The sequence below is a fragment of the Schistocerca gregaria genome, chromosome 8 (assembly GCF_023897955.1).
Source record: "Schistocerca gregaria isolate iqSchGreg1 chromosome 8, iqSchGreg1.2, whole genome shotgun sequence".
Lineage (NCBI taxonomy): Eukaryota > Metazoa > Arthropoda > Insecta > Orthoptera > Acrididae > Schistocerca > Schistocerca gregaria.
The window spans coordinates 490,434,610-491,588,042 of NC_064927.1; the positions used below are offsets into that span (position 1 = coordinate 490,434,610).

General features: G+C 42.6%; 5 protein-coding genes, 2 long non-coding RNA genes and 2 other non-coding genes across 35 annotated transcripts; 5 read left to right on the forward strand and 4 right to left on the reverse strand.

Annotated features, from left to right (window-relative positions):
* Positions 1-15,902: 15,902 nt before the first annotated feature.
* Positions 15,903-734,709, reverse strand: LOC126284064 (GTPase-activating protein CdGAPr). 26 transcript variants are annotated; one of them, XM_049982663.1, is made up of 21 exons: positions 734,502-734,668; positions 641,119-641,273; positions 405,075-405,160; positions 360,323-360,379; positions 115,346-115,516; positions 106,898-107,122; positions 103,535-103,759; positions 100,154-100,538; positions 90,696-90,798; positions 88,692-88,925; positions 86,342-86,607; positions 73,173-73,301; positions 72,194-72,372; positions 71,705-71,973; positions 71,178-71,379; positions 58,499-58,699; positions 57,276-58,377; positions 37,727-38,845; positions 30,627-31,090; positions 18,865-19,314; positions 15,903-17,536 (listed from the first exon to the last, which is right to left on the reverse strand). In XM_049982663.1, exons 3-20 carry the CDS (start codon positions 405,141-405,143, stop codon positions 18,880-18,882), a joined length of 5,835 nt encoding a protein of 1,944 aa, XP_049838620.1. In that variant the 5' UTR covers positions 405,144-405,160; positions 641,119-641,273; positions 734,502-734,668; the 3' UTR covers positions 15,903-17,536; positions 18,865-18,879. The 26 variants fall into 26 exon arrangements, with proteins under 26 accessions (XP_049838620.1, XP_049838622.1, XP_049838634.1 ...); XM_049982665.1 differs by having other exon boundaries at positions 73,173-73,295; positions 734,502-734,642; XM_049982677.1 differs by having other exon boundaries at positions 71,247-71,379; positions 71,705-71,958; positions 734,502-734,642.
* Positions 341,781-355,271, forward strand: LOC126284066 (uncharacterized). Its single transcript, XR_007551433.1, has 4 exons — positions 341,781-341,982; positions 342,209-342,315; positions 342,599-342,822; positions 355,250-355,271. It is a non-coding gene; the product is annotated as an uncharacterized LOC126284066 (long non-coding RNA).
* Positions 379,888-379,960, reverse strand: Trnaa-cgc (transfer RNA alanine (anticodon CGC)). Its single transcript has one exon. It is a non-coding gene; the product is annotated as a tRNA-Ala (tRNA).
* On the forward strand, positions 502,748-540,291 carry LOC126285259 (uncharacterized). The gene is made up of 3 exons (XM_049984552.1): positions 502,748-502,825; positions 531,099-531,403; positions 540,057-540,291. Exons 1-3 carry the CDS (start codon positions 502,748-502,750, stop codon positions 540,289-540,291), a joined length of 618 nt encoding a protein of 205 aa, XP_049840509.1.
* Positions 734,710-742,726: 8,017 nt separating the features above from the next.
* On the reverse strand, positions 742,727-861,878 carry LOC126285018 (SID1 transmembrane family member 1-like). Of its 2 annotated transcripts, none has more exons than XM_049984329.1 (16): positions 861,523-861,878; positions 861,306-861,445; positions 861,043-861,213; positions 847,141-847,288; positions 834,666-834,749; positions 830,885-831,114; positions 828,647-828,826; positions 818,732-818,879; positions 817,182-817,370; positions 809,283-809,400; positions 800,558-800,797; positions 794,195-794,305; positions 793,919-794,046; positions 789,170-789,280; positions 776,234-776,347; positions 742,727-743,176 (listed from the first exon to the last, which is right to left on the reverse strand). In XM_049984329.1, the coding sequence occupies exons 1-16, from the start codon at positions 861,712-861,714 to the stop codon at positions 743,114-743,116; spliced, it is 2,367 nt and encodes a 788-aa protein (XP_049840286.1). In that variant the 5' UTR covers positions 861,715-861,878; the 3' UTR covers positions 742,727-743,113. The 2 variants fall into 2 exon arrangements, with proteins under 2 accessions (XP_049840286.1, XP_049840287.1); XM_049984330.1 differs by lacking the exon at positions 742,727-743,176 and adding an exon at positions 765,212-765,301 and having other exon boundaries at positions 861,523-861,828.
* Positions 861,879-861,902: 24 nt separating this feature from the next.
* Positions 861,903-941,512, forward strand: LOC126285020 (acidic fibroblast growth factor intracellular-binding protein). The gene is made up of 8 exons (XM_049984331.1): positions 861,903-862,050; positions 862,201-862,292; positions 862,381-862,579; positions 862,749-862,868; positions 887,057-887,164; positions 911,368-911,595; positions 919,627-919,881; positions 941,249-941,512. The coding sequence occupies exons 1-8, from the start codon at positions 862,034-862,036 to the stop codon at positions 941,325-941,327; spliced, it is 1,098 nt and encodes a 365-aa protein (XP_049840288.1). The 5' UTR covers positions 861,903-862,033; the 3' UTR covers positions 941,328-941,512.
* Positions 941,513-943,875: 2,363 nt separating this feature from the next.
* LOC126285021 (pyridoxal kinase) lies at positions 943,876-1,047,060 on the reverse strand. Its single transcript, XM_049984332.1, has 7 exons — positions 1,046,633-1,047,060; positions 1,046,377-1,046,476; positions 1,046,150-1,046,293; positions 1,015,505-1,015,625; positions 1,002,586-1,002,734; positions 970,071-970,259; positions 943,876-949,552 (listed from the first exon to the last, which is right to left on the reverse strand). The coding sequence occupies exons 1-7, from the start codon at positions 1,046,717-1,046,719 to the stop codon at positions 949,440-949,442; spliced, it is 903 nt and encodes a 300-aa protein (XP_049840289.1). The 5' UTR covers positions 1,046,720-1,047,060; the 3' UTR covers positions 943,876-949,439.
* A 23-nt stretch (positions 1,047,061-1,047,083) lies between these two features.
* LOC126285022 (uncharacterized) lies at positions 1,047,084-1,074,376 on the forward strand. The gene is made up of 2 exons (XR_007551600.1): positions 1,047,084-1,047,195; positions 1,072,575-1,074,376. It is a non-coding gene; the product is annotated as an uncharacterized LOC126285022 (long non-coding RNA).
* Positions 1,074,377-1,091,689: 17,313 nt separating this feature from the next.
* On the forward strand, positions 1,091,690-1,091,765 carry Trnas-cga (transfer RNA serine (anticodon CGA)). The gene has a single exon. It is a non-coding gene; the product is annotated as a tRNA-Ser (tRNA).
* Positions 1,091,766-1,153,433: the final 61,668 nt, after the last annotated feature.

Below are 1,153,433 nucleotides of genomic sequence, written 5' to 3' on the forward strand. Positions count from 1 at the left end.
ATTAAATTATTTGTAACAGATTGTGTGAGCTGTTCCTCAGGTCAAAGAAGTCTTGTGTATCTCCAAGAGGACCATGCATTCTAAAGCACTGTAGAGCTTAATCTGTCAGACAGTTAAAAAGCAAGATACTACTATATGGTTAGGCACTGGACTTACATATGGTACAACCCTCGTCTGAATGTCCACCTGACTATCCAGATTTAGGTTATCCATGGTATTCCTAAATACACTCAGACTCACACTCACTCATAAATGTGCTCTCTCTCTCTCTCTCTCTCTCTCTCTCCCTCCCCCTCTCCCTCAAATGCGATGCCATTCATCAGCTGCCCATTCTTCCTCATCATGGCACCATTCCAAACACAGCTGTTTGTGTTGATGACAGACACAGCTGTTTGTGTTGATGACAGCCTATACATGGGATATGATGTTATTACAGCGATCACAAAATCGATTCAAATTTATAAAGACCTTGGCAGTATGAGCTCACTTATCAATATGGTGTTGCACCCCGTCTGGTCAGGATGGACGCACTGATTTGATTTGGAACTGTGTCATAAATCCAGTGTATCCCCTCCTAAGGCAAGCTGGCCCACAATTATTGTAACTGGATACAGGAACTCCATCGGAATTGACTTTCGAACTGGTATCACACATATTCTATTGGGGACAGATATGGTGATCTTGCTAGCCAGAGGAGTGTCTCACTGTCACACAGACAGTTCATAGACATAAGTGCCATATGTGGACAGGCATTGTCCTGTGAGTTATCTCCCCAGGCCGCCACCACACTCTCCAGTGACAGTAATCCACAATAGTGCAGAACCGCAATTCATCACCGAACACAATGCGATGTTATTCATCAGCTGTCCATTCTTCCTGAAAGTGGCACCAATCCAAACACAGCTTTTTGTGTTGATGACATGTTAATTCCTTAGTCAGGCTGCTGCTAGACTCCAACCATTTGCACGGGATGACACAGAGTGTTGCAAGGAGTCCACCATTTCTTTGTAGCTGTCATACGCAGATGGGAAGGGGTTACAATGTACTCGGTGCGCAGTGCCACAATCGTCCCTTGTAGTGGTTGGATGTGGTGGACAGGAACCTTGACAACAAGTCAGCCTGCCCTTATGCAATCCCACATTGGATCACTGTCACATAGAAATCCCCCTCAAATATGGATATTCCACAATTCAACCAGCCAACCAAATGGAGATCTGCAATAAAGCACCTTTCAGGCTCTGCCATGTACTGCTAATGCTGTTGCAGATGAGTACGCAGTATCTCAGTGTCTTTCACAGTGATAACATCTGATGCTGCTCGTATCCCTATATACACTACTAGACTTGGTATCATCACTAAACTTGAATGACCCTACTGCATTCTGGTGGCCATTTTACAGGGGCTGGACAAAAATAAGGAAATACTAAAAACACAGTGCATTACCGTGCGTATTATGGTGTAGAAAACCCTTTGTCATTCAAAATAGCCTCCATTTAACTTGGAATGGATAAATACAGGTTCTGTACAGTTTTCAAGAGGCTCTTATACATTCTTCCTGCAAAATAGCTCAGGTATGAATGATGGGAGGTGGATAGCAATCATGCAACCTCCTCTCCAAACAGGCCACAAGAACTCAATAATCTAGAGATGTGGTGGCCAGGGGAGGTGCAACAATTCATCCTCACCCTCAAAAAACCAGTCCTGGATGATGTGGTCTGCTTGAGCAGGAGCCCTTTCACCTCGGAACACAACATCACGATTGGCGAAGATACGGTGTGCCCTGGGATGGACCCGATTGGCCAGAATCGTCACGTAATCCTCAGCATTAATCTGACCCTGCAGAGTAAACGTGGGGCCCGTGGAATACCGTGATATAGCTACCCAAATTGTGACCGAACCCCTGCCATACTTCTCTCCAGGTACTTAAACCTGGATAGAAGTTGGAAACAGTGTGAAACGAGACTCACCTGACCAAATGACTTTCTTCCAGGTTTTGTGGCGTTGGCACAATGATTTCCTGCTTCTATTAATTGGATCACTGATCATTGCTTTTGAAGTTCCAGCTCAGCCTGCAAATATCCGTGTGTTTGAAGCTCCCTTTGTGTTGTCTTGGTGCTGACAGGTTTTGTGAGTGCAAAATTCAGCTCGGCAATGACAGTCCTCTCCACTGTCCATCTGTCACGATCACTCAACTAATACTTCTGTCCACATTGTCACTTTGCAGAGGATGTTTCTGCACTTTTCTTGTATGCCATCAAAATCTTTAATACTATGTCTATTGAAGCACCAAAGAATTCCACTACCTCAGTTACAGAAGCACCCATGTGGGAGGACCAACAGTTTGCCCATATTCGAATTCACTTATCTCCACCATAATGCACTCACAACTACATGCTTTACAGGCTATTTTTCATCCCTCCCTCTCCCCTTACCTCTCCTACTCACTCCATCTGCCCCTCTTCCTCTCTCTTTCAGCTTTTCCAATTAATTAATTTTACAGAAAGGCAGAGGCAACTAAAATGCAATTCTTGTACCTTAATTTTGTTAGAGATCAGGGTAATATATAACTGGGCATGGAGACAAGCATATAACTGGCCATGGAGACAAGGTTTTACAAGGAACAAAATCAAAGAACAGTGCTCAGCAGCTATACGGAAGAACTATCTCAGGCGTAGCATCTCACATTCCATCAGTCCATAATATCACAGGGCTTCATGTGTGGCCACATCTATGCACTGCTCAGCTTTCTTTCCTGCTAGTGAATAAATTCAGACTACCTGTGGAAGAATATGCACTCAGCTACTTGCAAGATAAGGAGGATACCTTGCCATTCCCGGCAGTCAGTACTTTTATCTCCTGAACACAATGGCAGAGAGAGCTCGGGAATTATAACTCAACTGAAGTGACTTGGAAACAGACTGTATTTTATTTAATTGTGCCATTTTAGTAGATTCCAAAAACAATGCCAAAATCATTAATAAGCCACAAAAATAATACCACGTCCTCCACATAACATCTATAATATTCTTTTCAGATCCTAAAATGTAAATCATATTTGAGTCCACTTGCTTCCAGTATGAGGCAGGATGTATTTATTGCAGAGGCCCACCAGTGACCAAACTAGAAACGTGTTATCAAGTGGAAGACTACCTATGGGAGCGTACATGTAATCTGTCAGCTGACACGCCAGCTTACCACGTTGTCAGATTAAATGGACCGAATAATGTGTGTGTGCTGGTGGCGCTCAGAATTCTACTGGAACACAACAGCAGGCACATGGGCACCTTTAGGAAAATGGCGCCGAATGAAACTTTGTTCTGTAACGATGTCTCAGTTTCCTTAAAAAATGATAGTGATGTGTGTAAAATGGGTAAAGAGAGGTATCCTATGCATCCAATGCAGACCGTAGTATCACGACAAATGTGTTAAAGTGAATCTAAAATATATAAAAGACGAACATGACTGGACATGCCGCCAGTGCGTTGTGAGTGTCACGAAAACAGAGGTAATGGACACGATAAAATCAAAAGAAAAATTGTGCTTACACATGATTTAATGACTATAAATACGAAATATGAAGAACTTAGGCAGAAATATCAAGAACTGGAAACGAAATACAAAGAGATAGAACGAGATCATCGTCTAGCACAAGACAGTGTTGTTAACCGTCGTTCTGCGCAAAAAACGTGGCGTGCTCCGGAAAAAAAAAAAACCAGACAGTGAGTACAGTTGTGGCGATACAGCTATCAAATAAATTCACAGCACTAGACGAAGACTGTGATAAGACAACGAACAAAAATCAGTGACGAAACTTCCAATTGAGTGCACGTTAAGGAAACATATAATACGAAAAAAAAACAGTGAACATCAAACGACGAGTTATTGTACTTGGTGATAGCCACGGCAGAAAATTGCCGAAAAAATAAATGAATACAGAACGTTATTCACGGCAACAGGCATGACGAAACTCAGTGCACCATTGACTGAGATAATTAAGAGCAGCAACTCACTTAATGAGCTATTTCAGAATGATGCCGTCATAATCATGGGTGGAAGTAATGATGTATACAGAAATGAGAGTAAACATGCGATCCAGTGTTTAAAAACTACATTACTTGATCTGAAAGTTCCGAACATCATAGTTACTAGCTTGCCTCACAGATACGACCTGCAAGACAATTCCGTCGTAAATCTGGAGTTTGCAAAAGTAAACAGACAGTTCTACAAAATATGCAAGTCCCAACAAAATGTAACATTTTTGGATCTTCCAGATGCAAGAGATTTGTTTACGAAACATGGACTACAATATAATAACACTGGCAAGTCATACGTTGGGAAAATGCTAGCGAAATTAATACAAAAAGACGACGACGTTGGAAGAAAACCAAATGCTATGCAACCAGTTTCGACCAAGGAAACAGATAAACGGGAAAACAATTTCAAAATCGCAGCCACAGCGCCAGCTCAAACAGGAACATCACGTCCAGAAGATGAGACGGTGCCAGAACCAGCCTCAGAACATACAGCAAAGACTGAAATTATCGTCAAGACAACTGTACCTACTCATCATCCAGATGCTCACACACAGGGAAACTGATGAATGCGCCAGTTCTTTCCTAATTTGCCCCTATACAACGAATCCACAACAAGCAGTCAACACTCAGGTGGACGTTCATTATTTTTCAAATTAGTTTTAAAGACCCTCTACCTAATAATATATGCAAGAGTAATTTCGTTATGCACTTAAACATCAGAGGTCAGTCTGAAGCAATGATCAGGAAGCTTTATGATATAGAAATTTTGCTACAAAGTGTGAAACAAACAATCTGTGAAATTAATATGCCTTAATGAACATTGGATAAAATCTGAAAATATCAGTCTCCTAAATAAACTTACAGGTTATAAACTGGCTGCCAGCTTTTGTACGACCAGTGGGTATGGAGGCTCTTGCATACTAGTTCATTCCGCGGTAGACTATATATCAGACAGAATTTTAGCCATCTGAATGAAGAAGGTACATTTGAAAGTTGTTGTACAGTACTTAAAGAGTATAACGTACCAATTATCAGCATATATCGCACCCCTTGGTACCATATAAGCACTGTATTTTTAGATAAATTTGATACATTGCTACATAAATTAAAATGTGAGAAACTGTACAAGAAAGTGGTTATATGTGCTGACTTCAACATTGATGTTTGGACTGATGACAAATTTTCTTCACACTTAAGGAACCTGGTAGCCACAAACGGGCTAAATGTCAATTTTGATCAGTATACAAGAATTACATCAACCTCTACAACATGTATTGACAATATTGTAAGTAGTTATGTTATTATGCAAAAGAAAAGTTTCTTCTAGATTTAGGAGTATCAGACCATAAAGCACTATTTGTATTACTACCGAAGCAAAATTCAGTCTGCACAACAAAAAGAAATAGGAATATCAGTCAAGAAAATGTGGAAGTATTTTGCAAAAAACTAAGCCAAACCAAGTGGACAGTCACCAAACACACTTCCACAAGTGACAATTACAATAACTTTTTAACTAAATTCTTGGGTATATTCAATAAATGTGTCCCTTTTGTAACAGTGAGGACCAGGTCCCAAAAAAGTAGTTCCTGAGTAACAAAAGGAATTAGTGTGTCTAGTGCTACTAAGAGGAAACTGCATATGGAGGCAAAAGTAAATCGAAGCCCTCAATTTCTTCTGTATGTAAGCACATACAAAATAACATTTGACAAAATAGTTAAACTACCAAAACGCACTGCGAATAATAACTTCATTTCAGATACAGAAAACAAATCAAAAGCTGTTTGGTCTGTTATAAGAAGTGAAGTTGGCAATGAGGCAGAGAGAAAATGCCCTTCTAAAATAGTGATAAATGGTAGAGCTTTTACAGAACCCAGTGCCATTTGTGAATCATTCAATGACTTTTTATAAACTGTAACAAATTTGGTGACTGTTCACCACCAAAAACAAAGCCCAATATGACAGATAGCAATTGCCCATGTTTTAAGTTTTCTCATGTTTCCATCTCAGATGTCATCAAACTCATAATGTCCCTAAAAAATTCAAAATCTGTGGGGTGGGATGAGGTCCCCACTGAAATAATAAAAATAGTCTGCCACAGTATTGCATAGCCACTCTCTTTCATAATCAACCAATCTATTGATGAGGGATGTTCCCCAGATCAATTAAAATATGCATAAGTTCAGCCCATGCATAAAAAAGGCAAACAAGATGAATTGGGCAACGATAGGCCAATCTCACTGTTACCAACTTTCTCAAAAATATTTGAAAGAGCTGCATGTGGTTAGATCAAAAACCACAATTCATATAACAGCGTTATCTTAGGCAATCAATATGGTTTCAGAAAAGGCCACAGCACAATCCATGCAATAAATGAATTAGTCAGAAAAGTCAGCAGATGCCTTGATAATAGAATGTGTGTGTCATGCATCTTTTGTGACCTGTCCAAAGCCTTTGACACAGTAAATCATGACCTGCTTCTCCAAAATTTGGCACGCTATGGTTTTCATGGCAAATCTCTTAGCTGGATGTCATCATACTTGGCAAACAGAAAACAGAGTACTTATTAACATCAACGGCAAGAAATTTCTCCCTAGCTGGAAAACACTCAATTAGATGTTCCACAAGGTTCTATATTAGGGCCACTGCTTTTTCTGTATTATATCAATGATATGCCATGTCAGGTCCAGTCTGATACTATTCTCTATGCAGATGACTCAACAGCTGTAGCCTGTTGTAAAAATGAGGTAGACCTAATTCGTCATATTGAACAAACACTTGGGTAAGTGGAGGCATGGGTCAAAAACAATAACTTTACATTAAATTTTACAAAAACAGAAATTTTTCATTTTACCACAAAACAATCTGCACAGTCTATAAGTGAAATAAGGTATGAGGACAAAAAATTAGAGACTGCAGACTGTGTCAAATTCCTTGGCATGTTAGTCAATAAAAACCTGTTAGGGAGTCACCATGTGCACAACATACTGGGTCGACTGAATAGCCTCGTATATATTATGAATATCTTGTATAGTATTACTGATTTAGCTGTAAGAAAAACTGTATATAATGCATATTTTGTTTCAGTCATTAGGTATAGTATAATTTTCTGGGGGTCTGAAAAAACAAATTTACTTAGAGCTTTTAGACTACAAAAAAGAATCATCCGAGCAATGGTGGGAGCAAAACCAAAGCAACATTGCAAACCTTTATTTGTAAAATTAGATCTAATGAGCATTCCAAGCATATACATCTATGAAACTCTCACTTTCACAAAAAGAAACCCACAACTTTTTGAGGGCAACTTCTTATTGCATCAATATGATACTACACTCCTGGAAATGGAAAAAAGAACACATTGACACCGGTGTGTCAGACCCACCATACTTGCTCCGGACACTGCGAGAGGGCTGTACAAGCAATGATCACACGCACGGCACAGCGGACACACCAGTAACCGCGGTGTTGGCCGTCGAATGGCGCTAACTGCGCAGCATTTGTGCACCGCCGCCGTCAGTGTCAGCCAGTTTGCCGTGGCGTACGGAGCTCCATCGCAGTCTTTAACACTTGTAGCATGCCGCGACAGCGTGGACGTGAACCGTATGTGCAGTTGACGGACTTTGAGCGAGGGCGTATAGTGGGCATGCGGGAGGCCGGGTGGACGTACCGCCGAATTGCTCAACACGTGGGGCGTGAGGTCTCCACAGTACATCGATGTTGTCGCCAGTGGTCGGCGGAAGGTGCACGTGCCCGTCGACCTGGGACCGGACCGCAGCGACGCACGGATGCACGCCAAGACCGTAGGATCCTACGCAGTGCCGTAGGGGACCGCACCGCCACTTCCCAGCAAATTAGGGACACTGTTGCTCCTGGGGTATCGGCGAGGACCATTCGCAACCGTCTCCATGAAGCTGGGCTACGGTCCCGCACACCGTTAGGCCGTCTTCCGCTCATGCCCCAACATCGTGCAGCCCGCCTCCAGTGGTGTCGCGACAGGCGTGAATGGAGGGACGAATGGAGACGTGTCGTCTTCAGCGATGAGAGTCGCTTCTGCCTTGGTGCCAATGATGGTCGTATGCGTGTTTGGCGCCGTGCAGGTGAGCGCCACAATCAGGACTGCATACGACCGAGGCACACAGGGCCAACACCCGGCATCATGGTGTGGGGAGCGATCTCCTACACTGGCCGTACACCTCTGGTGATCGTCGAGGTGACACTGAATAGTGCACGGTACATCCAAACTGTCATCGAACCCATCATTCTACCATTCCTAGACCGGCAAGGGAACTTGCTGTTCCAACAGGACAATGCACGTCCGCATGTATCCCGTGCCACCCAACGTGCTCTAGAAGGTGTAAGTCAACTACCCTGGCCAGCAAGATCTCCGGATCTGTCCCCCATTGAGCATGTTTGGGACTGGATGAAGCGTCGTCTCATGCGGTCTGCACGTCCAGCACGAACGCTGGTCCAACTGAGGCGCCAGGTGGAAATGGCATGGCAAGCCGTTCCACAGGACTACATCCAGCATCTCTACAATCGTCTCCATGGGAGAATAGCAGCCTGCATTGCTGCGAAAGGTGGATATACACTGTACTAGTGCCGACATTGTGCATGCTCTGTTGCCTGTGTCTATGTGCCTGTGGTTCTGTCAGTGTGATCATGTGATGTATCTGACCCCAGGAATGTGTCAATAAAGTTTCCCCTTCCTGGGACAATGAATTCACGGTGTTCTTATTTCAATTTACAGGAGTGTAGATATAGAACGAGCTACATGTAACCTACCAACCGTTTAAAATTGTATGAAAAAACCCTACTATATGGGCATGAAATTTGTAAATAAAATATGGAAAGATATGGATGACCCAAATGTAAAAGGTACCAAAAGAGACCTGGAAAAATAACTGAAAGATAAATGTTACTATAGTGTAGAATATTTTATGAATGGCAAAAATGCATCATCAATTTTTATTAAAATACCTCTCTGAAGATTTTACACCATATTTATTATTAGTTTATTGTCTATTTTTAGTATTATTATATATAGTGTAAAACTGGCAAGTCACCTATGTCACAATCTTTGATTGTATAAGGCATGTTATGTGATAATTAATAAAAATTGAATTGAATTGAACCTTTTTGTTTTTTGACAGTGTGCTATTATTTTTATTGATTCCACAATAATTAATCCATGGGAAAACAGGATTATATAGCCAACCGGTTGCAAAATACTGTTTGGTACATGGGAGTTGGAAAACATCTTGTCTTGCTCACTGGTTACTATCAGGGAGGTGACAAGTTATACATTGTTATATTATGTCTTCTACCCACAAATAATAAGCTTACTATATATAAGCAGATATTAAAAAATAACAGGTATGAACAAAAAACCTACTCAGGCACCACATCTTACAAAGCTTTAATGATAATATAATTGTTCTCTGGTGCACTAAACATTACACATTTATCATCTTGTATTTGTCACAAGAAAACTGAAGTTGTTACCAAGATGAAAGACATGCTGCACCTAATCATAGTCATGTTTTGTCCTGTAGTAAACCAGTGCCACAGAAGAGAGAATTGGGAGAACTCTAAGGATATTTGTATGCATTTGAAATGAAGTTTCTAGATCCAAATTTTTAATTTCCTATTCCCATAAGGTGGTTAAAATCGAAGTAGTTAAACAGACTTTCCTTTAATAATATTCTAAATGAGAAAACAAATGGAAAACAACCTTGTTTGGAACTTGAAAATATTGATTATTGGCATCGACAATCGAAGCAAAGTACTTGATGACTATCTTTCGATCTTCGTTTGTCTTCATGACATCGATATACCATGATCTGTGCCTTATTTTGAAAGGAAAGTGTGTGAAAATGTATGTGGCACTTATCGCGTGGTCTGAAGTTAATTACTTATAACATGACAATGATTGAGATGTGTCTTGTGTAGTAGCTCACTTACCATAATCATTTGTTGAAAGAACTTTAAAAAAAATGGAGGGAAAACATTAATGAAAAACTCTAATAATGTGTCTCATTCAATTTCTTCTGCTGGTTTGGTAGCATTTTTAAAATTAAAATATTGATGTGTAGGAATTAATGTAGTTGTGTAGCAAATAATATTCTCTGTATTGCTAAAAATATTCACTATACTGGGAAGGTAAAATTAATAATCTGTTGATAAACCATATCAACAGCTCTCTCTCTCTCTCTCTCTCTCTCTCTCTCTCTCTCTCTCTCTCTCTCTCTCTCTCTCTCTCCCCCCCCCCCCCCCCCCCCCCCCCCTTTCCTTCTCCCTCTGTGTGTGTGTATTTTACTATATTTTTTGTGTGAATAAGTAAACTGTCTAAATGTATGTTGTAAATTTGTACAACATGATACACACACACAAAAATCCTAAAGTCAAATGTCTTTCACTTTAGCTGGAATCTACAAGAAAATAAATCCGAGTTATTGTGAGTTTTCATGTGTTTGCTTTACAGTAACACCAATAAAACAGTCTTGTGCTCAAGACAAATAAAATACGAATCCATCACTTGTTATGTTACATATACTGTTCAATGAACATTGCAAGTCTTGACTTCAGGGGGGGGGGGGGGTATAAAATGGGGATGCTGGGCTATCCAGCAACACAGAATTTCAAATAATATGAGGTCAATAGTAGTATTTATTATTATTGTTATGTATTTACACATGTTGCTTTTTAACGCTTTTAATCACAATATTCAGTGAAGACTACACAGTCATTTAAATGAAATTAATCTCATTCTTCATAAACAAAATAAATGTAGTAAATATTTAACAATATCAGACAATGAAATGAAATTTTCCAATGAATATCTCTTGCCTTGAGTATGTGCTGCACATTTTGTAACATATTAGCTCCTACTATGAATGTGACATTAAAAAAAGTACACCCAACAATAAAATTATGAAAGTGGTTTGTAACAGTTCTTCACATCCCAACTGACATTATGTAAACTACTTATTCCTATATAAGAGCACATAATGTCAAGTGACAACACAAATTCTGATGAAAAAATATGATTTACACCTATAATACAAATCTTATCAAGATCTTTTAACTGCTACATTTCTTTGCACACTTTGGTATAACATTAAAAATGGGCATAACATTATCACTTGCCAACTGGCTGGAGAAAAGCCATCCAAACTGAGTCCAGTTAGAGGAAGATAGAAAGTAGTATTCTTAACTGTTGAGCAAAAATAAAGGACAACACAAACCTACTGAAGGAATATGCTACACAAATTTTCTAAATTTTTTTCTGTCCTGTAATTTACTGTGCATTATGTACGTCAAATATTTATGATATCAGTTTATAATGTCGGTACTTGAATACAGAATTTATACTAATAAAATGTGCAAACATAAGGTGTTTGTTGAAATATGTAGGCAAATGCAGGCACATTTCTTTAAGCACACAAGACATATTTTTTTAAGGCAGTTGTGTCCTGTAGCATTTCATCATTTTTGTTACATGATTGCTTATACTTATTTATATACAAGGGGATGAGACATAGTGAGCCTGTGAGGTTACAAAAATGATGTTATTGTCAGTATATTACTTCAAACTTCATTCTTCTCAAAAAAATTGTATTCTGGATATTTTGCCAGAGGAGCAACAAATAAATAAATATCTTGACAACAGTCTGTAGAAGTAAGTCAGGCTATTTCATGACAACTTAAATTTTGCTACATTCCACTTATGTTTTAGCTGCAGATTGATAAAAAGGTTCTATTAATCACTTTAATGACACTTATGTGACATATATGCTTCGAACTAATTGATAAATAATTGCTCTGTGCACATCTTACTGTTATGGAAGGATGTAGAACACAGCTATGTAATGCATCTCTCATAGTCTATATAGAATGATTCCATTTCATGTAAACTCAACAGAAGAGTGGTACATGCAATGAAATAGCAGTTACTTCCAAAATGGCGTGGCTGTGTGTTCCAAACAAGATCAAATGTTTATTTATTAGTCAACCACAATATTATCGCACCTGGGAGTGACAGCACATTGGTCGGCTTATCGTGAGTTTTCATTGTGATATTTCGCGAAGGCACACTGAACCACTTGATAGTATATGCACAACTGTCTTGAAATCATTTAAAATATGATGCACTTTGTTTAGACACAACTGTACTTGTTTACCATAATGTCACCGTGTTTTTCTGATAACAGCTGCGGGAGGCCAATTGCAATAATATCGCGATCGAATAGGAGGGATAAAATATTTTGTGCATATGCTTTCATGACCAGTGTCAATTAGAATAAAATCCTTTTTGGAAGTTAGCTCACATACTTTTTTTACTAGCAAAACTCTACAAAAACTGTCATCAGGTTAGTTTTGCTTGATAGCTGACAAAAGGACTTTATTCAAAATATTTTGGAATTATATTTAAAGAATTAAAGTTATTAGATTTGGATAGGTTGAACCACAATTCTTGGACTGGCGTTGTAATGTAAACCTTGTGTCACATCGCAATGAAATGAAATGTAAAATACAGATGTGAATTGGAAGAAAGACACATTCTGAACAGAGAATGCATACTGAGCTTCACAAATTTTTTTATTATTAGTTTCCTTCTTCTTGTGTTACAGTGGAATGGGGTAGCATGCTTCGTTTGGCATGAAGTTAAGGTAGGCTTGCAGTGCACAATGAAAATCAGAAAAAGTTTATTTGGATGGCCATGTCCATCTGCACTAGCTCTTACATATCAGTAATTATTATCATCATCATCATCCCCCCTTTCCACCCCCACCCCCCTTGTCTTACAACATTCTGCTGTTTAAGGGCAGACACATTAGCTTTTATATACAAAACACCATCAGTGGTGATTTGTGTTTATTACTCCTTTCTATTTGTTCTGTAGTCTACAGGTTTCTCCCCATGTCGAGAGCAGAGGCTGAAGTCAAAAAAACTTTGTTGTTACTCTCTGAGCTTTGTAAAATTTCTATAAAGATAAATTGTGCAGAGTTTTGCAAAAAGTGAAGCAAAGTGCATAGAACAGCAGTGCAGTAAGAGAAAAAGCAGGTTCCTAAAAGACCAAAAATCACTAACAGTGATAGAGCAACCAAGTTCTTTTTTATTTCAACACTGCTAATGATAGAGGATAGCTGGCCGACTTCAATGAAACTATCATAATAACCACCAGAATATTTATCTTGAAAGCTTAAGTCTTCTTTCAAATTTACTGTCTCCTGTAATCTTCAAAAAGATTTCCCCTTTCAACAAGTACACTAATACAGTTGTGGCGACAATTTGCGTGGTTAAGATATTATATGTTTCATCTTCTGTGCCATCTAAAAAACCAAAAGGCACCACCATCTTAATAAAAAATTTATAGAAAGGATGAAAAGCCAGTTCAGAAGAGGCAAGAGATTTCAACATGAATTCCACAATGTTGATCATTATCATACCTTGATTGGCTCTTTCTTTACACACCCTACATCATTTCCTTTACAACCCTAAAATCATTCTTGGTACATGGTACTTTATCATTACCTATGTAGATCTTATGTGAAAAGAAGCTTGTCAAATGTGGTGCTACAGAAGACTGCTGAATATTGGATATATCAAATAACTAATGATAAAGTACTGAATTGAATTAGGAAAAAAATAATTATTGGTACTTTTTGACTAAAGGAGAGGATCAGTAGGACACATTTAGGGTATCAAAGAATAACTAATTTGGTAGTGTAAGTGTGGGGAGTAAAAATTGCGAAGGGAGACCTAGATTTTAATACAGCAAGGAAGTTCAAATGGATGAAGGTTGCAGGGTTTGATGTAGCTCTCCTTGCTAGTCTTTGGGTTTAAGACCACAACAGCAACTATGGAAATATTCCTTTTTGAGACTATTTCATTCTTACCCATTCTTCTGCCCTATTCAGTTCTTAAAACACTTTAAATTGATGCCAAACAAAAATAAGGATTTGTAGTCACTCACCTGTAGCTCTTTGATGTATGATACATAGACAAATGTAACACCCCAGAGACTTTACTATGTCGAAGTGTATTTATTTATTTATTTTTAAATTTAAGAGCACACACAACTATCCACCCACCAGATGCTACAGACTAAGCATCACCTTAACTGTGTGTGTGTGTGTGTGTGTGTGTGTGTGTGTGTGTTTTTAAACTAGAAAAAAGTGGTAGCTCGAGAGCTAGTGGTCTCTATGCTGTTTCTCTACACTGTAGTATGCTTGTGACACATGTCTTGTTGTTATACAAGGTGCCCATGGCAAATACTAATGAAAAGTAGTCCCTTAGTTTCCCAGTGTCAGAAGGTTGATAAGTCACTGTTCGCTGCATGACTCTGTGCTGAATATTTTATGAATTTCCTGATATCAATGATATTGCTTCATTATTAATACTCTGGAGAAATTTTTAGATTTGCAGCTTTTTATGTATTTGATAGAAATGACTATTTATAGGTGGCTCTTTGTCTAAAACACAGATTTTAAAAACAAGCAACTCTCATATGTTTGATATTTAAGCAATCACGTTCAAAGGATCACTTTTATGGCTAAAAGTAACACAGGTATTGCATATTTGTCATAAAACAGCACATCCATAAAACCATTACATATGGAAAGTGCCAGAATATATTAATGCGTTCTTAAATTTGTGCACTAGTGATCCCACTCATTGCTTAGAAGACATAAATTAATTTGAGTAATAGTTCTTCACAAAAAGAGTGCCATTCAGGGTGCGACACAGAATTTTCCAAATGTAAAAGCTTTTTTTTTTCTTTCTCAGTTTTCTACTGTGTTACAACTTAGCCAAGTCCTAGATTTTTAGTTAAAGAGATAAAATATGTATAAGTTACAATACAATCATTAGTTTTTATGGAAATTATTGAAATGCTTAACTAGTTGCAAAAGAACATTTCAAGTAAGTCACACTCATAATGCCCTTGCAATTTACTCAGTAATATAAAAGAGTCTCATAGTAAAAATCATTGTCAGTACTGAACTTGCTGTGTGGGTTTCTGTTATATTACATACTGACTCCATCCTTTGGTGCATCACAGCAATATGAAGCAGAAAATAATAGTTCATTCCAAATACAGCTTCATTAACATCAATACAGTTATGGAACTCTCACATCCTCACAATCAATATTTTAAATAATTTCCTTCATCTGTATTTTTCACTCCTCTGGCAAAGCAATGCTTCAATCAACCAACTTCAGTTTCTCATGAGAAATCAAGTCAAATTTGTATAAAAATAACCTCACCTATTTTAGAAGTAAGACGTTACATGCACACCATTTATATAAATCATACATGCAGCTTCATATTTCTCATTTTTGAGCTAATATTGTCCTCTGAACCTCACAGTGTCAGTGCTGAAAAGTACATTTTTTTGTTCAGATCTTATGTACAGCAACCTGAAATAAAGTACTGATGCAATAATAATTTACTATAATTATATCCCACTGCAATTATTAACAAAGCGACCATTCGGTTGCTGAAAATATATTTTTGCAGTATGAGGTTTTGAATCTTTCATTAGCATGATGAATGTCATTGGAGTAACATGTGAATTTTGTGTGTGTGTGTGTGTGTGTGTGTGTGTGTGTGTGTGTGTGCGTGTGTGTTTTATTATTTCCAAAGTCGAGACTGATCTAACATGTTTGCCTTTTATGTTTCACACAGCAGATATGCCAAGAACAATATAAATGTTCTTAAAGCTTCTAACTTATTGCAACAAGACTGTTCAAAACTTTTACAATGAAAATTTCACAAGCAGGTAGCATGTAGCATAGTGTTACGACATTATGTTTATCTTGCTTAGGAACAGGAAAAATGTATCTTTTACCATTAACATTCTACATGTATAAGCAACCAACTTGCATTCATATATTATATACATATACCGAAAAAGATGTTTACATTGCACGTGTTTGTACGAAGTACAGATATAAATATACATTAATGACAACAACAATACATCTAACAGTGTGGAATCTCATGATGGTTAACAAATAATAATCAGCTGATAAAACACATTTTTTATGGAAGATCCTGATAAGGAAAAACTACTTACATGGGCAATCAAATGTTATGGTCCCTTTGCATATAATTTCTTGAATGAAGAATGTACTGAGTAAATACATTGAAGTCTATCTATGATCATTTCATGTTGCTTTATTACTACCAGACTCCTCTTAAAAATACAAATGCCTTGTAGTGTACGATACACTTGTAGCATGTACTGCTCAATGAAAACACAAGTTTCTTTACAGAAATTCGTTTTGAGAAGATGTAGAGGAACAAGTGTCAAGATTTATTTCATTAACAGAAACTGAATTTTTCACAGTATTCTCATCCATGAAAGAGACTTAAATTTATCGATAGCTATTTCAGAAATTGCATATGCTTATGTGAATATTATTACAAAAATAGCCTTGAAAATAGTGGTTTTCAGATGATCAGCAACATCCCCAATATTATAATATTATAATGGTAAAATCCTGTCCCATTGTTGCCACTGTGTCTCTAATTGATGTGTTGTCATGTGTGTCCATACATTAGCCCAACAGCCAAACTGGAGTACAACAGTTTTTTTCAGAGATGATAAGAAAGTTCAAAGCATGTCTTTACTCAGCATTTGTCAATAGTTAGATGAATTTTATTTCATCCATTCCACTGGAATGACACCATTACAAAACATTATATCTTTCTCTCCTAAGTGAAACACTCTACATAATACTGAGATTGGTAAAAATGATAATTACCAACTGGAGTGAACATAACACTATTAAAGTGTTTAATATGTTAACTATCAAGTAGAAAACAGTAACAAATATATTTGAAATGTAACAAGACATATATGAAATACAAATACAATTTTCAATAATTATTTTAAAAAAATAAAAATGATAAAAGAAAGGGTGAAGTTGAGCTAACTAATCAAAGGCAAACAAAAGTTCTACATAGCTCTGTAAAAAGCTCATACAGAGAACAACAGTACAAAAATAATTTTTCAGGAGAAGTGTACTACAAATCATATGTCAGTGTCTTAAACAGAAATGAATATTTCCTGGCAATACGGATATTAAGTCCAGAATTATATCCTCAAATCTCAGCCAGTTCTGAGTTTTTGCTATAACTTATTTCTCTTCATAACATCAGTGAGGTCCAGTAAATGCAGTAAAAATTGTTACAGCAAATGAAAAATACCCTGTGTTACACAGAACACAACACAGCATCCATTACAAAACAATTAACAATGTAAAAATATATTTATAAATAAATAAATATTGTCCAGAAAGCAGTCTGTTAAACAGCAGATCTTTAATGATCCTTATGCCTCTCCATAAGCAAAAGCTAAAACTGCAGCTACTTGTTTTTCTGTTGCCAGTTTTGCAACTGTCTTGAAACATTATAAATGCAATATATCACAGATGTACAGTTCCAGAAACTGTCTGGTTTGAGGAAACTTCACTCCACCAATCAGGTCCCTCGATAGCTGCAAAAATACAAATATCTGCTATAAGTAAGTATAGCAAATATTCTATCATGTACAGGGTACTCACCAATAATACACATGTCATCAAACAGATATGGCAATTATAAAATTATGAGACAAAATTGCTGGTTAGTATTCTCTGAGCAAGGAACTCAAGTTCCTAAAGCCAGGATAGTTTCTTGTACCTACATGTGTGTGTATATCAGCAATGCTAAGAATTTCACCTGTTGCAGGTAAGTACTGGCTGACAATTCTGTCTCATATTTTCATAGTCTTTTAAAATGAATTTTCCTTTTGATATAAATGGTATAAATGCATCATTTAAGTTGTTAAGATATGAATAAATCTAAATATTTAAGGTGTTTACAAAACTATGTCAAGAAATGATGAATCACTGCTACTGCCATAATAAAGTGGAACATCAGATAAAAATTCGAATTGCAGTGGATTAGCAACAATCTTTTTATCATCTTAGTGACATGAGAATTAATGAGAAAATGCACAACATTTTGCATTCTTTAAGTTTTTGAAGTGAGAATTCTTTCCTAGCTATTATCAATAGTCAGTTTACTGACTCAGGGAAAAATTAAAATGTAAAGAAACACCAATAATAGTAAAAGATTTACAATACATTAAAAAAGTCTAACATGTGTAAAGGGCATTCTTCAAACACTGACAAAAATCTTGCAACAACAATATAAATCAAAAGCTAAAGAGACACTTAAGAAAAGAAATAGGTTCCTCAGAGACAGGGTGTTGAATATTATTTAAAAAAAAAAAAAAAAAAGAGGAACTTTTAGAATGCTAAAATTTTTGTACCACCTGTCAGCTCTGGCTCAGACATGAGAAGAAGACATCAAGAAGGACAAAAAGATGCAAAATAACTCAAAATTGTGAGATGCAGTATCCAATCATGATAAAGCAGAAAATAATTCCAGCTTTGAATCATCACATAATAGGGTCGTGCAAATTACTTCCCCTGAAAGTAGACATCAACAAACTGACAAGACAGGAGAAAGTAATCTGTGCACTGTGTACACATCACCATCTAAAACTGCCAAGTAACAAAGAAATCTGATGTGAAGCATCAAGTTTGATGATGACCACAGGATTAATATTTACAAAGACAAAATCATCTTATCCTCACAGTATATCAAGTGATAAGAATAGCAACAGAGTGAACTGATGATTAACTGTATGGATGTTGCTGGACAATAGTAAAAAAAGATTATTATTATTACATTTTTATTACTATTACTAGTACTACTATCGTTAATTTTGTTATGAGTAAGATGTTAACAACTACTTTGATGAAATAAATAACATACCTCACTTGAACAGTGCTACACAGAAGACACATAAGTTTTTGCAGCCACTGTGGTCGGCTGTGATGGTGGTGTAGATGTTGAGCCAGACATATCTCGAGCCTCAAATAGTGCAGCCATATCACGAATACATCCAGGACCTTGCTGAGGTGCTGATGACCTTCGTAGTGAACCTGTCCGCAATTCTTCCTCTGTTCTGTCTGTGTATCTAGCTCTTCCTGGACGTGTTCTTGTCACAACACTATCTTCTTCACATATCCGCCTTTCACGTGCTACATCAGTTAATACTTTCTCTGTTATTTTCGTGCTATCACTACTTTTCTGATCATCAGACACTCTTCTGATTTCTCTATCCCTTGACAAATTAGGGCTTCTTTCAGGTTCTCCAGCAGATGATTCATGTAGTCTGGCACTCAGAACACTGGCTTGATCACTGTTGCCTTCAGGAGGCTGCTGCAAAATGCAATGTAAAGGAATGTTAAGCCATAAAAGGTAGAAAATTTCACAAATATTTATGTACTATATTAATAATTTACAATCAGAAAACTAGTTGCAGAAGGCGTAGAAAACTAAAAGCCTTCCTCTTTTATTATACAGCTGTAATGCCTGGGGCCATAACTTAAAAAGCACAATTTAGTTAGTTCCCATAGTAGTAGCTTCCATAACAGTGGTGGTGGTGGCTGTGGTACTGGTAAAAGTAGCTACAGCAGCAGAAACTTTGGATAAAAATATTGCTTCCATAAAAGAAAATTCAGATAAATGTATTTTTTATAATTATATAATTTTTGTAAAAAAATTGTACATATAGTCTACTTTCTTATGATTATTAAAATCTTCCTTGTAGTCCTGAGCATGATCAGCTGTTTTCTTATGATTATTCAAATCTTCCTTGTAGACCTGAGCATGACTAGCTGTTACGACAGAAAATCATTAACAGGTTAGCAATTTAAAGATTTTTTCATCAATCATGTAAAAATTCAAGCTTCTATTGCATAGGAGACATCAGAGAGGGAGAGAGAGAGGAAAAAATCATAATTTTTAAAATGAGGTGTTTTATCATCTGGAAATGAGAGGAAATATGAGACTGTTCATGGATAAAGTATTAAAAAAGTCCAAGACTTCATGGAAGGGAAACCAACATAAGAGGCTCATTTATCTATAACTGATAGTTAATTAGTTATTTAATCACATGTCCTGTGGATGATTTTTCACGTTGCATTGTAATGATGTGGAGCGAGTCATTTTACATTCACATTGCAATTTGTACATACATTTTTGTTCTGAACAAGTAAATATATACTGCTTAAGGTGGCGGTGCCTTCTGATGTTTTAGATGGTGTGGAAGATGAAACATATTATATCTTGACCATGAAATTGTTGCCTCAACTGTATTGGTGTACTTGTGGAGTCACTGGTGGATTTCAGTGCTACAGCACAATGGTGATCTGTCAAAAGCACATAATTTTGATATAATTTGTCATAGTTAAATATCAAATAATAACATTTCCAGATATGGTATTTACACAGTATATACTGATTTGGAGAGATGGCTCCCCTGGTTGACGCTGTAACCTACTTGTCAGTGACATAAGCTGTGAAGAGAAAGGTACCAATTTGCCCACCTCCTTCCAATTTTTTTCATCTTTTGTTTTCTAAAAGATTCTGGGTCTTTTTTCTTAATTTAACAGATGTATTACATGCATTAGTCAACATTATTTATTATAAATGATGCATTTGCTGCAATTCTTGTTGCAAATACCGAAGTCTGGAATGTTATCCCAGTGGTCATAACTCTCTAACATAACTGTTAGTCTATGTCAGAAGGAAAACACAAGTTACATGCTGGAAGTTTTGGTTATTATGAAACTTCTTGTAGAAGGTACACTGCACAAAAAAAGTTTGGAATTTTATTGTAAAATGTAGTCTACGATACTAGAGGTCTCACTGATCCTTGTCCAGTTGGAGCCCATATACGAGACGGTGTTTACAACTGGTATGCTTTGTGGCCATTTCCCAGTCCAGTAAACAAACTGCTGCCACAGCAGCACATCGTGATTAATCCAGTATCAATGACAGGTTCATTTAGTTTGTGTTCAGGACTGCAGCAACATGCCATGTATAGGCGTACAGCACTTTGACAGAGTCAGGGTTGTGGCTTTACTTTCAGCAGGTATTACACAGTAAGATTTTGCCGATAAGTTACATGTCACTCAGAGTGGTATGTCTAAGGTGTGGAGAAAGTACAGATAGACTGGTAATGTGAATGAAATGAAATGTCCTGTGGCTAGGGCCTCCCGTTGGGTGGACGAGTCACCTGGTGCAATCTTTTGAGTTGACGCCATTTCGGTGACTTGCGTGTCGATGAGGATGATATGATGATGATGATGAGGACAACACAACATCCAGTCCCTGAGTGGAGAAAATCTCCGACCCAGCTGGGACCCGAACCCAGGCTCCTTTGCACGGCATTCTGTCACGCTGACCACCCAGCTATATGGGCGGACAATGTGAATGATAAACCTCATATGACAACACAAATGTACGATCATTTGCTCCAACTGTCGGTTTAGAGACACCCAATATCAGCTGCCAGAAATTTTGGAAATGGCTTCTCACAGGCAACAGGGATTCATATGTCAGACCAAACAGTGCTAGAACATTGCGTCATGGTGGTCTTCATTCCATAAACTGATGAGAAATTTTGCACCTAGTCACAGAACTGGTGCAATAGAATGACCTAGGCTCTTGTACATCAACATTGGACCGTTGCAGAATGGAGTAATGTCACATTTACTGATGAGAGCAGGATTGGTTTGCTACTAGACGCTAGACGTGTTAGGGTTTGGAGAAGCACTAGATGACACCAGGAACACCAATACATTCAGGAAGTCCAACCATTTGCAGGTGGAAGTGTAATATTCTGGGCAGTAATAATGATGGGACTGCAGATCCCTCTAATTACCATCTATGACAATTAGATTGGCCACCAATACCTCTAAGAGGTCCTACAAATGACTCAAAATCCCTGCAGACATGGAGTCGGAGACAACTTAATAGTATTCAATGACAAAATCTCGGTGCCTTCAAAGACGTAATGTCAACCAACTACACTGCACAGCACAGCCCCAGACATTAATGCAATTGAGCATGCAAGGAGCCTGTTTAAGAAGGCTCTTGCACAGCATCCAAATCCACCTGAAATTTTCAAGACCTCACTGATGCTGCCATTGGGAGCAGGACCTCATACCTAAAGATAAACTTGATGGTCTCATCCAGAACATGCCTTGCACAGTGTAACAGCACATTGGTGCGCAGGGACGATGTACTCACTAATAAAGACTGATAATCATCATCATGAGATAAAGATTTTAATTTTTTTTAATATACTTTTAGGAGAAGAGAGCCTGCTGTTTTTTGTAATGATTTTTTTGTAAGTAACTGAAATCATTGTTGTTTTCAGACGGAATTATATTTATTTTGTTGATAAGGTATTGTACAAACCTCAGTGGCTTTACTAGAAAAAGTCGTTGTAGTAAACTCTATGATATTCCAAACATTTGGTGATGTGTACATACCTATATCTTAATTTTGTGGACTGCCTCATGTTTGCATCTTATCCGTAAATATCTTTTTCAGTGATGATGAACAACTTCAAAAAAAATCTCCACTTCCATTGAAATTAAATTACACAACAAATCTCAATTTTGAAATCTATGTGAAGAAGTACATTATTCAAAGTGATTTTAGTTAATGTGACAATGGGAATGTGCATGTGATGCTTCTGCAAACAGACATTTGGCACTGCAGTTTAACTATATTCAATTTTGAAACTGAAAATGGGATGAATATTTAATTGAGTTAATGAATAACTTCTACTAGTATGTATTTCAGATTGTTGTACAGCATTATTTGCTGTTAAAGCCCTACGAGTCAATCTTCTTAACAATACACTAGTTTATTTTTTTGCATTTTAAAATTTTTGCATTACAACTAACTAGCTCTACAAGGATATCAGTTTCAAATTTTAAAAAATTTGGCCTCCTTCCTCATTCGCTTAGTGCAGTAACATTACCCACTTTACGATAACAAACTGAGAAGCCACGCATAAGTACTACAGACAGTGATTACCATTATCTTTGCACATACAATGTGTGCTTTTCTCTGTAACAAGGAGTTAACTGCAATCAAATTTTCGGTTAGCTGAACACATTTTAGTAGCCAGCATTTAACGTTGGTGCAGCGCAGAGACAACTTAATCGCAATTAAGCTTTAACCACGAATGCAGGACCCCCAGTTACGTTGCTTTTCAATTATGTAGGTGCAGTCAGCCATTGGCGACAATGGAGGTGATTCTAGTAGGACTTAAGTGCTGACTAAATACATTTCGGCATACAATTCAGTGTAAGTTATGATTGGATACACTTTGCAATTTGCATTACTCAGCCATTACATTAAGAGGCATCTCAATTTACTGAAACTGCAAGTTGTTTATTTCCACTGTGTGTCCAAGAGGGTTAATCCTTCAATATCAGGTGTATTTATCTCTTTTAATAATGTGTGTGTCAGATATGCTGAGTAGCAGAAAGGCACTACAGAAAGACTGTTGGAAAATTAGCTTTCGGCCAAGAAGGCCTTTGACAAAAGTAGACAACATGCATACATGCACACACTCATGCAAATGCAACTCACATACACATGGCCACAGTCTCTGGCAGCTAGAGTCAGACTGCGAGGGCATGACAACCGACGAACTGTGTGGCCTCATAAATGGCCACCAACAAACTGTGGCTAAGGAACAACTGACCACCCTGTTGCTGAGCACGCTGCCCAACACAACATCTTTCATTTCAATGACTGCTTCACAGCCTTTGCCATCTGGATCCTTCCCACCAACACCAGCTTTTCTGAACTGTGCAGGTGGGAACTCTCCCTGAAATATATCCTACGTCCCTGTAGTCCTCCTGGCCTCAACCTTTGTTAGTCATTGTCCTTACCCATCTAGCCCCTTCCACATTGCCATTTCAGCACTACAAAGCCCTCTATTCCACCAATGCACTCAGTCTTTTTACTTCTCTACATTTTCCGCCCTGCCCCCTTCTTTCCCCCACCCTCCGTCTAACCTCCTGGCTGCACCTAGCTGCCCCATTCTCCACCTCGTCCCTGCACTCTCCCAGCAGCACTTCATCATCCCCCACCCCTACCCTGACATCCCTTCCCCTCCCTGCCCCAGCCTCCTCCTTACCCCCAACTGGTTGCCTCTCCCTTAACGCCCTGGTGCCTGCAGTCTGGCTCTAGTTAACAGAGACTGTGGTCATGTGTGCACGAGTTGCATTTGTGTGAGTGTGAGAATTTGTGTATGTTTTCTACTTTTGACAAAGGCCTTGATGGCTGAAAGCTAACTTTGCAACAGTCTTTTTGTTGTGTCTTTGTGACTCAGCATCTCCGCTATATGTTGAGTAGCAACTATCCTTTTCATTATATTGTTACATTCCATCCTGGATTTTCCATTGTTTAATAATGCATGTGTGTATTACATGTATGTCCTTTGCATAACCTGAGGCAATGCCTGGTAGCAGAAGACAAAAGTGTTACTTTATTAGAAGGTTCAAAGTTACGGGAAGGTTTCTGATTGCATACGTTAATATACCATAAATGAAACTCCTTTCAGTGGTCACAGGCTTCATTTTCTGTTTTGTTCACATAACATATATTACTGTTCACATACGCAATAAAAATTTTTCAAGTAACTTTGAATCCTGTACTAAAATAGCTCACCCCCCCTACCCTCCCCAGTCCTTCCACTAGGCAGTGCCACAGGTTATCCAAAAGTTGTACATGTAATATATACTTTAATTACTAGCATAAATCTGACCAATAATGGAGGTTTAACTCTTCAAAACACAATGGAAATAAAAATAAAATGTCATTGATTACAGTAAACTGTAGTTTCAGTTTTTATTTTATAACATTCACTGCAAAGCATTACCTAAAATGTTCACATTTGAAATTACAGGGTATCATTTCTGTTTTACAGAGACACTGTTATTAATAACAGTTTGGTTTTGGTGTAAAAATTTGGTCTCTTCCCATAGTAAATAACCAGTTCTGAACACAAACATTCTCATCAGATCAACTGTCTCACATTTTCAACTAACATGAGACATGACAGATTTTCAACTGTTGAGGATATCTTTTTTCACAGGTTATATGAATGAATTGACTGTTGTCTGCAAGTAATGGAAAGAGCAAAGATCACCATTCACTGTATTGTTGCTAAGCTATCAGCCAATGTGCTTCCTTAGAGGTGCCTCACCAACAAAAAAACAACAATGCAGGAAAAGACAGATTGCAACTTACAACAAAAAAGACACGTTAAGTTGCAGACAAGCACAATTAAAATAAAAGACACTTATGCAAAACTTTCGGCTATAGCCTTCATCAGCAAAAGGGAAAAACACACACACACGGCTATAGATTCCTGGTACTGCAGACTCCTGTCAGTACTTTCATTCCCCCCAGGGCTTCCCAGTATCAGTTTAACTGTTGTCTGCCTAATAAGCACATGGCAACTGTTTAAACTACAGCTTGCTTGAGATTCATAGATTGAAATCCTGAATTTCCCTAAACCAATTTTGTTATATGTGAGAGCAAGTTTTACTTTACTAGTTTTCATGGCACAAAATGGTCTTTTTATTTTTATTTTTTTAATACTTGTAGCACCATTCATTTAGTGATTATTCCTAGTTCAGCTATAATTAACAGTTTAATCAACAATTCTGCAAGTTGTAAGGTCAGCAATGTTCAACATCATGCTAGCAAACATGGCAAGATTATGGGCAGCTCATCATTGTTTATACTTCATGTGAATGAAACGGTAATAGGTTCAGAAGAAAAAGAAGAGCTAAACACACCCATGTAATGGGCCTTGGAAAATGATCTACAAATTCAAAATAAACCACTAGAAGCAGTCTTACTGATCATGAAGACATCAGAATTCAGGTGCTCTCTCCAAACGCCATGGCCTACAAAAGCACACAGCAAATACTCATAGAAAACACAGTCTATCTGGAATGACTTCCACTCAACCAATGCCAGAATGACGGAAGTTTATGCACTTCTGCAGGCTTCGGACGGTCCACCTTCATCCGGAACTTTACCTCGACAGTCACCTACTTGAAGTGGTGGACATTAGCCGCTTCTTAGGACTCGTCTTTGATGCCCGGCTCACATGGGTTATTACTCAGCTGAAGCAAAAGTGCTGGCGGCACCTCAACGCGCTGCCTGAGCCACACGTCTTGGGGTGCAGATCGCAGCACGCTGTTGCGATTGTACAGAGCCCTTGTGCAGTCCAGGCTTGATTATGGGAGCCTGGCCTATGGGTCTGCATCGCCCTCAGTGTTGACGTTGTTGGACCCCATACACCACTGTGGGGTTCGGCTTGCAACTGGCGCTTTCCGTACGAGCCCCGTGGATAGTCTACTGGTGGAGGCCGGGGTTCCCCCGCTGCGGATTCGCCGCCACCGACTGCTCGCCGACTGTGCTGTCCACGTGCATTGCTCACCGGGCCATCCCAATCATCGCCTGCTTTTCCCTGCCAGGGTCCTCCCTCTGCCCGACCGGCGACCTAGTTCTGGGCTTTCCATTGCTGTCCGCGTCCAGTCCCTGCTGTCGGAACTGGGGTCGTTCCCTCTTCTGCCACCCTTCCGGGCCTGTGCACCCACGCCTCCCTGCTGTATGCCCCGGCCGTCCGTCCGCCTGGACTTGGCACGGGAACCCAAGGACTCGGTTCCGCATGTGGCCCTCCGTCGCCGTTTTCTTGCGCTCCTCGCCTCATTTTCAGGCTGTGAGCCTGTCTACACTGACGGTTCCCTGGTGGATGGTTGTACTGCCTACGCTTTTGCTCACGCTGCCCATGTTGAACAGCGCTCCTTGCCGGCTGGCTGCAGTACTTTTACTGCAGAGCTGGTGGCCATATTGCGCGCTCTTGAGCATATGCGTTCCTGCTCAGGTACGTCCATCGTCATCTGCAGTGACTCCCTGAGCAGCCTCCAGGCTATCGACCGCTGCTATAACTCTTCTCCTCTGGTATCCTTTATTCAGGAGTCTGTTTTTGCCATTACCCGCTCTGGTCGTTCGGTGGTCTTTGTTTGGATGCCAGGTCACGTTGGCATATCGGGGAACGAACGTGTTGACAGGCTGGCCAAAGGGGCGATCGACACCCCCACTTTGGAGATTGGCCTCCCGGCTTGTGATCTGCAGCTGGCATTGCGCCGTAAGGTGCTTGGGATGTGGCATGACGAGTGGCGTAGCCTGACTTCGCCGAATAAACTGCGGGCTGTTAAGGAGACGACCAATGTGTGGCGGTCCTCCCTGCGGGCTTCTCGCAGGGACTCTGTCATCATGTGTCGGCTCTGCATCGGCCATACCTACCTGATTCACGGACATCTTTTGCGTCAGGAGGATCCCCCCTGTGTCAGTGCGGGTCCCGGTTGACGGTCGCCCACATTTTGTTGGAGTGTCCCCAACTGCGCACCCTCCGGTAGTCTTTTAATCTCCCGGGCACGTTGTCTTTGGTTTTAAGCGACGATGCCTCCATGGCTGACGATGTTTTAAATTTTATCTGTGGTAGTCCTTTTTATGGTTCCATTTAGGGGAGTCCTGCCCCTTTCCCTTTCTGTGTCTCTTGTCCTCGAGTCTCTCATTGGTTGCAGATTTTAGTGTGTATTCGGATGATTGACTCTTTCCCTTTTTTTGTTCTCATGGTCAGTCAACCAGTTTCCGGCCCTTTTCTTTTCTTCCGTTTCTTTCCGTCCGGTGTTCGTCTGTACTCTTCTTGTCTCTAGCGTTCGCTGCCACATTGGCGTTCTTTCAGTGACTGGGGGGAGGAGCGTCTTCTCCCCCCTTGGGGTTTTACCTGCTCTGTAAATTTTCGTCTCGCCTGTTTTTGGAATGGGGGACTAATGACCTTAGCTGTTTAGTCCCCCTTAAACATCCCAACGACCACCACCACCGACAAATTACAAAGCTGACATGTAGTATCATGATGTGAAACACATGGTTCTCATCAAAAGTTCTGGCAAAATGAGATGCCATCAGCCAAATGAAGACTGGACCAATGAACCCTATAAAAGATATTATGCAAAAACTGCATAAAAACATGAATGTCAATAATAAAACTAGGACCAAATAATGTAATGCCGTTTTTATTTGCACATTGGCTGCAACCTGTCTCCACTGTTGTTCTTATTATTTATGGATCATATGTTCAAAACAGTAGACTGGCTAGGTGAGATTAAGATATGTGAACACAAAATAAGCAGTCTTGCATATGCGGATGACTTAGTTGCGATTCGATTGAAAGTCTGCAAAGTAATATTTCAGAGCTAGATCAGAAATGTAAAGACTATGGTATGAAGATTAGCATCTCCAAAACGAAAGTAATGTCAGTGGGAAAGAAATATAAACGGATTGAGTGCCAAATAGGAGGAACAAAGAACAGGTGGACGGTTTCAAGTACTTAGGATGCATATTCTCACAGGATGGCAACATAGTGAAAGAACTGGAAGCGAGGTGTAGCAAAGCTAATACAGTGAGTGCTCAGCTACGATCTACTCTCTTCCCGAAGAAGGAAGTCAGTACCAAGACTAAGTTATCTGTGCACCGTTCAATCTTTCGACCAACTTTGTTGTATGGGATCGAAAACTGGGTGGATTCAGGTTACCTTATCAACAAGGTTGAGGTTACGGATATGAAAGTAGCTAGGATGATTGCAGGTACTAGTAGATGGGAACAATGGCAGGAGGGTGTCCACAATGAGGAAATCAAAGAAACACTGGGAATGAACTCTATAGATGTAGTAGTCAGGGCGAACAGGCTTAGATGGTGGGGTCATGTTACACGCATGGGAGAAGCAAGGTTACCCAAGAGACTCATGGGTTCAGCAGTAGAGGGTAGGAGGAGTCGGGGCACACCAAGGAGAAGGTACCTGGATTCGGTCAAGAATGATTTTGAAGTAATAGGTTTAACATCAGAAGAGGCACCAATGTTAGCACTGAATAGGGGATCATGGAGGAATTTTATAAGGGAGGCTATGCTCAAGACTGAACGCTGAAAGGCATAATCAGTCTTAAATAATGATGATGATGATGATGATGATGATGATGATTGGGGTCATTTTCATTAATACAATTAGCCACTCCATGACACGATACATTATTGTGCAACAACCTCCAGTAAATGAAAAATCCTTCAAGAACACACTCTGAACTGTCAGTGGAACTTATTATCAGTATCAATGGGATGTAGATGTGGACTTTGATAACAACTATTTATCACGTTTCAAATAGGATGTTATTTACAGTTTTAAAGCATGGTGCTGAGGTGAAATTGGCAAAGTATTAATTTTTGGCTTTTGGTTCTTTTTGACCAATTTAAATGCATATTCACTGCTGATCAACAAATGTCAATGACACACAATATTCCATAAATCCCTGTGAATATTCCTGCACAAAGAAGGCAGTCTACTGCATTTTTTGATGGGTGCTTATGTTTTTTTTATATTTATATTTTATTTTTGAAACCTCATCTGTTCACTAGATTTTTCTGTGGCAATTTTTTACCTCTGAAAGGCCCACTTTATGTGTGTGTCTCTTTGTTGGAGAATACAAGGTAAGACATCTGGCTTTTTTTATTCTAGATCACATTCTAGATATTCTGCTTAAAAAAGTGTTTTTATAAATATTTTTTTATCAAAACACATTCGAGATGGCAACCTAGTCTCTTTCACGCAAGTGAGACTAGGGTGCTATCTCGAAAGGGTTGTTAACATTATGACAAAATGAATCATTCACAAGAACAGAAACCTGTCATCATTATTGTCAGAAGCATTTAAAAATACTGCCACCTTATGCTCCTCCAATACTCTAAAGATATCACTGTTCATGTAATTGTCCTCAGAATGATTAAAACATTCATTCACACAGTCACCCAGATCTTCGTTCGCACTAGGAACATCTGAACAATCATTGTCAGAAAGCTCCAATAGTATTTCAGATTCATTCATTTCTTTCCATTTTCTGAAGATGTCCACCTCTAAAAGCACAAAGAACTTAAAGACAAAAATAGTAAATGCTAAGTAAGCTAAAAGTAGATAAAGGCAATCAAGTTTGATACATTGACTACTGGTGTAAACATCCAAATAGACAAAGTAGTTAAAACACACCACAGCATCTGCATCTACAGACAGTGTGTAGAAAACACGAGTTATCCCAAGATCCATCCATAATAGACGGAGTGTGAAACACAAGTAAACCCTGAATCATCGGCAATGTGTTAACATGTCTTCAGTTCCAAAGCACAGCTCAGGGCCAGTGCTTTCTCTCTCTCCTTTTAAGTATTCCAGAGTTGAATCATTCAGAAGTCTTTTCTCTCAGGAATTATTCACGTACATACCTACATAGGAAAGAATGTATTCACATGCTTCCTGCCATCCAACATCTAGCACTTGTTGCATTGGCTCCACACAGGCAACTATGAACCTCTCCAGCTGTACAATATATCATGCTTCACAAGGCTGCACATGTAGCTTAAGAGAGAGTTGTAATAGATTGATAGCTTTCTCTATGTGACACTCTGAAATGTGGATCTCCAAATTATTTTAATGAAGAGTACAGTGTACAATGATGAGCTGGAGAAAAAAAACTATCTGTATTATTTCTTTAATACAAGCATGTGCAATAGTATAAAAAGTGATATAAGTTGGTTACCTCATTTGTTCCACCAGCAGTACGACCCGCTCGTCTCTTCAACCGCTGCAGCATCTCATCACGCTCCCCACGAAAGCTTTCTGAGCGATATTTTTCACGTAAGAACGTCCGTCGCTCTTGTTTGTAGCGTTCAATACGTTCTCGCCTTTGTGGATCATCGTCCTCAGGCAAAGGCAGAGGAAGAGGATGAGCAGGAGCCTGTGACGTTGCAGATGCCATGCCAGATGGTCTTAATGTGGAATCCACATTAACATCAGGTGATGTTGTTGCACGCACTAGAACTGAAGATGGGAATCTTCCCCCATCTAATGACGAACTAAGGGAACCTGAAGAAAGCTGGCGGCGAGCACGAGCCTCTCTTGCCCGCACGCAGGGTGGAAGTGGCTGAGAAGGCACTGATGTGTCACTCGGTCTTGCAGGCAGGGAGCGAACAGGGCGGCGAGATCGAGCCTGTCCTCCTGTAGCTGTAGATGGCCAAATATTTTTAATGTATTTTCTTGGAGTATTTATGACAACAAGTAAAAATATTATATGGATAATTTAAAGAAAGTGATACTGCAATGAAAGTAGTGTGTGAAGTGTAAAATGAAGCTCTTGTATACTTTTTCAACTAGATACGAGCTTAACCATATCGAAAGTCTGTATCAAAAGTTGTTTTCACTCTACACATTGGATTCTGTAAAATCATGTTGACTATCCTCCTATATTCCAGCCTCAATACCTCCCCTTGATATTTCTAGGGAGTTCGATGCCTTGACCTTCCTAGCCATTTTTTCTTTACCATTGTAAACCCAGAATGGAAACTAATACCACTACCCCGCCCTTCCATTGTTTGAATCCTCACAGGCTTTTGTCATTCCATTCCCTAACTCCTCTTGTGTTAGTATCTTCATCACAATAGACCACCTTATTGATTTATATGATATTGAAAATGTGTTTGTGTATGTTTACACTTAACTTTTCCTTTCTGTAAATAAGGGTATGTATTCAAAGCTAGGATTGTTCCTTATGTGACTGTTATTAGTCATAACTGAGGGAATGAAAGAGCTTAGTAGCAGGGATGGGAGAGGTAGGGGCAAATGCTAAGAACCAGTGAAGCACTTTACCATTCCAACCTGTTTAGGAGATACTTACAGAAATCCTTCCCATTCACCTTATAACCCTTGCCAAAGACAGTGTTATTGATGTTATCTTTATTCCATGTGGTTATCTACACCCATCATTCATCTGCAGGTGAATAATCGCATATTTTCAATTTTTTTTAACACCAGGAAGTTTAGCCATGCAGAAAGCAACCTTCAGCAGATTTTAATATCCTTTGAGACCACAGATTGTCTATAAAGAAACCTGCTTGCAAAATAGTTTTGCAACCTAACTTGTGATGTTTCTTGATCATGTGGCATGCCTACCAAACTGAATTATCAAAAGATGTGTTCAGAGAAGGAAAGCGCAGATGGGCCTGTTCACATAACAGTCATACAGAAAGTTAAAATATACAAATTGACAGTTGACTGAAGAAGAAAACTGCATTAAGCATTCACACTTCATTATCACACATTCTACTCTTACAAAGAAACTTCTATTAAATTGTAAGTTGTGTTGCATGTTTTAAGAGCAGTCAGAAAATAGTGCCTCCCACTTTTTGTTATCAAACTAGTAAAATGATACCCGACTACCATTTTCCCTTGTACACCTTCTTTTATATCTTTCAGCAGTGACAGAAGACACTACTGCTTCATTTAAGAATATGGCTGACACTGAAGCACATAGTTTAAGCAGTGTTTAGCAATACAATTCTTTCCCACAAAAACGTAACGCACAAACTGCAGACATTGACATCAGCAGAATTGTTATAAGGCCATCATAACGGCTGTATTCTTAGCCACATACACAGCATTATTAACCAAACAAAAGAGAAAGAATCACAAGACAACCACCTGATACACTGGTGATTCCTGACAAAATCCAGTCAGTCACTGACTTTATTTATGCTATTTTCTGTACAACAACATATGATTTAAGCTCTTTGTTGCTCAGTGTAATAGGAAATGTAATGTTGATCCAACCCAATACAGATTCTTTAAAAAAAAGTCTGTATATTATAAAGAAATGGTAACTGACAAATTAATATTGGACAATGTAATCTACGTCCTTGAGAGAATCAATGGAATTCTGTTATTCAACTTTTCCAAGAAGGAAATGCTGTCAGTATCAAAGAGAATCTAATCTTTGTTCGAAATGCTGTGAATGTCTGTAGTGATGTTACTGTGCATTTGTCCCTGAGCACAAATGAAATTTAAGTGTTTATATCAAATTTTGACTGAAGTGACCATTTTACATACTCACTTTCCATAATTTTAGTGCTTCTCACTTAATTACACTCTAAGCCACATGATTTAAAAGACATTCTGATAACAAGGTGGTAAGTCTTGGAGATGCAAAGAAAGGAAAATTATGATTTAATGTCATGCCAATTACGAGATTATTAGAGACAAACCAAAAGTTTAAACTGGAGGGAAAGAGGGCCCAAAACCACGAGCACTCACGGAAAGCTTAAATCTGGAAGCCTGTATAGTGATTTGCGACCCATTTCTCCCAAATGCGAGTCCAAAGCCTTAAACAGTGCACCACCTCACTTTGTACTTTTACATATCAGTAGCTCTGCAAGTCACAAAGGTTTAATTAAATCCCTACTAAAGTATCAGTTCACTGCCTTAATGGGTACTAAACATCTAAATGTATTCTGCCTTACGGCAGGTCTTGTCATGGGTTAAAGCATTTTATGAAATTATTCCATTAATTTGTGACTTTTCGTGGTGTACAACGTGTTGTTTTCATATTTTCAAGAACGGTAATAGTTTCTAGCTGTTGCTATGCAGAAACCTGAGAAGGTGATACGTGAGAATGCTGGTTCAACAACGGACAACATTTTGCAGAGTGATGGTGTTTGCTTTTAGATACAATGCATTCATAAACAATTACTACCACCCCAAGCTGTGGCAAAAATAAAGAATATAAAAAAGTGAGCCTTGCTGACCCTAATATTTCCATTGTCTTATAATGTATTGTCTTGTGTGTCTGACATATTTCTTTTGTGTCAGGCCTTAACATCAGGAGACAGTGTCCACATGCTTGTAAGATGTTGTTGTTGTTGAGTGAGTATTCTACTTCTGTAGAAAAACTTGTCCAAAAGCTAAAACATTTCTAATTTTCTTTTTCATTGTGCCTTTCTGTGATCCATGTGGTAAGTAGCAATCTATCCTTTTTATATGGTAGATATTTCTATAACCTACTCAAGAAATGATCAACTGGGCTGAAGGTTACTGAAATTGAAACACTCTCCTGAAAAAATGAAAGCAGGTGGTTCAAAACTGTTACCACTGTTTTGGTAGCAGAAAATTCCTCAGTATTGCTTGATAACATTTTGCATTCTTGGTTTAGAGAACTAAAACTAGTGGACTAATACCTAATTATCTAAGAAAGATAAAAGTTGCTGTAAGTTTTCACTATAATGCTGTTGGTTCTTCCTTCTATTCCCGTAAATTGTTGAGGAAGACCACACATATTTTCTTTGGTGTTTTGGTGGGTATTTTGAATGTGTAGTTAAAGATAGCTCAAACAAATACTGCTTGTCACTCATTTCATGCAGTGCTCAGTGTTCACAAAAAAATTGATTTCTTCCTCATTACAACCCAAAAAATTTTTGATGTGGAATTTTATGTGCCCATTCAATAGAATGGTAGCCTAATTCTATATTCAAATTAACAGAGACAGCTAACCCCAAAGAAAATCATGCTTTGGCAGTGACAGAAGTTGTGTCATTGGTGATAGCAGTCACCCCAATGTGAGCTTGTACATGAGGTGGGGCAGGTCGGGCAATGAAGACTTGTCTACTGTTGTGATGAGTATCAGAGGCCACTGACACTTTCATTTCTATATCCCAAAGTGTACTACAATACAGTATATATTACAATGTTAGAGCTATTGAAAATGAAACATAATACCATTCTGTGAAAATGTTTTGAAAGTGATACTGCCCCAGGTTGTATTGTATTTCCACATTTAGGTTACCAAACATTGACTGACTTGTTCCCTAGGCAGCTCCTGGTGTTCCAAAAATCCATCTATGATGATACATTACACAATCATAAACTTTTTGTTCATACACGTTGAACTTCCAAATCTTCTTCAGTGTACTTTGAAAGCATAAACAATGAGCAGTACTCTCATTTTCACAAATCTGTCCTGTGTCTCAAAGCTATTTACAGCTAAATAATGAATTATAATTTTCAGCCATCTCTTGAAGAACTGGGTAGAATTCACTGTGCTTGTGACACAGTTGACAGTAAACAAATGGCTGTCAACGAGATGTAATACCCAACTACAATACAAGGTTCCTTTCCAAATCCATCATTTGAAAAATATGAGATCATCTTATATTTGTAAATTAAACTATTTCTATTGAGGTAAACATTTTTACAGTGTTTAATAGATTAACGTAGAGTTTGTCTTACACTTACAGATGAATCTTTGGCTACTGATGTTATGTACAAATTTATGATGATGTAAATAAAATAGAAAGAAACTTCCACATGGGAAAAATATATTAAAAACAAAGATTCCAAGACTTACCAAGCGGGAAGGCGCCGGTAGATAGGCACAATAAATAAAACACACAAACACTCACACAGAATTTCGAGCTTTCGCAACCGGCGGTTGCTTCTTCAGGAAAGAGGGAAGGAGAGGGAAAGACGAAAGGATAAGGGTTTTAAGGGCGAGGGTAAGGAGTCATTCCAATCCCGGGAGCAGAAAGACTTCCCTTAGGGGGAAAAAAGGACAGGTGTACACTCGCACACACACATATCCATCCGCACATACACAGACACAAGCAGACATTTCATGTGTGTGCGAGTGTACACCTGTCCTTTTTTCCCCCTAAGGGAAGTCTTTCTGCTCCTGGGATTGGAATGACTCCTTACCCTCTCCCTTAAAACCCACATCCTTTCATCTTTCCCTCTCCTTCCCTCTTTCCTGAAGAAGCAACCACAGGTTGCGAAAGCTAGAAATTCTGTGTGTGTGTTTGTGTGTTTTACTTATTGTGCCTATCTACCGGCGCTTTCCCGCTTGGAGGGTCTTGGAATCTTTGTTTTTAATATATGTACAAATTTAGTTTGAATAGTTCTGCAGAGTGGAGTTTACCAAATAATACTTTCGTTCAAATAGGCTCGAGATTTCCTGATGCACGGAAGAACACAATACATATCAATCTTGTTCAAACAATGACATGACATTTGACTTGCAGCACTAATGCAATGGAGGGGTACATGAAATTCTATGAACTTGACACTATAACAGCACAATGGTCTGATTAAAAATTTAACAGTTTGGCAAAACACTGGAGGAAATAGCATTAAATTCTATCAACTCACATGCTTTTGTTGTATCTGAACATGTTTGCAATAGATATTCTCATACGTGAATGGATACTGTAAACATTATGCTGCTTTTTTTAGTAAAGGTAACATTCAAATGTGAAAATCTTGTCCTTCAAAAACCATTACATTATTCTGAACCACCCAGGTTATTATTTTATTTGGTTGTTAGAAACTAATGATTTATGAAGTGCACTGCAACACAAAATTTGGTAGCTGTTCATGAATTACAACACTGGGGCAAAACATTACCAGCTTTAGAACAAGATGGTAACATTCAGATGAAACAAGAAATAAAATTAATCCAGAATTAAAGTCTAACAAGCAGAACAAATCACATTAAACTGACTACAATTGTTGTTACAAGAATAAATTATAGTGGAAAGACCCATAAGGAGTCAGCACCAAGAGAGAGCATTAGATCGCGAGGATGAGCAAAAGTTCTACAATTGGACTTAATCTTTATTGTGATCTTTTATTTATGTATTAGTTGCTATTGTTATACATGACCTGCACCCTAGAAGATACAGCTGTCCGTGTTTCACTGTTGCTCCAGCCTAGCACTATGGAAGGCTTAGAGGGGGAAGAGTGACATAAGCTTAGCTGAGAACTATCATGAGTGGGGCGAGGGGCGTGGTGAGTGGGCAGCAAATTTCATCTTGCTGCGAACCATGGAAATCTGCACTGCTAACTTATTAACTGCTTTTTATGAACATCTACCATTTAAACTGCAGTTTTCCTGAACCCATTTGTACTTAGAATTGAATTAATTTTAAAGTTTGCCAAATGTTCAACAATAGCATACATTTCTGCAGGAGATGCTAAAAGTCTAGACTGTTGTGGACACTTGGCGTGAGGTACGATGCAAAATGATTGGGGGTGGGGTGGGGTGGGGGGTTGTCAACTGCTGGTTATACACATCCATTGAGAGAGTGGCGCGTAGACAATACATTTTTGTAGTAAAAGATATTGTAACATTCTCACATCAGTATAGAAGTGGAATCTGCTTTGTCAAAAAAACACCAGCCTGTAACATACTCGGGAGAGACAGCCAAATATTTGTGACAACTCTACTGTTAGGACGATGATGATGATGATGATGATGACGACGACAATGATGATGATAAAAAATAGTGGTACCACATGTGATGGTCTAAACAAAGGATGCAGTGATCAATTTCTTCTGTTTATTTTATTTCTCCTTGTATTATGAAATGGCAACTTACGTGAACAGATACCTCAAGTCCCCAATAAAAGTTTGTAATTTTGATTAGTTGCAATATGTTAAAAAGCAAGTTTTTCTCAAGGAACTTTTTAAAAAAGTGGGGGTCATCTTATAGTTGGGTAAATATGGTACTAATGAGAATAAAACCTCTATAATACTACACATTATAACAACAAAACATGAACAAATAAATAAAATACAAAAATAAAAATAGTTTGTTTCATTATGTGAGTGTATAAGTTATTAGAAAACTATCAGAATAATGTCATTTTATAGGGGACTGAAGAATTAAATAAATTCGACAAAATGAGACCAAGTATAAAACCACAGCTCTTCACATTTCTACTCTCCAACACTAACATTACAGACAGCTCTCTTGTGCTGTAATACAAAATGATAAAAAATTAACAGCACACATTTTCTTTTTTCATTTTTTTACTGACCTTGACTACGTATTTCCTCCAATTCTTGCTTCATCCGCCTCTCACGCAAAATCTCGCGTCCAATCTCAGATTCAAATCGACGCCTATTGCTGTCCAGGGGTAATTTGGAAGTGGGGCTGGTTTCACGAACAGGACTGCTTCCTGAGGAATCACCAAAATCTTCTGTATCATCCAAATTTGTTTCCAAGAAAGGTGTCGACCTGCTACCACTTCCAGAAGATGTGTTCCTTTTTCTCCTGTGAGGGCTGGTTTCTGCAGATGGTGCACTGTCTTCTGAGTTTTCTTTGTTACTCTGCCTGGAGAGTGAGTTTCTTTCACCACTAAGAAAATTTTCCCAGAAGTAAATATCAGCATTATTTTTTCCCACATAATTATTGTTATTACTACTGCAATCATCCATTGCTGAACCTGAAGGAATTGTAGCACTTTCTATTACTTCTGGTGGGTTTTGACAGTCATTATGGTCAGCTGGAGATGCCTGCAGTGTCCTTGAATATTCACCACTATGATTAGAGTATTCTTCTGGCCCAGTCACGTCCGACGGTTCACTCTCATTGACGCTTTCCTCTGCCACTCCAGGACTACTAACAATATTATTCCCACTGTCATAACCTACATTCCTAGTATCACATAGTCTGTTATCACTTTTCTGAACACCTCCTCTTGGAACATAAGGATCTGTAACTACTGTAATAATATCACTTTGAGTATATGATGTAACACCAGAAGCAAACTCCTCTTGTACACTCTGTGGTGATTTCTGGGATCTTTCTTCTGTTCTCACATTAGCAGAGGCTGCAACACTTCTACCACCTGCAACACTTTCTGTAACCACATTGCAGCTTTCATCATCTAGTAATTCCGAAATTGAACCATCATTAGATGGAGTATCTCTTGTCGAAACAAAAGCATTCTTCACATCATTAGTACTAACAATTTCTGTTTTTTTATGTTTTAGATCACCATTATTTTCTAACTCGTTGTCACAGACTGCGGTATCTAACAGTGTTGTACTTCCTGCTATATCTGACCCCAGATCCAAATTGGAACTTGTGTCCAATGTTTCATGGTGGCTACTGTCGGAGGGACTCTCACTGATTCTGCTATCTGCTTCTGAAACTGTAACAATACTCAGTATCACACATTTGTAACAAACTAAAATTCACAGCTAAATACACCAAAAACATTTAAAATCACAACAGCAGCAAAGCTATAAGAAGCAAAACTGAGCCACACTCTGCAAGAAATTAAGGTAAATCCATAAAACTTATTTTTTATCATTCGCTGAGTATGGATGCAAAGAGCATCTGGAGGAATTTAAAATGAACCTATAAATTCATGGCTCTAAGGACACAGTAACACTATGGGAAAAGATGTCAGGCAAGGTGCTAATGCAGTGACCAGTAGTGTGTGTATGTGTGTGTGTGGGGGGGGGGGGGGGGGCTGTCAAACTAAGAACCCATAAAAACTCCTATTTTACATGTTTCTATTATCTGCTTTCAGTCTATCTGGTCAACATTCCAAATGATTTAAAGTATGTACCAGTTTCCAATGCAGAGTGCAGTGGTACTGTGAAAATCTAAACTTTACTCACTTGGCAAATCATAAAGTGGACTGCTTTTCATCCTCTTTTTTTTCATACCAAGTATAGAATAAGTAACAGTAAACTTGGATGACTGCAATTGGTGCAGTGTAGCACTGAATTATATTTCCACCATTGGATGTGCTGCTATTGCAAAAAACATGCTATAGCTCACATAACATATTTTTATGATTGAAAGACTTCATCAGCATGGGGCAGTTTTATTGACTGTTCTTCCCCCCTCCGTGCAGTGTAATCTGCCATGCCTGGTAAGGCTCTGCAGGTACCTACAAAACACCAACAAGGACACAGAGCTCTACAAAGAGCAGCGTTGGCTGATTCATGGTCTCTTCTACTCAACTTGCTGAAACATCAGTCACAAAGCTATGCTGAAACATCAGTCACAAAGCTATGCTGAAACATCAATCACAAAGCTATTTTAACCGTAGCACAATTTAGTGGTAATGGATCTAGGGTTAGATAGTAGTTCAGATTCTGGCTGTAGCAGATACTTTCATCAATATGGCCTGTAAATCAAGGAGAGGCCCTCACAATCAGTTTTCGATTACCGCACTGTGTCCCACTACTATGGGTTAAAATGTAATCCTCATATCTGTTTCTCAAAATGTGATCCTACTGATGATCCACGAGTTGAATGAGAACATCTGCTTCACAAGCTGTGACGTGGTTTCAAATGGAACAGTGATCCAAAAATGTATAATACATTTCTTTACTTCACTTCTATGATAATAAATATTGTAGGTCCTCAGACTACAGGTTTGGGTCAACAATGACTGTCTTCAGATCTGCAGCAAAACACAAATACAACTAGGGGAAGTCTACAGCTTAAAACAATAAAATAGGCCATACATGTGACAATTAAGTGCTTAAAATGCGACGAGGTGTACCTGTCCAATATACTGGAGCCATAGTGGCACTGTCAAATGCTAAACACAAAACTAGCAGCCCCAGCATCATCACACACATATAAAATGTGGTATATACTACAGTCATCTTGTCAGCAGTGCTACTGTTCAAAACAAACTGCTGTGTAGTAGCCACAAAATGTTTGTGTCACAAGCTCAGCAGATGTCACTTCTGTAGGTGCACACATGTTCAAAAATACAGCCAGTGAAGTCTGTAACAGACTTACCAGTTGTTAAAGTCATCACAGTAATAAAACACAATAAATTAAGGCATGACAAAAATCAGATTATTAAAAAGGAAAAAGTTAATGGACAATATTTCTGATACACTCTAGTGGTGAATTTCAGATGAAAATACAAACGCATAACTAATAACCAGCTTATGGAGTACACTGAATAATATACAAATGACAAAAACAAACAGCAAAAGAAGCCCAGTGAGCGGAAACATACTGTAGCAAACATTCAGCACCCTCTGTTAGTGCTACCACCAGAATGCCGCATAGGTGAGAAGTGGTTGGAGGAATCCAACAGCCAGAGGTCCCCTAATACCCTGCAACATGCCGTTCTGAGAAAATACTGATAAAATACTATACCAGTCCATTAACAAGATTATCTAGTTAGTGAAACATTTTATATAAACAGAGAAGGGACAAGAAAACACTAGTTATACTCTCAACATAAGAAAACATTGGGCATTTTCCACTATTTGTTTTTTCATTTTTATACTATTCTGTGTATTCCATAAGCTAGTTATTACTTACATCTTAATATTTTCATCTAAAATTTGCCACTAGAGCATATAAGAATTATTGTCCCTTAACTTTTTTCCTTTTGAACAATCTAACTTCCGTTGTGTCTGTAGCATTTTATTACTGTAATGACTTTTACACCTGGGAAGCCTACTACAGACTTGACTGACTGTATTCTTCTTTTTCTTTTCATACAATTATATCATTGAAGAATGTGTATACACCTACAGCAACATTTCTGGTGAGCTAGCAACACAATCAATTTGCGGCTAGTGTACAGCAGTCTGTTTTCAACAATAGCACTGCTAACAAGATGACTCTAGTATATAACATAATTTATAAATGTGAGACAATACTGGCACTGATTTTGTGTTTGGCATTTGACGAGGCAACTATTGCACCAGTGTTTTAGGATATGTTATTTATAAAACAGATACGCCTTATCATATTCAAAGCACATAATTTTCACATGTATGTCAGTAACCCTTTTCTTCATGGCCCATTCTATTGTTTTAAACTGTAGACATCCACATGTCATATTGGTGTTTTGCTGCAGATCTGATGACGGTCACTGCTGACCGAAGCTATTTGTCTGAGGACCTACAATATTTGTGATCACAAACATGAAATAAAGATTTTTAAGAACATTAGTGCTCCTCTAGGTGCTATCAGAAATGTTTTCTACAGACACTGTGTTTCACCCTCCGCCCCTATCATCAACTACACTATGAAACTCAATGCTATAGTTCACAACTATCTACACAAAACAAACATACTAAGTAATACAAATCACGCATCATAAAACAACAGTTCCAGTATTCAAGAAAGAAAATATCCAGTCCTATTAGGTGGCTGAGCAAACGCTTCACATCTCCCAGCCAACGAGACACATACATACCCCCCTCTCCTCTCTGTCAATAACTGTCAGCAGGACACAATGGAAAAGGCAAGTCATGGTAAAACACATGTATGACATACAATTCTACATTCTTTAAATCTACTGAGAAGAGCTAAGTTTAAAGACTTGCTGAATGTACCATCTTATTACCAGAAAACATTTCTTCCACAACAGTGACTGTGTGCCAAGCTCAATGTTCACCATGTACTGGTAATTTCTGCCTTAAGATCCACCCCTCCCCAATAACAACACTGTGCACTCTGTGCCTGATGTCATTGTGGATGTATAAGTCTAATACCAATCTGTTGCAATCTTAGGGTGCAGGCTTTATGACCACCTTGCAAATTCAGTAATCAAAAATGCAAAATGTGAAGATAAAAATTTCCCTGCAAAATGCATAATGAACATTACAGACATGCTTAACCTTCAATTGTTATGGTGATGAGAAGGAAAGTTGCCACTCACCATATCGTGGAGATGCCGACATGGAGATAGGCACAATGAAAAGACGCTCACAATTACAGCCTTCGTCAACAATACACACACGCACACACACACGGGCGCGCGCGCGCGCACACACACACACACACACACACACACACACACACACACACACACACACACACGGGCGTGCGCACGCACACACGCACAAACGCAACTCACATACACAACTGCTATCTCAGGCAACTGAAACCACACTGCAAGCAGCAGCACCGGTGCATGATGGGAGCGGCGACTGGGTGGGGGTAAGGAGGAGGCTGGGGCAGGAAGGGGGAGAGATAGTGATAGTGATAGTATGGTGGGGGTGACAGACAGTGAAGTGCTGCAAGTTAGATGGAAGGCAGGGGGAGGGGGAAGTAGCAGAAAAGGAGAGAAATAAAAAGACTGGGTGAGGTGGTGGAATGATGGCTGTGTAGTGCCGGAATGGGAACAGGGAAGGGACTGGATGGGTGATGACAGTGACTAACGAAGGTTGAGGCCAGGAGGATTACGGGAACATATAATGTATTGCAGGGGAAGTTCCCACCAGTGCAATTCAGAAATGCTGGTGTTGCTGGGACAGGTCCATATGGCACAGGCTGTGAAGCAGTCATTGAAATGAAGGATATTATGTTTGGCAGCATGTTTAGCAACAGGGTGGTCCACTTGTTTCTTTGCCACAGTTTGTCAGTGGCCATTCGTGCAGACAGACAGCTTGCTGGTTGTCATGCCTACATAGAATGCAGCACATTGGTTGCAGCCTAGCTTGTAGACCACATGACTGGTTTCACAGGTAGCCCTGCCTTTGATGGAACAAGTGATGTTAGTGACCAGTCTGGAGTACGTGGTAGTGCAAGGATGTATGGGAGAGGTCTTGTATCTAGGTCTACTGCAGGGTTATGAACCACGAGTTAAGGGACTGGGAGCAGGGATTTTGTAAGGACGGACGAGTATATTGTGTAAGTTCATTGGACAGCAGAATACCGCTGTGGGAGGGGTGGGAAGACATTTCTCATTTCATGGCACAATGAGAGGTAATCAAAACCCTGGCGGAGAATGTAATTCAGCTACTCCAGTCCTGTGTGTTACTGAGTTATGAGGGGAATACTCCTCTGTGGCCGGATGGTAGGACTTTGGGAGGTGGTGGGAGACTGGAAAAATAAGGCACAGGAGATTTGTTTCTGTACGAGGTTGGGAAGATAATTACAGTCAGTGAAGGCTTCAGTGACACCCTCAGTATATTTCGGGAGGGACTGCTCGTCACTGCTGATGCAATGACCACGGATGGCTTCTGTACAGAACAGACTTCTTGGTATCCTTAACTTTCCAGTCTCCCACCACCTCCAAAGTCCTACCATCCAGCCACGGAGGAACATTCCCCTCTTAACTCAGTACCTCCCAGGACTGGAGCAATTGGACTACTTTCCCAACCAGGGTTTCAATTACCTCTCGACATGCCCTGAAATGAGAAATGTCCTGCCCACTATTCTCTCCACCCCTCCCACAGTGGTATTTTGCCGTCCACCGAACCTACACAATATACTCATCCATCCTTACACAACCCCTGCTCCCAATCCCTTACCTCATGGCTCATACCCCTGTAATAGACCTAGATACAAGACATGTCCCATACATCCTCCCACCACCATATACTCCAGACCGGTCACTAACATCACCTATCCCATCAAAGGCAGGGCTACCTGTTAAACCAGCCATGTGATTTACAAGCTAAGCTGCAACCACTGTGCTGCATTCTGTGTAGGCATGACAACCAACAAGCTATCTGTCCACATGAATGGCCAGTGACAAACTGTGTCAAAGAAACAAGTGGACCACCCTGTTGCTGAACATGCTGTCAAACATAATATCCTTCATTTCAATGACTGTTTCACAACCTGTGCCATATGAATCCTACCCATCAACACTAGCTTTTCTGAATAGCACAGGTGGGAACTTCCACTGCAATACTTTTTTTTTTGTCATCAGTCTACTGACTGGTTTGATGCAGCCCGCCACGAATTCCTTTCCTGTGCTAACCTCTTCATCTCAGAGTAGCACTTGCAACCTACGTCCTCAATTATTTGCTTGACGTATTTCAATCTCTGTCTTCCTCTACAGTTTTTGCCCTCTACAGCTCCCTCTAGTACCATGTCTTAGCAGATGTCCTATCATCCTGTCCCTTCTCCTTATCAGTGTTTTCCACATATTCCTTTCCTCTCCGATTCTGCGTAGAACCTCCTCATTTCTTACCTTATCAGTCCACCCAATTTTCAACATTCGTCTATAGCACCACATCTCAAATGCTTCGATTCTCTTCTGTTCAGTCCATGTTTCACTACCATACAATGCTGTACTCCAGACGTACATCCTCAGAAATTTCTTCCTCAAATTAAGGCCGGTATTTGATATTAGTAGACTTCTCTTGGTCAGAAATGCCTTTTTTGCCATAGCGAGTCTGCTTTTGATGTCCTCCTTGCTTCATCCATCATTGGTTATTTTACTGCCTAGGTAGCAGAATTCCTTAACTTCATTGACTTCGTGTCCATCAATCCTGATGTCAAGTTTCTCGCTGTTCTCATTTCTACTACTTCTCATTACCTTCATCTCTCTCCGATTTACTCTCAAACCATACCGTGTACTCATTAGACTGTTCATTCCGTTCAGCAGATCCTTTAATTCTTCTTCACTTTCACTCAGGATAGCAATGTCATCAGCGAATCATATCATTGATATCCTTTCACCTTGTATTTTAATTCCACTCCTGAACCTTTCTTTTATTTCCATCATTGCTTCCTCGATGTACAGATTGAAGAGTAGGGGCGAAAGGCTACAGCCTTGTCTTACTCCCTTCTTAATACAAGCACTTCGTTCTTGATCGTCCACTCTTATTATTCCCTCTTGGTTGTTGTACATATTGTATATGACCCGCCTCTCCCTGTAGCTTACCCCTACTTTTTTTGGAATCTTGAACAGCTTGCACCATTTTATATTGTCGAACGCTTTTTCCAGGTCGACAAATCCTATGAACGTGTCTTGATTTTTCTTTAGCCTTGCTTCCATTATTAGCCGTAACGTCAGAATTGCCTCTCTCGTGCCTTTACTTTTCCTAAAGCCAAACTGATCGTCACCTAGCGCATTCTCAATTTTCTTTTCCATTCTTCTGTATATTATTCTTGTAAGCAGCTTCGATGCATGAGCTGTTAAGCTGATTGTGCGATAATTCTCGCACTTGTCAGCTCTTGCCGTCTTCGGAATTGTGTGGATGATGCTTTTCCGAAAGTCAAATGGTATGTTGCCAGACTCATATATTCTACACACCAACATGAATAGTCGTTTTGTTGCCACTTCCCCTAATGATTTTAGAAATTCTGATGGAATGTTATCTATCCCTTCTGCCTTATTTGACCGTAAGTCCTCCAAAGCTCTTTTAAATTCCGATTCTAATACTGGATCCCCTATCTCTTCTAAATTGACTCCTGTTTCTTTTTCTATCACATCAGAGAAATCTTCACCCTCATAGAGGCTTTCAATGTATTCTTTCCACCTATCTGCTCTCTCCTCTGCATTTAACAGTGAAATTCCCGTTGCACTCTTAATGTTACCACTGTTGCTTTTAATGTCACCAAAGGTTGTTTTGACTTTCCTGTATGCTGAGTCTGTCCTTCCGACAATCATATCTTTTTCGATGTCTTCACATTTTTCTGCAGCCATTTCGTCTTAGCTTCCCTGCACTTTCTATTTATTTCATTCCTCAGCGACTTGTATTTCTGTATTCCTGATTTTCCCGGAACATGTTTGCACGTCCTCCTTTCATCAATCAACTGAAGTATTTCTTTTGTTACCCATGGTTTCTTCGCAGCTACCTTCTTTGTACCTATGTTTTCCTTCCTACCTTCTGTGATGGCCCTTTTTAGAGACGTCCATTCCTCTTAAACTGTGTTGCCTAGTGCGCTATTCCTTATTGCTGTATCTATAGCGCTAGAGAACTTCAAACTTATCTCGTCATTCCTTAGAACTTCCGTATCCCACTTCTTAGCGTATTGATTCTTCCTGACTAATGTCTTGAACTTCAGCCTACTCTTCATCACTACTGTATTGTGATCTGAGTCTATATCTGCTCCTGGGTACACCTTACAATCCAGTATCTGATTTTGGAATCTCTGTCTGACCATGATGTAATCTAATTGGAATCTTCCCGTATCTCCCAGCCTTTACAAGTATACCTCCTCCTCTTGTGATTCTTGAACAGGGTATTCGCTATTACTAGCTGAAACTTGTTACAGAACTCAATTAGTCTTTCTCCTCTTTCATTCCTTGTCCCAAGGCCATATTCTCCTCTAACCTTTTCTTCCACTCCTTCCCCTACAACTGCATTCCAGTCGCCCATGACTATTAGATTTTCGTCCCCCCTTACATATTGCATTACCCTTTTAATATCCTCATACACTTTCTCTATCTGTTCATCTTCAGCTTTTGATGTCGACCTGTATACCTGAACTATCGTTGTCGGTGTTGGTCTGCTGTCGATTCTGATTAGAACAACCCGGTCACTTAACTGTTCACAGTAACACACCCTCTGCCCTACCTTCCTATTCATAACGAATCCTACACCTGTTATACCATTTTCTGCTGCTGTTGATATTACCCGATACTCATCTGACCAGAAATCCTTGTCTTCCTTCCACTTCACTTCACTGACCCCTACTATATCTAGATTGAGCCTTTGCATTTCCCTTTTCAGATTTTCTAGTTTCCCTACCATGTTCAAGCTTCTGACATTTCATGCCCCGACTCGTAGAACATTATCCTTTCGTTGATTATTCAATCTTTTTCTCATGGTAACCTCCCCCTTGGCAGTGTCCTCCCGGAGATCTGAATGGGGGACTATTCCGGAATCTTTTGCCAATGGAGAGATCATCATGACACTTCTTCAACTACAGGCCACATGTCCTGTCCAATACATCTTACGTTCCCATAAACCTCCTGCCTCAACCTCTGTTAGTCACTGTCCTTACCCATCCAGCCCATTCCCTGTTCCCATTCTAGCACTACACAGCCGTCATTCCACCCCCACACCCAGTCTCTTTATTTCTCTCCCTTTCTGCTACTTCCACCTCCCCCTGCCCTCCATCTAACCTGCAGCACTTCACTTACTGCCACCCCCACCATACTATCCCTCCCCCTCGCCCTCCCAAACCTGCAGGTGCGTCAATTGTTGACAAAGGCTAATGGCCAAAAGCTGTAATTGTGAGAGTCTTTTTGTTGTGCCTATCTGCGACTCAGTATCTCCACTATAGGCGAGTGACAGCTTTCCTTCTCATAATATTCTTACATTCCATTTGGAATTTTCCATTGTTTAATTGTTATGGTGACTTATTTGTAAATGAAATTTTATAAGCTAAAGTGATAAATGGAGACACACCTATCATGATTATTTTTAATATTACTTTTTTATGTTGTTTTTCTGTGCTCTGTAGTTCCTGTCTACATTTTGCTATACTGTGCACTTCTCCAGTAATTAGTTGTACTTTATAAGATGACCTTCTGACACTAGAACACAGTTATTACTACTGAAATATATTTTTTTCGTATTTCATATATTATTGTGATTATTATTTGATCTCACTGTTGTATAAATATGGTGAACTATATACAGGCTGGCAAAGGGAAACAAGAAACTTTCTATGTTCGTGTTTCAACACTATATTGCCAGTAGTTGTTTGGAACCAATATTTATTTGTTGTGAACACGCTGCCACTTAGCAATCTTGCTGCACTCGTACGGTACAGAACACGATATCGCCGTGAGTACGTTTTACAAGCAGGATGATAGTGTGATTGCTGCTTATAAGGTATTTCGACAGCACTACCAGCTAGGACACCATGGATATGTCTTATCTACTCGTGCACTTACAACATGGGTGTGCAAGTTTGAAGAAACTGGTTCAGCAGTGAAATAGAAGTGTCCAGGTGATGTTCCCTTGGTACGCATCCCAGAGAACATTGTAGCTATTCGAGTTCCCATCAAGAGGAGCCCCTCACTCCTCCATTCAACTACTCATCTGTGCTGGAGACTGGGCAATGAAGCATACAAACGTTACTGCATGAATTTATGTTCCACCCCTGTAAGTTACAGACTGTGCAGCAGTTAAATCCACAAGACACTGTGTTATGTAGGGAGTTTAGCAAACGGGTGTTGGCTAAAATAGACAATGATGCCAATTTCCTTAACAGCATATGGATGTCAGACAAAGTCCCCTTCACCTTAATAGTTAAGTTAAGTAACAGAATTTCCGTTACTAGGCATGGGAAAATCCTTGAGAATTTCACAAATGTCCATTACAAAGTGCCAAGCTTATAGCATGGTGAGCTGTATGATGTCATTATATCACTGGCCTTTTTACTTTTTTTATGTAATGATGGCATTGCAACAACAATAACATTTGCACGGTGTGTTGATATTCTTGAAACATTCTTTACACTGAGACTGTACGATCTTAACATCGAAAACATATGGTTTCAGCAGGATGGAGCAATGTCGCATACTGCTTGACAGTCACTGGAAGCCACTTGCTGACTGTTTGGAAAGTGTGTCATTTTATGTAATGGTGTCATTTCATGGCCTGCAAGTTCCCCTGATCATAACGTATACGAGTTCTTCCTGTAGGGAACATCTTAAAAGTAATGTGTACAGCTCATGCCCATCAACTGAAACAGAAGATTTAAAATGAAATAACTGCCATTACCTAAGACATGCTACACCGAGCATTCCAGAGTTTCCATAATAAGCTATTAGAATGTGAATGCCAAAAGGGAGTACACTTTCTTGAAGACATTTTGAAGAACTAAAGAGACAGTTTGTGACACTTTGTAATGAAGACATAAATGGCACGCTGTTTACATGCACACTTGACAATAAAAAGATTTTTCCTGTGTTTACTTGTGCAAATTGCATTACTTCAAAATTTAGAATTCCCTCTGCTACCATGTATAAACTACATAAACATTTGCAATTACAATAGTATGTGAAATGTTAGACACACACTTGCAGCATAAGGGAGTCAGTATTGTGTTAACTCTGAAACTGTCAGAGTGATTGACCAAAACAGAATCTTTCATATTGTAATTATTCTTTTGATGAGTCGAATGGTAGCTGTCAAGAGCAATGGTGGTGGCAGAACATCAAGAAAGGGAGGATGCAAAAGATGGTGGCGTTTGTGTGACAGAGAGGAGAATAAAAGGTATCTGTGATTGTGAGCTGCAACACAAAAACTGTATGATTAAATTACTATTAGTCTACATCTGTGTGAAAGGCTTGTTAGTGGTATATAGATAAACAACATAATTTTTCATGAAATGTGACTGCAAGCTCTGGTGATCATTTACCTAACTCATTACATGGTACATGATTCTAATCCAACTGTCATGTATTCTGAGTGCCATGCTACAATTGACGATTTAAATGATACATGACACTCAATTCTATTACCAGAAAGTAAATGTTAATAATTCTCAATATGAGATTTAGATTTTTTTGTAATAATTAACTCCTTGATCAAACTTGTTTAATAATAACAGAAGTTTTGGAATTAAAGTTTGTGAATACAGCTGAAAAGAATATGACTGAATAATTTCCTTTTATATTTTATCTTACTGATTAATTGAGTATTTATTGTAACAACATGTATTGATGTCTTGGCTGTCACATTCCAACAATGTCATTGGGTTGTGCTCTGCCGAAAGTAGTAATACCTCTTTCACTATAGCTTTGATATGTTGGTGGCAGAAGCAGATAAATTCTACAGCTCTGACCTCCCACATATCTACTGTCCCTACATGCAACAATATTTAAGTTCCCTAGTTTTCACCCACTGTCTTGTTGAGTAAAGAGGTCTTCTAATGCCTGGGTAAAAAATACTTTGTGTATGTGATAATGTAGCCACAAAACTTGCAGAATAGATAGCAGATTCGAACATGATATAGGCACTGCATCCTATGTAGAACATTATGCAAATGAATATGAGATAAATAATGAGTCTGAGAGTGAAAAGACCACATTTTAAAGAGTGATAATAATACAGATACTGAGCAAGATGTAGAAGTGATGATTCAGAGGATGTGGCTGCAATTATCTCAATCAAGCTGTAAAGGAAAAAATCTACGCCACGAAGAAGCACTTGCATTCATATATCATGCCTGCTATGAGGTCCACTGTGCTTGAGTGGAAGAGCCAATGTGAGGTCGTCCCACGAAAAAAGGCTTTGAGAGATTTATTTTTTGCCATTAGAAGTGAGTGTTTACTTCTTAAAAATCCTTAAATATATGTTTAAAATATTGTGATGTATACATGTACATTCCGATTTTCTGTATATATAAATAAAATAGAAAGAAACTTCCACATGGAAAAAATATATTAAAACAAAGATTCCAAGACTTACCAAGCGGGAAAGCGCCGGCAGACAGGCACAATGAACAAAACACACAAACACACACACAGAATTACTAGCTTTCGCAACCGGCGGTTGCTTCTTCAGGAAAGAGGGAAGGAGAGGGAAAGACGAAAGGATAAGGGTTTTAAGGGAGAGGGTAAGGAGTCATTCCAATCCCGGGAGCGGTAAGCCTTACCTTAGGGGGGAAAAAAGGATAGGTATATACTCGCGCGCGCACACACACACACACACACACACACACACACACACACACACACAGACATATTTAAAGGCAAAGAGTATGGGAAGAGATGTAAGTCAAGGCAGAAGTGTGGAGGCAAAGATGATGTTGAATGACAGGTGAGGTAAGAGTGGCGGCAACTTGAAATTAGCAGAGATTGACGCCTGGTGGATAACGAGAAGAGAGGATATATTGAAGGGCAAGTTCCCATCTCCGGAGTTCCGACAGGTTGGTGTTAGTGGGAAGTATCCAGATAACCCGGACAGTGTAACACTGTGCCAAGATGTGCTGGCCGTGCACCAAGGCATGTTTAGCCACAGGGTGATCCTCATTACCAACAAACACTGTCTGCCTGTGCCCATTCGTGTGAATGGACAGTTTGTTGCTGGTCATTCCCACATAGAAAGCTTCACAGTGTAAGCAGGTCAGTTGGTAAATCACGTGGGTGCTTTCACACGTGGCTCTGCCTTTGATCGTGTACACCTTCCGGGTTCAGGACTGGAGTAGATGGTGGTGGGAGGGTGCATGGGACAGGTATTACACCAGGGTTGGTTACAAGAGTAGGAGCCAGAGGGTAGGGAAGGTGGTTTGGGGATTTCATAGGGATGAATTAGGAGGTTACGAAGGTTAGGTGGACAGCGGAAAGACACTCTTGGTGGAGTGGGGAGGATTTCATGAAGGATGGATCTCATTTCAGGGCAGGATTTGAGGAAGTCGTATCCCTGCTGGAGAGCCACATTCAGAGTCTGATCCAGTCCCGGAAAGTATCCTGTCACAAGTGGGGCACTTTTGTTGTTCTTCTGTGGAAGGTTCTGGATTTGAGGGGATGAGGATGTGGCTCTGGTTATTTGGTTCTGTACCAGGTCGGGAGGGTAGTTGCGAGATGCGAAAGCGGTTTTCAGGTTGTTGGTGTAATGGTTCAGTGATTCCGGACTGGAGCAGATTCGTTTGCCATGAAGGCCTAGGCTGTAGGGAAGGGACCATTTGATGTGGACTGGGTGGCAACTGTTATAATGGAGGTACTGTTGCTTCTTGGTGGGTTTGATGTGGATGGACGTGTGAAGCTGGCCATTGGACAGATGAAAGTCAACTTCAAGGAAAGTGGCATGGGATTTGGAGTAGGACCAGGTGAATCTGATGGAACCAAAGGAGTTGAGGTTGGAGAGAAAATTCTGGAGTTCTTCTTCACTGTGGGTCCAGATCATGAAGTTGTCATCAATAAATCTGTACCAAACTTTGGGTTGGCAGGCCTGGGTAACCAAGAAGGCTTCCTCTAAGCGACCCATGAATAAGGTGGCATACGAGGGGGCCATCCTGGCTGTTCCCTTTAATTGTTGGTATGTCTGGCCTTCAAAAGTGAAGAAGTTGTGGGTCAGGATGAAGCTGGCTAAGGTGACGAGGAAAGAGGTTTTAGGTAGGGTGGCAGGTGATCAGCGTGAAAGGAAGTGCTCCATTGCAGCGAGGCCCTGGACGTGTGGGATATTTGTGTATAGGGAAGTGGCATCAATGGTTACAAGAACGGTTTCCGGGGGTAACAGACTGGGTACGGATTCCAAGCGTTCGAGAAAGTGATTGGTGTCTTTGATAAAGGATGGGAGACTGCATGTAATGGGTTGAAGGTGTTGATCTACGTAGGCAGAGATAAGTTCTGTGGGGGCTTGATAACCAGCTACAATGGGGCGGCCGGGATGATTGGGTTTGTGAATTTTAAGAAGAAGGTAGAAGGTAGGGGTGTGGGGTGTCGGTGGGGTCAGGAGGTTGATGGAGTCAGGTGAAAGGCTTTGTAGGGGGCCTAAGGTTCTGAGGATTCCTTGAAGCTCAGGAATGGGATTACCTTGGCAAACTTTGTATGTGGTGTTGTCTGAAAGCTGACGCAGTCCCTCAGCCACATACTCCCGGCAATCAGGTACCACGGTCGTGGAACCCTTGTCTGCCGGAAGAATGACGATGGATCGGTCAGCCTTCAGATCACGGATAGCTTGGGCGTCAGCAGTGGTGATGTTGGGAGTAGGATTAAGGTTTCTTAAGAAGGATTGAGAGGCAAGGCTGCAAGTCAGAAATTCCTGGAAGGTTTGGAGAGGGTGATTTTGAGGAGTAGGATTAGCATCATTTTTCTTTGTGGCAAAGTGATATTTCCAGCAGAGAGTACGAGTGTAGGACAGTAAATCTTTGACGAGGGCTGTTTGGTTGAATCTGGGAGTGGGGCTGAAGGTGAGGCCTTTGGATAGGACAGAGGTTTCGGATTGGGAGAGAGGTTTGGAGCGAAGGTTAACTACTGAATTAGGGTGTTGTGATTCCAGATTGTGTTGATTGGAATTTTGAGGTTTTGGAGGGAGTGGAGCTGGAAGTGGGAGATTGAGTAGATGGGAGAGACTGGGTTTGTGTGCAATGAGAGGAGGTTGAGGTTTGCTGGAAAGGTTGTGAAGGGTGAGTGAGCTGCCTTTCCGGATGTGGGAAACCAGGAGATTGGATAGTTTTTGAGGTGTAGGGTGGCATGCTGTTCTAATTTGCGGTTGGCCTCTAGGAAAATGTTCTGAACAGCCAGTGTGGATGTGGGAGAGGAAAGATTGAGGACTTTTATTAAGGACAGAAGTTGACAGGTGTGTTCATTGGCTGAGTTGATGTGTAGGTGAAGGATTAGGTGGGTGAGGGCAATGGATTGTTCAGTTTGGAACTGGTATAGGGAGTGAAAGAAAGAAAGGTTGCAGCCAGAGATGGGAACTTTAAGTGTGAGGCCTCACACTTGCTGGTGTGCTTCCACAAGCAGTGACACATATGGTATGGACATCACCTTCCTGAGCACTGAATACCATCCTATGCAATGGAGGAGGGATGCTCAGATGGCACCAGCAAAAAGGTGCTCCGATAAGAGGTGAGGGGGGCCGCAGTAACCCCAACCCACCGACGTTCAGCAGGAGATGTGGCGCTGACCCATTACATGTTATTTAATCAGCCCACATTGGTGTACAATGTCTAAGCTCACTCGCTAGGAGTGGGCACTTTCAGACAATGCCAACAGCCAAGTATCAAGAGGAATGTGTGCATCCACCATCCAGTGCCACGACATGGAAACATCTAATGCTTTTGTAGTTAACCCCGGAGTAGAGTGTTTCTGGCTCATCCTGTAATGTTCCATGCAATATCTAACTTCACTCTGCTGGTTATACTGGTACCAACTGGCAGTGTACAAGGACACTGTATTGAATTTGTTTTTGGTTTCTGTTTTAAAATGATTTATTTTTTTATGAGTTTTCTCAATTGTGCATGTGAGTGTAAGGGTTACATATATGCCATTGAGCATCATTACTGTGTTGTATTCAGTAGTTACCCATTTATTTAATATTCTGTTTTTCGTCATATTATGATTATGAAGGCCATCTTAACAAAATTACTCTAATTGCACTATACTTATAATATAGTGTTTACTGTGCTAGAGGAATAAATTACAATCTTGATTATTAGATTATAATTTCTCATATTATTTCAGTTGAAATACCTCAGAATTGATAGCTTATTCCAATTTATTAGGTACCCCATACCCAATAATGACAGTCTAACTAAATTGTGTGTGTGTGTGTGTGTGTGTGTGTGTGAGAGAGAGAGAGAGAGAGAGAGAGAGAGAGAGAGAGAGAGAGAGAGAGAGAGAGAGATAGAGAGAGATCAACAGCACTTCTATTGCAGCACACAATACATCTCTTATCTTATCCTAATTTAGAAGCATCGGTTTGGTTGCCTGTCATCTCATAATTATGTTGGGTTCAATTTATGTTCAGATACTGAAGTAGTTTCAGATAAAACTTGTTTCAAAAATACATATAAGACATTGCATAAAAGGCACTGAAATCTATGCACCAATCAAGAAGAAGAAGACGACCTTTATGAAGAGTTACAATGTTGATTAGTGACAGCAAATTCCATTACAAGATGTTAATGGACAATTTTAATATGAAAGTAGGAGAAAACTTATAGAGTAATTCTATACTGGGAAAATTCTCTTATGATACTAGAAATGACAAACTTCAAATGTTACCAGAATTTGTTGACAAAATAATATTTGTCCTTAATGTACTCTTCCAGAATATATAGGAAACATATAGAAAAACAACATGGCAAGGACCATATACAACTAAAAATAAAACTGACTGAATTGTGTCAAATAATAAATAAATTGTATCGAGAATGATGCAGCATTAAACCACTTGCAAGCTGCAAGTGTTCATAACATTTTAAGATGAAATGTACAATCTAGAGGACTCCTCAAAAAGGAATCAGAGAACAGGGAGGTGTGCCACATTAAAACACCAATCAAGAATTTCAGTGTCTTAGAAATTAAATATTATAAAAACTTATATGCAAACTACAGTTTGCTAGTACAAAGAAACCAAATGGAAAGAACATCTCAAGTGGTATTATTCAGCTGTTGAAGACAAGGCAAGGGATTCAAACACTAAAAGGACATGATAGAATAGGCTAAATTAAACAAAGCTGTCCAGAAATATAGCGACAGAGATCTGCATTCTACATCCATTCTCTGCAAACCATTGTGTAGTTCCTGGCAGAGGGACTTGTAAATATTTTTATCTTTACTACACAGTACCTATAGGAGTTCCGTGATGCCTCCTCACAAGTCAAACAACCCTGATACCATTAATTCATGCTGCCCTTCTCTGCATACATTCAGTATTTGTGTTAGTCCTACAAGTGCGAGTGCCACACACATGAGCAATATTCTAGGATGGTCCCCACAAATTGTTACATCTACACATATTTGTGTGAGTTGGCTAATTCCAGTCATGACTCACCAATATTGTAATTGCAGGATATTATGTATCTGAAGTGCAAAATTTTACCTTCTGAAAATTTAAAGCAAGTTACCAATCTTTTGACCACTTTGAAATCTTACCAGGATTGGGCTGAATGTACATGCAGTATTTTTCAGACAGTATTTCGTTATAGGCAAAAAGTCAGAGGTTCTTATTAGTATTGTCTGCCAGGTCATTAATATACAGCAAGAACAACAAAGGTTCCAATATACTTCCCTGGCAAAGTACTATAGTTACTTCACCATCCATGATAATATGCTGATCCTCCCTACCAATAAATCCTCAATCCAGTCGTAAATTTTATTTCATACCACATATGATCATAGTTTCATTAAGAAGCTTTGGTGTAGGACGGAGTCAAACGTTTTTCAGAATTCAAGAAATACTGTAACCACCTGATTGGCTTTATCCATAGATCTCAGGAAGTCATACGAGAAAGATTTGTGTGAAGTTTAGCATGACTGGTATTTTTAAAATCCACATTTGTTGGCATGCAGGTGGTCATTCTGTTCGAGAGCTCAGGATATGAGAATAAACAACGAGAACTTTTTGAGAGAGAAAGAGAAAATTGCATACGGTAACCAAAATGCATAAGCATCTGAACGGGGGTGAGGTGGACAAGTGGGGTACACTTGCCCCTCCTGGCCTCTGGAACATGTAGCTTTTATTGCTGCACCAGTCTCATGCTTTTCTAGAAATTCTACTGAAACTCAAGTTCAGTCTAATCCATCATTGAATTGCTGAGCACAGTTGGAAACATTGTGGTCTTGGCAATTACTACACAAGTTAAATTTGTTTGTTTGCTAAACTGTTCATGATAAATTGTGGAGTCACTGTGGTTTGACAATGGTGTTGGCACCATTTTACAATGAAGACAGATGTGAACATTTGCACAATAGTGCCAAAATAGCATCCCTTAACTTTTTGCTGTTGTTTTCCCACATATGCCCTTACTGCACACCAGCAAGACCAAAATATCTTTCGATCAGATTGGTAGAAAGAAGTTAGGCCACGAGAATGCACAGTAGCTACATCAATAAAGCTTTGAAGTGGATTCCAAAAATTTGTGAAAAAGAATGAGATAAAGACATAATGGAAGGTGGATAGATAACACCAAAAAATAGGCAGGGCTGTTATGGATGCATACAGCTGAAGAACAAAAAATAATGGAAAAGTCTAGAGGTGGCTTGTATTCAATATTAGATGTCAAATGGATGATGTTAATACTTTACCTGCAGTGTAAGAGATGAAAACTCTAAACAAAAAATAAGCAGTCTGATGGACTTATCAAAATATCAGAATAATCATCAATATCTACCAGATACCTGTTGCAAACATTCCACATCACCAAAATCAATTTAACAAATTTTATTTTAAAAAATGGCTCCTAGACTTATTTTCAAGTGCCATATCACTAACCTGTTGTTTCCCCAAGTAACTGATTTACTTCGTGAACTGATCTTCTTAATGTTTTTACTTGCTGGTACAAATCAATACCGTCTGTGACCAAAGGACGTACATCTTCATAAACATGTTCTTCTGGGGCATCTTCATATAGATCTGTGGGTTTTAGATTTTGCACTTCTTTTACTGGAAGAACGGGTTCATAGTTGTGGATAATGTTCTGGTAGACATTTTCCGAGGTCCTGTTTGGTAAGTTCTGATAAACATTGGAAAATGCAGAATGTAATGGCGAGCCACTTGGGGACACATTTTGATAGACAGCTGTTACTGAAGGCGTCTTTGCCTGTAGGTGATCATTTTCTGCTAAACTACTGCTGCACGATTTCGTTGAACTACTATCACTTCCACACTTATGATTCACACACTGAGGAATATTTTCATATAACCTATCATCTTTGTCACTACTGCAGCTTTCTGAAACTGGGAAAGCCCCAGAACACACTTCACTATTCATATTCCAGTTTGCATCTTTAACTCCTTCTTCACTTGTGACACTGTGTTGTAAAGTAGAAGATTTCTCACTCACATCATCGTAACACGCACTGTTCAACACATTATTTGGCACATCACAAGACAAAGATTTTGCTCTCGATACTTCCTGGTAAATGGTATCACTGTCACTTGCAGCACTGCTGTGCCTACGGGGTGACGCCGTGCTACTAACATTTTCATACGCATGCTGAGATTTTTCACTTTCAGACTCTTCACAATAGGCACTAAGCGACACATTCTGATAGACGCCAACATCTGCATCACTTTGCGTACTACAGTAGGATTCCGTTAGCCTCCTCCCTGCCAAGTCATCAAAAGTGGTCCCAGGAGATCTCTCGTCACAAGAGCCTTCCTGATGAGTACTACTTGACTTTGTATCAGACATCTCGTGGTACGTTGGAGACCTTTCATCACCTGAAGCGTCCCTATATGTGCTGCTAGATCTGGCACTTGACATATCCTGGTACATGCTGGTGTGTGGCCTGTCTGGATCAGGTGTCTCAGGGCTACTGTCCAGCAGAGGGCGGTAACCAGGTGTCGATGGAGGTGAACTGAGAGGGTGCACCTGCAACAATGTGAACATTCTTTCAGTATACAAACTGAAAAAAATATACTGAGGGAAGCAAAAAAAAAAAAACAAATTTTTTGTTCCACATGAGCAAATGACACCTAGCCTTTGAACTTACCTCAGCATGCACTGTTACTTGCAAACCACTATTAATACCAACTGCCGAAACAGATTCAGGACTCTGACTATCAATGTAACGCAGCTCATCGTGTGGAGAACACCCGAGTCGCTGCTCTAAACGAGAGCGCTTCGAACGTGGGGATGGAGGACCTGCTGGTCGCTGCTGTCGCTTTGGGGATGCTTCGCCTGCAGCACTCTGCTGTGCAAGAGAAAGTTTTTACATGGTAATTTCATGTACAAATGAACACCAAAATTTAAAAAAATATAGAGAATATAAATTTTATCTTTAAGCTGCCTACCCATTACCCAGACCGTAGCCAATATGCTATAGTCTCCAACGTGATACTTCTCAATGTACGACAAATATGAAGAGTCAGGAACTTTAGTTAACTTGTCCTTATTATTGTATACTATATATTAATAATTCATTTTCGTAGACTGTTACATTGCTACATTTGATTTCTCTGTTGTGAGTGTGGATGCTGCTTTAGTTACAACAAAACATGCAATTTACAAAAATTATTTGTTACTTAGGAGAGGATCATTCAGAAAGCAAAGAAAGTTTGTCTCCCAGATATGTTCAACTATTCTTCATATAATCATTCAAAAACTAAGGCAGTTGTCACAGTTTAACATTGGTCTATATGATCAGCATATTATATGAGAACTGTTAAAAATTATCCAACTTCTATCCATACAAGCAATCTTTACTCAGATATAATTGTTTGACACTGGTCACCTTCAAAAAAAGTAGTCCCTCCAGTTCTACTGAGTTAGGTAGTGCAATGGTTGTTAGCACACTGGACTCACATTCAGGACGATTTCCCTAAATCGTTTCAGGCAAATGTCGGGATGGTTCCAGGCCATGGCTGATTTCCTTCCCCATCCTTCCTTAATCCGAGCTGGTGCTCCATCTCTAATGACCTCGTGGTCGACAAGACATTAAACACTAATCTCCTTCTCCTCAGCTTTTACACACCTCTCCACACACTGCTGCCACTGTTGGAAGCACCACTGGAAAGCCTCTTTGGGTATGGTGCATAGTTGCTCCATTGAATTATGCATAATATAGTCCTTGTTCTGAAACCTGGTCCTTTTCTGAGTCTTTTTCAGTATACAGAAGATGCAGAAGTACTTGGTGCTAAGTCAGGGAAATAGGGAGGCTGCAGTCGTGTGCAAGTTGCAATTGTGCGTGTGTGTATGAGTGTGTTTGCCATCTAATTCTGACGAAGGCCTTACTGGCCGAAAGCTAAATTTGTGACTGTCTCCTTGTTGTGTGTATCTGCGGCTCAGCATCTACGTTATATGGTGAGTGACAACTTTCTTTTCACAATATTGTTACATTCCATCCTGGATTTTCCATAGTTTGAAAATCTTGCTTACTTTAGATTTGAGGTAAAATCTAATATTTATTCAAAAATTCTGTAATTTGCCTGAAGACTTGAATACTTGCACTACATCTCTTAATTATCTCAAAATAATGGAAAATTTCAAAATCTTGAGGTTCTCTTTATTCATCATTGACTTCTGCACTCCATGCCTTTCTGATAACTATTGTTTTTCCAGCTATACTTCCTCAGATGAAACACTCTCCAGCCTCATAACTGCAATTACAAAGTGAGAAGTCAGATCATCCTTGAGTTGAGAGAACATTATGCAATAGCTAGAATACGAAGTCAGTAGATTCCTTTAATCTTGCTCTTCCATATGTCCCCTTACATATCCGTAATTATATCAAATCTTTATTGAAAGTTCATTATCTTTTACAAACAATTTAACTTACTTGTGTGGTTCAAATCAAATGTTTAGTATATTGCAACTCGTTACATTGGAAATAGGTCTCTGCATTTCTACACCCCTGTTTTGATCAATAAACCTCTGTGCACGTTTAATTTTGCTTTTCAGACACAGGGTGATGTGCAAAATGTCATACATGGAAAATTGTTTATGAAAGTTTTAATGAACAAAATGTCATTTTTTTCTTTTTTACTTTGATTATCGGAATGTGTATGTTCAGCAAGTCTGAAGTACATGTTCAATATGTCCACTTTGTTGACATATCACCTCTCCGAGACAAACTTACGTTTCCAACAACCCTACAACACAAGCCTTTTGTGATTCCTTGCAAAACTGTTGTGATAGCTGCTCACAGTTGCATTAGATTACGTGGTTTGTTGCAGTAGACTGTCTTATGCCCCATAAGAATTAATTACAAGGATTAATATCTGGACTTTGTGGTGGCCATATTGTACCATCCTTAAAATCTTCTGCATATCAATGGAACATCACATGGTGCCTGAAAGTTTGAGCAGGAAATCTAGAATAATGTTGCTGTACGAGAACAAGCTCCATCTTGCATGAGCTACTGTGTTTCAATTGGTAATCATGTTGCATAAGTTGCAGAAGGAAATTGTTCAGAAACCTCTCCACATATTCCACACTGTTAACAGTGTAACTGAAGAATATTGGCCCAGTGATTCCGTGACTGGAAATGGCAGCCCACAAATTCACTTTTTTGCCATAATTTTCAGTCTCATGTACAAAAACAGAAGTTTCTCATGCCCAAAATCTGATGTTCCGCGTATTGATACTACTGTTCAGATGAATCACCATCAGAGAACCATGAGCCACGAATCACGGCATCATCATTTGTAATGGCCAAAGTTTGTGCAACACAGTCATTTTGTATGGGAATAACTCCATGACAGCAAGAGGTACTCTCTGAAGAAAACAGCGTGAGATGCCTAACTCAGCTGAAGCTCGCCTTGTGGATTTCCTAGGACTTCATATCAAAGCCACTCTTACACTGTACACAGTTCAGCTGCAGGCCTCTGGTCCTGCATTGGTACATTTAAGTTTTGAGATTAGAGTGTGAGTGAATTCGCCTTATTTCCACTCTGCAATGATTACACAGAATGTGACTTGTTAAATAAAAATACTTTATTCCATACAAATTTTACAAGGTGCCCACAAGCTGCAGCCCTATGCTGGTCAAGACATATGTATGCTCACTACAGAGTCCCCACGCCACCTGTTAATCTAACACAAGGTGAGATATACTGCACTCCGCTCACTGCAGCACTAGCCAGGCTGCAACATACAACTGCGCCCACTGTACAGTCTTCATGCACTTATTCTAACACATTAGGCAACACAATCCACTCAGACGCTTACCTAGTTCGGACTCATATGCTCACTGCAGATTCTCCCAGGTAACTGTCACATTCGCTCACTGTGGGCCCTCAGCAATGCCTGCCTGCCCTGAACAGAGGGACAGGTACGTGCTCAGAAGTGCAGTTGTGAAGCTCCTAATAGGGAGCAGCTTACACTGGGTAAGTTGACCACTCCAGTTTCCTAGATTCGGCACTAGATGCCACTAGGAGTGGCAAAAGTGAGGGACAAACCTCAACACGCGGCTTCAGTATTCCCTGAAGTACAGACTGTGTTGTCACAAGATCACGTTTGCTCTAAAATACTGCTGTCAGATTCAAATTTTGTGGTTAGTCTATACATTGGCTGTCTGCAAGTAGCCACCTTGTATAAAAATGTTGCTGAATCTCTACTACACTCTTTGATTCCATGTAAAATAATACAGCCTCCACTTTCTGTTTTAGAGTCAATTGGGCTTTGTCTGCCTTTTTACTAAACTGAATTGGTGGCGACACGCATGCAAGCATACTGACCAGTACTGTCTTCTTGTGAACCATGCACAAATTATGGCTCCTTGTCAAAATATTACAAGGTTGACAACCAGCAAATAAAATATTTCATCAACAGTATCAATGTACGACATTTTGTGCATGCTTTTGTATGAACAACTGGCTGTGCATACTAATGTCCGATTTTTATAGGCATTTCGATAGCTTTGTGAAACATTTGCAATCAATAGAGTCATTCAGCTGCAGAACCTTTCCATTTTTATTTTTTTTAAACTCTTAATTATTAATAAAAACAGTTGTGACTGGCAGTGGCTGAAGAGTAACAACTGTGACAAAAAAGTTGCAGTGTTCCAAAATATGTGCACCACCCTGTGGTTTAGGCTGTTTTACTCTCTGCCACTTAATCTACCATCATCATCATCCACACAATTCTCTCTCCCTTCTGACCCAGTCTTCTCCTCCCTTCCTCTCAAATTCCAACACTCCCTCAATCCATATGTCTCAGTCTTTCTGTACATCTCTCGCCTCCAAATTTCATTTAATGGAACCATCTTGGTACCCTGCAAATTCCCATTCTTTTAACATGTCCATACCACCTAAATCTTGTCTGTATCTATAATGCATTTTATTGGGGGTTATTCTTGACATATAGACTAGCATGACATTTTTCATTAGAGAAACAAGCACTGGAGAAATGAAAGGACCCAGTACTACTGTACACTAAAATACAGGAAACTGTTATAAAAACCTCTAACTAAACAGAAATAGCCAATCAAAAATAATAATCACAAGGGATAATTACATACATAAAATCATGCAGTTAATCCATGAGCTTCGGTAGTAGGTTCTGTTTTATCTAATACAGACTAGGCAAGATACTGTAACTATGAGAGGTAAGTGTTTAACTGTTTTGTAACAGTAAATTCAAGTCACACTGACCTTATAGTCTCACCTTACATTTGGAACATTGTTTAGGTAATGGAATAGAATTTCAACACAGTTCAAAATATATGGGGCATTTTGGTCATTTCAGATGTGTCTGTGCTAATGAATAATCATCCCAACATACAAAACTGCAGCTCAGTGAATGAGAAAACTAAGCAAACATGTATAAGAGTTGTACAGTTATCTGTAATATGCAAACAAAATATTAAAGAATGTACCTTTCCTTCTTACAGCCCTTCTGAACAAATTCCACTGTAAAGTTAGACAGTAAATTTGTTCCTGATTCTGTCAAAATCTGTTATTAGCCACAAGTCATGGAAATTCCAGTCTGTCGGAATCACCTTATGTATACAGCAATGATGCGAATTCCTTGTGGACAAAGAGTTTCAATGAAGATGTATACAAAGACTTTTAAATGTCTAGAATCTGCACCATGTTCCTTGCCCTATAGCCTTTGTCAATCTTGAATACGATCAATTCCTCTTGTAGACCATGCCTGACATTGCTCAGTTATTTACCTCACGGGTCACTTTTTCCAAGCCAATGAAAGGACCGACAAATAAACATCTCAAACAACGGAAAATCCAGGATTGAATGTAACAATGGAAAGTTGCTACTCACCACACAGTGGAGATGCTGAATTGCAGATAGGCATAACAACAAAAAGTCTGCCACAATATCCACTTTCGGCCATCAAGGCCTTTGTCAAAAATAAACAAACACACACACACACCAAAGGCACTGATGGCTGGAAGCTTATATTCTGACAGTCTTTTTGTTATGCCTATCTGTGACTCGGCATCTCTGCTATGTGGTAAATAAACACTTCAGTTACATTATATGAACAGTTTTCTGTTCAGTGAATGTAGCTAACATAATCTACATCATTGTGGAAAACAATGACTATTTATTAACATTGTAATAAAAGAATCAATATTCACTTACATCATGGGGCAGCAAATGAGCCATCACCTACCTCTGTGGCCGAATATGGGAATTAATAAATTTTCATCAAAAGGAACATAATCCCACATACTTGTGGTGTAAAGAATTTTCTTAACCCTAATTTAGCCAAAAGATTGAGGTGACAGCTGATTCTTACCAGTATCGCACTCAGCTAGTCCGAAGTAGAAAAGTGATCTCAATCTACCTGTTGGTTGCAATCAGATCCTTTGTGAGAGGACAGTGTATTTGTTACTATCATCTTAACGGTTAATTATCTGACACAGTACTTGTCTTCAGAAATATTCACGCCATGCTGTGAATCACATGTTCTTCCCTTATTTGCATTTTGTTACTTTTAACTGTAACAAGCATCATTCAGTACACACAGATCAATCAAAATGCGAGGTCAGAGAAATAGTAATGCACTATTCACTGTAATTCAATAATGATAATGAACATAAAAGAGAAATTTTTTATGGCAGCAGCATTGGTCCTTTACCAGCTGGTGTAAAACTATTTCTTGTTTTTGGTTGTTTCAGGTAAGTCACTAAACAGGTAATCAACATGACATAATAGTTCACCTGCAGTGATAAATCCCTCTACAAATCCAAGAATAAATCAGCTACATCAATTTACAGTAAGTGCTTGCCAGTCTACAGAAGCAAAACAATGAATTGACATGAAGTATTTCTGGGGCTTAAGAGGTTTTAGGGTGTTAACCACCACATTACAAATCAGCCACATGTCGATAAACTGTCACCCATCATTGCTGTTGTTGTTGTCTTCAGTCCTGAGACTGGTTTGATGCAGCTCTCCATGCTACTCTATCCTGTGCAAGCTGCTTCATCTCCCAGTACCTACTGCAACCTACATCCTTCTGAATCTGCTTAGTGTACTCATCTCTCGGTCTCCCTCTACGATTTGTACCCTCCACGCTGCCCTCCAATGCTAAATTTGTGATCCCTTGATGCCTCAAAACATGTCCTACCAACCGATCCCTTCTTCTAGTCAAGTTGTGCCACAAACTTCTCTTCTCCCCAATCCTATTCAATACCTCCTCATTAGTTACGTGCTCTATCCACCTTATCTTCAGTATTCTTCTGTAGCACCACATTTCGAAAGCTTCTATTCTCTTCTTGTCCAAACTAGTTATCGTCCATGTTTCACTTCCATACATGGCTACACTCCAAACAAATACTTTCAGAAACGACTTCCTGATACATAAATCTATATTCGATGTTAACAAATTTCTCTTCTTCAGAAACGCTTTCCTTGCCATTGCCAGTCTACATTTTATATCCTCTCTACTTCGACCATCATCAGTTATTTTACTTCCTAAATAGCAAAACTCCTTTACTACTTTAAGTGTCTCATTTCCTAATCTAATTCCCTCAGCATCACCCGATTTAATTTGACTACATTCCATTATCCTCGTTTTGCTTTTGTTAATGTTCATCTTATATCCGCCTTTCAAGACACTGTCCATTCCGTTCAACTGCTCTTCCAAGTCCTTTGCCGTCTCTGACAGAATTACAATGTCATCGGCGAACCTCAAAGTTTTTATTTCGTCTCCATGAATTTTAATACCTACTCCAAATTTTTCTTTTGTTTCCTTTACTGCTTGCTCAATATACAGATTGAATAACATCGGGGATAGGCTACAACCCTGTCTCACTCCTTTCCCAACCGCTGCTTCCCTTTCATGCCCATCGACTCTTATGACTGCCATCTGGTTTCTGTACAAATTATAAATAGCCTTTCGCTCCCTGTATTTTACCCCTGCCACCTTTAGAATTTGAAAGAGAGTATTCCAGTCAACATTGTCAAAAGATTTCTCTAAGTCTACAAATGTTAGAAATCTTTCTTCTAAGATAAGTTGTAATGTCAGTATTGCCTCACGTGTTCCAACATTTCGACGGAATCCAAACTGATCCTCCCCGAGGTCTGCATCTACCAGTTTTTCCATTCGTCTGTAAAGAATTCGCGTTAGTATTTTGCAGCCGTGGCTTATTAAACTGATAGTTTGGTAATTTTCACATCTGTCAGCACCTGCTTTCTTTGGGATTGGAATTATTATATTCTTCTTGAAGTCTGAGGGTATTTCGCCTGTCTCATACATCTTGCTCACCAGCTGGTAGAGTTTTGTCAGGACTGGTTGTCCCAAGGCCGTCAGTAGTTCTAATGGAATGTTGTCTACTCCGGGGGCCTTGTTTCGACTCAGGTCTTTCAGTGCTCTGTCAAACTCTTCACGCAGTATCGTATCTCCCATTTCGTCTTCATCTACATCCTCTTCCATTTCCATAATATTGTCCTCAAGTACATCACCCTTGTATAAACCTTCTATATACTCCTTCCACCTTTCTGCCTTCCCTTCTTTGCTTAGAACTGGGCTGCCATCTGAGCTCTTGATATTCATACACGTGATTCTCTTCTCTCCAAAGGTCTCTTTAATTTTCCTGTAGGCAGTATCTATCTTACCCCTAGTGAGATAAGCTTCTACATCCTTACATTTGTCCTCTATCCATCCCTGTTTAGCCATTTTGCACTTCCTGTCGATCTCATTTTTGAGACGTTTGTATTCCTTTTTGCCTGCTTCATTTACTGCATTTTTATATTTTCTCCTTTCATCAATTAATTTCAATATTTCTTCTGTTACCCAAGGATTTCTAGCAGCCCTCGTCTTTGTACCTACTTTATCCTCTCTGCCTTCACTACTACATCCCTCAGAGCTACCCATTCTTCTTCTACTGTATTTCTTTCCCCTATTCCTGTCAATTGTTCCCTTATGCTCTCCCTGAAACTCTGTACAACCTCTGGTTCTTTCAGTTTATCCAGGTCCCATCTCCTTAATTTCCCACATTTTTGCAGTTTCTTCAGTTTTAATCTACAGGTCATAACCAATAGATTGTGGTCAGAGTCCACATCTGCCCCTGGAAATGTCTTACAACTTAAAACCTGGTTCCTAAATCTCTGTCTTACCATTATATAATCTATCTGATACCTTTTAGTATCTCCAGGGTTCTTCCACGTATACAACCTTCTTTCATGATTCTTAAACCCATCATGACAAATCATAAAGCAGCAGTCACTGATGAACTCATGCAAAATGATAGAAGCATCATCATAAGACAGATTATTGACTAAACAAGTATGTCAGAAGTGTGCTGGTAAATGCTAATCACATAATTCACAGCCGGCCGGGGTGGCTGTGAGGTTCTAGGCGCTTCAGTCTGGAACCGCGCAACCACTACAGTCGCAGGTTTGAATCCTGCCTCGGGCATGGATGTGTGTGATGTCCTTAGGTTAGGGTTAAGTAGTTCTAAGTTCTAGGAGACTGATGACCTCAGCTCTTAAGTCCCATAGTGCTCAGAGCCATTTGGAACATGATTCACAAACCAAAAAAAATGTGCTCAATGCGTGCTACAGTGTTTTTTACAAGGGAGATGACACAATTCAGAAATAAATGCAAGTGATGACCCTCTGCAAAGACTGTGCATTATGCTTTTATGTGTTCATCATGTGTGAGACTGGAAGCATTCCGGTTCTAACTGTCGAGATGACAGTAACAAACACACTGTACTGTTGTCGATGAGGAAAATAAGAGTGGACAAGGCAAAATCTAGAGTAAGCATACAGCTTAATCTTCTCACAAAGGATCTGATTGCAACCAACAGGTAGATTGAGATCATTTTTCTACTTTAGATTAGCTTAGCAAGATTTTGCTGAGAGATCTGCTGTATGCTCATAATATACTGTCAAGTTCTCTGTCAGATCACACAATAAATTGGTGACAAAATCATTTTAGGATCATAGTGGGGTTACTACCATACATGTTCTGCTACATTGAACAATCTGTATCAAATGAAAACATTGTTCACCAGTAGACAAACTACAGCTTATCTTGCAAACAAGGGTGCCTGTTAGAAACTTCAAGCTACATGACAAAAATATAAAATCTCATGGAAATTTGGAATACAGGTGGCAACCAATGGACTGCAGGCTGGATCTACTCCATGTTTGGTTTCAATCATGACCGCAGAAGAAATTTGAGGAAGGAAGAGCAAGGCACCTACATTGTACTTATTTAATGCTGCAGAAACAATCCATGCTTATGCAGTCAGTCATCATTTCTGACAAATATTTAAAAAATACTTGCTATTAGTGTCTGTGGATATCGACACACCAAATTTCAAACACTTGAATGAGCTGCTTGTAGCCAAAAATCACAATGTTGCTCCTAATTGCTTGTTAACTGGAATTGCCTACCTCATTGCTGTATTTCGTTGTTCTATCCTTTCTCGTTTTAACATTAATAAATAATTCTTGACTGTTGTGGATTTATTAATACACTGCAACTGTTAAAATTGACATTAATGAATAAGTGCAACATATACTTTTATATGCATTTATTTTTCTATGATGACATTTCAAAACACCTGGCACCCTAACTCCATATGTTTAAATTTATGTATGTGTCATCAACAGTTTCTTTACCAAGGGCATTGCAGAATTTTCCAATGGAAGCTTTTAAGACAGTTATTGTAAAATGTTGCACGTACAGAAAAATGTTCGCAATGTATAAACAAATGTAAACATCTAAAGAAGTGAAGAGAAATTGAATGTACTTGGAAAAAAGCATGTTTCGAGGCATAATTCACTGGTGTGGCTTGTCAGGAGATGGGTGTCATTCATATTGGTATGTTAACCCACAAATGTTAACATCAGGGTAATGATCAAGTTTAAGAGTTTTATGATGATGGATTCCTGTTGTGGAAGCAAAGATGGATGCAGTGCAAAGAATCCAAAGCATCATATACTGAGCACCATTCCCAAAGTCCAGAGCTTCTGCTTATGATATTATATTTCTCTGGTGGTTACTATTGCTGAGCAACAGCTGATAATGTGTTGCTCACTGTCAATCTTGATACTAAATACATTAGTGTAACAACTGTCAGAAAGAGCCTTCTTATTCTGCAGAATATTCCATAACACAAATGCTGATATATTGTCCTTTTTTTCCCCCTAAGGGAAGTCTTTCCGCTCCCGGGATTGGAATGACTCCTTACCCTCTCCCTTACAACCCACATCCTTTCGTCTTTCCCTCTCCTTCCTGAAGAAGCAACCATCGGTTGCGAAAGCTAGTAATTCTGTGTGTGTGTTTGTGTGTTTTGTTCACTGTGCCTGTCTGCCGGCGCTTTCCCGCTTGGTAAGTCTTAGAATCTTTGTTTTTGATATATTTTTCCCATGTGGAAGTTTCTTTATATTGCAGGGATACAACTTCCTAAAATCCTGCCCTGAAATGAGATCCATCCTTCATATATATATATTGCTTCTTCAGGAAAGAGGGAAGGAGAGGGAAAGACGAAAGGATGTGGGTTTTAAGGGCGAGGGTAAGGAGTCATTCCAATCCCGGGAGCGGAAAGACTTCCCTTAGGGGAAAAAAGGACAGGTGTACACTCGCACACACACACATATCCATCTGAACATACACAGACACAAGCAGACAGCTTTCGCATTCCGCAACTACCCTCCCGACCTGGTACAGAAGCAAATAACCAGAGCCACTTCCTCATCCCTTCAAACCCAAAACTTCTCACAGAAGAACCCCAAAAGTGCCCCACTTGTGACAGGATACTTCCTGGGACTGGATCAGACTCTGATTGTGGCTCTCCAGCAGGGATACAACTTCCTAAAATCCTGCCCTGAAATGAGATCCATCCTTCATGAAATCCTCCCCACTCCACCAAGCGTGTCTTTCCGCTGTCCACCTAACCTTCGTAACCTCCTAGTTCATCCCTATGAAATCCCCGAACCACCTTCCCTACCCTCTGGCTCCTACCCTTCTAACCGCCACTGGTATAAAACCTGTCCTATGCACCCTCCCACCACCATGTACTCCAGTTCTGTAACCCGGAAGATGTACACGATCTAAGGCAGAGCCACGTGTGAAAGCACCCTCGTGATTTACTAACTGACCTGCCTACACTGTGACACTTTCTATGTGGGAATGACCAGCAACAAACTGTCCATTCGCATGAATGGACACAGGCAGACAGTGTTTGTTGGTAATGAGGATCACCCTGTGGCTAAACATGCCTTGGTGCACGGCCAGCACATCTTGGCACAGTGTTACACCGTCCGGGTTATCTGGATACTTCTCACCAACACCAACCTATCCGAACTCCGGAGATGGGAACTTGCCTTTCAATATATCCTCTCTTCTCGCTATCCACCAGGCCTCAATCTCCGCTAATTTCAAGTTGCCGCCACTCATTCCTCACCTGTCATTCAACATCATCTTTGCCTCTGCACTTCCGCCTCGACTGACATCTCTGCCCATACTCTTTGCCTTTAAATATGTCTGCTTGTGTCTGTATATGTATGGATGGATATGTGTGTGTGTGTGTGGGGGGGGGGGGGGGGGGGGGAGGCGCGTGCGCACACTCGAGTATATACCATCCTTTTTCCCCCTACGGTAAGACTTTCCACTCCTGGGATTGGAATGACTCCTTACCCTCTCCCTTAAAACCCACATCCTTTCGTCTTTCCCTCTCCTTCTCTCTTTCCTGAAGAAGCAACCGTTGGCTGCGAAAGCTAGAAATTTTGTGTGTGTGTTTGTGTGTTATTTTATTGTGCCTGTCTACCGGCACTTTCCCGCTTGGTAAGTCTTGGAATCTTTGATTTTTAATATATTTTTCCCATGTGGAAGTTTCTTTCTATTTTACTGCTAAATTTCACACACTAGCAACAATAACATATTATAGAAACCTAATCACAACTTTCTACAACAATAACAACAACAACAAAAACAACAACAGAAATTCCAGGAAACTTTCACAAGTCAAAAATGACCATCAATAAATAAGTTCACATTGACATGTTAAACTGGAATTTCCTCGATAACAAATTTATGTGAACTGGAAGGAGAGGTTGCTACATAAATTACACCACATATCTGGCTACTATGGGCTGTCAAGATGCTCAAAGAGGTTAACAACTCATGGGGCAGGCAGTTTACAAATTAACTGATATTAATGCAGGGTTAACTCACAGAGGACCTAATGAACTGTTGACACTGCTAGCCTACACTACACAGGGAGGGGCAGGTAGGTTGCCTGTCCTACTCACCCCCCTCCTGAGGGCAGCCCCTGGCCAGATACGAGGCGAGCCCTGGGAGATCAGGCTCCCACTACCCACCGACAGCAACGTCTCGTCTTCTGAGAATATGCGCATTTCCGTTTCCTCCAGTTCAAAGTTCAGCTGAATTTCACTCAGGTCCAAAGAAGAAGAGAAGTGTTCCTCTCGCTCCTCTTCTGCTAGCCTCGATGGCCTGTAACATTCAAAATGTTAAGCTTAAAAAGTTTTAATTGTGAGGCTGAACAAATATAGCATTCTGTTTTGCCCACAGGTTTTGTTGAGGGTATGAGTAGTTATTTTGCTCCACATAATAGGACAGTAATAACTAAAATCCCAAAATAAAGAAAGTGCCACTCAACTAACAACACAAAATACCTCCAGCTGCATAAATGAAATAACAAATTACTATTATTATCTCTGCTTATAGAGTCAACATTTTAGTGCCAAACAACACGAGTTTTTAAGGATACACAGTGGATTTTAACAAAAACAAATAATTAACATTGTTTTGTACATACCTAGCATGTGCACGAGTACGTGCTGGAGTCTCTGCCAATTGATCAAAGTACGAGTCATGTGAAACAGAGCGGCTATGACCACCAGCCCTAACAAGATCCTCAGGTACTCCTGCTGTCGGGGCTTGCAGTGGGAGATCTGTATCTGTCACTGCAGCAGAATTTCGACTCGACGAGTTGGCCAATGACTCCGCACTCTTTACAGGTCGCAAGCGTCGCCTTCCCACTGACAAATCTGCTTCCGTTACTGCAGTTGTCTGGAACATAAACATCTTCTAACTGTGAGGACGACAACCAATTTACACAGCAAACAAACAATAGTTTTCATATAATACAGCAATATTCTGGATTATAAACAATAACATATTTTCATGACATCACTGTCACTGCACCAAGTTTGAAAAACAAGTCCAGCTTGATTTTTTAAGTCAATGGTTGCATTCTGTGTGTAAACTTTATGCCTTTAGTTAATTTTTTTTTCAAAATAATTACCTGATTGAGACCTAAATCAGATGGCGTAGTTGCTTTTCCAGTCTTGCGGCCTGATTTACTGAAAAAAGACTTCCATCCAAGAGGTGACCTTTTGGAACCAGATCGTTTACGAGCTGAGCCACCGCCAGGGAGCTCAATCACAGTGTGGTATTTGGCAGGAAGGCTGGCTGGTCCTCCACCTGTTTCATCAAATTCACATAAAGTACTGGGTTGTTGCACATACATAATGATACTTTCTTTTATGCAAATTTTTACTTATAAGGCCAGTAGCTTTTAACCATTGTAACATACATTGTAAATAATTTAAGAGTAAAGGTAACAACACACTGAATATTAGAGGTGATGAGTCATGCACAGGCACATAAACAAGACTGAAAACTTTGCTAGGTTTTGGAAAAATCCTTTTTCAAGCTAGAGTACACACACACACACACACACACACCACCACCAGATACAACCACTCAAGTTGCAGGACTACAGTCCCAGCAGAGTGTATTCAGCTACCAACATTTTGCTGTATATGTGTGTGTTGTTTCAGTAATTCCAACAGATAACATGAGCCTACACCAATATTTTTATTAGAAGAACTCTTAGGTTCTATTGAATAATAACATATTTTACAGGTCCTACTGCTAGACCACATTTAAAGAAGATTAACACAAAACAGTATGCATGCTGTATGTGACAACACTTAATGAATGGGAATCTATATTTTCTATTATTACAATACAATGTAGTGTGAATTCTCAACTAACAGTATTTTTAACAGAACATGAGAAGGTGCACAAAATATTTTCCAAGCAATTTCTAAGGACGAAATAATATTTTACTATTACACTGCAAGTGGTAGATACTAATTCTTGCACACTTCTCTTATGAGTTCAATTTTAATAAGCAGACTTGCAATGTGTTACAACAACAACCCCGCGCAGAAACTTCGCATTTCTCGGACAAGTTTGAGAAATGAACTGCAACTTACCTACTTCAATGTACTCTGGTTCTCCCTTTCCAGATGACATCAAAGCTCGTGATCGAGCTTCCTCCAAGGATAGTAATTTTGTAGGAGTAGATATAGCAAGACTCTTAGGCCGACTTCGCCTTCCTGGAACTAGCAAAAATATGCATTATTGTTAATAGTTCTGAAAATCATTCAGTTAGATGGTTTTGTTATGTGGCATGAAACTTTTCTCTCTGTGTGGACTGTAAACTGAACTGAGAGAACCACAGCATCTGAGATTGTGTCAATGCTCATTTCAATATTCCAGCATTTTGCATGTCCCTAACTATTATTATCTGGGAACGTAAGTCTTGGACACATATTTCCAAATATCCAGGATCATTGTAGTATACTTCTGTAAATGAGGAGCATTTTTTCAAAACTTGATAAATGCAATAGATACAGTTTTTCATAAAATGAGCTTTTAGATAGATATGTTTGAGCATTTGAATTTTTAAATGATTACTATATCTCACTGACAGTAACAAAGCTCTGTAATGAAGTATATTAAAATTTAATTTTTATAACGTTATATTAAGGTGTAATAATATTATGAAAAGGATAGGTGCAACTCACCATATAACAGACATGCTGAGTCATAGAAAGCCACAACAAAAAGACTATCACAAAACAAGCTTTTGGCCAACAAAGCCTCTGTCAAAAACATACGACACACACACACACACACACACACACACACACACACACACACACACACACACGATCTGTCAGCTGAAGCCAGAGTACAACCAGTAGCAGCAGCAAATGAGATGGGAGAATCAACTGGGTGCAGGTAAGGAAGAGGCTGGAATGGGGAGGGGGAAGTATAACAAGGTAGGGTGGGGGATGGTGAGTTGCTGCTGGGGAGCATGCCAGGGACAAGGTGAGGAAAGGATACGGCAGCCTGGCAGTTAGGTGCAATTGGGAGTTGGAAGGTTAGATGGAGAGCAGGGAAGAGAGGGCAGAGAGGGGGGGGGGTGGAGCTAATGGAAAAGGAGAGAAGTAAAAAGACTGGCTGCATTGCTGGGATAGAGGGCTGTGTAGTGCTGGAATGGGAACAGAAAAGGGGCTAGATGGGTGAGGACAATGACTAACAAAGGTTGAGGCCACGAGGGTTACGAAACATAGGATATATTGCACGGAGAGTTCCCACCTGCACAATTCAGAAAAGCTGGTGTTGGTGCAAAGGATCCAAATGGCACAGGCTGTGAGGCAGTTACTGAAATGAAAAATGTCATGTTGGGTGACGTGCTCAGCAACAGAGTGGTCCATTGTTTCTTGGCCACAGTTTGTCAGTGGCTATTTATGCGGACAGACAGCATATTAGTTGTCATGCCCATGCAGAATGCAGCACAGACACAGTACTTCCAGCTTAGCTGGTAGATCACACAACTGATTTCACAGGTAGCCCTGCCTTTGATGGGATATGTGATGTTTATATTTAGTTATATTAAGGTGTGATTTTTCCAGTTTTTTTTTTTTAAATCAATAAATGCTTATAATTATTCCTGGTATCAGTTACCTTGCCTTCTTTAATTCCGTGTGTGTGTTTTTTTTTTTTTCCACAGCTGATATTTTTACGTGCTGTAGTGTTTATTATATGTCTGCATTGTTGTAAAATGTCAAACAATGGAAAATCTATGATGGAATGTATAATATTATGAAAAGGTACATTGCTATCACCATATAGTGAAGACACTGAGTTGTAGATAGGCACAACAAAAAGACTGTCACAAATAAAACTTTCAGATATTAAGGCCTTTGTCAACAATAGATGTACACACACACACACACACACACACACACACACACACACACACACACACACACACAAATGCAGTTGTGTGCGTGAGTTGCATTTGAGTGCTTTTGTGTGTGTGTGTGTGTGTGTGTGTGTGTGTGTGTGTGTGTGTGTGTGTAAGACTATTATTGACGAAGGCCTCAATGGCCGAAAGCTTTATTTATGACAGTCTTTTTGTTGTGCCTATCTGGGACTCAGCATCTCTGCTATGTGGTGAGCAGCAACTTTCCTTTTCACAATACTGTTGTAAAATGTGTATTTTCGTACGTATTGTTATAGACAGCATTTTTTATTTATAGCTTTTGACTTTATTGAGAACACAAACAATAATAATAGATATGATTCTTCAGTTTCTCCCGACGTACTTCTTGCTTGAACAGTCCACAGGTGTACTGCCGGTCCATAGTGTCCAACAGGCACAATATTTCAGCGATCAGACATGTCGCCATCGTCAGGTGCGCTGACGAACTGAGCTCCTAAGGGCGGGTAGCCATCTTAAATCCTCTCTCCTCGCGAGGCGTTCTCTCCACAGTCCGCACCCGCACATCAGCAGTCGGTGAGATCCTGGCATTGGTGTCTGTGGTGGCATCGGTGTAATTGCTTCGTCTGCCCTAGTCACCCGTTTCTTTCCTTTGCTAAATGTCTTTTTAATTAGACTCAATACTGGTTCCCATGCCCTACTGTCGTTGTAGCTGCAATCTTGGTTAATGAGTCCATCCTGGTACGATTTTCGATGGCCCCTCTAACGACGCTTTCCCAGTATTTAGATGTCTGTCCCATGACCCTGGTATGTTGGTAGTCCATTTCATGATTTTTCGACAAATGGTGCTCTGCGACTGCCGACTTGTTCGGGTACCCAAGTCGAGTGTGCCTCTGATGTCCTCGGCAATGACCAATAGTGCACACTGTCTGTCCAATATAAGTCTCACCACATTGACATGGAATCTGGTATATGCTGGCCTTCCGCAAACTGAGATCATCTTTGACACTTCCCAATAATGCTTGCATTTTATTTTGTGGGCAAAAGACAGTTCCTACTTGGTGTTTCCTCAATATTTGTCCTATTTTCCGTGATAGTGCACCAGTATATGGTACATAGGCAGTGGCTCACTCTTTCTCCATGACTTCTACAGTCTTCAATTTGCAAGCAGACAGCTGCCACCACCCTGCACACAGGAATGGGGTGCTAAAAACACTGATGCATTGGGTGCGCACCATCTCTGACACAGAGAGTCTACCACAAGAGCTGTAACACCTCAGAACTGTATTCCGGAAAAATGGGTACTCAGAATGGCAGATCACATGCACTCTCCTCCCCACCTGTACAGTACAGCATGTGAAGACGGAAGAATTCACGGAGAAAGAGAGAGCCACTGACTATGTACCATATACTGGCGCACTATCGGAGAAAATAGGATGAATATAGAGGAAACACCAAGTAGGAACTGTCTTTTGCCCACCAAATAAAATGCAAGCATTATTGGGAAGTCTCAAACATGATCTTGGTTTGCAGAAGGCCGGCATATACCAGATTCTGTGTCAATGTGGGAAGACTTATATTGGACACACAGTGTGCACCATCAAAGCTCGTTGCCGAGAACATCAGAGGCACACTCGACTTGGGTACCCTAACAAGCCGGCAGTCGCAGAGCACTGTTAGTCCAAAAACCACGAAATGGGGTACCAACATACCAGGGTCTTGGCTCAGACCTCTAAAAACTGGGGCAGCATCATTAGAAAGGCCATCGAAATTCGTACCACGGATGGACTCATCAACCGAGAGTGTGGCTACAACCTCAGCAGGGCATGGGAACAAGCACTGAGTCTAATTAAAAAGACACTCAGCAAAGGAAACGAATGGGCAACTGGGGCGGACGAGGCAATTACACCGACGCCACCACAGACACCGACGCCAGCCTCTCACTGACCGCTGATGCGCGGGTGCGGACCGTGGAGAGAACATCTTGCAAGGGGAGGGGATTTAAGACTGCTGCCCACCCTCGGGAGCTCAGTTCATCAGCGCACCTGACAACGACATGTCTGATTGCCAAAATATTGTGCCCGTTGGACTCTATGGTCCGGCAGTACACTAGTGGACTGTTCGAGCAATAATAATAGAAATACAGTGCCATAATACAATAAGAGCAATGATAACTAATTTAACATAATTGTTTAGCTAATCAGTATTACATGAAGGTTTTGCATGCTACAATCACATCGTTATTGTCAAGTTTTCCCTCTTATATCTATGCATCATTTGTCTAGGACTTCTTTGCAAAACACCTCTGTACCCTCTGGAATTTCAAAATACTTTAGCAAGGCACAAACATCTTTCTTCTTTTGATTGCTTACCATATTTTGGTTTGGTAAGAGTGTAGTTGTCAGTATTGTTGGATAGCATGGTTTCTTTTGTCTCAGGATGTCAAGTTGTACTGGATCCCAAGAGTATGTATCTCTTACTGACACATTAACAATTTTCTTTGCTTTCTTGTATGAGATGACATGCTGGCTGCTCATTTTGAATAACAACTTTGATTTTAGTACTTTCCGTGCACTATCTTTTAGATTTTAACAATCCAGTCTGTGTTTAGAACATTGACAGTACCATGCTCCTCTAAAATATTGTAATATTCTTTAGGACACAAAATGCTTTCTTTTTTCTGTAAGTTTTCTCAATTCTGAAGGCATGTAGCTATTGCCACCAACAGGGAAGAAGTGACAAATATTACAGAATTTTCTGCTATTTTGCAAGGAAGTTGTCAGCATTGCCATTGTAAAACTGCTTTTGTTATGGCTGTTGCAAGAATCTGAGGATTGATATACACAAGGACTCTTCAATAAAGAATTATCATAATTTTTTTTGACAACATATCTTTACTCAGCCTCATAATTTTGATAGTCCTTCTCAGTCTCCCATGAATGCGATACACTTGTCCCAGAGTTTCTGCCAGTCTTCAAATACATGCTGGAAACCATTTTTTTAGAGGTCCTTCAAAATCGCCTCCACACTGCTTCTTATGATTGATAATGCCTCCCACAAAGGCGTTTCTTCAAGTTAGGGAATAGAAAAAAGCCACATGGGGCTAAATCTGGACCATAGGGAGGGTGAGGGATGCACTTCATGTTCATTTTTGCAAGATATTCAGCAACAACATTGGCAATAAGTGGCTGCACATTATCGTGGTGCAGCATCCAGACTGCTTCACAGAAATGTGGTTTTTTGTGCATGATATGGACTTGCATTGTTTTCAGGGCATCCCTGTAGTATTGTCCAGTTACTGATGTGTGTGCAGGTACAACATACTGATAAACCATTGCATGAATATCAAAGAATGAGATGACCATAACTTTCCAAACAGAAGCAACCATTTTTGCTTTTTTGGGGGTTGGTGATGGAGGAGATTTCCACACTGAGCTTTGCTGTTTGCTCTCAGGATCAAAATGATGTATCCAAGTTTCATAAGCATTGATTACATTTGAAATAAACTCTGGATCCTCCTCTAACACCAACTTTAACTGGATGAAGCCCTGCACCTGAATGTCCTTTGGTTCGAGAATCAACAATCTTGGAACCCATTACACACAAACAAGTGTCGTGTGATTTTTCTGTCACCAACATATGGATGGCACCAAATGAAATGTTCAGTATTTCAGAAAGAGGTCTTAAGGTAATTCATCAATCCTCTCTAAGAATGACAGCAGCAGTGTTGATGTTTTCTTATGTAAGAGCAGTAACTGGAGCACCAGATCCACATTCCTTTGAAATTGGTTGTCTCCCCTCTTTAAACATTTTAAACCAACTTCAACCTGTGCTGTGGGGAAGAACAGACTCTCCATAGGCCTCCTGTAACATTGTATAGACCTCAGCTGAAGATTTGTTGAGAAGAAAGCAGAATTTCAAAGCCACGTATTGTTCCTCGCATGTTACTTCCATTGCAGCGGTAGGCAATACTGAACATGTCTGACCTTGCCTGTCTCTCACAGGCAGGAACCAGGAGTCCCCCAACAATGAAACTACTATGGCATGTTTGTTGCACATCAAGCTAACAGAACATCATAAGATTAAATTTTAGCGTGAGAAATTACGACCAAAAAAATTATGAACATTCTTTATTGAACAGCCCTCATAGTATTGGTGCCATCATCTGTTTTTATTATTTTTTTATTTTTATTTTTATTTTATGTAAGTGAGAAGAAAGTCCAGCAAAGCTGAAGCAAATTCAGTGCATCCTCTTGCAGATATTTTCTCCAACCAGGTGTAGAAAATGATGCTTCCCCTTTTCCTCTTTTTTGCTCCTTTGTATGGATCATGATGCACAGATTGTATAACCATACTTGTCTAATGCAGAAAACTTCACTGAATGGTAGTTTTGGAAAAGGCCGGTTTTGTTGCTCGTTAAAGCAAATCATAATGACAGTAGGATTATCTTCCTTTATTATATCATAAAACTGTTTAGCACTAATTTCATCTAATCTGTCTATTCGTGATTCATTTTCCTTCTGCAGACAAGTTTCAACTTTCATTTCCATTACACCAACATTACAAGTGGACCAGGTATCGGTATGAGTTCGTAAAATATATGTATTTTGATAAGAAACAGTGTTTCAGTCCAAAATTCTTTCATTCTTCACAGAATCTCTTGAAAATTTCATAGCCTGTGATATCTGAAGGCAAATAACCTCTCATAGACTTTCCCCTTTCATTGTGGCTCTCTATGCATTTACATTTTCAATAGCATTCTTAATGGCAAAGTTACTTCCTTATGATCCTTTCCTTTTCTGCCACCTCCTCTCCTTTCTTATGACAACCTTCCTCCTTCATGGAACCTGCTTGCTACATAGGATAACCTGTCCTCTGACATGCAAGATACTCCTTGGAAACTGACGGCACAAACTGGCACTACTTCGCTATTGCTTTTTCTAATGGTACACTTCACTGGCGACATTTTCTTCCTTTCTGCATTCTGGGTATCCACTTCTCTGTTCCGAGGTGAAGAAATATTAAGAAATTTTAGCAGAAACTTATCTCGATCCATTTCATTTAATGACGTCATGTGGTGATGAAATTGAGAAACAACTTCATAGCAGAGTTCAGCAGCTTCGCATTCTTTCATTCGTGTAGATTTTGAAGGTGAAACCTCAAGTCCATGATTGCCTTTAATGATAGGTTTCTTTTTACACTTTTTGTTTTGTGTTTCAGGTCGATGTAAGCTCTTCTTGAATCAGGATTTTCTCTCATCAGAACAATCATTGACCTGTACGCCATTTTCAGAATCACAAGGCTCGTCATCCATTCTGCTTCCACTTGCAACACTTCTTTGTAGATGTACAAGTGAGCACCAAGCAGACACTTGTCTAAAAGTAAGCTGCGGGCGTTCCGATGACAATGAAGACTGCTTGCAACACTACTCCCACCAGTTCAAATTGTTACAACAATAACACCGCTTAAATCAACCAGTGTACTCCATTATTGTTAACAGCTTGCTGCAGAAAGATGGAAAGAGAGCCGAGACATGAAAGAGTAATTATATTGCATTTGTCGACTTTTGCTATAACTGTAAGAATGTATATATCATGTTTTGCTGAAACCTTGTGATTCGAAGTGTTCATATACACGGCAATGATCGATTTTTGCTAAGGCTTGGTTTAGGGGTTGATGTAAAGGTCAGAATTATGCCAATACTACACCTAACTCAATTTTGAAATTTTTTTGCACATATCAAGTTTTGAAAAAACGCTCCTCCATTGGCAATTGAAGTTATACAGCCTTAACTGATAAGAATAAATATGCCACTTATACGCAAATTGCTGAATATTAATTACGTTATTTTTTGTGTTTTATTTCTCTCTTTACCTTATGATCAAGATATTTAAAAGTGTTCAAAATAACCATTAGATTTTAATTTTAAAAATGAACAGCCTCAGTTGCAAAGTTTACAGAGGTTTCAGTCGGGATAACCCAACCTTCTTCACAATAAAAGTAACTACCATATGTCCATAGTAGACATCATCAAGCTAAAACTAGAAATCCATTCATTATCGTCAGACTGTAAAAACTTATCTGAAACTGCCTCGGCCCCACTTCGCGACGACCTCGATGCGGCAGTCACGAGTAATGTACTGGCACTGTCCATAGCATCATGAAAACTGCCTAGGCCGACACAATACCTTGCGCCTGCATGTAAACTGTGTGATGGGTATTTGTTGGGACAAGACGTGAACCTAACCCCTGACCTTGAATTTACTAGTAAAGTGAAATAAAAGGTATAGCTGAGGAAAAGGGCGTATATGTTATCCTGTGCAGAACGTACTTAAATTGACTGTCTTAATCATTTATGAAGTATTCGTTGGTCATGATATGAGGAAGACATCACATGCTTACAATATATGGCCTGTCTAGGAAAATTTTGTGCTTAAGCATGAAGTTTAATCAGCTAAAAAGAACTTAGGAGTGGGAAGGATAATATAAAGCCAACATCGTTATTATTATGACTAGGTCTAAAAAACCTTTTGAGACGTAAATGTTAAGCAGTTGCTTAGCTATGGTTACAAAGCATGAACATCCTATTGACTTAGCACACAAATGGTCACGTATGAACTTATGCACAATCTAATCTGTAACATCTGGCAATACGGGCCATATAAAATAGATAGTCATTATTCAAGATTACTATATTTGACCTGAAATGGTCTAGAATCAAGTAAAAATAAACTATTGCACATGCCTGATTCCGCTTCATGACGAAGTTACGGTTATGAGTTACAGAAAACACTAAAGTAGGGGATAATGTGGCGGCAATGGGGTACTCATTTTGTTTTCATCAAGGTGATCCACACACATACAGTAAAAACTGTGTGTGGAACACTGCCACTGAACTTAGGGAATGACAGCGGAATTATGTTTAAAGCTAAAATATGACTTGGCGAACATCGCTCCAACAGCGTTGTTCGCCAAATCATATCACAATTTAATCATTTTCCCGTCATCCTCCCATAGTTTAGACTAGTTCTTTAAGTACATTTTTAAGTTTGTTGACCAGAGCGATGTTCGCCAAGTCACACTTTAGCTTTGAGCATAACCGACCTATGTTGGCCAATAGTTTTAAGTGTGTTAACTGGAGTGATGTTCACCAAGTTTCAGATAAGTTTTTACAGTCTAACGATAACTTATGGTTTTGTAGTTTTAGCTTGATGATGTCCACTATGGACAAATGGTAGTTACTTTTATTCTGAAGAAGGTTGAGTTATCCCGACTGAAACGGAGGTAAATCTAGGTAAACTTTGCAACTGAGGCTGTTGGTTTTTAAAATTATAATTAACCATTATATAGTTGCTGACAGAGCTGCAAAATGTTGAAAATATGTAATAACCATTAGACTCATTTCTTTTAATGCTACTGTCCCACAACTTGATATATGGCACAGATTTCCTCGCGAGAAATGAGGTTTTTTCATTAAATTAGCTATATGATGTTGAGGAATCAGTAACTGTTTTGTGGAAATCTTTATCAGCTAAACTGTGTAATTTTGAACTTGACCAATTTGCTTTCCACAACACAAAGTTTAGTTTCTGATCAACATTATCTTGCAGGGTGGACACTAACTAGACTGGTATATTGACTTTATTCTCAGATGAAATATATTGTTCACAATCTACATAACTTTAACAATAATATCCAGATTTCTGAGAACAATACCAAAAGGAAAAAGTCTATACCACCCTGCAACAATTACTACTATGGCTCAAAAACAGTTAATATTAAGTATACCAACAATTAGGTTCATGCCTAGTTCATAATATTTTTGCTTTGCCTGATGGTTTTCTCATTGCTACGGGTTTGTTTGTCGATTGTCATTTTTTATTTTTAGTTCACTCACAGTCTAACATAACAATCATGACACACTATCCCTCTTTCGTTCCCCACTGCGACTGCAGTTGCCAAGCGGCCAGAAAGCTATACTGCTGAGTTTGACGACATCTTGTGAAGGCAAATGGTAATTGCTATATTAATGTGTAGAATGATTTTTACAAATGGGAGTGTCTGTAGTGCAATACACTGTGCAATAACAAGAAGAACAAGATGCCAGATTTGTCTTCTTTTAGGTTTTCTCAAGACTCTTAAGAGGTGTCAAGCACTACATTACAGAACAGGTTATTTTCAATTTTCTTGTAACTTAAAGATATTCACTGGAGAATGTCATTTTCTTTAAGAACAAAAAAATAAACAGTGGAACACCTGACCTTTTGCAGAAAGGAGTCATATATATACTCAAAAATGTGAAGATTTCTTCACTACACTTCCAGTCAAATTTGCGAATGTGGAACATATATAACGTGTATGGAATGAAATACCTACATTATTTGATGTAGTGGCTAAGCTACCACAACTGTAGCTGAAGGAAAAACCACACAGACATGATAAAAAAACAAAAGCAATAAAATTGTTTCCCAATGCAGAAGAAACCAATTCCACAATTGTTGCTGCATCTGTGCAACAAATGGCACAAATCTTAATACATTCACTTTTGAAACAAAAGTAATTACATTACACTGATATTTTTGTATTAGAAAGTTGAGTGAAGTGTAAGACTGTACATAACATTAGGCTCCCTACAACATTTTTACATGTCAAGGAAAGTGCCTGTCATAACAACAACAGTCAACAAAAGAATAATATCATTCTCATGCATGAAATATGTGTGTTTATATTTTCTTGTTTTCACTGGATTAAGCTGTAATTATACATATATTTGAAAATATTTCTTCATCATTAAGCTGTAGCTTATGTCACTGAAACAAGATTGGGCTGTTTTTACATTTATTTCGTGATCATTCATGTCTCTTGAAAACTTAATAATGCTTGGAATACAAAAATGTAATAACAGATTAAAAACAAACTTTAATTTCACAGATCCTGTCTCGCTACTGTTGCACCAACTGTCAGGTGGCAACGATTCTCACAGAAGTGAGTGTTGCGACTGTATGTGTTAGACTGTGGTTCACAATTGCTACTTAAGTAACACATTGTCATTTGGAGATAGTGAGTGGAGCTGTGGGCACTAAAAATGGAATGCCAAGTAGAGAAATTGAAACATATTTGACATGTTCTTCTGTTTGAGCTCAGTAAAGAGGTGGCAGCAGCAGAGGCAGCCAAAAACATTTGCGCTGTGTATGAGGATAACGCCACTGGATACAGCATGGCAATAAAATGGTTTTCTCCTTTTAAAGAGGTTCGTTTTGACATAAGTAACCATCCCCATTCAGGAAGACCTATAGGGTTTCATGAAGATTATCATGTGATGTACTGTGACTATCACTATGATGTGATCAAAAGTATCGGGACATCTGGCTGAAAATGAGCTACAAGTTTGTGACGCTCTCCAACGGTTATGCTGGAATTCAATATGGTGTTGTCCCACCCTTAGCCTTGATGACAGCTTCTACTCTTATAGGCATATGTTTGATCAGGTGCTGGAAGGTTTCTTGGGGAATGGGAGCCCATTCTCCATGGAATGGGAAAGGTACCAATGTCAATCAGTGAGGCCTGGCACAAAGATGGCTTTCCAAAACATCCCTAAGGTTTTCTGAAGGATTCAGGTAAGGACTCTGTGCAGGTCAGTCCATTACAGGGATGTTATTGTCGTGTAACCGCTCCGCCACAGACCGTGCATTATGAACAGGTGCTTGATCATGTTGAAAGATGCAATCACCATTCCTGAATTGCCCTTCAACAGTGTGAAGCAAGAAGATGCTTAAAACATCAATGTAGCCCTGTGCTGTGATAGTGCCACACAAAACAAAAAGGGGTGCAAGGCCCCTCCATGAAAAACATGGCCACACCATAACACCACCTCCTCCGAATTTTACTGTTGGCACTACACACGCTGACAGATGACATTCACCGGGAATTCACCATACCCACACCCTGTCTTTGAACGGCCACATTGTGTACCGTGATTCTTTACTCCACACAACATTTTTTCCACTCTCCAACCATCCAATGTTTCTGCTCTTACAATGAATGAGGTGTCATTTGCCATTTACCAGTGTGATGTGTGGCTTCTGAGCAGCCACTTCACCATGAAATCCAAGTTTTCTCACCTCCCGCCTAACTGTCATAGAACTTGCAGTGGATCCTGATGGAGTCTGGAATTCCTGTGTGATGGTCTGGATAGACATCTGCCTGTTACACATTATGCCCTCTTCAACTGTCAGCAGTCTCTGTCAGTCAACAGAAGAGGTCGGTCTGTACGCTTTTGTGCTGAACGTGTCCCTTCAAATTTCCAATTCACTATCACATTGGAAACAGTGGGCCTAGGGATGTTTAGGAGTGTGGATATCTCACGTACAGCTGTACAACACAAGTGACCCAATTACCTGACCACGTTCGAAGTCCATGAGTTCCACCCCATTCTGCTCTCTCACGACGTCTAATGACTACTGAGGTCACTGATTTGGAGTACTTGGTAGTAAGTGGCAGCACAATGCACCTAATATAAAAAACATATGTTTTGTGGGTGTCCGGATACTTCCGATCACATAGTGTACAATGAGGAAGGTCCAAAAATCGCGTGTACGGGAACTGCATCCTCTAAGCCAAAAGCACAAAAATCAGAAGGTGGCCATATGTGTACCTCTGCTTGCTCATCATCAATTGACTCGTGAAAATACCAACTGTTCCTACCCTGTATCATAACTAGTGATGGGAAATGGTGTCTTTATGCTAACATAAGGAAAAGAAAGGACGGGTTGAGCCCAAACGAAGCAGAAACTCCCCATAAAAAGACCCACACATCCACAAAAGATAATGTTATGCATCCGGTGGAACAACGATGATGTGTTGTACTAAAAATTGCTTCACTGAGGTGTAACTATCACTGCTGACACTTTTTGCCAACAACTGAAACATCTTGCAGGTGAAAGACAACAACCAGGTAGACTGTGTGAAGTGACGCTACTCCACGATAACGTCAGCCCGCATTTTGCAAGACTGACAAAAAACACTATACGGGAGTTTGGTTGGGCAGTCATTCCACACCCGCCTTATTCACCTGATCTCGCACCCTCAGATTTTCTCCTTTTCTGCTCTCTATCGAACAAGATACTTCAAGGAATTTTCTTTTCAGATGAAATCTTTGTCTCAAAACCATGTGTGTTCAACAGCAACCAAATTGGAAAGTTTCTGTATTTGTTGTTTTTATCAAACTTATGGAAAAACACTACGAACGTATGCACCAACCCAATAAATTATCTATCTCTGGTGTGCAACAGAAGCAACTCAGAGCTCACTTTATCATTTACAACATGAAGGGATAGAATGTGTACGCAGTTTGCACTGAAATAAACTCACCGTCTAGAGCCTCCGACTGCTGCCTGGTCACGGGAAGCTGTGCCGGTGGTCCCTCACAGAAAATAAGGTCGGCGTAGCACACCAGGAACTCCGTGACAACTGCCTGCACTCCAACCCCCTGCAGGGCAGCCACACCGCCAACTTCCAGTTCCTTGCAGCGGAGCAGATTAGGGGCCCAAACAATGGCCACATTGCGAGGCGTCATGCCTGTGAGGTGACCTCTAGAAGCTACGCGTGCCAAGTGCCGCACTAGGTATTGCAGTGTCCTGCAAAACAAATATTGTGCCCTTTTTCATTACTCTTTATTAGTCCTGGAAGCACTTTTCCTTTCTTTCTTTCTTTTCTTTTCTTTTTTTTTAATAAATCAGAAAGTGGCTGTATGAAATACATTTTGATTTCTAACTGAAATACACTCCTGGAAATGGAAAAAAGAACACATTGACACAGGTGTGTCAGACCCACCATACTTGCTCCAGACACTGCGAGAGGGCTGTACAAGCAATGATCACACGCACGGCACAGTGGACACACCAGGAACCGCAGTGTTGGCCGTCGAATGGCGCCAGCTGCGCAGCATTTGTGCACCGCCGCCGTCAGTGTCAGCCAGTTTGCCGTGGCATACGGAGCTCCATCGCAGTCTTTAACACTGGTAGCATGCCGCGACAGCGTGGACGTGAACCGTATGTGCAGTTGACGGACTTTGAGCGAGGGTGTATAGTGGGCATCCGGGAGGCCGGGTGGACGTACCGCCGAATTGCTCAACACGTGGGGCGTGAGGTCTCCACAGTACATCGATGTTGTCGCCAGTGGTCGGCGGAAGGTGCACGTGCCCGTCGACCTGGGACCGGACCACAGCGACGCACGGATGCACGCCAAGACCGTAGGATCCTACGCAGTGCCGTAGGGGACCGCACCGCCACTTCCCAGCAAATTAGGGACACTGTTGCTCCTGGGGTATTGGCGAGGACCATTCACAACCGTCTCCATGAAGCTAGGCTACGGTCCCGCACACCGTTAGGCCGTCTTCCGCTCACGCCCCAACATCGTGCAGCCCGCCTCCAATGGTGTCGCGACAGGCGTGAATGGAGGGACGAATGGAGACGTGTCGTCTTCAGCGATGAGAGTCGCTTCTGCCTTGGTGCCAATGATGGTCGTATGCGTGTTTGGCGCCGTGCAGGTGAGCGCCACAATCAGGACTGCATACGACCGAGGCACACAGGGCCAACACCCGGCATCATGGTGTGGGGAGCGATCTCCTACACTGGCCGTACACCTCTGGTGATCGTCGAGGGGACACTGAATAGTGCACGGTACATCCAAACCGTCATCGAACCCATCGTTCTACCATTCCTAGACCGACAACGGAACTTGCTGTTCCAACAGGACAATGCACGTCCGCATGTATCCCGTGCCACCCAACGTGCTCTAGAAGGTGTAAGTCAACTACCCTGGCCAGCAAGATCTCCGGATCTGTCCCCCATTGAGCATGTTTGGGACTGGATTAAGCGTCGCCTCACACGGTCTGCACGTCCAGCACGAACGCTGGTCCAACTGAGGCGCCAGGTGGAAATGGCATGGCAAGCCGTTCCACAGGACTACAGCCAGCATCTCTACGATCGTCTCCATGGGAGAATAGCAGCCTGCATTGCTGCGAAAGGTGGATATGCACTGTACTAGTGCCGACATTGTGCATGCTCTGTTGCCTGTGTCTATGTGCCTGTGGTTCTGTCAGTGTGATCATGTGATGTATCTGACCCCAGGAATGTGTCAATAAAGTTTCCCCTTTCTGGAACAATGAATTCATGGTGTTCTTATTTCAATTTCCAGGAGTGTATTAGCTCAAAATGATGACTTTGATAAACAAACTCAAATGTTCACAAAGCAGTCAACACCAAATTAATCTTTCTGCCAATGACTAATAGTCAAATCAATTATATTAATAATATGGATTAAAAGATAGTGAATCTATGCTGTATGGAAATAAGATAGTCTCTATGATTGACAGTGAATCTGATTTTATATAAAACATGATTTTCATGACGAAAATTATGCTTAAAATAATAATTTGGTAACTAGAACATATATCATAATAATTAATTACTGCAGTTGTTCATTATAAAAATATGCATGTTCAAAAGGCAAGAAATTTAACCACGTTGTTTCACTCTGCATGTTTGCAAGCACAGGAACACACTGACATGTGAAGACACTTAGTAAGAATGTGTTAAATAAAATTAGTTACATCCTTCTAAAATGTTTTGAAACATCAAATTCATTTATTTATTTCAGAATAATCTCATTCACCTCAGTTAAGTTTCTGGAGACCCTATGTATAAAATACTGTACATACCTGTAGTGAGGAGGTGGAAGTTTATGCACAGCATCTCTCATCCGTGCCAGACGGCCTGCTTCATCAGTACCAGCCTGCACTGCTCCAACAAATGTATGATACAACTGGTAAGTGCAAAGTGGATTTGGAAGTTCACGGAAATACATTTTAAGCAGTGAAGCAACTGAATGTATGTCCTGAAGAATAGCTTCATCCTCATACAGGGCTGGAACCCGGTCCTCATCAAACGCATTTCTGACAAAAAAAGAATACAACATTGACAAAATTATCATTTCTAGAGTATCTACTTTAACAAGCACAAGCACCATTTTAGAGCCCATATTTACAAGACTTTTTCTTTTCTTGTTTTAATCCCTACTACCACCTCTAAAAAAACGTACTTTTTTTAAAAAAAAAAAACATTCTATATATTTTGAAAATATATCCATTAAATTTAACTACCATCAAAATGAAATAAGTTACTATGATTTCTAATTTCAAACATAAACATTACTCAATAAGTTACTGGAGAAATTACAAGGCTGTGGGATGGCATACATCCCTACTACCACCTCTAAAAATAAAGCATACCTTTTTTTTAAACATTCTATATAATTCGAAAATATATCCATTAAATTTAACTACCATCAAAATGAAATAAGTTACAATGATTTCTAACCTCAAACATAAACATGACTCAATAAATTACTGGAGAAATTACAAGGCTGTGGGATGGCATACAGCAGAACATGGTTCACAAAACAGTGCTACAAACAATGCCACAACACAATGAGTTGTAGAATAAACTTTTGTGAACACTGCATTTGGTACAAGTTTAAACAGCAGATGATATAAAATGGGAATTTGATTCAGAACCAACAGTTCTTTTTTACTTTTCTATTGCAAAATCAGTAAGAATAGTTGCTCTGGTTGGACCAAGACTTGCAAAGGAATCATCTACATGGAAATGTTGTTCTGATGAAATTGTCACACTCAAACTGAAGCCGCAGTGGCACTAAAACCAAATAACAACAGGAAAATTTCTGCTTTCCATGAAGCACAGACGTAAGTTACAATATTTTAATAGTCAGGGCTTAGTTCACCTAACAAGAGAAATAACAGCTGGAAAAACTTAACTTTTTAAGATGCAACCAGGAAAGCCACTCAAGACCCAAAGTCAAAGGAAAAAGTTTAATTGAATTGTGTTGTTACAGATGACAGAAAATTAGTTTAAGAAATTGGGAAAAGCAAATGGGACATACATACCATAAATCAGTAAGCAGAAACAAATGGAAGACCTAATGGGTGGAGAGTCAGGTGTATTAGAAAAACATACACATGCAACATGAAAGCAAACAGTAACAGTAATGCATACAAAAGTCTACAGGTGGTCTTCATACAAAAGTGGATGGTGATGGTGTGGAAGCAAGGTGTAGCAGGAAAATGAACAAATCCAGGAACAGACTAGAGACTTAAAAATTTGCTGCAACTAATAACAGAACCTCTGTCATTTCCTTAAATCTCTACAAGTGAAAGCCCAGATGGTGCCAGCAATGAAGCTACAATCGATTTTCTTCCCCATTGTTACAATGACTAAACTTCTACAAAACACATAAAATTTGTAATGGAAGCCAGTTAAGTGAATTGAGGTATGTTTCTTTATTTTTATCAAATGTATAATACATGAAATCTGAAGATGAAAAAAAAAAGAAAGAAAGAAATACATGGAACAGAGAGTACACAGCACAACCTTTTGTGATTCTCATAGTTACACAAGAAAAAGTATTCTACAATACATTGACATTTGCCACAAACTCAGTTCACAGATATAGCCAGAACTGTTACACCATTTACATTTCCAACAGTTGCATGACCACAGACTGCATATTATGCTTCAGAACCACACAAAGTCCAATGACTCCTCCTTTGAGGCTATATTTACCTGATACAAAAGGACAGCATAATCATTAAACTAAAAATAATAATCTTAACATTATTGGTTAGTTATAAATTTCCGTGACATACCTCAATTTTTGTATGTTGGATGTGACACCAGAAAGCCTATAAATGCCATCCACTATACCGTTACTTTCTATAAATTCTGCACAACATTTCAGGACCATAGGAACTGTAAACAGGAGAGAAGGTGAGATTATATATATTCTTTAAAAAAAATTATTATAGAAAATTAGAAGACGTGCATCATGTTCTGATGTGATAGGTAACATGACAGTTTAATATAAGAACACTACAATCTAATAGACCTCTTTAACGTGTTTCAATGATGATCTGGCCCTATTAAGATTTAGGTTCACTCTCTTAAGATAATCTATACATGTTACATTGGGTTTACTGATTAACTTTTTGATATCATCAGCACAGCTTACAAAATATTTATTGAATGTATCTGCTGGTATTGGGACTGTCTTGTCAAAGTTTCTGACTTCACCTTTAACATTATTAATTACTGACCAGGTTGTTTTGCATGCATTTTTACTATTTTTTATGAGATTTGTGTTGTATCTTTGTTTTGCCAACTGCAACTCTTTCTTATACAGTTTCTTAGTGATTTTTTCGAGATTCTTAATTTCATTAGAATTGTTTACTTTGGCAAGGCGCTTCAACAGCAGGAGCTTATTTTTTAGATTCTCCAGTTCTTTGATGTACCAAAATTTACCCTTTCTTGTTTTATGGTATTTCTTTTGAACAACATGGGCTTGTAAAGTACCTGTTAAGTAATAGTGGAATGTTTCGTAAACTGTTTGGGCACTGGAATCACAGTCTTGAAATAATTTGTCCCAGTTTGTTATGCTCAGCTGGTGTGTTAGCTTTATGAGATTGTGTTTTGTTAATATTAAGGTATTAGATTTTGTTAACTTTTGTGTAGCCTTGCTCTCATCCCCTTTTTTTGTTAACTTTTGTGCAGCCTTGCTCTCATCCCCTTTTATAAAATGTCTTAACTCTGCTGTTAACATGGAGTGGTCTGAGAAAAGAAATTCCTTTACCTTGGTGGAGTACATATCACGAGCACAGTTGAACCTCTGCAGGTTCCAACATCATCACACCACAGCGTACCACCCAGCAAGCAATGGGATGGTAGAATGCTGGCATAGAACATTAAAAGCTGTATTAATGTGCCATGCACAATCTTGGTCATCAGCGTTACCACTAGTTTTGTTGGGCCTACGCACAACATTGAAAACGGATTTAGGGGCATCCACCGCAGAATTGGTTTATGGTGAACCCTTACGACTGCCTGCAGAATTCTTCACCAATAAAGAAGGGGCACGACAGACCGAATTGCCGTTTACATTGCAAATGGTATGTGAGCATATGGCCAGACTTTGCACATCTCCTGTCTCGAGACATGGAGCGGTAAATAAATAAATTCATGCACAAAGATCTACGCTCATGTACACATGTGATGCTACGGGCAGACACTGTCAAGTCACCACTGCAGCCTCCATATTCTGGACCTTACAGCGTGCTCTCACAGGATGAACATACCATCCAGACAGCTCTAAATGGAAAGAGTCAAGTGGTATCATTGGAACGGCTCAAACCTACATATATGTTACCGACTGAAGAGGACACAGAGGTCAGGCACCACGCGCCACCTTCCACACAACTGGACCTGGATGACACCACCTCACCACCACAAGAAGAAGCGGTACCGTCACTACCAGCAACAGAAGCTGAAGTTCAACCAATACCTTCAGTACACACAAGAGCTGGGCATCAGGTGAAATATAAATACCCCTACATTCCCGGAGCTCCGCTCTATCAGAGAGGGGGCTGTGTGGGAGTCACCAGCAGAACATCCGTAGACACACAGTGAAGGATAGCATTACTCTGTGGCGGGGCGCGCAAGGGACAGATTGTTTATTCTTTGATTATATGTAATAGTTCTGTTTTTATTGATTCAATGTTAATATGAGCTTTTCGTTGCAATAATAAAAAAAAAATATTATAGCCTAAGTACTTCGTGAGTCTTTCTGAAGATTGTAATAAGTAGTACGTGGCTGAAAGTCCTATACATATTATAAATGCAAAAGTTTGTGTTTGAGTATGTTGTTACATTCTCATGTTGAATGGCTGGATGGATTTGGAACAACTTTGGAATGGAATTAGCTTATACCCAGAATTAACACAGAGGGTACTTCTAGAAGTGTGTAGTACAAGATATGTATAAATTTGGAGTATATAGTATGAAATGTAGAACAATAATTACTCTTAGAAAAAACAATATACTCTTTATCTTTGGAACTGCATTGTATTTGTGTAAATGCTTTTATTGTTTAATATTTACTACAAATATGATTCAAAGTAATGGATACAATACTTGTACAATCCTCAAAGTGTTTAATCCATACTTACAAGCCCAGCACATTTTAGCCACTGAGCATCAGGTGTATCTTATAGCTTCTGAGACACTTTAAAACCTACAACAACAGTGTCATTAAAACGTGTGCAACAGAGAGAAATGATGCCTTTATGTGCAGAATGTGGTAGGCTTTTCATGAGGCTGGATGAGGCTGGAAATAATTATGATTATATGTGTCACATAACTGCTGATAACACTTACATATGTGAGGGCAAATGACATTGTTGCATGTGCACAAATATTATGAAGTTTGTACTGCACCGAACTAGAAATAGTTAACTTTCTTTCTTCATCAAGTTGTATGTTTCTTACTCCTTCATGCTGAAATGGTTGGATACATTTGGATGAACTATGGAGATACACTGAATTAACACGCAAGGTACCTTTCATTCCCAAAAAGTCACTGTTCCCTTGAGATGGTCAACATAACTACTATTCCTATGGGATGGATAATGTGGCTAAAAAGTCATCTACAAAAGTTACCAATCAAATAAATGCTATGAGTTTAGCATAGGGATTATTTTTTAACTGTTTCAACAAATGAAATAAGCACATACATAAATCCAGAACAGCAGAAATATTCCTGTAGGATAAAATCGTCACTAAACTCTGTAGCATATGAGCATGAAAATATTTTGCAACTCACAGAATGTTTGGGAAATGTTTTGGATTGTGATATATTGTGATCCTTAAGCAATGACTTCAATTTTCTGTTTGGGTTTGGATTATTTTTTTGTTTTTTTGTTTTTTTTTGCAGGTTTTGTTTGCTTCTAGGGTCTCTATAGCTCAGAAGAACTGATGTTGAGAACTTGGATTGTGATATTATAATGATTCTTGTACACTGGCTTAGTTTCTCTCATTGGCTTCAATGATTCATAGCTTCTTCAGTGATTTTGGTTGTTTCTAGCATACTGAAAGTTTGCTTTCTAGGATACTGACATGGCTTTTCTGGTTAGATGTGAGTGATTGATGATTCTGTTGGTTTGCAATATCTCAATAGTTTCTTTCTGGGTTATGTTTCTTGTTTCTTTCTTCTTCTTTGATTGTTACATCTACTTGTTACGTCTACATGAGCTCCAAAAGAAATCCGTTGGAATTCGATTACTCGAGAAATAGTACAATTCTCAAGGCTGTCAATTCAACTAAGTACCGGGGTGTAAAAATTACAAACAACTTCAGTTGGAAATATCACATAGATAATATTGTGGAGAAGGCGAGCCAAAGGTTGCGTTTTATTGGCGGGACACTTAGAAGATGCAACAAGTCCACTAAAGAGACACCTTACACTACACTTGTTCGTCCTCTGTTAGAATATTGCTGCACGTTGTGGGATCCTTACCAGGTGGGATTGACGGAGGACATCGAAAGGGTGCAAAAACGGGCAGCTCGTTTTATATTATCACGTAATAGGGGAGAGAGTGTGGCAGATATGATACGCGAGTTGGGATGGAAGTCATTAAAGCAAAGACGTTTTTGTCGCGGCGAGATCTATTTATGAAATCCAACTTTCTCTTCCGAATGCGAAAATATTTTGTTGAGCCCAACCTACATAGGTAGGAATGATCATCAAAATAAAATAAGAGAAATCAGAGCTCGTACAGTAAGGTTTAGGTGTTCGTTTTTCCCGCGTGCTGTTCGGGAGTGGAATGGTAGGGAGATAGTATGATTGCGGTTCAATGAACCCTCTGCCAAGCACTTAAATATGAATTGCAGAGTAATCATGTAGATGTAGATGTAGATGTATTGCTGTTAGCAAAGTTATTTGTTAGGTTGCGTTGCTTACACCGGATATCGTACCTAAACTGAGGAACTGATTTTATTACTGTATAAATTTCTAATGACTGGGAAACACAAATAAAATTTTTCACAGAGCTAACAATGAGCTATGTAGATAGCTTGACAGCAAAAATCATTAGCTCATGCTGAACAGTGTAGAAATGAGCAGACAGAGCGTCAATGCAGGCTCATACTCAACTTCAGCAAAACACTGAATGCACTGCACCTCAGCATGCAGCAGAGACACCAGAGCTGTCATATGATCAATGACAAAAAGTATACAGCAGAACACATGGCCTCTCAGCTTGCTTCTGAGACAGCCAAAAACACAACTTCTCTGCATCAGATGAATGCAGCACGAATGGCTTCTGTGCATGCCTCTTGAACAGTCTAAGAGGCAAAGTTAAATGTCACCGAATATTTGCAAGGAATACCAGGAGATTTTTTAAAAAAAGTGTGCTTTCAACTATGACCCAACTACATATTTCACTAACCACAGTGTCATCAAAACTGACTGCACGAACGAGGCACGCAGATTTTGTGGGTCACTGAAATAGTACAGGAAGAAATGGCACGAATTATTTTCTGGTGAGACTGATGATTCACAGTGATTTCCAAACCCCATAAAAAATTTAATTCATGTTTACTCATGACCACCTTGGAGCTTACAGAATTCTCACCACACCTGGGATTTTACAGTGCAGCAGAAAGTGCACCATTAAATAAGGGCTCTTTTACATCCATCCAATGCGCAGGCACAACTTTTACAATTTCACTTTATGGTAGACAACGAGGAGACTGATAGACACTTCAGGAGGTTGAACAGGTGACTCTACTGAAAATAGAAAAAGTTCATCATGATCACAATGTGTTGGAGAACACGTTTAAAACAGCTCTCGAGATAATTTCCAATGAGAGTTCCATGGTAATTCATGCAGATCACTTGCTGAGCTGGTAGCATGCTGGCCATTGCAACATACTTGCCTTGGCTGGGGATGGTTCATGAACATAATTTCAACTTGCTGCTGTGGAGTCAGGTGATTCTGCCCCTATATATGGTAGACATGTACGTGAAGAAGGAAAGTGGGCATCTAAGGTATGTAGCGCTAAATCAAAGCAAACTATGTGCACAAAATTACTTCTACTTGCAATATACCATTGCAAATTATGTCAATGTAAATCCGAACAACTTAGATCAGATAGTCATCCTCCTGTCATCACTCGTGAACAGTTTGAGGTACCTCCACAAATATACCCAGGACAAGTTCTCCTATGTCCAGAACTATGGTCAGCTGGATTTATTCATCACCTTCACATTCAATCCAGCCCGGACCAAGATAAGGGAAGAACTGATGGACAGGCAGCAATCAACAGACTGGCACAATATCATAGCACTACTTTTTCAGGCCAAATTGCAAAAAGGTGGTGGCCCTCCTCATGAAAAGGCACATTTTTGGTGAGGTGCAGTGCTTCATGTATTCCACTAAATGGCAAAAACACAGCTTGCCACATGTGTACTTGCCGCTGTGGTTAAAACAAAAACTGCAGCCAAACCAAACTGATCAAGTGATATCAGCACAGCTGCCCGATCACAGTGTGGACAAACAGCTACAAGACACAGCCACCAAGAGCCCATTACACACTCTATGCGGAATGCTGAAGCTTAAGTCCCTGTGCGTGCAGGATGGGAAATACACCAAATTGGGCAGTATTATAGAGACACAAACAAACGAGACTGCATATCCATTGTGCACGAGTGTCCACGGACAAGTTACATACAATCACAATTAAAGGGAGAGGTACCATGTAAGGCACTGTAATGGACAATACCTGGGAGTTTCTGTACTCACTGCTCCGAGCACCAACAGAGCACCATCTCGGATATTGGACTTGCCTCTTCAGGAGAGGCACCCAAAAGTCACACACCTTGTGGAGCACCTTCCTAAGGGCAAGCACACGTACTTCACAAAGGCCAAATTGTTGTCTATTGAGTAGTGACACCGTCCACTACCACCATCACTGCATTTTTTCGGTAGTGCCAGATGGACGACTTTGCTTGAACTTTGCTGTATTCATAAATGCCAAAAATTACTCATGGAATGTGTTATGGAAAGAATGGAAGCATCATGTGTAGGGCACCGCAACTGAAGGCTGGCAATGTATTAAGGCATCAGCAACCCACAGAATATACATCGTGCATGTAACACACACTGGGTGTTATTGTATGCATTTACTGCTGACGCATGTCTGGTGCCTTATCAGTTTCCAGGTCCTCAAAAAAGTTGATGAGCAGGGAAAACCCACATTCCAGAAAGAATGTGAGGCAATGGGACTTTTCAATGACGACGGCCACTGGGACACTACAATGGTGGATGCCATACTGTGCCGGTCATTCGTCAAATTGAGAGAGCTCTTCACTATCATGCCAAGCACCTGCGGACACTCAAACCTAAAGACATTTTGGAATAAATATAAAACTGCATTATCAGAAGAGATCACACATCAGTACCAAGGGACAGCACAGGCCACTGATGACTTATATGCCATCAAAGTGCTGAAACTTATTGAGGACAAAGTTTTCTCAATGGTGGGAAAACAGCTGTCTTATTTTGGCACGCCCACCCCACAACAGGTAGTATAGTTGTTCACCGATTTCCTCAGGGAGCTCAGTTATGATACCGTAGCCTTGAGAGCTCAAGATCAAAAGCATATTTTTAATAAAACATTACTCATGTGGTGAGTGGAGAAGGGGGTCTCTATTTCCTGGACACACCTGCAGGGTGGGAGTGTATGGGCAAGATATTCTTGTTGAATTTGCTACTGGTGCAGTTGCACAAGGATAGATGCAACCTCGTTCAGCGGAAGAAGAACTACCCACTCAGTGTTCAAGCTTCTGCTGAATCTTGCGAGTGAGAAAATGTCCAATTGCACTATAAGCAAGAGCAGTGGTCACACCACTGTTACATCGGTGCAAACTGATCATGTGGGAAAAATGCTCAATGTCACACAAGTGTGCAATCAAGGCACTCAATCAAAGCTTACAGTCAGCAGTAACATAATGTTGAAGGGTTGAGTACTTCCCTCGCTCACAGGCGACTTTCGACAGATGCTGCTGGTCATCAAATGAGGCACTTGGCAGCTGCCTCACCATGAGCCTCAAGTCTTCCTCACTGTGGTCAAATACAGAAAGACTACACCTCTGCTGCAATGTTGTAAGCTCAGGAGATAACCTGATTAATGACGTTTTTCTGGGCTTAGAGCAAAATTTGAGCAATATGGATTGGTTATGTGAAAGAGCAATCCTGGCACTCCAGAATGAATCACATCAACAACAAAAATTGTTGATCAAGTACCTGGTGAGGTGACCATCTACATGTCACTTGATAAAGTGATGGCAAGAGACAACTGTGCTACATACTCTGTAGAGTTCCTAAACTCATCAGAGCTATTGAGGAAGCTGTTCCACAAGCTGGAGCTGAAGGTGGGTGTGCCTGTCATACTGATGCATAACTTGAATGCACCAAGATTGTGCAATGGCACTAGGTTACATGTCAGAATGCTGCGAAGGCATTTCACGCTGGCGACCATAATCACAAACGGAGCCAAAGGAGAGACAGTATCGATATCATGAATTCTCATCATCCCAACAAACTTGCCTTTCCAGTTCATATGCTTGCAGTTCATTATGAAAGTGGCCTTCTTGATCACTATAGATAAGAGTCAAGGACAAATGTTAAAAATGGCAGGTATCCATCTGGGCACACCATGTTTTTCACATGGACTGCTCTACATTGGCTGCTCGGGTGTATCGAGATCTGGAAGTCTCTACATATATGCAGAGAACAAGAAGTCTTGGAAAGTTGTTTATAGAGACATATTACAGGAGATTTGTGGCTCTTAATACACACCTAAACAATTAAGATCTTTTCTGTGCTTAGCATACTGCAAACTGCTGTGAAATTATTTTTTAGTTTGCTACTTGGTTGCACCAAATGTTTTTCCTTAAGTAAACAGGTCAGCTGTGAGTGACATGTATTCTTTCAGCTGCTTCCATCATCTCAAAACTTGGCATTGTTGTTGCTTCCCTCCAAACTGCACAGTTTGCTGGGCCACAAGTGGCTCACACCTGAATACCTCCAATAGAAAACTTTAGTGGTGGCACACATGCATGAATAATGAGTTTTGGTAATAACATTTCTTTATAAATACCTGTTTAACCACAGGTAAAATCTTGTCGTGCAGACACATAAACTAAGGAGTAAAATTACACTTAGCTTTCAAACAAGTAATTTTCAAAGCAAATGCAATACACAGCTACATTATCCCGTCATACCAGCAATGCAGCTCAAATGTGAGACAAGGAAAGTAGGACTTTGATGAGGTCAGCATGATTGAACTTAGGTGTTTGACTGAAGGTAAGGACATTAGATAGAATTGAAATACCTTCAGAATTAAGGTTTTTGGTAGCTAGACAACAGTTTTTTAGTTTTATTTTATTTTTTATTTTTATTTTGAATGGTTTTCAATATTGGGAGTTTTGAGGGATGTAGTAGGGAAAGGTCAGCAAGGCACAGAGTGTGTGTTACGAGAGGATGACAGTGGGGGGTGGAGGTTGGGTTATTCACTAGGAGTAGGATAGGTATCACTGGTTAGCAGTATTCCAGGGTGGGAGTAGGATGCCAGTTTCCGGAGCATTCTTCCAGTTGCTGGTGGGCAAGGGTTTCAATTTGGGAGATGGTGTGTAGATAACTGAGACTGGATAATAAAAGTATCTTTTAGAGGGAGCACAGTTTGTTCAGGGATGCCTGTGTCATGGAAATTTGTTTCTTTAGTACTATTTCTATGAGGGAAAGGGATTTCCTGAGCTAGGCTAGCTGCAGTGCCACTATAACGCAATCAACTGGAATAATTCAGGTCTGCAGAGGTATGTGTATTCTGCGAGCTGTGAAGAACTTGTCTGGAAGCTTAGCAACATTTATTCATCTTGTTTATGTGCCCACTGAACACTCAGTATGAAGTATCATCTGTGTGCAAACGAGAGAGAGAGAGAGAGAGAGAGAGAGAGAGAGAGAGAGAGAGAGAGAGAGAAGGGTGGAGGGGAGGGGTTATTGGCAGAGGTAGTTAAGGTCCACCCTCTACCAGTATTTTGCTAATGTCTGTCATAAGTGTGAAACAAGGGATAACTAATTAAATTACAATATAGGATTCTGAGTGTATCAATCATGTTAGCAGAGCTTAGATACTAAGGACTAGGTAGATATCAAGATTACATCTACTACTTTGAAAACAGCACTGTTTCAAGAAAACAAACAATTAGACTCACTATCATGTCCTGAGTTAAGGAGATGTTCTCCAAGGTCACAGCCAAACACTCGTTCCTTGAGGATACCAGACTGACGAAGCCGGCGACGTGATGGACGTGCCAGAATAAAAGAGCGAAAGAAGGCAATGAGCTTTCCATGCTTCCGCAATACAGGTTTACTAGGTTGCTGTCGCTGCTGCTCTATTTGTTGCTGCTGTTGCTGTTGTGGAGGCTGCTGCTGCTGCTGCTGTTGCTGCTGTGGAATAGGTAACCCGTGGGGGACCTTATCACCGATTACTGCAACACACTCACTAGGGAAGAAGCCAACTTGGAAACCACGCTTGCCTCTCCACCATACTGACTCCTCTGGAGGTGGCATGTCAATCACAGAAATCATGTCCCCAATCTGTAATACATAGCAATGGCATAAAATGGTAAGGTATTTCATGGCTTCCATCTGCATACGACAAATAGCAGATTAAATGATAATATTATGTGGTGCTGTGGTCAGAGATGTCACTTTTTCCAAGTTTTCAGTTTGTTTATCAGGACATACTGTATGAGGTTAGTAAAGCACATCAAGGATTAATGATATACTTTAGGCAGATACACAACAATGAGATAGTTAGGACCCTGTTGGAGCACCAGTTTGTTGATGATAAATTTACACAATTATGATAAAACTAAAGAATTTATATACCTGCTCACTAAATAATATAATGTCAAATGTAGTTCATAAGCAAGTATTGTAATAGAATAAGTTAACTAAGTGTGAAATGAAGTGCAAAAAGTACTTTTCTTGATAGCTTTATAATTTCAGTATGTAAAGGTTCATTTTTATTGTTTAAATTAACATTTGATGGGAGCTGATTAGCTTTGTCCAAGTCAAGCTAAGGTAACTCCATAAACATATTCATAAAAATTAAAGTGTTTGTGGAAGAAGTTTGTGAACCTCAAGGTTCATGGTTCATCCACTGGGTTCACTGTCTGGTATTAACTTCGGTTCCATTGTTGTCCACAATAATGGTAAATTGGTGGTATAGTAGTGTGCACGGTATGCACATCAGAATGAGTGTTTGGTTCAGAGAGAGAGAGAGAGAGAGAGAGAGAGAGAGAGAGAGAGAGCGACACAGATAGGTTACTTTGTGTTAGTGTCCCATGTCTCAGGCTATAGCTGTTGTCTATCCTGATAACTGGCAACGCCTGGGGAGCACTACACAGGATCGCTGTTTTCGCTTCCAACTCGCCCTTGTGGAATTCCTACACTTGCAAAATTATCGCTGTTGCTTCTTAATGCAATACTTATCATGTTCGCATTATGTCACCAATAACATATGCTATAGTGGTTAAGTAATCTCATCACATCTAAACTAAAAATTAAAATAAATGCCAAATATTCCACACACACCCCGATGTGCAAGCTACAGACAGATGTAGTGGAATAACACTATTGGCACACTGCTCCTTGACACTGATCATCTCACCACCAACCTTCTTCTTATGTGTGCACCACTATAGCTGCTGCGGTTGAGGAGATATGGATGTTTGTGGTCATTACTTTCACATAGCAGTGGTCATCAGAACATCGCATGTCTATTTTGCATCAATGTGTTTATTTAAAGAGAAAAAATTTGAGAATATCTACAATGTTCTCAAGTTTTTACAAGTATTCTCAGATGTTAGTAGATTCTTTGAATGTTCTAGAATACTCCAGAATGTTCTAGATATACTACAGCATTCTTTAACATTCTGAAATCATTCTTCAATGTTTTATAGCGTTCTGGAATGTTCTAGAAAGTCCCACAGCTTTTTTTAAACATTCTTTAATATTTATGAATGCATTGGAATATTTTTAGAATATTTTGGAATGTTCTTGTTGTTGTATAAAGACATGAATATGTGAGTGTCTGAATACTTTATTTCAGATTGCAGTATTATTGAAGCCTTAATTGGATTTAAGAGTACTTAAGAGTATCTTTTTAACATTGAAGAGTATTTTTGAGCATGAAATAGGAACATTTTGCACTTCTTTTGCATGTTCATTTTTATGACATTCTCAAGTGGTAGATCAGCTTAAACCTGAACCCCTTTGAACGCATGCATGTTTGCATTCAATAATTATGCTGCTCGAATCATTTCTGGATTTTATTTCTGTGTCGGTATTCAGGAGCTTCATCATCCTCCCCTCCCCAACTGCCTATTTTCTGTCACAGAGGCAATTAATTTCGACGAAACTTGTATAACGCCACATTTCAACATTAAAATCAGCCATACACTAATATCTCAAAACCAATAGTATTAAAAATTGGAGTAAAGAAATGAATAATAAGAATATTTGTAACAGAAGGTGTATGTATTGACCAGTCACAAAAATAATACTGACAGATACACAAACTTAAAAATGTAGTTAAATGTCAAACTTCCAACTTCATATTAATCCCTTCTTCAAAATAAAGAGGAAAAAACCACACTCTGCATGTAGATGCTGAAGCCAAAAAACTTCACTTGAAATTTCGACGCCGGGGACATACAGGGCACAGAGAATGAACAGGAAATAACAATATAAAAACAGCTCACTTACAGAAAATTAACAGGAACACAATGGACATTGAATTATGCCCTCATGCTTCATTTTCAATATGTTTTTAAAACTTTTAATTCACAAGAAAAGTGATCAAATATTTTCACAGCTGCATACTGCGCTCTTTTCTTTGCAATAGTAAGGATAACTTGTTGATGTGGGGGCTATTTTTACTCCTAGTATTACTTTTATTAAGGTCGCTATTCTTTTCAATAACATATTGTTTACAGGATTATTTTTTCTACATAGCTATCTCCATTTACAACCATGATTCTAGAAGGGGAGTGCAGCAAAATATTTAATCTCCATCTGCCTCACAGCTAACAAACGAAATACCACAAGTTTATTATGTAATCTGAACACAGTGCAACTTGGCACTTTCCACACAGATAAGACATTCCATAGGCAAGTGACAAGCTTCATGCCAGAAAAAAAGTCTTAGGATACGTAAATAATAGGGTTATAAAACAAGTCTTTGCAAAGTGAATAAACCTGCACAAGAAGTCTACCCACTTTTTATATTACATTAGCAGATTTTGATTTTTTCACAATCTTTTACAGAGCTGAACTGCCTGTCTTATTACTTTATAAAAACTGAAATTATATAATTATTAACTCTGATGCAATTTCTATTTTCTGCTGTGAAATTTATACTAGTGATAGTGGAACAACAGAAAGTACAAAGTTGGAGGAAGAAGCCTTCTGACTGACAGGGTCAGAAACAGTTTCAAAATTCCTTTTTGTCAGAATTGGCTCCTGTTTGTAATGTGTAGAGTACATAATAACAAACAGAGAGCAGGATATCTTAACAGATTACTTACCTCAAAGGAAATCTCATCACCAGCCTGAGCCTGATATCGGCGAATTGCATAGGCTGCTGCCACAGCTGGTGTGTTAATGGGACAGCTGTCCCCATCAGGTACCAATAGCCGATGGCCTCTATTGTCTAGCTCAAGCCAGTTGAGCACTGGCCCACAATTGACTGTACTTGTTGCCAACTGTGAGAAGCGCAGCAGATAGTCAGACAGCAACTGGCGTGTGCTTTCCTGTGGACAAGGTATGAAACATTCAATATAATTCTTACTGCCAACAATAAAAAGAGTAAACAAGAGCTGTAAACCAACCAAATGTGAAGCAAAAAGATCTTATTTCTTCATCTGACATGTAAAACTACCCATCTAAATTATAAATGTATAAAATTGGACATGGTCCTCTCTCTCTCTCTCTCTCTCTCTCTCTCTCTCTCTCTCTCTCTCCCTCCCACAAACACACACACACACACACACACACACACACACACACACAAATCTAATCTGGTTCATGAACTGTACCCATAATTCATTTCATCTATATTACTATATGAAGACAAGATGTTATTTAATGTAGTTACCAAAAATCTTTAAAAGTTCTTGACTGATGTATTTAAAATTTTTACACGATAATCTAATAAACATTCAGATGCACATGGGCTACATAAAAAAAAAAGACAGACAACAATGTACAGATTCTCCATCAAAACCAACTGTGAGATAGAAAATGCTGTGCTGTGAAACTGTGCTGTTTAGTTTTCTTTCTCGCTGTAAGTTTTAAATACATTGTATGGTATGTAAACCAATAGGCAAATTGTTTCTCCTGTGTACATCCTTTCTCCTTTTGTGTAACTTTTAACAAAAATTGTATTCACAACAATGTGCTTGTTTTATTTTTTTTTCCTCGCATTCGCCTTCAATAGAAAAGAAGAGTGTTACATTTCAGCTTTATTGATTTATGTTTAGAATACAATTATGGAATCCAATTGGCACAAAACTTTTTAATCCTACTTATTGGCAGATTAAAATTATGCACTGAAGCTACTATCCTCAATGTTCCACCAGCTGAAGAGGTCTCCCTCATACCCTGTATACTTATCCTAACAGGTTTACCAACTCATTTGAAGTGGACTTCAATTTCCAATTAAGATTTTGTTTCCAATAAGAAGAAACAAAGCTCAAGATCAGAGAGAAGGGAGAAGAGGAGAAGGACAGAGAGGTGTGGGAGGAGTGAGGAAACAGACATAGAGAGTGGGAAGGAAGTGATGAGAACAGCAGGAGGGAGGAGGGAAGATTAGAATGTATATTCATTTCCCATACATACTGAGCAACTGCAAAGCACTGCTGGGTTTGCTAGCAATTTAATAAATTGCAGAAGCAAATTGTGACATGTTTTGCTTCCACCAAGTGGCAATGCACCAACAAGTGTACATGTGGTTTTCAGACAGTTTCCCCACAACCTCTTACAAATCAGCTAGTCACAAATTTGTATAAAATCTGTTTTACTCACAAGTACATGATATTATTCTTGAAGAATCAAGTTTGCCAATGCTAGTAATTCTTTTTATTACTATTACCAGTTTCGATAGATTTACACTATCATCATCAGTTCCTGTAACATTATTAGATGTACATGATTTTTGGAACATTGAAAGTCACATAGTAGGCAGCACAGATTTGTTGAAACCAGTAATAGTAATAAAAAGAATTACTACTAATCTTGGGAAACTTGATTCTTCAAGAATAATGTAACTTTCAGATCATCCCCAATGACTATTTTACGCTGCATGAAAATATACTAATGTGAAGTTAAACATATAATTAACTGAGACCACTGAATACATCCCAGACATAACATAATAAAAGGAAAAAATCTTTTCTTTATTCTCTGAATTAGTACACAGTGAAAGAGTAAAGAAGAATACAATAAAAACAAGGGAAGAATAAAACAGGAGAAATACATTCACTTATTCTAGATATTTTAGCCATAGATAATTATATATTACGTATATCTGTATATCATGGTGCTTGTGTGTGTGTGTGTGTGTGTGTGTGTGTGTGTGTGTAGATTAGATTGATTAGATCAGATTAGTTTAATACTAGTTCAATGGATCATAAATACGATATTTTGTAATGATGTGGAACGAGTCAAATTTTCCAATACATGACATAATTAAGTTAATTTAACAACATAATTAAGTTATTATAACAAATTTTTTATTTTTTATTTTTAAAAAATTTTAATAATTTTTTTGTTTGGTTTTTTTTCTTTTTCCTTACTTTATATCTAAAAATTCCTCTATGGAGTAGAAGGAGTTGTCATTCAGAAATTCTTTTAATTTCTTCTTAAATACTTGTTGGTTATCTGTCAGACTTTTGATACTATTTGGTAAGTGACCAAAGACTTTAGAGGCAGTATAATTCACCGCTTTCTGTGCCAAAGTTAGATTTAATCTTGAATAGTGAAGATCATCCTTTCTCCTAGTATTGTAGTTATGCACACTGTTATTACTTTTGAATTGGGTTTGGTTGTTAATAACAAATTTCATAAGAGAGTATATATACTGAGAAGCTACTGTGAATATCCCTAGATCCTTAAATAAATGTCTGCAGGATGATCTTGCGTGGACTCCAGCTATTATTCTGATTACACGCTTTTATGCAATAAATACTTTATTCCTCAGTGATTAATTATCCCAAAATATGATGCCATATGCAAGCAATGAGTGAAAATAGCCGTAGTAAGGTAATTTACTAAGATGTTTATCACCAAAATTTGCAATGACCCTTATTGCATAAGTAGCTGAACTCAAATGTTTCAGCAGATCATCAATGTGTTTCTTCCAATTCAATCTCTCATCAATGGACACACCTAAAAATTTTGAATATTCTACCTTAGCTATATGCTTCTAATTAAGGTCTGTATTTATTAATGGTGTCATACCATTTACTGTACGGAACTGTATGCACTGTGTCTTATCAAAATTCAGTGAGAGTCCGTTTACAAGGAACCACTTAGTAATTTTCTGAAAGACATTATTGACAATTTCATCAGTTAATTCTTGTTTGTCAGGCGTGATTACTATACTTGTATCATCAGCAAAAATAACTAACTTTGCCTCTTCATGAATATAGAATGGCAAGTCATTAATATATATTAAGAACAACAGTGTGTGTGTGTGTGTGTGTGTGTGTGTGTGTGTGTGTGTGTGTGTGTGTGTGTGGGAGGGGGGGAAGGGATATAAACAGCTACAAATGGCTGAACACCCAGAAAGAATTTGACTTACAACAAATTACCACAAAAGGACAGAGAGGCCAGCTTGAAAAGAAAATGTAAGAAATGAAAAGCTTTACAGCAGTTTCCTTCTAACTTACCTCATGATTTGTGCCAGGAACATTGTCCTCAGGAGGAAGCTCAGGAAGGCCTGAGAATTTTCTGTCATATATACATCGATGCAGTTGCTGATCCAACAAACGAAAGTTGTCATAGGAGCGGCGTATTACCCAGCTCTTTCCCTGCGATGTAACTGACACATGCCACCATTTATTCTCAGAGTCTTCACTCCATAATGGTTTTAGTTCTTCCTCATAGAGACAGATCTGCAAAGAAAATTACATTCCTTATGGTGTGTTACACACCAGATCTCTAACAGTTTCACACAAAAGTCTGCATAAATGTTAAATACATCAGCAGGTGAACGGTAATAGATGACTATCCCACACATTGTGCATTAGCAGATACAAAAGAATAAAAGTAGGACTCAAGTAGCACAATGCGACATTATTTATTGATCGTCTTCTCAATAGTTTGCCTATTACTCAAAGTATCATTCAAAAATTGAATACTCCAAGAGACCATCATCTAACAAATCCCTGTGTTATACTACAGTAACCTCCAGAAACCAACACATCTAGAAAATTCTTCATTCAGTTCCACCCAGTACTACAACTGCCAATCACGTGTTTACAAATAATCCTGTCAATAATTATTTCAACAATATCTTCAGCCTGAATAGCCACATGCAAGAAGTTTAGTGCATGTTAATATCCAAAGACAACCTTACAAGTAAACAAAATCAATATAAAATCTCCTTGGATAGCTGAACTGAAACTAAAATACATCAAAGGAGTTACCCAAAGAAGCATCTAACTGTGTGAGTGAAGCAATGCCAAAGAAACAACTAGTAGCTTTATTCCTACGCTAAAAATGATCTTGAAATTATCAGATTCATCAAGAAAGCACAAGATGCACATACAGCTGCTCCCCTGTGCACTTAACATACCTTACAACTGTACGCTACTGTCTGTTGTCTGGGAAACTCAGACACATCTGTGCTCGCTTTTTTTATCTACTAAGTGGTCCTCACAAGCAATGGCAGCTTTTTGCTGGCAGATACTTGAGCTGTGGTTACATCTGATACCAAGCAGCAAGGCAGAAAATGTATCTTCCATTCAGTCAGGCACAAAAGAGGCTTCTATGTATTAATTAAACGGTACTGAATTTTGTATACTACAAGAATGAAATGTATACTGCCCCAACAAATTTCCAGATGAACAGAGATTAATCCCCCTTTTAAGAAAATACTACTTTTACAAGAGTATTGTAAGATAACAATAGGAGACTGTACAATAACTTCAAATGGTTCAAATGGCTCTGAGCACTATGGGACTCAACCTCTTAGGTCATAAGTCCCCTAGAACTTAGAACTACTTAAACCTAACTAACCTAAGGACATCACACACACCCATGCCCGTGGCAGGATTCGAACCTGTGACCGCAGCAGCCCCGCGGTTCCGGACTGCAGCGCCAGAACCGCATGGCCACCGCGGCCGGCTGGCTGTATAATAACTGTTCAATATATAGAACTGCTAACATCAGTCTTTGCTATCATTATTGAATGTTTATTTCACACAGTCACTGTTGCATAGTGAAGCTGGGTTATTCCACAAGTGACAGTGAAATATGACTCACTTGTATCACATCGGATGTAGATTTAATAGCAGCCAAAATCAGTTGAATTCTTCCATCTCCATATACCATTATTGAGAACACAGTTAAATACAAATCACAGTATGCACAGAATAATAACTTAAGGAATCGTATAAATGGTCAGCCTGTTGCCATCTATATTTTCCACTGGGAGAATGACTTGTTGAATATAATCACAAGTAGTCAGAATTATGGTCAATGGTACGTGTATGTAACTAGCTAACCAAGTACACAACTGAGCTATAGTCTTTTCTGTTGTTCATATTTTCACGTGTAATGTAACATGGTCTCGTTGGTGTTACACACAGTAAAAGTAATAGATAAGGGTGCACATATATACCAGGGAGCACTGAAAGATATTGTCTCTCCTTCCACATTTTAAAACATGCATGCTAGTTCAGTGAATAATGAAAAAGGATCGCAGGAAAGAATTAAGGTAACTCTCCATTAATTATGATATGTTCAGTCTCTATAGTGTTCACATGACTTGTAGAACTAACTTGCAAGGATAATTTTTTATGGTAAAATGACTATCCGTATGCTGCAGGAATGTAAAGGACAGGTTCTTCATGCCATGAGATGATTCAGAAACAACTGAAAACATTTTTAAAAAATGATAAAAAGAAGTAGACCACTAGCCACCCGGCAACAGAACTCTTAAAAAATATAACTGCGGAAAGACGAGCTTTATACTATAAGCAACAGAACTGAAAGTGTGAAACTGTAAGTTGAGGTTACTCTCTTTTTTAAATGTTGCTTGTATTTAAAGAGATTCTTGATACTTTTTCATCACTATAACTGCTTCCAATCAGCATTTAAATGTCAATGTTCTCTGTTGCTTTCTGCCTATATAATAAGATCACCATATCATCTTGCAGTTTAGCATTTCTTGTTTTTATCCATTTCACTTATGTGGCATGTGTTACATGTAAGTCATTGTGAATATTTTGTCCAAGTGCAAAGGAATTAATATTAACATGTCACCTTCATTCAAACAACTAGTTGAATGATTTTTCATCCTCAGCGTAGTTGACCTGCTTAGCAAGAAGTAAGTCTTCCTAAGTGATTATTTGTTATTTGTATCAAAAAATTTCCCATAAAAAAAGGCCACATAGCAAGTACATACACACTAAACAGCATTTGTATGGAAGAAGATCATCATATTACAGCAAGATCTATATGTACTTTCATAATCTCTCAATTTTTGTGCAACCACATAGTTAAAAAATATTGTCAGTGGTATTTTGGCTTGTTTATTGTAAAAAGTGGGTATGATTCATATTTTCATGGCCCAAATGTAAGATGCATTTTCCCCAAAATTCAGCCATGAAAATCTGGGAGAGGCTTATGTGCACAACCATACAAATACTGATACATTTCTGCATCATAAAAACTTCAACTGTAGTGCTCATTCCCTGGTTCAAATTGGAGTAATAATATCTCTAGCATCTGGAAATTAATTTTATATATGAGGTTACACATTCAACTGTTAATGCTTCATGTTGGAAGTGACTATTATACACAACAGGACAATCACAGTTTTTTTCTAACTACAGAGTAAAACGAGGGCATGCTAAAGAGTAGTGCCTCCACATGTTTTGTGAAAACTCTTAAAGTTGTTTTTTTTTTTTAAATAAAAGTAAGTCTATTAAAATTATACTTCTTTGTTCGTTACATCTCCATATATATTTCTCAACATAGTCACCCTGGTGATGAACACATTCCTCCCAACCACAGACCAGTTTGTTGATATCATCATTGTAGGATGTTTGACTTTGTTAATAGACAGAGCCACAACCTCCTCACCTCTGCTTGCAGCACTTCATCACTATAAAAGTGAAGTCCTCAAAGGCATTCTTTATGCTTTGAACACAGAAGAAAATCAGTTGGGGTCAAGTCAAGACTGTATTGAGGATGATCGATGACAGTGAAGGCAAGGTGTCAGATTTTTGCTGAAGTCATTTCACTCATGCACGATCTGGTATTGTCATGTTGAAGCAGGTGGTGCTCCATGCATGGACAAACTCCTCAAATATGAAACTCGTTTATATCACACTGTTTCTCACACACTGACATAGTTACTTCACATTCCACTATGTTCCCTGCTGTCATTCAGAGCCCTTCAGCAGCAGTGGGCTGCAAATACACAGACTTGAAGAATAAATATGTAGTAAGTTAATAACATGAGTTTTATTTAAAAAGCTTTAAGAGTTTTCACATTAAAAATTCTTATACATTACTTTTCAGCTTGCCCTCAGTCTTGACCAATGAGTGGCATCACCAAAAGAATATTATAAACAAACTTTGGAATTTGACACAGTCATGATGCAAAATTTAAACTTGTAGTAATTCATTACGTGAAGAGTGGAACTATTAGAGAAGCTGGAAAAATTATGGTTTGGACAAGTCTCGTAAACTACATTGAACAGCATTGGAGAATAAACTTCAAACTGCATCTTCATCAAGGAAATACCACTGACTGTCAAAAGCAGGAAATAACTTGAATTTGAGGCATTCCTCCATACAAGATAAAAGGAAACACATGATAGCTATCTCTGGAAAAATAATCTTCTTAAAGGTATCAGAAATTATAAAGACCTTGAATATATCATAAGCAGATTCTGTGGGAGTACTGACTGATGCTGCAGGGTTCATTTATAAAGTGGTCTGTTTATCTGTCAAGTTCTTCCTTATCACAAAGACAGCCCGGAGATTTTACCAATAAACCTGTCAACTTCCAGAAGCATGTAATCCAAAGTCTGATGAGCAGCAGTCTAACTGCTTAGTGTTCAGTCATCTGCACTGTCTGCCTCATTGCTCTCTGTGTCATCTTATGTGTCGCTGTCCACCCTACAGAGTCTGTTATCATGCTGCATATTGTTTTGTCTTCTATACGGTCATGTATGCGGGTATTCTTTGTGTGTTGCCTTTGAAATCTTGTCTGTTAGTGTATTTAACAGTGTCCCTTCTGTTTTATTTCGTAGGCACTCCGCGTAAATCTTGTGTGCTTGTATTGTGTCCCTGAGGTGTCTCCAATTCTTGCAGAATAGGACTGTATGATCGGGAGATCCCATCTCCTCACGTGTACAAATAGGTCTCTGCATCAGACTCACGCAGTTCAATTGCATGGGATAAGGTCCGTGTTGTGTTACAGAGTTAACCATGCCGCAGCTAAGTAGGCATGTTTCGTTACTAACCATTCCAATAAATCCAGAAAGAATGTATGGACTCTCTGTACCTTATCACTTGTGCCTCACTCATTCTGCGAGGCTTCCATTCACCAGAGTTTAAGCTGGCACGTGGTATTTAACGGTACACCGGTTATTTGGCTAACTTGGTCTAGTTTATCCATCTTTAACCAGTACTGTGCAGCCCGATATCTGATGGTGAAACCAATCAGGTAGACTCTGACCACCATGCATAGTACTTTGACTGATGTGGTGCTGAAAGCTCTCAATAGTCCACGATGGACACCTCTCTGCCCCATCTTGCCACCATTCTGTTGGTGGCAAGGGTTAAACAATGTACCATGTGAGTAATGATTTAAAGAATGCACAGTGGTACATCCTGATTACTGTACTGCCCTGAATTTAGCCTTGTCAATTTGTGTAGTATTTTTTCTGCCTTGTCTTTAGTTATTCTGATGTCTTCATGGAAGGTTAACTTTTTCTCTATGAATTCTCCTAGATAGCATGTTACAGTCATCCTGTGTTGAAGGATCCAGTTTCAAAAGACCCTTCAATAGAGTATATGTTGTTTTGTGGCCTGCTATCTGGAGCCTGTTTGTTGTGCACCACTTTGTGATTGTGTGAATGCTTCCTCTTCTAGGTGGGCTCTACTGTTTGCAGAAACTAATACCAATAGGTTGCCTGTGTAGGTAATAACTCCATCAGTCCTATTGTCCCCATCCACGAGTTCTAGGATGGGTTCACTAGTGATGTCCCAGAAGATGGGTCCACAGATCGATCCCTGTGGGCATCCTTTGGTCACGCTCCTGATTATTATATAGGGAGTGGAGTACTTCCAATTGTCGGACGTCGCAAAGAGTGCTGCACACCACAGGTTGTCACAGGCACTGTGATGTCTATCATTATTGCTACTGCATATTTATTTGGTGCATTTTTAGCAATTCCAAGCGCTTGGTTAATTGTGTCATCAATGGATTTTCCCAGTCTAAAGCTGAATTGGTGGGGACTAAGGCTGTGGAGAGCTCTATGGGCCTGCCGTCAGCTGCAAAGCAGCTTCTCTTGAACCTTAGCCATTGTGTTTATAAGACATATTGGTCTGTCCACAGATCTTTGTATGATCACTGCACCTGAGGTTTTACAGACTGTAGGCACCCTGCCTAGTCTTTAGGCATCATTAAGTACTTTGGCTAAATATGGGGCAATCTATGGTGACAGTGTTTTGAGTACCTCTGAATGGATGCCACTTGGCCCCAGCACTTGTTTAGCTTTTAACTCTCTTATCGCTATTGCAACATCTCCCTGAGCAAATGGACAGGTGACGTAATGACAGCAACTGTGTTGTATGGTGCATGCAGTTCATCTTTCAGTGTTGTTTGTTGTGGTGTGTCTGCGTTCATGACATATTCAGGTAGTAGTTTATTCAGCAGGAACTGTGCTGAACTCCTCCACCCTCTTCTCTTTGTGCTGTCGTCCTGCCTTAGTGTACCTAATACTAGTGGGGTTTTATTTTTGTCTGCGAGTATCTTGTGTCGTCTCCCAGTAGTGTTTGTTTGAAAATGTTCTTCACTTGTCTATACACAGTGCAGCAATTTGAGTCTTTTTTTTCTCTGTGAATCCACAGTTGCTGAGAGAGATTTCATTTCCCACACACATCTCATTTTAGTCTCGTTTCTTTGTCTGTCCAGGGTGTAGTTTTCTGTTTCGCGTATGATGCCTTGGTGCTGATTGTTCCTCTGCATATTGTATAATCTGTGTGCTCTGTAACCTCTACTTCCTCTAATATTTTGTGGGTTGTGATTTTGTGCTATTTGTTTTAGTTTATCCTACTCAGTGCTACATAATATGTAATCTTTTGTTGTCTGTTCCTGTGTGGTGTTGATGTTTTGTGTTAATTTGAATGTTATTATGTTGTGGTATAGGGAGTGCAAAACAGCCATTCTTCCTGTGCTCCACCTGAGAATGAAATGGGAAGAAATCTTCGCGTGTGGCACAATAGGAAGTACCCTCTGCCATATACTTCACAGTGGTTTGCAGGGAAGTATGTACAAGCAGAAGTAAAAATATCTAATTTTTATTTATTTTATTTATTTATTTATTTATTTAACCTGGCAAGATTAGGGCCATCAGGCCCTCTCTTACATCTAACCAGGCATTCTACTTATTTTACAGTCATATGTTTTAGTAGGCATGTTAAACTACATCTAATACAAAAAGTGAGATAAACAATTAGAAAGGTACACCTCAAAAAATACATTATTGAAGAGAAAGATTTTAGATAGGAGTGCTGGCAGCAGGGAGGATGAGGGAGACTCATGGTGAAGGGAGGAGAAGAATAGAGAGACATGATGAAACATAATTAAGGAAAATATAAAGGAAAAGAAGACTGCGTGGCTAATAGAGATAGATGAAGTGGAAGGCATCTCAGGAGCAAGATAGGAGACGCTAGCTTTGCTATTTGACAGATGAGAGGATTGGCCTTGCACATTAATTTTGTGGAGAATTTTATGCGGATGATAGTAGGAAATGCTTCAACTTCTTCTTAAAAGCAACAGGAGATTGAATTTTCCTCAAGGTAAGGGGCAGTTTGTTCCAGAGACGGACAGCGGCAACTGAGAAGGAGTTTGCAAAAGTTTTTGTTTTGTGAGTGGGCACAGTTAGGATACCAGTTAAGAGTGACCTCGTGTTTCGATTAAGATGGCATGACAGGTTTTTAATCTCTGAAGCTAGGTACTGGGGTGCTTGCACGACGAGGAGTCGGTGAAGTAGACATAGAGTGTGGTAGTCACGCAGTTTGTCCAGCCGCAGCCACCCTAGCTCGGAGTATGAAGCACTAACATGATCATATCGGCGAATGTTGCAGGTGTAACGCACACAGGCATTCATGGTTAGCTCTAGCCGTCAATTAATAATTTTCGAGAATATGTAGGACTTACACTTTCATTAGGCACAGTTAATTTCTCGAAAGGAAATGCAGGGAGTAAAATTTGAACAGCTGAGGTGCAAACACTAACGATTTAACAAGTGCTATAAGTATGGGATTTTGAATCCATGTACTAAAAAAGATATACCACTTCGAATGGAGAAGTGAAAAGTGCCTTTTTGCAAATATAACAGCAAATTACACACACTGCAGCGAACGGATGATCCATCAGTACTCCAACTTAATTTTTTTAATCAAGGAAATAGTGTTTCTAAACATTTTCACACAAAATGTTATAACTGGTAACTTGGTCTACAATGACCAATGTCATAAATCATTACCCCCCCCCCTTTTTTTCTTTTTTATTACTGAAAAGTTATCTGTAATAAACTCAAATAGTGTTCAGAAGATATAACTTTCTCTAACAAAATAAAAAAGAAACTATTTTCTTCAAATTTAATTGCAGATAAGTTAAAAGCATCTGTATACATATTACTAGTCCATTTTAAAGTCCTGATGGTAGCACTGCCTATTTACACATATGAAGAGCAAACACACAAAAAACAAACCACACTCACTATTGTACAAATAACGGGTTCTGAAATTTGTCCAGGTGAGATGCTACGATTTAAATTTTCATTCACAGGTACCGAACTAATGTAGTAACATTCTGTTTTGCTGGAATCGTGTTCTGCTATATAACCACATAAAATTTGCCAACTCACTTGCAGAGGGCCTAGTTCAACAGCCTCATAGTGGAAGTGTGCACATTCATCCAGTTTGGGAAAGCGGGACCTGCCCTCCCCAGCCACACCTGCAGTCGCGCCAGTCAAATGCTGGATGCGAATGCTGCCACCTCGTGCAGATTCCATCTCTGTTGCAGCACACAGTCCACTCTGAAAGCAGAAACAAAAATTCAGTTTTATAATTCAGCAAAAAAGAGAGTCAACACAAATGTACAAAATTGTCAGGTACAATGACAGAACTTTGAACAGAGATATGTCTAAAAAGTGAGAGTTACGTTTGCGTGACTGTGTGTGTGTGTGTGTGTGTGTGTGTGTGTGTGTGTGTGTGTGTGTGTGTGTGAGCGCGCGCGCGTGCACACACGTCTATCTGTGACTCATCATCTCCGCTATATGGTGAGTGGCTACTTTCCTTCTCATTCCATTCCTGGATATTGCATTGTTTGATAAAATAATTGAACATGAAGAAGCATTTGTTGCACATATACATATCAATGGGCTGCAATCTGTTGGAAACAGCCATTTTTGTTAACAAATTACAGTTTCGATGCTAGTGATAGCTGCCACACACTCCATATCTTAGTCTGGAAAAGGCCTATTTTGGCCAAACCCAGTGATCTACTATGTGTTTTGTTTTTATTATGACAGAATCATTTTCTCCTTGCAGCACAAAGCCAGTAGTCTGATACTGGAGCCAGTTTGGGTTTACATTTACCAAGAAAAAACAAACAAAAAATCCAAAACAGCATTTTCTATCAGGGAATAAAACTGTATAATAAACTGGCAAAGGAAATCAAAAATATTGCTAAAATACAACTATTTAATAAATCAGCTAAAACATTCTTCACAAGTAATGCATACTACACAATTGAAAGTAAACTTAAAGGACTCTAGAGTAATTGGTAGCAATGAAAGGGGATAACTATAACATCCTGTCACATTTCAATATGTTATCACAGTTTACTGCTTTCACAAGGAAATCATGTGTCCATTTTTTGTAACTCTGGTTCAAAAATTTTCAAGATAACACATGAGCTAATCAGTGTATTTATAACAGCAGTTGTAACTGTAATTTCAGCAAAAAGGTTTTTTCCCCAAAGTAGTAGTTTCTCGTCTAATTTTACTACGTTAAATTCAGCCTGAGGAGGAATGAATAGCTTATATTAGATTAAAGGTAGGATACTCTCCCAACTGCTTCTCTTTACTAGAGAATAACTTTGCTTGTTTAATGTCTCTGAATTTTCTCCGTCACAATGAAATCTACAGAACATTATACACAACAGATTTTTATTGTGCTTGTGTAATATTACAGTGGTCCATCTTTAATTTCTTTACACTGTATGAACTCACAAAATGCCACAAATGGATAAACTGCAATCTTCAAAGCACCTACAAGTGTCTCATACACAACACCTTCATACAGATAGAAAGAAACATAAATGATAATTTGAGGTGGGCCTTCAGACATACTCAGATAGCCTACTGGCCAAGGCAGCAGCTCACTATAAACAAGAGAGTCAGGTTAAAATCCTGGTCTGGTGTACGTTATCATTTATCATGTTATGTGATACATGCAAAATAAGACTGATGTACTAGAATATCAGAAGATCACATGTATGCATATTCCTCCAACATATATTTCAAAGAGCAGCTGTTTTCTTTATGAGGAAAAGGTAGGGTCAGTATTGAGTTCTGTACGTCATTTTTACTTCTAATGCTGTGTTACAGAACATATCTGTTAAACCCAAATGTATATGGACTGTTTAAAAACAAATTCATAGAAGAATAAATCTACTGTGATGGTGCCCATGTGATAGCCAAAGGTATTCTGCCCTAGAGAGCACACGTTAAGAGACTTATTAAAATACACTAACTTAGCGATTTCTAGGTACTCAGAGCTAGTACTTCTTATGATAATAGCCAATTTAAATATTTTGGAATACTTGCATTTTTCTTTCAAATGATCTTTAACAAATTCTTGGATAGTTTGTATTTTTTTCCTATTTAGTGATCTATTTGCTGTACATACTTTATCAATAATGGTACTTTTTACAGTACTAAACTGGGTGAAATGCCTCTTTTAATCTCTAAAGCAAACCTATCTGGGCATAATAATTAATAGCTTTGAGAGACTAATTGTCTCAACAACTAATTGAATTAATTCTGCCTTCTAATCAAATACTAAGTGATTTACGCACACCACACAGAAACATGGAGGACAGTGATAGGAAAAAAGGGAGAAAGGATATTATGGTTTAATATCGATCACTGACGAGATCATCACAGATTGAGCTAAATCTCAGATTTGGAAGTTCGGTGTACCCTTTCAAAGGAACCATTCCAACACTTGTCTTAAGGACTGAGGAAAATCATGGAAAACCTGAATCTCAATGACTGGGTGGAGATTTGAACCACCATCCTCCCAAACAGAGGTCCAGTGTTTAACCACTGTAATACCTTGTGCTTAGTGACTGTGATCAGAACACACTTTAAAGTTTTTCTCATTAATCACTTAGCACCATGTTATGCATAATTTCTCAAAAATGAAACAAGATCCATCATATGCAGGACTATTCATCACATAAGAAATGTAACTTCTATATCACGACATTAAAACAATCAAATGTCTTGAGTAAGGGTGCATGAGTCAGAACTATTGAGACACAACTTTTTTGTTTTAAATATGTTATTTTACAGTTAATAGAACAGGAACGGCTGGTCTAATTCCAATAGCCTAGAAAGACCAGGAATGAAACTGCGAACTGCAAGACTTTTATTCTTACATTTGTAGCAACATACAACTTAATATCCTGGACAGAAGACTAGAATGTGAGTGCATTTGCTTGTGGAACTATTAGCATATCAAGATAAATTGCTGCCAAGAGAAGCAGAAATCTGTATCATACAGAAAGCGGTATGTTCTTTAGTTTTTTCTGACCTGTGAACAAGTTCACCGAATCATTACAGGGTAATCTGTAGTTAAACATGAAGCCTTAAACAGAGTGTAGCTTGATTTTTGTCAGACATACACAAAGCATTGTAAGGACTGAATATCTAGATTATGTGCCACAACAAAACCCTAGGACTTGCCGGGGATCAAACACTGTATCTTTGGATTTGTTACTTAATACTTGTAACTACAAATTAGCAACCTGACGAAAACCTGAGAATGTGTGCAGGTTTCCTAGCATAAATAGTTTCAGGTCATGTTTGATGGAGCCAAGGGATTACTTAACTGAGTACGTTCCAGAGTCCTTCAGTCATCTCTTCAGTACTGACCAAGATTCCAATCTTATGATACATATAACTAAACAAAAGTTAAATCTGTTCTCTGCTCCAAGGGCAGTTTGAAAACTGCACTGGTTTACTATGAACAGTCTGGCTGGAGGTAGTATGCTACTGACTTCCTTTCACCTTAGAAATGGCTCTCAAGTCAGTTACAGAGGGACCTACTATTTAACATGGACTTCAAATCATAGTGTCAACAGCATTTTTTACATAAAAAGTCATTGACAGAGGTGAAATATGTGGTAAGTGGCAGAAAAAATTCTAAATAAATAAATGATATGTGGCTGCCAGCTTGGTGGTAACTGATTATGGGTCAATTTGAAATCTTGGTATCAGTATTGCTGCTTAACCCTCACAATACCAATGGGGAGGACAGGGAGTGGAGGTGGAGGGTTTACCTTATGCTAAGCTTTAAAAAATATTGTAATCTTGACATGTACTTTATACTTCAAAATTCTGAAAAAAAATTATTGTTTTTTAATGATTTCTCACACCAGATTCCATAATATTTGAAGTTTTCAGTAAAATGTAACCCAAAAACTTAAAACCTTGGTAGGGAATGTGACTTTTCGCAACAAATGTCATGTTCATATTTTCAAGTTCAGAACCCTTCTTATACCTCTATGTGTATGTGTAAATAGCACGTTGTGAATAAAACTAATTGACAATCAACCAAATCTGCACTTTTTAAAATTTTTTGTGGTGGTCATAAAATACTGCTCCGCTCTGTGTACGCATTGTGGAAAATACATTGATACTGCTAAATTGTTATAACAGATAATTTCAGTTTATGAACCCTACTTATACATTACTACCTATTTAAAACAGATATTGTTAATAAAAGTCAACGGCAATTAATGATTTTTTTTTATTTAGAATTTTGTGCCCACCAGCACAAAATGGCCCCAGAACTCTCAGTAGTAAGAGTTATGGAAAATGTATACCACGAAGGGAGTTTTGCATCCACACACAAATTCTTCCTGTCTTGCCATGGTGTCCACAGTTGCTGCATACTTTCTCTATGTATTTTGAATCCGTCTATGGAGTTATCAAGGAGGCACATTTATTTCAGCAAGACTGTTTAGTCTTATTATTTTAAAATGTCATCCGTTGTCTGTAATCAAACATATTTAAAATTATAACCAAACTTAATTGTGTTTGAATGACAATGACCTACCAAACTGGCTGTCGTAACTTAGATTACGAAATCCTTTTATTTTGGCTATTTTTGTGCGTCACCCAAACAAATTGAAATATTTAGATTAGAGAAATCTTGCACTGATCATACACTGCTAAAATACAGTTGGGTGGGTGCACTTAAAAATTAAGAAAATGACACCAAATGATAAGAAGCATTGTGTGTCATTTACTTCAGGGTGAGCACCACAGTCTCAATAAATTTGCCCAATGAAATCCTTACCACCAGGCTGTTATTTTAAAACAGTACTCTATGGAGTACTATTATCTACTTTCGAGCTAAGTCGATTCTCAAATGTACAACAGATGCGGATAAACCGTCCTCATAGTTTTTATAAAACAAAAGGCTTGTGCCGAGCACAGATGTGCATAGCACGTTCGTCAGTGTGATCACTATCTCGGAACAGCTATCTGCAAATTAGACACAGACAACGCCTGTAATAAGCATTTGAGAAGGTCTCAAAACTAGCTGTTAGTGCATAATAAAGCACAAATGTAAAAAACAGACTGGTGGAAACAATTTCAGCCTTCAGACTGAGTTTTAACAATGCCCGATCAGTGAAGTTTTTACTATAACACCAGTCTATGCATTTGTCAGAATGAAATACTCAGTCATAAAACCTACCTAGCATTATACCGAATTTAATGGATAATAAAATTAATTTCAAACATGAACTGAAATTGTATATGCCTGAAAACCACTTCTAGTGCATAGAATTTATGAACTCATACTAAAATGATTCTGCAGACGTTTAAGATGGGAGGGGGGGGGGGGGAGGCATGGGGGAGAGTTAGAGAGGAGAAGAAGAAAGAAAGAGAGAGAGAGAGACTGAATATATGTTAATACGAAACAAAGTCCCAGGCTGCGTTTTACTGTCTGTATGTGACACCTAATCTGTGGAACTAGTGTAGGGGGTTTTTGATTCGGTTTATACTAACAGGCAGAACGTTTGTGTATGAAGTTTATGTCCACTATGCCGGACAAGAGGCCCGGCCACTGACACTACTCGTGCAATGCTGGGTCGGATGACAATTTAATTATAAATCGTTGCACGTGTAAAGGACCAGTATTTTGCCGTATTGCCACATCGCAGCTAGAGTACGTTCGTGGTGGTGTTCCGCCCCAAGCAGCGGAGGGTGCGTGGCGTACCGCGTAGCAGTCCCAGGCGGCATCCCGACAGGTGGCGAGGACTCGGCGCATGGGCCCGTCGCATGCCCGCCGCCGCCGCCCCCGCGCCGCCCACGCGCGCCCCTGCCGCGCGCAGCAGCCGCCCTCGTAGCCCCAGATGCGCGCGCTGCCCAGGGGCAGGCAGCTCACCACATCCTCCACCGTCGCGGGCGTCGTCTCGCCGACACGGACACACCGGCCTCGCCGCAGCAGACTCTAAGGTCCCGAGCGGCGGCGACGCATCGGCGCGGGCCGCCTTGGGGTAGAGCAGGTGTGCCCCCTGCCGCACGCGAGCACGATTCGCAGTGCGCACCTACATCGCCTCGCCGACTAGCCGACTATGCACCGAGACACGGAAGAGCGCGCGCGGGACTATATAGGTGCTCCCGACGCGGCTGCGGCTGCGGGCGCGAATATTCCAGCATCTGACAAACGAGCAGCGTGGCGGCGCAGCGGGACGAGGGTCCAGGCCGGGAGGAGGCGGCGGGAGGCGGGAGGCGGGCGGCGGGCGCTCGGCATCGATCGGCTCCGGCTCCGGGAGGCGGGAGGCGGCGGCGGCGGCGGGAACGGCGCCTGGGCGCCGGCTGCCGGGCACCCCACCCTACACATCACGCCGCGCCCTTCCTCAAAAACTACTCTTCCCTCTAGGCTGTTCGATGCCCTGGAGACTCACCCTTAATCTCTTTGCTGTGATACGCCAAACAACTATTTACAGTATAACACTATACATGAGGTGAGAAAAGTCGTGGGATGGCGGTAGAATCGCGTACATAATGTATAAAGGGGCAGTGCATTGATGGAGCTGTCATTTGTACTCACGTGATTTGTTATTATGGCCGCACGACGGCAAATAACAGACTCTGAACGCGGAGTGGTACTTGGAGCTAAAGGCATGGGACATTGCATTTCAGGAATAGCTAGTGAATTCAGTGTTCCGAGACCCACAGTGTCAACAGTGTGCCGAGAATACCGAATTTCAGGCATTACCTTCACCAAGAACAACGCAGGGACCAGCGGTTTTCACTTAACGTTGTTTCCGTATAGTTGAAACGGACAAGCAACACTGCCTGAAATAGCCGTGAAACCAGTGTGGAACGTACGACGAAAGTAACCGTTGAACAGTGCGGCGGAATTTGGCGTTAATGAGCTACGGCAGTAGGCGGCCCGAAGCGAGCGCCTTGCGACCTTATCGGCTGCACCCTAGACTACTGCAAAACCGGGCCCGGTCAGATGAGTCCCGATTTCAGTTGGTAACAGCTGATGGTACCGTTCGAGTTTGACGCAGAGCCCACGGAGCCGTGGACTCAAACTGTTGCCAACAAGGCACTGTTCAAGTTGGTGGTAGCTCCATAATAGTATGGGTCGTGTTTGCATGCAATGCACCAGGTATTCTGGTCCAACTGAACCGATCACTGATTAGAAATGGCGATGTTCAGCTACTCGGAGAACATTTGCAGCCATTCGTGGACGTCTACGTCTACATCTACATATATACTCCGCTAGCTACCAAGCGGTATGTGGCGGACACAATTCGCGCCAAAGTCATATTTCCCCCATCTGTTCCACTCGCGGATCGCGCGAGGGAAAAACGACTCTCTGAACGCCTCAGTACGACCTCTTATTTCCCTTATCTTTGAATGATGATCATTACGCGATTTGAAAGTTGGTGGTAATAATAAATGCTCTACATCCTCGGCGAAGATCGGATTTCGGAATTTAGTGGGCAGCCCCTTCCGTTTAGCGCGTCGTCTGTCTGCAAGTGTGTCCCGCTTCAAACTTTCTATGAGATTTGTAACGCTCTCGCGATGGCTAATGTACCAGTCACGAATCTTGCCGCTTTTCTTTGGGCCTTCTCAATCTCTTGAATCAGACCCAACTGGTGAGGGTCCCATACCGACGAACAATAAGACTGGTCGAACTAACGTATTGTAAGCTATTTCCTTTGTTGAAGGACTGCATCGCTTCAGGATTCTACCAATAAATCGCAATCTAGAGTTCACCTTACCCGTTACTTCTGTAATCTGAGCATTCCATTTCAGATCATTTCGAATAGTTACACCCAGATACTTGACTGATGTTACCGCTTCCCAAGACTGATCATTCCTCATTGATTTGTTCACAACTTTCGTGTGATATACTTTCCTGTAGACTACAGCATCATCGACAAACAGTCTAAGGCCCACTGTCAATACCATCAACCAGATCGTTTATGTAAATCTTAGAAAGCAGAGGACGTATTACGCTGTTCTGTGGCACACCTAAAGTTACTCTTGTTTCTGTTGAAGTTACCCCGTTCAGGACGACATACTGCTCCCTGTCTGTTAGAAAACCTTCTATCCAACTGCATATGTCACTGGATAGACCGTAAGCGCGCACTTTTTGTAGCAAGCGACAGCAAAATATGTTCCATGATTCTACAACAAATCGATGTCAGTGAAATTGGTCGGTAATTATGTGCATCCGATTTTCTACTCTTTTTATAGATTGCTATGACCTGGGCCTTCTTCCAGTCCCGTGGAACTTTCCGCCGTTCCAATTATCTCTGATAGATGACGGATAAGAATGGTGCTATATTTGTAGCACAGTCAACATAAAATCTTACGGGGATACCGTCTGGGCCAGATGCCTTTCTGGCGTCTAAGGATCTTAACTGTTTTACAATCCCAGATATACTAAACACTATGTCAACCATCCTTTCGTTTGTTCAGTAACTGAAAGGAGGGATGGTGCTGGAGTCCTCAATCGTAAACGAGTTTTTGAAAGCTAGGTTTAGAATTTTGGCCTTCTGTTTATCATCATCAGTTACATTACCCGTACTGTCAGCAAGAGAAGGTATTGAATTATTTGTAGATTTTACGTACGACCAAAATTTTTTGTAGTTATTTTTAGAGTCTGCAGATAAAATATTGCTTTCAAATTCGTTAAGAGAGTCTCTCATTGTCCTTCTGACAGCTGCTTTCACTTCGCAATATTTCTGTTTGTCAGCGGGGAGTGACTACGTTTAAAACGACTGTGCAAAATTCTCTGCTTTCTCAGCAACTTCCTAATAAGTTTGTTGTACCAAGGTGGATCCTTTCCCGCCCCTATAGTTTTGCTAGGCACATACTTCTCTAGCACTTGGTGGACAATATCTTTAAGTTCCGACCAAAGATGCCCAATACCTTTGTGTCCCGCGATGAATGCTTGGAGCTGACTATGAAGATATTCACTAATGACGCTTTTATTTGTTTTCCCAAACAAGAAAACTCTACGCTGTTTTTTTTTTTTTTTTTCAACTTTCACTGACATAGAAGCCACCACATTATGGACGTTAATACCTTCTTCTAGATTAACTTCCTCAAAAAGAACAGATCTGTTTGTCGTCAAGATTAATATGTTCCCATCTGGAGTTGGTTTCCTAACCAACTGCTCAAGGTTGTATGTTGAGAGCGCTCCTAGAATAACTTCACACGAATCTTTGCTTCGGCCCCCTGTGATGAACGTGTAATTTTCCCTGTCAATGAATGCTAGACTCAAGTCTCTACCTACAAGTAACGGATAATTTGGATATCTACTTCCTATGTACTCACGAATTTCCCTGAAACGTTCTGCGACGTTTGTTGCGCATGCTGGTGGTCTATAAAAACATCCTAATACAATGGTCAATCCTTGTCTAACTGACAGCTATATACAGATTATTTGACAGTCCGATGCAGTATCGATCTCAACTGCGTTTAAACAGCTTTTAACTGCAATGAACACACCACCTCCCATAGAGCACCAGTCCTATCCTTTCCAAACATTGTCCAATCACAGTTCAAAATGTCACTGCTTTTTATGTCTGGTTTCAACAAGCTTTCGGTACCTAATACAATATTGGCATTGCTACTGTTTATTTCGGAGATTAACTCGGGGATCTTGCTGCAGACACTTCGACAATTTACTAACATGAGATGAAGCATATTTAAATCCTTTGGAATGAGCGCACGTTCCCAGAAAAATTTGGGGTTTTTATAGATGACAATGCGCGGAGGCACTACGCCGCAGCTGTTCCCCACTGGTCTGAAGAACATTCCGCGCTATTACAGAGAATGGTTTGGCCAGCCATATCGCCCGACATGCATCTCATCGAACTCTTATCGACAGGTCAGTTCGTGCACAAAATCCTGCACCGCCAACACTTACGGACGGCTGCAGAGGCAGCATCACTCAATATTTTTACGCGGGACTTCAAACGACTTTTTGAGTCCATGTCAAACCGAGTTACTGCACTACGCCGGGCTAAAGGGCGTCCGACACGACATTAGGAGGTATCCCGTGACTTTCGTCAACTCACTGTTTTCATCCACAATGGATTAACGCATATCGTCACTGTGTCACGAAAAATTTGAATTGACAGGTTCTCGATAGCGCCGAGTGTCCTAGACGCAAAATTTCAAGAACCAGTATTAAGAACCCCTACGTATCGCTACAGTAGGGCACCGCGAAGACGATATTAGACCAATTACAGCACGGTCGGAAGCATTCAAGTAGTCATTCTTCCTGCGCTCCGTACGTTAGAGGAACGGGAATATACCCCAATAAGTGGTACAGTACATGGGTAGTACCCTCTGCCATGCACTTTACAGTGGTTCGCACAGTATGGATGTAGATGTTTATTACCCATAAATAGAGTTACAATCCACCAAAACTACGGTTCGGGTGTTTCGGTACTGTACATAAATGACGTAGTACGTAGTAGGATTATCGGCAGTATTGGTAGCACTGGTAGAAAGAGACATAAATGAATGTGTGAGAGAGAAACTGGGAACTGACGACTTCTCCTTGTTTGTCTGTCTTGCACATTATTAGAACCACACATCATTCAGTGTTAGTCCATTGCGTACTTTAAGTCAATATAAGTAATAAAAATTAGTCGATCGCCTAACTTCTGCGCTTTTATGTAACCAAAGCAATTACTTCTGATGCAAGAACAGTTTACATTCACAAACATAAAAAAGTCTTTATAATTATTATTACTACTTTATATTCAACAGAACAGTCTTCATTACGCTCAAACGCAAGGGTTTCCTCTTATTATTAATACAGACGAAAGTTGTTTATGAATAACGGAAACAAGTTGACGAAGTATTGAAGCGATGTTTGATATCTCTTTGGTATGCGTTTTTTTTTTTTTAAATGTGACCCTCTTTTGCGTTTTCTTGTGCTATATGACAAATCTGTATTTTTTTTTAATTTTAACTACAACAAACCTCTTGTTTCACGTTACAAATCAACAATTTTCGATTGAAACCTGAATTAAACATTGACCATTTCAATTTTGCAGATTGGAGGTTAATGGCCGATTATACATCCTCAATCACTTTGTAGACGGTTCACTGCTTACGGTTTCTAGGGGAATCTATTATGCCACTGACAGAAGACATTAAAAAAAGCGAAAGATATGATACTCTACCCTTACTTAGAACAGACTACAGTAGTTTACAGCTCTACTGCTACAGAATTTGCATCAACCATTCACTATTCGCGTACGCACATTTATTTCACTACCCACTATTAGTATCCGTCATTTTACCCCAAATCTACGGAATGTACATTTTGTTTATTTAAAGAAAAAAAGGCAGGTCTAATATTTTCTGCTTCAGAACCGTGGCTACACAAACCACTCTAACAACAGTTTGCAAATCTTTGACGTGCGAGCACAATACGAAGTACCTGACAGGAAACAAAATTAATAATCGAGTTACGCAATTATTATTGATATAGTGCGTTCGTTTTTGAGCATTATGCCTACGACATTTAGTAAGGCGCAAATGCTGCAAACGTCGTCGAACTGTTCGTGCAGATGGTTGTTGTCTTGCAAACGTCCCCGTCTGTTGACTCAGGGATCGAGACGTGGCTGCACGACCCGTTACAGCCATGTCGATGAGATGCCTGTCGTCTAGACTCCTAGTGATACGAGACCGTTGGGATCCAGCACTGCGTTTCGTATTACCATCCTGAACCCACCGATTCCATATTCTGCTAACAGTCATTGGATCTCGACCAACGCCAGCAGCAAAGTCGCGATACTATAAACCGCAATCGCGATAGGCTACAATCCGACCTTTATCAAAGTTGAAAACGTGATGGTACGCATTTCTCCTCCTTACACGAGGCATCACAACAACGTTTCACCAGGCAACGCCGGTCAACTGATGTTTGTGTATGAGAAATCGGTTGGAAACTTTCCTCATGTCAGCACGTAGTAGCGTCTGTAGCACGTCATTTTCGTGGTGTAGCAATTTTAATGGCCAGTAGTGTAGATGCTATTTTGAAAGCTACGTGTAGCGCCACCACGTATCAGAACTATATGAATTCAAAGGGACTGAAGTAGGAATATTTCACGATGTCCCGCAACAAATTCAGCATTTTTTTAAAGAAACTGGCCGAGACAACAAAGTGTTGTATTACTTACTGAACGTCCCTCGTACTTACACGCTCTGACGTGCTGACGCTGTTCTCGATTAATCTTGTAATCGAATACCATTGGGTTCATTCTGTCTCTGTTATTGATATTATCTTGCATTTATCTGCATTTATTAATCGCTGCCATTCATTACACTTTGTGGAAATATTGACCAAGTCTTTCTGTATTTTCTTTCAATCGTCCAACAAGGATACTTTCCTCCACACAACACCTTTGCCAGCGAATAATCTTTTAGTGTTGCAGATCCTATGTGATAAGGTCTACGGTCCCTTGGCGCTGTAAGAAATTGAAAATTCTAAGTCGATGCAACCAAAAGATACCGCCCTGCATGTCAAATATTTTACACTAGCGAAATCACTCAGCAAAACCTATGAAGTATTCCCGAGCGTCTAGAATCATGATATTTGCCAAGATGTAAGAGCTCATAGTACAATGAAAGGGAAAAAAATCCGAGAACTGTAAATTTGTAGTTATATCACACGAAAAGAATTTGTCATTTGTTTTCACATTATCTGTCCTTTCCTCAGGAACGGGTACACGTAACAATTTGAAATTTATGTCACATACTAGGGTTTATCATCCCTCTCTGGTGTTATACAAGTTAGCTTCTAGCTCTATGCAGCCCAAAAACATGGCCATTTGAGTCACATATTTTGACACTCGCAAACTCACTCATTAAAACCAATAGAGTGCATCCCGTTGACCTAGAATCAAGAGAATTTGGCAATAGGCAAGGTTTCACACCGCAAGTACAGAAAAAAAATCAGAAAATTGTCAATTTGTAATTATATCACACAAAGTAAATATTTCCTTTGGCATTTATTATCCGGTTTCAAACTTGAAACATGAACATTCTCCAAAGTCTTGGAATACACGAGATCGAAGTCTTGTCAGTATCGATGTCGATAACAGCCAAGAAACGTAGATATTCTCGTTTCCCGGAGTGGATGAACAGTCTTTACTCGTAGTTTACTTTCTACGTAACCCCGAGTCCCACTCGCGACTCGCCATTTATAGTCAAAATAAGTGACCTCTAAGGTTTTCCAGTCTAGCGGGACTATTGCAACATGTAACATGGGAACCCCGTCAGCAACTGGTTCTTTGTTCGTTTTAAGTGCTTTTTATTTCTATTCAATACAGTGGGTGCCAATAACAATATCTCTCATTAGTGAATCTGTGCGGTGGTCAAACATTGGCACGATAGTATCCTGACGCGTAAACCAGTTTTTTTGTTTTTTGGTTTTGTTTTAACATTTCTATTTTCTGTCTGCTGTCATAAGCTTCAAAACACGACACATACACGAGGAACTGAATGGAAGGTTTGGACCCATTCATTGACTTTACATATGAGCGGAATTTCCCACGATTTTCTGATAGATATTTCGCCCGGAGCTGACGGCGAAAATTATTGTAAGCTATAGAGTTAGTTAGTTACATGTCCGATAGATCATATTCGCGATAACTATTATGGTGTGAAACGTGTCAAGGAGTTGTTAGGGAGAGAGATCTTACTCTACATCTGAAAACGCTTCTGCTGTCTGTTATATATTGTAGTTCCACAGACTGTCGAAGAGTTTTATATCTGCATATTTTACCCCTTCCTGTGCCGAAGTTAGACTCGTTAAAGGGTAATGCAGATCAAGAATTCCTTGTACCCAATCGAGGAGTTACCCAATAACCTTACTCCGCAACATCTCAGTGAGTGAAATTATGTTCACTTTCTGACTTCTATATCCCCAAAGTTGTCAATTATTCTTATGGAAAGGTAACCGAACCTAAACATTTTAGTAGTTATCATCAATAAATACACCGAATAATTTACATTTATATACCCTGTTTATTATTTCCTAATTGTAAATTACGTTAATAAGAGGTGGGATATTTTCGTCAGTATAAGGTCGCTAACGCACGCTTGTGCGGTGGCACTAGACCCGGAGGTAAGCCGGTTCGAACCCTGTGTGACAATAAAGGCTTTCCCTGTCAATATTTGGCCTGCAAGGGGAGGAGACGTGCTGGCATAAACTTGGTGATCACCAGCAAGTCGAGTAAATACCAAACCACTCCGAATTACACAGCAGATGATGCTGTTTGCGTGGAGTGGACTACGTGCCGCACCGGGTTTCACCCTCTCCCTTCTCTCATCATCATCATCATCATCATCATCATCATCATCATCATCCAACACACACACACTAAATACATGTAGTATTACAAATATAGTAATGGAGCATGCTCCAAATAAATAAACTAACTATGTTTGTTACCATTCGCAAACAGGACTAATTCTGTCTCCTGATTCAAATATTATAGTAGAGCATTAGCAGAAAGCAAACACAGTAGAGGTCCAATGACAGATGCCTGTGGGACTGCTATTGCCATTTATCTCCATGCAGATGTGATGCACTTCTGTGTATCACTCTAACAGCCTTGCTTAATTTTCTAGACTCTGTTTCTCAAATAAGAACTAAACTGGACACGTGCTGAATTATGCATTCCATAAAAACTTTTACTTGCTTAACAATGTATTAAGGTTGACATAATCGAATGCCTTCGATTAGACGAAGAAGATCCCACATGATAATATTTTATCACATAAGATTCTTTGTGCTCAGTAGATGTGCAAAGAACTGACCCAGTACAGTCGCCCTTCTGAAATCCAAACTTTTACTAAGTGTCCCAACATTCTTCAAGTGGGTGACAACCCTACAGTTCATCACCTTCTAGAAAATTTTAGAAAAACGAAGGAATGAATATTACGATTTAACGTCCCGTCAACATCGAGATCATTACAAATGCATTTAATTATTTAATCTTCAAAATTACGGCCTATATATGAAAATCTAAAATAGGTCATACAAATGACATTTCCTTGAGTAGTATAAGTTAGGTATTAACTATTTATTTCTGATAATTTTTAAAAAATCTACATAAAACCCTTAACCAGTCACTCAACTTCTAATACTTCTATAAGCACTACGCCGGCCGAGGTGGCCGTGCGGTTCTAGGGGCTACAGTCTGGAACCGCGCGACCGCTACGGTCGCAGGTTCGAATCCTGCCTCGGGCATGGATGTGTGTGGATGTGTCCTTAGGTTAGTTAGGTTTACGTAGCTCTAAGTTTTGGGGAACTGATGACCTCACAAGTTAAGTCCGATAGTGCTCAGAGCCATTATTTTTAAAAGCACCACACAATCTGTTCTCTATTTGTTCATTTATTTTGGTGCACTTAATTTGTAAACGGCTGTTTCCGCTACTGGCCCTGCTGGGCGTCGGGCAGCACGTCGGCAACGTTCCCACTGTAGCAAGTAGCGCCATCCACCACTACTGTTACGTCTTAAAGTCCACACTTCCACGATCACTTACACCAGCGCAATGCACATTATAGGGACACTATTTCATTCGGTGGTCGCCGACCTCGGTTATCTTCTCTCCATCTGGAGAATATGTTGTCTGTCGTGGATGGCAGCATGCTGACTTATGGTTGAATGCTTCGTGAAGTTTTCCCTGGCCTTCCTGGACACTGCGGCTTCAGTATCATCCGAGATGCGCCAGGTCAACTCGCTCCGTCCATTATCAGCCGCATCTTCATAGCGCACGCAATCCCACACTGTGTTCTAATGTGCCCACACTGCCGCAGGCGCACCTATCATTCATTTGTGTTCTGATTTTGTACAGATATGTAGCACACGGGCCGTGGAAAATGCATCAGTTCAATCGACTGATTAAGAAATCTCATTTTTAATCTCCATGACGTTAGGGAGAAATTCGTGTGTTCTTCTGCCTGTGCGTGATGTGACCCATTCATTTTGCCACAATTGTAATTGCGATCTTTTATTGCCTCTTTCGAATTGGCCTCAGTTCCAGGGACACTTGGTACTTCCATTTGGTTGCCTTTCTTTAGCCAGTAAAGACGGAGCACACACTCGGCATCTTTCAGGGTGTATAGGTAGGTAGGTAGGTAGGTAGGAAATCGGCCATGCCCTTTGAAAGGAATCATCCCAGAATTTGCCACGAGTTATTCAGGGAAATCATGGGGAACCTAAATCTGGATGGCGGAGCACGGATTTCAGCCGTCGTCCTCCCGAATGCGAGTCCGTTGTGATAACCACTGCGCCACCGCGCTCGTTCAATTTTGGAAAATTATATCTGAAATACTTAAAATTAACCTTAGGGTTATGAATACTGGGAGACTGGGGCGACGAATGAAAATCTGTACCAGCACTGGGATCAGAACCCGAGTCTGCTGCTGACTAGGCGGAAGGGCCACCCACTACGCCACCCTGGCACGGCGGCTTTGCACTGCGCACCCTAGCGCGCCTCCCTCCGCAGTTAAAATTCCCGTTGACACCTCGCCCCACTTGATAATCTCCCTAAACTCGAATAGCACTGCAGCGGGTCTCCAACCACACTGGAACAGCACCTCAGCATCGAACGAAAAACGGCGGAGTCAGGCATTTTCACCTGCGTCGAGATGGCGGGATGTTTGTGTTGTCCTCGTCATTTCATCATCATTCATGAAAAGTGGCGAGTTTGGACCGAGCAAAGGTTGCGGATTTGTCCGGGCGCTGATAACCGAGCAGTTGAGCGCCCCACAAACCAATCATCATCATCGAACGAAAAAGGAGATCTTTCCTGAAACCCAGGCACGCGCTTCAGTCAAATGAAACTATGTAGTTCGCGGGACCCGTTTGAGGCTTGAAAATGTCTCTGGAACCTTACACTTCCATTTGATTAACCTTAGGGTATTAGACGCAGAAAACGGCTGGAACCGTACACTTTCATTTGGTTAACCAGTCACTGGTAGCGGAAGATTTATTTATTTGTAAACAAACCTAGAGTGCAGAAAGTTACCCTAGGCTGTTAGAGTGATACACAGAAGTGCATCACATCTGCATGGAGATAAATAGCAATACCAGTCCGACAGGCATCTGTTCAAATGGCTCTGAGCACTACGGGACTTAACTTCTGACGTCATCAGTCCCCTAGAACTTAGAACTACTTAAGTCTAACTAACCTAAGGATACCACACACATCCGTGCCCAAGGCAGGATTGGAACCTGCGACCGTAGCGGTAGCGCGGTTCCAGGCTGTAGCGCCTAGAGCCGCTCGGCCATCCTGGCCGGCTCTCCCGGCCTCGTATCATTGGATCTCTACTGTGCTTGCTTTATGCTATTTATGCTAATGATCCACTATAATATTTTAATCAGGAGACAGAATTAGTCCTGTTTGCGAATGGTAACAAGCGTAGTTTGTTTATTTGGATCATGCTCCATTACTATATTTGTAATACTACATGTATTGTGTGTGTGTGTGTGTGTGTGTGTGTGTGTGTGTGTGTGTGTTGTATGATGACGATGATGGTAATGATGAGAGAAACCCGGCGCGGCATGTAGCCTACTCCTCGCAAATAGTGTCATCTACTGTCTAGAATGCCCTCACTTGAGACAATGCTGAGAGGTTTGGTATTTACTCGACGTGCTGGGGATCACCAAGTTTATGCCACCACGTCTCCTCCCCTTGCAGGCCAAATATTGACAGGGAAAGCCTTTATTGTCACACAGGGTTCGAACCGGCTTACCTCTGGGTCTAGTGCCACCGCACAAGCGTGCGTTAGCGACCTCGGCCACGGAGGCGAGTTAACAAGCGTAGTTGGGAAGCCGATCAAAGAAGCATCAACAGAGGTAGTAGTAAAACGTGCTTTATGGGAGTTACTAATTGGTTTTACACAAATGAGCTTGCTTGAAACTTTGAAAAATGCACTTCATCGAGTTTATACTGACGAATATATCCCACCTCTTATTAACGTAATTTACAATTAGGAAATAATAAACAGGGTATATAAATGTAAATTATTCAGTGTATTTATTGATGATAACCACTAAAATGTTTAGGTTCGGTTACCTTTGCATAAGAATAATTGAGAACTTTGGGGATATAGAAGTCAGAAAGTGAACATAATTTCACTCACTGAGATGTTGCGGAGTAAGGTTGTTGGGTAACAAGGAATTCGTGATCTGCATTACCCTTTAACGAGTCTAACTTGGGCACAGGAAGGGGTAAAATATGCTGGTATAAAACTCTTCGACAGTCTGTGGGACTACAATACATAACAGACAGCAGAACCGTTTTCGGATGTAGAGTAAGATCTTTCTCCCTAACAACTCCTTGACACGTTTCACACCACAATAGTTATCGGGAATATGATCTATCGGACATGTAAGTAACCGACTCTATAGCCTACAATAATTTTCGGAGTCAGCCCCTGGCGAAAGATCTATCAGAAAATCTAAGAAAACGGCCACGGTGTCAGGCTGTCGGAAAGAGATTCTCTAAGTGGGCGGCTCGGCCACGTGCGCGATTGGAGACGGAAGTGGGCCGGGCAGGCAGGAAGCGGCGGGCGCTCTGCCAGGGGCCGGGCCGCGCCGAGCACGTGCCCGCCGCCACGATGCCGCGTCGCCAAAACCGATATCTGCTGCCAATAGGAGCGGGCCGCGACACAAGAAGGGTTCGTGACGGCGCTTCTGGTACAGCTCAGCAACCCAAGGCGACCGCGGGGGCCTGTAGGCGCCTATACCCCCGCCGGCGAAACATTGCACTTGACAGTTCGCTTTTTGTCCAGTTAGGTTGGCTATACTGTAATAGCGATGTTGCAACAGCAGCCCCTATACACACAGCAGACGATACAGTTTTCCGTCCCGTCTCGTAAATGCAAGCGATTGAGCAATTACAATGTATATGAAAACTCGTTTTTAATTGTACTACAATGACAGGAAGTAAACAACCGTATAATAATGCATGTAAAAGCATAACAATGCGCACCCTTTCGTTAACGGAGCAAAGAAATACAAAAAACAAGCATCTGACGACTGGTACTTTAAAACCAATAATGTACGTAGTTTACAAAATAAATAATAACCGAGATTGCAATAAATAACCAATATTAGAATTTTTTCACTCACCAATTTACAGCAATAATGGCGCAATTCCATCCAGCTCGCCATCGTCACTGTTGTCCGATTCATCGCTAAAACCGTCTTCATCGTCGTCATCGGCAAGACAAATCATTAATTGTTCATGGCCACTGATAATGCCTTCTATTGTCTGTGCTGCTCGTATAAGCTTCTCGACGTGCTCTACTTTTTTTCTCCATGAGGCTGCATCCACAGTCACAAGAGCTTCACACAACAGCTTTTCCACCTCTGTTATTGTAAAGGACTTGTTGTTGTTCCTTACATACATTTTTACGTCACTCCATACTAACTCAATAGGGTTGAAATGGCAGTGATATGGTGGCAGCCTTATTACAGTATGACCCCGCTCCTTGGCAATTTCGTCTACTACGTATGTAGGTTTCGTAGGCTTATTTTCTTTAACAAGAGAATATAACAGAACCTTTGTCATACCCATATCCGCTGCAATATTTCGAGCCTGTAACCACTGCACCATAATTTCTTTCCGATCATTTGTAGTTGGGGCTTCGTCCTGTATCACCGAATGATATGGAGCATTGTCCATTACAATTGTTGTAGGGACAGGAAATTGTTTTAAAAGGTTCCTGAAACACTCAACAAATCGTGCGTGATCCATATCTTCATGGTAATCATCAGTCTTTTTGATCTAAAAACTGAAAGTGCGTCAGGGACAAAACCACTGCAGGAGCCTGCATGGACCACAATTAATCTAGCTCCTCTTCCCGTCGGCTGATGGCCGTTACTGCTGGGTGTGTTATCTGTCCAACATTTACTGACAGCTTCCCCGGCAAATTATGGAATGAATGTCTCTGCCCACAATTTTGTGCAAGAAAATGCTACGAGTGGTAACAATATGTGCCCTCTCTAACAGTACTTTGCGTCCGTCTAGCGTTTTGTAACGGAAACCCATATTTTTTTAGCACAATTTTTAGTGATGTTTTACCACCCCTGAAGAGTTCACTTTCTTTTAAAGAGATTAATAACTTAGCTACAGTCGGATACTCTTTTCTGCTGTAGTAAGCATAAACATGCCTACGAACTGCATCAGTCTGGAAAGAATCTAAATCTGTGATAGGACTACGCCGCTTTTTCTTCTTTCCCGGGGTTGATAAAAATGTATTATTTGATCCAGACAGCTCGGAATCATTATGGCTCACTTCAGTATCTTCCAAGATTTGTAGTAATACTCCCTTACTTACTACCGTTCTTGCACTAATACCAAGAGTTTTCGACGTACGTTCCACCACTTTGTCGGCAGGAATTGATGGCTGTCCATGAATGCTTACGTAGTTTTTCTCCTGCTCGTAAAACTCACGAGTTCTGCGTAGCAATTCCAGTGCCTGGCTGTTTAGCGGCACCCTCGATGCAAAGGATTGTCACTAGGTGAACGAAGTCTTTTCGGTGGCATTTTCCAAGTACCTAAACTCACAACGTAACAAAAGTCACAACGATATAGCACACAGTACAACGAAAACACGCGGTAAACAACACACAACTCACGTTGTATACACATTCACTAAACAAAGCCGGCAACGCGGGAACTTTGACGTCACAGCACGTGAGTAACAGCAGTCCTCACTGCGCTGTGATTGGCTGACGCCCCACGCTGAACGCCTAGCGCCTATCGTTCTTCACTTGTTACTCTGTTACGCTGCCAACTTCATACGCAAACGTCAAGTGCAATGTTTCAGCGGCCCGGGTATAGTGATGATGAGGGCCTCCACGTTCAGCAAAAACGGGCACTATACCCGGGCCGCTGAAACATTGCACTTGACGTTTGCGTATGAAGTTGGCAGCGTAACAGAGTAACAAGTGAAGAACGATAGGCGCTAGGCGTTCAGCGTGGGGCGTCAGCCAATCACAGCGCAGTGAGGACTGCTGTTACTCACGTGCTGTGACGTCAAAGTTCCCGCGTTGCCGGCTTTGTTTAGTGAATGTGTATACAACGTGAGTTGTGTGTTGGTTACCCCGTGTTTTCGTTGTACTGTTTGTTACGTTGTGAGTTTACGTACTTGGAAAATGCCACTGAAAAGACTTCGTTCACCTAGTGACAATCCTTTGCATCGAGGGGTGCCGCTAAACAGCCAGGCACTGGAATTGCTACGCAGAACTCGTGAGTTTTACGAGCAGGAGAAAAACTACGTAAGCATTCATGGACAGCCATCAATTCCTGCCGACAAAGTGGTGGAACGTACGTCGAAAACTCTTGGTATTAGTGCAAGAACGGTAGTAAGTAAGGGAGTATTACTACAAATCTTGGAAGATACTGAAGTGAGCCATAATGATTCCGAGCTGTCTGGATCAAATAATACATTTTTATCAACCCCGGGAAAGAAGAAAAAGCGGCGTAGTCCTATCACAGATTTAGATTCTTTCCAGACTGATGCAGTTCGTAGGCATGTTTATGCTTACTACAGCAGAAAAGAGTATCCGACTGTAGCTAAGTTATTAATCTCTTTAAAAGAAAGTGAACTCTTCAGGGGTGGTAAAACATCACTAAAAATTGTGCTAAAAAAATATGGGTTTCCGTTACAAAACGCTAGACGGACGCAAAGTACTGTTAGAGAGGGCACATATTGTTACCACTCGTAGCATTTTCTTGCACAAAATTGTGGGCAGAGACATTCATTCCATAATTTGCCGGGGAAGCTGTCAGTAAATGTTGGACAGATAACACACCCAGCAGTAACGGCCATCAGCCGACGGGAAGAGGAGCTAGATTAATTGTGGTCCATGCAGGCTCCTGCAGTGGTTTTGTCCCTGACGCACTTTCAGTTTTTAGATCAAAAAGACTGATGATTACCATGAAGATATGGATCACGCACGATTTGTTGAGTGTTTCAGGAACCTTTTAAAACAATTTCCTGTCCCTACAACAATTGTAATGGACAATGCTCCATATCATTCGGTGATACAGGACGAAGCCCCAACTACAAATGATCGGAAAGAAATTATGGTGCAGTGGTTACAGGCTCGAAATATTGCAGCGGATATGGGTATGACAAAGGTTCTGTTATATTCTCTTGTTAAAGAAAATAAGCCTACGAAACCTACATACGTAGTAGACGAAATTGCCAAGGAGCGGGGTCATACTGTAATAAGGCTGCCACCATATCACTGCCATTTCAACCCTATTGAGTTAGTATGGAGTGACGTAAAAATGTATGTAAGGAACAACAACAAGTCCTTTACAATAACAGAGGTGGAAAAGCTGTTGTGTGAAGCTCTTGTGACTGTGGATGCAGCCTCATGGAGAAAAAAAGTAGAGCACGTCGAGAAGCTTATACGAGCAGCACAGACAATAGAAGGCATTATCAGTGGCCATGAACAATTAATGATTTGTCTTGCCGATGACGACGATGAAGACGGTTTTAGCGATGAATCGGACAACAGTGACGATGGCGAGCTGGATGGAATTGCGCCATTATTGCTGTAAATTGGTGAGTGAAAAAATTCTAATATTGGTTATTTATTGCAATCTCGGTTATTATTTATTTTGTAAACTACGTACATTATTGGTTTTAAAGTACCAGTCGTCAGATGCTTGTTTTTTGTATTTCTTTGCTCCGTTAACGAAAGGGTGCGCATTGTTATGCTTTTACATGCATTATTATACGGTTGTTTACTTCCTGTCATTGTAGTACAATTAAAAACGAGTTTTTATATACATTGTAATTGCTCAATCGCTTGCATTTACGAGACGGGACGGAAAACTGTATCGTCTGCTGTGTGTATAGGGGCTGCTGTTGCAACATCGCTATTACAGTATAGCCAACCTAACTAGACAAAAAGCGAACTGTCAAGTGCAATGTTTCGCCGGTGGGGGTATACGTTACACCTTCAAATGTAGGGAAGTGGCATAAACGGCCGCGTTGGAATCGTTACGTTCCCGAATTCTGGGAATGCGTAAGTTTTTGTTGGACTCCTGTTTCCACGTCGATGACAAGAGGGGGACAGGGTCCCCATTACTGCCGGTACTGTTTAATCCGGCTTTTGGCGACATGTCTACTCATGCACTTGCAATTTTACGCTGAATACAACGCAACACAATCAAATTCTGAGGGTGGCTGGGGTAAAATACAGGGAGCGAAAGGCTTTTTACAATTTGTATAGAAACCAGATGGCAGTTATAAGAGTCGAGGGGCATGAAAGGGAAGCAGCGGTTGGGAAAGGTGTGAGACAGGGTTGTAGTCTCTCCCCGATGTTATTCAATCCGTATATTGAGCAAGCAGTAAAGGAAAGAAAAGAAAAGTTCGGAGTAGGTATTTTAAAATCCATGGAGAAGAAATAAAAACTTTGAGGTTCTGACATTGTAATTCTGTCAGAGACAGCAAAGGACTTGGAAGAGCAGTTGAACGGAATGGACAGTGTCTTGAAAGGACGATATAAGATGAACATCAACAAAAGCAAAACGAGGATAATGGAATGTAGTCGAATTAAGTTGGGTGATGCTGAGGGAATTAAATTAGGAAATGAGACACTTAAAGTAGTAAAGGAGTTTTGCTATTTGGGGAGCAAATTAACTGACGATGGTCGAAGTAGAGAGGATATAAAATGTAGACTGGTAATGACAAGAAAAGCGTTTCTGAAGAAGAGAAATTTGTTAACATCGAGTATAAATGGTTCAAATGGCTTTGAGCAATATGGGGCTCAACTTCTGAGGTCATCAGTCCCCAAGAACTTAGAACTACTTAAACCTAACCAACCTAAGGACATCACACACGTCCATGCCCGAGGCACGATTCGAACCTGCGGCCGTAGCGGTCGCTCGGCTCCAGACTGTAGCGTCTAGAACCGCACGGCCACACCGGCCGGTGAAAATGTGACCTTTTACTGATTGATTTTTGGCTGTAGGTAGCAAAGACCATGCACAACCTGCAGTTACAAAAGTTTAATGTTAACGTAGCTCCAATCTTCACAATAGCACAATAAAAAGAGTTGGACGAACAAACGTAAGTTCTTAATATAATACAAAAACACTAAAAGCCAAACACCACACAGTTAGCAGTTGTCACAACAGTGCCAAGTTTACATTAGTGCAATTTTCGTAACAATCTAATGATAAGAGAGTGAAGTACAAAGATAAGATCGTAATATAAATTAAAAACACAAAATTACGACCCATGTTTCCAACCGGGGCGGTTTCATGGGAGAATCACATCCATAGCAGCTTACAAATACAGTTGGGACAACGGCATCGTTCACAAACATAAGTTCTTAAGGACACAAGGTACTTATAAATGGTGGAACAATCTAATAATTTATGACTTTGTTAAATTCTACAGTCTTTCCTGATTACATTGATTTATAAATTATAGGGTTTCAAATGAAAAATGACCTATATATACAAAATTTTAAAGTTTCTGTCGTGGATGCCACCACGCCCCCTTTATTTCTGTTACACAAACCAGTATTATTTCGTAAAGAACTGTGAACTTTCTGTTTCCAGCGATTATACGTATGATACATTGTATTTGTTGGTAACAGTGCAGGTTTCTAGTGTCTGTAAATGACTACCTTTGCTAGTATTTACTTTTGTTTCGCCGACGCAGTTTGTTCACGTGTTACTGAATGTTTGTTGCCCAAGTGCTACATATGTTTGTGGAAGTACATATCCTTTAGTGTGCAATAAATACGAACTATGCCATGCATCAAGAAATTCAATAAAAGGAAATTCCGTGGTAACCCGTTCACAAACAAAGCAAGTCACACTGTTGAAAGCAACCTATGTATCAGTTCTTCAAGGAAGAAACTCCCACATGGCACACCTCCTGGTGATTCAAATTTTTGTGATAAGAATGACACTGTTTGTAGTGGAATTGTTGTTGCTGATGTTGGCATCTTATCTTCTTTGATAAAAGAAGTTGCGAAATGTAAACAATGTGATGGTGTAGGCTGTCTGGAAATAACTGGACAACAAAGTAGCAGCAAGGGTTTGGCGTCAAAATTAGTTGTTATGTGTAGATCCTGCAATAAATCTACCTCGAAAGTGACTTCAAACATTGTGCATAACTCATATGATGTGGATTTGAAGTTAGTGTATGCAACGCGTACAATAGGAAACGGAAAAAAGGCTGCTCAAACGTTTTGTGATTTGATGGACCTCCCTCCTCCTCCCAGTAGGTTCAGCAAGTACATAAAAATACTTTTAGGTGCCTTGACGGTTGTGTCTAAAGCATCTATGAAACGTGCAGTAGAAGAAACTGTAAATATTAGTGGAACCAGGGACATTGCTGTTGCATTTGACGGGACATGGCAACGTCGAAGACATCGTTCCTTGAAAGGTGTTGTAAGTGCTACTTCTTTGGAGAATGGAAAAGTTGTTGATGTTAACTGCTTATCTAAGTACTGCCACACCTGCCATGGTAACACTGGAGGACATATTGAACATCAGTGTTCTAGGAATTATGATGGTTGCAGTGGAGGTATGGAGTGTTACGGAACTTTAAAAATACTTCAGAGGTCGGTGCCCGTTTATAACGTTAGATATACGAAGTACCTAGGCGATAGGTACTCTAAAGCTTTCAATAGAACTAATGAGTTCAATGTTTATGGGGATACCTTGGTAACAAAACTGGAATGTTATGGACATGTGCAAAAGAGGTGGGTGCTAGATTGAGGAAGCTACGAAGAGAAATGAAAGGAAAGTTGCTATCTGATGGAAAATCTCTGTCTGGCCGAGGCAGATTGACAGATACTGAAATAACCTTTTTCAGAGTTATTATGGACTGGCCATTAGACGAACTGCGCCTCTGAGTGATGTTACAGCAGTGAGAGAAGCTGTATGGGCCAAGCCGGCCGCGGTGGTCTCGTGGTTCTAGGCGCGCAGTCCGGAACCGTGAGCCTGCTACGGTCGCAGGTTCGAATCTTGCCTCGGGCATGGATGTGTGTGACGTCCTTAGGTTAGTTGGGTTTAAGTAGTTCTAAGTTCTAGGGGACTGATGACCACAGCAGTTGAGTCCCATAGAGCTCAGAGCCATTTTTTGTATGGGCCAGCTACTTCCGTAAGTTGTCCACACGTGACCACCCTGTTCACGGACTTGGCCCTAAAGGAGCATATTCTTGGTGTGGTTACCAAAAAGCAAAAGAAAGTGGTCAAATATAAGCATTATCTTCCTGAGCCTGTTATGAATGAAATAAAACCAATTTTGAGAGACCTGAGTGACCCTGTTTCGCTTAGTAAGTTTCTTCTTGGGGGCACTCAGAATACAAATGAAAATTTCAACCATTGCATATGGGAAAGATTACTCAAGGATGTTTTTGTAGGACTAAATACATTAAAAGTTGTACTAGATATGTTTCAATGATACAGTGATAGGAAAGTTGGAAGTCCTGAGAAATTTAGGCATAAAATGTGTCTCTAATATGGAAGGTCAATTGTGACAGACAACGGGTGCATGAAGCTGAAGATTCGCTCTTCAAGTTACTACAGAAGCAAGAAGTGCTAAAAGGAATGCCAAGAGGAAGCTTGAAGATGAAGAAATGCTGCAGGATGAAGAGGATGCTTCAGGAATGTTCTGAGGCACAGTTTACTGGATTCATATCTTCATTCGCAATTTCCCGCAAATGTTATTTTTCAGAATTCAGGTACAAATATTTCCTAAAGTTTATTAAGCACTGCTCTAATTTTTTTTCTGTAACTTGCAATAGTCCATACTTTTGTAGTAGACCGAAGCTTTACTGCAGAAGCAACTAAATTATAGAAAAAATAACATTTTTATTAGGAGAACAATTATAAAAATTAAAATGTAAGATGTGATATTTTTTATTCTTATAATATACATAATAGGTGGAATTAAGTAGGTCTAGTACCTCAGTCATCATGCCACGCATTTGTGGTAAAAATTTGGTCTCCTTCAAATCTATAACATTGGATTAAATGGTCCCTCAATTTGAGGAAGCATCAATTTCTTTATAATTTTTTAATAATCCTAAGCAGGTTCAAAAATATTCAAAATACTTCCTATTCGTTTAGAATGTGTGATGCATTACCTGATATAAAAAAATCTGTAAAACATATACGTTATAAACAGTGTTTGAAAGAAATAGCGGTTGATTTTTACATAATATTGAGCCGGAAAAGTACCCTGTATCCTTAATGCAAAGTAAAAATATAAACCGGTATCCCAGTTTTCTAAGCGGGCTAGTTCCACGGGAGGACATGATTCATAGTAGCTTGTAGATCAAAGCTGGGTACTGGCGTCTTTTCAACAGTTCGCCAGCAAATAATACTTAAATAAACAAAAGAGCCAAAGAAACTTGCCTAATATCGTGTAGGATCCCCGCGAGCAGTCATAAGTGCCGCAGCACGACGTGGCGTGGACTCGACTAATGTCTGAAGTAGTGCTGGAGGGAACTGGCACCATGAATGCTCCAGGGCTGTCCAGAAATCCTTAAGAGTACGAGGGGGTAGCGATCTCTTCTGAACAGCACGTTGCAACGCATCCCAGATATGCTCAACAATGTTCATGTCTGTGGACCTGGGTGGCCAGCGGAAGTGTTTAAAACTCAGAAGAGTGTTCCTGGTGCCATTCTGTACCAATTTAAACGTGTGGGGTGTCACATTGTCCTGCTGGAATTGCCCATACCGTCGGAATGCACAATGGACATCAATGGATACAGGTGATCAGGCAGGATGTGTCACCTGTCAGAGTCGTATCCAGACGTATCAGGGTCCTATATCATCCCAACTGCACACGCCCCACACCATTACAGAGCCTCGCCAGCTTGAACAATCCCCTGCTGACATGCAGGGTCCTTGGATTAATAAGGTTGTCTCCATACCCGTACATATCCATCCGTTCGATACAATTTGAAACGAGACTCGTACGACCTGGTAACACGTCTGCAGTCATTAACGGTCCAATGTCGGTACTGACGGGCCCAGGCGAGGCGTAAAGCTTTGTGTCGTGGAATCATCAAGGGTACACGAGTGGGACTTTGGCTCCGAAAGCCCATATCGATGATGTTTCGTTGAATGGTTCGCACGCTGAGACTTGCTGATGGCCCAGCATTGGAAAATCTGCAACAATTTGCGGAAGGCTGGAACTTGTGTCGCGTTGAAGGATTCTCTTCAGTCGTCGTTAGTCCCGTTCTTGCGGGCTCCTTTTACGGCCGCAGCGATGTCGGAGATTTGATGTTTTACCGGATTCCTGATATTCACGGTACACTCGTGAAATGGTCGCACGGGAAAACCCTGACTTCATCGCTACCTCGGAGATGCTGTGTCCCATCGCTCGTGCGCCGACTACAACACGACGTTCAAACTCACTTAAATCTTGAAAACCTACCCATGCAGCAACCGTAACTAATTTAACAACTGCGCCAGACACTTGTCTCATAAACGCGTTGCCGACCGCACCACTGTATTCTGCCTGTTTACATATATCTGTATTTGAATATGCATGCCTATACCAGTTTCCTTGGCGCTTCAGTGTATTTCGAACAGGTGAAGTAAAGCAGTTACAGTCGTAGGGAGGGGGTAGTCGCTCGCTACCAATTTCTTGTACAGGACCGCTTGTGCTAACGAGTACTTGGTACATGTCAATATGACGTGGTTCAAATCCGGCGCCGTTAGGTACTGATCACTGGGGCAGAAGCGAAGATTTTCAACCGGTAGAGGTGACGAGCGATAGGGTAATACCGATGTCCCAGCCTCGTGGGAATCAGAGAGGTCGCATGATGTCTACTACCCTGCATCGAGGTGAATCATGACCGAGAAGTGAAGTTCGGTTGTATGGTCGGTAAGTGGCCGCCCTTATAGTGTTGGGTAACTTGCCATCCACAATTCCGGTCGTTCTAAACAGTCTTCTTGATCGTCCCGTTGAAATCTGTATAAGGGATCGGAGTTGGGCGGAACTGTCCTTCCGTAATGCTCTTCTTAGCGAGGCGGTCAACAGTTTCATTATGGATAATGCCACCATGACCTTTTATCCAGAGCACACGTCTGTGCCGAATGCCAGCGCGTCTATTGTGGCTTCCAAGACATCCAACACATATATGTTAATCTGTTTATCAAACGCCCGACGTTGCTGTTTCTGCAACACACTTCGCGAGTTCGTGAGGATCAATACGAACCGCATGATGGGAGGAGAGAGAGGGTGAAGCCCGGTGCCGGCACACAGCCTACTCCGGTCGAGTAACAGCAAGGGGACCGTCGAGATTTAAATCGTCATTCGACGGACGGATCAATATTACCAGCGTGACATGCTGACACTTCATGAGACTCTGCGGAGAGGATTGAAATCAATCCAGGACACAAGCGCGAAGACTGGCGATCAGGAGCTTTACGCAACCACCTGTCCTCTCGTTGCCGACTGATCATTTATTTCATCCACCACCACGGTTCGAACGGGCCTACCTCAAGAGTCGAGCGCAGAGACGTGCATTAGCGACTTCGGCTATAGGTTGTGTGTGTGTGTGTGTGTGTGTGTGTGTGTGTGTGTGTGTGTGTGAAATACAGGGTGAGTCGCGTAAGACGTAACACCCCTATTATTTCATTGGCGATTGCACGTATCGACAAGCGGTGTTCGGCGAATCATAGCCGACTATGGGGCACATACTTTGGTACATGCACAATAATCACAACGTTCTAACGCTCTGGAAAAGACGCGTATAGTGATGTAAAGCATGTTACTATTGTGTGCCGATACGTGCAATCGCCTCCGGCATAAAGGGGGTGTTACGTCTTACGCGACTCACCCTCTATACGTGACGTATGCACACGCGGGCTAAGCTGCGGGCAAAATATATTGTATACAGGGTGTTACAAAAAGGTACGGCCAAACTTTCAGGAAGCATTCCTCATACACAAATTAAGAAAAGATGAAATTTTATGTGGAGATGTGTCCGGAAATGCTTAATTTCCATGTTAGAGCTCATTTTAGTTTCGTCAGTATGTACTCGATTCATCGCCAGTTGGCCCAATTGAAGGAAGGTAATGTTGACTTCTGTGGTTGTGTTGACATGCGACTCATTGCTCTACATTACTAGCATCAAGCACATCAGTACGTAGCATCAACAGGTTAGTGTTCATCACGAACGTGGTTTTGCAGTCAGTGCAATGTTTACAAATGCGGAGTTGACAGATGCCCATTTGATGTATGGATTAGTACGGGGCAATAGCCGTGGCGCGGTACGTTTGCATCGAGACAGATTTCCAGAATGAAGGTGTCCCGACAGGAAGACGTTCGAAGCAATTGAGAGCACGGAACATTCCAGCCTATGACTCGCGACTGGGGAAGACCTAGGACACCTGCAATGGACGTGGCAATTCTTCGTGCAGTTGACGATAACCCTGATGTCAGCGTCAGAGAAGATGCTGCTGCACAAGGTAACGTTGACCACGTCACTGTATGGAGAGTGCTACGGGAGAACCAGTTGTTTCCGTACCATGTACAGCGTGTGCAGGCACTATCAGAAGCTGATTGGCCTCCACGGGTACACTTCTGCGAATGGTTCATCCAACAATGTGTCAATCCTCATTTCAGTGCAAATGTTCTCTTTCCGGATGAGGCTTCATTCCAACGTGATCAGATAGTAGATTTTTACAATCAACATGTGTGGGCTGACGAGAATCCGCACGCAATTGTGCAATCACGTCATCAACACAGATTTTCTGTGAACGTTTGGGCAGGCATTGTTGGTGAAGTCTCGATTGGGCCCCAAGTTCTTCCACCTACGCTCAATGGAGCACGTTATCATGATTTCATACGGGATACTCTACCTGTGCTGCTAGAACATGTGCCTTTACAAGTACGACACAACATGTGGTTCGTGCACGATGGAGCTCCTGCACATTTCAGTCGAAGTGTTCGCACGCTTCTCAACAACAGATTCGGTGACCGATGGATTGGTAGAGGCGGACCAATTCCATGGCCTCCACGCTCTCCTGACCTCAACCCTCTTGACTTTCATTTATGGGGGCATTTGAAAGCTCTTGTCTACGCAACACCGGTACCAAATGTAGAGACTCTTCGTGCTCATATTGTGGACGGCTGTGATACAATACGCCATTCTCCAGGGCTGCATCAGCGCATCAGGGATTCCATGCGACGGAGGGTGGATGCGTGTATCCTCGCTAACGGAGGACATTTTGAACATTTCCTGTAACAAAGTGTTTGAGGTCACGTTGGTACGTTCTGTTGCTGTGTGTTTCCATTCCATGATTAATGTGATTTGAAGAGAAGTAATAAAATGAGCTCTAACATGGAAAGTAAGCGTTTCCTATTTTCTTTCTTTGTGTGTGAGGAATGTTTCCTGAAAGTTTGGCCGTACCTTTTTGTAACACCCTGTATACCTGACTCTAACCACCGCTTTTGAGCAGTGATCTACCAAAAAAAGTGCTAAAGTTTTAAGAGAAATCTATTTCGTAGATAATATACCGTTTTTCTAGTTTACTTCCAATAAGCCGAACTCCACCTTTTCGTTTACGATCGAATTCTGATAGCTTTTCTTTGGTTTTTTAACGGTGAGTCCCAAGAAGCTTGATAAAATATGATCAAGACATCGCGGGATCCGGAGCAAAACGCTCGGAACTGAAAGGGAAAGCAGGAAGGAAGCGCCTGGGAGATCTCGCAGACCGCTGTCCGCCCAGGACTGGAAAGCGTCGGTAATTGATGTAAACGCCAGTTACCGCGCGTCACGCCACAAAGGCGGGCCGGGGATCTTTTGCCCCGCTAACGACGTTTCGCTGGGTTGACCGAGGCGGTGAAAAGGCCGTCGCAGTAACGACACGACTTAATAATGCCATCTACCGGCGGAGGAGACGCTGTTTGTCGCGTGTACGGAATGAATTAAGCGGCACAACTCTGCCAGTAAAATGGCACTTGATGACGTGGTGGGGGGAGGGGAACGAGTCGGCCTCTGCGCAACGGCGCTGCGGATCGCGGCTACTAGCGGACACTTTATTATAATTACAGGCGAGCCTGATTAATATTGAGCTGGTATAATTACAGCGTTCGCTGCAACTGGCTGTAAAGATCGCCGTAATGGCTCGTTTTGGTACTTAATGTCCGTTTCAAAATGCGGTAGCACAAAAGTCTTTCACCAGAGATAGAAACATGTCGAAAGCAAAATTATACGGAAGGTGTGTAATACAGGTGCAACGTTTCATTTGTAAGTTGATCAAAGGACTATCTCTCAAGTAAATTACAATTTACCATTCATCTATTTCTGGTTCATTAGTAATGGTCTTCGGCGCACCACACTCTAAATCTGTCTATATATTTTCTGGGATTTGCAGAGCACGACAGCGCGATCGTTTACCCCAGAACTTAGTTAACGTCAAAACATAGTAAATTAAAAATATCTAAAACTAATAAAAGTAATTCGGCAAAATTCCAAGAACGTAGATATACAACAGAAATGTTATCTTACCAATTGCGACATAGTCGAGTATATGAACAGTGATCCAGTACTGTCAAATGTTTTTTATTCCAGTCTTTGATCACAATATCAATTCTTTCGACGATGACCGGTTTCACTCAGTAATGGCCATCCTCAGATCTTTTCTACACCATGTCCTAAAGTGATAAGGCTGTAATGGTATGGTCAAAACATATAAATATAATCAGCACAGCATCGTCACATAGGTTTAAAATAAAGTGTAGAATAGGCCGCATCGTCCACACAGTCATTTTTGCAACTCAAAATGCAAAATATGACTGTGTCGACGATGCCTTTTGGATGTGAAGGAGCACGAGATTAACCTGGGCGCCAGTATCTGTGGGGTTGACTGCTGCAGAAATGTCATAATACGGTAGCATAAAACAAATCCCAAAATGCTTCGTCAGAGATATATTTGACTATACTTTAGTGCGTTCGTTCGACGACCTTACTAAAAACTAGCTTCTTAGAGAAAGCAAAACTAAATATGTAAGAAATATAAAGCAATGGTTTTTTTAATGTTGGAATGAATTTGTTGCGATGACACTTTCTACACTTTTACACTAGTTATCAAGCTATTGTAATTATGTACTGACCTGGCTGAAAATCCTAACAAATTTTGGTCTTATGTCAAAGCGATAGGTGGACCAAAACAAAATGTCCAGACACTCTGTGACCAAAATGGTATTGAAACAGAAGATAACAGACTAAAGGCCGAAATACTAAATGCCTTTTTCCAAAGCTGTTTCACAGAGGAAGACTGAACTGTAGTTCCTTCTCTAGATTGTCGCACAGATGACAAAAGCCGGCCAGGGTGGCCGAGCGGTTCTAGGCGCTACAGTCTGGACCACGCGACCGGTACGGTCGCAGGTTCGAATCCTGCCTCGGGCATGGATGTGTGTGATGTCCTTAGGTTAGTTAGGTTTAAGTAGTTCTAGGTTCTAGGGGACTGATGACCTCAGAAGTTAAGTCTCGTAGTGCTCAGAGCCAGATGACAAAATGGTAGATATCGAAATAGATGACAGAGGGATTGAAACAATTAAAAACGCTCAAAACAGGAAAGGCCGCTGGACCTGGTGGGATACCAGTTCGATTTTACACAGAGTACGCGAAGGAACTTGCCGCCCTCCCCCTTGTTGCAACGGTGTACCGTAGGTCTCTAGAATAGCGTAGCGTTCCAAAGGATCGGAAAGGGACACAGGTCATCCCCGTTTTCAAGAAGGGACGTCGAACAGACGTGCAGAACTATAGACCTATATCTCTAACGTCGATCAGTTGTAGAATTTTGGAACACGTATTATGTTCGAGTATAATGACTTTTCTGGAGACTAGAAATATAGTCTGTAGGAATCAGCATGGGTTTCGAAAAAGACGGTCGTGTGAAACTCAGCTCGCGCTATTCGTCCACGAGACTCAGAGGGCCATAGACACGGGTTCACAGGTAGATGCCGTGTTTCTGGACTTCCGCAAGGCGTTCGGTACAGTTCCCGACAGTTGTTTAATGAACAAAGTAAGATCGTATGGACTATCAGACCAATTGTGTGATTGGATTGAAGAGTTCCTAGATAACAGAACGCAGCATGTCATTCTCAATAGAGAGAAGTCTTCCGAAGCATGAGTGATTTCAGGTGTGCAGCAGGGGAGTGTCGTAGGACCGTTGCTATTCACAATATACATAAATGACCTGGTGGATGACATCGGAAGTTCACTGAGGCTTTTTGCGGAGGATGCTGTGGTATATCGAGAGGTTGTAGCAATGGAAAATTGTACTGAAATGCAGGAGGATCTGCAGCGAATCGGCGCATGGTGCAGGGAATGACAATTGAATCTCAATGTAGATAAGTGTAATGTGCTGCGAAAACATAGAAAGAAAGAAAGATCCCTTATCATTTAGCTACAATATAGCAGGTCAGCAACTGGAAGCAGTTAATACCATAAACTATCTGGGAGTAGGCATTAGGAGTGATTTAAAATGGAATGACCATATAAAATTAATCGTCGGTAAAGCAGATGCCAGACTGAGATTCATTGGAAGAATCCTAAGGAAATGCAATCCGAAAACAAAGGAAGTAGGTTACAGTACGCTTGTTCGCCCACTGCTTGAATACTGCTCAGCAGTGTGGGATCAGTACCAGTTAGGGTTGATAGAAGAGATAGAGAAGATCCAACGGACAGCAGCGCGCTTCGTTACAGGATCATTTAGTAGATAAACTCCAGTGGAAGACTCTGCAGCAGAGACGCTCAGTAGCTCGGTATGGGCTTTTTTTGAAGTTTAGAGAACATACCTTCACCGAGGAATCAAGCAGTATATTGATCCCTCCTACGTATATCTCGCAAAGAGACCATGAGGATAAAATCAGAGAGATTAGAGCCCACACAGAGGCATACCGACAATCTTCCTTTCCACTAACAATACGGGACTGGAAAAGCAGGGAGAACCGATAGAGGTACTCAAGGTACCCTCCGCCACACACCGTCAGGTGGCTTGCGGAGTATAGATGTAGATGTAGATCTATTTTGTACAGTCTTAATACATTTCCTTCCGATCTAGTAAGTATGAAGGTGGCTGAATCGCATCACACGAGAGAGTTTAAAATTAGAAGAATCGCATGTCTTCGAGTGGACGTTGGTTAGTCCCGTATCTTGCATCCTTCGGTAACTTGAAAACAGTAAGGAGCATGCACAGGCGAGTATCGCCTGGAATCATCTAAACTAGGCTGATCCCAGGAAGATTGTCGGAGCCGTACAAGGTGATCGAGGTGGCAATGGAACAGAACCGTCGTCATCGATTCAGCGATGCCCAAACTGCCCATAATGGTCGTCGATACCAATAAGAGCGTATACTCGCAGTTTCGGCGCGGAGCTCTCCCAGCAAATTATCAGCGGAACATCTTCCTTAATCCGCAGCCACACAGGCAGCGCCTCGCAAAACCGAGGAAATAAGTTGGGCGCCGCGCGGCGCGTCCGGTGTGCACGGCAAACCCAGCCGCTCTGCGCGACAAGGAGCAAGTTCCGAACGGCGTCGATGCATCAAAGGAAACCGTTCGCTCGTGCGCGCTCTTTGAGTATTTGGACGACGTTTCTCGTCTTCCATTTTAATTGATGCGCGCGCACGTTTCGGAACACTGGTGCACTGCTACGCACCTGCGAACACACTGCCCTGGTGTACGCCGTTCAGCTCGGCTCTGCGTCATGCGTAGCGCGTCTCGTCGATATGGACACGGCTGGAATGTACGTTCAAAAAAAGTTTTTTCCACGTCTACCATTAGTTTTCAACGACATATAGGCAAATTTGTTGCCTGCGAGATCCACGACGGCGCCAGCGAGTATTCGAGGCTTTTCGTTGCAGCACCTCGTGCTCGCACCGACAAAGTTGCGGTCACCGCCAGGAGAAGCGCGGTCCCTGCCCCAGCGGAGCACTGCTACGTCACGGCCAGTCAACACGACACTTCTACATCTACATATATACTCCGCTAGGCACCAAGCGGTGTGTGGCGGAGGACACAATTCGCGCCAAAGTCATATTTCCCCCATCTGTCCCACTCGCGGATCGCGCGAGCGAAAAACGACTGTCTGAACGCCTCAGTACGACCTCTTATTTCCCTTATCTTTTAATGATGATCATTACGCGATTTGAAAGTTGGTGGTAATAATATATGCTCTACATCCTCGGTGAAGATTGGCGACCTTCTCAATCTCTTGAATCAGACCCAACTGGTAAGGGTCCCATACCGACGAACAATAAGACTGGTCGAACTAACGTATTGTAAGCTATTTCCTTTGTTGAAGGACTGCATCGCTCCAGGATTCTACCAATAAACCGCAATCTAGAGTTCGCCTTACCCGTTACTTCTGTAACCTGATCATTCCTTTTGAGATCATTTCGAATGGTCACACCCAGATACTTGACTGATGTTACCGCTTCCAAAGACTGATCATTTATTTGTCCTCTCTTTCCGTAACCAACCTGCTTGCCTTCTTTCTAGTCCACGCCTGCACAGAGTGAATGTGTCAAGTTTTAGTGATACGAATATTTTGCTTCGTTACCAGACAGCCGGACACGTACTACTGAGGGAATATTACGTGTTGAAGGATGAAGTACAATTCTAAGCTCGAAGATCGGTAATGGACAACGTCTTCACAATGAAACTAATATATGAAACACGCACAAAGGTTAGATTCGAGATGCATGTTGCATTTACTGACCAAGAGAAACCATACGACAATTTACTCACCAACAAAGTGTGGGAAAGGCTGTAACAGATAGAGTTGGATCGAAGATCGCTAAAGATTGTTACGAAATTACATGAATATAACACAGTGAGAGTAAGGATTGGGAATAACTGGACAGAAGAATTCAAGGTGAATAATGGTCTGCGAAAGGGATGTGGGTTGTCACCGACCCTCTGTAAGCTGCAGCTGGAGCAAGTCTCCAGACGTCGCATAGAAAATGCCAGATTATGGGAATGACAGTAGAAGACAGAGAGATATTTAGCTCTAATTTTGTAGATGACCAGACTGTACTAGCAGAAGATGAAAACAATCTGAGCTATGCGATAAGAAAGCTAGAGGAATACAATATAGCTGGTCTGAAGATGACCATGAAGAAGTGTGGCTGCTTGGCTGTTGGAACTGAAAAAGTAAATAATTGGGACTTAGCTCGAGAAATAATTGCAGGTGTGGAAAAGACAAATTACCTTGGGGTATTATTTACTGAACAGGGTACAAACAATAACGACATCACTAGTAGGATTAATAAAGGACTAGCTGTAAAAAGGGCAATGGTCTCTGTTCTGTCGAACCAAAGGATAAGAGGAACAACGAACAAGACCTTGTACAAGACTATAGTGAAATTTTGTAGGGAGCAGAAGCCTGGGGAGTTAACAGGGAAAAAAGCTTGCCACTCAGATGGATTACTTAAGACGAGGCTCAAGCTATACTAAGATGGATTGGATAAAAAATGACATAATACAACTAAGGAGAAAATGGATAGGGATATCAGTGACGATTTCCAACAAAAACAGCTGATGTGGTTTGGCCATGCGAATAGGATGAATAAAGAGGATGCCAAATATGATACTACGATGCATACCAACCGAGCGGAAGAAAAGGGGTCGCCCACGCCGCAAATGGCAAAATGATGTGGAGAAGGCAATGTCAGCAAGGAGCAAGGAATATGAACAAGGAAATATGAGTATTGAAGGGAGTCTGGACAGAATAGAAAGACAAGGGGGGGGGGGGGGAGGAGAGAAGCGGAGCCAGCAGTAATCCGCAAGAAGTAGAGGAAGGATAAAAAGGACTAAGTTGAAACCAGTCAATGATCTCAGCGGGGGAGAGCATGGCGCACATTCAGCGGTACATGGCTCTTGGTTGTCTGTCGGGGAGGGGGGATTTGCGTGAGATAAAAAATGAGCATGCGGTTATTACGTTTAGACTCGGCGGAGAAGACGAAGGTAAGGTCGCTTATAGGTCTCGCGCAAAATCGATCTTGCCAGGAAACTTAGTCTGGAACCGCGCGACCGCTATGGTCGCAGGTTCGAATCCTGCATTGGGAATGGATGTGTGTGATGTCCTAAGGTCAGTTAGGTTTAAGTAGTTCTAAGTTCTAGGGGACTGATGACCTCAGATGTTAAGTCCCACAGTGCTCAGAGCCATTTTGAACCCGGAAACTTAACAGATAAGAGTATTCTACTGCCGTTCCCGTGCGAGGAGCATGCCTCTAGAGCAATTGAGTTGGCAGCATGCGAGGATCTAGTACAGAATATTCTCTGAAGCGACACGCAGAAAAAAACACTAACGGTTTTCATGGTGGAACCATAGATCACTTACAGACGGACATAGTTAGGGAGAAGGCGTGTCTTGAGGCCCTCTGCGTCAAGGACGAGCCTTTGAGCTCACTGTCGCCTCCGTGCCTAGCAAAACCCAGACGCTATTGTTCCTCTAATTTCCTTTACGCGCAACGGAACTCTGTACGTTGTTGTCATCACGGTAACCGCTATGAAAGTCACTAATAATATGTGGTTGTCATCAGAATTACTGTGTTTATATACTCTTTTGCATGACCAGGCCGAACAGTAGAGTGCTTATTGCTACATCCATGCATCTGGTAATTCTGGAATCGATCCGCAGTCACAATGGCGCTATTCAACGCTGCCAGTAGGATCTAACAGGTGTCCTTTAATCCAGAGGATTTCTAGGAACACTACTTCAATTTATGTGAACTGTTGCTGTTTCAGTGGAGTAGCTCAGTAACATGAATACGGCTACTATGCCATTTAAACTAGCCGTACGAGCACGGTCGTTCGAAGTATGAGCTGCAGGCAACAAATTACTTAATATCAGGTAGAAGCCGACAGAGAAGTGCTACCACAAAGTAATCATGTGCGTTACTTAAAGGGAATATCTGCTAAAAATAGACCAGCATTAAAACACATACAAAAAAGAAAAGAACTAAAATTTTTAAAATCAAACATAAATTGTAGTTTTTGGCGTCTTAAGGTGACTAACTTGGAGGCTGAAGTATTTAATACCACGAAACTATCGGCTGTCACTATCTATTTTACTGTGTCCTCCAGAGATACGAGGCACAGGCACATACAGAGAGGGCGCCATATTGCAAGGCCAGCCTCCAGAAGGGGGCAACATAGTTATTGTCAGACGCCGTGGACACACACGACACGAGCTATGTTGCGCCTTCGCCTAATCGTTCCCAACAGGACGTATTTGGCTCTGTGGCGACACTGCAGCAACTGTTTTCATGTGATAGGAAGTTCCCTTCCTGCCAGAGTGATTTCCAGAATGCGGGGGATAGGAGCTTGAATAGCCTAGACATGACGGGCTGGTATATTTCTGCGGGCCGGCCGGTGTGGCGGAGCGGTTCTAGGTGCTTCAGCCTGGAACCGCGCGACAGCTACGGTCGCAGGTACGAATGCTGCCTCGGGCATGGATGAGTGTGATGTCCTTAGGTTAGTTAGGTTTAAGTAGTTCTAAGTTCTAGGGGACTGAGGACCTCAGAAGTTAAGTCCCATAATGCTCAGAGCCATTTGAACCATTTGACGCCACGGAAGCTCCGAGACGAGGCAAAAGGAACGCTTCAATTGGACACGCACCCTGTAAAACAACACTTCAAATGCCTAAATTACTTAAGGCAAATGCTGGGATCGCTCCTATGGAAAGGATACGGTAGAATTACTTTCCAATCATTCCCCAGTCCAAGCTTGGGCTCCGTCTCGAATAAGACGCTAAACCCGGTCTCCTTCCTTATACTCTTTGCGTGTGGAATTTTGGTTACGCGATATACCTGCTTCAGTATTTCACCTGGCTTAGGGTCCCCGAACACCCGCCTAATTTAGACTCTCAAGGTTTGGGGCACATACTGTGTACGTAAGCCGATCGCCAACTCGTACATCCGGTGACAGGAATCTCTACAGCTGTTGCATGCTGTGATTCCCTCAAGCTTTCAAGAGCCCCCCCGCGATGTATCGTAGCAGCCTTTAATACAACAGATACAGGAATGCCTTCACTCGCTCGCTTGTACTGACGCCAAAGTGTCAGGACGTCTGTGAATGAGCCTGCTGACGCAAGCAACTGCCGACGCTGGAACTCTACCACCCAGGCCTCCTAGGACTCTGTCCCCTCGGAAGATCGCTGCATTGCTTCCCAAGCAGCAGTCTATCACTCTGGCACCAACTCAGGTCCTCTCTTCGTAGGAACAAACACCCCAGCGTTGGGTGGGCGACTTCCAACCGTCCATCTAGTCGCGAATTTTAACTTTTAACTAGAATACTACGCACTGTCTCTTTCAGCCACTGTCATCTGTTAAGAGGCGACGCCTTTCCACTTTGGCTTCAGGTTCCTTTGAAAGCGCACGGCCGATATCCTTCCCCATCCTTCCCTCACCCGAGCTTGCGCTCCGTCTCTAATGACCTCGTTGTCGACGGGACGTTGAACACTAATCTCCTCCTCCTCTCCACTTTGCTCTCACAGCAACGAACTACTAACTGTGCGCCACTTTCTAACTCAATGTCAGCTGTCCCAGAAACTTTTACCAAACAGACTCCTAAAAAACGAGGGTTGTTCATTTTATCTTTCCACTATGTTTGTTGCTTTTTCGCTCGCATTCCACGTTCACTATTATTCTTCATTATAATTTTATCCATCTATTAATGCCGTTTAGGGTCCTACGTGTCAAATAAGTTCAAGAACCACGTAGTGCGTTCCCATGAAAACCGTTCCAGTTCTTAAGAAAAATTAATGGCTCTTGGGCATCACCTATACCGCTGACGTCGGAATGATTTTTTAACATTTAAATGTGAAACATCCTGAAATCGTTAAAAGAGTGGGTTCCATTCCATTTGAAATTAAGTCCATGATCTAAGAAAACTGAAGTACATTCTTTAATAAAGAATGGTTGACTATTCTTTTATAAAATCATATAGAAGTTAATAAATTTTTATGTCTTACTGCTAGAAGAGTTTGAAGCGGCTGAAGTGCTGCTGGAATCTTCCGAAGTCGCCCCATTGTCACTATAAAGTATCAGTTATTTCTGAAATTTTGGTACCAAGGAGGTGATGGGACGTTAAGTACCTTGGCGGCATACTGTCTCTCACTAATTTCGTAAGAGTGATCGAGGTTTTCTTTCCATCGGGCGCTAATTCTGGTCCTTATGTATGTAAGGGATCATCAGGTGGCTTTTCATCGTATTTCACTGAATCGGTGCAAACAGCTTCCTCGAACAGAGTACCTACGTCTTCATTTCCCTTTATTCCGCAGTGCACCTTCACCCAAAACGAGATGGCAGTCTTATTTACGTGTCAAAGCTCCTGAAATGCTTCTAAAATGCGGTATATTAAACTATTTTTGGTACTGTTGACATCGTAGCATTCTAACAGCATCAATGCTAAACGTGAATCTGATGAAACGCTTAACTTCTTTTGCGTAATTACGTCCCTCTAAAATCGTTGCAAGTTCAACATGGGAATAGCCAAGCTGCTAAAATTTTCTAACTCAGTGTACCTCAGATTAATGGAATGTGCGTCTTAATATTCAGTTTCACTGAGGTGCTAGCGTAGGGCACATCATAGCAGCTCAAATTTGGGAAAACGGCCACATATGCAACCAAAGCACCGAAGTAAAAATCTGCTAAGGGCGGTAGTTCCAAGACGGCACATTTGAGATCCTGATTTGGACGCTAATGGCAGTTAGTTCGCACCTAAAAGTCCCAACTACAACAACGTCTGTTGCACATACCATTTTTTTATAATTTCCATGTCTTGCAATGGGATACTATACATGATTAACTCGTTCTCTTAATTCTGTATTTTCCAAGGTATTACATGTACAAATATGAGTGACTCACGAATAGAACCGTAAAGTGTCAAGAGTTATCATTGCGCCCACCAGTTGGCTTTACGATTGCAGAGCCTTGACAAAATGCTGACAAAGCAGGAGGAGAGTTTTGTGTGCTGGACTATGAGAGATGTTATCTGTTACAAAAGTGTGGCGTGGATTCATAAGAAATAATGGAAAAGAACCGCCATGCAAACGGAACAATGAGCGTTGGAATCGACAATATAAGAACACTAGTCGTCTCTGTAAACAGAAAAATACCAGTCGAGCAATGATGCGAGATTCGACCGTGCAGAGGGCGAAGGAAAATTTCGTAGACAGTCCATAAAAATAAAAGATCCCGGAAGTTTCGAACTTGGAATACCGCAGCACACTCTGTGGAAGATTTTGCGACGGTGGTTACATTCCAATCCGTATCGTCTGCAGCTTATACAACAATTAAAACGGGAAGATTATGGCCATGACCTTGAATTTTGCGTCACAATGCAGCAATCACTTGTGGATGAACATTTCGCCTACATACTGATATTCAACGACGAAGCAACCTTCTACACTACTGGCCATTAAAATTGCTACACCACGAAAATGACGTGCTACAGACGCGAAATTTAACCGACAGGAAGCACATGCTATGATATTCAAATGATTAGCTTTTCAGAGCATTCATACAACGTTGGCGCTGGTAGCGACACCTACAACTTGCTGACATGAGTAAAGTTTACAACCGATATCTCATACACAAACAGCTGTTGACCGGCGTTGCCTGGTAAATGTTGTTACGATGCTTCGTGTAAGGAGGAGAAATGCGTACCATCACGTTTCCGATTTTGAAAAAGGTCGGATTGTAGCCTATCGCGATTGCGGTTTATCGTATCGCGACATTGCTGCCCGCGTTGGTCGAAATCCAATGACTGTTAGCAGAATATGGAATCGGTGGGTTCAGGAGGGTAATACGGAACGCCGTGTTGGACCCCAACGGCCTCGTATCACTATGTACTATGGTGCACTCAACGACGAACCTGGGTGCACGAATGGCAAAACGTCATTTTTTCGGATGAATCCAGATTGTGTTTACAGCATCATGATGGTCACATCCGTGTTTGGCGACATCGCGGTGAACGCACATTGGAAGCGTGTTTTCGTCATCGCCATACTGGCGTATCACTCGGCGTGATGGTATGGGGTGCCATTGTTTACACGTCTCGTCACCTCTTGTTCACATTGACGGTACTGTGAACAGTGGACGTTACATTTCAGATACGTTACGACCCGTGGCTGTACCTTTCATTCGATCCCGGCGAAACCCTACATTTCAGCAGGATAATGCACGACCCAATGTTGCAGGTCCTGTATGGGTCCTTCTGGATAAAGAAAATGTTCGACTGCTGCCCTGGCCAGCACACTCTCCAGATCTCTCACCATTTGAAAACGTCTGGTCAATGGTGGCCGAGCAACTGGATCGTCACAATACGCCAGTCATCTACCCCTGATGAACTGTGTTATCGTGTTGAAGGTGCATGGGTAGCGTACCTGTACAAGCCATCCAAGCTCTGTTTGACTCAAAGTCAAGGTCGTTATTACGGCCAGAGGTGGTTGTTCTGGGTACTGATTTCTTAGAATCTATGCACCCAACATGAACGAGATCAGCAAAAAGTTAATGTTTTCTGCGCAGTGTCACAGAGGAAGCTGTATGGGCCGTTTTTCTTCTGTGTGAACCCTGTGACGGTTGCACCTTACGTTGATACGTTGCAGATGTGAATATTTCCACAATTGACAGCTGATTCCGGGAATGTTATCTTCCAACAGGACGGAGCACCCGCTCATTGGAACATCGATGTTCGCCGCTACCTAAACTTCCGCATGGCTGGATTGGACGCACTGACGAAGGGGACGTGGCTGTGTCCCCTTGGCCCCTACGATCGCCTGATCTAGCGCCTTGTGTCTTTTCCCTTTGTGTGTGCATTATGGACCGTGTTTACGTACCCCCTATGCCAAGAACTATCGAACAGCTCAGAGAACGAATCAATGCTACTGTGGTGACCAGTGACAGTATGTTGCTACATTTGGTACACAGGGTGACACACGGGAGACGGACGGTTTTGAACTGCTTAGTACTGAGACCGCGGTGGTGGGAGGTGGTCGTGGTGGAGATAGTTCTGATCCACACAAGACGCCATTTCATTTACTCAGTCACTATGGAGCAGTGGGACTTGCAACGTCGGGTGTTTGTCTATGACAGTTTCGTGAAAAGTGGTGAGTCTGTTATTGCTGCGCAGCGATTGTTTCGTGCGCCGTTTAATGTCGGTCGCCATGAAGCTGTTCCGAGTAGTAACACAATCCTCAGATGGGTGGAAAACTTCAGATCAACTGGAAACGTACTGGATAAGAAGCATCCTGGCCCGAGACGCAGAGTAACGACACCAGAAAATGTTGAAAGGGTAAGGCAAGCGGCAGTCAGAAGCCAGAAGCCCAGGACGGTCAGCTAGACGTCATGCTAGTGAGTTACGAATCAATCGTGAATCGGTTAGACGAATTTTGCACAAAGAATTAAAATTCCATCCCTACAAAATGTTCATTGTCCAAAAACTCAATGAAACTGATTTTGCTGTACGGGAAGATTTCGCTTGCAGTGTGCAAGTGATTTTGGGATCGAATGAAAATGAAATTTTATTAGTGAGCGATGAAGCTCATTTTCATTTAAACGGGACCGTGAATAAGCAAAACCTACGTTATTGGTCTCCAGAGCATCCACACCCTATCCACCAGCGGCCTCTACACTCACAAAAAGTAAGAGTCTGGTGTGCTCTTGGCTCTGTTGGCATTGTTGGACTTTTTTTTTTTTAAGAGAACAGGGCCACAATTACTGTTAATTCGATTCGCTACATTCGTATTCTTGAAACACTCTTGAAACCAGAACTAAGAAGACGACGAATCATTTAAAAAGGCGTTTGGTTCCAGCAGGATGGGACAACATCGCACACCGCAAACACTTCAATGACAGTTCTTAGACGCATGTTTCCTCGCCGAAGTCTCTCACATTTTGGCAATGTTCCTTGGCCTCCCAGGTCTCCCGATTTGTCAGTATGTGACTTTTTTATGTGGGGGTACCTTAAGAACTGTGTCTATAACCACAAACCACGAAATTTGGACGAGTTGAAGAATGCAATGATTCAAGAAATTGCTGCCATCCCTGCACAGATTTTAGTCCGTGTGATGGAGGATTTTGAGAAGAGACTTGAGTCCTGCATTCGAAATGATTGACATCACCTTGACAACATTATTTTTCACAAATAACTTTGATAACTAAAATGGCAAACAATGAGCTTTGATTTCGTGTAAATAAACACGTTTTAATTTTAAAGTTGGCTGAGTATTATTTCATTAAAAGCCGTCCGTCTCCCGTGTGTCACCCTGTAGTAGGACCTTGACTACCGCTTCGACGGATGTGACCAAAGGGGCACTCGTAGAACAGTTGTAGAGTCCAAAATGCAAATCTGTGGCGAGTGTACGGTATAGTCATGCATCAGTAACACTTTGGACAACACAGAGCTCTGATAGCGAATGAATCATATAATATAGCAACCCAGTAGGACGGAACAGTGATGCCTGACGTCGAGGCGGCTGGGTTTGGAAGCAGCTGAGACAATGAAGACAGAGAGTTGGTGCGTGGCAGCAGCTTTTAACACGGCAGACCGCGTGTGGAGCCAGTGGCTGGCTACTGCCGGCTCGTCAGTATGCCGGGCCAGGCGCGCACGCCGCCCATTGTGCTGCTCGCGGCTCTGCCGGGACGCCACGGCCACAGCCCGCTCAATGGAGCAATCCGCATCCTCCTCCGGCACTCACAGGAGAGCCCACAAACTAGAGGCTAATATACAGTTTTGTGGCACAGTCAGACCCTGTTTTCCGTGAGGTACAATATACTCACAAGACTGAAAGTCATTCCAGGAATAGTGCCCGCAGACAGGGGAAAAGGAACTGAAATGAAAGTACACTCCTGGAAATTGAAATAAGAACACCGTGAATTCATTGTCCCAGGAAGGGGAAACTTTATTGACACATTCCTGGGGTCAGATACATCACATGATCACACTGACAGAACCACAGGCACATAGACACAGGCAACAGAGCATGCACAATGTCGGCACTAGTACAGTGTATATCCACCTTTCGCAGCAATGCAGGCTGCTATTCTCTCATGGAGACGATCGTAGAGATGCTGGATGTAGTCCTGTGGAACGGCTTGCCATGCCATTTCCACCTGGCGCCTCAGTTGGACCAGCGTTCGTGCTGGACGTGCAGACCGCGTGAAACGATGCTTCATCCAGTCCCAAACATGCTCAATGGGGGACAGATCCGGAGATCTTGCTGGCCAGGGTAGTTGACTTACACCTTCTAGAGCACGTTGGGTGACACGGGATACATGCGGACGTGCATTGTCCTGTTGGAACAGCAAGTTCCCATGTCGGTCTAGGAATGGTAGAACGATGGGTTCGATGACGGTTTGGATGTACCGTGCACTATTCAGTGTCCCCTCGACGATCACCAGAGGTGTACGGCCAGTCTAGGAGATCGCTCCCCACACCATGATGCCGGGTGTTGGCCCTGTGTGCCTCGGTCGTATGCAGTCCTGATTGTGGCGCTCACCTGCACGGCGCCAAACACGCATACGACCATCATTGGCACCAAGGCAGAAGCGACTCTCATCGCTGAAGACGACACGTCTCCATTCGTCCCTCCATTCACGCCTGTCGCGACACCACTGGAGGCGGGCTGCACGATGTTGGGGCCTGAGCGGAAGACGGCCTAACGGTGTGCGGGACTGTAGCCCAGCTTCATGGAGACGGTTGCGAATGGTCCTCGCCGATACCCCAGGAGCAACAGTGTCCCTAATTTGCTGGGAAGTGGCGGTGCGGTCCCCTACGGCACTGCGTAGGATCCTACGGTCTTGGCGTGCATCCGTGCATCGCTGCGGTCCGGTCCCAGGTCGACGGGCACGTGCACCTTCTGCCGACCACTGGCGACAACATCGATGTACTGTGGAGACCTCACGCCCCACGTGTTGAGCAGTTCGGCGGTACGTCCACCCGGCCTCCCGCATGCCCACTATACGCCCTCGCTCAAAGTCCGTCAACTGCACATACGGTTCACGTCCACGCTGTCGCGGCATGCTACCAGTGTTAAAGACTGCGATGGAGCTCCGTATGCCACGGCAAACTGGCTGACACTGACGGCGGCGGTGCACAAATGGTGCGCAGCTAGCGCCATTCGACGGCCAACACCGCGGTTCCTGGTGTGTCCGCTGTGCCGTGCGTGTGATCATTGCTTGTACAGCCCTCTCGCAGTGTCCGGAGCAAGTATGGTGGGTCTGACACACCGGTGTCAATGTGTTCTTTTTTCCATTTCCAGTAGTGTAGAAACATTACAGCGGACAATTGGTTCTCCTCACTGGAGGTGACTGACGCCCTCCTCCGAAAGAAACTCACATTTGTGGGTACACTGAGGAGGAACAAACCGCAAATACCACCATCAATGCTGCTTTCTGCTCCAGTAGTCTCTTCAACATGTATGTATCAGGACGACAAAACTTTCGTGTCATTTACCCAAAGAAAAATAAAGTTTTACTGATATCGTCTATGCTCTTCTCTGGAGAGATAAATGAAAAATCAAATAACCCTGAAATTGTGGAATTCTACAATCTAACTAAAGGAAGGGTCGATATAATAGATATTCTTTGCCACAGCAGGATCACAAAAAGAAAGTCTAGAAGATGGCCCATGCTGTAATTTTATGCTCTTTTAGACATCGTTGCTATAAATAGTTTTATCATTTACAAAAGCAATATCAAAATGGACAGTTTTTCAAATGACGCGAAACTATAATTTCTCAAAAATCTTGCGCACTCTTTCACAAAACTTCTTATGGAAAAGAGTTTGATTAACACACATCTTCCCTGTGAGCTCCGTTCGTTAATTGGAAAACTTTCAGAAAAACAACCAATCGAATTAGACAAGCCTACCCAAGCACAGCCACTAAAGAAAAGAAGATGTGATTTTTGTGAGAGATCAAAAGATTGGACCGCTTTTTGTAGTAAGTGTAATCGTTCTATATGTGGGGAGCATAAAGTTATTATATGCCCTGGCTGTAAAGAAACTGAGATGTGATAAATTGTGCCAAATATGTATTTTCAGGGCTGTATGTGATCGTTTCCAGGATAACATTATACATTTATTATTTGTTCCTATTACATTATGTGTACACAAAGATATTTATTATTGAGAACTTTATATTTCGAAACTGCTGACATCATAATCATTTTCTACAATTAGTAAGAGATTTTTCTCATTTAGTACGTATCTTTAGAATTTCTAAAACACTCATGTTCCTCGTTGATGACTGAATCTATTGATTTTTACTATGTTTTCAATAATTTTATAGAGAATATTTCTATTAAGGTATTTTTTTTGTAATCAAGTTCCTATTTTTTTCCAAAGTACTTTATATTCTTACTTATTGACTATAAAAATAAAAAAACTTGTTGTTATAACAAATATTATATGTATTTAATTGATAAAACTTTCATTTTTAAATAAATTATGAATAATCCGCCTCGATTGCGAAAATTCCCGGTGTTTACCCAGGTTTCAACGTGGATAACCATGCCTTCTTCTTCAGAACAAAATAAAAAACAGCTTGCCTAAATGGGCATAGTCAATTTCTAAAATGAACACCCACAACGGCAGGTCCCCATAAAATTTATTAACATTACACGGTATATCCGTACCAAGTCAATAACACTACTTAACTGTGTGTGCTGCCTCGCCCCAGCCAACGTGCGATGGGTCACAGGCTCTCCACTGCCGTTGTGGGTGTTCATTTTAGAAATTGACTATGCCCATTTAGGCAAGCTGTTTTTTTATTTTGTTCTGAGGAAGGCGTGGTTATCCACGTTGAAACCTGGGTAAACACCGGGAATTTTCGCAATCGAAGCGGATTATTCATAATTTATTTAGATAATTACGATTGCTGACGCGCTGCAACGCTGAAAGTTCTTTCATTTTTTATTTTACCCCGAAAAATCGATATTTTGAGTGTGGGGTCTGATCCAGCCCCACCTTACCGTTTATGTAAGGGAACTTGACCTTACCGCTAGAAGGTTAAATTCAGATTACAGGTGCTCACGTGGCCACCGCTCGTGACACGACAAACGTCAATACGGGGGGATAACCACACGCGTGAAATTCATTGCTGCTCGGAAAAGCGGAACGACAGCAGCCCGCTTCGGAAATCTGTTTATTGGGTTGTCTATCCGCAGACGCGACACTTCGGAGCGAACCATCTGTTCACACGTTCTGACAAGCGTGCACCCTTGCAGTACGCTCTGCAACTACACCACGGCACATATTACGAATCGAAACTTGGATGGATGCTCTGTCGAGCGACGTGTGTCAGTTTTCTGTAACTACGTCTTGTAGTTTCCACACCGTCGTCTTCTGAAACCTCAAACGTGCTCACGAACAATCCAGCATATGTTAAATTATTACGACAGACAGCGCGTTTTGTGTGTTAACAGCGACAGCAAAATACAAAGAATAACCTGTATTCCTGCAGTCGTGATCTTTGATCTCGATTGGTTCTAAAACGGAATTGTGGAGACCTGAACCCTTCCACAGGATTACTATCGAGTGGCTCCCGACTAAAAAGCCCAAGTTGGTCGAGGTATTTCTTCTTCCTGTACATGTTCGTATGATACAAGATTAACACAAAACCGTTAGATTTACATTTTTTCCTCGATACTTCGTTCGTCGAACGCAGGTAATCGAAAGTGCCCGGGTTATGACTTGTATCTTAAAAGAGTAAAAATGTTTAGAAATATTTTGCTGTGTTTGCTGTCCTTCCATTTTTACGTAATTTTTGGCAGTCTTCTCAAGTTCTTTGAAAGCATGTTAAGACCTTTTTTAGCCCATTTTGTGTCACTGCAGTACCACTTTTGGCGTCTTTGAACAGACATGAAGTGCCCATTATACCGAAAAAGCGCATCGTAAGGCTTTATTGGTGAAAAAATGCTGACTACAAACATATCTGGTGACTTCAGAACCCTGACGTGTTCACTATATCAGTTAACACTACATTTCCGCCTCACACCGGATATTACGTGCATAAGTACAGTAACCCTGAACCTCTGGATCTCAGCAATGGATAACGATGTCGAAAAAGCTTTCTACGTTGCCCGAGGTAATCATCTTAAAAACATATCGCAAAAGTTTCGACGATTCAGCAAAAACGGAAATTACAGAAGTGACCATCCCGAGTGTGATATTTTGTGTACCATAAAATCATGGTTTTTCGCGGTTTTCTCAGGAGCTGCCTGTGAGGAAACGGCGATTTTAGGAGCCGCCAAACGTCCATCTTAGACCATACATAACGCATAAGAACCAACCGATTTGCTCCATTTTTCTGGGCTGGAGGCGATGTGTAATGTTGAAATTTTGACCCTGTACCGCAAGATAGTCACAGTAAGCTCGTTCTTCCGAGAGGTATACAAATGGTCCCTAGGGCACGGTGTATTAAGACACTTAATCCCTTATCTCTGTGATCAGCAGAACAAGAGATATGACCCTCTGAAAAATCGCATTATTGCTTGCGCCTGTTTGCTACCGTGTTCTGACGCGCACGGACCGATCAACAGGGTCAAACGCCCCCACTCTATCACTCTCTGAGAAGAGCTACATCCCAGCCGGGATAGTGGTGCAAATTCTGGTCACACTTCCTTCCTGGTGCCGACAAAATACAGACGCTTAAGATCTTTCCACTGTCAGGATTCGAAACAATAATTTCAGAGACAAGCGCCACCGTACTAGTACATAAGTGACCTCACAACGGGGGCCAGTTTTTACTACCATTCGTATAATTCCAAGTTACGTAATCTTCTCAGCCTTTCTTTCTATTTGATATTTTTCTATAGACAGTGCTGCATAGCGTTAATGTATTTAAAGAACGTCACCATGCACCCACCAAAAAACTGAGCTCAAACATAATGAAGCATCTCGAAAGTAATGACCACCTCGACGCCAACCAGCACGGATTTCGAAAACATCGACCACGTGAAATCCAACTCACACTTTTCTAACGTGAGACTCTGAAAGCCACGGATCAAGGCATGCAGTATTTCTCTGTTCCTAAAAAGCATGTAGCAGCTTGTAGGGACACGAAATAGAACGATCACTTAGACTCACTCATGGGTAAAGCAGACATCAGACTTCGATTTATTGGTAGAATACTACAGAAATGCAATCAGTCTACAAAGGAGAATGCCACAAGTTGCCAAGGTTGCTTCCACTAACTAGGCTGCAGACGTTTTGCTGTAAAGCCCTTACGCATCCTTGCTACAGTACCGACCTCTCCTCACGCGATCTCTCCTGTATCAACTTTCTCTGAAGAAGACATTCGCGGCCGTCGATTTGCTCCGGACAAAGAAGGGCACGCCTGTGTGCTGTCTTTGTTCCGTACCATTAGGATTAACACTGCATCAAGTTTAGCTTAAGTTTCTTGGCGTCAAATGCACAGCATCAAATGCAGCATCTGTCATATACACGTGCATCTGTTTTCTGTCACGGACAGAGGGGGTCGACGTTCCATTACAGTGTTAACCGTAATGTTTGGCCACAGCTGTATCATAAGATGTGTAGTTCTCAAGGTTAGTTTTACTCGTACATTCGCGGCGATATTCACGCTAGTTAGTTGTTGCTTAACGATAGTCAAATATCCCAAAAACCGCTACGTATTATAGTAGAACAACCGTAATTTATATATTTTTCACTGTCTGATACGAAGCTGATATACCACGAAGAGACCGAAGACCCATAATACGGTTAAAAACGGTTTAGTGGGAAACCGATTCGTTTCAGACACATCGGCCACGCCTACAACGCCTGTATCAACTTTCTCGGGCGCTGACTGGCGTCAAACCGCAGCGTCCTACGGACACTGTCTCAAAGACGGAGACTTCAGCCAAGGCAGTGGCTGCAGCTACTCCGACCGGTTCTGCGGCTTTGCGGCGTAACTCACCGCCTCGCGTGCCAGCAACAAGAGGAAAGCAGAACCACAATTTGGTCAGATGCCAACGGACTCTCTGCCTTTTACAACCCAGGAGCGAAAGGATAGGGCGTGCTTGGGCAGTAAGCAGCGTCTTATGTTTCCCTTAATGAGAGGAATACCAGTTATAAAGTTAACACGTAGTACAAAAGCCATTTTTCCTGCTTTTTTGCATGGTGAACCCGCTAAAGACATATTTAGCTGGTGTTAAAGACGATGGAGATTATAGAACGAGGGGACAGAAAACGGCGTAGAACGTTACTTTGCGAGGCACGGCATTCAGCCAGACCCTATGGAATTTGCGTTCGATACTGACTACCAATGGTTCAGTATAGTGGCAGCAAAGAGAGTTTTACGCAGGATTCCAGACCAGATTAAGCAAATACGGACTTTGTTATCTACTTCCAAATCAGACACTCAACACGTAATCAGTCAAGACGTGCAGATTCACAGAACATTCATCACACAAAACACAGAAGGGTGGGCTACACGAGATTCCTAGCGTTACAATAAGCTGACGATGTGTAACGTAACACGCCACTTCAATAACGTGTATACAACGACGTGTCCACTCAACATATTTCCGTCGTTATTCTCAACTGTCATTGGAGGACATATTCACTTTACTAAAAGATACACTATGTAAGGAAAAATAACCTGACACATGGCTGAAAATGACTTACAAGTTCGTGGCGCCCTCCATCGGTAATGCTGGAATTCAATATGGTGTTGGCCCACCCTTAGTCTTGATGACACCTTCTACTCTCGCAGACATACGTTCAATCAGGTGCTGGTAGGTTTCTTGGGGAATGGCAGCCCATTCTTCACGGAGTGCTGCACTGAGGAGAGGTATCGATGTCGGTGAGTGAGGCCTGCCACGAAGTTGGGGTTCCAAAACATCACAAAGATGTTCCATACGAATCAGGTCAGGACTCCGTGCAGGTCAGTCCATTACAGGGATGTTATTGTCGTAGGTACGACTGCTCAGTGTCAGTCAGTCGCATCTAGCCATCAGGAAGGTTGAACCACCTGAAGCTGTCGGACACTTGCTTCGAGAAAATACTGTGGAATTTGCACAACGTGATCCGGCGGCAAACTCGTGAAGACTATTTACAACATAACCGCCGGGAAAGCTTGAAGAGCCACGTACGATTAGTTGTTTGTGACCGTGAGGATCGGGTATGGTTCAGAAAAGATAGATGGCCTAGCATGTAGGACAATTTCTACCACACCCATCAGGTAACATACAAATATCCGCCTTTGCGGAGACCTTGTACTATGTAACCGATGGTTCGAAGCCTGCTGGCGGAAAAAATTTTACCGCCTCTATTTGTCAGCCAATGACATGATAGGACGAGGTGGTGGTGGTATATCAGGATTTACGCCACTGTCCCAGATTAAATTCCAAGCCTCTTGCAGTGCCGCATGAAATGATGGCATGATACTGTTGATGGCAATCCATGCCTCGGATGCGGACTTAAACGTGGCAGTTACCTTGGCGCTATTCAAGAGAAGCAGCTAAGTGTCGGCACTCGATTTTACCCTCTCCCTTCTCCTACCGTCGAAAGCATCGCGAGCACATCACTACACTGAGCAAGCAGTCATCACTGCTATCCACACTACACAGACACACAGCTGAAACTTCGTAACAGGTTGGGGATCTCCACCAGGAACTTCGCACGACGGCAAATATAACATTTTTATCAGAACATGGTTTGACTTCCCGTAAATATGTAACATCGTCGATACTAGTCGGATGAAGCCACTCACTTAAAAACGTAAAAAAAGGTACTTATTAATAGCAGCCGGCCGCAGTGGTCTAGCGATTCTAGGCGCATCAGTCTGGAACCGCGCGACTGCTACGGTCGCAGGTTCGAATCCTGCCTCGGGCATGGATGTGTGTAATGTCCTTAGGTTAGTTAGGTTTCAGTAGTTCTAAGTTCTAGCGGACTGATGATCACAGATGTTAAGTCCCATAGTGCTCCGAGCCATTTTTTTTATTAATAGCATTTTTTTAGTTAAACAGTTTTTGTTTATTATTTCATCTGCATCATATGCTTCGTAAACTACAAATACGCCTGCTTCGCTAACGATGGAGAAAGAAGTCCAACATTCAGATTTTTATCAATTGTTACGACAGAGAGAGCCAACGACAACAATTTGTCTGGACAAAATTAGGCAAATGACTAACGGATCGAACTTAACTCTCAACGATAACTAAATAAATTCTACTAAACGATTATAGTAACAAAACTGATAACCAATCTGTTCCTGCTGCCGAGCGCTGTAAGAGATCTTATTGCGTGAGTGAAAAACATACAGGATACAACGACAAATTACACCACGCTGTCTCTCCGTATAGGTAACGTACTAAGTTACTTACTTACTTACCTGCGAACCGAGGCACAGCACGGCACGACTCGTCGCTGAAATGTGAGCCTATCTGCTGTGCAGTATAAATACGGAAGGACATTTCTGCGTCTGCTTATAACCAGAATGCCAGGGGTCAGCGTTATGCGTAGTACGTCACAACACAGGCGAAACACGGGGTGACGCATCGTCCTGCGGAACAGTACTCCCAAACCACTCGTACTCACCACAAGACCTGCAGCGGTCAGCACAAAGGTGACGCGTCACTGGCCTGCATTGCCTCGGAGTGTCGCCGCTAGGTCGTGAGCTAAGGTCGCCCGTTTAATCCCACCTCGGCCACGGGTATGGGTTTGAAGTGTACGCTTACTGCAGAATGTACCGTGAGTAAATGTCGGAAAATCCTCTACCTGCTGAGATGTTAATCACAGTTTACTGTCGGCGCATATCAAGTAAAACTAATTGACGTTGGTAACTTAGAATAAAAATTAATTGTGTTTGATAATCAAGTATTATCGACATATGCTAGTCTGCTGATGCATTCAGTGTACCCTTGATGGCGAAGAGACATGTTTCCATACGGCACTTTAACTGCCAATCCCACCAGCTGTTCGAACCTGAAAATCTCGATAGACTGCTGATCCCACCATTAGAGGGATTCGATTTTTCCCTGCTTAAATATGAAATCACTTATACAGACGGGCTCGATCTGTCTTCATTGTGTTCCTAGGGAAAGATATAAAATAGGTCGCGTTTGATCTACCTGATCAGAGATTGTCGTACGGGGCTCTCGAGCACAGAACAGTATTCATTGTTCACTGTTTCCTTGGGTTTCGACCAAATGCATGCATTGTCCACAATAAAGTAAAAAACAGGACGGTGCCTCTGTTTAAATTCAAAAATGTACTGTGTGTAGAATTAGAACTGTGCGAAAAGACTGGATTCCATTCGCGGTCAACTGGGCAAGCAATACACATGAAACCTTTCACTGTTAAGAAAATCCATCTCCACCACGCAAAACAAGAATCCAGAGGATGTACAAAATAAGCTCAGCTACAGAAAAAAGGCAAACAGGAAACGGCTGCAAGAAAAGACATATCAGTGAAGCAAGTGGAAAATCGCCATGTGCAAAGATTCAGATTTGCGATTGCACTACATAAAAAATTATATCATGAGAAAATAATGTGTAATAATTTATAATTATGATTTTACGGTGTTGGTTTTCAGTTACTAAAAGTACAGTCATACAATATCCGAAAATAATCGTTAGGAAAAAATTTCCTGTCGTTAGCTATTACATTTTTGTACAACTTAACAGTTCTGAAACATACAATATATGGAAAAAACTGATCATCAAAGAGGTTGAAAAATATGTAATATAGGAGAAGACGTTTCAGGCTTTCATTAAAGGTTAGTATCGCAGTTAAATAATTGCTAGTTTTCTTGGTCAAAAACATTGACAACCCATCAAAAATGGCTAGCATTCTAAGAAACTAAAAGGTTTACATGGCCGGAATCAATGTTAACATACGCGAATGTTTTTATGTTAGTCTGTCGAACGTTTCGTGTATTCAGTACTGTTATCGAGTGTCCCGTTTAACTATGGCATGATAGTCCTTTCTCGGCTACGCAGGTACGATCTTAACAGTATCCAAGAAAACAGCCCAAATGGGACTGGCAGGAGATATTTAACGCATACACAGAAGGGCAGCACGAGTTGTCATCCACGGGAGACTGTCACTGAGGTGCTGAAGGAATGAACTAGCAGAACTCTTGAAGATAGGAGGAAACTATCCCGAGGAAGTCGACAAAAAAAGTTTCGAGAACCAGAACCGGCTTTAAATTATGATTCTAGGAATATACTAAAACCCCCTTCATATCGGTCCCATAGAGATCTTGAGAATAAGATAGGATTAATTACAGCAAGCACACAACCATTTAAAGAACCTTTCTAACGCGCTCCATTCGTGAATGAAACGGGGGAACGTCCTAACAACCGGTATACAGTGGAGCGTTCCATCTGCCACGCACGAAACGGCGCATCGATGCAGACCAAGTTTCACACGCACGCCTCACCTAGAATAATGCAGTCTGCAGGTTTTCCAAGAAGATAACACAACATGAAACGTCGGTAGCGTGTGGTATTTCTCAGTGCACGTGGAGGGTACTTCAAAGTCAGAACATGAATCTGCAATCATCTCCAATATGTGTCAATCGCCGAACACGGCAAAACCACCGATGGTTTGCTGCACACGCGTTGGCACTTTTTTTTCCCTTCAAAACCACAGCAACATAAGGAAGGAATGGAACTGCAATTGTTAACAATCAATATTTGTCAGCGGGTGTCAAATGCTCACGAAACTATGAGGACTACGTACCATCACCAGATTAAGATTTATGTTTAAACTGGAAGAATCAAAAAAAAATTAAACTTCACATGGACGACGAGGGCATCAGAGACAGAGCACACGCTCGAATTGGAAGGGCAATCAGCAGAGTCCTTTCCAGAGGAAACGCTCCGACATTTACCATAAGCGTCTTTTGGAAATCATGAATAACGTAAATCTGGATAGTCCAACAGTGATTTAATCCGGCGCCCTGTGGAATGCAAGTCCAGTGTCTACCAGGACTCGTAATAATAACAAAAACGAACAACGCTAATTGACTGTGCTGGCCTTTCTACCTGTCACAGACAACTGCAACTATAATCATTTACATGTTACTCGCGTACGAAGTTGCACTGACATCCGGCGAAGTGTTCTTGGTTCTCCGCTTTTTTTTTCAGGTTGTGTAATGAATGTCTTGCATATTGTTTCCCGATATATTGCTATACCACAGTTTTTTTCGTTTCCTCTCATTGTTAGACAAGAATAACATTTAATTCATTCTACTTTGGAATTTTTTGGGATCTTGTGGTTACATATGTGATGTACGTCGTTGTCCTATGCGTACCAGGATATTTGATTTTCGACGTCTGCGAGCACATTTTGCTTTCACTGTTGTTTCTTTTTTTTTAAACGTATGTCGGCTGTGTGTGTTTACTAAGTGAAATGCGCTCGCAAATGCCGAAAATTGGACACTCAGGTGAACGCACGTAACGAGGTACAATTACAGGGTGCCCCATGTGATGACGAGATCCCAAAAAATCCTAAGTAGAACCAGTTTAACATTATGATACTTGCGCCACAAAAAGTTGTCTCTTACCTAAAAATAACACAATAACGAGCATACTGCAGTACATGTGGAAACAAAGTTATTATATGCACTGGGCAAACATGTATTGCAGTAACTGAGGATACTTCGTAAATAAAAGGAGGCGCATATAGCATAAAAAGAAACACCCTTTTACTTGGTTGCCTAGATGAACATAGCCTTTTACTTGGTTGCATAGATGAACTCCATCCCCAAGCAACTCTGTCTCTCTCTCTCTCTCTCTCTCTCTCTGCATGTGTGTGTGTGTGTGTGTGTGTGTGTGTGTGTGTGTGTGTGTGTGTGTCAGCATGGCCACAGCCGACGCAAGTCTTTCAACTGAGCGCCCAGTCGGCGAATTGAGTGTCCCTAACCTACCCCAGCATGCAACCGGAGAAAAGGGACCTACAGTTTACCTTGCAGTCCGAACCACGTGTCACTCCTATCGACTCTCACATCGTTGTGAGCTGAAGGCAAGGTTAGGCGCAAACTGAAAATTTCCCATGATTCCACTAGGATTCGATCTCTCGTCCTCTCGTTTCGAGATATGCGCTTTCGTGTTAGCCCACCAGGCTCGACATAATAATAGTAATAACACAGAAGCAGCTAAGTAACGACAGGAACGAAAAAAACTGACGACAATCTGTTCACACATGGTTGTCAGACAGAGAGTACCGTCTAAATAACACCAGATTGTTATAATTAAAATGCGAGTAACGGCCTTGCCGCAGAGGGTACACCGGTTCCCGTGAGATCACCGAAGTTAAGCGCTGTCAGGGGTGGTCGGCACTTGGATGGGTGACCGTCCAGGCCGCCATGCGCTGTTGCCATTTTTAGGGTGCACTCAGCCTCGCGATGCCAGTTGAGGAGGTACTCGACCGAATAGTAGCGGCTTCGGTCAAGAATACCGTCATAACGACCAGGAGAGCAGTGTGCTGACCCCACGCCCCTCCTATCCGCATCCTCCACGGAGGACGACACGGCGGTCGGATGGTACCGGTAGGCCACTCGTGGCCTGAAGACAGAGTGCTTTTTTATAATTAAAATGCATCGATTGGCGGAGATCGAGTTTCGGCAACGCAACTTAGTAGATACTGTACGCTAATGGGTTAATGTGAAACCGGTTTACGCCGGTAAGAAATTAGTTCCAGTTTTCGCCACCAGGTGTAGTACACGGTTTATGTGACGGTGCGACATCCTTGCTGTCATTTGACAAGCCATAACGTGAGTGAACAGTGTAGCTATGGAGAAGAGAGACTGTGCGCTGTTGCTGAAGCTTTTATTTGAACGGCAGCAATTACAGTGCTGCACTGAGAGAGTATCGCCGACTGAAGGGTCTGAGGAGAAGCCGAATGTCATTAAATGATTAAAGAAGATAACACTGGCGAGCCTGGTGTGAGTCTAGAAGAGGAAGGTGTGGTGTCCCGGGGGGAGCACTGACGGGCATGGTGTTCACGTACGTGAGCATGCACCACGTGGCCCGTGTAGTGCCACTGCTCGTGCCGTGTCACGAGAGTTGTCCGTCCCATGGTCAACAAAACGGAATGGACAGTGTCTTGAAAGGAGGGTATAAGACGAACATCAACAACAGCAAAACGAAGATAATGGAATGTAGTCGAATTAAGTCGGGTGATGCTGGGGGAATTGGATTAGGAAATGGGACACTTAAAATAGTAAAGCAGTTTTGCTATTTGGGGAGCAAAATAACTGATGATGGTCGAAGTAGAGAGGATATAAAATGTAGACTGGCAATGGGAAGGAAAGCGTTTCTCAAGAAGAGTAATTTGTTAACATCGAGTATCGATTTAAGTGTCAGGAAGTCGCTTCTGAAAGTATTTGCATGGAGTGTAGTCATGTATGGAAGTGAAGCGGGGACGATAAATAGTTTGGACAAGAAGAGAATAGAAGCTTTCGAAAAGTGGTGCTACAGAAGAATGCGGAAGAATAGATGGGTAGATCACATAACTAATGAGGAAGTATTGAATAGAATTGTGGAGAAGAGGATTTTGTGGCACAACTTGACAAAAAGAAGGGACCGGTTGGTAGGACATTGTAGTGGGACGTGAAATTGAAGCGTCAGCCATCCACCAGTGTCAGCCCAGTTTGCAGGAGAATATAAGTTTAATTTAGTGTTTTGTTTATGTAGTTTGTAATATTTGTAATTGTGAATTATGTTAAGTTTTGTATTTATTTTTATGTTTCATGTAAGGAGAGGGCGGCGCAACGAACGGAGACAGCATCTTCACTGCCGGGACCAGAGAGAAAATTGCTGGCCACTATACGTCGCGGGTCGACAGCCAAAGAGCAACAGAAGGTCCTGAAACCGAGTTGTTGCGTCGTGCTTCCAAAAACTGAAAAAATAAGAATTTGTGATGTTTCTACAACAATGACGTCATAGAAAGTTTGATGGTGTTGTAAATGTTCAGTCCTATCTTGTCAAGGCTCAGGTTCACGTCTATATGTGGTATATAGGAAGATAATAAACTAGTGTATACTAAAAAAAGTTTAAATACGTGTTCCGAGAATTTATTTATGAAGAATTATGTTAAGGAAGAGGTATTACTAATTTATTTGACATGATTATTAATTTTTGACAACGTTCATCGCGAGTTTGAGTCTTGAAAGTTTATTCAATGTGGTTTTAATATTTATTAAAGCAGATAACTTGCATTAATATAATTTCTGAGAAGAAACAATCGACATCTAAATTGAAAAAAGTTTGCTTAAACCAATTGGACTGAGTGACGTAATTCTGCGCATACGACTCAAAGGATGATGTTTTAATTGCAGTTTCGTTCAAGAACCATTCAGAGACAACTTTAAGAAGAGTTTAAATAATTTTGAAGTGTTTTGTAACTGAGGTTGGCGACGAAGTATGCACATGGTCATATGTCAAAAGAAAATCATTTATACAAAACTTACGTCGTTACACTACAACATGTTCTGAGGCATCAAGGGATCACCAATGTAGTATTGGAGGGCAGCGTGGAGGGTAAAAATCGTATAGGGAGAACAAGAGATGAATACACTAAGCAGATCTAGAAGGCTGTAGGTTGCAGTAGGTACTGGGAAATGAAGCAGGTTGCACAGGATAGAGTGGCATGGACAGCTCCATCAAACCAGTCTCAGGACTGAAGACAACAACAACAACATAGTTAACAAGTAGGAAAGTTTTGCAGTCTACAATTAGGCTGGTCCGCCCCTGGTAGCTGAGTACGAGACCGAGACGGTGCAGCAACTGAAACCTCAGGATCGGCAGCAAAGTTCGGAATTTGCTCTTCCATTTCTGGCACGGATCGACGTCGATGACATGTGACCGGCTATATTCTATGAAATGAAGAGGTGCGCTTTGCACTACAAGTTAACGTGAATACACAGAACTGACGAATTTGGGTCTTGTTAAACAGTGCGATGTGCACGAAGAGTCACTGGACTCACCGTATGTGATTGTGTGGTGTGTATTAACGGTCACCTTTATTCCGGGTCTGTTGTTCTTTGAAGAGAATACACACTGAAGGCCCGTCAGGTGCGCCATGACGCCTGCACATTATCGAGACCACCTCGTGCAGCATGTGATTCTCGCTTTAGAAGAGCGCAACTGTGTGGAAACCACTATCTTCATGCAAGTCAGCTAATAGGAAATTCAACATTATGTCCTTCTCGTTTGTTTGACCTTTCTCGCCCACGTACCGTTTGTAATCAAGTACACATGGAAACATTTCTGTACGTCTATCTTGCATTCACGGCGTCAGATTTGCACCTGGCGCCCAAAATGGGAACTAATGTTTGCCAGCATAAATCGGTTCCGCATTAACGCATTAGCGAATCTGCTAAGTTCCTCTGACATACGCCGGCCGCGGTGGCCGAGCGGTTCTAGGCGCTTCATTCCCGAACCGCGTGACCGCTACGGTCGCAGGTTCGAATCCTGCCTCGGGCATGGATGTGTGTGACGTCCTTAGGTTGGTTAGTTTTAAGTAGTTCTAAGTTCTAGGGGGCTGATGACCACAGATGTTAAGTCCCATAGTGCTCAGAGCCATTTGAACCATTTTTGAACCTCCCTGTACCCCCGCGAGGAACTGCACTAAAACTGTCACCATCCGGTATAGGAGAGAAACTGCACGTACGTACGGCCACGGTCACAGAGCGTTCGTTTCTTTTCTAGTAGTGTAGTTTCTTGCAGGGCCCTTCGCATTCAGCACAAACAAGGGAACATGTCTACTCCGGTACATGCTTCGCCAAGAGGCAAAAAAAGTCGACAACTACTGGTAGAGTAGGAACACTGCAAGTGGAAAAAAATGCTCTCGTGCAGTAGTGCAAAAAATGCAATAGTACAATAGGAGCCAACGAAAGTGGGAGGGGGGGGCGGGGGAGGGATGGGGGGGGGGGGAGTACGCGTAAACTATAGCGAGCCGGGAGCGGCCGGCAACTTACCCGGGCGACATGCTGCCGTCCTCCAACACTCTGCGACACGGCCGGGTGAGAACGGCCCGCTACGGCGCCAGCGTCGCTGCCGCAAACAACGCGTGTCAGTTGACGTCCCGCGCGCGCGCGCCAGCAAAAAAACTGTGGTGGAGGCAGGCACAATGCCGCCGGGCTGCGTATCGCCACGCACCGGAAGTGTCGCCATTTCTCGGCCGGCCAGCCGGAAGTCTGCGCGCGCCTCGCACTCGCCACAGCTCGCGAGGCAGCCGAGCGCAGCGCCCGGGACACCTTGGCGTCGAACCACGAGAACCGGCAAAATCACAACGCTTTCCACTCTTCAAAAAATATCTTCCTTCACGAACACGTGCGAGTTGCTTTCCCGAAATACCTCTGATCGTACGTTTCAAAACAGTACGCCTAGAGCTGCAAGGTGTCTTTATTTGCTTTTCTAATGAAGTGTCGGTTTTGTGGGTAAACAGCCTCCAAGACATTTGTGGAACCTTCAACATCGCAGCGCGTCAGCAATCGTTGGTTAATATATTACAAACTAGAAACCCGCCTCGATTGAGAAAAAAGCACCTAGTGTTTTACCTAAGTTTCGGCGTAGATAACTACACCTTCTTCATAACAATAAAACCCACAAGTGCCTAAGAAGACCTTTGTCAATGATTAAAAGAACACCATAGCTATACATTTACAAAAAAAAAAAAAAAGAGAACACAAACAGTACATATGTACAAAGTCTAAACCGTTACTTAACTTAATGGTGTAACCACCTCACACCGGCCTATGTTCGATGGGCCATGACCCGCCATGGTGGTTACGCCATTAAGTTAAGTAACGGTTTAGACTTTGTACATATGTACTGTTTGTGTTTTCCTTTTCTTTTTCTTTTATAAATGCATAGCTATGGTGTTTTTTTAATCATTGACAAAGGTCTTCTTCGGCACTTGTGGGTTTTATTGTTGTTCCGAAGAAGGTGTAGTTATCTACGCCGAAACCTAAGTTAACACTAGGTGCTTTTTTCGCAATCGAGGCGGGTTTCTATTTTTTAATAAATTTGTGGAAATAAGCGTTGCCGTACTACAATTTAAGTGACCGTTTATTTGTTGTATGATTGGCCAATTTCGACGATAACTTATTCTATAACTCCTTTTCCAATACTTGTTCATAAGCAGAATGCTATATACCCTACGTATTGTGGCATACAAAGCAATGTGAATGTGTTGTAGTTTACAAATGAGATGAAGAGGCCATTTGCTTCTAATACGATGTTTTCGATCTCAGATTTCAATGCAGATGTATTATTCCACGTATAGAGTAGTTTTTATCGATTGTATGCCACAACACATAAAACATACAGCGTACAGCTTATTCATAAGTACTGGACAATCACTTACGCGTCGAATTTGGTCATCCATACAACAAGTAAAGGATAACTTGCAGCCTACAACGGACAATGCTTTCTTCTACAAAACTGCAAATTATCAGTTACAGTTACCGATTACGCTGGTCAGACGCTAGTATCCTCAGGCATTCATTGCTCCTGTGGCTACACGGCTCAAGTTAAAACAATCACCCTCCACCATCGTCTTCACAAAGTGGTGTGAGGTGGATCAAATAATACGCGATCTGTGGCTGTTTTCTGTAGACTATAACAGTCGCTGTGTACCCTGCAGGCGACTCTTGAATTTACTAAATTAAGAGTTATGATATTAACAAAGGTGATGTGAACATTACGCCGTGCGCCAACTAAACGCACTGTCACTCCTTTACCCTCGTCCTCTCTGTAGCTCCCTTTCACCCCCTCCCCCAAATGTCACTCTCTCTCTCTCTCTCTCTCTCTCTCTCTCTCTCTCTCTCTCTCTCTCTCTCTCACACACACACACACACACACTCACTCACTCACTCACAAACACACACAGCGTATCAACATAAAATACTGTATGTACTTCGTCACTACTGGCAGAATCATTATAAATCATTATAAATTCTACACATTTTACCTTGTCTGCTATGGAGTGTTCTTCTATATGGCGCTGAAACATGGACTATGAGGAAAAAAGATAGAGAAAGGCTGGAAGCTTCTGAGATCTGGACATGACGGAGGATGGAAAGAATAAGTTGGATGGACAGAGTAAAAAATGAAGTACTGAGAAGAGTGGGAGAGAAAAGACAGTTACTAGATGTAATAAAGAGAAGAAAAAGAAATTGGATTGGGCATATATTAAGAAAGAATGACGGACTGATAAAAAGAGTTTTAGAAGGGTTTGTAGAAGGGAAAAGGAAGCGAGGAAGGAAGAGATTCCAGATACTGGATGACATGATGGACGGTACAACATACAACAACCTTAAGAAGGAAGCAATGGATCGCAGAAAATGGAGAGGCAAAGGACCTGCTAATATAGCAGATAACTGATGACGATGTTGATGATGATACTCTCTTTGCTTCCTGTCAGTTCATAATACGTCAGCAGACCACTGAACGATGCCTTACTTCTCTATTTACGTACGCAACCACGTGACGACTGTTTTGGAGCGTCTGCGTGGACTAAAACATTCTGTTCTTCGCCTTCATCCGTGCTGGCAGCAGCACGGATTGCCCATAACTATCATCCGTACAAACTGGCTATGTTTTGTCCAGTCTACCTGGTCCACCATTGCCATACAGTCCTCCGAAACGCACAGCGGCAGGATCGGCATCAAATCCAGGATTTTGGTCGGAGCGGGGCTGAGCTCATTGAAATTTTGTACCAATTTGCCGTTTCCGAATTCTCTATAGCAAAAGAAGTGTTTTTTTTAAATCTTTTGTAATACCAACAACGACGGCGAGAAAATTTTCGGAACTGTTAAGTCTGAAAGATATGATGCAAAGAACTTATGTTTTTCTTTTAGACTATGAAGAAACAGGTGTAGTTCTGGGCGGGAGGGAGGGAGTAGATGCCGGGTGAAGATGGACGAAAGTAGCTGTGTTAGTTACACGTATGTTTCTATTAATAAAGCAGGTGGTTAGTCCACTTAACCAGAAAAAAACCATGATAGGAACAGGACAAGCGTAGGCTCCTGCAATTCAGACAGAAATGCAAGAGGGCATGTTAAGTAGGAGACACAGACTTCCAAGACTTGAAGAGGATACTACTGAGAAGCAAAAATAAACAATAGGTGGAAACTGAAGCAGATCAACCGATGCGCTTGCAGCAAGAAGGACAGGCCTTTAAAACACGCTGACAGTGAGTGGTCTATAAGAATCGTTTGAAGAATACCATACGGATTAAAAAACAGAACAAAACTCCCATTCAAGATCATTGAGCATACAGCAGTGTTACCTGACCAATTCCCACTAACCGTCTACCGTTGCTTTACTCCGTCTACTAGTGACTGGCATGTTCTAAGCTAATAGCTGTAATGCGCAGTTTCAAATGGAACCTCGGCATTCTCCACACGTGTTAATCTCACCTGGGACGGTGGCTGCAATCTGACACTCCCCAACACGCGCAGTGGTTCCTCCCACTGGGAGTCGTTAAACTCCCGGCAGCGTGTCCTCCGTGCATCGAACCGACTGCCAGGGTCACCAGCTGTTACTCGGTTTATGGCTGCGGCTCGGTACGCTCACCAACGGATGGTGTAATGACTTTCTTGAACCGTACTAACTGAACCAACTGAGGTTGTAAGAAGGTGCCGCTTTTCTAATACCAAATCAAGTCTGTCTGCTAACGAAATCAACAAAAACAAAATTCTGCTTTCTACACTATTGGCCATTAAAGTTGCTACACCACGTGCTACAGACGCGAAATTTAACCGACAAAAAGAAGATGCTGTGATATGCAAGTGATTAGCTTTTCAGAGCATTCGCAAAAGGTTTGCGCAGGTGGCGACACCTACAACGTGCTACCATGAGGAAAGTTTCCAACTGATTTCTCATACGCAAACAGCAGTTGACCGGCGTTGCCTGATAAAACGTTGTTATGATGCCTCGTGAAAGGATGAGAAATGCATACCACCATGTTTCCGACTTTGATAAAGGTCGGATTGTAGACCATCGCGATTGCCGTTCATAGTATTGTGACATTGCTCCTCGCACCCATCGAGGTCCAATGACTGTTAGCAGAATATGGGTCTGTGGGTTCAGGAGGGTAATACGGAAAGCCGTGCTGGATCCCAACGGCGTCGTATCACTAGCAGTCGAGATGAGAGGCATCTTATCCGCATGGCTTTAACGGATCGTGCAGCCACGCCTCGATCCCTGAGACAACAGATGGGGACGTTTGCAAGACAACAACCATCTGCACGAACAGTTCGACGACGTTTGCAGTAGCGTGGACTATCAGCGCGGAGACCATGGCTGCGGTTACCCTTGACGCTGCATCACAGACAGGAGCGCCTGCGATGGAGTACTCAACGACGAACCTGGGTGCACGAATGGCAAAACGTCATTTTTTCGGATGAATCCAGGATCTGTTTACAGCACCATGATGGTCGCATCCGTGTTACGTGACATCGCGGTGAACGCACATTGGAAGCGTGTATTCGTCATCGCCATACTGGCGTATCACCCGGCGTGACGGTATGGGGTGCCATTGGTTACGCGTCTCGGCCACCTCTTGTTCCCATTGACGGCACTTTGAACAGTGGACCTTACATTTCAGATGTGTCACGACCCGTGGCTTTAACCTTCATTCGATCCCTGCGAAACCCTACATTTCAGCAGGATAATGGACGACCGCCTGTTGCTGGTCCTGTACGGGCCTTTCTGGATACCGAAAATGTTCGACTGCTGCCCTGGCCAGCACATTCTCCAGATCTCTCACCAACTGAAAACGTCTGGTCAATGGTGGCCGAGCAACTGGCTCGTCACGATATGCCAGTCACTACTCTTGATGACCTGTGGTATAGTGTTCAAGCTTCATGGGCAGCTGTAGCTGTACACGCCATCCAAGCTCTGTTTGACTCAATGCCCAGGCGTATGAAGACCGTTACTAAGGCCAGAGGTGGTTGTTCCGGGTATTGATTTCTCAGGATCTATGCACCCAAATTGCGTAAAATGTAATCACGTGTCAGTTCTAGTATAATTTATTTGTCCAATGAATACCCGTTTATCATCTACATTTCTTATTGGTGTAGCAATTTTAATGGCCGGTAGTGTATTAGTTGAGACACAGAAAAATTCGAACTTGTCATCATTCGTTTCGTATCACTTAAGCAAAGTTCAAGAATTGCTTCAGTAACATGGAAGCTATAATACAAATTTCCTTGGATACCTCAAAGTCGATGGTCTATCAATCTGCTCCTTATTTTATTCCGAGGAAGAAATGCACAGCAGAAGATGGCCAAGATGTAATGCATTTCACTGTCACGTGGAAATAGACTTCCCTCTAATGCGAACTCCTCTACAGAGACGTCAAATCCTGCAGTCTGCATAATAATGCTGAACGATTGTTACTTTGTACGAAAGTAAATGAGACTACTCGCATTACTTATTATACTATAGCACCATGGCAACGATTCTACAAATAAAAAATGGAGAGCTCTAATGTGAACTCGGAGAATATTGAGTGCTGTTCAGAAAGTATCTTCCACAGGAACGCCTACGAACTAGAATATCCGTTAATTAATTACATCGTAATTATCGCACACTGACAACAGAAATACTCCTTATCAAGTCACATTCACTATCCTGCAACCGGTGATCAGTATGACTGTTTCACTAGGTAAATATGTAAAAATATCAATACCTAACCATATATATATGTTTGTTTGCGACTCAGTGTTGATTCTCGATATGGCCAAAAGAAACACGTTCGGAGGAATTATATATCAAATACAAGTATAACAGAGTCCCAGTAGCATATGTGACCTGTTAATTGAATAACCCGCATGAGAGAGAAAAGACAATGGGCCTTGGCAGTACCTGGTTCAGTAGAGTTTGCAGCCTCCCTGCAGTTCTCGCGTTAAGGCAAGTTTACACGGGGCGCTGGATCTGCATCACGCCGACAAAATAAACTTGGCCAGTAACATTGCTCGTGACACGAACTGCAGCCACATTTTCGTCAATACTCAACGACTACTGTTTCCCTGTAATGTTTGCGGCAGTACATTTTCGGGCCAGAAATGTTTACGCGATCCACACAGTACTGCCGCCGAAAGCGAGTGTGGTTGTTCCGCTTTTGCGCTCCACAAGGAAAAAACTTAGCAAAGAAAAGAGAAATTGGGTTGGGATGCGTTCTTTTTTGAGTAAGTGAACTGCCTTCGAAACTGTAACTCAGCAACTGATGCTAAATGCATACCTCTTCCACCATGATAAAGAACAACTTTGAATATATCGTAGAAGCAATTCGTTCGAAAATTGATAAGACCTAACCAACACGAAAAACTGTAAATCGGTCAACAACTAGATGGTCGATAGCTCTTCGGTGTTTGGCTACTTGGATACTGGTGGTTCATACAGAACTTCAACGGACCTGTTCGTAAGTGCATTCCTCATGCATATGCACCTTACCAGACATTTATATCGGTGCAATGGGACGATTCAAGGAACTGGTTAATATGCTTAGAAATAAAAATTAAATGTTGTAACTGGACCGGCTACTCATTAATCAAAACGTTTATGCTAATATTTCGCTGTGGTCCGCCAGTGCAGTGGGAGATCTAAGAATTTCATAAATCTGACACATGTACGACCAGAGTTACGGCATGTGAAACGTAATGTTTATAAAGATCGTAATCAAAAAATGGACAGTTAATACGTTGCTGACCATGAACTTGGAATCGCAAGTGATAAAGACTTTAAAAAAGCGCATGAAGTACAGGAAGAACTAACTGAATGAGTCCAAATGCTCTACCACAATCCCTAAAACAAGAGTACTACCTGCTACACGGGTATCAGGAGGCATTCCTCTTCCTGTGGATGTTCATCAGAGATCTGCTCTTTCGCCCTTCTCACATTGACTTAGTCGGCACAGATTTTCGGAAATTGGCACCTTTTACTTTGTTGTAAGCTGATAACGACCTTGAGAAAATTCCTGGAAGATTAAAACTGTGTGCCGGACCGAGACTCGAACTTGGGACCTTTGCCTTTCACGGGCAAGTGGTAGAGCACTCCGCTGTAGAGTGAAAATTTCATTGCAGAAACATCCCTCAGGCTGTGGCTAAGCCATGTCTCCGCAAAATCCTTTCTTCCAGCAGTGCTAGTTCTGCAAGGTTCGCAGGAGAGCTTCTGTGAAGTTTGGAAGGTAGGAGACGAGGTACTGGCGGAATTAAAGCTGTGAGGACGGGGCGACAGTCGTGCTTGAGTAGCTCAGTTGGTAGAGCACTTGCCCGTGAAAGGCAAAGGTCCCCAGTTCGAGTCTCGGTCGGGCACACAGTTCTAATCTAACAGGAAGTTTCATATCAGCGCACTCTACACTGTAGAGTGAAAATTTCATTCTAAGAACGACCTTCACCGACAGGTTTAATTGGCGGAGGACGAGTGGCGGGTTTTGATACGATGATCCCAGACCGTCTCAGGTCGAAAATATACTAGTTTTCAACCCGTCCAATCGCCTTCTGCGCTGCAGAATGTTGGTCCCCATCAACTGAAGCAGAGCAACGACTTGCTGTAATGCTTCGGCGGACATGCGTCGTGATATTTCACGACCGTGCGACGCAATTCGCAAGGGGTACTGGGAGGCACCTACCGGTGAGCAACTGAGGGAAAGCCGCCTACAGTGTATGGAACAAGAAACAATAGCAAAAGGCAGGATTTCGTTGCAAGTCGGTAAAAGACGTATTGGAAGACCGAGGCAACGTTGGTTCCACAGAGAACTCAAGATAGTGGCCCCATTACAAGATCGCGTCAAGTGGAAACAGACAACCATATAGCCGGGTCTCACTAACTGCGGTGCGAACGCTGAGCTTCCTCAGATCGGATAGCCAACGAAAGAGATACAGAACTGAATTGGGGAGACAATAAATTCTTGGCAGAATGTGACTAAAAGAAAGGATCGATTGATAATACATCCTGAAGCATCAAGGTATATTTAATTTGGTAACGGAAGGAAATGCGTATGGGGTGGGATAAAAACTAAGACGAGGCCTAGGCTTTAGTGCAGTAAGCAGATTCATGACGATGTGCGTTGCAGTAGCTACGCATAGGATGGACTGCCGTAGAGAGCTGCATCAAACCAGAGACCACGAGAACGATGCAGCCGGAGCCACCTGCACACAAACAACAAACAAGCTCGCGCCGACCCGGCCTGTGACGTCAGCAGCGCAGCCCGGAAGCTGGCCCCTGCGTGAGAACAGCCGCCTCTTCCCGTCTCGGCAGACGCAACGCTACGCAACACGCGCCGCTTCTTACGTCACTGCTCGCGGCTTTTTGCGCCGACTGCAGCCGCGCTGCGGCCATCTACAATTACATACGCATCTGCGTCTCCAACATACGCCGCTCTCTGTCTTTCCCGTTCTACTAATATTTACCAGTGCAGCCGTCCACAGCGCGACAGGATGTCACCGACACACACATGTAAAACCAACTACATCCGCGGTGGAGCCTTTGCTGGCAACCGAGTACTACTGCATCCGTCTCGAATCACAGAAGTGTCTACGCTAATATTGTAGGTTTTAACTTCATTTAGGATGCAAATATCCGTGAACGCGGTAATTTAACTGAAAATATGCATAGATACCGCCTTCAGTCACATTAAACTTGATTAAAAAAATTGTTCTGTATCATTACCGCTCTTGTCGATTTTCTTTTCTTACTAAGTCAACATGCGTCTTATTAAATGGTTTTCTGAATTAGGGTAGCAGTGTTAAATAACTCCAAAAACAAAAATGGTGTAATTATGTTGACAGTACAAGAAAATAGCTGGCCGCTGTGGACGAGCGATTTTAGGCGCTTCAGTCTGGAACCGCGCGACCGCAACGGTCGCAGATTCGAATCCTGCCTCGTGCATGTATGTGTGTGATGTCCTTAGGTTAGTTAGGTTTAAGTAGTTCTACGTTCTACGGAACTGATGACCTCAGATGTTAAGTCCCATAGTGCTCAGAGCCATTTGAACCATTTTTGCAAGAAAATAAAACATCTGAAGGTGGATCACAGGTTCCGCTATAGTACGGTGAATGACAGTCATTTTGTGCGTGAAACAAGTATATTTTTCCACTCCAGGTTTAACTTTGAGTTCCGATCTCACTAAGAACTATTACTGAGTTAATATAGAATTCTGCATGCGCAATAATTGCTATTGTCAGTTTAAGAACAATTAGAAAATAACTCTATTCATGTCTGAACAGCTTATGGGAATGGACGTCTTCGACAACCGCCGATATTTCGAAAGGTAAACACCACGTCAGTTTCAAGGCAAAAATACAGCGTTACAAACTTCGAGCACTTGTAAAGGGGAGCGAGTACATAATATTTTTAATAGGAACCCATGACCACAAATGTACCGTTTCTGTGTTACAGACGTTTGAAAACATATTTGCTAAGTAGGTTTGCAACAGGATAAGTCGTGGAGGGGGGGGGGGGGAGGGTTGGGTTTGAGCCGTAGTTGTGTCTGGCTCTTCGAAAAGCTCGCCATGCGGAGTGCTTTCGCTTCGCGTCTAGTGTTTGCGGTGGCGCTTCAGGTTTGGCGCGCTGCTTGGATAGCTACCGCCCTCTGGCGAGAAGGTGGCTCAAGTGCACGGTCGCGTGAAGATCGAGGAGTGCGTACTGGGCGGTGACAGAGAGGTGGTGGCGCGAGCGGGGCCCGCTGTCGGGGGTCGTCAACTGCTCGCCACGTGCCTTGGCCGGCCTCTCGGCTGTCAGGGGCTGAATCTGCCTCACCCGCATGTACGTCGCTTATGAAGCTTAGCAGCCGTGGTGCAGGGGATCAGCGCGTGGGACCGCATGTCTTGTTATCGGCCGCTGAAACCACTGGCAGCGGTTGGCTCTGACGAGCATTTGGAAGTGCGGCGTGTTCCCGGCACTGTGGTGGAGTGTGAGAAGTTGAGTACTGTTTTTATGTAACAGAATTATATAAATGGTTTTTTTTTTCAAATTCGAGTGAAGTGTACGAGTTTTTTCACCAGTGGTTTTGTTGGGGTCTTCCCACCACAGTTTTCGTTTGCCTGTCCGCGGGAATGTGGTAATTGCTTCTTGGTCGGGCCGTTTCATTGGGTGATTTAGCGTCGGTGTTGTGTGTCTCTGTGGTTCAGAGTCTGTACAGGCACAACCCTTGCTACATCTTCGGGTTTTGGGTAACTAGGGGAAATGGTGTCTTGTAATGTAACTTTTGGGGCTGATCTGCTGAGGCCCTATAAACCACCAATAACTGTTCAGACTATTGTGATCTGGGCCCCATTAGACTTGTCACTCCCTCACCGAGCTAAAGTTTTTTAACTGCCTTTAATGTGAAGGTTTGTGTGCTGGCTTATTCACATTTAGCTTGTAACAAGTGACAGGTGTAATATAAGTTATTTAATTGGCAAGAGACAATATACTGCAGCACGTCAGCGAGTACACGAGCAATTTCTTTGGCTGTTAATGAGAGGAACTGTAAAACGACTGACGTATCGTAATCAACTGCTTGTAAAAGTGATCGCGTTAACTACATGTTTTGAAATGGATGTTGCACATGGGTTCCAATTCAGAATTGTATCACTCCCCTCTAAAAGTGCTGAAAGTGTGTAACAGGAACTTCCGAACACTTGTACACGTACAGAGCGTTGTGCAAGGACGTTTAAACCCTCGGTAATAGCCGGCCTGGGTCGCCGAGCGGTTCTAGGCGCTACAGTCCGGAACCGCGAGACCGCTACGGTCGCAGGTTGGAATCTTGCCTCGGGCGTGGATGTTTGTGATGTCCCTGGGTTAGTTAGGTTTAAGAAGTTCTCAAGTTCTAGGGGACTGATGACCTCATATGTTAAGTCCCATAGTGCTCAGAGCCATTTCAGCCATTTTTTTGTTAATCCTTGCACTCGTTGCGGTGAGAATGATAGTAGTGGTTCTCCAGCAGTATACACACAAAGGTACTTTGACTTGCACCATGGTGGCGGGCCACTTGTCTGGACATTCGTCTCAACATCCTGAAAAATCTGGTCCTGTAAATGTGGTGTACGCACAGTCCACCGCCTCCTTGTGCGTTCATCTGTCTGAAAGGACCCACAAATGACTTGGAATGTTGTGTGAGGCGACTGGTGTCTGTGAGGGTGCTTGTATTGCTGTAGTCGTGCTGCCTCCCGACCGTTTCCGTCTGCTTGGCCGTGCAGAAACACCATAAAAAAAGTTGCCACTCTTTCACCGTAAGACTTTTCTTAGAAGTTAAAATCAAGTTGCACCTTGTTAGTGTTTTGTACCATTTCCATCCCTCCTATGGCGGGTGCATAGTTTGTGTGCTTGTGTAAATTGTTAAAACTCTTAGTTTAAAGTGATCTGGTGTGTTGCAGATTTGCACCAGTGTAGTCTTCCAGAGGCTGTTGTGAGCGGTCGTAACTACGGCAGTGTAAAAGGGAGCGGCAAGGTTCTCTGCCCGAAACCTCATATAGTCAAAATTTATTTCTTTCTGTCTCTGAAAAAATTGTAACTCTGACATTTAGAGGGTGCTTTCTGATTATAATTTTAAATCCGTTTCTTTTAAAAAATGCTTTTAGGCTCTATTAAAGTGAATAAAATCCCCATTTGTTAAAAGGAATTTAGTTATGATTTCACCAGTTACTCCCTGGCAACTACTTCCATGCTTACATAGCGTGATTAAATGTGTTAATGTTCTTGATGAATCGCTAGATAAATAAAATAAATTCTTCAGAATATTCTTTGAAAATAAATCACGGTTCATACAGGTAATATTTAAAAAGAAGGTTTTTCCTCTAATCGGCGAAACTGATCTCAAATAACAAGAAAACTGCAACTGTTTCTAGTGACTGATCCAAGGACATCCATGATGTGATCCACTGAGTGGTCTGATCACTTCACTGTGAATACTTCGCGAATATCAGAATGTGTTTCTTGCAGCATAAAATTGCATTACATTCTCAAAAATTTTTAGAGTGAACCCAAGTGTGGTAGTGAGAAACCGAACTGTCCCTGAAGTTCTTGTAACCGCGAGCAGTCTTTGTATGGTTCGTTGTGGCGACTTTCCGGATAACTGGAGTTTATCAGCTGTCATAATTAACAAAATGACAAAACTGGGCGATTGCTACATTGGGAGGAACTCCAAATCAGTGTGTCTTGAGCTATAGTTTACGTAACTGACGTGCAGCTAACGCCTGGCGGTCATTTGGTTTAATTTGAGATGAATGCTGTCGTTTGTGATAGTTTCAACAAGTCACATGGGAAATAGCGATCAGGTAAATCCATGCGCTGAAGTACTGATCCGCGCATTCCGAATTGCCGCGCGGGGTAGCCTTGCGTTCTTAGGCGCCTCGCCACGGTTCGCGCGGCTGCCCCCGTCGCAGGTTCGAGTCCTCCCTTGGGCATCGGTGTGTCTGTGTCGTCCTTAGTGTAACTTAGTTTAAAGTTATTTTAAGTTAGATTAAGTAGTATGTAAGCCTAGGGACCGATGAGCTCAGCAGTTTTGTCCCATAGCACTTACCACAAATTTCCATTCCGAATTGCTTTCCTTGTTTCCCTTGAAACACTCGGTTTTTCCGCAATGCCGATTCCTCCGTGCACTGCTGTTGTCTTCTGGGTACGCTGCTCAGGTAACGGTTCAAGGAGGAACGGTGGAATACGGCATTCGCGGCACAGATGGTGCTTTTCTAGAACCGGCAATACTGGTTCTGAGAGTAATCACTACTGGTACAGCAAACTTTGGAGACGGGGCCATATGTTACGGCGGCACTTCTTCTTTCAGACACCCCAAATCACGCTTTCCGCCGCTTCACTAACAGCTCTTTTCCATTGTCTTTTGAAGTCTTCCGCATATTTGTGTGCGTCTGTTTTGTGGCAGACTTCCTTCAAAAATGGTTCAAATGGCTCTGAGCACTATGGGACTTAACATCTGACGCCATCAGTCCCCTAGAACGTACAACTACTTAAACCTAACTAACCTAAGGATATCACACACATCCATGCCCGAGGCAGGATTCGAATCTGAGACCGTAGTGGTCGCGCGGTTCCATAGTGAAGCGCCAATAGTCTTGGTTCCTTCGTCCTTACTTAGGCGACTTCACACAGTGTTTAGCATGCCGAAATGGCTGTCTGGAGAAGCTGGCTTTGAATTCCTGTTCGACCCTCCTGATTTATGTGATACATTTTCTTCACAAAACCGATTACGTGGAATGGCGGGATTTTCCTTCAGATCCATTCAGAAGACACTGTAACCTTCATTTAGTGAACACGGCAAACGGATATACTTGGACAACACTTCCTCGAGCATTACACAGAATGGTTTGCACTGTTCAACAGTTTTCATTTTCATTAAGTTTCCAGCGAAACGAAGTATGAGTGATAAACCCCAAGTATTCAGATCAAAGTTAAAAGGTTTCCTTGTGGCACTCTCTTTCTATTCTGTACAGGAATTCTTCATTCTTCACAGTAGTCGTGAACATTGCCGACCGGGGTGGCCGAGCGGCTCTAGGCGCTACAGTCTGGAACCGCGCGACCGCTCCGGTCGCAAGTTCGAATCCTGCCACGGGCATGGATGTCCTTAGGTTAGTTATGTAGTTCTAAGTTCTAGGGGACTGATGACCTCAGAAGTTAAGTCCTATAGTGCTCGGAGCTATTTGAACCATTTTTTCGTGAACATTTTTTTGTAATATGTTATTTATTCGTGTACTCTCACAAATTTTTACAATGTTTTATTAATGCTCTAGTATTTTTTTATTGTATTTTTTTATTGTCATTGCAAACTATTTACTGGGTCGTTAATACACAAGGTAGCTCTGGCTCATTTGGTCCCATGGAATCTGGTTGATAAATAAAATCAAAAGGGACTAGGTCGATTTCTTTGACCACACTGTCAAATCTAAACAAGTGTACCGTCTCGAATGAGCCCGCCGTCTACGGAACGTTACACATTTAATCTCCTTCCTTTCATTACATAAGCGTTTACAGAAAAAGTTCCGTCTCAATAAATTTCATGCAGACGTTCACTACTTGTACTGATGCACGTTACATCGAGACAAGTTACACAGATTCTGTATCTCATATTATCATAAACGACGTGTTCATTCTCTTTGAGGTATGCTCCCTGAATACCGGCCTCTGATATGGCAGCGTTTTACCTAAAGCAATTATTTCGCGAGTAGAGAAACAAATCTTCCCACGTCATTTGTGCAGTCACATGGAAGTGCAAAGGCTGTGGGTGGTCATGATGTTATCAGCCTCCCAGGCGTGGTTTCTGCCCCTCTGATGAAGAGGCGTGGGAATAAACAGCCTTAGTGGCTCTGCTTTTTCTACCGTTATCTAATCGCATCTTCATAAGCTCGTTATGTGAGGACTGCAAAAGTACACAGCACATCATACGTTATGGAAAAAAAAACCAGTTTTGTACACCAGTGGAGGTACGGAAGACGTAAACTAATTCCGAGGTGAAATAATGAACCTTAAAGGCACCCGAACACCATTCTCCGCGCCGCGGTCGCTAAAGTGCATTCACCGAGTGCGTTCGCTGAGTTAATTTTGAAGGTATTTCAAAGATACGTTTGCTAGACAGTAATGATTGCCACCGGGGACGTCGAAGCTTATGCAGGTGTCTGTAAATGTAAATAGACTGGAGCCACTCATCAAAACTTCCTGACAGGTTAAAACAGTGCGCCACATCGCAATTCGCATCTGGGACCTTTGCCTTTCGCGGGCAGGTGCTCTACCGTTGAGCTATCCAAGCATGACTCCCGACTCGCCCTCACCTCCGCCAGTGCCTCATCTCGTACCTTCCAAACTTCAGAGATGTCCTTTTGTATACTAGCACACCTGAGATAAAGATTACTGCGGAATCTGACAGCTCCCAATTTCTTCCAATGGGGATATCTTGAGTCCAGAATGTTCGAAAATAGAAAAATCCAAGCACTGGAGGCCAACATTCGAAGAGAAGTGGCCGGTATTCCTGTTGCTGTACTGGAGAACATTCTATCGTAGCACTAAGTAGACTAGCTATGAAGCTGCGACGCAAAGGCGGTGCTCATCTAAGTGACGTCATCTATAAGAAGCGAGTGCTGTTACCGCACGAAACTCCGAAGATCCACTATATCGTCTGAATTTGTAAAGCATGAAGGCCTGTGTTAAAGTTTTTGTAAACAGTTGAAACGGGCGTTCTTTATGGATCACCATTCACAACAAAGGCCGGTTGCACTGTTGTTAAAACTGATCGTGGAGTCTGTTTCATACAGCCTGGGTCGATCTCATACAACGTTTCACTATGGCGGTCGAATGTCTAAGGCCGAAATGTCCCGTCGAGGTATGTTGACAAACTGATCAACCTGAACAGTGTACGTAAACCGCATTTACTGTTCACGAAAGGAGAAACAGAGCGCTGAATTGAATTGCGCAGGTAGTTAGGTGTACGTAGCGATTCCCTGTGGTCACATGGCCAGGAAAAAAGAGGTTCGCAATTTACAACAAAAGAAAAAAAAGCGACGTATGCGAGTCATCTGGGTGATGTAAAACCTTTTAGACCAGTTTATTACCCGAATGTAGAGAGTAAAGGTACCACATTACGAACCAGAGGTTTGGTCGGCACGGAGTTCGAGTCAGTGTTTTGGCGGTGATGTAATTTGTTTGAAATCTTATGGGACTTAACTGCTAAGGTCATCAGTCCCTAAGCTTACACATTAGTTAACCTAAATTATTCTAAGGACAGACACACACACCCATGCCCGACGGAGGACTCGAACCTCCGCCGGGACCAGCCGCACAGTCCATGACTGCAACGCCTTAAACCGCTCGGCCAATCCCGCGCGACAGATGTAATTTGTACTCAGGTGACTCATGTGAAAAGGTTTCCGATGCGATTATGCCTCACAACGGGAATTAACAGAGTTCTAATGCTGAACAGTAGTTCAGCTAGACGCACATGAAATTTCATTTCAAATAATTTTCCGGTATCCACAGTGTCAAGGGTGTGACGAGGACACCAATTCAGGCATTATCTCTCACCACGGACAACGCAGTGGCCGACGGCCTCCACTTAACGAACGAGAGCAGCGGTGTTTGCGTAGAGTTGTCAGCTATAACGGACAAGCAACACTGCGTGAAATAACCGCAAAAATCAATGTGGGACGTACGACGAACGAATCCGTTAACACAACGCAGCAAAATTTGGCCATAATGGCTTATGGCAGCAGGCGACCGACGCGAATACCTTTGCTAACAGCCTTTGCTAACATCATCTGCGGCGCCTCTCCTAGGCTCGTTTGTTTGTTTTGTTTTAGGGCGCAAAAAACAGCTGCGGTCATACGCGCCCAACTCAAAACTATAGAACACGAACACAGAGAGGAGTTAAAAAACAATACGTCAGTCCCAACAGACAGAATAGGAGACAGCTAAAATCAGGTACAGAGAGGGCTAAAAAAATCATCATACAGAAATGGAGGTCCAAAACTAAAAATTAAATGGACTTCGCCATATTGCTTCGACGGATAAATAGTAAAACGCGGTCGACAGCCCGAGCGTCATTCACTAAAACAGCTGATAATTCAGACGGCAAACCCAAGCTCGAACGGAAATGATTAAAACAAGGGCATTCCAGCAAGAAGTGGCGTATAGTTAAAATTTGGACGCAATGTGTACAAACTGGTGGGGTAGCGCCACATAGAAAACGACGATGGCTAAAAAGCCAGAGCCCAATACACAGCCGAGCTAAAATAATCTCCTCCCGTCGAGAGGTCGTCCAAGGCGCTGGGAGAGGCTTAAAAAGCTGAAGCTTATTCCCGTGAAGGTAGGGGACCAATGGCGATGCGAAAAGGACACCACCTCCTGACAGACGGCAACACAGAGGTCATCGGAGGGAATATAGGTACTCGAGGGCTGAGCCACGAGGACTGCAGCCTTGGCAGCAGCGTCAGCAGCCTCGTTTCTTGACAGACCGACATGACCAGCACACTGGCTCCACCGAGAGTGAGCAAGTGGCAGTTTTCCTGGACCCGCTGCACTAAGGGATGAGCAGTGTGCAGCACACATAGACTTTGAAGGGCACCGAGTGAGTCTAAGCAGAGGACACAATTGGAAAGGCGGTATCGCCGGATGTATTCCGAGGCCTGATACAAGGCTAAGAGCTCGGCTGTAAATACTGTGGACTGTGCCGAAAGCTGATATCGAAAGACACAGCCGATCCCATGGTCAGTCCGAAAGCCATCAGTGTAGACAAAGGCACTATCGCAAGTCCCATGCAAACGTCGTGAAACTGGAGGCGATTGACCGAGGCTGGAGTAGTGTGCTTAGAAAGCGAATGAAGGCCATGGTTAGCATGCACTACTTCACGAATCCAAGGTGGTGAAGGGTGCACACCAACTGGGAAAGTTGCAGGTAGAGTGAAGTTAAGCCGCCGTACCAAGTGGCGAAAGCAGCCTCCAGGAGGTAACAGAGAAGAGGGACGAGCCCCATACTGACGATCAAAGGAATCATTAAAGAAGGTGGCATAGGAGGGGTGGCCTCGCATGGCAGACAAACGGCATGCATACCAGCTGAGGAGAAAGTCACGGCGGTAGGACAGTGGTGCTTCAGCATACAGACTCTCAACCGGACTTGTGTAAAACGCGCACGTGGTCGAACAGATGCCATTATGGTGAATATTATTGAGATGGCATAAGAGAGATGGGCGTGAAGACTCATAAACAAAGCACCCATAGTCGAGTTTCGAACGGACAAGGGACCGGTACAAACAGAGGAGGGTGATTCGATTGGCACCCCAAGAAGTACCATTGAGGACACGTAGGAGATTGGCGGTCCGCGTACAGGGGCTACCAGGTAAGACACATGGGACGACCAAGAGTGTTTCCTATTGAGCATGAGCCCCAGAAATTTCGTAGTATCAACGAATTGAAGGGCAGAAGGCCCAAGATATAGAGATGATGGGAGAAACCATTTGCGCCGCTAGAAATTCATACAGACAGTTTGTCAGTCGAAAAGCGAAAGCCGTTGTCAATACTCCAGGAGTAGAGACGATCAAGACAGCGCTGAAGTCGCCGCTCAGTGAGACAGGTCTGTGGTGAACTACAATGGATGACAAAATCGTCAACAAAAAGGGAGCCAGAGATGCCTGGCGGTTGACAGGCCATTATAGGGTTAACGGTCATACCAAAGAGGACAACGCTCAGGACGGAACCCTGACGCATACCATTTTCCTGGATAAAGATGTCCGACAAGGCAGAACCAACACGCACGTTGAAAACTCGGTCTTGTAAAAGTGCCCGAAGAAAACAGGGCAGGCGCCAACGGAAGCCCCACGTGTAAAGACTACGGAGGATACCAGTTCTCTAGCAAGTGTTATAGGCTTTCTCCAAATCGAAAAACAGACAGTCTGGGATTTCCACAGAAAACCATTCATGGCGTGGTCAACTTCAGAACTCCGCGCTCGAAATCCACACTGTGCATTCGTTAGTAACTGGCGAGACTCGAGCCACCACACCAGCTGGGAATGAATCATATGTTCCATCACCTTGCAAAGGCAACTGGTTAAGAGAGATGGGGCGGTAGCTAGAAGAAAGGTTTTTGTGCTGACCGGGCTTAGGTATGGGTATGACGGTAGCTTCACGCCAGTCCAGGAAATGTGCCCTCTGTCCAGGTGGGGTAGAACGTGTTAAGCAGAAAGTGCCTGCTCAAAACAGAAAGGTGCTGCAACATCTGAATGAGGATGGCGTCTGGCCCTGGGGCGGAGGATCGCAATGAACTGAGAGCATGATCTAGTAAATGTGGAATTGGAAGCACTCACGATTCAGAGAAGAGCCTCCGCTCGTTTCCGACGGAGGAAGGCGGGTGATAGTGGGAAGAGCTCGAAACTTCCGCAAAATGGCGGTCCAAGATGTTGGAGATAGCAACAGTGTCCATAATGACTTCGTGATTGACTGTAAGACTGGAAATAAGGGAATAGATCTTGCTTCCAGAGAGCCGTCGGAGGTTGGCCCACACGACAGAGGAAGGTGTGGAACTGTTTAAAGAACTAGTGAATGAAATCCAGCTAGCTCTTTTGCTATCCCGAGGAACGCGACGACACTTTACACGCATCTGTTTCTAATGAATGCAGTTTGCCAGCGTAGGGTGGCGGTTAAAAACGCGGGGAACAAGTTTACGTGCGCGAATTGCGTCACGTCATCCCTCAGTCCACCAAGGGTCTGGGACACGACTTGGCACAGGGGAAGTGCGAGGACTGGAACGTTCTACAGCAGTAAGGATAACGTTGGTGAGATAGCTCAGACGATGGGCAAGTTGGGCAGTGCAGAAGGAAAGGCCCAAATGGAAATAGGTGTGCAAGGAGTTGGAAAGGAAAGTGGGTGACCCAGTGGTAAGTTGGTTAAGAAAGTCAACCAAGAGGGCACCTCTCTGACAGGTCCTGGGAGAACCCTAAAGGGTATGGTGTGCATTAAAGTCACCGAGTAGCAAAAATGGGGGAAGTATGGCCTGGTGACAGTGAATGATGGAGGGACATATATATTACAGAGAGAAAAAGTCAGGTGGAGAGGGAAGAGGTGAACTGCAACAGCTTGAAGATTGGTAGTCAGGGAGATGGACTGATTATGAATGTCATCCCGGATGAGCAGCATGACGCCCCCATGAGAGGAAATTCCGACCTCAGGGGGAAGCTCAAAACGAGTCGGTAAGAAATGTGATCCTGTTCCATGGGGTCCACAGAAGCATCAGCTTGCTTTGTGGAGTCCAACGCTGAAAAACGGTTGTTGGTGTGCACTAGCGACATGGAGGCTGGCCTTGCTAAGGTATCACATGCCGACACCATCGACGAGGATCTTTGAGGTGGCGAAGGGGAATACCGTTTGCCTTTGGTGGACTTCTTCGAGACTTTCCGGTTAGAAGAAGACTCGGGTGTTGTTTGACTGGAGGGACGGAGGAAGTCTTCATGGGAGTACTCCTTCTTTCCTTTCGCTACCTTGACACCGGGAGATTTCACAACCCCAGAGCTGAATTGGAGGTCACATGTCTGTGTGGCCATGTCCTTCATGGAGCAACGGGTGACCAGAACAGAACTATAGGTACCAGATGGGAGAATGCAGGGTTTGCAACTAGCCAGTAACTTGTGAGCCACTGGATAAACCACCTTTTCCTTTACCCTGGTCTCTTGAACAGCTCGCTCATCAAGATACACTGGACACTCCCGAGAGGAGGCGGCATGGCCGCCACTGCAGTTGACAACAGCTGGGAGAAGTAGGTGGACAATCTCCCTTGTGCGAATCCCTACCACAGGTGACACACTTGGCTGGGGGTTGACAAGACCATTTTCAGGGTGTGAGATCACGGGGAACGGTGGTGCAGTGGGAAGGGTATTTGAATCATTAGCCTTATTGCATTTACGTTTTGTAGACATTGAGTGGGAAGATGATTGTCTCATCTTGAGGAAATCCCCCACGACTGCCAGCATCTCTGATGGCGCGCTCGTTCCAACTGGGGGCTCCATTCACGAGGGGGTGCACCCGCCTTGGGTGATTGTTCACACCTCAGGTCACACCTCCCGAACACCTGACGAAGGGACCAATCGGCAACTTAGGAAGGTTACAGCTCAGGCAATCACCCCTCCCTGGGCCTGGCCTGCACTAGGGGGTACATGCGAACCCTACCTGTCGACCCGGGGTTGGGAATTACGCGTTACCCAATCACCTGCTACGTGTCAGACGCGTGGGCCGGCCTTCAGGAGCACACAGGGAGGAAGAAGAAAAAAAGAGGATTCTCAAACGCCGAAGCAGAGGAATGAGAGGAGAAGGGAAAGAAAGAAAGAAAGAAAGAAAGGAAGGAAAAGATGAGACTGTTCGCACGTCAGCGACACAATGCAGAACATTCCCAATAATGCCACAGACATGGTCCCCTATGTAGGGGAAAAAGATTAGCAGGAGGAGAGACACGCAGCACAGAAGGGAAAAAATGCTGCAAAGGATTGGGCCCCGTGGTAGCCAAGCACAAACCCTGGGGGATTCTTGGCTCGTGATCATATCGATGGACACAAGATGACTGGAAAACCGTGGCCTCGTCAGAAGATACCCGATTCCAGATGCTAAGAGCTGATGGCGGGGTTGGAGTGTGGCAGAGATCACACGAAGCCACTTGCACAAGTTGTCAAGAAGGTTTTGTGCAAGCTGCTCGTGGGCCTGTAACGGCGTGGCCCGTGTTTACATGGACTGGAGTAGGGCCTCTAATCCAGCTGAACCGGTCATTGACTGGAAACGGTTATGTTCGCCTACTCAGAGAGCATTTGCAGTCATCATGGCCTTCATGCCCCCAAGCAACGATGGAATTGTCAAAGGGCCACAACTGTTCGCCATTAGTTTGAAGAATATTTTGGACAGTTCGAGTGAATGACTTGGCCACCCATATCGACGGACATTAATCTCATAGAACATTTATGAGACATACTCGAGAGGTGTGTGCATGCCGAAAATCCTGGACCGGCAACACTTTCGCAATTATGTTCGCCAGCAGAGGTAGCGTGGCTCACCATTTCTGCGACGGACTTGCGACGATTTGCGCATTCCGTGCCACGTCGAGTCTTTACTGTCGCGTAAAAGGAGTTCCGACACGATATTAGGATGTATCCCATAACTTTTGTCGCTTCAGTGTATGTAGGCAATAGCCAGAATAACATGAGTAGCATATGGACAAGGCAGGAAATGTGCGTTTTAATAGAACCGATATTGGAATTTTCGTGGACGAACTGCATTGGTTGCGAGCCATGTAAAGCCGGCAACAGCTGTGGGTGACCGCTGAGAACGGAGGATCACGTTAACCAGATCGTCCCTCGTAGCTACGGCGCTGTGTATCTTTACGTTGGACATCCCGCCTGCGTGCGCGCCAGCATTAGCGGACTTGGGTCCCGTGTGCAGACGGCTCCAGCAGTCTAGCGCGACCTCTGCTGTGTGCACGTGGCGCGCCCCGGCTCGGCTCGGCCCAGCCCAGCAGCTCGGGAACACAACGTAACCGAATTACACGGCCGGAGGCGTCGCGCGAGCCAATGGGGTCAAAGGCGGCGGCGGCGGCGGCAGAGGCAGAGGCAAACAATGGCGAACCACTTCCGCGAGGCCGCTGAGGACGCCCGCCGTGGAGTGGGCGGCACAGCTGCGCCGCGATCTGTGGTCGCGGGTCCCACTAGATTCTTTTTTTCTTGTCTTCGGGAGTTCAAAAACAGTGGCCTTTTTATAGTGGCTTCGGGTAAACGCGGAAAACGTCAAACTCGGTGGCCGGAAATGTACCGGGTGGTCAAAAAGTCAGTATAAATTTGAAAACTTGATAAACCACGGAATAATGTAGATAGAGAGGTAAAAATTGACACACATGCTTGGAATGACATGAGGTTTTATTAGAACAAAAAAAGTTCACAAAATGTCCGACAGATGGCGCTGGACAACAAAACGTCAGTGACTGCGCATGGCAATCGTGTATAAAAGGAGCTGTAATGAGAGAGAGAGAATATGCGCCAGTAATCGCAGCATGTTGACGTTACCAGAAAAGGCGCTTCTAGTGAAGACGTATTATCAGAATGGGGAACGTGTTAGTTCAGAGTTACGATCCTATCGCCATAGCAAGGGGATTAGAACGGGTAAAGGACCGTTGACAAATGCAGCTGTGGCGAGAATGATTGCGAAGATCGAAGCCACGGGCTGTTTAGACGATAGAACCCCTAGTGGCCGACCGAGCACAAAGCGTAGTGCTGCTGAGACAGTTGAGGAAGAAATGGAGACTGTAGCGGGTTCGTCTATGCACGGGGAAGTCAGCGCTCGTGCAGTCGCACGTCGCACCGGCATTCCATACACTACTCTTTGGTTGGCACTTAGGCTTAGCCTCCGATGCTATCCCGTACAAAATCCATCGGCATCATGAACTGTTACCTGGCGATTTAGTGAAGCGGAGGGCATTTGCGGTGTGGGCGTTTCAAGACATGGCGTTAGATGACGATTGGTTGAGTAACGTGTTGTGGACCGACGAAGCTCATTTCACGCTCCGATGGTCTGTCAACGCCCACAACTGCAGAATGTGGGCTACCGAAAATCCTACAACTGTCGTGGAAACTCCATTGCACGCCGAGAAAGACACGGTATGGGTTGGCCTTACCCCATCTATCGTTATCGGGCCTTTTTTCTTCGAGGAAATGCGCGATTCTGGTTTTGTAACTGCTACCGTGACGGGTGAGAGGTACGCCGATATGTTACAGAATCGCATCATCCCCAGCCTGGCTGACAAACACCTGCTCGAACGTACGATGTTCATGCAGGATGGCGCTCCACCATATATTGCTAGACGCGTGAAAGATCTCTTGCGTGGGTCCTTTGGTGATGATCGTGCGCTCAGCCGCCACTTTCGTCATGCTTGGCCTCCCAGGTCCCCGGACCTCAGTCCGTGCGATTATTGGCTTTGGGGTTACCTCCCGGGTTCCCGGATTCGATCCCCGGCGCGGTCAAGGATTTTCTCTGCCTCGTGATGACTGGGTGTTGTGTGATGTTCTTAGGTTAGTTAGGTTTAAGTAGTTCTAAGTTCTAGTGCTCAGAGCCATTTGGGGTTACCTGAAGTCGAAAGTGTTTCGTGACCGACACATCTCTAGGGATGCTGAAAGACAACATCCGACGCCAATGCCTCACCATAACTCCGGACATGCTTTACAGTGCTGTTCACAACATTATTTTTTGAACTTTTGTATTTTTTCGGTTCTTATTCTCTAGAACAGTGGTCGCAAAACTTTTTGCGCAAGGGGCAATAGTGAGACTGTGAGGCGGCACCTCGGTGGACGAGACTTGTGTTTAACGTCCCGTCGATAACGAGGTCATTACATGCGGAGCACAAGCTCGGATTAGGGAAGGAAGTGGAAGGAATTCAGCCGTGCCCTGTCAAAGGAACCATTCCGGCATTTGCCTGTGGTCGGCGGCACCTAGGCCACATATGTACTGATGCTGTCATTAACTGTTAAGGTACGTAAATTAGTATGGTTTGAGCCTCTGGCGACCGGTCGCCAATTACTGAACGTTTAAAGACGACATATTCGGAACACTTTATGTCGGCTATTCTGTTTCAAAATAGTTGCATCATCAACGACCCCAACTGTGACACTGTAACTATTTGGCCAAGTATAATATAAGTGTATAATAACAGTAACTGTACTTATACCGGGTGTTTGCCGGCCGGGGTGGCCGAGCGGTTCTAGGCGCTACAGTCCGGAACCGCGCGACCACTACGGTCGTAGGTTCGAATCCTGCCTCGGGCATGGATTCGTATGGACGCAGGTAAACAGTCGTTTTTCCCTCGCTCCATTTGCGCGTGGAACAGGAAAGGAAATGACCACCAGCAATACATGGAACCCACTGCCACAAACCATACGTTGTGCTGTGGAGTTTGTATGTACGAGGTGCATTCAAGTTCTAAGGCCTCCGATTTTTTTCTCCGGACTGGAAAGAGATAGAAACATGGGCATTGTTTTAAAATAAGGCCGCGTTCATTGTCAATACGTCCTTACCGCCAGCGGCGAGAATGAAAACTGTTTTAAATACTTAAAATGGCGACGTTTTCCTTACTTGAACAGCGTGCAATCATTCGTTTTCTGAATTTGCGTGGTGTGAAAACCAATTGAAATTCATCGACAGTTGAAGGAGACATGTGGTGATGGAGTTATGGATGTATCGAAAGTGCGTTCGTGGGTGCGACAGTTTAATGAAGGCAGAACATCGTGTGACAACAAAACAAAACAACCTCTGGCTCGCACAAGCCGGTCTGACGACATCGAGAAAGTGGAGAGAATTGTTTTGGGGGATCGCCATATGACTGTTGAACAGATCGCCTCCAGAGTTGGCATTTCTGTGGGTTCTGTGCACACAATCCTGCATGACGACCTGAAAATGCGAAAAGTGTCATCCAGGTGGGTGCCACGAATGCTGACGGACGACCACATGGCTGCCCGTGTGGCAAGTTGCTAAGCAATGTTGACGCGCGACGACAGCATGAATGGGATTTTCTTTTCGTCGGTTGTGACAATGGATGAGACGTGGATGCCATTTTTCAATCCAGAAACAAAGCGCCAGTCTGCTCAATGGAAGCACACAGATTCACCGCCACCAAAAAAAAATTCGGGTAACCGCCAGTGGTGAAAAAGTGATGGTGTCCATGTTCTGGGACAGCGAGGGCGTAATCCTTACCCATTGCGTTCCAAACGGCGCTACGGTAACAGGTGCATCCTACGAAAATGTTTTGAAGAACAAATTCCTTCCTGCACTGCAACAAAAACGTCCGGGAAGGGCTGCGCGTGTGCTGTTTCACCAAGACAACGCACCCGCACATCGAGCTAACGCTACGCAACAGTTTCTTCGTGATAACTTTGAAGTGATTCCTCATGCTCCCTACTCACCTGACCTGGCTCCTAGTAACTTTTGGCTTTTTCCAACAATGAAAGACACTCTCCGTGGCCGCACATTCACCAGCCGTGCTGCTATTGCCTCAGCGATTTTCCAGTGGTCAAAACAGACTCCTAAAGAAGCCTTCGCCGCTGCCATGGAATCATGGCGTCAGTGTTGTGAAAAATGTGTACTTCTGCAGGGCGATTACGTCGAGAAGTAACGCCAGTTTTATCGATTTCGGGTGAGTAGTTAATTAGAAAAAAATAATCGGAGGCCTTAGAACTTGAATACACCTCGTAGATCTAGGGCTTGCTGGCCACGAAAGTACCTCACCATGACGCAGAGTGTGCATACACACACGTGCAATGTGTGGACGAGCTGTGTCCTTTGAATAAGGGCACAACGATACGTCGCAGGAGAGGTAAGACACGCAAGACGCAGGATGTCCCGCAATCACTACCAGCCGTGACCTGAAGTCATACCGGATGGCTTTCCACACCACGGAGCCAGGAATAATACCGCCGTGCTTCTCCAAAACATTGAAACAACGGGACATCTCCCCAGGTCGCCAACACACGCTCCGACGATGGTCATCCAGAGTAGTGCATAAACACAGTTCAGCGTTGAATGCCATCAGTAGTCCATGTTTCCCTGTCACGGCAACACATCAAAAGCAGTCGTTTATGTTGCTTCGTTAGCGGCAGCCTATGCATGGGACTGTCGTTCACTTGTCCATTTCCAGCTAGTCTCCTACCAGTGGTACGGGATGACAATGTTGCACGGAATCCACTATCTGAGCTCGGATGCCGGACGCAGCTGTGGAGGGATCAGGATTTGCTTGGAGCACAAGACGGCGATCCTCCCTCCTGGAGGTCAGACGTAATGGACCGAAACCCTGATGACGAGTGTGCCTGCCTTACCTTTTCCATGCAGTCCAGCATCGGGCCACTGCTGCATCCGAATGCCCCTCAAATCTGGATACTGCACGAACCTACCAGCCAGCCAAATGGAGACCCAAAATGAGACCCCTTCCAAATTCTTCAAAGTGCTGCTACACCGTCTCCCACGAGTACCCAATATCTTAGCATTCTTCACAGAGATAAACCTTATTCTGTCATTTCCTCCTCCTCTGGAATATAAGCCCATACACGTTTGCAGGTATATAACGCGTCCAAAACCTTTTTTTGAACGTTTTATACAGGTCACTCAATCTGTAGACTTTCTTCATTTTGTGAAGACACCCAGGAAACTTGAACAATCGGGAATTTAAAACATGAGTGATCGTTGGGCACAGTCATAAGTAAAATGATGCTTTATGAAAAAAGAAAACCTTTTATCCCACGGATTAACTAGAACAGAGGGTTTCCAAACTTTTCCTTTGATTGAAAACTTAGAGAATCCTGGTACTATGATAGAACATCTCCTTTAATTTTAAATTTCAAACACTTCGAAAAAATGAGAAAAACTTGTTCATTCGTTGATTAATTCAATTTTAAACACAGCAATTATAATAAAATTATTAGCATCGTCAAAATGTAGAAGAAACGCCATGCTATTGACGGTCTTTCATGCAGCACTTATTCACTTCCAATGGAACACCATCATTCCGCGGAACACAGCGTGGGAAACCTGACCTAACTGAAGTGTCATGAAAGAGGTCGCAGATATCAAAATGAACACCAGTAACTTCATTCGGGTCAGCGGATTCAATATTAACGCTGTATGGAAGCGAGCTGTTAATCCTGATAGAAATGCTGATAGATTACTACGAAATTCGCCATTTATGTCGTTATGGGCGCCGCTAACAGCGCAGACATGGCCATCGTCTCTGCTAACATGGCGGCAGCCAGATGTTACTGACGCAGACGATGTTGCTTATAGTGAAAAGCTCCAACTTTTTTCTAATTTGTCGCGGCAAGAATGCCGAGTACATAAAATACATAAAAAGTTACGCGTTCACATCCCTGGGAGCATGTATACATGCAAGGGCACCGCGAACACAATGTGGGTAGCTGTTAACAGCGCAGACAAACTTACCGCCCTCTATAGACGCAGTGTGTCGACGAGCCAAGCGTAGCTTACCTGCAACAGAAGAAAACATTACGATTAAATAATAGAGGCCAAGGTACAAATTCATCTAATATTTACGTTCATTATTAAATTGATTAAAAATTACTCGAAGCTTCCACTTTGCTACACTTGCGTCAACACTGAAATAAGTGCTTGATGTTCCAACAGTCTTAATAGAAGTTCAGATTCGATTAGATGTACTTTTCCTTCCAATTCACTCAGTCTTATGAGGTCCTCTGAGATGTGGAAAATGTCAAAAAACAAGAATACACAATAAATATTTACGAAATAAGAACACATATGCTAATGTATCTTCCACATATTCCAAATGAAATTGCCCTTGTGGGTGTGCAAACGGTCAACAAAAAAAGTCTTAAGCATATTTACATTTAAAAAGATATAAAACTTGTCACCACGTATTAAATGTTCAATCCACTTAGGTGCATATGATAAGTCTTAGGCTATTATAGCCACGAATAACCAAATAAAAAAAAACACACATTTTACAGCACTTGTTTACAATGATCGCATTACTGCACAGAGTTTGTACAGAAGTCAGATTGTATGCAACATTCACATTATGTGATATTATTAATAACATACACGCATCAACTGGTTCTGCTAAGAAAATCATCAATTATGGCCATCAATAAATCCCTTCCACTCTTCTCAAACGGAACATTATTATTAATTATCTTTTCCTGCTAGCATGTTATTGAAAAAGTGTATAGCACAAAAGTGGAGACTTTTATGAACCAAAGTAAATGACTTTAAATCTTTGTGAAAGTTACTCTTATTCCTAGTACTGATTCCATGAAATGAGCAGTTGGTTTGGAAAAAAAAAATAATAATAATTTAATGATACAACAGAGGTCACACGACCACGGAAGTGAAGCAAGTAGAACAACACGGACAGCATTCCGCTGTTGTTTTTATGTATTCAAAACAAATAGATGAGGTATAGAACAGTAGCTGATAATATGCAAGTAACGACGAAATAACATCCAACTGTCAACTATTAGCAATAGCAGCAAAAACGAAGGTGTCCCTGACAATAGCGAAAGAACACTTCATATACATTGGCTCTCAGGAGTTTCATTAACCCGTATTTTATCTAAATTTTTAAGTAGCATACAGTTAACATCTGTTTAAATTTGAAATAGGTGGAAAGAAACGTTCATGTCACAAGATTCTGTCGGGAACATCCGCCGATCCGAGGGGTAGGTAGATAACCATCAAATGCCACAAAACCAGGGGAATATGCACTGAAGCTTCTGGTTGATTTTAAATTTATGAAACTAGCTGGTCGACAACGAGATCATTAGAGTTTTGGAATGATACAGGAGAAATTAACGTGTGCACGTAGCTAAAACGTCCTTCTCCCGAAGCAGTTTGTAATCCGTACATTACATAAATGGAAATTTTACAAATCGACGTCCCGAATACTACAGAATTCCAGCTATCTGCACATAGCCTGTATGTACACTGGATTCGCCTTGGGATTTCTAATTAGAATGTCGATCTTCTTTGGGGAAAAGTGTAAAAGTTACAATTCCACAATTTAACAAAGACACTTATTTCCTTTTACCCGAAGGTAAAGCTGAAGTGGAAAAAAAATTCTGTTTAAATTATTCACAATACGCTTAAATCATTAACTCAAAGTTATCACCATATCGTGTAAGAGGCCAAAACTAACTTATTTTCCCCTCTTTCTGGACCACTTACACTGTTCTGCACGAAAAGAGATTTAAATATTCTTATTTATCTCTCAACAACGTTATTCGAGGAATTATCTTTCTGTCTGTAATGCGCATTTATAATAACAATGGATATTTCCTCACATGATTCAGCAGAAGGATGGAAAATGTGACAAACAACAATTGGGGTGAATCAACGTTGCATGATTGTCAGAAAACCCAGGATGTAAACCTTAGGCTGATCATGCACCCAGTTACATGGCGAACAAAGGGCAAGCATTTGGAAAACAAATTACGTAGTGTTCAGCAATTACGTTCTTTAAACACGAATAATTTTGCTTCCAAAATAGCTACAGGACAAATGTGGTTGGCAACAGTATGGAGAGAGACCGCTGGTGGCTCTAATACGCCGCAGCCCCCCGCCCCCCCCCCCCCCCTCTCTCTCTCTCTCTCTCTCTCTCTCTCTCTGGTCGCAGGTTCGAATCCTGCCTCGGGCATGGATGTGTGTGATGTCCTTAGGTTAGTTAGGTTTAAGTAGTTCTAAGTACTAGGGGACTGATGACCAGAGTAGTTAAGTCCCATAGTGCTCAGAGCCATTTGAACCATTTTTGTAACGGTCTTGGGTGTCAGTTGAGACTGGACGTAGTGAGCTAACGTTCGTCAAGAATGCTTATAAGGCGAGTTTAAGCGAGGCAGGGAGATAGGAGTACGAGAACCTGGGTGTTCCTCCTGCGACACTGCAGAAAGATTTGGAAGGAATGTATCTTCTGCACACGACTGCTGGCGACGCCGGTCACGGGAAGGTGTGTCGCAAGAAGATCCGCTACGGGCGGCCATGTAGCTACCGAGAGGGAAAGACGTCGGGTTCGGCATCTGGCACTGGCGCATCGTATTGCACTCCGCCATCAGGCCAGAAGTGTCCCATCGGGACCATCCGACCGCCGTGTCATCCTCAGCTGAGGATGCGGATAGGAGGGGCGTGTGGTCAGCACACCGCTCTCCCGGTCGTTACGATGGTTTTCTGTGACCGGAGCCGCTACTATTCGGTGGAGTAGCTCCTCAATTGGCATCACGAGGCTGAGTGCACCCCGAAAAATGGCAACAGCACATGGCGGCCCGGATGGTCACCCATCCAAGTGCCGGCCACGCCCGACAACGCTTAACTTCGGTGATGTGACGGGAACCGGTGTATCGTATTGCAGCTGTTACAAATCGGTTACTTAGAGGACGGCTCTGAGCCGGATGCCCTGTGGCTTGCATCCCACTCACCCCAAACCACCGCCGTTTGCGACTTTAGTGATGTCAAAAGAGAGCTCATTGGAGGGCAAAGTGGACGTCTGTTGCGTTTTTTGTTGACAGCCTGTTCTGCGTCTGTGCCAACGATGGCAGTAGAGGAAGGCAGGTGAGCTCCTGATTCTAATCTGTCTGCGGCTATACAGACTGGACCTACACTTGGAGTCTAGGATGCGATTTCGTATGACAGCAGGAGCTCTCTCGTGCTCATCCCACGCACCCCGACTGCAAATCCGTACGTGGTTCTGGTAGTTCTACCAGCATTCCAGGGGGTGTTTTCCAATGGGATAACGCTCGCCCACACGCCACTGTTTTAACCCAACACGCTCTACAGGGAGTCGAGATGTTGCCTAACCCTGTCGATCACCAGATCTGTCTTCAATCGAGCACATACACTCAGTCGCAAAAGTATTCGGACAGCACGTAACGGCGCATAATTTTGCAGTTTGCCGCACGAACAAATACAGAAATTGCACTCTGTAATGTATTTGGGACTCTGGGTACGATGTCGCAACGTGAAACACGCGTCAAATACGAAGAATTGTTGTTGGACATGTGTGTGTTACGTAATATTTCCTGAAAACGGCATGGGAAGGTGCAACAAAAGTATTCGGACAAAGGCGGACAACGTGAGAGAGTAGTTCATTCCCAGACGCGTATAGGGTGAAGCGACTGCAGTGTGTCCGACATTTCCGCGAGACGACAGCGATGATCAGTAGACACGTATCGCGAGCCTGTGCAGGTCGACGACGGGACGCAGAGGGAAGTGTTCTACGTTCGAGCAAAGGAAACTTGTCGTTTATCATCACGCGAAGGGGAAAACCTGCACAGAAATTACCGCAATAGTGAACATGAAGAAAAGTACAGTTCACGACTTTATTAAACGGTTCGAGAAAGAAGACCGATTGGAATTCCGTTGCAGTACAGGCTGGCCACGGACATTTTCACAGACAGATGAACGTGTGATTGTGCGAAAGGTGCAACAGAATCCGAAAATATCTGCCACACGAATTGCAAGTGAGGCGGAGGGAGACCTTGGAATAAAAGTTTATCCCGAAACCGTGCGGAGAGTACTACGACGATCGCAGAACCATGGTCGAGTGGCACGGCGAAAGCCATTCATAAATGCAGTGAGCCAGAAGAAACGTATGCAGTTTGCGAGGGAATACGCCGAATACGATCAGGCTTGGTGCAATCGGGTGATATTTTGTGACGAATGTAAATTTACATTATGGCAAAGCGACGGAAAGGCAAACGTGTGGCGAAAGACCAATGAAGAGCTGAATCCCAGGAACCTGAAACCAACAGTAAAGTTTGGAGGTGGGAGCATCATGGTGTGGGGATGCATATCCGGCAATGGTGTGGGTGATTTAGTGTTCATTGATAATACGATGAACAAGGAAGCGTATTTGAATATACTGCGAGGACATTTGAAGGAGAGTGCACGACATCTAGGTATTGCGAACAACTTTCATTTTTATCAGGATAATGATGCCAAGCATACCGCGCATATTGTACAAATGTGGTTGCTCTTCAATTGCCCGAAAGTATTGCACACCCCTCTTCAATCACCAGACCTAACGGACCCTCCGCGCGGACATCTATACGAAGGAGACCTTGAAAGAGAAACTGCGCCAAGAATCGGCAAATATAGGCCCACATTTCACGAAAAAACTCGTGGAAAGTATGCCTAGTAGATTGGAGGAGGTATTGAAAATGAAAGGTGGACCCACAACTTATGAATATTTATTGGACAGTGTCCGAATACTTTTGTAACAGCAGGGTGTGCAGGATGTTTCATTTTTGTTGTTAATTTTTCTGTTATTTATGTTTTGGAAACGAAATAATACAATAATTCTTTTGTAATTAATGTTGTTACGCATATATATTTCTAATAAATATGTTTGGGTTTCATAGTGGTTCTCGAGTACTCATTGTGAAACTTCCCACTGTCCGAATACTTTTGCTACTAAGTGTATGGGACATCGTGGGACGGCATGTCCAGCGGCATCCACCAACTGCATTAGCAGTCCCTGTATTTGAGCAGCCAAATATACCATACATGGAAATCCGTCCCACAAACTGACATCCGGCACAACTACGACACAATGCATCCATACGAAATTGTGGTGCCTGTGTCATTCCGAATTTCGATGCCGAGTTCCTTCGGACAGGCATGCACGTCGGCACGGCGGCGACTACAGCCGTCATGAAATACACGAAATGTATTCGCAGTTGCTGATGGTAGCCCATATTCGTAACTGCGAATACATTTACTGTACAATACAAGCACGTTTGTTTGCATAGTCTGGCGTTTACACCGGATATTAACGTAACATCATTTTATATTTGCAACGGCCTATCTCGCGCTGACGTTAACCTGTGATCTTGCAACGTTAATCACTTAAATATGTTACCCAGAAAAATGTATTCCCGAAATTTCTTATGTACGAGGGCTATCCACAAAGTACATTACGTTTTGGAATTAAAATAAATAAAGTAATGGAATTTTTTATTATTATATACAGATGAAAGCGACACTTAAATACTACTTTTCTACATAGTTGCCACTTAAATTAAGGTACTTATCGTAACGACGGACGAGCTTGGAAATTCCTTCGTCGTAAAATTCGGCCGCCTGCGCCTTCAACCACGTGGTTACCTCTTCTTGAAGCTGTGCGTCGTCATCAAAACGCTGCATAGCCAACCACTTCTTCATTGCTGGGAATAAGTGGAAGTCGCTCGGTGCCAGGTCGGGACTGTACGGCGGATGAGGAAACAACTCCCACTTAAAAGATTCGAGAACTTGACGAGTGGCATTTGCCGTGTGGGCCCGGGCGTTGTCGTGAATCAGCAAGATCTTTGAGCCCAACTTTCCCCTGCGCTTGTTTTGTATTCCTCTTCTGAGGTTGTGCAGTTTTTGGCAATACCTTTGATAGTTTATTGTAGTGCGTCTTTCCAGGAAATCCACAAAAATCACACCTTCTCTGTCCCAAAAGAGAGTCATTACGTGGTTGAAGGCGCAGGCGGCCGAATTTTACGACGAAGGAATTTCCAAGCTCGTCCATCGCTACGATAAGTGCCTTAATTTAAATGGCAACTATGTAGAAAAGTAGTATTTAAGTGTGGCTTTCATCTGTATATAATAAAAAAATTCCAATACTTTTTTATTTTTAATCCCAAAACGTAATTTACTTTGTGGATAGCCCTCATATACTAATTATTTCTTGGTTGTGGGATTTTTTTTCCTTTAGTGTACTATTGAAAAAATTTCCTTCCGTGTTTCCAAATAACAAAAACAGATCAAGGTAAGAGAAACGGGACACAGTCGTGAGTACGAAATCAACAAGGAACGCCAAACCGAATATGGCGCGCCTTTAACGGTGCAAACGGAAAGTGAGAAGTTGGGGAGACGTGAGACGTCCCCTTTAAAGCCGCGTCAGACCCCGGCGGCGCCGCCGACGTGAAATGCCCATCACGTCTGAGGCGGCGGCTCCGATGGCCAACGCCCCGTCTTTCGCCGGGTGATCCATTACCGGCCTCTTAGATATTGCCCCTTCCTTCATCGCGCGGCCTCGTTCTTCAGTAATTACATTCCCCAGTCGGATCGGGCTTTCGCACCATCGATCGGGCTGCAACTTCACCTCGGCCCTCCCACTGTTCCCTGTTATTTCCTAATCCAAGCCTCACTAGTGGAAACGCAGCACAGCTTACAGATCTACTTGATTAGACCGGACGCTTGAGAAATGATACGAGGGCTATCCACAAAGTACATTACGTTTTGGAATTAAAAATAAATAAAGTATTTGAATTTTTTTTATTATATGCAGATGAAAGCCACACTTAAATATTACTTTTCTACATAGTTTCCATTTTAATTAAGGCACTTATCGTAGCGATGGACGAGCTTGGAAATTCCTTCGTCGTAAAACTCGGCCGCCTGCGCCTTCAACCACTTAATGACTGTCTTTTGGGACAGAAAATGTGTGATTTTTGTGGATTTCCTGGAAAGAGGCACTACAATAAACTCTCAAAGGTATTGCCAAACTCTGCACAACCCACGGCAAATGCCACTCGTGAAGTTCTCGAATCTTTTAAGTGGGAGTTGTTTCCTCATCCGCCGTACAGTCCCGACCTGGCACCGAGCGACTTCCACTTATTCCCAGCAATGAAGAAGTGATTGGCCATGCAGCGTTTGATGACGACGCACAGAAGAGGTAACCACGTGGTTGAAGGCGCAGGCGGTCGAGTTTTACGATGAAGGAATTTCCAAGCTCGTCCATCGCTACGACAAGTGCCTTAATTTAAATGGCAGCTATGTAGAAAAGTAGTATTTGAGTGTGGCTTTCATCCGTATATAATCAAAAAATTCCAATACTTTATTTATTTTTAATTCCAAAACGTAATGTACTTTGTGGATAGCCCTCGTATATTGATAGTCACTCGATTTAGATCTGCCTCAACAGCCAAGGCAGCTAACTCAGCTTAGAGTCGTAGCAGCATTTGATACTACAATAGCTAGTTCGAATTACGCACGGCGAAGACATTCACGAGTGACAAATGGTTCAAATGGCTCTGAGCACTATGGGACTTAAATTCTGAGGTCGTCAGTCCCCTAGAACTTAGAACTACTTAAACCTAACTAACATAAGGACATCACACACAGCCATGCCCGAGGCACGATTCGAGCCTGCGACCGTAGCGGTTGCGCGGTTCCAGACTGTAGCGCCTAGAACCGCTCGGCCACCCCAGCCGGCCGTCTGGAAGAAATACTATTTTGTTTGTAGTTCTATTTGTGAGCGCTAATAACCATCGGAACATTAAGCTTAGCAACGTATCAACTAGTCATGTCGGTGCACAGAGACAATGATGAACGATAGGATGTGGAAACCGTCGCCAGAGTGTAGACGGGGGCGGCTGCGCCCTAGAAAGGGAAAACTGACCGCCGCCAGCAAAGCGGCAATGCTGGGACGGCACGGCTCCCTTTGAGAACTGCTGGAATCTGCGAGACTTCCTGCGGAAGTCGAAACAAAAGGGTTCGCGGAGATGATTCAACAGCAAAATTCAGTACAGTTTCTATTCTGAATTTTGTGTGTGTGTGTGTGTGTGTGTGTGTGTGTGTGTGTGTGTGTTTTCCTTTGGACGTGACAGTTTTGAGTCTACATTGACCATGGTCATAAAGTTCTGAATCGAACAGTTTAAATAACTGAGACGCCAGAATACGTATTATCAGATTCGAGACACAAGTAATATGAGAACTGGCACGGCACTTAATTTATTTATTTATTAGAGTTATCGCGTTTTTCATTCTAACGGGCGCTTTGGATACACGCTCAGTTCATTGAGGATACTAGTACGTGAATAAGTGTAAAAAAAACGTTTTTTCTTGACATTTATGTCTTAAAAAAAAATTCTCTGTAGTTTTCTGAAACAAGAAAAAGTTTACTTCGAGGAAACTGTGCTGACGAAAGTACCAAAATTAGAAGAATTTAAATGTGTCTGCACACGTGACGACGCCTCCGTTTCATACTCACAGCTCTTAAAAACATAATTTTGTTCTCACATTTGTTGTTTTGTAACTTTTTTAACCTCAAATGTCTTAGTGACACAACATTATTAGAGAAGTAATTACATAATAGGGCTCAAAACTAAAACGACGGTTTCAACAACCGTATAAGCGAACAGATACCAAAGACTGTTCTGGTAGGACTAAATAGTTGTGCTGATCGCCCTGCTATGTTTCAGTGATGGTGCAGTGTCAAGGATTAAGCTAATAGAATAAGATGGGTGTTCCTGGTGCACTAAATATGAAAAATATTTAATTGCCATTGACCGAGGAGGCTCTCCGAAGAGGAGACATCGGTTTGGAAGCCACCAAAGAAGCAAGACTAAGAAGAAGTCTGAAAAAGAAAAGGGAGGGAGACAAACACCAGAAACAAGATGGAACATGGACTGGTTTTATGTAGGGTAAATAGAGAAACAAGCTTCAAGTTGAGTTTTCCGACAAGTTCACTTCTCTGATGTTCTGGTACACACTGATGAAAATCTATTATATTCTATTGTAGATAGAGAGCTGAAACTTACTTAACTAAAAAGCAGACAATTATAACGACTTAAATTAGAAAATCACATACCTTTTTTTAAAAAAAACTATGAGTTACTGAATTTTTTTATAGTCATTATTAAAAAAATTTTGAACCATAACATGATCGCAACATCTTTTAAAAGTCTACTTTAAACACAAAAGTATAAAGAAGTTAAAGAAAAAATCAAGCTTCTACTTTGTTTTTATTTCGAGATATGTGTACTACGTTGCACATAAGTTATTAATATGCTTTATTTCACTTACACTACAAAACACAATTCAGAAAAAAGGGAGAGACCAAAAGATGGGGTTGATACATCAAATTGTTCCCAGAGGACCTGTTAAAATATGGTAATAATTACATAGGGTTACAACTCTTATTGTTTGAGCTCCACTATTTACAAAACTAACAAGAGTTTTATGGTTTCTCCTTGTGTTCAGGAACTAGTCATCTTAAAGGACAAACAATAACTGACAACAAAATAAAAGAGAACTACGAAATGTTAAATTAATATAAAACGACCGAAGGAACAACAGAGCTGTTTAGGACGGTTACCGAGATAGTTCAAATCATGAACAGAAATAAGTACGTTGCCCATAGAAATCACACGCCGATAGCTACTTGAATATCCGACACATCTGGAAGAACGACACAGTGGGTGAAAAGAGTGCGTGTGTTGGAAAACTGTGATGGGCAAGTGTGTGTAGTGGAGCGCGGCTCTGGAAAAGCAGACTACCACCATTTATAGAACTATAGTAGAAATTCTTTTTCTGTCACCACGAAAGTTGAATTGGCAGTAACGTCCAGTACCAAGACGAAGTTAAGTAATTTCAGTACCTTCAAGAACATGGCAAGTGTCTTGGCAGCTTTTTCCCACGAAGACAGCCAGTTAAAACTTTCGGTTCTCAACTGTCACTCTGTATTTCATAATTTCCGACTTAGTAAATAACAGGCAGCATAGTGGGGTTGAGAAACAGCTGAAATCGTTAAAATTTGACAGATCTCCATGGCCCGGTGGAATCAATATCAGATACTACACAATATTTGCGGCCGAGTTAGCCTCTCTTTTAACTGTACACTATTGTAGAACACGTCGATCAGAAAACCGGCCCAGTTATTACAAAAAAGCGCAGGTCATACCCTTCTACAAGAAAGGTAGTAGAAGTGACCGACAAAACTGCCGTCCAATATCCTTGACATCGATTTGTTGTAGAATCTTAGAACATACTCTGAGCTCAAACATAATGAGGTATCTCGAATAGAATGACATCCTCCATGCCAACCAGCATGGATTCCGAAAACATCGATCACGTGAAACCCAACTCGCACTTTTCTGACGAGATGTACTAAAAGCTTTGGATGAAGGCAGTCATATAGTTACAGCATTTCTTGATTTCCGAAAAGCATTTAACTCGTACCACACCTACGCTTATTATCGCATGGGGTATCAAGCGAAATTTGTGACTGGATTGAGGACTTTTTGGTAGGGAGGACGCAGCATGTTATCTTGGATGGAGAGACATCGTCAGATCTAGAAGTAACATCGGGTGTGCCCCAAGGAAGTGTGTTGGGACCCTTGCTGTTCATGATGTACGAGGATTGGAACTATAATACTGGCAACTATTTATTTACAGCTCGTTCAAAATAGATACGTGTTTAAAGGTTTTACAGACCTTCAAAGTAGTAATCAGCATTGTGTATAACCCGTTGCCAGTGATGTGGAAGTCGTAGGATACTCTTAGCAGTGCCAGTTGTGTTGACAGTTCGAACGGCGCGGTCTATTGCCCGACGAATCTGTAGCAATTCAGTTTAGAAATCGAACACACGAGGGCTTAAGTCAGGGGAGTGCAGTAGGTGGTATAGCACTTAGCAGCCCCATCAGTTAAACAAATCAGTACAGCTTGCACTGTACGTGCTTGCGCATTGTCCTGCGATATGATGGTCAGGTCCTGCAGAAAGTGTCATCACTTCTATCTCTATGCTGTTCATTTTTGGAACACAACCTACGACCAGCTTAGAGACGACGTGATGACACTTTGTGCAGGACTTGACCATCATTTTGCAGGACAATGCTCAAGCACGTACAGTGCAAGCTGTTACTGATTCGTCTGACTGATGGGACTGCTGAGTGCTATACCAGCTACTGCACTCCCCTGACTTAAGCCCTCTTGAGTTCAACTCGATTTCTAAACTAAAGGAAACACTTCACGGCCGGCCGCGGTGGTCTCGCGGTTCTAGGCGCGCAGTCCGGAACCGTGTGACTGCTACGGTCGCAGGTTAGAATCCTGCCTCGGGCATGGATGTGTGTGATGTCCTTAGGTTAGTTAGGTTTAAGTAGTTCTAAGTTCTAGGGGACTGATGACCACAGCAGTTGAGTCCCATAGTGCTCAGAGCCATTTGAACCCAAACACTTCACGGCATTTGCTTCAGAACTGCTACAGATTCGTCGGGCAATAGACCGCGCCGCTCGAACTGTCGACACAACTGGCACTGCTAAGAGTATTCTACGACTTGTACATCGCTGGCAACGGGTTATACACAATTCTGTTGACTGATTTGAAGGTCAGTGAAACTTTGAAACACTTATCTATTTTGTACGAGCTGTAAATAACTAGTTGCCACTATTAAAGTTCCAACCCTCGTATATTAATGACCAACGAGACAAAGTTAATAGTAAATTCAGACTTTTTGCAGATGATGCAGCTATCTACAGAGTGTAAATGTTACGTTGACAAACCATAACAACTCGAAAAATAAGCTTCTCACGAAAAATGTGTAGAATCCAAACCTGATTATTTTCGAGGGGGACATCTGCTGGTGCTAAAATTAGCCCGCCACCCCAGACTCCTGGGGGTGGGGCGGGAGGCACCTTTAAAATTTCAAATGGGAAACCCATTTTTTGTTGCAGAATGATATTCTACGTAAAAAACTACGTACATTTTGTCTTAAACATTTGTTTTGATTCTTGGAAGTTGGTGCTGTAATTCAAGAAAATCCATGTTCTCATTTTTCTTGGAAGATGGTTACAGATAAATAAAAAATACTTATTTATTTGCAAGTATTTGCAAATAATCAACAATAAAACGAAACTAATCGTTCCTTTTCAGGGCCACCAAGTCTTAAACGGGAAGCAAGTGGGTTAGTCTTTTACTTTCTTTACTCTGTTAGTTCATGAGTTCACTCGTTAGTAAGTATGATGTTTGGTTAGTTAGTAAGCTAGTCAGATGATTTGTTTGATAATTAAAAGTTGAGTGGACTCATGACCACGAAACAAACAAAACTTACCCGAATCTGCGCAAAAAGTTAATATGTTGGTCAACATTTGTAAAACTGTAATTCCTCTCTCTCAAACCTCACTCTATGGGGAGATAGGGAGAGTTTTAGTTTTAGCAAATCAAAATTTACGAAGTAAATATTTTTTATTTATCCGTAACCATTTTGCATTCAAAAAAGAGAACATGGATTTTGTTGAATTACAGCGCAAACTACGAAGAATCAAAAGAAATGGTAAAGACAAAATGTACGTAGTTTTTTATGTAGAATCTGATTATGTAATAAAAAATGGGGTTCCCATTTGAAATTTTCAAGTTGGCCCCCGTGCCACCCCCCACCCCACCCCCCTCAGGGGGCTGGGATGGTGAGCTAATTTAAACACTAGCAGATGTCCCCCTCGAAAATAATCAAATTTGGATTCTACCTAACTAACCTAGAGACATCACACACGTCCTTGCCTGAGGCAGGATTCGAACCTGCGACCGTAGCGGTCGCGCGGTTCCAGACTGTGTAACATCCACGGGATAAATTTTAGCTACAGTGCGAAGCGCGGAAAATTTTGCCTCTAGCAATTATAAACATTAACTATTCAACATATGAAAAAACAGTGAAAACGATGATAAATATTAATTATTTATGTAATATTTTATGATGTAATTGGACATATCGATATGTATCATACAAAGACAATGATAATTGTAAATTCCTTTTAAGATCTGCGTTTGTCTTCCTTTGTTTTTACCTTTTGTTGGTTGGCTTTTGTAAGTTCAGGACGCAAGACGCATATCAAACTGAGGTCTGTTAAGAAATTGTAATTATTTGTTAATTATTACTTGCGAATAGAGTTCATTATTATTATAAATATGAGTGAATAATTATGAGTAACTTTAATTCCTCTCTCAATAAGTATTATCTGTGTTAATTATTTCTTTCCGCTGCAAGGAGCGCAGCCATTGATGATAGCGATTTGTATTGCGTTTTTTTTTTTTGGTCTATGTTTTCCTTAGAAAAAATCTAATGTTTGCTTGATGAAGTCTAAATAGTGGACATACGAAAGTAAAGTTTAATAAGCAACTCAAATACTTATCCTATTTGCTCTAACAATAGAAAGTCTCTATCAATTGTCTGCCGCCATCTTAACAATTATCTCAGTGGCAAATTCAAATTACGCAACTCTGCAGACATAAATGCCGAAGGTAATAAAATGTGTAAAAATAAATGTGCACCGGTGGTTCCGAACTCATTTTAATGAAAAAAATCCGAATCAGATTGGTTCTTTAAAAACAGTGCTCATAGCACGATCCTTATAACAAACTTTTCTAGCTGATGTATGGAGCCGAAATTAATTAAGCGCGAGTTGCGAAGAATATTGTTTCAGGTAACATACGTCAGTGTTGTGTGCGGCTGATATTCGGTGGTTTTAATGATCATTTTGCTGAAGATAACTGTTTCCATCATAATCAATAGTTGTATAGAATCTGTTGTATGAACTGTGATTCAATGACACTTACACAACTTACAGACAACACTTTAACACGACGTTACCTTGGAGTTCTTTAGCAACTTGACCAAATCTTTAGCCGGGAGAAAAATGATTTAGTAATTACTCAATGTAATAAAATAAGATTATTTTCATTTACAAATTAGTTAAATACCAAACCACTGAATAACACAGCGAACTCCAGAACTGTAGCGCCTAGAACCGCTCGGCCACACCGGCCGGCGAGAATCGTGAGGATAAGATTAGATCAATTACAGCACGCACAGACGCATTCAAACAATCATTCTTTCCGCGCCCCACAAGTGAATGGAACTGGAAGAAACGCTACAGCTGGTACAATGGGACATAGACCGTGCCATGCACTTCACGGTGGTTTACAGATGTAGACGTTAGAAGCCGAAGGGGATTTTACTTCCAGACAGCCGTGGTAGATAGGAACACCGGTGAGTACGCTCTGCGTCGGCACGGAAGGAAGGAGGTAGCAATAGGGGGAGGGGGGAGGGGGGAGGGTGAGTGGTGCGTGGCGGTGGGTGCGGCGCGGCAGAGCAGCGCACGGGCGGCCCCGCTGCGGTCGCGTCACACGCACGGGAGGAGCAGTGCGTGAGCCGGCGGCAGCAGCAGCAGCCGTGTGCTGTGCCGTGGTGTGCTGCGGCGCTGTGCTGAGCGCCCGTATCGACCGCCGCATCCCGCATCTCCCGGCCGACACTTCGCCGCCGCAACCTCCACGCCCGCTCTCCCTAAAAATCCCACTCCCGTCAAGTGCGCTGCGCACTCCCCACGGCAAGGGCTTCAAATCTTGCGCAAGAGGAACACGGACGGGAACCAAATACTTCGAATAAAGTGTACAGCTGAACCAGAACAAAATGACAACCTGCTTAATAAATTGTTTGTCCGTCTTTGGAACGAAATATATCACTGATTCTGCGTATCAGGAATCAGACGGTTTGTGGAGGTATAAGGCATTAGACGTCTACGCTCAGGTCACGTAATTCGCAATGATAACGGGCCGCTGATTTGCGTGTGCTGTAACGGCGCCGGATAGCGACCCAGATGGGTTCCGTAGGATTTACGTCAGGCGAATTTGCTCGCCGAGACATCAACGTTAGTTCACCTCCTCAAACTGCTGCAGCACCGTTATGGCTCAGAGACACGGTATAATTATACTGCAGAAAGATGACCTCGCTGTCGGACAAGGCATGAAGCACGAAGGGGTGAAGGTGGTTCGCAGTTGCCAGCCCGTATTCGATTACTACTACAGGTCCCATGCAAGCATAATACAGCTCCCACCAGCCTGTGTCCGTAGGGCGCTCCACTTTTCAAGCCGCCGTTTACCTCGATTATGCCGTTTGTGAAGACAACCATCGACCTAGTAGATTCACTCGAACAGCCGACACGTTTCTACTGATCGACGGTCGGATCCCGATGGTCCAGTGCCCTCTGCTATCGTAATCGATGACGTCACTGGGTAAACATGTGAACACTTAGGTTGGCCTGCTGCGGAGCTCATGTACGATGAACTGTGTACTCCGAAACACTTGTGCGTGCACCAGCATTGTGTTCTTTCGGCAAAGATGCCACAGATCACCATCTGTCCTACTTCATACAGCAGACAAGCCACCGAACTGCACGTTCGTTCGTGAACGTCCAGCCACTTAGCGCCTTAGTGGTACTTTCACCGTCCTTCTACCTCTTTTCGTAGATGCTTACGACTCTAGCCCGTGAACATTCGATCAGCTTCTCCGTTTTCGAGATACTCATAGACAGGCTCTTCGTAATAATATTCTACCCTGCGTCAAAGTCGCTGATCCCAATGTATCTCCCCATTTGTAGCCCGTATCTTCACTAAGCTGATCCCCCGTCAGTGTCTGGTCCTCTTACATACTTCTGCTGCCGCCTGAGGTGCCCGCACAGCCACCAGGCGGCATTCAGAGTAGAGGTGGGCAGTGCTCATAGTGTTTTGGCTCATCAGTGTGTATCTCTAGAACAGGCTTCTCCCTCCTCAGCGAAGAATATGTCGCTAATTTATCACCAGCTGCACCCGCCTATAGCTAACAATTACACGGCTAGCTTTGCTTATTAAGTTCTTTTCTCTTTCGGAACAGATAGAAACATGTCATTTCTATTACACTACTGGCCATTAAAATTGCGACACCACGAAGATGACGTGCTAGAGGCCAAATTTAACCGACAGGAAGAACATGCTGTGATATGGAAATGATTAGCGTTTCACAGCTGTCACACAACGTTGGCGCCGGTGGCGACACCTACAACGTGCTGACATGAGGAAAGTTTACAACCAATTTCTCATGCACAAACAGCAGCTGACCGGCGTTTCCTGGTGAAACGTTGTTGTGATGCCTCGTGTAAGGAGGAGAAATGCGTACCATCACGTTTCAGACTTTGATAAAGGTCGGATTGTAGCCTATCGCGATTGCGGTTTATAGTATCGCGACTTTACTGGTCGCGTTGGTCGAGATCCAATGACTGTTAGCAGAATATGGAATCGGTGGGTTCAGGAGGGTAATACGGAACGCCGTGCTGGATCCCAACGACCTCGTATCACTAGCATCGAGATGACAGGCATCTTATCCGCGTGGCTGTAACGGATCGTGCAGCCACGTCTCGATTCCTGGGTCAACACATGGAGACGTTTGCAAGACGACAACCATCTGCACGAACAGTTCGACGACGTTTGTAGCAGCATGGACAATCAGCTCGGAGACCGTGGCTGCATTTATCCTTGACGCTGTTTCACAGACAGGAGCGCCAGCGATGGTGTACTCAACGACGAATCTGGGTGCACGAATGACAAAACGTCATTTTTTCCGATGAAGCCGGGTTCTGTTTACAGCATCATGATGGTCGCATCCGTGTTTGGCGACATCGCGGTGAACGCACATTGGAAGCGTGTATTCGCCATCGCCATACTGGCCGTATCACCCGGCGTGATGGTATGGGGTGTCATTGGTTACACGTCTCTGTCACCTCTTGTTCGCATTGATGGCACTTTGGACAGTGGACGTTACATTTCAGATGTGTTACGACCCGTGAATCTACCCTTCATTCGATCCCTGCGAAACCCTACATTTCCGCAGGATAATGCACGACCGCATGTTGCAGGTCCTGTACGAGCCTTTCTGGATACAGAAAATGTTCGACTGCTGCCCTGGCCAGCACATTCTCCAGATCTCTCACCAACTGAAAACGTCTGGCAAATGGTGGCCGAGCAACTGGTTCGCCACAATACGCCAGTCACTAATCTCGATGAATTGTGGTATCGTGTTGAAGCTGCATGGGCAGCTGTACCTTTACACGCCATCCAATCTCTGTTTGACTCAATGCCCAGGCGGATGAAGGCCGTTATTAGGGCCAGAGGTGGTTGTTCTGGGTACTGATTTCTGAGGATCTACGCACTGAAATTGCGTGAAAATGTAATGAAATGTCAGTTCTAGTATAATATATTTGTCCAATGAAGACTCGTTTATCTGCATTTCTTCTTGGTGTAGCAATTTTAAAGGCAAGTAGTGTAATATACGCGTGGACTGTTGGTGAGTGCGTGGCACAGACAGTAGTGCAGTACGGCACACATAACTCTGGCGGTAGCTGCAAAGCTGTGGACTGTTTTTGATACTTAAAGTGGCGAACAGTGTTCTCTAGCTGGATGCCACGAGTGCTGACGGAAGACCACGAGGCTGCGCGCGAGACGCGTTGCCTTGCAATGTTGACGGGCGATGATGGCATCAATGGAGCTTTCTTTTCATCGACTGTGACAATGGATAAGACTTGCATCTGATTTTCCAGTGGTCTAACCAGAGTCCTAAAGAAGCGTTTGCAGCGGCCATGGACCCATGGCGGGGGCTGCATGGAGATTACGTCAATAAGTGCCACAAGTTTCACCGTTTTCGTGTAATTAGGTTGTGATAAAAAAAAGTCGGAGGGGTTACATCTTGAATGCACCTCGTATTTCAAGGTCACTATCCGGACATTAATTTCCTAAAGCAGTACGATGCAATTTTCAAAAAAAAAAATTCAAACAGGTTATCTTTGAAAATTAGAATAATTTCGACGGCTTTTACTACAATACAATTCTAGCTAGAATTGGAAGGGAAATCAGCATTGGCCGTATTTTGTTGTTTTATTGTCAGCAAAATCGATTTTCGGTCACTTAGTCACCATCCTCAATGCCAGAAGTTAAAAACTTTCACATAACTATCAGAGAGTATAAGACCGGAAGTCACAACTACACCTGCGTATGAACATAACAGTTGGTAGGAACATACCTGTAATATACAATTAAAATTGGTAGGCACTGGTATCAAGCTAGACATTTACGCGGCTCACTCTGTTCTGTTCTACTTGCTTCTCTCTCTCTCTCTCTCTCTCTCTCTCTCTCTCTCTCTCTCTCTCTCTCTACAATAACACAATAATAGCGTAGTACTGCTTTAGAGAATTGATCTCCTGAGTTTGATATTCAAATCCTGGACGGCCAATAATTTGTGACAACGCTCTTACTCTTTTTCTTTCATTCCCGTGGGACAGACTGAATATCTTATTTTGTCTGAATTTCTCCCTTTCCTCCATATTCTTTGGCTGTTATCACATTTCCCCAGATCCAGATGGGCTTAGTTTACCCATCGGACTTGGGTCTCCCTGCTTTTCTCTAACTCAACATCTTATTAGAAACAGCTATCAAGTATATGAAATTCACTAAAACGAGATAAATGAGTTCCGACATGTTAATTACATTGCAGAGTCGGTGTTTCTGATGGATTTCACTAACATCGCCTCGTGTTATTACACCTGACTGCGTACGCCCTCACGTCATTTCAGCGATTTTATTTCTGCCCCAAAATAGTGCGTGTTCACATGCCTAGCTTGGCTAAACCAGGTCTCTTCTGAAAAGATGGAAAAGTGAGGATCCAAATACCACGCCAGCAGTTCAGCGCTTCATTCAGAAACCACCGGTACGAATGAATACTCGCAAATTGGTCTGCAAACTTTAGCTCATAGAAAACTGGTGATGGAGGTCTTTTTTGACGATGTTTAATGTTTTCAGTCGACACAGGTAACGAGTGTTGCGATATTGTTGGTCTCTTCTGCAAAATATATTTCATTCCAGAAATGTTCGGAGTAGTTTCGGTTAATTTTCTAATTATCTCTTCCTGTATTGTACTAGTCCAGCTCCGTAGCTCAAAGGTAAGAACTAGCTGCTATGCGAAGGACCCCGGTTCGATTCCCAGTACTGGCAGGGATTTTTCCTCCGTGTGAGGACTGGAACGGGGTGCACTCAGGCTCGTGAGGCTGGCTGAGGGGAGCCACGTGAGTCAGAACTAGCGGCTCAGAGGTCAAGAAAGCCGACAACTGCCGTGAGAATGGTGCGCTGACTACAGGCCTGTCCATATGCATTTTAACGACGACATTAGCGGAGGATGTCACGGTGGTCGGCTGGTCCCGACTGCCCCATTAGCGCCGGAACAGGGGGATTTGCTTCTTATTTTGTATTACGAAAATATTTCATGGGCCAATTTTACTTTGGCCAACCAATAAAATTCTCTCTTTCTATAAACTCAGAAACCCTGTTCATTTCTCTGGACCTGTCCAACACCACATGCAAGAGTACTACACAAACCAAAACAATAAAGCTGATTCTTATTGCGATGAGTTTGTCCTGGGAAGCAGGCAGCGGAAGGGGAACTAAGTAAAGTCACAACAGACCGTACAGTCCCCTATTTGCACTATAAAAGTTGAAGTTTTGTTACATTGTAAGGTCTGCGGTCTGTTTAGCGGCATACGAAATCGAAGCTCCTAAGTCAATGCTATCAAAAGATACGGCCATTCATGTCACATTCGTTGATACTCGAAAACTCACTCATCAAAACCTACAGGGTACCTCCCTTTAACCCAGAATCATGCATTTGGCAAGAAGCAAGGTTACACAGTACTAATAAAGGAGAAATTCTAAAAATTGTTAATTTGTAATTACATCACACGAAATTTTTTTTTGGTCATTTGTTATATGTCGGTCCGTCTATCTGTTAAGGCCCTTTTTTCTCAAGAACGGGAGGACGTATCAAGCTGAAACTTATGTCAGATACTTGAGCCGTAGTTGTGTCCGACTCTTGGAAAAGCGCGGCCAGGCGGAGTGCTTTCACTTCGCGTCTAGTGTTTGCGGTGGCGTTTTCGGTTTGCCGCGCTGTTTGGATCGCTACCGCCCTCTGGCGGGAGGTGGCGCAAGTGCAAGGTCGCGTGAAGATCGAGGAGTACGCACTGGGTGGTGACAGAGAGGTGTAACAACTGACAGGTGTAATATAAGTTATTTAATTGGCAAGAGACAACTATTTTAGCTTTAGTACAAACTAGCTACTTAAAGTTTTTAAAAGGAATTGTTCTATATTTAAATAATTGGGAAGTTGTTACGTCATACCTTACAATTCCTTTACATAAAGAAACTGTCAGCTATTGGAAATTGGTTTTGAAATTATTTTGTAAAAATGCCAGACTCAAAATTTATTATTGAGAAAGTCTTTAAAGTAAAAAGGTATCTTCAGCAGTGTGTGTTATTTCACCAGCACCTCCTGGACCCTACTTCCACGATAACGTTTTGGAATGTCATGTGTACTTGAGTCGTTGTTAGTGAACCGCCCTAATTGATGGATCAACACTAAGGTCTACCGTCCCTTGATCCCTTCACAGTATAAAATATGTATGTTTCTAGGTCAGTGCAGTCGAAAGATACAGCCACTTATTTCACATATTCTGATACTCGAAAACTGACTCTAGGGCACTTCCCAGTGATCTAGAATCACGAAAGTTGGCAAGAAACGAGGTATAACAGCAAAAGAAAAAAATTCTAAAATTGTGAATTTGTAATTACATCGCACAGATAAACTCTTGTCATTTGTTGTCCGACTGTCTATCTGTCCGTTTAAGACCTATTTTTCTCAGGAAAGAGCATAGGTCTCCGGTCTACGGACCCTTGACTGTGTAAAACAGTTAAGATCCTCAGATAGTGCAATTAAAATATGCGGTCATTTATATCGCATATTCTGATACTGGATAACTTATTCTTCAAAGCCCGGAGGAAGCTTCCCGTTCATGTAGTCATGAAATTTGGCAAGAAGCAAGGTTTTAAGAGTACATGCAAAGGAAGAAAATTTTAATCTGTAATTATATAACACGATAAAGATATTTTTTGTCACTCGTTATCCGATTTCAAACTTAAAATTAAAACATTTCCGAAAGTCTTGGAATTACCAGGACCGATATCTTAACAGAATGTGTCGATAACAGGCAAAAGTTCGAAATTCTCGATTCCCGGACTGGATGAACTTCATAATTAAGTTTGTACGGAACCCTTCGTTTATCTAATTCTTTTTTTAAGAATACCGTGGAAACTAACTGCTTCCGAACGGTCCCTTTTCGCACAATCCGGTTCTCGGCTGACTTCCTCCACAAATGGCGCGAAGTGTCCCGTGGGTGCGAAAGCAAGAGGACTGCGGGCCATTAGGCGTATTAACCGTTAATTCGGTAATCCCCGAGCTCTCCGGGACGCTGGCCACTAATCGGCTAGCTGCGACACGGCACACCGCTGCGGTCGCGCGGAACAGCTTTTAGCGAAACGGCACCCGCTTTCATCGTCTTCAGGTTTATTTCTTTTGGAGCGGGCCGTAAAAAATTCACAGCCTGTAACACATTTCGCAATTCTACTCTCATTTCTCTTTCAGTGCTTTCTCATTCTCCACATTTTCGACTTAACATCGGAGTAGCACAAAGAGAAAATTTATTTTTAACATTTCGATAAGCGGTCTAGTTCTCAAATCTTTGAGTAACACGTCAGCTGAGACGCCAACGAACAGCCGGTGTGAGAGAATTTTTCTGCGTGTTGCGTGGATTAAAACTCTTTGAAAATGTTGTAACTACTCACGCTACGTTGCTACCTATGCGAATGGTGGACCATCGGCAACTGTCTGTCCGAAAGCGTTGCGAAAATGCGGTGGCGGTCAAGGAACGAAAGACTGTATCCGCTGATGGCTGAAAACATTTCATGTTATTGTTAAGAACCAGCCTTGTAACAAGCCTTGTAGTGCCGTCACGTATGATGTCTTCTATAGCATTGCCTAGCCCAGGCTAGGATGATTTGATATTAATGCAAAATGGATTTTTTGGTAACAGCCAGGGAATCAATGGCATAGACCTAATCTATACTACTACATAAAGGCAAGTCTTTGTTTATCATTGTTACCAAAACTCTCAAAAAGTACCTGATCGATTTACTACCAATTTTTACACAGCACTATAATGAATATTGGGATGGCCGTAGATTACACATTTTTCTAAACGACAATGTACAGGTTTTCTGTTAAAACCGATTACGAGAAAGAAAATGCTGTGCTGTGAAACTGCTGTTTCGATTTCTTTCTCGCGGCCGCGTAAAGTTTACACTGTAAACCATTAGGCCACGGGTAGTCAGCCCTTCTCGCCTAGTGCCCACTTTAGCGTCTCTGTCAACAGTAAAATTTTCTTACCGATGTAATGGTGATATATAAAGTAGTGAAGTAACTTCCCACTATAAAATTTAAAACGCAGCGTTACAGCTAGTTAAAGCAAATAACAACAATAATAATTAGTTAAAAAATTACTTCGTCAAAATTATGACGAAGTAATGGAAGTGTTTTTAACTCTCCTACCGTCTACTACCCAACAGGAAGGCTGGAACGCCCACTAACAGGTGATAGGGACCACTGCATTAGACAAACTGCTCCTACGTGTTATGCTTTCTCCTCGTATACTGAGTGTAACAGATATAAGCGCAGAATTTTTATGTATGATTCTTAGTATATACAGACATCAGTATGTTGGTTGTTTCTTTCCCACAAAAAGATCAATTATTTACTACCTGATGTTTTTTGCGTGGTCAAGTGCACCACTAACTGTAAGTAGACTACGCCTGTCTGTAGAGACTAACTGTTTCACATCCGTACGTTCACACTTCAACACCGGGTCCGGGGAAGAATTAGCATTAATGGTTTGCTTCTGCAACGCGTACTTGGAGGTACTAACCAATCTAATAACATACTACTCCTAATAACCGTCATTATTAGCCTGCAGATGAATTCACTACTTATGTTCAGTACATTGTCGTCAGTCACCATTAAAAATATCTGCACTTACAAACCTTTACATCCCATATATTTTCAAACTAAAATTCTACACACAACACTGTGCTGTTTTATTTTCTTTCTCGCCATCATTATCACAGAAAACAGGATAGTTGTATTTATGGCTTATCGCTTTATGATTAGAATACTGATACAGAAGCAGAAATGTCCAACATTTTGTAATCCCATTCATACGCCCACTGGAACTAAGCGAAATACTCTCATCTGAGCTACTATCCTCACAGATCCAGCAGCTCGAGAGGTGTGTCTCATACCCCACATACCAATGTTCCCCACTGATTTACCCTTTCATTTTAAGTGACTTCAATTCACAATCAAGGTCTCACATGCGTTAACAATACACAAGGTTCTAGCTTAGGAAGAATGATACGAGTATAACAGAAGAAAATGAACAAAGACAGGGATAGAAGGATGAGATGAGCATACAGAAGGGGAAGGAATTTAGGATGTATATCCAATTCCTGTACATATGCGTTCATCGCCTTGCGATAAGTAGTTGGATCCTGCTCAAGTCTGTCTCTCGCTGTAGTGATACATTTGGCGTTTACTACTGATCAGTTACATTCCTGAAGCGCAAGAGAATTATTTATGTGAAACTGACATTTAATTTGTTCTGAAACAGAAATAAAGATTCAGTGAAGTTGCAGTTTTTAGCAATCACGGTAGTTGCGTTTTCTCTCTACTCTGAGATTTGGAGTCAGGTAAGTCAACATTTCAGGGTAGTTAAGAACTACCACAGATAGCGCAAACAGGGGGCTTTGGCTCCGGCCCCTCTTGTGTGCTGTCTTCTTGGATAAATAACAATATCCTGGTGCGTCCGAGCCACTCGATACAAGATTCACCACAACTTTCTGCCACAATCGCCCGCTTTGTGCTGGGTGGTAAAAATTATACATCAAAGCCACGGACCATACCTGTGTATTTCTGCAATAGTTAGACAAACAGCACTTTTAGTTCAACTACGTGAAGCACGTTTCTTCCCGATCGATTTACACATTCAATGTAGGAAAGGATCATTGGTTATACGACAGTAGAGTGTGCACATCTTCAGGGTCAGAATAATACAAATGTTAGAAGATCACAGACAGAGAATTTTGAGACGCAGCGCTAGTGATAGAATAGGAATATTCAGCTTATTACTGACATACGCAATTTCCACCTTATGGAAAGAGCTCAGAGCACCTCTTGAAAGCGACGGCCGACTGTCTGAATACATGGATTACAGCGACGCAACAAAGTTTGTCACCCTCCTTCAAATATCCATATTGTCTCTGGAACAATATCAAAATACAGCTAGGACCCTACCAAGTATTCCTGTTGAGTTTCTAAAAAATGGTTCAATTGGCTCTGAGCACTATGGAACATCTATGGTCATCAGGCACCCAGAACTTAGAACTACTTAAACCTAATTAACCTAAGGACATCACACAACACCCAGTCGTCACGAGGCAGATAAAATCCCTGACCCCGCTACCGCATGTTGAGTTTCTATTGCCGTCTGGTACCTCATAAACTTCGGGTAACGATAGAGGAATAAAACCATATTAATGAGATTCCGTTACGGCTCTGGTAATGGGACAGCAACGCCCCTTCCCTCCTCCTCGCCAGTTTAGCGCTGAGGAAATCTTCTGTTCAGGTACTTCCGGATAGCCGGCCGAGGTGGAAGAGCGGTTCTAGGCGCTAGAGCCTGGAACCGCGCGACCGCTACGGTCGCAGGTTCGAATTCTTCCTCGGGCATGGATGTGTGTGATGTCCTTAGGTTAGTTAGGTTTAAGTAGTTCTAAGTTCTAGGGGACTGATGACCACATATGTTATGTCCCATAGTGCTCAGAGCCATTTGAACCATTAAGCGGTGGCTGACAGAGCACTGTACAACTGGAACTCAGTAGTTTGACTTTCTTGGATACAGCGAGAAATAATACGTAATCCTTCTTACCTGTTACTCCTGTTAGTCGTTTATTTCTTCTCTGGTAGCCTGAATCTATGGATTTCGCTGATAATTATAGCAACGCTTGTCATTAGCACACCCAGTCACCCACATAAACAAACAGCGCTTGGTGTTTGCCCGTTCGGGTTACTTCAGCTCAACTATTTGCTAATCTATTCGACTAAATTTTTGTTTTTCAGACACGTTTAGTTACTAAACTACAAGCCTAGTGCGAACGAGGGACCGGGATACTTAGTTGGACGTCGGACTGTAATTAAGAATATTGGCGGTCCGAGGTTCGACCTTCCGCCTGTTGCCAATCTCTGGCCTAGGCATTGCCTCCTGTACTTGCCGTCGATCGCCTCCCTCCCTGATCAGCTTCGCCCACATCTCTGCGGCCTTCCTAAAGCTAGCGGCACTACGGCTGGACGCGACATTGTCATGTGCCATCAGAATTTCTCGGTCAATCTGTGTGTCATTTAGACGCATCGTACTTCAACTCTGGAGTACGTTTCCAGCTGCCCCGCCATTTCACTCCCACCATGTGAGGCTCCTGTTACCCGTACCGTAACAGAAATTCGTCTTCAGGAAACTCAGAACAAGAACATTCTTCTGACAATGCGCCACTCTGGTTGCGCCATGGTTATAGCGTGGGACGACATGTGTAACTTAGTTTTGTCGAAATATTGTTGAGAGTCCGTACGCAAGCCTTAGGGTCACATCTTCCACATGCTGCTCCAGATATTGCAGATTTAACTGAAAATTGAAGTGGAAACTAAGGTGTCAGGAAAGTTTTTTTCCAATAGGAAGGAAACAACAGAAGCATTATTCATAAACCGAGAGAAAACTGCCTCAAGGAAACAAAATTACGACTTTAAAGGTTGTCTACAGCCAAGTCAAACGTGAAGCTAGACAAAGACGAAATGAAACAGTTTGGACAGATCTAAAAGAGAAAAGCTAGTTCGCGCATAAAATGCGAAAATACCGCAGTGTGACTGCCTTTGAAAATGCTATAATAATAAAGTGGTAAAAACGTCATTTTACGAGAGGCATTCAGTGAGTAATCCAAACACTTTTTTCTGAGAACAGGTTGGCTTTATTCTCAAGAATGTGGCTGCACCAGTGTCGAGTACATATGGGGGCGCACGCCCCCCCCCCCCCACTCCCCCCCATGCAGTCCACATTTCCACCCCCCCTCCCCCCCCCCCCTCCACAAGTCAGCCCGCACGCTATTCGTTCGTTTCCTTCGTCAGTCGACTCGGCTGAATCGAGTTATCGAGAAAAATCACTCTTAATGACTAAAATGAGACTAATGAGAGAGATTTTCAATACGAGCAAACGAGTATAAACGCTCTTAATGATCGTGATTTTGTTATGCAAGCGTTGTTTGTCTGTCCTAGATTGACTATCCTTACTTTTGCACACGCTGTACAGAATATTTGCTTGTCTACCTGCACTATTGCTACAGTAGAAAAAAAGTTTTTCAACATTGCGACGTACAAAAAGACATGGCTGAGGTCGACAATGGAGGAGGATCGACTTAATGGCTTAGCTCTGTTGAACATTCACCCTGACTTTGTTTGTCCTATTGACGATGTAATTAACCAATTTGCCAGGAAGAAAAGGCACACAGAATTAATCTTTACGCCAGGGAATCACAACTGTAACTTTTTTATACCATAATATGGCATTGTATTTTTTTGTGTATAATCAGTTTTAAATAAACTTAAATGAATTTTATCCATAGTGGATGCTGTCGAACTCCGTGTAGCGGATATTTTTGTACAACCAATAAAGGAACAGTCACATTATTGTGCCTCCTAGATCCAAGTTCTCTGACAACAGTGTGGCTCAAAACAGTTCTAGCTGTCATTTTTTAATTTGTAATAGCTTTGAGTAATTTCACACAACATTGTACTTCCAAGTTCTAAGTTCTCCGACAAAAATGTGAATCAAAAAATTTCATAATGTTTATCAAGAAACGACGCATTCTATAACAGCTTTTTAAATTTCTATATATGCAACACCCTTGCACTTCCTGTGGCTAAGTTCTTTGACCATAACCTACAAGTTTCTGTATGAGCAACATCTTTGCATCTGCTACATCTACATCTGCATGACTACTCTTCAATTCACATTTAAGTGCTTGGCAGAGGGTTCATCGAACCACAATCATACTATCTCTCTACTATTCCACTCCCGAACAGCGCGCGGGAAAAACGAACACCTAAACCTTTCTGTTCGAGCTCTGATTTCTCTTATTTTATTTTGATGTTCATTCCTACCTATGTAGGTTGGGCTCAACAAAATATTTTCCCATTCGGAAGAGAAAGTTGGTGACTGAAATTTCGTAAAAAGATCTCGGCGCGACGAAAAACGTCTTTGCTGTAATGACTTCCAACTCAATTCGTGTATCATATCTGCCACACTCTCTCCCCTATTACGTGATAATACAAAACGAGCTGCCCTTTTTTGCACCCTTTCGATGTCCTCCGTCAATCCCACCTGGTAAGGATCCCACACAGCGCAGCAATATTCTAACAGAGGACGAACGAGTGTAGTGTAATCTGTCTCTTTAGTGGACTTGTTGCATCTTCTAAGTGTCCTGCCAATGAAACGCAACCTTTGGCTCGCCTTCCCCACAATATTATCTATGTGGTCTTTCCAACTGAAGTTGTTCGTCTTTTTAACACCCAGGTACTTAGTTGAATTGACAGCCTTGAGAATTGTACTATTTATCGAGTAATCGAATTCCAACGGATTTCTTTTGGAACTCATGTGGATCATCTCACACTTTTCGTTATTTAGCGTCAACTGCCACCTGACACACCATACAGCAATCTTTTCTAAATCGCTTTGCAACTGATACTGGTCTTCGGATGACCTTACTAGACGGTAAATTACAGCATCATCTGCGAACAATCTAAGAGAACAGCTCAGATTGTCACCCAGGTCATTTATATAGATCAGGAACAGCAGAGGTCCCAGGACGCTTCCCTGGGGAACACCTGATATCACTCCAGTTTTACTCGATGATTTGCCGTCTATTACTACGAACTGCGACCTTCCTGACAGGAAATCACGAATCCAGTCGCACAACTGAGACGATACCCCATAGCTCCGCAGCTTGATTAGAAGTCGCTTGTGAGGAACGGTGTCAAAAGCTTTCCGGAAATCCAGAAATACGGAATCAACCTGAGATCCCCTGTCGATAGCGGCCATTACTTCGTGCGAATAAAGAGCCAGCTGTGTTGCACAAGAGCGATGTTTTCTGAAACCATGCTGATTACGTATCAATAGATTGTTCCCTTCGAGGTGATTCATAATGTTTGAATACAGTATATGCTCCAAAACCCTACTGCAAACCGACGTCAATGATATAGGTCTGTAGTTAGATGGATTACTCCTACTAGCCTTCTTAAACACTGGTGCGACCTGCGCAATTTTCCAATCTGTCGGTCCAGTTCTATCGGTGAGCGAGCGGTTGTATATGAGTGCTAAGTAGGGAGCTATTGTATCAGCGTAATCTGAAAGGAACCTAATCGGTATACAATCTGGACCTGAAGATTTGCCTGTATCAAGCGATTTGAGTTGCTTCACAACCCCTAAGGTATCTACTTCTAAGAAACTCATGCTAGCAAATGTTCGTGTTTCATATTCTGGAATATTCCATTCGTCTTCCCTGGTGAAGGAATTTCGGAAAACTGCGTTCAATAACTCCGCTTTAGCGGCACAGTCGTCGGTAACAGTACCATCGGCACTGCGCAGCGAAGGTATTGACTGCGTCTTGCCGCTTGTGTACTTCACATACGACCAGAATTTCTTCGGACTTTTTACCAGATTTCGAGACAATGTTTCGTTGTGGAACCTATTAAAGGCATCTCGCATCCAAGTCCGTGCCAAATTTCGCGCGTCTAAGTTCTTTGACCACAGTCAACATGTTTGTATGTAAACATAGTGTATTTCACGAGTGCAGATCATAATAGTGTAACATGAAGCTATACTTGGTAAAACTGAAATATGGACGTGAAAATAACCATAAGTGTGTAACTAAGTGGCAAAACTATTACCACAGCATAACTGTAATAATGGTGCTTCATCTTTATGTAAGTACAGATATATTTTCGTCAAATGCTGCCTTACCACTTGTAGCTGTGTAGTCACCAGCAGATAATTTTTTGTAGTTATGCAGTGATCTCCAACAGTACAAACATGTACATGAATGTATAAAACACCTGAAGATGGGCGCAAGCCCGAAACCTGTCGTGTGACAAATAAATAAACTTTTATTGTGACTGGTAGCGGATATTTTTCTACACCCATTAAATAAACTTTCTTAAATTTTGTATGTGACTTGATTCTTTTTTTTATTACGGTAAAAGTAGAGGTAGCTCAAGGTATCTTCAGCGCCGCCTCCTTGTGGTTTATCTGTATCTGCCACTGGTCTCCACTATAAACTAAACTGATCATCTCAAAAACTAAGAGTTTGTTAACTGCATATCTATTAATAAAAAACAATAATATCTCACTTTTAACCCAAGTCACATAATGATACACCATCATAACTTGAAATTAGATTTTATGGGAATATTATAAAGTGAAAGTACCGAAACTTCAGAGGGAAAATCTTTTGTGCACGAGAAAAATTTTATCCAAGAACTAAAGAAATTAGCAAGAAGCTTCCCATCAGAGCCAGAGTCAGGTTTGGAATGTGATCATATGCGTTTCTTATGACCATTGCATCTTCATTATATGGAGTGATATTGTAAGCTCTGACGTTAGGTGGAACAGATGGAGAGTTTTCCATCAAATCTTCCACGAATATTACACATTAAAATTCAGTCGATCGGTTGCCACACTGTTTTGAAAGAGCTCATGACCTTTACTCACGTGGACATGACGTAAATTTAGCACAAGTAACAAGTGAGGTGTGTGGGAAGTTTCGGCCGGCAGGTGTGGCCGAGCGATTCTAGGCGCTTCAGTCCGGAACCGCGCTGCTGCTACGGTCGCAGTTTCGAATCCTGCCTCGGGCATGGATGTGTGTGATGTCCTTAGGTTAGTTAGGTTTAAGTAGTTCTAAGTCCAGGGGACTAACGACCTCAGATGTTAAGTCCCATTGTGCTCAGAGCCATTAGAACCGCTTCAAAATTTCTGTAATAATTCGATTAAATATAACATAGAGTTTTTCAATTTTTTTCCACTTTTAAATTATTACGCATGTATTCTTCAGTAGTTGTAATAACATACATTTCAACACTTGCAAAAACGTGAAACAATGAAGATATTTTCACAAATTATGTTGTAATAAAGCAGCAAATACATTTAATAACTGTTTCAGAAAAAAACAAATATTTCATACTAGCAGTCTACTAAGTTCTAGGGGACTGATGACCTCAGAAGTTGAGTCCCATAGTGCTGAGAGCCATTTGAACCATATTTTGAAGCGCCTAGAAAGGCTCTGCCACAGCGGCCGGCAGCTGTGTAATTGCATTACGTTTATTAGACTTTACTAAAAATTCTGTTGTTCTTCGCTACCTGGACGCAGATTATCAATTAGAACGTGTTTCTCCCTACGTTCACAACCCGATGTGAGCACAATTGTGTGTCGGCTAGCCACGAGACGGGATGGATCGCTATTTGGTTCAGTAAACGACGCCGTTGGAATCTCATAAGCGTCCTCTATTTTGTTTGGATCTCTGTACCAAAACAGATGATTCGCTCGATGCAGAAGGGAAACGGGTCGTAAGCACCAATGCGAAAACTCGCGCGAGGCACCGCCTCGAATGCCGAGCTCCCCGGGAACGTAATAGCCGGAATATTTGCGCGCTCCGAAAGGAAACCCCGTCGCGAACGCAAGTCAAACGCCGAGGCTGTGTGTAAAGGAAGGCAAAAGCTGCCGGGGGCACCGTACCCAGGCGAGATCGAAGACGTTCCCTCGCCCGTTCGCAATTACGCGTCCCGACGCCTTCTGCACGCCCGCCTAGGACAGCTGCGAGCCCGCCGCCGCCGCCGCCACCGAAGCCGCCACGACGTCGCTTTTTTTCCGTTTTTTCTGCAGCACCCAATTACGCGGCACTTGGCCCCAATTAGGCGCCCTAATTGCCAATCCACCTTGCGCCATTACAAGCGTGGCGCGCTGCCTGCCAACGAGTACCGCCGCACACAACACGCACTCCCGAATGTACGTTCGAGCCAAAATAATGGCACGCTCTCTGATCCGTAAGCTAGGTGTAAATGAAATTAAGTCGACCTCATAATAGCAAACGAGTACGATGTAAATACACCTTCGAAGACACATTGGAGGATGGTATATGACTCAAAATAAACGGTACATTTTTGAGTGCTCCACTTCTGTCTTCAGGTGTACACTTTGCTCAAACATAGAGAAATTTCCTTTGCGTACAAAGGAAGTCCCTTCAGAATGATCGGCACCAAATGAGAACTTGGTGGAACAATCTCTATGCTCCATTTGTTTGAAAACACTGGTTGCAAGTTCTGTACACGTTAGGAGTTCGGTGCGAGGCATAAGAATCTGGCTAGCTGCATTTACGCAAAGAATTCTGTGAATAAAGCCCAACCCGTGGTACTGCTAAGGACAATTCAGGCTCAGAAAAACACATCCAATACACTCTTGGTTCGCAACACGGGTCGTCAAGAGGGAAGCCGCCGTGTATGTTATAAACGTGTAGACTGAATATCACTCTGGCTTTTTGTCGCTGCGCGCTAGGACTGTTGATATGGGTAACCGATACATCGATTTTTTAGAGCTGCATCATGATCGGATGGCGATATATCGACAAAATTATCTATATTTCGAAGGGAAATATATCAAACTATCGGCAACACATTGTACATTTAAATAGCGATTTGTTATCAGATATTCTGTACATGAACAAGTTGGCAAAATGCTTCAAATGGCTCTGAGCACTATCGGACTGAACATCTGAGGTCATCAGTCCCCTAGAACTTAAAACTACTTAAACCTAACTAACTGAAGGACATCACACACATCCATGCCTGAGGCAGGATTCGAACCTGCGACTGTAGCGGTCGCGGGGTTCCAGACTGAAGCGCCTAGAACCGCTCGGCCACACCGGCCGGCCGTGTGGAAGAAATATTATTTTGTTCGTAGTTCTATTTGTGAGCGCTAATAACCATCGGAACATTAAGCTTAGCAACGTATCAACTAGTGATGTCGGTGCACAGAGACAATGATGAACGGCAGGATGTGGAAAGCGCCGCCAGAGTGTAGACGGGGGCGGCGGCGCCCTAGAAAGGGAAAACTGACCGCCGCCAGCAAAGCGGCAATGCTGGGACGACACGTCTCCCTTTGAGAACTGCTGGAATCTGCGAGACTTCCTGCGGAAGTCGAAACAAAAGGGTTCGCGGAGATGATTCAACAGCAAAATTCAGTACAGTTTCTATTCTGAATTTTTGTGTGTGTGTGTGTGTGTGTGTGTGTGTGTGTGTGTGTGTGTGTGTGTGTGTGTGTGTGTGGTGTGTGTGTGTGTGTGTGTTTTCCTTTGGACGTGACAGTTTTGAGTCTACATTGACCATGGTCATAAAGTTCTGAATCGAACAGTTTAAATAACTGAGACGCCAGAATACGTATGTTATCAGATTTGAGACACAAGTAATATGAGAACTGGCACAGCACTTAATTTGTTAACTTAACTGTTTTGTTGTTAATTAACGGCTGTGTACATGGTGCATTTCGTGCAATATTTCATTCCAGTTAACCTATCGTGCCTTATTTTCTTAATCTGTTGCTGGCTACATGTCGAAATAAACCTTTTTCTAACGTTGACGTAGAAAAATTCCTTGTGAAGCTAAACGTTGCAGTTTCTGTTGGTAGCGCCGACCACCGATTACGACAGCATTTCCCCCTCACGCGCCGCCATTCGCCATAAAGATCAATTTCGTCATTTCGATTTTTATTCACGATTTTCACCAGCTGTTTTTGAAGAATGCCGATGTGAAGAAGCAGCATACTAGTTACGTTAAAAATAATTTTAACGCAATTGGTGTGCTAGGATTTACCAACAGTGTCTCCTCCACGACTGTTCGGCGACCGTTGCAGGGATCTAGTTCATGCACCCATGTTGACTGTTCATCGATGGCAAAGGCTGGAATCTACACGCCAATAATGCAACTACACGTCCACTGAGTGTTGAAAGGCAACGCTTTCAGATGAATCACATTTCATCCTTAAAGGCATGAAACGTCTGAAAATGAACACCCTGCAGTAATCAGTCAGAAGCATCCAGGAGGGAGCGTTATGGTCTGGGGGAATGTTTTCGTGTCATTCCCTAGGTAATCTCGCCATTCTGAAATGCACAATGGATCAACGTAAGTGTGCATCTATCCTTCGGGACCATGCTCACCCCCACTCGCAGTTTATTTTTGCTAGGAACGGTGGCGTCTATCCGCAGAACAATGGAACGTGCCACACAGCTCGCAGTATACGTGCGTGTTTCGAAGGGCCAAGGCTTAGTTTACTGGCCACGAGACTCGCCGCGCTTAAAGCCAATTGTGAAGCTGTAGGAACACCTCGATCGATCTACTCGCTCCATGCATCCTCAGCCGAGAAACCTATGAGGGTTCAAAAAATGTTCAACTGTGTGTGAATTCCTATGGGAGAAAACTGCTGAAGTCATCGGTCCCTAGACGTACACACTGCTTAAACTAACTTATGCTAAGAACAACACACACACCCATGCCCGAGGGAGGATCCGAACCTCCGGCGGGCGGGGCCGCGCAATCCGTGACATGGCGCCTCTAACCGCGTGGCCACTCCGCGGAGCAAACCTATGAGGGTCGTTCCGGAACTAATGCCTCCCATTTTTATTCATGGGAACTCCAGAGATAGATTAATCACAACAGCAAAGCTAAATAGAGCAATATTTAAGCTGGCTGGCTCTGAGCACTATGGGACTCAACTGCTGTGGTCATTAGTCCCCTAGAACTTAGAACTACTTAAACCTAACTAACCTAAGGACATCACACATATCCATGCCCGAGGCAGGATTCGAACCTGCGACCGTAGCAGTCGCACGGTTCCGGACTGCGCGCCTAGAACCGCGAGACCACCGCGGCCGGCAATATTTAAGCTACAGACGGTCACTTTTCCACATAAGTCACCACTACTGGCTGGCTCTGAGCACTATGGGACTTAACATCTGAGGTTATCAGTCCCCTAGAACTTAGAACTACTTGAACCTAACTAACCTAAGGACAGCACACAGCCGGCCGGTATGGCCGAGCGGTTCTAGGCGCTTCAGTCTGGAACCGCTCGACTACTATGGCCGCAAATTCGAATCCTGCCTTGGGCATGGATGTGTGTGATGTCCTTAGGTTAGCTAGGTTTAAGTAGTTCTAGGTCTAGGGGACTGATGACCCCAGATGTTAAGTCCCATAGTGCTCAGAGACCATTTGAACCATTTTTGACATCACACACATCCATGCCCCAGGCAGGATTCGAACCTGCGACCTCAGCGGTCACGCGGTTCCAGACTGAAGTGCCTAGAACCGCACGGCCACACCGGCCGCCAGTCACCACTATTCCTTATGCCAATGATGAGCCATAACCTGCATGCACCGCTTGTAAAAATCGGAAGCAACTGAGTCTAACCACTTCCTTACAACTTTGACAATAGCCATCGGAGTGTTGAAAATGACCGTTACGTAGCCCATCTTTCAGAGGTCCAAAGAGATGGAAATTGGAAGGCCCTAAATCGAGACTGTACGGTGGATGTGGTACGACAGTCCAGCCGAATTTTGCAATGAGGTGCGTGATCACGAAAGTGGCGTGGGGCATGGCGTTGCCACGCTGCAGGTGGAAGTTTTCTTCTTCTCTGGCTTTACCCTGGAAATTCGGGCTTTCAGCTTAGACCGTGTCGTCTTGTAGCATGCTGAACTGACAGTTTCTCCAGGCGCCAGGACATCCAAAAGAATCACACCTTGGCTATCCCAGAAGACTGTGCACATCACTTTGCCTGCAAAGCGGCTGTGCCTTGGAGTATTTCTTTGACAGAGAAGTGCTCCCATTCCGTGGACTGCCTTCTGGATTCCGATGACGACGACAGTCACAAAATTCTCACTTCAGCTTCATATTGGTCCAGCAGGTCCCGACAAATTTCCATTTTTTGTTCTTCTGTAAGCATCCGCGGGATCCAATTCGAGCAGACTTTGCGATGATCAAGATGTTCCCATTCAGTTTCCAAGGCATTACAGCCGACATTCAGCTTTGCACACAATTCTCTGGTCGTTTTCCGCAGATCAGCACGGACGAGGTGATCAGGACCCTCAAGGGATGGCAGCTTGCAGGGTAGACCGGTACGTGGCTGGTCGTGTACAACATCTTCACGACCCGCAAAAAATGACATACCCATCGCCCCACAATCCTCATGTCTAGTGTATCGTTTCCATACACCTTTCAGAAGTTTCGATGGATTTAAGTTGGTGCAATTGCTTCAGCAGTGAGGAATTCAACAACACATCGCTGTTTTATACGTACGTCCACAACAGACTCCATTTTGGAACACTCCTCTTGTGGCGCCAACTACCGCAGAACGACGGAACCACCTGCAAATGAAAGAGGAAGACATCTGGCGCGGATATCTAGTCACCGCAAAAAAACAGGACACATTACTTTCGGATCGACCCTCGTAGCATAGCTGGCCACTGCACGGGGATCTGTACATTCCTGAACCCCACTATCTCTCTCTCTCTCTCTCTCTCTCTCTCTCTCTCTCTCTCTCGTAGCGGTACACGCCGCAAAAGGTGATTCTTCAGTGTTTTGACAGATGATCACATTAATGTGACTGAACAGTGTACATTATTAAATTCCCAATGAAGGACCATAAGAGGCTTACACTCTTCCGTATAGTATTGTAGATAGTTTGAGACAGTCAGTTGCGTAAATCTAACATACCTCAAAGAGAAATAAGGAAAACGAATCACACACAATAACTATATCAGCGGCCGCAGGCATCTTCTGGAACTACTCTGTGGTAACTGGCACCTGGAGCAGCAGAGCAATACTCGTAAAGTAACACTGAACAAACAGATGGTGTAACGAAGCTCGCTCTGTTCATTAGTTGTTATGACAGCTGCCCCTGTAAACAACTAGATGTCTGTCACTTTCTCATTCTGATCCATGTTCGTTCCAGAGACTCTTGTCCAGTATTTTTATCGTCAGCCGTCTATGGTTTCTATCAGTCGCTGCCTTGTTTTTGGAGTGTTGGTCCTTCCTGAGGGCCCACACACTCCACGTACTTGGCACTGCAGCCGTGAAACAAAGTAAGAGGGTTCTCGGTCTATAGCACAATAGCACAGTAGCTCATATTCATCACTTCGTTTACTATCGAAACAAATTATGCAAAGGAGTGTAGCAGACTCAGTGGCAATGTCAGGGACGATGAATTACGTAGATGCAAAGAGATTCTTAATAGCGTCAGAATAGTCCTTTCAAAGGAGCTGCAAGCTTACAGTGGTCAAAGACGGACGTAAAGCGGCCGTGCTAGCGTAGACAATTAACTTCGTTGTTGCTGTGGTATTCAAAGTTCCGCAAGGCATCGCAAATAAATGTACGGAAGGGCATTTATTTCGGTCACAGTACAAGATTTAATCAGGAAGAACTGGTAAAATGGATTAGTGGAAGAATAGTACTCTGTGGCCAAAGTTAAATTGCCCTTTACTGTCGCAAATTTATAGTTGTCACGAAATTCATTACTTCGCGCCATCTGCAACGCATCAGAAAGGGAGATTGTGCCATTTGACAGTGTAGTATAGTAAAAGGCTTGCAAACTGGCGCAAATTATCTGCGAACTTAATATCCTGGCAAACTGTGAATACCATTCAGTGTTAATGATTCTAACAATACAACCACTTGCAAAGTAGGTTAGAAATCAGATTAATAATGTTGCTCACGCAGCATATGTTAGCTTTATCGGGCAACAACAAAGTTATTGACTGTGGATGGTATGGTCATAATGGAAATAATGAAGTCACTGTAAAAAAGTCATTAATTTTGGCACTTATCTTGAATGGATTCCCACGTACATTTCGTCGAAGTTGTTATGGCTCACCTTGTTGATTCTAGGGTGATTCCACTTTGATTGCTAGAAGGTGCAGATCTGTATTTTAGCAATATTTGAAGACCTAACAAATGCCTTTTTCAGGAAATTCTTAATGATCAAACAATCCCAGATCACAACAATTGTATGGTAGAAATAATTTTTGACTTGGTGTTCACGATCCACATTTTTATTAAACTTATTGTAAATTCACATATACTTCTTCTTAATTGTCACATCATCAACAAAACAGTTTCGTATTAATCTTCATATATTTAATTTCCACTTTCACCAAACACAAGACTTGAGTGTTCTTTTACAAAGCGAAATAACAACTTAACTTCTGCAAAGTGAAACAAAGACTGCTCTGTGCGCATTTGCGCCAAAACGGTTGCATTTGCGCCAAAACGGTTCCAAGTAAGTCAAAGATTATGACAGTCTCACAGAAATGAATACACACAAGAACCGTATCACTGTAATATATCGATACATCAGAGTACCTATACATTAATAAAACCAAGTGTGAATATTGTCACAAAAATATGCCTGTTACTTCGCAGAAAAGTGGTACGATATTGCTGGTGTGGAGAATTGGGGTTGGAGTGCTGTAACGGTTACGTAAATAAAGAACCATTACATGATCTTCCCAAGTCATCAGCCACCAGTAGGAGCCTTCCTTATGATTATTATCGCCTGAAACGCACTAAAAAGACATTATTTGACCTAAAAGAACTTGAATGCACCTGCCGTAAACACTTAAATTTTCTTGCCTCGAGAAGAAACAGTAGTAAGTAACCGAAGTCTTTATTTCACTGTAGAACTTTAACTGCAAACCATAATTATTTGAGAAAGAAATTTAGTCTGTCTCATTAGCTATGCACGGACGAAGAGGCTTGCACAGCAAAAACTTGCGTGGAGAGCCGGAAGACAACAACAATATTAGCACTTACACACAGAACTGTCTAGATCACGCAAGGACACAATCGACTCCTCGTTACGTTTCCTTTTTGTTCTAGATGTGACGACGGGATGGCCGAAACGCGTCATACGGAATAAGAAACAGACTGCGACCGAGACAGATTGTGTGTGTATAAATTCAGGTGAGTGGTGGGGCGACAAAAACCCGCGTGGCGTAATCAGACAGCGTATATGAAATCCCTCATTCGATCGGTTTAACGTCCGTCAATCGTGTCGCGCGCGCCTCACCGCAATTGGGCCCTTGGGGACGGCGAGAGTGATGGACAGATACCGCGCGTAAAACATGACGGCTGGCGCGCGTGTCGTGTCTGCTCGCTTGTATCCCCAGGCGTGCTGGCAACTGGCTCCCCTCTGCCAATCACACTCCCAAACACGGCGTCAGCTTTTACCCCACAGTAGCGTCATCATCGGAGCAGAATGCTCCGAGCTCTAAATGTAACGAGTTTCCTTTAGATCAACGTGGCTCTCTAAGGAAGCATCGCTCCTCAAAAACGAGGATTGCACTCTTCACACGTGAATTACTGATTGAGCCACATTATACAGCAGTGGTTGCCAACCTTTCTGAGGCCATTACCACTGGGCGCAATCTGTAACCAGTACCCCCCAACCGTGCCTGTTATCAACATTAGCGCTTAACTACGCTTTAGAAAGGAAAAAAAAATCTTTCAACAGTTTTGTTTTCAAAATGACGAAAGATAAATATTATTTACCTTTTTTTAGATGTTTTTAATAAGACACGAAATAACGCGTCAAGGACACAATTGGTACTGTTTGTTTCTTACAACTTTTTTTTTTTTTTTTATAGAATGTTGAAGCGATTCTCAGTGCATCGTGTATGGGAACTACAAAGCCCTCTCAGAAAAGAAAGCTAACTATCCTCATTGAGAACAGACAATATTACAAAACAAATTTGCTTCCACCAACCCTACACTCCCGTTTAAAATCAACCAAGATAAAATTTGTGCACTGTACTGTCTGTAAATCACTTGATTGCTGGACTCCTTACTTCTCAACTGGCAGATATTGATAGACATCACGCTGCTCTTTCTTTTTGTCTGATCACTGCCACTAATAATAATAATAATAATAATAATAATAATAGTAGTAGTACTGTGTACACCCCACAGCAGTGTGGTAAAAATTCGGAAATTTGTGGTGAGAACTTGTGGGAGCAAACTGCTCAGCTACTTAATGTAACTTTAACTTACGCTAAGTGCAACACACAGACACACCCACGCCCGGGGGAGGACTCGAACCTCCGACGGACGAACCGTGACCACGCGCCAACACAGTAGTACCCATCACTGTTACTATCGAGTTGAATGTCAGTTATTCCGTTCATTGTTCTCAAGTGAGTGATGCAGCAATTTCTGGTCTTTTGCGGGGAAGTTCCATCAGGTATGTAAGCATATGTGATGAATATGTCTCAATTTTACCATCACAAATACGTGGTCCGAAGTATGTGTGCAGCAGGTAGAGTATGTGACGAACATGATGTTCATACATTCGTTTCAGAAGCTGTAAGCTCAACTACGTCGCGTCAACCTTGTTAATGGAAGTATCTAAAAAAAAAGTAATAACTGATAACTCCTGTGATCAGCATTACATATACCCATACGAAAAAGTGAAAATAGTAATGATATTTTAAAAATAATTTACTTTCGTGACCGGATTACAGTTCAACCCTTTAGCTTTTACCCTTCTTAAGATTTAAATTATACCCGTAAGGGGTGTTTACCACTGTTCTACGGGCTGTAAGTATTCCGTATTTTGTCAGCCGGTGTGGCCGAGCTGTTCTAAGCGCTTCAGTCTGGAACCGAGCGACTGCTACGGTCGCAGGTTCGAATCCTGCCTCGTGCATGGATGTGTGTGATGTCCTTAGGTTAGATAGGTTTAACTAGTTGTAAGTTCCTGGGGACTGATGACCTCAGATGTTGAGCCCATAGTGCTCAGAGCCATTTTGAACCATTATTCCGTATTTTGAAAGGTAGTAGTATGGACCCAAACAAGAGAAACATGTCAAGTGAAGCATGGGATCTAAAAAGCATTCTTTGAGGACTATGTGGACTTGTTCGTCTTTGTTACTGCAAATACATATTTTCTACAGCAAGCTCTTTATTATTATTATTATTATTATTATTATTATTATTGCTGTTGTTGTTGTTAGTGCATAGCCGCCAAATTTCGAAGAGGCTATCAGTACAACTCACCCGCGGCAAATAATCTAACGATTTTCTACATACTCCGGCTTGACGAAAATAATAATTCTAGGCTGCAAAATACAAAAATTCATGTTGTAGAGAGGATAATTCAATGAAACCACATCTGCTTACATCATAAGCCAATGGTTTGTAGATGAACGTAACAATCAAGAAGCAAGCACCAGGCATAAATTAAGCAGATATGCGATAACTGAAAAAGGCTTTACACCTTAAAACTCGTTTAACGTAACACAGAGAAGAAATAATACACACTGCAAATCTCATGCTAGTGCGACTTTAAAGTCATAGGTGCGGCCTTTTTATCTTCCTGCATAAAGTTTTGAGAAAATGTTTTGTCACGACAAGGAGGAGAAGTCCTGGTCTTCAAAACACAAATAGACACCAGTAATTCATTGGACACTGATCTGAACGCTATTCTATTTTTCTTCACAGGCCTGAAAATACGTTCACACACTGCATTGTTATGGGGTATGGTGAGAATAGAAGTCCATCGGCTCCACGAGTTCTTGATACTCGGGCTCAACTGAAATCTCTTGCAGCATCTTGATTTACAGCCAAAGTGTCATCTACCTGAAGAGCTGTAATCTGCTCTGAAGCTCATCTGTAGTTCCACTCTCTTCCTTGTATAACATGATAGGAAACTTTTCCAAGAAAAAACGAATGGATGAAAACTGTACACCTTCGATTTTGTCTAACCTAGCAACTTGACCATGGTTTCACACATCATCCTTGAGTGGACACTTTTTGATGATGTAGCCACAGACTGTACAAAAGGAAAGGTATTTATCTGTATCCTGTTGACCATTCACTAGGTTCGAAGTCTGAATGCCAATAACTAACTCATCACCACTTTTTTCATTTTGAATCACGTTGTATTCAACTTCAAACAATGAGGAGCTTTTGATAATAATAAAAAGTTAACTTGTGGAAAGAAGTCTAAGGGCAGCTTTCAATTTGTCAAATACAGGAACAGTCACATGAAGGGAAGTGTAAAGGACCTTGTTCAAGTTAGAGGACTGGAACGTAAACAATTTTTCCTCGCGTGTTTTAGGAGAAGTCTTACTTTTTGGGTGGGTTTGTCACATCTGGAGGAACAACCTATTCTTTTAGAGACATGTGTATTAGCAGAATCAAGAATTCTCTTCGTGTTTTGAGTACGTAATAATACTTCCGTCTTGAAGAAAGAAAGAAAGAGAGAAAAAAAAGAAGCGGATGGCACTGATCCAGCAGTAAATCCAAACATTTGCCTGAAGATAACCAACTAGTACACACGTTCTTCAGAATTTTCTTTGCCTCTTTATTGTGCAAGCTATGAAATTTCTGAAGTGGTTCTTATCTTTTGACAGTCTCCCCTAAGAAATAAAATATATCGAGAATGATCTCATCCACTTTAAGTGGTAACCTTCCAGCACCTTTTTCAGCTGCTAGATTAATCAGGTGGCAAATGCAACCTATGATGGGAATACCTAGTTGAACTTTCTTCAGAACTGCTGAAACCCCATTTACGTGTCTTATTGTAACAGGAGCATTGTCGGGGCAGAAAACCATACAGTTTTCGATTGGTATGTTATGAGAATTCAGCAGTGATAACATCAAGCAACCTATGTCCCCGTCTGAAGTAGATATGGATAGCACACTGCTCACTACTTTTTCCCGCAGAATATCATAGAATGTAACAACAACACGATACAATTTGGCATTCGTACCATTGCTTCCACCCTTTTCCAAACAAAATAGTAAATTATGAAGGCACTTAACGTCAGATGTTGCATTTTTTGCCATTTTATTTCCGATGAACGTCGTTTTCGTGCGACCACAGCTATAAGGTGGCAATTATTAAACTACATGAAAAAAACGTAAATTAGTTACAAACTACGGCGCGCACACACTTTATTCAACATGTAACCGTCACTACAAATATTCGGATTTCGGTTATGACATGTTCGGTATGCCTGCCATCATTGGCGATGACGTGGCGGAGACGAATAGCGAAATTCTTCATGAGCCGCTGAGATGTCGGAACATCGATGCTGTGGATGACCTCCTGAATGGCTGTTTCCAGCTCATCAATTGTTTTAGGGTTATTGCTGTACCCCTTATCTTCAATAAGCCCCACAAAAAAGGGGCGCATGTGTTTAGATCCGGAGAATATGGCGGCCATTTGAGGCCAATGCCAGTGGCCCCTGGGTACCCCAGAACCAGAATGCAGCCCCCAAAATCCTCCTCCAGGACATCAAAGCTCTGCTGCTTCGTTGGGGTCGAACCCCGTCTTGCACGAACCACATGTTGTCGAAATCAGGGTCACTTTGAATAATGGGGACGAAATCAACTCCGAAAGCCTTCACGTACCGTTCGGTAGTCACTGTGCCGTCGAGGAATGTCGCGCCGATTATTCCGTGACTGGACACTGCACACTACAGAGTCACCCGACGAGGGTGAAGAGACTCCTCGATCGCGAAATGCGGGTTCTCAGCCCCTAAATGCGCCAATTTTGCTTATTGACGAGCCCATCGAAATGAAAGCGGGCTTCGTTGCTAAGCCAAACCATGCATGCGCATACCAATTCCCGTCATGCCCCGCGGCCAACCGTGCAGTCTGAACGTCCTGACGCAATCCGTTCAGAAGTTATGACGATTTTATTCCATATAGTTCAGTAATTGGCGCACTGTATATTTCTTTGCAACTTCCGATGTGGGAACATCATCTTAAATAAAGCACCACAGGGATCAGCCCTACTTAAGGGTACATTGTGTTCCACAAAAAACGAAGTAAACAGATATTCGAGAATAATTACATCACTGTCAACGTATCCAGACGTGTCAAAAAAGGTGTTGATTTTCTAGTTATCTTCCTTCAATTTAACAAAACTGTTCTTTAAATGCCTGGAAATACTGTTTCTTGTTGGATTTATTCATGAATCCTATAGGAATACAGCGTATGAAAATGTCCGAGAACAGATGTCTCTATATGTAATGAAACATCGAAAGAAACCTGTATGACTGAACCTCGCTTAAAATGATAACATAAACACTCAAGCCAGTCAAACACTTCACTGTAACATGTCAAAACAGACAGTCTTATCCCATTAAATGAACACCCCGCCATCCTCGTGAACACAGAATATGCACATAGTAAAAAGACACACACATACATAGACAGAATAATTAGTCCACACGTGGTGAAAGAATATGGGTTAAATCGAGATCAGATTTTTTTTAGAGATTAGATTAGTTTTCGTTCCATAGATCCGTGTTGAGGAGATGCTCGTTGATGTGGAACATGTCACCTTTTTTATTTTTTTTAAAGCTGAAATAACAATACTAATAGTATAAATATATACAACACATCATTTGTTTCTATTAAAAAATTCTTCAATGGAGTAGAAGGAGTTGCCCACTAGTAAGTCTTTCAGGCTCCTTTTAAACTGATCTCTATTTGTAACTAATTTTTTTATGTTTGCTGGCAAATTATTGAAGATGAGTGTTCCTGAGTAGTGGACCCCTTTTTGAACTAAAGCAAGTGCTTTTAAGTCCTTGTGCAAGAAGCGAACGGAGAGGAACAAAGAATTTGCAGAGCAGAGATCGTCGACAAGTACGATTCACATGGAAGAACTGTTCCCCGCCTTTAAATGCAATTCCAATGACAATACAAACATCACATCGTTAAAAGCACAAATCATATCAAAGAATGAATTATCGACTATCATTTACTTGCCTTCGGCCCACAATAACAACTGCACGGACGTGGGATGTTTATCGAATATCAAAGTTCCAATTTTTTCCGCGAAGTCGAAGAATGACACCGTCAGTTCGTAACATGCTGCAATTTCCGTACATTTTACTGTTGAGCCGTAAAAGTTGGCACGTTTGCTGTTGGGATCGCCCCGACTAGACGATGCCTAACTTCGATAGACGCTGAAATTTTGACATTAATTGCGCAAAACTGTACGATCAGAGACTGTGCATCACCTTTCCTCCCCTTGCTGTACAAACAACCGACGGGAAAATTCCAACCAGCACCTGGATTCGATCTGGCGACCGAAGACCTGAGGGCCGCCGCTCAGGCGTGCGTTAGCGATCTCGCTTACGAAGGCGGATAAGAGGAATAAGGAACTCAGAAGCTTTTAGCTCGTGCAATTGTCCGGTTAAATTCGCAGAGAAGCATTCTGGGGTGCACAGGATACTTAAATGGAAAATACTGGAGCAATAAAATTATGCTTTCTACAGTGCTGTGATTTGGGGTACTTTCACTGAAGACGTTTTGTACTTCTTCTACACACATCGTCGCAAAAAAAAGTGCCATCGCTGCTTAGCTGCGGCCTGTTAGGCCGCCCTCACAAAACTCGCACACATTAAAGGCACTCAGTCTCGCCCGTTATGAAACAGGCGTCACACATGCGGCGCAGTTCATCCACGGTACTTCAATGAAATGCCGCGTTATGCGCGGCAAGTTAGTTTCACACACGGGCTGTTCATTAACTGACGTCCAGCCACTGGTGCTCAGGAAAACGCCGCCAATAAACTGTAGCAGGCTGCTTATTTTCAGCATCTGATCACCGCGATACCACTTATAATTTTAGTTAATCTGTGACAGACCAAAGACGCACTGCCCCGTAACGAAACAATTGTCTCCCGACATCATTATGCTTTCTATGATGTTTCACTTTTGCATTCGTAATTACTTCAGGAACACACCCCACATGCTTGGATTAGGCGCGACCATTAACAAGTCCCTTCTATGGGCGATGTACTTGATCGCTTGAGACTTTTCACTTAATACGGAACATTTATGGATATTTCTTTCACCTACATTTTTACCCAAGACAAGTTGCCTGGATGGCACTTCTAGCACAAAGAGTAGAAAGGAAACCGTTGAAAGGAAAAAAAAGTCATTCTATCTCAACAAAATAATAAAATAAAACCGTACCACGGACCGAAGGATGGAGGTAATTGGGTAAATTCGATGTTTGCAGATTTAGATTTTTCTCGATTCTAGTACCACAGCGAAGCAGAGTATGTAACATGCTTTGAACGCAACTTCTCTCGAATCCGAGTCTAGCGGTTTAAGGAGTAGTCTGTGAGGAAATTTAAATTGCACATATCAGGAACAAGCAGTTTGCCACAGGGAGAAGTCGTGGAACAAGATGTAAGTCACTTCTCGTTTAAATTGATTCGAGAGGTTCGTAGATGCAGTAGCAAAGTGGGCCCACAGTGCGCACTCCACGATGCAAATCGATGTAGAAGACAAAAATTATCTGAGAGTCGAAACATAAATGACTAGCCGAAAAATGTTCTTATCGCAGTACAAAAAATGCGAATAAGTTCTTGTTTACTTAACGACTCTGGAAAGTGGGGTAGCAGGTGCTTCATTCTACCTTGCTCAGGACCTTTAGAACCTATTCTCTCTCTCTCTCTCTCTCTCTCTCTCTCTCTCTCTCTCTCTCTCTCTCTCTCTTTTCGTCCACATGCCACTAACCCGCTTCAAACTCCCCTAACTGTAGCTCGCTGACACCCACTAGTCCATCGCTGAAAGATGCTCACACCCGCCCACTCCCAGTTGCCCTTTCTCATTCACTCATTCAGCCTAACTCGCTTCATTGTCTCTCGTGCCTCTGTCACTGCCTCATATACCACAGCCAGAGTCCCCTTCGCTCTGCCCTACTACTCAGTCTCCTCCTCCTTCTTGCTCTCTTACTGCCAATATCTCACTCCTTCCTTCCTTCCCATTATTGCTGTCTTCCCACTGTCACTATCGCCCTCTTCCTTGTTGGCAATCTCATATACCCTGTCTCTCGTCTTCACTCGCTTTCATCCAATTCCACTTTCTCTCTCTTTACTCCTCTCCGTGACACTGCCTCCTCCACTCTTTTCCTAGCACTGTTCTGTCACTGTCAACTATGTTCCAATGCCACTGAGTGCTTCTTTTTCCCTCACACTGCCATTGTCTCATTTGGTCTTTTTATAGCACAACCATTGTCTGCTATCCTCCAGTGTTTATTACTTTTCCGTCTCTTTGCTACTGCCAACGTCTTCTCCTCTATCAGCATAAAAAAGCGGGAATATATTCACATGCACAAAATATTCCGAATAATTTTTACAGGTGTTAAGGAAGGTAAATTGAGGCAGCTGGTACCTCACCTTTCAGTCACTATCTTCTGAATAAACAGGAATATGCTGGAATGGGTATCTAGCTAGGTCTGTGAATGTATCGAACAGTTCTTCATAGGCAGGACACAGCACTTAATCATAAACGGAGAACCTTCAGAAATAATTACGGATGTATCCACAAAAGATGTATCCCTGTAAAGTGTGATAGAGCTATAAGTTGTTCATGTTATGTATTAACAACTTAATAATTGTAAACCTGGTCTCAAGCAGAAAGTTATTTTGACAACAACAGCACTTCACTAGGCATGGTCCTGTTGGAGGTGGTATGCCGTCGCCTTTCTCCGCCCTCTGAACTGAATTACACAGCCAGGTAGAGGGGGACCTGCAGCTTGAAGTGGATGGGAACCATGGTGCAACTCGGTATTTTCACATTTACAAATATTGCGGAGCTGAAAAAAGTTACGGGAGTCCGATAAAATTCCTAGGACTGGCTGGAGATCGAACCCTAACCACTGAACCTTAGCGACCGAAATTGGTAACAATTGCATCCTAATTTGGTAGATTTCGCAATTATCTATACGGAAGTGATATCCAAAAATAGGAGCAAACCACTGCCATTCCGAAAAAAAAACTGGCAACCCGTTCTTAGAAAATTTGTGGTAAGGTCTTAAGGGACAAAACTGCTGAGGTCATCGGTCCCTAAGCTTACACACTACTTAAACTACGCAAAGGACGACACACACGCTCATACCCGAGGGAGGACTCGAACCGCCGACGGGGAAAACCCATTATTACAGTAAATCAATGAACAGCTATCCCTCAAGGAACCTTAGTAGTCTACTACAGGATAATGAGTCCCAACTGGAGTCAACAGTGAGTCAGAAATATTGGAAGTAACTGTGTGCGGGAATAGGCAATAGATGGTATTATCACAGACTTAGTTGTTTGCAAATCTAAAGGCTCGTCTGTAGATAACGGTACAACAGTAATTGCGTGCAAAGAAGGCATTGCAAATATTTTTAACAGCCTATGGTGGGCTAATGTAAAGTATTGCGACCCTATCAGATTGTGCAAACGGGATAAATAAAACCTTGCTTGCATCATGACTATGGGAGAGCATAGTATAACAGAATACAGCCAAATCCCAAATGACATAACTGCAAGGAGCAAACCTATTTATTATGAAAATTTACTCAGAAAATTCGAAGGACATGTTCTCTGGACGGATTCAACATTCTTCACAACGCTACTAATCGCCATTGCCACAGCAAAAACGGTGAAGACCAAATCAAATATGTGTGTGTGAAGTTGACGATAACTCTAAAACCACACACCGCCGATAACCGACTTTATGTCTGGTGCCAGCCTTGCTTCCGCCGTTGTGCAGTACAGCGGTTGTGCAGTGGTCGCCACTACATCGTGGTTGTCACCAAGACATTTGTTTCTGTCGCATAAATGTATTTTTCGAGGGGGGGGGGGGGAGGAACTGAGACTGTTGTATAATGTTCTCAACTTTTTTTTTCGAATATTTTAGAAAGTTCTAAAATAACGCATCGATCAGTACTCCGGCAAAATCGCTTTAACCGATTAACTGTGCAACGCAGCAGAGGCCGAGGAGCAGTTCGTCGGAAAAGTGTATCTGCTCACAGAGAGAAAGTTAACAAAGAATAGTTATTTGAGCGATCGGCTGTAGCAACAAAAATTACCTGATTCAACAAACAAATCAGCGAATACAGAATACGATAACACGGGAAGAAGAAAAAATATTTAAGTCCACTGACACAATGATGAACCTAGGCGAATGCGTAAACATCCCAACAGAATTCCCAAATTCGCTCAATGTTTCCGGTATGTCCTCGCATTCTACACAGTTTCATGGAAGCGGAAATGTCAACGGAAAAACAATAAGACAAATCAGTATTGACACCACGAATCCCATTCGTTTCAACTAACTGACCACACAGCTTTAGTAGGCTCCAGTTCGCTGTATGATCAACGTACAGTATCAATATCAATAAAGCACCGAGTTAACACTGCAATGTTGCACACTAGTTGGCGAACTACCACTACTTTGCATCCGAAACCAAAACAACAAATGTAGTATGTCATAACAAACTTTTAATAAGTTAATGATATACAAATGAGATGATTAATCGCAGATTTGTTAAAATTCACAAAACAAATGACAAATAAGGACCAAGCGGGTCCTTCTCAGATAGCAGACTAACAAAAAATCACGCAAAAGAGTTCAAGCATCCATTCCTCGCATGCGCCACCCGGTGAACAAAACGAGAAGAAACACGAAAGGAATGGTCCAACAAAAAGATTCTCCCTAGTATGCACTTCACAGTGATCTTCAATTTATACATGTTAAGTGTCGAAACTAACGAATGACCTTCATTATCTTCTATTCTCAAAGCGGCTATTATGTACACATCTTACAGTACCGTATACAAAACATGCTCATCTTCTGTGTCTATTGAAGTGTGTTCTTAATTCTTTATCAAAACGTCTCAAAACTGATTGTATCTCATCGAGAGTGAATAAGAAATTACTCATCTAAGCTCGGTGTCGCGCCCATTTTCTTCAAATTTTATTGAGACGTACAATTTTACCTCTTTCCTGTGGCGTTACCTTCTCCGTCCGCATCGTAACGACATGGAAAGTCAAGAAAAGGAAACATTCGTTGTAATCGGTGATTCTGAGAGAGGAGTTTTCAGCACCAACGAGCACACAAATTGTGGTACGTACTCTAATTGTTCAGCCACGATCTCCGGTAAAATAGCATGAGATATGTATGGAAAGTTATGCGACAGTTGAAAAACTGTGAAACGTCGCTTTGCACACACTTTTTCGTTAATTTTGATTGCCACTTCGTTGCTACCTATAGACGAGCGGTCATCATCGTCTATCATCTTCGTGAACATCCGTCTTCCACTGTTAGAAACGACAGAATTGATACATAAAACCTTGTAGAACTAGCACTCCTGAAAGAAAGAATATTGCGGAGACATGGCTTAGCCACAGCCTGGAGGATGTTTCCAAAATGCGATTTTCACTCTGCAGCGGAGTGTGCGCTGATATGAAACTTCCTGGCAGATTAAAACTGTGTGCCCGACCGAGACTCGAACTCGGGACGTTTCCTTTCACGGGAAAGTGCTCTACCAACTGAGCTACCGAAGCACGACTCAGGAACCGTCCCCACAGCTTCAGTCTGCCAGGAAGTTTCATATCAGCGCACACTCCGCTGCAGAGTGAAAATCGCATTCTCGAAACATCCCCCAGGCTGTGGTTAAGCCATGTCTCCGCTATATCCTTTCTTTCAGGAGTGCTAGTTCTGCAAGGTTCGCAGGAGAGCTTCTGTGAAGTTTGAAAGTTAGGAGACGAGATAATGGCAGAAGTAAAGCTGTGAGTACCGGACGTCAGTCGTGCTTCGGTAGCTCAGATGGTAGAGCACTCGACCGCGAAAGGCAAAGGTCCCGAGTTCGAGTCTCAGTCGGGCACACAGTTTTAATCTGCCAGGAAGTTTCATATCAGCGCACACTACGCTGCAGAGTGAAAATTTAATTCTGGAAAGTATGGTTACCGTTCTGTACTCCTTCCGCTACGACACACTTGCTATTCTTTCCAAATATTTAGCGACCTCAGGATTCGACTTCTGTCACTTTCTTTTCTGCCTGTACCACACATTTGAACGAAATCGGTGATCGCGAGCTCTCCTACACTGCTCGATAGATTCAATCATGAACAGTTCTTAGTATTCAGTAAACGCACAATAAGTAATATTTCGATGTTTGCTATCCTTTCTGATGTTGCAGTTCTAATGGCCAACAGTGTACCTTCCATGTTTGTGCAATGAAGAAATATAACCTACTCCTCGTTCATTGGTAACAGATTGAAAACACAAAAATCCCGTGTCTTGCACAGCTACTGTGAAGAGCGTGTAGTCGTTCCAGACGCGTGAGCTCACAAAAGATTAATTTGAAGCCGCCCAGTGCCGGCGTACGAAGATGCTGGCATTTGCGATGAACTCCCCCGACGCGGGCCGCGCGGATCTGAGCTGCAGACAAAAAGACCTGCAGCTATCTGCATCGGAGATGACGCCACGGAGGCGCGCCTCGGAGTGCCGCCCCACCCCCGCCCCCGCCTTCTGTTCTCGGCGGCTCCTCGTTCGATCGAGGGCGGCCGATAAGACGTGCTCCTCCGCTCTCCTCCCGGCTCTCGAGCGTCTGTCTGACCGCGGCCGCGCCGGGAGGGGAGGGGAGGGGAGGGGCCCCGCCTTCCGCTCCGGCGCACAGCCATTCTCGCAGGCAATTCAGCGCGCGCCCTCGAGAGCGCCTCGATCGGATATGAGGTACGTGCCAAACGCGACCAGCTCTGCATGTAGGCCGCGGGACCGCGCGCGCCAATTCCGGCCCGATCGCCAATCCCGCAGCCAATCACGGAGCCGTGAGCCGGCCGACAATGAAGATGACGTCCCGCGTCTGGTGCACGGGACCACGACACCGAAATGGCGCATCGTCACTAATCGTAATCGCTGATGGGTTTTTAAAAAAGACACTACCTGCGGGCTACCACAAAGGTTGCACGATTCACACCTCTGAGTGCGATACCCTGCAAACCTGTCTGCGATGTATAAACTGAAGCCAAACACAATTCCCACGGGTACGTCACAGGCTACGGTCACAGCAGCAGCGACTTAGGGAGATTCAGCAGACGACAAGCGAATGACATCGAAAGATCTGTCCCACGAATGACACTGAGAAATCCGCTCGACAAACGACACGGAGAGATTCGTCCGACAAATGACACTCTGGAAGAGAGAGTCGATCTTTCAAACAGTGCGCCAACAAGTGCGCGGTCACAGTGCAACAACGCCTAAACTTACAGACTTAAAGACTTCGGACGATGGTTGGTTAAATCAAATCTACACTACTGGCCACTAAAATTGCTACATCACGAAGATGCTACAGACGCACAATTTAACCGCCAGGAAGAAGATGATTAGCTTTTCAGAGCATTCACACAAGGTTGGCGACGGTGGCGACACCTACAACGTGCTGACATGAGGAAAGTTTACAACCGATTTTTCATACACAAACAGCAGCTGACCGGCGTTGCCTGGTGAAACGTTGTTGTGATGCCTCTTGTAAGGAGCAGAAATGCGTACCATCACGTTTCCGACTTTGATAAAGGTCGGACTGCAGCCTATCGCGATTCCGGTTTATCGTATCGCAAAATTGCTGCTCGCGTTGGTCAGGATCCAATGACTATTAGCAGCAATATGGAATCGGTGGGTTCAGGAGGGTTATACGGAACGCAGTGCTGGATCCCAACGGCCTCGTATCACTAGCAGTCGAGATGAAAGGCATCTTATCCGCATGGCTGTAACGGATCGTGCAGCCACGTCTCGATCCCTGAGTCAACAGATTGGGACGCCTGCAAGACGACAACCATCTGCACGAACAGTTCCACGACGTTTGCAGCAGCATGGACTATCAGCTCGGAGACCACGGCTGTGGTTACCCTTGACACTACATCACAGACAGGAGAGCCTGCGATCGTGTACTCAACGACGGACCTCCGTGCACGGAAGGTAAAATGTCATTTTTTCGGATGAATCCAGTTTCTGTTTACCGCATCATGATGGTCGCATCCGTGTTTGGCGACATCGCGGTGAAGGCACGTTCGAAGCAGGTATTCGTCATCGCCATACTGGCGTATCACCCGGCGTGATGGTCTGCGGTGCCATTGTTTACACGTCTCGGTCACCTCTTGTTCGCATTGACGGCACTTTGAACAGTGGACGTTACATTTCATATGTGTTAAGACCTGTGGCTCTACCCTTCATTCGATCCCTGCGAAACCCTACATTTCAGCAGGATAATGCACGACCGTATGTTGCAGGTCCTGTACGGGCCTTCCTGGATACGGAAAATGTTCGACTGCTGCTCTGGCCAGCACATTCTCCAGATCTCTCACCAGTTGAAAACGTCTGGCCTATAGTGGCCGAGCAACTGGCTCGTCACAATACGCCAGTCACCACTCTTGATGAACCGTGGTATCGTGCCGAAGCTGCATGGGCAGCTGTATTTTTACACGCCATCCAAGCTCTGTTTGACTCAATGCCCAGGCGTATCAAGGCCGTTATTACGGACAGAGCGGTTGTTCTGGGTACTGATTTCTCAGGATCTATGCACCCAAATTGCGTGAAAATGCAATCACATGTCAGTTCCAGTATATTTGTCCAATGAATACTCGTTTATCATCTGGAATTCTTCTTGGTGTAGCAATTTTAATGGCCAGTAGTGTGTTTTCTGCAGGTGAAACGGGTGACGTCCACACATGCAAAAGATGGTTTGTGAGAAACTTTAAAGTTTAGTACAAGAAGGAAAGGGACTGTGGCAATCTGAGGATGAGAAATACCGTACTAGGTATTCATGTCGGAATGTATGGTCTATTTTTTGAAGAAGGATTGAATACTCGTACAATGAGTAAAAAAAAATTACCAAAAATTTGCAACAAGCCTCTCTTTCTCTGATCCTGATTTTCTGAAATTACATTGCTTTCAGTGTCACCACTAATCATCTCCAGTACATAAAAGGACGTTTCTCTTTTCATTCTCATGCATTCGCAAAACTTGTCTAGTGTAGCAATCTGCACGTTGTTCGCGAGACAGATATATATCATTCACGTACATTCGGCGACGTTTTAATAGTGAAAGCGGCAACATGGGACTCATCTCTAATACAGAAGCTCCGTGACATTCATATTGGGCATACTGTCAAAAACTGACGAAGGTGATTGAGCGCACTGTCAATGAACTTTCGGTCGACGTTAACAGGCGGCCTCCGGCGACAACGTCTGGTGATAGTTGTAGCGGTCGCTGTGACCGCAGCCATAGGCGTGGGGTATGCTTGCCAGTTATTTCAGTGCGAAACGATTTTACTTGGATTGTCAACACGTGTTTAGAACTGTAAACATTTCTGCTTAGTGAGAGGATTAACCGCTGGACGTGGTAGCTCCGGATAACTTACTAAGAGCTATTTTTCCCAGTATGCAGTAGTAACTACAACTAGAAAAAGATTAAACGCGATGAAAATCAAAGCTAACACTGGGACCTGTACACATCTGACCTTGTTACATCACCGACGGTTCCTTACGAAAGTGTCTCGTTCGAATTCATTCCTCTCTCAAGCCTTTAAATACCTTTGCCTTTGGGAACTCGACGCCATCCGTGTGTTCGTGATACTGTCAAAGCCTGTTGTCAGGTTCTCTCCATACATTAAAAATCGGTCCAAATGCTTCCAGGCCGTCTTTCATGGCACGAATGTCGTATCTAGACACGGGTTTACAGCAAGGGCGCTCACGCCCGGGGACAAAGGGAAAGGGGGGGGGGGGGGGGGGGGAAGCTCCCCGCTCCTTCCCAGATATCAGGAAACACACACACACACACACACACACACACCTGAAACCATGTCATGATACTCCTTGTGAAAAGTGTTCTATATTTCAGCAGGGTATTTTTTCACCCCTTCAGTGAAAAATTCCACGTCCAAACCGGCTGCATCCATGGCAGGCTGACCGCAGCTGCTGTGTTGCAGAGGTTGCGAACGTGCGTGCACTGGCTGCCTCGTTGGCCTGTGAGGATCGTTGCGGTGCAGCAGTGGTTGGCCAGCTCAATTCTCTCGCGGCGAGCTCGCAGTATCACGGGCGTAGTGTGCGTGGCTCCGTTGTTTTCACACGCACTGCTGAAACACGCGGGAAAATGAAGCTGCGACTCGCGATTTTCCGTAATTTCCGTAAATCACTTAACGGAAATGACGGAATGATTCATTCGAAAGGGCACGCCCGATTTCCTTCCCTATCCGACCTTGTGCTTTCTGTCTAATGACACTGTTGTCACGAGACATTGCATCCTAACCCTCTTTTCTTTTTCTTCTGTTATCTCGCAAGACAGGAATGTAGATTGGAGTTTTCTATTTTCCGAGATCCGGCGCTCTTCGAAATGAAACGCAGTAATATTTTCCGCGAAAACAGATTTTCTCCAGATGGTAAATTTCTGTCAGCACAGTGGATTCAGTACTGACAGCTCCCCCTCGACAATTCTTTTGCGAGTAGCGGGGAGCTGCTCTCTAGGGGGCGGGGAATTTCGTTTACGGAACACGGCGCGACTATGAGACCAGCCTTCAGCTATCTCTCTCAGCGCTGTCTGCACTGCGGCTAGCACTCGCCAACGTCCTCCGAGAGTAGGAAACACTCACCCTTATCCCAGACCCAATGTATCGTTTGGAAGTCTTGCGGGAACGAGTTTAGGTACCAGTGAATTATCCGATTTGGATCTGATTTCCAGGAATGATTACACATACAAGACATCAAACAAACAAAAACAACTGAATCTAAGTTAACCCGGGCCAGCAAACGGTTGACACAAAGATGCTAAAATTAAAAAGGCAGTGTAAGGTGAGAAGGATAAAGAGAAAATCAATACATGACTAGATCAAATTGAATGAAACTGTTCTATAAGTGACAGAGAAAAAGATTCCGAAGCAAATCAAGAATGATTTCCGTTCAGGAAAAAGTTCCATGCGAGTATGGTAAACAAGATGCTGCAACCGAAACATTCTTCCCAGACTGATCTGGATACATCAGAAGATGAATTTTTGCTTGAGTCGTATACATCTGAGGTCTTTATATGATTCATCAATGAAAAGAAACAATAAGCGAATTATAGGCACTGGATTACATGAGATATAATTCTCCCACATTATGACCATTCCCCCCCCCCACGCCCCACCATGAACCTTGCCGTTGGTGGGGAGGCTTGCGTGCCTCAGCGATACAGATAGCCGTACCGTAGGTGCAACCACAACGGAGGGGTATCTGTTGAGAGGCCAGACAAACGTGTGGTTCCTGAAGAGGGGCAGCAGCCTTTTCAGTAGTTGCAAGGGCAACAGTCTGGATGATTGACTAATCTGACCTTGTAACAATAACCAAAACGGCTTTGCTGTGCTGGTACTGCGAACGGCTGAAAGCAACGGGAAACTACAGCCGTAATTTTTCCCGAGGGCATGCAGCTTTACTGTATGATTAAATGATGATGGCGTCCTCTTGGGTAAAATATTCCGGAGGTAAAATAATCCCCCATTCGGATCTCCGGGCGGGGACTACTCAGGAGGATGTCGTTATCAGGAGAAAGAAAACTGGCGTTCTACGGATCGGAGCGTGGAATGTCAGATCCCTTAATCGGGCAGGTAGGTTAGAAAATTTAAAAAGGGAAATGGATAGGTTAAAGTTAGATGTAGTGGGAATTTGTGAAGTTCGGTGGCAGGAGGAACAAGACTTTTGGTCAGGTGAATACAGGGTTATAAACTCAAAATCAAATAGGGGTAATGCAGGAGTAGGTTTAATAATGAATAGGAAAATAGGAATGCGGGTAAGCTACTAAAAAAAGCATAGTGACCGCATTATTGTGGCCAAGATACATACGAAGCCCACGCCTACTACAGTAGTACAAGTTTATATGCCAACTAGCTCTGCAGATGACGAAGAAATTGATGAAATGTATGACCAAATCAAAGAAATTATTCAGATAGTGAAGGGAGACGAAAATTTAATAGTCATGGGTGACTGGAATTCGGTAGTAGGAAAAGGGAGAGAAGGAAAAATAGTAGGTGAATATGGACTGGGGCAAAGAAATGAAAGAGGAAGCCGCCTGGTAGAATTTTGCACAGAGCACAACTTAATCATAGGTAACACTTGGTTCAAGAATCATAAAAGAAGGCTGTATACATGGGAGAAGCCTGGAGATACTGACAGGTTTCAGATAGATTATATAGTGGTAAGACAGAGATTTAGGAACCAGGTTTTAAATTGTAAAACATTTCCAGGGGCAGATGTGGACTCTGACCACAATCTATCGGTTATGACCTGTAGATTAAAACTGAAGAAACTGCAAAAAGGTGGGAATTTAAGGAGATGGGACCTGGATAAACTGAAAGAACCAGAGGTTGTACAGAGTTTCAGCGAGAGCATAAGGGAACAATTGACAGGAATGGGGGAAAGAAATACAGTAGAAGAAGAATGGTTAGCTTTGAGGGATGAAGTAGTGAAGGCAGCAGAGGATCAAGTAGGTAAAAAGACGAGGGCTAGCAGAAATCCTTGCCTAACAGAAGAAATATTGAATTTAATTGATGAAAGGAGAAAATATAAAAATTCAGTAAATGAAGCAGGCAAAAAGGAAACACAAACGTCTCAAAAATGAGATCGACAGGAAGTGCAAAATGGCTAAGCAGGGATGGCTAGAGGACAAATGTAAGGATGCGGAGGCTTATCTCACTAGGGGTAAGATAGATACAGCCTACAGAAAAATTAAAGAAACCTTTGGAGAAAAGAGAACCACTTGTATGAACATCAAGAGCTCAGATGGAAACCCAGTTCTAAGCAAAGAAGGGAAAGGAGAAAGGTGGAAGGAGTATATAGAGGGTCTATACAAGGACGATGTACTTGAAGACAATATTATGGAAATGGAAGAGGATGTAGATGAAGATGAAATGGGAGATACGATACTGCGTGAAGAGTTTGACAGAGAATTGAAAGACCTGAGTCGAAACAAGGCCCCCGGAGTAGACAACATTCCATTGGAACTACTGACGGCCTTGGGAGAGCCAGTCCTGACAAAACTCTACCGTCTGGTGAGCAAGGTGTATGAAACAGGCGAAATACCCACAGACTTCAAGAACAACATAATAATTCCAATCCCAAAGAAAGTAGGTGTTGACAAATGTGAAAATTACCGAACAACCAGTCTAATAAGCCACAGGTGGCAGGGGTAAAATACAGGGAGCGAAAGGCTATTTACAATTTGTACAAAAAACAAGATGGCAGTTATAAGAGTCGAGGGACATGAAAGGGAAGCAGTGGTTGGGAAGGGAGTGAGACAGGGTTGTAGCCTCTCCCCGATGTTATTCTATCTCTATATTGAGCAAGCAGTAAAGGAAACAAAAGAAAAATTCGGAGTAGGTATTAAAATCCACGGAGAAGAAATAAAAACTTTGAGGTTCGCCGATGACATTGTAATACTGTCAGAGACAGCAAAGGACTTGGAAGAGCAGTTGAACGGAATGGACAGTGTCTTGAAAGGAGGATATAAGATAAACATCAACAAAAGCAAAACGAGGTTAATGGAATGTAGTCGCATTAAGTCGGGTGATGTTGAGGGAATTAGATTAGGAAATGAGACACTTAAGGTAGTAAAGGAGTTTTGGTATTTGGGGATCAAAATAACTGATGATGGCCGAAGTATAGAGGATATAAAATGTAGACTGGCAATGGCAAGGAAAGCGTTTCTGAAGAAGAGAAATTTGTTAACATCGAGTATAGATTTAAGTGTCAGGAAGCCATTTCTGAAAGTATTTGTATGGAGTGTAGCCATGTATGGAAGTGAAACATGGACGATAAATAGTTTGGACAAGAAGAGAATAGAAGCTTTCGAAATGTGGTGCTACAGAAGAATGCTGAAGATTATATGGGTAGATCACATAACTAATGAGGAAGTATTGAATAGGATTGGGGAGAAGAGAAGTTTGTGGCACAACTTGACCAGAAGAAGGGATCGGTTGGTAGGACATGTTCTGAGGCATCAAGGGATCACCAATTTAGTATTGGAGGGCAGCGTAGAGGGTAAAAATCGTAGAGGGAGACCAATAGATGAATAGACTAAGCAGATTCAGAAGGATGTAGGTTGCAGTAGGTACTGGGAGATGAATAAGCTTGCACAGGATAGAGTAGCATGGAGAGCTGCATAAAACCAATCTGAGGACTGAAGACTGCAACTGCAACAACAACAACAACAACAACATGACCATTCAGAGCTTCAATCAATGGCTACGGTCGCAGGTTCCAATCCTGCCTCGGGCATGGATGTGTGCGATGTCCTTAGGTTAGTTAGGTTTAATTAGTTGTAAGTTCTAGGGGACTGATGACCTCAGATGTTAAGTCCCATAGTGCTTAGAGCCATTTGACCCATCCTGCGGGACCAAACTGCTGAGATCATAGGTCCCTAGGCTTACACATTACTTAGTCTAACTTAAACTAACTTACACAAAGGACAACACACACACACACACACACACACACACACACACACACACACACACACACACACACACACGTGCCCGAGGGAGGACTCGAACCTCCGACGGGGGCAGCCGCGCGAACCGTGGCAAGAAACCTCAGACAGCGCGGCTTTAAAACTCAGATAGCAGTTTTAATCTTAAACAAGCTGGACAAACCGATCGGTTAATACGTGTGCAAACACAGGTTGCGTCGTGGCGTCGTATTACCGCTGCCTCTCATGTCCCCAGCTTGAGACTGTACATTTCGCGCTGAATGTAGTTTGGACAACGGGCTGATATCTACAAAACCAAATTCACCAAGGACGATAAATGAACCTGCGAAAATCTGCACTGGATGATCATTGCACGTCACTGTTTATGCAGGTAAGAATATGAACTGTAGCTCCATTCTTTACAATTATTTGAGTTTGATTATGAGAAGGGGAAATATTCTGTGGTACATTCTCTACTAAATCTAACTTTGCAACATAAAGACATGACATATTCAACCATAAAACGTTCAGACACACTACTTATTGAAACAAAACGACTGATGTCCCAAACGCAGAATGAAGTTGCGATGTAATTCATGTGCTTGACTGAGTGCGCCATGATGTAAAAAAAAAACAAAGATTACCCTGTCGTGCGACGACCGTGAATGTATGCATCCAATATCACATACACAACTGAAGCGACATATCAGTCAGACACCAACATTAAGATTTCTTGTAACAGTAGCTGAAAAAAATGTTTCAAATGGCTCTGAGCACTATGGGACTTAACTTCTGAGGTCATCAGTCCCCTAGAACTTACAACTAGTTAAACCTATCTAACCTAAGGACATCACACACATCCATGCCCGAGGCAGGATTCGAACCTGCGACCGTAGCAGCCGCGTGGTTCCGGACTGTAGCGCCTAGAACCGGTCGGCCACCCCGGTCGGCAGTAGCTGAAACGTTGGTAGTTTACTATAAGGGTATTTTGTCGGTAGGTGACTAAATGGTTACATGTTAGGAGACATTTTAATACAGCTACCGACCACTGATGTATTTTAAAGCAGTTTTCTTTTAATTATACCGACGGTTAAACAGTTTTATCACAATGAGACAAAGAATGTTGGGCCATTTACTGCTTTTCGTTTGGAATAAATTATAATCTGTATCCCCGAAGATGAGGCTCTAACGCTGCGGAACTAGTTGGGTCGGAAATAAAGATTTACCACACAGGTGAAGCGGTCTCTTTCACCATGGTTCTAGTGTAGACGGAATTCCTCGGCAGTTCTATAATGAATGTGGTGGCTTAGTGATTAAAACACTGGATTGGCATTCGGGATGAAGGGGTTTCAAATCCCCGCATGGTCAGCCACACATAAATTTTCCTTTTCGTGAGGATACAGCTGAAATTCTTTCCTAATCGGTGTTTGCGTTCCGTGCAAACGACAGGAATTTAAATACAGTTATCTCTTCCTTTTCAAAAGAAATAAAGAGTTAGTTATTGTAAATAACCAGCGTGCAGAAGTTCTTCAGTGAAATAAACTGTCAGTTACAGCCCTGTAAATAACCAGTGATTTACAATACAGCTCGACTCGAAACACGGCTTGATGCATGCCAAATACACCACATGTTATATCGCCAGCGCTGTCAATTGCAAGCAGGCGGGGTACAGCACAATGCTCGTAATATGCCCCCGACATGGTTCCCATTATTGTCGCACTAATTAACGCACTCGGTCTAATAGACGCCATAATTGCTTTACTCTGAAGCGAAAATACACTCGTGTGTTAATTAGCGCAAATAAGGTAATTTGTGACGATATAATAATGCATACAGAAGAATACTGAAGATAAGGTGGATAGATCACGTAACTAATGAGGAGGTATTGAATAGGATTGGGGAGAAGAGAAGTTTGTGGCACAACTTGACTAGAAGAAGGGATCGGTTGGTAGGACATGTTTTGAGGCATCAAGGGATCACAAATTTAGCATTGGAGGGCAGCGTTGAGGGTAAAAATCGTAGAGGGAGACCGAGAGATGAGTACACTAAGCAGATTCAGAAGGATGTAGGTTGCAGTAGGTACTGGGAGATGAAGCAGCTTGCGCAGGATAGAGTAGCATGGAGAGCTGCATCAAACCAGTCTCAGGACTGAAGACAACAACAACAACAATAATGCATGAACACATATCATGACGGAAATTAATTATCGCTATTTAAGCCATTGTTTCCACTGTAAGCTGGTTTCAAAAGTAAAAGCTGAACGTTCCAATGCTACTGTGTTTATTTCTTAGCATGATCACAGGTCTCAGACAATTTAAATATTTCATAGTTCTTCTTCAGAAAATTTATCAATCATCCAGAACGTAACTTTACATTTCTTCAAGATCGGTCCCGACGATGACAGCAGTTTTCAGATTTTTTGGACTTTGGTTTTGCGTGTAATTCCTAGATCTATTTAATGTAATTTAATGCCTGAGTGTCAACGTCACGATGTAAAATACAGAACAGAATAACAAAACTCTGAACTACGAAATTCTAAATTTAAATTAAAAATGAAAACAAAGGCAACTACAGAATTACACGTTACGAATAAGAATTTATTTTAAGTCTTAATACGTTACAAGGAAACGAAATGATGACCGATATACAGTGCGGGTACCCCAAGTGTAAGTCTGAAATGGTCCGGGAATACCGTCAAACACTGAACTTGAGGACCGCTGGAACAATTAAACAAACCTGCAACTTCTTTAGATGAACACTTCTTTTACATCTCCAATTTTTTATAGTTAGTTACAAATACTGTAACAGAATCACACCAACCTGAATTAGTCATACATGCACAGAACTGGCTAAGCAAGTACATTTTTTTCTGTTCTTAAACTAATAAATCAAGATAATAATTTTACAGTTATTCATGACTGTGCACATCTACGAAAAGCCATTTACAGATTCTTATTGAAGTATTTACATAGGTACTGCGCCAATTTTGACATAATCTGCACTTAACGCACGCTTCGTCAACTCTAAGCGAGTTGATTAACTGTACATGATACCGAAACCAGCATATGCGATAAATGTCACACAGAAGTGAGAAAGAGTTTTTATAGTTGCCGCGGCACTGAAGAAATGCAATTTTTATGTGAAAGTATAATAAATAACAGCTACAATCTCCAGTGGTTACCTTTACCATGTTCATTTCAATAAACTCCGTAAGTTTTTCAGACCTCTCTGCTGTATGAATACAGCATATGTTCAGCGGAATTTGGGTGATGAAAACATACTAACCCCAACACATCCTATCATTGCAGGTGAGTGCATTTAATACATGTGAGTGGATTGTCCTCGTCGAACTGAAGGCATTAAAATGGCAGTGTTACTTCGTGTTGACAAGATGTCTCCTGGCGGCGACGAATTTTTTGTGCAATTTTATCCTGATTGTATACATTTCTTATGATTGGAGACATTAGCTGCCAGTGAGCATTGATTTATATCAATGGGACAAGATGAAAATATGTGGTGGACCGGCCGCGCCATCCGGACACACTGGTCACGACAACCGCACGGACTACTCCTACGTCAGACCAAAATTCTCAACTTACACCACACCCTCCACTACGGATGTAGTGCCCCTCCCCACTAGCCTTATTACTCGCGACATCTCGCCGATTCCTGTAGGAGATGCGCTCAAAGGGTGTTTGGCCGTCAACTCCTTACTAAAATTTACAAAAAAATGTTCAAATGTGTGTGAAATCTTATGAGACTTAACTGCTAAGGTCATCAGTCCCTAAGCTTACACACTACTTAATCTAAATTATCCTAAGGACAAACACACACACACACACACACACACACACACACACACACACATGCCCGAGGGAGGACTCGAACCTCCGCCGGGACCAGCAGCACAGTCCATGATTGCAGCGCCCTAGACCGCTCGGCTAATCCAGCGCTACATTCAGTACATTTTGATCTTGCAGCCACTATGGATCACGACACAAAGGAATTAAAGATAGTAGGTGCCAGTGAAGCTTCTGGCTGGGTAGTAGGGCAGACTCAATTTCTCCATTTATATAGGAATTCTTGGGTGTTCCGTAGTATATACTACACCAGCAATTTAATTCTTAGTGCTCTGCGCGGATGGGGCAGAGGGAGTGCTACTGCCGATCCGGTAGGCTAAAATACAAAAGTTCACGTGCATCGCCGCTAAAGTAGACTGACACACGGAGGTAACGATCGTTTAAATGATTTCATGCAGTCTAGACGGAAATCATGTTGCTACAAATCCCAAAATACTATTAAACAGTGCTACTGAGAAGTACTGCTTTAGTAAGACGAGCGTGATTAAAAAAGTCTATACCCAGCAAATGGTTCAAATGGCTCTGAGCACTATGGGACTTAACATCTGAGGTCATCAGTTTCCTAGAACTTAGAACTACTTAAACCTAACTAACCTAAGGACATCAAACACATCCATGCCTGAGGCAGGATTCGAACCTGCGACTTTAGCAGTCGCGCGGTTCCAGACTGAAGCGCCTAGAACCGCTCGGCGACACCGGCCGGCTGTACCCAGCAGCCACCGACAAAGGTGACAGGGTAAACTGAGCGTTTGTACATATATAGCAATCTTCTCCTACATCGTCTCAGTCTCAATATATCTTTGTTTCGTAAAGCATAAAAGAGTAATAACAAGTCTGTCGTTAAAGTAGGACGACCAACATCTGACCACGATTTTAAGGTACGTGTAAGGCAGATCTACTCGCAATATTTCAACTGCAAAACTACGACACATTTTATTGGAATGGGTGATACAGAGAAATGTCGATAAGTTTTCAAGACACCTAATGCGTCACGTGCATATTTTGTTGCATGTCATTACACGATTTGAACACTTACTTTCACCAAATGCGTGTTGTTTTCTCGAAGCAGATTTATACTTCCTGCTCCTTCAGGTTTATACTTCCTGCAATTCACATTTGCATCAACTACACAGTATACAGCAAGGTACTTTACATCTAAATTGTAAAACTACAGTGAAGACTTGATCAGATTGTGAACACAATTAATTGTCTCGTCGGCCTGCTCAGTCGACAGGCCCATTTCTTATTGGGTTTTCAGGGTCAAACACCGCACAAATAAAGAAAACATCTGTTTCTGCTGCGATCGGAGGCATAGGTTGCAGTAGAGAAAAAGTTGCTTAATTTAGCTGCATTTTTTTCAAATATACATAAACTGCTGTTATTGTTGATCATACACATGAAAAGTGGTTGTGTTCGTCGAATCGACGAATGGGTAGCAGTGATCGTCAAAAATTCTTGGGTAGCATTCCAGGGTTAATACCCTTGTTGCCATTACCAAAATATTTCAGCCTACATAGCTTGCAGTAAGCTTGTGAGAATCAACGGAGAAGTAAATAACGCAACGAATGAGTTTAAACGTTACTGTATCTATAATCTGCTTTCGCGAGTCCTGTTACTTCTGTACCTTATTCGTGTCATAGCTGCTGTTCGGTACGAAGCGAGCGCACCTGTGATCTCCAACAGAGAAACAAGAAGACGTCCCCCTTTCAAGATCCATCTAGACGCGCAGGCTAAGTCATTATTTCTCCGCTCCTCGCATTTCCTTGGGCCAAATGACCTTATTTTCGTAGAAACAGTGACAGAAAAAAGACTTGTGTCGACAACAGTATCGGTTATTATACGAAAATGTTCGAGATTTGTCGGTCAGGAATTTGAACTATTGATAGAACTTCGCGGGATTAGTAATATGTATAACAGTAATCACTGACGAAATTAAGCGAAAAAGTCGCAACCAATAAGGGAACCGGGACGATTAGAGGAAAATTATACGGGAGATCCCCGGAAAAACAGTAGAGTTGATAGCCCTAGGTTAACAACAGGTAAAGTTTTCCTGCTCTGTGAATGTCAGCTTTAACACGACGTGGTCGGCATGTTAAGAGTCACAACACGGTACTTTCTGTGGTACACGTGCTACAGCGCGGCGGCGGCGGCGCGGAAGGGCTGTCGGCTGGTGAATCACCCGCACTAATTAGCCGTGCTGTGCGTGCGTGCGTGCGTGCGCAGCCGCTACGCACAGAGCGCATTGCGTGCCCGCCAGCCGCCGGCCCTCTCTGCGTCTGAAACGGCCTCGCCCGATCGCCGCCGAAGCGCTGCGCGCCGCTCCAGTTTCAAACAGCTCGTGGGAGCGCAGTGACGCACTCCTCCACTTCCACTAATAAATACGTAACCCAGCACTGGCACGTCCTGCTTCTGGCCGTAGTCTCGAAATCGCCAGTGATGTAGCAGAGGGTCGTACAGGATTGCTTCTTCCTTCAATATCAGTGCAACTTCAAGAGGAGCTGTATAAGCATACACAGGGTGTTTCATAAACGGTGTTTACCTCTGTAACTTACAAAATAATATGTGAAAGGGATGTTATTTCGATAACTAAACCTAAGAACAGGGCCGTAACTATGTTATCCTGCACCGCCGGCAGAACTTCCAAAGTTGCTCCACCCAACCTCTCGAAAAAACAAAATATCTTTCTGCAATTTTTTTCTTCAGCCTTACGATATTTTCTAATTAACAAAAATGAAGCGTTATTGTACAATATTACTTATATAATCTATACAGGGTGTTACAAAGGGATACGGCCAAACTTTCAGGAAACATTCCTCACACACAAAGACATGCGTCCGGAAACGCTTACTTTCCATGTTTGAGCTCTTTTTATTACTTCTCTTCAAACCACATTAATCATGGAATGGAAACACACAGCAACAAAACGTACCAGTGTGACTTCAAACACTTTGTTACAGGAAATGTTCAAAATGTCCTCCGTTAGCGAGGATACACGCATCCACCCTCCGTCGCATGGACTCCCTGATGCGCTGATGCAGCCCTGGAGAATGGCGTATTGTATCACAGCCATCCACAATACGAGCACGAAGAGTCTCTACATTTGGTACCGGGGTTGCGTACACAAGAGCTTTCAAATGCTCCCATAAATGAAAGTCAAGAGGGTTGAGGTCAGGAGAGCGTGGAGGCCATGGAATTGGTCCGCCTCTACCAATCCATCGGTCACCGAATTTGTTGTTGAGAAACGTACGAACACTTCGACTGAAATGTGCAAGAGCTCCATCGTGCACGAACCACATGTGGTGTCGTACTTGTAAAGGCACATGTTCTAGCAGCACAGGTAGAGTATCCCGTATGAAATCATGATAACGTGCTCCATTGAGCGTAGGTGGAAGAACATGGGGCCCAATCAAGACATCACCAACAATGCCTGCCCAAACGTTCACAGAAAATCTGTGTTAATGACGTGATTGCTCAATTACGTGCGGATTCTCGTCAGCCCACACATGTTGATTGTGAAAATCTACTATCTGATCACGTTGGAATGAAGCCTCATCCGTAAAGAGAACATTTGCACTGAAATGAGGATTGACACATTGTTGGATGAACCATTCGCAGAAGTGTACCCGTGGAGGCCAATCAGCTGCTGATAGTGCCTGCACACGCTGTACATGGTACGGAAACAACTGGTTCTCCCGTAGCACTCTCCATACAGTGACGTGGTCAACGTTACCTTGTACAGCAGCAACTTCTCTGACGCTGGCATTAGGGTTATCGTCAACTGTACGAAGAATTGCCTCGTCCATTGCAGGTGTCCTCGTCGTTCTAGGTCTTCCCCAGTCGCGAGTCATAGGCTGGAATGTTCCGTGCTCCCTAAGACGCCGATCAATTGCTTCGAACGTCTTCCTGTCGGGACACCTTCGTTCTGGAAATCTGTCTCGATACAAACGTACCGCTCCACGGCTATTGCCCCGTGCTAATCGATACATCAAATGGGCATCTGGCAACTCAGCATTTGTAAACACTGCACTGACTGCAAAACCACGTTCGTGATGAACACTAACCTGTAGATGCTACGTACTGATGTGCTTGATGCTAGTAATGTAGAGCAAAGAGTCGCATGTCAACACAAGCACCGAAGTCAACATTACCTTCCTTCAATTGGGCCAACTGGCGGTGAATCGAGGAAGTACAGCATATACTGACTGAACTAAAATGAGCTCTAACATGGAAATTAAGCGTTTCTGGACACATGTCCACATAACATATTTTCTTTATTTTTGTGTGAGGACTGTTTCCTGAAAGTTTGGCCGTACCTTTTTTTCACACCCTGTATATATAAAAATTGTCTGTAATCAAAAATGTAAATATGTTTTCTTAAAACCTGAATTTACTGTATGTATAGATATATTGGTATACAGAAAAAGGACGGAAGTAAGTTTCGCATGGTGTATCACCGCTAGGTAACACAGCTCGATGAAACGTGGACCATACGTAGATAGTGGTGCTACAGTACAGTACGTTGCAGAAGACAGTGAAAGAAATGCGCAATGAGACGAACAGAAATGGCAATTTCATTTAAACAGAATAATTACACTGAAGGCACATCGATTTATTATGGTTCCCTGGACATAATTTAATAGGATACGATATTGCAGTGCCGGTGTTACACTAATGACGATGCACTGCGACGACCACAGCCGTTACTAAACACATCACATGAACTCGCAATTGCGAATAGTGACTACCATCAGCTGTACAATGGAATGGCGACAGTGAAAATTTGTGCCGGACCGGCTTTCTAAGCCAAATTTGCCGCTTATCGCGAGTGCTCGCCTTACCATCTGGCTATCCGTGCACGACCCACGGCCAGACCCAAACTTCCATACGTCGCCAATCATTCGGTCGGCTATTTCGTCCCCTAAAAGAACTTAATTTCACAGAAATGTCGGTATCTTCTCCTCCTCCCATCTAGAGTGACCTGTTTCTGCATTAATGTGCACTTCGATGAGCGAAACGTATTTGTGGATACTAACAGTGTAAGAATGGATGAACTGCAAATGACGTTCAAAAAAATTAAAAAGATAGAAGCTGCAGGAAGAGATGGAATAAATGCAGAATTAATTAGATTCGCATTAGTTTCCTCTTATCTCACCCTCCTGCATTTTGTTAATGTGTGCTGGCAAAGGAACGAAGTCCCAAGCTCGTGGAACAGGGTGGGAGCTATGTCCCTGTTCAAAAAGCTCAATAGAAGGGAATGTGGAAACTAGAGAATTAGTCTGTTGAATGCGGCATACGAGTAGGCCAGCAGCTCTAGCTGAGGCATGAGGCATTTCTGGAAGACGATCAAAGCGGATTTGGAAAAAATATCTTTAAAATAGAACGAATCATAGAAAAAAATGTAATACCGAAGCCCTCACTGCTTCACAACAGTGCACAACACTTAAAGGGTTCAATTACGGCCTGTACGGAGGAGGAAGGAAGGATAAGATGGAGGGAAAGAGGGTGGGGGGAGCAGCAGCGTATCCCGAGAATAATAAGCTTTACGCTGTGCTAGAGTCGTGCAATCAAACCGCAGGGAAAAAAGATCATACCAAGTGCTAGATACAGTAGCCACTGTGGGAATAACGTCTGAGATCATCAGTCCCCTAGTTACTAAACACGGCCTTCCCAAATGCTTTCACAAAAGAAGATGAAGTAAATATTCCAGAATCTGAATCGAGAACAGCTGCCACCATGAGTAACGTAGAAGTAAATATCCTCGGAGTAGTGAACCAACTTAAATCACTTAATAAAAGCAAGTCTTCTGGACCAGACTGTATACCAACTAGGTTCCTTTCGGAGTTTGCTAATGCATTAGCTCCATCCTTAACAATCATGTACAACCGTTCGCTCGACGAAAGATCCGTACCCAAAGACTGGAAAGTTGCACAGGTCACACCAATATTCAAGAAAGGTAGTAGGAGTAATACACTAAATTACAGGTCCATATCGTTAACGTCGATATGCAGCAGTATTTTAGAACATAGATTGTCTTCGAACATAATGAATTACCTCGACGAAAACGGTCTGTTGACACAAACAATCAACATGGGTTTAGAAAACCTCGTTCCAGTGAAACACAGCTGGCTCTTTATTTACGTGAAGTGTTGAGTGCTATTGACAAGGGATTTCAGATCGATTTCGTATTCCTGGATTTCCGGAAGGCTTTTGACACTGTACCACACAAGCGGCTCGTAGAAAAATTGCGTACTTATGGAATATCGTCTCAGTTATGTGTCTGTATTTGTGATTTCCTGCCTGACAGGTCACAGTTCATTGTAATTGACGGAGAGTCGTCGAGTAAAACAGAAGTGATTTCCGGCGTTCCCCAAGGTAGTGTTATAGGCCCTTTGCTGTTCCTTATCTATATAAACGATTTGGGAGACAATCTGAGCAGTTGTCTTACGTTGTTTGCAGATGATGCTGTCGTTTATCGACTAATAAAGTCATCATAGGATCAAAACAAATTGCAAAACGATTTAGAAAAGACATCTGAATGGTGCGAAAAGTGGCAGTTGACCGTAAATAGCGAAAAGTGTGAGGTCATCCACACGAGTGCTAAAAGGAACGCGATAACCTTCGGTTACACGATAAATCAGTCTCATCTAAAAGCCGTAAATTCAACTAAATACCTAGGTATTACAATTACGAACAATTTAAATTGGAAGGAACACAAAGAAAACGTTGTGTGGAAGGCTAAAAAAAGACTGCATTTTATTGGCAGGACACTCAGAAAATGTGACAGACCTACTAAGGAGACTGTCTACACTACGCTTGTCCGTGCTCTTTTAGAATACTGTTGCGAGGTGTGGGATCCTTACCAGATAGGACTGACGGTGTGCATAGAGAAAGTTCAAAGAAAGGCAGCACGTTTTGTATTATCGCGAAATATGGGAGAGAGTGTCACAGAAATGATACAGGATTTGGGATGGACATCATTAAAAGAAAGGCGTTTTTCGTTGCGACAGAATCTTCTAACGAAATTCCAATCACCAACTTTCTCCTCTGAACGCGAAAATATGTTCTTGACACCGACCTACATAGGGAGGAACGATCACCACAATAAAATAAGGGAAATGAGAGCTCGTACGGAAAGATATAGGTGTTCATTCTTCCCGCGCGCTATACGGGATTGGAATAATAAAGAATTGTGAAGATGGTTCGATGAACCCTCTGCCAGGCACTTGAATGTGATTTGCAGAGTATCCGTGTAGATGTACATGTAGAACTTAGAACTACTTAAACCTAACTAAGCTAAGGACATCACACACATCCATGTCCGTGGCAGGATTCGAATCTGCGACCGTAGCGGTCGTGCGGCTCCAGACTGAAGCGCCTAGAATCGCTGGGCCACAACGGCCTGGAAATGCACAGATTAAATATTTTATACCTTACTGAATTTTGTAGTAATCAAGGGATAAACTGCCTAATCGATCACTGCACGTATTCTGCAGTCTCCGGCATACTTTTTTGAACTTTTGTATTTAGTTTTATATTTAGGTTTTTGTTTTTATAAGCAGCAGCCAAATGAAAAAAGAACAGACGCAACGGCTTGACCACTGAAGAGTTCCATTCAAAAGTAATCATCACACGCATTAAGATATTTATCCCCCTGGGAGACAAGACGATCAATTCCGGTTCCATAGAACGCGGTCGGCCGCTGACGCATGCACATTCGCATCCACTCTTGCACTGCCTCGTCCGACTGAAGGAGACGTCCACGCCATGCCTTTTTTCCTTCAGTTCTCCAAAGATGTGAAAATCACACGGTGAACGATCCGGGAGGATGCCGCAGTTTTTTACCACCAAATCGCCGATCCACAGTGTGGAATGGGCGTTATCGTGCAACACGACGACCTGTCCGACAGTATTCCTGGCGTTCCGACGCGCTGTTTCTGCAAAGTGTCTTCACAGCGCTGCGCAGTGACTGATGTTCCACACTCGAGGAACCCGACGAGCGGAAGGCCCCCACAGCCGAAGAGGAAGGTCATCAAGGCCTTAGCGGAACTTGGATGACAGCCTCGAGTTTCCTTGCCGTTTGCACTCGTACTGTCGAAATGCTGACGGGCAGAATCATCGTGTTGCATGACAGCGCCCGCCTCCAACTACCTACATTTCTGTGATTTGCTTGGGAAAGACTGCAACATCCTCCGTACAGCCTGGATCTTTCACAGTGTGGTTTTCATATCTTTGGCGATATTGTAGAAACGCATGCGTAGAAGACGGTTTCAGTCGGATGCGGTTCAGTCGGATGATGGAGTGCAAAAGTGGGTGTGATTGTGGAGCCGTCAGAGGCAGACTGCGCTCTAAGAAACTGGAATTGGTCGTCTAGAACCCCCAGGTGGCATATATATATATATATATATATATATATATATATATATATATATATATATATATATATATATATATAACACCAGGTGTTCGGCTTTCAGTTGACTGTCTCTCGTATTCCGTACTACCGTAATGTCAACATCATCATGAAGTTGTTCATTTATTTCTGTGTACCAGCACAGCTTCGGCACGTGACGGCAGTTTCTGGTAGTTACGTCTTGTAACGCCGATTCTCCGCTGCAAAATACTAATGCGAATTCTTTACAGACGAATGGAAAAACTGGTAGAAGGCGACCTCGGGGAAGATCAGTTTGGATTCCGTAGAAATACTGGAACACGTGAGGCAATACTGACCCTACGACTTATCTTAGAAAATAGATTAAGGAAAGGCAAACCTACGTTTCTAGCATTTGTAGACTTAGAGAAAGCTTTTGACAATGTTGACTGGAATACTCACTTTCAAATTCTAAAGGTGGCAGGGGTAAAATACAGGGAGCGAAAGGCTATTTACAATTTGTACAGAAACCAGATGGCAGTTATAAGAGGCGAGGGACATGAAAGGGAAGCAGCGGTTGGGAAGGGAGTGAGACAGGGTTGAGGCCTCTCCCCGATGCTACTTAATCTGTATATTGAGCAAGAAGTAAAGGAAACAAACGAAAAGATTCAGAGTAGGTATTAAAATCCATGGAGAAGAAATAAAAACTTTGAGGTTCGCCGATGACATTGTAATACTGTCAGAGACAGCAAAGGACTTGGAAGAGCAGTTGAACTGATTGGACAGTGTCTTGAAAGGAGGATATAAAATGAACATCTACATAAGCAAAACGAGGATAATGGAATGTAATCGAGTTAACTCGGGTCATGTTGAGGGAATTAGATTAGGAAATGAGACACTTAAAGTAGTAAAGGAGACTTACTATTTAGGAAGTAAAATAACTGATGATGGTCGAAGTAGAGAGGATATAAAATGTAGACTGGCAATGGCAAGGAAAGCGTTTCTGAAGAAGAGAAATTTGTTAACATCGCATATAGATTTATGTATCAGGAAGTCGTTTCTGAAAGTATTTGTATGGAGTGTAGCAACGTATGGAAGTGCAACATGGACGATAAATAGTTTGGACAAGAAGACAATAGAAGCTTTCGAAATGTGATGCTACAGAAGAATGCGGAAGAATAGATGGGTAGATCACATAACTAATGAAGAGGTATTGAACAGAAATGGGGAGGAGTTTGTGGCACAACTTGACTAGAAGAAGGGACCGGTTGGTAGGACATGTAATGAGGCATCAAGGGATCACCAATTTAGTATTGGAGGGCAGCGTGGAGGGTAAAAACCGTAGAGGGAGACCAAGAGAGGAATACACAAAGCAGATTCAGAAGGATGTAGGCTGCAGTAAGTACTGGGAGATGATGAAGCTTACACAGGATAGAGTAGCATGGAGAGATGCATCAAACCAATATCAGGACTGAAGACAACAACCAAAACATCTCAATTTGGGAATTTATTTGCATTATCTTCCATATCTTCTCTCTTATCGACTTCTCTGAATTACGCTGGTGTTTATGAGTTTGTACTTTGTCTGGTAGACGTTCTGAAGATGGACAGCGTCCGAACGCGTTAATACAAAAATGTTTGAACAATAAGTAATCAGTTCATTGCTGGCACTGTATTCAGCACTGACAGAAGTCCTTTCAATTGTACGCCATGGTCACAGGCTTCCTGTGTAACTTTACGTCGCTCCTTGCGACATAAGTTGCTCATGGAAACGAAGGACATAAGCTCGGGGGGGGGGGGGGGGGGGACGTAACAGGTAGATACCTAATCTCTGCTTCAAAGACTGCGACGACGACGAATGACCTGCTTTTTCTTTTCGTAATGTTCACTGCCACTGCGTATATGTCAGCGAATGCAGAGAAAAAAAGGAATTACCCACTTTTAGCATTTTACCCCACGGTATCAAGCGCTAGCGCTGTGTATGATAATACTGATGAGTCCCTTGTGGCTCATATTAACACGGATCTTTCCGCAAGCACTTCAGCGCGAACGTGTATATGGGAGCGTTAACAGCACGGGTGTAGAGCGTAGCCATTCACAGCCACTACCAACTTCAACGGAATCGTTCTGAGTGCAATGCTGCATCACATTGTAACATGAAATCCATCAACGGCGATGTGTCCATCGTATTGGATCTACCTAATTCCAAGTTGCACGTTTCTGCCAACCACCACTCTACTTATGTGTCAAATTACGGCAGGAATGTAACAGTCTCGTCAGCTGTGGGCTACAAAATGTTAATTTTTTGAGCAAAAGTTTAATTGCGAAACAGTGGTTTCGTGGTTTTAACTTTTATCTAATGTATGTTCGGAATAGGACAGCAGTTCCGCTGAATGTGTGTGTGTGTGTGTGTGTGTGTGTGTGTGTGTGTGTGTGTGTGTGTGTACTTTTTTTAACTGCAAATAGCATAGACCAAAAAATCGTTTTATTATATTTGTCAATTTCTCATTAACGTTAGAAACTTATAGGTACGATGAAATATGCCTTCCACTACTACTTTGGCGAGAAAAAACATCTGACTCCTACTGTAGAGCGTCTGGGTTTTCGAGGAAAACTGGACATGTCGTCGTTACACATGTTCATTGCAAAAATTTTTCTTTACGCTGATACTTTCCATGGCAGCGCATTCATTTACTATACCACAGGATTTCCTTCGTTGGTAACACTAGACCTGCTAGTTCACCCATCTTCATCTACTGCAACATGCTTTTCATGTTCTTCATTAACTCGTCCCCTAATGTAACATTAATGCAGAAGGCGTAGTACACAGCTGATTTGTAAGAAATAAATTTCTTTGAGTTTTGTAGCTCTCCTGTGTCTCCCTCTTGCCGCCTCTCGAAAGTGCTCATGAGCTCTGCGTGTAGAAGGCAATGTTTTCCTTCGTCCTTCTATTGCAATCTGGTTATCATTTTTAAATTTATCGTGTAACACTCAAGTGTCTTTCTTTGTAATGAAGAAAGACAGATTAAAATGTTCATTTTAATATCGTCTGTAGGCCCATTCCTGAATGAGCTGCATTTCTATTTTTCAGCAAAGAAACCCTACGTATATTTCACTTAAAAATGAATCTATATACTGAAAATACCCTCCTAATGTACATATATTTTAAATTAAATCTTCGAACATACAAATACGTCACGCACTGCTTTGTTAGTTCTCTATTCTATCGTCTCCAGAATTCTTGTACACGAGAAACTCTAGCGTATTCAACATTAGAACTACACAAATCTGATAGCACATAGTGAAGAAATATGCACTCCACACGACATGGCCCTTCTGTTTCCTGACAGATCCCTGTCTCAGCTACAAAAAGTAATGTCAAACTCAAAAATGGCAACACTGGACATGGCCCCCATTTCCACATTTTTACTCAGACGTCCACCTGGCCGAATGTAGCCACAGAGTGAAATCTACTTGGAACTTCCACCTTTTGGTTCTGCACAATCTGACGATCATTACTACACAGATGCAGGTCAGTTAATGAAGCAATCAGACCTGATAATCTTGAAGTAATCACCTAGGAATACTGAAGAATGATTAAGGTAACCTAGCTGTAATGTTTATCAAGATACAGGAGAGGACGTTGAATTCAGCCTGCTTAAAAAAAGAGACCAGTATCTTAAGTATACCACCAAACCAGCAAGCGATATCACAAAACTTCCAGGCGCCAAAAGGGAAATATAAGCTCCAGCCTGAAAAGATTTGCCTTCTGTGTCATCCACACTGTAGGCACATGACACAGGTCGGCCTTTGTTACAAAATGGGACTTACCGCCTACTCCTTCAACGGTGCGCTCCAGATCATTGGGTGCTTACCTGCAACAGAAGAAAACTAAGATTATATGACTGCTGAGCGTAAGGCTATTCTGTTAACTCTACATCCATTGCCACGATATTACGCTGTTTCACGATTTAGTGTCGCTCTACAAAAAACCGTCAGGTACATAACAGGCAGCGAATGAAAATACAAAATATATAATATTTCTGGAGTCTACGGCACGGTAGAGCAATACAGGTCGTACTACTTCAGTTACCCATCCGTTTTCAAGGTTGTTTCGAGTAAGCTGCAGAAGTTTCGCTGGGAAGCCCTAATACATCCTCCATACAGTCCCGATCTCTCCCCCATGCGATTTCCATATTTTTGGAGCCCTGAAGGAAGACATTCGTGGCCGTCAATTTGCTTCGGACGAAGAGGTGCACGCATGTGGTTCTGTAGACAACTTCAAACATTTTTCCACGAGGGCACTGACCGTGTTGTCCCACAGTGGGATAAATATATTAATATTTATGGCGATTCCTTTAGAAATAATAAACAGTTTACTTACTTTTTCTCATTTGTCTCAGTTTCATTTAACTGCCCCTTATAGGCACAATCGGATGCATTTAAGGCTATTCTCTGTGCGACGCTCTAGCGGCGACAGCGAGAAATCGATGCAATACTAAAGCGGATGTAACTACGTGATCAAAAGTATCCGGACTCCCCAAAAAACATACGTTTTTCATATTAGGTGCATCGTTCTGCCACCAACTGCCAGGTACTCCATATCAGCGATCTCAGTAGTTATTAGACGTCGCGAGAGAGCGGAATGGGGCGCTCCGCGGAATTCACGGAACGTGGTCAGGTGATTGGGTGAGACTTGCGTCATACGTCTGTACGCGAGATTTCAACACCACTAAACATCCCTGGGTCCACTGTTTCCGATGAGACAGTGAAGAGGAAACGCGAAGGCTCACGTACAGCACAAAAGCGTGCAGGATGGCCTCGTCTGTTGACTGACAGTGACCGCAGCAGTTGAAGAGGGACGTAATGTGTAGTAGGCAGACATATATCCAGACCATCACACAGGAATTCCAAACTCCATCAGGATCCACTGCAAGTACTATGACAATTAGGCGGGAGGTTAGAAAACGCGGATTTCATGGTCGAGCGGCTGCTCATAAGTCACACATCACGCCGGTAAATGCCAAACGACGCCTCGCTTGGTGTAAGGAGCGTAAACAATGGACGATTGAACAGTGGAAAAACGTTGTGTGGAGTGACGAATCACGGTACACAATGTGGCGACCCGATGGCACGGTGTGGCCACGGTGAATGTCCAGCGAACGTCTTCTGCCAGCGTGTGTAGTGCCAACAGTAAAATTCGGAGGCGGTGGTGTAGTGGTGTGGTCGTGTTTTTCATGGAGGGGGCTTGCACCCCTCGTTGTTTTGCGTGGCACTATCACAGCACAGGCCTACAATGATGTTTTAAGCACCTTTTTGCTTTCCACTGTTGAAGAGATATTCGGGGATGGAGATTGCATCTATCAACACGACGAGCACCTGTTCATAACGCACGGCTTGTGGCAGAGGGGTTACACGACAATAACACCCCTGTAATGGAGTAGCCTGCACAGAGTCTGATCTGAATCCGATAGAACACCTTTGGGATGTTTTGGAACGCCGATTTCGTGCCGGGCCTCACCGACCGACATCGATACCTCTCCTCAGTGCAGCACACTCCGTGAAGAATGGGCTGCCATTCCCCAAGAAAACTTCCAGCACCTGACTGAACGTATGCATGCGAGAGCGAAAGCTGTCATCACGGCTAAGGGTGCGCCAACACCATATTGAATTCCAGCATTGCCGATGGAGGGCGCCACGAATTTGTAAGTCGTTTTCATCGAAGTGTACGGATACTTTTGATAACATAGTGTATGCGGCACAGTCATGGAACTGATAATGACGCACAGAAATTTCTCCTTCGTGGGTCGTGATTTATACTGTCACTACCCGCATAAAGAAGTATGCATGACTCATGCCGCTGTAAGCGTTTTGTGGCGTTTTCCTCATGACGGGTCTGAGGAAAATAGCATCGACATTTTTCATTACTTTGAAATGAGTCGCTCAGCACTAAGAGCCGGGATGAAACCTTGTTTATTGTACCGTGAAAAGAATTTTAAGACTGGTGAAAATTCTCAATATTTTAGTCGAAGTGCTGCGCTCTACTGACGACCCAACGTAGCAGTCGACAAACTTGGGCGCGCTGCACGGCTGTCTGAGTACTAAGGGCTATCTTTCGCAATTATTCGCATTAATTCGGTACAAGATCGCGTCGTCAGTTGTTTCATAGACTGATATGTTTGCTGCATTTTCAAAGTGTCAGAATATTCGACGTTTGGTTTGTGATTTTCTTCTAGATCTAGCGTATCTGTAATTACCGTTTCTCTGTTATAAATCATTAAGGAAGCATAGTGCAGTATCACTCTTGCCCTTGCTGGCACATCATGGGCAACTAATATTTCTCACGCTGAAAGATATCAGCCACTCACTCCCTGGTGCTACCAAACTCTCCATGTGCCACATGTACCAACTGCAGCCTCCCCAGGGTGGAAATGTTAGTACAACGCTTTAGACAGCTACGTACCTGCTGACCTACGGCATATCACGGTGCACAATTAATTTTGGAGAAATAGTAGTCCCCTGCGCAGTGGCAAGGTTGCATTACAGTACCAATAATAAGCAGTAGAGTGCCCGGACGCACGAACGAAACAACATCAAAAATCCATAACGAAGGAACGACAGTATGAAAAAGCAAATAACGTAAATGCATCATTTACCTGGTGAGTAATCTAGCAGCACTCTGCACTGTTCCCCAATTTTAATAATACTCCGCTTCTAAAAATGTATCAAAAAATAACAAGTTTCTGGGCAGGGGAACAATATTTGTGCTTGGTGAGTTCGTATTAAACTATGAACAGAAAAGCCTGGAATTCAATCCTCAGTTGTTCCCGTGAGTTTTTAGTCACTTCTAGCTTCTTTGTCCTTTGGCAATGAATCGCATAGGGGAAACTTAACGAAGCTGGACGATGAGGTGGAGCCCATCACTTGATTGTGCTCATCTACCAACGGTTTAAATTGCCAAGTCTGAGAGGCTGGTGTCTCTGGGGAACTTTCAGCTGCACGAAACTGGAGTGAAATTCATAATACTGTAGACTGTAGAGGGTCGATGCTTGGTGCAAGCACTAACAGTTGATGCTGGACGTAACTAAATGAAACGTATTGCGTGTAATTTGACGGAAAGAATCTTTCTATCCGATTACAGTATTGGCGGTAACCCACTCGAAACAGAGAAAACCTTAAAGTAACTCTCACGGCGGGCACAATGAAGTGGAAGAACAACACTAAACTAGCCACATAAAAATCAACTGTCGGGATGAGGAAGAACCTCAAGCTACTTTAATTGATCCCCTAAAGTAATGGCTTACAGAACGGAAGTTGTGATATAATCAAGCCTGAGACACATCCAGAATTCGTCGATACCGTCGGTTGTCGGCAATTTTCTTTTATAAATTTAAATGTTCTAACAAAATTATACTATTTATATCTTATATGTTTAGCTTTAACTTTGAAGATTTACACAAGAGACTGTAAATCTGCCAGGTTTTCCTAAATAGTAATCAGCCAATGTCTGAGACAACGATGTAAACCTCTACGTTTCAAATGTTATCTGCACTGCTTCTTCGTATACATGGCGGGCAGGAAGTTGTGCAGCAATGGAGTCAAAGTCGTGTTTGTGATGTGGTAGAAAGCAGATGTTGCAGTGGGAATTGATAGCGAATGAATGTTACATTTTGTTGATACATGTGTGAGAAGTTAAAATAAATATTCATAGCGCAGATATTTTTGATTTTGTAGATAGTGATTCAGTAGACTTTCAAATAAACCCACACACACAAATATGTGGCGTTATCGTATTTCTATAAAAAGACAACGAACCCAAATTCAGTACAATCAGTTAAGAAATAACTATATTCTAGTAAAATGAATATACCTTTCAGTGGGACTCAATCCAGAATGACGATCGGCGTGTGGATGCCAAGATATGTGGGTGCGAAGACGACCCGTGGCATTTGCCTGCAGACGTTTCTGAGATCTCCGACATATAATCAAATGAAATGGATCGTGGTTTAAGTGTATGCTTTTACCAAGTTCCCCGTCCATGTGCTGATAGTTGCTGTGTGTGGCGCTGAGTGCCTCTCAGTACTCTGGGAGGAGTGGTTTTTGCTTAAATAAATGTGTATTTGTTGTTGTTACTATCCTATCATGCGGAAGGCCCTTTCCGCTCCTTCTTCCTATACATTTAGCCGACCTGTTCAAATGCTTCTGAGCACTGAACTTAACATCTGAGGTCATCAGTCGCCTAGAACTTAGAACTACTTAAACCAACTAACCTAAGGACATCACACACATCCATGCCCGAGGCAGGATTCGAACCTGCGACGGAAGCAGTCGCGTGGTTCCTGACAGAAGCGCCTAGAACCGCTCGGCCACATCGGCCAGCCGAGCCGACCTGTAGGCGGTCAGGAATTACACAACCATGACGGCATAATTCTCGCCGAAATTTGAAATTACAACTATAATTTTATACAGCGCTGCTTCCAATTGCCATGTCAAATTCCTGATTCACAATTTTATTGTTTCCAATAGTATTGTGACCAGACTCTAGTCGAATCTCTGCCCTGTCTGCTGCAAACTGTTTACAGACACTGCCCAAATTTGAGACTCTCTCTGTTATTTTCAGCTACCTCCAACGTAATACATTTCCAGCCTAACGACCTAAATGTGCCAGTATCCACGAATTGGAGGGAAGGAAAATCCAGAAGGGGGGGGGGGGGTCTATGGAGCCTTGTCACGGTCCGTGCGGCTCCTCCCCCCCCCCCCCCCCCCCCCGTCTGAGTTTGGAGTCCTCCCTCGGGCATGTATGTATGTGTATGTGTGTGTGTGTGTGTGTGTGTGTGTGTGTGTGTGTGTTGTTCATAGTGCTAGAGAGGCGCTCTGCATCGCGGTGTAGCTTGCTGTCCAGGTTTCGAGAGGGTGGGAACATTATCCTTGTGGAACTTCGGTAGTCCGTACAACCTGGGTGGTCTAAGAGCTCGGACTCTGAGATTTTTTGTAACGTCGTCTGGCAGCCCGGGATTCCTACGTATTCCCGGCGAAGCGATGGGCTAGGGATTGACGCAGTAAGGATTTTGCCCTAACTGCACCAGTATCTACCAATAGGGTGTGATGTGATGTTGTAAGAGTGGAGCCACTGCAATTATTTCCCAGCAGGGAGGAGTCTTTGTATCCTGCAAACGGATTACATAAGGAATTTGCAGCAATGTATTATCGACATTGATTTGAATTCCGTGTTGCGAGATCCTACCTCTGCAGCACACATAGCACCTTTCCCATCAGTTTCCAGGTGCTAGAGTGGAGAGGGGAAGTAAAGGAAGGAAGAGGAGGGCTGGGGGATTTCACAGAAAGGGAAAAGTGGCTCAGAAGTGAATGTATGTCCCTTCTCCCAGAGGAGTGGAGGAGGAGGATGAGGAGGGGGTGATGTGAAGGGTTCTCAAAAGGGCAGATTATCCCCAGGCGGTCATAAATTAACCCTCAGGGGGTCGTTGACCATTTAGCAGAACAATAGGTTAAGGTCATGAATCACTCATCTGTCAAAATAAAATTAATTTGCGTATCAGTCTGATAACAAAAGTGCGCCAGAACACTTGCCCTACTACTTAAATGACGTTGGTGAGGGTCTGCAATGAGTACTGTGTAACAGAAATGTTGATCAATGTTTAATTCGTGTGCCATGGGTGCACTGTGTACAGAAGTGTATCTTGTGGCGGTGCTATATTTGTCAGAATACTGGAGTGTACACTAATATTACCTCACCTCCCTCGCCTTGCCAGGTAACAGATGTAGGTCAACGCTTGTATTAGTGCCTCACTACGTACACCACCGAAACAGACAAACGGTGACTCAGCCACGAGGTCAGATTGCTCGACAACTCAGCCCTGCGCCGTGTATTTCCGAGTAAACAGTAAACCGACGTCTCGCCTTTCAGTGCGGTACGGAGGGCGGGGACAATGACATTTGCCTCAGCCGCGCTGCGTGAATGGAGTGAAAAGAAGCGCCGCGAATCGATTACCTGTCAGGTGAATGGGACAGCGGCCATCGTTGATGAAGCCAGCCACCGCCAGCGCCGGGCACAAACTGGCTAATTTTTCCGCGGTCGGCCAAACTACACGCAGAGACGAGCCACCTGTTGGCGGCCTCGCTACGACGGCGCACTGGCTGGCCGGTCGGGGGCTCCCCGTGACTCACTCCGCGTCTGCAGCCACCCCCTGTCCCTGTCCCGGCTACACGCACGCCAGCAGTGGACGTACGCCCGAGACCAAGGAGACCCAGGGCGCCCGTGCTATGCCTCACGAGTCACCGCTACCGCCCTAGACCACAACCAACTTATGACTTACACGACGGAAAGACATACAGAATCAACCATACACTGTATTTGTCTTATATCAAGCGGGAGGTGCATCAAATCAAAGTGTCCAGACACTCTGTGGCCAAAATGGTACTGAAACAGAGGATGACAGACCAAAGGCCGAAATACTAAATGTCTTTTTCCAAAGCTGTTTCACAGAGGAAGACTGCACTGCAGTTCCTTCTCTAGATTGTCGCACAGATGACAAAATGGTAAATATCGAAATAGACGACAGATGGGATAGAGAAACAATTAAAATGTCTCAAAAGAGGAGAGGCAGCTGGATCTGATGGGATACCAGTTCGATTTTACACAGAGTACGCGAAGGAACTTGCCCCCCTTCTTGCAGCGGTGTACCGTAGGTCTCTAGAAGAGCTAAGCGTTCCAAAGGATTGGAAAAGGGCACAGGTCATCCCCGTTTTCAAGAAGGGACGTCGAACAGATGGGCATAACTATAGACCTATATCTCTAACGTCGATCAGTTGTAGAATTTTGGAACACGTATTATGTTCGAGTATAATGACTTTTCTGGAGACTAGAAGTCTACTCTGTAGGAATAAGCATGGGTTTCGAAAAAGACGATCGTGTGGAACCCGGCTCGCGCTATTCGTCCACGAGACTCAGAGGGCCATAGACACGGGTTCCATGGTAGCTGCTGTGTTTCTTGACTTCAGCAAAGCGTTCGATACAGTTCCCCACAGTCGTTTAATGAACAAAGTAAGAGCATACGGACTATCAGACCAATTGTGTGATTGGATTGAAGAGCTCCTAGATAATAGAACGCAACATGTCATTCTCAATGGAGAGAAGTCTTTCGTAGTAAGAGTGCTTTCAGGTGTGCCGCAGAGGAGTGTCGTAGGACCGCTGCCATTAACAATATAAATAAATGACCTTCTGGATGACATCGGAAGTTCAATGAGGCTTTTTGCGGATGATGCTGTGGTATATCGAGAGGTTGTAGCAATGGAAAATTGTACTATAATGCAGGAGGATCTGCAGCGAATTGACGCATGGTGCAGGGAATGGCAATTGGATCTCAATGTAGACAAATGTAATGTGCTGCGAATACATAGGAATAAAGATCCCATTTCATTTAGCTACAATATAGCAGGTCAGCAACTGGAAGCAGTTAATTCCATAAATTATCTGAACCATAGACCTTGCCGTTGGTGGGGAGGCTTGCGTGCCTCAGCGATACAGATGGCCGTACCGTAGGTGCAACCACAACGGAGGGGTATCTGTTGAGAGGCCAGACAAACGTGTGGTTCCTGAAGAGGGGCAGCAGCCTTTTCAGTAGTTGCAGGGGCAACAGTCTGGATGACTGACTGATCTGGCCTTGCAACATTAACCAAAACGGCGTTGCTGTGCTGGTACTGCGAACGGCTGAAAGCAAGGGGAAACTACAGCCGTAATTTTTCCCGAGGACATGCAGCTTTACTGTATGATTAAATGATGATGGCATCCTCTTGGGTAAAATATTCCGGAGGTAAAATAGTCCCCCATTCGGATCTCCGGGCGGGGACTACTCAGGAGGATGTCGTTATCAGGAGAAAGAAAACTGGCGTTCTACGGATCGGAGCGTGGAATGTCAGATCCCTTAATCGGGCAGGTAGGTTAGAAAATTTAAAAAGGGAAATGGATAGGTTAAAGTTAGATATAGTGGGAATTAGTGAAGTTCGGTGGCAGGAGGAACAAGACTTCTGGTCAGGTGATTACAGGGTTATAAACACAAAATCAAATAGGGGTAATGCAGGTGTAGGTTTAATAATGAATAGGAAAATAGGAATGCGGGTAAGCTACTACAAACAGCATAGTGAACGCATTATTGTGGCCAAGATAGATACGAAGCCCACACCTACTACAGTAGTACAAGTTTATATGCCAACTAGCTCTGCAGATGACGAAGAAATTGAAGAAATGTACGATGAAATAAAAGAAATTATTCAGATAGTGAAGGGAGACGAAAATTTAATAGTAATGGGTGACTGGAATTCGAGTGTAGGAAAAGGGAGAGAAGGAAACATAGTAGGTGAATATGGATTGGGGCTAAGAAATGAAAGAGGAAGCCGCCTAGTAGAATTTTGTACAGAGCACAACTTAGACATAGGTAACACTTGGTTTAAGAATCATGAAAGAAGGTTGTATACGTGGAAGAACCCTGGAGATACAAAAAGGTATCAGATAGATTATATAATGGTAAGACAGAGATTTAGAAACCAGGTTTTAAATTGTAAGACATTTCCAGGGGCAGATGTGGACTCTGACCACAATCTATTGGTTATGACCTGTAGATTAAAACTGAAGAAACTGCAAAAATGTGGGAAATTAAGGAGATGGGACCTGGATAAACTGAAAGAACCAGAGGTTGTACAGAGTTTCAGGGAGAGCATAAGGGAACAATTGACAGGAATAGGGGAAAGAAATACAGTAGAAGAAGAATGGGTAGCTCTGAGGGATGAAGTAGTGAAGGCAGCAGAGGATAAAGTAGGTAAAAAGACGAGGGCTGCTAGAAATCCTTGGGTAACAGAAGAAATATTGAATTTAATTGATGAAAGGAGAAAATATAAAAATGCAGTAAATGAAGCAGGCAAAAAGGAATACAAACGTCTCAAAAATGAGATCGAGAGGAAGTGCAAAATGGCTAAACAGGGATGGCTAGAGGATAAATGTAAGGATGTAGAGGCTTATCTCACTAGGGGTAAGATAGATACTGCCTACAGGAAAATTAAAGAGACCTTTGGAGAGAAGAGAACCACGTGTATGAATATCAAGAGCTCAGATGGCAACCCAGTTCTAAGCAAAGAAGGGAAGGCAGAAAGGTGGAAGGAGTATATAGAAGGTTTATACAAGGGTGATGTACTTGAGGACAATATTATGGAAATGGAAGAGGATGTAGATGAAGACGAAATGGGTGATACGATATTGCGTGAAGAGTTTGACAGAGCACTGAAAGACCTGAGTCGGAACAAGGCCCCCGGAGTAGACAACATTCCATTAGAACTACTGACGGCCTTGGGAGAGCCAGTCATGACAAAACTCTACCAGCTGGTGAGCAAGATGTATGAGACAGGCCAAATACCCTCAGACTTCAAGAAGAATATAATAATTCCAATCCCAAAGAAAGCAGGTGCTGACAGATGTGAAAATTACCGAACTATCAGTTTAATAAGTCACAGCTGCAAAATACTAACGCGAATTCTTTACAGACGAATGGAAAAACTGATAGATGCAGACCTCGGGGAGGATCAGTTTGGATTCCGTAGAAATGTTGGAACACGTGAGGCAATACTGACCTTACGACTTATCTTAGAAGAAAGATTAAGAAAAGGCAAACCTACGTTTCTAGCATTTGTAGACTTAGAGAAAGCTTTTGACAATGTTGACTGGAATACTCTTTTTCAAATTCTAAAGGTGGCAGGGGTAAAATACAGGGAGCGAAAGGCTATTTACAATTTGTACAGAAACCAGATGGCAGTCATAAGAGTCGAGGGGCATGAAAGGGAAGCAGTGGTTGGGAAAGGAGTGAGACAGGGTTGTAGCCTCTCCCCGATGTTATTCAATCTGTATATTGAGCAAGCAGTAAAGGAAACAAAAGAAAAATTTGGAGTAGGTATTAAAATTCATGGAGACGAAGTAAAAACTTTGAGGTTCGCCGATGACATTCTAATTCTGTCACAGACGGCAAAGGACTTGGAAGAGCAGTTGAACGGAATGGACAGTGTCTTGAAAGGAGGATATAAGATGAACATTAACAAAAGCAAAACGAGGATAATGGAATGTAGTCCAATTAAATCGGGTGATGCTGAGGGAATTAGATTAGGAAATGAGACACTTAAAGTAGTAAAGGAGTTTTGCTATTTGGGGAGCAAAATAACTGATGATGGTCGAAGTAGAGAGGATATAAAATGTAGACTGGCAATGGCAAGGAAAGCGTTTCTGAAGAAGAGAAATTTGTTAACATCGAATATAGATTTATGTATCAGGAAGTCGTTTCTGAAAGTATTTGTTTGGAGTGTAGCCATGTATGGAAGTGAAACATGGACGATAACTAGTTTGGACAAGAAGAGAATAGAAGCTTTCGAAATGTGGTGCTACAGAAGAATACTGAAGATAAGGTGGATAGATCACGTAACTAATGAGGAGGTATTGAATAGGATTGGGGAGAAGAGAAGTTTGTGGCACAACTTGACTAGAAGAAGGGATCGGTTGGTAGGACATGTTTTGAGGCATCAAGGGATCACAAATTTAGCATTGGAGGGCAGCGTGGAGGGTAAAAATCGTAGAGGGAGACCGAGAGATGAGTACACTAAGCAGATTCAGAAGGATGTAGGTTGCAGTAGGTACTGGGAGATGAAGAAGCTTGCACAGGATAGAGTAGCATGGAGAGCTGCATCAAACCAGTCTCAGGACTGAAGACAACAACAACAACAACATCTGGGAGTACGCATTAGGAGTGATTTAAAATGGAATGATCATCTAAAGTTGATCGTCGATAAAGCAGATGCCAGACTAAGATTCATTGGAAGAATCCTAAGGAAATGCTATACGAAAACAAAGGAAGTAGGTTGCAGTACACTTGTTCGCCCACTGCTTGAATACTGCTCAGCAGGGTGGGATCCGTACCAGATAGGGTTGATAGAAGAGATAGAGAAGATCTAACGGAGAGCAGCGCGCTTCGTTACAGGATCATTTAGTAATCGCGAAAGCGTTACGGAGATGATAGATAAACTCCAGTGGAAGACCCTGCAGGGGAGACGATCAGTAGCTCGGTACGGGCTTTTGTTCGAGTTTCGAGAACATACTTTCACCGAGAAGTCAAGCACTATATTGCTCCCTCCTACGTATATATCGCGAAGAGACCATGAGGATAAAACCAGAGAGATTAAAGCGCACACAGAGGCATACCGACAATCTTTTCCACGAACAGTACGAGACTGGAATAGAAGAGAGAACCGATGGAGATACTTAAGGTATCCTCCGCCACACCCCGTCAGGTGGCTTGCGGAGTATAGATGTAGATACGGTGGTTAGGAAAAAATTTCAGAAATTTATTGGCCGATTTATTTCAAACTTTTCAACGATAGTCTAATAATCGATCAGGCAGACATAGACTACAAGAGAAATGTGAGCAAATACCTCAAAAATTTCTTCACCGATTTACTTCAAATATTTAACGATGCTTTAATAAACATTAGGACAAACACAGGCTGCATATTTTCTTCAATATGTACGCAAAAATCCTGGGAAGTTCTCGACTGATTTATTTAAGACTTTTACTTGATATTTTAATAAACATTAGGACAGACACAGACTATATACCTACGTGAAATACTGTCACTGAGGATACTCTCTGGAAACCTCCACCAGTAACAGCGGTCTGACTCATACTCCGTATATCACTGATCCCAACCAATTTACCGATTCATTTGAACCGACTTCAGTTCGTATTCTGGGTTTCGTTGGCAATAACAATAAGATCGGCAGAAGGGGAAGGCGAAATGGGCAGAGAGAGAGGTGGGGAGAGGGGGGGGCAGGTGAACATAGAGAGGGGGGGGAGAAGCTGGAGTTGGTCAAAAAAGAAAGGAGGGAGGAGGAGGTGAAGAGAGAGGCGGGAGACGGGGACGAGGAAGAGGAGGAGGAGGAGATAAGCAGAGGTAGGTGAGAGGAGGACATGAACAGAGAGAACAGGAAGCAGAAGATTAGGACTCCTATCCAGTTCCCACACATATTTAGCATTTGCGAAGAGTCGCCGGATTCGCTAGCATATTTAGAAGTACATAATCATCATTTGCCATGTTACCAGTAAATTTTCGATGCATCTCATTATTACCAATTACGAAAATGACTGGAGACGGTTTCCTCTTCAGGTATCAGTTGCTTATGTACACCTGTGCAGTGAAACAAGTATTGAGGTGGTTGTCGTCCAGAGTCTTCACTTCTTGGAATTTAAAGATGACTCTAAGTTACTTGAAAATATCTTGCGAAGTAGACGTGTAGGGGCTGGACAAAAGTATGGAAATACAGAAAATGCAACACATTACACTGCCTAATACGTTGTAGGAAATTCGTTGGCGTTGAAAACATCTTCGAGTCGTCTCGGAATGGATAAATACCGGACCCGTATGTTTTTCAAAGCAATATCTTACCCCCCTTCTGCAAAATAGTGGCATATTCAGTCGTCTCGGAACGGATAAATACAGGACCTATATGGTTTTCAAGGCGCTTTTTTACCATCCTTTCTGCAAAATAGTGGCAAGTTGAGGTAATGATGACGCATCTCTCCAAGGTAGACCGTAAAGGTTCGACAGTCAGGTTTTATGAATTTTGCACTATGTTTTCCCGTTACAGGCATTCGTATCACCGGTAAGTTATTTTAGATTTCCAACTCACCATGAAATTCCCTGCTTACGCAGCTCTCTTGTTTTGTTCCTGACAGATTTCGCGAGTGCGCCGGCCGATGTGGCCGAGCGGTTCTAGGCGCTTCAGTCTGGAACCGCGCGACCGCCACGGTCGCAGGTTCGAATCCTGCCTCGGGAATGGATGTGTGTGATGTCCTTAGGTTAGTTAGGTTTAAGTATTCTAAGTTCTAGGGGACTGATGACCTCAGTCCCATAGTGCTCAGAGCCATTTGAACCATTTTTTGATTTTGCGAATGCGACATTCAGTTCTGCAGTGATTTTTGCAGCTGTTGTTCTCCCATCTTTTGCCACAATCCAATTCAACGACCGTCTGTCACCATCACTCAGTATGTACTTTCGTTCGTGTTGTGACTTAGCGGATGATGTTTTTCCGCATCCCTTGTGCGTGGTATAATTCTTCAATACGGTGCCTCTTGCAACCGGCTACCTCAGTTAAGAAAGCACCCGATAAGTTGCCCATGTTCGAATTCACTTAGCGCCGACATCTTGCACTGTCATCTACACCTGACACCTGCAACGTATTGAAGACATGCCAGAGGTGCTGCTCGTGGTCAAACACATCAGAGAAATCTTCAGGCTTTGCTAGCTTCTGCATTTATATTAAAGCATACATTTCTCGCGCTGCTTCCATATTTTAGTCCAACCCCGGAAACCTGTGGCTGTCGGGCAAGGTTCGTGTTACTTGTGGGTAGCGAAATTCTCAGTTTCACTATTGTCTGTTATACAGTCTGGTCTGCTGACTGGTATAGCGGGAACAGCCGAGCAGTTGGTGATTTCTGGAGGTCTGCCTGCACTGAGAGTGACCTCCACAATACTAAAAAAAACTCCTGAACAGCTCACGAAGGCCCACCAACGGGACCGACCGGCCGCCGTGTCATCCTCATCCCACAGGCGTCACTGAATGCGGGTATGGAGAGACCAAAAAAAAAAGTATCTGGCGCAGTTGTTCGGTCGGTTACTGCTGCTACAATGGTAGGTTGTCAAGATTTAAATGAATTTGAACGTGGTGTTTCAGTCTGCGCACGAGCGATGGGACACAGTATCTCCAAGGTAGCGATGAAGTGGGGATTTTCACGTACGACGATTTCACGAGTGTACCGTGAATATCACGAATCCGGCAAAACATCAAATCTCCGACGTCGCTGCAGCCGGAAAAAGATTCTGCAAGAACAGGAACAACGACGACTGAAGAGAATCGCTCAAGGTGACAGAAGTGCAGCCCTTCCGCAAATTGTTCCAGATTTTGGTTCTGGGCCACAAGCAAGTGTCAGTGCGCGAACCATTCAACGAAACATCATCGATATGGGCTCTCGGAGCCGAAGGCCCACTCGTGTACCCTTGATGACTGCACGACACAAAGCTTTACGCCTCGCCTGGGCCCGTCAACACCGACATTGGACTGTTGATGACTGGAAACATGTTGCCTGGTCGGACGAGTCTCGTTTGAAATTGTATCGAGCGAATGGACGTGTGCAGGTATGGAGACAACTTCATGAATCCTGTTCGAGCTGGTGGAGGCTATGTAATGGTGTGGAGCATGTGCAGTTGGAATGAGTTGGGACTCCTGATACGTCTAGATACGACACTGACAGGTGACACTTACGTAAACATCCTGTCTGGCCACCCGCATTCATTCATGTCCATTGTACATTCCGACGGACTTGGGCAATTCTCACACGTCCAGAATTGCTGCAGGAACACTCTTCTGAGTTTAAACACTTCCGCTGGCCACCAAACTCCCCAGACACGAACATTATTGAGCGTATTTGGGATGCCTTGCAACATGCTGCTCAGAAGGGGTAACCACCCCCTCGTACTCTTACAGATTTACGGACAGACCTGCAGGTTTATGGTGTCAGTTCCCTCCAGCACTACTTCAGACATTAGTCGAGTCCACGCCACGTCGCGTTGCGGCACTTCTGCGTACTACTGGTCATGACAAGTAAGAAGGTGGCCCAGTTTTCAGCCGTTTTGCGCATCTCCCCTCCACTAGCCACCGGCAGCCAATAATGTTCGTTCTCTGTCTGAGCAGCTAGCAGATAGTTAATAGTTAGAGAACGAGAATCTCGCTCCTACATGCTGCACTGTTGCCGTACTTCGCGACAACCGAATTATTCATTCAACTATCGATTTTTTTTGTTTCCTTTTTTTCTTGCAGCAGTATAGTTGTGAATGTGTATCTTGTAAATGCTTAAGTGCATTAAAAGAAAACTCAGGTGACGGCAAAAAATATGAAGCGCTTCACAAGCAGGCGAGCCGGATTATTTACCGCATTTATAACTTTTTCAAAGGCGAATTTAAAATCAAGTCTCCTACCGTTGGCATTGGAAAACACAATAACAGACTCCAGAATCATGCGGTGTCGGCAAGAGAACTGTAAAGAGAATTGTAAACGAAAGTGTCAGAGATGTAGGAACTGTAGAAACAGTTGGTTTCGTATCGCCTGGAAAGCATCGAAATCGCAAGGAACCTGCAACAGAAGTGAATGATTTTAACAACGATGTTTTAAAGTGCTCCACTGAATGATGAATGCCCGACATAACAAAAACGTGTTAAAGTTCTCACAGGGAGAGGTTCTCGGATAATTATTCTGAATGCTCACTCTTCTGCTGGTTTATTTCTGAGAATAAACTTGTGTTTACGCGTGAGAAAAACAGCAATGACTACCATTCGGCAATGAACGGTGTCAGTTTCGTGACGTGATTCACAATTCTTGTCATACCTTGCTTCGAAGTCTGTCATTGCCAGTTATAATTTAACTGTTATAGAGAAAACATCGAGTACAAACACCAGAAAAGCGGATATTTTTGCCTGGCTTAAAAAGAAAAATATTAAGCACCGTATAAACCAGACTCGTGCCGATCTCCTGCAGCTCTTTAATTTATACAACTCACGTGACAGAACGTAGAAACTTGCATGTGAATGGGATCACACAGTTTTGCGTTTGTCACTGTCACTGTAGCCATATGGAATTAATTTGAGCAAAGTGACTTAAGGCTATGTGGCAGAAAAACAATGTTCAAGATAATATACAGTGAATCGCTTGTCCATGAGGCAAAACACAATTAGGTAACAGACAGCATCCCGCCTGAAGCGTGGGCACAGTGTGTGTGGCATGCTGAAAAGCTTCAGGAAAAAAAATGATTTGACAGGGAAGTGATGATGGATATAAGCATTGAACCTATCATCGTAAATTTACAATCGGGTTGTTCGGATACAGACTCAAATAGAAGTGACGATGGTATTACGCCATAGACTTTGGAACAAAGTAATAATATTTCTCAGTTTTAAAGACTGGTGGTTTAGAAAATGTGTTTGTCAACATATCAGTTGCAAACAGAAAAGTGAGAACTTCCTAGTCTTCTTGATTAGGACTTTGTATCCTTTTAGTTATGCAGACTGTAACATTCAAAATATTGGCCAAGAAGAAGTTAAGCTTCTCCCATCATGTTGTATGCTTTAACAACACGTGAGAATTCAACTGGATAAATTTGCCAGAAGTCTGATATTTCCACATGTAAACCTCTATCATTTTCAAGGCACGGACTGGATAAGGCCCTAAAATGACAGTAACTATTACTTGTCGAGATATGGGTGGTTTTCGATGTTATCGGTCAGCATTCGCTGGAGTTATTCGCAGATGATGGTTAATTGTTTACTTGTTCAATGGATTATAAATGCGGTCTCTCACTGTTGTGTTCGCTGAAGAGCCAACACCGTGTTACTCATGGAGGCCGAAATGCACGCGTTTTAGCTCACTCAGGCTGGCATGAGGAGGGAAGGACTACACTGACGTGAGGTCTAGAACATGACAAGGAATGAGAATTCAGAAAGCGGACGTAATTAGTTTGAGACTTAACTTTAATCCATTATGATGAAAGTCGCTCTTTATGGTACATGATTCACAATATCAATAGTACGGATACTGGCGCCTTGCTAGGTCGTAGCAAATGACGTAGCTGTAGGCTATGCTAAACTGTCGTCTCGAGAAATGAGAGCGTGTGTAGTCAGTGAACCATCGCTAGCAAAGTCGGCTGTCCAACTGGGGCGAGTGCTAGGGAGTCTCTCTAGACCTGCCGTGTGGCGGCGCTCGGTCTGCAATCACTGATAGTGGCGACACGCGGGTCCGACGTATACTAACGGACCGCGACCGATTTAAAGGCTACCACCTAGCAAGTGTGGTGTCTGGCGGTGACACCAAAACTGTAATATCAAACGCGTTAGTTTACACTAATAATGCCCGTTGACAGCGAAAAGTATACAACTTAGTGACAATTTTTGCGATAGTATTTTACATTAGTCTTTTCTAAACTAATTCTTTTCTACACACAGCGATTACACTTAACTACAGTCAAACACACACACACACACACACACACACACACACACACACACACACACACACACACACACACACACCCTACACAATTTTTAAAAATTGTATTGAGTAGAAGCTGTTGTCAAGCAAATACAATGATTTCAGTTTGTGCTTGAAGTTAATTTGCTGTGTAATAAATTTTTGTTTATAATGCAGTTCAAGTCGCAATAAATGGTAATTATTGCAAGCAGTTTCAGTGACCCTATCGTTAGACAATTTTCATTTTGAGAAAAATTGTACTCCACGTCTTGACAAAGCTGTCAGCTGCTCTCGCTTCCCGACGTCACGCAGAGTAAATCTGTGGATCAGTGGACGCAACGTCGTCAAGGCGTGAATAAATATTTCTCTCATGACGGTTGATCGAAACTGACTTTAATATTTATTATTACCCTCATACACTTGAATGCCTAATACAAAGTACTGCAGGCAAAAGAGCCTGACTATTGTCCACAGTAATGCAGTTCGGCAACGTGGACTTTCGTTTGCCTGCTCTCTGCTGCCGCGTATGCGCAGTTCTCGCCCCCCCCCCCCCCCTCCCCCGCCGCTTCTTTTCCGCTCCGCCTCTAAGCGCAGAGGCCCGCAGCTGCAGGGCCAGAGGAAGGCGGCTCCATCTCCCCGGTCGAGGGCGGCGCAGCACCGCACTAGCGCAGCGGGGCCGTTTCCAGGGTCGAGATAACCCCGCGGCCTGTCACACGGACCGCGGCCATTGCCACCAGCTGACTACAGCAGACGTCGGACTCCTGCAAGCTCTGCGTATCCGGCACGCACATCAGCTGAACTGCACCTACACTTTACTTCGTTGCGACTTAACCTTTTCGGTCTTAAGCATAAGTTTGTAACGCCAGTTTTCTGCTGCGGGAGACATCGGAAGAGGTTAAGAGACAGGTGGTAAGCTCCCCGCCGTTTTCAGAAACGTAAGATTCTAAAAGTTTGCTGACAGATCCACAAGCACAGCTGAACTATTTGCTCGTATCTCCGTAACCATTGCTGCGTGGTGGCGTCACCGAATGCTAGGAAGTTGTTTTTTAAGCAATGCACGTATACCGGAGTTGTAAACAAAGCATAGCAACATATTGTCCCAACTTACTACAAATACAATACTTTTATATTATTCAGGGAAAAGATAAAAATATAGCCAAATGCACTAATTTCTTATGAAGTCGTATTGCTACATAATCTTCTGGTTATACGATAACTGACATTAGGCAAATTTCAAGGAATATTTACGTCTGGCATTATTGCCCGACACTACACGAAAGAGCACAGATCTCCGTGGGAGTAAGTGGCACTACAACACGAGTTAGCCCCGCCACGTGCTGTGGAAAAAGAACTCAGGAGGAGGCCCCAATTACCGCAATGCGGACATATCCCCAGTTTACGCGTGTTCCGCTCGCCATCCATTAAGGACGGACCCCGAGATAACTTGGGTTTTCTACACGCTGTCTGCAGACGCTATCTGCCGTGTTATATTTTAACTGCTTCCTCTATTTAGCTGTTTATACCAGCAGTCAATGTATCAAACATGATTGTCTTGATGTTCATTTGGTTTATTTACCATTTTGATTGTATTATGATGTTCCAAATAGTTACAATTTTCGTCTAGTGAAGTGCTTTCTGCTTTTCAGACGGTCCTATACTCGGAAAGCAGAAGGGAATCAACGAATCTGAAATACATTCGGAGACTTTTGACGACGATTATTCAGATGTTCCTAGTGAGAATGAAAATCCGGGTGACTGTGTGAACGAATGTGTTCATGATTCTGAGGGCGACTGCAGTGAAATTAGAATCATTAGACTTGTAAAGGCGCGTAAGAAGGCGTTTTCAAGTGAAGCCGACAATAACGATGAAAATGATTTTATTCTCGTGAGCGATTCGTTTTGTCGAAATGCTGCCGGCCGGTGTGGCCGAGCGGTTCTAGGCGCTACACTCTGGAATCGCGTAACCGCTACGGTCGCAGGTTCTTCGGTATATTTCATTTTCTAATATTATTGTTAGTTCCAAGTATTTCGAACTTCATAATCAGATTTGCTGATCAAAGAAAATACGGAAAATAAATTATCATAGATAGTAGAGAGTCTATTCCTTACAGACTGAAGAAGAGTGTCCAATAATCTGATATATGACGCGACCGTCGTAAATGTTGTTGTTGTTGTTGTGGTCTTCAGTCCTGAGACTGGTTTGATGCAGCTCTCCATGCTACTCTATCCTCTGCAAGCTTCTTCACCTCCCAGTACCTACTGCAACCTACATCCTTCTGAATCTGCTTAGTGTATTGATCTCTTCGTCTGCCTCTACGATTTTTACCCTCCACGCTGCCCTCCAATACTAAATTGGTGATCCCTTGATGCCTCAGAACATGTCCTACCAACCGGTCCCTTCTTATAGTCAAGCTGTGCCACAAACTCCTCTTCTCCCCATTTCTATTCAATACTTCCTCATTAGTTATGTGATCTACCTATCTAATCTTCAGCATTCTTCTGTAGCACCACATTTCGAAAGCTTCTATTCTCTTCTTGTCCAAACTATTTATCGTCCACGTTTCACTTCCATACATCACTACACTCCATACAAATATTTTCAGAAACGACTTCCTCACACTTAAATCTGTACTCGACGTTAACAAATTTCTCTTCTTCACAAAGGCTTTCCTTACCATTGCCAGTCTACATTTCATATCCGCTCTACTTCGACCATCATCAGTTATTTTGCTCCCCAAATAGCAAAACTCATTTACTACTTTAAGTGTCTCATTTCCTGTTCTAATTCCGTCAGCATCCCGACTCAATTCGACAACATTCCATTATCCTCTTTTTGGTTTTGTTGATGTTAATCTTATATCCTCCTTTCAAGACACTATCCATTCCGTTCAACTGCTCTTCCAAGTCCTTTGCTGTCTCTGACAGAATTACAATGTCATCGGCGAACCTCAGCGTTTTTATTTCTTCTCCATGGATTTTAATACCTACTCCGAACTTTTCTTCTGTTTCCTTTATTGCTTGCTCAATATACAGATTGAATAACATCTTGGATACGCTACAACCCTGTCTCACTCCCTTCCCAACCACTGCTTCCCTTTTGTGTCCCCCAACTTTTATAATTGCCATCTGGTTTCTCTAAAAATTGTAAATAGCCTTTCACTCCCTGTATTTTACCCCTGCCACATTCAGAATTTGAAAGAGAGTATTCCAGTCAACATTGTCAAAAGCTTTCTCTACGTATACCAAGCCAGAAACGTAGGTTTGCCTTTCCTTAATCTATTTTCTAAGATAAGTCGTAGGGTCAGCATTGCCTCACGTGTTCCAATATTTCTACGGAATCCAAACTGATCTTCCCCGAGGTCGGCTTCTACCAGTTTTTCCATTCGTCTGTAAAGAATTCGCGTTAGTATTTTGCAGGTCTTACTAAATTCTCCAAAATGGTAAGAAACATTAGAAACCGATGAAAATTTTAACGGCTCCTCCGCCTTCAAAGAGGGGCCTTGATATAAATTACGCCATCCTGTGCGTTGTTTGGCGTTCATAAACACTCTTAGTCTGCGGCGCGAGCAAATGAAAGAACACTGTTATCTGTAGAAAAAATGCGCATCCAAAAAGTAATTATCGATTTACAAATAAAACGGATCCCAAAATCTAATGTCCCTTATTTTTCCATTAGCTGCCAGGCAGTCGTAGTATGTCGGAAAGCAATAAACTGCAGACGCTGTTCTCCTCTACGCTTCATAAATGTCTGCGCCGAACGGCTATGGCTTAACCAGAGAATCGAATTAACCAGAGCAAGAGTAAAATATCTAGACGTTTCAAACTCTTCAGTCTATGATGTTTCAAAGTGAAGAAGAAACTGCATTCATAAAACGAGAAAGTGCTGAAAATAATGCCTCCGAATTTATGTGGAAACGCGTAAAGCTTTTAAATAAAACAAACTTTATTAACATTCTACATCTTCAATCCTACTTCCCGACGTTTACTTCCCAACACAGTCACCATGCCGACGAACACGTTTCTCCCAACGAGAGCCCAACTTGTTAAGCCCCTCACTGTAGAATGTCTTGATTTCTGTGACGGTGCCACAACCTCACGTGTGTTTGCACCACTTCATCACTATCAAAGCGAAGTCACCGAAGGTGTGCTTTACGTTCTGGAAACAGGTGAAACCCGGATGGAGCCAACTCGGGACTGTACGGAGGACGATCGACGGCGGCGCAGCGGCAGTCGTGTGTGCTCCGGCATTGTCGTGCTGAGGGACAGGTGTGCTGCGAGTGTGGACGGACTCGGCTGCTTCTCAGGCACACCGACAAAGTTAGGTTACATGTCACCATGTTAAGCAAGCCGAAACATTCGAGCGGAAGAAGACTGCATATGTAGACGTGAGTAATAAAGATGCAGAACGTTAATAATGTTTGCTTTAAGAGCTTTTACACAAATAATTAGGAGGCACTACTTTTCAGCACGTCCTGGTATAAATGGGACGACGACTTGCCAAACATGATGCTTTGATGACGGTTGCTCTGTTTTCTTACTATGTAGTTTTCTCGTATTTAGAATTAAACACTGCGATTATATGTTTTGCGAGATAAATAAAATACTCGTATTTCCAAAATCTACCCTATTGAATGTACACACTTGGCCATTAAAATAGCTACACCAAGGAGAAATGCAGATGGTAAAGGGGTATTCATTGGACAAATATACTAGAACTGACATGTGATTGCATTTTCACGCAATTTGGGTGCGTAGATCCTGAGAAATCAGTACCCAGAACAACCACCTCTGGCCGCAATAAAGACCTTGACACGCTTGAGCATTGAGTCAGAGCTTGGATGGCGTGTACAGGTACAGCTGCCCATGCAGCTTCGACACGATACCACGGTTCATCAAGAGTGGTGACTGGCGTATTGTGACGAGCCAGTTGCTCGGCCACCATTGACCAGACGTTTTCAGTTGATGAGAGATCTGCAGAATGTGCTGGCCAGAGCAGCAGTCGAACATTTTCCGTATCCAGGAAGGCCCGTACAGGACCTGCAACATGCGGTCGTGCATTATCCTGCTGAAATGTAGGGTTTCGCAGGGATCGAATGAAGGGTAGAGCCACTGGTAGTAACACATCTGAAATGTAACGTCCACTGTCCAAAGTGCCGTCAATGCGAACAAGAGGTGACCGAGACGCGTAAACAATGGCATCGCATACCATCACGCCGGGTGATACGCCAGTATGGCGATGACGAATACCTGCTTCCAACGTGCGTTCACCGCGATGTCGCCAAACACGGATGCGACAATCATGATGCTGTAAACAGCGCCTGGATTCATCCGAAAAAATGACGTTTTGCCATTCGCGCACCCAGGTTCGTCGTTGAGAACACCATCGCTGGCGCTCCTGACTGTGATGCAGCGTCAAGGGTAACCGCAGCCACGGTCTCCGAGCTGATAGTCCATGCTGCTGCAAACGTCGTCGAACTGTTCGTGCAGGTGTTTGTTGTCTTGCAAACGTCCCCATCTGTTGACTCATGGATCGAGACGTGGCTGCACGATCCGTTACAGCCATGTGAATAAGATGCCTGTCATCTCGACTGTTAGTGATACGAGGCCGTTGGGATACAGCACGGCGTTCCGTATTACCATGCTGAACCCAATGTAGCGATACGATGAACTGCAATCGCGATAGGCTACAATCCAGCCTTTATAAAAGTCGGAAACTTGATGGTACGCATTTCTTTTCTTGAGGCATCACAACAACGTTTCACCAGGCAACGACGGTCAACTGCTGTTTGTGTATGAGAAATGGGTTGGAAACTTTCCTCATGTCAGCACGTTTTAGTCGTCGACACCGGCGCCAGCCTTGTGTGAATGCTCTGAAAAGCTAATCGCTTGCATATCACAGCATCTTCTTCCTGTCGGTTAAATTTCGCGTCTGTAGCACGTCATCTTTGTGGTGTAGCAATTTTAATGGCAAGTAGTGTAAATAATAAGAGTCTAGAAAGTGTTCTGTAACATAAAAGTAAGCGTTATAACTAATCGTTGGTGGTTGTCACCCAGCAAGAGGACTCTCTTATGCTGCAGCCTCGCTGCCGCACATCGCCAGCACAACTTGCTGGCTCTGGTAAACAAACCCACTAGCAGGCCACGCACAAAGGGGCATTCAGTGTACAGCGCAGCTTGATCACTGGAGTGGCGTGCGTGCGCTTCCCTCTAGTTGTGAATGGAGTCACTCATGCGCTCTTGTCGAGAAAGAGGCATGCGCTGACACACGTGCCCCTTCTCGCGCGTGGGGCATGTCACGAGCACAGCGGACAGGTGTAAACGCACGTAATAACGCCTGCAATAAAGCGCCAACGTTTTGACGCGGCGCGAGCGACTGATTCGAGGAGCGGGGTTGTAGCAGCCAACTGCGGGCTGCGAGCCTCTTTCGACTTCGCCATGTATCACGTAGGCATCCACCCTCACATCGCGCCACGACGAAATGCGGAGATCTCTCTGTCCTCTCAGATTTATCTGTGGCCGCGCGGTTCGAAGCGCCATGTCACGGATTGCGCGGCCCCTCCCGCCGGAGGTTAGAGTCCTTCCTCGGGCATGGGTGTGTGTGTGTGTGTGTGTGTGTGTGTGTGTGTGTGTGTGTGTGTGTGTGTGTGTGTTGTTCTTACGATAAGTCATTTTAAGTAGTGCGTAAATCTAGAGACAGATGACCTCAGCAGTTTTGTGTCTTAGAAATTTAAAAAAAAAATCTCGAAAGCTTTCCCTCAGCAGAGCGTGCAATGTAAAGGTTAAATTTAATTTCCAGAGTAACGGCAAGCTGTCCGCCACTCTGTAACCACTACATATTTATAGGGACTGATGACCTCAGCAGTTTGGTGCCTTAGAAATTCACACACACACACACACACTCCATATTTATTTATTAACAATGCCTATTTCCTTTTGACCCGCTTGGATAGCCGCGCACGTAAGCACGCCGCTTCCGGGATTCGGGGAGGCGCCGAGGCCCCGGATCAAATCGGCCCGGAGCTTTAACGACAAGGCGGTCCCACACCCGACTGGGTGAATACAGGGTTGGTACCCACGTCTTGCCTCGGTTTCGTTATTCAGAAGCACTTCGAAAATTTGCTCGCACTTTCACAAGGAACACTCGACGCAGACAGATGGGATGCACACACTAGGGCATTGTGCGCCACGAACAGATTTACAATTGAAATTTCGAGAGAGCACTTTCGGAAAAGAGTTGGACAACATATTACTTCCCCTTAGATACGTCTAGCTTGATGACCATGAGGAGAAAATTCAAGAAATTAGAGCCAATGCAGAGACTTACCGACAATCATTCTTCCCATGCGCTACTCGCGAGTGGAACAAGGTTGGAGGGCTAAGTTAGTGATACAAAATGTACCCTCTGCCACACACCATTAGGTGGCTTGCGGAGTATGATATAGATGTAGATGTAGGAGGAGGAGGAGGGATGAAAGCAGAGCATTCAGTCCGGTTACCCTCTATCACTAACACCGTCAACCCCAGATTAAGGAGTCCACGCTATGAAGATATGACAAAAGGCCAGGAAGAAGAACAAGAAAATTTCGTTTTCCGTGAGTGTCAGTTTTTTTCCTTATGGCAGTCTGCCTTGAATTCTTGGCTGGATCCACAATATTCAAATGGTTCAAATGACTCTGAGCACTACGGGACTTATCATCTGAGATCATCAGTCCCCTAGAACTTAGAACTACTTAAACCTAACTAACCTAAGGACAGCACACACATCCATGCCCGAGGCAGGATTCGAACCTGCGACCGTACCAGCAGCGTGGTTCCAGACTGAAGCGCCTAGAACCGCTCGGCCACAACGGCCGGCTTCGACAGTATTGTGAAGGCTGTTCTCGGCAACGCGAAAGTTCTTTCTCTTAATATATGAATATTTTAATGAATACTTCATCATTGTGTGTTGTTACCACTCTCAACTAACTCAGTTGCTTAATTAATCAATTTACAACCATCTGCAAGTGTGGTCCACGTTGGACTGCCTTACGCGGTCAACACGGAGATCAAAAACGTTAATTTATTTTGCCGCGGGCAAGACACAAGGTGAAGAAGACACTTCCCTCTCCTCACTTAAACGGAGTGTCACTCTATCCAGCCCAGTTACAAATAGATACTAAATTATATAGAGCCGACCGCGGTGGTCACGCGGTTCTAGGCGCTGCAGTCCGGAACCGCGCGACTGCTACTGTCGCAGGTTCGAATCCTGCCTCTGTCATGGATGTGTGTGATATCCTTAGGTTAGTTAGGTTTAAGTAGTTCTAAGTTCTAGGGGACTGGTGACCTCAGAAGTTTAGTCCCATAGTGCTCAAAGCCATTTGAACCATTTTTTAAAATTATATATGCTGATTGTTAACTCTAAAAACAGTCCACGATGGTTGTGCAACTAGTCGCGTTTCCTAATGTGATTATGGAGGTGACACTAGTTGCAAACTCGTGTTCAGCTTGGTTAGTCTCTTGCCCAAAATGACCAGCTGAACAGGATACCCCCCAAACGAAAAGAACAGCTGGATTCAATCGTCTACTCATGTGAAGACGCACGAATAAATTTGGGAGACGTGTCGTGCAGGCGACTGGGAAACATGGGTGAAAGAAACGCATCCTCACGAAGGACGCCAGGTGACTGTCCAATACAGAAATCACTACCCTCTAGGATAACACGTTGGACGCTATAATGCTGCCAGTCTCTGTGGCAACCTCTTCTTCCCAAGCGTTTTACGTCGGATGCAACGAAACCAGTTGAATGTGTCGTTGTACTTCCGTCCTATGTGAGGTTGCCCAACTAATCATTTTGTTGGACGTCATGGTGTGCTGATATCTGGACACAGATCGCTGAAGTTCCATACCAAATAACATGACCTCGAAGAGTCCGAGCGGTGCGTTATGGTCACTGCAGCTAACGTAAACAATGAGCGGTTCTGAGGGAGGTAGTTTGCCTTTTCGTTCAATGTTCGTCAAAGCGAATGGATATGGATCCCGGTGATTGTTCAGCATATAATCCATCGCTATGTGCTTTATTTGATATGAATCCCACAATGTGTCTAATTTAACCGATCTTCATGTACGGTTATATTTCTCACGTTCATGAATTTCTGTGGCCTCTCTAGACGCGTTCTCCTCCGTCTCTGAGAATCTTACCTGGTGGAGTCATCGGGTACAGCCGATATATCAGTGCAATGTTTCATGGGCGAAAATTGCTCTTGGGTTTCCTCAGCCGCGAGTTAACGTTGATTTGCGGTTCCACGTGCAATTGTCGTTCAGGAAAAAGTACACTTATAGAAAAAGGAATCAAAGAACCTACAGTAATTTACAATATTAAAAGCCAAGATCCCTTGATGTGAAATAGTTTATTTCGTGGCCAGTTTCGATAGTAACTAGCTGTCATCCTCAGATTCTCAGACCTACAGTGTACGGATGGAATAACGTTAAAGTAGTAATCTACATGAGCGTACAACAATTATAAACAAGGAACCATATTCTCAAAACAACAAAAAATTGCACAGCAACCCTCCCCAGAAATATAATTACACATCAGTGTCGTCGACATACTGGGAACATGCTCCAAGTATAATAAGACAGCTGTACATTGGTGTGTCAAACATATAAAACTTGCTAAATAAAAAATCCATAGCACCAGTAAGAAGTAAAGCAGCAAACACATTCATCAGTAAAGATGATGCGTCGAAGACAACTCAATAAGACTGAGCCAATGCGCTTTAGAACCCATCTTAAGTCGTTTCAAGCTTGATCGCCAAGCAGCGCCACCGCACTAAGGCAACGAAGACATCACTATTTCGGGACCGATGGCCTTTGTAGTCCGGTTCCTTTAACCCCCCACAAACCAATCAACCATTACTATTTCAAAGATTGTACTAGCCAACTAATTATATACAAAAAATGTTACATACAAAAACTATACACAAAAACGTAGTTCCAGCTGGACAATAAACACTAAACAATTATATAACCAGGCATCTGGTCGAATAAATTACGGACATAAATATCTAATATTATGAGTTACAATATTAGATCGCCCCAAACAAGTGTAAATTATATAAACCTATAGTAGTCGGCGAAATATGCTCCCTGTCAGCTGGTAACGCTACAGGCGAGACAATAGTCTTCTGCAGAGCAGCGACGACACAGACGTTGTCAGAGACATGGGCTGATAAACAAAATCGCGTTATGTGGCTGGCTGAGGTACACAGCCGCACCAAGCCCTTCTTTCGCCCGGAGTAGCCGAGCGCTACAGTCTGGAACCGCGCGACCGCTACGGTTTCAGGTTCGAATGCTGCCTCCGGCATGGATGTGTGTGATGTCCTTAGGTTAGTTAAGTTTAAGTAGTTCTAAGTTCTGGGGGACTGATGACCACATCAGTTAAGCCCCATAGTGCTCAGAGCCATTTGAAGCCTTCTTTCGCAGACTCTAATACAGACAGCATAAGCGCCGACCACACGATTTGACGAATGGGGGGTGGTCCAGACAAAAGCGCACGACAGCGCCAAATCGCAGAATAGGTGGATTGACGTGTTGGATTCTAGACATTCCAATGGTGGGAATTCTTATTCGTTGCTAGCTACTACTTGCCACGCGATCAGTATGTCACAAGTTGAGCCGTACTTGCCGGTAGCCGGTAAGCCAAAAGCCAGTTAGTTGTTGTTCCGGATAAACTCACAACGCGTTTGTGCTGACATTCCGAATGCCATCCTCGTGATAAAGCTTATTCCTCATTTCCTCTCTTCTTAGCAGTTGCAACGGAGCGCGGAATTGCCTGGAGCGGGACAATTCCAGCAGTGGTTCCGCTTACTCCATAATGAACACAGCCTACTTCCTCCCAACACTTGGAAAACAGACTAGTCTCTCGCAGCTGTCGTTTTGGCGAAATCGCTACCGACTTGCACCAGTGATCCAGGTAATGCAGGCGCGAGAAATGAGTTTTCCCTGCTTCAGTACCCGAAGACCGTGAAAGCCCGCCAGCGTAAATCACGACCAGCCCTTACACTGAGCGGGCAAACGCGTTCGACCAGATCGTTCTCACGCAGCGTGCTTTCGCCGCCATTTACCCTCGAAACTCGTAAGTCCTTAACAGACGATTCATCAGATTTTTCTAGTGTCCTCCCACCCTCTGTAATTTTTATGTGAGATCATATAGCGATTGGGACAAACTATTTTCGCGTTGCGTTAATTCAAGTACGAGGTAGTCACCACTTTACCACTCTGTGGTCCTTGAAGACTTCCCAGCGAACAAATTGTTCCACTATCATTCGGGAAATTGTCGGGACATTATTTCTTCATACAATATTTCTGTAATAAACCTTACACTCAGAAATTAGTCAACGACACTCACTTATAATTATTATAGGCTTTCTTGCTGAAATATTGGGAGAAGAAATAATGATGTCTCGAGAGTACCCCCGAAGCGAAGTGTTTTCTGTGAAAACTTCAAGAGGCACGAAGTGATGACTACCTCCTACCTCAGTTAACGGAACTCGAAAATCTTTAGTCCCGACCGCTGTATGACCTCTTGTAAAAATTACACAGCCTGAGAGGACACTGGAGAAATCTGACGGATCGTCTGCTGAGGACACACGGACGAGTTTAGAGGGCAACCACGTCGTTTACAAGTAAACACGCTATGCGGAAGAATTTATTATTATTTTGAGTTTTTCCTTATTACAGAGGCTTATCTCCAACATAATAGTTTACTTGGAAATTACAATACAAAAAATAAACGTTCTTAAACTATATTTTCAAGATATTCCTCCAGGTGTATCGATCTTGTGTGTCTTCTTCCTCTGCGCCCATTCTCCTCACTGTGTGCTGTACATTTTGGAGCCAGGTGGTCATAGGTCGTCGTCCTCTTCTTCTTCCCACTCCTGTATCAATTTTGGTATTCTGGTTTTCTCCATTCGTCGTACATGCCCGTACCATTGTAATTTCTTCCTATCCATTATGTCATATATTCTTTCTTTTATTTCCATTCTTCTTATTACTTCGGTATTCCTTATTTTTTCTTTCCTGGAGATTCTTGCCGATATTCTCCAAAAGTCCATCTCTAGAGCTTGTAATTTTTTAATGTGCTTCATGTTAATTGTCCAGGTCTCCGTTCCATACAGAACCACACTCTCTAATATGGATTTGTATATTAATTTTTTAGTTCTGCTCATTACATTCCTGCTCCATAAGACTGAGTTAAGCATCCCAATGACCCTCCGTCCGCTGCTAATCCTTTTATTGATTTCTGACTCTGATTTTCTCTCGATTTCTAAAATGGATCTCAAATAACAGAAAGTGTTTATCTTTTTGATTTTCTTTCCTTCAATGTATAGCTCGTATGAATCATTAGTCAACTATTCTGTTTTTTGGTAATTAATCTTCAAATCCCAAGTTTTGTATGCTTCTGCTAGTTGATTGCACATATACGAGGGCTATCCACAAAGTACATTACGTTTTGGAATTAAAAATAAATAAAGTATTGGATTTTTTTTATTACATACAGATGAAAGCCACACTTAAATACTACTTTTCTGCATAGTTGCCATTTAAATTAAGGCCCTTATCGTAGCGATGGACGAGCTTGGAAATTCCTTCGTCGTAAAATTCGGCACTTGCTTATGTTGAGTTTAGCAATTATTCTATTTTTGTGACCGCAAGCCATTACCATTTAGTCAATTGCGCATATCGTTCATAATAAGTTTTTTGAAATTTTGCTGAGTTACGTACAATTCCGACGAGGAATACATACTGAAATCTGACAGCTAGAAAATGTTATTATAGAAATATGTGTACCTTCCAACAAAAATAGCCAATGTCTGTATTATATTTTCATTCACTGAAACAAACCTGTACACACAGGCACTCAAATATATAATTGTTTTTCTTGTTTCGTTTCTGTTTAAAAAAGCTATACACGATTCGAAGCGAGTCAACCGTTAAAAATACTCTTAAAAAAATAAAAACAGCTCCTGCAGTTCCCTAAAGCCAAACTACAGCAATTCAGCGCCATCGCACAGGCTACGAAGGCAGGCACAGAATATACGAAGAGACGTCCGTCTGCGGAAATAACATCGGAAATTTTCAAATCAGAGAACATTAGAACTTTTCTCAATAAGATCCAACAGATTCTGAAAACCGTACACGAATACGCCAATAATCACACAGCAAAGACAGATGTAGGCACGAATAAGCTTTCATGCAGATTGGTACCTTCGCACCGTACACAGCTGTTCGAACATTTCTTGCGTTTCGGGACTGAATCTGGACGAAGATTCATCGTTATACACGAGAGCGAATCATCTGTCAATGAACTGAAATGTCAGAGTTTGTTAGGCAATCAGTGATTCTATTAGTCTTTAGCGGCTATGACGGAAAGAGTTAACCAACAGAGAGTTTCGCACAGTACACACTGTACGAAACTGAGATCAGTAAGTTAGAAAAAGAGTGCTTGTTCCAAAATCACAGTAGAAACGTGCTCAAAATCCAAGTTCATAACGTCATTTCTTCTCACTCACCTAATCATCTGCACGTCACATGAATGACTACATTTGCGAAATCAGCATTTCCATTATTCGTCCATTCGTGTACTTCACATCCTTTGCTTTATTTTCCAACATAGTTTCTACTGCCTTGGCTTCTCAACTAGACTTTTTTCCAGTCGTTGTACGCCATTTTTCAACAACGAAGACCTTTGGTTGGATTGAAGGGAAAGTGGTGCGAACGAGGGGAAGTCGTCGGCGGCCTTCATCTGTGGATCGTCCAGTATCTGTTCTGCATCTACTTGTATATGAAAAATGTAATCCTGCGGTGTGTGGTTTCCACTGCACTGGACACCTTTTAACCGTCGTCACAGTCCTACCTCTACCTACCTTTACTGGTGCTGTGCCCTGCATACATCTGCAACGTCACGACTGATTGTAAACGCCAAAGAAGGGACCATCAAAAGCTGTCCAATGCAGTAAAAATCATGCACCACAGAGTTATTTATGGAGTACCTCGCACCATGTCCAGGTCTTGTCGAAAGCGTGAGCGTTAAAATGTGTATGATCAGACTCCCTGTTTACCCGGTATTTATCTTGCTGAACGTCAAAATCGGTAAGACGGTCCCAGTCGCAGGTTGCATATCTAATTGTTTCCAGGAGCAATAACAATTTTATTTTCAGTAGTTCAAATAATTATTAGAGTATTTTCACCATTTAAAATGCTGCTGTCATAATCTGCTCATTATTAGGAATAATCTTACGTTACAGCTTTAACATAATAATTAAAGTATTTTTAAGTTATAAACTGTATTAAATCTTGAGAAAGCATAACTCACGGCGCGCAAATTACCCAGACTATACACATCCAGTATTTAAGAATAATAGCACTTAGCGATTTCCTAAAAACTTTACATATGATTTGAAAACCTTTCGAAACCAGCCACAAAATGAGAGGAGAAAAGTTTGTAGCTAATTGCATTTTCGCTGATAACGCAACAAAACTCCATAATCTGCCATGGCGCTTCAATTTATTGCTTGCTTACTACTAACTAGACTGCACAACGAAATTAAAAGGCTCACTTCTTCGAAACCCGGTAACTATCTCCTATTGCTATGCATAATTTTCAAAGTTAGCTGACTACAACCTTCCTCTGCAACTGCGCAAACATTTCACCCCTTCGTTTGACCGCTTTGCGATGGAGTCAGAACCGCGACGTACAGCTTTGAAATCACGCAGTTTTCGTACGGGTGGCCGAGGAAAACATTTCAGGCGCACCGTCGTTAAGAAACAACGCGAAAAAAACCTAAGGGGGTGGCATAAAGAGCGTCAGTAACCCACCCCCTACCTTGGGACATTGAGTCCCATCCATTGTGCGGTCGACGACAGTGCAATGCCATGAGCAAGAGGAAGACGTTGTTCAAATGTTCAAATGTGTGTGAAATCTTACGGGACTTAACTGCTAAGGTCATCAGGCCCTAAGCTTACACACTGCTTAACCTAAATTATCGTAAGGAGAAACACACACACCCATGCTCGAGGGAGGACTCGAACCTCCGCCGGGACCAGCGGCACAATCCATGACTGCAGCGCCTGAGACCGCTCGGCTAAGAGGAAGACGTTGTTGACAATCTATGCTAAGACTGACGTCTCCATAAAGTTTCAACTCCTCTGTAAAGACATCGTGGGCTACAAACTCCATTAGACGGGGTTTCTCCCCTTTGGAATGCAGTGCGACTGAAATTTTTTCACTGTTGTATTGGGTATTCAAAACCATTCGACGAAATCTGAAGGTGATCAGAAGCATGAAAGGGGTCCTATGCTTTTTCAGCGCTCCCGTTTCATGCACGCACTCCTACGGCGTAATCACAGAGGGGTGCGAGATTGACACACGCGTGAATAAACAGGTAAAATCATCGCTTGAGAATTATAAAAACGTGCCTTTTCAGAGAACACTTCCGGCTGCAAGCAGGCAACCGCTTGGCACACCTCCGGTGCCAGTTTCGTTGCTGAGGCGCCCAACACTATGTCGAAGGTTTTCTCAGTATAGGCACATTTTTATGATTCTCAATAAATGCGGTCGGGTGCCAGCGAGGTTACTGCCGAACTGACAGGGTTGCTCTTCACGTCCGGGTCCTCGTAAAGCAATTTGCCTCTTCATTCGGTGATACTGTGTAATGATATCATTTAAAAATACTGCTGAAGGGGACAACAGATCTAGTGTCTCCTTGTCTTGCTATCGGCGATACAGGATATGAGGTATAAACAAGAATCGTTCCCGCAGCCATGAAAAAGTGACAACGGCCAAAGCCGTTGAGGTGCGCCGCTGTGTGAAAGCCTTTCGCTTGACTGAAGGCCAAAGCCAGTCGCCGAGGCTGCTTTACAAGCCGAGACAAATGCGGGCACCGCACCGTTCGTTCCTCCGCTCTCCTCACGGAGAAGCTCCTTGCGTAAGTGCTTTAATATTAATGAGAACGCCGCCTGCCTCGCCTCCAACGGCGCAGCACTCAATTACCGAGGCATGCCCCACTTTCGCTTCACTCGGCGCGGGAGGAACGCGTGGAGACGAAACGGTCTGCCGACATGTGCGTCGCCAAATTCTGCTCATTATCTTGTATAAGCTGGCTGCAGCCTGGAAGAGAGCTCCCCGATCCCGCAGAACCTCTTCGTATCTGCGTTCCTTACGGTACGGTTTACAACAGACTGGAGAATCCACTTCCGTTGCCTGCGTTCCATCCTGACAGTACAATATTGCGTGACAACAATAGTGTGGTGAAGATGACAATGCCAGAAACGGGGAGTAACAGAGTTAATAAATACGGTTTTCCGAAATACCTTCTCAAAAGAAGGAAATAAATACTCAAGAATTCGAATCGAGCACGAATTACTTAGAAGTAGGAGTGGTATCCTCAGTGTAGTGAAGCAACTCAGTTACTTAAAAGTTTTCCGATCCTGACTATATACTGATGAGACTCCTTTCAAAGTACGCTGGTACATTAGCTCCATACCTAGCAATAACATTCAACTACTCGGTCAACGAATGATCCGTACCTAAAGACGGTTTAGTTGCACAGGTTGCACTAATACACACGAATGGAAATGCGAGTAATCCGCTGATTTACGGACTCCTATCATATCACTGATGTCGATTTGCATTAGGATTTAGGGACATATACTGCGTTCGAACATTATGAACAACCTTAAAGACAACGATCTACTGACACAGACTAAGCACGGATTCAGACAATATTGATCGTACGCAACACAACTAGCTCTTTAGTCTCACAAAGTAGTGAACGCTATCGACAGGAGACGTCAAATTCCATATTTATTTATTTCCAAAAGGCTTTTGATACCGTCGCTAAGAAGCAGCTTCTAATCAAATTGTGTGTTTATGGGGTATCATCTCTGTTGTGCGATTAGATTTGTGATTTCCTGCCGGAAAGTTCACAGTTCGTAGTAGCTGACACAAAGTCAATGAACAAAACAGAAGTATCTAGAATGAAATTTTCACTCTGCAGCGGAGTGTGCGCTGCTATGAAACTTCCTGGCAGATTAAAACTGTGTGCCGGACCGAGACTCGAACTCGGCACCTTTGCCTTTCGCGGGCAAGCGCTCTACCGACTGGGCTACCCAAGCACGACTCACGTCCCGTCCTATTCCGCCAGTGGTTCGCAGGAGAGCTTCTGTGCAGCTTGGAAGGTAGTGGACGAGGTACTGGCGGAATTAAAGCTGTGAGGACGGGGCGTGAGTCGTGCTTGGGTAGCTCAGATGGTAGAGCACTTGCCCACAAAAGGCAAAGGTCCCAAGTTTCAGCGTCGGTCTGGCACACAGTTTCCGGCGGCCCACAAGGTAGCGTTATAGCTCTCCGCTGTTTCTGATCTATATCAACTATTTAGAAGACAATCTGAGCAGCCCTCAGATTTGCAGATGTTGCTGTCATTTGCGGTCTCAAACTCAGAAGGAGGTCAAAACTGATTGCAAAATAATTTAGACAAGACATCCGCACGGTGCGGAAAATGGTAACTGTCTCTAAATAATGAAAAGTTTGTGGTCATCCACATGAGCACTAAAAGGGAATTTAGGCTACACGATAAATCACACAAATCTAAAGTCTTGTCAATTCAGCCAAATACCTACGAGTTACAATAACGAACAACTTAAACAGGAACGATCACATAGATAATGTTGTGGTAAAGGTGAACGGAAGACTGCGATTTACTGGTAGAACACTTAGAAGAGGCAACAGGTCTGCTAAAGAGACTGCCTACACTACGCCTGTTTGTTCTCTGTTGAGTACTGCAGTGCACTATCTGATCGTTACCTGATACGAATGAATGAATAGGATTGACGACATCCAAAAAGTTGAAAAAAGGAGCAGCTCGTTTTGTATTATAGTGAAACACGGGAGAGTCACGGATATGACACGGAAATGGCAATGATTTTACATATATACGCAAATGGAAATGATTGAAACAAAGTCGTTTTTCGTTTCAATCTCCATCTTTCTCCTCCGAATACGAAAATATTTTGCTGTCACCCAGCTACATAGGGAGAAGTGATCATTGTAATAAAATAAATCTGAACTAGCAAGGAAAGCTTTGTGTGTCGTTTTTCCTGCACGCTGTTTGAAAGTACAGCTGTAGAGAAACAGAGTGAAGTGTGAATTGCAGAGCAGTCACGTAGGCGTAGATGAGGGTAGGTCAATCCAAGCTGTCTCATCTGTATCTCAGAGTTTATCAATGGCACAGGCTGGCTAGTGGTGGCTTGTCAGTCTCTCGCGAAAACCGTGATCAGATGCTGTGCTGGCCGGGGCTACAGTCGATCACACTCGGTATCGAGGTAGGTCAGGACAGCACCGACGACATGCTATCTTGCGTTACTTTACTGACAAAGTCACGGAGACCTCGAAGACAGTGATTTATCTTGTCCCCAAATGTATCGGCTGCTGTCCAAATGACCGATTATGAGACCCAGAGATCATAGTGTAGTTAACACAATGGCGCCCAATTCCATCACAGGGCCCGTACGACGACGACGAATGCAGTACGGCAACACTCGTTCTCCTCGGAGCCTCTACGCAACAGGAACATGGGCCATAATAAGGTACGCAGAACCAGCATTCGACTGAAAAGTGACATGGCGGCGCTCGTCCTGCATCCTTGTCGAGAGTCTCTCTCTGTTGTCGCGGCAAGGGAAGCTGCAGCAACGGTCACCGTGCTGACAGGCCTTGATGCTCCACACGTCGTCCGTCTTGATACTTGTCTTAGTTAGGTGACAAGGCTGTAAGATCTCACACGCCCGAGCGAACAATACATCTCTCCTCTCGGGCACTAGCCGCGTGGGGCCGTTGGGAATATGCATGGTGCTGAGTACGGACCTCCTCAACTCATTGAAACCTTATTCGGAAGGCAATCGGGGAACACCAACTTGGACAGCAATATCGCGGAACAGTAAACCGGAATCTCGATAGGCCGACATTCTGACGCTGTCGAATTCCGTGCTGGTATAAGTTTGTCTTCCTCACACAATGTATAAAAATTTTCTCACAAACATTCAAATGCAATTTCTGAATGAGAAACTCGCTGCGTAATCTTCCTTTATATACAGAATACAGATGACATCACTGCTATCTACTTTATGCTACTGTGCTGAAATGCTAATCGTTTGCATGTACAAGCATGTACAATACTTCATTCGAGTGTAACGCTTATTGCAAGAACTCTTCACGGTATTGCACTTCTTTATGGCCAGCAGTGTACGTTAACAAACGCTCATGAGCAACAACTCAGGGTATTTGCTTCTTGTCAAGATCAATGGGGCGTTTCAGGATAAGAACAGTTCGCGGAAATCTAGAATGAACGCTGAGTTGGGCCGCCTTATACCACGAGATGGCAATTTAAAGCATGGCGTTAGGCTGCATACTGGAAGAACGATTGAAAAGGGTTACGAATGGAATAAGGTATAGAAACTCTCAGAGTTAGCGAATCGTGAAGGACCGCGTTGGAGATGTCGGGAATAGCGAAAATTCTGTTTGAACATTCAGGTGAGAACAATACGAAAAATGGATACAAAGTATATTTATGCGTCCCACATAGGCACTACTGAATAAATCAACAAACAACTTGAGTTAAAAAGTGGTTCAAATGGCTCTGAGCACTATGGGACTTAACATCTGACGTCATCAGTCCTCTAGAACTTGGAACTACTTAAACCTAACTAACCTAAGGACATCAAACACATCCATGCCCGAGGCAGGATTCGAACCTGCGACCAGAGCGGTCGCGCGGTTCCAGACTGAACTGCCTAGAACCGCTCAGCCACATCGGCCGGAGAGAGTTATGGATGTGTGGTGATTGGGAACTAACGCAAGATACTTCATAGGAATACGATTGCACGTGCTAGTCATCAGCGTATAGGTTAATTAGTCACCCGGAACTAATGACAATCAAACTCATCGGAAAGGAAACACGATGAGAATGTAAAGCCTCGTCGACGACGAAATTATTAAAGTCTGAGTTAAAGATCGTGCAAGGAAAGGAAATCTGCCGTATTATTTTCAAATGGACTCTGCAAGCATTTGCTAACGCGATTCAAGGACACTATAACAGCCGTTCAGGGAACTGAACTCCGATCCTCCCAAATGAGAGTCCAGTTTCTTAACCAATGCACCAACTCGCCCAACCTTCAGGTAGTGAGATGGCTTGTCCAAGGTTTCAATAAATGAGCTCGTAGAATCTCACATAAATTACTAATTACAAACGTTCTATGTATGTAGTTTTGCACGAACGCGTGTTGGTTTGCGCATATAAAGCCATGGATTTCTTGGGGAATAAGTACAAAAAATACACAAAATATATATTGCCCGAAAAGATTAAAGAGATAATCAAAGTCAAACAGTATATTCTGTTTAGTGAAGGATTACTGGCATAATGAGTGTTGCTATGGTAAAAAATTTAACACCAATAAATAATATAACGTCTTTGTCATTTCACACAACCCTTTCGTACTCTAATCCTTTTCTTTTCTTTTCTTTAACTTCTTTCTCCAAAGCTCTGGAATGGATACTCTTACCTTATTCCTGAGCTCAACATCTCGTTCATCATGGAGGGATGCTATCTCAAGCAAATGGGAAAGAGCAGTGCACAAAATCGAAAGCACACAACGTCGCCAAAGGCCTAATGTCAGTCGGCTGTGTGTGTAATGTTACATGATCAAGAACGTGTGTATACAGGGCGTCTAAAAACTGTATCTACACTTTGAATGAATAAAAAACTTTATTTGTGAACATACAGACAAGTTTGAGGGTTTAAAGGACAGAAGAAAAATGTACTTAAACTATCATGTTCGCAAATGTTCAAATTGATGACCGTCATTGACTAGACAAAGATGATAACGCGGTCGAATAGATTCGCTAACGTCATGACACAGTTCTTTTGGAGTTTCGCGAATTTGTCGTTCAAGCTCCAATTTCAATGCATCAACTGTTCTGGGTTTTGTGCGATAAACTTTGTCCTGGAGGTATCCCCACAAGAAGAAGTCCACTGGCATGAGGTCTGGGGAACGCGCAGGTTATTCAATGCTACCCCCTTGGTCCAATCCATGTGTTTGGAAAAGCTGCATCGAGTGTGCTCTTACTTTGCAATGACAGTGGTAAAGTGCTCCATCTTACTGAAAGTAAATCTCGTCACCATCAAATATCTACTCAATGTGTTTTTTTTTTTAAATAACAGTTTCGTTAAAAGAAAGTACTACGACATCCAATGCGGATATTACACACGACACCACACTGTTATCAGAATTGGACTCTAAGGTTTGGAATGTCTTCATCGAGAGCATGGATTAGTGCTCAAAATGTTCAAATGTGTGTGAAATCTTATGGGACTTAACTGCTAAGGTCATCAGCCCTAAGCTTACACACTACTTTACCTAAATTATCCTAAGGACAAACACACACACCGATGCCTGAGGGAGGACTCGAACCTCCGCCGGGACCAGCCGCACAGTCCATGACTGCAGCGCCTTAGACCGCTCGGCATGGATTAGTGTTCCTATGTAGCATTTCCAGCGCAGACGCTTCAAGATACGATGAACGCTACCTTTCGAGATGTGTGCCTCCCGAGTCATTTGTCGTAGAGGTTTATGTGGTGGCTGTCGTCCAGAACGTTTCTTGCTGACGTTGTTAACGATTCCATTTGCTTCAAATTTTTCTCCGATGCGAGCAATGATCCGGTTCGTTGGTGACGGTTTATCGAACTCCTTTCTGAATCTCCTTTGCACTTCCGTGGCATTTTCGGCATTCCAATAACATTTAAGGATAAACTCTCTCTGTTAAGGATAAACTCTCTCTCTTGAAAGCTAAGTCATTGTCATGCCATTCTATTCCATTAGTTACACCTAAAAAACAAAAACAAAAAAAAAGGTCGGCACGTTACGGGCATTGAAACTGTTGGTACATGATTTTTTTTTTTTTGGAGATACCCTGTAGTGTGTGCACTGATCGGTATTAAGAAATGTGTGAACAGTGTAATACTATGTTTTTAAACAGATAAAGAACCTCTTTGCAAACCAGTATTATGTACGAGGGATGAACTGAAATGAGACTGTTTTTATGGGGATGGTGTTTCTCATCCCCAGCCGGACATTCTGATTAGGATTCTGTGTTTTCCCTAGATGTTTCTCTATACTGTTTTTGACAAAATCTGGGATGGTTCTACTGTTAGCCCACGCGAGACTACCTGTCTCCATCCATGTAAGTATGTAAATGCCAGCACATACGAATTAAATGGCTCTGAGCACTATGGGACTTAACATCTGAGGTCATCAGTCCCCTAGAACTTAGAACTACTTAAACCTAACTAACCTAAGGACATCACACACATCCATGCCCGAGGCAGGATTAGAGCCTGCGACCGTAGCAGTCGCGTGGTTCCAGGCTGAAGCGCCTAGAACCGCTCGGCCACCGCGGCCGGCACATACGAATTATATTCATTTTAAATATCCTTGTAACGACTCTATAAGTTCGTAATTTTTAATATGAAGGATGTCGTACGTATAGCAAAGAGTGACACAAATAACTGAGCCACACACGTTCACGGCGCAAATACCTTTGTGTGAGCAGTTAGACAAGTGGAATATGGAAATGATCGAAGAAATGCGGACGTCGCGAACGGAGATCTGTTCGTATCGTGTAGAATTTGCAAACGAATGTGTAACCTGCACAGGTTTCGCACACGCAGGAGGGACGTAAGGTTTAAGAATGCAGAGGCAGTTGCGCAAATTCCGTGACAAAGAGCGCGCGCGCTGTGTCCGGAGGTTGCTGCAACTGACCGTAATCTCTGAAGAGCGTTGCTGACAGGCATTTCCTTTCAAAGTTGCGCACAACCGTATCAGTGTGAGCACTCAACAACTTCAATGCCCAAAATTACTTTCCAATTGTGAAGCAAAATCATGATTAGGCTTCAATTCGTCCGCCGCACCCCTCCGTTATAATGTAAAGTCGTCAGTAACCTAGAGATTGGTTAAATTAGCACAATGGTTTACTAGACACGGTAATACAGTAGTCGGAAAGTCGGAACGGCATTGTCTTTCACCAACATCTGAAGCGAATATACCAGCCGGGGGGACGCACAGTTTAATGTGGACTCTGAAAAGCGGGGCAACCTGACAATTGTCACACTGAGAGGGGTAAGTCAGAGGTTAACTCGTAAACTGAGTTATGTTTCAACCTTCAGATCTTTGGATTTTTATTCTGACATTTACCAACGGTGCTGGCTACGTTAGAATATCTTCGTGCAACATGAAAACCCGTTAGAATTACTGCATCCTATAACGCGCTCTACGGAAGTTACCTAACGACCTACTCGTGCTGTTCATCATACACTGTCAAGACAAGTGGCATCTCATACATGACCAGTTGCTTGTCCACTCGACAAATGTGAGCAAAGATTTCTTGGTAGCAAGTTTTTTTTTCCATTCTGTACGCAAAATGTCCTTTAATTGTTACTAAAAGTGAAATACCTCACTTTTCGGTTTCCAAACCAAATGGTGATCTGCCCCAAGGGTAGCATATTCGGTCGTTTCCGTACTGCAGTTGGCTAGATTATTCCCGCATATGAACGGTATCTATTTTTAAGTGGTTCAGACCTGAAGATCACTGATCTCTACACTTTTTCCGAACACGTATTAACTGAAGTAGTACATTTCCTCGATTTCCCTACACTGAACTGTCTGCGTTCCGAATCCGAGATGCTATGTGTATATAGTAATAATGACATCAGCAGTTTCTGGCCACGGAACGATCGGACTATACCCACCACTGCACACTAATTCTGCGTGTTTTCTTCCACCTTCTCCTTGTCAAATACTTACCTTCGTTGCGATGGAAGATACACAGTTCCATACCAAAAAGATCGTCATTCAGTACTTGAATGTCCATCAAATCTGTGAAGTTGATTATGATATTGGCTTTAGTCTTCCGCATAATGTAACAGTGAATTATAATTGAATTACTTCATGGTTTTGCTATGAAAATTACCATCACAGGCTCTATATTTTCGCTTCACCTGATCTAGCCAACAAATTGTGGACAGCACGAGTGAATTCTATGTTACAGATACTTTCTTTTAAATCCTATAGGCAGCAAGAGTTTGGAGGCATGGTGTACGTTCGCTGCAAAATGACAAAGAAACGGAAAGTTACTTTCTCTAATCACGTTTCAAATTGCAGGTGGTCATTTTTCTGGAGTGATTCATGAAAGTCAGCCAACGCCTGGTTTATGTGGCAAGCCGCGGCTACCTCAGAAGTCAAGGGCAGTTCCAGCAGCTTTGTTCCCTTCCTGTCCATGAGCGAACTATTACATAACAATACATGTTATGATCTACTGCTTATCCGAGAGGTTTCAAGACGGTCCCAGTAACGGAATATTAAACAAGCTGAATAATTAATTAGTTCCACAACTAAACCATAGCCTTAAGGAGAAGTATGATCGTGATGGCAATACTGGCTGTTGGGATCTGAGGATCAAAAAAATGGCTGTGAGCACTATGGGACTCAACTGCTGTGGTCATAAGTCCCCTAGAACTTAGAACTACTTAAACCTAACTAACCTAAGGACATCACACACACCCATGCCAGAGGCGGGATTCGAACCTGCGACCGTAGCGGTCGCACCGTTCCAGACTGTGGCGCCAAGAACCGGTCGGCCACTCCGGCCGGCCTCGTGAGTGTTACATTGCCGGAGAGACGCGCCCAGCGGATTGTCGTCCAGGGTCAGTGTGCTGGCCAGCTGGATATGGTTTCAAGGTGGTTTTCCACGCTCCGCTAGGTGAATGTAACATTATGTGATTGCCTTATCATTTTAAATCATTCACTAATCGAGCAGTCGCTCGGCAACGGCGAGAATGTAAAAGGTGAACGACCTGTGACGTAACTTGTTTATTGTCGAAGCGCCGTCAGAGATGCAGTGAGTTATTGACTTTGAAAACCGCGGCGCGAAAACCGGACAGAAGAAGAACACTTTTACACATTTCCTTTTTTTTATGTACGAGATACTCTCGATGAACAGTTACTCATTCTTTTCTTGTCTCTTGTAACTTGTGTCGGACGCGCATGTCTTGACGCCGTATTATTATCGTTAAAAATAATATTATTTTAGTGTAAAGTAAAAGAGCAATACTCCATAGCAGTAAATTTATTGTGCGACGTGTATGTGAAAACGTCAAACGAATTATTGTCATTACCAGAAGAGAAGTGCCAGTCAAAACGGCATCCATGTGAAAATTTCGTCGAAATCGGACGGAAGTTGTATGCGGCGAAATATTTTCTCCGCGCCACATTCTACTGGTAAATGCATGATAAACTACGGTCCCTTAGGAAATTCATGTTGATCTATCCAAAAGTAATTATATTTTGAATAGGCATTTACTCTCCTCTGCAATGCAACTTCCGACTGATCAGACGATCCAACAAGAGGCAGCCGCACACGGTCGGCGTTCGCAAATATATTTCCACCGCTGATTATAGCTGTGTGTTGCAGCACAAAAGAAACATATTGTTATAATTAGCGGCTACGAACGGGGACGTTTATACCTGTATGTTTATGTATATACATTACGTAAACATATCTTTATAGTGAATACCGGGCTGGTACCCTAGTCCCACTCCAGTCACACGATTCCCAAACATTTAGATAACTTCGCTCACTTCCGCATAGATAACACTACACGCACACTGTTGGAGTACACACATTCTGTTCTGGTGGTACCAGAGCGGTGATATGAAGGGCATCAGCCGCCGCTTAAATTCCTTAAATTAACTATGCCACATCCGTTAATAACCATGCCGATCCTGTACTGATGCGGCGCAAAGACACAAGAAAACGACAATTTGAGTCTGTTGTAGGTAAAAGGAAGGTTTACGACTGGTATAAAAGATTCGAAGAAGAGCCATGAAGACGCACGAGGGCGCTCATCATCATGAACCGATGAAATCGTGGGAAAAAATGAAAGAAATTATTGTGCACGAACGCCAAATCATAATCAGATAACTCGCTGATAATGTTGGCATATAAACTGGATCACACCATGGGACATATTCTAGTGTTTTGCGTGTGAAATATGTGACAGCAAAATGTATTCCAAAACAGTCGAATTTCAAACAAAAACAGTAGCGAATGCAAGTTACGAGCGCTAGATGTAGGCAGCGACGTTGCACAGCTACTGACTCGTGGCGTAGCAGGTGGTGATACAGCATCGAAACTGAGCCTCTATCGTCCCAGTGGTAGCAGTGACGATCGCCAAGATCGGAAAAAGCTCCAAAAGAGCGGTAAAATGTGGAGGTTACCCTCACTGTGTTCTTCTGTGCTAGCTGGACAGTGAGCCATTTCTCGTCACAAGGTCGAGCGATCATAAGGAGTGCTATCTACAAGCGAAAAGCTGTTTACATGAAGCAGTCCGAATAAAACGTTCGGATCTATGGCGAAAGAATTCATGGATTTTGCACTACGATAATACGTCTGCGCACACTTCGTTGCTTGTTAGTGAATTTTTCACCAAAATGAATACTGTAATGATTTCTCAGCCTCCGTATTGGTCAAAAATAGCCTTGTGACTTTTTCAGTTCTCAAAATTAAAGATAACGTTAAGGAGTACTCATTCTACACGCACTGATGAGAGTAAAAACGCATCGCAGAGAGAGCTAGAAGCTTTCTCAAAGATCGAGTTCCAGAAGTGTTTCGGGGATCGGAAAAACCGCTGGCATAATTATGTTGCTGTGATCTTCAGTCCTTTGACTTCGACGAATATATAAAACTCTCCTTAAAAAAAACGAAAATTCCCGTTTTTTTTCAGTACGCCTCGTACAGACAGTGCCATGTTTAAAATAGCGACCGCCGTTATTGTTGCGCCGACCGGGGTGACCGACCGGTTCTAGACACTACAGTCTGGAAGCGCGCGACCGCTGCGGTCGCGGGTTCGAATCCTGCTTCGAGCATGAATGTGTGTGATGTCCTTGGGTTAGTTAGGTTTAAGTCGTTCTACGTTCTAGGGGACTGATGACCTCAGATGTTAAGTCCTATAGTTCTCAGAGCCATTTGAACCATTTGTTATTGTTGCGTTCCCGGAACTATTCTGGATTGAATTAAACTCAAGGGAATAGTGTCAATAAGGACAAGCCAGTGAAACGAAATGATATCAGCGAAAACCATTCGAAAGCGTTTAACCTGGAATGCAATGAGTATGTTGTGCGAGACGGGAATTCTAACCTGGATTTCTCGGACTTCGAGAGCAGTTGCCTGAAGCATTAGCCTGTCCGAGCATTGCCTCATATCCTTTTTGCCACAGCTAGTTTTCGAGTACAATGATGTGAATCATTGTGGTTTTTCGCCACACACCGAAGGTTTTTCTGAAGCGAAGGCTCACTGATGTCAAAACGGCCCTTTTTAAAACGAGAAACCGTTTTCTTGCCGTGCTCTGTCCAGTGGCGTTATCCCCACAACCATAAACGACGCAAATGTGTATGACTGCCTCCGCTGATGTCAACCCTCTTTTGAACTAAAAAGGGAGATATGTCGGAAATGTTCAGATTTCTCGACTTGGCACTCCCTTTTCTAGACGCCACAACACCACTCACTATCTCCAAACGACGAAATGACAATACGTTAACTCAAACAGTAACAATGAGCTACAAATTAAAAATAACAATCAATAAATAATCCCTAGCAACCGGAATACCAATACGGAAAAGAAAAGCGCTACGAATTTATGCGCTAACCCAATAACATCAACTCTGTTCTTTTCACAAAAATTAAATCTTCTAATTTTTTTCCTTCTTATTTGTGAAACGCACATTGAGTTTCAGATTTTGAACAGTACTAGAAATGTTCCAGATTTATTATTATATTTCATGAACTTCGAAACATCGGGTGCGTTCAATAGCCTCTTTGCGAGCGATTCCAAAGCTATAAAACAGAGAGAGAGAGAGAGAGAGAGAGAGAGAGAGAGAGAGAGAGAGAGAGAGTCCAACAGAATATTGTAAAATAAAGTTCAGGAATTTTCTAGCGAGAAACTTTAACCTGAAAGTCGTTCTCTGTAAAAATATGTAACCGACGAGGCACCTTAGCTCCTTGGTTACAGCAGTTCTGCATTCAACCACCGGTTAGTCTCAGCGATTTTTGCGGTTCTTAAGCTAACCTCCATCTCCGGGAATATTTGTTTTCTGTAAAACCTGCTTAGCTGCACAACTGTTCGGGTTGCACTCCGAAACCGGCTGGCCGAGTCCGTTTCAGGTAGATGGTCCGAAATGTCCCAGATTCGATCTCCAGCCAATCGTACGATTTTTATCTATCATTTTCCACTTCTTTCACCCCTGACAACGTTTGTCAATACGAAAAATTTCTTCAGAATCCATGTTACCATAAGTCACCTTTTGTTGGGTAAGTCACTTTCAGGGTCGGAGGAAAGGAACGGCATACTATCTCCAATAGCGACACGCCAGCAAACGACTGTGGTATTCAAAACAATCTTTGGACTGACTACTTTTCTTTATATATATATAAATTTCTTATTATGATCACCTAGAACACAACCATGCCTTGGAGAGGAGGAGAGATTTTCTTTACCTGTACGAATGGCTTAGCCAAGGCCTGGATAGCGAACATACCGTAGAGCAGGTCTCAGGGGTTCCCTCGCCCCCACATAGCGGATCAAATTTCCCGGTAACCCCGCATCAGCAGGGGCTCGAAGCACGTACCATGACGTCACGAGCCGAGGGAGGGCGATTCCCTACATATAGAACTTTCTACGTTCCTCTCATTTTGAACAACATTCTATTTGCTGATATTAACACAGCGTATTCGGACGCTACCGGTAACAGGAGTAATTCGCTTTGTTAAGCAGCAATATAAAGTACTATTGTAGCAAAAGCTGGACAGAGTGTAGTGGCCCAAAAATGAAAGCAAGGGCATATATTTTTTCTGACAGCATTCCTTCTGAACCATGACTTGCCATTTGAAAAGTAGATCCTTCAGTAACTGCGTTCTTTAGTAGTATTCACTTGCAGTCACTCAACAAAAGAAATTTCTAACATAACACTCTTGCGATTCACCCTAGAATATTCACTTAGAATATAACTTGAGTCGTACCCGTACCAAACAAGACTAATTAAGGATATTTTACGTGTACAAAGAAGAGCAGTACGAAGGACCAGAAGTTTAAGAGCGTCACCGAAACTGTGAGCAACCTGAACTGGCAAACGCTGGTACACAGATGTCAACGCATCCCGCGACAACCAACTTGCGAACTTCAAACAAGCACTGTTAAAAAATAAAGTGAGGAACAAACAATATACTACAGTTCGTGGCCACCGTATGGCAGTAGAGATTCGACAAATCACAACGCGCACAACGGCATTTAAACGATCATACGCGAAGTGAATGGGTAGTAACACCAATACGTGGTACGCCTGGGAAGTACCGCCTCCATGAACTCAACAGAGGTTGCAGAGTATGGATACTAGATTCCCCATGTGGTCATCGTTAGAACGGATTTTCGTAGTTGCCCCAAACTGCGTGAGACAAACGCTTATCGAATTCATCTAGCCCCGCCTCTAACTGCCTCATTCTCGGGTTTAAGACAGACGGTTTGTAACTCACTTTCTTCAGAATGGCTGTTCTGTCCTCCACACTGCTCGTACTCAGAGTATCGTTCAATATGCTGTCTGTAAGCTGCCTAAAGTACACGACGACAATGCATCAATGACAAAAACACATTTCCCCACGAATTTAACTGAAATTCGTGCTATGAATATGCTCACACCGTCACTGATATTGTCTCCACTCAGTCATAGAGGCAGACAATGTTAATCATTTCTTTACTGCCATTTCCCCCTAGTGCACATAGTGAGTTGCTACGGTTTTTATTTACAAAATCTGTACCGACTATTATTTATTTAGAATTTTCCATTTTAGGTGGAGGTGAGGTGGTTTGAAAATATTAAAATTGGACTCAACCACAAAAAATTCATGATGCGATTACACGTTATACGACACATTTCGACTGAAGGCTGTTCTCTTCTGGCCAAATATACAATAATCTTTAAAACCGTATTGGATTCCTGTGATTAAATTGAGCCTCACTGTTTGGCAAGTAACTCCAGTTTAAAATTTTCCATTTTCACCGCACTATAGCTCTATATTTTTCTGATTTTGACGTCTGCTCTACAAAAGCCATCGTGTGATTTGTGATCTTGCCAGAAACTTTACGTGCTTGAACCAAGTTAATATTTTAATATCTTATCTACGTCCTACCCCCATGAACCATGGACCTTGCCGTTGGTGGCTAGGCTTGCGTGCCTCAGCGATACAGATGGCAGTACCGTAGGTGCAACCACAACGGAGGGGTATCTGTTGAGAGGCCAGACAAACGTGTGGTTCCTGAAGAGGGGCAGCAGCCTTTTCAGTAGTTACAGGGGCAACAGTCTGGATGATTGACTGATCTGGCCTTGCAACACTGACCAAAACGGCCTTGCTGTGCTGGTACTGCGAACGGCTGAAAGCAAGTGGAAACTACAGCCGTAATTTTACCTGAGGGCATGCAGCTTTACTGGGGCTAGTAGAAATCATTGGGTAACAGAACAAATATTGAATTTAATTGATGAAAGGAGAAAATATAAAAACGCAGTAAATGAAGCAAGCAAAATGAATACAAACTTCTCAAAAATGAGATCGACAGGAAGTGCAAAATGGCTAAGCAGGGATGGCTAGAGGACAAAAGCAAGGACGTAGAGGCTTATCTCACTAGGGGTAAGATAGATACTGCCTGCAGGAAAATAAGAGACCTTTGGAGATAAGAGAACCACTTGCATGAATATCAAGAGCTCAGATGGAAACCCACTTCTAAGCAAAGAAGGGAAAGCAGTAAGATGGAAGGAGTATATACAGGGTCTATACAAGGGCGATGTACTTGAGGACAATATTATGGAAATGGAAGAGGATGTAGAAGAAGATGAAATGGGAGATACAATACTGCGTGAAGAGTTTGACAGAACACTGAAAGACCTGAGTCGAAACAAGGCCCCCGCAAGATGTATGAGACAGGCGAAGTACCCTCAGACTTCAAGAAGAATATAATAATTCCAATCCCAAAGAAAGTAGGTGTTGACAGATGTGAAAATTACCGAACTATGAGTTTAATAAGCCACAGCTGCAAAACACTAACACGCATTCTTTACAGACGAATGGAAAAACTTGTAGAAGCCGACCACGGGGAAGATCAGTTTGGATCCCATAGAAATGTTGGAATATGTGAGGCAATACTGACCCTACGACTTATCTTAGAAGAAAGATTAAGGAAAGGCAAACCTACGTTTCTAGCATTTGTAGACTTAGAGAAAGCTTTTGACAACGTTGACTGGAATACTCTCTTTCAAATTCTGAAGGTGGCAGGGGTAAAATACAGGGAGCGAAAGGCTATTTACAATTTGTACAGAAACCAGATGGCAGTTATAAGAGTTGAGGGGCATGAAAGGGAAGCAGTGGTTGGGAAGGGAGTGAGACAGGGTAGCAGCCTGTCCCCGATGTTATTCAATCTGTATATTGAGCAAGCAGTAAAGGAAACAAAAGAAAAATTCGGAGTGGGTATTAAAGTCCAAGGAGAAGAAATAAAAACTTTGAGGTTCGCCGATGACATTGTAATTCTGTCAGAGACAGCAAAGGATTTGGAAGAGCAGTTGAACGGAATGGATAGTGTCTTGAAAGGAGGATATAAGATGAACATCAACAAAAGCAAAACGAGGATAATGAAATGTAGTCGAATTAAGTCGGGTGATGCTGAGGGAATTAGATTAGGAAATGAGACACTTAAAGTAGTAAAGGAGTTTTGCTATTTGGGGAGCAAAATAACTGATGATGGCCGAAGTATAGAGGATATAAAATGTAGACTGGCAATGGCAAGGAAAGCGTTTCTCAAGAAGAGAAATTTGTTAACATCGAGTATAGATTTATGTATCAGGAAGTCATTTCTGAAAGTATATGTATGGAGTGTAGCCATGTATGGAAGTGAAACGTGGACGATAAATAGTTTGGACAAGAAGAGAATAGAAGCTTTTGAAATGTGGTGCTACAGAAGAATGCTGAAGATTAGATGGGTAGATCACATAACTAATGAGGAGGTATTGAATAGAATTGGGGAGAAGAGGAGTTTGTGGCACAACTTGACAAAAAGAAGGGATCGGTTGGTAGGACATGTTCTGAGGCATCAAGGGATCACAAGTTTAGCATTGGAGGGCAGCGTGGAGGGTAAAAATCGTAGAGGGAGACCGAGAGATGAATACGCTAAGCAGATTCAGAAGGCTGTAGGTTGCAGTAAGTACTGGGAGATGAAGAAGCTTGCACAGGATAGAGTAGCATGGAGAGCTGCATCAAACCAGTCCCAGGACTGAAGACGACGACAACTTATTTACGTCCGGGGAACATATCCGTTAACACCGGTAACAATTCAGTGCTACGACGGCGCTCAAAAGAGACACACCGTTCCGCCTGAAACGTTCACGAGTTTGCCCTGGCAGCGAGTGAGGTGCCTCTCACTTGGGGAGAGCGCGTTCAAATACCCGGCCAGTGGTCCAGACTGGTTTCCCTCAATTGCCAGGACGCTCAGCACTGTAAAGGGAACTACTGATTTTCTACCCCTTCCTTGTACTGTGCCGACTTCAGCGCCTCTAATAATCGTCGCCGGTCTTCTTTGAAGCGCTTGCCCTCTCCTAATTAGCACTGACCATATGTTAACAGAATTCCCAACACATATTCGGAACATTAAATGATTCATTCGCTTTCAAACTTCTGCAGTTTCCAAAGTATTACACGTACAAATATCATTAATGGAAGAATAAAATCGTAAACTCGCCGAGTCAGCATTGTGAACACCAACTAGCGTTACGAGTGCACCGCCTTGAGAAAAGAAATAAGTTTTCATGTCCTGGTATATGAAGGAGGTTTATCTGTTACAATAGTGCAGAGTGCTCAGAGAAGGAATTATGGAAAATAAACGTCACCCAAACAGAACATTGTTCATTTAGATTGACAATTTAGGGACACTGGTTATCCCTGCAAATAGAAAGTGCGGGTCGAAATGCAACCGTCGAAAGGGTGAGGTAAAGTTTCGTAGGCATTCCAAGAAAACAAACGGTCACGTACTTGGAATACCGCAAAAACAGTGTGGAAGATTTTGCGACAACTGTACCGTATCCATTTCGTGCTACAATTGAAACCAGAAGATTGTGGCCGGCGTCTTCAATTTTGTCCCACAATGCAGGAATCTCTTGTTGAACATTTCGCCTCGAAGCTGATATTCAGCGAAGAAGCTGCTTTACACTCACCTGTAAACGTTAATCGCCACAATGCGAGGGTATGGAGCACTGTATAGCCTTACGAAATTGTGGCGCATGTACCAGATTTGCCGAAAATTAATGTTTTCTGTGAAATGTCACGGACAAAGCTCTAAGTGGAACGTTTTTTTCTGTGAGACGACCGCGACGGGCACCTCTTACTTGATATGTTGCTGTTGTGGTTTACTCCACAACTGGCTACTGATTCCGAGATTTTCAAAATGACAAACTTCCGCATCACTGGATTGATCTTAGTGGTGAAGATGACTTGTGACTTTTTTTACTTTGGTAGGTGCATTAAGGACCGCATTTAAGGACCCCACTGCCAAAACCACTGGAACAGTTCAAAAAACGCATCAGTGCTGCTGTGATGACTATCGACCGGATGTTGCTATACAAGGTATGGGACGTACTACCCCTTGGCTGATTGTCACGTGCCAAGAGGGGCACTCATACACCATTTGTCGAATGAAATGCTATTCATGCTTCAGTCATATTTGTATATGTGATACCTTGGAAAATACACAGTTCTGAAAACGAATGAATCATTTACACTACTGGCCATTAAAAATGCTACAACAAGAAGAAATGCAGATGATAAACGGGTATTCATTGGACAAATATATTATAATAGAACTGACATGTGATTACATTTTCACGCAATTTGGGTGCATAGACCCTGAGAAATCAGTACCCAGAACAACCACCTCTGGCCGCAATAACGGCCTTGATACGCCTGGGCATTGAGTCAAACAGAGCTTGGATGGCGTCTACAGGTACAGCTGCCCATGCAGCTTCAACACGATACCACAGTTCATCAAGAGTAGTGACTGGCGTATTGTGACGAGCCAGTTGCTAGGCCACCATTGACCAGACGTTTGCAATTGGTGAGAGATCTGGTGAATGTGCTGGCCAGGGCAGCTGTCGAACATTTTCTGTATCCAGAAAGGCCCGTACAGGACCTGCAACATACGATCGTGCATTATCCTGCTGATTTGTAGGGTTTCGCAGGGATCGAATGAAGGGTAGATTCACGGGTCGTAACACATCTGAAATGTATCGTCCACTGTTCAAAGTTCCATCAATGCGAACAAGAGGAGACCGAGACGTGTAACCAATGGCACCCCATACCATCACGCCGGCCGATACGCCAGTAAGGCGATGACGAATACACGCTTCCAATGTGCGTTCACCGCGATGTCGCCAAACACGGATGCGACCATCATGATGCTGTAAACAGAACCCGGCTTCATCGGAAAAAATGACGTTTTGTCATTCGTGCACCCAGATTCGTCGTTGAGTACACCATCGCTGGCGCTCCTGTCTGTGAAACAGCGTCAAGGATAAATGCAGCCACGGTCTCCGAGCTGATAGTCCATGCTGCTGCAAACGTCGTCGAACTGTTCGTGCAGATGGTTGTCGTCTTGCAAACGTCCCCTTCTGTTGACCCAGGGATCGAGACGTGGCTGCACGATCCGTTACAGCCACGGCGGATAAGATGCCTGTCATCTCGATGCTAGTGATACGGGGTCGTTGGGATCCAGCACGGCGTTCCGTATTACCCTCCTGAAACCACCGATTCCATATTCTGCTAACAGTCATTGGATCTCGACCAATGCGACCAGCAAAGTCGCGATAGTATAAACCGCAATCGCGATAGGCTACAATCCGACCTTTATCAAAGTCTGAAACGTGATGGTACGCATTTCTCCTCCTTACACGAGGCATCACAACAACGTTTTACCATGCAACGCCGCTCAACTGCTGTTTGTGTATGAGAAATCGGATGTCGCCACCGGCGCCAACCTTGTGTGAATTCTGTGAAGAGCTAATCATTTGCATATCACAGCATCTTCTTGCTGTCGGCTAAATTTCGCGTCTGTAGCTTGTCATCTTCGTGGTGCAGCGATTTTAATGGCCATAGTGTATAACATCCCTGTACTTTGGTGAGACATATGTGTCCCATCAACTACGAAAGGCTCAACACCTAAATGTGTTACGTGGGACTCGAACCTATAATCAGCTTTATAATGCAACAATGCTATCCTGAGTTCACGGACAACGGCTAAGAAGTAAATACAAGCGGCCAGGAGAGCAGCGAGAAAAGTGGCGCGTGGCTTCGAATTCCTTTGAAGCAGTGTGGATAGCCCGTGGCTTCTTCGCCGTCGGATTTCTTCTTCTCTCCGGTCCTGCGCCCGCCAGTGACAGCCAGCGGAGCGTAAAACCCGAGACAAAAAGCAGCGCCCGAGGCTGTCGGTGGATTGGCGTGGCGTGGCGTGGCGTGGCGTGGCGTGGCCCCTGGCGCTGCCGCTATCTGCCGTGCGCCGCGCTGCACCACCTGCCCGACTCTGCGCTGTTATCGGATCCGCACGGCTGACGGCGCTGGCGTTCCGTCACGGCTCCGTGCCGTGGGTCACCGCGCATTCTGGCGGCGACTGCGCGAAACAGTCTCCTGTCAGACCGGAGGTACGAGTTGCCACTGCCACAGCGTGGCGTTATCTCAGTGGAAATACAATACACGTCAAACAATAGGGCTCCGCTCGGAGTGCCAGAACGCAAATTACCACCTGTCATCTTCCGCTAGTCCTCTTAATGGTTATAGAGTATGTAAACATTTGATACGTGATAAGCCGCTCCTCGTTATTTTGTCGAAAACTGACATGTTGAGAAACATGGCCGTAAAACGGCAAGATTTATACCTGAAACAGCAATCAGCCACAACTATGATTTAACAAGGTTTATTTGGGTCAAACCGCCACCGGTTTCGGAATTTTTACAAATCCATTTTCAGGTTTCGTTTTGTTTTTTTGCTGGGGCCTCGTTTTGTATGTGTTATTGGCTTGCTGTGCTATGGCAACGAAAGTGTTTTGTTTACTGTTTTGTAAATATCGCGATAGGTTTATTTCTTATGATCTCTATCAGAGCATTTATGAAAAGACTTTAAGTTATTAAAACGTGAAACATGGTGAAAACGTATGGTTCTATTACTTATATCTTGGCTGCGTTCATTTGTTTGGATGCGCAGATATGATACAAGACACTTCCAGTACTGACTGAACTACAAACTAAATCTCTCTCTCTCTCTCTCTCTCTCTCTCTCTCTCTCTCTCTCTCTCTCTCTCTCTCTCACACACACACACACACACACACACACACACACATACACTGCATCTGCCGAATCATATTTCAAGTGAAATAACAGAAACTGAATGTGATTTTTCAGTTAGGTGTTCATAGTTTTCGTATTACAATGTTATACATTAGAAGCTTACGAAACTTGGTTTAAAAGAAGAATGGGTAGATCACGTAACTAATGAGGAGGTACTGAACAGAATTGGAGAGACAAGAAATCTGTGGCAAAATTTGTCTAAAATAACGGGTCCGTCGATAGAGTACATTCTGGGACATCAAGGGATCGCTAGTGTAGTTTTGAAGGGAAGTGTGTGCGTGTGTGTGTGGGGGGGGGGGGGGGGAGAATCGAAGAGGAAGAGCAAGAGATAAATACAATAAACAGGTTCAGAAGGATGTAGGTTGCAGAAGTTATTCGGAGATGAAGAGGCCTGTACAGGACAGAGTAGCATGGAGAGCTGCACCAAACCAGTCCTCGGGCTGAAGACCACAACAACAAAGCAACACCAACACTATTTCCAAACGTCAAGCATAGCGAAGTGCACGAGCAAATCGCGAGGTGTGAAGCATAATCGAGAAATCAGACTTCGAATTTTTTCTGTTATGACGTTCAAAAATGTAGGTTAGAAGTCTGCGTCTACCCCCACACCATATTGTCCAACGCGTATATGTTTACCACTGTACGAAGTACATGTTGAAACGGTCACACTCATAAAAAGACTACAGCTTGCCACTCAGTTACGGTGTTCAAGCGCCTATTGTTCCCTGGGCAGTTTGTGGAGAATTAAGTCGATGTTATGGCACCTGTGACACCAGTCTAAATCCGTAGCCCACGGTTTGGAAATTTTGAAGCTCTCCAGTATTTGTCATTGCTGACGCTACCAATACTCTCGTACCATGTCCATATCAGCTCATTTTTACGCTGTACCTTGCGAATTTAGAATGAACCGCAGGAAAACGAGGACCACATGCGGCGGTGGTGGTCCCTTACCTTGTCCTTCTACATGCTGTTTCCATCATGAGGGCAATTTCATTCAAAGAGACAACGCGTCATGCATTGTGTATCGTAGGGAATTGCGAGATAAGAAACACACCCCGATCCCAGTAGTAACTATACAGTGAGGTGACAAAAGTGATGGGATAGCGATATGCGGATATACGGTGGGAGTAGTATTGCGTGCACAAGGTATAGAAGCGCAGTGCATTGGTGGAGCTGTCGTGTATACTTAACTGATTCATGCGAAGATATTTCCACGGTGGTTATGGGTGCACGACGAGAATTAACAGGCTTTGAATGAGGAATGCTAGTTGGAGTTAGCGGCATGGGACATTCTGTTTCGGAAATCGTTAGGGAATTCACTATTCAGAGATCCACAGTGTGAAGAGTGTGCCGTGAATACCAAATTCAAGGCATCATCTCTCACCTCGGACAACGCCGTGGCCGACGGCCTTCACTTAACGACTGAGAGCAGCAGCTTTTGCGTAGACATGTCACTGCTAACAGACAAGCAACACTGTGTGAAATAAGCGCGCAGAAATCAATGTGCTACCTACGACAAACGTATCAGTTAAGACAGTGCGGCGGAGCTTAGCGTTTAGGGGATATGGTAGCAGATGACCGATGCAAGTGCCATTGCTAACATGACATCACATCACATCACCTGCAGAGCCTCTCCTGGACTCGTGGCCATGTCAGTTGGATGCAAGACGAATGGGAAACCGTGGCCAGGTCAGATGAGTCCCGATTTCAGTTACTAACAGTAGGTAGAATTCGACGAAGGCAGCGATCCAAATTTTCAACAAGGCATTGTGCAAGCTGGTGGCGGCTCCAAGATGGTGTGAGCTGTGTTTACACGGAGTGAACTGGGACCTCTGGTCCATCTGAAGCAATCATTTACTGTAAATGGTTATTTTCAGCTACTTGGAAACCATTTGCAGCTATTCATGGACTTCATGTTCCCAAACAACGATGGAATTTTTTATGGAGGACAACGCGCCATGTCGCCAGGCCACAATGGTTCGCGATTGGTTTGAGTAACATTCCGGACAGTTCGAGCGAATGACTTGGCCACCCAGATCGCTCGATATGAATTCCATTTATGCGACATAGCCGAGAGGTCCTCACACAGGACGAGTCAGCTAATGTTGACGTGCGCTGCACAGCTTTTGTGACATCACTTCCTGTTATTTCAAGTTGAGGAGGCACTGCAGTAAACCAAACAGAAAGTAAGCTGAGTGAGATTTCGTCAACATGCTACGAAACGTTGAACCAATACGAGGCAAGAATGCTTTCTATGTCACAAGCAGACCCCATACTGGATACCGCCGTTTTCAGTTGGAGCCCGTATTTGATAGGTTTCTCATTATAACTTACATCCTATGAAATCTGCTGTTTCAAAGCACCAGGACATTGAGGATGTCTCGAAAATATTTGGTTATTGGTGAAATTTGTTGTAATAAGATGACGGGAAATGTCATACTGGTGGTTAAACAGTTTAGTTGTTTCCGTATTGTAACTAGCGTGTTTTCAAACAATGCCGTTTTAAGGCCACACCACATTCATGACTCAACACAAACGCGTTGTTCTTGGCGAGATTTTATTATAATTAAATGTAAGTTCATAAAACATCGTCCAATGAAGCCTTTGGGAGGTCGTAAAACATAATAGAAGGTGGTATGATGGCCAAGTACAGAACAGCGAAGTGGGTAGAGGCGATGAGTTACGAAGTAGTGGATTGCTGGTTCGTGTCTTGCTGCAGCCAACATTTCTTTATTTACCTTCGTGTTTTCTAGAAGATTGCGGAGCTTTCTTATTTATTTAATAGACATATTTTCGGCCTTAGGAGCTCAGCATTCGTTTGTTGGGTAAGGGCTTGGCGACCCCAGGGTTCCGAGCAGGGCACTGGTAAGCGTCACCATCAACTGTCGTGTTAAGCTCTGGGCACGCTTCAGCCTCCACTGTGCGGCGCGGCGGTGGGACGTTGTGTGTCGCAGGGAACGGGGATGTTGGTTTAACCGGCCGCATCGCGAGGATGGTAAAAACCTCTACACAGTATCAAGGTGTGCTGGGCGCTAGTGAGATGCATGGCTGTTGAGGTGAAACAGTCGTCAGCGGGCGACCTCTGGAGAGCCTGCCGCACCTCAGTTCTATAAGGCTTACGCGGGCCTCTGTCTGAGTGGGCCCTAATTTCCCTAGCTCCGCGTGGGACCGAGATGGAACCCTCGAAGTTTTCTCCTTTTCCTCCTCGAGGAAAGTATGGGCAGCTGGTGGGTACTAACAATCAATCAAATAGAGCGCTCGTGCAGCCAATCCTCCTGACTTAGGGATTATACAGAGTTCTTCAGTATATAGTAACAGAACGCGTGCTGCTGGTCAGAGTGTGGGTTTGAGAAGGTTTCGACTTTTTATAAATTCAGAAAGGTTTAGAGGATATCGCAGGTACTCTGAAATCAGTCAAACAAATTCGTAACGGTATGCTGTTGGTTGAAACTGCTAGTTCCCGACAAGCCACCAACCTGCGGAAAGCTCAGTGTTCCACAACACCTTTACTATGAAGGTGTTGTGACAGAGATCTGGTCGACATTCCTAAGGAGGAATCGAAGGATGGAGGGGCCAGGAAAGGATCGTTGAAGCACAAAATTTATGGAAAAGGGTAGATGGGGATCTCATAAAATATGACTCCATCCTCATCTTTAATAGCACGAGATTCCCAGAGCATATCAAGGCAGGTATCATTCGTCTAAATGTACGGCCTAGTGTCCCCAACTCAATGCGCTGTTTTCAGTGCCAGAGATTTGTTCACACCACCTTAGGGTGAAGCTATTTGTAACAAATGTGGCAAGGCCACCCACGACGGAGTTGGTTGGTCCTCTCCTTTGTGTAAACTGCTCTGGGGATCACCCTGTCTGGAATAGGGATTTCAATGTCTTCCTTGAAGAAAGGAAGATACAGGAGACTAAGACATCAAACGCAAGAAGATCTACAAGCCCGTGCAGTGTCCCAAATTCACTACATCATTTGCTTCGGCCCTTAAAAAGTCTCGACAGACAACACTTCTGCGCAATCGGAGGTTGCTAATGCCGGCACTAGTGCCTGCGTTCGTCAGTGCACACGTCGGGCTGCAACTGTTTCAGATCCAACAGCCCTCCCGAGAACGTCAGATGAACTACAGTTGCCACTACTGTGGACCTCCCAGTGAATCCAGAGGCAGAGCCCGGTAGTTCCAACAAAGCCGTCCCAGACTGAAAAAGCAAACGAGAAGCTTCCACCACCGGTGAAACACAGGAGGCATTTCATCAGATCATGTCGATGTCATTCGACTTGATGCCTCTGCTTCATAGCCAATGGACTGCTAAGTCCACCCAGGGCAACCATACTGCAAGGTTGGAACTACACCCGTTGTGGCCTCGCCACTGCGGCAGAAAGACAGAGTGAAAGTCCAACGCCCGTGATAAATTGCTCCATACTACAGTGGAACATGAGCGTCTTCAGGACTCCATGCGGAGAAACTGCAGCTTCTGGCACAGGCACAACTCCTGTGCTTCTGTTTACAGCAAACACATTTCAGAGCCACTTATATCTCTGTGCTGGGGGATATACTCTCCACCGAAAGGATGACCTGACAGGGGAAGAGCCAATGGAGGGACTGCTGTTTTTATCAATAAGACACGGCACCCCTCTGCTGTCTCCATGGTTACTGAGCTACAAGCAGTAGCTGCTGCAGTTTATGTAGGTCAGAAGGTCGCTGTATCTGCTCCCTGTACTTGCCTTCACAGGATGCGATAGACTCTGATGCTCTCAGAGGCCTTATTGTGCACCTGTTTCTGCTACTGCGTGATTTCAGTGCCCATAATGCACTATGAGGCTCAAACTACAGTTGTCCTCGGAGAACTTCATGATATCCCAGAAGCTGTGCACCTTCAACACAGGCAGTGCCATTCATTCCTCAGCTGGTACTGGGTCTTCCTCAGTCATCAAAGTCTCTTTCTGCTCACCAGCTCTTGCGGATTCAGCACGGTGAGAAGCAACTGATTATCTTCATTCCAGTGACCACTCCCTACTGTGAATCCAACTGTTTGGTGGAGGATTGGTTGAACAGAAGCCACCGAAATGGATAGTCAGCAGGGATAACTGGACACTGCTCAGCCAGCTGGCTGCGTTTGAACACCGTGACAGTGTACAGTAGTGGGTGGATAACATCATACGAGTAATCCATCATGCTGCTGACGTATCGATCCCAAAGAACTCAGGACGTCTCAGGAGACGACCTGTACCTTTGTGGACTAATGAGCAATCTGAGACAGGTGTGTGGCTCTTCGACGGTTTAAATGCCGCCCGACAGCAGACAACCTCACAGGCTTTCGAATCGTGAGATCAAAGGCTCGACGCTTAGTTAAGGTGAACAGGAAAAGGTCATGACAAGAGTTCCTGGACTCTATAAACCATTCCACTTGTTCTGCGAAAGTATAGGAAACCATTCGGAGGACTTCCAGCAAACACAGACGTTTACCAACAGCAGCAGTGCTGAAACAGGGGTGTCTCCAAACAACATTTAGAGACATCGCTCAGACGATTGCAAAGCATTTAGCAGTAACTACAGCCACTGCCAGCCAGGATCTGGCGTTTCGCAGCAGCCACTGCAGAGAGAGTCAAGTTGGACTTCAGATCCCACAATTCTTACAACTAGTCTTTGTCCATGTGGGAGCTGAGATCAGCACTATCTGAGCCTCATCATACTGCACACAATCATGACCAAATCCAGCGACATTTGCCAGCAGTCAAAGGAAATCCTCCTCCGATCTTTTAAGCTTACATGGAGGACAGGAAACTTTCTCAACTCATGAAGCGAGGCAATTCTAACACCTCAAACCAGGAAAGGACCGCGCATGTCCAGTAGTTACTGGAGCATCGCTTTAATGAGCTCTGCAGGAAAGAGCCTAGAGCGCGTGGTTAACTGCGCCTGGTCTGTTTGGTAGATACCAGGCAACTCCTTAGCAGCTTTCAGAATCAGCTGCAGGGATTTCGGTCCACTGTCGACAACCTGACCCTACAAGTGGCGGCCATTCAGCAGGGCTTTCCTACGTTAACATCACTGTGTCAGTGTATTCTTCAATATTAGTAACGCGTACAACACTACTTGGACACACAATATTCCCACACAACTCGATCAATGGGGCTTTCGTGGCCACCTCCCCATTTTCATACGGTCCTTCCTATCTGAGCGCTTTCTTCGGCCTAGAGTTGATGACTTGCTGTCAGATAGTTTTGAGCAGGAGAATGTCGTTCCTCTGGCCAAGGTTTTAATTGTTACTCTCTTTGCCACGGCCATAAACAGTATTCTGTACAATGCTCCTTATTTGTGGAATATTTTGCTGTTTTCTGTTCCTCCTCCAGTGTCTCAATAGCGACCCATCAGTTGCAACTTACAGCGCATTGGTTGGAGGAGTGGGCTGTAAAGACAGGTTTTCAGTTTTCTGCAGAGAAGTGTGTGTTCGTTCATTTTAATCATTCTCGTCGTACTTTTAATTTACCTGAGTTGCGTATGAAGGACACCATTACACATTTTAAAGATTCGGCGAGGTACCTGGGCCTCAGTTTTGACTCCACACTGTCGTGATTACCGCATCTGGGAGACCTGAAAGCCAGAGCCCTGAAGGCACTGGATTTCAGAAAGTACCTCAGCCGCAGTTCTTGGGGAGTAGACGGGGAGCGTCTGCTCGGGTTTTATACGGTTTTGTGCGTTCATGGCTAGACTGTGGATGCACAGTGTACAGAATAGCAAGGCCTTCTTACCTGAAGATTACTGATGCTACCGACCAAGAGGGGATTATGCTGGCCGCAGGTGATTACAGGACCAGCCCTGCACCCAGTCTGCGTGCTGGGGCTGGAGGACCGCCACTCATCGTCCAGCAGCAGCTTCTCACGGTGCATCAGGCATGCGACTTCACTTGCATACGACACTGTTCCTCGTCCATCTCTGGTATGCCTTTACTCCAATCGTCCACGAGTGATACAGCGTGTGCTGGAGTCACTCGGTGTGGAGCATTTGTTTCAACCGCCTGCCACCGTGGTTACTGCAGAGGGCAGGGGAGACTTCAGATTTATTGCAGCTGAGGGAGGGAACCAAACAGCGAGGTCATCGGTGCCACCGGATTAGGGAAGGAAGTCGGCCGTGCCTTTTCAAAGGAACCATCCCGGCATTTACCTGAAGCTATTTAGGGAAATGACGGAAAACCTAAATCGGGACAGCCGGATGCGTGTTTGAACCGTCGTCCTGCCGAATGCGAGTCCATTGTGCTACTCACTGCGCCGCTTCGCTCGGTATTTAGTGCAGTACAGGAGAGATTGCACTCCTGCTTCTGTTTTTAATGTGATGTTTTCTGACTTTTATATGAGCACCACAACTATGTAGCTATCTTGTTACAGAACAACTCTGTTGGTTGCTCTGTTGTTTTTCTGGATTGTGTCCTCAAGGTACGACGCCTTGAAGACTTTACTGTCTTCGAAGTAGAATTATATGTGGTATTGCGGGCGCTAAAGCAGAGACTTTGTTCCGGTGCTAAATTTCTTGTCTGTTATGATTCTCCGAGTTCCCTTCAATATCTACGACGATTGTACCCAGCAGAGCAGAATATCTGGGATGTCCTCCTTCAACTACAGAGACTGGGGAAAGAAGGTGTCTTTCTGTTGGGTACCAGGGCATGAACGTATTGCGGGGAACGAAAGGGCAGATCTAGCAGCCAAGGAGGCGTGTCGTAATCCTCAGTTATTTCAGTGTGGCATCCCTATGCATGCTATAGCCGCATTGTTGAGATCCACAGTTTTGCGTCCTTAGGGAGGGGGGGGGGGGGTTGGAAGTGGCAGACAATAAGCTCCGTCTAGTAAAGCCCACAACGCGACTTTGTCGTACCTCCTTCCACTCACGACAACGAAATGATGTCCTCCTTTCTCGTCTTCCCATAGGCCACAAGTCCTACGACGCATGGCTTCTTGCTCCGGTGCATGTGGCTTGGTGCAGGTCACCGTGCGCCATATTTTATTGGTCTGAGTTTCATTTTCCGACCATCGAGCCGCGGCGGTTTTGCCGACGGATCTGCCCTCTGTTTGAAGTATACTCCAAACGAATGTGGTTCGAGTTTTAGAGTTTTGTGAATTGTTCAACATTTTTCCGAAGAGTTTAGGAAGATGGTTTTAGTGTATTAACAGGGTGATTGGCCCACCCATGTTTTTGTAAGTAGTTCAGCCAGTGACATTTCCCTGTGACTTTCTTCTGCTCCCTTTGTCGCTTTACTTGTGTTTTAATCTCAGGCTACTTTTATTAACTAGCGTACTCTGAGTACTGATGATCTCTCCGTTAAGCGCCCATAAGCGCGCGACGCACGCGCACAGAGAGAGAGAGAGAGAGAGAGAGAGAGAGAGAGAGAGAGAGATAATTATTTATCTGCCATATTTGTTGCCTTGTAAATAAAAGTGTGCTCTTTCTCCAGAGTGAACTCCCACGATTTTGTAAAGTTGTATAAGCGAATGTCTTCACTAACTGGACATGGAAATTTCCTTTTAGTCTTACAACGTGTTCATGGCTGTTGAAGTTTTTATTATGTATCGATCCTTGCCCTCTGTTTTGATCTTTGGTCGTCGATTGCGACTCGAGCGCGAGGTGGCGCGCTCTGGCGGAGACGAAAGAAGTCTATGGGTGAAAAGTGAGCGCAGGGGCCGAAGATTTGGCCGGTGTTGGCAGGCCTTGTGCTGTGCTGTAGCAGGAGGGCATAGCAGATTGGGGGCCGTTGACGGCTGTTGCTATGTGGACTTGGCTCACTCATCTGCCCACATGAAGACCGTATGCTCTCAGATGTAGACATTTGATGTTTTACATTGATTTTCCTGTGCTAAAGTTTTATTTGAACATATTTTCTGGCCACTGTGTCTGCAGGTGAGTTCAACTTGAAGTTCTTGTAAGTGCAGTTGGCTCTTGAACTCTGAATTCCTTTTCTGATTTATTGCGCAGGTCTGTATTGTGATCCGTTAAGTTTAGAGTGATACTGAACAGTAAAGTTATGTGCGCCAGGTTATGAGTCGCTTCACTGACATTAAATCTGTGGTCATGGGGGTATTTGTTGTTTAACCCTCTCTCACTACTGGCATTTGTTCTGTTTCAGGCAGGACTGTGTATAGTCCAGCAGAAGACGAATTCGACTGCCGTGGTATTCCGCCGGATATTTTTGGGACTTTTGGGTGTTGCCTCTGCACCGGATAAGCAATGACTGTAAGACTGATTTATAATTGGATATTTTGTGAACGAGATGCAGTGCTAATTTAAATCTTGTTTGGACCCAAGCGTTTTAAGATTTGAATTTCCAGAGGTTGTTCTTGATTTGACTGTAGCCTCACGTTTTTTGTAATTTTTATTTTGTGCGCTCAGTTAAAATTGTCACCGGACTTTCGGATTCACTGGGGTTTTCTGGGCTTAGCTATGTAATTTGATTTTGTGAGCACGTGGTTAGGGACTCTATAATTTCATATTTAGTAATGCAGGTTCTGTACTCCAGGTGTCTACGCTAAGTTTGATTGCCTGTGGGCTATACACGGACGTGTGTGTTAAGAGTATGGTCGCGGCTTGTGGTCCTAGTTTACGACGGCCGTAGTCTTCCGGTACACTATTCATCACCCCGCCAACAGTCAGGCAGTCAGCCAAACGAGGCATTAACTGCGTCTATCGTTGTGTGCGACGCCGTTTTCGGAGACCACTCCGTGCACGGAATTCATATACAAGGTAAGTTGTATTTGTTTTGTACTACCCCTGTCTTCTCAAATTTTGGTAGAATTTGACCCATTTTGACTATTTTTTTACTATTTTTCGACAGCGACTGTCTCAAGAAATATGTAAAGGCTTTTTTTTTTAAACTACCGCTAAAAGTCACAATCTTTGTCAACTATTATTACTTATTTATTTACCGACATGTTTCGAAGGTTAAACCTCATCTTCAGGCTATATGGCATTACAAAAACAAGTTTACAAGGTCATACTGATATTACGTAGTCTTTTCGTAAATGCTGCGGTCACCCTGTGGAAGAAGAGAAAATTAGTAAGAGGTGATGTCACTTTATAAGCTGGACTGATATTTGAACGAAAATTGTGTAACAGTCACTCACTTTGTTCTTCTGTCGTTGCAGTCTCGTTGTGATGTGTTGCGGTGTATCCATTTCAATGGCTCTCTTGGTCACTGTTCCCAAATTGTCACTAATATAGCAGTAACTTGGAAACACGATCACAAACAGTTCTGTAGTGTAGTGGACAAGATGGTGGTTGAAATACAGCTGGTTTCGATTTTACTATTTGTCGATCTATGTTGTATCAGATGTTTACATGTCGTCTGCACGTCTTATCGTATTACAGATGTAGGTTGACGAAATAAAAGTCGAGCACATGATATAAACTATTTAATATTTCTAAGCTATTGCTGGGGCTAGAGTCAAACGAATGTCATGTTAAGTATCTTTTATTCTACGAGTACTGTAGTGAAATTTCAAAATGTGAATTTTTGAGGTCTGTCATTTCATTCAGGATCTCGTTATTCCCAATGTGGCCATGGATGAATATTTCCATTTCATCCAAGATGTCCATTTTCCAGCTCTTTTCTAAATTTTGTAGTACTTTGAGATCATTGTCTATTGTGACACTGTGTACCGTTTCATTTGTTTCGCTCTAGTTGATTTATTCGGTTTGCCAAGTCTGAAACAATGTATTCTTTAAAGGTGGTTTTAAAATTTCTTCGTATGGCCAATGTAATTGTTGCAATGACTGCATTTAACTTCATAAATCGCTGATTTCTTAAGTTTCTGTGGGATGAGAGATGTCATGTACGATTTTCTTTTTAAGTTGTTGGCAAAGGTGATACTGATGTTTTACAGCTTGGCAATTTTGTCTGATATGACGCCTAAATATGGTAACGTTATGTACTTGGTAGCCGTGTCACGTTGTATGTTACTTTTAGTTGTGCATGGTGATAGTCATTATTACGTGCAATGTATTTGATAATGTTGGCGATTATGAGGCAGAAATGAACACTAAGTGGGAATTTCTGTGCTCTGTTTAAAAAGGATCTGAATGCACCTTTTTTTATGTGATTAATAAATCCTCCACATCACAACTAACATTACATTACATTACATGTGCTGTGGGGACCGTCTCGTGCGGTTGGATTTTCCGTCAACGTCGGCTGCCTCGCCTCGTCTCGTGAGAGGATGACGTGCGACGCAATCGATCGCTTGTAGTGTCAAACTGAGAGTGCAAAGTTTAAGGACAAATTAATTTGTAGCAAAAACGTGCAATTCAATAAGGTATCGCAAATGAGCCATTTGCGACTTACTTTCGAAAGTGTGGTTACGATCCGCTTCTGACTTCAGAATGTGATATTGTCCTAGTTGGTATGTACTTAAGTAAATTTTTCTGTTAAGTTACCACGTGTTCGGGCTCCTATTTCACCCAACGCCTGCCGTAGCAATAAATACAGTGCTACTTAAGGACGTTACATGTAACTAGTTAATGTGCACCTGTATCAGTTAAAGGCGGTATTTGACGCGTTGCTTTCACATTTGAAGGCAATACTGCGCCGGACTCTTCATTGAGCTAAGAATTCTTTGAAATATCCTGGGCGACTTCTAAATCTTGTCAAAAGCGTACAATTAGCTACTACAGTTCTACAGCTGTTCACATTTTGCTACACAACCCATGAACCGCATTACGCAAGGTAGGTAGACATTGGTTAATATGAGCCCGATTAGATAAGAATTCAATCTGAAGTTCACATTTCACATACATTCGCAATTATGTCCGCCTCCATAGCCGAGAAGTCTGCGCGGCTGACTGCAGTGCATACGCGGACGACGTAGAGAGAGAGAGAGAGAGAGAGAGAGAGAGAGAGAGAGAGAGAGAGAGACAGAGAGGTGTTCTATTACCTGCCCTTCCGTGCCAGGACTGGGTGTTGTTGCCATCGTCATCAGCGACGCACAAGTTGCCCAAGTAGCGTCAAGTAAAGACTTCCACTGGGAGGCCAGGGAGCACCAGATGGGGCCTCGCAGTCAATATGCCATGGAATCATTTAATTCGCAACTCGCCGCGCGGAATAAGCCGAGCGGTCTAAGGGCGCTGCATTCATGGACTGTGCGGCTGGTCCCGACGGAGGTTCGAGGAGGAGATTAGTGTTTAACGTCCCGTCGACAACGAGGCCATTAGAGACGGAGCAGAAGCTTGGATTAGGGAAGGAAATCGGCCGTGTCCTTTGGAAGGAACCATCCCGGCATTTGCCTGAAGTGATCTAGGGAAATCACGGAAAACCTAAATCAGGATGGCCGGACGCGGATTGAACCGTCGTCCTTCCGAATGAGTCCAGTGTGCTAACCACTGCGCCACCTCGCTCGGTCAGAGGTTCGAGTCCTCCCTCGGCACGCGCGCGCGCGTGTGTGTGTGTGTGTTTTAAGTCTCATAAGACTTCACACACATTTGAACATATTCGCAACTATCTAGCAAATGCCTTGTTTGCAGTCAAATAGTGCGGCTCTTGCTTTCGTTGATGTACAGTTTTCGATACTGTGATCCACTCTGCATACAAGGTGAGTCAAGAGGCAAAGTACATGCTTTGAGCGGTGATATTAGTGATTCTGCACAAAAACTTAATATGGACATGTGCCCTTTTCCGAACGAACTTATTTTCTGTATTAGTCAGTCTTTGTTTACAAAGTACAGTCTACAGCAAGCTGAAACGCGGAATTTTATACCAGACACTTGGGATGTATCAAGTCGGGAAACTATTTCAAATTGGTCAAGAAAAACAACCTAAGCTGCAGCACGTGGGCGTCGCGCGGGGGTTTTGAATATTGTCGCGCTGTTCGCGGAAGCATATTGCTAGAGAGAAAAAACACGAATAGTGTCTATTTTTGAGGGAAATTTGATTCTGTACTGAAACGTTTTCGTTGGAGGATGCGGTTATTCAAGCTGTTAAAGATAAACATACAGAAGTGATATTAAATGTGTTCTATTTCGGAATACGGCGTAAGTTCAAGCGAAGTGTTCGTTCAGAATTAGTCACCCTCCTTTAAAACATTACCTTTCCTCGACTCATCCTGTGTATAATAGCGCTTTTCTATAAGCTCTAGTCTCAAGAATTATTTTTAATGGAAAGGAATTAATTCTTTTCCTAGTAGAGCACGATTCAAACCCACGTCCGGCCTTCCAGACTTTTTTCCGTGATTTTCCTAAATTGCTCCAGGCAAATGCTGGCGTGGTTCCTTCTCCCCATCCTTGACACAACTGGGGCTTGGGCTGCGTCTCTAATGACCACCTTGTCGACGGGACTTTAAACCCAATCTTCGTTCCCTCGTTAGTAGTTAGAAATAGAATTAAATTTAGAAATTTGAGTTACTACTTATCTGTGACGCTTATTTTAAAAGAAAAATAAGCCACTTCCAAAATCGCTGGATTTAGATCACATGAAGAGTCCCAAACAGGTTACTTATATCTAAGGGGATAGGGAGGCAGAGTAGTAGGGTCGCTAAATGTTTTCAAACCGGCACTGATAGTGTGGTGTATAAGCAACGCATTATTTGCTTGCAGTAGTTGAATCTTTCGAAATTCAGGTTGAGATGTTTATATTTTCCACCACCGCCGCGTCGTTGTAGATTTCACAGTACAGCTGATCCACCTCTGCGTTGCAAATGTTTTGAGTGAAATGCCCAGTCGATGCGCCGCTGTTTTTCGTCAATTGTACCAACATTGAGAGTAATTTAGTTCTTGGGGTTTTGTAAAATTCCTGGATTCGTCGCGGTGCAGCCTATGAAAAGGATTTCGGAAAACTCCCAAATTCCAGAGCACAGCACAGCACAGCGCAGTGCAGTGTTAATACCAATATTTCCAGGACTCTGGTGTCCGATCCTGGTGAACTGAACCGGTTACATCGCATGTAAACAAAGTTGACATCAAACGATGCAGAGTTCACGCCACAAAAACAGACGAGTGAGCCTACAATACATTTGCTCACAACCATAGCCAAAAAACGAGTTCCCAAGACGCCTGCGCGACCTCTATTTATACTTTTGTTAACAATTACATACAATGAAAATTACAATTAAAAGTTAAACCGAATATGATATACACATTGTAAATTTTTAGCAATCTCAGTGCTGAACCTATTTTAAACTTAGTTACGAGTTAATATAACATTTTCTGAACAATTGTTACAGGTAACAATTACATTTCTAAATTTCTTTAACAAATCTAGTCCTGAATTTTAGTGCGAACATATATCGGAGTTTAAATTAACGTGCTTTATTTATATGTTCTATTTAATTTGCTGTAGTAATATTATGATAGGTTTACTGGTACATCCTGACCATGTTCTCGATTTCTTTCGATTAGATACAGTATTAATTTCACATTTATATTGTTTCTCACGTAAGAGCAATGTTAAATGCTTTTGACACATTCAAAATACACACGGTGGCTTTAACACACATGGTTTCAGCAAAGCATCGTTTTCGAATTATACGTATACTGAAATAGTGGTTATTTTTGTATGTAATTTGGAAACATGTCACTTTACATCGAATTGACTGCATTTGAAACAGTTATTTATTCACATTGGACGATTAGGACTGGTGTTTGTATATCTACTGTTCGATCACTTTCCTCGATCAAAACCAATAGACTTCTTTTCTCTGCGAAAATGTCAATGACTCAAGAATAGGTATCCTATTTGCTTCAGCAGAACGCGGCTCTGTTAGCCCGGTTACGCCTGTAGTTAGGCCAAGCGCGTACTTTTCTCCGACAATTTTTTTAGCAGCTGATTGACGAGAGGACGTCGACACGCTCAACGCACGCGGCTAACGTAGCGGTTGAGTGCGTCGCTCTCCACGGCGCTTCCGCCGGGGAAAGCGTTCGCTTCCGCGGCCTTTCCCTGCGCTGTGGCGGCAGTATACAACAGCGCGACGCCCAGCCACCACGCACCAGCCGTGCATACGGCACTCTGCCGCGCGAGTGACACGCGCGTATTGATTCAGTGCCGCATCAACCAGCTGCTCAGTGGCGTGAAGGGGCGTCACCAATCTAAACACAACTCGCGGCCCGACAAAAGCCGACAGCGGCACGAATCGGCTCAGGTGTTGCCATCATTACAAAGTTTGCTGTACGCGAATGTTTTATGGACATAAGAAGCCAAGCTCCTGTTACACGACTACTTTCGTGTCTCGGCCGAATACTGGTGGCAAGTGTACGCCAGCGCCCTCTCACGAATACAACTATACATTTAAGCGTTGACTATCATAAGCATGACTATCATAAGCATGCGTGGTATGATGAACATTTTACATTTCTTACTTTCGTTTACTTTGAAGGCAAGGAGAAAAGGTGAAGTGGTAGCCCAGCGAAGAGCCTGTGCTTACCGTCACGTATTTTTGATTTTCAAATGTGAAACGTTTTTCCTGCCCCTCCGTAGGAGGACGGACTTACTTTCTACCGGTGAACTGAGGTAGCCATTTAGGGCGATGTGAAAAGGTGAAGAATTGACCAAGCAGTGAAGGAAAAAGAAAAATTCGCAGTAGGTATTAAAATCCACGGAGAAGAAATAAAAACTTCGAGGTTCGACGATGACATCGTAATTCTGTCAGAGACAAAGAACTTGGAAGAGCAGTTGAACGGAATGGACAGTGTCTTGAAAGGAGGATATAAGATGAACATCAACAAAAGCAAAACGAGGATAATGGAATGTAGTCAAATTAAATCGGGTGATGCTCAGGGAATTAGATTAGGAAATGAGATACTTAAAGTAGCAAAATAACTGATGGCCAAAGTAGAGAGGATATCAAAAGTAGACTGGCAATGGCAAGGAAAGAGCTTTTGAAGAAGAGAAATTTAACATAAAGTATTAAGTGTCAGGAAGTCGTTTCTGAAAGTATTTGTATGGAAGTGAAACATGGACGATAAATAGTTTGGACAAGAAGAGAATAGAAGCTTTTGAAATGTGGTGCTGCAGAAGATTGCTAGATCACAAACTAATGAGGAAGTATTGAATAGGATTGGGGAGAAGTTTGTGGCACAACTTGACCAGAAGAAGGGATCGGTTGGTAGGACATGTTCTGAGGCATCAAGGGATCACCAGTTTAGTATTGGAGGGCTGTGTGGAGGGTAAAAATCGTAGAGGGAGACCAAGAGATGAATACACTAAGCAGATTCAGAAGGATGTAGGTTGCAGTAGGTACTGGGAGATGAATCTTGCACAGGATAGAGTAGCATGGAGAGCTGCATCAAACCAGTCTGTCTCAGGACTGAAGACCACAACACCACCACATGTATTTTCTATGTGCATCGAAAGGAATATAGTATTTAACTGAAAGATTGTATTTATTATTTCAAGAAATAACTGAAGCCCACCTGTGTACTTCCGAAAATGGACACGGATTCTTTACCCGTTTACATGCGTAGCCCAGCTTATTGTGCTTGTCAGAGTGCCGAAAAAATCTCATTAATTCAATATATCAAATTATATTTTTTATTATATTATAGTCGACTAAGGTCCGTTTTCTTCGTGGCCTTGGTCAGTTAACTTCATGCACGTGTTACGTGGGCGTTACTTGATAACGATAGCTTTGCTGCGCATGCGATCAGTGTCTTATTGGATTATCCTAGAATCCTTGTTTTATATCTGAACTTTATTTGCATCAAAAGAACTGCTTTGCACAGAAGTGGCGCGATCAACTAATTTTTATAATTTGTAAAATTAAAGGTATATTTTCTAAGGATATAAAATACACTGAACTAACATTTAAATATGTGCGGTTCTAATTAAGTGCAAAAAAATAACTGTCGGCTCCCAGCTTCTCTTACGCTATCAATATTACCGGTAATCCTACCATTTACTACGTCACGATAAATTACACTCACTGAAAAGAACTTCAAAGGGAAAGTGTCGTCCAAAGGCGTAAAAAGACCAACAGGTAATAGTTAGAGAACACACGTTTAGAAGTTATTGTATAACACCTCTTCGTATTATCGTTTGTTTCAACATGTCAAATAACGTCGAAAATTACTTTCCGTATAATAATTTTCATAATAAATATCTATTTACGTTATTATTTCTGCGCGGTGTAGGCTTTAGTTATTTCGCCTCTTGTCGGAAACCAATTGTAGTAAAACAATTTTCATGCAACCTTTACAATGTCAGGAAAACAAGATAATGAAGACCTAAAACCCATTACTATAATTGAGTGAGCACGGCGACATTACGTTAACTCTCGCTATAGGCAGACTACACCATAGTCCCATGTTTCTGGGCATGCTCAGAATTTTAGAACTGTAAACACCCCACAGTTAACTGACTCTTGCAACGCGGTTGGCGGTTTATTTAAACGTAAGACAGGTCACGTACACCCCTCACAATAAGTCGATTTTTACAAGTTAGTCGTCTTGCGACCAAGACTGCTTCTAAAAGAATGTTACTTGTATCAGCAACCAGTGTGAAGGTGGTTAGCAGAACTAGTCCGGACCTTATCAGTGTTATATGAATCACTGATGTGTGTGGCAGAAGGTACTTTTTATTGTATCATTTGTTTCCTCCCCTTCCGTTAACGACTGGGGCCTAAGTTTTTCGCTCGATCTCTAGAGATTGAGAACTAAAGAATAGTTTGTCATGAAATAAGGTTTAAGTTGAAACTTCCGAGCAGATCGAAATTGCATACCGGACGGGGTCTAGAACCTGGGACAGGCAAATGCTCTACCAACTCAGCCATCAAAGTAAAACTCCCGACCCGCCCTCACAGCTTTATTTCTGCCTGTACATCTCCTACCTTCCAAACTTCATTCTGGAAACCATCCTCTAGAGCCCAGGCTGTGGCTAATCCATTTCCCCGCAATACCGTTTCTTCCAGGACTGCTAATTCTGAAAGTTGTGCAGGAGAACTTCTGTGAAATTCGGAAGGTAGAAGAGCAATACAAAGGTCTTAGGTTCGATTCCCGGCCTAGCACACGGTTATCCTATGAGGAAGTTTAAAGTGGTTTGAGTATCTGCCAGTCAATTGGTTTTTAATATTTCTTTCACACTTAATCAACTTACACAGTACTATGACCATTCGTAACGGTCTTCTTGGTATACGCTATTCAACTGCTCTGATAAAGGAACCTCCACACTTGAACAGTATTAAAGTATCGGACCTTCCACACAGCCTCTTCTGACAACCTGGTAGCGGTACTAAGTGACAAGGAGGGTAATCTGGTTGTGTATGCGTCGTGCGGTCAACAACATAAATAGGATATGATCGTGTGCTTATCACTGAGCACATGCGAATGGAAACTGACTACACTCTTCCCTCGGTACCTTCTTTTTCTTGGGTCTTTCTCTCGCATCTGCACAGGGTCGGCTTGGTTATGAAAGAATTTAGCATGGTTAATTCAAGATGTGGCCGGATGCTCTTACTGTCACTAAACAGGTACCCTCCCGGACAGAATGTGTGTACGCCAACTTTCAGCATGTAGTGTTATTCGCGCGGAAGTGAACAAAAATTTTCCACTTGTTAGAGAATTGTGTAACTGAAGCGGGCCTTCGGTACTGGCCTAGTCGGATGTGGGGGTGGGTGGAACCGCCTGAAAAACAGCACCCAAGCTGGCCAGCATACCGGCCCTCGTCCCTAACCCGCCGGGTGGCTTCGATCCTATGCTGGCGCATCTCCCACCTGCGAAGCGGCGCTTGAACATTCACGGTTATCCGGTCGGGTTTTTTCCTCCCCCAGTGACGACCCGACCCTTACATTTCTTTCGACGTCTGGCTCATTTCAACTTTAAATTTTTTTTCCAAGGATTAAGTTTTGAGCCTTGCAGCTGCTTCAGCTTTCTTCCTCGCATTAATATTGTCATCTGGCCATTAAAGAACTACAATACGCTTACAACCCCTATGACAATTTTCAATTACTTTTTTGTATAGGTCAGATGACTTTCATCAACCGGCTCCATCCATCCATCCAATCATTTGGCACAGGAAGTCTCAAATGGCATTATAGCTACTTTGAAGGTGCTTAGTTTGTGTCTTCTAGATGCTTAGTTCTAAACCCACCTGCACTAGATAGTTTTGACGTTCATTTCGTTCATTTATATCCATTCTATGTAGCGACCTGAAGGGTGGTTTGCACTGTGCAGTGCTTTACTAAACACGATGAATTGGCACACGCAGCCAGTCAGATGGGACGGGGCAGGCACTTCTCCGAACAACGGTCGAGCCTAGCATCCTCACATCAGCTGGCTATCCGTCGTGACCAGCCACAAAGCCTAACTATTTTCTTAGTGCACTGCATAACAATTTTTATTTTCGTGTACATCCTGCTTTCGACACAGTTTACTGGGTAAAATCTTTATCAGTTCCGCTGGTAAACATCAACCTAAAGAAATTAAGCCCTGATATAGGGGAAATCTGAAAAGTATTTACGTACAGAGGGACAAATGTACACAGTAAAATGTAATGAAATAGATCATATCGGTCAAACGGGCCGCTCTTTTAACGTACGTTTACCGCCACGGAATAAAACTGCTTTGGGACAGCTTTTATCTGAGACTGGTCATTCTATAGAGAACATTGTATGCGTATTCTCCGCAGGGCGGAAAAAGGCCGAGCTATTAATTTGTTGGAAGACCTTGAAATTTAGAAAGCGAAAAAAAGCCGACCAAAGTGTTTGACTAGCAGAGCGATTTGGTGCTCAATGCCTACTTTGCTTTGTTTGACAATGTTCTTTTATCATTGAACGCTTGTTTTATATATATGTTGCCGACAGTTGTACCTAGTATCCAGTGCCTTACACATTTACTTCGTTTTCTTACGTTGTGCGCATAACTCGGGTGTTTTCTTGTTTCCCCCTGTTTATATAATATACTTGATAATCTTGCTGCTGCACTGGTACGGGGTTTTATCTTTTTTTTTTTCCTGGAGCGAAGTGCCGCAGGGTAGAAGGGGTCCTGTGGCGGTCTCGTTCCTCTACACCCTTACCGCCTATGCGGCGTTCTGGCGTTACGGCGCTGAGTATGGTCGGCAAAACATTGGGCTTCTTTAGCTATTTGTTTCATCGTTTTTATATTCTGTGTACTCGGAAACTTATCACTGGTCATTATCTGAAATATCGCCTCTTGGGCGTATGTAAATTACTTCCCCTTCTTAACAATCTTTTGTCATGTTCTATTTCATTGCTTTTATTACTGTAATGCCTGTTACACCTTAGAAGTCCATTCCAAATTTTGGTGACTGTATCCTCTTTATTTTACATCTTATAATTATCACTGAAGAATGTGTGTACGCCTACAATAGTGACTTCTGGCCAACTTGCAACACATTTTGTGACTATACAGGGCGGTAGCGCATTCTGTTAAACGTCTAGCGTTGCCAGGCGGAAAGTTTTTTTATGGTCGTGTCACACTAAATGCATAAAAGTCCGTCCTATCCAGATTTTTAGGCTTTTTATCTATGAAACGGGACGCACAATAAAGGCTCTCTCCGCGCTAATGACACAAGCGCGACGAATAAGTATAAAGAAGAATGCGTTATACCATACGGGACGACGCAGCTGTCGCTCTGCGCAGCCTGCAATGTAAACCAGGTCTTCATTAATCACGCGCGAGATTTTCATATTCTCTCGTTCGCTAGGCACAAACTCTTTTCGTAGGAAATGTAGTGTAGTTAAATCTTGTACTCAGTTAAATACTCCCTAGATATTCGTAGTTTCTCAAACAAAACGTACAAAAACAAGCGCATCTCACCCTTCACCACTCAGTGTTTCTAGTACGTTGTTCTTGCCACTCCCACCTGCGACTGTACAAAAATTTCAGACTAAACGAACCACTTCGACCTTCTTTGGTGTTTATTGATTGGGCTATTACTTCACCAGCATAGTCTGCCATTTCGTTAACATGATTAATTTAAATGTGCCCGTGAGGGTAATGAAAGCAAAATTACTTTTGTAAACGTTACGCTAAAACTAATTTCGTTGAAAATTCGATCCAAACTTAACCCTCACAAGCACAGTAGTTTCATAGTGGGAAGGCCAGACGAATACAATGACGTAATTGTTTATTTAATGCTGTTAAAATTCACAAAATATTCGGTGAAATTAACACAAACGACAATTTTACAATTTTTAACTGCTCAACTAAGCCGGTGTCACAATAAGGCCAGTCAACGAAAATGAAAAGGTCGAACGTCGGGAAGCACTTGGTGAGAACAACTAAGACACTCTAGTGAAAAGTAATTCCAGTTCAAACCTTAACTGCAATAAATTTCCTACAAAAAGGTCCTGTTAATTCTTTCTCAGGACAATAATTTGCGCGTGATCTATAAAGATCAGAAGTAACATTACGGGCTGCATGAAACGACAGCGGTAGGGGCAGTTGAATCAGCCTGAACAGATATACCAACAAACGCTGTTCTTATATCACAAACGCTTCGTCATCCACAGAATATTTCGCATAACGAAAAGCAGCTCCTCATTCCACTTCAGTCTGAAAACTGACGTTATTTATTTACGCTTATACGTTACTGAGAAGGCAAATATTCGATCGATAAATAATGAAAAACCGATGCACATGCAACGCTCGAAATTTGGATATAGTTATCAGAAACATTGTTTCGCTCCTGAACCCGGTATATTTTACACCGAAGGGTCCCAACCCTGCCCACAAAACGCAGCATCTTTCAACGCTGTTAAGTTTAGGGGGGGGTTCGGAACGGAAGAAAACCGAAATAATAGTGAAAAGGGAGAAAGCAAAAAAGGATGTAAACCTAAACGCACTGAGCATTAGCATCAGCAAATTCCACGAGGAAAATTTATAAGACAGCACATTCAGATACACTTCTACCAACATACTACGGTTTAACCTACTTATTCATGCCTTGCTGAATCAACACTGGGAAATGCAACCTACACACACACACATACGAAGCATTGGGTTGCTGCGTAATTTCGCAGCGTTTTTATTTTGCATTTAGGTCCCCCCCCCCCCCCCGCTCTGTTGCATGGGTTTATTTATCGATTGTCATTTTTAAATTGTATTTTAATGTTGCTACTTGAGTTAATATCATGACATTTAAAGACAGTGAGTGGAATTGTGGACGCTATAAAATGGAGTGCCAAGTTGAAAAAAATATCAAAATATTTACGCCATGTTCTTCTGTTTTCAGTTGTGGGGCAGCAGCGGATGCAGCCAGAAACATTAGCTGCGTGTATGGTGATGTCGGCATCGGACAGAACGGCAAGGAAATGGTTTCCTCGTTTTAAGGATGGTCGTTTTCACGTTAGTGACTCTCCACGTCGAGGAAGACCTTCGGCGTTTGAGGATCGTTTAAACGCATTGATGCACCTAGCGAGGTGGCGCACTGGTCTCGCCTACGGGAGGACGACGGTTCAAATCCGCATCCGGCCAAGCTGATTTCCTTGAATGGCTTCGGATAAAACACCAGGGTGGTTACTTTGAAGAGTCTCGGCCGACTTCCTTCCCCAATCCGATGAAACCGGTGACCTCGCTGCTTGAGCCCTTCCTCCTGAGTCAAACAACAATCTCTGACACTCACTGATTCGACGGTACGGTTCGTTCGTCTGCGAGCCACACTGATCCATTATCTCTGGTTTACAGCGACGACAGCCGCAGGCACACTTTGCCGGTAGGTGGCGTTGCGCCATGATATCGACGATGCCCTTCAACCCGGGGGCCGACGTGGTTCAAGCGCTAATCATTTCTACAGAACTTACGAATGTTCATGACCACAAAATATGAATAACCTATCTGTAGTCGTTCAAGGTGTTCTGTTTTTCCCAATATGAATGTACATCACTGATTCTGCGTGTCAGGGATCCGATAGTTTGTTGGTTGGTTTGTGGAGGTATGTGGCATTAGATGTCCACGCGAAGGTAATGTAATTCGCGTAAATAATGGACCGCTGATTCTTTACGCAGACAGGCTCCATACGATTTACACCGGGCTACTTCGATCGCAGATACACAACGTGAGTTCACTACAATACTCCTCAAACTAGTGTAACAACTGTAACACGGTTCCGGCTTCGAAACATGGACAATTATACTGCTGAGAGATGGCCTCGCTGTCGGACAAGACATCAAGCATGAAGGGGTGCAGGTGGTTCGCAGCTGTTAGCGTCCCACGCAAGCACAGGAGAATGTCTCCCACAGAATAATACTGCTCCCGCCATCCCGCGTCAGTTCATCTCACTGATGCCGTATGTGGAGACAACCATCGACCTAATGTCGCCGACGCGCTTCCATTGATCGACGGTCGAACCCCCCTGCGGTTCCGCGCCCACTCCAACCTTAATTGACGATGTCGTCGGGTCAACACGTGAATACGTAGGGGTGGTCTGCTGCGGAGCTCCAACGCACGGTGTACTTGTGCGTGCACTGGCATTGTTCTCTTCCGGCAGAGATGTCACAGATCATCTGTCCTACTTTACGGGGGATACAAGCCTCTGTACATCCAACCACTTAGCGCCTAGTGGTAGTTTCACTGTCTTTCCGTAGATGCCCACAACTGTAGCACGTCGACATTCGACCAGCTTTGCCGTTTTCGAGACACTCACGCACAGGCGCTACGTAACAATACTGTCCCATGTAAAAGTCACTTATCTTAATAGATTTTTTCCCCTTTTACTGCCCATACCTTCCCTACGGTGATTTCCCGCCCGTGTCTGCTCCTCTTATATACTGTGACCGCGTCACGTACCCGCAACGCCACCACCCGAAAACACAACTCTACCTGGAAATTTTCTTACAGTGCTGTGTTAAAAGAAAAAAATTAAGAATTTCTTCAGACTCATTGTAATGATTTTGTATCATGAGTTACTGATTTTCGATTAACAAAATAAGTACGTGAAACAGTAACTAAAAAATATAAACCGCAAAATAAGAATTTTAAACAAATACAAATAAAATAAATAATTTGAAAACTAAAATGTTTTGATATTTTAATTAAATATATGGAAAATACTCCGACAAACTTATGTACGGCTTCTTTCGCAAAACAAAATATATTTCAAAAACCAGCTTTACTACGCGTACGCGTGACTTAAGCTGTTTTAATTTAGGTTGTAACAACAGCTTTCATTTTTCAAAATTAATGGTGATTGGGCAAAATATCCCATTTCAAATCGTTTACAAAAGCTGCTTAGTCTTCAAGAACATTAATTACGTATCAAATTTTATCTGAAAAATATTTTTTATAATTGTTTCGAAGATCTTCCCTTAGTGCCTCGACACTAAGTTTTTTAGTGGCACAGGACATACATTATTGTATTGATTTTTGACGTATAGTGCTTCATTAAAATAGAGTTGCAAACATTAGGGTGTTATTTGATGCAATATGTCTTGCTGCCGACTAGATATATCCATTACGCGAAGATACGAGGAACGTGTTCTATGTCCCTGTGTGAGGTATTATACAACATTGCCCATGTGTTGATCCCTAAATCTAATGTGCTAAATTACCTTTCGGGGCGTGTTATAACCCTTAAATGTGAATTTGGGGACACACAAAAAAGTCTTGCATTATTTTCACACCCATGAAGTTTGATAAAAATCTTTTATTTACACTCGTAGTGTCAGATACGCATTACATAATATCAACAATATTCTCGCCATATTGGCAGAATTGCCTCTACAAGCTAGAATATCAATCCTAAAACCTGAAAACAAAGTATTGCAATTGATGCACAGAAACTAATTTAGCAATGTATAAAAAAACACAAGAATAACGTGTCTTGGTGTAACACAATGTAAGGCACACCGTTCTTTGTGCGTCTCTCATTCCAATGTTGCAGCTACAATAAGGGAAGGGGCATTCGAAGTAGTACCCGACACTGGGAAACCTCCCATGTGACGAAAACACATTTTTGCAAAGATACACGGTATTCGAACTTACTCGGCGTCGTATCAATAATACGAATGCTAAATGGGAACCGATGTTACAACCCATCTCCACAGAATTAAAATATTAAGCAATTACCGAACTAACCACGTTGCTACTCAGAGAGAAGAGTTAGGAAATACTAAATACTATTTCCAAAGATAATCAGTAGGGTCTACCAGCAACATAATTTCTTTTTCCTCAGAGGATGCTGGGTCGCATTCTCGGTCTCGACGCTTGCTCATATTTTTTTTTCCAACTAAATGTGAACAGGAGACTGCGTTGCTAAGTGCCTTCCGTAGTTTGGCAAATGAATTTTCGTTACGCGGCGTGCTCATCTAGTGCACTTAGCAAGCTGACGGGCGCCACAAAAGGACTTAAAGAGAAAAAGTTTAACTATGACTTAGATGGCTTACCGCCAGACGAGAAAACCTTCCTGAACCTCTCTTCTTTAGTCACGCCAGGTAAATAAGGTCCCACAAAATTAGCAGTTCCCTTTTTCAATACTAAATCAAGTTTCTTTACTATATAAAAAAATAAAGGACTACGAGGAGGAGGAGGAAGATTACAATTCAACGTCCCGTCGACGACATGGTGGTTTGGAACATGACGAGCAAGCTATTATTTTATTCTTTTACACGCAAGAGAAGATATACAGATTTATTTTGGGGGAGGGGGGCAAAATTGAGTTTTCAAAAAATTTAAAACAAGTCCACTTCCGCGATCCCGACCCAAAAGGTTCTCCTCGGTTATCAGTAAATGCCAGAACTGATAATCACCTCACACGCAGTGGCAACAACTTTTCCCTGTTTCAAGTTCGTTATTGCAATGATAAACAAGTTGTTCTACTTACACGGCCAGGTGATTTAAAATGTACCAATGGAAAACTTCCTGCTATATACTGAAACTTAACAGATCAACTTATAGTATCAAACCAGTCAATTTTCTAAGTTTAATTAGGTCATGTGGTTTTACGAGTTGCTCATTTTCAATGAAGTGCTGAAAATACAGTAGGAATGCCTGCACCTAACTTTTTTATTGTGCAATTAAAATGTTAAGGTTTGTATATCGTATTTCATGTAAAGTGCTGGTATATTTTCTTTTGCTGGCTGCACTGTGTGTACTGATCGAACAATAGCAATTACATATCCAGCTGTGTGTTAAATTAACGAGATGTAATGATTTTTTTTAAATTTTACCTTCGCAAAATCAACGCTATCAACAATGTACAAATTGTCTTGAAATGTATATAAAAACTAGTTATGTTCCTACTTCGGTGACGTAAGATCTGTGTCGCACTGTGAAACCAAATATGACAGCTTTCTCGGCGTTTCCTGAACTTATTTCTCATTACACGCTGTTTGACTGTGAATCCAGATCGCGGCAAAGATATCCCGGAGAACGAGCGGCTCTCAAGCTAAATGTTATTCATTGCTGTTTTATTTCATCAAACACGTTATGTGGAATATTTAAGTGCCATCCAAAAGCAATTAAAAACTTAACAATACTCAGTATGTCGATTACAAATAATGTAACACGGAAAAGTATGTGATACGATTTTACGATAAAATTATCAAACAGAACTAAAAATTCACACTACACAAAGGCCTAAGAGTTACTATATCTACAGAAGTACAACACGAGAACTACATACTTCAAGATGGGACAGGGTTAATTACTTCACAGTAACACAGTCTGAGGAGAGTTGCCATATAGTATGGTTAAAAAATAAATAAATAAATTATAGGTAGAGAACAGTCGTGGTGACAAACTTACCAGAAGCAGCCTGGCAGTAACCTCGTATGATGCGTAGGTGTCGCTACAAACAGCCTATAAAGCTGTGGGACTGTCGTATAGTAGTGAAAACCAGCGACCGAGAGGGAAAAAAAAGGGAACGTACCATTAAAAAAGCTTTCTCCTCCTACTGGTCTGTCACCACAAGAAAAAAGATTCTTTGGCCGCGGAGTAAGGATGGGTAACAGAGGCGGCCCAGGAATTTTCATATACGTCTAGACCAGTAAAACAGACTCAGCGTGAATACGAGAATAAGGATAACAATTGCAGAAATAGATTTAACAGAGGACAGAATACGAAAGGAAACTACATTGATATTTTCTACAAAGCAAACAACGGAACAAAAATGAGACTACTGCACGAGTGAAAGAATGAAGAAAGACTGAGAATCAAGAAAGTGGAGAACACGCTGCAACAAAGGCATGGGATAATTTTACGTGGCTCCTGGGAAGAAGAGGAAGAAGAAGAAGAAGAAGAAGAAGAAGAAGAAGAAGAAGAAGTATATGCCGCCAGAAAGCAGCTGCATGCAGTTTATGTTTTGGGTTACCGTGTCGCGGGTACGCGGGACAGACACCGTTCGCCTTCTGCAGCTCGCTGGCGTCTCCTGCACATAGGAACGAAATTGTTACACCAATGAAACAACACCGCACACGTGTTCAACACTGGCAAACGCGTCGAGTACAGTGTATGACAGTGCAAACACTCCACAGTTGTCAGTACTACTATATTGCAACACATGTGACGCGCTAGAAGGTTCGCCATTTGTGTCGACCAATTGTAGGAATGATATTGAGTTTTACCGACTCAACAGCGGTTATCTGTAAACAGTCTAATTACTCTGGTTGAGTCAGCAGTTTGTACAGTACAACCGGCCGTTGTGGCCGAGTGGTTCTAGGCGCTTCAGTCTGCGACCGCTACGGTCACAGGTTCGAATCCTGCCTCGGGCATTGATGTGTGTGATGTCCTTAGGTTAGATAGGTTTAAGTTCTAGGGGACTGACGACCTCAGATGTTAAGTCCCATAGTGCTCAGAGCAATTTTGTACAGTATTAGGAGCATCATGTATAGCGAAATTTGAAACGATTCCTTGGGGCCTACATCGCACAAATGTCAAGAGATACCTTCTACCAATAGTCTTCCACCTAGGAAATAGCTGAATGTATAGTAGAATGCAGACGTTACTCCGCCTTTGTTAATTTTACAGAGCAGTATGGCAAACTGCTCTGTGCAGCAAGATCCTAGAGCGCATTCTAAAGTCAAACAAAGTGACATACATTGTGGAAAAGGTACTTCTAAAGGAGTATGAGGAAACACCTCGTGTGAAACGCAGCTGGATTTTTGCTGGCAGACCGTACACAAGCGCGAGCAGGTAGATCCCATCGTAAGATCGATATACACAGGAGATCCGTCCTTACAGATATTGCCTCATTCGTGCGATGTTCGCAGAATTTTAGCCAAATAGGGCCAGTACTCATACCCGACGGCCAATCTTCAGCAGAAACAAAAGTGATAACGAGTGTACGCTAAGCGTGAGTAGTAGGACCGCTACATAAACGATCTAAGAGACGGGATCAACATCTCACACTCTACATCTAAAGGAACGTTTTTACAGGATGGTAAAGAAATATAGCAACACTTCGAAAATATATCCAGTTTTTATACCGAATGGGCAGCTCTATTAAGCGTACATAAATGCGATACAGAACCCGTAAACGACAGACAGAGAGAGAGAGAGAGAGAGACACAGAGAGAGAGAGAGAGAGAGAGACACACAGAGAGAGAGAGAGAGACACACAGAGAGAGAGAGAGAGAGAGAGAGAGACACACACACACACACACACACACACACACAGAGAGAGAGAGAGAGAGAGAGAGAGAGAGAGAGAGAGAGAGAGACACACACACACACACACACACACACACACACACACACACACACACAGAGAGAGAGAGAGAGAGAGAGAGAGAGAGAGAGAGAGAGAGAGAGAGAGAGAGAGACGGGTGGGGGCACTTCTAAAGTAGCTCCCGCAGTTATCTTGTTGCATCAAATTACTGAACTGGTTTATTTGCAGGAACGTTGCGCAACAGTTATTAACATTGGGGCAGAAGCACAACTTAGCTTTGGGTCTAGCTATTTATACGAGTCCACTGATCAGGAGAAAATCACTTCTGGCGGGCAAACAGCTATTGCATTCACGATCGCTTTGGAAACGTAATGAATGAAAGAAAACAAAAGGTAAGGAGTCGACGAATAATTTAGGGTGAAGACGTAGAAAATATTAAGTGCAAAAGATAAGTTACAGTTACTGATGCTGATGCTGTGTACGAATATTTCAATAGTCGGAGTGAAAAGTAAGCACAAGGTATTTATTTAGGAGGCACGAGTTACATGCGATAACGCACACGAGTAACCATACGTTATGGAAGAAGACAGTGAAGATTACAAAATGTGAAACTTCCTTGCAGATTTAAAACTGTGAGCCGGACCGAGCCTCGAACTCGGGACCTTTGCCTTCCGCGGGCAAGTGCTCTGTCATCTGAGCTACCCAAGCACTACTCACACCCCGTCCTCACTGCTTAACTTCTGCCAGTACCTCGCCTCCTACCTCCCAAACTTCATAGAAGCTCTCCTGCAGCACTAGCATGCCCGGAAGAAACGATACTGCGAACACAAAGCTTAGCCACGGCCTGGGGGATGTTTCCAGAATGAAATTTTCACCCAATTGCAATTGGGTGAAAATTTCATTCTGTATTACAAAATGTTAATGTGTTTGTCCAAGCGAAGCGAAAATGTATTTCACTTAGTTTCCTTTAAATAAAATGTTGTAACTGCCTGACAAAACGAAAGAAAAAACGAAGCACCAGAACAGAGGGAGGAAAAGAAATCTCACGGGTTGAGAGGGTATGTGATGTTACTGCAGTGATTTACGAAGGTATGAGCCGACTAATCAGTTTGAAGTTGCACCTCCGCAGTCTGGACACATCCACAGATTCGTTTGGGAAGGGCGTTATAAGGCCATTGTATCGTAGCCTGAAGCAAGCATCAGAATGAAATTTTACAAACTGATAATTCGGATTTTGAAAAGGTTTTCCCAGTTTACCGGAAACCAAAGCTCCCTCAGTTTTGCAGGAAAGCTCCGTTTCGCGAATTGATACCCATCTTAACGTCCCAACATCAAGAAACGTACTGCGCTCTGTCATACACGCCACCTATCTGGGAATCGCATTATTACGAGGGCTATTCGGAAAGAAAGTTTCAATCTGTCGCTAAATGGAAACCACTGTGAAAATTCGATGAAGCTTTGGACATGTGTTGGACAGTGAGTCTAGTATGACCGTCGATCGTGTCACGTCCGTATTTTCAGTTCTGAGTGCATAGTGAGCAAGTAAGATGCCCATGAAATGTCGTCTCCCGTTAAGTATGATGGTCTGGTGAGAGATTTCGCCTGATGCCATGCAGCCTGCATAACATAGCTGTCATACGTTTCCTTCTGCATGACAATACTCGACGCACTCTGCAGGGGCAATGAATATGCTCCTGCAGCGTTTTCGATGGGAAGTGTGTGGTATCTGGCTGTCCAAGAGTTTCATCTCTGCTCACATAAACCGCTGGCTTTGAAGGCGACATTCTGGTACAGTCAACGAGCTGTCGACGGCGTAGAATAATGACTGAAAGCCTTCTTTGACAAAAGTATTGGAAGGTTGCCTAAGTCGGAGCGGCGACTATGTAGCTAAGTAGCTGGAAGGTGTAGCAAACTGTTGCAAATAACATTTTTGTGACTACGAAGGCTTTCCCAACGTAATAATTGATAATATTCTTCTCGGGTGTGCAGCCGGATCGTAACGTCTTCTTGACACGGTATTTCCGCAGTCCAACTGGCCGCTATCTTCAGGTGAGCGTGCTGGTACACGATCTCGCCGGGACTGACTTCTCAGCGCAAGCGGCGGCCCCTGCATAGACAGCAGAAGGCCCACAACGCGTGCGCGAGAACGTGCCGGAACTGCCCTCTAGCGTAAGTAAACATACCGCGCCGCCAGTGGTGGAAACAGGTCAAATCGAGATATCGCTATCAAAAATTAAAAACAAAACATTTTTGATTTTCACAATGGTTTCCATTTCGCGACCGATCGGAATTTATTTTCGGAATAGCCCTCGGGTTTTGTATGGGTATTGGAGTCTTTTTTACGCTTTTTGTATGTTGCTTCTGAAACAAGCTGAAGATTTGTCTCAATGGGTGTGAGTAACCGTGAAAACACCATACACAGGTTGATACCTAGACCAGACTTCAGAAAAGAGCTCCGTATACGCGCTTTAAATTCGCCAGTGAGTCCTGTGACGTCATCTCTGAACCAGCGAGGCCCACGAAAGCGACAGGCCGTGACGCGTACGTCACACCACGTGACACTGCAGGTGTTACGCGTGCCAGCAGCCGTCTCCGGCGGGGAGCGACTACATATCTGAGACGAGTTTAATAATTACTGACTGCGCATTTAAATGCATGCAAGTTCGAGGGAGCGTATGACAAAATTAAAACCTTCGGTCGGTATCTTTTCGATTACATTTGAATTCCCCGTGGGCCCTGGGAGCCGAGCGTTCCCGAAGTGTGGCGGACAAGCCTACTAGCGTGACGTCAGCAGTTCGTTGCTGGGCCGGTATACCTCGTCGGTCTCGCGAATTGACGGTGTCCGCGGGGCCGACTGACTCAGCTCGATGTGTCTCCGCCGCGGTCCACTCGTCACTTGAGTCTGTCCTCGGGCAGCAGTGCACTCGACACGCTCGCAAAAGGAGAGCGAGCATACGAGTTCACAACTATAACCGCGCACTCGCGGCATTCCTACGATATACGCAACCGTTTTGAAGGAAATTTCTGATATTAAACTTGTAAAATACTATTCATGTATTTCACGTGATCGTGATTTCGGCCATTCTCAAGTGCAAACTGAAATGTCACAAAATGTCCGCCCTGCCTAAATGACAGACGCAAATTACTCTTTATAAGAATGTTAAGACTGACTGGTTAACAGCGAATATTGCTCTCTTTATACATACATTTATATAGATAAAACTGTTTCAAAGACCTGTAAATTTATTTTAATATTTAATACGCATCCAGAGACGAACAATTACGCTGACATAATGCACACTTGAGACGCGTTACCGACGATTTTGTGACAACAGTACCACGAAACATGGCATGAGGATGAAGAGAAATCTCTAAACGGTGATTAATTATTAAAATTGCACAAATTAATGATAAACTACACAACTCGCTGTTAGCCCATGAACGCAAGCTGTTGTGACCAAACGAATACAGAAATGGTGTACTTGTTTTGTTTTGTTCTGTGTCCAGTTTTCGTTTCACGCAGCACATGTGTTTTCTCGTTGTGTATGTGGAATAAACAAAAAGACAACCCATTTGTTTGCGTTGGACGAAATTTAACAGTGTTACTTCACAGCACCAATATCGTGCACTCATCTTCATCTTCCGTACTAACAATAAGTCACGGCTAGCATTTCACTCCTGCATGCTTCAGTAAGAGACAGAGACAGAGACAGAGACAGAGACAGAGACAGAGAGAGAGAGAGAGAGAGAGAGAGTGGAGGAGTATGAAGCGATCGCAGCGCCATAGTTCATACTAGCCACATACTCGTGGAGCTACATGGGGAACGTTGAACGGCTGTTAGATCTGATGTAACAGCAGCCCCTTGATTTGTGAAGTGTGCAGTCCGAACTTGAGCCTCGTATTAGCTCCGTTTCTGACCAGATGGCAAGGCTCCGTTACCAGTTAAGAGAAAATCGAGTAACAGAGCATTAATTAAATTGCATTTTTCGTGACAATTACGGGTATCTTAGTAATGCTCGTACTAACATGGGCTAGGTGACACACTAGAACTGCGAGCTACTAATGCAAGTGAATCCTATATCCTAGGCATGGAACAATATTGACAACTTCGTATTGCAGAACACAGCCACGGACCTACGTATAGTCTTGAGGGGCCGCAGTGTAAGTATCTACATCTACATACATACTCCGCAATCCACCATACGGTGCGTGGCGGAGGATACTTCGTACCACAACTAGCATCTTCTCTCCCTGTTCCACTCCAAAACAGAACGAGGGAATAATGACTGCCTATATGCCTCTGTACGAGCCCTAATCTCTCTTATCTTATCTTTGTGGTCTTTCCGCGAAATGTAAGTTGGTGGCAGTAAAATTGTACTGCAATCAGCCTCAGCTGCTGGTTCTCTAAATTTCCTCAGTAGCGATTCACGAAAACAACGCCTCCTTTCCTCTAGAGACTCCCACCCGAGTTCCTGGGACACACCAGATGATACCCTCACCTCCGATGAACACTCACCATCGAGGACAGCGTACTGGGTTCTATTAATTAAGAAGTGTATCCGTGGTCTAGGGGTAGCGTCTTTGATTCATAATCAAAACTACTTCGATCCCGGGTTCGATCCCCGCCACTGCCTAAATTTTGATAAATAATCAGCATTGGCGGCCGAAGACTTCCGGCATAAGAAGTCAAGAGTCATTCTGCCAACGGCCTTTTCAAAGAGGGCGGAGGAGCGGATAGAGGTTCAGGGCACTCTCTTGTCCTAGGGGTGGGAAATTGCCCCTAAAGGCGGAAGAATCAGCAATGATCAACGACATGAGGATGCAGAAGGCAATGGAAACCACTGCATTAAAGACACGTAACGTGTATCCACAGGACATGTGGCCTGTAGTTGAAGAAGTGTCATCATGATCTCTCCATTCTCAAGTGCTCGTATTAAGAAGGGTGTAAGACAAGGCTGTAGCCTTTCGCCCCTACTCTTCAGTCTGTATATCGAGGAAGCAATGATGGAAATAAAAGAAAGGTTCAGGAGTGGAATTAAAATACAAGGTGAAAGGATATCAATGATACGATTCGTTGATGACATTGCTATCCTGAGTGAAAGTGAAGAAGAATTAAATGATCTGCTGAACGGAATGAACAGTCTAATGAATACACTGTATGGTTTGAGAGTAAATCGGAGAAAGACGAAGGTAATGAGACGTAGTAGAAATGAGAACAGCGAGAAATTTAACATCAGGATTGATGGACACGAAGTCAATGAAGTTAAGGAATTCTGCTACCTAGGTAGTAAAATAACCAATGACGGACGGAGCAAGGACGAAATCAAAAGCAGACTCGCTATGGCAAAAAAGGCATTTCTGGCCAAGAGAAGTCTACTAATATCAAATACCGGCCTTAATTTGAGGAAGAAATTTCTGAGAATGTACGTCTGGAGTACAGCATTGTATGGTAGTGAAACATGGACTGTGGGAAAACCGAAGAGAATCGAAGCATTTGAGATGTGGTGCTATAGACGAATGTTGAAAATCAGGTGGACTGATAAGGTAAGGAATAAGGAGGATGCTAGTACCTTCATTCATGGTTCGCAAGATATCATGTGAAAATAGGGCGAATTGCGTTTCGGAAGAGCGACGCTTTCTAAAGCAGTGCTGATGCATGGACAGCAACTTCTCTGTCTCAAGGAAATTCAGTGTATTCGAACTGAGATTATGTTCGAGAATCCTGCTACAAACCGATGTTAAGGATATTGTTCTGTAATTTTGAGGATCCGTCCTTCTACCCTTCTTATATACAGGCGTCACCTGCGCTTTTTCAAGTATACAGTATGAAGTACCATTCCCCTCCTGCAAGTCTAAACACAGCCCCCACAGAGTCACGCGCAGCCAGCCGCCTCCCCCCTCCTTACCTCTCAAATACACACTCCCAACATTAGGCATTTACCATGCCGATCTCCTCTAGTTACACGCACACACCAGGTCAAAGAACATAGAATAGTAAAATTATAACTAAGACCACAATTAAGCATGACTGGTGATTCACGTCAAAAAAGTATTACTTCTTGTTGTTGGGGCGAAGGCTGCCCACGTGTGAGAGGCTCTGTCTTGCCAAGGTACTCCCTCCTGCCCGGTGGTGGTGTACAAATCTAAACTCTTTCTCATCGTTTCTTTCTTTTTTCCTATCTTACGTTTTATAATTAAGTTTTACGTTTCCAAGTATACAGGGTGTTTCAAAAAGAAAATACGTAGTAGATAGTAATGTTGCCAAAACCATCGATCGCTGCACCACGGGTCGGTTTTTGTAGGAACGAATACATTGCCGAGTTCATATTTACTGCCGCTAGACGTCGGTTAACCGTCACATGTTACAAAATGCCTACTCTGTAGCAGAAATTATTTTGTGTTCTCGAGTTTGCGAAGTGTCATTGCATGATTACAATACAAAGAAGTTTCCAGTTGAGGGACCAAACTGATCTTCCGCACGGATGGAACATTTGCAGATGGTATCGACAGTTTGTAGACACAGGATGTGGGTGTTAAAGGAAGGAGTTCTGCCGTTATCGTGTTTCCGACAAAATCGTCGCACGAATTCAAACCGCTTCCCAATGTAGTTCTACAAAATCAAATCGCCGTGCCAGTCGGGAGTTACAACAACAATTTGGCGTGTTTTGAGACGTCGGTAGGTTATGAAGATGTACAAATTACGTCATGACGATAAACGCATGTGCTTTTTCTGATGGGCTTCAGAATGCTGTTGACAATAACACTTTCGCACAATGCATCTTGTTCGGAGATGAAGCGACTTTCCACCTTAGTAGGGAAATAAACAAACACAATGTTCAAATTTGGAGCCTACAGAACCCACATTCACACACTGAACATGCACGAGATTCAGCCAAAGTCATGTGTTTTATACGACATCCCATTCATCTGCGCCGGCCGGAGTGGCCGAGCGGTTCTAGGCGCTTCAGTCTGGAACCGCGCGACCGCTACGGTCGCAGGTTCGAATCCTGCCTCAGGCATGGATGTGTGTGATGTCCTTAGGTTAGTTAGGTTTAAGTAGTTCTAAGTTCTAGGGGAATGATGACCTCAGATGTTTAAGTCCCATAGTGAGCCATTTGAACCATTTTTTGCCATTCATCTGCTTATGGCCCATTCTTCCTTGATGGAAACACGGTTAGCGGTCCATAGTATCTTGCTACGTTATAGAACTGGTTGTTTCCAAGATTGAACGAGGATAACTTCATTTTTCAACAAGACGGGAACCCCCAAACTGGAGTCTCAAAGAGCTTAAATATCTAAATGAAACTCTACCGAGCCGTTGGACTGATCTTCAGTCAGCCGGCGACTTTTCAGCTGGTCTCCAGGGTCACCGGATTTGGCGCCTTGTGACTTATTCCTGTCGGGTTTCGTTAAGGACAATGTTTATGGATGAACACTACAATAGAACCTAGAAGCCATAAAAGAGGGAGGGGGGCGATGAACATGTTTACCCGAGTATGGGAGGAATTCGAGTATCCATGTGATATTGTTGGTGTCACCGGTGGAGGACATATTGAACATCTGTGATCTGAACTTGAGAGATTCGTGAATATGTGCTTCAAGTTTATTTCCTTACAGAGTAATGAACGTATGCTTCCGAAATAATTATACTGCTTTTGAAAAACTCTGTATAAAATTGCAACTTTGTTAAAACTTAAAATACAAAGAAACCAAATAAGCATCATTTTCTGTAATTGTACAACTAAATATTGTTAGAACACGACCTGCCTCCGTCACTAGGTGCCAGGTCAAATGTAAATGGCAGCAAATAAAATTAAATAAATATTAGATAAATAATCGCTGGTACATGCTGTAGTCGTTTTGCTATTACACACGTATTTCTGTTGGCAGTGAAGTGTACTTTACCGGACTTGTAATGGGACGCTGAAACAACATCCCACTTCCGAAGACTAACCTGCCGTACTCGCATTATGCAGGCGGAGCGTATTTTAAACTCGCTCGCGAGTTATTTTCGTCCGATCGCAACCGGCCGTACTCGTGACTCGGCGGCACTTTCACTGGCTGCAGTTTCGACAGCACGCCAGAGCAGAGCGTGCGACTTTCACGCAGCCGCCAGCCGCCAGCTGCTGCAGCTGCACGGCAGACTGTTCGCGGCGGACAACCCGCTGACACCTGTCACGGCCACAAGCGAGGCGCTGAGCTGCGCTCGCACTCACACGTTATCGCACTCGCCGCGGCCTATTTTGACACAAAGCGGGCGACAGGTAAGAGCAAGGGGCAGGTCCGGGTCGAGTGGTGGGGAGGTGACGTCACAAGCGACCCCCCCCCCTGCTGCCACAGCGCTTCCCTTTGCAAGGACGTAGCAGGTGATTAGGTCGCGGTCACTGAGCTGACGTCTTTTACAATGTGTAGCGAAGCAGATCGCTTCGCCCACCGCTGTGTGTGTGTGTGTGTGTGTGTGTGTGTGTGTGTGTGTATGTTTTTTGCGTTGCGTCCTCCCCCCTTCTCTCTCTCACTCTCTCTCTCTCTCTCTCTCTCTTCCCCCCCCCCCTCCCCTCCACACACGCGCGCGCGCATACGTACCGCAGGATAACACACTGGATTGGCTGAACTCAACGTAGGCCGTGAGTTCGCAGGTTTTGTCACCGTTCACCTTTAGCCCGCGCTATTCCAAGAGTCTGCTAACTAAAACATACCGACCCACTTGCTCCCGCGGTGAAACAGTGGACGAATAAGCAGCTGCATCCGGAAGTCAGTCTGCAGCCTGCCAGTTTGAGCTGGGTGTTTGCCGTTCCCCTAAGTTACGCCAGACAGTCAGTCCCAACTATCAGTTCTTCTATTCTCTCTTCAAATACGAGGAACTGCATCCGCCCCATTCAGGTTTACCCCAATTCGTTTTATTGATCGATCAATCATTTTCCATTTCTTGTTGTATATTTTATCCAGTCGGTTTTTTGCGAGGCATTTCAGGAAACTACCGCCCACTGACATTGGTTTAGGTCAGTGTGTGTTATCCTCAACCATAGCAATACAATATACACTGATGAAATGGACGTATGTAAATGTCTATTTTCTTGACAAAAACATGACAGTATACAAAGCCTGAACTAAATACTTATCTGACGATAGTTCTTTTCCGAAACGCAACGCGATAAATAAAAGGAGTGATTAGTTGCTGGTTACGGTATTTGTCTTCGCATGTAAAACGTTTTTACTAAGTATTAGTAAGAGGACTTGACTAGCTCAACATAGCTTCTTATTTTATAACAATAATAATTCCACCACACACTTTTACATTAGTTGATAGTCGTGAGACGTTTCCAGAGCTTCTTTTCTTCCTTTTCACCACTACCTTGTAAGGTTAAACGTAGTTTACAAAGACACTTAAGACAGAAATATCCTTTGTTTTCGAGTCTCCCACACGCTGCAGACAAAAACAAATGAGGGTCTGTTTACATGAGGCAAGGAAGGTGCATGTGATTAACATCTACAATATTCAGTTAAATTACTACAGAAAATACCAAATTTATGGCCTTTAAGTGGAAAGCAGCTTTAAGTTTATACCCTATGCCGCGACGGTGCTTATCTCGAACAAATATCAAATTTTAATTATCTGGGCTGCAATACGAATACGGATGCCGTATCGCCACACGTATGCAGTACGCTGTTGAAAACTTGAGCGGCACACACAAACTCAAGAAGTTTTACAAGACATTGGTATCTGAAACTCTTCTGTACGGCAGCTAAATACGAATCACGAAGGGCACTGACAAGATCTAAATTCAAACCACCGAAATGAAGTTTGTCAGCAATCGAAGGTTGTAACAGACTAGATCACAAGCGCAGAGAAGACATCAGAAGAGAATTAAACATCTACTCAATACCAGAAAAAACCTGAAAAATGCAGGCTGAATTGGCTGAACCTTGTCCATCACACTTAATCAACTTACACAGTACTATCCCCGGGTGATACGCCAGTATGGCCATTACGAATACACGCTTCCACTGTGCGTTCACCGCGATGTCGAAAAACACGGATGCGACCATCATGATGCTGTAAACAGAAACTGGATTCATCCGAAAAAATGACGTTTTGCCTTCCGTGCACCCAGGTTCGTCGTCGAGTACACCATCGCAGACTCACCTGCCTGTCATGCAGCGGCAAGGGTAACCGTAGCCATGGTCTCCGAGCTGATAGTCCATGGTGCTGCAAACGTCGTCGAACTGTTCGTGCAGATGGTTGTCGTCTTGCAAACGTCCCCATCTGTTGACTCAGGGATCGAGACGTGGCTGCACGATCCGTTACAGCCATGTGGATAAGATGCCTGCCATCTCGACTGCTAGTGATACGAGGCCGTTGGGATCCAGCACGGAGTCCCGTATTACCCTCCTGAACCCACCGATTCCATATTCTGCTAACAGTCATTGGATCTCGACCAACGCGAGCAGCAGTGTCGCGATACGATAAACCGCAATCGCGATAGTCTACAATCCGACCTTTATCAAAGTCTGAAACGCGATGGTACGCATTTCTCCTCCTTACAAGAGGCATAACAACAACGTTTCACCAGGCAACGCCGGTCACTGCTGTTTGTGTATGAGAAATTGGATGGAAACTTTCCTCATGTCAGCACGTTGTAGGTGTCGCCACCGGCGCCAAACTTGTGTGAATGCTCTGAAATGCTAATCATTTGCATATCACAGCATCTTCCTCCTGTCGGTCGGTTAAATGTCGCGTCATCTTCGTGGTGTACCAATTTTAATGGCCAGTATATATATATATATATATATATATATATATATATATATATATATAGTTTGTGTGAGCGAGCGCGCTCTACATCATCTCCTAAACCACTGGACCGAGTTCAAGCAAACTTAGTACACATATCAGGCAAGAATCGTTATGGGGGTAACTACCACCTACTTATTATGGTTCATGAGATATGACGCCATGAAAGTGAAATGCGTGAAAAACTGCTGCATCATGAATGCAGTTTTAATACATTTATTCTTTATTATGAAGTCACTTCTACAGTGGAGTCAATTTAAGGTGTTGCCTTGAGACCTGACACCGCTTTTCACAGCTTTCCACTGCGAAGCGTAAGCGGCTGTAGGCGAAGCAATAGGCGTCCATAGAGCTATGAAGAGGCGTTTTACACACGCGAAGCACATGAATTGCTATATCTGTACATTGTGTAAAATTTCTTTGTACGACTGTTTCATAATTTCAGAGGTGTTTCCACGAATACATTGGAAATGACATTTTTTTCTATATCAGACTACAAACACAGTTGATTTTTCGTTTTAGTTTCTAATAAAAATTGACAAAACGAATATTCGAGGAATGCTGGGTTTGTCAGCTAGTATAAATAATAAAATGTCCTGCTGTTCTCGTATATCACGTAATGTGAACAGTCAATTACGTCGTGTATTGTTCTAGACAACGAAACAAGGCTTTAACAATACACGTAGGGATAAAATTTCTCCAGACTAGGTACTGAGGCAATCAAGGATTTCTTTTAACAAAACGATATAGTTTTATAAGGTCAATCGATAGGTCTTGAAAAGTTGATTACAATGACGTAACGCTTGTTGAAGTCATAAAAACAAAAAACTAAAGGAGTAGTATGCTGATACAGAGCAGTGTCTGTCCCTACGCAATGTTTAGGTGCTCACCGGAGTGAAACTGCGTTGGGCCGTCAACTCAGAGAGAGCATTTCTGCCATAAGTTTCAGAGTAAATACTGTTGATCGTCAGAAGTACTACAGAAACGGCAGCCAGCCATCAGAATTCAGTATGCAGGAGTGGCTACTCTGACCGTCACCACCCTCTTCGTGCCCAACGTTGATTCACTCATGTTTTTAATTTGCTAATTTGGGCGGCTGGTCACTTTTTCACAGCACCTGCCACGCTGAGATAGTGACACACTGCAGCGAGAGAGAGCAACGAACAAATTTAAACAGTTTTTGTTCCTCTTCTTTTTGTGAGTTGAAGGCTCCATATCCATTATTTGGTTTAACTTTTTATGATCGTCTAGAGGATGACTAGGTTGCTTCAGCAAAATGATGTAAGCACCAAAGGGCTTTCTGGCAAATAACACGTGTATCTTCAGTCATTTCACTTCACAATACAAATCAATATAAAACACACATGTATTCCATCTTCGCAATTCAATCTCGTACAGCCAACTGCACTAAAAACAAAGATTTACCTCTAACAACATGTGGCAAAGGAATTACTATCATATAACGATCTGTTTATGCAAACTCATCTTTCAAACAAATGTTTTACAAGTGAAATATAAATAATCGTTCATAGTTTTTGAGAGATCCATCATCAGTGTTGTAATTACAATATTTATAACATTTTCGCATTGCTATGTAGTAGTGGATATTTGGTTTTTAAGTTTTCAGTACGATATCGGTCAGTTCATTAGTAAATTTATCTCACCATAACTAGTTTTATTAAAATATTCAGAGCAATGCGAGGAAGAACAACCACATAAATTTAGCTAAACGTAAGGCAGATAGGAGTAGGATTCACGAAGAATTCTAAGCAGTCCTTAGAAAGTTTCGACCGTCGGGCTTGAAAACTTCGTCGGTCTGTGAAGACCTTTATGAAATCAGATTAATGGAGGAGAGAGTGAGGAGAAAATCTATTCTCAGCAGTATGTTGCTCATGCCTTTCACAGTGATTGTCGTAGTACGAAAGGTCACTTTTCGGTATAATAGGTACCGTGGAACGGCAGAGTAGTATGCTCTCTTGCTTTGCATCATCTGACGGCATAACGCAGCAACGTGGAACCAGAAGCAATTCCAAGTGGCTAGGCGAAGCCTCGTTCTCGTTCGGAGGGTCACGCAGCACGATCACTGGTGGTGATCCTGCAGGGCGATCAGAAAAGGAGCAACGGGTGGCGCGGGCCGAGGCCGTCTCTGCTTCACGGCCCATGTGCGGCGCACAGAGGCGCCGTTCAGCCGCTAAGGCCATCGTGGCCGACCACCGTCGCGGCCACAGGCGAGCTGCTGACGCCTTCATATCCTCACTGTGCAAAGCCCTTCCGCCCCCTGTATTACAATGTCGCTCAGTAAGGCGAACTGTTGGTGAAGTTTTTCGATACTAGGCGCGTTACGGGGCTGTCGGCACCAACGCCTTTTAACTCCACAATCAATGTGTCCCCCAAGCGGTTTTTTAACGGGTCAACAATAGTTTCAGTTATAACATATTTCACAAATAAAAGTCCTTCGACTGTACATATTTCGGTTTTTCGGATTTCTATTTCCGAAACGTATTTCAGATTCCAATCCCAAAGAAAGCAGGTGTTGACAGATGTGAAAATTACCGGCTGCAAAATGCTAATGCGAATTCTTTACAGACGAATGAAAAAACTGGTAAAAACCGACCTCGGGGAAGATCAGTTTGGATTCCGTAGAAATGTTGGAACACGTGAGGCAAACTGACCTTACGACTTATCTTAGTAGAAAGATTACAGAAAGGCAAACCTACGTTTCTAGCATCTGTGGACTTAGAGAAAGCTTTTGACAATGTTGACTGGAATGCTCTCTTTCAAATTCTGAAGGTGGCAGGGAGAAAAAAAATAAATAAAGGAAGCGAAAGACTATTTACAATTTGTACAGAAACCAAATGGCAGTTACAAGAGTCGAAGGACATGAAAGAGAAGCAGTGGTTGGGAAAGGAGTGAGACAGGGTTGTAGCCTCTCCCCGATGTTATTCAATCTATATACTGAGCGAGCAGTGAAGGAAACAAAAGAAAAATTCGGAGTAGATATTAAAATCCATGGAAAAGAAATAAAAACTTAGAGGTTCGCCGATGACACTGTAATTCTGTCAGAGACGCCAAAGGACTTGGAAGAGCAGTTGAACGGTACGGATAGTGTCTTGAAAGGAGGATATAAGATGAGCATCAACAAAAGCAAAACGAGGATAATGGAATGTAGTCGAATTAAGTCGGTTGATGTTGATTTTGACGTTAGATTAGGAAATGAGACACTTAAAGTAGTAAAGGAGTTTTGCTATTTGGGGAGCAAAATAGCTGTTGATGGTCGAAGTAGAGAGGATATAAAATGCGGACTGGCAATGGGAAGGTAAGCGATTCTGAAGAAGAGAAATTTGTTAACTACGAGTATAGATTTAAGTATGAGGATGTCGTTTCTGAAAATATTTGTATGGAGTGTAGCCATGTATGGAAGTGAAACATGGACGATAAATAGTTCAGACAAGAAGAGAACAGAAGCTTTCGAAATGTGGTGCTAAAGAAGAATGCTGAAGATTAGATGGGTAGATCACATAACTAATGAGGAGGTGCTGAATACGATTGGGGAGAAGAGGAACTTGTGGCACAACTTGACTAGAAGAAGGGATCGGTTGGTAGGACATGTTCTGTGGCATCAAGGGATCACCAATTTAGTATTGGAGGGCAACGTGGAGGGTAAAAATCGTAGAGGAAGACCAAGAGATGAATACACTAAGCAGATTCAGAAGCATGTAGGCTGCAGTAGCTACTGGGAGATGAAGAAGCTTGCACAGGATAGTGTAGCATGGAGAGCTGCATCAAACCAGTCTCAGGACTGAAGAGCACAACAACAACAACAACCAAACAAATGGAGAAACTGTGGGGCGGCGAAGAAGTTGTCGAATGAGTTGTTTGAATGTTCATTTCACGTAACAGACTATTGCCGATGCAACATATGTGGGACGGCGAAGAAGTCGTTGTTTAATGTTGAATGAAAGTTGAACGTTGCCACCTTAAATCACGCGAGCCTGGCAACTAATTTGGTGGCCAGTCAGAAAGCGAAGGGAAACTTACTGACCTTAGTTCCCAGTCTGCACGGCCACATTCCTGTACAGCCCAGCTAAACGAAAAATATCCATAGTTCTTCACGGGATTAGGGCTGCTTCAATAAAATTTAAAGTTCCAAACAAGATTTTATAACTTAAAGGCTCACACAAATTACTCGAAACTTCTGAAAATGCTAAAGACATGAAATATTGTTAATTCAGCCAATCGTTTAATAGTTCAGAGGCGACTTCTACAGCAAGTTCCTCCCGAATAGTTCATTACTCTAACTAACGGTGCTCTATTAATAGTTCGCAATAATGTTAAAAAAAAAAAGATTAATGCTCACCTTAAAAGTGGAGTTAGTCACCACTTGCCACGCGGAATTATACTTCACACGGACGGCACAATAACAGTTTGTTACCAAAGTCTAAACGATCCAGGACGGTGTACAGTCCTCGCGATTTTCAATGTCCGTTTACATTGCTAAGTACGCGCATGTCACAGCCCGCTATGACGTCACCCGAGGCGAGGCGCGATCGGACGTTAAGCTCGCGTGGACTAGGCGTTGGTCTAATGCGGAGTGAGCTTACTACTGCCTCTGCCGCTCTTTTTATATAGCTCCGGCGCGTACCGCCAAGAGAGCATCTGTTCTTTGCGTTCCTATGCAGATGCCTGCAGCCTCCAAATGATCGCTATCTCAGGCACATAATCTTAAATATCACATTTAATAATAGCTTTACAAACTTCTCAATTTTTGTATACATACATCTGAGCAGTACAGAAGCACGTAGAAAATCTCAGCCCGCTAAAATTAAAACTTTACTCTCTAGAATTTTTACAATGGAACTAACGGTAGATTGTTACCTCTGAACCATAGCTTTATCAAGACTTGTATCAGCTGTTAATTATGCTACAAGACTAAAACTTGGTGTAGCTTTGTTAATTGTCCTATCTGATCATTGGTCTTAAAGAATTTGTTTTATCATTAAAATTTAAAGTACTTAATCTATAATGCTTATGTACATTTTACTCACAAAAGTAGTTTTTACTAAATTACTAAAAAACTAGAAGAGGTAACTGATTGTGGTATTTCCATTATTATTATTATTAGGGTGAACTGAAGCATCCTACCAATTTTCAATATTGTAGCTCTATTATTTCGCGCCTCTGATTTTTCCGAAAAACGCGGATTCTGGAGTCAATTTTAGTTTTATGGTTTTGGAAACCAGCACCACTCATTAATGACTTCTTACTGCACCTTCTCACCAAATTTTGGCTTCCTAGCGTCATTATTTAGCGCCTCCTATTTTTCTTTCAAAACGTGAATTTTACGTAAACTACTAATTTTATAACATTAAGATTTGTTACCTGAAACATTATTACATAGAACTATACTTTAACAAAGTTTTACACACAAATCTTAATTTTTACTTTTATGTTAAATGTGGTGCAATACTATATGCAGGCGCGTTACGATGACGTGACGCTACTAGCAGTGAACTAGGGTAAGTCCCGTGCACTCGCTCGCCTCTGTATCTTATACATGATACAGCGCTTGCTTTGCTTCAGTGTGTGTGTGTGTTGCTACAAAAGAACTTTCACTACTTGCAGAAGGAGAATTTCGCACTTCCTCGTTTAAAGCTCTACATTTCACTTATTCTAAAAATTTTGCTGGTGCACAGGAGTGATGTAATTAGAATGGCCCTAAGGTTTTAATAAGAAGTCAGAATTATTAAATAATTTTTGTTTTATATGAGCGGTTACTGTACATTTCTCGGACTATTTGTAATGAAACTTTAAAAAAATCATGTTTGTACTGACTGGACTTGGAACATCTCCATTTACCATGTATTATGTTCACGGATATTAAAAGTTTTTATTTATGCACAGTACAGACAGACCAACATTGCTAGCATACGGCCAAGGAAGTAAATGTGTCTTTTTTTTTTTTTTTTTTTTTTTAGAGCTGACGTGGTAGTGTTCGGTGCGTCCAGTTTCGTAAGCAAATTATGCCACGGGAGAGCGCTGCTGTCGCATATCATGAGAAGAAATACGCTCTGTGTGATGTATCAGCTAGATTCTGAGCGTGCAAATCAGTTTTGGTGTGCTTCACGACGAGAAGCGTCCCATGCGAGGGCATCTTTACACGGATTGTTTCTGAAACATCATTTCAGAGTGGCTTGTAACAATGTGTCTCTGACTCGGCACCTTTCTTTCTATCAAGGAATAGTTTAATGGTCCCAGCCACCCTCCCCTACTCCAAGTCTCTCAGAATTCCCCGAAAATTTCCTGACTTTTCCAGTAAATTAAGTTTTATGTAAGACTCTGCGATAGCCTTGTTTCCCAAACAAGTTTCCAGCCTGATGAATTGCGCGACGAAGCCGGCCGGAGTGGCCGAGCGGTTCTAGGCGCTTCAGTCCGGAACTGCGCGACAGCTACGGTCGCAGGTTCAAATCCTGCCTCGGGCATGGATGTGTGTGATGTCGTTAGGTTATTTAGGTTTAAGTAGCTCTAAGTTCTAGGGGACTGATGACCTCAGATGTTGAGTCCCATAGTGCTCAGAGCCATTTGAATCATTTTTTTTTTGCACGACGTCCTCCTGTCAAGAGATCAGGTACGGAACGAGTACGAATCTTCGAATCCCGTGCTGACGGTTGTCTACATTAGAGATGAAGGCGCCGCTGTTACGCCTGTGCAACACTGGCTTCCTTCCGTGAGTTATGACGGGTCTGAGAACGGTGGCACTGCGCTCGCTTGCTACTCGTCGAATCGTTCTCTCTTACTCACGCTTGCTGGAATGAGGCTGGTCGCTACTTAGTAAAGAAGCTGAGTGCGCCATCGTGCTGCTGTAAGCTGACACTGACAGGGCGAAATGACGGGTAGTCGGTATCAGATGGCCGTGAAGGCTGTAAGACGAAAAGTAAGCGATGCAGTGTATACAATGTACAATCGTAAATTAAAACAGACAAAATTCGTCCAATGAAAACAGATAATAAACTTACAGCAACACACACACACACACACACACACACACACACACACACACCTTATACGAGCACATATAACGACAAACGACGGATGTCGAACAAAGACTGCCAGGAACTCGATAACAGTATTAGCAACATGTGGCCGAGCATTGTCGTGATGGAGCTTCCATTGCCCAATCAAATTACTTTGTTTTTTGGGAGGATGTGATCCTTCATCAATTGCTTCAGGACGTTTGGAGAGTAATCTGCACTGACTGTTGTGCGTCTTGGAAGTGTCACTGTACGCCATCCTCTGGTAATCGAAAGAGGAGGAGGAGGAGATTAGTGTTTAAGGTCCCGTCGACAACGAGGTCATTGGAGGCGGAGCGCAAGCTCGGGTGAGGGAAGGATGGGGAAGGAAATCGGCCGTGCCCTTTCAAATGAACCATCCTGGCATTTGTCTAGAGCGATTTAGGGAAATCACGGAAAACCTAAATCAGGATGGCGGGAGACGGGATTGAACCGTCGTCCTCCCGAATGCGAGTCCAGTGTGCTAACCACTGCGCCACCTCGCTCGGTGGTAATCGAAAAATGGATGACCATGGCTTCACAGACTGACTTCCAAGCTCTTGCTTTGTGTGGTGTGTGTTGACTGTGTTACACCCATTCTGTACTTCTCCGTGTCATCTCGGGGTCGTAACAGTACGCTCATGTTTCAGCAGCAGTGACGAAGTTTCGGCACCTAGCATCGCTCTCATACCCAAAATAGTCATCCCAATTGCGGCACACACCGACGAGTCTGCATTTGCCGTGAAATAAGCAGTCGCGGTACACATCATGCACAAGCCCTAGACATTTACAAATGTTCTTTTAAAGTTGTGTGAGTGGTCCCAACTGATACGTGCAAGCTGTCTCTCAGTGAGACGTGAGTCATCGCAAATAATCGCACCTTCTGCGTTCATTGTTGTTTCTGTTACGGTGCACCTGTTCCTCTCTGTTCCGCGCGGGATTAGGCGAGCGGTCTGGGGCGCTGCAATCATGGACTGTGCGGGCGGTCTCGCCGGAGGTTCGAGTCCCCCCTCGGGCGTGTGTGTGTGTGTGTGTGTGTGTGTGTGTGTGTGTGTGTGTGTGTGTGTGTGTGTGTGTGTTTTGTCCTTTTTCTTAAAGAGAGCACAAGACTTTATCGCATAACGCTGTTCACGAAAATCAGCCACGAAGGTGATTCGAGACGATTATGAAACAAGAGAGAGCGTGATAGGATCCGTTGGCAAGTTTAAAGAGCGCAGGGAGACCACATTTCTGATCTCTAACTCGTGTGCGAAACAGCGGGGAAACACGCGCCAGAGGCGCAGAAGTTGCTGGCGAATTACAACGCGGATTCCTCGGCCTCACGCTGCGACGGGAATGTAAAGCCGAGAGCCGCGACACACAATAGCGCTATCAATAGCGGCGTGACTCGGCGCCAAGGATAAGCGATGCAAATGCTGCGGGAAGCAGGTGTATCGGCGGTATCGGCTGCGCGTCATCCACGGCGGCTCTGGGACGCTCGGCCTTGCGGCCGGCTCGTCGCCGCGCCGCCAGGAACCGCGCGACCGCATTCCGCCGTGCCGGACGCGCAAGTAGAGTCCCCGGTGGCTGGAGCTACCGGCGACTACCGCCACCCAGCCAGTCCAGCCGTCGCTCGATTACTACATTACTTTTAATCCCTACGACCTACCTCACACATATTCCTTCCTCCTGATGTCATTCCCCTTCCCAACCCGCACAGTTTAAGCTTTCACTACAAAATCTTTTTTTTTACACCGTTGTATTTCGGGGTATACGGGAACTCATTCGTACAGCAACTTTGTGTCGCACTGCGAAGTAACAACGTGCGCTAATTTCAACCGGAATGTATTTGTATGTACACTAAGTTCGTCTTAAGTTGAAAGTAAACATAGCGTTACATATTCTTCCGAATCTGTCGCAACCTACTGAATTCCCGTGGAATGTAAACCACGCAGTCGCGTACGATCATGAGGATAGGCTTATGCTGTAGCTCCGCGGGTCTTCCCCTCCCGTCTCCCTCTCCAAACAGTCGATGGGAACTGCGGAAGGAAGGCAGATCTCGTTCTGGGAACATCCCAAGGCTGTGGCTAAGCCACGTCACCGCAATATCCTTTCTTCCAGAAGTGCTAGTTCTGCAAATGTTCGCAGGAGAGCTTCTGTGAAGTCTGGAAGGTAGGAGACGAGGTACAGGCAGAAGTAAAGCTATGAGGACGGGACGTGAGTCGTGCTTTGGTAACTCATATGGTTGAGCACTTGCTCGCGAAAGGCAAAGATCCCGAGTTCGAGTCTAGGTCCGGGACGAAGTTTTAATCTGCCACGAGGTTTCATATCAGCGCACACTCCGCTGCAGAGTCAAAAACTCATAATGAAGGCAGATGAAGATTTGACGTGCCGTAGACAAGGTCATTACAGACGGAGTGCAATCGCGGATTAGGAACTTCGGAAGCAAATAGATCGTGATCTTTCAAAGGAATCTGAGGAAACGACGAAAAACGTGGATGGGAGGACGGGGATTTGAACCACCGCCCTCCCTATCCGAGAGTTCAGTGTCTATACGCGCCATGTGAGATTAAGCTGCAGATGCCGCATGAGCGTATCTTTTAACAGCCGTTTAATAAAACGTCAAATTCCGTGTATACGTCATTCGTGAGAACTATGAAAAACGTGGATACTTTAAATTGTGAAATATCATTTAGCACAATATGTAAAATGGATGAATTAATAGATGTTAAAACTCTGGTAATACGCTTCATTTAAGTCAGTCGGTAAGGGCAAATTAGGCGAAAAAAGAAACATTTTGTGTTAGTTCTGCAGGTGTGATGTAAGAATGTACAGCAGAGTTCGACTGTGGAATCAAAAAAAGGAAGCCAATTACGGTAATAGTTTGTCAGTAGTGAGAAGTTTACTCGCGTTTTCTTCGCGCATTTACTACGCTCGACACAGAACATCAGATGACGTTTCTGCAACCTACCGTAACAGAAGCAACTAATTTTCTTTTCTTTGAAATCTTCTAGAAAACATTAGCCACTATCTTCTTCTCGCCACAGTATAATACTTTCCGGTGTCTGTATTTCACTGCGAAACAAGACGCACCTTTAAACCTTTCACTGCTCCTACGACGAGAGCACAGGCCACGACAGTCTGGTTAGAGAAAGTTACTGTTGAATGAAATTTACAACAAGAACTACATGGCCTGGGAAAAAATGAAAACTGTCCATGTTTTACCGGGCGACAGTTAAGTTAGAGCATTTGTGCCCCATTCGTCCCGGGATTGATTTCAATCCGGTCCGCAAAAGAAATTAGCGAGGTTGCTCCTCCTGTTAGTCGACTGCGATCGCCTATTTTACTCCAGTATTTTTTTTCTATTCTTTCTCGCATTAACATTAGTAAACAACGCTTGTCCGTCGTGGATCTACCGGAACACTGCAACTACTGAAACTGATGGTAATTTACAATGAATTAACTGCGAGAAGCGACCTTTCTTCCATGATATCATTTCAGGATGCCTGGCATCCAATCTTCAGTTGTATACATTTACTTACTTGTCGTGAACAATGATTATTTACTAGTGGCGTTGCAAAATTTTGCAACGGAACTCTTAACAAAGCTGTTGTAAAACGCCGAAAGTAAACATTTAATGTTCACGCCGCGTAAGTAAATGCAGAGATCTGAAGATAGGGTGAACATAAAATCAATGTATTATAAAAGCCGCATGTTTTAACGCGCAATTTCTTGCAGTTGCGTTGTCCCATAACTTTAACGTCGCACACGCTCTGACTGCAGCAGGAGCGCTGGTGTTGCGCCAGGCAACAAGGCGGGCCCGCAAAGCTAAAGTACGTGAATCTGGTCCGCGGGTCACCAACGGCTGCCCACGCGTCGGTTAGAGCAATACCTTAATACCTAAGTAGCGCCTGTCGTTGAGAAAGGGTTTTATTTAATCAGGGATGAACGTACGACAGCGAGGTACAGGGTGTTTCAGACAGGTTGATGCATTTAACAAAGTTGATTTCATTTACAGGTGTAAAGATGGAAACTTTGAGTACGTATCTTGGCTCCATCTGTAAGCTTCCGCTAGAAGTAGTTGCGCTCTGCCAAAAGTACGCTTCGTTAGTTTTGGTTCACTACAAAAAGGACGCAACGAATGCTAGCATTACCGGTAGTATTGGTAGGCAGAGAAACAAATGACTGTAAGAGACGAACTTGCAGCTGACGACTTCTCTTTTTTGTTTGTTTGTTTCATTGTTTGTTTTGCACATCATTAGAACCGCCATCCTTCAGCATAAGCCCACTAAGTATTTTATTTCGTTACAGAATATAAATTACAATTTAAGAGTGATAAAAATTAGTTGATCGTGTAATTTTTGTGCTTTAATGTAACCACAGCAATTACTTTTGATTGAAGTACAATTTACACGCACAAACATAAAAACTATATATAATAAATTGCTGTTATTTTGTACTCAATAGAACGTTCTCAATCATGATCAAAGAGTTTCCTGTCGTTATTGATTAATGCGAAAGTTGTTTATGACTAACAACATGTTTTATGTACCTTTGACGAAGTATTGAAGCCGAGCGGTGTAGGGCGCTGCAGTCATGGACTGTGCGGCTGGTCCTGGCGGAGGTTCGAGTCCTCCCTCGGGTGTGTGTGTGTGTGTGTGTGTGTGTGTGTGTGTGTGTGTGTGTGTGTGTGTGTGTGTGTGTGTCTCCTTAGGTTAATTTAGGTTAAGTAGTGTGTAAGCTTAGGGACTGATGACCTTAGCAGTGAAGTCCCATAAGATTTCACACACATTTGAACATTTTGAAGTATTCGACCAATAGTTGACATGTTTTTGTTTCGTATTCTTTTACTTTACCATTTTTATCGAGGAACAACGTTTTCTCTATGATAAATCTGTTTTCTTCATTTTTACTACATCTTCCTGTTTCATGTTACGGATCACCGATTTTCGAATTAAACACTGACAGTTTCCATTTTTCTGTAAACACTGTTTACTTTAAATAACAGACAGGCAGATAACTATGTATAACAAAAATGTTGCGTAGGTCTCCCTATCCCTTATATATACAAAACAGAGAGATCGTTATGAGGTAACGCCCGATAGGTATGCAACACACCTAACGTACAGGTAATGCATAACCAAGGCTACTAGAACTATTGCAGTCTCAGTTCATTCATGATAGTCTACAGTAGCCTACTGTAGTTTTACAATTCAAGCTAGAAGTATGAAGTATCTCTGCGCAGCTACATCACTTGCTCCCACGTTCATTATGTGATCTGCAATAAGGCAACGTCTGCATTTTACATTCTCCATTTCAACAGGTGGAATTCAGTCAGAGCTGTGTGGTCTGAGTTTCGTCAAGGGTACAGCACTCCGCCTCCGGTCATAAGAGGCGCACGCATCAAATAGTACGTTATTACTACTTTTGTTAGGGCTTACCAAAGATTCCGTTTATGACTTCCCTTCCGACAACTTCGCGTGAACTCCGATACTGCATACCAACAGCAGTGTATACAGTAGCTTCAGATCTGGTTGCTTGCGTATGGCCCAAGTTTGACTGCTATCAGAATGTTTGCCGTGTGTCCCGCGTAACGCACAATAAACACTCGAGAAAAATAAATGTAATATTTGATCTTAAACGTGACTGTAAAAAGTACCCCAAACCTGTAGGTGCGTGCATGAAAGAAAGACATCCTTGTAGAGGTCGATGATTCTTTTGAAAATAAAAAGTTTGTACTCCTATGTGTAAGGTAAATTTTTTTTACCAGCTTTCTGTCTTTATTCACGTAGACGATATTGTCATATGAAATAAACAGAATGTTTTTTGGCGTCCGCTAGTGCCGGAACCCCAGCGCCCAGCTGATGTTGGACTGCTGGACTGTGTGTATGAGCCGTGACTCGCCCTTGCCGCACTCCCCCGGTCGGAGCTGTTTACCAGCCACGCCGCGCTACGCCAGTCGCACTCGGGTTTCCTATGCAGCCGACGTGACGTCAGCGGCCCAGCGCACGACAAAAAACAGGACGGGACGGGACGGAACAGAGGAGCGGAGCGTCGCTCTCTTTGCAGCTGGCCCTCTTCCAAGTGTACTTGCGCCAAACGAGACGTAACCAGTGGCTCGGAAATAACCTCTGTGCCGCTCTACACGCGTACACAGTGGCGTTTCGAGATTAGTCGTTATGCCATAAGTTGGGAAAGTATTCTTCAAGGAAAAGAGGCAAGAATGTCAGTCACGATACAGAATTAATTTTGTATGTAAATACCGGTAGGCACGTCGTCCCTCCTCCCTACGTACCCAGCTGTGTGAAGAATCGAAATCCCATGTACAAAGCTTGTTAAAGTTTGTTGGAAGTTATTAAGTGCAGACATTATCAAAAACTGGATGAATATAGTCTGGGTAATTGGGTAATTTACGCTCCGTGAGTTACACTGCCCCAAGACAAACTATTTATCTTTAATACCTGACTCACTGTCCTAAACTTTTAACATACGATTATACCTGCTATAGTTTAATACTGTGGTGCAAGGCTTTCCAGTCTCACTGAACATAACTATCAGCCATGCTGTGGATGAGTCACTGCATAAACACTACTGAAAGAACTGTGGCATAAAGGTGAGGAGTCGCCGCTGCACAGTCAGTGGACGTTCCCCACCATCTCACTCCCCACTGGGTTACACGACGGTTTGCTATAAGGGTTATTACTTGCTGTGGTGATAATTTGGTAATACAACGAGATGGCAAAAGTCATGGGATGAGACGCACACGCACGCACGCACACACACACACACACACACACACACACACACACACACACACACACACACACACACACACACACATTGGTGCAGCTGTCATTTGAAGTCAGGAGATTTATACGAAAAGACTTCCAACTTGATTGTGGCTACACGACGTGAATAAACAGACTTTGAACGCGGAATGGTAGTTGGAGCTAGATTCGTGGGACATTTCATTTCGGAAATCGTCACGGAATTTAAAATTCGAAGGTCCACAGTGTCAGGAGTGATCCGAGAATATCACATTTCAGGCATTACCTCTCACCACGGACAAGCAGTGGCCGAAGGCCTTTACTTAACGACAGAGAGGCGCTGTGTCTACTAACAGACAACCAACATTGCGTGAAACCAATGTACGACAAAGTATCCGTTAGGACAGTGTGGCGATATTTAGCGTTAACGGAATATGGCGCCACACGACAGACACGAGTGCCTCGTCAGCAGCGCCTTCCCTGGGCTCGTGACCATACCAGTTGGATCCTAGTCGACTCGAAAACCGTTGCCTGATCGGATAAGTTCCGATTTCAGTTGGTAAGAGCTGATGGCGCGGTTCGAGGGGCGAAGACCCCACGAAGCCATGGGTCCAAGATGTCAACATATCACTGTGCAATCTGGTGCTGGTTCCATAATGGTGTGGACTGTTTGACCTGGAATGGACTGGTTCCTCTGGGTGTTCGGCTACTTGGATGCCTTTTACAGCCGTTCATTTTTACACTTCATGTTCCGAACCAACGACAGAGTTTTTACGAATGACAATGCGCCATGTCAGCGGGCCACAACTGTTCATAATTTATTTGAAGAGCATTCTAGACAAATCGAGTGAATGATCTGGCTACCCAGATCGCCCGACATGAAGCCCGTCGAATACGTACGGGCCATAACTGATAGGGCAGTTCGTGCACAAAATCTTGCACCGGCAACACTTGAGGAATTGTGGACTGCTATAGAGGCAGCATGGCTCAATATTTCTGCAGGGGACTTCCAGCGACTTGTTGAGTCCATGCCACGTCGCGCTGCTGCACTCCGCCGGGCAAAACGAGGTCCGACACAATATTAGGAGGTACCCGCGACTTTTGTCACCTGAGTGTATTCTTCCAGCATGAACTTTGGTCGCTGTTGCCGACCCAGCTCGTTCAGGTTTTGTGAACTTTTACTTTGATCTGTGGTTGTTTATTACGCAATAAGAAAAAAAAAAAAACACGGGTGTGCAAAAAATTCAGTAAATTTTCATTAGTTTATCTATGCATCTAATCTTTAACATTATTCTGTGCTAATAGATTTCAAAAACTGTTACTCTCTTCTCGTCTGAACTATTTACCGTCCAAATTACACTTCCATAAATACTGCACGCCATATAAAATACTTACAAGGAAGACTTGTAGACACTGTGTGTTCGATGTTAGCAACTTCCTCTGTTTCAGAAACGCTTTTCTCGCTATTGCCAGTCTGCGTTTATGACCTTTCTCCTTCTGGCACTATCAGTTATATGGCCGTGGTCCATGGAATTCTTCTATTCCTAACGTTTCGTCCAATACTACGTTGGACATCCTCAGAGGTGTGATTTGTACGCCGGAACATCTGGATACGGAACTGAATCATCTGAAATAGGCCTTCGAAAAGAATGGGTACGCAAACAAAGAAATTAATAGAGTTTTAAGACCTAATTACAGCAGGCCAAAGGACAAGGATGGTACACAGCAATGGAAGAAGTTCATTAGTAAGGTTACAGATCGAATCGGCAAAATTTTGCTGAAACATAAAATGAAAGCGGTATTTAAACCTACCAGAAAAACAGGACAAGTACTTCGTTCTGTTAAAGATAGGCCACCATTATCATCTAGCGGTGTGTATAAAATTTCGAGTACTTGTGGCGAGGTCTACGTTGGTACTACGAAAAGAAGTGTGAATACGAGGGTAAAGGAGCATAAAAGTCTTAGCCAACTGGGAAAAATAGATAAATCGGCCCTTGCGGAACATGCACTTCAGTCAGGTGACCATGTAGTTTACTTTTCTGAAACTACAGTTTTAAGTGCTACCACGAACTATTATCCACGACTGTATAGAGAGGCTATTGAAATTTATAAACATAAAGATAATTTTAATAGAAAAGAAGAGGCCTTGAAATTAAACGAGATATGGACAGTGGCGTTACAGAATCGATGAGTGAATTTTATCTAAGACGGACTATCATCGATAGTTACATTTTATCTTTGACTAGTTTTCTCTGTGCTACTATGTGCAAGCTAGTCCACTGCCACTTTCCTCGGTATTTAGGCCGCTCTCCGACACCCGACTCGTCAGTCGGCAGGACTCAGCAGGACCAGCCATACCCCTGAAGATGTCCAACGTAGTATTGGACGAAACGTTAGGCACGGAAGAATTCCATGGACCGCGGCCATATAACCCGGGAAAATTATCAACAACAGTACTATCAGTTACTTTCCTGCCAAAACAGCTGAACTCTTCGATTACTTTCATTGGCTCATTTCGTAATCTAATTCCCTCGGCATCGTCTGATTTAATTCGACGACATTCCATTACCATTATTTTACCTCAGTTTATATTCTTGTTGCACTCTCTCTCAAGGGCATACGTGGTTCGAAAACGTTCGGAGACCAATAAAGTTGCTGCGGTAACTGTGGCCGCGTATCTTGCAGATTGTCAAGAATCACTTCCAAATCAGAAAAGTACTGTTGGGACAGACATTGCTACATGTCACTTTGGATTTCAAAAGAGATTGCTAGACCGAACCGTTTTCAGGATGTTTCTCTCAGTGACAGCGGGCAGCGGGCCGGGCTGTCCGAACCGCTGGCCCGGCGCGCGTGGGCAGCCGGCAGCGTGGGTGTCCGTTGCCCGCGACCTGTTTCCGCCACCGCCGGCTCGCAGGTCGATGGCGCGCGGCGGCCCGTCGCGGTATTTCCGACGCGGCCGCCCATCCCGTCTCCCGAGACAGCCTCCAGGCGCCGCGGCACACTCACGGCGCCGAAAGTCCGACGCGGGCGTTGCGACGGGCGAGCCGAACATCCGCGTGAGACATCCTGCTTCCAGTAAGTCGAGGACACGGTGAGAACCTCAACTCCAACTCTCCTGCCACAGGTGTACAAATTCTTCTTCCAGCCTGCCTGCCTGCTCCTACCTCCGTCGCAAACATTAGAGCAGTTCACCTTGCAGCGTCCGAGACACCAGTGTACACGTGTAGCGAAGCACACTGGTTAAAGCAGGCCAGCTTGCGTTTCCGCTAGCCTGGCAAGCTTCACGGGACCCGCTCAGCCTGCTGCAGCTGACAACGCGGCTGGTCCCAGCGGAGGTTCGAGTCCTCCCTCGGGCATGTGTGTGTGTGTGTGTGTGTGTGGTCCTTAGGATAATTTAGGTTACGTAGTGTGTAAGCTTAGGGACTGATGACCTTAGCAGTTGAGTCCCCCCCCCCCCCCCCCCCCCCCACACACACACACACACACAACTGTCAACGGGTTGTGCGCTGTCAATCCAACGTGACTAGCCAGGTATATGTTTACGTAGGTAATTTCACGGCAGCTCATTTATCAGAACGGTGGGAGAAGCAAAATGAACAAACCATACTTAAAGAAGATTGACGAGAAATTGAGAATTGCGGAATATACACCAGTCACGAAACAGAGCACAGGTCCAACAGCTGAAAAGTTTTAGTGCTTTTATGAGGCAGCTTCAAATAAATCGGTATGTGCCTCGCCATACAAACTGTGTAGAAAGTTACTAACACCAATTTGTGAACCTCGAGTATATTACATGTTTGTGAATTTGAACAGCAGTTTCCTCACGCCATAAATATTTTGAAAAAAGACAAAGGCTTAATGACTGACAACTGTGGGCTAAGAACCTGAGGCCATTTAGCAGTATATGGGCTTTCTAAATAGAGGGCAAACATTGATTGAAATATAAAAAAATATGGCTCGGTGAATATTAAAAACCATATTGTGGTTCTATGCAATGTAGTGCGAAGAGCGTTTAGTATGAAATAATAGCTTCTTTCAGACATGTATTTTGTAGATTAACGTAATATAAAAACGAACTTCGTGTTTGCTAAAATCCGTTTGGGGAACGTAGAAAAACCTTGGACTCACTCAGAATGAATTCAGAAAACTCGTAAAGGAAAGTTATTCAAATTTGGTTGGAACACACTAAGGTTACAGAAAATAGGCTTCCAAAACCTTACTTTAATTGGCGTTGCAGAATTATACACGTTTTCAGGCTCTTAGGTGCAAAGGATCTCGACTTTCAGAGATCGTTCTCATTACCATAGAAAAAGTATTTGAGGTGACCTAATGATGGTGCGAATAGAGAATAATCACTACTAATCGAAAGTGGTTGAAGTTGCAGAGAAAACCGTTCAACCGAAATAATATGTTCGAAATACGCTACATAGGACAAACAAAATCCACCATTTCCCAGCCTAGAATAAGACAAAATCATATTTCATTGAGCCTCGTCTTGTGATACTCGGGTAGTTTGAACAATTTCCGAACGCTACACGTAACACTACAATAAAAGCGTACAGAATAAACTGCTATGTAGCGTAGCACAGCCGAAGACGCACAGACAAGCGAGACTCCTGTAGGCCGCTTGGGCCGGGCGTTGCTGCTTGGCTTGGATGGGAGTTAAAACAGCCTGCCCGTTCCGCCTGCTCAACAGGCAAGCAAGAGAAGGTTCAACGCGGAATGTGTACGGCTTCGCTCCCTACGTCGTAAATGCAATTCGTTTTCGATGTTCACAGGTTTACCAGTATAGTGCATGCTACGGGCACAGTACAGACAGGGGTCCCGCAATGTATTGCCATTTCTATCGCGGGAAATCACCACCAAAGCGAGCACACATGCCGACCAGCACCTATAAATCTCGTAAGAACCTAGGCCATCATCATCTTACCCAATGCCAAGAAGTGCCAGAACTGTTTATGACAAACTACAACGTCTAGTATGTAAAACAAAATAGTATGCAGAGAAATATAGACACTGCCTGACAAGAAAAGGGATGCATTCTGAATGGGGCGATACGAAATGAAGCTTTACGGGTTGAGACCATCTGTCATGCTATTTCAGTGAGTACAAAACTGAATCAAATTTACTAAGAAACTGGCAGTACAAGCCCGCTTATCAGCATACCGTTACGCCCGGGTGCGTCCACTGATTCCTGTCCTGAGGCGAGCTTGGCCCACAACGCTTTTAAGTGGTCCCTGATATCCCGGTTACCGTCGCCGAGACGGAGTTTGCGCTCGACTTGCCTCACACACGTTCTATCGAGAAGAGATCTGAGGATATTGCAGGCCACGAAGATACCTCAACATCACGAACATAGGTCACAAAGAGTCAGTTACACTTGTCATGCGTGGACAAGCATTATCCTGTTCGTATATGGCACCAAGACATAATCACATGATATATAATACTTGAGGACGCAGGATATAAGTGACGCACTTCTGGGCCGTCCTAATTCCTCAGTCACAAGCAGTCGCGACCTGGAGTCACACACGATGGCTCCCCTCACCACCACAACGGGAATAATACTTCTGGCGCTCTCCAAAACATTCGAACAATGGGACGTCTCCCTAGGTCGCCGCCAACTCGCTGAGGACGTTCAACAAGGGGTAGTGCAGAGACGTAATCCATCGCTGCACACTTTGTGACGCCATTCCTATTAGCCAGCTGTCCATGCCTTTCGGTAAAGGCATCACAACAAATACCCTCTTGTGTTGTGGCAACGGAACGGTAATTCCCTATCAGGACTGCTGCTTGTCTCCGACCAAGATGACACAGAATGCTGCAGGGAGATCTTTACTTGTTCTCGAACAGCAAACACAGATGTGAAGCGGTTACGAGGTCCTTGGTATACGATACGACGACCAAAACCGTGACGATGAGAATGTTTCCAAACCTCATTGTCAATGTGAAACGTCCCCTTAGAAAAATTATACAAGACTGTGCTTAAACTGACACACAATAATTTTAGACTTTCAAAAAGCCCTACAAAAAAATGGCCATGACTAACATTAACCTATACGTTTCACAAATCGCTTACCTGACAAAAATCTTGGTTACTCGAACTACTGCAATACAGCGATCGCCACTACTGCCAGCTAAATAGAAGATTCAGACTACGGAAGGCACTAACTACTGATAAGGATAGTTAGCAAATGAAAGATTTCAATAGAGAACAAACAATGTATTTACCTTAATATCATCAAAAGTCATAATGTTTATAGCAGTTCATGACACCCAGTCTTACAAATTTCAAAACTCCACCATTTCTCTCCCCACATCCACCACTGCTGACGGCTCACCTCCAACTGCGCAACGCTACGCGCTGTTAGCATCCAGCTGCCGCTGCCCAACACTACAGTGGCAGACAACAATGCAGACCAGCCATAGACTGCACAGGGCATAGCCAGTGATTTTCATACAGAGCGCTACGTGGCGGCGGCGTTACCAATAAAAAAAAACCTAAACATCCTACTTACAAATGCAGTCCAGTATCGGGCCACGTTCACATCCGAGTGTCCCACAGATCTCCATATTCCACGACTTGATCAGTCCGCCAAATAGAGACCCACAAGGAGAAATTTTTCAAACTCTGCCAGGTGCTGATAAAGCTTACACACGAGAACGCGGCATCTCCGTGTCCTTCACATTCATCATTCAACATCTGACGCTGTTGACGCCCCCGTACACAAGTTACCAGGCCTAGCAACAACACTACACATGAAAAATACTTATGAACATTGGTGGCCATTCTGCATGTCATAGAGAATACCAACTTCACTAATCATTTGCTAGGTCCGTAAAAAAAATTCCAGAATTTTATCCACAAATTTTTTCTACGCTAACCTTTTAGTTATAGTGCACGTCAACTTCGAAATACGCTCCTCCACAATTGATACGCCGTTTCCACTTCCGGAAGCAGTCTTTGGTACGTCCCTTGCTGGATCGCGCGAAGCGCCGTCTCCTAATTTTCTTTTATCTCTCTATCATTGCAAATCTTCTTCCTTTCAACGGAGTTTTCAACTTTGGAAATAAAAAAAATATCGGTAGGGGCCAGAACTGGAAAGTGCGGAGGATGAGACAGGAAAGTGATTTCGTGTTTTGTGCAATAGTCACGCACCAACAGGAATGGATGTGAGGATTCTTTATCGTGACGCAAGACCCACGAACTGTCTTCCCACATTTCAGGCCGTTTCCTTCTCGCATTTCCTCGCAGGCGTCGCAACACATCCCGATAGCACCATCGATTAACTGTTTGTCCCTGTGGCACGAATTCATGAAGAACTAATCCTTGAAAGTCAAAGAAAACTATCAGCATGGCTTTGACAGTTGACCTGACCCGACGATCTTTTTTTGGACTTGGAGAACTTTTCCCAACGCACTGTGAAGATCGAACCTTAGTCTCAACATCACAACCGTACACCGATGTCTTATCACCAATTATGATTCTGTTAAGGAACATCTCGTTCTCATATGCGCAATGCAAAAGCTCTTCACAGACTGCGAGGCGAAGGTCTTTCTGGTCTTTAGTCACGAGCCGTGGGACGAATTTGGCGGCAACAAGATGCGTTTCAAAATGCTGTCAGGATTTCATGACATGATCCAACTGAAATGTTAAATTTTCCTGAAATCTCTCGGACAGACAGTCTTCGATTTGCATGCACAATTCCGTTGAGGTTTCTGATATGAGCGTCGTCGGTAGACGCCGAATGGCGTTCTCAACGACGGTCATTTTTAACTTCCGTGCGGCTATTTTTAAACCATGTGAACCATTCGTAACACCGAGTACGGCTTGAGCACTCTTCACCATTGGCTTCCTGAATCATTTGGTGTGTGTGTGTGAAGCTCCTCTAACTCTACCCCGAAATTCGCAAACTGTGTGATACAACGCTCTACCCAATACAGCAATAAACAATAAGTAACAGACGTACAACAATGAAACTTCCCCGCAGTTAGACATGTGTAAACACAGACGTATGCAGGCACGCCAACCGCATTTCGCTCCAACACCATTGACGCGAAGTTACGGATGTTCCGGAATTTTTTTTGAACAGACCTCGTGCATACCTGCCAATGCTACGTACGTATACGAAGTTACATTGACATTGACCATGACTTCTGCGTGCTTCATCTTTTTTGTCGGGCAGTGTATTTCACGCTACTGATGATACATTTAAAAAAATTAAACATGTAACACATGATATAATGAAATCGGTTTTATTTAGTTGTACGTAGAGGGTCCTAACCACTAAATTATCAACGTAGTATTTCCGCAAGTGCTTCAATGCTTAACCCATAAAGGTACTACCGTGTCCCCATTCTCTCCCGCTTTATGTTGTAATGTTAGGTATCCACTTTTCCCCATTAAGCACAATATTGATTAGCCTTTCACAGCCGGTGGGTCGCGACGTGACGCTGAACAACGATTTGTGCCGCGAAATTTTGTTGTATCCATATGTTTAAGTTCATAACATGACGTATTATATTTTATAATATGAGCTGTTGTTACAGCTCACATTATAACTAATCAATTTTTAGATAGTCTGCAACAGGGAGTGCCACGAACGGGGCAGGTAAATTTAATGGAAAAAGTGCAGGAACACACTGGCCACTTTGTTAGTTTCAGTGCACACAAGGCCTAAATAGGCAGTGGTCGAATAATTTTATTTCGGTTTTACGGTGATACCATATGACTTGTAAACAATAAGTTTGCTATCCTACATTAATGGAACGAATAAGAGTCAAATACGCCAAGCTGTTTTTAGTTTTTTGAGTAAAGCCTGAAACTTTTCTCTCGTCAGCTGGCGCTCCTGTGGCATCACGCGAAGTTACATCCGCGGCCGTGATCAGAACCCCCCCCCCCCCCCCCCCCGACTCCTGTCGATATGCAGGTGCGCGAGATAAACTATGCGACACACTGCTGCGCAGATATAACTGGGAACGTTTATTGACGGAACTGGATTGATCCCCTGATGTTTTGGGACCGATGACCGTAGCAATCTGGCTCCTTTAATCCCACAAAGCAACCAACCAACGAACGAACCAACCAACCCTGATGTGTTGCATATCGTCTCCTACAGGCTCACAGCAACTTCCGCCGATAATCTTAACAACAATAAGACAGGAATATATTTCAAAATTTGTAGGGTAAAGAATACAAAGAAACACTCAAAAGATTTATATGTTCACAGAAACGAATGCAATATACTGGCTTCAATGCAAATCTCGTCAAGTCCGTCTTGTTCACCAAACAACGCCACCTAGGTACCTGTTCAGCTATACAACGTAATTTGAGATACCTGCGTACTGAGTGTCTACACACTTGTTGAATGTCAACACTCGCTGAGTGAATGGTTCAGCCGGAACTTCGAGACCGCGCGCCGTAACGCACTTCCGAAATCTCCCAATTTTTCGTACTGCAAGAAATAACTCTGTAGATCACGTAACCCCAATCACCACTTCAGCCCCCAGACGGCACACGACTTGTACACCTGACGAGGACTGCCGGTCGACTCCTCCTCGATTTCGCGAGTTCCACAGCGCTCGACGAAGTAATCTGACATTCAGGCCTTTCGGTCAACCAGACTCAGTAAGCGTGTGCAGCTCGCGCTAAACACACTATTTCAAAATATCGCCTGTTGTCAGGACTTTTCAAACGTTCATTCCTCAAGTACGTGCTTGAAAACAGCTTCCACGCTGGGAAACTCACTCGCCCAAGAGACAATCTTTTACGTCGCCCTCTCCCACCACTCCCATTTAGGAGGATTAGTCACAGTCCACCCTATCAGCTCCAGGCCGGACAAACTTCCTTCCCCTGCATATCGACTCTGGCGCACATAGTAGCCACAGAAAGTGCACACAGAACGCGGCTAGGAAATTATACATAACACGCGGCTAGGAAATTATACTTAACAAGCTGGTTATGCTTGGATAACAGATCAAAAATAAAGGTTCGTAGCGGCTGTAAGTGCACAAATTAGTACAATAAAACTGTTTTAGCTCTCGTCGAAGAAAGGCTACCGTGAAGAAATACTTTGATTTTCAAATCAGTGCACACCCTGCTGTAGACTGGAAATTCATTCAGGAAACAATCGGTTAAGCTGCTTCTCCGCAGATCCTTTCTTCCCGGACTGGTAGTCCCGCAAGGTACGCAGGAGAAGTTCTGTGAAGTTTAGACGGTGGGAGAAGTAGGGCTGTGAGTCGTGCTTTGATTAGATTAGTTTTTCGTTCCATAGATCCGTGCCGAGGAGATCCTCGTGCATGTGGAACATGTCAACAATCTTTTTTTTTTGTTTTAAAGCTGAAATAACAATACTAACAGTATGAATATATGCAATACATCATTTGTTTCTATTAAAAAATTCGTCAATGGAGTAGAAGGAGTTGGCCCCTAATAAGTCTTTCACCCTCCTTTCAAACAGATCTTTATTTGAGACTTTTATCCATTGTGGATGTGGAACACTGCGACTGTGGTGTGAAAAGGTTTTCAGAAATTACTGCAACCAGTCGCCTTTTATGTAGATGTATTTTATTTAACCATGACCGGTTTCGAGCTGCCTAGCAACTCATCATCAGATGGTATATACATTCAGTGCTTTTTTGTACCCATTGTGTGGGTGGTTGAGTATCTGTGGCTAGACAGAAACGAGAACAAATAATCGCTACATGTAACGTATACGTTAAACATAAATTATGCTGTAAATATTTCGTGTTACTGTACCACATGTAGCGATTATTTGTTCTCGTTTCTGTCTAGCCACAGATACTCAAGCACCCACACAATGGGTACAAAAAAGCACTGAATGTATATACCATCTGATGATGAGTTGCTAGGCAGCTCGAAACCGGTCATGGTTAAATAAAATACATCTACATAAAAGGCGACTGGTTGCAGTAATTTCTGAAAACCTTTAGATCTTTATTTGTAACTAATTTTTTTATGTTTGCTGGCAAATCATTGAAGACGAGTGTTCCTGAGTAGTGGACTCCTTTTTGAACTAAAGTAAGTGCTTTTAAGTCCTTGTGCAGATCATCTTTGTTCCTGGTATTGTATGTATGAAGTGAGCTGTTTGTTGGAAAAAGAGATATATTATTTAGGACAAATTTCGTTAAGGAGTAAATATACTGAGAGGCAGTAGTTAGTGTACCCAATTCTTTGAAGAGGTTTCTACAAGACGTCCATGAGTTTACTCCACAAATAATACGTACTACACGCTTTTGGACTCTGAAAGCTTTTGTTTGACTTGAAGAGTTACCCCAAAATATTATACCATATGACATTATGGAATGAAAGTAGGCAAAGTATGCAAGCTTTTTATGTCGCTATGTAAACTAACACTCGAATTGCAAATACAGATTTGTTATGGCATTTCTGCTGTTCTGTGGTGTGCTCCTCGCAACCGAAATTATTATCAAGTTGTAATCCCAGTAATTTAAAACTGTCAACCTCTTCTATCTGCTCTTCTTCATACTTTATGCATATGCTGGGTGGGAACCTCTTACAGCTTCTGAATTGCATATAGTGAGTCTTTTCGAAGTTTAATGTCAGTGAGTTGGCTTTAAACCATTTATTAATTACCATGAAAATATCATTAGCAGATCTTTCTACAACTACACTCGGCATACTGTTTATTGCAATACTTGTGACATTTGCAAACAAAACGAACTCCGCTTCTGCCAGTGCAACTGATGCGAGATCATTAATGTACACAAGAAAAAGCAATTGCCCTAAGATGGATCCTTGTGGGACAGCACCTGTAATTTCTTCCCTCTCTGATGATGGCTGATGACTTAATTCACTAGTCCCTTGCACTGACACCCTTTGTTTCCTGTTAGCGAGGTATGACTTGAACCGTTTTGCGGCACTGCCCCTGACGCGAAAGGTAAGGCTTCCACTTTTTATCTGCTAGGAGCCTGCCGGACTTGTCCACCTAGATTCGTACACTACAAATTTGTTCCGTTAAACTCTTTCGAGCTATTGTGAGATTCTCAGCTCCAAGGAAATCAGTTAAAATTTTGTAATTTATTTGCAGTTGCTGTGCATTCACGCGTATACTTTCCCGTCATTGTGCCAACAGTGAAGGGTGAATTGCCATGACCGTCGCTTTTTGGGGAGCGTTAGCTCGCGGTAACAAGACCGTGGGCGTTCTCTCTTATTACAGAGGACACATCAACAGACGTGAGTTGAAAACAATGAAGAAAGAATCATGGAGCTTACTGCTGTAATCGATTTCTGGGAAAGGCCCTATTGTTCTGCATGAACGCCGTTATACCATGCGAGGGCGACCGCATAATCATTCGACGGACTCTCTTCCACATTGTTACTCAGCTGCTGCTTTTGAACTGACGTATCTTGAATTTCACGGGAAAAAAATCCAAAGTGTACTGTTGGCAAATAAACGCTGAGAATAAGGATATTTATTGAAATACCCCAACAACGAAAAGATAACGTTTCCAGGTTTGTCATGGTGAATTGTGCAGATGCTTTGTCTTGGAAACCAATTGTAGCGAGTAAATAATGGCAACAGAGTTAGTATTCAATGGTCAGTAGCATGTTGTCCAAATTCCGTCATACATTAGTTCGCGTTTTTGTCTCGCAAGATAACGCTAAGCTCTTAAAGCTATACGAGCAAATTTGCTTGTGTGTTAATGGAAGCAGAGCTCCTGCTAGTTGTAACTTTATGGAATACTCTATGGTAGAACAATAAGCTCTAAGTTTTTCTCTTATTAAATGTAGATTTTAAAGGAAGAATTCGAGATGTATAATACGCGAAATAGGAAAGTGAACATGTTAAAATTTCCAGAATGAGATTATTTAGTAGAGTCGGTATGATTTCGAAAGAGGCTGGCGTGTGCAAAAAAATATACTATTACAGTTCTATTCAGTATACTTAAAAAGTGTCGTTCGTTAACAAATGTGCTACTTCACAGAAAGCCGTAATACGACTGTTTAGCTGCAACGGTCTTTAAAGACCTTGAGCACTCCCTCTCAGGCCCTGATGTTTCCTGTATCTCAGATCTGGAGACTAGCTGCAGCGAATGGCGATATGGAGGTTAAAAGTGTCCTGCAGGTGTCAACCTGATGATGATTACTGGATAAAGAGTACAAACAACGCAACACCAATTATGCGACGCATTGCAACACTAGACAAGAACAACAGTTTATTTGCAAACCCAGATAAACTCTCGACACTGCTGCACGTTTGAATCAGTCTTAATACGAATGCTAGAATCCCTCTGACTCGAGACGCAGGGCTAAAATAGTGGCTGTTCAAACAACGATGATAAATACCCTATAGGCAACCAGCTGTACTCAAAAATAGTCGAAAATTTGGCCACTGGGCTGACAAACGTGCACCGCTTACAATCAACACACTTCTGCCGACGAGTTCCTTGCAGCTTTCGCGGAAACCGCCACACAGACAAAACAAGATAGCCGCGCAGGATTAGCCGAGCGGTCTCAGGCGCTGCAGTCATGGACTGTGCGGCTGGTCCCGGCGGAGGTTCGAGTCCTCCCTCGGGCATGGGTGTGTGTGTTTGTCCTTTTAGTTCAAGTAGTGTGTAAGCTTAAGGACTGATGACCTTAGCAGTTAAGTCCCATTAGATTTCACAGACATTTTTGAACAAAACAAGATAGAAGTTCAGAGCTAACAAGACCGAGAGAACGCTTCAAATTTCTAAAACTTACAGAAGTATTTTTAATGTGTTGGTTGATAATGTACATTATTTTACAATTATTAGTTTCGATTGCTAAACAAGCACCTTCAGATCTGTAAAAGAAAAGAAACCGATAACTGCCGTTAGGTTAAAATGAATTATACAACTTCAAGAACATACAATACTTCAAAGTCCTGAGCGGTAAGCTGCTCCCGCTAGATAGACTGTTTCCCTACTTGGGCTAACTACTTTCCGTTCATTACTTTGAATTAAAGTATGTTCTTGAAGATTAGAATAGTCATTTTAATCTTAAGGCAATTTAATGCTTCTTGTCACTTTTACAGATCCGAAAACGATTGTTTAGCATCGGAAACTGGCAATCAATTGTAAAGTAATGTATTATTACGATCAAGACAGTTAAAAGATTATATTAAACAATTTAAAAGTTTTAGAAATACATCAGCTCGCGTATGTGCTTCACCAGATGACGTCAGATCTTACTCATTTCAAATTTTCCACGGAAACAAATGCTGATTATTACCTTTTAAGCAACATTCGAAAAGACCGACTGTTCACAATTCTACGCTAGCAACCGGGAACGAACTTCGGAATTCTCGTTAAGCTTTTTGTACTAGTAGATAAATTTTTGTCATTCACTGTGGATCACTAACTACTGATTCCTGAAACATGGAACAGTTTTAAACATCGCTTGTACTGCAGAGTGAGAGGGAGTGGGTAGTTTAGAGTGTAATGTCCCGTCGACGACGAGATCGTTAGAGAGAGAGAGAGAGAGAGAGAGAGAGAGAGAGAGAGAGAGAGAGAGAGAGAGAGAGAGAGAGAATCATCATCTCTGACAGGTGAAGGACGAGGTGCGTTTTCACGGAGACCATGCAGACATTTGGCTTCAATGATTTACGGCAACGACAGAGAAATCAAATGGGGCTGGCTGCACGAGTATCCGAACTGCTGTCCTCCGTAATACAAGTCCAGCTGGAAAGTGCCTTTCGTCCCTCCTCGGTAGCTCGCGGACGCGACCACAGTCCCCGGAATCTTCGCGCGAGAAACGTACTGCTCCTCCGACTACAAGGACAGCTTCGTTGGGGGTCACTGATTATTTCTCAACAACAACACGCTACTACAACCAGGTTAAATACGGGTCGCCAGCCTCGGTCTGATCTGCGAAACGGTGTCACTACTTCTACACTGAAGCCTCAAAGAAATTGGTATAGGAACGTGTTTTCAAATACAAAAATATGTTAACACGCAGAATACGGCACTGCGGTCGGCAACGCCTATACAAGAGAAAAAGTGTCTGGCGCAGTTCTTAAATCCATTACTGCTGCTACAATGGCGTTTATCAGGATTTAACTGACTTTGAAAGTGGTGTTATAGTCGACAAATGAGCGACGGGGCAATGCACCTCCGAGGTAGCGATGAAGTGGGGATTTTTCCCGTACGACCATTTCACAAATGTACCCTGAATATTACGAAAAAACATCAAATCTCCGACATCGCTGCGGCCGGAAAAAGATCCTGCAAGAGCTGGACCATCGACGACTGAAGAGAATCGTTCAACGCTGCAGAAGGGCATCCCTTCTGCAAATTGCTGCAGATTTCAGTGCCCGGTCCATTAGATACTGCTAGCGTGCGAACCATTCAACGAAACATCGATACGGGCATTCGGAGATGAAGTCCCGCTCGTGTACCCTTGATGACTGCAAGACATAAAGCTTTACGTCTCGCCTGGGCCCGTCAACACCGACAATGGGCTGCTGATGACTCGAAACATGTTGCCCGGTCGGACGAGTCTCGTTTCAAATTGCATCGAGCGGATGGACGTGTAGTACGAGTATGGAGACAACCTCATGAATCCATGGGCCCTGCATGGCAGCAGGGGACTGTTCAAGCTGGTGGACGCTCTGTAATGGTGTGGGGCGTTTGCAGTTGGAGTGATATGGGACCCCTTGATACGTCTACATACGACTCTGGCAGGTGACACGTACGCAGGCATCCTGTCTTATTACCTGCATTCATTTATGACCATTGTGGATTCCGACGGACTTGGGCAATTCCAGTAAGACACTGCGACAGCCAACACGGGCGGAAGTGCTACAGAGTGGTTCCAGGAAAACTCTTCTGAGTTTAAACACTCCCGCTGGCCACCAAACTCCCCATACATGAACATTATTGAGCTTATCTTGGGTGTCTTGCAACGTAATGTTCAGAAGAGATCTCGACCCCCTCGTACTGTTACGGATTTATGGACATCCCTGCAGTATTCATGGTACCTGTTCCCTCCAGCACCACTTCAGTCCATGCCACGTCGTGCTGCGGCGCTTCTGCGTGCCCGCTGGGCCCATACGCGATATTAGGCAGGTGTACCCAGTTTCTCTGGTTCTTCGTTGCATACCACTAAGCAACTGCCTGTTTTACCCTAATTCCTACAAGACAGGTACCGAGATCCGAGCACTACAATGGAAAATTTACACCGCTGACAGTTCTTATACCGGCTCCTTTTAGCTTCAGCGAATAATGTCAACAACAATGTAACAGAAATGCAATTCAAAGTCCATTTGTCAAAAGACACTCAAAAACACTTCAAATTTCTGAGGAAAAAATGGAATTCACCGTCTCCAATCAATCTTCATCAAGTTCTTTATTTTTATGCAAGAGCACCTACCAGCTGGTTTCGCGATGTCGTTAGAAGCCTCTACTACGGGGAAAGGTCGAGGTAGAAAACATTTCGGATTCTTGCAAGCTTTCCATATTTGAAAAGTAACTTAACTGATGATTAAGGATCACTGGCCACCGACGAAAGAAAAACCTTGAAACATGACCTTCACCCCAGATACCACAAAACTTGCCCCCCGCCCCCCCCCCCCCCCCTGTATCTTGCGATTTAACGAGCTTTGAACAGCTCCACCAAATTTGTTTCAACATTTTGCTTTTTGAACCAATCAGCCTCAGAACCAAAATGCAAGCATTTCTAGCAGCTGTTTCCCCCTCCTGCTAATAGCAAAACGCTGCTTCATGCGAGGACTTTTTCAAAAGCTCATTTCGAACTGGAGATAGAAACCATCTGTCATAATTTGAAAATTTCGCACCCTTAAGTGAACACAGCAGGGCCAGCCACACGTTACATCGGTTATGAAAACAACAATCCAGTAAGTCCAAGCTGGACAGCAGTCCGCGTCCCCTGGATACCAGAAACCGGACTGGAAAGCAGGCAGGGCGGAAATGGTGCATTACACAGCGTCTGAACAGGAGCAAAAGGCTTCTTACCGCCAGTCAGCATAGCTACCGCCTGACTCCCACCTTCCGTGACATCCGAACAACTCCCGGAATTACTTAAATACTGACAGCTTTCAGCCAGTCAAGACCTGGCGTGCCGAATGATTCGGTTTTTACTCAGAATGTTGGCATTCTTACTGGGCTAGCAATGCGTCTGTGGATAGCGCTGTCCGGTGGCAGGGCTTCCAACACATGTCCGACCCGATAGCTGAACGGTCAGCGCGTTGGAATGCCACGCAAGGGGTACCGGGTTCGATTCCCGGCTGGGGTGGGAGATGATCTCCCCTCAGGGACTGGGTGTTGTGCTGTCCTCAGTATCATTTCATCCCCACCGTCGACGCGCAAGTCGCCCATTGCGGCGTCGCACTCAGTAAGACCTGCACTTGGCGGCCCAACTTCCCGCCTGGGAACTCCCGGCCAATGACGCCGTACGATCATTTCCATTTTTTCCAACACCCTGGTGCTGGGAGAAAACGTCATCGGGAAAGCTCTGCTCCTTAAGCCAGCCCTGAAGATTCTGGGCCCAGTAGTAGCATGCATTTTGATTCCACGAAGAGCTGATTTTAGGTAAACTAGGGAAAAACAATCAGATCAAGCTGTCGCTCTGCTGAGAGCTAAGACCATATGCCAAGGAACCATCCTACATCAGGTCAAACTCAAATAGAAGTTAATTCATTTCTCCAAATACGATTTGGAATGAAGTCTCAATGATCTCACTGGAAACACAATTAGCGATCCTCCCCACCATCGCGTCCCCTTAAAGAGAACAATTGTGACTTCAGAACGATGTAATTGATCTACGACTGAAACCAGATACTCCTCTGGCCCTCCAGCCATGACGCAGGTCATGGTAGTGAAGTGGTGCCTACGTGCAGGTCAATTGTATGGAATCAACCATTAGTAAGACGGTTCCGTATGAAGATTTGACAGAATGGCCACGAGGAGCTATCGTGTTTGAACTCGGTCATGACCACATTGTACGTAAATGAAGTTGCCCGAGTTACTGATGTCGCAAACTGGACTGTCCAACATATCTACAAGGAATGGTGTATCACTTAACCATGAAACATGGTGTAGCAGCTCTCGTCAGGGACCAGAGGTGAACATCACTACCTGTTAATGACAAATGGTTTGAAACCCGACAGGAATTACTACTGACAGTGAGTTCAAGTCCGCCTCAACCAGTATCTGAACAAACATTGAGAAAGGATGTCCATGCAGTCTGTATTAGGAGTTGGGGAACTTACACATTGCCATTTCCCAACGAGGTAGATAAATCGTCTTTAGGCAAATAGCACGAACTGGCCAGTAGATGACTAGAGGCCTGTACTGTGGTCCTAGAAGTCGCGGTTATGTCTCTTTGCAAATGATGCAAGTCATCGAGTGCACCGACGGCGCAATGAGGCCTTTAATTCACAGTGTGAAGAGGGTGTAGTTCAGACCGCTGGATCGGAGTCGTTTTGAAGGCGGTTTTCGTACAGCGACTTGGACCCATTCGTTCAGGTTAGACTGATATTGAACGAGCGAGTTCATTTCAATATTTTGAGTGAAATTGTGTTGTCTTTTCTTCTGTACCTTCACGATGAGTTTTGTGCGGATTCGGACTTTTTCCGAGATGACGACAACCGAGTTCACACGGCTGAATGCATATCGAATCTGTACTGGCACTGCAAATCACGCGAGATTAACCCTGTAGGAAGTGTGTCGACTATTTGGAACAGCAGTTAGGTGCGTAGGAATGACAAGCTATTCACCAGCGATCATACCTGAAGAAACTTGTGGACGCACTTCCTTGGCAAACGACGCTAGAGTCGGGGCTGGTTGGGAAGGCTAGACGTTTGTGCAGTTTGCCTGTATTACAAAGCAGAGTGGAGAGGGAGCGACTCACCTTGGCGATGTACTGCGGCGCGATGTCGGCGAGCCCGCGCGCCCGCCGCCCGCACGACTCCACCGGCATGCTGCCAGCAGCGGCGCCTGCAACACGCAACGCACCTCAGCACACACCCGGAGCGACCGTTCTCTGAACACGCCAACCCTCACCACTGGGATGTAATTATTGGGGTGGCGTTGGGATTTGACGTCACTTTTTTACGGTTGGTTGGGGGATTAAAGGGACCAGACTGCTAAGGTCAGCGGTCCCTTATTCCAAGACTTGGAAACACCAACACAGAGTAAAAACGAAAAATGGGAAAAGATAACAGACGACACAGGCGAGAGAGACAGCGACAAAGACCAGACAAAACGAATTAAAATCACAGAGTGTGACAGAGGTTGGCCGACCATAGAGATAAAATAGGAAAAGCCAACCACCGGTAACACATTAAAAACTCAGTCTAAAATCGTAGGCCAAAGGCCAGAATCAAAACAAAAAGGACATAACACACTCAGATTAAATTATAAAAAAAACCTGCCCGAATAAAACGCAAAACGAAGTCCACTATGGCAGAGTCATTTGTTAACAGGGCAGGGAGCGTGTCTGGCAGTGCGAGCGTCTGCCTGAGCACAGCTAAAAGCGGACACTCCAACGAAATGTGGACCACCGTCAAAACGGACAAAAGGTGGGTCCTCAGACTGAAGCGCCTAGAACCGCTCGGCCACTCCGGCCGGCTTTCACATTCCAGAAACTATTCTTTTGTCCATCTTCTTCTAACTGATGTGTTTCTTTTCATAACTTCCCAAATAATAGCACTGACTCAAGAATAACCTTTTAATCAAATTTAATTAATTTGGGCTTGGATAGACGATAGTCTGACTCTAGTACTACTGGTTCAGCACTGTGCGAAAACTGCACTGAGATTGGAAGGTGTACATGAGAACTAAATACTGCAGACAACAAGTGCACACGTTCGTCACGAACCTGGTCTACTCAGACAAACCAGAGCCGTTAAAGGGCTCTTTATCAATCACTGGCGTCGCAGTACGCAGACGTGCCCGCCGAGTGTTTATTTTGCACGAAATGCGTTAACACTACATGGAAAATTGATATGAGATACTAATAACGCTAATGCAGGTAATTTATACGCACGGAATCTACATGACTCTCTACACACTGTTCTACACTACTAGAGGAGAAATTTATTCTTAGTGACCCTGTATAGCAGCTGTGGTGTTCTTAAGGGAAATGCAGCTTCCCCCACAATGAGCGCTGCTAGCTTTCCAGTTTACAGAGACAGTATATCTTCCTGCAAAGTTCTCTCGTGTGAGTAGACAAAATAAATTCACTGCGCTCGTTTTTATGTAGTGGAGTATTTGGATTTATTAATGAGTTCTTATTTCCATCTGTTAAGTGAGCTACTGTGTACAACACGTTCCTGACTGTCTATTTTGTGAACTGTGGTGTTGACAGTAACCTCTGTAGCGTAGGTGGGAATGGGACTGAATTAGTAAGTGTGACACCTTGCTGCCGTCCACCGTTGACAGCATAGTGCAAAGCCGTGTAATTACGTTCTCGTCACTTGATGGTGAATTGATCAATGACTAGAAAGTTACTGCACAAATCATTTCCATTCACGAATTGGCGACACTGATAAGTGGGCTGCATTGAATGAAGCCACTTACCACAAATCCACAGTGTACTTCCAAGACGGGTGTGAATATACTTGATCGTGTTCAGGTCTATAACAGTGATCTAGTGTAATGCAATGCCTGACATGTTGAAATACCTCAAGTTCAAAAAACCTTAGGTGACCTCTTCCTGTTGCAGAGGAAGACAATTTATGGAATAGTTCACTTAGCAATTGCAAATAAGAAATCAATGAACTGAAAATAACTCCACTACATAAACACGAGCTCAGTGAATTTTCTTTTGTCCACTCACTTATGACAACTGGTCAGAAAAGCTAGTGAGGACTCACCTGCTCGACCTTCAATTTTTACCTTTATGAAGGAGAGAAGTACACGGACACAATTCGGCGACCTTCCTTCCGTTGCACCTCGACCAGACATATCTCCCTCTTCCCCTCTGTTACATCACAAGAACACAATTTGCCCCTTAATACTGTTCACCTGCACTTGGATAAGGCACACACATTTAATATTTGTTTTTAACCCGCTTCATTTAAACAGAAACATTAAATGTTATACCGTTAGAACAATATTTTTAGCACTCTGCGATTTTTCAATCACCGAAAACTCTTAGTCCTAGAGGGAAAAATGAACGTAATGTTCAAATAGTTTAACTTAGGACTGGGAAAAATTTTCGCTAGAAGCCGCCGGTTTAGAGTTGTTCGAGCAAAAGATAGAAAAGTGACTTTTAAACTAAGCTCCACCCCAACGCTCACACCCAAGCTGCCAGGATATTTAGTATGTCCTTCATGACACTCCTTCCCAGTAGCGTGGAAAAATTTGCGACTACACGATTGTTGCCCCAAATTTTCCTTCGTTGATTGGACTACCTGGCGGTAGTCGAATTGTGTGCAAATAACACGAATTATTTACGAAGGAGTGGAAAAAACTGTTGAACCGATCTCTGGAATGATAATTTTGCGTTCCGGATAAATGTAGGAACAAGCGAAGAATAATTACCACATGACGTATCTTAAAAATAAGTTGACGAAAGCGAAAAATACATTTATAACATTTGTAGATTTAGAGAAAGATTCTGACAGTGGCGACGGGAATATACTACTTCAAATTATGAAGGTGGTAGGGATTCACAACCTGTACACAAACTAGACTTCACATATGACAGTGGAAGGGCAAGCAAGAGAAGCAGTGGTTGAGAAAGGAGGGGGTTGTAGCCTAGCCCTGATGTCATTCAATCTGCTTCTTGAGCAAACTGTAAAGGACACCAAGGACGTATTTGGTAAACGGAGTCAAAGTTCACAGTGAAGAAATAAAAGCCTTAAGGTTTGCCGATGACATTGTAAAATTGACTTGGAGGGTTAGTTGAACAGGACTGACAGTGTCTTGACGAAAGGTTGTAAGACAAACGTCAAAAAAGTAAAACAAGGATAATGGAACATGGTCAAATTAAATCAGGCGATGCAGAGGGAATTAAATGACGAAATGAGACACTAAAAGTAGATGAAGAGTTTAGTTACTTGATTAGCAAACTAGGTGACGATGGCTAACGTCGGGAGGGTATAAAACGCAAAACAAAGAAAACCATTTTTGGAAAATAGAATTTTGTTAGCATCGAATACAAATTTAATGTTTGGAAATCGTTCATGAAAGTATTTGTTTGGAGGTATTTAACGGGAGCGTAGCCTTATACGGAAGTTGACAGTATGTAGTTCAGGCAAGAAGAGAATAGCTCGTCCCGAATGTGGTCCACAAAAGATCGCTGAACGTTAAATGGGTTGATCGGATAACTAATGAGGAAGTACTGAAAAAAGAAATTTGTAACACAACTTGGTAAAAAGAACGGATCTGTTGGTAATACACATCCTGTGACATTAAGGAAAAGTTAATTTGGTAATAGAGGGAAGTGTGGGGGTTAAAAATTGTGGAGGCGGTCCATGCTTAACAATTTGCATGTTCGAATAGATGTAGGCAGTAGTAGTTACAAAGATATGAAGAGGCTTGCACAGGATAAGACTAACGTAAAGCGTTGCATCAAACGACAAAAACAACAACAGCGGCAAGCAGTTATCACACATCTTTACATACCTGTGGCTCTGCTATAAACTTTTATTTTTCAGATTGGACATGTATCAGCCTTCAGTCTATTTTCAAGAATAGTCCTATCCAAGACAATGAAAATACAATATAGGAATAAAACGTCACGTCAGTTGTTTGTACATTTCAGTATGAGACATTTAAAAACACGTATTTATCATATGAAAACCTACCTTACTCTCATAGCATGCCTTCAGTTTTTGTCATTCCTGGCTTTATTTGAAGCCATATAAATGTGTTAATTAAGTGCATTTACGCAAGTGCAAAAAAACAACAACAACAAAGGTAGAAACTTACTATTTAAAATAAAAGCATGGTTACTTAAACTACTTTGGTAATATTCGTGAGTGCGTGCTTTTAACAGTCTCATATTAAAAAGTACGAAATATTTTGCCTTCATCTATATTCCATACTAGCTGACAAAGCCTGCACTGCCAGGTATTCATTTTGCTAATTTTCTATTAGAAACGAAATAAAAATGAACTATGTTTGCAGTTTAATATCCTGGGCAGCTGCTTCGCGTTTCTACAATGCGACTTTGTAAACGCCTCTACGGCAATGCCTCTTAATAGCTCTGTATTGTTTTCGCCTCCAGCAGTTTGTGCTTTGCAATTAAAGACTGTCAAAAGCGCTGCGAAGTGTCAGGGATTTCCTTAAGTCAACTCGACGGTAAGGCTGCCTTAGCAAGTAGATAATAAATTTATTAAGACTTCAAGCATGGCGCGGCAGTTTTTCACGCATCTCTGAGTTTATAACGTCATATCTCCTGAGCTATGACAGCTAGTTCTTACCCCAACTGCGATTGTTGCCAGACAGTAAGGGATGTGTGTATCACGTTCGGTTGAAATCGGTGCAATAGTTTATGGTGAGATATGGAAACCACACACACACAAAATACATTTTTATAATATTTATGGATTTCATACGTGCAGACAGAAACCTACTCAAACACACACCGGATTAGTAAACACACTATTTCTGACTTACGCCATGTGAGGTCCCGGTGTGTGTGTGTGTGTGTGTGTGTGTGTGTGTGTGTGTGTGTGTGTGTGTGTTTTCCTGGAAGTGCGCACTTTTTAACACTGTGATCTATTGTCTGCTCCTGCGCTCTGCAGTCGCAGTCAACAGACAGAGGACTGTAACGTGCCGGGACCCTCCTCGGAACGCTGACGTAGCTGCTGAAGCCTGTCGCCACTTCGATGGCGGCGCTGCTGAGCCAGCAAGTACCGAGTGAGCAGGGTTGCTGTGATGACGCACCCCAAGTTCCAACTGGTCCGAAGTACGTTCAGTCGGGTCCACATCAGCAGATACTGCAGGCCTATTCCACTCCGTTGATTCCTGCCTCGCGGATGAAGGTCTTCGTAAGGTAGGCGTGGTGTGTTCGTGTATTATCGTCTTCAGAGACAAGTCCATCGCACAAATGTTGCCTGTAGCACTGGAAAATAGGTTGAAGACTCCTGTACCAGTACTGCGCAGCGGTCACAGGCGTCCGACATCCGTACTTGGTACCTTCCATGGTAGTTGCCTACCTCCTCGATGAACGTGTGAAACTTCTTGCCTTCTTGGTCTATGACCGTCTCTATACTCGCTCACGGCAATCATATGGCGCCAAACTAATCCTCATTGTTGGAGATAACCAAACGACATCGATCAGGTAGCATTTCAAATGTCAGCTTGTCCACCTTACTGGCGCACCATGGTGATGGGAAAGTTGAGAATGGTGAAGCCGCACTGCCGTGATGTAAGCCTAGAGGCCAAATTGCTCTTATTATAGAGACGGTTGGGTGCCGTATGGGTCGCCCCGACTCTACCAGTGACTCCAAAGACAGGGGGCACAGTTCTGTTAAGTTTTCTTCGCCGTAATTATGAGCCATAATTAATCGTATCAGTCACGGACTGCTGGTGTTGACAGTTGGTGGCCACCGTGACGCAGATGTTCAGTGATATGTAGCACACTACAGGCGCTGGGTGGGTGCCAATTGGCCTGACAGCTTCTCGTGTTGAATAGCCTTCGTGCGCACAGGTCAACAATGTGTGAAATGACCCTTCGAGACACGCTGACAGACCGAACTGTGCGGCCGAGCCGGTCTGTCCCGTTCATAACTGGAGACACAGCACCGTGTGCTGAGCTGCATCGGAATTACCGATTTACTTTTGCCTACATCACACAAGTAGCCATATGCAGCGATTTCCTGTGGTCAAAAATGTACTGAAAAAGAGGTAGCTGATATATCACAAACTATGCCATTTATGGCAACAAAGCAAATTTACTTTTGGAGAGAGTATATTACACTGACGAATATGCAGTTTCGTCGCGCATAAGACGTTGAATACTTACTTATACGACGTATGTTCATACGTGTAAATATGCAGCTATATATTTGCAATTGTCAAATATGAAATATAAATCGTGGTACTGTTTAGCGCAATTCAGTATGAGACTGTTTAACGCCCAAATTAGCGATATCTCATCAAATTAAAGTACGTTATCACACATTTATTTTATACAAGGTGATTCAAGATTTCTATTAACCCGCTTCTAGGGGTTATGGAGGAGACTTTGTAGATGGAAGTTCTGATGGCGGGCCCATCTCCAGAAAGATGCAAAATCAGTTTGAGGGTCGGGACATTTACAAATCTCCCGCTTGACGGTACACAAACAGCGGAGAGGGAGGGTTGGGTTGTTTGGGGGAAGAGACCAGACAGCGAGGTCATCGGTCTCATCGGATTAGCGAAGGACGGGGAAGGAAGTTGGCCGTGCCCTTTCAAAGGAACCATCCCGGAATTTGCCAGGAGCGATTTAGGGAAATCACGGAAAACATAAATCAGGATGGCCGGACGCGGGATTGAACCGTCATCCTCCCGAATGCGAGTCCAGTGTGCTAACCACTGCGCCACCTCGCTCGGTCACAAACAGCGGAGAAAATGAGCTCTGATGCCTGTGCTGGTGGAGGACACAGCATGGGCAGCTGTTTTGGGTATTTGGCCTCGGGTTTTGCTTCTACGAGACGCAGAAAATCCTCTTCAAAGTCGAGAGCGCTGTCCGCCAGTGGAGTACCACACACAACCCCTGTAGTTTCGAACGTATCAATTTCTCGCAGCCGTTGTTGTGGCTGGACGAAGGTGTTGTGTGACGTCATTACTAGAACACGGGCAGACGGCGGCGCCCTTTTCTCAGCTTGTGTGCATACCGTGAAGTGGGAGATTTGAAAGTGACCAGATCTTCAGACTTCTTTTTTAATATCCAAACGGAATGTTTCCAGATATGGGTTCCTTAGCAAAACGTCTTGTACGAAGTCCCCTCTACAAATCCTAGATGCTTGTAACACGAATTTTGAATCACCCTGTGTATTTATTACACCATCAAGTTTCCTGCCACATGTTTTAATTTGGATGTAAATGTTTTTATGGTACTTTATTCCGATATTGTCCTTCCATTCTCTAGTATGGGACATCTGTTGAACTTCAACTTCGGTCATGGTGAAAGAAAAGTTTATAACACACAGAGGTATGAAAAAGCTGCCATTCAAACAATTTCTATTGGCTGTACGGCATAAATCCCACAAAACATTATATTTGCGTAAATAGTGGGTGTCCAAAATCTTCAGCGTTAAACTATATAGACGGTAAAGGGCTGTAACCAATGGTCGGGAACGGAAATTTCAGGTGCTATGATGTTTGGAATGAGTAAATGCGTGAATAGTGAGGTTCTCACCAAATATGAGGAAATGGTGTTGCATCGTTACATCACGTCGTAAGGAACGTGCGCGGTTAATGCAGCTAAATAATTCTGGGCACAGACTTCGGTTCTGAGAATTGAATATAAAGAGCAGTACTACAAGAACCGAGATTTTGGACAGGTGGTGTGAATATTTTGAGACGTTAAAGAGGGCAAGAGGTAAGTCTCCTAGATTTATTTCTTGGAAACGAAATGAAAGATGAAACTGGATTCACTGATGACGAAGTAGGAGGAGAAACTGGCAAATTAAAAATTGGTCAGGAAAAAATAGCTGCAAGGATGTTCAAGGCAATAGGGAAAACGTTGGAAGACAAAAATTTATACTTCTTTCAGTTAATACATAGTCGCAAGTAAATCGCACAAGTTTGGACGTTTTCTGTAACTGTCCGGATACATGACACGAATACGGAAATGGATTTAGCAACTGTAGACGCATTTTACTGCTGAGTTTGCCACAGCAAAACCTTTAAATAACTGTCACATACAAACTGAAACCGCTGACTGAACAGGTAGCTGAAGATTATGAGGGAATGTTACGCGATGTTCAAAATAGATAGTGTCTAAGTTTTAAATAGTGTAATTTTTGAAGAACTGCATATAGGTTTTCGTAGAGTGAAACATGTGTGAAAAACTCTAGCACAAGAATTAACTGTAATTCCATTTGCAAAAGCTAAGCTGATAGCGATATCTCTGTAATTGTTGTTGTTGTGGTCTTCAGTCCTGAGACTGGTTTGATGCAGCTCTCCATGCTACTCTATCCTATGCAAGCTTCTTCATCTCCCAGAACCAACTGCAACCCACATCCTTCTGAATCTGCTTAGTGTAGTCATCTCTTGGTCTCCCTCTGTGATTTTTACCCTCTACGCTGCCCTTCAATACTAAATTGGTGATCCCTTGATGCCTCAGAACATGTCCTACCAACCGATCCCTTCTTCTGGTCAAGTTGTGCCACAAACTTCTCCCCAATCCTATTCAATACTTCCTCATTAGTTATGTGATCTACCCATCTAATCTTCAGCATTCTTCTGTAGCACCACATTTCGAAAGCTTCTATTCTCTTCTTGTCCAAACTATTTATCGTCCATGTTTCACTTCCATACATGGCTACACTCCATACAAACACTTTCAGAAAAGACTTCCTGACACTTAAATCTATATTCGATGTTAACAAATTTCTCTTCTTCAGAAACGCTTTCCTTGCCATTGCCAGTCTACATTTTATATCCTCTCTACTTCGACCATCATCAGTTATTTTGCTCCCCAAATAGCAAAACTCCTTTACTACTTTAAGTGTCTCATTTCCTAATCTAATTCCCTCAGCATCACCCGACTTAATTCGACTACATTCCATTAAACAAGAGATAATACCCGTTTAGTGAGCAATGGATAAAGAAATAAATTACGAACTCTTAAACGATGCCAGAAATATTTGAGACGAACTGCTCAGTTGCATTATCGTGTGCATCAGTACACTAAGTAAAAAAGATTATATGGCTAATTCCCAACAACGAAAACGAGTAAATCAAATTGCACTCACGAAATATATTGAAGAATTCTACGTAAATGAGACTTACGAAACGTTATGGAATATACTAACTTTGACCACTTCAAGCTGCTTCAGCTGCCTTAATGCTGGGTACTTACAAAAAGGAAGAGACATGGCGTCAGCTCGAGCTCACGTCTAAGCATGCCTCCTGAATAAGTATTTGTTGGCGATATCATTCCATATGTTTGTTTCTGTATAGAGATTTCTCTAGAGATGCTTGACTCAATTTCCTTACTCCGGCAATGATCGTTGGAAACAGCGCGGTTAACACGACAGGCGAGGTGGGCTGCCGTTGTTAGAGGCTACTTCCATCGTGTGGATGATCGTCATGAGCGCTATTGCAGTTTCACGGTGAGTTTGTGTTGTTACTGGTGAGTACAGTACTGACGTAACGGTGAAGTTTGAAGCTGCGTACTGCGTACTCATCTTAATTGAATTTTCTCTTGTTGAGAAATCAAAAGGAGCAATCTCTTTTACTTGTGTAAAGACTTTCTACAGTCAATATCGCATAAATATTTCTTTATTTACAGCAAACAGTTTCGACAGATTTTGCTGTCATCTTGAGGTCTTCAAAATTTTTTGTTATAAAACGTGTTCATTTTGAGTTGGAACCTGACGCCATGTTATATTAGTGGCTAAAATGTAGCACAAAATACGAAGGTTTGCCATAAATAAAAATTTGAGAACGAAAAATACCTTGTGCACATAGCCATGTCCACATGTGTAGCGCTCACATATGATTGTTGTATCATAAAAATCGCAGTACAAGAAAATGCACAGCATCACATCTGTTTACGTTAGCTGGACATGTTCTAATCATTTAAGATCCACCTTAAAAGGCGTAAAAGGTACAACCGTAAAGAGCTGTACTACTGGAAATTTGTGGTAAGACCTATGGGAGCAAACTGCTCAGGTCATCGGTCCCTAAGCTTACACACTCTTCGTATCCTGGGCAACATTTTTAGCCGGTAACACGACAACTTGCCGTGAGGTTCCAACCCAAAATTAACGTGTTTCTTTGAAGAGCTGAAGATGACAGGAAAGTTTGTCGAAATCTGTTGTTGTAAATAAAGAAATATTTATGCGAGCCTGGCTGTAGAATGTTTTTACCCATTCCTCTCGAATGTTGCGATGAGGGCCACAATTATCAGCTTCAGTGTCTGGAGGAGACACGACTTTATCAATAGTCAAGTGTCGCACGATGTCAGTCCGTGAGACGCGGCAGCGTCGCTTGGGATGCATTCGAGGCTGATGGCAAGCAGAAACTCGTGCCAGCACGCCTCCTCCACTTGCCGAACAAAAACTCGCGAAACAAAATTCTTGCAGCATCAGGCTTCGCGCTGAACGACATACTATCGCCGTGCTAGCGCCTTTTTGTCTTCATCAACAACGTAAGAAAAAGTTCAGGCATATGGGGCGATCAAAAAGTTTCAGCTCGAAAGTCGAATAGTTGAGAATCGGTATCCCAATCAGGCAAAATCGTCGCGAGCACTAAGGCAATCACGCCATGGAGCACCATGTTGTAGATAAAAGATTGGTAAAACACCGTCTCCTGTTGAGTGAAGAAGTCCGTCACAGCCAGCCGCCCATCCTCGTCCGACAGTAGGGTCCTCGAGCGTCTCCCACTAAAGTTGACGTAACTTCTGCGTTACGTTTGCGATATGGGGACGTAGGTCATCATGAAGCAGGAGCTACCCATGGCGTACCATGGTCGTTTTCGACAGACATGCTGCCCCCATACAAATTCTTTATTCTCCGATGCATATCAACCGGTGTTTGTCCTTCGGCAGCCAAGAAAAGAATCTACTTATATGGATATGGTGTCTGTTCTTTCGGACATATTCGAAAGACACCATATCCATATAAGTATATAGTTCTGGCGATACCGACTATGACCTCCTTCTGTGCGGATGCACACATATTCCCTGAACTCTTACGGGACTTGGAGAGAATGTTTTCCACGAGTAATGAGTGTGTTGGAGTGGGACACTACGAATGTAGTATGCGAGAATGTGGGTCTTGCGGAAAGCGAGCGCGAGATAATCCCTGAAGTCCCACTATCCTCTGTGCCCTCGGTGGCTCAGATGGATAGAGCATCTGCCATGTAAGCAGGAGATCCCGGGTTTGAGTCCCTGTCGGGGCACGATTGATAAATGTCAACGACCGTCAGCAGTTCAAAGTATTAAATTAATTCTAAGAAAAGAATAATCACACTTTGGTCGAATCTGGACGCATATGGTAATAATGTCGGCGTAATTCACATTTCCGCATTTACCGGACGCACATCGGAAAGACACGAATGCCACATTAATACCTTGTCTACATGTCGGTACTTATATATCCACATCGGAATCACACTACGTTACACGTAAGCTGCAGAACGCCCACGACGGAAACTTGTGTTTTAATCGTTCCTTATGTCACACTTCGACAGGGGCTTCCGGCAAAATCAGAGCAATATCATGAATGCGATTGCGTTTACTTTGTTTTAACGTTCTGAATTCTACGTTGCCTACAGTATGTTAGCAAATATCTGTTTCCAGGATCAGAACAGCAGATTGCAACTTTATTTGTGGACAGTGATACGATGTTTATTTCGCAGCGTCCGGATTTGGTCCTCAAGTATACAAGCAAAAACACTGTACCTCAGAGTGCCAGATTATTTACACGTTCTGTGTGGTCCATTACTAAAGAAACATTTAAAGGCTATAATGAGAGCGGCTATGATTTATACGACGCAGATAAGGGTGACGGATCCGTTCCCTTGAAATTAGAATGCATATCTCCATTTCCCTGAAAGCATGCGTTTGTACTTAACAATGCGGCTGCCGGCCACCCACAAGCTCGCAAGATGCCATGTCCTTGTTAGCTGCCATACTTTACGGTTATTTATATGGAGGTCCTTTGGAAGATAGCAGACTTCCGTAGCGACTTCAGTAGCAGTATGTCTTAAAATACCTTAGTGTCAAGAAAAATATCCTTATATTACATAGTCAGATTGAAGACCTAATGCTCAGTTAGATCGTCATCGCACTACCATTACTAGCAAATATGCACTAAACGCTGTATACAGAATTTAATTAAGGCCTATTGCCGTCGTTCTCTGAAAATGGAAATGTTTTCCGCGTAAGTATAGTACAAGTACAAAACCTCTGATAGTTCTTTGTAAAATGGCGTAAGTTTAACACTCAAAGAAACGGAAGACCACTACACGGGCAAAGCTGAAGAGAAGCAAAACGATGTACAACATGTACTATGGGACTTGGCTAACCACATTTACACCATGCACCGTCTATCATGCGTTGTTTACGGGATGTTCCACGTTACCTTACAGCTGAACGTGAACTTGTCTCATCCGTCTTAATCTAGATTATGTATGGACTAGTCATTTTGCTGTGGCCTGCTCAGCGAGTTTGTTTTGCGGTTTTTAAGTGTCACCGCACACACTCGTTCACCACGAACTATGGATCGGACTGTATGATTGACATTCACGTTACCTCAGAGTTGAAAGTCACCTTTTCTCGTCTGCTTTTAGCTGGATCGTGCATGGGCTATTTATTTCGCCGTGACGTCTACATCGTAGATTTGTCCTTGCTTATATCCATGGGCAATATATCGGGTAATTACACATACTTATGACTACATCCCTAATTTACCTAAATATTTTAGTGTCGTAGTGACTTTTCATTGTCACCGCTGTCATATTACTATTTTGGTTTTCACATTTTAATGTTTTCCCTTTGTAACGGTTGTTGAGAGTCCAAAATCATACGCAGACCTCGAGCTACGTGTTAGGCGTTGCGCAGGTGACCTCCTGCGGTGTTTTTGCCACTGCAGGTGGGTGCAGTGTTGTTAAAATGCGTAATGAGGGACTGCCTCTTTCTCAGATAATAAGCTACAGATAGTGCTTATACAGTGCAATCTCGTCATCAACTTGTTTCCCGCTTTGCAAGCATATTGTCAATAAAATATTACTGTGCGATTAATTTTTTCGTATCTGACGTACGTATATCGAATTTTGGAATACGACTTAGGTTGCAGTATTAACGCCATGTTATCTTTTTTGACTTAGTTCTACTCCTACATAGTTATGTATGTTCTTCCTGTTTTTAGAAAACATTTTAGCTCCTTACATATGAAAGGGACATGAAAGGGAAGCAGTGATTGGGAATGGAGTGAGACAGGGTTGTAGCCTCTCCCCGATGCTATTCAATCTGTATATTGAGCAAGCAGTAAAGGAAACAAAAGAAGAATTCGGAGTAGGTATTAAATCCATGGAGAAGAAATAAAAACTTTGAGGTTCGCTGATGACATTGTAATTCTGTCAGAGACAGCAAAGGACTTGGAGAGCAGTTGAATGGAATGGACAGTGTCTTGAAAGGAGGATATAAGAAACATTAACAAAAGCAAAACGAGGATAATGGAATGTAGTCGAATTACGTCAGGTGATGCTGAGGGAATTAGATTAGGAAATGAGACACTCCAAGTAGTAAAGGAGCTTTGCTATTTGGGGAACAAAATAACTGATGATGGTCGAAGTAGAGAGAATATAAAATGTAGACTGGCAATGGCAAGGAAAGCGTTTCTGAAGAAGAGAAATTTCTTAACATCGAGTATAGATTTAAGTGTCAGGAAGTCATTTCTGAAAGTATTTGTATGGAGTGTAGTCATGTATGGAAGTGAAACATGGACGATAAATAGTTTGGACAAGAAGAGAATAGAAGCTTTCGAAATGTGGTGCTACAGAAGAATGCTGAAGATTAGATGGGGAGATCACATAACTAATGAGGAGGTATTGAATAGAATTGTGGTGAAGAGAAGTTTGTGGCTCAACTTGACTAGAAGAAGGGATCGGTTGATAGGACATGTTCTGAGACATCAAGGGATCACCAATTTAGTTCTGGAGGGCAGCGTGGAGGGTAAAAATCGTAGAGGGAGGCTAAGAAATGAATACACTAAGCATATTCAGAAGGATGTAGGTTGCAGTAAGTACTGGAAGATGAAGAAGCTTTCACAGGATAGAGTAGCATGGAGAGCTGCATCAAACCAGTCTCAGAACTGAAGACCACTACAACAACATATTTTTTATAATTGTATATCAGTTACAACATTTTTATTACAAAATACATATTTATATTTGTAACTTACAGTGACTTAAGCGCGAAAGCGATCTGTAGCGGAATTAAATGTCAACATGTTCTCTCTCAAGAATAGCTGCGAGTCTGTTCAGAGGCGCTCTTGCTTCAATGATGTACCCTGTGATGTTTAACATGGGACTTATGCATTTGGCGGAACATTTTGTAAATAATGATTTTAACTTTGAACATACAGAGCGCAACGCGTATTAAAGGCAGATATTTTTGTTTGTGGTCCCTTAATATGTACACACATCAGTAGGTTAGGGCTTTTCTGTCTCTGCATCGAACAGTCTCCAAACAAACTTTATTATCTGTTGTTTCCTGCACGGTCGTAAGTGCACCACTAAAAAGGAACCACGTAAGTGCGAGGTCAGAAAAGGCCAATAATGCGCTGCATGTTGTCTACCAAGTAACAACAATATTGGCTGCTAATGGCAACAGGGAACGGGACTGGAGGTATCCAGTGGCGAGCACAGCACGAGGCTGTGGAGCCAAGTTGCGCTCCTTTTTTTAGTCGACGAGCGACTCTCAGCAGTTTCAGTGGTGTTGATACAAGACAGAGCGATGACAATGATAAACAAAGCAAACACTGCATTATGTCCACAACAACAGAAGCCGAAGTTGACATTCCGTCAAATGGTTCAAATGGCTCTGAGCACTATGGGACTCAACTGCTTAGGTCATCAGTCCCCTAGAACTTAGAACTAATTAAACCTAACTAACCTAAGGACATCACACACATCCATGCCCGAGGCAGGATTCGAACCTGCGACCGTAGCAGTCGCACGGTTCCGGACTGCGCGCCTAGAACCGCGAGACCACCGCGGCCGGCACATTCCGTCAGAAAGGAACTCAAGGAATTTCGCAGAGTGAGAAAGAAGTGGCAGATGAAGTGTTAGGGCAGTGGAATTTGTAATGTTTCATACGCTCGACTGTGCGAATAATACGAGGGCTATTCGGAAAGTCAGGTCCGACGGGGTGCGAAATGGAAATCAAAGTGAAAATCCGATGAAGTTTGTACTTATGCTTTGGATTGTGCCTCTAGTATGCCCGTCGATCGCGTCACGTCGCTCTTTTCAGTTCTGAACATACAGTGAGCACTTGAAGGTGCTTAGAACAATAGCGTCTCCCGCCAAGTGTGAGGGACTGGTGAGAGATATCGCCGGATGTCATGCAGCCCACATAGCACAGCTGTCATTCGTTTCCTTCTGCATGGCAAATACCCAGCCGCACTCTGCAGAGGTAATGAAGACGCTCCTACAACGTTTTCCATGGGAAGTGTTTGATCACCCACAACTGAGCCCGTAATTGACTCTCCCCGAGTTTCATCTCTGCTCACACGAATCGCTGGCTATGAAGACAAATGTTCTGGCACAGACAACGAGCTCTATGTAGACCAGCGTAGAGAATAGGCAGGAAGCGCAGGCGGCTGCCTTCCATGACGACGGTATTAGAAAGTTGTTACAACGCTACGACAAATCGGAGCGGCGACTATGTAGAGAAGTAACTGCAAGGGGTAGCTAACTGTTGCAAATAAAACATTTTTTTTATTTTCACAGTGTTTCCATTCTGCGACCGATCGGACCATACTTTCCGAAAAGGCCTCGCATATATGAGGAGTGCTAAGACGACGACACGCGCTTAACAAGTGACAGTGAAACATGTATCGAGCCTTGTAGTTCATCATCCTTTTCGGACAGGGAGCCGAAAACCCTGTCTCAAGTGAACGGGAGTAAATTACAGTCGTTGTCCAAGGAGCTGGTACTAAGCATAATTATGTGAATGGAGAATCATACGCAGCATAGTAAAAAAAAAGTTATGAACGGATTTCGAATAAGACTGCAGCAATGTGAGCGCATAGTGCATAAGAAAAACAGCGGCTATTAAAGGGGCAACAGCGCGCACTTCTTATGAAAACTGGCGTTTCCGCGTTTCAAGGATGCTCGACAGAATTTCCAGGATCTGGATGATAGTGGCCTACTACGATATGCACGTCAAATTGCACGCAACATAGATTACAGCGATTTCTAGGGAAGCGTTGGACGGTTGCATAACTTGTAACAGGATACAGACTTGGAAGACGTAAGATAACGAAATTTCAAACAAATCGTTTACTACACGATGCACTGCAAACTGCCGAATAGGCTCAAAAGTTTGTAGACGAGATGAACAAACTTATCCCGTCGTTCAGTAAGAAATTTGTTTTCAACTCCTCCATTTAGGATTGGAGTAGAAATGCATATGAAAGGAACTCTTCAAGATTACTAGCATCAGTGCATTAACGCATTCGTATACAATTACTCCGACTGTTAATGAGGATGGGGAAAATTCGCTGGAAAGTTATTTATTGTATTGCGAGGAGTTGTACGTGCTCTGCCCCCTACGATTCTTTCTCGGGTGTGTGATCTTGCACGGCCAGTAGGGAACATTTACGTCAAAGCAAGCGAGAGTGCAGAAATGAGCTAAGAGAACTGCAACTATGTTATGAGCACTACTTTGGCCAATAGGAGGTCAAAATAAATTGTTTTTGCTTGATTGTTCGTCTACGTGTAAAAATCATACTCCTTTAGAGCAAATTGTCTTCCTGAAAAGTGTGTGGCATTGCAATTCATATCACCTGGAACCACTCGACAAATTCAGCCTCTGATATATTTTTTTTTTTCGTTGGTATAAAATTTATTGCAATGTCTGCAGCGATTCCTTAAATGACAGCGAGATTCACTATAAGCGCCATGACATGCTGCTTCGCATTCGGGTGCATGCCATCACTTTCCATCAGTTCTCAAGCGGTTCGCCTTCGATCCTGATGTTGTAAACCTTTGTGATAACTGTGACGCGCAATGTTTCATTCAGTGTTCATGGTGAAGTTAGTTGTTTATACAGAACATTTCTCGAGTGTCGACGATGTCCATTTTGTGAAATGTAATACATACATCCCATAGAAGGCTGATCTCTGCACCTCCCGGACACCTATTTTTTGTCGCCCACCTGATGCACATAATGGGTAATTAGCAATTAATATTTTGCCTGTCATGATTGTTAACACAATACTTTTAAACGAGCCTCATTAAAGATTCAATCTACAACCTCGCACTGTGTTCCTTACTAGTGCAATACACCTGTCAGTACAGACCAAAAGTAGCTATAATTATTAGTCTGCAAAGAACGCAAATGCTGATGTAATGTTGTCCGGTACACCGTTCTCAGTCACCAATAGAAATATCTGTATTTATACCCTGTACTGTATATTCTGGTTTTAACTTTGACATGCCAATTTATCTCGCGTCAACTGTCAGCTGATTGCGATAATTATAACCAAAGATCAACACATATATTACCCTGTTCTGAGGCATGTGAAATAATAATTCAATCTATAAATTATAAATGTTCAGATGTGTGTGAAATCTTAAGGGACTTAACTGCTAAGGTCATCAGTCCCTAACCTTAAACACTACTTAAACTAATTTATCCTAAGGACAAACACACACACAACCATGCCCGAGGGAGGACTCGAACGGAAAAAGCATGCGAAGTTGAGAAGAACGCGAAATCCCGAAGACTGGCTAAAATTGACAGACGCGCGAAATTTGGTACGGACTTCAATGCGAGATGCCTTTAATAGGTTCCACAATGAAACATTGTCTCGAAATTTGGTAGAAAATCCGAAGAAAATGTGGTCGTATGTAAAGTACGCAAGCGGCAAGACGCAGTCAATACCTTCGCTGCGCAGTGCCGATGGTACTGTTACCGACGACTGTGCCGCGAAAGCGGAGTTATTAAACGTAGTTTTCCGAAAGTCCTTCACCAGGGAAGACGAATGGAATATTCCAGACTTTGAAATACGAACAGCTGCTAGCATGAGTTTCTTAGAAGTAGATACCTTAGGAATTACGAATCAACTCAAATCGCTTGGTATGGGCAAGTCTTCAGGTCCAGATTGTATACCTATTAGGTTCCTTTCAGATTACGCTGATACAATAGCTCCCTACTTAGCACTCATATACAACCGCTCGCTCACCGATAGATCTGTACCTACAGATTGGAAAACTGCGCAGGTTGCACCAGTGTTTAAGAAAGGTAGAAGGAGTAATCCATTTAACTACAGACCTATATCATTGACGTCGGTCTGCAGTAGGGTTTTGGAGCATATACTGTATTCAAACATTATGAATCACCTCTAAGGGAACGATCTATTGACACGTAATCAGTATGGCTTCAGAAAACATCGCTCTTGTGCAACGCAGCTAGCTCTTTATTCGCACGAAGTAATGGCCGCTATCGACAGGGGATCTCAAGTTGATTCCGTATTTCTGGATTTCCGGAAAGCTTTTGACACCGTTCCTCACAAGCGACTTCTAATCAAGCTGCGGGCCTATGGGGTAACGTCTCAGTTGTGCGACTGGATTCGTGATTTCCTGTCAGTAAGGTCGTAGTTCGTAGTAATAGACGGCAAATCATCGAGTAAAACAGAAGTGATATCAGGTGTTCCCCAGGGAAGCGTCCTGGGACCTCTGCTGTTCCTGATCTATGTAAATGACCTGCGTGACAATCTGAGCAGTTCTCTTAGGTTGTTCGCCGATGATGCTGTAATTTACCGTCTAGTAAGGTCATCCGAAGACCAGTATCAGTTGCAAAGCGATTTAGAAAACATTGCTGTATGGTGTAGCAGGTGGCAGTTGACGCTAAATAATGAAAAGTGTGAGGTGATCCACATGAGTTCCAAAAGAAATCCGTTGGAATTCAATTACTCGATAAATAGTACAATTCTCAAGGCTGTCAATTCAACTAAGTACCTGGCTGTTAAAATTACGAGAAACTTCAGCTGGAAAGACCACATAGATAATATTGTGGGCAAGGCGAGCCAAAGGTTGCGTTTCATTGGCAGGACACTTAGAAGATGCAACAAGTCCACTAAAGAGACAGCTTACACTACACTCGTTCGTCCTCTGTTAGAATATTGCTGCGCGGTGTGGGATCTTTAGCAGGTGGGATTGACGGAGGACATCGAAAAAAAAGGGGAGCTCGTTGTGTATTATCACGTGATAGGGGAGAGAGTGTGGCAGATATGATACGCGAGTTACGGTGGAAGTTATTAAAGCAAAGACGTTTTTCGTCGCGGAGAGATCTATTTACGAAATTTCAGTCTCTCTTCCGAATGCGAAAATATTTTGTTGAGCCCAACCTACATACGTAGGAATGATCATCAAAATAAAATAAGAGAAATCAGAGCTCGAACAGAAAGGTTTAGGTGTTCGTTTTTCCCGCGCGCTGTTCGGAAGTGGAATGGGAGAGAGATAGTACGATTGTGGTTCGATGAACCCTCTGCCAAGCACTTAAATGTGAATTGCAGAGTAGTCATGTAGATGTAGATGAACCTCCGCCGGGGCCATCCGCACAGTATAAATTATATTTACGACATGTATGCTAATTTTCATAATGTAATGTGTTTTTACACTTTATGTATACTAATCACAGATCAGATTATGGTAACTTCGTTTACCGAAACCGGTCATCGTGAATAAAGTTTTCACAAATGTGATCTTGGCTAAGATGTCTTTCTTCAAGTTGTCGTTTTAGTATTTTGTTTCCTGATGTTTTAAAAATAGTTGCCTTAATACTTGCCAAATGGACAGACATCAGTATTTATATTCACATCATTCTACGGCATTCAGATTGTTTATACTTCATACTCGAAAACGGGCCCCGCTCTGGTCGACATCTGTCATCGAAAACTAAAGAGAATTCTTGTAGGCCACATCCAAGTTATCAAAGCTTTCTTGTTTTTGGGTACAACAGTCCTTGAACGAGCAATGTAGGATGATTTTTTTTTTTTTTTTTCGTGTCTCGAAGACGGCGTTGCAGACTGGACGAGCACGAAGAAAGAATGAGATAATGGCTTTTTCAGTGGATCCTCATCAACATTCGCCGGCAGTTATTAAGCGAAACAGGAAAGCTGAAATTGGATTCCGACAGAGCTTCGAGCCCTGCTCGTTCCTAACACGGCTTTTGTTTTAACCATTGCATCACTTCGATCCTTTTTTTCAAGGACAAATGGATGGTACAAATAGTCTTGTGTTGAAAAAAAAAATATAAAATTAGGCAAGGAAGACCCACTACCTACATACAGCCACCACAGGTGACGAGACCTTGGTCCTCACTGCGACGCCTGAAACTTAGAAGTGGACTTTTCCATACGAGGTTCAAGCTGTACCTACTGCAGTACAAACAACTCAGGCTGGCAAAAGAGGACGCCGTCTGTTGTAACCAGTAATGGGAGTTTTGAGAACGGTGGCTGCTCGCTTCAAAAACAACTGTACATCGCGTATGCAAAAACCTCAGTATAAATTAAAGAGGCTCTTGAAATCAATCGTTAAAAACCGAATGGATCCGAAAAAAAGGGGGGGATAGGGAGAGATTAACTAAGGTTTCATTCTGGGAGGTGACATAAAGGGGGATCTGAAACGAAAAAGCTTGTATAGGCATATGGTCTGCTTCGAATGCTACCCGATATAAGGGTTTGTACGAGTCGATAATTATGGGCATGATTTTATTTTGTTATTGTATCGTGGTGTTAATTATTATTATGATTATTATTATTAATTTCACAGTTAACAAATAAACAAATGTTCATAAAATATTCTCAACAGTTTGAAATAATAGTAGTTCACAATAAATATCAAAAATGTCATCCATCAATACAGATGCACAATTTTTTCACTCTTTACACATCTGCACAGCGGTGCGGTTCGTACGATTATTAGGCTAATTACTGGAGTAAACAGTCTTCCAACAGCCACGCTCAGTATACTTCAAACTCACGTTCAATAGCGGATCAGTATTTAGATCCAACTGGAAATGGAATGTAATATTCCGAAACAGGTTATGCAATGAAGTGGGTTTTGGAATATAACTTAGTATAGTTGATAACTTCAGCGCACTTATGTATTCTAAGGAGAACATGGTGGTTTATCTGTTGCTGTGCATTTCTGCATCCTTTTGTGAGGAGCAAGTTACAAACAAACTTGGTGGGTTTCTAGCTAAACTCTATACCAAGCAGTACCCATCACTCATTCTGGCTTCGGTCAAACTGCCACTGGATTAATACTCTTATGTGTTGGAGGGAACTTTTTCCATGGGATGGTGGAGGGGGGGGGGGGGGGGGGGGGGGGGAGCACGAGACCTCCCATGCCGCTCGCTGGGTATGGCATTGGTTACAAGTGTCCATAACTTGATTTAGCAGCTACACTTGCGCAAGCGCAATTTTGTTACGCAGATTTCGGACTTCAACGATGGAAAGCTTTGTGGGCAGATAACGTTACTATCAGGTGCAAACTACTGATTTGGGAAGAAAAAATTTGACATGTCTTTGAATGATGCTCGAAGTGATGTATCGTAAATGAGACTTTACGATCAACATAATCCACCCTTCAAAATTGTAAGACCTCAGTTAAACACTGTACTTTCAATTCAAAATCGGCAACTAATTTGCTGTACGCGATTACGAGCATCAGTCAATGACGCATCAAATGCTTCTCTAATCTATATACTTTGAGGCATTTCATTATAAACGCATTTTTCCTTTTTTCCCAAATTTATTTTCAATTTTTTATCGATAGTTAAATATTACACCAATATAATTTTTTATGCGTAAAATAGCAGGGTCTTAAAGATACAATCTTCTTGACATTTCATTTACATTAGCACCAACTGTTTATGAAATATTTCAATTTTCCATCAAGTCACTATTTACGTTTTTCTTAATTATCCTGATCACTTACAAGGAATTATACTTTTTAGTACGTATTTATTTTTTGTAAAACTACACGTCATGCTGGTGAATTTGATAAGCCATCTATCAATTGTCCACTCTTCGTTTTGTCTACGAAACTTCGGACAAAAATCTGTTGTGTAATTTGTAGCGAGCGTTGTATTCGCTCCGCTCAAACATTTGATCAATAATCGAAACGGTCGACCTCTAACCCTTTGAGGACAATGCTCTTACCGACTGAGGTGTCCAGACACAACTCACGACCTGTCCTCACAGCTCTACGTGTGACACAACCTCTTGACCACTTCCCAAACTCCCCAGAAGCTCTCCTGCGTACCTCCTTCAACTAGCACTCGTGGACGAAAAAATACCCGTTTTGGCACTTCCTGGCAAATTAAAACGGAGTGCGTTAAAGCGAAGCTTGCGGAACCCGGGCAAGCGAGCTTGCCTCGTATCGAATCCGCCTCGCGGACTGGCGACGAGGGCTGGTGAGCCGGCCGGCCTGCATAGGACTTTTAGGCGATTTGGTTTCCCATAACAACACGCTAAGCAAACAGTTAGAAAAACACACTCATACTTGGGACATAAATTTCCTCTATAGGCAGATAGACAGGGTATAGGGTACACAAGATTCCGTCGGTGTGCGGCCATTTGCCACGATTTTACCTGATCCAAAGGATTGGGTCCCTTGTCTCCCCCCCCCCCCCCTCCTCCTCCTCCTCCTCCTCCTCCTCCTCATCGCGTACTGAGCCTTTCCGCTGGTTTACTTAACACAGAACCAGAATCTCTTTGGATTTTCCGCCACATTTCTAGAGACTTTCGTTGTGGAAACTATTAAATGCAACTCGCATTGAAATCCGCATCAAATTTCGAGCCTCAGTAAAACTTCGCCAATCTTGGAGATTTTGCGTTCGTCTAAATTATACGTGCCTTTTTCAGTGCTCCTGCAACAGCTTTCTGTCGTGTTTTGTGTACCATGGGGGATCAGTTCCGTCTCTTATTAATTTATTTGGTATGAATCTCTCGAGTGCTGTTGATACTATTTCTTTGAACTGAAGCCACATATGGTCTTCACTTACATAGTTTGGAAGGACTGCAAACTGTCTCTTAGAAACATGTCAACCGAATTTTTAGTTTCTTTTATAAATAGATATATTTCACGTTAGTTTTGGTGAATTTATTTTTTTCGGAATTGAGCCTCGCCACGACTGTGTGTTCACTAATCCCTGCATCCGTCGTGACGCTCAGGATTATTTGTGGCTGTCATGTGTGTTTTTGTAACAATTTACCATTTGAATGGCTTCGTGAACTAATTGGTCAAAATAATTTGAAAAAAAGCATTTAGAACAATTACGGAAGTAGTTTTCTATCTACAATAGGGTCTGAAAAAGTATTTTTGTCAACATATGGAAGGTAGATTGAAGTCACTGCCAACTATAATTGTATGAGTGGGGTACCTATTTGTGATGAGACTCAAGTTTTCTTTGAACTGTTCAACTGTGAGACCGGGGGTCGGTAAAAGTAGCCAGTTATTAATTTATTCCGGTTGTCGAATATAACCTCTGCCCATACTAAGTCACAGGAACTATTTGCTTCAATGTCGCTTTTGAGATGGAACACACATTACATTATTTTTCTTTAAGTTGTGCTTCTTGTTTCTGTTGTAGTGCAGTGTTATGGTTTTCCCTCCAAAACCTAGGATGCTTTCTCTGTGACCCTGTAAATACCAGACCTAAACAATGTAGGACAACAACGTACGTTATAAGCGTAGCATTCTGTACTATTTCATTTCCTTATTCCAAACATTTTAAAATTATATGTCGACTTTAGATGACATGTCAATCATAGATGTTCTTATCTCCATTTAGTGAACGTATTTTCAGTCATGTTTTGAACATAGTCCCGCTACATTTTATTAACTAATGTTTGGCCGCAAGGGATATCGCATTTTAGAGAGTAAATTAAATGAAGTATGTCGTTCTTCTTTTCAGACATTCACATGCCCATTTCTTCTTTCCTTATTGTCTTTTGGGCATGCAGTTGTAGTAATTAAAGTAGGCACAAATGCAATGATAAAAAAGAAATGATTAGCGTACATTCGCATTCTCTTTACATCGTTCCTTTCTTTTTGCTATGATGGCGATGGGCTTGTTTCTATCGCAATCAGTAACCGTGAAAGGAAGGTAGCGTACAGACAGAGGGATCTGTATTTATACTTGGCAGAACTAATTACACACTGACATAATCGTCGGTATTGCTTTCGTTTCCCAAAAGTTATAAATATTTCTATTTCGGAAAAGAAGCTCTGTATTTGGCCAGGATGTCGAAGAAGAAGGTCCCTTACGTACTGGTTGTATCGAGTAAGATGTGGAGACGGTGGTTTGAAAGCGGACAGAAGTAGGAAGGGCATTCCTTACCTGAGGGATCGCTACCTGGCAAAGGGCAAGTGTGGCAAATGTCCGGCATTCGATTCCGTCACGGGCAGAGAGGGGTAGGGGGATGGGGAGCGGCGAGGGGCGAGGGGCGAGGGGGGGTTGTTTGACTGGCGGCGTCAGTAAGGCACCTACCGCAAACATTTGCTCAACTACGGAGAGTTTCTGTGAAGTTTTTTGCAGCAGGAGAGAGCAATTGGCAGCACTGAAGCTGTGAGAGCAGCTCGCGAATCGTGCCTAGGTAATTAGGTCGGCAAGGGCATTACTAGCGAAAGGCAAGGGTCTATATTTGAGGTCCGGTCTGGAATATGGTTTTTATATGCCAGGAAACTTTAACTGCGTTTTGACATTAAAAATAACAAGACCTATGAAGATATGGCCAATTATGCAAAGCAGATGAAATAGTTTTCCCTTGAAAATAATCGTATCACCACTCGAAATGTTGACTTTTACTAATGGAGCACCCTGCAGAGACAGAGAATGAGCTCGGATGACGAATCCGTCGCTAATGACGTCGTGGAACGCGTTTGCGTAGACATCAGTGGACCAATGGGGGGAAACAACTGAGCGCACAGTGTCATTTCCCGTGCAAGGGACACGGCGACACGCAGTGCTACATATCAAACGGCAAGAGTTTTGTTTTTTCCGCGACTGGCATATAGCATATCGGTGATAGGATCTACCGGGTGTCTAGCTGCTTACGTTCGTAATTTGAAAGTACCTTGTGTATAGACTTCTGAAACGTTGAACGTGAGATAACGTGCAAGGAAAACTGGGAAAAAATAATTTGATACGAGGTGTGAAAGGGTACGTTGTATGCAATGGAAGATTAATTTCCAAACACTAATGTAAACTGAGTCATACTGCCTTCGTAGTATCCTTTGTATAGAATTAATTTTGTTTAACACATTACACATTGAATGTTTATTACTTTCTTCTACACTCATTTCTCATTCTGAAAATATGCCTCGGAACTGTACCTGCGATCCATGACCTTTGGTCAAAATTGAAGAGGCCGGCAGAACAAAGCGATTACCCTCAGGGTTAGTAAGGATTAGTCTGACCATGTTATCTGTCACATATTCGAATCCACCACGCGGTAGGTCACCTTAGAGGATAAAGAAAAGAAAACTTACATTTATAGCATTTGTAGATTTAGGGAAAGCTTTTAACAAAGTTGCCTGGAATACGTCCTCTGAAAATCTAAAGGTTGCAGGAATAAAATAAGGTTTAAGAAAAACTGACATTTAAGAAATGGCAACATAGTGGGTAAAATTGGAATTTTATGGGCTTTATTGGGTTTTATCAGATTTTTTTTTCATACTGACAATTACGTAGTTAAATTCATACGACTAATTTATTCAAAAGACTAACCCATTCTTACAACTACTCAATCCTTGCACTGCAACATCGCATCCATTAAGAGAATTGTCTCCACCTACACGTCCTTTTGGTCAAAATTAAGAAATAACTGTAGGAGACAAAAGACCCGAGAAATTATCGAAGATCTATAAATTTCTGCGAAAAAACTAAATTTTACTTTACAGTTATTACGATTCTAAATAAAGTTTTTTTTTCTGGAAATGTAAATGTTTTAACTGTGCTTCTTACATTGCAAGTGAAGTTAAAACACACATAGCGACGGTAAATAGTTGCCTCTAATAAATATGATTGCTCTTTTTAATTTGTCAAGGATAATAATGTAACATTTTGTATGCTAATTAAATTTTCATAAGTAAATATGGGTGGAATTTACTATTTTTTTGTGTCTCAAGATTCCGCGCCTCAGCCGGTAAAAACAAAGCCCTTATATCTTCAACTTTTGTAGTCCTGTCTTCCTCAGTTCCGTGTAATATTGCGGTATTGCGGTATATTGATAATTTTTACTTATGGGCCGTTTGACAGCAACTGAATAAAACACAATTTTAGTACCATACGCGTTTTGCCTTCATTTTCTGCAAGGCATCATCAGTGGCCTGGAATATGTACATACGTTAGCTATTTAATTTACATTTTTGTCACTGTGTCTATAGGTTATAAACAGTTCTGGTGGTTGGTATTTCCTATTAAGTAGTAATGTTTTGAACTGTACTTACAGGTTGCGTGGACAATTTCTTACATATTACGCTCCTGTTGCATTTTTGGTGTTGTTCTTCTTCTTAGGAATGCCAATTCGCGTTTTTTTGTTTCACATTTCACAGTACTATGAACTGAACGCTTGTTTCAATGCAATGTTTTGGTTTCTGTTGCCGACTGTCAAATGTTTTCGCCAAAGATCGAATGTTATTGCCAAACTTTCGACTGTAATTATTGCAGTATCTGTGATCGGTTCGTGTACGCATTTGTGTGTGTGTGTGTGTGTGTGTGTGTGTGTGTGTGTTTGTCCAGATAGTGTGGGGAAGAGTTTTTTTGTTTTATGTTGTTATTTCGTTTATGAAGTGTAGTAGGGAGCCTGTGCTGATGTGTGTTTGTTCATTTATCACATGTTTGTTTTCTGCTATGGCTTTCTAGATGTGGAAGTTTTCTTGGCGTTTGTGTAAGATGTTTGTCATGGTTGCTTATTCTCATTATTTTCATTTCTTGTTCCATGTTTGTAGCATGATGGTTATGCTGTTTTAAATGCTCTGCATATGTGGAATGGTTTGTTTCATACTTCCAAAATCTGATATGTTCTTTGTATCGTGTTTCAAAATTCCTGCATGTCATGCCTATGTATACTGCATCACTACTTTATATATTCCTGATTGTTGGCATTTGTCCCTCTTGGTAGCTGGCTGGCTCAGCTGTGATTGGAGGGTTTGCCCAGGCTTATATGCTATTTGGAAGCCCTGTCTCTTTAGGATGTTTGCAACTCTGCGTGTTAGTTTATGTGTGTATGTCATGGTGTACAATCTGGTTTTTTTTCTGTGTGGTGTTGTCATTGTGTGTATGATGAGTATGTTTGTAAGTTTTCCGCTTGTGAGTCCTCTTGTATTCTGGAAATGTTGTGTTTGTTTTGTATTTGTGTTTTTATTTTTTTATTGAGCACATGTGTGTCATATCCATTGTTGTATCCATATTTGTATGATTGTACTGGTTCAAATGGCTCTGAGCACTATGGGACTTAACTTCTGAGGTCATCAGTCCCCTGGAATTTAGAACTACTTAAACCTAACTAACCTAAGGACATCACACACATCCATGCCCGAGGCAGAATTCGAAACTGCGACCGTAGCGGTCGCGCGGTTCCAAACTGTAGCGCCTAGAACCACTCGGCCACCCAGGCCGGCTATGATTGTAGTCATTTCTTGTTCATAGTTTCTCTTGTTGAGTGGGATTCTGTTTAATCTGTGTAACATGTGTCTTAGTGCTACAAGTTTCTGGCTGTAGGGGTGGTTGGATGTGGAATGTATTATTGTCTCTGTGGCTGTTGGTTTTAGAAAGATGTTAAATGTATGTTTGCCATTTTTTTTATTGTAATGTCAAGAAAATTTATTCGATTTTCTTTTTTTTTCAAGTGTGAATTCTATGTTCTGATGAGCTTTGTTTATTTCCGAATGGTGTTCATGTATTTTTTCATTTGGATCATCTACCAGACAAATAATGTTATCCACGTGTCTGTACCAACATATGATTTTGAAACTTTCATTAGTGGTTATGGCACTAAAATTGTGTTTTATTCAGTTGCTGTCAGACGGTCCGTAAGTAAAAATTATCAATATACCGTAAAAACCCTTATAGGTTCGTGGTGTTACCTTTCTATCTGTCTGTCTGTCTGACTGACTACTAAATTGCGTTTTTCTCAGGATCACGTAGATGAATCAAGTTGAAATTTACGTCACACACAGAGGTCCCTTGGCTGTGTAATAAATGTAAGCTTCTAACTCAATGCATCCAAACTTTACAGCCATTTAGGTAATATATTCTGATAATCGCAAACTCAATAATTAAAACCTATACGGCATTTTCCGTTAATCTGTAACGACGAAATTTGGCAAGAAGTAAGTTTAACAGTACGAATAAAGGAAAAAAATCCGAAAATTGTTAATTTGTTATTATATCACACGAAGAAATATTTCTTTTCTTATTTCTTGTCCGACGTCAATTTGAATTTAAAACAATCAGCAGGTCCTCCTTCGGGCTGACTGGGTCGCGGTGGTAAAAGTCAAACAAAACAATAATGCAGTTAGAGTGGACGGACATGAAATGATGCCTATCCAAACTGCACACTGAGCGGGCACTAAAGAAAATGAAGGAGAAATTGAAATTCATGAACAAAAGATAAAAACTTCGAGGTTTGCCGATGGCATTATAATTCTGTTAGAGACAGCACAGGACTTGGAACAGCAGTTGAGCAGAATGGATAGTGTCTTGAAAAAAGATTATAGGTGAACATCAACGAAAGTTGAACAAGGATAATGGAATGTAGTCTAATTAAATCAGATGATCCTGAGGGAATTTGCTTAGGAAATGAGGTACTAAAAGTTGTGATTTTTGCTATTTGGAGCTTAAAATATCTGATCACGACCAAAGTAGACAAGATGTAAAATGCAGACGGCTAATAGCATTTCAGAAGAAGAGTAATTTGTCACCATTTAAGATAAATTTGAGTGTTCTGAAGTCTCTTTCTGAAGCTATTTGTCTGGAGCATAGCTTCGTACGCTAGTGAAACGTGGCCGATCAGCAGTTCAGACAAGAAGAGAGAAGTACCTTTTGAAATGTAGTGCTAGGGGAGAATGTTGAAAATTAAACGGGTAGTTCGAGTAAATAATGACGGGGTACTACATCGAACTGGGAGGAAAAAAAAGACATTTATGGGACAAGAGAGCATCGGCTGTAAAGACAAATCGTTAGGTATCAATGAATTTTCAGGGTTGAACAAAGGAAGATTTGATAATGTGTTGCGGTAGTCATTCGGAGTTGCAGAGGCTTGCAGAAGACAGACTAGTATGGAGAGCTGCATATCATACCAGTCTTCTGAAGAAAAGCTGAAGGTTATGTCTTTGCTAAAAGTTGCCTGTCAATAAAAAAAATTAAATACTCTTTTCTAACTGTTAGTTCCTTATGTCGACATATACGCTTCTCTTCAATCTGTGATACGGAATGCCTGCCTGAAAATGAATTCAGAGTTAACGTATCGGATTTTGTGAATTCTTCACTATGAAGAACAAGATCCAGTAACGTCAACAGGAGGGGTCATGGCACTTCAATCTAGAAAATTTGGTCCGGGAACTATGAGAGTCTTCTCCTAATGTGAGTGCGACCTCTAAATCGTCTGTTCTGTTCCGGCAATCTACCGCCGGTAATGTTCCCATACAACTACTGGAATAATGGGAGTCAATTTGTGTAATGGTCGTGGCCTCACGCTTCGCCGATACGGTGATCAACTGCGGGCAATTTTGCGGCCTTGACTGCCACCTGGGAATGGGCAAATGCAGTGGCCAGCGTTAAAGAGCGGCCAATCTTGGCGTTCATCTCGGGTGTAAGTAGTTCAAGGGGAACCTGTCCCAGGAACGGCGCACAACGAGACCATAGCTGCAGGAGACACACACTGCGTATTGAATGTTATCTATACCTGCTAAGTTTGATTCGCTTTTTGCCGCGACCCGTTTGCTCGCCAGCTTGTGCATATTATGAACACAAAAGAGCCACATCTCCATTTCGTTATGCTCGTGGCCACGAATCGCTAGTGAAGGACTGTTGACTTGGAACAAAATTTCAACACCGAATCTCAGCTTTTTACTTTCTGTAACGTATTTGTAAAGATATCTGTCTTCGTATTGAGATTTTTGCTTTCCAACATGATATACGCTGCGATCACCGCATGTGCGAGACTTCTCTTACTGGAATATATATGTGGCTACACGTGATGGTGAAACTAAGTGACGCAAATGAAATATACATACGTTTGAGTGTTGTCATCATTTACTTTTGTCCAAAAACTTTGACGCCGAGGTGCGCACGTCGCACACATTCGACCAGGTTTCGGACTGTCATTTAAAGAGAACAGAGACAAAATCAAATTTATCATTTTGCAGCGGAGTTAGTCCTAGACATTATTCTTCCTGACACATCAAAAAATTAGTGCCAGACCAGAATTTGAAAACGTATTTTTTGCTTTCGGTGGGATACGTTCATTAGGCGAGGCATCGGAACACGTCTTATGGTGTCAATCATCCTATGGGGACAAGTGGTTCAGTAGTGACGAAGTGCAGTTTTATTTGGCCATAAGCTTCAATTCCGTCTTTGGCCGTTCAGATCATGGTTTTCCGTTGTTGGCTACACCAGTCCCGGAGAATGCCTTCATAGTATCTTGAATAAGATCATGGTTGACTTAATACTGCATCTTCGTCCAAGATTCTATGGACTTCGACGTTGTTGCGACGTTCCACCATGAATTTTCTTCGGGCTAATAATTCTCCTACATTAATGCTAACTTTACTGCAGCTCCCCTATAAACCTTGCTGGTTTACCATTTCCGGGCGGAAGCGGGGGCAGCTAACTGCGGGAAACTTCCTTTAAACATCAAAACTGAGTGTTAGCATAATACCCTAGACTGCGCCAACTGCAGATCATACAAAACGATGTCCTACGAATCCTAAGCACCGCAGATATGCACGATGAATTCCGCTCTCAAGTCCCTCCATTAAACGTATTCAAGAAACTCTCCGCATGACTGAGAAGGAAATCAGGACTTAATCACAGCATTTATCTGAGGAGCTATGATCTCGACCATGGGTGGAAATACATCATCAGTCAAAAACACTTTTGACTACGGAATCTGACCATCTATGGCAAACTCAGACGTAATAACGCTAATGTAGGTCAGAAAGTCAATTGGCTATGCTACCCGCCTTCATGCAGCCTGGGTACAACAGGGAAAATGATGGCATCAAAAACAAAAACAAAACCTACCCACCAACTCCACTGAGAAACCAATTTAATAATAAAATTGATGTCTCTGGTGAGAAACTAGGCTGCAGCAACTGGTCTCGAAGATGCCGCCGATGTCTACAACCCCTTGGACACGTGCATAAACTGTCGCGCTCGAAAGTATAATCCACTAGCTGCCATAACACCCATCCCGACAGTCGCCGAAGTTTTTTTTCCTACGGTTTGTGGCTCTTTTTTCTACACTGTTTTAATCCGCTAGCGTTCAAAAGCTTGTCTCTACTCCTAAAAGACGACACCATGCTGGTGTGGAGAAACAAGTGCTCTGTATATTCAAATAGTCCGAATACCAAAATCTAGATCACAATTTTATATTTTCGATGACTGTTTTCAACCTGTATAGGCTACGACCGACAACAGTTGCTGCGACGAGGTTTTACTTCTATTATTCCTTGCCCGCCTCCATTTTTGATCAGTGTGGGTGACTGCCTTGCGGAAGACCTGATTTCGATTCCAGGCACTGCAAGTGATTTTTCCTTCGTGGGGGGACCGTCACTGGGTCCGTTCAGCTTCGTGATGCCAACTGAGGAGCTGCGTGACAGAAGTAGCGGCTCCAGGCCTGCTAACCTGGCAATGGTCGGGAGAACGGTGTGCTGACCACTCGCCTCGCCATACAGCATGCAAGTGACGCCATTGGCTGATGAATGACACGGCGTTCGATCGGGCTCGATTACCTCGTCTGCGGCCAGAGGCGGATTATTTTCTAGATGGGACCGTATCAATGAGTGCAGCAGTCAGGCGTAGGCACAACGAGGAGGACGCACGTCCTGTGATTTCCCGGCAGAAGTACGCGGTGACAAAAATCATGGGGTAGTGACACCCATACACACACAAGACGGTAGTGTCGCGTACACAACGTGCACTGGCGGAGCTGTCATTACGTAAATGTCGTGTGACTAGGGCCTCCAGTTGGGTAGACCGCTCGCCGGGTGCAAGTCTTCCAATTTGACGCCACTTCGGCGACTTGCGCGTCGATGGGGATGATTGGGATGATGATGATGATGCACCCAGTCCTTGAGCGGAGAAAATCTCCGACCCAGCAGGGAATCGAACCCGGGCCCTTAGGATTCACATTCTGTCGCGCTGACCACTCAGCTACTGGGGGCGGGGTACACTGAGGTGATTCGTGAGAAATGTCTGCGACGTGATTATAGCAGCACGGCCTTCACTTAACGACCGAGAGCTGCGACATTTGCAGAGATTCGTTCAAGTTCAAATGGCTCTGAGCACTATGGGACTCAACGTGTCAAGTCATCCGTCCCGTACAACTGAGAACTACATAAATCAAACTAACCTCAGGACATCACACACATCCATGCCCGAGGCAGGATTCGAAACTGCGACCGTAGCGGTCACGCGGTTCCAGACTGAAGCGCCTAGAACCGCTCGGCCACACCGGCCGGCTAGTCGTTCAAGTGTCATACACCTAGAAAATGAGGGGACATATCAACGGCCATCAGCACCTAATACACCAAGTAAACGGAACAAAATAAAATGAAACACAACCGAATACTAGGTGAGGCTTCAGAGCGGATTCCCTCAACCACAAGGCAAGTAACAGGAGTGTAAATCATTCCCTTAGATAACAGAAACAAGATTAAGAAAAGAGAAAAACAATCGCAAATTTTATAAAATGACCGTAGTTCCGAAAGGTTAATAAACCTTACTGCTGAAAACACAAAGTTAGGAAAGCAGGAGGGAGTTAATGCCCGATTTAAGTTTTGGCTTAGGTCGTGAGTCGTTCCTGGAAAGTTCGGCCGGTACAGTTCGACCGTATCGACCTGACACACAACTTCAGTGCGTCAGGTATTGGCAAATGAAATGCTGACTCAATTACGTCAGTGAACGTTAGTTATAGGAAGTACGCTCGTAGCAAATAGCCTCGTTCTATGCAGCATCGTCACTTTGCCCACTGCAAGGTAGCACGCAAGCGCTGAGCAAAGACAGAAATCGAACGGCTGTACCATTAGTCAAGGTACATTAACTGCAATATTACGTTCAGGGTGCACGGAGAATTTAGCGTTTACGCTGTGTCGCCCGAACTCCCGCAGAGCATGCTCAGACTAGTGGATGGACGGACAGCTTCTCGGCTTCTCTTCATTGAGGCGGCTGTCGTGGCAGCCTCGGTCGAGCTATCGCTGTTGATTACGGGCGCACAATGGGCTGCCTGCGTAATCTAAGTGCTCCCTCCGTTCACTGGAGCCGCAGCAGCCGCGCAGCTGCAGCAGGGCACGTCTTCCCTCTCGCTCCACTACCTCACTTCACTTTCCACAGTGTTGGCCAAACCAACAGCGATTAACGCAAGCCAAACGCTGCGCCCCGTAATCAACAGAACATTCGCACCTTCGCATATTTCGCAGCTTACTACTTAATTCAAATTCTTAACAACAATAGACTTCGCCAGGGCAATGACGCTCTGGTTACGAAGCAAGAAAGGAAGACCAGGGCTAAGGTCCCGTCGACGACAGGGTAATTAGAGGCCATTTTGGAAAACTACAGACAACTTCAATTAGGATGGCTGGACGAGATCTGAGCCATCGCCTTTCCGAATGCGAGTTCAGTACATACCTGCTGCACCATCTCACTTGTGGTTACGATGCTGTACTCTGACTCCTAAGCAGGAATAGTTCTTTGAAAACTCGACGGCTGTCTTAGACCAATCTGACGACAGAATGCTATACTCAACACGGACTTCCAATGAGTCAATTCCATTCACATTACTTACGTTTGCTGAGATCAGGGGAAGTCATTAGTGTATGCATAGCGAGTGCTTGAGGAAGTGTGTTGACTCCCTAGCTCTGCGGTTCTGCTGCGAGTTGTCAGTTGCTCCGCTTGTGACCCACGGAAGTACGCGTTACTACGGCAAAAACAGCATGTGGACTTACATTGTGAATAGGAATGAGCCTCTGTGAAGTTATGTGGAAGAGACAGAGTTTTCTTAATTATGTTTGCTGTTCCAAAACCCAACGTAGTTTCTTTTATTACAAATATCTAGCTAACGTCCGCATTTGTCTTATGTACGATATCAAAGGAAATTCACATTTATGTGCACAGTTTCCACAGGAAGGTAACGAATTTTTATGAGATTGTGAACAAATTGTAGCTTGTCCATGCCGAAGTAGTCTATTACTGACGGATGATCGTTGCAAATTAGAGACCTTACAATATCGAAATGATGTTGCCGTCGGGAGAAAGCTGAGACCTCTTTTCAAGTATTGAGGTATTCCTAAGGTACTACCAGTGGGTACCCTTAGAGGTTGGAGAGTACTTTCGGAAGCTAAGCCGTTACATTTTCGGCGAGAATGCTTCTCCAGGTCATTAAACGTTACGTGAGCCTCTGCGTTTTTGTACAGAACTTCATTACGAAAATAAAAGTGCGCCCACAAAGCTATTCATATATGTGACGAAGATCCCGTTGAGTTGCTGTCTTCTAACCATATTGCTTTAAATTTGCTTAAGAATTTAACGGTTTTGGCTACTGAGTTACTGCAGAGCTAATTTACGTTTATTCGTTGAAACGACGTCGGATCCAAGTGAGTAGAAGTTAACTTGCGGCAAACCTTCAATTTGGCAAATCCTGGGGAAGTATATTCTCGATAAAAATTTATCGTTAAGAAGTACATCAGTTTTATCACATCAACTATTTTTTTTACACAATTTATGGCATGAATAGCGTCTGAAAATACCCATATTCTTGTGGTTTCGTCAACTGCACTTGATATAGAGCAAGTAACTATCTTTTATGCCAGTAATTCCTGGACTCTGCATGACCTTTTTGTTCGGACGTGTAGTATAAGAAGCGAATGCAACAAGCCTCGTTCCGGCTTGCTCTAGCTGGAAGCAATATATGCGAGACATCGCCAGGAGTGGTGGTGCGATTCGCATACGCAGCACAGCAATAATCATGAACACTAGAGGATGATTTGTAAGGTTAATATTACAATCGTCTGGAGTATATTTCCATAAATTGACAAAAAATATCAACTTTTAGAGAAGCGTCCCTGAAATGTAGCTTTTCTTGGAGCCTGCCTTCATCAAAAATGAGTACATCTTAGTTTTCGTCTTGTTCTTCCCGAAAACGATACTTAATTGCTTCTGCAGCCTGTTCGTTAATTCCACACGAGAATTTGAGATCATTTACTGAGTTTCAGAGATGGGTTTCGAAAGGTTATGGCAACAATTCGTATCTGAAACCATTTCTATGCCTTTTTGGCAACTAAGAGCACGCTATCCAGAATAAATTCATTGCCTTACCACATAACGCATTCTCTTGTTTTTAAACTGGCATTTCCTGAACATAGTGGCAACTATACTTTTCTGTTTCTTACTGAGTATGCAATGATCTAGAACATCTGCCTGAGCCGTCTTACTCTTTTCATATGAGTGTTGCTTTCGCGGGAGAGTAACCGCAGAATTTAGATTTTCTTGCACTTCAAAATTGTTTTAACGTAATTACTGCTGCGTTCAGTACCGATCCGTTCCCTCGACGGAGGGAAATCTGGCAGACATGCAACTGCGTGTTGTTTACCGTCTTCTTCTCACAACTTGTCTTTTGCTGGTGTTTTACAGGCTAGTTTCTTTTGTGAAGTATTTTCGATAGATATTTCAGTAAACTATGAAATAAATGAGGAACCGCTTAAACCTTCCTGGTTTAAGAGGCCACCCTTGTCTTGGAATTTCAAAGTGTTTAACGATAACAAACAAGTCTGCTTTTGTAGTTCCTCGCCGAGATGTGAATCGCACACTAAACAACTGTGAGTCAGACCCCTGTCTTTCGGATGAATTACTGTCACCCGTTTCTAAATTCTACTTCGGTTTTCTGGAGGTCTAAAAATATTTACCTTTAGTTTTTCTTCTATAAATACCAGTAATTACAACTCTTAACGCCTATTAATCACCGCAGCCTTCAACTCGTCAAAAGTCACTCACAACAACACAATCAAAATCACAAAATAATTGTAGACAACGTCCGAATACATCAACCGAGCGCCAAGCGACGGTGGTGCTCGTAGTTCGCGACCACGCCACCTTTCCTATACAAACTGTGTCAACGGCCAGGAGTCGGCACACTTTTTCTAGTCTCTATGGCCTACGGTAATGTATTAATGATGGGCAGGGACATCCAAACTGACACTAATAAGAGGTTTATGGTTTAACATCTCGTTGACGATGATGTCATCTGGGAGCGAGCACTAAGTTGCATCAGTCAAGGACGAGGCTGGAAATGAGCCATGGCCGCTTCAAAGGAACCGTGCCGACCTTCGCCTTAAGCGATTAAGAGTATGGAAAATCTATAGCTTTGCTAAACCTAGGTGGCTGGACAAAGATCTGTATCTTGCTCTTTCCGTACGCGAGTCGACCGCCTTAACAGCTGCGCTACCATACTTGGTCAAGATGGGGAATGGTATCGTGTACACCATGGCGGTGGCATACTTTTTTCTGTCACACAACGATTGTAGATAATTAGTCGAGAAAGGTTTTAACGAGTGAGAAGGGAGAAGGATGGGGGTATCTTACACTGTGAGTAGTTTCCTAAGTGGTAAGTCAACCTTTCACAGAGATCACCGGTACGTAATTCGCATTCTAACTTGATACGCTTGAGTTGCCTAGTCCAGTACGAAAAATTTACTTGTTGCGAAAAGTCCGCTGTATCCATATCGTTTATTTTCATTTTATTCTCACAGGTTTAACCAGCTTCTTTTGTAACTTTCGTGTCTAACATTAATTCCTCAAACACTATTTGGGTCTGCGCCTACTTGTAAGTAAGATGTCAAACGATTACAAATAGAGAACTATCTTCAACAAATAACTAAATTACCATATAAGAAACAGCTATCATCTGTAACAAGACGCTGCAATAGCAGCACCAAATAGCAAATTCTTACGCTTTGTCATTTCAGCTGAAACATCGTTCTGTTCTCCTTCTGGTTTCAACTAAGTGAACATGTTCCTAACCTTACGATCGTTTTATTGCTATTGCTCAGTGCTTTTTTTGTGTCATGTGAGGGAATGAATGCTTCCGTGTGTCCATTACAAACACATTTACCGTACTTCGATTAGTTATCAAATATAATGAACTACGCGTTATCCTCCTTGTCATCAGCAGCATTAGAGTTCTGTAGTGATTAGATTCCTCAAAATCTCCTTTCCAACCCGATTTGCATAACAAGGAAAGAATTCCAGTTTTATTCTGCATTCTCTATTGCGAATCTAGGGATTCCATCCGGTTGTCTTCAAAATAATAGAGCAATACGCTTTAAATATTTTTCCCTAGCCGGCCGGAGTGGCCGAGCGGTTCTAGGCGTACAGCTAGATGTGTTTTCTTATTATGTTGTCCATTTCTTTATTATATTTTACCAGAATGCATCGCTGAAGCATACTGCAACGAAGCCACTGCCTCCAATCGCTTCTATAACAGGATCTCGAGTCGGTTGACCCTGGTATCTCACTGCAACATTTCCAAACAAACTCATCAGCAGCAAGAAGCAACTGCGGCTTCCCGTATGTACCTTCTAATTAACTTTCATAACAGTGAGGTGCACCGGGGCTGAAGCTAGATCGAGCTCTGGTTCAACAAACAAGTTTGTGTGTTTCGAAGTGTTATTACACGATTATGAAAAAATTGTTCATTCCTATAAAATTTCACAGCTGTAACTAAAACGTAAAGAATTTTGTGGACAAGGAAGATACTATATGGCAGCTGTATAGAAACAGACCACTTTATTGAACATTACGGAACAGCCCATGATTCCGCTCTAACCGTACACCTGTAAGAGATATATTGAGTTGTGAGCTAGACACAAATGTTTGTACATTTATGTAAATGTATAAAGGATTAAAAGAAATGCGATTAGGAAAAAAAAAATAGTTCAAATGGCTCTGAGTACTACGGGACTTGACTTCTGAGGTCATCAGTCCCCTGGAACTTAGAACTACTTAAACCAAACTAACCTAAGGACATCACACACATCCATGCCCGAGGCAGGATTCGAACCTGCGGCCGTAGCAGTCCCGCGGTTCCAGACTGTAGCGCCAAGAACCGTTCGGCCACCCCGGCCGGCTATTACGGAAGAGAGACCGTAGTAGTACCGAGTTATTCTATTACGGAAAAGAGACCGTAAATAACGGTGAAACGGGCGCTTCTGCGTGAGCCGCAGGGCAACTGTTAGGTGTGACGCCGGCAGCAGGTAGCGTTAACTGACTGGACGCGGCCTCAGTGAAAGTCAGGTGGAGCTGCGGAGAGGGGTGGGGGGGACGCAGCTGGTGGCAATGCCCGACACAGCCGGCTGCGCGAGGTCGCTGCGAAGCCGCGAATGGCTGGGTGGCTGGCTCATCTCCCACGTTCTGCAAGTCACCGCGGACGCACTTTACTAGTCACACTACGTGATGGGCTACCCGTAGTCGGCAACGTACAGCGAGATTACAGGTAACTGGACGGCAGCACTGTAAGCCATTTCAGCCTTTGGGAACCTCCGGATGTGACGGAAATGTGTCCGCACTGAAACGGACCATTTTTTTCGTCCTCTAAGCGAAATCTCACTAGCGGCCGAGGCCACAATCCACATACTCTTAACGCCCCTGTAGACGATCAAACAATGTGTCAAATTTCGCATGTTTGGCAGAAAACTTCTTTGTTTGATGCGTTTGCCAAATAACGACTGTGAGAGCAATTAGGTTTGACTCCCAATTTCATAAACAGTTCTGACTGTTTTTGCTTCCGTTTGTCAAACAAAAGCTAGTTGCCAGAAGGAATTTTCACTCTGCAGCGAAGTGTACACTGTTTTGAAATTTCCTGCCAGATAAAACTGTATGCCACACCAGGACTTGAACCTGGGATCTTTGCCTTTCGCGGTCTGGCACACAGTTTTAATCTGCCAGGAATTTAAAAATCGGCGTACACTTCGCTGCCGGGTGAAAATTCGTTCTGAAAACAACAACCCTCAGCTGTGGCTAACTACTGGAGCGTACGAACGTCCTCTCACCGATACGATTCATACTGACACGGTGTGTAGGGCAGACTCAGACTTCAATACATTATGTAAACAGGAAGACGCAACTCTCAAATGTTTTCGAGGAAACAGTCTGAAAATTTTTTTGCGTTCTTAATGCCTCCCAAATGTCCTCGTCTTGTGCAGCACTCTGACGTTTAGTTTTACAAGCAGGACAAGCCCCTGACAGAGGACTACCAAACTGCGCGCACACCATCGAACAAAAGAGAGACCGAGCTTCTACAGGAGACTGCATACGAGTTCAATCACTCGTACACCATCAATGGTCTGTACCATTTTTCGATGACAGGCTTCGATATGCGTGGTATGCCGCTGAACTGTGTGATGACCGACAACCGTTTATGAATGTAAAACGCGTCTGTTTTGGAATACACACATTAAAAATACACTCCTGGAAATTGAAATAAGAACACCGTGAATTCATTGTCCCAGGAAGGGGAAACTTTATTGACACATTCCTGGGGTCAGATACATCACATGATCACACTGACAGAACCACAGGCACATAGACACAGGCAACAGAGCATGCACAATGTCGGCACTAGTACAGTGTATATCCACCTTTCGCAACAATGCAGGCTGCTATTCTCCCATGGAGACGATCGTAGAGATGCTGGATGTAGTCCTGTGGAACGGCTTGCCATGCCATTTCCACCTGGCGCCTCAGTTGGACCAGCGTTCGTGCTGGACCTGCAGACCGCGTGAGACGACGCTTCATACAGTCCCAAACATGCTCAATGGGGGATACATCCGGAGATCTTGCTGGCCAGGGTAGTTGACTTACACCTTCTAGAGCACGTTGGGTGGCACGGGATACATGCGGACGTGCATTGTCCTGTTGGAACAGCAAGTTCCCTTGCCGGTCTAGGAATGGTAGAACGATGGGTTCGATGACGGTTTGGATGTACCGTGCACTCTTCAGTTTCCCCTCGACGATCACCAGAGGTGTACAGCCAGTGTAGGAGATCGCTCCCCACACCATGATGCCGGGTGTTGGCCCTGTGTGCCTCGGTCGTATGCAGTCCTGATTGTGGCGCTCACCTGCACGGCGCCAAACACGCATACGACCATCATTGGCACCAAGACAGAAGCGACTCTCATCGCTGAAGACGACACGTCTCCATTCGTCCCTCCATTCACGCCTGTCGCGACACCACTGGAGGCGGGCTGCACGATGTTGGGGCGTGAGCGGAAGACGGCCTAACGGTGTGCGGGACCGTAGCCCAGCTTCATGGAGACGGTTGCGAATGGTTCTCGCCGATACCCCAGGAGCAACAGTGTCCCTAATTTGCTGGCAAGTGGCGGTGCGGTCCCCTACGGCACTGCGTAGGATCCTACGGTCTTGGCGTGCATCCGTGCGTCGCTGCGGTCCGGTCCCAGGTCGACGGGCACTTGCACCTTCCGCCGACCACTGTCGACAACATCGATGTGCTGTGGAGACCTCACGCCCCAAGTGTTGAGCAATTCGGCGGTACGTCCACCCGGCCTCCCGCATGCCCACTATACGCCCTCGCTCAATGTCCGTCAACTGCACATACGGTTCACGTCCACGCTATCGCGGCATGCTACTAGTGTTAACGACTGCGATGGAGCTCCGTATGCCACGGCAAACTGGCTGACACTGACGGCGGCGGTGCACAAATGCTGCGCAGCTAGCGCCATTCGACGGCCAACACCGCGGTTCCTGGCGTGTCCGCTGTGCCGTGCGTGTGATCATTGCTTGTACAGCCCTCTCGCAGTGTCCGGAGCAAGTATGGTGGGTCTGACACACCGGTGTCAATGTGTTATTTTTTCCATTTCCAGGAGTGTACATGCACATGAAAAAATCACGCGTTCACCACACATGCTGTACGTCGCAACAAACAGGGTTTTCTATGTTTTTTCGATCAGTAATTAGTGTTTTCCATGCTTCAGCGATTAGCATCACCCTGATTCGTATAGTCCCCCCATAGGTTAAATATTGTATTTATCACAAAAGTAGATACAACAATACAAATGAAATGGCGATGTTTATGTGATAGAAAGATGTTGTGTATATCTTTTTATTTCTACTTTGTGTGTTGTTGTCTTCAGTCCTGAGACTGGTTTGATGCAGCTCTCCATGCTACTCTATCCTGTGCAAGCTGCTTCATCTCCCAGTACCTACTGCAACCTACATCCTTCTGAATCTGCTTAGTGTACTCATCTCTCGGTCTCCCTCTACGATTTTTACCCTCCACGCTGCCCTCCAATACTAAATTTGTGATCCCTTGATGCCTCAAAACATGTCCTACCAACCGATCCCTTCTTCTAGTCAAGTTGTGCCACAAACTTCTCTTCTCCCGAATCCTATTCAATACCTCCTCATTAGTTACGTGCTCTATCCACCTTATCTTCAGTATTCTTCTGTAGCACCACATTTCGAAAGCTTCTATTCTCTTCTTGTCCGAACTAGTTATCGTCCATGTTTCACTTCCATACATGGCTACACTCCAAACAAATACTTTCAGAAACGACTTCCTGATACATAAATCTATATTCGATGTTAACAAATTTCTCTTCTTCAGAAACGCTTTCCTTGCCATTGCCAGTCTACATTTTATATCCTCTCTACTTCGACCATCATCAGTTATTTTACTTCCTAAATAGCAAAACTCCTTTACTACTTTAATTGTCTCATTTCCTAATCTAATTCCCTCAGCATCACCCGATTTAATTGGACTACATTCCATTATCCTCGTTTTGCTTTTGTTAATGTTCATCTTATATCCTCCTTTCAAGACACTGTCCATTCCGTTCAACTGCTCTTCCAAGTCCTTTGCCGTCTCTGACAGAATTACAATGTCATCGGCGAACCTCAAAGTTTTTATTTCTTGTCCATGAATTTTAATACCTACTCCAAATTTTTCTTTTGTTTCCTTTACTGCTTGCTCAATATACAGATTGAATAACATCGGGAGAGGCTACAACCCTGTCTCACTCCTTTCCCAACCACTGCTTCCTTTTCATGCCCCTCGACTCTTATTACTGCCATCTGGTTTCTGTACAAATTATAAATAGCCTTTCGCTCCCTGTATTTTACCCCTGCCACCTTTAGAATTTGAAAAAGAGTGTTCCAGTCAACATTGTCAAAAGCTTTCTCTAAGTCTACAAATGCTAGAAACGTAGGTTTGCCTTTTCTTAATCTTTCTTCTAAGATAAGTCGTAAGGTCAGTATTGCCTCACGTGTTCCAACATTTCGACGGAATCCAAACTGATCCTCCCCGAGGTCTGCATCTACCAGTTTTTCCATTCGTCTGTAAAGAATTCGCGTTAGTATTTTGCAGCCGTGGCTTATTAAACTGATAGTTCGGTAATTTTCACATCTGTCAGCACCTGCTTTCTTTGGGATTGGAATTATTATAATCTTCTTGAAGTCTGAGGGTATTTCGCCTGTCTCATACATCTTGCTCACCAGCTGGTAGAGTTTTGTCAGGACTGGTTGTCCCAAGGCCGTCAGTAGTTCTAATGGAATGTTGTCTACTCCGGGGGCCTTGTTTCGACTCAGGTCTTTCAGTGCTCTGTCAAACTCTTCACGCAGTATCGTATCTCCCATTTCGTCTTCATCTACATCCTCTTCCATTTCCATAATATTGTCCTCAAGAACATCACCCTTGTATAAACCTTCTATATACTCCTTCCACCTTTCTGCCTTCCCTTCTTTGCTTAGAACTGGGCTGCCATCTGAGCTCTTGATATTCATACACGTGGTTCTCTTCTCTCCAAAGGTCTCTTTAATTTTCCTGTAGGCAGTATCTATCTTACCCCTAGTGAGATAAGCTTCTTACATTTGTCCTCTAGCCATCCCTGTTTAGCCATTTTGCACTTCCTGTCGATCTCATTTTTGAGACGTTTGTATTCCTTTTTGCCTGCTTCATTTACTGCATTTTTATATTTTCTCCTTTCATCAATTAATTTCAATATTTCTTCTGTTACCCAAGGATTTCTAGCAGCCCTCGTCTTTGTACCTACTTTATCTTCTGCTGCCTTCACTACTACATCCCTCAGAGCTACCCATTCTTCTTCTACTGTATTTCTTTCCCCTATTCCTGTCAATTGTTCCCTTATGCTCTCCCTGAAACTCTGTACAACCTCTGGTTCTTTCAGTTTATCCAGGTCCCATCTCCTTAATTTCCCACATTTTTGCAGTTTCTTCAGTTTTAATCTACAGGTCATAACCAATAGATTGTGGTCAGAGTCCACATCTGCCCCTGGAAATGTCTTACAACTTAAAACCTGGTTCCTAAATCTCTGTCTTACCATTATATAATCTATCTGATACCTTTTAGTATCTCCAGGGTTCTTCCACGTATACAACCTTCTTTCATGATTCTTAAACCAAGTGTTAGCTATGATTAAGTTGTGCTCTGTGCAAAATTCTACTAGGCGGCTTCCTCTTTCATTTCTTAGCCCCAATCCATATTCACCTACTATGTTTCCTTCTCTCCCTTTTCCTACACTCGAATTCCAGTCACCCATTACTATTAAATTTTCGTCTCCCTTCACTACCTGAATAATTTCTTTTATCTCATCATACATTTCATCAATTTCTTCATCATCTGCAGAGCTAGTTGGCATATAAACTTGTACTACTGTAGTAGGTGTGGGCTTCGTATCAATCTTGGCCACAATAATGCGTTCACTATGCTGTTTGTAGTAGCTTACCCGCATTCCTATTTTCCTATTCATTATTAAACCTACTCCTGCATTACCCCTATTTGATTTTGTGTTTATAACCCTGTAGTCACCTGACCAGAAGTCTTGTTCCTCCTGCCACCGAACTTCACTAATTCCCACTATATCTAACTTTAACCTATCCATTTCCCTTTTTAAATTTTCTAACCTACCTGCCCGATTAAGGGATCTGACATTCCACGCTCCGATCCGTAGAACGCCAGTTTTCTTTCTCCTGATAACGACATCCTCCTGAGTAGTCCCCGCCCGGAGATCCGAATGGGGGACTATTTTACCTCCGGAATATTTTACCCAAGAGGATGGCATCATCATTTAATCATACAGTAAAGCTGCATGTCCTCGGGAAAAATTACGGCAGTAGTTTCCCCTTGCTTTCAGCCGTTCGCAGTACCAGCACAGCAAGGCCGTTTTGGTTAATGTTGCAAGGCCAGATCAGTCAATCATCCAGACTGTTGCCCCTGCAACTACTGAAAAGGCTGCTGCCCCTCTTCAGGAACCACACGTTTGTCTGGCCTCTCAACAGATACCCCTCCGTTGTGGTTGCACCTACGGTACGGCCATCTGTATCGCTGAGGCACGCAAGCCTCCCCACCAGCGGCAAGCTTTACAAAAGCTTTTTCTTCAATTTACAGGATAAATATTATGTATATATTAAATGAATCATTTAATAATGATAACTCGCACAGTCATAATAAATTTGTTGTTACAATCACGTGGGAATGAAAAGAAGAGGCACCAACATTCGATCCAGAGGCCTCATGCTTATAAAACTAAGTGCCTAATTGCTCGGATGGAAACTGCTTAAATATTTGCAAAATGAGTAAGCATGTCTTAGAGTTTCAAATTCGACTTTTCCGAAAACGGTGAAGAGATGAGTCCTCCTGTTTACCTACGTCGAAATCCTAGTCGTGCCCTACACACCCTGTCAGTATGCGTCACATCGGCGAGGAATCTCGTCCCCGCAACATACTTTCTTCCCGCAAGGTATGCAAGAGAAATTCTCTGAAGGTTGGGAGGTAACAGGTGAGGTACTGGCAGATATTTAGCTGGGACCGTGAATCGTAGTTGGATAGTTTAGTCGGTAGAGTGTATGGCCGCGAAAGGCAAATCCCATATTTAAGTCCCGGTCAGGTACACAGTATTGATTTGATTGATTTGCCAGGAAATTTCAAAAAGTAATTGTTTGCTAGACCTCCGGTTTGACTGACCGTACGCGTGTTGAAGTTCTGCCGAGCTTTTTGAAACAAAATGAATATGTATTGCGGTTTGTGTCGTCGTGTAGTGAGTTCGGTCACCCGTGGAAACTAAGATCAGCGGAGTACATAGAGAAGAAAGAAAAATCACAGGCCATTAAGAGAATGGTAGGGGTATTACGATTTTCCCCACCCCAATATAACAGAGAACTAAGCACGGCGTATAGGCGGGAGTCCTGCAAAGTAAGTAAATGAAGGCTCTCCGCTTCTTTCACGGAGGATTTGTACGTGCCCAGTTGTCGTACTTAAGAGAACTGTAATTTTTAGAAGACAGAATAGAAGAGAAAATCAGATTGTCGGATACCTCAAACTTACAGGTGGGTAGTCGATGAACAAGTGCAATAGATATTGACATAAAAGTGTCTTCATTCTCAGCACGAAGGCGAAGTAATTGTAATTAGTTATTAAACGTTTGACTGTCTATTTGGTGTCAGTGTGAAGAAACACTTGATTTGTACTGGTGGCCACTCCCACCTCTGTCAAAATATTTCACGGCGTGATGACGAGTACAGTACAACACCCAGTCTACGGGCGGGGAAAATCTCCAATCCGGCCGGGAATCTGATCCGGGCTCGCAGCATGGTAGGCAGACACGTTACCACTCAGCTAAGGAGGCGGACGCTCCATGGAGTCATTGAACTTTTAGCCCTTTCAGCAAAGTCAGCCCAGACCATATCGCATTTAGGAGGCTTAGGGTGAAACCAAATCATCGTCTCTATGCTGAACAAAATAGCCTGTCCCGCCAAACACCCGCTTTAGCGTCCATAATGGATACCATGACGATCCGATGGGCTCACCCAGGAAATACGTCGCCAGTATCACGAGACCGTGGTGATCTCGGGCACCAAAATTCGGGCCTGTACGTCCCGGCTGCAATCCCGAATAGGGGCGGCCCCAGGTTCGCTCACCCGCTGTCAACATGAATACCGGTGACTGTGTGGTGCGCAATGCCCAGACACGGAATAATCGGTGCGATGTTCGTTGATGGCACGGTGACTACCGAACGGTACGTGGAGGCTTTGGAAGATCATTTCATATCCATTACCCAAAGCCACCTTGATTTCGACAAGATTTGGTTCATGCAAGACGCAGCTCGACCCCATCGAAGCAGGAGAGCGTTTGATGTTCTGGAGGAGCACTTTGGGGACCGCCTTCTGGCTCTGGGGTAACCAAAGGCCCTGGTATGGGCCTGGACTGGTCGCCATATTGTCCAGATCTGAACACAGGTGACACCTGTTTGTGGGGCTATATTAAAGACAAGGTGCACAGCGATAACCCCAAAATCATTTCTGAGCTAAAAACAGCCACTCAACACGTCACAGACAGCATCGATATTCCGACACTTCAGCGGGTCATGCAAGAACTTAGCTATTCGTCTGCGCCACATCATCGTCAATGATGGCATATTGAACATGTCATAACCTAAATCCGAAGATCTGCAGCGACGTTTACTTGTTGAATAACGTGTGTGCACGTTGTAGTTTGCAAATGATTTACGTTTTTTTAAAATATACTTCAATAATTGTCACCCCTGTACATGAGTCCAGCTGCTTCCATACTAAACTCATGACGACAGGAAGTTTAGAATTAAACGAAAACCCACATCACCAAAAGTACTCGCAGCAGATCTAGCGAAAGTTTTCAGATTGCAAAACTGGGAAAAAAGGAATACGCGTTAATGTCACACATTTGAGCAACCTACATTTTGATGATGACTGTTGTAGTGTGCCTTTTACTGCAGTCAAACTTAGATCAGTTTAGAAAGTATGCCAGAAACTCAATCACGGTAACATTACAGTAAATTGATAATCAGCAATCAACAAGAAATTTGAAAAAAATCCATTTTTAACCACCAGTTTTTTATCTTACAATCTATGTCTGCCGGTTCGGTCATGGACTATGTTAACAGGACATGGATTATCTTCACAGCAGGTAAAGATGAAAACAGATCAGGTAAAAGCATATTTCACGTTCTTTTTATGCTGAGATAACTTCACAGCTGCCACAACGAGTATCCAAAATCAATAGTCAAACACAGCATGTAAAGTAGTAACGAATGCGTTTCACAGCGATTACGTCCGTTTTTAGGCCCACATATGCGATTTGCAGTGCTCAATTACACGGCCTACAACCACTAACTTTTGTAAAGCTTTTTAACTACCGCTACCACTCACAAAATTTGTTAAGTAATGTATTATTTATTTGTTGCGCGACGTGTTTCGAGGGAATACCACATCTTCAGGCTATATGACATTACAAAAACAATTTCACAATATCATACAGACGTTAAACAATCTTTTCATAAATGCTGTGGTTATCCGATGGAAGAAGAGAAAACTTAATAAGAGGTGATGTCACTTTGTAAGCTGGACTGATGTTTTCATGAAAATGTTTTTTAACAGTCACTCACTTTGTTCTTATGGCGTGGCATTCACGTTGTGATGAGCTGCCGGGTTTCCATTTCTGTCGCTCTCTTGGCTTTCTTGATCACGGTTCACAAATATTTTTACACACATACCAGTAACTTGGAAACACGATCACAGAAACAAATCTGTAGTGCAGTGGACAAAATGGCGGTCAAAATACAGCTGCCTTCATTTGACTATCGATCTGTTGATCTATGTGGAGTCAGATAGTTACATGTCTTCTGCACGTATTGCTATCGTATTACTGATGTAGGTTGACGAAATACGTTACAAGTTGAGCACCTGTTACAACATTATTGAACAGATCACGATATAAACTACTTAATTTTACATATTTTAAGCTATTCGTGGAGCTATACTCAAAAGACTGTGATGTCATGTATCTTTTATTTTGAGAGACCTGTAGTGAAATTGGAAAAGAAATGTGAATTTTTGAAATCTGTATTTCATTCAGGATCTCGTTATTTCCCATGTGGCCTTGGATGAAAATTTCCATTTCTTCCAAGATGTCCATTTTCCAGCACTTTTCTAAATTATGTAGTACTTTGGGATCGTTGTCTATTTTTTTCTTATAGCGTGGAACGACTTTTGTTGAAGTTGCCATGAAAAAGTCGTGACACACAGATAAATTCCCCATAGATGTGCACGGCCCAATTCCCGGTCCCGTATCTACGGAACTTCCGGAACGTACCATGACTACGGCAGAAGCGACAAGATGTGGACCGATATATGGGTTACACTGACAGGACTGTTGCTTCTTTATCCTGGGGTGTGAAAAAGAACCTGCACGAGAGGGAAAAGCGCACCAGGATATTCTGACTACAAAAGAAACACGCTTCTCAAGTAGGAGGCAGCTGCGGGGAGCGGGTTGCGTTTAAAACCATGACTTCGGGACGCGGCACTATGCCTCCACCAGCCAGAAAAACGTTCTCAGTCCTTTGAGACGTCGACACACATTTGTGCAAGCACCTCACGCGTTCACGGCGCTCGTATCGACACAGAGGATGAGCGCTGCGTCTCGGTAGACGCTACATCTACATCAACTAGCAGGTCACACTGCAGCGAGCAGGAAGAAGAGACGGGGTGCGATAAAAGCTATTTTCTACACCATGATTACAGTGTCTAGGCGCGTATTACAAAAACAAAAAATGCTACAAAGATAGCTCTGCCGGTACTTTTTTGCTGGTGAACATGGACAATTTTAAGAAACATTCTATAAAAAACGCTTTGTGAAACGTGGCGGTCAATATATTTTGTATCCTTTGAAAATGGCGTAACACCGTAATGCGTAAGGATTACTAAAATTAACAAAGAATTCTGGTCTATACTAGACTTTAGAGCTTTATCATACCTCAGTAGCCGACCGGTGTTGCAGAGCGGTTCTAGGCGCTTCAGTCTGGAACCGCGCGACCGCTACGGTTGCAGGTTCGAATCCTGCCTCAGGCATGGATGTGTTTGATGTCCTTACGTTAGTTAGGTTTAAGTAGTTCTAAGTTCTAGGGGGCTGATGACCTCAGAAGTTAAGTCCCATAGTCCTCAGAGCCATTTGAGCCATACCTAAGTACTCACACACTACAAAATTATAACACATAAACGGCGTAGCGACTTCATCAGAGTTGAAAAGTCGCATGTACCAAACATATTAGGGACTCTTTAGAAAGGTTGAAACTTCACCGATAGTCTTCCTAGAGTGCGCATTAAGTATATACCTGTCACGGGATGTATGAACCAACCATCTTACTCGGACTCATAAAAAATCCATTCTACGGTAAGATTGGGCAGCCTGATATTGAATGAACACGGTGTAATCAGAATGTCACCCACCTACTTGGGAATACATGATCATTTCAATAAAATAATACAAATTATAGCTCACACGGATAAATTTCAGTGTTCGTTTTTCCCGTGCGACTGCCTGAGAGTGGATTGGTAGTGAGTGGAATGGTAGATATATAAATTGGAAGTGGCTCGATGAACACGCTGCCAGGCACCTAATTGTGAATTGCAGAGTAGTTATCTAGGTAGGTAGATAAATAAATAATATGCAGAAATGGCTTCATGTAAAATCTTAACCTGCTGTCCAGTTCGTTGTTTATTGTGCGACCGGTTTCGTTCTAACCCATCAACCAGCACAGCAATACTAAGATGTTATGAAAAAGTTTATTTAAATAACCGCTACCAGTCACAAAATTTGTTACTACTGTATTATTTATTGAGCAACATGTTTCGGGGAATACCCCATCTTCAGGCTCAAAGGCCTTACAAAAACATATTTTAACATTAAAGTCATATTAAAGCCTTTTATAAGAGCTGTTGGTGTCTTTGTTCTTCAGGCGTCGCAGTCTCGTTGTGCTGGGATGTTAAAATATGTTTTTGTAAGGCCTTTGAGCCTGAAGATGGGGTATTCCCCGAAACATGTTGCTCAATAAATAATACAGTAGTAACAAATTTTGTGACTGGTAGCGGTTATTTAAATAAACTTTTTCATAATTTTTGATACAGTCACGGTCGAAATATAGTCATAATGGCTTTAAATACTAAGATGCATGCACAAATAAATAAAAAAATAAAGTGTCAGTAACTGACACTCCGTGGATGTATCCCTTTTTGGCTAAATGTTGTTTATAAACATCATATTTTTCACAAGCTGCGACATGGTCGCTAATAAAACAGTGACCCGAATATAAAATAAACTCCCATTACTTTGCGTCCATGGTCACAAATTTTTTGGCATCGAACTACCGATTTCGGTCTATAATGACCATCTTCAGATCTGTTTTTTAAAAGCATGTCATAATGTGTTGCAGGCATGGTGGCATCGTCAAATATTAAACTCAAAATCAGCATCGGCGTTGTCAAATACATATACAAATAACAGCATATGCAACAGAGCACAGATGTATATGCATGTCAGTAGCACTTCTCATTACCGTCAATTTTATTGTTTGAAGCAATAGACAATCTGCTAGCGTTCTTATGTTTCCTATATTTCTCTGAAAAAAAAATCCTGTACTTTACGTCTACTAAACTATTTACTATATTTTTGACATTGTGTTTTCCATGTACGTATGTATGTTACTCTTGCTGTTAAAAACAGGTGGGATAATAAAGGACAGCAGCTGAAGAAGTTACATGTTAACTCCTGAATTTATAAAATCTGTAGAAGACATCCAACATAAAACATATTGAAATTAATAAACCGTTTCTGTTCTAAAATTTCTCGTGTGTAATTTACTGCACGTCTCAAGACATCACGACACGCAGTGAGTCGACAGATAAATAAATATTTAAATGGAATAAACCGCGACCGGTTGCTGTTTCCGTTGGAGTCATCTCACAATTTCCTTTTCCCTCGTTTTTCGTGACAAGTGATTCGCCCCTACGGAAATAACTCGTGTGTCTAAACACGGTCCCATGAAACAAGAAGACGGGGAATGATGAACGCCACCGGGCGTCGACTGTGGGCGGCAGAACAGCCAGCCGCCGTCTCCAGGTACGCCACAATGGCTACGGCCACTCAATACCCAAGGGCCGCGTGATCTGCGAATGTAAACTGCCAGTCTCTAACAAGGCTACGTGGTCTGTAAGACAATACGGGGTCGCTGGAGCTCCCTATCAGACATCATGCCACGAAGCTTGCTTGTCTTAAGTACACCACTGGCCATTAAATTTGCTACACCAAGAAGAAATGCAGATGATAAACGGGTATTCATTGGACAGATATATTATACTAGAACTGACATGTGATTACATTTTCACGCAGTTTGGGTGCATAGATCCTGAGAAAACAGTACACAGGACAACAACCTCTGGCCGTAATAACGGCCTTGATATGTCTGGGCATTGAGTCAGAGCTTGGATGGCGTGTACAGGTACAGTTGCCCATGCAGCTTCAACACGATACCACAGTTCATCAAGAGTAGTGACTGGCGTATTGTGACGAGCCAGTTGCTCGGCCACCGTTGACCAGACGTTTTCAGTTGGTGACTGATCTGGAGAATGTGCTGGCCAGGGCAGCAGTCGAACATTTTCTGTATCCAGAAAGGCCCGTACAGGACCTGCCACATGCTGACGTGCATTATCCTGCTGAAATTTAGGGTTTCGCAGGGATCGAATGAAGGGTAGAGCCGCGGCTCGTAACACATCTGAAATGTAATATCCACTGTTCAAAGTGCCGTCAATGAGAAAAAGAGGTGACCCAGACGCGTAACCAATGGCACACCATACCATCACGCCGGGTGATACGCCAGTATGGCGATGACGAATACACGCTTCCAATGTGCGTTCACCGCGATGTCGCCAAACACGGATGCAACCACCATGATGCTGTAAACAGAATCTGGTATTCATCCGAAAAAATGACGGTTTGCCATTCGTGCACCCAGGTTCGTCGTCGAGTACACCATCGCAGGCGCTCCTGTCTGTGATGCAACGTCAAGGATAACCGCAGCCGTGGTCTCCGAGCTGATAGTCCATGCTGCTGCAAACTTCGTCGAACTGTTCGTGCAGATGGTTGTCGTCCGGCGCCAACCTTGTGTGAATGCTCTGAACAGCTAATCATTTCCATATCAGAACATCTTCTTCCTGTCGGTTAAATTTCGCGTCTGTAGCACGTCATGTTCGTGGTGTAGCAATTTTAATGGCCAGTATTGTATAAATGGCGATGTTGAGGTGCCTCTTGCCTTTCTACTAATGACAGCTAGATGGCGCGACTGCTGGGTGGCGTTACTACTGTTCTAAAATTTCTTATTTGTTGATAAAGTATCTATGCCTAGCGTTGTAAAGCGGCGTGAAATGTTACGAACTGGAAGGAGAACGCAAGGACGGTAGTAGGGAAGGCGATTGGTGGACTTCGGTTTGTTGGGAGAGTTTTAGGATGGTGTTGCTCATATACAAACGAGAGAGCGTATAGAACACTTGTGTAATCCAGTCTTGAATACATCTCGAGTGCTAAGGATTCCTTCCTTGTCGGATTAAAGGAAGACATCGAAGCAATCCACAAGCGTGCCGCTAGATTTGGTACTGGTAGGTTCTACCAACAAGCGAATCTTACGGAGATTCCGAAGCATTCCACAAGCGTGCCGCTAGATTTGGTACCGATAGGTTCTACCAACAAGCGAATATTACGGAGATTCTTCGTGAACTCGAATGGGAATCCTTGGACTGGAGAAAGCCGTTTTTTCGTGAAAAACTGTTGAGAAAGCTTAGAGAATAGGCATTTGCAGCTGACTGTGGAACGGTTTTACTGCAGCAAACGCGTGCTTTGCGTGAGGACCACGAATGTAAGAGAAATTAGGGTTAGTACGGAGGGATACAGACATTCACTTTCCCCTACATTGCATTTGCGAGAGGAACAGGAAAGGAAATGACTAGTTCAAAATGGTTCCAATGGTTCTGAGCACTATGGCACTTAACATCTGAGGTCATCAGTCCCCTAGAACTTAGAACGACTTAAACCTAACTAGCCTAAGGACATCACACACGTCCATGCCCGAGGCAGGATTACAAACCTGCGACGGTAGCGGTCGCGCGGTTCCAGACTGAAGCGCCTAGAACCGCTCGGCCACACCGGCCGGCCATTTGTTTGTATTTCAGAACCTATTAAGGTATACACGTTTTACTTGTCCAACATCGTACACAGGAGCTCAAACATATATAAATGTTGCTACATTTTAATGTGGACACAGTTTGTTTGTTGTTGCTGTGGTCTTCAGTCCTGAGACTGGTTTGATACAGCTCTCCATGCTACTGTATCCTGTGCAAGCTTCTTCATTTCCCAGTGACTACTGCAACCTACATCCTTCTGAATCTGCTTAGTGTATTCATCTCTTGGTCTCCTTCTACGATTTTTACCCTCCACGCTACCCTCCAGTACTAAATTGGTGATCCCTTGATGCCTCAGAACAAGTCCTACCAACCGATCCCTTCTTCAAGTCAAGTTGTGCCACAAATTTCTCTTCTCCCCAATCCTATTCAATACTTCCTCATTAATTATGTGATCTACCCATATAATCTTCAGCATTCTTCTGTAGCACCACATTTCGAAAGCTTCTATTCTCTTCTTGTCCAAACTATTTATCTCCATGTTTCACTTCCATACATGGCTACACTCCATACAAATACTTTCAGAAACGACTTCCTGACACTTAAATCTATACTCGATCTTAACAAATTTCTCTTCTTCAGAAACGCTTTCCTTGCCATTGCCAGTTTTTTGCTCCCCAAATAGCAAAACTCCTTTACTACTTTAAGTGTCTCATTTCCTAATCTAATACCCTCAACGTCACCCGACTTAATTCGACTACATTCCATTATCCTCGTTTTGCTTTTGTTGATTTTCATCTTATATCCTACTTTTAAGAGACTGTCCATTCCATTCAACTGCCCTTCCAGGTCCTTTGCTGTCTCTGACAGAATTACAATGTCATCGGCGAACCTCAAAGTTTTTATTTCTTCTCCGTGGATTTTAATACCTACTCCGAATTTTTCTTTTGTTTCCTTTACTGCTTGCTCAATATACAGATTGAATAACATCGGGGATAGACTACAGCCCTGTCTCACTCCCTTCCCAACCACTGCTTCCCTTTCATGCCCCACGACTCTTATAATTGCCATTTGGTTTCTGTACAAATTGTAAATAGCCTTTCGCTCCTTGTACTTTACCCCTGCCACCTTTAGAATTTGAAAGAGTGCATTCCAGTCAACATTTTCAAAAGCTTTCTCTAAGTCTACAAATGCTAGAAATGTAGGTTTGCTTTTCTTTAATCTTTCTTCTAAGATAAGTCGTAAGGTCAGTATTGCCTCACGTGTTCCAGTGTTTCTACGGAATCCAAACTGATCTTCCTCGAGGTCGGCTTCTACTAGTTTTTCCATTCGTCTGTAAAGAATTCGCGTTAGTATTTTGCAACCGGGACTTATTAAACTGATAGTTCGGTAATTTTCACACCTGTCAACACCTGCTGATATATATGGAGACGATACGCCACTTCTCGCCACACGTTGGGAAGTAAGACAGGTGTTAGGGTCTCTACTGCGGCGTAGATCCGTTTCCTCAAATCCATCATATTTCGAGCCTTTGTTCTGTAAACAATGACCTCGGTAAATCCGAGGGAGCCAGGCTATGGGACCCGCTCTTCCGATTCAACACTCAGGAAACGTCTCTTGGAGAAAGGTGGTAACATTCCCACGACTGAAAGGTGGGGCACTACCCTACTGGCAAACGACGTAGGGAGGCATCAGCGGAACCACATAGTTGGCTAACGTGTCGAGGCAGATGTGCGCTGCCACGGACGAATATTTGCCAGGCGGCTCAGCGCTGTTCATAAAATGGTGAGGATCGCATTTTGGAGAGTGTCTTTATTGCTTGCATATTAACCCAACAACATGAAATGTCGAGTTCTTCCGTTATTAGGATTTATTTGTATGTATTTCTAGCCCCGTTACCGTATACTTTTGTTTAGCTGTTGCCTAATCCTATTCGGCCATGTGACGAGCTCTATGCTTGCTATGTAAAAGAAGGCCACCTCGTAACGGGACCTGCTTGTAGATAATAAGGGTTCTCTACCTGCCACCTATGTCTTTTTGAAACGGAGTTATTTGGCGAATGCAAAAGTTACTTCAAGTTTTTGGTGAATAATTTTTAGCGTTTTTCGTAAAGGGTTAATCCAACAACAAATACTTCTATTTTTTATCATTTTTCGGGCGAGCACACGGGATATTTTTAATTCACGTTCCCATATTTAGGCTGACAACCTTGAATCCATTCCCAAGATAAGTCGCTTGCAAGTTTTTAAAGCACTTTACACTCCGTGGAGTAAAAGCGCACCTGCGTCAGAGATAACGCTGTTGTTAACAAGAGCGTCAGTCGTAGATTAAATGTGGTGCCTCTCAGAGCAGCGAAGCCATAGTGAGTTTAAGAAATGTGTTGTTCACAGTTACGGGCTGCCTGAAGAGTTACTCCAAAGAGTGTAAATCGATTTAAAAACTTGCAAGTGACTCACCTTGAGAAAGGATGAAAGGTTTTCGGCCGAAATATCGGAACATCAATTGAAAGTATCCCAGACACAGCCCCAAAAACTGATGAAATATCCCATCCGCCGGCAAAACGTCATGAGAAACAGAATGCTTCCGGTTGCTCGTGATCACCGATTTCGTCCAAATGTATAGTGTATGCAGGGCTTGGTGAGAAATGAAAGTAACAGATACGGGAGCTCTAAATGGCCGAGAAAAAACAGCATTTCTGGCGCGAATCGGGCGAGGTATGAGCCGTTCACGCTAGCATAGTTTCCAGATAACAGGTGGTGTAGCGAAAAGACTTTATAATGGTAATCCTGAGGGGCGTGGCTTCGAGACCATATGCGAAGACAATTTTTTTTAAATTCAATTTATACGTTACTCACACTACAAGTAAAACTAAATAGTGCCCAATATACTATATTTACTTAATATTATCATACAAGAAATGAAAAGGAAAAGTAAAATTAAGGATTGCAAATAAATTTCAAAGAACGTTTTACTTACAGCGTCCACGAGGACTCTGCAAATAACTTCCCCAGACTTCATCAATTGCAAAATAATAAAACAATATAGTTTTATATGTGAATTTCTTCTGTAGGCCTTACTATCCCTTTCTGGGCACTTAGTTGCAATACAAGTTTCCCTTTCCGTTCGTTTCCTTCTCATACGTTGAACGAAAATCTTACTATATATTACATATTGAGCATTATTTCAGTTTATTTGCACTATGAGTAAAAATTGAAAGCAAAAAGTTTCTGCCTAGCTGGGACAGAATTTGCTTCCAAGCTGGTCCCACACTCATATTATCGCGGACAGATCCGCCATGGATGTGCACATCATTGCAGAAAGAGTTTACTCTAGGTGGAAAATGGATAATAGGCAGGTGGAAGAGAAGAGACCGACATTTCTGTGAAAATACCACCGTGTGATGAAAAGTATCCGGACACATCAAACAACTTACGTTTTTCATATTAGGTGCATTGTGCTGCCACCTACTGCCACGTACTCCGTATCACCGACCTCAGTAGTCATTAGACATCGTGAGAGAGCAGAATGGGGCGCTCCGTGGAATTCATGGACTTGCGAACCCTAGGTCCACCGTTTCCGACGTGATAGTGAAGTGGAAACGTGAAGGGACACGTACAGCATAAAAGCGTACAGGCCGATCACGAATCACGATACACAATGTGGAGATCCGATGGCGTGAAGAATGGGCTGCCATTCCCCAAGAAACCTTACAGCGCCTGATTGAACGTATGCTTGCGAGAGTGGAAGCTGTCATAAAGACTAAGGGTCGGCCAACACCATACTGAATTCCAGCATAACCGATGGAGGGCGCACGAACCTGTAAGTTATTTTCATCCAGGTGTCTGGATACTTTTGATCACACATTGTATATCCCACCAGGCCTGGGAAACAACACTAAACACGAACGACGCTAATGCACTCTCGTGGCCATTCTGTCACAGAAAATTGCAAGTCTTAATCATCATACCCGCTGTTGACTCTGTCCAGAATCATGTTTTTGGAGAACCAATATATGGGTGAATAAAATTTTCTCAGAATAGTCTCGTATGCATTCAAAAATGTATAAGCTTGAAAAGCTAATGTTTTAAGAAACAAAAATGTTTTACAAAAGGGGGCTGTATGGTAAGGATTCGTGGCAAAACAAACTTGATGGCTTAACGGTAGCCAGTTAGAATCATGCTTAAGCACTCTGGTAAGAACTGCCTCCTCAACGACCCCAGATGAATATCGTGAAGACGTAAAGGAGATCACAATCGATCTCATCTCTCACTTCCGTTCGAAATGGCCGTGTTCTCTGCCCCTGATGACCTGCTTAAAGGTGAGAGAGACGGCTGAAGAGCGAACGAGGGAGGGAGGGAGAGGGGAGGGAGGGAGGGAGGGAGAGGGGAGTGCGGGAGGGAGGGGCGAGAGAGAGAGGGGGAGGGAGGGGGAGGGAGAGAGAAGGGGGAGGGAGGGGGAGAGAGAGGGGGAGGGAGGGGGAGGGAGGGGGAGAGAGAGGGGGAGGGAGGGGAGGGAGGGGGAGAGAGGGGGGATGGAGGGAGAGAGAGGGGGGTGGAGGGAGGGAGAGAGAGAGCTGGGGGGTGGGAGGGAGAGAGAGAGATGTGGGGTGGGAGGGAGAGAGAGAGATGGGGGGTGGGAGGGAGGGAGAGAGAGAGATGGGGGGGGGAGGGAGGGAGGGAGAGAACGGAAAGCGCTGTCTTTCACAGCCTAAATGTTCAGCTTGTATTCACCGTACACCCATTTATCGCGAGCTACCCTATTATGCTGGTGTACTGTAGCAAATTTATCAGCACCATTATACTTCTTATTTATTTCATACACGGATGACGCGCAGGAAATAAGATAAAAGGGGATTGTTACGGACATTGGGCACAAGATTTTAGAGTAACATGCGTTGTATTTTGGAAGTATATTATATGAATGGGACTTCAAAAAGTAGGCTGCATACGTCAGAAGGCGAGTGAAATTGCGAGGCTACTGGAAACGTACTCCAAAATTTAACTATACGGGACAGTACTGTTCTCGTGGGCAAAACGTCCAAACTGCACACATTCATCATGAAATTCTGGCGGTATGTGGACCAAACGCAATCTCGCGTCCAGGTGTGCGGAACTCTTGCAAACAATTTTATCATCAAGTTCGCAAAGACGTGGGCGATGCTGACTGGGAACGAAGACCATCCGCATCGACCACAGAAGACAATTTCCGGGCAATCGAGTAACTGATTCGCAGCAACAGCAGTGTGGCCAACGTGGATACTGTTCATCAGATGTACATCTTAGTAGGCAGCGCTACTTCATCGTCCGAGATAGACTACAGTATCGGACGTTGTACTCAAACTGGGTTCCGCGTTAACTGTCTCCTGCACACAAACGTGCAAGGTTTTTATCGTCTCTGGATTTCGTTGATCGTTACTCCGTGGAAGCCAACGATTTCCTAGGCTGAATCATTACGGGCGATGAGACACGGATCGATCATTTCACGCCTACGACAGAGCGCCTATCGAATGGAGAGACACCTCCTCGCCTCCTTCGAAGAAATGCGAAGTTGCGCTATCGCCAGGGAGGATCACTGCCGCCGTTTCTTCCACTATGAAGGAGTTGCGTGCACAACGCTTATGGCAGACGACACAACCGTCGATGCTGATTCATACTGGGCAACATTGGTGACGCTGCGCAACGCCACGCGGAAAAGTGGGATATTAAGCAAAGGCATTGTTCTCCACGACATTGCAACACCGCTAACAAGGCGCGCTCAACACAAACTTTGCTTCAATGTTTCCGATGGGTGGTAAGAGAGGGGGGGGGGGGGGGGGGGGGGGTTTGAAGATCCGCCACACAGTTCAGATCTTCCACCATACGAAATTTTCATCTTTTGCCAACCCTAGTCGAGTAATTGAACGACTGGTAGAACGTTCCAATCGTCGTACACATATAGTTGGTGTTTACTCGTGTATCTGTGTCGCTTTGAAGCGTAGTACAGCATTCGATAAAAGTTACTTCGGCTGCCATAAGATAGTGTACCTTACCTGTTTGATGTCGCCTCGTAGAATCCCAGGAATTTAATTATTTTTTGTTATATATTTACAAGCCTACTTTATGTAAAATAAAATAGCTTTTAATGTATAATATGTATTATTTAAATAGTAACCTGTGACGGGCTTTTCAAATAAGTTGGTTTCGATCTGTCGTTTTACCTCTGTTGACAATTTATTGTACACGTTAATACTCCGACAGTAAATTAGATTTTTAGTTTACTGGTTTATTTCCTAGTAAATGTAAGTTAAGTCTAACTTCGGTTCCACGGCCGTACATTCAGATCTAGTGTGATAATGACAAATTTCTTACTGGATTTACTGATTTGATATATGTACGCTTTCTAACAGGGTTATTGCAATGAGCCTAGTTACTGGATTGTATTTGTTTTCCTTTAGGGCGCAAAAAACAACAGGGGTCATATGCGCCCAAGTCAAAACTGGAGAACACGTAAGACAGAGAGGAGTCAAAAAACGACTATACGTCAGTCCCAATTGACATAATAGAAGACAGCTAAGAACAGGCACATGGATTGGTTGGTTTGGGGACCAAACTACAGGGTCATCAGTCCCTTTTTCCTGACGCAAGCAAGGCTCGAAGTACAAAAATACTCAACACCACACCTAAAAAGAAAACTAATGGAACGAACAAAAAACAGGGAAAACGTACACCACAAGGAAAAGTAGAAGAAGGTATTAAAAACCATAAAGCATACGGTCTGGGCTGGCTGATCACAATAATAAATCATAAGCCAGCCACTTTGCAGCTCATGACAATGTCCATCCCAAACAGACAAGGCGAGATGAACGCATGTAAGGAAAAGACTACCACCAAGGCAAACAAATGCAAAGCCAGTAAGACAGAGTTAAAATGGAGGGAGGGTGGCGAGCTCACAGAGAAAGCTATATGCCCACCCTTAGATGGTACGATAAAAACTACCCTCACGAATAAAACGTAAAACTAAATCTGCTGTTGAGGAATTGTCGCCCAACAGCGAAGTTAGGCTGCTGGGAAGGTTAAAAGTCCGGTCTACCACCAAATGGGTACATGGCAGACTGACCACAACGGACTGGCTACCGTGCTGGATATTGGGTGCAGAGAAATGCAATACTCTCATTGGGGCCAAAGAGGACAGAAACAACGGAAGAAAACATACCCCAGAGAGTGTACTCGTCCAAATAGTTGAATTGTAGGTGGAGATGCAAAGCCATGACAAGAGGTTCAGGAGGTCGAATCTAAGGGCACGATGGATAACTTATGCACCACATAAGGCGTCCTTCCTCATACGGCCCACACTTCTACAGAATTTGGAAAGTGGCAGGTCAAACCATAAAATGGGACCTGAACTTATAGGGATGAAAAGTGTGAGACTCCTTTTAGTCGCCTCTTACGATGCGCAGGGATACATTGGACCTATTTCTAAGTCCCGAGGGGGAAGGCACGTGGAAAAAGGACTCAAAAAACACAATACAGAAACGGAGATCCAGAACTAAAAAGTAAACGGCCTTCACCATATTTCTGGGGCGGATAAAAAAAAAGAAAAAAAAGTAAAATTCGGTCGACACCCCGCCCGTCAAATGCTAAAACGGCCGATAACTCAGACGGCAAACCCAAGCGGGAACGCAAAAGGTTAAAAAATTGGGATTCCATCAGGAAGTGGCGGGCAGTAAAACTAGGGTGCACTGTGTGCAAAGTGGTGGTGTAGCGCCACTTAACCTAATAACGATGGCTAAAAAGGCAGTGCCCAATACGCAGCCTAGTTAAAATGACCTCCTCCTGGCGGGAGGGCCGAAAGGAGGTCGTCCAAGCCGCTGGGAGAGCCTAATAAGCCGGAGCTTATTCCTGTGAACGGAGAACTATTAGCGATGCCACAGGGACACCACCTCCTGACAGATGGCGACACAGAGATCATCGCTGGGAATATAGATACTCGCGGACTGAGGTACGAGGACTGCAGCCTTGGCAGCAGCCTCATTTCCTGGCAGACCCACATGACGAGGGACCCACAGAAACATCACACTGGCTGCACCAAACGTGAGCAGTTGACACGTTTCCTGGACCCGTTGCACAAAGGGATGGGCGGTGTACAGCGCACATAGACTTTGAACGGGAGTGCGTCTGAGCAGAGAACACAATTAAAAAGGCTGTGTCGCCAGACGTACTCCGTCGCCTAACACAAGGCGAAGAGCTCGGCTGTAAATACTCAGCAGTGAACCGGAAGCAGATATCGAACGACACGGGTGCCAATGACGACGGCACATCAGACTCCGCGGTCAGTCTGAGAGCCATCGGTGTATACAAAGGTACTATAGCGAAGTTCCATGCGAAGATCGTGAAACAGAAGGCGATACACCGACGCTAGAGTAGTGTCCTTAGGAAGCGAATGAAGGCCAAGGTTAACATGGGCCGCTTCGCGAAGTCACGGTGCTGAAGGGTACACACCCACTGGCAAAGTTGCAGGTAGTGTGAAGTTAAGCCGCTGTATCAAGTGCCGAAAGCAGACTCCAGGTGGTAATAGAAAAGAGGGACGCGCCCCATACTGAGGATCAAAGGGATCATCAAAGAAGGAGGCATACAATGGGTCGCCACACATGGCAGACAAACGGCATGCATACCTGCTGGGGAGAAAGTCATGGCGGTAGGACAGTGGTAGTTCAGCAGCCTCAGCATACAGACACTCTGCTGGGCTACTGTAAAAGACGACAGTGGCCAAACGGCTGCCACGATTGTGGATAGTGTTGAGATGACGTAAGAGGTACGGACGTGCTGACGCATAAACAAAGCACTCGTAGACCAGTTTCGAATGGATAATGGACAGGTACAAACGGAAGAGGGTGGTTCGATCTGCAACCCAGAAAGTACCATTGGAACACGTAGGACATTGAGGGACCGCATACAGGGCCTGCCAGGTAAGACACATGGGAGGACCAAGAGAGTTTCCTATCGAGTACGAGCCCCAAGAATTTCGTAGTTTCAACGAACAGAAGGGAAACAGGCCCAAGATGTGAAGACGGAGGGAGATACCAATTGCGCCATCATAAATTCATGTGCCGCCATAAATTCATATAGACGGTTCTGTCAGTGGAGAAACGAAAGCCATTGCCGATGTTCTAGGAGTAAAGACCATCAAGGCATAGAACCACTTCAAGCTAACTAACCGAAGTATATCACACACATCCATGTCCGAGGCAGGATTCGAACCTGCGACCGTAGCAGCAGCGCGGTTCCGGACTGTAGCGCCCAGAACCGCTCGGCCACTCCGGCCGGCGGCCATTATACGGTTTATGGCGATAGCAAAGAGGACAACCCTCAGGACGGAACCCTGAGGAACATAGTTTTCCTGGATAAAGGTTTCCGACAAGGCAGAACCCACACACACCTTGAAAACTTGATCTTTTAAAAACGCCAGAAGGAAACATGGCCGGCGGCCATGGAAGCCCACACGTAAAAGAGTACGGAGGATTCCGGTTCTCCAGCATGTGTTATAGGCGTTCTCCAAATCGAAAAACAAGGAGACAACCTTCTATTTCCGCAGAAAACCATTTATGACATGGTTGGACAAAGTAACGAGATGGTCAACTGCAGAACGCCGCGCTCTTAATCCACACTGCGCATTCGTCAGTAAATTTCGAGACCCGAGCCACCATTCCAGCTGGGCATGAATCATACGTTCTATCACCTTGCAAATGTATTTGGTAAGAGAGATGAAGCGGTGGCTAGAAGAAAGGCTTTTGTCCTTACCAGGCTTAGGTATCGATATGACGGTGGCTTCACGCCAGCGACCAGAAAATGTGCCCTTTATCCACATGCGGTTGTGCGCGTTAAGCAGAAAGTGCTTGCCCGCAACAGAAACGCGCTGCAACATCTGAATGTGGACGGCGTCTGGCCTTGGGGCAGTGGATCGGAATGAACTGAGAGCATGATCTAGCTCCCTCATAGTAAAGGTGGCATTGTAGCACTCACTATTCGGAGAAGAGAAGCGTATCGCCCGAGCCTCCTCCACTCGTTTCCGATGGAGGAAGGCAGGGTGATGGTGGGAAGAGGTCGACAATTCCACAAAATGACGGCCCAAGGTGTTGGAGTTAGCAATACAGTCCACAATAACGTCGTCTGCTACGGTGAGGCCGGAAGTTGGCGAATGGATCTTGTTCCCAGAGAGCTGTTGGCCCACATGACAGAGGAAGGGGTGGAACTGTTAAAAGAACTAGTGAATGAAATCCAGCTAGCTCTTTTGCTATCCCGAAGAACGTGACGACACTTCGTACGCATCTGTTTATAATGAATGCACTTTGCCATCGTAAGATAACAGAAACGTAGAGAGCATGCATCTGTGCGCAAACTGCGCTGCGGCATGCCTGAGTCCACCAAGGGACTGAAACACAACGTGACAAAGAGGAAGTACGGGGAATGGAATATTTTGTAGCTGTAAGGATAAGGTTTGCGAGATAGTCTCCCTGGTCATCACAATTGGAGAAATGTTGTTCTTCGAAGGTCGCCAGGGAGCAATAATGCTTCCAGTCGGCCTTAGTAAGCTGCCATTTGGGCGTGCACGTGGATGGGATAGGGGTCAGCAAACGGAGAGCACACAAGAAATGGTCGCTCGAGTAGGTGTCAGAAAGAACAGACTACTGAAGACGCTGGGCTAGCTGGGCAGTGCAAAATTATAGGTCCAAGTGGGAATAGATGTGCAAGGAGTCGGAAAGGAAAGTGGGTGATCCAGTGTTAAGGCAGAAGAGGTAAGTTGGTTAAGGAGGTCAGTCAAGAGGGCACCTCTCTGACAGGTCCTTGGAGAACCCCAAAGGGGATGATGTGCATTAAAGTCACTGAGGAGCAAAAATGGGGGAGGTAGCTGCCCAATAAGCTGGAGGAAGTCTGCCCTGGTGACAATGAATGACGGACATAAATGGTACAGGCTGAAAAAGTAAGGTGGGGAAGGAAAAGGCGAACTGCAACAGCTTGAAGATGGGTAGTCATCCCGTATGAGCAGCATGACGCCCCCAATGAGATGGGATGCCACCCTCAGAGGGAAGGTCAAAATGAATCGGTAAGTAATGTGAAAGTTCAAAGCGATCGGAGGGAGCTATTTCGTTTCCTGAAGGCAGAGTACAAGAGGATACTGTGATGCTAAAAGCAGCCGTAAATCCTCTTTGTGGGACCGAAGACCGCGAACGTTCCATTGGAGGTCAGTCATGATGAGGAAGAGATGTAGGGGTGTCAACTCGGCGGCCGCCGAATGACAGCCGGTGCAAAGTCGCTACTACAGGGCACCGAAGCAGGAGGATCCTGTTCCATGGGGTCCACAGAAGAAGTGGCTTGCTTGTGTGGTTGGTCCATGGAGTCCAATGCTGAAAAGTGGTTGGTGGTGCACACTGGCGATACGTAAGCCGACTTGGCCAAGGTACCATCGGGTGACACCATCGAAGAGGATCTTCCAGTTGGCGAAGAAGACTGTTTGCCGTTGGTGAACTTTTTCGTGCCTCTCCAATGAGAGGAAGACTCGGGTGTTGTTTGGCTGGAGAGACGGAGGAAGTCTACACATGAGTATTCCTTCTGTCCTTTCTGGCCCACCAGTTGTGTAGCTGGTGGCTTCGCACCTTGTGGCGAAAGTTTCATGGTTTGTTGCACAGCTGGATGCTAATTGGCACTGGGTGATTTCATAACCTCTGAACCGAATTTGAGGTCGCATGCCTGTGTGGCCATGTCCTTCATGGAGCGAGGGGTAAGAAGAACAGAACTATAGGTGCCAAAAGGGAGAACACAGGGTTTGCGGCTAGCCAATAGCTTGCGAGCTAGTGGGTAAGGCCCTTCTTCCTTTACCCAGATCTCTTGGACAGCCCGCTCATCAAGATACATGGTACAATCCCGAGAGGAGGCAGCATGGCCGCCATTGCAGTTGATACAGCGGGAGGAGGAGGCCTCTTGTGCATCCCTACCACAGGTTACACATTTGGCTGGGTGTCAACAAGATGTTCTAGTGTGGCTGAAACGGTGACAGTGGTAACAGCGCATCGTGTTTGGAATGTACGGTCAGACTGTGATAATTTCATAGCCTGCTTTGATCTTGGATGGCAGCACCACTCTATCAACAGTGAGGAAAAGAGTGCGGGTGGGCACTAAGGAGGAATCTACCTTTTTCATTACAGGATGGACGGCAATGACAACATGTGCAGAGAGGTAAGACTGGATTTCGGCCTCAGTTAGACCGACGAGCGGCTTGGTGTAAATTACACCATGGAAAGAGTTCAGTTCTATGGGCCGCGACATGAACAGGGTAGCCGTGGAGCAACAAGGCAAGAAGCAGTTGTTGTGCTTGACCATGAAAATTAGTCTCCAAAACCAAAGTGCCATTCCATAAACGAGAGCAGGATTTCACAGGGCTGGGAACTGTATCAACACCTTTCTGAATAATAAACGGATTGACTGTGGCGAAGGACTGACCGTCTTCAGTATGTGAGACGAGGAACCATCGTGCAGTGGGGAGGGTTTTGTAATCTTTAGCCTCATTACGTTTACATTTTATAGACGTTGATTGTGAAGATTATTGGCTCACTGAGAGAAAATCCCCCACGATTGTCAGCGCCTTTAAGCTGCGCTCCTTCCAACTGGGGGCCCCCTTCACAAATGGGCGCACCCGCCTTAGGTGATTTTTCACACCTCTGGTCACACCTCCCAAACACCTGACTTAGAGACCAATCAGAATTTTGGGAAGGTTCTGCTCAGGCATTCACCCCTCCCTGGGCCTGGCCTATACCAGGGGGTACGTGCGAACCTCACCTATTACACGTCAGACGCGTGGGTCGGCCTTCAGGAGTGCACAGGGAGGAAGACGAAAAAAAAGGAACATCAAACGGCGAAGCGAAAGAACGAGAGGAGGAGGGAAACAAAGAATGGAAAAGAGAGCAACGAGGTGAAACTCTTCTTACGTCAGCGATACACAATGCAGAACATTCCCAATAACATCGCAGACACTTTCCCCAAGGAAGGACCCGGTCGGTGTGGCCGTGCGGTTCTAGGCGCTTCAGTTTGGAACCGCGTGGCCGCTACGGTCGCAGGTTCGAATCCTGCCTCGGGCATGGATGTGTGTGATGTCCTTAGGTTAGTTAGGTTTAAGTAGTTCTAAGTTATAGGGGACTGATGACCTAAGAAATTAAGTCCCATAGTGCTCAGAGCCATTTGAACCATTTTTGAACCCAAGGGAGGGGAAAAAGAATAGCAAGAGGATGGACATGCAGCACGGAAGGAAAAAAAAAAATGCTGCAAAGGCTGGAGCTCCTTGGTAGCCAGGCACAAACCCGCCGAAGAGTGGCGAACCCCGGGGTGGTGGGAGCCCGGTTATTGTTTTCAGTTGTTATGCCTAAGGAACTTTTCTGTTGTTTAAAAGTTGGGTCCATATTTTGTGTGGTTGATCTCCAGAAAACTACCCAGTAGGTAACGACTGATTTTATGTATGAACAGTATAAAACTGGGAAGTGTTCGTTGCTATGCAACACGAAGATAAGGAGACTCTCTGAGGGTGTACTGTACTGGTAATCTCTTTCCTAGTACCTTCGGATGCTCATTGTGCTTCAACTGTCAAATTTCATTCATCTTTCGGTTCGTTTTGGTATACAGTCTATGAAACTATCAAACAGATAAGAAAATTAGTAAATTTCACTACACCCATTTGCGAGTAAACCCGTAGCAGGCCTACTGTTCATTTCGTTACCAAGAGGCCAACAGCGTAATCAGCAACTGTCTCTCGCTGCAAAACCAGTTACAGTTAATTAGGTAGGGAAAGTAAGTACGAACTTTCGGCCTGATCTCTCTCAATAAACTATAATGAGCTTATTTTGTATCAGCCCCGTATCCACGTCTGTTAATTAATAATTCCGCGAATAAGATAATTCTGTGCCAAGTTTTTTACATACTAGTCCGAGAGCGCGACATGCCCTCACTGTAATTGGCTTCTTCTAGGAGCGTCTGCGTCCTACGAATGTTCGGCCCGAGTCATCTTTTTTCTCGGCGTGTGCACCGCTACGCAAATGCTCGGCTATTCTAAAAGTGTCTTGATGCTTAACAGTGTACAAGGAGCAGTCAAATGAAAACGAAACACATGGTAAAGATAAGAAAATTGTTCGTTATTTCCAAAGTGATGCCATAATGGTTGATATATTTATCCCACTGTGTGACAAGAGGGACAATGCCTTCATAGAGAAATGGTTTCGGCTGCCCACGGAACCACGATTGTTGCCAGGCGTGTACCTCGTCGGAGCAAATTTACGGCTACCAATGTCTTCCTTCAGGGCTCCAAAAGTTTGGAAGACATATGAGGAGAGATTGAGACTGCAGTGCAGTCGAAGCAACGTCGGCAACTTGTGGATAGCCTGAAGAAAGACTCTGCGGGCCGTCGATTGCTACGGACAAAGCGGTGCACGCCTGTCTACATCAACTATTTCTCCATGAAGCCAACGATCGTCTTGTCTCACAGTAGGATAAATGTGTAAACAGTTATGGCGATTACTATTGAAATAATGGAGAGTTTACTTACTTTTTTTCCATGTGTCTCATTTTCATTTGAGTCCCCCTTATATTTTCACTCCGAAACTTTGGAGAACCACTGGATCTGGTCAGCTTTAGCACATTCAAGAAAATCACTCGGTAAACCAGAAACCACAGACAGCCTGCCTACAATAGAATCGGTTGAGGTTTAAACATGTCTCCTCTTTTCCATAATTCGAACCGATCGAGAATGCACAGTGACTAAGGCATTGGAGTGACGTTCTGGAGGAAGTAGGCTTAAAATCTCCGACCGCCCATAGAGATTTAATTTTATCGTGTTTTTCCATATTGCTTAAAGCAGATGCCGGGATGGTTGCTTCGAAAAGGACATACATGGTTTCCTTCCCAGTCCTTCGCCAGCCTAAGTTCGTACTTTGACTTTATGACCCCTTCTACCGCAGTTCTCGTATTTCCGATATCTCAGCTACGATATAACCTATGAAGAGGTCAGGGATACAGATAATTCAACAAACACGTCAGGGATACACAAAATTAAACAAACACCTGCCATGCAGAGACAAGGACCTTAGGCAGTTGAAAACTGCAGAAATAAAGTTACTGAGTCTTGATAAAAGTTACAGCAAAGGAGACAAAATCACGAAACTCTACGTAACGATAAAATTAGGTGTGAAATATATTATAGAGAAAACTGCACTGGACAAAAACGGCTGGAAGGAACATATTTAGCGTATGCCAGACACGGATATTGGTTCAAATGGCTCTGAGCACTATGGGGGACTTAACATCAGCCGGCCGGTGAGGCGGTGCGGTTAAAGGCGCTTCAGTCTGGAACCGCGTGGCCGCTACGGTCGCAGGTTCTAATCCTGCCTCGAGCATGGATGTGTGTGATATCCTTAGGTTAGTTAGGTTTACTTAGTTCTAAGTTCTAGGGGACTGACGACCTCAGATGTTGAGTCCCATAGTGCTCAGAGCCATTTGAACAATTTGAACTTAACATCTGAGGTTATCCGTCCCCTAGACTTACAACTACTTAAACCTAACTAACCTAATGGCATCACACACATCCGTGCCCGAAGCAGGATTCGAACCTGCGACCGTAGCAGCGTCACTGCTCCGGACTGAAGCGCCTAGAACCGCTCGGCCACAGCGGCCGGTGGACACGGGTATTCTAAAGCAAGCTTCTCATTACACACCTCTGGAGAGAATGTCAGTGAGCACACAGAGAACTAGACACTGAAACCTGAATCGGCTTATCTTACCCTAAAGCTGGAAAGGGCGTCGCTGTAGTAGTGCTCAGAATGGCGAGACAAAGCTATGATGCCGATTCTTGTCAATACGATCCTCTGCGCCACTTACCTAACACATTCGGTGCCGAAAAGTATCGTCTATTTACTTATTCTCTGTCAACTTTTGTTAACGCATATGTTAGTACAGAGTGAGGGGAAAAATAAGATGTGCCTGAATAAAATGCTGCCAGCCATTGTTTAGTCTAGAATCTCATTTATTCATCCACCTTAACTATACTCCCGCATTTAAGTTTATTTTTACACATGTTCATCGTGTCACGCAAAGTGATATATAAATAAATGCAGCCTCAGTTTTAGTTTACCAATAAAACTCTTATCGCGCGCACAACAATGAAACTTAGAGAGGAAAAACATTGCCATTTCATAGCGTTTCATTTAACGGTTGTGCGCACAAAGTTCTCTCAATAGTTATAACGTGCAGGAGCAAGTTGGCTTTGTAGTCGTTGCCAGTTTCGTAATAGCCTTTTTAATTTATGCTCAGAACTCCAAAAGGATAATTTATCGGGCTCCTTAACTTGCTGCAGATAATTAGGAACAATAATTGTTTCTATTTAAACGACGATGAGAGACTGCGAAACTTAGCAGAAGATCGACGGAATAAAAAAAATTGGTGACCTTTTTGTCGATCCTTCCCCCGAATGAGTCCGAAATCATCTAGGACAATAAGATTAACTTAAAACATATCGATGATCGATTTCTTAAGACACTAGACTCACTGGCGTAAGTACCTGGTTTCAAATCCTCGATCGGCTATCAGTATTTAAATGCTTTACGGTGTCCAAAGCCGCTTACAACGAATGCTGGGATCGTTCCTTTGATAAGGCCACGGCCGATTTCTTGTCCTGTCATTCCCAATACTAGCTTGTGTTCTGTCGCATGTGACCTCGTCACCACGCCCCCCTCTTTCTTCAGAATGGCGGTGCCGGGGTTGGTCTCCCATCCCTCCCAAATTTCAAGATACGAATCAAAAACATTAATTCGGTTACTTGCTAGTGTTTTTGTTCAGTTTGTTCGTAGGAACCGGCTATTGACTAAACATCGTGGGCTTTTCAAAAATCAGGACGCCATCATATCATTCCTTATAGCCACAAGTAACCTTGTATTTGATCGTGGATCATTCTGTAACTGTTCCTGTTTGATTCGTATGACTTTAGCGAGCGAGGTAGCGCAGTTGTTAGTACACTGAAATTGCATTCTGGAGGACGTCGGTTCAAATACACGTTCGGCCAACCGAATTTAGGTTTTCCGCGATTTCATTAAGTCGCTCCAGGCAAATGCCGGGATGGTCCCTTTGAAAAATCACGACCGATTTCCTTCCACCTCTTTCCTCAACCCGAGCTTGTGGTCCGTCTGTAATGGCCTCGTTGTCGACAGGACGTTAAACTCAAATCTTCCATCCTTCTCACTTTTCGTGGGATCTTCTCTCAGTGTTGGTGTTGTGTGGAAGAAGGGTTGGGTTGTTTGGGAAGGAGACCAGACAGCGAGGTCATGGGTCTCATCGGATTAGGGAAGGACGGGGAAGGAAGTCGGCCGTGCCCTTTGAAAGGAACCGTCCCGTCATTTGCCTGAAGCGATATAGGGATATCACGCAAAACCTGAATCAGGATGGCCGGACGCGGGATTGAACCGTCGTCCACCCGAATGCGAGTCCAGTGTGCTAGCCACTGCGCCACCTCGCTCGGTGTGTAGAAGAAGGCATTAACCATCTTTTGCTTGGGAGAATTAGGAACAGTTAAGGGACAATGCGGCTCCTACAAAGCGCTCTGCGCCTTCTGTTGATTCACGTTAATGCGGCTTGTTCCATTAAGCGTATGGAACAGCTTAGGTTGGATATATAGCAATTCTGTAATGATCCTGCGGTTCCTCTCTGTCGTTGTAGGTGCATATTTGTGAGTTTCTAGCGCGGATGTTCCGTTACTGATGGTTCCTCATGAAAATGACTCTTAGTTTAGTTGGAATCGATTGCGTGAATGAAATTAAAACAGAATGAGCGTAAGAATTCTTTGAAAATACTAAAATGTTAGCCTTGGCGGGTGTGGAAATATTCACGAATATTGGAAGCGTTATAATGAACTCAAGTGACCTCTCAATACGTACGTACTTGTATCATTTCGTATTACAGGGGAAGGTAACCTGTAGATCCGGTACTCCGGTATTAATGCTTTCCTGTTGTATTACACAATGCAGGTATTGTTCCTCTGAGAGGGCGCAACGAATTTCCTTCCTCACCTTCCATAATCTGATCTTGTGCTCCGTCTTCAGTGACCTCTATCATCGCCCTTCCTTCAACGCAGTACGTTAGAAAGTTAAGTGGTTAGTCACTGTTTTTATTCTGTTTCTTTATCCGTATTATATAATTTAGCATACTATATTTTCTAAAGTTTGCAGTAAGTGTAAAATGTGATGTTTATAAGCGATAAACGTATCTAGGGGAACTGAAACTTACCATTCCACTACTGAATCCTCCCCTCTACAGAGGAATGTGCGCTGTCTTGAAACTTCCAGATTAAACCTGTGTGCGGGCCGGGTTTCAGATCTTCGCGGGCAATGCCGTCACCGACTGAGCAATCCAGATATGAATCATGACCTGCCCCCACAGCTTGAAATCTGCCAGCACGTATCTCTTACCTTGTAGGCTTTACAAAATGTATGCAACATCCCTTGCTGGACTAGTATCCCCAGATGAAAAGCTGTTCTCGGCAAACAGCTTAGTTACAAGTTCGGAACTGTTTTCAGAATGAATCTTTCACACAACAGCGGCGCGCGCGCTATTCTGAAATACTCTCAAACATTTGAACTATATGGCTAAACCATTCCATTGCACGTTCTGTCTGGACTGCTAGACCTGCCGTGAATGCCAGGCAGCTGCTGTGGAGTCCTGAAGATGGCAGAGGATCGACGCCTGCTGCAGGGAGTCGCAATTAACCCTCAACAACAACAAATGCAAATGCAAATTACTGGGAATACATAGACAGAAAGCCCCGTTATTGTACGATTACACGACTGCAGAACACTGAAAGCAGTTACTTACATAAAATGTACAATAGTGTGCGTACCGAGCGATTTAAAATGAAACAACCACACAAAATTAATCGTGGGCAAGGCAGATGTCAGACAGTTTCACTGGAAAAATTCTCGGAAATGTAGCCCATCAACGAAGGAAGCAGCTTACAAAACACCCGTTCAACCAAAACCTGAATATTGTCCGTCAGCATGAGACGCATGCCAGGAGAAAATACAAAGAAGAGCACCTTGTTTCGTTGCAGGTAAACTCGAAAGCGCCAGGCAACTGCAGTGGCAGACGTTGCAAGAGAGGCTTTCTGCACCATAGCATGACCTACTGTTAAAATTCCGAAAGTTTGTGTTCATACAAGAGTCGATCAATCTACTGCACCTTCCTAAGTATATGTCGCGAGAAGATCACAGAGATAAAATTAGGGAGGTTCTAACGTACGGATACTTAACTGACAATCGTTCTTCCCACAACCATACGCGACTGAACAGGGAAAGGGGAAGTAACAGTTGCGCATAAAGTATCCCTGCCACACACCGTAGCGGTGTGCAGATTTAGATGCAGATATAAATGTAAGATGTCTGAGACTGTACCAGACCGTCGTCAATCATGCCTGGATATTAAGTGCAGAGCATTACCAGAAAGCTTCCGTGTTGTAGTTCCGATCCGGCGAACAGTCGGCATCTGCCAAGAAACTTAAATCTGCACAATATGATCTCTTCTCAGCGGTCACAGGCCCTGTAGACGCGCTGCATCAGTGATCTGCTTCCACCGCCTTCTATCTCTCGCAGCCTCTGTCCACCCTGCGTAACTCTGCGGTGTCCTCCTCTGTGTCATCTTTCCACCTTGTACGAGGTCGGTCCAATGGTCTTGTTGCCTGGGGGTTTCTTCAAATGCTTTCTTGGTGATTCTGTTGTTTTCCTTTCTGGCCACATCTCCAGCCCGTTGCAGTCTCCTACTTTTTAATTTCTGGATGATAGTGGGTTGCATCATTAACTGATAAACTTCATTGTTCTTTCCAATTCTCCACACGCCATTCTCCAACACAGGTCCCCACATCTTTCCCATTATTTTTCTTTCAAAAACATTCAGTTTTTCTCATTCATCCTCTGTAAGCGTCCAGCTTTCTGAACCGTACAGTACTATGGGGCAGATAATAATGTTGTATATCTTCATCTTTGTGGTGATTGACAAAGCTTTACTTTTGGGTGGGTTGATTAGTGAGTACACACATCTTGACCCTGAGGTTATTCTTTCATTTATATCCATTGTTATGATATTTTTACTGTTGAAACGTGGTATTTAAACTGGAGAACTATTCTGAATTTAGAATGTTGGTCAATTTCAAAGTAAGGATTTGGGTTTATGACTCAACCTATTTCCATACATTCGATTTTCTCTTTAATGAAAACCCCGATTTTGCTGGCATTATTTATTTACAGTATAAAAGTATGTGCGTATCGTAAGGAGCATTTAATATCAGTTGTTATTGTTGCTCACTTCAGCTTGAAGGCTGGTATGACGTAGCTCTTCACATAGTCTACGCTGAGTGATCCTGTTCATCTCAGCAAAAGCACTGCAACCTACGAGGGCTCTCCATTTGTTAAGGTCCGATCGGTTGCAGAAATGGAAACCACAATGAAAATCAATTATGTTTTCTCTGCGACAGTTTGCTACACCTTCGAGCTACTTCTTTAGTCGCCACTCCGACTTAAAACATTTGTCGAAGCGTGGGGCCAACTTTTCAATACCGTCGTCGTAAAAGACAGCCGCACGTGTTTTACGCCAATTCTAAACGCTAGTCTGTAGCTCGTTGTCTGTGCCAAAATGTGTCTCCACAGTCAGCGGTTGATGTAAGTAGAGATGAAAATCGCATCTTCATCGGGCAAAAATTGTCACGAAGAAGCAAATGAACGTGGCAGTTACGTTACGTGGGCTGCTAGAAATCTCTCAGCCTGAATTCCTACTTGGCGGGAGACATTTTCTAGTCATCTTGACGTGCTCACTGCGCGAACGAAGAGCATATTCGGACCTTAACAAACGAGAAGCCTTCGAACATGCGCATGAAGCTGCTTGCTGTACTCGAGCCGCCTTCTTCCTGTACAACCCCCCCCCCCCCTCCCCAATTCCTGGCTTTTCTTTCTTCTGCAGGGATCCTCTACCACCACTCCTGAACTTCTTGCAGTTAAGGACGTCCTTCGATGTGCGGCAAGTCTGTTCGACGACATCTTTATCAACACGGATTGGAGGAGGGCATTGAAAAACGAGGAATGGGGCTTCGCCACTAACCGTCATGTGCTCGATGTAGTAAAGTTAATTTATCAGTGCGAAATTCAACATAAATGTGTGCAGTTATTATGGATCAAGGAACACTCTCGTATCTCACGTAATGAGATGGCGGACCACCTGGCGAAACAAAATGTGACTGATGGCCAACCTTACTACATTTGCCTTCCACATACAGATTTTGTAGCTGGCGTAAAGAAAAAGGTCCATCAAGGGTGGTCGCAGACGTGGAAGACGTCACAACAGCCGAGCCGAGTATTCTGCGAAAAGCCTGGTTCTCCAAAAATCAAACTACACAGACGTCATACCAATACTATACCGCACATCCGGCTGGGTCACGGCTATTACCCTTCACATCTTTCTAGGATGAAAGTTCAATTATCTCCGTACTGTGAAGACCACCCAACTGAGAATGTGCACCTCAACATGTGATACTTCGGTGTTCGCGCTGTCACAGAAAACGTCGCTAATTTCTTAACGCCTTGATCAGAGCAGGAATTTCCCAACTTACATCTGTGACGCATATGTTTCGACAGCTGTCCACAACTATGTTAGTAATTACCTGTTTGTACAAGAAGCGGATAACCATTTATAAGTCAGACACAAAGGATCCGACGTGAGAAGTTGTGACCTATGGACTGTGTTGACTGTGTGAATGCAGAAAGTGTACCCGTCTAATCTTCAGCACTGTGGTGCAACACCACATTTCAAAGTCTATCATTCTTTTGTCTGAACTACTTATCGACATTTCACTTCACTCAAAGGCTATATACAAGAAATACCTCCCGAAAATACTTCCTAACGCTTAACTATACTATCTAAGTTACCAGATTTCTTTGTTTTCAGAAATGCTCTTCGTGTTATTGCATTTTAACTCCTCTCTATTTCGGCCAGTGACAGTTACTCTGCAGCCCAAGTAGCAAAACTACTTTTAATGTCATTCCTAATCTGATTCCATAAGCATCGCCTAGTATAATTGGACTATATTTCAATTTGTTTTACTGCTGTTGAAGCTAACCTCATGACTTTTTTTCACGATACAGTCCATTCCGTTCGAATTGTCTTTCGCATCATTTCCTGGCTCTGACAGAATTAAAATGCCACCGGCAATCCTCAAAATTTTGCCTAAACTCGAAGAATGCTCCAAAACATGCATGACACATAGTGACAATGTACACTACTGGCCATTAAAATTGCTACACCAAGAAGAAATGCAGATGATAAACGGGTATTCGTTGGGCTAATATATCATACTAGAGCTGACATGTGATTACATTTTCACGCAGTTTGGGTGCATAGATCCTGAGAAATCAGTACCCAGACCAACCACATCTGGACGTAATAACGGCCTTGATACGCCTGGTCACTGAGTCAGACAGAGCTTGCATGTCCTGTACAGGTACAGCTACCCATGCCGCTTCAACACGATACCACAGTTCATCACGAGTAGTGACTGGCGTATTGTGACGAGCCAGTTGCTCGGCCACCATCGACCAGACGTTTTCAATTGGTGAGAGATGCGGAGAATGTGCTGGCCACGGCAGCCGTCGAACATTTTCTGTATCTAGAAAGGCCTGTACAGGACCTGCAACATACGGTCGTGCATTATCCTGCTGAAATGTGGGATTTCGCAGGGACCGAATGAAGAGTAGAGCCACGGGTTGTAACACACCTGAAATGTAACGTCCACTGTTCAAAGTGGAACAAGAAGAGACCGAGACGTGTAACCAATGGCACCCCAATACCATCACGCCGGGTGATACGCCAGTGTGGCGATGACGAACACACGCTTCCAATGTGCGTTCACTGCGATGTCGCCAAACACGGATGCGACCATCATGATGCTGTAAACAGAACCTGTATTCATCCGAAGAAATGACGTTTTGCCATTCGTGCAGCCAGGTTCGTCGTTGTTGAATACACCATCGCAGGCGCTCCTGTCTGTGATGCAGCGTCAAGTGTAGCCGCAGCCACGGTCTCCGAGCTGATAGTCCATGCTGCTGCAAACGTCGTCGAACTGTTCGTGCAGGTGGTTGTTGTGTTTCAAACATCCCCTCTGTTGACTCAGGGATCGAGACGTGGCTGCACGATCCGTTACAGCCATGTGGATAAGATGCCTGCCATCTCGACTGCTAGTGATACGAGGCCGTTGGGATCCAGTACGGAGTCCCGTATTACCCTCCTGAACGCGCCGGTTCCATATTCTGCTAACAGTCATTGGATCTAGACCAACGCGGGCAGCAATGTCGCGATACGATAAACCGCAATCGCGATAGGCTACAATCCGACCTTTATCAAAGTCGGAAACGCGATGGTACGCATTTCTCCTCCTTACACGAGACATCACAACAACGTTTCACCAGGCAACGCCGGTCAACTGCTGTTTGTATATGAGAAATCGGTTGGAAACTTTCCTCATGTCAGCACGTTGCAGGTGTCGCCAGCGGCGCCAACTGTGTGTGAATGTTCTGAAAAGCTAATCATTTGCATATCAGAACATCTTCTTCCTGTCGGTTAAATTTCGCGTCTGTAGCACGTGATCTTCATGGTGTAGTTATTTAAATGGCCAGTAGTGTAAGAGGAACGCTGCCTGTTCTAGAGAAAAAAGATATGCCGAGGATTGACATATGAATGAAAAAGTGACGTTAGAGCTGTGGGGTGGTGGGAAATGTAATTTGTGAACATCAGAGTTAGGTAGTTACTGTGGATGAGGGCCGCGGATGCCAAATCGCAGACCTCGTTGCCGGAGCACGGCAGAGCGCTCGGGGTCGGAGGCACGTGCGAGCTACGGCTGGCGCCTTCAGCGTTCGCCATTGGTTCTCCGCTTTTCTGGGTGCAGCGAATTCGGCACGCAGGCCAGCGCTCCGCCTCCGGATCGGAGAGGGTGTTTAGAAAGCGCCTCGTATATCTGCGCGGGAGAAATTTTATTGCCGCCGTTCCGCGGCGCCTAGCGCCTTCCGCCCTACAGCCTCGCTGCCGCCAGCAAATGCGGACCTGGCCAAGTTTCCGGCCTGAGACCTGGCTGGATTTAGAGATCTCGCTACCCGTAGCTGCTCCGGAGGTGCATTTCTGTCAGGACGTCTCGATATGGATCGTAAAAATGTATCATTTCAAATGGCGGTATTCTCACGGACTTACACTGAATGGAACGTCACCATCAAGCATACGTGGGAAGAAATTTTAACTGGATGTTGTTAATCCATTCTCGACGTGTTCTTTCATTGACCTTATGCTGTTGTGACTACTCCATCCTTCTTGCTTGCTTTTGTACTCGTGGGACTTCATGTTTGCCTTTTGAGTGTTCCTCCACACGACAGACGTAAAAACTGAAAGCAAAGTAGTTTTAAGTAGCTGCACAAAGAGAGAACCCACACCTCCGGAACATTATGCTTACACAGGAACATAAATAGCTAAACAAATAACTGTAATTTCAGTCACGATGTGGTGTGCCTACTGTAAGACCTTCGGTACACACACCATCAGATTATTTGACTTGTCGCTCTAGCGAAGTATGCGAGTGTCAGCAATATGTCTCGTGGTCTTATCGTGGCGTGTTTATCTTCTGCCGTTAGGTCAGACAATAGAAATGCCACTTGCACGCTTTGAGTAGGAGACTGACGGTGACCAACTTTAAACAGAACTTGATTAATTTTCATACACATTTATTAAAATAATAAAAAGCATAGACATTACATAACTTGATTCTGGGTGGTGTTTACAATTGACAATCTGAAGTTCCTTTGGTCTTGGTACGTTAATCTTATTCTCACATATCTCTGATACTTGACAAAGTGTCTATTCATTTATCTTCATGGCTATGTACAGGAATACGGTAATCATATTAGGGGCAGACTGCAACTTGACTATAGACTGGTACAGACTAATGTAGACTGGTAAAGACAGATGCAGACTCAGTAATCTGAGGTCTGTACACTCGTTATAATACCTCGCGCGTTCAGGTATCACTGCGCGAGTGTGATCTGCGAGGAGAAAAGGTTCTACATTAGCAGCAATCTCATTGGCTGCATTACATATTAATACGCGCATTGGCGGAAGCAGTTTGGTCCGTCTCTTAGGCAGCGCCATCTCGTGGTGCGGAGACGGACGAGCGCTGCGCCTGCGATGTTGTGCTTAGCAGGGCGAGCTCTAGTGGGAAAGTTGTGCACGCGCTGAATACCCGGAACTATGTACACAACACACGACAATTCGTGAAATGCGTGTAAGGGATATGTCTTCGCGGGAACAATGAGCAAGCAGTTTGGTCCCCCCCCCCCCCCCCCTTCAAACAAACCACCAACCAATGATCGTGCTGGTACTGGAATTGGACGTGAATTCCTGCGATACCTTTGCACTGTTACAAACTCGCTTTTCTTCTTTGATTTTTTTTTCTTTCTCCTTTACCTAACCTGATACGTGTCTTTAGTTAAGACCGATACTCATGAATCGGTCAGATTAGAGATTTACACAAGGGTAACAAAAGTCACGGGATACCTCCTAATACCGTTTGGAACCTCCTTTTCACCGGCTTATTGCAGATGGACTCGACAAATCGTTGGAGCACCTCTGCAGAAATACTGAGCCATGCTGCCTCTACAGCCGTCCATAACTGGGGAAGTGAGACCAGTGCAGGATTCTGTGCACGATCCGACCTCTCGATTACATCCCATAAATGTTCGATGCGATTTAAAAGATCCGACCTCTCGATTACATCCCATAAATGTTCGATGCGATTTAAGTAGGGTATTCTGGATGGCCAAGTGGCCAAATCTTTCGCTCGAATTGTCCAGTATGTTCTTCCAACCAACCGCGAACAATTGTGGGGCGGTGACGTGGCGCATTGTCATCTATAAAAATTCCAACGTCATTCGGGAACGTGAAGTCCATGAATGGCTGCAAACGGTCTCCAAGTAGCCGATCGTAAGTATTTCGAGTCAGTGATCCACTCCATTCCACGTAAACACAGCCCACACCATTATGGAGCCACCGCCACCAGCTTGCACAGTGTCTTGCCGACAACGTGGATCCGTGGCTTGGTGGAGTATCTGCGCCACACTCGAGCCCTACCATCAGCTCTTACCAACTACATCGGGACTCATCTGACCGGGCCACGGTTTCCCAGTCGTATGCGGTTCAACCGATATGGTTACGAGTCCACGAGAGCTGCTGCAGGCGATGTCCTGCTGTTAGCAAGGGCACTCGCGTCTGTCGTCTGCCGCCACAGCCCATTAACGCCAAATTTCGCCGCACTGCCCTAGCGGATACGTTCGAAGTACCTGCCACATTGATTTCTGCGGTTATTTCATGCAGAGCTGTTTGTTAGCGCCGACAATTCTATACGAACACCGCTGCTCTCGGTCGTTAAGAGAATATTGGTTGGTTGATTTGGGGAGAGGGGCCAAAGAGCGAGGTCATCGGTCCCATCGGATTACGGAAAGGATGGGGAAGGAAGTCGGCCCTGCCCTTTGAAAGAAACCATCGCGGTATTTGCGTGAAGCCATTTAGCGATATCATGGCTAACCTAAATCAGGATGGTCGGACGCGGGTTTGAATCGTCGTCCTCCCGAATGCGTGTCCAGTGTGCTAACTGCTGCGTCATGTTAACTGAAGGCCGTCGGCCAGTGCGTTGTCAATGGTGGGAAGCAACGCCTTAGATTTGGTGTTCTCTACACACTCGTGACCCTGTGGATCTCTGAATACTAAATTCCCTAAGATTTCCGAATTGAAATGCCCCATGTCTCTGCTACGAACTGCCACTCCGCGCTCGAAGTCTGTTCGTTCCCGTCGTGCGGCCTTAATCACGTGGGAAACCTTTTCACATGCATCACTTGAGTAGAGATGACAGCTCCACCAATACACTGACCTCTTATACCTTGTGTACGTTACACTACCGCCATTTCCATATGTGCATACCACCATCCCACGACACCTCGTATAAGAGATGTTCTTCGTGAATGATTTATAATGCTCCCAAAGAGCCTTTGGCATCGGGCTTCTCATAACTAGTTTTGGCGGCCGTTCCATGTTAAATCGCTCCGAAAGAACATTTCTAGATATTTGACGATTGAAATAGATTCCGATGATCGTCTGCAGATTTATTAATCAACTAATGTCGGGTCTATTCGTGTACTAGCGTTACGTAACAGTTCATTACGTAAGTTCCAGGTTCGTATACTCGCAGATCAGTGGTCACCAAGTGAGGGATAATTACCCCCCTTTCTCTTCTCCCCCCCCCCCTCCCCTCACCAAGGATAAAATGAAGTTTCCTGAGGAGCAAAGAGGGAAGGTTTCGACTCTGTTTCGGTCACGAAACTATATTATTTTTAAAATATCATTACTATTATTACTATCGCGTTAGAGTGGAATACTCATGACGTAAGCTACCAACAATCACATTTAACGTGCTAAAGAATGTGATAAATGTTACAGATGTTCGTGGAACTGAAAGCTTACTTTAAACAGTTTTTAAGTGTGGAACATCCCACTGTGTGCGCCCTGGTCTGATGTATGTATAGACGGCTGCAAAAGGAAGTTATCCGCATACTGAGAAGGTGCGACGGTGAATGCGTCTCTTCACCAGTTGTGGAGGCCCGATTATGCTTCCGCGTCGCGGCTTGGCGGTGCTTGCAAGTTATGGAGAGAAGGACTCTGGCAAGAATGCAAAAGCCCGAATAAATGAGAACTGTCCTTCTGTTCTGAAACGTCAAAGCACTTCTGCGATACGCGTTCTGATCGAGTCTGACGTGCTTACTATCAGACGTGACACCCCCCCCCCCCCCCCCTCAGCTGAGGGGTCAGCGTGTCTGACTGCCGTGCTCTGGGCGCGAGTTGTACTCCCGGCCGGGTCGGAGATTTTCTCCGATTGCGAGGTGGCCGTTTTGTTGTCCTCACTGTCGTTTTATCATCATCATCGACACGCAAGTCGTCCACTGTTGCGTCAACTAAAAAGACTTGCAACTAGGCCGAACTGCGATACGATCATTTCATCTCGAGAAATATGTTCACCTACAACTGTAAAGGCATTTACACTGCAATATCGAAGAGCTGTCGCAAAAGTGACTGTGATTTAGTAGCTTGAACAGATCGGAGTTCTTTCAGCACCCGCCTCACTGCAAATGGAGAAGTCACATGGCACGGTCTAGTGGCACTGCACAGCACCAATAGTACAGAAATTACTTTCAACATCGGCGACAGCAGTAATATATGAAAGATGAAAATTGTCACTCATCCACCGAGTGGCAGTGGAGTATCATAACCCAAACCCACTCACCGTAACGCTTCAGGCGTCCAGCCGCAGGGAAGAAATTGTATCTAATTCTATTGCCTCCACCTCTTGCGAACGTATCGCACTGAGTAAGGCACTGGATTCGTTTTACTGAAAAGACGGAAGTAACATTGAATTTAACCTATCTGTAACGAAGAGGTCATAAAGACAGGGTGCAAGCTCGGTCTGGCGAAGAATTGGGAATGAAACCATGTATGTCCTTTTTAAAGCAGCCATCCAGGCATTTGCTTTAAATGATGTGAAAAACACGATAAAATTAAACCTGGATGGGCGCACGGAGACTTTAAGCCTACTGCTTCCTGAACATCACTCCATGCCTTACTCACTGGGCCTTCTCGTAAGGTTAGAATTATCCCCTATAGGTAGGCTGTCCATTGTATCTGGGTGACCCGCCTCTCGAGCAGTAGTGTTCGACCCAGGAGTACGCCGGTTCGAATACTGGTTGTAGAAAAAATTTTCACTGTCAGTATTTATACGGCAAGGGGAGGAGAGCTGGTAGCGTGAAGTTTCTGATCACCAATGTCCTCGTTTAAATACCAAACGTCACTGCAGCGTCTCATGAAGTGATGCCCCGTTAGTGCTATTCACGAGGAATTGGCAACGTACCGGCAGCTCTATCATCATCATCATCATCATCATCATCATCATCATCATCATCATACCAAACAACACAATAAATGTAGAATTACAAATATTGTAACTGAGCATGTTTCCAATGTTGCACATAAAGAAGAAAATAACACCGATTTTTGATCTCACTTGTTCTTTTCCTAGGAAAGGAATTGTCTTATTCGTTGAAATTTTTACGTTGTACACAGAGCTTCTATAATACCCTCAGCAGTTTGTCTTCAAACATTTCTGTCGACGTTCAGAGAAAGTGGATCAGTTTTGTTGAACATCTTTGCACAGGTGCTACAGGTAGCACGAAGAATATGTTAAACCAACATCATATTGAGGATTTGGTTGAACATCATAGAGCAACCAGGCGAAGTAGTACAAGAGAGGCACACATTTACGATTCTCCATAATAAAAAAAAACTTCTTTCAACTGTTACTCGAAGTCCTAGAATTTAAAGTGTGGTCTGTATCACGTCGAAACATTTTTTGCATACATAAAAGATGACTGCCACAGAAAACCTCTTAGTACCAGTAGGGAAGAAATTCCGGAATTCGGTTTTTGTTGCTAGACATGTATTCATTGACCCACCATGCTGGAAACTGTACTGCTAGATGGGTACGTGAACGCTGCTATCCATTGGAAATTGACACATTTGGAAGGAGTAGATGAGAATCAGTCACTAGGAAAATCTAAAGCACACAGAATAGATTAATTGCCCAACGGGCGGCATAACAGAGTGGAAATAAAGAAGACGAAATATTGGAATATAAAGGCAGGACTACAGATAACAATGATGAAAGAATGAAGGCGATGTCGGTATGAAGAGAACGGTCCTGGATAGTAACGAATGCAAGAATTTATTAAATAAGTCAACAATGTAGAATGCTAAACCAAAAACGAAAGAACGAAAGCGACTTTATCTCTCTCTGAAAATCCGTAGCGACAAAAATTCTATCTACGTTCCTGCTTGATAGCTTTCATTTGACAAAACGATAGCTTTCATAGCCGTTGTGCTCAAAATTTGTAGCTCAAACGTTCAGTATTTAACACAAACAATTTTCTACTCACGGGCGAAATTTTTCATATTCTAGACTGTTGATGTTTAATCACTGTGTCCGATGATGTTTGCAGTGAATAAAACAAGGAGTAGTTTCCCGCTTCATTTTCACGATATTCTTCTATCGGATAAAAAGAGTACTTAAAAATGTCCGTTTTACATTTCGTTCTTTTTCTTTCATTTATCGTCCCCCTTATTAAATTTATCTCCATGTTTTCTCACCGATCCAGTCACAACGGTGCTGTTATATTTTGAGCGCATCTTTCTCTCCGGCGTATCCGGGGTAAGTGGGGCCCGTCTTATTTATGTTTCCTTTGCGTCAGCCAGTGTTTCACAAGTCAGACGTAGCACCGTCTTCCAATCAGTCCTATCGAATCGAAATCGTCTTTTTCTCCTTTGAAAGAATAAAATCGCTGAACAAATTTTTTACACTACCTCCCGCAAAGCATAATTTTAATGTTACAGCTGATGAGATAGTCAATTTTTTTTTGGAGGGGGAAGGGGGGTGGGGTGGTTCACCTTGCTCTTCGTTTACACTTCTGTAGCAAAAGAAGCACCGTACACGTACCACTCACTGTTCATCGGTGCAACAGATTTTGTTTTTGGGATTGGGTGCTGTTTATCATCATTTTACACGAAACTCAACGGAAACTGTCTTCAAGACGCTACAAGTGCAACAACAACTTGACTGCAGAATGCGAACCGAAATGCTTACTTAGCGAAGTCTGTGACTAAGGCTATGAACGCTGTTACAGCCGACGGAGTTCGTATCGACACTACTAAAAGACTCATTTACAATCTCACCAGATACGTTGTTTACAACACAGCTCGGTTCTTAGTTATGCATCTCTCCCGTAGTAAATTTCTCCTTTCTTCGTCTCTTTCTGTCTGATAGTAACATCCATCTATCATAATACTGGGCCACAATGGACACGCAAAACAGCTACAATTCGTTGTTTCATTGATTCCACATAACCCTTGGTACGCTGCCCCAAGTAGATGACGCCATGTTTCCAAAAATTCCGATACATTACGAATAAACGGTTAATGAGCTGTTACGTGGCGGACGTCTCCTCATGTACGTTCGGTAGGGTTCGTATTCTTTGAACTTGGGCGCAAGACACGTGAAATTCATCAACTGCCCTTCGAAGTAAACACCAGTTTGTGGTATGTCGAGGACGTAACGTCCCGAACGGTGTCAGTGGGTGGATTTGGGGGATGGGGGACGCATCAGCCCTGCGAGGATGCAAGAGATCAGCATTAACATTTACTTTCACAATCTTCTGTGACAAATGTGGGTACCGTGGCGACGCAGATGAATGTACCGAGTTCCTTGATAGCTCCATACGACCCACGCCAGTGAGGGAGTCGGAAAAGATACTTCTCAGGTAGTTCTCTCATAGGAAAGGTCTTTGGCAGGAAAACAGTCTAGGACATAGTACAGGCCGCAAACGGGAGCTCTGTCTGAAACATTTGTTTCTCGTAGCAACAAAATCTGGAAAGACGTGGATTATGGCGGCTGTTATCATACAATCACTCCACCCACCCTTCTTCAAGGTTCGAGCTGCCGTATACAAAACAGCTTCAAACTCCTTACTACTTTACAAATGGCGTAATGTGTTAAATATTTTGAGTTAATCATGAATACGAGAAAAGGTATGAAATTATGCCTAAAGAGCGTTGGAAGTCGCTAAATGCTTTCATTACCAAACAATGGGTGAGTATTGTGGGGATAATTTGCGCTCCGTTATAAGCAAAAGCTACTTTCCCAGTCATCCCAATGTTTATGGCGTCGTATCTCTTGACCCATGTCTCGTAGAATGATATTTTGCAAGTACATTCAGTACTATTTACGGATAATGTCTACAATATGTGTTGTGAATCGAGTTAGCAGTAAAAACTAAAACTAAATTCCGCCCGAACAGGCCTTAGAGGGCCCAACGGTACCGACCGGCCACCGTGTAATCCTCACAGCCCACATGCGTCACAGGATGCGGTTATGGAGGGGCCGTATGTCAGTTTACGAGACCGCAGCCGCTACTTCTCAATCAAGTAGCTCCTTAGTTTGCCTCACAAGGGCTTGCCAACAGCGCTCGGCATACCGGATGGTCACCAATCCAAGTGCAAGCCCAGCCCGACAGCGCTTAACTTCGGTGATCTGACGGAAACCAGTGTTACCACTGTGCCAAGGCCGTTGGCGAATTAGCAGAAAAGAAATAATAAATTAAAACGTTATGCCTCGTCTGGCAGTTTTACTATATGAACAGCGAAAATATAGTAAACATTAAACTTTTTTATCTTTTTGTGGGGGGGGGGGGGGGGGGAGGGGCAGCAAGAATAAGTTTCGGAAAGGTTTGAAATTATCTGTAAAGTTTGTTAGAAGTTGCAAAATACTGGATGAATATAGCCAGTCTAAAGCGCGCCCTGAGTTACGCTGCCCCTAGATATAATCACAGTTTGTAACTACAATATTTGTTTTACTCTGTTAAACCTTTCACGCAAGATTATACCTCTCAATAAGTAAATTACGACAGCATTTTAAATTTAAGATTCGGTTAGAAATTATATGAAATACTGAAAATCAAATTTTCGTTGCTCCTGGAAGCCGTTATCATAGGCAACCTGCAACTGGACTCGTGTGCCACGAACCACGTTAGCCGTTTAGTAATACGTTGTGCATTCAAGTTCTAAGGCCTCCGATTATTTTTTCTAATTAACTACTCACCCGAAATCGATGAAACTGGCGTTACTTCTCGACGTAATCGCCCTGCAGACGTACACATTTTTCACAACGCTGACGTCATGATTCCATGGCAGCGTCGAAGGCTTCTTTTGGAGTCTGTTTTGACCACTGGAAAATTGCTGAGGCAATAGCAGCACGGCTGGTGAATGTGCGGCCACGGAGAGTGTCTTTCATTGTTGGAAAAAGCCAAAAGTCACTAGGAGCCAGGTCAGGTGAGTAGGGAGCATGAGGAATCACTTCAAAGTTGTTATCACGAAGAAACTGTTGCGTAACGTTAGCTCGATGTGCGGGTGCGTTGTCTTGGTGAAACAGCACACGCGCAGCCCTTCCCGGACGTTTTTGTTGCAGTGCAGGAAGGAATTTGTTCTTCAAAACATTTTCGTAGGATGCACCTGTTACCGTAGTGCCCTTGGGAACGCAATGGGTAAGGATTACGCCCTCGCTGTCCCAGAACATGGATACCATCATTTTTTCAGCACTGGCGGTTACCCGAAATTTTTTTGGTGGCAGTGAATCTGTGTGCTTCTATTGAGCTGACTGGCGCTTTGTTTCTGGATTGAAAAATGGCATCCACGTCTCATTCATTGTCACAACCGACGAAAAGAAAGTCCCATTCATGTTGTCGTTGCGCGTCAACATTGCTTGGCAACATGCCACACGGTGGTCGTCCGTCAGCATTCGTGGCACCCACCTGGATGACACTTTTCGCATTTTCAGGTCGTCATGCTGGAATGTGTACACAGAACCCACAGAAACGCCAACTCTGGAGGCGATCTGTTCAACAGTCATTCGGCGATCCCCCAAAACAATTCTCTCCACTTTCTCGATGTCGTCAGACCGGCTTGTGCGAGCAAGAGGTTGTTTTGGTTTGTTGTCACACGATGTTCTGCCTTCATTAAACTGTCGCACCCACGAACGCACTTTCGACACATCCGTAACTCCATCACCACATGTATCCTTCAACTGTCGATGTATTTCGATTGGTTTCACATCACGCAAATTCAGAAAACGAATGACTGCACGCTGTTCAAGTAAGGAAAACGTCGCCATTTTAAGTATTTAAAACAGTTCTCATTCTCGCCGCTGACGGTAAAATTTCATCTGCCGTACGGTGCTGCCATCTATGGGACGTATTTTACAATGAACGCGGATCATTTTAAAACAATGCGCATGTTCCTATCTCTTTCGAGTCGGGAGAAAAAAATCGGAGGCCTTAGAACTGGAATGTACCTCGTATAGCTTGGAACTTACCGCCCTCTATCATAGCAGTCAGCAGCAAATAGTGTGGTGTTTACCTGCAACAGAGGGAAACAAATCTGATTTTAATGTCAAACACATGGCTAGTTCAGAGCAACTTCTAACACAATATACACTACCATATTTTTGAAATTTGCAAATATTAAACATTCTTTAGTATTGAACTAAATTTGTTCCATATAAAGTTCTCTTATAAATGTTTAGACTTGTTGGATGATATAATAGCGTAGGCTTCCGCGGCCAGAGTCAGCTGATGTGAAAGTTTTCTGGTATCGTGCAGCGTCAAATGTAAATAATTATACTGGAGAAAGCAACTTGTCAGCCAAGCTTACAGTGGCTTCCTTCATGTCCTAGCCCTGTACTGCATTTCTGTGAATAATTGTCAGATAGGCGTCAAGAGAGCGACTATTTATTTTTGAGGAAGCATTGATCAATCCCTTATTTTTCCCTACGAATAATGCTTCACACATGCTGAATTTTATTTGGTAACGCTACGCAATGGCATCCAAAAAGAAGTCAGAAGTCTTAGGCAAATGTTTAGCCTCAAAACGTGTGGTTGAAGAATTACTTGCAGTTCAGAGCCAACATTTTTACTCTAACACAAACATGGGAAAAATATTTCACTAATACGAAACAGATAACATAAAACTGCGACAGTTTGTACTGACGCCATCAAGTGATAATATTACTCTCTTTTCTTATTTTTATGATGCAATCGTAAAGGAGAAGACTTCTACAGACACTTGACGAGCGTAAAGGCCTTTTCCCTGTTTTCACCATTCAACAGTAAATATCGCAGTAAGAAAAGGAGTCATACCGGCGGAGAGACTATGGACGTTTCCGACAATTCTGTTAACGGTCCTCATTTTTAATAAATCGCAGGGAACGACAAAATACGTTTGTTGTGATAATTCTTCTAAAAATCTCAGTCTACGTTCGTGCTATGGGCATTCTTATTAAAATCCTGCCAGATGTTAATTGGCTTCATAAGGAAAATTTTCTTATTCGGATTCCTCCCCTCGCCCTCCTTTCCTAAAGCCACTGAGATAAAATGAAATGTCCTTTATCGCCACGAGGTCGCGTCCTTTAAATCCCACAAAAAATAGCCCAATTATGGCTCCAGATAACATTCCGCTGCCACATCCATTTTCAACCGCTCTGTGCAGGTAGCCAAAGTAAAACACGCGAGATTTTAACAGTGTGTAACGCAAACTTGATAGCCTCCAGGAGGAAGAACTACCAATGGTAACAACGACGAAGAATGTGCCTTTTTAACGTACACCGTTAGGAATAATTAGAGCTAATATTATTGCGGCAATTTTATGACATACCAGCACTTCTTTTTGCATAAAAAAGAGGGCGTTGGCTCGGACCCACACCTGGACTTTACACCAACGTCTCATTGAAAGACTGCCGCTATTTTTCTATTTATGTTAGTGTTTGCGATACTGCGCTGATGGCTCATGCATTTACTTAGTGTAACACTGCGGAGAAGTTCGTTATTCATCTTAGGACACTGGCGCAACATTTAGTGATTATCGCTCCTCCTTCCCTTCAGGAAAATTATTGGTGATGAAAATTTCTTCCAGTCAAGATTCGAACTGGCTGGCTGCCGTAACGTGTGGTCAGGCTGGCGTTCCCGTCGCCGCCTCTGCCTCTATGGGGGCTAACCACTCGCTTTGGACATCACATACAGGGTAAACCCCAACTCCACTGACAAAAATTCGTAGGTTGTTCAGGCATATTTTCCGAGTATTTTGGTGTATGGGACCCGTGGTCTCCTGTGGCTCGCTACTGAGTAATTGCATTTCGTCTGATTTCTTACGACTGTTGCACAGCGAAATAATGTACTTGGTGCAGCCAAGTAAAGTCTGAGACACATTCTCCCTCCCCCTCCCGCAAGGCAAAGAGCCACAGCAACACGAGTCTACCCCTAACAGCGGGGCGGAGTTCCAACAACGGGTGTCCGATGGTATCTCAAGTACCAGGGACGCACGCCGTAAGACAAGCTGGACAGTCCGGGTGCCAAACTAAGGACACAGTAGGAGTAGAAATACGCAGCAGCTGTGGCTCGGATGGCCTGATTGGTCGTAACTGTGCTAAACGCATGCTCAGAAAATTATTACCAACCCAATCGAATAGTAAACGGTTGCGAGAACACACTTCACCTCTTAGCGACAAATAGTGTTGAGTTAATAACAAGCATCAAAACGGATACAGAGATATGTCAACACATGGTTGTCGTACCAAGAATGAATACCGTAACACCCAAATCCCCCAGAAATAAACGAAAAATACATATATTCAAAAAAGCAGACAAAAATTAGCTCGATATCTTCCTGGGGGGATAATCTCCACTCCTCCCTAATTAACAACCTAAGTGCAAACCACGTGTGCTTCGAAATCAAAGAAAGAGTATCGACAGTAATTGAGGGATTTATACCAAACAAATTAACAAACCCAGGAGCTGATCACCCATGGTAAGAACACTGTTGCAGAAACAACAAAAACCACGCCAAATTTAAACGAACGCAAAATCCCCGAGACTCTATCCTGAAACCTGGCAGAAAATACACAGAGATTCTCATCCTATTTACAGTATGCTAGTGGCAAGAGACAATCAGAGTCTTCTCTGCACGACAGCAACGGAAATACTATCGATGACAATGTTGCCACTCCAGAGTTACTAAACACAGCATTGCGAAATTCCTTCACCAAAAAAGACGAAGTAAATATTCCAGAATTCGAATGAAGAATATCTGGAAACATGAGTAATTTGGAAGTAGATATCCTCGGAGTAATGGAGCAATTTAACGCCGCGCGGTTTGAGGCGCCGTGTCATGGACTCCGCGGTCCCTCCCGCCGGAGGTTCGAGTCCTCCCTGGGGCACGGCTGTTGTGTTGTTCTTAGCGTAAGTTAAAGTAGTGTGTAAGTCTAGGGACCGATGACCTCGGTAGTTTGCTCCCTTAGGGATTCACACACATTTCTCAGCAACTGAAATATGCACATGTGCAATATTCAATAAAGGCAATAGGAGTAATCCATTAAATTATAGGCCCATATCATTAACGTCGATACGCAGCAGCATTTTGGAACATATAGGTGTTCGAACAGTATGAATTACCTCGAAGAGAACGGCCTCACAGACAATACGGATTTAGAAAACATCGTTCCTGTTAAACACACCTAGGTCTTAACACAAACTGTTGAGTGTTATCCAAAAGGGATTTCTAATTGATTCCGCATTTCTAGATTTACAGAAGGCATTTGACACTGTACCGCACAAACGACTTGTAGTGAAACTACGTGCTTAAGAAGTATCGTCTCAGTTATGTGACTGGATTCGTGATTTCCTGTCAGAGGGGTTACTATTCGTAGTAACTGACGGAAAGTCATCGAGTAAAACAGAAGTGATATCTGGCGTTCCGCAAGGTAGTGTTATGGGCCCTTTGCTGTTCCTTATCTATATGAAGTGAGAGGTCATCCACATGACTGCTAAAAGAAATCCGCTAAACTTCGGTTACACGATAAATCAACAAATCTAAAGGCCGTAAGTTCAACTAAATACCTAGCAATTACAATTATGGACGACTTAAATTCGGAAGAACACACAGAAAATGTTGTGCGGAAGGCGAATCAACGACTGCCTCTTATTGGCAGAACACTAAAGGAGATGCAAGAGATCTACTAAATAGACTGCCTTCACTACGTTTGTCCAACCTCTTTTGGAGTACTGCTTCTGCGCGGTATGGGATCCTTACCAGATAGTGTTAACGGAATAGATCGAGAAAGTTCAAATAAGAGCAGCACGTTTCGTATTATCGACAAATAGGGGAGAGTGTGTCACGGACTTCATACAGGATTTCGGGTGGGCATAATTAAAACGAAGAAATTTTTCGTTGCTGAGGGATCTTCTCATGAAATTTCTGTCATCAACTTTCTTCTTCGAATGCAAAAATATTTTGTTGAGGCCGACCTACATAGGGAGAAACGATCATCATAATAAAATAAGAAAAATCAGAGCTCGCACAGAAAGATAAAGGTGATCTTTTTTTCCGCGCAGAATTATTGTGAAGGTAGTTCGATGAACCACGTGCCGGCACTTAAGTGTGATTTGCAGAGTACACCTGTAGATGTAGATTTTCTCATGTCCAGGTCGCAGCGACGTTATGAGTTGGGGGCGAACAAACGAATACGGTAGCATGACGAGCAGAGGCCAGTCTCTTATAAATGTTTCTCATTTTTCAGCGGGGAATCTTATCATAGAACGAACGCTTTCACGATCCGATGACATAGCTGTTTGTAAACCTTTCGGGATGTGAGCTCGTGGTCCAAGAAACTCTTCTATTCCTGACTTTTCGTCCAGGACTATACCGAAAATAAATCAAAATTACATTATCTGTAATGATCCATCGGAGAGGGTTCCTTGTGCCAAAAAACACAGAATGTCCCAGAATAACCTCCGAAATTTTGTCCATGCATTTTGAGTTCACTCACAGTCCGGAAACGCGCTCCTGCTACGGTCGCAGGTTCGAATCCTGCCTCGGACATGGCTGTGTGGGATGTCCTTAGGTTAGTTAGGTTTAAGTAGTTCTAAGTTCTAGGGGACTGATGACCTCAGATGTTTAGTCCCATAGTGCTCAGAGCCATTTGAACCATTTTGAGTTCACTCAGTATAGCACCTAGAAACAAGAATTAAGCTTCTCGCAGTTCCGTGCTACAAAACCTGTGATCTCTCTTATACACGAAAGGCACCAGATACGAAAATTTTTCATTATGTCGCGATAAATTAAAACCGGGGCCGAATTTTCTGCTTTCGCAAGCTGTCGCCTTAATCAACAAGCTCCTGGAGCACATCTCCGATATTCTTTAAGGGGTATGTGGGAACAGCACCAACGATGGAATGGGGTCGCAGGAGTCCCGTAGCTACGTCTGTCACAACGGATGTACGAGCGTCGTTCGATAAGTAATACCCTAATTTTTTTACAGCCTTCAATATTTATAGAAAAATGTCTTTTAAAATGCTTCAAGTTTAATGTTTCTTCGGAGCGAGTGCGACCTTTCGAACAGTTCCGATAGTTAACAGAGCCGTAGTTAACTGACAAAATCGTGTCTATCCAAGACACTCGTGCTGTAACTGAAATTTTCGTTGTGGAAAGAGAAGCCGTGATGAACGACCATAAACATTTGTATGCGGTGTATAGTAACGAAGTAGTTGACAGGAGTAGTGTTGGGTGGTGGGTAGAGTGAGTTAAAGCGTCAAGAAGTGCACAAACTGAGCTCCCTGATCGGCCGCGTGCGGTACATCCTGTCACAGCCGCTACTCACGGCGTGGGGAAACGCACGGGTGCCACCGTTCATGCTGGCTGGCGTATCACAACTCTATACCTACCGGTGAGCTTTGGAAGAGGGCCTGCATTGACTGAGACTCTTGAGTATTTAAAAATGTGATCAAGATGCGTTTCACGAATGCTCATAACAGGCCATAAACCTACAAGAAAAATCATTTCACTTGAACCGTTGGACATGTTTTGACGCCCATTTAGAGGCCTTTCTGTCACAGGCGATGACGCCTGGGTGCATCAATTTGAGCTCTACATAAAAGGCAGTCACTGGAGCGGCATTACCCACGGTCACCAAAAAAGAAGGAATTCAAGGCAATTCCCTCTGTTAGCAAAGCCTTGATGACAGTGTCTTCCGATAGTGATGGTGTCATTCTAGTGAATGTGTTGCCAAAAGCGCCAACCATTAATTCAGAAGCATATGTGAAGACACTCAAGAACCATTTCAGATGTGTCCTGTTTGGCAAGAATCCAAATGGGATCTTGCTCCAACACGACAACGCACGTCAACACAAGTCTCAGAACCGGGAAGACATTGCCTCACCGACCCTCCAGCCCACCTGGCGAGCTTGAGTCCTCGAAGGGGACATGGTTCGAAGCTGACGCGAGCGTAATTCACGCAGTCAAAGTACGGCTGTAGGAACACAAGGCTCCTACCAGCTGGAAGTACCTGCTGTTGTATAAGGATCGCATAAGGCCACAGAACGTGATGGAGGCTACCAACCAAGGAAAATCGTACATGTAAAAGACATGTTGATTAAAATTCTCGCCAAATTCCAACTCTTAAGAAAAAATGGTGAGGCATGATCTATTGAAAGATACTCGTAATTATATTCTACGGGAGCAGTTGTCGTGAATCACAGATGGAAATATCAGTGACAATGATTTGAGTCAGGCATGAAGGCGCGCTCAGAAAGCCTGAAGTTAGTTAATTTCCCCGTCCTGCTTGCTAGAACAACTGTATATTTATGAAGTAAGAGTACAAAGTACAAAAAACAAAGAAACTGCTTTTTCGATGTTTAATCTTAATGTTCATGGTTATTTTCTGTTTACATCCATTTACTGTTTAGCTCAAACTTTTCCAGTTACCTTACAATTGCACTACAAAAGATGACATTTACTCCGTTCTTGCACCTCACACTCCATGTACAACATCTTTTCAAAGTCGTCCAACAGCAATGTATCCTTACTTTCATAATATTTCATTTTAGTCTGATGATGCCCTTGTAAGCCGAACACTGGTATATTAAATAAACTAACACAGCAGAACACCTACATTTTTGTGCTTTTCATTTACAGTCTTAAGGGATAAGACGATTACTCGCGAAAAGCAGGAAATCCGAGATCGAGTGGCAGTTGGAACAAGTTTTCACTCGTCACAAAATATTTACTGTATTGTAGGTTCGTCATCTTCAATGATTTCATCCACAGTAGCCCCATTTCATTATTCTTTTCAACGGGATTACTTCTATTCGCAAATATTTTGATATGTCAGATGAAGAACAGAAGAGAAATTCTGGATACTGAAGTCTTTAGAGAATCGTCAATGTCAGTGTGAAAAGGCAATTGGGGAACCATGGATGAGTCAGGCTGCCTTCTGTACACTTTTTCCTTGTCGAACTACTCATACGCCAAACTGCTGTAAAAATGTTTGTGAATTATATGTACTTCTATCTATATATCTACCTATCTATCTATCGCTTGAGCCTTGTCCCGCAGGGTCAGCCATCGTTAATCGGATTTGGCAGTGTTAGGGATGGCCGGATGCCCTTCCTGCCGCCACCCCGCACCCCCCGGGGCGGAATTAGTGTACCCCAACTGTCTGCGTCTAGTGTAATCCATAGAACAGTGTGAATGTGTTCAGATGTCTGCGAGCCGTGTAACATGGGGACCAGCCCGGTATTCACCGAGCGGGATGTGGAAAACCGCCTAAAATCCATATCCAGGGTGTCCGGCACACTGGCCCTGGTCGTTAATCCGCCGGGTGGATTCGATCCGGGGCCGGCGCGCCTACCCGGGTTCAGGAAGCAGCGCGTCAGCGCTCTCGGCTACCCTGGCGGGTAATTAAATGTACTTCCTACTCTTGCACGTAAATTATCTTACACGCGGAGAGGCGCTGTCTACCTATCCGTCTGCTCTAGAAGTGTTGAAGTGGTTGTGTCTGTGCTGTCGTCCTCCTCGTAAGAAGGGGGCAATAGCACGATGTGACCGGTGTTTTGGAGCGCTATGCGGCGAGGTCATCAGCACCCTGCAGGGCAGAAATTCCCTTCGGGTGTTGCCACCTCTACTTCTCTTGAAGAAGATCTCCGTATTTTGTACACATCAACATTTCTTCTTTCGGTTGGCCTCTCACGAGAAGCACCCGATAAGATTAAACTAGTGCGTAATGCCTCTACGCGTTGAGCGACGAAAGGGGACTCCCATACCGTTATGAGTGACAGGCAAGTCGGTGTTGCCACTGAAAGCTCGAGCAGCCTCAGTTTGTGGCAAACACTGTCGCGGTGAGGCGCAGTGCGCCCCGCAGTCACTCCCTCTGTCGTGCTAAATTTATTTCCAGTGGTCACTACTGGCCATGGGCCCTCGCCCTTGGAAAAAAGCTAAGCACTTAGACAGCAATACTGCTTCTGTCGATGAAACAAGACTAGAAAAACATGTAAAAAGTAAAACACGTAAATAACGCTAATAGACTTGCACGGCAGATAACTCCAACTTAGTCTTTAATAAGTGCTTCTTCAACATTAAACTTCCAGGTACAAGTAGCGGAAGTTAGATTTAGCGCGTTTGTAGCAGAACACAATCTTTCTTTCAGTGTAACAGAACTTCTACTGCAACTGATTAAATTAATGTGTCCAGGTTCGGAGATTGCAAAAAGGATAATGCGGGAGGGGGGGAGGTGGGGGGGGGGGGGGCGGGCGGCGGCCGACAAAAGCGACATCCATCGTGAAGCGGGTTACTGGCGTTTAGACCAAACATAGGTTGTGTCTAGGCCACCGAGAAAATAAGTTTTCTTCAACTGTAGACGAATCCACAGACATAAGCGTCACAAAATACATGTGTACAGTCATACGTGTTGATGTAGGGGACGATATTATTGTTGCCTTTTATGATTTTTTGCCTGTACGTGATGGAAAAGCACAACAACTCCAATAGAGCATAGTTAGTTAGTCTGCAGCCAACAATACCCCCTACAAAGAAAATTTGATTGGGTTTGCCACAGATAATGATTATGCTATGTGGGAGAGAGAAAATCTCTTTGGACGTTCCAGATTTGCACGGCATGAGATGCATTTGCCACTCATTTAGTCTCTGCGGGTCCTACTCTTGCTCAAAACTCCCAAGGTTTACGGAAGACCTGAAGCGTGATGTATTGCATACACCTATTTTCACGTGGCTGCAAAACGCACAGATACGTTAAAAGAATTTCAAGCGTTCTACATCTACATCTACATACATACTCCGCAATCCACCATACGGTGCGTGGCGGAGGGTACCTCGTACCGCAACTAGCTGCTTCTCTCCTTGTTCCACTCCCAAACAGAACGAGGGAACAATGACTGCCTATATGCCTCTATACGAGCCCTAATCTCTCTTATCTTTGTGGTCTTTCCGCGAAATGTAAGTTGGCGGCAGTAAAATTGTACTGGAATCAGCCTCAAATGCTGCCTCTCTAAATTCCCTCAGTAGCGATTCACGAAAAGAACGCCTCCTTTCCTCCAGAGACTCCCACGAGATCCTGAAGCATTTCCGTAACACTAGCGTGATGATCAAACCTACCAGTAACAAATCTAGCAGCCTGCTTCTGAATTGCTTCTATGTCCTCCCTCAATCCGATCCGATAGGGATCCCAAACGCTCGAGCCGTAATCAAGAATAGGTCGTATTAGTGTTTTATAAGCGGTCTCCTCTACAGATGAACCACATCTTCTCAAAATTCTACCAATGAACCGAAGACGACCATCCGCCTTCCCCACAACTGCCATTACATGCTTGTCCCACTTCATATCGCTCTGCAATCTTACGCCCAAATATTTAATCGACGTGACTCTGTCAAGCGCTACACTAGTAATGGAGTATTCAAACATTACGGGATTCTTTTTCCTATTCATCTGCATTAATTTACATTTATCTATATTTAGGGTTAGCTGCCATTCATTTGTTCATCAAGCTCTCAAAAACTGTTGCATCCTTCCCAGAGGCGACGGATGTCTTTGCACAAAGCAGTATCTCATATTCTGCAGCACTACAGTACCTTGAAACTTCATTTCACACATGCGCAAGCAACTGAGAAATTAACAGCTCCAGACATAGTTCTTCAAGAGCGAAATGAGCTTTGGAACTCTTTGTACTTACAATTTCTGAATTTTGTTTTACCAATATTTAACAACTTAAATAAGCAAATGCCGAGTGAAAACCCCGATGTACATCACTTTAAAATGTATGTGCAGAATTATCTAAAACACGAACATATCTTCTAAGCAGGGAGAAAGCCAATTTGACTTTAAAAATTCCATGCACTTTCAGCCGTTAGTAACCACTTATTTAGGCGCTTAAATTGTTACATCACTGTGTAACCTAAAACTTCCTGAAAGTGACGTAAAGATATTCACATTAATAAATCTACGTTTTTACACTGAGGCCACAGATCAGATCTGTCAGCGCTTTCCACTTCGTAACGCTATCATGAGGAATCTAGAATGTTTGGATCCTCAGAAAATGGCGACTACTACGGAACATCGAGACTGAACTGTAAGGTAATTCGGTGAAACAAGGCAAGTTCCCCGATATACAGGTGGTATTTCCACGCTCGGCAAAATCTGAGTGACGTGTGTAGTGCTAATGACAGCGACAGTTTTCTGCCATCATCATAAGGAAAAAGAAGGAAAAAAATAGGCTGGCCAAAATGCTATCCGCGGTCTACTTCAGGCGAAAAGAATTATGGCACAAGAAGACCGTCTTGCATTTGTGGTGGACAGGTCTTTAACAGATAGGATAGCAGTGGATATGTATGACAGCGAGGACAGTAACTGATGATGCCGACAACACTGGAGGAGCCTGCCAATGTGTGCTGGACGCCGTGACAATGGTGAGTGTTTTCAAGAGCGAAGTATGGTTCTACGTTGTTAGGCCTATACTTACGTTTCAATGTTTAAATGTATGCACCGAAATGCTCGCTGCAATGCCAATGCAGTGACGAATCTTCGGGACAGGGGGCTGAGGGGGTGGGGGTGGGGGAGGGGGGGAGGGAGGCAAGTGGCAATCTGGACCGCACAGTGGGCTGATTCATTTCATAACCTGGACACACAATAGCTAAATGGATATACAGTGCTCTTAAATTGTGCTTTTTTTTCTTAGATCCTTTGGTTCGCTGATTAGGAATCCAAAGGCGGAATTAAAAAATTCGGAGAGGCGGATCCAATTTGGGGGATCAAAAATTATAAATTTAGAAGACTGGAGTAAAACTTCGGACATAAGATATAGCGAGGTCGCTGATAACGAATTAGAAGTCGAAATTTTTATTCGATATTTTACGTTTTTAAGTGTAAATCAGTCACATTAGTCGTTCTTGTCATTACTGATTTCAGAAGGGTCGCTGTCAGATTGTGCACTGAGAGATGGCTCCAAAAAGCTGATCTTTTTCCTCAGGTGGCATCTGTTTATTTTCTTCAATTGTCATTTTCTAGACTCTCGAGATGGATGCAGCCGAGGATGCCAGAAGCCGATGGAATATGACACGCCCAGTTATCTCACGCGAATATTTGCGTGTAAAATCTTCTCGGCAAGGCCGGGTATCTTTTATTCAAAACTTCCTGCGCATCTTCAGACAGCCGACCAATCGGCAACCGAAAAGCTTCGATTATGGCATGCCTGAGCATCAAAACTATGTGGACTGATGTTAGCGTCGCGCGTTATTACAGAATATTATGAGATCGGTGAAGTTGACACCCAACTTACGAAAAACAGACCTTTTTCCGGAATTCTTGACAGGCATGTTTTACTTTTTTCGTACAAAATTTTAATAGTTCTGCAGCATTACTATTCACGGAAATTTTAAATTGTTAAAATTTATTTGTCAATTTGAACAAAAAATTATTATCTCAATTCCGAATACCTCCCCAAGAATTCTACGGAAAATGCTAATGACATTTTTTGTACAGATAATAGCTTATGACATAATTGCAATAATGAGGTACTCACTTTTACCACGTGGAACTGCTGCACGGTAGAAAAATGACCGTCCACTAAAAACGTGCAAATATGTGCACTCGTTAACTGTCCAATTAAGGTAGTTGGGGAGCCATTTAATAAATTAAGTCACGCAGAGGAAATTTTGTAGCCAACGATTTCCGATAATATCGGTAGTACTTTAGTTTTACGTCGACATAAACATACCTTACAGGGGGGCTACCGATGTTATTGTATCCTCTCGCCGGGGAAGGATAGCTGTCATCCATTAAACAGGCCATATACACAATATCTGAAAAATGTGTCGTCGTACGGTTTACTGCTTAGCGGCAACCGCCAAGGCACACATCACACATTACATCGACTCGTGACTGGAACGACACCGCAGAATTGTCCAAGTACGCACCAGTGCAGTCTACACAACCTGAAGTGACTTGATCCACTGTGGAGGGCCGAAAGACCAAAAAACTTATTTGTTCAATGGTTAAACTGTGATAAGTGAGCTGTAAATAAATATTAGGTGCAAATTTGGCGTTCCTGTCACTACTAAAAAAGAGCGAAGAAGGGCCGTGGTACACTCTGCTATTCGAAATTCTCCTCTTTGTTACTCTTCACGTCTGCTTCTTTCGCTCGAAAAGGACGCCAACACTGGCTTATAATTGCTCTCTGGGATCCATATGACAAGAAGATAATCCTCTCGTCTCGCATGGTATGGGCACTGATCAAGTTACTGCATGTGTTGCATCCGCCAGTGTTCTTTACAATTGTGAAGAGGTCGTCGAAACGGAAGTTCAATATGTAAAACAAAATAGGTAGAGTATCAGTTAATTATTGAAAAAAAATGCAGGGAATAGTCTCGTAAGTATCAGAGGAGAAGTTGTTGCCACTGGGAAGAAGTTTATACAATGCAAAGGGAAATGTGGTATATTGCTGTTAGTAAGACGCCTCGACAAACATACTCCAGTTGTAAATAACAGTGCCGTTGAGTGTATGGTTCCTTTGACAATTTTAATATTTGTACTTATTGACAACAGCTTACTTCAGCAAGTCTTGCTCCTGAAGGGGAGCTGATAATAGCACTATTGCAGAGACCCCACGCAAAGTATGCTAGCTTGACTAGTGTACACACACACAGGAAGTGACTTGCGACGCCGCTGGTGAGTCAGCTCGCGTGGCAGCCGTTTACTGGAAGCGACACGCGATACGGCAACTGATCGGTTTGGCGCAGCGTGACGCGAAGCCGGCTGTGGCGCCGGTCCAGATTAGCCTCTTTGCAAAACCGGGGGGTGCGACCCACCAGAGCGGCAGGTGTTTCCAGCCAGGCGACTCGCGCCTGCGGTACAGTCTCGTAATGCTCTTCCCGGTGCCGTGGCCGACATACGAGAGAGTATCCGCAGGTGCCATAACTCGGAATTTTACGAGAACGATTCAAATACCGTTACGTGTCTCCCCGTACTTACTTCTTGAGTCTCTGCGGCATATAGCTGCGAGCTCATTGGTTAGGTTAGTTTGGTTGATGGGGAACATATTTCCACTGTCGTATTTACGTTGAGTTTGCGGTTTTAACGGCTGGCCTTGGAAGAGCACGGTATCTGCATACCTCTCTGTTTTACACTTGGGAGAACCGCTGCAGGAAGGCACCAAATGTTGTAGCAAGCTTCTAGAGACAACGCTTTAGGTACGACACGTACTTACGACTAATGATGATCCCGTTTTGGTTTGCCGTCAACTCAGATTACACCAGAAAATATTCAGAAAGTGAGGGATCTGATTCTGCATGATCGTAAACAGCCCATCGAGAACCTCTGCAACAGCTTGGGAATAAGTTATGGCGTGTGAACGTATTCTGTCACAAGAACCGAACTAGAGAAGGATTGCGGCGAAGTTTGTTCCACGACTGCTTCAAGACGAGCGAAAGCAACAAGACATGGAAGTGTGCAGATAAAACAAGTGCCAAGTGCCTCAAGCCAATCCAGACCTTCTTTCAAATGCGACACACACACACACACACACACACACACACACACACACACACACACACAGAGAGAGAGAGAGAGAGAGAGAGAGAGAGAGATCGTTGGGGAGGGGTAGAGGGGCAGGAATTGTCAAATACTCATCCACTCCCAGCCGGACGGCGAAATGAAGCTTTCTATCGCAGTTTTCTAAGACGATTGCTGGAGAACATGAGGAGAAGACATCCACAGAAGTGGTGTATCGACGACTGAGTACTCCAGCCCGACAATCCACGCCCTCATACATACTACGCTGCTCAGGATTTTTTTACTGAAGGCGACAGTTGCTTCCGTTCTGCCAAGCTCACCGTAGTTAGCTCCTTGCGACTTCTTCCAGTAGCCCACGATGAAAATCAAGAGCGAGGGACGAAGATTCGTTAAACTAAAGTAGAATCAAACTGTGTCGCAGAGGGCACTTAAACATCCTACCGAGGAAAAGCGTCTAGAGCGCATTTCAGAAGCAGCAGAAACGTCTCCGATCGGTGTATTGTCTCGCATTCAGACTACCTTGTGGGCGGTGGTCGTCCTCGTCGTTTTCTGGTCTGACTTTCAGAACGTCTCACATCTTCCTCTCTTCACTTCATCCGACATCTTTATCCTTCTCTTTCCTATTTCTTCTGTCTTTCCGCTGTATCTTCGATAGCTGTTTTCAGAATTCCTTTTCCTCGCAGTATATAGTCCACCTAATCTGCTTTCCTTTTCGTAACTAGCTTTAGGAGGTTACTTCCTTCCTTCCTTCCTTCACATTTTGCAGTACTTCACTTTATCCGCCCATGTCAAGTTCTCTATTGTCTTTCAAAACCACATCTCGAATGCTTCAATTTTCTCTCTCTCTCTCTCTCTCTCTCTCTCTCTCTCTCTCTCTCTCTCTCTCTCTCTCTCTCCGTCAATGTCCAACTTTAACATTCCACACGAAGCATTTGACCAACCTTTTTCTTAACTACAACCCGTACTTTTTGAGCAACAAGCGCTTCTTTTTATCATTGCAATTCTTGATCTTGTCTCTCTCTCACGCGTCCAGTTATTAGTTAACACACACATCAAATATCTTGATTTTTCAACTTGTTCAATGAGGCCTTCTGTTATTTTCTCTTTCATATGTCCTTGTCATGTGCTCCCATCAGCCGGCCGGAGTGGCCGTGAGGTTCTAGGCGCTTCAGTCTGGAACTTCGTGACCGCTCCGGTCACAGGTTCGAATCCTGCCTCGGGCATGGATGAGTGTGATGTTCTTAGGTTAGTTAGGTTTAATTAGTTCTAAGTTCTAGGGGACTGATGACCTCAGATGTTAAGTCCCATAGTGCTCAAAGTCTTTTGAATTTTGCTCTCATCACTTTAGTTTTCTTGTACTGATTTCCATTTCGTATTCTCCAAATCCTTTCTCAAGGCTGAACACTGTTCTCTGAAGAACATTTTCTTCATGTGGGGCACCAAAGTTATATATTTGTTAAAGGACACATTGAAAAATTCCACATCGGCTGTTTTTTAGTTTAGTATACCTTGCACCATGTAAGGTTTGATAATATGATAACTAAATAGTTTTGAAAAAACTGCCGAGGTAGAGTACTTCAAAATATCCTCCTTTCAAGAGATATTGTTTTATCTCTTAGTAATGCCATGTCATCGCAAATCTGTTGCCGTTTATCTTCCGGTCTGCCATTCTTTTCCTTCTCCTGCCTCCTGGTGCAGAATAATATCTTTTAATTCGGAAAATTTTGGATACCACATCGTAGTCTTTACGCTTAAAACTGTGACAGACTAACAAATTCCGACAGGATGAAGCCATTCTGCCGCTACTCTTACCAGGGCCGTCTCTAGCCTGCTTTGCGTCTGGATAAGAAATCCAGACTAGAGACGGCCGTGGTAGGAGTAGCGGCAGAATGGCTGCACGGTGTGCGGTATCAGATAAGCCGCGCGGCGAGTTACGGAGGAGAAAGCGACGCATAGCTAGCTAGGTGACAGGCGCGCCGCAAATGGAACATCTGCATGGCGGGCCGGGCGCTCACCGCACGGCCCCGATACGTGCGGCGCAGATAGTGCCGTGCCTGACACACTGAGCCACTATCTGCCGTGACACTGTTACAACTGTAAAGTGACACTCTACGCTCTCTGTTTGACGATGAAGCGGAGAAATGACTGAAAAACGTTTCTATTTTAATTCAGGGCATATTTTCTCCACACACGAGAAATTATCAGGAAAACAATGTTCATCCTTTAGGCTAAGCAGAAATCAGGGGAGGGAAAATAAACGCACTGTTTTCTTTTAGTTTCCCATGAAACTCATTATGGCACAATCGAAGAAACGGTCACTGTCATCTAGCAGATCTCCTCGGAAAGACTCCTGTTATGGGTGAAGTCGAGTGCGCATGCGCTAAGAGAGACGGAATTTTCAATGCCAGTTTATTTTTGCGGCATCTGAGAAATTTTGACATGTGATGGAAATGCCATGTGGCTAGGGCCTCCCGTCGTGTAGACCGTTCGCCTGGGACAAGTCTTTCGAGTTGACCACTTCGGCGAATTGCATGTCGATGGAGATGAAATGGTGATAGTAAGGACAACACGACTCTCAGTCCCTGAGCTTAGAAAATCTCCGACCCGGCCGGGAATCGAACCCGGGCCGTTAGGTACGACAGTCTGTCGCGCTGACCACTCAGCTACCAGGGGCGGACATTATTGACACTATATAAACATTATACCTATGGGAATGTTAGTGTGGTTCCCTTTCTTGATATTTTTCCTTTTTTTCAATAGCTGGTTCAATCCATTCTGAGAAAAGACAGCTAGCTCAGAAAAAAAATTTAGTTGCGATCTCATTTTCCATCGATACTACGTAAAAATAGTCAAGTTTATCTTCTGCTAATGTGTAATATATTTTGGTAAAATCGATGCTAAATGTTGCTGAACGGAGCTAACTTAAAAGTCTTATTGCTTTTTGTAGTAAGATGCTCCACTCAGTCTAGAAAAACAACTAACAATAATTTATTGTGGAAGAAACAGCGGCCTCATGGAGATCGTCTTCAGAATCTTTCGCATGTGCGGCATACATAATAACGTCCAATACGGGGGATGAAACTCACGTCTGAACAACAACTTAAGGCGTCGCAATGAAATTCCCGATAAGAGATAGTAAGCAACAGAGAATTTTTAATTATGCTCAACAGAACTTTATTGGCCGAAGTATTAAACGAAATATGTTGTTGATAGAGACAGGGCAGCGATATAACGTGTTTAATCATTTGGTGTGAAAATTTCCGCTAAAGAAGGATGCTTAGCTTGTAGCACATTGCTGAATTATATCAGATCTACCTAGTCAGTCGGAACACCGTCTAGCGTTTCTATGGGTATCTCTCCACAGAAAGAACTAACAAGCGTTACATCGCATGCCAATCACCTGCATATAATTCACGCCCCAGACTGACTTGGTCTCGCATATCGGCCATCCTGCGTCTAACGTTTGTATGTAATTTTCTACACTCGTCTAATCAAATTTTTAGCAGTATGCCTACCTCAAACTCAGAAACACAACACACACACACAGTTAAAACGCGAAAACGCACACTAAAGATAAGACAATTCACAGACTTTTCTCTTTTAGGTCAACTGGCGATACTATCAAGAAGACGGGACATTTGACAACAAGTAAATCAAGGGTTGGCGATTGCTAGTCACTGGGGGACGCAGCGACAAAAGGGACGAACGACGGAGGAAAAGGAAAAAAAAAAAGGTCCTCAGAGAAGATTACATCGTCGCCAATATCTCAGCAGATGAAAGAAGTTAGGCTACTGCTATTGACTACGCAGGAAATTACATTTATGAGATAATACAATTTTTTAAACATAAAGTTGCTTAGTCAGTTCGAGCGGTGAATCAACATTATCATCTAAAAATTATGCCAAGTCGCTGCATCATTTCTCCCGTATTTCGTACAGTCCTCTTCATTTCTTGATAATTTTGGCACTCTGTTACTTTCAATAGATCTTCAACTATTTTCTTTCATGGTCTTCCCTCGGTTTCCTTTCTTAATTTTTTTTTCCTTCCAATATGCAGGCTACAAAATTACTGTGTCCCAATAGATGCCCAAAAAATTGTTTTCCCTTTTTGTACGGCTGTCATGGTGTTTCTCTGCTCACTGACCTTTTTCAGAAAATCTTCATTGGTTTTTCCTTCCGCCCAGCTGGCCCTCGTCAGCTTTCTTCACTACAGCTGACCCTAAGGCTCGCTACAAAAGGAGAGGGAGCAGCACCTTATAAAAAGGCAGAGCTCACCTGGCTCTGGGTGATAGTATCGCGTAGGGGCGTGTCTAGGATTGCAGATGAATACTTCAGTGGCCGTAGAAGAGTCTTCAACACCGGCTGTCAAACCGGATTGTGACTGAATATTTACTGGCATGTCCACGACGACTTGAATGGCAGAGAAACTAAGATGCAGAAAGCAACAGGTCACCACCACGCTAGAGGACTTAAGTGCATAGCACTTTCGCGAGATCTGTGTTGGTAGTCAAAACATTTATACACACACGGTGACCTGTCACAGGTTTTAGTAAGCAGATCGTACATACGTAATTGCGACATGTTTATGAGGCTCTTACGATCTTAGCAATTACTGGTATCCGGCAAACATTAATACGCTACATCAAAACGACGGTCATAGGCAGTCATACGGCAAGCTGGCTGGGATCCACGCGCTTGAGAACCGCATATCAGTTGCGGTTGAAATCACCGCTGATATGCGGTTCTCAAGCGCGTGGATGCACTCTACATCTGGAGAGTACACAATACACCTGTATCAGACATGCAGACGCTGAGCAGCTAATCCACCGAGATCGACGTTTAAAACAATCACAGTGGTCCGCACGGAAACCACAGAGTTCTTTCAACAGATCTTCATTCAACTACCGTAGCTGTATGTCGTCATGGAGACCTTTGTGTGCATCCTCAGCCAAGACCAGCAAAGTAAAGTTGTCTAGCAGACACCACTATTATATCACCATGCAGACTACAACACATTTTCTATGTCCGGCTTCAGTTTAAGTCGCTTATGTCATACAAAGTTAGCATCCGTATGCTTCTCCATGGAAACATGAACATGTTAGTGAAACAAAATGTATTGCTTAGCCACTACGGACAAACTTCGCCATGATGGACAGGGGTCCACATTCGACGTATCTGCCGCTCAATATAGTTTATTCAAGCAACGCAAGTGGGTTTCATCTGTTTTCCCGATGTCATACCAGTAATACCTCGCTGTTCCTTGTGTTTGTCTTTAAATTTTGAACTGGAAAAATTTCTGGATTTTTTTACTATTTTTCATTTCCTCCATATCTTACACAGGACGTTTGAATAAAAACGCCTTCAGTCACAATTTTGTATCAAATTACGCGATGCATCACGGACCGTGTGTCTATTTTCAAGAGCAAAATCGCCTAATACATAGTTTAAATTTGCTCTTGAATGAGTTGACACGCATTTTCCCGTTATGAGAACGTTATATGTTAGGTTTCGCATTTCTTGAATCGAGTGCGGAATTATGCGATAAACAGTGTGGAAAAACTGAAAACATTACCAAACAAATAAAGAAGAAAATTTTTTATCTTTTGAAGTCAACAAACGTTGGCTTATTCATGCTGTCGTCGACATCATGGCACCCAGAGCGCAAATTCGTTTAAGAGAGTTTAAAAACATTTCGCCGGCCGCGGTGGTCTCGCTGTTCTAGGCGCGCAGTCTGGAACCGCGCGACTGCTACGGTCGCAGGTTCGAATCCTGCCTCGGGCATGGATGTGTGTGATGTCCTTAGGTTAGTTAGGTTTAACTAGTTCTAAGTTCTAGGGGACTGATGACCTATGATGTTAAGTCCCATTGTGCTCAGAGTCATTTGAAAAACATTTCGCAGATCTATATCTAAATCTGCATTTGCCTGGATGGTCTGCAAATCACACTTAAGTGCCTGGCAGAGGATTAATCGAACTACTTTCACAATAACTCTGTTACTCCACTCTCCAACAGTGCAAGAAAAAACCAACGCCTATATCTTTGCGTACGAGCTCAGAGTTTCCTTACTCTACTATAATGATCGTTTCTGCATATATAGGTCGACGTCAACAAAATATTTTCGCATTCCGAGTAAAAAGTTGGTGATCGAAATTTCGTGACAAGATCCCGCCGCAACAAGAACGCCTTCGTTCCTTCGTTTTAATGATGTCCATCCCAAACCCTGTGTCATTTCAGTGGTCGTTGTGCACACAGCACTTCATGGAGTCGCCAGTCACTAGTATTTAGTTGAATTTACGAGATTTAAATTTGACTGATTTATCGTGTAACTGAAGTTTAACGGATTCCTTTTGGATGACCTCATTTAAGGTCAATTGCCTATTTTCGTACGATACAGATATCTTTCCTAACCGTTTTGCAATTTGTTTTGGTCTTCTGAAGACTTTACTAGACGACAAACGACAGCAGCATCATCTGCAAACAACCTAACACGGGTGCTCAGAAATAACTTCTGTTTTGCTCGATGACTTTCAGTCAATTACTAAGAACTGTGCTCCCTGTAACAGGATCACGAATCCAGTCCCATAACTGAGACGATATTGCGCAAGCACGCAATTTGATTAAAAAGCGCTTGTGAGATACAATCTCAAAAGCCTTCTGCAAATCTAGAAATACGGAATCAATTTGAAAGCTCTTGTCAATAGCGCTTAACACTTCGTGCGAGTAAAGAGGTACATGTGTTTGACAAGAGCGATGTTTTCTAAATCCGAGTTGACTGCGCGTCAGTAGGCAATTCTGTAGTAGTTTGTACGTAAAGTGACGGTGGAGGGAGGAGAAAAGAAAGGGAAGGAAAAGGGTTACTGAATTCAGCTGCATCGGTCACATTATGCGGAACCAGCAGCGACGAGAGCAAATGAGCGCCGGACCGGGAATTCGATCCCGGAGTCCCGTACTTACTAGGCAGCTGCGTCAGCCACTGCGCCGTCCGGGACACGGGCGTCTTCCCACGTGCGCGGACTGTCTCGGCACGCCTCACGGCCGATCCACACACCCGTGAAGACTCACCTGTCCGCAGTCCGTGTCCAGTCTACTCCCGTTCGCTACTTACGAGATTCCCACAGGAGGTCGGACGTATTTGTGCATCCGCACAGAAGAAGGTGGGTCCATTACCCAGCTAGGCGAATCAATTGCATGAATGTGTGGTGTCTGTTCTTTCAGGTATGTCAGAAGGAGCAGACACCACGGATTCACACAAAAGATGTAGTTTGACCTGATCAAAGGTCTCAATTCTAAGAAGTTGATAAATGCAAGGAATACATTTAAAATAAGTCTTTAAAATCATTAAAACAGCTGTGGCTAGGAAAATCTGTTTGTTCGTTTAACATAGACTGAGGCTTTTTGATTTTTTGCAGGTATATTTCCAACCGTTGCAACAGATTTAAGCTCTTTACCATCGGCTTCATTGTGTGGTACTACCAAATAGTTTTCTATCTTGTTGATTAAGTGTTTTGTTTCTAGCATATGCTGTGTAATAACTGATTTTTCAAAGCGGCCAAGTCTGGAAGCATTTGTATATTCTTGGAAATTAGTTTTGAAATTTCTGCCTGTTTTCCCCCTCATGGAAAGGCAGGACAATTGGAGCGTAATACTTTATTCCACTGCTGTTGAATTTTTTGGTTATCTGTTTTTATGTTGTGGACTAGTAAGCTTCCTATCTCCATTTGTTACACTGATTTCTTTCTACTGTTTAATCCGTAGGCCTTTATGCCACACCGTACTGAAACCATTCGGTACTACCTCGAAGCCCAAGTTACTGGTCTTATTTGAATACACATTCAAGCTATCTTTTCACTCTTTATTGTACTATGCCTTTACTATATGCCTTATGATCCCTCTTTATCCGTAACAGTTATCTAATGATGTCACCTAACGATGGCCTTCAAACTGAAAGCGCTAACAGCATTAAATAAACTGACTGAGACCTTTTTTGCAATCGGTAAGAGATATCATAAACGCTTAAATATGAAATTTGATTATGCAGAGATGTATGCAAAGGTATAGTTGTATGATTTTTTTTACAAAAAATACTTTACCTGTTCCAATTATTTATTTATAGCCTAATGAAGGTTACTTTTTGGAAAGTAATCGTGCAAACTCGCTCCCAGTTCCCGAACAGAGCTACAACTTAGTCCAGATAGAACTGCATAATCATGCACATTTCTTACAAAACCACACCTAATTAGTTACAGTCCGTCCCTTCAAAAGTTGTTCGTTCAGGAAACGCGCTCTCGTGGCCAGCAGAAGACGTATGGTTGCAGAGAGCGGAGAGCTGCAAAACCCGAGCCGTGTTCCGCCTCACTTGCGCCCAGCGCCTGGCCGCACTGGGTCGGCGCCACCCCACGTAGCGAGCATACGCGACGCTGGCCGCCTGACTGAACTGCCCAGGCTATCGACGACGGCGACAGGTCAAAGGGTTGCAGCATCGAGCCGTTCTATTCCCAGAGTTACGCCAAGCTGTCTCACTACCGCAGCAGAGGGAATGTGGGCGGTTGCGACTGGCAACCCAGAGTGCTGAAAGAGCAGTCGCTACGCTGTTGTCCCAGGAGAGACGAACGGGTCATTATTCCATTTGCGAGCTGATTATTTTTAGCTCTACAGCACCAAAATTAAACGCACAGCGTGTCCCAATATCATCGTTGTCATTGTTGTTATTTTAAAAATGGGAGTAAGGTGTGGAATAGTCATCCAGCATCCATTTACGGACACTTACGGTAACGACAGAGAACAAAAAGCACCGTTATTTTGCTATCGAAGTAGCAAAACACGCTCACTGACATTTTTATTGGCCTCGTATTTCAGTTTTATCATTGTCTCTCTTGTAGCCTCTTCTCAAGACACTATCAGTTCCATTCAAGATGGAACTGAGAGTTCTGCGTATCTGGTGCAAAAATTTCTGCTTGTCTGTCCTATATAAATTGAATTGCTGTCTTGGAGTGAAACAACAAGAAAGAAATAGTAATGTCAAGTCGCGCTGGTAAACACGCTGGCAATGTCAGGGAAATTTAGACTGTATGCAATACAAAGAGTATCTTTCAAGTAACAATAATACAGTTGGCGCGAGGGCAGGCAGTCCTAGAAGGATGATGTTTTGTTTCAGTTTGTGGGGCACTCAACTGCGCACTTATAGGCGCACGTACAAATCCCCAACCTTTGCTCAGTCCAATCTCGCCACTTTTCATGAATGATGATGAAATGATGAGGACAACACAAACACCCACTCATCTCGAGGCACGCCGTACTCAGGAAGAGAGACGCGACCACGAGCCCACGCGGTGCAGACAGACGTAGAAGGGAGGGCAGAGAGAGTTGCGCAGCATCTATGACGTGGTATAAAACAGAGGTTGTACTCGAAATGGTGTTATAATATGTGGTAAGACAAAATGTAAATGAGCGAGAATGTGTGTGGGCACAGCACATGCTTGCAAGAAATTTTGGAATTAATAATGAATACTGTGTCGCCCAAATTTATTCAAGTTGTTCGCTAATCAAGAAGAGTGTATTGTCAACAATGAATTTCATAATAAGAATTACATCGTGCCACATGCAACTCATCTCAAAGTAACATTCACCAAGTATTTTTATAGCTGTGTAATAGGCATGCTAGCTTCATAGTAACGGTTTTGGAACATCAGAGTGTGTTTAGTCAAACCATCAACTTCACAAGTGAAACTTTATTGATCCAAGTCGTTAACCATCAACACAGTTCTATCCTGTAACTTCCGCGAAAGAGATAAGTGAAAGAAATAGTTAAAAGAAAAGAGATTCTGTTAAACTTACAGATGGTTTTCAGTCAAGTAGTCATTGTAACAAAAAGCATTAGTGAGTATAGTTGTTCACATAGTGTTGCAATACTACTGCTGACGATCAGTTCACACTAAAAGTGATTTTATATTTCTTTGACAAAACTATGCTGGCTCTCTTACATTGAAAGTAATTTTCTGTTGTGTTCTGTAAATGATATTATGCGCATCTGTCTACGTAACATTAATATTGACAGATAATTGTTGCCATTTTTACGGAATCATTTGAAAAGTAATCAGTAAATAAATGTAATTAAATTTGGTCACAATTATGCAAACATCCAAACAGAGACCATTAGGTGAGTTACGTAATACAGCAGTTTCGAAAGTGTTGCTAGTCATTGCATCTTATTGGTTTTCATTATTATAATGAACACACTGCATCGCAAATTAACGTCTTTCGTGTTCGTGTTACGCCTGTTTTCTACATCAAAGCTTGATAATTGCGCGATTTCAAAGTAACTGCAGTCATTGACCAAATTTAAATTTTGTTCGTTTTGGAGCTGGCCACCGTTTATTCTGCTATTTATTTTGGTATTACGGCTAACTTCCCTTCCCTTCCCTTTCCTTCACTTCGATCGTTGCAGCACATAGTCAACACTCGTACGACAGCGACCAGGTCGTAACTGTCTGTATTCTATGGATAAGCATTGATCTTCGGATTCGACGTCTTGATCCCATTAATTCAAAATGTTCAAATGTGTGTGAAATCTCAGGGGACTTAACTTCTGAGGTCATCAGTCCCTAAGCTTACACACTACTTAATCTAAATTATCCTAAGGACAAACACACACACCCATGCCCGACGGAGGACTCGAACCTCCGCCGGGACCAGCCGCACAGTCCATGACTGCAGCGCCTCAGACCGCTCGGCTAATCACGCGCGGCGTTCCCATTAATTACGGAAATTAGGTACACCTGTGTCACGAAAACCTTTTTATACACCGCAGTATACAGGTACGTTGTAACGTCACTGATATGAAGTGTAATATTGTGCGACAGTTCGGACATTGGTACATACAATCTTCAGAATATCAGATATGATTCACACTAAGAGTACATCAACAACTGGTGAAAAATTGAAATGAATACCCAGAAAAAATATTAAGACCTTCGGATTAAAATACAAAATCCTCTTTCTTGTCGCAAGTGTCGCTTGTTGTTGTTGTTGTTGTCTTCAGTCCTCAGACTGGTTTGATGCAGCTCTCCATGCTACTCTATCCTGTGCAAGCTGCTTCATTTCCCAGTACCTACTGCAACCTAATCCTTCTGAATCTGCTAAGTGTGTTCATCTCTTGGTCTCCCTCTACGATTTTGTACCCTCCACGCTGCCCTCCAATGCTAAATTTGTGATCCCTTGATGCCTCAGAACATGTCCTACCAACCGATCCCTTCTTCTGGTCAAGTTGTGCCACAAACTTCTCTTCTCCCCAATTCAATTCAATACCTCCTCATTAGTTATGTAATCTACCCATCTAATCTTCAGCATTCTTCTTTAGCACCACATTTCGAAAGCTTCTATTCTCTTCTTGTCCAAACTATTTATCGTCCATGTTTCACTTCCATACATGGCTACACTCCGTACAAAAACTTTCAGAAATGACTTCCTGACACTTAAATCTATACTCGATGTTAACAAATTTCTCTTCTTCAGAAACGCTTTCCTTGCCATTGCCAGTCTACATTTTATATCCTCTCTACTTCGACCATCATCAGTTATTTTACTTCCTAAATAGCAAAACTCCTTTACGACTTTAAGTGTCTCATTTCCTAAACTAATTCCCTCAGCAGCACCCGACTTAATTTGACTACATTCCGTTATCCTCGTTTTGCTTTCGTTCATGTTCATCTTATATCCTCCTTTCAAGACACTCTCCATTCCGTTCAACTGCTCTTCCAAGTCCTATGCCGTCTCTGAGAGAATTACAATGTCATCGGCGAACCTCAAAGTTTTTACTTCTTCTCCATGAATTTTAATACCTACTCCGAATTGTCTGCTTGCTCAATATACAGATTGAATAACATCGGGGAGAGGCTACAACCCTGTCTCACTCCTTTCCCAACCACTGCTTCCCTTTCATGCCCCTCGACTCTTACAACTGCCATCTGGTTTCTGTACAAATTGTAAATAGCCTTTCGCTCCCTGTATTTTACCCCTGCCACCTTCAGAATTTGAAAGAGTATTCCAGTCAACATTGTCAAAAGCTTTCTCTAAGTCTACAAATGCTAGAAACATACCTGTAGGTTTGCCTTTTCTTAATCTTTCTTCTAAGATAAGTCGTAAGGTCAGTATTGCCTCACGTGTTCCAACATTTCTACGGAATCCAAACTGATCCTCCCCGAGGTCCGCATCTACTAGTTTTTCCATTCGTCTGTAAAGAATTCGCGTTAGTATTTTGCGGCTGTGGCTTATTAAACTGATAGTTCGGTAATTTTCACATCTGTCAGCACCTGCTTTCTTTGGGTTTGGAATTATTATATTCTTCTTGAAGTCTGCGGGTATTTCGCCTGTCTCATACACCTTGCTCACCAGATGGTAGAGTTTTGTCAGGACTGGCTCTCCCAAGGCCGTCAGTAGTTCTAATGGAATGTTGTCTACTCCGGGGGCCTTGTTTCGACTCAGGTCTTTCAGTGCTCTGTCAAACTCTTCACGAAGTATCGTATCTCCCATTTCATCTTCATCTACATCCTCTTCCATTTCCATAATACTGTCCTCAAGAACATTGCCCCTGTATACACCCTCTTCCACCTTTCTGCTTTCCCTTCTTTGGTTGTAACTGGGTTTCCATCTGAGCTCTTGATATTCATACAAGTGGTTCTCTTTTCTCCAAAGGTCTCTTTAATTTTCCTGTAGGCAGTAGCTATCTTACCCCTAGTGAGATAAGCCTCTAGATCCTTACATTTGTCCTCTATCCATCCCTGCTTAGCCATTTTGCACTTCCTGTAGATCTCATTTTTGAGACGTTTGTATTCCTTTTTGCCTGCTTCATTTACTGCATTTTTATTTTTTTCCTTTCATCAATTAAATTCAATATTTCTTCTGTTACCCAAGGATTTCTACTAGCCCTCGTCTTTTAACCTACTTGATCCTCTGCTGCCTTCACTATTTCATCCCTCAAAGCTACCCATTCTTCTTCTACTGTATTTCTTTCCCCCATTCCTGTCAATTGTTCCTTTATGATCTCCTTGAAACTCTCTACAACCTCTGGTTCTTTCAGTTTATCCAGATCACATGTCCTTAAATTCCCAACTTTTTGCAGTTTCTTCAGTTTTAACCTACAGGTCATAACCAATAGATTGTGGTCAGAGTCCACATCTGCCCCTGGAAATGTCTTACAACTTAAAACCTGGTTCCTAAATCTCTGTCTTACCATTATATAATCTATCTGATACCTTTTAGTATCTCCAGGGTTCTTCCACGTATACAACCTTCTTTCATGATTCTTAAACCAAGTGTTACCTATGACTAAGTTGTGCTCTGTACAAAATTCTACTAGGCGGCTTCCTCTTTCATTTCTTAGCCCCAATCCATAATCACCTACTATGTTTCCTTCTCTCCCTTTTCCTACTGACGAATTCCAGTCAGCCATGACTATTAAATTTTCGTCTCCCTTCACTACCTGAATAATTTCTTTTATCTCATCATACATTTCATTAATTTCTTTATCATCTGCAGAGCTAGTTGGCATATAAACTTGTACTACTGTAGTAGGCATGGGCTTTGTGTCTATCTGGCCACAATAATGCGTTCACTATGCTGTTTGTAGTAGCTTACCCGCACTCCTATTTTTTTATTCATTATTAAACCTACTCCTGCATTACCCCTATTTGATTTTGTATTTATAACCCTGTATTCACCTGACCAAAAGTCTTGTTGCTCCCGTCACCGAACTTCACTAATTCCCACTGTATCTAACTTTAACCTATCCATTTCCCTTTTTAAATTTTCTAACCTTAATGTTGTACAAAATAGTTAATATCTATCTTCTGCAAAAGAGCGGTAAATGACGAGTAAAGCAGTGTGTATGATCATTCAATCATACTTCTCTGATCGAACGAGCAGCAAGCAAACATTTCTGTATACCGGGTGATCAAAAAGTAAGTATAAATTTGAAAACTTAATAAACCACGGAATAATGCAGATAGAGGGGTAAAAATTGATACATATGCTGGAATGACATGGGGTTTTATTAGGGAAAGAAAGTTCACAAAATGTCCGACAGATGGCGCTGGACAGCAAAACTGCTACCGTTACGGGTGAGAGGTACGCCGATATGTTACAGAATCGCATCATCCCCAGCCTGGCTGATAAACACCTGCTGGAGCGTACGATGTTTATGCAGGATGGCGCTCCATCTCATCCTGCTAGACACGTGAATGATCTCTTGCGCGCGTCGTTTGGTGATGATCGTGTGCTCAGCCGCCACTTTCGTCATGCTTGGCCTCCCAGGTCCCCAGACCTCAGTCCGTGCGATTATTGGCTTTGGGGTTACCTGAAGTCGCAAGTGTATCGTGATCGACAGTCATCTCTAGGGACGCTGAAAGACAACATCTGACGCCAATGCCTCACCATGCTTTACAGTGCTGTTCACGACGTTATTCATCGACTACAGCTATGGTTGAGGAATGATGGTGGACATATTGAGTATTTCCTGTAAAGAACATCATCTTTACTAATTATTGCTATTCTGATCAGATGAAGCGCCATCTGTTGGACATTTTTTGAATTTTTGTATTTTTTTTTTGTTCTAATAAAACCCCATGTCATTCCAAACCATGTGTGTCAATTTGTACCTCTCTATCTACATTATTCCGCGATTTATTCAGTTTTCAAATTTATACTGACTATTTGATCATCCGGTATATACGCTTGGTTTCCGTGTACGTTTCTCCCGAGCCACTTCCTTGTCAACATGATGCAAAACAAAACGACACACCACTTAACATGCAGAGCTGTTTCTGGTTTCTAACTTCTACAGAACACCTCAGCCGTACAGTACGCAACGACTGGAAACAGCGTTTAAGAGCGCAATCTAGGGAGCTCTTGTAGTGGAGCTAAGACCGCTGTAACGGGAAGGAGAGGGAGGCAAAGATGGCAGAGAGGAGACCATCCAGCGTGTCTGCTACACCCAAAGAGCGCCCGTGCTGCTGCCTTCTGCAGCGCACAGCTTCTGCACGTAATTACGGGGCCTCCCTGCGAGACCCCGACTGCGCTGCCTGTATGTGCACCATTTACCCCCATGCAATCTGTGATTAATCCGTACCTATTTCACCATTCTCTTGGAGACCTCGTCCAGTGAGTGAATTTCGCTTCTTAAAAATCTGTGAATAGTATTGTAGGACTTTAATGTATTTAGAGAATGGCGCCATGCAGCCACGAAAAGCTGTTGTAATGTGTTTATCCACAGATAGCGAGTTTCGGTCAAGCGACCATCCTCAAGTTATGGATTAACAATACCTCAATTTGAAGTTAGTTTCCTTGGCGTGAAATACATATTTGTTTCTAGTTGCAGTATCTGTCACTTTTAAATTTGTATTTTAATACTGTTAACATTTGGTGCCATTTTCCTCAATTGTTAATTATAACATCCATTATATTTTATGATAAAGGTAAGAGACTTTCCGTATTTTGCAACTGAAATTTATTCTTGAGCGGCAGACATATTTCGGCTATTAATCTTAGGCATCTTCAATAGTACATAATACATATTAAAATTATTTAATTATACATATTTTGATGTGAGATTTGCAGTGATTCTTCTGTACGTTGTTTAGATCTAGCAATTTCTTTTTTACAGTTATATATTTTTTTACTTCCATTTATTTGTGTGTTCTGTTCATGCAGCCATTTGTTGTTCTATATGTGCTAAATACACAGGCTAAATTATGCACATGGTGTAAGACGAAGATGCCTAACGTGAAAAGATGAAACATGTCTGGTACTTAAGAATAAATTTCAGGTCCAAAAGACGGAAGAAACACACATAATTCCATATGCTAAATAAATAAATAAAAGAAACAGAAATGAAATTATTCGTATTTTATCTTAAACTTTTTCATCAGTCATGAAGAGCAAAAGTCGAGAGCCCATTTGCAGTATTCAGCACGCTGTCTGGTCAAAATCGTGTCATAAACTAGGCATCACTTTTTCGCTTAATTAAGCCTCGCGTGAGTCAATTTTTCGTTTTGGAGCTGGCCACCTTTTATTCTACTACCTATTTTTATTCACACAATTCTGGTATTACGGCTAACTACAGTGGACCTTTATTTCTTTTTTCTTTTTTTTCTTTTTTTCATTCCGATCGTTACTGCACATAGGCAACACTCATGGTTAATGCAGAGATCCTAGCTAGGGTTGAGCTATTTTTCTTGGTACAGCGCCGAACATTATCGGATTAAATACAAAGGCGTCCAAAATTAAAGCAACAAAAGGAATTTTGCAAGGTCGCGCTTATTTTGCCACAAAACAGTGTAAACAGGTGATAATAATAACGAGCGAATGGCATTGGTGGCCGGGGGCCCCTCGCGGGGCGGTTCGGCCGCCGCTCTCCAAGTTCTTTAACGCCACTACGGCGACTTGCGAGTGAATGAGGATGTAATAATGACGAAAGAGACACAACACCCAGTCATCTCGAGGCAGAGAAACTCCCTAGCACCGCCGGGAATCGAACCAACGACTGCAATATGCATAACGGTAGAGAAAAATGTTATTCGTTTTTTCCACCTTAACGGAATGGTACACACATTACGACACCTGTGTTCAGTATGGGGTGTGACCACCTCTGGTAGCAATGCAGGCCTGACAACGACGGGATTATGGGTCTCATGTTGAGGCAGTAACGCCCATTTTTCCTGCAGAGCTGCTCGCAGTCTTGGAGAGCAGCTGGTGGATGCTGACGTGATTCAAGCCATCTCTCTCGTGCATCCCAGACATGCTCTATGGCATTCAAATAGGGACAGCGAGCAGGTCACGCCATGCGTGCAGCATCATCTGTTTCCAAGAAAACATACACCACCCGTACTCAATGAGATCCAGAATTATCGTCCATCAATGCGACGTCTAGGCCCACAGTACCTCGGAACAATCGCAGATAAGGTCCCAAGATCTCGTCACGACATCTGACAGCAGTTAAACCTTGCCGATCCGCCTGTACAATTTCATTAGGAGGGATTCGAGTTGTAAACATACTCCCTGCACACACTATTAGGTATCCTCCTCGATCTCGGTCTCTTTCCACAATGTTTGGGTCCAGAAATTGTGTTCCACGCTCCCTCCAGATGCAAATCCATCGAACATTACTCTCCAGACTAAATCGGGATTCATCTCTGAAAACAACATTCACCCATTGTTCGACCGTCCAGGATGTATGTTGATGAATCCTCTCTAGACATTCCATTCTGTGAAGACGCCTCAGAGGTAGACATACAGCATGTTTCCAGCAATAAAGGCCACTCTGCCAAAGCCTTCAGCACACCGTTTGCCTCGATACAACACGTCTTGGAGATGCTACGAGATCACGTGCCACTTACCGTGCCGTACTAAGGCGGTACTGTCGTATCCTTACAGCCAAACAAGGATCCTCTCTTCCGATGTCACACGCGGTTGACCCTGCTCCTGTCTTCGAGATACAGTTTCGGTCTCTATACACGGTCGCCAAATTCGAGAAATAACAGAACGATTCACATTACGACATCGGACCAAATCATTCTGGGACTCTCCTGCTTCCTTGCTTTCTATGGCCCTCCACTGCAATGTGTCTGGTAGGCACCTTCTCTGTGTCATACTGCACCGTCTGTGACTTTGGTCACAACGATTGTGGCTGTGGGGCTACCCGGCAAACACTACCTCGTTTCATAGGTGCCCTGGCGTCATCGTTGGCATGGCTGTCCTTTGACTGAAATGCCTTCTAAACACGACCGTACGCACATCTGGTTGTCAGACTGTGTGAATTAGACACAGGAAGGGGAAATAGCGGTTTATTGTTTTAATTTTGGACACCTGTGTAGTACGGCACAAATCATTTTCCGAAAACATTTAGTACCATAGTGGATCTTCAGTTTCACAACAAACAAAAACAGTCTCCCCGAAAAAAACACCAGCATCTAACACAGAAGAATGCTATTTGACCACACATTAAAGACCACTGAGGCATCAAGAAATCGTCAATTTGATAATCGAGGGAAGTGGCGTACGGTGGGAGGGGGAGAATAGTAGAGACCAAGGCTTGTTTGACTACAGCAGTTTGCAGTGGATACGCAGAGATGATGATACTTGCAAAGGCTAGACTGTGTAAATAGCTGTATAGGACTAGATTGCGCGCTGGAAACCACAACGAACACATTACAACATTTTCCATATTTTACTGTTACCTTTATTAAATTCGTAGGCATCTATGGTATGTTTAATGTGGGATTGATGAGCCGTTAATTTTGGTGAGAATGGGAGAAGGGGGAGGGCGTAGGGAGGAGGGAGAGGATCGAATCCTGAATCGGTGCCTGGCCAACGGAAGTTCGTTATCCATAATGTCCATGTACCATTGGAGAAGACATAATCAGAATCATTACAGCGCGAAACGAGATATTCAAATGGCAGTCCTTACCCACATCCATCTGCAAATGGAATGGGAAGAACGCTCAATAACGTGACGCAATGACAGGTCGCCTTTTCCACGCAGATGAATTTCATTTCCCCTTTTCTAACGCCTTGATTGGAGACATACGCTTCTTCACACGGGAAAATCGTGCAGTGATGCCAGGTCACTGCGGAGTTCTCATTCCTCCAGTCGCTATCTTGTGGGCTGTCTCCGTTTAAGAGTGCAATTTGGCGCAGAGCAGCTGCTGGGGCGCACAACCCGCAGTGCAGAGAGAGAGAGAGAGAGAGAGAGAGAGAGAGAGAGAGAGAGAGAGAGAGAGAGAGAGAAGGGGGGAGGAGAGGGAGAGAAGGGGGGAGGAGAGGGAGAGAAGGGGGAGGAGAGTTACGCGGGATGGCACGGAACGGAGCGCAATGGCTCGGTCGCAACCCTTGCGCGCGGCCGTGTCGTGATTCCGCCGCTACTATGAAGGGGTGGGGGAACTACCGAGAAGACAGCGGCGGAGGAGGAGGGGGGGGGGGGGGAGAGGGGACGGTAACTTATCGCGGACAGATCGCATTACCCCGTCGCCAATTCCGCGGCCAGTGGGAGCCGTGATAAAAAACCGCACCGCGCTGCTCCGTGGACACACGGCCACGCTGCTCCTTTTTTATGTGCGCCTCCGCTGCCCGCACTGCGGTCGAAACCTATCAGTTCTTGTTGGCCGTGCCGCGCTGCGCCGCGCCCGTGCCGGAAGCCACCGGGACAAACAAGACTCTGCAGCCGCAGTAGAGTGCGTTGTCACCCGAGTAAAGCCCGAACGGCAACGGGGAAAAGAAAAGGGGGGAGGGATGAGGAAAAAAAAAAAACAATACGAGTAAACACGGTACCAGTACACCGAATATGGAGTCACTGCTTGCTCGTAAATAACGAACTACCCTGCTACGCAGACACCAGCCACTGCAGTATCAGTGATCTGAAAGAATGCCCTTCGCAAACTATTCAAACGGGAACAAAAAAATAGTTGATCAGCAATCGCTGATCTGCAGGTCATCTGAAAGACGTTTTATACTTTTTGTGGTTATTTCCCAGACATCCAAATACTGTTAGTTCCATAGACTCGTGGTATCCAGTAGCATCTAGGATCCTCCACTGCTTTATCCTGTAACAGTATTTAACTCGTAAACCCAGATTCTGTAAAAAATTGAACACACTGGTATAAAACAGCTTCAAACCTCTGGTGTTTTACAAATGAGTTAATCTGTTAAATATTTTAGATTAAACACGTAAATGAGGAACAGTTCGGAAAAGGTTTGAAATTATGTCCGAAATTAGTTGAAGGTCGCTAAGTGGTCTTATTCTCAAATGCTGGATGAATGAAGTCTGAGTATTTACGAGCTGTCAGTTACGTTGCATGAAAACACAAATATACACACACGGAGAGAGAGAGAGAGAGAGAGAGAGAGAGAGAGAGAGAGAGAGAGAGAGAGATTATGCCCGTTAGTGAGTAGATTATGACAGCATTTTATGTTTTTAAATTCGGTAGTTCAGGAGAAAAATTAAAGATCAAATTTTTGTTGCTACTTTAAGCCGTTATTTATGCAACCTGAAAGTGCCACTGGGCATGCACCTATTGAGCAGGAATATATTTACGGGGCACTGCGTCCAGTTGTGATTAAAAAATCAGAGAACAACGTTAGGTAACTGAATATCACCACCTCCATACGAATTAAACGATTTAAGAAGCACACGCCACCTGCCTCCGCACTTGCAGAGCCTAAAGCCGTCGGCACGCGAACCTAGCATTCGAACGTCACTACTGAGTGTGCAAAGTCCGACTTGGAAGCTGAACCCTCAGAAACGTGTGCATACGCGATCGCATCGCGCTCCAGCGGCAGTTGCCTGCTGTATCTGGCTCGCGATCAGACTGTTTACTAAACGGACGGACGTAAATTCCTAAGTTAGCTCTATTAAAACTCACGTTTCCTCCCTTTCCCATACGCTACTCAGGTTGATCTGTAGCACTCATAAATAAAAACTTCAATATCCGTGAACATGTTACAGGGGATAAATGTCCAGTCAAAAAGGACATCGCCGGACGGGTTGGCCGAGCGGTTCTAGGCGCTTCAGTCTGGAACCCAGGCTCGAATCCTGTCTCGGGCATGGATGTGTGTGTTTTCCTTAGGTTAGTTACGTTTAAGTGGTTCTAAGTTCTAGGGGAGTGATGGCCTCGGAAGTTAAGTCCCCTAGTGCTCAGAGCCATTTGAACCAATAAGGACATCGGCTCACAAACGTGTCATTACATATAGTACAATACAATTTTACAATATGTCTATACATAAGATAAAAATCATCCAATCAGTCTCACTCTTTAGTAAAACACTGAAGCCATTATTACTTGATCACAGTTCCTTTTCAGTACCAGAACCTTAAAAAATGTGAAATACAGTACTTGAAGGAAGAAAGTACAAAATATTTCACTGCTAGTAGTGCATGCTGTTTTGTAGATTAAGCCAATCGAACAAACTCACTCCTCAGAAAGAGCGGACTTGGATTTCTATAGCATGGAGTATTTCTATTAAACTAATAGGAAAGTATCAGAAAGGTTGATAATAAAAAAGAAAAGGTTAGATCAAGTGAGGCGCGAACCAGAAACTCAACACCTGTTGTCTCACCATTATGCGTCTCTCACTCATTAGGCTACACCGACCAAGACCTACGACTGTACTTTGCATCTTACCATCTCCTGAAAGCTTTAATCGTAGATATGTTATTAAAAGACATATAAGTTGTACCAAGAACAATCCGTTTTTGACGGATCCCCAACGTGCCGTTGTCTTGAAAGGGCATACTTTCATAATAATCACCAATATGACATTTCCCGTCTTTCCATTACAACAAATCGTATAATGAACGAGGGGTTTTCGAGAGAGCCTTAATCTGCGGTGCTTTGAAACGGCATATATAGAAATGGGTACCCAACATGGGTATCAGAAAGCCCCGACAGCAGTTCCTCAGGGTAGCCCTCCACACAGAGGCAGAAAACACGCCGTAGGCGACTGTTATTCATTTTTGCGACAAATATTTGTAAATTATTTACACGAACCTTCGTCGTGAATCAGTCTACGTATTACTCCAAAAAGTTTCAAACTGTCTACAGTCGTTCCAGAGATTAACCCGTGATACAGACAGGAGCGAGTAAGAAACTTCAATTTATATGCACACTTCAACCAAAGTTTTGCATCATCCCTGTGTATTGTTATTGCGACAGTTCCTCTACCGATCCAAAGATCACCCCTGACTATGTTAGTAAACATATGCACAGTTACCATGAACGGGTAGAATGCCGCCGTCTAGTGGATTGCAGCATTTCAGTTGAAAGAAAAGTGCCAGTAGGGACAACATAGGAACACAACAGTGACGTCTGTTGAACTGTACAGGGCGACATCAATCGTGCCACGAAGGACACGTGAAGCGCAGAAGGCTTGTCAACCAGGGAAGTTGCTCGACGTTTGCACAGCACTCAAATTGATGTGGTGCGGACAAGGAATCGGTTCGAACTCCAGTTAGTGTTCAGAACCAAAAACCGAAAAGGCCGTCCCCGTTCTACAGTTACAGAATGATCGATATATATGTCTTTTGAGTCGAAGGAACCAAGGCTGTGTGCTCCAGAACTGAATCCGGCGTCCGAAGAGGCTACAGAGCGTTATGCATCGCATCGAACTGTTAGGAGAAGACTGGATGATGCGAATCTCCACTACCAACGACAATGCCAGGCGGCTATTGTTTATGGACGAAATCCGGATCTGCTTGTAACCTGACAATCCCAGACAACATGTTAGGGGAGAACCTGGCAATATCAAACGTCTCCAACACTTTGTCCCACACGTCTAACAAGGCGGTCATGGTTAGTTGATGTTAAGGAATGGCATTACATGGAGCCACCTTACACTCTTCGTGGCTGTTGAGGACAATTCACTACTCTACGGTACAGGGACGAGATACTGCAAGCAATAGAGGGACCATATCGCCAGCACTTTGCGACAATTTCATCTTGATGGATGATAACTCGCGCGCTCATCGTGCTGATCCGTCAACACAATCACCAGATTGGTGCGCCGAGCCTGTTCTCCAGACATGAACCCAATTGAACATGTGTGGGATCGAGTGAAACGAACCGTTTTTGGACGTCGACAAAGACCACGTATTTTGCCTAACTCACGTAGAATTTCCCTTGCAGAATGGGACATTTTGGCTCGAGGCTGGGTTGATGAAATCGTCGATGGTATGCCCCGACGGGTCAAAGCCAGCATCCGAGCAAGAGGATGTTCCACCACCACCACCACCACCACCTATTGACGTTGCTCAGCAGTGCCGTGGAGAAACTACCGATGGTTACACAAATATTCGATTGTCTGATCTGGTGATGTAGACACATTGAAAATGAACATACAGGGTCACTCAGAAATGTTGCGGCATACTTCGCGTTGCTGTAGGTGTCTTGAAGAACAAATCGAGGATTGAAACCTGTATCCGGAAACGTCATCCAACGAAACTACGGAGCGTCAAAGTTGAAGGCGATGCGTCTGCCAGTAAGCCACACCTACGGCAACAAACCAGACGGTGTACTCTGACGGACCGTAGGCGGGACGTCTCGCAATATGGTTTGTTATTCGATGTTTGCGACTGAATCCGTGATCGCCAGTGGAGAAGATGGAACACACTACCTCGTTGAAAGGCCATGTCTACCACGAATGTGATGCTCTGTTGCCTCGGTGGCCGATCGTTTCGGATATGGTTTTTCATCTGCAGTTTATGTTTTTCTGGAATCCTTAAAAATCGCCTGTGTTTTTCGGTACACAGGAGAAAATATACGCTACTGGCGATTAAAACTGCTACATCACGAAGATGACGTGCTACAGACGTGAAATTTAACCGACAGCAAGAAGATGCTGTGATATGCAAATGATTAGCTTTTCAGAGCATTCATGCAAGGTTGGCGCCGGTGGAGAAACATACAAGGTGCTGACACGAGGAATGTTTCCAACCGATTTCTCATAAACAAACAGCAGTTGACCGACGTTGCCTGGTGAAACGTCGTTGTGATGCCTCGTGCAAGGAGCAGAAATGCGTACCATCACGTTTCCGACTTTGATAAAGGTCGGAATGTAGCCTATCGCGATTGCAGTTTATCGTATCGCGACATTGCTGCTCGCGTTGATCGAGATCCAATGACTGTTAGCAGAATATGGAACCGGTGGGTTCAGGAGGGTAATACGAAACGCCGTGCTGGATCCCTACGGCCTCGTATCGCTAGCAGTCGAGATGACAGGCATCTCATCCGCGTGGCTGTAACCGATCGCGCAGCCACGTCTCGATCCCTGAGTCAACAGATGGGGACGTTTGCAAGACAACAACCGTATGCACGAACAGTTCGACGACGTTTGGAGCAGCATGGACTCTCAGCTAGGAGACCTTTGGCTGCGGTTACCCTTGACGCTGCATCACAGACAGGAGCGCCTGCGATGGTGTACTCAACGATGGACCTCCGTGCACGAAAGGCAAAACATTTTTTTTGGATGTATCTACGTTCTGTTTAGAGCATCATGATGGTCGCATCTGTGTTTAGCGACATCGCGGTGATCACACATTGAAAGCGTGTATTCGTCATCGCCATACTGGCGTATCACCCGGCGTGATGGTATGGGGTGCCACTGGTTACACGTCTCGGTCACCTCTTGTTCGCATTGACGGCACTTTCAACAGTGGGTGTTACATTTCAGATGTGTTACGACCCGTGGCTCTACCTTTCATTCAATCCCTGCGAAACCCTACATTTCAGCAGGATAATGCACGACCGCATGGGCCTTCCTGGATACAGAAAATGTTCGACTGCTGCCCCTGCCAGCACATTCTCCAGATCTCTCACCAACTGTAAACGTATAGTCAATGGTGGCCGAGCAAGTGGCTCGTCACAATACGCCAGTCACTACTCTTGATGAACTGTGGTATCGTGTTGAATCTGCATGGGCAGCTGTACCTGTACACGCCATCCAAGCTCTGTTTGACTCAATGCCCAGGCGTATCAAGGCCGTTATTACGGCCAGAGGTAGTTGTTCTGGGCACCGATTTCTCAGGATCTATGCACCCAAATTGCGTGAAAATGTTTTCATATGTCAGTTCCAGTACAATATACTTGTCCAATGAATAGCCACTTATCATCGACATTTCTTCTTTGTGTAGCAATTTTAATGGGAAGCAGTGTACTATGTTTGAAACCCGTTTCCGAAAGCGTCATTCAGGAACACAATAAGGTATCGTATTCATCAGGGGCTTTCTACGCAGCAGCTGCAGTATCTTCTCCACTGGCGATCGTAGAAGACGTTTACTGACACGGGTTCCTATCCTCGATGTGTTCGTCAAGAATCCCCCCCCCCCGAAGCTTGTCGCAATATTTCTGGGGCATCTTGTACACGCATGACTCAGTGCCAGTTTTTGTTTCCTGTACCACGAATTTCGACATTAAGGGATGACGCAAAACTTTTATTCATTTGTGTAGATACAGAAGAGAGATGACTACCTCTTGTACTCTGTTGGCCGCTACGAGACGGCGTGTGAACACTCACGGACTAAGAGTAGAGCAGCGGTGCGGAGAAGAGAGAAAATCCACCTCGTTCGTGTAGTGCCGGTACCAGGAGCCGTGGAGACGGGGCAGAACGGCGGTGTTGGAACGTGTGTCGCGGGCAGCGATCTCCGCACGCGGGCTGGCTGCCGCGCCATACACCAGAGCGAGATAAGGCGCGCGGCGCGCGGCGCGGCCGCACGTGCCAACACGGCGGCGTCTGCGCCTGTTTCCCGGGCGCGTGCGTCCCGAGGGAGGGCCCGATGCCAAGGCCGGCGGCGAGTCGGCCGCCGCCGCGCGCCCCCGCTCGGTCGATACGGCAAGACGGGCGCGAGGCGCGGCCTCGAGGAAACTGCGGCACGACGCCGCCGCCGCCTGTTACACGGCCGGCGGTCACGCCACGCCACGCCGTCTGCCCTAAGGGTCTCCAGTAGCGCACCCGCTATCGCTTCATCGAACTCTCGGCTCCTGGTGGAGGTGTTGCTGCTACTGCCAGCATCTGTATCTCACGTGTACCGGGTCGTCGCCTGTAACTGTAGCTCAGATGCGACCAAATATATTGTCATCGGATACGTCTTGCTCGTAGGTAACATCCACCGTAAACTTCCCCCCCCCCCCTCTCTCTCTCTCTCTCTCTCACACACACACACACACATCACTCTCACACACACACACACACACACACACACACACACACACACACACACGAGGGGGTGGCCGTACGGGGTGGGGAGTGAGATAGAGCGAGGGTGTACATATGCAGCAAGCTCCTCATTAATATGCTGCGGCGAAAGTGGCACCGACATCGGTGGATTCCGTCGACAGCCGATACCGGCCAAAGACGCTCCAGCTTTTCCAATCAGGACACCAGTACGTGCGCTGTCTCAGTCCAACCGATGTCAACGCCCGAACGTACACACATCGGACGACGATCGGCGCAATTAAAATCAGTTTGTGGGATCCTGAGGATTAGAAACATAATAACAAGGACAAGTTCCGGAACCTGTGCTCTGAAATCGCTACTTTACTGGAGACCACAATGCTCGAATAACATAAAAATTTAACAATACAAGGGGGCGATCAAAAATTTTCCGTTGGAAGGCCACACTAAGAAATTGCCTACATGTCGATGATTAAACCCGCATCAAAGTGAAGCTTGGTTGCATATAAGCTGCAGTACCGCCATCAAACGGGCACTTTTTGATCGCTCCTTATAATTTATTGAACGTTACCTCCTGTTACATTACGTACAATCGGAAGCTGTCTAGCCATTTCATCTTCACATCTATGCCGCATGTCATCTGAGAGATGGCATGAGCCCCCTCTCATATTTCTGAGTAATTCGATTTTCCTCTCTAATTGCATGCGGTGAAAAGTTGCTATTCCTTCACACGCGGACTTCCCACGCAGCGTCTCTGGTCACTCGTATGGTCTGGTGACAGACGAGTTCTGCTGATCTTGAAAGGATTAAGCCGACGGGTGTGAGGGAGTCGAGTGGATGCTTTCCAGACGCCGACATTGTCATAAGAGCGGCTGGGCTAGAGATTCCGTTACTTAGCATAAACTTCGTGAAAACATTTTCTGGAGGGCTACCAGCGAGGCGTGGGAATGACTTGTGTTCCCAGGCAGTCTTGGTGGGCAAATTATAGCGTTTTCTGCAAAATCATAACTGTGATTGGATTGCTCACGGCATAGTTCGGTAACGTAGCAAAATCTGCGCAGAAATTGGCGCCATGTATCTCCATTGGTGGAATGGTAGTGCGTCGGCAATAGAATGGAATTTTCCAACGGTTTTCGAGTTGCTGATTGGAACGTTTAACCACGGCTACTGTCTTGGGTTGCGGGAATGTTCTGTGTTCGGCTTGTACGGGTGCTCTTGAGAGAGTCGGCTTGCCTTTCGGTTGGGATGGGTTACAAGATTCAGCTCTCGCTGCTCTGGACAGCCTTCCGTTGGCTGTGTAATATACTCTTATTTAACTGTAACTGTTTGACAAAGTTGCTGAATTTTCGACTTCAACGTAACTTTCCGAGTACAGTTGGCAATTCAGCGTTCTGCGTACAAGCGGCCTATGTTGTCCGTCTTGAGCAGTTTTGGTTACAGTTGACTGTACCGGAGTTACTGTGTGACTTCTCTTGTTAAAATCAATCACTGTACCGTCGGTGATTGCGTGGCGAGCCTTCTTCGTCTTCCTCAGAGGCGCATTTGTATTGATAGGAAGTCTTTAGTCTGGAACAACCAGACCAGGATAATTTGTTTCGGGCTATACTCGCGACATTATCATCACCACGACGGGACGTCGAAGCAACCAGCCATCGCTTCCGGTACGCCGTGTCCTTGCAGTTACGAAGACAGCTTGGTAATGTATGTCCGCAGCACCGGGAATTTTACTCTGTGATAATCAGAGCTCAGCAGAGCGCGCCTGTTCCCGTCTTTTCTTATGTGGTTCTGTCTTGGATGTTCATTGCCGGAGTTCTCAGTACTGTAGCAGCAATTAATGTTGGGTTGACTGGGTGTTTCTCTTAAGATTTCAGTTGCAAGGAATTGGCTCCACATACCACTTGGTCATAAACGTCACAAGCTAGTTTATGGACAATTTCACCTTCACAGCAATTATTTGAGTATCCAACTTGACGTATTGTACATGTTTCATGTGTTTCGTTTATTATTTTGAGTTTAGTCATAATAAATCAAATTGTTATTTTTGGACAGAACTTTCATTCTGTGGACCGGTAAAGCAACCCTTTCATTCCTCACTACGTTAATGAAATTTTCCTTTATCAAATTAATTTCTATCCAATTAAATTATTGCAGGTGTCAAACTGTTTTCTACTCCACTTGCAGGGTCGATTACAGTCAGTTCGCGTTACTTCTTAATCCATGTGAAACAGCAAAAGTCGGAGTTAGAAAAGGGGGGGGGGGGGCTTAGAGCATCATTTCCATATGAAGATTCAGGAAGAATTTAGTGTTAAATACACCGCTAGCCCCGGCACCTCGCACATCTGCAACACATCGGAAAGTTTAAGCCAAGACTATAGCCTCAAAAAATTGTGTTCACACGAAAGTGGCATATGCCAGTTTTGATGCTTAAAATTATTGTAGTGGATCTTTTTGGGTTGTAGTCGGTGAGCATCAACTATCAGTGAATTATTATTACTGCTTATTCGAGTGGAGTCGTGAATATGTTATATGAGGTGGTTTGCTTATGAAGATAAACTCTAGCGTACGATTCGACCAGTCAGCTTTCAACAGATATCATCCGATATCCAAAGGAGCAGGAAACACAACATTTCAAATTTGCGACCAATGCTCGTAAGGGCGCCGAAACTTAAACAGGAATTATAAAAACACGATAATTTTTTTAAAAAAATGGTTTAAATAGCTCTGAGCACTATGCGACTTAACTTCTGAGGTCATCAGTCGCCTCGAACTTAGAACTACTTAAATCTAACTAACTTAAGGACATCACACACATCCATGCCCGAGGCAGGATGCCAGCGACCGTAGGAATCGCTCGGCTCCGGACAGTAGCGCCTAGAACCGCACGGCCACTCCGGCCGGCGATAATTTTTCATAATACATCAGAATCTAAAGCGACAACAGCGGAAAAAAGGGGTTCTGAATGGGATGAAACTTAATACCTGATGTAACAACCTCGGAATCAAAATAAAAGTAAAATATTGGGTACTTCGCATCGTACACTCGTGCCGTCACAAACGACGACCTGCTTCGAAGCCGAATCGCACACTAGAGTTGACCCTCAAACGCGGTCTGTGTATTCCTGCACAATGCTTTAGAGGTATTCACAGCATGTTATTCTAAAATTTATGTTTGTATTTCGCACATATGCCGAATGACAGGCATTGAAAGTTAGTTGACTCAGGTTTATTTTGCTGGATTTATTTGAAGTAGTGCGGAAGGTGTGAAATCTTCCTTTTCAATGTCACCACGAATCATCTCGAGTATATAACAGAACGTTACTCTCTTCGTTTTACAAATATTAGTAAAACTGGTTATTCCAATAACTGACTAAAGAGTGTACAGTACTCGCCACGCTCTTTTCCGGACAGATATAGAGAGTGATTCTTATTAATGTCAAAAAAATGGTTCAAACAGCTCTGGGCACTATGGGACTTGACATCTGAAGAGCTACTTAAACCTAACTAACCTAAGTACATCACACACATCCATGCCCGAGGCAGGATTCGAAACTGCGACCGTAGCAGTCGCGCGGTTCCAGACTGTAGCGCCTAGAACCGCTCGGCCACAAAGGCCGGCGTGTTAATGTTTAAAAACCTCCAAAGCGGCATAGACGACATTGAGACAAATAATTTAACGTAAGACATATCTGGCGCAAATGTCGGGAAATACCCCAAAAGTGGATAATAAGTGTTGAACACGCCACCACATAACATCCCTCGCTGCACGTGCAGCGTTTGAACCTATCGATCTGCCGCACCTAACAGTTTCAACCCAAGTCAGGTACACAGATCTGTGTGGCCCCAGGCCTACTGCGCAACTTCAGCTCATGGGACTCGCGGTTCGAATATTGCGTCTGGCAGGCAAAAAGTTGTGTGTTTACACTCGGGCAACATTTATTATTTTATTTACCGGTATCGCCGTCTCCTCTGATTTATTGCAACAAAAACCTACCGTATTGCGTCACAAGGGAAGCTTCCGAATTCGGCCGTTACCAGTAAATGACCTACATTTTCTTTGCGAAATAATGTCTGTAAACAACAAAAGAAGGAACATACGAAAAAAGAAACAGAAAAAAGAACAACTTTTCTCGGGTACAGCGAGGACAATAATTCTGTAGCTTCTGCGTTTACAATAGATCACATTTACAAAAGGTGTTCGAAATTTGAACAGTTTGCTTGAATGGAAGTAAGCGACATACAACTGCATGCTATAGCGATGGTAGGGTCGACAAACCCAACCGCTGCACGTGCGGTAAGATAAGTCATCTGATGACGCCACATGTTCAATATTTGTCATCCACTTTTGGGGTATTTCCCGACGTTTGCGCACCTATGTCTCTTATAATACATTACCTGCCTGAGCGTCATATTAGTCGCTTAGGATGTTTTTAAACGTTAATAAGAATCAACCTGCATGTTAGAAGCGATTCTTCTTGTTTTTTCCATAAAAAAAAAGATCAAAGGAGATCTGACGCACGGTGACCAAGCTATCGACCGGCGTCTAGCAACCATCGTCGGTGCCACAGCGAACGTAGGCTCGGAGGGTGCAGACTTTCCAATATACGCCGGCCGGAGTGGCCGTGCGGTTCTGGGCGCTACAGTCTGTAGCCGAGCAACCGCTATGGTCGCAGGTTCGAATGCTGCCTCGGGCCTGGATGTGTATGATGTCCTTATGTTAGTTAGGTTTAAACAGTTCTAAGTTCTAGGCGACTGATGACCTCAGAAGTTACGTCGCATAGTGCTTAGAGCCATTTGAGGCATTTTTAACCAAACCTTCCAATATGGAACGGAGGATAATGCCACATCTAGACGACTGCCTTCTTCGTAATCATCTCCCAGATCTGTAGCAATGCTGCAAATCTGTGGAGGACCGTTCCATTTGACACACTGAGGATCGGTGCTTATAAATTACGTAGGAAATCCAAAAAGTAAGACACACAAATGTTATCCGGCTCTAAAACCATTTTACGTAACAAGAGTGACGTATTGTCGCTGGAAAGTACATGTTTTGGGTTTCCTGCAGACACAGGTGCCGTGCGGTACGGATAGCAGATGTAGCACAATGTGCGAATGAAGTGGCGCGGCAACTGGAAACGTATTCGGAAGTTGACGTGCGTGGGAGAGTCTTGTGGCCACAATGTCTACACTGCACATAGATTTGCCGTGAAATTCTGGAAATGTATGGAACAAACGCAATGTCGCGTCCACCGTAGTTTGACAAAGGTCGCACAGACGTGGCTGACGCTCATGAGGAGTCCAGATCTGGCATCACGCGATTTCCATCTTTTCGGCAAGCTGAAGGAACAACTGGGGGGAAACAGATTTTCCAACGATGAAGATGTTCACACAGCGGTTCCCGAGCTTCAAATGGCACCGTGACCAAGGGGCGGATTTGTATCGTCGAGGAGCTGAGCGACTGGTCGGACGTCCCGACCACTGACGACAGAGTCCTGGTGACTCTGTTGAAACACAGTGTCATGTATATGTGTCACTCTGGAATATAGTGCAGCAGTCAATAGATGTATTTCGCCAGCCATTGCCAAAGTGTAACTTAGTTTTTGAAATACTCTCACACGGTCGATGGCTACTGGGATATTACACCATTCCGCGCAAAAGAACTACTCTAGTTACATTAAAGGTGCAGGAGCATATCGTCCAGTTTATAGTTTTTCTTGACTCTCAACAGGTCGATAATATGGAAACCTGGAGCGGAATGACTTTTTATTAAAAGTACTGCATCCTCATACTGACGAAACAAATCTTAGATTTTATCTGCAATGTGAGCGAGGTTATCTGCCTGCGAAGCTGAGTGGAATGGGAACGCGAAATTGACACATACTGTAAAAATATATGTATGTGTATGTATGTTCCACATCTCGTCAACTACAGGATCGATTTTAGCCACTTACCGTCTGGAAAGAATCGCTGTGTAGGTAAGAACAACCTACCTATCGTAGTTCAGGAAATATGACGTCACAAACAGTGAGATGCGTGAAAAACTGCAGTATTTATAACTTCCTTGCTACTAACTCTGTTTCCAACAGAACTCGCAGACAGTATCCACATCTGTATTTGAATCTACCTACAAAAATAATCATCGTATGACACATAGATGGGTAGATATGGCGTAATAAAAACCGACATGCGTAAAAAACTGTCGCATTGTGCATGGAATTTAAATTTATTACTTGTTTGTTACTAACTTTTTTCGCAACATATTTCCCAGGCATTATCCACATATGCTCCTGAATGTACCTAAGCAAGTAATGACCGATGACATATAGTTCAAGAGACAAGACGTGGTAAACACAGATGCCGGACAGTGCATGAAGCTTTAATTTATTTATTCTTTACGACTAACACACTCTTACAATCGAGTCAACTTATGGAATTCCCCGACACGGGCCAGCGCTTTAGACTGCTTTCAAATGCGAAGCGCAAACGGCTTTAGGCGATAAGAACAGCTATATATAGAGCTACGAAGACTCGCATAAAATCGCGTTGTAGACACGCGAAGCAACTGCGCCCAGTGTACAGAATCTGTCCGCGATTCTGTACGACTGTTTCATTGTTTCAAACGTCTTCACGAATACACGGAACTTTTTCGATATTACACTAGAAACACACTTCATTTTTTGTTTCCGTTCCTAACAGAAAATTGAAAAAATGAATAAACCTTACTGTTGCGCTTTTTTTTCTTTTCTTTTTTTTGTATGGAATGTGTCACTTGGCAGCAGATTTTACACTACTGGCCATAAAAATTGCTACACCGAGAAGAAACGCAGATGATGAAGGGGTATTCGTTGGACAAATACATCATACTACAACTGATATGTGATTAAATTTTCACGCAATTTGGGTGCATAGATCCTGAGAAATCAGTACAAAGAACAACCACGTCTGGCCGTAATAAGCCTTCATCCGACTGGGCATTGAGTCAAACAGAGCTTGGATTGCGTGTACAGGTACAGCTGCCCATGCAGCTTCAACACGATACCACAGTTCATCAAGAGTAGTGACTGGCGTATTGCGACGAGCCAGTTGCTCGGCCACCATTGACCAGACGCTTTCAATTGGTGAGAGATCTGGAGGATGTGCTGGCCAAGGCATCAGTCGAACATTTTCTGTATGCAGAAAGGCCCGTACAGGACCTGCAACATGCTGTCGTGCATTATCCTGCTGAAATGTAGGGTTTCGCAGGGATCGAATGAAGGGTAGAGCCATGGATCGTAACACATCTGAAATGGAACGTCCACTGTTCAATATGACGTCAATGCGAACAAGAGGTGACCCAGACGTGTAACCAGTGGCTCCCCATACCATCACGCCGGGTGATACGCCAGTATGGCGATGACGAATACACGCTTCCAATGTGCGTTCACCGCGATGTCGCCAAACACGGATATAACCATCATGATGCTGTAAACAGAACCTGGATTGATCCGAAAAAATGACGTTTTGCCATTCGTGCACCTACGTTCGTCGTTTAGTACACCATCGCAGGCGCTCCTGTCTGTGATGCAGCGTCAAGGGTAACTGCAGCCACGGTCTCCGAGCTGATTGTCCATGCTGCTGCAAGCGTCGTCGAACTGTTCGTGGTGAAGATTGTTGTCTTGCAAACGTCCCCATCTGTTGACTCAGGGATCGAGACGTGGCTGCACGATCCGTTACAGCCGTGCGGATAAGGTGCCTGTCATCTCGACTGCTAGTGATACGAGGCCGTTGCGATCCAGCATGGCGTTCCGTGTTACCCTCCTAAACCGACCGATTCCATATTCTGCTTACAGTCACTGGATCTCGACCAACGCGAGTAGCAATGTCGTGATACGATAAACCGCTACGATAAATAGGCTACAATCCAACCTTTATCAAAGTCGGAAACGTGATGCTACGCATTTCTCCTCCTTACACGAGACATCACAACAGCGTTTACCAGGCAACGCCGGTCACCTGCTGTTTGTGTATGAGAAATCCGTTGGAAACTTTCCTCATGTCAGCGCGTTGTAGGTGTCGCCAGTGGCGTGAACCTTGTGTGAATGCCCTGAAAAGCTAATCATTTGAATATCACAGCATCTTCTTCATGGTGTAGCAATTGTAATGGCCAGTAGTGTATTTCTCGTATGTGTAGTTGAGAATGCCTTTGTTTTGGCTGCTGCTTTGGTTTTAATTTACAGTAAGGCATACTGTTTAGTTTCATGCAGCTTACTCTTCCATACCCCTGCTTCCTCGGACAGATGCGCCACTGCGTTCACGGATATGCAGGGAGCAGTTTTGGCGAGTCCGGACGCACCTCTCGGTGGATCACACCGAGCACTCGTGTTCCAGCTACGGCCGCACAGTTACGACCGATGTTGGGCGGACGCGCTGTAAGTCGGCCACGGCAGCTGCGCCGCGTGGGTGGGTGGCTACGGCAACGGCAGGCCAGCGCGACGCAGGCAGGCGCGCCTGCGGCCACAATCGATGCCAGAGACGGCGACGGCGACAGCGGGCGCAGAGCAGAGTGCGGAGAGAGGTCCGCAGGGCGCCGGCTCGCTGCCAGCCAGCCAGCCCCACGCCCGCTGCGCTGTCCTGGCCGGCGTCTACCTCTGTGTATCTGCAGTCCGCGACCTACCCAGCTGACTGGGCTCCGTCCTGGCACCGCTGCTTTTTAACATACATGTACATCTACATTTATACTCCGCAAGCGACCCAACGGTATGTGGCGGAGGGCACTTTACGTGCCACTGTCATTACCTCCCTTTTCTGTTCCAGTCGCGTACGGTTCGCGGGAAGAACGACTGCCGGAAAGCCTCCGTGCGCGCTCGAATCTCTCTAATTTTACATTCGTGATCTCCTCGGGAGGTATAAGTAGGGGGAAGCAATATATTCGATATCCCATCCAGAAACGCACCCTCTCGAAAGCTGGCGAGCAAGCTACACCGCGATGCAGAGCCTCTCTCTTGCAGGTCTGCCACTTGAGTTTGCTAAACATCTTCGTAACGCTATCACGGTTACCTAATAACCCTGTGACGAAACGCGCCGCTCTTCTTTGGATCTTCTCTATCTGCTCTGTCAACACGACCTGGTACGGATCCCACACTGATGAGCAATACTCAAGTATAGGTCGAACGAGTGTTTTGTAAGCCACCTCCTTTGTTGATGGACTACAGTTTCTAAGGACTCTCCCAATGAATCTCAACCTGGCACCCGCCTTACGAACAATTAATTTTATTTGATCATTCCACTTCAAATCGTTCCGTACGCATACTCCCAGATATTTTACAGAAGTAACAGCTACCAGTGTTTGTTCCGCTGTCATATAATCACAGAATAAAGAACCCTTCTTTCTATGTATTCGCAATACATTACATTTGTCTTTGTTAAGGGTCAGTTGCCACTACCTGCACCAAGTGCCTATCCGCTGCAGGTCTTCCTGCATTTCGCTGCAATTTTCTAATGCTGCAACTTCTCTGTATACTACAGCATCATCCGCGAAAAGCCGCATGGAACGTCCGACACTATCTACCACGTCATTTATATATATTGTGAAAAGCAATGGTCCCATAACACTCCCCCGTGACACGCCAGAGGTTACTTTGTCTGTAGATGTCTCTCCATTGATAACAACATGCTGTGTTCTGTTTGCTAAAAACTCTTCAATCCAGCCACACAGCTGGTCTGATATTCCGTAGGCTCTACTTTGTTTATTAGGCGACAGTGCGGAACTGTATCGAACGCTTTCCGGAAGTCAAGGAAAATGGCATCTATCTGGTAACCTGTATCTAATATTTTCTGGGTCTCACGAGCAAATAAAGCGAGTTGGATCTCACACGATCGCTGTTTCCGGAATCCATGTTCATTCCTACAGAGTAGATTCTGGGTTTCCAAAAACGACATGATACGCGAGCAAAAAACATGTTATAATATTCTACAACAGATCGACGTCAGAGATATAGGTCTATAGTTTTTGCGCAACTGCTCGACGACCCTTCTTGAAGACTGGAACTACCTGGGCTCTTTTCCCATCATTTGGAACCTTACGTTCCTCTAGAGACTTGCGGTACACGGTTGTTAGAAGGGGGCAAGTTGTTTCGCGTACTCTGTGTAGAATCGCATTGGTGTCCCGTCAGGTCCAGTGGAGTTTCCTCTGTTGAGTGATTTCAATTGATTTTCTATTCCTGCGCTGCGTGGGTCATAAATATATATTGTGAAAACCAATGGTCCCATAACACTCCCCTGTGGCACGCCATAGGTTACCTTAACGTCTGTAGACGTCTCTCCATTGATAACAACATGCTGTGTTCTGTTTGCTAAAAACTCTTCAATCCAGCCACACAGCTGGTCTGATATTCCGTAGGCTCTACTTTGTTTATTAGGCGACAGTGCGGAACTGTATCGAACGCCTTCCGGAAGTCAAGGAAAATGGCATCTATCTGGTAACCTGTATCTAATATTTTCTGGGTCTCACGAGCAAATAAAGCGAGTTGGATCTCACACGATCGCTGTTTCCGGAATCCATGTTCATTCCTACAGAGTAGATTCTGGGTTTCCAAAAACGATATGATACGCGAGCAAAAAACATGTTATAATATTCTACAACAGATCGACGTCAGAGATATAGGTCTATAGTTTTTGCGCAACTGCTCGACGACCCTTCTTGAAGACTGGAACTACCTGGGCTCTTTTCCCATCATTTGGAACCTTACGTTCCTCTAGAGACTTGCGGTACACGGTTGTTAGAAGGGGCAAGTTGTTTCGCGTACTCTGTGTAGAATCGCATTGGTGTCCCGTCAGGTCCAGTGGAGTTTCCTCTGTTGAGTGATTTCAATTGATTTTCTATTCCTGCGCTGCGTGGGTCATAAATATATATTGTGAAAACCAATGGTCCCATAACACTCCCCTGTGGCACGCCATAGGTTACCTTAACGTCTGTAGACGTCTCTCCATTGATAACAACATGCTGTGTTCTGTTTGCTAAGTCCGTTTGAAAAGTCCGTGCAATAAAAACTACTTACGTGTTTGGGGTAAACCTTTTTTATTTTTCGACATAGTCTCCTTTTAGACTTATATACTTCGTCCAACGCTGTTCTAATTTGTCGATCCCTTCCGAATAATAGGAAGTGAAATCTGAAAAACAGCTATTAGTTGCTGCAATCACCTCCTCTTTTAATAAAACCTTTGTCCCGCCAGCCATTTCTTCAAAGTGGGGAACACATAGTAGTCCGAGGGAGCCACGTCTGCAGAATGGGGTGCGGGGGTGGGGGGGAATGTGAAAAGAGTTGCAATCCTATTTCCAATAATTTTGCGACTACAACTGCTGAGGTGTGTGCTGGTGCATTGTCGTGATGAAAAAGGACTTTTTTGCGGTCCAATCGCCTGCGATTTTCTTGCAGCTCCGTTTTGAAACGGTCCAATAACGATGAATAATACCCACCTGTAATAGCTTTACCCTTTTCCAGACAGTCGATGAGGATTATCCCTTGCGAATCCCAAAATACAGTCGCCAAAACATTTCCGTCCGAAGGACTGGCCTTCGCCTTTTTTTGGTGCAGGTTCTCCCTTGGTAACCCATTGTTTAGATTTTTGTTTTCTCAGGTGTATAGTAATGTATTCATGTTTCATCCACAGTGACGAAACGACGCTTAACGTCCTGCGAATTCTTCCTGAACAGCTACAAACCATCCTTGCAACACTTCAGACGATTACGTTTTTGGTCAAGCGTGGGCAGTCGCGGAACCTATCTTGCGGGTAGCTTTCTCATGTCCAAATGTTTATGGAAAATACACTCCTGGAAATTGAAATAAGAACACCGTGTATTCATTGTCCCAGGAAGGGGAAACTTTATTGACACATTCCTGGGGTCAGATACATCACATGATCACACTGACAGAACCACAGGCACATAGACACAGGCAACAGAGCATGCACAATGTCGGCACTAGTACAGTGTATATCCACCTTTCGCAGCAATGCAGGCTGCTATTCTCCCATGGAGATGATCGTAGAGATGCTGCATGTAGTCCTGTGGAACGGCTTGCCATGCCATTTCCACCTGGCGCCTCAGTTGGACCAGCGTTCGTGCTGGACGTGCAGACCGCGTGAGACGACGCTTCATCCAGTCCCAAACATGCTCAATGGGGGACAGATCCGGAGATCTTGCTGGCCAGGGTACTTGACTTACACCTTCTAGAGCACGTTGGGTGGCACGGGATACATGTGGACGTGCATTGTCCTGTTGGAACAGCAAGTTCCCTTGCCGGTCTAGGAATGGTAGAACGATGGGTTCGATGACGGTTTGGATGTACCGTGCACTATTCAGTGTCCCCTCGACGATCACCAGAGGTGTACGGCCAGTGTAGGAGATCGCTCCCCACACCATGATGCCGGGTGTTGGCCCTGTGTGCCTCGGTCGTATGCAGTCCTGATTGTGGCGCTCACCTGCACGGCGCCAAACACGCATACGACCATCATTGGCACCAAGGCAGAAGCGACTCTCATCGCTGAAGACGACACGTCTCCATTCGTCCCTCCATTCACGCCTGTCGCCACACCACTGGAGGCGGGCTGCACGATGTTGGGGCGTGAGCGGAAGACGGCCTAACGGCGCGCTGGACCGTAGCCCAGCTTCATGGAGACGGTTGCGAATGGTCCTCGTCGATACCCCAGGAGCAACAGTGTCCCTAATTTGCTGGGAAGTGGCGGTGCGGTCCCCTACGGCACTGCGTAGGATCCTACGGTCTTGGCGTGCATCCGTGCGTCGCTGCGGTCCGGTCCCAAGTCCACGGGAACGTGCACCTTCCGCCGACCACTGGCGACAACATCGATGTGCTGTGGAGACCTCACGACCCACGTGTTGAGCAATTCGGCGGTACGTCCACCCGGCCTCCCGCATGCCCACTATACGCCCTCGCTCAAAGTCCGTCAGCTGCACATACGGTTCACGTCCACGCTGTCGCGGCATGCTACCAGTGTTAAAGACTGCGATGGAGCTCCGTATGCCACGGCAAACTGGCTGACACTGACGGCAGCGGTGCACAAATGCTGCGCAGCTAGCGCCATTCGACGGCCAACAGCGCGGTTCCTGGTGTGTCCGCTGTGCCATGCGTGTGATCATTGCTTGTACAGCCCTCTCGCAGTGTCCGGAGCAAGTATGGTGGGTCTGACACACCGGTGTCCACGTGTTCTTTTTTCCATTTCCAGGAGTGTATTATGTACCCGTTCCTTCGAGATGCCCACAACACTAGCAATCTCTCGCACCTTAACTCTACTGTTATCCATCACCATATCATGGATTTTATCAACGATTTCTGGAGACGTAACCTCCACAGGGCGTCCAGAACGTTCCAGCATCACCTGTGCCCATATGGCCACTCCAAAGATTTAGAAACCACTTACAAACTGTTCTAATGGAAAGTGCAGAGTCACCGTAATGTTTATCAAGCTTCTCTTTAGTCTCCTGAGGCGTTTTGCCTTTCATAAAGTAAAGTTTAACCAACACACGAAATTCCATTTTCTGACAATCACTCAACTTCCTTGATTTACACGAATGCCAAACACTAAAAACAATGCACTAATATGGTTTAGACTTTGCGTGTGTTTTTTCCGACGGTACTACTAACTGAACATGACCTCGATACGCTCGGCTCGTGGCACCTCTCCGACTTCGCACGGACTTTTCGAACTCCTCTCGTACATACGAATGACGTATCGCTCACAACATATGAAATTTATCTGTGCTGACGATACGGCACTGACAACCCGACATCAAACATTGGTGGAAGGAAGTGACCAACTAACAGAAGAGCAGAAACAAAGCACAAATACTACATCAAATGGTGCCTAAAACTTAATTCTCAAAAATCAGAGGTAAGTGCTCTCCATCGCAGCAACAAGTTGGCTAACAAAAAATTTGATGTGTAGTTTGGCGGAGAAAGGGTACGGCAACACCTGCCGCACGTACTCTAGACGGGTCATTGACGTGTAAGGAACATCTGACAAAAACTGCCCAGAAAAGAAGCCGAGGAACAATATCCTCAGCAAGCCAGCTGCAACCCTACGGGGGGGGAGGCCGCGGCTCACAAGGAGTGGCTAAAAGTAACTAGCCAGGAAAATTATCACCCCCTTCCAGAAAACTTTACACCCTCTTCCTCACCAAATCGTCAAGGGTCTCGTTGCCCCATCTGGAGAGATGCCGATTTGGGGGCCAACTATGACATAGTTGCCAAACAGACTGAGCATGTTGCTAACAATAAAGAAATTAAGAGCTTGGTCGCTATTCTGACAAGCAGCAGACAGAAGTCCGGGAATGGGCCTATCCGGTCACACACACAGGGCCACATGGACGAGTTCAAAACAGATATTGGTACGTGTCACGACATGTTGTTCAAATGCACACCAGGATGCAATTGTGGAGCTCCCAATCAGGGAATGGACCACATCCTAAACGAGTGCCCCAGCAGGTCATTCCCAGGTGGCATGGAACAGCACTTCGCTTCAGTGGAATCAGTAGTTTAGCTCTCTCATTTGGATAGGTTCAGATTTCTTGCTTACTGCACTTCTTTTTATTTTTTATTGATTTTTCACTGCACTTGTTCAGACCAGGTATATTTCAAACCCAAACGTGTACGTTTTAATTCTCTTATGTTTTATGTAATGTCTATTTCCTTAACATGGGCCTGATTGTGCCGTTTCGTGTATTGTATTGTATTTTTTCTGTTCAAATGTGTGTGAAATCTTACGGGACTTAACTGCTAAGGTCATCAGTCCCTAAGCTTACACGCTACTTAACCTACAGTATCCTAAGGACAAACACATACACCCGTGCCAGAGGGAGGACTCGAACCTCCGCCGGGACCAGCCGCACAGTCCACGACTGCCGCGCCTCAGACCGCTCGGCTGAGCCCGCACGGCCTAATTCTTCTGTGCGGAGGTCTCTTCTTGCAGCTGTGCCCCGTTCCCTCGTTTCCCAGTGCGCAGAACTGCCCACGGCCGGTGAACTCCCGTACAAACTCGAACATCTCTCATTCTCTCTTCGGGGTCTTTTCGCGAGATACATCTAAGACGAAGCAATGGGTTGCCATGAAGCTTCAAATCCGCGCACACTGCACAGCAGTGTGAAGTTTCATTGTGGAAATAATCCCCCAGGCTGTGGCTAAGCAATGTTCCCGTAATACTCCTCCTTCCAGGAGTTCTGCAGGAGAAGTGTGGAAGGTAGGGCACAGTGGCGGAAGTAAAGCCGTGGGTACGACTCGTCACTCGCGCTCAGGAAGCTCAGTCGGTAGAGCACTTTCCCGCAAGAGGCAAAGGTCGCGTGTTCGAATCCCGGTCCGGCACACAGTTCCAATCTGCCACGAAGTTTTCAAGCAAGAGGCTGCTTGACTCTTCCACGAACGGAGGCTCTCGGAACTTAAAACAGCCACTCAACAGCGACACGCACAGTACCTCTCCTGCAGCGTCTGGCACTTCACTTGAATGAGCATCTCCGTGACGCTTTCCCTCTTTCTGATCGAAACCGTAACGAAACTCGCAGCCCTACTTTGGATTTTCTCTGCATCTTCTACCAATCTTATTGTTTTAGCGTCCAGAAGTGATGACCAATGGACACGTATAGGTACAACCTGGAATTTCAAAGCTACCTCCTTCGAGGGTGGACTGCCCTTACTAAAGATTCTACCAATTAAGCCGTCTGTCAACTTCCCTATTACCAGTTTTGTATGCTCGCTCCACTTTAAATCCCCCCTTCCGGATATTCTCATATAATTAATAGATGTCACTGTTTCCAGACGGCAGTGTCCTCTTTATCTGTCTGGATTCGCCTGACACAGCTGCAACACTTACGCTGCTGCCAAAAACGAATTACCAAACCCTTCACCAATGTGCTGCGCCATTCCCTTTGGGCTCCTATGGCGGCGTGCTACGGTACGCGGAGGAATTTCACCATATACCACGACTGCAGACATGTAGCATAAAAAAACGACCACTTACATAAATAACTACCAAAAATTTAAAACGGCGCAGCTTTTTTTTCCGACACCCCCGTAATCATTACTGCTCCAAACAATCCCAAAATCTGATGCTTTGAATCTGCAACTGAAAAATTATGACCAGGAAGACTGCAAATGCGGTTGACTTATTGTACTGACATCTGTCTTAACTAACATGCCTCACGAAGTTACCCAATATCGCTTTTGTGCCGTCACACTACATATTGTCGCTAATGAAATTCCTCATTAATAATGCATCACAATTTAAGAAGAACAGCGAAAAGAAAACTGACCTTTTTACCTATTTTTAAAGCTGTCAGTGGCTCAGCGAGGAGTTCAGTACGCAGAAATAAAAAAAATTTATCGTTTACCCAGTAACATAAAATGTCTGACTGGTAGCGAAGTAAATTATACATCTCATTTAAAATCATTTATCGTATACAACTCTTATTCCAGTGACAAATTTCTACTTAAAAACTGGTAGCCACTGAGAAACACTTGCTTTGTATATCTGATCGACTAGTAATAAAGCGGTAAGGTTTCGACGGAGAAATCACACAGGCAACCGCTTGCAAATAATTTTTTAATACATTGACCTACGTCTCGGCACCTTTCAGGATGTCTTCATCAGACTGAAATTTTAACAATCTTAAACTTATATTGCGAGCAAGCTAAGGTCAAAATTACGAACAGGCATGCTTAAGTCAAAAATTAAAAATGTTCCACCGTTTGGTACGTATACTGAGTACACCTTATAATGAACAATATCGGACACAACTCATCGTACAGCCATTCGAGATTTTACGCGCCACTGTATCAATGGTACCCTGCAAGTATCTCGAATCGGAAGTTGACACACGGCGTACGAGAGAACAGTACTAGTAAGGCGAATAGAATGATGAAATGAATGGCATCAAGGGACTATATATTTTAGTTTTGGTTCAGGTTCCTACAACACTATTGATTTATTTACTCGTAGTAATTACGAAGTTACACGGTGAGCCCGTTTCGTCGTTTTACCATTGTCAAGCGTATCTATGCAGATATTGTAATAGGTATACAATTGTTCCGTAGATCTTACATCTGTTATACCATCTGCACAGGTACGACCGATAACGGCACAACGTCGATGCGAGCTCTTCGTGTAACTTTGAAATCGCTATGAGTAAGTAAGTCAACAGTGCTGCAGAAACCTGTACCAAAACTAAAATACATCGACCTCGTGCATGCTGTGGGCCTACTGGATAAGAATTGTACTATGAACGTGGATGAAATCAAAGTTCGGTCTCTTCCAACACTGAGCCCCTTCTGATTGTGTACCCACACACTGCTTAAGAGAACTTCTGATTTCAGCGACCGTTAGTTATAGAAGGAACGACACTCGTAACGAAAATTTGATTGGAGCATGGCTGCGCGCTCAGATAGCTCAATAGATAAGGTGATTGCTTGCGGACGGAAACGGTGATCACTAAAAATTTTAAATTACAATGAAATCCAGACCTTTAACTGCTTACAGCCGTTGATAATTATCTACAGGGGCAGTCGAAAATGCGTGTCCGACAGGCACTCGAACCCAGGATCTCCTGCTTACATGCCAGACGCATTCAGAATTCCTCATTGACGTTATTGGTCCGGCTTACCGGGCAATGATCTTCTTCAGTGCGGATGCACCCACATTGCCCGAACTCTTACGGGAACCGGTAGATTGGCTGCCGCGGTTAATGAGCATAGTGGGCAGTGTAGTGTGTGGACAGAAAGTTGAAAACGTGGAGTGTTCCAGAGGTCAGTCCCTGCAGCCGAACTATCCTGTGTGTTCTTGGTGGCTCAGACGGGTAGAGTGTCTGCCATGTAAGCAGGATTACCCGGGTTCAAGTCCCGGTCCCGGCACACATTTTAAACTGTCCCCGTTGATATTTATCAGGACCTGTAAGCAGCTAAAGTTCTGGATTTCATTGTAATTCATTCTTCAAGAGCTGCAAGATCACCAAGATTCCATCTTCATAAAAAATTTTAAATCGTCGCAAAATATTCGAAAATATTTTTTGCCAGGTTACGTGCATGAAACACGAACGGTAGCGATTCTGTCACTCGTCGTAGAAGCACTACGTTCCCATTTCACAAACTCCTCTCGTTACCGACAACATGCTAAGTGCGGCTGATGAGGAAGCGAATTTTGTCAATGTGCTGATGTCACTTCGAAACACTTACCGAAAGTAACCAATTTTGAAACATTCTGGCAGATATACCGGTAAACATCTACCGGACTGAGATTAGAATTCGGTATCCTTTCTACTGAGATAGGCAAACCGGACTCACAATCCGACGTCACAGCTTCATTTCTGCCAGCAAATCTCTCCTAGCTCGCAGCTCATTTGACTGTGGCTACGCCATTTCTTCACAATACCATTTATTCCAATGATGCCACTCCTGCACGATACGCAGAACTTCTTTAAATTCGGGAAATAAGAAAGTAGTACTGGCGGACGCGAAGCTGCGAGGGACGGACGTTAGTGGGTAGTGGGTAGCTCAGTAGGGAAGGTTTCGGAGTCAGGTTTCGAGTTCCGAGTCTCGGTCTGGGACACAGTTTTAATCTGCCAGCAAATTGCTAAATAGCGCACACTTCGCAGCAGAGTGAAAGATTCATCCTGCACCTATATTTAGTGAACTGGGGGGGGGGGGGGGGGGATGCTGCTAATATTGTTCACGTCCTGGATTTTTTTTTCTCTCCTTAACGAAGGTCCATAAAAATTATGAACTGAGTTGGTTGGGTTGGATTCTTTGGGGAAGGAGACCAGAGGTCATCGGTCTCATCGGATTAGGGAAGGAAGTCAGCCGTGCCTAAATCAGGTTGGCCGGACGCTGGATTGAACCGTCATCCTCCCGAATGCGAGTCCAGTGTCTAACGAACTGAGTTGGCAAGGCAGGCGTAACTTGAGTGTTTTGAGAGTGAGGCGGGCAGACAACTGGTGCGAGGTGGCCGGCGGCAGGCTTTCAGCACGAGCGGAAGCGTGTGTGGAGGGGCGGTAGGGCGACCCGCCGTGGCGGCGTATGTGGGACGGCGGGCCGTACGGCACTGCGCTGCCTCTGCGACCGTGACCTATCGGCGGCGGCGAACGGGACGTGGCCCGGCCGTGCACGCTCCGGCGGCCAAAGTCTCCGCGCCGTAGGTCAGGGGGCTCGCCGCGCCGGCCAGCCTGCCACCGCGCCACCTCTGATAACAGCATTCCCAGTGACTGGTAAAAGGCGCAGGTCATTCCCATTTGCGAGAAGGCGCCCACGCGCCCACATACCTATATCCGTGAAGTAAGCCTGTTGCACAGTTCGATCCATATAAACCTAAACTACTTTTGTGAAACACAACACTTGAACCAATAACGGGACACATTTGCATTTTTAACCCTAGGACGCCCAAGCCGTTTTTTCTAACTAAGGTTGCGGAGGGGGGGGGGGGGGGTGTTCGGCGAGCCCACAGGTATTAAATAAGTTAAGTGACGAAAAGTTACAACTTTCAAAATGGTTTATGTATTTTAACTAAGGCATCGGTTTATAAATTATTTAATTGTTATAAATGTTGGATTGAGTGAATAAAAAATTGACATATTACAATACAAAATACAGATATGTTCATATACGATAGACTACTCTGATTCCTCAACTTCAAGTTCAAGGCAAGAGACACACTTCACAATTTCTGAAAGTGTGTTACACACACGTTTATGACACTGTCCAAAATACTGTTTTGCTTTACTTAGATTCTTGTACTTCTGCTTCTTTGTTTTAGCTTCTCCTACACAAACATGGCACCGACCTTTCCCTGCAGGAGGCTGACGTGCTTCTGCTGTAACTTCTTTGATTTTCTTTTGTAGAATAGTCTCCATTGATTGAACAATTTGGTTAGATAAATCTCTTGCATTCGCACTTCTTTCTTCTACCTGCAATTTCACTAGTTTCATCCCAGCTTGCAGAAGATAAAGTTTCCGTTTGTTGTGTTTCTTCTCATTCCATCTTGGATGTTGCTGGATGAATATGTTGGTTGCATTGATAGCACAAATGTCGATGAGAGAGTAAAATACAGACAGAGGCCATCTCTTTGTTCTCCCCTTGCAGTACATACGCGCCATTTGATCAATGGTATCAGTTCCACCTTTAGTGGAATTATAATACCCATTTATCTCGCTTTTGTTCTTCTCTCCTCCAACAGTGCCTTTATCTTGGTGCATTGTTGACAACATCAGTAAGTTTTTACTTTGTTTCGTTTGCTGTGTAGGACTTCAAAGTTACTGGAGGCCTACGTGTTGGGAACTGCACTAACTCACTGCAAGTTTACAAGATAAATAACAGCTGACTGACATCAACAATCACTTCCTCTGAAAGTAAACCGATTGTTGTGAATATCAAGAATACCAACCAACAAGAAACTAATTTGCATTTTTGTAGAGATGAGAAATACGAAATCATACTAAAGGAAATTTCTATAGCATGGAAGCCTAAGGGGGGGGGGGGGTTGTTGGACCCATAATAAGTTTGTTTATTTTTTCTTTCAAAGCAGGAATTTTCTACAAAATATGTTGACACTAACGTTTCATAAAATAGCCAAAAAAACAATAACTCAACGGGAATATGTAGGATGAAAGTTACTTGGGCAAAAGTAGGGGACATAAAAAAATTGTGGGTTCAACGAACCCCCCCCCCCCCCCCCTTAGGCGTCCTAGGGTTATGAGATGAAAATACAGAACTGGGAGATTACACACATACATACGAAGTCCTCACAGCAAATGCTGTAAGTGCTCTCCATCAGAATCGATGCACAACTGTACTCATTTTACCACATTCCGCGACGTTCTGTGAAGTGTATCTTCGCCAATGTTTCTTATTTCGTGTGTAATGATCTCACGGAGATCTATAGTTGTCCGCGGTCTATTCTTGTACACTCGACTTTTAAGATACCCCATGAGAAAAAAAAAAATCCCGGGAAGGGGGGTTAGGTCAGGCGATCAGGCGCGCCACAAATATATTGAGATTAGACACTGGTTACAAGTTGCATGGAAGCGTTAAACGAATGACACGTTGCTCCATCTCGTTGGAAATAAGCTCCTGTAAGTTCGACGTCATCCAGTTGCTCAACGAATGTATTGAAGAGCCCGTATAAACTGCATTGTCTACGGTCGAATCAAAGAAACTGGGGCTAAGAAACCTGGAAGCTGACACCGCGCACCTCACTACAACTTTTTCATCATGCAGTGACGTTTCGTGGATAATATGGGGGTTTACACCAGCCCAGTATCTGATGTTTTGTATGTTGATGTAACCAGACAGATGAAACTATGCCTCATCTGCAAACCAAGTTGTGGAGAGTACGTCTGAACGTTGAATAAGAAATCCCCGAAATCGTCGACAGCAACGCACTCTTTTCTCATGAGTTGTGTTTTGTAATGCTTGCGTCATCTACATAGTCGCAATGCCGATTTCTTCACAGCTCTTTGACACGTGCCATGTGAAATGCTTCGTTCGACGCAAATATTTCCATGAACAGTTCTCCAAGAGCCTTCGAACATTATCGATAACCTCTGCACTCAATGACGAGCTATATATTTAGCACTGTCACTATTTAATACACCAGTTTCCTTACGATCAATAAAATTGTTGTCTTTTTTTAACATGAAATGGCCCAAATGGCTATGAGCACTATGGGACTTAACATCTATGGTCATCAGTCCCCTAGAACTTAGAACTACTTAAACCTAACTAACCTAAGGACATCACGAGGCAGAGAAAATCCCTGACCCTGCCGGGAATCGAACCCGGGAACCCGGGCGTGGGAAGCGAAAACGCTACGCACGACCACGAGATGCGGGCTCACTCGAAACGCCTGAAAACTGTACCGAAATGCAAATCTGCATTGTATCAACGTTTACTGCGACGATTGACAGTTGACATTCAACATAAACAAATGTATAGTATTCCGCGTGAACAGGCGGAAAGATACATTATTGTTTGATTATGCATTTGCAGAACATTCATTGTAAGCTGTCACATCCGTATAATATCAAGAAGTATGCGTACGGAAAGATTTAAATTGGAGCGACAACGCAGGAAGGCAGATGCGAGGCTGAAATTCACTGGAAGATACCTCAGGGCATGAAACTACCCACGAAGAACAAGGTAGCTTATAAAATCCTTCATCGACCGATACTTGAATATTACTCGACAGTCTGGGATCCGAAGCAGATAGGACAGACAAGATCCAAGTAAGAACAGCGCGTTCAGTCACAGTTTCACTTCGTAAGGGCCGAAGTGTCACGGACACGTCATTCAATTCCAATGCCAGGCAAACAGGGACGCTGTGCAACATCACACAACGCCCAGCCATCACGAGGCAGAGAAAATCCCTGACCCCGCCGGGAATCGAACCCGGGAACCCGGGCGTGGGAAACGAGAACGCTACCACACGACCACGAGCTGCGGGCCGAGAAATTTCAATCATCCTCGTGCTTTCAGTGTCACGCGGCCGTAAAATCACGCTCTTATAACACCTTTCAAACGATTTTCAAGCATACCTCTTCTATTTCCACACAATGGATATTTACGTGCTTCACAAACTCTGCAACACGTCCGGTGTAGATGTGTGTTACAGCCAGCGAGAAGGGGATACTGTTTATTGTTTAAGGCATTTCCACCATTTGTAGTGGCTCTGAAATTACCTTTGCTTGATGACATGTATTTTATAAGGTCGAAAAAATCCGCCATGCACTAAATACGTTTAATTTGCAGATCTGTTTCAAAGTTTTTTTTATTGCAACTAAAAAAACTGAAAATCAGTATAAAGTTATTGGAGCCAAAAAAATTGAAAAGCAGTATTAACTTATTACACCAAAAGTACGAGGAAGTTGAAAAACACTAGAAATTAAGACGTATGAACAACAAATAAAATTTATTTGGGGCTGTAGAAGTAGGGCAAATAACGTCACGTCAGAGCACAGTCCCATCAACAGTGAGCCAATGTAAAGGAATAAAATAAATTATTTTTACACCCAAGTGAAGCTTACATTTATATACGAGCGCATTGTTTCGAACATGAAGCCACTAAAAGTAACAAAAATGACTAAAGTAACTTACATTCGCATAATATTTTTGTAGTTCAACGTGAAACAGAATCTGGTTTTAGACATGTTCTTATCAGTAGAACAATTTCCTCCTTTGATTTTGTTGCTGTTGTTGTGGTCTTCAGTCCTGAGACTGCTTTGATGCACCTCTCCATGCTACTCTATCCTCTGCAAGCTTCTTCATCTCCCAGTACCTACTGCAACCTACATCCTTCTGAATCTGCTTAGTGTATTCATCTCTTGGTCTCCCTCTACGATTTTTACCCTCCACACAGCCCTCCAATACTAAACTGGTGATCCCTTGATGCCTCAGGACATGTCCTACCAACCGATCCCTTCTTCTGGTCAAGTTGTGCCACAAACTTCTCCCCAATCCTATTCAATACTTCCTCATTAGTTATGTGATCTACCCTTATAATCTTCAGCATTCTTCAGTAGCACTACATTTCGAAAGCTTCTATTCTCGTCTTGTCTAAACTATTTATCGTCCATGTTTCACTACCATACATGTGTACACTCCATACAAATACTTTCAGAAATGACTTCCTGACACTTAAATCTATACACGATGTTAAATTTCTCTTCTTCAGAAACTCTTTCCTTGCCATTGCCAGTCTACATTTTATATCCTCTCTCCTTCGACCATCATCAGTTATTTTGCTCCCCAAATAGCAAAATTCCTTTGCTACTTTAAGTGTCTCATTTCCTAATCTAATTCTCTCAGCATCACCCGATTTAATCTGTCTACATTACATTATCCTCATTTTACTTTTGTTGATGTTCATCTTATATCCTACTTTTAAGAGACTGTCCATTCCATTCAACTGCCCTTCCAAGTCCTTTGCTGTCTCTGACAGAATTACAATGTCATCGGCGAACCTCAAAGTTTTTATTTCTTCTCCGTGGATTTTAATACCTACTCCAAATTTTTCTTTTGTTTCCTTTACTGCTTGCTCAATATACAGATTGAATAACATCGGGGAGAGACTACAACCTTGTCTCACTCCCTTCCCAAACGCTGCTTCCCTTTCATGTCCCTCGACTCTTACAACTACCATCTGGTTTCTGTACAAATTGTATACAGCCTTTCGCTCTCTGTATTTTACCCCTGTCACCTTTAGAATATGAAAGAGAGTATTCCAGTCAACATTGTCAAAAGCTTTCTCTAAATCTACAAATGCTAGAAACTTAGGTTTGCCTTTCCTTCATCTTCCTTCTAAGATAAGTCGTAAGGTCAGTATTGCCTCATGTGTTCCAACATTTCTACGGAATCCAAACTGATCTTCCCCGAGGTCGGCTTCTACCAGTTTTTCCATTCGTCTGTAAAGAATTCGTGTTAGTATTTTGCAGCTGTGGCTTATTAAACTGATTGTTCGGTAATTTTCACATCTGTCAACACTTGCTTTCTTTGGGATTGCAATTATTATATTCTTCTTGAAGTCTGACGGTATTTCGCCTGTCTCATACACCTTGCTGAGCTCTTGATATTCACACAAGTGATTCTCTTATCTCCGAAGGTCTCTCTAATTTTCCTGTAGGCAGTAGCTATCTTACCCCTAGTGAGATAAGCCTCTAGATCCTTACATTTGTCCTCTAGCCATCCCTGCTTAGCCATTTTGCACTTCCTGTCGATCTCATTTTTGAGACGTTTGTATTCTGTTTTTCCTGCATCATTTACTGCATTTTTATATTTTCTCCTTTCATCAATTAAATTCAATATTTTTTTTGTTACCCAACGATTTCTACTAGCCCTCGTCTTTTAACCTACTTGATCCTCTGCTGCCTTCACTATTTCATCCCTCAAAGCTACTCATTCTTCTTCTACTGTATTTCTTTCCCCCATTCCTGTCAATTGTTCCTTTATGATCTCCTTGAAACTCTCTACAACCTCTGGTTCTTTCAGTTTATCCAGGTCCCATCTCCTTAAATTAGCACCTTTTTGTAGTTTCTTCAGTTTTTATCTACAGTTCATAACCAATAGATTGTGGTCAGAGTCCACATCTGCCCCTGGAAATGTCTTACAATTTAAAACCTGATTCCTAAATCTCTGTCTTACCATTATATAATCTATCTGATACCTTTTAGTATCTCCAGCATTCTTCCATGTATACAACCTTCTTTCTTGATTCTTGAACCAAGTATTAGCTATGATTAAGTTGTGCTCTGTGCAAAATTCTACCAGACGGCTTCCTCTTTCATTTCTTCCCCCCAATCCATATTCACCTACTACGTTTCCTTCTCTCCCTTTTCCTACACTCGAATTCCAGTCACCCCTGACTATTAAATTTTCGTCTCCCTTCACTATCTGAATAATTTGTTTTATTTCATCATACATTTCTTCAATTTCTTTATCATCTGCAGAGCTAGTTGGCATATAAACTTGTACTACTGTAGTAGGTATGGGCTTCGTATCTATCTTGGCCACAATAATGCATTCACTATGCTGTTTGTAGTAACTTACCCGCATTCCTATTTTCCTATTCATTACCTACTCCTGCATTACCCCTATTTGATTTTGTGTTTATAACCCTGTAGTCACCTGACCAGAAGTCTTGTTCCTCCTGCCACCGAACTTCACTAATTCCCACTATATCTAACTTTAACCTATCCATTTCCCTTTTTAAATTTTCTAACCTACCTGCCCGATTAAGGGATCTGACATGCCACGCTCTGATCTGTAGAACGCCAGTTTTCTTTCTCCTGATAACGACATCCTCCAGAGTATTCCCCGCCCGGAGATCCGAATGGGCGACTATTTTACCTCCGGAATATTTTACCCAAGAGGACGCCATCATCATTTAATCATACAGTAAAGCTGCATGCCCTCGGGAAAAATTACGGCTGTAGTTTCCCCTTGCTTTCAGCCGTTCGCAGTACCAACACAGCAAAGCCATTTTGGTTACTGTTACAAGGCCAGATCAGCCAATCATCCAGACTGTTGCCCTTGCAACTACTGAAAAGGCTGCTGCCCCTCTTCAGGAACCACACGTTTGTCTGGCCTCTCAACAGATACCCCTCCGTTGTGGTTGTACCTACGGTACGGCTATCTGTATCGCTGAGGCACGCAAGCCTCCCCACCAACGGCAAGGTCCATGGTTCATGGACAGTGCACGACTGTAAGGCACTTGTCACAATTGTTGCTTTTACTGGCTTCATGCTTTAAACAATGGACGATAGCATGGTTATAAAACAACAGGTATGGCACTGGGTGTACGTTTTCTGTAGTTTACTGCTGCATCTTCACTCTTTCGAACAAACTGCCCTTTGCGTGACTAGAGGTGACCTACTTAATGATGTTTTATTATTGTTATCTTCACTGGCATTTTCTTACCTTTCCTTTCAGGTTGTGCCCTGTATCAAGCCAACGTCCGCTTTCGTCTTCTCCCCCCCCCCCCCTCACCCACACCCACCCAGAGGGGAAGAGAGAGAAACCCGTGTACCCCTTTTTCTCTCTGCGTGAGCGACAGGCATGAGCAATCTTTGCTGATCCGCAGTCCTAACTAACATATTTGTTTGAGCTCTCGGAACATCTATCTCCCCCCAATCCCAGTCCTTGAAAGTTTACTCGCTTAATTTCAGTATTTGAATATTTGTCACCGATAAGACGTGACAATTCGGCTAGTTGCTGATTTGTGTTCACTACTGAGCAGGAAATTCATATCGGGTGTTTAGTCAATAAATGTGCTACAGGTCAGCAGGGAAAGATGTTTGAGCCCTATGACAGTCATAATTACTGGCCGGGTACTAGTTGATCAAATGTTTAGCACGCAGTGAGACCTATTTGGGGTTTCATTATGACGATTAGCATCGTTAATTACTGCCGAAAACCAATGCACCGCATTAGCTAGAGTGATTCCGTTAGCAGTAATGGAGCTGCCGAACTGCTATTCAGAGACCCTGCAGAGATGAATTAGAGAACAGTGAAGCAAAATCCTCACACGTCATTACACTTCTATACGCTCGTTTAATTACACAGAAACGACCACGAGTCCCGTGTCACCAGCAGTGAGGGTCCGCTAACTGCCTGAATCAGTGCAGCACAGTACCATACAAAGCAGACGGCCGGTGTTCGCGTACGGAACATCGGCGCCGCCTATTTTGCTCATGGCGGATAGCCTACCGGCGGCTGGTGCGCTAGTTATTTGCGGCACAAACCGCCCCCTCATGCCGGCGCGGCGAATCGATGTGTGCAATCCATCATCCACACCGGAACACAGCGGCGACTGATCGCCGGCGCACAGGGCTCGTCAATCATACATTTTCCTGATGCCTCGCTCCACCCGCTTGCAGGCTAGTTTCGTCTACACGCGCATATTTACTCCTATAGCAACTTCTCGGAGGGGAACATCACTTGCTGAAGTACGCTGCGCCAAATGTCAAACATATTATCGACATTAACTGGTAACACACACACACACACACACACACACACACACACACACACACACACACACACACACACACACACACACACGAGCGCGCGCTCGTGTGAACGGTACCAAAAGTCATTTGTTCACTAAACGCGTTTGTCCTCAGTACTCTGTTGCATGTCCCTAGACTTGTTACGAGTGTCACATCATGGAGAAAACACTTCAAACTACACGGTGCACAGCCCTTGTGCTGAGCAGTGCTACCCTGTAGAATTAGAAGTGACATGCGTCAGGCTCTCCTCCATTTGGAATGGGATGGTCTGAAGAGATACAACTTTTTTTTTAAGTAGGCACAGATTTTTGAGCTGCGACAGAGATTTTGCAGTTATAGAGGAATGAACACAGGTAAACACGGTTTCTGTTCCGCAAGATAAACAGAAGACTGTTCAGTCAGCTAAAGCTGTGAAATCGTAGAAATTTGAAGTGTATCAGATGGTGTATCTTCGTCAATGTTTTTGACCTATTTTTTACCTGTATCGATATTTTTATGTCACATTGTAGTATTGCTTATGAATAATGTTGTATCTGTCATGGAAATTCTTTGACTATGTATACATGTTTCAGTTGTGTGAAACTTTTGAACGATGTCGTTTAAATTATGCTCGGGGATTTAAGTAACTGATGGAATGACTTATGTAATGTACTGTAAATGAGTTGGTCCAATAGTTAGGGAACGTAAGATTCGAAGCTAAAGATGTGGGGAAGCCCCGCGGCTGCAGAAGTAGCCTGGCGGAGTGGAAAAGGTGTGGTTGGCGCACAAGTGGCACATCGTCCCTTGTGACGAGTAAGCAGTCTGGGCTGAGCAGTGGTGTGTTTAAAACACCTCGCTAGTAGTAGCAGATCATTGTGGCTCATACTTTTGGAACTTTGAGAGCAGAAGAGCTTAAGGGCAGTATTTGTGGGGCTCGGATGCTGCATTTGGTGATACCATTATTATGGCATGGTTTTTGACCCTGTAAATATAATTCCGACGCCAAGAATAGGCCAAGGGCTAACTGCATCGCCGCCAGGCTAACAGCCACCAGTGGCACCAGCCTTCCACTAAGTTGTTCATATTAGGCACTCCGTGAATGGACCAAGAATTTGTGAAATTTGGTTGATTTTATAATAATAAGTGTGGTGTTGCTAAAAATCTATCTTACACCCGTGATTATCACAAACCTGGACAGAAATCCTATCCTAGTGGATTTAATTCCGAGTGTCCTAATTTATTACGAGAAAGTGGTTGAACCTGAAATTAATGTTGTGTTGTCATTTGCACAGCCAATTACAATTCTGAGTAGGTTAAAAGACTGTTTGTGAAAGCAAATTTGTTATTTGAAGAGATAGTTTGTTGTGCTTTATTTAATTAACAATTAATGAAAAGAATACTTACCATTTCTCATACATACTGGTGTAGTTTTGTTAATGATCAAGGTTCTTCAAACCATGAAAGTTTAAGGGTACTCATATACTACAGTTAGGTAATGAAGCTATGCAAAGGTTCCTTCAGAGCCAGTGTAGTTAGATTTGCACTCTGGTTGCTGCAAATCGACTTTAAGAAAGAACTATTTACTGAGTTATCTATTCTAATGAAAGCTGGTTAATGGACACGCAAAGAGACCCTTTACTATGCCATGAAGTTATAGATTATGATCATTAGCAGACGCCCTGATTTAAATTCAGAATCATTTCAAGCTTTTCCCTGTTCAGTATTGCTGCTAGTTTCATGTAAGACGGTAATTGGTTTTATAAACTGTTACACCTAGTTCATTTAAGATACGTGTTGTTGAGAGGCATACGTTGCTCTTTACTTTGTAATTGGCCATTTGTATGTTTTATCTGCAAGGTTAGGATATTGCGTTGTAGTTGGAACAGCATTAAGGAAAGAGTTTAGTGTGTGTCAAGGAACGTTAGGTTAGGTTAGCCTTAGCACTGCCTTCTGCTTTATCATTTTGCTTGACACAAGAATGCCTAACATGTAATGTTACAACTTGCTTCTGTGCTGGGAGAACGTCTGTTCCTGACCCACCTATTTACTCTTGTTTGTACTCTGCTGGAGTGTTTCGGAAACGAATCCCAGTTTGGTTGTTCTGTTTCCATTAGTTTATCTCACTGTCAGCTTTTCAAAAATCCCTCGCAGAGGTATAACGTTAGCATCGATTGCCGTTTAAGGTGGTCGGCGGTACCCTTACAAGCTCTACAATAAGAAGTACAATGCTACTATGGAGGATGATCATTTATAATTTCTGCCTTTTTCTAAACGGCTCTCTTCGCTTTCACCACAGTATTCAAAACAAGCACTTTAGAGCTAAGCACATTTGCAATAGGTTTAAGAAAAAAATTCGGCACGTTGCGCCGCTTCTGGATTACTTAGCCTTGAAATCAGTCAGTTCGTCGCGGGCGCAAAACTCCAGCGGCCCGCTACATACAATTAGGATCAATTGTTCTCTTGACGTAGATTACAGCGCACCAGACTGCTCAGCCTTTGTCCCGGGTTCGATCCTTACTACTGTCACATGTCCAATTTTTGTATCGCTTTCTTGTTCGGTTTTAGGCAACCAAACGAAGCACACGTTTGGCGACACCGTCTCTGGTGGGCTGCTCGTGTTTGAACGGACAACGGCCTGATAGGTTTACTACAATGCTAATTAACTCTGAAATAGCCTAACGTATTGAATCTTTTGTGAACATTTATTTCTCAGCATAGCCTACCCTGCAACACCATCACAAGCTTTACAGTCTGTTTCTGATGGCCGTGTATTTTCGGTTATGCTGGGGGATTGACAATCTCACTGCACGTTCAATGTTTTCTCGCCTGCTCTCGTCGTCTTCGAGGACTAGGTCTGTCGACAAAAATGGAAACGTCAGGTCTGATTGACTTCCAAAAATATTCTATCCACCGCTCCAGGAAAAAGCTAGAAATGTTTTCTTACACCTCATATACTTCAGATAATAATTTGCTAAATAATTTGCATGGAAAACTCTTCTTCAGTACTTCCTCTAACAGATAATCATAATTTTTGTCACTTCGTCAGACAACATCAAATAAGACGGCGAAAAGGCGCGTCAGTGACGTTCAGACAGTAACTTATGTGCGTCAAAGATAACTTCTGTAGACGGCCTTCGTTGACGGCTGGGAAGAGTACAGCAGTAGCCTACTACGAAGCTGAAATGGCTTCAAATAATATTTGACTTCCACGTCGTTTGAGCGTCACATTCCACAGCAAGGAGTGAAGATCCGTGTTTAAACGATCTTTTGGCGGTAGGGTTTATTTAGACGCAGCTGAACTTCTGATTAGACAAGGAAGGGGGAGGAAGTCGGCTGTATCCTTTTCAAAGGAAACGTTCTAGCATTCGCCATAAGCTATTTAGGGAAACTGCCGAAAACCGTCAGTCTGAAAGTTCAGAGTCGCAACCACTAAAAATGAGAAAATACACATTGGAACTCACATTGCAAACTCTCGCCGCTGGTGCAGTGATATAGCCAACACGTCGTGCGATGCTTACCTGAAAAAGAAAAGAAATAAAAAAACATTAGCTTCCTCCCTTGTGCGGATTTCCTGCAGAGCGCTAAAAGTTTTGTAGTGGTCCGATGGACGGTGGTGGCAGGCGTAACCCCGATTTATCGGGTACCCAAAGTTTCTTTTCCTTGCAGCACTAACTTTTCTCCGCGAGTTCAGGAGGGCAAGGAGCTCTTTTACTTAAAACGTCAGTTGTGAATAGTTCGAAAGTATTGGGTACAAGAAGGGTGACAAGGAAAGGAAGGGAAGGGAGAGAGAGGAAGGGGGAGAGAGGCAGGGAGAGAGAGGGAGGGAGGGAGAGGGAGGGAGGGAGAGAGAGAGAGGGAGGGAGGGAGGTCGCTGCTATAAAGCGTGCGCTCAATGCCTCAAAATCCATCACTTGGTCCGCCGAGAATGTAATCAGCGGAGTGGCCGCCTAACGTGCTCTTGGAGGGCTGCAGTATTCTCCACAAACAAACAACTTGCGGCGATGATTCAGCCGTAGAGGCGGCCTATCCCACGGGCATTAGCAGCTGCGGAGTCGACAAGAGTGGCAAGAACACTTCGGGAGTGTCACTGCTTCCACAAGCTGTCTGAGACCAATTACTCCCTTACCGCCCCTGTCGCAGTTGTAATGTGTACCAGGACTGATCAGCTGGCGCTTTTTTATTCCTAGTGTACAGTGAATGACAGCGCTCTACTATATTATTTTAGCTATTGTACCGTCACTGTGTGTGTACTTTAACAACGGGGTTCATAAAATGACTCAAGATTGGGTATTACACTTTATGAGCTTTGTGAAGGTGAGTGAGCATGGAATTGAATACATCAGATTTTCGTTACACATTTAACACTAACATTTGGCTGGAATACTGAAGTAACATTGGAAGGTGCAAAAACAAAATTATTTTGAATTTGTCGACTGGAACGCTTCCTGCTACCCAAAATTTCGGTTGAGAGGTACTTGGTTAATCGATCTCTAGTGAAGTGTATTACATAGAAGTAGAGCCGCAGGAAATATCAGTGCTATAATGTATGTGACACCCTGTATCTTCAATGCCCTTTTTCGATTTCAATCTTTTGTCGATAACTTTGTTGATGGTGGTGTTATTGTCAATGTCGCTGTCTTCTTCTTCTTCAGTCCAGAGATTGGTTTGATGGAGCTCTACACAATGGTCTTTCCTGTGCAGGCCTCTTAATTACTGCATACCTACATCCTTTTAAACCTGCTATATTGAAGTTTTGGTCTTCAATTTTTACTCCCCTTCCCTCCCCCACACTTCCGTCCATTACCTAATTTTCTTCGGGATGTGTGGTCGATCTGATCGACCGCAGTTTGTTTTCTGTTACCTGCAACCACTGCGTCTGTCAGGAAACGAGACGACGGCGTGCGACGGGGTGGGACACTGACGGACAGCGCCGTCCCAACATGCTTCCTTGGCGGCTTTGTCGGCCATGTCGTTTCCCTGTATCCCGATGTGGCCAGGCACCCAACAAAACATCACCTCCTTGCCGCTGTAAGGAGTCAAGAATGAGCTGGATCAGCTGCTAAACTGGATACACTTGGTGAATTGCTTGTAGTCCCCTAAGCCAATCGGGAGAGACAAGAAACCTTGTACGGTGATGTCTGTGACTCCTCTGCAGTGCCATCAGAATGCCGTATAATTCCGCATCATAATTCGTAAATTGTTCCGGAAGATGCACCTTAAAAAACCTATCAGGGAAAAACAGCAGAACAACCGAGGACAGCCTGTTGTTGGGATTCATCTGTATAAACAACGATGAAACTGTGATACATACTTACAATGAACGAATACAAAGTTGCAAAAACATAAAACGAAGTACAAGTTTTCTGTACTGCATCAAGTTTAAAATAGCTTTGGGCCTCTGGAGACACCAGGCGGCAACGCGTTTCATCCCTGGCTGTGTACTTTGATGTCTAATAGATGTAGATCCTTGAGTCGGTCTGTAGCGCGTATCCCAAATGACTTGGTCATTCCTGAACAGCCGTTCAAAGGTCGGTTGAACCACTACAGTAGTTTCCGTAAGGCCAGAAGCGTTCTCACCCTCCCCCCTCCCCCCAAAATCCCCCCTCCTCCTCCCCCTCTCTCTCTCTCTCTCTCTCTCTTTTTTCTTTTTTTTTCCAGCAACTCAAATGCAACGATGTTCATTATCTTCCACCATGCCTTCGTTCGATCAATATTTGAACTTTCTTCGTGTCCGCAATCCGCACCACATAGGATTGACAGAGGAAATACAGTAGATTCAAAGAAGACCAGAGCGTTTGGTTACAGCTTAATTTACTAAGCACGAAAGCGTCACGGAGGCGCTTAGCCAACTCAAATGGTAGACGTGCAAGAGAGGCGTTCTGCATCACGGTGTAGTTTGCTGTTAAGATTCTTAGAGAGCGAGTTCCTAGAACAGTCAACAAATACATTACTTCCTCTAGCGCATATCTCTCGAAAAGATCGAGAAGGTAAAACCAGAGAGACTCCATCTCTCAAGGTGGCTTACCACCAGTCGTTCTTCCTGTAAGACATTCGAGACTGGGACAGGAAAAGGGGTACACCAAGTGCTCTGCACGATTTACCGACGAAGCTTCCGAGTATACAGGGTGTTACAAAAATGTACGGCCAAACTTTCAGGAAACATTCCTCACACACAAATAAAGAAAAGATGTTATGTGGAAATGTGTCCGGAAACGCTTAATTTCCATGTTAGAGCTCATTTTAGTTTCGTCAGTAGGTACTATACTTCCTCAATTCACCGCCAGTTGGCCCAATTGAAGGAAGGCAATGTCGACTTCGGTGCTTGTGTTGACATGCGACTCATTGCTCTACAGTACTAGCATCAAGCACATCAATACGTAGCATCAACAGGTTAGTCTTCATCACGAACGTGGTTTTGCAGTCAGTGCAATGTTTACAAATGCGGAGTTGGCAGATGCCCATTTGATGTATGGATTAGCACGGGGCAATAGCCGTGGCGCGATACGTTTGTATCGAGACAGATTTCCAGAACGAAGATGTCCCGACAGGAAGACGCTCGAAGCAACTGATCGGCGTCTTAGGGAGCACGGAACATTCCAGCCTATGACTCGCGACTGGGGAAGACCTACAACGACGCGGACATCTGCAATGGACGAGGCAATTCTTCGCGCAGTTGACGATAACCCTAATGTCAGCGTCAGAGAAGTTGATGCTGTACAAGGTAACGTTAACCACGTCACTGTATGGAGAGTGCTACGGGAGAACCAGTTGTTTCCGTATCATGTACAGCTTGTGCAGGCACTGTCAGCAGCTGACTGGCCTCCACGGGTACACTTCTGCAAATGGTTCATCCAACAATATGTCAATCCTCATTTCAGTGCAAATTTTCTCTTTACGGATGAAGTTTCATTCCAACGTGATCAAATAGTAAATTTTCACAAGCAACATGTGTGGGCTGACGAGAATCCGCACGCAATTGTGCAATCACGCCATCAACACAGATTTTCTGTGAACGTTTGGGCAGGCATTGTTGGTGAAGTCTCGATTGGGCCCCAAGTTGTTCCACCTACGCTCAATGGAGCACGTTATCATGATTTCATACGGGATACTCTACCTGTGCTGCTAGAACATGTGCCTTTACAAGTACGACACAACATGTGGTTCATGCACGATGGAGCTCTTGCACATTTCAGTCGAAGTGTTCGTACGATTCTCAACAACAGATTCGGTGACCGATGGATTGGTAGAGGCGGACCAATTCCATGGCCTCCACGCTCTCCTGACCTCAACCCTCTTGACTTTCATTTATGGGGGCATTTGAAAGCTCTTGTCTACGCAACCCCGGTACCAAATGTAGAGACTCTTCGTGCTCGTATTGTGGACGGCTGTGATACAATACGCCATTCTCCAGGGCTGCATCAGCGCATCAAGGATCCCACGCGACGGAGGGTGGGTGCATGTATCCTCGCTAACGGAGGATATTTTGAACATTTCCTGTAACAAAGTGTTTGAATTCACGCTGGTAAGTTCTGTTGCTGTGTGTTTCCATTCGCCGTGCGGTTCTAGGCAGCCGCGCGACCGCTACGGTCGCAGGTTCGAATCCTGCCTCGGGCATGGATGTGTGTGATGTCCTTAGTTTAGTTAGGTTTAAGTAGTTCTACGTTCTAGGGGACTGATGACCACAGATGTTAAGTCCCATAGTGCTCAGAGCCATTTGAACCATTTTGTTTCCATTCTATGATTAATGTGATTTGAAGAGAAGTAATAAATTGAGCTCTAACACGGAAATTAGGCGTTTCCGGACACATGTCCACATAACATATTTTCTTTGTTTGTATGTGAGGAATGTTTCCTGAACGTTTGGCCGTGCCTTTTTGTAACACCGTGTATACGGTGTCAAAGTGTTCCACATTTTGAGAGGTGATAGTATGGAGTAAAGCGAGAAAAAATGCCCAGTAAACATACGCTCTAAAATGCGTACCTTAAAAGCTGTCAGACTTATTTATCTATATTATATTTTAGATATATTATTTAGAGCATCTCTTGTATTGCAAACTGTTTGCTATTACAAACGATCTGCATAATGCAACAAACAAAGGAGCGATACATTATTCTGTTAACTCAGAAACAGCAGCTACAGTAATTTGCTTGCTTTACATACGCCCTGCACTTCTGAGCCATCGCAATAGGAGGTGCTCAATATGCTGTCGATTCAAAATAAGGCCATCTTTCTGTCCGACGTCTTAGGGAAACGCGCTCTCTAAAAAAACTCGAGATTGGGTACGGATGAACTAGCAAGCATTTATTGTAGTAGTAGTAGTAGTAGTAGTAGTAGTAGTGGTGGTGGTGTCTGTACATCATTAACGCTGCGCGCGTAATTTTTTTCCTCTAGTTCTCTGAGTATCGCTATCACTATTCTTATCAAATTCTGATGAGTTATTTATGACACGTTTCATTAGGGGAATATATGTATTGTGATGGTGCAGTTCAAATGCCCAACTCCTTGAAGAAGTTCCTACATGACGACCGCGGATGAAAGCGAGATATTTTCTTACTGCTCGTTTTTGTGCAATCAGTACTTTCTAAGTGATGAGTTACCCCAGAAAATTATTCCATACGGCATTGCTGAGTGGAAGTGCCCGAACAAGCAAACAACTAAAGGATTAATAACCTTGGGGGAATGAGGTGGACAACGCACTGGACCTTCCCGACCAACTCACTGAAGTGAAGTGATGTCGCACATTTCGGAGACAATACGCTGCTGCTTCGTCATGCATTAATTTCACCTCCAGCCGTTGTTGGAACAGTATACCAACTCTAGCAAGACAGGCAAGTCCTTTGATAGGAATTGAAGATACCTTACACCAGGAAACCTGTTTGGTAGAAAGAAGATCGTTCGTAACAGCAAAAAGCTTACAGTAGAAGAGATGAGTATCACAGTAGCGAAGATGAACAAGTGCTCGTAGCTCTTACTGTATGCATTTTAGTTTGTTTTTGTCCATACTATCACCTCGCAAAATACGCCTGAAGATGTGGACGTAATCAATGCCGTATAATCTTACTATGCAGAACAGTTTCAAACAGGATGGGACTCATAATTCGTCAGGAAACACTAATTGTATGGATACGCAAGATACGTGAATTTTCAGTTTTAAGTTCTGTAATTCAGGGCCGCTCACGGTGTTCAGAAATGTGGTTTCGTTACCAGCGAATGTGTTCAACCGACGGCAGTATCAAGCACAATTAACAACGTCTACTTCTTTCAATAGCGAATAACTTGCAGACCGTACGGATAGAATTTCAGCATTTTTCTCACATCCGTGTGAGGTAACTGAAGACATGTAATTCCCTTGGCTTAAGCGCCGCAAAATTTTGAGATCTTTGTTATGTTGTCTCGGAAATCCTCGACAACTTACGTTGGGCACCGGTTTTGATGTGAGGGTACTGTACGTAAACGAAAGTGCCGGGAACGGTCGTAAGAACCGTTTTTCTGGGCAGTTACGTGCGGGGAGTGCACTTTATAAGAGACAACACAAGGCTCGCCTGCGGAGTATCAAGCATGAGCATAACGAAATGCGGGCAATTATTCTAAGAATTCTATGCAGTTCCAAGAACACATGACGGCACCATCTCGCGTCTCTACATTACGGCCTAACACTGTATCTTGACAGAAAGGAAGAGTGTTTCTGGAACAGGCGTTGCCTGGTGAGGTCGCAAAGAGAGACTGTTCTCTTTCCTCCTCGCCAATATTCCTGCATCACTCTCTGATGGGAAATTGCCTATCCAAAACTTCGTAATATCTGTAACTGTACCATGCCTATCGCTAGGCAATCATTTACCCCAATATGGAATTTAAATGACAACCTATGCTGCGAATTCGTAACTGGATGGAGACCATACAATGAATTATAGTAATGAATATTAAATAGATATCAATTAAGTTTACGGACTGGTAAAATATTTTTGTACACTCTCGGGGCTTCAGCATGGCATTTTCGTTAAAGGTCCGTTCATGTATTTTTAAGTGTTTCTTCCGAAAAAAAGGAAAAAAAGTACCCGAAGACAACGGCGGATCGAGCTGACCGACTTTTAGTTTAAGGGTACGGAACCTTTTGCCATTCCAAGTCACCCAACAAACTTATAATCACTAAAGACACAAAATGAAACATAACACCCTTTAAAGGACACTTACATTATGTACTTACGTGTACCGTTTGTTTGCAACTCTTCAATATGTTAATAAAATAATGTAGTATCAATGGCAGTGTGCCACATACGTCCGATCTGGACAAGACCTAGAAAACAAAAGGTGACTCTCTTTCGCCAATAACATGACGATCAAAAATCTTCAAATGTTTCTAGCGGCTGCATACAATATTTATACAGCCGTGGACTATATCTATGGCTCACATATTTGTTTATTTCATTACCTATTTTTTTTCCTAATAAAAGCTCAGCAAGCGAATGTGCCTTTAAACCATTCTATCTGCACTACTACTTTGTAGTACATTCCAAAACCGCCTCTTCTTTACTTCTCTCTAATGTTCATTGTTCACATTTCATGACTACACTCCAGAAGAGTTCTTTCAGAGAAAGAGTTTCCAACTATTAAATTTGTATCCAACTTTGCTTTTTCAGGAAAGCTATAATTGCTATAACCGGTCTGCATTTATAGCCTCTTTACTGCTGCCGCCGTCGGTTATTTTTCTGCTCAAACAGCAAAACTTGTAAACTAACTTTATCGTCTCGTATACCACCCTAATTATCGTAGCGTCACCTCCCTCAACCGGTACGCATGCGACACCATGCGCTACCTAATATGTTCCAAAAAGGTGCGCATAAAAACGAGGTTCTGCCGGTGCTCGTATCTCAGATTATATTGGTAACAGATAGGTAGGGTCAAGTCTTTTGGACAGCCCTTGGGCCAGAGATCGTTTACAGAATCAACAGGAGGATCATCTTAGCGTCGCTGTTCAACATTACAGGGTCAAAGTATGAGTAATATACACTTCCTCTTGCTTAGGCAAATGGAGAAAAACGACTGGTTCTTCTTGCATTTAATGTAGTCTACTGTGAGACAGGGTTGTAGCCTCTCCCCGATGTTATTCAATCTGTATATTGAGCAAGCAGTAAAGGAAACAAAAGAAAAATTTGGAGTAGGTATTAAAATTCATGGAGACGAAGTAAAAACTTTGAGGTTCGCCGATGACATTGTAATTCTGTCAGAGACGGCAAAGGACTTGGAAGAGCAGTTGAACGGAATGGACAGTGTCTTGAAAGGAGGATATAAGATGAACATTAACAAAAGCAAAACGAGGATAATGGAATGTAGTCAAATTAAATCGGGTGATGCTGAGGGAATTAGATTAGGAAATGAGGCACTTAAAGTAGTAAAGGAGTTTTGCTATTTAGGAAGTAAAATAACTGATGATGGTCGAAGTAGAGAGGATATAAAATGTAGACTGGCAATGGCAAGGAAAGCGTTTCTGAAGAAGAGAAATTTGTTAACATCGAATATAGATTTATGTATCAGGAAGTCCTTTCTGAAAGTATTTGTTTGGAGTGTAGCCATGTATGGAAGTGAAACATGGACAATAACTAGTTTGGACAAGAAGAGAATAGAAGCTTTCGAAATGTGGTGCTACAGAAGAATACTGAAGATAAGGTGGATAGATCACGTAACTAATGAGGAGGTATTGAATAGGATTGGGGAGAAGAGAAGTTTGTGGCACAACTTGACTAGAAGAAGGGATCGGTTGGTAGGACATGTTTTGAGGCATCAAGGGATCACAAATTTAGCATTGGAGGGCAGCGTGGAGGGTAAAAATCGTAGAGGGAGACCGAGAGATGAGTACACCAAGCAGATTCAGAAGGATGTAGGTTGCAGTAGGTACTGGGAGATGAAGCAGCTTGCACAGGATAGAGTAGCATGGAGAGCTGCATCAAACCAGTCTCAGGACTGAAGACAACAACAACAACACTGTGAGCCGTAAGAGGTTTATGGAGGCAGCAATATTTCACGGGCTGTTCCTTGAAATCCCCCAAAAAGTTTTTTTTCCCATTTTTCGTATCTGAACCGCGGATCTCAAGATCGCTATGAACAGCAAATGTGTTGGAATTTTTACGATATAAGACCCCTATCTCGAACAACCTTGAAAATGTTGTTGGTATCTTTATCGGATTCCGAGACACAGAGGGTCAATGTTACCTTACATGTACACGTAAAATACGTAAGTAAAATTCTGTGTGAGGGGAATCTAAATAAAAAATAAGAAGTTTCAGATTCACAATTTCAAAAATCTTTATCTGTTGCCGAGAAACAGCTCATAAACCTGGCTCTTGGGTACCAAAATTGAGCCGCAGATTCCAAGACGGCTATGCACGGTTAATTGGTGTAATTTTTCAATAAATTCCTGAGATTCCGATTTCGAGCAAACTTTAAAATTTTGTTGTCATCTCCATCCCTTTCCGAGGTACAGAGTTCCAAAGTTACCGTACTTGTACACGTAAAATCCGGCGTGAGGAAAAAAATGCAGTTTATAAAGTGACGAAGCAGGAAGAAATGTGTTGTTAAATGTCTCCGCTATCATCTGGGAACCACACGCTGTAGTACTGAAGCTCAAGCAAAAGTTTTGTGCACGTAAAATCCAGTCTGAGGTGTAAAAATCGTTTTACGTTATTTCAATTTCGCATAAGTAAATTATCAAAATTTTACTGACCCATAAATTTCTTTTCACATGAGTAACATATCCTACTGTGTCAGGAAAAAAAAAAGAGAATCGGCGAAAAAAAAAAGACTGTTTAAAAGACAAGTCTGAGAATTGAGGTACTAGTTACCTCTGTCTACCTTCCTCAACACGTCAAAAATTTTGGACGTCCAAACATATTCGCGTTTTTTTATGTTGAGAAAGGATACAGAGGCAACGCGAAAGAAACGAAAACGTTAAAAGTGTTTGAAGATAGTAGACAGTAGCTGTGGTATGGAAAGTGTGAGGGGACCTTCGCAATGTGAAAGAAAGAGAGGGACACAGTGACAGAACAGTGCTAGGAAAAAGAGTGAAGGAGCTAGTGTCAGGGTGTGAGGAATAACGAGGAGAAAGTGGAGATCCAGTGATAATGAGACACACAGTCTACGAGAATGAGAGCGACAACGAGGAAAAGAGAGATAGAGAGAGAGAGAGAGAGAGAGAGAGAGAGAGAGAGCGAGCGGCAGTGGGAAGGAAGGAAGGAATGAGGTGGTAGCAATAAGAAACAGACAGTGAAAGTGAGAGGAGACAGTAGTGATAACCAAATATCTTTATATATAAATTTGTGTACATTTATTTTTACTTTGTAATATGCAGTCCATTGGTTTTGAAGTATTTCGTGAACAATTTCAACTACTAGTAAAAAAGAAAAGGAAAAGAATCCTACGAAAAACATTTTATCCTAATCTCTTAATAAGTTTACGTTTACACCTGAAACATTTTTTTCTGTTATTACCATGTTACAGTTTGCAGATCTCACACATCGTCCTTGGTGTGTTTACATCCTTGGTCAAGATTTAATGAATGCTATCTTTGTCTCTTTGCTTAAGGATAATCTTTGCATTGTATAGAAAAACATCAAGTGTGTGACGAATGTGCGTTGCTCAACAGGCATTTCAAGAATATTAGGAAGTGTGCCACAGTAACTTATTTACAGTATGTGTGTTGCGGTGAAATTGAAGAACATATACATCGAGCTAGAAAATCAAATGGACCGCAACAAAACAAATCGCCTTCTAATGTGACATATGTAAGTGAAGACCTAGCATATTTTTATTAAAGAAACAATTGATAAAGTGGTACTAAATACTCATATATTATTGTGCAGTGTGGGGCAGACGACACTATGTTGATCAAAACGTCTGTATAACGAAAATATTACCCATATGAAGATGGGTGTGGTAACCCTAAACCAGTTATGGCACCAAAATAAAATAATTAAAAAGTATTTGTGACTTCCGTTCAAAAACTCTTCCAAGTCCATAGCCGTCTCTGAATAACTAGAATTTTAATTGCGTGACGCAAATTTCTCCTTGGTTTCTTTTATTGCTTGATCTACGTACAAATCTAATAACATGGGAGATGGGCTACAACGTTGCCTCACTCCCTTCTCAGTTACTACCTCCTTTTCATGTTGATCGACTCTTCCAGCTGCAATCTGCTAGTCGTAAGTGGTCAGGACGCGACATAAATCTCGCTCTCTAGTTAGTAAACAATCTCGTAATTCATAGCCACGAGAGGCGCCGGAGCTCTTACAAAGGGGCAAAGTGATCCAGTTGGCGGTGCCTCTGAAAACGGGGCAGCTGGCGCAACCAGAAGCGCCGGAGGCAGCTTGCGTGGGAGTGAGTGAGGCGGCTTCAGAGAAGGGCCAGTTTGGGGAACCGGGCCCGTCGTCGGCTCGGCTTCCTCAGATACGCGCGCCTTATCGCCCGCGCTTGGCTGGCTGCCGCTCCGCCCTTTTATTTCTGCTCCAGCTGCCAAAAAAGAGGAAGGCGTGGTGCGCTGCGTCCACCCCGGCGGGGCTTCCGTCCTGGAAGAACACGGGAACAGTGTGGCATTGTCGGCTGAAAAGCTCCTCGGAGCTGTGCCGCTACAATTTTACGTATTTCTCTGTGGTCACTGCCTTTGCCAAATAAGACTGACTGTGTTCAGCTCGGCTGCTTGAGCGACGCGACTGCGTGGTTGTTATCTGCTCTTTTTCACATGCTGTATCAAATAGTGCCAGACACTTGGTATTTAGCGCGTCGATAATGTGCGATATTGTATCAGAGTATTCGTGACATCAACGACCTATTCGTGCAGGCCCGTGAATACGGCTACTGTCATCTTGGAACACTAGAGTGTCCACAGCATACCCCCAAGGAAAATTGAAAAGAAAGGGCAACACCCAGTCACCGATAACGAAATAAACATCCTGCTTCATGTCGACGGTAACCTGAGTGGGCGTATGGAAGTTATGGCACGACAAACGCCCCTAAAACACCACAGAACAGCCTCACGTCTGATCTGCACCCTGCACACATGGCGCATTAAACGTCTAATTGGGCTGTCGGTGCATTCTACGCCTTCTTTCATTTAACAGCCAAACTGCGTCTCTTCGGACCACACTACACTCCCGCAGTAGGCTACTGTCCATTATCTGTGCTGGATTATAAGTTCTCGGTAAACTTGCCGCATCCAATTTCGATAAAACCAGAGCTCTGAATGGCCACCTCTCGCAAGGAATGGCAGCAGTTTCGTGAGACAATCTACAGGGTGATTCAAAAGTAACTGTACACACTGCGTGTGTGTAATATATGCATCAAAATAAACATGAAATGTTAAATAAAATTTTGTCTGAAATTGTTTTACTTCAGAGTTATGCAGTACAGTAGGGATCGCAAGTATAACACAAATAATAAAAAAATTAATTCTTCTCACAAAGCAGCGATGGGAAGGGACCCACTTATCCATCATAACGACGTACTGTAGATTTACCCCAGAACATGTTCAAAATGATGTCTACATGTGGACGAAACAGTGACGGGTTCGACATCTTACTGCTCTGGGACTGTTGTGGGCTCATTCTCAGCAACTGCCCAGCCGTATACAGTTCGCTGTTATAGTTGTGCTACATTCTCAATTCGAACACCGTATATGAGCTGCTTGGGACAGCCCCAAAGGTAGAAGTCCTGCGGGTTAAGATCCGGAGACCTGCGAGCCAACCATTTGGTCCTGCACAACCCACCCACCAGCACAGTCGTGCATAAAGCGTAAGTCGGTTCGTGCAGCGAGTGGGGCGCCACGAAGCACAGACTACCCAATTCACGTTCCAAATGTCGGTACACTGCCGGTCAGGAGCTGTGGAATAACATGCGTTCCGAGTAACTGACTATCCACCACACCACAGCACTGCAAAAATATATATCCTCGTAGAAATTCCGACGTGCAGGGCAGTGCACAGGTGTCAGCTCGTGTATCTTCTCCAAGTGAAATGGGTGTAATTGCTGTTCCCGAAGTAGGCCGCATACTTTGATCGAGGAACCCCTATAGTTGTTCTTATACGGGGAGCCACTTATGGTCGGGTCTTCATATACTATTTCCAGGATGTTCTCAACATCCATTCCACCCAGTTGAGGCCGCCTTAACCGTGGCACACTACGAATGCCGTGTTCCCTTAAACGCCTATCCACTGCTGTGAAAGTCTGATGGTTTGTACTCTTGTCTTTGGAAACACTCCATACATCGTCGTCTGGCTGCTCGAGCACTGTCTTCTGCTGTGCCGTAAAAAAGGTGCACATGCGCGTACTCACCCACTGATTACGTCATCGTTTTATAGCAGCATATTTTACCCCTTTCTGTACCCAAGATAGGTTAAGTAAAGGATGGTTCAAATGGCTCTGATCACTAAGGCAGTTAACTGCTGCGGTCATCACTCCCCTAGAACTTAGAACTACTTAAACATAACTAACCTACAGACATCACACACACCCATGCCCGAGGCAGGATTCGAACCTGCGACCGTAGTGGTCACGCGGTTCCAGACTGAAGCGCCTAGAACCTCTCGGCCACTCCGGCCGGCGGTAGTTTTTTACAACTCCACTCCTGTCGGAACAGGAGTGTCGCACAGATAACCGCCGCGTGTCAGTTCGACTTTCTCCCGGTTCCACCTCGATCATTCAAACTCACTTCAAATCGAACTTTCAACTGTCGGAAATTCTTCTTACGTCCGTCGACCTTGTAATTGTACGGGGTACACCGTAAATGCAAAGTTTCCTGACTTGGGCAAGGCGCGCGGCACGCAGACGCGGTGAGTCAGCCGCTCACTGCCTCGGCCGGTGTTCCAGGGCGGGCAGCAGGGACAGCAGGGGTCGGCGACACGGGGCCGAGCGTGACGGCGACGTCGGATGTCGGCCACCCGTAAGAAGGGCAGCGGGCGGGCATGGGTGCCGCGTGCAGAGCGGCCGCGCCCTACTCAACGGCACGGACGTGCCGCCTCACAGTCACACCTCACGCACACGTCCACGCACTCGAGGCTAAACGGGTGACGGACTCCAGAAGCAGCACTTTAGGCTACTGTCTGCTGACGCCCGACTGGACTGTGAGGGTGTGTACAACCCTGGAGTCGCCTAAATGCTTGATTCCACCTTGTGGTGCCACTTGCCGAAGTTATGCCGTGCCCCCCCCCCCCCACCCCCGCCTTGTCTTCATTACCAAAGCGATTATTCCGTGATGCCTTGGGATGTGTCCTATCCACCGATCCATTCTTGCGAAATTGTGCCACAAGTCTTTTTTTCTTCGGAACTTCGAATCATCACCTCATCATTAACGTAGTAACAGAAGTACAACTTCGAACAGCCAAGATCGGTACTGTACAGCATTTATTGTGATGACCGGTTTCAGCAAGCTACGTTGCCATCGTCTGATATATAAGGCATAGATCACTCTATCCGAGCACACCGGCGTCAGCTGTAAAGGGGCGCAATACAGTTTTACGTAAACATGGCTTATACCATCGCATATAACATAGCTTCTGCAGTACTTTTCACTGAATCTTGATGAAATGCATATTTATTATATCGTCGCATATCATAGAACGATACTTCATGAACATTATAACAATAGTGTATCAACAATTCAGGCATAAAATAAATATTACATAAAACAACGTACATATTGCACTGATTTTACAAGCTCGTGTTGGTAGATCAGCAGAATGAAGATTGGGGTTCTCAAGTAAACACCACCAGACGATACGACCAGCCACCAACTGGCATTGTGGTAGTAGTTCCAAATAAAACGTCGTGCCACATAAGGTATAACGACAAAGCAACGATCCAAGAATGTTGCACTGCAGACGTACAGTGAATAATCCAAATAAGAGTACGTTACTCTCATTTTGCGATAATAATTCAAATTAATTATACAAAACTTAAAACCACCTTAAAAATATCGTTTAATACACAAGTAGTGAAGCCAGTCATATGGAACGTTCGTATCATAAAAACGAAACCAATAAAAATGTGTGTGTCTTAATATGCAGGCAGCGTGAGGTCTCGACTAGCATACACTGGTGTTCGGTATCGGTGTAGTGCAGCAAACATGAAGGATCTGCGACGGGAACATCAAGTGTTCCACTCGTGACTACCAAAAACACGTCGTTACAAGTACAGCAACCATATGGTGAAATCACTTTTCTGGCTTTATACAAATCACAATACAGTATTTAGGCTATCATCGTGCAGCTAGGTACTAGAATGATGCTTCAGGTCTTGGTGTGAAAGACGCGGAAAATAAGACTACAGGAATAAACAGCGTAATCCTGAAACTTGCTATGTAATACCATAAAAGTAAACTTGATATGGAATATATTACTCTGTTAATAAAAAGCGTGAAGAAATTGTTACATTCATATCACCCATACAAATAGGGCCACGTAATTTGCTGTACGCAATTCACACTATATTAACCTAGGAACACTTGCAGCTCGAGGTTTAGGTTCTAGCATGCTGATCGAGATCTAAGTATGAAATAGGAACTGACAGAGACAAACGGAACGAATGGCACTGCCCCAAAAATGGTGATGTAATGTTTCATATTTCTGTACATAACTAGCCTTTCCTTTACGAATCTAATGGTAGTATTGTAATTTTCTGAGACCATTCATCAGAAAAAAACGCTGTACAGTAGCGATCTTGGACTTTTAAAGTTGTTCTTATGTTTCTACGTTAACCTAGAGCGTCTCCTTACTCAATAATCTCCAGCGCAAATAGTTAAAATTGTAACTCGATGATTCTCTACTACTAATAACTTACTTTGCAAGTGCCTAAAGATGGAGTCTTATGACTCCGAAATTGATCGCAGTATAATATAAACATCGGGATAAATAACACGATGACAACATTTGAAGCAGTTGAGCCAAAATCAAATCTGGAATTTTTCTGTGCAGTGGAAAAAAAAATTGAGACCCGAAATTCCGTTAACAAAAAATCGCTAACGGTACGGTAAGAAGTGAAAGAAACTACATACCATAATTATTTTGGACCTCAGCTACAATCAGCACTGCTGAGAAACGTTTAAAATCTAAACGATGCAAGTAACTAAAAAAAAAAAAAGAGTTTTGCTAAGGAAGGCAGGAAATACAGCCACGTTATGTATAATTAAATTTTAATACTATTGAGGAATTAGCGGAGAAAGGACATCCTCAGTTGCCTCGTAGGCCGCAAACAACGTGTAGTTAAAAACTCTTTATGGCTCGAATATTCATTTACTGAGATAGCCACTGGTTTCCAGTCATAAAGAAGTAGTTAACATGTATGGATGAGACGCCTCAATCCTTGATAGACAAATATAGCAATCAATCTGCGGGCGTGAGAACAAAATACGGACAATTTCAAAAAGTTAATTTTCATGTCTCTCTAAAACTCTTCAATGGCCACCGTTGTATAGACGATGTAATGGTCTTGTGTTGATTGCTTTCTTCATTTTACAAACTTTTTCAGTTTTACGCGTTTCGGCCTGGAGTCATCATCGTCACACAGGAGGACACAAATGGGAAACAAATTATCTTAGACAGAAAAACATTTTAGATAAAAATATTATGTATAAACGCGGGACATACCATTTTAGAAGGACAATGATACAATGCATGGCGTACGAGAGTACCACGGACTAGAGACGTAATATGCTACCTTAAGTAAAACGATCTATGGCCACTGAGTGTCGTTGGTGCAAATATGCTTTCGAATATAACATTCAAAACTTTTAGGGTTAGTTGCGAAACTACACATCCCTAGATGTGGGTTACGACTTCCGGTCACTCCTACGATTTTTATGAGACACTTATCACTTCATTCACCTTTGGCAATCATAACCTACAGCGAAAAATGCAAGGCTGCATCGTGGTTCGGAGTGCACGTTAAACTGTAGGTCTCCCTACATAAATTAGTTCGAAGGCCGGAGAAATGCAACGGCATGTGACATGCAATAGAACAAGTCTACTGTTGGAGTCAAGGCAAAAGCCGGCGGTAGAGTTTAGACTCATTGTACGCGGCTACGTCACACATTCTCCGACAGCCAACGAGCGTTCCCCAGCTTTCTGAGCGCTCTGCTGCCACTATCGTAGCCAGCGCTGGCATTAAACGTGATCGTAGAGAGTTAGGGTACTTTCATTCCATTTGTTGCGAGCTGTACACAAACAAGTGAGAGACATAATTTGCGGGATATACGCTCACACGAAGCGCAAAGCACACGTATGCACCTACCGCAGCTGTCGCTTGAACTGGCAACAATGGAATCCCGTCCGTTTCTCGACCAGCGCGAACCGCCATCGTTCGCGGTTCGGACTATGATCAAACCAACTGAGTTGATGACAGCTTTACCTTTTTTCAACACAAATTAGTCACTCTCACATGCTTGCGTGTTTCAGAATGTTTTATTTTTAACTGTGCGCGATGCGCTCGATTTTTGTTCTACCAGTTTACTACAGAGAATTGTGCTAATGTAGTTTCTATCTTTTTTGGATGTAAATTTTAAAAAGATCTATCACTTGCGAAGAGGAACGATGTGCAGGTAAGATTGAGCAGGAAGGCCTGATCGTAGCATAGCTGAATGTCAACTTACAAGAATGGAAGTGTGTAAAGATGGAAATCGTGGGCCACATTAATGACAGTCGACGTGGACTTTGGCCAGCCACGGTGTGGTTTATAGCCGAATCCCCTAAATCCTGTTCAAGCGGAAGTTGGTATGGCTCTACGGAAGTTGGTATGGCTCTACCTCTCCAATCCAGAAACACACACACACACACACACACACACACACACACACACACACACACACAAAAGAGAGCGCACTCACTTCATGCGACGCGGAGACTTCACCGAACGACATCATCTTCCCCCACACAACGGCGCTACTTTGAGGGGAGGAAAGAACATTACTTGTTTCATTAGCTGAAAGAAAGTTTTGTTGGTACAGGGTGAGAATTATTGAACTATATGAAATAGAAACGCCATAACTTTTGGACGGTTTGCGTTAGGATGCTCGAACTGCACGGCTGGCCGCAGGGCATGGTGGGAAATAGTATGGTTTCGTTTAGCGACGAAGTCGACTTTCATTTGGGTCTTTGTCAGTAAGCAAAATTGGCGCATTTCGCGATAGAGAAGTCTCTTGAGCCTCAATAGGTGAAAGTGTGGTGTGCAATGTACAGTCACGGAATATTCGGTGCAATATTCCTTGATGGTAAGATGACTACCAAACAGTACGTGCAAGTTTTGGAACATGATCTTTTCACCAGAGGTCGCAGCTAGCCTAGGCATTACTTTGCTACGGCAGGCACGTGATCGCAAATAATGCCGGCAGATGCATCCGCCGACGGGCTTTATAAGGCGGCGCACTGCCGACAAAAGGCATTTCGAGGCGCCGCTCCGGCCAGGCGCCTCTTCTAGCTGGCCGATCTCTTGGTATAGTCGACGAACCTCTTGACTTTGTAGAACTGTTAGTGTTCGCTCTCCGTCAAGATACGGGTCTTAATTATTATTACTATTGTTATTTATTATTTTGTATTTGTGTGAATCTGCAGTTGAGATCGAGTCGGTTGTTCTTTTGGATATTGTATTATTGTTTCGTTTTGGTGAGTCCGATAAATTGTTTCCGGACTTGTGTTTCCCTCATTTCGATTCTGGTAGCGCACATACTGCAGATTTAATCCCCATTACCCAAAGTGACCTTGATTTCGGCAAGATGTGATCCATACAGGACGGAACTGGACTCCCTCGAAGCTGGAGAATGTTTGGTGTCCTGGAGGAGCACTTTGAGGACAGCGTTCTGGCTCTGGGGTAACCACAGGCCACTGGCATCGGCCTCGACTGACCGCCATATTCTACGGATCCGAACACTTGCGCCTCCTTCTTGTGGGGCTATACTAAAGACAAGGTGTACAGTAACAACCCCAAAACTATTGCTGAGTTGAAAACAGCCATTCGGGAGCTCATCGACTGCGTCAATGTTCAGACACTTCAGCAGGTCGTGCAGAACTTCGCTATTCGCCTGCTGCACATGATGGTGATTGATGGCAGAAACAGTGAACACGTCATAATCGAAATCTGAATATGTGTAGTGACGTTTACATGTGGACGTCATAGTTTGTAACTAAGTTACGGTTCTTTTCCTGTAGTTCAGTATTTGTCATTCTGTAAGATTTTACCGTTAAACAGTTATTTCTTCCCCGTTCTTACTCGCTTTATGTAATAGTTGCCTCGCGCTCCGAGTATGGTTGAGTCTGTTTAGTGGTGAAATTCCGAGGCTGTCACGTGACCTGTGATAAAACTGCTCTAAACTTGTATCCTTTCTCCATATCACATCTCCACAGCAGACGCCTAAAGACGGGCTCGTGGGGAGCAATGGGACTTTGCTAGCGCAGCTTACCTAATGTGCGCTCGTTGGGGTACCATTTTCTGGAAAGCAAGAACAGAAGTCTGCATGTCGTCTCGGCGTTCGCCTTACTCTTCGTACACGATACCGAATTTATCTTTGAATTGCGGCGTGACAAACAGACGGCGAGTCGAAATAAGTGCACTTTTCTCATTTTAAGAACTAGGAAAATGGCGCACTTAACCGGGAACTGTAGCTGTTTGCGCCTCTATGGGACTCGCCGTGATCTGCGGTCCCGTTCCCGCGCCGCAGAGCAGTGCAGACACGGGCGGCCACGCTCACAGGCTACCGTACCGACCCTTTACCAGCTCGGCCGGCCACCGCGCACACAAACCGCTGAGCTGCGCCTCGCTTAGCCACAGTCCGCACATGTATCAAACTGCGCCACAGTCACAGTCGTACTGTACTACAAGTCTACTTTCATCCTGAGACACTTCATCCGCCCAGAACTACCCACTACTCCCCATTTATCAGACAACGATACGGAAGACAAGGCAATTACAAAGTAATGTGCCCTACATTTCGTCCTTATTTTACAGCAGATGGGCCGAACACGCGACTAACAACATCCCTATAAATCTCAGGCTGTCTGAGTATATACAGGTTGGTAAGTATTTAAACCGACAAACTCTGGGAGGTTGTAGGGGACATCAAAACCACTCTTTTTCCCTAATGTCATCTTTCCCCATCTCTCTCATGTTATCCTCGTAATCCCTCAGCGGGATATACATCAGTGGCAACAGGACTGTTGCACAGTCTTCTTCCAATATAGATTCTCCAAATTTACCGAAAAGGGTTTCGCGAGGACATCTGTTGAATTCGTAACTTTCACATGGGCTGTACCGATGACATCAGCGCGCCTCTGAATCCGTTCGACGCGTGCTGTCATACCTACTCGATAAAGACGCCAAATCCTGGAACAATACTGCACTCGCAGAAATGGGCGCACTAGCGTCTTGTATGCAATTTCGCTTACATATACTGTACATTGTTCTTCCACCATAATCTTATAATCGAATACTATCAGTTTTTTTGTATTATCAGCCATTCACTACACCTAATGGAAACTACGACCAGATCTTGCTGCATTTCCTTAAGATCCTTTCTCGTTGGGTTTTCTTTCCTGGTATCTGGAAGTATAGACAGCGTTTTGCAAGAAAGAAAGTGCCTACCAATGCAATATTGAATGACAGCTACGGAAAAAGCATATGGGATCGATAACAATGGGTCAACTTACGCTGTGTTATGTATGGTCCCAATTTCATAGACAATCTACGTAAATTAGATACAAAATACAGGTTACTCATATGTATCTCCGAGGTTTCGGTAGACGACTGCGCGAGAACTACAAGACAGCTTGAAAATATACACATTCCAGTGGATAGAGCATTTCTCAAAGTTATTAAGTAACATTAAAAGTGTTCGATACGGCCACCGTTTGTGGCGGCAAAACATCAGTGTGTGCGATCAATTCACTGTAGTCACTGTATTGTCGCAGCGAATTATTTCGATTTATGCATATAGGCAACCCGGAAAACAAATTTCGAAAGCGGCGTGGTGCGTGGTGTCGACCTCCACCAGGGAGGGGCAGCAACACCGCGCCGCTTTCCAAATCTGTTTTCTGAATAGCCTACATGCAGCAGTGAAAGAAGTCGAGAAGTCGCTGCGACAATATGAAGTGGCTCATTTGTCTACATGCTCTCACAACCCTACTCCCTACTGGAACGCTCTGCTACTAGGCTACGGAGCGTATTACGAATGGAAACTTGGAGAAATGCTCTATCCACTGCTGTGTGACGACTTTCTGTATGTATTTTAGTTTTCACGCAGTTGTCTTCGAAACACGAGTGGTACCTGTGTACAACTTGTACATAAGAGAAATTCTAATTTCAACAGAAAATCAAATTTAGTCCTTACTGACACCCTTTTTTAAACAGCTAACAACTTTTGAGGTGAAATGCCAAACACAAAAGATCAATTTTCTAAAGTGTGGTACTTCAAAGACAGAGAGCTCGTTATAGGAAGAAAGCAGTCCCAAAAGGCGTTTAAAGAGTTCAACTTCACAGATACTGTAAATTCCATAAATTCATTGCACTCATTGTGTGGTCAGAATTACTTGTTGAAAATAGAATATTTGAAATTTAACTGCTAAACAAATAGCTTTTGTAACTGCAGATCACAAACGAAAACTTCCTTGTCGATGAATTCGTGCACGTAAGAAGAGGAAAAGAATAATGTTTGCTTTAATCAGAGAACACTTATATGTACAAAATCACACTGAAAAACGTTTTTAAAATAGAAATCAATTCAGTTTTCATCATTTCTACTAAACTGCCACGTTTCATCAGCGTTAAGAGTTGATTTCCGCCAATACGATCACTTCTGCAGAACCGCCCTACTTCCACACCCTCACCCACAGGTATCTCATGGCGGCAGTACACTTCCGGACACTGCTCTTAACATTGTTCGTTTCACGGAATATTTTTGATAGGACACACTAATAAAACAAAATTGAACTTAAGTTTTTCATTTTTATTTACTACGCATCACACCCTACAAGCAGCCGCAACAACAAAGTAGTTCGGGTGATCGATCTACTTGGCGACGGGCGACTCTCCCTGTGGATCCTAGTATTTGACGACAAGTAAGCGGGAAAGCGATTCGTCAATGAATAGCTGCAAGCACAATATCTGAGTAACGACGTTTGATGGCGAAATTATGAGCTATCATGTGCCTTCTGCTAAGCGAGTAAACGCTGCATTTCTGCACCCACTTCCCAAGACAATAATTAATTAGAATGAGATTTTCACTCTGCACCGGAGTATCCGCTGATATGAAACTTCCTGGCAGATTAAAACTGTGAGCTGGACCGAGACTCTAACTCGGGACCTTTGCCTTTCGCGGACAAGTGCTCTACCAACTGAGCTACCCAAGCAAGACTCACGCCCCGACCTCACAGGTTTACTTCTACCAGTACCTCGTCTCCCGAGTTCGAGTCTCGGTCCGGCACACAGTTTTAATCTGCCCGGAAGTTTGATAATTATTTAGTTTATCCTCTCTATTACATCTCTGATGTGGCCAGATCTTTGTGGAGCACCTTCTATAACACTGTTCTTACCTTACGATTCGTAAGTGCACTTCACAGTAACCACTATTACCTCGATACAGATGATGAAGAAGTGGAACCGCCTTGATAGTTTGTTAGACAGATCTGTCACCTACCCGCCCTTCAATCTAAATTTCTCTTATACTTAACTAACTTAATTTATTTTTCGAGTCCAGGACATAAAATAATTACAAAAACTAATAAGTATCGATTCACATAAGAAATTTGCAAAATTAAATATGTACAGTAGTATATGACACAGATTCAGTAATATATACAAACAAGCAGCAGATAAAGAAGCAGCAAGATGACTCAAAAATAGAAAATGCGATATTTAACAAAATATTACTTCGGTGTTATCTGTTCAGATCAACTTCGGTAATTGGTGCTGGAACTGTTTTCCATTTCGGTGAATGTAAAGGCCCAGGTTGGCGTACCGGTGCGGCAAATAGTGTTTGACTGTCAGAGACATTCTCGCGCACGCTCCGCAGTCACGTACCCATTTTTCACTTTGTTCGGCTGCTGCTGCAGCAGCTGGATAATTCTGAGAAGTCAGCAGTACTGTCAGTTGCGCTAGTTCTTTCCTCTTCTAAAAATTTACTAATTAGAGGCCTGTGTTCAGCTTAGGCCGTTATGTAGCCGCTAATGAAGCGCACGAATGCAAGCAGATGAGACACGAAAGTGGAACTGAAGCAGAACCTACAGTGCTCCTGTGTCGTTAATGGATTTTTAACATTGCAAATGAAGGCCGCAGCTTTTAAACCGGAACGCCTATGGGCGTCCCGACGCCGCGACATATAACGAACTTAGATGCTTTATGACCTCTGACATTTTAGCTGGCTGCGAGGAGCGGGAAGTGGTAGGGCTGAATCAGGACGTAAATTGTATTCTACGCTAACTCAAATGTCACAGCTGACGCAACAGCTCTATATCTAACTTCATTTGTAAAACAAAATCGCCTCTCTCTCTCTCTCTCTCTCTCTCTCTCTCTCTACGTTCATCCTATTGTTAACATAATTATGAGATTCAACGAAGAGAGCCGCGCACAATAATTGTATTCTGTTTATGGTCATTCCTGGAACGCGGAGATTTGGAGTAAGTGGATGGACTGCTAAATTCGGTGTTGTTGCTTTCTGAAACTCGAGACTGAACGTATTTCTTAACGGCTCACATCACCTCTTAGCGAAAAACGAATGGAATACAAGAATTGTGACAACCACAATTATGTAATGATAAAAATAAAAAATGGAGCTGCACTAGAGAAGAGCATGAAAAAACATTCCCAAAATTATTTCAACACTAGTCTTTCACTGGCTTTCCCTGCTGTTCATTTCACGTGTTGATTTCACTTTACACCATTTGAACTGCTTATTTCTGAAACGAAACAACACACGATTGCTAAGCTATTCGGGACAAAGAAGACAAAAAACATTCCACTATGTGTTTAATAATTTAGAGCGAGTTTATTTTCTAACCCGTGTAATGCTAATAACCTGGAGTTCCCCCTTGTACGTAGCCATGAATGAGGACTCATATTTTAAGAAACTTTCTAAAATTGTATAAAAGTAAGAACTTAAAATTAATGAATGACAGTATTCAAAAGCCAATAAATGTAATATAAAGTAAATATGTCTGTCCTGATCGTCCTGTAAGACAGAAATATGCATTACACCCGTACATAATCACGTTATGAAGAACATTTAAATGATAACCAAATAACTTACTATTTTTAATGCTTCTGAACCTAAACCACCGAATATGTTTAGCATTAACTTTATAACTCTTGGGTGTTCAGGAAACTTCGCTAACTTTATACAAAAACGAATACAAACCATGTTAAGATAAGGTCTCGTTACTTTTCTGTCAACTTCATCCGCTCCTTTGGTAGGCCACGTCTTCAGCTAATTATGAATGCTTGATATTGTGGATCTTAAGAAGTTTCTCGATAACATATTTCTTTTTCTTGTTTGTGGGTGGTGTTAAGTTCCTATGGGACCAAACTGCTAAGGTCATCGTTCCCTAGGCTTAAACACTACTGAAACTAAGTTACTCTAAGCACAAAACACACACACACACACACACACACACACACACACACACACACACACACGTGTGCCCGAGGGAGGACTCTAACCTCCGACGTGGGGAGCCGCGCGAACCGTGGCAAGGCCGCCAAGACAACGCGGTTCTTGTTTACGGGAACTTTCCCATCATATGCTTCTGTTTCAGGAAGCTCAAGGTCCTTAATGGTAAACATTTCTTTTCCCATTGTTTCATCTGATATGACGGCCTTTTTGTATAAAGGGATTCACTGTTTCGCTTGATTTTGCTGCGTGAACTTCAAATCGACATAGGCGGCTGGATTCAGTGATAAATGACATACAATGATCAGCCAGAACATTACGACCATCTACCCAATGGCCGGTATATCCACCTTGGGCACGGATAATACCGTCGACGCGTCGCGGCATGGAAGAAATGAGGCCTTCATAGGTCGCTGGAGGGAGTTGGCACCACATCTGAACACACAGGTCACCTGATTCCCGTGAAGTTCCGAGGAGGAGGGCGTTGGGCTCTGACGCCACGTTGAATCACATCCTAGATGAGTTTGATCGGGTTCAGATCTGGCAAGTTGGGGGGCCAGCACAATTGGAACTCGCCACTGTGTTCGTCAAACCATTCTACGGTGCTCCTGGCCTTGTAACATGGTGCATTATCTTGCTGAAAAATGGCACTGTCGTCGGGAAACACGATTGTCATGAAGGGGTGTACGGCGTCTGCAAGCACTGTACAATATTCCTTTGCCATCATGATGCCTTGCACGAGCTCATCTTGATCCATGGATGATCACGTGAATGGTCCCTGAGCATGAGGAAGACGCCCCCAGCTTGTCTCTGTCCCACAGTACAGGTGTCCGTAAGGAGCTGTTCCACTGGCAGACTAAGGACACAGCCCCCCTCCCCCCCCCCCCCCATCGGCATGACGAAGAAGGTATGGGATTCATCAGACCATGCAACGCTCTTCCACTGCGCCAACGTCCATTGCCGATGGTCACGTGCTCATTTCAGTGGTAGCTGCCGATGTCGTGGTCTTAACATTGGCACATGCATGTGTCGTCGGCTGCGAAGAACCATTGTTAGCAGTGGTCGGTATAGTTCCGCCACAATTGGCAGCTTATTCTTTTTTTTTACCAGTCTGCCCAGCCTACGACGTCCGACATCTGTTATGAGGGGTGGTCGCCCAACCCCACCACATGTGGACGTGATTACACCTTTGTTTCGCCACATGTTAAAGAGATTCAACACAGCACTCTTCGAACACCTGACAAGTTGTTCAGTTTCGGAAACTCTCGTGCCGAGCCTCTGGGCCATCACAATCTGCCCTCGGCCAGCGTCAGATAGATCGCGGGCCTCCCCCATCCACACACGGACAGCACGCTCACTGACACCACACGCACCATGCGTGTGTCTGACTAGCAGTCACTCCTCGCCATGTGACGCTGCTGTCGCCTGGACGGGTTTACATCGATAGTAGGTCGGTGGTCATAATAATGTAGCTGATCAGTGTATACTGACGCGCAATAAGCACTCGATCGCACATTCTCAACTTTCTTTTCACAGTACAACACAGTACAATACAGAAACGCGTCTTTTTTTCCAAGATATTTATGCAAATGGACTAACATACTTGCTCTATCATCATTCTGGCATTTTAGGAATATTTAATTATCTCAATCTGTTGCTGTAATACCGTGTCCGAATTTTGATCAATGCTCTAGTAACAGTAAGAGCAATAGGAGAAATTGGTACAGCAGTTTTTGTCTTCGTTGAAACAAGCGCACTCATCACATTTTGTGCAAGGAAAATACAAATGTATACCCACGGCACCTAGGATATTTGAGTCTATTTATTTTGGCATTCCACTTACGACAGTGGTTATTAGCCACTTGGTACTTCTCGTGGCGGGACAATATTCCTGGGACACTTTTTGTTTCTTGTCTCTATTTGCTGCTGAATTATACTGCTTGATCTACCCGTCCAAATCTTCCTATGCTACGAAGACAATGCACCATCTCAATGCTGAAATGTTTCATATTCAAGAGTTGCTGACGTTTCTTCTTCAGCAGAACTTCCCTAAAAAGGATCCTACAATTTCTGACTGAAAGATGAAGCAAAATGGTACACCACACAAATCGTTTTATTTTATAAGAATAATCTAAGTTTCTTTTAAATTTCTTTTGTTCTTGACTGAGGGAGAGAGATACCTCCTCCACTTGCACTTGGTGTTTTTAGATGCTTTGACGTTTCAGGGTTCACCAGTCTTGTGTGATTGCTCAAGGCTCAAGGCTTTTGCTTTTGTTGGTCGATAAGTTGCGCAATATTCATTCACAACCATTTCTGAGGTACTTTCAGAAAAAATGGGATAATTCTGCATTTCCTGTTTTATCTTAACATTCTCAGAAGACGTGTAAGCATGTAATTAATTTGAATTCTCTGTAGAGTCGTGATTACTGGAACCAACGATGTCACTGAGCTTGTCACCACTCCCGTAACCCTCTGCAGCACCACCTTTCTTTTAATTTTTCTGTTCAATAATTGATCCATAACCTAAAACTCAATTTTAAATAATAACTAACTACCATAGTATCTTTACCATCTTAAAAAATAACAAACAAAACGAATAAACGGACCACTGGACGTGAATCCGAGTATTTGCGCAACAATCGTGAGGGGGTTTCTTGCTAGTTATTCGCATTTACCGCGCACGACAGTTGGGTATTTACTTCCTAAATAGTTTGAATTACACTAATAAGACTGATGCTCTGTCAGATGTTCACTCGGTAAGGCTACTGTTCTTTTTCTGAAGTTACTGACCACATAAGCTAAATGAAAAATGGTATAACGATCACATTTTTCAGTCAGGAGAAAATAGGATGCAGTTTGCAACACAAAAAGGGCGCACTTGTTCATGTCAGCACGCGGCAGTCTACGACGTGCCGTGTTGGTGTACCGAAGTATATACAGGAAAAATGGAAAGATAATAAAATATATTGAAGAGTACGAACGCCACGTGCGATGAAACCTGCGATGGGAGATCACCAGGAAGACCAATAAAAATGTGGATTTCAACAAGGTACGAACGCCAGCCATGTTAGCCAACGAATGTAACATTTACAGAAGGAAGTCCTAGAAGCTGTTGATATTTGTAAGAACGAAAGAAAATTCAAGAGATGTCGACTATAGGTTTCTAGCGTCGTGGCTTCCCGCCATTGCGAAAGTGAAAACAGGACGTAGTGACGGTGCGCGTGGGATTTATGACGACCAGGAAGTCACCTCTGCTGCACGACAGTAATACTTAAAAGTGACATGGCCCCTCTCTTGGCTCTGCCCGTTTCGCTTTCTGTCCAATGACGTTGGCGCACCAATAGTAGCCGGACGAATTTCGCCCAATAACCCGATATCTTTAGAATACGCGCGGGAAACTCCCTTTTATAAGTGACGGCGACACTGGTCTTTGACAGTTTTAAGCTAACCGGGGACAGCAGAAGATCCCAGCAAAGCGATCGAAATGACGATTGCATAAGAACAAATGGAAAGGAATGTGGAACGGCCTAACAGCCTAGAAGATTTTACCTTCAATGCCAACGATCACAAAAGCCTGCTGACTTACACCTCAAGCATTTCATCTGTTCGGAACATGCACCTGAGCTTTGGCCAATGAAATCGAAGGACTCCACCTAAGTCACAAGTAGGCCGCTTCTGGTACGTCACGGCTACTTGGTCACGGAAAGAACTGTATGTGTTTGTAGAGGAATTTAGAAAACAACAGTGGCTGTACGCCGACAAAAGTTCAAATTACAATAGGTAACGGTGTCTCGCGGGGGCGCTATCTTGTAGATTTGACAAAGTGAAAATCTAGTTTACGCTCGTCCATTCTGAGAACTAGTGAGCAGCTGGCGCGCGTCTATTGCACTGGGGTATGGCTCGGTCGCAGGTGACGACGGCGCGGTGCACCTGCCACGCGAACAAGCCGGATCGTCTGGGCGTTCGGCGAGTTGCAGGCTGAATGTCACGGCCCGTGCGAAGGTCAGAGGGAAGGAAGCTGCGGGTGGTGTATCTGGCGCCATCTTGCAGGATCGTAGCACGGCAGTTTATGTTCGAGTGGTGATGTGAAGATCACTCACTGTATGGCAGACACCTAAACACCGCCAGACGCAGAGCACAGGTGATGCAGTTCACTCATTTGCGGGCGACTTTTGGCACACTCTTCATTTATCTTAATTGTAGTATTTTTAGTAAACGTTTCTTTATTCTTCTTCTTCTTCTTCTTCTTCATTTCTTTCTTTCCCCTAGTGTTTACCCAGTCTGGTACGGGATCTGCTTTTTCATGATTTAGCGAATTTTACTTTACAGTTTAATTTTTGTAGCGGGATGCCCTTAATGACCCGTAGACGTCAAAGTAATCTTAGGGAGGAACGTCGTGTGCTTCATCTGTTAAGCGTGTGTTACCGTATTTTAACGGCTATGTATCGGATTCTCGGAGGCGCAATTTGGGGACTAGTTCAGCATATGCCTAAATGAACGGGAGAAACCGCCTAAAAACCACAGTCAGGCTGGCGACTATATCAGCACATTGCCGTTAATCTGCCGCGCGATTATGATTCACGTCAGTGCCACCTACCTGGCTCGCTAGATAGCACGATGCGCGTTACGCTACACGGTCAGGCCAGTAGAGGCTTTTTTTTTATCACAGTGCTGAAATTTTGTGCAGCGTTTGGCTCCACCGAAAGATATTAGAAAGATAGGAATATTTCGTCCCTCAGGTAAACCTGTTTCAGAAAAAAAATTGCAAACAGTTTTTCGAGAATAAGTCAGTGAAGGTGCGATATCGTCACCAAGCAGACGAGAATGATCATCTGTTTATGAGTATTTACTTTAGTCTGAATATTACGAATTGAATGATAAGGACCATGATATATCTGTCTCGTACGAATACGTTGGTCACTCCTAAAACTGATTGATTGCGAAGATTGGGGTACGACAGGATGGCAATATCTAACTCATTATAACAGTTTTCTCTATAATCATCATTTTCATTTTCAAAAATTTAATGCTTACCTTGATATTGCCTCGGTACCCGCACTGATTAACCAAAAGTCGCAAAACATAAACGTTTATTTTTAGGAAATAAATGGACATTCTGGACAGAGACGGATTTAATCTCTCATAAAAACAGAATGAAACACTTGATACCTACTATTTAAGAAATCGAGACAGAAAAGTCATGGCTTCCCGCCAACTGATGATTTGTATTCTTCTCCTGAGGAAGTGGGAAACAACAAATACAGGAAGTCACTGAAGGATTGCAATTCACCCACTTAGAAAAAGAATGAAGTGTCAATACAGTATTTCAGACGGTTTTTTACCCTTTCACCTGGCCATATGCAAAAACGATAACAGTAGCATTAATGCTGGCAAATTCGCAGAACTTGGATTAAGTGATGTATTCATTACATGTTTAAGACTAACAGAAGTCGTTCAACTTTTAAAAGTAATGGTTGATTTCAGTTATACACCATCTGATCAGAAGTATACCTATTACTAATATGGGGTATGTCCATCCTTCGCCTTTATGACGGCCTCATCTCTGATGGGGACACGTTCGAATGAGGTGTCGAATATCTGTGGAGTAATGACAGCCATTCTTCCTCAAAGGCCGTAATCTGAGAAGGCAGTGATGTTGGACGTTCGGGTCTGGAGAGAAATCAATCTTCTAATTAATGTCAAAGGTATTCCTTTGAATTCAGGTCGGGACTCTGGGCAGTCCAGTAAATTTCAGGGATAGCATTGTCCACAAACTAATGTCTTAAACAGTCTGCTTTATGGTGGGGTGCACTGCCATGCTGATACAAACAAGGCTCGTCTTCGAACTGTTCCCCTACTGCACGCAGTACACAACGCTTTAAAGCGTGTTGATATCCTTACACATACAGAGAGCTTTCAAATGGATCTGAGCACTATGCGACTTAACTTCTGAGGTCATCAGTCGTCTAGAACTAATTAAACCAAACTAAGGACATCACACACATCCATGCCCGAGGCCGGATTCGAACCTGCGACCGTAGCGGTCGCTCGGCTCCAGACTGTAGCGCCTAGAACCGCACGGCCACTCCGGCTGGCATAGAGAGCTTTCTTAAGCTCAATAAGGGACCCACATTCCAACCGCGAGAAGCACCTCCTCCGTTCTTCACTGCTGGCAGAACACGTGACGCCAGATAGCATTCTCTACGCATTAGCCAAGCCCAAATCGTTCCATCTGACCATCTGAGCCGCGCGGGATTAGCCGAGGGGTCTGTGGCGCTGCAGTCATGGACTGTGCGGCTGGTCCCGGCGGAGGTTAGAGTCCTACCTGTGGCATGGGTGTGTGTGTTTGACCTTAGGATAATTTAGGTTAAGTAGTGCGTAAGCTTAGGGACTGGTGACCTTAGCAGTTAAGTCCCAAAAGATTTCACACACATTCGAACATTTGTTCCATCTGACTGGCACAGTGTGTAGCGTGATTCCTCGCCCGAAGTCAGCCGTTTCCAGTCATCCTCTGTCCAGTGGCGTCGCCCTTTACTCCACACGCCGCCTCGAGTGTCGCTTGGTATTCACTACGGGCAATACGTGGCTTATGAAGACCTGCTCGACCACTGTACCCTATCCTTTTTGTTCTCCTACGTACAGTCATTGTGCTAGCTGGACTGCCAATTTCACTTTGGAACTCACAGATGGTTCCTTCTCTCATTTCAACTGTTTTTTTTTTTTAAACTACCCTCCTCCACAATGGTTCAAATGGCTCTGAGCACTATGGGACTTAACATCTGAAGTCATCAGCCCCCTAGAACTTAGAACTACTTAAACCTAACTAACCGAAGGACAGCACACACACCCATGCCCGAGGAAGGATACGCACCAGTGACCGTAACGCTCGCGCGGTTCCAGACTGTAGCGCCTAGAACCGCTCGGCCACGCCGCCCGGCTACCCTCCGCAATGCTCGACGGTTCCTCTCAATCAGTACACGAGGTTCGCCTAGCCTTGATTCAGCAGTGGTTCTTCCTTCGAGTTTATACTTCAAAATAAGACCAACAGTCGCCACTAGAAGCTTTAGAAGAGTTGCAATGTATCTCACGGATGAGTTATCAGGCGAGATTCACTATGGAAGTCAGAGATCCCCCCTGAACGACCAATTCTCTCCTCTTACTGTTTCTTTGTTGGTACTCCCCTCATTTTTTGTACTGGCGTGTCCACCTATCCTGATTTCTAGCGGCAACTGCGAATGACATAGGAAGTGACGGGATACTTCTTATCAGATTGTGTAAAGAAGGAAAACTGTTAACCGCCGATGCTTTGCCGCTGCCGCCCCCCCCCCCCCCCCCTCCCTTGTCAAGTGACTCCCATGTTGGTTTCAACACTGGAACGGCAGATATACGATGGCAAACGCGATCTGTGTGTACGTATATATGGTCTAAGGCGGCAGAGGCAGCGCTGGCGAGGGACTCGCGACGCCGTCTCCGCGGAAACCGGTCCAGCGTTGCGTAACGGCAGCGGAGAAGAGAGCAGAAACCGGACGCCGGTGGCGACTGCTCTGTCAGCGGAGCGACGCGAAAACAAGCAGTGCTGCGGCGGGCGAGGACGCCCCGGCGAGTGACGGCAGGGGGGTGGGGGGAGGGGGGCGTCCCAGCGATGGCTGGTCGGGTGTGACGGGGGCGCCGGAACCACCGCCAGAGCTTTCCCTGCACCTCCAGGCCAACACCTCTCGCCCACTCCTTCCTGTGTCGTAGCTTCAGAAACGTATGGAAAAAGTTCAAGGCAATCGTAAAATGCTTTTTGTAGACACGTACGTGCCTAGTGTGAGGAACAGGAAAAACCCACCGTGGTTCGACAACAAAGTAAGGAAACTACGGCGAAAGCAAAGAGAGCTTCACTGCAAGTTTAAACACAGCCAAAACCTCTCAGACAAACAGAAGCCAAACGGTGTCAAAGTTAGCGTAAGGAGGGCTATGCGTGAAGTGTTCGGTGAATTCCAAAGTAAAATTCTATGTACTGACTTGACAGGAAATCCTAGGAAGTTTTGGTCTTACGTTAAATCAGTATTTTGTGTTAACAGAAGAGCCAACACCGTGTTACGAGTGGAGACCGAAATGCAGCACGCGTCTTAGCTCACGCAGGCTGGCGTGAGGAGGGGAAGACTCACGTAAGGTCTGGAACATGACAAGGAATTAGAATTCAGAAAGCAAACGTAATTAGTTTGATACTTAACTTTAATCATTAATGATGAACGTCGCTCTTGACGGTACATGATTCACAATATTATCTGTTCACAAGACATTCCTGGGGATAGTACTTACAGTAACTAAATATGGCGCCTTGCTACGTCGTAGCAAATGACGTAGCTGAAGGCTATTGTAAACTGTCGTCTCTGCAAATGAGAGCATATGTAGACAGTGAACCATCGCTACCAAAGTCGGATGTACAACTGGGCGAGTGCTAAGGAGTGTCTCTAGACTAGACCTGCCTTGTGGCGGCGCTCGGTCTGCAATCACTGATAGTGGCGACACGCGGGTCCGACGTATACTAACGGACCGCGGCCGATTTAAAGGCTACCACCTAGCAAGTGTGGTGTCTGGCGGTGACACCACACAGTAAGTGGCTCGAAACAGCATATCCAGTCACTCCGGGATGATGATGGCATTGAAACAGAGGATGACACGCGTAAAGCTGAAATACTAAACACCTTATTCCATAGCTGTTTCACAGAGGAAGACCGCATTGCAGTTCCTTCTCTAAATCCTCGCATGAACGAAAAAATGGCTGACATCGAAATAAGTGTCCAAGGAATAGAAAAGCAACTGGAATCACTGAACAGAGGAAAGTCAACTCGACCTGACGGGATACCAATTCGATTCTACACAGAGTACGCGAAAGAACTTGCCCCCCTTCTAACAGCCGTGCACCGCAAGTCTCTAGAGGAACGGAAGGTTCCAAATGATTGGAAAAGAGCACAGGTAGCTCCAGTTTTCAAGAAGGGTCGTCGAGCAGATGCGCAAAACCCATATCTCCGACATCGATCTGTTGTAGAATTTTGGAACACGTTTTTTGCTCGCGTATCCTGTCATTTCTGGAAACCCAGAATCTACTCTGTAGGCATCAACATGGATTCCGGAAACAGCGATCGTGTGAGACCCAACTCGCTTTATTTGTTCATGAGACCCAGAAAACATTAGATACAGGTTCCCAGGTAGATGCCATTTTCCTTGACTTCCGGAAGGCGTTCAATACAGTTCCGCACTGTCGCCTAATAAACAAAGTAAGAGCCTACGGAATATCAGACCAGCTGTGTGGCTGGATTGAAGAGTTTTTAGCAAACAGAACACAGCATGTTCTTGTCAATGGAGAGTCATCTACAGACAAAGTAACCTCTGGCGTATCACGGGGGAGTGTTATGGCACCATTGCTTTTCACAATATATATAAATGACGTAGTAGATAGTGTCGGAAGTTCCATGCGGCTTTTCGCGGATGATGCTGTAGTATACAGAGAAGTTGAAGCATTAGGAAATTGCAGCGAAATGCAGGAAGATCTGCAGCGGATAGGCACTTGGTGCAAGGAGTGGCAACTGACCCTTAACATAGATAAATGTTATGTATTGCGAATACGTAGAAAGAAGGGTTCTTTATTGTATGATTATATGACAGCGGAACAAACACTGGTAGCTGTTCCTTCTGTAAAATATCTGGGAGTATGCGTACGGAACGATTTGAAGTGGAATGATCAAATAAAATTAATTGTTCGTAAGGCGGGTGCCAGGTTGAGATTCATTGGGAGAGTCCTTAGAAAATGTAGTCCATCAACAAAGGAGGTGGCTTACAAAACACTCGTTCGACCTATACTTGAGTATTGCTCATCAGTGTGGGATCCGTACCAGGTCGTGTTGACAGAGCAGATAGAGAAGATCCAAAGAAGAGCGGCGCGTTTCGTCACAGGGTTATTTGGTAACCGTGATAGCGTTACGAAGATGTTTAGCAAACTCAAGTGGCAGACTCTGCAAGAGAGAGGCTCTGCATCGCGATGTAGCTTGCTCGCCAGCTTTCGAGAGGGTGCGTTTCTGGATGAGATATCGAATATATTCCTTCCCCCTACTTATACCTCCCGAGGAGATCACGAATGTAAAATTAGAGAGATTCGAGCGCGCACGGAGAATTTCCGGCAGTCGTTCTTCCCGCGAACCGTACGCGACTGGAACAGAAAAGGGAGGTAATGACAGTGGCACGTAAAGTGCCCTCCGCCACATACCGTTGGGTCGCTTGCGGAGTATAAATGTAGATGTACGATAATTATACCTCCTATCTCCTAGGAGACGTTAGCGCGCCCCCTCTCCTCGCGCTTACTTGTGCGATTTCCAACGGCTTGTTCTCGGGCTTTTTAATGCGATTATCGGAGACGTGTAGCCCGAAGTGGATCCGAGATGGGGAAAAGGAGGGGTAGTGGTCCACCAACAGCCCACCCCAAATACATTCTAGTAAAATATACTATTTTGGTTTATCCATTATTGATCAGGAACTGTGATTTAAATCGGCGATTTATATGGAAATAAATATGCAAGCGGTCGCTTTGTTGGATTTTTGATTTGATTTTTTGTACCATTAACATGTTTTCAAGCCGTTACTAAGAATATGAAAACTATCACACCCTGCTGGTAATTGCCCTTTGCGCTGAGATGCATAGTATTACAACATAAATATTACAAGTACAGATAATTTTAAGTGAATATTGCTAGGTGCAAGAGTGTTCTACTGGCAATATCCAGGAGGGCGGCGGAAAAAAAGTGGCACGGACGAGCGGATAGTGTTGGACGCGAATGTATGCACTAACGGAGGAGGAAAAGACCTACAGTTACTTCCAAGAGGATCGAGGAACTGCCCAAACAGCCGGCCGAACCTTGGAGCACATTTAAACGACCTTCACGCCTGACAAGATTTTTGGCAGAGATCAGTCTGGTCGCTGCCCTAGCTGGCCACCCACGTCACCATATGTCAGTGTCCGATTGCTTTGTGTGGGGAGTCCTCAGGTCTAAGGCGTATCGCGACTGCAGCAGAACATTTGGATGAGATTGCAGAATTCCAACAGTCCAGCTTCGATGCGCTTTCAGCAATTTGCTGACCAGGGCCCAAAAAGTGCCAAGAGATGAATGGTGGTCATTTTCAACATCTGCTACAGTCATCTTAGTACTGTATTTCCTTTCCTCTGCTGTGTTTCTTTGTACCATAGAATGATGTTCTCCGGGCCACTTGTATTTTCCCGCACCTTGTACATGTAACATGGATTTAAAATTATACGAAAGATAAAGAAATTCATGTAACACACATGTAGCCAGCAAGATTCACTGAAATATATTACCTGTACTTGTAATATTTATGCTACAATACAATGCATCTCAGCCGAAAGAGTCATGTTGCAGCAAAATGTGATATCTTTCATATCCATATTCTTTGTAATAACATCCAGTGTTTACCTTCTGTGAGTAAGTACAAAAGCAAGTGCAGCTATATTGCGTATTAACTAATACTGTACATTATGGGAAAGGATTTGCTACGGACTTGACGATGCAGTGCGCTGTAACTATCCGAAACACAACTTTTCCGTTTCGTAAACGTCTGGTTACCGATAGCTATATTTGTGCCAGTTTCGCCAGCGCTATCAGCAGAGTATCTAGCTACACTTGGTCCTCGTCACAACGTGACTGTAATACCTCCATCTAATGATGTCCCTGTAGTGGATTTAAAAAATGTTCTTATTTTTCTTTTAGTGTTCAACCCTGAGGTAGGTTTGCAGCTGAGCGCCATTCCTCTCTTCTGTCTGCCTTCCTCTTCATTTCCACGTATGTGTTACATCGAACGTCATTCGTGATGTGTTGCATGTATGATATACCCCTGGTCGTCCCCGCCGATTCCTTCCCTCAAGTTTTATTATGCCTACAACGATTATACGTATTGTCAGAGTCCGCAACGTACAATGTTTAATAGGAATTAACGGCATGTGCGCAAGATGGAACAAGTGATTGCAACTCGCTCTTGCGGTAACTTTCTCTCTACAATATCACAGGTCTCAGCATAATCTTTGGTTGATGCATCTTTCCCGCAATTTATAACAGTTTCACGTGTGTTTGAGTGCGGAAAAGTTCACAGTATGGTGTTAAACGAAAGAGCAAGGACTAATAGGCTGACTGTTAATAACGTTTGTGCCTAATGACGTATTGTGAAAGTTGTGTTTTTAAGCTGATTGGCATGTGCAAGACTCTGTTTGTCTATATGTGTCCCCAAATAGCAGGAAAAACTTTTTTTGAATGTGACGCACACATCACCAATATCGCATAAGCAATTTAAATAACAACTGCAATAGGTACCGTAATGTTGTCCACTTAATGTGTCTCACATATTTACTGTACTTTCAGTATAATATTGTGAATATCTGAAAATGGTCTAAGGCCGAAACTGGTCAGTAACGTGTATTATATGCATATGCGTTAAAGGAATAAAATTGACAACGTACGGCAGTTAGAATGGTTCCATCATTTAGAAGACAGGGTGGGCCATTCATAATGCTAGGTCCCTAGCGCCACATGGGACAGCGAGGACCTCGGCGGTGTGTTTGGGAAAGCGAGCGGCGCTCGATATCATTTACGTCACTCCTTCACGTTACGGTCCAGCAATGCGAGGCGCATTCCTGTGCAGCGGAATGCGGCCGGCGAGCCGTTCCGCAATTTGAGAGCGCTCTATATCCAGATGGCGCTATTGTATTATGCATGCGTCTCCGTTACAGCCTTACGTAAACTGGGAATTGGCGCGAAACTCTATACTTGCAGCTACAGTTGCAGAACCCATTTCGCAACGACCACCACGACAATGAGAAACTGACGGACTTATATAGCCACGCTCGAGACTTCCCTCGCTTTTTATTCGCAAAACTACCTTCGCCCACCCTTTTTCAAGGGTATGGAGAATGAAGACTGAAACTAAATTACAGTGCAATGTTAGTGAGCGAATACTAGCATCTGCGTGCGTAAGTGCACCTACCTGCCTCCATAATCCGAGGGCTGTGTAAAAATTGGGACGTTGTACGGGCTCCGATGACCGCGCAGTGGAGCGCCCCACAAACCAATCATCATCATCATCATCATCATCATCATCCGCAATCCGAACTGCTGCGCTGGTGCTTGCCTATGATATACATGGTTCGAATTTCGGTGGTGGAACAAGGATTTGTACGACAATGAGGGGTGACGGACTGCTGCCAAGCACAAGGGCAATAAAAATCGTTACTACTCGGATTAGAGAAAAATAAGCACTTTAAATTAAAAATTAATTCAGATATTTCGGTAATTAATGACTGTGCAAATTTGTACGAGGGCTATCCACAAAGTACATTACGTTTTGGAATTAAAAATAAATAAAGTATTGGAATTTTTTTAAATTATATACAGATGAAAGCCACACTTAAATACTACTTTCTACATAGTTGCCATTTAAATTAAGGCACTTGTAGCTATGGATGGACGAGCTTGGAAATTCCTTCGTCGTAAAATTCGGCCGCCTTCGGTTTCAACCACGTGGTTACCTCTTCTTGAAGCTGTGCGTCGTAATCAAAACGCTGCATAGTCAACCACTTCTTCATTGCTGGGAATAAGTGGAAGTCGCTCGGTGCCAGGTCGGGGCTGTACGGCGGATGAGGAAACAACTCCCACATAAAAGATTCGAGAACTTGACGAGAGGCATTTGCCGTGCGGGCCCGGGCGTTGTCGTGAATCAGCAAGATCTTTGAGCCCAACTTTCCCCTGCGCTTGTTTTGTATTGCTCTTCTGAGGTTGTGCAGAGTTTGGCAATACCTTTGAGAGTTTTTTGAAGTGCCTCTTTCCAGGAAATCCACAAAAATCACACCTTTTCTGTCCGAAAAGACAGTCGCCACATGATTGAAGGCGCAAGCGGCCGAATTTTACGACGAAGGAATTTCCAAGCTCGTCCATCGCTACGATAAGTGCCTTAATTTAAATGGCAAATATGTAGAAAAGTAGTATTTAAGTGTGGCTTTCATCTGTATATAATAAAAAAATTCCAATACTTTATTTATTTTTAATTCCAAAACGTAATGTACTTTGTGGAAAGCCCTCGTATATAATTTTATATCTGATGCGGGGGCAGCCCAGAGGTGATAAACAGATGAAGATGATACTCAGGCACAGAGGTGTATTTCCAAGATTATTGCTTGTGGATACACACACTGGTATCCAAAATTAAAGCAAGGTCGTGTTTATTTTGGTACAAAACAATACAAACATGTGACGGTAACGTAGAAACAACGTAACGAATACAGAAAGCAAATTTCTGCAACATGCATAACGGTAAACAATATACAATCGCGGTTCAAAAATATCCATAATGGATAAGCATACTAAATATGTCCTTCGTTTTTTCAACTTAACGGATTTGCACACACATTTCGACAACTGGTTAATGTGCTCAGTATGGGGTGTGAGCACCTCAGGCAGCAACACAGACCTGGCAAACGATGGGGTGTGCTGTGAATGATGTCATCAGTGTCATGTTGCGGCAGTAACGCCCTTTCTTCCTGGAGAGCTGCTCGCAGTCTTGGTGAGTGGTTGGTGGATGCTGACGCGATGCAACCAGTCTCCCTCGTGCATCCCAGACACGCTCTAAGGGATTCAAATCGGGAGAGCGAGCAGGCCACCCGTGCTATATGACGTCAAGCACTGTCGTCCATCAATACGAAGTCTGGGCCTACAGCGTCTCCCAACAACCGCAAATGAGGTCCCAAGATCTCGTCACGATATCTGACACCAGTTAAACCTTGCCGATTCACCCGTACAATTTCATGAAGAGCGGTACGAGTGTTAAACACAATCTGTTCCCATATCATTAGGGATATCGGTCTCTTTCCACAATGTTTCAGTCCCGAAATCATTTTCCACGTTCCCTCCACAAGTGAATCCATCGGGAATCACTGTCCAGACTACATCGGGACTCATCTGTGAAAATAACATGGCCCACTGTTCGATCGTACAGGTAGCATACTGATGACACCCTACACGTTCCGTTCTGTGAAGACACGTCAGAAGTAGACATACAGCATGTTTCTGACAATAAAGGCCACTCCGCCGAAGCCTTCTGCACACCGTTTGCCTCAATACAACACGCCCAGGGGATGCTGCGAGCTTACAAGCCAGATGCCGTGCAGTACTAAGGCGGTACTGTCGTCCCCTTACAGCTAAATAAAGTTCCCTCACTTCTGAAGTCACGCGCGGTCGGCCTTCCCCTGGTCTTCGGGATATTGTTTCGGTCTCTATACACTGTCACCACATCCGAGAGACAATAGACCGATTCAATCTAAGCCGTCGGGCTAGTTTCCGACTCTCCTGCTTTCTTTCTTTCTTTCTTTCTTTCTTTCCTGGCCTCCCACCGCAGATTGTCTGGTAGTTATCTTCTTTGTGCCACACTGTATCGTCTGTGACTTTGGTCACAACGATTGTGGCTGTGGGGCTACCCGGCAAACACTACCTCATTTCACAGGCGGCCTGACGTCACCGTTGGCACGATTGTCCGTCGACAGGAATGTCATCTTCCATGTAGAACACGATCGTATGGACATCTGGTTGCACTTTGTGTAATTACATCCTGAGTTAGACACAGAAAGGGGAAATTTTGGACACCAGCGTAGTTACATTAAAAAGTTACTAAGGGCGATTTCCATTAAAAACCAAGACTTCGTGTGAACCTGAACAATGTCACTCTCATAGGTACCCTTGCAAGATGGAGTTAGCAGTGAGTCAAACGCTAGTGCCTTGAAAATGAACGTCTAGACTGGTCCTTCCAGAACTGCTGTAGAAGACACAGGTAGGTTTTCCATAAAAAGTAGAGCCACTTTGGTCTGTGGACTGTTTTTCTCGGGACCAGAGGATTTAAATAGCAACAAAGGTGAGCAATGACCCTCACTAACATTATGGATGACCTTGTAGACGCCAAGGCGCGCTACTTCGATAGGTGCAGCCAGGCTGTAGACCACACCGACTCACAGTTTAGGCGCCATGTTGTAGCCGTGATCCTGAGTGCTGAATTCTCAGAAGTTTAGGGACGGCTGCCAGTTTTCGATACCCAAAACATTAGAGAATCTCGCTGCCCGCTGGTCGCAACAGCTCAGCTTATTGATACTACGACAGCAGCTAGAAAGTAAGACCGCAACCGAACCGTGAAGTCGTCTATGCTGCAGCTCTGCTAACCACGAATGCTCTGCTGTCGTCTTATCACCATCTGACGCAATATCTCACTCGCTCTCCTTCACTTTCCTGCTTATTTAAATATTTATTGTGAGCGATTTTCCACTGTTTACCGAGCAGTGACTGACTGTACAATAGTCTGTAAAAATTCAACAGTTTAAGTGCAATTTGCCTCTCATTTCAGTGTTATCACATTAATCAATTAAAGTTAGCTGCTTAGATCTGTAATTCAGAGTTTCATTCAATATACAATTTTTTTTTTGAGGCTGTCTATGACTCTTATTGAGATAGCGCTGTAATTTCTCACCTGCTCTTAACTTCTTTTTAGCAGCTTGATCAAAATAATCAGAGATTAAGATAGCAACATTAACTACGCCTTCAAGTATGAGAGTAATCTGATAACTGGGTCGCGATAACGACAGGAAGTTGTAAGGTAGGTATCCATTCTAATGAGAACAGACATCAGGCGAGAATGAGTTGCGACGTGGTAAAGATGTCACTGCTGTCTTCAAAGAAAGTGAAGAAGAATTACAGGATCTGCTGGATGAGCGGTCTAATGAGTGTAGAATATGGGCTGAGAGTAAATCGAGGGAAAAATGGCTCTGAGCACTATGGGACTTAACATCTGAGGTCGTCAGTCCCCTAGAACTTAGAACTGCTTAAAACTAACTAACCTAAGTACATCACACACATCCATGCCCGAGGCAGGACTCGAACCTGCGACCGTAGCGGCCGCGCGGTTCCAGACTGAAGCGCCTAGAAACGCTCGACCACAACGGGCGGCAAATCAAGGAAAGTCGGGAGTAGTGAGGAAGGAATGTGAATAGCGAGAAACGTAACATCAGGATTGACCGTCACGAAGTAGATGAAGTTCAGGAATTCTGCTACCTAGGCAGCAGCCGGCCGATGGTGGCAGAGCGGTTCTAGGCGCTTCAGTCCGGAACCGCGCGACTGCTACGGTCGCAGGTTCGAATCCTGCCTCGGGCATGGATGTGTGTAATGTCCGTAGGTTAGTTAGGTTTAAGTAGTTCTAAGTTGTAGGGGACTGATGACCTCAGATATTAAGTCCCATAGAGCTCAGAGCCATTTTTACCTAGGCAGCAAAACATAACCCGTGATGGACGGAGCAAGGAGGACATAAAAAGCTGGCAAGCACTGGCAAAAAACGGGACTCCTGGCCAAGAGAAGTCTACACGTATAAAACATAGGCCTTAATCTGAGGAATTTCTGACACTCTTAAGTTTGGAACATAGCAATGTATGGTAGTGAAACATGGACTGTGGGGAAACTGGAACAGGAGAGAATCGAAGCATTCGTGATGTGGTGTTACAGATGAAGGGTGAAAGTTATTTGGACTGATAAGGCAAGGAAAGGAGCATATGGAAAACAGAGACAAGAAGAAGGGACAGTATGATAGGTGTAACACGATAGCCTAGTGTAAAGGAAAGAGAGACTTTATTGAATCAAAATGCGGCGGCCGTGGACGCACAGGCGGTGGCTAAGGTCGGGTCATACTAGTATTGACAGCCGAAACCAGCTTGGCAGGAGCACGTGGAGGGCCAGTTTCGCCCTACACTCCACAGACGGGGTTGTCTCCGGACTTCCACCTGCCGCTAAGGTGACCGCGTGGCCAGAAAAACCCTTCCGTTGGGCAAGGAAATGGCTGCTCGTTTCTCAACGCCGCTTTCGCGTTCAGTGCAAGATTAAAACTTACCCCAAAATTAATAACTGTTGAACCATAAGTGTTACTGACAAGCCAGTAGGCTCTTTTGAAGCGGTAAAGTCGGACGATTACGCGTGTCGAGACGCGACTTCGATATTCGCATTACTTTGTAAGTTGAATGTAGTGAATAACTCCAGAACTGTGAAAGTGAATACCTGCATCGGGCTCTGACAGTCGATTCATTGAAATTATTCACATATTTAAACGAGAGGGCGAAAAGTGAATTTCGCACAATTAAAAACTGCTTTTCTTATTAAATAAATACAGAAACATTAAAAGTAGCGACAGTACAGTAAACGTTGGATATATATGAAATTATTTAATGTATAATTTAACTAGTTTGTAAATATTTACTCTTCTAAACCTGAAAACGGAGGAAAACCGCAGAAATTGTTGTTTATAAATAAACTAAGGCAGATAAAAGAAAACTGATAAAATCACAATATTTTTCTGGAAATTTCCGTGTGATATGAGTAAGTGTATAAGAGGTTAAAATTACGAATTTCAGCAGTTGTCAAATGCAGTAGTGTAACTGACCTCAGTGGTGCCTGACCGAGGTTTCCTCGGTGTTTGGTCTAGGAACGGACGCCGTTGGAGACGGTCAGGCTGCGTTCGCCTGATTGGGAGAAAGTTTTATCCGATGAGCTGTGAAACAGCCACTAGTTCATGTGTGTTAACTATTGATATTTCCTACTTTCGGACATACATTTTTTTCAACATCTGTTACTTTTCGGGTTCCGTGTGACGCAAGCCGCACTTAGGTTTCAGGGACAGCCATTGTGTAATTTATAGTTTTATATACTGTGGAACTTTAACGATTTTCTAAAGATATCTTCTGCAATTAATCGTGGCTTATTCAACTGCTTCCAAGATCTTAAGAAACTAAAAATTACGTGGCTGTCTACGTGATTTTTGTATAGCAAATCTTGCCTGCATTTATATTAAATATTTTTGTGGAACACTGGGTACATTGCAACGAATGAGAGTTGGCGCCTGATAGACAAAACGTAGGCAAGGTTTTTAAGTGTAACCACATTTACCGAGGCCCACTGAGGTATGTAGGCCCTACTGTGTGCAGTAGCACGTGCAGGCTCCGAGCTGATACACAACTTGTGAAACGTTTAGAAGTTTGATTTTCGGCGAGTTGCTCAGTCCCATGCAACCCGTACATCTGTGAAGACGTCACGGAGTAACTTCCATGGTACTAGAACGAACTGTAGAGGAAACCAGAGACTGGAATACATCCAAAAATTAACTGAGGAAGTACGTTGCAAGTGCTGCTCTGAGATGAAGAGCTTGGCACACGAGAGCAACTCGTTGGGGGTCGCATCGCACCAATCAGAAGATTGATGACTAAAAAAAAGCAGTTCCTGTGCACCAGTGGCATGACAACCTGCGTTACCACAACAAATCTGATGATCGGACAACACGACTAGTCTGTGAATTCCACTGACCTTACAGCCCCGACACGGTACCCTTCGGAGACTGCTGTTTCATGAAACATTCATTCGAGGTGAAAAGTGTTGTAAAGAAGTTTATACGACAGGGCACTATGACTTTTCGAAAATGGATAGCCGATATCAGTGGTGACAACGTGCACTACATTTGATGGAAACTATGTTGATGATAAATGTGTAATTCAAAATAAATGTGTGATTCTATCGGTATATGGGCTACAAGTTATGACACACTTGTATACTTTCGATACGGCCTTCGTTATCATAACTTTTTCTTATTCGTGCACGGTGTCGAGGCAACTCAGTAAACAATCGTATCCAAATGACGTTCCGATTACTGCATGAATTACCAGTCTCTTTCCACTTGTGAGGTGTGCTGTCTTCGACCAGGATATCAGAAGTAACAGTAGCATACGTATGTTTCTTGGAACAAGTGTGAATGGAGTGACTGTCAACTACTCCAAGCACGTGTATACTAGTTACATAAGCAGATCGATCTGATAGGCACAAAACAATGTGTCGCTGTTAGAAAGCCAGTTTACGAACGTGGAAGGCAAGCACTAACTGGTTTCTTGGCTTCATGTCCTACGGACGTCTGACGTGCAATGTGGGAGATCATAGCAACCACATCACTTCACTGTGAAACTTATACCGACAGCATTCTGTTACGTGTAGCTTCATCCCCAATTAAAGGACGAGGCTTCAACGTGGATTACGAACGCTGCCTCGGACAGTATCTGTGAGAGACCTCAGCCACGAGGGAAGGCTTCGGATCAGGGAACCCGAAGCGCGGGTCACTATGAAAAAGGTGCCGTCCGAGTGTCCAACGACAGCGGCTATTAGAAGTGAGAGGTATTAACCGGCTGCGCTGGATGACGGCACAGCTGCGTCGAGTAACGCTACACCGCATCGACCCACGCCTGGAAGCTGCAGGCTGTTGCATTTAAGACAGGCGGCCGCCTCTGATGACACTGTTCGACACCTTTGAGGCTCCGTTCACTGAACACGGGACAGTGTGTAGTGGCTGTGACGTGTATCTTCATCTTCACAGTGGCCTTTCTACATCTACATCACTAATCTGCAATTCACATTTAAGTGCTTGGCAGAGGGTTCATCGAACCACAATCATATTATCTCTCTACCATTCCACTCCCGAACAGCGCGCGGGAAAGACGAACACCTAAACCTTTCTGTTAGAGCTCTGATTTCTCTTATTTTATTTTGATGATCAATCCTACCTATGTAGGTTGGGCTCAACAAAATATTTTCGCATTCGGAAGAGAGACTGACATTTCATAAATAGATCTCGCCGCGATGAAAAACGTCTTTGCTTTAATGGTTTCCATCCCAACTCGCGTATCATGTCTGCCACACTCTCTCTCTCCCCTATTACGTGATAATACAAAACGAGCTGCCCTTTTTTGCACCCTTCCGATGTCCTCCGTCAATCCCACCTGGTAAGGATCCCACACCGCGCAGCAATATTCTAACAGAGGACGAACGAGTGTAGTGTAAGCTCTCTTTAGTGGACTTGTTGCATCTTCTAAGTGTCCTGGCAACCTTTGGCTCGCCTTCCCCACAATATTATCTATGTGGTACCCAGGTACTTAGTTGAATTGACAGCCTCGAGAATTGTACTATTTATCGAGTAATCGAATTCCAAGGGATTTCTTTTGCAACTCATGTGGATCACCTCACACTTTTCGTTATTTAGCGTCAACTGCCACCTGCCACACCACAGCAATCTTTTCTACATCGCTTTGCAACTGATACTGGTCTTCGGATGACCTTACTAGACGGTAAATTACAGCATCATCTACGAACAACCTAAGAGAACTGCTCAGATTGTCACCCAGGTCATAGATCGGGAACAGCAGACGTCCCAGGACGCTTCCCTCAGGAACACCTGATATCACTTCACTTTTACTCGATGATTTGCCGTCTATTACTACGAAATGCGACCTTCCTGACAGGAAATCACGAATCCAGTCGCACAACTGAGACGATACCCCATAGGCCCGCAGCTTGATTAGAAGTCGCTTGTGAGGAACGGTGTCAAAAGCTTTCCGGAAATCTAGAAATACGGAATCAACTTGAGTTCCCCTCTCGATAGCGTCCATTACTTAGTGCGAATAAAGAGCTAGCTGCGTTGCACAAGAGCGATGTTTTCTGAAGCCATGCTGATTAAGTGTCAATAGATCGTTACCTTCGGGGTGATTCATAATGTTTGAATACAGTATATGCTCCAAAACTCTACTGCAAACCGACGTCAATGATATAGGTCTGTAGTTCGATAGATTACTCCTACTATCTTTCTTAAACACTGGTGCGACCTGAGCAATTTTCCAATCTGTAGGTACAGATCTATCGGTGAGCGAGCGGTTGTATATGAGTGCTAAGTAGGGAGCTATTGTATAAGCTTTAACTCGCGTTATTTTATTATCACGATCGTTGCGCTGGATAAGGGCAGAAGAACGGCGCTCAAGGAATTCTCGCTGAGGGCCGGACTCTAGGAATGTAAACAGGACTTTTACTGACAAAAAGTGGTGATTTCCCCGGGGTGTCCTCAATGTTTGTCAATTACGTACTTCTGTAGTGACTAAAATTTTTTATAACGGAATAAACTAGCCTCACTGGTAGTTACGGTTGTTACTGATGGAACTCAACCTCTTCCGAAATACCAGAAAAGACTCAAGAGAAGACTTGAACCTAATTTGTGAGGCGCATAACGTTATCACCTGAAATAGTTTGAGTTCTAGACAAATAGCGACCCGGGACTCATGATACCAAGACCAAAAGCTTTTTCGCAACTTCATTAACCACTAACGTATAGGCATTACTTCTTCTGTGGAACTATCTTATTTTTCCGACAGAACAGCAATTATGTAATAGAAAAATTAAGTAATAAAACTCTTTCGTAGGTCTGATAAGGAATTACGATGTCAAAATATATGAATTGTTGCGGCTGTTTCAAAAGGTGCCATTCAAAACTTTACTTCCGTCTTCACTCTCCGTCTGTAGTCAAGCAAGCACTGTGTACTGCTTATATTTTTATTTTATTTCTTTTGACTTTAGACAACACTGATCATACAGCCAGCAATTCTTATACCACTGAACTTGTTTCATACACATCGCCTACTCTGCCACAAACACCATCCTATAAACAAATTTATAAAGAACACTAGCACCTCTACCTCGGAGATTGACAAAGCTGCGAAAACGAGTGGGCCTTGTTTCCTCACACCCTCATCATTCGTCAGTTATCTCTGACGTGAAATAGTTCCATCACCCAGTACAGGCAGCACTTTAATTGGCTGAGCTACAAATTCAGAATCATGACCTCGCGAGTCGCTAGACTAGCCCAAGACTCCAATTCGACGCTATTAAGTAATGTATTTATCACGCTAGTCTTGATACATCAATTTCGATAACCGAGGAATGATTCACTGCGCTATTTACATGACGCGACATTAGTTTGCAGACAAGAAAAATGAGACGCGGATTGTGCTATGAAATACAGCATGGTTCTTGGAAGATTAACATTCCGTCGACGACTAAGTCATAAGAGACGGAGCACGAGTTCGGACAGTGCAATGCTGGGGAACGAAATCGGCTGTGCACATTCGGTGGAATTAACCCGGCGTGCGCCTTAAACAATTTAGAAAATCACGGAAAACCGAAATCTGGATGGTCAGAAGAGGATCTGACATGCCGGTAACCCAAGTACGGATCCAGTATCTTCCCTGCACGCCACCTCACTCGGTTTCTTGACGGACGCATTGGAGGAGAAACCACCATCCGAAAAGTTAACCACAGACACACTGTGAACGGCTACTGTGACCTACATAAACATGATCACCGTAGACAATTGTTTTCCCGTGTTGCGTGTTTCTGTAGAAACAGCAACTTAGTTCAACAGACTTGTATCACAAAGTAGTACGACAGTTCGCCCTACGGTAAGATAAGGGTCTCATTCTGTAGATGAAAATGTTGAGAAATTGCTTAGCTGTTGCTGTACCTGTTCACAGACAATTAGTGTATATATTTATACTTTGCAAGTTTTTCTTCATGATTATAGGTAATTCTAATGTTTGTTGATACACTAAGTTTAGAAATGCTAACGATTTCCCCCCCGTCACAAAGTAATGGCGAAAATCCTGAAAATTCATACAAAACACATACAGACAAAAAACTTTATGTAAAAACATGATAAAATACGGCACTCCTACAATTATAATGGACTATTATGTTCTAATAAAGAGGTATAAATCTTAAACGTTTGTTCTTACTCCCATGTCTTTCCTCCTGTGCACTGACTGAGGATACTCTCCGTATAGCAGCCAGGTACCACGCTTTGACATCCCGTCGCTCTGGTACCCCCGTTACATTTATTTAATGTTTTGATGGAATCTTCCTCCCTCTACCACACTCACAGCACATCGATCTTCTACAAAATAGCTGTAGTGATTGTATAGAAAGTGTAGCTTTAAGCTCTGTGAGATATCCACAACGCTCAAGTTATCCGGCGTGTTTCTTACTAATTCTCGTAATCAAGGTCTCTGCAGTTGCCAAGAAACTTGTTGGCAACTTGTCTACACGGAGTCCAAGACGATCTTTACATTTCATTCATTTTGACTTCAAATATTTCGTCTTTCGTTAGTTCTCGAAAGTCAGGACTGACAAAAATCCCCCTCTTTCATCTTATCTTTCGATAGCTCCGGTAGCTTATAAACCATATTTCTAAAAGTGTCACCATCTTTTGATAGGATTTTAATAAATTCTTAATAACGACAAATTTTATGTGGAGGCAGACACTTTTTTTGTCCACCTTTGAATTGAATACTACGTTTCTTCCTCCAACTTTTCGCGTTGTAATTGGCCAAATTTTTTGAGACCAGTGCTTACCTTTTCCACGACTGTCCCAATTGCGTGAGTAGCAGGGGTCCTTCCTCACAACTCGAACACACTCGATGTGTGGCTATGACTTGCACTGATCCCCAACCTTTACGCTAAATACATTTCTTTCGCAAAATCTGGGACTGTCTGCTGCTGCTTATTCATTAATAATATGTCACAGATGAATCAGAAGCGGTCAGGATGATTAATGTAACTTTTTGAAGCCACGAAAACTGAAAAAGCAGCGAAGTTTGTGTGAAAAACGATACGTAAAAACAAACATATAGGCCTCAGCATTACTATATAACTGAAATATATAGGTAACTGCAGTGTAGGAAAGAACATTAAACATCTTTTTGTAGCAGGTCATATTGGATCGTTCACAAAACAATACTGTTTTTCTTAATGAAGCATAAGAAGAGCCAAACGGTTGCACAGATTTTAGTGCACTGAGCTTGCTTCAATACCAACTAAGGGTATCTTCATCACAATATGTAACCGTTGCCAATAAAAATGTTTAATCGACATAGGAGAGCAATAGCCAAATCAAAAACCTTAAGTAGCACTAGGGGTATAGAAAACAGAAAAAAGTATTACTTACATGCATGGGAAATAATAACAAGTAATGAGCTTAAATGATCGAGTCAAACAAATAAAAGTTACCGTGTAAAGCCAACACAAACTACACGCACAACAAACCACTGGGAGTCACATCAAACAGAAAGGTCTGTCAACTGATTTCGCCGCTACATGGAAACAGCGCGAATATCGCAGTGTAGCACTAATTAAGACAACGGTCATACTATAAATGCAGGCAGTTACAACGAGAGACCAAGCTCATAAGAGAGGTATAAAGATAGGTGACAAATGAAATATACGGGAAAATGCTATAAAATGGAACAGCATTTGCCCAGTCCAGATAGCATTAAAGTACTTAAAATGAACAGAATTAACATAGAAGGAATTACAGTTTTGGAATACAACAAAAACAATTAAAATAAGACGAAAACGATGGTTGGGAACTGTACGTAAAGACCTTAACCCAATGTTCAGCGAGAATGACCTTATTAATAATACAGGTAACTGTTCCTTATTCTAATGAACATACTTAGTTCGTACCGAAAGAAGGTGAATGCAATAATACTTGTCCTTCGCCAGAACTTATATGCATAAACACATTTTGCATAGCTTAGAAATTATAAATTTTTCTCACAACTGAATGTGTTTGAACATTCGCACCATCAACAGAACAGGCTCTGCTAACGGTACACTACGCCCTCGCCATCGCTGGCAACGTGTTCTACACAACGCTGGTGACTACTTCGAAGGACAGTAACAGGTGCAAACATGTAACTCTTTTGTATCGGTTGCGAATAAATAGTTGCCACTATTTAAGTTCTAACCCTCGTAATACAACTGTGTGAAAGCTGAGTAAAATAGACAACTTGTTGGGTATATGCTTCCCTTGTCATATGACAAGCAAGGCGTCTGTCACCTGGCTGCCAATTGTGCAGATTTTCTCATGAGCATATTCGTCTTTCAATAATTTATACACTGTGTTTCTGAGGCACCGAAGGGGAAACAGGCTATCAGTTGCCTAAATGGATATGGGAATTATCCAAAAAAATTACTTTCGTGTCTATCATCTGGTCTGTGTACCATACCAACAGCTGTCAATCCGGAGCGTAAATTCAGTGCAGGTGTGGTCTGGCGCACTTCTGAGTTTTGAAAGCTAACCCTCTAACGATTTACTCTGTGCCCAAGAGTCTTCTGAGGAATTTGCTGCCATTCCAATATAGAAAATCGTTTGAGAGGTGTGCGAGCAGCCTTTTCCGGAATAACTCAACAACCGCCGTATAGCACAACAAAAACCAGCTTCCTGTCTAATTGTGAGCGCGGCGTGCAGCTATCTGATGTTATTCTGTCGATGTGCGTGTCTTGCGTCAGTTATGTTAATTAGTGATGTCTGTACTCCGCGTAGTGAAAACTCATTCAGTTTAGAAGACTCGTGCCACTGTGTCGCCTCTGATACAAATGGAGCGCCGCAGAGCGGTCGGTATAACTTCGTGAAACAGCCAGCACGTGATCACTGTGACGTAGTTGGGTAGCTGTTCAGTTTGCAGAGAGACTGTAGCCGCAAACCCGTGCGGTGGTCGTAGCCTCAGACAGCGCCCCGATGGGCTAAGCGGAAGCGACACTTAGCGAGCGGCTCCACGTTTCGTAATAAAGCCGAGCGGGAAGCCGATACCGCGACTCCCCCCCCCCCCCCCCCCCCCCCCTCCAGCCGCCCGGCAAGCTGTCGTGCCGGCAAGGCTGCCCACCTGCGCGCCGAGACACCGTTCTCGCTGTACCTGTCTCCGGCAGGCGACAGCCGACGTACGTACACCGGTGAGGCGAAACATTGTGGCCACCACCCACTGCGAGCGTAAATGAGTTGTGGCCACTTGAGGAGATAAGGAAAATGTATTAGTGTGAAAGAGGCAAATGGGGATCATTTTAGCGCGCCGCAAATGAGGAATGTATTGGTGTAAACGACTTATACGCAGGGCAGATTACTATCGCCCTGAGTCTGGGAACGAGCATCTCTGAAATGGCCGATCAGTTCGGCTCTTGCGTGCTACTTCGCCAACATGTACGGAAAATGGTCGAAGGACGGTGAAACCATTAGTAGGCGATATGGTGCTGGGCGTCCTCGTCTTGTCAATGACACGGAGAGTCGGAAGCTTGCTTGCTTTCTCGGTAAACTATTTGTGGCAGATCTGGCGACGGAGTACAGTGCTAATGCGGGAGCAAGTGTTTCGGAGCACACCCTCCAGCGCACATCGTTAAAACGTGAGGCTCCACAGTAGACGACCGCCGCGTGTTCTCGTATCGACCTTAAGACTGCACTGGGCCTCGGTTCATTGCGATTGTACTGTGGGTAAATGGAAACGTGTGGTCTGGACGGAAGAACCACTTTTCTCGCTGTAAGAGGTGGACACACGTGCCCACATACGAGATCATCCAAGGGAACGGCTGCTCGAAACATACATCGCGCCACGCGATGGGGGAGATTCACTAGGGCTTCCGTGGAACCTGTGGTAGTAATCGCAGACCTCATGACGGTTATGGACTGCGTGACCACTGCTGCGGACTGCAGGCAAACCTACATGCTGTCTTTTTCCAGATGATGTCTCGGCTGCCAAACTCGCCTCATCTAAACCCCGTGGAACACAACTGGGACGCAATCAGGCGCCACCTTCGCGGCCACAAACCACTGTGAGAGTTGTGAATGGACATCTGGTGCCAGCTACCTTTGGAATCCGACCAAGGACTTAACGACCCCATGCCCCGCAAAATCGCAGCTGCATTGCGTTACAGAGGCGAACGAACACGCTTTTAAGCACGTAGCCATGAAGTTTGACTCACAAATATACGAGGGTTGGAACTTAAATAGTGGCAACTACTTATTCACAACCGATACAAAAGAGTTACATGTTTGTACCTGTCACTGTGCTTCAAAGTAGTCACCAGCGTTGTGTAGAACCCGTTGTCAGCGATGTGGAAGGCACAGTATACCGTTAGCAGAGCCTGTTCTGATGATGCGAATGGACTGGTCTACTGACTGTCCAATCTCTGGAACAGTTCTGAAGCGAACGCCATGAAGTGGTTCCTCCATCTTCGGAATCAAATCAAAGTCACGAGGACTTAAGTCTGGGGAGTATGGTGGGAGGTACAGTACTTCCCAGTTCCATCCCGAACAGAGCAGCCACAGCTTGCGTTGTACTCGCCCGCGCAATGTCGTGCAGAATGATGGGTGAGTTGCGCAGTATCGCCTCTTCTTTCGCAAAGCGGATCGCAGGTGATACTTCAAAAACGAACAGTAATATTGTGGACTGACGGTCTGCTATGGAGGAACGTAATGCGTTAGGATAACACCATTACAGTCATACAAGCTAATCACCATAATTTTAGACCGATCCAATCGCACCATCAACAGAACAGGCTCTGCTAACGGTATACTACGCCTTCCACATCTATGGTAACGGGATCTACACAACGCTGGTGACCACGGTGAAGGAAAATAACAGGTGCAGACATGTAACACTTTTGTATCGGTTGCGAATAAATAGTTGCCACAATATAAGTTCCAACCTTCGTATATATGATGTACAAATATTCTGCCTCGCGTGCAGCAACGAATACGCTGCTATCAGTAAAAACTGCAGCACATTCATGAAACCACCACCAAGCAAAATAAATTCAATCCGCATTTCATAAGCGTCAAGAGCTATGTCAGAGAACAAATGATATAAAAAGCAATCGTCCGATTGTCTACCTACGACAAGTTTTATGTGGTCTTACTATCTAACTCTATGTCGATATACATACTTGGGAAGCCACAGTACAATATATGGCGCATATGCAGCGGGGAAAACTATTGCCTGTATGTCTGTGTACGAGTCATGATGAGTTTTGTTTTATCCACACGAGATGAGCAGTGGGAGGCAGCAGAATCGTTCCGCAGTCTGTTGCAAATGGTTGTATCTCAATAGCACAGCGCGCACGGAACGTGTTTTCTTTTCTAGAAGGATTCCCGTCTACGCCCACGAAGCAATTCTGCACCATTCTCGAACTGATTGAACTGACCGGTAACAAATCTAGCTCCATGGCTCTGAATTCATTCCATGTCTTCCTTTAATTCGTCCTGCAATATTCTAGCATTACTGTGTTGAGGGTATCACTACGATAGTCAGCAAGAACTCGGAAAATATCGTTCTTGTGAAACACAACTAGCTCTGGACAATCACGAGGTAATGAGTGCTATCCACAGGGGATGTCAAATTGATTCCATGTTTTTAGACTTCCAAAAGGCTTTCAACACCGTTCCTCACAAGCGTCTTCTAACCAAACTGCGTGCCTATGGAATATCGCCTCAGTTGTGTGACTAGATTCGTGATTTCCTCTCAGAAAGGTCACAGTTCGCAATAATAGACGGAAAGTCAGAGTAAAACAGAAGTAATATCCGGCGTTCCCCAAGGAAGTGTTATAGGCCCTCTATTGTTCCTGATCCATATTAACGACACAGGAGACAACCTGAGTAGTCGTCTTAGATTGTTCGCTGATGATGCTGTAATTTACAGTCTTGTAAAGTGATCAGATGACCAAAAGGAATTGCAAAATTATTTAGATAAGATATCTGTATGGTGCGAAAAATGGCAACTGACTCTGAATAAAGAAAAATGTGAAGTTACTGACATGAGTACTAAAAGAACTCCGCTAAATTTCGAATAAGCGATAAGTCACACAAATCTGAAGGCTGTAAATTCAACTAAATACTTATGGATTACAATTACAAATAACCTAAACAGTAATGATGATATAGATAATGTTGTGGGTAGAGCAAACCAAAGACTGCGATTCGTGAGTAGAACACTTACAAGGTGCAATAGCTCTACCAAAGAGACTGCTTACACCACACTTGTCCGCCCTATTCTGGAGCACTGCTGTGTGGTATGGGATCCGCATCAGGTGGCACTAACGGATGACATCGAAAAAGTACAAAGAAGGGCAGCTCGTTTGTATTATAGCGAAACAGGGGAGGCAGTGTCACAGACATGATACGTGAATTGGAGTGGGAATCATTAAAAGAAAGGCGTTTTTCGTTGCGGCGGAATCTTCTCATGACATTTCAGTCACCAGTTTCTCCTCCGATTGCGAAAACATTCTGTTGGCACCCACCTACATAGGAAGAAATGATAATCACGATAAAATAAGAGAAATCAGGGATCACAGACAAATTTAAGTGCTCGTTTTTCCCGCGCGCCGTTCGAGAGTGGAACGGTAGAGAGACAGCTTGAAGGTGGTTCACTGAACTCTCAGCCAGGCACTTCATTGTGAATAACAGAGTAACCACGTAGATTTAGATTATGTAGGAGCTGTCCTCGATACACTGAAGCGACAAAGAAACTGGTATAGGCACGCGTATTCAAGTACAGAGATATATGTAGACAGGCAGAACACGGCGCTACGGTAGGCAACGCCTAGATAGGCAGAATCCGGGGCTACGGTAGGCAACGCCTAGATAGGCATGTGTCTGGCGCAGTAGTTAGATCGATTACTGCTGATACAATGGCAGGTTATCAAGGTGCGAGTGAGTTTCAACGTGGTGTTATAGTCGGCGACCGAGCGATGGGACACAGCATCTCCGAGGAAGCAATGAAGTGGGGATTTTCCCGTACGACCATTTCACAAGTGTCCCGTGATTATCAGGAAGCTGGTAAAACAGCAAATCTCCGACGTCGCTGCGGCCGAAAAAATATCCTGCAAAAACGGGACCAGCGACGACTGAAGAGAATTGTTCAACGTGAAAAACTGTAACCCTTGCGCAAATTGCTACAGATTTCAATGCTGGGCCAGCAACAAGTGTCACCGTGCGAACCATTCGACGAAACATCATCCATACGGGCTTTAGGAGCCGAAGGCTCATCAGTGTACCACTGATGACTGCACGACACAAGGCTTTATGAGTCGCCTGGGCCCGTCAACACCGACACTGAGCTGTTGATAACTGGAAACACGTTGCTTGGTCGGACGAGTCTCGTTTCAAGTTGTATCGAGCGGATGGATGGACGTGTAAGGGCATGGAGACAATCTCATGAATCAATAGACCCGGAAAGTCAGCAAGGGACTGTTCAAGCTGGTGGAGGCTCTTTAATTGTGTTGGGCGTGTGCAGTTGGAGATACGGGACCCCTTCTACGGCTAGATGCGACTTTCACAGGTGACACGTACGTAAGGATCCTGTCTGATCAGCTGCATCCATTCATGTCCATTGTCCATTCCGATGGACTTGGACAATTCCAGTAGGGCAGTGCAATACTCCACACGTCGAGAGTTGCTACAAAGTGGCTCCAGGAATACTCTCCAGAGTTTAAACACTGCCGCTGGCCACCAAACTGTCCAGACATGAACATCGTGGATGCCTTGCAGCGTGCTGTTCAGTACAGATCTCAACCCCCTCGTACTTTTACGGATTTATGGACAGCCCAGGATCCATGGTGTCAATTCGACCAGCACTACTTCAGAAACTAGGCGAGTCCATGCCACGTCGTGTTGCGGCACTTCTGCGTGCTCGTGGGAGCCTACATGATATTACCGCACGTGTACCAGTTTCTTTGGCTCTTCAGCGTAAGTGCTCCACTATCTCTGTCTGTGAGGTATTTCATATCGTTCTGTAATGTTACGCCCATACAGTCATGTAATCGACTGCTACATGAATGTTTCTCCTAAAACAACTGCACTCCTTATAAATTCAAACAGATTCACGGCACACTGAAATTCTGTACAGGGTTTCATGAATCACCCTACAACCACTTACCGACCCACTGTCTATCGCACACACCACGTTAGCAGCGAACAATCTCAAACAGCTGTCCAACCTATACGATAGTCGTTTATGTACGCAGAGAACAGGAAATGTCCTATCACACTTCTCCGGGGCATTTAACGTGAGGTATAGCGTACTGCGTTTTGTAATGTCAAAGTGTTCTAGCCAGGCAAATATCTGAGAACCCATTCCGTAGCTCGGACTTGAAGCTTAATACCACTTAATAACGATAGACTTGGAAATGTAATTTATATGACTGAGCTCACTGCCTTTCACTGGTTTCTATCACAGTGAGTTTCTATTCAGTTCGCAAAGTGCAAATGTTGCGTACGGGTTTTAGGTCAACGATGACAGTTTCCTATTGACAAGCACAATAGGACAACAGTTTTTGATGAAATTCACTTTTTCTGTTACTTCATTTACATATACCGATGACGTAGGCCGACAAGAGGTGTGTTTAACGTTATCTTCATTTCCGATTAACACTTCTACTCGTTAATCTCTCTTAAGAGTCAGTTGCGTAGTTGGAGGATATACATGAGCTATACAAGGGCTACACAAGGAGTGTTGGGCAGAAAGACAGCATCAAGTAAAGAAATTTGAAGATAGGAACTAGGGGCTGGAGTTGCATATTTTCGGCGCTGCAGGAATGTATTTGAAATCTAATGGACGTTATTACTCAAAATGAAATGTAATTCACAGAAAATGTATACATAAACAAAATGTTTGGTCTAACCAATCGTCACAACGAGAACAAGAAAAATTTAAAGCATCACATGTACGTGCATTGTACTTAGCTGACGTACCATACAGCACCTCTTTAGAAATGAAAACAATCGCGTATCCATATTTTGTTACAATATGTCCTAAAAAGGTCAAAGTAAATGAGCAATGAGTATACTGTTGTACACAGACTTGCCACCACTTAATACAAGTAAGTCGTATCATGTGTTGAAACTGACCAGCGTTTTCACGCTGGCGTAGTGCCGTAAATACTCAACGGCGACCCTTGGTTCCTTCACTCACATTACTTCGTCTGTTGCTGTCTTTTTGCCTTACGCTTTCGGTCAATTTGTTTTTCCGTACCCTGTATTTACTGACAATCGACGGTGAAACAGTTGCCAAACAGTCTTCGCAACTGCAAGCATAAAGAATCTTCCTACTCACATCTGTCCACGATTTTCAAGGCATTGCGTGTGAAGAAATGCTAGTATAGATGGGACAAGCTCGCGACTGTATTTCCGACATACTTCAAAAAGTTGCTACGTTGTGAAAGTACATTCCACTCTCCTACGGTTTCTTTTACTGTTTACCGAACTACCGTCGGGAAACACTGCTCACATTACTCTTTACATTTGAAACAGACCAGCTACAGCATAACAAAATACTCTCTGTTTCGCCCTCTTACATCTTTTTCACAGACTACTCTGCTCCTAACGTCGCCTGGATTCCGCCCTCCCTTAAGCCTACCCGAATTTCCTTTGTCCGGAAGATACTATCTCAGGCAGTAGACTAGATGACGACGTGGAGCGAACACAGCAACGACCCATCAGTCTCGATTACGCAGTCTCTTTGTCCTGAAGTTAGCCCCTGTGTGAAGACGCCTATACAGTAAAGCACCCAGTGTAGAGTGGGTAGTGCAGCTGCTTTGACAGGCGATGTCTGTGAGGTCCTCTGGGGAACCCTGCTAACGTACACATATCAGATGTATCGGCGCACGGGTCAATGGCGCCACGCATATATCTAGCACGAGCTAGAGCGCCTGCGCCGAGAAACTAGGGGCGGTATAGTACCTTAATCTTCATAGCAAGGGATTCAGTATTCATGCAGCGCCTATAAAACATTCGAGTCGTCGTCGGAAGATGCGGCCTTCTCGTCTTTCGCTTTCCTCCGTCTGTTAAGCGTCACTTTAAAAAGGCTGACGAACCCTATTTTTAAACTATGTTGAAGTTGATTAGCCTGTGGGAAGTTCAGGATTTCATTCGTGATCGTGTACTGCAAGTAGTTATGCATAGCGAGTGAAAGGCAGGAGTATGAGGTTCCATCTGGTTTCGTACAATATAATTTTTCACACATAAGGCAACTCAGACGGTCCGTTGCGAAGAGTAGAACTATTCCATCTATGTCGATTACCCCCTACAGGTAAAAAATGGTAGTGTTGAAGAACAGTTGTGTCTTTAGAGACAGAGCACAAACTTAGAATGGTGGAGCAAAGAATCTGCTGCGACTTTAAGAAAGTAACGATCCTGGCATTCGTCTGAAGTGACTGAATTAAACCACAGAAAACCTATATCAGATCGACTGCTTGGGAACTGAATCCATTCCTCCAAAAATCCGTACACAATTCCAAAGAGATCGGTGTGTTACGTTCTTCCGTCTGGTATGCGTCTTTCGAAGTCTTTTTCGCGGCTGGACTACACGCGCTCTTGGGGGCACGAGATAGATTAGGTTGCGTAACTGCTACGAAGATTAGCTAGACGGTTTCACTCGTAATCCCGGAGAATTATTCTGCTCTGCTACACTTACATATTAGTGTTAGGGAAGGTCGCCAATTTTGCTTTGATGCATAGGTAAAAACGTCAGTTCTCCAAAATCAATGATTTTGTCCGCTCTAGCTGTATAACTACATTCAGAAAGATTCAGAGCTCCTACCACTGGATTTGGGAACGTACGCCGCTGTCAACGCACTGCTCCAGCCGACTACTAGCAACATCTGCCGATAGTTTGCACGCATGCAAGACAGCCTAACAGATCAAAGGTAACAAGTCGAAGCCAACACAAATATACACACTTCATGTTTCCACGGAAACAAATGTAGTTTACTGGCTGCAGTTAAACCTGTTGAAACACTACCTCCAACTATATGTTATTCTGCCTATCGAGCATGCATACACTCACTAAACCGCAACGATCGCCTGGCATAAAGGAAAATGACTTACCAGATTTCTATGCGCGCGCACGAGCACCCACTTTCTTGTAGGCTTCTCGTATTCGAAAAGTAACTTCGTTTATCACTTATTGTGGCTTTCAGGAATTTTACGCACTTTTAAACACTATGCACATGGTTTACAGAATGAATTTTCAATCTGCAGCGGAGAGTGTGCGGATTTGAAATTTCCTGGTTCAAAATGGCTGTAAGCACTATGCGACTTTACATCTGAGTTCATCAGTGCCCTAGAACTTAGAACTACTTAAACCTTAGAACCACTTAAACCTTGAAGGACGTCAAACACATCCATGACAGGATTCGAATCTGCGACAATAGCGGTCGCGCGGTTCCAGACTGAAGCGCCTAGGCCGGCTGAAATTTCCTGGAAGATTAAAACTATATGGTGGACTAGGACTGTAACCTCGACGGACGTTTGCCTATCGTGGATGATTTATTCACGAGAAAAGGCTCCACAAACTGAGCAAGTCAATAACGCGGTGACCCACCTCTGACGGTATGCAACCAGTTATTCGACTTGCCACTGATTTGACAGAATTGTTGGACCTCCTCCTGTCCTCGTGCCAAATTCTGCCCAACTGGCGCGTTAGCTGGTCAAAATCCCGAGCTGATTGAAGGGCCCTGCCCACGAACGTTCGCAGTTTGAGAGAGATCCGACGGTCTTGCTGGCCAAGTGAAGCTTTCGCAAGCATGAAGACAAGTAGCAGTAACTCTCGCCATGTGCGAGCGGGCATTATCTTGCTGAAATGTAAGCCCAGGATGGGTTGCCATGAAGGGTAACAAAATGGCGCGTAGAATATCGTCGCCGTAGCGCTGAGCACTACGGACTACAGGTTCTGCGAATGAGAGCCACTGGGGGGGGGGGGGGGGATATCTGCTATTTTCCCGCCTGGAATCTCACTGACTGGATTAAGTTGTCTTGAGCGATGAGTCCTGCTTCGAACTGAGCCCATATGACCAGCGAGGACGTGTCCGGAGGCGCCCCGGACAGCTGTGGGATACCAGGCTCATGTCGCCTGCCACATAGCCCGACAGCAGGAGTGATGACAGGGTTCCATTTCCTTTCATAGCAGGACCCCTTTGGTTGTCATAAGAGACACCCTTACAGCATAGCGGTACCTTGACTATATTCTACACCTCATTTTGTTGCTCTTCAAGGCAAACCACAGTGGGATTACATTTCAGCAAGATAATGCCCGCCCACACCCGGCGAGAGTTTCTACTGCTTGTCTTCGCGCTTGCCAAACCCTATCTTGGCCAGCAAGGTCCCCGGATCTTTCCACAATTGAGAACGTTTGGAGCATCATGGGCAAGGCCCTTGAACTACCTCGGGATTCCAACCACCTTAGGATTTTGACGATCACTCGCGCGCTTATTCGACACAGTTTGGCACGATATCCTTCAGGACGGCATCCAACAACTTAATTAGTGCCAAGCTGAATAACTGCGTGCACAAGAGCCAGAGGTGGACCAAGACATTATTGACTTGCTCAATTGTAAAGCTCTTTCACTTGAATAAATCATTCACTTTTTCTGAAATTGCAATCATTTGTTTGTGTGTACATGTATATCACATATACCGATATCTGTCGCATTCCCATTCGAATAATTCCTTGGCGGTGCAACGTTTTTTCTTTTTTTGTTTCGTTTTTTGTTTAGAGTGTAATCTTAAAGATAGTAGTCGATGTTTACTGGTAGGTTCAAAAATTAGAATTTTGATACAAGGCCTCAGACTGATAGCTACCACTTAATTTGTGTAATAACTGTACATTATATGTAATAACACACCTCGAACGAACAACAAGTTTACAGATTCGATTAACAAAAAATGGAGGAAAGTTAAGATGGTGGTATTTATGCTTAAAGTCTTTTACACTGTGTCCTCTCACTTCATTACAACACACAGAACGTTCATAACAAGTTCGTGAAACCGTCAGGGAAGTCCTTTGGGATGCTGTTCATCTCGCATCACATCAGTTTGAATGTCCATTATCTCGTCAGAGCGTTGACCCTCCATGTGAATTTCTGCACTATGTCATTTTACGGTAGATTCATATTGACAATATGAAGTCTCGTCAGCCGAGATGATTTCGTCCACTGTCCGCATTTCTTATTTCAAACAAGTCACGCCGACGCGTCGTTTTTGTTAGGGAGTCGCGGTGAGTGGAATAAACTTCATACATATTTTTCTTCCAGAAATTCTGAAGAATGTCATTAATACTTGATTCGCGTTAGTTGCTCGATTGCAATTAGTGACAAAATTGACACCATGATCGCACGTCCTCTACTATGTGTTCACAGCTGACGGGTCGAATGCACGTCTGTTGTCTACAGTTGATATTTATTGCGCTAATGTTGCTTATACGCCAGGGATAAAATCAGTTTGGTGTATCAAATGGCGTTCATTACAGAAGAAGTTTTCTGTGGTTCCTTACAATTATCTTCGTAGATTCCTATTCAGTGCCTCCATAATATTATTTCTCCCCTTTTTATGCTGCTCCGTAAATGACCTAGTCTGATTTACGTTTAGAGAGAGAGAGAGAGAGAGAGAGAGAGAGAGAGAGAGAGAGAGAGAGAGAGAGAGAGAAGTACAGTAACAAAAATTGTCTGTGGCTCAATACAAGAATGACAGGCTGTAAGTTCATAAGTTCAGAGTTGGAAATGATGTTCGTCTTGTAACTTTCATTTCTGTCGATGCTTTAAGTATCCGAAAAACGCCAAGATGCCATGTACTTCATGTTCCTGGTTCGTAGATGAATGACGGGTACCACACTTCCGGTAGAAGTATAGTGAGTGTGAAGGCTCTCCTATAGGTAGATGACCGCTATACTCTATTACTTTTTACAGTTGCCACGTTATAACGACAGTAAAATTTCTCGGCGTAACTGAGTCGATTAGCCTGCCACATTACACTAATAGCTCAAGAACTTTCTCTCTCCGCGTTAATTGGCTACGAATTACAGTTCATGCATGACTCATACCCCTTACCGTAAACTATCTTCGCAAGGAGTTTCGGAGGCGAATAACATGCTTGACAAAAACACGAGAAAACGAAACCAGCTCTACAGCTCGAGGCAGAGATATTCTTGCTTACCTTTGCTATTCTGCACGGACTTTCCATTCGAAGTCGAGAAGTAAGACGATTGCTTCGTTCTTCTAGACGTGCGACTACACCGGTTAACCACAATATGACAAACATTTGACTGCTACTACTAACTTACCTTAACGAATTCCTTGAGTAAGCGTTGCAAAACTATCGTGCCAAGAGGCGTAGCGATGAGATCTGCACTTTATGAAGAGGCACAGCTCAGTCCCGTATGAACCACCAGCAACCATTTATGGTGAAGGATGATCACCAGGTCTGATTGTAAGTGGCATACAGTCTCTCACACTGGTGGTGTTGGTCCTACAACTTCTCTGACAATTGCTTTCAGTGTATGTTAAAAATGTGTTTGGACATCCTGGATAAGATTGTATCCTGCATCAATTCACGAGTTCGCTTAATTAAAAAAGAACGCATGCACGAAGCCTGGTACTTCTCTTTATTGCTAATACTTTTTCCCTGTTTAATGCAAAAGCAGGGGAGCTGCACACACTTCCATTACTTTTTTAAAATATATATAAATATAGTACACTTTCGGCCATTTCGCTGCAGTATCGTGGCTCGTGTCAACACTACTGGCTCGAAAATATATCACAGTAAATACTGTGGAGTCGCACTGACCGACAATGTTGCCGGACAACATTGCTGCACCATATTGTCGACAGACAATATGCAATTTATATGGTCCGTTGGAACACATCTTAAGCAACCACAAAAAGCATAATTGTTTCGGAAGCAGTGTGCCTCTTATTCTAAGTCAATGGAAAGATAGTTTCTACTACACTGTTCAGAATTCGAGTATTTATATCAGCGATGTCACTACGAAGATGTACGCAAACACCCCTCCTTGACGATAACGACGTATCAGACACAGAAGAATGCTTTCTCGGAGAGATAAACGTAGAACTACAGCGTACGCAGGTGGGAATCCACGCGAGAGCACCCAAAGCCTTGCAAAAGTTACTATCAGAGGAATACCAAATCAAGCTGATGGAACAAGTCTGTTGTGAAAATCGTGTAAAATTACAAATAATATAGACTAAAATGATGTCTATTCAGCGGCTACACATTGGGATACAATAGAAGCGGAAGTATTGTCTGGTAGAAGAGTGGACTGCTGCATATTTTATTTCATATCTTACTTTATTATGTAGACGGTTTAGTTAACAAAAATCTGAACAAATCCTCATACCATTAACATTAATAATATATATTCACTTTTTTGTAATACATGTGAAAAAATTATTTTAGGAAAACATATATTCTGTGACAACTGCTGCAATTCTGCTGTTTAATTTCTCTAATTGACTTTAAAACCAGTTCAAACACTATCTCAACATAGCACAGAAAAAAATTTTGTAAAGAGAATTAAAAATCATCTATTTTGTTTAAAAACGTTATTCTTGTAGACACAAAACATAAACTGGTATTACCACTTTTAATTTCTTGCCTAATGTAAATTATTTGAAGGATGTATTGATAATGGTTACGCTTTGCATGAACATTCGCATTATATTGTGGTTCATTGTATTTCAGCACAATACAAGACATTTCGGAAAAAAAGGCTCCAGATGCAAAACACTCTGTTTCAATACCCGGCCAGTCGTAAGGTTAAAAAAAAAAAGTGGTTGAAATGGCTCTGAGCACTATGGCACTTAATATCTGAGGTCATGAGTCCCCTAGACTTGGAACTACATAAACCTAACTAACCTAAGGGCACTACACACATCCATGCCGAAGGCAGGATTCGCACCTGCGACCGTAGCAGTCACTCGGTTCCGCACTGCAGCGCCCAGAACCGCTCGGCCACAACGGCCGGCAGCTAAGGTTTTTATCTGTCACTTATCGCTTCTTTCACCTCGGGAATATGTTTGCAATCGTAAAAATGCCGAGTTGCGCTGTAGTTAAGATCAAAAGTTCGGAAGAAGGCAAGAGCATACCACCTCTATTAAGACCACGCCTAGTGAAGCTGTGTGATGTTCGTAGCAAACTTCGAGTTAATGACAGCTTTCACAGCTTTTAACAAGTCCAATAAATCAAGCGAGTTGGAGCAGTTTCTTTGCCAGGACAGAACAGATAACATACATGTATAATATATGCGCCTCATCGTGTATCGACCTTTCAGAGCAGATACACAAGACTGTCCGACCTCTGGTCGGAATATGGTAGTGCTACGAGCGAAGAGGCTTAACGGGCAGGTCACACCAGTCTGTAGTGTGCGGCACTTGGAGACTTGTATGGAAGGCGCGATGGCCCAACCCATTAAGGCAACGGCTCACGTAAAGCGGGAAATCCCGGTTCGGCACAAATATTTCACTGTCGCCACTGAGTTATGTCAACTGGTTATTATTTGAGATTAACACTTAAAGTGAAGGAAACAAAAGAAAAATTCCGAGTAGGTATTAAAATCCATGGACAAGAAATAAAAACTTTGAGGTTCGCCGATGACATTGTAATTCTGTCAGAGACAGCAAAGGAATTGGAAGAGCAGTTGAACGGAATGGACAGTGTCTTGAAAGGAGGGTATAAGATGAACATCAACAAAAGCAAAACGAGGATAATGGAATGTAGTCAAATTAAATCGGATGATGCTGAGGGAATTAGATTAGGAAATGAGACACTTAAAGTAGTAAAGGAGTTTTGCTATTTAGGAAGTAAAATAACTGATGATGGTCGAAGTAGAGAGGATATAAAATGTAGACTGGCAATGGCAAGGAAAGCGTTTCTGAAGAAGAGAAATTTGTTAACATCGAGTATAAATTTAAGTGTCAGGAAGTCATTTCTGAAAGTATTTGTATGGAGTGTAGCCATGTGTGGAAGTGAAACATGGACGATAAATAGTTTGGACAAGAAGAGAATAGAAGCTTTCGAAATGTGGTGCTGCAGAAGAATGCTGGAGATTAGATGGGTAGATCACGTAACTAATGAGGAGGTATTGAATAGGATTGGGGAGAAGAGAAGTTTGTGGCACAACTTGACTAGAAGAAGGGATCGGTTGGTAGGACATGTGTTGAGGCATCAAGGGATCACCAATTTAGTATTGGAGGGCAGCGTGGAGGGTAAAAATCGTAGAGGGAGACCAAGAGATGAATACACTAAGCAGATTCAGAAGGATGTAGGCTCCAGTAGGTACTAGGAGATGAAGAAGCTTGCACAGGATAGAGCAGCACGGAGAGCTGCATCAAACCAGTCTCAGGACTGAAGACCACAACAACAACGACAACTTAGAGTGACCGAATACTGTTCAGGATTTTCTGTACGCCAACGTAAACTCTACGCAACGTCTGATGAATGTTTCAACCCCCTCGAACAGCGCTGACTTCGGTACAGCAGTAACTTGCCACACTCTGCGCAACTCGCCAGGCTGGTTGGACAGACACCGCTACGCGCCCACAAAAGCGTCCTCTGCTTTCCCGCCGCCTTCGAACTCAATTAGCCGCCCTGTGAGGGACAATGCCAGCTGGAAGGGCCAAGTGGCACAGCCGGTCACTGGCCCACCGAGTTCACCGCCGCTCCGTGACCGGCCAGTCTGATGAGGCTTATTATGCTCATGTTACGTCTCTAAGTACCGAACAGCCATACATTATTTGTTTGAAAGAACGTCGGCATTACTGTGGTTCGTCACGTTCGGATTCTTTTTTGAAACAAACATACTGCGTTGTCGGTGTCGTGAATCACGTACGTTGACAACATATGCTACTGCTTGTCTACTGCAACGTTAGGAAGTCGCTCTAGTCCTGCTGTTACCTAGAGCGCCTGACCACCACCGCCAAGGGAAAGTATTAACAGAACTTGGTGATAGGCGTCGCAAGATGTGTAAGCCACGCCTATACGCTCCCTATTACTGCGAATGTTTTTATTTTCGGCTGCACTAGTGATAAGATGAAAAAAACTTCTGCTACGCCAGCCGGGGTGGCCGATCGATGTGCCTTTAAAAAACTAGTCAGTAATTAGGAAGACACAACAACACATTACTTTCATAAAGTTTGTTGAATGTTACACTTCCGTCATTTTTATGCACAGACTTATTTAACATTTTAATTCACATGTCTGGCCATTAATCGCGTTCTTTTTTTAATGTCCATCAGAGGCCGGAGAGAAAACAACAGTCAAGAAACACTTGATATTGAAACATAGTGATTTTGCACGAACAGTAATTTCCATGTTCGCGAGTAGTAGGTTGCTCCGCCATTAGCTTAAAATTTCGACATACAAATCGTAGCCGCACTCCCTGTCTGCAATATCCGTACCATCGTTTGTTTCATGATATGACTCACAGGGCGTACGTTCATCCACTGGCAACACTTGTTCTCGTCAATCCGTAAATACATTGTAATAAACGCAAATGGAAAATTTTACTGACTTCTTATCCCATCCTTTAATCTCATCGAAGTTAACTTTTTCCGTTTCCACTTTAGTATATTCTTTACTATGTTCCATGACATCCATTCTAAAGTCGTTCCAATTCGTGACGTAAAACAGTGGAGGAGAAAAATTAAATTGCGATTACTTATAAAACTGGTTATACCACGGTAGGACAAAGTGCACTTTCTGATGTAGAGTGAAAGATTCATCCTGTGATTGTTGTCTCATTAAATAAGTGGAAATAACCCACATTTCTATTTCAGAACTTTCTGTCTCTGCCAAACTCCCAGGCCGTATTAGACATGTAGTGAGGCTTAGGATGAAATATACCTTCGACTCAGAACCACGAGGAACTTGCTGCAGATGCATCACAAGCGCGGAGAGCGTTTGAAGCGAAGTTGCGTTTATGAAGCGCGTTTACGAACATGGACCGCTAAAAACATGACCAACGCTGCAGCATAAAATTTTCTGCGAAGCTTGTCGGAGCCGATACTGTGACTTAAGAAAAGTTAAAAGGATCTCGAGGACAACATTCCCGATTCAGAGCACAAGGGTATGGACAGCTCAAGTACTTTTCACACGGCCGCGAAGAATTGGAACACGAAGTTCGTGCGCGAAGGTCGGTTGGTTGATTTTGGGCGGGGGAGGGGGGGGGGGAGAAAGTGAGGTCATTGATCCCGTCGGTTTAAGGAATGAAGCCGTGCCCTTTCAAAGGATCTATTCCGACATTTGCCTGAAGTGATTTAGAGAAATCACGGAACACCCAGAGCAGCATGGCCGGACGCGAGTTTAAACCAACTTCCTCCCGAATGCGACTCCAGTGGGCTAGCCACTGTGCAACCTCGCTCTATCGTGCGGGAAGACTTTCAACTTCAAAATGTATGACAATGTGGCCAGAGTGAAGTGTCTTGTGAGGCTAGATCATATACATAACGACACCAGTCAACAAATTTAAACTTTTTTTCCGTGTCGATTTACCCAGTTTTGGGTAGCTGGATTCACAGGTAAAATCACTTTGCTCTATCACGTCACGTTTCCTAGATACACAGCAGAAACAAAAAAACAGTTGCGGCAAACCTTGACAGAATTAAACAAACAAGAAACGCATATTTATAACTTAAGAATTCAATACCATTTATATATATGGCTGTGACGCCAATAGGTCTAAATTTGTTCACAACATAATTTTAGCTTTAATCTTCTTTAGTATTCGAAAAAAAGTGACAACGATGCTTTTCTGTTGTCAGCCGTTACAGCAAAACATCAGCAGTAGTCACCCATCATCGAAGTGTTCCGCTGACATTGATAACGGTGTTCCATTGTGTTGATATCTTGGTGATTGTGTCATGTTTGTCATTGCTTAAGGCACGCAAATTTTCCATAAGGAAATCGAGGTGGGAATTTACAAAGAAAATTTTATGTGACATTCCATACCTAATATTCATGTAGCTGTGTGACAGATCATTCACAATGGAAACATAATTTTCACCTCTTCTGTTGCCCCAAAAGCCATTCGCGATTCCTTTGAAAGAGGACCAAGTAGCTAACACTTGGTCTGATACCGTGTCTCTCAAATTACGAAAAGGAACAGGCAATCCATCTCGAGGCACACGCTAATCCAGTGGTGACACATTTGTATATTTCCGAGACAGAAGCAACAGCCAGGAAAATGGCCTAAAGGTTCACACCACGCTAATGCAAATGTGAATGGCATTGCTCAGAGATTTTCCTTCGACAGTTCTGTTAAAGTGTTCATGCACATTATGCACGCAAAATGAGGTGTAAAATTTTTATGTGTATCACCAACAAGGCCATCAAAATACAGGTTATTATGCCTTCTTAACTAAAACAGTAACTGATTTCTGACCGAGATTTTGGGGTGAAATTCGCCACAGGCATGGCCAAAGTTGTCGAAGTGGTTGAGATAACGACGACGTTTACAAGTTATTTTTACTAATTGTAGTTCTAAACACCAAACATTCCATTATCTCTCAGAAGAAACACACTGAGGTAACAAAAACTCGCAATATTCTGCTGGGCCAAGGTAAATATTCTCAGAATTGCACAATGCTTGTTTCAAAATGCACAGATCATAAAGTCTCTTTCGCACTATGGATTACACTGACGTGACAAAAAGTCATGGGATAGAGATATACGTATGTACCGGGTGATCAAAAAATCAGTATAAATTTGAAAACTGAATAAATCACGGAATAATGTAGATAGAGAGGTACAAATTGACATACATGCTTGGAATGATATGGGGTTTTATTAGAAGCAAAAAAATACAAAAGTTCAAAAAATGTCCGACAGATGGGGCTTTATCTGATCAGAATAGCAATAATTAGCATAACAAAGTAAGACAAAGCAAAGATGATGTTCTTTACAGGAAGTGCTTAATATGTCCACCATCATTTCTCAACAATAGCTGTAGTCGAGGAATAATGTTGTGAACAGCGCTGTAAAGCATGTCCGGAGTTATGGTGAGGCATTGGCGTCGGATGTTGTCTTTCAGCATCCCTAGAGATGTCGGTCAATCACAATACACTTGAGACTTCAGGTAACCCCAAAGCCAATAATCGCACGGACTGAGGTCTGGGGACCTGGGAGGGGTCTGGGGACCTGGGAGGCCAAGCATGATGAAACTGGGGGCTGAGCACACGATCATCACCAAACGACGCGCGCAACAGATCTGTCTGACGTTTTGTGAACTATTTTTTTTTTGTTCTAACAAAACCCCATGTCATTCCAAGCATGTGTGTCATTTTTTACCTCTCTATCTACATTACTCCGTAGTTTATTAAGTTTTCAAATTAATACTGACTTTTTTATCACCCTGTATATATGGGTAGTATCGTCTACACAACGTATAAAAGGGCAGTGCATCGGCAGAGCTGTCATTATTATTCAGGTAATCCATGTGAAAATGTTCTCTTCGCGATTATGACCGCAGGACGGATATTAACAGACTTGAAACGTGAAATGGTAGTTGGAGCAGCTAGACGCATGGGACATTCCACTTACAAATCATTGGGGAATTCAATATTCCGAGATCCACGGTGTCAAGTGTGCGCCGAAAACACCACATTTCAAGCACTCCTCGTCACCACAGTGGTCTTCACTTAACGACCGTGAGCAGCAGCAGCAGCAGCAGCAGCAGCGTTTCCGTAGAGCTGTCAATGCTAATAGACAAGCAACGATGCGTCAAATAAATGCAGAAATCAATGTGAGAAGTGTGATGAGCGTATCCGGTAAGTCACAGCGGCGAAATCTGGCGTGAATGAGCTATGGTAGCAGACAACCAATGCGAGTGACTTTGCTAATAGCACATTACCTGCAGCACCTCTCTTAAGTTCGTGACTATGTGTGTTGGATACTAGACGACTGGAAAATGCAAGACCTGGCCTCATGAGCCCCGATTTCGATTGATAAAAGCTGATGACAGGGTTAGTCTGTGGCGCAGACCTCGTGAAGCCATGGACCCAAGTTGTCAATAAGGAACCTTGCGAGCTGGTGGTAGCTCCATAATGGTGTGGCCTGTGTTTTCATGGAATGGACTGGGTCGCCTGGTCCAACAGCACCAATCACTGTTTGAAAATGGTTATGTTCGGCTACTTGGAGACCATTTAGCCACTCACAAAGTTCATGTTCCCAAACAACGATGGAATTTTACTGGATGACAATGCACCTTGTCACTGGGCCACAATTGTACGCGATTAGTTTGAAGAACCTTCTGAACAATTGGAGTGAACGATTTGGCCGTCCACAACGCCCAACATGAATCCCATCGAACATTTATGGGACATAATCGAGAGATCAGTTCGTGAACAAAATCCCGCACCGGCACACTTTCGCAATTATGGACGGCTATATTTCGGCAGCGGACTTCCAACGACTTGGTGAGTCCACGCCACATCGAATTGCTGCGCTACTGACACGACGAGATATCCCATGACTTTTTCATCTCAGTGTACTTTGTCGCCGGCCGGAGTGACCGAGCGGTTCTAGGCGCTTCAGTGCGGAACCGCGCGAATGCTATGGTCGCAGGTTCGAATTTTGCCTCGGGCACGGATGTGTGTGATGTCCTTAGGTTATTTGGTTAAAGTAGTTCTACGTTCTAGGGGACTGATGACCTCAGAAGTTAAGTCCCAGAGAGAGAGAGAGAGAGAGAGAGAGAGAGAGAGAGAGAGAGAGAGAGAGAGAGAGAGGCTCTGAGCACTATGGAACAACATCGGAGGTCATCAGTCCCCTAGAACTTAGAATTACTTAAACATAACTAACCTAAAGACATCACACACTTCCATGCCCGAGGCAGGATTCGAACCTGCGACCGCAGCGGTCGCGCGATTCCAGATTGCAGCGTCTAGAACCGCTCGGCCACCCCGGTCGGCCCATAGTGCTCAGAGCCATTTTTTGTACTTTGTCATCAGGTAAGTATAATTAAGAATCTTTATCACGCCTGTCATTGACTATTTTTTTATTTTCTAGCACTCCTGAACAAATAATAATAATAATAATAATAATAGGAACAAAAGAACAGTAAGCACCCAAATATGGAACATAAACAATAAGAAACTCTTAAAAACTAAAAAGAATCTTACGTGCTGGAACATTCTGAAAGAGATAGATTAGGATTCTACACAGCAAAATACCTACTAATTGCTATATCTGATTCCAGATGCAAAAATATGTTGAGTAGCCGAATTAATAAGTTAATTTTGAATGTTTTTCTTGTTCTGGTCTTCAGTTCAAAGACTGGTTGGACGCAGTTCTCCATGCAAGCTTCTGCGTCTCTACTGCAACATAAATCCATTTGAATCCGCTTGGTCTCCTCCTACAAGCTTAATTGTTTTGAAGCCTCGGAATGTGTTGTATTAACCGATCCCTTCTTTTAGTCAAGCTGTGCCATGTATTTCTTTTCTACCAAATTCAAATCACACCTTCTCATTAGTTATTCGATCTACCGTAATTTTCAACATTCTACTGTACAATGGCATTTCAAACCCTTCCGTTCTCTTCTTATCTGAATTGCTTATCATAAATGTTTCACTTCCATGAAAGGCTACATTCCAGACAAATACTTTCAGAAAGACCTCTGTCACTTAAATTTATTTCAGATCTTTAAAAAATTCCTCTTTCCATCAAAAATGCATTCCGTGCTATAGCCAGTCTACATTTTATAACCTCTCTACTTTGGTCGTCATCAGTTATTTTGCCTTCCAAATACCTAAACTTATCGACTACTTTTAGTATCTCCATCTGCTACCCGAATTCCCTCAGCACCGATTGATTTAATTCGACTGTATTCCGTTGACTTTGTTTTACTTTTCTATATATTCATCTTATATTTTCAAGAAACTACACATTTCGCTCGCCTGAAGTCCTTTGAACCTCTGACAGAATTACAGTGTCGTCGGGTCAACTTGTGTCTTCGACACAGTCTGTCAGCTTTGACACGTGAGGTAGCAATGTTGTGGTGGGTAACGTTATCCACAAGTCAGACATTAAACATTGTGTTTGGTTGCTTTGCTGTCTACCGAAAACTGTAATTACAATTTATATGAATTTAGATTTATCTACGAATTCATTTTCCATTTGGATGTAAAATTCTTCCCTAGTTTGCTACTTTGAGAGATCGAGGCTCAATTTGTGTGTTTTACTGATGTTAACCTATTAATCCTTCGATTTATTTCCATTTTGATCTAAGTGTAATGGCATCTCTTTTTGGCTTTTTTGAGCTGCTCTCTATTTCTGGAGTTTTGTATTGGTGTCAACGTTTTAAGTTATGTTATATAGCTCATGTCATGTTTTCGAAACTACATTTCGAAGGTTCATATTCCGGGGGAACATGGAAGCAGATAGTATCATTGGTTGACGTTTTGAAATCGTGTTTGTGTTGCACTGTGGGTCTTGTTATGACGTTAGTGGTCAAAGCCAACGGATGATATCACGGTTCTGGTGAAACTTAAATTTTTATTTCATCTCCATGATCATTAACTCCATTACCTTTACCGCCTGCTCAATGTGCAGATGCTGCAGTTTTGTTTCTGTGTAAATTGTAGGTAACTCTTCTCTCCCTATATTTCACCGCTATGTCCAGAATTTCAGTTAGTGTATGCCAGTCAACATTATCAAAAGCTTTCTTGAAATCTACAATGCGATAAACCTAGGTTTGACTTTCTTCAACGTATCTTCTACGATAAGTCGTAGGGTCAGTATTGCCTTATGTGCTTCTTTATTTCTCCAGAATCCAAACTGATTGTTTACCAGTTTTTCCATTCATGTATCAGTATTTTGTAACCATGGCTTAATAAAAGGATGGTTCGTTAACATAACACCTGTTACCGTCCGCCTTCTTTGGAACTGGAATTATTATGTTGTTCTCGAAGTCTTAGCGTCCATCAAATTTTAACAATGCATTTGGACATGTGGAAAGTCAAGAAAGCAAAGAATCTTACGACCGATCAGAAGAACAATCCGAAGAAAGATTGTGCTGAATATTAGGACTGCTTTCAGAGGAAGCCAGAGTTCTTGTGTTATCATAACTGGCGAATATGGTTTTAGAATAGGATCCACAGGCGAAATAAGAAAGCGGCTAGTGGTACACTGCAAACTCTTCCCTTCCGAAGAAAGCGAAAATGAGCAAAATCAGTTCGGTGCTCAACTGTTTTGAGAGTCATTGGATCGTCCAAAAACAATTTTTGCCTCCAGTACTATCAATGAAACTTTTTATCGAAAAGACCTCGGAAGACTCGGAAATAATTTGGTACGTGTACGACCAAGCATTGCACGTACTCTGACGCTGCACTATAGCCGTGCTCCCTGTCACAGACCAACTTCTATCAACGTGTTTTTGCAAGAAATAAAATTCCTGTTTTTCCTCAGTCTCCCTATTCGCCATATCTAAGTGCCTATGTTTCTTTTATTCCCCTGACTTAAAATCAGTTTGAAAGGACGTCACTTTAGTACTTTGCATAATATCCAGAAAAACGTAGCCGCAAAGCCGAAGACCTTTCTCAACTGCCACGAAGACAGGGAACGATGTATCCGTCGCTGTGTGACTACTAAGGAGAATTATTTAGAAAGTGTCAACCTTGAGGTGTAAAAGTAAGATTAATGGTTACAAAGAAACGCGCCTCGTTTTCCTAGCACTCCTCGCATACACTCGTGTTCGAAGAAGGAATAGAGCCTTCGACATCCACGCTACGACGCCGCCCAAAGACCTCAGGCGCCGGCGCTAAGTACTTTACAAGCTGCAGATCCGTTGCCACATTTTTTCACTATTTGCTGACTTCCAGAGGTAACAGCATTCGCAGATTTCGGTATCGTAATAAGAGTGAAGTCATGTACGCAAGTATAAATAACCGAGCTGACAGCATTAGAATATCCGTGCCACTGAGTCTTCCTACTACCAAACAGTAGATGGGACAACACGTTTTGTGTTTTATTTTTCATTCGGATTTAGGACGCTAGCTATCGTCCTCCATGTCACCCGACACGACACCACCAACAACAACAAGGTGCTCAAGGTAGCGAGTCAACACAATTAGCATAACAGGTCGGCAGCTCCGCGTTCATCTGCAGAACACTTCTTTCGTCGCAGAGGAAAGAGGGGAGGAAGAGTGGTGTCCTTCCGTGTACAAAGGTATCGGCGACTTTCAACACCAGTTCGTTGTTATTTGAGTCAGGGCACAGGGCACACGGCACTTGTACCATCAAGCCTAAGAGTGGATAAATCTAACGTCATACGAAGAGAATTATATGCACAATATATTATTACTCGACCTAATTCTGGAAGAACCGGGTCTGAAACTCGAAGCTATTGCAATTATTACTGAAACACTGAATAAGACAAATCCTACAGTAAAATTCAGGAGAGAAATTTTGGTATATTCTGAAATTGAAACAGGAGTAAGACGGGGTGATTGAGTCTCTCCATTATTTATCAACTGTATCTTAGAAAAAGTTACTCAAGAATGGTGAAAACAGAAATCGGAACTTAAAACTGACAAACTAATCAAAGCAAGGTTAGACAACATTAGGATAAACTGCTTAGCTTTTGCCGTGGACCTAGTGATCCTATATGAAGACTTTCAAGTAGCACAAAACCAAATATCACATCTTTAAGAAAGAGCAGAAAGAGTGGGGCTCCAAATACCATATGAATAGATGAAGTAAATACCTAACAACAACCTGTCACCCAAAATCCTAAAAACCAAATAAAAGAAAAACGAAATAGTTTTTCAGGTCAAATATTTAGACGAAATTACTCAGGAAACTGGCCTGGACAGACTGGTTACGAAGTTGTTTATTACAAAACAAAAACAGCTTTCAGGTTTCCAAAAGTACCCTATAACAATAAATGCGTCTCAAAATAGACAAAACTGAGACACCAGAACACAGTCATCAAATCACACTGACTTTATGGGACCGAAACACTTATCTTTAAGAGAAAGAGACACAATGGTCAATTGCATCTGCATGCAGACAGCTGGGGCACCACCTGATGCAGAAGAGCGGTGTTTCTAGGACGCTGGTTAGTTAAGATCGCAGCTACACCGGCACAGAAAGTCTCCCGAAGGGACCGGAATATCTGGAAACGGTTTTCCGTAGCAACAGATACACGGTACAACAAATCAGGTGAGCACTTTGCACGACATTGTCTACCCAACTTTGGAAACCATTAAGTCGGCCGGAGGAGACCGTATCACCTACGTTTTTTTCCGCGAAGTGACGCCTTATAGCAAACAGTCGGATTAATTCTGAAGAGAGAACAATCTGCGACTCTTTTCTGTCCGTCCATCACAACAAGGGAACAACTTTATAGTATTAAATACGGTCTACGCAAGTCTGATTTATATCAAATCCCGTTCTAGTGTGACATCGATGTTTAGATCTGTAAGATGCTGATATGCCAACGTTTCCAAGGTATGGTCATACACTGTCCAGTCACATTAATGTGGTCATCTGTCAAAAGTCTGAATAATCACATTTTGCAGTGTGGACCGCAAAGAGATGTGCAGGAAGGAAGTCAGTGAGGTTCTGGACAAGAGCGTGGAGCCGTGCCTACCCCAATGCCGTGACCAGCTGCAGCAGGTTTCTCGGTGGAGGATCCACGGCGCGAACAGTCCGCGTGAGGTAGTCCCACAGATTGTTGACAGGCTTGCTTGGTAAACTCATCGTGGCGCTCTTCGAACCACGCACGCAAACTGCTAGCTGTGTCACACTGTCCTGAGGAAAACCAAACTGTGGTCCCCGAGGACAGAGGCATACTAGTCGAGATCAAATGTGCACTGCAGAGTAACAAGATCACCCAGCGAATGCCACGAGAACATTTCCCAGACTACAACGCTTGCTCCTGGTTGTATGGTATTTGCCTTTAGATATATCACACGGTTCATGCCAATGGCCATCTGTCCGATGGAGCACAAAACGCGATTCGTCTGAAAAGGCCACCTGTCGCAACTCGGTGGACGACCAGTTTCGTTACTGGTGTGCAGAAACTACGCTTTGTCGGCGATGTCCAGCATTCAGCACGGGTCCATGGATTAGGCGCCTACTGTGGAGGCCCGTGCGCAGCACCTTTCCCTGGACCGTCGTTGAGGAGACACTGTTGGTAGCCCCTCGGTTTACTTGGGCGGTGAGCTGTATCGCAAGTAATCATCTCTGCAGCCGTCGTTCACCCTTGTCGTTTACAGACCTTTGGCTCGGCGACGATTCTGGATAACGCCATTTTGCCATGCACGGTATGCATTAACCACCGCGGCACTTGAACAGTTTACAATCGGAAATGCTTCCACCCTCAGCCCGAAATCCCCCTGGACGTCATATAAGTCGCTACGTTTCCACATTACGCCAACGACTGCAGTGTTGCCCGCGTCCCCCCCGACACGCTTTATGTGCCCTCCGCTACTAGTGTTGCCAAATGCCGCCTGTGAGTGGTTATTGTAAATTGACGTCGATCGTAGGCGGTAGCCAAATTAATGTGTGATAGTTTAACATAAAAACTTTTTCGCCAACCTCATACTTGCATGGTTTGTGTGTCCTTGATGAGAAACAGTTACTTTTATAATGGAGGAAGAGGAAACGTTCACTGTCAGTGCAGTCCACTCTCCAACTGGGTTCAGGGCAACGCGGTTTCTGTACCTTGTTCAGTTTGTCAGCATGCTTCAATGCGTCGTTTGGTGTTTACGCCGTGCGCGTATTGCCATTTAACGTAAAGGCAGATTGACGGCGCAAGAGGTCGCCCGCCGAAATCACGTACGACAAGCAACATTATTTCAATATTCAATCCTACAGCGAAACAAAAACAGTGAAAACTTGCCTTGTAGCTATCACCCACGGTCTACAACATAGAAATTATGAGTTGTAGGATCCAGAGGAGACTGCAACAGAACTGAGCTCTGCCTTTTGGGAACCAACAGAGGTCGTCACACAGTCCCACACATTACGAAACCATATCCATGCAACAAGCTGACCTTCGACTGTTCACTACAAATAACACCGCAAAGCTGACACCGTGGTGTGTGAAGAAGATAATACTAGGGAACGTATGGAATGGAATCTGGATGAGTGATGTCGGATTATCTTCTCCGATGAGCGAACATTTATCTGACGCCTAATAATGGTCGTAGAAAACGGTGGAGGCCGCAATCTCCCAACCCACGCCTGGGACATGCAAAGCCATTGCTTTGTCAAGGGGGTGAGCTGTATCATACAGTATCCGATCACAAGTATTCGGGTGCCCTTATATAATGCGGAGTTGACCACTAAGTGTACCGAGAGGTGGAAGTAGCCAGTACAAAAGGAGGCGGTGTTGTCAGTAGAGAGCCAGTAACAGCAGAATGATTGTCAGGAAAGGTCAATGACTTCGAATGCGGCTTATCCACTGGATGTCACAGTCATTTCAATCCTTCTGAAGTCGTCCAAGTTGAGTAGTGGTGATGTGATTGTAAAGTGGAAACGCTAATGAACATCCAGGCTGAATCAAGACCACGCAGATCTCTTGTACTGATGGAAAGGGACCGTCGAGCATTGCGCATGGTGGTCGTAGAAAAACCATAAGCACCCAGAGGAAAGAATCATTCCCGAGTTCAAAAGCGCTACAGCAGTCCTACTAATACAACGACTGCGTCGGGAGTTGAAGGGAATGGGGAGCATTGATCGAGCAGCTGCTCATAAGCCACACAATTATGTAGCCGATGCTGAGCGACATTAAGGTGGTTCAAACAGCGACGCCGCTGGAGAGTGGATGACTAGAAACCAATGATGAGTCACGCTGTACCCTGTTGGAATCCGAGGGAAGGATCTGGGTTTGGCAAATGGCTGTAGAACGCTACGTGCCATAATGTGTACTGCAGAGACTGAAATAAGGAGGAAGTGTCTTACGGCATGGAGGTGCATTTCGTGATTAGGGTGTGGTCCACTTATGGCGGTTGCGAAAACGGTAAATGAGAAAATATGAACAGATTTGTGTACTCCATACAGTAGAGGAAGATTGTATCAGCGCGACAGTGCACCGTGTCATACGGCAGTATATGGGAGGCAATGATTTGTGGACAATTAACATCTCTGAAATAGACTGGCCTCCTCAGAGTCCAAAACTGAAACCGATCGGACGTGTATTCAGCTGCAGACATCGGCATCTAACACCAGTACATTCTCTGATTTAGACTCTTGAGAAAGAATAGGACTGAGATGCCTCCACATTCAGACACCTCTTTTAAAGAATCCCCAAGAGTTCAAGTGGTCATTAAGACGAAAGGTGGACACAGCCTATATCAATGTCCAATAACACGTTTACAGGTATTTCTGATCCGACAGTGCACGGACATCGGACCAGTTATAAATTGCAGTGCTCAGTCGCAAGAACACACCACACACGCTGGATTTTTCCGAGCAGGCCCGCCGTCGAAGAGTGGAACAGGTGTGAGCACCAATGTCTGGACAACCTTGTCAACGGCCAGCCAACAAGGTTCCAAGAAAGTTACAATGCACTGGGAGGTGAAATACGGTACTGAATATTCTCCAGCAACGGATTTTGGTTTCACAGACGTGCACTTTCGAGCTGACCGACTTATTTCAGCTACCTTTTTGTTTCTTTTCTCATCGTACAGTTAATGTTCCGTACTTCTTATTTTCTCATGCACTGTACCTAAGGCGCACGCGTTCGCTGACACGCACCTGCTAGTGCAAAGCTGTCTTTTCTGTTTGGGCGGCTTATAAGGCAGCACGCTGTGTCCCGTGACTCACCTAGAGGTGTGCTCCGGCGTGGCGGCGGCGGGGCTGGTGGCCAGGGAGGTTTGGCGGCGTGGCGCGTGCGCAGCAGACACGGTCCCGCGGGCGCATCCTCCTTCCTTGCTGCCGGCTGCTGCTGCTGCTGCTGCTGCTGCCGCGGCGACGGGCACCTGTACGGCGAGAACAGAGGCTGCTAAACTCAGCACAACACGTCTGCATTAACAATGACGGGCGCCTCGCCCAACGACTTGCCGTGCTTTTGTTCACTGCACAGCTCTCCGTACACATTCTGCGAGTGACTACGAACAAATCCGACGCTCTAGTTTTCCGCCAAAACTCTGCTTGGGACGCACCTCCGTGACAGACGCCATTGTGAAGGCTACGTGTAGCGCCACGAAATATCGTAAACTTCATAAAATTACAGGGGCCAAAGTGGGAATATTCCACGATGTCCCACAACAAATTCTGCATTTTTTAAAATCGAAACTGGCCGAGAAAAGTAAAGTGCCACATTACTAATAGAACGCCCCGCTGGAAGGGTTACTGCCGTGTCCACAGTATCGAACTGGTATGTACTGAGACTACAGTCCGTGTGGGAGTCGCCGTTGTATCTTCACACATCGAAAAGAGATTGCGGATAGCTCTCGTAAGTTGCAGTAACGTGGCGTCGTAAATCCAAGTACACTGGTGCCCAAAACTTAAGGATAAAACTAACTTCCACATGCCAGGTAACTAACATAGCTCAACGAAACTTGGGACCATACATAGAAACAACTGCTACACTATAGTAAAGAATGAAATACGCAACGAGACCAAGAGAAATAACAATTTTATTCAAATACTATGGTTACATTGCAGTCACCGCGATTTATTATGGCCCACCGGACATTACACAAGACGGGACATGGTGCTTAGTAAGGTGTACGATGTGCATTCCGCCATCCAGTACGAGATTCCCATTGGACCGACGAGAACGCTGACCGACGACAGCGACCGATTTCAAAATTACGCAGTTTGCGTATTTACATTGCCCGGATACTGATAGGAAAGATCTGTAAAAGTGATCTCAGGGACACTGAAATAAAAGTTCGAAAAAGTAAATGCCTATTGAATACTAGTAGCATTCGTCTGTGGCCACCAAACATTCTGTCGGCAAGACACCTTCCTTGCAAGTCTGAAAAGGTTCTAAAACGCAACATAATAAACTGAGATGTGACATTACCAGGAGAAGAAAGTAGTGTTCTTGACTCAAACACGGTTGTTGCTACTAAATTAACGTAATTATTTAAAAGTTACAGATAAGAGAGTGATATATATGTTATGAACGGCAATCAATAATAAACGAGAGAGAGAGAGAGAGAGAGAGAGAGAGAGAGAGAGAGAGGAGCGCAGGTCCTGCTTTTATACAGTCAAAACAGATTACGGCGACTACCTTCAACTTGCTTTACAGAGCTTCTTTTATAAAGTTTCGATAGATAAACATTTCACTGGAACATTCTTTATATGAACAATACAAAAATATATTTTTATATTAAATTATGATCTTTTCTCGTTAATTTACAGGTTTATTTACACTTACAAAATTTATTCTTAATGTCTTTTAGCATTAATTAAGCGTCTGGGACATTTTATTAACTATCAAAAAGCAACATTTCAGGCCGCCCGTGTCCTCCGGACACTCCCCATGTTATTTATGGTGGTCTCAATACGTGAGCAGGGATCACCGGTTATCGCCTTGTGGGGGCCAGTCCTCCTCCCACGAAGAGGTATGTCTGCACTTCCTGGGAGTGATCCTGCCTCCTCCGCTGGAAGATGTTCCTTTGGTGGTACGAAGGTTAAAGTGGCTGCTACATGACGACGCTCCAGTTCACTGTCTTCTTTAGTGTGGACCTAAAACACTATTACAGACAGAACATTCCCACTTGCCTAGGATGTCCACATTGACAACTTGGTTTATCTCCCTTGGCCTCCGGTCATATGCCCACATGACCTCTTCTGCTCCTTATCCTCTCAGAGATCCTCAAGTTTGTCTCCATTCACTAAACTCACCCTGCAGAACGCGAGCTGGCATCGTGGTCGATGTCGGGGAGTCCGAGTAGCCCCTCCGGCGGCCCCACCCACTCTGGGGCGCAAACGCACAGCTCCGTCCTCTTCGGAGGCGACCAATCGATTCCATCTCCATACTGCCACTCAAGCGTGGAGTATCATCGTCGCTACCGTGCGGGGATGTAATGCCCTCCCTCCGCGACGAAGGAATATGCTGCCCCGACAGTTTGGTCATTGTCTTCACTGCCTAAGAAGTGCTTGGCTACACACAGCCCTCGGCATTTTTTTTTTAGCACCACGGTCATCAGGTCCTCTCTTCGTCTAACAAGACACTGTACATACTTTACACTGTGTTGATATAATGACACAATGTTACAAGAAGTGTTGCATTTAATATGGGATACAACGCCCAGAAGTAAATATAACATAAAGCGTTAGTAGTGTAGTAGAAAGTAGCACGGTTTTCATTAGTTCATGAAAAGCAGAAAAATAAGGGAAGCTTACAATCAGGTAGATTTCTACTGAGGACTCTTCCAGCAATGGACGTGACAGTAGGGCTCGGAGACAGAGAGGAACAGGTAAGTGGCAGAATCACAAATAACGAAGACAGGGGCAAAGGATTTGGTGTAACTGATTGGAAAACAAAAAGAATAACAAAATAGCTAGAAGAAGACAAGAGCCTTTGATTTATTTTTTGAAGAAAGGAAGCAGACCAGCCGTTTCAATTTTTAGGGAAAACTGCAATGGAAATTCCACTGTTAAAAGCAGGGGAGAGAGTGGCTAAGTGAAAAAGAGTACAATCAAGACTTCTACAGAGGAGGAGAACTTGCCTGATGACGTGATAGAAGAAATGGCGGTCAATACACAAGACTTAAGGAATCCAGAATTAGTTTAGGGCTTTAATAGAGGTTTGGAAGACTTGCAACAGACACAGATAATATTCTTTCGGAATTTCTAAAATCATCTACATCTACATCTACATCTACATCCATACTCCGCAAGCCACCCGACGGTGTGTGGCGGAGGGTACCCTGAGTACCTCTATCGGTTCTCCCTTCTATTCCAGTCTCGTATTGTACGTGGAAAGAACGATTGTCGGTATGCTTCTGTGTGGGCTCTAATCTCTCTGATTTTATCCTCATGGTCTCTTCGCGAGATATACGTAGGAGGGAGCAATATACTGCTTGACTCTTCGGTGAAGGTATGTTCTCGAAACTGTAACAAAAGCCCGTACCGAGCTACTGAGCGTCTCTCCTGCAGAGTCTTCCACTGGAGTTTATCTATCATCTCCGTAACGCTTTCGCAATTACTAAATGATCCTGTAACGAAGCGCGCTGCTCTCCGTTGGATCTTCTCTATCTCTTCTATCAACCCTACCTGGTGCGGATCCCACACTGCTGAGCAGTATTCAAGCATTGGGCGAACAAGCGTACTGTAACCTACTTCCTTTGTTGTCGGATTGCATTTCCTTAAGATTCTTCCAATGAATCTCAGTCTGGCATCTGCTTTACCGACGATCAACTTTATATGATCATTCCATTTTAAATCACTCCTAATGAGTACTCCCAGATAATTTATGGAATTAACTACTTCCAGTTGCTGACCTGCTATTTTGTAGCTGGGGAAAATTGCAAGCAAAACATAATGCAAGTTGTTTGTAGACTTTATGATACTAGAAAGGGCCCATCAGACTTCCGGAAAAATATCTTCCAAACAATCCCGAAAATAGGAGGGGCAGATAAGTACGAAAACTATCACAGAATCAGCTTAGCGGTCCAAGCATCGAAGTTTCTGACAGGTATAGCACACAGAAAGACGGAAAAGGGAATTCTGGATCTTTTAGAGTTAGGCGACTATTAGTTTGGCTTTGAGGAACGCTGAGGGGCAGTTCTGAGGTTGCGCTTGATAGTGAAAGCAAGACGTAAAAATCAAGACAAATTCATAGCATTTGTCGACACACAAAAATGTGTCAACAATGAAAAATGGTGCAAGGTGGTCGAAAGTGTAAGAAAAATAGGAGTAAGCTTCAGGAAAAGCCGGGTAATCAATACTTCGATGGTATTCTATAGACAAGTCGTCGCTTAACGCTACCAAAAATATCGAAAAACAGGTGACCGAGTCACTTCGGACTTTTACACGATAGTTGAATGAACATTCAGGCGGACACACACAAACACACACAGTGCATTTTTTTTTTTAACAACATGCACAGGTTTTCTGTTAAACTGCGAGAAAGAAAATGCTGTGTTGCGTTTTCTTTCCTGCTATCAGTTTTAACTACGGCAACATGGCATTTAAATCATTACACAAATTGTTTCTCCCATCATAGTCTTTCTCATTACAGATATTTTTAAACACAAATTGTATACAGAATAATGTGCTGTTTTGTTTTCTTCCTCGCAGTCGGTTTTCACAGAAGACAGGAAAGTGGTATTTGTGGCTTATTGGCTTATGATCAGAATGCTACTATGGCATCTGAATTTGCATTAACAATAACATAAAAGTCGTCGTCAGCAAGAGGGAGAAGAGGAGCGGGCAGAGAGAGGTGGGGGCAGGAAACGAACACAAGAGAAGCGGAAAGAGGAGATGGCCAGAGACAAGAGAGAGGTGAGAGGAGGAAAGAGCAGACGGACACATGGTTCAAATGGCTCTAACCACTAGGGACTTAACATCTGAGGTCATCAGACCCCTAGAACACAGAACTACTTAAACCTAACTAACCTAAGGACATCACAAACATCCATGCCCGAGGCAGGATTCGAACCAGCGACCGTGGCAGCAGCGCGGTTCCAGACTGTAACGCCTAGAACCGCTCGGCCACAGAGGCCGGCAACGGACGGAGACAGGAGAGAAAAGAAAGAGGAGATATATAGAGAGAGGGTGGAGAAGGAAATTAGGACGTATACACAAATTTAGCAATTACGAAGCATTGCCAGCTTCGCTAGTCTACAACATACTAGCTGAGTACAAGGCATTGCCCGGGTATGTATTTATTCCATCCTTTTATTTCCTCCTTCAAGCCCCCTCTCTCTGTCCATTTCTCTTTCCGCCTCCGTCTATCTCCTTCTCCCAATATCCCTGTCTATCTCTCCCCTACCCCGCTGTCTGTCCATCTCCTCCTACCACTCCCCTTTCTCTCTCCAGTACGTTGTTACGTTCACTCCGATAGGAAGCTGGTGGTTCCTATCCCCAACAGTATTCCTTTACAGGCCGTAACTAATATGTGTACCGAACACATAAATAAATTAAAACGTCATGCATGATGCAGCAGTTTTTCACGCATCTCTGTGTTTATGACGTGATATCTTCTGAACCAAGTGTTCTACAATGATGTGTTTTCTAGGTACTTCCAGTGGCATATGTGGTCACTGTAGCGGCATGTGTTGCGAGCAGAGTTAGTAATAAATTTAAAACGTCATTCATGATGTCGCAGTTTTTCACCATCTCAGTATTAGATATCACATCTCCTGAATTGTGTCTCATACAATGGCATAATTTTATTGGTACATTCAGCGGTACAGGCGAATACTATTTGCAAAATGAGTCACGGACACAATTAGTAGTAAAGAAGTAATAATTGTCATTTTCCATGCAGCGATTTTACTGCATGAGCAGCGAAAATGTTGTAGAGCGATAAACTTTTTCCTTTCATCATTTTTGGGCCTAGTCATCGAGAAAAAGTTTCGTGAAGGGTATTCGATCGTCGTGGGCTATGTTGCTTTTCCATTCCCACCCGCACACATTTGATACGTAGGTGGTTCTTGCTCCCAAAACAATTCTTTGCAGACAATAAGGGATATGGGTACCAATTTTGGTTAAAATCTATCCAGTGGTTTAGGAGAAGATGTGGAACACACATACATACAGACGTACATCCATTTTTATAAGATGTATGGACGTATGACTACAGGAGACTAGGTGGAACAATAAGAACAGAAAACCAAGAACAAAATTCTTTATGAATGAGGGTTAAGCACGAATGCAGTCTTACTCTCTTATTGTTCAGTCTCTACATCGAAGAGACAATGGCAATAACAAAAGAAAGGTTCCGGATTGGGATTAAAGTTAACGGTGAAAGGATGTCAGTGACAAGATTCACTGATGACATTGCTATTATCAGTGAAAGCCAGGAATAATCAGAGGACATAATGGAATGAGTCTACTGATCACTTTGACTAAACCCAACAAAAAGGAAAGTAATGAAAAGTAGCAGAAACAGGACTAGTGAGAAACGAACCATCAAAATTGGAGATCGAATTAGATGAAGTGATGTACTTCTGATAGCTTGGAAGCAAAATGACACATGACGAATGAAACAAGGAGGAAATAATAAGTAGATTATCGTAGACAAGAGGGCATTTCTGGTCCAAAGAAGTGCACTAGCGTCGAACATACACTGTTCAGACACAGTAATGTGAGCGACAGTCAGGAGCCTCAATAACAATCTTTCGCAGCGCTGACCGCTGACAGACGTGCAGGAAAATCGTCCGTGAAGTTCTTGAAGGTACTGACAGCGGTGTAGAACCATGTCGACACCAATGCCATGGCCAACTGCGGTAGGTTCCTCGGCTGAGATTCCTTGGCGCTAACAGACCGATGGAGGTGGTCCCGCAGACTCTCGATTGGTTTTAAATCCAGGAAGTTTGGTTCAAATGGCTCTGAGCACTATGCGACTTAACTTCTGATGTCATCAGTCGCCTAGAACTTAGAACTAATTAAACCTAACTAACCTAAGGACATCACACCCATCCATGCCCGAGGCAGGATTCGAACCTGCGACCGTAGTAGCGGTCGCTCGGCTCCAGACTGTAGCGCCTAGAACCGCACGGCCACTCCGGCCGGCGGAAGTTTGGTGGCCAAGGGAGTACCGTAAACTCGTCCTGCTGCTCTTCCAATCACGTACGTATACTGCGAGCTGTTGGACACGATGTTCTGTCCTAGTGGTAGATGCTGTGGTGCCGAGCGCGAACGAACTGCATGTAGGAGTGTCCATGGTCCCCAAGGATAGATGCATACTTTTGTCGATCCATTGTGTTTGTCAGAATGACGAAATCACCCAGCGAATGCCACAAAAACAAGACCATCATGCTCCCAAAGTCACCGCTCGTACGATACTTATAGTTCTATTGCGCCCGCTTTCCCACTCTTGCTTGCTGGGGAGGGGACAGAGCTTCTCCAACTTCTCGCTGCGCAATGAGTAATTTTCGAGGCAATTTACCATCCGGCTTAACAGTAGGCACAATTGTATACGAATGCGTTAGGGCATGGGTTTAGTTGATCTAGATACAACTCTCTCGATATCTCTAATTTCCAGGATTCCTTTCACATGCATGTTCGAATCCTGACTGGTTGGATTTGAAAACAATTTCCTTATTGAACGGTAAGTTTGTATATGTCATCTACACATTTTCCGGCCGGTTTCGCAGTTTGCTGTGCATCGTCAAGTTGACGCTTTGTGTGAAATTTCCTTATCCTACGTCATGCAATTCTGCAGCACTGTTTGCCGTTAAGCAGCCATCCACTGCTTCCCTTGAAATCACTAATCCATGTCGCGCGCAATTTAATGTGCATACCACAGTAGGTCACTATCACGCACATCACATATAAACTGTATCGAGCACCCTTGAAACGAGCAAACGCCAGTTTTTGGAACAACTGCGCCTTGTCTTCCCCTGAATATCCGTAGCTTTTCTTATGCACTACACGGTCATATTGGTGCCGACTTACTCTGAATCTGTTCATATACAGATTTCAGAACAAATGTGACATTTCGTCAGAAAGGCACCCAAAAAATTTCGCAGAGTGAGAAAAAAGTGGCAGTCAGTGGAGTGTGTGGTATAGTATATGCTCCACTGTGCGGACAATGTGCATGGGCAGTACAATGGTGACGATACGTGCTTAACAGGCGAAAGTGATACTGCAAGAGTCGAGCCATGTAGTTCATCATCCATGTCGGACAAGGAGCCACAAATCCCGCCTCCAGTGAAACGTAGTAAAGGACAATCATTGTACAAGGAGCGGTATATATATTACTACGCTGCGGATAATCTTCCATGTACATAATTATGTTTCGTACTCGCTCCTTGTGCAACGATTGTCCTTTATTATGTTTGACTGGAGGCGGGATTGGTGGCTCCCTGTCCGACAACGTGATTAACTGCACGGCTCGACTCTTCTTTCAGTATCACTTTCACCTGTTAAGCACGTATCGTCACCATTGTACTCCACATGTGCGTTTTCCGCACAGTGGAGCATATACTATAGCACACAGTCCACTGACTTATCTTGCAGAAAAGCTAATATATCTTCTGGCACTTTTTTATCACACAGAGAAATTTCTTGGGTGCATTTCTGACGAAATGTCAACTTTGGCAACTATTGTTGCAGATGTAATGCAATATTTCATTTATTTAACGTTGCCTTTCCTCTGCTTTGTATCAACACCATTAGCACTGTAACACAGTGGCGAGTTCAACTACACTCCGTAGCCTCGTGCTGTGCTCACCACTTTCCCGCCCTCTGTTGCCATCAGCAGCCAATATTGCGGTTGCATGGCACACAGTACAGTGATCGACCAGAACATCACGACCACCTACCGTGTAGCCGGTACGTCCACCTTTGGCACGGATGACAGCGGTGACGCGTCGTCGCAGCGACGCAATAAGGCCTTGGTAGGTCGCTGGAGGGAGTTGGCACCACATCTGCATACACAAGTCACCTAATTCACACAAGTTCCGGGAAGGGGGCCGATGAGCTTTGATACCACGTTGAAGCACATCCCAGAAGTGTTCGATCGGGTTCAGATCTGGCAAGCTTGGGGCCCAGTATATCTACTGGAACTCGCCGTTGTATTTCTCGAACCACTCCATCACAATCCAGGCCGTGTGGCATGGCGCATTATCTTGTTGAAAAATGCTACTCCCATCGATAAATATAATCGTCATGAAGGGGTGTAGGTGAACTGCAACCAGTGTATGACACTCCTTTGCCGTCATGGTGCCTTGCACGGTCTCCACTGGACCCACGGATGACCACATGAATGTTTCTCAGAGCATAATGGAGACCCTGCCAACATGTCTCCGTCACACAGTACAGGGTTTAAAGAACTGTTCTCCTGGAAGACGATGGATTCGCATCCTCCAGTCGGCTTGAAGAACAATTCATGAGCCTATACAACGCTTTAACACTGTGCCAACGTCCAGTGCAGTGGTCACCTGCCCATTTCAGACGCAACTGTCGACGTCGTGGTGTTAACATTGATACTTGCATGGGTCGTCGACTGCGGAGACTCATTGTTAGGCGTGTCTGACGCATTGAGTGTTCAGATACACTTGTACTCTGCCCAGCACTGAAGTATGATGTTAGTTCCGTCACAGTTCGCCGTCTGTCCTGTTTTATCCGTCTGGGGTGGCCGCCTAACCCCACGACGTCTGTACGTTGCTTCACCTCGGTTTCGCTACGTGCTGAAGACACTCACCACAGCACTCCTGGAACACACGACAAGTCGTGTAGTTTCCGAAGTGCTCGTGTCGAGCCTACGGTTCATCACAAACCTGCCCTCGGTAAAAGCCAGATGGATCGCGCGCCCTCCCCATTCTACCCACCGACAGCACGCTCACTGACACTACACGCACGGTGCGTGCGTCTGACCAGCAGTCACTCCTCTCTCCAGGTGACGCTGCTGTCGCCTGGACGGGTTTACATCGATAGCAGGTCGGTGGTCCTGATGCTCTGGCTGATCAGTGTACGTGGGGGGGATCGAATACCGTTAACACCTCTGGCCTTTTGCGACCTCTCACTCGAGGACTTCTCCGCAAATAGAAAAATAAAGCGATCTTCGCCTTTATTGCTATATGTAAGGAGATCGTGGCTGTAGCGGACGTGCTTTGCAGGTGGCGGTGAGGCGAGTTGTGGCTTGCTGCTGCCTGCTCGACGTCGGCTGCAGTGTAAAGGATGGGGGCGCTCATTGGGCGCCTGTTAAGGTCGGCCGCAGCGGAAGAGATAATCAGTGGCGGCGGCGGACGCCGTGGGGGCCGGATTACAGCGGGGGCGTGGAGGGGGCGGGGCGGGGCGGGGCGGCACGGGATGCGCGCCAGTGGCGAGGGGCACTGGGGATGGGAAGAACCGACCGGTATCTTAGTTGCGAATAACCGCTATTTTTCAGTATCTGTTTTCCCTCCGTTACGTCCGGTGTTTTTTTTTTATTTTTTTCTAATAACCGGGTAAAAAAACTGAAATATCAATACCCATAGCACCACTGCGAAATTTTTTGGTTTTTAAATAAAACCTTTAAAAAAACGAGTTGTACGCCTTTTGATCCGGCAGTCACTATGAATTAAGAGAAAAAAAAAACAATTACAGATGTTGGCTGCGAGTGGACTTTCATTTAAATTAATGGGAAAGTTGAAAAATTTGTGCCAGCCCGTGCAGCTGCGCTGACCACTGTACCTGGATGGCTTACTGGTTAGAGCATCTGGGTGGTAAGCAGGAGACCCGGGTTCAAATCCTGGTCTGGCACAAATTTTCAACTTTCCCTATTGATTTAAATCAATGCCCACTCGCAGCAAACGTGTGTAATTCCCTTGCCTCTTAATTCATAGTGACTGCTGGATAAAAATGGTGCGGGTGCGACGCTACCTAACAATTACTGCTAGAGTAGTTGTTCTTCCAAACTGCTTCACTCGCAAGCAAATCGATTGCGTCTTTATCTGTGGTAACTCGTACTTTAGATACTTGTGCTCTGAGCGGCTCTGTTTAAAAAGATTAGCTCAGTGTAGTCATAGGGAGAAGACGCGCATATCTGCTCTCGTGCCTCGCAGGTAGTTCATTGTAAATAATAACCTGTAGCTGTCATCCAGCAGTCAAATACGCCGTGCATTGGCCAGAACTGCGAGGTAATAAAACACACAGAAATCCGAAATAAAGTTAATGAATAATTCAATAACAATAACAAGGTGTCTATTCTAATATCTATAATTGATATAGACCACAGTTACGTTGAATAATATTTATTCAAGGAAGGACATTTCAAATAAACGGGAAGTGGTACAGCGATTTTCATTTTAAAATACAGACAAAAATATCCTTACCAGATGCTGTAAAGTTACGTTCACAGCATTATGAGAATAGTAGCAAAATCCACACACTATATAGTCGTCAGGGATGCGCAAAAATTAACTAAATTTTGTTATCACAAAATACGAAATATTCACCAGCTCAAAACAGTTCAGAGTTCGACATGATGACTCACAAATTAACACATGCGATGTATACTATGTCTATTCTCAGTTGCGTAAATCAAGAAGAAATAGAGTCTCACTCTGGAGCACATTCAGACCCTTCAGAAGTTAAACTATGGTAATGGCACTCACCACCCGGAATCGAACATCCCCACGATTAAATGTCACTCATTACCTGAGGCAAGTCTTCCTCCTTCCAGAACAAGCGTAAAGTGTCCGAAATCGCTCCTGTGAGCTCTTCATTCAAAAATCCGCAGTCTCCACTTGACTCCCCTAATTTTCCATCATTGTCTGCTTTTCCATTGGCCGAAGGCCGTTGCTACCAAAATACATCATTCTTAAGCTCTACATACATGAGTCGACTCAGCACAACCACTTTCATGCACTAAACAAATACATTACAACAACACTTAATTGAAATGATGTAAATATCCGGTCACACTCAGACCATGTACAATGATTGCAAAAAAAAGGTTTGCTCATAAATAAATAAGCTACAGCTCTCGCGCAAGTGCGCCCACGTTAAATGGTAATGAATTTTTAATATTTCATGTAAATAGCTGCCGAATTTAAAAGTATAAGCTGCTGACAGAATCGATTCATTAAGAGGTATAATCTTAAATGTTTAACTCAGTAAGACAAGTTTTACAGTTATACACTGGCGAGCAAAACTTGAGGGAAAAAAATTAGTGATAGATGATGTGTCAGACATAGAAAGAACTGCTACATCACAGAGAATAACTGAAAAATATACACAATGATAGGAACAGAAACGACACTTTTATTCAAAGACAATAATTACACTGAAGTCACCTGGACGTGATTCGTAATAGGATGTTTGATCACTGCGGGCAGTATGCACGTCCCGCACCGTGCTTCCATGTTGCCACAAGGTTGGTAGGTCTTCTTGTGATTTGTTTAGTTTAGTTATGTCATGTTCCGTAGATCACTTTCACGATTATTTTATCGATATGATGTGGAACAAGTCAGATTACAAGATATACAAATACACACGAATAGTGCTAATATCAATAAATTTTTAGTTCTACACATGGAACTACATCCAGATGTACATTTTTTTATTTTTTTTAATACCAGTTCTGAAACAGAAACTGGGCCTTTGGTCAGTGAAGACGGTACTCTCAGGAGCGCTGGCGAGTGTGCTAATGCGTGACGATGTGTAGCTATCCCAGCTGATGTACACGTTTCATCTACTAATTCATTTTCAAATTCGGTAGTCGAATTATTCTGTTTTTCAGAGTGTAGTCACGACTATACTATTCTGTATGTATTGAATTTTTTCCGGTTCTCGCTTTGTATTAGCAGACCCCTTCGTGTAGGAAATTCGTTACGCCGGCAGAGTTTTAAAATCCAGTTGTCTAACTTCTCTTATAACTGGAATATATGTGGGAACTTTCCTCGTGTGTGCCGGCCGGAGTGGCCGAGCGGGTCTATGCGCTTCAGTCTGGAACCGCGCGACCTCTACGGTCGCAGGTTCGAATCCTGCCTCGGGTATGGTTGTGTGTGATGTTCTTAGGTTAGTTAGGTTTAAGTACTTCTAAGTTCTAGGAAACTGATGACCTCAGATGTTAAGTCCCATAGCGTTCAGAGCCAATTTCCTCGTGTGTGTGTGTGTGTGATTTCAGTACCACCTTGAAAAAGTTTCAGTCTTAATTACACGTGATATTTTATTGCTATTTGTGTCTACACAATTTACATTGTTTTCTTGAAGTTCTCACGAGTCTTAGTAATTTTGCTTTGTTCGTGAATATGCAACGGCATTTGCTCATTTGCGGGTGTTTCACGCCAGAGTAGCTTAGTTTGTTGTGTAAGGTGATGCAGATAAATTTCTTTGTTGAAAAGCGTCCCATAGTTTTTTTATTCAGAATAACTTAATCATAGCAATTGGGATGAACCTCTGAGGATATGACTTACTGTGATGGGCAAAATTCTTTTTATCTCTATTCTTGTGTGTGAATCGTGTATGTCTGCGTGAACTTTCCCCATGCGCGCGTGAAATTTCCTTGTCATTTATCACCACAATGTATCGCATCACTCAATTTAATAGTAGTATAAGTGAATTAATTACATAACAGGCAATGATAATTTGTAGTTTAGAATTACTTTGTGAATTTTTAATATGATGTTTTATTTTAATAAAGCATGTTAAACTGCGATGACTGTTTCTCAAACAAACCCATCCCCTTTTGTAAGATTACTCTTAATACATCCCACCTGGCGTTTCTGAAGCACAAAAGGCAGGCCTTATATTTGTAGACTTTTACATGATCATCTTATTCTTTTTGCTGCAGCTTAATCTCCTGCTTGCTCTGAATTATTTGATTTAACGCTTTTACTTAAATTGTTCCCATATGGTCATTCTATATACTCATTTAGATCTTTTTATTAATTTTAACACGATAGTTATGCTTAGCAATTCAGTTATTAATTCGATTCTTATTTTAAATTTTCCCAATTTTAATTAAACTGAGTGGCGATCCAGAAAAAATTTGTGGCGCACGAAACTTACAGTAGACTGCAGAGTTCCACATGAGCTAACTCAGTTTTTGTTTGCACGTTCCAGATAACCATTCATCAAATAATAACCATTTAATTTACACTTTAGGCATTCCAGCCAACCAAAATGAGGAGCAGAATGCAGACATTTTCACTGACCATTTCGCTGCTACCGCTTATAGCGATTCTGAAAGGTGCTGCTTCCTAAAAAAGTGTGTTGGCAAACACTGGTCATTTTGGGAAAATTACTCGAGCACCATCCATTTAGGAGAATTAGGTAAAGACCATCCCATCACTTCCGCCCCCCCCCCCCCCCTCCTCTTCACCGTGGGCACTGGCTGAGGCGACTAGAATAGAGAACACGGCTAGCATACATGGACGGCCAAAGGTGGTATGTTACACTACGCTCTGACATAATGTATTTGTTGTTATTATTTTATGCTTAAATTGGCAGTAGCTCTGCTTTATAAATAACTGTCAAACAGGTAGGGGGTTAGAAAACTTTACTAGTAAGAGAGATACAACAGTGAGCGCTAGATGGAGACTGACTACCCCCACCTCTACAGGCTGCAGACAAAAAGCTTCGCAAGGAAAAGAAGAATTCTATCAGCGCCGCATGCGCAAGATACTCTTCGTCATCCGACTTTTTTTTTTTTTTGCATCCACGAGTATATAACAATACAAACCATTTTGGCTCCTTGGGTATTCTGGAGTTCAGAAGGAAGGTATGCGCCTGGCCTGACATATCGTGTGCTGAAGAGGCGCCTCGTAACTAAGACACCATAAATGGTTCAAATGGCTCTGAGCACTATGGGACTCAACTGCTGTGGTCAACAGTCCCCTAGAACTTAGAACTAATTAAACCTAACTAACCTAAGGACATCACACACATCCATGCCCGAGGCAGGATTCGAACCTGCGACCGTAGCGGTCGCTCGGCTCCAGACTGTAGCGCCTAGAACCGCACGGCCACTCCGGCCGGCTAAGACACCATAGATTAAGAACTTACACAACAATGATGGCCCCATTTTAATACAACAGTCTGTCACATTTCAGAGAAGTTCGAAAGTGCTTCAACTAACCTAAGGACATCACACACATCCATGCCCGATGCAGAATTGCTGGCACCAGTTGACGTCACAGCAGCTGAGAAGAGTGCTCCACCTACCATCTTCGAAGGTTGCCATGGGCATAACAAACCTTATTGTATTTTATCCTTGTAAGCATTTTGTCAGTCTAGGTTTCTATTACTTTCTAAATTGATGATGGTCACGTGATATGACCGAAACCGGATACCAATGTTCTTGAAGCATACGTGATGTGATCAAGACTGAATTTTTGAAAAAAAAATTGAAAATTTTTGATCACTGTTTCAAAAATGTTTATTAATATTGTTAGAAGAAGTTAAGTTGATTATGGAGGTCAGCCAAGAGGACTCCTCTGACAGGTTCTGTGAGAACCGCCGCCCCCCCCCCCCCCCCCCAAGGGAATTCGCATTAAAGTCAGCGAGTACCAGAAATGGGGGAGGTAGCTGCCCAATAACCTGAAGGAAGTCTATCCTGGCGACATCAAATGACCGAGGGACATGAATGATACAGAGGGCAAAAGTCAGGTGAGGAAGGAAAAGGCAAATTGGAACATCTTTAAGATGGGTAGTCAGAGAGACGTGTTGACTATGAATGTCATCCCATGTGAGCAGCATGACGCACCCATGAACCGGAATGCCGACCTCAGGGAGAAGTCCAAACGAAATGGGGAGAAATGTGAAAGCTCAAAGCAGTCGTGAGGAGTCCATTTGTTCCCTGAAGACAGAGTACAAGGGGACGCTGTGATGTTAAGGACAGCCGTAAGTCCTCTTTGTGGGAGAGCCATGATGATGAAGAAATGAAGGGGTGTCACCTTAGCGGCTGCCGAGTGACATCCTACGAAGACGCGCTGTTACAGGGAACAGAAGCAGGAAGACCCTGCTCCGTGAGGTGCACATAAGCGTCGGATTGCTTGTGCGGTCGGTCTGCGGAGTCCAATGCAGGAAAACGGTTGGTGGCGCGCACCGGCGACACGGAGGCTGGCCGGGCTAAGGTATCTCGTAGCAACACAGTCGCAGAGGATCTTCGAGTCGGCAAAGGAGACGAACACATTTGCCTTTGCTGGACTTCTTCGAGCCTTTCCGGTTAGCACAGGAAAAGTCAGACGTTGGTTGTTTAGCTGGTAGCTTCGCCCCTTGAGGCGAGAGTTTAATGGCCTTTTGCACATCTGGACAAGGGGATGGCGATGTTAGCTTGACACTGGGGGATTTCATAACCTCGGAGCTGAATTTGAGGTCGCATGTTTGCATGGCCATGTCCTTCATGGAGCGAGAGGTAGCACGAACAGAACTGTAAATGCCCGACAGGAGAACGCTGCAACCAGCCAATAACTTGCGAGCGACTGGGTAAGGCACTTTTTCCTTTGCCCAGATCTCCTGGACAGCCCGCTCATCAAGATACACGGGACAATCACGAGAGGCGGCGGCATCGCCGCTATTGCAGCTGATACAGCAGCGAGAAGGAGGCACACTCGTGTGCATCCCTACCATAGGTTACACATTTGGATGGATGTTGACAACACGTTCTAGAGTGGTTGAAACTGTGACACTGGTAGCAGTGCATCGGGTTTGGAATGTACAGTTTGACTGTGATAATTTCATAGCCTGCTTTGATCTTGGACGGAAGCACCACTCTAGCAAAGGTGAGAAAGAGAGTTCAGGTGGGCGCTAAGGAGCAATCTACCTTTTTCGTCAGCCAATGGATACTAATGACACCCTGATCAGAGAGGTAAGATTGGATCTCGGCCTTGGTCAGACATTTGAACAGCCTAGTGTAAATAACACCATGGGAAGAATTCAGAGTTCTATGGGCCTCGACACTGACAGGATATCTGTGGAGAAGAGAGGGTTGGGTTGTTTTGGGGGACGAGACCAGACAGTGAGGTCATCAATCTCATCGGATTATGGAAGGATGTCGGCTGCGCCCTTTCAAAGGAATCATCCCGGCATTTGCCTGGAGCGATTAAGGGAAATCACAGAAAACCTAAATCAAGATGGCTAGACAGTTGAAACGTCGTCCTCCCAAATGCGAGTCCAGCGTGCTAGCCACTGTGCCACCTCGCTCGGTTGCGGAGAAGAGAGACGGCAAGCAGTTGTGCTTGAGAATCAGGAGTAGTCTCCAAAAGCAAAGTGCCTTTCCGTAAACCAGAGCAGGATTTCACAGCGCTGGCAATTTCATCAACCCGTTTCTGAACAATAAACGAATTTACTGTTGCAAAGGACTGACTGTCTTCAGTATGTGAAACCACGAGGAACTGTGGTGTGGCTGGAAGGGTCTTTGAATCATTAGCCTCATTCCGTTTATGTTTCGTAGAAGTTGAGTGGGAAGATGACTGACTCACTGCAAGCAAAACCCCCATGATTGCCAGTGTCTCCATGGCGCGCTCCTTCCAACTGGGGGCCCCCTTCACAAGTGGGCGCACCCACCTCAGGTGATTGTTCACACCTCTCGAACATCTGACAGAGGGACGAATCCGCAATTTGGGAAGATAGCAGCTCACGTAATCACCCTTGTCTGGGCCTGGCCTGTACCAGGGGGCACGTGCGACCCCTACCTGTCAACCCAGGGCTGGTAACTGCGCGTTACCCACTCACCTGTTGCGCGTCGGACGCGTGGGCCGGCCTTCAGGAGCGCACAGGGAGGAAGAAGAAAAAGAGGGACCTCAAACACCGAAGGGGAGGAACGCGAGGAGAAGAGAACGAATGACAGTGGTGAGACTGTTCTTGCGTCAGTGACGCACAACGCGGAACATTCCCAATAACACCCCAGACATGTTTCCCAACGGAGGGGAAAAGAATAGCAAGAGGATAGACATGCAGCACGGAAGCGAAAACATACTGCAGAGGTCCGGGCCCTGTGGTAGCCAATCATGAAACCGCCAAAGAGTGGCGAGCCCTATGGGCGAGGGGATTTAGTATGTGATAAACAAACAGGACTCATACCATGAAATGAACAAACCAATAGATGGAACGTCCTAGAAAAGCCTTCATGTCACTCCGTGGCAGCTTCCAGTAGCTATGTAAGTCACCCTTGTTAATGTAAACGAGACAAGAATGACCCAGGCGTAAGACAGCCGATGGTATGACGGTATCAGGACGTACGTGTAATTGTGCGAATAATCAGGAACTCTCCATGTAGCCTTATTTAGTCTTTGCAGATTTCAAAAAAACATCCAGCTTCTGCAGGATGCTGCGCATACAAGTCAATGTAGCAGTTATCCATCTCGAATGGTTTCTAATAATGACTTAAACAATAATTGTAATCGATCACTTGTAATGCACAAATAGCCTGAAATCGTGCAACTGACACCGTTCATTAACTTTTAACCCAAAGTAATAATAATTATTATTATCGACATGCGGAGATATCTCCACGGATATCTGCATCGGATAGGCTTTTATTCGCAGGTCAATATTATTACTACGAATATCCGCTTCTGCACAGACCTCTATAGTACTAGTATATTAGTACAGGGCAGTCAAAGTCAATTTCAAACAGATCTCGTGGGGACGGAATGGTTGCCAATAAAATAATAGTGTGTTATTTTAAAAGAGCCGTACTGAGGTTCATATCGTTGTAATGAAGAATGTTACAATGAAGGCAAAAATGCTAGCTAAACAACATTTCTTTTTTATTTTGCTTCTGAACAGAAAGTTATCCGAGGGGGGAGGGGGGGGGTCAAGAAGATAAGTGGGACAGCCTGTATACTACGCTAGCCTACCGGAAGTTAGTGGTTGGCTGCCTGCAAATATTAGGCTTGCGGACGAAGTGAAAGCGTGAAACAAGAGTCTAATCAGCAGGTGCTCTGACCGACCCAGAAGTACATTACAGCTTTTATCTTTCGTGGGATAAATAAGTACTAGATACGAACACTGCTGAAGAAACATGTTTATGCATGAATGTCCATAAGTCTAGAAACGTTGGTGAGAAGCGAAAGAAAATTCAATTTCTCTCTCCTACAAGATGGTTCAAAGCACAGGAATATCTGTGTGTGTCCATATAATGTCTATATATAGGGTGTCAAGCTTTTTGAGTCAAATTGAAGCAGGTGACAGATTGACAGTGGGTCCACAACCGATTATATTGAGATGGTCGGAACGCGTACTTACTATGCTATGAACAAACACAGCTGAGACTGCATAACAACAACATACCTCTTAGTAACTGTTCGAAGTGACGAAAGCCAGTCTCAATGCATGCGTGACAATGGCACATTACGTTCTTGTAGACTGTACCATTTGTTCGCGAAAAGATGCAGCAGCCCACTTCGATGTTGATGTCCGCGAGCACCCTCGTCGTTGGATTGGAAGGGGAGGTGCTGTCCCACGAGCGGGGCTATCGCCAGATCTCACACATCTGGGCTTTTACCTCGTTGGTTACGTCAGGACTTTGGCCTATCGAACCCCGTAGAAACGGATGAAGACCTGCTTGCTAGGGTCCAAGCTGCTTACCTCCTGGTACAATAGACACCCACTACCTTTGCCAGAGTGCGGCAGAACTGCATGCGCCGTTGCAATACATACATTGAGACTGGCGGTCGTCGCTGTGAACAATTACTATGAGCTACTTTGTTGTTACGCGAAGAACGCTGTCCATGTTCATTACACAAAAATTTGTATTCCGACCACCGGCTCCCTGTCTCAGTAATCGGTTGTGGACCGACTATCACCTGTTTCATTTTTACCCAAACGGTTTGAGACACACTGTAGTACGTGACGGCTATCGTAAGCAGAAGTTTCCAGTTGTAAACAGCGCATTCACTTATCACTAGTCTTTCGCCGAAGAACTGAACACGTTGCTTCGAATGGAGGGCACGTGACACGGACACAGAAAAATCATTCAGCTGACTGTGTGTACCGAAATCACCCGTTATAGGCATTCCTGGCACACGCGCCATGAACGCGAGCAGGCGACTGTGTTTGAGTGAACAGAAACGAGGAGACTGGCAGGGCTTTGCCACAGAAATCAGTACGAATGAGGGCGAAACCGTATGTTTCACCGGCTCTGTAAAGCAGGACAGTTGCTGCTCCGTGGCACTGCTGACAACGACGAGGATCGCAGAAATGTTTTGAAATGAGCCGTTAAAATTACATCTCCATCGATATAGGAACGTCCACGACTGGACAACAGAATAACGAAAACGACACTTCAGATGACTGTTTCATTACTTCGATGGTCGAGTCAAAATATGCTGCCTTCCAGGACCACGCTTCTCAACACCCACTCGCGGTTCTAAAACGACCAGTGGCGACATTTCAGAGGTATGAAAAACATTCGCTGATGGCTTCACGTGCGGTTGTTATAGAAGGCCCCCTGGAAACCGTTGAAACCTTGCACAGTCCAACTCACACATTGTGACGCGGGAGCACGTCAGTTATCTATGGTCCAACGGCACAATAATCGCACTACAGCGCATTATGAATTCCGGCTGCTGTCCTGCCAGCCGTGTACTGACTCCAAATATCTCGAGCACTGCGTTCAGTTCGGAGCCATCAGGAATTGCGCGCAGATAGAAAGAGAGCACACAAGATAAGACCATTTTACTGTTACCTGTACAGCATTTTTCGTTTCGTACACTGCTACGCAACACTAACATTCCAGCGTTTCAAACGCACGTCCGTCGCGCAGCCGGGTCTCAGACGAATTTATTTTTGTCTGCGGTACCGTTTTATCCAGTGGCCGCCATCCACCTGTCTGAAAGCACGCTAACCGTTCTGATGGCGCCTGACGTGACGCTCGCGTCTCGCCTCAGTCAGTTCCGATGTAATTTACACAGGCAAAAGGAAGGAGGATTAAGATTCTCCGTGCTGTCGGCGGCGAGGTCACGAGAGACGGAGCCCGTGTTCGGATTTGGATGGAAATCGGCCGTGTCCGTTTTGAAAGAACCATCCTGGCAATTGTTTTAAGCAGTTTAGGGAACTACGTGAAACCTAAATACGGACGGCTACACGAGGAATTAAACCGCCTTTCTTAAAAATACGAATCCAGTGTTTTAGTGCAGTATTACACTGTAAAACACCTTTGACCAGGATCTTATAAAATACCTTTTGTAAATTCTTGGAGAGTATACTACGTGAGTTTTTATAAGGGATTTCTTTTATGCTTGTTGCTAAAAATCTTAATTTAATCATGAGCTGACCTTTAGCAGAAATGGCGTTTCCTAAGTGGGTATCTTGTTTGTAAACATGAGGGCCTCCTTTCATAAAGGACAACTTGAAATGTTTGTTCGACCAATCTAAATTATCGTTGCTCTTTAAGTTGTCGCACTATAGCTCTCGAAGCAAATTCTGGTGAACGCTTAGAGCTTCTCTTCTCACCATCCACGCTTTCACTCACAATCGTTTCCGTTTCTGTTCCTTTTCAAGCAATGCGCTCGCCGCCAACATCATATTACATGCTAGTGCAGAGACTATTAACCGTTCGGCATCCATTCCCGAGCAACTACGACGAAAAATTTTACGATATTGTAATGGCTGCAGTGAACTAGTTTGGTCCAAGAAGTTTGATAAACTCTCTGACAAAGATTTTTGTCGAAAAATTACATAGTGTAGCTTTGGTCTTACCCCTGCGGCACCTCACACCGTTCTGTAATCTATAACTGTGTTACAGGGGCGGTAACTACTTCCTCATGTTGCCATCGAATCGATCTTTCTAATAATGCATGTTTTAATAACAACTTATTGCCTTGTGTAGATTAATATATACAACACTGTATCACTAACTACAATAAATCTCTTGAAATACAATCACGTTGACGTCACATACTGGCTTATGTACCAACTGGCGCCTCTGTGATCAATAAGTGCCAAGACTCCCCAGTTCCAAACAGACATACTTGTAAAAGGCCTATACAGTAAAAGCGTAACCTCTGCACCCACTAGCGGTATGCTACGGTCATGTGGCACGGAGATTTTAAGAAGTGTACCACGACTTCAAACGTATAAAAAAAGAACTAAAAGTTCTCGAGGTAATAATATTTGATTAGGTGAACATCCGCAACTGAGGAACGGATTTCTAGAATAAAAATTCGCCTCAGTTGCCATCCAGGCGGGCGCTGTGGATGCCGGTCCTTCGCTCCCATACGTTCGTTTGACAAGACTGACGGGCCCGACCGCCATATATTTCTGTTCATATAATTTTTTGCTGGCGTCTGAAGATGAAGCTTTATCCTTCGAAACCGATCGTGGAATAAATTAAGAAATTAGTGGCAACTGAAAACTTTATAGCTAGGCCTCATACAGTCGCCTACACGACATAGTTACAAATAAGACAGTCGGCAAGCAATCTCAAGTGGCGTCAACTTTACGCTTGCACCAGGCCGTCAACAATACAAATATTAAAACAGGGCAACTTCAGGGGTGCAGTGAAATACGGTAGCTGCTGTTTATTGAAGTTTCTCGGCGGATCGAATATCCCATCATTTTTCGGGAGTGAATCCCAGAAGTTGTTTACTCTTGCACCGATATTAGGAAAGGGCTTGAATTTTCTTCCTACACCGGAAACCTTGCCATCAACATCTTTTATCGGAGGAACTGAAAAGCCATTAGAGTATTATCTGATGACGCAGCTGAAGAAATAAGGCATGATGCACGCCGAACACCAAGATCCCGTCCGCAGAAAAGTAAGATATCTTCGTCTGATAGTGCTGCACTTCGTAAATTCCGGAATGATTCCCAGACTGTAATCCTTGCTCCAGACAAGGCTAATGCCACTGTTTTGCTACCGAGACAGGTCTATAAAGAGAAAATGTACAGCCTATTTGAAAACACAACATATCGTATACCGCTGCACGTGTTCAAAGAAAAACTGCTTCACTTCTGAATTCCGGCTTTATACCCAAGTAAGATATCAACAGACTGAAGGGAGACAGCTCTGTTTTTCCAAGATTACATGGTCTTCCCATGACAGAGCAATACGGAAACAAAATGGGATTTAGAAGAAGATGGAAGTTATAAACTACGTCTGCGGCAGATAATAAAAGCACTGCCGTTTAGACCAATAGTTAGTAACATTAACATATCTACTTATTGGTTAGTCAAATATTTAGCCTCGTTGTTGAGAATTTTTGTAGGTTATCATATTCGTAGTTCAGCAGATCTTGTTAGTAGGTTAAAAACTTTGAAACAGGCACGATGTATTGTTCAGCTTGGACGTCGATTCCTTGTTCACAGAAGTCCTTTTTGTTGACACACTGTCACCAATTAGCAGCAAGTTTGAAAAAGACATACCTGTATTGCTTAAGCACGGCCTAAACTCCACTTACTTTTCATTTGATGAACAATATTTTGACAGATTGTTGGTGTTGTCACGGACAGTAGTTTGCCACTCACGGTAGCTAATTTATTTATGGAGGATTTTGGGGAATAACGGCACTGAACTCTGCAGTTTTTAAACTGACAGTGCTCTGAAGATACCTCGATAACACATAGATCTTAGTTTGGCCCCAAGGTCAGGACAAATCGATCCAGTTTCTTGAACATCTAACCTCCGTTCAAGAAAATGTAAAAATTCACAGTGGAACGGGAAATGAATGGCTATCTACCGTTTGTGGACAAATTAGTCCGAAGAAAGAAAGATAGGTTTTTAGAACTTTGCGTTTGATATAATCCCACCCATACAGATTTATATTTGCAGACGTCTCGCTGCCACCATACTTTGCAAACTACGAGTGTTGGTTGTTAATCCTTCAGGACGCAGGCCTCATGCAGTGTCGAACACAAACCAATGGAAGAAATAGTCCATAAGACTGGGTAAACAAATCATCAAATTTAGAGAACTCTGCAAGCAATACGCCACACAAACTAAAAGAAGAGCAAGAAGAAAGAGGCGTAAAGTTAAGTGGACTACGCAAACGGCAAGGTACTGGCCACGGCCTCATCCTACTGGAATTCAGCGGTCAAGGAAGCTGCGGAAACAATTAGCAGACAGCCTGCTCACCCGAGTCGAGGATTTCTGCTCGACAAATCATGGAAACTCCTCAGTTTCACGTCTGAGCTCTCAACGAACATATTGTTCTTGGTCTTCACTGCCTGGCATATACAACATATGTCATCCATTAAGCAATGCAACACTTCCTAAACACTGTGGTTTCGCTTTATCATTACTACACAGTGTAAAGAGCTTAAACATCTTGCAAGCGACTCACCTTGAGAATGGCTGAAAGCTTGTCAGCGAAATGTCGGTAACAGAGTTAATAATGTCCCGGATGCACTCCCAAAAAAAGATGGACTAACAATAGCTAATTTCCACCATTTTGTGACGCCTCCATATTCTGATTCCATACGAACGACTGACTCACATCCACGGCAGAGGTTCTCATGCCGTCGCTATACTATCTGCAGCGATCGTAAACGAACAGTGTGGTCTTTTATCGGAGTAACTAACATTCTTTTCTCGTGACCTTACATGATTGTGACATATGATATAGAAGGACGCTCGTAATACATGACAACTGTGAGTGAGATTATAGTGGCAAACAGATACACACGAAAATGAAGGGAAGAGAACAGTTAAAAGTGGTACTGTATACACACATTCGCTTACTGCAGTGGTTGCCAATGTTTCTGAGACCATCGCCCAAAGTGCAACCAGATACTGTCTGGTACCACCTCACCCCCGTTTCCATCATCATCATCATCATCATCATCATCATCATCATCATCATCATCATGACAGCCTAATTTAACTTTAGAATGACGAATTTTCTTTCAACTTTTTATTTTTAAAATGAAAGAGAAATGATATTTAGTTTTTGTAGGCGTTTCATTAAACTAAAAACTAATGGCTCCATGAAACAATTAAAAAGGACTTCCTGAACAGGCGGTGAAGGCCCAAGGGATGTCTACTAGACACCGTGTGGTCCTCTGCCTTGCGGCGTCATGCGGACACGGTATGGAGGGGAATGTGGTCAGCATATCGCACTCCTTGCCGTTTTGCGTACATTTCAGACCGTGGAGACGCTACTATTAGCTCAACTAGCTCCTCAGTTGATATCACGAGGCTGAGTGCACCCCGTGCCGGTTCTCGCACCGAGAATCGAACCCGGCTCTTCCGCACGACAAACGTTAACACTGACCACTCAATTACGGAGGCCTACAACGAGACAATTGGTAGGTCTTATGTATAACAATTTTTTTGTAAAACGATGAAGCAATTCTCAGTGCATTGTGACACCTACAACTCCTCTTTGGCAACTATCCACACTGACGGCAGACCCTCGTTACAAAACATGCTCGCTCGGCACCTCTCCTCTGCCTAGCGACACTTGCTCCACTCACACGCTGTACCAGCACTTAAAATGCGTGTACTATACTCACTGTTTGAAATTCACTTGTGTGCTGACTTTTTACCTCTGAACTGTCCGAAAATGATAGACTTCAGGCTATCTAATCATAATCGTAAAAATATGTAATAAAGCAGTGTAGTAGCCACTATATATTTACTTCTGTGTTGGGCTGTCGATTACTAGCTTCTTCTGTTGTGAATTAAATAATGAAGCAAATTCTGATTCACTAAGGGAACTACTTACATGTGGAAGGAGGCATTTTCATGAGATACTTACACTGTGTTATCAAAAGTAAACATACCTTTTTGCACTTTACGTGCACTGTGCTGCCACCTGCTGTCAGGTACTCCATATCCCTAGGTCCACTGTTTCCGATGCGACAGTGAACTGGAAACGTGAGTGGACACGTACAGCACAAAAGCGTACAGGCCGACCTCGTCTTTTGACTGACAGATACCGCCGACATTTTAAGAGTGTCGTAATGTATAGTAGGCAGACATTTATCCACACCATCACACAGGAATTCCGAACTGCAACAGGATCCACTGCCAGTACTGTGACAGTTCGGGGGGAGGTGAGGAAACTTGAATTTCACGGTCGAGCGGCTGCTCATAAGCCACACATCACGCCGGTAAATGCCAAACGACGCCTCGCTTGGTGTAAGGAGCGTAACAATGGACGACTGAACAGTGGAAGAACGTTGTGTTGAGTGGCGAATCGTGGTATAGAATGTGCCGACCCGATTGCAAGGTGTGAGTATGGCGATTGCCCGGTGAACGTCATCTTCCAGCATGTCTAGTGCCATCAGTAAAATTCGGAAGCGGTTGTGTTATGATGAGGTCGTGTTTTTCATGGAGGGGGCTTGCACCCTTTGCAGTTGTGCGTGGCACAGTCACAGCACAGGCCTACAATGATGTTTGAAGCACCTTCTTGTTTCACACTATTGAAGAGCAATTCGGGGATGGCGATTGCATCTTTAAAAACGATCGAGCACCTGTTCATAATGCATGGTCTGTGACGGGGTGGTTACAAGACAATAACATTCCTGTAATGGAGTGGCCTGCACAGAGTCTGATCTGAATCCGACAGAACACCTTTGGGATGTTTTGGAACGCCGAATTCGTGCCAGGCCTCACCGACCGACATTGACACCTCTTCTCAGTGCAGCACTCCGTGAAGAATGGGCTGCAATTCCCCAAGAAACCTTCCAGCACCTGTTGAACGTATGCCTGAGAGGGTGGAAACTCATCAAAGCTAAGGGTTGGCCAACACCGTATTGAATTCCAGCATTACCGATGGAGGGAGCCATGAACATGTAAGTCATTTTCAGCAAGTGTCCGGATACTTTTGATCACATAGTACAAAGCATGAACGTAGTGCGTCGACTATGTGTGGAAGATGTTCCTACGTTTACTTCACAAGCTGTTCCTTGCACCACATTGCGCCCAGATTAATGTTAGTATACGCGGAAAAATTGTGGCTATTGGTAACTTATAGAATTAATATTATAGTTTTCTGAAGTAGTGATAATAATAGTAATGCTCGTTTAAAATTAATTTTGTTTCGTCACCCAAAAAAAAAAATCGCACACGTTTGTTTTCAACCCCTCAGATTATTTCATGGGGTAATTACCCCGGGTTGGAAACTACTGGCTCACTGTAAATTGAACTTGAATAAAAGCTATTAAGTGATTCCGCTGCGTTACAAGCTGCATCTTCAGTTTGTTCTACATAGGAAAGAAAGCATCCTTGTAATCTATAATTTTAAACAATTTATTTAGGAGTGCCAATAAAAGTAATCCTAAATAAAACTACTTACAGTAGTTTCACATAATCCAACCCCTTGAAGAGCAGAAATCAACAACACACAATATGCGATAGAGCATTGGGGCGAATAATGCAGGGGAGGGGGGGAAGAGGTACTATGGCAAAAATAACCGCAGTTAACGTAATAAATAGGGGTAAAAAGTAATACAAGAACTATAAATAAAGTACGTAGTGGAACGTTCGTCTGAGAATAAAGTCATTAACCAGACCCGTTACCACAAAGATAAAAATACACCCCCCCCCCCCCAGAGAAGGATAAAATTATGCAAGATTAAAAATCGAGAACCAAGACGTTAATTGTGCTGTTGGGCCTACATGTGTATCCATATGAAAATTTAATTTACAAGACTAGACCGTATCAAAAATCTTCGGTTACAAACTTTATTTAAGTCAGTTATCAAAAACCAAGAATGAACATCAGATAATATGGGGATCTCATTTATAAAAGCAAACCTAAGAAGCAGAAGAACAGATTAATGAACCGCCTAGCATAACTTGAATGTCAAAATATGACAATACGCTAAATTTACATTCTCTGCAGTTGATTATCTTATAGGCAAAGCACTGGAGGCAGGCTTATATATACTAAAAAAGCACTGAAGGGGATCAGCTGTATACTGAACTGGCAAAGATCGCCATACTAGGCACTATTTGCCCCAGTGCTCTGCCACTTTATTATTTGTTGACGACTTCCCCTCTCCATTGGGTTACACTATCTGACAACGTACATTGAAGGCGTCTCCGTGTCCTTATCTATGTGGCACTAGAGTTTTTATCCGTCAGCTTAGCTGCGTAACAAAGTGCTTGCCTCCCGTGCAGAGTCCCCGGGTTCGATTCCCGGCCGGGTTGGAGATTTTCTCCGCTCGTGGGCTGGGTGTTGTGTTGTTCTGAACATCGTTTCATCCTCATCAACGGTGCGGAAGTCGCCCAATGTGGCGCCCACTGGAGTAAGACTGGCACTCGGCGGCCGAACTTCACCGGATTGGGCCTCACGGCCAACTATGCCATACTATCATTTCATTTTTTTACTGTTGTCGTTGTGGTCTTCAGTCCAGAGACTGGTTTGATGCAGCTCTCCATGCTACTCTATCCTGTGCAAGCTTCTTCATCTCCCAGTACTTACTGCAACCTAGATCCTTTCGAATCTGCTTAGTGTATTCATCTCTCGGTCTCCCTCTACGATTTTTACCCTCCACGCTGCCCTCCAATGCTAAATTTGTGATCCCTTGATGCCTCAGAACATGTCGTACCAACCGATCTCTTCGTCTAGTCAAGTTGTGCCACAAATTTCTCTTTCCCCCAATTCTATTCAATACCTCATTAGTTATGTGATCTACCCATTTAATCTTCAGCATTCTTCTGTAGCACCACACTCCAAAAGCTTCTACTCTCTTCTTGTCCAAACTATTTATCTTCCATGTTTCACTTCCATACAAGACTACACATCATACAAATAGTTTCAGAAACGACTTCCTGACACTGAAATCTATACTCGATGTTAACAAATTTCTCTTCTTCAGAAACGCTTTCCTTGCCATTGCCAGTCTACATTTTATATCCTCTCTACTTCGACCATCATCAGTTATTTTACTTCCTAAATAGCAAAACTCCTTTACTACTTTAAGTATCTCATTTCCTAATCTAATTCCCTCAGCATCACCCGATTTAATTTGACTACATTCCGTTATCCTCGTTTTGCTTTTGTTGATGGTCATCTTATATCCTCCTTTCAAGACACTGTCCATTCCGTTCAACTGCTCTTCCAAATCCTTTGCTGTCTCTGACAGAATTAGAATGCCATCGGCGAACCTCAAAGTTTTTATTTCTTCTCCATGGATTTTAATACCTACTCCGAACTTTTCTTTTGTTTCCTTCACTGCTTGCTCAATATACAGATTGAATAACATCCGGGATAGCCTACAACCCTGCCTCACTCCCTTCTCAACCACTGCTTCCCTCTCATGCCCCTCGACTCTTATAACTGCCATCTGGTTTCTGTACAAATTGTAAATAGCTTTTCGATCCATGTACTGTAAGTACTTTTATTTAGGATTACTTTTATTGGCTGTCGGTAATCAATTTTTTTTTTTAATATATAGATTACAATGCTTTCTTTCCTATGTAGAACAAACTGAAGGTGCTGTTTCAACGCACCGACACCGGTCGTTAATAAATCATCGCTTAACAGCAGTTTGCGGTTTATTCAAGTTCAGTTTACTACCGAATTTCGACGGCTGTGGCTGGCCATATAATAAAATTGTATGCGCTGGCTTATTGTAAAGTGGGATGCAGAACGTATAGCTGTAAGTAAGAAGTCTCAGGAAGGCTTTCCTGAAGAAGGTATACGTCATGTCCGTGACAGCGTAGTGCAGTATAAACTGAAGGGGCGCTGCTCGTCACACCTGCTTGCCTTTCTCCCAGTCCTTGATCGGTACACGTGACGACGGCCGTCCGCGGCTATTAAGTGCTGGCCGGCTACAGCGGGGAAGCGCTAACCGCGGTGAAAGGTCGCAGCCTGCAGCCGACCGGGCTCGTTATTTAATCGAGCAGCCGTCCTCCGGCCGTTGCTTCTAACGGGACCGCGGCGCGGCGCTGCAGTTCCGCAGGCCGTGTGGTGGGGGAGGGTGCAGCGGACAGGGAAAGTTGGGAATTGCGCGTCACAAACTGGCAGGGCGCATCAAAAACCTGATCACGAGTATTCCGCCCACACTGCGCGTCTTCCTGGCCGGTGCTGCACCATTACACTGCACGCAGCCACGGAAAATCTCTCTCTGCAGGCGGATGCACGCTCGAAGATTCGCAAGTGTGATGTCACTGCAAGTACTTGGCTTGTCTCCATGGCTCTGTGGTAAAATTCTACCTTCTTCTTCATCTACATCTACATCCATACTCCGCAAGCCACATGATGGTGTGTGGCGGAGGGTACCTTGAGTACCTCTCTCGGTTCTCCATTCTATTCCAGTCTCGTATTGTTTGTGCGAAGAGGATTGTCGGTATGCCTCTGTGTGGACTCTCATCTCTCCGATTTTATCCTCATTGTTTCTTGACTCTTCGGTGAAGGTATGTTCTCGAATCTTCAACAAAAGCCCCTACCGAGCGTCTCTCTTGCAGAGTCTTCCACTGTAGTTTATCTATCATCTCCGTAACGCTTTCGCGATTACTAAATGATCATGTAACGAAGCGCGCTGCTCTCCGTTGGATCTTCTCTCTCTCTTCTATCAACTCTATCTGGTAAGGATCCCACACTGCTGAGCAGTATTCAAGCAGTGGGCGAACAAGTGTACTGTAACCTACTTCCTTTGTTGTCGGATTGCATTTCCTTAGGATTCTTCCAGTGAACCTCAGTCTGGCATCTGCTTTATCGACGATCAACTTTATATGATCATTCCATTTTAAATCACTCCTAATGCGTACTCCCAGATAATTTATGGAATTAACTGCTTCCAGTTGCTGACCTGCTATATTGTAGCTAAATGGTAAGGGATCTTTCTTTCTATGTATTCGCAGCACATTACACTTATCTACATTGAGATTCAATTGCCATTCCCTGCACCATGCGCCAATTCGTTGCAGATCCTCCTGCATTTCAGTACAATTTTCCATTGTTACAACCTCTCGATATAGCACAGCATCATCCGCAAAAAGCCTCAGTGAACTTCCGATGCCATCCACAAGGTCATTTATGTATATTGTGAATAGCAACGGTCCTACGACACTCCCCTGCGGCACACCTGAAATCACTCTTACTTCAGAAGACCTCTCCATTCAGAATGACGTGCTGCGTTCTGTTATCTAGGAACTCTTCAATCCAATCACACAATTGGTCTGATAGTCCATATGCTCTTTGTTCATTAAACGACTGTGGGGGAACTGTATCGAACGCCTCCTTTTTCTTCTTCTGTCGCCATTTCAGCGTTATGGCTTTTTCAGTCTCACCATCGTACCCTTGGCCTTTCCACAGTTCTCTCGACCCATGGTTTATGATCCATTGCTTGTTTGAAAAATAACTGTGGAGGCACACGAAGTACATTTCCTCTCCATTTCTCTTCGTACTGTACTGCTGCCTTTTGGGTTATTGGTTGCATCCGTAAATCTACGATTGTTAATTCGATTCTAATGTCTTCCTTACTGCAGTTTTTTACAGAGCTTAGCAGTTTCATTTCTGATGATTCTAATTGTCGGAAATCTTCATTTCTCGGCATCCAACATGCTCTATAGAGTGTCGACTTGTTGCCTCGGCCTGCTCAATCATCGGATATGTTTCCAGTGGAGCACGTATGGGACATCAGCGGACGGTAATTTCAGTTTCATCGACAACCAGCGTTAGCCGTCCTTGTATTGTATTGTATTGTATTGTATTGTCCGACCAAGTGCAATAGGCATGGAACTCCATGCCACCTGATAACACAATGCATGCACATTTGGATGCTTTCATTCAACAGTACGGTAGTCACACCTTTTATTAATCTAACAGAATTGCACATTCGCAATGGCTTTTCTCGCGCTTACATCTGTATCTTGATCTTGGGATTAGGTTCTCCGTCAGTGTATTTACTATTTGCTGGATTATCGTTGATCTGTTGCGTTGCCGGGAGGTACAGAACACATGCCTTGTACACAGAAATGAAAGGGGAAAATCATTTATTTATTGCCAAATTAGTTGTTGCCAGGAGAATGCCTTTGGTAACACTATTCTGGTGACCTACTGCATATATGCCTGCTGGCTGCTGCGGTGGTCGAGCGTCTGTTCTCGACTTTGTGGCTTTTTTTTTGTTCTGCACCACTCTCCAAAATGCACTTAAAGTGAGGAAACAGCAAAATGTAGCAATACATAATAACTGATGTCTGGAGGGAGTCATGTTTTCCAACCAATAAATATCCTGCTGACGCAACAGTTTACCGCTTATCTAAGTATAGTTTTAGTAGCGCAAAGAATATTTAAATATTTACATGGCTTGATGCCAGAGATGAGCACTGGTGGCTCGGAACGCGGCGCTAATAAATTAATATTATAATATTAAAAATCTTTAAACATCGTGACTGCTTGAGGGAAGTGCACATAGACCTATCCTTAATCATAGAAGTCGCGGAAAACTTATCAGTCAATATGGTTAATCATTATTTAATAGCCTTAAAACATTAAACCTTGTTTTCTTCGTCGCTTGCTCTAAGTACAGGTTGATTAACATTGGGGATGCGACTGAAAACTGTCTCTCTCACTCGTAAAGTACCCTGGGTTCCTTTTATTGTTCCGTATGAGCAGCAGAAAACCTTTTAACACTTTGTATTTTATTTTATCCTTTTTTATTATAAATATAAATGATTGAAGTGATTTCACAAATTTGCTGTAGTTGTATTATTTGACATATCGTCACAGTGTTTTTCACACACATAAAAAAACTGAAAAAGCCTCCCCCCCCTCCTCTACTGACTCTGCGGGTATCAAGTCCATATTTAACGTTATCATAACTTTATAAATAACAAACACAAACAAGTAATGTTTGTTTATTATTGTTGAGTACAGAAACAGTAACACGAATACGTTTCCCTGAAAAACCTCGCCGCATCAGTGTTACCTATCTTCACACGAGGGAAAAAATATGCTATCTTGGAAACATGGACACATCTGTAGATTTCAAAGCTTGTCTATAAAGAGTGCCACGACGCCCATCGCAATTTCCCCAAGAGCCCGACTTAATCTGATCTTGCTGCTTTTACTTTAGTGACTTCTGATGTCACTACAGTGAATCAAACGAAGTTTCATACAATTTGTTTGTTGATGGCGAATTTTTCAGATAATTCATGCATTCAAACGACACTGTGAGTCCCTAACATAAAAAATGTGTGTGAAATTTTATCGGACTTAACTACTAAGGTCATCAGTCCTTAAGCTTACACACTAGTTAACCTAAATTATCCTAAAACACACACACACACACACACACACACACACACACACACACACACACACACACACACACGCGACGGAGGACTCGAACCTCCGCCGGGACCAGCCGCACAGAGTCCCTCACAATTCGTGGTTCTTTTCGCTTGTAAATCGTGTATAAAATACAGACTGACTTCAGATACGATGGAGAAGGGTAAGTGAATCAATTACAGGTAGGGACCTTAAATCGGGAACGGCCGAGTCAAAAGTTATAGGGGAAAATCGTTTTGATGCCTGTGACAGCGGAATACGTGTATTGGTACTGTTGTTATTAAGACTGTAGAGTAGGGAACTTTGAGTGGTCGTAGTACGAACCAAAACTAAGAAAAAAGAAAAGGCTATTAAACATGGGCTCTAAAATTAATACCTTAAGAGCTAACAGCACTTGTTAATCTTCGCTGCTGTGAAACCCATCTCTTCTACTGAAAGAGTGCCTACAGTTCGTAAGCTAGTTTCTACGCAGTTTAAAGCCCAAATTTTCAATACTTTTTTCGTGTTTTGGTCCATACTACTATCTATGATAATTTCCTACCCTACAATATTGGCAACAACAGCACCAGTATAAGTTTTCCACTGTCACAGGTATAAGAGGGATTATCGCTTATAGCTTTGTACACGGTCGTTTCCAGACCAGCGACTATTACCTCAAACTGATACATTAACTCTTCCCTGTCATCCCTGAAAGACTGTAACATACTGCAGATTGATTGCAATAGATTGATAGGATGGGCGGTGGAACGGCTAAAAACACAACTTATAGATCACTAGAGAAATGCCAAAATAAACGCTATCGAGGTGCATATCAAACGATTCCATTTGATAAGAGGACTGCCGCGCGGGATAAGCCGAGCGGTCTGGGGCGCTGCAGTCATGGACTGTGCGGCTGGTCCCGGCAGAGGTTCGAGTCCTCCATCGGGCATGGGTGTGTGTGTTTGTCCTTAGGATAATTTAGGTTAAGTAGTGGGTAAGCTTAGGGCCTGATGACCTTAGCAGTTAAGTCCCGTAAGATTTCACACACATTTGAACTTTTTTTTTTTTTTTTTTTTTTTTTGTTTGATAAGAGGACTACGAAACTGAAATTGAATTTGGTCTAGGAAAAGTATTACAAAAGTTATGGCTGTATCTTTCACAGTGTTTTGATTAATTAATAGAAATTTAAACACCGGCTTTAAAGTAAACTTAGATAGGAGAACCGAGCTATTTTGCTGTCTTGCTGTGATTGAAATACACCAATTGTTTCAGAAGGCAATTCTAAATAAGTTTCGAAATTAAGGTGCACAGTGCTCTCAAAGCCTTGCAACATTAGTTTACGGAGGCTACCACTCACAATACCTGTTAGGTCACTGCGTATAATAGACGGTTCAGACTTCCGATATATATTACTAAAGCTGGGGATTACTTCTGGAATTGAAATCTTGAACCATACCGTCACAGCTGATAAAGTAAAGGTAAGTAAAAAGAGAGATTAAGGAAAGGGGGGATAATTACTAACACACAAAAGGCCATTAAAATTGCTAGACCAAGAAGAAATGCAGACGATAAACGTGTATTCCTTGGACAAATATATTATACTAGAACTGACATGTGATTACATTTTCACTGAGCGAGGTGGCGCAGTGGTTAGCACACTGGACTCGCATTCGGGAGGACGACGCTTCAATCCCGTCTCCGGCCATCCTGGTTTAGGTTTTCCGTGATTTCCCTAAATCGTTTCAGGCAAATGCCGGGATGGTTCCTTTGAAAGAGCACGGCCGATTTCCTTCCCAATCCTTCCCTAACCCGAGCTTGCGCTCCGTCTCTAATGACCTCGTTGTCGACGGGACGTTAAACACTAACCACCACCACATTTTCACGCAATCTGGGTGCATAGATCCTGAGAAATCAGTACCCAGAACAACCACCTCTGGCCGTAATAAAGGCCTTGATACGCCTGGGCATTGAGTCAAACAGAGCTTGGATGGCGTGTACAGGTACAGCTGCCCATGCAGCTTCAACACGATACCACAGTTCATCAAGTGTAGGGACTGGCGTATTGTGACGAGCCGAGCCAGTTGCTCGGCCACCATTGACCAGACGTTTTCAATTGGTGAGAGATCTGGAGAATGTGCTGGCCAGGGCAGCAGTCGAACATTTTCTGTATCCAGAAAGGCCCGTACAGGACCTGCAACATGCGGTCGTGCATTGTCCTGAAGAGATGTAGGCTTTCGCAGGCATCGAATGAAGGGTAGAGCCACGGATCGTAACACACCCAGAGTGTAACGTCCACTGTTCAAAGTGCCGTCAATGTGAACAAGAGGTGACCGAGACGTATAACCAATGGCACCCCATACCATCACGCCGGGTGATACACCAGTATGGCGATGACGAATACACGCTTCCAATGTACGTTCACCGCGATTTCGCCAAACACGGATGCGACCATCATGATGCTGTAAACAGAACCTGGATTGATCCGAAAAAATGACGTTTTGACATTCGTGCACCCAGGTTCGTCGTTGAGTACACCATCGCAGGGGCTCCTGTCTGTGATGCAGCGTCAAGGGAAACCGCAGCCATGGTCTCCGAGCCGATAGTCCATGCTGCTACAAACGTCGTCGAACTGTTCGTGCAGACGGTTGCTGTCTTGCGAACGTCCCCATCTGTTGACTCAGGGATCGAGACGTGACTGCACGATCCGTTACAGCCATGCGGATATGATGCGTGTCATCTCGACTGCTAGTGATACGAGACCGTTGGGATCCAGCACGGCGTTCCGTATTACCCTCCTGAACCCACCGATTCCATATTCTGCTAACAGTCATTGGATCTCGACCAACGCGAGCAGCAATGTCGCGATACGATAAACCACAATCGTGATAGGCTGCAATCCGACCTTTATCAAAGTCGGAAACGTGATGGTACGCATTTCTCCTCCTTACACGAGGCATCACAACAACGTTTCACTCGGCAACGTCGGTCAACTGCTGTTTGAGTATGAGAAATCGGTTGGAAACTTTCCTCATGTCAGCACGTTGTAGGTGACGCCACCTGCGCCAACCTTGTGTGAATGCTCTGAGAAGCTAATTATTTGCATATCACAGCATCTTTTTCCTGTCGGTTAGATTTAGCGTCTGCAGCACGTCATCTTCGTGGTGTAGCAATTTTAATGGCCAGTAGCGTACATTTACGCGGTGGCCGAAAAGAACGAGTTGGACATTGTTATATGTCGCGAGCACCGCAGGTGTCGTCGGTGGAGTCAGCCGCGCTCCCTTGTTAATCCATCCGGAGTCAGCCCAAAGACGCTGAACTGGCGCTGACGAGGAGCGCGTGGCTGACGGTAGCGGCGGATTCCTGGCGGGCAGCGGCAGCAGCAGCAGCATGCGTGCCTCGCGCCGGCACGCACGCTCCCCACACGCCACCCCAAATCAATACAGTCTTCACACAACCACTGCATCACAGCACCCACACACAGTTACGTTTCTATTCTATTTTTACTCGTTCCTCGGTGACTCAAATTTGTAGGTAGCGCAGGAATGTTCTAAACGACATTTCCCAGTGTGATAAACGTCAAATCATGTGGTGGTAGGTCGTTCATTTAAAATTTACCCTTCTGGAACGCGCCCAACTATGGTGAAATCCAATGGTATTTCAGCCCCGAAAAAATGCTGAACTGGAGTTGTGCAACGAAATGTATATCTTCCTTTTTAAATTTTTCCTGATATACGAAGCACGTTCAGAATGCAAGTGTACTGCGACTATAACGGGCTGTGTGTCTTTTTTTGTTTTGAGGGTTGAAAACTCTGAGTGCCAGAGGAGAACCCTTGACCTGAGTGAGCATCGCAGGAATACGGTAGTACGCAAACTCACGTTGTAGTGTCCAGCTGCATGAAAGATGTCGGTAAAAAATCCTGCCCAATCTCAGCTACGCGCTGTGATCCGCATCCTATTTTCGGAAGGAATAACACTACAATGTTTTTTCGCTACTCAAGACAGTTTACTGCAAAGGTGTTACGAAAAAAAATTCTGCGATGTTTTCACAACTCTTATGCGAGACACACAGAAACACTGGGTTAACGGAAACTGTGCGCGAGCTAAGTCCCAAACCAGGTAACAGAGCAGCACAAGAGAAATGGGAGTCAACAGAGGCTGCGAGTTTCTCGACCGACTTGAATTGGAAGGCTAGATTTTTCGGGCCTCTACTGTTACTGGAGATAAAACGTGGGTAGTTCATTACACGCTTGAGACAAAAACACAAATCGTATTAGTGACCTTACACCAAATTCACCACTTGCAAAAAAATCGTCGCCTATTTGGGGCCGAAGACGGGAAGACAATTTGGATACAAACTATTTGCTAACCATGAATGCTTGTGTGCTTATACCGGCAACATCCCTATACCCGGACCAGGCCAATGCTTCATCTCCCCAGACACGTCACTTGCGACCAGACAAGTTCGGTGACTGCCGAACGCTAGGTACACTTCGTCGACTTATAAGTGCGTATACACCTCAGTACCTAGCAGAAGAGGCCGAGTACCTGTCAACATAATCGAAACACGAGGTCTGATCTTCCTCCCTAGCTGTGCCAATCAGTGACACAAAACATACCCAAAGTCCTCCGTCTGTTTCGCCGTCCTCTTCTGGAACAAGCTGCGGTACACTGTGCACATAGCTGAATGCCCTGTTGCATTTAAGAAGATGACGCGCTTTCTTCTGTCACCATGGTAACGTTTCCCCACAAATTAACGAATCTGGCTACTTTTTCCTTTGAAAACCAATAAAGCAAATACTCCCGTTATCTTATTCATACATTTTGCCCTTTTAATTTCTCACTCACTCATGGAGCTTTATTTTCCTCTAGCTTCACCATTTTTTTGGTCGTGTCTCTCTTTCTCTCTCTCTCTCTTCCACACCTTATCTCACGCCCACTGCTGCTAGCGCTCACAGTTTAAAACTACCCTCCTGCGACTCTTCTCTGCTGCTGTACTCATGGACGAATGTAAATTGTGTGTATTTTTCCTCTCTTCCTGGACTACAGCAATCACTAAATGTTTTATAATGTTGTACATTAGATGTAACTCATGAATGCTTATAATAAAGAATCTAATACAAAATATGTGTAAAGCCTCGTTAGACGTATAAGAGAGTCTGATGACCCTAATATTGACAGGTAAAATAAGCCAGTAAATAAATAAGACGTATATTTCAGCAACTTCTTATGAGCGGCAAACACATTGTGCTGACCTGTTGTGAACAGGAAAAGACGCGGCTGTGATTAACGTTGCGATTTAAGTCTGAAGTTGGCTGTTTACCGGGAACGCTTAACGGCTCAACTGTGCATCTGCAGGGCTGCCCCTGACAAAACACTCACTGTGGGAACAATCCGTGACTCGTTGAAGCCAAACCATCCTCGGCCACACAATTTCTATCAGGGACAATGTCTCCAAGACAGATTCTGTGAAAACTATGAAATATAAGAAGTACCAATAGATTGGAGCGCTGAACTGCGCCACGAGGCTTACTTGTGTGTCTAATTTGCTAAGAGCGTTTCTTGCTAAAGATTAAGTTCTAGGTTAAAGTACCGCTCCGGAGCACAACTACCACTCAAACTATCATCACAGCTTACATGTCGCTGCAGAATCAAAGTCCAAGTCCGTGTTTCACACGTTTGCCAGTCCTATGACCAAGACGGACTTGTCGCATCATATTAATATCAGTCGGGAATACATTCCATCCATGCGACTTAAGGTCATACAACGTAAATGTGATCGCACAAATCGAAAATTTAAACAATATAAATACCGCAAATAAAGAAACAATTAATTAAGTACATGAGCTTATCAACTCACGAGTCAAGGGTTCTATTCCGGTCTGTCCCTGGATATTTCCAGTCACTTATTCTTCAGCGACTTACTGCCAGACGCAGCATCCAAATGACTGTAGTTCAATGCCTGGGCAGTCCTAGGATTATTATCTGTCGCCTATCACTTCCTTAGCCTGTTAACGTCAAAAATATCGAGTTTCACCACGGTTCTGAATGCACGTTAAACTGGAGGTGTTCCTACAACTGGCTGGGTAAGGTATACCAAAGTACGGAAACATGAAAGGGTATAAGTAAAGTCTCGTGGTGTTCAAACGAATCTTTCGGTTGATTACAACTTTACTTTTACCTTGTGGCTTCTTTCTCACCTAGCTGTGAAAAATGCCGTATTATCGAGGTTCACTGGAACGTTATACCTAGGTCTACCTTATAAATGACGGGGAAATTTATATCCAACAACCCCATGCCTCGTAAAGCACTGTGGTGTTCAAAGTAACAGTAGTGTTTATGACAGCTATACAGTATTTTACGGACTACAAGACGCACTTTCTTTTTGAAAATTTGCCTTCAAAATTCAGGTTCGTCATATACTTTAAATTAATATAAAAATAACATTGACACTCTCCCGCCCGCCAACACAAACCCAGAACACAGTATTTTTGTCAGTAGATAGTTTCGTAACGAAAAATGAAATGTATTCATATGGTGCGTGCTGTAAACATGGAAACAGAGCAGCTGAGCGCCATTTCGGCTCTCCACCAACAGAAAAACCATTCGCGATTGGCGGGCTAGTAAAGAAGAACTGAAAAAATGGCGAAGAGTGAATGTGCAAATAGAAGCCAGAATGCAAAAAGGCCAAAACTAGATGAAGACGTATTGAAATGGATTCAAGAATATCGTCAAAATGGCACTGGAAGTTATGAAAAAAACGATTCAAATACACGCTCGTAATCTCGCGCTACAGTGGAACTTAACAGACTTTTAAGTGTGAAGTGTGGAGTTGGTTAGTTCTACAGGTTTACAAAGCGTCATGGACTTAGGATGCGAAACAAAACCAAAATATCTCAGAAAATGCCACAAGAGGATGAAGTGAAACTATTATCTTTCTATAGCTTTATTATTCAACATCTAAAGAAAACCGGTGTGCAACAAAAGTTCTCTGAAAGAGAAAATGAGACACGGAAGTACAGAGCTTGCTGTTGTTCCGGGAGGACTTACTTAATAACTACAACCTCTTGATCGTTCACTAAATAAACCATTAAGTATACTTGCGAGAGGAATGGAACAAATGGATGGTGGATGAAACCCTGCACGAATTCACGCCGAAGAGAGTTTTAAAATGAGCTACAATCAAATCGGTGTGTCTGTGGATAAAGCAGTCGTAGTCTAGAGTCAGAGCAGACATTACTGGTAAATCATAAGCAACGCTCTCGATGACTGTAAAGACCATCTTATGCACGAAGAGGATAACGATGACGAAGAAGAAGAAGAAGAAGAAGAAGAAAGTTCAAATGACGATTTTCAGGCATTTTAAAGGTTAGTTCGGTTTTATAAACTATGATTTTTTTAGTCTGGCTTTGTAAACTAATAATAAAAATGGTGAAATTGTATTTTCTTAAAAAAATTGCTTAAAAAACAAGGTGCGTCTTATAGTCCGCAGCGTGTTACAGTCCTTAAAATACGGTACTTAAATGTCGCGACACACAATACTAAGTTTATTTTAAAAATATCTGCAGTTCATGTTTCATAGACGACGTTATTGGTACACTCGCCACTGCGTCAGTAATGATTTCAGTAATACAATGCTATAACAGTTTCTTTTTTTCTGTTTCAAGCACAGCAAACGGATTTTCGAGAATTTATTCCTATATCCAAGTTCTCGAAAAGGGAAGTAAATCAACGAAACGCGTTGAAAGGCGCATGAAAAATAGCAACTGGCGTATTTATTTTATTATTTAAACCTTTAAATATCTTCGCCCAGAGCCGGGGAAACACAAGGATACTGTTTTTTGCATTCTAAGCAGCCCGTCTTTACCAGAGAACCTGGGACAGTACAGAAGGTCTCGCGTAGTTTGCAGTCGCAGTCTCTCTCTCTTCTGGCGCGACGTGTGGCTGTTTAAAGCACGAGCACGTACACTCCCAAGCTGTTCGTATCTTGGGCGCCTGTAAATCTTCCTTTCGCTGTTTCTTTCAAAACTTATCTCCACAGCTGAGGTCGCTAAGTAAACCCTAAAAACTACACGGAGCTTTAGTAGTTTATCCATCCTCAGCAACTGTAGCTGTGTACATAGGTATAATCAACAACCAGCTGCATAAGAGGAATTTAATTTCTTAACCCGTTTCGGGCACGAAGTGCGCTCAGAAGGCTGTACAGGAAAATACAAGAGAGTTTTCTAATGTTCGTCCCATGTTCTCTATTTACTGCTGTTGAGTCGGCTATAGCACCGCTGTGATCCTCACTGCAGCGGCAGTTTTTGTATATGCGCTATCGCCTGTATTGTCACAAGATACGGATGCTTTGAAAATGCAATCAGGTGTCCGAAACCAGTCACCACCAACAAATAAAAAGAAAATAGATACTTCTCAATGCAATTTATGACAGAGCTACAACTTTTTATTTCAATTACTCGTAACTACAGAGTTAAGCATTTGTAACTTTGAAACTAGAATGTCTATAGGTCATTGTTTACATAGAACTAACCACCAATACTAAATCACCAGCTGTAGGTTGTAGATGGTGTAGTACCTGCAATAATAAATGGTTAATTACCTGGCAATTTTAAGTGGCAAACCACTTAGAATTGAAAATGCTTCACTACTTAGAACTGCAGATGCCTAACAACATGTAAATGGAGATGATCAATTTCCAAAAATGTGTGTGAAAAAATTACAAAATTAATTAAATGTAACAAGGACTAATTGTAGCTCTGTGCAATTGTTTAAATGTGACTGTATACACCTAGCAGTAACAATGTACGGCCAAGCTATAGTGTGTAAAATACTACTAAAAATTACCGGTTATAGACCAAATTAGTGACCATCTGCGTATATCCATTTAGGAATTTAGGACCACGGCATTTTAATGTAAGCAACGCATTGTTGACACTCGCAAATAGTGCGATAAGTACGTACCATTTTTAATCCTTAGATATTTAAATTTTTTTAAAAATGGTTCAGTTGTTCGGTTTAATATTCTTATCTGACTTCTTATTTACCATTGCGCCCCACTTGCACAAGTGGCGCAGCTCGACGGTGAGCTACGCGCCTCGAATCCTCGACGTATTATCTTTCAGTCACTGAACTCTTAATTGAGCTAAAAAGAAAGTCCTCTGCTGTCGATACCGATCTCTGCTAGTTTTAGGGTTTCACGTCCTTATTTTGAACTGCATTATTAACTGATAATGTCTCAAACGGGGGATATATCAAAGAGGTGCAGTTCCTATGAAATATCCGAAGGAGTGACGGAACTTGTTGATATCTCAGTTTAAGCTGAATTACTCCATTTGGAGGGAGGGAAGTTTGCAGAAACTGGTACACCTGCCTAATATCGTGTAGAGCCCCCGCGAGCACGCAGAAGTGCTGCGACACGACGTGGCGTGTACTTGACTTATGTCTGAAGTCGTGATGGAGGGAACTGACACCATGAATCCTACAGGTCTGTCCAAAAACCCGTAAGAGGGGGTGGAGATCTGGCTCAAATGGCTCTGAGCACTATGGGACTTAACATCTATGGTCATCAGTCCCCTAGAACTTAGAACTACTTAAACCTAACTAACCTAAGGACATCACACAACACCCAGCCATCACGAGGCAGAGAAAGTCCCTGACCCCGCCGGGAATCGAACCCGGGAACCCCGGCGTGGGAAGCGAGAACGCTACCGCACGACCACGAGATGCGGGCGGTGGAGATCTCTTCTGAACAGCACGTTGCAAGGCATCCCAGATATGCTCAATAATGTTCATGTCTGGGGAGTTTAGTGGAGAGCGAAAGTGTTTACACTATGGACAGTTTTCCTTAAGTCACTCTGCCGCAATTCTGGACGTGTGGAGAGTCCGATTGCCCTGCTAGAATTGCCCGTGTGGGGTGTCCGATTGTCCTGCTGCAATTGCCCAAGTCCATCGGAATGCACAATGGACATGAATGGATACAGGTGATAAGACAGGATGCTTACGTACGTGTCACCTGTCAGACTCGTATCTAGGCGTATGAGGGGTCCCATATCATCCCAACTGCACACGCCCCACACCATTACAGAGCATCCAAGAGCTTGAACAGTCCAATGCTGTCATGAAGGGCCCGTGGATTCATGAGGTTCTCTCCATACCCGTACACGTCCATGCGCTCGATACAATTTGAAACGAGACTAGTCTGGCCAAGCAACGTGTTTCCAGTTATCGACAGCCTAATGACGGTGTTGACGGGCCCAGGCGAGGCGTAAAGCTTTGCGTCGTGCAGTCATCAAGGGTACACGAGTGGGCCTTCTGCTCTGAAACCCATATCGATAATGTTTCGTTGAATGGTTCGCACGCTGACATTTGTTGATGGCCCAGCTTTGAAATCTGCAGCAATTAGCGAAAGGGTTGCACTTCTGTCACGCTGAACGATCCTCTGCAGTCGTTGTTGGCCCCGTTCTTGCAGGATCTTTTTCTGCCCGCAGCGATGTCGGGGGTTTGATGTTTCACCGGACTCCTGATATTGACGGTACACTCGTGAAATGGTCGTACGGGAAAATCCTCACTTCATCGCTACCTCGCAGATGCTGTGTCCCATCGCTCGTGCGCCAACTACAACATCAAGTCCAGACACTTAAATCTTGATAACCTGCCAGTGTAGCAGCAGTAACCAATCTAGCAACTGCGCCAGACAGTTGTATATAGACGTTGCCGACCGCAGCGCCGTGTTCTTGCTGTTTACATACCTATGTATTTGAGTATGCATGCTTATACCTGTTTCTTTGGCGCTTCAGTGTACAAGCCCACATTGTGGAAGGATGCACACACTATTCTCTTATTCAGAACATGCTGCAAAATATCTTGGACACTTGATTTTACGCCACAACTCCACTACTTAACAACAATAACTGCTCACGACTGACTGGTCGAATACACATCTGCTGTTTACAGTTGTTAGTTCAACCAGCCACCGTAATTATTGCACTGATGTCGCTTATACGACAGGAATACAATCTGTCTCGGAAGTTTTTTGGACGGACTGCGTATACCTCAATACTAGCGTCTCTGTTGAACCTATGGCGTCCCACAGATTCTTTAATGGGCCAAAGACATGAAAGTAACATGGATTTAAGTCTTTTTTGTGGTTTTAGGGCGCACAACTACAATGGTCATTAGCGCCCAGACTAAGTTAGAAATGCACTGCGAGGCACAGGGTTAAAACAGCAACTAAAAGGGACAACACTATAAAAGACGTATTAACAGGCATAGAATTAAAAAAAAACAGCATAATTAAATTTCCTTGGACAGGTTTGTAAAGTTGATAAAACTAAGAACGCGGGCAGCTGCTCCTACGTCATCCGCTAAAATGGCTTCCAGAGTACATGGCAGGCCAAAATCAAGACGCAGTGTAGTAAAATCCGGACAGGGCGTTAAAATGTGGCGGACCGTCAGCAATTGCCCACATGGGCAGAACGGCGGCGGCGCAGCCGTCAGCAGATGGCGATGGCTGAGCCGGCAGTGTCCAATTCGTAGCCGGGCCAAAACGACCTCCTCCCGCCGAGAAGGACGTGAGGAGGACGTCCAAGCTACGGGGAGAGGTTTCAAGGCCCGAAGCTTGTTGTCCGTAAGTGCAGCCCAATCGGCATGCCACAGCGATAAAATGCGGCGACACATGACCCTGCTACAATCTGATGAAGGGACACAACAAGAAGCTGTCCGAGGCAGGGGAACCGCAGCCTTGGCCGCGGCATCTGCAGCTTCGTTCCCAGGGATACCGACATGGCCAGGAACCCACATAAAGTTAACGGGAGAGGCGTCGTCCCCCAGCTGCTGAAGAGAGCGTTGGATCCGGTGCACGAAAGGGTGAACCGGATACGGATCACTGAGGCTCTGGATGGGGCTCAGGGAATCGGAGCAGATGACATAAGCAGAATGCCGGTGGCGGCAGATGTAAAGAACAGCCTGGTAGAGGGCAAAGAGCTCAGCTGTGAAAACCGAACAATGGCCATGGAGCCGGTATTTGAAACTTTGTGCCCCGACAATAAAGGAACACCCGACCCCGTCATTGGTCTTAGAGCCATCGATATAAATGAAGGTCATATTAATGAACTTCGAACGAAGTTCGACAAAACGGGAGTGGTATACCGAACCGGGGGTAACCTCCTTTGGGATCGAGCTGAGGTCACGGTGAACGCGAACCTGAGACTGGAGTCAAGGTGGCGTGTGGCTCTCGCCCACTCTAAAGGTTGCAGGGAGTGAAAAATCAAGGTGTTGAAGGAGGCGACGAAAGCTAACTCCATGGGGTAGCAGGGCAGAGACATACAACCCGTATTGACGGTCGAGAGAGTCGTCAAAAAAGGAACGATACGATGGGTGGTCGGGCATTGACAGTAGCCGACAGGCATAACGACAAAGCAGTATATCGCGCCGGTAGGTGAGTGGCAATTCACCGGCTTCAGCATGAAGACTCTCGACGGGACTAGTATAAAACGCTCCGATCGCTAGACGTAAACCCCGTGTTGTATGGAATTGAGGCGGTGTAAGATAGACGGCCGCGCAGAGGAGTATACGAAGCTACCATACTCCAGCTTGGAGCGGACGATCGACCGATATAGGCGAAGTAGGACGGTTCGATCCGCTCCCCACGACATACCACTGAGAACACGGAGGACATTTAGAGAACGGGTACAACGGGCAGCCAAATACGACACATGTGGAGACCAGCTAAGTTTCCTGTCAAATGCAAGACCTAAACATTTTGTTGTCTCCACGAATGGGAGAGCAACGGGACCGAGTCGTAAGGACGGTGAAACTCTTTGTAGCGCCAGAAGTTAATACAGACCGTCTTCTCGGCAGAGAAACGGAAGCCATTGACGACAGTCCAGGAGTAAAGACGGCCAAGAGAACACTGAAGACAGCGCTCCAGGAAAAATGTACGCTGCGCGCTGCAATAGATGGTAAAATCGTCCACGAAAAGGGAGCCTGATACATCAGCTGGGAGGCAATCCATTATTGGATTAATCGCTATGGCGAAGAGAGCGACGCTCAAAACTGAACCCTGTGGCACCCCATTCTCCTGGCGAAAGGTGGCTGGAAGGACAGAACCCAAACGTACCCTGAACTGTCGATCCATTAAAAAGGAACGAATAAAAAGAGGGAGGCGACCACGAAGGCCCCATGTATGCATGGTGCGGAGAATGCCCGCCCTCCAACAGGTGTCGTAAGCCTTCTCCAAATCAAAGAACACAGCCGCGGTCGGGCGCTTCCGCAAGAAGTTATTCATAATTAAGGTGGATAAGGTAACCAGATGGTCAACAGCAGAGTGGCGCCTACGAAATCCGCATTGTACATTGGTAAGTAGGCGTCGAGATTCGAGCAGCCAAACCAAACTAGAGTTAACCATTCGCTCCATCACCTTACAGACACAGCTGGTAAGCGAGATGGGTCGATAACTGGAAGGCAATTGCTTGTCCTTCCCCGGCTTAAGAATCGGTACAACAACAGACTCGCGCCAGCATGCGGGAACATGTCCCTCAATCCAGATGCAATTATAAGTAGGAAACCTTTACCCGCAGGAGAAAGGTTCTTCAGCATCGGAATGTGAATAGAATCAGGCCCTGGAGCGGAGGACCGTGACCGGGCATGTGCATTTTAGAGTTCCCGCATGGTGAATGGGGCATTATAACTTTCACGATTGGAGGAGCGGAAGTTAGGTGGCCTAGCCGCCTCTGCCTGTTTCCGGGGGAGGAAGGCAGGGTGGTAATGAGCGGAGCTCGAAACCTCTGCGAAAAAGCGGTCGAAGGCATTGGAGACATCCTCAGGGGCCACAAGGACGTCATTCGCGACCGTCAAGCCACAAAATGGTGAGTGGACCTTAGTGCCAGATAGCCGGCGCAGGCTACCCCAGACAACAGGAGGAGGAGTAAAACTGTTGAAGGTGCTTGTGAAGGCAACCCAGCTGACTTTCTTGCTTTCTTTAATAATACGACGACACTGCGCACGTAATCGTTTATAATTGATACAATTCGCCACTGTAGGGTGGCGTTTAAAGGTGCGTAAAGCACGTCGACGAGCACGTAAAGCGTCTCTACATGTTGCGGTCCACCAGGGGACCGGTACACGACGTGGAGAAGAAGTAGTGTGAGGGATGGAATATTCAGCAGCAGTGAGAATGACTTCCGTGAGGTGTGCGACCGCCCTGGAAGAGAAGAGCCCCCAGTCTGCTTTGGAGATGTTCCAACTAGTTGAGCACGGAGAGGAGGTATGATGCAGGAGATGGATAACACACGGGAAGTGGTCGCTCGAATATGTATCAGAAAGTGCATACCACTCAAACCGGCGTGCAAGTTGGATAGTACATATAGAGAGGTCTAAACGGGAATAGGTGTGAGATGTGTCCGAAAGAAAAGTAGGGGCGCCAGAATTGAGGCAGACAAGATTGAGCTGGTTGAAAAGGTCTGCTAACAGGGAGCCCCTCGGGCAGGATGCTGGAGAGCCCCAAAGGGGATGGTGGGCATTGAAGTCTCCAGTTAACAAAGATGGTGCAGGTAGCTGAGCAATAATTTGCAGCATGTCTGCCCTGGTAACGGCAGACGACGATGGAGTGTAAACGGCACAAATGGAGAATGTAAAAGTGGGGAGAGTAATTCGGACGGCAACTGCCTGCAGGCCGGTGTGCAATATGATGGGATCATAGTAGATATCATCCCGGACCAGCAACATAACCCCTCCATGAGCCGGAATACCTGCCACAGGGGGTAGGTCAAAACGCAGAGAGGTGTAGTGTGCCAAGGCAATTTGATCGCATGGGCGTAGCTTCGTTTCCTGGAGGGCTATGACGAGCGGACGGTGCAAGCGGAGCAGCAACTTCAAGTCCTCTCGGTTGGAGCGAATGCTGCGAATATTCCAGTGAATAAGTGCCATCGTGAGAAGAAAAAGAAGATGCAAGAAGGGGTCACCTCGAAGGCCGCTGAGGGCCCGGCTTCGAGCGAGCACTGCCGCCGCTAGCAGTAAGCGGACAGTCATCGTCCATTGCTTCTATAGGTTCGTCGGCCATCTTGTGAAGATGGCCGGGAGGGGGAGCTTCCTCCGCTGGTGAACGGCCAGATGTTCGGCTACCAGCGGTGCGGCCAGGCGAAACGGATGACGGCCTGAGGCGGCAACCGCTAGGTGGCGCAGGAGAAGAAATGCGCCGTGGCGGAGAACTGTGCTTCCTATGAGCCTTCTTGGAAGGTCGTTTAGTGGAAGTACTGGTCGATGGCTGAGGGTTCGAGGTACGTACGAGGTCTGCACGGGGCGGTTCCTTCTTGAAGGCCCGTGCATCTGACTTCAGGGTCTTCGTCTTGGCAGAGCCTGATGAAGGTGCTTGTGTCTGAGGGGTGACGGGAGGAAGAGGAGACGTCAACCGGGCGATCTTAGCACTGGCCGAACGGACGACCGTAGTGCTGAAGGTTAGATCGCATGTTTGCGTCGCCACCTCCCTGGTAGTCCGAGGAGAGGCGAGGACAGTACTGTATTTCCCCGCTGGGAGCAGCGTGGGCTTCCTACTAGCAAATAGCTTGCGAGTAGCCGAGGTGGACACTTTCTCTTTGACCCGAATTTCTTGAATACAGCGTTCATCCTTGTCGATGGGACAGTCGCGGGAGGACGCTGCGTTGTCACCCTGACAGTTCACACAACGAGGAGACGGAGGTGGACAGTCACCCTTATGGGCATCCCTGCCACAAGTCACACATTTAGCCGCATTGGAACAAGACTGGCGAGTGTGATTAAAACGCTGACACTGGTAGCAGCGCGTACGTGTCGGGACATAGGGGCGAACAGAAATAAACTCGTAGCCCGCCTTGATGCGCGACGGCAGCTGAACACTAGCAAAGGTCAAGAAAAGTGTCCGGGTCGGTACAAGGTCATTGTTGACCTTTTTCATGACCCTATGGACAGCCGCCATGCCCTGCTCAGCGAGGAAAGACTGAATCTCCTCGTCAGTCAATCCGTCGAGTGATCTAGTATATACCACACCACGACACGAATTCAAAGTGCGGTGAGCCTTCACCCGGACAGGGAACGTGTACAGGAGTGTGGCCCGAAGCAGTTTTTGTGCCTGAAAGGCACTCTCAGTTTCTAGTAACAAGGTACCGTTACGCAACCTGGTACAAGACTTGACAGATCCGGCTATGGCATCTACGCCCTTTGGATAACGAAAGCGTTGACAGAGGAAAAATCCTTTCCGTCCTCAGACGAGAAACTGTGAGGCAGGCGGTAGTACTTTTGTCACTGGTGGCTGGTCAAGTTTCCGTTTGTGGGCAGAAGTCGAGAGAGAAGAAGAAGAGAAATCCATTGCGGAGGAATCCCCCATGATTGCCAGCGTCTCCGATGGCGCGCTCCTTTCTTGTGGGGACCCTCTCAGAGGGCACTCCCGCCTTAGGTGAATGTTTACACCTCAGGTCACACCTCCCGAGAAACAGACGGAGGGACCAATCGGCATGGTCAGAAGGTGTCATCTCAGGCAATCACCCCTCCCTGGGCCTGGCCTTTACCAGGGGGTACGTGCATGCCTTACTTGTCTACCCAGGGCGGGGAATTACGCGTTACCCCATAACCGGCTACGCATGCGAACGCGTGGGTCGGCCTTCAGGCGCGCACAGGGAGGAAGGAAGAAGAGGAAAAAGGAGAGAGGGAGAGAGAGGACAGACTGTCTCAAACGCCGATGCGGAGACCAGAGAAGGCAAGGAGAAGAAGGCAAGGGAAAGAGTAAGTAAGACAGTGAGATGGAGAAGAACAAAGAAAGGAACCAACCAAAGGAAGGAAGAAACGAGAAGAAGTGAAAAACCAAAATGACCGCAAATATAGGTCGTGGAACCGTCCGTCTCCGGACGCAGGGGCTAACTACCCCCTTGAGGGGGAGGGACTCCTTTTAGTCGCCTCTTACGACAGGGAGGAATACCTCGGGCCTATTCTAACACCCGGACCCGCAGGGGGGAATTTAAGTCTGGGATATAGGGAGGATGTTCAGTTGTTTCCCAGCTGGTTGCTCCAGTTTTTGTTTGGTCTGGGCTACCGTATGGGGACGCGTGTTGCCTTGCAGAAAAACCATTTCTCTCGACGATAAGTCACGTCGTTATTCCCCTTAGTAGTTTCCAGCGTTTATTGCCCGAAGACCGTGCAGGAATTCAGTGTGCAACAAGCCACGCCGGGTGAAACCAGCTGGGATGACCTTGTGTTCTGACAGCTGCGATACGACTTTCACCGGTCCACCCCCCCCCCCCCCCCCCCCTTGTCTTTCTCCACACTCTGCAGTTCCTTTGATTCAAGTATGTAATGATGCACCCACTTTTCATCACAGGCGATAATAAGAGTCAAAAGCGAGTCTCTCACCTCCTGAAATTTAGCCAATATCGCTCAGACGTCTACATACGGTTCAATTTCAAATCAGTTGCGAAAGGCGAGAAACGTACGTAGTACACACTTTCCTGAACCTCAGATGGCCTGTAGGCCTGTAATAATGGCAGAAGTGCTGCCATAAGTTATCCTGACTAACTTAATCTCGGCGACCTTCAAACTTTTCTAGTCCTCAGCAAGTTGTTGAAAACGGTGATTGTTATCTCTAGCTAGAACTTGTTAAGGCATCGTGATAGAGACTAATAACGGAAGCTAGCAGCCCCACTCGACTTCTTCGGCCACTCTTCACATCCCCATATTTAGAACCGACAGCAGCCGGAACCGTCACTCGTCAATATTGCGCGCGTAGGGCCAAGAGTCATTTATATTTGATTCACCCTCTTATGAAACAGCGCAACCCTAGCAACTATTCTTATATCAAAAGTGATGCATCATTGCGTCATCAAGATGATGTAAGTCCTGTACTCCGAGAAGCGAAGGGGGACGATGTGGGAGACCCGCACCGCCGACTAGGCAAGGTCCTAGCGAAGGTGGTTTGCCATTGCCTTTCCCTGACCGTAATGGGGATGATCATCTCGAGGCTGGGAAAATCCCTGACCCCGCAGGGAATCGAACCCGGGACCCCGTGCGCGAGAACGCTACCACAAGACCAGGAACTGCTGTTTAGCTACACTGGTTACTTCTCGTTTTCACAACTCCCTGGTACGCAAAAACTCTCTTCAGAGTTCGGAGTTGCACAAGTCGCGTTTCAAGTGTTCTGAATACCACTTCGCAAGCAGTAACTAAGAATGCAGTGAGACAGGGTTGGAACCTATTCCTCGTGTTGCTCAAACTGTACACTGAGAAAACACTAAATGAAACTATAGATATATTTGGAAAAGGAATTAAAGTTCAGGTGAAAAAAAAAAAAAAAAACACTTTGAGAACTGCTGATGCTATTTTAATCCTGTCAGAAATAACGGAGGACTTGGAAGATCAGCTGAACGTAATTAATAGTGGCAGCAAAACTACTGACAACTGCAGGTGCAAACAAAACTACGGGGAATATAAAACGCGAACTAGAAATAGCAGAACAGCTTTTCTAAAGCAAAGGGTTCTAATGGCTCTGAGCACTATGGGACTTAACCTCTGAGGTCATCAGTCGCCTAGAGCTTAGAACTACTTAAAACTAACTAACCTATCACACACACACACACACACACACACACACACACACACACACACACACACGCGCGCGCGCGCGCGCGCACACACATGCCCAAGGCGGGAATCGAACCTGCGACCGTAGCGGTCGCGCGGTTCCAGACTGAAGCGCCCAGCACCGCTCGGCCACACTGGGCGGCTTTTCTGAAGCAAGACAAATACCTTAATATTTAGTACAAATTTAGATGTTAGGAAGCCTTTTATGAAATTATTTATTTGGAACATAGCCTTATAAGGAAGCGGAACGTGGACGATAAAAAAGTGCAGCCAACCACAAAATAAAAGCATTCGAAATGTGGTGCTACAGAAGGAAGCTGAAGATTAAACTGGTAAAGCGGATAAGTAATGAAGAGGTGCCGAGCTGAAGCGAGTGAGTACAACTTGACCGAAAGAAGGAAAACGTAAATCTGAGGCATCTATATCTCATATACCTACTCTGAAATTCGAGCTCTAAATATTTCGCAGGGAGTTAATAAAACCACAATCATGCTATTTCTCATCCGTCCACTCTCGAACAACACGTGCGAGAAATGAACACCCAATTCTTCCCGTGACAGATCTAATTTCTCTTATTTTATCACGTCAGTCTTCTCTTTCTGCGTAGGTGTGAGTCAACAAAATATTTTCGCATTCGTGTGTTGGTGATCGAAATTTTATGAAACAATATCGCAGCAAGGATAATGTCTTTGTTTTAATGGCTGGCATCCTAACTCGCTTATCGTATCATTGACCTTTTCCCCCTTATTTTGCGGTAGTATTAAATGAGCTCCTTCCAATTGTTTAGCTGTCATTCGTGTCTCGAAATGATCGCATAAAGCGCAACAATAGTCAAGAACATTACAGCAGGGCATATTGTCACCCAGTACATTAGATGTATCAGTTATGCCGCGACACATAATGCATTTGCAGTAGAATAAGGTTGCAAATATGAAGTACGGCATAAGGCGGCTGTAAAATAAGTTCCGGGTGAGGAGAAATGTGGCAGATACACCCAAAAGTTAGCAGCTAGAAATTCTAAACCAAGAAACGTTGATCGAATTGGAAGCTGCATATTCTTCCAGTTGCACAAAGTTTGTGTCAATAGCATTTAACCAGTCGGATCTCTGCATTGGTAGTATTTCCAAGGCATTGCGCAATTGTTTGAAGATACACCTGTACAGAATTCGAACATTTGGGCTCCGGACAATCCCTATCAGCTACACACAAGACATTTGTATTTGGTGTGCGATGTCACATACATCAATCTTTATCACATTATTTCGTTTGTTTCGTGGCGCAATGGACAGTGATAGCTACATAAAGACGCCGTAACATTTCGCAAACATTATATCGTACCTAAGTCAAGTTACAGTAAATGTGGTTTCGGCAGGACAATGCAACGGCAATGCCAACAAAATCAAGACTTTCTTTTTGGACTAGTGTTTTCATAGACAAGCTATTTCAAAGGTGTTGTGACTCCCTGTGCCTGCTGATTGATCCGTATCTGACATTACTGTTATGGAATACCTTAAGGATTCCACTTGCAAGCCGCGCCCTCACGCTGTTCCACAGCTGCAGAAACCAACTGGGCGAAATTATATGTTACATTTATTTATCGTTTTTTTCATAAAGACCGACCTTCTTGAGTCTCTACTGGCCATTTAACACAGAAGTGGATCTGTATCAAATCCAGTTTTGTTCAAATAGAAATCATAAACTTACATTTATCAAAGCAAAATGTTCAACATAAGATGTGTTCTTCAAAAGCTAGCAACGTTCTCAGTCTTGCTAACGCGTGTATAAAGGACTCAGCAGCTTAACTATTTGGCGAATTGTTGCCTTTACTACTTTAATTATTTGTATTCAAAAAAATGGTTCAAATGGCTCTGAGCACTATAGGACTTAACATCTGTGGTCATCAGTCCCCTAGAACTTAGAACTACTTAAGCCTAACTAACCTAAGGACATCACACACATCCATGCCCGAGGCAGGATTCGAACCTGCGACCGTAGCAGTCCCGCGGTTCCGGACTGAGCGCCTAGAACCGCGAGACCACCGCCGCCGGCTTTTGTATTCCACCAAAGGTTTCCTTCGCCACATTTACTTCATTTCTATTCCACGTAAGTTAAAAAGTTCATGGCTGTCTTCGATACAAGTCGTGGTGTGTGTCGTAACCAAAGTAACTACACTGTACCTCGTCTATTCGGTACACACGGTTTGTTACTTGTCGTCCCAAGTTCACAAACGTTGCCACTTTCCTAATTCTAATACTACTTCTAACGCTCCTTACACAGTAATGTAAAAAGCAACCAAATATGCACTGATAACATTTAAATATAAAGATATACAGGTTGCATAAACTAAGACCTGCACCGTAAATATTAGCCAGTAAACAGATTGTTATATACTTAGAAAGTGTATTTTTTGTAGTAACATACACTTTTTAATGGAACAATACCTATTGACACTAAAAAACTAAAAGTACGGTAAATTAGCAAGTCGCTGGTGTTTGTTGCAGGGTTCTAATGCGAGACGTTTACCAGATGCGGTATTTTAAGAAGTTTTCCACACTTGTTTGCGCCATTCAACCTGTATAGTTTGTATAGTTTGCTTGCAGTATACATGTTTGTTCCTTGAGTGCATTGTGACTTGCTGGTCAGTTAGTGTGTGACAGTCCAAGCAGGAGGTCGTGAGTGGACGATGGGATCTACCACTACAGAAAAAGCCGACATACTCTTGGTGTATGGAGAGAGTAGGAAGAATGCTGCCGTTCTTGTACGGCGTATGTGGCAGGATATTCCTATAGACGTCAAAAATGTCGGCACTGATTCATCAAACTCTACCATCACTTACACGAAAGTGGCAGTGTAAAACGTAGGCCAACTAACAGGGGGAGACAAGTGACAATAGAAGAGGGGGAAAATAATGTTCTTGGTGCTGTTGCAGTTGATCCGCACGTCAGCTCCCTCACAATCGCACAAGGAAGTAGCACGAGTCAGCCAAGTGCCCAACGCACTCTCCATCGACATAGGTCCCATCCCTACCACCTCTCTCTCTCTCTCTCTCTCTCTCTCTCTCTCTCTCTCTCTCTCTCCATCGAGAATTGCATGGAAACTATTATGCGAAACGTGTTAACTTCTACAGTGGATATTGAGACAGGATAATCGAGATGTATCGTCTATCTTTTTTAGTGACGAGGCCACACTTACCAATCGTGGGCAGGTAAACCGCCGAAACATGCGATATTAGTTTGTTGACAATCCCCGTTGGCTTCGTCCGGTGGAACGTCAGCGTCCATGGAACGTAAACATGTGGTATGGGATAGTGAACAGTCAGCTCATAGGCCCGTTTTTCATAGACGAAACACTGAACGCGCCCAAGCATCGCAACCTCCTAATAGACCATCTTCCATGCTAGAAGACGTCCCTCTGCAGACGAGGAGGAAACTGTGGTACCAACATGACGGCTGCCACGCCAACAGTGCACTAACTACTACATCATGTCTTCACGAATTGTTTCGTAATCGCTGGATTAGGCACCTTGGCCGGCCCGTTCCCCGGATTTGACGGCTGTACATTTTTTTCTGTGGGGAAAGCTGAAAGACGCTGTCAACGAGGAGATACCAACTACACCCCCCGATATGCAACAACGTATTTCTGCAGCCTGCTCGTACATCTCTGCTGAAATGCAAGCACGTGTGCAAGAGTCGTTCCATAACAAACTGGAAGCGTGTACACCCGGTGCCGGTTGGCATTTCGAACAAAACTTGTGATGATCAATTGTCTCTTAATGGCCAGAATACACGTAACTAGTGTGTATGTACTTGTGTTGGTCTTTACTGTGGACTACCACAAGTGTAGGTGTGAGAACTTTTCAAAATGCGATATCTCGTAAACGACTCTCACTAGACGTCTGCAACCGACATCACTGACATTTTATTTCACCCTACTTTTAGTTTGTCAAGATCAGCAGGAGCTGTCCCATATAACAAGTGTACGCTTGCACAAAAAATACACTTTCTAAGCATTATTACTATCTGTTGTTGACGCGATCCCCTGACTACCTGTATAATCTGCGAATGCAGCACATCAATAGCACTTTCCATTTCCGCAATATTTCTGGCGCAAGATTTAGATGTTTCACCCTGTATTTCCGACAAGTGGACAAATAAAGTCATTTAGCTTTACTTCTGAAACTGCATGCAATTGTGTCCGCTGATGATTATAGTTATGAGTCTCACAGGATGTACATTCCTGTTAAGTAACCTACTCCCTGCTATTACATTAATGTCGTAGTAGTAGTAGTAGTAGTAGTAGTATCGAGTCCGAAGCCTGGTTCGTGCAGCTAGCCCGCTAAAACCTCGTGAAAGCTTCGTCAGCCCTACATAACGACTGCAATATACATCCACTTAATTCTGCTTACTGTACCAGGGCCATGATCTCCTCTTACAAATCCCCCCCACTACACACCCCTCTTCATTCCGTTGCCAAATAAAACTACTACTTGATGCCGCTAAACGTGTCGAATCAATTAATTCCTCCATCTAGACAAGTAGAGCCATAAATTTATTTTCTCCTCAATTCGATTCACTACCTCTTCAATAACTATACGATGTAATAATCTTCAGAATTCTTCTGTAGCAACACATTTCAGTACCTTCTGTTTTCTTATTGTCTAGACTGCTTGACGTCCGTCCACATTTAACTTCCGGACAATGCTCACACTCCAGAGAAACACCTTCACAAAAAGACTTCTTCCCACTTAAATTTAAGTCAGACGTTGGCAAATTTCTCTTTTTCAGATTTTTTTTTTTCCTGCTATTGCTTTTCTGCATGCAGTGTTTTCTCTACTTCGATCATCCTCACATATTTTGCTCCCAAACAGCCAAACTCGTCTGTTATGTTTCGTGTCTCATTTCTTATCTAATTCCCGCAGCGTAGCCATTCCATTACCGTGGTTGATCATCTTATAACGTCTTTTCAAAACACTGTTCATTCCGCTGAACTTCTCTTCCAAGTGCTTTGTCGTTTCTGACAGAATTCCAAAATAAGAGGCAAACCTCAGACTTCATGTCATTTCTTCCTAATCTTTTAATTCCCTTCCAAATTTTCCCTTGATTTCTTTTACTGCTTCCTCAGTGTAAAGATACGTGGATGTTAAAACTGCTTAAATGAAAACCTGAGTCTCAGTTTGAAAATATATATTAAAAGGGAAATTGGCACGGAATGAAAATTGAAAATCTGATTCAAATAATCGATCATTGACTAAAAAAAGGCGAACCAGCCACCCAAAGATACATCAGAATAGCGTACCCAGTGATTTGGAATACAGCACACAAAATTATAAAGCGTCTTGACCACTCGTTTAATTTTTATTTAAAACAGTGGACAAATCGTTATCAAGGAAAATGCCTATCCTTCTGTCAGAATATAAAATGCAGTCAATTAAAATGTCGTGAACCGACACTGACATGTCACAGGTACTATGAACTGGGTGGTCCTACCGCCACAAGAGGTGCCTGTGTGTCGGAGGACAATCGTCTGTCCTCTGTCGCGTCGAAGACGACACTTCTTTACACCAGTGTGACTGGAACAACCTTTCGTCATGGCAAAAACAGTGAGCTTCATCCGTCTTCATTTGTTATTCTGTAGCTTCGGCCACACATTCTCTCACGCAGCCATCTGCTTCAACAGCACTAAAGAGGACAGCACTTTCCTTGCATTCGGCATGGGCGTTTCCTGGCATTCTCACACACGGCCAAGTACCAATGATACTTCATTCCCTTTACACAATAGAAAGTAAAATCTGTCTTGTATGTTTAAGACCACTCTGTTTGCTGACTGAAGTAATTCTTCCACAACCGTTACAGCACTTGTTGTGAGAGCAGGCACGGATGTATTTAGTCACAATGAGTCGTGTAACAGAGGCCAATTTCAATCACTTTCTCAACTTGGGCATCTTCGCACAAGGGTGTGAGGCTTTTTGAAAACAGGCTGTGCAGCGGGCGACCGTTCGCCCGCTCTGACCGAAGCCCGCGAACCGGACGGCAACAGGTTTCCAGGGCAACGGCAGTAACCGTGAGCGCGCCCACGGATTCTGCTACGCCGCGGGACAGTTACGGAGGGGCAGCGTGACAGAAAACTCGACTTGTATATGCTCAAAAGTATCTGGACACCCCCCAAAAATACGTTTTTCATATTAGGTGCATTGTGCAGCCACCTGCTGCCATGTACCCCATATCAGCGACCTCAGTAGTCATTAGACATCGCGGGAGAGCAGAATGGGGAGCTGCGCAGAATTCACGGACTTCGAACGTGGTCAGGTGATTGGGTGTCACTTGTGTCATACGTCTGTGTGCGAGATTTCCACACTCCTGAACATCCCTAAATCCACTGTTTCCGATGTGTAGCCAAGTCGACACATGGAGGGACGCGTACAGCACAAAAGCGTACAGGCCGACCTCGTCTGTTGACTGACAGAGACCGCCGACAGTTGAAGAGGGCCGTAATGTGTAATAGGCGGACATCTATCCACACCATCACGAATTCCAAACTGCATTTGGATCCACTGCAAGTACTATGACAGTTAGGCAGGAGGTGAGAAAACTAGGATTTCATAGTCGAGCGGCTGCTCATAAGCCACACATGACCCGGTGAATGGCAAAAGACGCCTCTTTTGGTGTAAGGTGCATAAACACTGGACGATTGAACAATGAAAAAACATTGTGTGGAGTGACGAATAACGGTACACGATGTGCCGATCCGATGGCAGGGTGTGGGTATGGCGAATGTCCGGTGAACGTCATCTGCCAGCGTGTCTAGTGCCAACAGTAAAATTCGGAGGCGGTGGTGTTAAAGAGGGTCGTATTTTTCATGGTGTGGGCTTGCACCCCTTGTTGTTTTGCGTGGCACTATCACAGCATGGGCCTACATTGATGTTTGAATCACCTTGTTGCTTTCCACTGTTGAAGAGATACTCGGGGATGGCAATTGCACCTTTCAACACGATCGAGCACCTGTTCATAATGCACGGCCTGTGTCGGTGTGGTTACACGAGAATAATATCTCTGTAATGGACTGGCCATCAAGTGTCCTTACATGCATCATATAGAACACTTTTGGGATGTTTTGGAACGCCGACTTGGTGACAGGCCTCACCGATATACATCGACACCTCTCATCATTGCAGCACTTCGTAAAGAGTGGGCTGCCATTCCCCAAGAAACCTTCCAGCACCTGACTGAACGAATGCCTGTGAGGGTGGAAGCTGTCATCAAGGTTAAAGGTGGACCAACACCTTACTGAATTCCAGCACTGACGATGGAGGCGCCACGAACTTTTAAGTCATTTTCAGCCTGGTGTCCGGATTCTTTTGATCACATATGTAGATATGGGGACGAAGACTTGGCGAACGGTGTCCTATTGATCTGTAAGTATTACTGCAGCAAGAGGCCTTCCAAAAAATGCATCATATGTCGCCAATTACACAATAAGCACCAGAAACTGTAGTATTTCTTGACTTCTGAAAACCACTTTACTCGCAAGGGTATATTAAGGACTTGCCCTGTTGGATTTTGTTCATACGTATGAGATATGGAGGTCAATACCCAGACATCTGCATTATATTACCAAATGTACCCGGACACCTATTACTAAGACATTAATACGGTGTACCCCCATCACATGCTTTATGACTGCTTGAACTCTGGTGGGGACACTTCCAATGAGGTGTTTGAATGTGTGTGGAAGAATGGCAGCCAACTGATTCTCAGGATCTGAAACCAATGAAGGCAGTGATGTTGGACGCTGGGTTCTGGGACGAAGTCCAAATTCTAACTCACTCCAAACGTGTTCCGTGTTGGGTTCACGTCGGGACTCTGGCCATTAACCACCGTCTCACGGACGCTGCTTTGACATCGTGCACTGTCGTGCTGATATAAACAATCATGTTCTCCGAATGAGTCCTCCACTATGCGCAGTAGAAAATGCTGTAAAATGTGTTGGTATTTGTCCATATCCAGCATTTTCCTAAGCGCAATAAGAATACTACACCCTAACCACGTGTCATCCGCATATATCTTAACTCTGGATGACAGCGGGTAACGTTCTCCACGCACTTCCCCAAAACAAACTCTTCTTTCGGACTGTCACAGGGTATACAGTGATTCATCACTCCATATCACTCGTTTCCAGTAATTGATTGTCCAGTGGCGTCGCTAAGCACACAATCGCAACTGTCGCTTAGCACCGACTACAGTGATGTGGCTCAAGAGGAGCTGCTGGAACATTGTACCCTACTGTTTCCATCTGCATACGCACAGTTAATGTGCTAGGTGCGCTGCTGGCAGCACTCTGGAACTCACGAATGAGTCCTTCCGCTGATTTCATGCGACTTTCCACAACCATCCTCCTTAACGCAGCCCCTTGTGGTCTGCCTGATGCTAGTTTAGGTGCGGTTGTTCCTTTGCGTTTCCACTCCTCAGTCACATCTCCAACAGTCGACTTGGGCAGCTTTAGAAGGGCTGAAACGTGCCTGATGGATATGTCACTCAGGTGACGTCAAATGGCTACTCCACGTTCGAGTTACTGAGCTCTGTTGACCGACCCATTTTCTGTCACTGCTTCTCTGCTGACAACACACCACTCCCCGCCTCCTTTTATACTGGCGGGTCCATTCCTCGTGACATTTGGGGATCAATAGGAGTGTGAGAATAATTTTGATTAAATGGAAAAACCTTCTTCGAATTAATAAAAGATTTGCAAGAGCTGTTAAGTATAAAACATGTCTGAGTTACTGCCAGAGTCGACGGTAGCTGAGTGCATGGTACGGGAATTTAGTAATCCTTAAATATGCTGGTTCGAATCTCGCTAACAGCAAGTTTTTTGCCTTTATCTGAAGTCCTCGTGTTCAAATTATTACAATAAAGGATATACTTTTAATGTTTGCTGGTAGAAAAACAGGAGAGAAAAGAGTAATTCCTGACTATTTTTTCTGCTTACTTCATTCTTGATCGATGTTACGAAAATTCCCTTTCAAACATCTCACAGATCATTGTATTTCTCACAGTTGGGAACATCTGTCATTTTCCCTCTAAACTGTGTTATAGTGTAGACTGGCAGTGCACACGCTTTGAAACTATGTTTACAGTATCCCTCTAAACTGTGTTATAGTGTAGACTGGCAGTGCACTCGCTTTGAAACTATGTTTACAGTATTTTCTTATGTTTCTGTGGTTATCTTCGTCTTATTTTTTATCATACAAACTTCTTGCCACATTAACAAGACATTATATCCTGCGAACATTAATGTGTTTAGTACAGGAATAAATCTTGTAAGTTGCCGAAGAAAGACAGGTTTTGGGAAATACAAAAAAAATTGACCTAAGAAAACTTCTGCTATGGTAATCACTTCTTGTTGAAAACCGCGGTACAAGGAAAAAAAATGCTGTCAGAATATCACAGAAAACTGTCAACACAATCAAATTATAGTGCGCGAACGTGATGAATATGAGCCAAACACGGAAGTAAAAGGTGGACGTAAAAGAAAAACCATTTCTAGAACAAGAGAAGACTTACAAACATGGCAACAATGAACTGTAAATTCCTCCTCCTAACTTGGGCCATCAGCTGAAAGCTCAGGGTGCGGAAGTTCCTCCTGTGACAGCGCGCAGGTGACTGAGTGTTGTTTAAAAGCATGCCAACCACAGAAAAAAAGCACAAAATCACACATGAAATGAAAACCCAAAGACTGCTGTGGGCTAAAAAACTTCGAAAGTGGACAAGTAAGGACTGGCTAAAGATATGTTAAATGATATGGTAAATTAAGTGGGAATGAACTGCAAATTAAGAGTTTCTACTCCAAATTTTGGTGTTTTACTGTCGTTAAAGAAATGCAATTTCGAATTTTGGTGTTGCTGAGGTCTCCTGTTCTACAATTCTCAACATTTCTAATTTGAAATTTTGTAAACGTCAGTCTGGTATGCTTCAGTGCTGAATCTGTATTCACTGTGATGGAAGAAAGCGGCCAGTATGTTCGTCGGAGACCAGGAGAAGCGTTCCACGCCGAGTGCGTGCAACAATGTGTGAGCACCTAATTTCCGTTATGGTCTTGAGTATGATGTCCCTGAAGGGTCCTGGCAGTTTACACATTGCTGGAGAGACAAAGACAATATAAACTATCACTGAAAAGAAACTTTTCCCCCAATAAATAAGTCGTTCCCTAATAAAGATGCCATTTTTATGCATGATAGGGCACATTGTTACCAAGTCAAAAACGTCTCGATAGCCTTTATGTGAATCCCACTATAAATTTATGTGCTATTGTCAAGCGGGGCTAAGTAAATTTACAATAAACACCAAACAAGAGTCCATGGGCAACGACTTCGCGCTTTCAGCCCATCCTGCGCTTGGCTGAGACGCCGACAGCCATGACATGCACTGAGTACATTCGCGCCATGTGAAACGCAGGACTATTCCAGTCGCCATGGCGGCAAGAGCATTCACTCTGAAAACCCAGCAGCTATCTCTCATTCAGCGTCTCGTTTGTGTATTTGAACAGCGTAGATAACCCTGACGAGTATTTGTGCAGGGCAGTGTAGGGTTCTGCTGTTACAAATGGGCAAGGAATGAACCGAACAGAAACAGTACGCTAAACTTGTACTCCTCTTACAGGCCGAATATTGGCGGCAAAAATTACTTGGATAAAATCGCCTGCCATCACCTCGTAAATGACCGCACAGGTGTTTGTGAGAAATCTCTAAGTAAATTTTTTGCTTGAAACTGGGTGGTTGTTATTTTTCTCGTAAAGTTGTCATCAAGTAAGGTTGACTTGAATCTCACATTGCGACTTGATACTTTTTCACGTGTACACAGAGTCTGTCGCAAGTGAATGACATGTTAAGAAGATGCAAAAGAAGAAAAGAGGAAGAATAAAAATACAAGAGAGGAGGAGGAGGAGAACTTTACACATACACATGTTTACTAGGCTATTTTCGTGACTGCCTGTTCACAATATACCGGGTGGTTATAATTAAACTTTCCCTTTTTAACACGTCATAAAACGGAAACTAACTGGGATGCACGATTTCCATGCGTCACAGTGCCACCGTCCAGACCCAACTATGGCCAACAGACGCCGCCACCAGCCATCGTGATTCACAGTCTCACACACACACCTGAACAGTTGCAGTGTGCACTTGTTGGCGTGTCAACATGAACTTGGGACAAAGGAGCAGGGCATTATTGGTGAAGCTCTACGATCAAAACGACAGTAATGATGCAACTGCACTTCGAGTATATCGCCGGCTGAAAGGGTTACGGAAGGGTGCTCTTTCTTCTCCTGCTGTACGGAGCATGATGTAGTTCGAATCAACTCGAGAACTGGTCGTCGCTCCGGGAAGAAGCCGACGACCGGTTGCACCTCAGGTGGTTGATGGAATCGCCGTTGTTATGGCAGACAACGCTGCGCGCATGCTGTGTCACGACAGTTGAAGATCCCGCGGTCCACTGTACGGAAGGTGCTACGAACCATCCTCGAATAGTATCCGTACAAGATCCACATAGTACACAGCTAGCGCCACAGGGCACACAACGACGTGTCGACTTCGCTCTCCACTTTCTCGCAAGGATTGAAGCTGGCGAGGGCTGGCCCTGCACCAGGCTATCTGCAGACGAAGCTCCTTTTTCTCTGACGGGTGAGGCGAACACAGAGAATTGTTGAGTGCGGGGATCTTCATCTCCGGTCACTGTGCACGAAGTTCCTCTGTATGGTGAACGTGTCACCGTATGGTGTGGCTTCACGGTTACGTTCAACATTGGCCCATTCTTTTTTGAACAGGTTGGCGCTCAAGGACTGAAGACGCGCAGTGTGGCTGGCCAGCGTTACTATGATATGCTTCGCCAGCATGTCGTACCAGCCCTGCAGGAGAGAGACGCATTGAACTCCCAACAGTTTTCATGCAAGATGGGGCCCCACCGCACATCGTTCGTTAAGTTCATCTGCTTCACCGAAACACAATTGGAAGCGATCGGATTATCAGCCGATCGTTTCCAAATGCTTGGCCGGCACGATCACCCTGTGATTTCTGGTTGTGGAGCTACCTGAAGGGCAGTGTTTACCAGGGGAACATTTATACATGTACTGATCTAAAGCGCAGCATATCACGAGAGGTAGCCAGCATACCTAGGGACATGCCTCGCTCTGCTGTGTAGAACGCAATCATGCGCTTTCAGACAGCTCTGGACACTGATGGGCAGTATATACAGCCCCTTTTGTAGCAGTATTGATACCGGTATGTAATGGTATGATGTACCGTATCAGCACATTAAAAGTGTTTCAATTGCTCTTCCCCATGTCCTTGATGTTAATGCTACCAAGTTTGGTACTAGTACGGTAATTAGTCTCCGTGTTATAATGTGTTAAATACGGAAAGTTTAATTATAACCACTAGGTAAATAAAAACACGTTTCAGAGGCTCTGCTCTATCATTATGTGGATGTTCCAGGTGAAACAATGACGATGTTAAAGTCAAATGCAGTGCTGTCGAAAAATATAAACAAGGAAAATGCACAGGGCTGCAGATATTTCGACATCGTTGGTTTCCCAAGCGCAATGCAACCGATTTGAACACAAAAATTGCTACCTGGTAGTCAAGCAAAGCCTCCCAAACTCAAAAATTGCAATTTTTTTTTTATCAGGAAGAAGAAAAACCTGTCTGACTTGAGAGTGAAACAACTGACAGTTTGACACTTGCATATGGAGTCACCTCTACTAGCCGTCATAATGCTTCGCGTCAAACCTGAGACACACTATCTGATCAAAAGCGTCCGGGCAGCCGTGTCACGAGAAGCGAAACGGCCGCTACAAAAGGAGGTGACGAGTATTATGACCGGAAACGTACGATTTTGAGTTACCCTGTGGCAATCAGATAGAAGGGTTTGGGTTTGGCGACTGCCTGGAAACGTTACCTGTCATCATGTGTAGTGCCAACGGTAGCGTACTGATGACGCTGTGTTATGTTATGGGGGCGTTTCTCGCGTTTAGGGTGTGGTCCCCTTGTTGCGCTAAAAAAAAAAAGAAGAAAAAACTGTCAAATGCGGAAGGATGTGAACACAGTTGACAGCACTGCGTATTGCGTACAATAGAGGAACAGTTCGGAGACGACAGCTGTTTTTATCAACATGCCAATGCTCCCTATCTTAAAGCAGCATCCGAGAGACAATTGTTTGAAGACAATAACATTCCTGAAACGGACTCCACTACCCAGAGTCCGGACATGAACCCGACGAAACATTTTTGAATGAGTTAGATTGTCGACTTCGCTCTAGACCCCAGCATCGAACGTTACCACATTATCTGGTTTCGACTCTTGAGGGAGAATGGGTTGTCATTTCTCCACAGACATTCAGGCACCTCACTGAAAGTTTCCCCAGCAAAGTTCAAGAAGTCAACGTCCAAGGGTGGATACAACTTATATTAATGACTACTAATTGATATACCAATATTTAGATCAGATAGTGTTGTACTACGGGGTTTACTGTTGATACACTGGCATTTAGCGTTCGATGGCTTAGTTATTAGTTCCTTTCCAAACCTAATCAAGCCTACTGAAGAAACAGTTAATAATAATGATTACAAGATAAAACAGCAAAAATTAAATATATTTAAAATTTTTCGATGTAGTTACAAGTAATCATAGTTACAACTGCCCAGCTAAGAGCTCACAGATATAAACTTGTATTCTCTGATAACATTAAGGGAAATTCGATGCCCTATGATCGGTACACGAAGCACGCCTCATGAAATTATAAAATAATTGCCCAAAGAAGTCATAAACTTACTTTTGGGGGGGAGGGGGGGGCGGCGGCTTTGGTACCATAAGACAGCCGAACAGGCTTATTTCTGTCAAGTTCTTACACTTGGAAGGAACATTTACCGGAGTATTATCGAATTTACATTTCCTTGCCAACCAGCACGCAACTCATTACACAACCATTCAAACACGAAAGTAATTTCAAACGTTCGGCAGAAAGTGTGGTACGGCTATTACTGTTCATGACCTAGACAAAAATATCAGTGTCGTGCAAAGACTACCTGCCGTTGGCTTTGTCTACAAGATTAATGGACTGTAACTAAAGTAATGCAAATACCTGAGAGTAGCAATGTGCTTGGAGATTAGGTGGAACAAAGACAGTCTTGGTTTTAGGTATACGTAATGACCGATTTCTATTTCTTGCAAGATACTAGTCTGTATGCACTACGGTCATCGCACCCACACTCCCCATGCCTATTTTAGAAAGCCATCTATCTACCTATAGTTACGTTGTTATCTCTGTCTTTTCTCGCCTCTTGGAATTCAGCAGAGAACTTCCTCGGTCCATCTACCGTCGATTTACACTCTTACATGTTCAGTTCAGCTCCATTCATTGTCATTAAAATCACACTTACGTCTTCAATGCCAATTAGTCTCCTGATCAGTTTGTTTTTCTGCCTCTCTTGCATTACTGGTTATACATCCCTATGTCGTTCTGATTCATTTTTATCCCCTTCTTTTAGCCCCATCATCCTTTGGGTTCCCCTTGGTCCCCGACACCCCCCCCCCCCCCTCAACTTCATCTCGTGCACCTTCCTGTACATCTTCGTCTCATACATTCTCTTCGTATGGCAATACAATTTTAATCTAGTCTAGACTTGTAGAAGTTTTGCATGTCCTCCTAACGCTTTCATTTCTTATCTATCAATCTATCTGTTGCTTCTATCTGACTTATCAAACATTTTATTTAACTTGTTCCTACATTAACTTTTTTTTCCTGTGCTTCCTGTGCCTAGTTCTTGCAGCATTCAACAAAATTTGTATATAATGTGTGTACTATTTCACCTTCTTACTTTACTGTTGGACTTAATTGTTTCACATCATTCCTCTCACACTTCACATACAGTTATCAACTTGCCTCGCACGTTCACTTTGTCTTTCATTCCATTTTCCTACATTATACTTATCGGCACTGAAACTTTCTGTAATTTTCAAATGCTTCCCATCCAGTGTCATATTTCTTATAAATCTACCCTTTTCCCACTTGCCTACAAGCTTTGTCAAATAACTGCATCTTCTGTCTTTATGTGAATTTTTTAAACACTCAAGTTTCTCTTAATTTAATTTGGTATTTTTCCCTATCGATAAATAAATTTTGTAGCCTACATTTATGGTGTCACGCCTGATTCTTATTCTGCCTCTCAGCAAGCTATGATCACTTGCAATTCAAAAGTAATTTAGGACCCTCACATACCGTTAAAATATAGTCACTTCATTTTTGATACTAGCTGGTCCTTGCCATATCCATTTTCTATGAACAGTATTTTAAGGATAAAGCTACTTTGTTCTCTGAAAATTGTATATCCATACGAACTCTGTTTCTCACCAAAGAGTCATTCTTTAGTTTGTAATATTTAGGTGGATTATTTTCCTCTACAAAATTAAAATAATCTATTATAATTTTTGGGGAATCGCCTGTCATTTATAAGTTTCTGCGACTCTTCGCAGAGGTGCCGTATCTAGACACACAGTTCAGAATATCAGCAAGTTGGTGCATAAATTTAAACAATTTCCGTGGAATATGTTTTCTTTTTTGAAAAAAGTCTTTCTATTCAGTTATATTTTCCAGTATCCGTAATTTTACTTTTCTTGTTTACATTGAAGCCTGAATCTTTATCTTCAGCAAAATTAGATAACCCAAACAATTAAAAGTAATAAGCTGTTTGGCCACTTTATTTATTACTACTGTACATGTAAATGAATATTTGCAGTTGACAGCTGTAAATTTTTATGTAGGAACTGACCTTTCCTCCAGTTATTTATAAAAGATTGACAGACTCCTCAGTTCTGTGAGAATTAACTGATCGTCAGCAAGTAAAGTAGTACTGAAAGCCATTTGGCTCTGGGAAAAATCTATTGTTGCCACGGCCAATGATAATCAACTATGGTATCACAGGTCTATAAAAATACTGGAGATAGTGGACGCCACTTGTCTACAACTTTGAACTTTTGTAACGTAAAGTAACGCTGTCTTCAACCCAAAGGTGCTTTCTTATGCATGGTACGCCCATGTTCGACCTTTTGCAGGCTTCACAGATTGTTGTAGGGGGCACTTATAGTTTAACATCGACTCTGAACCAGGGTGCAACTCTGAAGTTTTCAGGTTAAGAAATTCTTGCCAGAGGTAAAAGAAGCGATACATGATACAAGAAATGTTGGGAATATAAACCCGAACCTTTGCAATTTTAGTGTGGCACTTACACACTGAGGCATCGAACAAAACCTTTGGAAGAAATCTGCATGAATTTTCAATGTATAGTGAAAAATTCTTTGGACTGGCAGGGAGACGTCATGCCACAAAACTGAACTTTATAGGTGACACCAAAAGCTTTTTATATCTTTTGGCATTGATGGTTGCCCACTCAATATTTGGCAAGTAGATTTAAATTAATACTTAAAAGAAAATACGTTTGTGACAACTAAACACAAGCTATACTGTGACTTCTAAAGTCATTATATTGCCTCAGAGCGATACGCTACGTAATTTTGCAATTGGCCAAAGGAGGGGGTTACTGGGAGGGCCACAAACCTCGACTTTGTATGTGACGTCCAACAAGCAACGAACGACAACATACAGTTCAAAGTAGCGTTTCAGTAACTATGCCAACAGCCTCATTTTCTCCACATGCGTAAAAATACATACCAGGCTGTAGTTTACTGGCTTTGCGTTACAGCAGCACTCTTGGCCTTTCTCCCAGGCATCCACGGACCGTATGCATGTTGGCTGTCCCTTTTCTTTATACTCGTGATGAGATGTTTCAAGTAGTTATGCAGAGTACCATCAGGTTGAAACGGGAAAAGTGTATCTATCGTGATACGATTTGTGAAGTTTTGCTGTGTTTATGCGAATGTTAGGATGGATAATCTCTATCTCAACCTCTCTTCGACATCAGCGTATCATTAGGGTGTATCTGCCATCTTATTAAAGTGCCCAACGAGGCCATTTGTTACTGATTTCGCATAGTGAAGTTATCTCTAATACTATTCTCGACTGGAAAACTTATTCGCTATCCGAGATCGTCACACGAGATGTTCCTTGCTTCAAAATAATTATTTCTACAAGAAGTCTTGCAAAGTTTCAGCTGTTAGCACAGCTTTAGTAACAGCGTGGTGGTTGACGTAGTCAATACCGACTGTTATCATCAATTCTCGCTCGTCAACTCGACAAACCTCCCCAAGAGGTCAATCCCAATCTGGTGGAATAGCGCTGCCGCGGGCAGAAATGGGTTCAGATACACTAGATGTAATTGTAGCACATGCTTCTGTTGCTGGTATTCCTTACAGTGGCTCTAATAGTGTCTAACGGACCAGTAACGGCCTGTCAGTGATACCCGCGTCTTACAGGGTACGTTCCGAAAGTAATGCAATTGAATTTCCCGCGCCGCTCCTAGTAGTCGGAGTGGGAGCGGGCCACGTGGAGTAGGTGGGGGGGACGCTAAGCTTTGCCGCGAAACCGGTTTCAGTGCTCTCCGAGCTGTGGAAGCGGCAGGACGTCTGTTATTGTAAACCTCTGCGCGCCGACCGTGTCACGGAAAAAAATGGAATAGACGATCGAGCAACGTTACGCGATTAAGTTTTGTGCTAAACTGAACAAATCTTTTGAGGAGACTAACAAAATGATTCGTGAGGCTTACGAGGACTCTGCTCTGTCCTACTCACAAGTTTCGAGGTGGTTAAAGGCCTTTAAGGAAGGCCGGGAAGAGGTTCACGACGAACAACGCTCTGGGCGGCCGTCAACCAGCAAAACCGACAACAATGTGGCTCGTGTGCGACAACTGTTGGACTCTGACCGTCGATTGAGTATCAGGATGGTTGCCAATGAACTGAACTTGTCGTCTACTGTTGTTTTCGCATTGTTACTGAAGATTTAGCGATGAGGAAAGTGTGCGCCAAGCTCGTGCCCAAGGTGTTGTCAGACGACGAAAAGACCAACCGAGCGGAAATTTCAAGTGAACTTTTGCAACGTGTTGAAATTGAACCTGATTATTTGGACAACGTCATCACTGGTGATGAAACCTGGGTTTTTGAATACGACCCAGAAACAAAACGCCAAAGCTCTGAGTGGCACACTGATCAGTCCCCCAAGCCCAAAAAGGCAAGAATGAGCAAATCAAAAGTGAAAACAATGCTCATTGTCTTTTTCGACAGCAAAGGAGTGGTCCATAAGGAGTTTGTTCCTCAAGGACAGACAGTTAACGCTGCCTACTACGTGGATGTGCTGGAAAGACTCCGCAAAAGGGTCGTCAGGACGAGAAAGGACATCTCCGCTACCTGGCAACTCCATCACGACAACGCGCCTTGCCACAACGCGCTACGAGTCCGCGAGTTCCTGGCCAAACACCAGGTGCCAACGCTGCCCCCCCCCCCCCCCCCTATAGTCTTGACCTCGCCCCAGCTGACTTCTTTTTGTTTCCTAGGATTAAGTCAGCCCTGAAAGGAACCCGTTTTTCGTCCATAGACGAGATCCAATCCGCCGTGACGAAGACCTTGCGAGAGGTCCCAGAAGACGCCTTCCAGGGCGCGTACCAGTCATGGCAGAGTCGCTGGAAAAAATGTGTAGAGGCCCAAGGACAGTACTTTGAAGAATTTTAAGTGTTTGTGCAAATCTGTTCAATAAATTACTTTAAAAAAAAATAATTGCATTACTTTCGGAACGCACCCTGTATTTTGCACAGAGGATTCACAAATCCCAGGTGACCACATGCTGGAGTGTTGCGGAAAAACTTTAGGGCAGCTAGCAGTAGATGATTATGTGTGATGAGTAACTATTTCTGCCCCAGTGGATCATAGTTCTTCTTATGCAATGTTCCGTTTATTAACTCTAACTATTCTTTAGTTGGTTCTTCTTCCTTCAAGGCTTCTATGGTCTTACTTATTTCAGTTTAAAGCAGATAATGTCATCCAAGAATTTGTCAATTAAGACCAAACTAGAAGCATACAATGCCGTGATAGTGCCAGTATTGTTGTATGGGACAGAAACCCTAAGCACAACAAAGAAGGATGAAGAAAACTTGTTGTTCTTCGAAAGAAAAATTATGAGAAGGATCTTTGGGCCAGTCCAGGAAGGGAGCTCGTGGAGACGTAGAAAAAACCAAGAATTGTATGAGCTGATGTGGCAGCTGAACATCGCTCAAAAACTGAAAGTGCCGTCAATAAGCTTGGTAGGCCACGTTGCCAAGAGACCAGACACCTCTCGGGCAAAAGCCGTACTTATGGAAAGACCTAATGGTAACCGTCCAATTGGAAGACCCAGGAAGGGATGGGAGGCTGAGCTACAGAAAGAGTCCGTGACAACTGGATCCAAGTGCACAAGATCGCCATCTATGGAGGCGCATTGTAAGGTCGGCGCATGATTTGCAGGATCCTCGATCGCCGATCTGATGATGAGGATGATGATAAGCATTTCGGGATGTCATCAATGCACGACAATGGATAGGCATCTACTGTCGTGATTTTGTTCACTAATTGGTAGCTGATGCAGAAACACCATGTGCCATTATTCTTGCCAAAGACCACAGGGAATGATCAAGGATTCTTTGACGGTTCAATGATATCTTGTAGTATGTTCTCCACTTCCTCCAGGATTATGCGTAATTCAGCTGGGAACACCACATACAAGTGCTTGCTAAGTGGTAGATGGTCCCCAGTATTGGTACTATGTTTTACTGTGGGGTTTGGCCAATCTTTTCTCCATTCCAGATTTGAAAGCATCCGAAAATTGGTGTAGAATGGCTAAGACTTGCCGATGGTGTGCCTTGGTCAGGACAGATCCTACTGGCAGTTTCATTGTAGCTTTCTTGATTGCTTTGTCGGTATTGGTAGCGGAGGATGATTCTTTGTTGATGACACTGAGTTGTCCATCGTGGACTGGTTTGGCTGTTTATATGCACATACCTTTAGGGATGAGTTGTAGCTGCCCACGACAATTAGTTATCCAAAGTTCTTTACCACCTGCAATGGTTATGATCGTCACTGGTTCATAGATTTCTTTCATGAGTCTGAATAGCTTTTTACAATCGACAGAAGCTTCAGAGCTTAAATGAGCATAGAGATTGGCAACTGCATTTCATCTCACCGATGATAGCAGGATAACAAGCTTTTCAACAGGAAACAACTGCTCTGTCCAAAGTGTGCTTGTTGGAACAGCTTTGTCAATCTGGAGTTATGACATCCCACAGTGTATGACTGCTTGTGATGCCTGCAAGACGCCCCATCTGATAATAAGATTAGGATTACATTATCACATTATTTTAAAACGATAAATTCAAAGGACTGTGTCGCATCATTGGTAGTTATTCTTGCAATACATGTTCCTTTCAGGTGAATGTATTTACCATTTGTAACCTTGTGCTTTTATTTCACAGAACATAGTCTACTTTATCCCATGTAGGCTTTCACGGCCGGCGTCTTCATCAGTAAACACTTCCGGGCTAAATTGCCGTGGTCGATCTGTAGAACTACTACTCCCCGACGTTTCGTTCTCAACTACGGAGAACATCTTCCGAGGTGAGTCGACGACTGGCTGCTAGGAGCTGGGGCCGCCGCTTATATGGAGAGCGTAGAGGGCGCCACCGCATGTCACGTGGCGTCGATGTGTAGCTATCTCAGGGAGGAGAAGTTCTACAGATCGACCACGGCAATTTAGCCCGGAAGTGTTTTCTGATGGTAGTCTTCTTTAGCTGGCAATGGTAAGTATTACACATAAGAGAAAAGGTAGCCCTTGAGTAGTACCTTGACAGACTGACCATCGATGATATTACCTGAAATCTTCGTAACTGTCTTCCATAGGGGATTTTCATTGGCGCTTGTCACCTTCACAGACGCTAGCTTCATCTAGTTTTCGTTAGGTCGGCGACTAGGTGAGCACCGGTACCTCTGCACAATAGGGCGAAATGGATACAGCACGTTACGGAGTGTCCTCGTCCAGGGTACTGCATAAGGCTTCATGCCACAAGTCGACTACAATCATCTGCAGTTGACTGGCGTGAATAGAACTATTGTGATGGATGACGTCTTGTGGTGTAGCAGATGTTGAATGCTTATCATCTTTCTCTGCAGTAGTATACCATGTGTCCGGAGCGTTTCCTCGCAAACATACTGCTGTGCTGCTCTGCTAATGTCTGTTGTCCTTTAGGCATTCTACTTGCCAGAGGGGTTAGCAGTACATGTCACAGTCAGATGCTGGGCTGTCATTTGACAGCTGCAGCCTAAGTCCATGTCGGGCGAGTCCATTCTTCATGGAGGATCTGGTTGGTGGCGGATGTGGGTGTAAAGATTCTTCAACCTGAAATAAAGGGTTCACAATCATGGCGTTGTCCCCTGTGTACTCGGTCCGACAGTTCTGGCTGCCACAATATGCTGCATCTCGTCTCCTAACCTGCCAGATGACAAAAGTGAGGTCATGGCATTCTTCCACAAGTGCCACAGCGATCACATTCGGGAGTTGAACATATTTTGCCCGACCTTTTTCTCTTTAACTTACTCACTGCACTGGTACCACTTGATGAATTCTTTTGTTGTGACGTCCTTTACCAGAAGAACTTAGTACTTGTCTTCTGCGAGTCCTTTTATCATCTGTGGAATCCTGTGAGCTATCATATCTGTATTCACGGCCAAAACATTCTGTATTTAAGACTGTGTTGTTTCTTTTGACATTGGGCATTATTCTCCAGCCACGCAAACTTGCTGCTGATAGCCGCCAAACGTTTTCTTCAGTTCCTGGAATCTGTTCGAGCTATCAAACTTCTCTTCATTGTTATCCCACCTGTTGCATTTGGCGACTCAGTGGAATACTTTCAGCCATGCACATTACATGCTGCACAGCCCGCGGCAAGATTATGAACAGCAGATGGCTTACTACATTTATTTGTGAAACCCCAGATTCACTTCTGTTTCCCGTATGAACTGCGACCTTTCTGATAGGAAGTCACAAATGCAGTCGCACAACCGACGCGATACTTCATAGGCACACAATTTGATTACAAGTCGTTTGAGAGGATCGGTGTCAAAAGCCTTAACTGGAAATCTAGGAATTACGGAATAAACTTGAAATCCTCTGTCGATGGCACTTTTGCCCAAAGTGGTTTGCTTGGCTTCAGGGGTATAGTTGGTGCACTCTTGAAAGCGCGACACAGGACTGAGTTCTTATAGTGTCTTCCTAAGAATTTGCTCTTTTTCTTCTGATATTCAGAGGGGCAACATTGGACAGAACAGGTGACCACTGAAAGTGAGTTCATCTGGCAAGGCCAGTAATGGTCATCATGGCCTCATTCAGCCGTACAGCTTTCTTATTTTTCCTCACGTAGCGACATACTATTCAGCAGCTGTAAAGTGAAACTGCAGCATTGCTAAGGGTATGTTCATTGGCTTCCAGGTGCTTCCGGCTTTTCTGTGGAGTAGATTTACTCTCGAGACAATCTTCCTTGACAGATTCGAGCACTACTCCTTAAATGACAGTGTCCGATCAGGGGAAATACCTACATGTTTACGGAAGTAGTCATGGGAAACATCGATCACATCAAAAAGCATGCGCAGCTTCCTGCGAGTCTCATCATTGTAGTAACGGTCTTTCGGAAGCACACTTGTTCCGTGTACAGAAAGGAGCAACACGATAATACAGGGTGATTCATAAAGAATACCACAACTTTAAAAATTTGTATTTAATGAAAGAAACATAATATGACCTTCTGTTATACATCATTACAAAGAGTATTTAAAAAGGTTTTTTCACTCAAAAACAAGTTCAGAGATGTTCAATATGGCCCCCTCAAGACACTCGAGCAATATCAACCCGATACTCCAACTCGTTCCATACTCTCTGTAGCGTATCAGGCGTAACAGTTTGGATAGCTGCTGTTATTTCTCGTTTCAAATCATCAATGGTGGCTGGGAGAGGTGGCCGAAACACCATATCCTTAACATACCCCCATAAGAAAAAATCGCAGGGGGTACGATCACGGCTTCTTGGAGGCCAGTGATGAAGTGCTCTGTCACGGGCTTATCAGCTGCAGACAGTGCTTGAACCAATTTCAGACGATAAGGTTTCATAACTAACCCTTTTCGTAGGACTCTCCATACAGTTGATTGTGGAATTTGCAGCTCTCTGCTAGCTCTGCGAGTCGATTTTCCTGGGCTGCGAACAAATGCTTGCTGGATGCGTGCTACATTTTCATCACACGTTCTCGGCCGTCCAGAAGTTTTTCCCTTTGCACAAACACCCATTCTCTGTAAACTGTTTATACCAACGTTTAATACACCACCTATCAGGAGGTTCAACACCATAGTTCGTTCGAAATGCACGCTGAACAACTGTCGTTGATTCACTTCTGCCGTACTCAATAACACAAAAAGCTTTCTGTTGAGCGGTCGTCATCTTAGCATCAACTGATGCTGACGCCTAGTCAACAGCGCCTCAAGCGAACAAATGTACAACTAAATGAAACTTTATAGCTCCCTTAATTCGCCGACAGATAGTGCTTAGCTCTGCCTTTTGTCGTTGCAGAGTTTTAAATTCCTAAAGTTGTGGTATTCTTTTTGAATCACCCTGTAGTTGATTCTATTCAGCTCACGGAGGAATGCTACAAGAACGAGCGCAGATCATCTCCGGACAATTTAACTAAATTTAAAGATACAATTTCAGTACCCAGCAGTTCGTAACGTGCCGATTATTAAGATAATTACAACAGGGGTACGCACCAACAATCGTCCTCCCTAAATTCGGTCTGGGAAGTGATTGTGCGGTGTTTCCTGACGTTTTAAAAGTAAATGTAGCATTCAGCAGGAAACATATCAAATGCTCACCTCCTCGCCTGTATCTAAAGGTGCATTAGAGAACATGGTCCTTTGGCGAGATCTCTGCAACTAGGACTACTGCTTCTTCGGCAAAGGTTTATATGCTACTGTCATCTCCCTGCAGTCGTTACACCAGATAACGGGACTGATCTAGTCGCTATTTGATAGAAATACGAAAGCACAATATTTCGTCTTCGTATCTAGTTCGTTATCCACGTGTTGCTAGGTTCTATAACGAAACATTACAAAACATTCATCAGATTAATACAATAAATAAAAGCTACCATAAATCAGTAAACAAATAGATGGTTAAAGGTTTCTTTCTTTTGGAGCAACAGTCAGTGAGTAAAAGGTATTTCTTCCAGTTGTGTCAAATTAATAACTGAAAAATAGTAAGGTGGCGGACCTCTACAGATCCTTTTTGCCTATATACTGTAATTTTTCCTCCTGGTATTCCATTGGGGAAATTTTTTCTGCGGTGCACCACATTTCATCTACTATAATATACCCGCAGGGAAAAAAAATCATCTGATCCACTTATTCAGTGCCTACAATGTTTACATAATTTATTACAGAACCGCTAAGATTTCTGTCTCGCTTGTGTTTTCAGCCTTCCGCGTGTATGTACACTACTGGCCATTAAAATTGCTACACCAAGAAGAAATGCAGTTGATAAATGGGTATTCATTCGATAAATACATTATACTAGAAATGACATGTAATTACATCTTCACGCAATTTGGGTGCATAGATCATGAGAAATCAGTACCCAGAACAACCACCTCTGGCCGTAATAACGGCCTTGATACGCCTGGGCATTGAGTCAAACAGAGCTTGGATGGCTTGTGCAGGTACAGCTGCCCATGCAGCTTCAACACGATACCACAGTTAATCAAGAGAAGTGACTGGCGTATTGTAACGTGCCAGTTGCTCGGCCACTATTGGCCAGACGTTTTCAATTGGTGAGAGATCTGGAGAATGTGCTGGCCAGGGCAGCAGTCGAACATTTTCTGTATCCAGAAACGCCGGTACAGCACGTGCAACATGCGGTCGTGCATTATCCCACTGAAATGTAGGGTTTCGCAGGGGTCGAATGAAGGGTAGAGCCACGGGTCGTAACACATCTGAAATGTGACGTCCACTGTTCAAAGTGCCGTCACTGCGAACAAGAGGTGACCGAGACGTGTAACCAATGGCACTGCATACCATCACGCCTGGTGATACGCCAGTATGGTGATGACGAATACACGCTTCCAACGTGCGTTCACCGCGATGTTGCCAAACACGGATGCGACCATCATGATGCTATAAACAGAACCTGGATTCATCCGAAAAAATGACGTTTTGCCATTCATGCACCCACGTTCATCGTTGAGTACACCATCGCAGGCGCTCCTGTATGCGATGCAGCGTCAAGGGTAACCGCTGCCACTGTCTCCGAGCTGATAGTCCGTGCTGCTGCAAACGTCGTCGAACTGTTCGTGCATACGGTTATTGTCTTGCAAACGCCCCCATCTATTGATTCAGGGATCGAGACGTGGCTGCACGATCCGTTACAGCCATGCGGATAAGATGCCTGTCATCTCGACTGCTAGTGATACGAGGCCGTTGGGATACACGCATTTCTCCTCCTTACACGAGGCATCGCAACAACGTTTCACCAGGCAACGCCTGTCACTGCTGTTTGTGTATGAGAAATCGGTTGGAAACATTCCTCATGTCAGCACGTTGTAGGTGTCGCCACCGGCACCAACCTTGTGTGAATGCTCTGAAAAGCTAACCATTTGCATATCACAGCATCTTCTTCCTGCCGGTTAAATTTCGCGTATGTAGCACGTCATCTTCGTGGTGTAGCAATTTTAATGGCCAGTAGTGTACATGTAGGTGAAAATACGATCAGTAATGTTTCAGATTTCGAGGTAGAATGGGATAGGAATGATGATGGAAATAGCATCACATTTGAGGAAGTGGAGAAAATGGTCAAGAGATTGCAGTGCAATAAAGCAGCTGGTGTGGATGAAATTAAATCGGAACTCATCAAATACAGTGGAATGTCAGGTCTTAAATGCAAAGGATAATTGAAATGGCCTGGGAGCCGGGACAGGTTCCATCAGACTGAACAAAAGCAGTAATCACACCAATCTTTAAACATGGAAACAGAAAAGATTGTAACAACTAAAGAGGTATCTCTTTAATCAGCGTTGTGGGTAAAATCTTCTCAGGTATTGTTGAAAGGAAAGTGCTTAGTAATAGTAGTAGTAGTAGTAGTAGTAGTAGTAGTAGTAGAGGGGTTTTGGGCGCACGACAGCGAGGTCTTCAGCGCCCGTTCAGTAACTTAGTGAGACGGGTGTCAAGAAAAATCCCAGAACAGGAATATAAAACGGAACAGAAAACATGGGTAACAATCGTTGAAAAACATGTGCTCACCCACACCAAAGCGTGGGATGAAGCAGAGTGTCAGCAGTAAAACATGGACAACACAGGAAGAAAGTGACAGAGGAAGCTAAAACAATGTAGCAGATGGAAGTGGCTGGCTGACCGCAAGGAAAAAAGGGGAGGAGTCAGCCACTCTGCAATACACTAAAACCTCCAGCCTAAAATTTTAGGCCAGAGTCCAGACACATCACAAAACTAAAAAACCCTAGACACACACGTATCATCATTAGCTAAAACAGAAGGCAGATCCCCATCAACTTGTGCTTCTGCCCGTGTATCACGGTATAAAATGCAGTCTGTTAAAATGTGCCGGACGGAGATGTGCACGCCACAAGCATCACAAAACGGTGGATCCTCCCGCCATAATAAAAAGCTATGTGTGAGAGGACAGTGCCCGATCCGAAGACGTGTGAGGGCCACCTCCTCCCGCCTGAGCAACCTGCAGGAGGAACGCCACGGCCGAGTGGTTGACTTTATCAGCCGCAGTTTATTGGCCGTCACCGCCAGCCATTCGCTCTTCCATAACTCCATGCACTTCCTGTGGCGTGCAGCGATGACTGACTGCAAGGGAATAGGACACTGGACCACATCCTGCTCTCTGCAGGCCTCCTTGGCAGCCCGATCGGTCTGTTCATTGCCCCAGATGCCAACATGACCAGGCACCCAGCAGAAGGATACTTCTGTACCCCGCCGTTGGAGCAAGTACAGTTGATCATGTATATGCTGGACCATCGCCTCAGTCGGGTACAGGTTCTGCAGTGATTGTAGGGCACTAAGAGAATCGGAGCAGAGAAGAAATCGATCGCCCCGAACACGATTCATCTACTCCAGTGCCTTCAGGATCGCGTGGAGCTCCGCTGCGAAAACGGTATATTCAGCAGGGAGGCGAATCCGGGTAACTTGATCAGGGAACACTACAGAACAGCCAAGGCAATTCTCCTGTTTGGAGCTATCAGTGTACACGACAGTGAAACCGTGGTGCACATCTAAAATATTAAAAAAACAGAGATTGGAATGTAAAATCTGGTGTGCGATCTTTCTTAAAATTAGTCAAATCTAAAATAAGTTTGGGTCTCCGGAGGAGCCAAGGTGGGGATCTGCTCCAACCGCGACCCAAAACACGAAGACCAGCCATAGACATCGCAGCGAGGCAATCCTGTGCGCGAATCCCATAGGGCTGCGTCAAACGTTGCCGGTTATGAAATAACTGTGCCAGAGGGGGCTGAGCAATGGCAGGGTATGCAGGGGTGTATGGTGTGGACAAAGTTTTATACGCCTGGCGCACTGTAAGTAGCCGTCGCCGCATAGGAAGTGGCGGTTCACCAGCCTCTGCACAGAGGCTTGGTATGGGGCTAGTTCGGAATGCCCCAGTGGCCAACCGAAGCCCTTCATGGTGCACAACGTCAAACATCTTTAAGTAAGAACGCCTCGCCGACCCATACACCGTGCACCCATAATCGAGCCGAGATCGCACAAACGCCCTGTAAAACTGGAGCAGACAAGTCCTGTCAGCTCCCCATGTACTGTGGCTAAGACATTTTAAAATACTTAAAGCCTTAAGTGACCGCCGTTTCAGGTCTTTAAGATGAGGTAACCACGTGAGCTTCGAGTCAAAAATGAGCCCCAGAAACCTCACCGTGTCCTTAAAAGTAACAATAGTGTCCCTCATCCGCAACTCAGGAAAGGTTAAAATCGAACGAGAACGGTTAGAAAGAACACATACAGACTTCTCGGTGGAAAACTTAAAACCACTCTTCCGCGCCCAGTCATCCAAACGTCTAATCGTAAGTTGCAACTGACGAGTTGTCGTTGCAAGGCTTCAAGAAGAGCAAAACAAGAGAAATCATCCACAAACAAAGAAAACTGGACAGGACTTTTCACTATGGACGTAATGCTATTAATAGCGACGGCAAAGAGAGTCACACTTAAAACGCTACCCTGAGAGACACCGTTCTCCTGCTCAAAGCGATCAGACAGGACGTCACCAATTCGGTATCGAAAATATCGTGGCGAGAGGAAAGACTGACTAAAAAGAGGAAGACAACCACGAAAACCCCATTCGTGAAGTTGCCCCAGGATGAGACGTCTCCAAGTGGTATCGTAGGCCTTCTCAATGTCGAAAAATACACATAGAAGGTGATGACGGCGTAGGAAAGCTTGTTGTATAGCCGCCTCCAGGAGGGCAAGGTTATCGAAGGTGGAACGAAACCTCCTGAACGCACACTGAAAGCGACTAAGGAGTTGCCGGGATTCTAACATCCAGACAAGGCGGCGGTTGACCATCCGCTCCAACGTCTTCCCTATGCAACTATTGAGGGCAACACTATGGTAGCTACTTGGGCTCGTGCGGTCTTTCCCAAGTTTTAAAAAAGGGATTAAAACTGCCTCACGCCACGCACCAGGAAAGTGACCCAACGCCCAAATGGCATTAAAAAGTGCGAGGAGGATTTCTTTGTTGCGCATTGTGAGGTGCCATAGCATACTGTAATGGATCCCGTCGTGACCAGGGGATGTATCACGAGCTCCAGACAATGCAGAATCCAGCTCCCACATAGAAAATGGGCAGTTGTAAACTTCATGAGAGGTGGACTGGAAGTCCAGACTACATCTCTCAGCAACTGCCCTATGGCGCTGGAAATCTGGATCCCGACTGGTTTTTGCAGTAACTGTGGCAAAATACGCTGCCATAGTCTGGGCAATGTCTTGCGGATCCGTGTGGAGAGTGCCGTTATTCATTACAGCAGCTATGGGGCACCTCCCTCCCTCTGCCAGAAATTCTCCTGATGGTCTCCCACACAATGGAACTTTTGGTGGAACGATTAATGGTGTTCAGGAACTGTTGCCATGACCTCTTCTTGCTTTCACGAATAATGCGGCGACACCTTGCCCTCGCCACCCGAAATACTGCAAGATTCTCAGCAGTCGGCCGAGACTTGAACCGACGCAGAGCCGCACGCCTGGTCCTGATTGCAGAGCGGCATTCGGCACTCCACCAAGGCACAGGTGGCCTCTTCCGGGGGCCCGTGGACTGCAGCGGCGTGGTGGACCGTTTCGGTAATATGATCCACCCACACCTCAACAGTCGCACAGTGTTCGAATTGGGCCAACTGGCTATAAAGTGTCCAGTCAGTTCCACTGACCATCCATCGTGGTGGTCTCCTTTTGGGGCCCACGCCATCTGGCAGGTGAATCCAGATGGGGAAATGATCACTGCCATGCAAGTCAGTGAGCACTGGCGGCAAGAGCTGGAGAGCAAAGCGAGAGATCAATGGCAGAGAACGACCCAGTCGCTGTGCAGAAATGAGTGCTCTGTCCTCCATTGAGCAAGTAGGCACAGGATGACAGGAGAAGCCTCTCAACTGCTCTACCTCTGGGGCAGGTAATTGCAGAGCCCCAAAACACTTTGTGGGCATTAAAATCACCACAAATAATAAATGGTTGGGGGAGCTGTGTAAGAAGGTCAGTGAGGGCCACTTCATGAAGTGCGTCATGTGGGGGCAAGTAAAGTGAACAGACAGTCAATGGATGACGTACTTGCACAGACACAGCGACAGCCTGTAAAGTCGTCATAAGCGAGAGAGGCGAGGAGTGGTAGTCCGTCCTGACGAAAATAGCTACACCCCCTCTGGCTCTCTCCCCACGCAGGTCGTCCTTTTTGTGGAGTGTATAGCCTCGCAGCTCAGGGGAGTATGAGGGATGGAAATAAGTCTCCTGGAGACAGAGACACAGTGGTCTACCCTGAGAGAGTAGACGAAGTTCCTCCACATGCGTCCTGAACCCTTGCAAGTCCCACTGAAGTATGGGAGCCATCTATGTCAGGGGTAGCACCTTCATCCTGTCTCTCCGACGGGGCGGGGAGACCGCAGCAGGTGTGGGGCGAGATGATTGCCCCACACATACGACTTATTCCATCAACTCTGGGGAAGAGTCAGATGAAGCCTCACGTAAAACAACAGCCGCATGGTCAGACGGTTTACCACGGGATCTGACACGGTGTTGCTGCTGAACAGGAGCTTTCTGTGGTTTGGTGGGCTTTGGGGGAGCTGATGTGGGAGTGGTAATTGGCGCACTGGGCTTGGGAACAGCCTCAGCTGTCGGAGGCGACAGGAGCTGGCCCAAGTTCGCCACTGTACCCTTGTCTGCCATTCGAGTAGGGGCTACCGGCTCTGAAACACTGGCTGCGCTGCAAGTGCACTGACAGCTGCAGGTGTTAGTGCCAACACTCACCACCTCAGTCTGCGTTGAGGCATCGACTTTTGGAGTAGGCTTCGGAACCAGGGATGCGAAAGATGTAGCAAATGTGGGAGGTTGCATCGACTTATAGATCTTCTTGGCCTCACCGTAGGGGATACGCTTGGTTGTTTTGATTTCCTGGACTTTGCGTTCCTCTAAAAATATTCGGCAGTCCCTACTCCAAACAGGGTGGCTCCCAGAGCAATTAATACATCTGGCTGGAGACGAGCAACCAACTCCTTCATGAGCAGCCTTATCACAGTTGCCACAAGTCACTTCACCTTTACACCCTAAGGTGGTATGCCCAAAACGCTGGCATTTAAAACAGCGCATTGGTGACGGGAAATAAGGGCGCACACTAAGGCGAAGGAAGCCAGCTTTAATATGTTCTGGAAGTTTCGTGCTACTGAAGGTCAGAATAAAAAGAGTCGGATTTCACAAGATTGCCGTCAACCCTCTTCATGATATGTTGAACATCAACGATACCTTCCGGAGCCCACTCACGTTGCAGTTCGTCTTTGGGAATGTCGACTAGATCCCGGCATGTCACAACACCTTTGCTATAATTCAAGGTGCTGTGCAGTTCAGTGTCTATGGCATACTCTCCAAGACATTTAGCAGATTGGAGGTTAGTTGCTTGCTGGGAAGTGGAAGTTTCCACTAGCAAGGTCCCATTATGTAAGCGCTTCACCGATTTCAAGGAGCCACAGATGCCCTCCAATGCCTTTTGTATATAGAAGGGCGAAACCTTCTCGAAACTACCCTCTGAGCACCAGAATGCATCCTGTTACTAAAGACTTCACTTGTCAAAGATGTGCTGCAGACAGGGGGACTGACTGCACGAGCCCTCTTCAGAGACTGGGTGTTAGAACCCTCCAGCGGCCCACCCTTTCCGCTGGGAGGAGGAAAAGAGGATTTCGAAGGATCCATCTCGGTCCCACGAGCAGCTAGGGAACTAGAGGTCCACCTAGACAGAGCCCCGCGTGCCTAGGTAAGCCTTATACAACTGAGGTGCGGCAGGTTCCCCAGAGGTTGCCCGCTAATGACTGTTCCACCTCAACAGCCATGCATCTCATCGGCGCGCAGCACACCTTGAGATTGAGTGGTTGTTTATAGAGGTTTATTCCATCCTGGCGATCCGGGCGGCCAAGCCAAGATCCCCACTCCCTGAGACACACGACATTCCACCGCCGCGCCGCACGGTGGTCGTCGAGGTATGCCCAGAGCTTACGGCGACAGGGGACTGGCGGCGCTTACCAGTCCCAAGCGCAGGAACCCCGGGGTCGCCAAGCCCGTACCCAGCAAATGGATGCTGAGCCCCTGGGGGCGGAAAGTGCGAGTATTAGTTGAGGACCAATTGGATGGAAATCAGTGTGGGTTTAGGCCTCTTAGAGGTTGTCAGGACCAGATCTTTAGCTTACGGCAAATAATGGAGAAGTGTTATGAGTGGAACAGGGAATTGTATCTATGCTTCATAGATCTAGAAAAGGCATATGACCCGGTTCCTAGGAGGAAGTTATTGTCTGTTCTATGAGATTATGGAATAGGAGGCAAACTTTTGCAAGCAATCAAAGGTCTTTACATGGATAGTCAGGCAGCAGTTAGAGTTGACAGTAAATTGAGTTCATGGTTCAGAGTAGTTTCAGGGTAAGACAAGGCTGCAACCTGTCTCCACTGTTGTTCATATTATATATGGATCATATGTTGAAAACAATAGACTGGCGGGGTAAGATTAAGATATGTGAACATAAAATAAGCAGTCTTGCATATGCGGATGACTTAGTTGTGATGGCAGATTAGATTGAAAGTTTGCAAAGTAATATTTCAGAGCTAGATCAGAAATGTAAGGAGTACGGTATGAGGATTAGTATCTCCAAAACGAAAGTAATGTCAGTGGGAAAGAAATATAAACGGATTGAGTGCCAAATAGGAGGAACAAAGAACAGGTGGACGGTTTTAAGTACTTAGGATGCATATTCTCACAGGATGGCAACATAGTGAAAGAATGGGAAGCAAGGTGTAGCAAAGCTAATGCAGTGAGCGCTCAGCTACGATATACTCTCTTCTGCAAGAAGGAAGTCAGTACCGAGACTAAGTTATCTGTGCACCGTTCAATCTTTCGACCAACTTTGTTGTATGTGATCGAAAGCTGGGTGGATTCAGGCTACCTTATCAACAAGGTTGAGGTTACGGGTATGAAAGTAGCTAGGATGATTGCAGGTACTAGTAGATGGGAACAATGGCAGGAGGGTGTCCACAATGAGGAAATCAAAGAAAAACTGGGAATGAACTCTATAGATGTAGCAGTCAGGGCGAACAGGCTTAGATGGTGGGGTCATGTTACACGCATGGGAGAAGCAAGGTTACCCAAGAGACTCATGGGTTCAGAAGTAGAGGGTACGAATCGGGGCAGACCAAGGAGAAGGTACCTGGATTCGTTTAAGAATGATTTTGAAGTAATAGGTTTAACATCAGAAGAAGCACCAATGTTAGCTCTGAATAGGGGATCATGGAGGAATTTTATAAGGGGGGCTATGCTCCAGACTGAACGCTGTAAGGCATAATCAGTCTTAAATGATGATGATGATGATGATGATGATGAGTAGTGTACATAAACTATACAACTGCAATATTTATTAGTTATTTTCTACATCTACATATATACTCTGCAAACCACCGTGAGCTGCATGGCAGAGGTTACATCCCATTGTCCCAGTTATTAAGGTTTCATAATGTTCCATTCATGTATGGAGCGCGGGAAAAATGGTTGAATATCTCTGTGCGTGCAAGAATTATTCTAATCTTGTGTGATTCTTGAAGTTTTCCCGGCGTACTGAGTATTCGATGAGATTTCGGGATTGCAGCCGGATCACGTTGACTTCTTGCCACGATATTTCGGCTGGCAATCGTCCAGCCATCTTCAGGTGAGTGTGCGTCACTGGAGACTGCAAGTTCCGGGAGTCAGCTTTATAGCAAAAAATTTGGCGCGAAAACGCATGCGCATTGGCCACCGTCACAGGAGCGTCCTCTGTCGAAGTCCGCGCCCTCTGGAGCTACTGTTCTATCTTTGGAGCGCAGGCACATGCGTAAAGGTGAAAACTACATGTCCGCCCTCTGTCGGAATGCGCGCCCGCGTCGCTAAAAACAGACGTCAGTTGTCGCTAGACGTGTCATTTAGAATAAACCGTCTTCTCTCAGAGGAAATTAGAGAGATCACCGGGTCCCAAGCCTTGTCCAGTTGAAAACCGCCGTCACGATTTATAAGATTTTGCGCTAGGCGTATCTCCACAGATTCTTTAATAACGGAATCCCAAAAAGTTTTTGCTGGGGCCAAGATTTTCGTGGCCGAAAATTCCATAGCGTGTCCTGTGGTAATACAATGCTCAGCTACGGCCGACTTACTGGGCTGCAAAAGGCGAGTGTGGCGTTCGTGTTCAACGCACCTTTCATGTACTGTGCGCGTCGTCTGACCGATGTAAGCTTTGCCACACTGGCAAGGAATTTTATAGATTCCGGCCTTCCGCAGACCCAGATCGTCCTTTACCGAACCGAGAAGGGCACTAATCTTCGCCGGTGGCCGGAAGATTACTTTTACTTGATGTTTCCTTAGGATCCTGCCTATTTTAGATGAAAGGTTGCCGGCGTATGGAAGGAACGCCCTGGATCTGAAAAGCTCCTTATCTTCTTGATGTGAGTGGTCACGTTTCTTCCTTTTTAGCGCTGCTCTAATCTGATGTGGAGAGTAACCATTACCTCTGAACACCGACTCTAAATGTTCCAGCTCCTTTGTAAGGCTGTCTCCATCAGAAACAACATGAGCCCGGTGCACCAACGTTCTAAGGACACCAGTAGTTTGTGAAGGATGATGACAACTCGACGCTTGCAGGTAGAGGTCCGTATGTGTGGGCTTACGGTAGACAGAATGCCCTAATGACCCGTCCACTCTCTTGGTAACCAAGACGTCCAAAAACGGCAAGCAACCATCCTTCTCTATTTCCATCGTGAACTGGATGTTATTGTGGATTGCATTCAGATGCTGCAAGAACCGTGACAGTTCTTCTTCACCATGGGGCCACACTACAAAAGTGTCATCTACGTACCGCCAGAATACACTCGGTTTAAGTTCTGCCGAATCTAGTGCCCTTTCCTCAAAGTCTTCCATAAAAAAGTTTGCTACCAAAGGCGAGAGAGGACTTCCCATGGCAACACCGTCAGTCTGCTCAAAATACTCGTTATTAAATAAAAAGTAGGTTGAGGAAAGGACGTGATGGAAAAGTGCTGTTATGTCGGCCGTGCTTTACGACGCTCCGTGGTCAATTTAACGGATAAAGTTTTGGACAACGTAACACTGTCTGTGCTTGGGAAAGGCCTGAACTTCGCTCCTACGCCGAGGACCCTGCCTTTAACTGATTTTATTAGTGCTGTTGAGGAAGCTGTAAGACCTCTTCCTAGTGATGCTGCAGAAGAAATTAGACGTGAAACCTGCCGTGCACTCACGAAAGCTCCACGTCAGAAGAGCAACATTTCTGCCATGGAAAGGGCCGCATTACGAAAGCTACGAGAAGATCCTCATACAGTGATCTTACCAGCGGATAAGGGAAACGCTACAGTGCTTTTGCCACGTGAGGTCTATAATCAGAAGATTTACAACTTGCTGAATGAACCAATGTATCGGAAGATTGGCAAAGACCCCACAGCGAAAGTGGAAAGGAAAACATCAGCACTGCTGAATTCTTCTTCTATTCCGCAAGAAGTGGCGAAAAGACTAAGACCTCACAGTTCTGTGCCACCCAGGTTATACGGTCTTCCGAAGATCCATAAGAAAGAGGTTCCTTTACGGCCGATCGTCAGTAATATCGACGCCCCCACGTATGATTTGGCGACACATCTCGCCTCTCTACTGAGACCTTTTGTGGGGAAGTGTGCGCATCATGTTCGCAATTCGGCTGACTTTATTAGTAGACTAAAGTCACTTCGGCTCAGTGAAACTGACTTACTAGTCAGCTTCGACGTCATCTCACTTTTCACTAAGGTTCCTCTTATGGACTCTTTGTCTCTCATCAGCAATAAGTTCACGGCCGACATAACAGCACTTTTCCATCACGTCCTTTCCTCAACCTACTTTTTATTTAATAACGAGTATTTTGAGCAGACTGACGGTGTTGCCATGGGAAGTCCTCTCTCGCCTTTGGTAGCAAACTTTTTTATGGAAGACTTTGAGGAAAGGGCACTAGATTCGGCAGAACTTAAACCGAGTGTATTCTGGCGGTACGTAGATGACACTTTTGTAGTGTGGCCCCATGGTGAAGAAGAACTGTCACGGTTCTTGCAGCATCTGAATGCAATCCACAATAACATCCAGTTCACGATGGAAATAGAGAAGGATGGTTGCTTGCCGTTTTTGGACGTCTTGGTTACCAAGAGAGTGGACGGGTCATTAGGGCATTCTGTCTACCGTAAGCCCACACATACGGACCTCTACCTGCAAGCGTCGAGTTGTCATCATCCTTCACAAACTACTGGTGTCCTTAGAACGTTGGTGCACCGGGCTCATGTTGTTTCTGATGGAGACAGCCTTACAAAGGAGCTGGAACATTTAGAGTCGGTGTTCAGAGGTAATGGTTACTCTCCACATCAGATTAGAGCAGCGCTAAAAAGGAAGAAACGTGACCACTCACATCAAGAAGATAAGGAGCTTTTCAGGTCCAGGGCGTTCCTTCCATACGCCGGCAACCTTTCATCTAAAATAGGCAGGATCCTAAGGAAACATCAAGTAAAAGTAATCTTCCGGCCACCGGCGAAGATTAGTGCCCTTCTCGGTTCGGTAAAGGACGATCTGGGTCTGCGGAAGGCCGGAATCTATAAAATTCCTTGCCAGTGTGGCAAAGCTTACATCGGTCAGACGACGCGCACAGTACATGAAAGGTGCGTTGAACACGAACGCCACACTCGCCTTTTGCAGCCCAGTAAGTCGGCCGTAGCTGAGCATTGTATTACCACAGGACACGCTATGGAATTTTCGGCCACGAAAATCTTGGCCCCAGCGAAAACTTTTTGGGATTCCGTTATTAAAGAATCTGTGGAGATACGCCTAGCGCAAAATCTTATAAATCGTGACGGCGGTTTTCAACTGGACAAGGCTTGGGACCCGGTGATCTCTCTAATTTCCTCTGAGAGAAGACGGTTTATTCTAAATGACACGTCTAGCGACAACTGACGTCTGTTTTTAGCGACGCGGGCGCGCATTCCGACAGAGGGCGGACATGTAGTTTTCACCTTTACGCATGTGCCTGCGCTCCAAAGATAGAACAGTAGCTCCAGAGGGCGCGGACTTCGACAGAGGACGCTCCTGTGACGGTGGCCAATGCGCATGCGTTTTCGCGCCAAATTTTTTGCTATAAAGCTGACTCCCGGAACTTGCAGTCTCCAGTGACGCACACTCACCTGAAGATGGCTGGACGATTGCCAGCCGAAATATCGTGGCAAGAAGTCAACGTGATCCGGCTGCAATCCCGAAATCTCATCGAATATTCTAATCTTATCTCCATCATCACTATGTGAGCGATACGTAGGGGGCTGTAATATGTTCTTTGAGCAGCAATTTAAAGCTGGTTGTTGAAACTCTGTTAACAGACTTCCTGAGGACAGTTTACGTCTATCTTCAAGATTCTTCGATTTCAGTTCCTTCAGTATCTCTGTGGAACTCTCCTGCTGATTAAACAAATCTGTGACCATTCGTGCTGCCCTTCTCTGTATACGTTTAACATCCGCTGTTGGCCCTATCTGGTCCGGGTGCCACACAGTTGAGCAATATTCTAGAACATGTCGCAAGAGTGATTTGTAAGCAGTTTCCTTTGTAGACCGATTGCACTTCTCCAGTAATCCACCGATAAATCCAAGACCACCACCTGCTTTACTCACAATTGGACCCACATAATTATTCCATTTAATATAAAAAAAGAAAATGGTTCAAATGGCTCTAAGCACTATGGGACTTAACATCTGAGGTCATCAGTCTCTTAGACTTAGAATTACTTAAACCTAACTAAGGGCAGCACCCACATCCATGCCCGAGGCAGGATTCGAACCTGCGACCGGAGCAGCAGCGCGGCTCCAGACTGAAGCGCCTAGAACCGCTCGGCCACAGCGGCCGGCTATTTAATATCCGTACAAAGTGTAACACCTAGGTATTTGTATGAGTTGGCCGATTCCAACAGTGTCTTATTGATATTATAGGACACTACGATCTTTTTTTACGTTTCTGAACATTTAAAGCAAATTGCCAATCTCTGCACGACTTTGAAATCTTATCAAGATCCGACTGAATATTTATGAAGCTTCTTTCATATAGTACTTCATTATAGATAACTGCAAATAGCCTGATTTTACTATTAATATTTCCTGCAGCCACAAATTTCACTTGATAATCCATATGATCGTATTTTTCACAATAAGCGTGGGTGTGGTACTGAGTCAAATGCTCTTTGTAAACCAAGGAATACCTGACTGCCTTGATCCAAAGCTTTCAGTATGTCACGTGAGAAAAATGAGAGTTGGGCTTCGTATCATCGATGTTTTCCAAATCCATGCTGATTCGCATTGAGGTCATTCTTTTCGAGCATTATGTATGATGTCAGAATATGTTCTAACAGTTTACAACAAATCTATGTCAAGGATACTAGACAGTAGTTTCGCAGATCACTTCTACCACCCTTCTTGTAGACTGGTGTGATCTGTACCTTTTTCTAGGAACTGGACACGGTTTTTTGTTCGAAGGATCTATGATAGATTACAGCTAGAAGAGCGGCTAACTCAGCAGCAAACTGGGTATCGAATCTTACAGGTTCCAACCGGCCCTGTTGCTTTGTTCAGTTTCAACGATTTCAGCAGTTTCTCAACACCATTGGTACTAATACTTATTTCATTCATCTTTTCAGACGGTGGTGGTGGTTAGTGTTTAACGTCCCGTCGACAACGAGGTCATTAGAGACGGCGCGTAAGCTCGGGTTAGGGAAGGATTGGGAAGGAAATCGGCCGTGCCCTTTCAAAGGGCAATCACGGAAAACCTAAATCAGGATGGCCGGAGACGGGATTGAAGCGTCGTCCTCCCGAATGCGAGTCTAGTGTGCTAACCACTGCGCCACCTCGCTCCGTTAAAATGTAATCACATGTCAGTTCTAGTATAATATATTTGTCCAAGGAATACACGTTTATCGTCTGCATTTCTTCTTGGTCTAGCAATTTCAATGGCCTTTTGTGTGTTAGTAATTATCCCCCCTTTCCTTAATCTCTCTTTTTACTTACCTTTACTTTATCAGCTGTGACCGTACGGTTCAAGATTTCAATTCCAGAAGTAATCCACAGCTTTAGTAATATTTATCGGAAGTCCGAACCGTCTATTATACGCAGTGACCCTCTTTTCAGAGGGATGAGGATTAAATAGGGGCAAGTGTCCTGGGTTTTCCTGTGTAGAGTAACATTTGAAAACATAGTTAAGCATTTCAGCTTTTGCTCTGATACCCTCAATTTCAGTTCCCGTCTCATGCACTAGGTACTGCAAACTAACTTTGGTGACACTAACGGCCTTTACATACGACCTGAATTTCTGAGTTCTGTGGAAGACACCTGACAGTATCCTGCTATGGCATTCATTATAGCCATCACGCATTGCTCTCTTGACAGCCAAATAGGTTTCATTCAGCATCTTTCTAGAATCACTGAAAAACGACGATTTGGTGATCTCAGCATAAAACAGTGGTGAATGGTGAAAGACAAATTGTTGGTATCATCTCACTGTAAGGTTTAATCATAGCTCAACACTGAAAAGTACTGTAAGTAACGTGTCAAGAGGTATCGTGCTGTTTTAGATTGTTAACTTGTAGCTTAGTGGATACGTTTCGCACTACAAATCCACGTATTCGGCTTTCCACCTTAAATCGATCCTAGGATTTTTTTGTCATTGCCATCATTTGTAAAATATTGAAAATGCAGATTTGTATGCTGGTTTCGAGTCCTCGTTAAACTGCATATCCCCTTAACACTGTTCCAAGATCGGAGGAAAACAAAAGCGATCAACTCCAGGGCGACCACACCTCGAATGGCATTGTGGTCATAACAACCTTCAGATTGATGGCATCTTTCCTGCGTTACGTCTGAGAGCTCTCAGCACTAACGAGAGGAAAATGTGGGTTTAAAATCTCGTTGCCAACTAGTTGGTAGAGACGGGATACGAGTTCTGATCATAAAGTCATACAGATCTACATCTTTCTATTCAGTGCAGAAAATAAGAGAACAAATCTTTAACATTAAGCCTTCAGTTGAAAGGTAAAATTTTATTAGTTTACCTAGGTTTCGATGCTAATAATGGTATCTTCTCCAGAACATAAATTATTTTTGTTAAATAATTTCAAAATAATTTAATTTTTGTTCTGAAGAAGGTACCATTATTGGTATCGAAACCTAGGTAAACTAATAAAATTTTACCTTGCAACTGAAGGCTGAATTTCTTAAAATAAGAGAACACAATTTATTAGGAAGATTAACTCGTCATAAAACGTCTTTCATTGTTACGGCCATCGATACGTCTGCTTAGGTGCTGCCTCTTAAAATTATATTTGCAACAATACACCGGATCAGAGAGGTTATCAAAGAAAACAGGTCGTGCTTATTACAATCCGTGCTATATGCTTTTGAGAAACTACGGAACTTAGAGTTTATTAAACATTGATGTAGTCGAGGATTTTAAACCTGTTTTATCAGAACTATAACGTCAACTCACTTGTTTATAAAGCAACATACGGGTATTTGCGAAAAATATTAAATTACGTTGCTATTATCGTGGAGAAAGATGGTCCTACCGGCGATTAACTAAGTTTCAATTGAAAGCGTTAACAGTACTATGAATCATTCAAATGATCTATGTAACTAACCAAACCAGCTATGGTCTGAGAGAAAGACTGGGAGACATAGTTCATACTTGCAAGTTAAAATACAGAGAACACATACAGCTACTGTCGTGTCTGGAATCGAACATCACGCGTTCTTAAAAAGAAGTCTCAATTCTTGGGCCATACGAGGCTCTTAGTATCATTCAACCATATCGCAGTTCAATTGTTAACCGATGTACAGTGGGAGTTATGAATTTAAACGAGCCTTCTAACGAATACTGCATTTGATTCTGTTTATTTCTGTGTGCTCTGAGAATACATTTGGCTACGTACGACGGACATCCGATTGTTCGTATAGCAGGGAAAGTATGCTGAATACTTTTCTCTTTATTTTTGATGATTCAGCTCGCTATAACTGGTAATATCACTGGAATTCAATTTTGCTAAAACCAATTGGCCGTCAGCCCCCCCCCCCCCCCCCCCCCCCCCCCGTGAATGAAAAGGGGAGAGGAGGGGGCAATGGTAGGGGCTAACAGACATGATCAGCTGAACGTTAATCTAATTTCTTTTTCTGAAAATTTTACCCATTCCATAAATGCGGACAGTTGAAATGTATAGCGTACCCCCACCAAACTATTATGATATTGTGGCCTCTTGTCATGCATTTACTACGAAAAAATTTACACCAGCATTCAGATTTGAGGAAACAGCTTGCCGGTCCTCATATGGATTATACACGATAAGTAAATGGTACCGACATCTGAAACAGAAAGGAAACTTAAGCATTTCAACTTCTACCGCAATTCTGCCAGCATTCTCTTCCTCAAATATAGCATTATCGGCTACGATCCATGTAGCTGCCCTTACCAGAATGCGAAAATGCTTGCTGTGATAACGTAACACTGAAGCACTCGGGAGCGAAGTATGTAAACCGGTTATTTACTCGAAAATTTGCACTTAGTACTTTCTTAGGTATAATTTCTACAATGAGTGATGAAAAAAGTGTCAATAACTTTCGTTTACTAGTTATTGGCGTTACTTATTACAAAGGAAATTCTGCATTAACGAAACCTATGTTTAGGAGAAGTCTAAGACCTATCTATACGCTATTGAAACCTAAAAGCTATGACAAATAAGTCTTCTGACGGATGGCAACAAAAGTTTGCAGTTCATGTTTTGATTGACACGGTGTGAAAGCTAGACCCTAATGATGAAAGTGCTTCACACGCAGAATAATTCGGCGATTGCCTCCGTGGAGTGACTATGAAAAACGGAGGAAGCCGCTATAAAGTGAGAATAACACCTTACAGGCGATAGTACACACATTACTAGAATATGTAATCTGTCAACGGCGTCAGGCGAATGTTCCGACATTTGATCATCATAAACATTCGAACAGAATTTCTGGTTGTTATGGAGGCCTGCACCACTCTTCTGGTATGAACAATAATTAAAAGTTCCTACCTATAAGTGTAGCAGCATCATCAGAAGCGGAAGGTTTGGCTTGAGACCATTCTGCGAAACAGTTGACACTCGCACCCCTGCGTACGACGCGCACCACACACAACATCAACAACGTATACTAACAGATACACAACACACAGAGCAGGAACACCCTCCGACCGGAAGTTACTGCTCTGCCCCCTAGCGGCTACGCACCAAGTTCTTCACTGCCCTCTCTGAGAAACGTTCTGTACTTGTGACTGCTGAACATCAAGGACTATTTTGTAATGAAATAATTTATTATAAAATATTACAACGTTGTGAATATTCTTCAGGAACGTAGTGCAATTTTCATAATACCCATAATTTACATCTACAAGCAGCGAAGGACTTCTAATAAAGTCTAATTTTTACATCCAGACGATCTGTTTGTATCGAACATGCATTTGAGTTTAGTTTATAGCAGCACTCATAATAACGATTTATAATGTAATCGAAAACTACAGCAGCTCTTATAACACCGAGCGCGAAAATGGTTCTGAATGTGAAATGTAAATGTGACGTGAGAAATTAGTTGCCATAATTATGTTGACAACATCCATACAATCCTGTTTGTCTACGGATGGATAAATAAATAAAAACACCCAACCTGAAAATACTCCCATCAAAAATGGATATAGTTTGCCTTATTAAATGTCTGTCAAACACGTCATTTTGTTTTGCTAAGGATTCCAACTTTATAACACTATGGTGGAGGGCCAGGGAGAAGAGAGATGTTCATAACTCTTACCACCTGCAATTTTTTTCTTTTGTGAATTTTCTGGGGAATGAACTTCATTTTTTACTTTGAAAATAGCATATTAAATTTTATTGCATTGTACAATATATCACATTTCTTACATATTTGCACAAAATAGATTTCAACAATTTCTAATACCACAGCTCTTTAGGACTGGAAGCACATTTCAACACATTAATGTGTACTGTTGGGTGCATTTGAAGCTAAAAGTTAATCTTACAATATATAAAAGCAAAAATTTACACAGCTGGTATAAGATACGTAGTTTGGATATAAATGATATGGTCTCACGTGAGGAAACTTGATGGCACAGTCATTACACACACATTTATAAATAGAACAGAAACAACAAATACATTACAGTGACACAAGATCTTGTACTATCTTACTGTCATCAGAATAAAATAGATTTTAGCACACATAATTTGTTTTCTTTATAACTATTACTAATGAAATAATTCTTAAGGGTTAATTGCCTGTAGTTTACGTAGCTCAGTTCTGTATACAGAGAGGTGTATAATCATCATCTGCAGCAAACAACAGTAGAAATAATCATTAAGAAAATAAAAGTATTGTACCAGATAAAGAAATATTTAACCATTTTATAATGTAACATGGATGAACAGACAACAACAACAACAACAACACACACACACACACACACACACACACACACACACCCTTCTTAGTTTTATAAAATATGAAACTGTTGCTTCTGACATTCATTTGTCATAAATACAATGTTTTCTATTACACTTTAACTAAGCCTTTTGCAAAAATGAAGAACTCAGACTCATTACTTCCCTGCAGGAAGTTTCGATTTTAATTATGACAACAACATTTTAGATAAAACTGAAATTACAAACATCTCATAGTAATAGTATCAATGTCTCAGTATGAAGTGCAAAATGTCACCTACTCATCAATTGCCAAAACAAAAGGCCCACGACAACAAATGATAGGAAAAGACAAAAGCCTGACTGCCATATCATTATATTTCTAGTTCTCTTTGTTAGTTAGGTCTCTACTTGCATATTTCCGTTTTCTGGTGCAGGATCTGAAAGTGAGGTGGGGTGGGGAGTGGCAGATAGATAGCTGGAGAGAGAGAGAGAGAGAGAGAGAGAGAGAGAGAGAGAGAGAGAGAGAGAGAGAGAGAGAGAGAGAGAGAGAGAGAGAGGGAGGGAGGGAGGGGGCGACTGATAACACTGCTCAATATCTCCTTTGTAGAGTTAGTTTAGTCTTTACTCATGACATTTTTAAAATGTTCCAAATGCGGTACTCTATTACTGTACTACTCTGAAATGAAATAATAACACATAACGCAATATTGTGATGGAAGTATGTGTAAGATCTAAGATTTAAACAGTATATTCTGAGAGATGTTTAAGTACAAAGTTTTTGTATCATAAAATACTTACATATCCTAATAAAAAACAGAAAATCACACAAAACAGTACGATCTAGGTATTTAGTATGTAACTATACATGACACTCGATCTGACTCCCCCACAACAACTTTTTTTTTTTTATTATTACAGTTCTCAAGTCTTGTACAAGCAATGTAACAGTCAGAAAACTGATGCTTCTGAACAGCTGAAAACAGATTGGATACAGCTCTCTTCTTCCCCCCACCCCCCCCCCCCCACCCCACACACACACACACACTCAAACTCCACAGTTCTAAATACAGCCTGTGTCACATCTCTCTGAGAACTGTCTTCCACAGATCACTGAGATTAATTTTGTTCCATTGAAGAAATGTTAGGGTCTGACCTTCTATCATCCGTTTTTGTTATTATACTAGGGCTGAAACTGATTATTCAACAATTCCACGGCAATTAATTGCTTCTTTATATAAAAATGTTATTTTAATTTCTTTTATCTAAGAAAGGACCAACTACAACCCAACTTTGGCATTTCTTAATTTCTTTTAACACCAAATGTGATGGTTGCATTCAGCTACAACAATAACAGAGATATGGCTTCACACAATGCCATTATAGTGTGGTTTGCTAACACTGTCATTATACTGTGGCTTGCTAACAAAACAACATGCCATTGGAACATAAATTTGCTATTATGTGCACACTTTAGCTTGGCTGATTTTAAGAAGGATGCAAGGAGCAGATAACCCATGTCCAGCCCTGAACACAGACTGTTGTGGGATGAGTAGTAGCGTGGAAGGAGCATGCCCTGCTTTCCTCATTCAGTGCAGGCACCATAGAAGTGCTTTGTACTGAATCTCTGTAAAAGTATAGTGTGCCAGTAATTAAAATTCAAACTGAAATCACCTTGTATAGGGACATGCTCCATAATGATACTTACTGCTAGAAGTTACAAACCAGCAAATAAAACACATGATTAAATAATGCTTCCAAAAAATCTATTGCATACAATGTTGCCTGACAGTAAGAAGTTGCAGGACTTGATTACAAAATGCTATTGGTTCAAAGGCATTGGACTTCTACAAGTGGAGGTTCAGACATAAGGTGTGTGCATCATGAGTTATCAACAAGTTTTTAACTAGACGAATTTACAGTCTAAACACAACAGTAATAAAGTAAGTATGAACCGAAATTAAATAGATGCCAAATCAAATTCTCAGTTTATGACTTTGGTAGATTTGGATTTTGGCTGTTTCTTAATGATTTAAGAGAACTGAATTTAGTGATCTAGGACACACCTTCTGAATATAATCTACAATGATCTGAATGGAATTAAACAGCACACATTTTTTATTGTAGCACTATAATTGTAAACATAACTTGTTACAAAGAAACAGTTTCTCATCAATTTGAAATGGAGGATGTGTGTCGTAGCATACTATCTGAGTTGTAAAATGAGGTAACTTTTTGATTTATGAAAGTTTTCAGGTGCCTACAGACCATAATGATTGCATTGACACAGCCTAAACAAAGAAGCTGTACGTTTGGAACAGAGCTGATGTTTATGTCTAATGATTAGTTTTCAACAGATATAAAATGTTATCAGTTTTCTTTAACAAAAATAAAAACATAATATATGTTGTATGTTCTTTTTCACATTATATCACAGCCTTTGCACTGCTTTTAATCATAGGTTCCAACTATAAGGAAACAAATTTAAGAAAAATTTAGGAAACTGATAATCATATTTAACATAAGTATGCTACAATGAAATTACTGCTTAAACTGATATTAACTATAACATTAAAAATTTTTACACAACACAATTTTACACATAACAGTGCATTACACACCAAAGTTATTTATATTCTTATATCTGGAGACTAAAAGTTAATATATATGAAGAATGATAGGAGACAATAATAATAATAATTCACTGTACTTATGAAGATTGTTTCTTGGGTCAACAGTATTTACCAGAAGACAAGAGTGTGCAAACTTTCAGTGGAAAATACTTGTCGTGAGAATAATGAGAGAAAGGAAGGAAGTAAAAAGTTTGAAACAGAAGAAAAAGGAATGTCAATCCTCTCTCATTGATGCAATAGATAAATTAAGCCAGTGCTGTTGGGTGAAAGAGGAGCATTTCTCAAAACCCTGGTAGTTTGATAGCTAACTCAATTTCTTTACTAGAGGTAAATTTTTGATAACATGTTTCTTTGCCACTGTCAAGTGCCATTGCTGAAGTAGAGTCAATTACTTACACTGGAAAATAAATTCTGAATACTTTCATATGTTTGCCTCTGCTCACTATTTCCAAACATGCTCATTTCTTCCTGTTTCAAGTATGAAGAAACATATAATATTTTGTCTACATTTACACATTTCACATCTTTCAGTGGCGATAATACTGAAGAAAGCTGACAAGACAACTAACTTTTCTAAGTGTTGTTAAATGTATCATAAAGGAATGTATGCAAGAATGAAATGACATAACCACAAACAATAACAAAATTGAATAGTATAAGCATGTGAGACAAACAAGAGATAGAGAGCCTATGAGAAGAGGTCAGTGGGGCTGCAGATATTCGAGGATATATCACTGGATACCCACAGTAGTTGTTACGCTGTGGATAAAAGCATGCACAAATGCAGATGTTTGTGGGTTATCTGCAAATATCTGCAACAATAGCTGCTTTGTGGTTAAAAATTAATGTATAATATCAATCTTACTATACACTCTTCATCAAGTTGTGTTACCAGTGGTCAACAAATGAGATTGCATGAATTAGAACTGTATGTTGTAATGATAGTTCTAAACTTGAAGTCTGTTGGCATCCAAGGAATGTTTGAAAGGCCCAGATAAAGCAGAACTCTTGTCCTTAACTTCTGGCTATGTCACTTTAGCTACACACCAAGGGCCCTGCACTTACTTCATGAGTACGTATTGTCATAATATTATCTTTTGTGCACTCCATCAAGCACAGTCTACATGCAGCCCTGGCCACTGGTTTCGCATAAGGTGAAACAACGTAATTTCTCATTGTTATGAGAAACTAAATGGAAATCACCAATCTCGAAGAAATCTGGTTTTTACCTGGTAGTAAGGAGAAAATCTTGGAGCCAGTGACTTGTTTTGTGTGTAAGAAAGTGTATTCTCATGCTGGACAGAAAACTGGAACTTCAAATGTGTTAATGGGACTTCATTTGACAACCTAATTAGACATGGGGCAGGAGTGACCCAAAACACTCACTGCACTGGCTTGGAGCCCATATCATGGGGAATGTTACAAGCATGAGGTCGGCGATAATGTAAAGCACCGCCGACAGATCACAATGCTCCACTGTGCCAAGACACTTGATCATTCACAGCAAGCAACAATGTTCCACAAGCTGAAACAACTTGCTCTAAAATTATGAGGCCTGTACATAAAGTATTTAATTCTTATCAAATTAGTTTCTACAATAATCAGGAACAAATATATTATGTGGCAATCCTGCACCGAAAAAAAGTCGTAATGAGGCAGACGAAAATTTTGGCCAGGTAAAAGCTCTTTGACTCTCTCTCTCTCTCTCTCTCTCTCTCTCTCTCTCTCTCTATGGCCATGGCAAGACTAATTAATAATACTTAGTCTTGACTTAGTGAAGGGAATATGTTTTTGGGTGTCTGTGTGTTTACTACTGCTAGAAAAAGAACTAGTGCTCGAAAGCTAATAAGCTAATGTGAATGCTGCTTTCTCTTATGTGTTACTGTGCTTCAGACATCAAGCTGCTAAAGGTGAGTGATTATCTTTCCCTTATTTTACATATCACTCCATCTCAGAATTTCCATTTTATTATCTGTGTAGACTTATAAGAGTCCAGTAGCAACAATACAGGGAAAGAGAAAAGGAATTTAAATGCGGAAACCCCACAACAAAAACATGTTAGCTAAAATAGTTACCCACAGGCAGCCGAATATAACAATAATTAAAAAGAGAGAAATGGTTTCTACAACACTACTAAGATGTAAGGACACAAGGCAACTACCTGTGAAAAGGATTATTACTAATTACATAAGTTAACATTGTTTGACTTCACCTAAGTGCATAAGTTAGTTTGAAATGTACATAGCTTCTTTTATCAGCTTCCTCACAAAAATTCTTAATTGTAATAAAAGATTAAAATATTTAAATATGCTTATGTTCAAGCACATGACAACTTGAAAATTTTGTACCTTTTACAACTCTTCACATGTATCACAAGTTTATAGAATAAAGATTCTAATCAGGGCCTTCTATATTCCAGTACAATTCAAATCCTTGTCTGGCCACAAATTTAGGCTTTAGTTGCTGCAAAAATTTTGCGTATATACATAAACATTTATAAGTTTAGTCTGGTAAAAGTAATCCAAAACAGGTGACTTACTTGGATTCATATACTAAATTAGCAAGGTATTTCCAATTTAGAACTTAAGGCATATCGCCACAGTATATGTAAGGTTTTTATAATCATATTACTTTATAAATATTTAAGTAAATTGAGAGATATAGTGATTTTGTAATTTTTTCGCCATGTTAAAATTTCTGGCAAGAATGCTATTGTTGCTCCAGAAGGAGAAAATGAGCAATAAGAAGTAGCAAGTGAAAAGGTGTGTCTAACATTAGTAATGTCTGGGAGAAATGTAGAATAATGAAATAATGTGTACTAGATGATCTGAAGAAGGAAAGGAAATGAAATGAAGAATTAATATAGCATTCACTACAAGGTCACAGAGTTGGAACATAAGCTGGAAACAGACAAGGAGGGAGAGAGAAGTCAGTATTTTCCTTTTCAAAGAAATTGCTTCCAAGCTTGCCTTAAATTATTTACAGAAACCATCAAAAGCCTAAATTTGGATGGCCAGACAGTGATTTGAGCTGTAAGAATGCATATGTGTTTTGATAAGAATTGTTGATTCTGTACGTAGGTGAAATATGATACAACCTACTAAGTGTGTATCACTTTAACAGTTCCCAACTCTTTTAGCTTATCCTCAGTGTATGAGTACAGTAGATCCAACAGCCATTATAAATCAAGACACAAAGGAATTAATGACGAGCTGCCACTGAGTGCAACTTATCCACAAACTACGAATATCCACAGACTAGGGATATAGTGTCTCTTGCCCATCATCCTCGTTACTTGCAGTATTTCACCAATTCCTATATGAGTTTGAGTATGGTGTGCATGTGCACTGAAGGGATAATTTGCCATTGTTACCTTAATTAATTATATATGTTGTGTCTATTCTTTAGGACATGTGCGAGTGAACAGTCATCATATATATAATTAAACTGAGAATGACCTTGCTCTGTTTAATTAAACCCCCAAAAAACTATCAAACTGTCAAGGTTTCCAAGTCTGAAAGCATAAAACAAAACACCAATCTTATACGTCCAGCCTAATCCAGCTGAGTATGTCTTGGCTTAATATCTAAAAATTGCTACCAGCAATTAATATGTTTTATAATTCTTGATTGGGAAGCTTCCAGACTGAGAATCTTCATTGTATTTTGCTATTTTTATGCTTCTTCATCATCCCTAAATATTCTCCCCATTACCATGAAAATACCCTGTATATACATAGAAATTTACCAAAAGGAAGGGTAAAAATGAGTGCAAATTTATGTCATTATAAACTGAGAAATACTTGCTTAAGAGAACAGAAATTAATGACCCAGTTTCGAGAAAAAGACATTCAGTTTGAATTACATTCTCAATCATTCTAAGAAGAAAGAACATGGATAGAATGCCGTATTTTGGCTTTAGCAGTTACACCAAAATAGGAATGTTTAAGAACAAGACCCAAGAATGAATCTTACTTAGTGCAGCAGTCTGCTGTTTTAAAATTTTGTGGCAGTATAATAACCATACACTGGAAGACAGTACAAGAAAAAAATTATTTGTGTCACTAATTCAGGTTGATATAAACATCACATAAGCTATTGTAGCAATGTTTACACCAAGAGGCATTTGAGGAATTGATAAATTTTTAAAAGTAAAGCAACATTATTAGTTAGATGTCATGGCCCAATAAATATATAGTTCTGATTCAATAAATATATATTTTTGATTTCAATTAACTTCTGGATTCCAATGTGTTTTTGAAACATAATTTTTAGGAATGGTAGTCTTTATGCTCCTAATGGAACATACTTTTCTACTTTTCTCGACTGCATATAAACAGGATTTACATGCAGAGATTTGTCCAGCAGAAAAATATGTTCTGGCACAGTTGACATAACCTCTATAAAATACAACTGTAAACACACACACACACACACACACACACACACACACACACACACACTCTCTCTCTCTCTCTCTCTCTCTCTTTATTCACTAACACAATATACGGCAGACTACTATCCTCTAGCAACAGTCAAATCAAAAATTCCATTTATTTCAAGAGATCATCAATCTGATAACCATTCAAAAAACAGGAATTTTGCTTCTGTGTACATCAATAAGATCATCATCCAATGTGAGGAGAACCTGCAAAGAGAAACTAAAATCAATTAAATTCTCATTTACAAAGGTATGGAGACATACAAGTTTTTGAAACCTAGAGCCTGAACTAAGATGTACAGTCAAGTCCACTAAAATGAAATTACTACATGATTATTACATTTTAGTTCTAATGGGTGGTTCAAAAGGGGTCTACAAAAATGGTGTTCTTTGAATAGAAATTATGTCTAAGTAAACTTAAACACACACACACACACACACACACACACACACACACACACACACACAGAGAGAGAGAGAGAGAGAGAGAGAGAGAGAGAGAGAGAGAGAGAGAGAGAGTGTACATTGATGGCCTTAGCAATATTATTATATCTCATGTTCAGGAAAAATCAGGAAGCTGAGATTTTAGTGCTACATTGGCCTTCAGACTGTGCAGATCTTTTTGTATAAGTAACACAGCAAAGCACACAAGCATGCAGAGTATTAATTATCAAAACTGCACTGTCATTATTCCCAATAAACTATTAAGCCAACAGCTACCAGTGACACTCATGTTTCCACAAAGCAGTACTGGTGAAAGAAATGTTCAACAACTCCAGATCCTGCATGCCCTACAGTAATGAGCCACACAGCCCTCTGTATTTTCTACACAAAGCAAACCAATAAAAAAGAGTTCTTGGAAAACCAGCTTTACTGTTTAAATGAATTTTTAAAAAAAATGTAGATGCAATATGACTTCAGAACACTGGCTCAAAGCTGACAAGTTTGCAGTAAGCCATATTACAGACTGTAATACTGAATTATACTGTTGGGGTTATTGTGTTTGTTGTCTTCAGTCCAAAGACTGATTTGATGCCACTCTCCAGATAAGTTTATCCTGTGCAAGCCTCTTCACTGCTGCAACCTACGTCCATCTGAACCACCTTATCGTGTTCAAGCTTTAGTCTCTCTCTACAATTTTTGCTCACTAAACTTCCTCCTTTACCAAATTTGCAATTCCAAGATGTCTCAGAATGTGTCCTATTGACCGATCCCTTCTCCTTCTAGACAGATTGTGCCACAAACTCCTTTTATTCCCAATTCTATTCAGTGCCTCTTCATTAGTTATGTGATCTACCCATCAAATCTTCAGCATTCTTTTATAGAATCACATTTCAAAAGCTTCTATTCTCTTCTTGTCTAAACTGTTTATTGTCCATGTTTCAGTTCCATACAAGGCTAATGTCCAGACAAATACTTCCAAAAAAGATTTCCTAAGATTTACATTTATATTTCATGTAAGCAAATTTTTCTTTTTCAGTAATGCTTTTCTTGGTATTGCCAGTCTGCATTTTATATCCTCTCTCCTCCAGCCATCATCAATTATTCCACTGCCCTAATATTAAACCTCATCTATTACTTTTAGTGTCTCTTTTCCTAATCTAATTCCCTCAGAATCACCTCATTTAAATTCACTACATTTCATTACTCTTTTATTTTTGTTGATGGTCATTTTATAATCACTTCTCAAGACAGTATCCATTCTGTTCAACTGACCTTCCCAGTCCTACAATGTTCTCGCCAAACTAAACTTTAATTTCATCTCCAAACTTTTCTTTGATTATTTTTACTGCTTGCTCAATTTATAGGTAACACTGGGAATAGGCTACAACCATGTCTCACTCCCTTCTCAATCACTGCTTACATTTTATGTCCTTGCTCATACAACTGCAGCCTGGTTTCTGTAAAAGTTGTAAATAATATTTCACTGACTGCTTCATTGCCTTTGCCATCTGGGTCCTTCCTAGCAATATTAAATTTTCTGAATTATGCAGGTGGAAACTCTCCCTATAATGTATCCAAAACTCCTGTAAACTCCCTGGCCTCAACCTTCGTTAAGTCGCTGTCCTCCATCCACCTAACCCCTTCCCTGCTCCTGCTCCCGCTCCAGTATAACACAGCCTTCTATTCCACCAATGCATCCACAGTCTCTTTACTTATCTCCTTTTCCAGTCCCTTCCCCACTCCCCCTCCTCCAGCACCCCATCTAACCTCCCGACTGCACTTAGCTGCTCTACTCTGTCCCCAACACACCCCTGTATGGCCCCACAAGCAGCACTCTACTGTCCCCCACACCTAAATTGTTACCTTTCCCCCTCCCTGAGCCAGTCTGCTCCTTAGCCTCAGCACCCAGACCGCTTCTCCCATCGTGCGCAGTTGCTCACAGTGGCCAGTACGAGTATGAGTTGTGCATGCATGAATGTGAATATGTGTGTGTGTGTGTGTGTGTGTGTGTGTGTGTGTGTGTGTGTTTTGTTTACTTTAAAAGAAGTCATTTTGGCTGAAAGTTCACTTATTTAGCTGTCATTTTGTTGTGCCTAGCTGCAACTCAACATCTTCTCTATATGGTGAGTGCCAATCCGTCCTGGATTTGCCATTGTTTGATAACTTAGCATTTTACTCCTGATACCTTCCAAATTTTGAAATGCGTAGTCCAGCCAACAATGTCAAAATCTCTCTATAAATCAACAAATGCTGTAAACATAGGTTCCCTTTTCTTTAACCTATTTTCTAACACAAGTCATATGGTCAATATTGCCTTGCTTGTTCCTACCTCTCTGTGGAACCCAACCTGATCTTTCCTGGGGCTAGCCTCTACAAGATTTTCCATTCTTCTGTAAATAATTGGTGTCAATATTTTGCAATCATGGCTTATTAAAATAGTGGTTCAGTAGTTTTCATATATACCAGTACCTGCTTTCTTTGGACTTATAATTATATCATTATCGATGAAGCCTGAGGGTATATCACCTGTCTCACATACCTTGCATACCAGGTTGAATAGTTTAGCCATTGATGGCTCTCTCAAGGAATATTGTCTACACTGGGGCCTTGTTTTGACTTAGGTCTTAGTGCTGTCAAATTATTCTCACAGTATAACGTCTCCCATCATATCTTGATTTCTTCCTCTTCACCCTCTGTAATACTGCCTTGAAGTTTGTTTCCCTAGTACAGCCCCTCTATATGTTCCTTCCATCTTTCCCTTATTTGCTTAGAACGAAATTGTCATCTGAGCTCTTGATGCTCTTACAGCTGCTTCTCTGTTCTCAAAAGGTCTCTCTAATTTTCCTGTATGTGGCATCTACTTTTAACCTTGTTATGCATTCTTCTATGGCCTTACATCTGTTCTCTAACCATTCCAGTTCAGCCACTTTGCACCTTTGTCAAGCTTATTTTTCGACACCTCTATTTCCTTTTGTTTCTTCATTTTTATATTGTCTTCTTTCATCGGTTAATCAATGTCTTCTGTGTTATAAAGGATTACTACTAGTCCTTGTATTTTTAACTATTTGAGCCTATGCTGCCTTGACTATATCATCTCTCAGACCTACCATTTCAACTTCTACTGCATTTTTTTTCCACTGCTTCAGTCAATAGTTGCACCGTGCTTCTTTTAAGGTCCTCAATCACCTCTGGTTCTCTCACGTTACTCCAGGTTCCATCTCCTTAATTTCTTATCTCCTTGTTGTATAACTTCCAAAAGACATGGTGGGTGCATGATATTGGATAGGGAAGGTAGCCAGTTCTGTGGACTATTAAAACTAATGACCTAAACATCAGGAAACATTTTGAGTATCGTGTTCTTAAGATCAGTCAAAAAAAAAAAAAAAAAGACACCTTTATCTACGTGTACGGGATACCAGATGGCAATTTGTCAGTATTATATTATAAGTTGGAGGAAATATTGAATCTCTACACCAACAAATGCAGTTACATTGTGTGGTGATTTTAATATAAACTCGGAAGTACATTCTCTCTGTCAGACTTAGTCAAGCTGCCCACAAGAGTAACTGCAACATACTGCAGTTCAATTGATGACATACTCACAAATACTATCTTTACCCAAGCACTCTGTTTACAAAACTTGCCTAATGGGCTTTCTGACGATGAAGGCCTCTTACTTAAACAAATGAGTATACAGAAGTCTTCATTACCAAAGACAAAAAAGTATCAAAGATACCATTAGTTTAATGTTAATTAAATACCAATTGAAGCATGAGACCTGCAAAAATATTTATAGAGAGGATTATACTGAGAGGAAAACAAAAATATTTGTTGATAATCTGTCATTATTTTAACATTGCTTTTCCTCTCAAAACACACAAAGGAAAGCTATGCAGATGCAATGTATTCAAATGATGAATCATCAAGGGAATAATAAACTTTTGTGCAACCAAGAAACAACTTTACATAGAAAGCAAAAGAGTGATCCAAATTACGTAAACACTTTTAAAAAGTATAAAAAAAACCTCAACAAAGTCAAAATAAATGAAAAGCAGATCTTACATCACCAGTTGATTATAAACTCAGTTAATATGAATAAAGAACTTTTGGAAGTTGTCACTGGTAGACTATCACAGGTACCAAACTCAAATGGGACTTAACTGAATGCTCTCGCTAATCCCGCCCTCAGTAGTCCGGCCTCTCAGTAATCTGGCACACATCCAAAAAAAAAAAAAAAAAAAAAAAAAAAAAAAAAAAAAAAAAAAAAAAAAACCAGATGCACAGTGAATTATAATGTGCAACAATGCTTAGTTGAACAATGCTTTATATACTGTATTTGAAATTGTAGCTTTCTACGCAGTTCGGAATCAAGACTTCGAAACGGAAACACGTTACGCTAGTGCTCGAAATTCGAAATTTTAGTTAAGTTAAATCAAGGTTCTTTGCTGAAAGCCACTGCTGCCGAGTTCAATGTTGGATGAGGAACTATTTATGACATCAAAAAGAAATATGTTGTTCGACAGTACTCACCTAAAATGGATAGTGAGTTGGGAAAAGGGAAGGTTATGCAAAAGAGTGGGAATGAAGAACCGGACGTAGGTGTTTATGGATGGTTCAAACAACACAGTAAAGGAGTTCCAGTCAGTGGCCCAATTATAAAGGGAAAAGAAGCTGCATTTAACAAACAACTTGGCAGTAGTAACTTGTTTGCAGCAAGCATTTGGTAGCTGACAGTCACCGGGGAAAGTCGCTCAGCTAACGATGAGGATGCTGATGAGTTTGTTAGCAAGATATGGAAGATAACAGAGGAAGAAGATGCAACTGCTGATGCCTTGTATAATGCTAAGACTCTTTTTACAACATACTTCCTTCAAAAACATTAGCTGGCAAGAACGAGAAGGAAGCTTGTGGTTACAAGCAACAGAAACAGTGTGAAATGTTAATGGGGTGTTGTAATGCAAATGGGAGTCGTAACCTACCACTTATGGTGATTGGAAAATCCGAACATCCACATTGTCTTCAACACACTGACATAAATACTCTACCAGTGCAGTACTGCACTCAGAAGAAAACGTGGATGGACAGACAAATATTCTCTCGGTGGTTCCATGAAACGTCTGTACCAACTGTGAGAAAAGAGCTACAGAAGAAAAAGCTTCCACTGAAAGCTATCCTTCTAATGGACAATGCTCCCAGTCATCATTCAGATGTTTCTCTAAAGTTCGATGGTATACATGTACAAGCACTCTTCTTCCACCCAATGTGACATCCCTAATTCAGCCTATGGACCAGCGAATTTTGGAATCAATTAAGCATCATTGCCGACATTCACTTCACGTCTCCTTGCTGAACGAAAGTGAAAACGGCTCTATCAAGAATATGCTGAAGGCCTGGAAAGCAATTAACATACATGATGTTGTTTCCCAAGCAGCCGAAGCATGGGATAAAGTGGAGAGTGCTACCATAATGAAGAGCTGGAGAAAATCGAGTTGGATCCAATATTGAGTGACAGTGATGAGCCAGTCAATTTGGAATTATCAATTAGTTTGTACACTGACATGTCCCACAACTTTCCAGGAGGAGAAGAAATTGATGATGAAGATGTTACTAAGTGGCTGAATGAGGAAAACTGTGATACGGACCAAACTTTAACAGATGAAGAAATAATCAAAAGCGTGCAAGAAAGTAATGATGAAAGTGATGAAGAAGAGGACACAGGAGGAGAGAGCATGAAGATTTCTCACACTGCTGGTGCTGAAGCTGCTGAGGTCTTCCTGGAGTACATTATGCAACAACCAGAGACATGCAGTACTGATGTAATGCTTGTAAAGAAGTAACGTGATAAAGAATGCCACCATCGTGTATCATCATTGTGACAGTTATAAACTAGGGACAAGTTTCTTAGTGAGTGATATGACTGTATAACTATGTACAGTATGCATTCAAGGACTAACTTTTCTTTGAAAATTAACGTATTTTTGGAGTTAATAAAGTATATCTTCTGTGTTTTAAAATTGTGTCATTCGGTTTAATAAAGTACAGTAAAACATATCCCCTAAGTTTTCAAAATAAATAAAAAACAAAATAAATCAATAAAATAAATTTCAGACACTCAATAATGCACTTCCGCTAATCAGGCACCCACATGTACCAGGAATGACTGGATTAGCGAGAGTCTAGTGTATTGTCAACTAGATGAAGCAAAAAATTTCATATGCAAAATAAACGAGAGAACTATTTAACTCGAATTTGTCAAAGATAGCTGAAAATCTAGTGTGAAGAACCACTACACCACCAGAATCATACAAACTTGTTTTTCAAATATAATTGCTTAGGCTTCCGCAGCCAGAGTCAGTTGGCATAAAAGTTTTCTGGGTATTTATTTATTTATTTATACGTGTCCAGAACATAACATATTAAATATAACTTATAGTACATAGCATATCATACATAGCATATATATTACAAGTATTACAGAGAATATGTGCGTCTTTATATTCCATGTGCTGCCCAGTATTCTGCTGCACAGACTGCCTTATCATTGACGATAATCAGATCGTCCATGGACACAGGTTCCGACAGTTTCCTGCAGTTGAGTAGGTGCTGATGGTCTTGAGGTTCACCACATTCACATAGTTCGTCCCCTGATATGTATCCCCATTTCTTCCTGTTCTCCTTACATCGAGATACGCCAGTTCTAAGTCTATTGAGTACCTTCCATGTTGTGTATGGGAGATGATGACCTATAGCAAGTTCTTCCTTGGGGTTGTCCCAATATTTCTCTGATGATGAGCTACGCCAGAGTTGTATCCTATGGTCTGCAGGTGATGTCTGGATTGGTCGCGTTGTCTAGAGAAAACTTTTTCTCGACTTGAGTCTTGGCGTTTGATGTTTGCATCCAAACAGGGGGTGTCTCTAATGTGTCTCGTGCTTCTTTCTTTCCACTTCAGCTACTGTTCTCCTTCGGATGTCTGGCGGTGCTACGCCCATGAGGTGGTAGATTTTGTCAACAGGGGTGGCCCCCAAGCAGCCGGTTACAATTCGTCCTGTTTCATTTAGGGCAATATTTACCTGTTTGGCATGGCTGGAGTTCTGCCATACAGGTGCTGCATATTCTGGGTATGGTAACGCGTCATAATGTAAAAAACTACTGCTGCTGGAGAAAAACCAACATTTCGGCCACAATTGCAGCGACCTTCTTCTGGGTCTAATGAGCAGACCCAAAAGACAGGTCAATTTTCCTGTCCCCAGTAACTAAACAAGAGCTATTGAAAATCATAAGAGCCAAAAAATCATCATACTCATTAGTTGATACAAGATGTTTCTGTTAGAGTTGTAATAACCCTGCGTAATACGCAAAGGATGTTCTCCACAAGGACTAAAGCTCTCAAAGGTCAACCACTATGTAAACAATTATCATCCTATTTCCATAATCTCAGTTGTATTTAACATAAATGAAATGATAGTTAAATGGACACCCTAGCTGCAAACAATCAAATAACAGCATTTCTCAGTAAAACTGAATCACTGGCCAAACACAAGTTTGGAGACTGTTAATGATGCACTTTTCAGTTTTGCTGACTGAATTCTTAAAGTCTTCAACCAAAAGGAGCTTTCCTCTGGACTTTTTGTTAACTTAGAAACATTTGGAGGCAACATCTGCGATTGGCACGGGAGCTTTGATTCCCTTAGAAGCCAAGAGGAAGAGGAAGAAGAAGAAGGAAGAAGAAGAAGAAGGAAGAAGAAGAAGAAGAAGAAGAAGAAGAACAGAATTGACAGCAAGAAACAAGACAAAACTATAAATACTTATGCTATACCAATATTGACCTATTCATTTGGAGTAGTGAAATGGAGTAACACAGAACTAGAAGCACTCAATACACTTACACAATCACAATGCCACAAATATAGAATACATCACATACATTCCGTGACAGAAAGATTCACATTAAGCAGAAAGGAAGGAGGAAGGGGATTTATCGGGCATAAAAAACATACATTATGGACAGGTAGACAATTTAAGAAAATTCTTTATAGAATGAGCAGAAACTAGCAAAATACACAAAGCAATCACTCATATAAATACATCAGCTACACCATTGTAATTTCATAACCACTTCTACAACCCTATAGATCACATAACATCAGCAGATACGAAGAAAGTAAATTGGAAAAAGAAAACACTACATGGCAAGCACCCGTATCATCTAACACAGCCACACATAGATCGAGACGCATCCAAAACATGACTAAGAAAAGGCAATATATACAGTGAGACGGAAGGATTCATGATTGCAATACAGGATCAAACAATAAACACCAGATATTACAGCAAGCATATTATTAAAGATCCCAACACCACAACAGATAAATGTAGACTTTGCAAACAACAAATAGAAACAGTAGATCACATCACAAGTGGATGTACAATACTAGCAAATACAGAATACACCAGAAGACGTAACAATGTAGCAAAACTAATACAACAACAACTTTCCATACAACATAAACTAACAAAACAACACATTCCCACATACAAGTACGCACCACAAAATGTACTGGAGAATGATGAATACAAATTATACTGGAACAGAACCATTATAACAGACAAAACAACACCACATAACAAACCTGACATCATACTCACCAATAAAAAGAAGAAATTAACACAACTAATCGAAATATCCATACCCAATACAACAAATATACAGAAGATAACAGGAGAAAAAATTGAAAAATACATCCAACTGGCTGAGGAAGTCAAGGACATGTGGCATCAGGATAGAGTTGACATTATACCAATTATACTATCAACTACAGGAGTCATACCACACAATATGTGCTAGAAAAGGTAATCAACGCAATACAGCTACATCCAAACGTATATATACAACTACAGAAATCTGTAATTATTGACACATGTTCAATTACCCGAAAGTTCCTAAATACAATGTAAATAAAACAGAAAGAAACTTCCACATGGGAAAAATATATTAAAAACAAAGATTCCAAGACTTACCAAGCGGGAAAGCGCCGGCAGACAGGCACATGAACAAAACACACAAACACACACACAGAATTACGAGCTTTCGCAACTGGCAGTTGCTTCGTCAGGAAAGAGGGAAGGAGAGGGAAAAATGAAAGGATGTGGGTTTTAAGGGAGAGGGTAAGGAGTCATTCCAATCCCGGGAGCGGAAAGACTTCCCTTAGGGGAAAAAAAGGACAGGTGTACACGCGCACACACACACACACACACACACACACACACACACACACACACACACACATATCCATCCGCACATACACAGACACAAGCAGACATATAATATGTCTGCTTGTGTCTGTGTATGTGCGGATGGATATGTATGTGTGTGTGTGTGTGTGTGTGTGTGTGTGTGTGTGTGTGTGTGTGTGTGTGTGTGCGAGTGTACACCTGTCCTTTTTTTCCCCTAAGGGAAGTCTTTCCGCTCCCGGGATTGGAATGACTCCTTACCCTCTCCCTTAAAACCCACATCCTTTCATTTTTCCCTCTCCTTCCCTCTTTCCTGACGAAGCAACTGCCAGTTGCGAAAGCTCGTAATTCTGTGTGTGTGTTTGTGTGTTTTGTTCATGTGCCTGTCTGCCGGCGCTTTCCCGCTTGGTAAGTCTTGGAATCTTTGTTTTTAAATACAATGTAACATACACTGTACAGTTAAAAGGAAGTCACGCTTGATCAAGGTCCGTGTCACTTTCCATTGTTAACCAGACATAACGTCTGAGAAAGGAAAGAAGAAATAATAATAATAAACTGCTGAGGAGAAAGAAAACTTGGAATTCACCTAATACAAGCCTAGAAGAATTTCAGATTGACCATGTAGCTATATCTTTTAACAATCAAAAAGAAGTAATGAATGTGCAAGTTAAAAAGGTCGCAAAAATTGAAACAGATCACTATCTAACCACAATAAAAATCAAATTTGTTCTACAAACAAGGACTCCAAGACAAGGACACAAGATTCACAAAATAGGTACAGAAACTTTGAAAGTGAAAAAAACATGAATTTCAGGAACAATTAAATATACTCAGAAGACTGGGAAGAGATTAAAACAAAAATAAGCCAAAACAGCCTTTGAAACAGCACCACTCAAAAGACACAAAAAGGTGGAATGAACAGTGTGAAAAAACATTACTATTGAGAGAACAAGCATAGCAGAAATGGTACTTCACAAAAAGAAGTGAAGACTTTATCAGCGTTAAACAACAAAAGTCTCAGCATCAAAAACAATAGGACCCGTCAAAAGGAAGTATGAAAGAAACCTGCTATTACTAACTGTAGACGATTTCCAAAGGAACAATACTAGGAACTCCTATAAAACTTTTCAACAAAGCCTCCAAACGTACCAACCACCTACCTTGCACATCAAGAATGAAGATAGAAAATTAACCCGAAGCACCAAGAAAACTGAGAAATATTAGCAAGCTATTTCAACAAACTGTAAAATTGTGACAAACCAAGAGAACAAAATTCAGGATACTCTTACACAAACTTAGAACCACCCAGCAAAGATGAAATCTAAAATATAACTAAAGATCTGAAGAATGGCAAGCCCCCACCCTCCCCCTGGGAAGATACAGTAACCACTGAAATGAGGAAAATAACAGGTGTGGAAACAGCTGAAAAGCTACATGGAGCCTTTCAAAAAATCTGGGAAACAGAAGTTATACCAGAATATCAAAAAACAGCATTAATTCACCCAATCCACAAAAAGGAGATAAAACTGATCACATTATAGAAGAAAAGTCCTCCATCCAGCAACTTAAGAAATTCTTTCTAACGTGTTACTAAACAGGTTGGAAAGCCAACTGGATCAGCAATTAGGAGAGTACCAAGGAGGGTTTAGAAAAGGAGAATCCCATGTGGAACAAATTTTAAATCTGGAATTCATAATCAGGTATAGAAGAATGAGATCCAAAAGCATTTATGTAACATTTATAGACTTCAAGAAAACATACAATTCAATTGACAGAAAAACATTATTCAACAGCGTACAGGAGTTTGGATCTGACAAAAAATCTGTGGTAATCATAAAAAAATACACTAACAAATACAAAATGCTAAATTTACTATTTACATGAAACTGGTAAGGTTTTTGTGATCAAAATTGGCATTAGGCAGAGACATGGACTGTTCCCACTGCTGTTAAATTTTCTGCTAGAAAAGGTGATCACGGAATGGAGGATAATAACAGAAGAAGAAGAAGAAGAAGAAGAAGAAGAAGAATCACAATTGGGGAAAAAGGGGATAATCTGAATTCTGATTGTCTGGCTTTTGCAGATGATCTTGCCATCTTTGCTGAATCTACATGCAATAATGCAGATAAATCTCCTACAAGAAACAGCTTCAAAATCAGGCCTACATGTATCTTTTGAGAAAACAGAGTATATGACAGATGCGAAGGAGGCGCTGAAATATATGGAAGCTGATTACTGCAGAATAAAAAAGGCTACAAAATTGAAATATCTAGGTCAAATAATACAACCAAAAACTTTAGACAAAGAAGCATACCTAGAAAGGGCAAACAAAAAGGGGGTGGCTTTTCAACTAACAAAAACCCTGTATAACAAGAAATCTATCTCCATAAATGCAAAACTTCGGCACTTCAATACTGTCATTAAACCAGAATGCCTTTATGCATCTGAATGCCTTTCATTAAATACAGCCAAGCAATCATGTGAAACAGAAAAGAAGGAAAGGAAAATAATCAGGAAAATCTTGAGACCAAAATATGAGAATGGAAAATGGAACCTAAGAAGTTTATGAAAAAATAGAGCAAATATCAGTTACAACAAGTAAGAGAAAAATCTGCATTCTATGGATACTTAAAAAGGATAGATGAAAAAAGGATATAAAAAAAAATTAACTTCTTTGACAGAAACTCCAAAACATCAGTGACAGGGATAAAAGAAGTTTAAGCAGACTTGAGGGAAATGGAAATAATGCAGGGTGATATAGGAGAAAGAGAAAAGCTCAGAGCAAAAGTAAAAGGTTTCAAGGGCTTCCAGGAGAAAACAAAGAAACAGGCAGGTGCAATATGGACCGAAGAAAGAAGAGAAAAACATAGGGAAAGAATGACATGTCTTCTTTATGGTATGTAGCGATCTGTTTTTTCCTACATTGTTGATATCCCTACTAGGTGTCTCCATTGTTTAATAATAGTAATAACTCTGACAATTCCTGGTAAACTGTCGTGTCCACAAGGCTTAACAATGGACCCTCTCCCCTTCCTTTCTATATCAATGACCTTCTCTTTAACCTCAAAGATAAATTTCCTGTGTTGTTTGCAGATGACACAAAATGGCTCTTCCAATCTTATTCGGATCTGCAAGTGAAACATGAGATTAATGACACTACTAAAAGACTCCTTGGCTGCACAAGAATAACATCTAGTCTCAGTCCAGTTAAAATTACTTTGTGAGCGATGTTTCATTGAATCGCGTGGTATGGGCTGGGCGACAGCCAATGACAGTTGTTTCTCAGGCTCCAAGTGTTCTCTCTGTTGCCTGTTCTGTGGATATAAGCCTTACAGGGGTTGGGAGAGGGCCAGGCCACAAGGATGGAATGGGAGGCGAGGTGAGAGGAATTGGTGCTAAGATAGAATGATTTTTTGCATGTTCTGTTACACCACTATAACATGTGAGATTCATAATCTTCACCAAGCAATCGTACACAAACTATTTGGTTAAAAACTTCAATTATTTTGTGTCTTATAACCTCATAGCTTGTCTTCAGTGGTCACAATTATTACAATGTTTTGAAATTAAGAAACCTACAACAGTTAACTCAGTGATCTTGCAGTAAAAAATGTGGTCATTTGATACTTTGTGTTGAGATGGTACATTTTGATAATTGTGATGATAAACTTTAAACCAGATGCGGTCATGTCTTTGCATCCTGTTGTGACATTAAGAGCAGGTGTGATCAAGTCGGAGTGGAGGCCGAGCTGGACCACATGAGAGTTGGGGTGTCATCAACACAGGGTGACACAATTTCAGCCACAGTGATTGTGGACACTGCGAGTATGAGAATTTTAGACTGCTGGTCAGGTAAGCACATGTTCTGGCCACATGGTTGGGAAAACCCAGGCTTCTGGCAGTTGGAATGAAATACAGAGGACTGACAACCATGGCTTGATTGAGGGTTCACAATAAAATAGCAAATAATACTAAATCCAAGCATGAACACAACTATTTACAAAGAAGCCAGTAACATGTTTACAAGGACAAAATTAAGATAAGCACACGAGTGAAAACCAGCCCTCAATCCAGAGTTCTGTTTTTAAATTATTTCATGCTGAACATTTTATGTCTACAATGAATTTTTAAAATTAACCCTTTTGTTACTGTGGACATGTATATACATCCTGCTATGATATTTCCCAGGTGCTGAGGATGCGTATCCATGTGCCGCTCATGTTTTCTTAGGGACATCTGTATGCTTCCTGAACCACTGACCTCTCACTGTTGCAGACGAGTTACTTCTGTACCTTGGTGAATAAAAACGTTTTGAGTACTTATCACCCAATGTATGTACCTCATTGCAAGTCGTCATTTGCGAGATATAACAGTTGTTAAGATCATATGATTCATGATGTGCAAGGACAGGAATAGGAGTGTTGCCCACTATTTTCCATTGGTACAAAACCCAATAATTTGAGAACAAAATGAGATGTCATTCTGCTCTTAATTTTAAAGAAAATTTCTATATCTTATCTGCATTACATCTGCTACAATGTATGAGCTAAAATCAATCATAGGCAAAGTTTACGCAACACGTTTCAACATCTGCAAACTCTTTAAAATTGCTTGACACCATTTACTTAATTTGATGCAGGGCAGTAAGTATGATGAATAATGAAAAGAAATTTAGATCTTTATCGAGTGAATACATCAGACTGCAAGCTATGTAAAAAACAAATTTTTTCACCTAATAGATTTCAAAAAATTGGATAATAAGAATTTCATATCAGCCAGAACACATCTCTCAGCACAGGCAGCAGCATTTACGCCAGTAGCCCTCAGCACGGAACGCAGAGAGCATGTCTGAAGCAGCGAAAAGGTTAATATGTTGACAAAGCAATTTTGAAGAATGAAGTATCTACAGACAGGTCTCATTGAGCACTACTGGACTGTTTATAATTATTAGTAATATAACAATGGAATATTTATTTGGACAAAATCATTTTTTGTGAACAAACTATCTAAGCTAGAGAAAAACTAAGAACAGCGCTATAAATCTGAGGAAATTTACATGCAAATTCTTTTGTGACACATGTATTTAACATTAAATTTATAGTTTAAGTATGTTGAGAACAACTGAAGTGTGTGCGCTTGACTTGCACCAATTTGAGGGTTTAAATAGCGGTGAGCATCTTTAAGTGGGGATTTTTGCTCTTGGGTTGATATTTGTTTAGCAGTTGGGCTTGAGATCTTTTCTAAGTGTTTAGTAGTAATATTCACAAATGTCACTGGCCAATACTCTGAACTGTCTTCAATATAGGGACTTTGAATATTTCACGTAGGCAGTCTTGTCCGACGCTAAAAACTTTACTGTGGCTACTTTTGCAAGTGATCTTTACTTAACACTTAGTTAGTTTGCAACCACAGAACTTTAACTTTAGACTTGTGCTAAACTAACTTTGACTATTTTTTCCATGATTTATCTGGAAGTTTAAGCCAACATGAGAAACTGTTCCGTTTCACTTAAATCCTTGCTCAGATAAATACTATTTCAGTGATGAACAACTGAATCAGTGAGTGAAGAAACCACTTCAGTCACAAAAATGTGAAAAATCATTTTTGATGAAAAGATGCTTCGAAAGGCACGATGTGTGTTGAGTGCAAGAACCACATTAGTCTGTTTAGTAGATCTCTAGATACAGGGTGTCTTTTTCTTACGCTGAGCGCAAAAATCACGCGAGTCAGTGACTGATGTGGTTTCTGCTCCCACCGCTAGATCTCATGACCAATCTTGCCCCTCTTACCAAGCATGCGCCATGTGTTTACCAGCCTAAACAGCTGCTCTTATCGAAGTCTTTGTTTTGTTGATTGTTTTCAATGTGTTCCAAGTTTGTGCTTAATGTTCCCTGTTCCATGTTCAATATGTATGTGAGTACCACAAGCAATGAAAGTGATCATGATACTGCTCCTAAGAAGAGGAAGAAAAATGAAGAAAAACATTGAAGAAACATCATTAGAACCTCTAAGTTTGTGTGGTTGAACACATCAACTGGAAAGGGAGTCTCACCCCATCTATAACAACAACAACAGGTGCTACTTGTAACTGTAAATTACAATGCCTTTTAAGTTTAGTGATGACGAAAAATCTGAATTTGTTGCCAATTTGAATCAGTTGAAATCAAAAGATGAGCAAGATATTTTCTTACAACTGATTGAGAAATATGCCATTAAGCACCGTAGGCCTGTGGACATGTATATACATCCTGCTATGATATTTCCCAGGTGCTGAGGATGCGTATACATGTGTCGCTCATGTTTCCTTAGGGACATCTGTATGCTTCCTGAACCACTGACCTCTCACTGTTGCAGACGAGCTACTTCTGTACCTTGGTGAATAAAAACGTTTTGAGTACTTATCACACAATGTATGTACCTCATTGCAAGCCGTCATTTGCGAGATATAACACATGCACCAAAGATATCAGTTATCTTAATGCCCGCTTTGATGTTAAAAAAATGCATTCCTTGTTTAAAGAAAAGTACACTCATTTGGATGTAAAATATAAGTTTTATCTTACATATTTCCATGACAACTTTTCATTATGGTTCGGGCGTCTGCATAAAATGTGAAGAACTTGATGTAAAAATCAAGAGCTCCTCTATTGGTGATGCAGCTGAAAGGGCGGCTCTTGCTGAACTTACTATCCACAAAAGACAAGCAAAGAAATTTGACAATAAACCTCAATGCGTCACCAAGTTATGTGAAGAATGTGAAGACAGTCACACTTTCATTTGATTTTATGCAAAATTTCTCCCTTCCCGTGGTCTCAGTTCAGGATATATTTTACTCGAGGCAACTTTGGGTGAACTGTTTTGGGATAAAAAACCTAAAAACTATGAAATTTGAATATTCCTGTACCACAAAGGAGTAACCCACAAAGGAGCCAATGAGTTATGCAGCATGCTATTGACATACAATGACACTAATATTTCATCAAATGTTAAAAACCTGTATTTCTTTTCTTATGGCACCTGCGGGCAGAATCAGAATCACTCCATGATAAGAGTCTGCCTTGCTCTTGCAGATACATGACATTATGAGCAAATTTTTCATTACTTTCTGGTTCAAAGGCATTCATATCTTCCAAACGATTGAGATTTTGGTACTATTAAGAGGATGATACTTAAAAATGATCAGATATATACACTTGATGAATATGAAGAGTTGTGTGCTCAGTCCAGTAACAACTTTACCATCGCCAAGCTACTCACCACTGACGTAAGAGATTTTGATGGTTGGTGGAACGAATATTACACAAAAATCCCATTAGCCAGAGAATGTCAAGGGTGAAGTGTGCCAAAAGAAGCAAAACTCAAGTTTGCTACCACTTGATATACAGAGTTGTGCTACAACTCTAAGGAGAAAGGGGTAATCACAGCATACACTACCACTGATAGATTACAAAAGCACAGCTATCAGCTGCTGAATCCTGTTTCCCGGACATAGATATTGATTCCCCTTCAAGTAATGCAGCCTCCCCATTAGGGAAAGTTCCAATCAACATCAAGAAAATGGAAGATATCAAGATGATGATAATTCATATTCCTGAAAATTTCAAAGATTTTTATGATGAACTATTTACCGGGCCAACGACTGAACACAACAATGATACAATGGTTGAGAATGATCTACACTCCTGGAAATGGAAAAAAGAACACATTGACACCGGTGTGTCAGACCCACCATACTTGCTCCGGACACTGCGAGAGGGCTGTACAAGCAATGATCACACGCACGGCACAGCGGACACACTAGGAACCGCGGTGTTGGCCGTCGAATGGCGCTAGCTGCGCAGCATTTCTGCACCGCCGCCGTCAGTGTCAGCCAGTTTGCCGTGGCATACGGAGCTCCATCGCAGTCTTTAACACTGGTAGCATGCCGCGACAGCGTGGACGTGAACCGTATGTGCAGTTGACGGACTTTGAGCGAGGGCGTATAGTGGGCATGCGGGAGGCCGGGTGGACGTACCGCCGAATTGCTCAACACGTGGGGCGTGAGGTCTCCACAGTACATCGATGTTGTCGCCAGTGGTCGGCGGAAGGTGCACGTGCCCGTCGACCTGGGACAGGACCGCAGCGACGCACGGATGCACGCCAAGACCGTAGGATCCTACGCAGTGCCGTAGGGGACCGCACCGCCACTTACCAGCAAATTAGGGACACTGTTGCTCCTGGGGTATCGGCGAGGACCATTCGCAACCGTCTCCATGAAGTTGGGCTATGGTCCTGCACACCGTTAGGCCGTCTTCCGCTCACGCCCCAACATCGTGCAGCCCACCTCCAGTGGTGTCGCGACAGGCGTGAATGGAGGGACGAATGGAGACGTGTCATCTTCAGCGATGAGAGTCGCTTCTTCCTTGATGCCAATGATGGTCGTATGCGTGTTTGGCGCCGTGCAGGTGAGCGCCACAATCAGGACTGCATACGACCGAGGCACACAGGGCCAACACCCGGCATCATGGTGTGGGGAGCGATCTCCTACACTGGCCGTACACCTCTGGTGATCGTCGAGGAGACACTGAATAGTGCACGGTACATCCAAACCGTCATCGAACCCATCGTTCTACCATTCCTAGACCAGCAAGGGAACTTGCTGTTCCAACACGATAATGCACGTCCGCAAGTATCTCGTGCCACCCAACGTGCTCTAGAAGGTGTAAGTCAACTACCCTGGCCAGCAAGATCTCCGGATCTGTCCCCCATTGAGCATGTTTGGGACTGTATGAAGTGTCGTCTCATGCGGTCTGCACGTCCAGCACGAACGCTGGTCCAACTGAGGCGCCAGGTGGAAATGGCATGGCAAGCCGTTCCACAGGACTACATCCAGCATCTCTACGATCGTCTCCATGGGAGAATAGCAGCCTGCATTGCTGCGAAAGGTGGATATACACTGTACTAGTGCCGACATTGTGCATGCTCTGTTGCCTGTGTCTATGTGCCTGTGGTTCTGTCAGTGTGACCATGTGATGTATCTGACCCCAGGAATGTGTCAATAAAGTTTCCCCTTCCTGGGACAATGAATTCACGGTGTTCTTATTTCAATTTCCAGGAGTGTATTTTAAGAGAATTTTACTTTGTTATATTCCTGTTTTCCGATAACTTTGCAATACTGTAACTTCATTTTTGATGTAATATGAAAAAATATAAACTTTAAATGAATGACTACCTTTTTCCCAAGTTCTAAGTTTTCAGCTGTCTGTAAAAACCAGTTGAGTGCAAAAACAGCATAAGTCTGGATCAAATTTTAAATTTTCATGAGCCTAATTTATGTCAAAATTAAGAAATTTTTGCACAACAGCAACATAAATGCATGTTATGACAGAGGAAAAAAAATTGATAACTTGGAGGAGTTATGGCATTTTTTCTCTCTCCTGAAAATTTTGGAATTTGTGACTGAAGTAGTTTCTGTACTCACTGATTCAATTATAAGTGCCACAAATGTTACTTTGGTTGAAATGAACTAAGTTTTGTCAAAAATTTAAAAAATTCTATGAATAGGGAACATTATTTTCACAGCAAATTCCTGTCTGCATTTATTTGAACTATTTGACTGGATTTATTTTGGGTTAATGCAACAGATGCATTGGCTGGCCTCTAGACTGTAGCACAGCCAACACTTAAAAATCCAACCACATATATCAGATGCTCTCTATACAGTGATTTTCTGATTTACAATTTTATTACTCATGCAGCTGCATGTGGTGGCTCACAAGCTATTGACTGAACAATTATTTTGTGAAAGAAACAAGTTTTAGCTTCTCTATCTCCATTTATTATCTGTATAGTTGCACACGGTTTGCCTCATCTGAGGAAATCATCTCAATTATTATCTGTCACACTGCAGTGTTCAGTGGCCACCAGGCCATATGTTACTGTTCACAAAATGCTGCCACCATACAAAAATCTTTTTAAGCACAGAAGGACAACCATATATCACTACAGTGTGGAGCAAATGTAATTTACAGTTGTGGTACACCATTTGGCACCACAGTCAAAATTGTACCTGGGTGCACTATGCTGATTTCACTTGTGTTTTAAGTGTTTCTGTTTCTTATGCAATTTCTGACATCAGTCACATCCATAATCTCAGTTTGCATTACAGGTACAGTGTACTGTGACAAGATTAAATGAAACACAGTTGTGAGTTCAAATAAGCATCCAAACTTTCCTTAAGCTTATTCATTATTTTTGTCTAATAAAACTACATTTTGTAATAATGTGGTCATAAATTTAATGGTTCCCATTTTAGTTAGTATTAATCCTTCTATCAATTAAGCAAACTAAGTGCTTTGTTACTTTATTTCTACAATATGATGCCATATTTCCAATTACTATTTCAGAAAAGTACATTGCCGAATTGGCGACACTTCACGGTCAGCTCCAGGCTGAGATGGCTTACACAGCTTTAAGCTGCAGTGGATGGGTATCACTGCTGTGGGTCGGCTGTGGGGATCCAACGGATGTCCAGTATGCCAAGTCCTCCAGTCGGTACTCACTGGTGGTGAGCCCACTTACAGCTCGCACTGAGGTTGACCTCTCGCCTGGAGAAGAGCGGGTAGTCACCTCGGGGTGTAGCCAGCAGTGAAAGACTTCCCAGGGGGCCACACGTAATGCATTCCTGGTTAGTCTAAGAAATAGGTTCCAGGTGCTGGCTGTAGCTGACACTGACAGTCAACCAGATGTAATCGCTTGTCATGTTTCAGAGGAAACCTCTCAGCCTGCAAGATCTGGGCAATCACAGAGGGCTGCCAAGAAGAGGAAGAAAGCCAATGTGCACTCTGTGTGCATAACAGGTGTTATGGAACTGAACCTTCTGGATCCCATGAAGAGCACACGGTGCAGCCAACTGAGTGTGGTGGCTCACATTGGTACCAATGATGTATGTCACTTTGGATCAGAAGAGATTCTCTTTGGTTTCGAGCAGCTAACAGAAGTGGTAAAGGCTGCCAGTCTTGCTTGTGAGATGAAAGCAGAGCTCACCATTTGCAGCACAGAGCTGAGTGGACATTTTGAATCAGAGGCTCACATTGTTCTGGGACCATTAGGCGTCTGATTTCTTGACTTGTGCCGTAGGGTGGTTGGGTTTCGTATACTGCTGAATAGATGAGTCCACTACATGTAGGAGGTAGCTAAACGAGTAGCAAGGGCTGTGTGGAATGGAATGGGCAGTTTCTTAGGTTAGAGGGTCTTGGGGAAACATAAAAAAGTTTTTAGCCTCAAAGGGTGCATGCTGAACACAGGAAGAAAGTAGGTACAGGTGCCACCGGTGTAACAGTTGTAAACTGTTGTTGTTGTGTTGGGAAAGTACCAGAGCACCAAGTGCTAATAGAAAGCATTGATGCTCAAATCATTATAGGCACTGAAAGCTGGCTAAAGCCATAGATAAGTTCAGCCAAAATTTTGAAGAGAATCTAACAGTGTTCTGGAAGGATAGGCTAAACACAGTTGGTGGTGGCGTGTTTGTTGCTGCTAGAAGTAGGTTATGTCACAAAATTGAAGTAGATGGTTCCTATGAGTTAGTATGGGCAGAGATCATTCTTGATAACTGGAATAAAATAATAACTGGAACTTTTACCAACCTCCCAATTCAGATGATACAATTGCTGAAAGGTTCATAGAAAACTTGAGTTTAATTTCAAAAAATTACCTGACTCATATGATTATAGTTGGTGGTGACTTTAATTTACCCTTGATATGTTGGCAAAAATATATGTTTAAATGAGGAGGTATGCATAAAATATCATCTGAAATTGTGCCAAATGTATCCTCTGAAAATTAGTCAAGCAGTTAATTCACGAACCCATGCGAATAGTAAACAGATGTGAAAACACACTTGACCCCCTAGCAACAAATAATCCTAACCTAATAACAAGCATCAAAATGGATACATGGATTAGTGAACACAGGGTTGTCATAGCGACACTGGATATTGTAACTCCCAAATCCTCCAAAAGCAAACGAAAAATATACATATTCAAAAAAGCAGATAAAAATTAGCTTGACCCCTTCCTGAAAGGCAATCTCCACTCCTTCCAAATTAACAATATAAATGTAGGCCAGATGTAGCATGAATCCAAAGAAATAGTGTTGGCAGCAATTGAGAGATTTACAAAAAATAAACTGACCAACAGCAGAGCAGGCCCTTCTTGGTACACAATACAAGTCAAAACACTCTTACAGAAACAATGAAAAAAACATGCCAAATTTAAACGGACGCAAAATCTCCAAGACTGGCGATCTTTTACAGAAGCTTGAAATGTAGCCCAGGCATCAATGCGAGATGCTTGTAATAGTTTCCGCAACTATACTACATCTCAAAACCTGGCAGAAAGTCCAAAGAGATTCTGGTTGTATGTGAAGTATGCTAGTGGCAATACACAATCAATGCCTTCTCTGTGTGATAGCAACGGAAAACACTATGTGATCGAAAGTATCCAGACATGTGGCTGAAAATGACTTACAAGTTGGTGGCACCCTCCATTGGTAATGCTGAAATTCAATATGGTGTTGACCCACCCTTAGCCTTGATGACAGTTTCACTCTTGCAGGCATACGTTCAGTCAGGTGCTGGAAGGTTTCTTGTGGAATGGAACCCCTTTCTTCATAGAGTGCTGCACAGAGGAGAGGTATTGATGTCGGTCAGTGAGGTCTGGCTCAAAGTTGGCGTTCCAAAACAACCTAAAAGTGTTCTATAGGATTCAGGTAAGGACTGTGTGCAATCCAGTCCATTATAGGGATGTTATTGTTATGTAACTACTCTGCCACAGGCCGTGCATTGTGAACAGGTGATCGATTGTTTGAAAGATGCAATCGCTAGCCCCTAATTGATCTTCAACAATGGGAAGCAAGACGGTGCTTTAAATATCAATGTAGGACTGTGCTGTGATAGTGATATGCAAAACAACAAGGGATGCAAGCGCCCCCCCCCCCCCCCCCAATGAAAAACATGACCAATCCATAACGCCACCACCTCCGAATTTTACTGTTGGCACTAACACGCTGGCAGATGGTGTTCACCGGGCATTCGCCATACCCACACTCTGCAATTGGATAGCCACATTGTGTACTGTGATTTGTCGCACCAAACAATATTTTTCCACTGTTCAGTCATCCAATGTTTACGCTCCTTACACCAAGTGAGGTGTCGTTTGGCATTTACTGGCGTGATGTGTGGCTTCTGAGTAGCCGCTCGACCATGAAATCCAAGTTTTCTCACCTCCCACCTAACTGTCATAGTATTTGCAGTGGGTCCTGTTGCAGTTCGGAATTCCTGTGTGATGGTCTGGGTAGATGACTGCCTGTCACCCATTACGACCATCTTCAACTGTTGGCAGTCTCTGTTCGTCAACAGACAAGGCCGGCCTGTACGCTTTTGTGCTGTATGTGTCCCTTCACATTTCCACTTCACCGTCTCATCAGAAACAGTGGACCTAGGGATGTTTAGGAGTGTGGAAATCTCGCATACAGATGTACGACGCCCAATCACCTGACCACGTTCGAAGTCCGTGAGTTCCGCGGAGTGCCCCATTCTGCTCTCTGATGATGTCTAATGACTACTGAACTACTGAGGTCGCTGATATGGAGTACCTGGCAGTGTGTGGCAGCACAATGCACCTAATATGAAAAACATATGTTTTTGGGGGTCTCATAATTTTAAACATGGCTGAAGCAGCAACTGTTGAGAATCTTCACGGTAAATGATAACAGCCAAACAGTTGCATGATAAAGATTTATTGAAATCCTTGACCATGGTTTCGGTATATCTAAATATACCTTCATCAGAAGCAAAAATACACTAAAATTACATCCTGCAGTGGAGATGCATAAAACATTCGTGTCAAAGGCGTCATCAGTAGTTAAAATTAAAATATCACCTCCATCCACATTTTTGGTGGTGTCCGGATACTTTTGACCACATAGTGTACTATTGATGACAGTGCTGACAAAGCAGAGTTACTAAACACAGTCTACTGAAATTCCTTCACCAAAGAAGATGAAGTAAATATTCCAGAATTCAAATCAAGAATAGCTGCCAACATGAATAACATGGAAGTAGATATCCTCGGAGTAGTGAAGCAATTTAAATCACTCAACAAAAGCGAGTCTTTCGGTCCTGACTGTATACCAGTTAGGTTCCTTTCAGAGTATGCCGAGACAACAGATTCATACTTAACAATCATATACAACTGTTCACTTGACAAAAGTTCCGTACCCAAAGATTGGAAAGTTGCATAAATCACACCAATATTCAAGAAAGGTAGTAGGAGTAATCCAAAAATTACATACGCATATCACTAATGTCGATACGCAGCAGGATTTTGGAACATATATTGTGTTCGACATTTTGAATTACCTTGAAGAGAATGGTCTACTGACACATAGTTAACATGGATTTAGAAAACATCATTCTTGTGAAATAGAACTTGCTCTTTACTCATGCGAAGTGCTGAGTGTTATTGATAAGGGATTTCAAATTGATTCCGTATTTCTAGATTTCCAGAAGGCTTTTGATACTGTACCACACAAGTGGTTTGTAGTGAAAATGTAATATCATCTCCGTTACGTAACTGATTTCCTGTCAGCAGGGGTCACAGTTGACAGTAATTGATAGAAAGTGATCAAGTGAAACAGAAGTGATTTCTGGCATTCCTCGAGGTAGTGTTATATGCCCTTTGCTGTTCCTTATCTATATAAACAATTTAGGAGTTAACCTGAGCAGCCATCTTAGGTTCTTTGCAGATGTGTAAAGTCATCAGAAGTTCAAAACAAATTGCGAAGAAAAAGAAATCAAACAATGGAAAATCCAGGGTGGAATGTAACAATACGAGAGAAGGAAAGTTGCTTCTCACCATATAGCGGAGAAGCTGAGCCGCGATAGGCACAATAAAAATGTGTGTGCAAGTTGCGCTTGCGTGAGCGTGTTTGTGCGTGTGTGTATGTGTGTCTACTGCTGACAAAGGCCTTAATGGCTGAAAGCTATGATTGTGTGAATCTTTTTATTGTGCCTATCGTGGCTCAGCATCTCCTCTATATTGTGAGTAGCAACTTTCCTTCTCTCATATTGTAAAGAAAAAGATATTTGTATGGTGCAACAATTGACAATTAGCCCTAAATAACAAAAAGTATGAGGTCATCCACATGAGTGCTAAAAGGAATCTGTTAAATTTCACTTACAGGAAAATCAGTTTAATCTGAAGTTCATAAATTCAGCTAAATACCTAGGAATTAGAATTACGAATAATTTAAATTGGAAGGAATACACAGAAAATGTTATGGGGAAGGCTAACCAAAGACTGCATTTTATTGACAGGAGACTTAGAAAATGTAACAAATCTAGTAGAGAGACTGCCTACACTATGCTTGTCCACCCTCTTTCAGAATATTGCTGCATAGTATGGGATCCTTACCATATAGGGTTGACAAATTACCAAACTACATCAAGAAAGTTCCAAGCAGGGCAGGATGTTTCGTATTACCGCAATATAGGGGCGAGAGTGTCACTGAAATGATACAGTATTTGGGGTGGTAATCAATACAACAAAGGAATTTTTCGCTGCGGCAGGATCTTCTCATGAAATGTACGAGATTGGAATAATACAGAATTAGATGTTGATGAGTACCTGAAGACAAACTTGCATTAACTTTATGACTGCTTCCTCTCCAGCAGATAAGCTAAATCTTATATAATCTAAAACCTAAATATATTATGCATTCAGAGATTGACAGTAAACATAATTTCTTTTTATTTTTGATTCTTGCTGTAAGTACAATATTCTCGTTGACCTGTTTCTTGTACTTCCGTTTCTCCATAAAATGTATGGACCAAATAAAGAAATAATATTTATGCATTTATATGTATCACATGCCATGAATGTATGATAATCTGTGTGTCATGGGCACTGTTTTCTTTTTCTTACTTAGTTTATCATATAGTAAATGCTTCTCAGCTTATTACAAGATGTGAGGTGTTATAACTCTGAAATGAATTCGGAACGAAGTATGAAGTAAATTGTAATTGCATACACCCACACTGAAAAGGATTTAGTTGAAATGTTTAGGTAGAGTTGTGGGTACTGAGTTCACACTCTCAACATACCCACTTGCATGTACACTGAGAGACACGTTCTCTGTAGCAGCCTGACTAAAAACATACAGCGGAAATAATAATTCAGTCAGTATATGATGGAAAAAATTTTCTGCGTGACTTCTCCCAAGCTCCTTAAATGTGAAGTTTAATATTCTCTATACCCTTCCTTCCTTTCTTCATATGAATAAATATTAGATTCTGAAAGTTATGAGTCACTCACTTTCTTGTGGTTGGTTGGTTTTTCTAAAAAGGGGGGAGGGGGTGGGGGTGGGGGGAGAGGGGAGAAGTGACCAAACTGCTTGGTAATCGGCCCTTGTTCCTATTGTAACAATTCCACAAGGGAAATAATAAAACAAAGCAGACTACAGCACAATACCGAGAAGAAGGAAGAACCACAAGGACGACAAAGACCAACAAAAACTACAAGAAACAAAATAGTAAAATAAAAACACAGAGAGACACAAGAAACAGGTAGTAGAGAGTACAACAGGAGAGCAGATTACCGAGGCTGGCTGACCATGAAAATAAAGAAGCAGCCAGCCACTCTGCAACAGATTAAAACCTCCACCCTAAAACTTAGATCAAATGATAAAATACACCCTAACGTATAAAATTTAAAACCAAATCAGCCGATTAGGCATTGCCTGCTAAAATTAATGATAAAGAGTCCGGTAACAGAAAATGATGTCTCAGGACAGCCAATCTAGGGCAGTGCAAAAGAGTACGGGAGACTGTCAACCGGGTGACGCACTGAAACTGAGGTGGGTCTTCATGGCACAGGAGGTAGCCATGGGTCGCCCAAGCAAGGCCAATGTGGAGCCACTAGAGAACCATAGAGTCCCTCTACAGACATGGAGGACTTCCACACATTCGTAATCTCCTTAATGGCACGCAGTTTGTTGTGCATACTGAGACTATGCCATACTGTCTCCCAAAGCTAAAAATCCTTGCGACGTAATAATGAACACAGGTCAGTTATTGGAATGCTGATCTCCATAAGCTGTTTCCATGTAGCCTGTTTGGCCAGTCTGTTAGCAAGTTCATTGCCTGGGATTCGGATGTGACCTGGGTTCCAGACAAACACCACCGAATGACAGGACCGTTCCAGGGCATAGATGGATTCCTGGATGGTCGCTCGATAGCTTGTATGCTGCCCATAGAGTCAGTACACAGAAGAAAAACTCCCCAGGTCATGAATGTATGTGCTCAAGAACACGAGATATAGCCACCAGCTCTGCAGTGAAAACACTGCAGCCATTGGGTAAGGAATGCTGTTCAATAGGGCTTCTGTGAATGTAGGCAAAGCCAACGTAACCATCAGCCATCGAGCCGTCAGGTGCAAACCACTTCAGAGCCCCGGAACACGTCAAGAATCGAGAGAAAGTGGCAGCAGAGAGGCGCGGGAGTAACCGAGTTCTTAGGGTCACGTGAGAGGTCCAGGCAAAGCTTCGGCCGAGATTTACATCCTGGAGGTGTACGAATGGGCCTCGAGTAGAGGTGGTAAAGGGAAGGCCTCCAGTTCAGACAGATGTGACTGGATGCAAACCGCGACCATGAGCACTGACCTGGGCCCTGATGCCAACCAATCCGATCAAGGCCCCTTCCCACGGGCGCCACCCTGCCGCAGCAAAGGCTATGTCCGATGCCCCAGGGTGACCGGCATCTACTCCTTGGGATACATGGGGAGTTAACAGCGCAGGCATCATCAGAGCTATCCCTGTGCAGTCAGGGGGCTACAACCAACAGGGTATTTGGCGGCTTCACCTCAACCGACTGGCTATCGTGCTGGATATCAGATGCAAACAAGCAAACAAGTCCAGTATCATCATCAGCACAGAAAATGATAGTGTACAGTGGGTGGAGGAAAATGCACCAAGGACGGTGACTTCGCCCAACAGCTGGAGAATGAACGGAAGTGCAGATCCACGCCGACGAAGGATGTGAGAGGTCTCAGCATATGATGGACACGATGCACCATGTAAGGCGCCCTTTCCCAATTGGCTCGCTCTTTGGGAAAATTTTGAAAAATGGAGGTCAAACCCTACTGAGTACCATTACATAAAGGCCAAAACGTGAGAGACTCCCTTTAGTCACCTCTTATAGCAGGCAGGAATACCTCTGGCCTATTCTAACCCCCAGACCGACAGGGGGTACTTTTTTTGTGTCTATATGCTTGTTGCTACCAATTAAGTTGATTTTGACTGATAGCATCCAAAACATAATTCTGACCACTGTGAAACATCTCAAAATATTCAACAGGGAAAAAATCCATGGTTACATTTCTTAAAGACATTGTTTTAGTCATTACAGCTACACATGCAAAAAGAGGTAATCAAAGTAGTAGGTGAAAGACATATTTTTATTAATCATTTTCTATGGGCCCAATCAAAAAGGGAGATCTTAAAGAATACAGAATGAGTCACAGCATATATTAAAAAAATTTCAGTTGCCCTTTTGAATCTTAATATGTATACACTATTAGCAATATATTGTCACTGTATTGCTTAGTACTATTTGCGCTAATGTCAGCTTAATGTAACCTAGTAAATTAAAGGAAGCAGCTACTTTAGCCAAATTATAGGCTTAGACAAATCAGTTTTGTGCAGAAATATTTTGTTTCTGTTCATCACAATCTACTACAGACCAAAGTAGTTTTCTTTATCAAGATGGTGAAAATTATAAACTGCATTTAAACTTTTGTAGTATCAATTTCTGCAGGAGAGACCCTCACTTTCACAATTTTCCTTTGCCTTTCTCTTTACCCTTCCATCTATTCCTCTGCTTTCCCATCTCTTGCCTGTACCCCTTTCTCTTACCACTGACAGACAAACATCATTCTACATATATACTCTCCTAATTTATCAAGTACTTACATCACATTTGTTGCACCTCTTACTGGTTCTTATTGTGTCTTCATGAGCAGTTGTTCCTTTGTTCCTTAACCAGGTATTTTGATAAACTTACTCTTCCAACCTTAACCCTTTTTCTCTCTCCTCTCCTCTCTTCTCTCTCTCTCTCTCTCTCTCTCTCTCTCTCTCTCTCTCTGTCTGTGTGTGTGTGTGTGTGTGTGTGTGTGGCGGGGGGGTGCAAGTGCGTGCGCACATGCGAGAGCACACATGCGTGCGCATGTGTCCTCATCTGCAACGTTCTGGCTAACATTTAAGATAAAATAGATTAACTTCTTATAAATATCGCAGCACACGGTCCTACTAAACTCAAGTTGTAGATATGTTCAGAGACAGCTAATCGGGGTCACTAACGAAGTAATCCATTTATGTGACGAATTCAATAAGCGGCTCGAACAGACATTATTTGGCTCACATGCTGACACAGTTGTCCAAAGTATGCTGCACAAGTTTCACTGGGAAGTCCTTACACATCCTACATACACTCCCAATGAGATTTCCATGTTTTTAGAGGCCTGAAGAAAGACATATGAAGCTGTCAATTTGCTTTGGGCAAAGAGGTACATGCCTGGGTACAAACACGGTTCCATAGTCAACAGCAAACACTTTTCCATGAAGGAACTGATCACCTTGTCTCACAGACTGCGATTGTCTAACAGTTATGGCGATTATTTTTGAAATAACCAACAATTTGCAATTTTTTTTCATTTGGCTGTCCTTTATGCTATGGATGTCTGTTGTGTTTATGAAAGAATGTTAACAGTCAGAAAGCAAATTGAACAGTTCATCAAGTCACGAGACTGAAATGTTTTGACATCTTATACTGGCAGTTAGCAATGCTGTTGACTGTAGGACAGGGAAGATGTAAAACATCGAGGCATTTGATCACCACCAGATAGAGAGTGTCCAATGCTTGGTACTCCCCACCTCTAAGATCATGCAGCTACCAAGCTTTTAACAGTCCATTGTGGCAAGGGTGTACTATGAATACCTACTACAGATGCAGAGAAAATTCTCACCACCAGAGTTGACCGCCATGTCAAGAGCTCACTCCTAAATGGGGTTTCCATGGGCTATTGCTGACTATAACCATGGGTAGACAGGCTGCACTGCAGGAAATCACTTTTCAACCCGATGCTGAAGAACAGCAATAACTAACTGTAGCTATAGCACGAAAATCACAATGTCACTATGGAGTACAGAAGCCAACATACTTTCTGTTTAACACTGCTCATCAAATATACGAGCTACAGAGATTCACACCAGCAAAGAAAAACCCTCATAAGATTCTTGAAGTTTGGAAAAAGATCACCTAATTACACTGCTAGCTTTCAGGTTTGTTATAACAAGGACATCTTTTATACACATGAATATCCTTTTGTCATGTGGCGTTATTGTGGTCTTGTGTCTAGAGACGGGTTTGATGCAGCTCTCCACAGTCGTCTATCCTGTGTAAGCCTCTTCATCTCTGCATAACTACAGCAATCTACATCCTTTTGCAGGTATTGTATTGAAGCTTTTGTCTTCCTCTAGAATTCCCCCCCCCCCCCCCCCCTCCTCCCACACACAAATTTCTGTCCAGTATTTAATTGTGCCTCATGATTTGTGCTATCAACTGAGTCCTTGTTTTAGTTAAGTTATGCCATAAGTTCTTTTCCTTCCCATTCTATTCAGTACCTATTCATTAACAATGTTAAAAAGGACAGCTGCTACTCACCACACACACACACATACATGCAACCTATTTTTCTAAAGAAATAGGGCTCTCAGTTCTGTATTGCCATCCCCTACTTACACAACTACTCAACAGCTTCACAGTTCTCCTAAGTGTATTTTGTCCTTCATAGCTGTTTTCTCATAACAAATATCAGTAATATTAACATTTACTCTCTATTTTCACACAATTGAAGGACTATTAGCATGCTATTCAACAGACACACAAAAAATGTACCTTCCTGATTTTGATACTGTTAATGGACAGTGACAAGAAAATGGAATTATTCAAAGTCCTGTCAAACCAGAAAGTTAAATCGATATGGTTGATGTAGACTGCATTAATGGGGGAAGTCACCTGGCTATTACCGTATTTACTCGAATCTAAGCCGCACCTTCTTTTTTTCCTGTTTTTGTAATCCAAAAAACCACCTGCGGCTTAGAACTGAGTGCAAAATAAGTGGAAGTTCTGAAAAATGTTGGTAGGTGTCGCCACAACTAACTTCTGCCGTTTAACATATGTAGCGCTACACAGACATGCTTTGCAGGTACAAAGATAAATACTGGTGAAAAAACCTCTGCATCAGTAAATAAATAAAAAAAAAAAAATGTGGAAGACGAGCTTTTTTTCCTCTGCCCTGAGATTCGACCACTGTATTTTCATACATTATCCACTGAAGTAAATACAAATTCCGTATTGTTCATCTTCGAACGTTGCAGCGTTTCAATGTACTACGAAAATCCGACTGGCAAGACTGTTAGAGTGTTAGGGATGTTTGTCAATATGGCAAGCTCTACGTTCTGAATTTTTTCCTACCCGTGAGGAGAGATGGTAGCTAATAGGAACTTTTATGAATTGTGAATCACATGCAGTATTCTTTTCACCATAAGAATAATACAAATATAAACATGTTGCCCTGTATTCTTTCGTGTTTGCTGCTATCTCATTTAAATTCTGTCTGCGTAATAAACTACGAAACTAGAGTGAGACAACAGCAAACGCGGAAGAATATACATATCATGTCATGTTTATATTCGTATTATTCTTATACGTAATAGTGATACAGTCAGAAATGAAGCACGACAATTGACTAGATTTTTAAATCTAAGATGACTCTAATTTCTGTGCAGAATGTAATGTACTAAAGAGGCATCTGCAAAGATTTTCAAACGGAGAAATTTTTTCGCTAAACGCTCGTTCAGAACATCTTCAATCATACGCAGTCTATTATTTGGCTCTTGTTGATCATTATCAAAGAAAGCAGCAGTGTAAGTAATAACAAATAGCAGTCTGTTGCCATTGTTTCACTAATGAGACGATTCCTCTCCTTTTTTTTTTTTTTTTTAAATTGTAAGTGGCAGTAGCGTGCACAAAAGCAAGCAATGCCGCAAACACTCATTATCAGAATGCGACAAACAATGCATGACACAGTACAGTAATGCATTTTCAGCTTAGAGTGACGTAAACACCTATAACAAAGAGAACGGCACTTATCGGATCTAAGAAAAATAATGAATCAATTCAAATCAGACGGAGCACGTGAAAAAGGAACGGTACCCGTATAAATACGGACGAAGCGCCTGACGCATAGCAATGGCTACCTGGTAAAGCTTAACTGCTAAGCTTACGACTCGAACCGAAATTGTGGTGAAGTTTTTTCCACCAAATGTTACACCACTTCTACAGCCGATGAACCAGGGTGTACTGCAAACTTTAAACCTGATTTACAGAAAACAATTTTTAAGAAAGCTGATCCAAGATGATAGCATTCCTTTAGTGGACAAAATAGAAAAGACCAATTTAAAGGATGTTGTTTTTTGGGCCACTGAGGCATGGCTGAATATTTCAGAAAATACTCTGAGAAAATCGTGGAGAAAACTGTGGGCATCTCTTGAATTTCAGGACAATCTAGTTGAAAATGAAGACGAAAATCTATTACAAATGATACAGACAATCCCTGGAAGCTAGTGACGGAGACGTAGATGAGTGGATGGCAGCAGATGGGGCATGTGTGGAGAACCTTACTGACTCTGATTTAATTTCTGCTGTGATTCAAGATTAGGAAGAAGTGGACTGCTGTGATGAAAGTGACAATGAGCCTGAAAGTGACAAAGGAGAGCTGGTGCTACACAGTGACACAGCATAAGCCCTTGACCTTGCACTGTGTTATTTGGAGCAACAGCCCACTGCTATACACGCTGATTTGATGTTTATGGGACGATGGCACAACTATGCGTCATGTAACAGACTGGCTTCATTATGCCATAAAACAATGACTGAGTTTTTGTCATCTAAAAAGTAGGGATAAAATGTCCGCAGTATTTTAGTAAGTTTGACAGCTTTTCTTTCATTGTTATGCATTGTTTAAACCTAATATTTTCTTGCCAATTTTTCTAATACATGTTTACTGTACTGTGTAAATTGAAAAAGTTTGTATGTACAGCAGTTTACCACACAGTTTTCCATACTTAGACTAACATTTTTCATGTTTGGATTAACCGAATGTTTGGATTAGTAGGTCTCTGCTTTGACAGTTGAAAAACAACGTGACTGGTCATAGTGGTCATATTAATGTACCTGAGACTGACAGACTGCACGAGTAACTTTTATGTCCACTGAAATGGTAAAATGAAATGCAGCACTTTACTTCTTTAGGACAGCACAAGAATTACATGCAAATAACAAGAAATTGAAATGATAATAACACCTTTAACTTTAGAGGTAGTAACGTTTAAAATAGAAGTAATATCTCTGTAGTTTCTGTCTACGAAAATCAAGTCACATTTCACACTATTGGAAAATTAGTAGGGCTGCATTAATTTCCCAATGTACTTACCATAAATGAAAAGAACATGCTTGCAGCAGACAAGAAGTGCCATATATCATGTTTATCATAGAAATCTAAGATCTCACACGGTTGATTATACTGGCGAGACTGTGCTGGCGTTAGCTGTAATAAAAATTTCTTTATCACTAAGTGAGGAATATAAGAGCAATCCTTAACTTTACAGTGTTTAATTTTATGTTATTTTATTTTCATAAATTATGATTTGATGTAATTAATAAATGATGTCTTTCAAACCACCAAAAGCTTCTATTTAACACGATAATTTGTGTTCTATCACTAGTTTCAGTGAATTGCTATCATTTTGAGACTAAATTCTAAAAAACAAGTAGTTACATAAACTTTTAAAGGTGACGCTGATGTTATCATATGCTGCAAGATACAAATAAGTTTACAAACAAATTATGAACAGGGTGATAAGTCACAAGTATCACAAAGCCAATGTAACACAGGATATAGGAAATTCATGCACAGATTTTGGCACAGAGGATCAGGTTATTGTATGAAGTGGAGCAACGCACAGCCTGGCTAAGGACAATAATTACAGCATTAGAGGTGACCTGGATGAAAAAGGAGCAGCAACTACTCACAAAAATGTGAGTTTTGTGGAGGTCCTGCAACATTGCGAGCAGCCCTGGGTTAACAGTGCTTTGAGCCATGTGAAAACTAAATTGAGCAGGCTGCTGCTGACTGACATGAAATTTCATACGAGTGCATTGCTCGTTGCTATAATTGGGAGATGAGGATATACTACATGGCTTACACCTGAAAAAGAGACAGAAAGAAAGGTTGGCATAGCTTCTGGCAGATATACAGTGGGCCACCATAACACAAAGCAAGATACCTGTGGTTATTGGTTTCAGAGAGGTACCTGTTTTAGATGTAGATAAGAGTAGAGTTTTATTGGTCCTGGTAATCATACAGTACACAAATAGTACATTCTGGTGTAGGACAAGTCAACGTATAACAAAATATAATATTAAATTTGCATTACGCTCATTATTTCTGCATTTTAAATGATCACTGATTTACAATATACAGAGCAAATATTGTACAAAAATAAAGAATAGATATTTTACAGCAGAAAGAGCATGTACTGTACTGGCAGTTTAATATTTGCAACATATACATGGTAAATCATTAAAGCTCTAGTAACATTTATATGATACATCACTAAGGCAAAGACACAAATCATTAGTGAACTTCCTGAAGGAACTCATGGAGGCTATAGAAGCAGTGATAAGTCATATATGGCTTCGCAGTTGACTTGAAATTTGCCAGGTCATTTATTGATTTAATTTGTGGAGGAAGTTTATAATAAATAACTTTCCCATAATACAGGGTTCCTTTTTTATTCAGGGTGCTGTTGGTGGGCTCTAAATGAAAGTTTCCTTTTTCCCCTGGTGCTATAGGAGTGGATATTTTCACTTTTATGGAAGAGAGTGGGATGTTTCATCGAAAATTTTTTCACAAACACAGTTATCTCATACACATATATACATGGAAGTGGGAGGATTTCTAGCTTTTTAAAGAGTGGTCTACACATTTTGTTCCATTTTACACCTTCCATTATTCTTATAATTCTTTTTTGTAGCCTAAAGAGCTTTTGGCTAAGGGAAGAGTTACTCCAGAAAATAATTCCATATTTCAGTTGTGAGTATATACAGGCACAATACACAGTTTTCAGAGAATCTTTGTTGCAGTATCCCTCTAATATCCTCACTAAGTAGCATGTAGTGCTTAATTTCTGACAGACCTTTTCAATATGCATCTCCCTTTTAAGGTTATCTTGGGAGCTATACTCCTAAGAACTTAATGTTGTCTACATTCTGAACGTCTTTGTCAGATATCTGAATAGTTTGCTCACCTTTTTTCACATTACATAAATTTAGTGGCACCATCTTACTTGCATTTATTACCAATTTGTTGTGACTAAACCAGTTTTCAATATTGTTCTGTGTCTCTGTCGTAGGCTTCAAAGCATTTCCATTTCTTTCCCACTCACTAGCACCCTTGTATCATCAGCAAACTGGATGATGTGCTCAAAGAATTTGTTTAGGCCATTCACATATAACAGGAATAGGAGATGTCCCAGAACTGAACCTTGTGGCACTCCATATTTAATGGTTTCATAGTTTGAAGTCAAGCTTAGGCAACAGTTTTGTGAGATCTATAATATCAAAAGCCTTAGAGAGATCCCCCCCCCCCAAGAACCATGGACCTTGCCATTGGTGGGGAGGCTTGCGTACCTCAGCGATACAGATGGCCGTACCGTAAGTGCAACCACAACGGAGGGGTATCTGTTGAGAGGCCAGACAAACGTGTGGTTCCTGAAGAGGGGCAGCAGCCTTTTCAGTAGTTGCGGGGGCAACAGTCTGGATGATTGACTGATCTGGCCTTGCAACATTAACCAAAACGGCGTTGCTGTGCTGGTACTGCGAACGGCTGAAAGCAAGGGGAAACTACAGCCGTAATTTTTCCCGAGGACATGCAGCTTTACTGTATGATTAAATGATGATGGCATCCTCTTGGGTAAAATATTCCGGAGGTAAAATAGTCCCCCATTCGGATCTCCGGGCAGGGACTACTCAGGAGGATGTCGTTATCAGGAGAAAGAAAACTGGCGTTCTACGGATCGGAGCGTGGAATGTCAGATCCCTTAATCGGGCAGGTAGGTTAGAACATTTAAAAAGGGAAATGGATAGGTTAAAGTTAGATATAGTGGGAATCAGTGAAGTTTGGTGGCAGGAGGAACAAGACTTCTGGTCAGGTGATTACAGGGTTATAAACACAAAATCAAATAGGGGTAATGCAGGAGTAGGTTTAATAATGAATAGGAAAATAGGAATGCGGGTAAGCTACTACAAACAGCATAGTGAACGCATTATTGTGGCCAAGATAGATACGAAGCCCACACCTACTACAGTAGTACAAGTTTATATGCCAACTAGCTCTGCAGATGACGAAGAAATTGAAGAAATGTACGATGAAATAAAAGAAATTATTCAGATAGTGGAGGGAGACGAAAATTTAATAGTAATGGGTGACTGGAATTCGAGTGTAGGAAAAGGGAGAGAAGGAAACATAGTAGGTGAATATGGATTGGGGCTAAGAAATGAAAGAGGAAGCCGCCTAGTAGAATTTTGTACAGAGCACAACTTAGTCATAGGTAACACTTGGTTTAAGAATCATGAAAGAAGGTTGTATACGTGGAAGAACCCTAGAGATACTAAAAGGTATCAGATAGATTATATAATGGTAAGACAGAGATTTAGGAACCAGGTTTTAAGTTGTAAGACATTTCCAGGGGCAGATGTGGACTCTGACCACAATCTATTGGTTATGACCTGTAGATTAAAACTGAAGAAACTGCAAAAAATGTGGGAAATTAAGGAGATGGGACCTGGATAAACTGAAAGAACCAGAGGTTGTACAGAGTTTCAGGGAGAGCATAAGGGAACAATTGACAGGAATAGGGGAAAGAAATACAGTAGAAGAAGAATGGGTAGCTTTGAGGGATGAAGTAGTGAAGGCAGCAGAGGATAAAGTAGGTAAAAAGACGAGGGCTGCTAGAAATCCTTGGGTAACAGAAGAAATATTGAATTTAATTGATGAAAGGAGAAAATATAAAAATGCAGTAAATGAAGCAGGCAAAAAGGAATACAAACGTCTCAAAAATGAGATCGACAGGAAGTGCAAAATGGCTAAACAGGGATGGCTAGAGGACAAATGTAAGGATGTAGAAGCTTATCTCACTAGGAGTAAGATAGATACTGCATACAGGAAAATTAGAGAGACCTTTGGAGAGAAAAGAACCACGTGTATGAATATCAAGAGCTCAGATGGCAACCCAGTTCTAAGCAAAGAAGGGAAGGCAGAAAGGTGGAAGGAATATATAGAAGGTTTATACAAGGGTGATGTACTTGAGGACAATATTATGGAAATGGAAGAGGATGTAGATGAAGACGAAATTGGTGATACGATACTGCGTGAAGAGTTTGACAGAGCACTGAAAGACCTGAGTCGAAACAAGGCCCCCGGAGTAGACAACATTCCATTAGAACTACTGACGGCCTTGGGAGAGCCAGTCATGACAAAACTCTACCAGCTGGTGAGCAAGATGTATGAGACAGGCGAAATACCCTCAGACTTCAAGAATAATAATTCCAATCCCAAAGAAAGCAGGTGCTGACAGATGTGAAAATTACCGAACTATCAGTTTAATAAGTCACAGCTGCAAAATACTAACGCAAATTCTTTACAGACGAATGGAAAAACTGGTAGATGCAGACCTCGGGGAGGATCAGTTTGGATTCCGTCGAAATGTTGGAACACGTGAGGTAATACTGACCTTACGACTTATCTTAGAAGAAAGATTAAGAAAAGGCAAACCTACGTTTCTAGCATTTGTAGACTTAGAGAAAGCTTTTGACAATGTTGACTGGAATACTCCTTTCCAAATTCTAAAGGTGGCAGGGGTAAAATACAGGGAGCGAAAGGCTATTTACAATTTGTACAGAAACCAGATGGTAGTCATAAGAGTTGAGGGGCATGAAAGGGAAGCAGTGGTTGGAAAAGGAGTGAGACAGGGTTGTAGCCTCTCCCCGATGTTATTCAATCTGTATATTGAGCAAGCAGTAAAGGAAGCAAAAGAAAAATTCGGAGTAGGTATTAAAATTCATGGAGACGAAGTAAAAACTTTGAGGTTCGCCGATGACATTGTAATTCTGTCAGAGACGGCAAAGGACTTGGAAGAGCAGTTGAACGGTATGGACAGTGTCTTGAAAGGAGGATATAAGATGAACATCAACAAAAGCAAAACGAGGATAATGGAATGTAGTCCAATTAAATCGGGTGATGCTGAGGGAATTAGATAAGGAAATGAGACACTTAAAGTAGTAAAGGAGTTTTGCTATTTAGGAAGTAAAATAACTGATGATGGTCGAAGTAGAGAGGATATAAAATGTAGACTGGCAATGGCAAGGAAAGCGTTTCTGAAGAAGAGAAATTTGTTAACATCGAATATAGATTTAAGTGTCAGGAAGTCATTTCTGAAAATATTTGTTTGGAGTGTAGCCATGTATGGAAGTGAAACATGGACGATAACTAGTTTGGACAAGAAGAGAATAGAAGCTTTCGAAATGTGGTGCTACAGAAGAATACTGAAGATAAGGTGGATAGATCACGTAACTAATGAGGAGGTATTGAATAGGATTGGGGAGAAGAGAAGTTTGTGGCACAACTTGACTAGAAGAAGGGATCGGTAGGTAGGACATGTTTTGAGGCATCAAGGGATCACAAATTTAGCATTGGAGGGCAGCGTGGAGGGTAAAAATAGTAGAGGGAGACCAAGAGATGAGTACACTAAGCAGATTCAGAAGGATGTAGGTTGCAGTAGGTACTGGGAGATGAAGAAGCTTGCACAGGATAGAGTAGCATGGAGAGCTGCATCAAACCAGTCTCAGGACTGAAGACCACAACAACAACATAGAGAGATCTAGACATATTCCAATGACATTTTCGCCATTATCTACTTTCTGAAACACTTCACTTAATAGTTCAAAAATTGCTGCATATATTGATCGGCCTTTCCTGAAACCATGTTGTGCTTTGGATGGTATTTTGTGCTCTTCTAGAAAATCTACTACCGTACTCTTCAAAAAAAATTTTTTTCTACAATTTTTGAGAATACATATAGTAGAGCAATGGACCTGTAGTTAGCCACTTCATCCTTTTTACCTTTTTTGAATAGTGGTTTGAGCTTAGCCATTTTTAGGCATGACAGAAAAAATCCAATTTGAAAGGAACTATTATAAAGGTGAGCCAATGGTTCAATAATGAGATCTCCACATTTTTGAATACGGCTGTCTGGGATGCGATCTATTCCAGTGGAATGGTTCGCTTTTACAGTTCTGATAACTGACAGGACTTCTTTCTGGATTGTTGGAAAGAGAAACAGTGAAGCAGGATTTATGTGTGTATTTACAGATGATACTGGGTAGTTTGTATTGTTAGGTCGGATTTCACTGATTAATTGCTCACTTATAATGCTTTATAAGTATTGAACACATTTGCTATTTCTTTAGGATCATTAATCTTTGTCATTAACAATTCAATTTAATATTGGAATTTTGTGGAGAAACATTATCAGTTTGCTGTTTTACTATACTCCATACAGTTTTCATTTTGTTATTGGAGTTATTTATATAGCAATCATTTGCCATTACTTTAGCTTCTTTGATCACTTTTTTAAGTATCATTTTATAATTCTTGAAATATTCAAGGAATTCTTTGGATACTATGGAAGACTTGGAGATCTCGTATAATCTTCATTTTTCAGCACATGACTTTTTTATACCTGTTGTCAATCAGCAATTTTTTCTCTTAAGCCTACTACACTTGATTTTCTGATTTTTAGCTGGAAATGTCATGTTAAAATAATGTGTAAACATATCAATAAACTTGTTGAACTTCTCATCTGTGTTTTCGTATCTGTATTTTTCAGTCCATTTAAATCAGGATTCAGGCAACCTGTTTTAAAAGAAGTGACAATAACAGGAGAGACCTAAAAATACTCAAGGATGCAAAGAAAGGTAAGGTAAGGTTAGCTTATTTCATCAAAATCTTAGAGGACTGAGTAAAGAGGTAGAAGAGTTTTGTGTCTGTTTGGTAACTTTAGGGAGTTCTGAAAAGATAGATATGCTTCTTTGCCTATTTGAGCACAACATAACAACGGTGTTAGATTATAATTATCCGGGCTGTTATGTCGTGGTCGGTTGATGAATTCTGTGGTGATTCCCAACATTTCGTCTCCGACTGCGGGAGACATCTTCAAGGGGGTCCGTAGCTCGATGGAAGGTCCAACACACCCACTGGCTCGCTACTGTTGGACCTTCCATCGAGCTACAGACCCCCTTGAAGATGTCTCCCGCAGTCGGAGACGAAATGTTGGGAATCACCACAGAATTCATCAACCGACCACGGCATAACAGCCCGGCCTTGAAAGTCTACATTTTAGTAACGGGGTCAGATAAGTTGCATATAAAACATTACACTCTTAGCAGCTTACTCCTGCATAACTAAATCACACAGTGTGATTGGAAAGTTTTAAAAATGGATCTGCTATTGATAACTGGTTTGGCAGGCAGGTACATGGAAGGTGGGGAGTGAGTCATTGCCTTGTCCTTGAACACCCTCTGATAGGAAACTGTGTTTCTTTTATTCAGTTAGTTGCGGCAGCTGGTTGAGTGCGGGTCTGTTAGGGCTTGTTGCCGGATTCTGTCTGCATGAAAAGGGACGTAAAAATAGAACAACGATTTTGTGCAAAATTTTGTTTTAGAACCGAGAAATTAGCTTCTGAGACTTACGAACTATTAAAAACAGCTTTTGGAAATAATTGTATGAGCCAGTCAAATGTTTTTGTCTGGTTCAAGAGATTTAAAAATGGCCATGAATCATTTGAAGATTAACCATGGTCTGGCCGTCCTTCCATCTCAGAAACGAATTAAAATGTGAAAGTTTGTGACTTAGTGCACTCTGATTGTAGACTTACAATTAGGGAGATGGCTGATGAACTTAATGCAGTTCAGGTAATTTTAACTGAAGATCTGAACATGCATCGAGTGTCTGCAAAATTCATTTCAAAAGTGTTGTCAAGTGACCAGAGACAATACCGACTTGAAGTGTGCCAAGAACTGATTAACTGGACTGAAAATGGCCCAGATTTGTTAAATAGGGTAATTACAGGTGACAAATAGTGGATATATAGATATGATCCTGAAACTAAAGTGCAGTCATTGCAGTGGAAGACTCCAGGTTCACCATGACCGAAAAAAGCATGGCAAAGTCGGTCGAAGGTGAAGCCAATGTTGGTGATTCTCTCTCTCTCTCTCTCTCTCTCTCTCTCTCTCTCTTTTTACTCTGCTGGTATTGTGCATCAAGAATTTACCCCTGGAGGACAGACAATTAACCAGGAATACTATAAATGCCCTTGAGCATTTGCGCAAAAACGAGTTGGGTGCTACACCATGACAATGCTCTAGCTCATCGTGTCTCCTCCATCGTTGAATTTTTGACCAAATTCAAAATTCCTGTGCTTCCACAACTGCCATATTCCCCTGATTGTTGTTGTTGTTGTTGCTGTGGTCTCAGTCCTGAGACTGGTTTGATGCAGCTCTCCATGCTACTCTATTCTGTGCAAGCTTCTTCATCTCCCAGTACCGATTGCAACTTACATCCTTCTGAATCTGCTTGGTGTATTCATCTCTTGGTCTCCCTCTACTATTTTTACCCTCCACGCTGCCCTCCAATACTAAATTGGTGATCCCTTGATGCCTCAGAACATGTCCTACCAACCAATCCCTTCTTCTAGTCAAGTTGTGCCACAAACTTCTCTTCTTACCAACTCTCTTCAACACCTCCTCATTAGTTATGTGATCTACCCATTTAATCTTCAGCATTCTTCTGTAGCACCACATTTCGAAAGCTTCTATTCTCTTCTTGTCCAAACTATTTATCGTCCATGTTTCAGTTCCATACATGGCTACACTCTATACAAATACTTTCACAAACGACTTTCTCACACTTAAATCTATACTCGATGTTAACAAATTCCTCTTCTTCAGAAACACTTTCCTTGCCATTCCCAGTCTACATTTTATATCCTCTCTACTTCGACCATCATCAGTTATTTTGCTCGCCAAATAGCAAAAATCCTTTACTACTTTAAGTGTCTCATTTCCTAATCTAATTCCCTCAGCATCACCCGACTTAATTTGACTACATTCCATCATCCTCGTTTTCCTTTTGTTGATGTTCATCTTATATCCTCCTTTCAAGACTTGCTCAATATACAGATTGAATAACATTGGGGAGAGGCTACAACCCTGTCTCACTCCCTTCCCAACCACTGCTTCCCTTTCATGCCCCTCAACTCTCATAACTGCCATTTGGTTTCTATACAAATTGTAAATAGCCTTTCGCTCCCTGTATTTTACCCCTGCCACCTTCAGAATTCCCCTGATTATATCCCTGCAAACTTCTACCTGTTTCTTAAACTAAAATTTTCACTGAAAGGGAAGCAATTTGACTAAACTGAAGACATCCAGGCAAATACGGAGAGCGTCCTTAACACGCTTCAGCAAAAACGTTTCCAGGAATGTTTCCAAAAAGTGGAAACACCGTTGGAGTCAATGTGTTCCATCAGAAGGGGACTATTTTGAAGGAGATGCGTCACAGTAGCATGTAAGTACCACAGTACCACCATCGTACAATTACAAGCCCATTCTTAAAACTTTCCAATCATACCTTGTACGTTAAAAAATATTGAGACAAGTATATTTTATAGTGATTAGCCCATACAAGTTTGTGTTGGTGAGTTAATGCTGAAAAATGCATAACTTTTAATTGTAACTGTATAAAGATCCCTAGTGGCAAATTCTGAAATGTTTATGAGGAATTTGGAATCCTTACTATGATATCTATGATGCAATAATTGGGGATATAAAAAATTTACTCACCAAGTGATGGAAAGAAAATACACATATGCAAAGTATTACATATGCAAGCTTTCGGAGTCAGTGGCTCCTCCTGGGAGAGAGGTTGAAGGGGAAGGAAGGGGGGTGAAGGCTTAGAAAAAGCGGTAGAGTTCAGAAAAGTCACCCAGAACCAGGGATCACAGGAGACTTACCAGAGAGGATGAGAAGGAATGAGATTTGAAAACCTGAGCACTTAAAGGTGGAAGACAGGGTAATGTGCAACATAGAGATTACTGCTAAAACATTGTGCATGAATTAATAAAAGCAAAAAGCTAAGTGCATTTTATGTGATAAAGCTGGGAGGGCGACAACGAAAAACAGATGTTGTAATGGAGTGAAGAAAGGAGTAGTTAATGTCCAACAGAACAGACACCATTGATGACCTGCAGCCGTCTAGAACAAAATTAGAATTACATTAATACCTTCAGTTGCTAACGGGCGTTGATATATATCAATGGGCATAGGTGAAAATGTGTTCCCCGACCATGATTCGAATCTGGGATCTCCTGCTTACATTTCAGACGCTCTATCCATCTGAGTCACCGAGGGCACAGAGGATACCGTGACTGCAGGGAGTATCTCGCGCACGCCTCCCGTGACACCCACATTCTCACCTTGTGTGTCCACACACTACATTCGTAGTGTCCCACCACAAGACATTCATTACTCGTGGAAGACATTCTTACCAAGTCCCGTAAGAGTTCGGAGAATATGTGTGCATCCGCATAGAAGGAGGAGGTCACGGCCGGTGTTGCCAGAACTATATACTTATATGGATATAGTGTCTGTTCTTTCGGACTCCTCCTTCTGTGCGGATGCACACATATTCCCCATAATCTTACGGGACTTGGTAAGAACGTCTTCCACAAGTAATGAATGTCTTGGGCTGGGACACCACGAATGTAGTGTGTGGACATACAAGGTGAGAATGTGGGTCTCGCGGGAGGCATGCACGAGATAGTCCCTCCAATCAAGCTATCCTCTGTGCCCCTGGTGGCTCAGATGGATAGAGCGTCTGAAATGTAAGCAGGAGATCCCAGGTTCGAATCACGGTCGGAGAACACATTTTCACCTGTCCACGTTGATATATATAAAAGCCCGTTAGCAGCTGAAGATCAAGGATATGACCACGAGAACCAGGATAGCCCCTTCCAATGTCAAACTTTTCGTGGGTCGCTTGGAGGCAGCTTTCATGGGATCCAAAAGCCTTCAGCCCGTGGTTTAGTTCAGATACATTGATGACATCTTTGCCATATGGACTCATGGTGAGGCTGACCAGTTAAAATTACTGAACTCTCTCTAAATACAGTCTCCTACTAAATTTCACATAGTCCTATTCTGAATCCCATTGCACTTTCCTTGATGTTGATCTCATCCTCACCAGAGGCATGCTACACATTTCTGTTGACATTAAACCTACTAACAAGCAACAGCACTTATATTTTGACAATTGCAATCTTCTCCATGTCAAATGTTCCCTCCCATACAGCCTTGGCTTTCAAGGCAAATTTATTTGCTCAGTTATAGACTCTTACCTCATCTCAGCCCGTCTCTAATGACCTCGTTGCTGACAGGACGTTAAACACTAACCACCACCACCACACATCATCTCAGCCTTCACTGAATGGAACCCCCCCACCCCCCCAAAAAAGAAACCAACAACAACAACAACAACACCACTCAGGACCACATCAATTTCACCCTACACCCTGCTCTGGAAAATTAAACAGCTACTTCGACAAGGCCATGACTTCCTAAAATCATGCCCTGAAATGAGGTCCATTCTGTCTAAGATTTGGCCCACCAACACTACAACAGCTTTTCGTCATCCTCCCAGCCTTCACAATGTCCTTGTCATACCCTTGTCTGCACCCGTCTCACACAATTACGGTTCCTGCCCCTCTGACTGTCCCCACTGCAAGGCTTGGCTTATGCATCCTCCTACCATCACCTATACCGGCCCTGTAACTGGCAATACATATACTGTCAAAGGAAGAGCCACCTATAAAACACTATTTTAGTTTTTTACACCTTCTATTATTCACCACCCTCCCCCTCCTCCACCTCTATCACTTACAATGCACTCAGGTTTTCCCTTTTATTAATTCATGCATAATGTTTTAACTGACTTGCATATTATCCTATCTTCCACCTTTAAGCCCTCAGGTTTTCAAATCTCATCCAGTGCAGTCCTCAACAATCAATCTTTCCTTCCATTCAGTAAATTTCCCATGACCAAGGGTTCTGGGTCACTTCCCCGAACTCCATCCCTTTTCCTAAGCCTCAGCAGTCGTTTTCCTTCACCTATATTCTTTCCTGTTCCCACAAAACAGGAATAAAGTGCAGCACTGTATTTGAAATTGTGGTTTTGGCAAATCTACTATGTGTGAGACAAGAGTTTACAAGTGGTACAAATATTTCAAATAGGGTTGAGAAGACACTGGAGATGACAACCACCTTGGACCCTTAGCATACCAATTACTGATGACAAAGTGGAAGAAGTAAACAAAATGGTTTTGGAAAATTGACAAATCACAATTACAGAGGTTGCTGCAGTTGTCAGCATATCCTCTGGGTCAAACCAAGAATTTTTTGTGGGTGTTTTATGGCATGAAATTTGTAGCTGCAAAGTTCGTTCTGAAATTGTTGAATTTCAACCAAAAACAATAAAGCATTGATATTGCTCAGGAATTGCTAACTGAAGTAGAAACCAATCAAGAACTTCTAAAGGTTATAACAGGTGATGAAACACGGCTATACATATATGACATCACAACCAAGATCCAATTGTCCACATGGGAGGAAAAAAAAGAAAAGACAAAAAATTACAAGTTCGATGATGTGTTATGGTTCAACTAACTGTTTTCTTTAATTACAATAGGATAGTGCTTCATGAGTTCCTTCAATAAGGACAATATGGACAGTTTGTGTGAAGCAATCTGAAGAACATGACCACAATTGTGACAAAACCACTCATGGAAATATCATGATAATCCTCTGATTTGCACCTCAATGCTTGTCCATGATTTTTTTTTAGCAAAAAACAGTTACATTGCCTAAGCCACTGTTTTCACCAGACACAGCCCCCTGTTGACTTCTCTCTATTCCTGAAGTTGAACAGAACTATGAAAAGACGTCGTTTTGCCATCTCTGATGAGATAAAAACAGAATCGCTCAAGGAGCTAACCACCATAATGGATAGTGAGTTCCAGAAGTGCTTCCAGGATTGGAAAAAGTGCTAGCACATGTCTACTATGTCTGAGGGGGATTACTTTGAAGGGGGAAAAGCTGATGTCGTTGAATAAATAATGATACTTTAAGGAAAACAAACATTCCTGTTACTTTTTGATCACACCTCTTACATAATTAAAAAAAAATACACAATACTTACTGCCCATGATATAGATTTGTTAAAGAAGAAGTACAGAGATGCTCCCCATGATGCAAAAGACAATATAATGTACAGCAATGGTTGCACCAGTATACGCTCACGGTGACAAAGCTGAAACAGAATAAAAATTACATATAATCATTAATGAGCATATTTTCATATTGTGTTGAGTTTTACTAGGGTTTTTGGCCCTGTACAGAGATGGCATCATGGCTGATACACTTGAACATAGAAGCAGTGTTGTTGTTGTTGTTGTTGTTGGTGGTGGTGGTGGTGGTGATGGTGGAGGAGGAGGAGGAGGAAGAAGAAATGGGAAAATTAATTAAGTGTGGCCTTATTTCTTTGGAAGAACACTAATGCTGCATTCTGTACCAGTATTGCAAGATCAGTGCTAAATGTGCATGAAACAGTGATAACACGTTCATATCAGAAAAAAGATTATGGTAGATTTTACACAAGAAATTAGGTAAGACAAGTTTTTGTAGAAGACAGATGAGTGCCATGTTTGTTAATGATCAAAAGCAAATATAAAAACAAAATTCTTGGTGGTAGTTGAATCATTTTAAAGGAATCCAAATGACTGTGAGTGCTGATTTATTATGGTGCGTGTGATGATATCCCACTGCTTCATGCCAGAACCAAAGCAAAAGTGAAAGCAATGGACCTGAAATGGTGGTCCTGCACCAGGAAAATCAAAGTTGATTTCCTCTTCCAGAAAGAATGGGCACTGTTTACGGGGATGCAATATTGATTGATGTTAATGATTACCTTGAAAAGCATAAAATATCTGGCAGAAACTACTTAAGTCTTCTGGATCAACTGGATGATGATAATATGCATCAAGAGTACTGGATTGAAAAAGAAAATGAAGATCACATTTCAGGAAAACAATAAAGTGCAGGGACATTACAGGGAATATAATGAAAAATAAATATGTTACTAGTTACACTGCTAAACATTAAAACTATAACACCACCAAGGACAGCAAATAACAAAATTTTACTTAATGTTAACATACAGCAGAGTAGAAAGAATACATGATTAAAATTGTAGGCAGATGCAATGAAAAGATTGTTACACACTAAACTTATAGCTATAGCCCTCTTCAGAAATGAAAAGAAAACACACATTCACACAAACAGGCTCACCTCATGCAAAAATGATTACTATCTTCGGCCACTTCAATCAGACTGGCAATCTGACCAGTGGCCGAAGATAGGGGTCAGGTGTACATGAGGTGTGCCTGCTCTTGCGTATGTATTTTCCCTTTCTTTTCTGAAGAAGGTTTTGGCCGAAAGCTTAGTGCATAACAATCTTTTCATTGCATCTGTCTGCAGCTAAATGTGTTTATGGTGAGTAGCAATCTATCCTTTTCAAAACTGTTGATATTCCAACCTTTTCTTTCCACTGATTGATTAAAATTGTATGTGACTTGGGGGTGTACAGTAAGTAAAATTCAGTACACTGAGCTGCCACCTCTGCCAGCAACAATGGCTGTAACCTGGCTGGATGTCAAGTCAAACTGGGCTTGGATGACAGACACATGTGTCATTCCATGCTGCTTTAACTCTGCACCAGTTGAGTAACCCCACTGGATGTGCAAATGGAAGATATGGAAACACTGATAAATGTAACAATTCCCACATCTGTTGAGGATGTCTGCAGCAGAAAAACTGCTGTTACTGCAGCCTGGTTATGTGAACTCCCACACCAGGCAAATATAATGCCAACCAGCAACTGACTCGCTCTACATTCCTAATATCAAATTTCATCTTTACAAGTGAAATACGATTGCTGCTGCTGTTTACCTGGATCAATGTAGACTTGGGTTGTATAATGTGTGTGTAGTTTTCACAACCACAGGATTTATGTGAAACTTTGCTTCATATTACAATTTCAGTACACATGCATAACAAGGTGGTAGTGTTTGAATTTGTATCAACTTCAAACAAAAACTATTTGATGGTAGGCAATGAAAACCTCATAACTCCATCTGTCTGAAAACCTCTTAATTCCTTAACCAGTAACTCCATTACCTAAGAGAAATGTGAAAGTGGGTGGAATTGTCAATAACTAGGCTTATACTATATAGTTACACTTGTAGTAACATTATCTGTATCACTTCAAGTATTTTTTAAGAAACTGTGTTCGCTTCTCCTGCAAAATTTAACAAAACAGTGTAATAACATTTTCATTGCTACTATCATACTGAATATTAATTTCTATCAAGACATACTACCGTTAGGTTTCGTGAACTAATAAACAATTTTATTCTGTTGTTAAAGAAAGTTGATTTGTGATCAATAAATGTTGTCGACTCTAAGGAGAGGGTTACAACAGCAAAAGTTCAGGAATCACAGAGACTAGCAAGTGGTGGCGTGCCAGCGTCTCGTCAGCCCAAGACTGGATGTTTTGAACGAGTAAGCTATTTGGAGAACATCTTCGGTAGGGCAACAATTGAACACTCGCAGCATCAAGGTAGGTCAAGACAGCACTGGAAACATGTAGTCTTGTATTGTCTTGTTGAAAGACAAGAGCGCGGAGACTATGAAGATAGGACACAACCACTGGCATCAACACATCAGAAATGTAGCTCCTGCTGTTCAAATAACCAGCTCTACAAAATGGGGGTGATTTGTTCTGCTGCCAATGGCATTTGATAACAGTGTGCCAAGTGCTGCGCCCATACGACAATGATGAATACAATGTGGCAACGCCTGTCCTCGTTGGAGCCTCCACACATGGATAAATTATTACGATGCTGCAAGCAGAACACAGACTACTATGAAAATGTGTAATGTTGCTACTCCTGTCTCCATGATTGCGTTTATTAAAATTTCTTCTGTTGAGAAATGAGAAGGAGTGATCTGTTTTATCCAGTAAAAAGCTTTCTATAGCCAAGATCAGTGTAGTCAAGATCACATAAATAGTTATTTACTTTCGACAACCGGTTTTGACAGGCTTTGCTGTCACCTTCTGACCTCAAAAAATGATTGTTACAGAACATATTCACTATGAGTTGGAACCTAAGGCCTAGTTGTAATATGACTACTTGGCTTGAGGTTCCAACACACAATGAACATATTTTGTAACAATCATTTTTGGAAACAAGAAGACAACAGCAAAGCCTGTTGAAGCAGATAGTCAAAAATAAATAAGCATTTATGTGATCTTGGCTGTAGAAAGTTCCTTACCAAGTGTTGAAGTGTTGTCTTTGTGTTCACCACCGTCAGTGCACCTCTCTCTGCTGATGCATCAAAAAAATCTGCAACAATTATCACTGTGGTGAGTCCCTAGTGCTCCAGACATTGTTGCACTGGACATAAAGATATTCATGCTGCTTCATACCAATCAACTTCCTGATCAATGTATGTGACATGGCTGTATAATACTGCATAGTTGAATGAAAATCTGTCTGTGATCTTAGGCACTAGCTGCATAGGGCCATTGAGATGCTGCATGATGTTGAGTCCTGAATCTATCAATTCCATATTTCTACGACAGTCTTGGGATCCCAACCAATGAGATCAGCACCAGTACGACAAACTAAACTGCAGTTGCACTAGGCTATAATCCTACCTGTATCAAATTCCCATACAAGCTCCTCCTTACACAAAGCAAAACATGATCTTCTCACAAACAACATTCAGATGCGATTTCTGAATGAGAGATCCGCTTAATCTTTATTTATACTCAAAAAGTAAATGTACAATTGTGCTGAATTGATAATCATTTGCATGTCAAAGTATGTAGTACAGTTTAATGATGAATATAATAGAGGGAAACATTCCATGTGGGAAAAATATATCTAAAAACAAAGTTGATGTGACTTACCAAACAAAAGCGCCGGCAGGTCAATAGATACACAAACAAACACAAACATACACACAAAATTCAAGCTTTCACAACCAACGGTTGCTTCTTCAGGAAAGAGGGAAGGAGAGGGAAAGACGAAAGGATGTGGGTTTTAAGGGAGAGGGTAAGGAGTCATTCCAATACCGAGAGCGGAAAGACTTACCTTAAGGGGAAAAAAGGACAGGTATACACTCGCGCGCGCCCACGCACACACACACACACACACACACACACGCACACACACACGCACACACACACACACACACACATATCCATCCGCACATACACAGTCACAAGCAGACATTTTCAATTGAAAATGTCTGCTTGTGTCTGTGTATGTGCGGATGGATATGTGTGTGTGTGCGCGCGAGTGTATACCTGTCCTTTTTTCCCCCTTAAGGTAAGTCTTTCCGCTCCCGGGATTGGAATGACTCCTTACCCTCTCCCTTAAAACCCACATCCTTTTGTCTTTCCCTCTCCTTCCCTCTTTCCTGAAGAAGCAACCGTTGGTTGCGAAAGGTTGAATTTTGTGTGCGTGTTTGTTTGTGTATCTATCGACCTGCCGGCGCTTTTGTTTGGTATGTCACATCAACTTTGTTTTTAGATATATGTAGTACAATTGATATACCAGTTTGACATTTTTTGCAGGCCGCCTTCATGGTGTTGCAAATTTTAGTGACCAGCAGAGATAACCACAAATATTTCACTGCCAGGAAGAGCATTTTTCACCTTGTCCATGTAAATTATCCATCTGTAGTTATTACTCAACTATTTATTTAGCTATCCAAATATTTTCCTATTCAAAAGGTACAGACAAAATACATTTTCAAAACAAAGTCTTCATTTCATATTTTACATTAAGTTTCAAAATAATTCTCTTAACTGATATTTTACCTTCATTACTATGTAGAAGAAAGTATATAGCAGGAGATTTGCCATAAATATAGACAGCAAATATGTTGCAAAGTCACGTAGGTGATATTTCAACCCCAGTACAGCTAATGCAATATTACACAAGTTACCTGCAAAAAGAGATTGTAGTTACATTAAAGAAATCATAGAAAGAGCCAAATGAGGCCTCAAAATTTTAAAGAAAGTTTTTTTTTTTTTTTTTTTTTTTTTTTTTTTTTTTTTTTTTTTTCCCCCCCCCTGCCAGCTAGTCATACTTACCCAGCGTGAGCAACACCATTCGATTTGGATAAAGTGGACGAATGCAGTGCAGTGGACTGGCACGGAGATCAAAATAGATAAGTACGAATACTCTCTTGATGGCACTGAAATCTGTAAGAACACATAGATACCTCTGAGAGCAGTAAAATAGTAACTGTGAAGCATACATAGGGCAAAAATGTTTTAAGGATTAACCTGATTTGGTGCACTTTTTCTTTAAAAGATCTGCATTTTAAGTGGAAATCCAAAATGATGTTTGAGAGATTTTGGTAGAGTTACTATGGCATTGAAATCAAAATATAAGAGGACAAATTTTACTTCAATAATTTATTTTATGAAATATATGTTGAATTAAATGTCTACATTATTTGAACTATACTTGCACATGGATTCAATCAGTCTACTGAATGACTATGGGAAAACTAGTAAAACATTAAGTAACACTAATGAGATCTTTCAGAAAGTTTATTAATTACATATTAATGATGAGAAGAAGAGGAATAAATCTGATGAAATAACATAATTCAATAGAGAGACAAATAACATATCACTCTGAGCATCAGTTCAGCACCTTAGGTTTGCTTGGCAGTAACATCTGTCACTGTAACAGCAGTAGTATTATGAACAACAGTAACAACAGCAAGAACAGCATGTTGCTCTACAGATTATGTCTCAGTAGCAAGAACATTGTCAATTGGTGGTCACAGCTACACCCTTACCAGCATTCGCTGCCTTAGATGAGTCTTCGAAGAAGTGGAAAGTCTATCTCCATCATTTTAAATTGTACTGTTTTACTTAGACCCATTTCTGATAGGCAGCAAAGTGCATTGCTCATCTCTTCTAGTAGCCATTTATATGAAGTAGTGCACACATTGCAACCATTCTTGGGCCCTGCTGCTTTGTCTTCAATGACCTCTGTGTTCTGTTAACTGAATACTATGGTCCTCAGACACTGCTTTTTGTGACTAGGCTACAGTTTAATCAAAAATTTGGGAGGACTGATGGAATCCAGCCTGAATTTGCATTGAAGCAAGGTGGTGGCCGCCTGAGACTCTTGCGTGTTGAGAGTGGTTCAGGTATTTTGGTTGATCTGTGTTGTTTGCACAAGAACATCCAGCAAGAAACAGATGTTAAGGACATTAGGACAAATTTGGTTGACGAAAGATATTTTAAACTTAAAAACTTTTACAAAATATTTTACATGTCTTGATCGAAAAGAGATATATTAGAGGTTGGAATATCAACAATCTTTTCATTGTGCCTGTCTGCAACTCAACACGTCATCTCAAAAGTTTAATCAATGTCACAAACAATGTGGACAGTCGTAAGCAGAATCGGTTGCAAACTCACAGGGCCTTGAATCCAAGTGCAGTTTCATATGCAGAACTGTAAAGTTTCATATGCAGAATCACTGATTCGGAATATGGTTGTGTGCTTTGTCCCCAGATAGGGAGATCACAGCAAAGGCTATGGTCATGTTTGACCCAATCTTGGTAAAATGCTTAAAATTGTAAAATCTTTTAAGGTTGCTTCTGAAGTTAAGTATGTTTTCGCAAATTAAATTCAAGTGCACCTAGATTGCACGCATCTAGTGGGAAACTTAAGTCAGTCGATCACCTGCTCTCCTCTCAGTGTCGAATGACCTTTTTTGTAATGTTAAGTAAGCATGTCAGAAACACCCTCCCTCCTTCGTGTTGTGTTGTGCTTCAAACAAGTCAAAAAATCTCCACTGCTGCCCTGATTGTGGCAGATGACATTTCATAGCCTGTCGCCTGCACTTTGCAGCAGACTGTTAAGACCTCTGGCAAGTGAAGCCAGCTCACAGTAGCATGACAACAAGCAGTCTACCAACGTGTGCTCAGCTGCAGCACAGGGATGGCACATCAGTCTTCACCATCGTGTCTGCAGAGCAAATAGCTACTCCAGCACAGTGGAAATTTATGCTTGGCCTGACACTTTCTGGCAGGTCCATGAAATTAGTTGGACAACAGCACAATTGTGTTGTCAAACAATGAGGGCACTTATTAGCAGCTCGGTCCTTCTTCACTGTAAAGGACCCGGCACCAGATTGTGTCTGACTGTCGCAAAGCCACCGTTTCCACTGGAGAACTGTTGGTGGCAGCTAAGTACAAAAATGTCAAATGTGTAGTAACCTTTTTAGTTGAACATTTCACTTCTGCTTCTAACATTTTTGGCTTCAATGTCTTTATAAGTTTTGCTTTCAATGGACCAAGTCAATTTAGTGTCTGAAATACAATCTTTCTCTGAATTTGACACTCTGTGCTATTTGTACAAGGAAATTTTTGTACCAATGCTCAGTATGCGCACAATTTTACTGCTCACACATCTATGAATCCTTCAGTGGTGCTCTGTAGAGTTCTTCTGCTACAATTTGCAGTTCAAGAAGCAATCCAAGCAGATCTCTCATGACTTCAAGACTGAGGCTTCATTTCCCCGGTTGCAACTAGTCAATGAGTGATGCCTACAGTTCTCCTTAAGAAAAATCTAATATGTCTTTACACATTTGTTGTCGTTTTAAGCCCATTATAAATGCACAGTCTATCATTTATTTGTATCCTATGACTTACTTGGAGGATCTGTTAGCTAAACTATGCCCAGTTTATTCCCCAAGTGGAATACCCCCTGTATCAACTGCACATGAAGGGTATCAAAACTTCAAAACTGTTTGGTTGGCCACTTGTAAATTTGGCTTTCCAGTGCCTTAAAGAGAGTCTTAAGGCAGCACTGGGTATCTTATACCATATACAATGGGTCTGCCACAGATACCTGTGATGGATGCAACCTTACATGGAATTGTGGCTGTTTTGTCCTATAAGTTGTTGGATGATTCTGAATAGCCAGTTGTCTTTGCCTTCAAAATGTTGACCGTGGCACAGCTCTGCTACCCGCAAAGTGAGGAAGGGCTTTAGCGATCATTTACGGGGTCAAAACATTTAGTGTGAATTTGTATGGCTGCAAATTCCACCTCTTGACTGACCAAAAATCCTCAATTTTATTGTTTGGGCACTATTATAAATTCCTGGAAAACACAGTGCAGTGTATGCAACAATGGGTATTGGCTTTAAGTGTGTATCATTATGAAAACCACTTTCACCCCACCGCCCACAAATGCTCTATCATCCGTCTCCCTCTTGGTCCCCATGCAGACTTCAATGACAATGAAACAATTTCTTTTGCTCTGGACCATCAGAAATCAGCAAATGCTTGATAAGTTCTTGTTGACCATGAGTGAGGCAGCCACAACAATGTCCTGTGACCCAGTTCTGTGGAAAGGTTTGTCTGTAGTACAGGTATGGTGGCCAGAGTATTTTTCCACCTGGGCCAACACGGCCTTTCACAATCATTCCACAATGTGCTTACCATCTCAATACCACAAAAGGCATCTTAATGTTTGCCACATAGGGCTCTGAATGATGAGTCTTCATTCCACCCCTTGTGTGTTGTATTCTCCAACCCCTTTCATGCTTCGCTTTGGGGGGATGGCGTGGAAGAAGATGCTGGGCCAATGGCACATCAATGGCCTGTCATCGATGACAACATCGAATGCACCTGCTACTCCTTTTCCAATGTTTCTCACAGTGGGTCCTTTTCACATAAGTATGTGGCTGGTGGTGGTCGATGCCCTACAAACTTCACTTACTTGGTGCAGATGCCTTCCACTACCACCCATTGCCATCATTGTGCTCTCATAGCCATGCACCCTGTCATAACTGAATCTCTGTTGTTACAGTTTTTGAACACTGATGTCAGCTACAATTGATCTTCAGTTTTTGTAGTAATTAATCTTGTGCTCATTTTGAGTGTTTGCTGATGTAGTTCTATGTTATATGATGCCAAAGTGACAATTTGTTGGTACAGGTATTGTTTCACCTACTCACAGCACTTCCAGGTGTGTCGGAATTCGTAAGATTATCTTTGGACACTTAATTCATCAATTTTCTGTCGCACTTCTTTCAGGTATCCTTGGTGATGTCATTTTCAGATTTTTTAGTCTATCTTATGATTTAAAAGTCTCAACGTGTTTAATTATGTTTGGATGAACATAATATGTTATGGCCTTAGATTTTGTTATAGTTGGCTTTTCATGGCAGTTTTTTTTCTTCTGCTGCACAAAGCCTGGAGCTTTGTGGAGGTCTGCTGTTATGTTTCTTTTCGCCTTTATCGTCTGAGCAATATGACATTTTGTACATACTGGACCAGAATCTTCATCTGACTTCTTACTTGGCACCATAACTTTCCACATGATTAAAAGATGTCACCTGTGTAATATGCAAGAATGCATGACTTTATTCATTATCCTCAATACTTACTTGTTGAAACACATGTTCTTATGCAGTCTTCTCATTCAATATTACATTCCTCTTCACACCCAGCATAAAAAAAAACTCACAGCATTGAGACAGAATATTTGACAAATTTGGCAGGACTACGGAAGAAGCCTGGTCTAGATGAATCTTTGGGATGATCTAAGGTGTGCTCAAGGAGAGAGCAGCTTGCTAAAGGCAGGTTTCTGGGTTCATGATCTACATAGGAACAGTTTAAACTTATTACATGCGATCAACACAGTGTATACTCTACAAAAAAGTAGAATAACATTCTTTTTGTCAAAGTTAATTTGGCCTGTGGAGAGAGATGTTATTTGTATCATGCCTGTTGTTATCATATGGGAAATTCATACCTAATGAAGGCAGTAAAATATTTTCAGTCATCCCCGTCTTTTATGGAATCAATTTAAACTACCACAGCGACAGAACAGGAGGGAAAGGGGGGTAATGAGAAAACTGTCTCAGATGATGGTGTCAGCTATTCACAATAACTGCTGCCACATTTATATCCATGATTTTATTCTGCATTTCAGTTCCTTAGTCTCTCTTCCTGATCTTAATAATCTGTCATTCAAGATTTACTCAGTTTTCTTCATCTTTATTAGTTTCCTAGGAGACCTACAATTAACAAAACAAAATTTTGTGGAACTATTATTTATATTTTCTCTCCATTTAAAAATTTGAACATTTTACACTGAAGAGCCAAAGAAACTGGTACACACGCGTAATATCATATAGGGGCTCCAAGAGCATGCAGAAGTGCTGCAAGACGATGTGGCATGGACTCGACTAATGTCTGGAGTAGTACTGCAGTGAACTGACACAATGAATCCTGCAGGGCTGTCCATAAATCAATAAGAGTATGAGGCGGTGGAAATCTCTTCTGAACAGCATGTTGCGCAGCATCCCAGATATGCAAAATAATGTTCATGTTTGGGTAGTTTGGTGGCCAGTGGAAGTGCTTAAACTCAGAAGAATGTTCCTGGAGCCACTTCGTAGCAATTCTGGATGCGTTGGGGTGTTGCATTGTCCTGCTGGAATAGGCCAAGTCCGCCGAAACACACAATGGACATGAATGGATGCAGGTAATCAGACAGGATGCTTCTGTACGTGTCACCTGTCAGAGTCATGTCTAGATGTATCAGGGGTCTCATATCACTCCAACTGCACATGCCCCACAAAATTACAGAGCCTCCATCAGCTTGAACAGCCCCTGTTGCCATGCAGGGTCCATGGATTCTTGAGCTTGTCTCCATACCTGTACACATCCATCTGCTCAATACAATTTGCAAAGAAACTTGTCCAACCAAGCAACACATTTCCAGTCATCAACAGTCCAATGTCGATGTTGACAGGCTCAGGCGAGGGGCAAAGCTTTGTGTTGAGCAGTCATAAAGGACATATGAGTGGGCATTCAGCTCCTAAGGCCCATATTGGTGTTGTTTTGTTGAATAGTTTGCGTGTTGACACTTGTTGATGGCCCAGCATTGAAATCTGCAACAATCTTCCGAAGGGTTACACTTCTGTCACATTGAGCAATTCTCTTCAGTTGTTGTTGGTCCCATTCTTGCAGGTTTTCCAGCTGCAGCGATGTCGGAATTTGATGTTTTACCCAATTCCTGATATTCACGGTAGACTCGTGAAATGGTCGTACAGGAAAATCCTCACTTCATCACTACCTCAGAGATGCTGTGCCTTATTGCTCGTGCACTGATTATAATGCCACGTCCAAACTCACTTAAATCTTGATAACCTGCCATTGTAGCAGCAGTAACATATCTAATAACTGCACCAGACACTTGTCTTATATAGGCGTTGCCAACAGCAGTGCCATAGTTGCCTGTTTACATATATCTATATGTGAATATGCATCACTATACCAATTTCCTTGGTGCTCCAGTGTAGTTATAATAACAGCTTAATTTACTATGTACAAATCATGCCTGTTACTAATTGTGTAATGTATTTCATAAAAGTGATACAAATATTAACAAAATATGAAAGTATATCAACATACCCAATGTCCAGCGACCCATGTAGTAAATCTGTACACTAAGCACCAAGCACGTAATCAGATGTAAACATGTGAATCCAAACCAGAAATACACTCCGCCTTTTAGCACACCAGCCATGCCAATCAAGATGACACAAGCCAAAACGCCAAATGTTGAATAAGCACTAGCATTTATGTCTGGGTGGCGGGTCTGGTATATCTTTAGCATGCACAGCATTGCAATCACATACATAAAACTTGTATCTGTGAACATAAAACAAAAATTACATAGTTATTTAGTTTGAATAATGTAATAACTTTAGACTCTACATCTACATCTGTACTCCACAAACCACCATGAAGTGCATGGCAGAGTGTATCTATGTTTCTTTCTGTTCCATTTCCGTATGGAGTGTGGGAAGAGTGATTGTCTGAGTGCTTCTGTGCATGATTTAATTATTATAATCTTGCCCTGATGATCCCTAAGTCAGCAATATATGTGGGGATGTAGTACATTTACAGATTCGTTATCTAAAGCTGGTTCTTGAGACTTTGTTAGTAGACTTCCTCATGGCAATTTACATCTATCTTCAAGAGTTTTCCAATTCAATTTCTTTAGCACTTCTGAACACTCTACCATGGATGAAACAAACTTTGTACCATTCATGCTGCCCTCCTCGGCATACATTCAAAACCTCCTGTTATTTCTATTTGGTACGAGATCCATTTGAGCAATATTCTAGGACGGGTCACATAAGTGATTTGTAAGCAACCTCCTTTGTAGATTGATTGCCCTTTCCCAGTCTTCTACCAATAAACCAAAGTCTATCACCTGCTTTATACATCATTTTATATCCCTATAAAGTGTTACACCTGGCTATTAGTATGAGTTGGCCATTTATACAACTGTGACTCACTGATATTGTAATTATATTACTTTTTTTTCTTTTCCTGAAATACACAGTTTTACATTTTTGAACATTTAAAGCAAACTGCCAATCTTCGCACCACTTTGAATACATATCAAGGTCTGACTGAATATTTATGCAGCTTCTGTCAGGCAGTACTTCATTATAGATAACTGCACCATCTGCAAAAAGTCGGAAGTTATTATTAATATTGTATGCAAGATCATTAATCTACAACATGAACAGCAAGGGTCCCAACACACTTCCCCGGGGCACACCCACAGTTATGTCTACATCTGACGATGTCGCTCTACCTGAGATAACATGCTGTGTCCTCCCTACCAAAAATTCCTCAGCCTACTCACAAATTTCACTTGATACTTTTGAAAGTAAACATAGGTGTGGTATTGAGTCAAATGCTTTTCGGAAATCAAGAAATACTGCATCTACTTGACTGCCTTGATCCAAAGCTTCCAGTATGTCATGTGAGAAAAGTGAGAATTGAGTTTCACACCATCAATGTTTTTGGAATACGTGCTGGTTGGTCTCGAGGAGGTGATGTTGTTCAAGATACCTCATTATGTGTGGTGTGTGTACTGTAAGACCTTCAGTACACACACCAGCAGATTATTTGACTCATTGCTCTAACGAAGTAGGCGAGTGTCAGCAATATGTCTCGTGGTCTTATCGTGGCATGTTTATCTTCTGCTGTTACGTCAGATGGTAGAAATGCCACTTGCATGCTTAGAGTGGCAGATTGATGGTGACCAAATTTAAACAGAACTTGATTAATTTTCACACACATTTATTAAAATAACAAAAAGCATAAACATTACGTAACTTGATTCTGGATGCTATTTACAACTGACAGTCTGAAGCTCCTTTGGTCTTGGTAAGTTAATCTTATTCTCACAAATCTCTGATACTTGACAAAGTGTCTATTCATTTATCTTCATGGCTATGTACAGGAATATGATAATCTTCTTAGGTGCAGACTGAAACTTGACTATAGACTGGTACAGACTAATGCAGACTGGTACAGACTGGAGTAGACAAATGCAGACTGACTAATCGGAGGTCTGTACACTCGTTATAATACCTTGCGCGTTCAAGTATCACTGTGCGGGTGTGATCCGCGAGGAGAAAAGGTTCTACGTTAGCATCAATCTCATTGGCTGCTTTACATATTAACACGCGGATCGGCGGAAGCAGAATTTCGTCCGTCTCTAAGGCAGCACTATCTTGTAGTGCAGAGACAGACGAGTGCTGCGCCTGCGCTGTTGTGCTTAGTGCGGCGCGCCCTAGTGGGAAAGTTGTGTACGCACTGACTTTGCAGAACTATGTACACAACATTATGTTTGAGCTCAGAATATGTTCTAAGATTCTACGACAATCGAAGTCAAGGACATTGGATGGTAGTTTTGTGGATCACTTCTATTAACCTTTTTGTACACAGCTGTGACCTGTAATTTCTTCCAACAACTGGGCATAGTTTATATTTTTTTTTTACAAGAATCTTCGATAAATTATAGTTAGAAGAAGGGCTCATTCAGTTGCAAATTCAGTATAGAATCTTACAGGAATTCCGTCAAGCTCTGGAACATGGTTGAATTTTAATGATTTCAGTACTTTCTCAACACCACTGACTCTAATACTGATTTCACTCATCTTTTCAGTGGTACGAGGATTAAATTGGGACAGTTCTCCTGGGTTTTTCTTTGTAAAGGAACATTTCAGGATGGAGTTAAGCATTTCAGCTTTTGCTTTGCTACCCTGAACTTCAGTTCCTGTCTGATTTGCTAGGATATGGACACTAACTTTGGTGCCACTAACAGCCTATACATACGACTAGAATTTCTTTGAGTTTTGTGAAATATCATTTGACAATATTCTGTTGTGATAGTCACCGAAGTCTTTGCCCATTGCTCTTTTGACAGCCAAATACGTTTTATTCAGTATCTCTCTATCTATAGCCCTATGCTTTGTTTTACACCTATTACACAGTAGTCTCTGTTTCTGCAACTAACAAATCATCATATCAAGCATGACTGCTATTAAGATATGGTCTAATAGCATTGTCATTACAGAATGAAAGATAGTTACTTGCTTGTTTCATGGACCATATTTGACAGATTTTTACTATAATGTAGTATATGTGAAATGGATTACAAATTTAATACACTTTATCAGTGAAAACATAATTACAGGTCTCCGAGGCCTCAGCATGAGGTAGATCAAACTGTAGTGAGAATGAGGGTAGACTAGATGCACCTCACATTTAAAGTTTGTGAGGTGTGGTTGCCCCAAAAGATATATTAAAGAATACACCTCAATAACGGATTACAGATGTAGTGGAATAGACACCCCACAGCCGTGAACAGAGCACTGAGACCACAAGCACTGGCAGATGCTAGTCAGTGCCCTTGCCAATTCAGTGACTTAACAAAAGCAGCCACTTCCATATCATCAAACTTACGTGTGTCAATAACCTAGAACAAAAGCTTCTTCTGTTCAACACACTGCCACACAACAGGGCACGGCACTTGCCATAAGTAAGTTATCACCATGAGTTCTACCGACATAGCTTTGCAGTTGACACTGTAACTATGCTGCCACCACCACTGCCAGACTGCGATCCACTAACTGAACACCTAACGCCCAGGACTTGGTGGCCAACACTCTGCTGCTGGGATACATCACCCATCCACAGCTGCTCTTCAGCCTTCAATCCATAGCTAGACTCTTGGCACTGCTGAGACATGATGCAAGCTACAAAACGCTGCTGACTATCTCATATTTGGATTGGAGCCTCATCATTCCTTGGCCACCTCTGTCGATTAAGTTCTGAGCATGCCTGCCACATAAGTTCAGGGCACCATCTTCCCAGTAGAACGTGTACACTGCACGCTGCAACTACCTTGGGAATATTAATAATCAACACCAATCCATATTGGAGATGAAGGTACACCTGAATGATTGTTCAGATTCAGTGGATTAGTAAAGAACTGTTAACTGTTCGCCACTTGCTTCTCTACATTTGTCCGCGACGTCACTCCCTTCTTCCAAGCCATGAAAAGAACCCGAGATGCCTCAGGTGTGGGTCAAGTTTCTCCTGGCAACCAAGAAGATGGATCCCACCACCCAGTAGTGGTTATTCTCATCCCCCACCTGCTACACTGAGTTTAAATTATAAGGCCGCATTTCAAACATTTTTTTCACAGATTTAAATAATGACAGGCAATGTCTTTGCAATTGTTCACATCAAGTCATGTTTCTCAAACCAGTTGTAGCTAATCTAAGGCTGCACCTTGAAATGCCAGTTAGTTCTGTGTAGCAGAGGATTAGGGGCTTGGCTTCTATGGAGTGCACCTCTTATAAGACTTCCTAAGGCTTTGTCTGTTCAACCTAAGGATGCCCTACCAATCTACACATGATTTTCATGTTCTGCTGGTTACAACAAAAAGGAAAGAGTGGCTGAAACCTCGCTGTCAAATCCCTGTCACAGTACGTCGCAATTATCATTTGGTGCATCCTTAATCAACATTTAATATCAATATTTTGATAGTGTTGAAGATAGTTTTTTGTTTTGTTTTTGGCATTGGCAATTCCATCCGCTCTAGGCAAGACATGCTACAGTTGTAAATTCTCACTAGAATGCACTAGAATATTGTAACAGGTGTGGCACCCACTAATGAGAGTTTAAAAAATGATCAGATGAAATAAACGTGTGAACCAGACCTGTTACGTTTAGTTGCTAAGAATTCCCTTGCTTGTTGACAGCTTTTGCAAGATAAAATGTATTATTAACAAGTTTCTTTTTGTGAGTACTTTGTGCCTGAGTTATTGCAATTTTTATTTTCTTGTGAATAATTGCAGCACCCAGCAAGTATGAAAACAACACAATATGGATTCAGTGTGTAATTTATTATGCAAGAATTTAGAAAATTGAGCTTAGGGTAAAATGGTGCACTCAAATCTGGTCTAAACATCAATCAAGAACAAAAGCAATGCTCAAATCCTGATTGGGCTATACACGTAATTTCGACAGAGCATTGTGCGGTAGCATGTTCGTCCGTCAGTGTCACATTTCCTGTCACTTTTGCACAACAAATTGTACTAAAATGAGGCATTTAGCCAAAATAATGAATGCAGTGTACTACCTGAACTGCACATTTTTGTAACATGCAAGTGTAAGTAAGAAAATTAACAAGTCTGGCATGTCAGTTTCCTAAGTACTTAAATAAACATTGGGATTGATCAATTTGCTTCTGCCAGTCAGTCACAGCACAGGACCCATGATGTCCCAGAGTATCACTGTTTCATGCATGTGTTTACTAGAATACACCACATTACATATCTCTCCAAAATGTGTCATTTTTAGTACAATTAGACGTGAGAAAGTCAATAAATTTTATGCTGGCAGCTAAATATGCAACGTACAGATTTTATCTTGGAGTATCTTTTGTTGTTATTTAGCTGTTGATTATGAAAAGGAAAGGAAACACGGTCTCTAATTTTTTAGAGAGCCTTGGCACCACAGTTCGAATTGGTAAATGTAGCAGCCTTCACTAGTATGGAAACCATGAGTCATGTCTGGGGTAGACAAAGATCCTTGTCTCCCCTCATACTCTTTAACAGACAGGGTCCCTTTCATGCTGGGGTCCAAGTGACCTCTTTATTTAAACTCAACCCACAACCTCGTCTCCACCTTTCACCAGGGATGAAATTATTAGTTCGGAAAGCTAGAACAGTGTCACATATCATCAGAGGTGTCTATCAAAAGTACTCAACTATCACTTTAACATAAAACATGGCTACTGCAGAGAACAAGGCTGAGTTATTTACTTAAGTGGTCAATAAAACTCCCCACCCCTCAGCATTCTAAGTCTGGGCCATCTGCACAATCTGGCAACACTGTTTATTGCAGAAAATGTCTTGAAGTGGCGATGTCTTCCATTTGAACCGTTAAAGAGCTGTTTCTGCTTGTGGTTCAGTGGTAAATGTCATGTAATGTAGATGCAAAGTTGCGAGTTCAAGTTCATTTGTTCCATTATTATTTCAGCCGCATTTCAATTGTCTGCCAAAGGTAACAGTCTAATGGAACCTCAAAGATAACTTACTTCTCTTTCTAACACACCAGTAACAGCAAAACCTTCCATGACAGAACTCGTGTCTATGATAAGATCAGGACAGTTTATGTTTGAGAGCTTTCTTGCCACTTGCTACCATCTGGCCAGGTGAAGTGTAGGTTTCTATGGGTAAACTTATCAACTGTCATTTTCTTATTTGAAGTTCTACTAGTATTTGTCTTGCAGTTGCAAACTGGATTTTGCATACTCCAATCTTTTGGTCACTGTTTGAGCTTCATTGAATAGAATCACAACTGGTAAAAAGTCTAACATTTTCAACATAATGTTTACTTTGCTTTGACAGAAAGATGAAGGCAGCAGAGGCAGCTTGAAACATTCGTGTCAAGTGTTGGGGGGAAGTGAAAATCACTTCAGAAAAGGATTTTCCTGTTTCAAGAAAGATACTTCTGGCACGAATGATTTCCACTTACATGAAGTCTCAATAATTGACACAGATTCAGATGTTGGGTGATGGACTAATACCGGGTCTGATTCAAAGCAATAAAAAAGCAAAGGAGCATTTTTGTTTGACTATCAGTTCACTCACTGAGCATTCCTATGCAATATTGTTACTGGTGATGAATTATGGTGCCTTCATATTAATATCTTAAAAGAAATCTTAAAAGAAATATCTTAAAAGAAAAAAATATTTTGCACCTGGTGGCACACAGAGACTGCTGTGCACTACGAATTCCTGCACAGGGGTGTGTCCATTGCAGCTGGCATTTGTTGCCAACAACTGAGACACATTTCAGTTGAAATGTAAGAAAAAGTGACCAACAGAAGTGCATGGAGTGTTGCTACTACATGACAATGCACTCTGCTGATTTCACAAAGAAAACTATTGAGGAGTTTGTTTGGGAAATCATCCATTACGTACTTATTCTTTTCCATCTTGCACCTTCAAATGCTGACCTTTCCTTATTGAAAAATTATTAAGAAAATTCCTTTATGGATAAAAATACGTTTCAAACCAGGCTTGAAAACATCTTTAAATTTCTGCATGTTCCAACTGCTAAACTATATGAACATGACAAATTCTCTTAGATAATGTGAGAGAATATATTGTTGTTGATTAATTTCTCTCTGTTTACTGTAGTGTTCAATAAAATAATGGAAACTCCTATTAACATAAGTGTTTTATTAATACAAATGAATTACACCTTACCATGATAAGCTTCTGATGAAAGGGAAAGGCAATCACTCAGCTATAGTGGACTGATGCTTGGAGCACAGAAACTCTTAACAGAGAACAACATTCATACTAACTCTTTTTCTAACAAAAGTACACACATTCACACACAAAACCACACAGACACCTCAACACACAGTCCTGTGGCTACAACAGGACTCTTACCTTGGCCATGGGAGTATGCGTTTGAATGTCTGTGTGGTTTTGTGTGTGAATGTGTGCAATTTTGTTAGAAAAAGAGCTATTGCTTGAAAGCTAGTGTAAATGCTGTTTTCTGTTATTTGTTTCTGTGCTCCACGGATGGATCTGCTGTAGGCGAGAGTGCTTATCACACCTACTTTCCTTCCAGTCTTAAAAATGGGTCACATTTTGGGCTATCACCATACTGAGGCCATTAGAATAATGTGAAACACTGTTTAATATCACTGGTATTCCATGTTACCATGTATCTACAGTATGGAAACTCTTAAATTCTTAAAAATAAATGCAAATAGTTAAGGGCAGTACATTGTCAAGCAGTGATAGTCATAATCACTACACCAGGCAAAACAAAACTTATATTTGACTCAAACCAACAAACTCCTGAGCCAGAAAGCTACTTTTCACACGAGCATTAATCTTTATAAGATACTTCCCAAAAATATAAAAGCAAATACCAAGGTCAAAACATTTGGAAAACAATTAAAGACATACTTGCAGAATTACTGCTTTTTCTCCCTTGAAGAACATTTAAATTTTTGATGTATGTTATATAAATGAAAATTACTTGTAATTTAAATGTGTGTGCATAGCAGGGTAGGTAGGTGGTTAGTGTTTAACGTCCGTCGACAACGAGGTCATTAGAGACGGAGCGCTAGCTCGGGTGAGGGAAGGATTGGGAAGAAAATCGGCCGTGCCCTTTCAAAGGAACCATCCCGGTATTTGCCTGAAACGATTTAGGGAAATCACGGAAAACCTAAATCAGGATGGTTGGAGACGGGATTGAACCGTCGTCCTCCCGAATGCGAGTCCAATGTGCTAACCACTGCGCCACCTCGCTCGGTGTGTGCATAGCAGTGTAAGTTACATAATGTACTACTGTATCACTCTTACCTGTGTGTGTGTGAAAATTAATTTCTCCAATGTCTTATGCACAAGATGCATTTATAAACAAGAGGACCAATAAAAATAAGTTATTATACTATAAAAACACTATGATTTCCCTCCCCCTCAGACACATTTATCCTGCTTGAAAACCACAGTTCACTTACATACTACAAGTTTAACCATATCATATTAAACAAAAATGTATTTTTTCTTTAAAATCCACAGACTTTACAAGAACCAAACCCATATTAAACCATAGTATCTAAAAGGAAGGAATACAATTTCATTTATTTATGTGAATTTTACTGGCAGTTCTGGAAGTTGGGCTTCCTGAAGGTATGGACTGGCCAGTCTACCTACACCTTTGATAGTTTAACATATGCTACTGTCACTTCAAGTAGGAATTTAATATAAATAAATATTAATAACAATACCAAACTGAAAATTTGAATGGTTGGGGCAAACGTGGTAGCATGCACTCAGAACTCCTTCCATCATAAGCGCTGCACCCATTGCGTAGAAAAGTCCATAGTGTTGAGGGATGCCATAATACTGCAACACACAATTTTATTAGCTGTATAAGACAAAATTAGAACTGATCATAAAAATGAAGTGACATCTAACATTAAGACACAACCAAAATGAAACAAGTAACTGCAGAAATATGATCACCCTACAGTTGCATGGAGAAAAAACAATAATTTAGCAACCTGAACTAAGACAGACTGCCTGCCTCTCAATGCCTCCTCTATGTGGTGAGTTTCATATTGTTGAAAAAATACAAGTGTTTGATAAAAAGTACAGTGGAACCTTGCGTAATTCATTTCACAATCTTACTCATAGTGCAAAACAACTGTTAAGGTAAATAATTTATCCTATATAAATTAATGTAAAATACGATAATGCGTTCCACGCAGCAAAAGTGCTAAAAGTTTTATCTTATTCACGCCATTTATCAAAAGAAAATTATACATAGCGTATTAGTCAGGAAACATACCTTATTCCTTTTTACTAAGAAGCTATATATAGTCATTTGTTTCTGTCAATGCTTCAACACTTGGCGAAATTGCAGCACAGCTTTATTGAAAATAAATTTGTAGCGCGCATAACCACTGCTTTATTGGGATGATGATTTTCAATGTGTGATTCAATCAATTCCTATGCCTTTAGCATTTCTCTTATTGTGCCAGAAGCTTTGCTGTAACTGCCTCCTCCTCCTCCTCCGAAGTTCTTTCCACAACTTCCTGCTGTGGAACACACTGCAACTCCATAATCTCTTCGGTGGTCATTTCTTGGCTGCGATATTCCACAAGTTTATTGACATCAATCTTATCCACATCTAGTCCCATGCTCTTGGCCAAAAAGACAATCTCATTGACTATAGGCTCCACAGGTACTGACTAAAATGCCTCAGAGTCACATTTGACAAAGAAATCTGGCCAAAGGTTCCTCCAAGCAGAAGTGAGAGTTCTCTTGGTAACCACTTCCGATGCCTCTTCAATCCTCTTGAGGCAGGTAACAATGCTCAAAGAATGCTTTAGTGCAGGGATTCTTAAAGTTAGAAATAATCTGCTCATCTTAAGGCTGGAGTAATGGGGAGTGGTGTTGGGAGGCAAAAATTGGATCTTAATGAATTGAAATTCTCCAAGGAGGTGTTCTTGTATGCCTGAGAATGGGCAAGAGCATTGTCCATAACAAACAAGACACTAAGTGGCAGATTCATCTCAAGCAAATATTTTTTCACCAAAGGAACGAACACTTCACTGAACCAATCACAAGAAAGATCAGGTGTCACCCAAGCCTTGTTGTTGGACCTCCATATCACATTTAACCTGCTCTTCTGGGCTTTACACTTCTTGAAGGCTTGTGGAGTTTCTGAATGGTAAAAAGCAGTGGTTTAATTTTCAAACCACCACTTGCATTGGCACAGAATAGAAGTGTGAGGTGGTATTTTATTGGCTTGTGGTCAGGCAATGCATTCTCCTCTGCTGTTATAAAGGTACGCTTTGGAATCTTTTTCCAGGATAGACCCACCTGGTCACAATTAAAAACTTGTTGCAACAGATAACCCTCTGAATTTATGAGCATCTTGATGTTGCTGAAGAAGTTCTCTGCTGCCTTTGTGTCAGAGCTAGCTGCTTCATCATGCCTCACAACATTGCGGATGCCAGTTCTTCTCTTAAACTTCTCGAACCATGGCTTCCCTTAAACACTTCTTCGGCCCCTGATGATCCTGGCATTTTGTAAACGAGGTCAGCAAAAACCATTCTCACTTTCTCACAAATGATGTTCCTGTTAATGCTGTTGCCTTGCAAATGATTTTTGTTTATCCATATAAGGAGTAACCTTCCGACATCATCCAGAATACAAAACAGTTGTTTACTCTTGTCATTTCCTTTGAAGCATCTATCTCCTTAATCCTGTCCTTGTTCTTGAGGATAGCGCAAATAGTTGATGTAGAGCGATTGTATGTGCATGCTAAATCAGCAACGCTCAAACCACATTAGTGTTTTTCAATGACGTTACATTTCATTTCCAACGTCATTTTGTTTCTCTTATGGTTGGCTTCTTGTGGCTTTATCTACGGGGACATTTCTCTGAAGGTTATTAAAACTTACACACAAACAAACACTGTATGAAGATGAGTTTAGAAAAATGAGTGATCACAAGCTGCACTAAGATGGTAGCAGAAAGAGCTCTAAGCCCAGACTGCACTATGCACTAAAGACATCGTTCATATGCTGTTGGCGACAATGAAAGATGTTCATATTGTTCAAACTGCGCAAACTGCTGGTGATGTCACACTAAATCATCACCACTCGTTATGTGAAAGAGCACTCATTAAGCAAGTAATTTTTTTACAATTTGTTTTGCTCATTAAGCAAATTGCACATTGTGGGAGATGTTTGTTGAGTGAGATTCCACTGTAGTGGAAACACTGTTATAATTCATACTAGACTTCATTGAAAAATGCTCACTGTATTATGTTCCCTCAATATAATCACCTCTTGGTTGGATCACCTACCCCAACACAGATGGAAGGCATCATATGCCGCCAGTGTGTCCATCTCTGTTGATGTCTCGCAAGGACCACCCTATGACGTGAATGATGACTTCTCTTGTATTGTAGCATGTACAACGAAGAGGTTCCTTCATTTTGGTGCACAGGTCATAATCACACAGACTCATGTAGGGTGAATACGGTGGATGCCCCAGTGTCTTCCTCCCCCACATTCTCAGGAGCTCCTGTACAGGGTTCACCATGCAGCGTCATGCATAATCATGAAGTATGAAGGAATGTAGTGCCAGAAGGTACTGATGCTTTCTAGTCAGTGTTGGGCCCTAGTAGCATCTTTTTCCTGGATATTTAAAATACTAAGTGACACATTCTTTGTTCATACCGGCTAGGATATGTTTAACCAATGGAAAAATACAAGCACACTAATGCACCAAAATTTGAAATGGAAAACTCTATTAAAGCAAAAATATAAATAATTTACTTTTCACTGCTATGAACAAAAGCCCTTTCCAGTTGTTTATTCCTTAATGGGTAATTACAGTTATAACATGTTCCTATTGGGGAAACCAAGATTCTGTGCACTGACCAAAGTACCACACAACAGAGTGCAGTTGTTAAGACTCTTGACTCATCTTCTACAGAAGTCAGGTTCAGATCCTTGTGTGGCATTTAGCTTTTTATTTATTTCTGTTACCTCTGCTGAATACTGGCTGGGGTGATTCATCCTATATGGCCATAGTTGAAACCTTCCACCATATTCATAAAATCAAAGTTAATTCTCCATCTGTAACTATTTCACTGTCAACAGAACATTATACTTATATTTTCCTTCCTTAGTTTCAAGTATTACTGACCTGCTTATTTTTTTATCTCTATGAGTAAGTTGGTGCAGCACTTTTGTTAGAGAACAAAATAGATGGAAGATGTAAAAAAGCACTCCACTGATATTAAGAATTTTAATTCCTTAGCCTTTTATGTGGCCTGAACAAATAGATACAAGCAAATATCTTTCAACATTATATCCATCACACTCTTTCCAGTTCTTGACAGATTATGACATAGTGCCATACGATATAATACACTCACATTTGTCAGATAGTATCTTGTTAAAGGCTTCTCCAATGGCAAACTGGAAATCTATAGAGAAAGGTATAGTTAAACTAACTAATGAAGCTAGGACAGAACCTTTTTTTTGGACATCTCAAGAACTATGATTGCATGCATAACAGAATTTTATTAATGTAATTACAGCAATTCGTCTTAAATGGTTTAAGTTAAACTTTCATTGTAGAAAACAGAGTACCACAGAAAAATTATTATTAACAGCAATAAAAATATTTCCAGAATATGGAATCCCATACGGTTCCACTCGAAGGATAGCAGTTCTATTATAGATTTGTATAACATGTTCAGCAATGTCAACAAAGATATGGTGTTGCTCAAGTCTATAACTGATTCACGTCTAACAGTTCAAGTCTAATATCTGCATAAATTCAAGTATACAGTAACAAGCAAGTAACAATGAAATAGGAGTTCCAGTTCTAGATATTCATTACACACATAAAATGAAACAGCATGTAAAAATCTCTTATATGCAACGTGTAACTTACTGAAATGAAAAAAAAACAAACACATCACTATATCAAACACATCGCTATATCAGTAACTACTGTGCCACAAGGCTATCACCTCCTGACACAGTCACCAATTATACAGTCAAATTAAAAGGAAGGTGGTCAGTGTTGGCCGTAATATTGATGTTTTACTGATAGTAGAATCGATTTTCGATCACATAGCGATCATCTTCAGTGCTGTACAAATTAAACTCAGACACTGGTATCATGTTATCTATAGCCAAAACTGAGAAGCAATAACAATAATTATTGTGATAATAATAATTATTGTGATCGCTTCTCAGTTTTGGTTACTGACACCTTGATACCAGTGCCTGAGTTTAATTTGTACAGCACTGAAGATGATCACTACGTGATCGAAAATCGACTCTGCTATCAATAAAACATCAATATTATGGCCAATGCTGACCTTCCTTTTAATTTAACACATATGGTCGTTGTGCACACAGCATGCCATGGAGTCGCCAATCAATTATACACCCGTATACTGCAGAATGCCGAAGCTCCAGTTCACTAACAACACTACCTCTTTAGATAGAATGAAAATAGCCTCACAACCATACAAAAACACTTCACCGGGAGAAGTGTAAACAGTACCACAAACAGCGGCTGCCATCATGTCACTATCTCATTTTCGCAAATCACATGTCCTCAGAGTGCCGTGCTTGTATACTTCCACTGGGCAAGTATTTAGGTCACCGCTCAACCATTCTGCAGTTAGTTCACACTTTGGATTTACAGTGGACACGCTTAGCAGCCCATCAATCAGAGTTCAAGCTGTTAAGGCAAACGAGGAGCATCCCACCGAAGCATTAATCCTTGAGCACTCTATCACTCACCACTGACCTCGGCCACACAGACTTTGTCCATCGGCTGCAACCTTACGAACCTCATCTGTGTAAGAATATTCCATTGCAATCATCAGTGACCGACTTTTCGGCCTGAACAATTCACATTCCAAGAAACTGTGCTATTGTATTTGTTCATCAGACTTAATAAACACTAAAATTGGTGATGAGGATAGGATTACATCTCAATAGTGATTAGCATCCAGACTGTCAGACTTTGTGCTTGCCCAGAGTAGCCCTTTCATACCCGTGCACAGATTCAGACCGTCGCTTTTTGTCTTCGGTGCATGCGTGTACTCTCAGTATCTCTGCCTCCTGTCAGCACTGCAGCCCTTGGACATAGTGGTGCACATCCTGTTTAGCATACAGCACCTACAACATATCTCCGTGTTTCTCTTACAGTTGTTAACCTGCCCAGAAGCTACACTGTTCTATACTCGACTGCAGGATCACCTCACTGCCTGTTACAACCTTTTTTGTGCTCTGGTGCATACTCAACATTCCGTGGCATCTTCCTTGACACTGGGGGCTCATCTGTCCTGCCTACTTTTCAAATGTTCAGTGTTCATTCACACACCGCACAGTCCATGCTGCTCCTTGACTAACGGCCTGTCCTTAATCCTGACCACGTGCCATCAGCACATCCGTCACTGGCACGTCTGCTACAAGCATGTCCGTCCACCACTGATGCTGCCACCTCCAGACCTTTCTCCCAACCATTTTCTACTCTGGTTACACCTGCCAATGACCCATCCTTGTTGGGACCCTCTGTATCATTCTGTGGGACCTAACATACTGCTCATCTCATCCAGTTCATTCCTCCCTGAAATCCCATATACCTCATTCTTTTGCACTGTTTTCAGGTGAGGAACATCACAGAACACACAGTGCCTTCTGCCGAGCCGTGCCCTGCGAAGCCTCCGATGCATGGTTGCACACCCCTGCGTGGTTGCCTCTCCAGCAACCCTCCGACTTGTGGCACCACGTGTGGCCACAGGACCTTCTTGTGTCATGTATGCTTACAGCAATTCTGCATCTGGGCACCCTACATCTGCTACCAGCTGGACTTCCCTGGGGCTCCTGTTATGCACTTCTGCAAACCCTAGTCACATTGGGTCATACCTCCACCACAGACATCAGTAGCTGGACCGAAATTTCCATATGATGACATTCTGTCCCACCTTTGGTAGCCTGGTCAACCTTTGCAGACATTGGTACTGCATGTCTCTCTTTTCCAGGACAGCTCTTACTAGCACTCATCTGAGCCAGATTGACCTGTCACAGTGACCCACCTGTCTGAATCTCCTCCATCAAAAGGAGTACCTGCTTCTCTGAACTCTGAGCTTCTCTTCTCTTTGGCTGCAAAGGCATTACCGAGATACTCTGCCATCTCTCCCTTGGACGAACTGAAATACTGCATTCCCAGGCTACTGCAATGCAACACAGCCACCAACCATACAGTTATGTACTGCAGTTGTGGAACCTCTGGCCCACTAAAGGGAGAAGGACTGGAGTTTGCAGTTAAACATCCCACTGACATTGAGGAATTTAGAGATGCTCTGTCACAGCAGCCATCCTGACATTTGCTTGGAACGATTTAGGGACATCACAAAAAACCCAAATCAGGATGGCCAGGTGCAGGTTTGAACCATTATTGTCCTAAATGCGAGTCTCTTGTGCTAACCACTGTGCCACCTCACAGGTCCCCCTAATGACACTGCTTCTGGAGATTGAAAGAAATCAGTCTGATGGAAAAAAAACTGAGTTGTTTTCCACCTGATCTCCAGCAGCCACCATAGTACCACATGACACCAGCTTTGTCACTAGAGGAGTAAGCATCACTGCAAACAGCACTGCCACTGTGGCACTATCTCACATCTGCAAGTCACATGTCCTTGGAGCACAAAGCTGGTATCCTTCCACCCGGTGGGTATTTAGGTCACTGCCTGACCTCTCTGCAGACAGTTCACAGTCCAGGTTTACACCAGCCATGCCTACTAAGCCATGAATTGGACTTTGCATCACTGAGCCAAATGAGAAGCATCTCACCACTCAATGCTGATCACAGCTTCATAGACTTGGTCCATCCTCAAACTTTGTGTTGCTCTCACTGACCATGGCCTCACAGACCTCATCAATGTACGAACATTACAGTGCAATCACCAGCGACTGACTTTTCAATCTGAACCAAGTAGTGCAGCTCATGCCCCAAGAAACTATGTTATTTTATTCTGTTCATTAATATTAACAAACATATAGTTGTTCTTTGCAACCTGTGCACTTCACTCTGTAGCATGTTGTTCCTCTCAGTCATAAACAGTGAAGTAATAATTTAAAAAAGCGGTCATGAAACTGCCATCTTATTAAAAACATTTATCGATTTTTTTATGAAAATGGAAGTACACAAAAATTAGACGGCCTGCCTTATGAAGAAGAAATGTGATACAAGGAAAAAACAGAATATTAATCACTGACAAAATCTATGCTACATGTGCAAATCGAATGTACAAAAATGCAAAATACAAGTTATAAAATTACAAGGAGAATGATTTCTTGGTAAATGCTTACCTTTAGCAGGCAAAATTATAACTACAGTTGATGACACATGTGAAAGTACAACCAATTATCTAGACTTTTGAAACTGCTAGTTTCTTCTTTATGGAGGAAAGAGGGACAGGTTGGTGAAGTTGAGAAAAGTGACGCAGGCAACTAATGCAGCAGTATGAAACGCTGTTGGCAGTACTTAGAATTTTGCCTACTGAAGACATTCTGTCTCTATGTAATTTTACAGTTTCCTCAAGTGAAGTTTTGTCTGACACAAATGCACCTTACCTTATCAAATCTGGAATCAGAACAGCGGTGCATGTGATCTCTTCGGGCAGTAAGAATTATAAAGAGAAGTCCCAGCAGTATGTAACCAAGATTGGAAAATATATGATTGAAGTCACTCAAAAGACCAAATGGGTGTGCACACAGAAAATTATAGTAGCACAGGTCCTGATTCCCAGTCTGATCTAAAACCTAATGAAAGAATGTAACATATAAACAGAATAAATTTAAAGCAATTTTAACATTCATTCATAAAATACTATTTCTACTAACATCAAAGGCAAGTAAAATCAAGAACTGAATTAAACATAAAAGCTTGCAACCAACATCATGGTCTAGAAGTTTGCAAATGGTTACTGATATCGGAAGTCTTAGGTTTGATTCCTGGTAAATATTTTAGAGTCCTCAACAACAGTGTGATCTTGAGTAGCTCCATTCAATTCTTGTAAGTAGTCCTTCCAAGCTTGTGAGGTCAACAGACAATTACTTGAATTAATAGAAAGCATAATGCAGTACATGACCAAACCAGTACATGTCCCAAAAGTTACCTGGTTGTCTGCCAGGTGTGTGTATATATGATGTGACTTACCTAACGTAAGCGCTGGCAGGTTGATACACACACACACACACACACACACACACACACAAACACACACACACACACACACACACACACACACACGCTTTCGTTTGGTAAGTTACATCATCTTTGAAGGTCTCCTTCAATGCTTGTTGCAAGTGGCTCTCCTTTTTTTAAGTAACTTACCACAGCAATCACATATTTTGTAAAAATTTGTAATATTCTGTGATGACACTAGCATTTTGATCAAGGATCCAAAAATTTCATTGTACTACCTACCGTGAATTTCAACAAAAGACATTAACAATGTGAGCAGAACAAAATAAACACTCAAGTTAAATGTCATGTTACACGTAATGGATGATTTTTCCCCATTTGTGACCAGTTCTCCTCATAAGCACCATGAGAGATATTCTTTCATGAGGGTGCTTTATCTCAGTGCAGTGTCCATAAGTCAGAACAGGATATCTTCAGAATGATATTTATTGCATTTGCTACTATGTCCATGAATTGTTTCCATTTATTTCTGTATAGATGATCAATTTTTTCTGAAGATTACATTCTATGTATATTTTGTCATATTTTTCATATGCACATATATTTCACAGCCACAACTTATGGAATTTATGCATACATATGTCATAGGATTAAAGGTTTCCTAAATAACATGATTCAGTAAATCATAGTCATGAGTGAGAGCTGTAAGAGTGAAGCAGTAAATAACACATTGGAAGAGTGATGAGATCATTAATGATTATAATATGCATGAAAGAATAATCAGATATTTTCAGCATATTATCAGACTTGATAAATTGTCTGGCTGTTTTGTCTCTCATATCTACCTCATAACTTTCTCCAGTGAACTGAGAAACTGTGTAATAATGTGTTAATAGAAGAGGAATAGAAGAGGATGCGCTGAAGTGACTAAAAATACCACAACTCATTCACGTAACCAAATGATGATAATTCTTACCAACTGGTATGTGATGACAAGTTGAACAACAGGGAGCGAGTAAAAGACAGCAACTGTAAGTAAATTCCAAAGATACAACTGACTTTTTTGGCGCAATATTCTGGGATCCTTCCGAGCAAGGTCAGCAACATATAACACTGTCTTCGTTCTGAAAGCAAGAACAAACTATTTAATGTTCATTTTCATGGATTTTTCAAAATGACTGAAAAATTAATAAACACAATAAAAAATCGAGTTTGTCACATAATTAAATGAGCCACTGTATTGATATAAAATGTAGTGTTTTCATAGGCCATTCAAAAACTTTTATATACATGAGTGACTACTTACTAACTGGCAGCATATGTGCATACGTATACAAAATCTTATGACAAAAACCATTATTTTATATGGCATTACAACAAGTTAGATGTTTGTGTGGCAAACTGTTCACGTACTAAATACTAATTATTTATTGTGACATGATTGGAAGGTGTCAGCATGATGGAAAAGCTTTCAACACACACAGGTTCAAAATTTTATTTTCTAAAGTGAATCATATACAGTTTATAAAACTAGTGAAAGATGAAAGGTTTCCTGAATGTGGCCAACATTTGTAACTGTAACTGTTACTGAAAGAAGAGTCTCTATTAGTGGCTAGACGTTGATTCAGTAACAGATCTCTGATTTCAATGCTAGTAAAGTGAAAGATGCTTAAAAATGACTGCAAACATGTGGAGAGAGTGTTTTAACAGTAATATAGACCACAATAAATTCACATAACCACACACTTGTTTTACTTAAAAGTGAAACCTGCCATGTCACCATTAGTTATGCCCATCACACGAAGACTTTTAGTTAGTACAATATCCACTGCAGGGACAAAGGAAAACCCATCAATAATAATGAGTTGCAGTATTTGAGCCTAGTTGGATTATGCTGTTCTAATATACAATTAAGTTTCTTGGTGTAACTTCCCCACAACAGTGACTACTAGGGAACCAGGAGGTAAAGAGTGGGAATGGTTGAGAATCAGTGAAGGAACTGGTTGGTATCTTTGGCATGTGAGGCTACACAATGGTCAATTGGTTTGAAGTGTTGGTAAATGAAAGCCAAAATCCTTTCAGTGGGAGCACAATAACCAGCTACAATGGGGCATCCAGGATTGTTGGGTTTGTGTATTTTTGGAAGTACATAGAAGGTGGGTGTGTGGGATGTCATAGAGGTGGGGATGTTCCGGGAAGGGCCTACGACTTAAAGCAGACCAGAAGTCCAACATAACCTGCAGTCCCTGCTTAAAGCCTTAGGCCCTTCTCAGTATCTTTCCCCCGAATCTATTATCCTCCTCATACCTACGACACGATGCGTACACACCATCAACATACTCCACAAAATTCACAAACCCAACAATCCTGGATATCCCATTGTAGCTAGCCATTGTGCCTCCAATAAAAGGATTTTGGCTCTCATTGACGAACACCTCCAACCAAATGCCTATAATCTAGTCTCCCACAACAAAGATACCATCCACTTCCTTCAATGACTCTCCACCACCCTCATCCCTTTGTCTCCTGTTTCCCTACTGGTCACTGTTGACACCACTCCCATACACATCAACATTCTTCAGGTTCCAGGTCTTGCCACAATTGAACACTACCTTTACCAATGTCCTTCGGACCCCAAACCTACTACATCATTCCTCATATGCCTAACTGATTATATCCTAATACACAACAACTCTTCCTTTGAAGGGAAGGTATACAAACAAATCCGAGCCACAGCCATGGGCACCTGCATGACACCCTCCTATGCCAACCTGTTTATGGGCCACAAAGGGAAACCTTACTAGCCTCCCCAACCCCCAAACTGCTGATCTGATTCAGGTTCACTGGTGATATCTTCATGATCTGCTCCACGACCAACACACCCTTCCCTCATTCCTTCGCAACTCCAACACCTTCTCTTCTGTCCACTTCACCTGGTGCTCCTCAAACAAGTGTGCCACCTTCCTGGACATTGGCCTCCTCCTCTTTCATGGATCCATTCACACCTCTGTCAACATTAGACCCACCAACTACCAACAGTACCAGCATTTCAACAGCTGTCATCCCTTGCACATCAAAAAATCTCTCCCATACAGCCTTACAATCCAAGGGTAGCATATCTGCAGTGACAAGAACTTGCTTTCCCAGTATGCTGAAAGTCTAACCCAAGGCCTTCACAGACAGGCACTGTCTTCTAGATCTAGTGCACAAACACATTTCCCTTGTCATTTCCCCAACACACCCCCAATCCTGTCAGGACTTTACTTACCTATCATCCTGTCCCTGAAATGAGGGTATCTTACCCAAGATTCTTCTCTTGACTCCTAAAGCATTGTTGCATCACACACCCAACCTCTACAGCACCCTAGTCCATCCCTATGCCACTCCCAATTCCAACCCTTTGCCACAGGGATCACATAACTATGGAAGACTCAGAGACCCAGGCGCAAGACCTACCCAATCCACCCATACAGCATTTCCTTCTTTTCAGTCCTGTCGTATGCTTATCCTACTCCATCAGAGACCGGGCTACTTGTGAAAGCTGCAATCACTGTATAGGTCTTTATATTGGTATGAGTATCAACTGACTGTCCACCAGGTTGAACAGCCACTGCCAAACTGTGGCCTAGAGCAAAGTACACCAACCTGCAGCTGAACACAATATGCTTGATTTAAATGACAGCATCAAAATCTTCTTCTCCACTCCACTGCATTTCCGTTCCCCATTTTTCCTGCCATACCCCACCTATTGATACTCAATACTGTGCCTGGCAGTCCCATCAGGCCACCATTTAGTCCCTGCACACCTCACCTGACAGCACTCTTCTCTCCCCTCACCCGTACACTGCAATTTCTCCCCCTTCCCCAGCCCACTCCAGATTGCTATTCACATGACACTTGCATTCTGATTGGAGCTACCAGAAGTAGCTGTCATGTATAAATTATGTGTGCTTGCTTGTATGAATATGTGTGTGTGTGAGGTTTTTTTCTCCAATGATGATGAATACTTTGACCGAAAGCTGCAATATGTAACGGTCTTTTTGTTGTGCCTATCTGAAAATCAATGGATCATCTTTAGGGTAAGTAGCAATCCACCCTTTTTCATGATACTGCTGATGTTCCAATGTTACAACCTGAAGTTTCCACTGTTTGATTTTGTTATATTCTTACTTGAAAATAAAATACAGTGAAACTGATAAACAAAAGTTAATGGCAACTTGTGAATCCACAAGAAGAGATATAGGTGAAATTTCACAGTCAGATCTTGGGCACAGAGTTGTTCAAATATGGTAGGGAGTACTTGTCATATGTAACATAGATGAATAGATCACAATCTACCATCCCATATCTCATAGGACAGTCCAATGTTGAAGAAAAAATGGATAAATGCAAAATAATCAATTGTACATTTATAATTGTTTTCATGTAGGAGGATCCTACTATCATACTACCTTCTGAGTAGTATACAAATTCATAAATCAATAATACTGAAATAGGTAAAGGTATAGTAAAGGTAAAGGTAACGGTAAAGGCAAAGGTAAAGGCAAAGGCAAAGGTAAAGTTCTGAGCCTGATCAACTACCGTGTCATCCTCTGTGAATGGTGTAATTGAATGTGGTATGGAGAACAAGTGGACAGCACAATGCTCTCCCAGTCTTTCATTTTGGGACCACCATTAATCATTGTCCGCAAAGTTGAAGTGCCTCATACCAGTCCTCCCAAAAAGGTAAACTTCCGTGCAGTACCGGTAATCGAACCCAGTTCCTCCATGCAGCAGTCAGTCACGCTGACCTCTCAGCTGTGGAGGCAGACAATATTGAAATAAGCATTTCTGTTATAGAAAAACAAATTAAAATACTCAAATTGAACAAGGTGGCAGCCCCTCATCAAATTCCAAATTCGTATTTATTAACTCTTGGGTAGATGAAAGATTTATAAGGGAGGTAAAAGAGAAGATGCAGATGGGGTCTTAGGAAGGATTCCTCTAGATGGCCCATGAATAGGTTAGCATTGGATGGTGTCATGCGGGTGCCCATAGCCGTACCACGGGTTTGTTTTTAGGTAATGCCTTCAAAGGAGAAGTAATTGTGGGTGATGATATAGTTGGTCATGGAGACTAGGAAGGAGGTTGTTGGTTTGGAATCCATAGGGCATCTGGAAAGGTAGTGTTCGATAGCAGTAAGGCCATGGACATTAGGAATTTTAGTGTACAGGGAGGTGGCATTAATAGTGACGAGCAGGGCACTGTGTGGTAAAGGTAAAGGAACTGTGGAGAGTCGATCAAGGAAATGGTTGGTATCTTTTATATAGGAGGATAGATTCCAAGTAATAGGTTGAAGGTGTTGGTCTACAAGAGCAGAGACTCTCTCAGTGGGGGCGCAGTAACTGGCCACAATGAGGCGTCCTGGGTGGTTGGGTTTATTGACTTTAGGAAGCATGTAGAAGGCGGGAGTGCGGGGAGTGGTAGGAGTAAGTAGAGAGATGGACTCTGGGGAGATGTTCTGGGATGGGCCTAAGGATTTGAGTAGTGACTGGAGATCCTGCTGGATTGCTGGAATGGGATCACTGTGGCATGGTTTGAAGGTGGAAGTATCTGAAAGCTGACGGAGTGCCTATCACGGCTCAGCATCTCCGCTGTATGGTGAGTAGCAACTTTCCTTCTCTCGTATCATTACATTCCATCCTGGATTTTCCATTGTATGGTCTGCTTCAAGTAGTTATCTATTTTATGAAAGATGTCACTGAAACACCCCTTGATACACTTGTTTGACTTCATGAGCCCAGGACCATTGCTACATGTGATAAATTTGTGATTTACACAGTTTGATAGTTAAATTATGTATTAATACAAAACAGTTGTTCTAATTTTATCCCAATGTACTATGAAAAATCTATGGTGTGGCCACGAACTGCATGCACAAAATCTTTTTTGCTTCAAATTGTTCAGTTTCTCAAAACATTTGCCTTCAAAAATTTATATACTTTTGCAAGCATTCAAACCAATTCTGAAAATATTTTTGTCACTCTGGTGTAGAGTAATCAAACACAGTTTCAAATGGTTCAACAGCTTTTTGAGATGATGAAAATCAGGTTGCCCATGAAATTTTTGCTTGATGTAAGCAAACAAAAACAAGTTGTTGGTCATTAAATAGGGTAGACACAGACAATGTGACATTCATTCTGTGTTCTCCTCTGTTTATAATCAGTTGTTTGATGGGCTGAGTCACAACTGGCATTGTCACAATGAAGAATGACGCAACATTTTTTTTGTCATTTATCCCAACTTCACAGTAAATTGTCATGTGCTAGTTAGCATTAACAATTACACAGTCCTCTAAGGAAATGGTCACAAAATGTCCATGTAAACATCTTGGAAGACCCAAAAGAATTGATTGCTGTTTTAGTTTCCCACTCAAACAAATACATCCAAGTTTTGTCATGTGAAACAATGTTGTATAAAAATTTTGCATTTCCCAGGCTGAATTTTTTTAAGTGTTTCTGTGAACGACGAGACACAAGGCTGTTTATGAGCTTCAGTCAAATTATGCAGGATCCATTCAGAGCATACTCACTGTAAACAAGCTGTTTGGTCAGTTTTGCCATTGTTTTAACAAAAACAAATGACTTGTGCTATTATATAACACTCTGCAAGAGTGATGTGTAACACTATGTTTACCTTTCTGATGAATGATACTTGTTAACAATAAAACAAAACAATAAATTATTATACAGGATAGCACAACTGTGTGAATTTACTATTTCTTTTTATGTGGTGAGCCATGTTGAGGGGACAGGCTTGTCAAGTTGGGACAGTGATCACAGTAACTTTGCAAGAGGAAGAACTTGTGTGGGCATATGCTCATAACATCACTGGCCCACACTGGAGTAGTGCATTGACTTAGAAATAAAAGCAAAACCCAAAAAATAATGGGATCAACTTTGTAATATAAAGGAAGATAGTATTGTAACATTTATTCTGAACTGCCAAGTTGACACTCACATTCTGAGTTAAGATATTACTGTTAATGTTATTGAAGTATCAACTGTTTGTAATGAATGTACGACTTGAAGAATATATGGCACATATCCTTATAAGAGGCATCATATTATTTAATTAAAAAAAGATATTGTATGTGTTGTGTACATAGTTCCGCGTAGTCAGTGCATACACAACTTTCCCGTTAGAGTGCGCCCCGCTAAGCATAACAGCGCAGGTGCAGGGCTCGTCTGTCTCCGCACTACGAGATGGTGCTGCCATAGAGATGGATCAAATTCTGCTTCTGCCGATCCACGTATTAATATGCAACGCAGCCAATGAGATTGCTGCTAACGTAGAACCTTTTCTCCTCACAGATCACACTCGCACAGTGATACATGAACGCGCGAGGCATTATAATGAGTGTACAGACCTCCGATTAGTCAATCTGCATCAGTCTGTACCAGTCTGCATTGATCTGTACCATTCTGTAAGAGTTCTACATTTGTCTGTACCAGTCTATAGTCAAGTTTCAGTCTGTGCCTAATAAGATTACCATATTCCTGTACATAGCTGTGAAGATAAATGTATAGACACTTTTGTCAAGTATCAGAGATATATGTGAGAATAAGATTAACGTACCCATACCAAAGGAACTTCAGATTGTCAATTGTAAATAGCATCCAGAACCAAGTAAGTAATTTTTGTGCTTGTTATTATTTTAATAAGTATGTGTGAAAATTAATCACGTTCTGTTTAAAGTTGGTTACCGTCGACCTGCTACACGCTTGTGGCATTTCTATCGTCTGACCTAATGGCAGAAGATAAACACGCCACGATAAGACCACAAGACATATTGCTGACACTTGCCTACTTCGTTAGAGCGACAAGTCAAATAATCTGATGGTATGTGTACCGAAGGTCTTACAGTGAGAACACCACAGTACACTAAATTCTTGTCTTCCAGCGGACATTGCATAATTTGGTGAAGAAAATTGCAAATTGATACATCAACAGTAAACAGTACGTGAGCAGAATAATATTTATCAGTCACTGCTCAAGATAAAATCTAAGCTTCAAGGATGAGTAATGAGAACATTGTAGACAAATTTTAAAAGAATAGTACTTTCACACGTCCATAGTTTCATCTAGTGGTTGGTGGTAAAATCTTAAAAGGCAGCCCTTTTACCAAGAGTGGAGGCCTTTAAGGCCTGAATCATCACTGCAAATTTCCGTATAAAAGTCACCAGTGCCAGCAATAACATGTGCTATCTGTAACCAGAGACACTGTGATTAGATTGACTTTCAGCAGAGAGCTTAAACTGCAAGCATACAGCATTAGCACCCTTCATCAGCAGATATGTTAAGGATAGCTCATAGTTTTGAATTCACTCTCTGACTGGGAGAGAAACTCGTATGTGAAGAGCATGTATCCGCACTGCATGTAGTGTAGCACTACACAGGCAAATAAGCATCATCATTACACACATCAAAGTCGAAAAGGAACATTTTCCTCATACTTTGAAGCAACTCCTGTCACAGGACTTGAGTGATAAGCAGCAACCAAATATGGCATTTACACATTGGCGGAATTTTGTATGTAGTCTGTTTCTTCTCCTTTCAACAAAATACTGCTGGCAGTGTGGCCTCGGCAACCAGACACTGCATTCATGTGTGTCTGAGTTGCGTTTGCATGAGTTTGTGGGTGTGTGTTTGTCCATTTCCAATGAAGGCCTCACTGGCCAAAAGCCTACTTTCTGACAGGCTTTTTGTTGTGCCTATCTGCGACTTAGCATCTCCATTATATAAGGAGTAGTAACTATCCTTTTCATATACTGTAAAATAAGCTATATGAATTGGAAATACAGGGGTGGTGAACAAGTGGTAGCAGTCATATTTAGCAAGTACAGTACAAATGACTGAAATTACACATACACCAAGTAGCTCTAACGACACTGAAAAACATACCTCTGACTCAAAATACAGGGTGTACATAAAGCCCTGTAACACTTTCAATTATTTATTGCACAAAAACTACATGTTGCACAGATGACATACATATTGCATTTTGAAGAGAAGCTCTGAAAGTATTTTTTACAAACATTCGATATGCGAACCATGAGTGACCCAGCAGACGTCAATAAGGTAATCTAATTCTTGCCATACCCAGCCCAGTGTGGCATCGTCGACTGTGGCAGTCGCTTCCCATATTCTCTCCCGGAGCTCTGCTACATCACATGGTAGAGGCGGTATGTACACCAGATCTTAATGTGACCCCACAGAGAAATGTCACACAGAGTGAGATCTGGTGATCAGGGAGGTCATTTCATGAAATTCCAACACACAGATAGCTCTCTCCACACCTGAACTCACCATGTTTGTGACTAGCACTGACTATCACCAAATTACCAAGCTACGCTGTGGCGGTATACACAAAAAAACTTTCAGTGTTTCTCTTCAAAATGACATATGTATGATACCTGTACAATGTTTGGTTCTTCTGTAATAAATAATTTAAAGTGTTCCCAGACTTTATGTACACCCTGTATATAAATCTAGGCATACCACAGAGCACTTTGCTAGGTTCGGAATTGTTCATAATTTACATTAACAATTTCCCACCAAATACCTACCATAGGCAAACAATATTGTTTGCAGATGACCGTAACATACTGATCACTGCCAAGTCACCAGAAGTACTAAGAGAAAAAGCTGAAGAAACACTTAGCAATTTATACAAGTGGGCAACAAACGATAAAGTCACACATAATATAAAGAAAATAAGCACTATGAACTTCTACATAAACAAAGAACACATTATGATAAACTGAAAACAAATAACGAATTCATAATATTTGTGGAAAGCAGAAAATTTCTTGGAATGCTTGTTCACTGTCAATTAAAGTGAGAAGAGCATGTAAAAATACTTGCATCAGTATGCGATACTTCACGTATCAGATCAGTGTATTTTGCTTGCATTCATTCTGATATTAGTTATGACTCAATTTTTGGGGGATTGAATAGGAAAAATATTTGTGCTGTACAGCCAGGTGACAAAAGGCACAGGATAGTGATATGCTCACATATACAGATGGTGGTAGTATCATGTACACGAGGTATAAAAGGACAGGACAGTGCACTAATGGAGCTGTCACTTGTACTTAGGTCATTCATGTGAATAGGGACATAACTATGGCTGCACGATGGGAATTAACAGACTTTGAAAGCCGAGTGGTAGTTGAGAAGCTAGATGGATGGGGCATTCCATTATGGAAATCATTACAGAATTCAATATTCCTCGGTCTAAAGTGTCAAAGAGTGTGCTAAGAATATCACATTTCAGGTATTACCTCTCACCCAGGACAATGCAGTGGCCGACGGACCTTCACTTAATCATCGACAGCAGAGGCATTTGCGTAGAGTTGTCTGTGCTAACAGACAAGCAACACTGCTTGAAATAACCGCAGAAATCAATGTGGAACATATGATGAGTCTATCCATTAGGACTGTGCAGTGAAATTTGGTGTTAATGGGCTATAGCAGCAGATGACCGATGCAAGTGCCTTTGCTAACAGCACAACATATTTCTTAATGTTCTGTTCATTACATTTGTTCTTTTTTCATGCTGGGATTATCTTTGTTATTTCCATCTTGACAGTGCACAAATTAGCATTACTGGGTCTGAGTAACATTAAAATCCTGGGTATTTCTATGGCAGATGCACAGTGAAGAGTTCTATACAGTTTAAAGAGTGCATATTCCTTTTGATTTTAAATGAATAGCAACTCATCTACACAAATGTAAGAAGTGCTATTGCCACACAAATTGCAAAATGTGAGGAATGGTATATCATACAGGACACAAAATGGAAGGAATTATATCACCACACAAATTGCAGTACATAAATGAACCTCACCGAAATATATCCTTGTCCATTTCTGCATCATGTAGAACATCAATATCAGTTTCATCCAGTGATGAATCTGAAGCAGCCCTTGGAATTGTGCTTGTACTCTCACTGCCTGGTGAAAACACAGAGGGGAGTGTACATTCATCATCCAATACATCAGAAGTGGAAGGTAAACTCCTTCGAAGCCTGGGGGGGGAAAAAAAAAAACACGCCACTCAGACTATGACTCTGAAAGCTGAAATCTATAAATATTTTATGTGAATGGGGAATACTATGCAACTTGATACTCAAGTACATATTATAGGACAGAATTAAAATTATTAGTCATCATTTGTTAACAAGAGAAATGTTACCAGTCAGCTTCAAAGGGAAACAGTTATAAGAAAGAGATGTGTCAGGTGGGTAGCATAAGCAACATATATGTTTTGTAAAGAAACTTTGCTAATGAAACAAGTACACACACACACACACACACACACACACACACACACACACACACACACTGTCCCTAGGTGCTGGAGCCCACTGCAACTGCATCTGATGTGAGCAGCTATCTTCTGGGATAGGTAGTGGGGGTAAGGAGGCAGCACAGACCACGAAGGTAGAGGGATAGCAGGTTACAGTTGAGGGTATAGAATCCCCGGATCGCCTGATACAAAATTACCCATCCTTGGCTGCGACACCTCCCTCTATACGACTTCTACCTGTTCACACTGGGTCAGTCCATAACCCTCATCAACTTTATATTGCACAGCCATATAAGTCAGGCCCAAACTTCCTTGAAATTCCTCCTCTCCATCCATAACCTCATGTAGGAACAGAGTGAGTTGGCTTTTGCAGGATCTCCATTTGCAGAAACCATGTTGATTTTTGGGGAGATTTTTGTTCTCCAAAAATGCCATAATATGTAAGCATAAAACAAGTTCCATATTTCTGCAACAGACTAATCTCACCACTATAAGCCTATAATTATGTGTATTTTTCTCAAAAATGTGAACAACCTACCCTTTTTGCCAGTCACTAGGTACCCTTTGTTGCTCCAGGGACCTACAATAAAACTGCTGCTGCTAGGGGAGCAAGTTCTTTCCCGTAATCTTTGTGGTTGCCAATGGAACTGTGATGAAAATCAGCTGATAACACTGACACAGATCTGACGAAAAGTCATATCTTCTAAACTGAAACACTATGAGCTAAAACTTACAGAGTAAAAGTTAAATTTTGTTCCTGTTTGTTTCAACCTAATTGAACACCTATTTTCTTTCATCTGTTCTTTATTTCTTCAAGTCTCTTTTTCCTACTTAATATTCAGAAACGGTGAAATGCTGAAACTTGGCAGTGGTGGACACTTTTCTGGGTTTCTATTAACTGGATTAGTAGCTTAAAATTATATAATCTATTTAATCTGTATTTCTCCAAGTGAGAATATGTATGTCTGAATAACTTACCTTATTAATGATGTAAGAAATAAACTTCCACATGGGAAAAATATATTAAAAACAAAGATTCCAAGACTTACCAAGCGGGAAAGCGCTGGTAGACAGGCACAATAAAATAACACACAAACACACACACAAAATTACTAGCTTTCGCAACCAACGGTTGCTTCTTCAGGAAAGAGGGAAGGAGAGGGAAAGACGAAAGGATGTGGGTTTTAAGGGAGAAGGTAAGGAGTCATTCCAATCCCGGGAGCGGAAAGACTTACCATAGGGGGAAAAAAGGACAGGTGTACGCGCGCGCGCGCACACACACACACACACACACACACACACACACACACACACACACACACACACACACACACACACACATATCTCCATCCGCACATGTATGTTATAACCAGTACCCAGGGCAAATCTTTCAGAAAATATGCAAATTCAACTTTTGCCTGTTCAATGACACACTGGCATTTTTAAATGTATGGCTATGATGAAAAAACACACAACACATATCTCCATCCGCACATGTACGTGCGGATGGATATGTGTGTGTGCGAGTGTACACCTGTCCTTTTTTCCCCCTATGGTAAGTCTTTCCGCTCCCGGGATTGGAATGACTCCTTACCCTCTCCCTTAAAACCCACATACTTTCGTCTTTCCCTCTCCTTCCCTCTTTCCTGAAGAAGCAACCGTTGGTTGCGAAAGCTAGAAATTTTGTGTGTGTGTTTGTGTGTTATTTTATTGTGCCTGTCTACCAGTGCTTTCCCACTTGGTAAGTCTTGGAATCTTTATTTTTAATATAACTTACCTTATTAAATAGACAACAGAGATGGCAATAGAGAAGATATAAAACAGTGCAAAGGCGGCAATTGCAACACATGCTGCTACAAGATACTTCTGGTAAGTAATGCTGGGTGAAAGTGAGAAAGAGAGTGTCTTGTTTCTAGGCTTTATAATTGGATGGTCTGGTCCAGAGCAATCCACATCATCTCCTTTCACCACAAAGACCACATAGAATCCCAAAGGAAATGCATCCCTCTGTAAAAAAAAAAAAAACAAACAGGTTTCTGAGTCATGTAAGAACACAATGTGAAGAAGTTAATTGAAGAGAGTGATTATAGTGGGACTAAACATGAAGCTTCATAATTTTTGAGAATTATGTTAGACTGAAGTCTGAAGTATGAGTATTTCAAGTGCAAATAGGGTGACTAGGATGTTACAGACGGTATGATTTAAATGCAATAATACAATAATAATAGAGAATATATGGTCAGTTTATGATTATAAAGGGCCCTAACAAACTTGTCTTTTGATCAATGAGTTCATTACCTAGCTGAAAGTTATTGTGGACTGCTTTCCAGTGAACATATAACGAGATAGCAACCCTAATTAGTTAGCTCTACGAGCTATTGGAGTAAAAAAAGAAATCAGTGCATTAGTAGCACAATAGTACATAACACTTATCTGTCTGACAACCTACTCAAATTTTTGAACCCAATTATGATGCCCGTTTCTAACCTGTGAAATTCTCCATTGACATTTTATCATATTGTATATCAATGCAGCACAAGGTTATTTATGTTTCCTTGTATAGAGCATACGCAGATGTTTGTGCCTTATTGAGTAACAGAATTTGCTTCTCAACATTTGACTAACCATTGAAGCGTTAGAAAGTTTAAAATTGCAAAAAGAGCCACCAATTATATTTCTTATTTTCTAACTTGGTTAAAGAGACATTTCAGACAAAGCAAAGTAAGAATACACATCTGTTTACTTTATTCTATCTAGTCCCATTTATAACCAGCGACCAGTGCAAATCTTTCAGAAAATATGCAAATTCAACTTCTGCCTGTTCAATGACACACTGGCAGTTTTAAATGTATGGCTATGATGAAAAAACACAAAATACGTGGGATGAGGGGAGATGAGAATGAAGTTGGGTTTGTGTCTTTCAATACGCACACATACCTATCTGTGTGATATTTCCATAATTCATATGCAAATGGAACAAAGAAGGGAAAAAATTATCCTCCACCAGTGTTGCCACAAGTTTCCCCGAGTGAAATTCCCTGATGTTTCCCTGATTTTCAGACAAGTTTTATCATTTTTCCCTGATAAATTTTGAGATCTTAAGGGTAAATAAAGACATAAGTTCACAAGAAAATGTAAGGACTTCTGTATTTCTAAATGTCTAAGCAAAACTGTTAGTACTAACAGCAACATCTTTTGTAATGAATTGTTTTTAAATGGAGAAAGCAAGCAAAATGGTATGTATGTTTCATTATGACCACTGATGTTATTTTATTTCAATAAAGTGAAACACATTTGATGACAAAAATACACATTTTGTTGCAGTCGCAAGACAGATTTAAAATACTTTCACTGCTTTCAGAAATAACCTCAGAAAAAAGTAGGCCTCTTGAAAGAAATGTATAAGGTGCGGAGGAGTTGTGTAAGCCAACATCATAGTTGACTACAAATAAAATGTTCATTATTGTCAGTTATTACTCACTGTGTTATGTCTATTATTCTACAGGTATTGTGTAATTTTTCTTTCAAGAAAAACAGGAGTACACAGTGTACAAACTACCAGCAACTGCCACAATTTTCTTCTTCTTATCCTCCATTCTTGCTAATATATAAGCTACTTTCAAAGTGCCAAAATGTACTAGAATAAATAAAATGTATATAAAATGCTGCACAGTACACTGTACTTGCAGTGAGACAGTTGCAATTCCTGAAATCCATTGCCTGTGGCCTTTGACCTATTGAGGAGCACCACAGTCCTGGGTCCATGAATAAACCACGAAAATCTGATGCATTACATCATACACAGGCAGGACAGAACAGTGAGACTAGATCCGATAGGCAGGGCCTGAAATTAGTGGGAAACTATGGGTTTGAGATCGGCAAGCCCGATCCGTTAGGTATACCCACAGCAATGGCCTGCGGTTTTGGCCCGTCATGGAAAGTCCACTCATGGAGCCGGCTATTCATGTGTCAGAGACACCATGTTGATGAAATGAGACCACGGTGATCACCCATGCAACAGATAACTTGCACAAATACTCTGAGAATCAATACTAATGAGGATAGGTAGCAACTCACTGTAAAGGTGATTACTGAGCCACAGAAAAGACAATCACACTCTCACAACTAATTTTTTGGCCATAGCCTTTGTCAGAAAATGAGAGCGCACACACATTCACACAATCGCTCAGACACAACTGTTGTCTCCGGTTGCTCTGTCAACAATCTCTGAGAATCAGATCCAAACAAACCAATCCTCACACCTCCCAGCCTCTCACCAGCCACGCTAGCAGCAAGCAGTGGTGGCAGCACTGACTGCAAGCTGAGTGGAGGGGTGGGAAGGGGAGAAGCAGTAAGAATGAGAGAGTAGAAAAGCAGCACATGTACTCAGTTGCGCCCATGAACGAACTATTTCATGAAACTGGGCCAAAGGCGAGATTTTTCCAGTGTTTTTTCATATTTACCTGATTTTCAGAACTTGTGGCAACCCTGTCCACCAATGGAGAATACACCACGTGTCTCTCCTAAGAGTCATCAGGTGCATTTTCTCTGGTGCTTCAGCATCTATACGCAATTCCATTTCTACATTGGTAGCTAGAGTCAGCTCAAATAATTACTGCTCATCACATCTTTCATGTAATTTCCAGTGACAAAAGAAAGCATTGGTTTGTTTCCCATTATAAACATAATTATTTTTTAAATCAGAATTTTATGTGCCGATTCGATAGCTGGGGTCCAAAATTAGTGTATTCTACATGAAGAATAAAAAGCAAGGTGGCAGTAACTCTGTAGTGCTGTCGCTGTTGGAGTAATGATTGTTCTTGGAGTTTTTCTGTCCCTGTTAATGCATATCAATGAAACAAATATAGCACTAGACTAATCTGAGACCACTCTATCATATGGGCAAGTAAAATATCACTTAAAAATAATTTTGTTTGCAATGGGAAACAAAACTAGCTTTCCATTGCCATTATATCACATGAAAGATGTGGTAAGCACTGTTTGCTTGGCCTGACTCCAGCTAAACAATGGAGAAATGAAATTGCATATTTATGGTAAAACACCAGAGAAAATGTTCCTGATTACTCTTAGGAGAGACATGCTGTACATGAAAATACTGCATAGAATCCAATTTTCTCTTATTTTAGTCTCTTTCATGCCAGTAGCCTCATATTTTTCACACAGTGAAGTGTTTTAGCTTTCATTAACCCTGTGTTGAGAAAGCTTATTACTTGAGGCATATAAGTGATAATATTATTGACAACAATCATTCCGAAATTCATCAATCCCCTTCCACTCCCACTCCACCGGCCCTCATGCCACTGTATTGGTCACTAACTATGTAGCTCAGTTTACAAATTTTTTCATCTTTTTCACTGGAAGAATGAATCAATAGCCCTAAAGCTATAAAGATTGTACTAAACATCTTCGTGCTTTATTGCTCTTATATTAAATATAGATCTTGCAAGTAAAGTGACTTCAGATTTCTTTCATATAACTCCAGCTTTCATTCTTCTCTTTTATTTCTCGAAAAAGATAAACATTTTAATTGCACTAACCGGTAAGGTTATACCTCCACGAACATTCACTGTCTCCCAGAAGCCTTCAAAATGGACATTCTGCTCGAGGTCAAACACCGGGCACTGTAAAAAATTAAAATAAAAACATAAAAAATTATTCTACACAGAACTGGTGAGATAAAATCATAGATGATTCATTCATGTAGCTTAAAGTCTGTGTATTACAGTGCACAAATTCTTTAGATAAGAAACAGGTTATTCTCAAAGATATTGGCACTTTTAATATAGATTGACTATAGAAGGAGGAGTTAAGTCTATCTCCAACTGGGGAGAAATTTTGTGCTGTATCATAATAAGAGTGTAATTTGTTTTTCATTTTAAATTAGGCATCTTGCACTTAGTTAAACAGAAATCTGTTTTATTTTTCATTTCCACTGTAGCTTAGCCATATACTCAATTTCTTTTTTAAAAACTGGTTTGGAACAATGTTTTTGTTAGTGCAGTGTTGTAATTGAGGAGTCTGGGAGAGCGGCAACACATTTTCTTTCTATTTATTTTTTCCTGCAATATGCTGGAGGATGTTGACAATCTACTTCTACAGATCACACTAAACTGTAGAATTCACATGCGAGGTTAAAGGTCACATGCAAGGTGCAGTCACATGAGCAAGGCAAGCCTTGTGGTAGCGAATTGATATATTTTTACAATATTCAGGAACTAGAAAGGTCAAAAACAATTAAATATTTTCAATATATACATCTACAACTGCACTCTGCAAAACCACCATTAGGTGCATGGCAGAGGGTATGTTCCATTGTACCAGTTATTAGGGTCTTCCCATTCCATTTAAGTATGGAATGCAACAAAAATGATTGTCTGAATGCCTTTGTGTGTGCTCTAATTATTCTTATCTTATCCTCACGGTTCCTACGTGAGTGATATGTAGAGGGTTGTAGTATATTCCTAGAGTCATCATTTAAAGCTGGTTCTTGAAACTTTGTTAGTAGACTTTCTCCGGATAGTTTACATCTATCTTCAAGAGTCTTCCAGTACAGTTTCTTCAGAATCTCTTTGACACCCTCTCACAGATCAAACAAACTTGTGACCACTCATACTGCCCTCCTCTGTATGCGATCAATATTCTCTGTCAGTTCTATTTGGGGTAGTTCCCACACACTTGAGCAACATTCCAGAACAGGTCGTATGAGGGATTTGTAAGCAATCTCCTTTGTAGACTGACTGCATTTCCCAGGATTCTACTAATAAATTCTGAAGGTGGCAAGGGTAAAATACAGGGAGCGAAAGGCTATTTACAATTTGTACAGAAACCAGATGGCAGTTATAAGAGTCGAGGGACGTGAAAGGGTAGCAGCAGTTGCGAAGGGAGTGAGACAGGGTTGTAGCCTCTCCCTGATGCTATTCAATCTGTATATTGAGCAAGCAGTAAAGGAAACAAAAGAGAAATACGGAGTAGGTATTAAAAATCCATGGAGAAGAAATAAAAACTTTGATGTTCACTGATGACATTGTAATTCGGCCAGAGACAGCAAAGGACTTGGAAGAGCAGTTGAATGGAACGGACAGTGTCTTGAAAGGAGGGTATAAGATGAACATCAACAAAAGCAAAACGAGGATAATGGAATGTAGTTGAATTAAATCGGGTGATGCTGAGGGAATTAGATTAGTAAATGAGACACTTAAAGTAGTAAAGGAGTTTTGCTATTTGGGGAGCAAAATAACTGATGATGGTCGAAGTAGAGAGGATATAAAATGTAGACTGGCAATGGCAAGGAAAGTGTTTCTGAAGAAGACAAATTTGTTACCATCGAGTATTGATTTAACTGTCAGGAAGTCGTTTTTGAAAGTATTTGTATGGAGTGTAGCCATGTGTGGAAGTGAAACATGGACGATAAATAGTTTTGACAAGAAGAGAATAGAAGCTTTCGTAAATGTGGTGCTACAGAAGAATGCTGAAGATTAGATGGGTAGATCACATAACTAATGAGGAGGTATTGAATAGAATTGGGGAGAAGAGGAGTTTGTGGCACAACTTGACTAGAAGAAGGGATTAGATGGTAGCACATGTTCTGGGGCATCAAGGGATCACCAATTTAGTACTGGAGGGCAACGTGGAGGGTAAAAATCATAGAGGGACACCAATAGATGAATACACTAAGCAGATTCAGAAGGATGTAGGCTGCAGTAGGTACTGGGAGATGAAGAAGCTTGCACAGGATAGAGTAGCATGGAGAGCTGCATCAAATTAGTCTCAGGACTATAGACCACAACAACATCAACAACAACAGGTTTTTGGTAGATTTTCATCAATCAAAATATTTTGTCTGTTTGGACCACTTGGTTTAAAATGAATAATATTAGGTCTTTCTATGTTTACTTCGTGGTTCTCTCTTTCAAAGTGAGCTCTCGCCTTTTCAATAATGTCATGTATCTCTTCAATTGGATGGATTCATTGTCTGCATAGCTGACACCAGATGTATCGTCTGCGTACGTAGTGATCAATTGCTTATTGTCAAGAGAACTTAGGAAATCGTTTACATAGTATATGAATAGGACTGGACCTAAAGTAAAGCCCCGAGGAACTCCAAATTGTATATTTCTTATACTTTACATTCTCCTCTCTGGTATTTCTCCATTAGTGTACATTATCTCTGTGCCCTGTTGTCTACCCTTTAAATATGTTTCTAGCAATTGCATGAGTTTTCCAGTGACATCACTTTTCACATTTTTTGATAAAAGCCCGTCATGATGTACTCTACAAAGGCTCTTGAGAGGTCCAGGAAATTATTTTTCAAGTACATTATGGACAAATTGTACTGCTGGCGATGTAGTACTTTGGGTCTCTTCTGAAACCATGCTGGAAATCACTTAATATGTCAGCATTGTTGTAATGTTCCAAGATTTTTTTAAATATTATTTTCTCTATCAGTTTGCTGGAAGTTGAGATTAGCGCAATGGGTCTGTAGTGCTGTAGATGCTTTATTTCCCCCTTTTTGTGTATTGGTTTATCTATGAAAAGTTTCAACTTGTCAGGAAACACACCGTCACTGAGAAGACAGTTTTTTGGATGAACTAGTGGTTTCATTAGTCCACATTTAGGTTTCTTCAGTAGCTATGGAGAAGTTTCATCTAATCTTGCTCATCTTTTGTTTCTGAGGTTATTAATAAGCTCTAGAACATCATATGTGCTTACTGCGGGTATTGTACTGCAGTTCTGTTTGTTATAGGACTCAAACGAGTGCCGTGTATCCTGTTTCATAGAGACATCATTTTCAACAGTATCTATGAAGAAATAATTAAAAATATTGCTGACTAGAAGAGGATCAGATATCTTCATTATTCAGAGTTAATTGTACATTATTAATTTTAGTTTCTGTTTCATTGTTTCTGATTTTATTTACAACTGGCCAGCAAGTCTTTGAAACATTATCTGAATCTCATACCTGTTGGCTGATTCTTTCTGATCTTACTCTCTTGACTTCTTTGTGGTACTTATATGAGGGTAGGTCAAATGAAAACCTTAAATATTATTTATTGTGCAGAAGTGGTATAAAGCTGTATCACTTTCCAACATAATCTCCCCCACGCTCAATGCAAGTCCTCCAGCACTTACAAAGTGCATAAATTCCTTTAGAAAAATATTCCTTTGGTAGTCCACGCAACCCTCATGCACCGCATGGCATACCTCTTCATCAGAGCGGAACTTCTTTCCTCCAATTGCGCCTTTGAGTGGTCCAAACATATGGAAACCACTTGGGGCAAGGTCTGGTGGATGAGGAAGACACTCAAAATGCAGGTCTGTGATTGTTACAAGTGATGTACAGGCAATGTGCGGCCTTGCATTGTCATGTTGCAAAAGGACACCTGCTGACAGCAACCCATGTAGCTTTGATTTGATTGCAGGCCGCAGATGATTTTTTAGGAGATCTGTGTATAACTGGTGACAGTGGTCCCTCTAGGCATGTAATGCTCCAAAATGACACCTTTTTCATCCCAAAAGAGAGTCAGCATAACCTTCCCTGCTGATGGTCCTGTTCATAACTTCTTTGGTTTTGGTGATGAGGAATGGCACCATTCCTTGCTCAATCTCTACATCTACATCTACATCCCTACTTCGCAAGCCTTGAGTACCTCTATCGGTTCTCCCTTCTATTCCAGTCTCGTATTGTTCGTGGAAAGAAGGATTGTTGGTATGCCTCTGTGTGGGCTCTAATCTCTCTGACTTTGTTCTCATAGTCTCTTCGCGAGATATCCGTAGGAGGGAGCAATATACTGCTTGGCTCCTCGGTGAAGGTATGTTCCCGAAACTTCACCAAAACCCCGTACCGAGCTACTGAGCGTCTCTCCTGCAGAGTCTTCCACTGGAGTTAATCTATCATCTCCGTAACGCTTTCGCGATTACTAAATGATCCTGTAATGAAGCACGCTGCTCTCCGTTGGATCCTCTCTATCACTTCTATCAACCCTATTTGGTACGGATCCCACACTGCTGAGCAGTATTCAAGCAGTGGGCGAACAAGCGTACTGTAATCTACTTCCTTTGTTTTCAGATTACATTTCCTTAGGATCCTTCCAATGAATCTCAGTCTGGCAACTGCTTTACCGACGATCTCTTCGTTTCAGGTTGGTGGAAGTAAACCCAGGTTTTGTCCCCAGTAACGATTCTTGCAAGGAAACCATCACCTTCTCGTTCAAAGTGCCGAAGAAGTTCTTCACAAGCATCAACACGTCGTTCTCTCATTTCAGGAGTCAGCACTTTGTGAAAGGAGCACATCATGCACAATGTGGTGTCCTGACCCATGACTAATCTGTAAACATGCTGCAATGTCATTCAGTGTCACTCGGCGGTTTTCCTTCACTATGGCTTCAACTGCCGCAATGTTCTGTGGAGTCACAACTCGTTGTGCCTGACCTGGACGAGGAGCATCTTCCACTGAAGTCACACCATTTACGAACTTCCTATTCCATTTGTAGACTTGCTGCTGTGAGAAACATGCATCACCATACTGAACCTTCAATCATCGATGAGTTTCAATAGGTTTCACACCTTCACTAGGCAAAAACCGAATAACAGAACGCTGTTCTACCCTGGTGCAAGTCGCAAGTGGGGCGGCCGTCTTTATACTAATACTGCGACGGTACATGTGCATCTGCAGTATGCTGTCACCTACAGGCCATTCTGCACGCTGTTTGTAGCATGCTTACCATCTTACAGGATAACGGTGCGAAATTTCGATTTGTTATTACAAATTTAAGGTTTTCATTTGGCTCATCCTCGTATTTGTACGACTTGTAGAGTTCTGTATGTAACTCTGAGTTAGTCAGCCTGTGTAAGCTGTACATGTTTTTCATTTTTCTTTCCGATATTTTGTTTTAAAATCTAATGGCATACGTCTTGATTTTGAAGACTGATTTTTCTGGATACTCACTTTTTTTAATGGCATGGGTCTATTTAAGCACTCAGTCATTATTTTTGTGAACATGTTCCATTTATTGTTGACCACAACGGCAGTCATAACTGATCCCATGATTCCTGGCTTAAACTGTGTCGTTGTGTAGCAATGTTGTTTGCAGATAATATCCACCTGTGCTTGTACATTTTTCTTGGTTTGAATTTCGTATTACATTTTAGCACTAGTGTTTGGCCTAAATTATCTGAGAGGTGACCATTTATTACATCTGTTGAGATGATGTGGTCATAATTTATGATAACATGATCATTTGAACTACTATGTGTGTTAGCTGTTCTGGTGGGTGTTAGTCCAAGAAGATCTTTAGCCCCATAAGACAGGATACAATCTGCAAAACGTTTGCTTTCCTGATCATGTTGATGTTCAGGTCTCCCAGTACAACAAGATTTACACTTCTACAGCCTGACATTAATTTACTTAAAACTCCATCAAGTACTTTCAGAAAAGCATCAAAGTTTCCACGGGGGATGTATATACACCTATGACATAGAAAGAACCAATGCAAAATGTGATTTTAAGAACTGCAATTTCAAAATCTTTGTCAACAAATAAATTCTTGCTCCATAACACTTTTTCCGTTGTGGTTATGAAGGTGCAATTTCTCGAGTAGATGGCAACAGCACCAACATTATTGTGTGTTCTGCATTAGAACGTAGCTAAGTTGTAGCCTTCTAATTTGCAATATTGAATGTTGTTCAATGTTTTCTGGTGATCTGCAACCATTACTAATGTGGAGATACTCCTGAGATAAATGATTCAAAAGCATCTATTTTGTTTCCTAAACCCTGTACATTACAATGCAAAAGTGATAAAATTATTCTCATGTGGACTGACGTCTGCTTGAGGCACATACACTACATGATCAAAAGTATCCAGACATCCCCAAAAACATACGTTTTTCATTTTAGGTACTCCATATCAGTGACCTCATCAGTCATTAGACATTGTGAGATAGCAGAATGGGACGCTCCGTGTAACTCATGGACTTCGAACATGGTCACGTGATTGGGTGTCACTTGTGTCATACATCCGTATACCAGATTTTCACGCTCTTAAACACCCATAGGTCCACTGTTTCTGATGTGATAGTGAAGTGAAACATGAAGGGACATGCACAGCACAAAGCATACAGGCCAACCTCATCTGTTGACTGATAGAGATCGCTGACAGTTGAAGAGAGACATAATCTGTAATAGGCAGACATCTATCCAGACCATCACACAGGAATTCTAAATTGCATCAGGTTCCACTGCAAGTACAATGGCAGTTAGGTGAGAGCTGAGAAAACTTGGATTTCACGGTTTAATGGCTGCTCATAAGCCATACATCGTACCGGTAAATGCCAAACGACGTCTCACTTGGTGTAAGAAGCATAAAAATTGGATGAATGAACAGCGGAAAAACATTGTGTGGAGTGACGAATCATGTTACACAATGTGGCGTTCTGATGGCAGGGTATGGGTATGGGTATGGGTATGGTGAATGCCTGGTGAACGTCATCTGCCAGCATGTGTAGTGCCAACAGTAAAATTTGGAGGCGGAGGTGTTATGATGTGGTTGTGTTTTTCATGGAGGGGGCTTGCACCCCTTTCTGTTTTGCATAGCACTGTCACAGCACAGGCCTACATTCATGTTTTAAGCACCTTCTTGGTGCCCACTGTTGAAAAGCAATTGAGGGATGGTGACTGCATCTTTCAACACAATCGAGCACCTGTTCATAATGCATGGACTGTGACAGAGTCGTTACACAACAACAACATCCCTATAATGGTCTGGCCTGCACAGAGTCCTGACCTGAATCCTACAGAACACTTTTGGGATATTTTGGAACGCTGACTTCATGCCAGGCCTCACCAATCAACATCGATACCTCTCCTCAGTGCAGCACTCCATGAAGAATGGGCTGTCAGCCAGCACTTGACTGAATGTATGCCTGCAAGAGTGGAAGGTGTCATCAAGGCTAAGGGTGGGCTAACACCATATTGAATTCCAGCATTACTGATGGAGGGCACCACAAACTTTTAAGTCATTTTCAGCCAGGTATTGTTTTACTGATCTGGCATTTTGTGGTTGATTCTCCCACGTATTCGTTATTTTTGTCCTTGAGAGGGATGGCCTCTGTAGCCCAACACTGCACATTCAATTTGCTGTTCACTATTCCTTGGATCTATTTTATAACTGATTCCTTCCCTAGGCTGTTGAGATTTAAGCCATGAGACGTGTGGAATCTTCTTCTTATGTAGCTTATGTCTAAAAATGTTACATTTTTTAAAAAATCTCTTGCATATATTTAGGATCTGTTTTATTTGTGCATCGCACTTCTTTATTAACACAAGACCAGATTGGGAAGTCATGTCGATGTGGAACAGAGAAGACCATCATGTTTGAATTTCTTATCTCATGTAGCCTTCTTTTAAGTGAGATCACTAAGTCTTTAATTTCGTTTTTTGCTACGCTATTTGTTCCCGCTAAGAACACGAAAAAGTCATTATTCGTTGTTGCTGTTTTCATGTCATGGTTTATGGAAGTCACTGCCTGAAATTTTGAACCTATTTCCACTATGCTAGCTATTTTTTGACTGCTTCTAGACTCAAATTCAGCTGCTACGTTCTGTCCTTGACTATCTGAAAATAGGTTTATGTTAACCACAAAAATGTTTTATGGTAACTGTTTCTAGGCCAGCCGGTACTCGATGTTGCATGGTGACACTGTTTGTTTTGTCTTTTTGTCTATATTAGTCGATAATCCAACTTGAGGAACACTTGATTTTGATTCACTGTCAGTGTCTACACTCACAGCTGAATTGTTTTCTTCCTGTGGTTGAAAGAGACTCTGTCATTCTTTATTTCTGATGTCCTTTTTCTCTTCATGTGGTTTGACACAGCTCGCTGAGATATCACGTCTACAGTTGAAAGCACTTCAAAAGGGTTCTCGTGCATTTAAAGCTAGTTGCCAATTTTTGCACCACTCTGAAATTCTATCAAGATCTGGCTGAATATTTATACAGCTTCTTTCAGATAGTACTTCATTAAAGATAACTGCATCCTCTGCAAAAAGGCTGAGGCTACTACTAACATTGTCTGATAAGTCAACATGATCAGCCAGGATCCCGACACACTTCCTTGGGACACACCTGAAGTTACTTCTATATCGGATGATGATTCTCCATCCAAGATAAAATGCTGTGTCCTCCCTATCATTTGAGACTCCACATAATTGTACTTTTTGCAATAAGTGTAGATGTGGTACTGAGTCAATGCAAGTTGGGTTTCACATGAGTGATGCTTTCAGAATCTGTGCTGGCTGGCAAGGAGGTAGAAATCATTAATAAAATCAATGATATGGTGAAGATGACAGAAGAGTTAAGGTGCATGAGATTGCTAGTGCTATGGGCATCTCAATTGAATGGGTACATAATATTTTGCATAAACATTTGGACATGAGGAAGCTATCCGCAAGATGGGCCCCGCGATTGCTCATGCTTGACCAAAAATTGGATTGTGTGAAGTGTTGCAAGGATGGTTTGCAGCTGTTCAGGAAGAATGCATAGGACTTTCAGTACCGTTTCGTCACTATGGATGAAACATGGATACATTACTATACTCCTGAGACCAAACAACAATCTAAACAATGGGTTACCAAGGGAGAATCTCCGCCAAAAAAGGCAAAGACCATTCCTTCTGGCGGAAAGGTTATGGCGACTGTCTTTTGAGTTTCACAAGGGATAATCCTCATCGACTGTCTGGAAGAGGGTAAAACTATTACAGGTGCATATTATTCATCGTTATTGGACTGTTTGAAAACCGAGCTGCAAGAAAACGCCGGCAATTGGACAGCAAAAAAGTCCTTTTCCATCACGACAATGCACCAGCACACACCTCAGCAGTTGTGGTCACAAAATTAATGGAAACAGAGTTCCAACTCATTTCACATCCCCCCTGTTCTCCAGACTTGGCTAACTCAGACTACCATTTGTTCCCCAATTTGAAGAAATGGCTGGCTGGACAAAGACTTTATTCAAACGAGGAGGTGATTGCAGCGACTAATAACTATTTTACAGACTTGAACAATTCCTATTATTCAGAAGGGATCAACAAATTAGAACAGTATTGGACAAAGTGTATAGGTCTAAAAGGAGATTACGTCAAAAAATAAAAAAGGTTTACCCCAAACATGTAAGTAGTTTTTATTTTTGCACGGACTTTTCAAACACCCCTGGCAGAGGAGAGAGTGTCACAGATATGATACATGAATTCGGGTGGCAATCATTAGACCAAAGCTGTTTTTGCTATGTTAGGATCTTCTCATGAAATTCAGTCACCCACTGTCTCCACAGTGTGGAAATAGTTTGTTGTTGGTCACCTACACAAGTAGAAATGAACATCATAACAAAATAAAAGAAATCAGAGCTCTCATGGAAACAGCAAAGTATTCATTTCTCCCATGCATTGTTTGAGAGTGGAATGGTAGTGAAACAACTTGAAGGTGGTTCGACGGTCACTTAATTGTGAAATTCAGAGTAACCACGTAGCTGTTGATGTAGATAACTGACAATGTATGATTACGATTAACCACTAATTTCAATATGAAATATTGTCCTAGTTAGTCCAAATTAATCTGAAATGCACACTTTTTAATTAAGTTCCCATCTAATTGGTCTCACATTTTAGTGGTGGCCTCCCTTAACAAGAAATACACTATTGCTTCATGTTACAGTTGACTGTACACCTACACCTTTTAAAAACATGTGCCATGTGTCTTCTTCACATTTGGATGCAATACTGAACTCACCTCTGTAGTGACTTAAGAAATCTTTCAAACAGTAAAGCTGGACAAGCCTGCAAAATTTTCTGCTTCTGCTCTTCAACAGTACGAATGTGACAGCTGAATACTTCACTTCTGAGATGATCCCAGAAACAATAATCTAGAGGATTGAGGTGAGGTTGTGCTGCATGCTAAGGTACAGGCTCTACTTGACTTATAAACATGGGACAATACTGGCTGTCACAGCAGCAGCAAAATGTAAAATATTAGTCCAATTAGGTGGGGAATTAAATTGAAATGTTTATATTTCCTATACATTTGTACTAATTTTGCTAATATTTCAAACTTAAGTCAAAGGCAGTTCAGCAATTTTCTAGGAAATGTCTTATTTGCAGACAAGTGTTCATTGAAATGTTTTTGCTTCTGTTATTGTATACTTTCATCTTGTTTGTGATATTAAATATGATACACTCAGTATAACTTCCGAGTGAAATAAAATTCTTGAATTAAAAAGGCAGAGGTTTAAAATCAACAAAGTGAAAGAAAAAGTAACTTGTGCAGATGAGGTATACTTTTTAAAGTAGCAAGCAGTTTATGATTTAAAGGCAGGTGCCTAGAGTTTTTACTCGTTGTCAATCTCAATTCTCTCTTTTGCAGCCATGTGGATATACATTTTGTTTACAAAGGTAACGAGATAATCAGAGGCTAAGCATAAGTGCTATTGGGAACCACGAAAAATCTAAATCTGCATGGCAAAATGGGATATGAACTGCTGCCCTCCCAATTTACAGAAGGCTGATGGGCCTTTCAATATATAAAAATTAATTTTATTATTGTTGATTCCCAAAGTTTGTGGTTAAATAAATCAAGTTGGGCATAACTGTAATGATCCATCACTGGGGCTGTGTGGCCATTACCTCTAAATGCCACGAGGAAGCTCTATGTTTGACTCCCTTTAGTGTCAAAGATCAAGCACGTTCCCTTTGAAAGCTCACATCTAATTTCCTTCTCCACCCTTCTCCAATGCTCTCACTGTAACAGGATATTAAACTCTAACCTTCCTTCACAGCACAGTATTGAGTGCAAACCACTGCAATCTTTGACAGCTTGAGAAAGTAAACCCAGATCCTTCAAATGGCATTATCATGACAGTGTCAAACTTAAATTCATTTTAACTGATTTAGAGACATCACTGAAAACTAAATCTGGAGGGCCAACAAAGATTTGAACTGCTGCTGCCCTGAGTCCAATGTCTTATCACCGTACCACCTCACTTGGTTTAGTCTTACAAGGACAAATTGGAAGATATTTGAGAGAGACATAGAGGGTCTGGTTTGGAAAAGCTGGCATTAAAGGCCAAAAGAGCAGTAGGGTAACAACAGACTTTTCCATAATGACATTCACTGATATTGTTGGTGTAATATATAAATGTGGTTGCATTTTTATAATGTAGCATCTTTCATACTACTGAGTTGGAAAACGTATCTCCATGGGAACCTAATGAGATCCTGGTATAAAGTGGACAAAAACTGGAATTATAACCAAGTCATGTTAAGTCTCTTGGTCGATAAGCTTTTTGTATGTATCCAAGTAACTAACCGCGCTATATTATCGTTGTTTTTCCAACAACCCATTTCATTCTAGGGGTAAACAGCAATCTGTATCACCGTCATAAACCACGGTTGAAAAATGCGAAATGTGTATTGTGTTATGCCTTTCGCGGGCAAGTGCTCTACCAACTGAGCTACCCAAGCACGACTCACAACCCGTCCTCACAGCTTCAATTCTGTCAGTACCTCGTCTCCTACCTTCCAAACTTCACAGAAGATCTTCTGCGAAACTTGCAGAACTCTTAACAGTTTCTCCAAAATACTGGCTGATGAAAAATAATTAAATTGATTTCAGTATGTTTACGGACCACTGCTACAAATCCCTGAATCTGCACAAAGCATCCATATTTTTTATCCATAATGAAAAACTCTGAAAATTAACATGCTGAAAAATACAATGAACTAACTAGCAGAAACACAAAGGATACTAAGTAAAAGTGCATAAGCTCCTGTGCTTTAATTGAATATATCAGACATGCTGCTGCAATATGGATGGTGGTGTTAACCTGCGTAAATAATATTTCTGCAACACAATTTGATGCATCTAGATATTCATTCTACATAAATATCGCTAAACACAATGCCTATTAGACTGGACTCCATCATATAATATACAACTAAAGAAAAGGCTCACTTTTGATGTATACTCACACTCATGTTTTGTATCGAAACCATCATGCACACCTGACTATCAGAATCTACACGTAAAAGAACTGTGTCAGGACCACTCTGTGGAAATCTGAAAGCAAAATATTGTGGTTCTGCTGGCAGCACAGTTATATTGCGCGTATCTGACAACCTGCAAAACAAATAAGAAAATTTGAAATGTTTAACTACTTAATAATAATGAAAAGTGATTAAAATAATAATGCAAAGGAAACAAGGCAGCAGATGACTAGTGGGCACACACAATGGGTGTACAAAAATGTATCGAATCGCTTCATAAATATTTCCATAACAAGGCTAGAACTGGAAAAATTACTGGAAGCAGTTTCAATCAAATCAAAATCACACCCCTCTGGATCTGGTTACTTTTAAGTGGTATTTCACACTGAATCAGCTGTAACTGAACACTGGTGGACTTTCAAATCACTGTGCTGGATTGTTATAACACATGAACACTAATGGAACACTGACATAGTATAGTTGAAGAGCTCCCTATGATAAGGATATTTATACAAAGAAACTCATGAATTCATGCTGACAAGGGAGAATATGGAATCTAGGGACCCTCAAGTCGTCTTTAATCTCCAAAGCGACAACTACGTAAGATTGATTCTATTTCTGAACCAATCCCCAAAAACTGGACTACACTAAATTCCACCCGAACAGCCCACGAAGGCCCAACGGCACTGAGTGGCCGCCATGTCATCCCCATCCCACAGGCATCACACGATGTGGATATGGAGGGGCATGTGGTCAGCACACCACTCTCCCACCCATAGGTCAGTTTCCGAGACCGGAGCTGCTGCTTCTCGATCAAGCAGCTCCTCAGTTTGCCTCGCAAGGACTGAGTGCACCCAGCTTGCCAACAGCGCTCAGTGGACTGAATGGTCACCCATCCAAGTGCTAGCCAAGCTCAACAGAGCTTAACTTCAGTGATCTGACGGGAACAGGTGTTACCACTGTGGCAAGGGTGTAAACCAATCTCTAATATTACTTAATACCATACATCATTCACCTAACATAGGAGAAACCAAATCGCTAATGGACCGCAACTGGAAAATTCTCGGTCAACTTGAGATGAAACAGATGGCCCACACAACATCACTGTTAAGTCTAGCTCGAGGAATTTATTTTGAAAGCCACAAGTTTGCTCTCTCTCTTTTTCCTTAATCCTGAATTATTCACAAAGTACACAAAGAAGCTTTGAACAAATAAATCACACATTACATTACACTCAAAGATTAAAAGTTAAGACTATAAGGGCCAAGACTGTACAAAAGTGAGCATTGATACAGACTACTATGTTGTACGGACAGAATGCTGAACCGATGAACAAGCAAAAACCAAAGGGAAGAAAGGAGTCAATGGAATGTGGGTGGGGAGCAGTTATATTATTTAAAACAAGCATATTATCTCACAGTGACACATATTAAGTCAGGATTCTGTGGCTGGTGTTTATTGATAAGCAGAATTTTAAGTAATGTTAGTTTTCTGCCTTTATTTGCTAAATGCAAAACTCACATTTAATATGATAAGAAGTTGGTCTAGGTGTTATAGCTCTTCCTGATTCATGTTTGTAGGTCTTATCTTAAATGTAAAAAATTATACAAAGCTAAGCTCCTCATGTAGAAAACTGGTAGTGGGAAATTATGTAGAAAGGGCCCCCAATAGATGCAAGGCAAATAAGAAAACAAGCGCACATACCAAAGTGTACACGAGCAGCTCTGCTAGAAGCTGAGGAATTAAATCACTACTTTTTAAACTCAGTTAAATAAATAGGAAACAATATTAAAGCAACAAGTTCATCACCAATGGACCTGACTGAAGCCCCACTGCCAGGTGACCAGGTATTTCAATGGGATATTATCACATCCACTGATATTATAATAGCTGTTTCCAAATTTTTAAATTGTAAAAGTATGGACAGCTATTGGCTGTTGAATTACATAATTAAAATGACAATACACTTAGTCTCTACACCACTAGCTGTTGCTTTTAATAAATGTGTTGAATTTGGAGTATTTCTGAAAACACTCAAGGTATCGAAAGTTATCCCAGTTTTTTAAACAAAAGGGTACAAACAACTTCCCCAAAACTACAGAGCAGTCTCAACTGTGCCAATATGTTCAAAGATATGAGACACTGCTACACACACAAACAAATAGCTACTTTGAAAAACACAGTCTCCTATGTAACAATCTGTTTGTTTTTCGAAAGGGGAGAAACACAACAACAGCCGTTTTGGAAATTCTGGATCAAACTTTAACAGATCTAGAAGACAAAAAAGGGTATCACTGCTATTATGTTACCTAAGCAAGGCATTCAATTGCATTTCTGTTGACTACTAATAAGGAAGGTGGAGTTTTGTGGCATAGGTCATTCTGTCACATGTTATGCAGATGATACAACACTACTTACCAAACATCAGAGAATCTCTGATCTGATTAGAATAACAAAAGAAATTTCTGATACAGCCTTGTACTCGTTTGCAGCTAGTAAACTCCTGTCTCATCCCAATAAAACCAAACAACTCCTAACAGAAATGTCTAACAAACTAGAAAATAAGTCTGTAAAACTTTTAGGTATTGACATTAACTCCAAATTCCATTGGGAGGAACATATCAATCACACATGTGAAAAAATGTCTCAGGTGTTATACCCCATTTTGAAGCTAAGGGATTTAGTGAGCTCGGATTACCTTAGGGTGATATACTTTGCAGTATTCCAGTCTCACATGTCATATGGTCTGATTGTATGGGGAGACTCCTCCTACATCAAGAGTATTTTAAAAATACAAAAAAAGTCCTACATATAATGTGTAAAACAGGACACATGGAGCACTATTGTCCTCTTTTTTCCCACACTCAGAATACTCACAATTATAAATTTATACTTATAAAGACTTTTGATATTAAATGTGAGTAGATCATATAAAGACAGAAAACTAACATTAGTTAAAATTTTGGCTGTCAATGAATGTCAACCATTATGCTAGTGTTTTCCATATACAGGGAGTTTCACAATTCATCTTACACACTTCTAGAGATTGTAGAGGGGACTTAGTAGATCAAGTTTTACATAGGAACCCTTGTCCAGAAACAGTTCGTTTCCATGTTAGAAGGAAAATAAGATGTATAGAATTCCCTTCTATTTACTGTGATCTTACAACAGCTGTTTGATATAACGACCACCAAGTTCAATGCGCATGTTGTATCTGCACAGTAAGCTCGCAGACATTCTGTCCGACATGTCTGACTTAATCACTTATGCCGCAGCCATGATCTGTGCAACCTGATCTTCCTCCTAGGGATAGGGATCTTGTAAACAAGACTATTCATGTGACCCCATAGGAAAATGTTTAAAGGGGTTAAATCTGGAGATCTTGGTGGCAAAGCATATGATCCACCTCAATCAATCGCCTTGTCTGCATAGACTACATTCAGGTGGTTTCAGATGCGAAATGCAAGATTTACTGCTGTGACATCATGCTGGAACCATAATTCATGCTGAATGTCCAATGGCACATCTTCCAAAAACTCCGCCAGCACTTGCTGCACCCATTACGTGGAGAGAAAGGATGTGCAACCCAATCAAAAGACCATCACAGATACCTGCCCAGACATTGATGAAAATGATGATGTGCTGAAATCTTCATGTACACATGGCTTTGGGGTTTTCTTGATCCCAAATGTAGTTATTCTGAGCATTCAAAACACCTTCCCTGTTGAAATGATCTTTGCCAGTAAAAAAATTCACCTCAAAAACTGAGGAAAATCCATACAATGGAGTCAAAACAAAGTACAGAAAGTGACAGTTCACACAAATCTATCAGGAGCAGAGGGTGGCATTGGTGGAGTTTCTGTTCATGCAAAACACGTCAGACAGATGAGTGAGAAAATGCAACGATTTGAGTGGTCGCTGATGCATTCTCTTCAAATTGATAAAGCATATCCTCTCCCAATACGACTTCTTGGAGTACCACAGTTTGCTCTATCACTTGTGAATTTCCCCCTTTCATGCCATTGTTCTACTCTGGCAAACATGGAATGAGGCAGAGTCACGCGATTTTGAATGTACTCATATTACAGACATTGAGCTTCTCTGCCATTTATGGTGAACTTCACCATAATTTAACAACATATCAGTGTACTCTGAAAATTTGTACTCAGTCATTCTGTTATTGCAGTGTTAGTCACTGTAATGTCCACTGGGGCATCACCAGGAAGCATGGAAACAAGACAGATGAAAACAGTGGACATCACATCATAGCACCATTCATGAATGTGGGTAGTCTTCTATAACAGGAGAAGTGCATAAGAAACATCTACTAAATTTTGTTTGCACCACTGTACACCTCCCTTTTATGCTAAAGACAACCTTAATGTGTCATAATGAATGCCATTTCTTTTTCTGGTATTGCAACTATGCACATGATTGTGCCTTCTGAGCTGCAATGGATTACTTACAAACAGTTCCATGAGGAGATAAATACACTGGGAAGCAGCTGCTGAAATGCCTAACTCTTTAAACATATGTCTACAAGACAATTATGAGTGAGCACCACATATTTCTCTGATAGTACATTTTTGTGCAATGAAGACTTTCTTTCTTGAGGATGAGTTACCCCAGGATATTATTCCATATGAAATTATTGAATGAAAATATGCAGAATATGAAACTTACTGATTTTCTCCACAAGATTAGCAGTTATTCGAAGTGCAAATGTGGCTGAACTAAGTTGTTTTAGGAGCTCCAAAATGTGCTTTTTCTGGTTTAAATTCTAATCAATGTAGAGACATATGAATTTCCAAAATTTTCATGCTATTCATTATTTCCTCACTATGTGTTACATGTAGCATTGGTGTAGTACCTCTAAATGTGCAAAACTGAATATGGTGTGTCTTTTTAAAACTGAAGGTGAGGCCATTCACAGAAAACCAGTCAGTGGTACTTTCCAGAACATTGTTTACATTATTTTATTGCTGTGTATATGATTGGTATGATTAGAATAGTTGTGTAATCTGCAAAAATAGCTAATTGTACTTAGATGGAAGATCATTTATCTATATGTGGAACAATAATGGATCTGAGACTGAGCCTTGGGGAATCCCAAACATTTCTTACCAGTTAGAATACTAAATCCGTACTACAATGGTGAATTACTAACTACAACTTTCTGCATTCTTTTGGTTAGATATGACATTATCTGATAGTTGGCTATAACATTACAATATCTTGGAGAATATTGTGATGGATGGATGATGGATGAAATGGTTTTGTGGACCCACAACAGGAAGGTCAGCCAATCAAAAATTTAATGAGATGAATTTGGAGGAAGATTGTAAAATTGCTAAAATGAGAAATGTGCATAAAAATGTAAAGAAAATTCTGAAATCTGGTACATACGAGTCAAATACCACATCAAAAATGTTTTGCACCACCTCGGTTCAGAGAGTTCCGAAACCTGTACAGAAAATTGGAATAGAGATCAACATAAACATCATTTCCACCCTTTTTAATGCTCATGAAAACCACACACTGCATGTTGTACCACCATACAGTGAGACTTTCAGAGGTGGTGGTCCAGATTCCTGTATACACCAGCACCTCTAATACCCAGTTGCACATCCTCTTCCATTGATGCATGCTTTCATTTGTCATGACATACTATCCACAAGTTCTAGATTTTCCCACTCCCAATGGCGACTCGGCGTAGATCCCTCACAGTGGTTGGTGGATCATGTTGTCCATAAACAGCCCTTTTCAATCTATTCCAGGCATGTTCGATCGGGTTCATGTCTGGAGAACAGGCTGGCCACTCTTGTCGAGCGATGTCGTTATCCTGAAGGAAGTCATTCACAAGACGTGCACAATGGGGGCATGAATTGTTGTCCCTTAAGGTGAATACTACACCAATATGCTGCTGATATGGTTGCACTATCAGTTGGAGGATGGCATACACGTACTGTACAGCCGTTACGGTGCCTCGCACAACCACCAGTGGCGTACATCGGCCCCACATAATGCCACCCCAAAGAATGAGGGAACCTCAACATTGCTGCTCTCACTGGACAGTGTGTCTAAGGCATTCAGCCTGACTGCGTTGCCTCCAAAGATGTTTCTGTCGATTGTCTGGTTGAAGGCATGTGCGACACTCATCGATGAAGAGAACGTGATGCTAATCCTGAGTGGTCCATTCAGCATGTTGCTGGGTCATCTATACCACACTGCATGGTGTCATGGTTGCAAAGATGGACCTCACCATGGGCGTCGGAAGTGAAGTTGCACACCATGCAGCCTATTGCGTACAGTTTGAATTATAACACAACATCCTGCGGCTGCACAAAAACACTATTCAACATGGTGGCATTGCTGTCTGGGTTCCTCTGAGCCATAATCCGTAATTAGCAGTCATCCACTGCAGTAGTAGCCCTTGGGCGCTCGGTGAGAGGGTTTTCATCGACAGTTCCTGTCTCTCCTCTATGCCTGAACAATATCGCTTTGGTTCACTCTGTGATGCGTGGAGACTTACCTTGTTGAGAGCCCTTCCTGGCATAAAGTAACAATTTGGATGCGATCAAACCGTAGTATTGACCATCTAGGTGTGGTTGAACTAAAGACAACATGAGCCGTGTACGTCCTTCCCGGTAGAATGACTGGAACTGATCGGTTATTGGAGCCCCTCCGTCTAATATGCGCTGCTCATGCATGGTTGTTTACATCTTTGGGCAGGTTGAATGACCCCTCGGAACAGTCAAAGGGACTGTTTGTTTGCATCTTTGGGCGGGTAGAGTGACACATCTAAACAGTCAAAGGGACTGTGTCTGTGATACAATACACACAGTCAACATTTGTCTGCAGGAGTTCTAGGAACCGGGATGATGCAAAACTTTTTTTGATGTGCGTAGTACATAATAAAAATCACTTTGGCTGATCTAATGCAAAATTCATTGCAAAATATTCTGTTATTCTAAGCAATCAATTTGGTTTTCAGCAGGGGAAAAACACCACAGATGCAGTGAACAGTTTCATTGAGAAAATAAGTACATCGTTAGACAAGAGAAATAAGGTGGCAGGAATTTTCTGCAACCTCACAAAGGCATTTGATTCTGTAAACCATGTTTACAAACCTAAATAGTATGGCATTAGCAGTGGTGTCCTACAATGACTTAAATGCTACTTATTGAGCAGAAATCAAAGAGTTAGCATCTATTCAAATTTCGCATATTATTTTTATGAATTGGGGGGGGGGGGGGATAAAATAAAATAAAATAAATAAATCTCAGGGTGTTCCACAAGTTTCCATATCAGGCCCAGTGCTATTTCTCTTCTATGTTAATAACTTAATATTAAATATCACCTCCCCATAAGTTCTGTTCACAGATGATACTTCTGTCTTAGTTGAAGCTTATGATTTGGGAAAAAAAATTAAAAAAATCCCAAATCTGTGATCAGGACTCTCAGTACCTTATAAACTTGGTTTCGGCTGAATGGGTTGAATCTAAACATATCTAAGACACACATGATGCAGTTAAAAATCAAACACTCAAAATGTAAGCAGATTAAGTGTGTACACAACAACCATGATATAGAAGTTGACTCAGTCAAATTCCAAGGTTTAGATGTAGATAAAAATTTGAGCTGGTGGGCACACATTGAATACTAGCAAACAAACTGAGCAGCTTTGCATTTGCAATGCAAAATATTATCAACCGCAGAATGAAATTTTCACTCTGCAACGGAGTGTGCGCTGACATGAAACTTCATGGCAGATTAAAACTGTGTGCCAGACCAAAACTCAAACTCGGGACCTTTGCCTTTCGTGGGCAAGTGCTCTACCATCTGAGTTACCCAAGCACAACTCACTACCTTTCCTCACAGCTTCAATTCCATCAGTACCTCATCTTCTACCTTCCAAACTTCACAGAAGCTCTCCTGCAAACACGGCAGAACTAGTACTCCTGGAAGAAAGGATATTGCGGAGACCTGGCTTTGCCACAGCCTGGGGGATGTTTCCAGACTGAAATTTTCACTCTGCAGTGGAGTGTGCGCTGATATGAAACTTCCTGGCACTTTAACTGTGTGCCAGACCAAGACTCGAACTTTGGACCTCTGCCTTTCGCAGGCAAGTGCTCTACCATCTGAGATACCCAAGCACAACTCACGGCCCGTCCTCACAGCTTCAATTCCACAATATCCTGTCTTCTAGGAGTGCTAGTTCTGCAAGGTTCGCAGGAGAGCTTCTGTGAAGTTTGGAAGGTAGGAGATGAGGTACTGACGGAATTGAAGCTGTGAGGATGAGTCGTGAGTCATGCTTGGGTAGCTCCAATGGTAGAGCACTTGTCTGTGAAAAGCAAAGGCCCCTATTTCAAGTCTCGATCCGGCACACGGTTTTAATCTGCCAGGAAGTTTCATTATCAACTATAACTGACATGGAAACACAAAAAGTAGCATATAAACGCTACTTTGAATCCATTATTAGGTATGGTATTGTTTTTGAGGGTAACTTGACAAACATAGTGTGGATACAAAAATAAAAAATGCTTCGAAATATGTGCACTGCAAATCACAAAGAACCATGTTGACCATTATTTAGAAAACGTAAAATATTAACTCTGCCATCCTTATACATATAAGAAATTACTATATTTTTATACACCAGACATGAGTTATTTGTAGGAAACCATTTTGTACATTCACATGATACTAGAAAGAAAGAAAATTTTATGCTCCTCACCCACTGCCCCAGACTGTATGCCCAGGGAATGAAAATTTGTAATAAATTAAAAAGGAACAAGTTGATGCAGATGAATTTAGGTCCACTTAAAAGAACGCTACATGAGGACTGACACTGAAGTATTACTACTCATTGGATGAATTCATGCAGGACAAACTGGAAATTTGGACTGGATAAAATGTGATACATACTCCAAGATATATCCTTATAGTGTTATTATTTATTGTAGTTCTATTATTTATTAATGTAAAAACAGGCAAACCAAATGGATTGCAAATGTACGTCATGAGGTGAATAAAACACAGTTCACAAAATAATAATACGCAGGAGGTGATGGCAGTGCAGGAAAGCCCGCTGTAGTCATATAGCCACTTCAAGGAGGGCCAGGTTGTCAATGGTGGAGTGAGACCTTCTGAACCCATACAGAACATTGCGATTCGATGTCAGTAGTTACTGACAGCTCTCGTATAATCCTTCTTACACAGGGGTTTAACAATAGCATATTTGAGACACTCTGGAAAAATCCCTTGACTTTGTTATGCATTACTTAATTCAGATAAGACGGGGCTTATTCTATGAAAACAACCTTTAGTACTCTATTGGAAACACTGTCAAATGCAGATGAGCTTTTATTTTTGAGAGATTATACTTTTCTTAATGTCAGAAGGAGGAGTTAGTTATACGTTTTTATGGTTACATTTTATCAGAGTTGCTCTTTCAACACAGTGTTTTGACTTTTCTATAACTGCTTGTTGCTAGTTTTCTGCTACACTTAAGAAATGATTATTAAACATATCCACAATTGATCATTTATAGCCCTTCTATTGAAATTAATAGTGATGTTATCTTGTTCCGAGGCTCTGTGGCTGGTTGTCCTGTCTCTTCCATATAGCCTCGAGTCTGTTGTCAGAATTACTGATTTCTGACTTTATGAGCATGTTCCTTGATTTTTTAATAATTTTTCTTGGCACTTTTGAGTAGTTTTTGAACACTCAGCTTGTGTGGGTTGACAATATGGTGAGGGGTGGAGGTTGTACAAAATAAATAAATAATTTAAAAAATTAAGACATGGGACAGAGAGCTCAGCCATGTGAACACAAAAGTAGTTATATTTTGTATAAATAAGTACATCAATCAGACACTCGTTTTCATTTACTGACCAGATAGTATATGTATTTAATGAAAAACACTATGCTCCTAGACTTTTTACTAAACTCACAAAGGCGTCTGATATTATCAGTCACACACTACTCCTATGCAAACTGGATGCTTACTGTACCAAGTTCAGTCTACTATCAGCAGTTTCACTCATCTATTAAACAAAGTGCAGCTGGTATAAATAACAACACATGATAGGCAACAAATCATTCAGATATATAAGTCGCCTCGGGAGACATGCAAGGCGCAACATTATGTCCTTCCCTCTTCATTCTTTTTCTTAACAATGTCTCAGAAAACCTACCATCAATAGGAATAGTATTATTCACTGATGTCCGCCAACTCGTGGTCTTGCGGTAGCGTTCTCGCTTCCGGCGCATGGGATCCCGGGTTCGATTCCCGGTGGGGTCAGGGATTTTCTCTGCCTCGTGATGACTGGGTGTTGCATGTTCATCATCATCATCATTGACTCGCAAGTCGCCGAGGTGGTGCCAACTAAAAAGGACTTGCAATACGGCGGCCGAACTTCCCCGCATGGGGCCTCCCAGCCAACAATGCCATACGATCATTTCATTTCATTTTCATTCATTGATGTTACAAACATCTCTTGTAACATTTCTTGGCAGCAGATCAGAGCTGACTGGGTTGAACACAGTGTATGATATGTGCACTGGTTTTATGGTAACAATCCCTTACTTAATATGGCCAAATAGCTCATATAATATGTGCATAAAAGAAACATATAACACAAATAGAACCACTAGTTGTAGACAGCAAAACTACTTAGTAGATCAGTATAGCTAAATTCCTTGGACTACAGTGCAATATAATGTGGAAAATGAGTAGTCTCTACTGTACCTTTAGAGCGCTCAGTCAAAGGTGTGACTTGATTTCCATTAGAATTGTGAACTTTGCAATGGTTAACTTAAATCATTTCAGTGAGCAATCATTTCTTGGAGTCAGTAGCTAAGAAAAAATTGTATATAAAAAAATATGAATATCATATTATTGCCATCACACACACCTAACAAGCCAATCTTCAAAGAAATGGGGATATTATCTGTCCCGTATATCTACATCTCTTCTCTACTGAAGAAACTGCAAAAAGGTGGGAATTTAAGGAGATGGGACCTGGATAAACTGAAAGAACCAGACGTTGTACAGAGTTTCAGGGAGAGCATAAGGGAACAATTGACAAGAATGGGGGAAAGAAATACAGTAGAAGACGCATGGGTAGGAGTAGTGAAGGCAGCGGAGGATCAAGTAGGTAAAAAGATGAGGGCCAGTAGAAATCCTTAGGTAACAGAAGAAATAATGAATTTAATTGATGAACGGAGAAAATATGTAAATGCAGTAAATGAAGCAGGCAAAAAGGAATACAAATGTCTCAAAAATGAGATTGACAGGAAGTGCAAAATGGCTAAGCAGGGATGGCTAGAGGACAAATGTAAGGATGTAGAGGCTTATCTCACTAGGGGTAAGATAGATACAGCCTACAGGAAAATTAAAGAGACCTTTGGAGAAAAGAGAGCCACTTGTATGAATATCAAGAGCTCAGATGGAAATCCGGTTCTAAGCAAAGAGGGAAAAGCAGAAAGGTGGAAGGAGTATATGGAGGGTCTATGCAAGGGCGATGTAATTGAGGACAATATTATGGAAATGGAAGCGGATGAAGATGAAATGGGAGACACGATACTGCGTGAAGAGTTGGACAGGGCACTGAAAGACCTGAGTCGAAACAAAGAGCCTGGAGTAGACAACATTCCATTGGAACTACTGACGGCCTTGGAAGAGCCCGTCCTGACAAAACTCTTCCATCTGGTGAGCAAGATGTACGAGACAGGCGAAATACCCGCAGGCTTCAAGAAGAATATAATAATTCCAATCCCAAAGAAAGCAGGTGTTGACAGATGTGAAAATTACCGAACTATCAGTTTAATAAGTCACAGCTGCAAATTACTAACACGAATTATTTACAGACGAATGGAAAAACTGATAGAAGCCGACCTCGAGGAAGATCAGTTTGGATTCCGTAGAAATGTTGGAACATGTGAGGCAATACTGACCTTACGACTTATCTTAGAAGAAAGATTAAGGAAAGGCAGACCTATGTTTCTAGCATTTGTAGACTTAGAGAAAGCTTTTGACAATGTTGACTGGAATACTCTCTTTCAAATTCTAAAGGTGGCAGGGGTAAAATACAGGGAGCGAAAGGCTATTTACAATTTGTACAGAAACCAGATGGCAGTTATAAGAGTCGAGGGACATGAAAGGGTAGCAGCGGTTGGGAAGGGAGTGAGACAGGGTTGTAGCCTCTCCCCGATGCTATTCAATCTGTATATTGAGCAAGCAGTAAAGGAAACAAAAGAGACATACGGAGTAGGTATTAAAATCCATGGAGAAGAAATAAAAACTTTGAGGTTCGCTGATGACATTGTAATTCTGTTGGAGACAGCAAAGGACTTGGAGAGCAGTTGAATGGAATGGACAGTGTCTTGAAAGGAGGATATAAGATGAACATCAACAAAAGCAAAACGAGTATAATGGAATGTAGACGAATTAAGTCGGGTGATGCTGAGAGAATTAGATTAGGAAATGAGACACTTAAAGTAGTAAAGGAGTTTTGCTATTTGGGGAGCAAAATAACTGATGATGGGCAAAGTAGAGAGGATATAAAATGTAGACTGGCAATGGCAAGGAAAGCGTTTCTGAAGAAGAGAAATTTGTTAACACTGAGTATAGATTTAAGTGTGAGTAAGTCGTTTCTGAAAGTATTTGTATGGAGTGTAGCCATATATGGAAGTGAAACATGGACAATAAATAGTTTGGACAAGAAGAGAATAGAAGCTTTCGAAATGTGGTGCTACAAAAGAATGTTGAAGATTAGGTGGGTAGATCACGTAACTAATGAGGAGGTATTGAATATGATTGGGGGGAAGTTTGTGGCACAACTTGACTAGAAGAAGGGATCGGCTGGTAGGTCATGTCCTGAGGCATCAAGGGATCACAAATTTAGCAGTGGAGGGCAGCGTGGAGGGTAAAAATCGTAGAGGGAGACCAAGAGATGAATACACTAGGCAGATTCAGAAGGATGTAGGTTGCAGTAGGTACTGGGAGATGAAGGAGCTTGCACAGGTTAGATTAGCATGGAGAGCTGCATCTAACCAGTCTCAGGACTGAAGACCACAACAACAACATATCTACATATATACTCTGCAAACTACTCTGAAGTGCATGTCACAGTGCATCTCACACTCTACCAGTTGTTATAGCTTCTTCCCGTTCCATTCATCTACGGATCACAGGAAAATGAGTGCTTAAACAGCTCTGTACACACCACAATCAGTTTCATCTTGCCTTGTGATCCCTAAAGAAGCAATATACTCCTACTGGAGATTAACTTATGTCGAATGTAACTTTAATTTTGACCATAGTACAATAACTTTGGATGTTATGATAGTTAACTGAAGTTAATTCTTGTTATAAAAGGTAATCTCTTTCTTCTATGGTATACATATATTTAAAAACTATTGTACTGAATATGTAAGTAGCCTATATTCAGTAAATGCTTCTTTAACAATTGCTACAACACATACTGCATATCATGAACACGATATGGTGACTAAAATAACTCAATAAACATACAGTTATGGTTATGACAGGCTTACTGCTGGGAGACTTCTTAGGAAACTATGTTGGTGAGGGGAGGGCGGTGTTAATGACAACAAATAATATGAGTAGCAATCAAGAGAGGATAATAAAGTTGTAAATAAATATATAAAAGCAATAGAAATATAATACAGATGTTATTGTAGATAGGTATGGGATCCACAAAATAAAGGAGGCATTGCACAGTAGACTGACACATCATGGAAGGCAAGTCATTTGTCAAAGCTAACAATTATGTCTGATATTTGTCTTAATAAAATTTTATTTTACTTTAGAAATTTAAATGTTCTTAATGGAACATACACACGCATCAATTCACCAACCTGATTCGAAAATCCTCTTTCCTCGAGACGAGTAGAGACACCGACAAATTTTGATTACTTGCCGTTGATATGCTAACAATAATATATTGGTAAAGCGTTTTCACATTGTTCCCTGCGAAATACCGACTGTTGTCAGGACATAAAGTGCGTGACGTTCTCGAGTACTCTAGTCTGAAAGAGAGTTGAGAGTATAACATATGAATGGGTTTCCATAAACGTTCTTTAATCTGCATGGCAGCAAAAACTTATATACAAAATCTTACGAATCTGATTCAGTCTCCACAAGAAGAGGCAATTGCCAGGACAAGACACCTTTTTGCTGTCTTACGACAACAAGTACTGGAAAACTTCGGTTGGAATCCTTGCATTCTACGGTTATTCTTGCTGGCTTATCTATCATATCCTGTAAACAACGCAATATTTACAGCTTAAAGGAAATTCAGTTAAAACGACATTTTTTGTTGTTGAAATTGTACCTACCTCTGAGGCAGGAAACTGAAAAATGTATTCCACTGTCCTGTTGACATTAAAGGTATAATAGTCTGAATAGTTTCCATTTAAAATTATTGTCGAGAGGTTCTTGTTTTCAGTCTGCTGTTCAGTTCCATGTAGTAACTGTACTAAATGGACCAAAACACACGACAACACAAGACAACACGCACGACCCATCATTGTTACTTATTACAGATCACTTATGTGTCATTTTCAAAACAACAGTTCATCACCTTTCTAATTCATCGTAAGGATTATAAACAGTACGTGTGATCGCGTCCATCACATAAACAACCACGCTACCAGCTGTTCATGACACTTCCTCCTTGCGCGAGTGTCATATAAACATTACCTTGCATCCTTCCTCTGTTTTGACAAACGAATGTCGATTTAGTCGACAAGATTTAGCACGGCGAAAACCGACCAGTTTTCGAATTTAGTACTCTTCCCAGACCTTCAATTGTTAACTGCTGTGCTATTTTGACGGCGATTTGCTCGGATGGCTAACCAGCCATGGTATTTTTTTTCTTTTTTTTTTGCATGTGATTGATTCTTTTTTTCATCTGTGTCATTTCTATGCGTTTGCCATCATACTTTTATTTATGGGGCGTTTAAAGCTCCAGTAAAATTTTGTTGATCGGTGCGTCCAGAAAATAATTGTTTTAGTAACACCATGCATCCTGAAGTTGACGTGTTTATTAGCAACTACACCTTGGTGGACCCTGATGTTTATCAATTATGGGTAGATGGTTGTTCGTGTAAGTGTACGTTGTGCGAAATGAACTACCGCAAGAAGCAATGAACATTTACAAAATAAAAATGCATGAAATTTGCTTCACTCCACAGCTCAAGAAGCCGTGAACGCATTAGACGCGAAAGGGGTCACGAAGCAGACTGGTGCAACAAGGGAGTTACTAACATCCGACGTTCTTGATCATTATCGTACGTACAGCTTACTGGAAAGGCTTCTGTACAACCCACCGAAGCTAGAGGAGCAGCTCGCTTTTCAGATTGAACCACAGACTAAACGTCTTCTGATTGAAAAGTAAGACCATTCATTCTTTCTTTTGAAGGAACCTGTCGATATTAAATTTGCCACCACACTTAACCGACAGTAGTACATAGAGTTAAAGCTTGAATTTCCACACAGTGTTGTATATTAATTTTTGGATGGCAGCATTGTTACATTTATTATTCGTTGTTGTCTATTTCAGGTACTATGACTTTGATGATGAAGTTATAAGAGAACTGTTGGGGAAAAAACTGTCTTCTCGACATCGCAAAGACTTGGATGAAGTCAGTGAGAAAACAGGAAAATCGTTGAAATCCTGTAGGTTAGTCATATTGATAATAGAACTTTATGTGCAGTCAAACATGAATAATGCTCTAGTAATACACTGATATGTGTTGATATTATTAAACATTAAAATTACTATAATTTGATGAAGGTGTCATCTCATAAGTTTGGTTTTAGCAGTGTTAGCTCTAGGCCCTTGTGCAATTGCTTAATTTGATGATGAAAATGGTAGAACATTAATTTGCGTACTTCTATTCATTGGTGTTCTATGAAACAATTTTCTGGGCTAGTCACAAAGCATTTGTTACACAGAACCATGCTGAGGTTTAAGGATGATATCTAGTGTCCGTATTCCCACTTTACTGGCCAACTGTACGAAAAATTAGGTATTCTAACAATATATTCACAGTGCGTTAACTGTGTTATGTAGTTTGTTGTGAAGGATGAGGTACCATTTGAAAATAATAATAGTAGTCATAAATATAATAGTAGGAATAAAACTTATCTCCACTGTTGACAACATAAAATTATTCTTGCAGAAGAAAGAGTAACATATGCAGCCTTAAAAATATTCAGCCACCTTCTTTGTGGATTAAAGGAACTTGCAGATGCTGAAAGTTAAAAGGAAATTGCAATCATTTCTACTTATCAACTCCTACTCCATAGATGCATTTCTGAGTATGCAGTGTATATGTGACTAAGCAATATAAACTGAATTTTGTTGTAGACTAAAAACAAAAAAAATCCAGTCATGTAAATGGCCAACATGAGAGCAGTGCTTTCACAGAGAAAATGTATCTGAATTGTAAACGTACCGAGAAACTCAGGAGACACCACATTGAATTAGCACTGTCAATGTGGGCGAGAGCTCTTACTTGCACTGTTGTGTAGAGATGAGATTAGATTCAGTTTTTGTTCCATAGACCCAAAAAATGAAATGATTCTCATGGGTGTTCATCTTATATCCTCCTTTCAAGACACTATCCATTCCGTTCAGCTGCTCTTCCAGGTCCTTTGCTGTCTCTGACAGAATTACAATGTCATTGGTGAACCTCAAAGTTTATATTTCTTCTCCATGGATTTTAATTCCTACTCCAAATTTTTCTTTTGTTTCCTTTACTGCTTACTCAATGTACAGATTGAATAACATCAGGGATAGGCTACAACCCTGTCTCATTCCCTTCCCTACCACTGCTTCCCTTTCGTGCCCCTCGACTCTTATTAACTGCCATCTGATTTCTGTACAAATTGTTATTAGCCTTTCACTCCCCATACTTTACCGCTGCCACCTCCAGAATTTGAAAGAGAGTATTCCAGTCAACATTATTAAAAGCTTTCTCTAAGTCTACAAATGCTAGAAACATAGGTTTACCTTTCCTTAATCTGTTTTCTAAGATAAGTTGTAGGGTCAGTATTGCGTCACATGTTCCAACATTTCTACGGAATCCAAACTGATCTTCCCTGAGGTCGATTTCTACCAGTTTTTCCATTCGTCTGTAAAGAATTCGTGTTAGTATTTTGCAGCCTTGGCTTATTAAACTGATAGTATGGTAGTTTTCACATCTGTCAACTCTGCTTTTTTTGGCATTGGAATTATTATATTCTTCTTGAAGTCTGCGGGTATTTCGCCTGTCTCATACATCTTGCGCACTAGATGGTAGAGTTTCGTCAGGGCTGGCTCTCCCAAGGCTGTCAGTAGTTCTAGTGGAATGTTGTCTACTCCTGGGGCCTTGTTTCGACTCAGGTCTTTCAGTGCTCTGTCAAACTCTTTGCGCAGTATCATAACTCCCATTTCATCTTCATCTACATCCACTTCCATTTCCACAATATTGTCCTCAAGTACATCGCCCTTGTATAGGCCCTCTATATACTCCTTCCACCCTTCTGCTTTCCCTTCTTTGCTTAGAACTAGGTTCCCATCTAAGCTCTTGATGTTCATACAAGTGGTTCTCTTATCTCCAAAGGTCTCTTTAATTTTCCTGTGGGCAGTATCTATCTTACCCCTAATGATATACGTTTCTATATCCTTACTTTGTCCTCTAGCCATCCCTGCTTAGCCATTTTGCACTTCCTGTCGATATCATTTTTGAGATGTCTGTATTGCTTTTTGCCATCTTCATTTATTGCATTTTTATATTTTCTCCTTTCATTGATTAAATTCAGTATCTCGTCTGTTACCCAAGGATTTCTATTAGCCCTCGTCTTTTTGCCTACTGGATCCTTTGCTGCCTTCACTATTTCATCTCTCAAAACTACCCATTCTTCTTCTACTGTATTTCTTTCCCCCATTCTTGTCAATCGTTCCCTAATGCTCTCCCAGAAACTCTCTACAACCTCTGGTTCTGTTAGTTTATCCAGATCCCATCTCCTTAAATTGCCACCTTTTTGCAGTTTCTTCAGTTTTAATCTGCAGCTCATAACCAGTAGATTGTGGTCAGAGTCCACATCTGCCCCTGGAAATGTCTTACAATTTAAAACCAGGTTCCTAAATCTCTGTCTTACCATTATATAATCTATCTGATACCTTCTAGTATCTCCAGGGTTCTTCCATGTATACAACCTTCTTTCATGATTCTTGAACCAAGTTTTAGCTATGATTAAGTTATGCTCTGTGCAAAATTTTACCAGGCGGCTTCCTCTTTCATTCCTTATCCCCATTCCATATTCACCTACGACATTTCCTTCTCTCCCTTTTCCTACTATCGAATTCCAGTCACCCATAACTATTAAATTTTCATCTTCCTTCACTATCTGAATAATTTCTTTTATCTCATCATACATTTCATCAATCTCTTCGTCATCTGTGGAGCTAGTTGGCATATGAACTTGTACTATTGTGGTAGGTGTGGACTTCATATCTATCTTGGCCACAATAATGCATTCACTAAGCTGTTTGTAGTAGTTCACTTGCATTCCTATTTTTTTTATTAATTACTAAACCTCTGACTGCATTACCACTATTTGATTTTGTATTTATAACCCTGTATTCACCTGACCAGAAGTCTTGTTCCTCCCGCCGCCAAACTTCACTAATTCCCACTATATCTAACTTTAAGCTGTCCATTTCCCTTTTTAAATTTTCTAACCTACTTGCCCAATTAAGGGATCTGACATTCGAAGCTCCAATCTGTAGAACTCCAGTTTTCTTTCTCCTGATAAAAACGTCCTCTTGTGTAGTCCCCACGCGGAGATCCAAATGGTGGACTATTTTACCTCCAGAATATTTTACCCAAGAGGACGCCATCATCATTTAACCATACGGTAAAGCTGCACGCCCTCGAGAAAAATCACGGCTGTAGTTTCCCCTTGCTTTCAGCTCTTTGCAGTACCAGCACAAGAAGGCCGTTTTGGTTAGTGTTACAAGGCCAGATCAGTCAATGATCCAGACTGTTGCCCCTGCAACTACTGAAAAGGCTCCTTCCCCTCTTCAGGAACTACACGTTTGTCTGGTCTCTCAACAGATACCCCTCCGTTGTGGGTGCATCTACAGTACAGCTATCTGTATTGCTGAGGCACACAAGCCTCCCGACCAACAGCAAGGTCACTGGTTTACTGGGGGGGGGGGGGGTTAAACCACATGCAGATGATACAGATATTGTAATAAGTAGCAAGTTAAGTACAGATTTAGAAATGGTTAATAATCAAATTTTATGAAAGCTTTAAACCACATAAAGCTTTCATAAAATTTGATTAGCAGCCATTTCTAAATCTGTACTTAACTTTCTACTTTTTACAGTGTTGGATTTCCTTTTGGCAACAAACTATTATAGATGACTGAATGCTCGACTGGACTCTCAGAATTCATTATGACTTTGTGTTTGTCAGCAGGCAGTGGACATGTGACATTTATAGCTGTATATGCTCCAACACTAGTTGCGGCTGTGGACTTAAAGGATCAGTTTTATGAAAATCATATCAAAGTGGTGCAGGACCTGCAGCCTGTGTACATTCTAGGCGACTTCAGTATACCTATCAGATGTGGTTCTGCCACTTGGCCAGACTGCCTAAGTATACATGGAGAGGGTGATATGGAAGGAAAAATGGTTTATGACTGCTTGAATTTTGTGCCATGTACCAGTTGCGCACACTAGTATTTAATTTAAAGTCAAGACGAGGAACAATGTTCCCTGGATGCACCTTTGATCCAAAAACTGGCATCAGCTAGATCTTATTTTAAATAAATGTAAGTTCTGTGGCATTTCCTCAACATGGGCTTCTTTTATAGCACTGTTTGACACGGAGCCTAGACTAGTAGTGTCAAAAGCGCACTTCATGTGTAAAAAGATTGACACTGCTAAAACACCTTGCAGAAACAAGATTATTTTTTTCAAAATAAGGACTCTGCAGCAGTAGGAACATTTGGTGATAGCTCAGGAAGAAGTTGACATCTGGATTTAAATTCACTCGTTGCTGAAGGCTGTCAGAAGACAAGTCACTTCTCACAGTTTTGGCTGACAATAAATCTGGTAGTTTGAAAGTGAAGTCCCAGGACTGGTTACCAGAGAATATGAATGTACTGAAATGCCTCCTCGGTTCCATGTACCAGGCAACTATCAACTAGCATTCAAATCCTTGAACAATGAAACCTGCATTGATGTAAGTAAAGCAAAGGCATTCATTCCAGAATGAGATTTTCACTCTGCAGCGGAGTGTGCGCTGATATGAAACTTCCTGGCAGATTAAAACTAAGTGCCGGACCGAGACTCGAACTCGGGACCTTTGCCTTCTGTGGGCAAGTGCTCTACCAACTGAACTTACCCAAGCACGACTCGCACCTCGCCTCACAGCTTTATTTCTGCCAGTACCTCTTCTCCTACCTTCCAAACTTTACAGAAGCTCTCCTGCAAACCATGCAGAACCAGTACTTCTGAAAGAAAGGATATTGCGGAGACATGGCTTAGCCACGGCCTGCAGGATGTTTCCAGATTGAGATTTTTACTCTGCAGCAGAGTGTGCGCTGATACGAAACTTCCTGGCAGATTAAAATTGTGTCCCGGACCAAGACTCGAACTCGTGACCTTTGCCATACGTGGGCAAGTGATCCACCAACTGAGATACCCAAGAACGACTCACGCCCTGTCCTCACAGCTTTACTTACTTTCGAGTCTCAAAATGGCCCATGACTATAATCTGTAAACATGCTGCAGTGTCATTCAGTGTCACTCCGCAGTTTTCCTTCACTATGGCGTCAACTGCTGCAATGTACTGTTGAGTCACAACTCGCTGTGCCTGAACTGGACGAGGAGCATCTTCCGCTGAAATCACACCATTTGCAAACTTCCTACTCCATTCGTAGACTTGCTGCTGTGACAAACATGCATCACCGTACTGAACCTTCATTTGTCGATGAATTTCAAAAGGTTTCATACCTTTATTACACAAAAACTGAATAACAGAATGCTGTTCTACCCTGGTGCAAGTCACAAGTGGGGTGGCCATCTTTATACTGATACTGCAACGGTATGTGTGCATCTGCACTATGCTGCCACCTACAGGCCATTCTGCATGCTGTTTGTAGAACGCTTACCAACTTACAGGATAACGGTGCGAAATTTCGATTTGTTATTACAAATTTAAGGTTTTCATTTGACTTGCCCTCATATTTTTTGTCAGATGTCACAAGCATAGACATCAGAAAGATAGGCTATCACTCTTACTTTGAGTGTTATTCGGTATGTTATAATCTTTGTTATAATCTTCTGGGGAAATTCGACATATGTCACAAGACTCCTAATATTTAAAAAATTAGAAACTTTTGTTGGCAAACAACAGGCAGGTATCGTGTCAACCTCTGTTAAAATATCTAAAAATACTCTCTTCCCTTCCCTTCACATATATGAGGTATTGTTCTTAGATAAAAATCAACATCAACTTAAATCCTTCCGTTTCAATCACGATGATAGCACTCGCCACACAGAGAATTTTAAACTCCCAACACACCATTTAAAACTCTATGCCCAAACATGAGAGTATATGGGATTAAAGGTTTACAATTAAAAAAAAAAAAAAAAACAGTAATATATTTAATATGGAGTTAGGTTCTGTGAAAAGATTACTCTGTACCTGTCCGATGGAAAAGTATTACTGTTCTATTGAAGAATACCTTGAAGAGTTTTACAGTTTGAACAAGGAAATTATATGTTTAATTTTGTATACTGGAAACTGTAGTATGTAATTGTGTAGCAATACCTCAGAAATGTGCATAAAATAATATCAAAAACCTGTTGCCTCCAATACATCAAATCAATAATGATTTGCAAATTTTTGTTATGAGATCTATAAATCTATAACCTTTGGAATGGTGCTGGTGCAATTTTAAACCCAAATGGCATACACCAATATTGGTAGAGTCCCGTCGAACAGTAAATATGGTTTTTGAGTGGTCTCCTGGAGCCCCTCCCAACTGTTGCACCCCACTTTTGAAATCTCTTGTGGAGAGGTATTTACATTGACCTAGGTTGTCCAACATTTCTGTTGTATTTGATGTAGGAAATGAGCTGCCATTGTTCTTGGATACAGATGTTGATAATTGTTACAAAAACGGTATTTCCTCCTCTCATATAACGATTTATTTGACACAATGGCAATGGATGCTCCTCAGCGACTGTCACACTCCACAGTAATGCCGTCCTTCAACACTTGATTGATGAATCCCTCCAGTATCGATTGCAAGTGCCAAGATATTGTGTATGGCTTCTTGTAAACAGGAGGAATAACCCAATCAGGATTTTATCATGTGTCATGGGTGTCATTTTGTAGTGATCCACTAGGAATGAACAAAATCGGTGAACTGTATTAACGGAATTCCCATTGCTGTCCTGCTTTTCCCTTTTGAATGTTGTTCTTTTGAGAAATGCAGATGCATTGATGGTTTGCTTGTGGCAGAGGTCTCTGTTCAGCCAATCTAAATTGCTCTTGTCTAGGACATCCAAATTGGCAATCATGAACATTTCGGCAGATCCACTTTATTAGAGCCAAAATTATCCACATTTATCATTTCTGTCTACTTTGTGCACTTGTGCTACACTTTTTCTTACAAAACAGCGTGAAGTATCTAATTTTTCATTGTGTTCCAATGGATTTATGAGACACGGCATATTGTTCAGGAGGTCAATACTGACACTCAATCAGAGTAATTTTACCGTACCTCTTGGTACTTATAATGCGAATAAAGCGTAAATGAATGTATACACAGTTTATTTGGTACCACCTTTATGACCGGTACCATTTGCAGGGGTCATTCCAAGTTGAAACAATAACCCACTGAGTTTAGTAGTGCACTAAAAAAATCAATTTTTATGTGATGATTGTTCAGAAAATATATTCCTAGGATTGTGAAACACCTCTCACCCAACATGGGCCAATACTCCCATATGTTTCTGAAAATTCCTTGCTCCAGTGTAGAAATTGAGCAGTGTTGATCTCAAAGTGCCACATCCATTCCTCTGCTTTCTTCCTTCTGTAGAGTTTTACACTAGCTACCAACCTTAAAAACTCAACCAGAATATTTTTCCCTTACCCCTCAGTATGTCGTAATGCAAATAGAGTTTAAATGAATGTGCTCTGAGTTTATTTCGGCCCACCTTTATGATCAGCAAACCTTGTGACAGTGTCATTTGCAGTGGTCGTTCCCAGTTGGAACAATGTCCCACTGAGTCACTGAGTTTATTAGTGTGGTGCAAAAGGTCAATTTTTATGTGATAGACATTCAGAAAATCTGGCCCTAGGATTGTGCAGTGTCCCTCACCAACATGATGCAATATTCCCATATATTTCTGAAAATTGTTTGATCCAGTGCAGAAATTGACTAGTGTTGACCCCAAAGATGCCACATCTTCCTTCCCAAGAGTTCCGCATGAGCCACCAACACGAGCCCATGTGTCCACTAAAAATTTACGTTCCCTTCTGTTCACGCCAAGCAACACCACACCTCTGCATACACTTTGAAGCATTAAGCTTTACTGGGAACGCTGTCTGGTGGTTGAGGAATTCCCATTGGCGTTTAACGAAGCCATACCCCGTCGTCACTTACTTGGCTTACTATTCTGACAATCATGCATCCAAGGCCCTACCACTCTACCATTCCGCACTCATAGCATTGCAGTTGGCAGCATTTTTTCTGAACATGGCCCACATATCCACACCAATAGCATCTCACTTGTGAGAAAAAAACATTCAATTTAGCCTACACCCAAGATGCTATGTCTACCTACTCTTCATCCTGGAGTATAACAAACTTAATGGCAGTGGCTAAATCCTTTGAATTCTCCGTCTGTACCCTGCTTGACATATCAGATGGAAGCCCTCTTAAAGACGTTTCTAGCACCATATGTTCGTGTGCCTCCACATTCTGTGTCAACATACATTTGTGCATAGACTTTCATAATTCTATTTACAAATGTTTCCACCAACTTGTTTCATTTCTGGGCCAGTCCGTTAAGTTTTTTCTTGAAGAATGTGGCAATATTCTCAGCTTCCAGATTCTTAATAAATGATGACACTTTCTCAGGAGGAGGAGCCACTAGACTAGTTGCAGTGAGAAGCACAGAAGAAGCATATGCATCAAATGAAGCTTTTTCCTGTACTGTCCCAGCTAGCTCACCATGTCTGCTTGCACTATTTTCAATGCCCCCATGCATTTGTAACATGGCATTCTTTTCTGACAGTTCAGCCATCTGCTGCTTCAAAGTTTCAGCCGCTTCCAGTGTTGTCATTGCTTGTGTTTCTTGCATTTTTGGAACCTCTATTTACAGAAAATACAATATCCATCTGCTGCTTCAAAGTTTCAGCCGCTTCCAGTGTTGTCATTGCTTGTGTTTCTTGCATTTGTGGAACCTCTATTTACAGAAAATACAATATCCTTGAAGCACACGCACATTAACAGGCCAAGGACAGCTATAATAAAAACATGGGCATAAGTTCCTCACTGGCCGTAAATAGATTCTCTAAAATTGCCTCTAAACTGCGGTAAATACACTAATCCCTTAGGTTTCACAAATTGTATATTTATGTTCCTATGCACACCTCTTCTGTCTACTATGGCTATATACAGGATGAAACAAGGTGGTCACAAAAATAAAAACACACTCACTGAAACCATATTGCTGAACTGCACATTGTGGCTGGAGACATGGTCCTGGATCCAGCTGCAGACGTCAGTGACCACTTCTGACACCACTTCTTGAGGCCGGTGTAGAAGGCCTCTGTGATGGGTGATGGAACCAGATTGGATGAGGTGTGGTGGTTGGTAGTACATCACCCTAGAAGGGCTAGCAGTGGGGCAGTGAGTGCGTGTCTGATAAACATCTAGCATGTTGACATGAAAACATCATTTGTTAAGTGATTCATTAAATGTTCATCAGTTACAACAGTCTCGATGATACTTGGAGAAATCAGAACACCCAAAACATAAGATTTACACAGCCCTTGAGGAGCCGCAGCCACGTGCAGACGCCCTGACAACTTTCAGTGTCGTGTGGCCAGGGGTGACGATGGCTGTGATTCGGCAAGGACACTGATTGAAGCAACAGGTAGTAGCTCCCAATGTAGACTAGAGACTTCCTGACAACACAGGATGGAGCATGCAGAGCTGCACAGAATAACAATGTGGATGAAGTGTGGCTGAGACAGCTCACAGCAGCAGTAGTGCCTGCCCACATAAACAGAGACAAGCAGTGAGAAGTCTGCCTGTGTGATAATGGGAGCTGAACAGCTGCGTTACTCCAGGTTTGCATGATAGACCTTCAGGGATGCAGGCTGGCAGCAGGTAAGGTAGACCCACAGATGGCCCATTGGTTGGATAGTGGTAATTCCACAGCATTGGACTCAGTGTGAGTGGGCCGCAGCCAGCAGTGTCACAGTATGGATGTGGAGACTGATTGATCCGTGTAGACATGTAGACTCGCAGGCCATCATAAGCGCCACCTTGGAGGCTGGTGACTGATAGTCTGCAGTACCTGCAACTAGAAGTGAGGATTACTGGTATCAACTTGACATATCCTTGTTTTGCTAAAGCATTGGTTTCCATCACGAAACCAGAACAGGACTGTGGATCGGATGTGAAGAAATTGGGTAACCTTGACCACAGCGGGTCCACTTTGTTGCTGTGTCAGCAATATCATGAGTCTGGTCATTGTGCTGTGACTGATAACTACTCGGCACCTCCAGGCATTATAGTGAGCGTCGACTATCTGATGATGTGGGTGTTCAGCAAACCTGTTTGTTAGGATAACTGAACTGTGTATTTTAATTCACCAATAAAAACTGTGTATGTTTGTAATAATATGGACCTCTTTTATTATTGCAAAGGTGTGTACAGTAGCAATGTACGTAGTACAGACTAGCAAACAAAAAAATACATGATCCATATGCATTTTGCTTGTACAGTACATATATAAAGATTCAATCTTTAAAAAAATTCTTAAGTTTGGTCTGTCTAAGCAAGCCTACCTGCTTATGGGCAGCTAAGTCACTAACTTTTGGAGGACAGGTCACTTTCATCATGGGCTTCATATGGTCACAAGGCAGTCTCTAAACATATAAATGCTTCAGAAGCAGCTGGTATATTTTCATCTTCATTTTCTGGACCACCAGTTGTTGATGTGCTGGCAGCTTCAGTTTTAGCAGTAATGACATGATTTGGTGTATGAAACTTCTTATATATTATGTATAATAATAATAATAATACTCATGTTAACTGAGTTCTTTTAATATATTGAGCATTTCGGAAATTTCATTCTGTTCATCGTTTTCAAGTAGACTTTGAGTACTTTCCCAATATACAAAATTTTGTTCTAGGCTATTTTCAAGTTCTGTTACTTTATACTATGCTGTGCTACTCCGATCACATAGAATGCATCTACTATCCACACAGACATTCTTTTGTGCGGTGTAACCAGTAGGCACTGCAGACGTATTAATATGTTTGCAACAATGTGATTTCTTACCTGTATGAGTGACGAGCATAGGTGGTTGGTGGATGCCGTCATTTCTACAACCTAAAGCAGTAATACGATCCTTGCTTATTTTGGGACCATGTTCTGCTAATTCACGACATGAAGCAAGAGGTTTTCTTTGCAAAGCTTTCTAGTTGAGCTCAGTTTCATCAACTTTGTAAATGTTTTCTTTAGCATAATCTTCTTCCTTCAGTATGTCCTTTAGTTTGATTTTAAAAGAACCACATCTGCTGAAGAGTAGACGACAATTTTTCTCCTGTTTGAAGCTCATGAATGACATGTCTTAACTTAGTGTTTCAACCAACCGGTGCTTGGTTTAAAATGAGATGGCCCCCCAAGATTTTTGTTAAATTGAATTACCCTTTACACAGAAGGGGACCAGAAATAGGTTTTCCTTGTGATCTTTTTTGTGTAAATCGCTTTTAGAAAGCATCATTTAAATCCATGTTTGGCATGTATTTCATAGTTTTACGACTTGTCAACTCATCAGTAGAATCGAGCTTAGATACAAAGTTTGTGACGCTTGTCTTTTGTTTTTTATGTCTATAATTATCGACTTACCTACCCTGTACTCATTAGATAACTTGGTTGCAGATCCTCTTCACCCAATCTTTTGTTAATCTTGTTTTTATCTCTTATAGAAACTACAATACGTTTAGATGTTTTATATTGCAAGTTTACATGTCAAAGACCGAAGCTGTCAGTGGGCAGCTTCCACAAGCGAATGGTGTTTCAGTTAAATGGTCATTTGGTTGACCGATGTTCGGGTAATCAGTGGTCTACTGTGCTTACCATACCTGCGGGTAGCCCCAGATTTTGCTTGGCCAATTTGAAATGACCCACTTCTGCATCCTCTTGTGTTAGCTGTGGAAGGTGTCTCAATTCCCAGTAAATTAATTGCAGTGTAGGTATATAGTATTTTCACATTGCCATGTATGTTTCAGCTATATGCAATACTCTCAGTGATCAACATACAAAATCAGTAATTTGACCGTTAATAGTGAATTAATCACTCAACACTACCATTCTTTAGAATCTCTGGTCATGATCCATGATGAGACCTGTTGTGCATTTTTGATGGAATGCTTGAAATCTGTCACAGTTGAAAGTTCTTTCATCTCAAAGAAATTATTATTCATTATAGGGAAGAAATGGATGTGACCAATGATAAATATTGAGGAACTACTAATCTACTCTGCATGCATATATGTTTAGCTCACAGACTGAATGCTGAAACAGATATCCACAAATAACTGAGGAATGAAACTTATCAACTTAAAAGATTAAATTTAACTGTGGATAGCAAAAAATTGCAATGTTGTTTGAATGTTAGAGCAAAGTGATGTGAAAATTTTTGAATGCACTGACATAAGGAAACGGTAAGTGCATGGTACATATTAAAAAACAGAGCTAGATTTAAGGAGAGAAGGTAAAATTTACATAAAAAAAGGTGTTTTGTAAAGTGCCTTCTTCAGTTTTTTCTGTAACCATTACATTAAATAAGATATATATTTTTTAAATAATAACCAATGCTGTGAATGTGACAGAACTTTAATCCATATCTGTGTAATATTGATTAGACAGTTCAAAATGTGTCAACAAATGGAAAGCCCAGGTTGGAATATCTACACTATTATAAAAAGGAAATAGATTGCTACTCACCGTAAATATGACATGTTGAGTAATAGACAGACGTGACCAGGAGACTGTTATGCATTTGAGCTGCCTGTCGTAAGAGGTGACTAAAAGGAGTCTCACACGTTTCGAGCTTTATGTGATGGTCCCCTGTAGGGTTTGACCTCCATTCTCCAAAATTTTCCCAAAGAGCGAGCAGATTGGGGAAGGGCACCTTAATTGGTGCATCATGTCTGTCGTGCATTGAGATCTTTAGCCCACTTTCTCGTTGTTGCATTTCAGTCCTGCTCATTCTCCATCTCTCGGGTGAGGACGCCTTCCAGGGTGCGTTTTCCACCATGCACTATGCAGTGTCGCTTTCTGTGGTGACGATGACCGTGGACGTGTTTGCACCTGATATCCAGCACGGTAGCCAGTCCGTTGTGGTGGGGCCGCCATGTACCCTGTTGTTTGTAGCCCACTGACAACACAGGGATTGCTCTGCTGGTGCCTGTGACATTAACTCCCCACATATACCAAGGGGTAGATGCCCAATCCCCTGGGCGTCGTGACTCCCGGCAATAGCCATCCTGTCAGGTGGCCATTGATGTGGCTGGGTACCTGTGGGGAGGGTGGGTGGCATCAGGGCAGATGACATGTGATGACGTGTAGTCCATCATCTCTTGCTGGTGGTGGAACACCAGCAGTCTCTAAGCGTTCACGAGCTCAGTTCAACGCACAGAAGTATGACCCCAAATCGTTTTCCTCCCTGGCAACACCATGGGAGGAATGTCAAGCTAAGGATGGCAGTGGATATTATTTGCCCCGGTACCTTGTATGTTCGAGAGCTAATGGGGAATCTTTCATGACGATGAAGCCTCGGTTTTTTGTTGAGCATTTAGAGGACAAGTTGGGGGAGGTGGAGGGATTGTCCAAAATGAGATCTGGGTCAGTATCGATCGAAACAACATCCTCTGCCCAGTCACGGACGTTACTCGCTTGCGACAAGCTGGGGGATGTTTCTGTAACCATCGCGCCCCATAAGAGATAAATTTGGTCCGGGGTATCATATTTCACAGGGACTCTCTTTTGCAGTCTGAAGATGAGCTGCGCGCCAATTTAGAGCGGCGAGGTGTACATTTCGTACGGCGTGTCCACCGGGGTCTGAGGGATAATCAGGTTGCCACTGGTGCCTTCATCTTGGTCTTCGAGGGTGATCATTGCCCGAGAAGGTCAAGGTGATGGTCTATCGCTGTGATCTAAAGCCCTATATCCCTCCCCCGATGCAGTGCTTTAAGTGCTGGAAGTTCGGCCATATGTCTCCTCCCACTGTACTTCCAGCATCACGTGTCGAGATTGCGGACTCACATCTCATCCCAATACTCCATGTGGCCCTCCTTCTATCTGTGTCAGCTGCGGAGAGCACCGTTTGCCTTGCTCTCCAGGCTACAGGATTCTCCAGAAAGAAAGGAAAATCATGGAGTACAAGACCCTGGATCGACTCACCTACACTGAGGCTAAGAGAAAATTTGAACGCCTGCATCCTATATGTATGATATCGTCTTATGCTGCCGCTACAACAGTTCTAGCACCACCAGCTCTGCCAACCCCAGTCACCTCTCGGAGCTGGGCGCTTACACCTGCCCCCTTGATGGTCGATGGCATTTCCCTCCCTGTTGCTCTCGCACCACCTACTTCGGGAGCAACACCCCCCACACTCCAACCATCGGGGACATCCGTCCCCAATTCTAAGCCGGACAAGCATAAGTCTTCTTCAGCGTCTCTTGCTAGGAAGGGGTCCTGTGGGTCACTCCCTTGCCAGGTTTCTGCTAGGGGGAAAGATGTCGCCCACTAGTGGCTGAAGAGCTCAAAAGCAGCTGGTCATAGGGCTTCATGCTCATCCTCAGTCCTGGAGACTGAGCCAGTGAAGTCCTCCCAGAAAGGGAAACTCAAGGAGCAGTAAGAGAAATCCAAAAAGAAGACCCCAAGACCAAGGAAATTGTGGTGGCACCCACACCACTGCTACCTACAAGCTCTGCATCTGAGGATGGGGTGGAGATTCTGGCATCTGCTCAGGATCTAGATCTCGAAAGACCCTCAGACACAATGGATGTAGACTGCTCAGGCAAAAAGTAGGTGGCAACAGGTGACCCTGAGGTGTAAACTGCCTCATTGAATATTCCATGCCTTCCTAGTCTCATGGTGATGTCATCCTCTAATGGAGTTGTGGCGGTTTTTTCCGCCACCTGGATGAGCTACGGCAAATGTTAAGCTTTACACCTACTACCTGCATTGCCCTCTGCGGCTATAAGGGATATTACAGGAACCATAGTGACTGTAATCAGTTGTCAGGTGGAGTTTGCGTTTATGTCCTTAATTCAGTCTGTAGTGACACTGTGCTCCTTCAAACCCCCTTGTGAAGCTGTGACTGACAGAATAAGGACGACATAGGAAATAACTGTCTGCAATGTGTATCTTCCTCCAGATGGTGCAGTACCCCTGAATGTATTAGCTGCACTGATTGATCAACTCCCTAAACCTTTCCTACTTTTGGAAGATTTTAATGCCCATAACCCCTTTTGAGGTGGCACTGTGCTTACTGGCTGAGGCAGAGATGTCGAAACTTTACTGTCTCAGTTCGACCTCTCTCTCGTAAATACTGGGGCCGTCACTCATTTCAGAGTGGCTCATGATAGTTACTCTTCCATTGATTTATCGATTTGAAGCCCAGGACTTCTCCCATCTATCCACTGGAGAGCACATGATGACCTGTGTGGTAGTGACCACTTCCCCATCTTCCTGTCACTGCCCCGGGGTCAGGGCCACAGACGCCTGCCCAGATGGGCTTTAAACAAGGCGGACTGGGAAACTTTCACCTCTGCTGTCGCTGTTGAATTGATGCGATGGTTGAGCAGGTGACTACAACAATTGTTTCTGCGGCAGAAAATTCAATCCTTCACTCTTTAGGATGCCCCCGGTGTAAGGCCGTCCCTTGGTGGTCGCTGAAGCAATTAAGAAGCGTTGGCGAACTCTACAGTGGCATAAGTGGCACCCTTCCCTGGAGCACCTCATAGCCTTTAAACGGCGCCATGCCTGTATTCGCCAGCTTATCAAATGACGGAAGCAGGAGTGTTGGGAGAGAGACATCTCGACCAATGGGTGCCATACGTCACCTTCCCAAGTCTGGGCAAAGATCAAACTATTTTCAGGTACTAGACCCCAACAGGTGTTACCGATGTTACCATAAATGACATATTATCTACTGATGAAAATGTGATTGCCGAGCAATTTGCTGAGCACTATGCTCGAGCCTCTGCTCCAGAGAATTGCTCCCAGCCTTTCACATTCTCATATGGCGGATGGAAGGGAAAGTCCTCTCATTCACTACAAGCCACAGTGAACCCTATAACACCCCATTTAAAGAGTGGGAGTTCCTCTGTGCCCTGACACAGCTCCTGGGCCAGATTGGATCCACTGTCAGATGAATAAACGTCTCTCGTCTGACTACAAGCGACATCTAGTCATCTTCAACCAGATCTGGTGCGATGGCATCTTTCCATTGCAATGGCGAGAGAGCACAATCATTCCAGTGCTCAAACATACTAAAAACCTGCTTGATGTGGATAGCTATTGGCCCATCAGCCTCACCAACCTTCTTTGTAACCCGATAGAACATATGGTGTGTCGGCAGTTGGGCTGGGTCCTGGAATCACGTGGACTACTGGCTACATGCCAGGGCGGTTTCCAGCAGAGTCGCTCTGCTACTGATAATATTGTGTCCCTCTAATCTGCCATCCAAGCAGTCTTTTTCTGGATGCCAACACCTGGTTGCCATCTTTTTTGATTTATGAAAAGCTTACGACACGACCTGGCAACATCATATCCTTGCTACATTGTGTGATTGGGGTCTCCGAGGCCCACTCCCAATTTTTATCCATAATTTCCTATCACTCTGTACTTCCCGTCGTCCAATCTCTTCTGTCTGAAGTGGATCCTTCCCTTTACCACCTCTACTTGCGGCTCATTACGTACACCTCCAAGGTGTTCGCAGTGGTTAGCACACTGGACTAGCATTCGGGAGGACGACGGTTCAATCCCGTCTCCAGCCATCCTGGACGGGATTTCCCTAAATCGTTTCAGGCAAATGCCGGGATTGTTCCTTTGAAAGGGCACGGCCGATTTCCTTCCTAACCCTTCCCTAACCTGAGCTTTCGCTCCGTCTCTAATGACCTCGTTGTCGACGGGACGTTAAACACTAACCACCATCACCACCCCCAAGGTGTACGCCTCGGCCGCAGCTTCGTCTGAACCTTTTGCACAGTCCTAAGGACTCTGTTAACCCCGCCACTTTCTGTCGTCACTTCCTCGTGGTTCTTGACTTGCTCCGGGGCTCTGATGTGCTTTACACCGACGGCTCAATGGCTGATGGTCACGTACGCTTTGTGTATGTTCATGGAGGACATATTGAACAGCACTCCTTGCCATATGGTTGCAGTGTTTTCACTGCAGAGCTGGCGGACATATCTTGTACTCTTGAGCACATCTGCTCATGCCCTGACCTGTCATTTCTCCTGTGTACTGACTCATTGAGCAGCCTACAAGCTATCGACCAGTGCTACCATCGCCATCCTCTGGTAGCATCTTTCCACGAGTCCATCTATGCCCTGGAATGGTCTCATCATTCAGTGGTGTTTGTGTGGACCCTAGGACACATTGGAATCCCCGACAACGAACTTGCCGACAGGCTGGCCAAACAGGCGACGCGGAAACCGCTTCTGGAGATGGGCATCTCCGAAGCTGACTGGCGTTCTGTCTTACGCCGCAGGGGTTTTCGGGCTTTGGGAGATGGACCGGCATAACAGTACGCACAACAAGCTACTCGTCATTAAGGATACGACGAATTTGTGGGAGTCTACAATGCGGTCCCCTCACTGGGAATCAGTTGTCCTCTGCCACCTCCGCGTTGGCCATACATAGCTAACACATGGTTACCTACTCCGTTGCGAGGTCCCACCTCTGTGTTGCTGTGGCTCCCAAATGACAGTCGTCCACCTGTTGCTCGACTGCCCACTTTTAGCCACTCTTCGGCGGTCTTCTAACTTTCCTAGTTCCCTAAGGTCGGTGTTGGGCAACAGTGCATCAACAGCAGCTTTAGTTTCATGTTTTATGTGAGAGTGGGTTTTATACTTCTATGTTGGTTTAAGCATATGTCCTGTGTCCCTCTATATCTCCACCCTAGTGCTTTTAGGGTGGAAGTTTTAATGTGTTGCAGAGTGGCTGGCTTTTCCTTTTTATTCTCGTGGTCAGCCAGCCACTGTAATCGGCTTTCTTGTTTTACTCTCTTCTGTTTCTATCATCTCTCTGTTGTTTTCTTGCCCTGTTTTGTTCCTTTTAGTGTTCATTGCCTTTCCTTCATTCTTGTGGTTTTTCCTTTCTTTCCGTTTTGTGTTATATGTCTCGTCCATTTTATTCTCACATTTGTGGCATTGTTTTATTAGGAACAAGGGACCGATGACCTCATAGTTTGGTCCCTGCCCCCTCTTTTAAACCAACCAAGCAACCAACCATTTGGGCTTTTGGCCAGAGCCTTCTTCGGAAAGGAAAATGTACACACATTTACACAAGCAAGCCCGCCTTATGCACACATGATCACTATTGCTGGCTAGAATGCAATTGTGCGTCATACAGAGTGGGATGGGGAAGGGGTAGGGGTAGCAGGGGTGCTGTCTGTCAGAGCGTGCAGGAACTGGATGGAATAGGATAAGTCTGTGACAGGACTGGAATAGGAAGTGCTGTTTGAGTGGATTGTGTAGGTCTTGCACTTGGGTCTTCCATGGGGATCTGGTGTCTGTGGCAAAGGGATGGGATTTGGGAGCTGCATAGGGATGGACTAAGATGTTGTGGTGGTTAGCTGGAGGGGCAGGAAGGATGTTGGGTAGAATGTGTCTCATTTTAGGGCTTGATGATAGATAATGAAAGCCCTAATGAAGGATGTGATTCAGTTGTTCAAGCCCAGGATGGTACTGGGTGATGAAAGGGGGGGGGGGGGGGGGGGGGGCGTGCTCCTGTGTAGTTGTTCGTGGAGGGTGGCGGGAGGATTAGGGGTGTGTGGGGAGAAGGCATGGGAAATTTATTTGCAGATAAGGTCTGAGGGATAGTGGCTGTCTGTGAAGGCCTTTGTGAGACCTTCAGCATACTGGGCAAGAGAATTCGTGTCACTGCAATTTTATTCTGGCCGGAGATAGTGGTCATGTCTGTATGGGGTGTGCTTGCTAGTTTGAACGTGTGCGTGTTTCCTTTCTGAAGAATGCTTTGGTGGAAAGCTCAAATGTGTAACAGTATTTTCATCATGTCATCCTGTAACTTACAATGTCAGGTTTACGATGAGTATTAATCTGCCCTTACTATAGTAGTATTTATATTCCAATCCGGACTTTCCATTGTTTGATTTTGCCTTTCAGCTTTTCTTCCATCCCCCAACCCAGTGACGTTTTCGTTTGTTACTGCTTTCTAAAGCAGTGGTGGGCAAATGTGATAATGTGGGCGTGGCCACTCGTATGCGCCCGCACTACCTTCGCATGGGCACTGTCAGCCAGCAGTTCCCCCTCCACTTCTCAGCTAATTTCGCTCGTTACCAGCACCCGTGCGACACGACGTGTCTGCCCCAAACTTAACAATTCCCAGTAATATTACGTGTGCTAAGTTAGTATATGTTTAATAAAAAGGAAGCCTTTGTTTTTTGCTTATTACTTTACATTGGTGTTGTATTTGTGACCAGGATATTATGTTTGTGAGAGTGATACTTTCTTTTCGTTTTGTTGGTGCCTGAAATCCCCCAACCCAGTTTTCCACTAAACAGAATGACAGAATTGTGAAATTTGTAATGTATTGTATTGCTTGTACCTTCAGTCAACCTATACAGTGTATTACTCTGTGGCGCTGCTGTATTCATTAATGGCATTACAAAGTGTAACCGAGTGAGGTGGTGCAGTGGTTAGCACACGGGACTCACATTCAGGAGCAAAACGGTTCAAACTCATGTCTGGCCATCCTGATTTAGGTTTTCCATGATTTTATTCTGTCAAATCCTTGGATGGTTCCTTTGAAAGAACATGGCTGACTTCCTTCTCCATCCTTCCCTAATCCGATGGGACCAATGACCCTGCTGTTTGGTCCCCTCCTTCTGAATCAACCAACCAATGAAGTGAAAAGATTGTTCTTTATTTGTTTCTTTGTCACTGTGTTATGCCTCAATTGAACTGCAGAAGGTCAATAGATTATCCATCGTCTGCTGATGCACTCTCCCTTTACTGTTTTCGAATGAAGTGAAAATGGTACATTTGAGTTCAGAGGAAAGTGGAACATTAAGTACAAATTGGTCACAAAAATTTCCCTCACTGACAACCATAGGAAAACAACAAAACTATTTTACAACCTAATAACTGATATGAAAAGCCTTATATCATAAACTGCTGCTTAAAAGCATTTGCACTAGTGTAAATTCACCTGCTTTTCTTCAGGGAAGAGTTCTTATAAGCTAAATATTATTAATTTTTCATCTGATGGTACATTTCTGTAACAGTAAGGAGGCTGCATTCCTGCAGATACTATGCATGTTATGTTTCCATCATCCTACTATAATAATATGACAGTGAAAAGAATACTTCCAATAGTCTTATGTGAATACTAACTCAAGCATTAGATCTTGATCATTTATTGTCGGCAGTCTTTGGTCCTATTCAAGAGTAGGGAATTTAAGCTGTGCACTTATTGTGTCCGCAAGGCCATTCAAGTGCCCACAGTGCCTGCAGGCAGCCATGTGTGTAGGTCACATTTTCAGCTCTGTTCTAAAGCACTACTCTGCTCACTGTCCATTCTTTCTCTGCTTTCCTGTGTTTCTTTGTCACCTTCCAAAGTGCTCACACTCTATCAACTGTCTCATTTGTGCGCAACACACGGCTATGTAACTGTGCTGATCATTAGTGTAGTTTCTCCTGCCCCAAATTCTTCCTGCCAATAATTATAATTATTCCTATTGATCACATTTCCCCTCTCATCGTTGCATATTTACACTAATTATTTTCAACACCTTTCTGTGTCACATAAACTTGTTAATATTGACCGATCCAATCCCACATCCCCCTCTCATTTCCTTTATTGCAACATGTGCATACTCCCATACCCCACATGTTCCCTTGTATTGTCCACATTTTCATACTATTTTTATGTACTTGTGAGTTTCTTTAGTTATTTGTGCATATCTGTATTTATTTGTTTATGTCTTTTTCTGTTATTGAGCACCAAATGCCTTCATTTGCCCATTTCCTACATCATATCGCATTTCCCTTATGCCATCCTTGCTGCAATGGACCCCCACTCCACTTTTTTGCACCAGTTCAGGAAAGTACCCTTTGCCATGGCTAAAACCCTGTCTACATTCTGTTCCTTAAATGCTACCTAAAATGGAATGTCCCCCCCCCCCCCAAAGGGCCTAACCTTAAAAATTCCTTTCCTTTCTCTGGATCCCATGCCTTCTTTCACAATGACCTTCAAATTTTCAGATTTTTCCAGTCCTGGTCCCTCTCAAACTTGGTATTGCAAAAACACATCTCCATGTCACAGGCATCCCAGAACGACCTCTGCTCACTGCACAAGATACTACTACTGTGCAATCCCTGTTACATACTTCACATCTCTGAAATTGAGTCCCTTGCACTCTAGCACCTAGAAGACCATTCCAGGCACCACTTCCATAAGTTATTGAGCATACTGAAATGCTGCTCCTGCCTTGGTGCATACTACCCAACCTCTATCCTCTCCTCATCAACCCCACGCAACACCCAGACCTAGCCTGTCTGACCTTTTCACATTGCCACAACCCCTAAAACTCCCTACAAAACTCCACTAAATCCAGAGCCAAAACCATCCCAGAACAGTGCTGTTAAATTTTCCACAAAAATCTTCAGCCCCATTCCCTGAAGTTTCAGCCCTATCCTAAGGGCTCATCTTCAGCCCTAAACCCAAATTTAACCTTGTGGGACTTGTCAAAGACCTACCTCCTTCTCTTGGTATTTGCACTAGAAACACTTCTTTGCCTCCAATCCCTCTGACCAAAGCCAACCTAATCCCAATATCAAACCCCGACTCTTCCAGTTCGTACCTTCATCAGGCTGACAACCCCCCCCCCCCCCCCCCCCTAACACACACACTAAACACCCCCTAGTCACGTTTCAGGGATTATGTACATCCAACTTAACTTCACCAAACTTAACTTCACCAAACTTAACTTCACCAAACTTAACTTCACCAAACTTAACTTCACCAAACTTAACTTCACCAAACTTAACTTCACCAAACTTAACTTCACCAAACTTAACTTCACCAAACTTAACTTCACCAGCCTTCCACATGTCCCTTCTTAAGAACACCAACCTTTCAGCAGAAGAAAGGATAGCCAGACATGACCTAAAAACAGACACTGACTTTACCATCCTACCTGCAGACAAAGGTTCCACCACTGTCTTTGTTAATCACAGTGACTATCTGCCAGAAGCCTGCTGCCAATTAAGTGTCTCCTCCATCTTTAAACTCTGCCAGAGTGATCCCGTCCCAGAAGCCCAACATAACCTCCAATCCCTTCTTAAAACCTTAGACCCTTCCATGGACCTCATCCTTCAATCAGGTTCTCTCCTTATCATCCTCATGACTTCCACACACTCTCTTTCTCCATGCTCCTTGAAATCCACATACCTAACAATCCTGAACATCACATTGTTGCTGGTTATTGTGCTCCCACTGAAAGAATTTCAGCCCTCATTGACCAACACCTCCATCCAATTTCCCAAATCTAGCCTTACACATCAACGATACCTACTACTTCCTCCATTGACTCTCCTCCATTCCCACATCTTTACCATCTGGGTTTCTACTCATCACTGTTGACTCCACCTCCCTATACATCAGCATACCTCATGCCCAAGGTCTTGCCACTATTGAACTCTCTCTCTCTCTCCCAATGTCTTTCAGACTCCAAACCCACTACCTCATTCCTGATACACCTAATTAACTACATCCTAACACAACTACTTCTCTTTTAAAGGAAAAGTACGCAAACAAACCCTCTAGTGACAACCTATTAATGGGTCATTTATAGGAAACCTTCCTAGCCTCCCCTAACCCCTTGTCTGGTTCAGGTTCATTCATTATCATCACTCAGGGCCAAGACACCCTATCATTATTCCTTCACAGCCTCAAAACCTTACCATCCCCATTACCTGATCCTCAAACGAGCATACCCATCTTCCTGGATGTTGGTTTTATTTTCTCTGATGGCACTGTCCACATTAAACCCACCAGCCACCAGCAGTGCCAGCACTTTGACAGCTGCCCTTGCACACCAAAAAATCCTTCCCATATGGTCTGGCCACTCAGTACAGTGACAAGAACTCCCTTGCCTCGTATGCTGAAGGTCTCACAATGGCCTTCACACACAGGAAATGCCCTACAGACCTAGACTGCAAACAGATTCCGCTTGCCATACCCCACACAGCCTCAATTCTCCCACCACACTAAGAACCAGCTACAAAGAGCACCCCCTTGAATATATACCATCATGCACTGAAATAAGGGACATCCTGTCCAAGGTCCTACTCCCCATTCCTAAAGTGGTCTTCCATCACCCACACCCAACTTCCATAATGTCCTATTCCATCCCAGTGCCACTCTCATTATCAATTGCTTGCCCCCAGGAATCATATTCCTGTGGAAGAACCAGTTGCAATACTTGCCCAGTCTAGCCACACAGCACTTTCTATTCCATTCCTCTCAGAGTTATCCCACCCCCATCAGAGCCCAGGCCACCTATGAAAGTAGCCATGTCATTACCAACTCTGCTGCAATCATTGCACAGCTTTTTATGTTGGTATGACTAACAACAACCCACACCCAACAGTTTCTACCCACTCCCCTATGTTGCACTCCAGATCACGTGATCTGGGATTGCATCTAGCAGCCTTGTCCTGCTACCATCTAGTCACTGCATGCTCTGTCAGGCAGTGCTTTCTCCTCTTGCACCCCCTCCCCTTCACCCCCACACACCTTATTATCTATCCCATTTTTCCACCCCACTCTGGGTTGCTGCTTTCCGTACAATGCACAGTTGCTTACTGGTTGGATGTAGCAATAATGTGTACATTATGTATGCTTGCTTGTGTGTGTGTGTGTGTGTGTGTGTGTGTGTGTTTGTGTTTGTGTGTGTGTGTGTGTGTGTGTGTGTGTATTGCCACTTCTGAAGAAGGCTTTTATCTGAAAGCTCAAAGCTGTAAGCCTTTCATTGTGCCTGTCTGCAACACAATGTGTCATTTTATGGTGAGTGGCAATCTATCGTTTTCATAAAACTGTTAATTTGAAAGGTATATTTTATATGTTCCTTACTTGCAAATTATACTAATTGTAAATGCTGAGCCTGTAAGTCATCAGAGCTTGACATAAGGTCTGATTCAGAGTTTAAAGTGGTTGCAGTGATTTACTTAAGATGAGTTCAGTATTATTTGTGCATAATAGTTAGTTAAAATTACCTCATCACTGCGTGATTAGTAATTACAAGGACCAGTTTGCAGATTAATTGTGATACTGTATTTATTTTATTATATTGCAGGAGGCAGTTTGATAATGTGAAAAGAGTGTTTAAAACTGTCGAGGAGATGCCTGGACCACTTGTACGAAACATTCAGAAACATTTCTTGCTTCATGAGGAAACAGCAAAGTAAGTGCATTCTACAGATATAATGGTGCATTATGACTATGGTTGTTGTTATTTGTGGTGGTGGCAATGTTTCAGTTTCTGTTGTTGGTATTCGATCCACTTTGGAGACCAGAATGAAGTTTCCTGAACATACATTTATATTAAAGACATGCCTGAGCAGCTTTTGTGCAAAGTACTGTACTGAATCACTGATGTAATGTTGAAAATTTAATATGAAAAGTTCAGTTTATTTTTGTAATTGTTTGTAAATAAAATATAACCACTGCAGTGTTTGATGTTATGCATTAAAATGTGAGATACAGGGTTACTGTAGAAGGTTTTTTTCCACTAATAGGGGGGGGGGGGGGGGGGCACTAAAGAGCTACAGTTAACATAATTGTATATTATTAACACACACGAAACAATTTTTGAAAACTATGTGCGCTTTGAACAAAGTACTCCGTATGAATCTGTTGCTTTTTTTTGCCCCCCTTCAGAATACTTGTTATGCTCCCATGTGAGTTGAAAAGATAACTCAAATATCCACATCTACACTTCACAATAACTTTACAGTGTGTGGCAGAGAGTAATACACTGCCCCTTATTTCTGTGTCCATGTTTGCTTCTCCCCTTCCTATTGGAGTTGTGAGTAGCTTGCAGGAAGAGCAACTGTTAATAAGCTCCTGTGTGAGCTTAAAACTCTGATTTTACTTTCATACTTTTTCTCCAAATTATGTAGGAGATATCAATACATTGGACTCTTCCAAGAATGTATGATCTTGGAATTTCAACAATAATTCTCTGTTAGTGTTTCCCATTGGAATTTCATGAGCATCTGTGTGACACTTTTGTGCTTACCAAACTAAACAATGATGAAATGCCCCATTCTTCTTCGGATCTTTAATAAGCTGTCTCCTTTATTAGTGGACCACTCCTTAGGATTCTACCAACAAATTATAGTGTGGCATCTGCCAGCCCTATCATTAGTTTTATGCAGTCATTCAACTTTAAATCACTGTATGCGTACTAAGAGATATTTTATGGGTGTGGCTGTTTCCAGTAACTTCACTGCCTATTGGTGTCCAGTACATTAAATTTGTTTATGTTGAAGTTATGAAAACTATGCAATGATTGTCAGTTCTCTACAGGCCATTCTGCATTTCTCTACAGCATCGTAGCATCATGATTCCTCTGTACAACCTGCCATCATCGAACAGCATCATGGGACTTTTGATGTTATCCACTAGGTCACCCGGAGGTGGACATGAAGCAACTTTTAACTTTTACTCCTGATGGTTTCTTTCAGTTAAGAATGACATACAGTGCTCTATTTGCCAGGACCTCTTCAACCAAACCACAAAACTGTTTTTATAATCCCCACACTTGTATTTTGTTGTTATTGAAGCAACCGTGCAGATCTGTATTGTATGTGTCCTAGAAATAAATACACACAGCATCAATCAGGACTCCAGTATCTAGTGCTTTTTGGGTCTTGGGGGTGAACATAGCAAATTGGTTTTCACAAGAGTGTTGTTTGTGGAATCCATGTTGATTCATACAGAAGAGATTTTCAACTTCCGGAAACTGGAACGCATGAACTGCATTCCAAAATTCTACAACAGACTGATGTCAGTGATATAGGCTCATAGTTGATTGGGCTTTTTTGACAACCTCTCTTGTAAAAGGGAAATGACCTGCACTTATTTGTAATTGTTCGGAATGTCTCATTCCTCCTCCAACCTTCGATGGACCGCTGGTAGAAAACGAACACGTTCTTTAGCATACTCTGTGTGCGATCACATAGGTATCCCATTAGGTCTAATCACTTTTACTATGTTAATCAATTTTAGTTTATTTTGTATCCTACAGTCACTTATTTTATTACCTGTCAATTTGGTTTTCATGGGATGATTGGAAGTAGAAACGGTAGTGTGATCTTCCTCACTGGAACGATTTTGGAAAATACAATTTAGTGTATGGCAAGTGAATGATTAGGTAGATGGCTTTGATTCATTTACTGACTTGGTGCAAGGACCAAAACTGTTGTGACAGTGCCACGACATTTAACAGTGCCACCACGACAGTACGCGCAAACGGCGATGGAGGCGCTCCGCAACTCGGCTGAGCATGGGAGCGCCACCTAGCTATGAACGGCGCTGGCCTCATGTCACAGCACGGCTGTCAAATAAGAGATACTGAGTTGTTATCATGTAACCAGCTATTGTTTCTAAGTGAGAGTGTTTGAATATCCACACAATTATTGGCGATTAAAGGTTATAACACTTTTGGCGACGAGGTAGGGTATTTTCACTGCGTTGTGGATTTCTGTGTTCGTGACGGGGCAGACATGGAACAGCTTTTGCAAGCGCTCATTGGACAACAAACACAGCTGACGGCTGCTATTCAGGCGTTGTCGATGTTGCTTACTCATCGTCTGTCCTCCTCTTCTCCGCCTCCATTCCCTCCTTACAACGAGGCCACTAAAGACTGGGAGGATTATGAGCATCGTTTGCGCCAACACTTCTTGGCTTTCGGCGTTGTCGATGCTCCTATGTGTAAGTCGTTATTTTTATCTTGGATTTCCCCAGGGATCTATCTGCGGGAACCTGCCTCTCTGTCCTTCCAAGAAATGTGTGACTTATTGTCTAACTATTACCAAAAAACACCCACGTCGTTGCCGCCCGCGTGGCGTTCTACAGGTATCGTAAACAGCCCCATCAATCTTACCTGGCTTGGGCGGCGGAACTACACAGTCTGAGTAGGAAATGTCAGTTTGTTACGGACACTCATCATGAGTCTTATGCTGATTCAATGGTTAGGGATGCTATTCTAGGGCTCGCTCCTGATAAAGAAGTTCGGCAACGTGCCCTACAACTACCAAACCCGTCGTTGTCGGAAGTTCTAAGCATCTCTCAATCCTTTGAAGCGTCTCACGCTGCTGGCGTGCAAATAGACGTGTGGTGTGATGTAGGCGCTATACAGTCAACTTTCGACACGGACAATTTGCCTGTTTCACAGGAGAACGACGATGTGGCGGCGGTTCACTCGCATAAACGACGTCACGTTGGGCTGCAACGCTCGCAGCGAAAACAGCAACCACAGAAGCAGGTTCGTTCCGCACTTCCTTCTTGTCCATGTTGTTTTCGTACAGCATGACAGGGGCCGCGTGTCCAAAATGTTGGGCAACGTGTAATTCATGTAGGAAAAAAGGCCACATTGCTTCTGTGTGTCAGACCCCTAAAGTTCCTGTCGACAGGGACGAGGCATCGAACATGGATGCTAACTTTGTGCTTTCTCAAACAAAAAAGTTGTTTGTTACTGTTCGTGTTCTGGATAAAGACATTCGCATGCAAGTGGACACTGGCTCTGCAGTAACTCTCATTAATTCTCGCACGTATTTGGAGTTGGGCTCCCCTCCCTTGTCTCCAGTTACGCAAAATCTGAAGACTTATAATAAACAGAAAATTCCCATCATTGGCCAGTTTGATGCTTCCACTGCCTACAAGCCTGTTGTTAGGCCCCTCACGTTTTATGTGGTGGATCATGGGAGCACTGAAAACCTGTTCGGCTATGATGCTTTCCAGTTGTTCGGGTTCTCCAATGATGATGATGTGCACCTCATATCTGAGGATATTCCGTATCAACAGCTGGATGGATTGTGTTCTGAATTTTTGTCCGTGTTCTCTGCTGGTCTGGGTCGTGCCAAGGATTTTGAAGCCCACATTACTCTTAAACCTACAGCTCGCCCTAAGTTTTTCCGGGCACGCCCTATTCCAGTGGTGTTGCGTGCACCTGTCAAGGCTTAGACAGACAGGTTAACAGCTTCAGGGATCCTCCTTCCTGTTACCTCCAGCGAATGGGCATCGCCAATCGTGGTGGTTTCTAAACCAAACAGGAGTCTGCGATTGTGTGGTGATTTTAAAGCCACTGTCAACGCCAGGGCCTCATTGACGCTTATCCTCTTCCCCGTCCTGAGGAGTTATTTACCAGGCTCGCTGGGGGCCAGTTCTTTTCCAAACTAGACTTATCGGAGGCGTACCATCAGTTGCCGGTGGACGCTTCTTCCAAGGAATTTCTCGTCATCAACACTCCTTGTGGGTTGTATCAGTACCAGCGGTTACCGTCGATTGCCGTCGATTGCGCGTCGGCCATTTTTCCATTTTTCAGCGGTTTTTGGAACAGCTCACGGCTTCCGTTCCCGGCTGCATGAACTATCTGGATGACATTGTTGTCACGGGGGCCTCCACTGAGGAGCACCTTCGCAATTTGCATTCACTGTTTCGGGTTTTGCATTCTGCTGGGTTGAGGTGCAATCTAGACAAGTCACAGTTCTTCCAACCCTCCATTGTGTACCTTGGTTTCCACTTGTCCCGTGAGGGTATACGTCCTCTACGTCAGCACGTTGCGGCCATTAACGCTCTACCCGGCCATCTACGGTCAAAGAACTTCAGGTGTTTCTAGGCAAGATTGCTTATTATCACAAATTCATTCCATCCGAGGCGGCTGTAGCTCATCCTCTGCATCAGCTGTTACGCAAAAACATCCCTTTCTGTTGGTCCGACAAGTGTGAGCAGGCTTTTGTCCGCCTGAAGGCTCATTTGCAGTCGGCGCCTTGTCTTGCCACATTCCATCTGGGTCAGCACTTGGTTCTGGCGACTGACGCGTCACAGTATGGCCTAGGGGCTGTTCTCGCCCATCGGTATGAGGATGGGTCGGAACGACCCCTCGCCTATGCTTCCAAGACCCTCAACGATGCGCAACAGCATTACTCTCAAATCGAAAAGGAGGTGCTCGCTATCATTTATGCTCTAAAAAAGTTCAGCGTTTTTTTGTATGGTTCTAAGTTTCACCTTATCACCGACCACAAGCCGCTGGTCTCTCTGTTCAGCCCATCGGCGTCGTTTCCGGATAAGGCAGCTCACCGCCTGCAATGTTGGGCCTTATACTTGTCTCGTTTTCACTATGAGATTCACTATCGCCCCACGGCCCAGCACGCCAATGCTGACGCATTGTCGCGATTGCCGATGGGGGCCACGACCCGGTTTTCGATCGTGATGAACTACTCTGTTTCTACATTGATGAGGAAGAACATCGTGTGGTCGAGGGTTTTCCACCTACAGGTTCGCAGGTCGCGTCGGCTACCGTGCGGGACCCGGTCCTGCGTCAGGTGATCGGTTTTGTTCAACGGGGTTGGTCGGACAGGACCAAGGGCTGGGCATTGGATCCTCTTCGCAACTACCATGCCTTGCCCCTTCATGTGTCTGTTCGTGATGGCGGTGTTCTTCTGGCCACGGATGGCGCATCTCCACGGGTCGTGGTGCCAGCCTCTCTTCGCAGAGATGTTCTCAAACTGTGGCACGAAGGCCATTGGGGTATTTCTCGGACTAAGTCCCTGTCCCGCAGGCATGTTTATTGGCCCAGTATTGATTCGGACATCACCCACATGGTTGCTGCGTGTGATCTGTGTGCTCAACAGCTGGCTGCATCTCGAACAATGCCCTCTCTGTGGCCTGATCCACTGATCCGGCGCAGCCATGGGAACGGGTGCACGCTGACTTTGCCGGCTCCTTCCTCGGTACTTATTGGCTACTGTTGATTGACGCCTTCTCGAAGTTTCTGTTTGTTGTTCGATGTCCATCGCCCACCACTGCGGCAACGACGTTGGCTTTGTCCAAAATCTTTGCGCTAGAAGGTCTTCCATCCATGATCGTCACGGACAATGGCCCTCAGTTCTCTTTGCAGGCCTTCTGTGATTTTTGTACTGGACAAGGGATTCATCATGTTACAGCACCACCCTTCCATCCGCAATCGAATGGGGAGGTCGAACTCCTTGTCCGCACTTTCAAAAGCCATATGAAAAAATTCCTTAGTGATTTTTCCACAGATGACGCTCTGCTGCAATTTCTGAGTTCTTATCGCTTCACGCCTCTGGGTGATCGCAGCCCTGCTGAACTCTTGCATGGCCGCCAACCACGTACTCTACTGCACCTGCTTCACCCTGTCAGGCCTTGTGCTGTGTCCCCCTGTGCGGAAAAATACTTGGTGGGTGCCGACGTGTGGGCATGAGGGTATGGATCTCGCCCTAAATGGATTCCAGGGGTGGTCAAGGCTCTTCGCGGCCACCGGCTTTGTGAAATAAGTACGGACAACAGCACGGTTGTTCGCCATTACGACCAGATGCTCCTACGAGTGGTGGCCATGCCGGTGCCACCGCCCCTTCCTTCGCTTCCACCAGCCTGAGAAGCCAGTCCTGTCACTGCTGCCGATCTACCGTACGTGTTGATGCAGCCGATGTCGCTACCGCTTCCAAGTATGCCGAAACTGGCCCCAGTCGCGACGCCGCCTTCTCCAGGATCCCTCTTGCTGGAACACACCCCCAGGTCCACGACACTTATGGATACTGCTCCAGAGTTTTCACCCATCATCTCGTCCAGGAGGCACGTTCCATGCACAAGCTTCCATCCTGGACATTTTCGACCATACTCTCGTGTCTCTCCACGGGTTCTTCTCGGGGCCTCACAAGTGGCCATGGATGTCTCCGCACTGTCCATGTCTCCAAGAAAGTGAGTGTTTTTTTTTTTTTTTCAAGGGGGGAAAAGTGTTGTGATAGTGCCACGACATTTAACAGTGCCGCCACGACAGTGCGCGCAAACGGCAATAGACGCGCTCTGCAACTCGGCTGAGTGCGGGGGCGCCATCTAGCTACGAACGGCGCCAGCCGCATGTAATGGCACGGCAGTCGAATAAGAGATACTGAGTTGTTATCATGTAACCAACTATTGTTTCTAAGTGAGAGTGTTTGAATATCCATGAAATTACTGTTGATTAAAGGTTTTAACAAAAAGTATTATGATTTTTTTCCTTAGATACATTACAGGATGTCACAAAAAAACACTAATCAAGTTTGTTGACAGGTTCCTCACTCTGAGAAAAGAAAAAAATTCCAGTAGCCATCTAAAATGCAAACATTAAGTGTTATGAGCACTTGTTCTTCTTTATACTATGAAATACATCTCTTCTATTCCAAGACCATTGCTTTCCATATTTTGTGAGGAAGTGGTGTGTACAAAACCAAGAAACCAATGACCAGTAAACATGGAATCTAAAATGCATGCCTTAAGAGCAATGAGCACTACATGTTTCGCATTAGTGAAGACGACCAAGTGCCCACAGCTGTTACAGTATGCATTTTAAACTCCATGTTTACTGGGCTGTTTTCCTCTTCTCCCAAAATATGGAAAGCCAAGTCCATCAAGTAGAAGAGATCTGTTTGACATTATCAAAGATGAATAAGTGCTCATAGCCCTTAAGGTATGCAGTTTAGAGCCCATGTTCACTAGATATTTTTTTCTTGTTCTGTCCCTAAAGCTTGTCGATGTTTTTTTGGACACCCTGCATGTAAGGGGCAATCGAATGAAAATGAGACAGATGGCAAAAAAGTAAGTAAATGTTTATTATTTCACATGTAATCACCATAGTCTCACACTGGGAGACAAGATGGGTTGCTGTGGGGGAGGAGACCAGACAGCGAGGTCATCAGTCTCATCGGAGTAGGGAAGGAAGTCGGCCATGCCCTTTCAAAGGAATCATCCCGGCCTTTGCCTGGAGCGATGTAGGTAAATCACAGAAAACCTAAATCAGGATGGCCGGACGAGGGATTGAACCGTCGTCCTCCCAAATGCGAGTCCAGTGTGCTAACCACTGCGCCACCTAGCTCGGTGAGACAAGATGGTCAGTGCCTTCATGCAAAAATGTGTGTGGTTGCCTACGGAAACATGATTTTAACCAGGCATGTACCTCTTCACCCAAAGCAAATCGACGGCCCCAAATATCTTCTTTTCTGGGCTCCAAAAATATGGAAATTGCTTGGGGAGAGGACAGGACTGTAAGGAGGCTGTGTAACAGCTTCCCAATGAAATTACTGCAGTGTACTTTAAACAATCTTGGGAATGTGTGGGCCCATATTTCATTGTTTTTGGATCATAACTTACGTTTCACGAATGTGTGGCGCAGTGACATTGTATCAAAAATGTGTTCTTCTTAGTACAAATTGTTATAATTAAATGTGTGTTAATGATATCATTGATTAATGCCTTCAAAGGATCACATAAATTAAGAACCAAAACTGCTGAAGTGTATGGTAGTCTAGTGGATAGAGATGTGGATTTACAATTTGGAGCTGGTTTGATGTAGAGATGGTCCACACCCTCCTTTACCCAAATTTAATTATTCACCTGTGCATGTTTGAAAAGATGCTGAGAAGGTTTTTATGGCTATAATAGAAATATGTTCTGTGATACACTGCTCAGAAGAATTAGTGGAACATGACTTTGAGTGTGTCATATCCCACTGAGCAATAATAGAATCTTGGCTATGTTGCCAAATTTATACCATTGTATTTTACAAATTAAATATGAAACGAAACATCATTACATCCTCAATAGATTCCATAAAAAAAAACTGAAATGTATGACAGGTGTCAAAGACAAGTGGAAACCATCATTCATCCCGTCATCCTGGGAGGTTTTCATTCGACTTTGAGAGCTCCAATAATGTGTATGCCTTTTGTGAACATTCATCACTGCCTGATACCTGTGTGGCATGCTCCGTCTAAGTCTATGGATGTCACCCTGTGGTATCAGTTACCATTCTTCATTGGGAGCCCATGAGATTTCTTGGAGGGTCTGTGGTGTAACAGGGAAACTATGAACATGGCCATCAAACGGTGTCCCACATATGCATGATGGGGTTTAGGTTGGGACTCACCACCAGCCATTCCATTACTCCAACGTCCAGGCTTCACAAAACATCACTGCTGATGTGTGCCACATGGACAACAGCCACCACATGGTCCAACAGGTGGTACCTGGTGGTAAGGTAGCTGAAGGTAATGACAAGATCTGTATGGCTGTCAGCACTGAAGCGTCTCCATAGCATCACAGAATCTCGAAAATGTCAATTTCATGGTCAACATTTGGCAGGTACCGCACACTACGGGTCTTGGCACATTAACATGATCGTCACCTTATGTCGGAGAATATCTGGACTCATTTGTGAATGACATGTTTCACTGGTGAAGAAGTTGCCAGTTCACATGGATGCAGCAGAACAAGGTGCGCTGCAGGACATTGTGTCAAGTAGGATACTCAAACGGGATGTCTGGGTCGAAAGGGTCCTTTCTCATAACCTGTTCATGTTAGTCTGATCAGACACAGTTGCTCTTCTAGGAGCCTCTCCCTGTGGTGTGTCCACAGCATATGCATGACACATGGAGAGGCACTGGCAACTGCAGCAACATGGCTGAAAATTGACTTTTTTTTAATCAGACTGACTGTCCTTCCAACTTGCACTGCATTAAAATGTCACATTGTATGTGCTTGGTTGAATACAATGCTCACAAATGACAGCTGCCTTCTATGTACCTCATTAAAAAAACTCTGCGACACTGCTACTTACTTCCATTTGAGGGATTACATAACATGGTAGTGAGGAGTCCTGTGGACTAGCCCATAACATGAGTGATAGTTATGATCAGTGTATTGTGTCTCAGAAGCTGTGGAACTACTGTCACTTCCTTTGACGACTATGTATTGTGACGTCATCTTCTGTCTCTTGTAACTGTTGGTCAGCTGATACTGTAGTTTCCATATTGCTCACTGACATGTTCGCAGGACCCAGCTGAGTTTCAATAGTTGTAATGAGACCACAAAAGGCTTCCCATGTAGCAGGAACTTCAATGTATGATCTCCTCATTTGCAGACTGGATGCGGTCCTGTATAAGGAAGTTGAGGAATGCAGGACACATAAAAGAATTTGTGTAATGCTGTGCAGATCGTGTCATTCCTGAATATAATGTATTTATGGTATGCCAATGTATTGAAGACATGTTCAGCAATGTGGTGCAGAGGCAGGGTACATGTTGTTGTTGTGGCCTTCAGTCCTGAGACTGGTTTGATGCAGCTCTCCATGCTACTCTATCCTGTGCAAGCGTCTTCATCTCCCAGTACCTACTGCAACCTACATCCTTCTGAATCTGCTTAGTGCATTCATCTCTTGGTCTCCCTCTACGATTTTTACCCTCCACATTGCCCTCCAATACTAAATTGGTGATGCCTTGGTGCCTCAGAACATGTCCTACCAACCGATCCCTTCTTCTGGTCAAGTTGTGCCACAAACTTCTCTTCTCCCCAATCCTATTCAATACTTCCTCATTACTTACGTGATCTACCCATCTAATCTTCAACATTCTTCTGTAGCACCACATTTTGAAAGCTTCTATTCTCTTCTTGTCCAAACTATTTATCATCCATGTTTCACTTCCATACATGGCTACACTCCGTACAAAAACTTTCAGAAATGACTTCCTGACACTTAAATCTATACTCGATGTTAACAAATTTCTCTTCTTCAGAAACGCTTTCCTTGCCATTGCCAGTCTACATTTTATATCCTTTCTACTTCGACCATCATCAGTTATTTTGCTCCCGAAATAGCAAAACTCCTTTACTACTTAAAGTGTCTCACTTCCTAATCTAATTCCCTCAGCATCACCCGATTTAATTCGACTACATTCCATTATCCTCGTTTTGCTTTTGTTGATGTTCATCTTATATCCTCCTTTCAAGACACTATCCATTCCATTCAACTGCTCTTCCAAGTCCTTTGCTGTCTCTGACAGAATTACGATATCATCGGCGAACCTCTAAGTTTTTATTTCTTCTCCATGGATTTTAATACTTACCCCAAATTTTTCTTTTGCTTCCTTTACTGCTTGCTCAATATAGAGATTGAATAACATCGGGGAGAGGCTACAACCCTGTCTTACTCCCTTCCCAACAACTGCTTCCCTTTCATGTCTCTCGACTCTTATAACTGCCATCTGGTTTCTGTACAAATTGTAAATAGCCTTTCGCTCCCTGTATTTCACCCCTGTCACCTTTAGAATTTGAAAGAGAGTATTCCAGTCAACATTGTCAAAAGCTTTCTCTAAGTCTACGAATGCTAGAAATGTAGGTTTGCCTTTCCTTCATCTTCCTTCTAAGATAAGTCGTAAGGTCAGTATTGCCTCACGTGTTCCAACATTTCTACGGAATCCAAACTGATCTTCCCCGAGGTCGGCTTCTACTAGTTTTTCTATTCGTCTGTAAAGAATTCGTGTTAGTATTTTGCACCTGTGGCTTATTAAACTGATTGTTCGGTAATTTTCACATCTGTCAACACTTGCTTTCTTTGGGATTGCAATTATTATATTCTTCTTGAAGTCTGCGGGTATTTCGCCTGTTTCATACATTTTGTTCACTAGATGGTAGAGTTTTGTCAGGACTGGCTCTCCCAAGGCCGTCAGTAGTTCCAATGGAATGTTGTCTACTCCGGGGGCCTTGTTTCGAGTCAGGTCTTTCAGTGCTCTGTCAAACCCTTCACGCAGTATCGTATCTCCTATTTCATCTTCATCCACATCCTCTTCCATTTCCATAATATTGTCCTCAAGTACATCGCCCTTGTATAGACCCTTTATATACTCCTTCCACCTTTCTGCTTTCCCTTCTTTGCTTAGAACTGGGTTTTCATCTGAGCTCTTGATGTTCATAGTAGTGGTTCTCTTATCTCCAAAGGTCTCTTTAATTTTCCTATAGGCAGTATCTATCTTACCCCTAGTGAGATAAGCCTCTACATCCTTACATTTGTCCTCTAGCCATCCCTGCTTAGCCATTTTGCACTTCCTGTCGATCTCATTTTTGAGACGTCTGTATTCCTTTTTGCCTGCTTCATTTACTGAATTTTTATATTTTCTCCTTTCATCAATTAAATTCAATATTTCTTCTGTTAACCAAGGATTTCTACTAGTCCTCATCTTTTTACCTACTTGATCCTCTGCTGCCTTCACTAATTCATCCATCAAAGCTACCCATTCTTCTTCTACTGTATTTCTTTCCCCCTTTCCTGTCATTTGCTCCCTTATGCTCTCCCTGAAACTCTGTACAACCTCTGATTCTTTTAGTTTATCCATGTCCCATCTCCTTAAATTCCCACATTTTTGCAGTTTCTTCAGTTTTAATCTACAGGTCATAATCAATAGATTGTGGTCAGAGTCCACATGTGCCCCTGGAAATGTCTTACAATTTAAAACCTGGTTCCTAAATCTCTGTCTGACCATTATATAATCTATCTGATACCTTTTAGTATCTCCAGGCTTCTTCTATGTATACAGCCTTCTTTTATGATTCTTGAACCAAGTGTTAGCTATGATTAAGTTGTGCTCTGTGCAAAATTCTACCAGGCGGCTTCCTCTATCATTTCTTTGCCCCAGTCCATATTCACCTACTACGTTTCCTTCTCTCCCTTTTCCTACTACCGAATTCCAGTCACCCATGACTATTAAATTATCATCTCCCTTCACTATCTGAATAATTTCTTTTATTTGATCATACATTTCTTCAATTTCTTCGTCATGTGCAGGGCTAGTTGGCATATAAACTTGTACTACTGTAGTAGGTGTGGGCTTCGTATCTATCTTGGCCACAATAATGTGTTCACTATGCTGTTTGTAGTAGCTTACCCGCCTTCCTATTTTCCTATTCATTATTAAGCCTACTCCTGCATTACCCCTATTTGATTTTGTGTTTATAACCCTGTAGTCACCTGACCAGAAGCCTTGTTCCTCATGCCACCGAACTTCACTAATTCCCACTATATCTAACTTTAACCTATCCATTTCCCTTTTTAAATTTTCTAATCTACCTGCCCGATTAAGGGATCTGACATTCGATGCTCCGATCCGTAGAACGCCAGTTTTCTTTCTGCTGATAACGACATCCTCTTGAGTAGTCCCCGCCCGGAGATCCGAATGGGGGACTATTTTACCCAAGAGGACGCCATCATCATTTAATCATACAGTAAAGCTGCATGCCCTTTGAAAAAATTACGGCCGTAGTTTCCCCTTGCTTTCAGCCGCTCGCAGTACCAGCACAGCAAGGCCATTTTGGTTATTGTTACAAGGCCAGATCAGTCAATCATCCAGACTGTTGCCCCTGCAACTACTGAAAAGGCTGCTGCCCCTCTTCAGGAACCACACGTTTGTCTGGCCTCTCAACAGATACCCCTCCGTTGTGGTTGCACCTACGGTACGGCCATCTGTATCGCTGAGGCACGCAAGCCTCCCCACCAACGGCAAGGTCCATGGTTCATGGGGGGAGGACAGGGTACATAAGTGGGATATACTATTTAACTCATTGGCCAAAACAGGTAGCTCTCAATCAGCGGCAATTGGTAACACTGCAGGTGTGACAGATTCTGGTGGAATGTTGAGGCCTAATGATACCTGTAAGTTTTCCTTGAAAGTGGTTCTAATACCTAGGAGTACTCATGGCAAGGCTTCTGTCCATTGCTGCTTGTGGCACATAATTGCTGCTTTTAAGGTACTGTGCCAGTGTCCTATGAGACCCTTGCTCTGTGGCTGGTAGGCTTTCATCCTGACATTCTGGACACCACAAAGGTTGCATGATTCTATAAACAGGAGGGACTGGAACTGGTGGCCTAGGCCCGTTGTAATACATACTGCACAGACAAAATGGACTGAAGTCAGAGCGGGAGTGCTTTTGCCATTGTTTTGGCTGTAGTAGTGGCTAGCGGCACCATTTCTACCCAGTGAGAGTAATGTGATCTATTGTTGAGAGTATGTTGCAATAACTTTCTGATTCCGGCAGAGGTCCTACGAGATCAAGATGGACATGTTGCAGTTGCCTTTTTGGTATCTGATATTTGCCACGCCTGGGATACATGTGGCATCTTACTTTACTTTGTTGATAGCTAATCCACTTGTGGCTCCAGAACTTGTAGCCCATCTTCACTTTTGGCCAGACAAACTGTTATGTTGTTAATTTTGTCTGGTCTTACTACTGAGTGAGATACATTGTGCAGATTGTTGTAAATGGTGTTCCAAAATTTTTGTGGGTCTACTGTATGCAACCAGTTTTGGGGGACATCACACCATAATCAAATAGGAGTTCCAAGGACCACCACATGCTCTAATTTAGGCCCTGTAGCAGCGTCTTGTAGTAATTCCTCTATTTGTGGGTCTTGGTGTTGCCCTACAGTGAGCTCTTCATAATTGATGCCGATTGTTGCAGTGTTAATGTTTATGCGAGAGAGAAAATAGGCCACAATGTTGTTTGTGCTCTTAATACGAACGTCGTCTTTAGTGAACTTGGCAATAAAATCGAGGTGATGGATTTGGAGTAGGTACAGTCCATGCTCTGGTTGAATTGTTACATATGGATGGTTTTTGATATGTTGTGTTCCACTCCATGCACGATCTGTCACCTGCATAATGAATGTGCCAACTTTTACCTTACAAATGTTTTGCAGTTGCCATCGTTGAAGTTATTTGCTTTACTAGGCCTGCTATGCAGTGCCACCAGACCATGATGTGACAGTTCATCATTTTCTGCAGTGGGTAGGTGCTGAAAGAGAGCTCTGATTTATTTAAACTAATAATGCAACTCATTAACAGTTGCAGGTGATACAGATCTAGCACAGCTTGTAGATCACAAATAGATCATAATGTGTTTTGCCGTACTGATTTGAGAACACAGAAGGACAGTTACCATCTCTTCAGCTGTTCTGCCCTTGACATTATTGCCCGTGCCCTTTGCTCCATTGCATTTGAGGCACCATCAATTCGCAACACCAAAGCAGAAGTGGCATTCTGCAGCAGCTGGAGACGTGCACTCACCTTTGCGCTTTGTTGATGTTCTGAGCTGATGCTGTTTACACTAAACCTGCACATATGCCAAACCAGAGCACACACAGTGGGATATTTCATACTTAACAAGTATCTAAACAACATTTCAAGTTTCTATGAACATCTTTTGTTGGCCCAAGTGGTTAGAAGTGGAACACATTATTCCGCAGAATCGAAGCGTTACACTACAGATGGCCTCCACTCCGATAAAAGTTGTCGTGTAATCCAACTTACTTTACTAATTATGACATAGTCTAAGATGAGTTAGATTCAGTTTATGTTCTATAGACCCAAAAGTGAGATGATTCTTGTGGCCACGGAACATGTCAGAAAGTATAACATAAGAAACACAGAACATTTGATTATAATACTCTTTTCCCTGATCACTTGTCAGGAGATTGTAAACGTATGTGAATACATTACAGTAAACAGGAACTGCTAATATTTACAGAATTAATACACTGTTAGAATGAAACATAGTTATGCACTTCTAATAAATTTATCAAATACAAAATAACCTAATATTTACTGTCGTGATGCAGTACTGTCAAAACTGAAGGCTAACAGCCATTTTTACTTAAGCTGATGTAACAGTCCTCCTTAAGATATTCATCTATAGGGTACAAGGAATTGTGTACCAAAAAATCTTTCAGACTCTATTTAAACTGTGCTGCTTTACCTGAAGCCAAGTTTTTAATGGTTGCTGGCAATTTATTGAAAATGTGTGCTCCTGAATATTCAACCCGTTTTATTTTCCAAGGTAAGGGATTTTAGGTCTTTATGTATATTTTCGTACTTTTAGTATTGATATTATCTGTTGAGCTGTTGATTGGAAACAGTGAAATATTATTTGCAAAAAAATTCATTAAGGAACAAATATGCTGAGAAGCAGTGGTTAGAATGCCCAGGTCCTTAAATAGGATTCTACATTATGTTATTGAATTTACACCACAAATGAGTCTTATTACATGCTTTTTGACTCTTAAAAACTTTTGCTTGGTTTGACAACTTACCCCAGAATATGATCCCATATGAAAATAAGCAAAGTATGTTTATATATATATATATATATATATATATATATATATATATATATATATATATATATATATATCCTGCATCTGACATCATTCACATTGCAAATAGACTTTTTCAGGTGCTACTGCAATTTTGTCCTGTGCCCTTCCCATTGAATTTATCATTGAGTTGTAATCCCAGAAATTTAACACTGTCAACCTTTTCTATCTTCATATGTTATACATGTTCTGGAAGGAAATCTCTTGTTAGTTCTGAACTTCATATAGTGGTTCTTTTCAAAGATTAATGAAAGTGAATTGGCATTAAACCATTTATTAATGTCAGTGAAAATTTGATTAGCAGCCATTTCCAAATCTGTACTTGACTTGCTATTTATTGCAAATGTTTTTTCATTATCTGCAAACAAAATAAACATAACATCTGGCAACATAACAGATGAGAGGTCATTAACATACACAAGAAAAAGCAATGGATCCAAGGTGGAACATTAAGGAACACTCCATGTAATTAATTCCCGATCAGATGAGGATTGATTGCATACTCCACAGGTATTTTGCAACAACACCTTTTGTTTTCCATTTCTTAGATACCACCTGAATCATTTTGCAGCACTGTAATATTCTAATTTACTAAAGAGAATGCTGTGATTCACACAGTCAAAGGCTTTTGACAGGTCACAGAAAATGCCAATAGCCTATAATTTGTTACTTAATGAATTAAGTATGTGCTCACTGCACATGTAGATAGCCTTCCCTATATCAGAACCCTTAAGGAACCCAAACTGTGACTTAGATAGTGTATTATCTGCGGTCAGATGCATAAGATGGCTGAACACATCATTTTCAAATATTTTTGGAAAAGCTGGCAAAAGTGGAAATTGATTGATAGTTTAATGGTATCTCTTCATCCCCCTTCTTGTAAAGACGTTTAACTGGGTCATATTTTTGCCAGTCTGGAAATGTTCCAGTGATAAGAGACTGATTCCACAAATAATTTGTAGATAGAACCCAACTCGCATGCAACAAAAAGCCTTTTTGTTATCACTATCCGTGGCTCAGCATCTTTGCTGTATGGTGAATAACAACTTTCCTTTTCATAATATTGTTACATTCCATCCTGAATGTTCCATTGTTTGATTTTAACCACAAGAATACTTTGATTTTAAGGCTGTTATGATGGATGCTACTTTTTTGGGAGAAGTGAGTGTCGTTTTCTTTTCACTGAAGTTATTTGTAGAGACTGGTCTCAGATATTGCTTTGCACTGTTTACTGAACTTGATAAACACATGCTGTCTGTAACAGAAACAAAGTACTTGTGTAAGAGGTTTGCAGCACTACATGCATTTGTTACCAATGTCTCATTCGTTTTTAGAGCTACCGGTTCCACTTCCTTTGTGGGCCCACCTGTCTCTGTTTTTACAGTAACCCATATATTTTGTTGCCTGGTGTAATTATCTTTTTCTCATAGTAAAGATGCTTGGATTTTGGATTATTTGCTTCAGTATTTTGCAGTAGTCTTTGTAGTACATTACAGTGCTAACATCAGAGCTGTTCCTGGACAGTAGATATAGTTTCCTTTTTGTTCCACATGAGACCTATATTCCTTGTCTATTCCATGGTTTATTTTTAGACTTCTGTTTGATTTGTTTTATGTTTAGGGGAAAACAGATGTGGAAGTAACTTTATTAATGAATGCTTTGTATTTTGCATTTGAATTGGAAGTATTTGTAAACATCTATCCAGGTCATGTCGTTGAGAAATCTCGTAAAATTCTTAATTTTTGACTGAATTATGAGCCTCTGGTACTCAGATTTAATATATTTTATATCCTGACAAGTTTCAACATTTAAAATAAGATGTTGAATGGCATGATCAGATAGCCCATTTACTATTGGTTTTGTGATGCAACTTTTTTCCCTAGATTTTTCTACAAAGTTGTTATCAATAACAGTCTCCGAGCATTTACATACCCTAGTTGCAAAGTTCACAGTTGTATTTAAATTGAATAACAGTGACACTGATAGCAATAATTGCTCACTGACACAGCTTTTCAATAAATACATATTCAGATCACCAGAAACCACTGTTTCCTTGTTTTTTACTCTGAGATGGGACAACAGAGCTTCCAGTTTTGTATGAAGTGGTTTAAGTTTCCTAAGGCTGCTCTGGTGTACTTACTATTATAAAGGACTTATTATGAAATACCACTTCTGTAGTGCAAGCTTCTAAGTGCTGCTCTGAGCAAAACTTATTAATATCAGTATTCTTGAAATTAAAACAGTTTCTGACAAATGTGGCAACTCCTTCTTTCTCCATATTTTCCCTAAGGAAGTACAAGGTTGACTTAAGTCCTGTAACATCTAATGTACAAGTATCAATGGTCACCTGATTTTCAGAGAGCCAGTTGCTCAGTTCTAATTTTTCAATACAGATAAGCAACTCATTAAGTGCCTATTGGCTTCTGTCTCAGGTTCTTCGGTCGACGTTCATCTAATGATTTTTCTGACATTTCGCTAGCACAAGTGGCTGGCATTGTCAAAGCTTCACCCTCCATTGCCGGTGGTGAACTGAAGCCAGGCTCGCGGCCGCAGACTATATGTACCTGGCGCACCAACGTCCGAGGTCTTCTCCTTGGTCATATCCGGTGCGGTTCTCCTCTTGCTACCTGCGACAGTCGTTCGCTGCAGTACGGGAAGCCAGGATCCGTTTATCTTCAGGCTTCCCTCTTTCTTGTTGAAACTGTTCGCGTGTTTTTGTATTTCTACAGCTTCTCTGAACAAGCGCGTGTGATAGTGCTTCTCTACAGCCAGAACTTGGGAGTCGGCGAATTTTATTACATGGTCAGGCTCATTCAGTGCGTGCTCTGCCACGGCAGATTTCTCCACCTGCCCCAACGTGCAATGTCACTTATGCTCTTTGATCCTGGTGTTAATTGATCATCCAGTCATTCTGACATAAACTTTTCCGCATGTGCATGGTATACGGTATATTCCCGACATCACAAGTGGGTCTCTTTTCTCCGTCGCCGATCTAAGACACTCTTTGATCTTCCTTGTTGGTTTGAAAATCGTCGTTATGCCATGTTTATGCAATATATGACCGATTCTGTCCTTCACTCTCAGAATGTATGGCAGAAAGGCCATATCCAACATTTCTTTTTCTGGTTACCTTACTTCGAGTGTTTGGCTCTGTTACACTTCTCCCCCCTTTTTTAAATTTCACGGAAGTTTAGCTCTCCACTTTGCATTTTCACTTTAGAAAAATATGATTTATTTTAGCTGTCTTAGCTAAAAGATAGTCTCTTCAATAGCCTCCTTTCATTCTTACTCACTTCATTCAAAATACTGGTTTATGTCCATTTCAACCATACACTTGTGCCTTGCATGCTATAATGTAGTAAATGACTTTCCGTTTTCACAATTTATTGCTCTATTATTCATACTATCACCTAATTATTTTATACATACATTATTTCCTTTTCGTTGTTTGAAACCCGAGAGGTATTTGCCCTGTTTGATCTTATTGTACCATTATTGCGGTGCCCTTTCTCAAAAGTAACAGCATTTACATTGTTTTTAATTAATTGATCTTAACAGCATAAATTTCTCAAATTTATTGAGATAGAAAATGTTTAGGTTCATCTTTACCATAATGAATTTGTGCTGATATTGTAACCTGCACCACTCTCCGTAATTTCAAATCTCAGATCTGTGGTAAGTCAGATGTGTGCAGAAATGTAAATGCAAAGAATCACCAGTGCCTAGGTAAGTCTGATTGGCTTTAACTATTTTTGACAGCACTGCTAGTGTGACTAATGGTCACTGTAGAGCTTCTTACCTCTGGAAGAGCTGCCTTATGCCTTCACCTATTGGCAGATACTGTGTAAATACCTTTTCATCACTGGTCATTCTATCTATGGATTCACCTGACCAAGGATTAGACCCTCTCTTTCCTGGGTTCACCTGTCCTCCTCTCTGATACCCTTTTAAAACTAGGTATGCTCCATCTCAAATCTTTAACAGTATGCTTAGCCTCTGACCCTTATTTTATCCCTCCCAGTAACAACGTTTCTCAGTAGCATATCGAATCTACTTGGTCATTCCAGGCGTATATTTTACTCCTTCTTTTCACCTGTGCTTCTTGCAGTGCCATAAGGAACATATATTCCATTAAATCATCCAATTATGAGCCCTCTCCCATGTTATTCCTCGTAAGTTTGCTTTTCTACTTGTTACTAATAACATTCATGCATGCCGCCCCAGCTAGTCTTCACCTTCCAATAGATACTTGTTGACCATGATTGTCCATGAGGGATCTCTTCATTACTACTAGCTTATAAACACTGTCTTTATTCTTCATTGTCAAAGTGGTCACACCCTACTCACACCAAAAACAGGTAAACACTCCAAATTGCATTTTTCCACTAAGTGAAACATAGTCTTAGCCACAGCAGCAAAACAGTTAACTTGCCAAAAGCTTCTTTCACACCTGCATGATAGTGAATCATACTCCATTTAGGGAATAGTTTCCTTTTCTGTCTTCCCACTTTTTAGTTGATGTCCCTAACATGTATTTTTACCTGACACCTTCTAGGTCTATATAGAACCTTAATGAGATGTATTTACTTCTAGGACAGGACAGTAGGAGATGAGTTTATGTTAAAACCAACAGGAAAGTAAGAATGGAAGAAACTGCTCCAGGGAAAACAAAATATTGAATGCTGCTACAGTTAACCATTACACCCAACAGATGTCAACCTTCCAAATCTGCAAAGATCACAGATTCTCTGGGGATATGAATTTCTTTAACATGTCGTTATTGTATAATCCTTTTTCTTGACCAGTCTCCGGATGAGGTAGACCCCGCACCTTGAGGAGCCCCCTGTAGTGTGGAAAAACTTGCTGGTTTCCTTTTTTAAATACCAGTCATTAACCCGGAATGCAGGTGTAATTGCAGTTTTGTTGAAGTTTTGTAATGTACTATCTGCTTGAATTTGTAAATTTTCTTCACTGTGTTCTGTTCTTCTACTTCAGTTTCTACTGAAGGTCGTCACTTAAACAGCTTCAGTATTGGTTCACCAATGAAAGTTTTATTCCCAATTTCTACCTGTGGTAAGCCTGTAGACATATGGAGTTGTTAATTCAAAATAGTTTGGAAGTCAAGAATCAACTGAGCCCCTGGCTTACACTTGTTAGACCAATATGTTCTGCACATGTGTCAAAACTCTTTCATTACTTGTTCACAAGGGTTAGATTACAGATGATCTTTTGGAATAGCTATATGTCTTATTCCTTCCATACTATTGCTTGTAAATTGTGATCCTTTATCTTTGAAGAATCGATGAGACTTACCTAAATCTTTGAAATAGTATCTGAAACATTTTATTACTGTATCTGGGTTAGCTTGTTTGATAGGGTAATATATGTAAGTGACACCTACTTGACATGTAGGTAACTGTCCAAAAAAATCTGCAGTGTTATATCACGTAACATCTTTAATCTTCTGAGATATTTCACAAGATCATAGTAGTTTTACTATTTTTGGGCTCAAGTTCTTGGAGTAACAAAATTTATTCATATGCCTTAGGAATACCAAAATGTCCATATCCTTATGGTTAAATCATATTAGATTTTTTTCAACACTTTGAGGTATGCACAGTTTCGAACTAGGTAAAGTACTATTAAATGTCCAGAACAAGATACCACCAGTTATCATCCATAATGCTGCCTCAGTTGGTAACAACAATGCCTTTTCACATTGCTGAAATGTAATACTAAAATATTCGTCTGTTTTTATACTCTGCATTATTCTTAAGGCTAGAGCACTGACTTTGTCATTAGCATAATTTAAGGTTAGAAAATGATTGCAAAAATGACACCAGGTCCTTCAGTCCATCTCATCGACACCTAAATCTTGACCACACATCGGGAACTTTGTTATGAGAGCCCGATATGTAATTAAATTTCTATTTGGAATTCTTGTAAAAACAAGCATTTGGAATTTTTGAATACACCATATGATAACTAGTAGTTCCTTTTCCACATCTGTGTAATTTAATTCATGCTTATTAAGACTTTTACTGTTAAAATGATAGTGTTATGCAACCCAGTTTCAGGATTCCATTACCCTTGAAGTAATTCAGTAGCAACACCATATTCAGATATGTCCGTTGCTATTTTAAATGGCTCATGCATCATAGGATGTTACAGTATGGACACATTCCCTAATGCTTCTTCAATGTTCTAAGAAGCTTCTGATATCCCTTTGTCACATGTCCATTTAGCTCTTTGCCTTAATAATGTTAACAGTCTAGAATTGTTCATTACCTGGCCATGTACATACCTACGATAAAAATCCTTCTAGTTCAGATAAGATAAGATAAGAAAGGAAAGAGTGTAATTGTTTGTAGCCCTTATCCTCTCAGGGTCAGGTTTGATTCCATGTACCTGTATGATATGTCCTAAGAACATTAATTCCTCCCTATCAGCATGAAATTTGGACAGTTTAGTAGTAATACCTTTCTCACAAAACCTTTTGCTGTGTTTTTGTTAATAGAGTACAGTACTCTTCGCATGTCTTGGACAGTACTAAAATATCATCTATATAGATAATCGTTCTTGTAAGAAGTCTTTTCCCCAAAGCTCCATCTAAAGCACGAATAAATACTGAAAGCGAAATGTTTAACCCAAAAGGCAGTACTTTGAAATGATACAGGTTTCAGTCAAACAAGAAAACTGTATAGTCTTTCAACTTTTTGTGTAACCTTACTTGCCAGTATCCAACTGTCAAATCCAGTGAACTGAAATATGTGGCTTGTTCAAACCTGGCTAGCAATTCGTCAATACACATAGGTCTGACTCTTTCAGTTTCAATACATTTATTGAGAGTACGTACATCTGACTTGTAAGACCAGGAACACTCTGCTACGTTACTTAACAACCAACAGTGGATTGTAGTAACCACTTAAACTGTGATCAATGATTTGATTGTCTATCATCTTATTATTTTTTTCTTGAACTGCAGGTCTTGACCTTAAAGATACAGGCACGTAAAAATTAAAATGAGTAAACCTAAACAACTGAATTGTTATGAAATGAAGTTAATGCTCTTCAATTTACAATTAATCATGCCTATTACATTGAAGAAAAGCGAATCTCCTGCAAATGTACTTCACTTTAATTGTGCTAGCTTTAAAATCCAAAGAAAGTAAGCCACAACAGCAATGTTAGCAATCAAACAGAGCTATGCCATTTCCTCAGTGACACATTAATTTGTTTCATTCATTTACACTGTATTCGTGAATCACAACATAAAAATTTTCAAAGCAGAGAGATCTCAGGCACCAGCTATAGCTAGAAACTGGACACACTGAAGAAAGTATGTTATAAATTTCACAAACCTCTTACTCCGCTGCACAGTACTTCCTGCTCGGTGACTGCAGTGGGGTGGAGTGAATGACAAACAACCTGTGCGCATGATATTTTAAAATCTACAATATAGGAAAAGATAGATTACTACTTAACGTAAAGAATACACGTCAAATTGCAGACAGGCATGATTAAAAGACACTCCCATATAGCTTTTGGCCACAGCCTTCGTTAGTACACACACACACACACACACACACACACACACACACACACACACACAAAAGAAGAAAAGCAAGCAACCAAGCAAACACCCCTCACACATACACAACCGCCTACTGCACCATCAAGGGCCAGAATGCGTGTCTGTGCATGAGGTTGTGCTTGCTTGCTTGTGTGTGTGTGTGTGTGTGTGTGTGTGTGTGTGTTTACTGACAAAGGCTGTAGCTGAAACCTACATTTGAGTGTCTTTTAATCGTGCCTGCTGCAATTTGACATGTAGCAATCTATCTTTTCCTACATTGCTGATACTCCTACCTGGAGTTTCCATTGTTTGATTTAATGTTTAAAATCTGTACTTGAACGAGATCATAAGTGCTTATTGTCTGAATTATGGTCCAAATTTTTGTGTGAGATCAATTTATGGGGCTGATATTTTGTGAGTGTGCTTTTTCCTTCTTAAAATATGAGTTCATGTTGGTGATGTTTTTTTGAAACAGGACAACTTAATGGAATATGAGTAGAAAACATTAAACCACTTTGTAACATCTTCCCCTAGAGAGCAAAACATTGGCTTTTGTTTGCATACAACTGCATGCAGTCACATGCCTGACCAGGTGTCGTGTAAGAACATATTTTGTTTAGTGAAACTGTTTAAGGTTATCAAATATGTCTATGTTCTTGTAGATCTCATGAATACATTTTCATCTAAGCTTGTTGATAAATAATGAGAATAAATTAAAGTAGTTAATTTTACTTTTTATAGTCTTAGATTATAGCATTATTAAGGTGATTTAATGGAATTATGAGCAAACATTGTGATGTGTTGAAATAGATGTAACTTGTGTGTTTATTTGCAGACGCTACGCTGCTGTTGTCTTTATAGGACTGGCTCGCTTTGAGACAGGAAAACGCAAGCTGCAACATCTAGTACTGTCTGATTTTGAACACTGTGCTCATGCTATCATGGGAAGCTGGACATATCGAGATCCAGGGACAGAACATGATCACACTGACCTAGACAGAGAGTTCTTGCTTGACCTGCGTGAACTCAGATGCCTGCAGGATAAAGAGAAAGAACATAAGCAGTAAGTATAACTGTTGTGACAGTAAGTGTAACTGTTGTGGTATTTATATCTTTAGAAACTCCCTTATTCCTGTGGTGAGGTTTTGGTTGTAACATACAGTTTGTTCCTACATTTTCATTCTTGTATGATGTTAGAAAACCCATATTTCATAATATAAAATATTTTTATAACAATTAAAACTCCAGATAGGAATATCAGCTATGTAGGGTTGCTATTTACCATGAAGATAACACACTAAGTTGCAGACAGGCACAATTAAGAACTTATGTGTAAGCTTTCGACCAAGACCTTCATCAAAAATGTTATTGGTATTAATACCAACCAGCGGTCCACCAGGATGAATGGCCACTGCAAAACTGTGGCCAAGAGCAAAGTAGACCACCCTGTGGCGCAACACGCAGCTGAACAATAACATGGTTGATTTCAATGGCAGTTTCTCTACCCAAGCCGTCTCCCAAACCCAATGTCTGATAACATATTGTTCTCACACACTACACCCATCAGTTTCCACCTCCTCTGCCCTATCATCTCCTTTCCTTTCTCATTTCCTACCCTCTTTGTTTGCCAGTCTCTGCCAGTGCACCTACCCACTTTCCCCACTCCTCTCCTTTTTCACTCCATTTTCCCCGCATCCCTGTCCCACAAGGTGGTGATGCTACGCCTGTTGGCATTCCAGTTCCTGCCCATTCCTCCATGCAGCACTCCTCTCTTCCTCCACCCGTACATTGCTAAAGTGTCCCCTTCACCAAGCCCAACCCTTCCATATTGTTGCATTCTGGTCTTAGATGCTGGAGTTGGTGATCATGTATGTGTGAGGTGTGCTTCCTTGTGTGAATGAATGGTGTATGTTTCTCTTTTTCCTATGAAGGTTGTGGCCAAAATCTTATGAGTAAGTGACTTTGATTGTGCCTTTCTGCAACTTAGCATGTTATGTTTCCTATAGGTTTCAATCTACCCTTTCCTACATTGTTTTTACAATAATTTGTTTATAAGTATATCTTTACTGACATCAGTGCTGATACAGTTGTAACTGTTTGTTACTGATAATGTAACTAACTATAGAAGAATGCTGAAGATCAGATGGGTAGATTGGTTAACCATTGAAGAACTGCTGAATAAAACTGGAGGAAAAAGAACTTTATGGCACACAGTGACTTAAAGAAGGGATCAGTTAATAGGACACCTCTTGAGGCCCTGGGAGTTATACATTTGGTAATCAAGAGAAGTGTGAGGGGTACAAATTGAAGAGAAGAACCGAGGCTCGACGACAGTAAGCAGTTTCAAATGGCGTTGCAGGAGCTGTGTTGAGAGGAAGAGGCCTACATAGGATAAGCTAATGTCGAGAGCCGCATCAAACTAGTTTTCAGACTGATGGCTGCAGGATAAACACTCTGTAACTAAACAGTAGCCTGCAGCCCGTTTTGTCTGATAATGAATAAGTATATTCAGAATATTTGGCCCTGTAGTCCATTTTCGATAGAATTTGTAATTTCCATCATTTTATCCTTGACTATAGAAAATACTTTTTGAAATGATGCCTAGTGCATTTAGAGAAGTCTCGTTGAGACTAAAAGATATTTACACTATGAAGAAGACACCAACCAAGAATCCATATTTTCAGAAAGACAGATTTCCTTGGTGAGTAGGATTAATTACTGGTAGAGTAGGATTAATTACTGTTATTTTCAGTTGTGGATCTACTATGCTTTTTCAGTGTCAGAATGCTTGTAGACTTGAGTTACATCATGTTAATCTCACCAGATATCTAATAGCTTTGAATATATTCTTCATGTGGAGGTGATTGGTTAATCATTGCAGGTTTAAATCCCTCAAGAGCCACAGAACACAGATATTAAATTTCAATGCAAGTTGATTTCTTTGTGTCTTTTTATTTACACAACAGTTTTATTAATATATACGTCATAAAACAAGCTGTGAATTCAAATAGACAAGTCAGATACACGATGCTATATTTCAGTGTTGTCACCAAGTCTCTGTAAACAATAGTCACAATGTCTAACACTTTGGACGACTTAAAGTGGTGAAGTATGTGAGCAAAGTCCCAGTTCTTTAACAGTAGACTTACTTGAGATGGTCAGCCGACTTTCCTTGCTGGTTAGCTTGCTGCTGCTGCAACCCCCTTTTCTCTTCTTCTCTGAAGTATATCTGCTAGGATATACTTTCTCAAAATTCTTTCTAATTATAAAAATAGGCAGGCGTGCACAGTTTCTTTTGCTTAGCTTCACGACGTATATTTGAACATCAAACTTGTACAAAACTCATTCTCCACATAAACAAACACTATCAAGTAAGTCCCTTCACATGTCCAAAGGTTAAAACCAGAGTTCATTTACACATAAGAAAAGGTTGGCTTAAAACCCAAGCCCATTCTCATTCTGAATCTGAACACACGCCTTATCCTCTCAATGTCCAAAATGAACAACAATTAATGATATTTCAACTGTGGGTTTTTCCCCGTACTACAATAGTCAAAGTTGTAAAACAGCACAGAATACATAAACACTCCATGTTCTTTCGCTATCTTCCATGGTGCGATCGGCAAATACTTGTCGGTGCCGTTCGACCACCATGTCTACGGTCTTCTTACTACACACTTTGGACCTGCACACACATACAGGCGACTCACAGTAGATAGGCTCTCTCACACTTATATTTAAAATATTGTGTGTTCGAGACAGTAGAAGGTTGAGTGATTCTAGAATTTATGCAGAAATTCTTGAAGCACTACAAACATACTATCAGTTACTCAGCTCCTCGACAATCGAAATACGCTTCTTGATTACAGAGCTGTGTGAATATCCTCATTGTTGCAAAAAATTTTTCCCCTCAAATGTTCTGTCAGCTTTCCCAAAAGAATTTCTTTCAGCTTGCTGAAAAGATAGTAATTGTGTGGTTCAAGATCTGGATTTCCCAATCAGCATCTCCTACATCTATGTGGCCTGTTGGCACTGTTTCACTATGACTGTATGAGACCTTACATTTGGCCCATATACCGCCAAGATTTTATGATGACTCTGTGTGCAATTTAGAAGTTTTGTCCACAAGGATCATGCTGTCCTATGTACTTCAACTTTGGAGTATGGGTACAGTTGTCTCACCATTTGAATCAGACACTGTGGTACACTTGTTATCCATAGCACATTAGAACTGTGTTTACAGAAATCCTAGAACATATTCTCTTTTCTGACATGCACCTTTCAAAATAAAAGCAGGCGTATGACAAGGTGATGACGTAACTCCAATTCTTTTTAGTAGTGTGTTAGAGAAAATAGTGAGAATTTGAAATGAAAAACTCATTGAACTCAGTATCTAACCTATAAGATCAAAATCAACTGTCTTTCATTTGCAGATGATTTTGATAAATTTCCCGAAAATGTGGCATGTGCAGTAACACAAATAATTCTCCTGAAAGAAATAGCCTCCAGAACTGGCTTAAGAATTTCTGCGGAAAATACAAAACTTTGTAACAAACGTTAAGGATGAACAGAATTTCTGAAAACAGGTATTGGCCAAGTAGAGAGGGTAAGCAAATTTAAATATTTAGGGGAGATAATCCAAGAAAATGCTTTGTAAAAATCTGCAATAGAGGAACGGTCGTATAAAATGGGGAGAGCATATGGTATCATCAGAGATCTCTAGAATAAAAAGGGCATATCCAAAAATGTGAAAATTAAGCATTACAACACAGTAGTGAAGCCAGAACACCTATATGCAAGTAAATGCCTGGTATTAAACTATAATTTAGATAAAGATTACAAGACTTACCAAGCGGGAAAGCGCCGGTAGACAGGCACAATAAAATAACACACAAAATTTCTAGCTTTCGCAACCAACGGTTGCTTCTTCAGGAAAGAGGGAAGGAGAGGGAAAGACGAAAGGATGTGGCTTTTAAGAGAGAGGGTAAGGAGTCATTCCAATCCCGGGAGCGGAAAGACTTACCTAAGGGGGGAAAAAGGATAGGTATATACTCGCCCACACACTTTCCGCTCCCAGGATTGGAATGACTCCTTACCCTCTCCCTTAAAACCCACATCCTTTCGTCTTTCCCTCTCCTTCCCTCTTTCCTGAAGAAGCAACCGTTGGTTGTGAAAGCTAGAAATTTTGTGTGTGTGTTTGTGTGTTATTTTATTGTGCCTGTCTACCGGCGCTTTCCCGCTTGGTAAGTCTTGGAATCTTTGTTTTTAATATATTTTTCCCATGTGGAAGTTTCTTTCTATTTTATTTATATAATTTAGATAAATTAGAGGTACTAGAAAGGCGAGTTATAAGGAATATATTAGGACCAGAAAACACAACAGAAGGTTGAAATTACAAAGTAATGCTGAAATATACCAAAATATAGAAAAATATTGCAAAAATAATGAGAAAAAGAAGACTCATATTTTTTGGACACCTATTTAGAATGCAAGACAGGCTATTAACTAATAAGACTTCCAAATATTTGTGGGGTAAGAAGTCCACAACAAGCTGGGCCAACGAGTTAAAAAAGGATTTAGAAAGAAAGAATATAAAAATAGAAGATATAAACAACAGAGAAGCCTGTAAGGAAAGAGTATTGAAAATAAAGGATTCCAAGGCAGGGTAGCTAAAAGACTTTTTCAGTATGGTATGAAGACAGAAAGAGGAACCATTGTGAACAGATGAAGGCATACTGGATGAAAAGAAAATGACAAAGAATGAAGAATTGAAATTGGAATGTGGCCTATTTGCAATAAAAAGTAAAATAAAATAAAATAATCCAGGTGGATTAAAGAGTACCGTATTCTTAGTAAATGAATTTACACTTGTATCCTAAGTCTATCGCGAAACTGAATATAACACAGTTTCTAATGTGCCATGATAGTCAGCTATCCACTTCAGAATGCTGAGGACTGTGTGTCCCACTTGCACTCCATTTTATCAGCATACTCCTTAAGGAGTAATTACTTGAGTCTACATTTGAAAACCCTTCTACCGTCTGTGATACATTTTTGCCAAAGAGTTTTATAGCTGAATATTGCACTGTTATCTGAATTAGACTCACGAAAGGGAAGCACCAATCATTTTTTCTTCAAGCATTGTATAAGAGAATATCTCAATAACTCTCAAAAAATTTCATGAGTGATAATTTCTAGCCTTTTTATTATTTTTTGTTGCCAAACTACATTCATAGTAGATGGGATATTTTTTGCAGTAAGAAGTAGATGATCCGTATTTTCTTTCCAAAGTGTAAAGCTAGTTCATTCGTTAAAAAACAGTTAATAACCAGAACAAAAACATAGTTAATTTTTTTCCTGTCGATGCTTCTTTGATTAGCTTGACAATAATGCTTGTATCACCTGCAAAATAGGCTAATTTTGCCTTTTGTTTCATATAAGCTGGATTGACACAGAGCGAGAACAGTAATGAGTCCTTCATCAAACTCTGCAGAAAGCTCATTGTGATTTCATCCCATCTAGGTGATGTGCTGTTTCTGTTTTTATTATTTGAGCGTCCTGTTGTAAGTTTGTGCATCCTGTTTCTTAAACAGGAACTAGATTAGGCTTGTGCTAAACCATGTACCACATAAAAACTTAATCTGTCTTATAGAGTATTATGATTGCCACTTAATGTTTATTTCATAACTTGGTTTGTTTAGTTGCTAGCAGTTCAGTTGCCGTGGATTTACTTTGTGAGTGCTAAGTTTAAAAGTATGCTACAGAATGTGCTGTACTTTCAAATTTCTTGCGTTTTAGCACCAAATAATATTGTTTGTTTTACATCTACATGTATATGCTGCAAGTCACCTGGTTACTTCATGAGTGACCACTATTTCATTCATGAATAGAGTTTTTGGGGGGGGGAGGGGCAGTGTGTTAGCTGCCACTCATGACCTCAAATTTCTCTGATTTTACTTTCATGCTCACTTCCAATTTTACCTATCTGATTAGTAAGGAATGCTTTGTAAATTGGGTACTGTGTGGCTTGCAGAAATTGCAGATGTGTTATATTGATAACTATTAATGAATATATTAAGTAATAGTAATAAATTAATACCAGTTTCACTCCTTACAATATTCTCAAAATTTTTGATTAGGTAGCGCACTCAAGGGTTGTCAAACAACTGTCTAGCAATAGAGTATTTGCTCAGTTAAAGTTTTGATTTCAAAGGCATTCCTCTACTGAGGCAGCTTTTTATACTCATAAAATTTTTCCATGTGATAAAACATCCATTGTATGTTTGTGGGTGTACTTGTGTGCACTGGTGAATGATGCAACAAAAGTCTAACAGCAGTCAGTGTTCAATTTGATTTTCTTGTTTTTGTACCTGTCAGTTGCTCACTGCTTTTCCCATGTAATACGTATGTGGTTATGTTTTCATATATCATTGTTTATTAACAAATAAGAGAACTTGTAACAAACGTTAAATGTAGACAGCTGTAACAAATGTTAAATGTAGGCAGCTGTGCTTCCCTCTTCCTCTATGTTCCATCTTTCAGGTTTTACTTATGTGTTTTTGTCATACAGTAAGAATTACAAACTACACATGTCAAAAAATGTTTTGCATAACCTCAGTTCAGAGAGTTCCGGTACCTGTACAGAAAATTTTATTGCTCATGAAAACCACACATTGCATGTTGTACCACCCTACAGCCAGACCTTTACAGGTGGTGGTCCAGATTTCTGTACACATCTGCAATTCTAATACCCAGTTCCACGTCCTCTTGCACTGATGCATGCCTGTGTTCGTCGTGGCATACTATCCACAAGTTCGTCAAGGCGCTGTTGGCCCGGATTGTCCCACTCCTCAGTGGCAATTCGGCATAGATCCCTCAGAGTGGTTGGTGGGTCACGTCCATAAACAGCCCTTTTCGATCTATCCCAGGCACGTTCAATAGGGTTCATGTCTGGAGAACATGCTGGCCACTCTAGTCAAGTGACGTCCTTATCCTGAAGGAAGTGATTCAGAAGATGTGCATGATGGGGGCGTAAATTATCATCCATGAAGACAAATACCTCGCCAATATGCTGCCGATATGGTTGCACTATCAGTCGGAGGATGGCATTCATGTATCATACAGCCATTACGGTGCCTTCCATGACCACCAGAAGCGTACATCAGCCCCTCATAATGCCACCCCAAAACAACAGTGAATCTCCATCTCACTGCACTCGCTGGACAGTGTGTCTAAGGCATTCAGCCTGAGTGGGTTGCCTCCAAACACACCTCCAACAATTGTCTGGTTGAAGGCATACGCGACACTCATCTGTGAAGAGAATGTGATGCCAATCCTGACTGGTTCATTCGGCATGTTTTTGGGCCCATCTTTGCTGCGCTGCATGGTGTCATGGTTGCAAAGATGGACCTCGCCGTGGATGTCGGGAGTGAAGTTGCACATCATACAGTCTATTGCCCACAGTTTGAGTCATAACAGGATGTCCTATGGCTGCACGAAAAGCGTTATTCAGCATGGTTGTGGTGCTGTCAGGGTTCCTCCGAGTCATAATCCATAGGTAGTGGTCATCCACTGCAGTAGTAGCCCTTGGGCAGCCTGAGTGAGGCGTGTCATTGACAGTTCCTCTCTCTCTGTATCTCCACCATATCCGAACAACATCGCTTTGGTTCACTCAGAGATGCTTGGACATTCCCCTTGTTGAGAGCCCTTCCTGGCACAAAGTAACAGTACGGACACAATTGAACTACGGTATTGACCGTCTAGGCGTGGTTGAACTACAGGCAAGATGAGCTGTGTACCTCCTTCCTGGTGGAATGACTGGAACTGATCGGCTGTCAGACCCCCTCCGTCTCATAGGCACTGCTCATGCATGGTTGTTTACAACTTTGAGTGGGTTTTAGTGACATCTCTGAACTATCAAAGGAACTGAGTCTGTGATACAATATCCACAGTCAGTGTGTTCAGGAGTTCTGGGAACTGGGGTGATGCAAAACTTTTTGATGTGTGTATATGAATCTTATGTTTACACAAATTGATATTAACAGAGCCGATTCATATACTGCTGTTCAAATTTGTGTATGATTACATTCAACAGTTTGGTGCTGATGAGATTAAAGCCTGTCCTCTTGGAACGGTCCCTCAATGAGCTGGAGTCAAGCTTCCGCTCATATTCTCGTGCATTGGTGGGTATTGCTGCAGGCCTTCACCGTACACGAGAGGTCCGATGTTTGTTTGTAGAGCTTGTTGAACGTTGTTTGGAACCATGGAGACAAGCAGGTTGGCCACATCAAGACCTTCGATCATTCCTCAATGCTTATACTACGTCAGCACTTGAGATGGACATCTTCAGGTGGGCATAATTACTTTTGGATATCCATTTTTCTGTTCCACATTTCTGCCGGACAAATGATGTAATTGCACTTGCTAATTTACTAATAAGTATCAGATCAGATATATGCTTTTCTTACAGTGGAAAAACACACACACAAATGAGATCATATTAATTTCACCTGAAATGATACTGTAGTCAGTGAAAAAGGGATGGACATTCTTGTGCTCCACATTGCGTAAAATTATTGCTAACAATTTGCATTTTTAATGTAGTGCAGTTCCCCAAAAGTTTTTGTGGGTTTACTTTTTATGTAGTATGATCACATGTAATTAGTATAGGGAGTCCTATTAAAAATGATTGTCACCCAATTTTCACTCCTTCCAGTTTGCATTGTTATCAGGCATGATAATTAAAGCGTGTTTCAGACAAAAGCTATTTGGTTTTGAGCATAGAACCACAATATGAATCATAATATTTTCAGCTATTGCTCGACGGGATACTGAAACCTAATCACCATTGTAAAGGGCACTACTATCAATAGTAGTATGATGTAGCAACTAGTACATGTTACGCATTCCTGGCTTTCTGGAAATTTTGGAACGGGGAATATCTATTTCTGGCAGAGGTATTATGTGGGTATTTTATTCTACAATGTCAAAATACTGCTGGTCACATGCCAGTATGCAAGGAGGACAGTCGTCATTCAGTTTTCGCACAAAACACTCCCTTGTAGACGTGTGACACCAGAATAACTTGAATAGTTTACTGAAGTGATGACTTATGTTTTTGCAAGTATTATGTCAATAAACAGAGTAATAGTGAACAAATTATATGGTTTATTTGCAGATGTTGCATGTAGTTATATATGAAATTAGTGGATGAAACAGTATTGTCATCCTTGTTAGTTGCTTCCATTGGTAGAACATATTACTATTTAGGCTGTTTTATATATAAAGTTACTGTGAACAGTTATGACTGGAAAGATTAATTCGGAAAAGCAATAAAACAGTGGCAAACTTAAGTGTGAAAGCAAAATATACTTTACTTTCAATAAGAGCATGATTGGGCCTTTCCATGATTGGGAAGTGTGTTTCATGCACAAAGTAAGTAACTGTAGTAAAATTCTCTGCACTATTATCATTCCCAAGCAATATTTCATTTCCTCGTAAATTTGAGGAACTTTTAATATCTACAAAGTAAAGAATTATGTTTTTGTATCAGGCAACATAGTCCAATTCTTTTAGCAACAAACCAGGTTCTCTTTGCCAACCATCCGATACTCATGTATGGTTGTTGCATAATCAAACTAAACTATTCGTCCAAAAATGAAGTAAAAATAAATAAAACTGTAAAACTGAATGTTGTATAATTTTTTATTAAAATATTCATTTGCCAAGATTGCAATGTAGATAATGGCAGTGATTACAACTTTCAATTGCATAAAAGATCATCTTTTGATCTCTGAGGTCTTGTAACTGGCCACAAATTAGAAGTACTTCAGAATACAATAGCATTAACAAGAGTAATTCTGCAAAAATGGTTGGGAGTACATACCAGGATAAAAACAGTGTCAGCACCAAGAGAATTGACAAGACACACAAACATTTCAGTGTCAACATCCTTCAGGAAAGGTCAACTTTAGAACAATATAGAATTAAATTATATAGATATGCACCAAGGTCAGTTGCATGAAACTATGTGCAATAAAGTTCCAATAAAAACATATCTTACAATTGTATTTGCAATATACATATGTGAAACGTACTGTGCAAACATTGTTGTAGCTGTTGAATGTGACAAAAGTTCATGAACTCGTCAATGTAAGCAACAGCTCAGGGATAGTAAGGTCTGTAGCCCAGAAAACAAATTTAAAATTCTCACAAGATATTTATTTTAACCCAGAGACATTTTGCAAGGAAATTTGACACATTAACAACCACCAAATAGTGCTACAGATTACAAAAAAAGACTCAGATTCTTGAAACTTAACTTGAAACTTAACTTGAATCTTAATTGAATCAAAATTTATACTGACTGAATTAAAAAGCAAAAAATAATTTACTGAATCAATAGCCACTGGGCACATCACTCTTGACAGACAGATGCAAATTGATTCTTCCACTGAAACACGAATCGGTAAAAACAATGTAGGAAATAACAGAGTGACACTTATAAATAATACTGAGAACCATTCTTTTCACCGGAACACACCTATTAGAATAACAATAATAAATATGCAGGCAAGTTCTCTGTGACATATCAATTGAGAACAATTAGTAATAACTTTAGCTGAATGAATGTAATTAGTACAATCTGTGATGTCTAGAGTGAAATTTCATAAAAAGCCATGGACAGCAGATCATGTCCAGAAAACATAATTAAGCAAACATAAGCATAGCTTGAGTTAGTTTCAAATTAAACAATAATACCAACAGCTCACACAGAGGGTGCAGATCAGTTAACTGTAACTGCACTGGCATGTGAGTATAATTAGAGCGTGACCAGAAGCCAACAAGATATCAGGGGACACAGTGTTCAATGTTTTCAAATGCAAATCCTTAACAGTAGTGACGACTGACATGCAGTCACTCCGACACAGTTGCAGTCCCGATGTTTAACATGGTCCTTATGCCAGCAATGAATCGGCTTCAAAATAATTAGGGGCATGTCTAGCAGGAACAATTTCTTCTCATGACTGCACATCCATTTAATGTCCCATTAGCAGTGATCAGTGGTTGTGCATGCTTTGCTCTATCTAGCCATATTGACTGTCAGAGCCTTGTAATATTACCTTCCCAAACATCACTATTAAAATTCTCTGTCTATAAAACTTTCAAAGCTTCAAGAGGTGTTGTTGTTGTTGTTGTTGTCTTCAGTCCTGAGACTGGTTTGATGCAGCTCTCCATGCTACTCTATCCTGTGCAAGCATCTTCATCTCCCAGTACCTACTGCAACCTACATCCTTCTGAATCTGCTTAGTCTATTCATCTCTTGGACTCCCTCTATGATTTTTACCCTCTACGCTGCCCTCCAATACTAAATTGGTGATCCCTTGATGCCTCAGAACATGTCCTACCAACCGATCCCTTCTTCTGGTCAAGTTGTGCCACAAACTTCTCTTCTCCCCAATCCTATTCAATACTTCCTCATTAGTTACGTGATCTACCCATCTAATCTCTAGCATTCTTCTGTAGCACCACATTTCTAAAGCTTCTATTCTCTTCTTGTCCAAACTATTAATTGTCCATGTTTCACTTCCATACATGGCTACACTCCAAACAAAATCCTTTCAGAAACGACTTCCTGATACATAAATCTATACTCGATGTTAACAAATTTCTCTTCTTCAGAAACGCTTTCCTTGCCATTGCCAGTCTACATTTTATATCCTCTCTACTTCGACCACATCAGTTATTTTGCTCCCCAAATAGCAAAACTCCTTTACTACTTTAAGTGTCTCATTTCCTAATCTAATTCCCTCAGCAGCACCCGACTTAATTTGACTACATTCCATTATCCTCGTTTTGCTTTTGTTGATGTTCATCTTATATCCTCCTTTCAAGGCACTGTCCATTCCGTTCAACTGCTCTTCCAAGTCCTTTGGCATCTCTGACAGAATTACAATGTCATCGGCGAACCTCAAAGTTTTTACTTCTTCTCCATGAATTTTAATACCTACTCCAAATTTTTCTTTTGCTTCCTTTACTGCTTGCTCAATATACAGATTGAATAGCGCCGGGGAGAGGCTACAACCCTGTCTCACTCCTTTCCCAACCACTTCTTCCCTTTCATACCCCTTGACTCTTATGACTGCCATCGGGTTTCTGTACAAATTGTAAATAGCCTTACGCTCCCTGTACTTTACCCCTGCCACCTTCAGATTTTGAAAGAGGGTATTCCAGTCAACATTGTCAAAAGCTTTCTCCAAGTCTACAAATGCTAGAAACGTAGGTTTGCCTTTTCTCCTGATAACGACGTTCTCCTGAGTAGTCCCCGCCCGGAGATCCGAATGGGGGACTATTTTACCTCCGGAATATTTTACCCAAGAGGACACCATCATCATTTAATCACACAGTAAAGCTGCATGTCCTCGGGAAAAATTATGGCTGTAGTTTCCCCTTGCTTTCAGCTGTTCGCAGTACCAGCACAGCAATGCCGTTTTGGTTAATGTTGCAAGGCCAGAACAGTCAATCATCCAGACCGTTGCCCCTGCAACTACTGAAAGGGCTGCTGCCCCTCTTCAGGAACCACATGTTTGTCTGGCCTCTCAACAGATACCCCTCCGTTGCGGTTGCACCTCAAGAGGTGTAAGAGATACAAAAGAAGAACTATTTACTTCATTTTCTATTCTTGCTGTTGGCTCCAAGTCTTGTGTATAGGGGTACATTCTTGGAGCTGAAATTTTAATTTAACGTTGTGAGTTCCTGATGACTGAATAACTGATGAAGATTTGCCTGTATGTTTCTTTTATTATATCCCATTCTTCTGTATCGCACTGACTTCACAATCTGCACTTTCATAAAACCTTCAATTACATTGTTGTTGACAAGATTAGCAAAATACATGTGTTTACATCTGTGGCATGCCCACTCCATATGTCCCTATATTCTGCAGTACTCAAATTATTTCAAAGAGCTCACAAAGCAAAAGAGTTTACTAACTTTCTCGGTGAAAAAAAAAAAAAAAAGAATAGTTGCCATGATATATTATTATTTTATAAATGAATCCGGAAATAAATTTAGTAATTACTGTTAGATTGTGTAATTAATAATATGAATTTTAAATATGCCAAATATTTTTAGAATTTCAAATATTTTTAAAAGAGGAGTAATTTTAACTGTACATACAGAGTGTAACAAATTAATTTCTTTTTATACATTTTAGCATGAAATGTAATACATTGTATACAAAATCATATGAATTCTTTCAGGGAAACAGCCAAGAATGTTCACCCGTACAGGGATTGATAGTATACATGGTATCGGCTATTTCTGTAAGATAAACATAATGTTAGAGGGAGGTGTCTCATTACAGCCTCCTCCTGGCAGAAGGCACTCTTACTCCTCCTGTAGGCTAGGCTGCACTGTCCTCCTATGGTCAGAGAAAAAGCTCACAAGGCATGCTGCCCAAATATTTTTGGTACAACAAGATTGATTATTTTGATACAACAGGATTGATCCGAGGTAACCATGGCTCATCATCCTGTCTGGGCACTGAGTCAGTCAAAGTTAACAAGATCAAGGCAGCAAGCAGATTGACTGGCGCTGTGTACAAAGGCCCACAGGTTAGCAAAGATGCTACCAGATGGCAGTACAGTGTAATGAAGTGGAAATATTATGTAATAAAATAATTAAAAGCAGGAACGGACAACACGGCAATTTAATAAACAAATAATACAACCAATAATTATGTGTGTACAGTTATTACATTACTTGTAATGAAACTGGAGCTGCACAGGTAGAAGAACAGACTGATAGTGTAAATTATGAAAAACTAATAATATCGTGTAGACAGAATTGGCTGTAGTAACATTTTATTCTTTACATTCTTCATTACAAAAAAACACTCAATTATAACATATCTGGAGGCTGAATGAACTTACATTGAACTTCACTGTTGAAAAGCAACATAGGTGATTTTTGATACGGTATCCATGTTACATCTCCTGTGTGCGACCTATAATCCTCCTGTGTTCCGTGTCAGTAGATCTAATTAATACAGTTTCTTTCTGTCACTATTCTTGATGTTTGCTGAGGTGGGCCTGCCACTCAGTACCACTTAACTGTGTTGCAGCAGTTTTCACAAGATTTCATCTCCTTATACGTAGGTGGCTACTGAAAGAAGCATCCCCAGTTGTCTTCCAAGTTACTAGAATGATGTAAAAGATTGAATCTTAAACCTTCTGTATTGACAATTTCCATTAGAATAACATCCCAATATACAATCTCGTGTACAATGCGGCTTGATAGATTTTTTCAAAGTGATGTTGCTTGGATCAAGACAAGAAGTATTCCTATAAAAGCCAGCTTGACATTTGTTTGTCATTGTGTCAGTTTTAGCCACGGCTTTTTTTCTTTTTCTCTCTTTGTGTTTTGAACACCTTCAAACCATAACACCAAGGAGCAAGTGACCCAACACAACAGGAGGAGACCCAACACAACAGGAGGAGACACTCACTCACTGCCCCACCGTGATGGGTTCAGATTGTTCTCCCATCCACACATATCGTAATATCTCCCACAGTGGGATGGATATCCTGAGACTTACACATTACTAAACGTCATGAACATCTTTTGCCATCAGAGAAGCCTGGAAATGGGGCATGTCTTTTAATAAAAATGTCATGTCACACTTCCTGTAAAATATGATGGCCAGTAGAAACAGGCTGTATGTATGATAGCGGCTCTATAATTAAAAGACAATGTTATTCATCTAATATTGTTGTGAGGTATCTAAAACAGTTATGTAACATTCAACAGGAAAATGGTTAATAATTGGCTGGTAGTGGAAGTGAAACATAGTCCAATGTCTGTGTGAAGCATTAGCTGATTGACAGCTTGCATACTGGATTTTCTTACAGTATTAATTACATGCAGAATGTATCCATATTTTGATACATAGAATGGAATAATAATCAAGCAGAATCAGTAGCATGAATGATGCTCAAGTGCTATCATCATAGATCACCAACTGCCAGACCATAAGCGCAATATATACAACAACTCATACAACTTGTAGTGAGGATAAACAAGATTTTAATAGAATTAATTATTAATGTGGACCTTCAGGTACTGGACTATATGATGCATAGACCTTTGTTAGCATTGCAAATTTGCTCAAATGCTGAAGTGCAATGTAAAGTCAATGCTATTGAGTATGTCTGCATAGAACAGGAAATGATAATGTCATGGCACTGTGAGCTCAGGCAGTGTACCTAGTCACTCCACAGCTTTAATGAAAATAGCCTAGGACATTGATGCTAGATGCCTAGGTTCTGAACAAAATGCATGCTGATTAGTGAACTGTACAATATGTAGACCTGTGTCTGTGGTATGGGTTTGAGCACGTAATCATAATACAATGTCAATGTTACCAATATAAATAGCCATGGAACGGCATGCTAAAGTGTATGACTAACCATCCTAAAGGTTTCAACTGGGGAACAAGTGTACTGAAAATATGATACACAGACATCATTCCCTGTGACAGTGTACTTAAGGGATATTACTGCCAACAGAGATTAGTGGTTAAATAAACCTTAAGAAGGATTCACAAAGCTATATATTCTTATAAGATATGACTCACAGTTTGTTCACATTACAAATGTTCATCAAAAATACTGAAAAAATTACTATGCCTCAAGTCTAATTGGTCATTTAATATATGGTTTGTTGCCTTCTTATTGTTACTGTATATCTGTAAAGCTTTTTACAAATTACAGTTTCCTATTATCGGTGCTTTATGCAGTATCTTCATTTTATGGTGAATGTTTTCTGTTTTATGTCAGGCATTATACAAAGGTAAACTGAAAGCAATTCATGGTACCTAGCTGCAAATGAGCGGCCATCTTTTTTTGTAGCAGCCACTCTGTTGTGTGGTCCTAGTCTGCGAGCTATTGGTTGACGTTGTCTCACAGGCTTCTCTGCTCTTTGTGTTCTTCATCTTCTTGCCGGCACTTGTCAATACCCCGGCACATGATAATAGAAAACCAATGCTGTCTCCAAATAATAGTTCATAGGCACAAAACTCAAAATGTTTATGGGTTTGAAACTGATACCGCCGTATGGAACTTGGATTACCATGTGTTCACATTCGTTGTCAGCAGTTACGGGAAGCAGAGGGCACTGCAGACCCGATCTGACAGGCCGTACACTGACGGCTAGCACCATCTGTAGGGAAATTCTGGTTTCATACTTCTGTGCCTGATTTATGTAGTAGTGTTGGTGGTATCATATTATGATGGACATTGTGCTCAAGCCATATTTATTATCCAGATGGTTAATGAAAATTTCTGCTAATGTTCCAGCGAAACTATTACCCATATCTAGGCAATCTGCTTGAAAGGAGATTTTGTTATTAAATTTAATGTCATTAAATGCCAGTGACATTTCAGGCACCTCTACCAATTCAGTAAAGTCCTCTTGGTTGAGTTCTTTTGACATTAATTAATTTTCTGTTATTACCTGTATACTTTCAGAGATAGGTGCATCAGTTTAGAGATTAGTTATGTATAAAAAGGCCAATACGGCATCATCAGATATTGCAGTGCTGTTGTATGTCATCATGTGTGAATCCTTCTTAAGAATTGTTTAACAACTAATCTCTATTGGCAGTAAAATAATATCTACCATGTAGACATCATTTGCCGTATCATATTTGAAGTACACTTATTCCTTAGGTTAAACCTATATGATGTTTAGTCATATATTTTACCATGTGGTTCCATGACTATTTATATGTAGTAACGTTGGTATCATATTATGATGGAGATTGTGCTCAAGCCTGTACCATAGATGAAAGTCTACCTATCATAAAGACCATTAGCCAGTAAGCATTTTGTTCAGACCCAAGGCATCTAGCATCATGTCAGCCCTATGCTATTTTCACTAAATCTGTATGTGTTCCCGGGGACACTGTCTAAGCCTATGATTCCATGGTGTTTATCACTACCTGTGCTGATGGACAAGTTTAGCATTTCACCAGATTCGCATTGTAGATGTAGATCTTATGCGTAATATATTCCAGTAACTATGGGTATATAATTATTATTATTTCTATTTATAATGTTTTCTATCCTTCATGTAAGCTGTGTAAATGTTGTATATATGAGGGAAGATCTGAAAGCTATGCACAATAATTTTACTACCAAAAAGTTAAGTAGGTAACAAAATATAAAGAATCGCAAGTTAACTTAACATCTTTTATATACTTTTCTACATCGTCACCAATGTTCCCAACACATTTCTCCCATCTTGGTACCAGTATCAGTATGCCCTGTTTGTAGAAATCCATTTGGTTGGAGTGTAGCCATCTGTGGACTGCAGATTTCACTTTCACACATGTCACAAAGCATTGGCTGCCAGAAATTTCTTCATGGAACCAAAAAGATGAAAAATCCAACAGTGCAAGGTCTGAATTGTATGGTGAATGCTGTAGCATCTCTCCTCAAATCTGGCGATTTTCTCACAAATAGAAACAGCAACTTTGGGAAAGCACTCTCATGAAGAAGTTTGACATTGTCAGCATAAATGTTGTGGAGTTTGTCATGAAGGGCACAATGCAACTTAACCAAAAAATGTAGGCTGTGCAGCATTCGCAGTGGTCCCATGTTCAGCAAAGTCCACTACTAACATACCATGCATATCCCAGAACATTGTCACAAGCACTTTCCTAGCAGACTTGAGTCACTTTGATTTTGATTTCGTTCTGGGGAACCGGCATGTTTCCACTCCATAGAGGCGTGCTTGGTTTCGGGACATCTAGTGATATGCCTACGACTCTTCACCAGTGACTGTTCCTTTCAGAAAGTCATGCCCTTCTGTGGCATAATGCATTAAGTGATGATCCAAGCTAGCATCATTCGCTGATCCTTGTGATTATCTGTCAGGTTCTTAGGCATCCAGTGAGCACTAACTTTCATTGCGTCATGAACAATATCATACACAACGCCATAAGAAATGTTTAACTACAGCGATAAGTTTTGCAGTTGCACATGCCAGTTACTCAAAATTGCTGCTTCAATGGCTTTGACATTCTGTGGGGTTGCAGCTGTTATCGGCCATATGGAGCATGGCATATCACTGAAGTTCACATGGAACTCTTGGAAGAATGCACACCACCTGGAGATATTGCTACAGTTTTCCCCATACTCATCACGCATGTCCCTGTCAGTATCACTTGGTTTATGCCCCTTGGCCCACAAAAATAGAACTACAGTTCACTGCTCTTCACAAGTTGACAATAGTAACATGCATTCCATGTTTGTTTTGTAGTTCAGGCTTCTCTCACTAGAGCTGCACATGAAAACAAAATACTCTCTGTAGTGCAAACTTTTAACTCTATTGTCGTGAAATTTCAACATTCCAGCTGCAATACCAGGAGAGAAAAAGAATTATTGTTCATTACTTTCCAATCCTCTCTTGTATTACAGTTTCTTTTGCAACAACATCAGTTCTAGAACTATTTTTTTGAATTCCGGGAATTTACAATATATCTTACAGTCCAGTACGTTAGAGAACCTCTTCCTTACTAATTCTAGTATACATCTACATACACAATCTGCAAGCCAATATATGCTGCACGGCAAGGGTTACCTTGTGACCACTACTAATCATTTCCTATTCTGTTATGCTTGAACATATAATGTAGAAAAATGACTGTCTTTATGCCTTCGTACTGGCCTCGTTTCCTATATTTTTATGCTTGCTACATGAAATGTACTTTGGATCTTCCCTTCAGGAATTCCCATTTGAGTTCACAAACAGCGTGTGTACGACCCGGGACAACCGAGAGATCCGGGAAAAACCCGGGAATTTTTTTGAATTCCGGGAATTTTTCATTGTTTTTGTTCTTGGCTAAATTTTTGTTATTTTTACTGGTAAGAACCAATACCCTAACAAAGACTATTGCTGTATCGTGCTACTGCAGAATAATACTGCAGCAATAAAACATGAACGAGAGAAAAAACGAAAATAAAATTGCAAAGGAAATGCACCATATACAGCAACAAAACACAGTGCTCATACAAGCGTCTACCAACAGCAAAATGTGTCAATGGCTTTAGGAAGACTATGCAATGCTGCGTAACAACAAATTGCCTCCGATGAGCCTGACGTCACTACTGTTAACATTAGATATGTTTTAGCAGTTACGAGTGGGATCATGCACATGCCCATGCGCTGTTGAGTAGTATCTTCTTCCGCTTCTGGCTACAGAAACGGTGGCTGTTGGCTGTGTAAGCAGTCGTAGGAAAAAAAAGGGGGGGGGGGGGGCAGCAGCAGCAGCAGCAGCAGCAGCAGCTAGATGCTTCCGGGAAAAATTTTACGGGCACACCAAGCTGCCAGATTCATGCATGCGCATCAGCCCTGGATCTAGGGGGGGGGGGACGGGGGGGGGCAAATTCATATTCGTGAGGAAAAAACGTTGTTTCACAAAGCGCCTAGCATCCAGCACATATTGGTCTGTCGATTATTCGTATGACTTTGAAACATGTCCCTGTCGGTTTTTGAACATTGTTGAACACATTCTAAGTTGATTTCTGAATGAATCATAAGTTGATTTTTGAATGTGTGCATAGTGTGTGTGATGTGTCTGCCAGTGGAACCCTCATTACATCTAGAAATAAACTTTACTGCAGACAAAAGGGGCTATACGAGCTGAGCAGAGTATAGCCGAATGAAAGAAAGCCAACCACTGTCTGATTATGTGGTTGACTGGGTTTGTGAATGATGACTGTTGTTATGATTACCAGTGAAATCCATAGATTCAGAGTACCAGAGTGTGAATAAACGACTAACAGGAATAACGGGTAAGAAAGATTACGTATTATCTTCTTGGTGTATCCAAGAAAATGAAATTATGACAGAAAATTTTTGGCCAGATTGCTATACTAGAAAGGGCCAGTTGTACAGTCTCTGGCTAGCAGCCGCTTTAAGGTCTATTGTGGAAGTAGTGCGGAAAACGCGTTGTACGAACACGTAACAATGCTTAACTGGAGAATAATCGCAGGATAACTAAACTGGTGATTCTGGAAGAGTTAGTGAAGTTAACCGGTGAATAAGCTTTGACATTGGCTGGAATAGATACAGAATTAGTGATAACAACACTGTTTGCTAGAACGAGGAAGGAAAAGAAATGGTGACATCACTTAAATTATGGAAGAATATGACAATTCCAAATTGTTTTGCACTACTACTTTTCAGCCTCATGCTTGAGAAACTGGAGCATATGAATGAAGTGTAAAACTATTTCCTAATGTAAAGCTTTTTGCTTGTAGTAGGCCTAATAGTTATTTGATATTGGTACTTTGTGAATTATATTCTGCTGTGTTATGAAAATGACCATTTTCGCCAAAACAAACAGTCTCGTTTATTTGGCATGTGTTATAATTGCTGCAGTATTACAAAGGCCTCTTTTGTTTTATCTAGCAAACAGTGACAAAATACATGTAATCAGGTCAAGAAACCACACCACTCTTGGGCCTATTTGTATTAACAGCTTTTTCAGTATTAGACAAGAACATTTCGATTTTTCACTCAGCAAAACATTTGATGAACTTGGATGAAGTAACAGATTCTTTCACAGAAAGGAAAGCACGCCATATAAAGCAGTAGCAAGATAGAGAGAAAAAAATTCTAGGGGCTAAAGATTGAAGAAATGTGTACTGTCTTGCTTGTCTCTTGTCTCTGCTGGTTTTATGTGTCCTATACTTAATTTTATGTGGCACAAAGCAGCAAGTTGTTAGCTAGGGAACAAAGAGTGCAAATTTTTTGAAGTTTTTTTTTTTATTTTTTTAAAAAAAGAAAGAGGGGGCAGGGTGTCAAACCGGCAGACTGGAAGCAGGAGAGGCACCATAGGGCATTTTAATTTCCACTGACTTTAATATAGTTTGATGGCATTTAGTACAAAATATAAACGTTTCAATTCCACAGACCGAAATACAGTGATGTGTGATAGAAGAATGCTGTGTGAAGAAGTGTGGTGCTGCACTTTGGCACACTTACGATCGAATAACATGTCTTTCTATTTTTCAGACATGTATGTTTTATGTATCAGACATCTTCAGAAAGATGTGCGCTACAAAATAAACATATTTTTGAAAATTCGATTTTTCTTTCTTTTTTTTTTTTTTTTAATTTTTTAAAATTTTTGACATCCTATCTCAAACACTCGAGGGATGCCACTATCTACTGTTGCCCCGGTTCATAAATGTAGATATGGGTCTGATGCCCAGAGCAGTCTGAGTTATAATAGGGAAGTGGGTAGTCTCCATGTGACCCGTGTTTACATTTAGTGATTTTGCTGTTTCCTCTTTGTGTACTGCACTCACATCAAATGAAAACAAAATTGATTTCTGTGGCTGGGAGCTATCGTGAATTAAAATACATTCACATAATTACAGAAGGCTAAAATACGTTATTAGTTTCAGATTTTATTTTATTTCCGCCTTACTGACGGTCGAGCATTAATTGCAATGTAGAACAATGAAGTTATTTTTATCGGTTTGCTAATGAAATTTTCTTTTATTAACCTTCAAGTATACACGCTGTTTCTGGTAACGTGCAGTCAGGTGTGGGGTCTAGAAGTACCCCAACAGTGTTTAGGTGTGCTTACAACTAATTACTGGAAATAACTTGGATATTTTTATATTTACATAATAAAAGACAACGTATTTATTATTTCACTCATTTATTGTGCTTATATTAATCAGATGAAGCTGAAGCTGAAGATGAAGTTGAAATGGGAGATATGATACTGCGTGAAGAGTCGAAACAAGACCTCGGGAGTAGACAACATTCCATTAGAACTACTGATGGCCTTGGGAGAGCCAGTCCTGACAAAACTCTACCATCTGGTGAGCAAGTTGTACGAGACAGGCGAAATATCCTCAGACTTCAAGTAGAATATAATAATACCAATCCCAAAGAAAGCAGGTGCTGACAGATGTGAAACTTACTGAAAAATCAGTTTCATTAAGTCATGCAAAATACTAACGCGAATTCTTTACAGACGAATGGAAAAACTAGTAGAAGTCGACTTCGGGGAAGATCATTTTGAATTCCATAGAAATATTGGAACACATGAGGCAATACTGACCCTACGACTTATCTTAGAAGCTAGATTAAGGAAAGGCAAACCTACATTTCTAGCATTTGTAGACTTAGAGAAAGCTTTTGACAATGTTGACTGGAATACTCTCTTTCAAATTCTGAAGGTCGCAGGAGTAAAATACAATTTGTACAGAAACCAGATGGCAGTTATAAGAGTCGAGGGACGTGAAAGGGAAGCAGTGGTTGGGAAGGGAGTGAGACTGGGTTGTAGCCTATCAATGTTATTCAATCTGTATATTGAGCAAGCAGTAACGGAAACAAAAGAAAAAATCGTAGTAGGTATTAAAATCCATGGAGAAGAAATAAAAACTTTGAGGTTCGCCGATGACATTGTAGTTCTGTCAGAGACAGCAAAGGACTTGGAAGAGCAGTTGAACGGAATGAACAGTGTCTTGAAAGGAGGATATAAGATTAACATCAACAAAAGCAAAACGAGGATAATGGAATGTAGTAGAGTTAACTCGGGTGATGCCGAGGGAATAGATTAGGAAATGAGACACTTAAAGTAGTAAAGGAGTTTTCCTGTTTGGGGAGCAAAATAACTGATGACGGTCGAAGTAGTGAGGATATCAAATGTAGACTGGCAATGGCAAGGAAAGCGTTTCTGAAGAAGAGGAATTTATTAACATTGAGTATAGATTTAAGTGTCAGGAAGTCATTTCTGAAAGTATTTGTATGGAGTGTAGCCATGTATCTTTGCACAGTGTGTTGTTTTTGGCTCGGTTTTGTTTCCTAAAGTGCCGGATACAGCTCTGGGGGAAAGTATATTGTCATTTAACACGAAAAAAATGTCATGTCACCTGGGATATCGTGTATTTGCAGAGGGGAAAAAGTGTACTTTTAACTGGGAAATAGTCGAGAATCTCTCTCTCTCTCTCTCTCTCTCTCTCTCTCTCTCTCTCTCTCTCTCTCTCTCTCTCTCTCTCTCTCTCTCTAGTGTCCCCCCCCCCCCCCCCCCCCCCCCCCCCCCCCCCCCCCCCCCCCCCCCCCCCCCCCCGCTGTCCATGTGTACACCCTAAGTGTAAGTTTATTTAGCTTCTGGATATGTAATACTTATCTTTTTGGAATGAAGACTGAAAAGAGTAAAAAATTGTTACTGTCAGTAGTCTCTCTCTATGATATTATTAGTTTTATGTAATATTGCATGATTAGTGTGGTTTCTTCTATAGGTGCAGCTTCAGCTATATTACACAAATTCTAATATTTGTATAGTTATAACTATTGGTTGTTTTTTTAAATTACTATGTAGTATTTTACACTTTTTAATTATTGTATTACATTATATTCTCACTTCATTATACTTTACTGTCTTCGTATGTGGACTGTGTATATCTCTGTGAGATGTGTTAGCAGTGGGTATTCTCTATTATATAGAGACAGATTTATTTTCATTTTACTTGTGACTGGAATGGGGGACGTGTGACTGATCACACACTTTAATGTGGGCTGTTATTTATGCAGCACCAACAGGGGCGAAATGAATGGAATGAAGAATACTCCTTGGTGCCCCCACCTCCCCTCCAAATGAAGACTGGATCTCAAGATGTTTTAGGTAGATTATCTAATTTTTGTTTGTTTTTAGTAGATTGTTTTGAGATAGCTGGTGCCTTTCATTACTCGCCTGTCATTTCAGATTTTTCAGCATTTCTGTCGCATACTTCCATGAGTCAGACAGACTTCTTGTCTCACTTTATCCTAGGGCCTGAGTGCCCTGCCACTTGTTTATAACCCTTTCCAGTCAACTCCCCCTTTCTCTGGGTGGCAGTATATAATAGTTCCGAATGTTATGAGTAGTGTTTTCACATTTAAAAGTATCTGTCGACGGTACTGGGATTTTGTCTTTTGAAATTGGTCTAGTGTTTAGAGTGTAGTGAACATTCTCTCCCCATCATGAATTGAATTAGCTATTCCGAGAGGGGCGTGACCAAACAAGCGTGTGTCAGCGACCCCAACTGGTGAGTGACGTGTTGTCTCATTTCCAGTCATTGGTGTTAAGTTTTGTCTTCTCCTGCTTGATCATATTTTTATTGGACTCTTGTATGCTGTACATTTCTAGCTAAAATGTATTCTAATCAGAACATGGAAGGCATGGATTTGATGTATGGACGTGCAAATTGCAATGCTAGAAGGTGTCCTAATGGACATTTACTGAACAATAAGACCTTTCAAAGAATACATGAATATTTTGTGGAGACAAACTCTTTTGAGAAATGGCCATTACATTGTAGAAGATCACATAGTGTTAGAACAGCTGATTAAGATCAAATACTTCATCATATTGAGGACAATAATGGCAGCTATACCAGAAAAATAGCAGAATGTGAGTCACATGACTATGTGAAAACTATAATTAAGAGAGCAACTCTCTTATTCATACCATCTTCAAAGAGCACAAGGTCTTATTGAAAAACATTTTCAATCCAGAATAGCTTTTTGTTCTTGGAGATGTGTGCTCAGGACTAACACTTTTTGTCTACCGTCATAATGAAGCAACATATACCAGGAATGGGTGGATGAGAAACAAGACATCAACAACAGTTTAAAATTAATGTATGTGCTGGCATAATTCGACGCAGATTAATTGGATCTTATTCAGTTGTCAGAGACTGCAGTCGTGTGTGTGAGTTGCATTATTGTGATTGTGTGTGTGTGGTCTATTTTTGATGAAGGCCTTGCTGGCCAAAAGCTTATTTGTGACAGACTTTTTGTTGTGCCTATCTGTGACTCGGCATCTTTGGTATATGGTGAGTAGCGACTTTCCTTTTCATAATACTGTTACATTTCATCCTGGATTTTCCACTGTTTAATTGGACCTTCCATTTTCTGTGGAACACTGACTGGAATTTCATCCAGTGATTTGTTAATGGAACATTTAAATGTTTTGTTGGAAGACATCTTGCATCAAAACATGTGGTTCCTGCACAAATGAGGCAGCACCTTAACCTTATTTTGATCTTCAAGTAGGGGCAATTTTAAATCAGCATTTCCCAAAAAATGGATATGTCATGGGGCAGCAATATCTTGCCCTGCTGGATCTCCTGATCCCAATCCATTCGAGTTTTATTTTTGGGTCCGTTTAAAGGACATAGTATATTCATGACTTGTTGCAAATTTTGAAATTGTTTGCCAGCATGTTCAAGAAAGATTTCAGTAAGCATAGCAGACACCTGGAAAATGGGAGTGAGTAAGCCAGTCCATGATATAGTGTTGTAGGTACCTTGCTCACTCAATCTGATCTAGATTCCTTACAAACAAACAGCATTTAAGTACTTTATTTTCTAAGGTATTTCTTTTGTAGAGTGTAATTTCCAAGTAGCCTACCAATGAACTGAAATCTTTACCACTGTGACTTAATCTAAGCAGTCAATCCAATAAATATTCTATATCAGACATTTGCAAATCATTTGTTATTCTGTGATGTAAATAATTGTATAGTTCTTTTAATTTAGAGCCAATTATCATTCAGGTTGATATCCATGTAACATCTAACAGGAATATCCCCCCCCCCCCCCCCAAAAAAAAAAAAAAGTTGCGTTTGATTGTGTCTTCAGTTTGCAGTTAATATTATCCTGTTCCACTTCCATGGGTCACATGTGCAGTAACATGCTACGTTACTCCAGGTACATTCCTTGCACACATTCTTGTTCAGTTTTTACATTGTGCTTTTTCTTCTTTAATTTTTAATGTACTGTAATCTGCTAGTGTATATTTTTATAGACATTGTTCAACTATTCATTTGAATTTCAGTCTTTGAGCCCCAAACACTTATTTATCCAATTTGTGCAACATATTTAATACACCTCTGCAAAAAGGAATTGTCCCCAATAGATTAAAACTGGCTGTAGCTATACATCACTTTAAAAAATGAGATAAAAATAATGTCGCAAACTATAATCCAATTTGCTAATCTTTGTACTGAAATAGCAATATTCTCTTTAAATGATGAAGTTTCTGCAGCGATTAAAAATTAAATAAAATAAAATATATTCCATTAGGTATTGTTTATGATTTCTCTCGAAATCCTTCAGTTGTATAAACCATCAAATCCTTTTGAAAAAATGGTATATTATTGTCTAAGTGGTTCTGTAGGTTTGTTGCTTCAGTTATACCTAAAGGACCAAAAGCAGATGACAATGCTGAACGGCTCATCTGGAGAACCTGCCTCATCTGAATGGGGGCATTTAGTTGTGTGCTGCAAGGCTCTGTTTCTGGTCTGCTGCTGTTTCTTATTTTCATTAATGACCATGTTTGTTCGAGTAAAAGTAGTAAATTTACCTCTTTTGCAGAAGATACTGCAATACTGATTGACAAATAATTGTCAGATAAAAATCTTGAAAAACTAAGAACAAAGTTTTTGCTGGAATTTTAAATGGTGTCTCAGTCAATGCAGAGAAAACTCATTATACACAGATAGTCAAAACATTACCACCACTGCCCACTGCATTGTTGGATGGCACTTGGTGGCATTGCTGACATGTGATGCAGTAACAAAAGTATGTAAATAGAGCAGGCGCGGATGGGGCATCATATTAGCACAGATAAGGGCTGCAAAGAGGGAAAACCATTGAGATAAACGACTTTGAGAAAGGGCAGATTATTATTACACTAAGCCTGTGAACGAAGATCTTGAAAACGGCAAAGGTGGTAGAATGTTCACGTGCTACTGTCATGAGCACCTATGGAAAGAGATAGGACAGTGAAACTACCACCAGGCATTAAATGGTTGAACGTGTAGCTCCACAGTAGACCACCCATACGTGCTCACATACTGACTCAATATCATCATCAGTTACAGGTGCAGTGAGCACAGGACTATAATATTTGCCTGTCAGTCAATGGAAACATGTCAGCTCTTCGGGTGAACCACATTTTTGCGATACTACGTCGATGGTTGTCTGCCCAAACGGTATCATCGAGGTGAATGGCGACTTGAAACGTACAGCACACCACTGATTCAGGATGGTGGAAACAGTATTATGCTATGGGAGACATTCTTTTGCGATTGCAGGGGCGTGTTGTAGTAATCAAAGGCATGCTGAGAGCTGCGAACCACCTGCATCCCTTCATGCTTGATTTCTTCTCCGACACCCATATCAACTTGTAGCAGTGTAATCATCTGTATCTCAGAGCCAGAACCATGGTACAATGGTTTGAGGAGCATTTCGGTGAAACCACGTTGATCTCTCGGCAACTAAATTTGCCCGTTGTAAGTCCTATGGAACCTATCTGTGTCACTATCAGATGGTTTTGCGGTGTACGCAAAACAGCGGCCCGCTATTTACACAAATTACATGATCTGTGCATATAAATCTGATGCCAGATACCTCTGCAAACCTACGAACAAACTGTCAGATCCCTATACACAGAATCAGTGATGTATTTTGTTCTAAAGATGGACAAACAAGCTATTAAGTTGGTGGTCATAATGTTTTGGCTCATCACTATATGAGGTTCCACACACCACAAAGAAAACTTGAAGAAATTAACGTAAAGTTTAGAGATCAGCCAGTACAAAAAGTGGAGGATACAAAATTTGTGGGTGCATATGCAGGATGAGTCAAAAAGGACTGTAAAATTTTGAAACGATATAGAAATATATTGAGGTAACTTAGAGAATCAGTAGATGTGTTATTTTGTAGCAAACAGCCTCAAGTTTGATTCACGTAGTGCATCAGTGTCCCATTCTACCACCAGGAATGCAAGAATAGTGCACATTTAAAATGTGCTACATTCAATGTGGTTTTGGTTTCACTGGTATTGTATATTTGGATACGCTTGAAAACGTATCCTCATTGCCTCATGAAGTTTGAAGTTTTGTAAATAATCACGTCCCGGGTCAGTGGATTGGCTGTGAAGGACAAGTTGCATGGCCACCTCGCTCCCCAGACTGGACGCCACTGGATTTCTTCCTCTGGTGTTTCTTTACAGACAGTGTGTGTTTTCCTCCCCTACCAACAATTTAGCCAGCTCTAACGGTTTCGGAGACAAGAGAAGTAGTGCAAAACTGGATTGCAAACTACACACTTCTCTTACTACAGCTGACTTTCTTGAAATGTTTAGCCGATCCTCTTCTCTGGATACATGGCTGCATCGATCTCCACAACTTCTTCTCTGAAGAAATAAAGCTGGTTGGACATAAGTATACAAACTCTAGCAAGTCAACTGTGTCGTTAACCATTAGATACTAATGAAATAGAATTACAGTGTGGTGGATTTAATAACCACCAGAAATTCTTGCTTCTAGCAAGTCTAATACCAAGATTAAGTAAGAGCCTCTAGACAAAACATGTTTCAATTGTCTATAACAATGACAATTATTCGACCACCAAGGAATAACACGTAATTACTCCTTGTACTTTCCATACAGGTTCTATGGCAGTGGCGAACACTTGTCAGTGTCGCTTGTCTGGTGCAGCTCCTGTCCTCCCATGACCAATGTCCACCCTGCACACACAGACGTGTTGCACAGTAAATAGGCGCTCTCACTCACTCATCTTTAAAACATTGCTTGTCCAAGGCGGCAGAAGAACGAGAGGTTCCAGAATTTACATGGAAATTCTCGAATCACTACACAGCCCTTTGAAAGGGCACAGCCGATTTCCTTCCCAATCCTTCCCTAACCTGAGCTTACGCTCCGTCTCTAATGACCTCGTTGTCGACGGGACGTTAAACACTAACCACCACCACCCCCTCCCCCTCCTTAGCCATTGTTCTATTTTTTTATGAATGATGATGATTTTTACTCCCCCTCTCCACTTACTCTTAGTTCTTAATCACACATTTCATTTCTGTTAATCCATCTGTTTCTCCATACTGAAGTTACCATGTATGATCTTTGACCACTTACCCTTTCTGACACCTACCCATTCATCTTTTGTCTCCTCTTGTCCTCACATTAGTTGGGTTCCTCTCTTTCTTGCATCAGTGTGTCTGGCATTTCCTTTCCAACCACCCCAACCTATCCCTTTTTCCTCCTCATGAAAGGTAATAATAGTTCCCAAAGCTAGAATTATTTCTTTTATATGGGTCTAGCAGCAGTATTAAGAATTTTGCCAGCTGAAAGTAAGCACAGGCTAGCCATTCTGTCTTGCACGCTCACTGTCAGTGTTTTGTTTAATTTTGACTTTGGGAAGAAAAATAAACAAAAACTTTGAGAGGAATTTAACTCTTACATATCACATTGTTCTTCAGTTAGGCAATGATGTAAACTTTCAGTACCAGTGATGATGATAACCACAGTACAAAAAGGAAGAAAAATAAAGATATCTATATTAATCTCAAGCTGTGTCAATATTTGATCAACTGTCACTCTCTGGCATATCAACATGTGTGTTATATGCAGTGCTGATGAGAAGAGTAGTGCTGTCTTTCTACTGTCACTAACTACATGAATGTGATCACTGATCTAGTAGGATAGTAGTTTTGAGAAACACAAATGACACACATCAGTATATAATAATTCACCAGGTACAAGCTGTAGCCATTAAATTGCAGATTTTTATTATTTTGTTTCTGAAACCACAAAAAGTAATGCCAAGGAACATTTGACTTTTCAGGGAACCTGAATTGAAAGCAGCTTGGGAGCGATACATGAGTGTGATCATAAGCTGTCTTCTGCGCATGTATCATACGTGATGGTATCATCATGTGTAATTTGTGTCCTGATTGTGATATTCATTGTGGAAGGTTAGTTACAAAACAAATTTTGAAATGTATAATATTTGGTTTTATTTCTTACATACCATGTACAAGATGTATTATATACTGTGTATTTTTGTACAAAGTTTATTTAAATGAAAAATACAGCATTCTACATTGATTATTGTCCTATTTTTACTCAAAAGAGACTATAACATGTGACCCTAGTGCCCTTCATTTCTTTTTTCAATGGGTTTCTATTTTCACATGATATGGAATGTCCATATGAGATCTGAAGCTAGTTAGAAGGCTTTAAGCCTGCTACGTTGAGGCATCATATTCTGGAGCAAACAGGTTCTCTCATTTTAGAAGGAGAATACATTTACTATAACATAGGCATTGGTAACAGTATTTTTCTTTTTATTCATTTGATAATTTTTTTGCAGTAATAGCTTTACAATACACTAGAGGTAATAACAGTTTTATAAAATAATGTACTCTGTTATATAAAATTCTCAATAAACATTTAAAGAAAATAACACTTGTAAAATCTCTGAAATAATGAATTACAACCTCCTCTCAAAATTATCTAAAATAAATACTTCAAACATGAATTAATCAGCAGGAAGGCTGACTTTCTGGAAGACATTTTTGTAGATGGATTCTAGACTACTTTAATGCAAGTAGTCCAAATAGTGCAACAATACGTATTACAGGTATGTACCTTACAACTTAAGTAGCAATCACCATGAGGTCTCCATCATGTAAGTTAGGAACTTGTTACCTGCATATGTTGGGATATACAGGACTGTGAGGACCATTAAGGGTTTCTTGTCCAAATACAATGGCAGTTGTGTAAAATGCAACTAATGAAATTTTATGTAGAGCCAGCTTTATGATGGCAACTCATTTGATGACATGTTACACATTACTTCTGACATTACAGACACAGGAAGTCATATATAACAAACAAAATAATTAGATCTTTAATTATCTGAATAGCTATGTAGAGTGTCGAATAGCACTGATTGCTGAAAGCAGTGCAACCGAAGAATTGCCTATTGGCCTATGTGGGGGCAATGCACATGCAAAACAAAGTAGGGATTTTTTTCATCTGCTCTCACTACTGCAGTTAGGTAAAGAGTAACTCAGTGTTTGTTTTCCACTAGCACTCTTCAGCTCAGATAACGTCATTGAAATTATTCTTCACTATCAGAATGTCTTATGGAACGATATAAGCAACATGTCCTTTCAATTTGCCATTTATGTTCTCATTCTAGCAGTTTACTATTTTCACACTTTAACTGTATTCAAGATCTACCTCTATATTTCACCTTGCCTTTAACTAATCAAAGTGAAGATTTAGCACTATTTTGCAGTGCGAAGCTTCATTTACGTGTTCATCTGTACCTCCCAGGCTATCATTAAAGTTGTAATAAAGTATTTTTTTACTCAATATATCTAAACGAAAGAAGTGAGTATTAATAAAGGGTGAAGCCTAAATGGAAAATCACAGATAAAAGCTACAGACTGCATACAAGAAATAGTATGTGGAAGGAAGTTTTTCCATCGCAATTCACATAGAAGTATGTTGAAAAAATGACTTTGAAAGGAGAGGGATGTCTAGCTGACAGTTGGTGAAAGACTGCAATCACCGAAACTAAAAAGAAAAGGGAAAAACAAAAGCTTAGATGTACAGTTGACTATGGGAACAATAGTTGCACTCAGCTGTGGCTCGGAAGGTACACATGTTGGAAGAAATAATACTAAATTAATTGTCAATTGGTTAACAGAAACAACTGGGATTTAAATTTCAGAATATTTCTCAACAACAGAATTCTTGGAAACCAGTGGGTCAAAGATAAGAATTAAACTTTAATGAAATAAAAAGTGTTTAAATACAGAAAACTCGTCTACAATTACATTTTATAGAACCCATAATTTCTTCAGTATTTCACTCTATTATACTATTAGCTAGGTGCATAAGTTCATAGCGTTTGTCTGTTGATATACCTTTGTTCTGTCATTTGGAGATGGTGAGTGAAGCTGTGGACGCCAGAAAATGGAGTGCCAAGTGGATAAATTGGAACATTTCCAACATATTATTCTCTTTGAGTTCAGTAGGAAGTTGACAGCAGCAGAGGCACCCAGAAACATTTGTGCATGTAAGAGGATACTGCCATTGGATAGAGCACAGGAAGAAAATGGTTTTCTTGTTTGAAGGAGGATCGTTTTGACATTAATGACGCTCCACATTCAGAAGACTTTGGGGTTTGATGAAGAGCGTTTGCATGCATTAGTCCTCAATGAAGTTTACTCAAGAACTGGCAGATGTGATGAACTGTGATCATTCCACCATCATGTGACATTTGCTTGCAATGGGAAATGTTAAAAAAATTGGATGTATGGGTACCAAATGACCGAAGCCAAAGTCACAAAAATCAATGGGTTGCCATAAATGCATGTCTGCTTGCTCATCAACAGCACTGACCATTGCTATCCTGTATCATTACTGATAAGAAATTATGTCTTTATGCTGACATATGGGGGGAAAAATGAATGGTTGAGTCCAAACAAAGCAGCAACTCCCCATGCGAAGACCTTTGCACTTCCACAAAAGATAATGTTATGCAACTGGTGGAACAGCGACTGTGTGGTGTACTAAGAATTGCTTTCCCGAGATGTAGCTATCACTGCTGACATTTATTGTCAACAACTGAGATTTCTTGCAGATGCAGTCCAAGAACAACCAGGAAAACTGTGTGAAGTGACACTACTACACAATAATGCCCAACTGCATTCTGCTATACTGACAAAAAAACTATACTGGAGTTGGGTTGGGAAGTCATTCTGCACCAACCTCATATTTTCACTTTTTCCACACTCTATTGAACAATCGTCAGGAGATTTCTTTCTGGATGAAAATGCACTCTGAACACGGCTTGACGAGTTGTTTGCCTCAAAACCACATGATTTCTACAGTCATGGAATAAGAACATTACCCCAGCATTGGCAGACTGTTGTAAATAGTAAAGGAGAACATATTATTGATGACTGAAGTATCTGTTGTGTTTATTAAAATTTGGGAAAAACACTATGAACTTATGCACTAGACCAATACTTTCATTGGTAACTGCATTTTGTATCTATGAATTCTTATGTGATAGTCACTTCACTGAATATTTTGTCCAGCCATGTCCTGATTACCCAACTTCTGAACTTTATGTTGATTTGATGGGAAAAAAGACACCAAATCTTAGAATATCAGAAAGTTCCTTCATTGGGTAATAAAATAAATTTAGAACTGAAGAGGACATTTTGTATCTTATTTTTGTTTTTCCCAATTTTTGTCCTCAGCTCTCCTTGCTACAAGAAAGGATATATTTAATATTTTTCATTGATGTAGCACTGATTGACCTGTTTAGTCAGTTATTCATATTTTTTAGGGTAAACTACACTTCCCATAGATATCACGCACAACAGCACTAACATTACCATCTTCGTGGAGCACTCAGACTGTTTAATATTCTATCTCAATTTCCTCCATATGCTAATGCGGCTTTGAATGCTTTCTGTAAAATTATGTAATTCTTTGAATGAACATACCATTTTTCATTGTGTTTTTTACAGATGCCCTGACAAGTTTTGTAAATACAACACTTCAACTAGCCTGATCAAGTTGTGGTGTGTGCTTAAAATGTCAGCAGGTTTTGTTGCTGAATAGGCAGGTTAACACTTCACTTGGTTGGGCAATAAGTTACAGTGGGCCAAACCCCTAACCGTAAACTGCTTTCATTATGTTCAATAGTTAGACTGACTTAGCAGAAATACAAATATTGTAGCCAGCTGATATACATTTTTTAGTGTGGTTTATAATAAAGCTTAATAAAGACACAATTCTTTTACTGATTATCTACACATGATTCTCTCTTCTCAAATTGTGCTTATCGTGATTAGGTCTCTGGAATTATTTTACTGCTCATAATTTTTGTATTAATTTTAGGACAGATTCCTTTCTCATACAGTCACTTCTCCACACTGTCTATTTTATATTGTCATCATACATACACACACTGTAGTAAAGCATCTGCTTCTGCTACATTAAATTCTTTAGTTTGTTTATATGTTCTCCACACATACATAATTGTATACATAATCCTCTTGAACTCCTGTAGATCAGACATTCAACAATAAGTAAAGCAACTATTCACCTCAAAAAAGTTATAAATTTTGGTATCGTTTTTCAGGTACTTACTCAGTTTTCTTTTTCAGTTTATATCTCAATAAATTAAAAACCAGTATTATATTGCAGAAAATGTGGACCCATAAAGTACGCTTCACATCAAACCTTGTACATAATTCAGTTCCAAACATTTCTTCTTATGGCTAGAACATGAATACATATAATTGTACCCTGCACATGAAGTATGGAAGACAATGTACCTTCGATGCAATACTGATTTTTAGTTAATGTTCCTGAACTGTGAATCATTTGTTTGTCATTTTATTTCAGTTTTACACTTCTCTTTCAACTATTAAAAAAAACACAAAAACATATATATGCATGCACACACATGCAAAAATTTCATACACAAATTTCAATCATCAAGGATTAAACAACACTCCTCTTTTTAAATAAAGAGAAAAAAAGAACAGGTGAAATTGCTCTTTCTTTAGTTAATACTGTACAAAAAAATCAAACACACACACAAGCACACACCTTTTTATGTGCCTTAAGTACTAGTTTTTAATTTTTGACAATAAGTCTTTACTTTTAAGACTAATCACAGTAATTTTTGCCACTAGCATGGAAGTAGCATGATGCATTTGAATGAAATCACATAAGACAAATAGTTTAAATTTAATCGATAATAAAGACATACTTTCTTACTCTATTCAATGTTTTCTCATGATTTAGAGGATTTGTTTCAAGCTTTCTTTGCCCTCGTCTTGCATCTGCTTATTTTGATTCCCTGAATTAAGTCTCAAAGGAAGGTATGGGCCACAGTATTCAGTTTGAGCTCTGCCTCTGGCTCTGTAACAGTGAAACAGTATGGCTACAGGGCTGCTTTGTACACAGCAGTCAAACACCTTTTTGTGAGGGTCTTTTTTTCTGTACTCTTGCATGCAAATGCTAGAACAGTTTCATGGTTCCATGTCGAAAATGCATAGCAGGAAACAATATAAATTATTGTTGAAGATTAAGCAATTAGCTCACAAGAAGACATTTTCATACGGAGCATTTACAATGTTAACTTATCAGATAGGCAGATGTTAAAATTCGCTATTTGTAGACATTGTCAACATAGCCTAATGGAAACCAGTATTCGTAATTGCAGCATAAAAGGGTGAATTTCAGTATATCCATTGTGGATGACAAACTGCAACTGTGATTTCAATTGGCAACTTATCTGGTAATAAATATGCAACCTGTCACTTTTTTACAATTTATTCAACCATGAACATGTTTTCGAGCCACTGCAGGCTCATCATCAGATGGAGATGTTACAAGAACATTTACGTCATTGACCAAGTGTAGCTAGATTCAGTGCTAGTGCTGCTGGCAGAAATGACAGAAATTTAAGTGATCGGTGACCAAATGTTTATGAACCCAAAAGCATTTTATGTTTTAGGTACTTACAGTGCATTGCCTTGTGGTATCACACCACAAGGCAATGGACCATAAGAACCTAAAACATAAAATACTTTCGGGTCCATAAACGTTTCTTCACCACTTACTAAATTTCTGTCATTTCCACAGCAGCATCTGCACTGCATCTAGCTACAGTTGGTCCACGACGTAAATGTTCTTGTAACATCTCCATCTGATGATGAGCCTGCAGTGGCTTGAAAACATGTTCATGGTTGAATAAACCGTAAAAAAGTGACTGGTTGCATAGTTACCAGATAAACTACCAAGGAAGAATTTTATTATTTCCATGATTCATGCCTCTCTTATTGATGTTTTATGGTCAGTGGTCATTGCTCCAACTTGTAGAATGGGAAAACAATTTTGTAATTATTGTAGTAGAACTACATTTTGACTTAGCCTAGCTTTAATAACAGTGAAACTTTGCTCATGCACAAAGCTTTTTCTCTCTCTCTCCAGAAATAACATACCACACATTAAATGAAATGGCAGAAATATCAACTCGAAACAATAAGTACTGGAAACACACATTTTGTTTCTGTTAGAGGCTTCTACTATTTCTATGTACCTAAACAGTAACCATAATGCACTGTTTGCTGTATATAATGCATCTATACAGAATATTGCTACAAATTATATTGTTTGCCCCTGTGCTGTTGATAAATATATAAGAGGTGATCAAAAAGTTCTATTTGAGGGCATTGGTGTAGCATACACGCAATATAGCACAACTCTGGTGCAGGTGTATTAGCGCCAACACGTAGGCAATGGATTAGCATAGTATTTGTGCCTTTCCAACATTCGTGCAGTAAATGCAGAAACGTGAACTATGGTGATGTATTACCAAATCTGTTCAACCACAACCAATATGCTATTATTCTTTTCTTGGCTGCCAAAGGACAAATACTGGTAGACATCCATTGGGGAACGAAGAATGTGTATAGGGCAGCATATCTGTCAAAATCCACCGTTGCAGAATAGTGCATAACAAGGGCTGCTGCTGCTGCTTCATGATATCGCACATTCCCATATCGCAAATGTTGTAATGCAGAAGTTAAACCAATTTGAGTGGGAGACACTCGAGCACCTGCACTAAAGTCGCGATCTCTCCCCATGTGATTATCATGCCTTTGGTACCATAAAAAAAGGCCTGAAGGGTCAGCAATTCCTGTCAGACAAGGATGCGTAACAGGGAGTTACAGACCTCTTCACTCAGCAGGACAAGATGTTTTATGAATACCAAACAGTATCTTGAACCTGGTGCGTTGGTGGGATAGTTGCCTCAACACTCAATGTTTGGCTTACTGATTCTAGATAGTATGGCCTTTGAATGGAAACTTTTTGATCACCTCCTTATATGATAGGCACTCATCTAGTTCTCACCATTATTTACATGCCTTTTATCTTTAACTTCTTTTGAAAAGTCACCCCCACTTTGGTTCTTATCAGTAAGTGACACTTCATGTTTGTGTGTTTTCTATATATACTACCTCTTCTCTTGCTTTCTAACTTTAATTTTATTGATGTTAATTATTTTGCTTGTTTATCTTTGTGACATTCTTCAAAGAGAAAATTCAGTTCAATTACTGCAACATTTATATTGAGTAAATGCAATTTGCAACTCGTGTTTTGTACAATACATAACGTAATACTTGATAATGTTTTGTACACTTATTTAAGTATTCTACTGCCAAACGTTATCAATACAGATTAACACATTTTAGTTTCACTACTGAGGAGACAATTATTTCCATAAATTTTGAATATACTTCAGGGCGAAAGATGCATTTTTATTTGTTTTTAAAACCCCTCCCCCACCCCTCCTCCTAGTAATGTAACAAATAACAAAATACTTTATAAGTACTTGTTGCACACTTCCACTCAATGTTTCAACATTAAAATAGGTATTGCACGTATACACTCAAACTGATTCTCAGCCATCAACTTATTGTACAAATAGGAACCCAAGACAAATAATATTATCCTAAGAACACCAGTGCCTCCCTCCCTCCCCCCCCCCCCCCCCCCCCCGCATGTTGTTCTGCTTGTTACTTTAAGACATGTCTAGACCAAATCACAACAATAGACACATAACTTGATGTTACCTACAAGGGACATACATATTATGTATGTTAATACAGTCAACATGCCACTATCAGTAAAAATCACTTATGATTTGTTGTTACCAATACAGTACACTTGTGGTCAAAGTTAACTTACATGAAATATCTGTGTCATTCGTTGTATTTCTGCATACACAGTTGGAGAATTAACACCATTGCTTGTTGTTTGTGACTTCTTCTTGTAGCTTGTGTAACATTAAAACTGTTTGCTATGTTAAACATTTAAGCATCTTATGCAGCTCTAATCTATCTACAAAAAAACATAAAATGCAATAAAACTGTTGCAGTATCTTTTGTGCAACAGTTCATGGTAATATTTGATAACAGTATTTCTATTTAATGTTCCTGGGCCTGAACACGGATCTCTGGCTTTTCAATATCTTGACGGCTTTGAATAAGACGTAGTTCCACAGCAGCTGCCTTCATTGGCTTTGATAAACCAGTCACATCTACAAACAAAGAATTGGAGTTAAATGTTGAATGATCAGCACATAAGAATTGTTAGGCAGGTCACATTTTGCATGAGTAATGTGATAGCAAGTGAAGAGACAATGGAAGATGTGTTGAGTATCAAAAACATTTTCTCCAAACCCGCATAAAGTAAAATGCAACAGTCCATACATTTTTGCATCTGTACATCCAGAAAAGGATTCAGCTGCACTTTTTAACCAGAAACATTTACTCAAAGTAATTCAAACAAGGGAGAAAAAGCAGAATAAAGGTAAATGAACATATGCCATGCTGTCCAATCAAGTATTCAACATAAAAGTTCTCCAATGTGACACACAACTGCCAAGGTACCTCATATTAAAGAGTGTGGTGCAGTTGCTATGGCACAGGACTTGCATTCAGTAGGAGCAAGGTTCAAATCCCCATCTGGATTTGCGTTTTCTATGGTTTGTCTAAACCAGTTAAGATGAATACCAAAATGGGTCCTTTGGAATGGACACAGTTGAGTTTCTTCCCCACTACAGTTTTAAAAATATTTATGATGGCCACCTTGTCAACAGGATGTTAACCCTAATCATCTTTCTTTTTCTTTTACACAGTCCAAAATTGAACCTACCTTGTTACTCTTGAATACTGTACATCAAATCTGTGGCACTCCAATCTTTGGATTCTCTCAGAATAACTCAGCTGTAAGAGATCCACTATTATTTGATTACATTATTGAAACACATAATTGGATATAGTAACTTCTGTAAAGTACCTAAGAGTAACCATTCAGAGCAATTTTAAATAGAATGGCCTCATTCAAAAAAATGTAGGAAAAACTGATGACAAGCTGAGACTCAATGGGAGAAATTTAATTTGTCCTTAAAAGAAATGGCTTGTCTGAATGATTTTTGAGTATTTCTCATCAGTTTGGGTCCCATACAAAGTGGGATTCACAAAAAAAGGGAGGATCCAACTAACACTGGCATGTCTCTAGATGGTATTGCTTAGTCGGTGCAAGAGCAATACAGAAAAGCTCAACAAACTCCAGTGGCAGGCAATACAAAAGAGGCATTGTGCACCACAGAGGATTGCTGTTGAAATTTCAGGAGTGTATGTTTCAAGAAGAATCGGGTAATGTATTTCTGTCTCCTACATGTATCTCAAGAAAAGATCACAATGACAAAATCAGAGAAATTAGAATCAAAGCATAGATTTACCAACAAACGTTCTCCCCATGTGCCATTTTTAATAGAACAGGGGGAGAGGGGGGAGGGTAACAGAGACAATGGTACCAGAAGTGTTGACAACCAAACACAGTAAGGCAGCTTTTGTAGTATAGATGTAGATGTACAAAGTGCATTATATGCTACATGGACTGCTGTTCAAATTACAGAAGGAGCAGCAGCAGAAAATATCAATTACATTTTCCGATGGGCTGTAATACTAAACATAAGCATATGTGCAGATTGCTGGTGAGAATTATGAATGATGAGGCATGATAAATAAATCTACTAGATAAACTCTTAACATTCACAAGTATTTATTTTATATTTGGATTTCATATTTGAATTCTGTTTCTGAGAATATTGTAAGCAAAGAATCAATGCCGAGGTCATTGAAGATGCAGTTCTAGCTCATGTAGGCAAGGATAGGATAATGACCAGTGTATAGCTAGAGGTCTATGAAGATGCATGTATCCACAGTAATTTTTACCTTGCAGAAAAAAGTCAGCATTGTTACATAAATTCACAATCATAACAGCCTTTTAGTTAAAAATTACAGGAAAACATCAATCTTTTTCATCAAATTGTTTTACCTGCGGTCGATGAATGAGACTGCATGAACCAGCACTCCCATCTGTTGTAATATTAACTGAAACTTTAAGTCAGTGGTCATTCTTTGAATGTTTGCAAGGTCCGGATAAAGTGGAAGTCTCTTTTCATCCTTAAATTTTGGCTACAACCATTTTAGCAGCTTGCAATGGACCTGCAACTAGTGAATATGCATTGCACAACCTTATTTTTCACGCAGTCTGTGAAGCATCTTCTGGATGATGTGCGAATATGTGAGTTGCCAAGTTTCTGCTGCCTTTATACTTTGTAGTGACTGAGAGCCCACATAATGAATGATTCAGAGTAAGCATCAGTGAGAGTGCTTTAATAAAAGGCACACCATGGATATAATTTCATGTATGGTGAAACAAGGTGATTTCACATTACTGAGAGAAGTCAAATTGATATTTCCAGATTTGAAGAAATTTGCTTGTATATTTCAGGGCAATGAGAGAATCAAAGATATAATGGCTTGCTTTGTGTGTAAACATATGTATTCTTACACTGGATATAAAAAACTGCCAATTGTCTGTGTGGATCTGCATCCAGAGACATGAGAAATGATTTCAGACACATAGGAGGGGCGCTAACAGTCCATCTATGGAGTGATTCGCATAGCAAAATGAACTACATGGGAGTGACTACACATTACATTAACAGTAGAGAAGGAAAACCTTGTTTTGTGTACCAGAGATTTTGGAAGTGAATGTTTTTAAAACTGGAGACAACATTAAACATGAACTGATAATGCTATTATAGGTATTCAATTTATTCAGCACTGTGAAATACGTCATGTTTGTTGCTGACAGAGGCCAAATACTATAGCAGTACATTTTTCATTACAAGATACTCTCATGCTCAGCACACTTTCTTAGTACTGTGTGATTTAGAGAACCAAAGCAAAATCTAAATTAGGATGGCCATAGATTTGAGCCATGTCTCTCATGAACTTAAATCTGGTGTCTTGAACCCTACAGCACCTGTTTTGCTGAGTTTACATACTGAGTTCTAGTGCGGAAGAGAGACATCATCAGTTTATGTTATGTAGTGTTACAAGAAAATCTAAAACAGAATGCTCTAAAAACAAGGAATATGAAATAAAGTGTTGATACTTATCATATCATTTCTAATGAGAGAGGACAGGGACAGGCATTAAGGTTACAATTATAAAGACCTGCAGCTATGGGGGAAAAAAGATGGAGATGAAAGTTTAGAAGGGAAAAGGACTTACACATAGAATGGCAATGATTATTGGTAAGTGGATACGAAACGTAGGTCCCATAAAATATATTTTGGGCTAATGAATTCTTCTTTGGTGCCAACACTAAATAAGTGTATTTCATGGATACTGATGAATTTGAAACTAAACTATTTTGTAATGTTTTCTGACTTCATACACAGTCCACTCATACTAAAGTAAGCACCTGTCGAAAGTCTGAATAATCACCTTTTTCAGTGTGGACCACCGCAGGATGTGTGTGAAGACTGTCAATGAGGTTCTGTAAGGTACTGAGAGGGATGTGAAGCCATGGCAACTCCAGTGCCATGGCCAGCTGTGCTATGGTTCTCATTTCAGGATCGTACACCTTCCAACGATTCCTGTAGGGTGTTTGCCTTCAGACATTTTACAAAATACAAGCCAATGGCCATCTTTCCGATGGAGCATAAAATGAAATTCACCTGGAAAGGCCTCCTGTGGCCACAGAGTGGACATCCATTTGTCGTATTTTCAGGCAGATTCCAGCCTTCGTCAGTGATGAACAACAGTCAGCATGGGTGCAGGAACCAGGTACCTGATGAGGCCCATATGCAACAATGTTCACTGAACAGTCACTGAGGAGACACTGTTGGTAGCCCCTTGGTTCATCTAGGCAGTGAGCTGCTGAACAGTTGCAGGTCTATTCACCAGTACACACCTCCAGAACTGTCATTCACCCCTGCCATCTATGGCCCACGGTGCACCACAGTCGCCGCAGTGCTGGTTTCGGATAGCACCATTTTGCCATTTGTGGTACTCCTTAACCATGACAGCATCCGAACAGTTTACAAACTGAGCCATTTTGGCAATGCTTCCACCTTTTGCCTGGAAGCAATAATCATGTTTTTTTGACTGTCAGATTAATCACACTGTTTCCTCATTACGCGATGACTGCACTGTTTTCTGCGTCATCCCTGAAATGCTTTAGACACCCTCCATTCTTAGTGTTGCTGCCTACCATCTGAGAATGCTTATTGCACGGTGATGTTGAACGTAGGCAATATCCACATTAATGTAAGTGGCATGTGTAAATGTACAAGTTCATAGTAGAAATGGATAAAAGGTACAAACTCATTGCTTATAAAATTTTCATTTCGTTTTTCCTATTTTACATACTGTGATAATTTAAGACCTAAGGAGACCAATAAGCTTTTATAAGCTATTTTTGCTGTCTTGTTTGCATAAAGAGAGTATAGCAGTTAAAAATTGTTGTGTATAGTGTTGTACACTCCTGGAAATGGAAAAAAGAACACATTGACACCAGTATGTCAGACCCACCATACTTGCTCCGGACACTGCAAGAGGGCTGTACAAGCAATGATCACACGCACGGCACAGCAGACACACCAGGAACCGCGGTGTTGGCCGTTGAATGGTGCTAGCTGCGCAGCATTTGTGCACCGCACGGATGCACGCCAAGACCGTAGGATCCTACGCAGTGCCGTAGGGGACCGCACCGCCACTTCCCAGCAAATTAGGGACACTGTTGCTCCTGGGGTATCGGCGAGGACCATTCGCAACCGTCTCCATGAAGCTGGACTACGGTCCCGCACACCGTTAGGCCGTATTCCGCTCACGCCCCAACATCATGTTTGGGACTGGATGAAGTGTCGTCTCACGCGGTCTGCACGTCCAGCACGAACGCTGGTCCAACTGAGGCGCCAGGTGGTAATGGCATGGCAAGCCGTTCGACAGGACTACATCCAGCATCTCTACGATCGTCTCCATGGGAGAATAGCAGCCTGCATTGCTGCGAAAGGTGGATATACACTGTACTAGTGCCGACATTGTGCATGCTCTGTTGCCTGTGTCTATGTGCCTGTGGTTCTGTCAGTGTGATCATGTGATGTACCTGACCCCAGGAATGTGTCAATAAAGTTTCCTCTTCCTGGGACAATGAATTCACGGTGTTCTTATTTCAATTTCCAGGAGTGTATATTACTGTCCTATATTGAAAAATGACACTTTTGATGGAGAAATGATTTTGTCCATGTAACAATGGATGAATAGTGGAACTGCATTTGTGATGACACAGCATTACTGAACAAAGTATTTAGCTGCATTTCAAGAAGGTATATGTAGTGCAGGCAAGGTTGAAGCAAGAGAAGGTGGTTGAATTAGTAAAATGTACAATAGGCCTTAAAATAGTCACACCTGGAGGTTCCAAGTGTAGCTGGTTAAGATACCTAGTGATTATAGATATCCACTTTTTGCCAATGGGAAGATAACAGATTTCCTGTGAATAACAGCCGAACAAACTGAAGATATGATTCTTCAGCTTCTCCCAGCATACCTCATGCCAAAATTGTTTAGGGCTAACTACTGGATGGCAGTGTGCAATGGGCACAACATTCTGGCAAATGACCACATTGCCATCATCAGGTGCATTGATGAACTGGCTGCCACACTTCTATCTCCTCCCCCCCCCCCCCCCCTCCCTCTGTCTGATCAGCTGCTTCCTTCCTTTCCTGCTGAAACACCAAGTGGAGACAGTCTTCTGTGCCCACCAGCTAAAACCCATGCACTAGTTGTTAGTGTGAAAGATTACCTTGGACTACAGAAATACAAAGTCTGTCAGATACCCTGCCAGTGTGGTAAGGCTTACATGGAGTCAGACAGCGCATACTGTCAAAGATTTTTGCTGAGAACACCAGCACCTCACCAGACTGCAGCAGAATATTGCCTGAGGGAATTGCATGGTATGGACTGTAACCACACCAAGGTTCTGACACAGATATCCAAATTCTGGGACTGTGTCATTAAGGAATCTACTGAGATTTGAGTAAAGGAACTGCTCACAAATTGTGATAGTGGATACATACTTATCCAGGCATGGGACCCCCACCATTAGAATGGTCAAGAAGAGGAATGAGATACTAGACAACGAACAGACTTTTGGGGGCAGGCAAAGGAACAGCAGAGGTGCCACTAGTGGGCACATCTAGCCGTGAATGTGGGACAGAACAAGGGGTCAGCAGGAGCAATCAGGCTAGGGATGCTACCATCAGTCAGTTCATCAGTGCATCTGATGATTGCAACATGATGAAATATTGTGCTCGTTGGACACCGACACCCGGCAGTTCACCCATGAACTATTTTGACAAATTAAAGATAGTCTGTAGGGATATCGTTATACAATCTGGTTGGACTAAACAAATTTTCGTAACCATTGTCAGCTAAAGAATTCTGTCAATCTTTATAACATAACATAATGTTCATACAAATGTAAATCTCCGTGATGTATCACAAGTTGCCTGTTTGTATTGAGAGAAGAACTAAAAATGTAACATTGGAGATGGGTATTACAGGGCTTTTTATAGAGAATGTTCTAACAAGCTGCACAAAGGTCATGGTTTTAAATATGGTATGAGAAGTTCTGGAAGAATGGGAATAACTTGGGAGTAAAGATAACAACTCACTGAAAAGTAGAGGCACTGAGTCATCAAAACGTTGAAACTTCATTACCTTGTGGACAAATACTTTTTTGAGTTAGGACTGCATAATGTCAATACTGTAGTCATACAGGTATACTGAGGTGAGGGGTTGTGTTGGGCGGAGTGAGCAAGGGGAGAAAAGATGAGCAAGGAGCAGGAGTGAGAGTTGGGGAACAGTGACTGACAGCTCGGAGGCTACATGTGCACAATAGAGGAAAGTGTGTGATTATGATGAGATGGGGGGAATGGGCTAGGGTGTGGTGACCAAAAAAGAGGAAGGGGAAGGGGAAACTGTGTGGAAGAGAGTGTGGGGCAGGGAATAGGGAGATTGAGGACAGGAGGATTAAGGGAATAAAGCACTTTTGCAAAGATAACTCCTTTCTATGTAGTTCAAAAGAGCTGGTACTTTGGGGGAGGATTCCAGATTGTATGGGCAATATTGAATTCAACCACATAGTTTTTCACAAGTGGTCCTGCCACTAATGATATAAGATGAGCTAGGTGACTGAATGGGACTGGTCTTTTACTGGGGTATTCTGCAGTGATATGACCCATGTAGCAAAGGATTGGAAGTTGGTGCGGCATAGGATGAACCAGGACGTATAGGTAGGGTGGGCAGTAGAATACCACTTTAGAAGGGATAGGAAGTATTTTGCGTGGTAAGTCCCTCATTTCTGACCATGATAATACATAGTTAAAGCCCTGCCCCATACCAAGATGAAACTGGGTGGAGCAGTTGGTTCTTGGGTATGGTGGGAGGATTATAGGGCCATGAGGATATTTTTCTTTTTTTTTTAGTCATCAGTCTGCTGACTGGTTTGATACGACCTGCCATTAATTCCTCTCTTGTGCCAACCTCGTCATGTCAGACCAGCACTTTAACCCTATGTCCTCAATTATTTATTGTGTGTATGCCAACCTCTGTCTTCTCTACTGCTCCTTCGAAGGCCACAGATGCTATTTTCTGATGCCTTAACATGTGTCCTATCATCCTGTCCAATCTTCTTGTCAGTGTTTTCCATCTGTTCCTTTCTTAATTGATTCTGTGGAGGACTGCCCCATTACACCAGTCCACCAAATTTCCAACACCCTTCTTTAACACCACATCTTAAATGCTTTATTTCTTTTCTCATCCAGTGTTCCCACAGTCCATGATACATTAACATAAAATACTGTGCTGCAGGTGTACATTCTCAGAAATTTCTTCCTCAAGTTAAGGCTTCTTTTAGCCAGGAAAACTCTCTTAGCTGTACTAGTCTTCTTTTTCGTCTTTCTTGCTTCATCTATGATGTGCTCTTTTTTTCCACGGTAGAAGAATTCCTTAAGTTTACCTACGGCCTTAGTCTACTTTTTATGTCTTTCTAGCTTCATCTGTGATGTGTTCTTTTTTTCCAAGGTAGAAGAATTCCTTAAGTTCACCTATGGCCGCCAATTTGGATAAGTTTATCCCTAATCTCATTTCTGTTACACCTTATTACTTTCATGTTTCTTAAGTCTACTCTCAACCCATAACTGCACTGATTAGACTGTTCATTCCATTGAACATGTCCTGTAATTCTTCTTCACAGTCACTGAGGTTAGCAATGTCATCGGTGAATCTTATCATTGTTATCCTCTCATCCTTAATTCTAATCCCACTCGAACCTTTTTTCTATTTCCATCATTGCTTCTTCAATGTATAAATTCAACAATTGGGCTGAAAGACATTATCACTGTTTTACACACTTTTTAATCCAAGCACTTCCTTCCTTGTCTTCCAATCTTACTGTTCTCTCTTGGCTCTTGTAGATATTGTATTTTTCCCCTCTTTCTCTCTAGCTGTCTCACTTTTTTCTCAGAATGGCAAACATCTTGCACCATTTTATATAGTTGAACACTTTCTCTAGGTCAACCATTCCAGTGAACATGTCTTTATTTTACTTAATTGTTGCCTTCATTAATAAGAACAACATCAGAACTGCCTCTCTGGTGTCCTTACCTTTCTCCTAAACTGATCGTCATCTAGCAGTTCCTGAATTTTCTTTTCCTTTCTTCTGTATATTATTTTTGTCGGCAACTTTGATGCATGAGATGTTAAGCTGATTTGTGATAATTCTCACACTTATCTCCCATTGCTTTCTTCTGAACTGTGTGGATATTTTTCCAGAAGTCTGATATTATATCTTCGGTCTCATATAGTCTACACACCAACTTGCGTATCTGACATTTGGTTGACGCTCCCCGTCTCCACCACCCAATGATTTTCTGAAATCATTCTGATGGAATGTAATCTGTGGCTTCTGCTTTACTTGACTGTAAGTTCTACAAAGCTCGCTTACACTGTGCCTCTAATAAAGGACATCCTAAGTCATCTACAACTCTTATTTTTTCTTCTATCATGTCTTCAGGCAAGTCGTCGTCCTCGAAGAGACCTTCAATTTACACTGTCCAGTTATCTGTTCTTGCCTGTACTGGAAATGGCTATGTCAAAGCTGAGCTGGGAAGGTAAGGGAATTAGAATTAATGGGAGAAGGCTTACCAACTTGGGATTTGCTGATGATATTGCCTTACTGGCCAATGACTTCGCAGAACCCCAAAACTTTGTTACAGATCAAAATATCAGTTGGTTGGCTTGAACACGAACCTTTCCAAAACAAAAGTAATGTTCAACAAATGGGTCCCTTGGCCAGATTATAAATATGAAAGGAGATGTAAGGCCAGAAATCTATCGGCGCAACAAGCTTGGCTGACAAGCATTTGGGATGAATTCAACAGTATTCAGATCAAAAATTCCAGTAAATCTGAAGAAAATATTATTTGATCAATGCATTCTTCCTGTGCTGATGTTTGGTTGTGAGTCATGGACACTGAACTCATTTACAAAAGGTTAACTTGGGACAACACAGAGAGCCATGGAAAGATCAATGTTGGGCTGTATAAGAACGGACAGGAAAAGGGCAGATGACATGCGGTCTGTGATGAAGGTTAAGAACATCTTAGAGACAATAAGCTCCTTGGAATGGCAGTGGGCTGGCTATGTCACAAGGAGAAATGACAGCAGGTGGATGAAGTAGCTAGTACTGGAGTGGAGTCCAAGAGAGCATCGGAGGCCTAGAGGAAGGCCACTGGACAGATGAGACAAAGCTATCAAGAAGATAGTTGGTAGCACCTGGCAGAGAACTGCCTAAGACCATTCCACTTGGAGAGGACTCCTGAAAGCCTACTTGAATCCACAACTCAAAGAGGCCACATCATTTAATGGTTGAATTGGCTGATGATGATGGTGAGTTATCTGCCCCTCCTATGCATTCAGTATTGGAATTTATCTGGAACTCTTAATGTTGACACATTGGCATTTAATTCCACCAAAGACTGTGTTGACTTCTCTATATGCTGCATCAGTCCTTCTGACAACCATTTCCTTGCATTTTTTCATTCAACCATTTCATCTTGGCTTCCCTGCACTTTCTTTTTATTTAATCCCTAAGTCACGTGTCCTGTCTTTTCCTGAACATTTTTGTACTTCCTTATTTCGTCAATGAATTTAAGTTACCTAAGGTTTCTTCAGTTACTTTGTCCAACTTCTGTGATTTTCCTTTTTAGAGATGTTAATTCCACTTCAACTGAACCGCCTACTATAGTATTCTTTATTGCAGTATCTACAGCTTTAGAGAACCTCAAAAGCATTTAATCATTCCTTAGTACTTCAATATCCCATTTATTCCTGAGTTTTTCTCTTAAACTATTTATCATTCCTAAAGTGTTATTCAAGTCTACATCTGCTTCTAGATACACCTTACAGTCCAATATCTGATACTGGTATCTCTGTCTGACCATTATGTAATCCAGCTGGGATCTTACTGTGTCTCTGGGCTTTTTCGAAGTATGCCTCCTCATTATTTTCAAACAATATAGTGACTATTACTAACCAAAATTTGTTGCAGAACTCAGTTAATCTTTCTCTTTTCTGATTCCTACTACCAAGCCCGTATCTCATGTGCCTGTGTCTTCTATTCCTTCCTCTATTACTACATTCCAGTCATCCTCGACTGTTAAATTATCATTTCTCTTTACATACAGAATTACCCATTCAATATCCTCCTACACTTTTGTAATCTCTTGATTTTCTACTTGTGACACTGGCACATATACCTGAACTATTGTTTATGGTGTTGATTTGCTGCTGATTCTGATGAGAACAAACTTACCACTGAACTGTTCACAGTAACTCACTGTCTACCATTCCTTCCTATTCATAATGAACCTGCTCCAGTCATACAATTTTCTGCTGCTGTTGATACTATTCTACATTCTGCTGAGTAGAAATCCTTATCTTCTTTCCATTTCATTTCAATTTGCCTCCACTATTGCTAGACTGGAACTTCCTATTTCCCTTTTTAGAGTTTCTGGCTTGCTTACCTACCACATTCAAATTTCTCACATTTTTGCTGGTTGTTCAGTTTTTTCCTCATGGCTACTCATCCCCCCCCCCCAGGTCAGTCTCCTCCCAGAGATCAAAACGAGGGTTAATCCAAATTTTTTGTTATTGGAGGGATCACCATGACGCACTTTTTCATTTATAGGCCACATGTCCTGTGGATCCATGTTTTATTGCAGTGGCTTGCATTCCTTTCTATATCCTCATGCTGCTGGTCATACATGAGTCTTTTGTCTTTTAGGAGCAGTTCCCACACCAAAGGCATGAGGCTTGTTGGCAGAATGAGGGTGACTCCTCACACCAGAAGTCTCTGGCTGCAATTGCTGATTCTTTTATTCGAAATTTAAGCAGAGGGTGGGTCCAATATGGAACCCAGGACATTTTGATTGCTAATCACAGACTACTACCCCTAGCAGGGGCTATAGACATGATGTAAGGAATATGTTTGCTAATAAGCTTTGAGTGATAGTGCCTGTATGTGAAGGTTTTAATGAGGCCTGCAGCATAGGGCAAAGGAATTCTCATCACTGATGACGGCTGTCATAGTGCTGGTAATGTTGATAGCTGATGGGCCTGATATGGACAAAAGTGCTGATGTAGCCATGACAGAGGTGGAGGTCAATGTACAGTTAGGTTGCATATTGGGCTGAGGAGGACCAGGTGAAATGAACCCAAGAGAAGGTATTAAAGCTGTGGAGGAATGAGCCTAGTGTTTCGTGGCCCTGGCTCCAGATCTCAGATATCATCTGTCAACCTGAACAAGACATAGTGTTGGGAGGCCTGGAAGGTTTTGTTTAAAGTATCCATCAATAGATTCGCGTAGGATAGTACCATGTGGGTATCAATGGCTGTGCTGCGAATTTGTTTATATATCTCCCCCTAAAAGGAGAAGTAGTTATTTATGAGGATGGAAATAATATGTAAGGAATGATGTGATAGATTTGGAGTCAGAAGGACATTGGTAGAGGTAGTGTTTAACAGCAGCAAAGCCACTTCCATGGGGGATGTTGGTGGATAGGACGGTGGTAAAACAGTGAAAAGTAGGAATCCAGATGATCGTGGGCTAAGGATGGTCAACAGTCAATGAATGAAGTGGTTCATATCTTTAATATGAGAGACTGCACTATGGGCTACTGGTTGGAAATCTTGGCTGATAAAAGGAGAGATTCTGTCTCCCAGCTACAATGGGGAGTCCAAGATTGCTGGGTTTTGAGAAGCATGCGAAACATTAAACCTGGCCTCTCCTAGTTCATATCACCAACCAATTGTGACCCTCCCCCTCCCCCACCTACCCGTCCTCTGGTTACTTTCGAGGAATTCCTCACCACCAACTTGGCTTCACCATACTTCCCCAGGTCCCTGTTCAAGAACAAAACCCTCTTAATGGAAGAAAGAACAACTATCCATAACCTCAAGACAGACACTGATTTAATTATCTTTCATGCAGACAAAGGCTCCATCACTGTCATGATGAATCTCAGCAATTACCTGACAGGAGCCAACTGCCAACTGTCTAACTCCTCTGCCTACAAAGCCCGGGCACAGTGATCCCATTACTGATTTATTTATTTAGCGTATGGTGCCACACAAATGGTTTACACTTATTACATTATGAAATTATATGATAAAATACACTATAAAATACATAAGTGAAGGATACATATTCAGATAAAATATAATACATAAACACAATAAAAAGTAACATCACAGCAGATATTTTGCGTTACACAAGTCTTCAAATTCTGACGTCCAAATTGGTGATCCATTCGAGGCAGGGCGGTGTGGCATTGAAGAAGTCTGCGCGACTACCCTGGTAGTCTCTTAATTCACAGTCCTGGGTGATGTGCTGTATTGTTTGATTAGGTGCCCCACAGTCACAGCTAGGGCTGGGAAGCTTTATCCACTTGTGTAGATTGTGTGCACATAGTCCATGTCCTGTTTGGATTCTGTTTAGGCTTTTCCATAGCTGTCATGGAAGTTCAAAGCCCTTAGATTTCCCTAATGGACAGGTAAGTTCACAGCTGTCAGGGGAGGCACTATCACTCCAGCTCTCGTGTCATTTAGTGTCCATGCTGAAGTTGGCAGCTGACAGTTGTTGGGCCAGTCTTAAAGGGGGATTTCTGGACCGGAGTCGTATTCTTTCCAAAGTTGGGACATCTTCATGGACAGCAAGTAGGGGGTTATTCATTATTTTTGTGTATTCCTTCATCAGAGCTTCCTGTCTTCGCAGGGAGGGTGGAGCTATATGAATAAGAGTTGGAAGCCAATATACTGGGGCAGTCTTTATGCATCCAGTTATGGTTCTCATAGCAGCGTTGAGCTGGGTGTCCACCTTGTTTACATGCTTGCTGGTTAACCACACTGGTGCGCAGTACTCGGCTGCAGAATACACTAAGGCGAATGCAGAGGTTCATAGTGTGTCTGCTGCTGCTGCTCCCCAGTTAGTGCAGCAGAGCCTCTGAATGAGGCTGTTCCGTGAGCTTATTTTATTGGATACATTTTTCAGGTGTCTTTTGAAGGATAATGTCCTATCTAGAGTGACCTCCAGGTACTTTGAATGTGGCTGATATTGCAGTTGACTGTTATTCATATGAATCTTCAGCTCATTTCCTGCCATTCTGTTGTTCAAATGAAAACGGCTGACTTCAGTCTTGGTGGGATTTGGTATTAGCCTCCATTTGGTGAAATACTCATGCATTTTATTTAAGTCAGTTGTGAAGATGTTTTCAGTGTCTTCATACTGCTTGCTTTGGATAGCTAGGGCCATATCATCAGTATAGCTGAACTTCCTTGAGATGGTTTCAGGCAGGTCAGAGGTGTAAATATTATAGAGCATTGGTGCTAAAACTGATCCTTGAGGCAGACCATTGTTCAGTTTCCTCTGCTTATGTCATTACCCTGTATCACCTGGAAGTATCTATCCGAAAGCATGTTGTTGATAGTCTCAGTGTCATACGGCAAGGGATTACTTTTATCAGTTTGTGTAGAAGTCCTTCCTTCCATACAGTGTCATAGGCAGCTGTTAGGTCTATGAAAGCTACCACAGTCTTTTTTGTTTTTGAAAACCTGCTGTAATATTTGTCGTTAGACTTAGAACCTGGTCTATGCAGCTGCTATTGGGTCTGAAACCTGCCTGCTTTGGTGGGATGACTTCTAGGATTCGTGGGCCAAGCCTGTTGAGGAGTAGCCGTTCCAGAAGTTTGTAGCAGCAGCTGAGAGGAGCAATAGGGCAGTAACTTTCGGCTTTATCTGATGGTTTGTTTGGTTTCAGCACAGCAATTATTTTAGTAATTTTAAAAGCTTTTGGCGGGCAGCCCAATGTCAGCATGCATGAGTAAAACTTGGTCAGCCATTTCTTCGTTTCCTTCCCGCATCAAGTCAGGAATTCAGGGTGCATTCCATCATAACCAGGCGCCTTACCCATTTTAACATCACTGAGATCAGCTTCCAGTTCTTCAATTGTGAAGCTCCAAGAGTACTCAGTTTCGTAAGGTGTTGTTCACTGTATATTTCTGTATTCCATTTTTACTTTTTGTGTGTGGTGTTTGTCTCATTGTGCTCTAGATAGTGATACAATTCGACTTGCTATCTGGTTTGGTAGCACTGTACAAGTTACTTTGATTGGTGATTTCTTCCCCCCAACTTCTTTAGTAAGCTCCAAAGTTTTATGCTTGACTTCTTAAATCTATTTCAGCAGTTGTCTTAATCCATCTAGGTATTTCTTCGAGCCTCATCCAGTGTCTGCAGCAGTTCATCAGCTACGTCTGTATCACCATGTTTTACGTATGTTTCAAAAAGTTTCTCGTAATCCTTGTTCCAGCCCAGAATGTATTCCTTGCGGTACCCACATGGTATACACTTTTTTGCTGTTGCAATCACTGCACCTACAAATCTGTTGTAATTTTTAGGTGTTGCTGGGATCCATCTTACGACCTTGTCAAGTTCTTGGGAGAACAGTTCTCAGTTTGCCTTTTGGGAATTCCATCTAGGTCTTCGTATAGATCAGATCACCGGGACTTGTATGTCTATTTCATATATGACTGGACAATGTTGGCTGCATGGGAAATCTGGTAGGATCATTCTGGTTATGCTAATTGGTTGGCCACTGTGATTCTGGGTGGAGAAACATAGATCTAGATTTGAGTGTCTACCCCATGCTGCTGATCTAAAAGTTCCCTTATCCTTTGCATCGAATATGAGAATTACGCTGTTTTCTTCCATCCAGTCTGTGAGTGCAACGCCATTCTGGTCACTGATGTAATTCCACATTGTAAGGTGACTATTGAAATCTCCCAAGTACAGAGCTGGATCAGGGAGTGGGGGTAGTACTTCTGGAGGCCACTGGACAAGTGGAGGTTTGTAAACATTAGTTATTGAAACTTCTTCCACTTTTATAGTAACAGTGTGGATTCCACTGTCAATGCCAAAGTGCAATACTTGGGCATTTTCTATGTTGCTGTGGATATAAGTAGCACAGCCATGTGACTGATGGTATGTCGCACCTAGTATCCTGATATTCTGCCTCTTGCCTTAAGATCGGCCACACTAGTTACATGAGTCTCTTGTATAGCTACAACATCAATGTTCCTCTCACGGAGAATTCGAGACGGAGTCTCACATTTGGTTCTGCTTAGTCCTTCAACATTTAGTTGGAAAATTCGGAGGCTAGGTCCTTACAGAAGTCCAGCACAACCTCCAATCCCTACTCAAACCTTTTGTCCCACCCCAGAACCATTCCTCGAAATACATTTTACTTCTCATCCCAATGACACTCTCTACTACCCACTTCTAAATTCTTCCCAAAATTCATTAACACAATAATCCCGGACACTCTACTGTATGTGGTTTTTGGGCTTTCACGTAAATGACCTGTGCTCTTGTTCAACAACACCTTCAACCAATTGCCCATAGCCTAGCCTCTCATATTAAAGATACTATGAGGGCTATCCTCAAAGTACATTACGTTTTCGAATTAAAAGTAAATAAAGTATTGGATTTTTTTTTCTTATATACAGATGAAAACCACACTTTTCTACATAGTTGCCATTTAAATTAAGGCACTTATCGTAGCGATGGACGAGCTTGGAAATTCCTTCATCGTAAAATTCGGCCGCCTACGCCTTCAACCACGTGGCGACTGTCTTTTTGGACAGAAAAGGTGTGATTTTTGTGGATTTCCTGGAAGGAGGCACTACAATAAACGCTCAAAGGTATTGCCAAACTCTGCACAACCTCAGAAGAGCAATACAAAACAAGCGCAGGGGAAAGTTGGGCTCAAAGATCTTGCTGATTCACAACAACCCCGGGCCCACACGGCAAATGCCACTCATCAAGTTCTCGAATATTTTAAGTGGGAGTTGTTTCCTCATCCGCCATACAGTCCCGACCTGGCACCAAGTGACTTCCACTTATTCCCAGCAATGAAGAAGTGGTTGGCTATGCAGCGTTTTGATGACGGCACACAGCTTCAAGAAGAGGTAACCACGTGGTTCAAGGCGCAGGCGGCCGAATTTTATGACGAAGGAATTTCCAAGCTCGTCCATCGCTACGATAAGTGCCTTAATTTAAATGGCAACTATGTAGAAAAGTAGTATTTAAGTGTGGCTTTCATCTGTATATAATAAAAAATTCCAATACTTTATTTATTTTTAATTCCAAAACTTAATGTACTTTGTGGATAGCCCTCTTAATAACTACCTTGCATGACTCTTGACCATTCACACTCCTTTACTGCCTGGATGTACTTCACTATTAATGTCACCTCTCTATACCTCAACAGTTCTCATTTCCATTGCTTTGCTGCTATCGAATACTGCCTTCTGACTCCAAAGCCTCCTTTACTGCCTGGATGTACTTCACTGTTAATGTCACCTCTCTATACCTCAACAGTTCTCATTTCCATTGCTTTGCTGCTATCGAATACTGCCTTCTGACTCCAAAGCCTCTACATCATTCTTTATAAATCTAACTGCATCCTCACAGGTAATTGCTACTCATTCAAGGTGAAGATATATAAACAAATATGCAGAACATCCATGAGCACTTGTATGGAACCTACCTATGTCAATCTGTTTACAGGCAGTCTAGAGGAATCCTTCCTTGCCTCCTAAAATTCCAAACCCCTTTTCTGATTTTGGCAATATTCTTATCTATATTGACAGCCAAGATCACTTACTCTTATTGCTCCACAGCCTCAACACTTTCTCTTCCATTCACTTCAGCTGGTCCTCCTCAGCCCAGTGTACCAACTTACTGGGCATTGATCTCCACTTTTCTGATGGCTCCATCCATACTTCTGTCTATGTCACACGCATCAACCATTGGTAGTACCTGCTGTTTTGACAACTGTCATTCCGTACACACCAGAACATTTTCACAATGTCTGGGCATCTGTGGATGGTGCATCTGCAATTACAACAACGAACTTACCCATAATGTTGAATGATTCATTAAGGCCTTTGCAGAGAGGCACCTAGCCCAGATATACACACTGCTTATCTTCTAACCATCCTCAAGAAACACCTGCAGAGGATTACCATGTCATTACCCAATATCATCCAAGACTGGAGCAGCTGAACTGGATCCAACATCAAGTTTTTATGTATCATTGTGACTGGAAATGAGGAAAATCCTACCTAAAATCCATCCCACGATTGCTAAATTGGTATTCTGCAGTACACCCAACCACACAATATCCTCGCCCATCCATGTGCTACACCCACTTTCAACCCATTGCCACATGGGTCATCTCTGCCTGGGGAAGATCTAGGTGCAAGGCCTGACCAATTCATCCACACAGCTTATTCTAATTTCAGTCTCAACACAGACTTCTCTCATCCAATCAGGGGCCAGACCAGTTGTGAAAGCAGCTGCATCATATACCAGCACTGCTGCAATTTCTGCACAGTATTTTATGTGAGCATGACCACCAACCAACAGCCTACATGAATGAAGGGCTACTGCCAAACCATGGCCAAAAATGGAGTTGACCACATACTGCTGAGCACAAGATACTCAATTTTAATGGCTGCTGCACACAATCCATTCTATCTGGATCCTTCTCTCCAGTTTCAGCTAGTCACGACTAGTTCAAAAAATGGTTATTCTGAAACCTAGTGAAGGTTTTTGAATGCCTGTTGACTCAACGCATTTTCTATTCAGTCAATTGCCACCATTGCTCCTAAATTACTTACAAAATAATAGTTTTTCTAGAAGACATGCAGTCTGGTGGGAAGATCTCTGGGTTTGTTGAAATTTGCAACTCAGGCCAATGATGCTACATTGTGAATTTTAATCCAAATAGGAAAAAAAAGGTGAAGTTTAACATTTATTTCATACATTATTTTGTACACTGTTCCCATTAAAAGGGAAAGTTAAAACAACAGACTGTTGTTTTTCTCGTGACTACCTGCAATTTGCTATCCTATGTTCCTACCAATGTGTGTCAGTTTCCAAACAGAATGAAGTTTGTCAATAAACTTATTAAACCAAGAACAGGTACTGCCAATCTCTAGAAAAGGTTTTAGCATCAAAAAGTAATGAAGATGGTCATCTTATTTTAAAAAGCAGCTAAACACACTACGAAGAGTGAACTTATTTCAAAAAACACAGAAGTATTAATAGTTCACAGTATGTCAAGCAATGGAAAGTCCATATTGGAATGTTAACAATGTCATGCAAAGGACAGATCTGCTATTTGTCATAAAGATGACATGTTGAGTTGCAGACAGGCAACGAAGAGACTGTTATACAGTCAGAATTCGGTCTAAGCCTTCTTCAGAAAAGAAAATGCACACATTCACACAAACAAGCAAAATTCAAGCACACGTGAGCACTATATCCGGCTGCTACATGCAGGATGCAACTGTCTTATTGCACAAAAGCAGCAAACCAGAATGGGGTAGGGACTGGGGAGGGACAGCATGATTGTGAAGCAGTCATTAAAATAAAGTATGTTATGTTCAGCTGCATGTTGTACCACAGAGTGGTCCACTTTGCTCTTGGCCACACTCTGGCAGTGACCACTCACTCAGGTGGAAAGCTAACTGATAGTCATACCAATACAAAGAATGTGACATGGCTGCTTTCACTGATGGGGTATGGCAAGCCTGTGACAGGACTGGAATAGGAAGTGCTGGGTGGATCCAAAGGGATATGAGATAGGGAGTGGTTTAGGGATGGGTTAGGAAGTTGTGGAAGTTGGGTGGGTGACAGAACAATACTTTAGGAAGACTAGTACAGATCTTGGGTAGGATGAACCCCATATCAGGGCATGATGGTAGATAATGAAAGCCCTGGTAAAGGATGATGTTTGATTGTTGCAGTTTGGGATGGTATTGATGATGAAGGGGACATACCTTTGTAGCTGGTTTATGGGTGTGTGTGGGGATATGGCTCAGGAAATTTGTTTGCAAGCTCTGTCTGGGGATTAATGCCAGTCTGTTAAGGCTCTTGTGAGACCTTCAGCATACTGGGCAAGAGTGTCTCTTATCACTACAGGTACACCAACCTCGAGTGGCCGGGCTGTAAGGGGGGATTTTTGGCGTGGAAGGGATGGCAGCAGTCGAAATGCAGGTGGTTGGCGGGTTTAATGTGGATAGAGGTGTGGATGGAGCTATTGGCGAGGTGAGGGTCAATGTCCAGGAAGGCAGCATTCTGGGTTGAGGAGGACCAGGACCCACGCTCCTCCCCCTTACATGCCCCATTCAGAGTGCTGGTTTTGTTCAGCACAACACTGCACTCTGACTGGAGATAGTGGTCACAGCTGCACGAGGTGTGCTTGCTTGTGTGGAAGTGTTGTTTTCTATTCTGAAGAAGGCTCTGGCTGAAAGCTCAATATGTAACAGTCTTTTTGTTGTGCCCTTTTGCAACTCAAAGTGTCATCTTTACGATGAGTAAGACTATGCTTTTCATAATACTGCACTGTTAAATGGAAAGACAAATGCAAAGCTGAATGTTCTCTGCATACTGCCTATGGTGTTGTTGCAACCTAACTGCAATAATATAGTTACAGAATTATTCGAATAAGGATTCTAGCATTATTAATCACTTACAAAAAAATAATGACGCAGCAGGGTTTTATGAGCTATAAGGATGACTGTGACTTATTTATGTCAAACTTAAAGTCTGTCTGTGCAGTGAATGAAAGGATACATATGAATGGATACGTGTGTGTGTGTGTGTGTGTGTGTGTGTGTGTGTGTGTGTGTGCGCGCGTGCGCGAGTATATACCTATCCTTTTTTCCCCCTAAGGTAAGTCTTTCCGCTCCCGGGATTAGAATGACTCCTTACCCTCTCCCTTAAAACCCACATCCTTTCATCTTTCCTTTTCTCTTTCCTGACGAAACAGCCGCCGGTTGCAAAAGCTCGATATTCTGTGCGTGTGTTTGTGTGTTTTATTCATTGTGCCTATCTACCGGCGCTTTCCCGCTTGGTAAGTCTTGGAATCTTTGTTTTTAATATAAAGTGATCACATTACCGTAGCTTTTGGAACTAATAGTTACTTCCTTGGGGATGAAAGAGAAAGAAAGAGAGAGAGGGGTTGGGAAATATCTATTTATCATGACAATGTAATTCCACTAAACTTACCTCCTGCAAATTCATGTGTGCGGTGGAGGACACCTTGGAGAGTGGCAATTGTTTTCTCTAGGGCCAACTTTGTGTCTCCATCACTGTGGTACATCCAGGCAAGAAACAGTGCAGCAAACAAGTCACCAGTTCCAGTAAAAACTCCTTTAATTCGTGGAATTCTTATGCTAAACTTCTTTCTCTCTTTACCTGAAAATTTAAAGTTGATGTAAGGAGCAAATCCACATAATAATTTCATGAATAAAAATATAGAAACATTTTTACTGTAGTGACAGCAATAAATTTGAAATGCATTGACAAAAGCCAAATGTGGTCCAGAATTCTCAATTACCCAAAACGCGTGCACGCACGTACGCACGCACGCACGCACGCACGCACGCGCGCACGCACACACACACACACACACACACACACACACACACACACACACACACACACACACAATGTGTAAACAAGCCCACTACCATAAACAACCCCCCCCCCACACACACACAGTTACTCTTATCATGCAAGATCTACCCTAAAAATAATTATATCATTCCCAGATTGCCACAATAAGGGGATTGGGGGGGGGTGGGGGGTGGAGGGGCAGAGGACAAGAAAGAAGTGAATGAGAGAGTGACAAAGGGTGGGGGGGGGGGGGGGGGCAGAGTGACCTAGCTCTATTGAGGATCTGCGTCCTCCCTACGTTTATTTTGCGCTGTCCTCTCAAATTTAGAATTGGTTAAGCTACATAAATGCTCAGTATAAATTAGGGGATGGGAATAGCTACTGAGTGGTGCAGAAGGGGAGGAGTGAGTGCTTTCCAGTAAATGGACTAGTAAACTATGAGTAATTCCCATAATTACCAATGTGGGTAGACTGGCACTAGGTGTAGTTGGTGGTAGTATACTTAGCACAAATACCTTGGTATGCCCACTTCTGCCTGTTAATATACAACCTGGCTTGTTCCTGTTCCCTGATGGCTGTCTTTCATGATATGGTTTATGGATCGAGATGTGTGTGAATGTGGAGAAAAAAATACCAAAATATGGTTTGCCATGTCTACAAACTTATATATATTGTTCATATTTTTGGGCCATAAGCATGTAATAATGTTTGAACAATATTTCCACAATTTGACTGACCAAAGTCCTTTATTTCATACTATTATCACGATTTTGAACTTGAGCCATCATCATGTACACAACAAGTGTTGGCTATAATTAGAGTTTGTTACGAGAAGTCATCAACAAGATCTATACATAGCAGTAGTAGATCTTGACGATGACCTCACTTAACAATATATAATTATACACAACATTGTTGTACTTGATAATGGTTTAAGGCCCAAATCATGATACTAATGTGAAATACAGTTAAGTGGTGGAAATATCATTCAAACCTTAAAAATTATGATTAGTCTTTGGATGAGCATTTGAGTGTACGATCACTGTAGAAACTTACTAGTAACTGAGTGTCAAGGCCCCCTGGAAACAATGTGAGGAACTGACTTGCGATGTTGATTGGCAAACAGTAACATGAATTCTTCATTATTTTTTTTAAAAAAGTGTGGTCTGCAAAAGTTTCTATAACTGCTTAAAAATTATCCTGCATCAGTATGACATGGCAGATTATTATCAGCCTCCGAGTTAATCTCATCACAAAACATAGCTTAGTTTCTTAATTATTGTATTTTGTTAACACGAGTTTCTTACTAATGCCTTAGTATACCTTTTTCCCACCACTGTTTCTCTTTGAACTGCAGCACAACTAATGTGAAAGATAGCAATTATTAGAATCGGTCGTGAAGAGTCTGTCAAGTCTGGGGCAGAATACTGACATGAGTAATGTGGTCGGTTTAAGACATAAGGCAAATATAACACATTTAGTTTAGTGGTGGAGAGATAAAATGGTACTGTACACGATTTATACATAAATGTATCTCAAGTTAATTATTTCAAATAACAGGGAGAATTACCACTGTTAATAGACTCATTTGTGTAAAAGGTAGAATTACTACTAATTAAACAGTCTACAGGATAAGGAAAAGGTGGAGTACTACTCACCGTAAAGTTGACACGTCGAGTTGCTGTCAGTCACCAAAAAGACACTTACAGTTAGTTTTTGGACAAAGCCTCCTTCAGAGAAGGAAACACACATACATTCATTCACACAACTGAGCACACATCAGACATACAAAATCACCATGTCTGGCAGCTTGTACTGGAATGCAACTGTCATATAGCATGGAAGAAGCAGTCTGGAGGGAGCCGGAAGGGGAAAGGATAGCAAGGTATCGGTGGGGGGGCAGAGAAGAGCACTGTCTGGTAGAGCATGCGGGGACTAGACTGTCAACAGGTGCAGTGTCGGGAGGCTGTGGGACAGGGAGGTGCAGAAGAAAGGGAGGGAACGATGAGGGAAAAAAAGAGAGGAGCAGAGAAGGGGAAAGGGGCACGTGCATGCACTGGCGAAGGACAGAACAAACAGAGGGTGGGATATGAGAATAGGGAGAAGGTAATAGGACAGAGGGGGTAGAGAGTGTTGGGTGGAAGGCATGCAGCCAGGTAGAGGCTGGGATGATTTCAGGAGCAGAGAATGTGTTTTAAGGATATTTCCCATCTGTGCATTTCAAAAAAGCTATTGTTGGAAGGGAGTATCCATATGGTTCAGGTAGTGAAACTGTCATTGAAATCAAGCATGTTATGTTTAGCTGCATGTTGTACAACAGTGTGGTCTACTTTGCTCTTGGCCACTGTTTGAATGTGGCCATTCATCCTGGTAGGCAGCTAGTTGGGTTGGTAGTTGTACCAATGTAAAAAGCTGAACAATGATTGCAGCAGATCTGGTCTACAACATGACTGCTTTCACAGGTGGCATAGCCTCTGATGGGGTAGTATAAGCCTGTGACAGGACTGGAATAGCTAGTGCTGGGTGGGTGGATTGGGCAGATATTGCATCTGGGTCTTCAGGAGGAATATGATTCCTATGGCAAGATGTTGGTTTGGATGTGACATAGGGATGGATTAGGATGATGTGGAGGTTGGATGGGCAATGGAATACTACTTTAAAATGGGTGAGAAGGATCAGGGGTAGGATGCCCCTCATTTCAAGACATGACAATAGGTAATCAGAGACCTGATGAAGGATGTGATTCAGTTGTTCTAAACTGAAACGATATTGGGTCATGAGGGGGACACTCCTTTGTAGGTGGTTCTTGGGGGTGGTGGGAGAATTGGGGGTGTGCGAGGAGAGCTGATTGTAAACTAGGTCTGGAGGACAGTGCGTGTTTATAAACACCTTGGTGAGGCCCCCCTCATACTCTGGGCACAAACGAGTTATTGCCACTGCAGATACACCATCCCTGGGTGGCGAAGCCGTATGGGAGGGATTTTTTAGTGTGGAAGGTATGACAGTTGTTCCGTTGGCAGTTCATGTGCTTAACATGGACAGAGGTGTAAATAGAGTCACCAGAGAGAAGGTGGTCAGCGTCCAAGAAATTGGTACGCTGTGTTGAGGCAGAGCATGTGAAATGGATGGGAGAAAAGATGTTGAGGCTGTGAAGGAATGAGGATAGGGTGTCTTGGCCCTGAGTCCAGACCATGAAAATATCATCAATGAACCTGAACCAGACAAGGGGTTTGGCATTTTGGGGAGCTAGGAAGATGATCTATAGGCAACCCATAAACAGGTTGGCATAGGTGAGTGATATGCAGGTGCCCGCAGCTATACTGCAGATTTGTTTGTATACCTTCCCTTCAAAGAAAAGGTAGTTGTAAGTTAAAGTTACTAATGTGTATGAGGAATGAGATAGTCAGTCTGAAGGATGTTGGGAAAGGTAGAGTTCAATAGTGGTAAGACCATGGGCATGAGGGATGTTTCGGTATATAGGGCAGGGAAATTAGCAGTGATGAGCAGGGAATCAGGATGTAAAGGCATGGGCATGGTGGAAGGTTGGTGACGGAAGTGACATGGTAGGCTAGATTATGAGCAGTTAGTTAGAGGTTTTGGTCAACAGGGGCAAAAACTTCTTTCTACATTGCGGTGCCAGAATTTCTGGGTTTTTAGATTTTGGGGAGCTTGTAGAAGGTGGGTGTCTCACTGTGGTGAGGTGGGAAATGGTTTCAGGGGAGAGGTTCTGGGAAAGGTTAGCAGAGTTTATAGGTGGTGGAGTCATAACTGGCAGAGGCCTTCCACCAGGTAACCACAGCGATTTATAACAACAAGCATGAAACTTTTGTCTGCAGGTAGGATGATAAGGTCAGGATTTGTTTTGAGGTTTGTATGGTTGTCCTTGCTTCTGATGAAAGACTAGTGTTCTGAGGAAGGGACCTGAGGAAGGATGGTGAGGCTAAGTTCGAGGTAAGAAATGACCAGGGAATGGTTAGATGGGAGAGGGAAAGGAACACAATTGGATGTTAGTACGAACTGGGAGTGGCAGGGTTCAGTGTTGGGATAAGGTTGGCTTTGGTTGGAGGGATTGATAGCAAAGAAGTTTCCATTGCAGTTATTGGTAGAAGGAGATTAAGACATTGACAAGTCCAGCATGGTTCAATTTGGCTGTATGGCTAAAGGTGAGGCCATCAGATGCGACCAAACTTCTATGGGGCTAAGAGTTTTGGTGGGAAGGTTAAGAACAGTGTTACAGGAAAGTTTCAGCTCTGGATTTGGTGGAATGTTGGTAGGAAGTTTTGGGGGATGTGGGAAGTTGAAAAGGTCAGATAGGCAGGGTCTGAGGAGGAACACTGTGGGTAGGGTATGGGTTGGATAGTGGTTTCCTGAGGCAGCAATAGGATGTCAGCAATTTGTATAACTTATGGCGGTGGTGTCTGGAACACCCAACCAAGTGCTGGAGAGCAAGGGATCCAATTTCAGAGATGTGTTGTATCTAGCAGGGATTGGACATTAGCAGTGTCTTGTAGAGGGAGCAAGGGTAGTTCCGGGATGGCTGTGCCATGGAGATGTGTTTTTGCAGTAAGCGGTTTCTGAGGAGCAGTAGAACCTGACAATGTGAATGTCATTATGAAAGGAGGGGTGAGATTAAATTAAAAGAATTTTAATGGCTAGTCTGTTGGGTGGGATTCCATGGTTTAATCAGCATTTACGGAACAGGATGCGGGACTGTGTTTATCCAGGGAAGGGATATTTTTCCGAATTGGGGCAGAAAGGTGGATCAGGGGTCCTTTGTGGCAGGGATGGCATAAGGGGAAGAGGACTGATGTGGAAAAGGGCAAATGAAGGTATTAGATGGTTGTGAGGGGAGCTGGATACCAGAAAAGACATGTAAAAATACATATAGACCAATAAAAACAAGCAGAGATGCATCAAAATATGAAAAAATGAGTGAAACTACATAAAGATACACACAAATACATTAGAAACATACAGTAATGTGGGAGAAAAGGATTGGATGAGGTATTGGAGTCTGCACGTGTTCCGATACGGGAAGGGAAGGGGGAAGAGGGATTACTTAGGTTGAGTATTACAATTTCATGTGGCACAAGTAGTAGTGGAAAATAAAATGCTGAAATGTGTGAGGATGAGGGACAAAGTGTGATCAATAGGAATAAATATAATTATCAGTGGGAAGAATTTGGAGCATCAGATGCTGCAACAACAATCTGTGTGATCACATTGCCATGTGTTGTACATGAAGACATCATTGACACTTTGTGGCTCTGAAGTGTGAGTGGTTTGGGCGGCAGTGAATAAACTCAGGAAAGAAGAGAAAGAATGGACACTGAGATGACTAATGCTATAGAGAATAGTAACAAAGGAAAACATCGTAGAGTTGTACGAGGGAAGAAAAGCCGTTAGACAAAATCACACAATGGAAACTCCAGGTTGGAATATCAACAACATAAGGAAAATATAGATTGCTATTCACCTTAAGATGACATGCCGAGTTGTAGACAGGCACAATGAAAAAGACATTTACACATTACTTTTTAGCCAAAACCTTCTACAGAAAAGAAAACATAAACACTTTTATTCACACAATCAATCAAATCTCACATACACATGACTGCCATCTCTGCCTTTCGGACTGGAATGCAACAGTTACATAGCATGGAGGCAAGCAATTCAGTGGAGGGAAGGTGAAGGGATAGCAGTGTATGGGGGCAGGGGGTGTAGAGAAAAGCACTATCATCTGCAGCATAGAGAGACTAGACTGCCATTAGATGCAGAAATGGGAGGCTGTGGGACACGGAGGTTGAGAGAGAAGTGTGGGAATTGGAAGCAAAAAATGAGTGAAGTGGGGAAAAATGGGCATGTGCATTGGCAGAGTGAGGCACACAAAAACAGGTGATAGGACAGAGGGGGTGGAAACTGTTGGGTGGAGGTTATGGGGACAGTAGGTTACCATAGGTTGAGACCAGAATGATTTTGGCAGTGGAGAGTGTGTTGTAAGGATTACTCTCATCTGTGCAGTTCAGAAAGCCAATATGTAAGTGTCTTATCATTGTGCCTTTCTGCAACTCAATGTGTCATCTTTATGGTGAGTAGCAATCTATCTTCTTCTTACACTGTTGATATTACAAACCAGAGTTTCCATTGTTTGATGTTGCCTAATGGCTTTTCTGTCATCCTACAGCTCTGTAATGTTTTCCTTTGTTACTATTCTTTATAGAATTAATCTTCCCAGTGTCCATTCTCTCTCTTCTGTTGAATGTTTACTCACAGTTTCCACATCACAAACACTTCAGAGCCACAGTGTATCAACAATTCTGTCCATGCACAATACACAGCTATGCAACTGTGTGGATTGTTGATGCAGCATCTGATGCCTCAAATGCTTCCCACCAACATTTTTATTTATTCCTATTGATCCAACTTCCACCCTCATCCTCATATATTTTAATGCTTTATTTTCTGCATCTATCCATGCCACGTTAACTTGCAATAATAAATCCAAACGATCCCTCTTCCTCTCCTCTTCCCATATCCGAATGCACGCATACCCCCAAACTTTGTCTATCTCTTTTCTCCCACATTTCCATATGTTTTTAACGTATCTGTCCATATTCTTAAGATGTGTTCATGTTTTTACATGTCTATGTATTTTTTACATTTCTTTTCTGTCATCCTGTTCCCCTAACAACCATCTAACACTTTCATTTCCCCATTTCCACATGATTCCCATTTCCACATGATTCCCACTTCCCCTATGCCATTCTTGCAATGGTGGGCCCTGCTCCCTCTTTCTGCATAAGTTCAAAAAAATTTCCCTTCCCTGGCAAAAACACAGTCACACATCCTGTTCCTTAAATCCTGATTAAACCATGGCATCTCCCCCCCCCCTCCCCCCAATGGACAAACAATAAAAATTTCTTTCATTGAACCCCACCCCTCCTTTCACAATGACCTTCAGGTTTCCAGACTCCACCAGTCCCTGGCCCTCAGAAACCTGTCACTGCCAGAACACATCTCCATGGCACAGGCATCCCAGAATCATCTCTGTTCTATCCACAACATACTGGTACTCTCCAATCCCTGTTACAAATGTACATCTCTGAAACTGGATTCCTTGCTCTCCAGCACCTGGAAAACCATTCCAGACCTCACCTCCATCAGTTATCCAACCTTCTGACATCCTACTGCTGTATCAGGGAACCACTACCAAACCCCTACTCTACACACAGTGTTCCTCCTCATCAACTCCATATAGCACTCAGACACTGCCTGTCTGGTCTTTTCAACTTTCCACATCCCGCAAAACCTACCATTACTCCACCAAATCCAGAACTGAAACATTCCTGTAACACTGTTGTTAACTTTCCACAAAACCCTCAGCCCCATAGAAGCTTTAGTACTATCCAATGGCCTCACATTTAGCCCTACAGCCAAATTTAACCCTGTTGGATTTAACAAACAACTACTCTCCTCCAGATTCCTGCAATGGTAACACTTTGTTGCCACCAATCACTCTAACCAAAGCCAACCTAACCCCAAAATTGAACCCTACCTCTCCTGGTTCATAGCACCATCCAACAGTGATCCTCCCACCTCACCCCTTCCTCCTGCCTAGCCACCCCCCAGTCACCTCCCACTTACCTCCAACTTGGCCTCACCATCCTTCCTCAGAACACCAACCTTTCAGCAGAAGCAAGGACAGCCATACATGACCTATAAACAAATACTGACCTAATCATCCTACCTGCAGACAAATATGCCACTACTGTTGTTACCTGGCAGAAGGCCTCTGCCAATTACTTGACTCCTCCATGTATAAACTCTGCCAGAGACAGCCTGTTCCAGAAGTCCAACGTAACTTCCAATCCCTGCTTTAATCCCTGGACTCTTCCCAAACCCTCTCCCCTGAATCCATCTCCCACTTTACCCCCATGACACCCCACACACCCACCTTCTACAAACCTACGAACTCCACACTCCTGGATGCCATGATGTAGCTGGCTATTGTGCTCCCATTGAAAGAATTTCTGCTCCTGTTGATCAAAACCTCCAACCAATTGCTCATAATATAGCTTGCCATGTCTAAGACACCAACCATTTCCTTCACCAACTATCCCTTTACCTCTGGGATCCCTACTTGTCACTGCTGACGCCATTTACCAATACACCAACATCCCTCATGCCCATTGTCTTACCACTATTGAACACTATCTTTCCCAGCTCCAGACCCACTGTCTCATTCCTCATACACCATACTGACTTTATCTTAAGTAGCGACTAATTTTCTGTTGAAGGGAAGATATACAAACACATCTGCAGCACAGCCATGGCCACACACAATGGCACTTTTCTAAGTCAACCTATTTATGGGCCACCAAGAAGGGACCCCTAGCCTTCCAAAAGGCCAAAACCCCTAGTATGGTTCAGGTTCATTGATGATATCTTCACAATCTGAAATCAGGGTCAAGACACCCTATCCTCATTCCTTCACAAACTCAAAACCTTCTCTCCCACCTGCTTCAGCTGCTCCTCCTCAACTCAGTGTGCCACCATCCTGGAGATCAAGCTCTTCCTCCATCCACATCTCTGTCCACATTAAACCCACCAACAACCAGCAGCAGCACGTGCATTTTGACAGCTGTCACCCCTCTCACACCAAAAAATACTTCCACACAACCCTCCCACCCATGGACAGCATATCTGCAATGACAAGAACTCCTTTGTCCAGTATGCTGAGGGTCTCACCAAGGACTTCACACAAGGGCACTATCCTCAGACATAGTGCACATACAGCTACGTTATACACCAGTTCTGCTGCAGTCATTGCACAACCAGCCAGCTGTCCAGCAGAATGAACAGCCACCACCTGAACAAACTAGACCACCCTCAAGCACAACATGCAGCTGAACATAATATGCTTGATTTCCAGGGCTGATTCATTATCTCAGCCATCTGGATCCTCCTTCCACCATCAGTTTTTCTGCACTGCACAAATTGGAGTTATCCTTACAACACATGCTCCACTTCCAAAATTAACCCAGCTGCAACTTACAATAACCCACTGTCCGTACACGCTCCACCCAACAATTTCTACATGCTCAATTCTATCACCTTCTGCCTATTCTCATCATCCACTGTATTTGTGTGCTGCCTCTGCCAATGCACCCACCTGTCTTTCCCCTTTCCTGCTCCATTCCTTTTTCACCCCCCCCCCCCTTCCCATACCCCTGCCCCACAGCCTCCTGATGATGCACGATGGCAGTCTAGTCTAAGCATCCTCCTCCAGAAAATGCACTTCTCTCTGCCCCACCCGTGCCCTGTTATCCGACAGCTGCACTACAGCCCGAGCTGCTGGTTCATGTGTGTAAGGTGTGATTGCTTCTATGAATGAATATGATTGTGTTTTATTTTCTGAAGAAGGCTTTGGCCAAAAAGTATTGCTTAAGTGTCTTTTCATTGTGCCTACCAGCAACTCAATGTGTCCTCTTTACATTGAGTAGCAATATATCTTTTCCTGATGTTGCAACCTGGAGTTCTGATTGTTTGATTTTGTTTAATTAAACAGTATTGTTGCTGAAAATCAATTATTTTGTGATGATTGGTTAGTAGAGGGCTTATAAACTGTTCAAATCTCATACATTTGATAATATGATTTTGCCTTTCACTCAATTTGTTTTATTGCCCTCTACAGCATTTAAAACTTTTGCATGCTTGTAAAATGAAGGAAGATTTCTGTTTAAGGTCCCACAGATGATGAGGTATTTAGAGTCAAAGTATACAATTGTATTCACTATGGATAGAGTAGGAAATTAGATGTGTAGTTTTCAAGGAGCAGTCTCAGTACTTACTGCTAGAGATTTAAAGAAATCATTGGAATCATACATATGGATTGTTTGACAGAAACTTCTCCTGAATTAGAGTCCAATACCTTAACAACTGCATCACCTCAGTTTCTGACGATGATGATTCGTGGGTGAGAGCATTAAACAGCAAGGTCATCAGCTCACTTCCTCACTTTCTATGGTTTTGTATTAGCCATGTGGAGCATGGAGATAATTGGAAGTGGTTCAAACATAACTGTTAATTACATTAATTACTCTTTTGCAAATGAGTCCAAGTCCTTTTTCCTATTTGCCACAGTTGGGCTGGGCACCAGACCACTAGAATTTTATCTGCCAAGGAGGATACAGGTAAAGTGGCAGAATTCAGCAGCAGCCACAATGAACTACAACAAATTTGAAACAAAAGTAAAAAAGATAACAATATTATTAGCCCATAATATAGCCACAGGATCACTTTGTGTGGGTGTATTAATTACTACACTATGGAAATCAGGTCAAAGCAGGCTGCAGCAATCTCATGGACCAGCCTTGGTGACTCACTGTCTGAGATGCCAGAAGATAATTGTAATATTTTGTATCACATGTTTGGCTTCTGTGGCTCACAGCTTGTCTTAATACATGGTATAGCATGACATGGATCTTGGTGACAGGTGGCATATCAAAAAGAGCAATTCTTACTTGAAAAGTATAATTTTTATTTGTTTTAAGAGAATTTCTCACTGCTGACTGAAATTTTTGATTTTTCGAATAAAATACTTTAATTCTCATAAACATCTCATTCCCTTTTTATATGTTAATGGAAGTTCTAACATATGCAAATAATTCGTCATCATCTTTGTTTCCCCTCTTTCCAACATCTGGTCAGGTTGGAGTATCAATGGTACTTCGCCACTTTACTCTATCTTTCCACCATTCTTCTTCCACAATTTGGTTCCATTGAAGGTTTCTCCACCTTAAACTCATCTTTATTGTATCAATCCATCTTTTTCTCGGTCTTCCTTTTGGCCTCTTGCCCTCAATCTTGAACTCCATCATTCTTCTTGGTATTCTTCCCTCTCCCATCCTCTTCACAAGCCCAAACCATTTTAATCCATTCTTTTCAATTTCCTCAGTCAACTTCTCCACTCCAATTTCCTCCCTAACATCTTCATTCTTCACTGTCTCTCCTCATAAAAAACCTTGGTTCATCTGGCTCCGGATGGTAGTACTCTGTAAGGGCCCCTCACCAGGGTAACAGGTTGGAAAGCGGAAGAGAATTTTTCAAGTCCCAATGATGGAAAAGCGGAGGAACTGTCTTTGGATCTTACTTCCTGTAGCATCTGTACTCCAGAGGGGTGGCTACAAATGGCGTCTGTTCTCCATGTTAGGAGCAGCCTAAACATACACTGACAGCAGTTCTAAAATGCCTTTGGTACTTCAAAACCAGCCTCGGAAAAGGTTAGGGCATTCCCCGCAGGAGACGCGCAGTTCTTGGGGTGCCAACACAATGAAGGTGGGTATCATTAATGTGATGACCCTTACTGAGAAGGCAGAAGAGTGGATAGACTTCATGGAAAAGGAGAACATAGAACTGATGGGACTTAGTGAAGTTAGATGGAAGGGAAGAAGGAGTAAAATAAGGAAAGGTTACACACTGTACTTCAGTGGTGGACAAGAAGCCAAAAATGGAGTAGGTATCATAGTAAAACCAAACCTAGAGGACTATGTGGAAGCAGTAGAATACCCAAGTGATAGGGTGATGAGGATTCGGCTGAGAACAAGGAATGAAGTGAAGGACTTCATCCAAGTATATACGCAAATAATTAATGAGTAAAAATAACAACTCCCCAAAAAGGAGATTGTTGAGTTATCGACTAGCATATAAATAAGAAGACAGATCAGAATAGCTTGCTAGTTCTTGGATGACAGTGACCATCCAATGGGGTGGGCAGCTTGGTAAGTTGTCGTGACCACAAAAAGTTGCATCAGAGCTGATATATGATACGGTTGCTTTCACAGAAGACCCTGCCTCTGATGGGATAAGACAAGCCTGTGACAAGACTGGAGTAGGATGTACAAGGTTGGTAAATGAGACGAGTCTTGCAACTGTGTCTTTCACACGGATGTGACTCCTGTGGCAAAGGGGTTAGCAGCAGGTGTGACATGGCAACGGACCACGATGTTGTGTAAATTAGATGGGTGTCAGATTACCACTTTAGGAAGGATTGTGAGTAGGATGTTCCTCATTTCTGGGCAATATGATAGTCAAAGCACTGGCAAAGGAAATGGTTAAGTTGCTCATGTGCAGGATTGTACTGGGTAATGAGGGCAGTGTGCCTTTTCATCTGGTTCTTGGAGGTGATGTGGGGATTAGGGTTTTGCGAGGATATGGTGTAGGAAACCTCTCTGCAAGACCAGGTTTGGAGGATAGTGCCTACCTGTGTAGGCCTTAAGGCAGAAGGACGTTGTGGGAGATAGTGTTCTATAGTGACAAGGCCCTGAGCATGGGTTATTTTGTTATATAGGGTGTTGGTATCAACAGTGATGAGTAAGAATAAATGTGGATGATTTAAAGTTGATGAAGGAAGTGGTGGAAGTGCTTTGCATCTATAATATGAGAGGGTAGGCTATGGGCTATTGGTTGGAGGTGTTGGTCAACAAGAGTGGCAATTCTGTCAATGGGAGCACAGTAAGTAGCTACAAAGTGATGTTCAGGTTTATGGATTTTGGTAAGCATGTACAAGGTGTGTGCGCACTAGGGGTTGTACAGGTGAGGAGTGAGATGGAATTTGATAGAGAGATTCTGTAATTGGTCCCAGGATTTAAGCAGGGATTGGAAGTTATGCTGGATGCTTTCTGTCAGGTAACTGTAGTGGTTCATCTGTCTATGGCTGAGCCTTTGAATGTAGAAAGGCTGATTAAATCAGACCTGTCTTGAAGTTGTGGATAGCTCTTCCCCCCAGAGTTTTTGTGTTGCTAGTAAGGGATCTGAGGAAGAATGACGAAGTCAGGTTGAAGATAAGGAATTTATAGAAATTAACCAGGGAGTGGTTAGGTGAGAGAGGGGCAGGGTCATGGTTGCATGGTAGTATGAACTGGGATTAGATTGGTTTTGGTTAGAGGGATTAGTAGCAAAAGTGTTCCCATTGTAGGGATCGAGAGGAGGAGAGTAGGTCTTTGAGAAGTCCAACATGATGTAACTTGGGTTAGGGCTGCAGATGATGCATTCAGATAGGACTGAAACTTTCTGGTGACATTTTTGGTGGACAGGTTGATACAGGTTTTGGGTTTGTTTAGGTTCTGGTCTCTGTGAGATGCTGTAAAGGATGAGAGAGATTCTGGGGAATGTAGCAGATGGAAAAAAATGGCAAGGCAGGGTCCGAGTGCTCTGTGGGACTGACTGGGGAGGGAGCATGTGTATATATGTGTATGTGAGTGTGTGTGTGTGTGTGTGTGTGTGTGTGTGTGTGTGTGTGTGTGTGTGTGTCACATTTCTATGCCATGCACCTGCTACCTCCATCCAAGCCATCAGTTACCCTTCCCTAACCCCCTCCTTATTCCCCACTAGTTAAAAACGCCCAACAAGTATTAATACAGATGAAATGAAATGAATTGAGTGTATGGCATTGTTGGCTTGGAGGCCCCATCCAGGGAAGTCGGCCGCCAAGTGCAAGTCTTATTTCAGTTGATACTACATTGGGCAACTTGCACATCAGGATGAGAACAACTTAACGCCCAATCCACGAGTGGGGAAAATCTCCAACCCTGACAAGAGTCGAACCCGGGTCCGCTTGCACGGGAAGCAAGCATGTTGCCACCCAGCTAAGCAGGCGGGCATTAATACATATATAAGACGAAAACTGTTCAACTAAATTAAAAACAGTGTTTGAAAAGCAGCAAATTAATGATTTTTAAAGTACTTCCTAGTATGTTACTGACTATATGCCTCCGTATGAGCCCTGATTTCTCTCATCTTGTATTTGCAGTCCCTATAGGAGATTTATGGACTGTTGAAATGTTCTGCAGTTTTCTGAACTTTCTCAATAATGTTTTGTGAAAGGAACATACTCGAACCTCCAGGAATTCTGATTTGAGTTCACGGAACATTTCCAGGATACTCACATACTGATCAAATCTACCAGCAACAAATCAAGCACCGCAACTCTCAATTGTTTCGATATCTTCCTTTTCTGCGACATTGTGAAGTTCTAAAACACTCAAACAGAGTGTCACAGAGAGTTCCACAAGTTTTATACATGTGGTCACATTTATAGATGACCTTCACTCTCCCAAAATTCTCAATAAACCAAAGTTTATCATTTGCTTTCCCTGTGCTGACCATGTGTGCTCATTTCAATAGTATCATTCTGCAATGTTACGCGTAGAGATTTAATTGACATGATTGTGGCAAGCAGCATGCTACTAATACTATATTTGAACATTACAGGATTGTTTTTTCTTCTCATGTGCATTAAGCTTACATTTTTCTACATTCACAGCAAGCTGCCATTCATCACACCGAACACAGAGTCTGTCTAAGTTATCCTGTATCCTACAGTCACTTAATGATGAAATTATCCTATACACTATACCATCGCCAGAAAACAGTTACATGTTGCTGCTACATTATCCAGTATATCATTTATGTCTGTAAAGAACAAGCATGGTCCTACCACATTTCATTGGGGCACTTTTGACAATACCCTTGTCTCTGATGAACATTTGCCATATAGGACAACATACAATTACTTAAAAAGTCTCCAAGCCACTCACATATCTGCGAATTTATTTCATATGCTTGGACTTGGTTAACAGTCAGCAGTGGCGCACTTACCAAACAGTTTATAAAAATCTAGGCATTGGGAACTTGCATGTTGCCTTTCATGAATAGTTCACATCATACGTGCTAGACAACAGCAAACTGCTTGTTGCATAAGTGATGCTTTATAAATGCCTGGCGAGTTCTGGACAGGAGCTTTTCTGTCTCAAGGATATTTACTATATTGGAACTCAGAATGTGTTCAAGAATTCTGCAGAAAACTTGTGTTAAGGATATTGGTCTTTAATTTTGTGGACCTGTTCTTTTGCCCTTCTTATGTATGGGAGTCACCTGTGCTATTTTCCAGCTTCTTGGGACTTTGTGCTGGTTGAGAGGTTCAAAATAAATGCAAGCTATGTAAGAAGGCAATGCCGGGGCTCATTTGGACCTGGCAATTACTTCTCAATATCAGGGATGCCTATTTTTACGTGCTCCATACAGGATTCTATATGATGCTCAAATGAGGGTATGTCTGTAAAATCTTACTGTGAGGATGATTTTTTAAAAACAAGATTTAAAACATTAGTTTTCCTTTTGGTGTTTTCTATTACTACACCAGAAGGCCTTCATCTCGCTTAACAAATCTGTGTAGGAAAAGAAGTTTCTTTTATTTATTTATTTACATTTTCTTTTCATGGAGCCATCACAACGATGGCTTTTGCAAATGTTAGAAATGATAGTATTGCAATAATTATACTCTAACAGTATTTTATACACTGCAAATGCTGCATCTTATATCCATTTTATACATATAGTACATTATAGTTGATATGCTACTGGTTCATGTTACAGTCAGTGTCTTACAATTTCCTGAATGAATATAAACATTTTTCTATAAGAAAAGATATTGATTCCATGTTAAAGTCAGTCTTTGTAGATGTTCGTAGAGAGTTTGGTAGTTCGTAAATCCAAATCAACATTGCAAAAACTACAAATGAACATTGCAAATAGTACCCATAGATGCTAACATACACCATAACATAAGATAAATACATTCAGTGACATCACATAATGAAATACTTAAAAATTAATGTCAATTGATTTTATATTCATAAATTCTGTTATATTGTAAAAAGGACTGATTAGTAACCATTTTAGTAGCTTGCTCCTGAAGCTACTTATGTGAGCCGACCGAGAAGAAAATGGAAGTTTATTAAATATTTTTATACTATTGATCAGATGGGCATTTCCTGTTCTTGTCAGCCTGTGCCTAGGTATGTCTAATTTTGTTTTGCCTCTGGTATTATGGTGGTGTATGTTTTCTCTCATTTCGAAATCTGCTATATTGTTTTTTGCATACAATGCTGAGGTGTATATATAAAGATTAATAACTGTTAATATTTTCAGCTGAATGAACAGTGGCCGGCAGTGCTCTAATCTACCAGAATTGCTCATTGCCCTTATCACTTTCTTCTGAATTTTTAGAACTTCAGTGATGTGAAGAGAGTGTCCCCATATCAGCAGTCCATATTCTATATGTGACTGAAAGAGTCCAAAATAAATAACTCTTAAATATTCTTTCGTCTCTAGGCTTCTCAGTTTCCACATTAAATACATAACTCGAGACAATTTTGTGCAGATATGGTTGATGTGTGTTTCCCACGTTAACTTAGAATCTACATGAATTCCTAGAATTTTAACTGCTTTCACCTCTATCTCTTTTGACAATCCAAGTATAATCTGCTGGTTTTTATCAGGATTGCAAAGCAGTGTATTTGATGAGAACCAATTTAGTGCCGCTTCCAGGCCATCTCGCATCATATCTTCCAGAACTGACATGTTCTCATGCTGAGCAAGCAAAGTTGTGTCATCAGCATAACAGATAACAGTATTGGGGATACAATGGGGTAAATCATTGACTGCAATTATAAAAAGGAAGGGCCCAAGGACAGAACCTTGTGGAACTCCTGTCTTAACATCTAGCAATTGTGAGTCTTTGTTTCCGACAGAGGCAAACTGCTTCCTATTGTTTAGGTATGATTCAATTACTGCCAATGCAGAGTCTTGTACACCATAGAATTTGAGTTTTGCAAGTAAGATATCATGAGAAATGCAGTCAAATGCCTTACTCAAATCGCATAAAAGAAGTGATGCTTTATTTTTATTCTCAAAGGCAGTTATTACTTCATTCACAATTGAAAGAACAGCATTGGTGGTATTTCTTCCCTTGCGGAAGCCAAATTGACTATTAGAGAGTAAGTTATGTGACTCAAAGTAGTAGTTTAGTTGGTTATAAATAAGAGATTCAAATATTTTCGAGAAAATGGGAACTATTGAAACAGGTCGGTAATTTTTGAGATCTTGTTTGTCCCCTTTTTTATACACTGGGATAACTTTCGATATTTTTAGAGTTGTAGGATAAACTCCAAACTCTAGACACCTATTAAACAGAAAGGCCAATGGTTCACTAATTATATGGACTGTTTTTTTAATTATGTTATTGGACAACCAAGAGTAGTCCATACTCTTGGAGTTTGAGAATTTTGCCACTACCTTTGTGATCTCAGATGGTGTGATTGTCCTCCATTTAAAGGTATAGTTCCCAGCTTCTGTTTGCTTAAGTAGATCACTTGCATTAGTGTTTGTTGTTTCAATTTTGTTCCTAATATCAGTTACAGAGTCCATGAAAAAACGATGGACTACATCTGGGTCAAGAGCTACGCTATGTTCATCATTCCTGCAATGCTCTTGTGCAACAACATTCCATGCAGCTTTGCACTTATTAGTAGCCCCTTCAATGTATCTTTCGTATGCTGTTCTTTTTGCCATTCTAAGCTTAGTTCTGTAGGTTCTCTTACATTCAAGATATGCTTTGTACAATTCATCTTTCTGCTCCGTTCCATATTTAAGAGAATTTTTATACATGTGGTATAATGATAACATATTTTCCCTCACATTGGTAAGTTCATCTGTGTACCACTTAATGTTTTTCTTTTTAGGTCGACTTTTATGATTGATTTTTATAAGAGGAGAACAAGAATACCACAAATCTAAATATATTTTAATGAAGTTCTCAAAAGCAGCTTCAGTCTTATTTATTCCCACTTGACAGTTATATACACAGTCCCAGTTAATATCTCTGAGTTTCTGAATGAACTGGTATACCAATTCTTCCTTCTGCCCTCTAACCCAAGTCACCTTTTCCTTAGCATTGGCACTAGTGTTGGAGGGGAGTCCTTTAGTTTTGTTCAGGTTGAGTGTGAGGAGTATTGGATCGTGGTCTGCAAATCCCCCACCTACAATACTGACAGTGTACAAATCCCTACCAAAGTTAACAATGATGTTATCTATACATGCTCCATCACGTGTGGCATTTCTATTGCTACAATATAGATTGAACATTCTGAGGAGGTTGAAAAAATACTTTGTGGCTTGCTCACAATCATTTCCCATTTCTATGTTGAAGTCCCCACAGACAGCAATTTTTGATTTAGATTTTTAACAACTTTTCCATTATTAATTCAAATTTCTCAAAGAAAACAGACATGTCACCCCTTGGTGATCTGTAGAGACTTACAATAATTAGGTTATGATCCACAAGATTTACACAGGTGAATTCCCCATCCATTTCAGAACAGTATGGGCTAATATCAATTTTTCTGAACATTGTACCCTCTTTGACAAAAATGCCTGCCCCCCCATTTTTTTTCACTTCCCGACACTTCACATCTGCAGCAACATATCCCTGAGGAATAAAGCAATCTACCTCATTACTCCTCAGCCAGTGCTCTGATACACAAATAACATCTACTTTCTTATCAACGCAGAAATGCTCCAATTCCAACAATTTATTCCTAATGCTACATAAATTCACTTGCATCACAGTTAGTGTTTTGTTAATATGAGAAAGTTTTTTAGTCATATTCTGTGTCGTGTCCTGTTCTGTGTCCTGCTGAGGCTCCAAAAATCCTTGAGAAGCTTCTACATTTCGATTACTTTCACTATTATTATTTAGAGAAGGTTGTTTTGATTTGTCACCCCCCTACAGACAGTATCAGTTTCCCTTATTTTTGATTATTTTACAGATATCAACGAGCATTTTACTAAAAGTCATTGAACCCAGTCTATTTAAATGAACACCGTCCCTACCCAGACATTTGTCACTCAGGAATTTGTTTGGGTCAACAAAAATCGCACCAAGTTCATCGCACTGTTCCCTAATGCCACTGTTTAAATTGTTTATGTGAGTATTACTCACCGATCTTCTTTGTAAAATTCCACTGATTACCAGTCTTGAGCCTGTATAAACAGTTTTGGCACAGTGAATTACGTTTTGTGTTTCATTTATTATTTCTTCCTGGCTGTTGCTTCGTAATGAATTTGTCCCTGCGTGTATTATAACAGCTTTGAAATTTGTCTTAGGACCACTATTATTTCTGGAGTTAGAATCATGCTTTTTGATATTCTTAAAATGTTTTGCGGATTGTTGAGGTTGAATGCCAGGGTGAACATCAATATCACAGTTCGGAACTACCACATTTTTTAGTATGGAATCGCCAATAACGAGAAATTCCTTTTCATCAACCTGTTTTGATGAGACACCGGAATTTTCGAGTTTGTTCTTTTTCTTGTACGTAACTGTTTTCCAAATGTATTTGTTTACAGATTTTCCACTCCGTATGCCCTCTGCGTCTTTTTTCACTGAAATTTGCGCATGAGAATCGTCCTTGTTTTGTATTGTACTTGACAAAGAATTTCCACATACACAAGAAACTGTTTCACTTGTCAACTTTGCGTTTGCGTCTTTCAGAGATTTAATCTCCTTTTTCAGAGATCCAATATCACTTTGTAGTAATTTTATTATTTCATCTTTCGACTTTATCGTAGTTACAAGTTCGGCTGTTTCACACTGCAAACAGTCAGAGCAACTCCATGCGAGATCGTCACTTATGAATTTTAGGTTCACTCTAGCGCACTTTTCATGATGCCAGTAGTTGCACTTTACACATAAGACTCCTTTCATAACACGTTTTTCACACTGTTTACACAATGAACTTTTGTTTTTACTCTTTCTGTACGCATGCGATGTGTCATTACACTGTTCACTCGGCGCCATACATATTGATGTATGGGCTTCTATCTATCTCTGGTTTCTCAGCAAGATCTTTCACTAATAAATGGTGTAAGATGTATGCTTTGAACATTTTATAGATATACAAATTTCTAATAACTTTCAATTATCTACATTTCTGTATTCATTTTTACTGAGAGTGCAACAATCTGTTTTCTTGGCAATTTTTGAATTTTGTTATTAATCTACGAAGAGTCTTTTCCATCCTTAACCACTTACTTGGCACATATTTCTCCAGAGTGTCATTTACAATCAGTTTAAACTTTGCTGTTCCACTATGGCCATCATACCCAAATGAAATGTTGTCCATTCATTGTCTAAGTGGGAGGTTAACAACTACTTATTTGCCCTTTCCAGCAAAAAAGTTCTCCTAGCCATCTTGATGGTTTTATTAACTTTACTAATCACTGCCATTATGACGACATCATGATCACTAACCACTATTTCTATACTGAACTGTCTGTCTGCGGCTACAAGGTCTAAAATATTTCCATTGTGCCTGGATTTTCAAACAAGCTACTCAAGACAGTTTTTCAAAAACATGTTCAGAACTACTTTGCAAGACTGTCTGTCTGTAAGACCTGCAATGAGTCAACAGATGATCCTATGAATACTCAGAAGGTTGAAGTCACTTCCAACTAATATTGCATAAACATGGTTCTTCTGTGCTAAGCCTGTCTGGATTGCAAAGTGCATTAACATGCTGCTTTCAATATTCATGGAAGTGAACCTGCCCTGGATCGAATACACTTTGCAGATTAACAATGGTGCCTAATGAACTGGCCAATCAGGATGTGGTTTTTATGGAACGAAGATTAGGTTTTAATGTCCCATCAACACTGAGCTCATTAGAGATGGAGCACAACCAGATTGATTCAAGGATAGGGAAGGAAATCAACAATTCCCTTTCAAAGGAATCATCCTGGCATTTCAGTGGATTAATTTAGAGAAATCACAGATAACCTAAATGATGAGGGTCAGAAATTGATTTGAACTGTCATCCTCCTGAGTGCGAGACCAGTGCGCTAACCACTGTGCTCCCTTGTTTGGTGGATGTGGATTTTAGGCAGTTTCCCCCCACATCCAACTAGCTGAATATGGGGCTTGTACCTTGCCTCAGACACATCCTTTGCAAACATTCATATGAGATTTACTCTAGATGTAGACAGGTAGGGGAGGAGGGGTACTTCTGTGCTACCAAGCACAGACTTTCTTTGAATTATTCTGTAACAGTTGTGGCATAATTAGACAGTCAGTAAAAACATCTTATGATTAACTTGTGTTCACCAACGCCGGTTACTCACATCAGGGAACTTCTCCACTCAGACTCAGTTTTAACCCCGACTGCAATGAATGATACCTCTCCTATGAAGTCCAACCTGACTTTTCGATGTACATTCCGTGTCTCACTAAATGCTTGGGAGCTTTCTACTTCAAGTTTCAACCAATCCTCAGTTCCGAGTATAATTCGAACAAGGAAGCTGTCCTGAAGGGCACTGAATCCCAGGATTTTGTTATGAATGCAATGGCAATTTACTGTTAAAATTCTGACATTCAAAGTGATTTTACTTTGTATGGTATCTGACTTTGCAATCCCTGTATTGTGTTCAACAGAGGACCTCAGACTACAGCCTAGCCTCAAAATCTGCCATGTGCACTCTACAAGTACTTTGGTATTCAAGTAGCTTTTTCCTCCGTGTAATGCACACATAACCTGTCAAAGGGAATCCTGCTATTATCTCTAGAACTTTACAGCCATGACCATCAAGGAATTGATGGAGCCTTTGGTTGAGGCTCAGCTTCAACCCAAAAGATGCCCATAAATTCTGGGTACAATACTGCTTGGCCAGCAGTCTTCACCACCACTTCTGCCAGCCACACATATGAATAAGGATGGCCTCCAAACCCAAGCAACAGGAATCACTGATGTCAACATGAGCAACAACTTGCAGATGATTGCACTCTGCAGGCACGGTCGCCTCCACATCTCAGATGAGGCCTCTCAGCAGACATACTGAATGCACAAAAACTCCTTTCCAGCCAAGGATGCTATTTCCCTCAGGGACCTCATAATTCGCCTAATATTGGAGCTTCCTGTTTATTTATCTCTGTGACATGTTTCAAAGGTTTAAACCTTCATCATCAGTTGGATTTACATTTGTTAGTATGATGTATATTCTTTGTACTGTGTGTTACTGTCTCTCTTCTGATATATTATCCTTGCACCTAATAGTTTCCACATGCCATATTTGTTTACAAAATATGACAATATACCTGAGACGTGTTACAACAATGAAAGGAGCCTATAACTACCGGAGATAGTCCATTTCACTTATTTTATTTTTACTGTTAGATACAAGTTTAGTTAAACCTTTGTAACGTCTTGCGGAGATAAATAAACAGTGACTGGTAACAGTAAACTTGTTGTTTCATTTAATGTCAATAACAGTCACGTTAAAGCCTAACCTAAAATGTTCACATTTAAAGTAATATTGGAGCTTCCGGTAATTAGTGACACTGTACTCCTTCCTCACACACACATTTTTTCAGGAGTGCATTTAGTCTTGACTTCATTTCTGTGGAAGAAAATGGGCAACCACATGTAGCAGTGCATGTGGAGGAGCTGCCAGAACAAGAGGATATTTGGCAAATGGACTGCTCTGTCCATTCCCCCAACTTCAGCCACATCAAGCATGTGTAGGATGTGTTGGGGAGATATATTGCAGCAATCCACATACACCAACAAGCATCCAGCAGTTGTCAGCTGCAAGAACCCCTTACCAACTTTGTAGCCATGGAGGGGGAAGGTTGCAGAGCATGCTTTGCTCTCCACAGTGTTCACACTCTCTACTGAGAACCATGTTTGGTCTGTAGCTGTTCTTTCTATGTGTGATCCAAGTTTTATCAAGCTATGTTACTTGGCAGTGATACATAATGAGAAAGTTGCTTTTGTCCTTAAGTTATCCACACCAGTGTATTATTTTACGTAATTGTCATCTTTGTCACAATTAATCCATTTACAGACGATTGCATCAAAAACATACTACAGAAACAAACCAGTGATTCTACAATAAAACTGGACATTAAAATAGGCTACACATATTGAAAATATTAAGGAATGCTGGTTAAAATCATAAAATTCAAGAGTAAACTAAATCATCGAGGCATTAAAGGCATTCCCATTTCTCAGGTGGAGATATACCTCAACAACAGAACACTGAAGGCAAATAACACAACAGGAATAAAACTGTACTTGCAGTTTGGGATCTTTAAATATGGAGTCTCACAAGGTTTGGCAGTTGGCCTACTTCTGTTCTTGACCTATGTAACAATTTAGCAGGGATGTTGGGAGCACTCTCGAAAAACCTTAATGTTTCATGATGATACAAGTATACTGATAAAGAGCAGAAGCATATCCACACAAGACACATCCAGGAGAATAACGGGACAGACTTCCAAACTGAACACAGCAAACAGCTTAACCCTTAATCTTACCCAGACTCGTGTCATATAATTCCAAACAAATTAAAGATGACTTATAGATATCAGAAGTACAGATACATAGGCACATGATAGATATAACCCCATGCATGAAGTTCCTAATATTCCAGATGCATAACAAATTATATGATACCAGCAAATTGATAACTTAACCAAAATAGCTCAGTTCTGCATACTTTGCACTCGTAAAACTCTCATTTTATTGAACTGCAGGTGGGATTATTAGCACTCTTTCAGATAATAATGTCCTATGGCATTAATTTCTGGGGAAACAATGTAATGGCCATTTAGGATTTCACAGCTATAACACATACACATGACAACCTGTGTACCACAGAGATTTGCATCAATTTTAACATCATGAGGACTTCATACTTGACATACACTTCATTTGATATAGATGTACACTGACAATGGTCTGTCTGCGCAAATACTGGTTTGCCAATTAAATATTTGTAAGTGCATCTCATAGTGTACAGCAACATGTGTTTTAACAAATTTTCTGCTGTGGTGCCAGTTGACAATAGCCTGGTAGAGTCATCACAGCCACTGAGTATTAGGCCATGTTTGACTGATTGATTAATTGGTTATTTGGGGGAAATTATACAACTACACAGTCAGGCCATCAGCTCCGCTATTCCATAGTTACTTGTGGAAGAGAGGGAATCTACTAAAAAGTGGATGGGACAAGCAGAGGAGTCAAACATAAAACAAGGAAGTTAAAACACAAACAGTAGAAGACATAAAAGGGGAGATCCAATCTAAAAACTGGAAATACAGAAGAGTAAAACAGAGGTCTCTCCATGGGGGAGTGGTCACGGGGTCTCAGACCGAGAAAACATGAAGAGAGGTGCCAAGTTTAACCATTCTTGCTCCAGGAGTAAAGCAGAAGGAAGACCACCAATCTGCAGTACTCTCCTTGATTGTGTGGAGTTTACTACTGAGAGCAGTAGCACACCAGATGTTATTCCACTTTTGGGCAAAAGGGATTTGACATAGATCCGCATATCTGCAACTGGTATCATAAAAGGGAATGGAGGGATAAGTAGCTGTCTCTCTAGCCAAATGGGCAGCCAGTTCATTCCCTGGGATGCCTACACGACTTGGGACCAAGATAAAGACAACACAGCTGGCGGCACAGCCGAGAGCACAGAGAAGGTCGTGGATAGAAGAAACCAAAGGGTGATGAGAGTAGCATGGTCAATAGTCTGCACGCTGCTCATTGAATCAGTACGTATTAAAACACTGAGGAGGGAGGACTGAGAAACAAAATGGAGGGTCCTGTTGATGGCTATCAGCTCTTCTGTGAACACACTACATGACCCCCGCAAAAATGGTCTTCTAAGTCACTAGGAGATGTGGAAGTGTATGCCGTCTTATTTATCATCTTACGACCATCAGTGTGGAAGCTAGTAGCACTCTGGAATTCTGCAAGGATGGAATGTACAAGGTGCCGAAAGACCACGGGGGCAACAAAGACCTTAGAAACCTGGAATAGATCGGTCCTAATCTGTAGTTTAGAAACCATCCAAGGAGGAGGAGGGAGGGGGGAGGAAATAAATGGGGCATATTCCAGTGAGTGGAGATGGAGATTCCGACAGAGGGAAGTGAGATGAATCCCTCATTTGCAAAGAGGACAGAGTACACAGGATGGTGAGGGAATCGGCAAATGGCAATTGCATGAGAAACCAGGAGTTTGTTCCACCATATTTGTAGAGGGAGAATACCCACTCCTGCAAGGAGGCTGTCAACAGGACTAGTGTGATAGGCACCAACTACCAGATGGACCCCACAATGGTGAACGGGGTAAAGTAATTTCAAAGTGGAAGGAGTCACCGAGCCATAAAGCTGACTACCATAATCTAGTATGGAAGAGATCAGAGCACGGTTAAGATGGAGAAGAGTAGCACGATTTGCACCCCAAGATGTGTGGGCCACGAGGTGGAGAGCATTAAGCTTCTGCATGCATGTAGTCTTCAGGTGGCAAACATGGGGCAGCCAAGTTGGCTTTTTATCATAAATATGGCCCCAGAAACGCGACAGTGCTACGACATGTAAGAGCTGGTTGCCTAAATAAAGTTCTGGATCTAGGTGTGCTGTGAGTCGATGACAAAAATGCCTATGTTTTGGAGGGAGAAAACTGGAAGCCATGGGAAGCAGCCCATGCAGAGGCTCGCCAGATGGCATCTCGGAGCTGGCACTCAGCACATGCTACTGAGTGGGAGCTGCACCAGATGCGTAAAATGTCGACATACAACTCTGGTGTAACCAGAGGCCCTACACAGGTAACAAGCCCATTGATGGCTACGAGTCAGAGTGTGACACTTAACACAGAACCCTGTGAGATACCATTTTCCTGAATCCAAGGGGTGCTGAGTGAAAAGCCAACTTGAACCCGGAAGAGCTGGTGGGATAAAAATTGGAAGGGGGTCACAAAAGCCACAGTCATGGAAGGTGACTAAAATGTGATGGCGCCAAGCCATGTCGTATGCCTTATATAGGTCAAAGAAGACTGCGACAAGATGCTGGTAGTTAGTAAAAGCCTGCCAGTTGGATGTTTCCAATGTGAGTAAATGGTTTGTTGGAGACTGTCCTTCCAGGATGCCACACAGATACAAAAGGACAAAAGGTCCCATATTTCGAGTACCCAACATAATCAGAAGCAAACCATCCTCTCAAGCAGTTTACAAGATATGTTTGTCAGGATAATCAGGCAGTAGCTGCCAAAAAGATGTGGGCTCCTCCTGGGCTTAAAGACGAGGATAAATATACTCAAGATCCTGAATACATGTTGCCTCTGGGTAACACCCAAGTGCTGGATCATTGGGCTGTGGATGGAATCTGGGCCTGGGAGGAGGTAAGAACCTGCAAGGATTCCCATTCACTGAATGCTTCATTATGGCATTCAGCTTGCTGGGGAATGAAACAGAGGGAGGTCTGTTCAACTCTGCATTTCTACTAGAGAAAGGGAATAGTAGAGGAAGAGGATGCCAAATGCTGTCACAAAGTGTGCTGCAAGAACCAACAGATCAATACACAGAGCACCTTGGAGTATAAGACCATGGACAATTGACTGTCACTGGTGGCAGAGAAGGCTACGGAGCTTGGACGAAACCTGCAGTGAAGAGCCACACGTGCCCAGTGAGGAAACATAGCACTTCCAGCATACAGTTTTACTATGCATAATAAAGTAGTGAGCTTTAGCATGGAGATGCTTAAAAGCAAGAAGGTTGATCTCTGAAGGGAGTCGTTTAAATCAATGCAACACCCCGGTGACCCTGGATAACAACAGCTACGTCCTTAGTCCACCACAGCAGCAGTTGATGATGATGGTGAGGTCCTGAGGATAGGGAGATAATAGTGCCAGCAGCATGTAGAAGAGCAGCAGAGACGTCTTGCTTGACCAATCAATGCAATCTGAGAGAGAGAGAGAGAGGTGTCAAAGTGCATATCAGGCACACATATAGGCCAACTGGCTGTGGGGAATGCCCAACATGGGGCCCTGTTGACCTGGCAGTGGAAGGGGAACAATAGAATCACTAGAAACTGGTCACTATCACAAAGATCATCAAGGAGTGACCAATGTAGGGAGGCCGTGTGAGATCAGTAGCAGAAAAGGTGCTATGAACAACACTGAAGTGGGTAGGGGAACTGTCATTGAGGAGACACAAATTAAAGTCTGTAATAAGTTGGTCAATTAGAAGACCCCTACCCGTTGAAGTGGCACGATGTGCACTGAAGTCCGCAAGTAGAAGGTACAGTGGCAGGATGCTATATTAAGGCAGGCAAGTCAACATAAAGAAGTCTTCTACCAAGAGGGAGGTAGAAATTGCAAATACTGATTGCTGGGCTCGTTCACACTCTTACCACTATTGCTTCCAGTTGGTGTTAACGGGAGATCCAGTCACTAATGACACTGGTGCAAACCAAAGCGCAGACCCCTCCAGACGCTATCCTGGGTCTGGCACGGTTCCAACAGAGTGCCCGACAACCACAAAAAGTTGGAGAGTGGTCATCATGAACGTGCATTTCCTTAAGAGCAAGACAGAATGCAGAATAAGAGGAAATGAGTTGTTGAATTTCCGGTAGGTGACAGTAATATCCTTTGCAATTCCACTGGATTGTCATGTGGAGAGAGTCCAGGTTAGATGTAAGGAAGCTGAGGGGAATTCATGTCACTGGGTCAGTGGTTGTCACCGACGAGGATGGGGTGACATATAAAAACTGGGTCTGAGTCAGGAAGAGGAGGCGGCGAAGCCCTCCAGGAAGACAGGGTAGCCTCGTCCTTTGACTAGCGTTGCTGCTTCTTCTTCTTCTCCCTCAGAGGGAGGAACGAGGCGGTATCAGTAAGGAAATAGGTGGAAGCGATATCAGGGTCGGACACAGAGCGAGCAGCTTTGGGCCACTGGAGCGTGGGTCCCTCGTCTGACGCAAGGTTGCAGGCTTCCTATCCTGAGAATCCTGGGGAGGGGTATCCCTAGCTTGGGCCAGAGAAGAGGATGACTTTCCTGGAAAAGGAGGAGTGAGAGGAGGGGGAAGGGATGGGAGCCGCCAAGAGTGAGGAAAGGAAAGGGGGCAAGATGGAGGTAAGGAGGAGGGAGGAGGAGGGGAAGACTTAATGGAGGCAAACGTAGAGGAGAGATTCACAGGGTGTAGCCTGTCACACTTCTTCTGGGCCTCAAAGCAGCTGAGGAAGTAAACAATCTTTATTTCTTGGATTCTTTTTCTCCTTCATATACGTTGGAAACTTTGGTGAGCAGGGGTAATGCAGAGCAGTTTACACAGTTAGGTGGTGGGGTGCAAGGTGTGTCCACACGAAAAGGTCGGCCACAGCCGACACAGATGGGAGTGGCACTACATCGCGAGGACACGTGGGGGAACTGGAGGCAATGGGAGAAATGCATAGAAAGTAGAATGTATGGTTCCACGTCACATCTTTACACCATTTCCTTGACCTTCTGGGCCATGGTATCCCCCTTAAATGCCAGGATGAAAGTGCCAGTGTCTACACAATGGTTCTTATGGCATCTCTGGACACGCCGGATGAAAAGAACTCCACGTTGTTCCAGACTAGCCCTAAGTTTATTATCAGACTGGAGGAGAAGGTCCCTAGGGAAAATTACACCCTGTGTCATATTGAGTGACTTCTGTGGAGTGATAGTCAAGGGGATCTCTCCTAAATGTTAGCAGGCACACAGGGAGGCCGACTGATTGGCAGAAGTTGTCTTTATAAAGAGAGAGCCATATCTCGTCCTGCTTAATGACTCAACTTCACTGAACTTGTCCTCATTATGTTCCACAAAAAAAGGGGTTTGGTGGAATCAAAAGTCTCCCCATCAGTCCTGGTACAGACCAGGAACCGTGGAAAGGGTTTTACCCCGAGCCGGTGGGCCCGGTCCTTCTCCCAGGGGGTAGCCAAGGGGGGAAAGGCTGGGAAGGCAGGAAGAGGAACCGAGACAAAGCTATTCCTAGGATGAGACACAGCCGAGGAAGAACAGCCACAGAGTAAAACTCATTTTATGTGCCAAACGTCTGCTGCCCCTGTAACACCCACTCCAAACCGGGCCCGCCTCATGGGCACCACCCAGCCACAGCAACAGCCGCCTGGCAGGATGGTCATTGCTGGGAGTTCCGATGCCCCAAAAAAATGGGCAACCATTCCTAGACTTGCACACGGCATTCACAGCGCAATTATCAGCAGTGTGATCCTTGTGGTGTCAGGGTACTCAGTCAGATGGGTACATAATAGCCCCCCACACAGACTGGCTACTGAGCTGGTGACCTAGCAAGGAGGCGAAAGGGCTATGGCGGGGAGGGAGGGAAAGGGGAGAAAAGGGAGAAGGAGAGGAGGAAGGGGGGGGGGAGGGAGAGGAACCCACACCAAAGGCATCAGGGAGTCCCCCATCTGTCTCACACTACAAATTTCAAATTAAGAGATGGAGGTCAAACCACTGAGGGGGGACAAAGAAAGAAAAGCAAAAAAGGATGAGGAAAATCAAATGAACCAAAACTGCAAGACGAAGCAAAGTCAGGCCAACATAAAGATCATCAAGAGAGGGAGAGGAAGGGGCAAAGGGAAAGGATAAGGACAGGGAAGGATGAAGAAGGGGGAGGTAAAGCAGCTCAGAGGGAGGTAAAGCAGCCCAGAAAAGAAGAAAGGCTGCAACAGCTTGGGAACATGTGCATGCCCCACATGTACCCACAAAAGGGCTGTGGGCTCCTGGGGGGAGGGGGGGGGGGGGTGTATGCATGTTTGCAATGCTTACACCAGGCAGTGTGTGACCAAAAGCATTAAAAATACGTCATAAAGCCTTAGCAATTGCTGCATGGTTTTTAAATTTTGTTCAGATACAGAGACCTTTCATGTCAATTATTGTAAAACTGCAAGCTCATGGAAACACAACAATGGATATTTGTTCACAGAATCAGTCCATTTTGCTATTCTTTTTCTGAAACTATACAAAATTCAATTTTTATAAACTTTTTGACAATACTTACTATTTGAACAATGACATGGAAGATGTCATTCACAATAAAACAAAGTCATGCTGCTGTAAATCACTAATAAAGGTTCATAAAAATCTCCCTTGGTCAGCATTTAGCCATTCAGTGACTTTCTTCCATGAATATTTTGCTTTACCGTTCATCAGTTTGTGTGGTATCTTTGGATGAATAAAAGTTGCTCACAGCAAATTCCACTGGAGTGTCCTAAAGTCCGTTTCCATAAATGTTGACATGCTTGCTAACACGGTTTTCAATAACAGGGAGAAGTGAACAATTACAACATTATTCACATCTCATTAGAATAACAGATCAACAAGTTGATACACAGTATAGAATGTCAAACTATGTGTATATTTAGTGAAGGTGATATCTCTTTACACCAGCCCACTGCATACATCTCAATAACATTACACCACCATCACCACCTTGTATTCATTCTTATAAGTCTAGCCTGACAACTGATGCATTTCCATCTTGACAGCCACCTTTTTGTGCAACATGTATTTATATTCTTGCGGTTGATTAATGGCCTTTGCAGGAACTGGAAGGTGATAAGCAAAGAACCGTATTTCACACTGATGAGCAAGAACATTACGACCACTGCCCACTACAAGGTAGGGTGCCACTTGGTGGTGTTCCAGACACGCAACATGCTAAAGAAAGTATATAAGCACAGCAGAGTCAAATGAGGAATCAGTCTAGTGATGTTACAGACCACAAATGGGGAAATTCCCTGATATAAGCAACTTTGACAAAGGGTAGATTGTCATAGCCTGGTGCCTAGGAACAACCATCACAGGAATGGTGAAGGCATTTAAATGCTGCTATCATGAGCATCTATGAAAAGTTAATGTAGAATGGTCAAACCATGAGTAGGAAACACCACCACCTCACAAAATTTGGAAGTCTGAGGCTAGCATGACGTGTGGCACTCGGTCGACAGAGTATGAAGCCGGTGCAGCCACAAGTGTTTCAGACCAAACCATGCAGCGTACATTGTTTAACACGGGGGCTCCACAGCAGATGACCCCCTACAAGTTCCCATTTTGATCCAACAACATCACCATTTACAACTGCAGTGGATTCAGCATAATGCTGTTGACCCCTACGTGTTCCCAAATTGACCCAATGACATCATCATTTACATTAGCAGCAAATATGAGATAACTGAGACTGGACCACTGAACAATGTACTACACGAGATCAATGGTTGTTTCCAAATAATAGAGTGTCATCCAGGTGAATGGATGCTCGAAACACACACAGTGCTACAGACTCGGGCTGGTGGAGGCAGTGTAACGTTTTGGGGTGTATTCAACTCGAATTCCGTAGGATCTGTGGTGGTAACTGAAGGCATTGTGACAGATGTGGGCTATGTGGACATTATTACAGACCACTTGCATCCCTTCATGCTTGATGGCTTCCCCAATAGTGATGTCATTTTCCAGTAGGATAACTGTCTGTCACAAGACCAGAATCATGCTACAGTGGTTTGAGGAGCATGTTAATGAAATTACAGTGATGTCTTGGTCACCAAAGTCATCTGATATGAACCCAATGGCGCACATCTGTGACACTATTGGGAGTCAGCTCTGGGTCCACAAAACCCTGGTCCATAATTTACAGAAATTTACATAGGCATCTGGTGAAATGTGCCTCTGGAAACCTACAAAGAACTAGTCTAATCCAGGCCTTGTAGAATTGCTGCCAAATTGCATTCCAAAGGTCATCATAATGTATAAACTCGTCAGTGTATCTTAAACAATTCTTTAATGACTTGAAGTTACAGGAATAGGATTCTCAAATGATTTGTCTGGCTAATACTGCTGTCTTTTCTTTTTATGAAAACAATTCTAGACCCCTAAAGCTCAGATGACATGCTACAGAGTGATGCTACAACATGACTGTCATGGCCAGCAAGCTCTGCATTATTGAACCTATATACTGTATGTTGTGTTGCTTGGAAGTAGTTCTACAGTTTTGCCTATGATCTCAGTTATGAGAGGTTTCTTTTCTTGAGTCAAGGCAAATATTTCTCAACAGTTTTCGATATCCTCACTGAATCCACATCAAACAGTTGCAAACCCATATTGATCACTCACTGTAGTCCTGTAAATTTTTAAGGTTTTTTGGATGTAGTAACTACTCCTTAATGTTTTGGACTTTACATCAAATGTAGAGTTGCAACATTTGAGAGCCACAGTGATGGGAACTACATTTATTTCATTTGCTTCCAATGGCACTAAAATTGTTTCCTCACGCTTTAAGTTACATACACAAAGTTTACGAAGAATCTGCATGCAAAATACTGTATTGCATATGAAAACACATCTGGTCTCCAAACACTTTTGATGAGAGTACATGCACAAGTGCATAAACATTTGATTATTAAGTAATCCAACTTACCAATGACAGAGCTTGCGAGACCTAACAAATGATCTTCATCTCCAAGTTCTGTTGAAGAAAGCACAACAGTTTTTATTCCTTGGTTGTGGAAGATGTCAACAGCTCGCCATGCATCATCTATTGTTTCTACCTTCTGACCTGTAAGCAATCTTAAGAAAGGAGTACATCCCATGAAAAGAAGAAAAAAGTTTCTTTCATGTATTACAGATTAATACTATAAAATTAACTTTTTGAAATGATGTTAAGGCTTCAAATGTATATTAACGGGAAGCCACAGAATCAACTTTGAAAATTTACAACATATAAGTATTTTTCTAAGTTGCTTGATCTTGAAAGTTACTTCTACATAACAGATGAGTGCCTCAATACAAATAACCTCTATAAATGCACAACATACAGGATGTAATGAGAGTAAGTGCAGATATTTTTATAAGTGGTATCTTAATACAGAGTGTTTGGAAATTCCCGTTGCAGACTTCTAGGACTAGTAGAGGGGAGTGAGTAGATAATATTTTGTATTCGAACTCATGTCCAGAAATTTACTGTTTCAATGCTACAACCATTTGAAAACATGTTGGTAATGTGTCCACTTTTACAAGTAATTGTGTAGGCGTGATCCAGTACAGCAATTGTTTTACAATTCTACTCACTAATAGCCAAAGAAATTGCTCATGTACACATCGACAGGTTCTCTCCAATGTGATGCAGTACAGCCTCTTGGAGCACCGCAGTCATGTCTGCTGATGGTGAAGGCAACTGTGGCAAAAAGTGCATGTGATGGATTTAGATGATGTGGAGAATGTTCTCGATAAAGGTGATGAGCAGCCCTTTCATAGCTGTTAAAGCCACAATTCAGAAGGATCATGTCAATGTATTTGGTGAACATTTACTCAACCCTGTTGCTCTAACAGTGACAGACATGTGAATGAGGCTTGAACCACATCAGAGAGTTAGGACAGATGTCACATAACATCATCTGATCTGATGTACCATTGATGACAGCACAACACAGAGCTCTATGCCTCACCTGGGCCCATCAATACAGACAGTGAACTGTTGATGACTGGAAACATGTTGCCTGGTCGGATGAGTCTCATTTCAAATTGTATCGAGTGGATGGACGTGTATAAGCTCGGAGACAATCTCGTGAATCCACAGACCCTGCATGTCAGCAGGGGACTGTTTGAGCAAGTGGAGGCTCTGTACTGGTGTGGGGCATATGCAATTGGAGTGGTAAGAGACCCTTGATATTTGTAGATAAGACTGGCAGGTGACATGTATGAAAGCATCCTGTCTTATCACCTGCATCCATTCACATCCATTGTGCATTCCGATGAACTTGGGGAATTACAGCAGGACAATGTGACACCCCACATGTCTAGAATTGTTACAGAGTGCCTCCAGAAACACTCTTCTGAGTTTAAACACTTCTGCTGGCCACCGAACTCCCCAGACATGAACATTATTGAGCATATCTGGGATGCCTTTCAACATGCTGTTCAGAACAGATCTCCACTTCCTTACGGATTTATGGACAGCCCTGTAGGATTCATGGTGTCAATTCCCTCCAGCACTACTTCAGAATTAGTCGAGTCCATGTCACACCGTGTTGCGGCACTTCTCCATGCTCGTAGGGACCCTACACAATATTAGGCAGGTGTACCAGTTTCTTTGGCTCTTCAGTGTAGAAATACTTATTTATTCATAATTTCTTATAAGCTAGTAAGCAGTATTGTCGCACAGTTTACACTAAATATATCATCATGTAAGCTTTTGTACCGGGTATGTCAATGATGACTTTACATTTAGGGCACATGACAACATAGTAATTCACACTACACTACCCCTAATTAGAAGAGTATAGTTAAAAATAAGAAAATGTCATTGGATACAGCAAAAAAACATGGGCAAGGTCTAATTACCTGGTTTTCTGAAAATAAGTCTTTCATATAGTTTAAATAAAGACCCGAGTATTTGTTAAAAATTAAAGGGGAAATGGTCAAATAGTCAAAAATTTTCAATTATGAGTCAGATAAATGTGGCTCGTTGACCACTGCCTGAAAATATGAATAACCACTGAGACACAAATTAAAATATCATATCAAGTAATTAAGATGAAGGTACTGAGAAAACACAAAACCTCAAACCTTTTCACAACTCATTTCATAATTACTTAATATAGATAAGCAGTCCTAAAACAAACTTTCATTCTGCAATGAAGTGTGCACTGTTTTGAAACTTCCTAGTAGGTTAAAGCTGTGAGCCAGACAGGGACACCAATGTTCTGAGTTCAAGTCCCTGATCAACAAATGACTTAATCTGGCAGGAAGTTTTACATGATACTTTCCTAGCAAGATAAAATGTTCTCCCATTGTAGTATAAAATACAACCAACTAAAATATGCCACATTGAAACCAGTATGCCACAAGCACTGCACACAGAGGACCTTCCATCAAAGGAGTTAGCCATCTGAGTGCAGTACCCTATTCTTAATTTATTAATCCATTTCTCTCTATGTTTGTCATGGCAGAATAATTTACTTAATCTCTCACAATTTGTTATTTGACCATGTTATGAAAAGGTTAGATTGCTATTCACAATATAACAGGTATGTTGGGTCACAGATAGAAACAATAAAAACGACTGTCAAACAATCAAACGTTTGGCCAAAGGGCCTCCTTCTGAATCAGATGCCCCCCCCCCCCCCCCCCCTCCGGCCAAAAGCTTACTTGTTGGACAGTCTTTACGTTGTGCCTTTTTGTGACTCAAAAGCTCAGCTACATTGTAAGTACCAATCTAAACTTTTCAAAACATTGTCATTATTCCCCGGATTTTCCACAATTTGTTATTTGTACCTCCAGCCACTCATTCTCCCATGTGGTAGCACCTTAATTATTTTACAAGCGCACCTTGCAGCCACATTACCATGACATTTTTTGGGATTCCCACAAGACAAGGCTTCAAGCAAAATGACAATTCCTCTCCTTGGCATCGCATTACATGAATGGTGTCTTTTCTATTGTTTGTCCATTCCTTCTCATCTCATCCGATAAGTCTCCCCTGACCTGGGGTTCTGGGTGACCTTTCCCTAAACCTCTCCAGTCCTTTTCCTTCACCCCTCTTCCTTCCCCTTCAACTCTCCTGCCAGAAGAAGGATCCCCTGGCTCTGTAAGCCTGTAAAAGTAAAAATTGTGTGTGTGTGTGTGTGTGTGTGTGTGTGTGTGTTTTCCCCTGCTGCCACTTGGTGAGTAGATTTTGCACCTATCTGTTTATATTATACTGTTTTGTCCATTAGGTACATCTGCTGAATGGTCTAAAGAGCACTTACGGAAACAGAGTAGATGAGTAAGTTATTCTGTCGGTCATATTTCTTATGCTCCAGTGCCTTTAAGACTGCAGAGCTCCACATCACATCAAAGACAGTAAATTTGCTTGGAAGTACAGTCTTACAGGCATTGTTGGAGAAAGTTACTGACAAACCAACACTGTCAGCTTGCTTATATTCTTCAGCACACAGTTGTGACTGGGTACCTGGTGTCTCGGAGGGAGACAGTCTATTTGCTGTTGGAGAAAATGGGAAGGAGGTGTACGAGCTAAGCATAGAATGCACAGATAACTGAGCCAGTGTGGCACAGTGCACAATGACAGTGACATGGAGATGTGAAGTGGGAGGGAGTGACAAAATAGAGGAAGGGGAAACTCTTGGGTGGAGGGTGTGGGGACAATGGGTTAACAGTTATTGAGGATGGAAGGGTTACGGGAGAAAAGGATGTGCTGCAAGGATAATACCCATCTGCACAGTTCAGAAAAACTGATGGTGAAGTTAAGGATCCAGATGGCCTGGGTTGTGAAGCAGCCATTGAAATCAAGCATCTTGTGCCACCACACAGTTAACTTCATTCTTAGCCACAGTTTGGCATTGGCCATTCATTCCAATGGAGAGATGATTGGTTGTCATACCAACACAAAAAGCTGTGCAGTGATTGCAGCAGAAATGTCATATGACATGGCTACTTTTAGTTGTAGGACAAACCTGTGACAGGACGGGAATAAAAAGTACTAGGGAAATGGACCTGGCAGGTTTTACATCTGGGTCTACTACAGGGATATAATTGCTGTGGCAAGGGTTTGGGATTGGGAGTGACATAGTGATGGACTAGAATGATGTGGAGGTTAGGTGAGTGATAGAACACCACTTTAAGAGGAGTGAGAAGGATCTGGAGTAGGATGCCCTTATTTCTGGTCATGATGGTAGACAATGGAAGCCCTGACAAAGTATGTGGTTCAGTTTTTCCAGTCCAGGGTGATACGGGGTGACAAGGTGGTGCTCCTTTGTGGCTGATTATTAGGCGTAGTTTGAGGATTAGAGATGTGAGAAGAAATTACAAGTGAAATCTTTTTGCAGACTAAGTTTTGGGAGTACTGCTTGTCTGTGAAGGCCGTAGAGTGATCTCTGGGCAAGGGAGTTACCATCACTGCATATACATGGTCCACAGGTGGTCAGGCTTTATGGGATGGAGCTTTTAGTGTGGAAGGGATGACAGCTGTCAAAACACAGATACTGTCAGTGGTTAGTGATTTACTATGAACAAAGGTGTGCATGGAGGCATCAGACAGCTGGAGGTCAAAGTCCAGAAGTATGGCATATCTGGTTAAGTGCCAGGTGAAGCAGATGAGGGAAATGGTGTTGAGATTGTGAAGTAATGAGGATAGGTTGTCTTGGCCCGGAGGCCAGATTGTAAATATATCATCTATGAACCTGAACCATACTCAGGATTTGACATTTTGGGGGGCTAGAAAGGTTTCCTGTAGATGGCCCATAAAAAAGTTGGAATAGGAGGGCACCATATGGGGCCCATAGTTGTTTTATATATACCTTCTTCTCAAATGAGATGGAGTTGTGTATCAGGATATAGTTGGTAAGGTGTATATGAATAAGGTACTGGGTTTGGAGTTTGAAGGGCACAGAGAGGTAGTGTTTGATAGTGGCAAGACCATGGGCATAAGTAGTAGCATGCGACCAGCTATAATGCAGCATCCAGGGTTGATGGGTTTATATATTTTGGGGAGCATGTAGAAGGTGTGTGTGTGTGGAGTGTTGTTGGGGGATAAATTCTGGGATAGGCCTGAGTATTTCAGAATGGAATGGAGGTTGTGTTGGACTTCCGGGATGGGATCACTGTGGTAGAGCTTGTAGGTTGAGGAATCTGACAGTTGCTGGAAGCCTTCTGTCAGGTTGTGATCCATCACAACAGTGGTTGAGCCTTTGTCTATGCAGGCAGGATTATTCAGTCATGGTTTTTCTGAGGTTGTGTATGGCTGTCCTCTCATCTGCTAAAAGGTTAGTGTTCTTAGCAAGGGACCTAGGGAAGGATGGTGAGGCCAAGTTACAGGCAAGGAATTCCTGGAAGAAGATCAGGGGTGGTTAGGTGGGAGAGGGGAAGGTGAGTTTTGGATAGTAGTATGAACTCGAAGAGGCACGATCCAATGTTAGAATTAGATTGGCTTTGGTTGGCGGCAAAGAATTGTTCCAACATGGTTAAACTGGGATGTGGGGCTGAAGGTGAGTTCAAGGGCACCTGCATGACATCCTTCTATGCCAATATTTTTCTGGGCCACCTAGAGGAAACATTCATAGTCTCCCAAAGCTCCAAACACCTGTCTGGCTCAGGTTCATTGATGATATCTTCATGACATGGAATCAGGGCTGGTATACTCACAACCTAAACACATTCTCTCCCAATAGCTAAATCTGGCCCTTCTCAACCCAATATGCCACCTTTGTGGACAATTGACCACCTCATCTATGATGGTGCCATCTACACCTTTGTCCATATTAAACCCACTAACCACCAACAGAAGCTGCACTTCAGCAGTACTCAATCCTTCCAGACCATAAAAGCCCTCCCATACAGATTGGCCACCCATATACTGCATATCTGCAGTGACGAAGACTTCCTTGCGCATTATGCTGATGGTCTTACGAGGGTCTTCACAGACAGGCAGTACCCCTAAAACCTAGTCTGCAAATAGATCTACAGAGCCTATCATCATACATGCTTAATCCTTCCACCAACCCCAGAATCAGCTGTTAAGGAGCGCCTCCTAGACACCCAATATCACACTGGACTGGAACAACTGAACAATATCCTCTGCAAAGGTTGTGAATATCTATCCTCATGCACTGAAATGAGGGACATCCTATCCGAAATCCTTCTCAGCTCTCCTAATGTGGTGTTCTGTCGCCCACCTGACCTACGCAACATCCTAGCGCAGCCCTATGACACTCCTATTCCCAACCCCCTGCGACATGGATCATATCCTTATGGAAGACCAAGGTGCGAGACTTGACCAGTCTACCCAAGCTGCTTTTTATTTCAGTACGATAACCAACCAGCTGTCTATCAGAATGAATTGCCATCGTCAAACAGTGGACAAGAACAGAGTTGACCACACAGTGGCATGCCATGCAGCTAAGCACACATGGTAGATGTCGATGCCTGCTTCACAGCCCTAGCCTTTTGGATTCTCCAATTCACCACCAGGTTTTCTGAACTACGCAGATGGTAATTATCCTTTTACCACACCATTTGCCCCTGCAATCCTCCTGGCCTCATTCTCCATGAACCCACACCCTTCACCCAAAAGCTTCCCCTTCCTCAGTTCTATCACCCTGTCCCAATTCACACCTCCATGTCACCTTCATTGTGCTCTGACACCCATGTGTCACATCATGCCTGGCTTGTGCACCTGTCATCCATCTGTGCCTCCTTCATTCCCAGCCAGCAAACCAACTGTCTCCCTCTGAGTCACTAGCTACTCACCTCCAATCCTCCTTTCTGCCTTTTGAAAATCTTTCCTTCTATCTACCCCACTGCCATACAGCCCCAACCCTGTCCATCTGCCGAACTGCAATTTTGGCACTGTGCATTTTGTTTGTTTGTTTGTTTGTTTGTTTGTTTGTTTGTTTGTGTGTGTGTGTGTGTGTGTGTGTGTGTGTGTGAGAGAGAGAGAGAGAGAGAGAGAGAGAGAGAGAGAGAATGCGCACGCACGTGCGTGCATGTGGGGAGGGAGGGGGGGGAGGAGAGGAGGAGGTAAATGCACATGAGCTTGTGCACGTGAGCATATAATGTAGCTCGGAAAAGGTATTCATTCTGAAAGTTAGCATGTTTTCTTTCTTTTTTGTGCATGCTTGTTCATGACCCAATGCTCCTGATTTTTGGTGAGTGGTCCCTAATTGTATCACCTCGGTTGAAACATTCATGTCTCCAAAATCAAATTTGTCCTTCACTTTGATTACAAATGGTCTTGCCTTTGTGGTTTAAAAAGGTATGTACTTCTGATGATCAACCAATGAGATTAAAGGCTGGAGATCGGGAATCAATTAGACCTTACATACATGTAACAAAATTGGAACTCTCAATTGGTCATTAAAGGCTCTTTCCAAACTTCAGCACAATGGCTGGGAATGGGGCCTTTTGAAGGCTCCTTTCTTTCCTTCACAGTAAACAGAAACTAAGATCTTTGCCATAACATTACAATCACGGACCATTCACCACATGTTGAAGACTCTGAAATAATAACAGAAAGGACTTCGGCCACTCCCCACTCAAACCCTGCCACTAAACCACTTTAGAGCTCTTTCCTTGTATTTGCACATATGAAGCAAGCCGGTGAGTTTCTTGTCAAATATGAGATGAGAAACATCTGAAAATTACCTTTTTTATATCAGTTTCAGTTATCACAGTTTTCCTTGACTGGAATACACACAAAAGTTTGAAAAATCGAATGTTCCTTTAGCATTTTTAATAAGAAATATACGAACTTAGGCTGTATAAGACATGACTGAGTCCCATGTGAAACACATGGTTCATTCATGATACTTTCACCATTAGACATCTATAGCAAGAATGAGTCCACAATATTAACAATTACCAGGCAGTCTCTCTTCACATATTTTTTCAGTCTTTTTTGAGGAGGCAATGTACTCATCTATGCAATAACGGGATAACAGTAAATCCCAGTTTGGATTTAAAAACTCTACTGAGACAACTATGTATACTGTCACTAAAGGCATATAAAAGTTTTTAACTTCTGCTGTTTATTACAGACATCTGATTGTGTCCGTCATAACATTCTATTTCAGAAGTTACTGTTTTATGGATTACACATTTCAGCACATCCTTAGTTTACTCCTATTTAAGAAAGGGACTGTTCAAGTACGTCCTGGAAACTAATACTTCAGCATATGATACATGTGATGTTCTCAAAAGCATAGAGAAATTCTCAAGTAAAAATTGTAGTTAATCGCAAAACTATTAATGGCCAGCAGTTAGGATACACATACAATTTTTATGGAATATTCTGTTGGCACTAGGAGGAACACAGACATATAAATTTTTTTAAATATATATCTGTGTGTGTGTGTGTGTGTGTGTGTGTGTAGCTTCTGTTCAGTTGACACAGTACAAATTATAGCATTCACCAGGAAAAATACCTATGGGATATCAATTAACTATCTAATATTCTTACTCTTGTTTAATATTCTTATATATGTATTTACATAACAAATACTTCACTGATCCAAGATGTATCATCTTTGAAGATTATAACATAACACAGAAGGAAGTGATCATATGTAAAATGTGCTTCTTGATTCGACTTTAATGTTATAGATGAAGTTTCTTGCAATAACTGAATATTAATAACTATTTCTGGTGCTTGTGAAACAATGTTATTAGTTTGCAATTGCAGAATACTGTTTTTTTAAAGATTAATAATTGTTGTGAAGCATTTTAAGTTTATTGATTTATTGTTTTTTCTTTTTCTGGTATAGATGAGTTTACGGCTTGGGTCATTACAGAGCAGTAAAGATTTTTAAAGTTTTTTTTTTTTTTTTTTTTTTTTTTTTTTTTTTTTTTTTTTTTTTTCTTAGGGAGGACACAATGAACTGAATTCTAAGCATTAAATTTAATAGCACACTTTATTTCTATTTTCTTATTATAACAGAGAAACTCTACCCATACTAGCTGGGTACTGTTAATGTTAATAACTATCTCAGTATCCCAAGTATTATTTCTACTCATTGATTCTAACAAAACTCAATTTCTGAGATGGAAAAAAACTATCTCCCTGTAGATACATTCCATCCTGGATTTTTCATTGTTTGATTGTAGATAACTTGATATTCACAGATTCCTGAAATTTTTTGAAGGCCCTCCCACCTTCAGAGTTGATTTACAACTTGGTGAGCCATACTTCTGTTAGCCACTTAATATTACATTTTCACTTTTAAATAGTGTCCTTACATTCATGTGAGCTTCCATATTACACCTATTCATGTTGTTGTTGTTGTTGTTGTTGTTGTTGTTGTTGTTGTGGTCTTCAGTCCTGAGACTGGTTTGATGCAGCTCTCCATGCTACTCTATCTTGTACAAGCTCTTCATCTCCCAGTACCTACTGCAACCTACATCCTTCTGAATCTGCTTAGTGTATTCATCTCTTGGTCTCCCTCTACGATTTTTACCCTCCACGCTGCCCTCCAATACTAATTTGGTGATCCCTTGATGCCTCAGAACATGTCCTACCAACCGATCCCTTCTTCAGGTCAAGTTGTGCCACAAACTTCTCTTCTCCCCTATCCTATTCAATACTTCCTCATTAGTTACGTGATCTACCCATCTAATCTTCAGCCTTCTTCTGTAGCACCACATTTCAAAAGCTTCTATTCTCATCCAAACTATTTATCGTCCATGTTTCACTTCCACACATGGCTACACTCCATACAAATACTTTCAGAAATGACTTCCTGACACTTAAATCTATACTAGATGTTAACAAATTTCTCTTCTTCAGAAATGCTTTCCTTGCCATTGCCAGTCTACATTTTATATCCTCTCTACTTCAACCATCATCAGTTATTTTGCTCCAGAAATAGCAAAACTCCTTTACTACTTTAAGTGTCTCATTTCCTAATCTAATTCCCTCAGCATCACACGACTTCATTCGACTACATTCCATTATCGTCGTTTTGCTTTCGTTCATGTTCATCTTATATCCTCCTTTCAAGACACTATCCATTCCGTTCAACTGCTCTTCCAAGTCCTTTGCTGTCTCTGACAGAATTATAATATCATCGGCGAACCTCAACATTTTTATTTCTTCTCCATGGATTTTAATACCTACTCCGAATTTTTCTTTTGTTTTCTTCACTGCTTGCTCAATATACAGAATGAATAACATCGGGGAGAGACTACAACCCTGTCTCACTCCCTTCCCAACCACTGCTTCCCTTTCATGTCCCTCGATTCTTATAACAGCCATCTGGTTTCTGTACAAATTGTATTTTACCCCTGCCACCTTCAGAATTTGAAAGAGAGTATTCCAATCAACATTGTCAAAAGCTTTCTCTAAGTCTACAAATGCTAGAAACTTGGTTTGCCCTTCCTTAATCTACGGAATCCAAACTGATCTTCCACGAGGTCGGCTTCTACTAGTTTTTCCATTCGTCTGTAAAGAATCCGCGTTAGTATTTTGCAGCTGTGACTTCTAAAACTGATAGTTCGGTAATTTTCACATCTGTCAACACCTGCTTTCTTTGGGATTGGAATTATTATATTCTTCTTGAAGTCTGACGGTATTTCGCCTGTCTCATACATCTTGCTCACCAGATGGTAGAGTTTTGTCAGGACTGGCTATCCCAAGCGCATCAGTAGTTCCAATGGAATGTTGTCTGCTCCGGGGGCCTTGTTTCGACTCAGATCTTTCAGAGCTCTGTCAAACTCTTCACGCAGTATCTTATTTCCCATTTCATCTCCATCTACTTCCATTTCCATAATATTGTCCTCAAGTACATCACCCTTGTATAGACCCTCTATATACTCCTTCCACCTTTCTGCTTTCTCTTCTTTGCTTAGAACTGGGTTTCCATCTGAGCTCTTGATGTTCATACAAGTGGTTCTCTTATCTCCAAAGGTCTCTTTAATTTTCCTGTAATCAGTACTACCTTACCCCTAGTGAAATAAGCCTCTACATCCTTACATTTGTCCTCTAGCCATCCCTGCTTAGCCATTTTGCACTTCCTGTGTCGATCTCATTTTTGAGACGTCTGTATTCCTTTTTGCCTGCTTCATTTACTGCATTTTTATATTTTCTCCTTTCATCAATTAAATTCAATATTTCTTCTGTTACCCAAAGATTTCTACTAGCCCTCGTCTTTATACCTACTTGATCCTCTGTTGCCTTCACTACTTCATCCCTCAAAGCTACCCAGCTAGCAATTCTGTGTATGTGTTTGTGTGTTTTGTTAATGTGCCTGTCTGCCGGCGCTTTCCCGCTTGGTAAGTCTTGGAATCTTTGTTTTTAATACATTATTCTTCCACCGTATTTCTTTCCCCCATTCCTGTCAATTGCTCCCTTATGCTCTCCCTGAAACTCTGTACAACCTCTGGTTCTTTTAGTTTATCCAGGTCCCATCTCTTTAAATTCCCACCTTTTTGCAGTTTCTTTAGCTTTAATCTACAGGTCATAACCAATAGATTGTGGTCAGAGTCCACAGCTGCCCCTGGAAATGTCTTACAATTTAAAACCTGGTTTCTAAATCTCTATCTTACCATTATATAATCTATCTGAAACCTGTCAGTATCTCCAGGCTTCTTCCATGTATACAGCCTTCTTTTATGATTCTTGAACCAAGTGTTAGCTATGATTTAGTTGTGCTCTGTGCAAAATTCTACCAGACGGCTTCCTCTTTCATTTCTTTGCCCCAGTCCATATTCACCTACTACGTTTCCTTCTCTCCCTTTTCCTACTACCGAATTCCAGTCACCCGTGACTATTAAATTTTCGTCACCCTTCACTATCTGAATAATTTCTTTTATTTGATCATACATTTCTTCAATTTCTTCGTCATCTGCAGAGCTAGTTGGCATATAAACTTGTACTACTGTAGAAGGTGTGGGCTTCGTATCTATCTTGGCCACAGTAATGCGTTCACTATGCTGTTTGTAGTAGCTTACCCGCATTCCTATTTTCCTATTCATTATTAAACCTACTCCTGCATTACCCCTATTTGATTTTGTGTTTATAACCCTGTAGTCACCTAACCAAAAGTCTTGTTCCTCCTGCCACCGAACTTCACTAATTCCCACTGTATCTAACTTTAACCTACCAATTCCCTTTTTAAATTTTCTAACCTACCTGCCCGATTAAGGGATCTGACATTCCACACTCCGATTCGTAGAACGCCAGTTTTGTCTTTCTCCTGATAACGACATCCTCTTGAGTAGTCCCATAACGACATCCTCTTGAGTAGTCCCCGCCCGGAGATCCGAATGGGGGACTATTTTACCTCCGGAATATTTTACCCAAGAGGACGCCATCATCATTTAATCATACAGTAAAGCCGCATGCCCTCGGGAAAAATTACGGCCGTAGTTTCCCCTTGCTTTCAGCCGTTCGCAGTACCAGCACAGCAAGGCCATTTTGGTTAGTGTTACAAGGCCAGATCAGTCAATCATCCAGACTGTTGCCCCTGCAACTACTGAAAAGGCTGCTGCCCCTCTTCAGGAACCACACGTTTGTCTGGCCTCTCAGCAGATACCCCTCCGTTGTGGTTGCACCTACGATACGGCTATCTGTATCGCTGAGGCACGCAAGCCTCCCCACCAACGGCAAGGTCCATGGTTCATGTAAAGCAAACAAAATATTTTTTTACATTTTTCTCCATAATCACCAAAGTCACAGAAAGAATATGCGATAAAAAGACCACAAATTTCAATATTGGAAGTAATGTCATGAAAATAGTGCTGAAAAAGAGCACACTTCAAAAAGGTACAGTTCCCATGTGGTGCTAAAAGGGAAGAGATGGGCAATGCATTATTATTTATTTTTATGATTTGCATTTTATAATGATACTCACTCAACTTCATACTGGTTTGGAGTGATGATATCAGCCAATGGCACAATTACATCACGATAGATAGGAAGCAGTTCTTCTGGAACGTACATTCGTCCATTGTCGCCCATTACTGGATCACACACTGTTGATATGCAAATTAAGCAAATAAATTCAAGGGAGTTGAGGCATACACAAAACATTCAAGTTGGAAAAAACAATGAGAACATAAAGAACTTAATAATTTGATAGCATCTTGCACATACAATACATAGTTACTATCAACAGTAAATATTTCATACAAAAGCCAAAAAATGTATTACAATATTATCAACCTAAAGCCGTGCAAACCTAACCGGTCATATTGAATGGCAAAACTGTAGGATCTTCCTCTGGTATTTGAAACCCGAAACAAAGTCTCAGCTACTAATAAAAATCTCAGTTTCCAGCTGGATGGCAGTGTTGTAATGCGTAGGGTAGTAGCGTACTGTAAAATGCCGCTCTTGTTACATTGTAGATAAGTACTTTCTTTGAAATATACTTCTGTATTCTTTTTAATACATGGTCCAGTCACATTAATGTGAGCACCTGTCAAAATCCTTGAATAACAACTTACCACAGCACAGACATGCAGGAAGATAGTTAATGAGGCTCTAGAAGGCACTGACAGGAATGTGGAGCCATGCTGACTCCAGTGCTGTGGCTAGCTGTGCTTGGCTTCAGGGTTGAGGATCAATGGCACAAACAGCCCAATCGACATAGTTCCATGTATTCTCTATTTATTTTAAATCCTAGGGATTGTTGGCCAGGGAAGTAGAGTAAACTCATGACAAAGATAACTAATTTATATCTAAAAGTTCATCAATTGATTAGAAGGAGTTGTCACTAAGAGATTTTTTAAATTTGTTTTGAAATGTTGGTTGGCTGTCTGTCAGACTTCTGAAGCTATTCAGTAAGTGACCAAGGATTTTGTGGCAGCACAATTCACCCCTTTCTGTGCCAAAGGTAGATTTCACCCAAAGTAGTGAAGATCAGCCTTTCTTCTAATGTTGAAGCTATGTACATTGCTATTGATTTTGAATTTGGGTGGGTTTTTAATAACAAATTTCATAAGTGAATATGTTGCGAAGCTCCTGTGAACATCCCTAGTTCCGTAAATAAATGCCTGTAAGATGATATTGGATGGGCTCCAGCTATTATTCTGCTTATATGCCTTTGTGCAATGAATACCGTTTTCCTTCATGATGAATTACCCCACAATATGATGCCACATGGAAGCAGTAATTGAAAGTAGGCATAGTAAGCTAATTTATTTATATGTTTATCACCAAAATTTGCAATAACCCTCACACTTGTTGCATGGGTTCTGAGGCAATGTTTAGTTTGTACAGGTGGCTGCCGGAGGTGGTGAAGACTGCTGGTCTTGTCTGTAGGGTGCAAGCAGAGCTCCAAGAGCTGACCAGGGTCCTTTGGTTTAGAGCAAAGTTGGGGGTCATCTCGTCCAAAGGCTTCGTCGACTCTGTGACAGTCATGGCTGCAGATGTCTAGAACTGCTTTACTGTGTGGGGATTTGGAGTATTCCTCTTGATAGGTCAAGGGTGCTCTACACAATGGAAGCAGCTACTTGGGTAGCAGAGTACTTGTGAAGTGCACATGAGGGTTTCTTAGGCTAGGCAGTAGTTTGAGGTGCTCTGATGAACACTTGCCAGTCAGCTCACAGCAAGGGAAGGCAAACAGCGTTCAGAATAGACACTTCATCTGTCACAATTTTTATCACTAAACTGTTGAAGTATTTTTAATAAAGTTCCTGAATGTACTACCTCCGGGAAAGTTCTCACACTCAAATTATTCTTGGGACTGAGAGCTGCCTGAAATCCGAAGTGGAAAGCTCCAATATATTTAGCGTCTCATGGAATGTATATCAGAAAGATAGATTAGAGGCCATAGGAAGTGGAGCTTTCATTGCAGTTGACAAAAATATTGTCTCTATTTAGGTCGAAGCTGAGTGTGACACTGAAATCATCTGGTAGCATGTAACATGTGTAAGTGAAACTAAGTTAATTGTTGGATGTTTTTATCTGCCACCCAATTTTGCTGTGACAGTCCTGGAGTCATTCAGAGAAAGTCTATGGTCAATAGCACGTAAATACTCAGACATGCAATGCTAGTTGCAGGTGACTTTAACTTGCCAAGTACAGACTGGGACATTAACCAATTCATTGTGTTTTCTGAAAATTGCCTCGAGCAGCTAGCAAGCCAGCCCACATGCAATGGAAATATCTTAGATGTTGTAGTTACAAAACAGACTGGACCTTATCGACAACATCAGTATAGAAATGAGATTTAGCAATCGTGATGTCATTATAGCAACTATGATTATGAAAGTTAGTAAATCAGTCAACAAGACTAGGAGAATGTTTCTGATTGATGGAACAGGTAAGCAAGCAGTTATTGATATCTTACTTAGACAGTAAACTGGCATCACTTAATCCAGTAAGATGGATGTAGAGGAATTGTGGGCAAAGTTTAAGAAGATTGTAAATTGTGGTCTGGAGGTTACATGCCTAGTAAGTGGATAAAGAATGGAAAAGACCCATCATGGTTTAATAATGAAATTTGTAAGATGCTGAGGAAGCAGAGGCTTTTGCACTCTAGATCTAAAAAAGGATGCACAAACGATGATGAGCACAGGTTAGCAGAGATGTGTGCATCTCTGAAAAGATCCATGTGTGAAGCATACAACAACTACTTCCGTCACACCTTAGTGGAAGATCTGGCAGAGAACCCAAGAAAATTCTGGTCATATGTAAAATTGTTAAGCGGGTCTAACGCTTCCATTCAGTCCCTTGTTGACCAGACTGGTGTGGCAGCTGAAGACAGAAAAATGAAAGCCGAAGTTTTCAATTTCACATTCAAGAAGTCGTTCACGCAGAAGAACCATACAAACATGCCATCATTTGAACATCAGACAGGCTCCCAAATGGACAACATAGAAATAAGCATTCCTGGCATAGAGAAGCAACTTAAAGATTCGAAAACAAATAAATTATCAGATCCAGTTGGTATCCCAATTCGATTTTACAAAAGCTTCTACAGCATTGGCCCCTTACCTAGCCTGCATTTATCATTGATCACTCCCCCAGCACAAAGTCCCGAGCAACTGGAAAAAAGTGCAGGTGACTCCAGTATATAAGAAAGGTAAAAAATGGACCCATAAAATTACAGACCAACATCCCTAACTTCTGTTTGCTGCAGAATCCTTGATTACATTCTCAGTTCAAATATAATAAACTTTCCAGCTTATGTCCACAAATCAGCGTGGTTTTAGAAAGCATCACTCTTGCAAAACTCAGTTTGCCCTTGTTTCAAACGCTATAATGAGAACCAAATTTCTAGATTTCTGGAAAGCAGCTGACATGGTGACCCATTGCAGGCTGTTAACGGAGGCATGAGCACATGGAATAAGTTCACAAATATCCGAGTGTCTTGAAGAGTTCTGAAATAATAGAACTTAGTATGTTGTCCTCAATGGTGAGTGTCCATCAGAGACAAGGATAGAGTCAGCAGTGCTCCAGGGAAGTGTAGTAAGACTGCTGTTGTTCTCTATATACATAAATGATTTTTATCTAAAAACAAAGGTGATGTAACTTACCAAATGAAAACGTTGGTATGTTGATAGACACACTAACAAACACAAACACACACACAAAATCCAAGCTTTCGCAACCCACGGTTGCTTCATCAGGAAAGGGGGAAGGAGAGGGAAAGATGAAAGAATGTGGGTTTGGAGGGAGAGGGTAAGGAGTCATTCCTATCCCGGGAGCGGAAAGACTTACCTTAGGGGGGGAAAAGAGACGGGTATACACGAGCATGCACACGCGCACGCGCACGCGCACGCACACGCGCACGCACACGCGCACGCACACGCACACGCGCACGCACACGCGCACGCGCACGCACACGCGCACGCACACGCGCACGCACACGCGCACGCACACGCGCACGCACACGCGCACGCACACGCGCACGCACACGCGCACGCACACGCGCACGCACACGCGCACGCACACGCGCACGCACACGCGCACGCACACGCGCACGCACACGCGCACGCACACGCACATATCCTTTTAAGAGTTTGGGCAGAGATGTCAGTCGAGGCGGAAGTACAGAGGCAAAGATGTTGAATGACAGGTGGGGTATGAGCGATACCAACTTGAAATTAGCGGAGGTTGAGGCCTGGTGGGTAATGGGAAGAGAGGATATATTGAAGGGCAAGTTCCTATCTCCAGAGTTCTGATAGGTTGGTGTTAGTGGGAAGTATCCAGATAACCCGGACAGTGTAACACTGTGCCAAGATGTGCTGGCCGTGCACCAAGGCATGTTTAGCCACAGGGTGATCCTCATTACCAACAAACACTGTCTGCCTGTGTCTGTTCATGCGAATAGACAGTTCATTGCTGGTCATTCCCACATAGAAAGCTTCACAGTGTAGGCAGGTCAGTTGGTAAATCATGTGGGTGCTTTCACACGTAGCTCTGCCTTTGATCTTGTACACCTTCTGGGTTACAGGACTGGAGTAGGTGGTGGTGGTGGGAGGGTGCATGGGACAGGTTTTACACCGGGGGCAGTTACAAGGATAGGAGCCAGAGGGTAGGGAAGGTGGTCTGGGGATTTCATAGGGATGAACCAAGAGGTTACGAAGGTTTGGTGGACAGCGGAAAGATACTCTTGGTGGAGTGGGGAGGATTTCATGAAGGATGGATCCCGTTTCAGGGCAGTATTTGAGGAAGTCATATCCCTACTGGAGAGCCATATTCAGAGTCTGATCCAGTCCCAGAAAGTATCCTGTCACAAGTGGGGCACTTTTGTGGCTCTTCTGTGGGAGGTTCTGGGTTTGAGGGGATGAAGAAGTGGCTCTGGCTATTTGCTTCTGTACTAGGTTGGGAGGGTAGTTGCGAGATGCGAAAGCTGTTTTTAGGTTGTTGGTGTAATGGTTCAGGGATTCAGGACTGCAGCAGATTCGTTTGCCACAAAGACCTAGGCTGTAGGGAAGGGACCGTTTGATATGGAATGGGTGGCAGCTGTCACAATATAGGTACTGTCGCTTGTTGGTGGATTTGATGTGAATGGATGGGTGAAGCTTGCCATTGGACAGATGGAGGTCAATGTCAAGAAAAGTGGCATGGGATCTGGAGCAGGACCAGATGAATGTGATGGAACCAAAGGAGTTGAGGTTGGAGAGGAAATTCTGGAGTTCTTCTTCAATGTGAGTCCAGATCATGAAGATGTCATCAATAAATCTGTACCAAACTTTGGGTTGGCAGGCCTGGGTAACCAAGATGGCTTCCTCTAAGCGACCCATGAATAGGTTGGCATATGAGGGAGGCCATCCTGGTACCCATGGCTGTTCCCTTTAATTGGTGGTATGTCAGGACTTCGAAAGTGAAGAAGTTGTGAGTCAGGATGAAGCTGGCTAAGGTAATGAGGAAAGAGGTTTTAGGTAGGGTGGAAGGTGATCGGCGTGAAAGGAAGTGCTCCATTGCAGCGAGTCCCTGGACGTGCGGAATATTTGTGTACAAGGAAGTGGCATCAATGGTTATAAGGATGGTTTCTGGGGGTAACAGATTGGGTAAGGATTCCAGGCGTTCGAGAAAGTGGTTGGTGTCTTTGATGAAGGATGGGAGACTGCATGTAATGGGTTGAAGGTGTTGATCTACGTAGGCAGAGATACGTTCTGTGGGGGCTTGGTAACCAGCTACAATGGGGCGGCCAGGATGTTTGGGTTTGTGAATTTTAGGAAGTAGGTAGAAGGTAGAAATTATTTTTGCGTTGCTGACAACACAATGCTTCTGCTTTGCCGTGAGTGGTCTCTACTCCTGAAGTATTTACATTTGACCAGAACTTTCCTACGAAACTGTTATGTCGCCGTATTTGTATGATTTTCTTGGTTCCAACTGAGAATCAATGACACTGTATTCATAGGATATTACTATTCTTTATTTCACAAAGAGCACAATTTTATATTTCCGTACATTCAAAACAAGTTTCCAATCTTAGCACTATTCTGAAATCTTATCGAGCTCCATCTGGGTATTTGTGAAGCTTTGTTCAAATAGTACTTCATTATGCAGTTGACAACTGCAACATCTGCAAAAGTCTGAGGTTACTATTAACATTATCTGCCAGGTTATTATTATATAACAAGGACAGCAGGGGTTCCAATACATTTCTCTGGGACATACCTGAAGTTATTTCTACTGCTGTCAATCACTGTCAGTCCAAAGTAATGTGCTGGGTCTCCTAATCAAGAAATCCTCAATGAAGTCACAAATTTTGTTTTATGCCATGTGTGATTGTACTTTTCCTTGTAATCATTGGTGTGACACCACATCAAATACTTTTCAGAAGTCAAGAAATATTGCATCCATCTGACTGCCTCGACCCAAGATTTTCAGGATGTCACATGACATGCAGATGTAGATAGATGTAATGAAGAGCATGTGTTAGGTTTCACATAACCGATGATTTTGGTATTCATGCTGGCTAGCATGTAGAAGGTCATTTTGTTCAATACGTGTTTCTAATGGTGTCATGGTTAAGGATTCTCTTTTATTATTATTTATTTTTACTGGCCATCCAAAAGTTTTAAGTGCTTCTCTCTTCAGTGCCTGCAAGTTTTGGATAAATTCTGTAACAGCCTCACAAGGATTCCACTGGGTCCTGGAGCATTATTTACTGTTAGTGATTTAGTGATTCAGTGTTTCTCAGAGCCACTGGCACTTGTGTTTCTATTATGCATCTTAACAATTGTGTGAGAATTAAATGGGGGCAATACTTCTGTATCTTCCTTTGTAAAAGAACATGTGAAAACGGAGGTCAGCCTTTCTGCTTTTGCTTAGCTGCATTTGATTTCCATTCGTAAGTCATCCACGATTGTCCAGACATTCACTTTGGTGCCACTGACAGCCTTTACATTTTACCAGAATCTCTCCGGGTTTTGAGAGAGATCCTTCGGTAAGATTCTGTTACAGTAGTTAGTGAAGGCTTCATGCACTGCTATTTTGACAGTCAAACATGTTTCATTCAGCTTTTCTCTCCCTAGAGCTTTTATGTTTTGTTTCAGAGCTATTATGCAGTAATCAGTGTTTCTTTAACAGTTTACTGACAGCAACTGTATCCCATGGAGGTCACTCCTATCATAAACTGTTTTACTAGGTACATATCAATACTATTATGCCCCGAATAATATTCCGGGTGGACATTAAAAATTGTTTTAATTCTTCCCTGGTAATGCCAGAGGCACAGCAGAATGGAATCAACAGTCAACCAGAGGGCCAGCCAGAGAGAAATGCCGATGGAGTAACAGCAATCACAGATGCTACTGAAACACAGGGATGGGCTGAATGCTCAAAGCAATATAAAAAAAATGACATCATGGTGATAGAGGGATAGTGTCATAATGGTCACTGTGCAAAATGTCACAAGAAAGCTCAGATTGAAGGCAAGAGTAACTAATCAGTTATTGACAAAGCAGAAAAGAGCTATTAAAGATGAAGTTGTGACATCCTGAAGTAAGCAAGGGTGCTGATGAACTCAGAAAACTGGGGTACCTTTGGGTCATCCCTGCAGAAGGATGCCATTAGCATATCCTGACAGGTACACAGACCTTGGCTTGCATAGCTTAGTTCTCAGTTTTAATTTAGTGTAGCAACTACCTGGTACTGAGGTGGGACGTTTCATGCTCCATCCACAGTCTACTGAGATGACTACGATCTAAAATGCCATTGTCTATTAGATCTGACAGACTCTTCTGTCGAGAACGTTTGCTGATGGGAAGAGTTTGGTACCTTCTAACTTTAGTACCAGTCCTTGGCTAGCTGATCAACTACCATCATTCCAGGAGATTGCAGTCCTTCCTGCCCCAACTGGCAGCTGCAAGAATACTCCAGTGTTGCAGGCTGGACTCTCACAGAGAGGCAATGATTTAGCTCTCCATGACTATAGCCACCTTGCCCAGAACTGTTGGTCATCTCGCCACAGCACCGTCTATGACATCAACTAAGACACACTCGTAACCCAATGACTGTGCTGCTGGCCACTGAGGCAGTGCAAGCAATACTGTCCTTGCTGCAACTAGCTAGCCGTGAAGTAACACGATGCTGAGTGTGCGTATCCCTCACCACAGCAACCGAAACTGTGAGCTGTACTAGTGTCAGGGCGTACCAGCATTGGCGGTGCCCTCCTGCCCACTGAACTGCTGGCAGTCACAAAGAAAGACAACCATGTACTTCTAATAAATAAACGTGTACTTTGATAATAATGTCTCATTAGTGCCTTTGGGCATTTGACAGATCCCAATGTGACACTATCCTGACAAAAGTTGAGGCCACAGTCCTGCTCCACTATAATACAGTGCTTGGTCAACTACTCTTTGAAACTTGAGTTACAATTCCTCTACATGTTCCTGCCTAGACATAAATGTTTTCAGTTCTTTCAGATATGACACAACTGCCTCTTTATACAGCTTACTGCAGATGTAAATCCTTCCACTTGTTTTACTTGCTCATTCTACTTTACTAATCACTATTGCTACTACTGCCTCATGGACACTGGTACAAGTTTCAATACATACACCTTCAAAGGCTCTGAGCCCTATGGGACTTAATTTCTGAGGTCATCAGTCCCCTAGAACTAAGAACTACATAAACCTAACTAATCTAAGGACATCACACACATCCATGCCCAAGGTAGGATTCGAACCTGCGACCGTAGTGGTCACCTTCAAAGGAATCAGGTCTATTGTCTTCCCATGCCCACCACTTAATGATACTGTAATTTTCACAAATGGTCGTTGGATGACTACAGGCTCCTCCAATAATGGCTAAGAGACTGGGCAGCACATACATTAGTGAGGTGAGGTTTTCCCTTGAGCTGTTACATCTGAGAGTGAGTCTGATAGCGGACAGAAGTATATTAATATAGGTAATCCCCACCCGTGAAACTGAGACTTACCCAAACAATCTTACAAGCAGCTTCAGTTTCTATCTCAGTGGATTTGAGTTTCTACTTTACTGTGAAAAATACACCACCATCAGCCTATCTTTTTGATATATACCAGATTTAGTAAAAAAAAATCCCAATGCTGCCAAATTTGATTTTTAGCCAGTTTTCTGTACCTAGTATTATATTAGCTCCATTGCATTTTAGGACAGCCTGAAGCTCTGTGGTTTTGAACAGTGGGTCTTACATTAATATTTCAGGGTCTCCTACAGCTCGCACTATCTGCTTAAGCTAAAAAACACTTTGTGCACTATACACAGTAAAAAATACTTTGTGCACTTTACACAGTCAGACACGTAGTTATCAGCCCCTGATGTGTAACACACACCCAGTCCATTTAAGGGGTCCCTACAGTTCTCAACTTCACAATGCAAGTCTCAGAAGATACAGCCTAACTTCTCACAGATCTTTAAAAAGTCTCCAGTCTAAGCTGTTTACTAGCCTCAGAACCACAGTGCCCTGATCAGTTCTGGGGACAATTCTGCAGATTAAGTGATTTGTTGGAACTCTGTGAGCATGTCTGGTCTTCAGCCCTCTTTGCTGGTATTAAGAATGGACCAAGTATAACCTTGGAGCTCATATGAAACTCATCCACATGTGGGGGGGGGGGGGGGGGGGCAAATTTCAGTTGCTTTGCCCCTTGTTCCCTTAATAGCTGCAGGAACAGCCTCTTCAACATGCTGAATGAGGCCTCCACGCATACATGCAGAGTGCAAAAGGTGGTCATTCCCACCCCTTGTTACCATTTCCCTAATGTGTGCCATTGTTTGTCATACATTCCAAATTTTAGCATCAACATCTGTAGAATGACCAGGTGCAGAAATTATTAAACAAAAGAAACATGACAACTGTTTTAGACGGCCAAATTTTATACAGAGAAAGTGAAAAGAGTCAAACAATGGAAACTCCAGGTAGGAATAGCAACAATGTACGAAAAGACAAGATTGCTGCTTACCGTAAAGAAGACATGTCACGTTGCACACAGGCACAATTAAAAGTCACTTACATAAAGCTTTCAGTGACAGCCCTCACCAGTAAAAGAGAGACACACACAAGCAGGCATGCCTCACACACACGACCACCAAGTCCAGTATCCAGCCCAAGATGCTAGAGTTGGCAGTTGTGTGTGTATGAAGTGTGCTTACTTGTGTGTGTGAATGGTGGGTGTCTCTCTCTTATTGATGAAGGCTGTGACTGAAAGCTTTATGTAAATGTTTTAATTGTGCCTGTCTGCAACTTGGCATGTCTTTTTGATAGAAAGTAGCAATCTCTCTTTGCCTACAAAGTAACAACAGATCTGTGCATAATTTAAATATTAACATTTTGCTGCCTCCTGCAAGCAGTTAATACTTATTTGGTCGAGAATGTGCCAATTTAGCTCAAAGAAAACAAAACATGTGGTGTGAGTTTATTTGGGGGAGGGCTTAGTACCTGTACTGAGTGTGTCATATTTGATCTGGAATGTATTCAGCGTGTTTGAAAAATTTTGGTTTCGTGTTACTGCTTTGCATGTATATGAGTTCTTCAGAAGAGAAAGATGTTCGATATCACCAGTTCTCACTATCACACACAAGTTTCTTGTTGATGTGTGATTTATTTGCTCTACAACTCTCATTATTACAAATCAGCTGTTTTATAATTCCACATCCAGATATGTACTTTGTATATCATGCCTAAAATACTGACTGCCATTTTCAGCTAAGCCCTTACAGTTTTGATAGCTCAACTGCTAGATACCAGATATCTGAATTTTGGTTCATATGTATGTAACAGATTGCTAATTTTCCATTAAAAGACACCACTGGAAAGTAGAAGTGTTAAGTTGTTGATAGACACACACGGAAGAAAGAAAGTTTGCTACCTTTTGGAGTTGGAGCTATCTTTTGATGAGCTAGAGTAACACAAAAACACAGAAACACAAAAACACAAACACACACACACACACACACACACACACACACACACACACACACAAACCTTGCACAGTGCCAAATGCCAACTGAATTAACATTGCCACAGTGTCAATGCTATTTCTCAGCGAGTGGACTGGTTGTGGTTGCGGTAGTATCAAATGGGGTTGTTAAGAAGAGAGGGAGGCAGGGAGCGGGACTGGCAAAGGGTGGCTAGTGGCTTGGAAAGAGGCAGCTGGTTTACTGGCTAGGAATGTGGGAGGGAGGGGAGGCAATTGCTGAAGGCAACATGGGTTGTGAATTAGGAGGATGTGACAGGATGGAGGAAGGGGGAAACTGTTGGGTGGAGGATGAAGGAACAGTGGGTTACCTGAGATTGAGGCCAAAATGATTATGGAAGCAGAGGATATATTGTAAGGATGATTTCCATCTGCATAGTTGAGAGAAGCTGGTGGTGGAGGGAATGATCCAGATGGCTCGGGTTGTGAAGCTGTCATTGAAATTGATCATGTAGTGCTCAGCTGCTTGTTGTCCACTGGGTGCTCAACTCTGTTCTAGACAACAGGTGGGAAATAGTCATTAATCCTGATGGACAGCTGGTTGGTGGTCATACCGACATAAAAAGCTGCACAAAGATTGCAGCACAGTGGTATACGACATGGCTGCTTTCACAAGTGGCCTGACCTCTGATGTGGTAGGATAAGATTGTGACAGGACTGGAATAGGAAGTGCTAGGTGGATGGGCTGGGCAGGTCTTAGCTCTGGGTCTACCACACGGATGTAGCAAGGGTTCGAGATTGGAAGTGGCATAGTGATTGACTAAGATGTTGTGGAGGTTGGGTGGATGAGAGATTACCACTTTAGAAGGGGTGAGAAGGATATGGGGTAGAATGTCCTCTTTTCTATGAATGATGATAGGTAATCAAAGACCTAATGAAGGCTGTGATACTAGATGATGAGGTGTTTTCCCCTTTGCCCTTTGTAGCTGATTCTTGGCTATGGTGGGAGGTTGGGGTGAAGATATGGCCTGGGAAATCTGTCTGTGGACTAAGTTTGGAGGGGATGCCTGTCTGTGAGTGCATTTCCGTGGCCTTCAGCATGCTGGCTAAGGGAGCTCTTGTCACTGCATATACATTGTCCACAGGTGGATAGGCTGTATGGGAGAAATTTTGTTGTTTTTGGTTAGTGGGTTTAATGTGGACACAGTTGTGGATTGAGCCATCAGAGATGTGGAGGTCAAAATCCAGTAAGATGGTCCATTGGGTAGAGGAGGACCAGGTGAAGCAGATGAGAAAAGACATTGCGGTTGTGAAGGATTGTTCGTAGGGTAGGATGTCTTGGCCCTGAGTCCAGATCACAAATATATCATCAATGAATCTGCACCAGACTCGAAGATGCGAGATAAACACGTTAACGTAGGAGGGTGCTATGTTGTTGCCCATGGCTTTGTCACAGATTTCTTTGTAAACCTTTCCTTCAAAGGGAAAATAATTGTGTGTCAGGATATAATTGGTAAGGGAATGAAGTGGTAGGTTTGGAGTCTGAAAGATGTTGGGAGAGTAGTGTTTGATTATGGCAAGGTCAAAGGCATGAGGAATTTTGATATATAGGAAGGTGGATCAACAGTGATGATTAGTGATAAGGGAGGGAAAAGGGGGGGGGGGGGGGGCAGGCTGATGGTGAAGAGATGGTGAACAAAGTGGTTAGTATCTTTGATGTGAGAGGCTAGGTTTTGGGCAATTGGTTGGAGGTTTTGGTCAACAGGATTGCAAATTCTTTTAGAGGGAGCACCATAGCCACTGACAATGTAGTACCGAGGATTGCTGTGTTTGGGGATTTTGGGGAGCGTTTAGAATGTGGGTGTGCAGGGTGTACTTGGGGAATGAGGGAGATGGGCTGAGGTGACAGGTTCTGGAAAGGGTCTATGGATTTCAGTAGGAATGAGAAGTTATGTTGGACTTCCAGAATTGAATCATTCTGGTAGAACTTGCAGGTGAAGAGTCAGGCAGTTGACACAGGCCTTCTGGCAGATAGTCACTGCAACTCATTACAATAGTGGTGGAGCCTTCGTCCGCAAGGAGAATTATTAGATCTGGATCCGTTTTCAGTTTGCGTATGGCTGTCTTTTCTTCTGCCAAAAACTTAGTGTTTTTAGGAAGGGACCTGGGGAAGAATGGTATAGCCAAGTTGCTGGTAAGGAATTCCTGGAAGCTGGCCAGAGGTTAGGTTGGAGGGGGCAGTTGGATGCTGGGGTTAGGTTAGCTTTCCTCCACAAAACCAGCAACCCTGGATATCCCATAGTAGCTGGCTATTGTGCTCCCACTGAAAGAATTACCACTCTTGTTGACCAACACTTCCAACCAATTTCCCAAAACCTAGCCTCACACATCAAAGATACTAATCATTTCCTTTGCCCCCTTTCCAATCCCCCCTCCTTTATCGTCCGAATACCTACTTCTCACTGTTGGTGCCATCTCCCTACACACCAAAATCCTTCATGCCAACAGCCTAGCCACTGTTTAACACTACCTGCCCAGGGCCGGAACCAAGGTTTGATACATGTCCAATTCACTCACTCAAGCAATGCACAGCTTTTTATGTTGGTATGACTACTAACCAGCTGTCCTCGAGGATGAATGGCCACTGTCAAACTATTGTCAAAACCAAAGATGACACCCCACCCCCAGTGGCACAACATGCTCAATTTCAATGGGTGATTCACAATCCACATCATTTGGATTCATCCCTACAGCACCAGACACTATGAACTACACAGAGGCGAGTTATCCTTCTACATCTACATCTACATCCGTACTCCGCAAGCCACCTGACGGTGTGTGGCGGAGGGTACCCTGAGTACCTCTATCGGTTCTCCCTTCTATTCCAGTCTCGTATTGTACGTGGAAAGAAGGACTGTCGGTATGCTTCTGTGTGGGCTCTAATCTCTCTGATTTTATCCTCATGGTCTCTTCGCGAGATATACGTAGGAGGGAGCAATATACTGCTCGACTCCTCGGTGAAGGCATGTTCTCGAAACTTCAACAAAAGCCCGTACCGAGCTACTGAGCGTCTCTCCTGCAGAGTCTTCCACTGGAGTTTATCTATCATCTCCGTAACGCTTTCGCAATCACCAAACGATCCCGTAACGAAGCGCGCTGCTCTCCGTTGGATCTTCTCTATCTCCTCTATCAACCCCACCTGGTGCGGATCCCACACTGTTGAGCAGTATTCAAGCATTGGGCGAACAAGCGTACTGTAACCTACTTCCTTTGTTGTCGGATTGCATTTCCTTAGGATTCTTCCAATGAATCTCAGTCTGGCATCTGCTTTACCGACGATCAACTTTATATGATCATTCCATTTTAAATCACTCCTAATGCGTACTCCCAGATAATTTATGGAATTAACTGCTTCCAGTTGCTGACCTGCTATTTTGTAGCTAAATGATAAGGGACCTATCTTTCTATGTATTCGCATCACATTACACTTCGCTACATTGAGATTCAATTGCCATTCCGTGCACCATGCGTCAATTCGCTGCAGATCCTCCTGCATTTCAGTACAATTTTCCATTGTTGCAACCTCTCGATACACCACAGCATCATCTGCAAAAAGCCTCAGTGAACTTCCGATGTCATCCACCAGGTCATTTATGTATATTGTGAATAGCAACGGTCCTATGACACTCCCCTGCGGCACACCTGAAATCACTCTTACTTCGGAAGACTTCTCTCCATTGAGAATGACGTGCTGCGTTCTGTTATCTAGGAACTCCTCAATCCAATCACACAATTGATCTGATAGTCCGCATGCTCTTACTTTGTTCATTAAACGACTATGGGGAACTGTGTCAAACGCCTTGCGGAAGTCAAGAAACACGGCATCTACCTGTGAACCCGTGTCTAAGGCCCTCTGAGTCTCGTGGACGAATAGCGCGAGCTGGGTTTCACACGATCGTCTTTTTCGAAACCCATGCTGATTCCTACAGAGTAGATTTCTAGTCTCCAGAAAAGACATTATACTCGAACATAATACGTGTTCCAAAATTCTACAACTGATCGACGTTAGAGATATAGGTCTATAGTTCTGCACATCTGTTCGACGTCCCTTCTTGAGAACGGGGATGACCTGTGCCCTTTTCCAATCCTTTGGAACGCTTCGCTCTTCTAGAGACCTACGGTACACCGCTGCAAGAAGGGGGGCAAGTTCCTTCGCGTACTCTGTGTAAAATCGAACTGGTATCCCATCAGGACCAGCGGCCTTTCCTCTTTTGAGCGATTTTAATTGTTTCTCTATCCCTCTGTCGTCTACTTCGATATCTACCATTTTGTCAACTGTGCGACAATCTAGAGAAGGAAGCACAGTGCAGTCTTCCTCTGTGAAACAGCTTTGGAAGAAGACATTTAGTATTTCGGCCTTTAGTCTGTCATCCTCTGTTTCAGTACCATTTTGGTCACAGAGTGTCTGGACATTTTGTTTTGATCCACCTACCGCTTTGACATAGGACCAAAATTTCTTAGGATTTTCTGCCAAGTCAGTACATAGAACGTTACTTTCGAATTCATTGCAAGCCTCTCGCATAGCCCTCCTCACACTACATTTCGCTTCGCGTAATTTTTGTTTGTCTGCAAGGCTTTGGCTATGTTTATGTTTGCTGTGAAGTTCCCTTTGCTTCCGCAGCAGTTTTCTAACTCGGTTGTTGTAGCACGGTGGCTCTTTTCCATCTCTTACGATCTTGCTTGGCACATACTCATCTAACGCATATTGTACCATGGTTTTGAACTTTGTCCACTGATCCTCAACACTATCTGCACTTGAGACAAAACTTTTGTGTTGAGCCGTCAGGTACTCTGTAATCTGCTTTTTGTCACTTTTGCTAAACAGAAAAATCTTCCTACCTTTTTTAATATTTCTATTTACGGCTGAAATCATCGACGCAGTAACCGCTTTATGATCGCTGATTCCCTGTTCTGCATTAACTGATTCAAATAGTTCGGGTCTGTTTGTCACCAGAAGGTCTAATATATTATCGCCACGAGTCGGTTTTCTGTTTAACTGCTCAAGGTAGTTTTCAGATAAAGCACTTAAAAATATTTCACTGGATTCTTTGTCCCTGCCACCCGTTATGAACGTTTGAGTCTCCCAGTCTATATCCGGCAAATTAAAATCTCCACCCAGAACTATAACATGGTGGGGAAATCTACTCGAAATATTTTCCAAATTATTCTTCAGGTGCTGAGCCACAACAGCTGCTGAGCCCGGGGGCCTATAGAGACATCCAATTACCATGTCTGAGCCTGCTTTAACCGTGACCTTCACCCAAATCATTTCACAATTCGAATCTCCGTCAATTTCCTTCGATACTATTGCACTTCTTATCGCTATAAACACGCCTCCCCCTTCACTGTCCAGCCTATCTCTGCGGTATACATTCCAATCAGAGTTTAGGATTTCATTACTGTTTACGTCTGGTTTCAGCCAACTTTCTGTTCCTAGTACTATATGGGCGTTGTGACCGTTTATTAATGAGAGCAGTTCTGGGACCTTTCTATAGACGCTTCTGCAGTTTACTATTAGCACATTAATATTGTTATTCCTTGTTGCATTTTGCCTACTCCTGCCTTGCCGCGTCTCAGGAGGCGTCTTGTCGGGCCTAGGGAGGGAATTCTCTAACCTAAAAAAACCCCATGTGCACTCCACACGTACTCCGCTACCCTCGTAGCCGCTTCCGGCGTGTAGTGCACGCCTGACCTATTCAGGGGGACCCTACATTTCTCCACAACACGTTATCCACTTCCACAGAGTCCTGACCTCAATGTCAGGTAATCCCAGTTTTAAATAGAAAACGACAGGAAAACAGGAAGTGAGACAGGGTTGTAACCAATCCCTGATGTCATTCAGCTGTACAATGAACAAACAGTAAAAGAAACTAAGGGAATTGAAAGTTTAGGTAGCATAAGTAAAAACTTTGAGTTTTGCCAATAACATTTTAGTTCTGTCAGAGATGGCAAAGGGCATGATAGATCATTTGAACAGAATGGATAGTGCTCACATCAACATAATTCCTATTTGATGGAAATTACTACAAACAAATGGATTGGGGCCAATATGTTTATGGAGGCTTTTGCAGAAGCGGCCCTTGAGTTGGCAGATTGCACTCTCTTGTGCTTCTTCCTTAAGATGATACATTCTCAATTTGGTCATGTGGACGATATCACCTACAAGATTTCCTGCAACACTGGAATTTGCTGCACCAAATCATCAAATTCACAATAGTGAAAGAAGGAAATAATCAATATCCATTTCTGGATTTGTTCTTCAAATGAAGGCACACCAAAACACAGCATCTACCATAAACAAACGGATACAGATCTCTACTTGCATGCCCACAGATGATATTTCCCCTTCAGGACGAAAAGTTAGCCTAAGCACACTAGAGCACAGAGCATGCAAAATCCCGAACCAACACAGTCTAACAGCCAAATTCCAGTACCTAAAGGCTGTGTTCTATATGGAGGGCTAAATCAACCACCACATACAACATGCCTTTTGACCAAAGAGGCTGAGACCACAGCTTGCTGAGGATAAAGAGAAACTTGTTGCAATTGTGATAATTCCATCTGTCACAAACACATAAAAAAATTGGAATAGTATTCCAAAAATTTAGTGTCAAGTGCATTTTCCACCCAAGAGATGAAAGCCTTCTTGAGACCAGTCAAGAATGACCCAGAAGCCCAAAAAGTACAGCTCTTGTCACTGTGAGAAGATGTATGTAGGCCAGGTTATCCAGGCAGTACAAGAGAGATGTGCTGAGCATAAATGCTACACAGATAACAAATAGCTGACAGAATGTGTTGTGGCAGAGCACTGTGTGTCTCTCAGACAGGACTTTAATTATGATGGCATCAAGTAGTTGCAACAGTCCAACACCTTCCAGTATCATACCCCAAAAGCAATTGTAGAGATCACACTATGTGATGAACTAATAAATAAAGATAGCTTTTTTTCAGCTGAGTAAAGCCTGGGACTCAGCCTTGAGCATGGCAAAGAAAAGTGGAAATCTATGTGAAAATCCATTCCCATTGTGGAAACTGAACGGGATGGAGACATACGGTTGCTGCACCAACAGGGACACGCATCCAGCTATGGCAGCAGCTCGTCTGGAAATCCAGCGATGTGCTTTCTCCACTGCCACACCCAGAGGTGGCCAGTAGGAGGTGAAAGGGGGGACAGAAGAGGGGCAGGATATTAAAATGGTGCCCAGGAAAAGCAGTCTGTTATCAGAAAAGCCCGATAATGGAGAGAAGTTGCCTTGCCAAAATATCACACCTTCCATTCGTCACAATCCATCTGAATAGCCGAGAAATAATTAAAATCTTCCTATTCTAGGAAAACCTAAAAAATCGTCATTCTTGTAGTCAGCAGCTAGTAGATCAACACCAGCACACAGCAGTGTTCAAGATAAACACATCCAGGAAAGACTTTCTGACTTTTAAACTTATATGTGAACAAATATATATATGTTTTTCAGAAACTCCTTTGTAGCTACTGCTAGCCTGCATACTGTATCAGACCAGATTTGTGACTGGGTTTAGGTCTTCCTAAGAGATAGAACTCCACATGTTATGGTTAACAGGAGGAGTTAAGCAAATGTAAAGGTAATTTCCCAAGTAGCCCAACGGAGATTTATATGACCATTAATGCCATCTGAACAGACCTCAAAAGGCACAGTGGTACTGACCAACTGAATTGCCATCCTCAGCCAATAGGCGTCACTAGATGCGGGTATTGAGGAACAGGTGGTCAGCACACTGTCTTCGGGCCACTGTCAGTTTTTGCAACTGGAGCTGCCACTTCTCTGTCACATAGCTCCTCAAATGGCCTCACAAGAGCTTCGTGCACTCTGCTTACTAACAGTGCTCAGTAGATCCGGACAGTCACCTGTCCAAGTGCTAGCCAAGCCCAACAGCACTTTGAGGTCTGATGGGAAGTGGTGTTACCACTGTGACAAGGATATTGGCATAGTCTTTACTGTTTACAGTGAACACCGATGAGGCAAAACAATATGCACACTGCTCACAGTAAGACTGAATGCCCCCTGTAGCTGTTGCCAGCTTGTGACATGGTAAGGAATGTATGTAAGTGGAGAATAGACAAACAGGGAATAATTCCAGTGATTATGTAGGTCACAAATGGGGAAATAAATTGACATAGAGACTTTATAAAAAGGCACATGGTTGTGGCCTGGCAGCTAGGAATGAGCCATTCAGAAATGATGAAGCTGCTTGGCAGTTTCCTTGCTACTATCATGATCATCTACAGAAAGTGTCTAAATGACAGTGAAACCACTAGTGGGCAGCGTCGTGTTGGACAACCAAACCTCATCACACAAGCATTTTGGAACACACTATTCAGTGCACATTGTTGAACATGGTGCTCCACAGCAGGGGTCAGCAATATTACAACATGGATCAATGTAAATGTGTCATGTGGTTAGATTAATCACATTTCTTGTTACATCAGGTAGATGTTCATACCTGATATGCCATCAACCAGGTGAACAGCTGCCTAAATATTGCACTGTACTGTAGGTGCATACTGTTGGCAGAACAAGTCAGCGAAGGAAAATTTGGGGAAAAAATTCATGTAAACACAAACTTTTGTTCAGTGTTAGGGAGGAATGCCATGAACAACATACTAAAAATCCTGATCAGTGGGGGTCGAGTGGGCATTTAAAGGCCACTTTTTATGTTTTTAATTTATAATTTGAAAACCATAGCTTCTAGAAAAAATGTTTCCCTGTAAAAAGTTAATTTATATTCAAACTGATACAAAGTATGAGTTACTCATTTTTCTCCATGGCTAACAGCTTCCATATTGCAGGGCATGGGAAAATCACAGATTATTAAAAATATTGTCGCAGAAGAAACTGAGTAGCACCGTGGTGTAGTGGTTATGATACTAAACTGTTGCATGGATGGTTGCGAGTTCAAAGCTCACCCGGACTGTACAATTTTAATTTCTATATTTGGTTCGAGTACATTCTAGAAGTATCCACAAATGTCAAGAACCATTGTACTGGAATGTTCTGTAGCTGCATATATACTGTATGTGTTCTGGCTGGAGGCAGTTTGCTCCGCACTCTTGTATGTGCAAGTGCTGAATGAACCTTTGTTATGTGAAATTAGTGTTTGTCATTCAGCTAATTATACATCCTTCTACATGACAATATAATTTTAATGGTACAGAATTAATGTTTATCCTTAAATGAAGTGAGTTGAAAAACAAATACTACATGTATGTACTACATCTAACTGCGGCAGAGCCTTATTAAGGGATTAATTGTGTTCCAGGGTGTGGAGGATGTGTGGGGTAGAAATGCAAGGGGGCTGTATGTCACTGGATTGTATTCATGAACATCCCTTAAAACGCAACCACTTAAACAAGTCACTTAAAATTATATTCAGTTTTTAATTCTTGGTGTTAATGATGTGGGAGTATGTGTTTGAACCACCCGCAAATTAAATCCTGACTTGCCTTAATATTCAGGTTATCTTTATCATAGTTAATGAATTTCCACAGAAATGATTTAGCCAAAACATGATAGTTTCTTATAAAGTTATTTACTTGCACAAAAATTATGTCACACTGAGTTTGTCAAATTGTACCAATGACAGTAAATTTGGAGGTTGCATCAGAATTTAATTGTTTACATTGTTTAAAACTTAAACTTCTTTGATTTCAATTAACAGTTGCAGAGCTTTGTGAATAAATTACAGAATTTATTTCAACAAAACTGGCTAAAAATTACAGGATAACAAATAGTTTGAAATAAAACATTTAACATAGCCAAAACACAGAAAATAAGGTTTCACAATACTACATACTTTAGAAGCTAGAATAACATTTTAATTACAATTTGGATTTTGTTGCTAACATGTTTCCTAGGTCTTTTCACTAAACTGAATGGAAATACCTAATGTGTTTCAGTGCAAGAATTTTATACATGTGTGTTTCAGTATTTGTATATGTTCATCGAATGTACTTGTGGATAAAATATAAGTTTCATTACATTTCGATTAAAAATCTCATTATTACATTTAAAGTATGCAAACAAAGTTGAACCAACCAGTTATTACAGTTACAATACGTGTTCACTGAATTTATCTACTTCGCATATGCATCACTACTTATTATCGGGTTCTTGGGATCAGTCAGGTAATGCTCCCTGCATTATGTGTTACCCCATTCTGTTAGATTTCAACCCCCCCCCCCCCCCCCCCTTTCACACTTCTGCAAACTGAAGATCGACCAGTGATTCCCCACTATTTACCCCGCTATGTCACAAGAAGCATTTACGGGGTGTTTCACAAAGTTATACCAAAATGACACTGCATAGTTTATTAACCAATAGCTGTGCATCACACGGACTTGCCAGATCGGCGTTTATTTTCCACAAAGTGCATTAACACTAGACTAGCTTGTAGGGATTTATGGAGATTCTGTCTGCATGTGTTACTTGTGTTGGTATTATTGGTAACTTAAATCAGCATTAGGTGTTGTTAGCACACTTTGTGAAAAATGACACCCTCCAGGCATGTATGCATGCTGGGTTGCTAGTGATTCATAATGGGTGTGGAGTTTGAGTACAACTTTGTGAAACACCCTGTAGTTGCTTCTTGTGACATAGTGAGATAGATAGAGTAGGGAATTACCACTCATCTTCAGTTTGCAGAACTATCAAGAAGGGAAGTTCATAAACATAATCCAGTGACCTACCATCCCTTTATGTTCCTACCCCATACACCCTCCCCACCCTGTTACACATCCAGAACACAATTTTTCCCTTAATATGGCTCTACATTTAATGTGTGTTCCTAACATACTTGTTTTAAAGATAAACATTAATTTTGTACTGTTCAAACAATATTTTTAATAATCTTGTGATTTTTCCATATCCTGCAATGCAGAAACTATTGTCCTAGAGAAAAAATTAACCAGACGTTTTTAGTGTGAAATTTAATGTAGTTCAATTTTGTACTTGGAAACATTTTTGCCAGAAGCTGCAGTTTTTGAGTTCTTCCAGAAAAACACAAAAAAATTGACCTTTAAGTGCTCTCCCCACACCCACTCCAATGCTTACACTCAATCAGTCAGGATTGTTAGTATGCTGTTCACGACACTCCCTTCTGGGAATAAATAAATAAAAATCCCTGGTCGACTTTATTTGGTCTTAATTTACTGGGCTAATTAAGATAATGGGGCATTCACCTGGACTTCCATGGAACCTGTGGTAGTAACTGAAGGTATCATGACACGCGTGGACTGCATGAACATTATTATGGACTACTTGCATCCATTTATGCTTGATGTCTTCCAGATGGTGATGGCATCTTTCCACAGGGCATCTGTCTGTTTTACAAGGCCAAAACAGTACTACAGTGGTTTCAGGAGTATGAGAGAACTGATGTGGATGTCTTATGTACCAAATTTGACAGATCTAAACTGGATGTAACACTTCTGGGATGCTATCGGACACTAGCTTTGCACCCACGAATCACCAACCTCTAATTTATGGAAATTGTGCGACCTGCCCAAAGACATATGGTGTCTTATGTCACTGAAAACCTAGCAGGAACTTGTTAACTCTGCACCTTGCAGAATAGCTGCTGCACTGTGTTGGGTCAACATGCAATTAAGCTGGCGTCCATAATGTTTTGATTCATCAGAGCATATAAATGATCTAATGGATAATGCTTCAAAGTCTGAGAGGCTTTTTGCAGAAGATACAGTTGTCCACAGGAAGATTTCCATGCTAGAAGACTGTAGTGACATGCAGGAAGACTTGCTGGCAACTAACACAATTACCTTTCTTCAGTTTGTCCTCTCAGTTAAATCCTAGTGTTAGTACTATCTCATGTTTTCCTACATTTACCTGGAACTTCCCTAAAACATCTATAAATAATGTGTATCAGGATTTTTCCTGCCAGTAAAGCTCAGATTGTTTCAAAATAGGGAAGGAATTGGCCAAATCACAGAAAATCTGAATCAGGATAGTTGCACGCAGATATGAATTGTCATCCTCCCAAATGCGAGTCCAGTGTGCTAACACTGTGTCACCTCACTCGGTGGTTAGTAATGATTGCATTTATGATCAACTATGAAATTCACAACAATAGAATATGAGTCAGAAAATAATTTTATATTTTGGTGCAAAAGCATCTAATAGGTTGGACAGTTGACAATTGACAGGGAATTTAAAAACCCTCTGATATTCAAAAACGAGATAAAAGAATGCCTTACTCACCACTCCTCCTCTAATTTATCAGAATATTTTGACTCATGCAGTAAAATCTAATGTTTGTATTAAACACCATTTGACTACGCCAGTATGTGGACAGCTGACAGCATACTTCTAGGCCAAAAGTCGCCTAAAAGTTTTATTTGAAGTACGAGTTTAAAAAAAGCAGCTGAGTAATATAAGAAGAGGAGCACTTTTTTTCCTAACACATGTACATATATGAGTACCTAAAGTAATCTAGAAGTAAACACTATGATTATCAATGTGAGTAGATTATCACTAGTCATCATTTGTAGTTGGTGCACTTTATAGAAGTAGCTAGCTTCTATCTGTTAATAAATAATTTGAGTCATTTCATATCCTTAAAGGCTCTTTTTCACAAAGGAATTTCTAGCACACAGTGCATGAATGAATGAACAGATTGAGCTTCTAAGCAGCGCTTCTCTTCCGTTAAGGTGTCTCTTGACATTTTCTACATTCCTGAAGCTTCTCCTTCTTGATGACATCTATGGTATATGATAAATGAACAAAAAAGGATTGTTGTGTTCTCTTTAACGTCTGATTTAGTAAATCTTATGACTGCCAGTGAAGTGTCCAACTATATTTTCACGTATTTTTGGCTGTTGTTGAAACAGATTTGTTGACATTAGTAGGAAATTATTTAAATTCATTTGTCCTACAACTACTGTCATCAGTGAGCTGTACATCACTCATGCCTAATAATGCTATAAAGTGCCTTTGCTTTAACAAGTTTGTTTGATAATCTATAACTAACAAACTGTATCGTTATAGATCCCACTGCTGATGCCTTAGAACAGGAGAAGGCGAAACGCGTATGGGATAAATAAAGTAACTAACAGCAGGACAGGCAGTTTTATTTACTAAACAAGTATGCCTCTTCTTTCTTCTTCAAATTTTGAACTTTTTTTGTACACAGTACAGTACATAATTTTTGTTTCTTTAAATGACTATGAAAACAATTTTGCAGTATTTCTTGTAATGGGCCTTTAAATAATGGTTAGAGCTGGTCCTCTGAATTAAATAAAGCTCTCCCTCATAGTGCAAGATACTTTTATCCATGCCACTAGGTTTGTGCTTAAGCTCGTAGCATTTTTATTTTGCACATTGGTATTCTGGTTGCTACGGGTTTATTTGTCAATTAGTCATTTTTTATTTGTAGTTCATTGTTGCTCAATGAGTTAACATGTTGTTTTGTCATTTGCAGATAGTGAGGGGAGCTGTGTTCACTAGAAAATGGAGTGCCAAGTGGAGAAATTGGAACATTTCTGACATATTCTTTTGCTTGAGATCAATAGAGGGGTGATAGTAAAGGAGGCAGCCACAAACATTGAATCACGCATGGGGATAATGCCACTGGACAGAGTACGGTAAGAAAATAGTTTTCTTGTTATAAGGAGTATCATTTTGACATTAGTGACTGTCCTCTTTCAGCAAGGCCCTTGGTGTTTGACGAAGATCATTTAAACACAACAATACACAATGATTCACATCAGTGTACTCGAGACTGGCAAATTTGATGAACTGTGGTCATTCCACCATCATGCGACATTTGCATAGAACCGAGAAGGTTAAAAAAACTGGGAGTAGGGTACCGCATGCTCTATGCCAAAATCACAAAAATAAGTGAGTGGCCACATGTGCATCTCTGCTTGCTCATCATCAATTGGATTGTGAATAAAACTGACCATTCCTATCCTGCATCATTACTAGTGATGATAAATGGTGTATTCATGTTAACATAAGAAATAGAAAGGAATGGTTGAGTCGAAACAAAGCAGCAACTCCCTATACAACAACCTGCGCACATCCACAAAGGATAATGTTATGCATCTGGTGGATTAGCAACAGTGTGGTGTACTAAAAAATGGCTTCCCAAAGGTATAACAATCACTGCTGACACTGTCACCAACTGAGATGTCTCACACATGCAGTTCATTAACAATGACCAGAAAGATTGCATGACGTGATGCTACCCCACACCCCACTGCATTCCGCTAGCCTGGCGAAAAAAAAAAAAAAGTTGGGTTGGGAAGTCATTCCACACCCATCTTATTCACCTGACATTGCACCCTCAGATTTTCTCCTTCTCCACGTTCTACCGAACAACCTTCAAGTAACTTCATTTCTGTACGAAAATGAGCTTTGAACACAGCTCGATGAGTTCTTTGCCCCAAAACCACTTTATTTCTACAGTCACAGAATCAAAAAGTTATCCCAACTCTGGTAGACAGTTGTAAATAGTGACGGAGAATCTATTACTGATGGTGAAAGTCCGTTATGTTTATCTAAACTTAAGGGACAATGCTATGAACTGCACCAGCCCAATATTAACCTCCATTTCTCTTGATTTCCAATACATTGTATTATTCACATGTTCACTCTGATGGCTGATAAAATTTAAGATATCCTCTACCTTCATTAATGTTTCCAGCACCATGGTTGCAGTGCAGAATTCGAAGACTTGTTTAAATAATATTCAGTAATATTTAAAGTTACTCAAAGGTAACAAATAATGTAATGAATCAATGGAAAATCCAGGATGGAAAGTAATACTATTATGAAAATGATAGCTGTTACTCACCATGTAGCAGGGATGCTGAGTAAGAGATAAGCACAACAAAAGTCTGTCACAAAATGAGCTTTACGCCAACAAGGCCTTCGTCAATAAAAGACAAAACACACACACACACACACACACACACACACACACACACACACACACACACGAGCATAGTCTCTGGCAGCTGAAGCTGAAGCCAGCAGTCTTTTCTTGTGCCTATCTGCAACTCAGCATCTCCGCTAAATAGTGAGTAGCAACTACACTTTTCATATAATGTAATGAAATGTTTTTAGAGCCTATTTTTTATGCAATTAAATTCTCTTCTGATGAAATCAACACCAGTTTAAAATAAAACATTAAAAAGATTATGTACAGTATTCTTGCATCCACCAGGCACCATTTGCACATCAAAAGGACTTGGAAAGGGATGTTGGTGAACTTAATTAGGGAGATTAGAGCAGAGTCACATATGGTCAAAATACCTCTTGGCTTGGGTACAAGGTCTAGACTTTTTTTAGGATAAACCACAGCAATGGTCTCCCTGCCCTTACAAGTATCTCAACTGGTTTAGAGATTTCACCATAAGATGCACAGAAGGTAGAATGTACCACACAAACACCACAGAAATTTGTCCAGAATTCTCTATTCTTCATCAAAATGTGCAGTCCAGTAGAAGTAAGTACACCAGCTTGGATTTGATTACAGTTTTTCAAAAGCATGATGGTATGATTTACAGAGAATTGGTGCCGAGATGTTGATTTACACCATATTGTGCTATTGTCATATGAATGAGCAATTTGCTACTGTAGAACTACCTTATAGGGTGGAGGTCAAGTATTCGTTTCAGAGGTGGCACGTATTTTAAAGCTAGAGATGATTTGATTGGTTAGTGTAGATAAACATTTTGAATTGGCAGCTGTAGAACTAACAAAGCTAGTCATCTTCGAATAGTTAATTATCCTGTGTGTGTACTGCTCACCTGGTGATATTGTAGAAACTTTCATTAATGAATTAACGGATATACTGGAAACAGTCTCAGCCCCAAACTAACATCATAATGTGTGAAGACATAGATATTAACGCAAGGATTGAGAGTGAAATTAGTAATAACTTCCTCAACTTTTTTAGGCACATTTGGTGAGGCCGAAATGATAAGCGCTGCTACCAGGGTACCAAAACGTTCAGCATCAGCCTTAAGCCATGTACTTACACGTACTGACAGGGAGAACTGTGAAATATTTGTAAGAGATCTTAGCCTTTGTGATAATTACTGTCAGAAAATAAACCCAAACACTCGCTTTGAGCAGCCCACAGATCTGCTCACCTACAGGAGGACCTTCTCACAATAAAAAATACATATATTTATTTATTCATTCATCCAAGAATAATCTCAAAATGATGTAGGATTTTTCAAGGTAATACAATGCCAATCAAAGGGCCAAAATATAATACAGCATACAGAACATGCTTTAAGAGGATAGTTCGTCGTCAGCCATGGCCCTGGTTTTGGAATCATCCTCGCATTTGACTTAGTGATCCAAGAAAACCACAGAAAACCCAGATCAGAATAGCCAGTCAGAGCAGCTCCATTCTCTCGAAACTGAGGTCAGTGTCCCAACAGCTGCACTTCTTCAGTTGGTATTCTTCAATGAATAACGTTTCTTCATTTACAAACAAATTGTTTAATGTAACTTGCAATATTAAACATGTTTTTTTTTCCTCCACAGCCCACACACTGAGGACACATGCTGATGACTCCTAGACTTTTGTGGCACACACTGATCATTTTTGGGGAGACAGTTCTGAAACTATCCACTTCTACAGTGGCAGCTAAGGAAAATAAATGGATAAATGCAGATATTAGAAAGTCCTCCTGGACACTTAAATTTCTCAGTTCTTAATAAAACCACTACAGCACTCCACAATTCCCAGATTATTATCACAGGCATAAAAATATACAGGAGGGTATTGCTTGCTGTAGAAAAATATTTCCGTGACAAACTAATATATAATGCAGAAAATAAAAGCAAAGGAGTGTGGCAAGTCATAAAAGGCAGACAGAAGTATAATAACATACAAATTAAAGATGGGGATACAGTAACAATAAAATCCTCGTTAATTAGCTTACTTCTCTGGAACTGTGAAGAAGATACAGAAAAATCTTCCTAAAACACATGTAGCACCCACAATAACTTACACAGCAAGCACAATGATTGTGTTTCCTATAACATAGCTGGGAGTAAGGAAGACAATACTGAAATTAAAAAATAAGAAGTCAGCAGGTATGGATGAGGTGCCAGTCTGTTTTCAAAGGGTGCATAGAAAGCATACGAGTCCCTTTAACAAACATACTAAACGAGTCCTTTAATTCAGGTATTTTTCCAGAGTACCTACAGCATGCACAAGTAGTGCCTTCACAAAAGAAAGGTAAAGTGGAAAATATTGAAAACTAAAACCCTATTTCACTACTGTCCTCATTCCCGGGAACAACTGCATCAATCATGAAAGACACACTAATGATATTTTATAAATGTGTGGTGTCTGTTCCTTCCCCCTTCCATTTCCATACAGACTAATTTGTTAAATAAATATAGACTTTTTAATGAAGCAAAGTTTGGTTTCCAAATAAGAATGAGTACAATATTGACCATTACAGACACTACAAAATTGGCAGATTCTATAAATGTGGCATCTTGACACGGATGACTGCTTTGCAAGTATATTCCTACACTTTTTCAAAGCTTTTAACACTGTTGACCATAAACTACTACTACTACTACTACTACTACTAAACAAGCAGCAAGCATTACGAGTAAAAGGAATAATGAACGAGTGGTACCAGTCTTACCAAGAAAACAGGAAGCAAGGGGAAGTAGTAGTTCACACATCTGTGGATGATAAATTTTTAACATAGCATTTGTCAGACAAGAAACATATAAATATGGGTTTTCCTCGTGGTAGTGTATTGGGCCCAGTTCTGTTCTTACTATGCATCAATGACCTTCCAGACAGTATAAGACAAGGAGAAAAATTTCTCTTTCCTGGTGACAACAGCATCACAGTCACAGATTTTTTTTAAAAAAAAAAAAAAAAAAAAAAAAAAAAAAAAAAAAAAAAAAAAAACAAGAGTTCCTATTACAGAAAGCAAATGAAACCTTCAAGGATGGGGCACGATGTAATGAATTAACATTGAATGTGAAGGAAACAGACAGTATACACTTCAGCATAAAGAGAGGAAACAACTGTTGCATTTAGCATAGATGAAAAACCTATAGATTGTACAATAAACAAAAAGTTTTTAGGGGTGGATATTGATTGTCAATTAAAATGGAATGAACAAACAAAGATACTGGCAAGAAAATGTCATCCACACAAGTTATGCTCTTAGCGTTTTATCATCAGTAATTTCTTAGCTATGGGACTCTTTTCTGCAAAACAGAAGGCACACAACATGGACACCATTTTTAAACTGCAGAAAAGGACCAAAAGAATAGTAATTAGGAGTGGTAGCAGGGCTAATTGTAAAGAGATATATAAAACAACTGGGCAGCCTTACTGCACCAAGTGAGTACACATCTACCAATCTGTGGCGCACAGCAGAGAAAATATTATGAAATACTTCATTAACAGTTCTAAACAGTTCTATACATAATCACGGAACAACAGTCAACCTGCATTTATACTTATCCATGAAGAAAAAAAAAACACCAGCATATCAGGTGATAAAACTGTAATACATTGCCAAAGGAAATAGGTCTTTAAAAAGACAGCTAAACCATCCCTTATAAGTAATGAATACTACAAATTAAAGATTACTCGCAGCAGTGGTTAATACTGACAGGGGATAATGATAAAACACTCTAGTATTTCAATACATGACCAGTGTTTACCGCTTTTACAGAAAATAATGTGTCAAGATCCAAAGTACATTTAGTAATAGCTTGGCATTCTCATGAGTTCAACATCTCAATCACTGTGGGGGGGGGGGGGGGGGGGGGGATGCTGACTCAATTTATCAGATGGACATAGGGAAGGATAGGATGACATACATGATGCATAGTTGAATGTTTACAAGCCTGCAGCCAGTTTTCCAAACAGATTGGAGTTATTGCAAGGGGCACAGCTGCATCTTCATGGTCCAGAAGTCATCAGCGGGTGTCCTTAGAGTGCAGTGACAAACACCAAAATTATGTTTTATTTTATAAGTTATCTGACACACACCTTCACCGAAGAGTCCAGCAGTATATTGCTCCCTCCTACGTATATCTCGCGAAGAGACCATGAGGATAAAATCAGAGAGATTAGAGCCCACACAGAAGCATACCGACAATCCTCCTTTCCACGTACAATACGAGACTGGAATAGAAGGGAGAACCGATAGAGGTACTCAGAGTACCCTCCGCCACACACCGTCAGGTGGCTTGCGGAGTATGGATGTAGATGTAGACACACAGTGTGCCAATTTAAGAACATTGCTCCAACAGCAACCAATTGAATGAGGTGGCGCAGCTGTTAAGACACTGACCTAATATTCAGGAGGATGGAGTTCACTCTGTCTGGCCATCCTGCTTTAGCTTTACTATAGTTCTCCTAAAAACTTCACGTAAATGCGGGGATGATTCCTTCATAAAGGCCACAGCAAACCGCATGTTCTATCCTCATAATGCATACTTGTGTAATCTGTGCATAAATTTTAAACTACTGATTTTCATTGTTTTATCAGGTGATTCTTGGATAAATAAAAATAAAAAATATTATAAGTACAGAGCTACATGTATATCATTCAAACATATAGTAGTTCTAAAATAACATACCATACATCAGATTTGGATTTTTAGCACGTAGCTGTTTGACAGCATCAGCTATGCCTTTAAGGAATGTTGGTGAGCCTGAGTATCCAGTCAATAGGTGAGAGTAATGATCAAGCCCATTGCTCGCCAAACCCTTCATCAACTGTGCTATAGACAAACGCAGTGATTAAACTCTAGGAAAAATGGTTATAGGTATTATTTTTCTCAATTTTCTCTGAGGTAACACTCACCCAGTTCGTCAGCATGTAGAACTTGCCCCGCACAAGATCCATAACCAGTATGGTTTGATAACTGTACAGAATTAATGGCATCGACTTCGAATCCAAGAACCTGGGAAAAGAGTTAATATGTATTCATTTCTCAATGACGATAGCAAAATCTGTTAACGCTGTTTATCCACATATTCAGCGGTAAAGACATGTATAGTTTTTTTCCTGATTTTGTAACAGACAATCGTCATTGTGAAATTTGTTGCTCCTCATTTACCTGCAAAGGAAATGTAGCACTCTTGTTTCCTACGTATCCCGATACGACATGACTTTGTATGGAAAGAACCCTTGGTGATTTTCCCATGATTGCACTGTTTGTTAGCTTAATTCCTTATGCGAAACAGGAAAACGGGTAAACGAGTCTCTGTGCATCCACAATATTAGGGTTCTCCCGTTTCAGAATGTTACGTCGACATGATTTTTTATCACGTGAATCAATTGAATTCAGGTCGTGCAGCAGACGCTTCTCTGTTTAGTGTTTACTATTGACTTATATAGTATGAGTATGGAATCAATACAAGGGGCAAATGTATGAAGAGGAATTATTTAATAATGTCACTTTGCTGTAAGCTACAGTTAATTGATTGTTTAGTAAATTGTAGCGATAAAGTGCATTTATCATTAAATAATCGTCAACGTCTGTCCCATTACTTTTGGTAGACAGAGCATAGACGTTGCAGATATACCACCACTCTACATTGTTTTCTGAGTTCTTTGCGGAATGGAAAGGACTATGACGTATACCCGTTTTGTAAACAGTGAAGACGTGTTAGTTTGACGGTAAGTTGTGAATATGAATAAAAATGATAGAAGTATGATACTGAACGTTATAAATTGGGTGTAAAATTAGTTTTACCCAAAAAAACATAATCATGAGTGGCAAAATAATATTAAATGATACCCACGAACAGATCGGCGATGCCGTATGGTCTCAACAAACGTGGAGATTTTCTGTGGTATCACAGGAAACTCAATTTTTAAAAATCTCAATTTGTCATGTGCTCCTACGGGTAGTTTCTTACGTGATAATTATTTCTTAATCATATTGTAAAATCACCCCCTACTATGAATTAATAATTTCTTTCTGTGTTCTCTTTCACACAATTTCTGACAGTTTCATTATGTTCAGTATATCCATTGTCGATGACGAACTGCGACTGTGATTTAAATTGGCGTTTATTATGTAATAAGTATGCAACCAGTCGTTTTTTTTTACGATTTATTCAACCATGAACATGTTTTCGAGCCACTGCAGGTTCATCTTCAGATGGAGGTGTTAAAAGAAAATTATGTTGTGGACCAAGTGTAGGTAGTGCCGGGAAGTTCACTGCCTTGTGGTATCCACATCAGATATGTGCATTATTAAGATATGCACACAAATAAACACAGTATGCAGCTACACTTGGTTTTTTAGTGTAAAACCAAGTGTACTGGTAGCCTCTTACTTTGTTTATTTGTGTACATATAGCACGTTATAAGAAGCAATCTGATGTGAATACCACAAGGCAGTACACTCACCAGCACTGCATCAAGTTACACTTGGTCGACAACATAACGTTCTTGTAACATCTCCACCTGAAGATGAGCCTGCAGTGGCTCCTGGTTGAATAAATCGCAAAAAAGCGATTGGTTGCGTATTTATTACCAGATAAAAGACAGTTTCATTATTCCTGTTCCTTATTTGTGACTACTCTTTCTTGTGGCAAAATGATTCACATTTGTAGGAATATTTTGTGTTTAATTCTTCTTTACCGACCATATCTATGTATTTATTATATGCTCCAGCATTCCAATAATTGCAAAAAACAGTGAATGTGAAATAACAAAACAGTGTGAGACACTGCAATTATGTAACTGAGTCAATCCTTATCAAATCAGTGAAAGGTTTGGACCCCATGGTGTATGTATATCCATACTCTAAGAACCACTGTGAAATGTGTGGCAGAGTGTAAATATTTATTATATTTGTTTATTGTATGTACCATCACAGTGAACAAAAAGTACAATTTTAACTTTACGTTTCTGTGGTTTGAATTTCAAGTTGGATAAAGGATGGGTTCTTAAGATACGAAATTAAGAAAATTTATCTTACTTAAAAGAGCTAATAGATTTTAGTAACCGGCGATAAAAATCAATACTTTCTTTCAAAAATCAAACTGAGGTAGTAGGGTTACTGAAATTTGAAGTGGTGCCACCTAATAGAAGAAAGTGAAATCTATTAGGTTGAGATGGCCAGGACCTATGATGTAATAGTAATTAAAAGCATAGTAGATGGAAATCCATAGGATCAGACATGGTGGGGTTGACTGATAACCAGAGCAATAGGCAAATGGGAAGTGGAGGTGGTGTATTATTGGATCCTTCTCTTGCCCACCAGGCTTATCTCCTGATATCACCGAAAGCTGAAGCCTGAGGTTGACTTGTGTGTAAGTCCCCCTATCGTGCTGTAATCATTGGTCGAGACTTTAATCATCCAACGATTAATTGGGAAAGTAACAGTTTGTTAGTGGTGGGTGTGATTTTAAGACATTTTGTGAAATTTTATTAAACGCCTTCTCTGAAAACTGCCTGGGACAGGTAGTTAGGAACCCCACTCATAATGGCTGTATATTGTATCTGATGGCAACAAATAGACCTGACATCTTTGAGGGCATCCACATTGAAACTGGTACCTGTGATCACGACACAGTTATGGCAGCAATGATTATCAAAGTGCAAAGGACAGTTAAAACAAGCAGAAAGATATATGTTCAGTAAGCTAGATGAAAAATCAGTAGTATCGTATCTCATTGAGGAACCTGAAACTTTCAGCATAGGGCAGGAGCGCGTGGAGGAACTCTGGCTCAGGTTTAAAAGAATAGTTGACCATGCACTGGATAGATATGTACCCAGTAGAACAGTTAATAATGATGGGGGACCTCTGTGGTATACAATCACTGTAAAGAAACAGAGATTACTGCATAATAGGTGTAAAACAAAGCATAGGCCTGTAGATAGAGAGATGCTGAATTAAATGCATTTGCCTGTCAAAATAGCAATACATGATGCCTTCAGTGACTACTGTAGCAGAATATTGTCAAATGATTTTTCAAAAAAATCCAAAGACATTATGGTCATATGTAAAGGCTGTTAGTGGCACCAAAGTTAGTGTTCAGTTCCTAGTGAATGAGACAGGAACTGAAATTGAGGGTAGAAAAGCAAAAGCTGAAATGCTTAACTTTATACGCAAATGTTCCTTTACAAAGGAAAACCCAGGAGAATTGCCCCCATGTAATACTCATACCACTGCAAAGAGGAATGAAATAGATATTAGTGTCAGTGGTGTTGAGAAACAGCTGAAATAATTAAAACTGAACTAAGCCCCAGGCTCCGATGGAATCCCTGTGACATTCTATACAGAATTCGTGGCTGAGTTAGCTCCTCTTCTAACTACAATCTATCGTAGATCCCTTAATAAATAAATAAAAAAAAAAAATAAATAAATAAATAAATAAATAAAAAAACCATGCCCAGTTCTTGGAAAAAGGCAGAGGTCACACCCGTCTACTATAAGGGTAGGAGAAGTGATCTGCAAAACTACAGCCGTTATCCTTGACATTGATTTGTTGTTGAATCTTACAATGTATTCTGAGCTAAAACATAATGAGGTATCTTGAACAGAATGACGTCCTCAGTGTCAACTAGTATGGATTTCGAAAATGTCGATCATGTGTGAAGCCTGACCCTCACTTTTCTCACATAACATAATGAAACCTTTGGATCAAGGCAGTCAGGTAGATGCAGTGTTTCTTCATTTCCAAAAAGCATTTGACTCAGTACTGCACCTACTCTTATTGTCAAAAGTATGATCATACAGGGTATCAGGTGAAATTTGTGTTGGATTGAGGACATTTTTGGAGGGAGGACACAGCATGTTACCTTGCATGAAGAGTCATCATCAGATGTAAAAGTAACTTTGGGTGTGCCCCAGGGAAGTGTGTTGGGACACTTGCTGTTCATGTTGTATATTAAGACAGTATAAATAGTAAAATCAGGCTTTTTGCAGATGATGCAATTATTTATAATGAAGTGCTATCTGAGAGGAACTGCATAAATATTCAGTCAGATCTTGATAATATTTTAAATTGTGCGCTTCCCAGAATGAAAAACAATGCAGTATCCGATGACTATAATATCACTGTTGGAATCGGCCAACTCATACAAATATGTGCATGTAACACTTTGCAGAATATGAAATGGAATGATCACATAGGTGGGTACAGCAGGTGGTAGACCTTTGTTTATTGGTAGAATACTGGGGAAGCACAATCAGCCTACAAAAGAGATTTCTTTCAAATCTTTCATGCACCTGCTTCTAGAAAGTTGCTCAGATGTGTGGATCCCTTACCAGATAGGGCTAACGGGGGATATTGAATGTATACAGAGAAGGGCAGCACGAAGGGTCACAGGTTTGTTTAATCCATGGGATAGTGTCAAGAAATATGGGCAGACTCATGAAGACGTACTTAAACTATCACGAGAGAGTCTATTATAAATGTCATTCACATAGGGACGTGTTTGTTAATGCTATAGTATAAAGCTGGTAGGAGCCGTAAATAATAAAAGTTACCTGATCAAATGATATTGAATCAGAATGATTTTAATGGGCATTGTGCAGTTTGTAGAAGAGTTTTGAGAAACCTTTCTTGAATGCAAATAATATAGCTACCCAAAGCAATCATTTGAACATGCTTGCATGAAGTCTCCCTTGTATGAGACCTCTTATTTAGATGTTTTAAAATGTTATTCAGAGATCTAAATTCAGTGTCCTTGGATTCATACGAAATCTGTTCACCAAGCGGTGACAGGAGAAAACACACAGAACAGATTTTACGTATCCAAGCTCTCAGAGTTAACAGCTCCTCCTTATGGCAGGAAGGTTGAAGTGGAGGAAAGAGTGCTGAAGAAAAAGGACTGGACAGGTTTAGGAAAAGAAGTAAAGTTTGGAAGAGTCACCCAGAACCCCAGATCAGGGGTTATCTACAGGGATGTTATTGTTGCTTAACCACTCTGCCACAGGCCGTGCATTATGAACAGGTGCTTGATTGTGTTGAAAGATGCAATCATCATTCCTGAATTGCTCTACAACAGTGGGAAGCAAGAAGGTGCTTAAAACATCAATGTAGGCCAGTGCTGTGATAGTGCCACACAAAACAAGGGGTGCAAGCCCCCTCTGTGAAAAACACGACCACACCATAACAACACCGCCTCCGAATTTTACTGTTGGGACTACACACACTGGCAGATGCCATTCACTGGGCATTCGTCATACCCACACCCTGCCATCGGATCGCAGCATTGTGTACCGTGATTCGTCACTCCACGCAATGTTTATCCACTGTTCAATCATCCAATGGTTATGGTCCTTACAGTAAGCAAGGTGTTGTTTGGCATTTACAGGCTTGATGGATGGCTTACGAGCTGCCGCTTGACCATGAAATCCTAAGTTTTCTCACCTCCTGGCTAACTGCCATAGTACTTGCAGTGGATCCTGATGCAGTTTGGAATTCCTGTGTGATGATCTGGATAGATGTCTGCGTGTTACATATTATGACCCTCTTCAACTGTCAGCTGTCTCTGTCAGTCAACAGATGAGGTCGGCCTGTACGCTTTGTGACACATATGTTCCTTCACATTTCCACTTCACTATCACATTGGAAACAGTCGACCTAGGGATTTTTAGGAGTGTGGAAATCTCACTTACAGAGGTATGACACAAGTAACATCCGATCACCTGACCACATTCGAAATCCGTGAGTTCCATGGAGCGCCCCATTCTGCTCTCTTGCAATGTCTAATGATAACTGAGGTTGCTGAGTACCTGGCAGTAGGTGGTGGCACAATGCGCCTAATGTGAACACAGGAAGAACGTAGATACAGGAACCATTGGTATAACAGTTGTAAATTGTTGTAGCTGTGTTGAGAAAGTACCAGAGCTCCAAGCGCTAATAGAAAGCACTGATGCTCAAATCATTACAGGCACTGAAAGCTGACTAAATCAGATATCTCAGCAAAAATTTTTGCGAAGAACCTAACAGTGTTCCGAAAGGATGGCTAAACATGGTTGGCGGTACCGTGTTCGTTGCTGTCAGAAGTAGTTTAACTTGTCGCGAAATTGAAGTAGATACTTCCTTTGAGTTAGTATGGGCAGAGGTCATTGTTGGTAACTGGAATAAAATAATAATTGGATCTATTTACCAACCTTCCAATTCAGATGATACAGTTGCTGAAAGGTTCAAGGAAAACTTGAGTTTGATTTCAAACACATACCCGATGCATACGATACTAGTTGGTGATGACTTTAATTTACCCTCGATATGTTGGCAAAAATACATGTTTAAGTTCAGAGGTACGCATAAAATATAATGCGAAATTGTGCTAAACGCATTCTCTGAAAATTATTTTGAGCAGTTAGTTCATGAGACCACGAATAGTAAACAGTTGTGAAAACACACTAGACCTCTTAGCAACAAATAATCCTGAGTTAATAACGAGCATCAAAACCTATTCAGGGATTAGTGAACACAGGATTGTCGTAGCAAGATTGAATATCGTAATCCCCAAATTCTCGAAAAATAAGCGAAAAATATATCTATTCAATAAAGCAGATAAACCTTCCTGAGAGACAACCTCAACTCATCCCAAATTAATAATATAATTGTGGACCAGATGTGGCTTAAATTCAAAGAAATAGTATCAGCAGCAATTGAGAGACTTGTACTAAATAAATGAACAAACAACGGAGATGATCCTCCGTGGTACACAAACCAAGTTAGAACACTGTTGCAGAAACAATGAACTGAACATGACAAATTTAAACAGACACAAAATATCCTAGATTTGCGGTCTTTTACAGAAGCTCGAAATTTGGTGCGGACTTCAGTGCGAGATGCTTATAACAGTTTCCGCAGTGAAACTTTGTCTTGAAACCTGGCAGAAAATCCAAAGAGAAATATGTTAACGGCAAGAAACAATCAATGCCTTCTCTGCGCGATAGCAATGGAGTTACTATCGAAGACAGTGGTGCCAAAGCTGAGTTACTAAACACAGTCTTCCGAAATGCCTTCACAATAGAAGATGAAGTAAATATTCCAGAAATCGAATCAAGAACAGCTGCCAACATGAGGAATGTAGAAGTAAATATCCTTGGAGTAGTGAAGCAACTTAAATCACTTAATAAAAGCAAATCTTCTGGTCCAGACTGTATACCACTTAGGTTCCTTTCAGAATATGCTGATGCATTAGCTGCATACCTAGCAATCATATACAACTGTTCACTCAACGAAAGGTCCATACCCAAAGACTGGGAAGTTGCACAGGTCACACCAATATTCAAGAAAGGTAGTAGGAGTAATCCACTGAATTACAGGCCCATATCATTAACGTCAATATGCAGCCTGATTTTGGAACATATATTGTGCTCGACATTATGAATTACCTTGAAGAAAACAGTCTATTGACACACAGTCAGCATGGGTTTAGAAAACATTGCTCCTGTGAAACACAACTAGCTCTTTATTCACATGAAGTGTTGAGTGCTATTGACAAGGGTTTTTAGATCGATTCTGTATTTCTGAATTTCCGGAAGGATTTTCACACAGTACCACACAAGCAACTCATAGTGAAATTGCATGCTTATGGTATATCGTCTCAGTTATGTGGCTGGATTTGTGATTTCCTGTCGGAGAGGCCACAGTTCATAGTAATTGATGGAAAGTCATCGAGTAAAACAGAAGTGATTTGTGGCATTCCCGAAGATATTGTTATAGGCCCTTTTCTGTTCCTTATCTATATAAATGATTTGGTAGGCAATCTGAGCAGCCTTCTTCGGTTGTTTGCAGATGATGCTGTCATTTATCAACTAATAAAGTCATCTGAAGATCAAAACAAACTGCAAAACGATTTAGGAAAGATATCTAAATGGTGTAAAAAGTGGCAGTTGACCATAAATAATGAAAAGTGTGAGGTAACCCACATGAGTGCTAAAAGAAACTTGTTATACTTATGTTACACGATAAATCAGTCTAATATAAAAGCTGTAAATTCAACTAAATACCTAAGTATTACAACTATGAACAACTTAAATTGGAAGGAACTCATAGAAAATGTTGTGGGGAAGGCTAACCAAAGACTTCATTTTATTGGCAGGACACTCAGAACATGTAACAGACATACTACGCTTGTCCATCCTCTTTTAGAATACTGCTGTGCAGTGTGGGATCCTTATCAGATAGGACTGACGGAGTGCATTGAAAAGTTCAAAGAAAGGTGGCATGTTTTGTATTACCATGAAATATGGAAGAGAGTGTCACAGAAATGATACAGGATTTGGGCTGGACATCATTAAAAGAAAGGCGTTTTCCTTTGCGACGGAATCTCTCACGAAATTCCAATCACCAACTTTCTCCTCCAAATGCAAAAATATTTTGTTGATACCGGCATACATAGGGAGGAACGATCACCACAATAAAATAAGGGAGATCAGAGCTCATACGGAAATATATAGGTGTTCATTCTTTCCGCGCGCTATACGAGATTGGAATAATAGAGAATTGTGAAAGTGTTTGGATGAAACCTCTGCCAGGCACTTAAATGTGATTTGCAGAGTATCCATGTAGATGAAGGCTACACTTTGGCGATTTGGTTGGGAAATAGTGTAACATCATCTGTACAGCCCGGATCATTCACCGTGTGAGTTTTCACATCCTTGGCGGCTTGGTGAAAGGTATTTGTGGATGTCGGTTTTAATCAGATGAGAAAGTGCAAGAGTAGGTGTGGTTTTGGATTTGTCAGTGGCCAACCATGTTCTACAAAACGGGAATTGATTGTCTTGTCTCCCTGTAGGATAAATGTCATAATGTGTGTGGTGATTGTTTTGGAATGAAACTATTCCACAGTCCCACTGTGGCAGTTGTAAGGTATCCACTTGACTGCACCTTCTATCTCCAGAGATGTAATAAGCTAAACTTCACCTTTTTTCAACCACATATCGTTGCAATCAAATTTCCTTCATATTATCTACATGAAAATTGATCGTTTTTTTTTTTTTTTTTTAATTCTACCAAAGACAGAACAAATAGTTTACAAGATAGCCTAGTTTTGGTTCTTTCAAGAAAATATTGCTAGAGAAATTATGTCTTAAAAGTCACTGAAAACTCTGGGTACACCATTGAAAGCTACGAAAGAAAAGCTTTATCAGAGTTCCTCTGGAACACAAAATTTAATCAAAGTCTGATTGTCATGCAGGAACTTTTTCCAAAATTAGAACACTTGGCTTGGAGTGGCCTCAACTGTAAACCAGCACACATCAGTGTGACTACTACAGTAGTGCTGCACAGTATTCATAGATTGTTGTGAATGGTTACAAATTGATTCAAAGCAAATTTGGTCAAAAGTCTTCTATTCCTTCCAGTTCAGAGCTATTAATGTTCATTTGTCACAGAAGAAGACTCCTGGTTTCCAGTGGCTGAAATAAGAACCCTGGCCTAATTTTGATATGGTATGAAAGTCATCAGTGGAATGAGTAAAAGTTAGCAACTCAACATACAGTTTGTGCACTGGATCATTGATAGGCACCTCAGTCATCGTTAGGAACATAAACGAGGATGAAAATGTTTCTATCTTTTGGGCGAATTCTTCATCACAAATGTGGTGTAAATGTACATACACATACACATGCTAGGCTACGTAGTTCCAACTGACAATGCAGGTCAGGTGTGTGAACTCAATGCCCCAGCTACGTAGTACTCCTGGATCGAGGGTCTGATGACTTTGCTGTTTAATCCCTTAACCCCCAGTCAACCAACCCGACTTTAGAGTGAGTTGTTACTTTACTCCTTCCATCATTAACCTAAGAGAAAACATGTTGTTGTATCACTGCTGTTGTTGTTAACAATCATAAGTGCTCAATCATGCATGCACAGCATTTTTTCTGTTAAACATAATATCAACAAACAAAAATAAATGGAGTGCATGTAATATTTGCTTTTAATCAAACAATGGAAAATCCAGGATGGAATGTAACAATACCAGAGAAGGAAAGTTGCTACTCACCATATAGCGGAGATGCTGACTCGCGATAGGCACAGTAAAAAGATTCACAGGCTCATAGCTTTCGGCCATTAAGCCTTTGTAAGCAGTAGACACACACACACACACACAAACACACACACACACACACACACACACACACACACACACACACACACACATGCAAACGCATCTTGCACACACATCTGCAGTCTCAGAGAGCTGAAACTACACTGCGAGCAGCAGCACCAGTGCATGATAGGAGTGGCGGCTGGGTGGGGGTGAGGAGGAGGCTGGGGCAGGGAGGGGGAGGGATAGTATGGTGGGAGTGGCGGACAGTGAAGTGTTGCACTTTAGACGGAGGGCAGGAGAGAAGGTGCAGAGGGGGGAGGGGGTAAATAGCAGAAAGGAGAGAAATAAAAATCAAAAGAAATTAAAAGACTGGGTGTGGCGGTGAAATGACGCCTGTGTAGTGCTGCAATGGGAACAGGGAGGGGGCTGGATGGGTGAGGACAGCAACTAAAGAAGGTTGAGGCTAGGAGGGTTACAGGAACATAGAATGTATTGCAGGGAAACTTCCCACCGATTTCCCTGCCTTTGATGGGAAAGGTAATGTTAGTGACCGAACTGGAGTAGGTGGTTGTAGGAGGATGTATGGGACAGGTCTTGCATCTTGCATTCATGGACCATCTAGAAGGATGCTTCCTAAAAACCCAGAATCATAAACCCCTCACCTGGTTCAGATTCATTGATGACATCTTTGCTATCTGGATCGAAGGTGAGGACACCTTATTCACATTCCTCCAGAACCTCAACAAATTCTCCCCCATTTGCTTCACCTGGTCCTACTCAACCCAACAAGCCACCTTCCTAGATGTTGACCTCCACCACAGAGATGGCTACATCAGGACCTCCGTCCATATCAAACCTACTCACTACCAGCAATACCTCCACTTCGATAGCTGCCACCCATTCCATACCAAGAAATTCCTTCCGTACACCCTAGCCACCCGTGGTCATCGCTTCTGCAGTGACGAGCAGTCCTTCTCTAAATATACCGAAGGTCTCACTGAAGCCTTCACTGACCAAAATTTTCCTCCCATCCTAGTACAAAATCAAATCTCCCATACCTTATCTTTCAAGTCTCCCACCACCTCCTAAGTCCCACAGTCCGGCCACAGAGGAGCATTCTCCTCGATAACTCACCACCATCCGGGACTGGAATAACTGAATTACATTCTCCGTCAGGGTTTTGATTACCTCACATTGTGCCCTGGAATGAGAAATGTCCTACCCACTATCCTTCCTATCCCTCCTACTGTGGTAATCTGCCATTCACTGAACCTACACAATATACTCGTCCATCCTTACACAACCCCTGCTCCCAGTCCCTTACCTCATGGCTCATACCCCTGTTACAGACCTAGATGCAAGAGCTGTCTCATACATACTCCTACCGCCACCTAGTCCAATCCGGTCACCAACATCACCTATCCCATCAAACACAGGGCTACCTGTGAAACCAGCTACGCTGCAACCACTGTGCTGCATTCTATTCGACTGCGTTGCGACTCAGCATCTCCGCTATATGGTGAGTAGCAACTTTCCTTCTCTGGTATTGTTACATTCCATCCTGGATTTTCCATTGTTTGATTTTTGTCTGGCGGCTTTTCTCCGAACCTAACCCTGTGCTGTTTTCCTTTGCAACTACTTTTTTTGCATCGCTATAATCAATGCCCATCCTTTTTTCTTTTCTTTCCTGTGTTTCTCTTGTTGCCTTACGAACCGCACTGCACGCTCTACTTATGAGCCACACTGTATCAACCGACTGAGCCGCGCACACCAGACAGCCTCAAGACCACGCTGATTGTTGGTGCAGCATCTTATGTCTCACATTACTCCCGCCTATAGAATTAAGCCTATACCTTCCAATTGATGATGCTAAAGAAGGTTGAGGCTAGGAGGGTTACAGGAACATAGAATGTATTGCAGGGAAACTTCCCACCGATACAATTCAGAAAAGCTGGTGCTGGTGGAAAGGATCTATGTGGCACAAGCTGTAAAGCAGTCATAGAGATGAGGGGTATCATGTTTGGTAGCGTGTTCAGCAACAGGGTGGTCCACTTGTTTGTTGGCCACAGTTTGTTGGTGGTCATTCATGCGGACAGACAACTTGTTGGTTGTCATGCCTACATGAAATGCAGCATAGTGGTTGAAGCTTAGCTGATTTCACAGGTAGACCTGCGTTTGATGGGATAGGTGATGTTAGTGACCGGACTGGAGTAGGTGATGGTAGGAGGATGTATGGGACAGCTCTTGCATCTATGTCTATAACAGTGGTATGAGCCAAGAGGTAAGGGATTGGGAGCAGGGGTTGTGTAAGGATGGATGAGTATATTGTGTAGGTTCAGTGGATGGCAGATTACCACAGTAGGAGGGATAGGAAGGATAGTGGGTAGGACATTTCTTATTTCAGGGCATGATGAGAGGTAGTCGAAACCCTGATGGAGAATGTAATTCAGTGACTCCAGTCCCGGATGTTACTGAGTTTCCGAGGGGAATGCTCCTCTGTGGCCGGACTGTGGGACTTAGGAGGTGGTGGGAGATTGGAAAGATAAGGTATGGGAGGTTTTATTTTGATCAAGGATGGGAGGATAATTTTGGTCATTGAAGGCTTCAGTGAGACCCTCGGTATATTTAGAGAAGGACTGCTCATCATTGCAGAAGTGACGACCACGGGTGGCTAGGCTGTACGGAAGGGACTTCTTGGTATGGAATGGGTGGCAGCTGTCGAAGCGGAGGTATTGCTGGTGGTGAGTAGGTTTGATATGGATGGAGGTACTGATGTAGCCCCACTTGCGGGTTCGGGGGTAAGATTAGGCCCGCGGTATTCCTGCCTGTCGTAAGAGGCGACTAAAAGGAGTCTCAACCTTCTTGGCTTTATGTGATGGTCCCCTCTCAGGTTTGACCTCCATCTTTCTAAATTGTTCCAAAGAGCGAGCCACTTGGGGAAGGGCGCCTTACTTGGTGCAATGTATCTGTCGTGCATTGAGACCTTTAGCCGGCTTTCTCGTCGTTGCAATGGTGTCCCACTCGTTTTCCATCTCTTGGGCGAGGATACTTCCCTGGGTGTGATTACCACACTGCACTGTGCAGTGTTGCTTTTCGCTGCGACGACGACCTTATACATTTTTGCACCTAAGATCCAGCTCGGTAGCCAGTCCGTTGTGGTGGGGCCGCCATGTACCCTGTTGGTTGTAGCCCCCTGACAACACAGGGATCGCTCTACTGATGCCTGCGCCGTTTACTCCCCATGTATGCCAAGGAGTAGATGCTCATCTCCCTGGGGCATCAGGACTCCCGGCAATGACCATCCTGCCAGGTGGCTGGCTCTTGCTGTGGCTGGGTGGTGCCCCTTGGTCGGAGTAGGTGGCATCAGGGTAGATGTCCCGCAATGAAGCGTGGTACATCATCTCTTGCTGGTGGCCAGCCACCAGCAGTCTCTAAGCGTTCAAGGGCTCATTTTAAAGCTAACGTTTATGACCCGAAATCGTTCCCATCCCTGGCCACACCATGGGAGGAACGAAAGGCAATGAGTGATAGTGACATGTATTCGCCTAGGTATCTCGTCTGTACCAGAGCTGATGGGGAATCCTTTGTATCCATGAAGCCTCAGTTCTTTGTAGAGCATTTGGAGGACAAGTTTGGGGATGTGGAGGGCTTGTCTAAAATGAGCTCTGGGTCAGTTTTGATAAAAACAGCATCCTCCGCCCAGTCATGCAGGTTGCTTGCTTGTGACAAGTTGGGGGATGTTAACGTTACCATCACACCACATAAGAGTTTAAATATGGTCCAGGGTGTAATTTTCCATAGGGACCTACTTCTGCAGTCTGATGACGAGCTGCGCGCCAACTTAGATCGTAGAGGTGTTCATTTTGTCCAGCGTGTTCATCAGGGTCCGAGGGACAATAAGGTCGCTACCGGTGCCTTCATATTGGCCTTCAAGGGTGATACATTACCGGAGAAGGTCTAGGTGATGGTCTACCGTTGTGACGTCAAGCCCTATATCCCTCCCCCTGTGCGGTGCTTTAAGTGCTGGAAGTTCGGCCATGTGTCTTTCCGCTGTACTTCCAGCCTCACATGTCGAGATTGCGGTCGCCTATCTCATCCCGATACTCCATGTGCTCCGCCTCCCATCTGTGTCAACTGTGGAGAGCCTCATTCACCTTGCTCGCCAGACTGCAGGATCTTACAGAAAGAACGCAAAATCATGGAATATAAGACCCTGGACCGACTGACTTACACTGAGGCTAAGCGGAAATTTGAACGGCTACATCCCGTGCGCCTGATGTCATCTTATGCCTCCACTGTCACTCCTGCTCCAGCTCCTTTAGCTGCACCACAGACAGTCAGCTCTCTGCGTCAGAGGACCTCACCTGCCCCCTTGACAATGGGGGCCCCTTCTCTCGCTGTTGCTCCCACACCATCTACCTTGGGAGCAGCACCCACTAAACCACCGGGGACACCAGTCCCCACTTCTAAGCCGGAGAAGCGTAAGTCTTCTTCGGCTTCTCTCGCTCGGAAGGGATCCCTTGGGTCACTCCCTTCCCAAGTTCCTACCAGTGGCACAGCAGACACCAACCAGTGGCTGAAAAAGCCACAGGCCGCTGGTCGTCGAGCTTCGTGATCATCTTCGGTTCCGGAGACTGACACCAATCAGCCCTCTCAACGACAGCAACCGAAGGAACAGCGGGAGAAAATGTCATTGAAGCCCCGTAAGACCAAGGCACCTGTGATGGCTCCTACTCCACCACTGCCTACAAGCTCTACGTCTGAGGATGAGGTGGAGATTCTTGCGTCCGCTGAGGACCTCGATCTCGCCGGTCCCTCAGACGCAATGGATAGCATTTGCACGGGTGCTCCATCGGAGGCAGCAGGTGACCCAGTGGCATAATCTGCTTTCCCAGTCCCGTCACGCCTTTCTCAGCCATGGACAACACCATCCTCCAGTGGAACTGCAGCGGTTTCTTCCACCATCTAGCTGAGCTCCGCCAACTTATCAGCCTTCACCCTTTCTTCTGCATTGCTTTGCAGGAAACTTGGTTTCCGGCAATGCAAACCCCCGCCCTCCGTGGCTATCGGGGTTATTATAAGAACCGGGCAGCTTATGAAAGGGTGTCTGGTGGCGTCTGCATCTATGTCCTGAACTCTCTTCACAGCGAGTCTGTCCCTCTCCAAACACCTTTAGAGGCTGTCGCTGTTCGATTGTGGACGCCACAGGCTGTTACTGTCTGCAGTCTTTACCTTCCACCGGATGGTGATGTTGCGCAGCATGTCCTGGCTGCTCTGATAGCCCAATTGCCGCCACCTTTCTTGTTACTGGGCGACTTTAACGCCCATAACCATCTGTGGGGTGGGTCAGTGCCAACAGGTCGAGGCGCCATCGTTGAGCATTTATTGGCGCAGCTCGATCTCTCGATATTAAATGATGGTGCCTTCACACACTTTAATGTGGCACATGGCACATACTCCGCCATTGACCTTTCGATCTGTAGCCATAGCCTCTTACCGTCTGTCCAATGGAGAGTGCATGACGACCTGTGTGGTAGTGACCACTTTCCTATCTTTCTGTCACTGCCACAGTGTCAATCTTCTGGGCGCCCTAGCAGATGGGCTCTGAATAAGGCTGACTGGGACTTGTTCTCCTCCACTGCCGTTATTGAGCCTCTCTCTAACGATGACATTGATGCAGTGGTTCAATCGGTCACCACCGGCATCGTTACTGCCACTGAATCGGCCATTCCCCATTCTTCTGGGTCCCGTCAGCGGCGGACTGTGCCTTGGTGGTCGCCTGAGATCGCTGAAGCAATTAAAGCTCGCCGGCGGGCGCTCCAGCGTCACAAGCGACATCCGTCAATTGAACACCTTATCGCCTTCAAACGGCTGCGTGCGCGAGCCCACCGCATTATCCGCCAACGCAAGCAGGAGTGCTGGAAGCGGTATGTGTCCACTATTGGCCTCCATGTCACTCCATCACAGGTCTGGGCCAAGATTCAATGCCTCTATGGCTATCGGACCACTGTCAGCGTCCCTGCGCTCTCACTGAATGGAGCAGTTTGTACTGACTCCGACGTCATTGCAAGCCGCTTGGGAGAGCACTTTGCCCTGAATTCCGCTTCTGCCAACTACCCCTTGGGCTTCCGCTCCATTAAAGAGCGGATAGAACGTCGGAGTCTTTCTTTTCGCACCCACCATCCTGAATTGTACAAAGTTCCATTCAGTGAGTGGGAATTTCGCAGTGCCTTCACCGCTTGTCCTGGTACCGCTCCTGGGCCAGATAGCATCCACTCTCAGATGCTGAAACACCTTTCAGTGGACTGCCAGTGACGCCTCCTCGACCTTTACAACCGCATTTTGGTCGAGGATGAGTTTCCGTTGCAATGGCGGGAAAGTCTTGTTGTTCCCATTCTGAAACCAGGGAAGAACCCTTTGGAGGTGGACAGCTACTGTCCCATTAGCCTCACCAACGTTCTTTGCAAGTTGCTTGAACGGATGGTGAGCCGGCGCTTGAATTGGGTACTGGAGTCTCGAGGCCTTCTGGCTCCGTCTCAGGGTGGGTTCCGTAAAGGCCGCTCCGCCGCCGACAATCTGGTGAGCCTGGAGTCGGCCATCCATACTGCCTTTGCCCGCCGTCAGCATCTGGTTGCTGTCTTTTTCGACATGCGGAAGGCGTATGATACGACATGGCGTCATCACATCCTTTCTACGCTTCATGGATGAGGTCTTCGGGGCCCTCTGCCGATCTATATCCGCAATTTTCTGTCGTATCGTACCTTCCGCGTGCACGTTGCGACCTCATATAGTTCCTCCCAAGTCCAGGAGAACAGTGTGCCACAGGGTTCTGTTCTCAGTGTGTGTCTGTTTTTAATAGCTATTAACGGGCTCGCTGCGGCCGTGGGAAATACTGTCTCCGCTTCCCTGTATGCTGACGACTTCTGCCTTTACTACAGCTCTATTGGCATTGCAGCTGCTGAACGTCAGCTACAGGGCGCAATCCGCAAGGCGCAGTCTTGGGCTGTAGCGCATGGTTTTCAGTTTTCGGCAGCCAAGACCTGCGTTATGCATTTCTGCCGGCGACGCACTGTTCACCCGGAGCCGCGGCTTTATCATGACGGCGAGCTTCTTAATGTGGTGGAGTCACATAGGTTTTTCTGGATGGTTTTTGATGCCCGGTTGACTTGGCTGCCTCATATTCGGCAGCTTAAACAGGCGTGTTGGCGGCATCTAAATGCTATGCTATGCGATGCCTGAGCCACACCAGGTAGGGCGCCGACCGATCTACTCTCCTACGGCGTTACCAGGCGTTAATCCAGTCCCGTCTGGACTATGGGAGTCTGGCTTACGGCTCAGCATCCCCATCTGCGTTGCGGGTGCTGGACCCAATCCTCCGCAGCGGGATACACCTTGCCACTGGTGCCTTGCGAACCAGCCCTGTGGACAGCATACTTGTGGAGGCAGGTGTCCCTCCACTGCGGTTACGACGCCAACAATTACTGGCTGCTTATGCTGCCCATGTTTTTAGCTTGCCCGGGCATCCAAATTACCATGTCCTCTTCCCGCAGTCAGTCGTTCATCTGCCAGAACGTCGGCCCCGGTTGGGTTGTCCGATCGCCGTACGTGTCAAACAGCTTCTTTCCTGGCTTGGGTGTTTTCCTGTTCCACCTCCTTTCCTGGCCCCTCTGCGTACACCCCCGTGGTGTGTGCCTCGCCCTTGCCTCCGGCTTGACTTGGCACATGGCCCGAAGGACTCAGTCCCTCCGGAGGCCTTCCGACGCCGCTTTTATTCCATCCTGGCCACGTATCAGGGCTCTGGCGTTGTCTACACCGACGGTTCGATGGTTGCTGGTCTCGTCGGTTATGCACTAACTCTAGGGGACCATTCTGAACCACGTTCGTTGCCGGCTGGCTGCAGTGTTTACACTGCTGAGCTGGTCGCCATCTTTCGTGCCCTAGAGTATATCCGCTCCTGCTTAGGTGAGTCCTTCGTTATGTGTAGCGATTCCCTAAGCGGTTTACGAGCTCTCGACCAGTGTTTCCCTCGTTCTCGTCTGGTGATGGCTATCCAGGAGTCCCTGCATACTCTCGCCCGTAGCGGCAGGCCATGTTGGTATACCCGGCAATGAAACTGTTGACCGCCTGGCGAAAGAGGCCACCAGTGCGCCATCTCTGGAGATTGGCCTCCTGGCGGCTGATTTGGGATGCTGAATGGCGCGGTCTGACCACCCCTAACAAACTCCGTGCCGTCAAGGACAGGACGACTGTGTGGCGGTCATCCATGCGAGCCAACCGCAGGGACTCAGTCATCCTTTGTCGGCTCCGCATTGGCCACACCCGACTCACGCACAGTTATTTACTGTGTCGTGAGGATCCCCCTCTTTGTCGTTGTGGGGCGTCCTTGACGGTGGTCCATATGCTGTCGGAGTGCGCCCTTTTAGCCGTGCTCAGGCAGGCTTTTGCAATGCCTGACACGCTCTCTGCTCTTTTATCAGATGACTCTGCCATGGTGGACTTGGTTTTGTGTTTCATTCGGGCAGGGGGTTTTTATCCTTTAATCTGAGTGGTTTTTTTTTAAGTGTTGATTCTGGCTTTTAGCCTCTGATTTTAAACTGAGTTTTTAAAGTGTTCTTGGTGGTTGGCTTTTCCTCTTTTTCTCCACGGTCGGCCAACCACCGTCACACTGTGTGTTTTAATTTGTTTTGTCTGGTCTGTCAGAGTATTTCATGTCCTGTTTCGTCTGCTGTCTTTCCTGTTGTTCGTTTTTTATTCTCTTCGGGTGGTTTTAGATTTTATGGAACAAGGGACCGATGACCATTGTAGTCTGGTCCCTTTAATCCCACAAACCAACCTATACAGCAGCGTCATCAGTAAAAAGCCTCTGTGAACTTCCGATGTTATCCACAAGGTCATATACATATTTTGTGAATAGCTACGGTCCTACGACACTCCCCTGCGGCACCCCAGAAATCACTGTTACTTCGGAAGACTTCACTCCATTGAGAATTACATGCTGCGTTCTGTTATCTAGGAACGATGCCGGTGGTGACCGATTGAACCACTGCATCAATGTCATCATTAGAGAGAGGCTCAATAACGGCAGTGGAGGAGAACAAGTCCCAGTCAGCCTTATTCAGAGCCCATCTGCTAGGGCGCCCAGAAGATTGACACTGTGGCAGTGACAGAAAGATAGGAAAGTGGTCACTACCACACAGGTCGTCATGCACTCTCCATTGGACAGACAGTAAGAGGCTATGGCTACAGATCGAAAGGTCAATGGCGGTGGGAAATTCTGTCTCCTCTTCCCTGTATGCTGATGACTTCTGCCTTTACTACCGCTCTATTGGCATTGCAGCTGCTGAACGTCAGCTACAGGGCGCAATCCGCAAGGCGCAGTCTTGGGCTGTAGCGCATGGTTTTCAGTTTTCGGCAGCCAAGACCTGCGTTATGCATTTCTGTCGGCGACGCACTGTTCACCCAGAGCGGCAGCTTTATCTTGACGGCGAGCTTCTTACAGTGGTGGAGTCACATAAGTTTTTGGGGGTGGTTTTTGATGCCTGGTTGACTTGGCTGCCTCATATTCGGCAGCTTAAACAGGCGTGTTGGCGGCATCTAAATGCTATGCGATGCCTGAGCCACACCAGGTGGGGCGCCGACCAATCTACTCTCCTATGGCTCTACCAGGTGTTAATCCAGTCCCGTCTGGACTATGGGAGTCTGGCTTACGGCTCAGCATCCCCATCTGCGTTGCGGGTGCTGGACCCAATACTACACAGCGGGATACGACTTGCCACTGGTGCCTTCCGGACCAGCCCTGTGGACAGCATACTAATGGAGGCAGGTGTCCCTCCCCTGCGGTTACGACGCCAACGTTTGCTGGCCGCTTATGCTGCCCACGTTTTTAGCTTGCCTGGGCATCCCAACTATAGTCTCCTGTTCCCGCAATCGGTCGTCCATCTGCCAGAACGTCGGCCTCGGTCAGGTTGTACGATCGCTCTCCGAGTCAAAGAGCTTCTTTCCAGGCTTAGGGTTCTCACTGTTCCACCTCCTTTCCGGGCCACATTGCGTGCAACCCCATGGTGTGTTCCTCACCCTTGCCTTCTGCTCGACTTGGCACAGGGCTCGAAGGACCTAGTCCCTCCAGAGGCCTTCCGCCTCCGCTTTTATTCCATCCTGGCCACGTATCAGTGCTCTGGTGTTGTATACACTGATAGTTCGATGGTTGCTGGTCGTGTTGGTTATGCGCTAACTCTAGGGGACCATTCCGAACAACGCTCATTGCCAGATGGCTGCAGTGTTTACACTGCTGAGCTGGTCGCCATCTTTCGAGCCCTAGAGTATATCCGCTCCTGCTCAGGTGAGTCCTTTGTTCTCTGTAGCGATTCCCTGAGCGGTTTACGAGCTCTCGGCCAGTGTTTCCCTCGTTCTCGTCTGGTGATGGCTATCCAGGAGTCCCTGTGTACTCTTGCGCGTTGCAGCCACTCTGTGGTCTTCGTGTGGACCCCAGGCCATGTTGGGATACCCGGCAGTGATAATGTTGACTGACTGGCGAAAGAGACCACCAGTACACCATCTCTGGACATTGGCCTCCCAGAGACAGATTTGCGAGCGTTCCTACGCAGCAAAATTCTGGACCTTTGGGACACTGAATGACGCGCCCTGCTTTCACGAAACAAACTTCGGGCCATCAAGGAGGCTACCGGTGTGTGGCGCTCCTCCTTGTGGACCTCTCGCAAGGAGTCTGTTGTCCTCTGCTGGCTGCGCATTGGGCACACATAGCTGACGCATGGCCACCTCTTGCGATGTGAGGACCTCCCTTTATGTCGCTGCGGCTCCGTTTTGACAGTGGTCCACATTTTATTGGACTGTCCACTTTTAGTTGTGCTCAGGCAGTCATTCTCACTACCTGACACGCTCCCTGCACTTTTAACCGATGACTCTACTATGGCTGACTTAGTTTTACATTTTATTCGGTCAGGGGTTTTTTATCGTTTAATCTGAGTGTTCCTGTTTCATTTTATTGTATTGTGTTGATTCTGGCCTTTGGCCTACGATTTTAAACTGAGTTTTTAATGTGTTCTCGGTGGTTGGCTTTTCCTTTTTTATCCCTATGGTCGGCCAACCACCGCCACACTCTGTGTGGTTTTACTTTGTTTTGTCTGTTCTTTGTCTGGGGAGTATTTATTGTCCTGTGTCGTCTGCCGTCTTTCCTGTTGTTCGTTTTCCTTCTCTTTAGGAGGTCATAGTTTTTTTTGGAAAAAGGGACCGATGACCGTAGTAGTCTGGTCCCTTTAACCCCCCACAAACCAACCAACCTACTGATGTAGCCATCTGTGAGGTGCAGGTCAACATCTAGGAAGGTGGCTTGTTGGGTTGAGTAGGACCAGGTGAAGCAAATGGGGGAGAATTTGTTGAGGTTCTGGAGGAATGTGAACAAGGTGTCCTTACCTTCAATCCAGATAGCAAAGATGTCATCAACGAAACTGAGCCAGGTGAGGGGTTTATTATTCTGAGTTTTTAGGAAGGATTCCTCTAGATGCCCCATGAATAGGTTATCATAGGATGGTGCCATGCGGTTGCCCATAGCCGTACTGTAGATTTGTTTGTAGGTAGTGCCTTCAAAGGAGAAATAATTGTGGGTGAGGATATAGTTGGTCATGGAGACTAGGAAGGAGGTTGTTGGTTTGGAATACATAGGGCGTCTGGAAAGGTAGTTTTCGATAGGATTAAGGCCATGGGCATTAGGAATGTTAGTGTACAGGGAGGTGGAATCAATAGTGACGAGCAGGGCACACCGCATGGTAAAGGGAAAGGCACTGTGTAGAGCCGGTCAAGGAAATGGTTGGTATCTTTTATATAGGAGGATAGGTTCTGGGTAGTAGGTTGAAGGTGTTGGTCTACGAGAGCAGAGATTCTCTCAGTGGGGGCACAGTAACCGTCCACAGTAGGGCATCCTGGGTGGTTGGGTTTATGGACTTTAGGAAGCTTGTAGATGGTGGGAGTGCGGGGAGTGGTAAGGGTAAGTAGAGAGATGGACTCTGGGGAGAGGTTCTGGGATGGGCCTAAGGATTTGAGTAGTGACTGGAGATCCTGCTGGATTGCTGGAATGGGATCACTGTGACATGGTGTAGGTGGAAGTATCTGACAGCTGATGGAGTCCTTCTGCCATGTAATCCTTGTGGTTCAAAACAACGTTCTGCAGGTAGGATTATAAGATAGGGATCAGTTTTTAGACCGTAGACTGTGATTCTCTCTCCAGATGTAAGGTTAGTATGCATGTTGAGGGATTTGGGGAATTATGGTGAGGCAAGGTTCAAGGATAAGAAATTCTGGGAAGTTAATGGGGGGGTGGTTTGGAGGCAGTGGGGGTGGATCACGGTTGGATGGAGGAGTGAACTGAGTTAGGCAAGGTTCAATATTGTTCTTTAGTGGAGTCTAATTGCTCGGGTTGGTGGCGAAAAAGTGTTTACACTGTAGGGACCAGGAGAAGGAGAGCGGGTCTTTAACTAGTCCTGCATGGTTGAATTTGGTAGTGGAGCAAAATGTGAGGCCTTTGGAAAGGACTGATATTTCTGTGGGACTAAGGCATCTGGAGGAAAGGTTCATGACTGTGTTGTGGGTCTGATTAGGTTTTGGGTCCTGTGTGGTGGTGGGAGGGAGTTTTGGAGGATGGGATAATTGTAGTAGGTCTGCAAGACAGGGTTTGTCAGCTATGAGGGGGTGTAGGGGAGGTTTGGAGGTTTCAGGACTATCTTGGTGAGGGCTAAGGATTTGCGGAATCTGAATTCGTGGAGGTCATTGTGGAAGCAGGGGTGGAAACCAGAGATGGGTAATTTGATGGTAAGGCCATTAGGGGGGGATTTCATGAGCCAAGCAACACGCAGGAAGAATATGCGGGACTGAGATCTGGCTGGGGATAAGGAAATTTTTCTGTATTGACGCAGATGGAAGGAGCAAAGATCCATGGTGCTGCAAAAATGTGAGAAATTGCATAAGAAAGTAGAATTATGTCCGAAAAATTACACAAAAATATACCCAAATACGAGTGAAAATTACGAAAAGGGCGAAATGGATGCACAGGGGGAAGAAAAGAGATGCAATCTGGGGAAGACGACGATAGTGGAAGGCGAAAACTCACTAAAATTGGTAAGAAGTCACAAAGGTCACAGCAGAGAATAACTTCTCATCAATAAATATATGTATATTACTGTGGGTAGCAGGTTTGAGGGCGGATAAGTGTAAAGAAGGGGGACGGCAGATGTGACTGGATGAGGTGGATTTAGTGGGTGCGTACAGGGATAGAACGGAGAGGTCCTGATGTAGCCATCTCTGTGGTGGAGGTCAACATCTAGGAAGGTGGCTTGTTGGGTTGAGTAGGACCAGGTGAAGCAAATGGGGGAGAATTTGTTGAGGTTCTGGAGGAATGTGAATAAGGTGTCCTCACCTTCGATCCAGATAGATAGCAAAGATGTTGGGGTGCAGAGGGGTTTGTAGTTAGAGATGTAAGATCGTATGGCACCAAAAAGTGAGATAACACGCAAAAATATGGGAACTGACACAGGGTGCACGATCAATTGGAAGGTATAGGCTTAATTCTATAGGCGGGAGTAATGTGAGACATAAGATGCTGCACCAACAATCAGCGTGGTCTTGAGGCCGTCTGGTGTGCGCGGCTCAGTCGGTTGATACAGTGTGGCTCATAAGTAGAGTGTGCAGTGCGGTTCGTAAGGCAACAAGAGAAACACAGGAAAGAAAAGAAAGAAGGATGGGCATTGATTATAGCGATGCAAAAAAAGTAGTTGCAAAGGAAAACAACACAGGGTTAGGTTCGGAGAAAAGCCGTCAGGCAAAAATCAAACAATGGAAAATCCAGGATGGAATGTAACAATACCAGAGAAGGAAAGTTGCTACTCACCATATAGCGGAGATGCTGAGTCGCAATGCAGTCGAATAGAATGCAGCACAGTGGTTGCAGCGTAGCTGGTTTCACAGGTAGCCCTGTGTTTGATGGGATAGGTGATGTTGGTGACCGGATTGGACTAGGTGGTGGTAGGAGTATGTATGGGACAGCTCTTGCATCTAGGTCTGTAACAGGGGTATGAGCCATGAGGTAAGGGATTGGGAGCAGGGGTTGTGTAAGGATGGACGAGTATATTGTGTAGGTTCAGTGAATGGCAGGTTACCACAGTAGGAGGGATAGAAAGGATAGTGGGTAGGACATTTCTCATTCCAGGACACAATGTGAGGTAATCAAAACCCTGACGGAGAATGTAATTCAGTTATTCCAGTCCCGGATGGTAGTGAGTTATCGAGGAGAATGCTCCTCTGTGGCCGGACTGTGGGACTTAGGAGGTGGTGGGAGACTTGAAAGATAAGGTATGGTAGATTTGATTTTGTACTAGGATGGGAGGATAATTTTGGTCAGTGAAGGCTTCAGTGAGACCCTCGGTATATTTAGAGAAGGACTGCTCGTCACTGCAGAAGCGACGACCACGGGTGGCTAGGGTGTACGGAAGGAATTTCTTGGTATGGAATGGGTGGCAGCTATCGAAGTGGAGGTATTGCTGGTAGTGAGTAGGTTTGATATGGACGGAGGTCCTGATGTAGCCATCTCTGTGGTGGAGGTCAACATCTAGGAAGGTGGCTTGTTGGGTTGAGTAGGACCAGGTGAAGCAAATGGGGGAGAATTTGTTGAGGTTCTGGAGGAATGTGAATAAGGTGTCCTCACCTTCGATCCAGATAGCAAAGATGTCATCAATGAATCTGAACCAGGTGAGGGGTTTATGATTCTGGGTTTTTAGGAAGCATCCTTCTAGATGGTCCATGAATGCAAGATGCAAGACCTGTCCCATACATCCTCCTACAACCACCTACTCCAGTTCGGTCACTAACATTACCTTTCCCATCAAAGGCAGGGATACCTGTGAAACCAGTCATGTGATTTACAAGCTAAGCTGCAACCACTGTGCTGCATTTCATGTAGGCATGACAACCAACAAGTTGTCTGTCCGCATGAACGACCACCAACAAACTGTGGCCAAAAAACAAGTGGACCACTCTGTTGCTGAACATGCTACCAAACATGATACCCCTCATCTCTATGACTGCTTTACAGCTTGTGCCACATGGATCCTTTCCACCAGCACCAGCTTTTCTGAATTGCATCGGTGGGAAGTTTCCCTGCAATACATTCTATGTTCCTGTAACCCTCCTAGCCTCAACCTTCTTTAGTTGCTGTCCTCACCCATCCAGCCCCCTCCCTGTTCCCATTGCAGCACTACACAGGCGTCATTTCACCGCCACACCCAGTCTTTTAATTTCTTTTGATTTTTATTTCTCTCCTTTCTGCTATTTACCCCCTCCCCCCTCTGCACCTTCTCTCCTGCCCTCCGTCTAAAGTGCAACACTTCACTGTCCGCCACTCCCACCATACTATCCCTCCCCCTCCCTGCCCCAGCCTCCTCCTCACCCCCACCCAGCCGCCACTCCTATCATGCACTGGTGCTGCTGCTCGCAGTGTAGTTTCAGCTCTCTGAGACTGCAGATGTGTGTGCAAGATGCGTTTGCATGAGAGTGTGTGTGTGTGTGTGTGTGTGTGTGTGTGTGTGTGTGTGTGTGTGTGTGTGTGTGTGTCTACTGCTGACAAAGGCTTAATGGCTGAAAGCTATGAGCATGTGAATCTTTTTACTGTGCCTATCGTGACTCAGCATCTCTGCTATATGATGAGTAGCAACTTTCCTTCTCTGGTATTGTAATATTTGCTTTTTAATTTTCAACAACAGTTTTAGATTGCTGTTGTACTTGTACTTGGCAATATGCATTTTTTGTCACAATTCTCGTAGTACTGTGATGCATTGTTACTCTTTATGTAATGTGACCATTTATTACATGTTCTGCTTCCAGTTTGATAAAATCTTTTCCAGCTGTTGCAGTAGTCTTTCTATTTCAGTATGTGAAAGATAATTAATTTCTTTTATTTTGTAATTGAAACTGTGACTTAAATATGCTATACATTGATTTGAGTTCAAAATTTTCAGGGCACAATAATGTATCTTCTGGATCAAATTCCACTGCATATGGATTATGATGGACAGCGCAGAGCAGAGCGTCTGTCCCGCATCATTGTGACACTTTTTGGAGCTGTAGGTCTTGTGTGGGGCTACATCATCCAGCAGTTCTCACAAACAGTGTATATCCTAGGTGCAGGATTCGTACTGGCTGCCCTTATTACAATTCCTCCTTGGCCCATGTACCGGCGGAAACCTCTTGCGTGGCAGAAACCGAGGCCAGAAGGAGAAGGTGGTGAACAGCAGTCTGCATTGAAGCAAAAGAAGAAGAAATAAATGTGTTATAGATTATTAACTGTGTGAGAGATATCCCGTGATGACAGTGTAGTATATATCCTCTTGTTCTTTAAGAAATTGCTGTCATGTGTACAATCTGAGAAACACACAACTTCTTGAAGACTTTGGAGTATACAAATGCAAGCATTCCATTGAGTAATGGTGATATTTTGATTTAAATTCATTACTTACCTACTTTGTTTCACTTGCTGCGTCACTGCCACTTAATAACTAGTGTTTTAGAACTGAATAATTTGATCATGTATGTTAGATACAATTGCACATAAAAACCAGAACATACTAAATAGCATTACTCCACATTTAATTTTGTGATATACACGTTTGATACTTTGTCACATTTCTGGAAGGCGAGGAGGCTGTTTGACAGTTTTGTGTGTATCTTATTTGCAATGACATATATTCACAAGAGACTCTCTCTCTTTGTAGTGCATATTTCCTGGAAGCATGTAGCTCAGCACAGTCAACATAGTATTTCACATCAGTCATCCGTAAGGCATACCTCCTGTGTGATTAAATACTCCAATCATCAGGTGGACTTATGATGTGTATCAGCAGCCGAGCATTTTATGCTAAGGTTAGAAGTCACCTTGTGCCAATGATAAAATTCTAGTTTCATACAAATCCTCCAACATGAAAGCATGTTTTTTGCTAACACAAAATATTTTCTTCTACCTTTATAATAAAAGATGTCACTGAATGTTATCCAAGTATATAATTTGCCTGTCATGCACAAAGTAAAGGAATGGTCTGATTTTGTTTTATATTTGTAGAGCTTCTACCTCTGATCACCTTGATGTCAATAAAATTGCACATTCTTGCACTGAGTGACACGTTACAGTATTTGAGGCACTGAAGTTGAGCTCCAAATCCCTATCTGGCCAAGTTTGAGGTTCTATGCAGTTCCCTGAAGGACTCTTAAAACATTGGAATGGTTCCTTCGAATTTATAATGGCCAATTCTGTGCACCATTCTTTTACAGTCTGAATTTGTGCTATATATCTGGCCATCTCCACAAAGAAGGGGCATACAACTGTAACCCTTCTTGCTAGCTGTCAATGTATTTACTCATTTTTACCCACCTTCTTTGTATATTACATTACTGCCACATATAAACAGCTAAGTTTATATAATATTATAGGTAATTGACTTTGAGGAATCTTTTCAAAGTATTATTATGACACAGGTTTTATAGATTATGCAAAACACATAATTACAATATTCCCACTAGAAGTTCATCAAGAATCATTGTACAGCACAGTTACAAGTTTATGCAATCAATAGGCACCAAGAGAAGGCACATGTTAAGGAAACAAGGATTTGTGTTTTAACTGAGTTTGTGTGTTGGGCACAAGATTGGTCATTGTAATCTTGTTGATTAATACACCTGGTGTCACTAAAGAGCTGCCGTAATTGAAGTGTAATAATACTTTTGCCGTAATTATAAGACTAAGTAATAAAGTCCCCGCACAACAGTTTTTTCAGTTTAGTTCATCATCTCTCTCTCTCTCTCTCTCTCTCTCTCTCTCTCTCTCTCTCTCTCTCTCTCTCTCTCTCCCTCCCCCTCCCCCTCCCCCTCCCTTTTGAGAATGTCGCTGTACGTCAATTGTCTATTTTTGAACCATTTTCAGGTAACCAGGTAATGTTTGATAACTGGCCTTGCGTGTCCCTAAAAACTGTGATTGTCATTTTTCCTGATGAAGATTGACTCTTGAATTCCAGCACTCCAGTCATCTTACTGGTGGCCTTACCATGGTGTACCACATAGAAATCAATATTTTAAGTGCATAAATGCTGTCAACTTCCATATACAGATGCACAAAACACACAAAAAATCTCTGGAATTTCAATTAAAATAATGCTAAATAACAACAACTTGAACAAGAGACCTCGGAGCTGCAAGAAACATACAAAATTGGCAGATGTGCACTCTAACTAAAGCCTAATTACTTCCCACTTTTATAAAATAACACCTTGAAGTTCTGACTTAACATATGAATTTTAAATTAAGCTCACAATCACCATTTCTTTATACACTCATCGCCTTAATTAAAACAGCTGTGCCGGCTGCTGTGGGCAAGCGGTTCTAGGCGCTTCAGTCCAGAACTGCGCTGCTGGTACGGTCGCAGATTCAAATCCTGCCTCAGGTATGGATGTGTCTGCTGTCCTTAGGTTGGTTAGGTTTAAGTAGTTCTAAGTTCTAGGGGACTGGTGACCTCAGACGTTAAGCCCCGTAGCTGTCACAAAGTACATATAATTTATCGGAGTGACTCGATCAGGTGGTTACCTACTAGTAGGACCGAAGGCACAGGCCGCTGTTGTGTACGCGAGGTGCCTCTGGGATTGGTTACAACCCAACACCTGTGACTCTGATCTGCATCAAGTATCCCCTTTCACAATGCAAATCACTCCGCTATGGTCCATATGTATGGTAATGCTGTGTGTTCAAGGAAACAGAGGCGAGGATGGCACTAACATATGAACCATAGCTACGTGCTTGACAAACAAAACAAATTTAATGAGTAGTAATGGCAATTATTGGCAACTGAAATGAGACAAGGGACAGGAACCATTATAAATTTATTGATCAGAGATCGTGAATAATATGCAAGAACAAGCAACTAGACAAAAATTTTACTTGGAGGAAATGATTGCAGATACAAGAATCTGAAATACTACTACAGCAGGTCATAGGAAGAAAAAGAGTGGCATGGGTCTGGACAGATAATGACCGAATTGGTAATGAATGTGATGATCTGTCCAAAGTGGATTTAAGTGTGATGATGAATTAACTGTGATGATTGTATCAGTAGGTTAGTGAGGGAGACAAATAGAATGAGAATCCGAAACAGCGAAGACATGACCAAGAGTTCACCACAAAAGTGGCCGATTACTTATCCTGCAAAATACGCACCTACCGTCTTGGATTTACTCACTCCCTCATCTCTGCGACACTCACATAAAATGAGTAAGCCAAAGTGAGACGAAACTTCAGGTGGTGTTGGACTCTGGCGTGCTGCTCCCCATCTGCACTACTGCGCCACTACTGAGTCACAAGGAAACTCTAGCCAGAATGTACATCTGACTCATAAGAAGATCTCGACCTTAATCTGTGAAAACTTGTGGCTTCCACTCCTTCCTGGCGCAGGCCCACCAAGAACAGCCTTTTAAGCCAGTCTGCAGCTGCGTCTCTGATTCTACAAGTAGGAAATCTTGTTACACCATTCTGCTCCCATTCTAGAATATTCTATGCAATTTGGAGAGATCACGAGTGCCTCCCAATAGCAAGTTGAAGTTCCCAAAGTTTGCGAACGCCGACCAACAAACGGCAGTCCCGCCTTCGTTACTAAATCTTCTGTAACCAACGTTCTGATTGAGTCGCTGGTAGGACGGCAGCATGCCACAAAGAGAGCACACAGGAGGAGTTCTACTCATCCTACGCAACAATGAGATGTTATCTGTCCTAGGGTCTCATAATTGTAAACGCTTTAGATCAGAGGGCGGCGAACTAACTCGTGGCGTTCCGGGCCCACAGAGCTACTAAACTGGTCAAATACCAAGCCATATTCTACCGTCAGTGAATGGGAAGAAGTCCCAGCATTCTCCCCTGCCTAAAGGGCTCACGGCCAGCTGGTGTCCCAGAGGTTCCTGTGAGCTTGCCTCACCTGTCTCAGCAACTGACGTGAGCCTGTGTGTACAACACACACACCAGAACTAATGAGAAGAAGGGGTGACGTCAGTAATTATAACTCACTTCTACAGGTAATTATTCTCAATTTTACGTATGTTCCTATTGCGATAAATGATAAAACCCTAGTGTGCCACGGATTAAGGTACTGAGTGTAATGAAAATGAAACACGGGGCTGGCTACAGCCCAACAGGTTTAATTTGAATTGGTCACTCCTTTCAGGGGTGCGGCCAGCGGCGCTAGCAATGCAGCAATATGGAGCAGGTGCCAATGGTGAATAGTTTAGTATCCGCAGAAACCTTCGCAAACATTAGTAAATTTTAGACAGAGATACGTTGTGGATAGTGTGATGCACTTTTTGTATTTCTTGCTTTTATGTTTTCGTTTTCTTTAAAGGCAAAGAGAAAAGGTGAAGTGGTATCCCAGCATAGAGCCTGTGCCTACTGTCATGTATTTTTGATTTTCAATTGTTAAGAAAACATAACATGTTCTTCCTGTGGCTCGGTAAGGACGACGACTCACTCTCTGCTAATGTACGAAGGTAGACACATGTTATTTTAGAGAGTAATCGGCAGTAGCTATTTTGATTATGAGAATAAGTGAAAAGTCTGTATTTTTTATGTGTGTAGAAAAATAATTAATTAGTATTTTGTTAGTGAAAAATTGAGTTATTATTCCAAGTAGTACTGTAATATATAAGGATTGAAGAAGCCCACCTGCGTTCTTCAGAGTTATCACGAAGATCCAATTACTATATCATGGACTACATCAAGATTTTGTAGGTGGATACGCCGATCGGACGTAGTATTATTAATTGGCAAGCATAAATCTACAGCAAGAGAGACTATTTGGTCCATGCACAACTAATATGAAATAATATGAACCCATTTACCGGCATAGACCAGCTTATCGTACTTGTCTGAGTGCCGAAAAATTAATCTCATAATTTCCATATACCTAAACATTTTTATTGACATGAATATAATAGAGGGAAACATTCCACGTGGGAAAAATATATCCAAAAACAAAGATGATATGACTTACCAAACAAAAGCAATGGCAGGTCGATAGACACAGAAACAAACACAAACATACACAAAAAATTCAAGCATTCGCAGCCAACGGTTGCTTCATCAGGAAAGAGGGAAGGAGAGGGAAAGATGAAAGGATGTCTGCTTGTGTCTGTGTATGTGCAGATGGATATGTGTGTGTGTGCGAGTGTATACTGGTCCTTTTCCCCCCTTAAGGTAAGTCTTTCCGCTCCCGGGATTGGAATGACTCCTTACCCTCTCCCTTAAAACCCACATCCTTTCATCTTTCCCTCTCCTTCCCTCTTTCCTGAAGAAGCAACCGTTGGTTGCGAAAGCTTGAATTTTTTGTTTATGTTTGTGTGTCTATCGCCCTGCCAGCGCTTTTGTTTGGTAAGTCACATCATCTTTGTTTTTAGATATAAACATTTGTATTATATGATAATAGCCATCACGCATTCTGACAAGAGTGTGATGCCTGATGGCAAAACGTCAATGCCTATGAACATGACACAGCTATTACGAAATACACATTTCTCTTGGTTGTCTACTACTCCTTGTTCCTAAAGATGCTGAGAAACTGGACCTCTACCGAGTAATGGACACTGAAAAAACCAGAGTGGCATCCAGAAAACAAAATTGGAAATCGAGGCTCCTGAGCACTTGATGGATGAAGCGATAACAAGTTTGGACAGCATTCTTTAATCCCTATGGTATGAGGCGGTACTCAGATAATCCAAATGGTGTGGTGATGGCCATCTTTTCAATGTCAGTCAGTACCACAAGAATTTGCAAATAAAAGCTTTAGTTGTTGTCCTGGTGTCGTTCAAATACATGATTTGTAGTATCGGATGACTATCGTGTATCATTCTGGAGTTTAGCGCACATTAGGCGCCACATAATTGTCATGTGCCATTGTGTTTTTGTACCACATGTAACGGAGAAGCCCATTGGCTGTCAGATGGCCTCATCACTCTTTTCTAAATTTGCTTGCCTGTGTCGTTCTTTGCCACTGTGAACTTGTCAGTTGTGTGCTCTGAGGGTTTGGCTGCCGCCAGTGGACATGCTGAGGTGCAGATGAAGGGTATTTTGTTGTGCTGAAGCCCGCTCTCTGCATCTGCTACTGATGCAGTGCCAGGAAACTCATTCATAATATAACTCAAATCTCTGCAGTTGCCATCTCTACAATTGTTTTGCAGTGTGCCACTGTTAAAGAGGTCCACAAACAATCTGAAACAGTGTAAAATAAGAGCCATCCACAAAATGGGTTCACTGACATCCACTACCAAATAGTTTCACTCAAATTGTTTTATTGAAGCCGATGGCTAATTTCATGGTCTTTCTGCCATATGCCTCGATAACTGAATTGTTTGATGCTGTAAGATGTAGTGGAGCCACCATACTGTTTAGCTGCAAATTATTTGTCAGAAGCACACTTAGGTCTGAATCCGTGTTCAAAAAGTATGACAACGAGTTGTTGAGATATGCTGACTGCGCTCGTAAAGCCAATTCTGTAAGGGTTCTGACCAAGGGCATAGGACTATTGGTCATATCATGGAAATAAGGTCGTAACTCCTCAAAGCTGAGATTCTCGCAGCAAGATGCTAGGTGTGATATTTGCTGTTCTTCGTTCATTAAATTTGGCATTTACAAGCCAATTTGTCATTTACAAGCCAATTTGTCATTTTTCGTGCTCCTACTCGTGTCACCAGTCTAGGATTTTGTGGGTAATGTGCTAATGCAAAACGAAGGCACATACAGATTGTTAAAACACAGTTTTAATACAGGCGAAGTTTATTCGGCATAACGTTGGAAGATCACAAGAGAACACACTCAAAAGCATACCAAGATCTTTCAAAAGACAAAATATATATCGCTGTAACATTTGGTTGTGTGTGATTTCCTGGTTGATCTTCAGGTGTCTACAGTGTTACCATATGTTTGAGATACTTTAGTAGGGTAAGGAACAGGAAAGAAATTTGGAGCTGATAATGCGAACATAAATTTTGGCTGCATAAATCAACTAAAGGGTAAAAATGTATTCAACAAACTATTATTATATATGATTAATGAAAATTTAGTTGGGCAGGGGCGGGGTTCGAAAAGCTCACATCCTTAACAGTGCCATTCAGGACTGGTTGCATAGTTTTTGTGTAGATTTAAATTGTACATTTCTCAAGCTGCACAACTGCATTTCTATTTACCTGTATACAGAAGAACTGAGGAATTCAAGCATTATTGTGAATGTGTAGAAATTAGTTACAAACAGCTTCTTAGTTACAATAAAATCAGGTGGTTATCTCTGTCCCCCGCACTTGACATAATAACTGAAATGTTCAAGGCTTTAAAAATTTACTTTTTGACTACATCCAATGATCCTAGACTTCAAAAGGTGTTATCAGAAAACAGTCTGAGTAAGGTTTATTTATATCCCATACACTGATCGATGTATGTGTTTTATAATGGGATAAAACAACTTGAGAGTGAACAAACATCCACTGCTGAGATGACTATAATATTATATAATGTGTACTCTCTTCTTAAGAACAAATTGGAGAGCAATTTCATGTCACTGATACAAAAAAAGAAAAAAAACACTGGTAAGTCTAGGGAGGAGGGACTTGATAAAGAGGATGACAATTTTGAGCAGAAGGCTGTATGGCGAATGTCGCAAATATTTAGAGAAATGGTGTGTGTTGTTTTCAAAACTCAAACGTTTTGTTTTAGAAGATGCATGATAACTTTGCTGTATTGAATTTTGCACATTTATTCCGACCAGTTTCGGTTTTCATCCATTATCCAGGAACTATACCAAATAAACAAAAATGAACAACATGTACATGTTACTGACGAAAAATGTGCAATCCAGAGTTATTAAGTACTGAAAATCAAATATAAAGATAATCGAAAAGTTACTTACAAAGCAAAAACCAGTACGACTTTTACGTTTCTTATATCATGCAACAGACGAATTTTATTTCTAAAGGTCCATCTTGATCACACAAATATTTTCATTTCACTATTACTAATTTCTGCTACTCCTGTCTTCAGATGTATTAAAAATAAATTTTATTTGTAACACATCTGAAGACAGCATTAGCCGAAACCAGCAACAGTGAAACGTAAAAGTTTGTGCGATGAAGATGGACTTTTACAAATAAGTGCCACAATATGTTCATGGACTCGTTTAGAGACTTTATGTCTTCAGTTGATAACTACAGGCAAATGCATACTACAAGGCATATTATAAGACACATCAACAGCTATCAGTGATATATTGTGACTCATTCAGATGAGATACAGAAAACAAGCATTAAGGATACACTTTGAACCGGAGTAACCACAAGGTGCACTCTTTGTTGTCGCACCATGTGGTTACCATGGTTCTGCATGTATCCTTGATGCTAAACTGACCCACAAACAAGCAACGATTTGCTGGTTGTATAATATGATAAGTGCCCTAATACCGGTGAGAATTATTTGGAAAAGTACATTATAGTACAGGATTTCATGTAAAACTACATCTTCTAAGAAAAGTCTAATTGTTTTATTTCAAAATGGTACTTATTTAAAGAACACATAATATAAATAGCATTTAAATTATAACTTTACATTACTTTTGCTTTGAGCAATGATGTCCTGAATTCTTGTCTAACAAGCTACATTTTTTACCATTGTATCCTACATTTCCTTAAAATACTACGGGATCCCTATATTTTACACAGTTTGAAACATTACATATAGATAAAGAATGAAATATGTATGTATTTACTGTTGAAATTGTGTTTATATTAGTTTAAGGCACAATGCATTCCTTGCCCTTGCAAAAAGTTGATGGCGTCCGAGTACCGAAGCATAGCTGAAGTAGCTCACCAGCTGCTGATCTGCTTATTGTTACACTGGTACTTCTTTTCAGTTTCTTCCTGTAGTTCATCCGAAATAAATTTAATTTCTTTAGTAACTGAAGTTTATCTGCTTATGGATACATTTCCCTACGTTTTGAAAACTAGACGACTGTATTGCTCGGTTTTCTTCTGGTGGTTACTATACTCATTTGATTTTACTCATCATAAGGCTACCAAAGCCCTACAGACTTCCAATTCTAAATTAAAAAACATCCGCCGCTTTCGAATGCATTTACACAATCTTGTTTAAACAACACAGCAAATTGTCAAAATAAGCAGTTTGCCCTAAGGGCTGTGATGAGTAACATGTGCAATATTTACCCGAGACTCTACAGTCCAACCAGTCGGCGCAATAAAAATCTAATTTCAGTAGATCCGTGAACATATTGTGGAATATATCGATAGATGGTCAGTAATATATATACACTACTGATAGCCCTGAGGGATCCAGCTATGAACTCTTCCATCTGGTGTGCAACATGTGTGAGACAGGCAGAAGACTGTCAGACTTAAGGAAGAATGTAATATTCCAATTCCAAAGAAAGCAGCTGATGACAGGTGTTAAAATTACCGAACTAAGGGTTTAATAAGTCACGGGTGCAAAATAGTGACACAAATTCTTTATAGAAGTATGGAAAAACTGGTAGAAACCAGTCTTTGGGAAGAACAGTTTGGATTCCAGAGAAATGTAGGAACATTCGAGGCAATACTGACACTATAACTTACCTTAGATGATAGGTTGAAGAAAGGCAAACCTACGTTTATAACATTTGTAGACTTAGAGAAAGCATTTGACAAAGTTGATTGGAAAACTCTCTTTCAAATTCTGAAGATGGCAGGGATAAAATACAGAGTGTGAAAACTATCAGTTGGTTACTTATACCACAAATCCTATAAAACTTCAATTTATCTAGGAGAATATTAAGATTCATACAGTCAATACATATGTCAAAGAAAATACCAGCTGGCCCTATTTTATTACTTAATGATGGTAAAAACTTGGTGAGTGAAAATGTAAATAGCATTCCCAGTAGAGAAACTGTTCAGACACTCAAACTGTGATTTTCTGAGGGTATTATTGTTAATAAGGTGAGATACCATTCTAGAATACATCACCTTCTCAAAAATTTTAGAAAATGTTAGCCGTGAAAGAGGTTGGTTGTTAATGACATTGCTCTTATCACATTTTTTAAACAGTGGTTTAACAGCAGCATATTTCAGTCTCTCTGGAAAAATGCCTTGAGTTAGTGATGTATTATGAATCTCTTGTAAGAAAGGTCTTATTATAAGGGAACAAATCTTTAGTACTCTAATGAACTGATAGCCAGTAACAGGTGGACAAACATTAATATTAGTTTGTATGCATTCATGCCACATTTTATAGACCTTAAGAGGCCATTTAAGCTGTACATTCTAGAGTGAATGTACAGAGTGAATCTGAAGAAAAACACATTGCAGAAGATATTTGAAACTGGTTAGTGCCTCCTATGATAAAATGCTCTGAACCTCCAAAGAAACTGGTATAGCTACGCGTATTCAAATACCGAGATATGTAAACAGGCAGAATACGGCGCTGCCGTCGGCAACATCTTTATAAGACAACAAGTGTCTGGTGCACTTGTTAAATTGGTTACTGCTGCTACAATGGCAGTTTATCAAGATTTAAGTGAGCTTGAACGTGGTATTGTAATCGGCACTCGAATGGTGGGGGACAGCATCTCCGAGGTAGTGATGAAGTGGGGATTTTCCTGTACAACCATTTCACGAGTGTACCGTGAATTTTAGGAATCCGGTAAAACATCAAATCTCCGACACCGCTGAGGCCAGAAAAAGATGGCAAGAATGGCACCGACGACGACTAAAAAGAATTGTTCAACGTGACAGAAGTGCAATCCTTCCGAAAATTGCAGCAGATTTCAATGCTTGGTCATCAACAAGCATCAGTGTGCGAGCCATTCAATGAAACATCATGGATATGGGCTTTCGGATCCAAAGTCCCACTCATGTGCCCTTGTTCACTGTATGACACAAAGCTTTAGACTTTGCCAGGACCCGACAACATCAACATTGGACTGTTGATGACTAGAAACATATTGCCTGGTCATATGAGTCTCATTTCAAATTATATTCAGCAGATGGACGTGTGGGGGTATGGAGACAACTTCATGAATCCATGGACCCTGCATGTCAGCAGGGGACTATTCAAGCTGGTGGAGGCTCCAAAACGGCGTGGGGCATGTGCATATGGGAGCCCTAATATGTCTAGATCTGATTCCGACAGGTGATGTGTACGTAAGAATCCTGTCTGATCACCTGCATCCATTTGTGGCCATTGTGCATTCCGACGGACTTGGGCAATTCCAGCAGGAACATGTGACACCCCAGACGCCCAGAATTGTTACAAAGTGGTTCCAGGCACACTCCTATGAGTTTAAACACATCCTCTGGCCACCAAACTACCCAGAAATGAACATTAAGTATATCTGAGATGCCTTGCATCGTGCTCTTCAGAGGAGATCTTCACCGCGTCGTGTTGTTACGGATTTATGGTGACAATTCCCTCCAGCACTGCTTCAAACATTAGTCGAGTCCATACCACGTCGTGCTGCGGCAGTTCTGCGTGCTCGCTGGGCCCCTACACCTTATTAGGCAGGTGTGAAAGTTTCTTTCGCTCTTCAGTGTATAATTTCAAATTTAAAATCAGTGCCATAATAATGGACAACACTTCAGATATGAAGTGAGCTTCCATGCTTTTGGATCTTTTGTATGTCAGTTGTTTTGCACGTTCTTTACATAGCAATACAGCAGTCAATAGAGAAAGCTGTTGATGAGGCTAAAAGAGCAGTTATGTTTTCCAGTAAGAGTCCTTTTTCATTAAGAAAACTTGCTTAAATATAAGGAAATTAAAGGAACGACGTGTCACCAACCAATTGCTGCCATAAAGGGTGGAAATTGTTCAGTCTGGAAGCTGTTCGATGATACCATCAGTCAGCTCCAAAGAAGCCACAACCCAGCACCTGTGGGAGTTGTCAAAGTAGACATCTATAGTTACACTGACTGAAAATGGCAACTGTCAGGAAGTTGTCCTCTCGTAGCACTGGGTGCACTGCGAGTGGCCCGCACCTTCCCAACACGATATTTCGACGTCGCAACTTGGCTCCTTCAACTGATGATTTCTGAAGCTGGTCTCCGTGGTGACCACGCTCCAGCGCACAGGGGAGTACCAAGTTGAGAACGCCAGGAGGATGACACAGCCACGAGAGAGAGATGGAGCGGTTACGGGCAGCATTAGGAACGTCTACAGCGCGACGAGAGTGCTCGGAAAGCGACTGGCGGGCCGTAAGGGGCACGGACGGAAGAGACGGGTAGCACTACCAGAAATAGCCGCAGCATGGGCGGATGGTGTAGCGAATATCAGGCACTGATCAGGCGTGAATATGGGACCCGTTCGGAAAAGCGACATCGAGACTATGAGCTGAACAAGCTCAGGGGCTTTAACGTGCAAGTGGAGCCTCTGGTGACGGGATTCGGCACTAGGCTGCAGTGGTATAAATGTCAACAAAGAGGGACATGCGGCACAATACTGGCGAAACCAGGTAGTACGTGTCAATTGCGGTGGCAATCACGCCAGTCAAGCTTAGCCAAAGAAGACAGAAGACCAACCGGCAAGTCCCCATTACGTCGCAAGCTCGCGCGGATGCAGAGCTTGCAACATTGACATCCAGATACAGCACCGGAAGAAGAGTCCCACGCGAGCCCGGGAGATGGCAGAAAACTGAAGAAGAGTTGCCGTAGGAGGCGGAAACGTGGCGAGCGCACGACTTCGCCTCCAGGGAAGAGAAGAGGCGGGACAGAAGCGGCCTCTCCTGCCACCGCCGCTACAGCTGGAGCCTTGAACGACGGCGGCCAAGTTTAGTCTCGTTCTGCGCATCTGACGACGCGTCATCCTGCGACAGCCAGTGAGCGTTCAGTAGTTTTCTCAGCGTTCTGCTGAGAACTCTCTTGGCCAGTGTGATGGTTAAACTTTGTTGTGGCAGTTATTCGGTGAATGCCGGCCTCAGTGGCCGAGCGGTTCTAGGCGCTTCAGTCTGGAACCGCGCGACCGCTACGGTCGCAGGTTCGAATCCTGCCGCAGGCATGGATGTGTGTGTTGTCCTTAGGTTAGTTAGGTTTAAGTAGTTCTAAGTTCTAGGGGACTGATGACCTCAGCTGTTAAGTCCCATAGTGCTCAGAGCCATTTGAACCATATTCGGTGAATTTTTATCCAGTTTGTTGCGATTTGTCATGGCTGATGGTGGCGCTAAGCGACAAACTCTGCAGAAGCAAGCGAGAGACATAATTTATAGGATACAGGCTTTCTTCAAGCGCGAAGCAGATAATGGTGGACCCACCACAGATGTTGGCAGATCTCAGGAACTCATAACAGAAACGAGTGGTGTAAGCTTGAGAACTGTTCAGCGGCTTGCCAGTGAACGTAATTTACCTGTCCATGCAAGTGGAAGCCCAGTTTTCAGATCGCCAGGGTAGCATTTAGAGGATTTTGAGAAAGGTATCGTAAGGCGAGTTGTGCTAAATCTGTAAAAGACAGGCGAATAGTCTACTGTTAAAAAAATTACTTTGAAAATGTGTGAAACTATAAATTTTAAAGGCAGTGTTACCTCAATGCGAAGAATGCTGAAATACATTGGGTTCAAATATGTAATACAAATGAAGGACGAACATTTTTAATGGAATCATAGAATGAAGGTTTCCACGACCGGATGACATTGCTGCTGCCGAACCTTTCAGGATGTAAGGTCGTGGTCCGAGACACTCTTCTGTTCCTGACGTTTCGTCCAGGACTGCTCTGGACATCCTCAGAGGCGCTCCTCCGCTGAGTCTCGCCTCTGAGGATGTCCAGCGCAGTCCTGGACGAAACGTCAGGAACAGTAGAGTGTCTTGGACCACGACCTTACATCCTGAAAGGTTCGTCAGTAGCTTTTAATGGAATGGTGTGACATCGCTGCTTCAAGGGCAGAGCTTTTAAGAAGCATTCTTGAAATAAGCGAATCTGACAGTCAGAACATTTTTTACTTGGATGAAACGTGGGTAAACCAAAATCGTTCAAGGAAAATTGTTGGAAACTGAGTGATGGTTCAGGTGGTTTTAAAGTATCAGTTGGGAAAGGGGGACTAATAAATGTGCTTCACGCTGGTTCTTCCGGATTCTTCCAGAAAGCAAATAAGTATTCCGGCACTTCAGGTGATTATCATGAAATGAACTGAGAGACATTTGCATTATGTTTTAGGCAGCGATTGTTACGGACAATGTAAGCTATCACTCACTAGTTGTTGACAAAGGTCCCACAAACGGTACAAAAAAAGCCGATATCATCCTGTGACTTGCAAATGAGAAGATACCGCACACTGCAAGTCAAACTCGGGTTGCATTGTAGGGCTTCATAAGTCTTGTGTGAAGGTTTATGAAATCGATTGTATCGCACAGGAATATGGACACAGAAATTGGAAATTTATGTTAAGTTCATACGGGACCAAGCTGTTGAGGTCATCGATCCCTAGGCTTACCCACATTAACTTTAACTTACGCTAAGGACAACACACACACACACACACACACACACACACACACACAGACACACACACACACACACACACCACACACATGGCCATGGGAGAACTGGTACCGCCGACGATGGAGCTGCGCGAATCGTGGCAAGGCGCCTGAGACAACGCGGCTATGGAAATAGAGTTTTGCTTTTGCCACCATATCATTGGCAGTACAGTCCGATAGAGCTCGTATGGGCACAAGTGAAAGTAGATGTTGCAGAACGAAACACGACATTTAAAATTGCTGACCCAGAGAGACTTTTGCACGAAACACTTGACAAAAAAAAAAAAAAAAAAAAAAAAAGTGTATGAAGTGTTATGGGACTTAACTTCTAAGGTAATGGTCCCTAAGCTTACACACTACTTAACCTCAATCATCCTAAGTACAAACACACACACCCATGCCCGAGGGAGGAATCGAACCTCCGCCGGGACCAGCCGCGCAGTCCATGACTGCAGCGCCCTAGACCGCTCGGCTAATCTCGCGCGGCGAAACACTTGACAGCATAACGCCTTCAGCATGGGCTGAATGTCTTCGATACGCAGATCGGCTACAGGAGGGGAATACGGTGAGGGAAATTTTAATCGATGACACACTCACATGGTGATCACTCTGAGACCAGAGGAGTTAGACACGGGCGCGGACTGCAGCGATGCGCAGATGGCGGCGGCCGACGCTGCAACAGCCACAGACGAACTCCACATACAATATTCATCTTGTACTTTCTGTTTCTATAGTTTCTCTGCCACAGCCCTAGTTTTAGCAGTAATGTAGACATATATTCTCTCTTTTGAAAATGTAATAAAAGACTTTATTTTGAGGCATCTTTTGTATGTTGGCTTTCATGCTGCCAGTTGATTACCTGTCGTAGTTTTGTGCATCGTTGCGGCTGCAAGATCATATTCAATCTTTGTCTCGACTGATGTATATTGCTGTTTGTGCATAACGGGCACACTCTAATAAGTTCGTCTTTTGGCGCGTTGCACTTCGCTAACACTCAGTAAATTTTGGTCTTTATGTATACTTTATGAACTTTCTTTCAGTCGAGGTGTTAAAAAAAAAAACCGAAATCGTGTGGTAGCCTATGTCCTTGTTGGAAGTAGTTAAGCCTGTACATGACAGCGATTTCTGTGGTGTTCAACGAAAATAATTATCTGCAAACTTTAATTTTGTCACTGGACACAAGCATGTACTTCTATGTACATACACTGGTTAAAAAAGAATTAGGTGATCGGTTCAAACATCTAGGTTCTGAAGTATTGTCATCGGCAGAATGAACTAAAATGGCTGAACGTCTTTCTGTTGGTTCTATGGAGTGAAGACAACAACATTTTGGTCACCGGGATAGAGGTAATAACGGAAAATTGCTGCAGAGGGAGTTGGTGTTGACTTGTGTTTACTCTACCAAACGAATTACACAAGCAGTTTGATTTCAGATAGTGTAGTGAGCAGGTAGTGCAGTGCAACAACAACGTGACTTACCCGAAGCTATGGCACGGGGAGCCATAGAACGTTTGGAAGTGGGACAGACACAGAGGAAGGTGGCTGCAGCTATTGTAGTGTTCCAAAGTGTAATTTCCAGGACCTGGACGTGGTTTCAGACAACAGGAACCTTTAAATGAAGGCAAGGCCAACCTCGTCCACGGGTAACAGCAGAAAGGGATGACCGTTATCTAGGGTTAACAGCCCGTCGAGACAGGAGGCTGAATGCAGCCCAGCTGCAACGCATTCTCCAGGCAGCAACAGGACGCCCAATATCAACACAAACAGTCCGAAATCGCCTTCGGTAGTGTGGCCTCTGTACACGGAGGCCTGTGGTGTGTGTCCCATTGAAGCCACGACACCGCTTAGACCGCAGAAACTGGGATGGAGAAACATCAGGTTTGGAGTCTTAACGAATGGCGCCGGGTGCTGCTCACAGACGAGTCAAGATGTTGTGTTTAGCCAGACAATCGTCGTTCCCTTACCTGGAGAGAACGTGCAACTCGGAACAGTCGTCCTTATGTGAAAGAAACATCACCATACCACGGTGGTGGACGAATGGTGTGGGCAGGAGGCACGTACCTCTATGCCGTCAGAATGGCGCTTTGACTGCTCAGAGGTAGAGAGACGAGTTCCTTCGACCTTTCGTTGTGCCCTACTCTGGTGCCATGGGAGATGGGTTACTTCTGGTTGTGACGCTACAACGCAGTCCTTGCTATGAATTTTTTCGCTTACTTAACACCTGAAACTAGTGAAAAGATGTATTGTAAATACTATGTTTAAATTATGTAGTATTTAACACTGGCAAGTCAGGGCATATTTAGTCAGTATTTGTTATTCGTAAATCTACTGCCTGTACATTTCAATCAAAAGAAGTACAATGGTGAAGAGTTGTTCAGCGATTAATTGTACAAATAAAATCGAGAAAGGAACCAATACTACATTTCACAGGTATGTGGATATTTTTAAGTTGTTTTGTATGTCAGTGCACTTGCTTAATAAATGTTTTTGTAACACGGTATTAGCATAATGTCTGTGCATCTACTTACAGGTTTCCTTTCTCAAAACCACAGCTGTTATAAAAATGGTTACACGCTGTCAGGAGGCAAGATCTCCGACCGGCAGAATACCATTTTATATGTTCTGATCATTTTGAAGAACGTTGGTTGATCGGTAGTGGCTGGTTGAAATGGCTCTGAGCACTATGGGACTTAACATCTATGGTCATCAGTCCCCTAGAACTTAGAACTACTTAAACCTAACTAACCTAAGGGCAACACACAACACCCAGCCATCACGAGGCAGAGAAAATCCCTGACCCCGCCGGGTCTAAGGTTAGGTTGAAACTTGATAATTTGGTTGTGAGTTGCCAAAGCACTATGCCACATATAACTCACTTCTCATCATAAAGTCTAAAGCAAGGTACAGTCAGAAAATATCTCTTAATATAGTGGGCAAATCTTCAAGTATTTTGATGCATTCGTAAACGAACTATGAAAAATGCTAGGGGTCCAGTACATAACTTTTAGCTACGGCAGATTCCATGTAGTACGTAAGATAAATTCATAAACAGTGACTAGTTGCTGTTTGTTCATAAATTAAAAAATATACTGTAGTAACGTAATTAAATGAGGCATTATGTTTGCGACCTAACTCAAGAAAAGGCATTTTATAACCAAATGCGATGTATAAACATTCGAACTCCTGACGTCAGTTTACCACTCTAATGGCCGCCGCCCAGCTATTCAATTTGTCCGCTCTTCACAGTCGATCACTCGTGCGGTTGCGGGGGCCTGAGTAACAGTGACGCCATGCTCGGAGTAAGACGTGCAGTCGAGTGCTGCTAGTCCTAGCTGTGTTACATCTAACGGCTAGTGCGTGGATCTAAGTACGACGGGAAAGTAATGGTCGACATATCTGGAAGCATGGCCGGGCAAGTTATTACGGATTAATGGGCATAGTGCTGACTGAAAAAACGAGGGCTTAAATGTGAAGCGCACTGTGGGCCCAAGTCGCAACAGTAAAAGCCCGCTGCCACATTGTGTCGCCGCCGTGGACTTCCGTCGATCCACCGACGACGAGGGAAGTAAGATCTACGTAATTTTCGTAGGATAAAATTGTAGAAGGCTTGCCAGTGACTGTGCTTTTGTCTGAAGTTGAACAATTAATAACAAGCACTTTATAATCGAAGTGTTGCAGTTACATTCCACCCGACAATAACACCAGGTAGTTTCCTTCCGATCCTTACCTTATTGAACCGAGTGTGTCACGCCATTATCAAGAGAAAATATGAAACTTCCTGGCAGATTAAAACTGTGTGCCCGACCGAGACTCGAGCTCGGGACCTTTGCCTTTCGCAGGCAAGTGCTCTACCAACTGAACTACCGAAGCACGACTCACGGCCGGTACTCACAGCTTTACTTCTGCCAGTACCTCGTCTCCTACCTTCCAAACTTTACAGAAGCTCTCCTGCGAACCATGCAGAACTAGCACTCCTGAAAGAAAGGATATTGCGGAGACATGGCTTAGCCACAGGCTGTGTCTCGGTCGGGCACACAGTTTTAATCTGCCAGAAAGTTTCATATCAGCGCACACTCCGCTGCAGCGTGAAAATCTCATTCTGGAAACATCCCCCAGGCTGTGGCTAAGCCATGTCTCCGCAATATCCTTTCTTTCAGGGGTGCTAGTTCTGCATGGTTCGCAGGAGAGCTTCTGTAAAGTTTGGAAGGTAGGAGACGAGGTACTGGCAGAAGTAAAGCTGTGAATACCGTGCGTGAGTCGTGCTTAGGTAGCTCAGTTGGTAGAGCACTTGCTCGCGAAAGGCAAAGGTCCCGAGTTCGAGTCTCGGTCGGCACACAGTTTTAATCTGCCAGGAAGTTTCATATCAGCGCACACTCCGCTGCAGAGTGAAAATCTCATTCTGGAAACATCCCCCAGGCTGTGGCTAAGCCATGTCTCCGCAATATCCTTTCTTTCAGGAGTGCTAGTTCTGCATGGTTCGCAGGAGAGCTTCTGTAAAGTTTGGAAGGTAGGAGACGAGGTACTGACAGAAGTACAGCTGTGAGTCCCGGGCGTGAGTCGTGCTTCGGTAGCTCAGTTGGTAGAGCACTTGCCCGCGAAAGGCAAAGGTCCCGAGTTCGAGTCTCGGTCGGCACACAGTTTTAATCTGCCAGGAAGTTTCATATCAGCGCACACTCCGCTGCAGAGTGAAAATCTCATTCTGGAAGAGAAAATATGTTAATTATTAAATTATTTGCATAGACGCTGAAGAGTAAATTTCAGACTGTTTTGAACGATTGGTTAACGTAGTTAATAGTTGCACTTAATAAGCTTACACCAACCGTAGTAACTTAATAACAGACTGAAGTAATAAATTTAATTATTAAGATTTATTTCAATGCATATTCAGCTGAAGTTAGTTCAAGGACAATTCATGAAACTATAAAGCTTGTTCCACCTGAAATTCGCCCAATTAATGAATTATTATCATTCAAAACATAGTTAATCAGTTATTGGCAATATATTTCATTATCAGTAGATTAAACTGTGCAAAATATGTAATTTTAAAGACAGAATGACAGTCCATTATTTAAAATCTCGATAGATAATTAACTGTGTTGTCAGCATTGCCCGTAGCTGACAAATTATGAACAAAATAATTATCAAAATACTTATTCAAAGTTAACCATTAACGTTTAAGTGTAGTTAGATTGTTATGACATTATTTTATATGACTACTGAGCCTGACACAGCACTTACGTAAAAGTTGCCGTTCCACCTGCTGCTCTACAAACAGGTAACTTTATTTTTGACACAATTATTCACGTACTTAACAGTACTGTCGCTCATCAGTTGAGCTGGCGACTGATTTTTTAATTGCTTTTACAACTTAATCATTTTTTTCGGCCAAAATTTCCACTGGCAAAATTTATTTCCAAATTATTTCCATTATTTCATTTACCGATCGTTATTGAATGAAATTACTCATTCAATAACGATCAAGTTATAACGTCTCCTGTTTCCCGCGGAATAATCATTATTTACTTCGGATTCGGATGCCTTATCCCGACACGGGTCAAAATTCATAATTCACGGTCATTGTTAACTCGTAATTTCGGAAATCTCGGGAAGCAGGGGGGGGGGGGTGTTATGTGGTGGACGATAACGTTCGTCCCCACAGAGCTGCACCGGTGGAGGAAACTCAATGAATGGAGTGACCAGCTTGTTCACTGGACTTATACCCAGTTGGCCATGTCGAGGATGCACGTGGCAGAGGCATTGCAGCCAGACCAGCGCCTCCCACAATGATTGCAGAGCTGGATATTGCACTCATGGAAGAATGGCCAAATCTCCCTTAAGAGCTGATTGATACTGACCGCGCCACGCAAGTGTGCAACTGCACTGTCCGCGCAAAGTGATCACTTACCATATGAGAGGGCAACGAGAATGACTGATTCACTATTATGGTAGCCCCTTTGTGCCTCGCTCTACGTAAACGCCATGTGAACCTCAAGTAAAGAGTTGAAACAGTAAAATATAGTACTGTATCACACACCGATTACAATTGTAACCGATAGCAGAATAAAATACGTTACCATATGTCTATTGTATATGATATCTCACCTGATCCCGTAACTGTTTTGAGCACTGTAGATGCTCGGAACGAAGCATCGCAACTTGTTGTGCCGGACGACATCGCATGACTCATTCCTTTCGATCCGACTATCTGACATTGGTAGTTATTGATGGTGGGAGTTAAACTCTCTGACAAATCGCAACAAAGTGAATAAAAATTCACCAAATACCTTTCCCCGCTGCCACTGGCCCTTAAACACGAGCTCACGAACTGTCTGGCGTCCACGTCTCTATACGCGCACCGCAGCTATTGTTTGCAGTCCCCATCTGGGCGTCTGCACTGTGTGGGCCTGTGCGAGCCGCCATCGTTCGCGGATTCAACTATGGTGAGAGTGGTGGAGGGGGATGACTCACGTGCCTACGGGAGGGCGAGTCCGGTTCCAGGATGGCGCTCCACGCGAAGACGGAAGAGGCCTGCCTACTGCTGAGGCAGGCCCACTACCGTAGTCAGGGACAGACGGGAGCACTAACGGGCGTTACGGCGGCCTCGCAGACGGAAGGCAACGCTCAGGAGACACAGACTCTCCTACCACCAGGGTCGGCCTGAAACGACAAACAAGGAGACGACCAAGATGACGGTCGTCAATGGAACAGGGCAGATGACGACAATCAACGACCAGAGCAGTTCGACCAAAGTGCGCAGACCATACTAGTCACCTCCAGAAGTAAGATGGTGACCACCCAGGAGAGGAAACTTGCTGACAGATTAAAACTGTGTGCCGGACCGAGACTCGAACTCGGGACCTTTGCCTTTCGCGGGCAAGTGCTCTACCATCTGAGCTACCGAAGCACGACTCATACTCCGTCCTCACAGCTTGAGTCGTGCTTGGGTACCCCAGATGGTAGAGCACTTGCCCGCGAAAGGCAAAGGTCCCGAGTTCGAGTCTCGGTCCGGCACACAGTTTTAATCTGCCAGGAGGTTTCATATCAGCGCACACTCCGCTGCAGAGTGAAAATCTCATTCTGCACCCAGGAGAGGTCCAAATACGAGGACAGTCAGAATGGATGGTGAGACAGCAGGTCCTACTGCAGATGGTGAGAAGAGTCCAACAGATGGAAACACCAACTGTTCTGGCCAGAATTTTTGGAAGTTTCCCCCCGACTGTAAGTCAAATGACTGAACTGCCCCTCGAAGCTCCTCCTAAAGTCTTAATTGGGAAACAGTAGTAAATATTCCCTCCCCCAAATACCCCTTCCACCTGTCACTGCAGTCATAATAGAGATGCACAACAGAATAAACTTAGCTGAAGACACTGTAGCAGCCGGCCGGGGTGGCCGAGCGGTACTAGGCTCTACAGTCTGGAACCGAGCGACCGCTCCGGTCGCAGGTTCAAATCCTGCCTCGGGCATGGATGTGTGTGATGTCTTTAGGTTTGTTAGGTTTAAGTAGTTCTAAGTTCTAGGGGACTGATGACCTCAGAAGTTAAGTCTCATAGTGCTCAGAGCCATTTGAACCAAGCCTTGCACACTCTCGTCCATACATTCAACTGATTGAACAAGAAGGGGAAAGAAAAGATACATTGAAATATGGCACTTAAATGAATCAAACATGCGTGTGGGGCTCCGACAAGTACCAATAACCTAACGAAATGTTAAAACGAAATATGGATAGTATGCTGTGGCCACAACAAACACACTCGACTGCTCAGTCTCTTCTCTTTTCTTCTAAGGTATAGGTCATTTACACCAACAATTGAGGTGCCATAGGCAAGCAAATGAAGCTGTGGGTGGTATAGCAAAATCATGAAGAGGCTCATGTAGAGACCCTTCTATATCAGCTGGTAATAGCCAATACTCTGTTCAAGAATCGCAAGAGGAGGATGTCTGCTTCCAAAAGACCAGGAGATATGGGAATATTTCAATTAGATTCCATCGTGGTCAGACAGAGATTCCTATATTAGATACTGCATTGTAAAGCATACCCAGGAGCTGATCACAATTTAGTGGGTTGAAGTTTAAGAGAACAGTCAGGAAGAATAAATATGCAAGGAAGTGAGATACGGAAGTAGTAATGAAGCGATACGCTTGAAGTTCTCAGAGGCTGTAAACATTGCGATAAGGAACACTTCAGCAGAGAGTTCAGTTGAAGGGGAATGGACATATCTCATCAGAGCAGTCACGAAAGTTGGAAAGAAAAACATAGGTACAAAGAAGATAACTCCGAAGAAACCATGGGTAACAGAAGAAATACTTGAGCTGATTGATGAGAGAAGGAAGTACAAAAATGTTGTGTAAAATTCAGGAATACGGAAATACATGTCACTTAGGAATGAAATAAACACGAAGTGTAAGGAAGCTAAGGCGAAATGGCTGCAATGAAACTGTGAAAAAATTGAGAAACAAATAATCGTCGGAAGGACTGACTCAGCATAAAGAAAAGACAAAACAATTTGCGGTGAAAATAAAAGCAAGGGTGGTAACGTTAAGGATGCAGTGGGAATTCCACTATTAAACGCAGAGGAGAGAGCGGATGGATGGAAAGATATAACGATATGTTTACGTAATGTGTATACATAAACATACAGTTATAAATGTCCCAGTTCGTAGTCGCTAATTATAACAATATGTTTCTTTTGTGCTGCAACATATAGCTATAATCAGCGGTGGAAATATATTTGCGAACGCCGACCGTGTGCGGCTGCCTCTTGTTGGATCGTCTGATCAGTCGGAAGTTGCATTGCAGAGGAGAGTAAATGCCTATTCAAAATATAATTACTTTTGGAGAGCTCAACATGAATTTCCTAAGGGACCGTAGTTTATCATGCATTTACCCGTAGAATGGGGCGCGGACAAAATATTTCGCCTCATACAACTTCCGTCCGATTTCGACGAAAGAATTCGTGACTGTGAACTCTCTATTTGGCAGAAACATAAAGAAAATTAAATAACTTCATGAAGGAGTGAGACATAGATTATACACTAAATAAATAGTCCATACACCAATTCCATTTAAATCTGAATTTATGGCAATTAATAGATGAACTTACACTACAATGAAGAATTTTAACATGGATGCCGTTTTGACTGGCACTTCTCTTCTCGTAATGACAATAATTCCTTTGACGTTTTCACATACACGTCGCACAATAAATTTACTGCTATGCAGTATTGCACTTTTAGTATTGCACATTTACTTTACACTAAAATAATATTATTTTTAACGATAATAATACGGTGGCAAGACGTGCGCGTCCGACACAAGTTACAAGAGACAAGAGAAGAATGACTAACTGTTCATCGAGAATATCTCGTACATAAAAAAAAGTGTAAAAGTGTTCTTCTTCTGTCCGTTTTTCGCGCAGCGGTTTTCAATGTCAATAACTCACTGCATCTCTGACGGCGCTTCGACAATAAACAAGTTACGTCACAGGTCGTTCACCTTTTATATTCTCGCAACATTATTTGCAGTTGCCGAGCGACTGCTCGATTAGTGAACGATTTAAAATGATAAGGCAATCACATAATGTTACAAAAAGTACACTGAAGACTTCTATGAGGAGGGCAGACTTGTCTGGTGACTGACAGAGGAAGAAACAGGAGTCTGTCAGGAAGAGATAGAAGATCCATTATTAGAATCAGAATTTAAAAGAATGTTGGAAGGCTTAAGAGCGATTAAGGCAGGAGGGACACATAACATTTAATCAGAATTTCTAAAACCATTTGGGGAAATGGCAATAAAAGACTAGTCACTTGGGTGTGTAGAGCTTATGAATCTGGCGACATACCATCCAACTTTTGCAAAAATATCATCCACACAATTACGAAGAATGCTGTCACACAATTCCGAAGAATGCAACAGCTGACAAGTCTGAAAACTGTCGCACAGTCACCTTGACAGCTCATGAATCTTGGTTGATGACGAGAATAAGAATGGAAAAGAAAATTGGGGATATGGTAGATGACGATCAGCTTGGCTTTAGGAAAGGTAAAGGTCCAAAAAACGCAAATCTGACGCTGCTGCTGATAATGGAAACAGGACTAAAGAAAAATCAAGTTCATAGGATTTGTCGACCTGGAAAAAACGTTCGACAGTGTCAAATGGCGAAAGATGTTCAGAATTCTGAAGAAAATAGTGGCAAGGTGTAGGGAAACACCGGCAATATACAACCTGTACGAGAGCGAAGACGGAATAAAAAGAGTGGAAGACCAAGAACGAAGTGCCCAGATTAAGAAGGGTGTAAGAGGGGGATGTAGTCTTTCGCTCCTACTTTCAATCTAGACGTCAAACAAGCAATGACGGAAATCAAAGAAAGGTTCAAGAGAGGAATTAAAATTCAAGGTAAAAGATATCGATGATGAGATTCGTTGATGACATTGTTATCCTGAGTGAAAGTGAAGAAGAAGTACATGATCTGTTGAATGGGGCGAACAGTCTAAAAGTACAGAATATGGACTGCGTTTAAAATGAAGGAATACAAAAGTAATGAGAAAAGTGAAAAATTTAAGATCAGCATTGGTAATGGCGAAGTAGACAAAGTGAAGGAATTCTGCTACCTAGGCAGCAAAATAACCCATGACGGATGGAGCAAGGAGGACATCAGAAGCAGACTAGCACTGGCAAAAAGGGCATTCATGGCCAAGAGAAGTCTACTACCATCAAACATAGGCCTTAATTTGAGGAAGAAATTTATGAGAGAGCACATTTGGAGCACAGCGTTGTACTATAGTGAAACATGGACTGTGGGAAAACCGGAAGAGAGGAGAATCGAAGAATTTGAGATGTGGTGCTACAGACGAATGTTGTAAATTAGGTGGGCTGATAATTTAAGCAATGAGGAGGTTCTGCGCAGAATCGGAGAGGAAAGGAGTAGGTGGAAAACACTAACAGGAAGATGGGCAAGATGATAGGATATCTGTTATGACATCAGGGAATAACTGACTTAGTACTGGGGGGGGGGGGGGGGGAGAAGGTAAAATCTGTAGAGGAAGACAGGGACTGGAGTACGCCCAGCAAATATCTGAGGACGTAGCCTCCTGGTGCTACTCTGAGGTGAGGAGGTTGGCACAGGAGAGGAATTCCTGGCGGGCTGTGTAAGATGTCAGGCAAATCCAACACCTTCCATGAAAACCCCGACATGATAAGCAAATCCAGTAGTATGTCACATAGCTCCGAATAAATCGTGACATTAAATTAACCAAAGTATTACGAGTAACGAGTGAGCAAATGGAATACCACAGACTAACACAAGAATGCCTAAATGCATGTCATACCTTCCCATCGTGAGACAGACGCAGTTCCGAGGGGAGAAACGAGAACAGAAGCCGAGAGCAGAACCGTGTTAAGTTAGAAGGCCCTACGATAAGGAACGGGCACCCACATCGCCAGCTAACCGTTAGGACGACCCCCCAGCCCATGTTAAAAGCTAGAGCCCTCCAGAAGAACAGTATAGATCTTACGATAACACAAAAAGGGCCACACCACCCGCAAGTTTTAGCGTGAGACTTTTTGCCGTCTCTGTTACGTTAGGACCACCCCCCAGCCCATGTTAAAAGATAGAGCCCTCCAGAAGAACAGTATAGATCTTACGATAACGCTAAAAGGACCACACCAGCTGCAGGTTTTAGCGTGAGACTGTTTCGCGTCTCTGTTATGTTGCAAACTTTAAAAACATTGCTCCACCACGAAAAGTATAACGTTTCTCATTGGATAGACAGAATTTTTGTAGGCAGAGCTTAAGGTTAACATTGAGACCCTGTTTGGTGAGATGAAAACACAGCCAGATAGTTTTTTTTAAACCAACTTCGGTAAATTATAGTAAGGAGAAGTTAAGAGACAGTTGCTTCCGAGACAGCGAGGTGAGCGGAGCTGTGCTGCCTGCCGCCGCCCTGACGCTGCCTAAACACCGCCAAGGTAATGAACGCACGCGATGCCGCATAACAGCGCATAAAGCCTCACTCAGAACTGCAGAAGTCTCACCTGTTACACCCATTTTTTTGCGTAATACTAGTGTCGATCGTCAATTAAAGCTCATGGTGTTCACATTTGCCACTTGAAGTAAAAATCTGAAACGCGATGATTTTTCTGTTATATGGTTATTGATAAGCCACATCAGCCACTGTAATTTACGACAAGTTAGATAAGTAATTAAAGATAATTGAGGGTCACTGTAGACCATTTTTGATAGTTTTCTCTTTTGTGAAACTTAATTTAAACCTAGATTATAGATGTGATATGGCATAGGTCATCCTTCGATCCATTGCAGAACTTGGAAACCCATTCAGGGAATATTCGTTCACATTTTTGTTGAACGCTGTTGGTTTTTACCATCCTGTACTAAAACACTTCCTTTTATCAATAGTGCAATTTATAAACAATGTTTTGTGAGTAGAAATAAATTTCCAATGGTAAACTTAACTGCTTTTTCGACGCTTTTTTACCAGCTAACTAAAAATAGGAAAGCCTTGAACCCCTTCCACTAAATTTAGTTAGTATTAAGATTCTTTTACAGGGAGTGCAGTGGAGCTGACGCTGAAATCATTCAGTAATTGGTTATATCATCGCTAGTCTCACTGAACTCTTCTGAATTCTGCATGTCATGTGTGGTCTGGCGTCTCCTTACCAGCAACAGGTCCCAGGTTCAAACGAGTCAATTCCCTAAAAAACACGCTCAGAGTGTCGTTGCGCGAAAGTGGTAGGGAGACACGATATAGAACAGACAGACACCACGCAGAATGTTAGAGCCGCATCAAACCAATTCTATGCCTGATGGCTAAAAAAAAGAAAGAAAAAAAAATCTGTAGAACCGAGGCTGGTTTAAGGTGCTGTATAGAAACCGTGGAAGCGGTGCCATGGAACAGTGTGTAGAACGTCTGCTCTTTGCGCTTAAGTACCCACGGAGGTCCTGTGTTAGGAGGCTGCAGAGCAATATAAACCTGTGTGGTATCTGAGCATCATGTATTCACAATCGGTTAGCGCTTCACTTCATGTATGAGCACGTGGTGATCGTCGCGTGGTTGGGGAATAGGTGTGCAGATTAGGTCAATGCGGTATTTGATCTAACCGAGCCGGTAATTCGGCGTTTTTGGTAATGGACCAGGGGCCGTGAATTCCGCCACCAGAGTGACGCTTTTGCCATATAAAATTTCTGATAAGAATGCTTTTAAGTGTTCCTTAAAGAGTGCTCGAGGCCGCAGAAGCACCCGTAGCAGTTCTTCCATCCACTGTTCATTGTGACACATGACTGCCGCTTTAGGGATGCGGTGCCAATGGTTTACGTGTCCGTGGCTCTGCGCGTGATAAGCCTTTGTTCGAAAACGCTCGACCCTGCAAACTAGGGACGGTAGAAAGCGACCTGTTAAAGCCGATATTGGTATCTTAACTCGGAATCACCGATGTTGTTGCTTTCGCGTATGGAGCGCAGGAAGTGTGAGTGCTTAGACGCCTCTGTGGTCGTTGTAGTTGATCTAAAATTTCCCTCAGGTCTGCACTGGAGCAATACGTGGGAAGTAGTAGTACATTCCTTGATTCCTCACTTCTTTTTTTTTTTTTTTAAGGAACTTTGCAAGCAGGCTTTTGCGGGGTAGTTCGTGTCTATCTTCAAGTGATTGCCATTTCAGATTTTTTAGCATTTCCATGACGAGCTGATGTGGATTGAATAAAGATGTCATCATTCGTAGTGCCCTTTTTCGAATATATCCAATATATCGTTATATTCGTAATTCGTATGGATCCCACAGACTTGAGCAATGTTCTGTGATGTGTTGCACGAGTGTAAGCAACCCCATTTCTAGTGTGATCGGATTTTCTCTTTATCCTACGAATAGTTTACCTACGATTGAGGAAACGTGATCATTACATTCATATCCCCACAAGTTGTAGCACCCAGGTATCTGCATGAGTTGACACTAGCATTGAAATAGAAGTCATCGGATACTGCAAAGTGAACAATTTTACGTTTTTGAACATTTAAAGCAGACGCTGTATTAACTTGCCTGTGCATAAGCACAAGAGACCGTAGTCATTGTGGATGCTTGAAAAGAACGCACTGTGTACTTATGGAATGTGAATAAGCTACAAGCACAGAAATTGTGTGTCATGACAGTGCCAGAAATCAGACACTCAGTTCCTTCACGTACTGTGTTGTGTCGCCATCTCATGGTCTTCCATTTTTATGGTGTACCATTATTTGCCACGAAACCGCTAGTACATATTTTATGTGCTACATGAGCTGTAAAGATTCAACACTTTCGTGTAGACACTTTATTACAGAGGCATTTGCCTGATTTAAACTGTTCAGTGGTATCCGCCTTGCGTGATATTTCATTAAAATATATACAATGTGTGCTTGTTATTTCTTAATGCATAACACACTTGCACACGGGGCATGCTTTAGTGACACTTTGTAGTGCTTGTTTATAATACTGGCCTGTTTCAGGTATCTTGTGAGATATTGTATTCTATTTGCCATATGAACGAACTCGAAGGTTTATGATATAAATACTGTATGTAATGGCGCAGTGCCTCAAACCTAAGTAAGTCATGTAATGAAGGAAGGACAATTCCAAATTTTAGTTCTATGTTTAGCAGTGGATCCTATACCAAGAATGTTTATAGTGTGCGTTAAGTAAAGTCTTAAGAGTTCTGTACAACTTAATGTTATCCTTGCAGTGTTTGAGCTGATAGTACAACCTTGAGAAATTGTAAAGAACTTGTATGTGGAGTGGTAGCTTTATGTCTTTGTTACAAGTGGAAGCTTTATGTGTTCCTTACAATTTGGGCTTTCAGCAAGGTTACAGGTTTGTACAGAGTAAACTGTCAAAAAGAATTTTTTTTGGGTCAGTACTTTGTGGTAACTGTCGTGTCAGGGTTTCCTTCACAATCACATAACCTGATGAATAATTCTTATGCCCCTTAAAGCAATTTAAGTAAATTTTATTTCTTGTGGGTCTCTTAGTTTCCAGAATAAGTAAATGCCAGGCTTGGTTATTTGAGCAGTATGGAATGGTTTGCCCACATGTAGAATCATGTACTGGACAATTATCATGGTTCAGCTTTATTGATTTGCTAATTGTCTGGAATGTGTGTGAATTTTAAGAGAAATTGTTGTGCCGAGGACAGGCTATAAACTTGTTAATACTACGAGAATATTAATAAATGTGCGATGTGTTACGAGGCTGTGGCATAATCAGTCGCTCCCACCCTTTCTTGTCCTGGGGCCCCAGTCTACGGCACAGTGTTCAAAGTACTTGAAATTACCATTAATTTATTCTGCCAGCGCATTAGTATACACCATGAACATTTCCTTAGGGGCCCCAGTCTACGGCACAGTGTTCAAAGTACTTGAAATTACCATTAATTTATTCTGCCAGCGCATTAGTATACACCATGAACATTTCCTTAGGGGCCCCAGTCTACGGCACAGTGTTCAAAGTACTTGAAATTACCATTAATTTATTCTGTCAGCTCATTAGTATACACCAGGAACACTTCCTTAGGGGCCCGCCTGAACTTTGCTGCTATGTCTAACACTGATCAAAGATTACATGTTGCTTCCTCTCTACAAAGAAATCCTCCACGTAGTCAGAAATTTTCTTTGATGCAGCATGTTATCGTACTTTCGTTAGTAATAATTACTGTGGTAATGAGTCAATAGCTTTTCGGAAGTCAAGAAAAATTGCATCTCCCTATTTACCTAGCCAGTGGCTTTCAGGATTTCACGCGAAAAGAGTGCTAATTGGTTTTCGTATGGTCAGTATTTTCAAAAAATCATGGTGGTCGGGATACTTCTTTAAGTTGGAGCACAGATTAAGCTCTAAGATTCTACAATAGTTGGATGTAAGTTACACAGCATCACTCATTACCTTTGGGTTTTCTGAAGACGAGTTCTCGATAACTACGAGACATACAAAAAAAATGATACATGATAGTGCACAGCATCCATTTGTAGAGGCAGCGTTCGTGTCAGAATGTGTAGACAAACCATCTGTTCAATGCTCTCACATCGGATCAGTTTGCGCCTGCAAACAGGCAGCCCGCTGAAGAGATATGAAAAGCAGGTTGCTGTCGCGCCTTCCTAGGCAATCCGTGTTAGTGACTTCGATGAAGTACACGCTTGTATTGACGTTCGCAGCATCACATACAGCGCCCACACTGAGCACTTGCAATGCTACTTAAAAACTAGGAGAGAGGCTCTATACACCGGTGTGTCTCTGTTTTCTGTATCTGGAGCATTTATTGCTGTCAGAGGTGGTTCACCGTGTAATGAAACTGAAGTAGAAAGCTTACTATGGGTAGAGGCTATACTTAACAACTAGATTAAATTAATAATTGGTTCCTTTTACAGCCCACCCGACTCACATGATGCAATTGCTGAACAGTTCAAAGGAAACTTGAGTCTCATTCCAAACAGATACCCCACTCATACAATTATAGGTGATGGTGACTTCAGCATACACCCGATACGTTGGCGAAAATGAATGTTTAAAGTCGATGGTAGGCATAAAACGTCATCTGATATCATACTTAATGCTTTGTCAAAAAATTACGTTGAACAATGACTTCAAATGTAAATGGTTGCGAAAACGTACTCGAATTCTTTGCAACAAATAATCCTTTGCAAACACGGAGCATCATGACAGATATGGGGATAAGTGACCACAAGGTTTTTGTTATTAGATTGAATTGCGTAACATCCAAACCCACCAAAAATAACTCAAAATACATCTCTTTAAAAAGCAGATAAAAATTCGCTTGACTTCTTCCTAAGAGACTCCTTCCGATCTGAGTACAAAAGCGTAGACCAGACGTGGTTTGAATTCAGAGAAGTATTATCGGTGGCAGTTCAGAGAAATATACTGAATAAAGTAATAACGGATGGTACTGATCCCCCATGGTACATAAAACAGGTCAGAACGCTGATGCAAAAGCAAAGTAAAAAAATCATGCCAAATTTAAAAGAACGCAAAAACCCCAGGATTGCTGAAGTTTAACAGAAGCTCGAAATTTAGCACGAACTGCAATGCGAGATGCTTTTAATAGTTTCCACGACGAAACTCCTTCTCGAAGTATGGCAAGATACGCAATGAGATTCTTTTCGTATGTAAAGTGTACCAGTGGCAAGATACAGTCAATACTTTCACTGTACGATAACAATGGTGATGTTACTGATACACTGGCACTAAAGCAAAGTTACTAAACACGGTCTTCCGGAATTCCTTAAAAAAAAAGACAAAGAAAATATTCCAGAAATCTAATCACGAACAACTGGCAACATGAGTAACTTAGAAGTAGATATCCTTGGTGTGGCGAAGTAGCTTAAAACACTTAAGAGAGGCAAGGCTTCTGGTCTGGATTTTAAAGCAGTCATGTTTCTTTCAGAGTATGCTGACACAATAGCTCCATATTTAGCGATAACATATAACCGCTCCCTAGTCGAAAGATCCGTACCTAATGACTGGAAAGCTGCAAAAGTCACACTAAGACCCAAGAAAGGAAATAGGAATAATCCACTGAATTACAAACTCATATCTCTAACGTAGATTTGCAGCAGGATTTCGGAACATATACTGTGCTTGAACATTATGAATTACCTCGAAGAAACGGATTTATTGACAACCAACAAACACGGATTCAAAAAAATACCTTTCTTGTGAAACGCAACCAGGTTTTTATTCCCACGAAGTTCAAATGGTTCAAATGGCTCTGAGCACTACGGGACTTAACTTCTGAGGTCATCAGTCCCCTAGAACTAGAACTACTTTAACCTAACTAACCTAAGGACATCACACACGCATGCCCGAGGCAGGATTCGAACCTGCGAACGGAGCGGTCGCGCGGTTCCAGACTGTACCGCCTGGAATCGCTCGGCTACCCCGGCCTGCTTTCACGAAGCAATGAGTGCTATCGAGAGGAGACGTCAAATGGATTACATGTTTGTAGATTTTCAGAAGGCTTTTGACTCCGTTCCTCACAAGCGGTTTTGTAATCAGGTTGCGTATCTATGGAGTATCGTCTGAGTTGTGCGGCTGGATTTGTGATTTTCTGTCAAAAAAGCTACAGTTCGCAGCAACTGCCGGAAAGTCATAGAGTAAAACAGAAGTAATATTTGGCGTTCCCCAAGTAAGTGTTATCGGCCCTCTGTTGTCCCTGGTCTACATAAACGGTTTAGGAGACAATCTGAGCTACCCTCTTAGATTGTTTACAGATGATGCTGTCATTCACCGTCATGTAATGTCATCAGATGATTTAAACGAATTGCAAAATGATATAAACAAGATATCTGTATGAGAAAAAAGTGCTAATTGGCTCTACGCAATGACGAGTGTGAAGTCATCGACATGAATACTAAAAGGAATCCACTAAATATCGGTTACACGATAAATCATACAAATGTGAAGACTGCAAACTCAACTAAATACTTCGGGATTACAATTACAAATAACTTAAACTGGAACTATCACGTAGACAATGTTGTGGGGAAATGAAAACCAAAAACTGTGATTTATTGGTAGAACACTTAGAAAAGTAACAGGTCTACTAAAGAGACTGCCTGCACCTCGCACGTCCACCCTGTTCTGGAGTGATGCTGTACGCTGTGGGATTGGCGTCAGTTAGGACTGACGGACGACATCGAAAAAATTCAAAGAAGGAAGCTCGTTTTATATTGTTCCAAAATATGAGAGAGAGTGCTACGGACATGATTTGTGAATTGGAGGGTCGATGATTAAAATAAAGGCGCTTTTCGTTGCGTCATAATATTCTCGTGAAAATTCAATCCTTACTTTCTGCCCCGATTGCAAAAATATTGTTGGCACCCGTCGGCATAGGGAGAAATGATCATAATGATGAAATAAGAGAAATCAGATTTGTAACGGAGAGATTTAAGCGTTCGTTTTGCCCTCGCACTGTTCGAAAAGTGGAACAGTAGAGAAGTAGCTTAAAGATGATTCAATGAACTTTCTGCCGGGTACAGTACGATGACAATTTTTTAATGATGTTATTGGATGTGGTAATGTTCTTAAAGGAAAGTGATATATTGTAAGAACTGTGGTGAGAGAAACAGTTGTTAGGCAACAGTATTTGTATTTGCAATGGCAACAGTGTGAAGTCGTAGAATCTTTGATGGTCAGTAGCAGAGACGGGCAAACTCGTTCATCCTTGGGAACTAGTTCACTGTTTTGGGAAACGGTCATTTTTTCTCGTTCACCGTTCATTTGTGCATATTGTATGGTTCTTAAGAAAAATTGAAAATTAGTACGTAGCATAGGTGGCTGAAGATGGAAGGCGCCAAGAGAGGGCACTTGCCTCCCCTCTGGAGTACAGAGTTTTTATTCATTACAGAATTCTCACACACTTGTAATTTTCGTGATTCTTCAGAACCTCTCGTTTAGGTAACTGTAGCGTTATGTGGCTGATCGCAGTGAAAGAATACTAGATGGCGCACGGAAAACCGGCCCCGAGTACAGACTGCTCGTCAATTACGCACGATTTGTTGACCGCTACGAGAAGAATAGATGTTGTTGGTGTGGTCTTCAGTCCTGAGACTGGATTGATGCAGCTCTCCGTGCTACTCTGCCCTGTGCAAGCTAATTCATCTCCCAGTACCTACTGTAACCTACATCCTTCTGTATCTGTTAAGTGCATTCATCTCTTGGTCTCCCTATACGATTTTTACCCTCCACGCTGCCCTCCTATACTAAATTGGTGATCCCTTGATGCCTCAGAACATGTCCTACCAACCGATCCCTTCTTCTAGTCAACTTGTACCACAAACTTCTCTTCTCCCCAAACCTATTCCTTCTGTAGCACCACATTTCGAAAGCTTCTATTCTCTTCTTGTCCAAACTATTTCTCGTCCATGTTTCACTTCCAGACATGGCTACACTCCGTACAAATACTTTCAGAAAAGACTTCCTGACACTTAAATCTATACTCGATGTTAACAAATTTCTCTTCTTCAGAAACGCTTTCCTTGCCATTGCCAGTTTTTTGCTCCCCAAATAGCAAAACTCCTTTAAGTGTCTCATTTCCTAATCTAATTCCCTCAGCATCATCCGACTTAATTCGACTACATTCCATTATCCTCGTTTTGCTTTTGTTGATGTTCATCTTATATCCTCCTTTCAAGACACTGTCCATTCCGTTCAACTGCTCTTCCAAGTTCTTTGCTGTCTCTGACAGAATTACAATGTCATCGGCGAACATCAACGTTTTTATTTCTTCTCCATGTATTTTAATACCTACTCCAAATTTTTCTTTTGTTTCCTTTAGAGCTTGCTCAATATACAGATTGAATAACATCGGGGAGAGGCTACAACCCTGTCTCACTCCCTTCCCAACCACTGCTTCCCTTTGATGCCCCTCGACTCTTATAACTGCCATCTGGTTTCTGTAGAAATTGTAAATAGCCCTTCGCTCCCTGTATTTTACCCCTGCCACCTCCAGAATTTGAAAGAGAGTATTCCAGTCAACATGGTCAAAAGCTTTTTCTAAGTCTACAAATGCTAGAATAGATAAAGATGTAATAATTAGGCAGTAAAGAAGTAACAAATGACCTAATGCAAACAACAACTTCCAAACAATAGATGAGGATTGGTGGGTGACAATGAGCAATCTAGCACTCAGGGCCGATTTTTCGTGCGCCACCCTGTAACACTAAAATAATAGTGTAGAAATTACCGTATTGTCTTTACAAAATGTGACACCAGACACTCGATTATGGAGCGCAGGCTTCATTCGGTAGCACCTGAAGACGACAGCGAGGGGCGCTGTTGAAATATCGTGCGAGAACAACGCGAACATCCGGCTGGATTCCGGAATATCCAAGATGTCAACAGATCGCCGGGAAAGCATGAAGAATTATGTCTTCTGCTGTTTATCGAAATAGTTAAGTAAGCCGATATGTCCTTTTGTTACCTGAAAATATGTATATGTTACATACCACTTAATTTTTATGTAATTTACGTAATTATAAAATACATTTCAGTTACCGGTCGTGGACGCTGAATAGAATACGAAAACAACGAAAGTCCACACTTCAAAAATAGTTTGAAACAGATCTAGAATAGACGTGCGCAGCGGACGAAACGAACAACTCGATGCTGAACTAACTAGGAGCCGTCGGCAGTGGAACTGCGACGAGTGGCCTCACGAAGAAGGACGAGTCCCGCCGAGCGAGACCGAGTGAGACGGGAACGGGACCGAGGCTGGAACGAGACCGGCCGGCGTGCCGTTGCGGGAACGAGACCGGCCGTTTCCCGTTCCCTGGAACTGTAAGTAGAAAGCCGCGACCGAAGTGAACTATGAAAGACCGTTCATTCCGTTCATCTTGGTGAACCATTCCTTTGGACCCGTTAGTTCGCGAACGACCCATCTCTAGTGAGTAGTGGACGGTTTCGATGTGCACCGGGTGGGGTTTCGTCGAGTGTACAGTGTAATGCAAGGACGCACTTTTGGAACCGTGTCAACTGCAGATTTAACGACGAGGAATGATGACTCAGAACAACGGTTGGATCGTTAACGTACATAAACAAACCTTTTGAAATCAAGGACAATGTGTTATTTGATGAGGTAAAAAGTTTACTTTTATTTTTGTACACTTGCATTATTGGTCCACTTTACCCTCGTCACAGTCGAGTTTTTGATAATGATAATTATTCTATTGATAGACCTTCAGCGTCAATTTACCGTACCATTGAAGTTATTAGATTAAATAAATTTTGATATTAGAGTCTGTAACTGTTTTTTTTTCCTTTTTTTGTTATAAGTTTCTTCCTAACAGAAATTTCAGTACTTAAAGGTTCAGTCATGTGTTTCATTGGAATTCTGTGTCAAGATTATGAGCCCAGATCCCTCCGACCAGCTGTAGTTAGTTTTTAGCAGTATTTTTTTAGCTGTTGCGGAACCTTGCTGTGTTGTTCCTGCCAGTACTTAATTTTGCTGGTGAGATTCATCATACGTGATTGTTACGTTTCCTTTGCGCAATGTAGGTCCTCTCAGTTTCTTTATTTTACCGGGGCCATATATCAGTGCAGAAATTTTTGTGCGGTTCAGGTTACATTCTTATACAGGTCGACATTACAATTGGTATTCTTTTTTAATATACAGGGTGTCCGAAAAGTCTTTCCCTGATTACGTAAATTAATAACTCAGGCTAGAAGTAAGATACAAATATGAAACTGGTGTCTAATTGTTTACAAACTATCAAAGTTTGTTTCACACATCAGTAAACTTCCACATGGGCACCCTTGAGAGCACGTAGCACATCTAGCCGATATTCCATTTCCGTCCACACATTAGCCAACATCACTGGAGGGATCGATTCAACGACTGTGGTTATCCGTTGCCGCAGGGTTTCAAGATCTGGAACACGTGTTCGGTAGACCTCGTCCTTGACATAACCCCATAAAAAGAAGTCTAATGGGTTTATGTCACGACAGCGTGGAAGCCAAACCGTTGGCCCATCACGACCAATCCATCGCCCAGGAAAGGTCATATCGAGATAGGCACGGAAGTCTAAACCCCAACGAGGCGGTGCACCGTCTTGCTGAAACAAGACATCGGGGTGATACTGAAGCAGCCGACGAACGGCATACAGTTGCAACATGTCCAGATACACTGCTGATGTGACGGTAGCCTCAGCGAAGAAGAATGGCCCGATAATTCGATCGTGCAATAACGCGCACCAAACATTCACCTTTGGATAGCCTCTGGTGCACTCCGTGACCTCGCCAGGGGGTTGTGAACCACAAATACGCACATTATGGCGATTCACTGCTCCACTGACAAAAAAGGTCGCTTCGTCGGAAAAGGCAATTCTTTTGAGATAACCATCATCATTCTCAATACGTGATAGCATTTCGACCGCAAAGTCATGTCGACGTGTACTGTCACTGGGCAACAAGGCCTGAACGATTTAAACTTTGTATGTACGAAACAATAAACGTTTGTGTCAAATGTCATGGAGAGAGCTTTTTGGTATCTATAGTTCACGTGAGGCCCTGGACACCGATTTCTTCAGACTTCGCAAAAAAGACTGCCTTACAACTTCCACCCTGTCTGCTGAGGTTCTTGGTCGACCAGACCTCGGAAGGTCAGCAACCGATCCTGTGCTCTCGAACCTCTCATGGCAGGCTTTAATGCTCTTGACATCATGTGGACGCCTTCCAAATGTTGTCTGGAAGTGTCTCTGGACTGTGGTTGGTGATCGTGTCTCATGGTACAACAGGACACACTGTGCCTTCTCCTGATTGGTTAACATGCCTTCTTGGGCACTGAACCTCATCTACTAACGTACTGCGAACCTAAAACAGAAAAAGACTTTGATAGTTTGTAAACAATTAGATACCAGTTTCACATTTGTATCTTACTTCTAGCCTGAGTTATCAATTTATGTAATCAGGGAAAGACTTTTCGGGCACTATGTTTATTAAAAAAGAAAACAAATTGTAATGTCGACCTGTATAAGAATGTAACCTGAACCACACAAAAATTTCTGCACTGACATATGGGTCCAGTAAAATAAAGAAACTGACAGAACCTACTTACGTTTTTTTCTTAAAAGCGTTCGCACTGACCAAGTCTATTGAGCGTGGAATTATAGGTTTGCTTATTTATTTGCTTACGAATGAGATCGTTTTCATACCAACAGGATTCTTTTCAATTTCATATAAGTGATGTGGCTTCGAGCTCAGTAGCACATTTAGGTTGTCAGTTCACATCCCCAGGTTTGTATTTACGATAGCAAACACAGGTGAAGGCTACTCGCTTACACCGTTTAATTGGGAATTGTTTGTAATCATGTAGATGTAGTTTTTAAGCAGTCGTCTTTTGAAACCTCAGAGTCATTTACGATTAACTCTGTGCTTTAACTCTGTACTGAGTGGTTGTTTTGCCACGGTACCTTTCTTTGTGTATTACGAAAAGACCTTAGCGGTTGTCGTCTATTTGCATGCATTCTCCGTCCTCTGCATCGCTCACGGATAATTCCACGTTGTCGCTGGCCGCCGTCCGTTGTACCGTGCACGCTGTCGGCTGAGAGTGCGTCTGAGTCTTTTTCGACGCGAGAGACACGCTAACCAGAGTTGCGTGCTGTCTCGGCGTTACGTCCGGTCGGCCAACGACGTAATTTGATGACTTAGAGAGGGACACGCGAATCGTAAGCGGCGCTAATTGGGTACCGGCAGACGTGTCGCAGGGTGCGGCTGTGGCGGCTGGCTCTGTAATCGCCCGCCTGACGCCTCTGTAGGTGCTGCTGGACGCCGCCCGCCAAGTTACGGCGGCGACACGCAGTCACTTGTCGCGGCGGCCGCAGCAGTCACTTGTCGCGGCGGCCGCAGCAGTCACTTGTCGCGGCGGCCGCCGGTACCGCTCGTAATTTGGACGAGCACTAATTTGGGTGCCAACCTGGTGGTGACGTTAATTTTTTTCGAGTTCCCCGTACGTCACACCGAGTGAATGCTGTCCTTTTTCCTTCCGAAAGTCCGCGACCAGCTTCTCTGCTGACAAATATCGGAATATAATACCCAGCTCAGAAGCACGTCAAATCTCCGCACTACGCTTGCAACTTAAAGTCCTGCGCTGACTAAAAGTGTTTAAGCACGGAAAGACTGAGAGACGCTAAACCTGCCGGCCTCAGCAACGCCACATTTCTCCTCCACCTGCCAGCCACCGCACCTCAGCAGTCAGTCGCTGCTAGCCGCCGAGCCGGCTGCACGTGTGGCGGCAGCGGGAATTTGTACAGGGGGGAATTTAAGGAGATGGGACCTGGGCAAACTGAAAGAACCAGAGGGTGTACAGAGTTTCAGGGAGAGCGTAAGCAAACAATTGTCACAAATGGAGGAAAGAAATACAATAGAAGAAGAATGGGTAGCTCTGAGGGATGAAGTAGTGAAGGCAGCAGAGGATCAAGTAGGTAAAAAGACGAGGGCTAGTAGAAATCCTTGGGTAACAGAAGAAATATTGAATTTAATTGATGAAAGGAGAAAATATAAAAATGCAGTAAATGAAGCAGACAAAAAGGAGTACAAACGTCTCAAAAATGAGATCGGCAGGAAGTGCAAAATGGCTAAGCAGGGATGGCTAGCGACAAATGTAAGGATGTAGAGGCTTATCTCACTAGGGGTAACATAGATACTGCCTACAGGAAAATTAAAGAGACCTTTGGAGAAAGGAGAACCACTTGTATGAATATCAAGAACTCAGATGTAAACCCAGTTCTAAGCAAAGAAGGGAAAGCAGAAAGGTGGAAGGAGTATATAGAGGGTCTATACAAGGGCGATGTACTTGAGGACAATATTATGGAAATGGAAGAGGATGTAGATGAAGATGAAATGGAAGATATGATACCTGGTGGATGACATTGGAAGTTCACTGAGGCTTTTTGCAGATGATGCTGTGGTCTATCGAGAGGTTGCAACAGTGGAAAATTGTACTGAAATGCAGGAGGATCTGCAGCGAATTGACGCATGGTGCACGGAATGGCAATTGAATCTCAATGTAGAGAAGTGTAATGTGATGCGAATACATAGAAAGATAGGTCCCTTATCATTTAGCTACAAAATAGCAGGTCAGCAACTGGAAGCAGTTAATTCCATAAATTATCTGGGAGTACGCATTAGGAGTGATTTAAAATGGAATGATCATATAAAGTTGATCGTCGGTAAAGCAGATGCCAGACTGAGATTCATTGGAAGAATCCTAAGGAAATGCAATCCGACAACAAAGGAAGGAGGTTACAGTACGCTTGTTCGCCCAATGCTTGAATACTGCTCAGCAGTGTGGGATCCGCACCAGGTAGGGTTGATAGAAGAGATAGAGAAGATCCAACAGAGAGCAGCGCGCTTCGTTACAGGATCATTTAGTAATTGCGAAAGCGTTACGGAGATGATAGATAAACTCCAGTGGAAGACTCTGCAGGAGAGACGCTCAGTAGCTCGGTACGGGCTTTTGTTAAAGTTTCGAGAACATACCTTCACCGAAGAGTCAAGCAGTATATTGCTCCCGCCTACGTATATCTCGCGAAGAGACCATGAGGATAAAATCAGAGAGATTAGAGCCCACACAGAAGTATACCGACAATCCTTCTTTCCACGTACAATACGAGACTGGAATAGAAGGGAGAACCGATAGAGGTACTCTGGGTACCCTCCGCCACACACCGTCAGGTGGCTTGCGGAGTATGGATGTAGATGTAGATGTAGATACTGCGTGAAGAGTTTGACAGGGCACTGAAAGACCTGACTCGAAACGAGGCCCCGGGAGTAGACAGCATTCCATTACAACTACTGTCGGCCTTGCGAGAGCCAGTCCTGACATAACACTACCATCTGGTGAGCAAGATGTATGCCACAGGCGAAATACCCTCAGACTTCAAGAAGAATATAGTAATTCCAATCCCAAAGAAAGCAGGTGTTCACAGATGTGAAAATTACCGAACTATCAGTATAATAACTCACAGCCGCAAAATACTAACGCGAATTATTTACAGACGAATGGAAAAACTAGTAGAATCCGACCTCGGGGAAGATCAGTTTGGATTCCGTAGAAATGTTGGAACACGTGACGCAATACTGACCCAACGACTTATCTTAGAAGCTAGATTACGGAAGGGCAAACCTACGTTTCTAGCATTTGTAGACTTAGAGAAAGCTTTTGACAGTGTTGACTGGAACACTCTCTTTCACATTCTGAACGTGGCAGGGGTAAAATACAGGGAGCGAAAGGCTATTTACAATTTGTACAGAAACCAGATGGCAGTTATAAGAGTGGAGGGACATGAAAGGGAAGCAGTGGTTGGGAAGGGAGTGAATCAGGGTTGTAGCCTCTCCCCGATGTTATTTAATCTGTATATTTAGCAAGCAGTAAAGGAAAGAAAAGAAAAATTCGGAGTAGGCATTAAAATCCATGGAGAAGAAATAAAAACTTTGAGGTTCGTCGATGACATTGTAATTCTGTCAGAGACAGCAAAGGACTTGGTAGAGCAGTTGAACGGAATGGAAAGTGTCTTGAAAAGAGGATATAAGATGGACATCAACAAAAGCAAAACGAGGATAATGGAATGTAGTCGAATTAAGTCGGGTGCTGCTGAGGGCATTAGATTAGGAAATGAGACACTTAAAGTATATAAAGGAGTTTTGCTACTTGGGGAGCAAAATAACTGATGATGGTCGAAGTAGAGAGGATATAAAATGTAGACTGGCAATGCCCAGGAAAGCGTTTCTGAAGGAGAGAATCTTGTTAATATCGAGTATAGATTTAAGTGTCAGGAAGTCGTTTCTGAAAGTGTTTGTATGGAGTGTAGCCTTGTATGGAAGTGAAACGTGGACGATAAATAGTTTGGACAAGAAGAGAATAGAAGCTTTCGAAATGTGGTACTACAGAAGAATGCTGATGATTAGATGGGTAGATCACATAATTAATGAGGAGGTATTGAATAGGATTGGGGAGAAGAGGAGTTTATGGCACAACTTGACAAGAAGAAGGGACCGGTTGGTAGGACATGTTCTGAGACATCAAGGGATCACAAATTTAGCATTGGAGGGTAGCGTGGACGGTAAAAATCGTAGAGGGAAACCAAGAGATGAATACACTAAGCAGATTCAGAAGGATGTAGGTTGCAGTAAGTACCGGGAGATGAAGAATCTTGCAGAGGATAGAGTAGCATGGAGAGCTGCATCAAACCAGTCTCAGGACTGAATACCACAACAACAACATTCACGCGTATCTCTTTTCACGGGTGTACGAAGTGTTTTCTCTGAATTCTGATTTGCAGAGATATTGTAGCAGCGTCTATTTTTGCTATATCCTCCGAATGGTATCCTTAATCAAAGATGAGTCTGTTATGGCTTTTATTACCTTTCTAACACTCTCCTTGGTGTCTGTTTGTTCTAAGTCGTGTCTCCCTACCACTTTCGCGCAATGACGCTCTGAGCGTGTTTGTTAGAGAATTGTCTAGTTTGAACCTGGGACCTGTTGCTGGTAAGGAGACGCCAGACCACACATGGCATGTAGAGTTCAGAAGAGTTCAGTGAGACTAGCGATGATATAATCAAATACTAGATGATTTCACCGTCAGCTCCACTGCACACCCTCCGCCACACACCGTCAGGTGGCTTGCGGAGTATGGATGTAGATGTAGATTTGAGGCACTTGTTCACTATCACTGCACACGTTCTTCTTGTGGTGAGGTCGCTGGTGGCGGTGCTGAGGGTCACAGGCTGGGGAGGACTGTGGCGATCGCTGTCTGCAGTGGAATCTGCGATCTGCGGGAAGCTTCTGAAGTTCTCGTGGTAGCGCCTGTGCTGCTGTTCTCCTCCCAGAGGTCCACCAGGAAGGCCAGCCGGTCGGTGTGCCTCCGCGCTACGATGGCGTGTGTCGTCACGGCGAGGACCCATGGAGTCGCCAGTCGCTTGGGTCGTGGAAGTGGGTTGCAGGCTGGGGCGGTGACTGCTTCCACTGTGTTATGCTTCCCGGCGCCGTTCTGTCGACGTGGGCCACCATCTGCTGGCACGCTTCCCAGATGTTGATGGCATTCCGACAGGTGAATCGGTGCTCGAGGGTGACGGCCACGGCACATACGTCGCACTTGTCACTTGCGACGAGTTGTATCTCCGCCAGTCTGTGGTTGGTTGGTACCGTTCTGTTAACTGTTAGATGTAATAGAATTTAATACTAACTGAATTTAGTGGAAGGAGTTCGAGGCTTTCCTATTTTTAGTTATCTGGTAAAATAATGTCGAAAAAGCAGTTAAGTTTACCATTGGAATTTTTATTCTACTCATAAAGCATTGTTTATAAATTCCACTATTGATAAAAGGAAATATTTTAATACAGGATGATAAAAACCAACTGCATCCAATAAAAATGTGAACGAATATTCCCTGAATGGGTTTCCAAGTTCTATAATGGATCGAAGGATGACCTATGCCATATCACATCTATAATCTAGGTTTAAATTAAGTTTCATAAAAGAGAAAACTTCCCCCCCCCTCCCCCCCTACCCCCCACCATGAACCATGGACCTTGCCGTTGGTGGGGAGGCTTGCGTGCCTCAGCGATACAGATAGCCGTACCGTAGGTGCAACCTCAATGGAGGGGTATCTGTTGAGAGGCCAGACAAACGTGTGGTTCCTGAAGAGGGGCAGCAGCCTTTTCAGTAGTTGCAGGGGCAACAGTCTGGATGATTGACTGATCTGGCCTTGTAACACTAACCAAAACGGCCTTGTTGTGCTCTTACTGCAAACAGCTGAAATCAAGGGGAAACTACAGCCGTAATTTTTCCCGAGGGCATGCAGCTTTACTGCATGGTTAAATGATGATGGCGTCCTCTTGGGTAAAATACTCCAGAGGTAAAATAGACCTCCATTCGGATCTCCAGGCGGGGACTACTCAAGAGGATGTCGTTATCAGGAGAAAGAAAACTGGAATTCTACGGATCGGAGCGTGGAATGTCCAATCCCTTAATAGGGCAGGTAGGTTAGAAAATTTAAAAAGGGAAATGGATAGGTTAAAGTTAGATATAGTGGCAGGAGGAACAACAGTTTTGGTCAGGTGACTACAGGGTAATGCAGGATTAGGTTTAATAATGAATAAAAAATAGGAATGCAGGTAACCTACTACGCATTATTGTGGCCAAGATAGATACGAAGCCCACACCTACTACAGTAGTACAAGTTTATATGCCAACTAGCTCTGCAGATGACGAAGAAATTGAAGAAATGTATGATCAAATAAAATAAATAATTCAGATAGTGAAGGGTGACCAAAATTTAATAGTCATGGGTTACTGGAATTCGGTAGCAGTAAAAGGGAGAGAAGGAAACGTAGTAGGTGAATATGGATTGGGGCTAAGAAATGAAAGAGGAAGCCGCCTGGTAGAATTTTGCAGAGAGCACAACTTAATCATAGCTAACACTTGGTTCAAGAACCATAAAAGAAGGTTGTATACATGGAAGAAGCCTGGAGATACTGACAGGTTTCAGATAGATTATATAATGGTAAGACAGAGATTTAGGAACCACGTTTTAAATTGTAAGACGTTTCCAGGGGCAGATGTGGACTCTGACCACAATCTATTGGTTATGATCTGTAGACTAAAACTGAAGAACCTGCAAAAAGGTAGGAATTTAAGGGGATGGGACCTGGATAAAGTGAAAGAACCAGAGGTTGTACAGAGTTTCAGGGAGAGCATAAGGGAACAATTGTCACAAAATCCGAAATTTGGGATACTTTCTCCGATAGTGTACTTATTTCCTCAGTGTGTTTTTCTGAACCAAATTTCAGAGTGTCCATTTGTGTTGAAATCGTATCTACTGTGTCCTTTAAGTTTTCCTGAGGTTTTGCAAGTTGCGTAACCGAATCGGTAGATGCAACTGAGTCAATTTTAGCTTGCAAGGTCCCATGACTTTCATGAACAATAGTTTGCAGTTCTTTTATGGCTGCTTCGTGATTCTGTAATGCATTTTCATGCGGCGAAAAAATAGGTTGAAAATGCTCACAAATTTGTGTTTTTACGTCATTACAGACTTTTTGACATTTAGATTCAATGTTATGCAACTAATTAGTTAAATCTTCACGTGTTTGTTCAAGCGTGTTGTCTAACTTCCGAAGATTTTGTTCCATTGTGTCTAACTTTCGAAGCTTTTGCTGTGTTTGTCTCTGATTTTGCTCCATCGTGTCTAGCTTTTGAAGATTTTGTTCCATTGTGCCTAACTTTTGAAGATTTTGTTTAAGCGTTGTGTCTAACTTTTGTAGCCTTTGTCCCATTTGCTGCATTAACTGTAATAACAATACACTGGTGTCTAAAACATGTTCCTCAGTGCTATTCGGCAATGCATTTGAAAAGGCAATATTCGCATTTTGAAAGGCAGAAAATGTGTCTTGACTTAGGCCTATTTGAGAAAACGGTGAGGACGCAAAACCTGAATCTACAGTATTTGCAAGACTATGTCCTGTCATTTCGGAATCCTGAGGCGAGCTGTTGCCGACCGATCGATCGATAATGCTTCCCCGTTCACTAATTGTTTTACTGTCTACAAAATTATTTGTAGCCCGCTCCATTTACCTATGCACAATTACCAAATTACTACATTGAACATTAGTTAATTCATTACTCGGTGGCGCTAACACACTGCTTTCGTCTTCACTGTCATTTCTCAGTTTACTTTGGAGCCAAGTATTAAGTTTTTCACACGCCATTATGGTCAAAATATTTCACACGAAAACACAGAAAAGCACAAGTTGAAGAGCAAAATAAGAAAACACATTAACATAGCACTGAAAATAATATCTAGTTAGTTGCAAGTGCAGCTGCGAAATACTTCGTGCAAAACTACATTCATGCCACAACTGTTTTACTGTACAACAATGAAAGACTGCAACTACAAACGAAATTCTCTCTATGATTACGCGCCAGCAATAAACAAAAGCTACACTAATTACACAAACTACAAGAAAAAATCAGAAGATTCCAGTGAGGTATCCTCGGCTAAGGGTCGACATATGAAACGTCGCTTTAGAACAATTATACATGACTGTGCTTAAATTGACACACAGTATTTTTAGCGCAACGCAATCTGACTTTCAAAAATCCCTACAAAAGAATGGCCCTGACTAACATTAACCTATACCTTTCACAAATCACTTACCTCACCAAAAATCTTCGTTACTCGAACTACTGCAATACAGCGAGCGCCATTACTGCCAGCTAAATAAAAGATTCAAACTACGGAAGGCACTAACTACTGATAGGCATAGTTAGCGAATGAAAGATTTTAATAGAGAACAAACAATGTATTTACCTTAATAGTCATATTATATATAGCAGTTCATGACATCCAGTCTTACAGATTTCAAAACTCCGCCTTCTCACTCCCCACATCCACCACTGCTGGCGGCTCACCTCCAACTGGGCAACGCTACGTGCTGTTCACATGCAGCTGCCCAACACTACAATGGCAGACAACAATGCAAACTAGCGACAAACTGCACACAGCACAGCCAGTGATTTTCATACAGAGGGCTACGTGGCGTTACCAATAAGAAAACCTAATCAGCCTACTTACAAGTGCCCTCCGCCACACACCGTTGGGTGGCTTGCGGAGTACAAATGTAGATGTAGATGTAGACTAAAGAACACTTTAAAAAGTCACACAATTTTTAAACGTTATGCAGAACTAATAACGCAAAAGCAAGTTTCCCAAACTGTACCGCCACAGTATCGGAAACTTAAAGCGATACGCTGTAGGCCACGTCACCGTTTCGTCTCTGTCTGTTTCCTACAAACGAACCACAACGAATACAGATACACGACTGTCTGAAAACTAAGATTATTTTATACGTATTCATCCATAAATAAAACATTTGTTGCCACTCGCATGATAACAGTAATTCGACGATCTGTTCGTCAACACACAGCGCTCGTACCTGACAATATGGTTTCAAGAAGCCCGAAGTTCGGTTAGTACTAGAGATACGAATTTTATAGCAGTGGCACAATTTAGGTGCAGACAACTCTCCCCAACGCTTCCAGAGACAGGTGTCACAAGACGACTAAGCACACAGGTCACACAATTCACATAAATTACCGACCGCTGGTTTGTGGGCACCTGATAGCACCCAGTCGGGTTCACATCAGGTAAGTTTGGTGACCGAGACACCAACGTGAGTTCACTATAAATCATTGTAGCACTATTTCGGTCTCGCGACACCGACAGTTATGCCGCTGGAAGATGCTGCCGTCGTTGAGGAAGACATCAAGCATCATCATCATCATCAGTTATCTGCTATATTAGCAGGTCCTTTGCCTCTCCATTTTCTGCGATCCATTGCTTGCATCTTAAGGCTGCTGTATGTTGTATCGTCCATCATGTCATCCAGTATCTGGAATCTCTTCCTTCCTCGCTTCCTTTTCCCTTCTACATAACCTTCTAAAACTCTTTTTATCAGTCCGTCATTCTTTCTTAATGTATGCCCAGTTCAGTTTCTTTTTGTTCTCTTTATTATATCTAGTAACTGTCTTTACTCTCCCACTCTTCTCAGTACCTCTTCATTTTTTACTCTGTCCATGCAACTTATTCTTTCCATCCTCCGCCATGTCCAGATCTCAAAAGCCTCCAGGCTTTCTCTGTCTTTCTTCCTCATAGTCCATGTTTCAGCGCCATGTAGTAGAACTGTAGAACAAAAGCAAACTGGTGCTTTTCATTTATTAGAAGGACACTCCATACAAGACATTTTATGAGTCTTTACCTGAGTTCTCTGTCCAGACCGCTGCAGAAAATTCTCCTTTTCTTATGAAATGCATGGCTATCCTTGTTTTAATTTCTGTGGTGCACTTCCAGTCGGTGTCTATACTGCTTCAAAGATACTTAGTATTTTGTACCTGTTCTAGTATTTCTCCATTCAGCATAATTTTTATTTCCTTATTTCCTCCTAGTGCCAATATTTTTGTATTAATTTTCATTCCATATGTTTTTCCTGTTAGTTTCAACGGTGTCCACCAAATCTTGTAATTCTGTTTCTCCTGTGGCTAGAAGGACCATGTCATCGGCAAACCTCAGACACGCTACTGCTCTTCCACCAATTTCGACTCCTTTGTCATCTAATGAGCATGCACTGAGGCGACAAAAGTCGTCGGTACATCCTAATATCGTGCCGGACCTCCTCCTCCTCCTTCACGTCGACGTGGCGTGGACTCAACAAGTCGTTGGAAGTCCCCTGCAGAAATACTGAACCAGGCTACCTCTAGAGCCGTTCGTAATTGCGACAGTATTGCTGGTGCAGAATTTTTTGCACCAATTCATTTCTCGATTATGTCCCATAAATGTTCGATGCGACTCATGTCGGGCGATCTGTTTGGCCAGATCATTCGCTCTAATTAACTAGAATGTTCTTAAAACGAAACGCGATCAACTGTGACCCTGTAACGTGGTGCACTGACATCTATAAAAATTCCATCGTTCTTTGCGAACACGTAAGTCCACGAGAGACTGAAAATGGGCTCCAAGTAGCCGAACATAACCATTTCCAGTGAGTGATCGGTTCAGATGGAGCAGAGAACCGCGCCCGTTTCACGCAAACACAGCCCACACCATTATGGAGCCACCACCAGCTAGCACAGTGCTTTGTTGACACCTCTGTCCGATGACTTTTGCAGGAGGTCAGCAACAACGTTGACGTAGTCCACAGCTGTCATATTGCCTTCGATTACTACGGCAGGCCCAGTGGAAGCGCTGGTGTAATTAGTCGCTAGCACCATACTGTGGGCGCCGGCCAGCGTCCATAGCGCGGTGCGTGTGTTACGTCATCAGGTCTGCCGCAGACCACGACCTATCCTGCTTTTCAGGGCGGCCGCACCTCTCGCCTGCACGTCCTACACGCCGCTCCCTACTCGTAGTTTCACTGCTCCCCGACCGCTTTCCTTAGATGCTAATTATTGTGGCACTCGAGCAGGCCGACAGCTTCGCCATTTCTCAGACGACCGCTCCTGCCGCCGTGCCTTTATCCGCGCTACTTTTATCGTTGGTTTTTCCCACTTGAGGCACATATCGACGCTATAATGTTCCCCCATTCGTCTCTGCTACGCTTGACTACTTTCCTTGGCGCGTCACTTGACCGCATCTTCGGCAGACAGTGTTCAGTCTCGCGGTGTAGTGACAGTCACATGCGATAGTTAGCCCAGGATTGCGACTTCAGCCAGTGTAGCATTTCACACTTCGTGCACGGAAGTGCTGCAGGTAGCCTAACTACCAGCAAGCCTCTTACCAGCTTTCCAACTCCACGTGCGATTCCTGCGTTAACAACTGCAGGGATTGGGCAAAAATACGAGAACAGCTCAAACATAAGACATTGTTGTTGTTGTAGTAGTCTTCAGTCTAGACTCTGGTTTAATGCAGCTCTCCATGCTACTCTATCCTGTGCAAGCTTCTTCATCTCCCAGTACCTAGTGCAACCTTCATCCTTCTGAATCTTAATTTTAATTTTAATAATCAACAGCCTCAGTTGCACTCTTTACCTAGAATTTACCTAGGTTTCAGTCGGGATAACCCAACCTTCTTCAGAATAGCAGTAACTACCGTTTGTTTATAGTGGACATCGTCAAGCTAAAACTACAAATCCATAAATTATCGTCAGACGGTAAAAACTTATCAGACTGTAAAAACTTAGCTGAAACTGCCTCGGCCTTACTTCGCTGAGTTCCAGTACAGCACTCGACGCTGCCGCATCACGGTAGCGAAATGGGGCCGAGGCAGTTTCAGATAAGTTTTTATAGTCTGACGATAATTTATGGATTTGTAGTTTTAGCTTGACGATGTCCACTATGGACAAACGGTAGTTACTGTCATTCTGAAGAAGGTTGGATTTTCCCGACTGAAACCTAGATAAATTCTAGGTAAACGGTACAACTGAGGCTGTTGATTATTAAAATTAAAATTAATATAGTTGCTGACAGTGGCGCGATATTTTGAAAATATTTAAATTACCTTCTGAATCTGTTTAGTGTATTAATCTCTTGGTATCACTCTACGATTTTTACCCTCCACGCTGTCCCCTAATACTAAATTGGTGATCCCTTGATGCCTCAAAATGTGTCCTAGCAACAAATCCCTTCTTCTAGTCAAGTTGTGCTAAGAATTTCTCTTCTCCCCAATTCTATTAATACCTTCTTATTAGTTATGTGATCTACCCATCTAATCTTCAGCATTCTTCTGTAGCACCACATTTCGAAAGCTTCTATTCTCTTATGGTCTAAACTATTTATCGTCCATAGTTCAAATGGCTCTGAGCACTATGGGACTTAACTTATTTGGTCATCAGTCCCCTAGAACTTAGAACTAATTAAACCTAACTAACCTAAGGACATCACACACATCCATGCCCGAGGCAGGATTCGAACCTGCGACCGTAGCGGTCGCGCGGTTCCAGGCTGTAGCGCCTAGAACCGCTCGGCCACTCTGGCCGGCTATCGTCCATGTTTCACTTCCATACATGGCTACACTCCTTACAAATACTTTCAGAAACGACTTGCTGACGCTTAAATCTATACTCGATGTTAACAAACTTCTCTTCTTCAGAAACCCTTTCTTTTCCATTGCCAGTCTACATTTTAAATCATCTCTACTTCCACCATTATCAGCTATTTTGCTCCCTAAGTAGCAAAACTCATTTATTACTTTAATCGTCTCATTTCCTAATCTAATTCCCTCGGCATCACCCAATTTAATTCGACTACATTCCATTATCCTCGCTTTGCTTTTGTTGATGTTCATCTTATATCCTCCTTTCAAGACACTGTCCATTCCCTTCAGCTGCTCTTCCAGATCCTTTGCTGTCTCTGACAGAATTACAATGTCATCGGCGAACCTCCATGGATATTAATTCCTACTCCGAATTTTTCTTTTGTTTTCTTTATTGTTTGCTCAATATACAGATTGAGTAACATGGGGGACAGGCTGCAACCCTGTCTCACTCCCTTCCCAACGACTGCTTCCCTTTCATGCCCCTCGACTCTTATAGCTACCATCTGTTTTCCGTGCAAACTGTAAATAGCTTTTCGCTCCTTGTATTTTACCTCTGCCACCTTCAGAATTCGAAAGAGAATATTCCAGTCAGCATTGTCAAAAGCTTTCTCTAAGTCTACAAATGCTAGAAACGTAGGTTTGCCTTTCCTTAATCTATTTTCCAAGATAAGTCGAAGGGTCAGTATTGCCTCACGTGTTCCAACATTTCTACGGAATCCAAACTGATCTTCCCCGAGGTCGGCTTCTACCAGTTTTTCCATTCGTGTGAAAAGAATTCGTGTTAGTATTTTGCAGCCGCGGCTTCTTAACCTGATAGTTCGGTAATTTTCACATCTGTGAACACCTGCTTTCTTTGGGATTGGAATTATTATATTCTTCTTGAAGTCTGAGGGTATTTCGCTTGTCTCATACATCTTGTTCACCAGATGGTAGAGTTTTGTCAGGGCTGGCTCTTCCAAGGCTATCAGTAGTTCTAATGGAATGTTGCCTACTCCCGGCGCCTTGTTACGAGTTAGGTCTTTCAGTACTCTGTCAAACTCTTCACGCAGCATCATATCTCCTATTTCATCTTCATCTACATTCTCTTCCATTTCTATAATTTGTCCTCAAGTAAGTTGTCTTGTATAGAGCCTCTATAGTCTATATACTCCTTCCACCTTTCTGCTTTCCCTTCTTTGCTTAGAAGTGGGTTTCCATCTGAGCTTTTAATATTCATGCAAGTGGTTCTCTTTTCTCCAAAGGTCTCTTTAATTTTCGTGTAGGCAGTATCTATTGTACACCTAGTGATATACGCCCCTATATCGTTACATTTGTCCTGTAGCCATCCCTTCATGAGAATGAAATTTTAAGAAACAGCGAAGTTACATTGCGAGATAAAAATGTTCATAGTTCTGAAACTTTGCGGTTTCTTAAAATTTCACTCTGATGAAGACATCTTTCGAGATGTCTAAACCTCGGTCAAGTACCCAACTGTTATTCGCAACCGGTTGCCTGTTGTATTTATGCTGAAACTTACATACGGTTGCTGAGAGACAGCCATGTTTAAAACTGTAATCTGAGTAACAAATGCATCACGGAGGTTCCGACCGTTACAAAACTGCACAAGTTGTCCGTTGCTGATGTGACTGCGAAATGGAAACGCGAAGGAGCAACTGCAGCTAACCCGAGACCAGGCTGAGCCGGACGTTCCACCATGTATTCTTCCGCGTTTGCTTGAATCTCATTGGATTTCGTTTCACGTGGAGCGGAAGCCAAGCTGTCTCGAGTACAGTCAAGTACGATACTAGAGATACGTTTTGTGCTGTACGTCACACGCGCATTGACTGGGCGGTGTTCCGGGACGTCAGCTTTACCGGGCCGTTTAACTTGGACAGCGCCGGCAGGCAGCGTGCTCCAACAAACCAGCACTGATGTCAATATCCGCAGTTAACAAGGTAAAAGTGACGAGCAGAGAAACACTATAGCATTGAATGTCATCTAATTTTTAAACAGAATGACTACTATTTGGCAAAATTCCAGAAATGCCACACTCTTCTCTGGTGGCCAGACAGAACGCATGGCATCCTCTCGTTCTTAGCTAATATACACTCCTGGAAATGGAAAAAAGAACACATTGACACCGGTGTGTCAGATCCACCATACTTGCTCCGGACACTGTGAGAGGGCTGTACAAGCAATGATCACACGCACGGCACAGCGGACACACCAGGAACCGCGGTGTTGGCCGTCGAATGGCGCTAGCTGCGCAGCATTTGTGCACCGCCGCCGTCAGTGTCAGCCAGTTTGCCGTGGCATACGGAGCTCCATCGCAGTCTTTAACACTGGTAGCATGCCGCGACAGCGTGGACGTGAGCCGTATGTGCAGTTGACGGACTTTGAGCGAGGGCGTATAGTGGGCATGCGGGAGGCCGGGTGGACGTACCGCCGAATTGCTCAACACGTGGGGCGTGAGGTCTCCACAGTACATCGATGTTGTCGCCAGTGGTCGGCGGAAGGTGCACGTGCCCGTCGACCTGGGACCGGACCGCAGCGACGCACGGATGCACGCCAAGACCGTAGGATCCTACGCAGTGCCGTAGGGGACCGCACCGCCACTTCCCAGCAAATTAGGGACACTGTTGCTCCTGGGGTATCGGCGAGGACCATTCGCAACCGTCTCCATGAAGCTGGGCTACGGTCCCGCACACCGTTAGGCCGTCTTCCGGTCACGCCCCAACATCGTGCAGCCCGCCTCCAGTGGTGTCGCGACAGGCGTGAATGGAGGGACGAATGGAGACGTGTCGTCTTCAGCGATGAGAGTCGCTTCTGCCTTGGTGCCAATGATGGTCGTATGCGTGTTTGGCGCCGTGCAGGTGAGCGCCACAATCAGGACTGCATACGACCGAGGCACACAGGGCCAACACCCGGCATCATGGTGTGGGGAGCGACTCCTACACTGGCCGTACACCTCTGGTGATCGTCGAGGGGAGACTGAATAGTGCACGGTACATCCAAACCGTCATCGAACCCATCGTTCTACCATTCCTAGACCGGCAAGGGAACTTGCTGTTCCAACAGGAAATGCACGTCCGCATGTATCCCGTGCCACCCAACGTGCTCTAGAAGGTGTAAGTCAACTACCCTGGCCAGCAAGATCTCCGGATCTGTCCCCCATTGAGCATGTTTGGGACTGGATGAAGCGTCGTCTCACGCGGTCTGCACGTCCAGCACGAACGCTGGTCCAACTGAGGCGCCAGGTGGAAATGGCATGGCAAGCCGTTCCACAGGACTACATCCAGCATCTCTACGATCGTCTCCATGGGAGAATAGCAGCCTGCATTGCTGCGAAAGGTGGATATACACTGTACTAGTGCCGACATTGTGCATGCTCTGTTGCCTGTGTCTATGTGCCTGTGGTTCTGTCAGTGTGATCATGTGATGTATCTGACCCCTGGAATGTGTCAATATAGTTTCCCCTTCCTGGGACAATGAATTCACGGTGTTCTTATTTGAATTTCCAGGAGTGTAGTATTGCCATTAGAAACAAGATTGATGAAAATCCCTGATATAAATACAGAGTAATTTTTGTGCGTGATCTATGTGTGACTGAAAAACGTGTTGCAGGAATTTCGCCGTACAGCTGAATACTGATGCCACTGAAGGTATTACTTACGGTCAGCCGTCATGTAATTCTGAACTTCCACGTCGGAATCCGAGAACTGCATTCGAATACTGGAACTGTCATCCGCCACGTTGATGACGACTCGATCAACAATAGAATACAAGAAGCTACCCAAGCGGCTCACTTCCTCCTCTTTTTCTCTCGTGACGTGCCGTTCTGTATCTCGCCAGCGTTCAGCAGTAAAGCGGCACGAAGCTTAGTACATTAGTTCTAGTACGTCTTTCAGCTTAAATGACTTGTTATTTCTCACAACAATTCCCTTAACTTGGCTCCAGATCAGTTCTGTTGGGTTCATATTGCAATGGCGTGGTGACAACTGTAAGAGTGCAGAATTTGTGTGGCGTGCTAAATGTCGTGAAAATTATTGTTTTCCATGCTTCTGCAACTCTTACCACTGTAGTTCATGTGAAACCACATCTGTGGTATAAAACAATAGACATAGTGCTCATACAGATTAATTGATTTTTATTTTTGTCATAAAAATCTAAGTTTGTGGAGGCTTTTTAATTTAAACAATATCGGCTAATGAAGAACTTATATTTGCAATGAAAAGTGGAGTTTTGCGCGCAATACGTACTTAGAAAGATGAATACGTGCATATTTCTTAAAATTATGATTAGATATGTGTTAATTACCACATATGTGATGCAACTTTGAACATGGCTGACGTTTGCAGCAACCGTATATACGAATCTGAAAAATATGTAAAAATCAGCCAACCGGTTGCATAGGTTTTCTATATTTCTTGACCAGGTTTCGTCACCTCTAAGGATGACTTCATCAGAAGGTAAGGAAATTACCTAAAATGAATATATCAGATTAAATTCTTATCTAATAAAAGTTACATTAATGTAAACGAGTGTGAAACAAATAGTACTTACATGAAGAACATATAGTCAAAGATGTACAGTGATTTAAGAGCTGAGTTGCTGAAGTCATACATTAAAATATAAGACATAATGTTCTTCAAAAAGTCAAACATTAAAACATAAGTAACACCGTTGTGGCGTGAGGAGACTGACTGTGTGGCAACTAGTCACGCTGCCAAGTAAACATAATGTAGGTCGCGCCACAAGCGGGCCACTAGCAACGTGAGCATAACAATTTTGTATATTACACATTTTCTGAAGTAAATTATACTTATGGCCAATATAATTTTAAGCGAAAATTAATTTTACAAATTACTGTGTAACATTTATAAATGAGCTTCAAAAGGGATAAAATAGTACGAAGTTCGCTACGGTTTACGTAGCACAGGTAGAACCAGAGTTAAATACGACTGGAATAACATACGCAACGAAGAACATCCGTTCATTATATGACACAAAATTTGAAAGGAAAGCTTGCATAACTGGGGCACAGAGGTTATCTAGTGAGGAGTGTAACTTAACAGAGATAAATAATGTTTCTGAAAAGAAGGAGGGAACCTGGATTATAAGTATCATAAAACTGAGAGCATTGGTTTAAAAGCATTAAAGAAATTTCTATTTTTCAACTGTACTTGTTCATTCAACATGTCATCTTTATTTGATGTATGCCTGAAAATTTCAAGTTCTTCCAAGACATCAAGTTTTCTCTCTTTCTTTTCTCTATGCAGAATTTTCATTTCGATTATTTCTTTAGGGTTATGCCCTGCTATGAGAAGATGTTCTGCAAATGTTGAATTGTGCACATCAGTGCCTTTTTTGCCTAAATGATGTTCTTTGTATCTTACGTCAAAAGCTCTGCCTTTCTGTCCAACATAAAATGCTGGAGATGTATTACAGGAAATTTTATATACCCCTGAGCTACGTAAAGGTTCGTTTGAAGCTTTTAGATTATGAATTAAATTTTTTTGTAAATTATTATGTGTGGAGAAAGCAACCTTGCAGCCGTATTGTTTAGTTAACAGACGCTGAATCCTAAAAAGGGTACTGAGATGTACTTTTTATCATTGTGATTAGTGTGACCAGTACCTACAGTGGAGACTCTTTCTTTAGTTTCTTCTTTAAGAATGTTTTCCACTAGTGAGGGTTCATAGCCGTTATTAAATGCTTTAAATACTATTGTCTTAATTACATCAGTTTCTTTCTGCAGTTTTTCTGGTGATAAGGGAGTAGCCACGGCACGGTGAATTGCTGAATGAAAGAAAGCTTTCTTATGAGATTGAAGGTGTGTCGAATTTGCAGGTACGGTATGATGAGTACTCGTGGGTTTTCAAAAAATGTCAAAAATTATTAATAGAGAATAAAATAATTGAACAACTCAGCTCTTAAATCACTGTACATCTTTGACGATATGTTCTTCATGTAAGTACTATTTGTTTCACACTCGTTTACATTAATGTAACTATTATTAGATAAGAATTTAATCTGACATATTCATTTTATGTAATTTCCTTACCTTCTGATGAAGTCACCCTTGGAGGTAACGAAACCTGGTCAAAGTATACAGAAAACCTGTGCAACCGGTTGGCTGATTTTTTACATATTTTTCACATATGTGATGAATTTTATATTTAAAAGGTGTGGGTATTCCAAAGTGAACGAAAAAATACGACCAAAGCGACATTTTAACCAGCCATCTACCAACTCAGCTACGCAGCCTATTTACGTAAACGCCTTAAAGTTAGTCCTTGAAAAAGTTCAAAGCGCAGATTTTTCCCTAAACTTGTGAAAAAGTTCGAGAACAATTATTTTCTCGCCACTTTTCAGCTGTGTTCCACGAGTGTTTTCCACTACGGAGCAGGAAGCAGCGGCAGCCATTTTCACGTTACGAACCAACAGTGTCTGTGACTGTACACGAAGTAGGACCTACTGACAAGAGCGTAACAACACCAGTGTAGTGTGCTACGGTTTCTGACCAATCATTGCGTTTGTGGTCGTTTACATCTGGTATATTCTCATGATGAATAAGATATAACATATTTAATTTTATCCATATTTCCCAGCTTCAAACGCGACTGTATTCAATACACTGGAGGTATGAATTAAAAAAACGTCTTCAGTCCCAATTTTTCGCGTTTTCTTAAATACACGCCATAAACAATGACTACACAGCCAAAACAATTAACAATTTAAAAAGACAAATGCGCAAAAGTAAGATAACGAATGACCACACTGTGAAAGAAGAGAAAATAGTCCCCAGAATCCCATATCTGGGCCCCATATCACAAAAAATCGGCAACCCTTTCAGAAAACAAACACTTGTGTTTTCAACTAATAATAAGTTAGGAAACTTACTCGTCAATAACATAAAATCAAACATGCAAACATTCAACAACGGAGTGTACAAAGAATCATGTCCCAGTTGTCCTGCTTACTATGTAGGGAAAATAGGAGAAACATCAAAACCCGTTTCCAAGAGCACGAAAATGCTTTCAGAGTCAATCACTTCGAAAAATGTCATTGCACAACATATGTTGGAAACGAAACATGTCACCAACAGTCTAGAAAACAATTTGGTAGTACTGCATAACGAAGCCAATGGTAACACCCTAAATCTGTTAGAACAACTGGAGATATACCTCCACAACCACCTCCACAACCAAAATCTATGTTAAATGAACAGACAGGCTTCGCAAGTCACAGGTATTTCAGTAATTTTTAAGACCTATTCTAAAGTTATTTCCTGCATATGTTAATTGTTTAATAGTTATACCATTAGCACTACGAATAAATTCATCTTTCACAACACCATGTACAAAAACATCCGTGAAGTGTTTACAAGCATGTGTGTGCAAATGTGCCTCTTGAATGAAATGACATGTACGAAAACAATGGAGAAAAGAATGTTTGCTGGTGCTAAAACGTTAAAAACGCTTTTCTTGGATTGTGTGGTAAGTCTACACTGTTCATCTTTTCTACTGTTTCGCACATATTTTCCTCATTTGATTTACGAAAATCACAACCTAACATTAAACCTTTTCGTGACAGGAATAGGCGTTTCACCTCATTCAAGAAAAGAAATAAAGCATGTATTAAGACAAATTACACCTGATGATGGACCCACAGGGTCCGAAATGCATCATGTACTTAATAAAAAACGAAAAGTTGTGACTGAAGATGTTTTTTGATTCATACCTCCAGATATAGCATAATGTTTTATCCATTATAATGCGCTATCATAATAAGGAAAGTTGTGTGTCAACTGACTCTGGGAGCTACACGACGGCGAGATGTTCTCATTGGGTGAGAGATCTCAACATTTCAGTATCTTTAAAACTACGGAAGTATCTCACAGCTAATAAACATTTATGCAATAATCTTCTTAATTAACAACTTTTAAGCGCTTCAAGCGATTTCAACAACCTGTAACTCAAATGATATCAATGCACTGTAGCTACCGTCCATGAAAGTTATATATCTGTATCTATTTTATTTATAGATTTACGACGTCTTTTATATCGCTTTCATTAAGCAAATGTTTTTCAGAACATCCTATTCTCCACATTTATACAACACACGAATACAGCATGAATACCTCACATTCTGTTACACTTGTGAATTTAAGGAACAGTTTACTGCTTTGCCAGTAACACTAATTAAATGTTGATTACAAGTGCTGTTAAAACGATGTGCTAATTTAAAATTGGTCATCGCATGTGTTAGCAGACACGACAACTGAAAAGAGAACCAAACGATGCAACAGTTAAGGAGGCATAAATAATAGTTTAAATAATATTTAGTGCTAATTTGAACTCATTTAATGTGAGCGCACTTGCGCAAGAATGCTGCCTTATATGAACCAACTATTATCCATATTTCTTGTAAATGATCTGAATGTAACCGAATGCTTATAAAATTTCTTTTATTTAAATATTGTTGTAATATTTTAGTTTAGAGCGGGAAAGCGGTCATCACGTCATGTCTATAGAGCGTGAGAACTTGTGACGAAGCAAGCTGGGATATTTTTACTTCCCCTCTTGTCTTGCCATCTGACTCCTTAAAATTCATTTTTTCGTTTTTGAATTAAGTACCGTTAACATACATGAATATAATTGCATTTTCATATAAGAGAAAAAGGTTGGCCCTCAGTGTTAAAAGAAAATAACACCAGATCTAATTTTGTGCTTAATTTTATGTATGTAATTGATTTCCTATTTTATTTTGACTATTCATAGTTAGTATCGTTTGTTATAGGGTGAAATAAGTGTTTTTTAGTAACTTAAATTCTATTGTTGACATATGAACAAGTATAAATTCCATAAAAATTGTAAACATTTGGAAGACGACGTACTAGTAATCTTAAAGTATCTATTTAGGTCTATTCAAGAACATGTTAGCAAAAGCAGCCCTTCATTAATTCCAAAGTAATTAAGTTTTTCAAAAGTATTGTTTACGGAACTATATTTGTTAATTTAACGATTTAAACAAAGAATTTGACTTAACCCTTGCAGTAGGAGAAACTGTTAAAAAGATCCAATTTTTCAGTGTTTTCAGTTAATTTAATAAGTTAAGCTTTAACTGTGATTTCTGTAAATTTAACTTCGAACAATGTGTAGTTTCAGTACCGATTATCGTAACGATATATAAGGTCCCGATTTTTGTTAACGAGTCTGTCACTCCACGGCCGACTTTATGACGAGTAACCTGTGCTGGTTAGAACAAAAACAATGCTTCAAATTAACTGTGCAATAAGCGCTAAACAATTAGGCCGTGTGTGAAAACAGTGACAGTGTCTGCTCCATACGAATCTGATTATTCTTCAAGAACTGTGAACTTTGTGGTCAGGTTTTACTGCTCGTAGATGTTCAACACGAAACTATGGTAACATTATGTCAAGTTTCGCCTGCTAGCTATTAATGAGGTTTATCGAAGGGTAAATACACTTCTGGAAATTGAAATAAAAACACCGTGAATTCAATGTCCCAGGAAGGGGAAACTATATTGACACATTCCTGGGGTCAGATACATCACATGATCACACTGACAAAACCACAGGCACATAGACACAGGCAACAGAGCATGCACAATGTCGGCACTAGTACAGTGTATATCCACCTTTCGCAGCAATGCAGGCTGCTATTCTCCCATGGAGACGATCGTAGAGATGCTGGATGTAGTCCTGTGGAATGGCTTGCCATGCCATTTCCACCTGGCGCCTCAGTTGGACCAGCGTTCGTGCTGGACGTGCAGACCGCGTGAGACGACGCTTCATCCAGTCCCAAACATGCTCAATGGGGGACAGATCCGCAGATCTTGCTGGCCAGGGTAGTTGACTTACACCTTCTAGAGCACGTTGGGTGGCACGGGATACATGCGGACGTGCATTTCCTGTTGGAACAGCAAGTTCCCTTGCCGGTCTAGGAATGGTAGAACGATGGGTTCGATGACGGTTTGGATGTACCGTGCACTATTCAGTCTCCCCTCGACGATCACCAGAGGTGTACGGCCAGTGTAGGAGTCGCTCCCCACACCATGATGCCGGGTGTTGGCCCTGTGTGCCTCGGTCGTATGCAGTCCTGATTGTGGCGCTCACCTGCACGGCGCCAAACACGCATACGACCATCATTGGCACCAAGGCAGAAGCGACTCTCATCGCTGAAGACGACACGTCTCCATTCGTCCCTCCATTCACGCCTGTCGCGACACCACTGGAGGCGGGCTGCACGATGTTGGGGCGTGAGCGGAAGACGGTCTAACGGTGTGCGGGACCGTAGCCCAGCTTCATGGAGACGGTTGCGAATGGTCCTCGCCGATACCCCAGGAGCAACAGTGTCCCTAATTTGCTGGGAAGTGGCGGTGCGGTCCCCTACGGCACTGCGTAGGATCCTACGGTCTTGGCGTGCATCCGTGCGTCGCTGCGGTCCGGTCCCAGGTCGACGGGCACGTGCACCTTCCGCCGACCACTGGCGACAACATCGATGTACTGTGGAGACCTCACGCCCCACGTGTTGAGCAATTCGGCGGTACGTCCACCCGGCCTCCCGCATGCCCACTATACGCCCTCGCTCAAAGTCCGTGAACTGCACATAACGGTTCACGTCCACGCTGTCGCGGCATGCTACCAGTGTTAAAGACTGCGATGGAGCTCCGTATGCCACGGCAAACCGGCTGACACTGACGGCGGCGGTGCACAAATGCTGCGCAGCTAGCGCCATTCGACGGCCAACACCGCGGTTCCTGGTGTGTCCGCTGTGCCGTGCGTGTGATCATTGCTTGTACAGCCCTCTCGCAGTGTCCGGAGCAAGTATGGTGGGTCTGACACACCGGTGTCAATGTGTTCTTTTTTCCATTTCCAGGAGTGTAATAGTGCACTGGCCACATAACTGTGTAATATTGGGGGTTGTGCAAAGCGAAATTAAAGGACTGTGGCACACAACTGTGCACCTTTCGGCTACATAATTTACAATAGTCCGTGTCGGAATCCACAACTCATATTTTTCAGCCAGTGTAGCTACGCAGTACGTCGACACCGAGGAGAACAAACGAGGAAATATATAAAGCAGGTGCAACCGCCACAAACTATGTACTATTATTCGCGTGGATGGCCCTCAGCTAATATGAATTGGACAGTGGCGGAACACTGCCGAAGTCAAGTGGAGAGTGGGACTTGTCGAGTGAATTCGAGCGAGTGATGGTGGACACTTTTACTGGAGTTCTGGAAGGAAGCAGCCGTGTCTAGAGTGACGTGGCGCTATACCGTCGTCTAGGTGACTGATTCTGGGCGGTGAACGCCGTGTTTTAACTTCTGAAGGGACTTCATAATTCGAGGGGTCTGAATGTGCTCCAGATTAGGACACTGACGTCTGTCGCTCGTACAACGGAACTGAGGATAGACAGAATATGAGTCACTATTGTCTGTAGCGCGTGTATTAATTTGTGAACCATCATGTTCTGTTCTTCTGAACTGTTATGAGCTGATGAATATTTCGTGTTTTGTGATCTACATCTACATCGATACTTTGAAAACCACGGTGAGGTGCATGGCAGAGGGTACGTCCCATTTTACCAGTTATTTGTGTTTCTTCCTCTTCAATGCACGTGTGCAGCGTGGGAAAAATGATTTTTCGAATGCCTCTGTGCGTGAAGTAATTATTCTAATCTCATCCTCACAATCTCTATGTGAGCCATACGTGGCGGGTTGTAATATGTTCCTAGAGTAATAATTTAAACTTTTTTAATAGACTTTCTCAGGAAATTTTACGTCGGTCTACAAGAATCTGCCATTTCAGTTCCTTCAGTATCTCCCTTGGATTAAAGAAACCTGTGACTATTGGTGCTGCCTTTCTCTTTATACGTTCAATATCTCCTGTTAGTCCTGCCTGATACGAGTCCCATACACTTTAGCAATATTTTAGGATGAGCCGCATGAGTGATTTGTAAGCAGTCTCTTTAGTAGACTGATTGCACTTCCCCAGTATTCTACCAATAAACCGAAGTCTACCACTTGCTTTACCCGCGTCTGAACGTATGTAATCATTCCATTTCGTATCCCTATAAAGTGTTACACCCGGGTATTGGTATGAGTTGGCCGATTCCAACAGTGACTCATTGATATTATAGTCATAGGATCACGAAATGGACTTAGTTTTCGCGCATGTTTGACGACTATTTAGTTTGGGGATTTTGCTACCATTCTCATAACGCTCTCAATGTAACTTTCTTTACTGCATTTGAAAAAGTCATTTCTGTCTGCATTTTAACCGAATATCGTAGGACCATATCCAGTATATTTGAGATGCCCTTTCTTGAATAAACATTGTCCAAAATAAATCTCTGTCGTCTACGGCAATTACAGACATTAGGACGTAACACTCTTTATTAAATTAATCAGTTAACTTTATGTGTATTTCCCTGTCTTTCATTGTCTCGCAATGCTAGCCAATGCATAGATTATTTGACTGCAGCGTCACAGCTACAGGTTACTGTTTACAGGGAATTAGCTGCAGAGCACGAAAGCAGACGTCCGCGGCTTGACTCCATGACTACATCGAGCAATTCTTTTTTAACTAGGGCCGTGCGTAGTCGAACTGCCTACGGTACGAGCAATATCAGACAAAGTCGCAACAGATTTACCCGTATGGGATGCTGTTCGGAAGAGTGACAACTCTGCAGTAGCCGTTAGGTGCTGCCGCAAGGTCCTGCATGATATTTAGTTGCGGCCCTGCTGAACTTATTGATTCCGTATTACCGTGGTAGTCCATTATTTTAGGCTATAAGGCTTCGAGAAGATCTGCGACCATATTGGCACTAACGACTGTACACTTGTCTCGATCACCAAAACTTATCATCACTCATTTCGACTTACCCCATAATCCGATCTGTGGCATAAGAACACAGTGTAAGACAAAATTGAGAAATGTAGATTACAATAAAGCAGTGAATACGAGGGACATGTCTTTGACATCGGTAGACAGTAACTTGCCACTTCTGCTCATTGCAGTACGTCATCGGTGCCGAAAGTGGCTCGGGCAGTGTAACATATAATAAGGTGAAAGCGGCGCAAAATTCCTAAGAATGTGTAGATACTAATATGTATACATGGAAGAAGCCTGGAGATACTGACATGTTTCAGATAGATTATATAATAGTAAGACAGAGATTTAGGAACCAGGTTTTAAATTGTAAGACATTTCCAGGGGCAGATGTGAACTCTGACCACAATCTGCTTATGAACTGTAGATTAAAACTGAAGAAACTGCAAAAAGGTGAGAATTTAAGGAGATGGGACCTGGATAAACTGAAAGAACCAGAGGTTGTACAGAGTTTCAGGGAGAGCATAAGGGAACAATAGACAGGAATGGGGGAAAGAAATACAGTAGAAGAAGAATGGGTAGCTTTGAAGGGTGAAGTAGTGAAGGCAGCAGAGGATCAAGTAGGTAAAAAGACGAGGGCTAGTAGAAATCCTTGGGTAACAGAAGAAATATTGAATTTAATTGATGACAGGAGAAAATATAAAAATGCAGTAAATGAAGCAGGCAAAAAGGAATACAAACGTCTCAAAAATGAGATCGACAGGAAGTGCAAAATGGCTAAGCAGGGATGGCTAGAGGACAAATGTAAGGGTCTAGAGGCTTATCTCACTAGGGGTAAGATAGCTACTGCCTACAGGAAAATTAAAGAGACCTTTGGAGATAAGAGAACCACTTGTATGAACATGAAAAGCTCAGATGGAAACCCAGTTCTAAGCAAAGAAGGGAAAGCAGAAAGGTGGAAGGAGTATATAGAGGGTCTATACAAGGGCGATGTACTTGAAGACAATATTATGGAAATGGAAGAGGATGTAGATGAAGATGAAATGGGAGATACGGTACTGCGTGAAGAGTTTGACAGAGCACTGAAAGACCTGAGTCGAAACAAGGCCCCCGGAGTAGACAACAATCCATTGGAACTACTGATAGCCTTGGGAGAGCGAGTCCTGACAAAACTCTACCATCTGGTGAGCAATATGTACGAGACAGGCGAAATACCCTCAGACTTCAAGAAGAATATAATAATTCCAATCCCAAAGAAAGCAGGTGTTGACAGATGTGAAAATTACCGAACTATCAGTTTAATAAGTCACAGCTGCAAAATACTAACACGAATTCTTTACAGACGAATGGAAAAACTAGTAGAAGCCGACCTCGGGGAAGATCAGTTTGGATTCCGTAGAAATGTTGGAACACGTGACGCAATACTGACCCAACGACTTATCTTAGAAGCTAGATTAAGGAAGAGCAAACCTCCGTTTCTAGCATTTGTAGACTTAGAGAAAGCTTTTGACAACGTTGACTGGAATACTCTCTTTCAAATTATGAAGGTGGCAGGGCTAAAATACAGGGAGCGAAAGGCTATTTACAATTTGTACAGAAACCAGCTGGCAGTTATAAGAGTCGAGGGACATGAAAGGGAAGCAGTGGCTGGGAAGGGAGTGAGACAGGGTTGTAGTCTCTCCCTGATGTTATTCAATCTGTATATCGAGCAAACAGTGAAGGAAACAAAAGAAAAATTTGGAGTCGGTATTAACGTCCATGGAGAAGAAATAAAATCTTTGAGGTTCGCCGATGACGTTGTAATTCTTTAGAGACAGCAAAGGATCTGGAAGAGCAACTGAAGGGAATGGACAGTGTCTTGAAAGGAGGATATAAGATGAACATCAACAAAAGCAAAACGAGGATAATGGAATGTAGTCGAATTAAGTCGGGTGATGCTGAGGGAATTAGATTAGGAAATGAGACACTTAAAGTAGTAAAGGAGTTTTGCTATTTCGGGAGCAAAATAACTGATGATGGTCGAAGTAGAAAGGATATAAAATGTAGACTGGCAATGACAAGGAAAGCGTTTCGGAAGAAGAAAAATTTGTTAACATCGAGTATAGATTTAAGTGTTAGGAAATCGTTTCTGAAAGTATTTGTATGGAGTGTAGCCATGTATGGAAGTGAAACATGGACGATAAATAGTTTAGACAAAAAGTGAATAGAAGCTTTCGAAATGTGGTGCTACAAAAGAATGCTGAAGATTAGATGGGTAGATAACATAACTAATGAGGAAGTATTGAATAGAATTGGGGAGAAGAGAAGTTTGTGGCACAGCTTGACCAGAAGAAGGGATTGGCATGTTCTGAGACATCAAGGGATCACCAATTTAGTATTGGATGGCAGCGTGGAGGGTAAAAATCGTAGAGATTCAGAAGGATGCAGGTTGCGGTAGGTACTGGGAGATGAAGAAGCTTGCACAGGATAGAGTAGTATGGAGAGCTGCATCAAACCAGTCTCAGGACTGAAGACCACAAGAACTACTGACATGTAGTACATTTCACCCTAATTTGAAACTTACTCCATGCTGGCTCGATGCTGTTGCAGTTTTGATGGCCACAAGTGTAGTAGCTAAATTACAAATGGTTTATAAGTTAAAATGTTGACGACAAAATTTTTCTTAAAACATTGACGCTGATGTTGTAGTTACCATATATACTACAAATATATTCCAATCTCTTTGGCATTGTTGATGATGATACTGATGCACGATTTCAAACTAACAGTAACTAGTGGAGGATAAAGAAAAGGACTCGTTGATCTCAGAAACAAATGAGGTTATTGTGAGAATGTATTTTGGAAAGTCTGTGGAGGAATGAAGAGACTCTCTGCCAAGCTGTCGGGAAGGAAGGGAAGAGTTTAGGGTGAAGAGAAGCCCGTAAGTGGAAAGAAAACAGAGCTTTCCGTTAGAGGTGGGAAGGTGGGTAGATTCCTGGGTGGATTTGATACTCATCTGGGAATATGCGGGGACCATTTCAGCGATTGTTCCAGCAATTCAGCAGATTGGATCATGGTCCTACAACGAACGTTGCAACCTATTACTGCCAACAATGCCTGTACCACTGAATTAATAGGATTTTGCAATGAAGTCGGTTATCTTCCTTTGAGTGGGACCATGGACGCAGAAGTCAGTGAATGATACGATATGATCTGCAAAGAAATTAAATGACCTTTGCCAGGCTACACTCTAGCAAGAATACAGCTTGCACAGGAAAAATGCCCTGGCGTTCCCCGTACGTATAAGTGGCCTGCAGACTGGTGTAAAACGGCGAATCATGACGCCTCACCACATACCTCAGTGCGTCGTTAGTTCAGGTTTTGTGTTCATTCCACTAATGGAGTCTGTTTGGTTTTGCATTTCACAGAATTTTTCCCTCTCTCGCCTTCAGCAACGGAGAGGTGACACTCCGTTCCGAACGCAATAATCGCTGTCGCAATGCTGACATTACTGTAAGGAAAGGCACCCAGTGAGTACGAATAAGGAAAAGCTATCCGATGCAAGCGGTCGAGCCTCTAGGGGGCTTTCTGCCTACAACTGCACCTGACAAACCAATCAGACATGCTGCTCAGCAATAGATATTGCTCGACGCAAAAGGTTGATTATGTAGCGTGGGACAGCAGCTGAATGAAGCATTTTATTATGGGCCATGTGTCAGAAGCTAATGGCAGTCTCATTTGTAAATGTCATTTGGTAATTGCACTGGAACATTCAGAGACAGCAATACGTCTAGTGTTACAGGTGCTAGGTCGAATAATGGCTTTCCTTTGCTTTTTTTTTCGTTGTGCCAGTGTTTGGGCCCTGAGCGATAGACCAGTAAATTAAAGCCTCGCTTAGGCAGAGCTGGACCGTTGACACTACGCCTTGAAAATGGTGCTCTTTCGAGTTGTGACAGCGACCTTTGCAGAAGAGCGTGGAGCATTAGCGCGGCAAACTGCCTCTGGTCATTCGTGTTGTGAATTCTAGTATATGGCAGACGAATATAAATGCCTTCCCGAAACATTTAACTTAAAATAAAATGTTTGTGGCGCAGGGTAGCCGCGCGGTCTGGGGCGCCTTGTCACGGTCCGTGCGGCTCTCCTCATTGGAGGCTCGAGTCCTCCCTCGGGCATGGCTGTGTGTGTTGTCCGTAGCGTAAGTTAGTTTAAGTTATATTAGGCTTCGGGGACGACGACCTAAGTAGTTTGGTTCCATAAGACCTTACCACAAATTTCCAAATTTTTTAGGAGAATGGTTAGTGAAAATAGGAATACCTATATCGAGAAGGAAGATAAGACAGCATACACGTCCTGGGTGCAGCGAGATGATCGAATCGCATGACACAGAGTGGCCTTCTTCCGCTCACGCCCCAACATCGTGCAGCCCGCCTCCAGTGGTGTCGCGACAGGCGTGAATGGAGGGACGAATGGAGACGTGTCGTCTTCAGCGATGAGAGTCCCTTCTGCCTTGGTGCCAATGATGGTCGCATGCGTGTTTGGCGCCGTGCAGGTGAGCGCCACAATCAGGACTGCGTACGACCGAGGCACACAGTCGCCAGTCTGACTGAGACATCTGTCGTAGCGTCGTACCAATTTTCCAATGTCCTCGTCATAGAAGGTCAATGGCTGCGCTTTCAGACACTTCACCTCGCTCGTCAGCAGCTCGCTGTCTGTGCCAAAATGGTGTCCTCGTCGTCAGCGGTTCGTGGCGGCAAAGGCGTGAACAGCGGAGAGAGCCAAGTTTGGGCTGTGAAACACTTCTCATCGAAGGCGCTGCAGGATCGTCGTTGTTGCACTGGCAGTATACAGCCGAGCCGCACTGTCACGAGAAAGGACGTGGCAGAGGCTTAGGTTGTGCGGGGCTGGACGAATTCAGGCGGAAGCAGGCACCTCACACATGGAGAGGCACTGTTGTCCCAGACAGCTATGCGACGCGATCGATGGCCATACTAGAGAGACTGCGCAAAATTCCGTCTGCTTTTCATTGCAGTTAGAGTAATTTTGGTGTGTTTAGTAATACGAGTATTAACGCTTAACAAGGTGTCGCAACGTGAAAGAAGAGGCGACCTCAGCAGTGGTGAATTGAAAAGAAGGAAATAGAAAGAACATCAAAGAAATGAAACAGATGAGAAGCGAGAGGATCACTTTCAGCTTCACAGTGGAGAATAATTAACAAACCGAGAGAAAACTTGAGCGATGCACAGAGGGTTGAAATTAGAGAAGAGGATCGAGTGAGACTCTCAGCAAGGATGTATAGAGAAATCGCTCAGGGAACACGTAGGGCTACAGTGAGTGAAGTTCGTGAAAGACAACGATTGTGAACGCGTGAAAAAAATTTGGAATCTGTAGTTAGTTTGTATGGGACCAAACTGCTGAGGTCATCAGTCTCTAGGCCTACAGACTACTTTATCTAACTTAAAGTAACTTACGCTAAGGACAACACACACACCCATGCCCGAGGGAGGGCTCGAACCTCCGACGGGAGGTATATGGAGATGGTATCTGTTCTTCCGAAAGAACAGATACCACCTCCATATATAGTTCATGCTAACCGGCCATCTACATCTACATCTACATCCATACTCCGCTAGCCACCTGACGGTGTGTGGTGGAGGGTACTTCGAGTATCTCTATCGGTTCTCCCTTCTATTCCACTCTCGTATTGTTCATGGAAAGAAAGATTGTCAGTATGCCTCTGTGTGGGCTCTAATCTCTCTAATTTTATCCTCACGGTCTCTTCGCGAGATATACGTAGGAGGGAGCAATATACTGCTTGACTCTTCGGTGAAGGTATGTTCTCGAAACTTCAACAAAATCCCGAACCGAGCTACTGAGCGTCTCTCCTATAGACTCGTCCATTGGAGTTTATCTATCATCTCCGTAACGCTTTCGCGATTACTAAATGATCCTGTAACGAAGCGCGCTGCTCTGCATTGGATCTTCTCTATCTCTTCTATCAACCCTTTCTGGTACGGATCCTACACTGGTGAGCAGTATTCAAGCAAAATGGATAGTGTGTCAGTTTTACGGAGCCAAGAAATACAACAGAGAAACGCTAGGAATGTGTTGCACGCTTTAAAAGGTTCCATAGTTTTCTATAACGTTGTCGAATGTTTGCGAATGTTTTTACCATGACCCCCTTCTTCTGTACGGATGCACACGCACTGCCCGAACTCTTACGGGACTCGGTAAGATTGTCTGCTGCGAGTAATGAGTGTAATGAGCTGGGGCACTACAAATGTAGTGTGTGGACATTAAGTTGGGAATGTGGGTCTTACGGGGAGCGCGCAAGGGGTAAATCCCTGCAGTCGCGCTATCCTCTGTGCCCTCGGTGGCTCAGGTGGATAGAGAGTCTGCCAGTTAAGCAGGAGATCCCGGGTTGGAGTCCCGGTTGGGGCACACATTTTCAGCTGTCCCCCGTTGATTAGCTATCATTTCCGTTGGGGGGAGGCGCACGAGGCCGCACGGCCGCCCCGCGCAGCATGCTTGAACAGATGGTTGCTGCTCGTGAAGTGCTAAGCAGAAGAAGTAGGGGTTATAGTTTGGCACGTGAAACATTCATTTATGATCGCACTAAAGAGTAGACAAACACAGACACGTTGTCGTTGACAAAATGGATACTGTGTCAGTTCTATGGCGCCAAGAAATGCAACAGAGAAACGCTAGGAATGTACTGCACGTTTAAAAGGTTCCATAGTTTTCTTTAACGTTCTCGAATATTTGCGAATGTTTTGGAATGTTCTCAGTGTCCTGTAAAACAAATGAATGAGTGATAAGAGTACTTTATTTGAAATTAGGGTACTGTTGAATACTTATGTGGATTTAAGAGTATTTTTGAGCGTGAAATACTAACATTTTAGGAGTTTTTGAATCTTCATTTTACTGTCTTCTGGAGTAACCTGGAACATTCTCAGAAAACAAATAATAAAGACCAAGCGAAGAAGGTCTTTACTAGCTAGTGTACATAATGCAAGTTATGATTATCTGACATGGTCAGTCACTGCAGAGGCGATCTATATTTTTGTGTTTTAGTCTTCTTTTGAAAACCAGTTGATTTTTCAAGGTCGCTATGTGTACACAATTACCGGATTTCTAGTTTCGGCAACAAATATTTTGCCGGCCGGAATGGCCGAGCGGTTCTAGGCGCTTCGGTCTGGTACCACGCGACCGCTACGGTCGCAGGTTCGAATCCTGCCTCGGGCATGGATGTGTGTGATGTCCTTAGGTTAGTTAGGTTTAATTAGTTCTAAGTTCTAGGGGACTGATGACCTCAGCTGTTAAGTCCCATGGTACTCAGAGCCAACAAATATTTTCATCCTCAGATCCATAAAACCGGACAGTGGTAGAATGCTTAGACTATTCTGTCAGATGAGGACTACACAATATGCATAAAAGAGTCGAGACGTTACAATGACATGTCAAATGAATGGAACGTTTATGGATGATAATGAGTCACGTCATCGAGCCAGAGTTCTTCGCAACTGATTTTGAAACGTCCCCTTAGAAAAATTATACCAGACTGTGCTTAAACTGACACACAATATTTTTTTAGCGCAACGCAATCTGACTTTCAGTAATCCCTACAAGAGAATGGCCCTGATTAACATTAACCTATACGTTTCACAAGTCACTTACCTCACAAAAATCTTCGTTACTCGAACTACGGCAATACAGTGAGCGCCACTACTGCCAGCTAAATAAAAGATTCAAACTACTGAAGGCACTAACTACTGATAGGCATAGTTAGCAAATGAAGGGTTTTGATAGAGAACAAACAATGCATTTACCTCAATAGTGTTCAAAAATGATAATATATATAGCAGTTCATGACATCCAGTCTTACAGATTTCAAAACTCCGCCATCTCTCTCCCCACTCCACCACTGCTGGCGGCTCACCTCCAACTGCGCAACGCTACGCGCTGTTCACATCCAGCTGCCCAACACTACAATGGCAGACAGCAATGCAAACTAGCGACAGACTGCACACAGCACAGCCAGTGATTTTCAGAGCACTACGTGGCGTTACCAATATAAAAAACCTAAACAGCCTACTTACAGTTTGAAGAACATTTTGGACAGTTCGAGCGAATGATATGGCCAGCCAGTTCGTCTGACATGAATCCCATCGAAAACGTATGGGACGTAATCGAGAGGTCAGTTCGTGCTCCAATCCTTGCTCCGGCGACACTTCCGCAAATATCCGAACGACTTGTTCAGTCCGTGCCATCTCGAGCTACTGCACCACGCCTGCCAAAACGAGGCGCGATACAATATTAGGAAGCATCCCATGACTATTGTTATGTCTCATTGTATGCGAAGATTGTATTTGAAATGACCCAGTGCACAATTCGACCACAGCTACTACCAGATTCCTACACAAGCTCATTCCTGACACGGTAGTCACTAATTTCAGTAATACCACACACTGTGCTACGTACTGTAGTTTGATTAACGGCGAACGAAGACTTGCTATCTGCTGAGTCCAGAATGTTTTCTCGAGACTTGTTTAGAACATTTTTTATAGCCTTGAAACTTATCCCTCTTCAGTTTTACAGTTTTAGCGAGCATGTTAGCTGTAGTTTCTTGTAAAAAAAATTAAAAAGAAACACAACTTAAATAAAATTTTACAATGTTTTATTTTTGATCCTATTTTGGTGTGAAAATGTTACGTGTAACAATAAGCTTATACAAAAGTAGAAGTTCAAGTAGTGCAATACAAACTGTCTGAGTATCATAGAACTCAGCTAAGTGAACTAACAGCCGTGAAAGACACATACACTATTACATACAACGCGATGGATTGCACAAGTGCCGGTCTCGGCCGGTGCAGTCATGGACTGTGCAGCTGGTTCCGGCGGAGGTTCGAGTCCTCCCTCGGGCATGAGCGTGTGTGTTTGTCCTTAGGATAATTTAGGTTAAGTAGTGTGTAAGCTTAGGGACTGATGACCTTATCAGTCAAGTCCCATACGATTTCACACATTTGAATATTGCACATGTAAAACCTTCCACAAGATTGAAAGCAACTTCATTTCCCTGCAATTCCTGTATAATGTAATGATACAAATCATGTCAAATAGATCTTACAGACAATACATATCATTGACGCCAAATTCGTAATTTTTAATATTTGAAATGCAAAGCGGGAACGTGAAATGAAATGTATCATTCAACGAACCGAAAGTAAATAAAGTGGAATAGGTAATAAATCAAAGAAACAACGGGATTTATGCTTGGGTTCGATTGTTTATTACGACTGACTTCCCTGTTTTGTTGTTGTAATTTCCATTAACACATGTTAGTAAAGCACAAAGTAATACGTTGTTCAACAGCTCCACAATGTTGCATACCTCACAAAATGTAACCTTTTCATTGCTTTGTCATCTTAGAGAAATACTGTGCTAATACGCGCGATGTTTTACTAAAACGTTTCGCACATCTGCGAACGAATGGAGGTAAATTCCTACATTTCGCGAAGAAATGTAATGTCCTTTACAGATGCTAATGCGTTTCTGGTCTCTCACACATTATTAGCAACATCGATAAAAAACTTTATTTTCTAAAGAAAAGTAATGCTCGTATGTATTTTCATTTATTTAATTTTTATGACTGAAGCTCATACAGTAAGCCGTAACGTATCCAGAAGACTTAGGAAGAAAAAAAAACACAACAATAATACAACGTTGAAAAGCGAAATTTAAAAATGAAAATAACAATCAGAATAATCACAGCAAGAATAATAACATCATCATCATTCTTATTTAGTCCACTGAGGCAATAATAATGAAAGTATTATAGCCAAGTATTATAGCACTTTATTATCGCACTTATTTTCACAATTACGACCGGCTTCGTTCAGTCACAGAACATCTTAACATCAGTGCAAAAATGGTTCAAATGGCTCTGAGCACTATGGGACTCAACTTCGGAGGTCATTAGTCCGCTAGAACTTAGAACTACTTAAACCTAACTAACCTAAGGACATCACACACATCGATGCCCGAGGCAGGATTCGAACCTGCGACCGTAGCTGTCTCGCGGTTCCAGACTGCAGCGCCTAGAACCGCACGGCCACTTCGGCCGGCCCTTAACATTAGTCGTAGGCGCAGATAACCAGTCAGTTACGAGAGTTGTACACCGCGTCGGTATGTGACTTCTGGACGCCAGGAAAAAACACGTTGGCCTGCAACCACGCATGATATTAAGACGTGCTGTGACTGAACAAGGCCGGTGATCACTGTGAAAATACACTGAAGAGCCGAAGAAACTGATATACCCAAGCGTATTCAAATACAGGTATGTGAACAAGCGGAATATGACGCTGCCTTTGGCAACGCCTATATAAGGCAAGTGTCTGATGCAGTTGTTAGATTGCTTACTGCTGCTACAATGGCAGATTACCAAGATTTAAGTGAGTTTTAACCTGGTGTTATAGTCGGCGCTCGAGCGATGCGACACAGCGTCTCCGAGGTAGCGAAGAAGTGGGGATTTTCCCGTACGACCGTTTCACGTGTGTACCGTGAATACCACGAATCTGGTAAAACATCAAATCACCGGCATCGCTGAGGCCGCAGAAGATCTTGCAAGAACGGTACCAACGACGACTGAAGAGTATCGTTCAAGGTGACAGAAGTGCTGGGCCGTCAACAATTATCAGCGATCGAACCATTCAACGAAACATCATCGATATGGGCTTTCGGAGCCGAAGGCCCACTCACGCAACCTTGATGACTGCACGACACGAAGCCTTACACCTGACCTGGGGCCATCAACACCGACATTGGACTGTTGATGACTGAAAACATGTTGCCTGATCGGACGAGTCTCGCTTCAGATTGTAACGAGCGGATGGACGTGTACGCGTTTAAAGACAACCTCATGAATTCGTGGCCCCTTCGTGTCAGGCCGGCCGGAGTGCCTGAGCGGTTCTAGGCGCCCCAGTCTGGAACCGCGCGACCGCTACGGTGGCAGGCTCGAATCCTCCCTCGGGCATGGTTGTGTGTGATGTCATTATGTTAGTTACGTTTAAGTAGTTCTAATTTCTAGGGGACTGATGACCTCAGCAGTTAAGTCCCATAATGCTCAGAGCCATTTGAACCTTCGTGTCAGCAGAGGACCGTTCAAGCTGGTGGAGGCTCTGTTACGGTGTGGGGCATGTGCAGTTGGGGTCATAAGGGGACACATGATATGTCTAGATACGACTCTGACAGGTGACACTTACGTAAACATCCTGTCTGATCACCTGAATCCATTCATGTCTATTGTGCATTCCGACGGACTTGGGCAGTTCCAGCAGGACAATGCGACACTCCACACGTCCAGAATTGCTACAGTTTAAACACTTTCGCTGGCCACCAAACTCCCGAGACATGAACATTGTTGAGCATATCTGGGATGCCTTGCAACATGCTGTTCAAAAGAGGTCTCCACCCCCTCGTACTCTTACGGATTTATGGGCAACCCTGCAGGATTCATGGTGTCAGTTCCCTCCAGCACTACTTCAGACATTAGTCCAGTCCATGCCATGTCGTGTTGCCGCACTTCTGCGTGCTCACGTGGGTCCTACACGATACTAGTCAGGTGTACCAGTTTCCTTGGCTCTTCAGTGTAAGTGCGACAATAGTAAGTCAGCTTTCGCGAGTTTTCTCCACATGACAGCGTGTCAAGATTTAATAAATAATAATAAATCGTAGAAAGTTACTCAGTTTTACGAATTTCAGTTATACGTAATGTATATCGGTTGCCTACCACTCTAGACAAACTGTCAGATATAGGTACTATACCGTTTCCTAGTGGAAAATTGTAGGTAACCATAATTATGTGAACGGTTTCAGTAATTTATGGGACAAGTGTGCTTATAACACAGATACTAAATTTTTTCTGTTTTCTCGTTGCCTTTCGTGCAAGAAATTCTAACCGACAGATAGCGGTTCTCGTATCGACATAAAGGCTGTTCCGCCGCTAAAACTACGTAAAGTATCGCTTTCTTAAGATCGCTTTTTATATTCTCCCCAATAACTCCGCCACACGAATCTGATTTATTAACGATGTTGTTTATCTTTTAAGGGGAGTCAGTTGCCATTCAGTGGCCCTCCTTGAGTTCGCCGGCGGTTGTAGTACGACGTAACAACGAGAAGTGGGTCGAAAAGACGCATGGCCGCGGACCAGCTCTCGTACGCGCCGGGACACTTCCAAAGTTCCGGCAGTGCGTTAATCAGTGCTGCTGGGCCAGACGCCGAATATCGTCCAACAGCTGTTGTCGGTTGCTCCAGGTACGGCGCTTTGGTCGCCCCGCGTCCCGTAAATTAACAGCTGTCGGGGAACGCTGGCTGTGGAATTTACCGGCGACCCTGCGCGTTCTTCAGTGCTGCCAACGGATCGCGACCAAGATTTATGACCGCAGCTCCGTGAGAACGCAGGAAACACGGCGTCGGAACTGCCGAAAAATACCTCTGTTCCGGGAAGAAGGCTGTGCCCTGACACTCGTCTGACAGGGCCTGTGCTACTGTCAAGGGAGCTGGGTGGGTCACACGAATCCAGACAGCAGGTGGACCCTCCTTCCTGCACAGCACTTGTAGGCTCGGTAGCAAGCTGTACAGTGGTGTAAGAGGACCGAACGACAGCTAACAGCTAGCGGTAACTTTAACTGTTGAGAGTTTTATTTTTATTTTTTAAAGGTGTGAGCCCCTGCACGCTCGCACTAGCATGGTGACCAACTCAAAAGGTCTACTGTCACCTCTGCATTGTTAGTAGCGGTTTCTCGCTATCTGCGACAGATCGTGCAAGGTAAGGTTATGTTGGCGGTTGGGTATCATGCATCAGTTCCATAGAAGCAATGCTAGATTGTCATGGAATGATCAGTCCTGTCGGAGAGCTGAGCGCTGCTGCTGCTGGGCCGACGATGTCTCCTGGGCCAGCTGCTGCTGCTGCTCCTATAACATAGCCATGGCGTTGTAGGTCTGTCAGTTGGATGGTCCTCAAAGGAACTGGCAGTGTGATACATGTTGGGAGTTTGTTTGTGTGTCGTGTGTGGCTTCCCTGCGATTGCCATTTCTCATGGCAGAGGCTCAGCTAGCAAGCTAGTCAGTGGCTGAAGTGCAGGGGCTCGCCTCATTGTGTCGTTTGCGCAGTTACGAAGTTACCATAGATGGCTGGTCCCTAAGGAGTGTCTTTGGGCGCTTGTGTTTCCATCTATGGTTGTGATCGTAGTTGCCCAAGTGTAGGATGTGAGAATTGTTCGAGTGACTTGATTTTTTGTACAGTCGTGTGGCGAGTTTTTTGAATACCTCCTGGAGAGTTTCCAGTCGGTATTCTCGGTGAAGATCCGCTGTCCGTGTGTATCGGGGAGCATTGCTTACGATACGTAATACCTTGTTCTGTATTTTCTGGAGGCGGTCCAGGTGTGTGGACGCTGCGTATCACCAGACAGGAGCTGCGTATGTCATCAGCGGTCTAATCCGTGTCATGTATAATGTCCTAGACACCCTCCTATTCAGTGTAATTTTCCTGTTAAGCATTGGATAAAGTTGTTTGAGCCTCGCGTTGCCCTGTTGGTCCGGTCTAGCCAAACACCGAGGTATCTGACTTTCGCAGCGAAGCGTATTGGGGTTGCGTGTAGTGTTACTGGTATGCAGTTTTGGTTTTTGTGCAGTAATTTCGGCCTACGAGTGAACAGAACTGCCTCGCACTTGTCGACGTTTACTTTAATACGCCACTTCTCCAACCAAGGTTCAAATGGTTCAAATGGCTCTGAGCAGTATGCGACTTAACTTCTGAGGTCATCAGTCTTCTAGAACTTAGAACTAATTAAACCTAACTAACCTAAGGACATCACACACATCCATGCCCGAGGCAGGATTCGAACCTGCGACCGTAGCGGTCGCTCGGCTCCAGACTGTAGCGCCTAGAACCGCACGGCCACTCCGGCCGGCTCCGACCAAGACTCAACAGTTCTGAGTGCTGTCTGTAGTCTGTTATTAATGCTTGACGTTTCCAGTCTTGCGTAAGGATGGCCGTGTCATCCGCGTAGATGGCAACCGTCGTGTTTTGTGTCGTTGGAATATCATTAATGTAGACATTAAACAAGATGGGCCCTAGGATGCTTCCTTGGAGTACCCCTGCTTGGATAATATGATGTGTCGATTGTTTACCCTGAATGTCAGTGTTGAAAAGAGTAGGTATATGGAGGCTGGTCGCCACACGAGATTACAACAACCCGAGAAATGAGCGGTTGCGGAGCACCGCTTAGCCGAGAAACACACAGTGAAACACACGGACACAGGCGACTGCCGCCACCTCTCGTTACTGTCACTTCAACGAAATTAGGCTGGGAGATAATCTTATAAATACGGACAAAGGCTGCCCTGTTAGCAAGTCGTAGAACCCTGGCGCCGACCTGCATTAACGCAAGGCGTTCTCAATCGGCAGCGATTCCCCGTCACCGCCGGCCATCGCTATCGGCGGCGCTGCGGCTGTCTTTTACAGCAGGGGCAGCACATGCGGCAAATGGTGCAGAGTACTGTCAGTTCGACGAGTCTCTGCAACAACAGCGCCTTATCTGAAGATGACGGCCAGGTGGACCGCCGAAATATTCTGTCAACTTGACTTGAAGATCCAGTCTGCAAACCTGAGAAGAGCATCAAAGCTTCAGCAGAAGATCGCTTAGGAACATCGCTGTAGCATCCCCAAAAGTCCTTGACATCACATACGATACTACTGCTAAACGTTATACTGTAGAACAGAGAATGCCGTGTCCTAGGGCTGGAGTCTTCGGCTGCTAATCGCAACGTCCTCGGTCCCGCGTTCGAACCGCGACACAAGTAAAACATGATCATCATCATCATCATCATTTAAGACTGATTATGCCTTTCAGCGTTCAGTCTGGACCATAGCCCCCTTATAGAATTCCTCCATGATCCCCTATTCAGTGCTAACATTGGTGCCTCTTCTGATGTTAAACCTGTTAGTTCAAAATCATTCTTAACCGAAGCTAGGTACCTTCTCCTTGGTCTGCCCCAACTCCTCCTACCCTCTACTGCTGAACCCATGAGTCTCTTGGGTAACCTTGCTTCTCCCATGCGTGTAACATGACCCCACCATCTAAGCCTGTTCGCCCTGACTGCTACATCTATAGAGTTCATTCCCAGTTTTTCTTTGATTTCCTCATTGTGGACACCCTCCTGCCATTGTTCCCATCTACTAGTATCTGCAATCATCCTAGCCTCTTTCATATCCGTAACCTCAACCTTATTGATAAGTTAACCTGAAACCACCCAGCTTTCGCTCCTATACAAAAAAGTTGATCGAAAGATTGAACGGTGCACATGGTACTGACTTCCTTCTTGCAGAAGAGAGTACATCGTAGCTGAGCGCTCACTGCGTTAGCTTTCCTACTCCTCGCTTCCAGTTATTTCACTATGTTGCCATCCTGTGAGAATATGCATCCTAAGTGCTTGAAACCGTCCACCTGTTCTACCTTTGCCCTTCCTATTTGGCACTCAATCCGTTTACATCTCTTTCCCACTGACATTACTTTCGTTTTGGAGATGCCAATCTTCATACTACAGTCCTTACATTTCTGATCTGACTCTGAAATATTACTTTGCAACCTTTCAATCGAATCTGCCATCACAACTAACGCATTCGCATATGCGAGACTGATTATTTTGTGTTCACATACCTTAATCTCACCCAGCCAGTCTATTGTTTTCAACATATGATCCATAAATATTATGAAAAACAGTGGAGACATGTTTGCAGCCTTATCTCACCCCTGAAACTACTCTGAACAATGAACTCAATTTACCATCAACTCTAATTGCTGCCTGACTATCTATGTAAAGACCTTTAATTGCTTGCAAAAGTTTGCCTGCTATTCCATAATCTCGTAGAACAGACAATAACTTCCTCCTAGGAACCCGGTCATATACCTTTTCTAGATCTATATAGCATAGATACAATTCCCTGTTCCACTGGTTAACACTTCATTATTTGCCGTAAGCTAAAGATCTGGTCCTGACAACCTCTAAGAGGCCTAAACCCACACTGATTCTCATCCAATTGGTCCTCAACTAATACTAGCACTTTCCTTTCAAAGATACCTGAGAAGATTTCAGCCACAACTTAAACTTTGAATAAAAATCATCAGCACCGGCGGTCGAAAACTTACGGCATAAAAAGTGACCCTAATTCTGCCGACGGCCTTATCAAAGAGGGCGGAGAAGCAGACAGAGGTTGGGGCCGCTCTCTGGCCTTGGGGTTGAAAGCGGGCCCTAAAGGTGGAAGAGTCAGCAGTGATCAACCACATGAGGAAGCAGAAGGCAATAGATACCACTGCAATAAACGCACATAATGTGTGTCCACAGGACATGTGGCCTGTAACTGAAAAAGTGTCATGATCGCCTCTCCATTGGCAAAAGATTCCCGAATAGTCCCCGATTCGGATATCCGGAAGGGGACTAGCAAGGGGAAGGTGACCACGTGGAGAAAGACTGAATAACCAGTGAAAGGATAACGTTCTACTAGTCGGGGCGTGGGATCTCAGAAGCTTGAACGTTGTAGGGAAGTTAGAAAATCTGAAAAGGAAAATGCAAAGTTTCGATCTAGATATGGTTGGGATCAGTAAAGTGAAATGGAAAGAAGACAAGGATTTCTGGTCAGACGAGTATATGGTAATATCAACAGCTGCAGAAAATGGTACAACGAGAGTAGGTTTCGCTATAATAGGAAGGTAATGCAGAGAATGAGTTACTGTGAACACTTCAGAGGTAGGGTTGTTCTCGTCAGAGTCAGCAGCAAACAAACACCGACAACGATAGTTCAAGCACGTCCCAAGCACATGATGAAGTAGTAGACAAATTACATGACGATACGGAACGGATAATTCAGTACGTAAAGGGAGACGAATATCTAAGAGTCATGGAGAGTTGGAATGCAATTGTAGGGGAAGGTGTAGAAGAAAGGGTCACGGGAGAATATGCGCTTGGTACTAGGAATGAGAGAGGAGAAAGACTAATTGAGATCTGTAATAAATTTCAGCACGTAATAGCGAAACTGTGTTCAAGAATCACAAGAGGAAGAGACATACTCGGAAAAGGGCCGGAGATACGGGAAGATTCCAGTTAGATTCCATCATGGTCAGGCAGAGATTCCGAAATCACATACACTCACATCAGAATTTAGTAATGACGAAGAGTGGGCTGAATTTTAGTGCGGAGAGGAGTTGGGGAAATGTTAAGGAAGGAAAAGATAAGCTTCAAGTTCTCAAAGGCTGTAGATACTGCGAAAATGAATAGCCAAGTAGGCAGTTTAGTTGAAGGGATATGGACGTCTCTAAAAAGGACAGGCACAAAAGTAGGAAAGAAAAACATAGGTGCAAGGA

Excerpts from the sequence above, each read along its gene's own strand:
- LOC126284064 (XM_049982663.1), bottom strand. The coding sequence starts at position 405,143 with ATGCCGGTGGAGTCGTGCGGGCGGCGGGCGCGCGGGCTCGCCGACATC. Across the intron at positions 107,123-115,345 it reads TTGAACTAGGCCCTCTGCAA|ATCTGTCTCTATGAGGAAGA; the intron begins GTGAGTTGGCAA and ends TTTTCTTTGCAG. Across the intron at positions 31,091-37,726 it reads GGAGGAAATACGTAGTCAAG|CTACAGGAGGACAGGCTCGA; the intron begins GTCAGTAAAAAA and ends GGCCATCTACAG.
- LOC126285259 (XM_049984552.1), top strand. The coding sequence starts at position 502,748 with ATGACAGCGAGGACAGTAACTGATGATGCCGACAACACTGGAGGAGCC. Across the intron at positions 502,826-531,098 it reads TGCTGGACGCCGTGACAATG|CGATCTCCGCACGCGGGCTG; the intron begins GTGAGTGTTTTC and ends TGTCGCGGGCAG. Across the intron at positions 531,404-540,056 it reads GTCTGCCCTAAGGGTCTCCA|CTGCGCCGCGTGGGTGGGTG; the intron begins GTAGCGCACCCG and ends CGGCCACGGCAG.
- LOC126285018 (XM_049984329.1), bottom strand. The coding sequence starts at position 861,714 with ATGATGGGTCGTGCGTGTTGTCTTGTGTTGTCGTGTGTTTTGGTCCAT. Across the intron at positions 861,446-861,522 it reads TTCAGTTTCCTGCCTCAGAG|GATATGATAGATAAGCCAGC; the intron begins GTAGGTACAATT and ends CGTTGTTTACAG. Across the intron at positions 794,047-794,194 it reads AATGGTGTTGCTCACGCTGG|GTAACTTGTGTAATATTGCA; the intron begins GTAAGTATGACT and ends CTCTTTTTGCAG.
- LOC126285020 (XM_049984331.1), top strand. Across the intron at positions 862,293-862,380 it reads ATGGGTAGATGGTTGTTCGT|CTCAAGAAGCCGTGAACGCA; the intron begins GTAAGTGTACGT and ends TTCACTCCACAG. Across the intron at positions 911,596-919,626 it reads AAAGAGAAAGAACATAAGCA|TTTGGTGCTGATGAGATTAA; the intron begins GTAAGTATAACT and ends TACATTCAACAG.
- LOC126285021 (XM_049984332.1), bottom strand. The coding sequence starts at position 1,046,719 with ATGGGAAAATCACCAAGGGTTCTTTCCATACAAAGTCATGTCGTATCG. Across the intron at positions 1,046,294-1,046,376 it reads TCTACATGCTGACGAACTGG|CACAGTTGATGAAGGGTTTG; the intron begins GTGAGTGTTACC and ends GTTTGTCTATAG. Across the intron at positions 970,260-1,002,585 it reads TCTCGCAAGCTCTGTCATTG|GTAAAGAGAGAAAGAAGTTT; the intron begins GTAAGTTGGATT and ends TTAAATTTTCAG.